Below are 1,141,256 nucleotides of genomic sequence, written 5' to 3' on the forward strand. Positions count from 1 at the left end.
TTAAAAATATTTAAATCCAAGAAGCAATAAAAAAGATATTCTGAGCCCAAACTCCCATCCCCACCACAGCCTGAATCCCCATCTTTCTGTTCAGTCACCTTCTGGGACGGTCTGGCTAGATTTGCAGCTTCTACTTCCTTCCATTTGTCAGACTTCAGGCCTCTCCAGACTCCCTGCCCTCTGTGTTTTCATCAGACTGGGCTGCTAGGGCCAGCACACCCTAGCCTGGAGTGGCAAAGCCTTTAACTGTCTCACACATCCGCTCAATGCATGTTGAGGATACACAGGGTCCCAGACCTTCTCACCCCTGTCCCAGTCAGCCCTCTTCACTCCTGCGCTAGGATCCAGTCTCTTGCCCCACTCCAGGCTGAACTTTTCATATCCTTCAGCAAATGCTGCCTTCAGTGGCAGCTTAGAGCCCACGTTTCCTCCAGGCCTCTCTGGAGTGTGCAGGTCGGCAGTCTTCTTTCTCCTGAGTCCACTCCAGCACCATGAAGCAGCCCTGGTGATTCTGTGCATGTGAGTCACCTTTCAGAGTCTCCCTCCCCCAATCCTCTAAGGTCCTTTCTTTATTCTACTTAGGCTTAAGGTGCCATGTCACCTGCCCATAAGCTCTTCTGTCCTTCCCATAATTAGGCTGGGAGCCCCTGCTCTCTTGCTCCAGCAACACCCATTTACTGTTTTATCTCCTGTGTCCCCATATCTGAGTCCCTCAGTTGTACATCCCCCGAAAGCATGATTGGTGTCTAGCTCATGTTCCTCAAAACTGGGAGTTTGTAGACACAGTGTTCCCAGATGAGAAAACAGAATTCAGGAGCAAGAAAAAGTCAAGTTAAATTCTGACGGGTGGTCCCCAAGTGAGCAGGGACCATCCCGAGAGGATCATTTGTGAGCCCCCTTTCTTCTCTCATCCAATGTGGGTTTTGTGTATACTGAAGTTATCCTAGGGATGGAGCAAAGCTCAGCTGTGTCTGGGGTGAAGTGCAGGAGGAACCCAGGTAGGGAGCCACTGTGTAAGGTGCATTTCTGACCAGAGTTCTAGGGACTGTGAGCTCTGTGGGACTGACTTACTTATGTTGGGGGAGGGAGAAGAAAGAGGGGACTGGGAGTGTCCGAGGTCCTTGTGTGTGTGTGTGTGTGTGTGTGTGTGTGTGTAGTGGGGTTTGCATTATTCCAATCCGGGATTGATAGGTGAAAATGAAAACGAAAGAGAAGTTAACTCAAATAAAACTCCGTGCAGCTTTGGGTGACCTGGCAGTGGTGGTTTCCCAGGCCTGCCAGAATGGCAGCGCCTGGGCCATTCCCGCTGCTCGTGGAGGGGTCTTGGGGCCCCGACCCCCCGAAGACCTTGATCAACAAGTTGCAAATGTACTTCCAGAGTCAGAAGAAGTCTGGCGGAGGGGAGTGCGAGGTCATCCAGCAGCCTGGGAGCCCGGCAAGCTTCTTGGTGCTCTTCTCTCCGGAGGACGGTGAGGGCACGAAGGCCGAGGAGGGGTTGGGGGCCAAGGTGCCAGGTCCAGAATGCAGCTGCAGCGCAAGGAGATCCTGGGTGGCAGAATCATACCGGAGTGGTGGTTCTCCTTGCTCTTACAGCTCCTGGCGCTGTGAAGCTTCCAGTGCTTCCTTCCTCCCTCCCTCCCTCCCTCCCTTCCTTCCCTCCTCTCCCTCTCCCTCTCTCTCTTTCTTTCTTCCTCTCTCTCTCTTTCTTCCTCTCCCTCTCTTCTTTCTTTCTTTCTTTCTTTCTTTCTTTCTTTCTTTCTTTCTTTCTTTCTTTCTTTCTTTCTTTCTTTCTTTCCTTCTTTCTCTCTCCCTCACTACCTCTTCTTTCTTCCTTTCCTCCCTCCCACTCTCCTTTCTCTCTCCCCTCCCTCTTTCTTCTTTCTCCTTCCTTCCTTCCTTCCTTCCTTCCTTCCTTCCTTCCTTCCTCCCTCCCTCCCTCCCTCCTTTCCTTTCCTGATTTTATTATTTAAGTGGTGCAGTTAAAGAATTAAGAATCTTGAGGAGTTGTGGGTCAGCTAGTACCGCAGGGTTCTAGCTGTCATGGGGGAGGGAGGGGTGTCTTTGGGAGGTGAGCTTGAGGAGGGAAAAGCCCTTTAACTCTTATACCACAGCCTGGACAAAGTTCCTGCTTTGTCCCTCCGCTCCAAGTCTGAAGTGACTGTCAGCTTTGAACTGAGGTGGGAGTTTCTGTGGAGTGTTCCCTCTTTGCAGAAAGGCACAGGAATAGTTGAGCAGTTGAAAATTCCCCACTTCTGTCCAGAGTCTGCAAGGGAGGCCCAGCCTTGTCTGCTTGCTTAGGTGGGTGATTGAAAGTCCCAGACCTGTGGCTTCTGGACGGCCACCATTAGTTGCTCCCTGAGATTTTGTAGGCCAGGGTCATCCTCAGAATGCAGACAATTCCTCCTTCTTGTCCTTGAATTTGTGAAACTTTTGGGGCAGATGAAGGGCAAGGGGGCTGAGGAAGCCAGGCTGTAGACAAGATAACAGCCCAACAAGGAGCCAAGAAGAAAAACATGAAAGAAAGAGACAGGTGTAGAGGGTATTGACACAGGTTTTCAGAAAGCCTGGTCAGGAGGCAGGAGAGGCCTGCAGGGAGCTGAATCCCTCTGGAAAGCAAGAACCTTGTTGTCCTAGGTTTGATTTCACCAGGGCGTGCTCCACAGACAGCTGACAGCAGGACCTGTTTTCTCATTTTCTCTGTTCCTAGGGCAGTGGTTCTCAACCTTCCTACTGCTACAACCCTGTAATACATGCTGTGGTGCCCCCATCATAAAATTATTTTCGTTGCTACTTCATAGCTATAATTCTGATACTGCTATGAAGTGTAATATAAATATCTCTGTTTCTGATGGTCTTAGGCTACCTCTGAGAAAGGACCTTTGACCCTCATAGGGGTCATGACCCACAGGTTGAGAACCACCTCAGAGGGTTAAAGGATTCCCAGTTTGATCCCAGCTGTCACTCCCCCAGTAGACACAACCCTTATGGAGTGTGTTCTTCTCTTGAGCTGTCTCTAAATGCTGGTCACATGTTAGGGGTAGAGACTACTGCATCCTGGACACAGGGAGGGTGGGGTAACTAGATCCAGCCCAGCTCTATTCTAGACACTTTAGTACAGAGAATGTGGGCGAGTGGGGAAGCATTTGCCACCAGCCCTCTGAAGTGACTGGGATGTGCTGAAGTCTGAAAAATCTCTGTTGTTTACTGAGAGCCTCAAACCAGCAAAAGGGGAGATCTATAAGATACTGGTAGCAGTCGGGTGGTGGTGGCACACACCTTTAATCCCAGCACTTGGAAGGCAAAGGTAGGCAGATCTCTGTGAGTTCGAGGCCAGCCTGGTCTACAAGAGTTAGCTCCAGGACAACAGGCTCCAAAGCTACAGAGAAATCCCATCTTGAAAAAGAAAAAAAAAAGAAAGAAAGGAAAAAAAAGGAAAAGAAAAAATAGTGACATACACAGCATGGGAAAATAATGGTTGTGACAACACAATCCCAGCTGTAGCCTTTGCAGCAGGCCCTGGACAGGTGAGGTGAAGGCTGGGCTCACACCCCAGCTCAGCTTTCTCCCTCTGGGGCTCCCAGTCCACAGTACCCCTCTCCCAGGTGGCTCAGGTGATCCCTCTCATTTCACTCCCAACACAGATGACTCAGAACATTAAAATTTAACATTGTTGCAGGTTGGGAGGACTAGAACTTCCATTCACTTCCAGTTTCCTATCTGGGATCCCACTTCCTCAGCAGCAAGTCAACTGAAATTTCCCAGCAAATTTGCCCTGCAGCTTAGGGCAATAGCTTTCCTTTCCTCTAGAGGCCCCACCCGCTGTCCCAGAAGTACCCTGAGCAGGCATGAATTCATATAAATCTACAATAGCTCGACAGTACTACTGAGTCTAGCAGTCTAGTAGGCTCAATAGAAATTAGTGTATACCGGTACCAACAGGGAGGTCTCACCTTCGTTGGTCAACTGGATTCATGTAGTGTTGAATATGTAAGTCTTTTTTTCCTTAGGACATTGAACTATACTCTCAGACCCAAACTCAAATCACTGTAACCCTATTTCAGATGGGCACACTTTAGTATACTTTCTAATCCTAAATGGGATTCTATTTATTTAGTGAAGGCCTAGGTATTACTGAAGTGAGGGAACTCGTCTTCTTTAAAAAAAAAAAAAAGATCTAACAGGATAGTCATGGGGCACGCCTTTAATCCCAGTACTCGGGAAGCAGAGGGAGGCAGATCTCTGTGGGTTTAAAGTCAGCCTGGTCTACAGAACAAATGCCAGGACAGTTAGACTGTTGCACAAAGAAACCTTGTCTGTAAAAACCACACACATATGCAAAAGATTTATTTGTATTGTATGTGCATGGGTGTTTGGTCTTTATATGTCTGTATACCACATGCATGCAGTGACTACAGAGGTCATGAGAGGGCATCAAATCCCCTGGAACTGGACTACAAATGTCTTAGATGTCAATGTGGGAGCTGGTAACAGAATCGGGCTCTTCTAGAAGAGCAGCCAGTGTTCTTAACCATGGAGTCATCTCTGTGACCCTAGAACCCATCTACTTAAGTAAAACTGAACATAGCTGACTTGAGGTGGGCACAAGGGAGAGACTAGACGTCAGAATTTTGCCTCCTCCTCTCAGATTCACTTTCTGGATGGGAATCACATACTGTTATTGCCACCGTGGCTCTCTGGAAATACTTGTGCCCGTACACATTGTGTATATCCAAGAAGAGACGGCCATGCTTGGATGTCTTGGATGGACTTCATCAAAGTCCATGAAAAAGGAATGTAACACAGAGGTGCAGGACATTCAGTAACCATCTTCAGACTGTTCACACAGAGGTCACCCTGAGGTCACCCAGTCCTCAGTCCCCTCTTCAGCCGGTACAGCTTCTCTGGAAACTCCTGACTACTCATAGAGTAGAGTTAGAGTCCCATGTTCCTTCTCAGATGGATTCTAATGCCTGTATCTGGGTGGACATCTAAGTGAAGTCGCTAGGCCTGCCGTCTTCATGTTTGAAGTGGGAGAGCCATGTTTCCCTTTGTGACAAGCTCTGAGTTCATCAGACTAGCTGTCCATCAGAGAACAAGGGGACCTAATGTCTTGCAGTAGCTGTGAACACCAGGTCTCTGGTATCTTTCTCCTTGACCTGTTTGCACTGCCCTCTAGCTGGCCACACCCCTCCTGTTCCTTTTGGTTCTCTAGGATGGCCACCCTCTTCCTGTTTCTTTTCTTTCTCTATGCTGACCACGTCCCTTCCTATTCCTATGATGGCCATTCTGATTCTTGTTCCTTTCCTGTTCTCTATGATGGCCAAGCCCCTCCCTGTTCCTTTCCTGTTCTCTATTATAGCCACACCCCTCCCAGTTCCTTTCTGCTTCTCCATGGTCTGAGCAACACTGATTTTCCTCTTCTCTCTCTGGCTGCAGCTTCTGATATCACAGTTCACATTTTCATAGCTCTTCATGTCGCTGACAGCGCTCCTAGAAAATACTTTCAGTGGGGAACCTCTGCTCCAGAAGTGTTTATTCCTTTATAGCCACTCAGCTGGTCTGTGGATAAATTGCAAATCAAATGGCAAATCTTTGGATTCTGTTGATATTCACTAAGTTAGCTGTCTGGTGCTCTAATTCTGTTTTTGCAAAATCTTTTCTATTTCTTTCTTTCTTTTTTCCTGCTTGCTTTACTACCATTTATGGGTTGTTTATCACTGCAGGCTAATGATTGGACTGATGGTCATTCTGATAATCATCAACTGGGTCATCTCCCCACAGCATGGGTCTCACCCCATGTACCCAATTGTCCCTGTAATTATAAATATTCCTACCTTCAGTGCCTACTGAGTCCAGTCCAGTACAGGTTCTGTGCTACTACACTCTATGGTTCTTCAATGCAATGCACTGACTGGCTCAAAACAATTCCACTGACCTCTGAGACTGTGTAAGTAGGATTTGTGTAGCAGGATGCTGACGGGATTCACCAGAGTTCCCTTGTGTGATAACATACCTGGGATAATCACCTTGAATAGAGGAAGGGTTTATCTGGACTCTACAATTTTGGAGTTTTTGGTCTATAGTCAGTTGGTCTGCTGCTTTTGTGCAATGGCACAAGGTAGTACACCCTATTGGGAACTCTTGGCTATGTAGTGATACAGAAAGGAGAAAAGGGCTGGAGTCCCAGGATCTCCTCCTTCTCTGGGGAAATCTGACTTCCTCTGGGCCTCACTTCTTAAAGCTTCCAGGACCTTCCATTAGACCATGAACTGGCAACCATGTTTGAAATCTCAAGGCCCTTGGGGAAACACTCAGATAACTAAGCCAAAGCAATGAATTTTAAAAAGTAATCTGGGCATGGCAGAGCATGCTTTGACCCCAGCACTTGAGAGACAGAGGCAGACAGGTGTCTGTGAGTTTGAGTCCAGCCTGGTCTACAAAGGAAGTTCTAGGCCAACCAGGGCTACATAGTAACCTTGTCTCAACAATGCAACAAGAGCAAATAAACAACACCACAGTAAGTTTAGGGGCAGGGGAATGGCTCACTGGGTTAGATAGTTTGTTATGTGAGTGTGAGGGCCAGAATTTGAATCTTCAGCCCCTTGTAAACAGCTGGGCATGGCTCAATGTAGTGTAGAGGGAAGAAATGGTCAGATCACAGCAAGCCTAGGCAACAGACAAACTTCAGGTTCAGTGAGAGACCCCATCTCCAGGCCCAAAGACAGAGAGCAATGCAGGGACATACTCAGTGTCCTGCTGTGGCCTCCACGTGACCAGAGGTGTGCACTCCTCCATATGCCCACACGCCTACAACATGAATAATGCACACAAAGCGACATTCACATCCCTGTACTGAGTTCTTCTTCTTTTTCAAGGGCTTGGTGCTTAGGAAGAAGGGCTGATCTGCTGGCTCATAATGTTGAAGTCTGTGGAAATCATGGACTAATTATATAAGTAAAGATTGCTTGCAATTTGGCTTAAAATATTTTTTCTACATTTCAGTTCGGCAGAATGTTCTGGAGAAAGGGAATCATGAGTTAGTGTGGCCAGGAACAGGGACATTCAAGTTAACTGTCCGGTTGCCCGAAGACCCAGATGAAGCCTCAGTCTCTAAGGAGGCAGTTCCAGAAAAGGTAAGGACACGAGGCCTTATTCCAAGGTGCATGGAATTCTCTGTGATGAGTATGGTGGAGATCAGCTGGGTGAGGTGGTGCAAACCTTTAATCCCAGCACTCGAGAGGGAGAGGTAGGAGAATATTTATGAGTTCAAGGCTAACCTGATCTACATAGTGAGTCCAGACCAGCCAAGGCAACATACTGAGACTGTGTCTCAAAAATAAAAATGGTAGATGAAGGCCTAAGTCACACCAGCCTGAGAATGGCAGCTTGGGACTCTGGAGGGAACAAGGACTGTAAACCACGGAGAAGCAGTCATTTTTTTGGTCACTTTTGGAAGAGTCCAGATTTCAGGGTGAGATAGTAATTAATTTGGGATTTCAAAGTTCGTATTCATTGCTCTTGGCATTTTTATAACCAGAAGTCTGCCATTCTGTTTCCATCTTCTTGAGGCCAGCAGTGTACACCGTGCATGCTGTTCCTTCAGCTGTGAAGAAGATTGTCAGGGACCTCTTGTGCACCCGTGTTCATACAGTAAAAATGAACTAAGTGCCAAGTGAGGCAAATCATGGGTAAAGCTGTCTCACGGGAATCTCCTGTGTGTGTCTCATTTCATCAGTGATTGTTGTGACCAGCAAAAAGACACACTGTGACATGTAGCTTCTGATCCATTCACTAACCCAGTAACCAAATGTTTCATTATCATTTCAATTAATTTACATCTCCAGTCTGGCCCAGGACATATTTTATTTATATATGAAATTATTCATAGTCACCGGGCAGTGGAGGCACATGCCTTTAATTCCAGCACTGGAGAGACAGAGGCAGTTGGATCTTTTTGAGCTCTAGGCCAGCCTCATCTACAGAGTGAATTCCAGGACAACCAAAACAAATTACACAGAGAAACCCTGCCTTGAAAAAAACAAACAAAACCAATCAACTAAACTGACAAAAATCAACCAAACAAACAAACAAAAAGAAATGATTCGTGTATTAATGCTGTCTTGCTGTTTTGGTTTTAGGAATCCAAGACTAAAAAAGATGCTGTAGAAAAAGGTAAGTTTCAGCTAAGGTGGTCCTGATGTTCACCAGGCAGTTTGTGTTTATTAGACAAGAAGCTTGTGTTGTAGGAGGCTGCTCATTCATTCCTGGCTACTTACTCTGAAATAATCACTCAGAAACCATATTATTTGCAATACTGTTTGGCCAATAGCTTAAACATATTTCTAGCTAGTTGTTATACACTAAACTAACCCTTCTATATTAATTTGTGTATCACCATGTGGCTGTGACTTATTGGATAAAGTTCTGGTGTGTCTGTCTCTGGCAGAGGCTTCATGGCTTCTCCTGACTCTGCCTTCTTCCCCCCAGCATTCAGTTTAGTTTTCCCCACCTAACTCTGTTCTTCTCTGCTATAGGCCCAAAGCAGTTTCTTTATTCATTAACCAATAAAAGCAACACAGACAGAATGACTTCCACACCAAGTTTGAGAGATCTTCCTCTAGACTCATACCAGGTAGTCTCTGCTCAGCTTGGAGCCTCCTGCAGTTGCATCATCTTTCCAGTTTCAGCCAGATGTGTCTGAAGCATTCCCTGAGGGTGCCCATTCAGTTCTTCGGGCTCCACTCAGAGAAACAGGACCAGGTTTCTTTGGTGCTATGAGATGGCTGCAGCTGAGGAGAGGAAAAGAAGACTTGAGAGATGATTATGTATACTTGTGCTTTGGTGGGCAGTAAAAGCAAGGACAAAGCTTCTAGTGGATGCTTGCTGTGTGCATCTCTGGGTGGCAGTGCTCTATGAGCACTGAGTATATCTTAGATGGACCCTACCTTCTGATCACAAGCTCTTCCTTCCTCATCTGCAACAGGAAACAGCCAACACTGGGGCTGGGGTGGGGCCTCCTGATTCCTGGTGGTTGGGCAGGGCCATTTCCAGCCCCAGACTTAAATGAATGAGCAGCTAATAATACCCGTGTAAAGGGCACCAAATGAAGAACCATACTGAATAAGGTGAGCAAGAACAACTTGGAGATGTAGACACCCAAATCTTAGGATTTTTTTTCCCTGCACAACTCTGTCTTCTGGTCTGGAGATGGGGTCTCTCACTGCACCTAAGTTTGCCCCTTTGGCTATGCTTGCTGGCCAGGGAGCTCTTAGAATCTGCCTATTTCTACTCTCCACACTGGGCACAGGTAACCATGCCCTGTTCTTTACAAGGAGGCTGGAGATTCAAACTCCAGCCCTCACACTTACACAGCAAGCTATCTAACCCAGCAAGCCACTCCTCACTGATGCTGTTACAGTGTAATCTTTCAACTCTTACTTTGTTCAGCACGAGTATGTACACAGCTTCCTATACCTTTGCTCCTCCGGGGAGGCCAACAGTAGTTCTCTAATGCAGTGGACACCCAATGAGCTTCAGCTGTCTGCCATGTGCCCGCAGCACAGAGATGAAGACTCTACCCTGCCTGTAGAAGTTTGGTTCCGTAATCACAGTCAAGTACTAGAGAGACACATATGAGGGAGGATGCCCCTTCCTCAGAAAGAGCAGAAAAAGTAATAAAATTGAATTAGTAACAACAATAACAACAACAACAAAATAAAAGAAACCAATTCTACTTTTGTTTTTTAATTCACTAACAACAAGAGCAACAAAAGCCCACAGTATTATATTTTAGGGTTTTTTGTTTTGTTTATTAATTCCCTCTGTAGACCAGGCTAGCCTTGAACTCACGGAGATCTGCTTGCCTTGGCCTCCAAAGTGCTAGGACTAAAGGTGTCCACCACCATGCCTGCCTACATTTTAATTTTTAATTCACTAAAGCAAAAGCTCCACTACCTGAGATTTCCTTTTAGCAGAGTTAGCCAACATACGAGAAAGGGTTAGAGTTATCTCAGAATAATGTACTTAATAAAACCATGATTTAATACCTTACACCTTTCATTGTCATTTCCAATTTATCAGATGATTTGTGAAGACGGACGCTAAAAAGAAATCCTACAATAGCTCAGCACTGAGTATAATAAAGGGTTATTTATTTAGGGGTATACTCACAGATCATAGTCCTCTGCTTCAACGGGGAACAGCAACTGAATCACACAACCAGAAGAGAAAGGGACTGTTTGTTTTACATTGTCATATACAGTATAAGAGGCCACGCCCAAGTGGGCGGGAAACTTAAAGGGTACTGGCACTAGGAAGTCCTACAACACCTCCTCCTTGTGTTTAAATAAGAAAGTTCTAAATCTAATACAAAATTATATACAATAAGAACAAATATCAAGTATAAAAATTAGTATTACAATCAGTATAAACAATATCAAGCAAGAAATATGTGATAAATGTATCAGTAATTATCCTATCCTAAGGAGTTTAAGTCTTACATTATAAATAAATTGGCCAAGTCAGGAGAGGAAAGTAACTACAGCTATTTAGTCTTCAACCCCATTGAAGACCAGAGAAGAGAAATACTATTACTTGAGTAAGCAGGAAGTGCAATCAAGCAACTTCCAAAATGTGCAACAAACTGGCTACCTGGGCAATCATCCAAAGTCTCATTTACAACATTGGAGCAACCAGCTTTGGATAAGGCCTAGAGTAACTGACAGACCAGTTTCAGAGGTAGGAAATTTTTCAAAACCATCTTACCCTGTCTTGGCAAGGTTTGACCGTCTTATTTCTTGTATCCTGCTTGTTCATTATGCATTTTGTCAGTGGTCGATGCATGGGCAGTTCCTTGCCCAAAGGCCAGTTTTACCAAGAGGAAAATAAGCTCCAAGTAGCGTATCTTTGGTGCTCAACATTCTCTTTGGAATAGATCGGTGCTGCCAGGAGCAATTGTGTCTCACATCAACAGAACCCTAAGTTATTTAAATGCCATATTCTATAACTCTTTGAAGTGCTTGAAGATTATCTATCTATGCATAATACAATCTCTATGTATCTCCAGAACCTGACTCATCTAACTATAAATATGACAAACATGGATGACTATTGATCTATAATTCTTAATTCCTATATAACTTAAAGACTAAAACTTCATAGTAAAACATTAAACAATTTAATTAACATCAAACATTTAAACAACTGTGCAACAAATGAGACAATGACTTCAAAATGTAAACAGTGTATAAGTATCTTGATCAGAGGTAGAAAAGTGTATTACAATGTGATAAATATATCCTAAAATTGTATCAATATACAGAACGTCTTAAGCAGAGTTAGAAGCATGTATGTACACAATATGATAAAATAACTTTGTCTAGGTGTACAAATATTGCAAACAGAAATAGGAGCATGTTAAATATAATTTGAATTTGTATAAATATACAAAAATCTATACCAATGTAAATTGCCTATAAATAATAGCTTACAAGTATTCACTCTATTACTCCCTATTATTATTAGTGTGAGAAAGCTCACATTAGTCTATTATCCCATCCAATTTTCCTTTTTTTTTCAAAGAGATCCCTGAGCTTACATAATTTCCCTCCAACCTCCAGTCCTATAACAGTAATAGTCAATGCCTAAATTATGTTTCAAACCCTAAGGACAAATTTTGTTGGGAGAAAGGACGTCGTTTTCTAGAATTACTTCCAGCTGTCATGGGGACAATGTTCTTTCTATGGGATCCTGTGAAAGTAAAATGATGGTTAAACTTCAAGATTACTGTCTGATGTATTTGCAAATAGTCTTTGAATATTAGGTAGGATTTTTCTGAGGTTCCTATTTGGAGTTCTGGACAGAACATTGTAAAAAAGTGTACCATTTCAGCTCACCAAGTTGGAACCATCTTGAGCAGCTGGTACCCAAAATAGTCTTGTAGTAGTGTTACCAGTATCATGACGTCATATCAACCAGGTGGAGTCATTGTTGTGGGGCCTCATCTTCTCCCCAGAAACTTGAAAGATTACTGCAGGAAAATTCATTGTTCATTGTGGAAAACTTAAACATCGTTTATACAGACATATATTCAATGAAAGGTACGATAGAGACAAAAATAGGTACGAAAAAAAGTAATTTTTTTTTCTAAATTATTTCTTCTTTCTGTCCCATATCAGACAGCTCCTGACATGAGACAGAAACTCTGAAGTTTTCTTTTGACAATATGCTTGGATTTAGAGAAGGACAGAGTCATTGTCCAACTCCAAAACCAGCTTTGATTTTTAAGTGAGTCATGACTATTACTGTAATTTTGGTTTATAGATTTTTACCCTCAGCTGACTTGTCCTCATAAGTCATAATTCTCTTTGCTTGGTGATCCTGTCTGGATAATTATCTTTTCCTCTTTATGCATCTAGATGTCCAGGGTCTCTTGAATTTTTGAAGATAAGTATTTTCCTACAAAGACAGGAACAGAAACCTGACCCAACCCTTATGAGGTTTCCTTACTACCTGACTGGTTGTCACCTCTATGAATGAGCTACTATTTCTTTTTCTCAAGAGATTTCTCTTTTTCAAATAGAATCTTTACTAATTTTGATGACGTCCATAGTTTTGCCTCTCCTGTGGAAACAAGAGCAAAACCCCTTCCTCAACGTAGCACATCTCCTGGCTTCCATTGTAAGGTCAACACATCTTTGAAATACACTGGCTGATTTAATTCAGAAGACTTATCTATTATCCAAAAATGTCTCTCTGTGGCTGTTGTTCCTTTCTCACTAGCATTAAAAAATTCAAGGTCAATAAAGCATTATGTAATCTATTTCTGGGGGTATTTTTCATCCCTTTCTGTTTGTTTATCATATCTTTTCTAGTTTGATTTAATCTTTCTATAACTGCCTGACCTGTAGGATTGTGTGGTATATCTGTAGTATGCTTTATATTATAATAAGCAAAAAACAGTTTCATTTTCTTATACACATATGCTGGACCATTATCTGTCTTTATTTGTGCACGTATACCCATGATGGCCATAATTTCTAATAAATATTTGATTACTGAATTAACCTTTTCTGAGCTCAAAGCAGTTGCCCATTGAAAAACTGAATAAGTGTCTGTGCTGTGGTGCACATATTTTAATTTTTTTAGTTTTCCAAATTCTGTAAAGTGGAACACATCCATCTGCCAGACCTCATTTTTTTGAGTACCTTTGGGTTACTCCCTGCAGGTAATGGTATTTGATTATAGAAAGAGCAAGTAGTACATCTCTTTATAATCTCCTTAGCTTGTTGCCATGTAATAGAGAACTTTTTCTTTAAACCTTTGCTATTGACATGGTGTTTTTCATGAAATTTTGATGCTTTCAGCACACTTCCAATCAACAATCAGTCAATTTCTGCATTACCTTGTGCTAGAGAACCTGGCAGACCCATATGGGATATGGTGTGTGTTATGTATAAAGGACAAAGCCTGTTCCTGATTATGTTTTGAACCTGAATGAATGACGAAGTCTATTCTGTATCATCCGGTATAAATTCAGTGGTTTCAATATGCAAGACAACTCTTTCTGCATATTGTGAATAAGTTAACTATATTGAGAGGTTCTTTAAAATCCCTTAGTACCATGAAACTAGCATGTATTTCTGCCTTTTGGACAGAATGATAAGGGTTTTGTTTCACCTTACTTAAATCTTCTGATTTGTAACCTGCCTTTCCTGATTTATTTGCATCAGTATAGAATGTACGGGCTCCAGCTATTGGTGTGTCCTGTACAATGTGGGGAAGGATCCAAATAGTTCTCTTTATAAGGTTAATTATATCACTTTTGGGATAATTGCTATTAACCTCTCCTAAAATATTATCACAAGCTCTTTGCCAAGGTTCATTGTCTTCCCATAATTTTTTAATTAGTAAAAGGCAGTGTAACCTCTGCTGGGTCTATACCTGATAGTTGACAAAGTTTCAATTTTTCTTTTATAATTAACTCAGACTTTTGACATAAGATTTTAGCTTTTTACTTAGTTTATGAGGTAAAAAGATCCTTTCTAAGATAATATCTTCTTTTGGCATTAAAATTCTTGTAGGGGAAATTCTGGAAGACAATATGACTAGAATACAATTAAGATTTGGATTCACCCTATCCACATGTGCCTCCTATAATTTTTCTTCAACAACACTCAATTCTTTTTCTGCTTCAGCTGTTAATTCTCTGGGACTATTGAAGTCTTTCTCACCACCTAAGGTTTTGTTTAAATGAACTATTAGATTAGGTGTTATCCCAACAGCTGGTCATAGACTGGAAATGTCTCCTAACAATCTTTGAAAGTCATTAAGAGTCCACAACTGGTCACTCCTAATTTGTGACTTTTGTGTTCTTATTTTATGTAAATATATTTTATAACCTATGTAATTGACAGAATCTCCTCTCTGTATTTTTTCAGGAGCAATTTGTAATTCCCATTTTGGCAAAACTTTCTTTACTTCTTCAAATATTCTTTCTAAATTATCTATGTTTGAATCAACTAGCAAAATGTGATCCATGTAATGGTAAATTATAGATTTAGGAAATTGTTTACGTATTATTTCCAATGGCTGACTTACAAAGTATTGGCATAGGATGGGGTCATTGAGCATTCCCTGTAGAAAGATGGTCCACTGGTTTTTCCTAGTAGGTTGAGAATTATTATAAGTAGGCACTGTGAAGGTAAATTTTTATCTGTCCTTTTCTAGTAAAGGTATAGTGAAGAAACAATCTTTTAAATTAATAACTATAAGAGGCCATCCTTTTGGTAATACAGAAGGCAGAGAAATTCTAGATTTTAGAGGGCCCATAGGTTGAATTACTTTGTTGATAGCTCTTAGATCTGTCACCATTCTCTATTTACCAGATTTCTTTTTAACAACAAATACAGGAGAATTCTAAGGGCTGGTTGATGCTTTAATATGGTGGCCATTTAGTTGGTCCTGTATAAGCTGTTTTAAAGTCTGTAGTTTGTCTTCTGTTAACCGCCACTGTTTAAACCATATTGATTTCTCAGTTAACCATTTTAAAGGTTGGTACCTCTAAAGGTTTGCTGGTTGCTTTGTGTTCTTGTACAGCCTGAATGGCTGGTGACCTTTGTGTACAGTACGTTATAATATCTTTCCCAGAACTTTGAGTTTCTGGGACTGCAGGAATATTAATCTGGGCATTCCATTGCTATAGCAGGTCATGACCCCATAAATTCACTGCACTATTAGCCACATATGGCCTCAGCCTTCCTCTCTGTCCTTTTAGTCCTATGCATTCAACCATCTTGTGCTTTGTTTCACTTGAGATAGGGTCAAATTCCTAGTAACTGAACATCTGCCTTTTGAAGAGGCCAATTTGGATGCCAAGATTCTGGAGTAATGATAATCACATTTATATTTATGTCTATCAAACCAATAATTACATTGCCATTTATATGCACTCTTAGCTTTGGTCGTTGATCATTTATAGAAGTCTGCCAGAATATATGATTCCTATTTCCTATTGGAGTTTATCCGATATAAACTATCTGGATGTTTATTCCATCATCCAGAACAGTATAGTTTTTACAGAAGGCTCTAGATCTTTTAATTTTACTGGTGAGACTTATTCTCCATAGTGACTGGAAATGACTAGACCACTTTTGACTTGGGGGCCTGAGAAAGGCCCCCAAAGAAGTTTCCTGATGGTATCGGGTTGCCTTGTGTGTCTTTTGTTGATTTGTATTCATTGATCCAATGTCAGCCTTTGCCATGCCTCCTACATATACCCTAAGGCTGAGTTCTCCTATTCTTGTCATTTTCAGAGGAGATATTATTCCTAGGACACATTCTTCCTGGTCCACAATCTCTTCTCAGATTTCCTGTTCTAACACAATTAAAATATTTGGCATTTTGATGTTTCCTCATTCCTTTGGAAATTGCTTCTTTTACCCAAGATTCAATATTACAGTCAAATGTCTCAATATTCATTGTATGCAGCTTCCATTCATCCACTGGTGCTGATCTAACCTTTAAAGGCCCAAGTATCTGTTGGTATTCTATGTTGGCATTTTCAAAAACCAGAAATTCAGTAAGTATTTGTCTAGCATCTGGGTCTGTTACTCCTATTTGTATAGCCTTAGTTAATCTTTTTAAAAAGTCACTGAAGGGTTCTCTCTTGCCCTGTGTAACCCTGGTATATGATTCAATTTGTTTTCCTAGTTCTTGAATTGTGTACTAAGCATTGAAGGTTGCTTTGTGGCATAGGGACAATATTTGTTCAGTGTAAAGAACTTGAGCCTGTGGGTCAGCATAAGTGCCCTCACCAAGAATTTGAACTTAGGAAGTCTCAAGTCCTTTTGCTTTTCCTTGTTCTAAAATTTTAGTATCTTCCCTGAAATAACATTTAAACATCAGTTGAGGCCCGTCATCCAGAACTGCTGAAACCAACTAAAACCAGTCATATGGTGTTGCTTTAATGCTAGAAGCCCATGTCTTTACCATCTCCCTAACAAATGTGGGAGCAATGCAAGCCATAAGTTACTACTGCTTGCTTAATTTTTTTTAGATCATTCATTCCTGTAGGTTTCCATCTACCTCCTTTGAATCCTTTTGGGCTTTTAGAACTTGATGCTTTGTTAGAGTAGATTACAGGGCAGGAAGTTAAAACCCTGGGTACATCATCTCTGGTGATGTTAAATCCTGTTCTTGTACCTTCTTTCCCTGCTCATCAGCTTCAATAATTTCCTCAATTGTCTCAAATAGTTTTACTACTGTCTTTTCTAAGGCCTGAATCTCCTGCCCTGTATATATGTCTAGTAATTTTATTGAAGCATCTAGCCTCTAGTCCTCATTCTACACATGTGATGCCAAGGTTTGAAGTTTTCCCTTTAAAGATAACATCTCATCTTTGGGCATTATTTTTGATAGCATGCCAATTTCCTTTCTGCTAACCAATCATAACTTTTTAAGAAATTTTGAGTGACAAATTCAACAGTATGGATTCTTTTAGATAATTTCTCAGTTCCCTTTGACATGGATTCAATTTTGTCTGTCAATGTAATGTTACCCATTTCAATAGTATCATTTTTTCAGCTAACTTTTGATTTTTGATGGTATTAATCCTGTCAGCTATCTGTTCATTATTAGTATAAAAGTGCCTCATTCTTGACTCTGTCATCAAATCAATTCCTTAAAGATATAATATAAAGAAAAAAATTGAGTCCCAATATCAAATAAATGAATGTATCACAATAACTATAACTAAAATAATAACTTGCAGCATGTAATCCATAGTATTAGCAAAAAAGTTACTAAAACTTTCAATGCTAATGTTGTTTGTAATTATATAACTTTCAAGTTTATTGATTTATTAATTACTTGTTATGAGGTTCGGTAAATTGTTTTAGGTGTAATAATCTTTACTGTCCAGCAGGTGTCATGGTTGCAGAGTTGCAACTAGTGGTGGCAGAACCAATGTTGCCAGGCACAGTCCAGCACCACTTTCGTTTCCTTCCTTGGTGCTGGGTTAATAGAAAGAAATATACTTTGCTTGACAAATTATGAGCAAGTAAATCAATTCCATACATAGAGCAAGAAGCCCAGAACTCACAGTCAGAGAGCACAAACTGGAAGCTGCACAGGTTGCCACACAGCAGGGAATGCAACAGGTGGGAGAGGGGGTAGGAATTGGGCATGAGCTTGGACATGCAGTAAGCTCTTCTGTGGTGGGGGTTTTACAAAAACTGCTTAGTAAGTAAAAGCAAGCCAAGTGGGCAGGGGTGGGAGACTTTCTGGGCTGTTGACCAGTTAGGCCATTAACTTGATAGGTGTGGAATTTGGATCCATGTGGGTGCCAGATGAAGATGGACACTAAAAAGAAATCCCACAACAGCTCAGAATTGAGTATAATAAAGGATTATATATTTAGGGGTAGACTCACAGATCACAGTCCTCTGCTCAAACAGGGAACAGCAACTGAATCACGCAGCCGGAAGACAGAGATGCACACATTACATTGGCATATATAGTATAAGAGGCCATGCCCAAGTGGGCAGGTAACTTAAAGGCTACTGGCAGTAGGAATTCCTACAGCCGATTTGGATACAACACATTCTCCCAGCAACAGATCAGAAAAAATGGAAGATGTCCCGAGAGAATGTGAAACTGTTTCCTCCATGGTGGTATTTGAAAACCTGCCAGAGAAAGTGACTGGCATAGTCCTGACCATCCTAGTGGAGAATATAAGTGGCTTCCCCAGTGATGACTTTAAGGTGAAGTGATCTGAGATCTTGACGTCACCGTAGTTACCTTTCAAAAGCCTAAAAGTAAGACCCAGGGAGACCCTGCATCCCCTGGCTTCTGTCCACCACACCCCAGAGTTTGGGACATCTCTGAGTATTTGACTCTTTGTTGTATTGTGCAACCAAGGCCTCTAAGCCAATAGAGGTGCCTTTCCCCTCAGATTTTTGAAAGATGAACAAATTCAGTTTGAGATTCAATTTGGGTCTGTTTAGTAAACTGCCTTTTATTACATGATTGTTTGAGTGCATGGGGGAAGAAATATAAAGTCCCAGGCGATTTTAAATGGAGGAGTTGGAACTCTTACTCTACTTCCCCAGGAGGAGTTAAGACTGGCCTGTCACCACGCCACACTTCTGTAAGGCAATGATGCCAACAGACTTACCCTAGTGCTTAGTGTCAGGCACCTGCCCGTCTCTGTTGTGTTCATTTATTCCTTCCTTTTACAACCCTGTGACGGGGCTCGATGTTGCCAAGAGATGGAGGAACTGGAATTAAACCTGGGCAGCCAACTTCCACTCCCCTTTTCCCTATCATTTTACCACACAGCACTTCTCCTTGGTGTAACCCTTTCATGGTCACACATGTGGAGATGAGGGAGCCCACTTAACGGGGAAAATGAGTGCCCCAGCCAGCAAGATGGTAGAATGGACAAAGGCACTGTGACCAAGTCTGACAGCCTGAGTTTGATCCCTGGAACCCATACAAGTTGCCCTCCAAACTCCAGATGCATGCACACACATGCACTGGTATGTGCACATGCATAAACATGAAAAAGACTCTGTTAGGTCATTGTCATAAGCAGGGCCCAGCTCCACCTAAAACGGAAATTTTTCAAATCTAAACCCCATGTCCCATGGGCACAGCAGTGGGTGTCAGTCAAGCACAGGGGGTATGGTCAGAATTCTGGTCCTGTAACTTAACTAGTTACAAAGATGACCAAGTTATTATTTCTCTAGTCCTTACCCACTCATTCATAAAATGGGAATGGTCATACTTACTTAAATTCTTGTGAAGATTACTAAGATACTACCTCAGGCGTGATAAGGATTTGATAAAGGACACTTATTTCAAGTTTATTATTCTTTATTATAAACAGAAATTTAAAGATTTGTTTACTTTATGTGTACCTGCCTGCATGTATCTGTGTATCACATGCATGCAGTGCCTGAAGCAGCCAGTAGAAGGCACAGAATTTCCCTGGAACTGGAGTTTCAGATGGTCCTGGGCTTCCAAGTGGATGCTGGGAACTGAATCACAGTCCTCTACAAAGACAGGAAGGGCTGTTAACCTCTGAGCCATCTCTCCAGACCCATAAAGGGAAATTTAAATTGAAATGATCTTGTTTCTGTTCATTGAGCAACAATCTTGAGTGTATTCTGTGTTAGCTTCGGTTACTGTGACAAACACCTGAGGTCATTAGCCTCCAAAAAGAGAGGATTGTGCCATATCACAGTTTGGGTGGTTTCAGTTCATGGTCGGTTAGCCCTGCTGCCCTAAGGCTTATGCTACCCTGGGGCTTATGGAGAGACAGAGAGATAGAGAGACATAGAGAGAGAGAGAGAGAGAGAGAGAGAGAGAGAGAGAGAGAGAGAGAGACAGAGAGGGGATCATCTTGTCCCCTACCTACCCCATCAATGACTGGGACATTCTCACAGACCTCACTTGTTAAGGATCCACTACTTCCCAATAACACATGGGCCTCAGGGACAGTTTCGGTCCAAACTATGACTACTGTTATGGGCCAGGTATTGGTTTAGGGACTGAGGCACAAAGATGGCTAAAATCATGGTTCCCTTTCTAGAGGAACTCTGTCTGGGAGGAGGAGGGAGGCATGTATGTCAATGAATAATGGAGACGAAAGAGAGGCTGTCTCCTAAGTGTAGTAACCTGAGAGGGGTGGGAGACAGGACCGTGCATAGTTGTCCCCACCTGAGTGTGTCCTCCAGCAGTGTCACCTGACCATCTCCAAAGGACACCAAGCTTATTCATGCTGGCACTGCTCCCTTCTCTTGTCTGTTTGACACCCCCCCCGCATTTAGTGTTCAAATTAAAGACCATATATAAATCATATACTGTCCGAGTCTGAGTCCCCATTTCATCTGTTCCTTATTGGAGCCCCAGAAGGCAATTCAACTGTGTTCAAGATCCATATCTTCCCAGTGATATACAAGCAAGGACTTGTATTCATTTCTCAGATCCCAGTACAATGATTGACATGTGACAGGCCTATCATCCCCACTGTTAATTTAAATGAGATATTTAGGCTGAGTCATGAAGATAAATAGACCAACTGAAAAAATAAAGGAGGGAGAGCTGTAGACATTGCCCTATTTTGTTAGCATGGTTCCATTTGATCCTTATTACCACAGTATAGCAAAAATACCTCTATCGTCCATGTTGCAGAAGAACATTGCAGACATGGACATTGCAGATACCAGCTGTTGCATATACAAGTTCAAAAGAAACTTCAAAACCATGACTGGTTGCTGGCTTTTTTGTTTTGTTTCAGGTTTTTTTTTTGAGACAAGGTTTCTTTGTCTATCATTGGGTGTAGTAAAACTAGCTCGGTAGACCAGGCTGACCTCAAACTCACAGAGATCGCCTTGTCTCTGCCTCCCAAGTGCTGACTCATGATGAGGTGTTTTTTTTTTTGTGGAAACATGAAAATAAAACTGAAAGTGCTCCTTGGATGTGTGTTTGGAGTCAGTAGCCTGGCTGTGGATGTAGGCTCCTACCTGCTACCATAGTGGGCATCAGTGGTCTTGAGAAAATGGGGAAAAGAGTGGCATTGTATGGAGTGTGCTCTGGAGGATTGGCTATGGCCAGCTCAGTAGCAGAAAATACAATTAGCTAGGTCCCCCTTCTGGGTTGTAGCCAAGCCATTTCTTCTAGACCATGCAGAGATGTCATCAAAATTCTCTCATTTTATTGTTTTGTAGATACCAAAAAATTTATCAGTGATCTTATCCAATCACTACAGCTACAGTTTGCCCCAAGACTTCTGGAAACAGCAAATACTGTTAGGGTAGAAAACCAGAATGAACAGAGTCTGAAGGAGAAAGTGGCCATTTCTCCGGGGAAACATTTTCTTTTGGAACACAGTGGTTTCCTGGATGATCTAAGGAAAGAGAACCCGGAGACGGAGATTCATTACGATGCTGCCACTCAACACCTGTGCTTTAAGGGATCTCGTGTAGATGTGTATAAAGTAAAGTGTGACATCCAGGAAAAGGTGTATTCCATGCCTCAGAAAGACGTCCCGATTCCTTCTGAACTCTTCATGTTTCTGCAGCAAGTAGACAGTCAGGAATTCTCCAAGACTCTTTTTGAAGCACAGAAAATTCTTGCCATGTATGAGCTGAAAGGTACAGCTCTTCTCTTGACGGCCTGTTCTTTCGGAGCCCTGGCAGTAGCAGAGAAGAAAATGTTTGATGCATTAAGTTATAAAATCATTGAAGTTGAAGAAAAGGAAGTTTTTAGAGGCAATGCGTGGAAACTGAAAATTCACCCTCTGCAAATGACACACTCCTCCACTGCAAGCATTATGATAAAGAATGAATTGACTTTAGGAACCCCCGCTGAGATCACCATTGCAGGCTGTGTGAAACAAGTAAATGAAATCTATGGTCAGCTCCTTGAGTTCTTGGAAAACAATATGAAATTTGAAAGACTGGTTGAAATTGAATCGGTTGTGATTATTAAGTACTTAAGGGCAGACAAGAATCTGTTCTGGGCAGAGATAAGGAAGGCCAATGTGCAGGCAAGTTTTAAGCTGAAAGACGAACCAAAAGGCATTTTACTAACTGGCTCCAAGAGTAAAGTTCTAGAGTGCATGAACATGGTCAAACAAATCCGGGATTCAGTCTGCATTAAAAGGTTCCAGATTGATAAGCCTGGTGCTAGGCACTTCTTCCAGGACAAAGCATCCTATTACAAAAGTGAGATCTACCGCCTGTATGGATGCATCATTGAGCTCCAGGAGGGTGCAGAGAAGGACAAAGGCAGCCTTGATGAGCAGAAGTGCCTCTTACAGAAGGACATAGCCCCTGGAGTCACGCTGATTGTACAGCAGGGAGACCTGACTCGGTTCCCTGCTGATGTGGTAGTGAATGCGGCAAATGAGAATTTGAAACACCTTGGTGGTCTGGCCCTCGCTCTTTCAAATGCAGCTGGCCCTGAACTTCAAGCAGAATGTGACAAAATAGTGAGAAAGAATGGCATGGTCCTACCTGGCATTGCCGTTATCTCAAAACCAGGCAAGCTCCCTTGCCAATATGTTGTCCACGCAGTAGGGCCTCGGTGGAACAGAAATAAGGCCCAGGAGTGCGTGAGACTATTAAAGAGAGCTGTGGAACGAAGTCTCACCTTAGCTGAGTTCGTCAAGTGTCACTCCATAGCCATGCCAGCTATCAGCTCTGGAATCTTTGACTTTCCCTTAGACCTGTGTGTGGCCACCATTGTTTCAGCCATCAAAGACTACTTCCAACGCAAGCTAGACAGGCGCACCTTGAAAAAGATTTATCTGGTGGACATATCTGCAAAGGTTGCTGGGGCCTTTGCTGAAGCTGTAGAAACTACATATAAAGCCACCCTCTCCCATGCAGCTTCGCCATTCAGTTTAAAAGCATTAAAATCAGTGCCACCTGGGAAAACATCGCAGACACCACAGACACAGGACTATGTGCTGGTGTCCCCAGAAGGCCTGAAAATCCGACTGATGAAAGAAGGTATTCAGAATGCCAAGGTGAGTGTCCCTGTCACCAACAATGTGCTGTGATGTCACTGGCCTCTGCCAGCTTTATTGAGGACCAAAGGAAGACAGGGTGGAGGGAAAGGACTGAGGAAAATTCCCTGCTCTCCTCCTCGGACCTTCAAACATTTTTCACAAATGCTGGGCTTTTTGCCAAATCACTTAGTAGTAGAGATGGATGTGTCTGTAGGGATCAAAAGGGCTCTGGGATAAGTCACTCCATCTCGGTAACTGTGGTCCATAGTAGGGGACACTGCACATCTCTCCTCATCTTCATCATTTCTGTCTGTTCTTGTCTGGTCCATCTAGTGCTGGCTTCTGTCAGTTACAGGTGTGGAAGAGCATGGGGAATGCAGAGGACAGGAATTTAACCAATGACACAAGTAAGGGTGACCTTGGGTGCTGGAGTGGATGAGGGAGCTCAGTTCCCGGAACCCATCTGTGGGTCCTTTGTGAGGAAGGAGTGAGTGGGTGGGCTGGAGGAAGGTCCAGATGTTGGAAGTCATGTAAGGACAATTCTTGTTTTGTGAATTTGTTGCAGGAGACTAAAGTTTTTTGGATAGGCTGGCACTGAGGAAGCCCCAGCAATCCTCCTGTCTCAGTCCTAAACACACACACACACACACACACACACACACACACACACTCACACACACACATCCACTGGAGATATAGGCATGAGAAGCTACTGCTCTTGCCCTCTCTGCCTTTAATTACAACACTTGTAAGACAGAGGCAGGCAAATCTCTGTGAGTTCAAGGCAAGCCTGGTCTACATAGAATTCCAGCCCATCCTGGGCTACATAGTGAGACCTGATTTCCCTCCCTTCTTCCTGAAAAGTATTTAATACCCTTTCCAACACAGGCTCTACTCATTGAAACCATAGCTGTCCTAAGCAGGGCAGGCTAGTACCTGCTTCCTGACCAGTAGCTGCAGGTCGCTCTGCATGGTTGTAGCTGTGTCCTCCAGTGAATGTCTGTCTCACCCTTCTGATTTCTTTGGGTGGTTGGAGCTCAGAGTTGGGTGACCTGCTCTTTCTGTCACTCAGAGGCTCTGACCATTTTGTTGTTACTGTTTTGCTTTTAAGACAAATGCTTGGCTGAGGCTCAGTTGAAAGAGAGTTTGCCTAGCAGGCATGAAGTCCTGGGTTCAGTCCCTTAGCACTACATAAACATGGGTGGAGCCACAAGTCTGTAAAAGAAGCATTAGGGAGATGGAGGGAGGAGAATCAGAAATTCAATTCAAATTTATCCTTGGCTACAAAGTGAATTTGAAGCCAGCCTGGACTATATAAGACCTTGTTTTTTTTTTTTAAAAGGAAAAAAAAAGAAGAGAAGAAAACTATTACAACAACACAAAGAAAACAAACATCATAATATAAAGAAAATTTGTTAAAGAATTATTTCTGTTATTTTTTAAATACACGTGTGTATGTGTGTGTGTGAGAGAGAGAGAGACCAGGTGAGTGAATGTCACATCTGTGCGGATGCCCAGAGGCCAGAAGGCAGTGTCAGATCCTTTGGAGATGGACTCCAGGTGTTTGTGAGCCACATGAGTGGATACTGGGAACAGAACCTGGGGCCTCTGGAAGAAGAACAAATGCTCTTAATTGCTGAGCCAGCTTTCCAGCCCCTACAGTGAAAATTTTAACCAATCCTTGAAAGCTTTGTTTAAAGACCAAGATCAAAGCCCTAAATTATCTCCACTAGGTGTCACTTGTCCCCACCGATAGGTAGAGATGCTGGGTATGATAATAGATGAAATGAACTAGATGTTGTAACCCTGTCTTGCTTTGAATTGTTTTGAAGAGAAAGTGTCTTTAAGCATCCTCCAAGAACATGTCTTGGTGAGTTGTGACCACCAAATGTTGCTACTGAAACAAAAATACATCTATTTTTATTTCATGTGCATTGGTGTTTTGCCTCCATATATTTCTATATGAGACTGTCGGATCCCCAGGAACTGGAGTTACAGATAGTTATGAGCTGCCATGTGGATTCTGGGAATTGAACCCAGGTCTTCTGGAAGAGCAGTCAGTGCTCTTACCCACTGAGCCATTGCCCTAGCCCCACAATTGGACATTTTAACCTGGACATGCTGCTGCAGCATGTTCCCACAGGTTAAGCTGAGCAAAGCTAAACATCATTTTAACAGTTGGCTATTGATGGCTTTTTTTCTTAAAACAGTGTTGTATAACTCACAGTTCACATTCAAGTGGGCACATCAGTGGTTTTCAGTATATTCACTAAAAATAAACATGGAACATCTCGGTGTTGGAGCTCAGGCAGGGATAATTCTTGCAGTGTGAACATAAGTGTGTGTGTGTGTGTGTGTGTGTGTGTAACCACAATCATGCAGCCATACCTGCAATCTAAATGTAGTGCACTCTAATCCCACCAGAAAGAAATTTGTGCTCCCTAGTATTTACTCGTAATCTATGCACCAGCTCACCCCACCCCTCCTAGCTCTAGAGAACATCTAATCTGCTCTATTGTTTGCTTGTTTAATTTTCTTTTTGAAACCGGGTACACGGCTCTGGTTGTCCTGGGACTTGCAGTGTGGACCAGACTGATTTTAGACTCACAGAAATCTACCTGCCTCTGCCTCCTGACTGCTGGGTTTAAAGGTGTGTGCCCCAACACCTGGCTCTACAGATTCACCTGTTATTGAAGTCTCATGTAAATGAAATAATATATTTGTATCATCTGTGACCAGTTTCTTTCACTGATGAGAATTCTTTCAGGGAGGGGTTGCCTGGACTGCAGCTTGTATCAGTACTTCATCCCTCTTAGTGGCTGCATAATATCCTATTAGATGAAGATGCATTTTTTTCCCAGCCATTAACTAAAGGACATTTGAATTGTTTCCACACAGACTTTTATGAGTTTTGTTTCTTTGAACATTAATCACAAAACAACCAAGAAAGTGTTGTCTTCCTTTTGTCAAGCCCAGTGGCTCAAATGTAGTCATGGTTGATGAATGCCTTTACTAAGAATTTGAAAGGAATCTTTGGTTTTGTCTTTAAGACCCATGTGGTTGTCAACTCCATTCCCTCGGATCTTGCACTCAACAATGGACCCCTTTCTAAGGCCTTACTGGAAAAGGCCGGGCCAGAACTCCAGAAGGAACTGAATGAAGCAGGACAAGGGGTCTCTGTCAAGGCAGGCACAATTCTACAAACCAGTGGCTGTAACCTGAACTGCCACCTTGTATTTCATGTGGTCGTTCCACAGTGGAAAGTGAACGACACTGCATCGTCACTGAAGGTAGGACCCAGCTATACATTCTCCAGCCCATGGGTAGCTCTCTGGACTCCCCTACAGCACACCACAGCTACTCCCTGTCTGCTTCTTTTCTGGGACAGCATCATGAGTTGGCAGGTCCCATAGCATGGCCATTTCTTTTCAGTTGTAGATGACTTCTTGTAGGTCATAGTTCATATAGGTCATAGTTAGAAACCTAAGTTACTTATTGTGCTCAGCAATTACTGATGGTCAGGGAAGGGTTGGGGGAATATACTGCATTTATTGAGGAAAGGTAAGGTGAGGGCTTGAAGCTGGGAGACAGTGATAGACTGGGACAGTTGTGGCTTCCCCTCTTTGCTTATGGTGGAGTGAGTCTGTGCTCTTGTAAAGGTGTCCAAGTTCTCTTTCTCATCTCTTCTCCGCAGTTTCCCCCTCACTCTGCTGCTAACTTTTGTTGAAAGCACAATAGAGTGGACAGTGCTCCCAGGACAAGCTGCTGACTGCTAACTTCTTAGGGTCCCCCATTTCTAAAGAAGACATTTAAGGAAGTGCTCTGTGCTTTTCAGATCATGAAAAACATCATCAGAGACTGTCTAGGAACCACGGAGGCACTGTCTCTGCAATCAATTGGATTTCCAGCAATAGGAACAGGAAATCTGGGGTTTCCTAAACCCGAATTTGCTAAACTGATAATTTCAGAAGTGCTCAAATTTAGTAGCAAGAACCACCTGAAAACTTTACAGGAAGTTCAGTTTCTTCTGCACCCGAAGGACATCGAAAGCATTCAGGTACAGACTCCTCTTGCTTTTGATCCCTTTGCCAACTGCAGTTCAGGACCTGTGTTCTTCTACATCTTTTTGGTCTAATAGAATGTTTGTTTCATGTGTTTTCAATGCAGGATACTGGGCTGGTTATATGTAGCACGACAAATTTCAAGATAATTAGCTACAGAAGGAGAAAACCCTCTTTTTATTCGGGAAAGTTTCAAACACCCACAAATGTCCATAAACCAACCCAATGAAGTTCTATCTTTTATTCAGCCTCAACTGCTATTGCTCTGTGGCCAGGTGTTTGATTTGTTTCTCACATGTAATGTTGACACATGATTCTGTCTCTAAACATTCATCAATTCATTTTGAACATAACCTTACCACTAAAACACACCTCGAAATGGCAGTCATTCCTTTATTTGGTCAATGATAGTGTTAATGTGTGAGGTTCCAGCTGTCTCATGAATGCCTCTCCATCTCTCCATCCTTATGTCTGGATCAGAATCAAATAAGTAAGGCTCACACATTGTAATACTCATTGTATAATCAGGTAAGTAAGGCTCACACATTGTAATACCCATTATAGAATTATATAAGTAAGACTTACACATTGTAATAACCATAATAGAGTCAGATAAGTAAGGCTCGCACATTGTAATAGTCATTATAGAATCATGTAAGTAAGGCTCACACATTGTAATAACAATAATAGAGTCAGATAAGTAAGGCTCGCACATTGTAATATTCATTATAGAATCATGGAAGTCAGGCTCAAACGTTGTAATATCCATTATAGAGTCAGATAAGTAAGGCTCACACAGTGTAATACCCATTGTTTTTTATCAGCCTATGGGGTTGCCTCTCCTATGAACATAAACATGCTAATACATCATATAAAGGTACAGTTATGGCATTAACGACTTGAGAACTTTAGGATGAGATGCAGGTGATTCCTCTGGAAATGCAATTAATCACAGCATAGGATATGGCTTGAACTCATCCCCATGTGACTTAGGACACTTGGACCAGAAATACTAGAATCATCCTCAGTCACAGTGTGTCACATCAGCTATGGTAATGTGGTCTGACTCTAAGGCCTGATTTCTGTTCTCCACGTCTTTATAATCCAATAGAGCACATGACTTTAGTGTTTGAAAAGTTTCTACAATGTCACAGTAAAGGTAGCAGCCCACAGATGCCCATGGATGCGGCTGTTGAAATTTTTGGGTCCTACTTCATTATTATCCAGATCTAGACACTACCTACAAATTCATGGAAGGAAGCACAGGGAACCTACATTCTAATCGGACAGCCAAAGCTCCCGACTCCTTCAGCTTGGACTGTGTAAATACAGTGAGGTTTGTTTGTGTAGAGTTTTGTTAGACAGGTTCTTGCTAAGTAGTCCAGACAGTTCAGACTCATAGTAATCCTCCTGAATCAGCCTCCAGAATACTGGGAATATAAGTATGTATCCACTTGCCCGGCTACTAAGAGTTTTAAATAGCTTTCCTGTGACATCATGTTGTAAGGTGATGTGGACATTTCTGTAGTGCATGCTCTCCCTTCTAGAAGTCATAACTACTTTAGAAGTTTAGATTTCTGTACACAACGTGAACAGGAGGTGGAGGAGCTGAGATTTTTGTATGATATGAATGTCTGCATGAATAGGGATGAATCCTGTCTCATAGACTTGAGTCTCCCAAACTTTATTAGGGAAATGTTGCTCTCTCTCTCTCTCTCTCTCTCTCTCTCTCTCTCTCTCTCTCTCTCTCTCAGTTTTTCAAGACTGGGGTTCTCTGTGTAGCTCTGTCTGTCTGTCCTGCACCTCACTGTATAGACTGCGCTGACCTTTGCTCATAGATCCTATTTCCTCTGCCTCCCGAGTGCTGGAATTAAAGGTGCTGCCACTAGCACCCAACTGGTCTCATTTTCTTGAATACATAGAATACTCTGTAGATCTATGAAAAGGATTAGTCTCTACCAACACCTTTAACACATTTAAATGCTATATTCTCGCTCCAACCGTGATTAAGATTTAAAGGCATCTAAACTCTTTTCATTTACAAAAAAAAGCTGCTTGTGAGCAGAGACCAGGACAGAGACTGAATAGTAGGAGTCGAAAGTCTGAACATGGCTTCTAGGCGCAGCTTCTCTGGGCTGTTTGGTTAAGAAGGGAATGTGTTTCCATGCAGACACACTGAGCAGCACAAAATGCAGAGATTGTTTAGTCAGCTTTGTCCCAGTCTCCTCTGCTGTATGATTCTAGATGAGATCATGTAAGTGTGCAATTTAATATCCTTTCCACTTGAAAGTATAAAATAAACATTTCTACATTCCTCTAAATAGTCTTTGAAAGTATAATTTTTATTGGCTACTGTTTTAACACATGGGCACGTGAAAGTGTAGAATTATTCCTCCATTGGATTTTAACTGTCTGGTTTTTGTTATAAACATCTCTCTATTTAAGAAGATTTACAACTTTGTTCACATCTATATTTTACAGGACACATTTGTAAAAAGTGTATGTATACTTTGTCTTTCATTTTGTTTTCTGATGTTTCATTTTTTGAGACAGAGTTTCTCTGTATAGGTCTGACTGTCCTGGAACAACACACTCTGTAGACTAGGGAGGCCTCAAATTTGAGATCCACCTGCCTCTGCCTCCACATATATATATATATATATATATATATATATATATATATATATATATGTGTGTGTGTGTGTGTGTGTGTGTGTGTGTGTGTGTGTGTGTGTGCGCGCGCGCGCGTGTGTGTGTGTGTGTGTGTGTTTTTCAAGATACAGTTTCTCTGTACCTTTGAAGCCTGTCCTGGAACTAGCTCTTGTAGACCCGGCTGGCCTCAAACTCACAGAGATCTTCCTGCCTCTGCCTCCCGAGTGCTGGAATTAAAGGTGTGTGCCACCACTTCCTGACCAATATGTATATTTTTTATAACTTTAAAATATTGAGGTAAATTAAATACTACTGTTTGAGGGCTGCTATTTTCCAATCATGTGTATGTACACTGTTTGAATCCTGATGTAGTTGCCATAGAAGAGAGAGAAGCTCACCAAGATGCCAAGTCTTCATTTTCTGAATGAGTAGAGGGGTTCAGCCTTCTTGGAAGAAACTAACACCAGCTCACAGTATCTCACTCTAGTTACTTTATGCAAACAGATACAAGGTTAATAGGGGCTGGGAAATGTTCCAACTACTGAAGTCATCTTGCTTTTGCTGCCCTTGAGAGCAGACAGCCCACACATTATGGGATGCCATAGTCTGAAGTAAGAACTCCAGGATTCCAGGAGTGTCTTCAGACTAAAGTCAGCACAGCTACAAGCTCTCACAGAGCACCAAGTGCAGAGATTCCAGAAAGGCAACATTTCTTCAAGGTTGAAACAGTCTCAAAACTATTCTCAGCCTCTACCAATCAACCCAAATATAGCAAAGGTTTTCCTGAAACATGTTACCCAAAGCCAGGCACAACAGCTTTATGATACACATGACTACATGTGTGCATACAGAATCAAAACTCCCAGGACTCACACTCATTCATTATGTAGAGAGTATAATGACTAAAACTGCATTTGTATTTCCAGGCATTTGCTAATGAATTTGACAAAAGGAGTCATGGAAATCCAAGTGACACACAAGGTACAGTAAAGTGTTTAAGTTGACCAGTGATTTCTTGTTACTAAGTGATTTCTTGTTACTAAGTAACAGGGAAAGGATGATGGTGATCATTTCTCTGATAAATCAAACTATGGAACATATTAAATAAAAATTAAATGATATTCTATGCATGTGAATACAAAAGACATTGGCCTATTTAAGTGACTTGGGGCAAAAGGGAAAGGTGGCCAGATTATATAATCTGTACTGTGGGATTTTTAAATCGCTGATGAGACTACCACTTCCAATGAATCATGTGACATGTGTTTTCTAAGAGACAGCTTAAGAGACAATAGAAGCCAATTCTTCACTGTGACACGTGGTTTTCTGTTTCTGAGTTCATCTTGTTTGGGGTTCACTGAAACTTTGTTATGAAGCAAGGTTTTGCTACATTGCCCAGGATGGCCCCCAAACTCCTGAATTCAAGCCAACCTCCTGTCCCAGCCCAGACCCAGGGATACAGTAAAAGACAGCCAGTACAGTGATGGGATAGTCTGAGACCTCAACTGTTCTTGCTTCTGATGACTTGGTGCCTAATTCTGTCTTTTCTTTTCTCTGGGCAGGGTTTTATGGGACTCTCTCCAGTCCTACATTAGGAGTGCATGAAATGAATATTGGCCCGATCCTCTTCCAAGTGGCCACGGGGGACATCACCAAAGAAGCGGCAGATGTGATTGTCAATTCAACATCAAACACATTTACTCTTAAATCAGGTACTTAGTGAGATGGATTCTGTCTCCTGTAGTAATCAGTGTGGTAGATCCTATGAAGAAGTGTTTCTATAGACAGAATGTTTTTTGTCAACTTGGGCTTGTTCCTGTTAACTAATATCTATAAACCTAATTCAATGGGCATTCTTCCAACTGGCAACATTTTTAAAAAATGTCTCCTCTGTTCTTACTGCTCTATGATGGGGTGTGTTGAGACACAAAGGAATCTTTCTGGTTAGGTCTCAGTCTTGATTTTCTCATGTAGGAGTCTCCAAAGCAATTTTGGAGGGTGCAGGACCAAGTGTGGAGAAGGAATGTTCTGTCTTGGGTAAGGAACGATGCTGCTTCTTGGAGCCGGATTGGAAGTGGAAGACTGACTGTGGGAGGCTGTGAGGAAACCGAAGAAGGGCCTTGGGCTGGGAGGACAATGTATACATCATTTTTGGTTTTGTTTTGTTTTGAGACCCCTGTATTTATCTTAAGATCGTATATTTTATGAAAGAATTCCATATGAAAGAAAGTTAAAAGTGGAAAGTTATCATACAGTTAAGAGAAATTCAGTCAAAAATTTCACGATATGTAGTATTTCATAAGCTTTTAATTCATAAAATGTTCCTCGTGAAATCAGACATCTTGTTTTCTCCAAGCACAGGTCAGTGTCTGACTCTGAATCTGCTCATGTTTCACAGCTCAGCAGAACAGTGAGTACATAGTTACTAAAGGTGGATCACTGAGATGCAAGAGTATTATTCACGTTGATGGTGGGAACGATGTGAAGAGATCAGTTTCCTGTGTTTTGAAAGAATGTGAACAACGGAACTACTCATCCATTTGCCTACCAGTCATTGGCACAGGTCTGTAACCACAGGCTGTCAAGGCTCCATCCCAAAGTGTTGATTTCCCCATGGATTTGGTCCTCACTGGGACTGGGTGATGACAGGGACACCTTTCCTAGGAGTAGACAGTTTCCTCACTCCAAGGCACCCTGTCCTCTAGGGAATGAACAAAGCCTGTGAACTCTTTTATTATAAGGAGGAAAATGAGCAGGGTGCATTTATGTGTACCTGTGATCTCAATGGCTGGAAGGACAGAGGCAGGAAGAGTGACCTATATCCTCACAATTGTCTACAAGGTTAGTCAAAGGCATCTACTATAATTTCCTGCCCTAGTGGTGAACACCATTAACAGGAATAATTCAGATGGGTTCTTAGTCTATCAAACCAGCTGGCCCAGGGGACTTTTACATTGCCTGTCATGTGACTTTGGTGCTGCCATTCACTTTGGGATATTCCACAGTCTTACCTTGCCAGTAGGTTCCAGGGCTTGAGAAAGAAGATCTGAACACGGTGAAGACAGGAGTGGATCTACTCAGTGGCTGCTTTGAATTCTGCTGGGCAGCTAAAATGGTACAAAGTATGGGGAAGAAAAACATTATGGAGGCTCAAGCTAACTAATAGGCCTAGAATTATAGACTATAGCAAGTATTTTACAGTTTTGGGTGCCTTAAAATTACCTTAGTTTAAATCAGGTCCCCAGAGGTGCCTGGCAGAATCCCAACACATGCATAAAATCTATCAGAGGTTCAGATTGTCTCTGTAAGGACCATGTTGTTTCAAGATGTGTTATCATTTTTTCTTTTTCTTTTCTTTTTTCTTTTTATTTTTGCCTTTTATGATCTTTTGAAGACAGTACTAAATCAAGGTGTGAAAATCACTTGGACTCTGTAATGGGAGGGGAGTGACCCTGAGAGCCACGGTCAGCTGAAAAGGACAGATGTGAATGTCACAAATAAGAACTGGTTTCAGGGGCTTTTTCTGGAGCTTTGACCTGTGAACGGCATGGGACAGAAACACCTCCCCATCCTGTCTAGGATGTCAAAACTGTTTGATGACATATTGTTAGAAAACTATACATTGATTAAAGTGGGACCGAGTATATCATGAGGGCCTGCTTGTTGGAGTTTCTGTCCTGTCCAGTTCCTGCAGTCCTTAGGTCCCAAAGAAAATCACACAGAGAGTCTACATTAATCATAAATTTATAGGCCCATTAGCTCAGGCTTCTTATTAACTCTTGCAACTTGTATTAACCCATTATTCTTATCTATGTTAGCCAGATGGTTTGGTACCTTTTTTAGTGGGGCAGGTCACATCTTCCGTCTTGTGTGTCTGGGCAGGACTGTGAGGAATGGGCTTCCTCATTCCCAGAATTCTCCTGTTCTCACTGACCCACCTCTACTTCCTGCCTGGTTACTGGTCAATCAGCATTTATTTAGAACATAATTGACAGAATACAGAATTGTCTAATACCAACCAAGCATTTTTATTTCCTGTGACATCTGAAATTCCTTGTTTATGTTGCAGCCTTTTGCAAGTGGATCTTAATTTTGTCTTTTTGTGTGTGGATGTTTTAAAGGAAGTGCTCAACAAAACCCAGATGCAGTTGCTAAAGCCACAATGGATGCCATTGAAGAATTTATCCAGAAAACATCAGTGCAGGCTGTGAAGAAAGTCAAAGTTGTTATCTTCCAGCCTCATATCCTGAGTGTTTTTTATGACAACATGAAAGACAGAGAAGGCTCCCCGGCTCCTCCCCAGCCGTCTCTAGTGTCTAAGATCACCTGTGAGTTGTTCACTTTTTTCAAATACATATTCCTCACCTTGATGCTGAGGGGAATAAAAGACAAATTTATTGTCATTTTTCTCTTTAGCCTTTTTTGGCTTTTCAAAGCCCACGCCCCCCAAACAGAACACCCTGCTTTTGGAGAAGAAAATAGAGCAAACAGTTTTCCAGGTATGTGGCATAGATGAAGACAGTGTGGAACGCACGATCTCCTGGATACAGAATCTGATCACCCAGGAGCAGCATTCCTATCGCAGTGACGATGAGTGTGTCAGAGACTTTGGTGAGAAGGAGTACAAGAAGCTGAATGAGCTGCAGGAGAGGCTGAATATCGTCATTGAGCTGGACCAGAAGGCACCTTTGATTAAAGTTGCAGGAATTAGCAGAGATGTGATAGGAGCTAGAGATGAGATTGAAAACCTGATCAAGAGCATCCGATTGGTTAAAGAGAAGGAAAGCCAGGCAGACTATGTCCTCACATTTGTGGAATGGCGATATATTGTCAACAACGTCATATACTGTTTTGACAAAATAGCTACCGTTCAGTTGGAGGACGCACGGCAGGCAAAGCAGACGAGCACTGTTGTCAAAATTAATAATCGGGACTTCACTGTGAACTTGAAGACGAACACGGCCACAGGCCCTCAAGGACAGAGTGTCACAGTTCAGCGCATCCTAAAAGATGAAGGTAAGTTACATGCGCATGTGTGTCAGCCATTACCTCAACTCTGAGTTTAACATTGTTTTAGAAATAAAATAGGGTTTTTTGTTGTTGTTTTTGTTTTTTGAGACTGGTTTCTCTGTGTAAGAGCCCTAGCTGTCCTGGAACTAGCTCTTGTAGACCAGGCTGGCCTTGAACTCATAGAAGTCCTACCTACCCTCTGTCTCTGAGTGCTGGGATTAAGGGCATGTGGCACCACTACACAGCTTATTTCTGTTTTGACAGTGTTTTACTATGTAGCCTTCGCAGGCCAGAAATCTTTTGCTTTGTTTTTGAGACAGTGTTTCAGTATAGCCCCTGGCTAACTTTGAAGGTAGTTCAGGCTAGGCTCAAACTCATAAATTTGTCTGTTTCTGCCCAATTCTATTCCCATCTTCTCTTTCCTGAGCCAAAGGTTCCTGGGTACCAGATCAGGAGGCGGCCTACCAGTTCCCCATGGATCTGATCCCCAAGAAGGGAGTGGCTGTCTTGTGTAGGCTGTCATTCCTGCCTTCAAACCACATGAGTCCCCTTTGGCTTCCCACAGACTATATTCATTTTCTGTAGAATCAGTGTGAATGAACCTCTCAGACTCTAAGAAATTCCCATTTTAAGGAATGACATAGCTTATGTAGTGTTCTAGGCCTGCAACAGACAAACCCTGTCACCCACCCACCTACCTCTTAAGGATGGAGTGAGGCAAATGAGAAAATACATGTAGACTACCCTCCAGTGGTATAAACTCATGCATGTGCAAATGACAGAGACTGTTCAAAACAAGTTAGTAATGAATTTGTTAAATCACGTCAGAGTAGATGCTGTACACTAAATGAAGGTGAGTTACAGCATGTAGTCAGTTCTCACACCTTAGCAAGACCGAAACAGGAGTAGGCAGAGAGGCTCCATCCCTAGGAAACCCTACCTCAGTACATCGATGGCTTTTGTCTTCTTCTGGAGGAGGGTGCTGGGAAACAAGTCTCATATGTGTCAGGCAAGAGATCTATCACTGCGCTATCTCACCTTAAATCACCTGCCTCTTCTAAACATTTTTTCCATCTCATCCTGATACCAATGGTCCATGCTCCATGCTTTTAACAACATCCATTTAGAAAGATAAGAAATTTCTTGAATACATAGAATTGTGAGACTACAATACAGCAGGGAGGCAGGTTTGTCAAAGCATACTGGAAATGAACACAGGAGCCCTCAAATGTCTGTTTTGCAGCTGAAATCCCTTCAAATTGGTGTGACATGGGGCTGAGGGAATTGCTTGAGGTCAGTCTGCAAACCAGTACTTCTGAGTATTTCATGGTGGCAAGCAAGTTCCGCCAGACCTGCCCAAACTTCGTCATATGTAATGTAAGTCATATGAGAATGTAAGTCAGCTGCTGAGGTGTTTTCTAATGGAAAAGTTACATTATTATATAAGTGATATAACCCATGTTCCCGAATAAGCCCACTCATATATGGGACTGGGAGGTGGCTCAGGAGTTAAGATTTTGTTTTGTGCTCTCAGAGGACCCCAAGTTCCAAGTTTGGTTTCCAGATCCACTCAGGTAGCTTATGACAGCCTGAAACTGTGGTGTCTAACTAGCCAACCTAACTCGGTGCATTATCTCCAGGCCAGTAAGACAGACTTGTCTGTGTGTGTTAGTGTGTGTGTGTGTGTTTGTGTGTGTGTGTATGTGTGTGGAGGATGGGTAGAGGGAAGGGGGCTTTTACATATGTAGAATTCAGAGTCTGATTTTGTGGAGTCAGTGTTCTCCTTCTGACTTTAGGGATCAAACTCATGTCTCCATATTCTTCCTGAGCTGTCTTACCAGTCCTCAAGTGCTTTTTGAACACAGGATGCTGTCACATGGCACCGAATGTCCTTGAGTAGAATTTTTGCTCATGAAAGACAAAGATGGTAATTTGCTATCACTTGGTAAAAGTTCTTTGCATCTCCAGAATAACTTAATACTTTATTAATTTGTAGATTGAAAGGATCCAGAATCTAGCTCTCTGGAAAAAGTACCAGGCAAGCAAAACAGTCATGGATAGAAAGAATGGCCATGAAAGAAATGAGAAACAACTCTTCCATGGGACGGAGGCTAGCTCTGTTCCACATGTCAACAACAATGGATTTAACCGCAGCTACGCTGGGAAGAATGGTGAGGAAGGATACAGTCAGATTCCCCAAATGGGCTGTTGACTTGGAACCGCCCTGGGCTCCATTCACTGTGTTCCTCATATTATAGTAGTAAATAGTGATACATTCAATTTCACCCTAAGGTCTTTACTACTTCTGAGAAGAAATATTAATAATAATGATGGTGATGTTAAAGAAAATATTCAAAATATTCAAGCCAAGCATTCCTTTTACATTTGTTGACATAGTGGGCTAACATGTTGTTTTATATGCTACATTGAACTCCTTTAATATGTCTTTCTCTTTGCAGCCACGGCCTATGGAAAGGGAACCTATTTTGCTGTTAATGCTTCCTATTCAGCTAATGATACATATTCCAGACCAGATGCCAACGGGAAGAAGTATATGTATTATGTGCGGGTTCTCACTGGGAACTATGCAAATGGAAACCCATCACTGATTGTGCCTCCCCCAAGGGACCCTCAAAATCCTACTGAATTGTACGACACCGTCACAGATAATGATAAAAACCCAAGTTTGTTTGTAGTGTTCTATGACAATCAAGCATACCCAGAGTACCTCATCACCTTTAGGCGGTGACACTTCAGGGCACCTTCATGCATCTGCTGCAAGACAGATTTTAGCAGTTTCCTACTTATGCTGCCTCTAAGAGCACAAGGTCTTTCATTGCCATGGACATGTTTCCTCAGCTGCTCCTCCACGGTGGAAATGAATCCACTTGAGAGCCAATCTAATTGAAAATTTACATCAGGTAACAGCTGAAGCCATGCTATCTCAGATGTGACAGTAACACCATCACGGACTTTCAGGACGCCACACAATTCTGGCTGCCACCAGTGGAATCGTGTCAGAGAGGCAGTGTGCTGTGGGTACACACAGTGTCACTGAGCCAGTAAGGCTGCCAACTGCAGCTGAACAGATCCAGAGCAGAGAACCTGTTCCTTCACTAACAGCCCTGTGTCATGTGGGCTGGACAGCTCCAGGCAGGGCTATGTACAAAATGGGTGCTGGCAGATGGCGTGTGATTGGCGTGAACTGAGCATCAAGGAGGGGCATTGCTCAGAAGCCATGGCCCAATTGCTAGAGGCCCTGGCAATGTCAACTCCAGTGTTCTAGTACCACATTGAATGCAATGTGAATACTCCTGCTGTATCTCCAGGGAAAGCCCTGTGAGAATGAGTGAACGCCGAGGAGATCTGCTAGCGTCTTTCCCAGGGCAGGCAAGCTTGTGATGACTTCACAGCTTTGTGTGTAAGCCAATTAGTCAGGCTGCTAACTCAGAGTCTTCTGGATGGTAATTCTTTCTTGTGGTACTGAGGACTGAACCCAGGGCTTCACACATGCCAGGAAAGTCTCTACCACTGAGCTACACACCTCTTTACTTCTTATGTTGAGGCAGGATCTCGTTTAGTTGCACAGACTGCCTCTGATATCCTTCCATAGCCTTGGCAGGCCTTGAACTCACTATCTTCCTGCTTTGGCTACCTGTCAGAGGCCTGTGCCACCAGACCTGGCTAACTTTGTTCTTCTAATTTTCTCCTGTCAATTTCAGACTCAGTGCTGTTTATTGAGTGCCTAGACTTGTAACATGAGCGGCCAGGCTTGTTGGGGTTTCTGTCCCGCCTGGTACCCCACAGTCAGCAAGCCTCAAAGAAAATCACACAGAGACATCAGCCCTCATTGTTACAAATAGCACCCACGTGGATAACTGCATCCACAGAAAGCCTGAGAAAGCTTGGGAAAGACTAGAGTAAAGCATTTTGATTTTCAGTCATTGCAGGAAAAAAGCTGTGCTGTTTTAAAATGCCAGCTTTCTGGGCTGTCCTGCCAGGGAAAACTCTTACTCTTTCAAGCAGGAAGTCCAGACTGTGGAGCTATGGACACACTCTTGCAGCTTGCTTCTTGGCAAGGACCTTGAAATGCCATAGGAGCTTTTGAGTGTTGTTTATGACACACTGTTGCAGCTTGCTTGCTGACAAGGACCTTGAAACTCCATAGAGTTGTGGCAAAAAAACATGGCTACAGATGGTGCCTCCACCATGAGGGTGGAGTTTCATAAAGCTAAGGAAGGGGCTGGATCTAGTCATCAAAGCCATGGCTTTAATCTTCTCCTTATTCCTTAGCAAATTAAAGACCCACATGATCATAAAAAGAGAGATATACAGTAAAGAGAGATTCAAAGAGGAAGAATACCTCTAAGTGGTTTACAGTTTGTTAATATATATTATATATAATAATATATATATAATTATATATATAATAATATGTATAATTATATATATATATAGGCTAAAGGTTAAAGTTCTCAAAGTAAAAAAGAAAGAAAGAAAGAAAGAAAGAAAGAAGGAAAGAAAGAAAGAAGGAAAGAGAATAGCCAGTTGTGGTGGAGCACGCCAGTAGGATTTGCCTGGGAGGCAGAGACAGACATATCTCTGTGAGTTCAAAGATAGCCTGGTTTACTGAGGGAGTTCCAGGACAAAGAATACACAGAGAACCTGTCTCAAAAAGCCAAAAGTTAAAAGTAAAAATAAAAGAAATAGAGATTAAAATAAAGCCACATAAGGATGGAAAATACACAGAGAATCTTGATACTGTATGCTATTATGCTCTCTTTAAATTGTTTGAATGCTGAGGAAGGAGCAACAGCTGCCAAAAGATATTTGCTTATAAATGCTGCAGAATTAATCCAAGATAGGTATTTTGAAAATACCTTGACTTCAAAATTGAAGTCAAAAGGTATGTTAGTTTGGAGAAGAGATTTTGCTTTTGTTTCCAGAGAAAACAAGAGGCTCTGGATTTATTCAGAGTTAAGAAAAATCAGCTTTGATCAAGGAAGACCACCTGAGAAATCTCCGGCAGGAATAGATGGCCCAGATGTCTGAGTTCTACATCCAGAACAGATTTAAGACTGCTGCCTGAGATGATCAAGACTCACAGGATACTCCAATCAGGACTTGATTATAACTCTAAATTTTCTTTAGGTCCCCATAAGATTATCAGTGCCCCCAACCAGCTGGAAGTAGCCTGGAATACTATGCCCACATTCCCAAAAGATGGACTATGGATATTTTCCTTTTTTTTTTTTTTTAAAGAGCGGAAAGTGGTGCCGGAGAATGGTCTGTAATCTGTCAATCATGTTTTAAATAAATGCTGATTGGCCAAGCAGGAAGAATAGACAGGAAAACCAGACAGGAAGTGGAAATGATGCAATGAGAACAGGATCATTCTGGGAAGGAGGAAGTGGATTCCCCCCAGTCCAGTGCAGAACACAGAGCAAGCAGGATGTGACCTGCCAGCTGAAAAAGGTACTTAGCCATATGGCAAAAATAAATCAGAATGATGGGTTAATATAAGCTACAAGAGTTAACAAGAAGCTTGAGCTAATGGATCCAATCAGCTTTATAACATATAGAGATCTCTGTGTGATTTTCTTTGGGGCTTGCTGGCTGTGTGGTACCAGACAGACAGAAACTCCAACAAGCCTGGCCGCTTATGTTACATAGACTTTTCCAGGTAGAGTGAGAGATGCAATCACAAACATGACCTTGTTTCCATGAATAGTGCTTTGGGAAGAGTTTTTCCATATTTCAGGGCTTAAGAGAACATGTTCAGAGTACAAGAAACGTCCTTGCCTGAGCTCACTGAGGCAGGAACCCTGAGAGCCAGCTTACTGAGTCTTGGTGCTGGTGTCCAGCCCTTCTCTATTCCCACCACAGAACCTGGCCTTGAGAGAAGCAGGTGCTGTTTCGGCCATCACTCAGTGGCCATCACACAGTGACTATCAATGAGTGGTCATTACTCAGTGTTCCTCACATGGTGGTCATTAGATGTGACCTTCATGCAGTGGCCATCACAGTCGCAAGTAACCAATGTCTTTGAAGTTACCTCAGATTTCCCTGGCTTTTTTTCCTTCTGAATTTGGTGCCCACTCTACTTCTTATTAGGAGTTCTGTATGCCAAGGAGCTAGTGTTGTGTAACATTCTCGGGTGGCACATCCTGGGTGTTGGGAAGATTAAGGTGCTGCTTCCCACCATAGGGATCACCAGGGGACCTCAAGTGGAGCAAGGGTCACCATTGCTGCCACAACAACACAGAAGCCTTGGAACCTATGCTACTCTTTCTAAGTGGATGGGCACAGACTGTGGCTTAGGAGGGGCTGGTTTCCTCTGCACTAGCATCTGAACTCAGTGCCAACAGTGGTCTAAAGAAATGGAATAAAAGCCGGGCGGTGGTGGCGCACACCTTTAATCCCAGTACTCAGGAGGCAGAGGCAGGCAGATCTCTGTGAGTTTGAGGCCAGCCTGGTCTACAAGAGCTAGTTCCAGGTCAGGCTCCAAAACTACAGAGAAACCCTGTCTCAAGAAAAAAAAAAACAGAAACAGAATAAAAATGAGAGGTCTGTTATCATCTGCTTTTGACCTTCAGTGATTTAGTTAACTCAGGGCAAGGCTGAATAGCCAGATGTTACACTGTGGAATAAAGACCCAACCAGCAAATGTCACAGTGACCTTCAGTTTCTTCTCACTTCTAGTAAAATTACTTGAAAAATGTCTCTCGGTAGAATCATTTTTTCCCCTAAAGGGCAAACATGGGGAGGGTCTGTGTAGGTCAATGACTTACAGTAGACACAATTAGCAGGAAAGCACTGAGGGTCCTTAAGGTACCAATGCTCAGTTGGGAACTACGGGAGGGGCATCATGCAGTTTAAGGTTCAGAAAGCCTGGAGCCCTAGACTGATCTGGATAGCTCGGAGTAGGACCACACAGTCTATGCTCCTTGGTCACTCAAAGAATGTGCTGAAGGCTCAGTCTGTGGTGCCCTCCATGCCATACAGAATCTGCTTTCAGTGGGCACCTGGAGGATTTCAACAGCCCTGACACCCAGGGCCACACCAGGACTTTGGGGCCTAGGAACTTCACCTTTGTAGTCCCTTGGTGCATAAACAAAATTAAAACACAGGGGCTGGAGAGAGGGCTCAGTGATTAAGAGCATTTGCTCTTGAAGAGGATGTGGGTTAAGTTCCCAGCCCCCATATGGAAGTTCATGACCACTTGTTACTATAGTTCCAGGGAGCCAATGTCTGCTTTCTGACCTCTGAGGGAACTGCACACATGTGAAACACATACATACATACATGCAGGCAAACACACATATTCAATAAAAGAAAAAATCTTTTAAAAATATTCAAACTATACAACTATACTAACTACATCCACATATATAAAGACCTGATCGAGTTATTTTATTAAAACAAACAAACAAAAAAATGAAACCTTTTCATGAAGCCTTGAAAGCACAGTGGTCCTAGCCACCATACCTACTGAAAACAAGGTGGATTTGTTAGCCCTGCTGACTCAGATACAACTCAGCTGGACACTACGGGAGTGTGTGAGCTCCGATGGCCTCTGCAGAGCCCAAGGACTTCTTTACCAGTTGGTATTTCTCACTCAGCTGTGGTGCTCTAGAGCAGGATGGGGTGGGAGCCAGGTCATGCTGGCTTTCTCTGTGCTCACCCTCTGCTACCTCCTGGCAATCAGCCAGGGACTCACAATCTCTCCAGAACATCAGGGAACCCACTCCCATTACCGGATTCTACCCACATTGTATGAACTCTTCCCAGGTCTTTGTATAACACCTTTCCTTCCCAGAGAATGAAAGACTTCCCTACAGTAGAACGTCCAAGCTTCTCTGAGCCAGGCCTACACTGAGTCCATTCTGTGTCAGTCCATGCCTTCAGAGAACCTAGACTGCCTCGTGAGAAACTTGCCTAGAAGCAACATTTGCTGAGGAGTGTCATCAAATAATGCCCATGCTGGAAACTAAAATCTGTTCGTACCCTTTAAAATCATAAGAGAGCTGTAACCCAGCCCTGACTGTATTGGTGTTGTTTATAATAACACAGCTGCCTAGAGTTCCAGAACTCATCAAATCTGCCTGCACAGGATGCCCACAGGATACTGAATCCTGAGTGATTCTTGGGTTATCTCTTTTTTTCCTCCCCATTCCATACAGATCTCAGTCCTTCAAAATGTTTTAATGATTCACAGGTGAGACATCTATAATAAACCAAAAAGTACCTGAAGAAAGAGATCTGTTTCCATGATGGAATCAAATCTAAGAACAGAAACAGCTCTGGCCACAGCATGCTCCATGCCAAGGCCACTGGTGAAGCATTGCTCTCTTGTCTGTCTACTCAAAGATCTAGGAGTGTGCTGTGCTCCTTACATGCTGAGCAATGGCCCAAGTTCTGTGAATGAAGCAGTAACTGCATAAAACTCCCTATTTTCATGGAGTCACATTGTGCTGGGGGAAGAGGAGACCTCTGAGGACTAAGAGAGAAAACAAACAGCCACACAGGCTGGTTGATGTCCATGTGTGTATACATACAGGTTGGTCAGTACTCCTGTGTAGACATGAGTGAGACAGATCCTCCTTTCAACCTCCCTTCTCACTCTAGACACTACCGTCTAGTTGTTTAAAGCATCCCATTGGAATGTATGCAGCAATACATAGGAGACAAAAATGCCAAAAATAAATAAAGTCTCACCCTGTAACATCTGGGGTAACTCTAGCTTTTGGTAGATCTGTGAGAACCCTGCTGGCTGGTCCAATAAACTACGCCCTGTTAAAAGAGGTCTCACGACCTCGAAATCTTCAGCAACATCATGTTCATTGGGAAAGATGAACAATAACCAGACAGACAAACATAGGGGCCAGAGTAGGGCAGCTCTGCAGGTGGCTGTGGACCACCCCATTCTAGGAATCACGGTTACCAGTGCTGGGCCAGCAGTGCTGAGACTGGGAGAAGGGAACAGCGAGGCTCTGCTTGAGGCCTCTGCTGGACGCCTTCAGTGCTGTGCTCTGTTTCTGCTTTCTGCACCACACAGTCTCACACCCACTCTGCCACAGCAATCTTAAGGCCGCCATAGATGATGGGAAACAGATGGCTTGTGGAGGTCCAATAAACATTTACAAGAATAAGCCAGCGCAGTGGCATATGCCTTTAATCCAGGCACTCGGGAGGCAGAGGCAGGGGGATCTCTTTGAGATTGAGGCCAGACTGGACTACATAACTCTTCCAAAGCCAGCCATGGCCTCTCAGTGAGGTCCTGTTTAAAACAAACCAAAACAAGACAAAAGACAAAATGAAGATGGACATTTTAATAAGAAGAATATCTGGCAGATGCCTGAAAATAGCTGACTGTCAGGAAAATCACACTGACATTCTCAGAAGATGGTCTGAGAATTGACGTGCTGAGGAAACAGACTGACAGACACAGCCTCACTAACTATAGGAATGCACATTATGTGGGACACTTGGAAACACGCTGGCATCATCTGATCACCTTGAATCCTGTGTAACCACGGACCAGCCACCACTCCATGTCTATACACCATCCCTGGAGAAACTTTTGCACATGTATGTCAGAAGACATGTACAAGAAAGATTCTGTTTATGAACGCAACAAACTGCAAACCATTCAATTATCCATCAGCAGCACAGCCAGTAACAACTACTCAGTAATACCGTGATGCAAGAGACCAACAGGCCACAGGAAGATGAGAAAAGTTGTACTCAATACAGTCAAGCCTGAGAAGCACGGTACTGAATTTATAAAGGAAACCCCCACAGTGAGGCCTCACTTCACGCTGATGTGGCTGCAGCATAAACAACAGACCCCACAGGTGTGGTGAGGAGGGGAGGATCTCAGACTACAATGGCTCATGGGCAGGTGAAGTGGTGCAGGACCCTGGGAAGTGGGCTGGGAACTAACAGGGGAAACAGAGAAGCAATGTGGGATGTTTTGGGGGGTGGAAAAATTTGGGGTCAAGTTGGCCGGGCTTTGATGCCCAGGTGTTCAGTCAACACAAGTCTAGATGGCACCATGGGAAATCCTGAGATGCTGTTGGCAACACAGTCAGTGCTGATGTTAGGAGATTACACAGCAGATGGGCGGGGCTCCTCAGTCACTCAGTTGTCAGCATCAAGAACAAAAGGCTGAGAAGGATTCTGTGTCAGGACTCCAACAGAACTCAGTAAGCAGGCGAGCATTTGGACCTTCCCAGGAAACGTCTGTGGGACAATGGGTCATACAGTTCTGCGCCAGCGCAGGCTGGAACCAAGAGTCTCGGTGGAGGGTGTCCAGGTTGAATGAATTCACAGAGCATGAGGTTGAGGTGGAACAGCTTCTTTATTGTTCTGTTGGGGCTAGCTTTTATACCATGGCAGCAAAAGAGGAGGGGGCTGCGAAGGGACTGTCACCTGACCCCCCAGGGACTGTCACCTGACCCTAGCAGGGATCAAGGAATGATCACATGCACTCAAACTTCCTTTCCCAACTCCAGGAGCAGAGGGAAGTTATTATGTTTTCTTTGCAGATAAGCACCTCAAATGGGGGCAGGGATATGTAACTCGGGGCTGCAATTCCCACAATATGGTTTGCCAGAGCTTCAGACAGAGTACCAGTAGATATGTGGATGTATATGCATATCCAACAAAACAAATTTTTATTTTTAAGCAATAACATGAAACAGATGACTAGCCTGAAGGAGGGCTGGGAAGGGACAAAATACAGAAAGTTATTAGCATTCTAGTTTGGGATTAATCAGATAGTAGATTTAATGATACTATATTATCTTTTTAAAATAGATTTATTTTTTTATTTTATTTAGATGTGTGTGTGTGTGTGTGTGTGTGTGTGTGTGTGTGTGTGTGTGTGTGTGTGCAGTGCTTGTAGAGGCTAGAAGAAGTTGTTGGATCCTCTGGAGTTGAAGTTAATAGATAGTTGTGGGTCACTTGATATGGATACTAGGAACCGAACTCTGGTTCTCTGAAAGAGTCCTACATGCTATTGACTGTTGAGCAACTGCTCCAGCCCTTGATACTATATTATTTTTAATCTTACAAATATGTTGCATATACATTATCTTTATAGGTAAATATATAATGCAAAGAAATGTCAAAGAAAAATTAAAGAGAGGGAATCTTTAAAATTAAATTTTTTAAAGTTAAATTGAAATAGAATACTGCTATAATTGATACCTTCTGAAATTCAAAAATACTAATGTAAAAGGGGAATAAAGGCACTACTGAGCATATCTGAGAACATATTTTACCCCAGAATGTATTAGGACAGAATCTGCATTTCAACAGGAAACAGAGAAGGGCTAACTACTGTACCACCTGCAACAATCTAGAGCCTACTAGCTCCTGTCTAAACACTCAAGATAGGAACACCAGAATGAATTTGCAGTGCTAATTGATTTAAGCATCATCTCCAGACTGCAGAGCAGAGTTCAGTTGCAATCACTGTTTTTTAAGTGTGGAAAATGAACATGCCTGGCATGCACCATCTGCTGGGGACACAGGGAATGGCAAGTATGGTTCTTGCAGTGGTTTCCATCTTGCAGTGAACTGCAGATATCCCAGTACACTTCTCACCTAAGCCCTGGGCACTATATGTCCCCTCTTCTTTAAGCGCTTAAGCACAGCTTGCTTCTTGTTCCAGTAATTCTTAGGATCCACCTACTCCAAACATAGGGGAATATGTTACCACTGTGGACTTGCAAAGCTATCCTGACTTATCGGGATGCCAGGCTATACTTAGAGCTGCAATAGGACAGCTCAGCTGTGAAGTAAAAGTGTCCTGACTATCGGGAAGCCAGGCTACCTGAAGCTGGGGTGCGGTGGGAGATGGAGATGGTCTCCCTGCAGGATAGAACACTCTTGCTCTTCTCCTGGAGAGCTGCTACAGTTGGGCTCTGCTCTGTCCCTTAAAGGAACTTCCTAGCACTGATATCTGCTTCTCCTCCAACCCAAGATGATACTTCTTTTCTTAGACTCTGCTAAAGGGGAAGCCCCTGCAGAAATGTAGAAATCTCTGGATCCACAAAAAGTTGTTACTTTTTCTGCTCAGTCTCCTTTCGGGAGCTGCTCAGCAGGGTTCTTCTGTTCTGCCCAGCCTTGCTTAGCCCCCCTGAAGGAGGGTCTCAGCAAGGTTTTTCAGCTCAGTCCCCTAAGGGACATCCCAGCCAGGCTCTTCTATTCTGCACCAGCAAAGGAAGATAGTAACCCAAGACTCCTTTGAGAAAGAGATTTATTTGGGAAGGAGGAGTCCAGGAGAGTGGATGCCTCTGCCAGGGAGGGGTAAATGGCAGCCTGCCACCAACTTAACAGGCAGAGAAGCTTATATAGGGCTTTTAGGGCAGAGTTTTCCAAGGGAGAAGCTGGATTGATTAGATTTTCCTGATGTGGGATTGGATAGTTTAACTCGTCAGGGGCAGAGATGACTCTGATTTCATGGCCAAATTGTGTTTCTTTCACTGAGCCTTTTGACACTAATTTTAGGACCAGGGCATATATCTTTCACTGTCTCTGATTCTAGGGACAAAATGTGTTTCTTTGACACTAGTTTCAGAGTCAAGGCATGTTTCTTTGGTCCTAGCTTGAGGGATAAAGATGTTTCTTGCCCTGGCTCAGGTCTCAGATCCAGGATGTGTTTCTATCACTGACTGTGGGTTCAGAGTCAAGGTGCTCAGTGATTGGTTGATTTTCTGCCCAGGGATTAGTTGATTCAGTTGGGCAGTTGGGCAGGGACAGAGATGGCTCTGATTTCATGGCCAAATTGTGATTCTTTCACGGATCCATTTTGACTCTAATTTTAGGACCGAAGCATGTTTCTTTCACTGGCTCTGATTCTAAGGAATCAAAGAAAGTGTGTTTCAGAGTTAGGGCATGTTTCTTTGGTCCTAGTTTCAGGTATAAAGATATTTCTTTCCCTAGCTCTGGGTTCATAGTCAGGGTGCTCAGTGATTGGTTGGTTTCCTCCTCCAGATGTCCCTTTCACCCTACAAAAAAGCCCTTCCCACAACCAAAGGAAACACTTCTGCAAGGGGAGGATGCAGCTGCCAAAGAGAGCAGAGAAATGTGAGGCTTCAGATTAAGGAGGGCAGATATGCAACCAGAGCCCTGGAGATGCGATCAAAGGCTACAGTTATAGACAGCACAGATGCAGCTGAGGCGTCAGGTAAAGTGCCAAGCTGTGAGATAATGCTCTTGTACATTGTAAAGATTTGCCACTTGTATTGGTTTAAAAAAATGTTAATTGGCTAGTAGCCATGGAAGGAAGTATAGGTGGGGCCACTGGTCAAACGGCCACTGCAAAGAACGTTAGCATCCTCTCAAAAGGACAGTCACAGTCACCCGGACCACATGTCCTAAACACCATGAACCTTACACAAATGCTCACAGCAGCAGCATCCATTCACAGCAGATCGTGAAATCAAGCCAGGAGTGAATCATTGTGGCACATCTAAGTAATCAAAAATTGTTCAGCCTTGAAAACACATTCCGCACGTATAGATGCATGTGTAATGACCAGAATAGGAAAATCCATGGAGAAACAATGTAAAGTATTGTTTGTTGAGGTTGAAGGAAGAGGCATGAAGGGCAGTGTCCTGTCCAGAGGTTGAAGCAGCTGGACCAGGTCCATCTGTGTGAACTGGTAGGACATGTGTGAACAGGCAGGACATGTGTGCACAGGTAGGACATGTGTGAAGAGGGCAGGAGAACTAGCAAGGAGGAAACAATGGAAGGAAGACTGAATAAGGGTGACAGAGGAAATGGTCTTTGTGAGACCAAAAAACTTTTCAAATGTTAAGAGAATGGGGTAGCAGGAGCCAGTGTTGTAGAGGGAATTTTCCATGCAAGGTGGCAATGGGAAATAACAGTCTCTTCAGAAGTGATTCAGAAGCAGTCGGCCATTCTTGCTGGAAAAGCAAAGATCATCCTCAATCGACCTCTGAGAGACTGGGTGCACTAAGCCGGTGCTCACTGTAACCAGAACAGGTATTAACTGGGAATAAACATCCTAGTACCCACACTCTGACATGATCTCTTCACCTGGGTAAAAAGAATGGCTTCCTCAAGACCTATTCTCCTCTTCACCAGCAGGAGGAGCTGTGCTCCCTCTTGTCATTTCTCCAAGGCAGAGCTGTGAGTCTCAAGCCCACAGATGGGAAGTTGACCTCGAGCAGCAGCATTGTCATCTGTACCTAGGGAAGCACAAACACCAGGCTGTGGTGTCTACTGTCGCATCATTGATGTTTAAAGTCCCATTACCTGTCCTGGGCTCAGTGTGACCTCATGTCTTCAAGCTTTCTGGAACTGAGGAAAACACTCTACATCAGGGTTGACAACATATTTTACTGCACACACTAGACTTTTCATAAGTGATTCTGGTTGGATAAAGGAAAGGTGTGTCTTCAGGAGGAAAGAGATGCCATCGTTTCCTAATGAGAAAATAAGATACCAGTTAGAGTTCTCAACTTGAAATAAAACTTGTAAGAAGGTAGCAGCCCAATGTTCAGTCTTACTAGTTTAAATTCAGTTCATATAGGAACACAGGCACCACCACAGTGGTCACCTGGCCTCTCACTCACAGCTGATCCCCTGCAGATGTCTGAGTGGAAGGCGGCCCTTCGGTGGGTTTCTCACGATTTCTTAAAGCAGCCCCTCTCCTTGCAGGAATCAGCTCTCCTTTGTTAGGAGCCTTTTTTCTTCGTTTTGCATCTTCTATCAAGGCTTGCTTCCTTACCACTGCTTTCACTCCTAACCCTGATGCTAATTGGAATAAGTTATCCATTCTGTATTCTTTATTAACTTTATTTTTGTTTATTTTTTATTGCTTTTATTGAGCTATATATTTTTCTCCACTCTCCTCCCATTCTCTCCCCTCCCCTTGTACCTTCTCCCATGATTCCCATGATCCCAATTTACTCAGGAGATCTTGTCTTTTTCTACTTCCCATGTAGATTAGATCCATGTATGGTTCTCTTAGGGTCTTCTTTGTTGTCTAGGTTCTCTGGGACTGTGAATTGTAGGCTGGTTTTCTTTGCTTTGTGTCTAAAAGCCACTTATGAGTGAGTACATATGATATTTGTCTTTCTGGGTCTGGGTTACTTCACTCAATATGATGTTTCCTAGAGCCATAAATTTGCCGGAAAATTTCAAAGTGTCATTATTTTTTTCCTGCTGTGTAGTACTCCATTGTGTAAATGTACCACATCTTCTTTTTCCATTCTTCAGTTGAGGGGCATTTAGATTGTTTCCAGGTTCTGGCAATGACAAGCAATGCTGCTATGAACATAATTGAGCACATGTCCTTGTGGTACCATTGAACACATCCTTTGGGTATATACCCAAAAGTGGTATTGCTAGGTCTTGAGGAAGGTTGTTTCCTAACTTTCTGAGAAGTCACCATACTGATATTTCAAGAGACTGCACCAGCTTTCACTCCCACCAACAATGCAGGAGTGTTCCCTTTACCCCACATCCTCTCCAGCATAAGTTGTCATCAGTGTTTTTGATCTTGGCCATTCTTACAGGTGCAATATGGAATTTCAGAGATGTTTGGATTTGCATTTCTCTGATGGCTAAGGATGTTGAATACTTCCTTAAGTGCATTTCAGCCATTTTAGATTCCTTGGTTAAGAGTTCTCTATTTAAGTCTGTACTCCATTTTTTATTGGTTTATTTGTTCTTTTGATGATAAATTTCTTGAGGTCTTTGTATATTTTGGAGAACAGTCCTCTGTCTGATGGGATTGGTGAAGATCTTTTTCCATTCTGTAGCCTACCATTTCATCTTTTGACCATGTCCTTTGCTTTAAAGAAGTGTTTCTGTTTCAGGAGGTCCCATTTGCTAATTGCTTCTCTCAGTGTCTGTGCTACTGGGGTTATATTTAGGAAGTGGTCTCCTGTGACAATGCGTTCAAATGTACTTTCTACTTTCTCTTCTATGAGGTTCAGAGTGGTTGGCTTTATGTTGAGATCTTTGATCCATTTGAATTTGAATTTTGTGCATGGGGATAGAAATGGATCTATTTTCATTCTTCTATATGTTGATATCCAGTTATGCCAGCAAAATTTGTTAAATATGCTTTCCTTTCCCCCTTTTATATTTTGTGCTTCTTTGTCAAATATCAGGTGTTTGAAGGTGTGTGGATTCATATCTGGGTCTTTAGTTCGGTTCCATTGGTCCTCCTGTCTGTCTTTTATGCCAATACCAGTCTGTTTTCAGTACTGTAGCTCTGTAGTATAGTTTGAAGTTAGGGATTGTGATGCCTCCAGAAGTTCTGTTATTGTACAGGACTGTTTTGGCTATCCTGGGTTTTTTGCTTTTCCATATGAAGTTGAGTACTTTTCTTTCTAGGTTTGTGAAGAATTTTTCTGAACATTACACTGATTGTGTAATGTAGATTGCTTTTGGTAAGATTTCCATTTTTACTATGTTAATTCTACCTAACTAAGAGCATGGGAGATCTTTCCACTTTCATGTGTCTTCTTCAATTACTTTCTTTAAAGATTTAACGTTCTTGTCATACAAATCTTCCACTTGTTTGGTTAGAGATACTCTGAGATATTTTATGGGATTTGTGGCTATTGTTATGGGTGACGTTTCTTTAATTTCTTTCTCAGTCCATTTGTCATCTGTGTAAAGGAGGGCTACTGATTTTTTTGAGTTAATCTTGCATCCTGCTACATTGCTGAAAGTGTTTATGAGTTTCAGAAGTTCCTTGGTAGAATTTTTTGGGGTCTTCTATGTAAACTATGATATAATCAGCAAATAGTGAGAGTTTGACATCTTTTTCAAATTGTATTCTTTTGATCTCCGTTTGATGCCTTATTGCTCTAGCTAGACTATATTGAACAGATATGGAGAAAGTAGAAAACCTTGTCTAATTCCTGATTTCAGTGGGATTGCTGGGAGTTTTCTCTCCATTTAGTTTGATGTTGTCTGTTGGCTTGCTGTATATTGCCTTTATTATGTTTAAGTATGTTCCTTGTATCCCTGCTCTCTCCAAGACCTTTATACTTAAAGGATGTTGTATTTTTGTAGAAAACTTTTTCAGCATCAATGAGATGATCATGTGGACTTCATTTTTAAGTTTGTTTATATGGTGGATTACGTTGACAGATTTTTATATGTTGAACCATCCCTGCATCTCTGGAATATAGCCAACTTGATCATGGTAGATGATGTTTCTGATGTGTTCTTGAATTCGATTTTCCAGCATTTTATTTAGTATTTTTGCATTAATGTTCATGAGTGAGATTGTTCTGTAATTTTCTTTCTTAGGAATGTCCTTCTGCGGTTTGGGAATCAGGGTTATTGTAGTCTCATAAAAAGATTTTGGCAATGTTTTCTTTGTTTCTATTGTTTGGAACAATTTGAGGAGTATAGGCCTTAGTACTTCTTTGAAAACCTTGTAGAATTCTGAGCTTAAACCATTTGCTCCTGGGCTTTCTTTTGGTTCAGAGAATTTGATGACTGTTTCTAGTACCTTAGCAGTTATAGGCCTATTTAATTTGCTTATCTGGTCTTGATTTAATTTTGGCAACTGATATTTATCCAGAAAGTTGTCAATTTCCTTTAAGTTTTCCAATTTTGTGGAGTACAGTTTTCAAAATATGACTTAATGATTCTCTGGATTTCCCCAGTGTCTGTTGTTATATTCCCCCTTTCATTTCTGATTTTGTTAATTTGGATATTCTCTCTCTGCCTTTTTTTGTAGTTTGGATAAAAGTTTATCTATTTTGTTGATTTTCTCAAAGAACAAAGTCTTTGTCTCATTGATTCTTTGTATTGTTTTCTTTCTTTCTATTTTGTTGATTTCAGCTCTCAAAAATTTGATTATTTTCTCTTAGAAATTTGATTATTTCCTGTAGTCTAGTTTTCCTGGGTGAGTTTGCTTCTTTCTGTTCTAGAGTTTTCAAATGTTCTGTTAATTAACTAGTGTGGGATTTTTCTAGCTTCTTTATGTAGGCATTTAGTGTGATGAACTTTCCTGTTAACATTGCTTTCATTTTGTCCTATAAATTTGGGTATGTTGTGTGGTAATTTTCATTGAATTTTGAGAAGTCTTTAATTTCTTTCTTTATTTCTTCCTTGACCAATTGATCCTTCAGAGAACATTGTTTAATTTCCATGTATTTACAGCCTTTCTGGAATTAGTTTTCCTGTTGAATTTTAATTTTAAGTCATGGTGATCCAATAAGATACGGGGGTTATTCCAAGGTTTTTTTTTTTTAATCTGTTGAGGTTTATTTTGTTACATAGTATGTGGTCAGTTTTGAGTTGGTTTCATGAAGTGCTGAGAAAAAGGTATATTCTTTTGATGGAGGAGGGTCATCTGTCTATGTGTTACTTTCATTGGTTAATAAAAAGACTGCCTTGGCCTTTTGATAGGCCAGCCCTTAGGTAGGTGGAGTAAACAGAACAGAATGCTGGGAGGAAGAAGGCAGTGAGGCAGTCACCATGACTCTCCTCTCCAAGACAGAAGTAGGTTAGGATCTTTCCCGGTAAGCCACCACCTCGTGGTGCAACACAGATTACTAAATATGGGTTAAAGCAAGATGTGAGAATTAGCCAATAAGAGGCTGAAACTAATGGGCCAGGCAGTGTTTAAATGAATACAGTTTGTGTGTTGTTAATTCTGGGTGTAAAGTTAGCTATGTGGGAGTCAGGTGGGAATGCAGCCTGCCATTCCTGTTACAGATGGCGCCCACATGGATAATTGAATCCACAGAAAACTTGGAAAAGAATAGAGTAAAGCATGTTTTCTTGGTAGCAGCAATTTCTCAGGTCTGCTCTGCTTGCTAGAGGCAAGCAAAGCTCTTATCTAAGAGAGGCTTCCTGACTCAGCTTTAGCTGCAAAACCCTGCAGCTCATTAAGAGGTCCTGCCATGAAACACTTAAATAGTGTTGATGAAAAGCTGACTGCATGCTTTTCAGTTCTCAGCCATAGCAGGAAAAAAGCTGTGCCATTTTAAAATGCCAACTTTCTGGGCCGTCCTGCCAGGGCAATCTCTGACTCTTTCAGGCAGGCAGTCCAACTGAGTGTGGTCTGTGAACAGAATGTTGCAGCTTGCTTGCCAGCAGGGATCTTAAAACATCACAGAGTTGTGGCAATAAAATTGGCTACAGCCAGTACCTCCGCCTGAGGCTGGAAAGCTAAGGAATGGGCTGGATCTAGCCATGGCTTTATCCTCTCCATAAAGACTCATGTGATTAAAAAAAGAGAGATATACAGTAAAGAGAGATTCAAAGACAAGAGAACCCCTAAATGGTTTAGAATGTGTTAAAAAAATACGCAGGAAAAAAGCTAAAGTTCTTAAAGTAAAAAGAAAGAAAGAGAGTAGTTGGGTATGGTGGTACACACCTTTAATCCCAGCACCGGGGAGGCAGAGACAGACGTATCTCTGTGAGTTCAAGGACAGCCTGGTCTACAGAGTTATTCCAGGACAAAGATATACAGAGAATCTGTTTCAAATAGTAAAAGTAAAAATAGGAGAAATAGAGGTTAAAATAAAGCCACATAAAGATGGAAAATACACAGAGAATCTTTATACTGTGTGTTATTATGCTCTCTTTGAATTGTTTGAATGCTGAGGAAGAAGCAACAGTTGCTAAAAGATAATTTGTTTATAAATGCTGCTAAACTAATCCAAGATAGGTATTTTGAAAACACCTAAGTCAAAAGATATGTTACTTTGGAGAAGAGATTTTTCTTTTGTTTCCACAGAAAATGAGAAGCTGTGGATTCATTCTGTGTTAAGAAAAATTCAGTTTGATCAAGGAAGACCACCTGAAAAATCTCCAGTAGGAACAGATGGCCCAGATGTCTGAGTTCTATATCCAGAACGGATTCAAGATGCTGCCTGAGGTGACCAGGTCTCACAGGATACTCTAGTCAGGACTTAATTATAACTCTAAACTTTCTTTAGGTCCCCATAAGATTATCAGCACCCCCAACCAACTGGAAGTGGCCTGGAATACTACGTGCACATCCTCAACAAATGGACTATGGATATTTTCCTGTTTTTTTTTTAAAGAAGGGGAAGTGGTGCCAGAGTATTGCCTGTAATCTGTCAATCATGTTTTAAATAAATGCTGATTGGCCAGGCAGGAGGTATAGGTGGGAAAATCAGACAGGAAGTGGAAATGATGCAAAGAGAGCAAGAGAATTCTGGGGAGGAGGAAGTTGATTCTTCTCATTCCTGCCCAGATCACTGAAGAAGCAACATGTGAGCTGACAACTGAAAAAGTTACCAAGCCATATGGCTAACATAGATCAGAATAATGGGTTAATATAAATTACAAGAGTTAACAATAAGCCTGAGCTAATGGACCAATCAGTTTATAATCAGTTTATGGAGACCTCTGTGTGATTTTTCTTTGGGATTTTCCAGCTGTGGGGTACCGGATGGGACAGAAACCCCAACAAGCCGGCCCTGCTCCTACTGTGACCTCTGTCTCTTGCAGGAGACAGAGAACTTGGATGGGGTTTTTGTGATTAAAATGCTTGCTTGCTTGCTTGATGGCAATGTGGACTTGCTATGTGCCTGGAACTGTGCTCGGCTCAGGGACACCAAATGGCTGAGGCAGGAGTGCTGATCCCAGGCAGGATCTATCATAATTACCATAATAACAGTGCAGTTAAGGTTTAAACTGGGCAGGAAACAGGCAGTATTGTATTACCCCTATGTGGTGCAAGCTAAAGTTTTTAAGAAGTGCTTAGCATTTTAAGAACTGCTCCTGGACAATAAAGAAGTACAGATTCACAATAGGACAGATTCAGAGACAAAAGACCTCTAAATGGGTCACAGTGTTGGATGACTGTATGTAGGCTTGGGAGAGAAAAGAAAAAGAATATAGAGAATAAAGTTAATGTCTTTAAAAAAAGAGGGAAAGGTCTTTAAAGAGACAATACCCCCACTTAGCATAATTTACTATGGATTTGAGAATGAAATACTTTATGGAATTATTGGAATTTTTATTTTTATATGGCAAAGTAAATGGGTAAGAGTAAAAAAAGACTAATCTAGATTCCCAAGGGATTGTGAAGCAAATTTGGAGTTATTTAAATATGGAGGATATACACATTAAAAATTCATATCTTCCACCATTCTCTGCAAAATAATTTTTGGGTAAAGTAATAATTAAATACCTTAGAAAACAAAAAAACTCACAATATTATGCACTACATAGTAAAGACTAACAGACAGGAAAATCACCTTTTGATTATGGATTAAAAAGAAATTTCTTTTAAACATTGTTCATTTATTATATACATAGTGTTACACATACACACACACACATATGACAGAAGAGGGCATCAGATCTCACTATGAATGTGTATGAGTCATCATCTCTGAGTGTGGCTGTTAGAATTGAACTTATGACCTGTGTTAGAGTGGCCAGTGCTCTTTCCCTTTGAACCATTCCTCCAGACCTAGAAAAAAAGATTTAAAAGGCAGTTTTGAGAGTTTGGGAAGATGATTCAGTGGTAAAGAGTATTTCTTTACTGCTGCTCAACATTCTTTCAGGTATAGATTGATACTATCAGGGGCATTTATATCTCATGTCAACAGAACCCTAAGTTATTTAAATGCCATGTTCTGTAGATCCTTGAAGTGGTTGAAGATTACCTGTCTATACAGAGTAGAATCTCTATATATCTAAAGAACCTAATTAATATGACTATATGTGTAGCAAAGATGAATAACTATGACCTAAAATGCTTAATACCTGTAGAACTTAAAGATTAAAATTTTATATCAAAATATTAAACAATCTACAAACTGTGCAGTACATGAGGACAATGACAATGTAAACAATGTAGAAGTATCTTGATTAAAGGTAGAAATATATAATGCAATATGATAAAACATTCTAAAAATTGTATCACTATATAGAGGTAAAAACATACATGTATACATTCTGACAAAATAATTTTGCATAGATGTACAAATATTGTAAATAGAAATAACAAAGATAATTTGAACTTGTATCAATATACAAGAAATTCTAGCAATGTAAGTTGTCCATAAATAATAGCTCACAAGCATTCACTCTGTTGATTATTATTATTATTATGAAGAATAAGTTCACACTAAATTACCTATTATCATTTTTAGTCTCTTTATTCTCTTTTTTTTTTAGATCTCTGGGCATACATAGTTTCCACCCCAACCCTCTACCTTATTCAAGTAATAGTCAATCCCTAAATAGTATCCTGAGCCCTGGGAAAAACAGTTTTTTGGGAGAGGGGACATTGTCTTTTAGAATTGCTTCCAGCTGTCATGGAGATTTTTTTTATGGGATTCTGTAAAAGAAAAGCAATGGTTAAGTTTTAAGATTACTGTCTAGTATAATTGTAAATGATTTTTGAGTAGTTGATAGGGTTTTTCCAAAGTTTTTATTTGGAGTTCTGGCCAGAACATTGTGAGAATGAGCACAATTTCAGCAACTAGTACCCCCAAACTGGTCTTTATAGTAGTGCTATCAGCATCATGACGTCATATTAACCATGTGGAGTTGTTACTGTGGGGTCCCTTCTTCTTCCTGGAAACTTCAAAGATTATTGCAGGAAAAGTATCTGTAGGAAAATATTACTGTTCATTGTGGAATGCTGAAACATTATTCATATAGACATATATTCAATGAAAAATATGATATAGACAAAATAAGCATGGGGAAAATAAAATTTTTCCTAAATTTTTTATTCTTTCTGTCCCATACCAGTTGGCTCCTGACATGAGACAGAAACTGAATTTTTCTTTAAACAACATGCTTAGATTTAAAGAAGAATAGCCCTTGTACAGCTCCAAAGCCAGCTCTCTATATTTATAAATATATATTTATATGTATAAATTTTGATTACCTGTCTTATAAGTCATATTCCTTTTTCCTTGGTTATCCTTTCTGTATAGATTTTTTTCCTCTGTCAGCATCCAAATATCCAGGCTCTCTTGATATTTTGAAGATGTGTATTTTCTTGTAAAGACAAGAGTAGAACCCTGCCCCAACCCTTTTGAGGTTTTCTTACCACCTGTATGGTTGTTACCTCTGTGGATGAGCTGTCATTACTCTTTCTCAAGAAGATTCTCTTTTTCAAAATGAATCTTTATTAATTTTGATGGTATCCATAGTTTTTTCTTCTTTTGTGGTAACAATATTGAAACGCCTTCCCCAATGTAGCACATCTGGTTTCCATTGTGATGTCAACACATCCTTGAAATACCCTAGCTGATTTAATTTAGAAGTTTTTCCTGTAATCCAATGTCTCTCTGCTGCTGTTGCTCCTTTCTCATTAGCATTAAGAAAATTCAAGGTTAATAAAGCAGTATACAATCACTTGTAGGGGTATTTTCCATTACTTTCTGTTTGTTTAGCATATACTTTGTAGTTTGATTTGATCTTTCTATAATAGGCTGACATGTAGATTTGTTTGGTATACCTGTAATATGTTTTATATTATAATAAGCAAAAAAGTTTCATTTTCCTAGATGCATATGCTGAACCATTGTTTGTCTTTGTTTGTGCAGGAGTATCTATGATGGCCATAACTTCCAATAAATGTGTGATTACTGAATCAGCCTTTTCTGAGCTCAAGGCTATTGCCCTTTGAAAAGCTGAATTAGTGTTATGGTATAGTGTACATATTTTAATATTCCAAATTCTGAAAAGTGGAACACATCCATCTGCCCGAACTCATTCCTTTGAGTACCCTTTGGTTTACTCCCTACAGGTAATAAAATATGATTATAGAAACAGCAAGTGGGACATCTCTTTGTCATTTCTTTAGCTTGTAGCCTTGTAATAGGAAAGACTTTCTTTAAACCTTTGCTATTGACGTAATGTTTTTCATAAAATTCTGAGACTTTCAGCATACTTCTAATCAATAATCTATCAATTTGTGCATTATAATGTGCTATGGGACCTCACAGACCCATATGGGATCAGATATGTGTTATGTATATAGTACAAAGCCTACTCCTGATTATGTCTTGGACCTGTGTGAATAATGAAGTCAACTCTGTATCATCTGGTATAAATTCAGTTGTTTCAATATGCAAGACAACTCTTTCTGCATATTGTGAATCAGTAACTATATTGAGAGGTTCTTTAAAATCCCTTAGTACCACGAGAATAGTATAAAACTCAGCCTTCTGGACAGAATTATAAGGACTTTCTTCCACCTTACTTAATTCTTCTGAGATTAAGTAATAATCTATAATCTGAGTTATAGTAATAATTTATAACCTGAGTTTCCTGATTTATTTGCATCTGTATAAAATGTACAGGCTCCAGTTATTGGGGCATCATGTACAATTTGGGGAGTAATCCAAGAAGTTCCCTTTATAAGGTTAAGTCTAGTGCTTTTGGGATAATTGTTTGATTTCTTCCAAAAAATTAGCACAAGATCTTTGTTATAATTCATTGTCTTCCCATAACATTTTTATTACAACAGTAGTAAAACACTATAATCTTTGCTGGGTCTATACCTGCCAATTGACGAAGTCTCAATTTACCTTTTATAATTAATTCAGAGACTTTTTCCACGTAAGTTTTTAATTTTTTACTTGGTTTATGTGGTAAAAAAAAGACCCATTGTAAGATAATATCATCCCTCTGCATTAAAATTCCTGTGGGAGAAATTCTGGAAGGCAATATGATTAGAATACAACTAAAATTTGGATTCACCTTATCCTCCTGTAATTTCTCCTCAATGATTAGTCAATTCCTTTTTGGCTTCAGCTGTTAATTCTCTGGGACCATTTAAGTCCTTGTCACCATCTAAAATTTTGTTTAAAAGAATTATTCAATCAAGTGTTATCCCAACAGCTGGTCATAGACTGGAAATGCCTCCTAAAAATTTTTGAAAGTTACTAAGAGTCCTCAGTCTGTCCTATTTTGTGCCTTTTGTGTTATAATTTTCTGCAAACCTATTTAGTAACCTAGGTAATTGACAGAATCTCCCTTTTCAATCTTTTCAGGAGCAAATTGTAATCCCCACTTAGGCAAAATTTCTTTACTTCTTCAAACATTCTCTCTAAAAGTATCTGCATTTGAATCAGATAACAAAACGTCATCCATGTAATGGTAGATTATAGATTTAGGAAATTGCTTATGTATTATTTTCAATGACTGACTGACAAGTATTTGCACAGGGTGGTCCTATTGAGCATTCCCTGTGGGAGGACGGTCCATTGATATCTCCTAGTAGGCTGAGAATTATTATAAGTAGGTACTGTGAAGGCAAAATTTTTTCTATCCTTTTTTTAATAAAGGAATAATGAAGAAACAGTCCTTCAAATCAATAACTATGAGATGTCATTCTTTTGGTAATAGAGAAGGCAGAGAAATTCCAGATTGTAGAGGGCCCATAGGTGGAATGACCTTGTTGACATCTCTTAGATCTATCACCATTTTCCATTTTTAGATTTCTTTTTAACAACAAATACAGGGAATTTCTAGGACTGGTAGATTCTTCAAAATGGTAAGCATCTAGTTGCTCCTGTACTAACTGTTCTAAAGCCTGTAACTTTTCTTCTGTAAAGGCCATATTGGTTAATCATTTAAAAGGCAGGACCATTAGTACCTCTGAAGGTTTGTCAGTTGCTTTGTGTTCTTATACAGCCTGAATGGCTGGTGACCTCTGTCTATAATTCCTTATAATATCTTCCCCAGAAACATAAGTTCTTGGGACTTCAGGAATGCAAATCTGGGTATTCCATTGCTACAACAGGTCACAGTCCCATAAATTCACTGTAATATTAGCTACATATGGCCTTAGCATTCCTCCCTGTCCTTCTATCCCATGCATTCATCTCGTGCTTTGTTTACCTTAGATAAGGTTCCAATTTATAGGAATGAAACATCTGCCTCTTGAAGAGGCCAATTTAGAAGCCAGAGGCAGAGGCAGGCAGATCTTTGTGAGGTCGAGACCTGTAGTAAATTGGTGTGGGAGAATTGTCTGTATTCTGTCAATCATGTATTTTAATAAAACGCTGATTGGCCAGGCAGGAAGTATAGGCGGGTCAACCAGACAGGAAGTAGAGGCGGAGTAATGAGAATAGGATAAGGCTAGGGAGGAGAAAGGTTCCTCAGCCACTCCTGCACAGATCACTGAAGAGGCAGCATGTAACTTGCCCAGCTGAGAAAGGTACGGAGCCATGTGCTAAAGTAGATAAGGATAATGGGGTAACATAAGTTATAAGAACTAATAAGTAGCCAGAGCTAATGGCCAATCAGTTTATAATCTTATGGAGTCTTGTGCGTGATTTTCTTTGTTGCTTGCCGGCTGTTGGGGTACTGGGAGGGACAGAAACCCCAACAAACCGGCCTCTCATGTTACATATGGCGCCAACGTGTGGACAACTGTATCCACAAAAAGCCTGAGAAAGCTTGGGAATGAATAGAGTAAAGCATGTTTTCTTGGTATGGTAGCAGCAATTTCTCAGGTCTGCTCTGCTTACTAGAGGCAAGCAAGGCTCTCAGCTAAGAGAGGCTTCCTGACTCAGCTTTAGCTGCAAAACCCTACAGCTCAGTAAGAGGTCCTGCCACGAAACACTTAAACGGTGTTGATCAAAAGCTGAACGCATGCTTTTCGGTTTTCAGTCGCAACAGGAAAAAAGCTGTGCTGTTTTAAAATGTTGGCTTTCTGGGCTGTCCTGCCAGAACAAACTCTGACTCTTTCAGGCAGGCAGTCCGACTGAGTGTGGTCTGTGAACAGAATGCTGCAGCTTGCTTGCTGGCAAGGACCTTGAAACGCCATAGAGTTGTGGCAGTGAACACAGCTCTGGCTGGTATCTCAGCCGTGAGGCTGGAAAGTTAAGAAATGGACTGGATCTAGCCGTCAAAGCTACGGCTTTAATCTTCTCCTTAAAGACTCATGTAGTCAAAAAAGAGAGAGAGATACCGTAAAGAGAGGTTCAAAGATGAAGAAAACCTCTAAAGAATTTACAGTGTGTTAAAAATATATGCAGGCTAAAGGTTAAAGTCATTATAAATAAAAAAGAAAGAAAGGGAGAAATAGGGTATGATGGTACACACCTTTAATCCCAATGCCTGGGAGGCAGAGGTACATTGACCTCTGAGACTTTAAGTGGCAGAGGTAGTTGACCTCTGTGACTTCAAGGTGTGGTAGCACACACCTTTAATCCCAATGCCTGGGAGGCAGAGACAGACAGATCTCTGAGTTCAAGGTGTGGTAGCACACACCTTTAGTCCTAGCACTGGGGAAGCAGAGACACGTGGATCTCTGTGAGTTCAAGGTGTGGTAGCAAACACCTTTGAGCCCAGTACTGGGGAGGCAGAGACAGAAGGATCTCTGTGAATTCAAGGACAGCCTGGTCTACAGTGTTATTCCAGGACAAAGATATACAGAGAACCTGTCTTAAAAAGTAAAAGTAAAAATAAAAGAAATAGAGGTTAAAATAAAGCCACATAAAGATGGAAAATGCACAGAGAATCTTCATACTGTATGCTATTATGCTCTCTTTAAATTGTTTGATTGCTGAGGAAGGAGCAACAGCTGCTAAAAGACTTTTGTTTATAAATGCTGCTGAACTAACCCAAGATAGGTATTTTGAAAATACCTTGGCTTCAAAATTGAAGTCAAAAGATATGTTACTTTGGAGAAGAGATTTTGCTTTTGTTTCCACAGAAAATGAGAGGTTGTGGATTCATTCTGAGTTAAGAAAAATCCAGTATGAACAAGGAAGGCCACCTGAGAAATCTCCGACAGGAACAGATGGCCCAGATGTCTGAATTCTACATCCAGAACAGATTCAAGACTGCTGCCTGAGATGATCAAGACTCACAGGATACTCCAGTCATGACTTGATTATAACTCTAAATTTTCTTTAGGTCCCCATAAGATCATCAGTGCCCCAACCAGCAGGAAGTAGCCTGAAATACTACGCCCACATTCCCAACAAATGGACTATGGGTATTTTCTTTTGTTTAAAAAAAAAAGAGGGAAATGGTGTGGGAGAATTGTCTGTATTCTGTCAATCATGTATTTTAATAAAACGCTGATTGGCCAGGCAGGAAGTATAGGCGGGTCAACCAGACAGGAAGTAGAGGCGGAGTAATGAGAATAGGATAAGGCCAGGGAGGAGAAAGGTTCCTCAGCCACTCCTGTACAGACCACCGAAGAGGCAACATGTAAGCTGTCACACCGAGAAAGGTACTGAGCCCATGTGGCTAACATAGATCAGAATAATGGATTAATATAAGTTATAAGAGTTAACAAGAAGCCTGACCTAATGAGCCAATCAGTTTATAACCTGATGTAGACTCCATGTGATTTTCTTTGGGACTTGCTGGCTTGTTGGGGTACTGGGTGGGACAGAAACCCCAATAAGCTGGCCCTCATGTTACAGTAAATGGAGCGGGCTGTGTCCTGCCACCTGAAATAACCACATGGAAATTGTATTAATTAAACACTGCCTGGCCCACTAGTTCTAGCCTCTTTTTGGCCAACTTTCACATCCTGATCTAACCCATTTCCATTAATCTGTGTATCACCACGAGGTCGTGGCTTACCAGGAAAGATTCAGCTTCTCTGACCTAGTGACTTCATGGCGGCTCTCCTTGTCTGCCTTTCTCCTCCCAGCATTCAGTTCTGTTTTCCCACCTATCTAAGTACTGCCCTATCCAAAGGCCAAGGCAGCTTCTTTATTTAACCAATAAAAGCAACACAAATAAAGGAGGAACTCCTCCACCAGAAACCATTTTTAAAGAGAAAATACAAAAGGCAAAGCTGATTTGTAGAATCAAATATAAGGATGTATAAGGCAAATCACATAAACCTTCCATAATACCATCCATGGTATAAGTAAAAAAGCTGTTGAACCCTTGCATCATTAAATTATCGGTATTCTTGTTCTTAGAAATTATAAATCTGACATAAATCTCACCTGTAATGAGTTTGAGTAGGTGCAATAACCATTACTGGCCAGCAGGCGTCACAGTTGTAGCCATGCGGCTGGCTGAACAGTGAATTGGTTTGAGCAGTTAGATGCTGAAAACTATACTTAAATTAAAAGCAGTTATTCAGTACAAATCATAGACTGTGTTCTCCGCAGCGATCTCTGAGTGGGCGGCAGCCGCACAGGGACAGCAAGACAGCAATGCTAACAGTGACACCTGGGCAAGCCTGTGCCCTACCTCCATTTCCATGGTGCGCTGGGGAAGCTGGACCCAGAGCAGCTCTGAGAGACCATTGAGGCCAGAGGCTGCTGCAGAGATGCAGCGCAGGGATGGTCAGTGCCCACATATCCAAATATACCACATGAAGCCTGGTAGCAGCTGGCTGGAGCCTCAGGGGTCCCGAATCCCCAAGCCTCACATTGGGCACCAATTGTTGTTGTTGGACGTGAGTCAAAGAATCCCAGGCTAACTCCAATATAAACCAATTATATTTTCTTTATTATAAAGGGCAAATTCACGAAACAGAAATGAGAAGTCCAACCTCAGCTGTATAGTGTGGAAGCCACAGAGAGAGCAAATTCTGCGTGAGCCGGCATTTTTCTCAGAGTACCCAAAAAGTCATGCCCTAACCTAGTCCCACCTCTTAAAGATCATTAGCTGACAGAGGTTCCCCATCAGTCCTAACTAGTTCTCTATGTGTATCAGGCAGAGATCTATCTCTGCCTCTTGGGTCCTGCTGGAGTTTCAAGTACATGCCACTATGCCTGTCTGAAATTGTAGTTAGTGTTTGGTTGGAAATGAGACCCCAGCTCCCTGGCACTCCTATATCCAAAGAGTTTGGAATGTTTGGTCCCAGGTATCACCCCAGCCCCTTAACATCCATATATCCAAGGAGTCTGGAATGTTTGGTGGAAAGTTCCATTCCAAGGCCCCTCCTCTGGGAGTTTCTGCAGTAGTATTTCCCATTCTCCTTCCCCCACCCCCATCTGTGTTTTCCTGGAGGGCCATCTAGGAGCTTTGGCATCCAATAAACCTTTACTTTTTCTAATTTGGTTTGATTTGGTCTGATTTGGATTATTTCATTGGCAGAGAGGTTTATCGGGCCGTAAAACTTTACAGTTAGAAAGGAAAAAAAATGTAAAACAGATGCAAGTGATGACTAAAGCTCAGCCTGACCTCAGGGAATGGTCCAGTCCAGAGCTGTTTTCCTAGTTAATGCATAGAAAGGAATGACAGGCTCCAACTCATCAGACAGAAAGAGATGAGAAACAGGACTATTCTGTACAAAAGTAGGTTGGGTTCAGGCTGTGTCCTGCTCTGAGTTCCTCTAAATATTATGTAAAGCACTGAGGGTTTTATGCCGTCCTTTGCCCTGAAAGACTCCATTTTCCAATCAGTCACTATTGTGAGGCTGGAGGACGTGACCCTGGATAGACACGTGACCTACACCATTTTCTTGGCACCACTCACCTGGCACAGGTGGAGAGGTGATTCATTTTTAGGCTAGAGAAGAAATCAGCCTATACATTTGTCAGGATAAGTCAGGAATTAAGGAGCACATTGGTACATTAAAATTATATTAGCAAAGAGCTGGATGGTGGGGGCACAATTCTTTTATCTCATCAAATTGGGAGGCAAAGGCAGACGGATCTCTGTAAGTTTGAGAGCAGCCTTGTCTACAAAGTTCCAGGACAGCCAGGACAGCCAGGACAGCCAGGACAGCCAGGACAGCCAGGACTGATACACTGAGAAACCCTGTTTAAATAAAAAAGCTAACAACAAAAAATTACTTTAGAAAAGCTGGATCCAAGAACTTACTGGACACAACAACCCAAGGAAATGGTGTAAGTCCCGAACCCAAGTGTCACAAAGAGATAGACTCCTAGCTCTGAAATAGTGACTGCTCCTCTCATCTGTCACATGACCACTAATTTTGTGCATCAAGGGACCGGCATGAAGAGAAATCCCAACTGTCTCAGGGGTTTGGCTTGATTTGGTCCCTGCTGTTGATACTACCTTTAGTCTAGTCTGGTGTGCCTGTCTGGTCTTGCCTCTCTTCATCCACACATTTGTTCTTCTATTCCATTTCACCCTTTAGCCTCTGCAGCTGGACTCAACTCTAGAGCTTCACTCTGACCCTGCAGCCTGGCTCTACAGTAGAGCCTCCACAGAGTCCTCCAGCTGGGAAGCTGAGAAGACTCGTCCCCACAGGCTTGTCTGCATTTCTGTCAATTTCCCAGCTATGACTTCCCCTCTTTCACATTCCTAGATTCTTGAACCTTTTGTTGTTGTTGTTTTGTTTGTTTGTTTTGTTTTTTTTGAGACAGAGTTTCACTGGATAGCTTTGGAGCCTGTCCTGGAACTCACTCTGTAGACCAGGCTGGCCTTGAACTCATGGAGATCTTCCCATTTCTGCCTCCTGAGTGGTGGGATTACAGGCATGTACCACCACCTCTCCACTTTTGAACTTTTTGTAGTCACTCTGTAACCTACAGATAGATTATAGATAGATAGATAGACAGACAGATAGATGATAAGTAGATAGACTGCCAGGAGCCAGCACAGCAGTTGGTGATCCTGAGGGGATGTAAAATGTTGACAGCAATGGAAGAGGAGAGTTAGGCACAGTGGTCAGGAGAATCTTGAAGACTGAATGATTAGCCATCAGGTTGCCTCTTTATTTATACAGATTCACAAGACAAAGACAAACTCATGATTTTTTAAAAAGGAATAGATTAAATCAATTTCTTTCTGGAAATTGGTTCTATTTTTTAGAAAATGTACAGGGTCATAGGTTCAGTTACAATTAACAGGTACAGATAGAACATATTTTACTTTTATCATAGTCTCATGTGTGTTGAAAGCCACCTTTTTGAAAAGACTTCTGCCGCGATCCTAAAGACAACAGGTTCCAGGGTAGGGGCATTGTAAGTCCCAATTCCTGGTCTTTGGCCTCCATCTTTGGAGGCCCCATTCCTGTGCCCACCAAGCCTTGACTCCTCCACAGAAGGGTATCAAGACAGCCCACCAAAAACTTGACCACTCCACAGTCTATTTAAACTGTTTCCTTGGAAAGTTTCTGTATGGTCTCTTCCTCTCCCGCCGGTGGTTGTTTTCGCAGCTTCCTCGGGGCCACCCGAGAGCATAGGAATCCCATTCAACCTGGGTATTTTTAATTTGGCTTGTTGTGATTCGGCTTGATTGGGATTTTTGCGTTGGCAGAGAGCTCATGTTAGGAAAATTTCTAACATCTTGGAGGTTCTGCTGAGATAGGGCGGCCTTTCTGTGTGGCCATAGGCCACGCGTCGAAAGCCCCCTAGTCCACAATCTGAACTCTCCACGCCATGCTAAAACCGGCTCCTGGGCTACAGCTGCTGTGTCTCTGCGTCTTGGTTAGTCCCTTTCTCTTGTCTAAGCTATAGGGCTTGGGAAATCCATTCGTCCTTACTTTTGTCAGTTATAGGACTGTTGTGGAAGCGGCGGGCCTGCGCCAAGAGTTTGATCTCAGCTCATCAGGTAGAATGGCAAGACTGGGTCTATCTGAGATGGACTTTGCTTGCTTTAGGGATGCCTAGCATTCAATTTCCATGACCCTGTTAGGCCTAAGAGCTATTTTAGTGAACGCGCTGTAATACTTAGGCCACACGGTTGGGCATAGACTTTAAAATGGGCACTTGCAGTTCAAATCCAGATCCGCTGTCACCCCTGGGATGCCTCGTACAATATCTTTATACATTGGGGCTGTCTGACATAAGTCCATGGTTTTTGGGCTCTGCACTTTTGCCCTTCCCTTAGTAGGCAGTATCTCATGGCACTGGTCTTGGTAGCTAAGGCCGCAATACCTCCAAATTCCCAGTCATCTAAAAATTGGGCCCCTGAATATTCCAGCTGGACCATGCAGCCAGAGGCACTGGCCCTTCACTCACTCCCTCAAGCCCACACTACCTAACCCTCTCCTGTCTACTCATTTCTCTTCTTCCCTGTCTATCCCCTCCCTTGCCAATCTGGAGGTTCAAGGTCAACTTCCTCCTTGCCCACCTTCCTCTCCCACTCCTACCTCATCTTCCCACCCTTGGACCCGGACCCTCTCTGTGCACTGGAATATCCCCTCCCAATCCTCCCAGTCTCCTCTCATGCCAGATTCCATCATAGCTCTACCCTCCTCTGCCTCTCCAGGAGGTGGTGAAAGTCAATGACATTATAAAAGTTCATGTTCCCTTTTCTCTTCCAGATCTCTCTCAGATAGAAAAGTGACTAGGTTCCTTTTCTACTAATCCTTCTGCTTAAAGTTTAGAAAGGTTGAGGAGGGTCCCCAAACCCCTATGTTGGAACTGGTGAAAATGGCCTTTAAAGTTTTTAATGCCCAAGAAGAAACAGCTGAGTCTTCCTGACAGACAACGTTACAACAATCTGCAGGCCCAAGCCTTAGCAGCTGCCCTAAGGACACAGGAAGGGGGACAAGGGAAACCAATCACAAGGCTCTACCCTGATGGAACCCAGCCTAAGTCAACCTCAAAGACAAGCTATTTCAAGTGTGGCCTAAATGATCGCATGACATGATATGGCACTATGTCTCCTTCAAGGTTATGCCCTATCTGCTAGCAACCCGGACACTGGAAATCACAATGCTCCCATGCAGGCTTGTCCTCTATGTCATGCCATGAAGGTCCAACATCACCAACATCAGCAAGTGAAACTATGCCAACTTTCAAATTTCTCAGCCTTGCAGAGGATTGACCCTGCCCAGATTTGGAGTATCCCATAACCCTATCTGAATCTAGTGTAAAGATGCAGGTAGCGAGTAAATCCATTACTTTTATTTTGGATATGGCAGCTACCTATTCTGTTCTAACATCTCACTCGGGCCTTACGTCCCCCTCACCAATTTCAGTTATGGAGGTAGATGGGACCCATTCCTCCCCACTTAAAACTTTGCCACTGCCCTGCATTCTTGCAGGACAATTTTTCTCTCATTCTTTCTTAGTGATTCCTGCTTTCCCAGCACCTTTACTGGGTCAAGATATCGTCAGCCACTTCCCCAAAGCTCTGTTACAATTCTTAGAGCCCCCTTTTGACCCCACCCATCTCCAAGATTCTATTTTACAGGTTCACTCCTCCTGCCAGATGTGTGCCCAGGCCAACTCACAAGGGGCTCTCCACCTATGTCAGTCTCTACACCAGCTTCACGGACACCAACTGGGCAAAGATTGGCAGGTTGATTTCACTCATATGCCTACTCATAAAAAACTCCATTATCTCTTAACATTCATGGACACTTTTACAGGGTAGATAGAAGCTTTTCCAGCCTCCAGGGAAATGGCAGATGTGGTGGCTCAGGTACTCCTGAACCACAGCATTTCTTGGTTTGGTGTCCCATGAACCATCCAGATGGAAAATGGGCTCATCAAACAACAACTAACCAAGCTCACCATTGAACTCAGGTTATCTCAGCCCTCTCTTCTTCCCATTGCCCTTACTCACCTCAGGGCTACTACATGTTCTCCTATGGGCCTAAGCCCTCTTGAGCTGCTTTATGGCAGGCCCTTTCTCCTTAACCATCACCTCCCAGTCCAAACTCCTCCACTGGCAGAATACCTACCCTACCTCTCCCTTTTAAGGTCCCTTCTCTGTTCACACACTGACATTTGTCTACCTGCCCCCACACTTGTTGATCCTAATGTTCCTAAACCTGCCCCACTCTCCCAAGGGGACAGAGTACACTTCAAACAGCTAACTCCTAGGTCTCCTAAATCTTGATGGACAGGACCTCACATGGTAATCCTCACTATCCCCTCAGCTGCAAAGCTCTTGGGGCACCCATGCTTGCACCATCTCTTCAGGCTCAAGCAGGCACCTACTCAGGACACTTGGTCTGCCCAGCAGACAGGACCTTCCACCCTCCAGTTTTCCAAGATGCCACAATGAAGGGCCTACCTGCTCCTCATCCTGGCACACTTTGGTGATAACAATAATTTTTTTTCCTAGACACCTGCATTCTCACCTCCCCCAAGGAACAGATGCCTGGTATCTCTGGGATGACAGTACACAGGATGACTTTCCAGACACATCTGTCGCTGAGTATGGACCCACCAACACCCAGCTCTCCACTTCCCCATGTTGTCCTATGCCCGCAGGAAGTAGCCAGACTTGAGTCAGTGCAGTTCAAGCTGGTTTTGGGTCCTCACTCACAAAGTCCAGGGGCTGTGAGAATGGGTGGGCACAAACCAAACCCCTATATCATCACATGAAGTCAAGGGACTTTAAGCCCAACAAGCAAGTGGTTGATTAGTACTAAGCCATTTTTACATGGGAGAGCCACTAAAAAGAGATTGCACACTCGTAAATGCATGGTCAGACATCCAGGAGGAACCTACCATTTGATGTTGGGTATAGAATTCCAACAATTTTAAGTTGTAAAAGCAATTATATAGAAGAAGAGTTAGAAGATTACAGGATCCCTAGTAGTCCGCAAGCTGCAAAGGATAGCCTGCTGAGTTCAGAGCACCAGTGTTATCATTCATAAAGAGGTGAGTGACCTGAGGCATTGATGGGTCCTCTTGTGGGTAGGAGACCACAGCAGGTAAGAGACAGACAGACAGATAAGGCATTCAGAGAGAGCTTGGGTATAGAGTTTATTTATGAGAGTGAGGGGTTATGGAGGGTATTGGAGAAGGGAGAAAAAGAGAAGCAGAGACAAAGAAAGAGGAAAGAGTGAGGGGAGAGAAAAAAAGAAGGGGGAAGGGGAGAAAGTAGAGAGTTAGTAATTACCTCTTCAGAAGAGGGATGGAGAGAGAGAGAGAGAGAGAGAGAGACAAAGAGAGAGACAGAGAGAGAGACAGAGAGAGAGCGCAAGCTGGAAAGGAGGCTGGAGATTCTCTTGCCTCAATGAAAGCAGGATTGGGAGTGGGTGGGGTTGTTTTTTTAAAGGGGCAGGGTACCTAGATGACAGACCAGGCCTGCAGATTACAACAGAAACCCTTTCTCAAGTCTGTAGTCATGACCCAACCACAGAAAAAATAAGATGTGACTGCCTCGCTGAATAAAAAAGAAGCAACAGCTGTTAAAAGATATTTGTGAGTTTGGGACACTGAGACAGCGACCTGATCTAGAGTCAGTAATCTCCATCATAACAGGTACAGGGGCGTAACTGCTGAGTGAGTGAGCCAAGCCAGAGTCCTCTGAGGATGCAGATGTGTGTCTGGGACCTTCAAGGGTGCAGACCTAAGTCAGGAACCTGTGTGTCTGGGTGTGAGTCTAGAACCTCCCAGGAACTAGGCCTGAGCCAGGACCTCTGCCAGTCTGGACATGAATCTAGGACCTCGCAGGGAGTAAGCAGGAACCAGAGATCTCAGCGGGGCCAGGCATGAGTCTGGGGCCTCAGAGGGAGTAGGCCTGAGCCAGGACCTCTGTGGGTTTAGGCATTGGTCTGAGACATCAAAAGGAATCAGCAGGAACCTGGAACCTTTGCGGGTCCAAGTGTAAGTCTGGGACCTCTGAGGGAGTGAGCCTAAGCCAGGTCCTCTGCAGTTGTGGGTGTACCCAAGCCCGGGAATTCTGAGGCAGTAGACCAGAGCCAGAAACCTTTGCAGGAGCAACTCCAAGCCAGGGACTTCTGCAAGAGGAGATCCAGACCAGGATTTACAGAAACAGATCAAAGTCAGTAACTTAGGCCAAAGAAGGCCTGAAACAGCAAACTCCAAAGGAGCAGAGCAAAGCACAGAAGTGCTGAGCTATCTCAAGGAACACAGAGTAGCCAATGGGGTAAGTAGAACTGTTGCACTGACTATACCATGAGAAACAACCATCTGGGTTTTGGACTCTTTGGCACCTAGATTATTAAACAGAATCTCAGGCAGCCCCAACCACATTTATTAGAGGAAAAGATGAGTAGAAAAGGTAAGAGCACATGAATCACCACAAAGAGTAACACAACACCAGCAAAACCTAAAGACCCTACAGCAGCAAGAACTGAGCAAGCAAATATAGATGAAGCAGAAGAAAATGACCTAAAAAATAACTTCAAGAGAATGTTTGAAACTCTTAAAGAAGAAATAAGAAATTCCCTTAAAGAAATGGAGGAAAAGACAAATAAAAAATTGGAAGACATCAGAAAATCCCTCAAAGAAAAAGAAATCAAACATATGAAAGAAACTATTCAAGACATGAAAACTGAAATAGAGGCAATAAAGAAAACACAAGCTGAGGGAAATATAGAAACAGAAATCATGAGAAAACCATCAGGAACCACAAACACAAGCATGAACAGTAGAATACAAGAGATGGAAGAGAGACTCTCAAGTGCTAAAGATACAATACAGGAAATAGACTCATCAGTTAAAAAAATATTAAATCTAAAAGAAGCTTAACCCAAAATATCATGAAAATATTGGACACCATGGAAAGGCCAAATCTAAGAACAATAGGTAGAGGAGAAAAAGAAGAATTTTGACTCAAAAACACTGAAAATATATTTAACAAAATTATAGAAGAAAATTTTTTCCAACCTAAAGAACGATATGCCTATGAAAATACAAGCTTACAGAACACCAGATAGACTGGATCCAAAAAAAGTTCTCTCTTTTATAATTTAAAACAAATTCCAGAGTTCATGAAGTTTACCCCCTATAAGATGTCAGTTCAGTATAAGTCTGTAAAATAGAAAACTTAAGATTATAACTGAAATATTAGTCTGTGTAACAAAACCAACAACTAGTCCTCGGTTCCATCTATTGCTTAGTCTGCATTTGGTTTCTCCTGATTGTGGTGTCTTTCGAAAATTGCAAGTTTGTATTTCTTCCCTTTTAAAAAGTAAAGTTTGTGATACTTTCAAAATAACATATATATGTGTGTGTGCATAAAAGTTTATAATGTTATAATCAAAACAGTTATAATGATTGCTGCTGATTACACAACTGGTTTATTTCCTTGTTTTTTAAAAACGCATTTTCAAGTGATTATGATGAGTATGCATTATTTTGTAATAAAAAGAATTGAAATGCTGTTTTGAAAAAAAAAATCCTCTCATGTTGTCCAAGGTTTCTGTCCTGCCCAGTTCCCACAATCGTTAAGTCCCAAAGAAATCATGCAGAGGTCTACATTAACTATAAACTGATTGGCCCATTAGTCCAGGCTTCTTATTAACTCTTATAGCTTATATTAGCCAATTACTGTAGTATATGTTAGCCACATGGCTCTGTACCTTTTTCAGCGAGTCAGTCACATCTTTTTGTGGCAGGGTCACAACTGCTGAAAGAGCTTTCCTCTTCCGAGAATTCTGTTCTCATTGACCTGCCTCAACTTCCTGTCTGGTTGTCCTGTCTATAATTCCTGCCTGGCTACTGGTCAATCAGTGTTTATTTAAAATATAATTGACAAAATACAGACCATGGTCCCACACCACTCTCACCACATAATAATCAAAACACTAAACATACAGAGTAAAGAAAGAATGTTAAGAGCTTCAAAGGAAAAAGGGCAAGTAACATATAAAGATAGATCTATCAGAATTAAACCTGACTTCTCACTGGAGACAATGGAAGCCAGAAGGTCATGGTCAAGTGTTATGTAGACATTAAGAGACCAGGGATGCCAGCCCAGACTACTATACTTAGCAAAACTTTCAATCACTGTAGAAGGACTAAACAAGATATTCCATCACAAAACTAGATTTCACCAATGCCTAGTCACAAACCAGCCCTACACAATATACTAGAAGGAAACACCAACCAAAGGAAGTTAGCTACACCAACAAAAACACAGACAATTGATGATTTCATTGCAGCAAATCCCAAAGAAGGGAAAAACACACAAATTAACATCATCAACAATGAAAACTAAATTAATTGGAGATAGTGACCACTGGTCATTAATATCCCTTAATGTAAATGTGATGGGGAAGTTCTGTTAACTGTAACATGTGAGGGCCGGCTTGTTGGGGTATCTGTCCCACCTGGTACCCTACAGCCGGCAAGCCCCAAAGAAAATCACACAGAGGACTCCATAAGATTATAAACTGATTAGCCCATTAGGTCAGGCTTCTTATTAGCCCTTGTAACTTATATTAACCCATTATTGTTATCTAAGTTAGCCACACGGCTCAGTACCTTTCTCAGCATGACAGGTCACATGTTGCTTCTCTGGTGGTCTGGGCAGAACTGCTGAGGACTGGGCTTCCTCCTTCCCAGTATTCTCCTGTTCTACTTCCGGTCTGGTTTACTCATCTATAGTTAACCAATCACGTCTAGTTAAGGCGTGACTACATGGAACCCAGGAAGAAAACTGGGATGGTCCAGGTGTGCCCTCTCTCTGCATGTCTCCCACCAGACAGATAGGAAGTCGGACCTCCTACTCTTGTAGCATGAATTTCTTCTTATAACTATTAAAACATAATTGCTATTCTTGAGTTGACCTGGTTATTTATTGTACCAACCTAATTCACAACACCTGGAGCCTGATTCGTGGAACCACTAGAGTCTCTGGTTGCTCTGGCCAGCTACTGCCATGCCGTGTACATTTGAGCACAGACTATCCCATCTTGGCACCCAGCTCTGAACCCTGTAGCCGTCCCCATGCACTCCCCATTGGCTTCCCTCAACTCTGCACCCCGTACTACTTGCTGCCCCGCATGCTTTGGGTCCAGCTGCCACCAGAGCAGATTTGTTTACGTGGCTATTGAACAGTCAAAGACCTCACAGAGCACATAGTCTGTGATTTATACTAAAAATCTTCTTGATTTGAGTATATTTTTCAGTTATTCCACCTAAATTCAGATCTAAACTGAGCACATGAATTCAAGTGCCCTGCAACACCTACTGGCAGGCAACAGTTATTGCACCTACTCCAACTGATTAAACCACAGGTGAGATTTATTATTTTTTAAATATAATTAATACATTACTGATTTTAAAAAAAGGCAATATGTCAGTCAATCTAACCATTCAAGGTTTCAATAGCCTTTTCACTTATACCATGTGTGAGGTCTTATAAGATGCATATGACGTTCCTCCTACACTGCTCTTCCTAGGGTTTGGTTTTGTCCTATATATTTTTTTCTTAAAAATATGGTTTGATAATAGGAAAATGATGCAGTTTTTACAGACTGAATCCAGCCTTCTTAGAAAAGAAGTTGGAGATCTAAAGAAGGACACGACCATCTTAACTAACAATTTTCAGTCAACTGAGGTACTTTTAAACATGATACAGATTGGTACCAAGCTTCTTAAAGAGGAGGTCATACATCTACAGGACAATACAAACACTTTAAATACCAAAACTCAGTCAAATAAGGTGATTTTGGAAGTGGTCCAGACTAATATCAAATTTTTCAAAAATAAAAAAGATTGCACATCTAAAGGAGAATAAAAACACTTTGAATACTAAAGCTCAGTTGAATGAAAGGCTTTTAGAAGGGTTCAGGCTGATACCAAACTTTTCAAAAAAGAGATTACACATCTAAAGGAGAATACAAACACTTTGAATACCAAAACACAGTTGAATGAGGTGCTTTTAAACATGGTACAGACTAATAACAAACTTCTCAAAAAAGAGACTGCACATCTGAAGGAGGATACAAGGACTTTGTTCTACAAGACTCAGTCAACTGAGATATTTTTGGAAAAGGTACAGTCTAATAATTATTTATTTAAAGAGAGATTTAGCAATCTGAAGAAGGAAACAGCTGACTTGGGCACATAATAGTAATTTATTTAGAGAAGGATTCAGCACTCTGGAAAAGGAAACAGCTGATTTGGCACATAAAACCCAGTCCATGACAATGGGTGCTGAAACTTTATTAGAGAGAATTCGTACTATTGAATGTATTAATTGGACTCTGGTGAAGGGGTATGATAGAATGTCTCTCCAAAAAGGTAATATACATGCCATGAAAATTATGTCCAAGGATGAGACATTATCTCGAATGGACAAACTTCATATCTTAGAATCCTCAATGAGGGCATTAGAGCAGAATACTGGACAGGAGGTCCAAACTTTGCAAAAGGCAGTGATAAACAGATTTGAAAGAATTGAGGAACCTATTGACTTTGATGACCAGGAGCAAAAGGTAAAAAGGCAAATTTTAACTTTGTCAGTACATAAAACTCTTCGGGATAACATCAGAAAAAGTATCTGGCTCCAAATATCCTAAGGTTATCAAGGAATATACATGGGAGCCCATACGTATGAGTGATTTAAAAGAAACTAAACAAGCAATTGTGACTTATGGACTATATTTGTCCTTTGTTAGAGAGATGGTCAAAACCTGGGCTTTCAGTAACAAAGTCACATCTCACAATTGGACTCAGTTAATCTCAACTGTCTTAGAAAGTGGACTGCAACTGCACTGGAGATGCTTTCTTAAAGAGAAAGCGAGAATTTTAGAGCAACAGGAAAGAACAAAAGGAACTGAGAGTCCCTTGATCAAATTCTAGGTGATGGACTTTACTCTGATCCTCAGGATCAAGCTTTTAATGATGACCACACCCTGCCTGTATATACTACAGCAGCTTTAAAGACTTGGGACAAATTTCAGGAACCAGGACAGAGAGCTGAATCATATCTCAGGGTTAAACAGGGTCAGAGAGAACCCTTTAGTGACTTTTTGCAAAGACTAACTAGGGCTGTACAAATAGGGATAACTGACCCAGAAACTATGTGTATAATAATTGAATCTCTGGCTTATGAGAATGCCAACATAGAGTGCAAAAGGATCTTGGGGCGTTTAAAGATCAGATCAGCACCCATGGATGAATGGGTCTTACATACAATGAATGTCGAGACACTTGACTATGGTACTGAAGCGTGGGTAGGAGAAGCAATTTCCAATAGTAAGATAAAACATCAGAATACCAAATGTTTTAATTGTGGTAGAATGGGACATATCAGAAGGGATTGTAGATGACAGATTTCCAGGGATAATGCCTCTTCTGGGAATGACAGGAATAGGAGGACTCAGTCTTCAGGTTTATGTAGGAGGTGTGGCAAAGGCCAACATTGGATCAATGAATGTAGGTCCGCAAAAGATAGATAAGGCAACCTGATACCACCAAGAAATGCATTGGGGGGGGCCTCTTGCAGGCCCCCATGACGAATGTGGTCCAGTCATTCCCAGTTACTGTGGAGAACATGTCTTCATCAGGAAAATTAAAAGGTACCATGCCTGTTATCGAAAGCAATAATGGTCTGAATGATGAGATAAATGTGAAGAATGAGTCAAGAACTCTAGTGGGATAGAGGAAACATATATTCTGGCAGAGTTCTATAAATGAACAAAGAACAAAGCTAAGAGTGTGTATAAATGGCATTTTTATTGAAGGATCATTAGACATGGGTTCAGATGTAAGTATCATTACTCCAGAATCTTGGCATCCAAATTGGCCTCTTCAGGAGGTAGATGTTCAGATGTTCAGTTCATGTGAATTGGAATCCTATCTTGGATAAGACAAAGCACAAGATAGGTTGAATGCATAGAGCCATAAGGGCAAATGGGAAAACTAAGGCCATATGTAGCCAATATTGCAGTGAATTTGTGGGGTTGTGACCTATTGCAGCAATGGAATACCCAGATTAACATTGCTGCAGCCCCTAAAGCTTATATTTCTGAGGAAAATATTAGAAGGTATTATAAACGATGAACACTGGCCATTTGGGCTGTATAAGAACACAAAGCAAATGATAACCCTTCAGATGTAACAACAACCCTACCTTTAAAATGGTTGACTGAGAAACCAATATGGGTTAAGCAATGACCCTTAGCTGAGGAAAAGTTGCAGGTTTTAGAACAGCTGGTACAGGAGTAATTAAATGCTTGACATACAGAAGAATCTACCAGCTCTTGAAATTCTGTATTTGTTGTTAAGAAAAAATCTGGAACATGGAGAATGGTAACAGATCTTAGAGCTATCAACAAGGCTATCCAACCCATGGGCCTTCTGCAGTCTGGAATTCCTCTGCCTTCTCTATTACCAAAAGAATGGCCTCTCATAGTTATTGATATAAAGGATTGTTTCTTCACTATACCTTTACAAGAAAAAGATAGAGGAATGTCACAGTACCAGTGGACTGTCCTCCCACAGGGAATGCTCACTATCCCCACCCTGTGTCAATATTTTGTAAGTCAACCATTGGAAATAATATGTAAGTGATTTCTTAAGTCTATAATTTACCATTACATGGATGATATTTTGCTATCTGATTCAAACATAGATACTTTAGAAAGACAGTCTGAAGAAGTAAAGATAGTTTTGCCTAAATGGGGATTGCATACTGCTCCTGAGAAAATACAGAGAGGAGATTCTGTCAGTTAGCTAGGTTATAAAGTAGGTCTGCAAAAAATTAGGACACAAAAGGCACAAATCAAGAGAGAACAGTTAGACACTTAATGACTTTAAAAGATTGTTAGGAGACAATAATAATAATAAGAAATAATTCATTTAAACAAAACCTTAGATGGTGATAAAGATTGGAATAGTCCCAGAGACTTAACATCTGAAGCAGAAAAGAAACTAACAATGGTTGAGGAAGAATTACAGGAGGCACATGTGGATAGGGTGAATCCAAAGCTTAGTTGTATTCTTGTCATATTGCCTTCCAGAATTTCTCCTACAGGAATTTTAATGCAGAGGGATGATTATCTTAGAATGGAACTTTTTACCACATAAACCAAATAAAAAATTAAAAACTTTTGTGGAAAAGGTCTCTGAATTAATTATAAAAGTATATTGAGACTTCGTCAACTAGCAGACATAGACACAGCAGGAATTATAGTGCCTTTCACTACTGATGAGATAAGAAAGTTATGGGAAGACAATGAAACATGGCAAAGAGCTTGTACCAATTTTATAGGAGAAATTAATAGCAAATATCCCCAAAGCAATAGGCTTAACCTTATAAAGAGAACTTCTTGTATTCTTTCTCGAATGGTATGTGATGCTCCAATAACTGGAGCCCATACATTTTATTCTGATGCCAATAGATCAGGGAGGGCAGGTTACAAATCAGACAAATTGAATAAGGTGGAGCAAAGCCCTTATAATTCTGTCCAGAAGGCAGACTTATATGCCATTCTTATGGCTCTAAGGGATTTTAAAGAACCTCTTAGTATAGTTACTGACTCACAATATGCAGAAAGAGTTGTCTTGCATATTGAAACTGCTGGATTTATACTAGATGATACAGAACTGACTTCATTGTTTATCCAGGTTCAAGACATGGTCAGGAATAGGGTTTGCCCTATGCACATAACACACATCCAATTCCATACGGCTCTGCCAGGTCCTCTAGCACAAGGTAATGCAGAAATTGATCAATTATTGATTGGAAGCATGCTGCAGGCCTCTGCATTTCATAAAAAATTCATGTCAATAGCAAAGGTATAAAGAAAGAGTTTTCTACAATGTGGCAACATGCTAAGGAGATTATAAAGAGATGCCCTACTTGCTTTCTTTAACCAAACACCACTACTTGCAGGGACTAACCCAAAGGGTACTCAAAGGAATGAAATATGGCAGATGGATATATTCCACTTTGCAGAATTTGGCAAATTAAAATATGTACACCACACCATTGACACTTATTCAGTGGACAACTGCTTTAAGCTCAGAAAAGGCAGATTCTGTAATCACACATCTATTAGAAGTTATGGCCATCAGGGGTAAACCTGCACAAATAAAAACAGATAATGGTCTAGCTCATGTCTCTAAGAATATAAAACAGTTTTTTGCCTATTATAATATTAAATATGTTACAGATATACCACACAATCCTACAGGTCAAGCAGTTATAGAAAGATCAATCAAACTATAAAGCATATGTTAAACAAACAGAAAGGAGTGGAAAATGCCCCCAGAAATAGATTACATAATGCTTTATTAACTTTAAATTTTCTTAATGCTAATGAGAAAGGGACAATGACAGAAGAAAGACATTTGATAATGGAAAAGTCTGCTGAATTAAATCAACTGGTTTATTTCAAGGATGTGCTGACCTCGCAATGAAAGCCAGGAGATGTGATACATTGGGGAAGGGGTTTTGCTCATTTCACAGGAGAAGAAAATTGTGGATACCATCAAATTTAATAAAGGTTCAGTTTGAAGAGGAGGAACCTCTTGAAAAGGAGAAATGACAGCTCATCCACAATGATGATAATCATACAGGTGGTAAGAAAAACATATAGAATGGGGACAGGGTTCTGTTCTTATCTCTGCAAGAAAATACTCATCTTCAAAAAATTCAAGGGACCCTGGATATTTGAATACTGACAGATGGAAAAAATTACTACCCTATATGGATCACCAAGAAAATCGAATAGGTTCTGTAAGTAAAAATGTTTATATATATTTTTTGTTTATTTATATTCAGAAGTATATAGAGCTGGTTTTGGAGTTGGACTCTGGCTCAGTCCCTCTCTAATTCCAAGCCCGTTGTTAAGAGAAAAACCCAGAGTTTCTGTCTTATGTCAAGAGCCATGATATGGGACAGAAGGAAAAAATAATTTATAAAACTTCTTTGCCTTTCTTCATATCTATTTTTGTTTTTATCATACCTTTCATTGAATATATGTGTCTATATGTCTATGTAAATAATGCTTAAGTTTTCCATAATGAACAATAAATTTTCCTGCAGTAATCTTTGAAGTTTCCAGAAAGGAGATGGGGTCCCACAATAACAGTTCCACCTGGTTGATATGACGTCATGATACCGATAGTTCTACTACAAGATCTGTTTTGGGTACCATCTGCACAAGAGGTTTCAACTTGGTTAGCTGAAATAGTGCACATCTTTTACAACATTCTGGCCAGACCTCCACAAAATACTCAGAGACTATTTGCAATTTTACCAGACACTAATCTTGGAATTTAGCCATCATTTTACTTTCACAGGATCCCCTAGATCACCCCCATGACAGCTAGAAGCAATTTTAGAGGATGACATCCCCTCTCCCAGCAAAGTTTGCCCTCAGGTTTAGGGACATCATTTAGGAGTTGGTTATAATTCTTATATAGTTGAGGGGTGGGGGAAGAATTTTATAGGCTCAGGGATCTCTTTGAAAAAAAAGAGGGATAATTGGATGATGGGATAATAGATTGGTATTTGTGAGTTATTTTTAGACAATTATATTGATATAGATTCTTGCATATTGACACAAAGTTAAATTATATTGAATATTGTATGTGTGTATGCTTCTACATCTGTTTAAAAACATTGTTTATGTATTGACATATATATTTACCATATTGCATTGTACATTTCTACCTCTGATCTAGATACTTATACATTGTTTACATATGAGGTCATTGTCCTCATTTATTGCTCAGTTGTTTATTGTCTTAGTCTTTAAGTTAGATAGGTATTGAGAATTATAGATCAATAGTCACCCATGTTTGTCATATTTATAATTAGACTAATCAGGTTCTTTAGATACATAGGGATTATATTCAGTATAGATAGATAATCTTCAACCTTCTTCAAAGAGCTATAGAAAATGGCATTTAATCTAACTTAGAGTTCTGTGATAGTTAGACACAATTGCTCTTGGCAACACTGATCTATTCCTGAGAGAATGTTGAGTACCAAAGACACTCATCCTGGTGCTTTTCTTCTTGGCAGAACTGGCCTTAGGACAAAGAAATGCCCATACCTCAACCACTGACAGAGATACATAGTATCCATAAATGGATAAAACTGGACTGTGATATCCGGCCAAGACAGGGTAAGATAGTTTTGAAAAGTTTCTTGTTTTTGAAAATGGTATGTCAGTTACGGTAGGCCTTAGCCAAAGTTGGTTGCTTCAACATTGCAACTGAAACTTTGGGTGATTGCCCAGGTAGCCAGTTGTCTCTGTCATTTGTTGCACCTTTTGGAAGTTGCTCTATTGCACTTCCTGATTGGATACGAAAACAGAATCCACCCTTCTTCTGCATACAAGAAACACATCTCAACCTCAAAGAGTTGTCTCAGAGTAAAGGATTGGGAAAAAATATACCAATCAAGTAAACCTGAGAAACAAACTGGTATAGCTATCCTAATATCTAAACAAATAGACTTTAAGCTAAAAATCAGTCAAAAGAGACAAATAGGTCATTTCATATTAGTCACAGGAAAAAAATCCATCAATAGAAAATCTCAATACTAAACATCTATCCCCCAAATATGAGGGCACCCTCATATGTAAAAAAAAAAAACCTTCTAAAGCTTAAATCATACACTAAACCCCACACATACATAGTGGGAGACTTCAACACTTCCTCTCTCAGCACAGGACAGGTCAGTCAGACAAAAAAACGAACAGAGAAATAAGAGAACTAAGAGATGTTATGATTCAAGTGAACTTAACAGACATCTATAGAATATTCCATCCAAATATTAAAGAATATACTTTCTTCTCAGTAGCTCATGGAACTGTCTCAAAAACTGATCACATACTTGGGAACAAAACTAGCCTCAACAAATATAAAAAAATTGGAATAACCCAATGAACCTTATCAGAGCATCATGGTTTAAAACTAGAAGTTAACAACAGTACTAATTCCAAAAAAACCACAAACACATGGAAATTAATCAATGCTCACCCGAATCATCAATGAAGAAATAAAAAAGGAAATAAAAGACTTTCTAAAATTTAATGAAAATGACCACACAACATACCCAAATTTATGGGACACAATGAAGCAGTGTTAAGAGGAAAGTTCATAGCACTAAATGCTTACATAAAGAAGCTGGAAAAATCCCACAGTAGTGAATTAACAGAATATTTGAAGACTTTAGAACAAAAAGATGCAAACTCATCTAAGAAAACTAGGCAGCAGAAAATAATCAAAGTGAGAGACGGAATCAACAAAATAGAAACAAAGAAAACAATACAAAGAATCAATGAGATAAAGAGCTGATTATTTGAGAAAATCAACAAAATAGACAAAGCTTGATTAAAACTAACCAAAAGACAGAAAGGGAATATCGAATTAACAAAATCAGAAATGAAAAGGGAGACATAACAACAGACATGGAGGAAATACAGAGAATCATCAGGTCTTATTTCGAAAACCCGTACTCCAAAAAATTGAAAAACTTAAAGGAAATGGACAACTTTCTGGATAAATATCATTTACCAAAATTAAATCAAGACTATATAAGCAAATTAAACATACTTATGACTGCTGAAGAAGTAGAAACAGTCATCAGAAGTCTACCAACCAAAAAAAGCCCAGGACTAGATGGTTTCAGCTCACAATTCTACAAGACTTTCAAAGAAGAACTAATACCAATGCTCCTTAAATTTTTCCATGCAGTAGAAACAAAAGGAACAATACAAAACTCTTTTTATGAGGCTACAATTGGCCTGATACCAAACCACAGGAAGACATTACTAAGAAAGAGAATTACATATCAATCTCACTCATGAATATTGATGCAAAAATACTAAATAAAACACTGGCAAATTGAATCCAAGAACATATCAGAACCATCATCCACCATGATCAAGTCGGCTTCATCCCAGAGATACATGGATGATTCAACATATGAAAATCTGTCAACATAATCCACCATATAAACAAACTGAAAAATAAAAACCACATGATCATCTCATTAGATGCCAAAAATCTTTCAACAAAATACAATATCAATTCATGATAAAGGTCTTGGAGAGTTCAGGGATACAAGGAACATACCTAAACATAATAAGGCAATATACAGCAAGCCAACATCAACATAAATGAATAGAAACTCCCAGCGATTCCACTGAAATCAGGAACAATACAAGGTTGTCCACTCTCACTATATCTATTCAATATAGTTCTTGATGTCCTAGCTAGAGCAATAGGACACCAAAGGGAGATCAAGGGGATACAAATTGGAAAAGAAGAAGTAAAACTCTCACTGTTTTCTGATGATATGATACTTTACATAAGCAATCCCAAAAATTCTACTAAGGAACTTCTACAAATCATAAACCCTTTCAGCAATGTAGCAGGATACAAGATTAACTTAAAAAAATCACTAACCCTCCTGTACAGAGATAATGAAAGGACTGGGAAAAAAAATCAGAGAAACAACACCCTTCACAATAGCCAAAAATAACATGAAACATCTCAGAGTAGTTCTAACCAAAAAAGTGGAAGACTTGTATGACAAGAACTTTAAATCTCTGAAGAAAGAAATTGAAGAAAACACCATAAAGTGGAAAGATCTCCCATGCTCTTGGGTAAGCAGAATTAACATAGTAAAAATGGCAATCTTACCAAAGCAAACTGCAGATTCAATGCAATGTCCATCAAAATCCCAGCAAAATTCTTCACAGACCTCAAAAGAATGGTACTCAGTCTCATATCAAAAAGCAAAAATCCAGGATAGCCAAAACATTCCTGTACAATAAAAGAACTTCTGGAGGTGTGACAATTCCTGACTTCAAACTCTACTACAGAACTACAGTGCTGAAAACATCATGCTATTGGCATAAGGACAGTCAGGAGGACCAATGGAACCAAATAGAAGACCCATACATTAATCTATATACCTACGAACACCTGATTTTTGACAAAGAAGCAAAAAATATCAAATATAAAAAGAAAACACATTTAACAAATGGTGCTGGCATAACTGTATATCAACATGTAGAAGAATGAAAATAGACCCATACCTATTACCATGCAGAAAACTCAAATCCAAATGGATCAAAGACCTCAACATAAAGCCAGCCACACTGAACCTTATAGAATAAAAAGTGTGAAGTACAGTAAAATGCATTGGTACAGGAGACCACTTCCTAAATATACCCCATCAGCACAGAGACTGAGAGAAACAATTAATAAATGGTTCTGTAATGCTTCTGTAAAGCAAAGGACACAGTCAACAAGACAAAATGACAGCCTACAGAATGGGAAAAGATCTTCAATAACCCCACATTAGACAGAGGTCTGATCTCTAAAATATACAAAGAACTCAAGAAATTGGTCACCAAAAGAACACATAATCCAATTTTAAAAAATGTAGTACAGACCTAAACAGAAAACTCTCAGCAGAGGAATCTAAAGCAGCTGAAAGAGACTTAAGGAAATGTTCACCATCCTTAGTCATCCAAGGAATGCAAATCAAAACAACTATGAGATTCCATCTTATGCCTATAAGAATGTCCAGGATCAAAACCACTGATGCCAACTTTTGCTGGAGAGGTTATGGGTGAAAAGGAACACTTCTGCATTGCTGGTGGAAATGCAAGCTGGTAAAACTCTTTGGATGTCAGTGTTTCAATTTCTCAGAAAATTGGAAAACCCAGTAATATAATATAATATAATATAATATAATATAATATAATATAATACAATACAATATAATATAATTACCCAGTAATATAACACTTTTGGGTATATATCCAAAAGATGCTCAATCAACTATGTTCATAGCAGCATTATTTGTGATAGCCAGAACCTAGAAATAACATAAATGTCCCTCAACCAAAGAATGGATAAGGAATGTGTGATACATTTATACAATGGAGTACTACTCAGCAGGAAAAAAATAACATCTTGAATTTTGCAGGAAAAATGGATGGAACTAGAAAACATTATTTTGAGTGAGGTAACCCAAACACAGAAAGACAATTATCACATCTACTCACTCATAGGTGATTTTTAAACATAAAGCAAAGAAAACCAGCCTACAAACCACAATCTCAGAGAACATAGACAACAATGAGGACATCAAGGGAGACTTTCATAGATCTAATCTACCTGAGAAGTAGAAAAAGTCAAGATCTCCTCAGTAAATTGGTAGAATGGGGACTTTGGGAGAGGGTTGAAGGGGGAGGGAAGCAGCAGGGAAGGGAGCAAAGAAAAATGTAGAGCTCAATAAAAATAAATCAAAAAATGTTTTAACAAGTAAAAAAGATATTTGTTTATAAATGCTACTGAATTAATCCAAGATAGGTATTTTGAAAATATCTTGACTTCAAAATTGAAGTCAAAAGGTATGTTACTTTGGAGAAGAGGTTTTGCTTTTGTTTCCACAGAAAATGAGAAGCTGTGGTTTCATTCTGGGTTAAGAAAGTCAGGTTTGTTCAAGGAAGATCACCTGAGAAATCTCCAATACGTACAGATGGCCCAGATGTCTAAGTTTTACATCAAGAACAGATTCAAAATACTGCATGAGATGATGAACTCTCACAGGATACTCTAGTCACGATTTTATCATAATTCAAAATTTTCTTCCCCATAAAATTTTCAGCACCCCCAATCAGCAGAAAGTAGTCTGGAAAACTGTGTCCACATTCCCCAAAAATGGACTGTGGATATTTTCCTTTGTTGAGAATGTTTGTTACAAGTTGTTATGGATAACAGTCAAGAGAAAGGATATTAGATTCAGAGTACTTTTTCCTTAAAAACTAAAGGGTAGGGGAGAAGAGTTGTGGGGCAATGGTTTGTACTCTGTCAATTATATTTTAATAAAACACTGATTGTCCAGTAGCCAGGAAGTATAGGTGGTACAACCAGACAGGAAGTAGAAGCAGGTCAATGAGAACAGGAGAATCCATGGAAGAAGGAAGTCCTAGTCTGCATTCGTGACCCAGACACAGAAGAAGTAATATGTGGCTGCTTTGCTGAACGAGGTACCAAGCCATGTGGCTAGCATAGACAAAAATAATGGGATAATATAAGTTATAAGAGTTAATAAGAAACCTGAGGTAATGATCAATCAGTTTATAACAAATAAAAACCTTTCTCAAAAAAATAAAATGGAGCTAATAGAGAAAGATATTCTATGTCTTCGTCTGATTTCCACATGGGGCTTAACATCTGAATACACATATACAAACTTGCACATATGTCACATGTAAGCTTTTTGTCACCTCAATATAGCTTCAACTGAAAAATGTCCCCACCAGATTGTCCTGTATGGTATTTTCTTTTTCTTTTTTTTTTTTAAAGAGAAGTTGCATGAATTTATTAGTATTATTATTCAGTGTTTTTTGATTAATTATTAATATGGGATTGCGCAGTTCACTATGGTCAGCACCATCCCTAGGCAGGTTGTTCTGAGTTGTATAAGAAAGCAGGCTTGCAAGCTATGAGGAGCAAGCCTGTAAGCAGCACTTTTTCATGACCTCTTCTTCAGTTCCCATCCATAGGATCCTGCCCTGTCTTCCTTCAGTGTTGGGATGTTACCTGCAAATTAAAAATGAAATAAGCCCATTCCTCTGAAAGTTGTTTCTGGCCATACAGAAATAGAAAAACCAGAGGACCAGAGTCCTTAAAAAACAGGAAATCTGTGCACAGTGAGATTTTTACAGACACCGGGGATCAAATCAAATTGTGATGAAGAAGGCAGAGGCTGGAGTGATGAACTACAAGCCAACAAATGCCAAGGACTGAGTGAAACAAGAAGCAGGGGAGTTTTCTTCCTTGGGTTTCTTGTAGGAACCAACCCTACTGCATCTTAGTTTGGAGTTCCAGACTTCAGGACAAAAGGAAAATCAGTATCTATTGTTTTGAGCTATCCAACTTATTGACTTTGTTATAGTACCCCTGGGAAATTAGAGGATTAAATGTGCTGTTTAATGAAAATATAGACCAAACCAAAACAGACTGCAACTGACTGCTGGTTAGCAAGGCACTGGGAAAATCAATGATTCATCATTTTTAGCCATGGGCCTAGAAGAAGTCTGCATTCTACTCAGAAAAGAGGCCAAGGAGCCAAGCAGTGTTGACGTATGCCTTCAATACCAGCACTCCGGAGGCAGAGGCAGGTGTATCTCTGTGAGGACAGTTTGATCTACAAAGCAAGTTCCAGAACTGGCTCCAAAGCTACACAGAGAAACCCTGTCTTGAAAAACCAAAAAGGGAAGAAGAAGAAGAAGAAGAAGAAGAAGAAGAAGAAGAAGAAGAAGAAGAAGAAGAAGAAGAAGAAGAAGGGGAAGAAGAAGAAGAAGGGGAAGGGGAAGGGGAAGGGGAAGGGGAAAAGGAGAAAAAGAAAAAGGGAAAAAAGAGCCCCAGGGTGTCAAATACTATACCTGGTATTATTTTATTATGGATGTGGGTATTTTCCCTGCATATGTATCTGTGCTATATGTGAATGCCTGGTACCATAGTAATTCAGAAGAATGCCTCAGATCTAATGGGACTGGAGTTACAGACAACTGTAATCCATGTGGTTTGGGAATTGAACCAAAATTCCTCAGAAGGAGCCCCCAGTGCTCATAACAGTTAAACCATCTCTCCGGTAATGGTACATTGTTTCTTTCTCTGCTGGTTTGCAAAATAAGAATGACTTTTAACATGTGTAGTGCTTTGATGGAAATCAAAAGGACAGAGATATTTTATGAGATTTAAAAATTGCTTAAGATCCTGCCACGTTACTAAAGGTGTTTATTAGCTGTAGGAGTTCTTTGGTAGAGTTTTTGGAGTCACTTATGTATACTATCATATCGTCAGCAAATAACGAAAGTTTAACTTCATCCTTTCCAATACGAATCCCCTTGATCTCCTTATGTTGTCTTATTGATATTGCTAGAACTTCAAGCACTATATTGAAGAGGTATGGAGAGAGTGGACAGCCTTGTCGCGTTCCTGATTTTAGTGGAAAGGTTTTGAGTTTCTCTCCATTCAGTTTGATGTTAGCTGTTGGCTTGCTGTATATTGCCTTTATTATATTTAGGTATGATCCTTGTATCCCCAGTCTCTCCAACACCTTTGTCATAAATGGGTGTTGAATTTTGTCAAATGCTTTTTCAGCATCTAGTGAGATGATCATATGGTTTTTTTCTTTCATTTTATTTATATGATGGATTACATTGATAGATTTGCGTATGTTGAACCAGCCCTGCATCTCTGGAATGAAGTCGACTTGATCATAATGGATAATTTTTCTAATGTGTTCTTGGATTCGGTTTGCCAGTATTTTGTTGAGGATTTTTGGGTCAATGTTCATGAGTGAGATTGGCCTGTAATTCTCTTTCTTGGTTGTGTTTTTGTTTGGGTATCAGGGTAATTGTAGCTTCATAAAATGAATTTGGCAATGACTGTCTTGTTTCTATATTGTGAAATACATTAAGGAGTATAGGTATTAGCTCTTCCTGGAAGTTCTGGTAGAATTAGAGTTTTACTCAGCGGTAAAAAACAATGACATCTTGAATTTTGCATGCAAATGGATGGAAATAGAAAACGCTTTACTGAGTGAGGTAAGCCAGTCCCAAAAAGAGGAACACGGTATGTATTCACTCATAAGTGGATTCTAACCATAATTAAAGGTCTTTGAGCCTATTATTCGTGATCCTAGAGAAGCTAAATAAGAAGATGAACCTGATGAAGATTATTTAGCTATCCACCAGGAGGTAGGAAATAGACAAGAGTCCCAGGTAACCTCGGGTGCATGGGGGGGGTGGGAGGGTTGTTGGAAGGGGAGAGGGTTAGAGAGAAGGGAGCAGGGGAGGAATGGGAAAAGCTCGGTGGCCTGGGATGGGGGGGAGGGAGGAAGGATGAATATGGGATCAGGGAAGAATATATTTCAACTAAGGGAGTCATTTTAGGGTTTACAGGAGACTTGATTATATATGGGATCCAGGTCCAAGGAGAGATCCCCAGATTGTTCTCTGGACAGAGGAGAGGGTGCCTGAGCTGGCCTTGGCCCATAACCATACTGATGAATATTTTGCTTATCACCATAGATCCTTCATCTGGCGAAGGACAGCGATACAGACGGAGACCCACATTGGAGCACCGGACTGAGCCCCACAAGGTCCAAATGAGGAGCAGAAGGAAAGAGAACGTGAGCAAGGAAGGCAAGATCAGAGGGAACCTTCATCCGACGATGGATGGCGATACAGACGGAGACCCACATTGGAGCACCGGACTGAGCCCCACAAGGTCCAAATGAGGAGCAGAAGGAGGAAGAACATGAAAAAGGAAATCAGGACTGCAAGGGATGCTATCACCCACTGATACAAGGGGATGGATCTAATGAGAGTTTACCAAGGCCAGTTGGACTGGAACTGAACGAGGATGTGATCTAACCAGATTCTCGGAATTTGGCCGGATTCTCTGAATGTGGCTGGCCCGAAGTCTTTCTGAAAAGCCATTGACTATGACACTGGGACTTGTTTCCTCTGCATATACTGGATTTTGGGGATCCAGTCTGTTTGGATACTCACCTTCCTGGACCTGGAGGGAGAGGGGAGGAACTTGAACTTCCCACAGGGCAGGAAACCCTGACTGCCCTAAGGGACGAAGAGGGAGGAGGAGAGGGATTGGGGGGAGTGGAAGGGTGTTGGGAAGAGGGGCGGAAATGGAAACTTTTATAATTTAATAAAATTACTTTCAAAAAAAAGAAAAAAAGATAGAAGTTCAGGCAACTGTAATATCTTTTAAAGAACTAACATTCAGGTAAATACTTTGAATGTTATTCTATAAAATTCAATATATTTTATGGTTTTATCTATTAAATTTCTTTTGCCTAACAAAAAAAATTGCTTAAGATCATCAATCAGGAGGGTGGCAAGTGCAATCAGGCAGGAGGGAGTTCCTTTGTTTTAATAGCCTGCCTGCAGTAAGGTAGGCCTTCAGTCAGGGAGATTTCTGGCCAGCAAGGGGCACTGATCCTGTAGCAGAAGATCCAGCGGAGGGGTAAATGTGCTCCTGACCCATAGCAGAAGCCGGGCAAGGGAACACAGACTTCTCCCGCCACCCTTATCTCCCTGGTCATTCTGCAGGGGCTTCTTCACCCTGCTAAGTCCTCTCTCCTTCTATCCCATCCCAGCTTTCACTCAGGAACCCCTTCCCTTCCTCCCTCCCTTCATCGGGGCCATAAAATCCCCCAACTCAGCCTGTGTGAGCACTGGGACAGGGTGGTGAGTGCAATCGGGCAGGAGGGAGTTCCTTTGTTTTAATAGCCTGCCTGCAGCAAGGTAGGCCTTCAGTCAGGGAGATTCCCTAGACAGCAAGGGGCACTGATCCTGTAGCAGAAGATCCATCAGAGGGCAAGGTCCCTGGCCAACAAGATAACCTGACCTTGTACCAGAAGATCCATTGGAGAGCATCTGAAGGAAGAGATGGGCAGGCACCAAGGCAAGAATTCCTCCAACAATCTAAAAAACAACATGAAAACTCCAGATCCCAGCAATCTTACAACAGAAGGACTTCAACACCCTATTCCGGAAGAAGTGGATAACAGTGTCATTATGAAAGCAATAGAGTCCCTTTAACAGGGTATGAATAACTCACTTAAAGAAATGGAAGAGAAGTATAACAAAAAGTTTGAAGAAATGAGTAAATCCGTAAATGACACCCTGGGAAACCAAGAGAAAACAATCAAACAGGTAATGGAAACAGTTCAAGAATTGAAAACTGAAATGGTGGTAATGAAGAAAACACAAACTGAGGGTTGGCTGGATATGGAAAATCTAGGTAAATGAATAGAGACTACAGAAACAAGCATAACTGTGGAGATTTGGAGACTGTGTTATAAAATGCAGGGATTGTGCTACCCGTGCCAGGGGAGGTGTTGAGTACTGCCTTGGAATCTAAGAGAAGTTCCATGGAATGCTATGGGACATTTTAGAGTGACAAGTCCTCTGATTTTCAGTTCTGAGAGCAAGTGTCACATACCCTGTGTTTTGTGGAAGTGGCTGCCCTGAGGCAGCAGTCTCAGCTTGAAGCAGCTGTTCTGCTCACTGAAGGAAGTCTTAGAATAGATTGGGACAGTGAGATAATGTCTCTGGAGGCCCTTGTATTAAATAGGCTAGGATGTCTTGCAAGCCCCCAGACCACCCTTGCTACGTGAAGCTGCTTTGTGTGCATAATCTAAATAAGTCCTTGGTTAACTCATGATCTATAGTTCCTCTTTAAACTGTTGACTGAAGCAATTGTTTCCAAAGCGTATAAAAGGATTACTTAATAAACACAATGTGTGCAGTTTGCAAATGCTGTTTTCTGCTCTGCATTCCCTGTGTCCTGGTTTGTTCGGCACTCTTTCTCAGGGACCCGCGACACACTAGACGTCAACACATAACCAATAGAAGACAAGAGATAGAAGAACGAATCTCAGATTCTGAAGACACCATAAAGAAAATAAACGCTCTGACCAAAGAAAACAGCAAATTCAACAAATTTTCATAACAAAACATTCAGGAAATCTGGGACATAAAAAAAAAACCAAAACAAAGAATAATAGGGGTAGAAGAGGGAGAAGAATTGCAGATCAAAGGCCCAGAAAATATATTCAACAAAATTATAGAAGAAAACTTTCCCAACCTAAAGAATGATATTCCTATGAAGGTTCAAGAAGCATACAGAACACCGAATAGCATGGACCAGAAAAAAAATCCCCTCACCATATAATAATCAAAACACAAAGAATTCAGATTAAAGAAAGGATATTAAGAGCTGCAAAGGAAAAAGGTCAAGTAACTTATAAAAGTAAACCTGCCAGACTTACACCAGACTTCTCTATGGAAACCATGAAAGCCAGAAGGTCCTGGATAGAGGTACTGCAGAAACTAAGAGACCATGGATGCAAGCCCAGAATACTATACCCAGCCAAGCTATTGTTCACTATCAACAGAGAAAACAAAATATTCCAGGATAAAAACAAATTTAAACAATATGTAGCTACAAATCCAGCCTTACAGAGAATATTAGAAGGAAAATCACAACCCAAGGAATTCAACATTCCCAACACTGTCGATAATAACTCAGACATCTAGCGACCCTTCACATGCACAACTCAAAGAAGGAAAACACATACACTCTGCTACCCACTCCCAAAAAATGACCGGAGTCAACAACCACTGGTCATTAATATCACTTAATATTAATGGACTCAAATCACCTATAAAAAGGCACAGACTTAGAGATTGGATATGAAAACAGGATCCAACATTCTGTTGTTTACAAGAAACACATCTCAACCACAAAGACAGACACCTACTCAGAGTAAAGTGTTGGGAAAAGGTTTTCCAAGCAAACGGACCTAAGAAACAAGCGGGTGTGGCCGTTTTAATATCTAACAAAATCGACTTCAAACTAAAATCAATCAGAAGAGATGGAGATGGACGTTTCCTACTCATAACAGGAACAATTCATCAGGAAGAAGTCTCAATCCTGAATATCTATGCCCCTAATATAAAGGCACCCACATATGTAAAAGAAACTCTTCTAGAACTCAAGGCAGTCATCAAACCACACACACTAATAGTAGGAGACTTCAACACACCTCTCTCACCAATGGACAGGTCAATCAGACAGAAACCTAACAGAGAAATAAGAGAATTACTGGAGGTATTGAATCAAATGGACTTAACAGACATCTATAGAACACTCCACCCAAATAGGAAAGAATATACCTTCTTCTCTGCAGCTCATAGAACCTTCTCGAAAATTGACCACATACTCGGTAACAAAGCAAACTTCCACAGATACAAAAAAATATTAGTAACCACCTGTGTCTTGTCAGATCACCATGGATTAAAGTTAGAATTCAACAACAATGCTACCCCCAGGAAGTCAACAAACTCATGGAAGTTGAATAGTCAACTACAAAATGACTTCTGGATCAAGGAAGAAATAAAGAAAGAAATTAAAGTCTTCCTTGAATTTAATGAAAATAAAGACACAACATACTCAAACCTATGGGACACTATGAAAGCAGTGCTAAGAGGAAAGTTCATAGCACTAAGTGCCCACATAAAGAAAATGGAGAAAGCACACATTGGAGACTTAACAACACACTTGAAAACTTCAGAAAAAAAAAGAAGCTGATTCACCCAGGAGGAGTAGAAAACTGGAAATAATCAAACTGAGGGCTGAAATCAACAAAATAGAAACACAGAAAACATTCCAAAGAATCAATGAAACAAAAAGCTGGTTCTAAGAGAAAATCAACAGGATCAACAAACCCCTATCCAAACTAATCAAACGGCAGAGAAAGAACATGCAAATTAAAAAGATCAGAAATGAAAAGGGGGACATAACCACAGATATCGAAGAAATTCAGAGAATCATTAGATCTTACTACGAAAGTTTATATGCCACAAAGTAGGAAAATGTAAAATAAATGGACTTGTTTTTAGATAAGTATCATATACCAAAGTTGAACCAAGAACAGGTGAACAATCTAAATAGACCTGTTAGTTGCGAAGGATTAGAAGCTGTTATCAAAAATCTCCCTACCAAAAAAGCCCAGGACCAGATGGTTTCAATGCTGAATTCTACCAGAACTTCCAGGAAGAGCTAATACCTACACTCCTTAATGTATTCCACAATATAGAAACAGAAGAGTCATTGTCAAACTCCTTTCATGAAGCTACAGTTACTCTGATACCAAAACCACACAAAGACACAACCAAGAAAGAAAATTACAGGCCAATCTCACTCATGAACATCGATGCGATAATTCTCAATAAAGTACTGGCAAACCGAATCCAAGAACACATTAGAAAAATTATCCATTATGATCAAGTAGGCTTCATCCCAGAGATGCAGGGCTGGTTCAACATACACAAATCTATCAATGTAATCCATCATATAAATAAACTGAAGGATAAAAAAGCATATGATCATTTCATTTGATTTTGAAAAAGCATTTGACAAAATTCAAAACCCATTTATGATAAAGGTGTTGGAGAGACTGGGGATAAAAGGATCATACCTAAATATAATAAAAGCAATATACAGCAAGCCAACAGCTAACATCAAATTGAATGGAGAGAAACTCAAATCCTTTCCACTAAAATGAGGAACAAGACAAGGCTGTCCATTCTCTCCATACCTCTTCAATATTGTGCTTGAAGTTCTAGCAATAGCAATAAGGCAACATTAAAAAGATCAAGGGGATTCAAATTGGAAAGGAAGAAGTTAAACTTTCATTATTTGCAGACGATATGATAGTGTACATAAGCGACCCCAAAAACTCTACCAAAGAACTCCTACAGCTGATAAACACCTTTAGTAATGTGGCAGGATACAAGATCAACTCCAAAAAATTAGTTGCCCTCCTATACACGAAGATTAAAGATACAGAAAGGGAAATCAGAGAAACATTACGTTTCACGATAGCCACAAATAGTATAAAATATCTTGGGGTTACTCTAACCAAAAAAGTGAAAGAAATATTTGACAAGAACTTTAAGTCTTTGAAGAAAGAAATTGAGGAGGATACCATAAAATGGAAAGACCTCCCCTGCTCTTGGATTGGGAGAATCAACATAGGAAAAATGGCAATTCTACCAAAAGCAATCTATAGATTCAACGCAATCCCCATAAAAATCCCATTAAACTTCTTCACAGACCTTGAGAGAACAATAATCAATTTTATATGGCAAAACAAAAAATCCAGGATAGCCAAAACAGTCTTATACAGTTATGGAACTTCTGGAAGCATTATCATCCCTGACTTAAAACTCTATTACAGAGCTACAGTATTGAAAACAGCTTGGTATTGGCATAAGAACAGAGAAGTCGACTTATGGAATTGAATATAAGACATGGATATTAACCCAGAAATCTATGAACACCTAATTTTCGACAAGGGAGCTAATGGTACATAATGGAAGAAGGAAAGCATCTTTAATAAATGTTACTGGCATAACTGGATGTCAACCTGTAGAAGAATGAAAGTAGATCCATACCTATCACCATGCACAAAACTCAAGTCCAAATGGATTAAAGACCTCAACATTAATCTGTCCACTTTGAACCTGATAGAAGAGAAAGTGGGAAGTAGTCTACAAGATATAGGCACAGGAGACCACTTCCTAAGTAGAACCCCAGTAGCACAGATAATAAGAGAATCAATGTATAAATGGGACCTACTAAAACTGAGAAGCTTTTGTAAAGCAAAGGACACTGTCGGTAAGACAAAAAGGCTACCTTCGGACTGGGAGAAGGTCTTCACCAACCCCTCATCAGACAAAGGTCTGATCTCCAAAATATACAAAGAACTCAAGAAACTAGACAGTAAAACTCTAATTAACCCAATTAAAAAATGGGGTACTGAACTGAAAAGAGAATTCACAACAGATGAACTTCAAATGGCCAAAAGGCACTTAAGGTCATGCTCAACCTCCTTAGCGATCAGGGAAATGCAAATCAAAACCACTTTGAGATACCATCTTACACCTGTCAGAATACCTAAACTCAAAAACACCACTGATAGCCTATGCTGGAGAGGATGTGGAGTGAGGGGAACACTCATCCATTATTGGTGGGAATGCAAACTTGTGCAGGCACTGTGGAAATCAGTGTGGCGGTTTCTCAGGAAACTGGGAGTCAACCTCCCTCAGGACCCAGCAATTCCACTCTTGTGAATATACCCAAGAGATGCTCTATCATATTACAAAAGTATTTGTTCAACTATGTTCATAGATGCACTATTTGTAATAGCCAGAACATGGAAACAACCTAGGTGCCCCTCAATAGAAGAATTGTGAAGGGCCGCATTCACATTCTCCATTATAAGATGGTGCTGGCATCTGATTCCACCACCAGGTGAACGCACATGTGCTCGGTAACTTTCCACTGCTGTCCCTGCCTACTCCCGAGGCTTCACCTGGGCTAATGGGCAGCGGGCCAATCCAAGGGTGACACGTCCGAAGCAAGGACTGTTTCCTATATAAAGGTTGGGTTCCCTCATTTAGGGGTCCTCCGGCCATGTTAGCTGATGCTCTCTCTCTCAAGATGCATTAAAGCTTTTCTGCAGAAGAATCCTAGTGTCCCGCGTGGTTCTTGCTGGCGAGACGATAGTGTGGGACATCTGGTGCTGAAACCCTCGGGATGCCGGGGGAACCCTGACCACGGCTTGCACCAATGGGGACCCCTTGGAAATTCAGGGAGGATTCAGAACTGCGGGTCTGCATGCTCAGAGATATGAATATTCCTGGATTTTTCGGTTTTAGGCTTGACTTGTTTCCACATTGGGAAGGTTTCATAGAGGCCTTGGTACTTATCTTAGCAATTCTCTTATTTTTTGCCAGAAATTGCTTAAAAGATGAATCTTGCCAAGCGGTTGTTGCAAAAGCGGAGGAAATCCAGGATAGAATATCAGAAACTGAGTGCAGTGGGAGGTTAGGTGCGCGTGCGAGAAAAGGAAATAAGGAAAAAGGACCCCCCAGTGATTCTAAGAAAGTAAAAATGGGGGAGAAGATTGACCTACAAGGTCAAAAGCTTTTTGATATCAATAATAAGAAAAAAGGAAAGAACAGTAGTTTATATCCTCTGCAGGGGCTCGAAGCTCTGCAAATTGAAAGTGACCATGAAAGTGAGCACGAAAGTTCTGGCTCAGGAGAAGAGATAGAAGAACTAGATACGGAGGAGGAGGCAGAATTAGCCAGCGGCAGGTCCATGAGGTCATCCCAAACGGCCCATCCGCCTCCTTATGAGCTGTGCCCTCCCCCAAATGCCCCTTCGGCGCCTCCTTATGAGGAACGCCTTGGGCCAAAGACCTTTTCATTTATCCCTGACAAGGTCAAGAGAAAGTTACACTTGGCCTTCCCCGTTTACGAAGGGGAAAACGGGCTGGTGCATGCGCCCGTGGAGTACAACCAAATAAAAGAGTTAGCAGAGTCAGTCAGAAAGTATGGAGTGACTGCTAATTTTACCTTAGCCCAGTTGGACAGATTGGCCTCGACTGCCATGACTCCAGCGGACTGGGAGACAGTTGCAAAAGCGTCGCTCGTCAGCATGGGTCAATATTTGGAGTGGAAAGCCCTATGGCACGAGGCAGCTCAGGAACAAGCTAGAGCTAACGCTCAGGCCTTAACTCCAGAACAACAGCAATGGATTTTTGACCTCCTGACCGGGCGAGGGCACTTCGCCGCTGCCCAGACTAACTATCCTTATGGCGCCTACCGCCAGGTAGCCGATACAGCTATAAGAGCATGGAAAGCCTTGTCAAAAAAGGGAGAAGGGAGCACCCCACTCACCAAGATTATACAAGGGACTCAGGAGCCTTTTTCAGATTTCTTGGCAAGAATGACTGAGGCAGCAGGACACATTTTTGGTGATACTGATATGGCCACGCCACTCATTGAGCAGCTTATCTTTGAGCAAGCTACGCAGGAGTGCCGTGCGGCCATAGCCCCCAGGAAAAATAAAGGGTTACAGGTCTGGCTCAGGGCCTGTAGAGAACTAGGAGGACCCCTGACAAATGCAGGTTTGGCTGCAGCCATCATGCAGTCACAAAAACGCCCTTTTAAAGGGCCAAACAAAAGAGTTTGCTTTAAGTGTGGGAAGCCAGGACATTTAAAAAAGGATTGTAGGGCATCAGAAAAGGAGAGAGCGCCCCCTACGCTTTGCTCACGCTGTGGTAAAGGTTATCATAGGGTGGAGCTCTGCCGCTCCGTTAAGGAATGTCCATGGCAAGATCCTCCCACCATTAGGAAACCCGCAGACTGATGATCCAAAAAACGGGATGACGGGCCCTCGGTTCCAAGGCCCTCAAAAATATGGGAACAAGTTCGTCAGGGCAACAACTGAGGGACCCTTGGATGCAGAACAAGAATGGACTTGTGTGCCTCCACCGAATTCCTATTGACGCCCCAAATGGGGGTACAGCCCGTCCCCGTGCAGCTGCCTGAGCTCCTGCCGCCTGGAAGCGTGGGCCTGCTTTTAGGGCGTGGCTCGCTTACCCTACAGGGGCTGATTGTCCACCCAGGCCTTGTTGATAGCCAGCACACTGCTGAAATGCAAGCCCTTTGCTCTTGCCCTAGTGGAGTTTTTTCCATCAGTAAAGGAGACAGGATAGCTCAATTACTGCTTCTCCCGGCAGACATCCACCAAAGGCCAGAGAATAAATTGATGGTGTCTACAGGACAGGATTTGGCCTACTTGGTTTTTAGCCTTCAAGATCGACCCAAACTACCCCTTTGGGTCAATGGTAAATGCTTCGAAGGCATTTTGGACACCGGCGCGGACAAAAGTATTATCTCATCGCACTGTGGCCACAGTCCTGGCCCATTACCGAGTCATCTCATGCCCTACAGGGCTTGGGCTACAGCGCAAACCCCACCATTAGCTCCACCGGATTAACCTGGGAAACAGATGAAGGGCAGTCAGGATATTTTACACCATATGTCCTCCCCCTGCCAGTCAACTTATGGGGAAGAGATGTGATGCAGGGTATGGGATTGACCTTATCTAATGCATATTCATCTCAGGCCCAAGATATCATGATAAGAATGGGTCATAGGCCAGGAAAGGGCTTGGGTCGCTCCAAGCAAGGAATATGGGAGCCAATAAATCCTAAACCTAATGTCAACAAACAGGGCCTGGGTTTTTCCTAGGCGCCACTGGGGCAGCACGGCCCATACTATGGAAAACAGAGACCCCCGTATGGGTTCCCCAGTGGCCACTTACCTCTGAAAAACTGGAAGCAGTGAATCAGCTAGTTAATGAGCAATTGGTTCTGGGACACATAGAACCATCCACCTCTCCGTGGAATACACCCATTTTTGTCATTAGAAAGAAATCAGGAAGATGGCGCTTGCTGCATGATTTGAGAGCCATTAATGAACAAATGCACCTCTTTGGGCCTTTGCAGTGAGGACTCCCGGTGCTTTCAGCTTTGCCCAAAAATTGGAGTCTGGTAATAATAGATATTAAGGATTGTTTTCTTTCTATTCCATTGCATCCTGCTGATAGGCCTCACTTTGCTTTTACTGTTCCTTCAATTAATCATATAGAGCCTGATAAACGCTTTCAATGGAAAACTTTGCCTCAACGTATGTGCAATAGTCTGACAATCTGTCAGAAGTTTGTGCAGGAGGCTCTTAAACTGCTTCGTGAACGTTTTCCACGTTTGCTTGTGGTTCATTACATGGATGATGTACTTATGTGTCATGAGGACTTACAGGTCCTAGAGGAAGCCTACCTGTTGCTCGCTAAAAGTTTACAGAGATGGGGTCTTCAAATAGCCGCTGAGAAGGTCCAGATTGCAGATACTGGCCAATTTTTAGGCTCTGTTATTCTTCCTGAAAAGATCCTACCTCAAAAAATAAAAATTTATAGGGACGATTTGCGAACATTAAATGATTTCCAAAAGTTGTTAGGAGATATTAATTGGCTGCGACCATTCTTAAAAATCCCCTCCACTGATTTGAAGCCATTGTTTGATATCTTGGAAGGGGATACTCATATTACCTCCCCTCGGGCCTTGACGCCAACAGCAGAAGCAGTCTTGTTGCTAGTGGAAGAATCCATTAAGGAGGCACAGCTGTGCCGTATTGATGAAACTCAACCATTTGTTCTATGTGTGTTTAAAACAAGAAAGCTACCCACCGCTGTGTTATGGCAGGATGGACCATCACTGTGGATCCATCCGCATGCTTCTCCTAACAAAAGTATTGATTGGTATCCAGCCGCTATAGCTCAAATTGCCATTAAAGGCTTTAAAATGTCTGTTAGTCATTTTGGTAAGCATCCAGAGGTTAGGATAGTTCCCTATACCTCCTCTCAGGTACAAACTTTGGCCGCCGCCTCTGACGATTGGGCTATTTTGGTTACCACCTTTTCAGGGAAAATTGATAATCATTATCCCAAACACCCTCTGCTGCAGTTCGCTGCATGTCATCCCATTGTGTTTCCCCGAGTTACGTCTTCTGCCCCGCTAAAAGACGGGATGACGGTTTATACAGATGGCTCCAAGAATGGTGTGGGAGCCTATGTTGTAGGTTCTAAAATATATACAAAGAACTTTTCTGCCACCTCACTCCAGGTGGTGGCATGTATGGTGGTTTTAGAGGTTCTTCAAAGATTTCATTGTCCCCTTAATATTGTTTCTGATTCTGCCTATGTGGTTAATGCTGTTAAATTATTAGAGGCCGCTGGAATTATAAAACCTACTAGTACAGTGGCAGCTCTTTTCCAGAGGATACAGGACTGTTTACTAAATAGGAGAGCTCCATTTTTTATCACACACATAAGAGCACATTCGGGGCTCCCAGGCCCCATGAGCTTGGGTAATGACCTGGCTGATCGTGCTATGCAGCTTGCTGCGGTAGCTCTTGCCTCCCCGTTGCAGACCGCTAAAACCTTTCATGATAATTTTCATGTTACAGCTGAAACCCTGCGCAAACGTTTTTCACTTACCAGAAAAGAGGCTCGTGATATTGTAACCCAATGTCACAATTGTTGCCAGTTTCTTCCTATCACACACACTGGCATGAACCCCAGAGGGATTACGCCCTTGCAAATATGGCAGATGGACGTGACTCATATCACTGCCTTTGGAAAACTTCAGTATGTGCATGTATCGATTGACACATGCTCTGGCATTATTCATGCCACACCACTTACAGGAGAAAAAACCTCTTATGTCATTCAACATTGCCTTGCGGCATGGAGTGCTTGGGGCAAGCTCACATCTTTAAAAACGGATAATGGGCTTGCCTATAATTCTCAAAAGTTTAAACAATTTTGTGTGCAGATGCAGGTCACCCACATTACAGGCCTGCCTTATAACCCCCAGGGACAGGGCATCGTAGAGCGAGCGCATCGCACACCCAAATCTTATCTACTCAAACAGAAAGGGGGAATATTAAAAGAGTTGCCCCCAACGCCAAGAGTGGCCATTGCCATGGCTCTGTTCACTATAAATTTTTTAAATCTGGATGATAATGGCCAAAATGCTACAATACGACATTGTTCGGATCCGCAGCGGCCCAAAGATTTGGTTAAATGGAAAGATGTGCTTTCTAATGAATGGAAAGGCCCAGATCCCATTCTATTGAGATCCAGGGGAGCTGTTTGTGTCTTCCCACAGGATCAAGAAAGCCCATTCTGGGTGCCGGAGAGACTGACCTGAACGGTGAAGAGTGACCCACAACACACTGACTCGCCTGAGGATTTGGCTGCTGTTCCTCCTGCCATTTTGCGGATGGATGACAGCGGTTGTGATGAAACACTGATGGGGGATACTCTCAGCCTTCCCAAAGCCGACACCAGTCAGCCATAGAGTGGCGATGTTTCCTCGGTTTTTTTTACAACCAATAAGACTCTGGGGCTCCCCTACCTTCCTAGAGATGATTTATAAGCTTGGCCGCAGGATTCCATTCCTGGGTCGTGTCCTTCTTCCCCTACTTCAAAGAATGGGTGGGGGTGGAAATGTTTTGGAGCAGTCCTATGCTGTGGAATAGTGTTTCTCCTCTGGATGGTCTGCTGACTCAAATCCCAAAGTCGTAGGGACAAAGTGGTTATTTGCACAAGCACTGGCTGCCCTAGAACAGGGAGCCTCTACTGATGTGTGGTTATCTATGTTGAAGCAGTAAGGTTTATGCCAACCAGCTCCTGCACCCCTAAGACAGTGGTCCATGGCACAGGGTGGAGTGTTTGGCTTAGCTAGCCCTGAAGGTTGTCGAGCTAAAGAGCATCGCACAGAGAATGGCCCTCTCTGAGAGATATGTCACCCTGCATAAGGGTTTCCTGCCGCATATTCCCTTTCCCAGAAAAATTTCCTTTCCTGCAGAGGGCAGGCCGGATAAGTTCCAGGTGCTATGAACCTAGGGGCAGATTCCGTGTAAGCCCATTTTAATGTTTCCACTTTGGGAAGTGCGACCTCTATCTTTACCTTCTGAGGGAGTTGCCTTTCTGCAAAGAAGTAAAAAAAGGGGGAGATGTGAAGGGCCGCATCCACATTCTCCATTACAAGATGGCGCTGGCATCCGGTTTCGCCGCCAGGTGAACGCACATGTGCTCGGTAACTTTCCACTGCTGTCCCCGCCTACTCCCGAGGCTTCACCTGGGCTAATGGGCAGCAGGCCAATCCAAGGGTGACACATCCAAAGCAAGGACTGTTTCCTATATAAAGGTTGGGTTCCCTCATTTAGGGGTTCTCTGGCCATGTTACCTGATGCTCTCTCTCTCTCAAGACGCATTAAAGCTTTTCTGCAGAAGAATCCTAGTGTCCTGCGTGGTTCTTGCTGGTGAGACAATAGCGTGGGACAAAGAATGGTTAAAAAATGTGTGGAACATATACACATTAGAGTTTTACTCAGCGGTAAAGAAAAAAAAAACAATGACATCTAGAATTTTGCATGCAAATGTATGGAAATAGAAAACGCTTTACTGAGTGAGGTAACCCAGACCCAAAAAGAGGAATATGGTATGTACTCACTCATAAGTGGATTCAAGCCATAGTTAAAGGTCTTTGAGTCTATAATTCGTGATCCTAGAGAAGCTAAATAAGAAGTTGAACCTGAAGAAAATCATATAGTTATCCTCCTGGATATAAGAAGTAGACAAGATTGCCAGGTAAACTTGAGTGCATGGGGGGTGGTGGGGTGGAAATAAGGGGAGATGGTTAGGGAGAGGGGAGAGGGGGAGGCTTGGGGTTGACTTGGAGGAATGGGAGGGGAGAGGGAGAAAGGATGGTTATGGGAGCAGGGAAGTTTATATCTCAACTAAGGGAGCCATTTTAGGGTTTGCAAGAGACTTGATTCTGGAGGGGTTCCCAGGCCCAAGGAGAGGTCCCCAGATTGTTTCCTGGGTAGCAGAGAAGAGGGTGCCTGAAATGGCCTTGGCCCATAACCATACTGATGAATATTTTGCATGTCACCACAGAACTTTTATATGGCGAAGGATGGAGAGAGAGACAGAAAAACATATTGGAACACTGGACTTAACTCCCTAGGTCCAAATGAGAAGCAGAGGGAGGGAGATCGTGAGCAAGGAAAACAGAACCAGAGGGAACCTTCATCCGACGATGGATGGAGATAGAGATGGAGACCCACATTGGAGCACTGGACTTACCCCCAAGGTCCAAATGAAGAGCAGAAGGAAGGAAAACATGAAAAGGGAAGTCAGGACAGCGAAGGGTGCGTTCACCCAATGATACAAGGGGACTGATCGAATGAGAGCTCACCAAGGCCAGCTGGACTGGGACTGAAGGAGCATGTGATCAAACTGGATTCTCTGAATGTGGCTGACATGGGGGCTGACTGAGAAGTCATTGACAATGGCACTGGGTCTTGTTTTGTCTGCATGGACTGGCTTTTTGGGATCCTGGTCTGTTTGGATGCTCACCTTCCTGGACCTGGAGGGAGGGGGGAGGAACTTGGATTTCCTACAGGGCAGGAAACCTTGACTGCTCTTGGGAATGGTGAGAGAGGAGGAGAGGGAGTGGGGGGAGCAGGAGGGTATTGGGAGGAGGGGAGGAAGTGGAAATTCTTTAAATAAATAAATAAGGAAAAAATAGATACAGGCTAAAGGTTAAAGTTCTCAAAGTAAAAAAAGAAAGAGAGAGAGAGAGAGAGAGAGAGAGAGAGAGAGAGAGAGTAGCCAGTTGTGGTGTTGTGGTGGCCCATGCTGGTAGGATTTTCCTGGAAGGCAGAGACAGACAGATCTCTGTGAGTTCAAGGAAGTATAGGTGGGAAAACCAGACAGGAAGTAGAAATGATGCAATGAGAACAGGAGAATTCTGGGAAAGAGGAAGTTTATTCCTCCTACTCCTGCCCAGTCTCTGAAGAAGCAAGATGTGAGCTGCCCTGCTGAGAAAGGTATCAAACCATGTGGCTAGCATAGATAAGAACAATGGGTAAATATAAGCTACAAGAGCTAATAAGTAACCTGAGCTAATGGGACAATCAGCTTTATAACTTATAGAGATCTCTGTGTGATTTTCTTTGGGGATAAACAGCTATGGGAACCGGGCAGGACAGAAAACCCCAACAAGCAGGCCCAATAGTGTTACAGCTCAGAAAGACTCAGTGTATGTTCAGAAGATAAATGTGTAAGGAAGAAAATCAGAGTGGGGTGGGAATGGGATGCTAAGCAATTTTAAGTAATGTATATGAGTATCTTGTTCACAAGTATCTTTGTATCACTTGCGTGCCTAGTTCCTACAGAGGCCAGAAGAGGGAGTCACATCCCTTAGGAGTGAATGAGAATAAAGCTTAGTTTGAAAACCCCCTGTCCACAGTTGGTATAACTTAGAACAGGACCTGACCTCAACATCTCTTTCTCTCACCACATATGTTTGGATTTTTTCTTTACTTGTAAAAATTAAGGTTTATTAGATGTTATAATTATAATTCTGATGGCCTGCCCTGTCTGCTGGGTTCCCTGTCCCTTTAAGAGACAAGCTCTGCTCACTCCCTAACTTCCCTTTCCCATGGAGGCAAGTTGATCTTACTTCCTCATCTTCTTCTGAAGAGGCAGCCTCTGCCTTTTCCTATTTCCCACTTTCTTCTTTCCTCTCTTTCTCTGTTCCCCCTTATCTCTCACTCTTTCTCTGTTTCCTCCATACCGTCTTACCCTTATACCCTTCTCAATACCCACTAAATAAACTGTATACCCAAATTCTCTTTGCCTGACCTATCTGTCTGTGTCCAACCCGCCCTGACTTGGGTCACCTGCTCCATAAGTCATACCATTGGTTATTGGCTAGAGGAAGTGTGATGGTTTGAATACAAATGGCCCCTATTGTCTTATATGTTTGAATGCTTAGACTCCAGTGGAACAGTTTGGGAACGACTAGGAGAGTTGTGGCCTTCTTGGGGGACCTGTGTCATTGGAATTGTGCTTAGAGTCTTCAAAAACCCATGCTATTCCCAGCTCTTGGGACCAGTTGCCTGGGACTGGCTGCTCTCCAGACCCACTGCCTGCTGTTTGCACTTTGGGGACCTGCAGTGTGGTATCATGGCCCACTGTCTGCTGCAGCCACTTGGGAACCTGTAGAGGGCCGCAACCACACTTTCCACCATAGATGGCGCTGCACCGCCAGGTGAGCTAGAAAGCTCACATGTGTTGGTATTTTCCACTACTCCCAAGGTTTCACCTGGGACTGGGAGCAGTTGACCAATCCAAGAATGACACGTCCAGAGCGGGGTCTGTTTCCTTTATAAGGGATGGGTTCCATCTTATCTGGGTCTCCGCTTTGGAAGCTGATGCTCTCCCTCTCAAGAGACATAAAGCTTTACTGCAGAAGGATCCTATGTGTACCGTGTGGTTCTTGCTGGCGAGACGGTAGCGCGGGACAGGAACCTACAGCATTTTATTTTACTATTACACCAAGTCTGTCTTTTTAACCCCTGTATATGAGCCCTCAAGTTGCCATGAGCTTTAACAGTGAGGGATTTTATTTTCATGATGACAGTCTGTATTTCTGAGCTTTGCTTTTCCTTGAAAAAAAAGTAATACAAAGCAGTAAGATCCAAGTAACTGATTGATTCTGTGATTTAGAGTCAAAGATTAACATAGTATAAGTTTGAGAAGTTAATGTCACATAGCACTCAAACAAAGATACATTTATTATCTCCTAGAAGGTCCAAGTTCAACCACTAGCCAGGCTATGCAGATCAACCTCTTATTTCTCTATAACTGACTTTGACCTACTGTTAGCTCTCAGGATCTTTTCCTATTTCTCCCTTTTCCTGGCAACCACCCATTAGCAGTAGATGCAGATATACCTGTAATGGATTAAGTAAAAATTGGCCGTGGGTCATTTGACCATGCCATAGGTCCCTTAATTGGGGCAGGCAGCAGGGAGCAGGTCCTTAGAGCAGCCAATCCCAGGCATGGATGGTGAAGGGGCAGTGAGTCCCACGAGGAGAGACAGACATATCAGCATGCCATGAGACCACATCACAGGTCTCTGAAGGCGGCTGGTCCCAGGCAAGGAGCCACACAGCATGCAAGAGACAGAGACATGGAGAGGCACGTCATGCAGAGTGCAGTTGGATATTTATTTAGTGGGTTATGGAAGGGAAGAGGGCGAAGAAGAGAAGAGCAGAGTAGAGAGAGAGAGAGAGAGAGAGAGAGAGAGAGAGAGAGAGAGAAACAGAAGGCTTTACCTATTGTGCCTAAACTCCTACCTTTTTATTATAAAAAAGAGATGGGAATGTAATGCTCTGTCCCTTTAAGAGACAAGTCACACTCACTCCCTCTGATCCCCAAGTAAGCTGATCTTTAGCTTCCAGCCTGAAAAATTCAGAGGCTTTCTGGAAACACTTGTCTTTGGGGTAGCTAATGAGATTGCAGACAGGATGCAGTCAGCTGTTTTCTCCATGTTCTCCAATGAGCAAAGTCAATGAACTACCTTGGAGTGTGGACTTAGGACCTTGTCCTGAGATCAGCAGATTAAGCAACTGAATCTTATCTTTTTACCCCAGGATAATCTGACTCATATAAATCAAACTCAGGGAGTGACTTTATGAAGCTGGAATTGTAATTACTTAATTTGTAGTGGGAAAGATCATTGTTATGGTTACTGTTGATGGTGAGTGCTGCAACTGAGTTTTATGTGGGTGCTTGGAGAATATAATCAGACCAGGAAGAAATTGGATGGCGTAACATTATAGTTCATTTATTTCTCACTCTAGGAGGAGGCTTAGATGGTTCAACAGAACAACTGTAAAACCAGCTCTGGCAGGGTTCAATGCTATTTCACTGCTGAGCAACCACTGATAATAATAATGGAAAGTTAAAAATAAACTCTTGTGTTGGGTGTGGTGGCACATGCCTTTGATCCCAACCAGGGCGACACAGAGAAACCATGATTTAAAAAACTTATCGAAAAAGAGTAGGTGTGAAGGGACAGGCAGAAATATGAACCAGAAATTAATTAATTAATTAAGTAGTTTTTCTTGCTGTTGTTTGAGATAGGTTCTCACTGTGTAGTCTGAGCTAGCACAGAATGTATAGATACCCTCACCCTCTGCCTTCTATGTGCTGGGATTAAAGGTATGTACTATCATGCCCAGCTGGACTAGAAAAAGTTGTTTGTTTGTTTGTTTCAATATAGGTTTTCTCTGTGTTTTCATGACTATCATGGAACTTGTTCTGTAGACAGGCTGGCCTTGAACTCTGAGCAACCTGCCTGCTTCTGCATCCCTAGTGCTGGGGCCACCACATGGCTTAGTTATTCTTTTTTTGTTTGTTTGTTTTTTGTTATTTTATTTTTTCTTTCTTTCTTTATTTATTAAAAATTTCAATCTCCTCTCTTCCTCCCATTTCCCTCCCACTCCTCCCACTCTCTCTCCCCCTCTCATTCCAGTCCTAAGAACAGTCAGGGTTTCCTGCCCTGGGGGACATCCAAGGTCCTCCCTGCTTCATCCAGATCTGGGAAGGTGAGCATCCAAACAGACTAGGCTCCCACAAGGCCAGTCCTTGCAGCATAATCAAAACTCAGTGCCATTGTCCTTGGATTCTCAGCCAGCCCTCATTGTCAGCCACATTCAGAGAGTCCAGTTTGATCACATGCTCCATCAGTCCCAGTCCAGCTGGCCTTGGTGAGCTCCCATTACATCAGTCCCATTGTCTCAGTGGGTGGATGCACTCCTCGTGATCCTGACTTCCTTGCTCATGTTCTCTTTCCTTCTGCTTCTCATTTGGACCTTGGGAGCTCAGTCCAGTGCTCCAGAGTGGGTCTCTGTCTCTATCTCCATCCATCGCCAGAATAAGGTTCTATGGTGATATTCAAGATATTCATCAGTGTGGCTATTGGATAAGGCCAGTTCAGGCACCCTCTCCTCTGCTGCCCAAGGAACTAGTTGGGGAAATCCCCTTGGACACCTGGAAACTAAGACTCTAGCTAACCCTAAAGTGGCTCCCTTGGTTAGGATAATTTCTTCCCTGCTCCCATATCCATCCTTTCTCCATCTCAATTATCCCATTCTCCCAAGCTCTCCCCAATCCTCCCCTTCTCCCTTCTCTCTCCCCATCTCCCCTTCCCCCCAACATACCCCCACTCCCCTGCTCCCAACTTTTGCCCTATGATCTTGTCAACTTCCAATATCTAGGAGGATAATTATATGATTTACTTTAGGTTTACCTTCTTATTTAGGTTCACAAGGATCACGAACTATAGGGCCAATGTCCTTTGTTTATGACTAGAATCCACTTATGAGTGAGTACATACCATATTCCTATTTTTGGGTCTGGGTTATCTCACTCAGTAGAGTGTTTTCTATTTCCATCCATTGGTATGCAAAATTCAATATATCATTGTTTTTTTTTTACCGCTGAGTAGAACTCTAAAGTATATATGTGCCACACCTTCTTTATCCATTTTTCTATTGAGGGGCACCTAGGTTGTTTCCAGGTTCTGGCTAATACAAATAGTGCAGCTATGAACATAGTTGAACAAATGCTTTTGTAATATGATTGGGCATCTCTTGGGTATATTCGCAAGAGTGGAATTGCTGGATCCTGGGGTAGGTTGACTCCCAGTTTCCTGAGAAACCACCACACTGATTTCCAAAGTAGTTGCACAAGTTTGCATTCCCACCAACAATGGATGAGTGTTCCCCTTACTCTACAAACTCTCCAGCATAGGTTATCATTGGTGTTTTTGATTTTGGCCATTCTGACGGGTATAAGATGGTATCTCAAAGTTGTTTTGATTTGCGTTTCCCTGATCACTAAGGAAGTTGAGCATGACCTTAAGTGTCTTTTGGTCATTCGAACTTCTTCTGTTGAGAATTCTCTGTTCAATTCAGTACCCCATTTTTTAAATTGGATTAATTACAGTTCTAATGTCTAGTTTCTTGAGTTCTTTATATATTTTGGAGATTAGACCTTTGTCTGAAACGGGGTTGGTTAAGATTTAGTAGGTTGCCTTCTTTGTCTTAATGACAGTGTCCTTTGCATTACAGAACCTTCTCAGTTTCATGAGGTCCCATTTATTCATTGATTCTCTTATTGTCTGTGCTACTGGGGTTCTATGTAAGAATTGGTCTTCTGTGCCCATATTTTGCAGATTACTTCCCACTTTCTCTTCTATCAGGTTCAACGTGGTCAGATTTATATTGAGGTCTTTAATCCATTTGGACTTGAGTTTTGTGCATGGTAATAGATATGGATCTATTTTCATTCTTCTACATGGTGAAATCCAGCTATGCCGGCACCATTTGTTAAAGATGCTTTTTTTCTTCCATTGTATAATTTTAGCTCTTTGTCAAAAATTAGGTGTTCATAGGTTTGTGGGTTAATATCCGGGTCTTCAATTCAATTCCATTGATCAACATCTCTGTTTTTGTGCCAGTACCAAGCTGTTTTCACTACTGTAGCTCTGTAATAGAGTTTTTAGTCAGGGATGGTAATGCTTCCAGAAGTACTTTTATTGTATAGGATTGTTTTGGCTATCCTGGGTTTTTTGTTTTGCCATATAAAGTTGATTATTGTTCTCTCAAGGTCTGTGAAGAATTTTGTTGGGATTTTGATGGGGATTGCATTGAATCTATAGATTGCCTTTGGTAGAATTGCCATTTTTACTATGCTGATCCTCCCAATCCAGGAGCAAGGGAGATCCTTCCATTTTCTAGTATCATCTTCCATTTCTTTCTTTAAAGACTTAAAGTTCTTGTCAAATATGTCTTTCACTTCCTTGGTTAGAGTTACCCCACGATATTTTATGTTATTAATGGCTATCGTGAAAGGTGATGCTTCTCTGATTTCCCTCTCTGCTTCTCTATCCTTTGCGTATAGGAGGACAACTGATTTTTTGGAGTTGATCTTGTATCCTGCCACATTACTAAAGGTGTTTATCAGCTCTAGGAGTTCTTTGGTAGAGTTTTTGGGATCATTTATGTACACTATCATATCACCTGCAAATAATGAAAGTTTAACTTCTTCCTTTCCAATTCAAATCCCCTTGATCTTTTTAATGTTGCCTTATTGCTATTGCTAGAACTTCAAGCACTGTATTGAAGAGGTATGGAGAGACTGGACAGCCTTGTCTTGTTCCTGATTTCAATGGAATGGCTTTGAGTTTCTCTCCATTTAATTTGATGTTAGCTGTCAGCTTGCTGTATATTGCTTTTATTATATTCAGGAATGAACCTTGTATCCCTAATCTCTCCAAGACCTTTATCATAAAAGGGTGTTGAATTTTGTCAAATGCTTTTGCAGCATCTAATGAAATGATCATATGTGTTTTTTTCCTTCAGTTTATTTATATGATGGATTACATTGATAGATTTTTGTATGTTGAACCAGCCCTGCATCTCTTGAATGAAGCCTACTTGATCATAATGTATAATTTTTTGGATGTGTTCTTGAATTCTGTTTGCAAGTATTTTACTGAGAATTTTTGCATAGATGTTCATGAGTGAGATTGGCCTATAATTCTCTTTCTTGTTTAAGTCTTTGTGTGGTTTGGGTATCAGGGTACTGTAGCTTCATAAAAGGAGTTAGGCAATGATTCTCCTATTTCTATTTTGTGAAACACATTAAGGAGTATAGGTATTAACTCTACTTGGAAGATCTGATAGAATTCTGCATTGAAACCATCTGGGCCAGGGCTTTTTTTGGTAGGGAGGTTTCTGATGACAGCTTCTATTTCCTCGCGACTTACAGGTCTGTTTAAAGTGCTCACCTGGTCTTGACTTAATTTTTGTAAATTGTATTTATCTAAAAAAGTGTCCATTTCTTCCACATTTTCCAATTTTGTGGCATACAGGCTTTTGTAGTAAGATCTAATGATTTTCTGAACTTCCTCTGTGTCTGTGGTTATGTCCCCCTTTTTATTTCTGATCTTATTAATTTGCGTGTTCTCTCTCTGCGGTTTGATTAGTTTGGATAGGGGTTTGCCAATTCTTGATTTTCTCTTAGAACCAGCTTTTTGTTTCATTGATTCTTTGGATTGTTTTCTGTGTTTTAATTTTGTTGATTTCAGTCCTTAGTTTGATTATTTCCAGTCTTCTCCTCCTGGGTGAGTCTGCTTCTTTTTTTTCTAGAGCTTTCAGGTGTGCTGTTAAGTCACTAACGTGTGCTTTCTCCATTTTCTTTATGTGGGCATTTAGTGCTATGAACTTTCCTCTTATCACTGCTTTCATAGTGTCCCATAGGTTTGGGTATGTTGTGTCTTTATTTTCATTGAATTCAAGGAAGACTTTAATTTCTCTCTTTATTTCTTCCTTGACCCAGGGGTGGTTCAGTAGTTGACTGTTCAATTTCCATGAGTTTGTAGGCTTTCTGGGGTTAGAATTACTGTTGAATTCTAACTTTATTTCATGGTGATCTGATAGTACACAGGTGATTACTACAATTTCTTTATACCTATGGATGTTTACTTTGTTACCAATCATGTGATCAATTTTTGAGAAGGTTCCATGAGATGCTGAGAAGAAGGTATATTCTTTTCTGTTTGGGTGGAATGTTCTATAGATGTCTGTTAGGTCCATTTGGTTCATTACATCTGTTAGTTCTCTTATTTCTCTGTTAGGTTTCTGTCTGGTTGACCTGTCCATTGGTGAGAGAGGAGTGCTGAAATCACCCACTATTAGAGTATGGGGTTTGATGTATGTTCTGAGTTCTAGTAATGTTTCTTTTACATATGTGGGTGCTTTTATATTAGGTGCATAGATATTCAGTATTTGGACTTCCTCCTGATGAATTGTTCCTGATATGAGTATAAAGTGTCCATCTCTGTCTCTTCTGATTGATTTTAGTTTAAATCTATTTTGTTAGATATTAGTATAGCCACACCTGCTTGTTTCTTTGGTCCATTTGATTGGAAAACCTTTTCAAGACTCTTTACTCTGAGGTAGTGTGTCTGTCTTTGTGTTTGAGGTGTGTTTCTTGTAGGCAGCAGAATGTTGGATCCTGATTACATATCCATTCTCTTAACCTGTGCCTTTTTATAGGTGAGTTGAGTCCATTGATATTAAACGATATTAATGACCAGTGGTTGTTGACTCCGGTTATTTTTCCTGGTGCTATTGTTTGTGTGTTTCCCTTCTTTGAGTTGTGCTGGTGGAGGGTTGTCAGATGCTTGTGTTATTATGAGTGTTGTTGGCTTCCTTGGTTTGTGGTTTTCCTTCCAGTATTTTCTGTAGGGCAGGGTTTGTGGCTATGTATTGTTTAAATCTGTTTTTGTACTGGAATATCTTGTTTTCTCCATCGATGGTAAATGCAAGCTTTGCTGAGTATAGTAGTCTGGGCTTGCACCTTGGTCTCTTAGTTTCTGCAGCACATCTATCCAAGACCTTCTGGCTTTCATGGTTTCCATTGAGAAGTCAGGTGTAATTCTGATAGGTTTCCCTTTATATGTTACTTGACCTTTATCCTTTGAAGCTCTTAATATTTGTTTATTCTGTATGTTTTGTGTTTTGATTATTATATGGTGAGGTTTTTTTTTTGATCCAGTCTATTTGGTGTTCTATATGCTTTTTGTACCTTCATAGGAATATCTTTCTTTAGATTGGGAAAGTTTTCTTCAAGAATTTTTGTGAATATATGTTCTGGGCCTTTGAGCTGTAAATCTTCTTCTTCTAAACCTATTATTCTTAGGTTTGGCTTTTTCACGGAGTCCTAGATTTCCTGAATGTTTTGTGTTAAGAATTTGTTGGATTTGTTTTGTTCTTTAATCAGTGAATTTATTTCCTCTACAGTATCTTCAGTGTCTGAGATTCTTTCTTCTATCTCTTGTATTCTGTTGGTAATACTTGTCTCTGCAGTTCCAATTTGTTTACCCTGGTTTTCCATATCCAGCCTTCCCTCAGTTTGTGTTTTCTTCATTACCACCATTTCATTTTTCAAGTCTTGAACTGTTTCCCTTACCTGTTTGATTGCTTTTATTTTTTTGGATTTTTTGTTTTTCTTGGGTATCTTTGAGAGATTTATTCATTTCATCTACTTTTTTGTTTGTTATCTCCATTTCTTTATGGCAGATTTTCACCTCCTGTTTAAGTTCCTCTATTATTTTCATATAGTTCTGCTTAGAGTCGATTTCTTCTATTTCTTCTGGAGTAGGGTGTTCAATTCTTCTAGTTTCGTGATCCCTGGATTCTGGTGGTGTCATGTTGCCTTTCAGGTTGTTGGAGGAATTCTTGTATTGGCGCCTGCTCATCTCTCATCTCTTTCTTCAAATGGAGCCAGGAGAGTCTTGGTGTCTTGGTTCAGTTTTTGCTGTGACTGACTCTGGGTGGATCTCTTCAGTGCAGGAGCAGGAACTGTTCTTGTCCTTCTAGATGGTACTCCTCAGCACCCTCTGGATGGAACTCCTCAGCACAGACACAGGGATAGCCCTGTGGATGGAATTCCTCAGCACCCTCTGGATGGAACTCCTCAACACTGAAATAGGGATAGCCCTCTGGATGGAACTCCTCAGCACTCTCTGGATGGAACTCCTCAGCACCCTCCGAATGGAACTTCTCAGCACTGAAATAGGGATAGCTGGTATTCCAAGGACACAGGAGACAAAAGGGCAACTGTGAGGGCAGGGTAGAGTCCAATGGATTACCGAAGACCCTGCCGCAGAAGCTGAGGGGGACGCTATGCTCTCTTCCGGGACAGTCCGCCCCTGATAGCATATACTCACCCCTCCGGATGGAACTTCTCAGCACTGAAATAGGGATAGCTAGTATTCCAAGGACACAGGAGACAAAAGGGCGACCGTGAAGGCAGGGCAGAGTCGAGTGGAACACAGAAGACCCTGCAGCAGAAGCTGGGCAGGGGGACTGTGCTCTCTACCAGGACAGTCCGCCCTGGAGAGCACAGACTCACCCCTCTGGATGATACTCCTCAGCACTAAAATAGGGACAGCTGGTATTCCAAGGACACAGGAGACAAAAGGGCGACCGTGGGGGCAGGGCAGAATCAAGTGGAACACAGAAGACCCTGCAGCCTGTTTTTGTTTTTCTGAGACAGACTTTCTCTGAGGAGTTCTGACTATTCTAGAACTCACTATGTATTCCAGACTATCCTCTACCTCACAGAAATCTGCCTGACTCTGCCTTCTGAGTGCTGGGGTTAAGGGCGTGCACCATCAATGCCTGAGTTCAACAATATGTTTATTGAATTAAGAATCTGGGTTGTGGAGGTGGGAGTCAGGTAGCTTTGGGGGGTCATCACCCATGGTGGGGTGTTGCTTTTCTGTGATGCATTTGATTCTGAGTATGAAATCCCATCACTCAAGCTCGTGTAAGAATTTCCAATAACCTTATCATTTCCCTACCAATAACGAAAGTAATTCTGATTAAAAGAAAGTTCAATTGGTCATGAAGTGAAGCCGGACAGAAAGGCCAGGCCTCACATTTATCTGTGCTGTCTGCTGTTTTCATTGCTCAGAAATCAGGAGCTGCTTTCAGTAACTGATGCCTTCTGTGCTTCCTCTTCTTTATTTAGCTGCACAGAGGGAGGGACTGATTATGTAAGGCAAATTGAGTACAAAGTAACAATTGGTGTCTTGGAGAAAGGAATGATCAAGGTACACACTTCTTCCCTGTTAGTAACTGGAAGAGGCTTGCAGCTTCGCAACATGAACATCCTGAATTAGTGCCATTCTTTTGGACTTCCTCTAAGTGAAGTCAGGGTTGTGTTTACCCAGAGTCTAGTAGTAAGTGACAGAACCCAGGCAGGCCTCTTTTTATCCACCTTTTTGCTTTATTTTCTCCTCTCTCAATATCTTTATGTTTTCAATCTGAGGCCAGTCATCTCTGGTTACTATAACAAATACCTGAGACCAATTGTCTTATAAACGGAAAAGGTTTTTTGTCTCCTAGCTTTGGAGATTCCATCCAGTCCACAAACAGCTGACCCTGTTGCTTCAGCCTGTGCTGAGCAGCACATCCATCTTAAGTGTGAGGTGGAGCAAACCTGTTCCTCAGGGCCAAGAAGTGCAAGATGGAAGAGAGAAGGGTCTCAGTTTCCCCACTGAGATCATACCCTGCAATTGCTTTCTGTAAGCGCTGTCTCTTAAAGGTTCTATTCCTCCCACAGCACTTAGCTGGGCCTTTAGCTTGTGTTCTTGGAATGATCCAGATTTCCTCCAGGGCATTCATTTTCCTCACTTCCCTTAATTTCACTTCCCCCTTTGGTGGTGTCCCAGTGCTGCCAGTCCCCTGGCCTGCCATTCTCACCTCTGCTCATACCCAGACCCTACAATACCACCCAGTGGGCTAGGCTTCTTATATCAATTAACAATCAAGAAAATAGTCCACAGACATGCCCACAAAGCCAATCTGGGGGAGAGAATTCTTCAATTGAGACTTCTTTTTCCAGGCATGTCAAAGTTGACAATCCAAGTTCACCACCAGAGTCCTATCATTTTCAAATCCTGTTTGTGGTCTTAACTCATTTCTCATTTCCCCATTTTAAAGATGAGGAACTTTAGTAAGTAAGGAGAAGTTTGAATAGCTAGTGTTTTAATTATCTTTTTATTGCCATGACAAAACACCATGACCAAAGAAACTTACAAAAGAAAGCAATTAATGTGGGGTTCAGGGTTCAAGAGGGTTAGAGTTCATGACTGTCACAGTGCAGAGCATGGCAACAGGCAGACATTCAGTGTAGGTACACAGGTTCCCCATTTTTCCTGAGGTGTTTTGCAGGGCTGTTCTGCTTCCTGGTTCCACTGCAGCAGCTTGAGGGTGTAGCATAGAACTGCCCTCTCCTGTTATGTTAATTTCGCCTATGGCCCAAGGGTGTAGCTCAGAGAGAACTCTACTGTCATGGTAATTCCACCTGCAAGCAAGGTTCTCGCCACAGGCAGGGTTCCCGGGTCAGCTTTTCTCTGAGCCTGAGCACGCCCACCTGGCTTCCTCTTTCCTCTGTTCAGCTGCTCTCCGACCTTGGGTGCGGCCCCCTGACTTTTCTCTTTCCTTGATCCTGATGAGGGGCTGGTGTCCTTTTGCCCCACAGTATATATATATCCAACTTATGCTTAATAAAGCTGCCATTTGCCACTTGCTCTTTGGCAGATGAGCCGGTCTCTTTGTGTGTGTGTCGTCTGTTCAAACCCTTAGGACATGCGTCCGTTCTCGTGGGCTCGAGTCAGGAAAGCGCGCGCCTGTTTCGAGGTTCGGGTGTCCACAGAAAAGTGCGGAAGCTTACAGATGGCGTCCCTGGGTGGGCTTGAATAAGGACTGAAGAACCACGTTCTGCCGTCTGTGGATCTACCACGAGAAACCCAAAGAGGTAGGGGTTCCCCCACGATCCGGAATCTGGCCAGTGTTGTGATGTGCAGTTGTGCACGTGTGATAAGGGGGTATTGAATGAGTTTGATTTTTAGAAATATGGGTGCCGAAAGGTCTGATCCAGAGCTAAAGGCCAGTGGGCAAATCAGCTGCTAAAATTCGTAAAGAGACTAGGTACCAGGATTAAGATGACACTACACAAGAGACTATTTAGACTATTTTAAAACTCAGTCCCTGACTCTCACATGCAGGGAACTTTAATTTTGCCAAAGAGAACAGGCTGGGCGCAGCTAGCTCCTGGCTAAAATCCGTTCCCAAGGTTACAGGACCCAGGACCCAGCTTAAGCAAGCACGCTAGCAATAGCCGATGGCCATATAACTGCGGACCTCGGACTGAGAAAATATTCAAAGGTGTGTCTAACAGTTCTATTAAGAGTTTTTAAGTAACTAAAGGCAAAAGAGCAAAAGAGAGAGAGTTTTGACAAAATAAGAGAGCACAGCAGCCTTGAGCCCCAAGCCGTAGATGGAGCCGGGTATTACCCACAGCTAATGAGCTACATACTAGGCGGAATGTGATCCGCCTGCACGGAGACCGATAGACTGTACAGGGTCTGTACATGGGACTCCGGCAGGCTGCGCAACTGCGGCTGGCAACTCTAGGAGTCCCAGAAAACTGGCGGCCAAGGCGCGGAACGCCACGGTGGCAAAAGGTGCCTGCCACAAAAGGATGGGCCAAGGGCAGGTTTACATTGGAGGCTGTATGTAATGTTATGTGAGGTTCAGAACAGCGCCAACAGAGCAAAGGCTGCGCACGCCCTAGACTAAGGCCGAGCCAGACACAAATGCCTTTAAGCTGACAGAGGCCACGAGCCTACAGTTTTCTGGCAGGCAGTTGCTACCTTTGGGCTAGCTCAAAAAGCGCACCATAGCTGGAGAGCTGCTTCAGCAGGTTGCCGCTTCAGCAGATTGCCCAGGTCCTAGATAACAAAGGCGGACCAATAGCCTGGGGCAATGGTAGACAATGTTAAGGCTGCTAGGTCAAGGATTTTCCATCTCAATAGAAAGCTAAGAAATGGGTTGAATCTAGTCGTCAATGCCACGGGTCTCCATATTGCTTAGTAAATTAAAGGCTTATGTAGTCAAAAAAGAAAAAATATACAGTAAAGAGAGATTCTAAGAGGTAAAAAACCTCTAACTGGTTTATAATATGTTAAAAATATATACAGGCTAAAAGTTAAAGTTCTTCAAGGAAGAGAGTAGTTGGGTGTGGTAGTACACACCTTTAATCCCAATGCCTGGGAGGCAGAGACAGATCTCTGTGAGTTCTGGGTGTTGAAGCACACGCCTTTAATCCCAGCATTGGGAAAGCAGAGACAATGGGACTCTATGAGTTCATGGACAGCCTGGTCTACAGAGTTATTCCAGGACAAAGATGTACGTTTGAGGAGCTTATCTACAAAGAATCATAACTTCCCTCTGCTCCTGGAGTTGGATGAGGAAGTTTGAGTGCAGGTGATTATTCCTTGATCCCTGCTGGGGTCAGGTGAGAGTCCCTCCGTGGCTCTCCATTTGGTGCCATGGTAAAAAGCTAGCCCCAGCAGAGCAATAAGCAAGCTGCTGTTTCTCCTCAACTTCATGTTCTGTGGATTTCATTCAACCTGGACACCCTCCGCCGAGACTCGTGGAGATCAAAAAGATGAGGATCGTGGACTGGGTCATCCTGTTGTGTGGCCAGGATGCATTGTGGATTGAGATATAATTAAATAAGAGATAATTACAAAATGGGAAATACCCCGGGTAAATCAGAGTTAAAGAGGTTGTTGTAAGAAACAGTTGTCTGGTTTTAAATCTAATGTTTTCCTTTCTAAGGAAAGGTTGCTTACACATTTTTAGAGGGCTCCAGGCTAGGAGCAGGAGAACTGGTTTTCTCAAATTTTTGGAACAATAGCTCAACTATACCAGATTCAAAACAATCTATTTAGGACCTAAAGAGGTATAGCTAAATTTTGAGATGGTACGTTGCCTAATTTTCTAAAATTCCAGACTGTGCCAATTTACATTTCCACCAATCGTGGAAAGGTTTCTCTTAAGTATAAACTGTGAACAATGTTTGATCTTGGTCATGTCATTTAAAATAAGATAGTCTCAAAAGTTATTTTGATTCACATTTCTCCTATGATTAAAGATGCCATATTAAGGATTTTTAAATATCTTTCAGTCATTTTTAAGTTTGTCCATTGAGAGTTTTCAGTTTAGACTTGTTGCATATATTTTAATTTATTTAATTGCTCTTTGGAGGACTATTTCTGGAGTCCTAATGTTTTCTTTATGGATTGATGACTGACAAAGATTTCCACATCTGTAGCCAGATATGTCGATCCTATTAATTATTTCTCAAATGTTGGCGGGAGGCAATGTGCCCCCATAAAGATAACAATTTTAATAATTCTATCCAGTTATGTAAGTGCTCACATACTGGATCAGATAATTATTTTCTGCCCCTGGGAAAGTTCCAGGCAAACTATTCTAAAGGATGTTTTGGGGTTCGCTATGCAGCCCAATTTTTAGACCGGTTGCAATGGCACAGGCCAATAAAATTTGCTCTTTGGAGCAGAGACCTTTAGGTCTCTAAGTTCAAGACCAGCCAATGTCAATACTGGCTGAACTAAGTTTTGTTCTAGGTATTTGTTACTCCCAATATGTAACATGGTCCAGTTCATGTATTAATTTTGGGTAGAGGAGTGGTATATGTGTTTCCACAGGATGCAAAGCAATCCATTTGGGTCCCTGAATGTCTGGTGTGGACCATGGATTCCTCTATTCAGAGACCTGAGGACAAGGCGAGATCAAGAGACCCCGCGGATGCGGCAGAGGCGACGAGAAAGATGACAGATTCCTGAGAGATGATCCAGCGCCTGCCTTTGCCCCTTTCCCAGCTTCCTATCTTTGCTCTGCCTTGGTCTGCCTGTTTAGCCAAGGCTGCTCTACCCCCTGTGGGGAAGCAGTTACTTCCCCTACCCTAGATTGCAGCATTGAGTGCTCGCGGCGAGAACCCTACAGGTCAGACAGAAATACCATGGACATTCAAATTAATTTAAATTCTCGATTGGATGCTTTTGTTGATCTTTACAAACTGGGTGTGGATTTTGACCTCTGCTGGTCGCTGGATAAGATTTTGCTGCTTTTCTCTTTGCTACTTTTCTCGGACCACAGAATACAAAATTGCTAATTGGCTTTAATTTAGTATGGTTAGTCATTCCAGGGGTCCCATTTGCCGGTGCTGTAGCCTTACTCAAAAGGGCTCTGTTCAGAGCAAAATGTTTCAGACACTGTGCAAGCACAGTCTCTTCCAGGATTGCTCATGTGTATGCTGAAACATTTTCACCTGGCCAATGGCTTCAGGTCCGCCACGGCCTGGCCCTAGTAGGCATTCACCTCGGAGTATCTTTCAGCATAAATGTGGCTGGATTCAATGTATGACTAGTGAAGCAATGATGGGTTTATTGCACGGGGGGGCGGTCTCGCCTAAGACAGGGGGTGCGTTTGGACCTAAACACATTCCCGTAGACGGGTTTAGGGACCTAACCCAACGACCGACATGCCTAAGACAGCTGCTAGTCATCATATTTTATATATATTTAAAGGGAGACTTGTAGGTACACAGGTTCCCCATTTTTCCAGAGGTGTTTTGCAGGGCTGTTCTGCTTCCTGGTTCCACTGCAGCAGCTTGAGGGTGTAGCATAGAACTGCCCTCTCCTGTTATGTTAATTTCGCCTATGGCCCAAGGGTGTAGCTCAGAGAGAACTCTACTGTCATGGTAATTCCACCTGCAAGCAAGGTTCTCGCCACAGGCAGGGTTCCCGGGTCAGCTTTTCTCTGAGCCTGAGCACGCCCACCTGGCTTCCTCTTTCCTCTGTTCAGCTGCTCTCCGACCTTGGGTGCGGCCCCCTGACTTTTCTCTTTCCTTGATCCTGATGAGGGGCTGGTGTCCTTTTGCCCCACAGTATATATATATCCAACTTATGCTTAATAAAGCTGCCATTTGCCACTTGCTCTTTGGCAGATGAGCCGGTCTCTTTGTGTGTGTGTCGTCTGTTCAAACCCTTAGGACATGCGTCCGTTCTCGTGGGCTCGAGTCAGGAAAGCGCGCGCCTGTTTCGAGGTTCGGGTGTCCACAGAAAAGTGCGGAAGCTTACAATTCAGGAGCTGAAGCAGTAACTGAGAGAGATTACAGGAGGCAGAGAGAAACATTGGGAAATAGAGTGAACTTTTGGAACCGCAGAGTTCATCAACCCCATGAACCTCCAATATGGTTACACCTCCTCATCCTTCCCACATAGTTCTACCAGCTGAGGACCAACATTCAAATACATGAGTCTATAGGGACCATCCTCCTTCAAGTCATCACATCTAGGAAGAAACACAAATAGGTTCTGACCCATGCAACCTGGTGTTTAGATTCCTCCTAACAGCCTGTGCCAAAGCTCATCACATCATCAAGACCAGCTGGCACATTTTTTGGTCATGTAGAGAAAAATGTTTTTCTTTTAGGAAATGTGCTAAAAATCCTCAATCATCATTGCTAGTAAGATGAACAGAGCTGTAATAGAAACTCACTGGGAACATTCCTCTTCAGCATTAAACATAGTTAAAGTTGGCATCTTTCAATATGAGATGCCAATTATACTCTATGGCAGTGTGAAGGAAAGGGTGATCTCATGACATTTCCTGCCTCTCAGGCACGGTCCCAGACTGAAAATAACACTCATTGAAATCAGGAGCCTGCCTAACATCATATATAAAATATTCAGATGAATGCTCTCTGGGTTTATACTTTTCTGTCAGTTTCTGAACTTCAAAAACAACTTCCCAAGACACACAGTAAAGGGCAACATACTTTCCTATTATAGGATTATTTTTTTCTGAAAAACAAATCCATGTCTGGTCTAGTGCTGGTTTTGTGTGTCAACTTGACTTGCGCTAGAGTCATCAAAGAGAAAGGAGCCTCGGCTGAGGAAATGCCTTCATGAGATTCAACTGTAAGGCATTTTCTCAATTAGTGATCAGTGGGGGAGGGTCCAGCACATTGCCGGTGGTGCTATCCTGGGCTGGTGGTCCTGGGATCTATAAGATAGTAGGCTGAGAAAGCCACGGGCAACAAACCAGTAAGCAGCATCCCTCCATGGCCTCTGTAACAGCTCCTGCCTTCAGGAAACTGCCCTATTTGAGTTCCTGTCCTAACTTCCTTCAGTGGTGAACAGCAATATGGAAGTGAAAGTCAAATAAACCCTTTGCTTCCCAGCTTGCTTTGTGGTCATGGTGATTTATTGCAGCAATAGAAACCCTAACTAAGGCACCTGGAATTGTCCCCAGCAAATGGACAGAAGGTGAAGTAGAGAAAGTAGGGAGGGGAAGTGAGCCAGAAGTTCTGGCCAATTGTCTCATTATTTCTTTGTCGAATATTATGAATCTTCAGTGGCTCTTGAAGCTATAAACTAGCAAATTAATGCTGAATTGATTACCTCTCTCTAGACAAGTGTAATAGTTACTTTGGTATCAATGAGACCAAAAGCCTCATAGAAGCAACTTAAAGGAGGAAGGACTTACTTTGTTCATCGTTTCAGAGGTTTAGGATCTTAATCGTGGGAAAGGCATTGCAGAGTAGTTCAGTTCACATCACAGTGGACGAGGGAGCAGAAAGCAGGAAGGCAGGGATATACCCCTAAGGACCTGACAACAGTGGCTGAACTCAGAGCTCCTGAAGTTTCCAGGACCTCTCAAAATAGCATTATTAGGGACTCAGTTGTTGAATCACGAGTTGAGAATCATGAGTCTATGATTCTCAGTTGCTGCTCTGAGATGTGCTTGCACAGTATGTCTAAGCATCCACGTTCACCCATGACCTTCCCTTCCTCTGGTAGCTTCTCTGTCTCTACTGTAAGGATGAGGAACACAGCTTGTCTGTCAGTAGCTGTTTCTACCTTTTGGAGCGCTTGGCTATGAAGCACAATGAACTTTTGTAGTGCTGATGTGTTGGGCTCAGCCGTAGTCTTCCTTATCAACATCTCTGCTTGGTGGTGGTGGCTTCATTTCCCACAGTCAACTATCTGACAGCCACTCTTCCCAACATGTTACAATACCCAGAGCACGTAAGAGCTGTTCGTGCACAATAAACCACAGTGAAAACAATAATTTCATTTCTTAAGGCTTTTGCAGTAATATAAAATACAATTTATAAAATACAATATGTAAATTATACTAGTTTATGTAAAAAACTAGAATCTATTGACTCTAATTACTATATAGTCCAGGCAATGCCTGCTCCAGGTGTAGCTGGATCCAGGTGATAAAGTGACATTATCTAGACCAGCAGTTCTCAACCTGTGGGTCCTGACTTATTTGGTGACTGAATGACCCTTTCACGGGGGCCAACTAAGATCATCAGAAAAGGTAGATATTTATACTACAATTCATAAAAGTAGCAAAATTACAGTTACGAAGTAGCAATAAAGATAATCTTTTAGTTGGGAGTCACCACAGCATGAGGAACTGCATTAAAGTTTCACAATCTTGAGAAGGTTGAGAACCACTGCCCTAGACCTTGATCTTCTTGGTTGTTCAGTGGTGTTTCCTTTATATTTGAGCTTTACATGATGAATGACAGCTGCTATCACCTTCAGATCCATTTTAGACAAGAATATCCAGTGATAATTTTAGTAGGAAGTCACTTGTTTGTTTCTGGCTGCTCAGCCCTGGAATAATCACTCAGAAACAATATTATTTGAAATACTGTTTGGCCAATAGTTTAAGCATATTGTTTAGCTTATATCTTAAATTAATCCATTTCTGTTATTTTATTTTACTACAAGATTCATGGACTACTAGCAAGGTTCCAGGGTGTCTGTCTCTGGCGGCTCCATTGCTTCTCTCTAACTCTGCCTTCTTTCTCCAGGCATTCAGTTTTGTTCCCTGCCTACCTCTATTCAGCCCTGCAAGGCCCAAGACCTACCTATTCCTTGTTAACCGATGGTATTCACAGCATATAGAGGGGGAATCCCATGTCACCTCTCCTTTTCTGTTTAAATAAAAAGTAAGGTTTTATCTTTAACATAGTAAAATTACATATAACAGTTATACAATATTTATATCTACTTTATCTTTTATCATAACTAAGGAAAACTACAACATTTATATCTACTTTATCTTTTATCATAACTAAGGAAAACTATAATTATAACTAACCATTCATCAACTCCATCAAAGACTCCAGAAGGATATAATATTACCTAAGTAAACAGGAAATACATTGTAAACAACTTCCAAAACTCTAGAAACAACAGAGACATCTTCCTGCCTGGTCAGCCATCCAAAGTTCTTCTATAACGTTGGGGCACCCATCTTCAGCCTACAGACCCACGGTATCCAGCATACTTTTTCATGAATCAGGAAATTTAAATTTATTCTGCTTTGTAATAGCAAATCCATCAGTTGTTTTCTTCTGTGTCCTGCAGAATGTCTGACAGATTCTTTCACGAAGCAGGAACCTCAAAAGATGGTCTCACCTTTCTGCAAATTCAGCAGTCATTTCTCTGTGGGTCCTAAATGTCCAGTTCATACAGCATAACATGAAGCAGTCCAGAAAGAGCAGCTTCTTGCCAAACTGGCTATCAAACTCCATAGGGAGCCTCTCTGATGCCCATCTGCCAGGGGCAGATGTGTCTCACTGTCATGAAAAAGTCCTAAGTTCTTAAAACATTTTAAACTCCATATTCCATAGGTCTTTAAAGGGTTGAAGATGATCTAACTAAAATATATTTCTATATATCTAGAAAACATAACTAACTTAACTATTAAACATACAAGTTTAACTATTAAAAATGACTATCTTTTAACTTATATTATACATTATATTTTTAAATGAACTGCACAGTCACAATACCTTAATCAAGATCAGAAATACATATAGACAGTGTAACAAAATTGGCCTTAGATTTGTATCAATAAACCAAGATCTATACCAATGCAAATCTCTATAACATATTCCCCTTTAAATGTAAACAAGCATTTATAAACAATATTTGAGAATGAAGGCATAGTTCTCTTCAAACTGCTTCCTCTGTTTGTTGGGCAAAGTAATTTTTGGGGGTGTTCATTATGGCCTTTTGGGTGTCTTGATCCATAAAACCACATAGTCTTGAAGGATTCCACAGTTCTCATCTTCTGTGGAAACAAAACAGAATCTCTTTTTCAAAGCAACATATCCTTATACCTACATTTTGAAATCAAGATATTTTTAAGATATATATATATATATTGGTTTAGCTTAGCAGTCCATACAATGAATTGTCTCTCTGTACTTAACTCCTTCACAGGAAAAAAATCAAATAAAACACAATAATATACATAATACAGACTCTGTGTGCATATTTAATCTTTATGTGGCTTATTTTTTTACTCTATTACTTTTTCTACAAGTTTAATATTTATATTTTCTTTACTCCTTTAGCCTATGACTATCTGTACTCTTTTATATTGCATTTACTGTCTCTTTACTCTTTTTCTTCTGTATCCCAAGCCTACGTACATTTTTTATTGATTTTTATTGAGCTCTACATTTTTTTCTTCTCCCCTCCTTGAGTATATATACATATATGTATGTATATATACTCATCAAGGTGGGACACTTGGGAACAAGATGCTCAGTAAAGCCCCCAGAGTCCTTTTGATTGGAAAAGTCTAGGTTGTTGTTGCAATCAAGAATAATTTCCCAATACACTGAGGGCTAAGCAAGGTCATTTGCTTCACACTTAGAGGTGATCATTACCTCGATTTTCATTGGTTTTTTTCCAAAGAAAATTCAAGTTACTTTTAATAGAAGAAAGAGAAAGGATTCTGGAAAATTGAAAGTTGTCATGAACCTGCTGTACAATCTGGGGGTCTATAAGTTAACTATTTCTCTTTGGTCTTCACAGGTAATTGTTTCCTTAAATATATGAATAGCAGGGAAGACATATCAGTGCAAATAAAAGGAAGTTTAAAGGAATCCAAGCACATTCTGTCTTCATTAAAAATTTACTTTGTAGAACTTTAAGCTGAGGCTTCTCAGCAGTAGTGCTCCCCCTTCCCCTGGAAACCAAGGACCTAACAACTACACATGCACATACTGAAATGTTGGGAACTTTCCATATCCCTGAGTCCTTGTGAATGTTCTCCAAATAGAACTCAGTTATTGAATAGGGGCAAGATAACCCTTAGGTGTTGACTCAGTTCCTGGTGTTTTGACTCAGTCCCTGGGAAATGGTCAAAGTAACCCTCAAATGTTTCCTCTTACCTCATCTGATCTGGCAACCGCTCTCCAGCCAATTATTGGTAATAGCCCTTTGAATTAGCCAATCATAATAGTTGAAGAACAACCCCCAGACTCCTCTTTGTTTCTGTGACTTTTTGCTTTAAAAGTATCCTGTACCAGCCATTCGAGTTCTTTCTGGCTTATTGAATGCTGAAAGACCCTGTCAAGACAGAATTAATTAAAATCCTCATGCTTTTACATCAACTACAGTGTGAGAATGGTCTTTTGGAGTGACTCCTTCTCGGTAATTGGACTCCAGGGTCCAACAATTTTGTTTTACTTATTTATCTACTTTTTGAGACAGGGTCTCTCTAAGTAGTTCTAACTAGCCTGAAGCACTATATATATAGACCAGGCTGACCTCAAACTCAGAGATCCAACTGCCTCTGCCTCCTGAATACTGGATTTAAATGTGTACACCACTGGGTTCTAATCATCAAGAATTTAAATTGACTTATGAAATTAAAAAATGAAACAGGATGAGCAAGAGAGCTCAGTCAATAAATGTACTAGTTGCCATGCCTAATATCAGAACCAATACCCAGAACCAATATGATAGAAAGAGAGAACTCACTTCCTCTTGTGTGTGTCTTTTACTGGAGGTTAGAAGCCTTCATTGTCAGGAGAATTTATTTTCTGAGATAAGCTTGATTCCTTTTCACTCCCTCCTTACCCACCTTTTTTGTTGTTTATTTTGATTTTTATTTTTTGTGTTTTTTCTTTCTTCTTTTTCTTGGGGGGACAGAAAGTTGAAGAGGTAGGGAGGATCTAAGAGGAGTTGAGAGAAGGAAAAAAGTAATTAAAAATGAAATAAAACTTTTTAATTTAACTAAAGGAAGAAAAGAAAACACAAGTTCCTAAATGGATTTTTAATGCTGAAATTCTATTATCTGCTGATGACAGCAATTAAGTTATACATCTATAATCTCTGTACAGTATTAAAAACATCTGGGTGGGGAAACCCACCCTAAAACTCCAGGCAGCTTGGCATTTTATTGAATCCCTTTTCTCAAAGCTCTTGAAATTGATCATCCTCATTGTCACCTGAAGAGTAAAAGACATTCCTCAGGAAACAAATGGATGTATCCTAATCAGCCAAAAGTTTTCATTTCATTGGAAGCACTTAGTCAGTGATGGAGGCACCATGCAGAGACCCTTTGTGGAGGATGTCTGGCCTCAACTGCAGGAATTAGAGATTGTCTCAGATGAACAAACCACTTTGCCAAAGGACTTGCCTTTCCTAAGGCAGCTCTGGGATAGCACAGAGGCTCAGCCTTACATGGCTGAAATCTCAGCATAAGGGAGGCTAAGGCAGGAATATTGTCCCTTGTGTAGCCAGCCTGAGATTTTATGTGGAGATATTGTTTCAATAAGGAAACAAACAAGCAATAATGAAATGAAAAAGTTGTCCCGCGCTACCGTCTCGCCCGCAAGAACGACGCAGGACACTTAGGATTCTTCTGCAGTAAAGCTTTATGCGTCTTGAGAGGGAGAGCATAAGCTTACATGGTGGAGACCCAGAATGAGGGGAACCCAGCCCTTATAAAGGAAACAGTCCTCGCTTCTGACGTGTCACTCTTGGATTGGTCCGCTGCCCATTATCCCAGATGATGCCTCGGAAGTAGGCAGGGACGCAGTGGTAGAGAGTTACCAAGCACATGCGCTGGGATTAAAGGCGTGTGCTACAATACCTTGAACTCACAGAGATCTGCCTGTCTCTGCTTCCCAGGCATTGGGACCAAAGGCGTGTACTACCACGCCTTGAGGTCACAGAGGTCAATCTGCCTCTGCCGCCCAGGCATCAGGACTAAAGGCGTGTACCGCCACACCTTGGGGTCACAGAGGTCAATCTCTACCTTTGTTCCTAGAAGCAATGGAGAATGTGGTCCGGCCCTCCACAAAAAGTAACATAAAGTCTCACAGTGTGGTGGTGCATGCCTTTAATCTCAGCACTTGGGAGGCAGACGCGGGCTAATCTCAGTGAATTCAAGGCCAGCCTGGTCTACAAAGTGAGTTCCAGATAGCCAGGACTATACCAAAGAAAAACCCTGTCTCGGAAAAAAAAAAGTAACATAAAGTCTCACTATTTCTTATACAACCCTGACAAGCCATTTTTTTTTCCTGTGAGTTCCCTAGTGTAATGGATTAATTAAAAGTGCTACAGGATCCCTAGTGGCTGCAGGGGCAGTGGTCCATGAGTCCATGCCACAGGTCTCCAAAGGTCCTGGGCGGTGATACATGTGGCCAGCAGGGGAGAGACAGAGATATGGATAGGCACACTATGCAGAGTGAGGTTGGATATTTATTCAGTGGGTTATAGAAGGGAAGAGGGAGAAGGAGAGAAGAGCAGAGAGGGGGCAGAGAGAGAGAGAGAGAGAGAGAGAGAGAGAGAGAGAGAAGGGAGAGAAGAGAGAGGCAGAAGCTGCCTCTTCGAGAGGGAGACAGAAAAGAAGAAACTCAGGCTGCAAGCAGGAAGGAAGATCTGCCTGCCTCAGTGGACAGGTGAGGGAGTGGGCATGTCTTGTCTCTTAAATATACAGAACAGATCATTACACTCCCATCACTTTTGGATCCTGCAGCATTTTTAATTAATCCATTACACCTAGGTATTTGATGAGGCTTCTCTTGCACCAGCATTGCAATGTCTTCTTTGCCTAATTCAATTTCTGTGTCTCCTTTCCACTGGTAGCCACCTCAAAGTCACTTCCTGATAAACTTTCTGCACACTGCATTTCATGTTAGAGTACTGTCCTCAGGGAAACTGATTTGCAATGAATGTAGTGGGGTTGACATTTTCAAGTATCTTTTAATTACATGCATAGAGGGCAAGTCAGTGACTTGGAATAGGTACCAACTGCTCAAGCTGTGCGTCTCTCACAGTCCAACTGCCTGTGCTGTGCCTCTTTGGAGGAATCAACAACACCTTTGCAGACTCAAGTAAAATGTTTGTGACATTTGAACACTCTAGCTATCAGCAGCCAGAAACCACCTTATAAAATCTTTACCACACAGAAGATTTTGGGGAAATCTTTTCTGCCTCCCTGAGTCAGTGATATGCCTCAACTAAAGCAAATTAATTCTCCATCCTACTTATCAACTGTTTTCTTAAATCTAAGTCTGTCAGTGACTCAAATGCATTTGCATTAAGAAGCTTCAATAAAACAGACTCTTGTTTTAAACTAGGCAGTGACCTAATTTTTCATATAGTTATTGTAGTTACCTTTTTCTTTTAAGAGACACTTTATTCTAGTGATATAAAATGACAATAATCAGCCAGATCTGATGGTACAGACTTTATCCCAGACTAGGGAGGCAGAGAAACCTGGATCTCTATGAGTTCCAGGCTAGCCTGGTCTATATAATGAGTTCCAGGATGTCCAGCCCTACAAAGCAAGATCATGCCCTGAAAAAAAAAAGAGAGAGACAGAGAGAGAGAGAAAGGAGGGTTCAGACAGGGTTTCTCTGCATAGCTTTGATGTCTATCCTGGTCTACTAGCTCTTGTAGACCAGGTTGGTCTCGAACTCAGAGTTCAGACTGTCTCTGCCTCCTGAGTGCTAGGATTAAAGACATGAGCCCATTGTAATTTTAAAGTCACTTGATTTACAATTTTCTTTTTTCTGTATACAAACTTTATACACTGTTGTTACATTGGAAAACAGTATGTTGAGTAATCTAAATCTGTGTTTCTGGACTGTGGTCACTCATATTTAGCTCCAGAACAAACTCTCTCATCCTGTATGTGGTTAGAGGTGTACTATGTCTATAAAAGCATTCCCTGAAATTTGCATTTGAAAACAGTAGGTGATACATATATACTTTAGAAGTTGAGTTTTCACTTTCAAAGTTCTTGCTGACCTATTTCCCTTGAGCAGCTAGGTGATAGTGTGGATCTTGATTCACCTCCCAGGTTAGTATGGCTACAAGTCAAACAGATTCTGATGAGAGACACATAAAGACAGAGATGACAGACTGAGAGGAAAAAGTTAAATGAAGCATGTCAATGAAATGTGAGTAAATTTCTAAATTAAAAAGTGAAAAAAATTGATATTTTACGGTCACTAAATATGTAAGGGAAAGAAAATGATGAAACCAGGTTAAATTTATTAAAACAAGCAAAGGTGAGGAATAAAATACAAGACACAATAAAATTCTATTGTCTTGTGTGAGCATGTTCCACAGCAAACATGAGAGGACCGTAGGACAATCAGCAGAGCTTAAAGTAGCTTGGGGTGTCAGACTTGGCCAAAAGCACCCTGAGGCATCTCACCTGCCCAAAAAGACACAATAGAAAACACATGAGGAAGACTGAAAATCATACTACTTTGAAATGATCCAAATACCATTCATTCATGCACCAAGGATGTGGCAAATGTCAGGATAAGTCTCCTCCCTTAGGAATTCACTGTCTACCATGGAAAAAAGCATTATATGGGTCATATAATGGAACAAAACACCAGTCTTAAAGGAGAAGTAGAGAGTGTGACGTGTTTAACTGGGTTTCAGAACTCGGGGCAGAGTTTTCTGAGAAATATGTCAAACAGAAATAAGAACTTGCAGAATTAAAATATAAGAAGGTAAATTAGGGGTCTGGTGAGATGACTTAGTACTTAAAACACTAGCTGTACTTCCTGAAGACTGGGGTTCAAGTCCCAGTCCCCATATATCAGCTCATTATTGTCTGCAATTCCAGTCCCAATGGACCTGATGCCCTTTTCTGGTATCGTTGGACAAATGCAGGGAATACAACTGTATACATAAAAGTAAAAGCAATTTATTTTGAGATACGGTTTCTTTGTGTAACAGCCCTAACTGTGCTGAAACTCCTTTAGTAGACTAGGCTGGCCTTGAACTCACATAGATCGGCCTGCCTCTGCCTCCCAAGTGCTGGGATTAAAGACGTGCACCATCATTAATATGGGATTCCCCTCTGCATGTTGTGAATACCATTGGCTAATAAAGAAGCTACTTTGGGCCTATTGCTGCACAGAATAGAACAATATGGGAACTCCAAGCTGAAAGAAGAGGAGAGAGTAGGCAGAGTCAGGGAGAACTTAGGTAGCCACCACAGGAGACAGATGCCAGATACAAGATGAAACCTTACCAGTAGGCCACAACCACATGACAATACACAAATTAATAGAAGTAAGTTAATTTAAGATATAAGAGCTAGCCAGTAAGAAGAATGAGCAAATGGCCCAAAGCAGCTTCTTTATTAACCAATGATATTCATAGCATACAGAAGGAAATTCTACATCACCTCCCCTTTTCTTTCTAAATAAAAAGGAAAGTTTTAAATTTAATATAGCAAGATTTACATATAACAAAACATTTATCATGCACGAGTTATAGTTACAATGTTTATATCTACTTTATCTTTTATCAAAACGAAGGAAAGCTATAAGTATAGCTATCTATTTTTCACCTCTGTCAAAGATCTTATAAGGATATTATATTACATAAGTTAACAGGAAGTACATTGTAAGCAACTTACAAAACTCTAGAATTGACAGAGACATCTTACTCCCTGGACAGTCACCAGAGTTCTTCTGTAACATTGGGGCATGCAGCTTCAGCCCACAGGCCCATAGTATCCAGCTGGCTTTTCCACGAAGCAGTAAATTTCAAAGACAATTCAGCCTTTGTTAAAAGTTTGTCAGTCACTTTCTTCTGTGTCCTGCAGAATGTCTTGCAGACTCTTTTATTAAACAGAAACCCTCAAGTACTGTCTCACCTTCTTTAGACAAGTTCATCAGTCATTTTTCTGTGAGTCCTGCATGTCCAGCTTATGCAGAATAACACCAAAACAGTGCAGACAAGAGCAGTTTCTTGCCCAAATGACTAGCAAACTCCATAAAGAGCCTCTTCGATGCCCATCATCATCTTGAAGTAGATGGTGCTGCCAGGAACAGATGTGTCTCCTCGTCATGAAAAGTCCTAAGTTAAAACATTTTAAATGCCACATTCTGTAGTCTTTGAAAGGTTTGAGGAATACCTAGCTATCTGAAATATATCTTTGTGCATCTAGAAAACCTAACTAATACGATTACAAGCTTGACTATTATAGATGACTTATGTAGGATTCCCCTCTGCATGCTTTGAATACCATTTGTTAATAAAAGCTGTCTTGGGCCTGTGCAGGGCAGAATAGAGATAGGCAGGTAAAACTAAATTGAAGGCTGGGGAAAAAAAGGTAAAGTCAAGAGAAGCCATGTAGCCCCACTGGCACCAGACAGAACTTTACCCAGTAAGATTACTAGAAGTTGGTTAAATTATAATGTAAGAGTTAGCCAATAAGAAGCCAGAGCTAATGGACCAAGCAGTGATTTAATTAAAACAGTTTCTGTGTGGTTCTGGGCAGCCAGGACAAACATGCGGCCTCCTACAACAAATTGGCATGCCAGTGTGGTCAACTATATCCACAAAAAACATGAGAAAACTTAAAAAGTAATTTTAGACACAAAAGAACAGAGTTAAATATGGCTTCTTGCTATCCAGCATTTTACTGGTGGCGTGCTGCAGCTCCTTTAAGAGTGGTCTTTCTGATTCAACAGTAGTAGCAAAAGAAAAAAAAGTGCAGTTTCAAAATGTCAGCACAAACCACTCTGGCTCTTTCAGGAGACTGAGCACTTGAATGGCGTTTGTGGGCCCAAATGCTTGTGTGTCCACACATGGTTGGAAGGAAAGAGGTTGAGACCATGCCCGCAGTTCAAGACCTCCTGCCTGGGTAAACAATGGGATCAGGTCTGCTAAGAGTATACAGGCAGAAGAGCATGACCAAATCCTGCTATCATACACAGAGATGTTTCCAGGTTGTGCAGTGCTTTGCAAGTAAAAAGGGTTTATGTACTGCATGCTCCTTCTCAGAGTTAAAGTGGTGAGGTTCCTACCTGGAAGTCCCAGAGTTTGGTAATGGTACTTCAATCATTTTGAAAAGTGGAGAGAAGCAGAGCCAGCACCCAGGGCCACTGCAACCAAGATGCTTACCATTTTAAACGCTCTCCAGTACAGAAAAGGATTACAGATACACAACGGGACAGTTTCAGACAAAAAAGAACTCTAAATGAGTCACAGTGTGTTTTAAAAATGTACATGGGCTTGGGAGAGAGAAGAAAAAGTAAAGAGACAGTAAATGTAATATAAAAGAGTACAGACAGTCATTTATTAAATTTGTAGAAAAAGTAATAGAGTAATAAAAATAACCCATGTAAAGTAGTCTTATACAAAGAGAGTCTGGATTGTGTACAATATTGTGTATTCTTTGAATTTTTGACTGTGAAGGAACTAAGTACAGAGAGATATTTTATTGTATGGGCTGCTAAGCTAAACCAAAAATATATCTTAAAGGTTTCTTAACTTCAAAATATGGGTCTAAAAATATGTTGCTTTGGAAAAGAGGTTCTACTTTTGTTTCCACAGAAGATGAGAACCTGTGGAACCCTTCCCAACTAATGTAATTTGAAGGACCAAGACACTCTGAAAGGTAACCATGAACACCCCCTCTCAAATACTTTACCCAACAAAAAGTAGGCAGCATTTTGGAGAGCACTATGCCCAAATTCCCAAATAGTGTTTATAAATGTTTGTTTATATTTGAAGGGGGATATGCTATAGAGATTTGCATTGGTATGGATCTTGATTTATTGATACAAATTTAAGTTCAATTTTTTAAAAATATTTATTTATTTATTATTTATACAATATTCTGTCTGTGTGTATGTCTGCAGACCAGAAGAGGGCACCAGACCCCATTACAGATGGTTGTGAGCCACCATGTGGTTGCTGGGAATTGAACTCAGGACCTTTGGAAGAGTAGGCAATGCTCTTAACCTCTGAACCATCTCTCCAGCCCCAAGTTCAATTTTTTTATACTATGTATATGTATTTCTGATCTTGATTAAGGTGGTGAGTTTGTCCAGCTTATTTAAAAATGTAGGTTAAGATATATTAAGAAATATAGGTTAAGATACTCATCAATAATAGTCAAGTGTGTAGTCATGTTAGGTTTTCTAAATATATACAGATATATTTCAGTTAAATAGGTATTCTTCAAATTGTTCAGAGAACTTCAGAATATGGGATTTATAATGTTTAAGAACTTATGACTTCTCCTGACAGTGAGACATGTCTGCTCCTGGGAACACCAAGTTACTTCAAGAGGAAGAGGCTTCTTATGGTGTTGGTTAGCCATTTGGGTAAGAAACTGCTCTTACTTGGCTTTCCCCACCTTGATGCCATGCTGTATGACCTAGACATGTGGGACCCAGAGAAAAATGATTGCTGTACTTGCCTAAAGGTAAGATGATTCTTTGGGGTTGCTGCTTCATGAAAGAGTCTGCCAGACATTCTGTAGAACACAGAAGAAAGCAACGAATGGACTTTGCCATTACAAGGCAGAACAGATTCCAAATTTCCTGCTTCATGGAAAAGTCTGCTGGATACTATGGGTCTGTAGGCTGAAGATGGTTGCCCCAATGTTACAGGCAAAATTTGGGTGACCAGGCAGTGAGATGTCTCTGTCATTTCTAGAGTTTTGGAAGTTGCTTACACTGCACTTCTTGTTTACTTAGGTAATATCATATCCTTCTGGGGTCTTTGATGGAGTTGAACAATAGATAGTTATAATTATAGTTTTCCTTAGTTATGACAAAAGATAAAGTAGATATAAGTATTGTAACTGTAATTCTTTTCTGTTACCTGTTTTATGTAATTTCACTATGTTAAAGTTAAATATTCCTTTTTTACTTAAACAGAAAAGGGGAGGTGATGTGGGATTTCCTTCTGTATGCTGTGAATACCATTGGTTAATAAAAGCTTTCTTGGCCCTGTGCTGGGCAATATAGAGGTAGACAGGGAAAATTAAATTGAAGGCTGGGAAAAAGAAGGCAGAGTCAAGAGAAGCCATGTAGCCTTGCCAGAGCCAGATGGACTCTCTATTAAGCTATATTTCATAATTATACATTACATTTTTAAATGAACTGCACAATCACAATACCTTAATCAAGATCAAAAACACATATAAACAGTATAACAAAATTGACCTTAAATTTGTATCGATAAAACAAGATCTATACCAATGCAAACCTCTATAGCATATCCCCCCTTAAATGTAAATAAATATTTATAAACAATAATTTGGAATTTGGGTGTAGTTTTCTCCAAACTACTTCCTATGTTTGTTGGGCAAAGTAATTTTTTAGAGTGTTCATGGTGGCCTTTCAGGGTGGCTTGGCCCATCAAACTATATTAGCCTGGAAGGATTCCATAGGTTCTCGTCTTCTGTGGAAACAGAAGCAGAACTTCTTTTACAAAGCTACATATGCTTATACCCACATTTTGAAATCAAGATACTTTTAATACATATGTTGGTTTGGTTTATCAGCCCATACAATGAAATATCTTTCTGTACTTAGCTCCTTCCCTGTTAAAAATTCAAAGAAACCCAGTAATATGCATAATACAGACTCTCTTTATATATTCCATCTTTTCCTGTGTATTCCAGGCTTATTCTTTATGCTTTTAATCTATGACTGCCTGTACTCTGTCTCTTTAAAGACTTCTTTTTATTTTTTTAAAAACCATTTAATTCTTTTTATAACAATCTGTATTCTTTTTCTTCTCTTTCCCAAGCCTGTATACATTTATCCAACACTGTGACCCATTTAGACTTCCTTTCCATCTGAATTTGTCTTTATTCAGGTGCACCTGTAATTATTTTCTGATCAGGAGTGTTTTTTTTTTCTCCCCAAATGCTTAATGGTCATGACTTGGACCAATTTCATAGCCCTGCCTGTTTGCTCCACCCAGTACAACATGACAGAGGCATGTTTGCTTCCTCTGAGAGCCATGCATGCTGCCCCAGCTCCAGGGTAGTAGTGGTGGGTCTATGTGCCCATTAAGCAATTTGTAGCATGCTGTTCACAGGCCCAGTTTAAATACTCAGCCTCCTGAAAGAGCCAGAACTGTTCATGCCAACTAGCACAAACCAGGAAGGCGTCCCATAAAGAAGCCTCATAGCCTTTGCTGCCAATGCTGACTCAGGAAGACCTCTCTTAAAGGAGCTGTGGTGCCCCTGCTCACCGCCAGCAATCGGAGCCTACGCCCCCTCCCCCAAAATGCTGACTACCAAAAATCTATGCTTGAATAGGTTCTTTTGTGTCTAGAATTCCTTTCCAAGCTTTTTCAGGTTTTACTTGAATATAGTCAGCCCCACCTTAGTGCAACAATCACTAAGCAAAAGCAGTTTTTTAAAGATGGTAAATAAAAACATCCAAGTAGAATGAAACACTGATACTCAGTGGAGTGGATTTGCTGTGGCCAGTCATCATCCCCACCTACAGATACCAACAAATCTCAACAAAATAGAGAAAGCAGGAAGTTTTGAGGCAGAGGAGAGAAACTGAGTCAGTCACCAAGAATCAGAGGAACAAGACTCTAGCTCTGGAGAAGCTTAAAGATAGCAGACTCCAGGCACTCTGCAATTTCATCCCAGGCAGTGTGTCCCTGGAAGCTTGCTGCTTAGGCTGTTCAGGGAGAGTTGCAAAATCCTCACTGACACCTGGGAAATTCCAGAGATGAATGAGGATGTAGTCGGAAAACTCTGGGCAGACACGGACCGTAGAACAGAATCCTCAGATATCCCAAGAGGCAAGGGACAAAATTCTGGACCTTTGTGGGGGAGGGTAACATGAGGAATGTACTATGTTTTTCTCATAGAGACATTAAAATCAATGTAGACTGAGCTTAGCCAGGACTATGCCCATGTACTCCCACTCAGCATAGCTTACTATGGGGTTGAGAAAGAAATACTTTATGGAATTAATGTAATTTTTGTTTTTGTATGGGAAAGTAAATGGGAAAGAGTATCAAAATAGTATTCTAGATTCCAAAAAGGTTATGATACAAACTTGGAGTTGTATAAATATGGAGGATATATACATTAAAAATCCAAACCTCCCACCATTCTCTGCAAAATAACTTACAGGTAGATTAAGAATTAAATGCCTTAGAAAATAAAACAAAATGAAAATCACAAGATATGCACCCACATAGGAAAGACTAACAGGTTGGGAAATCACCTTTTGACTATGGATAGAAAAAAATTAAGCTTGTATTCATTTATTATATCTGCAGTATTCTGCCTGCATATATGCCTACATGACAGAAGAGGACATCAGATCTCACTACAGATGGCTGTGAGCCATCATCTCTGAGTGTGGTGTGTGGAATTGAATTCATGACCTGTGGAAGAGCAGCCAGTGCTCTTTCCCTTTGAGTCATTCCTCCAGCCCTAGAAAGGAAAATTTTAAAGATAGATTTGGGAGGTTGGGATGGCTCAGTGGTTAAGAGTACTTCTTTACTGTTGCAGAGGACCTGGGTTCAATTCCTAGTATCCACATGGCAGCTCACAACTGCTTATGACTCTGGTTCCAAAGCCTTCTTCTGACTTTTGCAGGTTCCTGCACACATTAAGATCATTTTGGAGCTGGAGAGATGGTTCAGTGTTTAAGTACATATGTAACTCTTGCAGATCTGAATTTAGTTCTCAGGACCCAAATCAGTCAGTTTACAATCATCTATAGCTCCAGCTCCAGGGAATCCAAGTCCTATAGCCTCTGAGGATACTTCTTGTGCACACAATTGCACACAGGTGCACACATATAGACATAATTAAAATAATAGAATACATATTTAAGATTAATATTGTAATTATTTAGATAATTTCAACTATGATAGGAAGAATACTAATAAGCTAAGACTTAAAAATTCAGAAGGTAGAGAAAATGTTTGCACAGAGGCAAAAGTTGAATAGGTAAAAAAATATAAAGACTATACAAAAGGAGTTAAAAACACATGTTTATATTTTTTTACATTTATTTAGTGTGGATGTGTGGGTGTCCCTCACATCATGACATATATGTGGAGGTCAGAGGACAATTTTCTGAAGTTGATTCTCTCCTTCCACCAGGTGGATTCTGGGGATCGAACTCAGGTTGAACAGATTTGGCAGTAAGTGTCTTTACCTACTGAGCCATTTGGCTGGTGCCCAATTGTACATTAAATAAATGATGGGAAGATAATTCACTAAGAAAGCATCAACAGTAAGCAATGACTTTAAAAATATGAAGCCAATCTTGTGATTAAAACAACTGCAAACTAAATCTACTGTGAAGTGTCATTTTCTACCTAAAAAAATATAAAAAATTTTCAAACAGTTATGAAAATCCATGCTTAAAAGTCCTTGGGAGAGGAGATATACTCATGCATTAATAAAAGCAATGTAAATTGACTCAGTTTTTCTGAAAGGCAAAATGTACTTTTTTGAAAGAATCTTAAATATTCGCAATCCTGACCAAGGGGTGGAATTTATCTTGAGGAAAAAATGTTTAATCAAAAACAAAGAAAATGACACATGTTTATTTTATGATAGTAAAATGCTGGAAGAAAGATAAGATTGTTCTGACAGTCCAGATCATAGAAGGCAACTGTGGTATATTAAAATAATATCCTCCAGTGACATCCTAAAAGGATCAACATGAAAATGCTATGAGAAATAGTATTTGGTTAAATAATGTTACACAAAAGGAAACCTATGGAGATGAACACGTGCTCCGATTATACTTCAGAAGATCTATGAGATGGACACATGCTCTGATTATATTTTAGAAGAACTATGAGATGGACATGTGTTCCAATTATACTTAAGAAAAACTATGAATTACCTGTGGGTCACGGGGAGAAAAGCAAATGGAGGGGATTTTTCAAAACAGTTTGAGAGCAACAGATTTGCACATTTTTCTGTAAAGATGTTAAATATTAGATTTTAAATTTTTTTCAACGCTGTTATAATGACTTTTTTGTAGGACCCTAAACTGCCTTAAAGAAATAATTACTGCTTTTCTAAACTCAGCATATCAGTGGATGACAGTGTTTCCATTTAGTTATCTGAATGTCATTGAAAAAAAATGATGTATATTGAGACAGGTTCTCACTTGGTAGTCTAGCCCTGTGTTGTTGTGAGCTTCCCTTTTTCAAGTTGCTGCCATTATGACTCAGGGCCTATATGTTTCTCGGGTTGACTGTTGAAGTGATGGGCCCATGCCAAGTACTTGACCCCACCAGAAAGGGTTAGGCAGTCCTTTCCCTTGTGGGCCTCCTTCGGACAGGAGACGTACTTCCAAAGATTTCCCACACCTCTCTCTTTTTGACTTAAAAGTCTTATCATGGTGGTTGTATTATACTAAGGCTTTGAGTCCCAAGTCTCAGCACAGACTTGTAATATGTGTACCTGCAATTTGAAACCAGATCCTCAAATGCCCCTGGGCTTCATTTTACAAAAAATTCTTTTAAATTAGGGTTACCTGATATCTTACATCCCTTAATGCCTAATGTAAAACAAACAAGCCACCACATGCCCACGGTTTCTGGGTACTGTTCTCCCGCTCTCCCTCCATGCTTCTCTAGCTGTTTAATGTTTGTCTCACTCTGGGATTCTTTCTACAATGGGTTTGGTTTTTTCCTATCCTTCTACTCTAAAACCGTAGAGGTGTTCCATCCTTGTGTTTCTGTTCTCTTTTGCAGTGTCTGCTTATCTGATTCTTAATGGTACCACCTGTGTGCTTCCCTGGCTTCTACCACCTACACCAGGATTTTTAAGTTGGTCAGCTGACACAAGTTCCTAAAAAGTTTTATTTGTCTGTCTGTTAAAATAATGTGGCTATACTATGCTTCTTATACGTCTATATGTGTATGTATATTTGTTTCCATAGTAAGCTTATCTTATTTTTAGGTGTGTATGTGCATGTGTTTTAAGATATGTAAAACTTGTAACTCCAAATTAAAACAGCTCTAAAGAAATACAAACACATGGGTAGCCGCCATTTTGATCTCAGTGCCATCTTTGGTACTCTTGTGTTGGAACTACCAAGCAGACATTCCACCTCCAAGTTTTTTGACTTACTAAAATATTCCTTCTAATCTTCTTGCCTCTACTAGCATTGGTAAGCTTTAACTAAATGGGTAAACTATATCTCCAAATTTAACTTATGTCTAATTTAAATATAGCTAACAGGTAATGGTACCATGATTCTCAAGTGCCTTTACAGATCTGAAAGTACAGCATTTATCAAAAGAGCTTCTAACACAGAGACATGCCCGCTCCTACAGCATCCTATAGCTCCTCCAAGAAGATGCATGCTACAAAAGACCTTCTGCCTTGAGTCTTGCCTTTGGGTATGGCAAAGCCACCCACACAACAAAAAGTGACCTTCCATCTCATCAGCTTCCTGGACGCTACACCTAGGGACTGATCATCTCATCCTGTGAAAATGGGTAGACTAAAATCTTCCCACACAAGAAAATCTTTGGGTTTCCTGGACTCAGCACCTGAGAGCAAGTACCGCTTCTTAGACTGGTGTTTCCCAAAGACTACTACAGAGGGATTTGGCATTGCCTGCATAGCTAAAAAAGCTGTCTCATTTCTGCTTATTTATTCCTCTTAGATATATCTAATGGCATTTAATGACTTGGGGTCCTAGTAATACGTTATTTCATTTGTTAAGTTTCCTCTACTAAAAATACAAACAGGTATGACTCTTGCACAAGCTTCATAGTCCAGGATTAACAGTTTTCAAATGTATTTTCAGAGATCCAAAGTTCCCAATTCCCCTTAATTGTCTTCTAAAACATTCATTCCTTTCAACTTTTTAAAAGCCACAGCCTTTTGCTGTGACACCAAGATCTAAATCTGTTACAGTTGTCTTACAGATACCTGTAGGTTCCTGGTAAAAAGTTCTGCTGCTGTATCAAAAATCAGGTCTGATAAAAACTAACAATCTCCAGAGCCTATTTTAGCTCCACCAATTTTCAAGCATATTTTACAGGTCTGAGCTGCTGTCTGAGCCAAGACTATGGAGGCCCAAAATTATGGGCCTATTTCCACATGGTCAGAGAGTTAAAACTTACAAAGCCAATGTGAGGGCTGATCCACAAACCCCAATAAAACATTAAAAACATTAGAAAAAGTAACAATATTTACAGAAAAAACCACAAAAATTGTACCACATGTGGATATGTGAGTAATGAGTTCTCAAAAATAAAAAATATAAAAATGCAAAAATAAATCGAGAGTAAGTAAAAATGTGTAAATAATAAATTATATATATTAGATAAAAACAGTATTTAGTTATATATGTTATTAGCTAAAAAAGTTAAAATGGAGCAAAAACGGAGACAGAAATATTTAGAATCTTAAGTTGTAGAACTTTAAGCTGAGGCCTCTCAGCATTAGTGCTCCCCCCTCACCTGGGAACCAAGGATCTAACAACTATACATGCATATATCGAAATGTTGGGGATTTTCCATCTCCCTGTGTCCTTGTGCATATTCTCCAGATAGAACTCAGTTATTAGGATTGGGGCAAGATAACCCTTAGATGTTAATTCAGTTCCTTGGCCTTAGTCAGGGAGTATTGACTCAGTTCCTCAGATACAGTTGGGATGACTCACAGATGTTCCCCCCTTACCCCGCCTTATCTAGCAACCACTCTCTTGTCATGGCTCAGACCAATCATTTGCTGATAGTCATTTGAATAAGCCAATTCTGATAGTTGGAAAACAACCCCCAGATTCCCCTCACTGTTTCTGTGGCTTTTTACTTTAAAAGTAGACTGTACCAGCTCTTCGGGGTCCTTCTGGCTTCTCAAATGCTAAAAGAACCTGTCGCGACAGAATTAATAAAATCCTCATATTTTTACACCAACTGTGTTGTGAGATATGGTCTCTTGGGACAACTCCTCCTCGGTGATTGAACTCCAGGGTCCAACAAAAATGCAACTCTTATCTCTTGCTAAATGGGTAAAAAAATAAAGAAAATATGACATTTGGTCCCCAAATCGCCTAGGTTACCACTAAAATTAAGGTGTAGGCACAGTAGTCAGGTAAATCTAACCCACCTATGGTTAAAAGACAAACAGGAGACTGAGTAAGTTTAAAAAACAAATTGTACTTCACAACAGCCCAGAGTCAGTCAATAAAACAAAGGAGAGGATTCAGGAATTCTCCTAATTTTATGATTACAAGTTCAAATAAAAAGGATAGTTAAAAATTGGCATGGCTACACTCACCAGAGCCTGTGATGACAGGCTGACAAACTCTGTAATAAAGTTTAAAGTCAGAGATTGTGAGGCATTCAGAAGGCTCCTTGATGTTTTCAGATTCTGTCTATGACAAAATAATTCTACTGTCAACATAATTGACATATGTTCTTATGGTATGGTTCAGCATCTTTTTTATAGAGGCTCCAAACAGGTATTTTTGAGTTTTAAGGTAGATTTTCTGAAAAATCACCCTACTAGGATCCAAAGTGGCTGTGCCAGTTTGCACTCCCACCAGCTATGGAGTTTTTTTTTTTTTCCCCACATGCTCTTCAGCATTAATTGTCATATGTGTTTTTAATCTTGGTCATGCTTAGAGGGATAAGATGGAATCTCAGAGTTTTGATTCACATTTCTCTAATGGTAAAGGATGTCATGGTAGAGCATTTTAAAAGTGTCTTTCAGTCATTTTAAGATCATCTGTTGAGAGTTTTTGGTTTAGGTCTGTACCGTACATTTTTATTGGATTATTTGTTCTTTTGGGACTAATTTTCTGAGTTCTTTGTATGTTTTTGGAGTGGATTAGTGATAACTAAAGATCTTTTCCCATTCTATAGGCTGATACTGTGTTTTGTTGACTACGTCTTTTGCTATGCAGAACTTCTTAGTTCAGGAGATCTTATTTATTAATTGTTTCTCTCAATGTCGGTGCCACTGGAGCTGTAATTGAGATGTGCCAAAGTGTATTTTTTCTTTTATGTGGTTCAGTATTGCTGGTTTTATGTTGCTGTCTATGATTCATTTAAACTTAAGTTTTGTGCATAGAGATAAATATAGATTTGTTTTCATTCTTCTACATGTTGATGTCTAATTGGGTCAGCATCATTAGTTAAATATGCTTTCCTTTTTTCATGTTCCTATCAGCTAGACAGACTTACTACTTAAGAGGAGACTAGTTTACAAACATTTAATTAGATGTACAATGGCTAAAACCTTAATTATAATATTCTTACGGGAGATATTAAACTACAAAGTAAAATTCTTAAAGGGATCAATGAGCCAATTTCCAGTAGAGAGCTTATAGAAGTTGCCAAACAAGTACTCAAATAGGTAGAATATACAGTAATCAGCAAGTACAGTATATTAATTTTAATTCAGCTATAACAAGTGTGTGCATTAAGTACAAAACTTATTTTACAGCAGTTTTATAAAAAAGAATGTTTTTTATGGCTGTACCTTTCCATTTTTGCCAGTTGAGATATTAAACTCTTAATTTAAAGCAGTAGCTTGTCTAATGCAAAAGAGCAGAATGAAATCTAGAAGATAGTTTTGCAGAGAATTGACTATGATCAATGTTTTTTATACTGAGCAATGTGTTAATAATTTTAAGATAGTGATTCTTGGACAATTGTGTTTGCTCAATTCAAAGGCCAGAGTAATGGTCTTTTCCCATATGACTGTTGCTGCAATTCACAAAACTATAGTTTGCTAATGCTAGAGATTCCTTAAAGAATGTTATGCAAAAATTTTACAAATGGCTCTTCCAATAGAAGGACTGCATATATGGTTAATAAAGAAAAGAAATTGTGGAGCATAGCACGGCTCCTTAAAAACAACTTAGAAGGATAAAAGCTGCAGACAGATCTGGCATGGTGGCACCAAGGTGACCTTTGCTAAGGCAAGGTGAAAAAAAGCTCTTACAATTTATGAATTATAAAAAGACCCGACCCTATATTAATTTGTGGTGGAGGATGTGTTTGTGCTTTTTTTTAATACAGAAAATAAAGTGGATGAAATGGCTGCATATACAATAAAGGAGTGGCAGACCTGATGACATTGTAGCTGCAAAAGCCCCCACAGAGGAGTTGGAGAAAGGAGTTGGAGAGGAGTCCTTGGTCCAGTCTTCCCTGCCCCCACAGAGAGGAGTCACTGATTGTGTAATCTCCCCTCTGCACTGCAGGGTACCCTGCTGCTCTGAGGGACAGATGCTGAGCTGTTTTCAGACACTTGGGACACCCACAGACCCAGAGGCCCTGCTGCATGACAACTACAATTTTCTGCAGTTTGACTTCTGTTGTCTTTGGAGCTGAAATGCAGACTAAACATCTGACTGTTTTAATCTTTGAGACACAGAACTCATTTTCATTAAAATATTGGACCTGAGAGCTAAGACCTAAGCTAGGTAAAGAAAGACTCAAAATAAGGAATGACAGAAACCCCTCTTTACTTAAGAAGGGGGCAGACTAAGGGTTTAACTGCTGCTCAGAGTCCAGAACTGGTATTTGATAACAGCAATGTCACTGTACTCTCACCCATCAGAAAAGCTTTTCTTGTCTTTTGATTAATGTGGGTTTAAGAAAATTGTGACATGTTTAATTGTGGATTTATTGTCAATTATGGTATTGACCTGATAATGCTTGCAACTGCTTATAAGATGTTAAAAAAGTTGGTATTGACCTGATGTTTGTAACTGCTTATAAAATGTTGAGAAAAGTTTGACACACCCTGTAGATGTCTGGATTTAATACATATGTTAAGAATTTTGGATTTTTACAATCCCAGAGAGCTTATACAACAATGAGGACTCTAAGAGAGACATACATAGATCCAATCTACATGGGAAGTAGAAAAAGAGAAGATATCCTGTGTAAATGAGGAGCATGGTGACCTTGGGAGAGGGTTGAAGGGGAGGGGAGAGGAAGGGAGTGGAGCAGACAAAAACGTAGAGCTCAATAAAATCAATAAAATTAAAAAATAGAATTTTGGATTTTGATACAATGTAAAAATATTTAAGAGGTGCTCTAAACTAGCTAAAGAAACATTTTCAACTTAGGCAATCCTTTCTCCTTTAAATAGGAGACTATAGTCTTTAGGAGCATGATTATTCATAAAACATGATTATTTCTCCTGACAAGAAAGTATGACTTGGAGACACAAAGCTCAAAGGTATCTCTCTCCTTTAATCTTTTTTCTTTACAGAGATCAACAGTCAGTGACAGGTTTAAAGCTTCTTCTTCCCAGATGCCTAAGACATGAGCTTATATAAAACAAAATGCTTGTTCCAAGGACGGGTAAATTTGGGTAAATAGAGAACTCTTTGCCTAAGGCAGACAAGATAGTTTGTCCTGTTGCAGAAGCACAGGTTTTATTAAAACTAAGAGAGAATGGATTGTAGGCCCATATTTCTACATTGAGTGGCAGCCAGGCTTTCAGACCATAGTTTGCACCTGCCTCACAGGATGTGGTCACCTCCCTAACAAAGGGTCAGGCTATGCTAATGTTGTTCTGCTTCCTTCTTTGTAATTAGGAGGATGCCTAAAAAGACATGCTAATTCAGCCTATGTGACAGAGTTGGCTTTCAGAGCAGGAAGAATGAAAGATGTGGCAGAGTAGGCATAGGTAGATGTGACCACAGCTGTTTACCTGGTTACCTAGGAAACAAAATACTAATGAATTTCCTCAGTTTATGTTTTGGTATATAAGGTTGTTTGGAGAATAAATGCAGAGAATTTTCAAGATGTGAACTCAGGATTTCATGAGGGATCACTGAGAATCTCCCTCCCGATAAAGTCATGTGAGTTGCATCTTTAATCCCATGCCTCCCGTCTGGTCCATAGACATAATTTATGGTTCAGGCTGGTCCCAGATCACAACACAGCCCAAAACCTCAGGGAATGTTTCAGTTCAGAGCTGTTTTCCTAGTTAGTACATAGGAAGGAACTACAGGATCCAACCCACCAGCCAGAAATAGATGAGAAACAAGACTCTTCTGTACAGAAGGAGGTTGGGATCAGGCTGTGTCCTGCTCTGAGTTCCTCTAAGTATTATGCAAAGCACGAAGGTTTTTATGCTGTCCCTTGCCCTGAGAGACTCCATTTTCCAAGTAATCATTGACTATTGTGAGGCTGGAGGATGTGCCCCTGGATAGACACCTGCCTTGCACTATTTTTCTGGGACTGCTCACCTGGCACAGATGGAGAGGTGACTTATTTCTAGGCTAGAAAAGACACCAGACTGTACATTAGTCAGGACAAGTTGGGAATCAAGGAGCACATGGGTACATTAAAATTCTATCAGAAAAGAGCTGAACAGTGATGGCACAAGCCTATAATCCCAGCAACTTGGCATGCAGAGGCAGACAGATCTCTGTAAGTTTGAGTACAAGCTTGTCTACAAAGCAAGTTCCATGACAGCCAGGGATGTTACTCAGAGAAACCCTGTCTTGGGGAAAGAAAAAAACAAAAAGCTAACAACAGTAAAAAATTATGTCAGAAAAACTGGGTCCAAGAACTTACTGGACACAACAACCCAAGGAAATGGCATAACTGCCTCGTCCAGACATCATAAAGAGATAGAATTCCAACTCTGAAATTCCAGCCCTATTCATTTGCCACATTACCACTAAGTTTGTGCATAAAGGGACCAACATGAAGAGAATTCCCAACTGTCTCAAGGGTTTGGCTTGGTCCCTGCTGTTGGTGGTACCTTCTAGTCTGGTTTGCCTGTCTGGTCTTGCCTCTCTTCATCCACACATTTGTTTTTCCATTCAATTTCCCCTTTAGCCTCTGCAGTTGGACTCAACTCTAGAGCTCTCCTCTGACCCTGCAGCCTGGCTCTACAGTAAGAGCCTCCCCAGGGACATCCAGCTGGGAAGCTGGCATGGCTCATCCCCACAGGCTTGTCTGCATTTCTCTGTTTCCCAGCTTTGGTTTCTCCTCTTTCATGTTCCTAGATTCTTGACCTTTTTTTTTGTTGTTGTTGTTGTTGTTATTGTTTTGTTTGCTTGTTTGTTTTAGTTTTCTGAGACAGGGTTTCTCTGTATAGCTTTGAAGCTTGTCCTGGAACTTGCTCTGTAGACCAGGCTGACCTTGAACTCATTGAGATCTGCTTACCTCTGCTGCCCGAGTGCTGGAATTAAAGGTGTGCACCATCACTACCCGGCTCTTTAACTTTTTGTAGTCACTGTAACCTACAGATAGATAGATAGACAGACAGACAGATTGACAGATAGATAGACAGCAGATAAATAAATAGATTGCCAGAAGTCAGACCCAACAGTTGATGATCCTGAGAGGATATAAAGTGTTGACAGCGATGGAAGAAAAGCGTCATGCACAGTGGTCAGGAGAACCTTGCAGTCTGACTGACTAGCAATCAGGTTGCCTCTTTATTTATACAGAGTTTTAAGACAAACTCATTATTTATTTCAAAAGGAATATATTACATCAATTTCTTTTTAGACACAGGTTTGATTTTCTAGAACATGTCCAGGGTTGTAGGTTCAGTTACAATTAGCAGGTACAGATAGAACATATTTTACTTTTACTTTAGTCCCATGTGTATTGAAAGTCATGTTTCTGGGATGACTTCTTCTGAGATTCTAACAGCAGCAGGTTCATACATTCCAGGGTAGGGGCATGAGTATTAGAAAAGTTAGGGAGGAAATGAGAAAAAAACATAGAGACATAGGATAGTATCTGAGTTTGCCCGTATTTAGTTTTGCCTATACTGTTATACCACAATACAAAAGGGGGGAAGGAAACAAAAAACTGCCTTAACATGATACAAAAGACAACTACAACAGTTACTTGCTTTGATCATTATTTTTTGAGAAAAGTATTCTGTGGTTTAATCAGTAAATATACCCTAGATCAAGTATCCTGAAGGAAGCCACTACCTAAGTCAAATCTCCTATTGCAAAATAAAGAATACAAGTATGCTTGAATTCTCTGACCTTTGGTCAGGGTGGAGTGGATCTACCTCTATGGGCCATCTTAATGTTCAAAACACCAAGTAACCACACCTAGATAAGGATGTGTAGCCACAATTGTTGTTAACAACTTTGAGCAAGCAAAATAAATTCACAGTCTCTGACCTTCAGACAAGTTGGAATAGTCTCACATTTTTGGGTCTTTTATACCCATGACCATATTTCAAAAAGACTCTATTAGACTATTTTGTTAGGGCAAGCGTACTTAATATAAAACAGCCTCTTTCCAGCCAGGTGGCATATTCAGTTTCAAAGAGCTAGGCAAACAGAAAATATCGGAGCCAGTTCAGGTGAATCATCATGCCTTGAATAGTGTACTGTCAGTTCTTAAAGTACAAAGTCTTATTCATTAATTAACCTGTTACTGATATTTTAATTATCTAGGGTCATACCTGCATATTCCCCTTTTTTAGTATGTTACTTATTCAGCAAACTCTGAACATAATGTAAGAGGAGGCCTCTGATCTGTTGCCAAGCTTCTTGGTCATCTTTAAGTTTACATTGTTTTAATTATTCTTTCTGAGTTTTCTCAGGGGCAAATGCACCAAGAAGATTCTGAAGTCATGGCCTCATGAAGAAAGTTTTTAGCATCTTTGGGGTTATCACAATCTCCAAACAGAAGAGTTCCAAATAGGGCCAGATTAAATTATCTCCCTAAAAATGAGAGGGATAAAAAGTTCAGGACTTTCCTAAAGAGACTCAGACATAATTTCCTTGGGAAAAGATATTAAATGAATTATAATGTAGAAAGCCTCCCAAGCATGTAGCACACAGAGACAAAAGCCGAAAGTGAGAGACTTGACTCAGCTATGCTGGAACTATGTCACACAGCTGTGCTGGCTTCATGACTCTCGCTGTTTCCAGTGTCTATGGTTGTGGCGACAGACAGATGATAGATAGAATTTCTGTGCTATATATAATGTATAATCTGAGCACTAATATTAACTCATTAAGATTAAAATAAGAAAATCTATGTTGGCCTCAGTCAGAGCTAGCAATGAGAGCGGGGATCTCTGGGAAATTGCTGGCAATGCAACCATCAAACCTTATTAATTTGTTAGTCAGGAAATTCTGACACTGGAAAGAGACGTGTGTTTGTTAATGTTCCTAGTGTGAGAAAGTTATATCTTCCAAAACGGTGTGTTAAGGTTCTAAATCTCATACTTGTGAATATAATTTTATTTGAGCATATGAATTCTGTCAGTATATGGAAGTCTGGGGAGATGGTTCAGTGAATAAGAAGTTGCTTTAAAGGCCAGAGAACCTGATTTTAAATCCCAGCACCTACACAAAAGCTAAAAATGACCTTGTGCCTATCATCCCAGAGTCAGGGATTGGGGAAGGATAGACACAGGCAGATATCTAGAGCTCCTGGCTTAGCCAGCCTAGCTAAAACTGAAAGATTTATGGCAGCATGACCCTGGCAGGACTGGGGCAGGTAGGAGACAGACAGATATGCCATGCGGAGAGAGCTTGGGTATAGAGTTTACTTATGAGAGTAAGGGGTTATGGAGAAGGGGGAGAAGGGGAGAGAGAGAAGGGGGGACAGAGAAAGCAGAAAGAGTGAGGGGAGAGAGAAGATAGAAGCGGAAAAGGGGAAAAGATAGAGAGGCAGTAATTATCTCTTCAGAAGTAGGGCTAACACACTTGATGAAGTAAATTGTGGATGGATGTTGTTTTGTGCCCATCTGTCTTCTGTCTTCTTTGGAGTAAATAGAGTGCTGCTGCTAGGAGCCAACCTGTCTCACTGTTATGAAAAGTCTTTTAATAATTAAACATTTAAATGCCATATTCCCCAGATCTCTGAGCATTTGAGGGCTGTCGGGTCCAGGGGAGTCACACAAAGATGGGAACAGATCACCAAAGTCTAATAAACCAGAAGCAAACTTTATTCCAGAGATCAGAATCCAGAAAAAAATAATAAAATAAAATGAAAAATCTCCATGGGGAACAAAAAGCTTATCAGCTAACTGAGACCACAGCCAGAGATGGATTTTGTAGGACTGTGGCAAAGGCCGGTTTCTGAACCCACCTTTTTATATTAGGTGCACCAAGCACTAGGTCTGAAGAAAGGAATTTTTACAATCTCAAGGTAAAACTCAGATACAGATTGCCTTACTTACAATCTCCATTAACAGAGTTTTTTTTAGTTAAACCAGTGTTTGTACTTAATCTGTTGTCTTTCTTGGTACTTCCAGGTGGTGTTTACTGAAGTTGTGCTCTCTCCTTTGATGCTGCCAGTTTCACATAGCAGGGATAATGCTTAACCCAGAGGTCATATATCTATTTCCTAAAAGTTGACTCAGCTCATATCCGTAGGCTAGCTCTCAGTATGCAGAGGGATGCTTTGGCCTTGTAAATAGAGCTATGGGTTGTAAAGTGAAATAACCCACTGTTAATAGTTAATCCTCGATCTGCTGAGAAAGCTGCTGACAGCCTGTTCTCATTCTCCTAGGCTTACAACTTTATATTTTTTTATTTCTACATTTCTATTTTTGGAATATACATTTTTATATTCTTATTTTTGGACCCTCCAGGAAGTTCCAGTTCACTGTGGTCATTGCCATCCCTGGGCAGGTTGTCCTGAGTTGGGCAGGTTGTCTTGAGTTGTATAAGAAAGCAGACTTGACAGCCATGAGCAAGCCTGTAAGCAGCACTCTTCCATGGCCTCTGCTTCATTTCCCACCCCAGGTTCCTGCCCTGACTTCCTTCAGTGTTGGGCTGTTAGTTTCATATTAAAGATGAAATAAGCCTACTCATCTACAAGTTACTTCTGGCCATACAGAAATAGAAAAATCCGAGGACCAGAGTCCTTAAGAAACAGAAAATCTTTGCACAGCAAGATTTGTACAGACACTGGGAATCAAATCAGCTAGTGATGAAGGAGGCAGAGGCTGGAGGGTTGAACTACAAGCCAACAAATGCCAAGGACTGAATGAAACAAGAATCAGGGGGAGTTTTGTTCCTTGGGTTTCTTGCAGGAACCAACCCTACTGCATCTTAGTTTGGATTTCCAGATTCCAGGACAATGGAAAAATCAGTATCTATTGTTTTGAGTTATCCAATTTATTGGCTTTGTTATAGTACCCCTGGGGAAAAAAATCTAGAGGATTAAATTTACTGAACACTGAAGCAGAAAAGAAGAAGGAGGAGAAGTAGGAAGAAGAAAGAAGAAGGAGGAGGAAGAAAAGAAGAAGGAGGAGAGAAAAGGAGGGAGGAGAAAGAGAAAGGAGAGGGAATGGGAGAAGGAAAAAAGAGGTAAAAAGAAGGAAAATAGTTACAGACAGACCTCACAGGGCCTCGTGCTAGGTCTGTCTGTAGTGACCGCACAGAGAGCAGAGTTTCTGGAAAGGAAAAAGCACATTATCTCGTCAAAGGGCTAATTATTCCTCCCATTTCTTTAGCAAGGTACTGGGTAAATCTACCTTCTTGTGGGTGATCTAAGTGATTGGCTAGCCCAGCTGGATTAGAGGTTATATCTGGGGTAGCTTGGAATCATAGGTCTCCATCATTCTCATGCTACACAGTCATACATCCAGGAAAAACACGCGTACATGTATTTTTTGTTTGTTTGTTTCAGCTAATGAAGAGAGAACATGTGGTGCATGCGTTCAGGAGAAATTTCAGCTGTAAAGAAAAATAAAATTCTGGAATGCAGGGAAACAGATGAACTTAAGATCATTATGTTAAATGTAATAAGCCAGATTTAAAAAGACAAAGACTGCATGTCTTCTGTCATATGCTGACTCTAGATGTGTGTGTGTGTGCGAGTATGTGTGTGTGTGCGTGCATGTAAGTACTTGTGTGTGTGTGTGTGTGTGTGTGTGTAAAGTGGAAAGAGGAAGCTAGGATTCAGGCATGAGAGATAACATGTGATTGTCTTACGGAGACTGGGTATCTCATTTAATATAATTTCAAGATTGACTCGTTTTCCTACAAGATGTTTTATAATTTTATTTTTTCTTTTGTGAAGCAAAAACAGAAGACATGCTGTTGTTAGGAAAATGCACTGTTATGCATTATTTATAATAATAATTATTATAATTATTATTAAGTCTCCATACCTTAGAAGAATAAGTTTCTAAAGCCTAATTCACCCTGCAAGCCTTATGTTTTTCAATCTATTTTAACTCGTGATCCCAAGAAATATGCCCACCTCTTTGCCTTGCTAAACACCTGAGTCTGTGGTATATGATTGCCATCTGCCTAAAGAAAATGTGTCTTTCAAGATATCATAATGACCCCCTTCCATATGATGGATTCTCACAGATATCTACCCCACAGATAGTCATGAGCCCTGAGTCCCCCCCCCTTTACTATAGAGGTGCTAACAGTCAATTATGTCAACAAGTGTTTTCTATCAACTTCCCTACCCCTTCCCAATAAAAGGGACCTCAAAAGTCAGTGAGGGGCTGATTTCTAAAACCCTGAAATTGAGAGAGAAAGATAGCTGAATAAATACAGCTTGTTTCAAAAGACAGTTATAGAATTGGCTTTTCCCTTTCAGGTCAAAGCTTCATGGGTAAATAAAATTCCATTGTGTATATGACCATATATTTATTTTTATTAGTCACTAATCATATGATAAACATCTAAGCTGAAACCATTTGGTTGTGTAAGGGTCTCTGCAGCCGGATATAGAGTTCTTTGGTAGATGCCGAGAAGTGATATATTTGAGTCATATAGTAGTTCTAATTTTAGTATTTTTAGAAACCTCTGACTTGGTCTTTAAATTTTAATTTAATATTTTTTTATACAGGCTCTCACTATCTGTTTCTGACTGCTCTGAAACTCACTATGTAGACCAGCTTGATCTAAGACTCACAAAGATCCACTGGCCACAGCCTCTCTGAGTACTGGTATGAAAGACATGTGACATCAGCAATTTTGTAAGTATTCATTGAACATTTTTATATCTATGTTCATCATGATGTCCCTACTCTAGACACAGTGGAACCTGGGAGAATGGAACCTAACAACAAAACAGACTAAAGTCTCATCTGATTGCTAGCTTTATTTAGAGCATCAGACAGTTTATACCCTGAGGGCTAAGCAGCCACTCACTGACTTTTGAAGCCCCATTCATAAGGAAGGGTTAGGGTTGATAGAAAACAGTTGTTGGGGTAATTGACTCTTACCACCTGTATAGAAAAGTGGGGGGCTGAGGGCTCAAGGCTGCCTGTGGGGTTGATAAGTGTGAGGATACATCATGTGGAAGGGTGCTCATCATAGTTTCTGGAAAGACAATTTCACAAGGCAAAAGTGAAACGAGCAAAGTTAACATGAACAAAACAGCCACGATCCAAGCTGTGTACAATCACAAGAACAGGGCGTGCCTGGAGACATTATCTAAACGACAGTATTGACATAATGGATAATTTAAATAAACCCATTCCTTTTTATTACACCTTGCCGGGGCACAAAAGCACATTCCAAAAACAAACCCACGTTTAGAAGAAGGAGAGGTCACAAGCCTCTTGTCTTGTTTTCTTGGAGATTTCTCCCAAGCACTCAGAATTCCCTCACAGAGCTCCATTCTTAGACCTGTTCCCACACATGGAAATTAACCTGTGATTTTCTTTGTTGTTGTTTTCATGGTAGTTTGAATGAAATGGCCCCCATATTTGAATACTTGGTCCCCAGAATGTAGAACTATTTGGGATGCATTAGGAGGTGTGGCCTTGTTGGAAGAAGATGTGTGTCACTGGGGGAGGGCTTTGAGGTTTCAAGAGCGTCCTGGCATTCCCAGTGTGTTCTCTGCCTCTGCTTGCAGTTTTACATATGAGCTCTCAGGTGCTGCTTCAGGGTCTGCTGCCTGCACCTTCATCTGCCACCATGGACTGTATTGCTTCGGGACCATTGTCCAATGAGCCCTTCATTTTATCAGTTTCCTTGGTCATGCTGTTTTATCAAAGCAACATGAAGTAGCTGAGACAGAGTAATACGTGCTAGTCAGGATTCTCCAGAGAAGAATGGATAGAATTGATATGAAAAGGGATTCATTAAACTGACCTACAGGATGCAGTCCTGTAGGCCAACAATAATTATTTCACACCAGAAAAGTCAAGAATCCAGTAGATTTTAGTCTGTGAAGTTGGATGTTGCCGCAGTCCCAGCCTGGTGCTAAAGTCCCAGGTTGGTGAAAACTTGTAACTGTGATTTGGCACAGGTGTTTGAGGTTTCTATGCTTTTAAACCCTGCTTCTGCCCTGCTCAGGGGCCAGGAGGATCAAGGTAGCCTGATGGATCAGCGACCCCACTCATGTGCTGGTTTACTAATGACTGCGCTGTTTCACATGTCCTTCCTCGTGGTGCACAATGCACACAGAGTCCATTCCATAGGACATAGAAAGGAGATCATGAGCTACCATTAGCATCCATTCCTGCTCTGCTCCTTGACTGTGGGTGCAGTGTGACAGCCACCTTGAACCCTGATGCCATCCTGGACTCCTGTTTCTGTGACTTCTGCACTGATAGACAGCACCTGGCACTGTGACAAAACAACCCTTCTCCCTTCAGCTGCTTTTGTCAGGTGTCTCAGCAGAGCAACAGGAAAAGTGACAAAGGCAGCAGCGTCCACCTCAGGTATCAGAGAGCCTATGTCACTCCTAGTTTGGAGACACTCTATTAGAGACTGCTGTACCAGCAGACTGACACTGGATTACACTAAGGGGTCGCCCAGAGTGGAAAGACCCAGTGTCGATGGAAACTTCAACTATAAATATCACTTTTATTGTGACTGTAAGAAGGAGCCAAAATGAAGCCATTTTGAATAAGACTTCCATCTTGAAAAGTAGGGTGAAGCAAAGTTAAATTTCCCAAGATTTCCCCAGAACTCCCTGGGTAACTGACATCCTGGTTGGCAAGTTGAGACCTGTATGGTGGGAAAGTCTCTCTGCCCCAATTGAGTGAACCAGGTAAGACCTGCACACCACAGGAAAACTTCCTAGGAAAGTCCCCTGTCCCTGAACCTTGACTGGGGAACAATGTAACTGTGACTTGGTGCAGATGTTTGCAGATTTTTTGCTTAAATACTTGCTGAAACGAAGGTTCAAGGACACAGCCAGCTCCTGAGTCTGTAATGTTGTCTCTGGGCGGTTGTTCTTTGATTATGAATTCAATAAAGATCTTTCTTTGTATAGACTCTTGTGCTTGCTTGAGATGTTTCGGAGTCTCGGATCTACAACATGACTTTATTTCTTAGAAGCTGATGGTGTGAGGCAAATGGTAAACCACTTGCCCAGCTCTGGAACTCTAAGTTCTAGGAAAGTTTTGCCAGTTTTCTTTGTGGTTTGGGTTAGAGAGATAAAGACTAGCAGGGTTGGTGCTCTAACCGCCCACCTGTGTCCTCTATGCCAGGGTCCATAGCTGTTTGGATTAGCTGATGAGCGCCATCTGCAGGCAGAATGCTGAAAACTGGAGGACACCTGGGCACTGTTCAGTATTACTAAAGTTCAGGAAAACAAAACAAAACACAAAGCAGTAAATGCTCCTCTGTGGTCTCCGTCTGTCTCTACACTGTTTCAGTTCTTTGGGATTAAGTAGCAATGTTGGAGGTCTGTCTTTCTCCAAAGTGTCTCTGAACTTGACAGATCCTGAATTAGGACTTTTTCTTCTACTGCTGACAGCTGAAGAACTTTAGTGCAACCCCAGGTACCCAGTTATACAAAAATGTCTATATAAACCAAGTACTTACTGATAATAACTCATAAAGAAAGTTATGTTAAGAAAGTTCTTGAGTTCACATATGCTTTTATTACTTTCTAAAAATGGAAGAAAATTTGCAATTTGCAACATATGTGTTTTTTTTTAAATAAAGAAGTAAATCTTGGCTGAATATTTGCTACCGAAAGACATGATACATTTTCAATTTTTTCCAGACTTAATGAATATATGTTGTTTTGCCGTTTTTAATTCTGAAAACCGAACTTTGAATTAAATACACAATATAAAATGACAGACAAATGTTGAGGACCATTTCAGAAACAGTAGGAAGTTCTGTCTTAATTCCCAAGACAAATTTCATTAAAAGAATTTTTATTTTATTTATTTTTATTTTATAGTGAATGTTTCGCCTGCATGTGTGCCAATGTACGACCTGTGTATGAAGAGACCACAAAAGCCAGAAGAGTGTATTAGATTTCTTGCAACTGGAGTCACAGGGGGTTGTGAGCTGCCATGCAGGTGCTGGATTCCAATCTGGGTCCTTGGGAAGAGCAGTCAGTTCTATTAACTGCTGAGCTGTCACTCCAACCCTGAAACAGCAACTTTTAAAACTAAGCATTCTAACATGATTCAATCCAAAGACTAATTTGTTAATTACATGCTGAAGAACAACAGCAGTTACACATTCAAAGTCTGTTTTCTATTACTAAGGCATGCTTCTGTAAGAACAGAAATTTTGTATATAATGAAAACTGCAATCCATATCATACCACTGTGTCTCATCTAAGCTGTGGTGTTTCAGAGTGCTCACTGGTGTCCTCTGGTGTGAAGGCCTCCTCTGCAAAGTGCGCATGTGTGCTCAGAACAAGGCTACAGTGACATCAGAAGACAATACTGGTGAAGCTGGGCAAAAGCAGGGATACAGTTGATTTTGAATTAGTTTTTGGTCATTGTGCTTTCAGAAACACATCAGTGTTACCAAGATCTCCACAAGCCTCACACTGAGTTGTGTGACCTGTTGGATTGTAATCCACAGAGAAATGGGACCCATCAGTAGAAACCGCCTAGATCTTCTCCAAGCCTCTGTCTTCATTCGTGATGCTTTGATGCTGGCACCTGGGGACGTCATGGCTTGTGCCACCAATATCTTCCACATCCCTTCTTTGTGTTAACATTTACACATACCTAGAACTTTTCTATCTTCAAAATATTTAAATCCAAGAAACAAAAATAAAGACATTCTGAGCTCAAACTCCCACCTCAACCACAGACTGACTTCCCATCTTCCTGTTCAGTCATCTTCTGGGAAGGTCTAGCTAGGTTTGCAGCTTCTATTTCCTTCCTTTTGTCAGACTTCAGGCCTCTTCAGACACCCTTCCCTCTCTGTTTTCATCAGACTGGGCTGCTAGAGCCCACAGAGGGCCAGCACTCCTAACCCTGGTGTGGCAAAGCCTCTAACTGTCTCACACATGCGCTCATTGCATGTTGAGGATACACAGGGTCCCAGCCCTTCTCACCCCTGTCCCAGTCAGCCCTCTTCACTCCTGCGCTAGGATCCAGTCTCTTGCCCCACTCCAGGCTGAACTTTTCATATCCTTCAGCAAATGCTACCTTCAGTGGCAGCTCAGAGCCCGCGTTTCCCCCAGGCCTCTCTGCAGTGTGCAGGTCGGCAGCCTTCTTTCTCCTGAGTCCACTCCAGCACCATGCAGCAATCCTAGTGATTCTGTGCATGTGAGTCACCTCCCAGAGTCTCCCCTCCCCCATCCTCTAAGGTCTTTTCTTGATAGTCCTTAGGCTTCAGGTGCCATGTCACCTGCCCATAAGCTCTTCTGTCCTTCCCATAATTATGCTGGGAGCCCCTGCTCTCTTGCTCCAGCAACACCCCTTTACTGTCTTATGTCCTGTGTCCGATATCTGAGTCCCTCAGTTGTACACTCCGAAAGTATGGTTGATGACTAGCTCATGTTCCTAAAAACTGGGAGTTTGTAGACACAGTGTTCAGGGATGAGAAAACAGAATTTAGAAGCAGGAAAAAGCCAGGTTAAATTCTGACAGGTGGTCCCCAAGTGAGCAGGGAGCATCCCGAGAGGATCACTTGTAAGCCCCTTTTCTTCTCTCATACAATGTGGGTTTGGGTATGCTGAAGTTATTCTAGGGATGGAGCAAAGCTCAGCTGTGGCTGGGGTGAAGTGCAGGCAGAACCTATGTAGTGAGCCACTGTGTAAGGTACACTGGAGACCAGAGTTCATGGGACCATAAACTCCAAGGGATTAACTCACTTCTGTTGAGGGCTGGAGAAGAAAGAAGGGGACTGGGAGTGCCCTGGATCCTTGGGTGTATGTGTGTGTGGGAGAGGGGTGGGGTTTGTTTTATTCCAATCCAGGGACAGCCAGGTGAAATAGAAAGCAAAAGAGAAGTTAACTCAAAGTGAACTCTGAGCTGCTTTGGGCGACTGGACAGTCGCGGTTTTGCAGGCCAGACAGGATGGCAGCGTCCGGGCAGTTCCCACTGCTGGTCGAGGGATCTTGGGTCCCCGACTCCCCGAAGACCTTGATCAACAAGTTGCAAACATACTTCCAGAGCCGAAAGAAGTCGGGTGGAGGAGAGTGCAAGGTCGTCCAACTGCCTGGGAGCCCGCTGAGCTTCTTGGTGCTCTTCTCCCGGGAGGATGGTGAGGGCCCTAAGGCCAAAGAGGTTTGCCCCGCATGGGGTTCGGGTCACGGGTGCTAGGCCCAGAATGTGGCTGCAGTGCCTTGGGAGCAGGAGATCGCAGAATCCGAGTGGCATGCCCATTCCGGAGTGGGAGTGGTGGTTCCCCTTGCTCTTACAGAAGCTTCCTGGCACTGTGAAGCTTCCAGTGCTTTGATCTTTCTTTTCTTCTCTTTTCTTTTCTTCTCTTTTCTTTTCTTCTTTTTTCTTTTCTTTTCTTCCTTCCTTCCTTCCTTCCTTCTTTTCTCCCTCTCTCTGTCTTCTTTCTTCCTTTCCTTCCTCCCACTCTTCTTTCTCTCTCCTCCTTCTCTTTCTTTCTTTCTTTCTTTCTTTCTTTCTTTCTTTCTTCTTACCTCCTCTCTGTCTTCTTCCTTCCTTTCCTTCCTCCCACTCTCCTTTCTCTCTCTTCCTTCTTTTCTTTCTTTCTTTCTCTCTCGCTCCCTCCTTTCCTTTCCTGATATTATTATTATTATATTGTTATATGGTACAGTTAAAGAATTAAGAATCTTGAGGAGTTGTGGGTCAGCTAGTACCACAGGGTTCCAGCTGTCAGGAGAGAGGGGTGCTGTTTTGGGGAGGTTATCTTTTTTTTTTTAAAGATTTATTTTTTTATTACATATACAGTGCTGGCCAGAAGAGGGCACCAAGTCTCATTACAGATGGCTGTGAGCCACCATGTGGTTGCTGCTGGGAATGGAACTCAGGATCTTTGAAAGAGCAGGCAAAGCTTTTAACCACTGAGCCAACTCTCCAGCCCCCGGGAGGTGACCTTGAGGAGGGAAAAGCCCTTGAGCTCCTGTACCACAGCCTGGACAAAGTTCCTGCTTTGTTCTTCCACTTCAAGCCTGAAGTGGCTGTGAGCTTTGAGCTGGGGTAGGAGTTTCTGTGGAGTGTTCCCTCATTGCAGGAAGGCACAGGAATAGTTGAGCAGTTGAAAGTTCCCCACTTTTGTCTGTAGTCTGCCAGGGAGGCCCAGCCTTGCCTACTTAGGTGGGTGATTGAAAGCCCCAGACCTGTGGCTTCTGGAAGGCCACCATTAGTTACCCACTGAGATTTTGTAGGCCAGGGTCATCCTCGGAATGCAGACACTCCTCCCTCTTGTCCTTGAATTTGTGAAAATTTTGGGGCAGAGGAGGGGCAAGGGGACTGAGGAAGCCAGGCTGTAGGAAAGATAATGGCCCAACAGGAATCCAAGAATCAAAAATGAAAGAAATAGACAGGTGTAGAGGGTATTGACACAGGTTTTCAGAAAGCCTGGTCAGGAGGCAGGAGAGACCTGCAGGGCGCTGAATCCCTTTGGAAAGCAAGAACCTTGTTGTCCTAGGTTTGATTTCACCAGGGCGTGCTCCACAGACAGCTGACAGCAGGACCTGTTTTCTCATTTTCTCTTTTCCTAGAGCAGTGGTTCTCAACCTTCCTACTGCTACGACCCTATAATATGTGCTGTGGTGCCCCCATCATAAAATTATTCTCGTTGCTACTTCATAGCTGTAATTCTGCTACTGCTATGAATTTTAATGTAAATATCTCTGTTTTCGATAGTCTTAGGCTACCCCTGCAAAAGGACCTTTTGAACCCTCAAAGAGGTCATGACCCACAGGTTGAGAACCACCTCAGAGGGTTAGAGGGTTCCTAGTTTGATCCCAGCGGTCACTACTCCAGTAGACACAACCCTTATGGAGTGTGTTCTTCTCTTGAGCTGTCTCCAAATGCTGGTCATATGTTAGGGGAACAGATTACTGCATCCTGGTCACAGGGAGGGTGGGGGAACTAGACCCAGCCCACCTCTATTCTAGACACTTTAGTGCAGAGAATGTGGCTGAGTGGGGAAGCATTTGCCACCAGCCCTCTGAGGTGACCGGGACGTGCTGAAGTCTGAAAACTCTCTGTTGTTTATTGAGAGCCTCAAACCAACAAAATGGAGATCTCTAAGATACTGGTAGTTTAGTGACAAACACAGCACAGGAAAGTACGGTTGTGAGGGTGCAATTCCTGCTGTAGCCTTCGCAGCAGGCCCCGGGCAGCTGAGGTGAAGGCTGTGCCTACAACTCCAGTTCAACTTTCTCCATCTGGGGCTCCAAGTCCACAGCCCCCTCTTCTCCCAGGTGGTTCAGCTGATCCCTCTCATTTCACTCCCAACACAGATGACTCAGAACATTAAAATAGAACATTGTTGCAGGCCAGGCTTTGGGGTGACCAGAACTTCCATTCACTTTCGGTTTCCTATTTGAGGCCCCACTTCCTCATCAGCAAGGCAGCTGGAATTTCCCAGCAGATTTTCCTGCAGTCCTAGGGCAACAGCTTTCCTTTCCTGTGGAGGCCCCACCACAGAAGTACCCTGAACAGTCATGAATTCACATAAATCTACAATAGCTCGACAGTACTACTGAGTCTACTACAGTAGGCTCAATAGAAATTAGTGTATACCGGTACCAACAGTGAGGTCTCACCTTTGTAAGTTAGCTGGATTTGTGTGCTGTTGAGTATGTAGGTCTTTCTTTTCCTTAGGACATTGAGCTACACTCTCAGACTCAAACTCAATTCCCTGTAACCCCATTTCAGATGGACACACTTTATCATACTTTCTAATCCTAAATGGAATCCTGCTTATTTAGTGAGGGCCTGGGTATTCTTGAAGTGAGGGAACTTGTCTTCTTTTTTTTTTTAAAAAAAAAAGATTTAACAGGGCAGCCATGAGGCATACCTTTAATCCCAGTACTTGGGAGGCAGAGGCAGGCAGATCTCTGTGAGTTTAAAGTCAGCCTTGTCTACGAAGCAAATGCCAGGACAACCAGAACCATTGGACTGTTACACAAAGAAACATTGTCTCTGAAAGTCACATGCACATACCCAAAAGATTTATTTTTATTGTATGTGTATGGGTGTTTGCTCTTTATATGTCTATATACCACATGCATGCAGTACCTGCATAGGTCATAAGAGGGCATCAAATCCCCTGGAACTGGACATACAGATGTCTTAGATGTCTATGTGGGAGCTGGTAACAGTAATGGGGTCTTCTAGAAGAGCAGCCAGTGCTCTTAACCATGGAGTCATCTCTGTGACCCTAGAACCCACCTTCTGAAGTAAAACTGAACATAGCTGACTTGAGGTGGGCACAGGGGAGAGACAAGATATCAAAATTTTATTTCCTCCTCCCAGATTCACTTTCTTGATGGGAATCACACAGTTATTGCCACCATGGCTCTCTGGCAATACTTGTGCCCATACACATTGCATACATCCCAGAAGAGATGCCCATGTTTGGATGACGTGGATGGTTTCACCAAAGTCCAGGAAAGAGGAGGAATGTAACACAGAGGTTCAGGACATTTGGTAACATTCTTCAGACTGTTCACACAGAGGTCACCCTGAGGTCACCCAGTCCTCAGTCCCCTCACCAGCCTGGTACAGCTTCTCTGAAAACTCCTGACTACTCATAGAATAGAGTTAGAGTCCCATGTTCCTTCTCAGATAGATTCTAACTCCTGTATCTGGGTGGACGTCTAAGTGAAGTCGCTAGGCCTGCCATCTTCATGGTTGAGGTGGGAGAGACATCATGTTTCATTTATGATAGGCTCTGAGCTTATCAGACTAGCTGTTCTTCAGAGAACAAGGGAAACCCAAGGTTTTGTTGTAGCTGTGAACACCAGGTCCAGTATCTTTCTCATTGACCTGTTTGCACTGTCCGCTAGCCCTCCTGTTCTTTTCTTGTTCTCTATGCTGACCACGCCCCTTCCTGTTCCTATTGGCTCTCTTTGATGGCCATTCTGATTCCTGTTCCTTTCCTGTTCTCTATGATGACTGTGCTCCTCCCTGCTCCTTTCTGCTTCTCCATGGTCTGAGCAACACTGATTTTCCTCTCCTTTTTCTGACTGCAGCTTCTGATATCACAGTTCACATTTTCATAGCTCTTCATGTCGTTGACAGCGTTCCTAGAAAAAAACTTTCAGTGAGGAACCTCTGCTCCAGAAGTGTTTATTCCTTCATAGCCACTTAGCTAGACTGTGGGTGAGTTGGAAATCAAATGGCAAGTCTTTGGGTTCTGTTGAATTTCACTAAGTTCAGCTGTCTGGTGCTCTAATTCTGTTTTTGCAAAATCTCTTCTATTACTTTTTTTCCTGCTCCCTTTACTACCAAATATGGGTTGTTTATCATTGTAGGCTAATGGCTGGACTCCTGGTCATTCTTATGACCAACTGGGTCACCTCCCTACAGCATGGTTTTTTATCTCATCAAGTACCCAGTTGTCCCTGTAATTATAAATATTCCCACCTTCAGTGCCCACCAAGTGCAGTACGGGTTCTGTACTACTGAACTTTATATTTCTTCAATGCAATGCACTTTCTGGCTCAAAACAATTTCCACTGACCTCAGTAGTCAATAAGGAGGCTGAGGCTGTGTAAGTAGGATTTGTGTAGCAGGATGCTAATGAGATTCACCAGAGTTTCCTTGTGTGATAACATATCTGAGGTAATCACCTTGAATAGAGAAAGGGTTTATCTGGGTTCTACAATTTTGGAGTATTGATCTATAGTCAGTTGGCCTGCAGATTTTGGGTAATGGCACAAGGCAGTACACCCTATTGGGAACTCTTGGATATGTAGTGATACAGAAAGGAGGAAAGCCCTGGGGTCCCAGGATCATCTCCTCTCCCCAGGGGGATCTGACTTTCTCTAGGCCTCACTTCTGAAAGCTTCCAGAGCCTTTCATTAGACCATGAACTGGCAACCATGTTTGTAATCTCAAAGCCCTTGGGGAATACTCGATAACTAAGCTAAAGCAATGAATATTAAAAAGTAATCTGGGTATGGCAGCACATGCTTTGACCCTAGCACTTGAGAGACAGAGGCAGTTTGGTCTACAGCACAAGTTCTAGGCCAACCAGGGTTATAGAGTAGCCTTGTCTCAACAAAGCAACATAAACAAATAAACAACACCCCAGTAAGTTTAGGGGCAGGGAAATGGCTCACTGGGTTAGATAGTTTGATGTGTAAGTGTGAGGGCCGGAATTTGAATCTCTGGTCTCCTTGTAAACATCTGAGCATGACTCCATGTGCCCAGTGTAGAGGCAGAGCACAGCAAGTCTAGCCAATGGGCAAACTTCAGGTTCAGTGAGAAACCCCATCTCCAGGCCAGAAGGAAGAGAGCAATGCAGGGAAATACCCAGTGTTCTGCTGTGGCCTCCACATGACCAGGTAGGTATATCCCTCCATATTCCCACACATCTACAACATGAATAATACACACACAGTGACATTCACATCCATGTGCTAATTCTCCTTCTTTTTTACAAGGGCTTGCTGCTTAGGGAGACGGGCTGAGCTGCTGGCTCATAAGGTGAAGTCTGTAGAAATCATGAACTAATTATATAAGTAAAGATTGTTTCCAGTTTGGCTTAAAATCTTTTTTTTAAATTATCATTTCAGTTCGGCAGAATGTTCTGGAGAAAGGAAATCATGAGTCAGTGTGGCAAGGAAAAGGGAAATTCAACTTAACTGTCCGGTTGCCCAAAGACCCAGATGAAGCTTTAGTCTCTAAGGAGGCAGTTCCAGAAAAGGTAAGGCCATGGGGCATTATACCAAGGTACGTGGGATTCTCCATGATGAAAATATGTGCAGATGAGCTGGGTGAGGTGGCACACACATTTAATTCCAGTACTCGGGAGGGAGAGGTAGGAGGATCTTTATGAGTTCAAGGCTAACCTGATCTACATAAGGAATCCAGATCAGCCAAGGCTACATAGTGAGACTGTGTCTCAAAAAGAAAAATGGTAGATGAGGGCCTAAGTCACACCAGCCTGAGAATGGCAGCTTGAGACTCTGGAGGGAGCAAGGACTGTAAACAACGGAGAAGCAGTCATTTTTTGTCACTTTTGTAAGAGTCCAGATTTGGGGGTGCGATAGTAATACATTTAGGATGTTAAAGTTTGCATCTCTTGGTCTTGGTGTCTTTATAATAAGAAGCCTGCCGTTCTGTTTCCATCATCTTGAGGCCAGCAGTGTACCCCGCATGTGCTGTTCCCTCAGCTGTGAATAAGATTGTCACGGACCTCTCTGAAGCATGTGCACTGCATTCATACAGTAAACATGAACTAAGTGCCAAGTCAGGCAAACCATGGGCTAAACTGCCTTATTGGACACTCCTGTGTCTGTCTCATTTCATCAATAATTATTGTGACCAGCAGACAAGACTCACTGTGACATGTAACTTCTGATTCATTCACTAGCCCAGTATCCAAATGAGTCATTATCATTTCAATTAATTTACATCTCCTGTCTGACCCAAGACATATTTTATTTATATATGAAATGAGTCATAGTTGCTGGGCAGTGGAGGCACATACCTTTAACCATAGCACTGGGGAGTCAGAGGCAGTTGGATCTTTTTGAGCACTAGGCCAGCCTGGTCTACAGAGTGAGTTCCAGGACAACCAGAACAAGTTACACAAAGAAACCCTGTCTCAAAACAAATAAACAAAACCAACCAACTAAACTGACAAAAAGTAACCAACCAAACAAAAAGAAATGATTTGTGTATTAATGTTGTCTTACTGTTTGCGTTTTAGGATTCCAAGACTAAAAAAGGCACTGCAGGAAAAGGTAAGTCTCCGCTAAGGCGGTCCTGGTGTTCACCAGTCAGTTTGTGTTTATTAAACAAGTAGCTTGTGTTTTACGAGGCTGCTTGTTTGTTCCTGGCCACTTAGTCCAAAATAATCACTCAGAAACCATATTATTTGCAATACTGTTTGGCCAATAGCTTAAGCTTATTTCTAGCTAGCTGTTATATCCTAAACTAACCCTTCTCTATTAATCTGTGTATCGCCACGTGGCTGTGACTTACTAGATAAGGTTCTGGCGTGTCTGTCTCTGGTGGAGGCTACATGGCTTCTCCTGATTCTGCCTTCTTCGTTTAGTTTTCCCCACCTAGCTCTGTTCTGTCCTGCTACAGGCCCAAAGCAGGGAAGTTTCTTTATTCATTAACCAATAAAAGCAACACAGACAGAATGACTTCTCTCACCAAATTTGAGAGATCTTCCTGTATATTCATACTAGACAGGATCTGCTCAGCTTGGAGCCTCCTGGAGTTGCATTATCTTTCCAGTTTCAACCAAATGTGTTTGAAGCATTTCCTGAGAGAGTTCATTGAGTTCTTAGGGCTCCACTCAGAGGAACAGGACCAGGTTTCTTTGGTGCTGTGAGACGGCTGCAGTTGAGGAGAGGAGAAGAAGACATGAGAGATGGTTATGGACACTTGTGCTTTGGTGGGCAGTAATAGCAAGGAAAGAACTTGTAGTGGATGCTTGCTGTGTGCATCTCTGGGTGACAGTGCTCTATGAGCACTGGGTGTGTCTTCGATGGACCCCAGGTTCTGAGCACCAGCTCTTTCCACCTTATCTGCTGCAGGAAACAGCCAGCACAGTGATTGGGATGGGGGTCTCCTGATTCCTGGTGGGTGGGCACGGCCATGTCCTTCCCCAGATTTAAATGAATGAGCAGCTAATAATACTTGAGTAAAGGGCACCAAATGAAGAACCATACTGAATAAGGTGAGCAAGAGCAACTAAGAGATGCAGACACCCAAATCTTAGGAATTCTTTTTTTCCCTGCATCACTCTGCCTTCTGACCTGGAGTTTGTCTCTTTGACTAGGCTTGTTGGCCAGGCACTCTTGGGATCTGCTCATTTCTGCTCTCCACACTGGGCACATGTAGCCATGCCCAGATGTTTACAAGGGAGCTGGAGATTCAAACTCCAGCCCTCACACTTACACAGCAAGCTATCTAACCCATCAAGCCGTTTCTCATTGATGTTGTTACAATGTAATCTTTAAACTCTTATTTTACTTAGCACAAGTATGTACACAGCTTTGTATACCTTTGCTTTCCTCTGGGAAGGCCAAAAGTAGTCTAATTTAGTGGACACCTGATAATTCTCAGTTGTCTGCCACATGCCAGCAGCACATGTCTGTAGAAGCTTTATTCTGTAACTCGAGAGACCTATATGAAGGAGGATGCACCTTTCTCAGAAAGAGAGAACAGAAAAAGTAATAAGATTAAATTAGTAATAACAAGAACAACAACAAAATAAAAGAAACCAATGCTGCTTATGGTTGTTAATTCACTAACAAAAAGAGCAACTAAAGCCCACAGTATTACATCTTAGGTTTTTTGGTTTTGTTTTTTTAAAATCTCTCTGTAGACCAGGCTAGCCTTGAACTCATGGAGTTCTGCCTGCCTCAGCCTCCTACGTGCTAGGACTAAAGGTATGCACCATCGTGCCTGGCTACATTTTAATTTTTAATTCCCTAAAGCAAAAGCTCTACTACATGAGATAACCTTTTAGCAGAGTTAGCCAAGATATGGCAAAGGGTTAGAGTTGTCTCAGGATAATTTACTTAATAAAATGATGATTTAATACCTTACATCTTTCATTGTCTATTCCAATTTCCTCAGATAATTTGTGAAGACTGACGCTAAAAAGAAATCCCACAATAGTTCAGCACTGAGCATAATAAAGGGTTATTTACCTAGGGGTATACTCACAGATTATAGTCCTCTGCTTGAACAGGGAACAGCAATTGAATAACGTGACCAGAAGAGAGAGGGACTGTGGTTTTACAACGGTATATATAGTATGAGAGACCACACCCAAGAGGGTGTGTAACTTAAATGGTACTGGCAGTAGGAATTCCTACAACACCTCCTTCTTTTGTTTTTTTTTTAACTCTCTTATTTAAGAAAGTTCTAAGCCTAATACAAAATTGTATACAATAAGAACAAATATCAGGCATAAAAATTTTACAACCAGCATAAACAATATCAAATAAGAAATAATATTACTTGAGTAAGCAGGAAGTGCAATCAATCAACTTCCAAAATGTGCAACAAATGACAGAGACAACTGGCTACCTGAACAATTTCCCAAAGTCTCATTTGCAACACTGGAGCTACCAACTTTGGATAAGGTCTAGAGTAACTGACAGACCATTTTCAGAGGCAGGAAATTTTTCAAACCCTCTTACCCTGTCTTAGCAAGATTCAACAGTCTTATTTCTTGTATCCTGTTTGTCCTGTCTGGACATCATGCATTTTGTCAGTGGTTGATGAATGGACAGTTTCTTGTCCAAAGGGTGGTTTTTCCAAGAGGACAACAAGGTCCAAGTAGAGTGTCTTTGGTGCTCAACATTCTCTCAGGAATAGATCAGTGCTGCCAGGAACAATCATGTCTCATATAAACAGAACCCTAAGTTATTTAAATGCCACATTCTACAGCTCTTTGAAGTGCTTGAAGATTACCTATCTATGCAGAATACAATCTCTATGTATCTCAAGAACCTGATTAGTCTAACTATAAGTCTGACAAATGTGGATGACTATTTATCTATAATTCTTAATTCCTATATAACTTAAAGACTAAAACTTCATATTAAAACATTAAACAATCTTTAAAAAACTGTGCAACAAATGAGGACAATGACCTCAAAATGTAAGCAATGTATAAGTATCTTGATCAGAGGTAGAAATGTATATTGTAATATGATAAATATATCCTAAAATTGTATCAATATACAGAATGTCTTAAGCAGTGTTAGAAGCATGTATGTATACAATATGACAAAATAACTTTGGCTAGGTATGCAAATATTGTGTACCGAAATAGGAGCATATTCAATATAACAAATGTAATTTGAATTTGTATCAATATACAAAAATCTACACCATTGTAAATTGCCTATAAATAATAGCTTACAACTTTCCATTCTATTACTCACTATTATTATTAGTGTGAGTAAGCTCATACTAGTCTATTATTCCATACATTTTCCCTTTTTTAAAGAGATCCCTGAGCTTACATAATTTCCCCCAACCCCCAATCCTATAGCAGTTATAGTCAGTCCCTAAATGATGTTTCTAACCCTGAGAAAAACTTTGTTGGGAGAAGGGATGTCATTTTTAGAATTACTTCCAGCTGTCACGGTGGCCACATTCTTTCTATGGGATCCTGTGTCAGTAAAATGATGGTTAAGCTTCAAGATTACTGTCTGGTATAATTGCAAATAGTCTCTGAGAATTTGGTAGGGTGTTTCTGAGGTTCCTATTTAGAGTGCTGACCAGAATGTTGTAAAAAATTGAACAATTTTAGCTAACCAAGTTGAAACCACCTTGATCAGCTACTATCCAAAACAGACCTTATAGTAGTGTTATCAGCATCATGATGTCATATCAACCAGGTGGAGCCATTGTTGTGGGGCCCCATCTTCTTCCTGAAAACTCGAAAGATTACTGCATGAAAATTCATTGTTCATTGTGTAAAACTTAAACATTCTTTATACAGACATATATTTAATGAAAGGTACGATAGAGCCAAAAATAGGTATGAAGAAAAGTAAATTTTTTTCTAAATTATTTCTTCTTTCTGTCCCATACCAGACAGCTCCTGACATGAGACAGAAACTACAAAGTTTTATTTTAACCATATGCTTGGATTTAGAGAAGGATAGAGCTGTTATCCAACTCCAAAGTCAGGTTTGATTTTTAAGGGAGTCATGACTATTATTCTAATTTTTATTTAGAGATTCTTACCTTCAGATGACTTGTCCTCATAAGTCATAATTCTCTTTGCTTGGATAATTATCTGGATAATTATCTTTTCCTCTTTGGTCCAGGGTCTCTTGAATTTTTGAAGATGAATATTTTCCTACAAAGACAGGAACAGAACCCTACCCCAACCCTTATGAGGTTTCCTTACTACCTGATTGATGTCACCTCTGTGGATGAGCCATCATTTCTCTTTCTCAAGAGATTTCTCTTTTTCAAATCGAATCTTTACTAATTTTGATGGTATCCATAGTTTTTCCTCTCCTATGGAAACAAGAACAAAACCCCTTCCCCAACATAGCGCATCTCCTGACTTCCATTGTGCAGTCAACACATCCTTAAAATATACCAGCTGATTTAATCCAGAAGACTTTTCTATTATCCAATATCTCTCTGCTGCTGTTGTTTCTTTCTCATTAGTGCTAAGAAAATTCAAGGTCAATAAAGCATTTATTACTAAATAATTTTTATGTAATCTATTTCTGGGGGTATTTTCCATCACTTACTTTCTGTTTAACATATCCTTTATAGTTCGATTTGATCTTTCTATAACTGCTTGATCTGTAGGATTGTGTAGTATACTTGTAATATGCTTTATTTTATAATAAGCAAAAAACTGTTTCATTTTCTTATACACATATGCTGGAGCATTATCTGTCTTTATTTGTGCAGGTATACCCATGATGGCCATAACTTCTAATAAACGTGTGATTACTGAATCAGCCTTTTCTGAGCTCAAAGCAGTTGCCCATTGAAAACCTGAATAAGTGTCTGTGCTGTGTACACATATTTTAATTTTCCAAATTCTGTAAAATAGAACACAACCATCTTCCAGATATCATTCCTTTGAGTACACTTTGGGTTACTCCCTGCAGGTAACAGTATTTTATTATAGAAAGAATAAGTAGTACATCTCTGTATAATCTCTTTAACTTGTTGCCACGTAATAGAAAACTCTTTCTTTAAACCTTTGTTATTGACATGATGTTTTTCATGAAATTTTGAGGCTTTCAGCACACTTCCAATCAATAATTGATCAATTTTTGCATTACTTTCTGCTAGCACACCTGGCAGACCCATATGGGATAGGATGTGTTTTATGTACAGTGGACAAAGCCTATTCTTGATTATATCTTGAACCAAAATGAATAATGAAGTCTATTCTGTATAATTTGGTATAAATTCAGTGGTTTCAATATGCAAGACAGCTCTTTCTGCATATTGTGAATAAGTAACTATATTTAAAAGTTCTTTAAAATCCCTTAGTCCCATGTGACTAGCATATATTTCTACCTTTTGGACAGAATTATAAGGGTTTTGTTCCACCTTACTTAAATCTTCTGATTTGTAACCTGCCTTTCCTGATTTACTTGCATATAGAATATACAAGCTCCAGTTATTGATGTGTCCTGAACAATGTCGAGAAGGATCCAAATAGTTCTCTTTATAAGGTTAATTCTATCACTTTTGAGATAATTGCTATTAATCTCTCCTTAAAAAGTGGCACAAGCTCTTTGCCAAGGTTCATTGTCTTCCCATAATCTCATCAATAGTAAAAGGCACTATAATCTCTGCTGGGTATATACCAGCCAGTTGATGAAGTTTCAATTTTCCTTTTATAATTAATTCAGAGATTTTTGACATAAAATTTTAATTTTTCTTGGTTTGTATGGCAAAAAGATCCATTCTAAGATAATATCTTCCCTTTGCATTAAAATTTCTGTAGGGGAAATTCTGGAAGGCAATATGACTAGAATACAATTAAGATTTGGATTCACCCTATTCACATGTGCCTCCAGTAATTTTTCTTCAAAAACAATAAATTCCTCTTCTGCTTTAGCTGTTAATCCTCTGGGAATTAAGTGTTTGTCACCATCTAAGGTTTTGTTTAAATGAACTATTAGATTAGGTGTTATCCCAACAGCTGGTTATAGACTGGTAATGTCTCCTAACAATCTTTGAAAGTCATTAAGTGTCCACATTATGCATCTGGCCTCTCCTTTTTTTTAATTAAAGTATTTATTTACTTATTATGTGTACAGTGTTCTGCCTGAATGTATATCTGTAAGCCAGAAGAGGGTGCCAGCTCTCATTATAAATAGTTGTGAGTCACAATGTGGATGCTGGAAATTGAACTCAGGACTTCTGGAAGAGCAGCCTGTGCTCTTAATCTGTGAGCCATCTCTTCAGCCCCAATTTGATTATGGTCATCTGCCCCTATAGTTCCTTTAATTTTTAAAAATATTTATTTAGTATACAATATTATGACTGTGTGTACATCTGCAGGCCAGAAGAGGGCACCAGACCTCATTACTTATGGTTGTGAGCTACCACGTGGTTGCTGGGAATTGAACTCAGGACCTTTGGAAGAGCAGGCAGTGCTCCCACTGATCCATCTCTCCAGCCCTGTTTTTTTTTTCTTTGTATTTTGAGACAGGGTTTCTCTGTAGCTTTGGTGCCTGTCCTAGAACTAGCTCTTGTAGTGCTGGGATTAAAGCTGTGTGCCACCACCATCTTGGTCTCTCCTAATTTGTGGCTTTTGTGTTCTAATTTTCTGTAAACCTATTTTATAACCTGGGCAATTGACTGAAGCTCCTCTCTGTGTTTTTTCAAGAGCAATTTGTAATTCCCATTTTGGCAAAATGTTCTTTACTTCTTCAAACATTCTTTCTAAATTATCTATGTTTGAATCAGCTAGCAATTTGTCATCCATATAATGGTAAATTATAGATTTAGGAAATTGTTTATGTATTATTTCCAATGGCTGAATTACAAAGTATTGGCATATGGTGGGGTTATTGAGCATTACCTGTAGAAGGATTGCCCACTAGTATCTTCTAGTAGGTTGAGAATTATTATAAGTAGGCACTGTGAAGACATATTTTTATCTGTCCTTTTCTTGTAAAGGTATAGTGAAGAAACAATATTTTAAATCAATAACTTTAAGAGGACATCCTTTTGGTAAGAGAGAAGGCAGAGAAATTCCAGAATGTAGAGGGCCCATAGGTTGAATTACCTTGTTGACAGCTCTTATATCTGTCACCATTCTCCATTTACCAGATTTCTTTTTAATAACAAATATAGGAGAATTCCATGGGCTGGTGTATTCTTTAATGTGGTGAGCATTAGTTGCTCCTGTACAAGCTGTTCTAAAGTTTTCAGTTTGTCTTCTATTAATGGCTGCTGTTTAACCCATATCAGTTTCTCAGTTAACCACTTTAAAGGTAGGGTGTTGGTACCTCTAAAGGTTTGCTAGTTGCTTTGTGTTCTTGTACAGCATGAATGACTGGTGACCTTTGTGTATAGTATATTATCTTTCCCAGAATTATGAGTTTCTGGGACTACAGGAATGTTATTCAGGGTATTCCATTGCTGGATCAGGCCAAGACTCCATAAATTCACTGCCATATTAGTCACATACAACCTCAGCTTTCCTCTCTGTCCTTTTGGCCCTATGTACTTCAACCCATCTCCTGCTTTGTTCCATTTGAGATAGGGTTCCAATTCCTAGGATTTGAACATCTGCCTCTAGAAGAGGTCAATTTGGGTGTCAAGATTTTGGAGTAATGATACTCATGTCTGTACTCGTGTCTATCAAACCCACAATTACAATGCCATTTTTACATACTCTTAGCTTTGATCCTTGATTGTTTATAGAAGTCTTCCAGAATATATGCTTCCTATTTCTTATTGGAATTTATCCTCCATGTTTATTCCATCATTCAGAACAGTATAGTTTTTTTTTTTTTACAGAAGGCTCTACATTTTTAAATTTTCTTGGTGAGACATGTCCTTTACAGCGACTGGGAATGACTGGACCACTTTTGACTTGGGAGCCTGCAAGCGCCCCCCCCCCCCAGGAGTTTCCTGATGTTATTGGATTGCCTTGTGTGTCTTTTGTTGATCCGCATTCATTGATCCAATAAATTTCGGCCTTTGTCACACCTCCTACATACACCGAAGGCTAAGTCCTCCTATTCTTGCCATTTCCAGAGGAGATATTATTCCTTGGACACATTATTCCTGGTCCACAATCCCTTCTTAGATGCCCCATTCTAACACAATTAAAATATTTGGCATTTTGATATCTCCTCATACCTTTGGAAATTGCTTCTCCTAATCAATATTCAACATTATAGTCAAATGACTCAATGTTCATTGTATGCAGCATTCATTCATCATTGGTGCTGATCTAACCTTTAAAGGCCCAAGTATCTTTGTGCATTCTAAGTTGGCATTTTCAAAAGCCAGAGATTCAGTAAGTATATGTTCAGCATCTGGGTCTGTTACTCCTATTTGTATAGACTTAGTTAATCTTTGTAAAAAGTAACTAAAGGGTTCTTTCTGGCCCTGTTTAACCCTGGTATATGATTCAATTTGTTTTCCTGATTCTTGAATCGTGTACCAAACATTTAAGGCTGCTTTGTGGCATAGAGACAAGATTTGTTCATTGTAAAGAGCTTGAGCCTGTGGGTCAGCATAAGTGCTCTCATCAAGAATTTGATCTTGGGAAATCTCAAGTCCTTTTGCTTTTCCCTCTTCCCTGAAATAACATTTAAACATCACTTCAGGCCCATCATCCAGGACTGTTTAAACTATCTGAAGCCAGTCATATGGTGTTACTTTAATGCTGGAAGTCCATGTCTCTACCATCTCCCTAACAAATGTGGAATGCAAGTCACAAGTTACCACTGCTTGCTTAATTTCCTTTAGATCATTCATTTCTATAGGTTTCCATCTACCTTCTTTGGATCCTTTTGGGCCTTTAGAACTTGATGCTATGTCAGAGTAGATTACAGTGTAGGAAGTTAAAACCCTGGGTAACTCATCTCTGACAGCTACTGGTGATGTTAAATCCTATCCTTGTACCTTCTTTCCTTGCTCATCAGCTCCAATAATTTCCTCAATTGTTTCAAATATTTTTACTACTGTCTTTTGTAAAGCCTGAACCTCCTGGCCTGTATAGATTTGTAGTGATTTCATTGACGTACCTTGCCTCTGGTCCTCATTCTGCACATGTGATTCCAAGGTCTGAAGTTTTCTCTTTAAAGATAACATCTCATCCTTGGGCATTATTTCAATAGTATGCCAATTGCCTTCCTGGAGAGATAGTTTATCTGCTAACCTATCATAACTTTTTAACAAATTTTGAGAGACAAATTCAACAGTATGGATTCTTTCAGATGATTTCTCAGTTCCCTTTGACATGGATTCAATTTTGTCTGTCAAAGTAATATTACCCTTTTCAGTTGTATCAATTTTTTAGCCAACTTTTGATTTTTGATGGCATTAATCCTATCAGCTAGCTGTTCATTATTCGTCTGTAAAGACTGTATCATTTCTAAAAGTGCCTCATTCTTGGCTCTGTTATCAAATCAATTCCTTAAGGATATAGTATGAAGAAAAAAAACTAAATCCAAATATTCAATAAATGAATGTATCACAATAACCATATAAGCCTTGAAGAATACAATTCATAATATTAGCAAAAAAGTTATTAAAATTTTCAATGGTAATGTTGTCTGTAATTATATATCTTTCAAGTTTATTGATTTGTTAATTACTTGCTATGAGGTTTGGTAAATTGTTTAAGGTGTAATAATCTTTATTGTCCAGCAGGTGTCATGGTTGCAGAGTTACAACTAGTGGTGGCAGAACCAATGTTGCCAGGCACAGTCCAGCACTGCTCTCTTTTCCTTCCTTAGCGCTGGGTTAATACAGAGAAATATGATTTGCTTGACAAAATAAAAGCAATTAAATCAATTCCATAGATGGAGCAAGAAGCCCAGAACTCACAGGCAGGAAGTATAAACCAGAAGCTGCACAAGTTTCCACACAACAGGGAATGTGGCAGTGGGGGAGGAATTGTGCATGAGCTTGGGCACACAGTTAGCTCTGCTGTGGTGGGGGTTTTACAAAAACTGCTTAGTAGGTAAAATCAAGCCAAGTGAGCAGGGGTAGGAGACTTTCTGGGCTGTCGACCAGTTAGGTCATTGAGTTGGTATGTGTGGAGTTCAGATCCACGTGGGTGCCAGATGAAGGCGGACGCTAAAAAGAAATCCCACAATAGCTCAGAATTGAGTGTAATAAAGGGCTTTTATTTAGTGGTAGTCTCACACATCACAGTCGTCTGCTCGAACAGGGAACAGTAACTGAATCCAGCAGCCAGAAGAGAGAGGGACTGCATGCTTTACATTGGCTATTATAGTATAAGAGGCCATGCCCAAGTGGGCAGGTAACTTAAAGGCTACTGGCAGTAGAAATTCCTACAGAAGATTTGGGTATAACACATTCTCCCAGCAACAGATCAGAAAAAACAGAAGATGTCCCAAGAGAATGTGAAACTGTTTCCTCCATGGTGACATTTGAAAACCTGCCTGAGAAAGTGACTGACACAGTGCTGATTATCCTAGTGGAGAATATAAGCGGCTTCCCCAGTGAGGACTTTAAGGTGGAAGTGATCCAAGATTTTGGCGTTGCCATGGTTACCTTTCAGAAGCCTATAGGTGAGCCCCAGGGAAGTCCTGCATCCCCAGGCTTCTGTCCACCACTCAACAGGGCTTGTGACATCTCTGAGTATGTGACATTTTGTTGTAGTGAGTAAACAAGGCTCTAAGCCAATAGAGGTGCCTTTCCCCTCAGATTGTGGAAAGATGAACAAATTCATTTTGAGATTCAATTTGGGTCTGTTTAATAGACTGCCCTTTATTATATTGTTTTGAGGGTGGGGGGTGGGGGAGAAATATAAAGTCCAAGGAAATTCCTAGTGAAGGAGTTGGAACTCTTACTGTAGTTCCCCTGGAGGAGTTAAGACTGGTCTGTAACCATGCCACACTTCTGTAAGGCAATGATGCCAACAGACTTACCCTGGTGCTTAGTGTCAGGCACCTGCCAGTGTCTGCTGTGTTAATTTAATAGTTCCTTTCAACAACCCTATGACAGGGGCTCCATGGTACCAAGAGATGGAAGAACTGGAATTGTGCCTAGTCAGACAAATTTCATTCCTCCTTTTCCTATCATTTTACCATACAACACTTCTCCTTGGTGTAACCCTTTCATGGTCACACACATGGAGAAGAGGAAGCCCTCTTAATGGAAAAAATGAGTGACCCAGCCAGCAAGATGGCAGAATGGGCAAAGGCACTGCTGCCAAGTCTGGCAGCCTGAGTTTGATACCTGGGACTCATACAAGTTGCCCTCTGACCCCCAGATGCATGTACACACATGCACTGGCATGTGCACACACATAAACACAAAAAAGAAAATGACTGCTCTGTTAGGTCATTGTCATAAGCAAGAGCCAGCTCCACCTAAAACAAGGCAGATTTCCAAATCTAAGCCCCTATGTCCCATGGCCATGGCAGTGGGGTGTTAGTTAAGCTCACAGGTGGTGTGGTCAGAATTCTAGTCCTGTCACTTAACTAGTTGTATGAAACTTACCAAATTATTATTTTCTCTGTTCCTTACCCACTCATCCATAAAATGGGAATGGTCATACTTACCTAAATTCCTGTGAGGATTACTAAGATACTACTTCAGAAATGGTAAGGATTTGATAAGGACACTTATTTCAAGTTTATTATTATTTATTATTAGGGAAATTTAAAGAATTGTTCATTTTATGTGTACTTTCCTGCATGTATCTGTATACCACATGCATGCAGTGCCTGAAGCAGCCAGTAGAGGGTATTGGATTCCATGGAACTGGAGTTACAGATGGTTGTGGCCTTCCAAGTGGATGCTGGGAACTGAATCACAGTCCTCTGCAAAGGCAGCCAGGGCTGTTAACCTCTGAGCCATGACTCCAGACCCATAAAGGGAAATTGAAATTGAAATGTTCTTGCTTCTGTTCATGGAGCAACAATCTTGAATACACTCTGTGTTAGCTTTCTGTTATTGTAACAATCACCTGAGGTCATCAGTCTACAAAAAGAGAGGTTTATGCTATTTCACAGTTTGGGTGACTTCCGTTCATGGTCGGTTAGCCCTGCTGCCCTGGGGCTTATGTTGAGGCAGTATGCATGGTGGAGGCATATAGGAGACACACACACACACACACACACACACACACACACACAGAGAGAGAGAGAGAGAGAGAGAGAGAGAGAGAGAGATAGAGAGAGAGAGAGAGAGAGAGAGAAGCCAGGATCATCTTGTTCCCTACCTCCCCCATCAATGGCTGGGTCATTTCCCACAGGCCTCACTTGTTAAAGGATCCCAATAACACCTAGGTGAGGACTAAGACTTTAACACATGGGTCTCAGGGACAGTTTCAGTCTAAACTATGACCACTGTTATGGGCCAGGTATCATTTTAGGGGCTGAGGCACAAAGATGACTAAAATCATAGTTTCTTCTCTAGAGGAACTCAGTCTAGAGGAGGAGGGAGGCATGTATGTCAATGAATAATGGAGACAAAAGAGAGTCTGTCACCCAGGTGTAGTAACCTGAGAGAGGTGGGAGACAGGACCGTGCTTAGTTGTCCCCACCTGGGTGTTTCCTCCAGCAGTGTCTCCTGACCAACTTCATAGGACACCAAACTTATTCATGCTGGCACTGCTCCCTCCTCTTGTCCATTTGGCAACCTCACCCCCTTTAGTGTTCAAATTAGAGTCCATATATAGTTCTTATACGCTCTGAGTCTGAGTCCCCGTTTCATCTGTTCCATATTGGAGTCCAAAAAGCAATTCATCTGTGGTCAAGATCCAAGTCTTCCCAGTGATATACAAGCAAGGACTTGTATTCATTTCTCAGATCCCAGCACAATGATTGGCACGTGACAGGCCTATCATCCCCACTGTTAATTTAAAAGAGATAATTAAGCTGATTCTTGAAGATAAGTAGGCCCAACTGAAAAAGTAAAGGAGGGAGGGCTGTAGAGATAGTCCTATTTTGTTAGCATGGTTCAATTTGATCCTTATCAACACAATGAAACAAAAATACCTCTATCTGCTGTAGGAAGTCTTACAGCTAGTAGTTACCTGTCCACTGCGGCGTGGCCTCTTATACTATAATTGCTGTTGGAGAGCATGTGCCCAGCCTCTTTTCCAGCTTCTCTGTTCCAGTTGCTGATTTCAGTTTCTGATCTTTGTTTAAGCAGAGGTTTCTGATTTGTGAGTCTACCCCTAAATAAATAACAATCTATTTCACAATTTGGGATTTCTTTTAAGCATCACTCTTCATCTATCTTCCATGTTGCAGAATAACATTGCAGACATGGGCATTGCAGACACATGGCAGTTGTATACACAAGTACAAAAGAAACTTCAAAAACATGGTTTTTGTTGTTGCTGGCTCTTTGTTTGTTTGTTTCATTTCATTTTTGTTATTTTGAGGTAGGGTTTCTTTTTCTATACTTGGCTGTACTGAAACTAGCTAGGTAGACCAGGATGGCCTCAAACTCATAGAGATCCACTTGTCTCTGCTTCTCAAGTGCTGGGGTTAAAGGCATGCACCACCACCACTTGACTCATGACTACTTGTTCATGGCAACATGAAAATAAAACTGAAAGTGCTACTTGAATATGTGTTTGGAGTCAGTCAGGAGCCTGGCTGTGGATGTGGGCTCCTACCTGCTGCCATAGTGGGCATCAGGGCTCTTGAGAAAATGGGAAGAGGAGTAGCATTGTAAAAAGTGTGCTCTGGAGGGTTGGCTATGGCCAACTCAGTAGCAGAAAACACAGTTAGCTAGTTCCCCCTTCTGGGTTGTAGCCAAACCATTTGTTCTATCCCATATAGAGATGTCATCAAATTTTTCTCATTTTATTGTTGTTTTGTAGATACCAAAAAAAATGTTAGTGCTTGTGTCCCTTATTATTGGAACCAAGAGCTGCAGCTTGCCCCGAGACTTCTGGACACAACAAATATCATTAGAGTGGAAAACCAGGATGAGCAGAATCTGAAGGAGAAAGTGGCCATTTCTCCAAGGAAATATTTTCTTTTGCAACACAGTGGTTTTTTGGAGGATCTAAGCAAAAAGAACCCAGAGGTGGAGATTCATTACGATGCTGCCACTCAGCACCTGTGCTTTAATGGATCCCTTGCAGATGTGTATAAAGTAAAGTGTGATATCCAGGAAAAGGTGTATTCCATGCTTCAGAAAGACATCACGATTCCTTCTGAAGTCTTCATGTTTCTGCAGCAAGTAGACAGTCAGGAATTCTCCAAGACTCTTTTTGAAACACAGAAAATTCTTGCCACATATGAGCTGAATGGTACAACTCTTCTCTTGATGGCCTGTTCTTTCAGAGCCCTGATTGAAGCCAAGAAGAAAATACTCGATGCCTTAAGTTATAAAATCATTGAAGTTGAAGACAAGGAAGTTTTTAGAGGTGATTTGTGGAAAAAGAAAATTCACCTTCTGCAAAAGAGATACTCCTCCACTGCAAGCATTATGATAAAGAATGAATTAACTTCAGGAACCCCGGCTGAGGTCATTATTGCAGGCTGTGTGAAAGAAGTAAATGAAATCTATGGCCAGCTCCTTGAATTCTTGGAAAGCAAGATGAAAATTGAAAGACTGGTTGAAATTGAATCGGTCTTGATTATGGAGTATTTAAGGTCAGACAGAAGGCTATTCTGGCCAAAGATAAAGACGGCCAATGTGCAGGCAAGTTTTAAGCTGGAAGACGAACCAAAAGGCATTTTACTAACTGGACCCAAGAGTGAAGTTCTAGAGTGCATGAACATGGTCAAGAAAATCCGGGATTCAGTCTGCATTAAAAAGTTCCAGATTGATAAGCCTGGTGCTAGGCACCTCTTCCAGGATAAAGCATCCTATTACAAAAGTGAGATCTACCGCCTGTATGGATGCATCATTGAGCTCCAGGAGGGTGCAGAGAAGGACAAAGGCAGCCTTAAAGAGCAGAAGTGCCTCTTACAGAAGGACATAGCCCCTGGAGTCATGCTGATTGTACAGCAGGGAGACCTGGCTCAGTTTCCTGCTGATGTGGTCGTGAATGCAGCAAACGAGAATCTGAAACACATTGGTGGTCTGGCCCTCGCTCTTTCAAATGCAGCTGGCCCTGAACTTCAAGCAGAATGTGACAAAATAGTGAGAAAGGGTGGTGTGGTCCTAACTGGCAATGCTGTTATCTCAAAACCAGGCAAGCTCCCTTGCCATCATGTCATCCACGCAGTAGGGCCTCGGTGGAATGGAAATAAGGCCCAGGAGTGCGTGAGCCTATTAAAGAGAGCTGTGGAACGAAGTCTCACCTTAGCTGAGGAGGCCAAGTGTCAGTCCATAGCCTTGCCAGCTATCAGCTCTGGAATCTTTGGCTTTCCCTTAGACCTGTGTGTGGTCACCATTGTTTCTGCCATCAAAGACAACTTCCAACGTAAGCCAGACAGGCGCACCTTGAAAAAGATTTATCTGGTGGACATATCTGCAAAAATTGTTGGGGCCTTTGCTGAAGCTGTAGAAAGCACATATAAAGCCGCCCTCTCCCCAATAGCTTCCCAGTCCAGTTTAACAGCGTTAGAATTAGTGCCACCTCGGAAAACACCACAGAAACCACAGAAACAGGACTATGTGCTGGTGTCCCCAGAAGGCCTGAAAATCCAGCTGGTGAAAGAAGGTGTGCAGAATGCCAAGGTGAGTGTCCCTGTTACCAACAATGTTCTGTGATGTCACTGGCCTCTGCCAGCTTTATTGAGAGTCAAAGGAAGACAGGGTGGAGGAAAAGGACTGAGGAAAATTCCCTGCTCTCCTACTCAGACCTTCAAACATTTTTCATTGATGCTGGACTTCTTTCCAAATCACTTAGGAGTAGAGATTGGTGTGTCTGTAAGGATCAAAAGGGCTCTGGGATAGGTCACTCCATCCTGGTAACTGTGATCCATAGTAGGGAACACTGCAAGCATCTCCGCATCACATAAGGTAGATGTTGGAAACTGAACCTGGGTCCTCTGGAAGAAAAGCAAATGCTCTTAGCTGCCTGAGCCAGCTTTCCAGTCTCTACAGTGAAAATTTTAACCAATCCTTGAAAGCTTTATTTAAATACCAAGATCAAAATCCTAAATTATCACCACTGGGTGTCACTTGTTCCCATTACCTTTAAACAACAAACAGGTGGATGGATGCGCTGGCTATGACAACAGATGACATGAACTAGATGCTGTAACTCTGTCTTGCTTTGAATTGTTTTCAAGTTTGAATTGTTTTGAAGAGAAAGTGTCTCTAAGCATCCATCAAGAACAGTGTGTTTTGACCAACAGTTATAAAACTGAAACAAAAAATATTTAGTTTTATTTCATGTGCATTGGTGTTTTGCCTGCATGTAGGTCTACATGAGAACATCAGATCCCCTGTAATTGAAGTTACAGACTGTGGTGAGGTGCCCTGTGGGTGCTGGGAATTGAACCCACATCCATTTAGAAGAGCAACCAGTGCGCTTACTTCTACTGAGCCATTGCCCCAGCCCCACAATTGGACCTTTTCATCTGGCAATGCTGCTGAAGCATATTCCCACAGGCTAAGTTGAGAAAAGCTAAACATCATTTTAACAGTTGTACATTGATGGCTTTTTCCTTTAAACAGTGTTATATAACTCACAGTTCACACTTCAAGTAGGCACATCAGTGGTTTTCAGTGTATTCACCAAAAATGAACATGGAAGGTTGGGGCTCATGTATGGATAATTCTTGCAGTATGAACATGAGTTTGTGTGTGTGTGTGTGTGTGTGTGTGTGTGTGTGTGTAACCACAATCATGCAGCCATACCTGCAATCTAATTGTAATGCATTCTAATCCCACTAGAAAGAAAATTGTGCTCCCTAGTAGTTACTCCTAATTTATCCTCCTGATCATTCCACCCTTCCTAGCTCTACAGAACATCGAATCTACTCTGTTGTTTGTTTTTTTTTAACTTTCTTTTGGAAAAAGGGTCTTACTACACAGTTCTGGTTGTCCTGGAACTTGCAATGTGGACCAGTCTGGCTTTAGACTTACAGAGATCCACCTGGCTTTGTCTCCTGAGTACTGGGATTAAAGGTCTTTGCCACCACACCTGGCTCTACAGATTCACCTGTACTTGAGGTTTCATATAAATGAAATAATATATTTGTGTCTTCTGTGACCAGTTTCTTTCACTGATACAAAATCTTTCAGCAGTTGCCCATACTGTAGCTTATATCTGTATTTCATCCCTCTTAGTGGCTGCATAATATCCTATTAGATGAAGATACATTTGTTTTTCCCAGCCATTAGCCAATGGACGTTTGAAATGTTCCACTCTGACTTTTATGAGTTTTGTTTCTCTGAACATTAATCACAAAATGTACAAGCAACTATTGGCTTCCTTTTGTCAAGCCCAGTGACTCCAATGTAGTCATGGTTGATGAATGTCTTTACTGAAAATTTGAAAAGAATCTTTGGTTTTGTCTTTAAGACCCATGTTGTTGTCTTGGATCTTGTGCTCAACAAAGGACCCCTTTCTAAGGCCTTACTGGAAAAGGCCTTAGATCATGGAAAACATCATCAGAGACTGTCTAGGAATTGCCGAGGCACTGTCTCTGCAATCAATTGGATTTCCAGCAATAGGAACAGGAAATCTGGGGTTTCCTAAACCCAAATTTGCTAAATTAATAATTTCAGAAGTACTCAAATTTAGTAGCAAGAACCACCCAAAAACTTTACAGGAAGTTCAGTTTCTGTTGCACTCGGAAGACGTGGAAAACATTCAGGTACAGATTCAGCTTGCTTCTGATCTCTTTGCCAACTGCAGTACAGGACCCGTGTTCTTCTATGTCTTCTTGAAGGTTTGTTTCATGTGTTTTCAGTGCAGGAGAGTGCGCTGACTGGTTATACGTAGCATGACAAATTTCAAGAAAAATTAGATACAGAAAAAATGCACTTTTTATTTGGGAAAGTTTCAAACACACACACAAACCATAAACCAACCTAATGAAGTTCTCTATATCTGTTATTCAGCCTCAATTGTTATTGCTCTTTGGCATGGTGTTTAATCTTTTTCACACATGTAATGCTGACACACGATTCTGTCTCTAAACAATTCACCAACTCATTTTGAACATAACCTTACCACTAAAACACACCTTGAAATGGCAGTCGTTCCTTTATTTGGTCAATGATAGAGTTAATGTGTGAGGTTCCAGCTGTCTCATGAATGCCTCTCCATCTCTCCTTCCATATATCTAGATCAGAATAAGATAAGTAAGGCTCACACATTGCAATACCCATTATAGAGTCAGATAAATAAGGGTCACACACTGTAATACTCATTTTTATCAGCCTGTGGTGTTGCCTCTCTTAAGGACATAGAACTGTTAATATATAATATCAAGGCACAGTTATGGCATTTGAAAATTCCTGGATGGGATGCAAGTGATTCCAGCTTCCATTTCTGGAAATGTAATTAATCACCAGTGAAGGATGTGGCTTGAACACATCCCCATGTGATTTAGGACACTTGGACCAGACAGAAATCCTAGAATCAGTCTCAGTCACAGTGTGCCCCATCAGCTATGGCAATGTGGTCTGACTCTAAGGCCTGATTTCTGTTCTCCATGTCTTTATAATCCAGTAGAGCACATGACCTTAGTGTTAGAACAGTTTCCACAATGTCACAGTAAAGGTGGCAGCCCACAGAGGCCGGTGGATTTGGCTGTTGGACTTTTTGAGTCCTACTTCATTATTATCTAGATCTAGACACTATTTATAAATTCATGAAAGGAAGCACAGGGAACCTACATTCTAATCGATCAGCCAAGCCTCCCTACTTCTTCAGCTTGGAGTATGCAAGTATTGTGATGTTTGTTTGTTTGCATAGGGTTTTGTTAGACAGGTTCTTGCTAAGTAGTCCAGACTGTTCACAGTTATGGAAATCCTTCTGAATCAGTCTCTAGAATATTGGGATTATAAGTATGTATCCACTTGCCTGGCTATTAAGAGTTTTAATTAGCTTCCCTGTGACGTGCACGGTGTAAGGTGATGTGGGCATTTCTGTAGCACATGCTCTCCCTTCTAGAAGTCATAACTATTCTGGAAATTTAGATTTCTGTACGCAAAGTGAACAGGAGGTGGAGGTGTTGAGATTTTTGTGTGGTATGAATGTCTGCATGAATAGGGTTGAATCCTGTTTCATAGACTTGAGTCTCCAAAAATTTATTTGGAAAATGTTGCTCTTTCTCTGTTTCTGTTTCTGTTTCTGTTTCTGTGTCTGTGTCTGTGTCTGTGTCTGTGTCTGTGTCTGTCTCTGTCTCTGTCTCTGTCTGTCTGTCTGTCTGTCTGTCTGTCTGTCTGTCTCTCTCTCTCTCTCTCTCTCTCTCTCTCTCTCTTAGTTTTTCAAGACTGTGGTTCTCTGTGTAGCTCTGGCTGTTCTGTCCTGGAACTCACTGTGTAGACTGTGCTGACCTTTACTCATAGATCCTATTTCCTCTGCCTCCCGAGTGCTGGGATTAAAGGTGCCACCACTAAGCATCTAACTGGTCTAATTTTCTTTAATATATAGAATACTCTGCAGATCTATGGAAGGGATTAGTCTCCACCAACACCGCTAACACATTTATAAATGCTATATTCTCCTTCCAAACATGATAAAATGTCAAGATTTAAAGACATTTAAATTTGCATTTCATTTACAAAGGGAGCTGCTTGTTAGTGGAGACCAGGACAGAGACTGAAGAGCAGGAGCCAAAGGTCTGAACATGGCTTCTAGGTGCAGCCTCTCTGGGCTGTTTGGTTAAGAAGGGAATGCGTTTCCATGCAGACACACTGAGCAGCACAAAATGCAGAGATTGTTTAGTCAGCTTTGTCCCAGTCTCCTCTGCTGTATGGTTTTAGATGAGATCATGTAAGTATGCAATTGAATATCCTTTCCACATTTCTACATAATATTAAATAAGCATTTCTACATTCTATTAAATATTATTTGAAAATATAATTTATATTGACTACTGTTTTAACACATGGGTATGTGAAAGAATTATCCCTCCATGGGATTTTAACTGTCTGGTTTTTGTTGTAAACAGAGCTCTAGTTATAGGATTTGCAACTTTGTTCACATCTCTATGTTACAGGACATATTTGTAAAAAAGTGTATGTATATTTTGTCTTTCATTTTATTTTCTGATGATTTGTTTTTCGAGACAGAGTTCTCTGTATAGGTCTGGCTGTTCTGGAACACACTTTGTAGACTAGGGTGGCCTCAAATTTGAGATCCACCTGCTTCTGCCTCCTGAGTGCTAGAATTAAAAGCCTTTACCACCACTTCCTGGTCAATATGTATATTTTTTATAACTTTAAAATGTTGAATTAAATACTACTATTTAATAGGGCTACTATTTTCCAATCATGTGTGTGTATATTGTTTGAATCCTGATGTAGTTTCCATAGAAGAGAGAGAAGTTCACCAAGATGTCAAGTCTTCATTTTCTGAATAAGTAGAATGGTTCAGCATTCTTGGAAAAGACTGACACCAGCTCTCACTAGCTCACTCTAGTTACTTTATGCAAACATATACAAGGTTAATAGGGGCTTGGAAATGTTCCAACTACTGAAGTCATCTTGCTTTTGCTGCCCTTGAGAGCAGGCAGCCCACACATTATGGAATTCCATAGTCAAAAGTAAGAACTCCAGGATTCCAGGAGTGTCTTCAGACCAAGGTCAGTAGAGCTGCAAGCTCTCATAGAGCACCAAGTGCTGAGATTCCAGATAGACAATATTTTTTCAAGGTTTAAATAGTCTCAAAACAATTCTCAGCCTCTACCAACCAACCCAAACATAGCGAAGGCTTTGCTGAAACATATCACTCAAAGCCAGGCACAATGGCTTAACTATACAGAATCAAAAACCCCCAGGATGCAAAAATCACTGATTGCATAGGATTTTAATGGTTAAAAATGTGCTTGTATTTCCAGGCATTTTCAGATGAATTTGACAAAAAGAGTCGTGGAAAGCCAAGTGACATACAAGGTACAGTAAAGTGTTAAATTTGATCAGTGATTTCTTGTTACTAAGTAACTGTTCAATGACAGGATGGATGATGATGATCATTTTTCTGATAAGTCAAACTATGGAACATATTAAATGAAAGTTAAGTGATATTCCATGCATGTAAGTATAAAGACACTGGCCTGTTTATGGGACTTGAGGCAAAGGAGAAAGGTAGACCAGATTATAAAATCTGTACAGTGGGATTTTTAAATTGCTGATGAGACTACCACTTCCAATGGATCAAGTGACATGTGTTTTCCAAGAGACACTTTAAGAGACAATAGAAGCCAATACTTCTCTGTCACATGTGGTTTGCTCTTTCTGAGTTCATCTTCTTTGGGTTTCACTGGAGCTTTGTGTTTTGCCATGTTGCCTAGGATGGCCCCAATCTCCTAAACTCAAGTCATCCTGTCCCAGCCCAGGCCCACAGTAAACGGCAGCCAATACAGTGATAGAGCAGCCTGAGACCTCTGCTATTCTTGCTTCTGATGACTTGGTGCCTGATTCTATCTTCTTTTCTCTGAGCAGGGTTTTATGGGAGTCTCTCCAGCCCTACATTAGGAGTTCATGAAATGAATATTGGCCCAATCCTCTTCCAAGTGGCCATTGGGGACATCACCAAAGAAGTGGCAGATGTGATTGTCAATTCAACATCAAACACATTTACTCTTAAATCAGGTACTTAGTGAGATGGATTCTGTCTCCTGTAGTAATCAGTGTGGTAGATCCTATGAAGAAGTGTTTCTATAGACAGAATGGTTTTGTCAACTTGGGCTTGTTCCTGTTAACTAATATCTACAAAGTTAATTCAATGAGCTTTCTTACAACTGGCAACATTTTTGAAAATGTCTTCTCTGTCCTTATTGCTCTGTAATGAGGGGGGTTGAGGCACAAAGTCATCTTTCTGGTCAGGTCACTGTCTTTTTTTTCTCATGTAGGAGTCTCCAAAGCAATTTTGGAAGGTGCAGGGCCAAGTGTGGAGAAGGAATGTTCTGTCTTGGGTAAGGAACAATGTTGCTTCTTGGTGCCAGATTGCAGAAGATTAACTGTGGGAGGCTGTGAGGAAACTGAGGAAGGGCCTTGGGCTGGGAAGACAATGTATTAATCTTTTTTGGTTTTGTTTTGTTTTAAGGCCCCTGTATTTACCTTAAGATTATATATTTTATGAAAGAATTCCATATGAAAGAAAGTTAAAAGTGGAACATTATCTCATAGCTAAGAGAAATTCAGTCAAAAATTTCACAATATGTAGTATTTTATAAGCTTTTAATTCATAAAATATTTCCTTATGAAATCAGACATCTTGCTTTCTCCAAGCACACGTCAGCGTCTGACTCTGAATCTGTTCATGTTTCACAGCTCAGATGAACAGTGAGTACATAGTTACTGAAGGTGGATCACTGAGATGCAAGAGCATTATTCACGTTGATGGTGGGAATGATGTGAAGAGATCAGTTTCCTGTGTTTTGGAAGCATGTGAACAACGAAACTACTCATCCATTTGCCTACCAGCCATTGGCACAGGTCTGTAGCCACAGGCTGTCAAGGCTCGACTTCCCCATGGATTTGGTCTTCACTGGGTCTGGGTGATGGCAGGGACACCTTCACTAGGAGTAGAAAATTTCCTCACTCCAAGGTACTAGTCAATGAGGAAATGAGTAAAGCCATTGGGTTCTTTAAGTAGAAGAAGAAAAATGAGCAGGGTGCATTTATGTGCACCTGTGGTCCCAATGATTGTAAGGACACAGGCAGGAGGAGTGACCTGTGTCGCCACAATTGTCTACAAGGTTAGTCAAAGTCATTTACTGTAATTCACTGCCCCAGTGGTGAGCACCATTAACAGGGATAAGTCAAATGGGCTCTCAGTCTATCAAACCAGCTGGCCCAGGAGACTTTTACACTGCCTGTCATGTGACTTTGGCAGCTGCCGTTCACTTTGGACTATTCCACAGTCTTACCTTGCCAGTGGGTTCCAAGGCTTGAGAAACAAGATCTGGAACATGTTTAAGAATGGAGTGGATCTATTCAGTGGCTGATTTGAATTCTGCAGGGCAGCTAAAATGGTACAGAGTCTGGGGAAGAAAGACATCCTGGAGGCTCAGGGTAACTAATACGCCTAGAATTATAGTCTATAACAAGTAGCTTACAGTTTTGGGTTTCCTAGAATTACTTTAGTTTAAATCAGATCCCCAGAGGTAGCTGGGAGAATCCCAACACTTGCATAAAATCTATCTGATTATTTCTGTAAGGACTATGTTGTTTCAAGATGTGTTATCATTTTTCTTTTTCTTTTTTTTTATTTCCATTTTATGATCTTTTAACGACAGTACTAAATCAAGGGGGGAAGTCACCTGGACTCTAATTGGAGGGCAGTGACTCTGGGAGCCAGGATCAGCTGTAAAGGACAGATGTGAATGTCACAAATCAGAATGGGTTTCAGGGTCTTTTCCTGGAGTATTGACCTGTGGACAGCATGGAACAGAGACTCCTCCCCACTGTGTCTGGGATTCCAAAACTGTTTGATGATGTCATGTTAGAAAACTATACATCAATTAAAGTGGGACCAAGCATTTTTCTTTCCTGTGACATCTGGAACTCCTTATTTATGTTGCAGTCTTTTGGAGGTGGATCTTAACCTTGTCTTTTGTGTGTGTGTTTTAAAGGAAGTGCTCAACAGGACCCAGATGCAGTTGCTAAAGCAATAATGGATGCCATTGAAGAATTTATCCAGAAAACATCGGTGCAGGCTGTGAAGAAAGTCAAAGTTGTTATCTTCCAGCCTCATATCCTGGATGTATTTTATGACAACATGAAAGACAGAGAAGGTTCCCTGGCTCCTCCCCAGCCGTCTCTACTGTCTAAGATCTCCTGTGAGTTGTTCGCTTGTATCAAATAAATATTTCTCACCTTGATGCTGAAGGGAGTAAAAGAAATATTAATTTTCATTTTCTCTTTAGCCTCTTTTGACTTTCCAAAGCACACTCCACACAAACAGAATACCCTGTGTTTGGAGAAGAAAATAGAGCGGTCCGTTTTCCAGGTATGTGGCATAGATGAAAACAGTGTGGAAGACACGATCTCCTGGATACAGAATCTGATCGCCCAGAAGCAGCTATCCTATCTCAATGATGATGAGTGTGTCAGAGACTTTGGTGAGAAGGAGTACAAGAAGCTGAATGAACTGCAGGAGAGGCTGAATATCGTCATTGAGCTGGACCAGAAGGCACCTTTGATTAAAGTTTCAGGAATTAGCAGAGATGTGATAGGAGCTAAAGATGAAATTGGAAACCTGATCAAGAGCATCCGATTGACTAAAGAGAAGGAAAACCAGGCAGACTATGTCCTCACATTCGTGGAGTGGAGATATATTGACAACAACGTCATACACTGTTTTGACAAAATAGCTACCGTTCAGTTGGAGGAAGCACGACAGGCAAAGCAGACAAGCACTGTTGTCAGAATTAATAATCAGGACTTCACAGTGAACTTGAGGATGAGCACAGCCACAGGCCCTCAAGGACAGAGTGTCACAGTTCAGCGCCTCTTAAAAGATGGAAGTAAGTTACATGTTTGTGGGTGTCAGCCATTGCCCCAACTCTGGGTTTAACATTGTTTTAGAAACACAGCAGGAGTTTTTGGTGTTGTTTGTTTGTTTTTGTTTTTGCTTTTCAAAAGGGTTTCTCTGTGTAACAGCCCTAGCTGTCCTGGAACTAGCTCTTGTAGACCAGGCTGTCCTCTGACTCAGAAATTTTATCTCCATCTCCCAAGTGCTGGGATTAAGGGCATGTAGCCAACAACCAATTTGTTTTGTTTTTGTCAGTTTTTTACTATGTAGCCTTTGTTGGCCACATATGTTTGCTTTGTTTTTGAGACAGTGTTTCAGTATATTGTCATGGCTGACCTGGAAGGTAGACCAGGCTGGGCTCAAATTCAGAGATTTGTCTGTTTCTACCCAATTCTGCTCCCATCTTCTCTTTCCTGATCCAAAGGTTCCTGGGTACCAGGTCAGGAAGTGGCCTACAAATTCCCCATGGATCTGATCCCCAGGAAGGGAGTGGCTGTCTTGTGTAGGCTGTCATTCCTGCCTTCAAACCACATGAGTCCCATATGGCTTCCCACAGAGTATATCCATCTTCTGTAGGATCAGTATGAATGAACACCCCGGACTCTAAGCAACCCTGGAAGAATGACATATCATATGTGGTATTCAGTAGCCTTTCACAGACACACCCTACCATCCACCCACCTGCCTCTTAAGGATGGAGTGAGGCAAATGAGAAAATACATGTAGACAACCCTCCAGTGGTACAAACTCATGCATATGCAAATCACAGAGATTGTTCAAAACAAATTAGTAATGAATTTATTAAATCACATCAGAGTAGAGGCTGTGCACTAAATGAAGGTGAGTTACAGCACATAGTCAGTTCTCACACCTTAGCAAGACCGAAACAGGAGTAGGCAGAGAGGCTCCATCCCTAGGAAACCCTAACTCAGTACATCGATGGCTTTTGTCTTCTTCTGGAGGAGGGTTCTCGGAAAAAGGAGTCTTATATGTGTCAGGCAAAAGATCTACCACTGTCATATTTCACTTTAAATCATCCGCCTCTTATAAATAAGTTTTCTAGTTCATCCTGATTCCAATGGTCCATGCTGCATGAATTTAACGACATCTATTTAGAAAGATAAGAAATGTCTTGAATACATAGAATTATGAGACTATTAATACAACAGGGAGGCAGGTTTTGTCAAAGCATACAGGAAATGAACAGAGGAGCTCTCAAATGTCTATTTTGCAGCTGAAATCCCTTCAAATTGGAGTGACATGGGGCAGAAGAAATTGCTTGTGGTCAGTCTGCAAACCAATGATCCTGAGTATATCATGGTGGCAAACAAGTTCCACCAGACCTGCCAGAACTTCATCATAGAGAAGGTAAGTTGGGTGCTGAGGAGTTTCTTAATGGAAAAGTTACATAGTTACATAAGTGATATAACCAATGTTCCTGAATAAACCCACTCATATATGGGTTTGCATAGGTGGCCCATAGGTCAAGAGTTTGTTTTGTGCTCTCAGAGGACCCCAAGTTCCAAGTTTGGTTTCCAGACCCACATCAGGTAGCTTATGACATTCTGAAACTGTGGAACCTAACTGCCAACCTAACTCGGTGCATTAACTCCAGGCCAGTAGAACAGCCTTGTCTGTTGGTGTGTGTGTGTGTGTGTGTGTGTGTGTGTGTGTGTGTGTGTGTAGGAGGGTTAGCAGGAAGGGTTTGTTCACACATGTAGAAGTCAGACTGTAATTTTGTGGAGTCAGTGTTCTTCCAACTTTAGGGATCAAACTCATGTTTCCATATTCTTCCTGAGCTGTCTTACCAGTCCTCAAATGGTTTTTGAATACAAGACGCTATCATATGGCACTGAATTTCCTCGAGTAGAATTTTTGTGCATGAAAGACAGAGACGGTAGCTGGCTATCACTTGGCAAGGGCTCCTGACATCTCCAGAATAGCTTAATACTATATTAATTTGTAGATTGAAAGGATCCAGAATCCAGCTCTCTGGAGGAGGTACCAGGCAAACAAAACAATCATTGATGAAAAGAATGGCTATGGAAGAAATGAGAAACACCTCTTCTACGAGACGGAAGCTAGCTCTATTCCACACCTCAACAGCAACGGATTTATCCACACCTACAGTGGAAATAATGGTGAGGAAGCATGCATTCAGTTTCCCCAAAGGGGCTGCTGACTTGGAACCACCCTGGGCTCTGGTCACTGTGTTCCTCACATTGTGGTGGCCAGAGTAGAGTCAGTTTTAGCAGTAAACAGCTATGTGTCCTCTGAGGAGGAAAATTAATTATAACAATAATGATGATAAAGAAAATATCCAAGCTGAGCATTCCTTTTACATTAGTTGACATATCGGGCTAACATGCTGATTTATATGCTACATTGAACTACTTTAAATGCCTTTCTCTTTGCAGCCATGTTCTATGGGAAGGGAACCTATTTTGCTGTCAATGCTTGCTATTCAGCTGATGATAAATATTCCAGACCAGATGCCAATGGGAAGAAGTATATGTATTATGTGCGGGTTCTCACTGGATACTACACAACTGGAAACCAGTCACTGATTGTGCCTCCTCCAAGGGACCCTCAAAATCCTACTGACTTGTACGACACTGTCACAGATGATGATAAAAACCCAAGTATATTTGTAGTGTTCTATGACAATCAAGCATACCCAGAGTACCTCATCACCTTTAGGCGGTGACACTTCAGGGCACCTTCACACATCTGCTGCAAGACAGATTTTAGCAGTTTCCTCCTTATGCTGTCTCTAAGAGCACAAGGTCTTTCTTTCCTGTTTACATGTTTTCTCAGCTGCTCCTCCATGGTGGAAATGAACCTACTTGAGAGCCAATCAACTTGAGAATTTAAATCAGGTAACTGCTGAAGCTGTGCTGTCTCAAATGTGACAGTAACACCATCATAGACTTTCAGGAAGCCACACAATTCTGACTGCCACCTGTGGAATCATGGCAGAGATGCAGCGTGCCGTGGAGACACACAGTGTCACCGAGCCAGTAAGACTGCCAACTGCAGCTGAACAGATCCAGAGCAGAGAACCTGTTCCTTCACTAACAGCCCTGTGCCATGTGGGCTGGACAGCTCCAGGCAGGGCTATGTACAAACTGGGTGCTGGCAGATGGCTCGTGGTCTGTGTGAACTGAGCTACAAGGAGGGGCACAGCTTAGAAGCTCTGGCCCATTTGCCAGCGACCCTGGCAATGTCCACCACAGTGTTCCGGCTACCTAAAGAAATCAATGGATGATGCCTGCTGCATCTCCAGGGGAAACCCTTCCACCCTGTAAAAATGAATGAATGCCGAGGAGATTTGCTAGCATCTTTCCCATGGCAGGCCAGCTTGTGATGATTTCACAGCTTTGTGTGTAAGCCAATTAGTCAGGCTGCTAACTCAGTGTCTACTGGATGGTAATTCTTTCTTGTGGTACTGGGGACTGAACCTAGGGCCTCACATATATCAGGAAAGACTCTACCCCAGCCCTCTTTACTTCTTATGTTGAGGCAGGATCTCATTTAGTTGCACAGGCTGACTCTGATATCCTTCCATAGCCTTGGCAGGCCTTGAACTCTCTTCTTGCTTTGGCTACTTGTCTGAGACCTGTGCCACCAGACCTGGCTAACGTTGTTCTTCTCATTTTCTCCTGTCAATTTCAGACTCAGTGTCGTTTATTGAGTTCCTAAACTTTGCCAGGTAGAGTGAGAGATGTGATCACAAACATGACCTTGGTCCCATGAATAGTGCTTTACAAAGAGTTTTTCTATATTTCAGGGATTAAGCGAATATGTTCAGAGTACTTCAAGGGAACAAGCTGCCACAACAACACAGAGGCCTTGGAACCTCTGCTGCTCTTTCTAAGTGGGCTGGCACAGACTGTGGCTTAGGAGGGGCTGGCTTCCTCTGCACTGGCATCTGAACTCAGTGCCAACAGTGGTCTAAGGAAATAAAATGGTCTAAGGAATAAAAATGAGAGGTCTGATTTCATATGCTTTTGTCCTCCAGTGGTTTAGTTAACTCAGGGCAAGACTGAATAGCCAGATATTACACTGTTGAATAAAGACCCAACCAGCAAATGTCACAGTCACCTTTAGCCTTTCCTCACTTCTAGTAAAATTACTTGAAAAATGTCTCTTGATGGAATCATTTTTCCCCTAAAGGGCAAACATGGTGAGGGTCTGTATAGGTCACTGATGTACAGTGGCCACAATTAGCAGGACAGCACCGATGGTCCTAAGGTACTAATGTTCAGTTGGGAATTACGGGAGGGGCACCATGCAGGTTAAGGTTCAGAGAGCCTGTATCCCGTGAGCAGCCAGCCTGGAGCCCTATACAGGTCTGGATAGCTCAGAGTAGGGCCACACAATCTATACTCCTGGGACACCAGAAGAACTTGCTGAAGGCTCAGTCTTTGGTGCCTTCCATGCAGTACAGAATCTGCTTTCAGTGAGCACCTGGAGGATTCCAACTGTCCTGACACCCAGGGCCACTTCAGGACTTTGGGACCCAGGCACTTTTGCCTTTGTATCCCTTAGTGCATAAACAGAATTAAAACACAGGGGCTGGAGAGAGGGCTCAGTGATTAAGAGCACTTGTTGCTCTTGAAGAGGATGTGGGTTAAGTTTCCAGCCCCCATATGGAAGTTCATGACCACTTGTTACTATAGTTCCAGGGAGCCAATATCTGCTTTCTGACGTCCTAGGAAACTGCACACATGTGGTACATATACATACATGAAGGCAAACACACATATTAAATAAAAGAAAAAAGCTTTTAAAAAACGTCCAAACTATACAACTATACTAACTACATCCACAGACATCATCAAGACCTGATTAGGTTATTTCGTTAAAACAAAACCAAATGAAACAAAAGACCCCAAAACCTTTTGATGGAACCTTGAAAGCACAATGACTCCTGGCCACCATTCCTACTGAAAACAAGGTGGGTTTGTTAGCTCTGCTGATTCAGATACAACTCAGCTGGACACTACGGAAGTGTGTGAGCTCTGATGGCCTCTGCAGAGCCCAGTGCTTCTTTACCTGGTGATATTTCTCACTCAGGTGTGGTCATCTAGAGCAGGATGGGGTGGGAGCCAGGTCATGCTGGTTTTCTCTGTGCTCACCCTCTGCTGCGTCTTGGCAATTGGCCAGGGTGTCACAATCTCTCTAGAACATCAGGGAAACCCCTGCCATCACCAGCTTCTACCGATGTTGTCTGAACTCTTCCCAGGTCTTTGTATAACACCATTCCTTCCCAGAGAATGAAAGACTTTCCTACTGTAGAGCCTCCAAGCTTTCCTGAGCTGGGCCTACACTGAGTCCATTCTGCATCAGTCCATGTCTCCAGAGAACCTAGACTCTCTCATGAGAAACTTATCTAGAAACAACATTTGCTGAGGAGTTTCATCAAATAATGACTGTTCTGCAAACTAAAATGCGTTTGTTTTCTTTAAAATCAGAAGAAAGCTGTAACCCAGCCCTGACTCTATTGGTGTTTATAACAAGGCAGCTGCTGAGAGCTCCAGGACTCACCAGACTGCCTGCACAGGATGCCCACAGGATATTGAACCCTGGAGTGAGTGTTGGGTTATCTCTTCTTTTCTCCCCTATTCCAAACAGGTATCAGCCCTTCAGACTGCTTTGATGACTCACAGCTGAGCCATGCAGAGCAAACCAAAAAGTACCCGAAGAAAGAGATCTGTTCTGTGATGGAATCAAATCTAAGAACAGACACAGCTCTGGCCACAGCATGCTCTGTGCCAAGGCCACTGGTGGAGCATTGCCTACACTGCTCTCTCGTCTGCCTACTCAAAGAGTTAGGAGTGTGCTGTGCTCCTGCCATGCTGAGCACTGGCCCAAGTTCTGTGAATGAGGCAGTCACCGCATAAAACTCCCTATCCTCATGGAGTTACATTGTGCTGGGGGAAAAGGGGACCTCTGAGGGCTAAGAGAGAAAATAAACAGCCAAGCAGGCTGGTTGATGTCCACGTAATTGTACATGCAGGTTGGTCAGTACTCCTGTGCAGGCATGAGACAGATCCCCTTTCCTACTCCCTTCTCACTCTAGACACTACTGTCTAGTTGTTTAAAGCATCCCATTGGAATGTATGTAGCAATATATAGGAGATAAAAATGCCAAAAATATATAAAGTCTCACCCTGTAATATCTGGAGTAACTCTAGCTTTTGGTAACTCTGTGAGAAGCCTGCTGGTTTGTCCAATAAACTACATCCTGTTAAAAGAGGCCTCACAGCCTCAAAATTTTGCAGCAACATGGTGATTGGGAAAAATGAACATCAATCAGACAGGCAAACAACAGGGCCAGAGTAGGGCAGCTCTGCAGGTGGCTGTGGACCAACCCATTCTAGGAATCATGGTTACCAGTGCTGGGCCAGCAGTGCTGAGACTGGGAGAAGGGAGCAGCGAGGCTCTGCTCGAGGCCTGTGCTGGATGCCTTCAGTGCTGTGCTCTGGTCCTGCTTTCTGCACCACACAGTCTCACACCCACTCTGCCACAGCAATCTTAAGGCCGCCCTAGATGACGGGAAACAGATGGCTGGTGGAGGTCCAATAAACATTTACAAGAATAAGCCAACACAGTGGCACACACCTTTAATCCAGGCACTCGGGAGGCAGAGGCAGGTGGATCTCTTTGAGATTGAGGCCAGCCTGGACTACATAACTCTTCCAAAGCCAGCCATGGCCACTCAGTGAGGTCCTCTTTGAAAAAACAAAAATAAGACAAAAACAAAATGAATATGGACATTTTAAAAAGAAGAAGACCTGTAACATGGAGGGTTGGGCGCCATCTGTAACATGAGGGGCCGGCTTGTTGGGTTCTGTCCTGACCGGTACCCCACAGCCGGCAAGTCCCAAAGAGAATTACACAGAGTCTACATTAGGTTATAAACTGATTGGCCCATTAGGTCAGGCTACTTATTAGCTCTTATAACTTTTGTTACCCCATTATCCTTATCTACATTAGCCACATGGCTCAGTACCTTTCTCAGCTGGGCAGCTTACATCTTTCTTCTCCGGTGGTCTGAGTAGAACTGTGGAGGGAGCTTCCTGCTTTCCAGAATATTCCCAGTCTCTTTGCTCCACCTCTACTTCCTGTCTGGCTTTCCCGCCTACACTGCTTGCCTGGCCAATCAGCGTTTTATTAAAATATGATTGACAGAATACAGACAATTCTCCCACACCAAATATCTGACTGGCAGATGCCTGAAAACAGCTGACCGTCAGGAAAATCACACTGACATTCTCAGAAGATGGTCTGAGAATTGAACGTGCTGAGGAAACAGACTGACAGACACAGCCTCACTAACTATAGGAGTGCACATTATGTGGGACACTTGGAAACACGCTGGCATCATCTGATCATCTAGAGTCCTGTGTACCCACAGATCAGCCACCATGCCATGTCTGCACACCATCCCTGTAGAAACTCTTGCAAACGTATGTCAGAAGACATGTACAAGAAAGATTCTGTTCATGAACGCAAAAAGCTGCAAACCATTCAATTTTCCACCAACAGAACAGCCAGTAACAACTACTCAGTAGTACCTTGATACAAGAGACCAACAGTCCACAGGAAGATAAGAAATGTTGTACTCAACAACAATAAAGCCTGAGAAACACAGTCCTGAATTTAGAGAGGAAATCCCCACGGTGAGGCCTCACTTCACGCTGAAGTAGATGCAACATAAACAACAGATCCCACAAGTGTGGTGAGGAGGTGAGGAACTCGGTCTACAATAACTGATGTGCAGGTGAAATGGTGCAGGACCCTGGGAAGTGGGCTGGGAATTAATAGGGTAAACACCGAGATAATGTGGGATGTTTTGGAGGTGGATCTTTTTGGGGTCAAGCTGGCTAGGCTTTGATGCCCAGGTATTCAGTCAACACAAGTCTAGATGGCACCGTGGGAAATCCCGAGACATGGTTGGCATCACAGTCAGTATTGATGTTAGGGGAAGATTACACAGCAGATGGAGGGGGGCTCCTCAGTCACTCTGTTGTCAGCATCAAGAACAAAAGGCTGAGAAGGATTCTGTGTCAGGACTCCAACAGAACTCGGTAAGCAGGCGAGCATTTGGACCTTCCCAGGAAATGTCCATGGAACAATGGGTCACATGATTTGCCAGAGCTCTCCAGACAGAGTACCGGGAGATATGTGGATGGATGTACATATCCAGTAAAGCTAAATTTTCTTTTTAAGCAAGAACATTTAAACAGATGACTAGCCTGATGGAGGGCTGGGAAGGGACAAAATGCAGCAAGTTATTAGCATTCTAGTTAGGGATTAATTAGGTAGTAGATTTGTTGATATATATTATTTTTTAAAAATAGATTTATTTTTATTTTATTTAGGTGTGTGTGTATGTGTGTCTTTAGGTGTGTGTGGTGTGTGTGTGTGTGTGTGTGTGTGTGCATGTGTGTATGTGTGTAGTGTCTGTAGAGGCCAGAAGAGGGTGTTGGATCCTCTGGAGTTGAAGTTAATAGGTGGTTGTGGGTCACTTGACATGGGTCCTAGGAACTGAACTCTGCTTCTCTGAAAGAGTCCTACATGCTGCTGACTGCTGAGCCACTGCTCCAGCCCTTGATACTGTATTATCTTTAATCTTACAAATAAGTTGCATATACACTCTCTTTATATATAAAGATAAAATACAAAGGCATATCAAAGAAAAATTTAAAGAATGAGAGGAAGCCTTTAAAATTAATTTTTTTCTAAGCTAAGTTGAAATAAAATACTGCTATAATTGATATATCAGTATACCTTCTGGTTTACCAAAATAATGATGCAAAAATTGAATAAAGGTGCTACTAAGAATATCTGAGAACACAATTTACTCCAGAGCATGTAAGGGCAGAATCTGCATTTCAACAGTGAAACTGAGAAGGGTAGGTACTGTACCACTTGCACTGAACTAGAGCCTACTAGCTCCTATCTAAAGAATCAGGACAGGAACATCAGAACGAGTTAACAGTGCTAATTGATTTGAGCTTCATGACCATGCTCCTGAGCTGAGTCCACTTACAATCACTGTTTTGTAAGTCTGGAAACTGAACATACCTGCCTTGAACCATCTGCTAGGGACATGGGTAATGTCAGGTGTTATTCTTGCAGTGGACTGCAGCTCCAAGCATTTCCTGTGAGGTTGTTATTCTCAGCTTACTTCTCACCTAAGCCCAGGGGGCTTTGTGTCTCCTCTTCTTTAAGCTCTTAAGCACAGCTTGCTTCCTATTCAGTAATTCTTAGGATTCATCTACTCCAAATGTAGGGGAACGTATTACAGTCGTGGAGTTGCCAGGCTATCCTGACTTACTGGGATGTCAGGCTATACTAAGAGCCACAATAGGACAGCTCTTGAGGGGTAGAACTGGCAGTAAATGCGTGAACGGGTAGGATATGTGTGAAGAGGGTGGGAAGAGAGCTAGCAAGGATGGAGCAATGGAGGGGATGGATTCTCTGTGAGGCCAAGAAAATCTTTCAACCGCTAAGAAACTGGGTCAGCAAGTGGCAGTGTCGTAGAGGAAAGGTTCCCCACAAGGTGGCAATGGGAAATAACAGTCTCTTCAGAAGTGATTCAGAAGCAGTCAGCCATTCTTGCTGGAAAGCAAAGATCATCCTCAGTCGACCTATGAGAGCCTGGGTGCACTGTAACTGGTGCTCACTGTCACCAGAACAGGTATTAACTGGGAATAGATGTCCTAGTACACACACTCTGACATGATCTCTTCATCTGGGTAATAAGACTGGCTTCACAGGCTGTAATCCTCAATGCCTATTCTCCTCTTCACCAGCAGGAGCAGCTGTGCTTCCTCTTCCCATCTCTCCAAGGACGAGCTGTGGGTCTTAAGCTCACAGATGGGGAAGTTGGTTCCAGCAACAGGGTTATTATCTGTACCTAGGGAAGCACAAGCACCAGGCTGTGGTGTGCACTGATTCATCATCAATGATTAAAGCTCTTGGCTCAGCACGACCGGATGTCTTCGAGCTTTCTGGAACTGAGGAAAACACTTTACATCAGGGTTGACAACACTGATTTTACTGAACACATAAGACTCTTCGTAAGGGGTTCTGATTGGATAAAGGAAAGGTGTATCTTCAGAAGGAAAGAAATGTCGTCGTTTACTAATGAGAAAATAAGATACCAGTTAGAGTTCTCAATGTGAAATAAAACATGTAAGAAGGTAGCAGTCCAATGTTCGGTCTTACGTGTTTAAATTCAGTTCATACAGGAACACAGGTGCCACCAATGTGGTCACCTGGCCCCTCACTCACAGCTAATTCCCTACAGATGTCTGAGTGGAAGGCAGGCTTTCAGTGGGTTTCTCAGCTCTCCTTTGTAAGGCGCCTTTTTTTATTCTTTTTTTGCATCTTATATCAAAGCTTGCCTCCTTCACTCCTAACCCTTATGCTAACCAGAATAAGCTTTATCCTTTCTGCATTCTTTTTATTAACTTTATTTTTTATTTAATTTTTTTTTGTTTTATTGAGCTGCATATTTTTCTCTGTTCCCCTCCCATTCTCTCCATTCCCTTTATACCTCCTTCCATGGTTCCCATGCTCCCAATTTACTCAGGAGATCTTGTCTTTTTCTACTTCCCACGTAGATTAGATACACTTATGTGTATTTACCTCTGTTATGATCCTCTTTGTTGCCTAGGTTCTCTGGGATTATGAATTGTAAGCTGGTTTTCTTTGCTTTATGTCTAAATGCCACTTATGAATGAGTCCATATGATATTTGTATTTCTGGATCTGGGTTACCTCACTCAATAAGATGTTTTCTAGATCCATCCACTTGCCTGTAATTTTCAAGATCTCATTTTTTTCTGCTGTGTAAATGTACATCAGCTCCCTTATCAGTTCTTTGGTTGAGGGGCATTTAGGTTGTTTCCAGGTTCTGGTTATGACAAACAATGCTGGTATGAACATAGTTGATCACATGTCCTTGTGGCATGGTTGAGCATATTTCAGATATATACTCAAAAGTGGTATTGCTGGGTCTTGAGGTAGGTTGATTCCTAATTTTCTGAGAAATTGCTATACAGATTTCCAAAGTGGCTGTACCAGCTTGCACTCCCACCAGCATTCAGGAGGGTTTCTTTACCTCACATATTCTTCAGCATAAGTTGTCATCAGTGTTTTTGATATTGGCCATTTGTATTGGTGTAAGATGGAATCTCAGAGTTGTTTTGATTTGCATTTCTCTGAAGGCTAAGGGTGTTGGGCATTTGTTTAAGTGTCTTTCAGCCATTTTAGGTTTCTCTGTTAAGAGTTCTCTGTATAAGTCTGTACCACATTTTTTATTGGATTACTTGTTCTTTTGATGACCATTTTTTTTGAGTTTGTTGTATATTTTGGAGATCAGCCCTCTGTCTAATGTGGGATTGGTGAAAATCTTTTCCCATTCTGGAGTCTGCCATTTTGTCTATAGAAGCTTCTCAGTTTCAGGTGGTCCCATTTATTAATTGTTTCTCCCAGTGAGTATATTTAGGAATGTTTCTTCTGTAAATTAGGTAATATTTAGGAAGTAGTCTCCTGTGCCAATGCGATCAAGTGTACTTCCCACTTTCTCTTCTATGAGTATGACTGGCTTTATGTTGAGGTCTTTGATCCATTTGGACTTGAATTTTGTGTATGGTGATAGATACAGATCTATTTTCATTCTTTTACATGTTGATATCCAGTTATGCCAGCACCATTTGTTGAATATGCTTTCCTTTTTCCATTTGATATATTTGGTTCTTTGTCAAAACTCGGATGTTCATCTATATGTGGATTGATATCTGGGGCTTCAATTTGGTACCATTGATCCTCCTGTCTTTTTTTATGCCAATATCAGACTGTTTTCAGCAGTGTAGCTCTGTATTAGAGTTTGAAGTCAGGGATTGTGATGCCTCCAGAAGTTCTTTTATTGTACAAGATTCTTTTGGCTATCCCGAGTTTTTTTCTTTTCCATATAAAGTTGAGTATTGTTCTTTCAAAGTTTGTGAAGAATTTTGCTGGGATTTTAATGGGCATTGCATTGAATCTACAGATTACTTTTGGTAAGATTGCCATTTTTACTGTGTTAATTTGACCTACCAAAGAACATAGGATATTTTCCCACTTTCTGGTGTCTTCTCAATTTCTTTCTTCAAAGATTTAAAGTTCTTGTCATACAAGTCTTCCACTTGTTTGGATAGAGTTAGTCCAGGATATTTTATACTATTTAAGGCTATTGTAAAGGGTGATGTTTCTCTGATTTATTTCTCAGCCCACTAATAATTTGTAAAAGAGGGCTACTGATTTTTGAGTTAACCTTGTATCCTGCTATATTACTGAAAGTGTTTATGAGTTGTAAAAGTTCCTTGGTAGAATTTTTTGGGTCGCTTATATAAACTATGATATCCTTAGCAAATAATGAGAGTTTGACCTTTTCTTTCCCTATTTGTATCCACTCAATCTCATTTTGGTGTCTTATTGCTCTAGCTAGGACTTCAAGAACTATATTGAATAGATATGGAGAGAGTGGACAATCTTGTCTTGGTCCTGATTTCAGTGGGATTGCTGGGAGTTTCTCTCCATTTAGTTTGATCTTGGCTGTTGGCTTGCTGTATATTGCCTTTATTATGTTTAGGTATGTTCCGTGTATCCCTGCTCTCTCCCATACCTTTATCATAAAGTTTTGTTGTATTTTGTCAAAAGATTTTTTGGCATCTAATGAGATAATCACGTGGTTTTTATTTTTCAGTTTGTTTATCTGGTGGATTACATTGACAGATTTTTATATGTTGAACTATCCCTGAATATATGGGAATGAAGCCGACTGTATCATGGTGGATGATGCTCTTGGATTTGATTTGCCAGTATTTTATTTAGTATTTTTCATCAATGTTCATGAATGAGATTGGTCTGTAATTCTTTTTCTTAGTAATGTCTTTAACTGGCTTGGGTATCAGGGAAATTGTAGCCTTATAAAAAGAGTTTGTCAATGTTTTGTTTGTTTGTATTGTTTGGAACAATTTTCAGAGTATTGGTATTAGTTCTTCTTTGAAAGTCTTGTAGGATTCTGAGCTGAAACCATCTGGTCCTGGGCTATTTTTTTGCGGGGGGGGGGGAGACTTTTGATGACTGTTTCCATTTTTTTTAGCAGTTATAGGTCTGTTTAATTTGCTTATCTGGTCTTGATTTAATTTTGGTAAGTGATATTTATCCAGAAAGTTGTCCATTTCCTTTATGTTTTCCAATTTTGAGGAGTACAGGTTTATGAAATATAACCTGATGGTCCTCTGTATTTCTTCTGTGTTTGTTATTATGTCCCCCTTTTCATTTCTGATTTTGTTAATTTGGATATTCTCTCTCTGCCTTTTAGTTAGTTTGGAAAAAGGTTTATCCATTTTGTTGATTTTCTGGGAGAACCAACTCTTTGTCTCATTGATTCTTTGTATTGTTTTCTTTGTTTCTATTTTGTTGATTTTAGCTCTCAATTTGATTATTTTCTGCTGTCTAGCTCTCTTGGGTGAGTTTTCTTCTTTTTGTTCTAAAGTTTTCAAATATTCTCTTAATTCACCAGTGTGGGATTTTCACAGTTTCTTTGTGTAGGCATTTAGTGCTATGAACCTGCCTCTTAATACTACTTTCATTGTGTCCCATAAATTTGTGTATGTTGTATGGTCATTTTCATTAAATTTTAGGATGTCTTTAATTTCTCCCTTTATTTCTTCCTTGACCCATTGATGATACAGGTGAGCATTATTTTTTAAATTTCCATATGTTTGTGGGCTTTCTGGAATTAGTATTGCTGTTGAATTCTAGTTTTAAGCCATGTTGATCGGAAGAGATACATGGGTTTTTTCCAGTTGTTTTGTTTTTGATGAGGTTTGTTTTGTTACCCAGTATGTTGTAAATTTTTGAGAAGGTTCCATGAGGTGCTGAGAAAAAGGAATATTCTTTTCTGTTTGGATGGAATATTCTATAGATGTCTGTTAAGTCCATTTGAGTCATAATCCCTGTTAGTTCCCTTATTTCTCTATTAATTTTTTGTCTGACTGACCTGTCCAGTAGAGAAAGTGTGGTTTTGAATTCTCTCACTATTACTGTGTGGGGTTTAAAGTATAACTTAAGCTTTAGAAGTGTTTCTTTTACATATGAAGGTGCCCTTGTTTTGGGGGCATAGATGTTCAGTATTGAGATTTCCTCTTGTTGGATTTTTCCTGTGACTAATATGAAATGACCTTCTTTGTCTCTTTTGATTGATTTTAGCTTGAAGTCTATTTTTAAGATATTTGTTAGATATTAGGATAGATCCCTGAGAAGAGAGATAATATTACTTGTGCAGGCAGGAAGTAAAATCAAGTTGCTTCCATAGCGAGCAGTATATGACAATTAGCTACCTGAGCAATAACCCAAAAGTCTCATTTTGCAACATTGAAGCAACCAACTTTTGCTATTACCAAGCATAATTGACAGACCATTTTCAGAGGCAGGAAAATTTTCAAAACCATCTTATCCCATTTTGGCAAGATTTGACAGTCTTGCTTATCCATTTCCGGATATCATGAAACTTGTCAGTGGTTGAGACATTGTCAGTTCCTTGCCCAAAGGCCAGTTTTGCTAAGAAGAAAACAAGCTCCAAATGGAGTATCTTTGGTGTTCAACATTCTCTCTGGAATAGATTGGTGCTGTCAGAAGCAGTCATGTCTCATGTCAACAGAACCCTAAGTTATTTAGATGCCATGTTCCACAGATCCTTGAAGTGGTTGAAGATTAGCTATCTAGACAGAATACAATCTCTATTTATCTAAAGAACTTAATTGATCTGACTGTATGTACAGCAAGCATGAACAACTATTGACCTATAATAATTAATATCTGCATAACTTAAAGATTAAAACTTCATATCAAAATATTAAATAACCTGTAAACAAACTATACCAATGTAAATTATCCATGAATAATAGCTCACAAGTATTCACTCTATTACCCACTTTTACTAACCCCCCCTTTTTTAGCAAACATAGTTTTCACTCCAACCCTCTATCTAATACAAGTAATAATCAACAACCCCTAAACAGTGTTTCCCACCCTATGAACAAACTTTTTTGGGATGGGGGCATCATCTTCTAGAATTGCTTCCTGCTGTCATGGGGGCAATCTTCTCTTAATGGGATCCTGCAAAATTAAAGCGATGGTTGAGTTTCAAAATTACTGTCTAGTATAGTTGCAAACAATTTCTGAGCAGTCTATATATAGGATCTTTTTTCCAAAGTTCTTATTTGGAGTTCTGGCCAGAATGTCATGAGAAGGTGCACTATTTCAGCAGCTGGTACCCAATAAAGAAGCAGTCTTATAGTAGCGCTTTCTGCATCATGATGCCATCTCAACCAGGTAGAGTTGTTGCTGTGGGGCCCCATTTTCTTCCTGGAAACTTCAAAGATTACCGCAGGAAAAGGATCCATAGGAAAATCTATTGTTCATCATGAAAAACTTAAACATCATTCATATAAACATACATTCAATGAAGAATATGACAAAGACAAAAAAGCATGGAGAAAGTAAAATTTTTTCCTAAAGTCTTTCTTCTGTCCCATACCAGATGGCTTCCGATATGAGACAGAAACTCTGAATGTTTCTTTTAACAACACATTTAGATTTAGAGAAGTACAGAGCCATTGTCCAACTCCAAAACTAACTGTATGTATGTATATATATATACATATGTGTGTGTGTGTGTGTGTATGTGTGTGTGTAAATGTAAGTCTAACCCATACCTGGATTAATAAACCACATTCTGTTAGTGGATAGTTATTTTTTTATTCTGTCAGCATTCAAACATCCAGGATCTCTTGAATTTTTGATGGTGTGTATTTTCCTGCAAAGATAAGAGCAGAACCCTGCCCCAACCCTATATGGCTTTCCTTACCACCTGTATGGTTGTCACCATTGTGGATGGGCTGTCATTTCTCTGTTTCAATAGGTTTCTCCTTTTCAAAGCTAATCTTTATTAATTTTGATGGTATCAATATTTTTTTCTCCTTTGGAAGCAAGAGCAAAACCCTTCCACAACATAGTACATCTCCTGGTTTCCATTGTGAGGTCAACACATCCTTGAAATATACTGGTTGATTCAATTCAGAAGTTTTTTCCCCCTTATCCAATGCCTCTCTTCTGCTGTTGTTCCTTTCTCATTAGCATTAAGAAACTTCAAGGTTAATAAAGAATTATGCAATCTATTTCTAAGAATACTTTCTGTCCCTTTCTGTTTGTTCAGCATATTTTTTATAGTACAATTTGACCTTTCTGTAACTGCCTGACCTGTAGGATTATTTGGTATACCTGTAATATGCTTTATATTATAATAAGCAAAAAAAGTGTTTCATTTTCTTAGACACATATACCGGACCATTGTCTGTTTTTATTTGTGCAGGTATACCCATGATGGCCATAACATTCAATAAATATGTGATTACCAAATCAGTCTTTTCTGAGCTCAAGGCAGTTGCTCATTTAAAGTCTGAATATGTGTCTATGGTGTGGTGTACATATTTTAATTTACCAAATTCCATAAAGTAGAACACATCCATTTGACAGATTTCATTCCTTTGAGCACTTTTACGGTTACTACCTGCAGACAATGGTGTTTGATAATAGAAAGAACAAGTAGGACATCTCTTTCTAATCTTAGCTTGTTGCCCTGTAATAGAACATTCTTTCTTTAAACCTTTGCTATTGATGTGATGTTTTAAATGAAATTCTGAGGCCTGCAACACACTTCCAATCAACAATTGATCAATTTCTGCATTACCTTGTGCTAGAGAACCCGGCAGAACTATATGGGATCGGATGTGTGTTATGTACATAGGAAAAAGCCTATTCCTAATTATGTCTTGTACCTGGATAAACAATAAAATCAATTCTGTATTATCTGGTATAAATTCAGCAGTTTCAATATGCAAGATAACTCTCCATATTATGAATCTGTAACTATATTAAAAGTTTTTTTTTTAAAGTCCCTTAGCACCATGAGAATGGCATATAACTCTGCCTTCTGGACAGATTTATAAGAGCTTTGTTTCACCTTACTTAATTCTTCTGATTTGTAACCTGACTTTCCTGATTTATTTGCATCAGTATAAAATGTACAAGTTCCAGTTATTGGAGCATCATGTACAATTCAGGGAAAAATCCAAGGAGTTCTCTTTATAAGGTTAAGTCTATCACTTTTGGGATAATTTCTATTAATTTCGTCAAAAAAATTAGCACAAGCCCTCACCAGGGTTCATTGTCTTCCCATAACTTTTTTTTTTATTTCATCAACAGTAAAAGGCACTATAATCTCTGCTGGGTCTATTCCTGCTAATTGACAAAGTCTCAATTTACCTTTTATAATCAATTCAGAGACTTTTTCCACAAAAGTATTTTAAAATTTTTTACTTGGTTTATGTTGTAAAAAGATCCATTCTAAGAAAATATCATTCCCCTGCATTAAAATTCCTGTAGGAGAAATTCTGGAAGGCAATATGACTAGAAAACAATTAAGATTTGGATTCACCCTATCCACATGTGCCTCCTGTAATTTCTCCTCAACAATCATCAATTCCTTTTCTGCTTCAGCTGTTAAATCTCTGGGAGTATTCAAGTCTTTGTTACCATCTAAGGTTTTGTTTAAATGAATTATTAGATCAGGTCTCAGTCATAGACTGGAAATGTCTCCTAATAATCTTTGAAAGCCATTAAGAGTCCACAACCAGTCTCTCTGAATTTGTGCCTTTTGTGTTCTAATTTTCTGTAAACCTATTTAGTAACCTAGGTAATTAACAGAATCTCCTCTTTGAATCTTTTCAGGAGCAATTTGTAATCCCCATTTAGGCAAGACTATCTTTACTTTTTAAAACATCCTTTCTAAAACATCTATATTTGAATCAGATAACAAAATGTCATCCATGTAATGGTAGAGTATAGACTTAGGAAATTTCTTATGAATTATTTCCAATGGCTAACTGACAAAGTATTGGCACAGGGTGGGGCTATTGAGCAAAACCTTTGGGAGGACGTTTCATTGATATCTTCTTGTAGGCTGAGAATTATTATAAGTAGGCACTGTGAAGGCAAAATTTTCTCTATCCTTTCTTGTAAAGGTATAGTGAAGAAACAATCTTTTAAGTCAATAACCATGAAAGGCCATTCCTTTGGTAACAGAGAAGGCAGAAGAATTCCAGATTGTAAAGGGCCCATAGGTTGAATAACCTTGTTGATAGCCCTTAGATCTGTCACCATTCTACATTTTCCAGATTTCTTTTTAATAACAAATACAGGAGAATTCCAAGGGCTGGTAGATTCTTCTATATGTCGAGCATCTAATTGTTCTTGTACTAGCTGTTCTAAAGTCTGCAACTTTTCCTTAGATAGAGGCCACTGTTTAACCCATATTGGTTTCTCAGTTAACCATTTTAAAGGTAGGGCTGTTGGTACCTCTGAGAGTTTATCAATTGCTTTGTATTCTTATATAGCCTGAATGGCTGGTGTCCATCATCTATAATGTCTTCTAGTATTTTCCTCAGAAATATAAGTTTTTGGGGGCTATAGAATCTGGGTATTCCATTGCTGCAATAGGTCACAATCACAAAAATTTACTGCAGTATTGGTTACATATGGCCTTAGTCTTCTTATTTGCCCTTCTGGCCCTATGCATTCAACCCATCTCATGCTTTGTTTTACCCGAGATAGGGTTCCAATTCTCAGGAATTGAACATCTACCTCTTGAAGAGGCTAATTTAGATGCCAAGATTTTGGAATAATGATACATACATCTGCAACCATGTCTAATAAGTCTTCAATAAAAATACCATTTATACAAACTCTTAGCTTTGATCTTTCATCATTAATAGATGTCAAAATATATCTTTCCTCTGTTCTACTAGTTTTTTGACTCATCCTCCACATTTGACCCATTATTCAGACCAGTATTTCTTTTTACAGCAGGCATTGGGTTTTTTAATTTTCTTGGTGAGACATGTTCTTTACTGTAACTGGGAATGACTGGGCCGCTTTTGGCTTGGGGATCTGTGAGAGGCCCCTCAAGGAGTTTCCCAATGGTATTGGGTTTCCTTGTCTGTCTGTTGCTGACCTGCATTCATTGGTCCAATGTTGGCCTTTACCACACCTTCTATATATACCTGAAGGCCAAGGTCTCCTATTTTTGCCATTCCCAGAGGAGATATTATTTTTAGAAATTCCTTGCCTACAATCCCTTCTCAGATGCCCTATTTTTACCACAATTGAAACATTTGGCATTTTGATGTCTCCTCATTACTATGGAAATTTCTTCTCTTAGCCAAGATTCATCATTATAGTCAAATGTCACAACATCCATTGTATGCAGAATCCATTCAACTATAGGTGCTGATCTAAACCGTAAAGGCCTAATTATCTTTTTGCATTCTAAGTTTGTGTCCTCAAAAGCCAGATATTCAAGAATTATTCTTCTAGCTTCTGGGTCTTTTACTCCTATTTGTATAGCCTTACTTAATCTTTGTAAAAAGTCAATAAAGGGTTTTCTCTGTTCGTGCCTAACCTTGGGCATATGATTCAATTATTTTTCCTAGTTCTTGAACCCTGTCCCAAGAATTTAAAGCTGCTTTGTGGCAAAGGGACAAGATTTCTTCATCGTAAAGAACTTGGACCTGTGGATCAGTGTAAGACCTTTTTGCCAAGAATTTGATCTTGGGAAACCTCAAGACCTTTTGCTCTTCCCTGTTGTTCCATATTTTTGGATTCCTCCCTGAAATAAATCCCAAACATCAATAAAGGTCTGCCATCCAGGACTGGTAAAACTAACTGAAAAAAGCCATAAGGGTTTGCCCTGATGTTAGAAGCCCAAGTCCTTATCATCTTCTTACAAATACAGAATGCAAGACATAAGTTACAGCAGCTTGCTTAATTTCATTTAGATCATTTATTCCTATAGGTGTCCATCTACCTTCTTTTGATCCTCTTTGGCCTTTAGAACCTGATGTTTTGTCAGAGTAAAGTACTGGATAAGAAGCTAAAACCCTGGGTAATCCAGTTCCAACAGCCACTGGTGATGTTGCATCCTGTCCTCATGCCTTCCTTCCCTGTTCATCAGCTCCAATAATTTCCTCAATCATTTCAAATTTTTTTAATCACTGTTTTTTATAAAGCCTGAATCTCCTGGCCTATATATATTTCTAGTGATTTTATGGAGACAACAAGTCTCTGGTCCTCATTCTGCACCTGTGATTCCAAGGTTTTAATGTTCTCCTTTAAAGATAACATCTCCTCCTTGGACTTTTCTTGAATATCGTGTAGATTGCCATCCTGGAGGTACATTCTTTCTGTTACTTTATCAAAAATTTTTGTTAACTTTTGAATGTCAAATTCTACAGTATGAATTCTTTCAGATAACTTCTTAGTACTCTTAGATATGGAGTCAATTCTGTCTATCATACTATCCACTTGTTCAGATAACCTCTGATTTTCAATAATTTTAATCCTGTCAACTAGCTGTTCATTAGTAGTCCATAAAGATTGTATCATTCCTTGGAGTGTCATATTCTTCCATAATGATAGAATATGGAGAAGAAAACTGAAACCTAGTAACCAGTAAATTGAGGTATCCCCATAGTCATATAAGCCTCACATGATACAATCCATTGTATAAGTAAAGCAGTAAAAGTTGCATTGGAAATGAAAACTGCTACATTGCCTCGTAGCCAGCAGGTGGCACTGTTGCCAAGTTGTGACTAGAATCAATGCAAAGGTGACAGAATCCTGTTTCAGTGTCCACCTTGGTACTTGTTAAAGACTGGGAAATATGGATTGCTCAATAAAGTAAATGTAATTAAATCAATTCCATACATAGAGCCAGAAACCCAGAATCCAGGAAGAGAGAATAGCGACCCAGAAGTCGCATACTCTGCCATGCTATGATGAGTAGCCCTGAGGGGTTGCAGTGGTTGGCAAACAGCATGTCTACTTGAGCTCTGACACTTGCTGCATAGGCGCTGTGCTGTGACAGGGATTAAAACCACTCAAAAAAGAACAAACCAGGCACACAGAGACTGTTCGAGCCTGTGAAGCCCAGGAGGCATGGAGTTTAAATCCATATGGGCACCAGGTGTAGACATACGTCACAAAACAATTCCACATCAGTTTGGAATTATGATTAATAAAAGGGTTATTTATTTAAGGGCAAAATTTACAGATCACTTTCTAGATAATAGCCTTCTGTGCGACCAGGAACAGAGTTTAGCAGAGTCTAGCTCCCAAAAACAAGAGAGAGAGAGAGAGAGAGAGAGAGAGAGAGAGAGAGAGAGAGAGAGAGAGAGAGCAGGGCTACAGCTGCTTTTTAAAGCAAAAGAGACCACACCCAAGTGGATTGGTATCTTAAAGGCTATTGACTGAAGGAGTAGAAGGAGCTCCCACAACATTCAGCACTTCAGATTGCCTCTTCTTTTTTTTTTAAAGTAATTTTATTAAATTATAAAAGTTTCCATTTCTGCCCCTCTTCCCAACACCCTCCCACTCCCCCCACTCCCTCTCCTCCTCCCTCTTCGTCCCTTAGGGCAGTCAGGGTTTCCTGCCCTGTGGGAAGTTCAAGTTCCTCCCCCCTCCCTCCAGGTCCAGGAAGGTGAGTATCCAAACAGACTGAATCCCCAAAATCAAGTATATGCAGAGGAAACAAGACCCAGTGTCATAGTCAATGGCTTTTCAGAAAGACTTCAGGCCAGCCACATTCAGAGAATCCGGCCAAATTCCGAGAATCTGGTTAGATCACATCCTCGTTCAGTCCCAGTCCAACTGGCCTTGGTAAACTCTCATTAGATCCGTCCCCTTGTATCAGTGGGTGATAGCATCCCTTGCAGTCCTTATTTCCTTTTTCATTTTCTTCGTCCTTCTGCTCCTCATTTGGACCATGGGGGGCTCAGTCCGGTGCTCCAATGTGGGTCTCTGTCTGTATCGCCATCCTTCGCCAGATGAAGGATCTATGGTGATAAGCAAAATATTCATCAGTATGGTTATGGGCAAAGGCCGGTTCAGGCACCCTCTCCTCTGTCCAGAGAACAATCTGGGGATCTCTCCTTGGACCTGGGATCCCATATATAATCAAGTCTCCTGTAAACCCTAAATGACATCTTGAATTTTGCATGCAAATGGATGGAAATAGAAAACGCTTTACTGAGTGAGGTAAGCCAGACCCAAAAAGAGGAACACGGTATGTATTCACTCATAAGTGAATTCTAACCATAATTAAAGGTCTTTGAGCCTATTATTTGTGATCCTAGAGAAGCTAAATAAGAAGATAAACCTGATGAAGATTATTTAGCTATCCGCCAGGAGGTAGGAAATAGACAAGAGTCCCAGGTAACCTCGGGTGCATGGGGGGGGGTGGGAGGGTTGTTGGAAGGGGAGAGGGTTAGAGAGAAGGGAGTAGGGGAGGAATGGGGAAAGCTCGGTGGACCGGGATGGGGGGGGGAGGGAGGAAGGATTAATATGGGATCAGGGAGATTGCCTCTTCTATCCCTTGTGTTTGTGGTTCCTGATTGTTTTCTCATGATTTCTGTTTCTATAATTCCCTTGGCTTGTATTTTCTTTAATATCTCTCTTTCAGTTTTCAAGTCTTGAATAGTTTCTTTCATATGTTAGATTGCTTTTTCTTTGTTTTCTTTAAGGGATTTTCTTATATCTTCCATTTGTTTGTTTGTCTTTTCCTCCATTTCTTTGAGCAAATTTCTCATATCCTCTTTAAGAGTTTCAAACATTTTCTTGAAGCTATTTTTAGGTCATTTTCTTCTGCCTCACCTCTATTTGGCTGTTCAAGTCTTGCTGTTGTAGTGTCATGTTGCTCTGTGGTGTTGTGTGTGTCCTTACCTTGTCTACTCATCTTTTTCTCTAATGGATGTGGTTGAGGCTGTCTGAGATTCTGTTGAATTATCTTCTAGGTACCAATGTATCCAAAGCTCAGATAGTTGTTCCTCATGGTACAGTCAGTGCCAGAGTTCTAGTTACCCTGTTGGTTACTCTGTGTTCCTGGAGAGAGCTCAGCACTCCTGTGCTTTGCTCTACTCCCTTGGAGTTTGCTGTCTTAGGCCTACTTTGGCCTAGATTACTGGCTTTGACCTATTTCTGTAAATCCTGGTCTGTTTCCCCTTCTGCAGAAGTCCCTGGCTTGGAGTTAGTCTCACATAGTTTTCTGGCTCCAGTCTACTACCTCAAAGTTCCCAGACTGGGGTTTGCCCAGAACTGCAGAGGACCTGTCTCAGGCTTACTCCCTCAGAGGTCCCAGACTCACACTTGGACCCACAGAAGTTCCGGGTTCCTGTCTATTCCCTTTGATGTCCCAGACCAATGCCCAAACTCACAGAGGTTCTGACTCAGACCTACTTCCTTTGAGGTCCCAGCCTCATGCCTGGCCCTGCAGAGATCTCTGGTTCCTGCATACTCCCTTGGAGGTCCCGGATTCATGCCAAGACTGGCTCAATCCTTGCTCCTGGGAGGTCTTAGACTCATACCCAGACCCACAGGAGTCCTGGCTTAGGTCTACTCCCTTGAAGGTTCCAGATTCACATCTGGACCCTCAGCGGTCCCTGACTCTAGCTTACTTGCTCAGCAGTTACTCCTCTGTACCTGTTCTGGTGAAGACTGCTGACTCTCTTTACAACAATTTGTAGGGGGAGACATTGGATGCCAATTTGTAGCAGCAGGCCGCTTGTTCATCCTGGCCACCCAGAACCAAAATACCACACAGAAACTGTATTAGTTAAATTACTGCTTGGCCCATTAGCTCTATCTTATTGTTGGCTAACTCTTTTATTAATTTAACCCATTTCTTTTAATTTGTGAATCGCCATGAGGCTGTGGCTTACCAGGTAAAGTTCCCAGCATCTGTTTCCAGCATCTCCATGGCTTCTCTCTGACTCCACCTCCTTTCTCCCAGCATTCAGCTTAGTTTTCCCTGCCTAGTTCTGTTCTTCCCTGCCATAGGTTCAAAGCAATTCTTTATTCATTAACCAATAAAAGCAAGACATAGACAGAAGGACCTCCTACACCAAGTGACATTTTTAAAAATTACTTTTCTGCTGACTCTTTTGCATATGGTGTGTTTGTCTGACAGTATACCTTGGTAGGGCCCTCTGAGGTGTCCATTACTTGCATAGACCACCTCTGCACTAATCTGTTCTCTTCCACCTGCTAAAATCTGCAACTTTAATTCTCCACTTTTATTCTCTCTCTCTCTCTCTCTCTCTCTCTCTCTCTCTCTCTCTCTCTCTCTCTCTCTCTGTGTGTGTGTGTGTAAATGCCCTGCATTCTTGTTACAAAGTATCAGTCAGTGATAAAAAGCCAGCTTTCTCTTGCTCACTTCTTATTTAACTTTATGTGTATCTTAAATTCATTCAGCTGCATGGACATACTGTTAAAAAGTTTTAAGCAGCCCTAATGAGCTCCATTCATTGTATCTCCTTCCAGACCAAGAAAACAATAAGACTCAAATATTTTAAATTGGTATGTACTTTAAATGATGATAAATATATGGTTAAATCTGGTACAAAATACTGCAAATATGATTCAATTCTGCTTTAAAATAATTCTATACAATGATAAAATTTAAGGTTATAAAGATCTATTTCAGATTAACAAAAGATGTTCCGCACTATTGTCAGTTTCTTTTCCTGTAAGATGTCCTTCACTATTGTCAGTTTTACTGTTAAGCTTCTATTGCAAACATTTTTTCTTCTTTGTCCTCCACAAGTATAAATGCCACCTGTTAAGCTAAAAACCAGTACAGTCAAGCTGGAGGACTCTGGATAAAACATCCCTCCACAACCTCTCAGCTTGGATCCAGCTTTGCAGGCAGATCCTATACAGTAGTCATAGCTTATATATACTTAATAAAAGCCCTCAAATGCTCAAATATCTGGGAAACATGACATTTAAATGTTTAATTATGAAAAGGCTTTTTATAACTGAGATACAGGTTGGATCCTGAGTTGGGGTCCAACCACAACAAAAACTATCTCTCTAGACCAGCGTGGAGGCATGGGGATAATTGAGACACAGTTCACACAGCAATATTGGAAGGGAGTCTCAGGGTTCATTCAAATCCTGAAGATCACCCATGTTTTTTCTCCAAACAGCTTTTTATCCAAAGGTAAACTGAGGGGAAAGATCATTAGCATTCTCTTTCTGGGGTAGCAGGACTAACGTCACATCCTCAGCTCTGTAACTAGCTTGGATTAGCACCTCTTCCTAGGCGGTCCCCATAATTACAAAGAACAGCAACAGCATATCCTGAGCTCAGGAGATAGCCAGTCTGTAAGTGCTTTTGGCACCTCAGTAGCTAGTATGGCTTGAGAGCCTGACTGCCAATACAATGCACTCAGAATTCTCTCACAGAGCTCCATTCTTGAACCATGTGTGCACACATGGAAATTAACCTGTGATTTTCTTTGTTGCTGTTTCTGTGATAGTTTGAATGAAATGGCCCTCAGAGGCTCATATTTGAATACTTAGTCCCCACAGGGTAGAACTGTTTGGGATGGATTAGAAAGTGTGGCCTTGATGGAAGAAGAGGTATGTCACTGGGGAAGGGCTTTGAGGTTTCAAGAAAGTCCTGGCATTCCCAGTGTGTTCTCTGCCTCTGTAGTTTTACATGTGAGCTCTCAGGTGCTGCTCCAGGTGTCTGCTGTCGGCACCTCCATCTGTCATCATGGACTGTATTGCTTAGGAACCATTGTCCAATGGGCCCTTTATTTGATGAGTTTTCTTGGTCATGCTGTTTTATCAAAGCAACATGAAGTAGCTGAGACTGAATAATACGTGCTAGTCAGAGTTCTCCAAAGAAAAATGGATAGAATTGATATTAAAGGGGTTTCATTAAACTGACCTACATGATGCAGTCCTGTAGGCAACCATTGGTTTTTTCACACCAGAAAGGTCAAGAATCCAGTAGATTTTAATCTGTGAAGTTGGATATTGCCGCAGTCCTGGCCTGGTGCTGAAGTCCCAGGTTGGTGGAAACTTCTAACTGTGACTTGGCACAAGTGTTTGTGGTTTCTGTGCTTTTAAACCCCACTTCTGCCTTGCTCAGGACTGCCAGGAGGATCAAGGTAGCCCTAATCAATCATGTGCGGATTGACTAATGAATGCACTGTTTCACTGCCCGTAGGTGTTGTTTCTCCTTCCTTGTGATGCACAATGGACACAGAACCCATTCAATAGGACATAGAAAGGAGAGCATGAGCTACCATTAGCACTCAGTCCTGCACTGCTCCTTGACTGTGGATGCAATATGTCAACCACCTTGAATCTTGATGCCATCCCAGAATCCTGTTTCTGTGACTTCTGCACTGATAGCCCACAACCTGGAGCTGTGACAAAATAATCCTTCTCACTCAAGTTGCTTTTGTCAGGTGTCTCAGCAGAGCAACAGGCAAAATGACAAAGGCAGCAGCATCCACCTGGAGTATTAGAGAGAGTATGTCACTCTTAGTTTGGAGACACTCTATTAGAGACCTCTGTACTGACTGACTGACACTGGGTTACACTAAGGGGTCGCCCAGAGTGGAAAGGCTCAGTATTGATGGAAACTTCAACTATAAATATCACTTTTATTGTGACTGTAAGAAAGAGACAAACTGAAACCACTTTGAATAAGATGTCCATCTTGAAAAGCAGGGTGAAGCAAAGTTAAAGTTCCCAAGACCTTTCCAGACTTCCCTGGGTAACTGACATCACTGACATACTGGTTGGCAAGTGGAGACCTGTATGTTGGGCAACTCACCCTGCTAAGATAGGTAAACCAGGCAAGACCAGTGCACCACAGGAAATCTTCCTCAGAAAGTTCCCTATCCTTAAACCTTGACTGGGGAACAATGTACCTGTAACTTGGTGCTGATGTTTGCAGATTTTCTGCTAAAATACTTTCTTTTCTGTACATTTTTATTGATATTTATTGAGCTCTACATTTTTCTCTGCTCCTCTCCCTGCCATTCCCTTCCCTTTTCAATCCTGCCAAATGTCTCCATGCTCCCAATTTATTCAGGAGATCTTGTCTTTTTCTACTTTCTACTTCCCATGTAGGTTAGATATATGCAAGTCTCTGCATATATCTGCATATATAGTGTCTGCATTGTTGTCTAAATTCTCTGGGATTGTGGTTTGTAGGCTGGCTTTCTTTGCTGTATGATTAAAAACTACCTATGAGTGAGTACATGTGATAATTGTCTTTCCATGTCTGTGTTACCTCACTCAAAATAATGTTTTCTAGCTCCATCCATTTTCCTGCAAAATTCAAGCTGTCATTATTTTTTTCTGTTGTGTAGTATTCCATTGTGTAAATGTACCACTTTTCTTTATCCATTCTTTGGTCGAGGGGCATTTAGGTTGTTTCCAGGTTCTGGCTGTGACAAACAAAGCAGCTATGAACATAGCTGAGCATGTGTCTTTGTGGCACAATTCAGCATCCTTTGGATGTATACCCAAAAGTGGTATTCTTGGGTCTTGAGGAAGGTTGTTTCCTAATTTTCCAAGAAATCACCACATTGTCATCCAAAGGGGTAGTACCAGCTTGCATTCCCACCAGCAATGCAGAAGTGCTCCTTTTCCCCCACAACCTCTCCAGCATAAGTTGTCATCAGTGTTTTTGATTTTGGCCATTCTTACATATGTAAGATGGAATGTCCAAGTTGTTTTGATTTGCATTTCTCTGATGACTAAGGATGTTGAACATTTCCTTAAATGTCTTTCAACCATTTTACCTTCCACTGTTGAGAGTTCTCTGTTTAGGTCTGTACTCCATTTTTTTTTATTGAATTATGTGATCTTTTGACGTCCAATTTCTTGAGTTCTTTGTATATTTTGGAAATCAGACCTCTGTCTGATGTGGGATTAGTGAAGATCTTTTCCCATTCTGTAGGCTGTCATTTTGTCTTGTTGACCACGTCCTTTGCTATACAGAAGCTTTTCAGTTTCAGGAGGTCCCATTTATTAATTGTTTCTCTCAGTGTCTGTGCTGCTGGGGTTATATTTAGGAAGGGGTTCCCTGTGCCAATGCATTCAAGTGTACTTTCTACTTTCTCTTCTATAAGGCTCAGTGTGACTGGCTTTATGTGGAGATCTTTTATCCATATGGACTTGAGTTTTGTGCATGGTTATAGATATGGGTCCATATTCATTCTTCTACATGTTGATATCCAGTTATGCCAGCACCACTTGTTAAATATGCTTTTTTCCCACTTGATATTTTTTGCTTCTTTATTGAAGATCAGGTGTTTGAAGATGTGTGGATTGATATCTGGGTCTTCTATTCAGTTCCATTGGTCCGCCTGTCTGTTCTTATGCCAATACCAGACTGTTTTCAGTACTGTAGCTCTGTAGTAAATTTTGAAGTCAGGGACTGTGATGCCTCCAGAAGTTCTTTATTGTACAGGATTGTTTGGCTATCCTGGATTTTTTGCTTTTCCATATGGAGTTGAGTACCCTTCTTTTGAGGTCTTTGAATAATTTTGCTCAGATTTTGATGGGCATTGCATTGAATCTGTAGATTGCTTTTGGTAAGATTGCTATTTTTACTATGTTAATTCTGCCTACCCAAGAGCATGGGATATCTTTCCACTTTCTGGTGTCTTCTTTAACTTCTTTCTTCAAAGATTTAAAGTTCTTGTTATACAAGTCTTCCACTTGTTTAGTTAGAATTAATCCGAGATATTTTATGCTATTTGTGTCTATTGTGAAGGTTGTTGAGTCTCTGATTTCCTCCTCTGCCTTTTTATCATCTGTGTACAGGAGGGATACTGATTTTTTTTGAGTTAATCTTATATCCTGCTACATTACTGAAAGTGTTTATGAGTTGTAGAAGTTCCTTGATAGAATTTTTGGGATCACTTATGTAAACTAACATATCATTAGCAAACAGTGAGAGTTTGAATTCTTCTTTTCCAATTTGTATCCACTTGATCTCCCTTTGGTATCTTATTGCTCTAGCTAGGACCTCAAGAACTATATTGAATAGGTATGGAGAGAGTGGACAATCTTGTCTTAATTCTGATTTTAGTGGAATCACTGGGAGTTTCTTACCATTTAGTTTGATGTTGGCTTTTGGTTTGCTGTATATGCCTTAATTATGTTTAGGTATATTCCTTTTATCCCTGTTCTCTCCAAGACCTTTATCATGAAGGGATGTTGTATTTTGTCAAAAGCTTTTTCGGCATCTAGTGAGATGATCATGTGGTTTTTATATTTCAGTTTGTTTATATGGTGAATTACATTGATAGATTTTTTTTATGTTGAACCATCCCTGCTTCTGTGGGAAGAAGGTGACTTGATCATGGTGGGTGATGGTTCTGATGTATTCTTGGATTCAATTTACCAGTATTTTATTTAGTGTATTTCATCAATGTTTATGAGTGAGATTGGTCTGTAATTCTCTTTCTTAGTAATGTTTTTCTGTGGTTTTGGTATCAGGGTAATTGTAACCTCATAAAAAGAGTTTGGCAATGTTCCCTCTGTTTCTATTGTGTGGAATAATTTGAGGAGTATTGGTATTAGTCCTTCTTTGAAAGTCTTGTAGGATTCTGAACTGAAACCATCTGGTCCTGGGCTTTTTTTGGTTGGGAGACTTTTCATGACTGTTTCTATTTCTTCAGTAGTTATAGGTCTGTTTAATTTGCTTATCTGGTCTTGATTTAATTTTGGTAAGTGGTATTTATCCGGAAAGTTGTTCATTTCCTTTAAGTTTTCCAATTTTGTGGAGTACCAGGTTTATAAAATGTGACCTGATAATCCTCTGTATTTCCTCCGTGTCTGTTGTTATGTCCCCCTTTTCATTTTTGATTTTTTTAATTTGGATATTCTCTCTCTGCCTTTTGGTTAGTTTGGATAAAAGTTTGTCTATTTTGTTCATTTTCTGGGAGAACCAACTCGTTGTCTCATTGATTCTTTGTATTGTTTTCTTTGTTTCTATTTTGTTGATTTTAGCTCTCACTTTGATTATTTTGTACCATCTAGTTGTCTTAGGTGAGTTTTCTTCTTTTTGTTTTAAAGTTTTCAAATGTTCTGTTAATTCACTAGTGTGAGATTTTTCTAGCTTCTCTATGTAGACATTTAGTGCTGTGAACTTTCCTCTTAACAGTGCTTTCATTGTGTCCTATAAATTTAGGTATGTTGTGTGGCCATTTTTATTGAATTTTAGGAAGTCTTTTATTTCCTCCTTTATGTCTTTTTTGACCCATTGATGATTCAGGTGAGCTTTGTTTAATTTTCATGTGAGTTTTGTGGGTTTTCTAGAATTAGTATTGCTGTTGACTTCTAGTTTTAAACCATGGTGATCTCATAAGGTACATTAGGTTATTCCATTTTTTTGGTATTTGTTGAGATTTGTTTTGTTACTGAGAATGTGCTAAATTTTTGAGAAGGTTCCATGAGGTGCTGAGAAGAAGGTATATTCTTTTCTATTCGAATTGAATATTCTATAAATGTCTGTTAAGTCCATTTAAGCCATAACATCTGTTAGTTCTCTTATTTTTCTGTTCAGTTTTTGTCTTATTGACCTGTCCAGTGGTGAGAGGGGACTGTTGACCTCTCCCCCTATTAGTGTGTGGGGTTTAATGTATGATTTAAGGTTTAGGAGTGTTTCTTTGACATATGAGGATGCTCTTGTATTTGGTGCATAGGTGTTCAGTATTGAAATTTCCTCTTGATTAATCTTTCCGGTGACAAATATAAAATGACCTTCTTTGTCTCTTTTGATTGACTTTAGCTTGAAGTCTATTTGTTAGATGTTTAGATAGTGACACCTGCTTGTTTCTTAGGTCAATTTTATTGGTATATTTTTTCCCAACCCTTTACTCTGAGAAGATGTCTGTCTTTGAGGTCTTTGAGGTTGTGATGCATTTCTTTTATGCAGAAGAGGGATGGATTCTGTTTTTGTATCCAATCTGTTAGCCTGTGCCTTTTTATAGGTGAGTTGAGTCCATTTACATTAAGGGATATTAATGATCAGTGGTTGCTATCTCCTGTTAATTTAGTTTTCATTGTTGGTGGTGTTAATTTGTGCATTTGTTTCTTCTTCAGGATTTACTGTTATGAGATCTTCAATTGTTTGTTTTTGTTGGTGTAGCCATATTCTTTGGCTTGGAGTTTTCCTTCTAGTATTTTGTGTAGGGCTGGGTTTGTGGTTAGGTATTGGTTAAATCTAGATTTGTCCTGGAATATCTTTTTTTGTCCTCCTATGGTGATTGACAGTTTTTCTGGGTATAGTAGTCTGGGATGGCATCCGTGGTCTCTTAATGTCTGCATAATGCTTGACCATGATCTATGGCTTTCATTGTCTCCAATGAGAAATCAAGTGTAATTCTGATAGCTCTATTTTATACATTACTTGGCTATTTTCCTTTACAGCTCTTAATATTATTTCTTTACTCCATATGTTTAGTGTTTTGATTATTATGTAGCAAGAGGACTTTTTTTTGATCCAGTCTATTTGGTGTTCTGTAAGCTTCTTTATCTTCATAGGCATATCTTTCTTTAGGTAGGGAAAGTTTTCTTCTATAATTTTGTTAAATAAATTTTCTGTGCCTTTGAGTTGAACTTCTTCTCCTTCTTCTATACCTATTATTCTAAGATTTGGCCTTTTAAATACTTTCTTAAATGAACATTCAAGGACGCAGTCAGCTCCCAAGTCTGTACTGTTGTCACTGGGTGGTTGAGTTTTGATGACCAATTCATCAAAGATCTTGCTTTGTGTGGACTCTTGTGCCTGCTTGGGCTGTTTCAGGCTCTTGGATGTAGAATATAACTGTTGCAAGAAAAGCAGGGGCCCTTTGTTTGTTGTCCTGGCTAGCTTACACCCAAAATAATCACACAGAAATTGTATTAATTAAAACACTGCTTGGCCCCTTATTTCTAGCCTCCTATTGGCTATCTCTCATATCTTGATTTAGCCCATTTCTGTTAATCTGTATATTACCACGTGTCAGTGGCCTATCAGGAAAGATTCGGCATGTCTGTTTCTGGCAGCTCTTCATCTGCCTTTCTTCCCAGCATTCAGTTCTGTGTACCCCGCCTACATAATTGCTGCCCTATCAAAAGGCCGTGACAGTTTTTTTATTCAACCAATGAAAACAATACATAGACAGAAAAACCTCCTACACCACGTGACTTTATTTAAGCTGATGGTGTGAGAAAAATGAGAAACTGTTTGACCAGCTCTGAAACTCCAAGTTTTCTTTATGGTTTGGGTTAACTAGAGACAAAGTCAGTTTTCTTTGTGGTTTGGGTTAACTAGAGACAAAGTCAGGGAGACTTGGCACTCTAATCTGCCCAGCTGAGTGCTCTACACAAGGGTCCAAAATTATTTGGATGAGCTTATGAGTGTCATCTACAGGCTGAATGCTGAAAACTGAGGACACCTGGGCACTGTCCTACACTATTAAAGATCAGGAAAACAAAACAAAACACAAAACAGTAAATGCTCTTCTGTGGGTCTTCATCCCTCTCTATACTGTTTCAGTTCTTTGGGATTAGATAAGACTTTTTCTTCTACTGTTGACAGGTGTGAAACATTAGTGCAACCTCAGGTATCTAGGCATACAAAATGGTGTTTATAAACCAAGCACTTACTGAGAGTAACTCAGAAAGAAAGCTATTTTAAGACAGTTCTTGAGTTCGCATACGCTTTTATCATTTACTAAAAATGGAAGAAAATTTGCATTTTGCAACATATGTGTTTGATTTTTACATAAAGAAGTAAATCTTGGCTGAATAGTTGCTACTGAAAGACATGATACATTTTCAATTTTTTCCAGACTTAACGAATGTATTTTGTTTTGCTGTTTTTAATGCTGAGAACCATACTTTGAATTAAATACACAATATAAAATGGCAGACACATGTTGAGAACCATTTCAGAAATAGTAGGAAATAATGTCTTAATTCCCAGAACACAATTCACTAAAAGAATTTTTATTTTACTTATTTTTATTTTATAGTGAGTGTTTTGCCTCCAAGTGTGTCAGTGTACCACATGTGTATGAAGAGACCACAGAAGCCAGAAGAGTGTATTAGATTTCTTGCAACTGGAGTTACAGGGGTTTGTGAGCTGCCATGCAGGTGCTCAATCTGGTTTCTTAACTGCTGAACCATCTCTCCATCCCACAAAACAGCAATTTTTAAAACTAAGCATTCTAACATGATTCAATACAAAGAAAGACTAATTTGTTAATTACATGCTGAAGAACGACAGCAGGAACACATTGAAAGTCTGTTTTCTATTACTAAGGCATGCTTTTGTAAGAACAGAAACTTTGTATACAATGAAAACAGCAATCCACATCATACCACTGTGTCTCATCTAAGCTGTGGTGTTTCAGAGTGCTCACTGGTGTCCTCTGGTGTGAAGGCCTCCTCTGCAAAGTGCGTATGTGTGCTCAGAACAAGGCTACAGTGACAACAGAAGACAATACCGGTGAAGCTGGGCCAAAAGCAGGGATACAGTTGATTTTGAATTAGTTTTTGGTCATTGTGCTTTCAGAAACACATCAGTGTTACCAAGATCTCCACAAGCCTCACACTGAGTTGTGTGACCTGTTGGATTGTAATCCACAGAGAAATGGGACCCATCAGTAGAAACCGCCTAGATCTTCTCCAAGCCTCTGTCTTCATTCGTGATGCGTTGATGCTGGCACCTGGGGACGTCATGGCTGGTGCCACCAATATCTCCCACATTACTTCTTGTGTTAACATTTACACATACCTAGAACTTTTCTATCTTCAAAATATTTAAATCCAAGAAACAAAAATAAAGACATTCTGAGCCCAAACTCCCACCCCAACCACAGACTGACTCCCTATCTTCTTGTTCAGTCATCTTCTGGGAAGGTCTGGCTAGGTTTGCAGCTTCTACTTCCTCCTTTTGTCAGAGTTCAGGCCTGTCCAGACTCCCTGCCCTCTCTGTTTTTATCAGACTGGGCTGCTAGGGCCCACAGAGGGACAGCACACCCTAACCCTGGAGTGACAAAGCCTCTAAACGTCTCAAACATTCACCCATTGCATGTTGAAGATACACAGGGTCCCAGCTCTTCTCACTGCTGCCCAAGTCAGCCCTCTTCACTCCTGTGCTAGGATCCAGTCTCTTGCCCCACTCCAGGCTGAACTTTTCATATCCTTCAGCAAATGTTGCCTTCAGTGGCAGCTCAGAGACCACGTTTTCTCCAGGCCTCTCTGCAGTGTGCAGGTTGGCAGCCTTCTTTCTTCTGAGTCCACTCCAGCAACCATGCAGCAATCCGAGTGATTCTGTGCATGTGAGTCACCTCCCTGAGTGCCCCCTCCACCAATCCTCTAAGGTCCTTTCTTGATAGTCCTTAGGCTTCAGGTGCCATGTCACCTGCCCATAAGCTCTTCTGTCCTTCCCTTAATTGGGCTGGGAGCCCCTGCTCTCATGGTCCAGCAACACCCCTTTACTGTCTTATGTCCTGTGTCCCATATCTGAGTCCCTCAGTTGTACACCCCAAAACCATGGTTGATGACTAGCTCATATTCCTAAGAACTGGGAGTTTGTAGACACAGTGTTCATAGATGAGAAAACAGAATTTAGAAGCAGAAAAAAAGGCAGGTCAAATTCTGACGTGTAGGGTGTATACTGAAGTTATCCTAGGGATGGAACAATGCTCAGCTGTGGCTGGGATGAAGTGCAGGCTGAGCCCAGCTAGGGTGCCACTGTGCAAGGTGCACTGGAGACCAGAGTCCTGGGGACTGGCAGCTCTGAGGGACTGACTCACTTCTGTTAAGTGCAGGAAAATAAAGAGGGGACTGGGAGTGCCCTGGGTTCTTGGGTATGTGGGGGGATTTGGCGGTGTTACATATTCCAATCCGGGGACAGCTAGGTGAAAACAGAAAGTAAGGACGAGGAGAAATTTCCAGAAAATGAAAGCAAAAGAGAAGTTAACTCAAACTCTGCTCAACTTTGGGCGATTGGGCAGTAGGGGTTTTGCAGGTAGCCAGGATGGCAGTGTCTAGGCAGGTCCCACTACTGCTCCAGCGGTCTTGTGGTCTGGACTCCCCCAAAGACCTTGATCAAGAAGTTCCAAATGTACTTTCAGAGCCAGAAGTCTGGATGAGGGGAGTGCAAGGTCGTCCTACAGCCTGGGAGCCCAGGAGGACGGTGAGGGTCAGGAAGGACAAGGAGGGTCACCTGCCAGGGGTTAGGCACTATGGGTGCCAGGCCCAGAACTGGGAACAGTGCCATATGAGAGGGAGATACTGGGGGGCAGAATTTGAGTGATGAGGGCATCCCGGATTGGAAGTTCCCTTGCTAGTCCAAGAGCTTCCTGGTGCTGTAAATATTCCCATGCTTTGCTTTTTCTTTTTCCCTCCCTCCCTTCCTCCTTCTCTTCCTTCCTTCCTTCTTTCCTTCCTTTCCTTTTAATTTATTATTATTATTATTGTTATTATTATTATTCAAGTGGTGCTGTTAAAGAATTAAGAATCTTGAAGAGTCTTGGGTCAGCTATTACCACAGGATTCTAACTGGGGTCGGGAGAGGTGTCTTTGGGAAGTGAGCTTGAGGAGGGAAAAGCCCTTGGGATCTGTACCACAGCCTGAAAGAAGTTCCTGCTTTGTTCTTCCACTCTAGGGTGGCCCGAGGTGGCTGTGAACTTTGAGCTGGGGTGGGGGTCCAGTGGAGGGTTTTCTCATGGCAGGAAGGCACCACAGGAAAAGTTGAGCAGTTGAATGCTCCCCACTTCTGTCTGCAATCTGCAAGGGAGGCCCAGCCTTGCTTGCTCAGGGTGATGATTGCCCAGACCTGTGGCTCCTGGAGGGCCATCATTAGTTCCCACCTGAGATTTTGTTTTTGTTGTTGTTTTGTTTTTTCGAGACATGGTTTCTCTGTATCTTTGGAGCCTATCCTGGAACTAGCTCTTATAAACTGTTGGGTCCAGGGGGGTCACACAATGATAAGAACACCACCAGAAGCAAACATTTTCCAGAAACCAGATCCTAGGAAAACCAGAAGCAAACTTAAAAATAAAAAAATAAAAAAATAAAAAAAATACCGTGGGGCACAGAAGCATTTCAGCTAGCCAAGACCACAGCCAGAGATGGTGTTTGTTAAGCTGTGGCAAAAGGTCGGTTTCTGAACCCACTTTTTATAGTTAGGAGCACCAAATATTAGCTCTGAACAATGTAATTTTTATGATCTTGCCCTGACCCGAAGGAGGGAAGTGAGTTTTTAACATCATTGGGTAACTAGGCAGCTATCATGAAATATGTTTTAGATTAGATTACAGCGAAAGTCACTAATTGCAAGAAAATAGATGTCTTTAGCAATTAGTCAGAAAAGGGATTGCTAGTAATACCAGAAGGTTAATAAATTAGAATTAACTGGTTCTTAGGCTGAGAACTTAGGTGATAGTGGAAAGCTTTTCATACTACCTCAAGGTAAAACTCAGATACTGACTGTCATACTTTATAACCTCCATTATTAGAGCTCATTAATTAAACAATTGTATTTGTCCACTGTCTCCTGGTACCTCCATGTATAAACTGGAGTCTTACGCCTCTCTTTTGGTGGCACCAGTTTTCCATAACGGAGACAGTGTCTAACCCAAAGGTCACATATCTCTGTCTCCTAAAGGTTAACTCAGTCCACATCTGTCGTTTATCAGAGATGGCCAGGACATTACTCTCAATATGCAGGGAGAATCTCTGCCCTTGTAAATAAAACAGTCAGGTGTAAAATGACCTAAGCAGATGTAGGTTTCCCAAGCATCCAAGAAAATTGCTCACTGTGAATACTTGATCCCTGATCTGCTGAGAAAGCTGCTCTCATTCTCTAAGACTTAAAACTTTATATATTTTTTATTTCTACATTCTTATTCTTGGAATTTATATTTTTATTTTTTTATTCTCACTCTTATTTCCAGATCCTTTATAAACCAGACTGGACTTAAACTCACAGAAATCTGCCTTCATTTGTCTCCAGAGTGGTGGAATTAAAGGAGTGTGCTACCACCACCAAGACCCACCTGAGATTTTCTAGGCCAGGTTCATCTTCAGAATGCAGACAGTTCCTCCCCTTTGTCCATGAGTTTGGAGAGACCTTTGGGGAAGATGAGGGGCAAGGAGGTCAAGGAAGCCAGATGGTAGACAAGATAACAGCCCAACAGGGATCCAAAAAGAAAAAAATGAAAGAAAGAGACAGGTGTAGGGGTGTTGACACAGGTTTTCAGAAAGCCTGGTCAGGAGGCAGGAGAGACCTACAGGGCACTGAATCCCTCTGGAAAGCAAGAACCTTGTTGTCCTAGGTTTGATTTTACCAGAGCATGCTCCAGAGACAGCTGAAAGCAGGACCTGTTTTCTCATTTGCTCTTCTCCTAGACCAGTGGTTCTCAACATTCCTACTGCTACACCCCTGTAAGTCGTGACACCCAATCATAAAATTATTTTCATTGCTACTTCATAGCTGTAATTCTGCTATGAATTGTCACGTAAATATCACTGTTTCTGATGGTCTTAGGCTACCCCTGCCAAAGGACATTCTGAGCCTCGAAGGAGTTATGACCCACAGGTTGAGAACCACGTCAGAGGGTTAGAGGGTTCCCAGTTTGATCCCAGCTGTCACTACCCCAGTAGACATAACCCTTATGGAGTACATTCTTATATTATGTTGTCTCCAAATGTTGGTCACATGTTAGGGGTAGAGACTACTGCATCCTGGTCACAGGGAGGGTGGGGGAACTAGACCCAGCCCAGCTCTATTCTAGACACTTTATTATTTTTTCTTTCTTTCTTTATTAAAAATTTCCACCTCCACCCCTCCTCTCATTTCCCTCCCACTCCCCTCACTCCCTCTCCCCACATCCAATCCTAAGAGAATTCAGGGTTCCCTGCCCTATGGGAAGTCCAAGGCCCTCCCTCCTCCATCCAGGTCTAGGAACGTTTCCATCCAAACAGTCTAGGCTCCCAAAAATCCAGTACATGCAGTAGAATAAAATCCCAGTGCCATTATCATTGGCTTCTCAGTCAGCCCTCATTGTCAGCCACATTCAGAGAGTTCAGCCTGATCACATGCTTGTTCAGTCCCAGTCCAACTGGCCTTGGTGAGCTCCCATTAGATCAGTCACACTGTCTCAGTGGGTGGGCGCACCCCTCGTGGTCCTGACTTCCTGGCTCATGTTCTTGCTCCTTCTGCTCTTCATCTGGACGTTGGGAGCTCAGTCCAATGTGGGTCTCTGTCTCTATCTCCATCCATTGCTGGATGAAGGTTCTATGGTAATATGCAAGATATTCATCACTGTGGTTATGGGATAAGGTCAGGTCAGGCACCCTCTCCTATGTTGCCCAAGGACCTAGCTGGACACCTGGGAACCCCTCTAGAGCCAAGACTCTTGCCAACCCTAAAATAGCTCCCTTAATTAAGATATCTTCTTCCCTGCTCTCATATCCACCCTTCCTCCATCTCAACCATCTCACTCCCACCTCATGCTCCCAACTTTTCCCTGGCAATCTTTTCTACTTCTAATATCGAGGAGAATAAATATATGTTTTTCTTTGGGTTCATCTTCTTATTTAGCTTCTCTAGGATCACGAACTATAGGCTCAATGTCCTTTGTTTATGGCTAGAATCCACTTATGAATGAGTATATACCATATTCATCTTTTGGGTTCTGGGTTATCTCACTCAGTAAAGTGTTTTCTATTTCCATCCATTTGCATGCAAAATCCAAGATGTCATTTTTTTTTTACCACTGAGTAGAACTCTAATATGTATATATGCCACACTTTCTTTATCCATTCTTCTATTGAGGGGCACCTAGGTTATTTCCAGGTTCTGGCTATTACAAATAGTGCTGATATGAACATAGTTGAACAATTGCTTTTGTAGTATGACTGGGCATCTCTTGGGTATATTCCCAAGAGTAAAATTGCTGGATCCTGAGGTAGGTTGATTCCCAGTTTCCTGAGAAACTGCCACACTGATTTCCAAAGTGGTTGCAGAAGTTTACATTCCCACCAACAATGGATGAGTGTTTCTCTTACTCCACAACCTCTCCAGTGTAGTGAGGAGTTTCGGGCAGGCCTGCTTTTCATCCCACCCAGCTCCCGCACGGCTAGCTTAGCCCTGGAAATAACAACACACAAATTGTATTCATTTAAACACTCCCTGGCCCATTATCTCTAGAGAGTTACTGGCTAACTCTCACATCTTGATTAATCCATTTCTAATAATCTGTGTAGCACCACGAGGTGGTGGCTTATTGGGAAAGATTCAGCATGTCTAACCTGGTGACTGGCTCCATGGCATCTGCCTCATTGCCCTCTTCCCAGCATTCTGTTCTGTTTATTCTGCCTACCTAATTTTCTGTCCTATCAAAGGGCCAAAGCAGTCTCTTTATTAACCAATGAAAATAACACATAGACAGAAGACCCACCTACATCACTCCAGCATAGGCTATCATTGGTGTTTTCGATTTTAGTCATTCTGTCAGGTGTAAGATGGTATCTCAAAGTTGTTTTGATTTGCATTTCCCTGATTGCTAAGGAGAATGAACATGATCTTAAGTGCCTTTTGGCCATTTGAACTTCTTCTGTTGAGAATTCTCTGTTCAATTCAGTACCCCATTTTTTTAATTTGCTTAATTAGGGTTTTAATGTCTAGTTTCTTGAGTTCTTTATATTTTGGAGATCAGACTTTTGTCTGATGTGGGGTTGGTGAAGGTCTTCTCCCATTCGTTAGGTTGACTTTTTGTCTTAATGACAGCGTCCTTTGCTTTACAGAAGCTTCTCAGTTTCAGGAGGTCCCATTTATTCATTGTTTCTCTTATTGTCTGTGCTACAGGGGTTCTACCTAGAAAGTGGTCTCCTGTGCCCATGTGTTGCAGACTACTTCCCACTTTCTCTTCTATCAGGTTCAGCGTGGTCAGACTTATATTGAGATCTTTAATTCATTTGGACTTGAGTTTTGTGCATGGTGATAGATATGGATCTATTTTCATTCCCCTACAGGTTGACATCCAGTTATGCCAGCACCATTTGTTAAAGATGCTTTCTTTCTTCCATTGTATATTTTTAGCTCCTTTGTCGAAAATCAGGTGTTCATAGGTTTGTGGATTAATATTTGGGACTTCGATTCGATTCCATTGGTCAGCATCTCTGTTTTTATGCCACTACCAAACTGTTTTCATTATTGTAGCTCTGTAATAGAGTTTGAAGTCAGGGATGGTAATGCCTCCAGAAGTTGTCTTATTGCTATTGCTAGAACTTCAAGCATTATATTGAAGATGTATGGAGAGAGTGGACAGCTTTGCCTTGTTCCTGATTTTAGTGGAATGGCTTTGAGTTTCTCTCCATTTAATTTGACATTAGCTGTTGGTTTGCTGTATATTGCTTTTATTATATTTTGATATGATCCTTGTATCCATAGTCTCTCCAAGACCTTTATCATCAAGGGGTGTTGAATTTCTTCAAATGCTTTTCCAGCATCTAATGAGATGATCATATGTTTTTTTCTTTCAGTTTATTTATATGATGGATTACATTGATAGATTTTTGTATATTGAACCAGCCCTGCATCTCTGGGAAGAAGCCTACTTGATCATAATGGATAATTTTTTTGATGTGTTTTTGGATTCAGTTTGCCACTATTTTATTGAGAATTTTTGTGTCAATGTTCATGCATGAGATTAGTCTGTAATTCTCTTTCTTGGTTGAGTCTTTGTGTGGTTTTGGTGTCAGGGTAACTGTAGCTTCATAAAAGGAGTTTGGCAATGAGTCTTCTATTTCAATTTGTGAAACACATTAAGGAGTATTAGCTCTTCTTGGAAGTTCTGGTAGAATTCGGCATTGAAACCATCTAGTCCTGGGCTCTTTTTTTGGTAGGGAGCTTTTTGATGACAGCTTCTAATTCATTGTGACTTACAGGTCTATTTTAATTGTTCACTTGGTCTTGATTTACTTTTAGTATATGGTACTTATCTAAAAAATGTCCATTTCTTTCACATTTTCCAATTTTGTGGCATACAAGCTTTTGTAGTAAGATATGATGATTCTCTGAATTTCTTCTGTGTCTGTGGTTATGTCCCCCTTTTTGTTTCTGATCTTGTTAATTTGTGTGTTCGCTCTCTGTTGTTTGATTAGTTTGGATAGGGGTTTGTCAATCCTGTTGATTTTCTCCAAGAGCCAGCTTTTTGTTTCATTGATTCTTTGGATTGTTTTCTGTGTTTCTATTTTGTTGATTTCAGCCCTCAGTTTGATTATTTCCAGTCTTCTACTCCTCCTGGGTGAGTCTGCTTCTTTCTTTTTCTAGAGCTTTCAGATGTGCTGTTAAGTCTCTAATGTGTGCTTTCTCCGTTTTCTTTATGTGGGCACTTAGTGCTATGAGCTTTCCTCTTAGCACTGCTTTCATAGTGTCCCATAGGCTTGGGTATGTTGTGTCTTTATTTTCATTGAATTCAAGGAAGACTTTAATTTCTTTCTTTATTTCCTCCTTGACCTAGGGGTGGTTCAGTAGTTGACTGTTCAGTTTCCATGAGTTTGTAGGCTTTCTGGGGTTAGAATTGTTGTTGAATTCTAACTTTATTCCATGGTGATCCGATAGTACACAGGTGGTTACTACAATTTTCTTTTTTATCTGTGGATGTTCGCTTTGTTACCGATTATGTGATTAATTTTTGAGAAGGTTCCAAGAGATGCTGAGAAGAAGGTATATTCTTTTCTGATTGGGTGGAATGTTCTATAGATGTCTGCTAAGTTCATTTGGTTCATTACATCTATTAATTCTCTTATTTCTCTGTTAAGTTTCTTTCTGGTTGACCTGTCCATTGGTGATAGAGGAGTGTTGAAATCTCCTACTATTAGAGTGTGCAGTTTGATGTATGCTTTGAGTTCTAGTAATGTTTCTTTTACATATGTGGGTGCTTTTATATTAAGGGCATAGATATTCAGGATTGAGACTTCCTCCTGATAAATTATTCCTGTTATGCATATAAAGTGTCCTTCTCCATCTCTTCTGATTGATTTTAGTCTGAAATGAATTTTGTTAGATATTAGTATAGCCACACCATCTTGTTTCTCTGGTCAATTTGATTGGAAAACATTTTCCCAATTCTTTACTCTGAGGTAGTATCTGTCTTTGAGTTTGAGGTGTGCTTCTTGTAAACAACAGAATGTTGGGTCCTGTTTTTGTATCCATTCTCTTAACCTGTACCTTTTTATAGGTGAATTGAGTCCATTGATATTAAGCAATATTAATGAGCAGTGGTTGTTAACTCTGGTTATTTTTTTGGTGGTAGTGATTGTGTGTTTCCCTTCTTTGAGTTGTGCTGGTGGAGGGTTGTCAGATGCCTGTGTTATTATGGGTGTTGTTGGATTCCTTGGTTTGTGGTTTTCCTTCTAGTATTTTCTGTAAGGCTAGTTTGTGGCTACGTATTGTTTAAATCTGTTTTTGTCCTGGAATATCTTGTTTTCTCCCTCTATGATGAATGCAAGCTTTGCTGGGTATAGTAGTCTGGGTCAGTGGTACATCTATCCGAGACCTTTTTCTTTCACGGTTTCTATTGAGAAGTCAGGTGTAATTCTGATAGGTCTGCATTTATATGTTACCTGACCTTTTTCCTTTGTAGATCTTAATATTCTTTCTTTATTCTGTATGTTTTTGTGTTTTGATTATTGTATGGTGAGGGGATTTGTTTTTATTCATTCTATTTGGTTTTCTATAAGCTTTCTTGTACCTTCATAGGTATATCCTTCTTTAGGTTGGGAAATTTTTCTTCTTTAATTTTGTTGAATATATTTTCTGTGCCTTTGAGCTGTAATTCTTCTCCTTCTTGTACCCCTATTATTGTTAGGTTTGGTCTTTTCATGGTGTCCCAGATTTCCTGGATGTTTTGTGTTAAGAATTTGTTGGATTTGTTATTTTCTTTAATCAATAAGTTTATTTCCTCTATAGTATCTTGTAACATGAGGGCCGTCTTGTTGGGGTTTCTGTCCCACCCAGTACCCCACAGCTAGCATATCACAAGAAAATCACACACAGGACTCCATAAGATTATAAACTGATTGGCCCTTAGCTCTGGCTACTTATTAGCTGTTATAACACATATTACCCCGTTATCTTTATCTACATTAACCACATGACTCAGTACCTTTTCTAGCTGGGCAGCTCACATGTTGCTTCTTTAGTGATCTTTTCAGGACTGGTGGAGGGAGCTTCCTGCTTCCCAGAACTCTGTTCTCATTGCATCACCTCTACTTCCTGTCTGGTTTTTCCACCTATACTTCCTGCCTGGCCAATCAGCATTTATTTAAAATATAATTGACAGATTACAGACAATTCTCCCACACCAGTATCTTTGGTGTCTGAGATCCTTTCTTCTATCTCTTGGATTCTGCTAGTTATATTTGTCTCTGTAGTTCCTGATTGTTTACCCAAATATTCCATATCCAGCCTTCCCTTGGTTTGTGTTTTCTTCATTACATCCATTTTATTTTTTAAATCTTGAACTGTTTCCATTATTTGTTTGATTGCTTTTTCTTGGTTTTCTTGGTTATCTTTGAGAGATTTATTCATTTCTTCTACCTTTTCGTTTGTCTTTCTGTTTCTTTAAAGCAGTTTTTCACATCCTCTTTAATGTCCTCTATTATTTTCATAATGTTATGTTTAAAGTTGATTTCCTCTACTTCTTCTGGAATAGGGTGTTCAAGTCTTCTTGTTGCGTGATCCCTGGATTCTGGTGTTGTCATGTTGCCTTTCAGGTTGTTGGAGGAATTCTTGCATTGGTGCCTGTCATCTCTTCCTTCAAATGCAGCCAGGAGAGTCCTGGTATCTTGGTTCAATTTTTGCTGTGACTGACTCTCTGGGTGGATCTCCTCAGTGTAGCAGCAGGAACTGTTCCTGGGTCAAGGACCTCACAAACAATAGGGCAGGCTTGGGGGAGGTAGGGTCATGTGTAACAAAGAACCCCCTGCAGCAGGAGTCAGAGAGGCCCTGTGCTCCTTTCCTGGGCCATCTGCCCTGCCCCAGGATAGCACACACTCACTGTTTGGATGGATCTCCTCCTCATCAGAAGAACGGGGACTTCTGGAAGTCGAAGGACCCCGCAGAAAAAAGGGCAAACTTGGGGGGATGGGAGGGTCCTATGAAACAAGCCCATGCAGCAGGAGCTGGAGGTGCCCTGAACTCCCTTCTGGCTGGGTGGGTGCACACTCATCCCTCTGGGTGGATAGCATCAGTGCAGGAGCAGGAACTGTTCCTGGGCCAAGGACCTCACAGAAAATAGGTCAGGCTTGGGGGAGGCATGGTCGTGTGGAACAAAGAAGACCCTGCAGCAAGAGCTGGAGGGGCTCTGTGCTCCTTTCCCAGACCATCTGCCCTGGGATAACACACACTCACCAGTCTGGATGGATCTCCTCAGCACAGGAACAGTGACTCTAGACACTTTAGTACAGAGAATGTGAGTAAGTGGGGAAGCATTTGCCACCAGCACTCTGAAGACCAAGACGTGTTGAAGTCTGAAAAATCTCTGTTTAGTTAATTCCAGTACTAGGGAACAAAGGCATATAGATCTCTGTGAGTTTAAATTCAGCCTTGTCTACAAAGCAAATGCCAGGACAACCAGAACCATTGGACTGTTACACAAAGAAACATTGTCTCTGAAAGTCACAAGCACATACCCAAAAGATTTATTTTTATTGTATGTGTATGGGTGTTTGCTCTTTATATGTCTATATACCACATGCATGCAGTACCTGCATAGGTCATAAGAGGGCATCAAATCCTCTGGAACTGGACATACAGATGTCTTAGATGTCTATGTGGGAGCTGGTAACTGTAATGGGGTCTTCTAGAAGAGGAACCAGAACTCTTAACCATGGAGTCATCTCTGTGACCCTAGAACCCACCTTCTGAAGTAAAACTGAACATAGCTGACTTGAGGTGGGCACAGGGGAGAGACTAGATATCAGAATTTTACTTCCTCCTCCCAGATTCACTTTCTTGATGGGAATCACACAGTTATTGCCACCATGGCTCTCTGGCAATACTTGTGCCCATACACATTGCATACATCCCAGAAGAGATGCCCATGTTTGGATGACTTGGATGGACTTCACCAAAGTCCAGGGAAGAGGAGGAATGTAACACAGAGGTTCAGGACATTTGGTAACATTCTTCAGACTGTTCACACAGAGGTCACCCTGAGGTCACCCAGTCCTCAATCCCCTCACCAGCCTGGTACAGCTTCTCTGGAAACTCCTGACTACTCATAGAATAAAGTTAGAGTCCCATGTTCCTTCTCAGGTGGATTCTAACATCTGTATCTGGGTGGACATCTAAGTGAAGTCGCTAGGCCTCCCGTCTCCATGGTTGAGGTAGGAGAGCCATCACGTTTCCCTTTGTGACAGGCTCTGAGCTCATCAGACTAGCTGTCCATCAGAGAACAATGGGAACCTAATGTTTTGTTGTAGCTGTGAACATTAGGTCTCTGGAATCTTTCTCCTTGACCTGTTTGCACCGCCCTCCAGCTGGCGAGATCCCTCCTGTTCTTTTTCATTCTCTAGGCTGACTATGTCCCTTCCTGTTCTTTTTCTTTTTCTCTATACTGGACATGCCCCTTCTTTTACTTTCCTGTTCCTTTTACTTCCTAATCCTACTGGTTGTGTATGCTGGCCACCCTCCTCCAGTGTCTTTCCTTTCTCTATGCTGACCATGCCCCTTTCTTTTCCTTTCCTCTTCTCAATGATGTCCACATCCCTCCCTGGTCCTTTATGCTTCTCCATGATCTGAGCAACACTGATTTTCCTCTTTTCTCTCTGGCTGCAGTTTCTGATATCACAGTTCACATTCTCATAGCTCTTCATGTCATTGACAGCATTCCTAGAAAATACTCTCAATGGGGAACCTCTGCTCCAGAAGTGTTTATTTCTTTGTAGCCACTCAGCTAGGTTGTGGGTGAATTGGAAATTTAATGGCAAGTCTTTGTGTTCTGTTGAGTTTCACTAAGTTCAGTTATCTGATGCTCTAATTATGTTTTTGCAAAATCTCTTCTATTCAGTTTTTTCTGCTCCCTTTACTAACAAATGTGGGTTGTTTATTATTGAAAGCTAATGGCTGGACACCTGGTCATTCTGATGATGACCAACTGGGTCACCTCCCTACAGCATGGTTCTCACCCCATGTTCACAGTTGTCCCTGTAATTATAAATATTCCTACCTTCATTGCCCACCAAGTGCAATACAGATCTTGTACTATTAAACTCTTTATTTCTTCAATGTAAACAATTACTGGCTCAAAACAGTTCCCACTGACCTCAGGAGTCAGTGAGAAGACTAAGGCTGTGTAAGTAGGATTTGTTTAGCAGGATGCTAACAAGATTCACCAGAATTCCCTTGTGTGACAACATACTCAAGATAAACTTGAATGGAGGAAGGGTTCATCTGGGCTCTACAATTTTGGAGTTGCAGAGCCAGTTCTACAGTCAGTTGGCCTGCTGCCTTTTGGTCAATGGCATAAGGCAGCACATGCCCTGACCCCAGCACTTGAGAGACAGAGGCAGTCGGGTCTCTGTGTTTTGAGTCCAGCCTGGTCTACAGAACAAGTTCTAGGCCATCCAGGGCTGCATAGTCCTTGTTTCAACAAAGCAACATAAACAAAAACACCACAGTAAGTTTAGGGGCAGGGAAATGGCTCACTGGGTTACATAGCTTGCTGTGTAAATGTGAGAACTGGAGTTCGAATCTTCAGCCCCCTTGTCAACAGCTGGGCATGCCTACTTGTGCCCAGTGTAGAGGGCAGAAATTGGCAGATCACAGCAAGTCTAGCCAATGGGCAGACTTCAGGTTCATTTAGAAACACCATCTCCCTAGCCAGAAGCAGAGAACAATGCAGGGAAATACCCAGTGTCCTGCTGTGGCCTCCAATGGCCAGGGATGTGCACTTCTCCATATGCCCACATGTCTACAACATGAATAATGCACACACAGTGTTATTCACATCCCTGTGTTAAGTTCTCCTTCTTTTACAAGGGCTTGCTGCATAGGGAGAAGGGCTGAGGTGCTGGGTTATAATGATGAATTTGTAGAAATCATGAACTGAATATGTAAGTAAAGATTTGCAATTTGGCTAAAATCTTTTTTACTCTTTTTAATGTTTCAGTTTGGTAGAATGTTCTGGAGAAAGGAAATCATGAGTTAGTGTGGCAAGGAAAAGGGACATTCAAGTTAACTGTCTGGTTGCCTGAAGACCCAGATGAAGCCTCAGTCTCTGAGGAAGGAGTTCCAGAAAAGGTAAGGGCATGGGGCCTTATTCCAAGCTGTGCAAGATTCTCCATCATGAATATGGTTGAGACGAGCTGGATGAGATGGTGCTCACCTTTAATCCCAGCACTCAGGAGGGAGAGGTAGGAGGATCTTTATGAGTTCAAGGCTAGCCTGATTTACATAGTGAGTCCAGATCAGCCAAGGCTACATAGTGAGACTGTGTCTCAAAAAGAAAAATGGTAGATGAGGGCATAAGTCACACTAGCCTGAGAATGTCAGCTTGGGACTTTAGAGGGAGCAAGGACTGTAAACAATGGAGCAGCAGTCAATTTTTTGTCACTTTTGGAAGAGTCCAAATTTGGGAGGTGTGATAATAATCATCTAAGATTCTAAGTTTGTGTCTATTAGTCTTGGAATCTTTATTACCAGAAGTGTGCTGCTTTGTTTCCATCATCTTGAGGCCAGCAGTGTACACCACATGTGCTGTTCCCTCAGTTTTGAAGATTTCCAGGGATCTCTTTGAAGCATGTGTACTGTACTCATACAGTAAACAGGAACTAAGTACCAAGTCAGGCAATCCACTGGCTAAGCGGCCTCACGGGAGTCTCATGTGTGTGTCTCATTTCATCAGTGATTATTGTGGCCAGCAAGAAGACACACTGTGACATGTAATTTTGATCCATTCTCTAGCCCATTATCCAAATCTGTCATTATCATTTCAATTAATTTACATCTCCAGTCTGGGCCACGATATGTTTTATCTATATATGAAATAATTCACAGTTGCTAGGTGGTTGAGGCACATGCCTTTAATCTCAGCAGTGGGGAGACAGAGGCAGTTGGTTCTTTTTGAGTTTGAGGCCAGACTTGTCTACAGAGTGAGTTCTGAAACAGACAGAACAAGTTACATAGAGAAACCCTAACTCGAAAAAAACAAACAAAACCAATCAGCCAACCAACTAAACAGACAAAAACCAACTAACCAAACAAAAAAAGAAATTATTCTTGTATTAATGCTGTCTTGTTTGGGTTTTAGGAATAGAAGACTAAAAAAGGCACTGCAGAAAAAGGTAAGTCTCAGCTAAGATGGTCCTGCTGTTCACCAGGGACTTTTGTGTTTATTAAACAAGTTGCTTGTGTTGTAGGAGGCTGCTCGTTCATTTCCAGTCACTTAGATCCAAAATTATCACTCAGAAACCAACCATATTATTTGCAATACTGTTTGGTCAATAGTGTAAGCATATTTCTAGGTAGCTGTTATATCCTAAACTAACCCATCTCTATTAATCTGTGTATGGTCACCTGGCTGTGACTTAGTGGATTAAAGTTCTGGTATTTCTGTCTCTGATGGAAGCTACATGGCTTCTCTTGACTCCACCTTCTTCCTTCCAGCATTCAGTTTAGTTTTCCCTACCTACCTCTGTTCTGCTCTGTTATAGGCTGAAAGCAGTTTTTTTATTCATTGACCAATAAAAGTAATACATAGACAGAAGGGCTTCCCACACCATTTCCCCTTTTCTGTTTAAATAAAAAGAAAGGATTTAACTTTAACATAGCAAAATTACATATAACAAAACAGGTATCAAGCGAGAATTACAGTTACAACATTTATATCTACTTTATCTTTTATCATAACTAAGGAAAAGTATAACTAAAGCTATCTATTCTTCAACTCCATCAAAAACCCCAAAAGGAAATAATATTAAAAAATTATAAAAAATAGAGGTTAAAATAAAGCTGCATAAAGATGCAAACTACACAGAGAATCATGATACTGTATGTTATTATGCTTTCTTTGAATTGTTTGAATGCTGTGGAAGGAACAACTGCTGCTAAAAGATATTTGCTTATAAATGCTGCAGAATTAATCCAAGATAGGTATTTTGAAAATACCTTGACTTCAAAATTGAAGTCAAAAGATATGTTACTTTGGAGAAGAGATTTTGCTTTTGTTTCCACGGGAAATGAGAGACTGTGGATTCATTCTGAGTTAAGAAAACTCAGGTTTGATCAAGGAAGACCACCTGAGAAATCTCTGGTAGGAACAGATAGCCTGGATGTCTGAGTTCTACATTCAGAACAGATTCAAGACTGCTGCCTGAGATGATCAAGGCTCACAGGATACTCCAGTCAGGACTTGATCATAACTCTAAATTTTCTTTAGGTCCCCATAAGATTATCAGTGCTCCCAACCAGCCAAAAGTAGCCTGAAATACTATGCCCACATTCCCAAAAAATGAACTATGGATATTTTCCTTTGTTTAAAAAAAGGGGGAGGAGTAGTGTGGGAGAATTGTCTGTATTCCATCAATCATGTTTTAAATTAACACTGATTGGCCAGGCAGGAGGTATAGGCAGGAAGACCAGGCAGGAAGTAGAGGTGCGCAATGAGGAAGGAGGAAGCCCATTCCTCCCAGTCCTTCCCAGATCAACGAAGAAGCAGGATGTGACCTGCCCAGATGAAAAAGGTACTGAGCCAATTGGCTAACATATACTAGAATAATGAGCTATATAAGTTATAAGAGCTAATATGAAGCTCGAGCTAATGGGTCAATCAGTTTATAACTTATGGAGACATCTGTGTGATTTTCGTTGGAGCTAACCAACTGTGGGAACTGGGCAGGACAGAAACCCCAACAAGCCTGGTCATCATGTTACAGAATCTGGCTCTGGCTTATTTGCTCAGCAGTTACTCCTCTGTATCTGTTCCGGTGGAGTTCAGTGTCTCCAGTCTACTCAGGACCCGGTCTTTGCCTCAGTCTAGACTTCTCATTTTTATTCCATTTCTTTAGACCGCTGTTGGTACTGAGTTCAGATGCCTAAGGAGAGGGAGATAGTCCCTCTTATGCCAAAGTCTGTGCCAGCCCACTTAGAAACAGCAGCAGAGGTTCCAAGACCTCTGTGTTGTTGTGTCAGCAATGGTGACCCTTGCTCCGTTTGAAGTCCACTGGTAATCCCTATAGTGGGAAGCAGAACTCAGGATGTACCACCTGAGTAATTCACCCAACACTCAGGATGTACCTACCACCTGAGAACCTTACACAGCACTAGCTTCTTGGCCTACAGAACTCCTAATAAGAAGTAGAATGGGCACCAAATTCAGAAGGAAAAAAAGCCAGGGAAATCTGAGGTCACTTCACAGATCACCTGAGATACTTGTGACTGTGATGGCCACTGAGTGATAGACATTATGTGACAGACACCATGTGATGGTCACCACGTGAAGGTCACATGTAATGACCACCATGTGATGAACACTGAGTAATGGCCACTCATTGATAGTCACTGTGTGATGGCCACTGAATGATGACTGAAACAGCACCTGCTTCTCTCAAGGCCAGGTTCTGTGGTGGGAATAAAGAAGGGCTGGACACCAGCACCAAGACTCAGTAAGCTAACTCTCAGAGTTCCTGCCTCGGTGAGCTCAGGCAACAACATTTCTTGTACTCTGAACATGATCCCTTAAGCCCTGAAATATGGAAAAAACTCTTCCCAAAGCACTATTCATGGGAAAAGGGTCATGTATGTGACCACATCTCTCACTCTACCTGGCAAAGTCCAGGCACTCAATAAATTGCACTGAGTCTGAAATTGACAGGAGAAAATTAGAAAAACAACTTTATCCAGGTCTGATGCACAGACCTCCAACAAGTAGCCAAAGCAGTAAAGAGAGTGAGTTCAAGGACTGCCAAGGCTATGAAAGGATATCAGAGCCAGCCTGTGCAACTAAATGAGATTCTGCCTCAATATAAGAAATAAAGAGGGCTGGGTCTATGTAGCTCAGTAGTAGAGTCTTGCCTGGTATATGTGAGGCCCCAGGTTCAGTCCCCAGTATTACAAGGGAAGAATTACCATCTAGTAGACACTGAGTTAGGAACCTAATTGGCTTACACACAAAGCTGTGAAGTCATCACATTCTGGCCTGCCCTGGGAAAGATGTTAGCGGATCTCCTCAGTGTCACTTATTCTCACAGGGTTGAAGGGTTTTCCCTGGAGATGCAGCAGCAGTCTTCCCATTGCTTTCACTAGGGTGCTGGAACATTGGGGTTGACATTGCCAGGGCCTCTAGGAATTGGGTCAGGGCTTCTGAGCTGTGCCCGTCCTTGAAGCTCAGTTCACACAAATCATGAGTGATATGCCAGCACCAAGTTTGTATATAGCCCTGTCTGGAGCTGTCCAGCCAACATGGCACAGGGCTGTTAGGGAAGAAAGAGCTTCTCTGCTCTGGATCTCTTCAGCTGGTGGTTGGCAGCCTTACTGACTCAGTGACACTGTGTGTCCCCACAACGCACTGCCTCTCTGACACAATTCCACTGGTGGCAGTCAGAATTGTGTGACTTCCTGAAAGTCCATGAGGGTGTTATTGTTTTTTTGAGACAGCACAGCTTCAGCTGTTACCTGATTTAAATTCTCAAATTTATTGGCTCTCAAGTAGGTTCATTTCCACCATGGAGGAGCAGCTGAGAAAACATGTTCATGGCAATGAAAGACCTTGTGCTCTTAGAGACAGCATAAGGAAGAAACTGCTAAAATTTGTCTTGCAGCAGATGCGTGAAGGTGCCCTGAAGTGTCACCGCCTAAAGGTGATGAGGTACTCTGGGTATGCTTGATTGTCATAGAACACTACAAATATACTTGGGTTTTTATCATCATCTGTGACAGTGTCGTACAAGTCAGTAGGATTTTGAGGGTCCCTTGGAGGAGACACAATCAGTGACGGGTTTCCCCTTGTGTAGTTAGAACCCGCACGGAATACATATACTTATTCTCACTGGCATCTGGTCTGGAATATTTATCATCAGCTGAATAGGAAGCATTGACAGCAAAATAGGTTCCCTTCCCATAGTACGTGGTTGCAAAGAGAAAGACATTTAAAGTAGTTCAATGTAGCATATAAATCAACGTATTAGTCCACTATGTTAACTAATGTAAAAGGAATGCTTGGCTTGAATATTTAAAAATTTTTCTTTATCATCATCATTGTTATTATTAATATTCATCCTCAGAGGACATATAGCTGTTTACTGCTAAAACTGGCTCTACTCTGGTCACCACAATGTGAGAAACACCGTGAATGGAGCCCAGGGTAGTTCCAAGTCAGCAACCCTTTTGGAGAGACTGACTGGATCCTTCCTCATGATTCTTCCCAGCGTAGCTGTGGTTAAGTCCGTGGCTGTTCAGGTGTGGAATAGAACTAGCCTCCGTCCCGTGGAAGAGTTGTTCCTCATTTCTTTCATGGCCATTCTTTTCATCCATAATTTCTTTTTGTTTGCCTGGTACCTTCTCCAGAGAGCTGGATTCTGGATCCTTTTTATCTATAAATTAATCAAACATTAAGTTAATCTGGAGATGCCAAGAGCCCTTGTCAAGTGATAGCAAATTACTGTCTTTGACTTTCTTTTTTCTTTTTTTCTTTGTTACTTTTGTTTGTTTGTTTGTTTGTTTGTTTTGGTTTTGTTTTTTTTTTTTTGTTTTTTGAGACAGTATTTTTCTGTAGCTTTGGGGACTGTCCTGGAACTAGCTCTTGTAGATCAGGCTGGCCCACACTATTAGCCTGGAACTAATGCAGCAGGTTAGGTTGGCTAGATGGGTGCCACAGTTTCAGAATGTCATAAGTTTCCTGATGTGGGTCTGGAAACCAAAATTGGAACTTGCGATCCTCTGAGAGCACAAAACAAAATCTTGACTCCTGAGCCATCTCTACAGACCAAAGTATGTGTGGGCTTATTCAGGAACATTGGTTATATCACTTATATAACTATTTAACTTTTCCATTAGAAAACTTCTCATCATCTGACTTACCTTCTTCATCAAAAACTTCTGGCAGGTCTGAAGGAACTTGCTTGCCACCACATTGTACTCAGGATCACTGGTTTGCAGACTGACCACAAGCAATTTCTTCTGCCTCATGTCACTCCAATTTGAAGGAATTTCAACTGCATAATAGACACTTGTGGACTACTGTATGCTTTGACAAAATCCTGTCTCCTTCTTGTGTTATAGTCTCATAATTCTATGTATTCAATCAATTCCTTATCTTTCTAAAAGGATGTTGTTAAAAGCATGGAACATGGACCATTGGTATCAGGATGAGATGAAAATATGTTTAAAAGAGATGTGTAATTTAAGGCGAGATAGCACAGTGGTACATTTCTTGCCTGACATATACAAGACTTGTTTCCCAGCACCCTCTCCAGAAGAAGACAAAAGCCATTGACGTATTAAGTTAGGGTTTCCTAGGGATGGAGCCTCTCTGCTACTCCTGTTTTGGTCTTGCTAAGGTGTGAGAACTGACTACGTGCTGTAACTCACCTTCATTTAGTGTACAGCCTCTTCTCTGATGTGATTTAACAAATTCATTACTAACTTGTTTTGAACAATCTCTGTTACTTGCATATGCATGAGTTTGTACCACTGGAGGGTAGTCTACATGTATTTTCTCATTTGCCTTACTCCATCCTAAAGAGGTAGGTGGGTGGATTGTTAAGGTTTGTCTGTGACGGGCTGCAGAACATCACATATGATATATCATTCATTAAAATGGGAATTGCTTAGAGTCTGATGGATTCATTCATACTGATGCTACAGACACCTCCTCTGGCTCATTAGGAGTATATTTGGGTACCTGCCTCCACAGAGGGAGGAGGTGCCACCTGGCACTTTGCTGGGAACTTTGTTAAAGTCTCTTTATGTTTTGTTATGGTAATTGTTGCTATGTGTTCTTTCTCTCTTGACTTCTATCCTTCAGAGCTCCTAAGGAGCCCCAGCCTCCCCTCCCCTGTCAGGGACATAGAGGAGAGAGGCAGAATCTTGGAGAGTACCCAAAAGGAACTGGGGATGGAGAGGATAGGGAGTGCATGCCTGTGACTTGGAGTGCCTTTGGGGCCACTATATTGGGTGGATGGTGATCTCCTGGAGTTCCGGAAAACTGTTGTCTCTTTGTTTATTATGTTTGAGGCTGGACTGACGAGAACTGAAAAAAAAAATTGGGACAAAACTTAAATGTGGAAATGCAAATGACTTGACAGCAGCCCATCTAAGGTCTGTATCCCTAGCTCTGAGCCAGGTCTAATAACAGGAAACGCACTGCCATGAGACTTTGAGAAGTACAATATGGCACAGCCCTAGTGGGAGGAGAAAACAGGCTACAACAAGCCTGGGGATCATCGCTTACAGTGACTCAAGAAGCACCACAGTTCTAGGGCACAGCTGGGCCTTAAGGCCAGGGAGTTACCTGGGATGTGAGCATGTCCCCTTCTGCAAGCCTTGTCTGGGCATCTTGAAGGTTGCTGTAGGCCTCTCTGGACAGGAGGGAGGGACCTATATGCCTGTGCAAAGAAAATTGACTACTTGTAACTAAAACACTGCACAAAAAAAAACAACAACAACAACAACAAAAAAACAACTCAGACTGTAACCATAAAAACATTAACAAAAAAACCCTTGGTAATTGCTGTCATGGTTTTTGTCTCTTTAAGAGGCAAGCCACGCCCACTCCTGGTGGCCCCTCTCTCCCCAGGCCATCTTAGATCTCTCTCTGTCTTTCGCATGTCCCTTCTCCCGCTCCCTTCTCTGTTTCTCTCCTTTCTCTTCTCTCTTCCCTCTCTCTCTCTGTCCTCTTCTCCTTCTCTCCCCATTCTTTCTCTCCTCTAAGTAATAAGTATCCAATTCTGATCCAAACGATGCGTCTGCCCACGTGTCTTCCACCTGCTCGCTGCCCACTGCCAGCTGCCCGGGACCCGCTGCCCAGCCCCCGCTGCTCGGAGCCCACCAACCCAGCACCCCGCTGCCAGCTGCTCAGGACCTGCGGACAAAAATCATAAAATTGGTGTCGTGACTCCTGAAACTCCTCCCAGGGTCAGGATCCTGAACCGGGTTGGCTTCATTCAGTGAGTCTCCCCATTCTGCTACGGTTGCTTTCCTTTACTAGAATCATGTTTGGACTGACTCCGGGGATCAGTGTCAGCCCGCATGTTAGCACAGCACACTCTCTGTACAGTGCATTCGACTGGAGACCTGGGGTCCTCCAGTTTTTTTGTCTTTTTTCCCCATTTCTTCTCTTTCCTTTTTTCTTCTATCATCATAACTGCCACTCAGAACCCCATTTGCGGTCCTCGTCCACGAGTCCTGAGTGTTCGCGCTGATTTGCATCTTGGGACTGCTCTGGACCCTCCAGCCTGGCTCCCGTTGCCAACTGCTCGGGACCTACCACGGACAAAAATCATAAAAATTGCAGGCTGGTCTCTCTGGTATTTTTGGTGGTCTCCCTGGGTGTCGCTATCTGGGCACAACAGGTCAATGACATGCAGTAGCCACAATTAGCAGGACAGCACTGGGGAATTCTTAACGTACTAATGTTCAGTTGAGAATTACAGGAGGAGCACCATGAAGTTAAAGGTTCAGAGAGACTGTATTCAGTGAGCAGCCAGCCTGGAGCCCTAGACTGGTCTGGATAGATCACTGTAGGACCACATAGTCTATGCTCCTTAGAAGCCCGAGGAATGTGCTGAACGCTCAATCTGTGGTGCCCTACACACAATACCGAATCTGGAAGCCAGTATAAGACTTATCTTGTACTTAGAGTTGCAGTAGGATGGCTCTGAAGGCTCGAGCCACAATAGGACAGCTCATTTATGGAGGAAAGGTGTCCTGACTATGGAGAAGCCAGTCTACCTTGATGTGGGAGAATTGTCTGTATTCTGTCAATCATATTTTAATAAAACGCTGATTGGCCAGGCAGGCAGTATAGGCGGGAAAGCCAGACAGGAAGTAGGGGTGGAGAAAAGAGATTGGGAATATTCTGGAAGCAGAAGCTCCCTCTGCCACTCCTGCGCAAACCACCGAAGAGGCAGCATGTAACTTGCCCAGCTGAGAAAGGTACGGAGCCATGTGGCTAACGTAGATAAGGATAATGGGGTAACAAAAGTTATAAGAGCTAATAAGAAGCCTGACCTAATGGGCCAATCAGTTTATAACCTTATGGAGTCCTGTGTGTGATTTCTCTTTGGGATTTGCTGGCTGTGGGGTACTGGGTGGGAACAGATACCCCAACAAGCAGGCCTCTCATGTTACACTACCTGAATCTGGAGTGCGGTGGGAGACAGTCTCCCAGCAGGATAGAGCAATCCTGCTCTTCTCCTGGAGAGCCCCTACTGCCGAGCTCTGCTCTGTTTCCTTAAGGAAACATCATAGCAGAGCTTTGGACATCTTCTGCAGTCCAAGATGTTACTTCTTTTGTTAACACTCTGTCAAGAGGGAAGCCCCTGTAGAAGTATAGCAATCTCCTCCAACTTGACAAAAAGTTGTTACTTTTTCTGCTCAGGATTGCTCAGCCTCCTTCTTGGAGAGCTGCACATCAACCTTCTTCTGTTCTGCTCTGCCTTGCTTAGCCTCTCTAAGGGAGAGTCTCGGCAAGGTTTTTCAGCTCAGTTCCCTAAGGGACATCCCAGCCAGGTTCTTGTATTCTGCACCAGGGAATGAAGATAGTCACTCAAGACTCTTTTGAGAAAGAGATTTATTTGGGAAGGAGGAGTCCAGGAGAGTGGCTGCCTCTGCCAGGGAGGGGTAAATGGCAGCCTGCCTCCAACTGAACAGGCAGAATGGGATAGGTTAATTTTTTCTGCTCAGGGATTGTTTACTTTAGTTTGCTAGGGGCAGAGATTGCTCTGATTTCATGGTCAAACTGTGTTTTGTTTTTCTAGTCCTTTTTGGCCTTTTGACTCTAATCTTAGAACCAGGGCATATTTCTTTTACCAGCTCTGATTCAAAGGAATCAAAGAACGTGCGTTTCTTTGGCACTCATTTCAGAGTCAGGTCGTGTTTCTTTGACCCTAGTTTCAGGGATAAAGTTGTTTCTTTCCCTGGCTCTGGGTTTAGAGTCAGGGTGCTCAGCAATTGATTGGTTTCCTGCTCCAGCTGTCCCTTTCACCCTACACCAAAGCCCCTCCCATAACCAAAGGAAAGCCTTCAGCAAGGGGAGGATACAGCTGCCAAGGAGAGCAGAGAACTGTGAGGTTTCAGGTTAAGGAGGGCAGATATACAACCAGAGCTCTAGAGATGCAGTCAAAGGCTACAGTTATAGACAGCACAGTTGCAACTGAGGATTTGGGTAAAGTGCCATGCTGTGGAATAAGGCTCTTGTATGTTGTAAAGATTTGTCACTTGTATTGGTTTAATAAAATGTCAATTGGCCAGTATCCAGGCAGGAAATATAGGCGGGGTGACCAAACGAGAATTCTGGGAAGAGGAAAGGCAGAGACACAGTTACCACCCAGAAGCAGAGGGAGCAAGATGAGAATGCCTCACTGAGAAAAGATACCAAGCCATGTGGCTAAACACAGACAAGAATTATAGGTCAATTTAAGTTGGAAGAGCTAGTTAATAATAAGCTTGAGCTAATTGGTCACACAGTTTATAATTAATGTGAGCTTCTGTGTATGTGTGTTTTTTTGGGTGGGGGACTTAATGGCTGAGTTCAGGTGGGGCAGAAGCTTCCAGACTTGAGCCTGAATATTACTGTATTGTTAAATAAATCAGAACTAGGATGAAGCTGTTATTGGGAAAAGGCTCCTGGCAGAAACCAATGCTAAGAATACAGTGCTTCATGATTCTACTTTGAGACAATGCTTAAGTAAAGGTTATAAATGAGGACCCTGAACCAAGAGACTGATATTTCCCTCAGCAATGGTGTGGGGTGGAATCAACAATGTTAGACATATATGTACACCCAACCAGGTCTCTCATTACTTTCCTGATACCACTCAAGGGCGCCACCAATATCAAGAATACTGTGTGTCCTCCCAGGGAGTAGCTAGGCACAGTAGCATGTGTGTCATCTCAGCATTTGGGAGACTGAGGCTCTGTGACTGTGAGTTTGAGTACTATGTGGAGATACCCCATCTCACACAAAACATAACACAACCAACTCAAGCAAAATAAGAGAATAGCTCATCTCCCAGACTCCTATGTCTAACCTCAATATTTATCAAGAGAGGACAGAATCACAGAAAATAGACACCAAATCATCCTGGTAACACAGAATTAGTGATCAAATTTTGCACACAGGTTTTCTTTAAGTTAGGGATTTTATTTTTTTCTCTTCTTTTCTTTTCTTTTCTTTTTTTTACATTTAAAGGACAGCAGCAAAAAGTACCAGCTCAATGCAGGAGTTTATACTGACAGTGATAGGATCAATGGATTCCACGTAATGCCACCAGTGTGGGGGAGCAAATAGAACCTAAAAATCAAATGAAAAATAGTTAACATGAGAACAGGGCATTTCTCACTCTGAGACTGCTAAAGGGAAAGAGAGAATGAATCCAAGGAAGCAGAGTGAAGGGGAAGAAGAACCGCAGCTGTCTCCTGTGTTTCTCCTCTAACTGGTGAGCTCAGAGGCCTACACAGGATGCTGGCAGCTTTCTGTTCTTCTTAGTTCTGTGACTTCTCTGTTGACATCTAAACTTTAGTAAAGGCTTTGGAATCCCAGCTCTTCCTCTTTCCTACTGCAGAGTAGCTATGCACATTCTGACAGATAGCAACATGCACTGTGGTTCCTTTACCTGTTGGAAAAGCTCCCTGAGTTACAATTGGGTGGCTGCTGGAGAAGGAGCACAGCAAACAGACCCTCAGACATCATGGGCAGGAATGTAAATGGCCACCATGGAGAACACTAGATCAGTCACAGTCACCCGGACCACCTGCTCTAAACACCACAAACCTTACACACATGCTCATGACTACAGCTCCCATTCGCAGCAGCTCATGAAATCAACCTAGGAGAGGATCATCGTGGCACATCTCTGGAATTAGAAATTGCTCAGCCTTGAAACCACATTCCTCATGTATGAATGCATGTGTAATGCCCAGAATAGGAAAAACCATAAAGATATACTGTAAAGTAGTGGTTTTCTGGGACTGGAGGAACAGACATGAAGGGCAGTGCCCTGTCCAGGAATAGAAGCAACTGGACCAGGTCCATCAGTGTGAATGGGTAGGACACATATGAACTTGTAGGACATGTGTGAATTTGTATGATGTGTATGAACTTGTAGGATGTGTGTGCACTGGTATGACATGTGTGAACTTTTAGAACCTGTGTGAACTGGTAGGACCTGTGTGAATGGGCAGGACATGTGTGAAGTGGTAGGACATGTGTGAACTGGTAGGACATGTGTGAACTGGTAGGACATGTGTGAACAGGTAGGGTATGGGTGAAGAGGACAGAAGGAGAGCTAGCAAGGAGGGAGCAATGGAGGGAAGAATGGATAAGGGTGACAGAGGGAATGGAATCTCTGTGTGACCAAGAAAACCTTTCAGATACTAAAAAACTGGGGCAACAGGTGCCAGTGTCATAGAGGGAATTTTCCCCACAAGGTGGCAATGGGAAATAACAGTCTCTTCAGAAGTGATTCAGAAGCAGTCGCCATTCTTGCTGGAAAGCAAATATCATGCTCAGTCCACCTCTGAGGGCCTGGGTGCACGGCAGCCAGTGCTCACTGTCACGAGAACAAGTATTAACTTGGAATAAACGTCCTGGTACCCACACCCTGACATGATCTCTTCACCTGGGTAATAAGACTGGCTTCACAGGCTGTATTCCTCAATGCCTATTCTCCTCTTCACCAGCAGGAGGGCTGTGCTCCCTCTTCCCATCTCTCCAGGGCAGGCCTGTGGGTTGCAAGCCCATAGATTGGGAAGCTGTCTTCAGTAGCACCATTGTGTACCTAGGGAAGCACAAACACCAGGCTATTGTGTCCACTGACACATTTGATGTTTAAAGCTCCATTAACTGTCCTGGGCACAGCGTGACAGTATGTCTTTGAGCTTTCTGGAACAGAGAGAAATCCTTTAAGTCAGGGCAGACAACCCTGATTTAACTGAACTCAGTAGACAATTCATAAGTGATTCTGGTTCGATAAAAGGAAGGAATATCTTCAGGAGGAAAGAGATACAATCTTTTCCTAATGAGAAAATAAGATACCAGTTAAAGTTCTCAACTTGAAATAAAACATGTAAGAAGGTAGCAGCCCAATGTTTGGTATTACTAGTTTAAATTCAATTCATACAGGAACACAAGTGCCACCTGGCCTCTCACTCACAGCTGATCCCCTGCAGATGTCTGAGTGGAAGGCAGCAGTTTAATGGGTTTCTCAAGCCCTCCCAATGTAGCCCCTCTCATTCCAGGGATAGGCCCTCCTTTGTAAGGTGTCATTTTTATCCTTTTTTTTTGCATGTTATATCAACATTTGCTTCCTTACCACTGCTTTCACTCCTAACCCTGATGCAAACCAGAATAACCTTTATTCTTTCTGTATTGTTTTATTAACTTAATTTTTAAAATTATTTTTAATTGAGCTATGTACTTTTCTCAGCTCCCCTCCCACTCTCTCCCCTCTTCTTCAACCCTCTCCCATGGTCTCCATAATACCAGTTTACTCAAGAGATCCTGTTTTTCTCTACTTCCCATGTAGGTTAGATCCATGTATTTCTCTCTTAGTGCCCTCATTGTTGCCTAGGTTCTCTGGGATTGTGAATTGTAGGCTTTTTTTTGCTTTATGTCTAAAAGGCCACTTATGAGTGAGTACATATAATAATTATCTTTCTATGTCAGGGTTACCTCACTCAATATGTTTCCTAGATCCATCCATTTGCCTGCAAATTTCAAGATGTCATTATTTTTTTCTGCTGTGCCATACTCAATTGTGTAAACGTACCACATTTACCTTATCCATTCTTTGATAGAGGGGCATATCCAGGTTCTCGCTATGATAAATAATGTTGCTATGAGCATTGTTGAGCACATGTCCTTGTGTTACAATTAAGTCTCCTTTGGGTATATACCAAAAAGTGGTATTTTTGGGTCTTCAGGTAAGTTGTTTCCTAATTTCTGAGAAATCTCCATGCTGATTTTCAAAGCAACTGTACCTATTTGCTCCTCCCACCAGCAATGGAGGAGTCTTCCCTTTACCCCACATCCTCTCTAGCATAAGTTGACATCAGTGTTTTTGATCTTGGCCATTCTTACAGGTGTAAAATGGAATCTCAAGTTGTTTTAATTTGCATTTCTGAGAAACCTAAGGATGTTGAGCATTTCCTTAAGTGTCTTTCAGCCATTTTAGATTCCTCTGCTGAGAGTTCTCTGTTTAGGTATGCACACATTTTTTAATGGATTATTTGTTCTTTTGATGGCAAATTTCTTGATTTCTTTGTATATTTTGGAGATCAGCCCTCTATCCAATGTGGGGGTTGATGAAGATCTTTTCCCATTTTGTAGGCTGCAGTTTTGTTTTGTTGACCATGTCTTTTGCTTTACAGAAGTGTCTTAGTTTCAGGAGGTGTCATTTATTAATTGTTTCTCTCAGTGTCTGTGCTACTGGGGTTATATTTAGGAAATGGTCTCCTGTCCAGTGCATTCAAGTGTACTCCCCACTTTCTCTTCTATGAGGTTCATTGTGGTTGGTTTTATGATGAGGTCTTTGGTCCACTGTAGTAAAAGGGGCATGGCAGACCGCTTCCTACAGCACGGCCGCCTGGCTAGTTTACACCTGAAATAATTGCACAGGAACTGTATTCATTTAAACAATCTCTGGCCCATTAGTTCTAGCCTCTTATTGGCTAACTCTCACATCTTGATTAACCCATTTCTAATAATCTGTATATCACCATGTGACTGTGGTTTACTGGGATGATTCTAACCTACATCCATCTCGGGCTGGAGCTTCATGGCGTCTGCCACACTGCCTTCTTCCTCCCAGCATTCTGTTCTGTTTACTCCACCTATCTAAGCTGCTGTCCTATCAAAAGGCCAAGGCAGTCTCTTTATTGAACCAATGAAAGCAACAGAAATACAGAAGGCCCTCCTACATCATTTTCTCTTTTTCTGTTTAAACAAAAAAGAAAGGCTTTGGTTTTAACATAGTAAAATTACATAAAACAAAACAATAACAATGGAAAACTATAACTATAACTAACCATTCTTCAACTCCATCAAAGATTCCAGAAGGATATAATATTACCTAAGCAAACAAGAAATAAACAACTTCCAAACTTGGGGCATCCATCTTCAGCCTTCAGGCCCATAGTTTCCAGCAGACATTTCCATGAAGCAGGAAATTTCAAAGGCAGTTCAGTCACTATTTGCTGTGTCCTGCAGAATGTCTCACAGACTCTTTCATGAATCAGGAACCCCAAAGGACCATCTCACCTTTAGGCAAGTTTAGCAGTCCTCTCTCTCTGCAGGTTCTTCATGGCCAGTTTATGCAACAGTCCTGGCAAGAGCAGTTTCTTGCCCAAATGGCTATGAAACTCTATAAGGAGCCTCGTTGATGCCCATCTTCCTCTTGAAGTAGCTGGTGCTGCCAGAAGCAGACGTGTCTCATTGTCATGAAAAGTCCTAAGTTATTAAAACATTAAATGCTATATTCTGTAGTCTTTGAAAGATATGAAGAATGCCTATCTAACTGAAATCTATTTCTACATATCTAGAAAATCTAACTAACATGACTACAAGCTTGACTATTATCTATGATTATCCATTAACAACCTATTATATATTATATTTTTAAATGAACTACATAATCACAATACCTTAATCAATATCAGAAATACATATACATATAACAAAATTGACCTTAAACTTGTATCAAGATTTATACCAATATAAATTATTCATATCTATATCATATCCCCCTTTAATGTAAAAGAACATTTATAAATAATATCTGGGAATATGGACGTAGTTATTTCTCTCCAAACTTCTTCCTACTGTATAGAGGCACTGGTAATCAGGTCTTTCATGGTATAACCTGTGTGCTAGGTTCATCTCAGTCGGCAGTTGAGCAAAGTAAGTTTTTGAGAGTGTTCACAGCAACCTTTCAGGAGGGCGTGGTATATCATACCATATTGGGATAGAAGCAATCTACAGAGTCTCATCCTCTGTGAAAACAAAAGAAGAAACCCCTTTCCAAAGCATCATATCCTTATATCTAAATTCTGAAGTCAAGATAGCTTTATAATACACATGGTGGATTAGCTTAGCAGACCACATAATGAAATGTCTCTCTGTATTTAGATCCTTCACAGTCAAAAAATTCAAAGAAAACACAATAATACAAAGAATCCAGACTCTCTGTGAATTTTCCATTTTTATGTGGCTTATTTTTATTCTATCGCTTTACTTTATTCTGTCTCTTTAAAGACTTTACCTTTTTTTAAAGCATTAACTTTACTTTATGACTTTTTAATACTCTTTCTCTTCTCTCTCCCAAGCCCACATATGTCTATCTAACACTATGTAACATTATGACCCATTTAGAGGTCTTTTATGTCTGAATGTGTCCTATTGTGAATCTGTAATTCTTTACTATCCAGGAGCACTTCTTAAAATGCTAAGCACTTCTTAAAAACTTAAGTTGCACCATATAGAGGTAATATGGTACTGCCTATTTCCTGCCCAGTCTAAACCTTAACTGCGCTGTTATTATGATAATTATGACAGTTCCTGCCTGATATCAGCACAGTTCAGCATGGAGCAGCCACTCCTGTCTCAGATCCATTTGATGCCCCTGAGCCGAGCACAGTTCCAGGCACACAGCAGTCCACATTGCCATCAAGCAAGCTGTAGCACTTTGCTCACAAAACCCCATCCAAATTCTCTGTCTTCAGCAAGAGACAGAGGTCATGGTAGGAGCATAGCCCAGAAAGCCAGAGTTTTAAAACTGCATGACTTTTTTTTTTGTCTCCAGGTAGGTGCCACAGTCAGCACTTTAACTCTAAGAATGAGCTTTTTATCTCAATTACAGCCTAATCTGCCAGGCAGACTACTGCACAGCCTAGAAACATCTCTGTGCATGGTGGCAGGAATCTGTCATGCTCTCCTGCTTGAACATGCCTTGTAAACCTGATCCCTCCACCTGCCCAGGTCCAGGCAGGGAGTGGTGAGGCATTGGCATGGTCTCAGAGTACTTTCTTCCCGATCCTGAGTGGGCACACAAATATCCGGGCCCAGAAATGCTCCATAGCTGGAGATTGAACTGGCTGCAAGGCCCAAGAAGTCTTGCTTTAAAATGGCTCGACTTTTTTTTTTGCCACTATTGCTGAAATCAGGAAATCTCTCTATCTCATGCCCTATCAAACAGCAAAAAGCTGTGTTAAACTCTATATTTGTGTCTAGAATTCCTTTTTAAACCCTCTTAGGTTTTACTTGGAGTTAGTTACCATGCTGGGCACCACTCTGTAGTAAAAGGGGCATGGAGGGTCACTTCCCACAGCCCGGCCACCTGAATAGTTTGCACCTGAAATAATTACACAGGAATTGTATTCATTTAAACAATCCCTGGCCCATTAGTTCTAGCCTCTTATTGGCTAACTCTCACATCTTGATTAACCCATTTCTAATAATCTGTATATCACCATGTGACTGTGGCTTATTGGGAAGATTCTAACCTACATCCATCTCGGGCTGGAGCTTCATGGCGTCTGCCACACTGCCTTCTTCCTCCCAGCATTCTGTTCTGTTTACTCCACCTATCTAAGCTGCTGTCCTATCAAAAGGCCAAGGCAGTCTCTTTATTGAACCAATGAAAGCAACAGAAATAAAGAAGGTCCTCCTACATCAGTTCATTTAGACTTGAGTTTTGTGCATGGCAATAGTTATGGATCTATTTTCATTGTTCTACATGTTGATATCCAGTTATGCCATCATCATTTGTTGAATATGCTTTCTTTCTTCCATTCGATATTTTTTGCTTCTTTGTCAAACTAGTAAAGATCCTCCTGTCTCTACCTGTGAGTGATGAGATTAACAGCCTGTGTCACCACAAAGGCCTGCTACCTTACTTTTTAAGACAGGATCTCCCTCTAAACCCAGAGCTCAGACTGGAGAGCCTGTGCTGCCAATAAGGAAAGTGGTAGCTGCCATATCCAATAACAAATACATACTAAAGTCTTATTTCACTTTGGAACTCTGAAGGTTTCACAGAAACAGCGATGTGCTTGACTTCCTCAGTTGGCTTAGCTGTTAAAAGCACTGCCTGCATTTCCAAAGGTCCTGAGTTCAATTCCCAGAAACAACATGGTTGTTCACAAACCATCTGTAATGAGATCTGGTGCCCTCTTGAGGAAGAGACCTGGTCAGTCATCTTTATCAGCTCAGACCATGAAACCTAATATGGACGAATTCAACAGAACTGCCATATAAGGGTTGCCCATGCATGCTTCACATTGCCTGCCATTATATAACTTTCAAGTTTATTGATTTATTTATTAACCAAATAGTTACCTTTGTTTTGAGATTTCGGTAATTTGTCCAGCAGGTGTCGCAGTTGCAGTTGTGTAAGTTGCAGTTGCAGTTGTGATGTGCTTTTTAGTGGCATGAACAGTTCCTTGTGGCTTTGGTTCTACACATTGGCGCCAGGTTAAATACTGACAAATATGCTTTGCTCTTTGCTTAAGAGCAATTCAATCAGTTCCATACATGTATAGAGTTTATTTTGGATCAAGGAACCCAGAGCTCCCAAGCAGGGAACACAAACCAGAAGCAGCACAAGCACCACAGAAGTTGCAGTGTAGCAGGAAAAGTCGGGGGGAGGGAGGAGGAGATGTTCACGAGCCTGGGAAATTTCCAAGTTGCTGTGCGCTTAGCTCCACTTTGGTGGGGTTTTTGTAAAAAATCTGCTTAGTAAGTAAAACCAAGCCAGGCATGCCGGAGTGGGAGACCTTCTGGGCTGCAGACTTTTCGAGCCTTTTAGGCTTGTTTACCTTGTAGATGTGAAGTTGGGATATACATGGGTGCCAAATAAATATGGATGGTTAAAAGAATCCCCACACTTCCTCATAATTGAATATAATAAAGGGTTATTTATTTAGGGGTAGATCACAGTCCTCTGCACAAATGGAGAATAGGAACTAATCACTGTATGCAACAGTTCACCCAGAGGTTAGCCTTTAGCAAGGACTTGATGGGCCAAGAGGGAACTGCTAAGCTTCTCCATAGCTTCCCACAGGACTCATATCCACCCCTGCAAACACAGACTATTTCTCTCAGATCCATTCATCATTTTGTGTCCAGTGATGCTGGGAATTTGTTTGTGGCCATTTCTGTTTTTTGTTTTTTGTTTTTTGTTTTTTTTTAATGAGTTGCCCTGCAAGTGTCGCAGAGGACCAGAAAGGAAGGTCAGGACACCATGCATTAGGGGAAATAGTGCTATGCTTAAGACACCTTAGTACATCCTCCAGGTTGCCAGTCCCAGGGTTATCAGGCGCTGGCCAGTCGGTTTTGCCACTTAGTCAGGTGGAGCTAAAAGCTCATCTAAATAGCACACGGCACTGGCTGAGTAGGCAGACACAAACTCACAAATGAAAATTTAGTCAAAGTGGGGCATTAAAACCACAAGACCCAGGCTTCCTGGCACCTGTCAGGTGGCCTGAACCAATCCCTGGACCCTCACTCTGCCTCAAAGAGCTTGTAGACAAGTTAGCCATTGGGTCTCATTTCTCTCTCTCCCTTCCTCAGCTATTGAAAATAACCCTTCCAGTGCTATCAATCGGCCCTCCCCCTGAATGTCTTTTAGAGACCATAAAACCTCTAAGCTTAATAATGCCTTACTTACAGACTCCTAGGCTTATCTGACTTTGTACTAAAAAAATGATCTAAGTACCCCTGAGAAACTGGCTCTCTAATGCCTCCCAACATGGGAGCTTTCTATTTTCTGCCAGTGAAGCAGCAGATGGAAAAGTTTCCGTACATCCAGCCATACTCTTAACTCTGCCCCACCAGCATCTCCTGCCATTTTTCTCTTCCCTCTACCAGGCTACCTCCCACCCTGGCTAAGCCTGTCTGTGGCAGAATCAGCCTCTCTTCTTGGAGCCCTGCCTCTACCACCACTGCCGCTGTGAGTCCCGCAGGAGCTAGCAAGACTAATTCCAGTCTTGGCCACACTGCCACTGCTTTCTCAGCCTGACCCGGGTGACTTGTCAGAATTGTCACCACCTCCACCACCCATCTAGTCCCCAATGTCCTGCTCAGAGGCAGCGTGGCCCCATGGTGACAACTCGGCCCACCCGGCTCACTGTTGGTCCGACTTAGCCCTTTTCTTGCAGAGACTGCAGTTGGGGCTCCACCGCCAGCACCACAACAACCCACCATCCTGCCTGCAGACACCTGGACCTCCCACCACCTATTCTAACCCCTAAGACTCCTCTAGCCCTTTTCACATGTCTGCAGCTGACAGGGCTAAAAAGTGTTCTGTCTGTTTTATGTATAAAAGAATGTGTGAATGATGGGTGGCCATGCTGATGTGAATCTGTTTAAACGTATGTTTTAAGCATCCTATATGTCTCTCTTGTTATTATCTGTTTCACATGTCCACTGTTCTTTCTTTGCACCACATGACAGCCACAATCTTTGTTATGGGCAACCACTGCCATTTTGTTTAAAGTAAAGACAAAAAAGAACTACAGACACTTGAGGCTCCACCCATAGCAAATCAGCACCAACCATCTTTAAGCTATTAGTTATGCTTTTAAAAATTACTTTTATGCTGACTCTGTTGCAAATGGCATGTTTGTGTGATGTACACCTTCGCAGGGCCTGCTGAGGCGTCCATTACATTCGGAGACTACCTCTGCACCACATCTGCTCTCTTCCACCTGCTAAAATCTGCAACTGTAATTCTCCTCTCTCTCTCTCTCTCTCTCTCTCTCTCTCTCTCTCTCTCTCTCTCTCTCTCTCTCCTCTCTCTGCCCTGCCTCCTTGTTGCAAAGTATCAGTCAGTGATAAAAAAAGCTATCTTTCTTTCACTCACTTCTCATTTGACTTTACGTATAAATTACAATCAACTGCATGTATATATTCATGGATGTACTGTTAAAAAAAGTTTTAAACAGCCCTAATGAGCTCTGTTCATGGTATTTCCTTCCAGACTAAGAAATCAATAAGCCTCAGATATTTGAAATTGGTATGTACTTTTAAATGATGATAAATATATGGTTAAATCTGTTACAATATACTGTATATGTGATTCAGTTCTGCTTAGTACATTCTATACAATGATAAAATTTAAGGTTATAAAGATCCATTTCAGATTAACAAAAGATGTTCCTCACCATTGTCAGTTTCCTTTCCTGTAAGCTGTCCTTCACTATTGCTAGTTTTATTGTTAAACTTCTATTGCAAATATTTTTTTTCTTCTTTGTCCTTCAAAAGTATAAATCTCACCTCTTAAGTTAAAAACCAGTACAGCCAAGCTGGAGGGCTCTGAATAAAAAATTCCTCCACAACCTCTCAGCTTGGATCCAGCTTTGCAGGCAGATCCTGTACTGTAGTTATAACTTATATATACTTAAAAAAAGCCCTCAAATGCTCAGATATCTAGGGAATATGACATTTAAATGTTTAATTATTAAAAGACTTTTCATAACAGAGGGACAGGTTCAATTCTGGCAGCCCCACTTCCTTTCCTCCAAAGAAGGCAGAATACAGAAGACAGATGGGCACAGAATTACGTCCATCCATAATTCACTTCAAGTGACAGCACTAACCACTGGGGGAAACTGCCTTTCATCTAAACTCCTGAAGATCTTCAGACAGCAGATGGAGGAGAACTTGATTCGGCTCCCTGGCTGCCTAGGAAAGTTAGGCTGGTCTTCCTACATATTCCTGTATCCACAGGATCTTCTGAAGACTGACAGGCCTGAACTAACAGAAAGCTATTCTGAAACTCCTGTCCTCAACAACCACGGAGAACCCTAAAGAGTGATTGTCTATGTATAAGAAACTAGACTTTCAAAAAAAGAAATAAAATAAAATAAAATAACAAAAAAACTAGTCTTGCAAGCCATGAGGAGCAAGCCTGTCAGACACACTCTTCCATGGCCTCTATTTCAGTTCCCTGACTTCCTTCAGTGATGGTTGTTATCTGAAAATAGAAGATATAATAAAAAGCCCAATCCTCTACAAGTTGCTTCTCAGCATGCAGAAATAGAAAACATAACCAAGAGAGCACATATAAACATACACAATTTTGTAATTGTAATGAAGTTAAGATGGTTAAGATAGGCTCATACAAGATCTAGTTTAGACTTAATGCAAGGACCAATGTCCTTAAGAAACAGGAAACCTGTGCTCAGTGAGATTTGTACAGACTCTGGGAATCAAATCAGCTTGTGAAGAAGGAGGCAGAGGCTGGAGTGATGAGCTACAAGCCAACAAATGCCAAGGACTGAATGAAATGAGAAGCAGGGGAGATTTCTTCCTTGGGTTTCTTGCAGGAATCAACCCTACTGCATCTTAGTTTGGAGTTCCAGACTCCAGGACAATGGAAATATCAGTGTCTTTTGTTTTGAGTGACCCAATTTATTGACTGTGTGAGTTTGAAGCTAGCCTGGTCTACAGAGAAAGTTGAAGTTCAGGCTCCAAACTGCACAGAGAAACCCTGTCTTGAGAAACCAATAAGAAAGAAATAAAAGAAGGAGGGTAGTAGGGAAGGAAGGAAGGAAGGAAAGAAGGAAGGGGAAAAGAGGGCAAGGGTATTAAATCATGTACACTGCTTTATTTTATGTATGTGGGCATTTTTTTCTGCATATGTGTTGCTGTATGTGTTATGCCCAAGTTACTGAGCCTCAAATGACAGGAGCCAGGTTTCTGATGCAAATTACATAAGGGTATTTATTATACAAACTCGAGTTTGGACCATCCTTTCCAGCACCCTAGTGAAGTGGGTGAAGAAAGTGTGGGGAGCAGAGATCTTTTAAAGGGAAAATGCCTGTAATCAGGGGAGTATTGTCCTCCCATCTTGGGATTGGGTGAGGAGTACATAGGGTAAGGTAGTTTCTGAAACCATTGGTCAGTTTTTGGGTGCAAAACCCTAACAAAGAGCCATTAATAACTGACAAGGTATCTTCAAGGACAGGATGCCTCTTAGGTACATCTGGACCTCATTAAATTTTATGGCCCTGCTCCCTAGCTCATTAATTGGCTATTTTCAGGGTATCTGGTTAAATTTCTACTATCACTGTACTTTTCTGGAGCTGAGATCAGCCCCCACTCATCATATGGTTTAAGACAAAGTCTTTTCTTTTAAATGGAGTTTGCAAAATAAGGTCCTTACCAATGCTCGGTACCCTAAAAGTTCAGAAGAAGGCATCAGTTCCCATGGGACTGGAGTTACAGACAGTTGTGTGCCACCACGTGGGTGCTGGGAATTGAACTGAGGTCCTCTGAAAGAGCCCCCCAGTACTCTTAATAGTTGAACCATCTCTTCAGCTACAGTACATTGTTTCTTTCTGTACTAACTTGCATAATGAGAATCAATTTTAAATTTTGTAGTGCTTTGATGGAAATAAAAAGGACACTGATACTTTATAAGATTTAAAAATTACATGAAATTTGGGCCTGTCAGATGATTTAGTGAGCCTGATGGCCTGATCTCAAAATTTGTTCTCTGACCTCCATACCTTTCTCTCTCTCTCTCTCTCTCTCTCTCTCTCTCTCTCTCTCTCTCTCTCTCTCTCTCTCTCTCTCTCTTTCTCTCTACCTCTTTTTTTTTAAAATTTGGTTTTTTGCTACAGGATTTCTCTGTAGCTTTGGAACCTGTCCTGGGACTCACTCTGTAGATCAGGCTGGCCTCAAACTCACAGAAATCTGCCTGCCTCTGCCTCCCAAATGCTGTGAATTAAAGACACCCTCTTGTGATCTTTATGGGCACCAGGCACACACATGGTGCACATACATACATACGTGGCAGGTAATATTCATACACATAAAAATAATCAAAAAGTTAAAAATGTACTTCATATGCACAATACAATATTGTTCAGACCCCTCACTATGTTTTGAGAGAAGAACTTTATTTCAATCTCTTTTATGAGGTGGCCTTTGGTGGTCTCCTGATGCCCAAGGCATTGCTTTGTGAACTTGATCATAGGTTAGAGTCAACAGGACACAGGGCTTGATTGATCCTCTGTAGCTAAGAGTGCTTGGTGGCTCAAAATCACCTGTAACTCCAACACCAGGGGGACTGACACCCTCTTCTGGCCTCCTGGGCACCTTCATTCAGATGCTACCTTCACACATGTGGCACACATGTGCACAGTTGTGTGTGACACACATGTGTACACTTGTGTATGACACACACATACTTTTATTAAAGGGCTCACCGGGGTACAGATTGTTATTACCTACCCCCAGTGTTTCTGATCTAGTAGGTCTGCGAGTTGACTCAAGAAGGCACAATTCTAGCAAGTTCTGAAGTAATACTGGTGCTGCTGGTTTTAATTCCAAAACTTGGGAAGCAGAGTCAGGCAGATCTCAGTGAGTTCAAGGCCAGCCTGCTCTATACAGTGGGTTCTAGGACAGACAAGACTGAGATCCTGATATAATGAGACCCTGTCTCAAAAAACAAACAACAATAAGAAGGATATCACCTATGTGGGAGACTGAGTGCTCCCCAGGCCACAGCTAGGGTGACGGGTCCCTGGTGCACTCCAACCTAGGTTCTCATAGAATCCACAAGGTTATTCAGTAGATCAGCTGACATTTAGAAGGCCAACCCACCAGAGACTTATACATCTGGTGGAGGTTAAGTTCATGAAGGCACGGCCTGTGAAAAATACTGCCTTTGGAATTGTTGGCTATCTCTAACTGCAGATTCTCTTGTATGATAGCATGCTTCCCTGCTGTGGATTTTCTCATATGTTGGACACTGTTTTCCTGTGTTGTCTTAGTAGGATGACTTTCCCCCTAACTGTATACCCTCGCAAATAAAATAAGACAGCCAAACCTTCTATCCCACACTACAATTTAAAAAAAAACAACTTAGAAGCTTGTTGTCTATAATTACCTCCCTGACAGGATGATTGGGCCAGAGGGAAATCCTTCTGGAGAGATCACAGGAGGAAGTTTCACAGAGGTGGCTACATGGCTTCTTCTTAACTCTGCCTACTCTCTTCTCATTTATTTGTTTGGAACTCCTGCTTTGCCCTATTCTGCTAAGTCACTGGCTGAAACAGCTTTATTCATAAATCAATAAAAGCAACACATAGACAGAAGGACTTCCTATACCAGAACTGCAAGCGTGTGAGTCTTTCCCCTCAGATTAGAGCTTCCTAAAATCCCTTTCACTGTGCTGAGGCAACCAAACTGAACCTTGGGAGAAAGTCAACAGAACAGGCCACTGCTGCCTTTCGGTAAGTTTCCACTGCTGCTCCAAGGAAAGAAGATTTTGAATTCCTGGAGGTTTGCTTTTGTGATAAGCTGGAAATCATCTCTTCAATTCCATTTCTCAGCTTTCCATACATTTTTAGAGAAACCATGAACAACTTGAACAAGGAAAACCCGAGTACTGTGTCCTGAATGAAGACTTCACTGTCAACGACATTCTGGGTCAAAAAACTAATGAGGTTTCTTCTAATGATCTTCCTGTAGGCTTTAAGACACTTCAAAGAATATCTAATGTGGTTTAAAACTCCTTTTTTTTCAAGTCTAGAGGGCCATCTCAATGGGTAAGAGCCATTGCTGCTTTTGCAGAGATCTGGGATTCAGTTCCCTACAGCCACATTGACCAGTTCATATCTGATGGTAACTCTAGTACCAGGGAATCTGACACTCTCTTCTAGTACCCAAGGGCACCAGACATGCATGAGGTGAACACACATGTGTAAAGGCATCTACACATACACATAAAATAAAATTAAGTTTCCAGGCAGTGGTGCTGTGAACCTTTAATCCCAGCATTCTGGAGGCAGAGGCTGTTGGATCTCTGTGAGTTCAAGTTCCAGGACAGGCTTCAAAGTCATAGATGAATCCTGAATTGAAAAAGTCAAAAATTAATTAAAAATTTTTAAAAAGCTTTTTCTTGTTGAACATGGGTAGCACACATCTTTCAGATAGGTGGATCTCTATGAGTTCCAGCTAGCATAGTCTACACAGCACTATGTAATGAGAATTTGAAGAGAGATGGAGGGAGAGAGAAAGAGAGAGAGTGAAAGAGAGAGGGGGGAGGAAATGAGGGAGAGAGCTCTTTCTTGAGCCATTGTCCTCTTTTCTGCAGTCATATGACACCAGGGTTGTAGAGTTACAATGGATAAGTCAGTTGCCATCAGGACAGACTCAGCCATAGGAGAAAGACTGAAATACAGTTGCTGTAGAGTCTCAGGAGCCTCCAAGACAATTGCCCATACAAATCCTTGGAAGCAACATACTTATCTATGTTGTCAGTGGTTGAGTTCAGGTGGTGACTTAGGATAGTCAAGTTGAGTTGATGAAAGTCACTGGAGCAAATCCAAAAGGCAATGTTGGTTTTTCAGATTACCACAAATGATTCCAGAGTGATTTGTCACCTCTGCTAAGTATGGTGTCACACACAGAGAGGCTGGAAAGATGGCTCAGCTCTTAAACTCATACACTGCTCTTCCATAGCACCTGAGCTCTATTCTTAACACTGATATCAGGCAGCTCACAACCACCTTTAATTCTAGCTCCATGTACTTCTGACACCCATGGCTTCTGTGGGCCCCTGTACTCTTGTGCACATACATGCACACACGTGCACACACGCATACACACGCACATATATTCTTTTTTAGAGATTAGCAAAGAAGCCCTGCAGTCTTCTTTTTGAAAAAGCAAAAGAGCTAAGTATTAAGTTGTTGGTATTAAGTATTAAGCTTCTGTGCTGGGAGTGGTCATAGGATCCAGAGACTTTGAGTGTGCTGCATCTCTGCTTTTGGAGTGGAGGTTAGTGTCAGCGTATATCTTCTTGAGACTCTTTTCTGCATCTAAGCATGTTAAGCTTGCATCTGAAGAGATCACCACTTTGACCAAACCAGGTCAGTATTTCCTGGAGTAAGAATCATAGCTGAGCCTGGCAGATATTATGGCGCATTAGTTGGCATGCTTGTAGCTAAGGTCATTGACAGAAATTTATACTGAAGGATCAGAGCAGCTCTGAGGAGAAGAAGGAGACAAATGACCAAAGCTTTATGTATTATGTGAATGAGGGACTATATGAGCAGGCTCATGTAAAACCCCTGCCACCAAAGAGCCTTAAATCAAATGAGCAGTATTACTTATCCAGGATATGGGGACCAACATATGATGGCCTTGATCTGACTGTTGGCACTGTAACCTGCCTGAGATGTGTGTGGGCGCTCTGACAAATGGCTGCTGTTTACACTTTTGATGGATCTGGAGGTCCATACTCTACTACATGGTGATGTCATGACCAATACAGACTTGGGCAGTGAATACCTGAAGTGGTGGAGCAGGATACCAGTACACTGCCCATGGCTTGTGCTCAGGACAGCAGGACGGACCACCACACTGCCACCTGTGCTTACACTGCTATCAGTCTATACATACCATTTTTTTTCTTTAGAGATTTATTTATTCTTATGTGTGTGTGTATGCTTAAAAATGCAGGCCCATTTCCACCTTGTTTGATGGTCAGAGAGTTTGGAGATTGACAAGCACAGTTGCATGTCCTAACTCAGGAGGTGATTGCTTGGTTCTTTTGAAATTAAGATAGCTTATTCTAGTAAGTCCGTGCCATCCTGACAGGTAGTTACGTTATGCAAATGTACTTTTGCTCCTTCTTTTGTAACTATAAATCACCTAGAGAAGGGCAGTCTTCAGAATACATGACCTAGAGCACCTTCACTATCTAGACTACTAATGATTTGATGTCTCTGAGTGATAAAGCCATTGACTGTGTGAGTTATCCCTTGTATCAAACTAATAAAGTATTTTGTTACCTTCTCCCCCGTCCCTGTTTATGTTGGGTATAAAAGCTGTGGAAAAATAATTGTGGGAGAATTTCAGGATTTCAGTCACTGGAATGCCCTCCTGATACTTTCTATGCTTTCTGTCTTATTATTTTTATGCATCTTCATATTCTTTACTTATATTTCTTCAATTTCCATGCCACTACCCTGGTAAGAAGTATTTTTGTCGAGGCTGGTCCTTCACATATGGTAACAAAATGTGGAAGTGACCAGTGAACCCCCAAAAATGCGCAGAAGTGAGGCCAGTTGCACAAGGAAGTATGTGAGGAACCTTGCAAGATATTGCACTACAGGTGGAGAGGTGAGTAAAGAGCGCTTATAAATAAATAGTAGATAATATAAAAGGAAAGAGAAAGGCGGGAAAAATTCTGGAGTAAAACTGTAAATAGTTGTAAATATGGGACAAGGAAATAGCATTCAATCTTCGGTACAGTTGCCTGGATGTATTTTGATAGCTAGAGGAGCTAAAGTGGAGCAAAAACAAAGGCAAAGATATTTAGAGTTTGCAGATATTATATTCCAACCCCTTTGCTGGTGACATATGCACAGTTGCTTTCAGGCTGCTCTGGGTCTGGGGAGGCCAAAGTGAGGCCTCACCTTCTCCTGCAAACAGCAATGCTATGGCCACCTAACTGCAGCTTCTATGGCTACCGAACAGATGCTAAGAGTGAAGGGAATGCGGTGTTTGGCCAAGTAATGGCCTGAGTTACGACTGAGATTGTAGCAGTCCACATAAACACACACACACACACATACATACACACACACGCACATGCATGCACGTGTTCTAGCCAGCTGAGGCTGACCCATGCTGTGTGGTGGAGTCAAGAAAGGCAGGAGACAAAAAAGTTTAAAGGGCTATACCTCCTATAGTCAGCGTCCAGAGCTGTCAATGGAAATGCCTAGTGGCTATATGACCCATGAGCCATGGAGCCTATATGGATAATTCTAGGACTTTTAAGAAAGGAAAGGATTCAGAAATTCTTCTAATATGGGGAATACAAGATTTAAAATAAATGAACAAGAATAGTAAGAATCAGCATGGCTATACCCGCCTAAGCTGGTGGTTTCATACTGCAGTCTTAGAGCTGCTGCAATGGCAGACATCTGAGAGCCTGTAAATTTATCTGTCACCTCTAACACTGGCCTCTGATGGGACTGTTAAACGTAAAAAGCATGGCCTGTGCTTAGGCACAGCAGGCAATGAGGGATGGGCATCTCCTGGTCGCTAGTACCCAGGCAAGACAGCTAAGCGGCAGAGGGAGCATGGCTTGAGTCCCAGCTTCACCTAGGAGCCTAGCCTGACCTCACAGTCAAGTTGCAAAAATGCAGTTCCTCAGGGAACTGCAGCTTCAGGCCAGTCAAGCATCTGTAAAAATGTAAAGAAGCAGGTTAAATATGCTTTCTTTTTCCATTTTACACTTTTTGCTTCTTTATCAAAAATCTGATATTCAAAGGTGTGTGGATTGATATCCAGGTCTTTGATTTGGTTCCATTGATTCTTATATCTGTTTTTATGACAATATCAAGATGTTTTCAGTAATGTAGCTCTATAGTAGAGTTTGAAGTCAGGAATTGTGATGCCTCCAGAAGTTCCTTTATTATACAAGATTGGTTATCCTGGCTTTTTTTTCCATATGAAGTTGAGTACCGTTCTTTTGAGGTCTGTGAAGAACTTTGCTGGGATTTTGATGGGCATTGCAATGAATCTGTAGATTGCTTTTGCTAAGACTGCCATTTTTACTGTGTTAAATTCTACCTACCCAAGAGCATGGGAGATCTTTCCATCTTCAGGTGTCTTCTTCAATTTATTTCTTCAAAGATTTAAAGTTCCTATCACATAAAGTTCCTATCCATTTGTTTGGTTAGAGTTACTACAAGATATTTTATGGTATTTGTGACTATTGTGATTTCTTTTTTAGGCCATTTATCATCTGTGTAAAAGAGGAGCATTTACACTGTTTTCAGATTCTGGATATGAACATAGTTGAGCAAATGTCCTTGTGGTATGATTGAGCATCCTTTGTGGATATGCCTAAAAGTGGTATTGCTAGGTCTTGAGGTAGGTTGTTTCCTAATTTTCTGAGAAATCGCCATACTTGTACCCAAAGTAGCTATACCAGTTTGCACTCCTACCAGCAATGGAGGAGTTTCCCTTTTCCCCACATCCTCTCTATCATAACTGTCATCAGTGTTTTTGATCTTGGCCATTCTTTTAGGTGTAAGATGGAATCTCAGACATGTTTTGATTTGCATTTCTCTGATGGCTAAGGATGTTAAGCATTTCTTAAGTGCCTTTCAGCCATTTTAGATTCCTTTGTTGAGAATTCTCTGTTTAGGTCTTTTTTTTTTATTATTTGCTCTTTAGATGATCATTTCTTGAATTCTTTGTATATTTTGGAGATCAGTCCTCTGTTCAATGTGGTTAGTGAAGATATTTCCCCATCCTGTAGGCTGTCGTTTTGTCTTGTTGACCGTTGGCCATGTCCTTTGCTTTACAGGAGTTTCTCAGTTTCAGGAGGTCCCATTTATTAATTATTTCTCTCAGTGTCTGTGCTACCGGGATTATATTTAGGAAGTGGTCTCCTGTGCTAATAAGTTCAAATGTACTTCCCACTTTCTCTTCTGTAAGGTTCAGTGTGGTTGGTTTTATGTTGAGGTCTTTGATCCATTTGGACTTGAATTTTGTGCATGACAATAGATATGGATCTATTTTCGTTCTTCTACATGCTGATATACAGTCATGCCAGCACCATTTGTTGAATATGCTTTCTTTTTTCCATTTTCCTGTCAATGAGGCAGACTTGGAACTTGGATAAGAAAGATAGCTTACAAACTTTTAATAAAATGTTTAGTGCTGAGACCTTATTTAAAATGTCCTATGGGAGACCTTGAGCCACTAAGTGAGATTTTTAATAGAAGCAGTGATCCAAATTTCAGTAGATAGCTTACAGAAGGTGATAGACAGTTACTCTCCCAGGTAGAGTATGTTATACAGAAACAGCTAATACTTTTTATTAACTATTATCAGTCTTGGCAAAACATACTCCTACAGCAGTTTTATGGCAAAATGGTTCACCTTCATGACAGCACCTTGTCGTTTCACCAATTAAGGTATTAAACCCCTATTTTGAAACACAAGCTTGCTTAGCACAGAAAATCATGGAATCTAGGAGATATTTTGGCATAGAAATGGCTATGATCAATATTCTTTATACTAAGCAACTATTTCAACTATTTCAAAATAATTGTGCAATTGCGTTTGTTCAATTTCAAGGCCAGATTAATAATCTTTTCCCAGCTGATCATTGCTGCAAGTTGCACAACTACATTCCTTTATTTTTCTAAAGTTGTAGCAAAAGATCCCTTGTTGTGCTAAATTTTACAGAGCTGCATATATTATTGTTAATGGTGAAAAGGAATTATTGAGCATGCCATAGCTCCTTGAATACATCTTAAAAGAATAAAAACAGGAGAATTAAAAATCATCACACAATGCCTTAAGTCATGCACCTTTTATGGATGCCCATGAACAACCTGCTGCAGACATATTTTGGCATGATGGTACTAAGGTGACCTTCACTAAGGCAAGGTGAAAAAGCCCTTGCACTGAATTATGGAAAATATCAGGCCCTGTATTAATGGGTTGAGGATATGTGTGTGATTTTTCACAGGAAGAAAATAAAGCTGAATGAAATGACAGCATATACAACAAAGGAGTGTCAGCCCAATGACATCCTAGCTGCTAGCACCCCCACAGAGGAGTACCAGCCCTGATGACAATGCAGCTGCTGATGATCCTGATTTCCACCATGCTGCAGGTTAAGGAAAGGGGTATCTGAACCAATGTTCCTGACTGACAACAACTTGCTGCATTCTGACAAGGGAAAGAAGATAATGCCTATGACTGTTGATTTCCAGCCTCTTGATGAACTTGCCATGCAGACTTCCAGACCAAGTGAGTCCTGTTTAACTTAGAGCTGGACCAGAAATGCAGATTGAATATTTGATAGTTTTACTCTTTGGGATACATAACTCATCTTGACAGTATGGTATTCAATCCAATGTTAAAATATGGGACCTAAGGACTAAGACCTAAACTTTTCACTGAGGAGAGTGAGGACTCATTACAAGAAGTGTGAAGCCTCTCTTCAAATATGAGGAGAGTAGCCTAAGGGTTTTTGCTGCTGTTCACAGATTGGGACAATTACCTAAATCAGCAATGCTGTTGGACTCTCACCCATCAGAGAAACATTTTCTTGTTTTTTGATTAGAATGGATTTAAGAGAATTGTGACACAATAACTTGTGAGTTTATTGTTAGTTTTCATTCTAGAATTACGGTATTGACCAGTTAATGTTTGTAACTACTTAGTTCCCCATAAGATGTTAAGAAAAGTTTGATATCTCCTATGAGTACTTGGACTTGACATATTAGATAAGAAATTTAGATTTTGGAGGTGCTCTAGACCAACTGAAGGACCAATCCTGGTGGTCCTTCTTTTCTTTGATTAGGAGACTGTAGCCATTAAGAACATGATTATTCATAAAACATTATCTAATTGCAGAAGAACTCTCTTGGCAAAAAATTGGCACACAGACACACAGATCAAAAGAATGTTTTTCTTTAACCCTTTGTTCACAGAGGTTGCAGTCATTGATGGGTTTGATCCTTTATCCTCCCAGGCCCATAAGACATGGACAGACATGTATGCTTATAATACATTTATTGAGGACAAGTAAGTCTGGAAATGAGAAACTGTTCACTTAAGGCAGATGCAATCATCTCTCCTGTTGAAGAAACACAGGCTTTATTAAAATTAATAAAAGGGAGTAATTGTGAAGACCAAAAAATAAAGGCCACCTTGTCTGATGATCAAAGAGTTTGGAGACTGACAAAGTTACACGTGCTAACTCAGGAGGTGATTGTTTAGTTCTTTTGAAAGATAGCTCATTCTAGTAAATCCAAGCCATCCTGACAGGATTTTGACCAAGAATTTGTCTAATACTAACACCCAAAAGGGTGGCACAGTCCTGAAGCAACTGTTTGCATCTTATGTGTAGAAGCTGTTTTGTTATCAAGTCTTCCAGTTTCACTTGCTTTTAGTTGATTTTAGAAGTCACTAATTTGAGGAGGTGAAGAAATGGCTCAAAGGAGCTACAACGCCTGTAGGTCTAATGCCCTTTCTGGCTTCTGTGGATTCCTGTATACTATTTGGGTGCTGGGAATTGCACTCCAGTCTTCTCGAAGAATAACAAGTACTCTTAAATGTTGAGCCATCCCTCCAGCTCCACATCTTTTAATTTTTATTTTCCATTTTGTATGTATGAGTGCTTTGCCTGTATCCTTGTCAAAGGCAGGCCTTTGACAGTAATACCTACCCCTGTTGGTCCTCTGTGCTCTCTGCTTAGAAGACAACCACAATGGAGAAACTTTCACCATGTGCTTCTGCTACTGTGAAATTTGCCATGCCTTCTCACTGCAGTGAACTGAAATTTCTTGGAATCCATGAGCAAAAATAAGGCCTTGCTCTCTCATTTGGCTTCTGTCAGGTATTCTGTCCCAGTGACTAGAAAACAACCAGTGCTTGTTATACTACAGTATTGAGCAATAGTGACATTTAAGGATATTTTCAGGTTTATTTGCTTGTATTTTGTGCACTTTTTGATGACCAGAACTGGTTTGAAGGGTTACACTCAGTACATTACCGGAGTCAGTGCACACATGAGCCTGCTTTTTATTCTGGGCTTTACTCTTATTTCTTCACTTTGCATACTGACTTCTGCGTTCCAGTGGTGTCTCTTTTTCTTCCTTTTTTTGTATCATGCTAAGTAGAAGTCCCTTAATTTCTTTCTCAAGTATTAAAAACAAGGAGAATAAGAAGCTCCGTCGCTGCCACTCTTTTAGTGATGAACATTTTCTGTGAACACCAAGTGCTTTGTACTTCAGTCCTCTCTGTGGCTTGCCCTCTCACAAGGCGGTAATGCAGGTGCCCTTCTCAGACAGCAGGCTGCAGTTCCTTTACATCAGAACAGTGCATAAGCGCCATCACTGTTGCCAGCTGTGGCACCCTCCCCTCTTGAATTTGGTGAGTAAATCTGACTTTTCCAAAGTATACTGCTTAACTTGATTAATAATTTAGCCGAATACTGGGATTTGCCCTATTATTTAAAGTATCAGGACAATGAGTGAATTCCATTTCCTCTCAAGGTAGTTAAAATATCACAAAGTAACATAAAGACCAAAGTCTTTCAAACCTGTGTCATATACAAAAACTTAAGTCCATTTTACAGTTGGGGAAATGTGGCTAAGTACGGGAGTTTCTCAAATAACTAAGGATAGGTCTATCATTGTCAGGGCCTGAACCCCAATATAAACTGGACTGGAATGGAGGCATGGGAATAACTGAGGCAGTTCACACAGCAATATTGAAAGGGAGTCTCAGGGTTCATCCAAATCCTGAAGATCACCCATGTTTATTTTCCAAACACCTTTTATCCTCCAAGGTAAACTGAGGGGGACATTCATTAGCATCCTGTTTCCAGGGTAGCAGGACTAAAGTCTTGTCCACAGCTCTGTCATTAGCTTGGAATTGACACCTCTTCTCAGGTGATCTACATAATTACAAAGAAAGGAGCTCTGGAGACAACCAGTCTGAAGATACTTTTAGCACCTCTGCTGCTATTGTGACTTGAAAGGCTGGCTGCTAATACACTGAGGAGATATGTGGCCTGTATAATATTGCCTCACATATTATATGACCTAGCTATACCTTTCTTGGACGTATGCTTGAAGAATTCTTTAGTCAACATAACACAGGGACATATGACATTTTATTCATTCCTGCACTACTTACAATAGCTAAGAAAGAGAACCATCTTGGATTCCATCAACCAATGAATGGACAAAGAATATGTGACGCATATACATACATTTTTATTGTTGTTGTTGTTTTGCTTTTTGTTGGTTTGAAAAGGAAAAAAAGAAAAGATACCACCCTGAATGTTGGAATGAAAGGCATTAGAATAAGGGGGAGGAGGCCTTTTGTCCTGTGAAGCTCCTGGACAACCCCCTCCTTGGTATTTAGGTGAAAGGTCAAGAATTTGTCACTGAGCGCGCACTCTTAGCCTTATTTGAATTGACCAATGGAATGAATCCCCATAACCACGCTTTTCGCTTCTGTTCCCGCGCTTTTGCTCTCCTATAAAAACCCCTCACCCCAGCCTGACGGGCGCGCAAGTCCTCTGAGAGACCTTGTCGCCCCAGGTACCTGTGTATTCGAATAAACCTCTTGCTGTTTGCATCCGTAAGTGTGGTTTCGTTTGATTCGTGGGTATGGGGGCCACTCTCAAAAGGAAGACATCCCTCGGGGGTCTTTCAGGTTTGTGTTTTGTTTTGTTTTTTTAAGGCAGGGTTTCTCTGTGTCACAGTTCTAGCTGTCCTGGAACTAGCTCTTATAAACTGGCTGGCCTCAAACTCACAGAGATCTACCTTTCTGTGTGTACCAAGTGCTGGGATTAAAGGCGTGTGCCACCATCACCTGTCATATACACAAGTTTTATACTACTTTAAAGGAAAATTAAAGCACAGTGTTTGTGAGGAAGTGGGTGGAATTGGAAATCTCATAGTAAACAAAATAAACGAGTTTCAGATATACGAATGCTACATGTTTTCTCTCTAAAGTGGAACATAGATTTAAATTATTTATTTGTAGATATTTGTATGTGTTTGCATTGTAAAAGCAGAACAAGAGAGGAAGAAGTCTTTCTGTTGTGATTATTTTTGAAATAGTGTCTTATTTAGCTCAACCTGGCTTCTAACTCATTCTCTAGTAAAGGATGACCTTGATCTTCTAATCCATTTGCCTTCTTCTGAGAGATTACAGGCTTGTGTAACCTAGTGGGGTTTATGAGGTTCTGAAGGTCAAACTCATAAACCTAATAGGTTTTGACCTTCTAGGTTGGAACTCTTGCAATTGATGCAGCCTTAGGAAGAAGAGTTCTTTTTTTAAAATTTTTATTTATTTATTTTTTGCATGAGTGCTCTATCTGCATGTACAATTTTAAGCCAGAAGAGGGCATCAGATCCCACTTTTGAGAGTTGTGATCCACTCTGTAGTTGCTAGGAATTGAACTCAGGATCTCTGGAAAAGCAGTCAGTATTCTTACCCACTAAGCCTTCTCTCCTGGCACCTAAAGAGTTCTTAAGGGAGGGAAGAGAAAAAAGAGAGATAATAATTGAATGTATGAGACATGAAAAAAAGTGGGGGTGTTTAGGGGACCAGCAAGAAGAAGACAGAGGGATAGGGGAGTGCAGTGGGAAAGGGGGATGAATTAGAACTAGGTATAATGGTGCATATGCATGAAAATGCCACAATAAAACTCATTACATCAGATGCTAATTATTATGATCAGATCCGGGAAGACCCCGAAAAACCAACAAGGAGACTGAGTCCTGTATGTAAAAGAGAAGAGACCTTTTTTTATACAAGCTTATAAACTTTATCTCTCCATGTGTCTAACATATTGGAATAATTGGAGAGCCCCGAGTTCTGTTAGAAATGGACTTTTATAATAGTAAAGGTGGGGGTGAGGGATTTCTAAGGTTCATGACCCCTGATTAGCTGACATTTGTCTAGGGGTGTCCTGGTAAATGCTAACAGGTGATCCTATCTACAATGGTTGGAACATTAGGAATTTCCTTTGGATGGTCTGTTCATGAGTGGTGCCAGGTACTCTCAGTTTGTGGTCCTTCCTGCAACCAGGTATTGCCTCAGGGTAAACTACTGAGACTCAGGCCTCCATTAAGCTTATCATGGCTGGGTCCTACACTAACTTTAAAAATTAATCATAATTTTAAGAAGAAATGGGCCTTACTCTTAAATAACTTGCTCAGTTTGAACAGCTAGCAAATGAGAGAGAATTCTAAATTACACATCTTGACTTCTGACTTTGAATCCTTGGGCATTGAGGGAGTAGGTGGGTGGGTCCTGTGTGTCCCACTGGCCAGTCTACTTGGCTTTTCTGAGATAGCTTGTACAAAGGCTGGAAAGGACTCCAGAAAAACAGGGACAGAGTCAGCTTAATCCTTCACAGTGAGGTAACTAGCAGTTTTCTGTAGGGCATATTCAAGGAAACCTAAAATCTAGGACAATCAACCACCCAGGGACTCAAGGACTGATGTGTTCAGTGCAGTTGTCCTGGGTAGCTCACCACAGAGGTACCTGAGTTGGCAGGAGATATCAGAAGACTTAAGCTATTTATTAATCTTGTCACTTGCAACTGAATATTGTTATGAATTTACTGTGGGTCCCTGCAACTTGCAGTGTGTCCACAAACCAAGGTGGCTGGCCCCAGCCATGTGGCGGTGGGCAAGAGGTGTGAGCAGGCGGTGGGTGGAAGGCACATGGACAGGCACATTGTACAGAATAGAATTGGATATTTATTAGTTGAGTTATGGAGGAGAAGGCAAAAAGGGAGAAGGGGGAGTGAGAGGAGAGAGAGAGAGAGAGAGAGAGAGAGAGAGAGAGAAGAGAACAGAGAGAGAGAGAAAAGGGGGAGCTGGAAAGGGAACAGAGAGAGTCAAGATGGAAAGAGTGGGCGTGGCTTGTCTCTTAAAGTGATGAACAATCATAACATTCCCTGCTCTTTTTATAATAAAAAGTGAGAGATTAGACACCACAGGTTGATGAAATTGGGGTGATGGATTCTCAAGACTGCTTCCCGCTTATTTGTGGGCTTCGTCTTTGGTGGGGGGAACCTGAGAAGGCTGGGTGCTGGCCATATCCTGGCATAGCTGGTCTCCTTGCTCCTGTCTGGTGTTTATGGCATGGAAATGTCTGGTGTCTCTCATACCTGTTTAAGATATTGGCAGAACAAAGAACAAAGTTAAATTAAGGGAAAAAATTTCTTTAGGACCAGGGAATTGAGGGGGATGTATTTGACCTATTTAAGGTGGGTCCTTTAATTCGGCTCCCTGGAACTCACAAGAATTCTTTGGGTTTGTGAAAACAGAAGTTTTAGACACATACATTGTATAATGACTGTGAGATATTTTTGAACAATGAAAAGTATTTTTAAGACTATGGAAGGCAGCATAAGAGAGAAATTTGATCTGAAATTTGTTTGGTGAGGTTGTTTTTTTTAACCTTGCAAAACCTCTTAGCTATCAAACTGTATCAGAGATCTTTGAGAAGGATAAGATTTTACTTGAGTTACTGATTAAAAAATGACAGAGAACTTAATTGGTTGGCACCCAGAGCTACTATTCTAGAGTCCTCCATTGTCACTGAAGGTCACATTTGCCTTTTGCTGTTTAGCATAGGGCCTGCCAGGCTCCAGAAGATCCTGTGGGCTAAGAAATCTGTAGGAAGACAGGCCTACCTTGACCTGAGCAGCTAGGCTGTCAATCCCAGTGATTCTGTCCACATCAGGAGATCTTCAGCTTAGATGAAAGGCAGTTTTGCCCAGTGTAAATGGACATTGTTGCGTGTCCATTTGTCTTCCGTCTTCTTTGGAGGAAGCAGAGTGCTGCTGCTAGGAGCCAACCTGTCTCTTTTTGTTATGAAAAGTTTTTTAATAATTAAATATTTAAATATCACATTCCCCAGATCTCTGAGCAGTTGAGGGCTGTTTATAAGGTATAACTACAGTATAGAATCTGTCTGGAGAGTTGGGTCTAAACTTGACTGTACTGGATCTTAACAGGTAAGATTTACACTCGTAAAAAGGCAGAAGGAGAAGAAAAAACTGCTTGCAATATAAGGTTAATGACAGAACTGACAATAGTAGAGAACATCTTAATATATTTTAAATGAGGGTTAGATTAAATATAAGGCATTTTTGTGGGAGAATTAAAAGTACATACCAGTTTAAAACATGAGACTTTTTGATTTTGTAATCTAAAATGAGATGTAATAAATGATTATTAACCACAGCATGTCACTGCACAAAACACGTGTAACAGAGTCAACAAGAGGAATTTAGTGAAAACCGGGGGAAAGTCAGGGTATACTTTAGTAAAGATGGGAGAACTTGGTCACCTGACCTGGCTCTCAGTGAAGATGATGGTAAGGTCACCCATGTAATAAAGTTAACACTGGGGAACCAGGCAGGTAATACCTCAGTAAAGATGGTGAAACTTGGTCACCTGACCTGGCCCTCAGCCAAGATGGTGACAAAGTCACCTGACTCCAATCAAAATGGCGGCAGCCACATGTTGTATAAAAAAAGCCACAATTTTTGAGCTGTAAGGATTTTAAGTTTAATAAGAGGGACCCAAAGGAGTGATCTGCCCTGTCCCTGAGCCACCATGACACACCACAAGCCGCAGAGTGGAACAAAAGGCTGGAACCAAAAATAATTGCACGATGCCACGGCTGGAATCGAAAAAGTTGGCTGGAATTTAAAAAAGCCAAGGAACTGGCATGGGTGGTTGTTATTCACAGATGAAATTGTGAAAACTTGTGAAACAGTGGCACCTCAAGGCCTATAACAGGAACATCTCCCCATATGGGTGGGGTGCAAATTGGCGTGAACACCCAGAACCCGTGAGCTGGGCATCCCCTAACTCCAGGTGGGATGTTATGGCCTAGTTAGATCCGGTTGGTCAGGGTGACTCAGAAACCAGAGAGGCCAGAGGCCATTCTGAGCGGAGTTTTACGGCGGGGGAAGAAAAAGAAAAGAGAAGAAATGGAAAAAAAAAGATGAAGAATCTGAGGAACCCTGGGTCCCCAGTCGAATGCATCGCATGGGTAGTGTACAGTGCTAACGCGGGCTGACTGACCCTGGGTCAGTCCAAACATGATTCCAGTTGAGGGAAGCAACCTTAGCAGAATGGGGGAGACTCACTGATTGAAGCTGGGAAGCCAGTGGTGGGAGTAGAAAAAAACCCCGGTTCAGGATCCTGACCCTGGGAGAGGAGTTCAGGGCAGGAGCACCTATCCAAGTCACGAGGCACCAAAATGTTATGCATTTTGCTGTGGGTCCTGGCAGCTTGTGGCAGGTTCACAAACCAAGGTGGCTGGCCCCAGCCATGCTGTGGGGTGAGCGGTGTGAGCAGGCGGTGGGTGGGAGGCACATGGACAGGCACATTGTACAGAATAGAATTGGGTATTTATTAGTTGATTTATGGAGGGGAAGGCAAAAGAAGAGAAAGGGGAGTGAGAAAGAGGGGAGAGAGACAGAGAAAGAGAGAGAGAGAGAAAGAGAAGAAGACAGAGAGAGAGAGCAAAAAGGGAAGTTGGGAAGGGAACAGAGAGAGTCAAGATGAGAGAGGGAGGGGCTGCAGAGAGTGGGCTTGGCTTGTCTCTTAAAGTGACAATCATAACAGATGTTTGTGTAGATGAATACTGGATTCTACTCATCGTGGTTACAGTTGCTGCTGGTGTCATCCCACATATCCACAAATCTGATTGAACAACAGCAGACTATGGACTGTGGAAGGATTCATGGATTCCTTTGTCATCAGGATGCTAAGTCCTTGTCCCTTTCCTGTGTCCTTCCCTCCATCCTTCCCTTACTTCCTTTGGTTTTTCAAGACAGGGTTTCTTTCTGTAGCCCTGGTTGTCCTGGAACTCACTCTGTAGACTAAGCTGGTCTCAAACTCAGAGATCCACCTGCCCCAACTCTTGAAAATACAAAAACAATAAAAAAGAAAATCTTCTGAGTCTATAATTTTTTATTTATTTTTATTGATATTTATTGAGCTCTACATTTTTCTCTGCTCCCCTCCCTGTCTCACTTCAATCCTCCCCCAAGCTCCACATGCTCCACATTTATTCAGGAGATCTTGTCTTTTTCTACTTTCTACTTCCCATGTAGATTATATCTATGTAAGTCTTAGTGTTCACATTGTTGCCTAAGTTCTCTGGGGTTGTGGTTTTTAGGCTGGCTTTCCTTGCTTTAAGTTTAAGAACCACCTATGAGTAGGTACATGTGATAATTGTCTTCCTGTGTCTGGGTTGCCTCACTCAAAATAATGTTTTCTAGCTTCATCCATTTTCCTGCAAAATTCAAGCTGTCATTATTTTTTTCTGCTGTGTAGTACTCCATTGTGTAAATGTACCACATTTTCCTCATCCAGTCTTTGATTGAGGGGCATTTAAGTTGTTTCCAGGTTCTGGCTATGAAAAACAAAGCTGCTATGAACATAGTTGAGCACATATCCTTGTGGCACAATTAAGCATCTTTTGGATATATACCTAAAAGTGGTATTATTGGGTCTTGAGGAAGGTTGTTTCCTAATTTTCTGAGAAATCACCTCACTGACATCCAAAGGGGTAGTACCAGCTTGCATTCCCACCAGCAATGCAGAAGTGTTTCCTTTTCCTCACAACTTCTCCAGCATAAGCTGTCATCAGTGTTTTTGATCTTGGTCATTTTTACAGGTGTAAGATGGAATCTCAGAATTGTTTTTATTTGCATTTCTCTGATGACTAAGGATGTTGAACATTTCCTTAAGTGTCTTTCAGACATTTTAGATTTCTCTGTTGTAAGTTCTCTGTTTAGGTCTGTACTCCATTTTTATTTTATTGGATTGTGTGATCTTTTAATGTTCAATTTCTTGAGTTCTTTGTAACTTCTGTCTGATATGGAGTTAGTGAAGATCTTTTCCCATTCTGTAGGCTGTTGTTTTGTCTTGTTGACTGTGTTCTTTGCTTTACAGAGCTTTTCAGTTTCAGGAGGTCCCATTTATTAATTGTTTCTCTCAGTGTCTGTGTTGCTGGGGTTATATTTAGGAAGTAGTTCCCTGTGTCAGTGTATTCAAGTGTACTTCCCTCTTTCTCTTCTATAAGGTTCATTGTGGCTGGCTTTATGTTGGGGGTCTTTGATACAATTGGAATTGAGTTTTGAAGAAAGAAATTGAAGAAGACACCAGAAAGTGGAAAGATCTCACATGCTCTTGGGTAGGCAGAATTAACATAGTAAAAATGGCAATCTTACCAAAAGGAATCTACAGATTCAACGCAATGCCCAGCAAAATTCTTCAAAAACCTCAAAAGAGCAGTCCTCAACTTCATTTGGAAAAGAAAAAAACCCAGGATAGCCAAAAACAATCTTGTGTAATAAAAGAACTTCTGGAGGCATCACAATCCCTGACTTCAAATACCACTACAGAGCTACAGTACTGAAAACAGCTTGGTATTGGCATAAGAAAAGACAGGAGAATCAATGGAACTGAATAGAAGACCCCGATATCAATCAACACGTCTTCAAACACCTGATCTTTGATAAAGAAGCAAAAAATATCAAATGGAAAAAGAAAGCATGTTTAACAAGTAATGCTGGCATAACTGGATATCAATGTGTAGAAGAATGAAAATAGACCCATATCTATCACCATGCACAAAACTGAGTCTATCTTTTTAACCCTTGTATATGAGCCCTCAAGTTGTCAGTGAGCTTTAACAACGAGGGATTTTATTTTTATGATGACAGTCTGCATTTTTGAGCTTTGCTTTTCATGGAAAAAAAAACATGTAATACAAAGCAACAAGATCCCAGTAACCGATTGATTCTGTGATTTGGAGTCAAAGATTAACATAGTATAAGTTTGAGAAGTTAAAGTCACATAGTACTCAAACAAAGATACATCCAATTATCTCCTAGAAGGTCCAAGTTCAACCACCAGCCAGGCTATGCAGATCCTCTGTCTTATTTCTCTATAACTGACTTTGACCCATTCTTAGCTCTCAGGTTCCTCTCCTGTAGTTCCTATTTTTGGCAACTGCCCATTAGCAGGAGATGCAGACTTTCCCTTCTACATGTAGATGGCATGCCTATTGCTCAGTTTGAGTTGCAGATCAGTTTTTACAATGCACACACCCAGGTGCTAGCCCAAGACACCCTTATTTCATCTGGTCAAGTGTGTGGTGCAGGACACGGCAGCTTTAGAAAGCGCACCAAGGGAGTCTATTATGCAGCTATAGATGAAAATTGCTGTTTTGAGTTTTTCTTCACAATTCCTCTGTCTGACCTTGAGATTCACCTTGGTTTGGATGGAACACGTTCAAGACTAATGGAAAGCGAAACCTCCTGAAAAACTCAGAGGCTTGCTGATTATGAGCCTCTGGAAACATTAGCCTTTGATGTAGCTAATGAGATAGCAGAGAGGATGCAGCCAATTGCTTTCTCTGTGTTCTCCAATGAGCAAAGTCCATGCTCATGTGGGCTCAGGACCTTGTCCTGAGATCAGCAGGTTGAGAGGCTGAATCTTATCTTTTTACCCCAGGATGATCTGATTCACATGAACCAAACTCAAGGGGGTGACGTTATGAAGCTGGAGTTGTAATTACTTAATTTGTAGTGGGAAAGATAATTTCCATGGTTACTGGTGATGGTGAGTGCTGCAACTGAGTTTTATGAAGGTGCTTGGAGAATATAATCAGACCACGAAAGAAATTGGATGGTGTAACATTATAGTTCATTTCTTTCTCACTCTAGGAGGAGGCTTAGGTGGTTCAGCAGACCAATTGTAAAGCCAGCTCTGGCAGGGTTCAATGCCATCTCACTGCTGAGCAACCACTGATAATAATAATGGCAAGTTAAAAATAAACTCTTGTGCTGGGTGTGGTGGCACATGCCTTTGATCCCAACCGGGGTGACACAGAGAAACCATGATTTAAAAAACTTATCGAAAAAGAGTAGGTGTGAAGGGACATGCAGAAATATGAACCAGAAATTAATTAATTAAGTAGTTTTTCTTGCTGTTGTTTGAGATAGGCTCTCACTGTGTAGTCTGAGCTGACACAGAATGTATAGAACCCGTTGGCCTCTGCCTTCTATGTGCTGGGATTAAAGGTGTGTACTATCATGCCCAGCTGGATGAGAAAAAGTTATTTGTTTGCTTGCTTGTTTGTTTGTTTGTTTCAAGATAGGTTTTCTTTGTGTTTTCATGACTATCTTGGAACTTGTTCTGTAGACAGGCTGACCTTGAACTCAGAGTGATCTGCCTGCTTCTGCCTCCCTAGTACTGGGGCCACCACCTGGCTTAGTTATTATTACCATAGCAGTTGGAAGTGTTGTCTTCCCTGAGGTCATCTGAAAACATCAAATGATTACACGAGATGATTTGTAAATGAACTTACCATAGAGGCAGGAAATAATAATGGCTCAAATTTATTTACCCTAAAACTTTCTTCTTTTTATCCCCTGGTGACTATAAAATATGTGGAGACATGATTTTTCTGCTCAAAGACAACGAGGCCACATCTCCTAATAGTACTTCTCCCTGTGAGCCCATAGGGGCCATTTTTATTCAAACTATCACAATGCCTACTAGTCAAGGAGGATGAAGGTTGTTTTTGCCCCTTTCTCACCCATCTGCAAGTCCACTCTTTCCTCAGCCCATATGATGGTAACAGATATTGGGATCCAAAAGACGAAAATTATCCTAACTGTAGTTGCAAAAAAGTACTCAATTTTCCTCACTGCAAGGACAGTAGGATGACTATTCATGATGCTAAAGTAGACTAGGTTTTTGGGTTAGCTTTTTTTGTGCATTAGTGCATTAGCTTTTAACTAGAAGGGCTTCCTTACTCTCCACCAGGCTTCTCATGAGCAAAACTTACAAAATAAATTGTCTCTGCATTGACACTTGATGTGGGATGCCCTTCTGTTTACTGTAAATACGTTTTATTACCATTGGTTAATAAAGAAGCTGCTTTGGCCTATGACAGGGCAGAATATAGCTAGGTGGGAAAGCCAAGCAGACATTGAGGGAGAAAGAATGCAAAGTCAAGGGAGATGCCAGCAACCACTAGGGAAGCAAGGTATGAGGTAACAAGCCACAATCCTCATGGCAAAATATAGAACAATAGAAATGGGTTAATTTTAATTGTAAGAGGTAGCTAATAAGAAGTCTGAGCTAATAGGTCAAACCATCTGTAATTAATATTAAGCCTCAGATTGGTTATTCAGGAACTGGTGGGTGGGAGAGAAACCTCCAGTTACAGAGACTCATCAAGAACATGCCTAGATTGAATTCCAGTCTTTCAGCTAAGTCTATGAGGTGAGAATAAATGGGGTAGAATTCTTGGGGGGTTCTTGTTACTATTGGATAGCTGAGGAATTGGAATAATATGTCCACTTAACACTGTGACCATTTACTGTTTCCATTTCTAGGTATATTTAGGTTCCTTCACTAGATGGGCAAGCAGAAATTTCAAAGAGTTTTTTGTAGTTGGTATTTATGTTTTGTCTTCTTTAGCTCTTCTGCACATGATACCGAACAAGAATTGAAACTCAATCCATTTTTCTTGATTTTCCCTCAGATGTCTGACTACCTCCATTGATGTAGCACTTTTGAATCCCCTACCTGGATCTATTGTTTACTCCTATCCCAATATACTGTTTTTATCATAAAACATTGAATTTTATATTAAAGGGTAAGATAAAGCACAAATAGAAGATTTAATACTTTCTCAATTGCAAAATACTGTGGAACTCACAGAAGTGAGTCTGTAGAATATCTGTTCAACTTACCAACCACCCAAAAGTGTTGTAAAATGAAAAATTTAACTTAAGCATTTATTTCTGTGTTGCCCTTCTGAAATACATTAAGGCAACAAGTAAAGAAAAAAGGGAGTTGGAAGAAAAATAACAATGAACAAAATATAACACAGTTTACAAGATGAGAAGCAGCTAGCCCACTGGAGTAACTGAGTGGAAAACAATACAGAGAATGGCACCACCAGAGACATAGACTTGGAGGCCACAGGCGCCTGGGAGGACTGGAGACATGAAGATGAGGTAGGATTCGGTGACATCCTGCATCAGCGGCATCAGCCCTAAATGCCCTGTCCTATTCTATACAACAAGATTGTTTTCTTTAACAGAGGTTATTAGTTTACCACAGAAATAGGACCAGATAGAATCAGGGTGTAGGGCACCAGGGCCTGGTGAGATGAGCTAGACAGAAAACAGTGTTAGAGCAGGTCTGTGCTGAGCTGTGAGTCCCCCATCCCTGCCACGTTCCTGCATGCCTTGTAGAGTAGATCTTGGTCTGCTGTACCAGTGTTGAAGTCTGTTGTTCTCCCAGCGTCTTTGCAGAGAGGGATTAATGTTTAAGGAAGGTTTGCACCTCGGCAAAGACAGAGGACAGACATAGATATGGAAAGAGGAAAAAATTAAAGTTCGCATCCACATAATTCAAGATATACAGATATTTGCCAGGCTTGGTGTCACACTCATCTAATCCCAGCCCTTGGCAGGCAGAGGCAAATAGATTTCGCTGTGTTTGAGGCCAACGTGGTATACATAGTGAGTTCTTGGATGGCTAAGATATGTATTGTATGTGCGTCCTTTCATATTGATAAAATAAATAACATTTGCTCCAAGTTTTGTGTGTGCCAGGCTCCCTTGATTCATTACCTCTGTTGGTCAAATATCCTGGAGCAGGAAGCACTCTCTCTCCTGTGTGTGACTCATGAGGAACAAGGAATCTTGTATTGGAAGAAGCTGGTGGAGTTAATTCCCAGCCTGGATGTCAAAGTGCAAAGTCCTTGTTTTTATGCACTCAGCCCAGCCGTCATTACACTTTGACCAATGTGGTCAAACCATAACCTTGATTAAATATTCACTATGCTGAAGCCAGTTAGATTGTTCCCTGATTACACGTGTGTAGGAGGAATCAAATAATCCAGACAAAATGGGCAATTTTATTATGGTTTTGAGATCCGTGTTTCTTGTTAGCATCTGAAGTTTTCACCTTTTCTATTTTTCAGTTTTGAAAATATTTTGACAACTTTGTAATAACTATCTTTTAACAAATGGACTCTTATCCCGTAGTTGCTTAACAATTGCTAGGATAATTAAAGAACAGGCTCTTATAAAATTCTGTTTTTTTCACATTTCTAATTTAGACACAGTGTTTGTGCATTTTTACTCTTTTTTAATTAAATAATACAGTCTAAAAAACTTAAATTGTTCAAAAATGATTCTTTTTTATTTTCTTCTCTCTCTTTTTTTTTATTTTCATTTTTATCTATTTTTCAAGACAGGGTTTCTCTACATAGCCCTGGCTGTCCAGGAACTCTGCAGACTAGGCTGGCCTCGAACTCAGAGATCCATCTGCCTCTGCCTCCAAAGTGCTGGGATAAAGGCGTGCACCACCACCACCTGACTCGATAAATGTCTCTGTTCAAGCAGAGACTCAGCTTCTGCTTCGCCCTCTGGGCATCATCTCAGAGCTGTGGTCAGGTTGTTCTCCAGCCTCTGGAGGAAGGCTGCTATCGTTCTACCTTCCTCAAAATCTCAGGAGAATGAGCGCTGACCTTGCTCTTCTGGGACCATAGGACAGGGGCTTCAGTGCTCTGGGGACTGATGGCCAGAGCTCAAGCACTAGAAGATGCTTGGTCACCTACCTCTGAGATCCATCGCATCCATGAGATGGAGAAGCAAGATCTACTTGTTTCTTTGTTTTAAGGATCAGACGGATTAAGGCAGACAATGAATTTAAACAACATACCAAACATTGAACAGCATAAACAATTTATTTGGTGATTTTTTTTGGCTATATTTGTTTTTGTTTTTCTGAGACAGAGTTTCTCTGAGGAGTCCTGGCTATCCTAGAACTCACTATGTATACCAGGCTATCCTCTAACTCATAGAGATCTGCCTGCCTCTGCCTGTTGAGTGCTGGGGTTAAGGGTGTGCGCCACCAATGCCTGACTTCAACAATATATTTATTGAATTAAGAATCTAGGTTGTGGGAGTGAGAGTCAAGCAACTATGGGGGCTCCATCACCCTTGGTGGGGTGGTGTTTTTCCTGTGATGCATTCGATTTTGAGTATGAAATCTCTTCTCCCAAGCTCATGCAAGTATCTCCAATAACCTTATCATTTCCCTACCAATAATGAAAGCAATTCTGAGTAAAAGAAAGTTCAATTGGTCACGAAGCGAAACCAGAAAGAGAGTCCAGACCTCACAGTTATCTGCACTGTCATCTGTTCTCATTGCTGCTTCCAGTAACTAATGTGTTCTGTGCTTCCTCTTCTTTATTTAGCTGAACAGAGGGAGGGACTGATTATGTAAGGCAAATTGAGTACAAAGTAACAATTGATGTCTTGGAGAAAGAAATGATCAAGGTGTATATTTCTTCTTTCCTGTTAGTAACTGGAAGAGGTTTGCAGCTTCCCAACTTGAACATCCTGAATTAGCTCCATTCTTTTGGACTTATTCTAAGTGAAGTCAGGGTTGTGTCTACCCGAAGTCCTGTCGTGTGTGACAGAACCCAAGCAGGCCTCTTTTATCCACCTTTTTGCTTTATTTTCTTCTCTCTCAAAGTCTTCACATATTCAATCCGAGGCCAGTAATCTCTGGTTATTATAACTAATATAACAAATACCTGAGACCAATTGTCTTATAAATGGAAAAGTTTTTTTTCTCCTAGTTTTGGAGGTTCTATCCAGTCCACAATCAGCTGACCCTGTTGCTTTGGCCTGTGCTGAGCAGCACATCTGTCTTAAGTGTGTGGTGGAGCAAACCGGTTCTCGAGGCCAAGAAGTGCAAAATAGAAGAGAGAAGGGTCTCAGCTTCCCCTCTGAGACCATACCCTGCAATGACTTTCCATAAGCTCTGTCTCTTAAAGGTTCTGTTCCTCCCCCAGCACTTAGCTGGGTCTTTAACTTGTGTTCTTGGAATGATCCAGATTTTCTCCAGGGCATTCATTTTCTTCTCTTCCCTTAATTTCACTCCCCCTTTGGTGGTGTCCCAGTGCTGCCAGTGCCCTGGCCTGCCACTCTCACCTCTTCTCATACCCAGACCCCACAATACCACCCAGTGAGCTAGGCTTCTTATATCAATTAGCAATCAAGAAAACAGCCCACAGACATGCCCGCAAGGCCAATCTGGGGGAGAGAATACTTCAATTGAGACTTCCTTTTCCAGACATGTCAAAGTTGACAACCCAAATTAACCACCAGAGTCCTATCATTCTCAAACCCTGTTTGTGGTCTTAACTCATTTCTCATTTCCCCATTTTAAAGATGAACTTGAGTAATTAAGGAGAAGTTTGAATAGCTAGTGTTTTAATTACCTTTTTATTGCCATTGCAAAACACCATGACCAAAGAAACTTATAAAAAAAGCAATTAATATGGGGTTCAGGGTTCAAGAGGGTTAGAGCCTATGACTGACACAGTGGGGAGCATGGCAACAGGCAGGCATTAGGGACGGAAAGCAGTAATTGAGAGATTGCAGGAGACTGAGAGAAACATTGGGAAATAGAGTGAACTTTTGAAACCTCAGAGCTCATCACTCCACACGACACACCCCCACCAACATGGCAACACATCCTCATCCTTCCCACATAGTTCTTACCAGTTGAGGTCTAACATTCAAATACACGAGCCTATAGGGGGCATTCTCCTTTAAACCATGACAACTAGGAAGCAACACAAATAGGTTCTGACACATGCCACTTGGTTTTTGGATTCCTCCTAACAGCCTTTGCCAAAGCTCATCACATCATGAAGACCAGCTGACACAAAATATGCTAAAAATCCTCAATCTTCATTGCTTATAAGTTGAACAGTGCTGTAACAGAAACTCACTGGAAACATTCTTCTTCAGCATTAGACGGTTAAAGCTGACATATTTCAAATGAGCTGCTAAATATATTCTATGGCAGTGTGAAGGAAAGGGCCACGTCATGACAGCTTCTGCCTCTCAGGTATAGTCCCAGTCTGAAAATAATACTCATTTGAATATCAGGAGGCTTCCTAATATTATATATAAAATATTCAGATGTGAATGCTCTTTGGGTTTATATTTTCTGTCAGTTTCTAGATTTTAAATACAAGTTCCCAGGACAATCAGGGAACATACCTTCCTATTATCTTATTACTTTTTCCTGAAAAATAAATCCAGGTTTGGTATAGTGCTGGTTTTGTGTGTCAACTTGACATGAGCTGGAGTCATCAGTGAGGAAGGAGCCTCAGGTGAGGAAATGCCTCCATGAGATTCAACTGTAAGATATTTTCTCAATAAATGATCAATAGGAGAGGGCCCAGCACATTGTGGATGGTGTGACCCCTAAGCTGGTGGTCCGGGGATCTATAAGAAAGCAGGCCATGTACATCCCTCCAAGGCCTCTGTGTCAGCTCCTGCCTCCATGATCCTTTCCTGTTTGAGTTCCTCTTTTGACTTACTTCAGTGGTGAACAGCAATATGGAGGTGAAAACCAAATAAATCCTGTCCTCCCCAACTTGCTTTTTGGTCATGCTGCTTCACTGTAGCAATAGAAACCCTAACTAAGGCATCTGGAATTGGCACCAGCAAATGAACAAAAAGTGAAGTAGAGAAAGTAGGGAGGGGAGTGAGCCAGAAGTTCTAGTCAATTGTCTTGTTATTTCTTTGTCATTTGTTATAAATTCTCAGTGACTCTTGTAGCTATAAATTAGCAAATCAATGCTGTATTGATCACCTTTCTCTAGACAAATGTAATAGTTAATTTGGTGTTGTCGGTGTTTCTGTCCTTCCTGGTTTCTGTTCTACTACCAGGTACCACAGCCATTTAACCCTAAAGAAAATCACACATAAGTTATAAACTGATTGGCCCATTAGCTCAGGCTTCTTATTAACTCTTATAACTTATATTAGCCCATTATCCTAGTAGATGTTATCCACATGGCTCGGTACCTTTTTCAGCATGGTAGGTCACATCTTCCTTCTTCGGTGTCTGGACAGGACTGGGGAAAGAGCTTCCTACTTTCCAAAATTCTCCTGTTCTCATTTATCCACGCCACTTCATGTCTGGTTGTCCTGCCTATACTTTCTGCCTGGCTACTGGCCAATCAGCATTCATTTAAAATATAATTGACAGAATATAGACAATTGTCCTGCACCACTTTGGTATCAATGAGACCAAATGCTTCATAAAAGCAACTTAAAGGAGGAAGGACTTACTTTGTTCATTGTTTCAGAGGTTTAGCACTCATGGTGGGAAGGCACTGCAGAGTAGTTCAGTTCACATTGCAGTGGATAAGGGTATGGAAAACAGAAAGCCAGAGATATATCCCTAAGGACCTGACAACAGTGGCCAACCTCATACAGTTTCCGAAGTTTCCAGGACCTCTCAAAATAACATTATTAGGGACTCAGTTGTCGAATTGTAGAGGACCGCAACCACATACTCCATTACAAGATGGCGCTGGCATCCGGTTTCACCACCAGGTGAGCAAAGTAATGCACACGTGCTTGGTAACTTTCCACTGCTGCATTCCTGCCTACTCCTGAGGCATCTTCTGGGATAATAGACAGCGGACCAATCCAAGGGTGACACGTCCAAAGCAAGGACTGTTTCATATATAAGGGATGGGTTCCCTCATTTAGGGGTCTCCGCTATGTTAGCTTATGCTCTCTCTCTCAGGATGCATTAAAGCTTTTCTGCAGAAGAATCCTAGTGTCCTGCGTGGTTCTTGCTGGCGAGACGGTAGTATGGGACATTTGGTACCGAAACCCGAGACGCTGGGGGACTCTGACCACTGCTTGCACCGCCGGAGACCCCTTGAATACAAGGAGGATTCAAAACTGCAGGTCTGCATGCTTAGAGAGGTATGACTATTCCTGGATTTTTCAGTTTTGGGCCTGACTTGTTTCCGCATTGGGAAGGTTTCATAGAGGCCTTGGTACTCCTTTTAGCAGTCCTCTTATTTTTCGCCAGAAATTGCTTAAAAGATAAATCCTGCCAGGTGGTTGTTGCAAAAGTGGAGAAAGTCTAGGATAGCATATCAGAAACTGAGTGCAATGAGAGGTTAGGCGCACACGCAAAAAAAGAAAATAAGGGAAAAGGACCCCCCCGATGGTTCTAAGAAAATAAAAATGGGGGAGAAGATTGATGCCAACAATAAGAAAAAAGAAAAGAACAGTAGTTTATAACCTCTGCAGGGGCTCTAAGCTCTGCAAATTAAAAGTGACCATAAAAGTGAACACGAAAATTATGGCTCAGGAGAGGAGGTAAAAGAACTAGATACAGAGGAGGAGACAGAATTAGCCAGCGGTAGGGCCATGAGGTCATCCCAAACGGCCCATCCGCCTCCTTACGAGCTGCGCCCTCCCCCAACTGCCCCTTCGGCACCTCCTTATGAGGAACGCCTTGGGCCAAAGACCTTTTCATTTATCCCTGACAAGGTCAAGAAAAAGTTACACTTGGCCTTCCCCGTTTACAAAGGGGAAAACGGGCAGATGCATGGGCCGTGGAGTACAACCAAATAAAAGAGTTAGCAGAGTCAGTCAAAAAGTATAGAGTGACTACTAATTTTACCTTAGCCCAGTTGGACAGATTGGCCTTGACTGCCATGACTCCGGCGGACTGGAAGACAGTTGCAAAAGCGTCGCTCGTCAGCATGGATCAATATTTGGAGTGGAAAGCCCTATGGCACGAGGCAGCCCAGAAACAGGCCAGAGCTAATGCTCAGGCCTTAACTCCAAAACAACAGCAATGAATCTTTGACCTCCTGACCGGGCGAGGGCACTTCGCCGCTGCCCAGACAAACTATCCTTATGGCGCCTACCGCCAGGTAGCCGACACAGCTATAAGAGCATGGAAAGCCTTGTCAAAAAAGGGAAAAGGGAGCACTCCGCTCACCAAGATTATACAAGGGACCCAGGAGCCTTTTTCAGATTTCGTGGCAAAAATGACTGAGACAACAGGGCGCATTTTTGGCGATATGCAAATGAGCATGGCGATATGCAATGAGATATGGCAGCTCATTTTTGAGCAAGCCACGCAGGAGTGCCGTGCTGCCATAGCCCCTAGGAAAAATAAAGGGCTACAGGACTGGCTCAGGGTCTGTAGAGAACTAGGAGGAACCCTGACGAATGCAGGTTTGGCTGCAGCCATCATACAGTCACAAAAACGCCCTTTTAAAGGGCCAGACAAAAGAGTTTGCTTTAAATATGGGAAACCAGGATATTTAAAAAAAGGATTGTAAGTCATCAGAAAAGAAGAGAGCGCCTCCCACCCTTTGCTCACACTATGGCAAAGGTTATCATAGGGATGAGCTCTGCCGCTCTGTTAGGGATGTCCATGGCAAGATCCTCCCACCATTAGAAAACCCACAGACTGATGATCCAAAAAACGGAATGACGGGCCCTCGGTTCCAGGGCCCCAAAAAATATGGAAACAAGTTCATCAGGGCAACGACCGAGGGGACCCTCGGAGGCAGAACAAAAATGGACTTATGTGCCTCCACCAACTTCCTATTGACGCCTCAAATGGGGATACAGCCCGTCCCCGTGCAGCTGCCTGAACCCCTGCCCCCTAGAAGCATGGGCCTGCTTTTAGGGCATGGCTCACTTACCCTACAGGGACTGATTGTCCACCCAGGCCTTGTTGATAGTTAGCACACTGCTAAAATACAAGCCCTATGCTCTTGCCCTAATGGAATTTTTTCCATCAATAAAGGAGACAGGATAGCTCAATTACTGCTTCTCCTGGTGGACATCCACCAGAGGCCGGAAAATAAATTAATGGGGTCTACAGGACAGGATTCGGCCTACTTGGTCGTTAGCCTTCAGAATCGACCCAAACTGCCCCTTTGTGTCAATGGTAAATGCTTCAAAGACATTTTGGGCACCGGCGCAATCAAAAGTATTATCTCATCGCGCTGGTGGCCACAGTCCTGGCCCGTTACCGAGTCGTCTCATGCCCTACAGGGCTTGGGCTACAGTGCAAACACCACCATTAGCTCCACCAGATTAACCTGGGAAACAGATGAAGGGCAGTCAGGATATTTTACACCATATGTCCTCTCCCTGCCAGTCAACTTATGGGAAAGAGACATGATGCAGGATATGGGATTGACCTTATCTAATGCATATTCATCTCAGGCCCAAGATATAATAATAAAAATGGGTCATAGGCCAAAAAAGGGCTTGGGTCGCTCCAAGCAAGGAATACGGGAGCCAATAAATCCTAAACCTAATATCAACAAACAGGGCCTGGGTTTTTCCTAGGCACCACTGGGGCAGCACGGCCCATACCATGAAAAACAAAAACCCCAGTATGGGTTCCCCAATGGCCACTTACCTCTAAAAAACTAGAAACAATAAATCAGCTAAATAATGAACAATTGGTTCTGGGACACATAGAACCATCCACCTCTCCATGGAATACACCCATTTTTGTCATTAGAAAAAAATCAGAAAGATGGTGCTTGCTACATGACTTGAGAGCCATTAATAAACAAATGCACCTCTTTGGGCCTATGCAGCGAGGACTCCCAATGCTTTCAGCTTTGCCCAAAAGTTGGAGTCTGGTAATAATAGATATTAAGGATTGTTTTTTTTCTATTCCATTACATCCTGCTGATAGGCCTCGCTTTGCTTTTACTGTTCCTTCAATTAATCATATAGAGCCTGATAAACGCTTTCAATGTTAAACTTTGCCTCAGGATATGGCCAATAGTCCAACAATCTGTCAGATGTTTATGCAAGAGGCTCTTAAACCACTTCGTAAACGTTTTCCACGTTTGCTTATGGTTCATTACATGGATGATGTACTCATATATCATGAGGACTTACAGGTCCTAAAGAAAGCCTACCCATTGCTCTTTAAAAGTTTACAGCTGTGGGGTCTTCAAATAGCCACTAAAAAGGTCCAGATTACAGATACTGGCCAAATTTTAGGTTCTGATATTCTCCCTAAAAAGATCCTACCTCAAAAAATAAAAATTTATAGGGACGATTTACGAACATTAAATGATTTCCAAAAATTGTTAAAAAATATTAATTGGCTACGACCATTTTTAAAAATCCCCTCCGCTGATTTAAAGCCATTGTTTAATATCTTGGAAGGGGATACTCATATTACTTCCCCTCGGGCCTTAACACCGGCAGCAAAAGCAGCCTTATTACTAATAAAAGAATCCATTAAGGAGGCACAGCTGTGCCATATTGATAAAACTCAACCATTTGTTCTATATATGTTTAAAACAAGAAAGCTACCCACTGCTATGTTATGACAGGATGGACCATTACTATGGATCCATCCACATGCTTCTCCTAACAAAAATATTGATTGATATCCAGCCGCTATAGCTCAAATTGCCCTGAAAGGCCTTAAAATATCTATTAGTCATTTTAATAAGCATCCAGCGGTTATGATAGTTCCCTATACCTCCTTTCAGATACAAACTTTGGCCGCCATCTCTGACAATTGGGCCATTTTGGTTACCACCTTTTCAGAAAAAATTGATAATCATTATCCCAAACACCCTCTGCTACAGTTCGCTGCATGTCATCCCATTATGTTTCCCCGAGTTACGTCTTCTGTCCCGCTAAAAGACGGGGATGACGGTATATACAGATGGCTCCAAAAATGGTATGGGAGCCTATGTTATGGGTTCTAAAATATATACAAAAAACTTTTCTGCCACCTCACCCCAGGTGATAAAATGTATGATGGTTTTAGAGGTTCTTCAAAGATTTCATTGTCCCCTTAATATTATTTCTAATTCTGCCTATATGGTTAACACTATTAAATTATTAGAGGCCGCTGGAATTATAAAACCTACTAGTACAATGACAACTCTTTTCCAGAGGATACAGGATTGTTTACTAAATAAGAGAGCTCCATTTTTTATCACACACATAAGAGCACATTCGGGGCTCCCAGGCCCCATGAGCTTGGATAATGACCTGACTGATCGCGCTACGCAGCATGCTGCGATAGCTCTTGCCTCCCCATTGCAGACCGCTAAAACCTTTCATGATAATTTTCATGTTACAGCTAAAACCCTACACAAATGTTTTTCACTTACCAAAAAAGAGGCTCGCGATATTATAACCCAATGTCACAATTGTTGCCAGTTTCTCCCTATCAGACACATTGACATGAACCCCAGAGGGATTACACCTTTACAAATATGGCAAATGGACATGACTCATATCACTGCCTTTAAAAAACTTCAATATGTGCATGTGTCAATTGACACATGCTCTGACATTATTCATGCCACACCACTTACAGAAAAAAAAAACCTCTTATGTCATTCAACATTGTCTTGAGGCATAAAATACTTGGGACAAGCCCACATCTTTAAAAACAAATAATGGGCCTGCCTATACTTCTCAAAAGTTTAAACAATTTTATACACAGATACAGGTCACCCACATTACAGGCCTGCCTTATAACCCCCAGGGGCAAGATATCGTAAAACAAACACACCACACACTCAAATCTTATCTACTCAAACAGAAAGGGACGCCAAGAATGGCCATTACCATGGCTCTGTTCACTATAAATTTTTTAAATCTGGATGATAATGGCCAAAATGCTACAACACAACATTGTTCAGATCCACAGCGGCCCAAGGATTTGGTTAAATGAAAAGATATGCTTTCTAACAAATGAAAAGGCCCAGATCCCATTCTATTGAGATCCAGGGAAGCTGTTTATATGTTCCCACAGGATCAAAAAAACCCATTCTGGGTACCAAAAAGACTGACCCAAACGGTAAAAAATGACCCACAACATGCAGACTCGCCTAAAGATTTGGCTTCTGTTCCTCCTGCCATTTTGCGGATGTATGACAACGGTTATGATGGAGCACGGATAGGGGATACTCCTGGCCTTCCCAAAGCCGACACCAGTCAGCCATAAAATGGCGATGTTTCCTCGGTTTTTTGCAACCAATAAGACTCTGGGGCTCCCCTACCTTCCTAGAGATGATTTATAAGCTTGGCCACAGGATTCCAGTCCTGGGTCATGTCCTTCATCTTCAAAGAATGGGTGGGGATGAAAATGTTTGGAGCAGCCCTATGCTATAAAATAATGTTTCTCCTCTAAATGGTCTGCTGACTCAAATCCCAAAGTCGTAGGAACAAAATGATTATTTGCACAAGCGCTGGCTGCCCTAGAACAGGGAACCTCTACTGATGCATGGCTATCTATGTTAAAACAATAAGGTTTATGCCAACCAGCTCCTACACCCCTAGGACAATGGTCCATCACACAGGATGAAATGCTTGGCTTAGCTAGCCCTAAAGGTTGTCGAGCTAAAGAGCATCACACAAAAAATGGCCCTCTCTGAGAGATATGTCGCCCTGCATAAGGGTTTCCTGCACATATTCCCTTTCCCAAAAAAATGGCAGAGGACAGGCCAGATGAGTTCCAGATGCCATAAACCTAGAAACAGATTTCATACAAGCCCATTATAATGTTTCCACTTTGGGAAATGCGACCTCTATCTTTGCCTTCTGAGGGAGTTGCCTTTCTGCAAAGAAGTAAAGAAAGGGGGAGATGTAGAGGACCACAACCACATACTCCATTACAAGATGGCGCTGGCATCTGTTTCACCGCCAGATGAACAAAGTAACACACACGTGCTTGGTAACTTTCCACTACTGTGTCCCCGCCTACTCCCGAGGCATCTTCTGGGATAATAGACAGTGGACCAATCCAAGGATGACACGTCCAAAGCAAGGACTGTTTCATATATAAGGGATGGGTTCCCTCATTTAGGGGTCTCCGCCATGTTAGCTTATGCTCTCTCTCTCTCTCAGGACACATTAAAGCTTTTCTACAAAAGAATCCTAATGTCCCACATGGTTCTTGCTGGCAAGACAGTAACATGGGACATCGAATCACAACTCTATGAGTCTCAGTTGCTGCTCTGAGATGTGTTTGTATAGTATTTGTAAGCACCTGCATTTACCCATGACCTTCCCTTCCTCTGGTAGCTTCTCTGTCTCTATTGTAAGGAAGAGAAACATAGCTGGTCTGTCAGTAGTTGTTTTCATCTTTTGGAGCACTCGGCTATGAAGCACCATGAACCTTTCTAGTGCTGATATGTTGAGTTCAGTTTTAGACTTCCTTATCAGCATCTCTGCTTGGTGATGGTGGCTTCATTTCCCATAGTAATCTATCTGCCAGCCACTCTTTCCGACATGTTATAACACCTGGGGCATTTAAAAGCTGTGCATGCACAATTAATCACAATGAAAACAGTAATTTCATTTGTTAAGGCTTTTGCAGTAATATAAAATACAACTTATAAAATGACATATATAAATTATACTAGTCTATCTAAAAAGCTGGAATCTATTGACTCATATTATAATACAGTCCAGGTGATCCCTGCTTCAGGTATAGCTGGATCCAGGTGATAAAATGACATTATCTAGACTAGTGGTTCTCAACCTGTGGGTCCTGACTTATTTGGTGGTCAAATGGCCCTTTCACAGGGGTCACCTAAGATGATCAGAAAAGGCAGATATTTACATTACAATTCATAAATGTAGCAAAATTATTGTCATGAAGTAGGAATAAAGATAATTTTATAGTTGAAAATCACCACAGCATGGGGAACTGCATTAAAGGGTCACAGTCTTGAGAAGGCTGAGAACCATTGCTTTAGACCTTAATTTTCTTGGCTATTCAGTGGTGTTTTCTTTTGTCTTTGAGCTTGACATGATGAATGGCAGCTGCTATTACCTTCAAACCCATTTCAGGCAAGAATAGCCAGTAATAATATTTAGTCAGAGGCCACTTGTTTGTTCCCAGATGCTCAGCCCTGAAATAATCACTCAGAAACCATATCATTTGCAATACTGTTTGGCCAATAGATTAAGCATCTTTTTGCTAACTCATATCTTAAATTAATCCATTTCTATTATTTTATATTTTCCACAATACTCATGGCCTACTGTCAAGGTTCAAGTGTATCTGTTTTCAGTGGCTCCATAGCTTCTCTCTAACACCACCTTCTTTCTCCCAGCATTCGGTTTGGTTTTCCCTGGCTACCTCTATTCTGACCTGACAGGCCCAAGAATGATTCTTTATTAACCAATTGTTATTCACAGCACACAGAGGAGAATCCCACATTACCTCCCCTTTTTCTGTTTAAATAAAAAGGAAGGTATTAACTTTAACATAGTAAAATTACATATAACAGTTATATAATATGTATATCTACTTTATCTTTTATAATAACTAAGAAAAACTTTAATTAAAACTATCTATTCTTCAATTCCGTCATAGACCAAAGAAGGCTATAATATTATCTAAGTAAACAGGAAGTGCATTGTAAGCAACTTCCAAAACTTTAGAAATCACAAAGACATCTCACTGCCTGGACAGTCACCCAAAGTTCTCATGTAACATTGGGGCACCCATCTTTAGCCTACAGACCCATAGTATCCAGGAGACTTTTCCATGAGGCAGGAAATTTGAAGATCTGTTTTGGCTTGTAATGACAAAGTCCATCAGTTTCTTTCTTCTGTGTCTTGTAGAATGTCTGGCAGACTCTTCCATGAAGCAGGAACCTCAATGGATGGTCTCACCTTTAGGCAAGATCAGCAGTCATCTCTCCGTGGGTCCTGCATGTCCAATTCATACAGCATAATATCAAGCAGGCCAGACAAGAGCAGATTTTTACCCAACTGGCTAACAAACTCCATATGGAGCCTCTTTGTTGCCCATTATCCTCTTAAAGGAGATTGCTGCCAGGAGCAGATGTGTCTCATTGTCATAAAAAGTCCTAAGTTCTTAAAACATTTAAAACGCCATATTCCATTGGTCTTGAAAGTGTTGAAGATTATCTAACTAAAATATATTTATATATATCTAGAAAACCTAACTAATATGACTACAAGCTTGATTATTATAGAAGACTATCTATTAACCTATATTATAAATTGCATAATTTATAATGAACTGGACAAACATAATACCTTAAACGAACTGGACAAACATAATACATTAATCAAGATCAGAAATACATATACTTGTTATAAGAAAATTGACCTTAAATTTATATCAATAAACCAAGATCCATACCAATGTAAATCTCTATAATATATCCCCCTTTAAGTGTAAATAATCATTTATAAATAATATTTTGGAATTTGGGTATAATTCTCTCCAAAATGCTTCCTGCTTTTTGTTGAGTGAAGTAGAATTTTGAGGTGGTCACAGCAGCTTTTCAGGGGGCTCTTAGTTCATCAAACTACATTAGTCTGGAAGGATTCTACAGGTTCTCATCTTCTGTGGAAAAAAAAGCAGAACCTCTTTTTCAAAGTAACATATCCTTATATCCAAATATTGAAGTCAAGATACCTTTAAGATATATATGTTGGTTTAGCTTTGCAGCACATACAATGAAATGTCTCTCCACGCTTTGCTCCTTCACAGGCAAAAATTTCAAAGAAAACACAATTAACATACAATTTGAATTCTCTTTGTATATTCCATCTTTATGTGGCTCATTTTTATTACTCTATTACTTTTTCTACAGGTTTAATATTTATTATCTTTACTCCTTTATACCCTTTTATATTGCATTTCCTGTCACTTTACTCTTTTTGTTTTCTTCCCCAAGCCTATGTACATTTTTAAAAAATGTGTCTGTTTTAGAGGTCTTTTATGCCTGAATCTGTCCTATTGTGTATCCAAAATCCTTTTCTGTCCAGAAGCACTTCTTAAAATACTAAGTTACATTACTAGGACTAAGACTGCTTTACCTTTTGACTCTGCCTTATCCAGCATATCAGAGGTCTGTTCATGGCCTCTGAGAGCCATTCTCTCCATCCCAGATACAGGGTCAGGTTGCAACAGGTCTGTGTTGCCATTAAGCAAGTTGTAGCATGTTGCTCACAAACCCCATTTAAATGTTTGGTCTCCTGAAAGAGCCAGATTTAATGCTCTCAGTACAGCCCAGGAAGCCACTGTTTTGATGTCATGTGGTTTTTCTTTTCTTTCCACTGGATCAGGAAGACTGCTCTTAAAGGAACTGTGCCATGCTGCCAGGAAACAGAGCAAGAAGCTGTGTTAAACTCTGCTTTAGTGATGTAAAATGACAATAATCAATCAGGTGTGATGGTGCACTTCTTTATCCCAGCACTAGGGAGGCAGAGGAAACTAGATCTCTATGAGTTCCAGGCTAGCCTGGTCTATATAATGAGTTCCAGGACATCTAGTTCTACCAAGTAAAACCATGCCCTAAGAAAGAAAGAGAGAAAGAGAAAGAGGGGGACGGGGTTGATACAGGGTTTCTCTGTGTAGCTTTGATGTCTGTCTAGGAACTAGCTTTTGTAGATCAGGCTGGCCTTAAACTCACAGAGATCAGCCTGCCTCTGCCTTCTGAATGCTAGGATTAAAGACACGTGCCCATTGTATTTTTAAAGTCACTTGATTTACAATTTTCTTCATTCTGTAAACCTACAAACTTTATAAACTGTTGTCACATTGGAACACAGTATTTTGAGTAATCTAAATCCGTGTTTCTGGACCATGGCCACTCATATTTAGCTCCTGAACAAACCCTCTCATCCTGTATGTGGTGAGAGCTGTACTGTGTCTTTAAAAGTATCCCCTGAAATTTGCATTGAAAACTTTAAGTGATTCATATATACTTTAGAAGCAGAGTTTTCCCTTTCAAAATTCTTGCTATCCTACTTCCTTTGAACAGCTAGGTGGTAGTGTGGATCTAGATTTACCTCCCAGGTAAGTTTGGCTGCAAGCCAAGCAGATCTTGATGAAAGACATAGACAGAGAGGACAGATTGAAAGGCAAAAGTTAAATGAAACAATGTGAGTAAATTTCTAAATTAAAAAGTGATAAAATTGATACTTAATGGTCACTAAATATGTAAAGGAGAGGAAATAATAAAAACAGATTAAATTTATTAAAACAAACAAAGCAAGAAATAAAATACAAAATACAATAAAGTTATATTTAACTTATTTAACACATGTGGGGAACAGAGGACAATTGGAGCTTAAAGTGAGCTTGGGTTGTCAGGCTTGGCCAAAATCACTATGAGGTATCTCACCTGTCCAAAAAGACACAATCTAAAATGCATGAGGAAGATTAAAAATCAAACGACTTTGAAATGGTTTGAATATCATTCATTCATCCAAGCACTATCACCATGTAAATGATACTGTATCCAGTACCTAGCAGGTGGCAAATGACAGGATAAGTCTTCTCCCTTAAGGAATTTATTTTCTACCATGGCAGAAAAGCATTAGATGAGTCATATAATGGAACAAAATACCAGTCATAAAAGAGAAGTAGAGGGTATGATGTATTTAACTGGGTTTTAGAACTCAAGGAAGATTTTTCTGAGAAATATGTGAAACAGAAATAAGAACTTGTAGCATTAAAATATAAGAAGGTAGATGAAAGGGCTGGTGAGATGACTCAGTGCTTAAAACTCTGGCTATCCTTCCTGAAGATTGGTGTTCAAGTCCCAGCCCCACATGTCAGCTCATTACTGTTTGTAACTTCAGTCTCAATGGTCCTGATGCCATTTTCTGGTCTCCTTAGGCATGTGTAAAGTATAAAGACATAAGCAGGGAATACAAATGTATACATAAAAGTAAAAATACTTTTTTGGGGACAGGGTTTCTCTTTGTACCAGCCCTGGCTGTCCTGAAACTCCTTTTGTAGATGAGCCTGGTCTTGAACTCACATAAATCCACTTGCCTCTGTCTTCCAAGTGCTGAGGTTAAAGGCTGATATCAGGTTAAATCCCACTGATATGGGATTCCCTTCTGCATGCATAATTAGTGGTACTCATACCCCTGGTTAATAAAGAAGCTGCTTTAGCTTATTGCAGCACAGCATTGGGCAAAATGGAAATTCCAATAAGATAAAGGAGAAGAGAGTAGACCGAGTCAAGGAGAAGTCATGTAGCTGCCATAGGAGACAGACATTGGATGAAGGAAGAAACCTTACCAGTAGGCAACAACCATGTGACAATACACAGATAATTAAAATGGGTTAATTGAAGATGTAAGAGCTAGCCAATAAGAAGCATGAGCAATAGGCCCAGAGCAGCTTCTTTATTAATCAATGGTATTCACAGCATCCAGAGGGAAATTCCACATCACATCTTCTTTTCTGTCTATATAAAAAGTAAGATTTCAACTTTAATGGTAAAATTACATGCATCAAAGCAGTCATCAAGTAATAATTATAGTTACAACATTTATATCTACTTTATTTTTATCATAACTAATGAAAACTATATTGATAACTATCTATTCTTCAACTCCATCAAAGACTCCAGAAGGAAAAAAATATTACCTAACTTAACAGGAAGTACATTGTAAGCAACTTCCAAAACTCCAGAATTGACAGAGACATCTTACTGCCTGGACAGTTACCCAAAGTTCTTCTGTAACATTGGGGCATGCAGGTTCAGCCCACATGCTCATAGTATCCAGCAGGCTTTTCCAAGAAGCAGGAAGTTTCAAAGACAGTTCAGCCTTTATTAGCAGTTTGTCAGTCACTTTCTTCTTTGTCCTGCAGAATGTCTGGCAGACTCTTTCATGAAGCAGGAACCCTGAAGGACTATCTCTTCTTCTTTAAGCATTTATTTTTCAGCAGTTATTTTTTTATGAGTCCTGAATGTCCAGTTGTTAGAGAATACCATCAATGAGTCCAGACAAAAGCAGTTTCTTGCCCAAATAGTTAGCAAACTTCATAAGTAGCTTCTTTAATGCCCATCATCCTCTTTGGAAGATTGATGCTGCCAGGAGCAGATGTGTCTCATTGTCATAAAAAGTCCTAAGTTCTTAAAACATTTCAAATGCCACACTCTCTAGTCTTTGAAAGGTTTGAAGAGTACCTAGCCATCTGAAATATATGTCTGTACATATAGAAAACCTAACTAATGTGATTACAAGCTCGACTATTATAGATGACTGATATGGGATTCCCCTGTCTATGCTGTGAATGCCATTGGTTAATAAAAACTGTCTTGGGCCTGTGAAGGGCAGAATAGAGATAGGTTGGTAAAACTAAATTCAAAGCTGGTTTAAAAAAAGACAGAGTCAAAAGAAGTCATGTAACCCCACCTGAGCCAGATGGACCTTTACCTGGTAAGCCACAGTAACATGGCAATACACAGATTACTAGGAGTGGGTTAAATTATAATGTAAGAGTTAACCAATTAGCTAGAGCTAATGGGCCAAGCAGTGAATTAATTAATACAGTTTCTGTGTGGTTATCTTGGTTCTGGGCAGCTGGGACAAACAAGCAGCCTCCTACAACAAATTGGTGCACCAACGTACTCATCTATGTCCACATAAAACCTGAGAAAGCTTAAAAAGTAATTTTAGACACAAAGAACAGAGTTAAATATGACTTCTTGGTAGTCAGCATTTTGTTGGTGGCATGCTGAAGCTCCTTTAAGAGAGGTCTTTCTGATTCATTAGTAGTAGCAAAAAAATAAAAAGTGTGATTTCAAAATGGTAGCACAAACCACTCTGACTCTTTCAGGAGGCCAAGCACTTAGATGGCATTTGTGGGTCCAAGTGCTTGTGTACTCACTTGGGGTCAGGAGGAAAGTAGTTGAGACCATGACCACAGCTCAGCACCCCCTGCCTAGGCAGGCAATGGGATCAGGTCTGCTAGCAGGGCAGAGGCAGGAGAGCATGACCAAGGCATGCTACCATACACAGAGATGTTTCTAGGTTGTGCAGTGTTTTGCATGTAAAAAGGATTTATGTGCTGCATACTCCTTCTCAGAGTTAAAGTGGTGAGTGCAGTTCCTACCTGGAAGTTCCAGAGATTTCGGCAATACTACCTGAACCATTTTGAAAAATGGAGAGAAATGGAGCCAGCACCCAGGGTTACTGCAACAAAGCTGCTTACATTTCAGAAGCTCTCCAGGACAGAATAGAATTACAGACACACAACAGGACATTTTTAGACATAAAAGAACTTTAAATGAGTCACAGTATGTTTTAAAAATGTACATGGGTTTGGGAGAGAGAAAAAAATGAGTAAAGAGACAGTAATTGCCATATAAAAGAATATAGACAGTCATAGTTTAACAGAGTAAAGATAATAAATATTAAACTTGTAGAAAAAGTAATAGAGTAATAAAAACAAGCCACATAAATATGGAATATACAAGGAGAATCTGGATTATATGCTACTGTGTTTTCTTTCAATTTTTTTTTTTTTTTGCCTGTGAAGGAGCTAAGTACAGAGAGGCATTTTATTGTATGGACTGCTAAGCTAAACCAACATATATATCTTAAAGGTATCTTGATTTCAATATTTGGGTATAAGGATATGTTACTTTGGACAAGAGGTTTTGCTTTTGTTTCCACAGAAGATGAGAACCTGTGGAATTCTTACTGACTAATTTAGTTTAATGAACCAAGACCCCTTGAAAGGCTGCTATGACCACCCTAAAAATCTACTTCACCCAATAAAAAGCAGGAAGCATTTTGGAGAGAACTATACCCAAATTCCAAAATATTGTTTATAAATGGTTATTTACACTTAAAGAAGGATATGTTATAGAGATTTGCATACATAACAAAATTGACATTAAATTTGTATCAATAAATCAAGATTCATACCAATTCAAATCTCTATAGCATATTCCCCTTTAAATGTAAAGAAACATTCATAAACAATATTTGGGAATTTGGACATAGTTCTCTACAAACTACTTTCTATGTGTGTTGGGTGAAGTAAATTTTGGGGGTATTCATGATAGCCTTCCAGGGGTTCTTGGTCTATCAAACTACATTAGTCTAGAAGAATTCCACAGGTTCTCATCTTCTGTGGAAACAAAAGCAGAACTTGTTTTCCAAAGGAGCATATTCTTACACTCAAATATTTTTAATATATATGTTGGTTTAGCTTAGCAGCCCACACAATAAAATGTCTCTCTGTACTTAGCTCCTTCACAAATAAAAATTTAAAGATAACACAATAATATACATAATCCAGATTCTCTTTGTATATTCCATCTTTATATGGCTTACCTTTCTTTATTCTTTCAATCTATGACTATCTGTACTCTGTCTCAATAAAGACTTTGTTTTATTTTTTTAAACTGTTTACATCCTTTTATAACTGTTTGCATTCTTTTTCTTCTCTCACCAAAGCCTATGTACATTTATTCAACACTGTGGCCCATTTAGAGTTATTTTTATCTGAATTTGTCTTTATTCATGTGTATCTGTAATTATTTTCTGACCAGAAGTGTTTTTTTTCCCAAGTGCTAAGTTGTCTTGACTAAGACCAATTCCGCAGTCCTGTTTGTTGGCTCCACCCAGTCCAATGTGGCAGAGGTATGCTTGCTTTCTCTGAGAGCTATGCATGCTGCCCAGCTTCAGAATAGCAGTAGGTCTATGTCACAATTAAGCAATTTGTAACACGCTGCTCACAGGCCCCATTTAAATGCTCAACCTCCTGAAAGAGCCAGAGCTGCTCATGCAACTACCACAAACGAGGAAGCCCTCCCATAAAGAAGCCTTGCAGCCTTTGCTGCCAATGCTGACTCAGGATGACCTTTCTTAAAGGAGCCTCAGTGCCTATGATTGTCATCAGCAGCTGGAGCCCATCCGCACCCAAAATTCTGACTACCAAGAAGCCATGCTCAACCTTGTTCTTTTGTGTCTAGAATTATGTTCCAAGCTTTCCCAGGTTTTACTTGGATGTAGACCAGCCCACTTTCGTGTACAACTCTATGAAAGTAATTTTTTAAAGAAGGTAAATGAAAACATTCAAGTAGAATGAAACACTGTTTCTCAGTGGAGTGGATTAGCTGTCATTATCCCCACCTACAGATACTAACAAATCTCAAAAATAAAATAGAGAAAGCAGGAAGTATTGAGGTGGAGGAGAGTCAGTCACCAAGAATCAGAGGAAGAAGACAAGAGCTCCAGAAAACCTTGAAGACAGCTGACTTCAGGCACTCTTCTGATTCATCCCAGGCAGTCTGCCTTTGGAAGCTTATGGCTTAGGCTGTAGGGGGAGATGTGCAAAGCCCTTGCTGACATCTGTGAAATTCCATATAATAAGGATATAGTTTGAAAACTCCAGGCAGCCAAGGACAGCAGAACATAATCCTCAGATATCCCGAGAAACAAGGGCCAGAATTCTGGACCCTGTATGGGAGAGTCACATGGAGAATGTACAATATTTTTTTTTTCATAGAGACATCAAATATACACTGAGCATTGCCGGGACCATGCCCACCTACCCACACTCAGCATAGCTTACTATGGAGTTGAGAATGAAATACTTTATGCAATTAATGCAATTTTAATTTTTACATGGGAAAGAGTATTCCAAAGGAGTTAGATCCCAAAGGGGTTATGAGACAAATTTGGAATTGTATAAATATGGAGGGTATATACATTAAAAATCCATACCTCCCAAAATTCTCTGCAAAATAACTTCTGGGTAGATTAAGAATTAAATACCTTAGAAAAACAAAACAAAACAAAAACTCCACAAGATTATGCATCCCCATTGGAAAGACTAACAGACTGGGAAAACACCTTTTGACTATAAATAGAAAGAAAAAAGTTAAGCTTTTATTCATTTATTATATATGTAGTGTTTTGCCCACATATATGCCTGCATGACAGAAGAGGACATCAGATCTCACTACAGATGGTTGCAGGCTATCATCTCTGAGTGTGGTTGCTGGACTTGAACCTATGGAAGAGTATCCAGTGTTCTTTCCCTTTGATCCATCGCTACATTCCTAGAAAGGAAGACTTAAAAGATAGATTTGGGAGGTTGGGAAGATGGCTGAGTGGTTAAGAGTACTTTTTTGCTGTTGCAGAGGACTGCGGCTCGATTCCTAGTATCCACATGGTAGCTCACAACTGCTTATGACTCTGGTTCCAGGGAGTAAACCTCCTTCTGACTTTTGCCGGTTACTGCACACATTAAGATTATTTTGGAGCTGGAGAGATGGTTCAGTGTTGAAGTACATATGCAACTCTTGAAGATCTGAATTTAGTTCTCAGGACACAAATCAGTCAGTTTATAATCATCTGTAACTCCACCTCCATGGAATTCAAGTCCTATAGCCTCTGAGGATACCTCTTGTGCACATAATTGCACACAGGTGCACACACATAGACATGATTAAAATAATAGAATAAATCTTTAAGATTCAAATTGTAACTATTTAGATAATTTCAGCTATAATAGAAAGAATACTAATAAGCTAAGACTTAAAAATTGAGAAAGTGAAGAAAATGTTTGCACAGAGGTAAAAGTTGAATAGCTAAAAAAAGTATAAATCTCTATAGAAGCTATTAAAAACACAAATTTATATTTTTTTACCATTTATTTAGTGTGGGAATATGTGCTGTAGAGAGAGGGCCCATTTGTTTGTTCCAACTGCCTGTCTTGCTTAGCCCCAAAATAACCACACAGAAACTGTATTAATTAAATCACTGCTTGGCCCATTAGCTCTAGTTTCTTATTGGCTAATTCTTACATCTTAATTTAACTCATTTCTATTAATCTGTGTATCGCCATGTGGCTGTGGATTACTGGGAAAGATTCAGCATGTCTGACCTGGCCACTCCATGGTGGGTCTCTGACTCTGTTTTCTTTCTCCCAGAATTCAGTTCTGTCTTCTCTGCCTACCTATCAACTAGGCCAACACAGTTTCTTTATTCGTTAACCAATTAAAACAACATACAAACAGAAGAAACTCCTACACCACTTCCCCTTTTCTGTTTAAATAGAAAGGAAGGCTTTAACATAGTAAAATTACATACAACAGATATTAAGCAAGAATTACAGTTACAATATTTATATCTACTCTATATTTTATCATAACTAAGGAAAATTATAACTATAAATATCTATCTATTCTTTAACCCCATCAAAGACTTCAGAAGGATATACTATTACCTAAGTAAACAGGAAATACATTGTAAGCAACTTCCAAAACTCTAGAATTGACAGAGACATCTCACTGCCTGGACATTTACCCAAAGTTCTTCTCTACCATTGGGGCATCCATCTTCAGCCTATAGGACCATAGTATCCAGCAGACTTTTCCATGAAGCAGGAAAATTCAAAGACAGTTCAGTCACTTTCTTCAGTATCCTGCAGAATGTCTTGCAGACTCATTCATGAAGCAGGAACCCCAAAGGATCATGTCACCTTTAGGCAAGTTCAGCAGTCATTTCTTTGCAGGTCATGAATGTCCAGTGAAGCAATCCAGGCAAGAGCAGTTTCTTGTCCAAATGGCCAAGGAGCCTCTTCAATGCCTACCTTCCTCTCGAAGTGGCTTGGGGTTGCCAGGAGCAGATGTGTCTTACTGTCATGAAAATTCCTAAATTTTTAAAACTTTTAAATGCCATATTCTAAAGGTCTCTGAAAGATTTGAAGAATACCTATCTAACTAAAATACTTCTCTGTATATCTAGAAAATCTAACATGACTACAAACTTGACTATTATAGTTGATTATCTATTAACCTACATTTTTAACTTATATATTACATTTTTAAATGAAGTACATAATCACAATACCAGAATCAAAATCAGAAATACATATATACATAGCAAAATTGACCTAAATTTGTATCATTAAAGCAATATCCATACCAATGCAAATTATTCATATCTATATCATATCCCCCTTTAAATCTAAAAGAACATTTATTAACAATATTTGGGAATAAGGGCATAGATTTGTTCATACTGCTTCCTGCTGATTGGGGTCACTGTTAATCAAGTCTTTCATGTTTTATCCTGTGTGCTAGATTCATCTCAGTAAGCAGTTGGGTGAAATAATTTTTTGAGGGTGTTCACAGTGACCTTTCAGGGTGGTGTGGTCTATCAAACCATATTTGTAAAAAAAAAAAAAAAAAAAAAAAAAAAAAAAAAAAAAAAACCATATTTGTCTGGAAGTATTCCACAGGTTCTCATCTTCTGTGGAAGCAAAAGGAAAACCTCTTTTCCAAAGCACCATATGCTTAGACCCAAATTCTGAAATCAGAATACCTATATAATATATATGCTGGTTTAGCTTAGCAACCCATACAATGAAATGTCTCTCTTTACTTAGCTCATTCACAGTCAAAAATTTCAATGAAATTACAATATAATAATCCAGAGTCTCTGTGGATTTTCCTTTTTTATGTGGCTTATTTTTCTTTACTCCTTTTAATCTATGACTATCTGTCCTCTGTCACTTTAAAGACTTTGCCCTTTATTTTTAAAGCATTTACTTTATTTTATGACTCTCTATACTCTTTTTCTCTTCTCTCTCCCAAGTCTACATACATTTATCCAAGACTATGAACCATTTAGGGATCTTTTATGTCTTAATCTGTCCCATTGTGAATCTGTAATTCTTTACTGTCCAGGAACACTTCTTAAAATGCTAAGTGCTTCTTAAAAGCTTAAGTTGTGCCATCCGTAGGGGTAATATGGTACCACCTGTTTGCCTGCCCAGTCTAAAACTTAAGCTATGCTGTTATTATGATATATACAATAGTTCCTGCTCACTCTGCACAGTCCAACATGGTGGAGCACTTTTTCCTTTGAGCCACGTGCCCTGCCTCACTTCCAGACACACAGCGAGTTCACATTTCCATCAAACAAGCTGTAGCACTTTACTCACAAATTCCATCCAAATGCTCTGTCTCCTACAGGAGCCAGAGATCACGCTGGTAGAAAGCAGGCATTTTAAAATGGCTACTTTTTTCCTATTACAGCTGCTGAATCAGGTAAATCTCTCTGTGGTACACCACTAGCAAACAACAAAAAGTTGTTAAACTCTCTATATATCTAGAATTTCTTTTTCAAGCCCTCTTAGGTTTTATGTGGACTTAGTTGACCATGTTGAAGCACTAAGTGTTATAGGGCGAGGGGCTGCTTGTTTGTCCATTCTGCCTGGCTTGTTTAGCCCCAAAATAACCACACAGAAACTGTATTAATAAAATTACTGCTTGGCCCATTAGCTCTAGTTTCTTATTGACTAATTCTTGCATATTAATTTAACCCATTTTATTCATTGTGTATTGCCATATGGCTGTGGCTTACTCGGAAAGATTCAGCATGTTTGTCCAGGCAGCTCCATGGTGGCTCTCTGACTCTGTTTACTTTCTCCCAGAATTCAGTTCTGTCTTCTCTGCTCTATATTCTGTCAATTATATTTTAAATAAATGATGATTGCCCAGTAGACAGACAGAAAGTATAGGTGGGACAACAAGACAGGAAGTTGAGGCAGGTCAATGAGAAGAGGAGAATTCTGGGAGGAAGATGCAGTCCTTTTCCAGCCACTGAAGAAGCAAGATGTGACTGCCCTACTGAAAAAGGTACTGAACTGTGTGGTTAACACATAAGAATAATGGGCTAATATAAGTTGTAATAGTTAATAGAAAGCCTGAGATAATGGGCCAATCAGTTTAATACTAATGTAGACCTCTGTGTGATTTCTTTGGGACTTAATGATTGCCAGAACTGGGCAGGACAGAAACTTCATACAACAAATGGTGCCCAACATGTGGACGACTGCATCCACATAAAGCCTGACAAAGCTTGGGAAATAATTCTAGAGAGCAAAGAATAGAGCAAAGCATTGTTCTTTGGTATCAGCAATTTCTCAGGTCTGTTCTGCTTGCTAGAGACAAGAGCCCTCATTTAAGAGAGGCTTCCTGATTCAGCTTTAGCTGCAAAACCTTGCAGCATTTTTTGAGAGATCCTGACACAAAACACTCGAATGGTGTGATGAAAAGCTGACTGCAAGCTTTTTGGTGGTGGTGGGGACCTTGAAATACCATAGAGTTGTGGCAATAAACATGGTCACACCTGGTACCTCTGCCATGAGATTGAAACCTCAGACAGCTAAGGAATGTGTTAGATCTATCTATCAAAGCCACGGCTTTAATTCTAGCCATATTGCTCAGCAAATTAAAGACTCGTGTGGTCAGAAAAAGATATATAGTAAAGAGAGATTCAAAGATGAAGAAAACCTCTAAATGTTTTACAGTGTGTTAAAAACATATGCAGGCTTATGAGAGAAAAGAAAAAGGTTAAAAAGTCTTTAAACAGAGATAGTAGTTGGTTGTGGTGGCAAACACCTTTAATCCCAACACTTGGAAGACAGAGGCAGGCAGACTTCTCTGAGTTTAAGGCATGGTGGCACATGTCTTTAATCCCAATGCCTGGGAAGCAGAGGCAGACAGACCTCTGTGAGTTCAAGGTGTGGTAGCACACACCTTTAATCCCAATATTTAGGAGACAGAGGCAGACAGACCTCTGTGAATTCAAGGTGTGGTGGCACACACCTTTAATCCCAGTACTTGGGAGGCAGAGGTAGATGGATCTCTGTGAGTTCAAAGACAGCCTGGTCTACAGAGTGATATCCAGAACAGCCAAAAATACACTTAGAAACCCTATCTCAAAAGGCTAAGAAAATTAAAAATAAAAATAAAAGAAATAGAGGTTAAAATAAAGCCACATAAAGATAGAAAACACACAGAGAATGAATCTGTATACTGTATGTTATCATGTTCTCTTTGAATTGTTTGAATGCTGAAGAAGGAGCAACAGTTGCTAAAAGATATTTGTTTCTAAATACTGCTGAATTAATCCAAGATAGGTATTTTGAAAATACCTTGACTTCAAAATTGAAGTCAAAAGGTATGTTACTTTGGAGAAGAGGTCTTGATTTTATTTCCACAGGAAATGAGAAGCTGATGCGGGAGAATTGTCTGTATTCTGTCAATCATATTTTAATAAAATGCTGATTGGCCAGGCAGGCAGTATAGGCGGGAAAACCATGGATTCATTCTGAGTTAAGAAAAATCAGATTTGATCAAAAAAGACCACCTCAGAAATCTCCAGGACATCCAGAACAGATTCAAGATGCTACCTAAGATGTTCAAGCCTCACAGGACACTCCAGTCAGGACTTGATTATAATTCTAAAATATCTTTAGGTCCCCATAAGATTATCAGCACCCCAACCAGCAGGAAGTAGCCTGGAAAACTATGCCCACATTTTCTAAAATTGAACTATGTATATTTTCTATGTATGTTTAGAACATCGGTTATAGGTAGTTATGGCTAATGGTAAGGAGAAAAGCTAAACAAAGGATATTAGATTCAGAGTTCTTGTTTTTTTTTAAAAAAAACAAGGCAAAGTGATATGGGACAATGTTCTATATTTTGTCAATTATATTTTTAATAAATACTGATTGGCCAATAGCCAGACATGAAGTATTGGCAGGACAACCAGACAGGAAGTAGAGGCAGGTCAATGAGAAGAGGAGAATTCTGGGAAGAAGACGCAGTCCTTTCCTAGCCGCTGAAGAAGCAAGATGTGACTGCCCTGCTGAAAAAGGTGCTGAGCCATGTGGCTAACACAGATAAGACTAATGGGCTAATATAAGTTGTAAAAATTAATAAGAAGCCTGAACTAATGGGCCAATCAGTTTATTACTAATGTAGACCTCTGTATGACTTAACAATTGTGGGAACTGGGCAGGACAGAAACTCAGACAACAGTTGTGGGTGTCCCTCACATCATGACATATATGTGGAAATCAGAGGACAACTTTCTGGAGTTTGTTCTCTCCATCCACCAGGTGGATTTTGGGGATCGAACTCAGGTTGAAGAGACTTCTTGGGATCAAGTGCCTTTATCTACTGAGCCATTTTGCTGGCCCCAGTTGTACATGAAACAGGAGATGGGAAGATATTTCACTTAGAAAGTACCAACAGTGAGCAAAGACTTTAAAAATATGAAGCCAATCTTATGGCTAAAATAACTGCAGATTAAACCTACTGTGAAGTGTCATTTTCTACCTAAAAAAAAATCTGAAGAACTTTCAAAAAATTATGAAAATCTACACCTGCAAGGCCCAAGGCCTTGGGAGAGGAGATATGCTCATGCATTAATGAAAACAATGTAAATTGATCCAGTTTTTCTGAAGGACAAGATAATGCTTTATTGAAAGAATCATAAATATGCCCAATTCTGACCAAGGGGTAGAATTTATCCTGAGGAAAATGTGTTTAACAAAAACAAAAAGATGACACAGAATGTTTATGAAAGTAAAATCCTGGATTAAAGCTAAAATTCTTCTGACAGTACAGAACATAGAAAGCAAGGTATATTAAAATGATGTCCTCCAGTGACATCCTTGAACTTTTTGTAGTCACTCTATAACCTACAGATAGATAATAGCTAGATAGATAGATAGATAGATAGATAGATAGATAGATAGATAGATAGATAGATGATAGACAGACAGACAGACAGATGATAAGTAGATAGATTTCCAGGAGCCAGCACAGCAGTTTATGATCCTGAAAGGAAGTAAAGGGTCAACAGCAATGGAAGAAGGGAGTCAGGCACAGTGGTCAGGAGAATCTTGCAGCCTGACTGATTAGCAATCAGGTTGCTTTTTTCTTTATTTATACATATTCAAAAGACAAAAACAAATCCATGATTTTTTCAAAATGAATAGGTTATATCAATTTGTTTCAGGAAATATGTTCAATTTTCTAGAACATGTCCAGGGTTGTAGGTTCAGTTACAATTAACAGGTATAGGTAGAACATATTTGCTTTTATCATAGTCCCATGTGTTGAAAGCCACCTTTTTAGGATGACTCATGCCGCCATCTTAACCGTGGTGGGTTTGTACATTCCAGGGTAGGGACATGAGGATTAGAAAAGTTAGGGAGGAGATAAAAAAAACACAGAGTCATAACATAGTACCAGGAGGTCCACTCAGTGCCCCCTGCATGCTCAGTTCTGACTTCTGAGTTCGCCTGTGTTTAATTTTCCATACATTTTTATACCACAATACAAAAGTGGGGGGAAGAAGACAAAAGACTGCTTTAACATGATAGAAAGGACAAACAGAATAGTTACTTGCTCTGATACTTGACATACCAAGTCATTATTTCTTGAGAAAAGTATTTTGTGGTTTAGGCAGTAAACACACCCTAGACGGAGTATCCCGAAATGCAGTCTCTCCCTAAGTCAAACCTCCTATATCAAAAGAAGGAGCAGAAATATGCTTGAATTCTCTGACCTTTGGTCAGGGTGGGGTGGATCTACCTCTATGGGCCATCTTAATGTACAAAACACCAAGGAGCCACACCTAGGTCAGGGTGTGTTGCCACAATCGTTGTCAACAACTTTGAGCAAACAAAATAAACTCAAACTCTCTCACCTTCAGACAAGATAGAATACTCTCACATTTTTGGGTCTCCATACCCATGGCCATATTTCAAAGACTCTTTTAGATTATTATTTTAGGGTAAGAATAATTAATACATAACAGTCTCTTTCCAGGTTGACAGTGGTTGCAGTTTCAAAGAGCTAGGTAAATAGAAAATATACCAGCACAGACACTGAGAGAAAAAATTACTAAATGGGACCCCCTGAAACTAAAAACTTCAGAAAAGCAAAGGACATGTTCAACAAGACAAAATGACAACCTAGAGAATGGGAAGATTTTCACTAACCCCACATCAGACAGAGGTCTGATCTCCAAAATTTACAAAGAACTCAAGAAACTGGATGCCAAAAGATCACATAATTCAATAAAAAATGGAGTACAGACCTAAACAGAGAACTCTCAACAGAGAAATTTAAACTGGCTGAAAGACACTTAAGGAACTGTTCAACATTCTTAGTCATCAGAGAAATGTAAATCAAATCAACACTGACATTCCATCTTACACCTGAAAGAATGGCCAAGATCAAGAACACTGATGACAACTCTAATGCTGGAGAGATTATGGGGCAAAGGGAACACTTCTGCATTGCTGGTGGGAATGCAAGCTGGTATTCGGATGTCAGTGTGGTGATTTCTCAGAAGATTAGGAAACAACCTTCCTCAATATCCAGTAATACCACTTTTGGGTATATATCCAAAGTATGCTTAATCATGCCATAAGGACATGTGCCCAACTATGTTCATAGCAGCTTTGTTTTTCACAGCCAGAACCTGGAAACAGCGTAAATGCTTCTTGACCGAAGAATGGATAATGAAAATGTGGTACATTTACACAATGGAGTACTACACAGCAGAAAAAAAATGACATCTTGAATTTTGCAAGAAAATGGATGGAGTTAGAAAACATTACTTTGAGTGAGGTAACCCAGACACAGAAAGACAATTATCATATGCACTCACTCATAGGTGGTTTTTAAATATAAAGCAAATAAAACCATCCTACAAACCACAATCCCAGAGAACTTAGACAACAATGAGGACACTAACAGAGACTTGCATGGATCTAATCTACATGGGAAGTAGAAAAAGACAAGATCTTCTGAGTAAATTGGGAGCATGGGGACCTTGGGGTAGGGTTGGAGTGCAGAGGGAGAGAGAAAGGGAGGGGAGCAGAGAAAAATGTAGAGCTCAATAAAAGTCAATTAAAATTATATATCAGAGCCAGTTCAGGAGAATCATCATGCCTTGAATAGTGTACTATCAGTTCTTAGAGTACAAAGTCTTATTTATTAATTAGTCTGTCATTGATATTTTAATTTTCTAGGGTCGTACCATCCATACCCCCTTTTTAGTATGTTACTTATTCAGGAAACTTTAAACATAATGTAAGAGGAGGCCTCTGATCTATGACCAAGCTTCTCAGTTAGTTGGAGCTTGTCAGTCTTCTTTAAGTTTACATTGTTTTAATTATCCTGTTTGAGTTTGATCAGGGGCAGATGTTACCAAGAAGGTCCTGAAGTCATGGCCTCATGAAGAAAGTTTCTAGCTTCTTTGGGCTTATCACAATCTCCAGGGCATCCAGAAGAATTCCAAATAGTGCCAGATAAAATTATCTCCCTAAAAACAAGAGAGGTAAAAAGTTCAAGACTTTCATAAAGAGGCTCAGACATAATTTCCTTGGTAATGACATTAAATAAATTATAATGTAGAAAGCCTCCCCCAAGCATGAAGCACATAGAGACAAAAACAGAAAGTGAGAGACTGACTCAGCTATGCTGGAACTGTGTCACACAGCTGTGCTGGCTTCATGACTCTTGCTGTTCCCAGAAGACATGGCTGGGATGACAGAGAGATGATAGGCTGATTTACTGTGTGATGTATAATGTATAATCTGAACACTAAGATTAAGTCATTAAGATTAAAATAAGAGAACCTATGTTGGCCTCATCCAGAGCTAGCAAGGAAATCAGGGGTCTCTGGTAAATTGCTGGCAATGTCACCATCAAACTTTTTGAATTTTTTAGTCAGTAAATTTTGACACTGGAAAGAGAAATGTGTTTGTTAATGTTCATAGTGTGAGACAAATTTTATCTTCCAAATTGGTTTGTTGACTTTCTGACACTCATACTTGTGAATATGATTTTATTTGGGCACATGAATTCTGCCAGTATATGGGGATCTGGAAAGATGGTTCAGTGAATAAGAACTTGCCTTAAAAGCCAGAAGACCTGATTTCAAATCCTAGCAGCCACATAAAACCTAGGAATTGCCATATGTGCCTGTCACCCCAGAGTCAGGCTGGGAGAAGAATAGACAGAAGTAGATCTCTGAAGATCCAGGTTAGCCAGCTTAGCTAAAACTGTGAGATTCAGATTTGATGAGAAACTAAAAAATTGATGGTGGTGTTACCCTGCCAGGACCAGGGCACAGGAATGACAGACAGATACACCATATGGAGAGAGCTTTGGTGTAGAGTTTATCTGTGAGAGTAATGGGTTATGGATGAGAGGAAAGAAGGGGAGAGAGAGAAGGGGGAACAGAGAAAGAGGAAAGATAGGGGAGAGAGAGAGAGAAAAGGGGGAGGAGAGAAGGTAGAGAGGCAATAGTTTCCTCTTCAAAAGTGGGACTCACACACACACACACACACACACACACGCATAGAGAGAGAGAGAGAGAGAGAGAGAGAGAGAGAGAGAGAGAGAGAGAGATTCGACTGGAGAGGAGGCAGGAGATCCCCTTGCCTAGGCAGAAACGGGGAGGTTGGGAGTCGGCAGGGTTTCTTTCTTAAAGGCATAGGACACCCAGGTTACAGGCCAGGCCAACAGATTATAACACTCCCACCTTTCTCTTATAATAAAAAGGCAGAGAGTTAGGCATGGCCCGTTGAGGGAATTGGGAATTGGGATAACAAGTTCTTAAGACTGCTTCCTGCTTATTTATGGGTGTCACAGTTTTTCTTGGAAGGCCTAAGAAGGCTGTGTGCTTGTCACATCCTGGGGTAGCTGCTTGCATTACTCCTGTCAAGGGTTTGTGGGATGGGACTGTCTTGTGTCTCTTGGACTTGGCAAGGTGTTGGCAGAGCAGAAGACAAAGTCTAGGAAGAAAAAAAAAATTAGGACCAGGGAACTGAGAGGGGTGTATCTGACCTGTTTAGGGTGGATCCTTCAATTAGGCTCCCTGGAACTCACAAGAAATTTTGAGTTTGTGAAAACATAAGTTTTAGACATATAAAATGTATAAATAGCAGCATATTTTTGTCAGAATGACTATGACAGATGTTTTTGTACAATGAAGAGTATTTCTAGTGAATGACCAATGCAGAGTATGAAAGGCAGTGTGAGAGAGAAATTTGATAACTTCCTTTTGTCCTCAGACCTTTATAACTTGCAGGCACACACCTTAATAACTTACATTTGTATATCTTAAACACCTTTTATTTAAAACATGTTAAGAAGTTATACTGAAATTTGTTTGGTGAGGTTGTCCTTTTAAACTGACTAAAATCTCTTAGCTGTCAAACTGCATCAGACATCTTTGAGGAGGATAAAATTTTACTTGAGTTATTGATAAAAATGACAGAAGACTTCTCTATTGGCTACCTAGAACCACTCCATAGTGTTCTCCATGGTCATCAAGGGCAAGTATATTTGTCTTCTGCTGTTAGAAGCAGGGCTTGTCAGACTCCAGAAGATCCTGTGGGTTAGGAATTCTGTAGGAAGAGAAGTCTACCTTGACCTGAGCAGCTAAGCTAGGCAAGTCAACTCCATTTGATTCTTTGTCTGAGTCTAGAGATCTTCAGTTTAGATGAAAGCCAGTTTTTCCAAGTGGTAAGCGCTTTCACTTGATGAAGCAAATTGGGAATGGATGTTGTTTTGTCTTCTATCTTTTTTTGGAATAAATAGAAAGCTGCTGCTAGAAGCCAACCTCTCTCTTTTTGTTATGAAAAGTCTTTTAATAATTAAATATTTAAATGCCGTATTCCCCAGTCTCTGAGCACTTGAGGGCTGTTTAGTATAGATGAGTTATAACTACAGCATAGAATCTGTGTGGAGAACTGGGTCCAAGCTTGACTGTGTTGGATTTTAACTTAATAGGTAAGTTTTATACTTGTGAAAGACAAAGAATAAAAAGAAAAGAAAGAAGAAGCTTATAATAGTGGACAACAACTTAATGTATTTTAAAGCAGGGTTGGATTCCATATACAGCTTGTTGTATGAGTTAAAAGTAAATTTTTAAATTTACCGATTTAAAATGCAAGACTTTTGCTTTTTTAGTCTGTAATGAGATAAAATGAACAGACCACTTAAAACATTTAACAGTAAATCTACATACATTTATACACAGTTGAATTTTACTTTCACATAAATTTAAATAAAAAGTGAGTGAGAAAAAGCTGGCTTTTTTGTTGAGAAAGTAGAGTTGTTGTAGGGGAAGAGATGTACTGCAGATGGGTCTCTGCATGTAATGAACATCTCAGTGGGCCCTTCCAAGTTGAGCTGTGGAAATACATCAAATGGGATAAAGTATAAAAGTGATTTTTTTCTTTTAGAAAGAAAGCATAACTGATTGCTTAAAATTAGCTGGTGACAGGTCATGTAGTTGGCTAGGGGGCATGACTTCATGTGGAGAATCTGCTGCGGGCAGTCTTTGGATAGGGGTGGAACCTCATGAGTCTGAGACTCCTCTCTTGGTTGAGTTCAAAGAAATTGGTGGCAGCTGTAGGAAGCCACCTGGAGGCACAGGTGGTCCTGCAGTTTGGAGGTATACCTGGCTTAGCCACGTGGGGCTGAGCACCCTTGCCTGCACCCTTGCTTGCACATGCTCAGACCAGCAGTATGGCATTAACCAATCAGGACAGCGTTCAAGCCTCTCCACCGTTTAAAAGCAGCTGCCTCTGGGCTCTACTTCCACTCTCTCTAAGCTTTCTCTTGTCCCTGCTCTATCTTCCCTTCCCCCAATTTTCCTCAATCAAATGCTCCAAATAAAGACGTGACCAGGGAAGGAATTCTCGTTTTTAGTGGCGCTCATTCCTGCTGGTCAGGAAGCACATCGCAGGCAGCCATGGTTGTCCATGTGGTGTAACTCTTTAAATTTAACTGGTAGAAGTTACAAATGTCAGCCTGTTTCCCATGGGTGATGCGGAACAATCAACAACTGGCTCAGGCTTTTATCCATTAGTCCACAAGATAATGGGGTTGAGAAAGGACAGTCATCTGAGAGGCACTAGACTGAAAGGGAACAATATCCTGAAAAGATGTTCTTAGATCTGAGGGGCCCTGGGCCTGAAAAAGGAATGCACCATTAAGTAAATGAAAGTGCTAGGGGAGAACCTGAGAACCTTGCTTGTAGGAAGTGCTGGAGGTGATATTATTAATGGTCCCAGTGGACTGACAGAAAGTTAGAAAGTAGGCTGGTAGAAGGTCCAGGTCCAGGACTTTTGTGTGACTTGGACCTTACACCTGCAGTGCAGTATTGCCAGAAACAGGACTGTATTGATGGAAGAGAGACAGATTGAGACAGATTTCATTGTTGTGTTAGGTGGTGGTGTGAGGGTGGTGTTTGGTCAAAAGTGAGACCCCAGCCCCTGCCATTCTTTCTTGGAGTGCCAATGGAGCAGGAAGCTCCATTTCAAGCTCCCTCTCCTGGGAGTCGCCTTGATTCAGATTACAACTCCAGGAAGGCCTGCCAAGCAGTGACCCCTCTATGCTTTCCCAGTTTTTCTACCAACCTATGCTGGGATGACTCTGGACCTTTCCCTCTTCCCCCTTTAGCTATTTGCTGTGTTTCCCTGGCTTCTGCAGCCTACCTATGCCAGGATTTAAAATTGGTCAGCTAATACAGGATTCTAAAAGTGTTTTATTTGTCTGTCTATTAAAATATGTGGCCACAGTATGTCTGTGTACGTGGGTATATTTTGTTTTCATGGTATGCTCAATTTATGTTTCTGTGTGCATGTGTACTTATTTTAAGATCAGTAAAATTTATAACTCAAGACTAAAACAGCTCTAAAAAACTACAAACACATGAGTAAATAACTCAAGACTAAAACAGCTCTAAAAAATACAAATACATGAGTAACTGCCATTTTGATGCCCCCACCATTTTGGGTAAGAGTACCCACATCTGCTAGTATTCTTTGACTTATTAAAATATTCCGTTTAATCTTCTTACATTTACTAGCATTGGTAAACTGTAACTAAATGGATAAAATACACATCTAATTTTTGCTTATATGCCCAGTTTAAAATAACAGATAATGGTACCCAATTCTCAAGTGCCTTTACAGATCTGAGAGTATGGCATTTAACAAAAGAGCTTCTTATGACAGAGACATGCCTGCACTTGCAGCATCCTATAGCTCCTCCAAGAAAACACATAGTTACAGAAGACCTTTTTCTTGAGGCTTGCCTTTGGGTATGGCAAGGCCACCCACACAGCAAAAAGTGGCCATTTACCTCCTCAGCTTCCTGGATGCCACCAGTGGAATCAGTCTCATCCTGCTGAGACAAGTAGACTAAATCTTCCCCTCCACAGGAAAATCGTTGGCTCTTTTGTACTCAGCAGCTAATGGCAAGCTCTGCTTCTAGGCTGATGTTCTCCAAGGACTAAGAAAAGATTTTGGATTGCCTGCATAAATAAAAAAGCTGTTTCACTTCTGCTAATTTACCCCTCCCAGATCTTTTACTGGCATTTGATGACTTAAGGTACTGGTAGCTCATTACTTTATTTATTAAGTTTCCTACTAAAAATATAGACAACTGTGCCTCATTTACAGGCTTTATAATTCAGGATTAACAGGTTTCAGGTGTATCTTAAAAAAACCCAGATCTCCCAATTCTCTTTAATTGTCTTTTAGAATGTGCATACCATTTAACCTAAAGTAACAGATATCTACAGGCTTCTGTACAAAGTTCTACTGCTATATCAAAAAATCTGGTCTGGTAAAGACTAACTGCCTCCTTTAAAACAGGTGGAGCCTGTTTTAACTCCACCCATTTTCAAGCATATTTTATAGGTCATTCCTGCTATCTGGGCCAAGACAAAGTGCTCTCCAGACAACGACAACACCTGCACAAGCTCCTGGGACTTCACCATTGGCTCCAACTCTCCTGGATCAAGGACACCTACCAACTAAAATCTGATTGTATCTGCTATTGTGTCCCAATTATACACCTGAGCCTCACCTATCCAACCAGGGCACTTCTCTGTTCCACTCTTTCTGGCAGTTAATGACTTCCCATGGCTAGCCCCATTCATAGGGCCAATATTTTTTTCTCCTAACCACCTGCCTTCTCATCTCCTTCAAGAACAGGTACCTGAGAACTCCAGGATGACAGTAAACCAGATGAGCTCCAGACACACCCATACTGAGTGTGAGCCCACCAATTCCCAGCTCCCCCCTCACACGTTACCCCATGCCCATAGGAAGTAGCCAGACTTGAGCTGATGCCCCTATATGCAAGAACTCTGGCCGTTTGGTCAAGAGTGAGACCCCAACATCTTGACACCCCTGTATCCAAGGACTTTGGGATGTTTGGTCAAAAGTGAGATCCAAGCCCCTGAATGATGGCATTCATTCTTTTTATTTTCTCAAAGTTTATTAAAATATAAAAGTTTCCATTTCCGCCCCTCCTCCCAACACCCTCCCACTCCCCCGACTCCCTCTCCTCTTCCCTCTCCATCCCTAAAAGCAGTCAGGGTTTCCTGCCCTGTGGGTAGTTCAAGTTCCTCCCCCTCCCTCCAGGTCCAGGAAGGTGAGTATCCAAACAGACTGGATCCCAAAAATCCAGTATATGCAGAGGAAACAAGTCCCAGTGTCATTGTTAATGGCTTTTCAGAAAGACTCCAGGCCAGCCACATTCAGAGAATCCGGCCTCATTCAGAGAATCTGGTTGGATTGTGTGCTCTTTCAGTCCCAGTCAACTGGCCTTGGTGAACTCTCATTAGATCGGTCCCCTTGTATCAGTGGGTGATCGCACCCCTCGCGGTCCTGATTTTCTTTTTCATGTTCTTCCTCCTTCTGCTCCTCATTTGGACCTTGGGGGTCTCAGTCCAGTGTTCCAATGTGGGTCTCCATCTGTATCGTCATCCATCGTTGGATGAAGGTTCCCTCTGATCTTGCCTTCTTTGCTCACGTTCTCTTTCCTTCTGCTTCTCGTTTGGACTTAGGGAGTTAAGTCCAGTGTTCCAATGTGGGTCTCTGTGTCTATCTCCATCCATCGCCAGATGAAGGTTCTATGGTGATAAGCAAAATATTCATCAGTATGGTTATGGGCCAAGGCCAGTTCAGGCACCCTCTCCTCTGTCCAGAGAACAATCTGGGGATCTCTCCTTGGATCTGGTATCCCATTTATAATCAAGTCTCTAGTAAACCCTAAACTGACTCCCTTAGTTGAGATATATTCTTCCCTGATCCCATATCTATCCTTCCTCCCTCCTCCCTCCCAGTCCACTGAGCATTCCCCATTCCTCCCCTGCTCCCTTCTCTCTAACCCTTTCCCCTTCCAACAACCCTCCCACCCCCCCATGCACCCGAGGTTACCTGGGACTCTTGTCTATTTCCTGTCTCCAGGAGGAAAACTACCTGAATTTTCTTCAGGTTCATGTTCTTATTTAGCTTCTCTAGGATCACGAATAATAGGCTCAAAGACCTTTAAATATGGCTAGAATCCACTTATGAGTGAATACATACCATATTCCTTTTTTTGGGACTGGCTTACCTGACTCAGTAAAGTTTTTTCTTTTTTTTTATTTAATTTTTACTGGGAACCCTCCAGAATCAAGTCTCTGGCAAACCCTAAAATGGCTCCCTTAGTTGAGATATAAACTTCCCTGCTCCCATAACCATCCTTCCTCCCTCCCCCCTCCCATTCCCCCAAGTCATCCCCAATCCTCCCCCTCTCCCCTCTCCCTAACCATCTCCCCGTACTTCTGCCCCCCCACCCACCCGTGCACCCAAGTTTTCCTGGCAATCTTGTCTACTTCTAATATCCAGGAGGATAACTATATGATTTTCTTCAGGTTCACCTTCTTATTTAGCTTCTCTAGGATCACGAATTATAGACTCAAAGACCTTTAACTATGGCTAGAATCCACTTATGAGTGAGTACATACCTCATATAGAGTACATACCTCACATACATATTCCTCTTTTTGGGTCTGGGTTACCTCACTCAGTAAAGCGTTTTCTATTCCCATCCATTTGCATGCAAAATTCAAGACGTCATTGCTTTTTTTACCGCTGAGTAAAACTCTAATGTGTATATGTTTCACACCTTTTTTTTTTAACCATTCTTCTATTGAGGGGCACCTAGGTTGTTTCCATGTTCTGGCTATAACAAATAGTGCAGCTATGAACGTAGTTGAACAGATACTTTTGTAGTATGATAGGGCATCTCTTGGGTATATTCCCAAGAGTGGAATTGCTGGGTCCTGAGGAAGGTTGACTCCCAGTTTCCTGAGAAACTGCCACACTAATTTCCACAGTGGCTGCACAAGTTTGCATTCCCACCAACAATGGATGAGTGTTCCCCCCACTCCACATCCTCTCTAGCATAGGCTATCATTGGTGTTTTTGAGTTTAGGTATTCTGACAGGTGTAAGTTGGTATCTCAAAGTGGTTTTGATTTGCATTTCCCTGATCGCTAAGGAGGTTGAGCATGACCTTAAGTGCCTTTTGGCCATCTGAAGTTCATCTGTTGTGAATTCTCTGTTCAGTTCAGTACCCCATTTTTTAATTGGGTTAATTAGTGTTTTAGTGTCTAGTTTCTTGAGTTCTTTGTATATTTTGGAGATCAGACCTTTGTCTGATGAGGGGTTGTTGAAGATCTTCTCCCAGTCAGAAGGTAGCCTTTTTGTCTTACTGACAGTGTCCTTTGCTTTACAGAAGCTTCTCAGTTTCAGTAGGTCCCATTTATTCATTGTTTTTCTTATTGTCTGTGCTACTGGGGTTCTACCCAGGAAGTGGTCTCCTGTGCCTATATCTTGTAGACTACTTCCCACTTTCTCTTCTATCAGTTTCAAAGTGGACAGATTAATGTTGATGTCTTTAATCCATTTGGACTTGAGTTTTGTGCATGGTGATAGATATGTATCTACTTTCATTCTTCTACAGGTTGACATCCAGTTATGCCAGCACCATTTATTTATTTTTTTTAAAGTAATTTTATTAAATTATAAAAGTTTCCATTTACGCCCCTCTTCCCAACACCCTCCCACTCCCCCCCTCCCTCTCCTCCTCCCTCTTTGTCCCTAAGGGCAGTCAGGGTTTCCAGCCCTGTGGCAAGTTCAAGTTCGTCCCCCCTCCCTCCAGGTCCAGGAAGGTGAGTATCCTAACAGACTGGATCCCCAAAATCCAGTATATGCAGAGGAAACTAGTCCCAGTGTCATTGTCAATGGCTTCTCAGAAAGACTCCGGGCCAGCCACATCCAGAGAATCCGGCCACATTCAGAGAATCTGGTTGGATCACGTGCTCGTTCAGTCCCAGTCCAACTGCCCTTGGTAAACTCTCATTAGATTCGACCCCTTGTATCAGTGGGTGATCGCATCCCTCGCAGTCCTTCGTCATTTTCTTCTTCCTTCTGCTCCTCATTTGGACCTTGGGGGGCTCAGTCCGGTGCTCCAATGTGGGTCTCCGTCTGTATCGCCATCCATCACCAGATGAAGGATCTATGGTGATAAGCAAAATATTCATCAGTATGGTTATGGGCCAAGGCCGGTTCAGGCACCCTCTCCTCTGTCCAGAGAACAATCTGGGGATCTCTCCTTGGACCTGGGATCCCATATATAATCAAGTTTCCTATAAACCCTAAAATGACTCCCTTAGTTGAAATATATTCTTCCCTGAACCCGTATTCATCCTTCCTCCCTTCCCCCCATCCCGGTCAACCGAGCTTTCTCCATTCCTCCCCTACTCCCTTCTCTCTAACCCTCTCCCCTTCCAACCACCCTCCCACCCCCCCCATGCACCCAAGGTTACCTGGGACTCTTGACTATTTCCTACATCCTGGCAGATAGCTAAATAATCTTCATCAGGTTCGTCTTCTTATTTAGCTTCTCTAGGATCACGAATAATAGGCTCAAAGACCTTTAAATTATGGTTAGAATCCACTTATGACTGAATACATACCGTGTTCCTATTTTTGGGTCTGGGTTACCTCACTCAGTAAAGCGTTTTCTATTTCCATCCATTTGCATGCAAAATTCAAGATGTCATTGTTTTTTACCGCTGAGTAAAACTCTAATGCATATATGTTCCACACCTTCTTTAACCATTCTTCTATTGAGGGGCACCTAGGTTGTTTCCATGTTCTGGCTATTACAAATAGTGCAGCTATGAACATAGTTGAACAAATACTTTTGTAGTATGATAGGGCATCTCTTGGGTATATTCCCAAGAGTGGAATTGCTGGGTCCTGAGGGAGGTTGACTCCCAGTTTCCTGAGAAACTGCCACACTGATTTCCACAGTGGCTGCACAAGTTTACATTCCCACCAACAATGGATGAGTGTTCCCCCCACTCCACATCCTCTCCAGCATAGGCTATCATTGGTGTTTTTGAGTTTAGGTATTCTGACAGGTGTAAGATGGTATCTCAAAGTGGTTTTGATTTGCATTTCCCTGATCGCTAAGGAGGTTGAGCATGATCTTAAGTGTCTTCTGGCCATTCGAAGTTCATCTGTTGTGAATTCTCTGTTCAGTTCAGTACCCCATTTTTTAATTGGGTTAATTAGAGTTTTAGTGTCTAGTTTCTTGAGTTCTTTGTATATTTTGGAGATCAGACCTTTGTCTGATGAGGGGTTGTTGAAGATCTTCTCCCAGTCAGAGGGCAGTCTTTTTGTCTTACTGACAGTGTCCTTTGCTTTACAGAAGCTTCTCAATTTCAGTAGGTCCCATTTATTCATTGTTTTTCTTATTGTCTGTGCTACTGGGGTCCTACTTAAGAAGTGGCCTCCTGTTGGCATTCATTCTTGGAGTGCCAATGGAGAAGGAAGCACTTCAATCCTTCTCCCCTGGGAGTCACCTTGCTCCAGACTCCACCTCCAAGAAGGCTTGCCAAGCAGTGTATAGGAGCCCATTTCTACAAGGTCAGTTAGGGTTCCTGGATAGGGGATCCTCAAGGTCAAAGAAAAGTCAGAAGAAACAGAAGACGGGATAGAATCAGGTGGTCTGTCCAGTCATGCCAAAGAAGCCAAACATCCCATAGTTTATTTCAGAACTTGCTTATATCCAAAAACAGAACAAACCACAGCACAGACAGTCAGTCAGTATCTAACCACAAGACCATTCCTGTCCTTGAGTGAGCAGCTTCCTCTCCAAACTGTGCTTACTGCTCATAAGCAGCCTTACTTTCTATTTTGATGTTCCTGAGGTTTGCATACTGCATCAACAGTATACTGTCTACTAGATAGAGTATTCTTTTCTCATGGGCTAAATCAGAAGTCTTTCATAGCCCTTAAGGTTATAAGAAAAAGCAGAGCAGGCAAGCTTGAACTCAAATGACTTCTTTAAGTCAGAAATGACTCCAGATGAAAACTGAGTCACACATGGGCTCCCACAGCAGTGACCCCTTTCCAGGGAGGGCCAAAAAGCCTGTCAAGCATTGACCCCACCACAGGGAGGGTCAGAACCACTCCCACAGGCTAGTTAGGCTGCCACCTAGAAAAGAAACATGTGGTTTCCAGGTTTTGCATGGTCTTTCCTGCTCTCTCTCCCTCGCCATGCTTTCCCAGGGCCACCCAGAAGTGCTGTATTAAACATGGGCATCTTTTATTCAGTCTAATTTGTTTTGATTAGATTTTTTGTGTCTGTAGAGAGTCTCATCTTAAGAAATATCCCTAACAGGGGGTGACAGCGGGACAGAGTGCCCTTTATAGAAGCCTGAGCTGAGCCTTCAAGATGAAAAGGGGCATGGCAGTTTCTGGATAGTTTAACATGGGTGGGAACATGCACTGGGAATAAAAGCAGAGAGAAAAAACATAGAAAAAGGAGGCTGCATTTCCAGCAATCACTGGGAGGATGTAAGCTGGTGATAAGCAGCAGCTATGTTTGAGAAGGTGGGTTGGCACAGTCTCCATGAGTAAGGAAAGAAGAAGATCCAGGGACCAAACTCCAGCATCCCAGATGTTCAGCATGGGCCATGGCTCAAACTGGCTTTAGGTCGTTACTCACAAAATCCAGGAGCTGTTTGAACAGGTAGGCACAAACCAACCCCTTACGTCATCATGTGCAGTTGGGGGCCCAAACAAAGGGCTTTAAGCCTGATAGGCAAGTGGTTGACCAGTACTGGGCCATTTTTATGTGTGGGAACCACTGCCAAGAGGGATTACACACTCATGGAGATATGGCCAGATGTGTGGGAGGAACCTACCACTTGGTGTTGTCTGTAGAATTCCAGTGATTTTAAGTTGGAAAAGCAACCTATTGAAAGGTAGAGGTTTACAGGATCCCTAGAAGTCCTCAGCTGCAAGGGATAGCCTACTGAGTTCATAGCACCAATGTTATCGTTCATAAAGAGGTCAGTTGTTGACTGAGGTTTCTGTCCTGCCAGGTCCCCATAGCTGTTTTAGTCGCAAATAAACACACAGAAGTCTACATTAATCGTAAACTGAATGGTCTAGTAGCTCAAGCTTATTAACTCTTTTAACTTATATTAGTCCACAATTGTTCTTTTTGTTAGCCATGTGACTTGGTAACTTTGTTGGCAAGGCAGTCACATCTTTCTTGCTTTGTGTCTGTCTTCCTCTGTGTCCGGGTGACAGCTGTAGACTGAAACATTCCTCTTTCCATAGTGAGTGACCTGAGGCCTTGGCTGGTCCTCTTGCAGGTAGAAGACCTTGGCATGTGAGAGACAGACAGATATGCAATGCAGAGAAAGAGCTTTGGTATAGAGTTTACTTATGAGAGTAAGAGGTTATGGAAGGAAGGGGAGAAGGGGAGAGACATAAGGGGAGACAGAGAAAGTGGAAAGAATGAGGGGAGAGAGAAGAAAGAAGGGGGAAGGGGAGAAAGTAGAGAGGCAATAGTTAACTCTGCAGAAGAGGGACTGACAGAGAGAGAGAGAGAGAGAGAGAGAGAGAGAGAGAGAGAGAAAATAGGAACAGAGTCTAGCCACTGGAAGTGAGAGCCAGAAACAAATGCATGAGCACACGCTTTACAGCTGCATTTATACTATAAGAGACCACACCCAAGTGGGCTGATATCTTAAAGGCTATTGGCTGAAAGAGTGGGAGGAGTGCCCACAGCACTTTGCTTTTTTGTTTAAATAAGAGAGTTCTAAACCCAATACAAATCTATATACATAAGGAACAAGATATCAAGTATAAGATTAGAATTACAACCATCACAAACAATATTAAGCAAGGAATATATGCTAAATGTTTTAGTAACTAAGGAGTCTAAGTATTATATTGGAAATGACTTTGCTAGATCATAAGAGGAAGGTAACTATGACTATCTAATCTTCAACCCCATCAAAGGATTGAGAAGGGAGAAAATATTACTTGAGTAGGCAGGAAGTGCAATCAAGCAGCTTTTAAAATGTGCAGTAGATGACAGAGACAACTGGCTGCCTGAGCAATCTCCCAAAGTCTCATTTGCAATGTTGAAGCAACCAGCATTGGCTAAGGCTCAGAGTAACTGACAGACCATTTTCAGAGGCAGGAATTTTTTCAAAACTATCTTACCCTGTCTTGGCAAGATTTGACAGTCTTTTTTCTTGTATCCTGCTTGTCCAGTCTGGACAGTGTGTACTTTGTCAGTGGTTTAGGCATCGGCAGTTCTTTCCCAAAAGCCAGTTGTGCCAAGAAGAAGACAAAATTCAAGTAGAGTGTCTTCGGTGCTCAATACTCTCTCAGGAATAGATCAGTACTGCCAGGATCAATCATGTCTCATGTCAACAGAATCCTAAGTTATTTAAATGCCATGTTCTACGGATCTTTGAAGTGGTCAAAGGTTACCTATCTATGCCTTCAGCACACTTCCAATCAAAAATTGATCAATTTCTAGATTGCCTTATGCTACAGGACCTAGAAGCCCTGTATTGGATTGGATGTGTGTTATGTATATTGGACAAAGCCTATTCCTGATTATATCTTGAACCTGTATGAATAATTAAGTCAATTCTGTACCATCTGGTATAATATAAATTCAGCAGTTTCAATATGCAAGACAACTCCCTTCAAATTAGCACAAACTCTTTGGCAGGGTTCATTGTCTTCCCATTATTTTTTTTAATTTCATCAGCAGGAAAAGAACTATAATCTCTGCTGGATCTGGTAGTCGACAAAGTCTCAATTTTCCTTTTATAATTAATTCAGAGACATTTTCCATGTAAGTTTTTAATTTTTTACTTGGTTTATGTGGTAAAAATATCCATTCTAAGATAGTATCTTCCCTCTGCATTAAAATTCCTATAGGAGAAATCTGGAATGCAATATGACTAGAATACAATTAAGATTTGGATTCACTCTATCTACATGTGCCTCCTGTAATTTCTCTTCAATGGCTATCATTTCTTTTTCTGATTAAGCTGTTAATTCTCTGGGACTATTTAAGTCTTTCTCACCATCTAAGATTTTGTTTAAATGAACTATAGTTCAGGTGTAATCCCAACAGCTGGTCATAGACTGAAAATATCTCCTGATAATCTTTGAAAGTCATTAAGAGTCTGCAATCAGTCTCTCCTAATTTGTGCCTTTTGTGTTCTAATTTTCTGTAACCCTGTTTTGTAACCTAGATAATTTACAGAATCTCCTCTTTGTATTTTTTTCAGGAGCAATTAGTAATTCCCATTTAGACAAAGTTTTTTTTTTAATTCTTCAAACATCCTTTCTAAAGTATCTGAATTTGAGTCAAATAACAAAATGTCTTCCATGTAATGGTAAATTATAGAGTTAAGAAATTGCTTGCATATTATTTCTAATGGCTTATTTACAAAGTATTGAAACAGGGTGAGACTATTGAGCATTCCCTATGGGGGAATGGTCCATTGATATTTCCTAGTAGGCTGAGAATTATTATAAGTAGGTATTGTGAAAGGAAATTTTTCTCAATCCTTTTCTTGTAATGATATAGTGAAGAAACAATACTTTAAATCAATAACTATAAGAGGCCATCCTTTTTGTAATAGAGCAGGCATAGGAATTCCAGACTGTAGAGGGCCCATAGATTGTATAACCTTGTTGACATCTCGTACATCTGTCACAATTCCCCATTTTCCAGATTTCTTTTTAACAACAAATACAGAAGGATTCCAAGGGCTGATTGATTCTTCAATATGGTGAGCATCTAATTGCTCCTGTATCAGCTATTCTAAAGCCTGCAGTTTTTCTACCATTAAAGGCCATTGCTTGACCCATATGAGTTTCTCAGTTAACCATTTCAAATACAAGGCTATTAGTACCCCTGAAGTTTTGGTACTTGCTTTGTGTTCTTGTAAATCTTGAATAAGTGGTGACCTTTTTTATAATATTTTATAATATCCTTCTCAGAAACATGAGTTTTGGGGACTGCAGGAATGTTAACCTGGGTATTCCATTGTTGCAATAGGTCGTAGTCCCATAAAATCACTGCAATATTAGCTACATATGGCTTCAGCCTTCCTTTCTGTCCTTCTGGCCCTATGCATCAACCCACCTCATGCTTTGTTTTACTTGAGATAGGGTTTCAGTTCCTAGGAATTGAATAGACGTCTCTTGAAGAGACCAATCTGGATGCCAAGATTTTGGAATAATGATAGTCACAGCCACACCTGTGTTCAGGAATCCCTCAATCATAGTATTATTCATTTACACTCTTAGCTTTGGTCTTTGATCACTTAAAAAAGTCTGCCAAAATATGCATTTTTTTCTACTGGAATTTTTGACTCATCCTCCAGGTCTATTCCATCATCCAAAGTAGTAGGCACTGGATTGTTTAATTTTCCTGGTGAGACATGCTCTCCACAGTGACTGGGAATGACTGGGTCTCATTTGACATTGGGACCTGTGAGAGGCCCTCCAAGGAGTTTCCCCGTGGTATTGGGTTGTCTTGTCTGTCTCTTGTCAACCTACATTTATTAGTCCAATGTTGGCCTTTGCCACACCTCTTACATATGCCAGAAGGCTGAGTTCTCCTATTCTTGCCACTCCTAGAGGAGACATTATTCCTAGGAAATCCTTGTCTACAGTCCCTTCTTGGATGTCCTATTCTTCCTCTACGATTAAGACATTTGGCATTTTGGTGTCTCCTCATTCAATTGGAAATTGGTTCTACTACCCAAGTTTAAGTGCTATGGTCAAATGTTTCAGCATTCATTATATACAAGAACCATTCATATAAGGGTCTTGATCTAAGTTCTAAGTTCTATGATCTAAGTTGGCATTTTCAAAAGCCAAAGATTCAATTAGTACACATCTAAATTCAGGGTCTGTCACTCTGAATTCTATAGCCTTAGTTAATCTTTGTAAGGTCTGAATTAGGTATGAATAAAGGGATTTTTACAATTTTGAGGTAAAATTCAGATACAGATTCCCTCACTTCACAATCTTCATTTTTTCAGTTAAACTAATGGTAGTACTTAATCTGTTGTCTTTTTTGTACTTCCAGGGAGTGCTTGCCAAAGCCCTGTGCTCTACCCTTTGATGCTGCCAGTTTCTCATACCAGGGACAATGCCTAACCCAGAGGTCATGTATCTCTGTCTCCTAAAGTTTAACGAGGCTCATACCTGTCATTAATCAAGGATGGCCAGCAGACTACTCTCAGTTTGCAGAGAGAAGATCCAGCCTTGTAAATAGAATAGCTACTTGTAAAATGAAATGACCTAATGCTGATAGAAGTGTCTTAAGCATCTGAGAAAATAGTTCATTGTGAATGATTGATTCTTGATCTGCTGAGGAAGTTCTTGGTAGTCTTGCTTAGGTTTACAGCTTTACATGTCTTTCTTCCTATAGCCTAAGCTTCTAATTCTAATCTTCAGTGTTTATATTTCTATATTTTCATTCTTGTTTCTAGAACCTTCAGGTTTCTTGCAGGAACCAACCCTACTGAATCTTAGTTTGGAGTTCCAGACTCCAGGACAATGGAAAAATCAGTATCTTTTGTTTTGAGTTATCCAATATATTGGCTTTGTTATAGTACCCCTGAGAAATGAATCTAGAGTATTGAATGTGCTGTTTGATGGAAATGCTGACAAAACCAAAATGGACTGCAACTGACTGCTGTTTAGCAAGGCAGTGGTAAAAATCAAAAATTCATCAATTTTAGCCATGAGCCTAGAGGAAGTCTGCACACTAGTCAGAAAAGAGGCCAAGGAGCCAGACAGTGTTGGTACATGCCTTTAATACCAGCACTCAGGAGGCAGAGGAAGGTGGATCTCTGTGAGTGCAATGCCAGCCTAGTCTACAGAGCATATCCCAGGACTGGCTCCAAAGCTACACAGAGAAACCCTGTTTTGAGAAATGAGAGAGAGAGAGAAAGAGAGAGAGAGAAAGAGAGAGAGAGAAGTAGAGAGAGAAAGAGAGGTAGAGAGGTAGAGAGAGAGAAAGGGAGAGAGAGACAGAGAAAGAGAGAGAGAGAGGTAGAGAGAGAGAGAGAGAGGTAGAGAGGTAGAGAGAGAGAGGGAGAGAGAGAGAGATTATTAAATACTGTACACTGTTTTATTTTATTTATGTATTATGTGGGTATTTTCCCTGTCTATGTGTCTGTACAGAATAAGAATACCTGGTACCCCAGAAATTCAGAAGTCTTCAGATCCCATGGGAATTACAGACAGTTGTGAGCCATCATGTGGGTGGTGGGAATTGAACTGAGATCCTCTGAAAGAACCCTAGGACTCTTAATAGTTGAGCCAACTCTCCAACCATAGTGTATTGGTTTTTTTTCTGTGTTGCGTTGTGAAATAGAAATGACCTTCAAAATTTGTAGTGCTTTTATGGAAATCAACAGGACACTAATTCTTTATGAGATTTAAAAATTACAGGAAATTTGGCCCTATTAGATGACCCGGTGAGCCTGATCTTGAAGAGTCTAAGAACAAGAATATAGAAATGTAGATTCCAAAAATAAAAATGTAGAAATAAAGAAATATAAAGTTGTAAACCTAGGAGAATGAGAGCATACTGTGAGTAGCTTTCTCAACAGCTTAAGGATTAACTATTAACAGTGTGTTCCTCCACTTTACAACCCATAACTCTGTTTACAAGGCTGAAGCATCTCTCCACAAACTGAGAGCTAATCTAAGATAACATCTTGGCCATCTGTGATTAATGATGGATATGAGCTGAGTTAACTTTTAGGAGGTAGATATATGTGACCTCTGGATTATGCATTATCCCTGCTATGTGAAACTGGCAACATCAATTATTAGCATCCATTCCTGCTCTGCTCCTTGACTGTGGGTGCGATGTGACAGTCACCTTGAAATCCTCATGCCATTCCAGAATCCTATTTCTGTGACTTCTGCACTATGATAGATCACAACCTGGAACTTTGAACAACAACAACAAAAAAAAACCCACTTTCTCCCTCAAGTTGCTTTTGTAAGGTGTTTCAGCAGAGCAACAGGAAAAGTAACAAAGGCAGCAGCGTCCACCTGGGGTATCAGAGAGCCTACATCACTCCTAGTTTGGAGATGCTCTATTAGAGACCTCTGTACCGGCAGACTGACACTGGGTTACACTAAGGGGTCACCCAGAGTGGAAAAGCCCAGTGTTGATAGAAACTTCAACTATAAATATCACTTTTATTGTGAGTGTAAGAAGGAGTCAAATTGAAGCCATTTTGAATAAGACTTCCATCTTGAAAAGTCGGGTGAAGCAAAGTTAAAGTTCCTCCCTGGGTAACTGACATCATGGTTGGCAAGTTGAAATCTGTATGGTGGGCAAGTCCCCCAGGCACAGTTGAGTAAACCAGGCAAGGCCAGTGCACCACAGGAAATCTTCCAAGGAAAGTTCCTTCTCGCTGAACCTTGACTGGCAAAAATGCAACTGTGACTTTGTGTAGATGTTTGCAGATTTTCTGCTTAAATACTTGGGGAAATGAATGTTCAGGGACGTAGTCAGTTCCTGAGTTTATACTGTTGTACCTGGGTGATTGATATGTGATTCCTAATTTAGTAAAAATTTTGCTTTATGTGGAGTCTTGCAACTACTTGTATTGTTTTGGACTCTGGAATCATAAAACATGACCTTAGTTCTTAGAAGCTGATGATGTGAGGAAAACAAGAAACCAACGAAGTTCTGGGAAAGAGGTTTGGAGTAGGAGGGCCTTCTGTTTATCTGTTACTTTCATTGGTAAAATAAAGAAACTGCCTTGGCCTTTTGATAGGACAAAAAATTAGATAGGCAGAATAGACAGAACAGAATGCTGGGAAGAAGGCAGTGAGGCAGATGCCATGGCTCTCCTCTCCGAGACAGATGTAGGTTAGACTCATCCTGGTAAGCCACAGTCACGTGTTGATATACAGATTATTAGAAATGGGTTAATTAAGATGTGAAAATTAGCCAAGAAGAGGCTAGATATAATGGGCCAGGCAGTGTTTAAGTGAATACAATTTGTGTGTTGTTATTTCGGGGTAAAAGCTAGTTAGCCAGGCAACTAATGCCACATAAAACCTGAGAGGACTTTAAAAGGAATTCTAGACACAAATATATAGAGAGTTTAACACAGCCTTTTGCTGTTGACTGGCGGGGTGCCATAGAAAGATTTCCTGATTCAGCAATAGTGGCAGAAAAAAAGCCACACCAGTTTAAAATGCGGCTTCCTAGGCCCTGCTGCCAGTGCAATCTCCGGCTATGGAGCATTTCTGGGCCCAGATGTTTGTGTGCCTGCTCGGGATCTGGAAGAAAGTACTCTGAGACCATGCCTATGGTTCAGCACTTCCCACCTGCACCTGGACAGATGGCGGGATCAGGCTTAGGCAGGTGGGAGAGCATGGCAGATTCCTGCAGTCATACAGGAAGATGTTTCCAGGCTGCGCAGTGCTCTGCATGACCAATTTGGCTTTAACTTACATAGAGAGAGTTTCTGTGCCACATGCTCAGTCTCAGAGTTAAACTGCTGAGTGCGGCTTCTACCTGGTGTCCTCAAAGCTAGCAGAAAATGGTATGTCCTCCATTTTGAAATTGAAGAGAGGTGAAGCCAACATCCAAAACAGCTTGCTGCTCCGAGATGCAACTGATTCAGAGTGACAAGCAGCTCAGCCATATTGTACTGGGTGGGGCAAGCCCGCAGTACCTGTTTTTGACCTAGGAAAGTCACAGCTTAGATTCTTAAGCACTTAGTGATTTAAAACTACAAAGCAAAAATGCTCCTGGATAGTAAAAAAATTACAGACAATGTAATAGAACAGATTCAGACATAAAAGACCTCTAAATGGGTCATAGTGTTAGACATACATAGGCTTGGGAGAGAGAAGAAAAAGAATATAGAGAATAAAGTTAATGCCTTAAAAAAGGGTAAAGTCTTTAAGGAGACAGAATAAAATAAAGTGATAGAGTAAAAATAAGCCCCATAAAAATGGAAAATTCACAGAGAGTTTGGATTCTGTATATTGTATTTTCTTTCAATTTTTTGATTGTAAAGGACCTAAGTACAGAAGCATATCTCATTGTGTGGGCTGCTAAGATAAACCAGGACATATATTATAAAGCTATCTTGACTTCAGAATTTGGATCTAAGAACATGATGCTTTGGAAAAGAGGTTCTTCTTTTGTTTTCACAGAGGATGAGACCCTGTGGATTGCTTCTATTCCAATATGGTATGATAGACCACACCCTCCTGAAAGGTTGCTGTGAATACCCTCAAAAAATTACTTCACTCAACTGATGACTGAGATGAACCTAGCACACAGGTTATACCATGAAAGACGTGATTACCAGTGCCTCTATACAGTAGGAAGAAGTTTGGAGAGAAATAACTATGTCCATATTCCCAGATATTATTTATAAATGTTCTTTTACATTTAAAGGGGGATATGTTATAGATATGAATAATTTACATTGGTATGGATTTGGAGTTCAATTTTGTTATATGTATCTGTATTTCTGATATTGATTAAGGTGTTGTGATTGTGTAGTTTATTTAAAAATGTAATGTATATTTAAGAAATATAGGTTGTTAATGGATAATTGTCAATGATAGTCAAGCTTGTAGCCATATTAGTTGGATTTTCTAGATATATAGAGATATATTTCAGTCAAATAGGCATTCTTCATATCTTTCAAAGACTACAGAATATGGCATTTTAAATGTTTCAATAACTAGGGCTTTTCATGACAATGAGACACGTCTGCTCCTGGCAGCACCATCTACTTTAAGAGGAAGATGGGCATCGAAGAGGCTCCTTATGGAGTTTGTTAGCCATTTGGGCAAGAAACTGCTCTTGCCTGGACTGTTAAATAAACTGGACACAGAGACCCACAAGTAGAGGACTGTTGAATTTGCCTAAAGGTGAGATGGTCTTTTGGGGTTCCTGATTCATGAAAGAGTCTGCAGGACACAGCAGATAGTGACTGAACTGCCTTTGAAACTTCCTGCTTCATGGAAATGTCTGCTGGAAGCTATGGGCCTGTAGGCTGAAGACGGATGCCTCAAAAGTATAGAAAAATTTGGGTGACTATCCAGGCAGTGAGATGTCTCTGTCATTTCTAGAGTTTTGGAAGTTGCTTACTTCTTGCTTACTTAGGTAATATTATATCCTTCTGGAGTCTTTGATGGAGTTGAAGAATAGATAGATAGTTATAGTTTTTCTTAGGCTTGATAAAAGATAAAATAGATATAAATTTTGTAACTGTAATTCTTGCTTGATAATTGTTTTGTTATATGTAATTTTACTGTGTTAAAGTGAAAACCTTTCTTTTTTGTTTGAACAGGAAAAGGGGAAATGGAGTAGGAGGGCCTTCTGTTTATCTGTTACTTTCATTGGTAAAATAAAGAAACTGTCTTGGCCTTTTGATCAGACAAAAAATTAGATAGGCAGAGTAAACAGAACAGAATGCTGGGAAGAAGGCAGTGAGGCAGACACCATGACTCTCCTCTCTGAGACGGATGTAGGTTAGACTCATCCTGGTAAGTCACAGTCATGTGTTGATATACAGATTATTAGAAATGGGTTAACTAAAATGTGAGAGTTAGCCAAGAAGAGGCTAAATATAATGGGCCAGGCAGTGTTTAAATGAATACAATTTGTGTGTTGTTATTTTGGAGTATAAGCTAGCTAGCCAGGCAGCTGGGAGTCAGACTGTGGGAAGCGCCCCACCGCTCCTATTACAATAGAGGTTGCTGGTTTTCTTCATGGTTTGGGTTAGCCAGAGACAAAGTCTGTGAGAGACTATACTCTAATCTGCCAAGCTGTGTTCTCTACACCAGGGTCCAGAGCTGTTTGGATCAACTGATGAGCACCATCTACAGGCAGAATACTGAAACCTGGAGAAGGACTCCTGGGCACTGTTCTGCTCTATTAAAGATTAGGAAAACAAAACAAAACACAGAACAGTAAATGCTCCTCTGTGGGTCTCCGTCCGTCTCTACACTGTTTCAGTTCTTTGGGATTAATTAACAATATGAGAAGTCTCTCTTCCTCCAAAGCATCTCTGAACTTGACAGACGCTGAGATAGGACTTTTTCTTCTACTGCTGACAGCTGACGAACTTCAGTGCAGCCTCAGGTACCCAGGCATACAAAAATGTCTATATAAACAAAGTACTTACTGATAATAACTCATAAAGAAAGTTGTTTTTAGACAATCATCGAGCTCACATTTGCTTTTATCATTTACTAAAAATGGAAGTCATTTTGTATATTGCAAAAGTGTGTTTGTTATTTTCATAAAGAACTAAATCTTGTTGAATATTTGCTACTACAGTACATGGAAACTTTCAATTTTTTCCAGACTTCATGAATATTTTTTGTTTCTCGGTTGTTGGTGCTGAGAACCCTGTTTTGAATTAAATACACAATATAAAATGGCAAACAAATGTTAAGGACCATTTCAGAAATAGTAGGAAATTCTGTCTTAATTCCCAAGTCAAAATCATCGAAAGAAATTTTATTTTATTTATTTTTAATTTATAGTGTTTTACCTGCAAGTGTGTCAGTGTATTAGATTTCTTGGACCTGGAGTTACAGGAGGCTATGAGCTGCCATGCAAGTTCTGGATTCCGACCTGTGTCCTTTGGAAAAGCAGTCATTTCTCTTAACTGCTGAGATGCTTCTCCAACCCCAAAATAGCAATTTTTAAAGCTAAGCATTCTAACATGATACAATCCAAAGACAGACTAATTTGTTAATTACATGCTGAAGAACGACAGCAGTTACACATTCAAAGTCTGTTTTCTATTACTAAGACATGTTTCTGTAAGAACAGAAACTTTGTATACAATAAAAGCTGCAATCCATATCATATCACAGTCTCTCATTCGACGTGCGTGTTTCAGAGTGTTTACTGGTATAGTCTAGTGTGAAGGCCTCCTATGCAAAGTGTGCATGTGTGCTCAGAACAAGGTTGCAGTGATGTCAGGAGACAATACTGGGGAAGTTGGGCAGAAACAATGATGTGTTATTCAGTTGTTTTTGAATTAGTTTTTGGTCATTGTGCTTTCAGAAACATTTTGGTGTTACCAAGATCTTCACAAGCTTCACACTGAGTTGTGGGACCTGTTGAATTGCAATCCACAGAGAAATGGGACCCATCAGTAGAAAACACCTAGATCTTCATCCAAGCCCATGTATTTATTCATGATGCTTTGATGTTGGCACCTGGGGACATCATGGCTAGTGCCACCAATATTAACATTTACACATACTTAGGACTTTTCTATCTTCAAAATATTTAAATCCAAGAAACAAAAATAAAGACATTCTGGTCCCAAACTCCCATCCTCAACCACAGCCCGACTCCCCATCTTGCTGTTCAGTCACCTTCTGGGAAGGTCTGGCTAGGTTTACAGCTTATACTTCCTTCCTTTTTTTTTTTAAACTTCAGACCTCTTCAATCTATCTCCCTTCTCTGTTTTCATCAGACTGGGCAGCTAGGGCCCACAGAGGGCCAGCACACCTAACCTTGAAGTGGCAAAGCCTCTAACTATCTCACACATTCTCTCATTGCATGTTGAAGGATACACAGGGTCCCAGTTCTTCTCACCCCTGTCTCAGTCAGCCCTCTTCACTCCTGCGCTAGGATCCAGTCTCTTTCCCCACTCCAGACTGAACTTTTCATACCCTTCAGCAAATGCTGCCTTCAGTGGCAGCTTAGAGCTCATGTTTCCTCCAGGCCTCTCTGCAGTGTGCAGGTCAGCAGTCTTCTTTCTCCTAAGTCCACTACAGCACCATGCAGCAGCCCTAGTGATTTTGTGCCTGTGAGTCACCTCCCAGAGTCTCCCCTCCCCCAATCCTCTAAGGCCCTTTCTCAATAGTCCTTAGGGTTCACATGTCCCATGTCACCTGCCCATAAGCTCTTCTGTCCTTCCCATAATTAGGCTGCAAGCCCCTGCTCTCCTTCTCCTGCAACAACCATTTACTGTTTTATCTCCTGTGTCCCCACATCTGAGTCCCTCAGTTGTACACCCCAGAAAGCATGATTGGTGTCTAGCCATGTTCCTCAAAACTGGGAGTTTGTAGACACAGTGTTCAGGGATGAGAAAACAGAATTCAGAAGCAAGAAAAAGGCAGGTCAAATTCTGATGCATGGTCCCCAAGTGATCAGGGAGAATCCCGAGAGGCATATTTGTGAGCCCCCTTTCTTCTCTCATACAGTGTGGGTTTGGTGTATACTGAAGTTAACCTTGGTATGGATCAAACCTTAGCTGTGGCTGGGGTGAAGTGCAGGAGGAACCCAACTAGGGAGATACTATGCAAGGTGCACTGGTGACCAGAGTCCTGGGAACTGACAGCTCCTAGGGACTTACTCCTGCTGAGTGAGGGAGAAGAAACCGGGGACTGGGTGTGCCTGGGGTTCTTGGGTGTGTGTGTGGGTGGAGCTTTGCATTATTCCATTCCGGACACAGCTAGGTGAAAATAAAAAGTAAGGGCGTGGAGGAATATCCAGGAAATGATAGCGAAAGAGAAGTTAACTCAGATAAAAGTCTCTGCAGATTTGGGGGTACCCTGCAGTCGGAGCTTCCCAGGCCAGCCAGGATAGCTGCATCCAGGCCTTTCCTGCTGCTGGTCAAGAGATCTTAAGGCTTTGACATCCCCCACCTCATCCCTCATCCCCCACCCCCGACTGAAGACCTTACTCAACAAGTTGCAAATGAACTTCCAGAGCCAGAAGAAGTCCAGTGGAGGTGAGTGCAAGGTCATTCCCCTGCATTGGAGCATGGAGAGTTTCTTGATGCACTTTTCCTGGGAAGATGAGGGGCCCAAAAGCCAAGGTGTTTGGGGCTACTGGTGGCAGGCCCAGAACTCGGAGCAGCCCCTTGGGAGCAGGAGATTCTGGGGTGGGGGCGGTGGCAGAGGGAGGCAGAATCTGGGCGGCAGGTGCATCCTGGAGTAGCACATCCTGGAGTGGGACTTTCCCTTGCTCTTCCAGGAGCTTCCTGGTGCTGTGAAGCTTCCCTTTATTTAATTTTTCTTTTTCCCTCCTGCCCTTCCTTCCTCCCTCCCTCCCTCCCTTCTTTCCTTCCTTCCCTTGCTTCTTTCTCTGTTTTTCCTTCTTTCTTTCTCTGTCTTCCTTTCTTCCCTCCTTCCCTCTCTCTTACCTTTCTTTCCTTCCTTCTTTCTTTTACTCTCTCTCTTTCTCTCTTCTTCCTTCCTTCTCTCTCTCCTACTCTCCTTCCTTCCTTTCTTCTTTCTTTTTCTTTCTTCCCATCTTTCTTTTATCTTTCTCTCTTCCTTCTTTTCTTCCTTCTTTCCCTCCTACTCTCCTTCCTTCTTTCCTTCCTTCCTTGCTTTTTTTCTTAACTTTCCTGTTTCTATTATTCAACTAGTGCAGTTAAAGAATTAAGAGTCTTGAGGAGTTGTGGGTCAGCTAGCACCAAGGGTTCTAGCTGGGAGGAGTGTCTTTGGAGATTAGCCTGAGAAGGGAAAAGCCCAGGAACTCTTGTGCCACAGTCTGGCCAAAGTTCCTGCTTTGTCCTTCAGCTGCCCCAGGGTGGCCTGAAGTGGCTGTGATCTTTGAGCCTGGGTGGGGGTAGGTGTGGAGGGTAAGGTAGGGGGTTCCTCTTTGCTGAAAGGTTCCAGAACAGTGAAGCAGTTGAATGTTCTCGACTCCTATCCTCAATCTGCAAGGAAAGCCCAGCCTTGTTTGCTTAGGTGGGTGATTGGAAGCCCCAGACCTGTGGCTTCTGGAAGGCAACCATTAGTTTCTACCTGAGATTTTGTAGACCAGGGTCATCCTCAGAATGCAGACAATTCCTCCTTCTCCTTGGATTTGGAGAAACATTTAGGGGAGAGGAAGGGCAGGTAGGCAGAGGAAGCCAGGTTGTAGGCAAGATAATGGCATAACAGGGATTCAAGAAAAAAAAATGAAAGAAAGATATGAGTGTAGAAGGTGTAGACACAGGTTTTCAGAAAGCCTGGCAAAAAGCAGGAGAGGCCTGCAGGGCGCTAACTCCCTCCAGAAAGCAAAACCTTGTTGTCCTAGGTTTGATTTCACAAGGGCGTGCTCCACAGACAGCAGGTAGCAGAACCTGTTTTCTCATTTTCTCTTTTCCTAGAGCAGTGGTTCTCAACCTTCCTACTGCTACACCCCTATAATGCAAACAGTGGTGACTCCGACATAAGATTATTTTTGTTGCTACTTCATAGCTGTAATTCTGCTAATGCTATGAATTGTAATGTGGGTATCTCTGTCTCTGATGGTCTCAAGTGACCCCTGTGAAAGGACTTTTTGACCCTCAAAGGGGTCACGACCCACAGGTTGAGAACCACCTCAGAGGATTAGAGGATTCCCAGTTTGATCCCAGCTGTCACTACCCCAGTAGACACAACCCTTATGGAGTGTGTTCTTCTCTTGAGCTGTCTCTAAATGCTGGTCACATGTTAGGGGTACAGACTACTGCATCCTGGTCACAGGGAGGGTGGGGGAACTAGACCCAGCCCAGCTCTATTCAAGACACTTTAGTACAGACAATGTGGGTGAGTGGGGAAGCATTTGCCACCAGCCCTCTAAAGTGATCGGGATGTGCTGAAGTCTGAAAACTCTCTGTTGTTTATTGAGAATCTCAAACCAGCAAAATGGAGATCTATAAGACACTGGTAGTTTAGTGACATACACAGCACGGGAAAGTATGGTTGTGAGGATGCAATCCCAGCTGTAGCCTTTCCAGCAGGCCCTGGGCAGCTGAGGAGAAGGCTGGGCTCACACCCCAGCTCAGCTTTCTCCCTCAGGGGCTCCCAGTCCACAGCACCCTCTTCTCCCAGGTGGTTCAGCTGATCTCTCTCATTCACTCCCAACACAGATGACTCAGAACATTAAAATGGAACTTTGTTGCAGGCCAGGCTTTGGGGTGACCAGAACTTCCATTCACTTTCTGTTTCCTGTTTGAGGCCCCACTTCCTCAGCAGCAAGGCAGCTGGAATTTCCTAGCAGATTTACCCTGCAGTCCTAGGGCAGCAGCTTTCCTTTCCTGTAGAGGCCCCACCCTCCATCCCAGATGTACCATGAGCAGGCATGAATTCATATAAATCTACAATAGCTCCACAGTCCTACTGAATTTTCCAGTACATTAAGGTAAATAGAAATTAGTGTATACCGGTACCAATAGGGCGATCTCATCTTTGTAAGTCTACTGGATTCATATACTGTTGAGTATGTAGGTCGTTAATTCCCCCCCCCCCCTTAGGACATTAAGATAGTCTCTCAGACTTAAACTCAAATCACTGTAACCTCATTTCTATGGGCACACTTTATCATACATTCTAGTCCTAAATGGTCACCTGTTTATTAAGTGAGGTCCTAGGTATTCTTGAAGTAAGGGAACTCATATTATTAAAAAAAAAAAAAGATTTGACAGGGAGGTGGTGGGGTCCAGCACTAAAGAAGCAGAGGCACACAGATCTCTGTGAGTTGAAAGTCAGCCTGGTCTACAAAGCAAATGCTAGGACAGCAAGAACTGTTACACAGAGAAACCTTGTCTGTAAAAACCACACACACATACACAAAGATTTATTTTTATTGTATGTTTATGGGTATTTGCTTTTTATCTGTCTGTATACCACATGGATGCAGTGCTTGCAGAGGCCAAAAGAGGGCATTAGATCCCCAGGAACTGAACGTACAGATGTCATAGGCCATTATGTGGGAGCTTGTAACAGAATTGGGGTATTATGGAAGAGCAGGCAGTGCTCTTAACCATGGAGTCATCTCTGCGACCCTAGAACCCACCTTCTTAAGTAAAACTGAACATAGCTGACTTGAGGTGGGCACAGGGGAGAGACTAGATGTCAGAATTTTGCCTCCTCCTTCCAGATTCACTTTCTTGATGGCAATCACACACTGTTATTGCCACTGTAGCTCTCTGGAAATACTTGTGCCCATACACATTGCACACATTCAAGAAGAGATGGCCATGCTTTGATGCCTTGAATGGACTTCACCAATGTCCAGGAAAGAAGAGGAATGTAACACAGAGGTGCAGGGCATTCTGTAACAGGTTTCAGACTGTTCACACAGAGGTCACCCTGAGGTCACCCAGTCTTCAGTACCCTCACCAACCTGGTACAGCTTCTCTGCAAACTCATGACTACTCATAGAATAGAGTTAGAGTCCCATGTTCCTTCTCAGATGGATTCTAACACCTGTATCTGGGTGGATATCTAAGTGAAGTCGCTAGGCCTGCCGTCTTCATGGTTGAGGTGGGAGAGACATCATGTTTCATTTGTGATAGGCTCTGAGCTCATCAGACTAGCTGTTCTTCAGAGAACAAGGGGAATCCAAGGTTTTGCTGTAGCTGTGAACACCAGGTCCAGTATCTTTCTCATTGACCTGTTTGCACTGTCCGCTAGCCCTCCTGTTCTTTTCCTGTTCTCTATGCTGACCACGCCCCTTCCTGTTCCTATTGGCTCTCTTTGATGGCCATTCTGATTCCTGTTCCTTTCCTGTTCTCTATGATGACTGTGCCCCTCCCTTCTCCTTTCTGCTTCTCCATGGTCTGAGCAACACTGATTTCCTCTCCTTTCTCTGGCTGCAGCTTCTGATATCACAGTTCACATTTTTATAGCTCTTCATGTCGTTGATAGCGTTCCTAGAAAATACTTTCAGTGGGGAGCCTCTGCTCCAGAAGTGTTTATTTCTTTATAGTCACACATCTAGATTGTGGGTGAGTTGGAAATCAAATGGCAAGTCTTTGGATTCTGTTGAGTTTCACTAAGTTCAGCTGTCTGGTGTTCTAATTCTGTTTTTGCAAAATCTATTTTTTTTCCTCTTCCCTTTACTACATGTGAGTTGTTTATCATTGTAGGATAATGGTTGGACTGATGGTCATTTTGATAATTACCATCATTATCTGGGTCACCTTCCTACAATTTGGTTCTCACCACATGTACCCAGTTGTCCCTGTAATTATAAATATTCCCACATTCAGGGCCCACCGACACAGTACAGATTCTGTACTACTGAATTCTATGGTTCTTCAGTGCAATGCACTGACTGGCTCAAAACAATTCCACTGATGTCAGTAGTCAGTAAGGAGGCTGAGGCTGTGTAAGTAGGATTTGTGTAGCAAGATGCTGATGGGATTCACCAGAGTTCCCTTGTGTGATGACATACCTGGGATAATCACCTTGAATAGAGGAAGGGTTTATCTGGGCTCTACAATTTTATAGTTTTTGTTCAACAGTTTGTCTGCTGCTTTTGGACCAATGACACAAGGTAATTCACTCTATCAGGAACTCTTGGCTATGTAGTGATACAGAAAGCAGGAAAGGCCTGGAGACCCAGGATCATCCCTTCTCCGCAGGGGAATCTGACTTCCTCTAGGCCTCACTTCTGAAAGCTTCCAGGACCTTCCATTAGACCATGAGCTGGCAACTGTGTTTGTAATCTCAAGACCCTTGGAGAACACTCAATAACTAAGTTAATCAATGAATATTAAAAAGTAATCTGGATGTGGCAGCACATTCTTTGATCCTGCACTTTGGAGACAGAGGCAGGCAGATGTCTGTGAGTTTGAGTCCATCAGGGTCTACAGAGTAAGTTGTAGTCAACCAGGGCTACATAGTAAGTAGCCCTTAACTCAGAATAAATCCATAGTCTCTCATTTCCTGTGGAAACAAAAGCAAAATCTCTTCTCCAAAGTAACATACCTTTTGACTTCAATTTTGAAGTCAAGGTATTTGCAAAATACCTATCTTGGATTAATTCAGCAGCATTTATAAGCAAATATCTTTTAGTAGCTGTTGCTCCTTCCTCAGCATTCAATTTAAAGACAGCATAATAGTATACAGTATCAAGATTTTCTGTGTATTTTTCATCTTTATGTGGCTTTATTTTAACCTCTATTTCTTTTATTTGTACTTTTACTTTTTGAGACAGGTTCTCTGTATATCTTTGTCCTGGAATAGCTCTGTAGACCAGGCTGTCCTTGAACTCAGAGATCCATCTGTCTCTGCCTCCCAGGCAAATCCTACAAGCCTGCACTACCACAACTGGCTATTCTCTCTCTCTTTCTCTCTCTCTCTCTCTCTCTCTCTCTCTCTCTCTCTCTCTCTCTGTCTTCTTTTTTTACTTTGAGAACTTTAACCTTTAGCCTGTATATATTTTTAGCACAATATAAACCATTTAGAGGTTTTCTTCCTCTTTGAATCTCTCTTTATTGTATATTTCTCTTTTTCTGACCACATGAGCCTTTAATTCATTGAGCAATCATGGCTGAGGTATTGGCAAGAGCCATGTTTATTGCTCCAACTCTATGGCATTTCAAGGTCCTTGCCAGCAAGCAAGCTGCAACAGTGTGTCCATAGCTCCATAGTCGGGACTGCCTGCTTGAAAGAGTCAGAGTTTTCCCTGGCAGGATGGCCCAGAAAGCTGGAGAAAGAAAATCATGAGTTAGTTTGGCAAGGAAAAGGGACATTAAAGTTAACTGCCTGGTTGCCCACAAACCCAGATGATGCCTCAGTCTTTAAGGAGGCAGTTTGAGAAAAGGTAAGTACACAGGGTATTATTCCAAGGTGCGTGAGATTCTGAATAATGAAAATATGGTCAAGATGTACTGGGTGAGGTGGCACATACCTTTACTCCTAGCACTCAGGAGGGCAAGGTAGGTGGATCTTTGTGAGTTCAAGGCCAACCTGATCTTCAGAGTGAGTTCCAGGACAGCCAGAACAGTACACAGTGAAACCCAGTCTGGAAAAAAACAAACAAAACCAATCAACCAATCAAACAAACAAAACCCAAAAAGAAATGATTCATGTGTTAATGCTGTCTTACTGTTCAGGTTCTTAGGAATCCAAGACAAAAAAAAAAAGAAGCTGCAGGAAAAGTTAAGTCTCAGCTAAGGCAGCCCTGGTGTTCACCAGGCAGCTTTGTGTTTATTAAATAAGTAGCTTGGGAGAGCTTCCCCTAGATTTACATCAGGAAGGTTCTGCTCAGCTTGAAGCTCCTTGAGTTGCATCATCTTTCCAGTCTGAGCCAGATTGCTTGAAGCATTCGCTGAGAAAGCTCTTCTGGCTCCCTTCTGAGGAACAGAATCAGCTTGGTTTTTTTTGTTTGTTTGTTTGTTTGTTTTGTTTTGTTTTTTGCTTTGGGAGATGTCTACAGCTAAGGAGAGGAAAGGAAGCTCTGGGAGGTGGTGATGGACACTTATGCTTTGCTTGCCAGTAATAGCAAGGACAGAACTTGTTGTGGATGCTTGTTGTGTGCTTCTCTGGGAGAAGAGAAGCTCGGTGAGCACTGGGTATGTCTTAGATGGACCCCAGCTTCCCAGCACGAGCTCTTCCTTCCTCATCTTCTAGAGAAAACAGCTAGCACTGGACTGGGGTGGGGTCTCCTACTGTGCTGGTGGGTGGGCAGGGCCATGTCTTGCCCCAGACTTAAATGAAGGAGCAACATATAATAAAGGACAACAAATGAAGAACCATACTGAATAGGGTGAGCAAAAGCAACGAAGAGATGTAGACACCCAAATTGTAGGGAAATGAGTTCTTTCTTTTACTTCCTCACTCTGCTGTCTGGCCTGGAGACTGGGGTTTTCACTGAACCTGCCAGAGAAAGTGACTGACATAGTGCTGATCATCCTAGTGGAGAATATAAGTGGTTTCCACACACTGATATCTATAAGGTGAAAGTGATCCAAGATTTGGGTGTCACCATGGTTGCCTTTCAGAAGCCTATAGGTGAGGCTTCTGTCCTCCACACCCCAGAATCTAAGACATCTCTGAGTGTTTGACACTTTGTTGTAGTGAGTAAATGAGGCCTCTAAGCCAACAGAGGTGCCTATCCCCTCAGATTTTGGAAAGATGTACAAATTGACTTTGAGATCCAATTTGGGTCTGTTTAATAGACTGCATGTCAGGGAGCATGCTTTGAGAAATATACCACTTACCAGGGGTAGGACCATGGAGATTAGAAAAACTAAGTAAAGAGAATGAAGATATGAGTGAAAACAATAAAACAGAAAACATAGGACAGTATCGGGAGGGAGTTCCAGTAAATACTAAAATCACTCGTTTTAATTTTCTGTACACTTTTACGTACAAGGGGGGAAAGAAGTCAAAAGACTGCTTTAATATGATACAAAGAACAACTGAACAGTTATTTGTTTCAAGACTTTGAGACACCAAGTCATCAGCATTCTGTTGTTTAGGCAGTGAACCCACCCTAGACCAAGTATCCCAAAGGCAGCCAGTCCCAAGGTCAAACTTCCCATTTCAAAAGAAGGAGCAGAAATATGCTTGAATTCTTTGACCTTTAGTGGATTAATCTATATGGGGAATTTTAATGTCAAAGAGAACAGATAACTCTGGGTGGAGACTACTTGTTCATTACCAGTCCCCAGATCTGAAATAATCACACAGAAGCTGTCTTAATTAAAGCACTTCTTGGCCAATCATTTAGGCATAGTTTTAGCAAGCTCTTATATCATAAATTAACCCATATTTATTCTTCTGTGCATCACCATGAGGTCCTGGCATACTGGTAGGGTCTGACATGCCCCCATGGGCATCTTTTTCTTTTGGCAGAGACATGGTTATTCTCTGACTCTGCCTACTCTCTCTCTCTCTCTTTCTCTCTCTCTCTCTCTCTCTCTCTCTCTCTCTCTCTCTAGAGAGAGAGCTTCCAGCCCTTTTATATACTAAAGCTGCTGCTTTAATTAGCCATTGGTAGTGATACATATTCATAACATACAAAGGGGAAGCCCACATCATCTTCCTTTTTTGTTTAAATAAAAAGGATGATTTTTAACTTTTACATAGCAAGATTATATACAGAATAATAGCTACCAAGCAAGAATTATAGTTACCATATTTAGTCCATTTATATTTAGAAACTTAAGAAAAATATTCTATCATATTTTCTGTCTTTATGAGCCTAAAGATTTATATCTAATTTAACTTTTAACATAACCAAGGAAAAGTATAACTATAGCTATCCATTCTTTAACTCCATCAAAGACCCCAGAAAGATATAGTATCTAAGTAAACAGGAAGTGCATTGTAAACAACTTCCAAACCTTAGAAGTAACAGAGACATCTTGCTGCCTGGACAGTCACCCAAAGTTATTTTGCATCACTGCAGTATCATCTTTAGCCTTCAGGCCCATAGTTTTTGACAAACTTTTCTATGAAGCAGAAAATTTGAAGATATCTTATGCCTTGTACTGACAAAGTTTGTTAGTTGCTTTTTTCTGTGTCTTTTAAAATGTCTAGCAGACTCTTTCATGGAGCAGGAACTGTTTCACCTTTAGGCAAGTTTAGCAGTCATTTTTCTGTGGTCCTTGTATGTCCAGTTCATACAGCATAACATCAAAAAGTCAAGGCAAGAGTAGTTTCTTGCCCAAATGGTAAACCAACACCATAAGGAGCCTCTTTGATATCCATCATCCTCTATTGGTGCAGCCAGAAGCATATGTGTCTCATTGTCATGAAAGGCCCTAAGTTATTAAAAAAAATTAAATGTCATATTTTGTAAGTCTTTGAAATGTTGAAGAATACCGATCCATCTGAAATATGGCTCTGTACATTTAGAAAACCTAACTAACATGACTATAATCTTGAGTATTATATATGACTATCTATTAACCTGTATTTTTAATTATATATTACATTTTAAAATGAGCTGCACAAATACAGTACCTGTATCAAGAGCAGAAATATACATATAACAAAATTGGCCCTAAAATTGTATCAATAAACCAAGATCCATACAAATGCAAAGCATTTACTTCTATAGCATATCCCTCTTTAAATGTAAACAAATATGTATACACAATTATTTAAGGAATTTGGGAATAGTTCTCTCCAAACTGCTTCTTGCTTTTTGTTGGATGAAGTAATTTTGGGGTTCACAAATACCTTTTAGGGGGTCTTGGTTCATCAAACCATGATAGTCAGGAAGAAATCCACAGGTTCTCATCCTCTGTGAAAACAAAAGCAGAACCTCTTTTCCAAAGCAACAAATCCTTAGACCCAAATTTTTAAGTGAAGATACCTTTAAAATATATATATGTTGGTTTCACTCAGCAGCCCATAAAATGAAATGTCTCTCTGTACTTAGCACCTACACAGTCAAAAAATTCAAAGAAAATACAATAATATACATAATTCAGACTCTGTGTATATTTTTTCTTTACATGGCTTATTTTTCTTTACTCCTTTAATCTGTGACTGTCTGTACTCTTTTATATTACTTTTACTGTCTCTTTAAATACTTTACTTTTTTATAACTCTTTATATTTCTTTTTGTCTTTTAAGCCTACATATATTTTTTTAAACACACTGTGTCTCTTTTAAAGGTCTTTTATGTCTGAATTTCTCCTGCTATGTATCTGTACTCCATTTTTGTTCAGGCGAGTTTTAAAAGGCTAAGCAGCATGGTTAGGACTAAGGCTGCTTTGTTTTTTGGCTCTGCCCAGTCCAACATGATGGAGGTCCTTTCAGTGCCAGCTCAGCAAGCCATGCCCATAGTCCCATTTCCAGGCACACAGTATGTCTATGCTGCCATTAAGCAAGTTGTAGCACTCTGCTCACAAACCCAATTTAAATGCTCTGTAACCAGACCTCCTGAAAGAGTCAGAGACATTTGTGCTGGAGAACCAGGAAGTCTTCCCTTAAAGAAACCAGCCTCACCGTTCTTGCTGCTAAAGCTGAGTCAGGAAACTCTTAAAGGAGCCATGGCACCCCTGCTTGCATCCAACAAACAGAGCCCATCTGGAAAAATATTTTGGCTACAAAGAAGCTGCACTAAACTGTTTTGTTTTTTGGGGTTTTTTAATGTCTAGAATTTCTTTTCAAGCTCTCTCAGGTTTTATGTGGATACAGTCACCCCACATTGGCACACCAATCTGTAGATGGAGACTGCTCACTCATTCCTCGGCACCCAGACCCAAAATAATCACATAGAAACTGTATTCATTAAAACATTTCTGAACAATCTCTTATGTGTATTGCTAGCTAGCTTTTATATCTTAACTTGATTATCTCTATTAATCTGTGCATCACTGCAAGGTTGTGGCCTACCAGCAAGGCTCCACCAGGCTACCGAGAGAATATTGAGCACCAAAGGCATTCCACTTGAAGCTTGTTTTCTTCTTGGCAAAACTGGCCTTTGGGCAAGGAACTGTTCATGTCTTATTCATTAACAAAATGCACAGTGTCTAGACTGGACAAGCAGGATACAAGACAAAAGACTGCTAAACCTTGCCAACACAGGGTAAGATGGTTTTGAAAATTTTCCTGCCTCTTAAAATAATCTGTCAATTACTCTAGGCCTTAGCCAAAGTTGGTTGCTCCAAGGTTGCATATGAGACCTTGGGTGATTATCCAGGTAACCAGTTGTCTCTGTCATTTACTGTACATTGTGAAAGCTGCTTGATTGCACTTCCTGCTTACTCAACTAGTATTATCTCCCTTGGATAGCCATAGTTACTTTTCTCTTAACCAAGCCATTTCTAATACAAGACTCAAACTCCTTAAGATAGAGTAATTATTGAAACATTTAGCAAGTGTTTCTGGCTTAATATTGTTTATGTTGGTTGTAATTTTAATTTTTATACTTGATATTTGTTTTTATTGTATATAGTTTTGTATTGGGTTTGGAATGCTCTTATTTAGACAAAAGGGGGGATGTGCTGGGAAACCTTTTTTAGCCAATGTCCTTTAAGATGCTGAACCAGGTGGGGCATGGCCTTGGGTAACAAAAACATGCACACTCGTGTGTCCACTCTCTTTCTCTCTCTCTCCACTCTCGCCTGGCTAATGGACTCAGTTCCTGTCCCCTAATCATGCAGAGGATTATGATTTGTGAGTCCCCACCTATATAAAGAATGCTTTATTATGCTGAGTTCTGAGCTGGTGTGGGACTACTTTATTCTCATTCTCCTATAAGCAATCACACCCTAGGTCAGAGTGTCTATCCACCCTTGTCAACAACTTTGAACAAGCTGAAACTCTCTGACCTTTAGACAAGCTGGAAATGGGCTCACATTTTTGAACATCAATAACTGTCCTTTATCATATAGCTGTTTGAGTAGGTGGGGTGGGGTGAGATACTGGGAGAAATAAAAAGTCCCAGGTGATTTCAAGGGGTGGAGTTGGAACTCTTAATCTACTTCCCCAGGAAGAGTTAAGACTGGCTTGCTAACAGGCCACACTTCTGTAAGGCAATGATGCCAACAAACTTACCCTTAGTGCTTAGTGTCAGGCACCTGCCAATCTCTGTATGTATTAATTTATTACTTCCTTTCAACAATTTTGTGACAGGGGCTTGATGTTGCTGAAAGATAGAGAAACTGGAATTGAGCCCAGGTAGCAAACTTCCACTTCCTTTTTTCCTATCATTTTGCCATACTTCTCCTTGGTATAACCCTTTCACGGTCACACATGTGGAGATGAGAGAGCCCACTTAATGAGGAAAATGAGTGCTACAACCAACAAGATGGCAGAATGGGCAAAGGCACTGCTACCAAGTCTGAGAGCCTGAGTTTGATTTCTGGGACTCATACAAGTTGTCCTCTGACCTCCAAATACACACACACACACATGCACTGGCATGTTGCACACACATAAACATGAAAAAGAAAATGACTGCTCTGTTAGATGGACCCAGCACCACCTAAAGCATGGCAGATTTCCAAATCTGAGCCCCATGTCCCATGGGCACAGCAGTGAGTGTCAGTCAAGCTCACAGGTGGTGTAGTGGGGTGAAAACTATGTTTATTCAAAAAATAAGGTATAATAATAGTGGGTAATGGAGTGAATATTTGTGGGCTGTTACTTATGAATTATTTACATTGGTATAGTTTTTGTATATTGATACAAGTTAAGTTATATTTGTTATTTCTGTTTTTAATATTTGTTCACATAAGCAAAGTTACTCTGTCAGATTATATATGTGCATGTTTCTACCTCTGCTTAGGACATTTTGTATACTGATACAACCTTTAGGGTATATTTTTGTATTGTATTATATATTATTCTTACATTTAAACAAGATACTTATACATTGTTTACATTTTGAGGTTATTGTCCTCATTTGCTGCACAACTGTTTACAGATTATTTACTATACTGACACGAAGCCTTAGTCTTTAAGTGATACAGGTATTGAATATTATAGGTCAATAGTTGTTCATGTTTGTTATACATACAGTCAGATTAATTAGGTTCTTTAGATACATAGAGAATGTATTCTACCTAGATCTTCAGCCACTTTAAGGATCTGAAAAATATGGCATTTAAATAACTTAGGGTTCTGTTGACATGAGACGTGCTTGCTCTTAACAGCACCGATCTAGTCCTGAGAGAATGTTGAGCACCAAAGACACTCCACTCAGAGTTTGTTTTCTTCTTGACACAATTGGTCTTTGGACAAGGAACTGCCCATGCCTCAATCATGGACAAAGTAGATTGTATCCAAAAATGAATAGGCAAGACACAAGAAAAAAGATTGTCAAATCTTGCCAAAACAGGGTAAGATGGTTCTAAAAATTTCCTGCCTCTAAAAATGGTCTGTCAGTTCCATTAGGTCTTAGCTAAAGTTGGTTGCTTCAACACTGCAAATGAGAGAGACTTTGGGTAGTTGCTCAGGGAGCTAATTGTCTCTCTCATAATGTGCTTGATTGCACTTCCTGTCTACTTCAGTAATATTATTTCCCTTCTCAGACCTTCAATAGGGTTGAAGATTAGGTAGTCATAGTTACCTTCCTCTTATGATTTAGCCAAGCTTATTTCCGATGCAAGATTTAGACTCTTTAAAATAGAATGTTTATTAAAACTTTTGTCATGTGTTCCTTGCTTAATATTGCTTATGTTGTTTGTAACTTTATACTTGATATCTGTTCCTATTGTATATAGTTTTATACTGGTTTTGGATCACTCTTGTTTAGACAAAAGGGGGCGATGATGGGAAGCCTTGTTAGCCAATCATCTTTAAGAGGTGAGTCTTAGTTAGGGCATGGCTTCTCTGGGACCCAAGGTAAAACGTGTTCACCTCCAGGTGCTCTCTCTCTCTCTCTCTCTCTGCGCCTTTTCCCTCAGGACATTGTTGTGTTTTGATTTCTCATTTCCTGGTTTGTGAGTTTTCAAATTATAAAAATAAAACATATTGTTTTATCCTTAGCTAGCCTGGTTTTTTCAACACTTATCCATTTGGCAACCCCACCTATAGTGTTCAAATTAGAGACCATATATAGGTCACATATGCTCCAAGTCTGAGTCCCCATTTTATCTGTTCCTTATTGGAGTTCCAAAAGTCAATTCATTTGTGTCCAAGTTCCATGCCTTCCCTGTAATATACTAACAAGGACCTGTACTCATTTCTCAGATACCAGCACAATGATTGTCACGTGACTGGCTCACCATCCAAGGTGATATTCTGTTATTCAGCCTCAACTGCTATTTCTCTGTGGTTGGGTGTTTGATCTGCTTCTCACATGTAATGCTGACACACAATTCTGTCTCAAAACCATTCATCAATTCATTTTTAACATAACCCTACCACTAAAACACACCTTGAAATGGCATGGTCAATAATAGAGTTAATGTGTGAGATTACAGCTGTCTCATGAATGCTTCTCCATCTCTCCATCCTTATGTCTGAATCAGAATCAGATAAGGAATGTTCACACATTATAATACTCATTATAGACTTAGATAAGTAAGGCTCACACATTGTAACACCCATTGCTTATTTTTAAGCCTATGAGTTTGCCTATCCTATGGACATAGAAATGTTAATACATAATATCAAGGTACAGTTATAGCATTATCAATATGAAAATTCCAGGAAGGGATGCAGGTGATCCAGCTGCCATTTCTGGAAATGTAATTAATCGTGAGTGAAGGATGTGGCTTGAACATGTCCTCATGTGACTTAGGACACTTGGACCAGAAATACTAGAATCATCCTCAGTCACAGTGTGTCGCATCAGCTAGTACAATGTGGTCTGACTCTAAGATCTGATTTCTGTTCTCCATGTCTTTATAATTTAGTAGAGTACATGATCTTAATGTTTGAAAAGTTTCCACAATGTCATATTAAAGGTAGCATCTCACAGATGCCTGCAGATTGGGCTGTTGAAATTTTTAGGTTCTAGTTTGTTATTATCCAGATCTAGGCACTACCTATAAATTCATGAAAACAAGCACAGGGAACATACATTCTAATTGGGCAGCCAAAGTTCCCAAGTCCTTTAGCATGGACTGTGCAAGCACAGTGAGGTTTGTTTGTTTGCTTAGACTATTTGTAGACAGGATCTTGCTAAGTAGTCCAGACTGTTGACACTCATGGCAGTCTTCCAACATCAGCCTCCAGAATACTGGGACTATAAATATGTATCTACTTGCCTAGCAGTTATGAATTTTACGAAGTTTCCCTGTATCTTGCATGGTGTAAGGTGATGTGGTCATTTCTGTAGCATATGCTCTCCTTTCTAGAAATCATAGCTACTTTTGAAGTTTGGATTTTTGTACACGAAGTGAACAGGAGGTGGAGGTGCTGAGATTTTTGTGTGATAGAAATATCTGCATGAATAGGAATGAATCCTGTTACATAGGCTTGAGTCTCCCAATCTTTTCTTTAAAAGTGTTGCACTCTCTCTGTCTCTCTCTTTTTGAGACAAAGTTTTTTTCTTTTTTTTTTATTTTTTTTGTATAGCCCTGGCTATCCTGGAACTCAACTTACTCTGTAAACTTGGTCTTGAACTCATAGATCCTACTGCCTCTACCTCCCTAGTGCTGGGATTAGAGGCTCAGGTCACTAAACTCATTTAGTCTCATTTTCTTTAATACATAAAATACTCTGCAGATCTATGAAAAGGATTAGTATCCACCAACACCTTTAACGTATTTAAATGCTATTATTTATCCTCCAAACATGATAAACTCTCAATTTAATGACTTTCAAACTTGAATGACATTTACAGAAATAGCTGCTTATGAGTGGAGACCAGGTCAGAGACTGAAGAGCAGGAGCCGAAGGTCTAAACATGGCTTCTAGGTGCAGCCTCTCCGGGCTGTTTGGTTAAGAAGGGAATGCGTTTCCATGCAGACACACTGAGCAGCACAAAATGCAGAGATTGTCAGTCAGCCTTGTCCCAGTCTCCTCTGCTGTATGACTCTAGATGAGATCATGTAAATGTGCAATTTAATATCCTTTCCACTTAAAATTACAAAATAAGCATTTCTACATTCTATTAAAAAGTCTTTGAAGATCCAGTTTTTATTGGCTACTGTTTTAAAACATGGGTTTATGAAAATGTAGAATTATCCCTCCATTGGATTTGAACTGTCTGATTTTTGTTATAAACAGTGCTCTGGTTAATAGGATTTGCAACGTTGTTCACATCTTTATTTTACAAGACACATTTGTAGGAAGTGTATGTATATTTTGTCTTTTGTTTGTTTTTTGAGAAAAAACAAAGTGTTTTTTCGTATAGTCCTGGGTGTCCTGGAACTTACTCTGTAGCATAGGCTGGCCTCAAATTGAGAGATTCACCTGCCTCAGTCTCCCAACTGTTGGGATTAAAGGTGTGTGCCACCCCACCCATCAATATCTGTGTGTAATTATACATATATATACATGTATATGTAAATATACATACATACACATACATATATATGTATGTATGTGTACATATTGGTTTTTCAAGACAGGGTTTCTCTATAGCTTTGGAGCCTGTCTTGGAACAAGCTCTTGTAGACCAGGCTGACCTCAAACTCACAGAGATTCTCCTGCCTCTGTCCCCCAAGTACTGGGATTAAAGTGTGTGCCACCCTCACTCAGCCAATATGTATATTTTTGTATATTTTTATGACTAAAAAAATATAGGAGTAAATTAAATACTACTCTTTGAGGATTACTATTTTCCAATCATGTGTATGTATATTGTTTGATTCTGGCTATAGGTGGCACAATAGAGAGAGAAGCTTATCAAGATGCTAAGCCTTCAATTTCCAGATGAACAGAGGGCTTCAGCCTTCTTGGAAGAGACTGACACCACACTAGTTCACTCTAGTTACATTATTCAAAAATATACATGATTAAAAGAGTCTTGGAACAATTCCAGCTGTTGTAGTCATCTTCCTTTTCTGCTTGTGAGAGCAGATAGCCCACACATTATGGAATGCCATAATCAAAAGTAAGAACCCCAGGTTGTCAGGAGTGTCTTCAGGGTTGGTACAGCTGCAAGCTCTTCAGAGAACAAAGTGCACTCTCCAGAGAGATAACATTTCTTCAAGGTTTAAACAGTCTCAAAACCAATTTCTCAGCCTCTACTGATCAGCTCAAACTCAGTGAAGGCTTTACTGAAACATGTCACTCAAAGCCAGACACAACGTCTTTACTATATACATCACTACATGTGTACATCATCATGTACAGAGTATAGTGGTTAAAACTGTGTTTGTGTTTCCAGGCATTGGTGCGGGAGAATTATCTGTATTCTGTCAATCATATATTTTAATAAAACACTGATTGGCCAGGCAGGAAGTATAGGTGGGAAAACCAGACAGGAAGTAGAAATGATGCAATGAGAACAGGAGAATTCTGGGAAGGAGAGAGTTGATTCCTCCCAATCCTGTACAGATCACTGAGGAAGCATGATGTGACCTGCCAACTGAAAAAGGTACCGAGCCATATGGCTAAAATAGATCAGAATAATGGGTTAATGTAAGTCATAAGAGCTAATAAGAAGCCTGAGCTAATGGACCAATCAGCTTATAACTTATGGAGACCTCTGTGTGATTTTCTTTGGGGCCTGCTGGTTGTGGGGTACCAGGTGGGACAGAAACCCCAACAAGCAGGCCCCTCATGTTACAAGGCATTTTCAGATAAATTTTGCAAAAGGAGTCATGGAAATCCAAGTGACACACAAGGTACAGTAAAATGTTTAAGTTGACCAGTGACTTCTTGTTACTAAGCAACTGTTTAATGACAGGGAAAGGATGATGGCGATCATTTCTCTGATAAGTAAAACTGTGGAACATATTAAATGACATTCCATGCACGTGAGTATAGAAGACACTGGTCTGTTTGTGAGGCTAGGGGCAAAAGGGAAAGGTGGGCAAGATTATATAACCTCCACAGTAGGATTTTTAAATTGCTGATGAGACGACCAACTCCACTGTGATGTGTATTTCCCAAGACACCTTAAGAGACTATGTAAGCCTACACTTCTATCACATGTGGTTTGCTCTTTCTGAGTTCATCTTGTTTAGGCTTCACTGAAGCTTTGTTTTGAAACAAGGTTTTGCCATGTTGCCCATGATGGCCCCAATCTCCTAAACTCCAGTCATCCTCCTGTCCCAGCCCAGAGCCAGGGCTACAGTAAAAGACAGTCAATACAGTGATGGAGCAGCCTGTGACCTCATCTATTCTTGCTTCTAATGACTTGGTGTCTAATTCCATCTCTTCTTTTTCTGGGCAGGTTTTTATGGGCATCTCTCCAGCCCTACTTCAGGAGTGCATGAAATGAATATTGGCCCGATCCTCTTCCAAGTGGCCATGGGGGACATCACTAATGAAGAGGCAGATGTGATTGTCAATTCAACATCAAACACATTTAATCTCAAATCAGGTACTTAGTGAGATGGATTCTGTCTCATGCAGTAATCAGTGTGGTAGATGCTATGAAGAAGTATTTCTATAGAAAGGATGATTTTTTTTTCAACTTGGGCTTGTTCCTGTTAACTAATATCTTTTAAAGTTATTTCAATGGGCTTTGCTATAACTGGTAACATTTTAAAATGTCTTCTCTGTCATTACTACTCTATGATGTGGTGTGTTGAGACACAAAGGTGTCTTTCTGGTCAAGTCTCCATCTTCATTTTTTTGTGTAGGAGTCTCCAAAGCAATTTTGGAAGGTGCAGGACCAAGTGTGGAAAACGAATGTTCTATCTTGGGTAAGGAACAATGCTGCTTCTTGGAGCCAGATTGTAAGTGGAGGATTGACTATAGAAGGCTGTAAGGAAACTGAGGAAGAGCCTTGGGTTACAAGACAATGTATTAATCTTTTGGGGGTTTTGTTTTGAGACCCATGTATTCATCTTAAGATCATATATTTTATGAAAGAATTCCATATGAAAGAAAGTTAAAAGTGGAAGGTTATCTCACAGTTAAGAGAAATTAATCCCAAAATTTCAGGATACGTAGTATTTCATGAGCGTTTAATTCATAAATGTTTCCTCATGAAATCAGACATCTTACTTTTTCCAAGTACAGGTCAGCGTCTGACTCTGAATCTGCTCATGTTTCACAGCTCAGCAGAACAATGAGTACATAGTTACTGAAGGTGGATCACTGAGATGCAAGAGTATTATTCACGTTGATGGTGGGAATGACGTGAAGAGATCAGTTTCCTGTGTTTTGGAAGAATGTGAACAACGGAACTACTCATCCATTTGCCTACCAGCCATTGGTGCAGGTCCGTAGCCACAGGCTGTCAAGGCTCCATGCCAAAGTGTCGACTTCCCCATGGATTTGATCCTCACCGGGTCTGGGTGATGACAGGGACACCTTCCCTAGGAGTAGACAGTTTCCTCTCTCCAAGGTAACCCATAAACTAGGGAATGAGCAAAGCCTGTGGGTTCTTTAAGAAGGAGAAAAATGAGCAGGGTGCATTTATGTGCACCTGTGGTCCCAATGACTAAAAGGATGGAGGCAGGAGGAGTGACCTCTGTCCCCACAATTCTCTACAAGGTTAGTCAAAGGCATCTGCTGTAATTTCTTGCCCCAGTGATGAGCACCATTAACAGGGATAATCCAGATGGACTCTCAGTCTATCAAACCAGCTTTCCCAGGAGACGTTTACACTGCCTGTCATGTGACTTTGGCTGCTGTCGTTCACTTTGGGCTATTCCACAGTCTTACCTTGCCAGTGGGTTCCAGGACTTGAGAAACAAGATCTGGAATATTTTGAAGAAAGGAGTGGATCGCCTCAGTGGCTGCTTTGAATTCTTCTGGGCAACAAAGATGGTAGAATTATAGACTACAACAAGGAGCTTACATTTTTGGGTGCCTTAGAATTACCTTAGTTTAAATCAGGTCCCTAGAGGTAGCTGGCAGAATCCCCATACATGCATAAAGTCTATCAGTGGCTCAGATTGTCTCTGTAAGGACCATATTGTTTCAAGGTATATTATCTCTTTTCTTCCTGCCATTTACTATCTTTGAAGACTCTAGTAAATCAAGAGGGAATTCACCTGGACTGTGGGAAGGGAGGGGCTGACTCTGAGAGCCTGGAACAGCTGAAAAGAACAGATGTGAATGTCACAAATCAGAACGGGTTTCAGGGTCTTGTCCTGGAGCATTGACCTGCAGACAGCACGGAACAGAGACTCCTCTCCACCATGTCTAGGACGTCAAAACTGTTTGATGATGTCATGTTAGAAAAATAGACAGCAATTAAAGTAGGGCCAGGCATTTTCTTTCCTGTGTCATCTGGAATTCCTTGTTTCTGTCACAGCCTTTTGAAGGTGGATCTTAACTTTTTCTTCTTCTGTGTGTGTTTTTAAAGGAAGTGCTCAACAGGATGCTTATTTAGTTGTTAAATCCATAATGGATGCCATTGAGGAATTTATTCAGAAAACATCAGTGCAGGCTGTGAAGAAAGTGAAAGTTGTTGTCCTCCATCCTCTTATTCTGGATATTTTTTATAACACTATGAAAGACAGAGAAGGCTCCCAGGCTTCTCCCCTGTCGCCACTGATGCCTAAGACTACCTGTGAGTTGTTTGCTTTTATCAGATAAATTTTCCTCACCTTGATGTTGAAGGGAATAAAAGAAAAATTAATTTTCATGTTCTCTTTAGCGTTTTTTGACTTTCCAAAGCACGCTTCCTCCAAAGAGAACATCCTGTCTTTGGAGAAGAAAGTAAAGAAGAGAGATTTCCAGGTATGTGACAAAGAAGAAGACACTATGGAACGCACGATCTCCTGGATACAGAATCTGATCACCCAGGAGCAGCATTCCTATCGCAGTGACGATGAATGTGTCAGAGACTTTGGTGAGAAAGAGTACAAGAAGCTGAATGAGCTGCAGGAGAGGCTGGATGTCGTCATTGAGCTGGACCAGAAGGCACCTTTGATTGAAGTTGCAGGAATTAGCAGAGATGTGATAGAAGCTAGAGATGAAATTGAAAACCTGATCAGGAGCATCCGATTGGCTAAAGAGAAGGAAAGCCGGGCAGACTATGTCCTCACATTCGTGGAATGGCGATATATTGACAACAACGTCATACACTGTTTCGACAAAATAACTAATATGCAGTTGGAGGACGCTCGGAAGGGAAAGCACACAAACACTGTTGTCAGAATTAATAATCAGGACTTCACTGTGGAGTTGAGGACAAACACGGCCACAGGCCCTCAAGGACAGAGTGTCACAGTTCAGCGCCTCTTAAAAGATGGAGGTAAGTTACATGTTCATGGGTGTCAGCTATTGCTGACTTTAAACTCTGAGTTTAACAGTATTTTAGAAACACAGCAGCGCTTTTTTTAAAAAAAAATTGTTCAGGCACCCTCTCCTCTGTCCAGAGAACAATCTGGGGATCACAGGGCAGGAAACCCTGACTGCCCTTAGGGACAAAGAGGGAGGAGGAGAGGGAGGGGGGGAGTGGGAGGGTGTTGGGAAGAGGGGAGTAAATGGAAACTTTTATAATTTAATAAAATTACTTTAAAAAAAAAGAAAAGAAAAAAATTGTTCTTTGTTTTTTTTAAAATCTGTTTAACAGTCCTAGCTGTCCTGGAACTAGTTCTTGTAAGCCAGGATGTCCTCAAACTCACAGAGATCCTACCTCTGTCTCTGGAATTCAGTGATTAAGGGCAAGTGCAGCCACCAGTCAGCTTGTTTTGTTTTTCACATTGTTTTATTACTTATCCATTGGCCTAGAACTCTTTTGTTTTGTTTTTGAAACAGTGTTTCACTGTGTAACCATGGCTGACCTGGAAGTTAGTCTAGTTTAGGCTCAAATTCAGAGATTTACCTGCTTCTGCCTCCCAAATGCTGTGATTAAAGGCATGAGCCATCCATGGTCTGCTATATTAAATTTTTAAAAAGATAATATTCAAATAACTATAGTAGAATAATTTAAAGATCTTGGTCTGTAAGTTTCTAGGACCAGGAAAATACAGCATGGATGAGCCCAACAACCCAAGAAGAACCATCTTATCTGTAACAATAGTTAATCTTGCATTTTCCACGTGGACAGTTTATACCGGATCAGTCCTAGTGAGATAATGGCTGCCTGAGGCAGAGGTAGAGAAGGAATAGTTTCAGAATAAAAGCAGCCCAAGGTTCTCAAGAACACAAAAGTCAAGGAGAGGGCAGACTTGTTACATTTGGTCTCTGTGTCCATGATGATGACCAAGGGAAGACCCCAATTCTATTACCATCTTCCCTTTCCTGAGTCAAAGGTTCCTGGGTACCAGGTCAGGAAATGGCCCTCAGGTTCCCTGTGGATCTGGTTCCCCGGAATAGAGTGGCTTTCTTGTGTAGGCTGTCATTCTTGCACTCGAACCACATGAGTCCCCTATGGCTTCCCTCAGACTATATTCATCTTCTGTAGAATGAGTATGAATGAACCCCCCTAGACTCTAAGCAATCCCCATTTTAAGGAATAACATATCATATTTGGTGTTCTGTAGTTCATCACAGACAAACCATACTACCCACCCACCCACCCACCTACCTCTTAAAAACGGAGTGAGGCAAATGAGAAAATACATGTAGACCACCCTCCAGAGTTACAAACTTATGCATGTGCAAATGACAGAGATTGTGCAAAACAAGTTAGTAATGAATTTGTTAAATCACATCACAGTAGAGGCTGTGTACTAAATGAAGGTGAGTTACAGCATGTAGTCAGTTCTCACACCTTAGCAAGACCAAAACAGGAGTAGGCAGAGAGGCTTCATCCCTAGGAAACCTTAACTCAGTATATCGATGGCTTTTGTCTACTTCTGGAGGAGGGTGCTGGAAAATGAGTCTCAGATATGTCAGACAAGAGATGTACCACTGCGCTATCTCACCTTAAATCGCCTGCTTCTTTTAAACAAGTTTTCCATATCATCCTGATACCAATGGTCCATGCTCCACACTTTTAACAACATACTTTTAGAAAGAAGGAATTTCTTGAATACATAGAGCTATAAGACTATAACATAAGAGGGAGGCAGGTTTTGTCACGGCATACCAGAAATTTATACAGGGGTCCTTAAATGTGTATTTTGCAGCTGAAATCCCTTCAAATTGGAGTGACATGAGGCAGAAGAAATTGTTTGTGGTCAGTCTGCAAACAAATGATCCTGAGTATATCATGGTGGCAAGCAAATTTCACCAGACCTGCCAGAAGTTTGTCATAGAGAACGTAAGTCGGCTTCTGAGGTGTTTCCTAATGGAAAAGTTACATAGTTGTATAAGTGATATAACCAATGTTCCTGAATAAACCCACTCATATATGGGTCTGAAGAGGTGGTCCATGGGTCAAGATTTTGTATTGCACTCTCAGAGGACCCCAAGTTCCAAGCTTGGTTTCCAGACCCACTCAGGTTATGACAGCCTGAAACTGAGGCACCTTACTAGTCAACCTAACTTGATGCATTAACTCCAGGCCGGTAAGGGAGCCATGGCTGTGTGTGTGTGTGTGTGTGTGTGTGTGTGTGTGTGTGTGCATGCATCCTTTTGTGCACACGTGTGTGTTTGTAGAAGAGGAGGGGTAGAGGGAAGGGGCCATTCACACATGTAGAAGTCAGAGTGTAAATTTGTGGAGTCACAAATTCCAACTTCAGGGATTGAACTCAGGTCACCATATACTTACTAAGTTGTGTTAACAGTTCTAAAAATATTTCTGAACATAGGAAGCTGTCACTTGGCACTGAATTTGTGTGAGCAGAATTTTTACTTACAGGAGACAAAGATGTTGGGCAGTGGTGGTAGACACCTTTAATCTTAGCACTCGGGAGTCAGAGGCAGGTGGATCTCTGTGAGTTCGAAGCCAGTTTGGACTACAAAAGCTAGTTCAAGGACATGCCCTAAAGCTACAGAGAAACCCTGCTTTAAAAAAAATCAAAAGAAGAAAAGAAAAGAAAAAAGAAAGTCAAAAAAAGGCTTTTGGCAACTTCAGAATAACTTAATATTTTATTAATTTATAGATTGAAAGAATCCAGAATCCAGCTCTCTGGAGGAAGTACCAGTCAAACAAAAAAATCATGGATGAAAAGAATGGCCATGAAAGAAATGAGAAACAACTCTTTCATGGGATGGAAGCTAGCTCTATTCCACATCTCAACAGCAATGGATTTAACCGCAGCTATGCTGGGAAGAATGGTAAGTAAGGATGCAGTCAGATTCCCCAAATGGGCTGCTGTCTTAGAACTGCCCTGGGCTCCATTCACTGTTTCTCACATTGTGGTGGGCAGAGTAGAGTCCGTTTTAGCAGTAAACAGTAATATATATCTCAATTTCACCGAAGGGCTTGAATAGCTCTTTGAAGAGGAAAATTAATAATAACAATCATGATGATGACAAAGAAGAAAATATTCAAGAGTCAAGCTGATCATTCCTTTTACATTAGTTGACATAGTGGGCCAACATGTTGATTTATATGCTATATTTGAAGCTGCAGGGCGATTGGTAAAGAAAAGTCCCCAGACTATCTTGATACAAAATATACAGCTTTAATAAACAGAAGTAAGACTTACAACAGCTTACACCAGAATCCAAACGATTAGTCCGGATGCAGGAGCCAGGCGAAAATAGAACTAGCGGAGCGCGCTTGCTAGGTTTATAGGCAGGCTTTTGCCTGAGGGTGGCATGCCCCCAAAACAGAATGTGATTGGCTGAACTCCCCTATCATGTATTGAACTCCTTTAAAATGTCTTTCTCTTTGCAGCCATGCTGTATGGGAAGGGGACCTATTTTGCTGTCAATGCTTCCTATTCAGCTGATGATAAGTATTCCAGACCAGACGCCAATGGGAAGAAGTATATGTATTACGTGCGGGTTCTCACTGGGAACTACACAACTGGAAACCCATCACTGATTGAACCTCCTTCAAGGGACCCTCAAAATCCTACTGACTTGTACGACACTGTCACAGATGATGATAAAAACCCAAGTTTATTTGTAGTGTTTTATGACAATCAAGCATACCCAGAGTACCTCATCACTTTTAGGCAGTGATACTTCAGGGCACCTTCACGCATCTGCTGCAAGACAGATTTTAGCAGTTTCTGCCTTACACTGTCTCTAAGAGCACAAGGTCTTTCTTTGCCGTGGACATGTTTCCTCAGCTGCTCCTCCATTGTGGAAATGAATCTACTTGAGAGCCAATCAACTTGAGAATTTAAATCAGGTAACAGCTGAAGCTGTGCTGTCTCAAATGTGACAGTAACATCCTCACAGACTTTCATAAAGCCACACAATTTGGGCTGCCACCAGTGGAACCGTGACAGAGTGACACCATGCCATGGGGACACACAGTGTCAGTGAGCCAGTAACCTCTTTCTTCACTAACAGTCCTGTGCCATGTGGGCTGGACAGCTCCAGGCAGGGCTATGTACAAGCTGGATGCTGACAGATGGCTCGTGGTCTGTGTGAACTGAGCCACAAGGAGGGACACAGCTCCAGAATCATAGCCACAATTGCCAAAGGCCCTTGCAATGTTAACCTCAATGTTCCAGGTACTTAGTAAAATTAATGGGTGACGCCTGTTGCATCCCCAGGGGGAACCCTTCTACCCTATGACAATGACTGAATGCCAAGGAGATCCGCTAGCATCTTTTCCAGGGCAGGCCAGCTTGTGATGACTTCACAGCTTTGTGTGTAAGCCAATTAGTCAGGCTGCTAACTCAGTGTCTACTGGATGGTAATTCTTTCTTGTGGTACTTGGGACTGAACCTGGGCCTCACACATGCCAGGCAATACTCTACCACTTTGCTACACAGACCCAGCCCTCTTTACTTCTTATGTTGAGGCAGGATCTCATTTAGTTGCACAGGCTGGCTCTGATATCCTTCCATAGCCTTGGCAGGTCTTGAACTCACTGTCTTCCTGCTTTGGCTACTTGTCTGAGGCCTGTGCCACCAGACCTGGCTAACGTTGTTCTTCTAATTTTCTCCTGTCAATTTCAGACTCAGTGCTCTTTATTGAGTGCCTAGACTTTGTCAGGTAGAGTGAGAGATGCTGTCACAAACCGCATCAATATTCCCATGAATAGTGCTTTGGGAAGAGTTTTCCATATTTCAGGGCTTAAGGGAACATGTTCAGAGTACAAGAAACATCCTTGTCTGAGCTCACCGAGGCAGGAACCCTGAGAACCAGCTTACTGAGTCTTGGTGCTGGTCTCCAGCCCTTCTCTGTTCCCACCGCAGAACCTGGCCTTGAGAGAAGCAGGTGCTATTTCGGGCGTCATTCAGTGGCCATCACACAGTGACTATCAATGAGTGGCCATTACACAGTGTTTATCACATGGTGGTCATTATATGTGACCTTCACACAGTGACCATCACATGGTGTCCATCACACAATGTCCATCACTCAGTGGTCATCACACATTCGCAGGTGATCTATGAAGCAATCTCCAATTCCCGTAGCATTTTTCTTTCTGACTTTGGTGAATTGGGTGTTCTGTAGGTCAAGGAGCTAGAGTTGTGCAATCTTTGCAGGTGGTAAATCCTGGGTATTGATCACACCATAGGGACCAACAGTGCACCTCAAGTGGAGCAAGGGTCACCATTGCTGCCACAACAACACATCGGCCTTGGAACCTCTGGTGCTCTTTCTATGTGGGCTGGCAAAGACTGTGGCTTAGGAGGGGCTTGCTTCCTCTGCACTGGCATCTGAACTCAGTGCCAACAGTGGTCTAAGGAAATGGAATAAAAATGAGAGGTCTGTTTTCGTCTGCTTTTGTCCTCCAGTGGTTTAGTTAACTCAGGGCAAGACTGAATAGCCAGTTGTTACACTGTGGAATAAATACCCAACCAGCAAATTTCACAGTCACCTTCAGCCTTTCCTCACTTCTAGTAAAATTACTTGAAAAATGTCTCTCAGTGGAATCATTTTTCCCCTAAAGGGCAAACATGGGGAGGATCTGTGTAGGTCAATGACTTACAGTGGACACAATTAGCAGGACAACACCGAGGGTCTTTAAGGTACTCATGCTCAGTTGGAATTATGGGAGGGGCACTATGCAGGCTAAGGTTTAGAGAGCCTGTATCCAGTGAGCAGCCAGCCTGGAGCCCTAGACAGGTCTGGATAGCTCGGAGTAGGACCACACAGTCTATTTTCCTTAGTCACCTGAAAAACATGCTGAAGGCTCAGTCTGTGGTGCCTTTCATGCAGTACAGAATCTGCTTTCAGTGGGTACCTGGAGGTCCAATAGCCCTGACTCCCAGGGCCATGCCAGGACTTTGGGGCTCAGGTAGCCTTTCTATTCCTTAGTGCATAAACAGAATTAAAACCTCAACTCAGGGGTGGTGGAAAGGGCTCATACTGTGGGATAATGGTACCCTCTAAAGATTTGTTTCTTATACTTGTTTAATGAAATACTGATTGGTCAGTAGCCAGGCAGGAAGTATAGGCAGGGTAACTAGGCAGGAAGTAGTGGTGGGGCAACAAGAACAGGAGAATTCTGGGAAGGGTCAAGGTCAGTCTGTAGTCATCATCCAGATATAGAGAAAGCAAGAGGTGCCTGCCTTGCCGAAAAAGGCAGTAAGCCACGTGGCTAACACAGTCAAGTAATATGGGCTAATATAAATTATAAGAGTTAATAAGAAGCCTGAGCTAATAGGCCAATCAGTTTATAATTAATGTAGGCCTCTGTGTGTTTATTTGGGACTAAATGGATGTGGGACCTGGTGGGACAGAAAATCTATTTCAACAGATCAGTGGTAAAGAGCACTTGCTGCTCTTGTAGAGGACATGGGTTTGATTCCCAGCACCCACATGGCAGTTCATGGCTACTTGTAACTATAGTTCCAGGGAACCTGTGCCCCCTTTCTGCCCTCTGAGGGAACTGCACACTTGTGGAACACATACATACATGTAGGCAAACACACATATTAAATTTAAAAAATATCCAGAATATACAGATCTGTTTTTGTGATGGAATCAAATCTAAGAACAGAAACAGCTTTGGCCACAGCATGCTCCGTGCCAAAGCCACGGGTGGATCATTGCCTACACTGATTTCTCTTGTCTGCCTACTCAAAGAGCTAAGGAGTCTGCTGTGCTCCTTACAAGCTGAACACTGGTCCAAGTTCTGTGAATGAAGCACTAACCACATCAACCTCCCTATCCTCATGGAGACCTTTGAGGGATAAGAGAAAAAAGAAATAGCTACGCAGGCTGGTTGATGTCCATGTAAGTGTACATGAAGGTTTGTCAGTACTCCTATGCAGACATGAGACAGATCCCCCTTTCTACCTCCCTTCTCACTCTAGACACTACCGTCTGATCATTTAAAACATCCCATCAGAATGTATGCAGCGATATATAGGAGACAAAAATGCCAAAACTTTATAAAGTCTCACCCTGAAACCTCTGGGGTAACTAGTTTGGTAAGTCTGTGAGAAGCCTGCTGGATAATTCAATAGACTACGTCCTGTTAAAAGAGGCTCACAGCCTCAAAAGTTTGCAGCAACAGGCTGATTGGGAAGGAGGAACATCAGTCAAGACAGGCAAACAGTGGCTCCAGTGGACCAGAGTAGGGCAGCTCTGCAGGTGGCTGGTAATCAACCCATTTTACAAATCACGGTTACCAGTGCTGGGCCAGCAGTGCTGAGACTGGGAGAAGGGAGCAGCGAGGCTCTGCTTGAGGCCTGTGCTGGGTGTCTTCAGTGCTGTGCTCTGTTCCTGCTTTCTGCACCACACAGTCTCACACCCACTCTGCCACAGTAATCTTAAGGCCGCCCTAGATGACGGGAAACAGATGGCTTGTGGAAGTCCAATAAACATTTACAAGAATAAGTCATCACAGTGGCATACGCCTTTAATCTAGGCACTCAGGAGGCAGAGGTAGGTGGATTTCTTTGAGATTAAGGCCAGCCTGGTCTACACAGCTCTTCCAAAGTAGCCAGAGTCACTCAGTGAGCTCCTGTTTTAAAAAAAAAGACAAAAAAAAAAAACAAAATGAAGATGGACATTTTAAAAAAGAAGAATTTCTGAGTGACAGATGCCTGAAAATAGCTGACCCTCAGGAAAATCACACTGACACTCTGGGAAGACAGTCTGAGAATTGCACGTGCTGAGGAAACAGACTGACAGACAAAGCCTCACTAACGATAGGAATGCATGTTGTGAGGGACACTTGGAAACACACTGGCATTTCTGATCACCTTGAGTCCTGTGTACTCCACAGAAAAGCCACCATGTCATGTCTATTCACCTTCCTGGAAAAACTCTTGCACATGTATATCAGAAGACAAGTACAAGAAAGATTCTATTCATGAATGCAAAAAGCTGCAAACTATTTAATTATCCACCAACAGAACAGCCAGTAACAGCTACTCAGTAGTACCTTGATACAAGAGACCAACAGTCCACAGGAAGATGAGAAACGTTGTACCTAACAACAGTCAAGCCTGAGAAACATGGTACTGAATTTATAAAGGAAATCCCCACAGTGAGGCCTCACTTCATGCTGACATGGATGCAGCATAAACAACAGATACCCACAAGTGTGGTGAGGAGGTGAGGAACTCAATCTACAATGGCTGATGGGCAGGTGAAATGGTGCAGAACCCTGGGAAGTGGACAGGGAACTAACAGGGGAAACAGAGAAGTAAGGTGGGGTGTTTTGGGGAGTGGATAATTTTTGGGTCAAGCAGGCTAGGCTTTGATGCCCAGGTGTTCAGTCAACACAAGTCTAGATGACACAGTGGGAAAATCCCAATATGCTGTTGGCATCAAAGTCAGTGTTGATGTTAGGAGAAGATGACATAGCAGATGGGACTGCTCCTCAGTCACTCAGTTGTCAGCCTCAAGAACATAGGCTGAGAAGAATTCTGTGTCAGGACTACATCAGAACTCAGTAAGCAGACATGCGTTTGTACCTTCCTATGAAATGTCCATGTAACAATGGGTCACATGGTTTGCCAGAGCTCTCCAGACAGAGTACCGGGAGATATGTGGATGGATGTACATAGCTAACAAAACTAAATTTTCTTTTTAAGCAAGAACATGAAAACAGATGACTAGCCTGAAGGAAGGCTGGGGAAGGACAAACCATAGTAAGTCATTAGTATTCTAATTTGGGATTAATTAGATAGTTAGTAGATTCATTGATACTATATTATCTTTTAAAAATAGATTTATTTTTATTTTATTTAGATGTGTGAGTGTGTGTGTGTGTGTGTGTATGTGTGTGCGTGTGCACACACAGTGCCTGTAGAGGCCAGAAGAAGGTGTTGGGTCCTCTGGAGTTGAAGTTAATAGACGCTTGTGGGTCACTTGACATGGGTGCTAGGAACTGAACTCTGCTTCTCTGAAAGAGTCCTACATGCTGCTGACTGCTGAGGCACTGCTCTGGTCCTTGATACAATATTATCTTTAATCTTACAATTATGTTGTATATACATTCCATTTATATGTGAATATATAGTACAAAGGAATATCAAAGAGACAATTACAGAATGAGAGGAAATCTTTAAAATTATTTTTTCTTAAGCTAAGTTGAAATAAAATACTGCTATAATTGATAGCTTCTGGAATGCAAAAATTCTGATGTGAGTGGGGAATAAAAGCACTACTGAGAATATCTGAGAACACATTTTACTCCAGAGCATGTAAGGGTATTATCTGCATTTTCCACAGTGAAACTGAGAAGGGTTAAATACTGTACCACCTGCACAGATCTAGCTCCCATTGAAAGACTCAGGACAGGGACATTAGAACGAGTTCGCAGTGCTAATTAGTTTGAGCTTCATTATTATGCTGCTGAGCTGGGTTCAGTTACAACCACTGTTTTATAAGTGCAGAAACTGAACATGCCTGGCGTGAATCATCTGCTAGGGACATGGGGCATGTCAGGTGTGGCTCTTGAAGTGAACTCCATTTTGCAGTGAACTGCAGCTCCAGCACTTACTGTGAAGTTGTTATCTCTCAGCATACTTCTCACCTAAGCCCTAGGGGCTATGTATCCCCTCTTTCTTAAGTCCTTAAGCACAGCTTGCTTCCTGTTCCAGTAATTCTCAGGATCCACCTACTCTAAAAGTAGGGAAATGTGTTACAGCTGTGGAGTTGCAAAGCTATCCTGACTTACCAGGAAGCCATTGTCAGATGTATCTTATACTTAGAGCTACAATAGGACAGCTCTGGAGGGGTAGAGCCACAATAGGACAGTTCTGGAGGGATAGAGCTGCAACAGGACAGATCTGGAGGCTGGAGCCACAATAGGACAGCTCAGCCCTGGAGGAAAGTTGTCCTGACTATGGAGAAACCAGTCTACCTGAATCTGGGGTGCCATGGGGGATGGTCTCCGGCAGGCTATAGCAATCCTGCCCTTCTAGAGAGACCCTACTGCTGAGCTTTGCTCTGTTTCCTTAAAGAAATATCATAGCAGAGCTTTCAACATCTTCTGCAGCCCAAGATGTTATTTCTTTTGTTAGCACTCTGCTAAAAGGGAAGCCCCTGCAAAAATGTAGCAATCTCCTCCAGCTCCACAAAAAGTTGTTACTTTTTCTGCTCAGGCTTGCTCAGCTGCGTTCTTGGGGAGCTGCACATCAACCTTCTTCTGTTCTGCTCTGCCTAGATCAGCCCCTCTAAGGGAGCATCTCACCAAGGTTTTTCTGCTCAGTACCCTAAAGAACATCCCAGTCAGGTTCTTCTATCCTGCACCAGCAAATGAAGATCATCACCCAAGACTCTTTTGAGAAAGAGATTTATTTGGGAAGAAGGAGTCCAAGAGAGTGGCTGCCTCTGCCAGGAAGAGATAAATGATAGCCTGCCTCCAACTGAACAGGCAGAGAGGCTTATATATGGTTCCTTAGGTGCAGTGTTTTCCCGGGTGAAAAGGGATTGGTTAGTTTTTCCTGCTCAGGGATTGGTTAGTTTAGTTGGTCAGGGGCAGAGATGGCTCTGATTTCAGGGCCAAACTGTGTTTCTTTCACTGGCCGTTTTAGACTTTGGACTCTAATCTTAGGACCAGAGCATATTTTTTTCACTGTTTATGATTCTAGGAACAAAATATGTTTCTTTGGCATTTGTTTCAGAGTCAGAGCATGTTTCTTTGCTCCTGGGTTCAGGGACAAAGATGGTTTTCCCTGGTTCTAGGTTCAGAGTCAGAGTGCTCAGTGATTGATTGGTTTCCTACTCCTGATGTACCTTCCACCCTACACCAAAGCCCTTCCTATAATCCAAGGAAACACTTCAGCAAGTGGAGGATGCAGCTGCTAAATGCCACAATAGCATGGCAGCTGTCGTTCTTCTGAGCAAGGGACATAGGGATTAACATGCAACACAACTTCAGGTTCTACAGACAAGTCTTTATTCCACTTTCTCACATAGTATATATAGCCCTCATCAGGGGAGGCCAAGACAGCAAAAGCAGGAAGCTCATCACCATAACTCAATGGCTTAGGGGTAAACATCCTTAGAAACATTGCTGAAAACAACAGATTGTTCCTGTTTTTGTTCCTGTTTTCAACCAACTGCAAGAGTACAAAACAGATCAGGTAGGGGTGTGAAAGCCTGTCCTCTAGGCACCCAACAATTCCCCCTTTTTATTTTAAAAGGATGAGAGCCCCTGTCTTAGGACTCCCCAGATAGAGACTCTTACCCGTCTAAGGGAAGCCTTAATCCCTGTCTTAGGTGAGCTCTCTATACCAGGACAGTTGCCCATTGTAGGGATCCCTCATGACTTCTGCGGCATCTGCAGCCGGACATGAGGCACTTCCTGATTACCGGAAGATAGCCCAAGCAACACTTGTTTAGTGACAGTGTGCTGTATATGGGATTGCCACATAAAGTGGCAGAGAATCCAAAAACAGATAACCCTAATAGCAATATCAGTACAAGTGAGTATTCCATACAATCGCTGGACCCAGCCCCCAAGCTGGGCCATGGCATTCTACTGACTGGATCCAAACTTAGCAAGGACCCACGTGCTATTAATACTAACAATATGATAAGCTGTCTGCAGGGTGAAATTCAAAAAGAAATTCCAAGTACCATCCAAACATGCATTCAACTGTTCAACCACATCAGAAGCATTTATAACATTAGCAGGTGTGACATCCAAGACACTTATTGCAGGAGTCAAAGGGAATCTACCTATTCCTGCAAAAGCACAGTTTGTTGATTTAAATTTAAAAGTCCAGTTCCAATATGAGAGTCCAGAGCACTTCGTGTCTGCAGGGACTTGCCAAACCTTCCAGACAGCTGATCCAATCTCTGTAGTTACAGCTGTTTGTGAAATGGCAACTCCAGCAACCATAGCCACAATGGCAGTGACAGCAATAGCAGCAACAATTGCAGCTGTTCGCCTGCTGTTGATAAAAGATAATCTCCTGATGTTCTTGAGACACCAGCACTGGCAGAGGAATCACAACAGTCACTCAAACGATCAAAGCTCCATCAGAACTGTCCCAGCAATTACTCAGCTTGCAGATCCTGGGAGAACAATTACGAATATCGCCCCCCAAAGTGCCATTCAACAATACAAAGAAAAATGGAGCAGGAATGCAAGCAGAGGATCAAATAGTCATATTGTGTCCAGCAGTATAACAAATCAGACTTTTGAGTGATACATTCTCCCCACATAACTATGGGGTGGAGATTAAAATCTCTATCAGCATCCCAACACTGAGGAGCAGGTTTGGGACCATAGGTATTATGCAATACTAACTGCCATTAAAAGTGGGGGGTTTCTCTGCAGACTCCCCATCACTCATAATTCTGTTGTTGTTACCAGAGTCATCACTTGAAACAGAAGGAGCATTATGATCTTCATCCTGGGTCATTGACCTTATACACTGCTCTGGTACCAAAATTGGTTTATCAGCTCCTGGAGGAAAAACACATACTACCTCACCTTTGCCAACAAGGGGGTTGGTTCCATCCATCTTCCTGTTTGCAAATCTTTCCAATGAACCCATCCTAGGCTCTGAGCCCTAACTTGTGTATGGTACTCCATAGGCGAGTGGCCTTCAGCATCCACAGTCAAAAAATTTAAAATAAAGAGAATGGTGGATAATTGAGTTTATGGGGAGAATATGAACTCCCCCCCCTTTAATTTTTTGAAAATATTGTTTGAGGGTCTGATTGGCTCTTTCCATGATTGCTTGACCCATTATGGGATGCCTGGTTTATGGGAAGTTTCATAGAATGAACAAAAGGATAAAAATTTTTTGCTGATATATGCTCGGCCATTATCTGTCTTAATAACCTCAGGTTTGCCCATATAGGCAAAAGCAGATAGGCAGTGTGCAATGACATCTTTTGCTCATTCTCCTGAATGCAAGGATGCAAAAATTACTCCTGAAAAGGTGTCTGCTGATACATGGGCAAACTTAAGTTTCCCTGCGGCAGGCAGGTGTGTAACATCCATCTGCAATAACTGGTTTGGTCGTAACCCTCGTGGGTTAACTCCTAAATTGGGGCTGCTTAGGAAAAGAGCACACCGAGGACAAGAAGATGTAATGGCTTGTGCTACTTCTCATGTGCATTGAGTATGATGCTGAAGGGAGCATGCATTAAGGTGAAATTTATCATGTATTTCCTGGGTGCAGTCAGAAGTAAAGCAAACAACATGTATTTTTATCAGCTAAATCATTACTTGCTGACAATGGCCCAGGCAGCCGAGTATGACTGTGGATATGTACGACAAACAAAGGCTCAGTTTGCTGCCAAATCAAATGCTGAATGCAGCTGAGCAAATGATGGACCTTAGAGGTGGATGATATATATGCAGATGTCTCCAATGACTTAAAGATGTGGGCCATATACACGCTATCAGTGTACAGATTTACAGGTTCCCCAGGGAAGAACTGGAGTGCAATGAGGCAGGCTGTTACCTCTGCAGCTTGGGCTGATACATTCCCCTACATGACGTTTCCTCCAGAAACCACTACTGCTTACCTTTAGGGGAAGCATCTGTAAATACAACACAAGCTGAGGGTATGGGAGATCCTCTAATCACTCGGGGGAATATAACGGGATGATTTTTGAACAGGACCATTAATGGATGTTGAGGATAATGAGAATCAAAACTTTTAGAAAAGGAGTGAGAAAAAGGGTTCATGTATCATGGTACTGCTGTAATCGTACTAGCTGGTCTTTAGTATAAGGCGTTATAATCTTGTCAGGGTACTTTCCAAACGTCTGGGTAGCAACCTTCTTAGCTTTCCAAAGTAATTGTAATATAGCTTCATAGTATGGGGTGACTACCCTTGCTGGAGAGGCAGGCATGTGTACCCATAAAATAGGTCCATCCTGCCAAAAGACTCCCATAGGGGCAAAATTGGAAGCAAGAAGTACAAAATTTAATGATTGATCATAGTTAATCTCCTGGAGATGGACCCTTTCAATGCTGTCCAGAAGAAGCCTTAAGGTCTGCCTGGCTGCAGGCCTCAATATTTGGGGAGAGGTTGGGTCAGGATCTCCCAAGAGCATATCATACAATGATCTCAAGTCACCTGTTTTGATTGCTAGGGAGGGGCACTAGGAGGATCCACTGTACATCTCCCAGTAACTGCTGCCAATTATGTAAGGTTTTAAGATGATAGGTGTCAATAGTTAATTTTTTTGGTTTAATTCCATCCATGGCCAATTGGTACCCGAGGTAGGAATATGTGGCTTGCAGTTGGACCTTCTCAGGAGCTATGATCAGCCCCACCTTCTCTAAAACCTGCTGCATTTGAGTATAAGCCTTGAGCAGTTGATCTTGATCAGGTCCTGCTATTAATAAATCATCCATATAATGAACAATATATAACTGTGGAAACTGACAGCAGACAGGCTCTAAGGCAGCAGCAACGTAAGTTTGACATATGATAGGACTATTTGTCATGCCCTGTGGGAGTACAATACAATGGACTCACAAAGCTGGTTCCTTAAAATTAACTGAAGGGAGGCTAAAAGCAAAACGAGGGCAATCCTGTTTGGCTAGAGGAATAGTAAAAAGGCAATCCTTTAAATCAACTATAATTATATGCCAGCCCCGGGATATGGCTGAAGGGAAGGGCAATCCCTGCTGAAGAGGATCTATAGGCTGCATCATCTCATTGACAGCTCTGAGGTCCTGTAATAGTCTCCATTTTCCAGATTTCTTTTTAATAATAAATATGGGTGTATTCCAAGGGAAAGTAGAGAGGACAATGTGACCAGCCTGCAGCTGATCTTGGACCAAGGCATGAGCAGTCTGAAATTTCTCTTGAGTCAAGGGCCACTGCCCCACCCAAACTGGATTGTCAGACTTCCAAGTTATAGGAATTGGGGCAGGCTTAGCAACAGTGATCCTAACTAAAAATGGCCTAGACCACTTCGGTCTCCCAGCACTCTGGTAATTTGTTTATCTGGTGTCACTGGCTGCAACTGGTCCTGCATATTTTTCCCAGCCCCTGTCCTGGTCTCCAGGACAGTTGCTGCATAATTTGGGATGCTGGTGGTGGTGGTATGGGCTGAGTGGTCAAGACAGTTCCCATCTCACTCTTCCCCAGAGATTAACAAGTAGTCCTGGGAGAACATATGGCTGAAAGTAACCCTCATGGCTTTCATTATCCTTCCATTTTAATATTTTTGCACTCTTCTTAGGACTTGCTTGACCTATTCATTGTAGGGTGGCAGTACTACTTTCTAATGGCCACTTCTTAGGCCAGAATTCTAAGGACAAGATGGAGACATCAGCTCCAGATTCTAAAATCCCATGAAATGACTTCCCATCAATAATCAATTCCAATCGTGGCCTTTCTTTCATATGAGCTACCCAAAAGGCTGCAGTGCCAGATGACCCAAAACCCTTAGCACCCCGACTGGACCTGGCAACGGGGTTGGAGGTGTTAACTAAGGATACCAAGACCAATTGGGCAATACTATCCCCCTGAGGAATTACCATAACTCCTTGAGTAACTGATGTCATAATTTTTATTTCTCCTTGATAATCTGGATCAACAACACCAGGATGAATTTGGATTTCCCTCAAGATGGTACTGCTTCTTCCCAAGATAAGCCCCATGGTCCCTCTAGGGAGCAGCCCCAAAACATTAGTGGGTAAAGCTTAAACCCCCTTTTGGGCTGTCAAGACTGCTCCGGCTGAGGTACTGAGGTCCAGTCCTGCACTTCCTGGGGTGGTGCTGGCAAGGTTTGCAATGCAAAAGGATTGCCCTGTGGAACAAACTGGATATGGTCACTGCCAGGGTGGGACCCCCTGACTCCTGGTGTCATTGCTCCATACACTGAGGTTCTGGGGCCCTGGAGTGGGGCCCTCCACCAGTTTTCCTGCTGTTGGTTTTGGATGGGCAGAGGCCTTCCATCTATATCTGTCTTAGATCTACAATCATTTGCCCAATGGGCCCCCCTTTTGCATCGTGGTCACTTTCCTGGTCTGGCAGTAGTTCCCTGAGTGAGTTGTGGACATTCCTTCTCAAAATGTCCAGGGACACCACAATTAAAGCAGGTTTTATCCCCAGTTGTCTGAGATCCTCGCCCAGGCCTGATGGCAGTGGCAATCACCTGGCCCTGAATGAAGTGCTCGTCAATTTCCCAGCAGATCCAGATGTATAAATTTAAGCTTTTTGTTTTATGTGACAACAAGGCCTCCTTACAGTATTTATTTGAATTCTCAAAAGCCAGCTGCTTAACTATGGGCATAGCTGTGGTCACATCACCAAATAATCTCCCTGCCAACTGCAATATCCTATCCACATAGTCCTGAAATGGTTCTGAAGGCACTTGTAGAACTTTTGACAGCTGATTCTCCACGGCCTTGTTTGGCAGAGCTTTCCAAGCTTTGGTAGCTGCAGTTGCCAATCTGGAGATATATGGCAGGATCAAGCACAATTTGATTGACTAAGTCAGCATAATCTCCTGCTCCAGTTAGCAAGTCCAGATTGCGCTGTGCCTGTTCCGCTTGCGCATTTAACCTAGACGTTTGTATACAATTTTCTTGATATTCTCCCCTCCACAATAAGTAATCTCCACCCGATAGTACCGCACGGCATAGCTGCCGCCAATCGCTAGGTTTAAGATTCAATGCCGCAAAAGATTCTACCATGGCAAGAGTAAAAGGGGCCTGAGAGCCATATATCACCACAGCCTCTTTCAATTGCTTAATCTTGAAGCTCAAGGCCACATGTTGTCTCAGCATCTGTCCTGGATTGTTAGGATCAGGTACCTCTATAACCAGATCAACTGTGTGCCAGGGCCAAAACCAGACACTTCCTCTTCTTCCTGAGCCCTCTTTGGCCTCCCTGTCATCTGCCAGTCCCCAACGGGACTCCCTTCTTCCCCAATCCTCATTATAAGCAGGTGGGGCTGATGGCACACATAAGGAATCCTTTGCCTTACAGTACTTCAGCCTTTTCTGAAGTACCTTAATTTCCTGTGTTAGCTGTGCTTCCTCATCAGATAAACTATTCTCTGCACTAGAGTTGAGGCTGTCTTCCCCATTTTCTGACTCAGAGGTTATTGCTATCTGGTTTTGTGCCCGAAAGTGGGCAGACTTTGATGCTAGCCGTAGTCCTGCACCAGATTCCAAAGTTCCCCCTGGAACCTCTGACATTTCCTTTTGGTCCCTATGCGGCTCTGCCAATCCTATGGACCAGCAAGTCTCTTCCTCCTGTATTTCTTCAAATATCTCTTTGCCATGACGACCTCTGGTCTGACTTTCACTTTATCAATAAGTAGGGCATTGTGAACCAGGTACCATAGTGAAAAGGTAGATATAGGGACACTATCGGCACCCTCCTTTTGCAGCATTTCTGCAAATCTATTTTTACCTGTTTCCAATTGGAGATGTTCAAACCTCCGCCTGTCAAAAACCATGGGCTTGTTGCAGCTATATTCTTAAAAACATCTTCTATAGTTCTCTCTTTGACTGTTGTTCCTTGTTTCTCTAACAATTTAGCTATCTGATATATCAGGGCTCTCTTACTGCTGGTGGATCCTGTTTTACCCCAATCCATCCTTACCAGCCTAGGACAACTCTGTCCACTACCTCTTCTTTCTCAGATCTCGGTGGGAACCTTCACTTTGCCGTGCCAGCACGGCAACTGTCATTCTTCTGAGCGAGGGACATAGGAATTAACACGCAACACAACTTCAGGTTCTGCAGACAAGCCCTTTATTCTACTTTCTCACAGTTATATATAGCCCTCAACAGGGGAGGTAAGACAGCAAAATCAGGAAGCTCACTACTGTAACTCAACAGCTAAGGGGTAAACATCCTTAGAAACATTGCTGAAAACAACAGATTGTTCCTATTTTTGTTTCTGTTTTCAACCAACCTCAAGAGTGCAAATCAGATCAAGTGGGGGTGTGAAGGCCTGTCCTCTAGGGACCCAAAACTAAAGAGAGCAGAGAAATGTGAAGTTTCAGGTTAAGGAGGGCAGATTTGCAACCAGATTTCTTGAGATGCAATCAAAGGCTACAGTTACAGACAGGACAGTTGCAACTAAGGCTTAAAGTGCCATGCTGTGGGATAATGCTCTTGTACATTGTAAAGATTTGTCTCTTGTATTGGTTTAATAAAACAGCAATAGGCCATTAGCCAGGCAAGGAGTATAGGTGGGACAACCAAACTAGAAGAAGAAGAAAGGCAAATACACACTTTGCCACCCAGAAGCAGAGGAAGCAGGATGAGAATGCCTCACTAAGAAAAGGTACCAATGCATGTGGCTAAACAGAAAAAATTATGGGTTAACTTAAGTTGGAAGAGCTAGCTAATAATAAGCTTGAGATAATTGGCCAGTTTATAATTAATATAAGCTTCTGTGTGTTTCTTTGGGACTGAATGACTGACCCAGGCAGAACAGAAACTTCTAGTCTTGAGCCTTATTGCTATAGTGTTGTCAAATAAAACAGAGAACCAGGATGAAGCTGTTTCTTGGAAAAGGCTCCTGGAAGAAATCAATGCTAAGAAAACAGTGCTGCATGATTCTACTTTGAGACAATACTTAAGTCAAGGTTAGAAATGAGGACCCTGAACCAAGAAACCGATATTTCCCTCTGCGATGGTGTGGGATGGAACCAACAATGTTAGACATATATGCAGACCCAATCAGGTTTATCATGACTCTCCTGATACCACTCAAGGGAGCCATCAATGTCACTCTGTGTTTTCTCAGGGAGTAGCTGGGCACAGTAGCATGTGTGTCATCCCAGCATTCAGGAGATTGAAGCAGGAGGATCATGAGTTTGAGGCCTACATGGAGACACCCCATCTCACACAAAACACAATATGACCAACACAAGGAAAATAAAAGAATGACTCCTCTCCCAGACTCCTATGTCTAACCTCAATATTCAATAAGAGAAGATGGAATCACAGAACATAGACACCAAATCATCCTGATGACACAGAATTAGTGATCAAATTTTACACATAAGCTTTCTTTATCTTAGGGATTTTATTTTTTTTTCTTTTTACATTTAAAGGTCAACAACAAAAAAGTAGCAGCTCAATCCAGGAATTTATACTGATGGTGACAGGATCAATGGATTCCACGTAATGCCACCAGTGTCTTGGAACAAACAGAATCTGAAAACCAAATGAAAAATAGTCAGCATGGGAACAGGTCATTTCTTACTCTAACTGAGACTGATAAAGGGAAAGAGACAATGAATCCAAGGGAACAGCGTGAAGGGGAAGAAGAACCCCAGCTGTCTCCTTTGCTCCTCCTCTAACTGGTGAGCTCAGAGGCCTACACAGGACACTGGCAGCTTTCTGTTCTTCTTAGTCCTGTGATTTCTCTGTTGACATCTAAACTTTAGTAAAGGCTTTGGAATCCCAGCTCTTCCTCTTTCCCACTGAAGAGGAGCTGTGCACATTCTGACAGATAGCAACATGCACTGTGGTTCCTTTACCTCCTGGAAAAGTTCCCTGAGTTACAATGGAGGGGGGCTGCTGAGGAAGGAGCACAGCAAGCAGACCCTCAGACATCATGGGAAGGAATGTAAATGGCCACCATGGAGAACACTAGTAACCTCTCTAAAGATCACTCACGGTCACCTGGACCACCTTCTCTAAACACCACAAACCTTACACACATGCTCATGACTGCAGCTCCCATTCACAGCAGCTCATGAAACCAACTTAGGAGAGGATCATCGTGGCACATCTCTGGAATCAGAAATTGCTCAGCCTTGAAAACACATTCCTCATGTACGGATGCATGTGTAATGCCCAGAATAGGGAAATCCATGAAGATATAATGTAAAATAGTGTTGTCTGGGACTGGAGGAACAGGCATGAAGGACAGTGCCCTGTCCAGAGATAGAAGTAACTGGACCAGGTCCATCAGTGTGAATGGGTAGGACATGTGTGAATTGGTAGTGCATATGTGAACTGGTAGGACATGTGTGAACTGGTAGGACACGTGTAAACTGGTAGGACATGTGTGAACTGGTAGGACATTTGTGAAATGGTAGGATGTGTGCAAACAGGTAGGACATATGTGAATGGGTAGGACATGTGTGAAGAAGGCAGAAGGAGAGCTAGCAAGTATGGAGCAATGGAGGGAAGACTGGATTAGAGTGACAGAGAATGGAATCTCTGTGTGACCAAGAAAACCTTCCAGATGGACTGATCCTCTAGCAGAAGATCTATCAGAGGGGTGAGTTTACTCCTGACCCACGGCAGAAGCCCGGCAAGGAGGAGCTCAGACATTCCCCGACCCCCTTGACTCCCTGGTCACTCTGCAGGGTCTGATCTACCCTGATAAGCCCTCTCACCTCCTATCCCACCCCAGCTTTCACCCAGGAACCCCTTCCTTTATTCCTCCCTTCCTCCTTGGGGTCATAAAATCCCCCAGTTCAGCCTGCTTGGGCTCTGGGACTGGGTGGTAAATGCAACCCCGGCTGAAGGGAATTCCTGTCTTTCAATAGCCTGCCTGCAGAAAGGTAGGCCTTCTGTCAGTGAGGTCCCTGCCCAATAAGGGAACCTGAACAGGTACCAGAAGATCCATTAGAGAACATTTGAAGGAAGAGATGGGCAGACGCCAAGGCAAGAATTCCTCCAACAATCTGAAAAACAACATGAAAACACCAGATCCCAGCAACCCTACAACAGAAGGACTTGAACACCCTAATCCAGAAGAAGTGGGAAAAAGTGCCTTTATGAAAGCAATAGAGTCCCTTAAACAGGATATGAATAACTCCCTTAAAGAAATGGATGAGAAGTATAACAAAAACATTGAAGAAATGAGTAAATCCCTAAATGATACCCTGGGAAACCAAGAAAAAACAATCAAACAGGTAATGGAAACAGTTCAAGAATTGAAAACTGAAATGGAGGCAATGAAGAAAACACAAACTGAGGGCCGGCTGGATATGGAAAATCTAGGTAAACGAACAGAGACTACAGAATCAAGTATAACCAATAGAATACAGAGATAAAAGAACGAATCTCAGATTATGAAGATGCCATAGAGAAAATAAATGTTCTGATCAAAGAAAACCGCAAATCCAAAAAATTCTCATCACAAAACATACAAGAAATCTGGGACATAATAAAAGGCCCAGAAAATATATTCAACAAAATTATAGAAAAAAACTTTCTCAACTTAAAGAACAATATTCCAATGAAGGTTCAAGAAGCATACAGAACACCGAATAGATTGGATCAAAAAAAAAATCCCCCTTGACATATAATAATCAAAACACAAAACATACAGATTAAAGAAAGAATATTAAGAGCTGCAAAGGAAAAAGATCAAGTAACTTATAAATGTAAACCTATCAGACTTACACTGGACTTCTCTATGGAAACCATGAAAGCCAGAAGGTTCTGGATAGAGGTACTGGAGAAACTAAGAGACCATGGATGCAAGCCCAGACTACCATACCCAGTCAAGCTATCATTCACTATCAATGGAGAAAACAAAATATTCCAGAATAAAAACAAATTTAAACAATATGTAGCCACAAATCCAGCCTTACAGAAAGTAATAGAAGGAAAATCACAACCCAAGGAATCTACCATTGCCAACACTGTCTACAATAACTCAGATATCTAGTGACCCTTCACAAGCACAACTTGAAGAAGGGAAACACACAAACTCTTCTACACAAAAAATAAAAAATTAAAAAAAAATAACCGGAGTCAACAACCACTGGTCATTAATATCACTTAACATTAATGAACTCAACCCATCTATAAAAAGGCACAGACTAAGAGATTGGATACAAAACCAGGATCCAACATTCTGCTGTTTACAAGAAACATACCTCAACCACAAAGACAGACATCTACTCAAAGTAAGGGGTTGGAAAAAGGTTTTTCAAGTAACAGACCTAAGAAACAAGCGGGTGTGGCCATTCTAATTTCCAACAAAATTGACTTCAAACTAAAATCAATCAGAAGAGATGAAGACGGACATTTTATACTCATAACAGGAACGATTCATCAGGAAGAAGTCTCAATCCTGAATATCTATGCCCCTAATATAAAAGCACCCACTTATGTAAAAGAAAAACTTCTAGAACTCAAGGCAGTCATCAAACCACACACACTAATAGTAGGAGACTTCAACACACCTCTCTCACCAATGGACAGGTCAATCAGACAGAAACCTAACAGAGAAATAAGAGAATTAATAGAGGGAATGAATCAGAAGGACTTAACAGACATCTATAGAGCATTCCACACAGACAAAAAAATATACCTTCTTCTCTGCAGCTCATGGAATCTTCTCAAAAATTGACCACATACTCAGTAACAAAGCAAACTTCCACAGATACAAAAAAATATTAGTAAACACCTGTGTCTTGTCAGATCACCATGTAATAAAGTTAGAATTCAACAACAATTCTAACCCCAGAAAGCCTACAAACTCATGGAAGCTGAACAGTCAACTACTGAATCACCCCTGAGTCAACAAAGAAATAGAGAAAGAAATTAAAGTCTTCCTTGAATTTAATGAAAACAAAGACAAAACATACTCAAACCTATGTGACAGAATAAAAGCAGTGCTAAGAGGAAAGTTCATAGCACTAAGTGCCCACATAAAAGAAATGGAGAAAGCACACATTAGAGACTTAACAGCACACCTGAAAGCTCTAGAAAAAAAGAAGCAGACTCACCCAGGAGGAGTCAAGGACTGGAAATAATCAAACTGAGGGCTGAAATCAACAAAATAGAAACACAGAAAACAATCCAAAGAATCAATGAAACAAAAAGTTGGTTCTTGGAGAAAATCAAGTAGATTAACAAACCCCTAGCCAAACTAATCAAATGGCAGAGAGAGAACATGCAAATTAACAAGATCAGGAATGAAAAGGGAGACATAACCACAGACACAGAGGAAATTCAGAGAATCATTAGATCTTACTACGAAAGTTTATATGCCACAAAGTTGGAAAATATAAAAGAAATGGACTTTTTTTTAGATAAGTACCATATACCAAAGTTGAACCAAGAACAGGTGAACAATCTAAATAGACCAGTTAGTCTCGAAGAATTAGACGCTGTTATCAAAAATCTCCCTACCAAAAAAAAGCCCAGGACCAGATGGTTTCAATGCAGAATTCTACCAGAACTTCCAGGAAGAGCTAATACCTATACTCCTTAATGTATTCCACAATATAGAAATAGAAAAGTCATTGCAAAAGTCCTTTTATGAAGCTACAGTTACTCTGATACCAAAACCACACAAAGACACAACCAAGAAAGAGAATTACAGGCCAATCTCACTCATGAACATTGATGCAAAAAATCTCAATAAAATACTGGCAAACCGAATCCAAGAACACATTAGAAAAATTATCCATTATGATCAAGTAGGCTTCATTCCAGAGATGCAGGTCTGGTTCAATTTACACAAATCTATCAATGTAATCCATCATATAAATAAACTGAAAGAAAAGATCGTTTCATTGGATGCTGAAAAAGCATTTCACAAAATTCAACACCCATTTATGATAAAGGTGTTGGAGAGACTGGGTACACAAGGATCATACCTAAATATAATAAAAGCAATATACAGCACGCCAACAGCTAACATCAAACTGAATGGAGAGAAACTCAAAGCCTTTCCACTAAAATCAGGAACACGACAAGGCTGTCCACTCTCTCCATACCTCTTCAATATAGTGCTTGAAGTTCTAGCAATAAGACAACATAAGGAGATCAAGGGGATTCGAATTGGAAAGGATGAAATTAAACTTTTGTTATTTGCTGACGATATGATAGTGCACATAAGCAACCCCAAAAACTCTACCAAAGAACTCCTACAGTTGATAAACACGTTTAGTAATGTGGCAGGATACAAGATCAACTCCAAAAAATCAGTTGCTCTCCTATACACAAAGGATAAAGAAGCAGAGAGGGAAATCAGAGAAACTTCACCTTTCACGATAGCCACAAATAGCATAAAATATCTTGGGGTTACTCTAACCAAGGAAGTGAAAGACCTATTTGACAAGAACTTTAAGTCTTTGAAGAAAGGAATTGAGGAGGATACCAGAAAATGGAAAGACTTCCCCTGCTCTTTTATTGGGAGAATCAACATAGCAAAAATGGCAATTCTACCAAAAGCAATCTATAGATTAAATGCAATCCCCATCAAAATCCCATCAAACTTTTTCACAGACCTTGAGAGAAAAATAATCAAGTTTATATGGCAAAACAAAAAACCCAGGAGAGCCAAAACAATCTTATACAATAAAGGAACTTCTGGAGGCATTACCATCTCTGTCTTCAAACTCTATTACAGAGCTACAGTATTGAAAACAGCTTGGTATTGGCATAAGAACAGAGAAGTCGACCTATGGAATCGAATAGAAGACCCGGATATTAACCCACAAACCTATGAACACCCAATTTTCGACAAGGGAGCTAAAGGTATACAATGAAAGAAGGAAAGCATCTTTTATAAATGGTGCTGGCATAACTGGATGTCAACCTGTAGAAGAATGAAAGTAGATACATATCTATCACCATGCACAAAACTCAAGTCCAAATGGATTAAAGACATCAACATTAATCTGTCCACTTTGAAACTGATAGAAGAGAAAGTGGGAAGTAGTCTACAAGATATAGGCACAGGAGACCACTTCCTGGGTAGAACCCCAGTAGCACAGACAATAAGAAAAACAATGAATAAATGGGACCTACTGAAACTGAGAAGCTTCTGTAAAGCAAAGGACACTGTCACTAAGACAAAAAGGCTACCTTCTGACTGGGAGAAGATCTTCACCAACCCCTCATCAGATAAAGGCCTGATCTCCAAAATATACAAAGAACTCAAGAAACTAGACACTAAAACTCTAATTAACCCAATTAAAAAATGGGGTACTGAACTGAACAGAGAATTCACAACAGATGAACTTCAAATGGCCAAAAGGCACTTAAGGTCATGCTCAACCTCCTTAGCGATCAGGGAAATGCAAATCAAAACCACTTTGAGATACCATCTTACACCTGTCAGAATACCTAAACTCAAAAACACCAATGATAGCCTATGCTAGAGAGGATGTGAAGTGGGGGGAACACTCATCCATTGTTGGTGGGAATGCAAACTTGTGCAGCCACTGTGGAAATTAGTGTGGCAGTTTCTCAGGAAACTGGGAGTCAACCTTCCTCAGGACCCAGCAATTCCACTCTTGGGAATATACCCAAGAGATGCCCTATCATACTACACGATTTGTTATAGCCAGAACATGAAAACAACCTAGGTGCCCCTCAATAGAAGAATGATTAAAAAAAAAGGTGTGGAACATATACACATTAGAGTTTTACTCAGCGGTAAAAAAACAATGACGTCTTGAATTTTACATGCAAATGGATGGGAATAGAAAACGCTTTACTGAGTGAGGTAACCCAGACCCAAAAAGAGGAATATGTATGTGAGGTATGTACTCTATGTGAGGTATGTACTCACTCATAAGTGGATTCTAGCCATAGTTAAAGGTCTTTGAGTCTATAATTCGTGATCCTAGAGAAGCTAAATAAAAAGGTGAACCTGAAGAAAATCATATAGTTATCCTCCTGGATATTAGAAGTAGACAAGATTACCAGGCAAACTTGGGTGCACGGGGGGTGGGAGGGTGGAAGTAAGGTAAGATAGTTAGGGAGAGGGGAGAGGGCAGGATTGGGGATGGCTTGGGGGAATGGGAGGGGGGAGGGAGTAAGGATGGTTATGGGAGCAGGGAAGTTTATATCTCAACTAAGGGAGCCATTTTAGGGTTTGCAAGAGACTTGATTCTGGAGGGGTTCCCAGGCCCAAGGAGAGGTCCCCAGATTGTTCCCTCGGCAACAGAGGAGAGGGTGCCTGAACTGGCCTTGGCCCATACTGATGAATATTTTGCATGTCACCACAGAACCTTCATATGGCGAAGGATGAAGATAGAGACACATATTGGAACACTGGACTTAACTCCCTAGGTCCAAATGAGAAGCAGAGGGAGGGAGATCGTGAGCAAGAAAAGCAAAACCAGGGGGAGCCTTCATCCGACGATGGATGGAGATAGAGACGGAGACCCACATTGGAGCACTGGACTGAGCCCCCAAGGTCCAAATGAAGGGCAGAAGTAAGGAGAACATGAAAAAGAAAGTTAGGACCGCGAAGGGTGCGTTCATCCACTGATACAAGGGGACTGATCGAATGAGAGCTCACCAAGGCCAGCTGGAATGGGACTGAACGAGCATGTGATCAAACCGGATTCTATGAATGTGGCTGACATGGGGGCTGACTGAGAAGCCATTGACAATGGCACTGGGTCTTGTTTTGTCTGCATGGACTGGCTTTTTGGGATCCTGGCCTGTTTGGATGCTCACCTTCCTGGACCTGGAGGGAGGGCAGAGGAACTTGGATTTCCCACAGGGCAGGAAACCCTGACTGCTCTTGGGAATGGTGAGGTAGGAGGAGAGGGAGTGGGGGGAGCGGGAGGGTACTGGGAGGAGGGGAGGAAGTGGAAATTCTTTAAATAAATAAATAAGGAAAAAGAAGAAGAAGAAAAAGAATGTAAAAATACATTCTTTATTGCACTAGTGAAACTTAGTTTGAGAGTGGGTTATACAAACTACATAGGTATCACTACACTGGCTGTGGATCTTGTTAAAGATCCTGTAGTGAGGAGCTGTGGGCAGGCCTGCTTTTCATCCCTCACGGCTCCTGCATGACTAGCTTAGTCCTGAAAATAACAACACACAAATTGTATTCATTAAAACACTGCCTGGCCCATTATCTCTAGAGAGTTAGTTACTGGCTAACTCTCACATCTTGATTAACCCATTTTTAATAATCTGTGTAGCACCATGAGGTGGTGGCTTACCGGAAAAGATTCAGCATGTCTGACCTGGTGGCTGGCTCCATGGCGTCTGCCCCATTGCCCTCTTCCCAGCATTCTATTCTGTTTACTCCGCCTACCTAATTTTCTGTCCTATCAAAGGGCCAAGGCAGTCTCTTTATTGACCAATGAAAATAACACAATAGACAGATAACCCTCCTCCATCATTTCCCCTTTTTCTGTTTAAACAAAAAAGAAAGGCTTTCACTTTAACATAGTAAAATTACATATAACAAAACAGTTATCAAGCAAAAATTACAGTCACAATATTTATAACTATATCTTTATCATAATAATGGAAAACTATAACTATGACTATTCATATAACTATGACTCCATCAAAGACTCCAGAAGGATATAATATTACCTAAGTGAACAAGAAGTAAGCAACTTCCAAAACTCTAGAAATGACAGAGACATATCGCTGCCTGGACAGTCACCCAAAGTTTCTCTGTATCATTGGGGCACCCATCTTTGGCCTTTAGGCCCATAATATCCAGAGACATTTCCATGAAGAAGGAAATTTTAAAGGCAGTTTAGTCACTATCTGCTGTGTCCTGCAGAATGTTTTGCAGACTCTTTTATGAATCAGGAACCCTGAAAGATCATCTCACCTTTAGGCAAGTTTAGCAGTCCTCTCTCTGCGGGTTCTCTGTGTCCAGTTTATACAACAGTCCAGGCAAGAGCAGTTTCTTGCCCAAATGGCTAACCAACTCCATAAGAAGCCTCTTTGATGCCCATCTTCCTCTTGAAGTAGATTGGTGCTGCCAGGAGCAGATGTGTCTCATTGTCATGAAAAGTCCTAAGTTATTAAAACATTAAATGTCATGTTCTGTAGTCTTTGAAAGATATGAAAAATGTATATCTGAAATATATCTATGCACCTCTAGAAAACCAAACTAACATTACTACAAGCTTGACTATTATCGATAATTATCCATTAACAACCTATATTTTCTAATTATACATTATATTTTTAAAATGAACTACAGAATCACAATATATCAATCAAGATCAGAAACATATATACATATAACAAAATTGACCTTAAAATCCATAACAAAGCAAATTATTTATATCTATATCCTATCCCCCTTTAAAGGTAAAAGAACATTTATAAACAATATCTGGGAATATGGACGTAGTTATTTCTCTCCAAACTTCTTCCTGCTGTATAGGGGCACTGTTAATCAGGTCTTTCATGGTATAACCTGTCTGCCAGGTTCATCTCAGTTGGCAGTTTATTGAAGTAATTTTTTGAGGGTGTTCACAGCAACCTTTCAGGAGGACGGGGTCTATCATACCATATTGGGATAGAAGCAGTCCACAGGATCTCATCCTCTGTGAAAACAAAAGAAGAACTTCCTTTCCAAAGTATCATATCCTTAGATCCAAATTCTGAAGTCAAGGTATTTTCAAAATACCTATCTTGGGTTAGTTCAGCAGCATTTATAAACAAAAGTCTTTTAACAGCTGTTGCTCCTTCCTCAGCATTCAAACAATTCAAAGAGAGCATAATAACACACAGTATCAAGATTGTCTGTGTATTTTCCATCTTTACGCAGCTTTATTTTTAACCTCTATTTCTTTTATTTTTACTTTTACTTTTTGACACAGGTTTTCTGTATATCTTTGTCCTGGAATAACTCTGTAGACCAGGCTGTCCTTGAACTCACAGAGATCTGTCTGTCTCTGCCTCACCAGTGTTGGGATTAAAGGTGTGTGCTACCACACCTTGAACTCAGAGATCCTGGCAGTCAGGTTTTACCATGAAAGACCTGATTAACAGCGCCCCTATACAGCAGGAAGAAATTTAAAGAGAAATAACTATGTCCATATTCCCAAATATTGTTTATAAATGTTCTTTTACCTTTAAAGGGGGATATGATATAGATATAAATAATTTCATTGGTATGGATTTTAAGGTCAATTTTGTTATATATGTATATATTTCTGATTTTGATTGTGTAGTTCATTTTAAAATGCAATGTATAATTAAAAATATAGGTTGTTAATGGATAATCATCGATAATAGTCAAGCTTGTAGTAATGTTAGTTTGATTTTCTAGATGTGCATAGATATATTTCAGAGAGACATTCTTCATATCTTTCAAAGACTACAGAACATGACATTTAATGTTTTAATAACTTAGGACAATGAGACACGTCTGCTCCTGGCAGCACCAATCTACTTCAAGAGAAAGATGGGCATCAAAGAGGCTCCTTATAGAGTTGGTTAGCCATTTGGGCAAGAAACTGCTCTTGCTTAGACTGTTACATAGACTGGACACAGAGAACACACAGAGAGAGGACTGCTAAACTTGCCTAAAGGTGAGATGATCTTTCGAGGTTCTTGATTCATGAAAGAGTCTGCAAGACATTCTGCAGGACACAGCAGATAGTGACTGAACAGCCTTTGAAATTTCCTGCTTCATGGAAATGTCTCTGGATACTATGGGCCTGAAGGCTGAAGATGGGTGCCCCAACGGTACAGAGGAACTTTGGGTGACTGTCCAGGCAGCAAAATGTCTCTGTCATTTCTAGAGTTTTGAAAGTTGCTTACTTCTTGTTTACTTAGGTAGTATTATATCCTTCTGGAGTCTTTGATGGAGTTGAAGAATGGTTAGTTATAGTTTCCTATTATTATGATAAAGATAAAATAGATATAAATATTGTAACTGTAATTCTTACTGTTTTGTTATATGTAATTTTACTATGCTAAAGTGAAAGCCTTTCTTTTTTGTTTAAATAGAAAAAGGGAAAATGATGTAGGTGGGCCTTCTATGTGTTATTCTCATTGGTTAATAAAGAGACTGCCTTGGCCCTTTGATAGGACAGAAAATTAGGTAGGCGGAGTAAACAGAACAGAATGCTGGGAAGAAGGGAAGTGAGGCAGAAGCCATGGAGCCAGCCACCAGGTCAGATATGCTGAATCTTTTCCGGTAAGCCACCACCTCATGGTGCTACACAGATTATTAGAAATGGGTTAATATCAAGATATGAGAGTTAGTCGGTAACTCTCTAGAGATAATGGGCCAGGCAGTGCTTAAATGAATACAATTTGTGTGTTGTTATTTCCGGGGCTAAGCTAGCCATGCAGGAGCTGAGCGGGATGAAAAGCAGATCTGCCTGCAACCCTCACTACAAGATCCAGTGAAAGTCATTCAATCTAGGTAGAGTCTAAGTTACAATTAATGGACTAGAACAGGTCTTAATTTGCTAGGTATTTAAGGTTTCTGTTTATTTGTGGCGCAGGGGATCAAACTGTGGGATTGTAGGTGCTGAGCATGTGCTTATATTACTGAGACGCACACCCAGCTAAGGCTGGGATTTTGTTTATCTAAAATAAAGTCGGGTTATCCTCTGGAAAAAAAATATCAAGATCCAAGTAACTGACTGATTCTGTGATTTGGGGTCAAAGAATAACATAACAAAAGTTTAAGACGTTAATGTCATGTAGCATCCAAGCAAAGATATATTGATTATCTCCTAGAAGGTCCAAGTTCAAGCACCAGCCAAGCTATTCAGATCCACATCCTATTTCTCTATAACTGACTTTGACCCACTCTTAGCTCTCGGGTCCATTTCTCCTGTTGCTCCTTTTTCCTGACAACCGCCTATTAGCAGGAGATGCAGACCGTCCCCTCTACCTGTAGATGTCATGCCTGTTGGTCAATTCGGGTTGCAGATCAGTTTTTACAATGCAGACACCCAGGTGCTAGCCCTAGACATCCTTATTTCACCTGGTCAAGTGTGTGGTGCAGGACACAGCAGCTTCCAAAGCTCTCCAAGGGAGACTATTATGCAGCTGTAGATGAAAATTGCTGTTTTGAGTTTTTCTTCAGAATTCCACTGTCTGACCTTGAGATTTGCATCTTTTTGGATGGCATGTGTTCAAGAAAAATGGAAAACAAACCCTCTTGATAAGTTCAGAGGCTTTCTGATTATGAGCCGCTGGAAACATTAGCCTTTGATGTAACTAATGAGATAGCAGAGAGATGATACAGCAGGCTGTTTTCTCTGTGTTCTCCAATGAGCAAAGTCCTTGTACTACCTTGGAGTATGGGCTTAGGACCTTGTCCTGAGATCAGCAGGTTGAACAGTTGAATTGTATCTTCTTACCCGGGAATGATGTGACTAACAAATCAAATTCAAGAGGATGACTTTATGAAGCTCTAACTGTAATTACTTAATTTGCACTGGGAATGATAATTGTCATGGTTACTGGTGATGGTGAGTGCTGCAACTGAGTTTTATGAGGGTGTGTGGAGAATATAATCAGACTACAAAAGAAATTGGATGGTGTAACACTATAGTTTATTTATTTCTCACTCTAGGAGAAGGCTTAGGTGGTTCAGCAGATGAACTATAAATCCAGCTCTGGCAGGGTTCAATGCCATCTCACTGTTGAGCAACCACTGATAATAATAATGGCAAGTTAAAAATAAACTCTTGTGCTGGGTGTGGTGGCACATGCCTTTGATCCCAACCAGGGTGACACAGAGAAACCATGATTTGAAAAACCTAGCAAAAAAAAGAGTAGGTGTAAAGGGATAGGCAGAAATGTGAACAAGAAATCAATTAATTAAGTAGTTTTTCTTGCTGTTGTTTGAGATAGGCTCTCACTGTGTAGTTTGCGCTGGCACAGAATGTATAGAAACCCTTGCCCTCTGATTTCTAAGTGCTGGGATTAAAGCTGTGTATATCATGCCCAGCTGAACCAAAAAGCTGTTTGTTTGTTTCAAGATGGGTTTTCTCTGTGTTTCCATGACTCTCTTGGAACTTGTTCTGTAGACAGGCTGGCCTTGAACTTAGAGTGATCTGCCTGCTTCTGCCTCCCTAGTGGTGGGGCCACCACCTTGCTAAATTATTCTTAACATTGCAGTTGGAAGTGTTGTCTTCCCTGAGGTAATCTGAAAAAATCAAATGATTACACAAGATGATTTGTAAATGAACTTGCCATAGAGGCAGGAAAGAATAATGGCTAAAAATATTTACCTTAAACATTTTTCTTTTTATCCCCTGGTGACTATAAAATATGTGGAGACATGATTTTTTTGCTCAAAGACAAAGCCACACTTCCTAACAGTATTTCTCCCAGTGAGCCTGTAGCGGTCATTTTCATTCAAACTACCACAGTGCCTACTAGCCAAGGAGGCTGAAGGTTGTTTTTGCCCCTTCCTCACCCATCTGCAAGTCCACTCTTTCCTTAGCACGTCTGATATAGGAGACCACAGATACTGGGGTCCAAAAGACGAGAAATATCCTAACAGTAGTTGCAAAAATGTATTTAATTTTCCTCACTGCAAGGATAGTAGAATGACCATTCATGATGCTAAAGTAGAACAGGGTTTTGGATTTCACAGGTCTTTCTCCGCATTAGGAAATGAAACTCAATTGATTTTCTTGATTTTTCCTCAGATGTCTGACTACCTCCATTGATGTAGCATTTTTGAATCCCCTACCTGGATCTATTGTTTACTCCTATCCCAATATACTGTGTGTATTATAAAACAGTGAATTTTAAATTAAAGGTTGAGATAAAACAGAAATAGAAGTTACGATACTTTCTCAATTGCAAAATACTGTGAAACACACAGAAATGAATCTTTAGAATAATTATCCGATTTACCAGCCATCCAAAAGTAGTTGTAAAATGAAAAATTGAACTTCAGTATTTTTTCTGTCTTACCCTTCTGATATAACATTAAGGCAACAAGTAAAGAAAAAGGGGAGTTGGAAGAAAAATAACAATGAACAAAAGATAACATATTTTACAAGATGAGAACCAGCTAGCCCGTTGGAGTAACTGAGTGGAGAACAATACAGAGAATGGTACCACCAGAGATATAGACTTGGAGGCCACAGGGACCTGGCAGGACTGGAGACAGTATGAAGATGAGGTAGCATTGGGTGACATCCTGCATCAGCAGCATCAGCCCTCAACGCCCTGCCGTATCCTATACAACAAGTTCTTTTCTTTAACAGAGGTTAGTTCACTGCAGAAATGGGACCAGAGAGATTCAGGATGTAGGGCACCAGGTCCTGGTGAGATGAGCTAGACAGAAAACAGTGTTAGAGCAGGTCTGTGCTGAGCTGTGAGTCCCCCGTCCCTGCGTGCCTTGCAGAGTAGATCATGGTCTGCTGTGCCAGTGTTGAAGTCTGCTGTTCTCCAAGCCTCTTTTGTGGAGAAGGTTTAATGTTTAAGGAAGGTTTCCACCTTGGCAAAGATAGAGGCCAGACAAAGAAATGGAAAGAGGAAAAAAGTTTAAAGATCTCATCCACATAATCCAAAGTATATAGATATTTTCATCCACATAATCCAAAGTATATAGATATTTTCCAGGCATGGTGTCACATGCATCTAATCCCAGCCCTAGGCTGGCAGAGGCAAGTGGATTTCTGTGTGTTCGAGGCCAACGTGTTGTACATAGTGCGTTCTTGGATGGCCAGGATGTGTGTGTGTGTGTGTATGTGTGTGTGTGTATGTGTGTGTGTCCTTTCATAGTGATAAAATAACTAACATTTGCTCAAAGTTTTGTGTGTGCAAGGCCCCTTTGGTCCATTACCTCTGTTGGTCAAATATCCTGGAGGAGGAAGCACTCTCTCTGCCTGCGTGTGACTCATGAGGAACAAGGAATCTCATATTGGAAGAAGCTGCTGGAGCCAGTTCCCATCCTGGATGTCAAAGTGCAAAGTCCTTGTTTTTATGCACTCATCCCAGTGGTCATTACACTGTGACCAACATGGTGAAACCACAACCTTGGTTAAATATTCACTGTGCTGAGGTGAGCTGAGTAATTCCCTGATTACATGTGTGTAGGAGGAATCAAATGATTCAGACAAAGTGGCCAATTTTATTGTTTCTTGTTAGCATCTGAACTTTTCACCTTTTCTATTTTTCAGTTTTGAAAATATTTTGATGCTATAACTATCTTCTAACACATGATCTCTTTTATTCAATGGTTGCTTAACAATTGCTGGGATAAAAAATGAACAGATTCTCACAAAATTCTGTATTTTTTCACATTTCTAATTGACACACTGTGTTTATACATTTTTACTCTTTTTTAATAAAATAATATGGTGCAAAAAAACCTTAAATTGCTTGAAAAACGTTCCTTTTTTCTCTTCTCTCTCTTTTCGTTTTTTATTTTCATTTTTATCTTTATTTTTTTCAAGACAGGGTTTCTCTACATATCTCTGGTTGTCCTGGAACTCATTCTGTAGACAAGGCTATCCTTTGAACTCACAGAGATCCATCTGCCTCTGCCTCCCAAGTGCTGGGATTAAAGGAGTGCACCACCACCATCTGGTTCCATAAATGTCTTTGTTCAAGCAGAGACTCAGCTTCTGCTTCACCCTCTGGGCATCACCTCAGAGCTGAGGTCAGGCTGTTCTCCAGCCTCTGGAGGAAGACTGCTATCGTTCAACCTTCCTGAAAATCTCAGGAGAATGAGCGCTGACCTTGCTCTTCTGGGACCATAGGACAGGGGATTGAGTGCTCTGGGGACTGATGGCCAGAGCTCAAGCACTAGGTAGCTTGGTCACCTACCTCTGAGATCCATCGAATCCATGAGACAGAGAAGCAAGATCTACTCGTTGGTTTGCTTTAAGGATCAGATGGTTTAAGGCAGATAATACATTTAAACAACACACCAAATATTGAACAGTAGAAGCAATTTATTTGGTGGTTCATTTTTGTTTCTGATGTAGTTGTTTTTGTTTTTCTGAGACAGAGTTTTTCTAACAAGCCCTGGCTATCCCAGAAACTCACTATGTAGACCAGGCTATCCTCTAACTCACAGAAATCTGCCTGCATCTTCCTCCTGAGTGCTGGGGTTAAGGGCGTGCACCACCAATGCCAGACTTCAACAATATATTTGTTGAATTAAAGGATCTGGGTTGTGGGGATGGGAGTCAGGTAGCTTTGGGGGTCATCACCCATGGTGGGGTGGTGCTTTTCTGTAATGCATTTGATTTTGAGTATGAAATCCCTTCACTCAAGCTCGTGTTAGTATCTCCAATGACCTTATCATTTTCCTACCAATAACAAAAGTAATTATGGTTAAAAGAAAGTTCAACTGGTCACGAAGTGAATCCAGAGAGAGAGGTTGTGTGTTATCAGCTGTTCTCATGGCTCAGAAATCAGGAGCTGCTTTCAGTAACTGATGCCTTCTGTGCTTACTTCCTCTTCTTTTTGTAGCCTCACAGAGGGAGGGACTGATTATGTAAGGCAAATTGAGTTCAAAGTAACAATTGATGTCTTGGAGAAAGGAATGATCAAGGTACACACTTCTTCCCTGTTAGTAACTGGAAGAGGCTTGCATGATGTGGGAGAATTGTCTGTATTTTGTCAATCATATTTTAATAAAATGTTGATTGGCCAGACAGGCAGTATAGGCAGGAAAGCCAGACAGAAAGTAGGGGTGGAGCAATGAAAACAGGAAAATTCTGGGAAGCAGGGAAGTTTCTCTACGACTCCTGTACAGACCATCGAAAAGGCAACATGTAAGCTGTTATACCGAGAAAGGTACTGAGCCCATGTGGCTAACATAGATCAAAATAATGGGTTAAGATAAGTTATAAAAACTAATAAGTAGCCTGACCAAATGGGCCAATCAGTTTATAACCTTATGGAGTCCTGTGTGTGATTTTCTTTGGGGCCTGCCTGCTGTGGGGTACTGGACGGGACAGATACCCCAACAAGCCGGCCCCCTCACACTACACTTGCAGCTTCGCAACTTGAACATCCTGAATTAACTCCAATCTTTTGGACTTACTCTAAGTGAAGCCAGGGTTGTGTCTACCCAGAGTCTAGTAGTGAGTGACAGAACCCAGAAAGGCCTCCTTTTAACTATCTTTCTTCTTTATTTTCTTCTCCCTCAATTTCTTTACATGTTAAATCCTAGGTCAGTCATCTCTGGTTACTATAATAAATACCTGAGACCAATTGTCTTATGAATGGAAAATGTTTTTTTTTCTCCTAGCTTTGGGGGTTCTATCCAGTCCACAATTAGTTGACCTTATTGCTTGGACCTGTGCTGAGCAGCACATCTATCTTAAGTGTGTGGTGGAGCAAACCTGTTCCTCAGGGCCAAGAAGTGCAAAATAGAAGAGAGAAGGGTCTCAGCTTCCCCTCTGAGACCATACCCTGCAATTGCTTTCCATAAGCTCTGTCTCTTAAAGGTTCTATTCCTCCCTCAGCCTTTAGCTGGGCCTTTAGCTTGTGTTCTTGGAATGATCCAGATTTCCTCCAGGGCATTCATTTTCTTCCCTTCCCTTAATTTCACTCCCCCTTTGGTGGTGTCCCAGTGCTGCCAGTGCCCTGGCCTGCCACTCTCACCTCTTCTCATACCCAGACCCTACAATACCACCCAGGGGTCTAGGCTTCTTATATCAATTAGCAATCAAGAAAATAGCCCACAGACATGCCCGCAAGGTCAATCTAGGGGAGAGAATTCTTCAATTAAGGCTTCCTTTCCCAGACATGTCAAAGTTGACAATCCAAATTAACCACCAGAGTCCTTTCATTCTCAAATCCTGTTTGTGGTCTTAACTCATTTCTCATTTCCCTATTTTAAAAATGAGGAACTTTAGTAATTAAGGAGAAGTTTGGATAACTAGTGTTTTAATTACCTTTTTATTGCCATGACAAAACACCATGACCAAAGAAACTTATAAAAGAAAGCAATTAATATAGGGTTCAGGGTTCAAGAGTCCATGACTCAGGGTTAGAGTCCATGACTGTCACAGTGGGGAGCTGAAGCAGTAAATGAGAGATATTACAGGAGGCAGAGAGAAACATTGGGAAAGAGGGGGCTTTTGACACCTCAGAGCTCATTAAACCAAATGACGCACACCCTACAACATGGTCATACCTCGTCATCCTTCCCTCATAGTTCTACCAGCTGAGTACCAACATCCAAATACATGAGCCTATAGGGGCCATTCTTCTTCAAACCATCACATCTAGGAAGCAACACAAATAGGTTCTGACCATGCAACCTGGTGTTTAGATTCCTCCTAACAGCCTGTGCCAAAGCTCATCACATCATCAAGACGAGCTCGCACATTTTTTTGATCATGTAGAGAAAAATGTTTTTCCTTTAGGAAAATGTTGCTTAAAATCCTCTATTATCATTGCTTGTGAGGTGAACAGTGACATAATAGAAACTCCCTGGGAACATTCTTCTTCAGCGTTGGACATAAGTAAAGCTGGTGTCCTTTTTCCAATATGAGCTGCTAAATGTATTCTATGGCAGTGTGAAGGAAAGGGCCATCTCATGACAGCTCTTGCCTCTCAGGGACAGTCATCGTCTAAAAGAATGCTCATTTGATAATCAGAAGGCTGCTTAATATCATGTATAAAATATTCAGATATGAATATTCAGATATGAATAGTTCTCTGGGTTTATACTTTTCTGTCAGTTTCTGGACTTCAAAGACAACTTTCCATGACACACGGTCAAGTCCAACAATCAGGAAACATACCTTCCTTTTATTTGATTATTTTTTCTGAAAAACAAATCCATGTCTGGTATAGTGCTGGTTTTGTGTGTCAACTTGAGCTAGAGTCATCACTGAGGAATGAGCCTCAGCTAAGGAAATGCGTCCATGAGATTCAACTATAAGGCATTTTCTCAATTAGTGGCCAATAGGGGAGGATCCAGAATATTGCGGGTGGTGTCACTCCTGGACTGGTGGTCCTAGGATCTGTAAGAAACCAGGCTGAGCAAGCTTTAGGCAACAAGTCAGTAAGCAGCATCCCTCCATGGCCTCCAGGATCCTGCCCTGTTTGAATTCCTGTCCCGACTTCAGTGGTGAACAGCAATATAAAAGTGATAGCAAAATAAACCCTTTCCTCCACAACTTGCTTTTTGGTCATGGTTCTTCACTGTAACAATAGAAACCCCAACTAAGGCACCTGGAATTTGCACCAGCAAATGAACAGAAGGTGAAAAAGAGAAAGTATGGAGGGGGAGTGAGCCAGAAGTTCTAGCCAATTGTCTAATTATCTTTGTTGAATATTATGAATTCTCAGTGGCTGTTGTAGCTATAAACTATCAAATCAACGCTGGATTTTGGTATCAATAAGACCAAATGCCTGATAGAAGCAACTTAAAGGAGAAAGTACTTTATTCATTGTTTCAGAGGGTTAGGACCTTCATGGTGGGAAAGGCATTGCAGAATATTTCATTCTGCAGAATATCCATTGCAGTGGATAAGGGTGTGGAAAGCAGAAAGCCAAAGATATACCCTTACGGACCTGACAACAGTGGCCGACCTCATACAGCTCCTGAAGTTTAAAGTACCTCTCAAAATAGCATGATTAGGGACTCGGTTGCTGAATCATGAGTCTATGATTCTCAGTTGCTGCTCTGAGACCTGTTTGTATAGTATGTCTATACATCTGTGTTCATCCATTACTTTTTCTTCCTCTGATAGTTTCTCTGTCTCTATTGTAAGAATGAAAAACACAGCTGGTCTGTTAGTAGCTGTTTTCATCTTTTAGAGTGCTCATCTATGAAATACTATAAACCTTTCTAGTGCTGATATGTTGGGTTCAGCTATAGACTTCATTATAGGCATCTCTGCTTGGTGGTGATGGCTTCATTTCTCTTAGTCATCTTTCTGACAGCTCTTCCTGACATGTTACAACACCCAGGGCACATAAGAGCTGCACATGCACAATTAACCATGATGAAGACAGTAATTTCATTTGTTAAGGCTTTTGCCAACAATATAATGCAATTTATAAAATAAAATATATAAATTTAACTAGTTTATATAAAAAGCTGGAATCTATTGACTCCTATTACAATATGGTCCAGGCAATCCCTACTTCAGGTGTAGCTGGATCCAGGTGATTAAATGGCATTATCTAGACCAGTGGTTCTCAACCTGTGGGTCCTGACTTCTTTCACAAGTGTCACCTAAGATCATCAGAAAAGGCAGATATTTATATTACAATTCATAAAAGTAGCAAAATTACTATCATGAAGTAGGAATAAAGATAATTTTATAGTTGGGAGTCACCACAGCATGGGGAACTGCATTACGGTGTCACAGTCTTGAGAAGGTTGAGAACCACTGCCCTAGACCTTGAGTTTCTTGGTTGTTCCGTGGTGTTTTCTTTTGTCTTTGAGCTTTACATGATGAATGTCAGCTGCTATCCCCTTCAGATCCATTTCAGGCAAGAATATCCAGTGATAATATTTAGTCAGAGGCCACTTGTTTGTTCCTGGCTGCTCAGCCCTGCAATAATCACTCAGAAACCATATTATTTACAATACTATTTAGCCAATAACTTAAGCAACTTTTTTGCTAACTCATATCTTAAATTAACCCATTTCTATTATTTTATTTTACCACAATGCTCATGACCTAATGGCAAGGTTCCAGTGTGTCTGTCTCTGACTGTTTCAAAGCTTCTCTCAAACTCCACCTTCTTTCTCCTGTCATCTAGTTTAGTTTTCCCTGCCTACCTCTATTCTGTCGTGCCAGGCTCAAGACCAATTCTTTATTAACCAATGGTATTCACAGAATACAGAGGGGAATCCCATGCCACATCTCCTTTTCTGTTTAAACAAAACGTAGGGTTTTAACTTTAACATAGTAAAATTACATATAACAGTTATACAGTATTTATATCTACTTTATCTTTCATCATAACCAAGGAAAACTACAGTTATAACTATCTATTATTCAACTCCATCTAAGACCCCAGAATGATACTATATTACCTAAGTATACAAGAAGTACATGGTAAGCAACTTCCCAAACTCTAGAAATGACAGAGACATCTTGCTGCCTGGACAGTCACCCAAAGTTCTTCTGTAACGTTGGAGCATCCATTTTCAGCCTACAGATCCATAGTATCCTGTAGACTATGAAGCAGAAAATTTGAAATCTGTTCTTCCTTGTAATGGAAAAGTCCATCAGTTTCTTTCTTCTGTGTCCTCAGAATGTCCAGACGACTCTTTCATGAAGCAGCAACCCCAGAGGATCAACTCACCTTCGGGAAAGTTTAGCAGTCATCTCTCTGTGCATCCTAAATGTCCAGTTCATACAGCATACTATTATGCAGTCCAGGCAAGAGCATTCTCTTGTCCAACTGGCTAACAAACTCCATAAGGAGCCTCTTTGTTGCCTATTATCCTCATGAAGGAGATTGCTGCCAGGAACAGATGTGTCTCATTGGCACAAAAAGTACTAAGTTCTTAAAATATTTTCAATGCCATATTCCATATATCTTGAATGGATTTACAAATTATCTAACTAAAATATATTTCTATATATCTAGAAAACTTAACAAACATGACTTCAAGCTTGAGTATTTTAGATGATTATCTATTAACCTATATTATACATTACATTTTTAAATGAACCGCACAATCACTATACCTTATCAGAAATATATATATATATATATATATATATATATATATATATATATATATACACATTATAACAAAATGGACCTTAAGTTTGTATCAATAAACCAAGATCCATACCAAGGCAAATCTCTATAGCATATCCTCCTTTCACTGTAAACAAACATTTATGATCAATATTTGGGAATTTAGGTATAGTTCCCTCCAAACTACTTCCTATATTTGTTGGGCTAATTTATTTTTGGGGGTGTTCACGGTGGCCTTTTGGGGTATCTTGGTCCATCGAACCACATTAGTCTGGAAGGATTCCACAGATTCTCATCTTCTATGGAAACAAAAGCAGAACCTCTTTTACAAAGCAACATATCCTTATACCTACATTTTGAAATCAAGATACCTTTAAGATATATATGCTGGTTTAGCTTAGCAGTCCATACAATGAAATGTCTCTTTGTACTTAGCTCCTTCACAGGCAAAAAATAAAAAAACACAATAGTATACATAATCCAGGCTCTCTTTGCATATTCCACCTTTATGTGACTTAATTTTCTTACTCTATTACTTTTTCTACAAGTTCAAATATTTATATTATTATCATTACTTTTTAAACTATGACTGTCTATACTCTTTTATATTGAATTTACTGTCTCTTTACTCTTTTTCTTCTCTCTCCCAAGCCTACGTACAATTTTTTATTGATTTTTATTTTGCTCTCTATTTTTTCTCTGATCCCCTCCTTGTGTACATTTTTTAAAAACACACTGCATCTCGTTTAGAACTCTTTTATCTCTGAATCTGTCCTATTGTTTATCCAAAAATCCTTTCCTGTCCATAAGCACTTCTTATAATGCTAAGCTCCATTACTGGGACTAAGGCTGCTTTGCCTTTGGTTCCACCTAATCCAACATATCAGAGGTCCATTCATTGCCTCTAAGAACCATTCTCTCTATCCCAGATACAGGGTCAGGTCACACCAGGTTTGCATTGCAATTTAGGAAGTTGTATCATGTTGCTCAAATCTCATTTAAATTCTTGGTCTCCTGAAAGAGCCAGAGTTTGTGCTGACATCACAGTTCAGGAAGTCGCCATTTTGAAAGTGTGTGCTTTTTTTTTCTTTTGATATCTCATCTGAATCAGGAAGAACTCTCTTAAAGGAATTTCAGCATGCTGCCAGCAAACAGAGAAAAAAAATTGTGTTAAATTCTGTATTTTTGTGTGTGTGTGCTTAGAATTCTTTTTTAATCTTTCTCAGGTTTTATGTGGATGTAGTCAGCTATGTTGGTGCACCAATTTGTTGGCTAGAAGCCACTTGTTTGCTACTCAGCCCTAAAATAATCACACAGAAACCATATTGTTTACAATATTGTTTGGCCAATAGCTTAAGCATCTTTCTTGCTAGCTCATATCTTAAATTAACCCATTTCTGTTTTTTTCTATTTTACAATATGGTTTGTGGTCTGCTGTAAAGGTTCCAGTATCTGTCTTTGGCGACAGCTCCATGGCTTCTCTCTAACTCTGCCTTCTTTCTCCCAGCATTCAGTTTAGTTTTTCCCATCTACCTCAATTCTGCCCTGCCAGGCCTAAGACAAATTCTTTATTAACCAATGGAATTCACTTCATACAGAGGAGAATCCCTCATCAATTATACATATATATATATATATATATATATATATATATATATATATCATCAAAGTGGGACACTTGGGAACAAGGTGCACTGAAAAGCCACCAGAGTCGTTTTCATTGGAAAAGTGTAGGTTATTGTTGCAATCAAGAATAAACTCCCAATACACTGAGGGCTAAGACAGGTCATTTTCTAGAGGTGATCATTATCTCAGTTGTCATTGGCTTTTTTCCAAAGAAAATTCAGGATGATTCTAATAGAAGAAAGGGAAAAGATTCTGGAAAACTGATGGCTGTCACATGCCTGCTGTTCATTATGGGAGTCTATAAGTTAACTGTTTTTCTCTTTGGTCTTTGTAGATAATTGTTTCTTTAAATATAAGAATAGCAGGGAAAACATTATTAGTGCAAATAAAAGGAAGTTTAAGGGGATTGAAACACATTCTGTCTTCATTAAAAATTTATTTTGTTTTACTTATTTATCTACTTTTTGAGACAGGGTCTCTCTAAGTAGTTCTAACTAGCCTGAAGCAGTTTCAGGCTGGCCTGAAACTCAAAGATCCTCCTGCCTCTGCCTCCTGAGTACTGGGTTTAAAGGTGTGAACCACTGGGTTCCACTCATCAAGAATTTAATTTGATTTAAGAAATTTAAAAAAATGAAACAGGATGAATGAGAGATCTCAGTCAATAAATATACTAGTTGCCACACCTGATTCCAGAACAAGTACCCAGAACCATTATGGTAGAATGAGAGAACTCACGTCCTCTTGGCTGTGTCTTTTGCTTAAGGTTAGAAGCCTCCATTGTCATGAGAATTTATTTTCTGAGGTAAACTTGATTCCTTTTTACTCCCTCCTCACCCACCTAATTTATCTTTTCCTTGTTTAGTTTGATTTTTATTTTTTGTGTATTTCTTGGATTTTTTTGAGAGAGGGGAGACATAAAGTTACAGAGGTGAGGAGGATCTAAGAGGTGTTGAGAGAAGGGAAAAAAACAATTAAAAAATGAAACAAATTTTTTCATTTAAACTAAAGGCAAGTTTCTAAATGGATTTTTAATACTGAAACTCTATTATCTACTGATGACAGCAATTAAGTTATTCATCTATAATCACTGTACAGTATTAAAAACACCTGGGTGGGGGAACCCACTCTAAAACTCAGGCAACCAGGCATTTAATTGAGTCCTTTTTCTCATAGCTCTTGAAACCAGTCATCTTCATTTTCAACTGAAGAGTAAAAGACATACCTTAGGAACCAAATGAATTTGTCATAATTAGCCAAAAGTTTTCATTTCCTTTGAAGTTTTTAGCCAGTGATGGAGGCACCATGTAGAGGCCCTTTACGGAGGATGTCTGGCCTCAACTGCAGTAACCGATTTGCTCAATTATGGATTGCCTTAGATGAACAAACCACTTTGTCCAAGGTCTTGCCTTTCCTAAGGCAACTTAGGGTAGCACAAAGACTCAGCCTCACGTGTCTGAAATCTCAGCATATGGGAGGCTAAAGCAGGAACATTGTCAGTTGTGTAGCCAGCCTGGGATTTCATAGTGAGACCTTGTATCAATAAGGAAACAAACAAGCAATAATGAAATGAAAAAGTAACATAAAGTCTGGCATGTTGGTGGTGCATGCCTTTAATCCCAGCACTTGAGAGGAAAAGACAGGCTGACCTCTGTGAGTTCAAGGTCATCCTGGTCTACAGAGTGAGTTCCTGAATAACCAGGACTATACTGCAGAAAAACTGTGTCTCAAATAAAAGTAACATAAAGTCTCAGTATTTCTTGTATAACTCTGATGAGTCATTTTTGCCTGTGAATTCCCTAGTAATTAAATGAGGCTGCTCTTGCACCAGCATTGCAATGACTTCTTTGCCTGATTTAACTTCTGTGTCTCCTTTCTACTGGTAGTCACCTCAAAGTTACTTCCTGATATACTTCCTGCACACTGAACTTCATGTTAGAGTCCTGTCCTCAGGGAAACTGATTTGCAATGAATGTAAGTGGGGTTGACATTTTCGAGTATCTTTTAATTACGTGCATAGAGGCCAAGTCAATAACTTTGAATAGGTACCAACTGCTCAAGCTGTGTGTCTCTCACAGTCCAACTGCCTGTGCTGTGCCTCTTTGGAGGAATCAACAACACCTTTGCAGACTCAAGTCAGTTATTCGTGACATATGGACACTCTAGCTATCAACAGCCAGAAACCATCTTATAAAATCTTTACTCCATGAAAGATTTTTGGGAAATCTTTTCTGTCTCTCTGAGTCAGTGATATGCCTCAATTAAAGAAAATTAATTCTCCCTTCTACTTATCAACTGTTTTCTTAAATCTAACAGTGTGTCAGTGACTCAAATGCATTTGCATAAAGAAGCTTTAGTAAGAATGACTCTTGTTTTAAACAAGGCAGTGACCTAATTTTTCATATAGTTATTGTAGCTACCTTTCTCTTTTAACAGCTACTCCAATTTAGTGACCTAAAATGACAATAATCAGCCAGGTATAATGGTGCAGACTTTATCCCAGACTAGAGAAGGAGAGGAACCTGGATCTCTACGAGTTCTAGGCTATCCTGGTCTACATAATTAGTTCCAGGACATATAGTGCTACAAAGCAAGACCATATCCCAAGAAAGAAAAAGACTGAGAGAGACATAAAGGATGGGTGAGTCAGGGTTTCTCTGTGTATCTTTGATGCCTGTCCTGGAACTAGCTCTTGTAGACCAGGCTGGCCTTGAATTCACAGAGTTCATCCTGCCTCTGCCTCCTGAGTGCTAGGATTAAAGACATGTGCCCACTGTATTTTTAAAGTCACTTGATTTACAATTTTCTTTTTTCTGTATACAAACTTTATACACTGTTGTCACATTGGAAAACAGTATGTTGAGTAATCTTAATCCTTTTTTCTGGACTATCATCACTCATATTTAGCTCCAGAACAAACTCTTTCATTCTGTATGTGGTGAGAGCTGTACTGTGTCTTTAAAAGCATCCCCCAAAATTTGCATTGAAAACTTTAAGTGATACATATATACTTTAGAAGCTGAGTTTTCACTTTGAAAGTTCTTGCTATCCTACTTCCCTTGAACAGCTAGGTGATAGTGTGGATCTTGCTTCACCTCTCAGGTTAGTATGGCTACAACCCAAGCAGATCCTGATGAAAGACACAGAAAGACAGAGAGGACAGACTAAGAGGCAAAAGGTAAATGAAGCGTGTCAATGAAATGTGAGAACATTTCTAAATTTAAAAATGATAAAATTTATATTAATGGTCATTAAATATGTAAGGAAAAGGAAATGATGAGAACAGATTAAATTTACTAAAACAAAGGCAAGGAATATAATACAAGACACAATAAAGTTTTATTACACTTATTTATCATTTGTATTGTGTGAGCAGGTTCCACAGTAAACATGAGGGGACCAGAGAACAAGTGGCAGAGCCTAAAGTAGCTTGGGGTGTCAGGCTTGGCAGAAAGCACCATGAAGCATCTCACCTGCCTGGAAAGACACAACCTAAAATGCATGAGGAACATTGAAAACCAAACGACTTTGAAATGATCCGAATATCATTCATTTACCAAGCACTATCACCATGTAGATGACATTGTATTCAGTGCCTAGGATGTGGAAAATGACAGAAAAAGTCCCCTCCCCTAAGGAACTCATTGTCTACCAAGGGAGAAAGGCATTAGATGGTCATATAATGGAACAAAACACGAGTCTTAAAAGAGAAGTAGAGGGTGTGATGTATTTAACTAGGTTTTATAACTCAGAGAAAATTTTTCAGAGAAATATGTCAAACAGAAATAAGAACTTGTGAGGGTCCCGGTGAGGAGGAGCTCGGGCATTCCCCGACCCCATAGACACCCAGGTCACCCTGCAGTGCTGGCTCCCCCCTCCCGCCTGCCATCCCAGCTCCCATCCAGGTACGAATTCCTATATTTCTCCCTTCCCCCTGGGGCCATAAAATTTCCCCAGCTCACCTGCCTTGCAAGCTGGACCTGCATTGAAAGCGCATCCCGGAAAGAGGGAGGGTCTGTGCTTCAATAGCCTGCCTGAGGAAAGGTGGGCATTCTGTCAGTGAAGTCCCTGCCCAAGAAGGGAACCTGACCCAGTACCAGAAGTTTCAATAGAGAGCATTTGAAGTAAGAGATGGGCAGACGCCAAGGCAAGACCTCATCCAACAATCTGAAAAACAACATGAAAACACCAGATCCCAAGGACCCTACAATAGAAGAGCTTAAATACCTTAACCCAGAAGAAGTGGAAAAAAGTGCCATTATGAAAGCAATAGAGTTCCTTAAACGGGATATGAATAACTCCCTCTAAGAATTGGATGAGAAATATAACAAAAAGTTTGAAGAAATTAGTATAGAAATAGATGAGAAATATAACAAAAAGTTTGAAGAAATAAATAAATCCGTGAATGATACCCTGAGAAACCAAGAAAAAACAATCAAACAGGTAAAGGAAACAGTTCAAGAATTGAAAACTGAAATGGAGGCAATGAAGAAAACACAAACTGAGAACTGGCTGGATATGGAAAACCTAGGTAAACAAACGGAGACTACAGAATCAAGCATAACCAATAGAATACAAGAGATAGAAGAACGAATCTCAGATTCTGAAGATACCATGGAGAAAATAAATGCTCTGATCAAAGAAAACGGCAAATCCAACAAATTCTCTTCACAAAACATTCAGGAAATCTGGGACACAATAAAAAAACCAAATCTAAGAATAATAGGGATTGAAGAAGGAAAAGAACTGCAGATCAAAGGCCCAGAAAATATATTCAACAAAATTATAGAAGAAAACTTTCCCAACCTAAAGAACGATATTCCTATGAAGGTTCAAGAAGCATACAGAACACCCAATAGACTGGATCAGAAAAAAACATCTCCTCGCCATATAATAATCAAAACACAAAACATACAGATTAAAGAAAGAATTTTAAGAGCTGCAAAGGAAAAAGGTCAAGTAACTTATAAAAGTAAACCTATCAGGCTTACACCGGACTTCTCTATGGAAACCATGAAAGCCAGAAGATCCTGGATAGAGGTACTGCAGAAACTAAGAGACCATGGATGCAAACCCAGACTACTATACCCAACCAAGCTATCATTAACTATCAACGGAGAAAACAAAATATTCCAGGATGAAAATAAATTTAAACAATTCGTAGTCACAAATCCAGCCTTACAGAAAGTAATAGAAGGAAAATCTCAACCCAAGGAATCCAACATTGCCATCACTGCCTACAATAACCCAGACATTTAGCGACCCTTCACAACCACAACTCAAAGAAGAGAAACACACAAACTCTACTACACACACACACACAAAAAATAATAACCGGAATCAACAACCACTGGTCATTAATATCACTTAATATTAATGGTCTCAATTCACCTATAAAAAGGCACAGACAAAGAGATTGGATACAAAAACAGGATCCAACACTCTGCTGTTTACAAGAAACACACCTCAACCACAAAGATAAACATCTACTCAGAGTAAAGGGTTGGGAAAAGGTTGTCCAAGCAAACAGACCTAAGAAAAAAGCGGGTGTGGCCATTCTAATATCTAACAAAACTGACTTCAAACTAAAATCAATCAGAAGAGATGGAGATGGACATTTTATACTCATAACAGGAACGATTCATCAGGAGGAAGTCTCTATCCTGAATATCTATGCCCCTAATATAAAAGCACCCACTTATGTAAAAGAAAAACTTTTAGAACTCAAGGCAGTCATCAAACCACACACAATAATAGTAGGAGACTTCAAAACACCTCTCTCACCAATGGACAGGTCAATCAGACAGAAACCTAACAGAGAAATAAGAGAATTAATAGAGGGAATGAATCAGAAGGACTTAACAGACATCTATAGAGCATTCCACACAGACAAAAAAATATACCTTCTTCTCTGCAACTCATGGAACCTTCTCAAAAATTGACCACATACTCGGAAACAAAGCAAACTTCCATAGATACAAAAAAATATTAGTAACCACCTGTGTCTTGTCGGATAACCACGGAATAAAGTTAGAATTCAATAACAATTCAAACACCAGAAAGCCTACAAATGTGTGGAAGTTGAACAGTCAACTACTGAATCATCCCTGGGTCAAGGAAGAAATAAAGAAAGAAGTTAAAGTCTTCCTTGAATTTAATGAAAACAAAGACACAACATACTCAAATTTATGGGACACAATGAAAGCAGTGCTAAGAGGAAAGTTCATAGCACTAAGTGCCCAATTAAAGAAAACGGGGGAAGAACATATTGGAGACTTAACAGCACACCTGAAAGCTCTGGAAAAAAAAAGAAGCAGACTCTCCCAGGAGGAGTAGAAGATTGGAAATAATCAAACTGAGGGCTGAAATCAACACAGAAAACAATCCAAAAAATCAACGAAACAAAAAGTTGGTTCTTGGAGAAAATCAACAAGATTGACAAACTCCTAGCCAAACTAATCAAACGGCAGAGAGAGAACACCCAAATTAATAAGATCAGAAATGAAAAGGGGGACATAACAACAGACATAGAGGAAATTCAGAGAATCATTAGATCTTACTATGAAAGTTTATATGCCACAAAGTTGGAAAATGTACGAGAAATGGATTGGTTTTTAAATAAATACTATATACCAAAGTTAAATCAAAACCAGGTGAACAATCTAAATAGACTTGTTAGTCGCCAAGAATTATAAGCGGTTAACAAAAACCTCCCAACCAAAAAAAGCCCAGGGCCAGATGGTTTCAATGCAGAATTCTACCAGAACTTTCAAGAAGACCTGATACCTGTACTCCTTAAGGTATTTCACAATATAGAAACAGAAGAGTCATTGCCAAACTCCTTTTATGAAGCTACAGTTACCCTGATACCAAAACCACATAAAGACACAACCAAGGAAAAGAATTACAGGCCAATCTCACTCATGAACATCGACGCAAAAATTCTCAACAAAATCCTGGCAAACCGATTCCAAGAACACATTAGAAAAATTATCCATTATGATCAAATAGGCTTCATTCCAGAGATGCAGGGCTGGTTCAACATACACAAATCCATCAATGTAATCCATCATATAAATAAACTGAAAGAAAAAAACCATATGATCATCTCATTAGATGCTGAAAAAGCATTTGACAAAATCCAACATCCCTTTATGACAAAGGTGTTGGAGAGATTGGGTATACAAGGATCATACCTAAATATAATAAAAGCTATTTACAGCAAGCTGACAGCTATCATCAAACTGAACAGAGAGAAACTCAAAGCCATTCCATTGAAATCAGGAACAAGACAAGGCTGTCCACTCTCCCCATACCTCTTCAATATAGTGCTGGAAGTTCTAGCAATAGCAATAAGACAACATAAGGGGATCAAGGGGATTCAAATTGGAAAGGAAGAAGTTAAACTTTCGTTATTTGCAGACGATATGATAGTATACATGAGCGACCCCAAAAACTCTAGCAAAAAACTCCTACAGCTGATAAACACCTTTAGTAATGTGGCAGGATACAAGATCAACTCCAAAAAATCAGTTGCCCTCCTATACACAAAGGATAAAGAAGCAGGGAGGGAAATCAGAGAAACTTAACCTTTCACAATAGCCACAAATAGCATAAAATATCTTGGGATAACTCTGACCAAGGACGTGAAAGACCTATTTGACAAGAACTTTAAGTCTTTGAAGAAAGAAATTGAGGAGGATACCAGAAAATGGAAAGATCTCCCTTGCTCGTGGATTGGGAGGATCAACATAGTAAAAATGGCAATTCTACCAAGAGCAATCTATAGATTCAATGTAATCCCCATCAAAATCCCATCAAACTTCTTCACAGACCTGGAGAGAAGAATAATTAATTATATATGTAAAAACAAAAAACCCAGGATAGCAAAAACAATCTTATATAATAACGGAACGTCTGGAGTATAACCATTCCTGACTTCAAACTCTATTTCAGAGCTACAGTATTAAAAACAGCTTGGTACTGGCATAAGAACAGAGAAGTCGACCTATGGAATTGAATAGAAGACCCAGATATTAACCCACAAACCTATGAACACTTGATTTTCGACAAGGGAACTAAAGGTATGCAATGGAAGAAGGAAAGCATCTTTAACAAATGGTGCTGGCATAACTGGATGTCAACCTGTAGAAGAACGAAAGTAGATCCATATCTATCACTATGCACAAAAATCAAGTCCAAATGGATTAAAAACCTCAACATTAATCTGACCACTTTGAACCAGATAGAAGAGAAAGTGGGAAGTAGTCTACAAGACATAGGCACAGGAGACCACTTCCTAGGTAGAACCCCAGTAGCACAGACAATAAGAGAATCAATGAATAAATGGGACCTCCTGAAACTGAGAAGCTTCTGTAAAGCAAAGGACACCGTCAATAAGACAAAAAGGCTACCTTCTGACTGGGAGAAGATCTTCACCAACCCCTCATCAGATAAAGGCCTGATCTCCAAAATATACAAAGAACTCAAGAAACTAGACAATAAAACTCTAATTAACCCAATTAAAAAATGAGGTGCTGATCTGAACAGAGAATTCTCAGCAGAAGAACTCCGAATGGCCAAAAGACACTTAAGGTCATGCTCAACATCCTTAGCGATCAGGGAAATGCAAATCAAAACAACTATGAGATACCATTTTACACCGGTCATATTAGCTAAAGTCAAAAACACCAATGATAACCTATGCTGGAGAGGATGTGGAGAGAGGGGAACTCTCATCCATTGTTGGTGGGAATGCAAACTTGTACAGCCACTGTGGAAATCAGTGTGGCGGTTTCTCAGGAAACTGGGAGTCAACCTCCCTCAGGACCCAGCAATTCCACTCTTGGGAATATACCCAAGAGATGCCCTATCATACTACAAAAGCATTTGTTCAACTATGTTCATAGCAGCACTATTTGTAATAGCCAGAACATGGAAACAACCTAGGTGTTCCTCAATAGAAGAAGGGTTAAAGAAGGTGTGGAACATATATACACTAGAGTTTTACTCAGCGGTAAAAAACAATGACATCTTGAATTTTGCATGCAAATGGATGGAAATAGAAAACGCTTTACTGAGTGAGGTAAGCCAGACCCAAAAAGAGGAATATGGTATGTATTCACTCATAAGTGGATTCTAGCCATAATTAAAGGTCTTTGAGCCTATTATTCGAGATCCTAGAGAAGCTAAATAAGAAGGTGAACCTGAAGAAAATCATGTACTTATCCTCCTGGAGATTGGAAATAGACAAGAGTCCCAGGTAACCTCGGGTGCATGGGGGGGTGGGTGGGAGGGTTGTTGGAAGGGGAGAGGGTTAGAGAGAAGGGAGTAGGGGAGGAATGGGGAAAACTCGGGGTACTGAGATGGGGGGAGGGAGGAAGGATGGATATTGGATCAGGGAAGAATATATCTCAACTAAGGGAGTCATTTTAGGGTTTACAAGAGAATTGATTATAAATGGGATCCCAGGTCCAAGGAGAGATCCCCAGATTGTTCTCTAGACAGAGGAGAGGGTGCCTGAACCGGCCTTGGCCTATAACCATACTGATGAAGATTTTGCTTATCACCTTAGATCCTTCATCCGATGATGGATGGCGATACAGACTGAGACCCACATTGGAGCACCGGACTGAGCCCCCCATGGTCCAAATGAGGGGCAGAAGGAGGAAGAACATGAAAAACAACCTCAGGACGGCGAGGGGTGTGATCACCCACTGATACAAGGGGATTGATCTAATGAGAGTTCACCAAGGCCACTTGGACTGGGACTGAACGAGCATGTGATTCAACCAGATTTTCTGAATGAGGCCGGATTCTCTGAATGTGGCTGGCCCGGAGCCTTTCTGAAAAGCCACTGACAATGACACTGGGACTTGTTTCCTCTGCATATACTGGATTTTTGGGATCCAGTCTGTTTGGATACTCACCTTCCTGGACCTGGAGGGAGAGGGGAGGAACTTGAACTTCCCACAGGGCTGGAAGCCCTGACTGCTCTTAGGGATAGAGAGGGAGGAGGAGGGGGAGGGGGGAGTGGGAGGGTGTTGGGAGGAGGGGCGGAAATGGAAACTTTCATATTTTAATAAACTTTGAAAAAGAAAAAAAAAGAAATAAGAACTTGTATAATTAAAATATAAGAAGGTAAATGAAGGGACTGGTGAAATGACTCAGTGCTTAAAACACTGGCTGTCCTTCCTGAAGACTGATGTTCAAGTCCCAGCCCCCATATATCAGCCCATTATTGTCTATACTCCAGTCACAATGGACTTGATACCCTTTTCTGGTCTCCTTGGGCATGTGTAAGGTGGACAGACATATGCAGGAAATACAATTGTATACATAAAAGTAAAAGTAATTGTTTTTAGAAACTGGGTTTCTCTGTGTAACAGCCCTGGCTGTCCTCAAACTCCTTTTGTAGACTAGACTGGCCTTGAACTCACATAGATCAGCCAGCCTCTGCCTCCCAAGTGCTGGGATTAAAGGCATGCACCACCACTGATATGGGTTTCCCCTCTGCATACTGTGAATTCCATTGGTTAGTAAAGAAGCTACTTTGGGCCTATTGCAGCACAGAAAAGGGCAAGATGGGAATTGCAAGCAGATAGAGGAGGAGAGAGTAGGCAGAGTCAGGGAGAAGCCATGTTGCTGCCACAGGAGACAGATACCAGATACAGGATGGAACCTTACCATTAGGCCACAACCACATGTCGATATACAAATCAATAGAAATGGGCTAATTTAAGATATAAGCGCTAGTCAATAATAAGCATGAACAATTGGCCTAAACCAACTTCTTTATTTACCAATGGTATTCATAGCCTACAGAGGGGAATCACACGTCACCTACCTTTTTCCATGTAAATAAAAAGGAAAGTTTAACTTTAATATAGCAAGATTACATACAACAAAACAGTTATCAAGCAAGAATTAAAGTTACAATATTTATAGCTACTTTATCTTGTATCATAACCAAGGTCAACTAAAATTATAACTATTTTTCAACTACATCAAAGACACCTGAAGTATATTACATTATATAAGTTAACAAAAAGTAAATTGTAAGCAACTTCCAAAACTCTACTATTGACAGAGACATCTTACTGCCTGGACAGTCACCAAAGTTCTTCTGTAACATTGGGCTTCCATCTTTAGCCCACAGGCCCATAGTATCCAGCAGGCTTTGGCATGAAGCAGGAAATTTCAATGACAGTTCTGTCTTTATTAGCAGTTTGTCAGTCACTTTCTTCTGTGTTTTGTAGAATGTCTTGCAGACTCTTTCATGAAACTGGAACCCTGAAGGACTGTCTCACCTTCTTTAGGCAAGTTCAGCAGTCATTTTTCTGTGGGCCCTCCATGGCCAGTTTATACAGAATAACATCAAGCAGTGCAGGCAAGAACAGTTTCTTACCCAAATGTCTTTCAAACTTCATAAGTAACTTCTTCAATGTCAATCGTCCTCTTGAAGTAGATTGGTGCTGTCAGGTGCAGATGTGTCTTATTTCATGAAAAGTCCTAAAGTCTTAAATCATTTTAAATGCCATATTCTGCAGTCTTTGAAAAGTCTGAAGAATACCCAGCCATCTGAAATATATCTCTACATCTAGAAAACATAACTAACATGATTACATACTTGACTAGTATAGATGCCTGATGTGGTATTCCCCTCTGTATGCTGTGAATACCATTGGATAATAAAAGCTGTCTTGGAACTGAGCAGGCAGAATAGAGATAGGCGAGGAAAACTAAATTGAAGGCCAGGGAGAAAAAAAAGGCAGAGTCAAGAGAAGCCATGTAGCCCCATGGGAACCAGATGAAATTTTACCTGGTAAGCCACAACCACATGGCAATACACAGATTACTAAATGTGGGTTAAATTATAATGGAAGAGTTAGCCAATAAGAAACTAGCACTAATGGGCCAAGTAGTGATTTAATCTATACAGTTTCTGTTTGGTTATTTTGGTTCTGGGCAATCAGGACAAACAAATGGCCTCCTCTAACAAATTGGTGTGCCAACATGTGTCAACTATATCCACTTAAAACCCAATAAAGCTTAAAAATTAATTTTAGACACAAATGAACAGAAGTAAACATGGCTTGTTGGTAGTCGGCATTTTGCTGGTGGCATGATGCAGCTCCTTTAAGAGAGGTCTTCCTGATTCAGTAGCAATAGCAAAAGAAAAAAAATAGCATGGTTTCAAAATGACAGCACAAACCGCTCTGGCTTTTTCAGGAGGCCAAGCACTTGAATGGCGTTTGTGGGGCCAAGTGCTTGTGTGCCCACTTGGGGTCAGGAAGAAAGTGGTTTTGACTGCCCACTGCTCAGTGTCCCCCATCTGGGCAGACAATGGGATCAGTTCTGCTAGGAAGTGCACAGGTAGAAGAGCATGGTCAAATCCTGCCACCATACACAGAGAAGTTTCCAGGTTGTGCAGTGTTCTGCATGTAAAAGGGTTTATGTGCTGCATGCACCTTCTCAGAGTTAACGTGGTGAGTACAGTTCCTACCTGGAAGTCCCAGAGCTTTTGTTAATGGTACCTCCACCATTTTGAAAAGCAGAGAGGCAGAGCCAGCACCCAGGGCTACTGCAACTAAGATGCTTATCATTTCAAAAGCTCTCCAGGACAGAAAAGGATTACAGAAACACAACAGGACAGTTTCAGATATAAAAGAATGCTAAATGAGTCACAGCATGTTTAAGAAATGTACATGGACTTGGGAGAGAGAGAAGAAAAAGGGTAATGAGACAGTGAATGTAAGACACAATCTTAAGAGTACAGACAATCTTAGTTTAAAAGAGTAAAGATAATAAATATTAAACTTGTAGAAAAAGTAATAGAGTGGTGCGGGAGAATTGTCTGTATTCTGTCAATCATGTATTTTAATAAAACGCTGATTGGCCAGGCAGGAAGTATATGTGGGTCAACCAGACAGGAAGTAGAGGCAGGGCAATGAGAACAGGAGTATTCTAGGAAGCAGGAAGCTCCCTCCACCAGTTCTGCCCAGATCACCAGAGAGGAAAGATGTAAGCTGCCCAGCTGAGAAAGGTATTGAGCCACGTGGCTAACGTAGATAAGGATAATGTGGTAACATAAGTTATAAGAACTAATAAGTAGCCTGACCTAATGGGTCAGTCAGTTTATAATCTTATAGAGATCTCTGTGTGATTGATTTTCTTTGTGGCTTGCTGGTTGTGGGGTACTGGGAGGGACAGAAACCCCAACAAGCCGGCCCCTCGTGTTATAATAGAGTAATAAAAATAAGCCACATGAAGATGGAATATACAAAGAAAATCTGGATTTTGTATATTATTGTGATTTTTTGAATGTTTTTGCCTGTGAAGGAACTAAGTACAAAGAGACATTTTATTTTATGGACTGCTATGCTAAACCAACATATAGTTCTTAAAGGTATCTTAATTTCAAAATGTAGGTTAAAGGATATTTTGCTTTGTAAAGAGGTTCTGCTTTTGCTTCCACAGGAGATGAGAACCTGTGTGTTAATTCCAGACTAATGTGGTTTGATGGACCAAGACACCCTGAAAGGTCCCCATGAAAACCCCCAAAGAATAGTCCACCCAATAAAATGCAGGAAGCATTTTGGAGAGAACTACACCCAAATTCCAAAATATTGTTTATAAATGTTTGTTTATATATAAGGGGGATATGCTGTAGAGATTTGCCTTGGTATGGATCTTGGTTTATTGAGACAAATTTAAGGTCAATTTTGCTGTACTGTGTATATGTATTTCGGATCTTGATTAAGGTATTGAGTTTGTCCAGCTCATTTAAAATGTAACTTATAATTAAGAAATATAGATTAAAATAATCATCTTTAATAGTCAAATGTGTAGTCATGTTAGGTTTTCTAGATATATAGAGATATATTTCAGTCAGAAGGGGGAAGGGGAGAACTGGGGAGAGGAAGAAGCTTCCTCTTCAAGAGAGAGACAGAAAAAATGAAGAGACTCAGGCTGCAAGCAGGAAAAAAGATCTGCTTGCCTCAGCAGATGGGGAGGGAGTGGGTAGGACTTGTTGCTTAAAGGGACAGGACAGATCATTACAGGTGGTAAAAGCAATTTTAAGGAAGGTAAATGAAAACATTTAAGTAGAATGAAACACTATTTCTCAGTGGAGTGGATGAGCTATGGCCAGTCATTATTCCCACCTACAGATACCAACAAATCTCAACAAAATAGAGAAAGTAGGGAGTTTTGAGGCAGAGGAGAGCAACTGAGTCAGTCACCAAGAATCAGAGGAACAAGTCTCTAGCTCTGGAGAAGCTTGAAAACAGCTGAGTCCAGGCCCTCTGCTGATTCATCCCAGGCAGTGTGTCCCTGGAAGCTTGCTGCTTAGACTGTAGGGGGAGAGTTGCAAAGTCCTCGCTGACATCTGTGAAATTCTAGAGACAAATGAGTCTGAAAACTCTGGGCAGTCACAGACAATAGAACAGAATCCTCAGATATCCCGAGAAACAAGGGCCAAAATTCTGGACTCTTTTGGGGGACGGTGACATGGAAAATGTACAATATTTTTCTCATAGAGACATCAAAATCAATGTAGACTGAGATTTCCAGGATCATGCCCACCTACCCACACTCAGCATAGTTTACTATGGAGTTGAGAATGAAACACTTTTTGGAATTAATGTAATTTTCATTTTTGTATGGAAAAATAAATGGGAAAGATTATCAAATTAGTATTCTAGATTCCAAAGGGGTTATGATGCAAATTTGGAGTTGTATAAATATGGAGGATATATACATTAAAAATCCACACTTTTCACCATTCTCTGCAAAATAACTCACAGGTAAATTAAGAATTAAATGCCTTAGAAAAACAAAACAAAACAAGACAAAACCCACAAGATATGCACCCACATAGGAAAGACTAACAGACTTGGAAATCACCTTTTGACTATGGATAGAAAGAAAAAAAATTAAGGTTTTATTTATTTATTAAATATGCAGTATTCTGCCAGCATATATGCCTACATGACAGAAGAGGGCATCAGGTCTCACTACAGATGGTTATGAGACATCATCTCTGAGTGTGGTTGATGGAATTGAACTCCGGACCTGTGGAAGAGCAGCCAGTGCTCTTTCCCTTTGAGCAATCACTCCAGCCCTAGAAAGGAAGGTTTGAAAGATAGATTTGGGAGGTTGGGAAGATGGCTCAGTGGTTAAGAGTACTTCTTTATTGTTGCAGAGGACCTGGGTTCAATTCCTAGTATTCACATGGCAGCTCACAACTGCTTATGACTCTGGTTCCAGGGAGTCCAATCTTCTGACTTTTGCAGGTTCCTGCACGCATTAAGATCATTTTAGAGCTGGAGAGATGGTTCAGTGTTGAAGTATATATGCAACTCTTGCAGATCTGAATTTAGTTCTCAGGAACCAAATCAGTCAGTTTACAATCATCTATAACTCCAGCTCCAGGGAATCCAAGTCCTATAGCCTCTGAGGATACCTCTTGTGCACATAATTGCACACAGGTGCACACACATAGACATAATTAAAATAATATGATAAATATTTAAGATTAAAATTGTTATTATTTAGATAATTTCAGCTATGGTAGAAAGAATACTAGTAAGCTAAGTTGGAGAAAATGTTTGCACAGAGGCAAAAGTTGACTAGCTAAAAATATAAAGACTATATAGAAGCTTTTAAAAATACAAGTTTATTTTCTTAAAAAATTTATTTTGTGTGGGTGTATGGGTATCTCTCATGTCATGTGGAGGTCAGAAGACAACTTTCTCGAGTTAATTCTCTTCTCTCACGAGGTGTATTCTGGGGACCAAACTTAGGTTTAACAGACTTGGCAGCAAGTGTCTTTACCTATTGAGCCATTTTGCTGACCCCAGTTGTACATTAAACAAATGATGGGAAGAGAATTCACTAAGAAAGCACCGACAGTAAGCCATGACTTTAAAAATATGAAGCCAATCTTGTGACTAAACAACAGCAAACTAAACTTACTGTGAAGATTCATTTTACACCTAAAAAAATCCAAAAAAACCTTTCAAACAGCTATGAAAATCAATGCCTGCAAGGTCTTGGGAGAGGAGATATGCTCATGCATTAATGAAAACAATGTAAATTGATCCAGTTTTTCTGAAGGGCAAAATGGTGCTTTATTGAAAGAATCATAAATATGCCCAATCCTGACCAAGGGGTAGAATTTATCATGAGGAAACAATGTTTAATAAAAAACAAAGAAAATGACACATAAAACTTTTATTTTATGCTGGTAAAATACTGGATGATAGCTAAGATTCTTCTGACAGTACAGATCATAGAAGATAACTGTGATATATTAAAATGATAAACTCCAGTGACATCGTAAAAGGATCATCATGAAAATGATATGAGAAATACATAGTATTTGGTTAAATAATGTTACACAAAGGGAGCCTATGGAGATGAACATGCTCTGATTATACTTTAGAAGATCTACGAGATGGACATGTGTTCCAATTATACTTTAGAAGAACTATGAATACCTGTGGGTCACAGAGAAGAAAGCAAATGGAGACTTTGTACATTTTTCTGTAAAGTTGTTAAGTATTAGATTTTTTTAAAAAAAAATTCAATGCTATTATCATGAAATTTTCTTAGTAGGACCCTGAACTGCCATAAAGAAATAATGCTTTTCTAAATTCAGCATTTCAGTGGATGACAGCATTTCCATTTAGTTATTTGAACTTTAGATACAGAGAGAGAGAGAGAGAGAGAGAGAGAGAGAGAGAGAGAGAGAGAGAGAGAGAGAGAGAAAGAGAGATTCTCACAATATAGCCCTGACTGGCTCTGTATGTGGATCAGGCTATCTCTGCCTCTTGGGTGCTAGAGTTTAAAGTACATGCCGCTGTGTCTGTCTGAAATTGTAGTTAGAAAGAAAATTGTAAAACAGATGCAAGTGATGGCCAAAGCTCAGCCCGACCTCAGGGAATGGTCCAGTCCAGAGCTGTTTTCCTAGTTAATGAATAGCAAAGGACCACAGGATCCGACCCATCAGCCAGAAAGAAACGAGAAACAGAAATACTCTGCATAGAAGTAGGTTGGGATCAGACTGTGCCCTCTTCTGAGTTCCTCCAAATATTGTGTAAAGCACTGATGTTTTCATGCTGTCCCTTGCCCTGAGAGACTCCATTTTCCAAGTAGTCACTGACTATTGTGAGGCTGGAGGATGTGCCCCGGGGTAGATACCTTCCCTGCACTGTTTTCCTGGCCTTACTCACCTGGCACAGATGGAGAGGTGACTTATTTCTAGGACAGAGAAGACACCAACCTATACATTTCTCAGGATAAGTCAGGAGTTAAGGAGCATGTGAATACATTAAAATTATATCAGAAAAGAGTTGAACAGTGACACAAACTTTTGATCCCAGCAATTTGGGAGGCAGAGGCAGGTAGATATCTTTAAGTTTATGGCCAGCCTGGCCTAAAAAGCAAGTTCCAGGACAGCCAGGATTGTTACATAGAGAAACCCTCTCTTGGGAAAAAAAAAGCTAACAACAAAAAATTATATTAGAAAAACTGGGCCCAAGAATTTACTGGACACAGCAACCCAAGGAAATGGAATAACTCCCTCACCTAGAACTCATAAAGAGATAGATTCCTAACTCTGAATTGGTGACAGCCCCACTCATCTGCCCATATGACCACTAAGTTTGTGCATCAAGGGACTGACATGACGAGAACTCCCAACTGTCTCAAGGATTTGGCTTGGTTTGGTTCCTGCTGTACCTTCTAGTCCAGTCTGGTTTACCTGTCTGCTCTTGCCTCTCTTCATCCACCTATTTGTTTTTCTATTTAATTTTCTTCTTTAGTCTCTGCAGCTGGACTCAACTCTTGGGCACCACTCTGACCCTGCAGCCTGACTCAGCAGTAAAGCCTCCCCAGGGACCTCCAGCTGTCAAGGCTCATCCCCACAGCCTTGTCTGCATTTCTGTAAGTTTCCCAGCTCTGATTTCCCCTCTTTCACATTCTTAGATTTTTAAACCTTTGTTGTTGTTGTTGTTGTTGCTTTGTTTGTTTGTTTGTTTCGGTTGTTTGAGACCGGGTTTCTCTGTGTAGCTTTGGAGCCTGTCCTGGAACTCACTCTGTATACCATGCTGGCCTTGAACTCATGGAGTTCTGCCCACCTTTGCCTCTCTAGTGCTGGAATTAAAGGCAAGCACCACCACTGCCCCCCCCCCGCTCTTGAACTTTTTGCAGTCACTCTGTAACCTACAGATAGATAGATAGATAGATAGATAGATAGATAGATAGATAGATGATAGATAGATAGATAGATAGATAGATAGATAGATAGATAGATAGATAGATGATAAGTAAATATAAATAGAAAGATAGGTGATAAATAGATAGATTGCCAGGAGCCAGCACAGCAGTTGAGATCCTGAGAGGATGTAAAATGGAAGAAGGGAGTCAGGCACAGTGGTCAGGAGAATTTTGCAGCCTGACTGATTAGCAATCAGGTTGTCTCTTTCTTTATTCAGATTCATAAGGCATTTGAAATCAATGTTGAATTAAATATACCATATTTTTGTAAGAGACTTAAAAGTGTATACCAGTTTAAAATATGAGATTTATTGTTTCTGTAGTCTGAAATGAGATGCAATTAACAATTATAACATTTAACAGTAAACATAGGTGCATTTAAGTTACATGTATGGACATACACACACAGAGTGAACAGGAATTGGATAAAGAGGATGCATGTCACTGCACAAAACACACATGCAACAGAGTCAACAAGAGGAATTTAGAGATAAAAACACAAGTAAATAGGGGGACCAGGCAGGGTATACCTCAGTAATGATGGCAGGACTTGGTCACCTTGATGGAGGAGAATCTTCTGTCTATTTGTTACTTTCATTGGTTAATTAATAAAGAAAACTGCCTGGCCTGATAGGTCAGAACATAGGTAGGTGGGGAAGACAAAACTGAATGCTGGGAAGAAGGTAATGAGGCAGACGTCATAGCTCTCCTCTCTGAGATGGATGCTGGTTAGACTTGTCCTGGTAAGCCACAGTCAAGTGGCAATACGCATTAATATAAATGGGTTGAATCAATATGTAAGAGCTAGCCAATAAGAGGTTATAACTAATGGGCCAGGCAGTGTTTAAATGAATACAGTTTCCGTGTAATTATTTCGGGTAAAGCTAGCAGGAGTGCAGCCAGCTGTCACTCCTTCTATATCACCTAACCAAGCTCTCAGTTAAGATGGCAGTAAGGTCACCCATGTAACAGAGTTAACTGGGGAACCAGGCAGGGAATGCCTTAGTAAAGATGATGGAAGTTGGTCACCTGACTTGGCACTCAGCAAAGATGGCAGAATGGTCACCTGACCTCAGTTAAAATGGCAGCAGCCATATTTTGCATGGAAAAGCCACTCACTTAAGATGGTGGTGAAACCACCTGATCTCAGTTAAGATGGTGGTAAGATCACCTGACCTCAGTCAAAATGACAGTGGTCACATGCTGTATGAAAGAACCATAATTTTTGAGCTGCAGGGATTGTAAGTTTAATAATAAGAGAGAACTAGAGGTGTGATCCACCCTGTCACTGCTGCCATGCCACAAGCTGCAGCAGGAAGCAAAAGTCTGAAATTGAAAAGAGACACCTTGTGGATCTGACAAGTCTTGTTGGCAACAGTAGTGGTGGCAGGGATGGTTTGAAGAAAACTCCTTCCATTTGCCTGTGCACTCACAGTAATTAGAAAGCTCCTGTAAAATTGGAGGCAGAAGGACACCAGCAGAGTGAGGGCAAGAATTGAGGATGTAGGGCATTAAGGCCTGTGGTTTAAGGGCCTCTAAAAGGCATCCTAGGGGGGCAAGCTGGATTGATTGGCTTGGATGGCTTGCTACCCATAGCTGAAGCCATAAAAACCTGCAAAGAATGGCAACACCACAAGGCCTACAGGGAGACATCTCTCCTCTATAGGAGGGGTGTAAATTGGCATTACCACCACAGGACCCATGGAAGAATGTCCTCTGCCTTATTGTTGGGTGCTATTACCTGACTGGATCCAGTCAGAATCACTCAGAAGCCAGAGAGGCTATAGGCCACTCTGAGCTTCCTTTCATGCCAGGGGGAGGAAGAAAAGAAAAAGAAAAAAAGAGAAAGAAGAATCTGAGGGACCCTGGGCCCCCAGTTGCAGGAGGACTTTCCCTGGGCTATCCAAACATAATTTTAGCTAAGGGAAACAATCCAGAGATGAATATCAGTGAAGGGCTTAACTGTCTGTGGTTGAGGGCTGTCTCTCTGTTTCTAGGAACACAAGAAGATTGTTGGGAGCTCAGCAGTCAATTTCTCAGGTTTGGAGAAACAGTTAAGCTGACCAGAATGGGGGAAGCTCACCAATTGAAGTAGGTGGTGTGTGTAGAAACAGTGCTGTAGAAATCATGCTCGGGTATATGGAACATGTGGTTTTTGTGGAAAAAATTCCCGGTTTCAGATCCTGACCCCAGGAGAGAGGCTTGGGATGGCCTCCCAAGTTCATGGCACCAATGTAATGGTAAAAACAAAATGCTGCAGGTTCCTGAGTAGCTGCAGTGGACAGCAGGCCATGAGACCATGCTGTAGGTACCCGTACAGGGGCAAGCAGTGAGCAGGGGGTTCCTGAGAGCAGCCAGTCATAGGCAGGGACAGTGCAGAAGACCATATCTCAGGTCTCTGTAGGCAGCTGGTCCTAGGCAGGGAGCCATGTGGCAGGTGAGAGACAGAGACATGGCTAGGCACGCCATGCAGAGTGAAGTTGGATATTTATTTAGTGGGTTATAGAAAGGAAAGAGAGAAGAGGACAAGAGCAGAGAGAGGCAGGGAGAGAGAGAGAGAGAGAGAGAGAGAGAGAGAGAGAGAGAGAGAGGAGAGATAGAAAGGGGAAGGAGAGAAGAGGTGAGAGAATGGAGCAAGGCAGAAACTGCCTCCTCAGGGGAGAGATGGAGTTGGAAAAGGAAGAGACTCAGGCTGCAAACAAAGGAAGATTTGCCTGCCTCAATGGAAGGGGAGGGAGTGGGTGTGGCTTGTCTCTTAAGCAGACAGAGCATATCATTATAGTGTCTCTTCTTGGAGTTCTTTCTTTCATTAGTAAAGAATTTAATAATGGAATCAGAAGAAAGCTTGAAGGCAGTTTTATTTGAGCTTAAAATGAAAACTTCAGGGCAATGTGAACACCAACATCTCCCCTGATGAGGAAGGTGGAAGAGAGACAGAAAACAAGGCTATTTGAGCTAAGCCTACATGTTTATCAATGGAAGCCAACCCCATGGCCAGAGGGTGCTTCAGATAAAGATTAAGAAAGCCCAAAGTATTGGGGAGCAGGTGCCTGGGCTCAGGTCAGTAGAAAAGAAGAAAAGAAGGAGGAGAAGGAGGGGGAGGGGGAGAAAAGGAGGGAGGAAGGGCAGACCTCACAAGGCCTCATGGTTGGTCTGTCTGTAGGAAGTGCACAAAAGGTACAGTTTCTGGGAAGGAAAAAGCACATTAACTCATCAAAGGACTAATTATTGCTCCCATCTCTTTAGCAAGGCACTGGGTAAATCTACCTTTTGGGGGTGGTCTCTTAGATGATTGGCTAGCCCAACAGGACTTGTGATTATGTCTAGGGTAGCTGGGAATCTTAGATATCCATCATTCTCATGGTGTATAGTCATGCATCCAGGAAAAACACCCATCCACACAAAATGGTTTTTTAAGTTTTAGAAAATGGAGAGAGAACATGTGGTACATATATACAAAAGAGATTTCAGCTGTAAAGAAAAATAAAATCCTGGTATTTAGGGAAACAGATGAACTTAAGATCATTATGTTAAATGTAATAAGTCAGATTTAGAAAGACAAATACTGCATGTCTTCTGTCATATGCTGACTCTAGACGTGGTCTCTCTCTCTCTCTCTCTCTCTCTCTCTCTCTCTCTGTGTGTGTGTGTGTGTGTGTGTGTGTGTGTAAAGTGGAAAGAGGAAGCTTGGACTCTGACATGGGAGATGACATGTGCTTGTCTTATTGAGTCTGGATTATCTCATTTAATATAATTTCAAGATTGGCTCATTTTCCTACAAGACATTTTATAATTTCCTTTTTTTTCTTATGTGAAACAAAAAAGGAGCCATGTTGTTGTTAGGAAAACACACTGTTTTTCATTATTATTACATCTCTATACCTTAGAAGAATAAGTTTCTAAGCCTAATGTAGCCTGCAAACCTTTTGTTTTTCAATCTATGATGAACTTGTGACCCCCATGAAGTTTGCCCATCCTTTGCCTTGTTAAACTCCTGAGCCTGTGGTCAATGATTGACATTTTGCCTTATGAAAATGTGTTTTCCCAGATATCATGATGACCATCCTCCACATGATAGATTTTCACACTTCTCTACCCCACAGACTCTTGAACCCTGAGACACCCACTTTTCTGTACAGCTGCTAACAGTCAATTACCTAAACAAGTGTTTTTTGTCAACCCTAACCCTTCCACATAAAGAGGACTTCAAAGTCAGTGAGGGGCTGCTCTGTAAAATCCTGACTTTAGGAAAAGAAGCCAGTTGAATAAATATAGCTTGCTTCAATCAGACAGTTATAGAATTGGCTTTTTCCCCTCAGGCCTAAAGCTTTATGGGTAAATAAATTCCATTGAGTATGTGTCCCATATCCTTATTCTGATTATTTACTGATCACTTGCTGAACAACCAGGCTGAAACAATTTGGATGTGAAAGAGTCTCTATAGGAGAATATAGAGTTCTTTGGTATATGCCCAGGAGTGATATATTTGGGTCATATAGCAGTTCTAATTTTAGTCTTTTGAGAAAACTCTGTATTGGTTTTTAATTTTTAATTTAACATTTTTTTATACAGACTCTCACAATCTGACTCTGGTTGCCCTGGAACTTACTATATGAACCAGCTTGATCTAAAACTCATAAAAAAACCACCTTCCACAGCCTCTCTTGGTACTGGTATGAAAGACATATGACATCAGCAATTTCTAAGCATTTCATTAAAGGACACTTAAGAAAAATCCCACACTAGCTCAGAATTGAGAAATAGATGGTATTTATTTAGGTGTAGATTCACAAATCAAATCGTAATACAAAATTATATACAAAAATAACAGATATACTCAATAATTATCCTATCCTAACTAGTTTAAGTCTTGTATAATAAATAACTTGGACAAGTCATGAGAAGAAAGTAAATACAACTATGTAGTCTTCAACCCCATTGAAGATCCAAGAAGGAAAATAATATTAATCAGAAAGTGAAATCAAGCAACTTCCAAAATGTGCAACAAATGACAGAGACAACTGGCTACCTGGTCAATCACCCAAAGTCTCATCTACAACATTGAAGCAAACAACTTTGACTAAGACCTAGAATAACTGACAGACCATTTTCAGAGGCAGAAAATTTTTCAAAACCCTCTTACCCTGTCTTGACAAGATTTGTCAGTCTTGCTTATCCATTTCTGGATACCATGTATTTTGTCAGTGGTTGAGGAATGGGCATTTCTTTGCCCAAAAGCAAGTTTTCCCAAGAAGAAAACAAGCTCCAAGTGGAGTGTCTTTAGTACTCAACATTCTCTGGGAAATAGACTGGTACTGTCAGAAGCAAACATGTCTCACTTCAACAAAACCCTACATTATTTAAATGCCATATTCTATAGTTCATTAAAGTGATTGAAGATTACCTATCTATGCAGAATACAATCTCTATGTATCTGAAGAACCTGATCAGTCTAACTATAAGTACGACAAACATAGATGACTATTGATTTATAATTCTTAATACATATATAACTTAAAGATTAAGACTTCATATTAGAATATTATACAATAAACAACTATGCAACCAATGAAGACAATGTCCTCAAAATATAAACAATGTATGAGTATCTTGATCAGAGGTAGAAATGTACATTGCAATATGATAAATATATATCAATATATGCTAAAAGTCTTAAGCAGAAATAGAAGCATGCATGCATATAATATTCAATATAATTTAACTTTGTATCAATATACAAGAATCGACACCAATGTAATTGCCTATAAATAATAACTCACAAGTATTCATTCCATTACTCACTACTATTATTAATTGTGAGTAACCTCATACTATTCTATTTTCCCATCCAATTTTCCCTCTTTTGTTCCAAAGAGATCCCTGAGCCTACAAAATTCCCCCAACCCCCAACCCTATACCAATTATAATCCTAACCCTGAGGAAAAACCTTGTTAGGAGAGGGGATGTTGTCTTCTATAATTACTTCCAGCTATATAGGAGCAATGTTCTTTGTAAGGGATCCTGTCTAAGTAAAATGATGGTTAAGTTCCAAGATTAATGTTTAGTATAACTGCAAGTAATTTCTGAATATTTGGTGGAGATTTGGCCAGAATATTGTAAAAAAGTGCACCATATCAGCAAACCAAGTTGGAACCATCTTGAGCAGCTGGTACCAAAAAGAGATCTTGTAGTATTGTTGTCAGCATCATGGCATCATATCAATCAGGTGGAGTTGTTGTTGTAGGGCCCCATCTTCTTCCTGGAGACTTCAAAGATTACTTCAGGAAAATTAATTGTTCATTGTGGAAACCTTAAACATTGTTTATATAGACATATACAGACATATATATTCAATAAAGGTACCATAGAGACAAAAATAAACATGAAGAAAAGTAAAATTTTTTTCTAAATTCTTTTTTTTCTGTCCCATATCATGTCTTCTGACATGAGACAGAAACCCTGAATTTTTATTTTAACAACATGTGCTACATCCACGGCTGTCTCGCCAGTGTAGCAGAAATGCTGACTGGATGGGCAAGTGTTGCCGGAGGAAAGGGATCTGCGCTCCGCGGAGTTGAGTCCCTGGCTGTCCCGTGGCAAACAGTTGTGGTGTAATGCCACCTGAGTCGCCATTAGTACTGACTCGACCTGGCTGTCCTTGGAGCCATATGTCTGTCTTTCCCCTTGTCTGTGTGTTCTTTGTGATTCTTGCATGTTGCTAACAGATCAGACTATTCCAGGCAGTTGCGGATACAAACAAAACTGCTGAGGACATTTTTGAATTCTGCTCCATTATTAATTAAAGCCTTAAAAAAGTAGCCAGTTCTGGGAATTGCCAGAATCATCATTAGGACAATTCCTTGATGATGTGGAACAAAAGGAGTTAATTTTACTAGGAAAAACCTTAGAAGCTTTAGGCATTTGCCTGAGAAATATGTACAGTTGTAAATAGAAGGCCTATGAAACCTTTCTTGTGGGAAGAAAAAGACCTAACCTAAGCTGACAATATCTGAGCCTGAGAATTGAGAAGGGAGGAGAGTTGAAGTTAGTGATATAAAGTAAACTTCAGAGAGATTCAAGACTATGTATTAGAAATTTCCTAGCAGAAAGCTTTCCCAGGGAGATAGCAGCCTTTTGCTTTCTCACCCAGGCACACAAGGTCACTTAGCTCAAATCAACCAGCCACCTGCAAGCTCATAAAGATGGTCTAGCTCAAGGGCAGTGATCTCTATGAAGGCAAGAGGAGAGAGTTTGTTTTGTAAAGTGTGAGAGAGCAGAAGTCCTTGTGCCCAAGTCAAAGCATCTTCAAAGATTCTTTTTGTAAACTGTTTTATGCTGTTCTTTTCTGTTTTATGATTTGATGATGTATGCCTTTGCCAAGTTCTTTGATTGTAAAAAAGAAATATATAATCCTGCACTGAAGTAAGTAAATCGCAGCAACATTTTCAAAAATACATTGAGAGTGACTGTCTGCAATTTCCTCCGCCGTATCCTGATTTCTCCTGTGCCTTCGCCCTGATTCCCTTACGGTCTGAGTGGCTCCCCTGAGCTGGTCCGTAGCAAACATGCTTGTATTAGAGAGGGACATAGCCAGTGTACAACTCCAAAGCTAGCTCTATATATTCATATATATTTATATGTATATATATATATATACATATATATATGCGTGTGTGTGTGTGTGTCTGTGTGTCTGTGTATGTATCAGTTACTTGATCTCATAAATAAGATTGTTTTTTTCTTGGTGATCCTTAATGGATAGTTAATTTTCCTTTTGTCAGCATCCAAACATCCAGGGTCTCTTGAATTTTTCATGATGAGTATTTTCCTGCAAAGATAAGTACTGTACCCTGCCCCAACCCTTATTAGGTTTCCTTACCATCTGTATGGTTGTCACCATTGTGGATGAGCTGTCATTTCTCTTTTTCAAGAGGTTTTTAATTTTTAAACTGAATCTTTATTAATTTTGATGATATCCATAGTTTTTCTTCTCCTGTGAAAACAATAGCAAAACCCCTTCACCAAAGCAGCACATCTGCTGGCTTCCATTGTGAGGTCAGCCCATCCTTGAAATAAACCAGTTGATTTAATTCGGAAGACTTTTCTATTATCCAATGCCTCTCTGCTGCCGTTGTCCCCTTCTCATTAGCAGTAAGAAAATTCAAGGTTAATAAAGAATTATGTAATCAATTTCTGGGGGGCATTTTCCACCCCTTTTTGTTTTTTTAACATATCTTTTATAGTTAGATTTGATCTTTCTATAACTGCCTGACATGTAGGATTGTGTGGTATAGCTGTAATATGCGTGATATTATAATAAACAAAAATGCTTCATTTTCCTAGAGACATATGCTAGACCATTATCTGTCTTTATTTGTGCAGATATACCTATGATGTCCATAACTTCTAATAAATATGTAATTACTAAATTAGCCTTTTCTGAGCTTAAAGAAGTTGCCCACTAAAAACCTGAATAAGTGTCAGTTGGTATGGTGTACATATTTTACTTTTCCAAATTCTGCAAAGTGGAACACATCCATCTTCCAGATTTCATTCCTTTGAGTCCCCTTTGGGTTATTCCCTGTAGGCGGCAGTTGTTGGTTATAGAAAGAGAGAGTAAGGCATCTCTTCATAATCTCCTTAGCTTGTTTCCAAGTAATGGAAAACTCTTTACTTAAACCTTTGCTATTGATATGCTTTTTTAATGAAATTCTGAGGCCTGCAACATTCTTCAAATCACTAATTGATCAATTTCTGCATTTCCTTGTCCTAGAGGACCTGGAAGACCTGTATGGCATCAGATGTGTGTTAAGTATATAGGACTGAGCCTATTCCCAATTATGCCTTTCACCTGCATGAATAATAAAGTCAATTCTGTATCATCTATTATAATTCAGCAGTTTCAATATGCAAGACAACTCTTTCTGCTTCTGAATCAGTAACTATATTGAGAGGTTCTTTAAAATCCAGTAGTACCATGAGAATATGATATAATTCTGCCCTCTGAACAGAATTATAAGGGCTTTGTTCCACCTTACTTAATTCTTCTAATTTATAACCTGCCTTCCCTGTTTTATTTGCATCAATATAAAATGTATGGGCTCCAATTATTAGTGCATTACATACAATTTGGTGAAGATCCAAGAAGTTCTTTTTATAAGGTTAAATCTATCACTTTGGGGATAATTGATATTAATTTCTCCCCCCAAAATTAGCACAAGCTCTTTGCCATATTCATTGTCTTTCCATTACTTTTCTGTTTTATCATTAATAAAAGGCATTATAATCTCTGCTGGGTCTATACCTGCTAATTGATAAAGTTTCAATTTTCCTTTTATAATTAATTCAGAGGTGGTTTACAGATAAGTTTTTAATTTTTATCTTGGTTTATGTGGTAAAAAAAAACCCATTCTAAGATAATATCATCCCTCTGCATTAAAATTCCTATAGGAGAAATTCTGAAAGACAATATGACTAGAATACTTAGATTCACCCTATCCATATGTGCGTCCTGTAATTTCTCCTCAACAATTGTCAATTCATTTTCTGCTTCAGCTGTTAATTTTCTATTAACATGATAAACATAAGATGATAAGTCTTTATCATCATCTAAGGTTTTGTTTAAATGAATTATTAGATCGGGTGTTATCCCAACAGCTGGTGGTAGACTGGAAATGTCTCCTAACAATCTTTGAAAAATCATTAAAAGTCCACAATGACTTCTCCTGATTTGTACCTTTTGTGTTCTAATTTTCTGCACACCTATTTTATAACCTAGGTAATTGACAGAATCTTCTCTCTGTATTTTTTTCAGTAGCAATTTGTAATCCCCATTTAGACAAAACTTACTTTACTTTTTCAAACATTCTTTCTAAAGTATCCATGTTTGAATGAGATAGCAAATTGTCATCCATGCAATGGTAAATTATAGACTTAGGAAATTACTTATGTATTATTTTCAATGGCTGGGTTACAGTGTATTAGCACAGAGTGGGGTTACTGAGCATTTCTTGTGGGAGGATAGTCCATTGATATCTCCTAGTATGCTGAGAATTATTATAAGTAGGCACTGTGAAGGCAAATTTTTCTCCATCCTTTTCTTGTAAAGGTATAGTGAAGAAACAATCTTTCAAATCAATAAGAGGCCATCCTTTTAGTAATAGAGAAGGAAGAGGGATTCCAGATTGTAGAGTGCCCATAGGTTGAATTACCATATTGACAGCTCTTAAATCTGTCACCATTTTTCATTTGTCAGATTTCATTTTTACAATAAATATTGGAGAATTTCAAGGGCTGGTTAATTCTTCAGTATTGTGAGCATCTAGTTGCTCATGTACCAGCTGTTCTAAAGTCTGCAACTTATCTTCAGCTATAGGCCACTGCTTAACACATATTGGTTTCTCAGTTAACCATTTTAAAGGTAGGGCTGTTGGTGCCTCTAAAGGTTTGCTAGTTGCTTTATGTTCTTGTACAGCCTGAATGACTGGTTGACCTTTGTATATAGTACCTTACAATATTCTTCTTAGAATTATGAGTTCCTGGGACTGTAAGAATGTTAATCTGGGTACTCCTTTGCTGCAGCAGGTCATGACCCCATAAATTTATTGCAATATTAGCCACATATGGTCTCAGCTTCCCTCTTTGACCTCTGGCCCAAAATAGTCAACCCTTCTCGTGCTTTGTTTAACTTGAGATATGGTTCCAATTCCTAGTAATTGAACATCTGCCTCTTGAAGAGCCCAATTTGGATGCCAAGATTCTGGAGTAATGATACCCACATCTGCACTTGTGTCTATCAAACTCACAATTACAATGCCATTTACATGTACTCTTAGCTTTTGTTTTTGATCATTTATAGAAGTCTGCCAGAATAAACATTTCCTATTGAAATTTTTTACTTATCCTCCATGTTTATGCCATCATTTAGAACAGTATAATCTTTTACAAAAGGCTCTGGATTTTTTAAAGTTTCCTGGTAAGGTGTGTCCTCCACAGTTACTGGGAATGACTAGGCCATTTTGGTTTGGGGGCCAATGAAAAGCCCCTCAAGGAGTTTCCTGATGGTATTGGGTTCTTGTCTGTATTTTGTTGATCTATGTTCATTGGTCCAATGTCAACTGTTTCCATACCTTCTACATACACCTGAAGGCTGAGTCCTCCTATTCTTGCCATTCCCAGAGGAGGTATTATTCCAATGAATTCCTTGTCTACATCCCTACTCAGATGTCCTATTCTATCACAATTAAAACATTTGGCATTTTGATGTCTCTTCATTCTTTTGGAAATTGCTTCTCCTCCCCAAAATTCAGAATTATGGTCAAATGTCTCAATGCAGGATCCATTCATCCATAGGTACTGATATAATCTTTAAAGGCCCAAGTATCTCTTTGCATTATAAATTGGCATTTTCAAAACTCAAAGGTTCAATAAGTACTTGACTAGCATCTGGGTCCGTTACTCGGATTGGTACACTCTTAGTTAATCTTTCTAAAAAGTCAATAAAAGCTTCTCTCTGGTCCTGTTTAACACTGGTATATGATTCAACTAGGTTTCCCAGTTCTTGAATCCTGTCCCAAGCATTTAAGGCTGCTTTGTGGCATAGGGACAACATTTGTTCATCATAAAGAGCTTGAGCCTGTGGGTCAGTGTAAGGGCCTTCACCAAGAATTTGATCTTGGGAAGTCTCAAGGCCTTTTGCTTTTCCTTTTTGTTCCAAAATTTTTGCTTCTTCTCTGAAATAAATTTTAAACATTAATTGAGGTCCATCATCCAGGACTGTTGAAACTAACTGAAAGAAATCGTGATATTGCTTGATGCTAGAAGCCCAAGCCTTTATCATCTCCTTAACAAATGTGGAATTTAAGCCTTAAGTTACAAAAGCTTGCTTAATTTCTTTTAGATCATTAATTCCTATAGGTATCCATCTACCTTCTTTGGATACTTTTGGGTCTTTAGAACTTGATGCTTTCTCAGAGTAGATTACAGGATCAGAAGCTAAAACCTTGGGTAAGTCATCTCTGACAGCTACTGGTGATGTTGAATCCTTTCCTTGTTCCTTCTTTCCCTGTTCATCAGCTCCAATAACTCCCTCAATTATTTAAAAAGTTTTTAATATTGTCTTTTGTAAAGCCTGAGTCTCCTGGCCTGTATATATTTCTAGTGATTTCATTGCGGTACCTAACCTCTGGTCCTCATTCTGCACATGTGATTCCAAGGTCTGAAGTTTCTCCTTTAAAGATAGCATCTCATCCTTGGACATTACTTGAATAGCATGCAGATTGCCATCCTGGAGAGATAGTCTATCTGCTATCTTATCATAACTTTTTAACAATTTTTTTAAAGTAATTTTATTAAATTATAAAAGTTTCCATTTCCGCCCCTCCTCCCACCACCCTCCCATCCCCCCACTCCCTCTCCTCCTCCCTGTCCATCCCTAAGAGCAGTCAGGGATTCCTGCCCTGTGGGAAGTTCAAATTCCTCCCCGCTCCCTCCAGGTCCAGGAAGGTGAGTATCCAGACAGACTGGATCCGCAAAATCCAGTATATGCAGAGGAAACAAGTCCCAGTGCCCTTGTCAATGGCTTTTCAGAAAGACTCCGGGCCAGCCACATTCAGAGAATCCAGCCACATTCAGAGAATCTGGTTGGATCGTGTCCTCGTTCAGTCCCAGTCCAACTGGCCTTGGTAAACTCTCATTAGATCCGTTTCATTGTAACAGTGGGTGATCGCATCCCTCGCAGTCCTTATTTCCTTTTTCATTTTCTTCATCCTTCTGCTCCTTATTTGGACCTTGGGGGCTCAGTCCGGTGCTCCAATGTGGGTCTCCGTCTGTATCACCATCCATCGTCAGATAAAGGTTCTCTCTGATCTTGCCTTCTTTGCTCACGTTCTCTTTCCTTCTGCTTCTCGTTTGGACCTAGGGAGTTAAGTCCAGTGTTCCGATGTGGGTCTCTGTCTCTATCTCCATCCATCGCCAGATGAAGATTCTGGGACTCTTGTCTATTTTTGATTGTCAAATTCAACAGTACAATTTCTTTCAGATAACTTTTTAGTACCCTTAGATATGGATTCAATTTTGTCTATTGTGACGCGCTTCCTGACCAGCAGGAATGGACGACCACAAAATCAAGAATCCTTCTCAATCACAATTTATTAGAGCTACTTGATTGAAAGGGGGAATGGGGAAAAGGGATGAGAGAGAGAGCGAAAAACCCAAAGACAGCCGCTTTTCTAGGGTGAGAGGCTCGAATGCTGATTGGTTGATGCCATTCTGCTAGGGCCCAAAGCCACAGGACAGGTCAGGAAACCAAGTCTCTGAAATGCAAAACAAGGCTCCGAGCACACCGGCCTAAGGCGGCAACATCAAAGGATTTGTATACCTCCAGGCTGTAGGACTATCTCGCCAAGGCGACATCCTGGTGGCTCCCTACAGTCTATCAAATTAATGTTATCCTTTTTAATAGTATTAATTTTTCAGGCAACTTTTGATTTTTGATATTAGTCCTGTCAACTAGCTGTTAATTATTCTATAAATACTGTATCATTCCCAAAAGTGCCACATTCTTTCTTAGTGATAGAATATAGAGAAGAAAATGAGTCCCAATAACCAATAAACTGATGTATCACCATAACCATATAAGGCTCGCATAATACGATCCATATTATTAGCAAAATTTACTGAAATTGAAATATTAATGTAGTCTGCCATATTGATTAATTAATTACCTGTGATGTGACCTGGTAAACTGTAATCTTTATTATTTATCAGATGTCATGGTTGCAGAGTTGTGACTAGAAGCAATGCAACCAGTGTCGACAGGAATGTTCCTGGGCTGCTTTAGTTTCCAAGCTGCTTTAGTTTTCCACCTTGGTACTGGTTAAAAACTGAGAAATATGCTTTGCTTGACAAATTAAAAGCAATTAAATAAATTCCAAATATGAAGCAAGAAAACCAAAACTCATGGGCAGGGAGCATAAACCAGAAGTTGCAGAAGTCACCATATGGCAAAGAACCACCCCAGGCAATGCAGCAGTCGTGTGTGTGTGTGTGTGTGTGTGTGTGTGTGTGTGTGTGCGCGCACGCTTGGGAAATTTCCAAGTTACCACACACAGTAAATGCCGCTGTGACAGGAATTCTATACAAAATTGCTTAGGTAAAAGCATGCCAAACAGGCAGGGTTGGGAGACTGTCTTGGACATGGACTGGCTAGGCTGTTTAGTCAGTCCACCTGGTCAGCACGGAGCCCAAATTCACATGGGCACCAAATGAAGAAGGACATTTAAAAGAAATCACATATTACCTCAGAATTGAGAAAGAGATGGTTATTTATTTAGTGGTAGACTCACAAATCAGAATCCTCTGCTTAAACGGAGATCAGAAACCAAATCCCACAGCCAGGAAAAGAGAGAGGACACATGCTCTACAGAGAATTATATAGTATAAAAGGCCATGCCCCAGTGGGTGAGTAACCACTGGTTACCATGGAGCATTTTTATATCTATGTTCATCATGGTGTCTCTACTCTAGAGGAAATGGGACCTGGGAGAATGGAGCCTATAAAGAAAGCAGACTAAAGTCTCCTTTGATAACCAGTTTTATTTAGAGCACCAGACAGCATATATCCTAAGAATTAAGCAGCCTCTCACTGACTTTTGAAGTCCCACTCACAGAGAAGGGTTAGGGTTGATAGAAAACAGTATTCAAGAAAATTGGCTCTTAGTACCTGTACAGAAAATTGGGGGAATTAGGACTCAAGGCTGCCTGTGGGGTTGATAAGTGTGAGAATCCATCCTGTGAAAGTGGGGCCATCACGGTATCTGGGAATACACAGTTTGGCAAGGCAAAAGGGCAATGAACAAAATTAATATGAACAAAAATTCCCATGATTCAAGCTGTGTACAATCACAAGGACAGGCCGTGCTTAGAAACATTATCTAAATGACTGTAGTGAGTTAATGGATAATTTGAGTAAACCCATTCTTATTTATTACACCTGACAGGGACACAAAAGCACATTCCAAGGACAAACCCATGTTTAGAAGGAGCAGAGGTCAAATGCTTCTTATCTTCTTTTCTTGGAATTTTCTCCCAAGCACTTGAAATTCTGCTCACAGAGCTCCATTCTTGGACTGTGTGTGCACACATAGAAATTAACCTGTGATTTGCTTTGTTGTATCTGTCGTAGTTTGAATGAGAACAACCGCAGAGACTAATATTTGAATACTTGGTCCCCAGAAAGTAGAACTATTTGGGATGAATTAGTAGGTGTGTCCTTGTTGGAAGAAGAGATGTGTCACTGGGGGAGGGCTTTGAGGTTCCAGAAGAGTCCTGGCATTCCCAGTGTGTTCTCTGCCTCTGTTTGCAGTTTTACATGTGAGCTCTCAGGTGCTGCTCCAGGTATCTTCTGTCTGCCACCTCTACTCTGCTGCTGAGGACTGTATTGCTTTGGAACCATAGTCCAATGAGTCCTTCCTTTGATGAGTTACCTTGGTCTTGCTGTTTTATCAATGCAACATGAACTGAGACAAAGTAATACATGTTAGTCAGGGCTTTGTAAAGTAGAATGGGTAGAATTGATATTAAAGGGATTCTTTAAACTGACCTATACAATGCAGTCCTGTAGACCAACAATGGTTATTTCACACCAGAAAGGTGAAGAATCCAGTAGATTTTAGTCTGTGAAGTTGGATGTTGCTGCAGTCCAGTCTGGTGCTGAAGTCCCAGGTTGGTGGAAAGTTGTAACTGTGACTTGGCACAAGTGTTTGTGCTTTCTGTGTTTATAAACGCCACTTCTTGGTGTGGGAGGTCTTTCTGTCTATGTGTTCCTTTCATTGGGTAATGAATAAAGAAACTGCCTTTGTCTCTAGCAAGGGAGAAGGAAGGCAGAGTCAGGGAGAAGCCCCAGAGCCGTTGCAGGGGACAGACGCTGGGAACTTTACCTGGTAATCCACAGTTACTTGGTGATATACAGATTAATAGAAATAGGTTAAATTAATATGTAAGCGTTAGCCAATAAGAACCTAGAGCTAATGGGCCAAGCAGTGATTTAATTAATATAGTTTCTGTGTGGTTATTTCAGTTCTGGGCAACTGGGATGAACAAGAGGCCTTGTTGCTACAGCTTCTTCCCTGCTCAGGGATTCCAGGAGGATCAAGGTAGCCTGATCAATCAGCAATCCCACTCTTGTGGTGATTTACTAACAACTGCGCTGTTTTGCTGGCCCAGAGGCATTGTCTCATTCCTTCTTTGTGGTGCACAATGGACACAGAGTCTATTCAATAGGACATTGAGAAGAGAGTATGAGCTACTATTAGCATCAATTCCTGCTCTGCTCCTTGACTGTGGGTGCAGTGCGACAGCCACCTTGATCACTTGATGCCATCCTGGAATCCTGTATCTGTGACTTCTGCACTATGATAGACACAACCTGGCACTGTGACAAAATAACCCTACTCCCTCCAGATGCTTTGTCAGGGTGTCTCAGCAGAACAACAAGAAAAGTAACAAAGGCAGCAGTGTCCACCTGGGTTATCAGAGAGCCTACATCACTCCTAGTTTGGAGATGCTCTATTTGAGACCTCTGTACTGGCAGACTGACACTGGGTTACACTAAGGGGTCACCCAGAGTGGAAAGGCCCAGTGTCGATGGAAACTTCAACTATAAATATCACTTTTATTGTAACTGTACAAAAGAACCAAACTGAAGCCATTTTGGATAAGACTTCCATCTTGAAAAGTAGGGTGAAGCCAGGTTACAGTTCCCAAGACCTCCCCAGACCTCTCTGGGTAACTGACATCATGACATCCTGGTTGGCAAGTTAAGACCTGCACGGTGGGCAAGTCCCCCTGCCACAGCTGAGTAAACCAGGCAAGGCCAGTGCACCACAAGAAATCTTCCCAGGAAAGTTTCCTGTCCCTGAACCTTGATTGATGAACAATGTAACTGTGACTTAATGCAGATGTTTGCAGATTTTCTGCTTAAATACTTCCTTAAATGAACGTTCAAAGATGCAGTCAGCTCCCAAGTCTGTACTGTTGTCCCTGGGCCATTGATATGTGATGCCTAATTCAATAAAGAACTTACCCTGTGTGGACTCTTAAGCCTGCTTGGGCTGTTTCAGACTATGGGATCTACAACATGACTTTATTTCTTACAGGCTGATGGTGTGATGAAAATGAGAAAACATTTGCCCAGCTCTACAACTCTAAGTTCTGGGAAAGGGATTGGCAGGTGTTTTTTTGATTTTGTTTTTTTTTTGTTTGTTTGTTTATTTGGGTTTTTTTTGTGGTTTGGGTTAGCCAGGGACAAAGTCAGGGAGAGTTGGCACTCTAATCTGCCCAGCTGTGTCCTCTACACCAAGGTCCAGAGCTGTTTGGATCAGCTGATGAGTGCCATCTGCAGGCCGAATGCTGAAAACTGGAGACGGACACCTGGGCACTGTTCAGCTCTATTGTAGACCAGGAAAACAAAACAAAAGTCAAAACAGTAAATGCTCCTCTGTGGGTCTCCGTCCCTCTCTATGCTGTTTCAGTTCTTTGAGATTAAGTAGCAATGTACGAGGTCTGTCTTTCTCCAAAGCATCTCTGAACTTGACAGACCCTAAGATAGAACTTTTTCTTCTACTACTGACAACTGACAAATATCAATGTAACCTCAGGTATTCAGAAATACGAAAATGTGTATATAAACCAAGAACTTACTGATAACCACTCATAAAGAAAGTTATTTTAAGACGGTTCTTGAGTTCATATATGCTTTTATCATTTACTAAAATATGGGAAAATGTTTGCATATTGCAAAAAATGTGGGGTTTTTTTACATAAAGAACTAAATCTTGCTGAATATTTGCTACAGCAAGACATGGAACGTTAACTGCTGAAATGTCTTTCCACCCCCCAAAACAGCAATTTTTAAAACTAAGCATTCTACCATGATGCAATCTAAAAACAGACTAATTTGATAATTACATGCTGAAGAATGACAGCAGGAACACGTTAAAAGTCTGTTTTCTATTACTAAGACATGTTTCTATAAGAACAGAAAGTTTCCGTACAATAAAAACTGCAATCCATATTATATCACAGTGTCTCATCTGAGCTGCAGTGTTTCAGAATGTTCACTGGTATAGTCTGGTGTGAAGGCCTCCTCTGCAAAGTGTGCATGTGTGCTCAGAACAAGGCTGCAGTGACATCAGGAGAAGACACTGGGAAGCTGGGCCAGAAGCAAGGATGTGTCAAACAGTTGATTTTAAATTAATTTTTGGCCGTGCCTTCAGAAACATTTCGGTATTACCAAGATCTTCACAAGCCTCACACTGAGGCTTGTGGGACTTGTTGAATTGTATGTAATCCACAGAGAAATAGGATCTATTAGTGGAAAACACCTAGATCTTCTCCAAACACCTGTCTTCATTCATGGTGGTTTGCTGCTGGTGCCTGGGAAAGTCATGGGTGGTGCCACCAATATCTTCCACATCCCTTTTTTATTCTGTTGACCTTTACAGGTGCCTAGAATCTTTCTGCAAAATAGTTAAATCCAAGAAACAAAAATAAAGACATTCTGAGCCCAAATCCCCACCTCTAACCACAGCCTGACTCCCCATCTTCCTGTTCAGTCACCTTCTGGGAAGATCTGGCTAGGTTTGCAGTGTCTACTTCCTTCCTTTTGTCAGAGTTCAGGCCTCTTCAGACTCCCTGCCCTCTCTGTTTTCATCAGACTGGGCTGCTAGGGCCCACAGAGGGTCAGCACACCTAACCCTGGAATGGCAAAGCCTCTAACTGTCTCACACATGCGCTCATTGCATGTTGAGGAGACACAGGGTCCCAGCTCTTCTCACCACTGTCCCAGTCAGCCCTCTTCACTCCTGCGCTAGGATCCAGTCTCTTACCCCACTCCAGGCTGAACTTTTCATATCCTTCAGCAAATGCTGCTTTCAGTGGAAGCTTAGAGCCCACGTTTCCTCCAGGCCTCTCTGCAGTGTGCAGGTCAGCAGCCTTCTTTCTCCTGTGTCCACTCCAGCCACTAGGCAGCAGACCAATTGATTCTGTGCATGTGAATCACCACCCAGAGTCTCCCCTCCCCCCAACTCTCTACGGTCTTTTCTTGATTCTCCTTAGCCTTCAGGTGCCATGTCACCTGCCCATAGTCTTCCTTCCTTCCCTTAATTAGTCTGGGAGCCCCTGCTCTCCTGCTCCAGCAACACCAGTTTACTGTCTTATGTCCTCTGTCCCCATGTCTGAGTCCCTCAATTGTACACCCTGAAAGCATGGCTGATGACTAGCTCATGTTCCTAAAAACTGGGAGTTCGTAGACACAGTGTTCACAGATGAGAAAACAGAATTCAGAAGCAAGAAAAAGGCAGGTTATATTTGACAGGTGGTCCCTAAATGAGCAGGGATCATTTGTGAGCCCCCTTTCTTCTTTCATACAATGTGGGTTTTGTGTATACTGAAATTATCTTAGGAATGGAGCAAAGCTCAGCTGTGCCTGGGGTGAAGTGCAGGCTGAGCACAGCTGGGAAGTCACTGTGTAAGGTGCACTGAAGATCAGAGTCCTGGGGACTGCCAGTTCTGCTGGGTTGACTCACTTCTGTTGAGGGCTGGAGAAGAAAGAAGGATACTGGGTGTGCCCGAGGTCCTTGGGTGTGTTTGTGTGGGAGGGATGGGGTTTGCATTATTACAATCTAGGGATTGCTAGGTGAAAATGAAAACGAAAGAGAAGTTAACTCAAATAAAACTCCGCACAGCTTTGAGGGACATGGCAGTGGAGGTTTCCCAGGCCTGCCAGGATGGCAGTGCCTGGGCCGTTCCTGCTGCTGGTGGAGGGGTCTTGGGGCCCCGACCCCCCCAAGACCTTGATCAACAAGTTGCAAATGTACTTCCAGAGCCAGAAGAAGTTGGGCAGAGGGGAATGCAAGGTCGTCCAGCAGCATGGGAGCCCAGGGAGCTTCCTGGTGTTCTTCTCCCAGGAGGATGGTAAGGGCACAAAGACCAAGGAAGCTAGCCCTGCCCGAGGTTCGGGGTCAAGGATGCCAGGCCAGTGGCTGCAGCGCTGTGGGAGAGGGAGATCCTGGGGTCAGAATCTAAGTGGCAAGCACATCCAGGAGTGGCGATTCCCCTTGCTCTTACAGAAGCTTCCTGTTGCTATGAAGCTTCCAGTGCTTTGCTTTTCCTTCTTCCTTCCTTTCCTCCCTCCCTCCCTCGTTCCCTCTCTTTCTTTCTTTTTAACCTCTCTCTGTTTTCTTCCTTCTTCCCTCTTTCCCATTCTCCTTTCTTTCTCTCTCCCCTCTCTCTCTCTCTTCTTTTTTTCCTTCCTTCCACTCTCCCTCCCTCCATTTCTTTCCCGTTTTTATTATTCAAGTGGTACAGTTAAAGAATTAAGAATCTTGAGGAGTTGTGGGTCAGCTATTACCACAGAGTTCTAGCTGTCAGGGGGGAGGGAGGGTTGTATTTGGGAGATAGGCTTGAGGAGGGAAAAGCCCTTGAGCTCCTGTACCACAGCCTGAACAAAGTTCCTGCTTTGTCCTTCCGCTCCAAGTCTGAAGTGACTGTCAGCTTATTAGCTGGGGTGGGGGTTTCTGTGGAGGGTTCCCTCATTGCAGGAAAGCATCAGAATGGCTGAGCAGTTGAAAGTTCCCCACTTTTGTCTGCAGTCTGCCAGGGAGGCCCAGCCTTGCCTACTTAGGTGGGTGATTGAAAGCCCCAGACCTGTGGCTTCTGGAAGGCCACCATTATTTACCCACTGAGATTTTGTAGGCCAGGATCATCCTCAAAATGCAGACACTCCTCCCTCTTGTCCTTGAATTTGTGAAACTTTTGGGGCAGAGGAGGGGCAAGGGGGCTGAGGAAGCCAGGCTGTATGAAAGATAACAGCCCAACAGGGATTCAAGAATCAAAAATGAAAGAAAGACAGGTGTAGAGGGTATTGACACAGGTTTTCAGAAAGCCTGGTCAGGAGGCAGGAGAGGCCTGCAGGGCGCTGAATCCCTCTGGAAAGCAAGGACCTTGTTGTCCTAGGTTTGATTTCACCAGGGCGTGCTCCACAGACAGCGGACAGCAGGACCTGTTTTCTCATTTTCTCTGTTCCTAGAGCAGTGGTTCCCAACCTTCCTACAGCTACGACCCTGTAATACATGCTGTGGTGCCCCCATCATAAAATTATTCTCGTTGCTACTTCATAGCTGTAATTCTGCTACTGCTATGAAGTATAACGTAAATATCTCGGTTTCTGATGGTCTACGACTACCCCTGAAAAAGGACCTTTTGGTGCTCAAAAGGGATGTGACCCACAGGTTGAGAATCACCTCAGAGGGTTAGACGGTCCCCAGTTTGATCCCAGCTGTCACTCCCCCAGTAGACATAACACTTACGGAGTGTGTTCTTCTCTTGAGCTGCCTCCAAATGTTGGTCGCATGTTAGGGGTAGAGACTACTGCATCCTGATCACAGGAAGGGCGGGGGAACAAGACCCAGCCCCAACTCTATTCTAGACACTTTAGTACAGAGAATGTGGGTGAGTGGGGAAGCATTTGCCGCCAGCCCTGTGAAGTGACCAGGATGTGCTGAAGTCTGAAAAATCTCTGTTTTTTTTTATTGAGAACCTTAAACCAGCAAAATGGAGATCTATAAGATACTGGTAGTTTAGTGACAAACACAGCACAGGAAAGTACGGTTGTGAGGGTGCAATCCCTGCTGTAGCCTTCGCAGCAGGCCCTGGGCAGCTGAGGTGAAGGCTGGGCTCACACCCCAGCTCAGCTTTCTCCCTCAGGGGCTCCCAGTCCACAGCCCCCTCTTCTCCCAGGTGGCTCAGCTGATCCCTCTCCTTCACTCCCAACACAGATGACTCAGAACATTAAAATGGAACATTGTTGCAGGCCAGGCTTTGGGGTGACTAGAATTTCCATTCACTTAAGGTTTCCTGTTTGAGGCCCCACTCCCTCCTCAGCAAGTCAGCTGGAATTTCCCAACAGTTTTGCTCTTGCAGTCCTAGGGCAGGAGAATTCCTTTCCTGCAGAGAGCACCCCCCATCCCAGAAGTAGCCTGAGCAGGCATGACTTTATTCTTATAAATCTACACCAGCTAGGCAGTACTACTGAGTCTTCCAGTACAGTAGGCTCAATAGAAATTAGTGTATACCGGTACCAACTGTGAAGTCTCACCTTTGTAGGTTATCTGGATTTGTGTACTGTTGAGTATGTATGTCTTTTTTTCCTTGGGACATTGACCTACACTCTCAGACCCATACTCAAATCAATGTTATTGTTCTTTAAAAAGATATGATGGTGGGGTGCCCCGAGTGGCCTGCAAGCCAGGCAGAAGCTGCCGCCAGATCAGTACAGGTTACCGGCGGCGGCAGAGCTGGTCCCGTCATGCAGCAGGGGAGAGTCAGGCAGACAGGTGCAGCGGATAATAGTAAACAGACATAAGGCTAGACATAAAGGTAAACATTTATTACTTAAAGAAAGGGAGACATAAAGATATGGAGACAAACATAGAGAGAGACAGAAACACATGTGCACATGGCAAGAGATGGACAGAGAAGGGGAAGCCAAGATGGCAACGAGGTCAGAAGTGGTTGGGAGTGGGTGTGGTCAGTCCTTAAAGGCACTGCAAAGGAATAACATTCCCGGATCCTTTTTATAATAAAAAGTAGAAGGTTAGACATTACAGTTTGAAGGAATTGGGGCGGCGAATTCTCAAGACTGCTTCCAGCTGATTTGTGGGCATTGTCTTTGAGGGGTGGGGGAGATCCGAGAAAAGGCTGGGTGCTGTTCACATCCTGGCACAGTTGGTCTCTGCTCCTGACAGGACAGGTGTCTGTGGCATGGAAATGTCTGGTGTTCCTTGTACCTGCTTAGGGTATTAGCAGAACAGAGGACAAAGTTAAATTGAGAAAAAAATTTTAAGACCAGGGAATTGAGGGATTTGTATCTGACCTGTTTATGATGGGTTCTTTAATTCGTCTCCCTGGAACTCATAAGAAAAATAGAAGTTTTAGACATATGCATTGTATTAAAAACTCCTTGGGTTTGTAAAAACAGAAATTATAATGAAAAGTATTTTTATTTGGTGAGACAATCTGGCAAAACCTCTTAGCTATCAGACTATCAGAAATCTTTGAGAAGGATAAGATTTTATTTGAGTTACTGATTAAAAAATGACAGAGAACTTACTTGGTTGGCATCTAGAGCTACTCTTTTGGGTCCTCCATGGTCGCTGAAGGTTGTATTTGACCTTTGCTGTTTAGTGCGGAGCCTGTCAGGCTTTAGAAGACCCTGTGGGCTAAGAAATCTTTAGAAAGACAAGCCTACCTTGACCTGGGCAGCTAGGCTGTCGATTCCATCTATCCTGTCCATGTTTGGAGGCCTCCAGTTTAGGTAAAAGGCAGATTTTGCCCAATGGTTAGTGCTTGGCAGTTGAAGCAAACTGCAGATGGATGTTGGTCTGTGACCATTTGTCTTTTGTCTTCTTGGAGGAAACAGAGTGCTTGCTAGGAGCCAACCTCTCTCTTTTTGTTATGAAAAGTCATTTAAATAATTAAATATTTAAATATCGCATCCCGCAGATCTCTGAGCAGTTGAGGGCTGTGTATTAGGTATTGCTGCAATATAGAATCTGTCTGGAAGGTTGGGTCTGAGCTTGACTGTATTAACTCTTAACAGGTAAGATCCACATTTGTAAAAAGACAGAAAGAAAGAAAAAAACTGTTTGTAACATTAAGATTACTGGCAGAATTGACAATGGTAGAGAATAACTTAATATTAAATATGAGAGAGTTAAAAGTACATACCAGTTTAAAATATGAGACTTATGATTTTGTAGTCTGAAATGAGATGAAATGAATAATTATTATACATAGAAAGATTGAACAGGAATTAGGCAAACTGCATGCTTTTGATGGGCCCTATCAAAAAGCATGTCACTATGCAAAACACCTGTAATCAGAGTTAACAAGGATTTCAGTGAACACCGAGGAGGGGGGAGGGAAGGCAGGACATTCATAACAATGGGAGAGCTTGGTTACGTGACCTGGCTCTCAGTGAATCTAGTGATAAAGTCACCTGACCCCAATGAACATGGCGGTGGCCAGGTGTTGTGGCCTGAATGGAAAAACCACAGGAATTTTAAAAGCCGGGGGCCGCCTGGTTGTTATCCAGAGTCTGAATCGTGAAAACCCGCATAAACAGATAATTTAAAGACGGATAGGTGTGAAGGATTTTAAGTAAGGCATATTTAGGCTGGTACAACTTGTTTTCCCAGGTCAAGACTGTGAAAAACCCGCAAAAATTGTGGCATCTCGAGCCTACGGGGAACGGCTCCCCGTTTAGGTGAGATGCAAGCGAACATCCGAAACATGTGCCCAGGAGTCCCAGGTGCCTATGTGGGATGCTAAAGACCGAACCGGATCAGGCCTTCCGTCCGTGAGAAAGATAAGAAGGAAGAAAAGATTGAAATAAAGAGGAAAAAGGCTGGAGGCCTCGGGCCCCCAGGTGCGGGAGAGCTGGGAGCTTGCCAGGCAAGCTGTCCCAGGCATGGGCTTAACAGGATGCAAGCCGTAATGAATGCCAGCGAAGGGGCGAAGAAGTACACCCCCCCCAGCCTAGAAACACCAGGAGGACCAGTCAATCCCGGGGTTAAAAAGGCTCAGTTAAGCTGGCTGGAGTGAGGAAACTTACAATTAGAAGCCAGTGTTGTTTGTAGGAATGAGTCCAGGCAGTTGGAACACGTGGGTCGGTGTTGAGAAGTCCTCGGTCCCGATCCAATCCCGGAAATTGGAGCGGGTGAATCTCTCGAGTCCGTGGCACCAATATTGTTCTTTAAAAAAAATATGATGGTGGGATGCCTCGAGCAGCCTGCAAGCCAGGCAGAAGCTGCCGCCAGCCTGGCAGCGGCAGAGCTGTTCCCATCATGCAGCAGGGGAGAGTCAGGCAGACAGGTGCAGCGGATAATAGTAAACAGACATAAGGCTAGACATAAAGGTAAACATTTATTACTTAAAGAAAGGGAGACATAAAGACATGGAGACAAACATAGAGAGAGACAGAAACATGTGTGCACAGGGCAAGAGATAGACAGAGAAGGGGAAGCCAAGATGGTGACGAGGTCAGAAGTGGTTGGGAGTGGGCATGGTCAGTCCTTAAAGGCATCGCAAAGGAATAACAAACGTAACCACATTTCAGATGGGCACACTTTATCTTTTAGGCCTAAGTGGCCATCTGTTTGTTAAGTGAAGGCCTAGGTATTCTTGAAGTGAGGTAACTTGTCTTCTTGAAAAAACAAGATTTAATAGGGATGTCATGGGGCACACCTTTAATCCCAGTACTCGGGAAGCAGAGGCATGCAGATCTCTGTGAGTTTAAAGTCAGCCTGGTCTACAAAGCAAATGCCAGGGGTATCAGGACTGTTAGAGTGATACACAAAGAAACTTTGTAAAAATCACACATGACCCGACTAGCGGGATATGATCGGGGATCCCTGAAAAACCTGGAAGAGAGAGGAATGTAGGGGACAAGAGACACAAGAATGGTCGGCAAGTCTGGCTTTCTGATCAAACTGCCAACTTTATTACACCTCAGGAGCTATTATATAGCAAACAGGCAGGGGGAGGGTAGGCAGGACTGGAAACATCTCTAGCTGAGAGAAAGAGATGATAACTAACAAAAGAAATGTTAATTGCTTCTAAGGCCTGGGGCCTGCGGGTCTTACAGGGAGTTAAGATACTAAGTTAATTTCCTAGGTATGAAATTAGCCCTGCAGAGGTGACAGAGTTGAATATTTTACTTAACTTGTGGACTTAAGATGGCTGTAAACAAAATACAGGTCTTTACTTCCAGCACAGACACATACACAAAAGATTTATTTTTATTGTATGTGTATGGATGTTTACTCTTTATATGTCTGTATACCACATGCATGCAGTCCCTGCAGAGGTTATAAGAGGGCATCAAATCCCCTGGAACTGGACATACAGATGTCATGGGCCATTATGTGGGAGCTGGTATCTCTTATCAAGGTCTTCTAGAAGAGCAGCCAGTGTTCTTAACCATGGAGTCATCTCTGTGACCTTAGAACCCACCTTCTTAAGTAAAACTGAACATAGCTGACTTGAGGTGTGCACACGGGAGAGACAAGACATCAGAATTTTGACTCCTCCTCCAAGATTCACTTTCTGGATGGGAATCACACACTGTGGCTCTCTGGCAATGCTTGTGCCCATACACATTGCATACATCCCAGATGCCTTGGATGGACTTCACCAAAGTCCAGGAAAGAGTAAGAATGTAACACAGAGGTGCAGGGTATTCTGTAACAGGCTTCAGACTTTTCACACAGAGGTCACCCTGAGGTTACCCAGTCCTCAGTCCCCTCACCAGTCTGGTACAGCTTCTCTGGAAACTTCTGACTACTCATAGAGTAGAGTTAGAGTCCCATGTTCCTTCTCAGGTGGATTCTAACATCTGTATTTGGGTGGACATCTAAGTGAAGTCTCACTAGACCTGCATTCTCCATGGTTGAGGTAGGAGAGCCATCACGTTTCCCTTTGTGACAGGCTCTGAGCTCATCAGACTAGCTGTCCATCAGAGAACAACAGGAACCAAAGGTTTTGCTGTAGCTGTGAACACCAGGTCCAGTATCTTTCTCATTGACTTGTTAACACTGTCCTCTAGATGGCCACACCCTTCCTGTTCCTTTCCTGTTCTTATGATGGCCATGCCCCTTCCTGTTTCTATTGGTTTTCTGCTGGCCATGCCCCTTCCTGTTCTTTTCCTTTTCTCTATACTGGCCATGTGCCTCCCTGCTCCTTTCTGCTTCTCCATGGTCTGAGCAACACTGCTTTTCCTCCCCTCTCTCTGGATGCAGCTTCTGATATCACAGTTCACATTTTCATAGCTCTTCATGTCGTTGACAGTGTTCCTAGAAAATATTTTCAGTGGGGGAAACCTCTGATCCAGAAGTGTTTATTTCTTTATAGCCACTCATCTCGATTATGGGTGAGTTAGAAATCAAATGCCAAGTCTTTGGATTCTGTTCAGTTTTCACTAAGTTCAACTGTCTCATGCTTTAATTTTATTTTTGCAAAATCTCTTTTATTCCTTTTTTCTGCTCACTTTATTACCAAATGTGGGTTGTTTCTCATTGTAGACTAATGGCTGGACTCCTGGTCATTCTGATGACCAACTGGGTCACCTCCCTACAGCATGGTTCTCACCTCCATGTACCCAGTTGTCCCTGTAATTATAAATATTCACATCTTCAGTGCCCACCGAGTACTGTACAGGTTCTGTACTACTACACTCTATGGTTCTTCAATGGAATGCACTGACTGGCTCAAAACAATTCCCACTGACCTCAGTAGTCAGCAAGAAGGCTGAAGCTGTGTAAGTAGGGTTTGTGTAGCAGGATGCTAATGGGATTCACCAGAGTTTCCGTGCTGTGATAACATATCTGAGATAATCACCTTGAATAGAGGAAGGGTTTATCTGGGCTCTACAATTTCGGAGTTTTGGTATACAATGAGTTGGCCTGCTGCTTTTGGGCAATGGCACAAGGCAGTACACCCTATCGGGAACTCTTGGCTATGTAGTGATACAGAAAGGAGAAAAGGGCTGGGGTCACAGGATCACGTCCCCTGGGGAAATCTGACTTCCTCTGGGCCTCACATCTGAAAGCTTCTAGGACCTTCCATTAGACCATGAGCTGGCAACTGTGCTTGTAATTTCATAGCCTTTGGGGAATACTCAATAACTAAGCTAAAACCATGAATATTAAAAAGTAATCTGGATGTGGCAGCACATGATTTGACCTTTCACTTGAGAGACAGAGGCAGGCAGATCTCTGTGCATTTGAGTCTAATCTGGTCTACAGAGTATGTTCTAGACCTACAAGGGTTACATAGTAGCCTTGTCTCAAAAAGCAACATAAACAAATAAACATCACAGTAAGTTTAGGGGCAGCGGAATGGCCCACTGCATCAAATAGCTTGCTGTGTAAATGTGAGGGCCAGAATTTGAATTTCCAGTCCACTTCTAAACATCTGGGCATGGCATTCCCCCAGTGTAGAAGGCAGAAATGGGCAGATCACAGCAAGTCTAACCCAAGGGCGAACTTCAGGTTCAGTGAGAGACCCCATCTTCAGGCTGCAAGTCAGAGAGCAATGCAGGGAAATGCCCAGTGTCCTGCTGTGGCCTCCACGTGTGCACTCCTCCATATGCCCACATGTCTACAACATGAACAATGCACACAAATTGACATTCACATTCCTGTGATAAGTTCTCCTTCTTTTACAAAGGCTTGCTGCTTAGGGGGATGGGCTGAGCTGCTGGATCATAATGGTGAAGTCTGTAGAAATCATGAACTAATTATGTAAGTAAATATTGCTTGCAATTTGGCTTAAAATCTTTTTTATTGTTTCAGTTCTGCAGAATGTTCTGGAGAAAGAAAATCATGAGTTAGTATGGCCAGGAAAAGGGACATTCAAGTTTACTGTCCGGTTGCCCGAAGACCCAGATGAAGCCTCAGTCTCTAAGGAGGCAGTTCCAGAAAAGGTAAGGAAACAGGGCCTTATTCCAAGGTGTGTGGGATTCTCCATGATGAAAACATGGTGGAGATGAGCTGGGTGGGGTGGTGCTCCCCTTTAATCCAGGCACTCAGGAGGGAGAGGTAGGAGGATCTTTATGAGTTCAAGGCTAGCCTGATCTACATATTGAGTCCAGACCAGCCAAGGCTACATAGTGAGACCGTGTCTCAAAAAAAGAAATGGTAGATGAGGGACTAAGTCACACTGGCCTGAGAATGGCAGCTTGGGACTTTGGAGGGAGCAAGGACTGTAAACAATGGAGAAACAGTAATTTTTTGTCAGTTTCAGAAAAGTCTAGATTTGGTGGCTGCAATGGTAATGAATTTGAGATGCCAAAGTTTGTACCCATTGCTCTTGGCATCTTTATAACCAGAAGCCTGCCATTCTGTATCTATCATCTTGAGGTCAGCAGTGTACACCACATGTGCTGTTCCCTCAGCTGTGAAGAAGATTGTCAGGGACCTCTCTGAAGCATGTGCACCGTGTTCATACAGTAAACATAAACTAAGTGCCAAGTCAGGCAAGCCGCTGGTTAAGCTGCCTCACGAGAGTCTCCTGTGTGTGTCTCATTTCATCAGTGGTTGTTGTGACCAGCAAGAAGACACACTGCGACATGTAGCTTCTGATCCATTCACTAGCCCAGTAGCCAAATGTGTCATTATTATTTCAATTAATTTACATCTCTAGTCTGGCCCAGGACATATTTTATTTATATATGAAATGATTCACAGTTGATTAAAGGCACATGCCTTTAATCCTAGCACTGGGAGACAAAGGCAGTTGGATCATTTTGAGTTCTGGGCCAGCCTGGTCTACAGAGTGAGTTCAAGGACAACCAGAGCAACTTACACAGAGAAACCCTGTCTTGAAAAAAACAAACATAACCAACCAACCAACTAAACTGACAAAAACCAACAATCAAACAAAAAGAAATGCTTCTTATATTAATGTTGTATTTCTGTTTGGGTTTTAGGAATACAAGACTAAAAATGGCACTGCAGGAAAAGGTAAGTCTCCACTAATTTGGTTCTGGTGTTCACCAGGAAGTTTTATGTTTATTAAACAAGTAGATTGTGTTTTACAAGTCTACTCATTTGTTCCCAGCCACTTAGTCCAAAATAATCACTCAGAAACCATATTATTTGCAATATTGTTTGTCCAGTAACTTAAGCATATATCTAGCTAGCTGTTATACTCTAAACTAACCCATCTCTACTACTCTGTGTATCTGGATAAAGTTCAGGTGTGTCTGTCTCTGGTGGAGACTACATGGCTTCTCCTGACTCTGCCTTCTTCCTCCCAGTATTCAGTTTAGTTTCTCCTACCTATCTCTGTTCTGAGCTGTTATAGGCCCAAAGCAGTTTATTTATTCATTAACCAATAAAAACAACGCATAGACAGAATGACTTCCCATACCATGTGTGGGAAATCTTTCTCTAGATTTATACAAGGCAAGCTCTGCTCAGCTTGGAGCCTCCTGCAGTTGTATCATCTTGCTAGTTTAAGCCAGATATGTTTGAAACATTCCCTGAGAGTGTCCATTGAGTTCTTCAGGCTCCACTCAGAGGAACAGAATCAAGTTTCTTTGGTTCTGTGATATGGCTGCAACTAAGGAGAGGAGAAGAAGACATGAGAGATGGTTATGGATACTTGTACTTTGGTGGGCAGTAATAGCAAGGACAGGACTTTCAGTGGATGCTTGTGCATGTCTGGGTGGCAGTGCTCTGTGAGCACTGGGTGTGTCTTAGATGGACTCCAGCTTCTGAGTACAAGCTTTTCCTGCCTTATTTGCTGCAGGAAACAGCCAGCACTGTGATTGGGGTGGGGTCTCCTGACTCCTGGTGGGTGGGCAGGGCTATGTTCTGCCTCAGACTTAAATGAAGGAGCACCTAATAATACCCAACTAAAGGTCACCAAATGAAGAACCATACTGAATAAGGTGAGCAAGAGCAACCAAGAGATGCAGACACACAAATCTTAGGAATTCTTTTTTTTCCCCTGCATCACTCTGCCTTTTGGCCTGGAGATGGGGTCTTTCACTGAACCTAAGTTTGCCCCTTTGGCTAGGCTTGCTGGCCAAGTACTCTTGGGATATATCCATTTCTACTTTCTACACTGGGCACATGTAGCCATGTCCAGCTGTTTACAAGGGGGCTGAAGATTCAAACCCAACGAGTCATTTCTCATGGATGCTGTTACAGTGTAATCTTAAACTCTTTTTTAATTTTTTAAAGATTTATTTATTGTGTATATAGCGTTCTGTCTGCGTGTATGTTTGCAGCTCAGAAGAGAACACCAGATCTCATTACAGATGGTTGTGAGCCACAATGTTGATGCTGGGAATTGAACTCAGGACCTCTGGAAGAAGAGCCAATGCTCTTAACCTCTGAGCTATCTTTCCAGAACCCCCCTCCCCCAAAAAAACTCTTATTTTCCAATTTCCACAGATGATTTGTGAAGATAGTTGCTAAAAAGAAATCTCACAATAGCTCAGCACTGGGTATAATAAATTGTTATTTATTTAGGGGTATATTCACAGATCATAGTCCTCTGCTTGAATGGGGACTAGCAACTGAATCATACAGTCAGAAGGGAGAGGGGCTGTGCATTTTACATTAGTATATATAGTATAAGAGGCCACACCCATGTGGGTGGGTAACTTAAAGGGTACTGACAGTAGGAATTCCCACAACACCTCCCCTTTTCTTTAAATAAGAGAGTTCTAAGCCTAGTACAAAATTATATGCAATAAGAACAAATATCAGTTATAAAAATTAGTATTACAACCAACATAATCATTATAAAGCAAGAAACATGTGATAAATATTTCAATAATTATCATATCCAAAGGAGTTTATGTCTTATATTATAAATAACTTGACCAAGTCATGAGAGGAAAGTAACTACAACTATCCAGTCTTCAACCACTTTGAAGACCTGAGAAGAGAAATAACATTACTTGAGTAAGCAGGAATTGCAATCAAGCAACTTCCAAAATGTTCCACAAATGACAGAGACAACTGGCTACCTGGGCAATCACCCAAAGTCTCATTTGTAACGTTGGAGCAACCAACTTTGGCTAAGGCCTAGAATAACTGACAGACCATATTCAGAGGCAGGAAGTTTTTTCAAAATCCTCTTACCCTGTCTTGTCATGATTTGATAGTCTTATTTTTTGTATCCTGCTTGTCCTATCTGGACATCATGCATTTTGTCAGTGGTTGGTGCATGGGCAGTTCCTTGCCCAAAGTCCAGTTTTGCCAAGAATAAAACAAGCTCCAAGTGGAGTGTCTTTGGTACTCAACCTTCTCTTTGGAATAGATCAATGCTGCCAGGATCAATGTGTCTCTCACGACAACAGAACCCTAAGTTATTGAAATGCTATATTCTACAACTCTTTGAAGTGGTTGAAGATTATCTATCTATGCAGAATACTATAAGTATGACGAACATGCATGACTATTGACCTATAGTTCTTAATACCTATATAACTTAAAGACTAAAACTTCATATTAAAATATTAAACAATCATTAAACAACTGTGTAACAAATAAGAACAATGACCTCAAAATGTAAACAATGTATAAGTATCTTGATCAAGGTAGAAATGTTTATTTCAACATGATAAATATACCCTAAAATTGTATCAATATACAGAATGTCTTAAGTAGAGTTAGAAGCATGTGTTCATTAAATATGACGAAAAACTTTGTCTAGGTGTACAAATATTGTGATCAGAAATAGGAGTATATTCAATATAACATGTAATTAGAATTTGTATCAATATATAAAAATCTATACCAATGTATATTGCCTATAAATAATAGCTTACAAATATTTACCCTATTGCTCACTATTATTAATAGTTTGAGTAATCTCACACTAATTATCCCATCTAATTTCCCTTTTATTTCAAAGAGATCCCCGAGCTTACATAATTTCCCTCATCCCCTAATTCTATGACAGTTAAAATTAACCTCTAAATGACATTTCTAACCCTGAGGACAAACTTTTTTGGGAGAGGGGATGTTGTCTTCTAGAAGTACTTCCATATGTTATGGGGGTGATGTTCTTTCTGTGGGAACCTGTGAAAGTAAAATGATGGTTAAGCTTAAAGATCACTGTCTCGTTTAATTGCATATAGTCTCTGGTTATTCAGTAGGTTCCTATTTGGAGTTTTGGCCAGGACCTTGTAAAAGAGTGTACCATTTCAATTAACCAAGTTGGAACCATCTTGAACAGCTGCTATCCAAAACACGTATTATAGTAGTGTTATCAGTATTATGACATCATATCAACCAGGTGCAGTTGTTGTGGGGTCCCATATTCTTCCTGGAAACTTGAAAGATTACTGCAGGAAATTTCATTGTTCATTTTGGAAAACTTAAACATTATTTATACAGACATATACTCAAAGCAAGGTATGATAGAGACAAAAATGGTATGAATAAAAGTAATTTTTTTCTAAATTCTTTCTTCTTTCTGTACAATATAGAGAGCTCCTGACATAAGACAGAAACTCTGAATTTTTATTTTAACAATATGCTTGGATTTAGAGAAAGACAGAGCCATTGTCCAACTCTAAAGCCAGCTTTGATTTTTGAGTCATGACTATTATTCTAATTTTTGTTTAGAGATTCTTACCCTCAGATGACTTGTCTTCATAAGTCATAATTTTCTTTGCTTGGTAATCCTATCTGGATAATTGTCTTTTCCTCTTTAGGTCAGGGTCTCTTGAATTTTTGAAGATGAGTGTTTTCCTACAAAGACAAGAACAGAACACTGGCCCAACACTTATGATTTTTCCTTACTATCTGATTGTTTGTCACCTCTGTGGATGAGTCATAATTTCTCAAAAGATTTATCCTTTTCAAATCGAATCTTTATCAATTTTGGTTGTATCCATAACTTTTATTTTCCTATTGAAGCAAGAGCAAAACCTCTTCCTCAACGTAGCACTTCTTCTGGCTTCCATTGTGAGGTCAACACATCCTTAAAATACACCGGTGGATTTAATTCAGAAGGCTTTTCTATTATCCAATGTCTCTCTGCTGCTGTTGTTCCTTTCTCATTAGTGTTAAGAAAATTCAAGGTCAATAAAGCATTATGCAATCGATTTCTGGGGGTATTTTCCATCCCTTTATATTTGTTTAACATGTCCTTTATAGTTTGATTTGATCTTTCTATAACTGCCTGACCTGTAGAATTGTTAGTATTCTTGTAATATGCTTTATATTATAATAAGCAAAAAACTGTTTCATTTTATTAGAGACATATGCTGGACATTATCTGTCTTTATTTGTGCAGGTATACCCATGATGACCATACCTTCTAATAAATGTGTGATTATTGAATCAGCCTTTTTTTTTTAGCTCAAAGCAGTTGCCCATTGAAAACCTGAAGAAGTGTCTGTGGTGTAGTACACACATATTTTAATTTTTTAAATTTTCCAAATTCTGTAACATGGAATATGTCCATCTGCCAGATCTCATTCTTTTGAGTACCCATTGGGTTACTTCCTGCAGGTAACAGTATTTGACTATAGAAAGAGCAAGTAGTACATCTCTTTATAATCTTCTTAGCTTATTGCCTTGTAATAGGAAATTCTTTCTTTAAACCTGTGCTATTGTCATGTTTTTCATAAAATTTTGAGGCTTTCAGCACATTTCCAAACAATAATTGATCAATTTCTGAATTACCTTGTGCTAGACAACCTGGTAGACCCATATTATATCGGATGTGTATTATGTATAAAGGACAAACCCTATTCCTGATAATATCTTGAACCTGAATGAATAATGAAGTCTATTCTGTAACATCTAGTATAAATTCAGCAATTTCAACATTCAAGACAACTCTTTCTGCATATTGTGAATCAGTAACTATATTGAGAGGTTCTTTACAATCCCTTAGTACCATGAGCCTAGCATATATTTCTGCCTTTTGGACATAATTATAAGAATTTTGTTCCACCTTACTTAAATCTTCTGATTTTTAACCTGCCTTTCCTGATTTATTTGTATCAGTATAGAATGTATGGGCTCCAGTAATTGGTGTGTCCTGTACAATGTGGGGAAAGATCCAAATAGTTCTCTTTATAAGGTTAATTCTATCACTTTTGTGATAATTGCTATTAATTTCTCCTAAAAAAAACTAGCACAAGCTCTTTGCCAAGGTTGATTGTCTTCCCATAATTTTTTAATTTCATCAGTAGTAAAAGGCAATAAAATGTCTGCTGATTCTGTATCTTCTACTTGACCGAGTCTCAAATTTCTGTTTATAAATTAATTCAAAGACTTTGACATAAGATTTTAATACCTTACTTTATGTGGTAAAAATATCCATTGTAAGATAATATCTTCCCTTTACATTAAAATTCCTGTAGGGGAAATTCTGGAAGGCAATGTGACTAGAATGGAATTAAGATTTGGGTTCACCCTATCCATATGTGCCTCCTGTAATTTTCTTCAGCTACAATCAATTCCTTTTCTGCTTCAGCTGTTAATTCTCTGGAACTATTTAAGTCTTTGTCACCATCTAAGGTTTTGTTTAAATGAATTATTAGATTAGGTGCTATCCCAACAGCTGGAAGAGAGAGGGACCACATGTGTTACATTAGCATATATAGTATAAAAGGCCACACCCAAGTGGGCAGGTAACTTAAAAGCTACTGGCAGTAGAAATTCCTACAGCAGATTTGGATACAACACATTCTCCCAGCAACAGATAAGAAAAAAATAGAAGATGTTCTGAGAGAATGAGATTTTGTCAACCACACCGCAGGGTTTGGAACATCTCTGAGTGTGTTATACTTTGTTATATTGTGTAAACAAGGCTTCTAAGCCAATAGAGGTGCCTTTCCCCTCAGATTTTGGAAAGATGAACAAATTCAGTTTGAGATTCAATTTGAGTCTCTTTAGTAGACTGTCTTTTATTATATGATTATGTGACTGTGTCGGGTGGGGTGGAGTGGGGAAAAATACAAAGTCTCAGGCGATTCCTAGGGGAGGAGTTGGAACTCTTCTTCTACTTCCCAGGAAGGAGTTAAGACTGGCCTGTCACTATGCTACACTTCTGTAAGGTGATGATGCCAACAGACTTACCCTGGTGCTTACTGTCAGGCACCTGCCAATCTCTGCATGTGTTAATTTATTCCTTCCTTTTACAACCCTGTGACAGGGGCTCAATGCTGCTGAGAAATGGAGGAACTGAAATTGAGTCAGGCAGCCAGCTTCCACTCCCCTTTTTCCTATCATTTTACCACACAGCTCTTCTCCTTGGTGTAACCATTTTATGGTCACACATGGAGATGAGGGAGCCCACTTAATGGGGAAAATAAGTGCCACAGCCAGCAAGATGGTAGGATGGGCAAAGGCACTGATGCCAAGTTTGATAGCCTGGACTCATAAGTTGCCCTCTGACCTCCAGATGCACACACACACACATATGCACTGTCATGCACACACACATAAACATGAAAAAGAAAATAACTGCTCTGTTAGGTCATTGTCATAAGCAAAAGCCAGCTCCACCTAAAACAGAAAATTTTCAAATCTAAGCCCCATGTCCCATGGGCACAGCAGTGGAGTGTCAGTCAAGTTCACAGGGGGTGTGGTCAGAATTCTGGTCCTGTGAATTAACTAGTTGTCTGAAGCTGACCAAGTTATTATTTTCTCCATTCCTTATCCATTCATCCATAAAACAGAGGTGATTATACTTACCTAAATTCCTGTGAATATTAGTGAGATAGTACCTCAGGCATGGTAAGGATTTGATAAAGGGCAATTATTTCAAGTTTATTATTATTTATTATAAAGGGAAAATTAAAGATTTGTTTACTTTATGTGTACATGCCTGCATGTATCTGTGTACTATATGCATACAACCAGTAGAGGGCAGTGGATTCCCTGGAACTGGAGTTACAGATGGTCCTGGACTTCCAAGTGGATGTTGGAAACTGAATCACAGTCCTCTGCAAAGGCAGCTAGGGCTGTTGACCTTGGAGCCATCACTTCATACACATAAAGGGAAATTTAAATTGAAATGACCTTATGTCTGTTCATTGAGCAACAATCTTGAGTGCATTCTGTGTTAGCTTCTGCTACTGTAACAAACATCTGAGGTCCTCAGCCTCCAAAAAGAGAGGTTTATGCCTGTTCACAGTTTGGGTGGCTTCAGTTCATGGTAGGATAACCCTGCTGCCCTGGGGCTTATGTTGAGACAGTATGAATGGTGGCAGCATATAGGAGAGGGGGGGGGTCAGGCTCATCTTGTCCCCTACTTCCCCCATCAATGACTGGGACATTTCCCACAGGCCTCAGTTGTTAAAGGATCCACTATGTCCCATAGCACCTAGGTGAGGACTAAGACTTTAACACATGGGCCTCAGGGACAGTTTTGGTCTAAACTATGGCCACTGTTTTTGGCCAGGTACTGGTTTAGGGGCTGAGGCACAAAGATGACTAAAATCATAGTTCCCTCTCTAGAGGAACTCAATATGAGAAGAGGAGAGAGGCATGTGTGTCAATGAATAATGGAGATGAAAGAGAGGATATCTCCCAGGTGTAGCAACCTGAGAGGGGTGGGAGACAGGACCGTGCATAGTTGTCCCCACCTGAGTGTGTCCTCGAGCAGTGTCACCTGACCATCTCCAAAGGACACCAAGCTTGTTCATGCTGCCACTGCTCCTTCCTCTTGTCCATTTGGCAACCACCCCGTTTAGTGTTCAAATTAGAAACCATATATAGACCATATACACTCCGAGTCTGAGTCCAAGTTTCATCTGTTCCTTATTGGAACTACAAAAGGCAAGTCATCTGTGGTCAAGATCCATATCTTCCCAGTGATATACAAGCAAGGACTTGTATTCATTTCTCAGATCTCAGCACAATGATTGGCATGTGACAGGCCTATCCTCCCCCTGTTAATTTAAAAGAGATCATTAGGCTGAGTCTTGAAGATAAATAGGACCAACTGAAAAATAAAGAAGAGAGGGCTGTAGACATTGTCCTATTTTGGTAGCATGGTTCAATTTGATCTTTATCATCACAATAAAGCAAAAATACCTCTATCTTCCATGTTGCAGAATAACATTGCAGACATGGGCATTGCAGCCTCAGGCAGTTGTATATACAAATACAAAATAAACTTCAAAAGCATGACTAGTTGGTTTTTGTTGTTGCTGGCTTTTTTCTTGTTTCATTTTTGTGTGTTTAGATAGGGTTTCTTTGTCTATCATTGACTGTACTGAAACTCTTCTCTAGACCAGGCTGGCCTCAACCTCACAGAGATCCACTTGTCTCTGTCTCCCAAGTACTGGGTTAAAGGCATGGGGCACCATCACCACCTGACTCATGACTCCTTTTTTATGGTAACTTGAAAATAAAACTGAAAGTGCTACTTGTACCTGTGTTTGGAGTCAGTAGTCTGGCTGTGAATATGGGCTTCTACTTTCTGCCATAGTGGGCATCAAGGCTCTTGAGAAAATAGGAAGTGGGGTGGCTTGAGTACACTCAGCAGGGTTGGTTATGGTCAGCTCAGTAGGAGAAAAGACAGTTATCTAGTTCCCCCTTCTGGGTTTTAGCCAAGCCATTTCTTCTATACCATGTAGAGATGTCATCAAAATTTTCTCATTTTATTGTTGTTTTGTAGATACCAAAAGAGTTATTAGTGATCGTATCCGATCACTACAGCTGCAGTTTACCCCGAGACTTCTGGAAACAAATATTGTTAGGGTAGGAAACCAGAATGAACAGAGTCTGAAGGAGAAAGTGGCCATTTCTCCGAAGAAACATTTTCTTTTGCAACACAGTGGTTTCCTGGAAGATCTAAGGAAAGAGAACCCAGAGCTGGAGATTCATTACGATGCTGCCACTCAGCACCTGTGCTTTAAGGGATTTCATGCAGATGTGTATAAAGTAAAGTGTGACATCCAGGAAAAGATGTATTTCATGGCTCAGAAAGACATCATGATTCCTTCTGAAGTCTTCATGTTTCTGCAGCAAGTAGACAGCCAGGAATTCTCCAAGACTCTTTTTGAAGCACAGAAAATTCTTGCCACATATGAGCTGAATGGCACAGTTCTTCTCTTGATGGCCTGTTCTTTCAGAGCCCTGGCTGAAGCAGAGAAGAAAATACTCGATGTCTTAAGTTATAAAATCATTGAAGTTGAAGACAAGGAAGTTTTTAGAGGTGATTTGTGGAAAAAGAAAATTCACCTTCTGCAAAAGAGACACTCCTCCACTGCAAGCATTATGATAAAGAATGAATTAACTTCAGGAGCCCCGGCTGAGGTCATCATTGCAGGCTGTGTGAAAGAAGTAAATGAAATTTATGGCCAACTCCTTAAATTCCTGGAAAACAAGATGAAAATTGAAAGACTGGTTGAAATTAAACCATTTTTGATTATTAAGTACTTAATGGCAGAAAAGAAGCTATTCTGGCCAAAGATAAGGAAGGCCAATGTGCAGGCAAGTTTTAAGCTGGAAGATGAACCAAAAGGCATTGTATTAACTGGCTCCAAGGGTGAAGTTCTCGAGTGCATGAACATGGTCAAGCAAATCCGGGATTCAGTCTGCATTAAAAGATTCCAGATTGATAAGCCTGGTGCTAGGCACTTCTTCCAGGAGAAAGCATCCTATTACAAAAGTGAGATCAAACGCCTGTATGGATGCATCATTGAGCTCCAGGAGGGGACAGAGAAGGACAAAGGCAGCCTTAAAGAGCAGAAGTGCCTCTTACAGAAGGACATAGCCCCTGGAGTCACACTGATTGTACAGCAGGGGGACCTGGCTCGGTTTCCTGCTGATGTGGTCGTGAATGCTGCAAACGAGAATTTGAAACACATTAATGGTCTGGCCCTCGCTCTTTCAAATGTAGCTGGCCCTGAACTTCAAGCAGAATGTGACAAAATAGTGAGAATGGGTGGCGTGGCCCTACCTGGCAGTGCTGTTATCTCAAAACCAGGCAAGCTCCCTTGCCATCATGTCGTCCACGCAGTAGGGCCTCGGTGGAACGGAAATAAGGCCCAGGAGTGCGTGAGCCTATTAAAGAGAGCTGTGGAACAAAGTCTCATCTTAGCTGAGGAGGTCAAGTGTCAATCCATAGCCATGCCAGCTATCGGCTCTGGAATCTTTGGCTTTCCCTTGGACTTGTGTGTGGCCACCATTGTTTCTGCCATCAAAGACAACTTCCAACGTAAGCCAGCCAGGCGCACCTTGAAAAAGATCTATCTGGTGGACATATCTGCAAAGGTTGTTGGGGCCTTTGCTGAAGCTGTAGAACCTACATATAAAGCCACGCTCTCCCACACAGCTTCCCCATCCAGTTTACAAGCATTAGAATTAGTGCCACCTGTGAAAACACCACAGAAACTGCAGACACAGTACTATGTGCTGGTGTCCCCAGAAGGCCTGAAAATCCGGTCGGTAAAAAAAGGTGTGCAAAATGCCAAGGTGAGTGTCCCTGTCACCAACAATGTGCAGTGATGTCACTGGCCTCTACCTATTCTTTTGTGTGTGTGTGTGGACCGAAAGAAGTCAGGGTGGAGGGAAAGGACTGAGGAAAATTCCCTGCTCTCCTACTCAGACCTTTAAACATTTTCCATGGATACTGGACTTCTTCCCAAATCACTTAGGAGATCCATGTGTCTATAAGAATCGAAAGGGCTCTGGGATAGGTCACTCCATCCCAGTAACTCTGGTCCATAGTAGGGGACAAGGTGCGGCTCTCTGCATCTTCCTCATTTCAAATCTGTTGAGTCTGATCCATGTAGTGCTGGCTTCTGTCAGCACTTCATGTTACAGTGGGAGAGCATGGGGAATGCAGAGGACAGGAATTTAACCAATGACACGAGTAAGGGTGACCTTGGGTGCTGGAGTGGATGAGGGAGCTCAGTTTCCGGAACCCATCTGTGGGTCCTTTGTGAGGAAGGAGTGGGTGGGTGGGCGGGAGGAAGATCCAGATGTTGGGAGTCATGTAAGGACAATTCTTGTTTTGTGTAATTGTTGCAGGGAACTAATCTTTTTTGGATGGACTGGCAGGCAACAAGCCCCAGCAATCCTACCGTCTCATACTCATACACAAACACACAGACACAAACACACAGACACACACACACACACACACACACACACACACACACTGGGGATGTAGATATGAGCAGCCACTGCTGTAACCCACAGTGTCACATCCTTCAGCCCCAGATTGTGTGTGTATGTGTGTGTGTTTAGCTGGACATGGTAGCACATGCCTTTAATTTCAGCACTAGTGAGACAGAGGCAGGCAAATCTCTGTGAGTTCAAGGCAAGCCTGGTCTACATAGAATTCCAGCCCATCCAGGGCTACATAGTAAGACCTGTTTTCCCTCCCTTCTTCCTGAAAAGTATTTAATACCCTTTCAACACAGGCTCTACTCATTAGAACCGTAGCTGTCCTAAGCAGGGCAGGCTAGTACCTGCTTCCTGACCAGTAGCTGCAGGTCGCTCTGCATGGTTGTAGCTGTGTCCTTCAGTGAATGTGGGCCTCAAGCTTCTGTTTGCTTCAGCAGGGGTTGGGGTTGAGAGTTGGGTGATCTGCCCTTTCTGTCACTCAGAGGCTCTGAGCATGTTGTTGTTACTGTTTTGCTTTTAAGACAAACGCTTGGCTGAGGTTCAATTGAAAGAGAATTTGCCTAGCAGGCATGAAGTCCTGGGTTCAGTTCCTTAGCACTACATAAACACGGTGTGGAGCCACAAGTCTGTAAAAGCAACACTAGGGATATGGAGGGAGGAAGAACAGAAATTCAAATTCAAGGTCATCCTTGGCTACAAAGTGAATTTGAAGCCAGCCTGAACTATATAAGACCTTGTTTAAAATAAGAAAAAGAAAGAGAGGGAGGGAGGAAGAGAGAGAGTAAAACTTTTATAACACAAAGAAAATAATCATCATAATATAGAAACAATTTGTTAAACATTTATTTCTGTTATTTTTTAAATTTGTGTGTGTGTGAGTGTGTGTGTGTGTGTATGTGACTGAGTGAGTGAATGTCACATGTGTGCTGATGCTCAGAGGCCAGAAGGCAGTGTCAGATCCTTTGGAGATGAACTCCAGGTGGTTGTGAGCCACATGAGTGGATGCTGGGAACTGAACCTGGGTCCTCTGGAAGAAAAGCAAATGCTCTTAACTGCTGAGCCAGCTTTGCAGCCCCTACAGCAAACTTTTAAATGAATCCTTGAAACCTTTGTTTAAAGACCAAGATCAAAGTCCTAAATTATCACCGCTGGGAGTCACTTGTCCCCATTACCTTTAAATGACAAACAGGTGGATGGATGTGCGGGCTGTGATAGCAGATGACATGAGCTAGATGCTGTGACCCTGTCTTGCTTTGAATTGTTTTCAAGAGAAAGTTTCTCTAAGCATCCACCAAGAACAGTTCTTGGTGTGTTATGACCAGCAGGGATACAACTGAAACTTTTTTTAAAAAATTATTTTTATTTCATGTGTGTTGATGTTTTGCCTTCATGTATGTTTATATGAGGGTGACAAATGCCCAGGAACTGGAGTTACAGAAGATTATGAGCTGCCATGTGGGTTCTAGGAATTGAACCCAGGTGTATCTGGAAGAGCAGTTAGTGTTTTTACTTACTGAGCCATTACCCCAGCCCCACAATTGGACCTTTTCACCTGGACATGCTGCTGCAGCATATTCCCACAGGCTAAGCTGAGCAAAACTAAACATCATTTTAGCAGTTTAATATTGATGGCTTTTTTTCTTTAAACAGTGTTATATAACTCACACTTCACACTTCAAGGTGGCACATCAGTGGTTTTCAGTATATTCACTAAAAATGAACATGAAAGGTCTCAGAGTTGGGGCTCACATAGGGATAATTTTTGCAGTGTGAACATGAGCTTGTGCTTGTGTGTGTGTGTGTGTGTGTGTGTGTGTGTGTGTGTGTGACCACAATCATGCAAACATATCTGCAATCTAACTATAGTGTACTCTAATCCCACCAGAAAGAAATTTTGTGGTTCCTACTAGTTACTCCTAATTTATCCTTCTGGTCATCCCACCTTCCTAGTTCTATAGAACATCTAATCCACTCTGTTGTTGTTTGTTTGCTTGTTTTTTAATTTTCTATTTGACAGGATCTTACTACACAGCTCTCGTTGTCCTGGAGCTTATAATGTAGACAAGGTTGGCTTTAAACTCACAGAGTTCCACCTGTCTCTGCCTCCTGAATGCTGGGATTAAAGGTGTATGATAACACACCTGGTTTCTACAAATAAATCTGTTCCTGAAGTTTCATATAAATGAAATAATGTAGTTGACCAGTTTCTTTCACTGATGGGAATTCTTTCAGGGGTTGTCTGGACTGTAGCATATGTCAGTATTTCATGTCTCTTAGTGACTGCATAGTATTCTATTAGATGAAGATGCACTTGTTTTCCCCATCCATTAGTCAATGGACATTTGAATTTTTTCCACTCTGATTTTTATGAGTTTGTTTCTGTAACCATTAATCACCAAATATATACAAGCAACTGTTATCTTCCTTTGGCCAAGCCCAGTGGCTCAAATGTTGTTGACTGGAAACCATTCAGGTACAGACTTGGCTTGCTTCTGATCTCTTTGCCAACTGCAATTTGGGACCTGTGTTCTTCTAAGCCTTCTTGGTCTAATAGGAGGTTTGTTTCATGTGTTTTCAGTGCAGGAGAGTGTGCTGACTGGTTATATGTAGCATGACAAATTTCAAAAAAAATTATAAATAGAAAAACAATCACTTCTTATTCAGGAAAATTTCAAACACACACAAAAGTCCTTAAACTAACCTAATGAAGTTCTCTCTATCTGTTTTTCAGCCTCAACTGCTATTTCTCTGTGGCCAGGAGTTTGACTTGTTTCTCACATATAATGCTGACACAAGATTCTATCTCTAAACATTTCACCAATTCAATTTGAACATAACCTAACCACTAAAACACACCTTGAAATGGCAGTCATTCATTTATGTGGTTAATGATAGAGTTAATGTGTGAGGTTCCAGCTGTCTCATGAATGCCTCTCCATCTCTCCATTCTTAAGCCTGGATCAGAATCAGATAAGGAAGGCTCACACATTGTAATACTCATAATACTCATTATAGAATCAGAAAAGTAAGGCTCAAACACTGTAATACTTGTTTTTTCTTTCACTGAGTTTGCCTCTCTTATGAACATAGAAATGTTAATACATAATATCAAGGCACATTTATGGCATTATCAATCTGAAAATTCCAGGATGGAATGCAGGTGATTCTAGCTGCCATATCTGGAAATGTAATTAATCTTGAGTGAAGGATGTGGTTGAACACATCCCCATGTGACTTAGAACACTTGGAGCAGAAATACTAGAATCATTCTCAGTCACAGTGTGTCCCATCAGCAATGGCAATGTGATCTGACTCTAAGGCCTGATTTCTGTTCTCTTTGTCTTTATAATCCAGTAGAGCACATAACCTTAGTGTTCGAAAATTTTCCAAAATGTCACATTAGAGGTAGCAGCTCATAGATGCCTGTGGATTGGGCTGTTGAAATTTTTAGGTCCTACTTCATTATTATCCAGATCTAGACACTACCTATAAATGCATGGAAGCAATCACAGGGAACCTACATTCTAATTGGACAGCCAAAGCTCTCGACACCTTCACCTTGGACTAACAAGCACATTTGAGTTTGTTTGTTTGCTTAGGTTATTTTTAGACAGAATCTTGCTAAACAGTCCAGACTGTTCACACTCATGGCAATCCTCCCGCATCATCTTCCAAAATACTGGGAATATAAGTTTGTATATACTTGCTTGGCTATTAATACTTTTAAATAGCTTCCCTGTGATATCATGGTGTAAGGTGATGTGGGCATTTCTGTAGCACATGCTCTCCCTTCTAGAAGTCATCACTACTTTAGAAGTTTAGATTTCTGTACACAATGTGAACAGGAGGTGGAGGTGCTGAGATTTTTGTGTGATATGAATATCTTCAACGTTCGCATGAATAGGGATGAATCCTGTCTCAAAGGCTTGAATCTCCCTATCTTTTCATTATTTACGAAGTGTTCTCCTCTCTCTCTCTCTCTCTCTCTCTCTCTCTCTCTCTCTCTCCCTCCCTCCCTCCCTCCCTCCCTCTCCAGGGTTTCTCTGTATAGCTCTGGCTGTTCTGGAATTCACTCTGTAAACTGAGGTGGCTGTGAACTCATGATCCTACTGCCTCTGCCTCCTTAGTGCTGGGATTAAAAGCTCAGGTCTTAGTCTCATTTTCTTTAATACATAAAATACTCTGCAGATCTATGAAAAGGATTAGTATCCACCAACACCTTTAACACATTTAAATGCTATTATTTATCCTCCAAACATGATAAACTCTCAATTTAAAGACTTTAAAACTTGAATGACATTTACAAAAGGATCTGCTTGTGAGCAGAGACCGAGACAGAGACTGAAGAGCAGGAGCCGAAAGTCTGAACATGGCTTCTAGGTGCAGCTTCTCTGGGCTGTTTGGTTAAGAAGGGAATGCGTTTCCATGCAGACACACTGAGCAGCACAAAATACAGAGATTGTTTAGTCAGCCTTGACCCAGTCTCCTCTGCTGTATGGTTTTAGATGAGATCATGTAAGTGTGCAATTTAATATCCTTTCTACTTGAAAGTATATAATAAGCATCTCTACATCCCATTAGTCTTTGAAAATATAATTTTTATTGGCTACTGTTTTAACACATGGGTGTGTTAAAATGCAGAATTATCCCTCCATTGGATTTTAAATATTGCTCTAGTTAATAGGATTTACAACTTTGTTCACATCTCTATTTTACAGGACACATTTGTAGGAAAAGTATGTATACTTTTGTCTTTCATTTGTTTTTTTAGAAAGTGTTTCTCAGTATAGACCTGGGTGTCCTGGAACTCACTCTGTAGCATAGGCTGGCCTCAAATTAAGAGATTCACCTGCCTCAGTCTCTCAACTGTTGGAATTAAAGGTCTATGCCACCTCTGCCCATCAATATCTATGTGTAAATATATATACATACTTACATATATATGTATGTAGGAAAAGTATGTATATTTTGTATTTATACAAAGATACTTTATATATATATATATATACAAGTGTATTTATATATATGTATATGTATATTTGGTTTTTAGAGACAGGGTTTCTCTGTAACTTTGGAGCCTGTCCGGGAACTAGCTCTTGTAGACCAGGCTGAACTTGAACTCACAGAGATCCTCTTGCCTCTGCCTCCCAAGTGTTGAGATTAAAGTGTGTGCTACCCACACCCAGACAATATGTATAATTTTATGACTGTAAAAATAAAGAAGTAAATTAAATACTACTGTTTGAGGATTACTATTTTCCAATCATGTGTATGTATTTTGTTTGATGCTGGCTATAGGTGCCACAGTAGAGAGACAAGCTCACTAAGATCCTAAGCCTTCATTTTCCCAAGGAGCAAAGGGGTTCAGTCTTTTTGGAAGAAACTGACACCCAACTAGCTCACTCTAGTTACATTATTAAACATATACAAAGTTAATAGAGTCTGGGGAAAGTTCCAGCTACCGTAGTTATCTTGATTTTCCTGCTTGTGAGAGCAGACAGGCCACACATTGTGAAATGAAATAATCAAAAGTAAGAACCCCAGGTTTCCAGGAGTGTCTTCAGATGAAGGGCAGTACAACTGCAAGCTCTCCAGAGAACCAAGTGCAGTCTCCAGGGAGAAAACATTTCTTCAAGGTTTAAACAGTCTCAAAAACAATTCCTTGGCCTCTACCAATCAGCCCAAACCTAGCGAAGGCTTTACTGAAACATGGCACTCAAAGTCAGGCATGATGTCTTTACTATACACATCACTACATGTGTGCATAGAGAATCAGAAGCCCCCAGGATGCAAACTCACTCATCATGTAGAGAGTATAATGATTAAAATTGTGTTTGTGTTTCCAGGCATTTTCAGATGTTTTTGACGAAAGGAGTCATGGAAAGCTAAGTGACACCCAAGGTACAGTGAAGTATTTAAGTTGACCAGTGATTTCTTGTTACCAAGTAACTGTTCGATGACAGGGAAAGGATGATGATGATCATTTTTTTGATAAGTCAAACTATGGAACATATCAAATGATATTCCAAGCATATGAGTGTAAAAGACACTGGTCTGTTTATGAAGCTTGGTGCAAAAGGGAAAGAGGGGACAGATTATATAATCTGTACAGTGTCATTTTTAAATTGTTGATGAGACGAGCACCTCTACTTGACATGTAGTTCCCAAAAGACACCTTAAGAGATTATGCAAGCCAACACTTCTCTGTCACATGTGCTTTGCTCTTTCTGAGTTCATCTTGTTTGGGGTTCACTGGAGCTTTGTGTTTTGCCATGTTGTCCATGATGAACCCAAACTTCTAAATTCAAGTCATCCTCCTGTCCCAGCCCAAGTCCAGGGCCACAGTAAGTGGCAGCCAATACAGTGATGGAGCAGCCTGAGACCTCTGCTATTCTTGCTTCTGATGACTTGGTGCCTAATTCCATGTTTTATTTTTCTGGGCAGGGTTTTATGGGAGACTCTCCAGCCCTATGTTAGGAGTGCATCAAATGAATATTGGCCCAATCCTCTTCCAAGTGGCCATTGGGGACATCACCAAAGAAGTGGCGGATGTGATTGTCAATTCAACATCAAACACATTTAATCTCAAATCAGGTACTTAGTGAGTTGGATTCTGTCTCCTGTAGTAATCAGTGTGGTAGATCCTATAAAGAAGTGTTTCTATAGACAACATGGTTTTGTCAACTTGGGCTTGTTCCTGTTAACTAATATCTATAAAGTTATTTCAATGGGCTTTCTAACAACGGGCAACATTTTTGAAAATGTCTCCTCTGTCCTTACTGCTCTATGATGTGGTGTGTTGAGACACAAAGCCATCTTTCTGGTCAGGTCACCGTCTTGATTTTTTCATGTAGGAGTCTCCAAAGCAATTTTGGAAGGGGCAGGACCAAGTGTGGAGAAGGAATGTTCTTTCTTGGGTAAGGAACAATGCTGCTTCTTGGAGCCGAATTGAAAGGGGAAGATTGACTGTGGAAGGCTGTGAGGAAACCAAGGAAGGGCCTTGGGTTAGGAGGACAATGTATTAATCTTTTTTAGTTTTGCTTTGTTTTGAGACCCCTGCATTTATCTTAAAATCATATATTGTATGAAATAATTCCATACGAAAGAAAGTTAAAAGTCAAAGGTTATCTTACAGTTAAGAGAAATTAAACCCCAAATTTCATGATATGTAGTATTTCATGAGCATTTAATTCATAAAATGATTTCTCATGGAATCAGACATCTTGTTTTCTCCAAGCTCAGCTCAGCGTCTGACTCTAAATCTGTTCATGTTTCACAGCTCAGCAGAACAGTGAGTATATAGTTACTGAAGGTGGATCACTGAGATGCAAGAGTATTATTCACGTTGATGGTGGGAATGATGTGAAGAGATCAGTTTCCTGTGCTTTGGAAGAATGTGAACAACGAAACTACTCATCCATTTGCCTACCAGCCATTGGTGCAGGTCTGTAGCCACAGGCTGTCAAGGCTCCATCCCAAAGTGTCGACTTTCCCATGGATTTGGTCTTCAATGGGTCTGGGTGATGACAGGGACACCTTCCCTAGGAGTAGACATTTTCCTCACTCCAAGGTTCCCCCTCTACTAGGGAATGAACAAAGCCTGTGGGTTCTTTAAGTATAAGGAGGAAAATGAGCAGGGGACATTTATGTGCACCTGTGGTCCCAATGACTGGAAGGACAGAGGCAGGAGAAGTGACCTGTATCTCCACAATTATCTATAAGGTTAGTCAAAGGCATCTACTATAATTTCCTGCCCCAGTGGTGGGCACCATTAACAGAGATAATCCAGATGGGCTCTCAGTCTATCAAACCAGCTGGCCCAGGGGACTTTTACATTGCCTGTCATGTGACTTTGGCAGCTGCTATTCACGTTGGGCTATTCCACAGTCTTACCTTGCCAGTGGGTTTGAGGGCTTGAGAAACAAGATCTGTAACATGTTGAAGACAGGAGTGGATCTGCTCAGTGGCTGCTTTGAATTCTGCTGGGCAGCAAAAATGGTACAGAGTATGGGGAAGAAAGACATCCTGGAGAACAAGGGTAACTAATACGCCTAGAATTATAGATTATAACAAGTATCTTACAAGTTTTGGGTGCCTTAGAATTACCTTAGTTTCAATCAGGTCCCTAGAGGTAGCTAACAGAATCCCCACACGTGCATAAAATCCATAAGAGGCTCAGATTGTCTCTGTAAGAACCATGTTGTTGTTTCAAGGTGTATTATCTTTTTTCCCACCCTTTATGATCTTTGAAAACTCTAGTAAATCAAGGGGTAAAGTCACCTGGATTCTGGGAGGGGAATGACCCTGGGAGCCAGGATCAGGTGAAAAGGACAGATGTAAATATCACAAATCTGAACAGGTTTCAGGGTCTCGTACTGGAGAGTTGACCTACAGACATTATGGAATAGAAACTCCTCCACACTGTGTCTAGGATGTCAAAACTGTTTGAAGATGTCATGTTAGAAATATAGACATCGATTAAAGTGGGGCCAGGCATTCTCTTTCCTGTGACATCTGGAATACCTTGTGTATGTAACAGCCTTTTGCAGGTGAATCTTAATCTTTTCTTTGTATGTGTGTGTTTAAAGGAAGTGCTCAACAGGATGCATATTTAGTTGTTAAATCCATAATGGATGCCATTGAAGAATTTATCCAGAAAACATCAGTGCGGGCTGTGAAGAAAGTCAAAGTTGTTGTCCTTCATCCTCTTATTCTGGATATTTTTTATAACACTATGAAAGACAGAGAAGGCTCCCAGGCTCCTCCCCAGCCGTCTCTACCGTCTAAGATCTCCTGTGAGTTGTTTACTTTTATCAAATACATTTTCCTCACCTTGATGCTGAAGGGAACAAAAGAAAAATTAATTTTCATGTTCTCTTTAGCCTTTCTTGACTTTCCAAAGCTCACTCGTCACAAACAGAACACCCTGTTTTTGGAGAAGAAAATAGAACAGACAGTTTTCCAGGTGTGTGGCAAAGATGAAGACAGTGTGGAACGCGCAATCTCCTGGATACAGAATCTGATCACCCAGGAGCAGCATTCCTATCGCAGTGATGATGAGTGTGTCAGAGACTTTGGTGCGAAGGAGTACAAGAAGCTGAATGAGCTGCAGGAGAGGCTGAATATCGTCATTGAGCTGGACCAGAAGACACCTTGGATTAAAGCTGCAGGAATCAGCAGAGATGTGATAAGAGCAAGAGATGAGATTGAAAACCTGATCAAGAGCATCCGATTGGCTAAAGAGAAGGAAAGCCAGGCGGACTATGTTCTCACATTCGTGGAATGGCGATATATTGACAACAATGTCACACACTGTTTTGACAAAATGACTAACATGCAGTTGGAGGAAGCACGGCAGGCAAAGCAGACGAGCACTGTTGTCAGAATTAATAATCAGGACTTCACAGTGAACTTGAGGACGAACATGGCCACAGGCCCTCAAGGACAGAGTGTCACAGTTCAGCGCCTCTTAAAAGATGAAAGTAAGTTACATGCTCGTAGGTGTCAGCTATTGCTAACTTTAAACTCATAGTTTAGCAGTATTTTAGAAATACAGGTTTTTTTGGTTTTTGTTTGTTTCAAAATTGGATATCTCTGTGTAACAGTCCTAACTGTCCTGGAACTAGCTCTTGTAAACCAGGCTGGCCTAAAACTCACAGAGATCCGATTATGTCTCCTGAATGTTGCTATTAAGGGCAAGTGCAGCCACCAGTCAGCTTGTTTTGTTCTTCACATTGTTTTATTATTTACCCATTGCCGGTCTGGAACTCTTTTATTTTGTTTTTTGAGGCAGTGTTTCACTGTGTAACCAAGGCTGACCTGGAAGTTAGACCAGGCTAGGCTCAAATTCAGAGATTTACTGCTTCTGCCTCCCAAACGCTGTGATAAAAGACGTGAGCCATCCATGCTTACTATATTAAATTTTAAAATAAATAAAATTCAAATAACCCTAGTAGAATGATTTAAAGGTTGTGGTCTCTAAGTTTCTAGAGCATACATCATGGCCAGGAAAATACAGCATGGATGAGCCCAACAGCCCAAGAAGAACCATCTTAACTGTAACAATAGTTAATCTTGCATTTTCCATGTGGACAGTTTATACTGGATCAGTTCTTCTAGTGAGATAACGGCTGCCTGAGGCAGAGGTAGAAAAGGAATAGTTTCAGAAGAAAAGCAGCCCAAGATTCTCAAGAACACAAAAGTCAAGTAGAGGTCAGACTTGTTAGAGTTGGCCACTGTGTCCATGATGATGACCAAGGGAAGACCCCAATTCTATTACCATCTTCCCTTTCCTGAGTCAAAGGTTCCTGGGTACCAGGTCAGGAAGTGGCCCTCAGGTTCCCTGTGGGTCTGATCCCAGGAAGAGTAGGCAGAGAGGCTTCATCCCTAGGAAACCGTAATTCAGTACGTCGATGGCTTTTGTCTTCTTTTGGAGGAGGGTGCTGGGAAACAAGTCTCATATGTGTCAGGCAGGAGAACTACCACTGCGCTATCTCACCTTAAATCACCCGTCTCTTTTAAAGATGTTTTCCATCTCATCCTGATACCAATGGTCCATGCCCCATGCTTTTAACAACATCCTTTTAGAAAGATAAGGAATTTCTTGAATACATAGAATTCTGAGACTTTAACACAGGAGGGAGGCAGGTTTTGTCAAAGCATACCAGAAATGCACACAGGAGCCCTTAAATGTCTATTTTGCAGCTGAAATCCCTTCAAATTGGAATGACATGGGGCAGACAAAATTGCTTGTGGTCAGTCTGCAAACCAATGATCCTGAGTACAACATGGTGGCAAGCAAGTTCCGTCAGACCTGCCAAAACTTCGTCATAGAGAAGGTAAGTCGGGTGCTGAGTTTTCTAATGGAAAAGTTACATAGTTATATAAGTGATATAATCAATATTCCTGAATAAGCCCACTCATATATGGGTCTGTAGAGATGGCTCAGGAGTCAAGGTTTTGTTTTGTGCTCTCAGAGGACCCGAAGTTCCAATTTGGTTACCAGATCCACTCAGGTAGTTTATGACAGACTGAAACTGTGGCACCTAACTAGCCAACCTAACTTGGTGCATTAATTCCAGACCAGTAAGACAGCCTTGTCTGTGTGTGTTAGTGTGTGTGTGTGTGTGTGTGTGTGTGTGTGTGTTTATATTTGTGTGCATGCATGTGTGTATGTGCGTGTGTGTGTGAGTGTGTGTGTGTGTGTGTGTGTGTGTGTGTGTGTGTAGGAAAGGTAGAGGGAAGGGGCCGTTCACACATGTAGAAGTCAGAGTGTAATTTTGTGGAGTCAGTGTTCTCCTTACAACTGTAGGGATCGAACTCATGTCTCCATATTCTTCCTGAGCTGTCTTACCAGTCCTCAAATGCTTTTTGAACACAGGACAATGTCACATGGCACTGAATTTCCTTGAGTAGAATTTTTGCTCATGAAAGACAAAGATAGTAATTTGCTATCACTTGACAAAAGCTCTGGGCATCTCCAGAACAACTTAATAGTTTATTAATTTGTAGATTGAAAGGATCCAGAATCCAGCTCTTTGGAAAAAGTACCAGGCAAACAAAACAGTCATGGATGAAAAGAATGGCCATGAAAGAAATGAGAAACAACTCTTCCACGGGACGGAGGCTAGCTCTATTCCACACCTCAACAGCAACGGATTTAACCGCAGCTACGCTGGGAAGAACGGTGAGGAAGGATGCAGTCAGTTTCCCCAAATGGGCTGCTGACTTGGAACCGCCCTGGGATCCATTTACTATGTTCCTCATATTGTGGTAGTAAATAACGATAAATTTCAATTTCACCACAAGGTCTTTACTACTTCTGAGGAGGAATATTAATGATAATGATGATCATGTTAAAGAAAAAACTTAAAATATTCAAGCCAAGCATTCCTTTTACATTAGTTGACATAGTGGGCTAACATGTTGATTTATATGCTACATTGAACTCCTTTAAAATGTCTTTATCTTTGCAGCCACGCTCTATGGGAAAGGAACCTATTTTGCTGTTGATGCTTCCTATTCAGCTGATGATACATATTCCAGACCAGATGCCAATGGGAAAAAGTATATGTATTACGTACAGGTTCTCACTGGAAAGTTCACAAGAGGAAACTGGTCGCTGATTGAACCTCCTCCAAGGGACCCTCAAAATCCTACTGACTTGTATGACACTGTCACAGATGATGATAAAAACCCAAGTATATTTGTAGTGTTCTATGACAATCAAGCATACCCACAGTACCTCATCACCTTTAGGCGGTGACACTTCAGGGCACCTTCATGCATCTGCTGCAAGACAGATTTTAGCAGTTTCTTCCTTATGCTGTCTCTAAGAGCACAAGGTCTTTCACTGCCCTGGACATGTTTCCTCAGCTGCCCCTCCATGGTGGAAATGAATCCACTTGAGAGCCAATCTAATTGAAAATTTACATCATCAGGTAACAGCTGAAGCCATGCTATCGCAAATGTGACAGTAACATCCTCACAGACTTTCAGGACACCATGCAATTCCAGCTGCCACCAGTGGAATCATGTCAGAGAGGCAGTGTGCCGTGGAGACACACAGTGTCACTGAGCCAGTAAGGCTGCTAACAGCAGCTGAACAGATCCAGAGCAGAGAACCTCTTCCTTCACTAACAGCCCAGTGCCATGTGGGCTGGACAGCTCCAGGCAGGGCTTTGTACAAACTGGGTGCTGGCAGATGGCTCGTGGTCGATGTGAACTGAACTACAAGGAGGGGCACTGCTCAGAAGCTGTGGCCACAATTGCAAGAAGTCCCTTTTAATGTCAACCCCAATGTTCCGGCTACCTAGTGAAATCACCCTGCTGCATCTCCAGCGGGAACCCTTCCACCCTATGAGAATGAGTGAACGCCGAGGAGATCTGCTAGCATTTTTCCTATGGCAGGCCAGCTTGTGATGACTTCACAGCTTTGTGTGTAAGCCAATTAGTCAGGCTGCTAACTCAGTGTCTACTGGATGGTAATTCTTTCTTGTGGTACTGGGGACTGAATCCAGGGCCTCACACATGCCAGGCAAGACTCTAATACTAAGCCACACAGCCCCAGCCCTTTTTACTTCTTATATTGAGGCAGAATTTCATTTAGTTGCACAGGGTGGCTCTAATATCCTTCCATAGCCTTGGCAGGCCTTGAACTCTCTTCTTGCTTTGGCTACTTGTCTAAGGTCTGTACCACCAGATCTGTCTAATGTTGTTCTTCTAATTTTCTCCTGTCTATTTCAGACTCAGTGCCATTTATTGAGTGCCTAGACTTTGCCAGGTAGAGTGAGAGATGCGATCATAAACATAACCTTTTTCCCATGAATAGTGCTTTGGGAAGAGTTTTTTTTTTTCATATTTCAGGGCTTAAGGGAACATGTTCAGAGTACAAGAAACGTCCTTGCCTGAGATCACTGAGGCAGGAACCCTGAGAACCAGCTTAGTGGCCCTTACTCAGTGTTCCTCACATGGTGGTCATTACACGTGACCTTCCTGCAGTGACCATCACATGGTGTCCATCACCCAATGTCCATCACTCAGTGGCCATCACAGTCACAAGTATCTCAGGTGATCTGTGAAGTGTTCTCAGATTTCCCTGGCTTTTTTCCTTCTGAATTTGGTACCCACTCTACTTCTTATTAGAAGTTCTGTAGGCCAAGGAGCTAGTGCTGTGTAACGTTCTTGGGTGGTACATCCTGGGTGTTTGGAGAATTAAGGTTCTGCTTCCCACCATAGGGATCACCAGGGGACCTCAAGTGGAGCAAGGGTCACCATTGCTGCCACAACAACACAGAGGCCTTGGAACCTCTGCTGCTGTTTCTAAGTGGGCTGGCACAGACTGTGGCTTAGGAGGGGCTGGCTTCCTCTGCATTGGCATCTGAACTCAGTGCCAACAGTGGTCTAAGGAAATGGAATAAAAATGAGAGGTCTGTTTTCATCTGCTTTTGTCCTCATGCAGTTTAGTTAACTCAGGGCAAGACTGAATAGCCAGATGTTACAGTGTGGAATAAACACCCAACCAGCAAATGTTACAGTCACCTTCAGTCTTTCCTCACTTCTAGTAAAATTACTTGAAAAATGTCTTGGTGGAACCATTTTTCCCCTAAAGGGCAAACATGGGAAGGGTCTGTGTAGCTCAATGACTTACAGTGGCCCCAATTAGCAGGACAGCACTGAGGGTCCTTAAGGTACTAATGCTCAATTGGGAAGTACGGGAGGGGCACCATGCAGGTTAAGGTTCAGAGAGCCTGTATCCAGTGAGCAGTCAGCCTGGAGCCCTAGACAGGTCTGGATAGATTGCTGTAGGACCACACAGTCTATGCTCCTTGGACACACGAGGAACGTGCTGAAGACTCAGTCTGTGGTGCCCTCCGTGTAGTACAGAATCTGCTTTCAGCAGGCAACTGAAAGATTTCAACAGCCTTAATCATGACCACACCAGGATTTGGGGCTCAGGAACTTCACCTTTGTATCCCTTAGTGCAAAAACAGAATTAAAACCTCTACTTGTGGGCTGGAGAGAGGGCTCAGTGGTTAAGAACACTTGCTGTTCTTGCAGAGCACATGGGTTTAGTTCCCAGCACCCATTGGCAGTTCATGACTACTTGTAATTGTAGTTCCTGGGAACCAATGTCTGCTTTCTGACCTTTGAGGGAACTGCACACATGTGGAACACCTACAAACATGCAGGCAGACACACATATTCAATAAAAGAAAAAAATCTTTAAAAAATGTTCAAACTATACAACTATACTAACTGCATCTACAGTTAGCATCAAGACCTGATTATGTCATTTCATTAAAACAAAACCAAACAATACAAAAAACCCCAAAACCTTTTCATAAAGCCTTGAAAACACAATGACCCCTGGCCACCATACCTACTGAAAACAAGGTGGGATTGTTAGCCCTACTGACTCAGATACAAATCAGCTGGACACTACGGGAGTGCGTGAGCTCCGATGGCCTCTGCAGAACCCAAGGACTTCTTTACCAGTTGGTATTTCTCACTCAGCTGTGGTGCTCTATGGCAGGATGGAGTGGGAGCCAGGTCATGCTGGCTTTCTCTGTGATCACCCTCTGCTGCCTCTTGGCAATCAGCCAGGGTCTCACAATCTCTGGTTAATGTCAGGGAATACCCTCCCATCACCCAGTTCTACCGATGTTGTCTGAACTCTTCCCAGGTCTTTGTATAACACCATTCCTTCCCAGAGAATGAAAGACTTCCCTACTGTAGAGCATCCAAGCTTCCCTGAGACCGGCCTACACTGAGTCCATTCTGTGTCTGGGACGGTGATCTGTAAGTTTTTCCCCTTTAAATAAATAACCATTCTATTAATCATAATTCCAAACTGGTGTGGGATTGTTTGTGACTTATACCTTCATCTGGCGCCCAAACCTTTGCTCGGCTGCCTGCTGCCAGCTCGGCTTGGCATGAGCCCTCCCTCAGCCACGGCCTGTGCCCTGTGCGTGGAGTCAGCTTCTCTTGCTGCAACTCTTTATATTTTCTCTTTACACGCCTCAGATTGGCTTCAAGTCCCTACACACCCTATCGTTTGCCTCCCCACATCGATTTAATCTCCATGCCTCCCGGGCTGCACAGGCTTCGACAGTCTCTGCCTACCTGGTTTGCTCTTTTCTGAGTTGTTTTTTAAATCTCCCTTTGCAAGCGAGCGCTTAATTGGCACGAATCAGAGCAAAAGCAGTTGTCGAAAGCTGCAACTCGTCAGAGCGACTCTGTCAGGTGGAGGCATACGCAGCTTCCAGCTTCCGGGTTGCTCTTCTCTACCCCTGAATTTTGGGTTTCTGGTTCCGTGTATGGAATTGATTTAATTCCATTTACTTTGTTGAGCAACTCATATTTCCCAGTTTTTAACAAATGCTATGGCAGAAACTGAAACAGGACCCCGTTTCCATCACCTTTGCAGGGGTTATAGTCATGACTTGACAACAACGCCACCTGCTGGATAAGAGGTAATATGGCAGTTTTCATTTCCTTTTTTATATTTATTTATTTATTTATTTATTAAAAATTTCCACCTCCTCCCCTCCTCCCTTTATTCTCCCTCTCCCCACCTCCCCCTCCCTTTCTAGTCCAAAGAGCAGTCAGGGTTCCCTGCCCCATGAGAAGTCCAAGGTCCTCCTCCCTCCATCCAGGTATATAAAGGTGATCATCCAAACAAACCAGGCTCCCACAAAGTCAGTCCATGAAGTAGAATCAAAACCCAGTGTCATTGTCCTTGGCTTCTCAGTCAGCCCTCATTAACAGCCACATTCAGAGGGTCCAGTTTGATCGCATGCTTCATCACTCCCAGTCCAGCTGGCCTTGGTGAGCTCCCATTAGATCAGTCCCATTGTCTCAGTGGGTGGATGCACCCCTCGCGGTCCTGACTTCCTTTTTGATGTTCTCTCTCCTTCTGCTCCTCATTTGGACTTTTGGAGCTCAGTTCAGTGCTCCAGTGTGGGTCTCTGTCTCTATCTCCATCCATCGCCAGATGAAGATTCTATGGTGATATGCAAGATATTCATCAGTGTGGCTATAGGACAAGGCCAGTTCAGGCACCCTATCCTCTGCTGCCCAAGGAACAATCTGGGGATCTCTCCTTGGACCTGGGAACCCCTCTAGAGTCAAGTCTCTTGCAAACCCTAAAATGGCTCCCTTAATTAAGATATTGACTTCCATGCTCCCATATCCACCCTTCCTCCATTCCACCCATCCCATTCCCGCAAGCTCTCCTAATTCCTCCCCTTCTCCCTTCTCTCTACCCATCTCCCCTTACATCCACCCCCTCCACCCCCATGCACTCAACTTTTGCCTGGCAGTCTTATCTACTTCCAGTATTCAGGAGGATAACTATATGATTTTCTTTGGGTTCACCTTCTTATTGAGCTTCTCTAGGATCACAAATTATAGGCTCAATGTCCATTGTTTATGGCTAGAATCCACTTATGAGTGAGTATATATCATATTCCTCTTTTGGGGTCTGGGTTGCCTCACTCAGTAAAGCGCTTTCTATTTCCATCCATTTGCATGCAAAATTCAAGAAGTCAATGTTTTTCACTGCTGAGTAAACTCTGTATATGTTCCACACCTTCTTTAACCATTTTTCTACTGAGGGTCACCTAGGTTGTTTCCAAGTTCTGGCTATTACAAATAGTGCTGCTATGAACACAGTTGAACAAATGATTTTGTGGTTTGATTGGACATCTCTTGGGTATATTCCCAAGAGGAGAATTGCTGAGGTAGGTTGACTCCCAGTTTCCTGAGAAACTGCCACACTGATTTCCAAAGTGGTTGCACAAGTTTGCATTCCCACCAACAATGGATGAGTGTTCCCCTTACTCCACATCCTCTCCAGCATAGGCTATCATTGATGTTTTTGATTTTAGGCATTCTGACAGGTATAAGATGGTATTTCAAAGTTGTTTTGATTTGAATTTCCCTCATCACTGAGAAGGTTGAGCAAGACCTTAAGTGTTTTTTGGTCATTTGAAATTCTTCTGTTGAGAATTCTCTGATCAGTTCAGTACCCCTTTTTAAAATTGGGTTAATTAGAGTTTTAGTGTCTAGTTTCTTGTGTTCTTTATATATTTTGGAGATCAGACCTTTGTCTGATGAGGGGTTGGTGAAGATCTTCTCCCAATCAGTAGGTTGCCTTTTTGTCTTAATGACAGTGTCCTTTACTTTACAGAAGCTTCTCAGTTTCAGGAGGTCCCATTTAGTCACTGTTGCTCTTATTGTCTATGCTACAGGGATTCTACCTAGAAAGTGGTCTCCTGTGCCCATGTGTTGCAGACTACTTCCCACTTTCTCTTCTATCAGGTTCAGCGTGGTCAGATTTATATTGAGGTCTTTAATCCATTTGGACTTGAGTTTTGTGCATGGTGATAGATATGGATCTGTTTTCATGCCTCTACAGGTTGACATCCAGTTATGCCAGCACCATTTATTAAAGATGCTTTCTTTCTTCCATTGTATAATTTTAGCTCCTTTGTCAAAAATCAGGTGTTCATAGGTTTGTGACTTAATATCTGGGTCTTTGATTCGAATCCATTGGTCAACATCCCTGTTTTTGTGTCAATACCAAGCAGTTTTCATTACTGTAGCTCTATAATAGAGTTTGAAGTCAGGGATGGTAATGCCTCCTGAAGTACTTTTATTGTATAGGATTGTTTTGGCTATCCTGGGTTTTTTGTTTTGCCATATAAATTGATTATTTTTCTCTCAAGGTCTGTGAAAAATTTTGCTGGCATTTTGATGGGGATTGTATTGAATTTATACATTGCTTTTGGTAGAATTTCCATTTTTACTATGTCGATCCTCCCAATCCAAGAGCATGGGAGATTCTTCCATTTTCTGTTATACTCTTCAGTTTCCTTCTTCAAAACCTTAAAGTTTTTGTCAAATAGATCTTTCACTTCCTTGGTTTGAGTTACCTCAAGATACGTTATGCTATTTGTGGCTATTGTGAAAGGTGATGTTTCTCTGATTTCCCTCTCTGTATCTTTGTTCTTTGTGTATAGGAGGGAAACTAATTTTTTGAAGTTAATCTTGTATCCTACCACAATACTAAAGGTGTTGATAAGCTGTTGGAGTTCTTTGGTAAAGTTTTTGGGGTCGCTTATGCACACTATCATATCATCTGCAAATAATAATAGTTTGACTTTTTTCTTTCCAATTCAAATCCCCTTGATCTCTTTATGCTGTCTTATTGCTATTGCTAGAACTTAAAGCACTATATTGAAGAGGTATGGAGAAAGTGGAAAGCCTTGCCCTTTTCCTGATTTTAGTGGGATGACTTTGAGTTTCTCTACATTTAATTGAATGTTAGCTGTTGACTTGTTGTATATTGTTTTTATTTTATTTAGGAATGAACCTTGTATCCATAAACTCTCCAAGACTTTTATCATAAAGGGGTGTTGAATTTTGCCAAATGCTTTTATAGCATCTAATTAAATGATCATATGGTTTTTTCCTTCTGTTTATTTATATGATGGATTACATTGATAGATTTTTGTATGTTGAACCAGTCCTACATCTCTGAAATGAAGCCTACTTGATCATAATGTATAATTTTTTGGATGTGTTCTTGGATTCTGTTTGCCAGAATTTTATTGAGAATTTTTGCATCGATGTTCAAGAGTCAGATTGGTCTGTAATTCTCTTTCTTGGTTGAGTCTTTGTGTGGTTGTGGTATCAGGGTGACTGTAGCTTCATAAAAGGAGTTAGGCAATGACTCTTCTGTTTCTATTTTGTGAAACACATTAAGGAGTATAGGTATTAACTCTACTTGAAGTTCTGATAGAATTCTGCATTGAAACCATCTGATTCAAGGGTTTTTCTGGTAGGGAGCTTTCTGATGACGGCTTCTATTTCATCGTGACTTACATGTTTATTTAAACTGCTCACCTGGTCTTGACTTAATTTTGGTATATGGTACTTATCTAAAAAATTCTTCATTTGTTTCACATTTTCCAATTTTGTGGCTTACAGGCTTTTGTAGAAAGATCTAATGATTCTCTGAATTTCCTCTGTGTCTGTGGTTATGTCCCCCTTTTCATTCCTGATCTTGTTCATTTGAGTGTTCTCTCTCTGCCATTTGATTAGTTTTGATAGGGGTTTGTCAATCTTCTTGATTTTCTCCAGGAACCAGCTTTTTGTTTCATTGATTCTTTGGATTGTTTTCTGTGTTTCTATTTTGTTGATTTCAGCCCTCAGTTTGATTATTTCCAGTCTTTGACTCCTCCTGGGTGAGTCTGCTTCTTTTTTTCTAGAGCTTTCAGGTGTGCTGTTAAGTCTCTAATGTGTGCTTTCTCCATTTCTTTTACGTGGGCACTTAGTGCTATGAACTTTCCTCTTAGCACTGCTTTCATAGTGTTCCATAGGTTTGGGTATGTTGTGTCTTTATTTTCGTTGAATTCAAGGAAGAATTTAATTTCTCTCTTTTTTCTGCCTTGACCCAGGGATGATTCAGTAGTTGACTGTTCAGTTTTCATGAGTTTGTAGGCTTTCTGTGGTTAGAATTGTTGTTGAATTCTAACTTTATTCCGTGGTGATCCGATAGTACACAGGTGATTACTGCAATTTTTTTATATCTATGGATGTTTGCTTTGTTACCAATTATGGGATCAATTTTTGAGAAGGTTCTGTGAGAAGCTGAGAAGAAGGTATATTCTTTTCTGTTTGGGTGTAATGTTCTATAGATGTCTGTTCGGTCCATTTGGTTCATTACATCTGTTAAATCTCTTATTTCTCTGTTAGGTTTCTCTCTGGTTGACCTGTGCATTGATGAGAGAGGAGTGTTGAAATCACCTACTATTAGAGTGTGGGGTTTGATGTATGCTCTGAGTTCTAGTAATCTCTCTTTTACATATGTGGGTGCTTTTATATTAGGGGAGTAGATATTCAGGATTGAGACTTCCTTCTGATGAATTGTTTCTGATATGAGTATAAAGTCCATCTCCATCTCTTCTGATTGATTTTAGTTTGAAATGAATTTTGTTAGATGTTAGTATAGCCACACCTGCTTGTTTCTTTGGTCCATTTGATTGGAAAACCTTTTCCCAAACCTTTACTCTGAGGTAGTGTCTGTCTTTGTGTTTGAGGTTTGTTTCTTGTAGGCAGCAGTTTGTTGGATCCTGATTTCATATCCATTCTCTTAACCTGTGTCTTTTTATAGGTGAGTTGAGTCCATTGATATTAAGAGATATTAATGACCAATGGCTGTTAACTCCAGTTATTTTTCCTGGTGGTAGTGTTTCTGTGATTCCCTTCTTTGAGTTGTGCTGGTGGAGGGTTATCAGATGCTTGTGTTATTATGAGTGTTATTGGCTTCCTTTGTTTGTGATTTTCCTTCTAATATTTTCTGTAAGGCTGGGTTTGTGGCTACGTATTGTTTAAATCTGTTTTTTACCTGGAATATCTTGTTTTCTTCACCAATGGTGAATGCAAGCTTTGCTGGATATAGTAGTCTGGGCTTGCATCCTTGGTCTCTTAGTTTCTACTGCACATCTATCCAAGACCTGCTGGCTTTCATGGTTTCCCTTGAGAAGTCAGGTATAATTCTGATAGGTTTCCCTTTATATGTTACTTGACCTTTTTCCCTTGCAGCTCTTAATACTTGTTCTTTACTCTGTATGTTTTGTGTTTTGACTGTTATATGGCGAGGGGATTTTTTTTTGATCCAGTCTATTTGGTGTTCTGTATACTTCTTGTACCATCATAGGAATATTCTTCTTTAGGTTGGGAAAGTTTTCTTCAATAATTTTGGTGAATATATTTTCTGGGCCTTTGAGCTGTAAATCTTCTCCTTCTTCTACACTATTATTCTTAGGTTTGGTCTGTTCACGGTGTCCCAGATTTCCTGAATGTTTTGTGTTAAGAATTTGTTGGATTTGTTTTGTTCTTTAATCAGTGAGTTTATTTCCTCTGTAGTATCTTCAGTGTCTGAGATTCTTTCTTCTATTTTTGTGTTCTGTTGGTAATACTTGTCTCTGTAGTTCCTGTTCGTTTAACCAGATTTTCCATATCCAGCCTTCCCTCGGTTTGTGTTTTCTTTATTACCTCTATTTCATTTTTTTCAAGTCTTGAACTGTTTCCCTTACCTGTTTGATTGCTTTTTCTTCTTTTCTTGGGTATCTTTGAGAGATTTATCCATTTCCTCTACCTTTTTGTTTGTCATCTCTATTTCTTTATGACAGTTTTTCACTTCCTCTAATATTAAGGTCCTCTAATATTTTCATAATGTTCCATTTAAAGTCGATTTCTTCTATTTCTTCTGGAGTAGGGTGTTCAATTCTTCTTGTTTCGTGATCGCTGGTTTCTTTTGATGTCATGTTGCCTTTCAGGTTGTTGGAGGAATTCTTGCATTGGCGCCTGCCCATCTCTTCCTTCAAATGCAGCCAAGAGAGTCTTGGTGTCTTGGTCCATCCTTTGCTGTGACTGACTCTGGGTGGATCTCCTCAGTGCAGGTACAGGAACTGTTCCCCAGTCAGCCAGTCTGAAAGGTTTTCCTCAGCACAGGGACAGGACTCTTGGAGGTCTAAGGATCCAGCAGACAAAAGGGCAAACTCGAGGGGGAAGAGAGAGTTGTGCGGAGCCAAAAAGCCCCTGCAGCAGAAGCTGGAGGTGCCAGGCACTCCCCTCCAGTAGGGTGGGTGCTCACTCATCCCTCTGAGTGGGTAGCCTCAGTGAATGAGCAGGACTTGTTCCTGGGCCAAGGACCTCACAGACAATAGGACAGACTTGGGAGGATGGGGGATGGGTAGGGAAGTGTGGAACAGAGAAGCCACTACAGCAGGAGCTAAAGGGGCCCAGTGCTCCTTTCCCAGATGTTCCACCCTGTCCTGGGATGGCACCCACTCATCAGTCTGAAAGGTTGTCCTCAGTTTTCATTTCCAATGCAACTTTTTTGTTTTGCTTTGTTTATTTATTTATTAAAAATTTTCACCTCCTCCCATTTCCCTCCCACTCCCCCCACTACCTCTCCCCCTCCCTCTCCAATCCTAAGAGCAGTCAGGATTTCCTGCCCTGTGGGAAGTCCAAGGTCCGCCCCCCCTCCATCCAGGTCTAGGAAGGTAAGCATCCAAACAGACTAGGCTCCCACAGTAGAATCAATACTCAGTGCCATTGTCCTTGGCTTCTCAAACAGCCCTCATTGTCAGCCACATTCAGAGAGTCCAGTTTGTTCACATGCTCCATCAGTTCCAGTCCAGCTGGCCTTGGTGAGCTCCCATTAGATCAGTCCCGTTGTCTCAGTGGGTGGATGCACTCCTCGTGGTCCTGACTTTCTTGCTCATGTGTTGGGACTAATGAGTCCTGGCCTTCAGCTGCTCTTCCCTACTAGAGCCCTCTGATTTAAGTGACTAAAAGCTGTGCTTTGCCTAGAGGATCAGTGAATGGGATTTTCACCTGTTGGCCATTGACAGCAGGGTATTTAAGCCTTCAAGGTGCTATTAAAGAGGGCTTTTGATACCAGTGATTGAAGGTCTGTGTGTTGGCCTGTCTCTGCTTGAGTATTCTCAACCTCCAGCCCCTTTCCCGAAGCTCGTGAACTGAGGTCTAGTGCATGGAGCACAGACCAGGGACATGGTGCATGGCACTCATGTTCTCCATCCTTCTGCTCCTCATTTGGACCTTGGGAGCTCAGTCCAGTGCTCCAATGTGGGTCTCTGTCTCTATCTCCATCCATTGCCAGATGAAGATTCTATGGTGATATGCAAGATATTCATCAGTGTGGCTATAGGATAAGGCCAGTTCAGGCACCCTCTCCTCTGCTGCCCAAAGTATCGGCGAATCAATCCCACACCAGTTATCTTTTAAGGGGTTATTTATTTTGGGGGGTAAAACTTACATACACCATAAACCGTCAGGAAGGGAGCCTAGTCACTGGAGCAGGAGCCGGGAGCAGGAGCCAGGAGCAGGAGCCGGGACCAAGTGCCGGAACCAAGAAAGCCTGATCCGGATCTGCATCTCTTTTTAAAAGAGAAATATACCACGCCCCAGTGGGCTGGTATTTCAGCAGCTATTGGCTGACGGAGCAGAAGTCGCTCCCCGCTGCACTGTGGGCTCGTATTTCAGTGACTATTGGCTGAGGCAGCGGAATATACTCTCACAACACCTTCCCCTTTTGTTTAAGTAAGAGAGTTCTAAGCCTACTATGAAATTATATACAGTAAGTACAAACCTACACAATTATATACAATAAACACAAATATCCTATTCTAACTAGCTTAAGTCTTGTATAAGAAATAACTTGGCCAACGTCATGAAAGGAAAGTAACTACATTTATATAATCTTCAATCCCATCAAAGATCTGAGAAGGGAAATAATGTTACCTGAGTAATTAGGAAGTGCAATCAAACTTCCAGAACATGTAACAAATCACAGAGACAACTGGCTACCTGGGCAAACACCCAAAATCACGTTTGCAGCGTTGAAGCAACCAACTTTGGCTATGGCCTAACATAACTGACATACCATTTTCAAAGGCAAGGAACTTTTAAAAACTATCTTATCCTGTCTTGGCAGGATATGACAGTCCTGTTTTATCCATTTACAGATACTCTGTAACTCTGTCAGTAGTTGAGCATTTCTTTACCCAAAGGCCAGTTCTGCCAAGAAGAAAGGCTCCAGGTGGAGTGTCTTTGGTGCTCAACATTCTCTCGGGAATAGATCAGTGTTGCCAGGAGCGATTGTGTCTCCCTACCACAGAACTCTGAGTTAGATTAAAGGCCATTTTCTACAGCTCTTTGAAGAGGTTGAAGATTATCTATCTATACTGAATACAATCTCTATGTATCTAAAGAACCTGATTAGTCTAATTATAAATGACAAACTTAGATGACTATTGATCTATATTATTCTCAATATCTATCTAACTTAAAGACTGAAATAGTAAACAACTGTGCAATAAATGGGGACAATATGACCTCCAAATATAAACAATGTGCAAGTATACATTGCAAAATGGTAAATATATATATCAATACATAAACAATATATAAGTATCTTAATCAGAGGTAGAAGTGTACAATGCAATATGGTAAAATATACATGTATCAATACAATATATATATATGTCAATACATAAAAATGTTTTAAACAGAGGAAGAAACATGCATGCATAAAATAGTCAACATAATTTAACTTTGTATCAATATATAAGAATCAATACCAATATATTTCTCTAAAAACAATAACTCACAAGTACAAAGCTATTATCCCATAATCCAATTATCCCTCTTTTTTTTAAAGATTCCTGCACTTATAAAATTCCTCCCCCAACCCTCAACCCTATACTAATTATAACCAACCCCTAAATGATGTCCCTAAACCCAAGGACAAACTTTACTGGGAGAGGGGACGTCATTCTCTAGAATTACTTCCAGCTGTCATGGGGGCGATGTTCTTTCTAGGGGATCCTGTGAAAGCAAAATGATGGTTAAATTTCAAGATCAATGTCTTTTTAAAATTGCAAATAGTCTCTGAGTATTTTTTGGAGGACTGGCCAGAATGTTGTACAAGATGTGCATCATTTCAGCTAACCACGTTGGAATCGTCTTGTGCAGCTGGTACCCAAAACAGGTCTTGTAGTAGCGCTATCAGTATCATGATGTCATATCAACCAGGTGGAGTTGTTGTTATGGGGCCCCATCTTCTTCCTGGAAACTTCAAATGTCACTGCAGGAAAAACTTATTGTTCATTGTGGAAAACTTAAACATTAATCATATATATTAATCATATATTAATCGTATATTAATATCATATATTAATATAATATTATATAATAATATATAATCATATATTAATCATGTAGACATATACAGACATACATATATTCAATAAAAGACATGATAGATATATTTAATGAAAGGTATGATAGATATGAAGAAAAGTAAAGATGTTTTCTAAACTTATATTCCTTTCTGTCCCATATCATGGCTCTTGACATGAGACAGAAACTCCAGAAACTCTGGGTTTTTCTTTTAACAAAAGGCTTGGAATTAGAGAGGAACTGAGCCAGAGTCCAACTCTAAAACTAGCTCTATAAATTTAGAAATATGATTTAGTATATTATACTTACAGAACCTATTCAGTTTTCTTGATAGTCCTTATTGGGCCATTATTTTCCATCTGTCAGTTTTCAGATATCCAGGGTCCCTTGAACTTTTCAAAAATCAGTGTTTTCCTGTGGAGATAAGAACAGAACCCTGCCCCCATTCTATATGTTTTTCTTACCAACTGTGTGAATATCATCATTGTGGATGAGCTGTCATTTCTCCTTTCCAAGAGGCTTATCCTCTTCAAGTCGAACCTTTATTAATTTTGATGGTATCCACAATTTTTCTTCTCCTGTGGAAACAAGAGCAAAACCCCTTCCCCAACGTAGCACATCTCCTGGCCTCCATTGAGAGGTCAGCACGTCTTTGAAATAAACAGGTTGGTTTAGTTCAGAAGTTTTTTCCATTATCCAATGCCTCTCTGCTGCTGTTGTTCCTTTCTCATTAGCATTAAGAAAATTCAAGGTTAATAAAGCATTATGCAATCTATTTCTGGAGGTATCTTTCGTCCCTTTCTGTTTGTTTAGCATATCCTTTATAGTACGATTTGATCTTTCTATAACTGCTTGACCTGTAGGATTGTATGGTATACCTGTAACATGCTTAATATTATAATAAGCAAAAAATCGTTTCATTTTCCTAGATACATAAGCTGGACCATTATCTGTTTTTATTTGTGCAGGTATACCCATAATGGCCATAACTTCTAATAAATGTGTGATTACTGAGTCAGCTTTTTCTGAGCTTAAAGCAGTTGCCCACTGAAAGCCTGAATAAGTGCCAATGGTGTGATGTACATATTTTAATTTGCCAAATTCTAGAAAGTGAAACACATCCATCTGCCAAATTTCATTCCTTTTAATACCCTTTGGATTAGTCCCTGCAGGCAATGGTGTTTGGTTATAAAAAGAGCAAGTAGGGCATTTCTTTACAATCTCCTTAGCTTGTTGCCATGTAATAGAAAACTCTTTTTTCAAGCCTTTGCTATTGACATGATGTTTTTTATGAAATTCAGATGCCTCCGGCACACTACCAATCAATAATTGATCAATATCTGCATTACCTTGTGCTAGAGGACCTGGCAGACCCGTATGGGATCGGATATGTGTTATATACATAGGGCAGAGCCTGTTTCTGATCATGTCTTGTACCTGGATAAACAATGAGGTCAGTTCTGTATCATCAGGTATAAATTCAGCAATTTCAATATGCAAAATAACTCTTTCTGCATATTGTGAGTCAGTAATTATTTTAAGAGGTTCTTTAAAATCCCTAAGCACCATAAGGATGGCATATAATTCTGCCTTCTGGACAGAATCATAAGGACTTTGTTCCACTTTACTCAATTCTGATTTGTAACCTGCTTTCCCTGATTTATTAGCATCGGTATAAAATGTATGGGCTCTGGTTATTGGAGCATCACGGACAATTCGAGGGAGGATCCAAGAAGTTCTCTTTATAAAGTTAAGTCTCTTACTTTTTGGGTAATTGTTATTGATTTCTCACAAAAAATTAGCACAAGCTCTTTGCCATGGTTCATTGTCTTCCCACAACTTTTTTATCTCATCACCAGTGAAAGGCACTATAATTTCTGCTGGGTCTATACCTGCTAATTGACGAAGTCTCAATTTTCCTTTGATAATCAATTCAGAGACTTTTTCCACATAAGTTTTTAATTTTTTACTTGGTTTGTGTGGTAAAAAGATTCATTCTAAAATAGTATCTTCCATCTGCATTAAAATTTCTGTAGGAGAAATTCTGGAAGGCAATGTAACTAGAATGCAACTAAGATTTGGATCCACCCTATCTACATGTGCCTCCTGTAATTTTTCCTCAACCATCATCAGTTCCTTTTCTGCTTCAGCTGTTAACTCTCTGGGACTATTCAAATCTTTGTCACCATCTAAGGTTTTGTTTAAATGAATTATTAGATCAGGTGTTATCCCAACAGCTGGTCGTAGACTGGAAATGTCTCCTAATAATCTTTGAAAGTCATTAAGAGTTCGTAACCGGTCTCTCCTGATTTGTGCCTTTTGAGTATTAATTCTTTGTAAGCCTATTTTATAACCTAAATAATTAACAGAATCTCCTCTCTGAATTTTTTCAGGAGCAATTTGCAATCCCCATTTAGGTAATACTAGTTTTACTTCTTCAAACAGCCTTTCTAAGGTGTCTTTGTTTTGATCAGATATCAGGATATCATCCATATAGTGGTATATTATGGACTTAGGAAATTATTTGCGTATAATTTTCAATGGTTGGCTTACAAAATATTGGCACAGGGTGGGAGAGTTCAACATTCCCTGTGGGAGGACGGTCCACTGGTACCTCCTTGCAGGCTGAGAGTTATTATAGGTAGGCACTGTGAAGGCAAATTTTCTCTATCTTTTTCTTGTAATGGTATAGTGAAGAAACAATCTTTCAGATCAATAACTATAAGAGGCCATCCCTTTGGTAACAGGGAGGGCAGAGGAATTCCAGATTGCAGAGGGCCCATAGGTTGAATAACCTTGTTGATAGCTCTAAGATCTGTCACCATTCTCCATTTACCAGATTTTTTCTTAACAACAAATACAGGAGAGTTCCAAGGGCTGGTAGATTCTTCTATATGTCCAGCATCTAATTGCTCTTGTACAAGCTGTTCTAAAGCCTGTAACTTTTCCTCAGCTAAAGGCCACTGTTTAGTCCATATTGGTTTCTCAGTCAACCATTGTAGAGGCATGGCTGTTGGTACCTCTGAAGGGCCATCAATTGTGTTGTGTTCTTGTATAGCTCCAATGGCTGGTTTCTGCCATCTGTAATGTCTTGTAATATTGTCCTCAGAAATATAGGCTCTGGAAGCAGCAGGAATGTTAATTTGGGTATTCCATTGCTGCAATAGGTCACGGACCCATAAATTCACTGCAATATTTGCTACATATGGCCTTAGTTTTCCTATTTGTCCATCTGAACCTATACAATTGACCCATCTCATGCTTTGTCTTACTCGAGATAGGGTTCCAATTCCTAAGAACTGAATATCTACCTCCTGAAGAGGCCAATGCAGATGCCAAGACTCTGGAGTAATGATACTTACATCCGCACCTGTGTCCAGTAAGCCAGTAATAAGTTTGCCATTTACACACACTCTTAGCTGTGGTCTTTGTTCATTTATAGAAGTCTGCCAGAATACTCGTTTACTTTGTCCTCTTAGATTTCTTGATTCATTCACCACATTTAACTCATCCTTCAGGCCGTTATTGCTTTTAACAGCAGGCATGGGGCATTCTAATTTCCCTGAAGAGGCATGTTCTCTGCAGTGATCGGAAATGACTGGACCACATTTGCCATGGGGGCCTTCGAGAGGCCCCCTATTGAGTTTCCCAATGGCAATGAGTTGCCCTGTTTATCTCTTGTTGACCTACACTCATTCGTCCAATGCCTGCCCTTTCCACATCTCCTACATAAACCTGAAGGCTGAGTCCTCTTATTCCTGTTTTTCCTAGAAGAGGCATTATTCCTGGAATTCCATTGTCTGCAGTCCCTTTTCATGTGTCCCATTTTGCCACAATGAAAGCATTTTGTAATCTGATGTCTCCTTTTACCTTTGGAAATTGCTTCTTGTACCCATGTTTCATTGCCATAATCAAATGTATCAACATTCATTGCATGTAAAACCCATTCATCCAAAGGCGCTGATCTGAGCTTTAAAGGCCCCAGGATCCTTTTGCATTCTACATTGGCATTCTCATAAGCCAAAGACTCAATTACTATATTTCTTGCTTCTGGATCAGGTATCCCTATTTGTACAGCCTTAGTTAGTCGTTGCAAAAAGTCACTAAAGGGTTCTCTCTGACCCTGTTTGACCCTGACATATGATTCTACTCTCTGACCTGAGTCTTGAACCCTGTCCCAGGCCCTTAGAGCTGCTCTAGCACATATGGGTAAAATGTTTTCATCATAAAGAGCTTGTTCCTGAGGATCAGAGTAAGGTCCTTCCCTTCGAATTTGATCTAGAGAAACCTCAATTCCTTTCGCTGATTCTTGTTGTTGTAAAAGTCTGGCCTCTTGTTTGAACAGGCATTTGAAATGCCATAAAGGTCCGTTCTCGAGAACAGCTGATGTGAGCTGGTTTCAATCTTGAGGGGTGGCCCTGTTGCTCAGAGCCCAGGATTTTAACATCTCCCTAACAAAGGATGAATGTAGTCCATAATTCACAATTGCTTGTTTAAATTCTTTCAGATCATTCATACGTATAGGCTCCCATGTATGTTCTTTAATGACCTTAGGGTTTTTGGAGCTGGTTATCTTTTCTGATGTTATTACTGGAAAGCAGGTATAACTCTATGTAGACTGAGAGTTTTTTGAGGTGGAGGTTGCCTTTCTACCTTTTGCTCCTGTTCATCAGAGTCTATGATTTCCTCAATCTTATTAAATCTGCTCACCATTGCCTTCTGTAAGTCCTGAATCTCCTGTCCAGTATTATGCTCCAAAGCCTTCATTAACAATTCTAAGGCATGGAGCTTGTCCATCAGAGACACTATTTCCTCCTTGGACACAATCGCCTTCATTGATAATTCCAAGGCATGGAACTTGTCCGTTAGAGATACGATCTCCTCCTTGGACATAATCCTCATGGAATGTACTGTGCCTTCTTGTATGGAAATCCTGTCAATTAATCTATCATACCCTTTTGATAAAGTCCGATTTTCACATTCAATGGTTATAATCCTCTCAGCTAATGTTTCAGCACTTACAGTCATGGACTGGAGGTTATGAGTCATTTTGGTTGTCCCCTCCTCCAGAGCAGTGAAGCTCCCTTCTAAAGAAGCAATATCAGACTGTACCTTCTTGATATTTTGGTCAGTCGATCGAGTCATATCAAACAAAGATCTAGTCTCCTCCTTGAGAACTCCAAACTCTGATCTAGTCTCCTGCTTGAAAACTCCAAACTCTGATCTAGTCTCCTCCTTGAAATCTCCAAACTCTGATCTAGTTTCTTCCTTGAAAACTCCAAACTCTTTTTTGAGGAGGTTGGTATCAGTCTGAATTGTTCTTAAGGTTTTAATCTCTGCCCTCAGCATTGTAGATTCAGTCTGTAAGGACTGTATCTTTCTTATAAAATAGCCAAACACCAGAAAAGCAACAGATCCCAGGAATAACAAAGTAAGAGGAATATCTGAGACATCCTTCAGAATATCCTCCATAAGCGCAATTAAAAAAACCATTGAACTTTTGGATAGTAATATTTTCTGACATTTTCAATCAAAGGAAATTGTACTTGTATGTATGTATGTATTTATTTATTTTCAACCGAAAAGAAAAATCTTACCTGTAATGACCGTTGCCTGCCAGTAGGAGGTGGGGCACACCTGAATCCACGTGGCAGTGGTGTTGATTCAGGAAGTAAACTCTAGAATATATACACTCAAATCCAGAGGTTAAATCCACAGATCACAAAAGGTCAGAGAGCTTCTAGTGGCCAATAAACAAGGCAATAAACAAGGCCCTGCTGCTCTGTTCAACCCGATGCAGAGGGTCGTGACACAGCCACTGCGCTGTTGCTAAAGAGGCCTAGTGCTTTGGGCCCCATGTCCCTGTGCTGGGATTAAGGGTCAAGCTGCTTGCAGCACTCCTAATCAGTTATGGCGGATGGCAGGGGTTTCAAACAGCTTGCTGGAACTTCAAAGGGAGCTTGCGCTGTGAGCTCTTTGACTCACGTTGCAAGGAAAAATTTAAAAATCCGTGCTGAACAGGGCAAAGTAAGCCGGCAGAGACTGTCCGGACCTGTGTATCCTGGGAGGCCAAGCTGGGGGTGGGGGGATGGGGTGGTTCTTAAACCAAACGCTGGGCACCAATTATCGGCGAATCAATCCCACACCAGTTATCTTTTAAGGGGTTATTTATTTTGGGGGGTAAAACTTACATACACCATAAACCATCAGGAAGGGAGCCTAGTCGCTGGAGCAGGAGCCGGGAGCAGGAGCCGGGACCAAGCGCCGGAACCAAGAGAGCCTGATCCAGATCTGCGTCTCTTTTTAAAAGAGAAATATACCACGTCCCAGTGGGCTGGTATTTCAGCAGCTATTGGCTGACGGAGCAGAAGTCGCTCCCCGCTGCACTGTGGGCTCGTGCTTCAGCGACTATTGGCTGAGGCAGCGGAAGATACTCCCACAACACCACAGAACTAGTTGGGGGAAATTGCCTTGACCACCTGGGAACCCCTCTAGAGTCAAGATTCTAGCCAACCCTAAAATGGCTCCCTTGGTTAGGATACCTTCTTTCCTGCTCTCATATTCACCCTTCCTCCATCTCATTATCCCATTCCCCCAAGCTTTCTTCCCCCTTCTCTCTCCCCATATCCCTTTCCCCTCAATCAACCCACACACACCCCCGCTCCCAACTTTTGCCCGAGGATCTTGTCAACTTCACATATCCAGAAGGATAAATATATGTTTTTCTTTGGGCTTACCTTCTTATTTAGCTTCTCTAGGATCATGAACTATAGGCTCAATGTCCATTGTTTATGGCTAGAATCCGCTTATGAGTGAGTACATACTATATTCTGCATTTTGGGTCTGGGTTACCTCACTCAGGAAAGTGTTTTCTATTTCCATACATTTGTATGCAAAGGTCAAGATATCATTTTTTTTTAACACCGAGTAGAACTCTAAAGTATATATGTGCCACACCTCTTTATCCAATCTTCTATTGAGGGGCACCAAGGTTGTTTCCAGGTTCTGGCTATTACAAATAGTGCTGCTATGAACATAGTTGAACAAATGCTTTTGTAGTATGATTGGACATCTCTTGGGTATATTCCCAAGAGGAGAATTGCTGGATCTTGAGGGAGGTTGACTCCCAGTTTCCTGAGAAACTGCCACACTGATTTCCAAAGTGGTTGCACAAGTTTGCATTCCCACCAACAATGGATGAGTGTTCCCCTTACTCCACATCCTCTCCAGCATAGGCTATCACTGATATTTTTGATTTTAGGCATTCTGACAGGTATAAGATGGTATTTCAAAGTTGTTTTGATTTGAATTTCCCTCATCACTGAGAAGGTTGAGCAAGACCTTAAGTGTCTTTTGGCCATTTGAAATTCTTCCATTGAGAATTCTCTAATCTGTTCAGTACCCCTTTTTTAATTGGGTTGATTAGAGTTTTAGTGTCTAGTTTCTTATGTTCTTTATATATTTTGGAGATCAGACCTTTGTCTTATGTGGGATTGGTGAAGATCTACTCCCAATCAGTAGGTTGCCTTTTTGTCTTAATGACAGTGTCCTTTGCTTTACAGAAGCTTCTCAGTTTCAGGAGGTCCCATTTAGTCACTGTTGCTCTTATTGTCTATGCTACAGGGGTTCTACCTAGAAAGTGGTCTCCTGTGCCCATGTGTTGCAGACTACTTCCCACTTTCTCTTCTATCAGGTTCAGCGTGGTCAGATTTATATTGAGGTCTTTAATCCATTTGGACTTGAGTTTTGTGCATGGTGATAGATATGGATCTGTTTTCATGCCTCTACAGGTTGACATCCAGTTATGCCAGCACCATTTATTAAAGATGCTTTCTTTCTTCCATTGTATAATTTTAGCTCCTTTGTCAAAAATCAGGTGTTCATAGGTTTGTGACTTAATATCTGGGTCTTCGATTCGAATCCATTGGTCAACATCCCTGTTTTTGTGTCAATACCAAGCAGTTTTCATTACTGTAGCTCTATAATAGAGTTTGAAGTCAGGGATGGTAATGCCTCCTGAAGTACTTTTATTGTATAGGATTGTTTTGGCTATCCTGGGTTTTTTGTTTTGCCATATAAATTGATTATTTTTCTCTCAAGGTCTGTGAAAAATTTTGCTGGCATTTTGATGGGGATTGTATTGAATTTATACATTGCTTTTGGTAGAATTTCCATTTTTACTATGTCGATCCTCCCAATCCAAGAACATGGGAGATTCTTCCATTTTCTGTTATACTCTTCAATTTCCTTCTTCAAAACCTTAAAGTTTTTGTCAAATAGATCTTTTACTTCCTTGGTTAGAGTTACCCCAGGATGCTTTATGCCATTTGTGACTATTGTGAAAGGTGATGTTTCTCTGATTTCCCTCTCTGCTTTTTTTCTTTTGTGTATAGGAGAGCACCTGATTTTTTGAAGTTGATCTTGTATCCTGCCACATCACTGAAGGTATTTATCAGCTGTAGGAGTTCTTTGGTAGAGTTTTTGGTGTCACTAATGCACACTATCATATCATCTGCAAATAACGAAAATTTGACTTCTTCCTTTCTGATTCAAATCCCCTTGATCTGCTTATGTTGTCTTATTGCTATTGCTAGAAAATCAAGGATTATGTTGAATAGATATGGTTAGAGTGGACAGCCTTGTCTTGTTCCTGATTTTAGTGGAATAGCTTTGAGTTTCTCTCCATTTAATTTGATATTAACTGTTTGCTTGGTATTTATTGCTTTTATTATATTTAGGTATGATCCTTGCATCCCTAAACTCTCCAAAACTTTTATCATAAAGGGGTGTTGAATTTTGTCAAATGCTTCTTCAGCATCTAATGAAATGATCATATGGATGTTTTTCTTTCAATTTATTTGTATGACGGATTACATTAATAGATTTTCTTATGTTGAACCAGCCCTGCTTCTCTGGGGTGAAGCATACTTTATCATAATGAATAAATTTTTTAATGTGTTCTTGGATTCTGTTTGCCAGAATTTTATTGAGAAGTTTTGCATATATGTTCATGAGTGAGATTGGTCGGTAATTCTCTTTCCTGGTTGGGTCTTTGTGTGGTTTTGGGATCAGGGTGACTGTAGCTTCATAAAAAGGGTTTGGCAATGACTCTTCTGATTCTATTATGTGAAACACATTAAGGAGTATAGGTATCAGCTCTTCCTGGAAGTTCTGATAAAATTCTGTATTAAAACCACCAGGTCCTGTCCTTTTCTTTTTTGTGGGAGCTTTCTTATGACAGCTTTTATTTCCTCATGACTAATAGGTCTATTTAAATTGTTCACCTGGTCTTGATTTAATTTTGTAAATGGTCCTGATCTAAAAACACGTCCATTTTCCAACTTTGTGGCATATAAGCTTTTGTAGTAAGACCTCATGATTCTCTAAATTTCCTCAGGGTCTGTTGTTATGTCCCCCTTTTCATTTCTGATCTTGTTAATATGCATGTTCTCTCTCTGCCTTTTGATTAGTTTAGATAAAGGTTTGTCGATCTTGTTGACTTTCACAAAGAACCAGCTCTTTGTTTCATTGATCCTTTGAATTGTTTTCTGTGTTTCTATTTTTTAATTTCAGCCCTCAGTTTGATTATTTCTAGTCTTCTAGTCCTCCTGGGTGAGTCTGCTTCTTTTTCTTTCTAGAGATTTCAGTGTGTTGTTAAGTCTCCAATGTGAATTTTCTCCGTTTTTTTTAATGTGGGCACTTAGAGCTATGAACTTTCCTCTTAGCACTGTTTTCATAGTTTCCCATAGTTTTGGGTATGTTGTGTTTTTATTTTTGTTGAATTCAAGGAAGACTTTAATTTCTCTCTTTATTTCTTCTCTGACCCAGGGGTGGTTCAGTAGTTGACTGTTCAGCTTCCATGAGTTTGTAGACTTTCTGGGGGCAGAATTATTGTTAAATTCAAATTTATTCCATAGTGATCCAATAAGACACAGGTGATTACTAATATTTTTTTGTATCTGTGTACGTTTGCTTTGTTACTGAGTATGTGGTCAATTTGTGAGAAAGTTCCATGAGATGCTGAGAAGAAGGTATATTCTTTCCTATTTGGGTGGAATGTTCTATAGATGTCTGTTAAGTCCATTTGATTCATTAACTCCATTAATTCTCTTATTTCTCTGTTAGGTTTCTGTCTGATTGACCTGTCCATTGGTGAGAGAGGAATGTTCAAGTCTCTTACTGTTAGTGTGTGGAGTTTGATGTCTTCCTTGAGTTCTAGTAATGTTTCTTTTATATAAGTGGGTGCTATTATATTATGAGCATTGATATTCAGGATTGAGACTTCCTCCTGATGAATTGTTCCTGTTATGAGTATAAAATGTCAATCTCCATCTCTTCTGATTGATTTTAGTTTGAAGTGAATTTTGTTAGAAGTTAGTATAGCCACACCTGCTTGTTTCTTAGGTCCGTTTGTTTGAAAAAAACCTTTTCCCAACCATTTACTTTGAGTATATGTCTGTCTTTGTGGTTGAGGTGTGTTTCTTGTAAACAGCAGAATGTTGGATCCTGTTTTCATATCCAATCTCTTAGCCTGTGCCTTTTTATAGGTGAATTGAGTTCATTGATATTAAGTGATATTAATGACCGGTGGTTGTTAACTCCAGTTATTTTTTTATTCTTTTATTTTTGGTGGTAGAGTTTGTTTGTTTCCCTTGTTTGAGTTGTGCTGGTGAAGGGTCACTAGATATCTGAGTTATTGTGTGCATTGTTTGATTCCTTGGTTTGCGATTTTCCTTCTATTACTTTCTGTAAGGCTGGATTTGTGGCTACAAACCTGGAATATTTTGTTTTCTCCTTTGATGGTAAATGAAAGCTTGGATGGGTATAGCAGTCTAGGCTTGTGTCCATGGTCTCTTAGTTTCTGCAGCAAATCTATCCAAGACCTTCTGTCTTTCATGGTTTCCATAGAGAAGTCATGTGTAATTCTGAATGGTTTACCTTTATAAGTTACTTGACCTTTTTCCCTTGCAGCGCTTAATATTCTTTTTTTATTTTGTATGTTTTGTGCTTTGATTATTCTATGGTGAGTGGATGTTTTTTTTATCCAGTCTAATCAGTGTTCTGTATGCTTCTTGAACCTTCATAGAAATATCCTTCTTTAGGTTGGGAAAGTTTTCTTCTATAATTTTGTTGTATATATTTTCTGAAACTTAGAGCTGTAATTCTTCTCCTTATTCTAGCCCTATTATTCCTAGGTTTGGTTTTTTATTGTGTCCCAGATTTCCTGGATGTTTTGTGATGAGAATTTGTTGGATTTGCTGTTTTCTTTGATCAGTGTGTTTATTTTCTCTATAGTGTCTTCAGCATCTGAGATTTTTTTTCTTCTATCTTTTGTATTCTGTTGTTTATGCTTGTCTCTGTAGTCTCTGTTCATTGACCTAGATTTTCCATATCCAATCAGCCCTTGGTTTGTGCTTTCTTCATTTTTCAATTCAGTTTTCAAGTCTTGAACTATTTCCATTATATGTTTGATTGTTTTTTCTTGGTTTCCTAGGGTATCTTTTAGGAATTTATTCATTTCTTCAAATTTTTTGTTATTCTTCTCATCCATTTCTTTAAGAGAGTTTTCACATCCTATTTAAGGGACTCTATCACTTTTATAATGTCTGTTTTTTCTACTTCTTCTGGAATAGGGTGTTCAAATCTTCCTGTTGTATGTTCACTGGGTTCTGGTGTTATCATGCTGTTTTTCAGATTGTTGGAGGAATTCTTGCATTGGCGCCAGCCCATGTCTTCCTTCAAATGCTCTCCAATGGATCTTCTGGTACAAGGGACCTCACAGGCAAAAGGCCTAGCTTGCTGCTTGCAGGCTTAGTGAAACCAGGGACAGGACTCTTGGAGGTCAAAGGATCCCAAAGACAAAAGAGCGAACTTTGTGGGGAGGGGAGGGTTGTGTGGAACCAAGAAATCCCTGCAGCAGCAGGAGCTGGAGGTGCCTTGCACTTCCATCTGGCCGGGCGGATACACACTCACCCCTCTGGGTGGGTAGCCTCAGTGCAGGAACAGGAACTTTTCCTGGGCTAAGGACCTCGCAGACAATAGGGCCGGCATGGAAGGGGCTGGGATGTGTGGAAGAGAGAAGCCCCGGCATCAGGAGCTGAAGGGGCCCAGTGCTCCTTTCCTGGTTGTTCTGGCCCACCCAGGATGGCACCCACTCACCAGTCTGAAAGGTTGTCCTCAGCACAGGGACAGGACTCTTGGAGGTTGAAGGTCCCCACAGACAAAAAAAAGCTCCAACACAACTATTATTGCTTTCTTTACTAATACAATGGATTATATCATGCAAGGTTTATATAACTATGAGGATACCTTAATTTACTGGTTACTAGGTTTAGGTTTTGTTTTTCATATTCTATCATTAAGGAAGAATATGGCACTCCTAAGAATGATACAGTCTTTACAGAGTAGTAATGAACGGCTAGTTGAAAGGATTAAAATTATTGAAAATCAGAGGTTATCTGAACAAGTGGATACTATGATAGACAAAATTGACTCCATATCCATGGGTACTATGAAGTTACCTGAAAGGGTTCAAGCTGTTGAATTTGATGTTCAATCATTATCACAATGTTTTGATAAGGTAACAGAGAAAATCTACCTCTGGGATGGGAATCTACATGTTATACAAGAAAACTTCAAGGAGGACATGTTATCTTTGAAGGGAAAAATTAAAGCCTTGGAATCACAGGTGTAGAATGGGGACCAAAAAATTGATATCTTCATGAAATCACTAGAAACACATGCAGGTCAGGAGATTTGGGCTTTAAGAGAGACAATGATAAAAAGATTTGAAATGATTGAAGAAATTATTGGAGCTAGTGAACAGAGTAAGAAGGCACAAGGACAGGATACAACATCACCACCAGTTGTCAGAACTGATTTACCCATGGTTTTAGCATCATACCCAGTAATTTACTCTGACAAAGCATCAACTTCTAAAAGCTCAAAGGGAATCAAAGAAGCTAGATGGACACCAATAAAAATGAATGATCTGAAAGAAATTAAGCAAGCTGTCAATAATTATGGCTTGCACTCTGCCTTTGTTAAGGAAATGATAAGGACTTGGGTTTCTAATGTCAGAGCTATCCCCCCTGATTTCTCTCAGTTAGTGTCTGCAGTTTCAGATGATGGACCTTACTTGATGTTTGGAATCTATTTCAGAGAAGAATCCAAACATATGAAACAGCAAAGAAGAGCAAAAGGTGTGGAGATTTCCCAAGATCAAGTTCTTGGTGTACGAGCATATGCTGTTCCACAGGTCCGAGCTCTTTACCATGAAGAAGTATTGTCCCTATATCACAAAGCAGCCTTGAATGCTTGAATAGAATACAAGATCCAGTGAAAAGGGTCTAATCATATGCCAGGGGTAGGCAGGGACAGAGAGAACCCTTTACTGACTTTTTACAAAGATTAATTAAGGCTCTGGAAATTGGGGTAACAGACCCAAAAGCTAGACAAGTAATACTTGAATCTCTGGCTTTTGAAAATGCAAACATAGAATGTAAAAAGATAATTGGGCCTGTAAGGTCTAGATCAGCACCTATGGATGAATGAATTCAGCACACGATGAATGTTGAGATACTTAGCTACAATGATGAATCTTGGGTAGGAGAAGTGATTTCCAAAGCAATGAGGAGACATTAAACTGCCAGGTGTTTTAATTGTGGTAAATTAGGACATCTGAAAAGGGATTCCAGGCAAAGAATTTCTAGGAATATTATCTCCTCTGAGAATGACAGAAAAAGGAGACCTCAGCCTTCAGGTATATGTAGGAGATGCGGTAAAGCTGACATTGGGCCAATGAATGCAGGTCAACAATAGGCAGATAAGGCAACCCCATACCATTGGTAAACCCCTTGAGGGGCCTCTCACAGACCCCGAAGAAAAAAATTGACCAAGTAATTCCCAGTTACAGTGGAGAACGTGTCTCACCAAGAGAATTAAAAACTCCAGTGTCTGCTGTAAAAAGTAATACTGGTCTAAATGATAGGTTACAAGAGGAGGATGAGTCAAAAAATCCAGTAGGACAAAGTAAATATATATTTTGGCAGACTTCTGTTAGCAATCAAAGACCAAAGCTAAGAGTCTGTATGAATGACATTTTTATTGAAGGCTTATTAGACACATGTGTGGATGTAAGTATCATTACTCCAGAGTCTTTGCATTTGAATTGGCCTCTTCAAGAGGTAGATGTTCAGTTCCTGGGAATTGGAACACTATTTCATGAAAAACAAAGCACAAGATGTGTTGAATGCATAGGGCCTGATGGGCAAATAGGAAGACTAAGGCCATATATAGCCAATATTGCAATAAATTTATGAGGCCATGACCTGTTACAGCAATGGAATACCCAGATTAACATTCTTGTAGTCCCAGGAACTCATAATTCTGGGATAGATGTAATGTGATATTATGGAAAAAGGTCACCAGCCATTCAGGCTATACAAGAACATACAGCAAAGAGCAAACCTTTAGAGGTACCAACAGCCCTACCTTTAAAATGGTTAACTGAGAAGACAAAATGTATCAAATAGTGGCCTCTAGCTGAAGATAAATTACAGGTGTTGGAACAGCTGCTACAAGACCAACTAGATGCTCACCATATTGAAGAATTAACCAGCCCTTGAAATTCTCCTGCATTTGTTGTAAAAAAAGAAATTTGGTAAATGGAGAATGGTGACAGATCTAGGAGCTCTCAACAAGGTAATTCAACCTATGGGTCTCCTTCAATATGGAATTCCTTTGCCTTCTCTATTACCAAAAGGATGGCCTCTTATGGTTATTGATTTGAAAGATTGTTTTTCACTATACCTTTACAAGAAAAGGATAGAGAAAAATTTGCCTTCGCAGCACTTACTTATACTAATTCTCAACATACTAAGAGATATCAATGGACTGTCCTCCCACAGGGGATGCTTAATAGTCTCACATTGTGACAATATTTTGTAAGTCAGCCCTTAAAAATAACTCATAAGCAATTTCCCAAGTCCATAATTTATCATTACATGGATGACATTTTGATTTCTTATTCAAATAAAGATCCTTTAGAAAGGATGTTTGAAGAAGTAAAGAAAGTCTTGCCTAAATGGGGATTACAAATTGCTCCTGAGAAGATTCAAAGAGGAGATTCTGTTAATTACCTAGGTTACAGAATAGGTTTACAGAAAATTAGAACACAAAAGGCACAAATTAGGAGAGACCGATTATGGAGTCTCAATGACTTTCAAAGATTGTTAGGAGACATTTCCAGTCTATGACCAGCTGTTAGGATAACACCTGATCTAAATAGTTCATTTAAACAAAACCTTACATGGTGATAAATATTTGAATAGTCCCATAAAATTAACAGCTGAAGCAGAAAAGAAACTGACAATGGTTGAGGAAAAATTACAGGAGGCACATGTGGATAGGGTGAACTCAAATCTTAGTTGCATCCTAATCATATTGCCTTCCTGAATTTTTCCTACAGGGATTTTAATGCAGAGGGAAAATATTATTTTAGAATGGATATTTATATCTCATGAACCAAGTAAAAAATTAAAAACTTATGTGGAAAAAGTCTCTGGATTAATTATAAAGGGTAAACTGAGACTTCATCAACTAGCAGATATAGACCCAGAAGAAATTATGGTGTCTTTTACTACTGATGAAATAAAAAAGTTATGGGAAGACAGTGAACCATGGCAAAGAGCTTGTTCCAATTTTTTGGGAGAAATTAATAGTAACTATCTCAAAAGTGATAGACTTAATCTCATAAAGTGAACTTCTTGAATTCTTCCTCGAATTGTACGTGATTCACCAATAACTGGAGCCTGTACATTTTATACTGAAGCCAATAAATCAGAGAAGGCAGGTTACAAATCAGATGAATTGAGTAAGGTAGAACAAAGCCCTTATAATTCTGTCCAGAAGGCAGAAATATATGCCATTCTTATGGTGCTAAGGAATTTTAAAGAACCTCTTAATATAGTTACAGATTCACAATATGCAGAAAGAGTTATCTTGCATATTGCAACCACTGAATTTATACCAGATGACACAGAGTTGACTTCATTGTTTATCCAGGTACAAGACATAATCAGGAATAGGCTTTGTCCGATGTACATAACACACATCTGGTCCCATACCGATCTGCCTGGTCCTCTAGCACACGGTAATGCTAAAATTGATCAATTATTGATTGAAAGCATGTTGCAGGCCTCAGAATTTCGTAAAAAAAAAATTATGTCAATAGTAAAGGCTTAAAGAGTTTTCCATTACATGGCAACATGCTAAGGACATTATAAAAAGATGTCCTACTTGTTCTTTCTATAATCAAAAACCATTGCCTGCAGGGAGTAACACAAAGGGTACTCAAAGGAATGAAATCCGGCAGATGGATGTGTTCCACTTTATGGAATTTGGTAAATTAAAATATGTACACCACACCATAGACACTTATTCAGGTTTTCAATGGGCAACTGCCCTGATCTCAGAAAAGGCTGATTCGGTAATCACACATTTATAGGAAGTTATGGTCATCATGGGTATACCTGCACAAATAAAGACAGACAATGGTCCAGCATATGTATCTAAGAAAATGAAATGCCTTTTTGCTTATTATAATATAAAACACATTACAGGTATACCAAATAGTCCTACAGGTCAGGCAGTTATAGAAAGATCAAATCGTACTATAAAGGATATGCTGAACAAACAGAAATGGATGGAAAATACCACCTGAAATAGATTGCATAATGCTTTATTAACCTTGAATTTTTTTTAACACTAATGAGAAAGGAACAACAGCGACAGAAAGACATTGGATAATGGAAAAGTCTGCTGAACTAAATCAACTGATTTATTTCAAAGATGTGCAGACTTCTCAATGGAAGCCAGGAGATGTGCTATGTTGGGGAAGGGGTTTTGCCCTTGCTTCCACAGGAGAAGAAAAATTGTGGATACCATCAAAATTAATAAAGGTTCGATTTGAAGAGGAGAAACCTCTTGGAAATGAGAAATACAGCTCATTCACAATGATGATAATCATACAGGTGGTAAGAAAAACATATAGAATAGGGGCAGGTTTCTGTTCTTATCTCCACAGGGAAACACTCATCTTTGAAAAATTCAAGGGACCCTGGATGTTTGAATACTGACAAATGGAAAAATAACTACCCAATAGGGACTATCATGAAAACTGAACAGATTCTGTAAGTATAAAAATGTAAGATATATTATATTATATTTCTAAATTTATAGAGCTGGTTTTGGAGTTGGACTCTGGCTCAATTCCTCTCTAATTCCAAGCCTGTTGTTAAGAGAAAAACCCAGAGTTTCTGGAGTTTCTATCTCATGTCAAGAGCCAAAATGTAGGACAGAAAGAAATTTGAGTGTAGAAAACATCTTTGCTTTTCTTCATATCTATCATACCTTTCATTGAATATATCTATCTTGCCTTTCATTGAATATATGTATGTCTGTATATGTCTATATGATTAATGTTTAAGTTTTCCACAATGAACAATAAGTTTTTCCTGCAGTGACATTTGAAGTTTCCAGGAAGAAGATGGGGCCCCATAACAGCAACATCACCTGGCTGATATGATGTCATGACACTGATAGCCCTACTACATGACCTGTTTTGAGTGCCAGCTGCACAAGACTTGGTTAACTGAAAGGGTGCACATCTTTTACAACATTCTGGCCAGACCTCTACAAAATTCTCAGAGACTATTTGCAATCTTACCAGACATTAATCTTGAAATTTAACCATCATTTTACTTTCTCAGGACCCCCCAGAAAGAACGTTGCCCCCATGACAGCTGGAAGTAATTCTAGAGGATGATGTTCCCTCTCCCAGTAAAGTTTGTCCTTGGGTTTAGGGACATCACTTATGGTTTGATTATAATTAATATATGGTTGAGGGTTGGGGGAGGAATTTTATAAGCTCAGGGATCTTTTTGAAAAAGAAGAAGAGGGTTAATTGAATGATGATATAATAGATTGGTACTTGTGAGATATTGTTTTTAGACAATTATATTGGTATCAATTCCTGTATATTGATAAAGTTAAATTTTATTGACTATCATATGCATGCATGCTTCTACCTCAGTTTAAAATATTTTTATGTATTGATATATATATATATATATATATATATATATATATATTGTATTGATATATGTATATTTACCATATTGCAGTGTACATTTCTACATCTGGTTAAGATACTTATATATTGTTTATGTATTGATATATATTTATCATATTGCAATGTATACTTGTACATTGTTTACATTTGGAGGTCATTGTCCTCATTTATTGCACAGTTGTTTATTGTGTTAATCTTTAAGTTAGATAGGTATTGAGAATTATATAGATCAATAGTCATCTATGTTTGTCATTTATAATTAGACTAATTAAAGATTTCCCTGCCTCTATCTCCTGAATTCCATGATTAAAATTGTGCACCTGTGACCAGTCCACTGCATGCCTGCCTGGTGGCTGCAGAAGTCAGACAAGACATAAGAATCCAGGGAACTGGAGTTACAGACAGTGTTGGGTCACTATGTATGTGCTGAAATTTGACCCCCAGTCTTCTGAAAGAATAAAAAGTACACTTAAACACTGTGGCATTCCTCCAGCACCAAATTTTTTAATTTTTATTTTCCATTTTGTGTGTATGAGCACTTTGCCTGTATGCTTGTGAAAAACAAGCTTCTGACAGAGATGCCCACCCTGTTGCTCCTCTGTGTTCTCTGCTTACAAGACAATCACAGTGGAGGAGCTTTCACCATGTGCTTCTGCTTCTGTGAAATCTGCCATGCCATCTCACTATAGTAAACTGAAATCCCTCTGAAACCATGAGCCAAAATAAGGCCTTGCTCTCTCAAGCGGTTTCTGTCAGGTGTCCTGTCCCAGTGACTAGAAAACATCCAGCGCTAGCTGTGTTACAACATTGGTCAATAATGACATTTAAGGATATTTTCTGGTTTATTCACTTGTCTTTTGTGCACTTTATTTTGATGATCAGGACCAGTTTGAAGGGATGCACTCAGTACACTACATGAGTCAGAACACACATGAGCCTGTCTTTTATTCTGGCTTTTACTCTTGTTTCTTCTTTTTGCTTACTGACTTCTGAGTTTCAGTGGTATATCCTTTTTTCCTTTTTTTTTTTTGGTATCATGCTAAGTAGAAGTCCCTTAATTTCTTTCTCAAGGATTAAAAACAAGGAAAATAAGAAGCTCCGTCACTGTCATTCTTTTAGTGATGAACATTTCCTTGTGAACACCAAGTGCTTTGTACTTCAGTCCTCTCTGTGGCCTGCCCTCTCACAAGATGGTAAAGCAGGTGCCCTTCTCAGTCAGCAGGCTGCAGTTCCTTTACATCAGACCAGTGCATAAGTGCCATCACTGTTGCCAGCAGTGGCACCCTCCCCTCTTGAAGCTATTGATAAATCTGACTTTTCCAAAGTGAACAGTTTAACTTGATTAATAATTTAGCTGAATACTGGGATTTTCCTTATTATTTAAAGTATTGGGACAATGAGTAAATTTCATTTCCTCTCAAGTTATTTAAAATATCACAAAGTAACATAAAGATCAAAGTCTTTCAAACCTGTGTCATATATAAAAACTTATGCCTGTTTTACAGCTGAGGAAATGGAGCTAAGTACAGGAGTTTCTCAAATAACTAAGGATAGGTCTATCATATGACCTAGCTATATCACTCTTGAATGTATGCCTGAAGGACTCTTGAGTCAACATTACACATAGATATTTCTGCACTACTTACAGTAGCTAATAAATGGAACAAACTTGGATTCCATCAACCAAAGAATTTGCAGCACATATACACAAGTTTGTTGTTGTTGTTGTTGTTGTTGTTGTTGTTTGTTGATTTTGTGTTTTGGAGACAGGGTTTCTCCGTGTCACAGTCCTCGACCTAGCTCTTGTAGACTAGGCTGACCTTGAACTCACAAAGATCTGCTTGCCTGTGCCTCCCAAGTTTTGGGATTAAAGACATGTGCCACCACCACCTGTCATATACACAAGTTTTATACTATTTTAAAGAAAAATCAAAGCGTAGCATTTGTGGGGAAGTGGATGGAATTGGAAATCTCATAGTAAATGAAGTAAACCAGTTTCAGAAAGATGGATGCTACATGTTTTCTCTCTAAAGTGGAACATAAATTTAAATTATGTACTTGTAGATATTTGTATGTGTTTGCATTGTAAAAGAAGAACAAGAGGCTCTGCGTGGCCTTTCATGATGGGGGAAAAAAGAAAAGAAAAGAAAAAGAAAAAAAGAGAAAGAAGAATCTGAGGGACCCTGGGCCCCCAGTCACAGGAGTACCGGTCCCAGGTCATCCAAACACAATTTTAGCTAAGGGAAGCAATCCAGAGATGAATGTCAGTTAAGGACTCAACTGTAGACTTAAAGACCATGTTTGGGGGCAGCTCCCACCCCCCATTTCTAGGAACAGGAGAAGATTGCTGGACCTCAATGGTCAATTTCTCAGTTTCAGAGAAATGGTTAAGCTGACCAGAATGGGGGAAACTCACCAGCTGAAATGGGTGTTGTATGGAGAAATCATGCTTAGGCATATGGAACACGTGATTGTTGTGGAGAAAATACTCCATTCCAGATCCTGACCCTGCGAGAGGAGCTCGGGGCAGGAGAGCCTCCTGAGTCTCATGGCACCAATCAAATTACCTGGCATGAGTGAGAAGGAAACATGGAACATGCAACAAACCACTTAGGAGTTTATTAGTAGGGGTGTGTACAGGCCAGGGGAATTGGTGCACAGAGAGAGAAAGATGGTGCGTCCAGCTTTTTAAAAGCTGCCTAGTGTATACACAGAGGGTTGACATGACTACGTCATATGCATATGATGCAGATGAAAGGCTCATACATGCACACAAGGGCTTAGCTGAGTCATTGTGGATGTAATCATGCATGCATGCAAGGGCTTAGCCGAGTCATAGTAGATGTAACCATGCATGTGCACATGTAGGTCATGCAGGCACTTCTGCCTGAGGGCTTGTCTGCATGTGCATGGCTCTAGAACCTGGAAGTATGTGGCTGAAATCATGACAATATCCAGGGAAACCTGAAATCTATGACAATCAGCAACCCAGGGACTCAAGGACTACTGTGTTTGGTGCAGTTGTCCTGAGTAGCTCATCACAGAGGTAGCTGAGTTGGCAGGGGACATCAGAAACCTTAAACTTTTTATTAATCTCGTCACTTGCAATTGGATATTTGTATAGATTAATACTGGATTCTACTCATCATGGTTACAGTTGCTGCTGGTGTCAAACCACACATCCACAAATCTGACTGAACAACAGCAGACTATGGACTATGGAAGGATTCATGGATTCCTGTGTTATCAGGATGCTAAGTCCTTGTCCCTTTCTTGTGTCCCTCCCTCCATCCCTTTCTTCTTTTGGTTTTTCAAGACAGGGCTTCTGGTGTAGCCCTGTTTATCCTGGAACTCACTCTGTAGACCAGGCTGACCTCAAACTCAGAGATCCACTTCGCCCAACTCCTAAAAAGACAAAAACAATAAAAAAGAAAATATTGACTTCTGAGTCTATGTTTTTAACCCCTGTATATGAGCCCTCAAGTTGCCAGTGAGCTTTTAAAGTGAGGGATTTTATTTTTATGATGACAGTCTGTATTTCTGAGTTGGCTTTGCTTTTCATGCAACAAGATCCAAGTAACTGATTGATTCTGTGATTTGGAGTCAAAGATTAACATAGTATAAATTTGAGAAGTTAATGTCATATAGCACTCAAACAAAGATACATTAATTATCTCCTAGAAGGTCCAAGTTCAACCACCAGCCAGGCTATGCAGATCCACCTCCAATTTCTCTATAACTGACTTTGACCCACTCTTAGCTCTCAGGATTCTCTCCTGGTTAGTCCTCTTTCCTGGAAACTGCCCATTAGTAGGAGATGCTGACCTTCCCCTTTACCTATAGATGACATGACTGTAATGGATTAAGTAAAACTTGGCAGCAGGCCATGACACTATGTCGCGGGTCCCTGAGCGGAGGTAGGCAACAGTCAGCGGGTTCCGAGAGCAACCAGTACCAGGTAGGGATGACTCAGGGGCATCAAGTCTGAGGAGAGACAGACAATGGGCACACCATGAAACCATGCTGCAGGTCTCCAAAGGTGACTGGTCCTGGTCAGGGAGCCACATGGTGGGCAAGAGACAGAGACATGGATAGGCACGCCATGAAGTGTGAAGTTGGATATTTATTTAATGTATTATGGAAGGGAAGAGGAAGAAGGAGGGAGAGAGAGAGAGAGAGAGAGAGAGAGAGAGAAACAGAAGGGAGAGGGGAGAAAGGGAGAAGTAGGAAGAGGCAGAAGCTGCTTCTTTGAAATGGAGACTGAAAAGGAACTCAGGCCCTTTAACCTATTGTGCCTAAACTCCTACCTTTTTATTATAAAAAAGAGATGGGAATGTAATGCTCTGTCCCTTTAAGAGACAAGCCACGCCCACTCCCTCCTAACTCAAGCTGATCTCCAGCTTTAAGCCTGAGTTCCTTCTCTTTTCTGTCTTCCTCTGTCTCTTCACACTTCTCCCCTTCCCCCTTCTCTGTTTCTCTCTTTCTGTCTTGCTCTGTGTGCTCTTCTCCCTTTCTCCCTTTTCCCCTCCACAACCGACTAAATTAATATCCAACGCTATCCATGTCTCTGTCTCCTGTGGCTCCCTGCCTGAGACCAGCCGCCTTCGGAGACCTGCAGCGTGGTCTCTTGGCATGCCCATCTGTCTGTCTCTCCTTGTGAAACTGGCTGCCCCATTGAGGTCTCTTACCAACATGTGGCTCCATGCCCCGGACTTGTGGCCTACAGCAGCCACTCCGGGGAACTGTGCTGTTCCTATCTGGGACAGGCTGCTCTAAGGACCGCTGTCCACTGCCTGCCACTGCTCGGGGACCTGAGGCATGGTCTCAGAATCCGTGGCTTTCTAAAGTCGCTAGGGGACCTGCAGCAAATTTTTTACTTAATCTAATACACTGCTTGCCCCCACTCGGGCATCTGTGGTGTGGTCTCGTGGCCCGCTGCCCATTTTTCCTTAATCCATTACAATGTCTGTTGCTCAATTTGGGTTGCAGATCAGTTTTTACAATGTAGACACCCAGGTGCTAGCCCTAGAAATCCATATTTCACGCGGTCAATTATGTGCAGGACACAGCAGCTTGCAAAAGTGCTCCAAGGGAGTCTATTATGCAGCTGTAGGAGAAAATCGCTGCTTTTGGTTTTTCTTCAGAATTCCACTGTCTGACCTTGAGATTCACCTCGGTTTGAAAAGCACATGTTCAAGACTAATGAAAAATAAATGCTCCTGAGAAATTCAGAGGCTTTCTGATTATGAGCCGCTGAAAACATTAGCCTTTGATGTAGCTAATAAAGTAGTAGACAGTATACAGCCAGCTGCTTTCTCTATGTTCTCCAATGAGCAAAGTCCTTGGACTACCTTGGAGTATGGGACCTTGCCCTGAGATCAGCAGGTTGAACAGCTGAATCTTATGTTTTTACCCTGGGAATGATCTGACTCACATAAATCAAACTCAAAAGAGTGACTTTATGAAGTTGGAATTGTAATTACTTAATTTGCAGTAGGAAAGATAATTGTCATGGTTACTGGTGATGGTGAGTGCTGCAACTGAGTTTTATGAAGGTGCCTGGAGAATATAATCAGACCAGGAAAGAAATTGAATGACGTAACATTATAGTTCATTTATTTCTCACTCTAGGAGGAGGCTTAGATGGTTATGAACAGAACAACTGTAAAGTCAGCTCTGGCAGGGTTCAATGCCATCTCACTGCTGAGCAACCACTGATAATAATAATGGCAAGTTAAAAATAAACTCTTGTGCTGGGTGTGGTGGCACATGCCTTTGATCCCAACCAGGGTGACACAGAGAAACCATGATTTGAAAAACCTAGCACAAAAAAAGTATGTGTAAAGGGATAGGCAGAAATGTGAACCAGAAAATAATTAATTAATTAAGTAGTTTTTCTTGTTGTTTGAGATAGGGTCTCACTGTGTAGTCTGAGATGGCACAGAATGAATAGAAAACCTCAGCCTCTACTTTCTAAGTGCTGGGACTAAAGCTGTGTATATCATGCCCAGCTGGACCAGAAAAAGTTGTTTGCTTGTTTCAAGATGAGTTTTCTCTGTGTTTTCATGACTATCTTGGAACTTGTTCTGTAGACAGGCTGGCCTTGAACTCAGAACGATCTGCCTGCTTCTGCCTCCCTAGTGGTGGGGCCACCACCTGGCTTAGTTATTCTTAACATTGCAGTTGGAAGTGTTGTCTTCCCTGAGGTCATCTGACAAAATCAAATGATTACACGAGATGATTTGTAAATGAACTTACCATAGAGGCAGGAAAGTATAATGGCTAAAAATATTTACCCTAAAACTGTTTTTGTTTTTATCCCCTGGTGACTATAAAATATGTAGAGACATAATTTTTTGTTCAAAGACAAAAAGGCCACATCTCCTAATAGTACTTCTCCCAGGAGCCTGTAGGGGCCTTTTCATTCAAACTACCACAGTGCCTACTAGCCAAGGAGGCTGAAGGTTGTTTTTGCCCCTTCTTCACCCACCTGCAAGTTCACTCTTTCCTTAGCACATCTGATATAGGAGACCACAGATATTGGGGTCCAAAAGATGAGAAATATCCAAACAGTAGTTGCAAAAATGTATTTAATTTTCCTCACTGCAAGAATAGTAGGATGACCATTCATGATGCTAAAGTAGAACAGGGTTTTGGATTGCACAGGTCTTTCTCCGCATTAGGAAATGAACTTAATCCATTTTTCTTGATTTTTCCCTCAGATGTCTGACCACCTCCATTTGTGTAGCACTTTTGAATCCCCTACCTGGATCTATTGTTTACTCCTATCCCAAAATACTGTGTGTATCAAAAAACATTGAATTTTGATTAAAGGGTAAGATAAAACAGAAATAGAAGTTTTAATACTTTCTCAATTGCAAAATACTGTGGAACCCACAGAAGTGAGTCTTTAGAATATCTATCCAGTTTACCAACTACCCAAAAGCAGTTGTCAAATGAAAAATTGAACTTAAGCATTTATTTCTGTCTTACCCTTCTGAAATTACATTAAGGCAACAAGTAAAGAAAAATGGGAGTTGGAAGAAAAATAACAATGAACAAAAGATAACACATTTTACAAGATGAGAACCAGCTAGCCCATTGGAGTTACTGAGTGGAGAACAATACAGAGAATGGCACCACCAGAGACATAGACTTGGAGGCCGCAGGGACCTGGGAGGATTGGAGACAGTATGAAGGTGAGGTAGTATTGGGTGACATCCTGCATCAGCAGCATCAGCCATGAATGCCCTGCCCTATCCTATACAACAAGATTGTTTTCTTTGACGGAGGTTATTAGTTCACCGCAGAAATATGACCAGAGAGATTCAGGATGTAGGGTATCAGGGCCTGGTGAGATGAGCTAGACAGAAAACAGTGTTAGAGCAGGTCTGTGCTGAGCTGTGAGTCCCCCGTCCCTGCATGCCTCGCAGAGTAGAACATGGTCTGCTGTGCCAGTGTTGAAGTCTGCTCTTCTCCCAGCCTCTTTTGCAGAGAGGTTTAATGTTTATGGAAGGTTTCCACTTCAGCAAAACAGAGGCAAGACATAGAAACGGAAAGAGAAAAAAAATTTAAAGATCTCATCCACATAATCCAAAGTATATAGATATTTTCATCCACATAATCCAAAGTATATAGATATTTTCCAGGCATGGTGTCACACGCATCTAATCCCAGTCCTAGGCTGGCAGAGGCAAGTGGATTTCTGTGTGTCTGAGGCCAACGTGTTATACACAGAGAGTTCTTGGATGGTCAGGATATGTGTGTGTGTGTGTGTGTGTGTGTGTGTGTGTGTGTGTCCTTTCATAGTGATAAAACAGCTAACATTTACTCAAAGTTTTGTGTGTGCCAGGCCCCTTTGATCCATTACCTCTCTTAGTCAAATATCCTGGAGCAGGAAGCACTCTCTCAGCCTGTGTGTGACTCATAAGGAAGGAGGAATCTCACATTGAAAGAAGCTGGTGGAGCCAGTTCCCAGCCAGGATGTCAAAGTGCAAAGTCCTTGCTTTTATGCACTCAGCTCAGCTGTCTTATGCTATGACCAACGTGGTGAAACCACAACCTTGATTAAATAGTCACTGTGCTGAAGCCAGCTACGTAGTTTCCTAATTACATGTATGTAGGAGGAATCCAACAATTCAATAAAATGGCCAACTTTATTGTGTTTCTTGTTAGCATCTGAATTTTTTACCTTTTCTATTTTTCAGTTTTGAAAATATTTTGACAATTTTATAATAACTATCTTCTATCAAATTATTAGTCAATAGTTGCTTAAAAATTATTATTCAATAGATGCTTAACAATTGCTGGCATAAACAATGAACAGGCTCTCATAAAATTCTGTGTTATTTTTCACATTTCTGATTAATACACTGTTCATACATTTCTACTCTTTTTTTAATAAAATAATAGGATGCAAAAACTTAAATTGCTCAAAAAACTTTCTGTTTTCTTTACTTCTCTCTCTCTTTATTTTTTATTTTCATTTTTATCTTTCCTTTTTTTTCAAGACAGCGTTTCTCTGTGTATCTCTGGCTGTCCTGGAACTCACTTTGTGAAACAGGCTGTCCTCAAACTCACTTGTTGCTTTGTTTCAAGGATCAGATGGATTAAGGCAGATGATACATTTAAACAACACACCAAATATTGAAGAGTATAAACAATTTATTTGGTTGTTTGTTTTGTTTTCTGTTTTTGTTTTGCTGTAGTTGCTTTTGTTTTCCTGAGAAAGACTTTGTCTGAGGAGTCCTGGCTACGCTGGAACTCACTATGTAGAACAGGCTATCCTCTAACTCACAGAGATCTGCCTGCTTCTGCCTGCTGAGTGCTGGGGTTAAGGGCGTGCACCACCAATGCCTGACTTCAATCATATCTTTATTGAACTAAGAATCTGGGTTGTGGGGGTGGGAGTCAGGTAGCTTTGGGGGGTCATCACCCAAGGTGGGGTGATGCTTTTCTGTAATGCATTTGATTTTGAGTACGAAATCCCTTCTCTCAAGCTAGTGTGATAACCTTACCATTTCCCTACTAATAATGAAAGCATTTCTGATTAAAAGGAAGTTCAACTGGTCATGAAGTGAAACCAGAGAGAGTCCAGGCCTCACAGTTATCTGCGCTGTCAGCTGTTCTCATTGCTCAGAAATCAAGGTGCTGCTTCCAGTACCCGATGCCTTCTGTGCTTCCTCTTCTTTATTTAGCTGCACAGAGGGAGGGACTGATTATGTAAGGCAAATTGGGTACAAAGTAACAATTGATGTCTTGGAGAAAGGAATGATCAAAGTGTACATTTCTTCTTCCCAGTTAGTAACTGGAAGAGGCTTGCAGCTTCCCAATGTGAACATCCTGAATTAGCTCCATTCTTTTGGAGTTACTCTAAGTTGTGTCTACCCGGAGTCTAGTTGTGAGTGACAGAAACCAGGCAGGCCTCTTTTTATCTACCTTTTGCTTTTTGCTTTATTTTCTTCTCTCTCAATTTCTTTATGTTTTTAATCCGAGGCCAGTCATCTCCGGTTACTATAACAAATACCTGAGACCAATTGTCTTATAAACAGAAAAGGTTTTTTGTCTCCTAGCTTTGGAGGTTCCATCTAATCCACAATCAGCTGACCCTGTTGCTTTGGCCTGTGCTGAGCAGCACATCTATCTTAAGTGTGGTGGAGCAAACCTGTTCTTCAGGGCCAAGAAGTGCAAGATGGAAGAGAGAAGGGTCTCAGCTTCCCCTCTGAGAACATACCCTGCAATTGCTTTCCATAATCTCTGTCTCTTAAAGGTTCTATTCCTCCCTCAGCCTTTAGCTGGGCATTTAGCTTGTGTTCCTGGAACGATCCAGATTTCCTCCAGGGCATTCATTGCTTCCCTTCCCTTAATTTCACACCCCCTTTGGTGGTGTCCCAGTGCTGCCAGTGCCCTGGCCTGCCACTCTCACCTCTTCTCATACCCAGACCCTACAATACCACCCGGTGAACTAGGCTTCTTATATCAATTAGCAATCAAGAAAATAGCCCACAGACATGCCCGCAAGGCCAATCTGGGGGAGAGAATTCTTCAATTGAGACTTCTTTTCCAGGCATGTCAACGTTGAAAACCCAAATTAACCACCGGAGTTCTATCATTTTCAAATCCTGTTTGTGGTCTTAACTCATTTCTCATTTCCTCATTTTAAAGATGAGGACCTTTAGTAATTAAGGAGAAATTTAGATAGCTAGTGTTTTAATTACCTTTTTATTGCCATGACAAAACACCATGACCAAAGAAACTTATAAAAACTGAGGAAATGCCTCCATGAGATTCAACTGTAAGGCATTTTCTCAATAGAGGAGGGTCTAGCACATTGCAGGTAATGCCACCCCTAGGCTGGTGGTCCTGGGATCTATAAGAAAGCACACTGAGAAAGCCATGGGCAGCAAGTCAGTAAGCAGCATACCTCCATGGCCTCTGTAACAGCTCCTGCCTCCAGGATTCTACCCTATTTGAGTTTCTGTCCTGACTTCCTTCAGTGGTGAATAGAAATATGAAAGTTATAGCCAAATAAATTCTTTCCTCCCCAACTTACTTTTTAGTAATGGTGATTTATTGCCGCAATAAAAACCCTAACTAAGGCACCTGGAATTGGCACCAGACAATGGACAGAAAGTGAAATCGAGAAAGCAGGGAGGGGGAGTGAGCCAGAAGTTCTGGCCAATTGTCTCATTATTCTTTGTTGATTGTTATGAATCCTCAGTGCCTCTTGTAGCTACAAACTAGAAAATCAATGCTGGATTCATCACTCCTCCCCCACAGACAGGTGTAATACTTACTTTGGCATCAGTGGGACCAAAAGCTTGATAGAAGCAACCTAGAGGAGGAAGGACTTACTTTGTTCATCACTTCAGAGGGTTAGGACCCTCATTGTGGGAAAGGCATTGCAGAGTAGCTCAGTTCACATTGTAGTGGATGGGAGAACAGAAGCAGGACGCCAGGGCTATACCCCTAAGAACCCGACAACAGTGGCCGACCTCATACAGCTCCCCAAGTTTCCAGGACCTCTCAAAATAGCATTATTTGGGACTCAGTTGTTGAATTACGAGTCTATGAGTCTCACTTGCTGCTCTGTGACCTGTTTGCACAGTATGTCTAAGCATCTGCATTCACCCACGACCTTCCCTTCCTCTAGTAGCTTCTCTGTCTCTACTGTAAGGACGAGGAACACAGCTGGTCTGTCAGTAGCTGATTCCACCTTTTGGAGCACTCGGCTATGAAGCTCCATAAACCTTTCTAGTGCTGATGTGTTGGGCTCAGCCGTAGACTTCTTTATCAGCATCTCTGCTTGGTGGTGGTGGCTTCATTTCCCACAGTCAACTATCTGACAGCCACTCTTCCCCACATATTACAACACCCAGGGCACATAAGAGCTGTGTATGCACAATTAACCACACTGAAAACAGTAATTTCATTTGTTTAGGTTTTTGCAGTAATATAAAATATAATTTATAAGATACAATATATAAATTATACTAGTTTCTGTAAAAAGCTGGAATCTATTGATTCCCATTACTATACAGTCCAGGCAAGGCCTGCTTCAGATACTGCCGGATCCAGGTGATAAAATAACATTATCTAGACCAGTGGTTCTCAACCTGTGGGTCCTGACTGCTTTGGTGGGTGAACAACCTTTTCATAGTGTTCACCTAAGATCATCAGAAAAGGCAGATATTTACATTATAATTCATAAATGTAGCAAAATTATGGTTATGAAGTAGCAATAAAGAATTTTATACTTGGGAATCACCACAGCTTAAGGAACTGCATTAAAGGTCACAGTCTTGAGAAGGTTGAGAACCACTGCTCTCCACCTTGATTTTTTTGGTTGTTCAGTAGTGTTTTCTTTATCTTTGAGCTTTACATGATGAATGACAGCTGCTATCAACTTCAGACTATTTCAAGCAAGAGTATCCAGTGATTGATTTTATATATATATTATATATAGAGAGAGAGATATATTAAGACATATATTAATATATATGATATATATTACTAATCAAGGTAGGATACTTGGGAACAATGTGTTCAAAAAAGCTCCCGGAGTCCTTCTGATTGAAAAAGTCTGGTCATTGTAGCTATCAAGTATTAACACCCAATACACTGAGGGCTAAGCCAGGCCTTGCTCTACCCTTAGCTAAAGGTGATAATTGTTTCAGTTTTCATTGGTTTTTTCCAAAGATAATTCAGGATGCTTTTAATAGAAGAAAGGGAAAGGATTTTGGGAAAATTGAAGGTCATTACACGTCTGCTGTACAACCTGGGATCTGTAAGATAACTGTTTTTCTCTTTGGTCTTTGTAGGTAATTGTTTCTTTAAATATATGAACAGCAGGGAAGGCATTATTAGTGAAAAATAAAAGGAGGTTTAAGTGGATTCAAGAACACTCTGTCTTTATTAAAATTTTATTTTGTTTTACTTATTTATTTATTTTTTGAGACAGGGTCTCTCTAAGTAGTTCTAACTAACCTGAAGCACTATATATATATAGACCAGGCTGGCCTCAAACTCAGAGATCAACCTGCCTCCGCCTCCTGAGGACGGGGTTTAAGGGTGTTTGCCACTGGGTCCCATTCATCAAGAATTTAAATTGACTTATGAAATTAAAAAACAAACAGGATGAACGAGAGAGCTCAGTCAGGAAAGGTTCTAGTTTCCACACCTGAGTTCAGTACCCAGAACCAATATGGTAGGAGAGAACTCACTCCCTCTTGTGTATGTCTTTTCCTGGAGGTTAGAAGCCTCCATTGTCATGAGAATTTATTTTCTGAGATAAACTTGTTTCCTTTTGACTCCCCCATCACCCACCTAATTGATCTTTTGCTTCTTTATTTTGATTTTCACTTTTCGTGTATGTCTTGATTTTTATTTTGGGGGATGACATGAAGTTGAGGGGGTGGGGAGGATCTAGGAGGAGTTGAGAGAAGGGAAAAGCAATTAAAACATGAAAAAATTCTTTAATTTAAACTAAAGGAAGAAAAGAAAAAGCAAGTCCCTAAATAGATTTTTAATGCTGAAATTTTATCATCTGCTGATGGCAGCAATTAAGCTATACATCTATGATCACTGTACGGCATTAAAAACTTCAGGGTGGGGGAAACCCACTCTAAAACTCCAGGCAGCCTGGCATTTCATTGAGTCCCTTTTCTCATAGGTCTTGAAACCAGTCATCCTCATTGTCAACTGAAGAGTATCAGGAACCAAATGGATGTGTCCTAATCAGCCAAAAGTTTTCATTTCATTGGAAGCACTTAGTCAGTGATGGAGGCATCATGCAGAGGCCCTTTATGAAGGATGTCTGGCCTCAACTGCAGGAAGTGATTCTGTCAGTTAGGGTTTGCCTCCGGTGAACAAACCACTTTGTTCAAGGTAATATGGTGACAGAATCTGGGGTAGCACACAGACTCAGCCTCCCTGGCATGGTGATACATGGCTGAAATCTCAGCATTTGGGAGGCTAAGGCAGGAAGATTGTCAATTGTGTAGCCAGCCTGGGATTCATAGCGAGACCTTGTCTCAACAAGGGAACAAACAAGCAAAAATGAAATGAAAAAGTAACATAAAGACTCACAGGGTGGTAGCTCATGCCTTTAAACCCATAATTTGAGAGGCAGAGGCAGGCTGATTTCAGTGAGTTCGAAGCCAGCCTGGTCTATAGAATGAGTTCCAGGACAGCCAGGACTATAACACAGAAAAACCCTGTCAAGAAAAAAAGTAACATAAAGTCTCAATATTTCTTGTATGACCCTGATGAGTTCCCTAGGGATTCAATGAGGTTGCTCTTGCACCAGCATTGCAACGGTTTCTTTGCCTAATTTAACTTCTGTGTTTCCTTCCCACTGGTATCCACCTCAAAGTCACTTCCTGATAAACTTCCCACACACTGCACTTCATGTTAGAGTCCTGTCCTTGAAAACCAATTTGTAATGAAAGTAAGTGGGGTTGACATTTTCAAGCGTCTTTTAATTACATGCATAGAGGGCAAGTCAGTAACTTGGAATAGGTACCAGCTGCTCAAGTTGTGTGTCTCTTACAGTCCAACTGCCTGTCCAGTTCCTCTTTGAAGGAATCAACAACACCTTTGCAGACTCAAATCAAATAAATGCTCATGACATTTGGGCACTCTAGCTATCAACAGCCAGAAACCACCTTATAAAATCTTTGCTGCACAGATTTTTGGGAAATCTTTTCTGTCTCCCTGAGTCAGTGATATGCCTCAATTAAAGCAAATTAATTCTCCATCTTACTTATCAACTGTTTTCTTAAATCTAACAGTCTGTCAGTGACTCAAATGCATTTGCAGAAAGAAACTTCAATAAGAATGAGTCTTGTTTTATACCAGGCAGTGACCTGATTTTTCATATAGTTATTGTAGCTACCTTTCTCTTTTTAATAGCTACTCCAGTTTAGTGACATAAAATGACAATAATTGGCCAGGTGTGAAGGTGTGCTCTTTTATCTCAGCTCTAGAGAGGCAGTGGAAGCTGGATCTCTATGAGTTCCAGGCTAGCCTGCCCTACATAGTGAGTTCCAGGACAACCAGCCTACAAAGCAAGACCCTGCGCTGAGAAAGAGAGAGGAGGGGTGTTTCTCTGTGTGTAGCTTTGGTGCCTATCCGGGAACTAGCTCTTGTAGACCATGAATGGCCTTGAACTCACAGAGATCTGCCTGCCTCTGCCGCCCAAGTGCTGAGATTAAAGGCGTGTGCCCGGCTCATTTTTAAAGTCACTTGATTTATGATTTTCTTTGTTCTATAACCCTACAAACTTCATAAACTGTTGTCACATTGGAACACAGTATTTTGAGTTACCTAAATCTGTGTTTCTGTACTGTGGTCTCTCATATTTAGCTCCAGAACAAACTCTCTCATCCTGTATGCAGTGAGAGCTATGCTGTGTCTATAGAAGGAGCCCCTGAAATTTGCATTTGAAAACTTTAGGTGATACATACATACTTTAGAAGCTGAGTTTTCACTTTCAAAGTTCTTGCTGTCCTTCTTCCCTTGAACAGCTAGGTGGTAGTGTGGATCTTGATTCACCTCCCATGTTAGTTTGGCTGCAAGCCAAGCACATTCTGATGAAAGACACAGACAGAGGACAGACTGAGAGGCAAAAGTTAAATGAAGTAATGTGAGTAAATTTCTAAATTAAAAAGTTAATGATCACTAAATATGTCAGGAAAATGAAATTATGAAAACAGGTTAAATTTACTAAAACAAACAAAGGTAAGCGATAAAATACAAAACACAATAAAGTTCTATTACACTTTTTTATCATTTGTCTTGTGTGAGCAGGTTCCACAGCAAACTGAGGTGACCAGAGGACAAGTGGCAGAGCTTAAAGGAGCTTTGGGTGTCAGGCTTGGCAGAAAACATCCTGAGGCATCTCACCTGCCTGAAAAGGCACAATCTAAAATGCACGAGGAACATTGAAAACCAAACAACTTTGAGATGATCTGAATATCATTCATTCGTTCAAGCACTATCACCATGTAGATGGGCATTGCATCTAGCATCAAGGATGTGACAAATGACAGGATAAGTCTGCTCCCTAAGGAATTCATTGTCTACCATGGGAGAAAGGCATTAAATGGGTCATATAATGGAACAAAACACCAGTCTTAAAGGAGAAGTAGAGGGTATGATGTGTTTAACTGGGTTTTAGAACTCAGGGAAGATTTTTCTGAGAAATATGTCAAAGACAAATAAGAACTTGCAGAATTAAAATATAAGAAGGTAAATGAAAGGGCTGGTGAGGTGACTTAGTGCTTAAAACACTGGCTGTCCTTCCTGAAGACTGGGGTTCAAGTCCCACGCCCACATATGAGCTCATTATTGCCTGCAATTCCAGTCCTATTGGACCTGATGTCCTTTTCTGGTCTCCTTGGTCATGTGTAAGGTAAACAAACATATGCAGGGGATACAACTGTATACATAAAAGTAAAAATTTTTTTTTGAGACAGGGTTTCTCTGTGTAACAGCCCTGGCTGTCCTGAAACTTCTTTTGAAGACTAGACTGGTCTCAAACTCACATAGATCTGCTTGCCTCTGTCTCCCAAGTGCTGAGGTTAAAGGCATGCACCACCACTGATGTGGGATTCCCCTCTGCATGCTGTGAATACCACTGGTTAATAAAGTAGTTGTTTTAGCCTATTGCAGCACAGATTAGGGCAAGGCAGAAATTCTCTATCTAAGCAGATAGAGAAGGAGAGAATAGGCAGAGTCAGGGAGAAGTGATGTAGGTGCCACAGGAGACAGACGTCGGATGTAGGAAGAACACTTGCTGGTAGTCAACAACCATGTGGCAATACACAGATTAATAGACATATATATAGGCCTTTTCCATCTGAATTTGTCTTTATTGCATGTGTATTTTCTCACCAGAAGCACTTATTTTTCTAAATGCTAAATGGGCATAGCTAGGGCCAATTCTGCGGCCCTGCCTGTTGACTCTGCTCAGTCCAACATGGCAGAGGCATGTTCTCTGACTCTGAGAGCCATGCACATTGCCCCAGCTCCAGTGTCACAGTGGGTCTATGTCACCATTAAGCAAATTGTAACATGCTGCTCACAGACCCCATTTAAGTGCTCGGCCTCCTCCTGAAAGAGTCAGAGATGTTTGCAACTAACATGAACCAGGAAGCCTTCCCCTAAAGCTATGCAGCCTTTGCTTCCAATGCTGAGTCAGGAAGATATCTCTTAAAGGAGCCATGGCACCCCTGCTGGCCACCAGCAATCAGAGCCCATCCCCCCACAAAAAACTACTGACTACCAAGAAGCCATGCTTTACTCTGTTCTTTTGTGTCTAGAATTCCTTTCCTAGCTTTTTCAGGTTTTATGTGGATGTAATCATCCCAACGTTGGCAGACCAATTTGTCAGTAAAAATAATTTTTAGAGAAGGTAAATGAAAACATTCAAGTAGAATGAAGCACTGTTTCTCAGTAAAGTGGATTAGCTGTGGCCAGTCATCATTCCCATCCACAGATACCAACAAATCTCAACAAAATAGAGAAAGTAGAAAGGTTTGAGGTGGAGGAGAGAAACAGAGTCAGTTACCAAGAATTGGAGGAACAGGACTCCAGCTTCAGAGAAGTTTAAAGACAGTTGAGCCCAGGGCCTCTGCTGATTCATCCCAGGCAGTGTGTCCCTGGAAGCTTGCTGTTGGGGGAAGTGTTGCAAAGTTCTTGCTGACATCTGTGAAATTCCGGAGATGAATGAGGATGGAGTCTATAAACTCCAGGCAGCCATGGACTTCACAAAAGAATCCTCAGATATCTGAGAGGCAAGGGTCAGAATTCTGGACCCTTGTGGGGGAGAGTGACATTGAGAATGTACAATATTTTTTACCATAGAGACACCAAAATCAGTGTAGACTGAGCTTTGCTAAGACCACGCCCACCTACCCCCACTCAGCATAGTTTACTATGGAGTTGAGAATGTAATCTTTATGAAATTAAAGTAATTTTTATTTTTTGTAGGAAAATAAATGGGCAAGAGTATCAAAAGAGTACTCTAGATCCCGAAGGGTTTATGAGGCAAATTTGGAGTTGTATAAATATGGAGGATATATACATTAAATATTCACATCTCCCACTATTCTCTGCAAAATAACTTGTGGTAGATTAAAAATTAAATAGTTTAAAACAAAAGAAAACAAAAACCCCACAAGATTATGTACCCACATAGGAAAGACTAACAGACGGGGAAATCATCCATTGACTATGGATACAAAGAAAAAAATTTAACACATTATACATTTATTATATGCACAATGTTCTGCCTGCATATATGCCTACATGACAGAAGAGAGCATCAGATCTCACTAAAAATGCTTGTGAACTATCACCTCTGAGTGTGGTTGCTGGAACTGAACTCAGGACTTACTGAAAAGCCAGTGCTCTTTCCCTCTGAACCATCCCGCCATCCCTGCAAAGGAAGATTTAAAAGACAACTTTGAGAGTTTGGAAAGATGGCCCAGTGGTTAAGAACACTTCTTAACTATTGCAGAAGACCTGGGTTCAATTCCCAATATTCACATGACAACTCACAACTCCTAATAACTATGATTCAGTGTTTAAGTACATATGTAACTCTTGCAGATCCAAATTTAGTTCTCAGGACCTAAATCAGTCAGTTTACAATCATCTGTAAATCTAACTCCAGGGAATTTAAGGCCTATAGCCTCTGATGACACCTCATGTGCACATAATTGCACACAGGAGCATGCACATAGACATAATTAAAATAATAGCATAAATCTTTAAGATTAAAATTATTATTTAGATAATTTCAGCTGTGACAGAATGAGTACTAAGAAGCTAAGACTTAAAATTCAGAAGGTGGAGAAAATGTTTGACAGAGACAAATGTTGAATAACTAAAACACATAAAGACTATATAGAAGCTATTAAAAGCACAGGTTTGCACTTTTTTATATTTATTTAGTGTGAGTGTATGGGTGTCCCTCATATCATGGCATATATGTGGAGGTCAGAGGACAACATTCTGAAATTAATTCTCTTCTTCCACCAGGTGGATTCTGGGGATTGAACTTGGGTTGAATAGACTTGGCAGCAAGTGTCTTTACCTACTGAGTTATTTTGCTGGCCTGAGTTGTACATTAAAACAATGATGGGAAGATAGTTCACTAAAGAAGCACCAACAGTAAGCAAGGACTTTAAAAATATGAAGCCAATTGTAGAATGGAGCTGCGGGCAGGCCTGCTTTTCGCCTCACCCAGCTCTCGCACGGCTAGCTTAGTCCCAGAAATAACAACACATAAGTTGTATTCATTTAAATACTGCCTGGCCCATTATCTCTAGAGAATTAGTTACTGGCTAACTCTCACATCTTGATTAACCCATTTCTAATAATCTGTATCACACCACGAGGTGTGGCTTACCGGGAAAGATTCAGCATGTCTGACCTGGTGGCTGGCTCCATGGCGTCTGCCTCACAGCCCTCTTCCCAGCATTCTGTTCTGTTTACTCCGCCTACCTAATTTTCTGTCCTATCAAAGGGCCAAGGCAGTCTCTTTATTGACCAATGAAAATAACACAATAGACAGATAACCCTCCTCCATCAGCCAATCTTGCAGCTAAAACAACTGCAAACTAAGCCTATTGTGAAGTTTCATTTTATACCTAAAAAAATCTGAAAAACTTTCAAAAAGTTATGAAAATCCACACCTGCAAGGCCTTGGGAGAGGAGATACACTCATGCATTAATGAAAGCAATGTAAATTCAGTTTTTCTGAAGGGCAAAATAGTACTTTATTGAAAGAATCATAAATATGCCTAACCCTGACCAAGGGGTAGAATTAACCTGAGGAAAAATGTTCAATAATAAAAAAACAAGAAAAATGACACATAGCATGTTTGTTTTATGATAATAAAATGCAGGAAGAAAGCTAAGGTTCTCCTGACAGTACAGATCATAGAAGGTAACTGCATCATATGAAAATGATATCTTCAGTGACATCCTAAAAGGATCAATATGAAAATGATACAAGAAATACACAATATTTAGTTAAATAATGTTACCCAAAAAAGAACCTACTGAGATGAACAGGTGCTCTGATTATACTTTAGAAGATCTATGGGATGAACACTCTTGAATTATATTTTAGGGAGATGGACACATGCTCCAATTATACTTTAGAAGACCTATGAAGACCTGTGGGTCACAGGGAAGAAAGCAAATGGAGGGGATTTTTCAAAATAGTTTGAGAACAACAGATCTGTATATTTTTTCTGTAAAGTTGTTAAACATTAGATGTTTTTTTAAAAAATCAATGCTGTTATTATGACATTTTCTTTGTAGGATCCTGAACTGCCTTAAAGAAATAATTACTGCTTTTGTAAACGCAGTATGTCAGTGGTTGACAGTGTTTCCATTAGAACTTTATTGAAAAAAATGTATATTGAGATAAGTTTTCACTGTGTAGCCATGTGTTGTTGTCAGACATGGGCCAAAAAATCCCAGGCTAACTCCAAGATAAACCAATTATATTTTCTTGATTATAAAGGGCAAACTCACAAAACGGAAATGAGAAGTCCAACCTCAGCTGTATTGCGAGGGAACCACAGAGAGAGTGAACTCCGGGCAGGCCACCATTTTGCTTTGTGTACCCAAAAGGTCACAGTCCTTACCTGGTCTCACCTCTTAAAGATCATCAACTGACAGAGGTTCCTTATTACCTCCCCATTTTGTCTAAATAAGAGAGTTCTAAACTCAATACAAAAGTATATACACTAGGAACAGATATCAAGTATAAAATTAAGATTACGATCATAATAAACAATATTAAGCAAGGAGCACATGTTAAATGTTTTAATAAACATTCTTGTCTAAAGAGTCTAAGTCTTGCATTGGAATTGGCTTGGCTAAATTATAAGAGGATGGTAGTTATTTCTATTTAATCGTCTACCCCATTGAAGGCCTAAAAAGAGAGAAACTATTACTTGAGTAGACAGAAAGTGCAATCAAGAAGATTCTAACAGATTCAACACAATGCCCATCAAAATCCCAGCAAAATTCTTCACAGACCTCGAAAGAACAGTACTTAAATTCATATGTAAAAGCAAAAAAAAAAAACAAATGAAAAAAAGTATTTAACAATGGTGATGGCATAACTGGATATCAACATGTAGAAAAATGAAAATAGACCCATATCAATCACCCTGCACAAAACTCAAGTCCAAATGGATCAAAGACCTCAACATAAAGTCAGCCACACTGAACCTTATAGAAGAGAAAATGGGAAGTACACTTGAATGCATTAGCACTAGAGACTACTTCCTAAATATAACCTCAGCAGCATAGACACTGAGAGAAACAATTAATAAATGGGACCTCCTGAAACTGAAAAGTTTCTATAAAGCAAAGGACATGGTCAGGAAGACAAAACGACAGCCTACAGAATGGGAAAGATCTTCACTAACCCCACATCATACAGAGGTCTGATCTCCAGAATATATAAAGAACCCAAGAAATTGGTCACCTAAAGAACACATAATCTAATAAAAAAAAAAAACAGAGTACAGACCTAAACAGAGAACTCTCAACAGAGGAATCTAAAATGACTGAAAGACACTTAAGGAAATATTCAACATCCTTAGTCACCTTAGTCATCAGAGAAATACAAATCAAAACACCTCTGAGATTCCATCCTACACCTGTAAGAATAACCAAGATCAAAAACACCGATGACAACTTATGCTGGAGAGGTTGTGGGAAAAGGGAACACTTCTGCATTGCTGGTGGGAATGCAAGCTGGTATAGCTCCTTTGGATGTCAGTGTGATGATTTCTCAGAAAATTAGGAAACAACTTTCCTCAAGACCCAGTAATACCACTTTTGGGTATATATCCAAAGATACTCAATCATGCCACAAGGACAAGTGCTCAACTGTGTTCATAACAGCATTGTTTGTCATAGCCAAAACCTGGAAACAACATAAATGCCCCTCAACTAAAGAATGGATAAGGAAAATGTGATATATTTACACAATGGATTACTACACAGCAGAAACAATATCTTGAATTTTGCAGGAAAATGGATAGAACTAGAAATTATTATTTTGAGTGAAGTAACCCAGACACAGAAAGACAATTATCACATGTTTTCACTCATAGATGGCTTTTAAATGTAAAGCAAAGAAAATCAGCCTACAAACCACAATCCCAGAGAATTTAGACAACAATGAGGACAGTAAGAGAGACTTACATAGATCTAATCTACATGGGAAGTAGAAAGTAAAAAAAGACAAGACCTCTTGAATAAATTGGGAGCATGGGGACCTTGGGGGAGGGTTGAAAAGGAAAGGGGAGAAGCAGGAAGAGGAGCAGAGAACAATGTAGAGCTCAATAGAAATTAATAAAAAAAATCAAAACAGTAGCTTCAAAAGTGGGCAATATATGACAGAGACAACTGGCTACCTGAGCAAATACCCAAAGTCTCATTTGCAATGTTGAAACAACCAATTTTGGCTAAGGCCTAATGTAACTGACAAACCACTTTCAGAGGCAGGAAAAAAATTCAGAACCATCTTACCCTGTCTTGGCAAGATTTGACAATCATTTTTCTTGTGTTCTGCTTATCTAGTCCGGTCACCATAAACTTTGTCGGTGGTCAAGGCATGGGCAGTTCCTTGAACAAAGGCCAATTATGCCAAGAAGAAAAGTGGAGTGTCTTTGGTGCCCAACATTCTGTCAGGAATAGATTGGTGCTGTCAGGAGCAATCATGTATCATGTCAACATAACTTTAAGTTATTTAAATGCCATGGTCTACAAATCTTTAAAGTGGTTGAAGATTACCTATCTATACAGAGTACAATGTATCTAAAGAGCCTAAGTAATCTGACTATATGTATAACAAAAATGAATAACTATTGACCTGTAATACTTAATATGTGTATAAATTAAAGACTAAGACTTCAGATTAGAATATTAAACAATCTGTAAACAACTGTGCAGTAAATGAGGACAATACCCTCAAAATGTAAACAGTGTACAAGTGTCTTGATAAGAAGTAGGAATATATAATGCAATATGATAATATATCCTAAAAATTGCATCAACATATTGAGGTAGAAACATGCATGTATACAATCTGACAAAATAACCTTGCATAGGTATACATATATTGTAAACAGAAATAAAAAAGATAATTTGAACTTGTATCAGTATACAAGAAAGTATACAAGTAACAAGAAATATAAATTGTCCATATAGAATAGCTCACAAGTATGCACTCTATTACTCACTATTTTATTATTATTATTATTATTATTATTATTATCATTATTATTATTGGTGTGAAAAGTTCACACTAAATTTCCTATTACTATTTTTAATCTTTCCCCCCCCTCTTTTTTGATTTTTGGGCCTACATAGTTTCCACCCCAACCCTCTACCTTATACAAGTAATAATCAACCACTAAATAGTATCCCTTACCCTGGGAACAAACTTTTTGGGAGAAGGGACATCATTTTTCTAGAATTGCTTCCAGCTGTCATGGGGGTGTTGTTCTTTTTATGGGATCCTGTAAAAGAAATGTGATGGTTAAGTTTCAAGATTACTGTCTAGTATTATTGCAAATGATTTTTGAGTAGTTGATAGGGTTTTTCCAAAGTTCTTTATTTGGAGTTCTTGTCAGAACTTGTGAGAACGTGCACCATTTCAGCAACTAGTACCCCCAAACCAGATTTTCATCTGCTAGCTGTGTAATTTCTCAGATTTTGTCAAAATTAGTTACTTTTTCCGAGATCATTTCCATACTCTGAAGGAGACAAGGGACCATTATGTCCCGCCTCTGTTGGCTGTTTTGGCCAGGTTGGTAGTCTCAGTATGATTCTATGACTGGTACAGCCACTTCTCCCTCGGAGACTGTATTGTCTATTAAATGAGTCTGGACTGCATATTGCCTAGCTTCTACCTGAATTCTATTTCACTCCTCAGGAGTAAGAGTAGAAGCTTTGATGACATAATAGTCATAGTCATGACAGGTTAGATAGTAGGTCTGGGACAAATAATAAAACTCTTTAATATAAGCAGAAGAATTCACAGAAAAGGAACCTAACCACTTTTCTATCTGAGAGAGAACTGGAAGAGAAAAGGAAAGATGAACTTTCATAATGCCATCAACTCCTGCCACCTCCTGGAGAGGACAGAGAAGGGTGGAACTATGGTGGGATCTGGTATGGGAGGAGACTGGGAAGAATTGGGAAGAGCTGGCCCGGTGGTGCACAGAGGGGGTGAAAGGGTGGGAAGATAAGGTAGAGGGGGAAGGGGGAGAGGAAGGTGGGTAAGGTAGAAATTGACATTGAACTTCCGGATTGGCAAGGGAGGGTGTAGACAGTAAGAAGAGAAATGTGAAGAATGTTGCTCCACAGGAGGGGGTTGGATAGTGTGGGCTTGAGGGAGGGGGAGTGGCCAGTGCCTCTGGCTGCATGGTCCAACTGGAATTGTCAGGGTCCCAATTCCCAGATGACCAGGAGTTTGGAGGCATTGTAGCCTTAGCTACCAAGACTGCTGCTTCAAGATTCTGGCTACTAAGGGAAGGGTGGGAGCACAGAGCCCAATAACCATGGACATATGTAAGCTCTGCCCAATTGTCCTTACGGTGACAAAATTTTTCTAGGTCCCAGAGGACGGTAAGCTCAAGGCTTCCTTCTGGTGGCCAATACATCCCATTGTCAAGTTAGTATTGAGGCCAAATCTTACTGCATAGGGAAACTAGCCAGGACAGATTATATTGGACAGTTCCAATGTATAAAGATTTTGTAAGAGGCATCCCAGGGGTGACAGCAGATCTGACTTTGAACTGCAAGTGCCCATTTTAAAGTCTATGCCCAACCGCGTGGCCTAAGTATTACAGCGCGTCCACTAAAATAGCTCTTAGGCCTAACAGGGTCGTGGAAATTGAATGCTAGGCATCCCTAAAGCAAAGTCCATCTCAACTAGACGCAGTCTTGCCAGTCTAACTGCTGAGCTGAGATCAAACTCTTGGAATGGGCCTGCAGCTTCCACAACAGTCTGATAATTGACAAAAGTAAGGACAAATGGGTCCCCCCTAAATCCTGTAGTATAGACAAGAAAAAGGGACTCACCAAGATGCAGTCATTGTAGCCTGGGAGCCGGCTTTAGCATGGCATGGAGAGCTCAGATTGTGGACTAGGGGGCTTTCAACGTGTGGCCTATGGCCATGCAGAAAGGCCACCATACCCAGTGGGACCTCCAAGATGTTAGGAATTTTCCTAACGCGAGCTCTCTGCCTATGCAAAAATCCCAAACAAGTCAAATCACAACAAACCAAATTTAAAAATATCCAGGTTTGGGGCTGGAGAGATGGCTCAGAGGTTAAGAGCATTGCCTGCTCTTCCAAAGGTCCTGAGTTCAATTCCCAGCAACCACATGGTGGCTCACAACCATCTGTAATGAGATCTGGTGCCCTCTTCTGAACTGAAGAAAGAATACTGTATACATAATGAGCAAATAAATAAATATTTTTAAAAATAATATCCAGGTTTAATGGGATTCCTGCACTCTCAGGTGGCCCTGAGGGGAAACCAGGAAGCTACAAACGTGACCACCCTGGGGGAGAAGAAAGAGACCCTGTGGAAACTTTCTGGAAAAGCAGTTTAAATAGACTGGGGGAGTGATCAAGATTTTGGAGGGCTATGTTGATCCTCCTCTGAGGAAGGGCCAAGGCTTGGCAGGCACAGGAATGGGGCCTCCAAAGATGGAGGCCAGAGACCAGAGCTTGGGACTTACAGAGGTAGTCACGGCAGGTTGAGGAAATTGGGATGGTAAGTCTCAAGATTGCTTCCTGCTTACTTGTGGGCATCAAAGACTTTCTTGGGGGGTCCCAGAGAAAGCTGGGAGCTGGTCACATCCTGGGGTAGCTAGTTGCTGTACTCCTGTCCAGGGTTTGTTGTGTGGAACTATCTGGTGTCTCTTGGACCTGGCTAGGTGTTGGCAGAGCAGAGGATAAAGTTAACTTTAGGACAAAAAGACATTTTAGGAAAAGGGAATTGAGAGGGGTGTATCTGACCTGTTTAAGGTGGATCCTTCAATTAGGTTCCCTGGAACTCACAAGAATGTTTTGGGTTTGTGAAAACATAAGTTTTAGACACATACATTGTAAAACAGCATCATTTTTATGTCAGAATGACTGTGACAGATGCTTTTGTCTGTCACAATGACAAGTATCTTTAGAGAATGACCAATGAACAGTATGAAAGGCAGTATGAGAAATTTGATAACTTTCATTTGTCAGACCTTTATAACTTGTAGGTACATACTTCAATAATTTGCATTTGCATATTTCAAGTATCTTTTATTTAGAATATGTTAAGAAGTTATACTGAAATTTGGTTGGTGAGGTTGTCCTTTTAAACAGCCAAAACTTCTCAGCTGTCAGACTGCACCAGAGATCATTGGGAAGGATAAAATTTTACTTGAGTTATTAATTTAAAAACGATAGAGGACTTACTCTATTGGCACCTAGAACCACGCCTCAGTGTCCTCCATGGTCGTCAAGGGCAAGGGCATTAGGACTGCATTTGCCTTTTGTTGTTAGAAGCAAGGCCTTCCAGGCTCCAGAAGATCCTGTGGGTTATGAAATCTGTAGGAAGACAAGCCAACCTTGGCCTGAGCAGCTAGGCAAGTCAACTCCATTTGATTCTTTGTCTGCATCTGGAGATCTTCAGTTTAGATGAAAGGCAGTTTTTCCCAGTGGTCAGCACTTTCAATTGACGAAGTTAATTGAGGATGAACATTGTTCTGTGTCCATCTGTCTTCTGTCTTCTTAGGGGGAAATAGAGTATTGCTGCTGGGAGACAACCTGTCTCTCTGTTATGAAAAGTCTTTTAATAATTAAACATTTAAATACCATATTCTCCAGATCTCTGAGCACTTGAGGGCAGTTTATTGGGTACAGATGAGTTATGCCTTTAGCATAGAATCTGGAGAGCTGGGTCCAAGGTTGACTGTGCTGGATTTTAACTTAACAGGTAAGATTTATATTTGTGAAAGACAGGAAAAAAATTGTTTGCAATAGAAGCTTACAACAGTGGAAAACAGCTTAATGTGTTTTAAAGCAGGGTTGGATCACATATACAGTATGATGTAAAAGTTTTAAAAGTATACACCAGCAGATTACAACAGAAACACTTTCTCAAAAAAGTAAGATGGAGAGCAATAGAGGAAGATATTTCATGTCTTCCTCTGACTTCCACGTGGGGCTTAACACCTGAGCACGCACACTTACAAACTTGCACATATGCCACATGTAAGCTTTTTGTCACCTTGATATAGCTTCAACTGAGAAAATGTCCCCACCAGATTGGCGTGTGGGGTATTTTCTTTCTTTTTTTTTTAAGAGATGTTGCATAAATTTATTAGTATTATTTTTTGGTATTTTCTTGATTAATGATTAATGTGTGAATGTCCAGTTCATTGTGGTCAGTGCCATCCCTGGGCAAGTTGTCCTGGCTTGCAAGCCATGAGGAGCAAGCCTGTAAGCAGCACTCTTCCACGGCCTCTGCTTCAGGTCCCACCCCAGGTTCCTGCACTGACTTCCTTCAGTGTTGGGATGTTACCTGCAAATGGAAGATGAAATAAGCCCACTTGTCTGCAAGTTGCTTCTGGTCATACAGAATTAGAAAACCCTGAGGATCAGAGTCCTAAAGAAACAAGAAATCTGTGCACAGAGAGATTTATACAGACACTGAGAATCAAATCAGCTAGTGATGAAGGAGGCAGGGGTTTCTGCAGGAACCAATCCTACTGCATCTTAGTTTGGAGTTTCAGACTCCAGGACGATGCAAAAATCAGTATCTATTGCTTTGAGTTATCCAACTTATTGGCTTTGTTATAGTACCCCTGGGAAATGAATCTAGAGGATTAAATGTGCTGTTTGACGGAAATACAGACAAAACCAAAACGGACTGCAGCTGACTGCTGGTTAGCAAGGCAGTGGTAAAAATCAATGATTCATCACTTTTAGGCTTGGAGGAAGTCTCCACCCCAGTCATAAAGAGACCAAGGAGTCAGGCAGTGCTGGCACACACATTTAATCCCAATACTTGGAAGGCAGAGGCAGATGGATCTCTGTGAGTTCAGAAAAAAGAAAAAAGAAAAGAGGCCAAGGGTATCAAATACTATACACTTTTATTATATTATTTTATTTTATGAATGTGGGTGTTTTTTTTTCTGCATATGTGTCTGTGCTGCATGTGAATGCCTGGTACCCTACAACTTCAGAAGAAGGCATCAGATCCCATGGGACTGGAGTTACAAACTGTGAGCCACCATGTGGGTGCTGGGAATTGAACCGACATCCTCTGAAAGAGCCCCCAGTGCTCATAACAGTTGAACCATCTCTCCAGCCATGGTACATAGTTTCTTTCTCAGCTGACGTGCAAAATAAGAATGACTTTTAAGATGACTAGTGCTTTGATGGAAATCAAAAGGACAGGGATATTTATGAGATTTAACTATTACATGAAATTTGGGCCTGTTAGATGGCTCAAAAATTGTTCTCTAATCTCTTACACCTCTCTCTCTCTCTCTCTCTCTCTCTCTCTCTCTCTCTCTCTCACACACACACACACACACACACACAGGCACACCCAAATAAGATTTAGAAATTTTAATGAAATTCAGTTTCTCTGTCTGTAACAGGACCATGTTCACAGTCACACCTGTGTATTCTATGGCTGCATACAGTAAATATGAATAAAAATTTAAAAATTTGATTCCTTAAGATACAAAAGAAAGGGTGAGACTTTCTTCATTTTCATTTTAAACACCTGTCAGTGCTCATCCTTGGCACATACTTTGGAGAAGTATAAAAATCTTTTCATTTAAAATCTCTGGTCACTTTTGGCCCCTGGGGATGTTTTTATAAAAATCTGAGAGTCATCACTTTGAAATGCAATTGTCACAGGCAACTGTATTCTTATCTCCCAAATTCCCTGGGAGGGAAGACTGATTTTGACTCACATTCACTCCAGAGATAAGAAAATAGTATATTCCTTTGGATTAAAGACAATGTAGATGGTCACCCCAATTACCAAGTGGATATTGGGTGAGCTGCGTGATGTCAAACAATGTTTTCAAATCTTTTTACTTTAGGACTATTTTCATTTATCTTAGAACGTGTGTGGCTGGTGATTGGCTGATAACATTAAAAGGTTTTATACTTTGAAATCTGTTGAGCACATTGCTTGTAATAAGCACCATTTTGTTTTAGTCGGAGACTGTTTGTTCATTTCCTTGCTGCCCGGCCCCAAAATAAGTACACAGAAACTGTATTAATTAAAACACTCCTTGGCCAATCACTTATGTGTATTGCTAGCTAGCTCTTATATCTTAACCGATTTTTATTAATCTGAGTATTGCCACATGATTGTGACCTACGGGTAAGGTTCTGTTCAGTGTCCAGCATCTGTCTTCTGAAGTGGCTACATGATTTCTCCCTGACTCTGCCTATTTTCTCTCTACATCTTTTCCAGCCTGGCTATATATTTTTATATTTTCAGCAAACAGAGGGTAATCCCATATCATTATGTATTATTATTATTCATAATAAATAGTGTTTCCCCCCTTATTTATGGCAATGCTTTACGGATGGACAGTGTTACAGGGAAAATGGTGTCCCTTTTTGGAGGTCTTAGTTTCATTAGTAGAAGAATTTAAAAATGGACTCAAAGGAAATCTTGAAGGCAGTTTTATTTGAGCTTAAAAGAAAAACTGCAGGACCATGTAAAGGCCAACATCTCTGTTGGGAAGGGAGGTGGAAGAGAGACAGAAAGCCAGGCTATTTGAGCTAAGTCTGCATTTTTATCAATGGAAGCCAACCCGATGGCCAGAGGGGAGGATGCTTCAGATAAAGATTAAGGAAGTCCAAAGTGTTGGGGAGCACATGTTCAGGCTCAGGTTAGTATAGAAAAAGAAGAAAAGAAGGAGGAGGATAAGGAGAAGAAGGAGAAGAAGGAGGAAAGAAAAGGAGGAAGAGAGGAATGAAGAGGAGGAAAAAATAGGTAAAAAGAAGGAAAATAGTTACAGACAGACCTCACAGGGCCTTGTGCTTGTTCTGTCTGTAATGACTGGACAGAAGGTAGAGTTTCTGGGAAGGAAAAAGCACATAATCTCATCAAAGGGCTAATTATTCCTCCCATCTCTTTAGCGAGGTACTGGGTAAATCTACCTTCTTGAGGGTGGTTTCCTAGGTGATTGGCTAGCCCAGCTGGATTAGTGGTTATGTCTGGGGCAGCTTGGAATCTTAGGCCTCCATCATTTTCATGGTACACAGTCACTGGAAAATCACTCATACATGTAAAATGATTTTTTACGTTTCAGCTAATGGAGAGAGAACATGTGGTGTAGATGTACAGGAGAAATATCAGCTGTAGAGAAAAGTAAAATCCTAGCATGCATGGAAACAGATGAACTTAAGATCATTATGTTAAATGTAATAAGCCAGATTTAGAAGGACAAACACAGGCTGTCTTCTGTCATATGCTGAGTCTAGGTGTGTGTGTGTGTGTGTGTGTGTGTGTGTGTGTGTGTGTAAAGTGGAAGGAGGAAGCCAGGATTCAGACATGAGAGAAAACATGCCCTTGTCTTGCTGAGTCTGGGTATCTCATTTAATATAATTTCAAGATTTTCTCATTTACCTACAAGGCATTTTATAATTTCATTTTTTTCTTTTGTGATACCAAGAAGGAGCCCTGTTGTTGTTAGGGAAATACAGTGTTATACATTGTTATTAAGTCTCCATACCTTACAAAAATAAGCTTCTGTTGCCTAAGCCTAAGGATCCTACAAACTTTATGTTTTTCAACCTATGCTAAACGAAGTATACACTGCTAAACTCCTGAGGCTGTGGCTTATGGTTGCCATTTTTCCTTATGAAAACGTGTCTTCCCAGGTATCATGATGACCCTCCTTCCACACAATCGATTCTCACACTTCTCTACCCCACAGGCATCCTTGAGCCCTGAATATCCCACTTTTATATTCAGGTGCTAACAGCCAGTTGTCTTGACAAGAGTTTTCTATCAACCCTAACCCTTCCCCATGAAAGGGACCTCAAAGTCAGTGAGGGGCTGCTCTCTAAAATCCTGACATTGGGAGAGGAAGCCAGTTGAGTAAATACAGCTTGCTTCAATCAGACATTTGTGGAACTGGCTTTTTTCTCTCCTTTATGGGTAAATAAAATTCCATTATGTATTTGTCCCATATTCCTATTTTGATTATTCAGTGATCATTTGATGAACATCTAGGCTGAAACCATTTGGAAGTGTCTCTGTAGCAGGGTATAGAGTTCTTTGGTAGATGCCCAGGAGTGTATATATATATATATATCTGGGTATATATATATATATCTGGGTATATATATATATATCTGGGTATATATATATATATATATATATATATCTGGGTCATATAGTAGTTCTAATGTTAGTCTTTAGAGAAACTTCTGCATTGGTTTTTAAATTTTAATTTAATATTTTTTAGATAGACTCTCACTATCTGGCTCTGACTGCCCTGGAACTCATTGTATAGACCAGCGTAGCCTAAGACTCACAAAGATCCACTGGCCTCAGTCTCCCCAGGTATTGGTATGAAAGACGTGTCACCAGCAATTTTGAAGGTATTTCATTGAGCATTTTTGTATCTATGTTCATCGTGGTGTCTCTACTCTACAGGAAGTGGGACCTGGGAGAATGGAGCATAAAAGAAAGCAGACTAAAGTCTCATTTGATAGCCAGCTTTATTTATCAGACAGTTTATTCCCTGAGGGTTAAGCAGCTCCTCACTGACTTTTGAAGTCCCATTCACAGGGAAGTGTTGGGGTTGATAGAAAGCAGTTGTTGAGAAAATTGGCTGTTAGCATTTGTACAGAAAATTGGGGGAATTAAGGCTCAAGGCTGCCTGTGGTGTGGGAATACATCATGTGGAAGGGGGTTCATCATGGTATCTGAGAAGACAGAGTTTCGCAAGAAAAAAGGGTGATGAGCAAAGTTAACACGAACAAAACTACCATGATTCATGCTGTGTATAATCACATGAACAGGGCGTGCCTGGGGACATTATCTAAATGACAGTATTGAGATAATGGGTTGAGTAAACCCATTCCTACTTACTAGACCTGGCAGGCGCACAAATGCACATTCCAAGCACAAACAGATGTTTAGAAGGAGCAGAGGTCATAAGCCTCTTATCGTCTTTTCTTGGCATTTTCTCCCAAGCACTAAGAATTCCCTCAAAGAGCTCCATTCTTGGACATGTTCCCACACACGGAAATTAACCTGTGATTTTTTTTTTATTTTGTCTGATGTAGTTTGAACGAGAACAACACCAGAGACTCATATTTGAATACTAGGTCTCCAGAGGGAGGAATTGTTTGGGATGAAGCCGGAGGTGTGGCCTTGCTGGATGTCAGTGGGGGAGGGCTTTGAGGCTTCAGAAGAGTCCTGGCATTCCCAGTGTGTTCTCTGCCTCTGTTTGCACTTTTACATGTGAGCTCTCAGGTGCTGCTCTAGGTGTCTGCTGCCTGCCACCTCCATCTGCCATCATAGACTGTATTGCTTCAGAATCATAGTACAATGATCCCTTCCTTTGATGAGTGTCCTTGGTCATGCTGTTTTACCACAGTGACATGAAGTAGTCGAGACAGAGTAACACATGCTAGTCAGAGTTCTCCAGAGAAGAATGGATAGAATTGATATTAAAGGTGTTTCATTAAATTGACCTACATGATGCAGTCCTGTAGGCCAACAATGTTTACCTTAAACCAGAAAGGTCAAGAATCCAGTAGATTTTAGTCTGTGAAGTTGGATGTTGCTGCAGTCTGGCCTGGTGCTGAAATCCCAGGTTAGTGGAAACTTGTAACTATGGCACAGGTGTCTGAGGTTTCTGTGCTTATAAACCCTGTTTCTGCCCTGCTCAGGGGCCAGGAGGATCGAGGTAGCTGATGGATCAGCGACCCCACTCATGTGCTGGTTTACTAATGACTGTGCTGTTTCACTGCCCATAGGTGTTGTCTCTCTCCTTCCTCATGGTGCACAACGGACATAGAGTTCATTCAATAGGATATAGAAAGGAGAGCATGAGCTACCATTAGCATCCATTCCTGCTCTGCTCCTTGACTGTGGTGCAGTGTGCAGCCACCTTGAACCCTGATGCCATCCTGGACTCCTGTTTCTGTGACTTCTGCACTGATAGACAGCACCTGGCACTGTGACAAAACAACCCTTCTCCCTCCAGATGCTTTTGTCAGGTGTCTCAGCAGAGCAACAGGAAAAGTGACAAAGGCAGCAGCGTCCACCTGGGGTATCAGAGAGCCTATGTCACTCCTAGTTTGGAGATGCTCTGTTAGAGACTACTGTACCGGCAGACTGACACTGGATTACACTAAGGAGTCTCCCAGAGTGGAAAGGCCCAGTGTCGATGGAAACTTCAACTATAAATATCACTTTTATTGTGACTGTAAGAAAGAGCCAAACTGAAGCCATTTTGAATAAGACTTCCATCTTGAAAAGTAGGGTGAAGCCTGCAAGCCAGAAGAGGGTACCAGATCTACTTACTGTTAACTACCATGTGGATGCTTGGAATTGAACTCAGGACCTCTGGAAGTGCAAGTGCTCTTAACCTCTGAGCCATCTCCCCAGCCCCTGAAAGAATTTTTTATAGTGAGTGTTTTGCCTGCATGTGTGTCAGTGTATGACATGTTTCTGAACAGTCCACATGTATATAAAGAGAACACAGAAGCCAGAAGAGTGTATTAAATTTCTTGGAACTGGAGTTACAGGGGGTTGTGAGCTGCCATTCAGGTGCTCAATCTGGGTCCTGTGGAACAGCAGCCAGTTCTCTTAACTGCTGAGCAGTCTCTCCAACCCCCAAAACAGCACTTTCTAAAACTAAGCATTCTCACATGATGCATGACGTCAGGAGACAACACTGGGGAAGCTGGGCCAGAAGCAAGGATGTGCTATGCAGTTGATTTTGAATTAATTTTTGGTGATTGTGCTTTCAGAAACATTTTGGTGTTACCAAGATCTTCACAAGCCTCACACTGAGTTGTGTGACCTGTTGGATTGTAATACACAGAGAAATGAGACCCATCAGTAGAAACTGCCTAGATCTTTGTCCAAGCCCCTGTCTTCATTCATGATGCTTTGCGGCTGGTGCCTGGGGAAGTCATGGCTGGTGCCACCAATATCTTCCACATCCCTTCTTGTGTAAACATTTACACATACCTAGGACTTTTCTATCTTCAAAATATTTATATCCAAGAAACAAACTCAGACCCCCATCACAGCCTGACTCCCCATCTTCCTGTTCAGTCATCTTCTGGGAAGGTCTGGCAAGGTGTGCAGCTTCTACTTCCTTCCTTTTGTCAGACTTCAGGCCTCTCCAGACTCCCTGCCCTCTCTGTTTTCATCAGACTGGGCTGCTGGGGCCCACAGAGGGCCAGCACACCTAACCCTGGAGTGGCAAAGCCTCTAACTGTCTCACACATGTGCTCATTGCATGTTGAGGATACACAGGGTCCCAGCCCTTCTCACCGCTGTCCCAGTCAGCCCTCTTCACTCCTGCGCTAGGATCCAGTCTCTTGCCCCACTCCAGGCTGAACTTTTCAGATCCTTCAGCAAATGCTGCCTTCAGTGGCAGCTTAGAGCCCACGTTTCCTCCAGGCCTCTCTGGAGAGTGCAGGTCGGCAGCCTTCTTTCTCCTGAGTCCACTCCAGCACCATGCAGCAGCCCTAGTGATTCTGTGCAGGTGAGTCACCTCTCAGAGCCCCCCTCCCCCATCCTCTAAGTCCTTTCTCAATAGTCCTTAGGCTTCAGGTGCCCCATGTCACCTGCCCATAAGCTCTTCCAGTCCTTCCCATAATTAGGCTGGGAGGCCCTGCTCTCTTGCTCCAGCAACACCTGTTTTCTGTCTTATCTCCTGTGTCCCCACATTTGTGTCCCTCCGTTGTACACCCAGAAAGCATTGGTTGGTGTCTAGCACACGTTCCTCAAAACTTGGAGTTTGTAGACACAGTGTTCACGGATGAGAAAACAGAATTTAGGAGCAGGAAAAAGGCGGGACAAATTCTGACGGGTGGTCCCCAAGTGAGCAGGGAACATCCCCAAAGGATCATTTGTGAGCCCCTTTTCTTCTGTCATACAATGTGGGTTTTGTGTATACTGAAGTTATTCTAGGGATGGAGCAAAGCTCAGCTGTATCTGGGGTGAAGTGCAGGAGGAGCCCAGCTAGAGAGCCACTGTGCAAAGTGCACTGGAGACCAGAGTCAGGGATTGACAGCTCCCTGGGATTGACTCACTTCTGTTGAGGGAGGGAGAAGAAAGAGGGGACTGGGAGTGCCCGGGGTCCTTGGGTGTGTGCCTGGGAGAGGGGTGGGGTTTACACTATTCCAATCCAGGGCCAGCTAGGTGAAATAGAAAGCAAAAGAGAAGTTAACTCAAAGTGAACTCTGAGCTGCTTTGGGTGACTGGGCAGTCGCAGTTTCACAGGCCAGCCAGGATGGCAGCATCTGGACCCTTCCCGCTGCTGGTGGAGGGGTCTTGGGGCCCCGACCCTCCGAAGACCTTAATCAACAAGTTGCAAACATACTTCCAGAGCCGGAAGAAGTCAGGCGGAGGGGAGTGCGAGGTCGTCCTACAGCCTGGGAGTCCTGCCAGCTTTCTGGTGCTCTTCTCCCCAGAGGATGGTGAGGGGCACAAGGGTCACACCCTGCAGGGTTCAGAGCCATGGATGGCAGGCCCAATACTGGGCTACAGCTTCAGGGGAGCAGGAGGTCCTGGGGGCCAAATCTGGGTGGCAAGCTCATTCTGGAGCGGTGGTGGTTCCCCCTTCTCTTCCATGAGTTTCCTGGCTGCTGTGAGCCTTCTTGTGTTTCTCTCTCTCTCTCTCTCTCTCTCCCTCCCTCCCTCCCTCCCTCCCTCTCTCCCTTCCTCCTTCCTTCCTTCTTTAACTTTCCCATTTTTTATTATTCAAGTGGTACAGTTAAAGAATGAAGAATCTTGAGGAGTTGTGGATCAGCTAGCACCAAGGGGTTCTACCTGGGAGGGGTGTCTTTGGGAGGTGAGCTTGAGGAGGGAAAAGCCCAGGAGCTCTTGTGCCACATCCTGGACAAAGTTCCTGCTTTGTCCTTTTGCCCCAGGGTGGCCTCAGTTGGCTGTGATCTTTGAGCCTGGGTGGGGTGTGGAAGTAGGATGGGGGTGGGGGTTCCCTCATCTCTGAGAGGCTGCAGAACAGTTGAACAGTTGAATGTTCCCCACTTCTGTCTGCAGTCTGCAAGGGAGGCTCAGCCTTGTTTGCTTGCTCAGGTGGGTGATTGGAAGCCCCAGACCTGTTGCTTCTGGAAGCCACCATTAGTTCCCACCTGAGATTTTGTAGACCAGGGTCATCCTCAGAATGCAGACAATTCCTCCTTCTTCTTAAATTTGGAGAAACATCTGGGGCAGAGGAGAGGCAAAGAGGCCTAGGAAGCCAGGCTGTAGTTAACAGCCCAACAGGGATCCAAGAAGAAAAAAGTAGAGAGAGACTGGTATAGGAGGTGTAGACACAGGTTTTCAGAAAGCCTGGGCGAGAACCTTATTATCCTAGGTTTGATTTCACCAGGGCGTGCTCCACAGACAGCTGACAGCAGGACCTGTTTTCTCATTTTCTCTGTTCCTAGGGCAGTGGTTCTCAACCTTCCTACTGCTACAACCCTGTAATACATGCTGTGGTGCCCCCATCATAAAATTATTTTCGTTGCTACTTCATAGCTGTAATTCTGCTACTGCTATGAAGTGTAATATAAATATCTCTGTTTCTGATGGTCTTAGGCTACCTCTGAGAAAGGAGCTTTGACCCCCATAGGGGTCGCGACCCACAGGTTGAGAACCACCTCAGAGGGTTAGAGGGTTTCCAGTTTGATCCCAGCTGTCACTACCCCAGTAGACACAACCGTTATGGAATGTGTTCTTCTCTTGAGCTGTCTCCAAATGCTGGTCACATGTTAGGGGTGCAGACTACTGCATTCTGGTCACAGGGAGGGTGGGGGAACTAGACCCAGCCCCAGCTCTATTCTAGACACTTTAGTACAGAGACTGTGGGTGAGTGGGGAAGCATTTGCCACTAGCCCTGTGAAGTGACTGGGACGTGCTGAAGTCTGAAAACTCTCTGTTGTATATTGAGAACCTCAAACCAACAAAATGGAGATCTCTAAGATACTGGTAGTTTAGTGACATACACAGCACAGGAAAGTATGGTTGTGAGGGTGCAATCCCAGCTGTAGCCTTCCCAGCAGGCCCTGGGTAGCTGAGGAGAAGGCTGGGCTCACACTGCTCAGCTTTCTCCCTCAGGGGCTCCCAGTCCACAGCCCCCTCTTCTCCCAGGTGGCTCAGCTAATTCCTCTCCTTCACTCCCAACACAGATGACTCAGAGCATTAAAATGGAACATTGTTGCAGGCCAGTCTTTGGGGTGATCAGAACTTCCATTCACTTTCGGTTTCCTATTTGAGGCCCCACTTCCTGTTCAGCAAGGCAGCTGGAATTTCCCAGCAGATTTACCCTGCAATCCTAGGGCAGCCCCTTTCCTTTCCTGTAGAGGCCCCACCCTCCATCCCAGAAATACCCTGAGCAGGCATGATCTATTCATGTAAACCTACACCAGCAGGGCAATACTACTGAGCCTACCAGTGTAGTAGTGTATACCTGTACCAACAGGGAGGTCTCACCTTTGTAGGTCAACTGGTTTCGTGTACTGTTGAGTATGTAGGTCTTTTCTCCTTTAGGGCAGTGAGCTATATCTCAGACCCAAACTCAAATCCCTGTAACCCCATTTCAGGTGGACACACTTTATCATACGTTCTAGTCCTAAATGGGCTCCTGTTTATTAAGTGAGGGCCTAGGTATTCTTGAAGTAAGTGAACTCGTATTCTTAAAAAAATAAAAGCTTTGACAGGTCGGTGGTGGGGCATGCCTTTAATCCCAGCACTAGGGAAGCAGAGGCACACAGATCTCTGTGCGTTTAAAACCAGCCTGTTCTACAAACCAAATGCCAGGAGAGCCAGAACTGTTACACAGAGAAACCCTGTCTCTGAAAACCATACATGCATACATAAAAAATTTATTTTTATTGTATGTGTATGGGTGTTTGCTCTTTATATGTCAATATAACACATGCATATAGTGCTTGCAGAGGTCAAAAGAGGGCATCAGATTCCCCTGAAAAGCATACATCTAAGAAGAGATGGCCATGCTTGGATGCCTTGGATGGACTTCACTAGAGTCCATGAAAGAAGAGAAATGTGACACAGAGGTACATGACATTTGGTAACAGGCTTCAGACTGTTCACACAGAGGTTACCCCGAGGTCACCCAGTCCTCAGTCTCCCTCACCAGCTGGTACAGCTTCTCTGGAAACTCCTGACTACTCATAGAGTAGAGTTAGAGTCCCATGTTCCTTCTCAGATGGATTCTAACACCTGTATCTGAGTGGACATCTAAGTGAAGTCGCTAGGCCTGCCGTCTCCATGGTTGAGGTGGAAGAGCCATCATGTTTCCCTTTGTGACAAGCTCTGAGCTCATCAGACTAGCTTACCATCAGAGAACAAGGGGACCTAATGTTTTGCTGTATCTGTGAACACCAGGGCTCAGGTATCTTTCTCCTTGGCCATGCCCCTCCTGTTCCTTTCGTTTCTCTATGATGACCATACCCTTCCCTGTTTCTTTCTGCTTCTCCATGGTCTGAGCAACACTGATTTTCCTCTTCTCTCTCTGGCTGCAGCTTGTGATATCACAATTCACATTTTCATAGCTCTTCATGTGGTTGACAGCGTTCCTAGAAAATACTTTCAGTGGGGAACCTCTGCTCCAGAAGTGTTTATTCCTTTATAGCCACTCAGCTGGACTGTGGGTTAATTGCAAATCAAATGGCAAGTCTTTGGATGCTGTTGAGTTTCACTAAGTTCAACTGTCTGGTGTTCTAATTCTGTTTTTGCAATATCTCCTCTATTCTTGTTTTTTTTCCCCCCTTTACTACCATATGTGTGTTGTTTATCATTGCAGGCTAATGACTGGACTGATGGTCATTCTGAGGATGACCAACTGGGTCACCTCTGTACAGCATGGTTCTCACCCCATGTACCCAGCTGTCCCTGTAATTATAAATATTTCCGCTTTTAGTGTCCACCCAGTACAGTACAGGTTCTGTACTACTACACTCTATGTTTCTTCAATGTAATTCACTGACTGGCTCAAAACAATTCCACCAACCTCAGTAGTCAGTAAGAACACTGAGGCTGTGTAAGTAGGATTTGTGTAGCAGGATGATAACAGGATTTATGAGAGTTCCCTTGTGTGATAACATATCTGGGATAATCACCTTGAATAGAGGAAGGGTTCATCTGGGCTCTACAATTTTGGAGTTTTTCGTTAATAGTCAGTTGGCCTGCTGCTTTGGGCCAATGGCACAAGGCAGTACACCACATCGGGAAATCTTGGCTATGTAGTGATACAGAAAGGAGAAAAGGGATGGGGTCCCAGGATCATCCCTTCTTCAGGAGGAATCTGACTTCCTCTAGGCCTCACTTCTTAAAGTTTCCAGGACCTTCCGTTAGACCATTAATTTTCAACCCCCAAGGCCTTTGGGGGAACACTCAGATAACTAAGCTAAACCAATGAATATTAAAAAGTAATCTGGGCATGGCAGTACATGCTTTGACCCCAGCACGTGAGAGACACAGGCAAGCAGGTCTTTGTGAGTTTGAGTCCAGCCTAGTCTACAGAGCAAGTTCTAGGCCAATCAGGGCTGCATAGCAAATCCTTGTCTTAATAAATAACATAAACAAATAAACAATACCACTCCAGTAAACTTAGGGGCAAGGGAATGGTTCACAGGGTTAGATAACTTGCTGGGTAGGTGTGAGGACTGGAGTTTGAATCTTCAGTCCCTTTGTAAACAGCTGGACATGGCTCCATGTGCCCAGTGTAGAGAACAGAAATGGACAGATCACAGCAAGCCTAGCCAATGGGCAAACTTCAGGTTCAGGGGGAAACCCCATCTCCAGGCCGGAAGGCAGAGAGCAATCAGGGAAATACCCAGTGTCCTGCTGTGGCCTACACGTGACCAGGGGTGTGCACTCCACCATATGCCAACATGTCTACAACATGAATAATACTCACAAAATGATATTCACATCCCTGTGCTGAGTTCTCCTTCTTTTACAAGGGCTTGCTGCTTAGGGAGACAGGTTAAGCTGCTGGCTCATAATGATGAATTTGTAGAAATCATGAACTAATTATGTAAGTAAAGATTGTTTGCAATTTAGTTTAAATTTTTTTTTATTTTTTAACATTTCAGTTCGGCAGAATGTTCTGGAGAAAGAAAATCATGAGTTAGTATGGCCAGGAAAAGGTACATTCAAGTTAACTGTCCGGTTGCCCGAAGACCCAGATGAAGCCCCAGTCTCTAAGGAGGCAGTCCCAGAAAATGTAAGGACACGGGGCCTTATTCCAAGGTGTGTGGGATTCTCTATGATGAAAATATGGTGGAGATGAGCTGGGTGGGGTGGCACACACCTTTACTCCAGGCACTCGGGAGGGAGAGATAGGAGGATCTTTATGAGTTCAAGGCTAACTTGATCTACATAGTAAGTCCAGATCAGCCAAGGCTACATAGTTAGACCATGTCTCAAAAAGAAAAATGGTAGATGAGGGCCTAAGTCACACTAGCCTGAGAATGGCAGCTTGGGACTCTGAAGGAAGCAAGAACTGTAAACAATGGAGAAGCAGTCATTTTTGTCACTTTTGGAAGAGTCAGGATTCAGGGTGATGAATTTGGGATGTTAAAGTTGTATCCATTGCTCTTGGGGTCTTTATAATTAGAAGCCTGCCATTTTGTTTCCATGTGCTGTTCCCTCAGCTGTGAAGAAGATTGTCAGGGACCTCTCTGAAGCACATGTACCATGTTCATACAGTAAACATGAATTAAGTGCCAAGTCAGGCAAATCTTTGGCTAAGTTGCCTCACAGGAGTCTCCTGCGTGTGTCTCATTTCATCAGTGATTATTGTGACCAGCAAAGAAGACACACTGTGACATGTAGCTTTCGATCCATTCACTAGCCTTGTAGTCAAATGTGTCATTATTATTTCAATTAATTTACATCTCCAGTCTAGCCTAAGAGGTGTTTTATTTATATATGAAATGATTCACAGTCACTGGGCAGTGGAGGCACAAGTCTATAATCCCAGCACTGGGGAGACAGAGGCAGTTGTATCTTTTTGAGTTTGAGACCAGCCTGGTAAACAGAGTGAGTTCTGAAACAACCAGAACTCACACAGAGAAACCCTGTCTTGAAAAAAACAAACAAAACCAACAAACCAACTAAACCAACAAAAGCAAACCAACCAAATAAACAGAAAGAAATAATTCTTATATTAATGTTGTCTTACTGTTTTGGTTTTAGGAATCCAAGACTAAAAAAGACGCTGTAGGAAAAGGTAAGTCTCTCCTAAGGCAGTTTATGTTTATTAAACAAGTAGATTGTGTTGTAGGAGGCTACTCATTTGTTCCTGGCCACAAAATACTCACTCAGAAACCATATTATTTGCAATACTGTTTGGCCAATAGCTTAAGCATATTTCTAGCTAGCTGTTATATCCTAAACTAACCCATCTCTATTAATCTGTGTATCACCACATGGCTGTGGCTCACTGGATAAAGTTCTGGTGTGTCTGTCTCTGGCGGAGGCTACATGGCTTCTCCTGACTTTGCCTTCTACCTCCCAGCATTCAGTTTAGTTTTCCCCACCTAGCTCTGCTCTGCCCTGCTATAGGCCCAAAGAAATTTATTTATTCATTAACCAATAAAAGAAACACATAGACAGAATGACTTCCCATATCATTTCCTCTTTCTGATTAAATAAAAAGGATGGTTTTAACTTTAACATAGTAAAATTACATATAACAAGACAGTTACTAAGCAAGAACTATAGTTACAACATTTATATTTACTTTATCTTTTATCATAACAAGGAAAAGTATAACTATAACTATCTATTCTTCCATTCCATCAAAGACTCCAGAAGGATATAATATTACCCAAGTAAACAGGAAGTGCAGTGTAAGCAACTTCCATAACTCTAGAACTGATAGAAACATCTTGCTGTGTGCACAGTCACCTAAAGTTCTGCATCATTGGGGCATCCATCTTCAGCCTACAGGCCCATAGTGTCCAGCAGACTTTTCCATGAAGCAGAAAATTTCAAAGACAGTTCTGCCTATATTGACAGTTTGTCAGTCATTTTCTTCTGTGTCCTGCAGAATGGCTGATAGACTCTTTTATGAAGCAGGAACCCCTTGAGGCAAGTTTATCAGTCCTTTCTCTGTGGGTCCCGCATCTCTAGTTCATACAGCATAGGATGAAGCAGTTCAGGCAAAAGCAGTTTTTTGCCCAAATAGCTAACAAACTCCATAAGGAGCCTCTTTGATGCCCATCTTCCTTTTGAAGTAATTGGTGCTGTCAGGAGCAGATATGTCTTACTGTCATGAAAAGTCCTAAATTCTTAAAAAAATTAAATGCCATATTCTGAAGGGCTCTGAAAAATTTGAAGAATATCTAGAAACCTAACTAACATGAATACAAACTTGACTATTATAGATGATTATCTTTTAGCCTATATTTCTTAATTATACATTGTATTTTAAATGAGCTACACAAGCACAATATCTTAATCAAGAGCAGAAATATATATAACAAAATTCACCTAAAATTTTTATCACTAAACCATACCCCCTTAATATGTAAACAAACATTTTTAAACATTATTTGGGAATTTGAGCATAGTTTTCTCCAAACTGCTTCCTACTTTTTGTTGGGCAAAGTATTTTTGGGGTTGTTCACAGTGATCTTTCAGGGGGCTCTTGGTCCATCAAACCATATTAGTCTGGAAGACATCCAGAGGTTCTCATCCTCTGTGGAAACAAAAGCAGAACCTCTTTTCCAAAGCAACAAATTCTTAGATCAAATTGTGAAGTCAAGAAACTTTTAAAGCATATATGTTGGTTTAGCTTAGCAGTCTGTACAATGAAATATCTCTCTGTACTTAGCTCCTTCACAGCCAAAAAATAAAATGAAACACAATAATATACATAATCCAGACTCTATGTACATTTTCATCTTTATGTGGCTTATTTTTCTTACTGTATTACTTTTTTTACAAGTTAAATATTTTACTATCTTTACTCTTTTATCTATGACTGTCTGTACTCTTATATTACATTTATTGTTTCTTTACACTTTCTGCTCTCTCCCAAGCCTATGTACATTTTTAAAACACACTGTGTCTCATTTAGAGGTCTATTATGTCTGAATCTGTCCTATGGTGTATCTGTAATCCTCTTCTGTCCAGGAGTGCTTCTTAAAATGCTAAGTAGCAGCATAACTTGGACTAAGGCTACTTTGCCTTTTGGCTCCACCCAGTCCATCATGGCGGAGGTGTGTTCACCACGTCTACGAACTGTGCACACTGCACCAATTTCAGGTATAAAGCTAGTCTATGTCTTGCCATTAAGCAGTCTATAACATGCTGCTCACAAACCCCGAGGGAGCCTCCAGCAATTTGGGCTCCCTTCAGAGAAATGGGACAAGCTTTTTTTGGTGTTGGTAGGTGTCTAAAGCTGAGGAGAGGAGAGGAAGATCTGGGAAGTGGTGATAGACACTTGTGTTTCTGTGTCCAGTAATAGGAAGGACAGGACTTGAAGTGGATGCTTGCTGTGTGCCTATCTGGGTACCAGTGCTCTGTGAGCACTGGGATTATCTTAGACGGACCCTACCTTCTGAGCACAAGCTCTTTCTTCCTCATCTGCTACAAGAAAAAGCCAGCACTGGGGCTGGGGTGGATTTTCCTGCTTCCTGGTGGGTGGGCAAGGTCATTTCCTGCCCAGAGTTAAATGAAAGAGCTGCTAATAATACCTATGTAATGGGCACCAAATGAAGAACCATACAGGATAAGATGAGCAGAGCAACCAAGAGATGCAGACACCCAAATTGTAGGGAAACAAATTCTTTCCCTGCATCACTCTGCCTTCTGGCCTAGAGACTGGATCTCTCACTGAAGCTAGGTTTGCCCCTTTGGCTAGGCTTGCTGGCCAGGGAGCTCTTGAGATCTGCCCATTTCTGCTCTCTATACTGGGCACATGTAGCCATGCCCAGCTGTTTACAAGGGGGCTGGAGATTCAAGCTCCAGCCTTCACACTTACACAGCAAGCTATCTAAACCAGTGAGCCATTCCTCATTGATGCTGTTACAAATGTAATCTTTAAACGCTTATTTTATTTAGCTTGAGTATGTACACAGCTTCCTATACCTTTGCTCCTCTGGGAGTGGTTCTCTAATGCAGTAGACACCTGATGAGGCTCAGCTGTCTGCCATGTGCCAGCAACACAGAGATGAAGACTCTATCCTGCCTGTAGAAGCTTGGTTCTGTAATCATAGTTGTGTACTCAAGAGACTCAGAAAGACAGAGCAGAAAAAGTAAATAAAATTGAATTGGTGATAACAATGACAACAACAACAAAATAAAAAAAACCAATGCTACCTTTGGTTTATAATTCACTAACAACAAGAGCAACAAAAACTCACCATATTACATTTTAGGGGTTTGTTTTGCTTTGTTTTTGAACTTTCTCTGTGGACCAGGCTGGCCTTGAACTCAAGGAGATCTGTTGACTAAGGTTTCTATCCCACCTGATCCCACGGCTATTCAGTCCCAAAAAAGCATACAGAAATTATAAACTGGTTAGCCTATTAGCTCAGGCTTCTTATAAATTCTTAAATACTACATTAACCCATAATTCTTGTCTGTGTTAACCACATGGCTTGGTACCTTTTATCAGTGAGGCATTCTCATTTTGCTTCCTCTTGGTCTGGGTAACAACTGCAGACTCAGCCAATCCTCTTCCCAGAATTTTCCTGTTCTGGCTGCCCCTACTATACTTCTTCCCTAGTCACTCCACCTATACTTCCTGCATGGCTACTGAACAATCAGTGTTTTATTAAAACAATACAAGCAACAAATCTTTACAGGGTAGAAGACAATTGTCCCACAGCAGAGATCTGCCTGCCTCAGCCTCCCAAGTGCAAGGACTAAAGGTGTGACCACCATGCCTGACTACATTTTAATTTTAATTCACTAAAGCAAAAGATCCACTACCTAATGTTTCCTTTTAGCAGAGTTAGCCAAGATATGGGAAAGGGATGAGGGTTGTCTCAGGATAATTTACTTAATAGAACTATGATTTAATACTTTACACCTGTCATTGTCATTTCTGATTTCCTCAGATGATTTGGATACAACACATTCTCCCAGCAACAGATCAGAAAAAATGGAAGATGTCTCCAAAGAATGTGAAACTGTTTCCTCCATGGTGGCATTTGAAAACCTGCCTGAGAAAGTGACTGACATAGTGCTGACCATGCTAGTGGAGAATATAAGCGGCCTCCCCAGTGACGACTTTAAGGTGGAATTGATCCGAGATTTTGGGGTTGCAGTGGTTACCTTTCAGAAGCCTATAGGTGAGCCCCAGGGAGGTCTTGCATCCCCAGGCTTCTGTCCACCACGCCCCAGGGTTTGGAACATCTCTGAGTATGTGACACTTCATTGTATTGTATAAACAAGGCCTCTAAGCCAATACATGTTCCTTTCCCCTCAGATTTTGGAAAGATAAACAAATTCATTTTGAGATCCAATTTGGGTCTGTTTAATGGACTGCCCTTTATTATATGATTGCTTGAGTGGGTGGGGTGGGGTGGGGTAGGGGGAGAAATAGAAAGTCCAAGGCGATTCCTAGTGGAGGAGTTTGAACTCTTACTCTACCTCCTCAGGACGAATTAAGACAGGCCCGTTACCATGCCACACTTCTGTAAGGCAATCATGCCCACAGACTTACCCTTAGTGCTTAGTGTAAGGCACCTGCCAATCTCTGCATGTGTTAATTTATTCCTTCCTTTCAACAACCCTATGACAGTGCTCGATGTTGTCAAGAGATGGAGGAACTGGAATTGAGCCTGGGCAGCCAACTTCCACTCCCCTTTTTCCTATTATTTTACCACACAGCACTTCTTCTTGGTGTAACTCTTTCATGGTCACACATGTGGAGATGAGGGAACCCACTTAATGGGGAAAATGAGTGCCCCAGCCAGCAAGATGGCAGAATGGTCCAAGGCACTGGCCCATTCAGTCTGACAGCCTGAGTTTGATTTCTAGGACCCATATAAGTTGCCCTTTGATCTCCAGACGTACACACACACATAAACATGGAAAAGGAAATGATTGCTCTTTTTAGGTCATTGTCAAAAGCAAGACCCAGCTCCACCTAAAACAGAAAATTTTCAAATCTAAGACCCATTTCCCATGGGCACTGCACTGGGGTGTCAGTTAATCTCACAGGTGGTGTGGTCAGAATTCTAGCCCTGTCACTTAACTAGTTGTATAAAGCTGACCAAGTTGTTTTCTCTGGTCCTTATCCACTCCTCCATAAAATGGTGATGATCATACTAATGTAAATTCTTGTGAAGATTAAGTGAGATAGCTCCTCAGGCTTGGTAAGGATTTGATTAAGGACACTTATTTCAAGTTTATTATTATTTATTATAAACAAACTTAAAGATTTGTTTATTTTATGTGTACATGCCTGCATGTATCTGTATACCAGATGCACACAGTGCCTGAAGCAGCCAGTAGAGGGCACTGGATTCCATGAAACTGGCATTACAGATGGTCCTGGGTTTCCAAGAGAATGCTGGGAACTGAATCACAGTCCTCTGCAAAGGCAGTCAGGGCTGTTAACCTCTGAACTATATCTTCAGACCCATAAAGAGAAATTTAAATTGAAATGATCTTGCTTCTGTTCATTAAGCAACAATCTTGAGTGCATTCTGTGTTAGCTTCTGTTACTGTAATAAACACCTGAGGTCATCAGCCTCCAAAAAGAGAAGTTTATACCTGTTTACAGTTTGGGTGGGTTCAGTTCATGGTTGGTTAGCCCTGATGCTCTGGGGCTTATGTTGAGGCAGCATACATAGTGGCAACATATAGGAGAGAGACAGAGAGACAAAGACAGACAGACAGTGAAAGACAGAGAGAGAGACAGAGACAGAGACAGAGACAGAGACAGAGAGGGGGTCGTCTTGTCCCCTACCTCCCCCATCAATGACTGGGACATTTCCCACAGGCCTCACTTGTTAAAGGATCCACTACATCCCAATAACACCTAGGTGAGGACTAAGACTTTAACACATGGGCCTCAGGGACAGTTTTGGTCTAAACTATGGCCGCTGTTATGGACCAGGTATTGGATTAGGGGCTGAGGAGCAAAGGTGGCTAAAATCATAGTTCCCTCTATCTAAAATCATAGTTCCCTCTATCTAAAATCATAGTTCTAGAGGAACTCAGTCTGGGAGGAGGAGGAGGGAGGCGTGTATGTCAATGAATAATGGAGACAAAAGAGAGTTTGTCTTCCAGGTGTAGTAACCTGAGAGGGGTGGAGACAGGACCGTGCATAGTTGTCCCCACCTGAGTGTGTCCTCCAGCAGTGTCACCTGACCATCTCCATAGGACACCAAGCTTGTTCATGCTGCCACTGCTCCCTCTTCTTATCTGTTTGGCAATCCCCCCTTTAGTGTTCAAATTAGAGACCATATATAGACCATATACTGTCCGAGTCTGAGTCCCCGTTTCATCTGTTCCTTATTGGAGCTCAAAAAGACAATTCAACTGTGCTCAGTATCCAAACCTTCCCAGTGATATACAAGCAAGGACTTTCTCAGATCCCATCACAGTGACAGGCAAGTGATAGACCTACCATCTAATCTGTTAATTTATAAGAGATAGTTAGGCTGAGTCCTGAAAGTAAATAGGACCAACTGAAAAAATAGAGGAGGGAGGCTGTAGACATAGCCCTATTATGGTAGCATGGTTCCATTTGCTCCTTAGCCTCACAATAAAACAAAGATACCTCCATCTCTCTTTTGGAGAAGAGCATTTCAGACAAGGGCATAGCAGACATGGACAATTGTATATACAAGGACAAAGGAGAACTTTGAAAACATAGCTAGTTGAGTTTTTGTCGTTGACTTTTTTTTTCCTTGGTTTTGGTTTTGGTTTTTTGAGACAGGGTTTCTTTGTGCATCCTTAGCTGTGCTGAATCTAGCTCTGTAGACCACGCTGGCCTCAAACTCAAAGAGATCTGTTTGTCTCTGCCTCTCAAGTATTAGTGTTAAAGGCATGAGGCACCACTACCTGATTTGTGATTACTTGTCTGTGGAAACATGAAAATAAAACTGAAAGTGCTACTTGGATGTGTGTTTGGAGTCAGGAGCCTGGCTGTGGATGTGGGCTCCTGCCTGCTGCCATAGTGGGCATCAGGGGTCTTGTGAAAATGGGGAGAGCGGTGGTATTGTGAGGAGTGCGCTCAGGGGGGTTGACCATGGCCAAAGGACAGCTCAGTAGCATAAAATACAGTAACTGGCTAGTTCCCCATTCTGAGTTGTAGCCAAGTCATTTCTTCCATACCATATAGAGATGCCACTGAAATTTTCTCATTTTCTTTCTGTTTTGTAGATACCAAAAAATTTATTAGTGATTGTATCTGTCATCATTCGAACCGACAGCTGCAGCTTGCCCCGAGACTTCTGGAAACAACAAATGTAGTTAGGGTGGAAAACCTGCCTCCTGGGGTAGATGACTACCAGCTTCAGCTCTACTTTGAAAGCCCTTTCAATGGGGGCGGAAGAGTCACCCACGTTGAGTGTTTCCCAGAAGAGAGCTCGGCGCTGGTTGAGTTTTCAGACAGCAAAGGTAATGTGACTTGGTCTGCCACCTGGGCATGACCGGGATGGTTGGCCATTTCAACTATTCCTTAATCTGTCAGAAATGGCACCAATCTCTCATTCATCTGGATTTGGTGCAGAACGAGGTCAGCAAGGCAGGCTCTGGCGAAGCAGCACAAGGTCATGAGAGACAGGGAGAGTCTCGTTGAGTCCAGCCTGTGACTTAATGTCGCCATTCTAGGAACTTTGACAGGCCGTACTCCCAGTCATAGATCTGTGTTTTACATCCCTGCATTGATTCTCTAATCAACAGGTTTAGGGAGAGATGGAGTCAGAAGCATGTTCTAGAAATCATTCCTGTTCCCGCTGTGCCATCCCTGTGCTGATACAGGATAATGGGTGATTTCTCATAACCTCAGGAGGAGCTGGAAGTCCTGTTGATGACATCTTCAGTGGTTCTTGAGTCGGACAGACTTGAGCTACAATCCTGATTGGTGGTCACTGGCATGGTGATCTGTGTGAGCCCTCAAACCCTTCTGTTTTCTCTTCTGTAGAGGTAGTGTCAGGAGTTACCTCAGAGGAGTGCTGTAGGAGGAAATGAAACAGTCCCTCAGCAGTGCTTGGCCTAAGGGGGTGCTCAGTCTGAGCTGGAGGTCACTAAGGCCGTCCAGCCTCTCTGGAGCCCTGTGGGAGGTTGGGCCTTTGAAGGTCACATTCCTTCCCTCAGGCCTGATACCTGTCCCAGGACTGAGTCCTTCACCAGGGTATTATGTTTTCGAATCTTTCTGCCACGGGTGCCATTTAAATCCAAGTTGTTGTGGGACTGGCTCTAATTTTCATGCTGATACTACTTAAACTTGCCCTATAGCTAAAACAAAGTGAGGAGAGTCCTGGAGAAAGAGAGAGAGGATGTGACCATTCAGCCAGGGGTGGGTTGTGGTGGCTGTCCTGGTGTACCTGGTGACCAGGAGGTTATAATGGGGAAGGCCTTACTAAATTGTGACCTCTGGAGCTGGACTCCCCAATGACTGTGAGGATGATTTTGATTTGGTATATGGGCAAGACCATGGAATCTGGGTTGGCTCACACTGGCAATTAGCTCAGATACTTCCCTGGGTTTATAGAACCCTGACTTTCCCCAGCCTCAGCTTTCTCACCTCCATCTATGGGTGTAATAGAATCTCTACCTGAGAAGACCATTGTCAAGAATAAACACGGATAATTCATGTAATGTCCTTGAGAAAGTGACACAGAGTGCTGGTACAACTATCTTCTTCTGAGAAATGAAGTTAGCTATGGAAGTTAAATTCTGGGACTATACAGGAAGGGACAGAATGCAGAATATTCCCCTTGGAGGATTAAAAACCTTCTTTTTCTTCTTCTTCTTCTTCTTCTTCTTCTTCTTCTTCTTCTTCTTCTTCTTCTCCTTCTCCTTCTCCTTCTCCTTCTCCTTCTCCTTCTCCTTCTCCTTCTCCTTCTCCTTCTCCTTCTCCTTCTCCTTCTCCTTCTTCTTCTTCTTCTTTTTGGTTGTTCTCTGTGTAACAGTTCAAACTGCCCTGGAACTCGCTCTTATAGACCAGGCTGGCCTTGAACTCACAGAGCTCCACCAGCCTTTGCCTTCCAAGTGCTGGGATTTAGGCATGCACTAGCGCTGCCTGGGAAAAAATCTTTTTTAAAAAAAAATTATTTATCATTTTTTATTGTACATGCATTGGTGTCTTGTCTGTTTGTACATCTGTATGAGGGTGTTGGATCCCCTGGAACAGGAGTTATAGACAGTTGTGAGCTGCTTTGTGGGTGATGGGAATTGAACCCAGGTCCTTTCGAAGAGTGTCCTAGTGCTCTTAGCTGATGTGCCATCTCTCCAGCCTTCAAACTATTCCTTGTACTGGTACAAACACCAACCCCATGCTTGTGTCCAAATTTGGGTCTGTTTATTATTGTGCCACATACATCAGTGACATCAGAAAAACAAGATTCAAGCATGATTTCAGTGTAGAGCAATTTGTGTATAAAGTCATCATAGTCCTAAATGGAGTCTGTCTTGTTGCAGTTGGCATCAGTCTACAGCTGAGCACATGGGAAAATACCACCTTTGAGTTCTACAAGCAGCAGAGATTTTTGTCCTCTAGAAAAGTTTGTTTTTTGTTTTGTGCCTTTGGAAATGCATGACATTGAGATTATTGTAATTTATTTATGTATTTGTTTGTTTGTCTGTTTATTTTGTTTCTAAAGTGTTAGATACCATTCTGGCCAAGAAGCACAGTTTCAACCGGATGCCACTCTCTGTCTTCCCCTATTATCCTTCTCTGGGCACAGCCTTATATGGCGAGGAGAAGCCACTGATCAAGCTTCCAGCACCTTTCCAAGAGTCACTGAACCTTCCTTTGTGGAAGTTCTTTCAAAAACATAATCATCTAATAAAGGAAATAAATGACAAAATGAGACACTGTCACAGCGAGCTAACATGGTCTGACATCAATGGCACAGTGACCGTCAGACCTGCTGCCACCTTAGTCAATCACAGACCAAGCATCAAGACCTGGCAGAGAGACGCCTCCGAGCTGCTGTCTGGCATCAAGTCTGAGTACGAAGTTAAGGTGTTTGAAGTGTATCCGCCAGTGTGGGACATCATACGGCATGAATTAGGAGATGACAGGGTTCTGATGGAGTTTGATAAGGAGAGTCTCACCTTAGCCGGAAAATCAGAAGATGTCCAAGGCATCGGCCAGAAAATCAAGGAGTTAATAGACAGCACCACGGAACAGGTCCGAAAGGAGGAGCAGAGTCTGAAGGAGAAAGTGGCCATTTCTCCAGGGAAGCATTTTCTTTTGCAACAGAGTGGTTTTCTGGAGGATCTAAGCAAAGAGAACCCAGAGCTGGAGATTCATTACGATGCTGCCACTCAGCACCTGTGCTTTAAGGGATTCCGTGCAGATGTATATAAAGTAAAGTGTGACATCCAAGAAAAGGTGTATTCCATGGCTCAGAAAGACGTCCCACTTCCTTCTGCAGTCTTCATGTTTCTGCAGCAAGTAGACAGTCAGAAATTCTCCAAGACTCTTTTTGAAGCAGAGAAAATTCTTGCCACGTATGAGCTGAACGGTACAGCTCTTCTCTTGATGGCCTGTTCTTTGGGAGCCCTGGCAGAAGCAGAGAAGAAAATGCTTAATGCTTTGAATTATAAAATTATTGAAGTAGAAGACAAGGATGTTTTTAGAGGTAATGCATGGGAAAAAAAAATTCACCCTCTGCAAAAGAGACACTCCTCCACTGCAAGCATTACGATAAAGAATGAATTAACTTCAGAAACCCCAGCAGAGGTCATCATTGCAGGCTGTGTGAAAGATGTAAATGAAATCCATGGCCAACTTTTTGAGTTCTTAGAGAACACCATGAAAATTGAAAGACTGGTTGATATTGAACAAGTCTTGATTATCGAGTATTTAAGGTCAGACAGAAGGGTATTCTGGACAAAGATAAGGAAGGCCAATGTGCAGGCAAGTTTTAAGCTGGAAGATGAACCAAAAGGCATTTTACTAACTGGCTCCAAGAGTAAAGTTCTAGAGTGCATGAACATGGTCAAGCAAATCCGGGATTCAGTCTGCATTAAAAGGTTCCAGATTGATAAGCCTGGTGCTAGGCACTTCTTCCAGGATAAAGCATCCTATTACAAAAGTGAGATCAAACGCCTGTATGGATGCATCATTGAGCTCCAGGAGGGGGCAGAGAAGGACAAAGGCAGCCTTAAAGAGCAGAAGTGCCTCTTACAGAAGGACATAGCCCCTGGAGTCACGCTGATTGTACAGCAGGGAGACCTGGCCCGGTTTCCTGCCGATGTGATAGTGAATGCAGCAAACGAGAATCTGAAACACATTGGTGGTCTGGCCCTCGCTCTTTCAAATGCAGCTGGCCCTGAACTTCAAGCAGAATGTGACAAAATAGTGAGAAAGAGGGGTGTGATCCTAAGTGGCAATGCCTTTATCTCAAAACCAGGCAAGCTCCCTTGCCATCATGTCATTCACGCAGTAGGGCCTCGGTGGAACAGAAATAAGGCCCAGGAGTGCGTGAACCTGTTAAAGAGAGCTGTGGAACGAAGTCTCACCTTAGCTGAGTTGGTCAAGTGTCAGTCCATAGCCATGCCAGCTATCGGCTCTGGAATCTTTGACTTTCCCTTAGACCTGTGTGTGGCCACCATTGTTTCTGCCGTCAAAGACATCTTCCAACGTAAGCCAGACAGGCACACCTTGAAAAAGATCTATCTGGTGGACATATCTGCAAAGGTTGCTGGGGCCTTTGCTGAAGCTGTAGAAACTACATACAAAGCCACCCTCTCCCACACAGCTTCCCCTTCGCATTTACAAGCATTAAAATCAGTGCCACCTGGGAAAACATCGCAGACACCACAGACACAGGACTATGTGCTGGTGTCCCCAGAAGGCCTGAAAATCCGGCTGATGAAAGAAGGTGTACAGAATGCCAAGGTGAGTGTCCCTGTCACCAACAATGTGCTGTGATGTCACTGGCCTCTGTCAGTTTTATTGAGGGTCAAAGGAAGACAGGGTGGAGGGAAAGGACTGAGGAAAATTCCCTGCTCTCCTACTCGGGCCTTCAAACATTTTTCATGGACACTGGACTTCTTCCCAAATCACTGAGGAGTAGAGATGGGTGTGTCTGTAAGGATCAAAAGGGCTCTGGGATAAGTCACTCCATCTCGGTAACTGTGGTCCATAGTAGGGAACACTGCACATCTCTCCTCATCTTCATCATTTCTCATCTCGTGTCTGGTCCATCTAGTGCTGGCTTCTGTTAGTCACAGGTGTGGAAGAGCATGGGGAATGCAGAGGACAGGAATTTAACCAATGACATGAGTAAGGGTGACCTTGGGTGCTGGAGTGGACAGGGAGCTCAGTTCCCGGAACCCATCTGTGGGTCCTTTGTGAGGAAGGTGTGGGTGGGCAGGAGGAAGGTCCAGATGTTGGGAGTCATGTAAGGACAATTCTTGTTTTGTGAATTTGTTGCAGGAGACTAAAGTTTTTTGGATAGTCTTGCACCCAGGAAGCCCCAGCAATCCTCCTGTCTCAGTCCTAAACACACACACACACACACACACACACACACACACACACACACACACACTGGGGATATAGGCATGAGAAGCTACTGCTCTTGCCCTCTCTGCCTTTAATTACAACACTTGTAAGACAGAGGCAGACAAATCTCTGTGAGTTCAAGGCAAGCCTGGTCTCCATAGTATTCCAGCCCATAGTGAGACCTGTTTTCCCTCCCTTCTTCCTGAAAAGTATTTAATACCCTTTCCAACACAGGCTCTACTGTAGCTGTCCTGAGCAGGGCAGGCTAGTACTTGCTTCCTGACCAGTAGCTGCAGGTCGCTCTACATGGTTGTAGCTGTGTCCTCCAGTGAATGTCTGTCTCACCCTTCTGATTGCTTTGCGGGGGTTGGAGCTCAGAGTTGGGTGATCTGCCCTTTCTGTCACTCAGAGGCTCTGAGCATGTTGTTGTTACTGTTTTGCTTTTAAGACAAACGCTTGGCTGAGGCTCAATTGAAAGAGAATTTGCCTAGCAGGCATGAAGTCCTGGGTTCAGTCCCTTAGCACTGCATAAACACGGTATGGAGGCACAAGTCTGTAAAAGAAGCATTAGGGAGATGGCGGGAGGAGGATCAGAAATTCAATTCAAGTGAATTTGAAGCCAGCTTGGACTATATAAGACCTTGGGCTTTTTTTTTAAGGGAAAAAAAGAAGAGAAGAAAACTATTACAACAACACAAAGAAAACAAACATCACAATATAAAGGAAATTTGTTAAAGAAGTATTTCTGTTATTTTTTAAATACGTGTGTGTGTGTGTGTGTGTGTGAGAGAGAGAGAGAGAGAGAGAGAGAGAGAGAGAGAGAGAGAGAGAGAGACCAGGTGAGTGAATGACACATTGTGCAGATGCCCAGAGGTCAGAGGCAGTGTCAGATCCTTTGGAGATGGACTCCAGGTGGTTGTGAGCCACATGAGTGGATGCAGGGAACTGAACCTGGGTCCTCTGGAAAAAAAAAAAAAACAAAAACAAATGCTCTTAATGGCTGAGCCAGCTTTCCAGTTCCTACAGTGAAAATTTTAACCATCCTTGAAAGCTTTGTTTAAAGACCAAGATCAAAATCCTAAATTATCTCCACTGGGTGTCACTTGTCCCCACCGATAGGTAGAGATGCTGGGTATGATAATAGATGAAATGAACTAGATGTTGTAACCCTGTCTTGCTTTGAATTGTTTTGAAGAGAAAGTGTCTCTAAGCATCCTCCAAGAACATGTCTTGGTGAGTTGTGACCACCAAGTGATGCAACTGAAACAAAAATACATCTATTTTTATTTCATGTGCATTGGTGTTTTGCCTCCATATATGTCTATATGAGAGGGTCGGATCCCCAGGAACTGGAGTTACAGATAGTTATGAGCTGCCATGTTGGTTCTGGGAATTGAACCCAGGTCTTCTGGAAGAGCAGTCAGTGCTCTTACCCACTGAGTCATTGCCCTAGCCCCACAATTGGACATTTTAACCTGGACATGCTGCTGCAGCATGTTCCCACAGGCTAAGCTGAGCAAAACTAAACATCATTTTAACAGTTGGCTATTGATGGCTTTTTTTCTTTAAACAGTGTTATATAACTCACAGTTTACACTCAAGTGGGTACATCAGTAGTTTTCAGTATATTCACTAAAAATAAACATGGAACATCTCGGTGTTGGAGCTCAGGCAGGGATAATTCTTGCAGTGTGAACATAAGTGTGTGTGTGTGTGTGTGTGTGTGTAACCACAATCATGCAGCCATACCTACAATCTAAATGTAGTGCACTCTAATCCCACCAGAAACAAATTTGTGCTCCCTAGTAGTTACTCGTACTTTATCCACCTGCTCACCCCACCCCTCCTAGCTCTAGAGAAATCTTATCTGCTCTATTGTTGTTTGTTTGTTTAATTTTCTTTTTGAAACCAGGTACACCACTCTGGTTGTCCTGGGACTTTTAGTGTGGACCAGTCTGGTTTTAGACTCACAGAAATCTACCTGCCTCTGCCTCCTGACTGCTGGGTTTAAAGGTGTGTGCCCCAACACCTGGCTCTACAGATTCACCTGTTATTGAAGTCTCATGTAAATGAAATAATATATTTGTGTCATCTGTGACCAGTTTCTTTCACTGATGAGAATTCTTTCAGGGAGGGGTTGCCCGGACTGCAGCGTATATCAGTTTTTCATCTCTCTTAGTGGCTGCATAATATCGTATTACGTGAAGATGCATTTGTTTTTCTCTTAGCCATTAACTAATGGGCATTTGAATTGTTTCCACACAGACTTTTATGAGTTTTGTTTCTTTGAATATTAATCGCAAAACGACCAAGAAAGTGTTGTCTTCCTTTTGTCAAGCCCAGTGGCTCAAATGTAGTCATGATTGATGAGTGCCTTTACTAAGAATTTGAAAGGAATCTTTGGTTTTGTCTTTAAGACCCATGTGGTTGTCAACTCCATTCCCTCGGATCTTGCACTCAACAAAGGACCCCTTTCTAAGGCCTTACTGGAAAAGGCCGGGCCAGAACTCCAGAAGGAACTGAATGAAGCAGGACAAGGGGTCTCTGTGAAGGCAGGCACAATTCTACAAACCAGTGGCTGTAACCTGAACTGCCACCATGTATTTCACGTGGTGGTTCCACAGTGGAAAGTCAATGACACTGCATCGTCACTGAAGGTAGGACTCAGCTTTACATTCTCCAGGACATAGGTAGCTATCTGGACTCCCCTATAGCACACCACAGCTACTCCCTGTCTGCTTCTTTTCTGGGACAGCATCATGAGTTGGCAGGTCCCATAGCATGGCCATTTCTTTTCAGTTGTAGATGACTTTTTGTAGGTCATAGTTCATATAGGTCATAGTTAGAAATGTAAGTTAGTTATTGTGCTCAGCAATTGCTGATGGTCAGGGAAGGGTTGGGAGAATATACTGCATTTATTGAGGAAAGGTAAGGTGAGGGCTTGAAGCTGGGAGACAGTGATAGACTAGGACAGCTGTGGCTTCCCCTCTTTGCTTATGGTGGAGTGAGTCTGTGCTCTTGTAAGGGTGTCCATGTTCTCTTTCTCATTTTTTTCCCGCAGTTTCCTCCTCACACTGCTGCTAACTTTGGTTGAAAGCACAATAGAGTGGACAGTGCTCCCAGGACAAGCTGCTGACTGCTTACATTTTAGGGTCCCCCATTTCTAAAGAAGACATTTAAGGAAGTTCTCTGTGCTTTTCAGATCATGAAAAACATCATCAGAGACTGTCTAGGAACCGCCGAGGCACTGTCTCTGCAATCAATTGGATTTCCAGCAATAGGAACAGGAAATCTGGGGTTTCCTAAACCCAAATTTGCTAAACTGATAATTTCAGAAGTGCTCAAATTTAGTAGCAAGAACCACCTGAAAACTTTACAGGAAGTTCAGTTTCTGCTGCACCCGGAAGACTTGGAAAACATTCAGGTACAGACCCGGCTTGCTTCTGATCTCTTTGCCAACTGCAGTTCGGGACCTGTGTTCTTCTATATCTTCTTGGCCTAATAGGAGGTTTATTTTATTTGTTTTCAGTACAGGAGACTGTGCTGACTGGTTATATGTTACATGACAAATTTCAAGGAAAATTATAAACAGAAAAAAAATAACTTCTTATTCGGGAAAGTTTCAAATACCCACAAAAGTCGATAAACCAACCCAATGAAGTTCTCTCTGTATATTATTCAGCCTCAACTGCTATTGCTCTGTGACTGGGTGTCTAATTTTTTTCTCACATGTAATGTTGACACACTATTCTGTCTTTCAACAATTCACCAATTCATTTTGAAGTTAACCTTACCACTAAAACACACCTTGAAATGGCAGTCATTCCTTTATGTGGTCAATGATAGAGTTAATGTGTGAGGTTACAGCTGTCTCTTGAATGCTTCTCCATCTCTCCATCCTTATGTCTGGATCAGAATCAGATAAATAAGGCTCACACGTTGTAATATTCATTGTATAACCAGATAAGTAAGGCTCACACATTGTAATACCCATTATAGAATCAGATAAGTAAGGTTCACACATTGTAAAATTCATTATAGAATCAGACAAGTAAGGCTCATACATTGTAATATTCATTATAGAATCAGACAAGTAAAGCTCACACATTGTAATATTCATTATAGAATAAGATAAGTAAGACTCACCCATTGTAATACCCATTATAGAATCAGATAAGTAAGGCTCACACATTGCAATACCCATTGTTTTTATCAGTCATTGGGGTTCCTGCCCTATGGACATAGAAATGTTAATACATAACATCAAGGAACATTCATGGCATTTATCAATCTGAAAATTCCAGAATGAGATGCAGGTGATCAAGCTCCCATTTCTGGAAATATAATTAATCATGAGTGAAGGCTGTGGCTTGAACACATCCCCAGGTAACTTAGGACACTTGGACCAGAAATACTAGAATCATCCTCAGTCACAGTGTGTCACATCAGCAATGGCAATGTGGTCTGACTCTAAGGCCTGATTTCTGTTCTCCATGTCTTTATAATCCAGTAGAGCACATGACCTTAGTGTTAGAACAGTTTCCACAATGTCACAGTAAAGGTGGCAGCCCACAGATGCCTGTGGATGGGGCTGTTGAAATTTTTAGGTCCTGTGTCATTATCTAGATCTAGACATTGCCTATAAATTCATGGAAGCAAGGCCAGGAAACCTACACTCTAATCGGGCAGCCAAAGCTCCTGACACCTTCAGCTTGGACTGTGCAAACACAGTGAGGTTTGTTTGTTTGCTTAGGTTATTTTTATACAGGATTAAGTAGTTCAGACTGTTCACACTCACGGCAATCCTCCTGCATCAGCCTCCAGAATACTGAGATTGTAAGTATGTATGCACTTTCCAGTTGTTAAGAGTTTTAAGTAGCTTCCCTGAGACATCATGGTGTAAAGTGATGTGAGCATTTCTGTAGCACATGCTGTCCCTTCAAGAAATCAGAACTGCTTTACAAGTTTAGATTCCTGTACACAAAGTGAGGAGAAGGTGGAGGTGCTGAGATTTTTGTGTGATATGAATGTCTGCATGAATAGGGATGAATCCTATCTCATAGACTTGAGTCTCCCAATCTTTATTTGGAAATGTTTTCTCTCTCTCACCCCCCCCTGTATGTGTGTGTGTGTGTGTGTGTGTGTGTGTGTGTGTGTGTGTGTGTGTGTGAGTGTGTGTGTGTGTGTATATATGTATGTATGTATGTCTTTCTCAATTTTTTGAGACAGGGAAGACAGCCCACACATTATGGAATACCATAATCAAAAGTAAGAACCTCAGGATTCCACAAGTGTCTTCAGACGAAGGTCAGTACAGCTACAAGCTCTCACAGAGCACCAAGTGCAGAGATTCCAGAGAGACAGCATTTCTTCAAGGCTTAAACAGTCTCAAAACAAATTCTCAGCCTTTACCGATCAACACAAACCTAGCCAGGCTTTGCTGAAACATGTCACTCAAAACCAGGCACAATGGCTTTACGATACACATCACTACATGTGTGTATACAGAATCAGAACCCCCTAGGATGCAAACTCATAGATCGTGTAGGGAGTTTTATGGTTAAAACTGTGTTTGTATTTCCAGGCATTTTTAGATGAATTTGACAAAAGGAGTCATGGAAGTCCAAGTGACACCCAAGGTACAGTAAAGTGTTTAAGTTGACCAGTGATTTCTTGTTACCAAGTAACTGTTCAATGACAGGAAAAAAAGGATGATGGTGATCATTTCTCTGATAAGTCAAACTATGGAACATATTAAATAAAAATTAAATGATAGTCCATGCATGTGAGTAGAAAAGACAGTGGCCTGTTTATGGGACTTGGAGTAAAGAGAAAAGGTGGGCCAGATTATATAATCTGTACAGTGGGATTTTTGAGTTACTGACAAGACTACCATCTCCACTGTGATGTGTATTTCCCAAGATACATCTTAAGAGACAATGCAAGCCAACACTTCTCTGTCAAATATGTCTTTCTATTTCTGAGTTCACCTTGTTTGGGGTTCACTGGAGCTTTGTTATGAAGCAAGGTTTTGCCACGTTGCCTAGGATGGTCCCAAACTCCCAAATTCAAGCTACACTTCTGTTCCAGCTCAGAGCCAGGGCAACAGTAAAAGACAGCCAATACAGTGATAGAGCAGCCTGTGACCTCAGCCATTCTTGCTTCTGATGACCTGGTGCCTAATTCTGTCTTTTCTTTTCTCTGGGCAGGGTTTTATGGGAGTCTCTCCAGCCCTACATTAGGAGTGCATGAAATGAATATTGGCCCGATTTTGTTCCAAGTGGCCACGGGGGACATTACCAAAGAAGCGGCAGATGTGATTGTCAATTCAACATCAAATACATTTAATCTCAAATCAGGTACTTAGTGAGATGGATTCTGTCTCCTGCAGTAATCAGTGTGGCAGATCCGATGAAGAGGTGTTTCTAAAAGCAGTCTGTTGACTTGGGCTTGTTCCTGTTAACTAGTATCTATAAACCTAATTCAATGAGCTTTCTTACAACTGGCAACATTTTTGAAAATGTCTCCTTTGTCTTTACTGCTCTATGATGGGGTGTGTTGAGACACAAAGACGTCTTTCTGGTCAGGTCACCATCTTGATTTTCTCATGTAGGAGTCTCCAAAGCAATTTTGGAAGGTGCAGGACCAAGTGTGGAGATCGAATGTTCTATCTTGGGTAAGGAACAATGTTGCTTCTTGGAGCCAGATTGGAAGTGGAAGATTGACTGTGGGAGGCTGTGAGGAAACCGAGGAAGGGCCTTGGACTGGGAGGACAATGTATTAATCTTTTTTGATTTTGTTTTATTTTGAGACCCATGTATTCATCATAAGATTATATATTTTATGAAGGAATTCCATATGAAAGAAACTGAAAAGCGTAAGGTTATCAAATTTCACGATATGCAGTATTTCATGAACTTTTAATTCATAAAATGTTTCCTCTTGAAATCAGACATCTTGCTTTCTCCAAGCACAGGACGCATCTGACTCTGAATCTTTTCATGTTTTACAGCTCAGCAGAACAGTGAGTACATAGTTACTGAAGGTGGATCACTGAGATGCAAGAGTATTATCCACGTTCATGGTGGGAATGATGTGAAGAGATCAGTTTCCTGTGTTTTGGAAGAATGTGAACAACGGAACTACTCATCCATTTGCCTACCAGCCATTGGCACAGGTCTGTAGCCACAGGCTATCAAGGCTACATCCCAAAGTGTCGACTTCCCCATGGATTTGGTCCTCACTGGGTCTGGGTGATGACAGGGACACCTTCCCTAGGAGTAGACAGTTTCCTCACTCCAAGAATACCCATCTACAAGGGAATGAGCAAAGCCTGTGAGTTCTTTAAGTATAAGGAGGAAAATGAGTAGGGTATATTTATGTGCACCTGTGGTCCCAATGACTAAAAGGATGGAGGCAGGAGGAGTGAATTATGTCCCCATAATTGTCTACAAGGTTAGTCAAAGGCAACTACTATAATTTTCTGCAGCAGTTGTAGGCGCCATTAACAGGGATAATCCAGATGGACTCTCAGTCGATCAAGCCAGCTTTCCCAGGAGACTTTTACACTGCCTGTCATGTGACTTTGGCAGCTGTTTTTCACTTTTGGCTATTCCACAGCCTTTACTTTTCCAGTGGATTTGAGTGCTTGAGAAACAAGATCTGGATACATGTTAAAGACAGGAGTGGATCTACTCAGTGGCCGCTTTAAATTTTTCTGGGCAGCAAAAATGGTACAGAGTATGGGGAAGAAAGACATCTTCGAGGATAAGGATAACTAATATGCCTAGAATTGTAGACTATAACAAGTAGCTTACAGTTCTGGGTGCCTTAGAATTACCTTAGTTTGAATCAGGTCCCCAGAGGTAGCTGGGAGAATCTCAACACATGCATAAAATCTAACAGAGGCTCAGATTGTCTCTGTAAGAACCATGTTGTTGTTTCAGGGTGTATTATCTTTTTTCCTGCCTTTTATGATCTTATGAAAACTCTAGTAAATCAAGGGAGGACCATCACCTGGACTCTGTAATGGGAGGGGAGTGACCCTGGGAGCCAGGATCCGCTGAAAAGGACAGATGTGAATGTCACAAATCAGAATGGGTTTCAGGGGCTTTACCTGGAGCATTGACCTGTGGACAGTGTGGTGCAGAAACTTCTCCCCACTGCGTGTAGGATGTCAGAATTATTTGATGACATCATGTATGAGAACTATACAGCCATTAAAGGGGAACCAGGCATTTTTCTTTTCCTGTGACATCTGGAATTCCTTGTTTATATAGCAGCCTTTTGCAGGTAGATCTTACCTTGTCTTTTGTGTGTGTGTTTAAAGGAAATGCTCAACAAGACCCAGATGCAGTTGCTAAAGCCATAATGGATGCCATTGAAGAATTTATCCAGAAAACATCAGTGCAGGCTGTGAAGAAAGTCAAAGTTGTTATCTTGCAGCCTCATATCCTGGATGTTTTTTATGACAACATGAAAGACAGAGAAGGCTCCCTGGATCCTCCCCAGCCATCTCTACTGTCTAAGATCTCCTGTGAGTTGTTCGCTTTTATCAAATACATATTCCTCACCTTGATGCTGAGGGGAATGAAAGAAAAATTAATTGTCATTTTTCTCTTTAGCCTTTTTTGGCTTTTCAAAGCCCACTCCCCCCAAACAGAACACCCTGTTTTTGGAAAAGAAAATAGAGCAGACAGTTTTCCAGGTGTGTGGCATAGATGAAGACAGTGTGGAACGCACAATCTCCTGGATACAGAATCTGATCACCCAGGAGCAGCATTCCTATCGCAGTGATGATGAGTGTGTCAGAGACTTTGGTGAGAAGGAGTACAAGAAGCTGAATGAGCTGCAGGAGAGGCTGAATGTCGTCATTGAGCTGGACCAGAAGACATCTTTGATTAAAGTTGCAGGAATTAGCAGAGATGTGATAGGAGCTAAAGATGAGATTGAAAACCTGATCAAGAGCATCCGATTGGTTAAAGAGAAGAAAAGCCAGGCAGACTATGTTTCCACATTTGTGGAATGGCGATATGTTGACAACAACGTCATACACTGTTTCGACAAAATAGCTATCATGCAGTTGGAGGACGCACGGCAGGCAAAGCAGACGAGCACTGTTGTCAGAATTAATAATCAGGACTTCACAGTGAACTTGAGGACAAACACGGCCACAGGCCCTCAAGGACAGAGTGTCACAGTTCAGCGCATCTTAAAAGATGAAAGTAAGTTACATGCTCGTGGGTGTCAGTCGTTGCCCCATCTCTGATTTTTACATTATTTTAGAAACACAGCAGGATTTTGTTGTTGTTGTTGTTGTTTGTTTTTGTTTTTTGAGACTGTCCTGAAACTAGCTCTTTTTAACCAGGCTTGCCTCGAACTCACAGAGATCTTACCTATATCTCTCTAGTGCTGGAATTAAAGGTATGAGCCAGCACTCGGCTTGTTTTGTTTTGACAATGTTTTATTATTTAGCCATTGCTGGCCTGGAACTCTTCTGTTTTGTTTTTGAGACAGTGTTTCACTAATAGCCATGGCTTGTCTTGAACATAGATCAGGCTGGGTTCAAATTCAGAGATTTGCCTGCTTCTGCTTCCCAAATGCTTTGATTAAAGGCATGAGCCACACGTGCACTGTTATATTAAATTTTAAAGGAGTTAAAATTCAAGTAACACTAGTAGAATAATTTAAAGATCTTGGTCTCTAAGTTTCTAGAGCATACACTATGGCTAGGAAAATAGAGGATGGATGAGCCCAACAGCCCAAGATGAACCATCTTAACTGTAACAAGAGTTAACCTTGCATTTTCCATCTGGATCATTTATACTGGATCAGTTCTTCTGGTGAAATTATGACTGTCTGGGGCAGAGGTAGAAAAAAAATCATTTCAGAAGGAAAGCGGCCCAAGGTTCTCAAGAACACAACAGTCAAAAAGAGGACAGACTTGTTAGAGTTGGCCACTGTGTCTATGACAATGACCAAGAGAAGACCCGAATTCTATTACCATCTTCTCTTTCCTGTACTAAAGGTTCCTGTGTTCCAGGCCGGGTAGCGGCCTACAGGTTCCCTGTAAATCTGATCCCCAGGAAGGGAGTGTCTGTCTTGTGTAGGCTGACAATTCCTGCCCTCAAACCACATGAGTCTCCAATGGCTTCCCACGGACTAGATTCATCTTTTGTAGGATCAGTATAGATGAACCCCTAGACTCTAAGCAACACTGGAAGAATGACATATAATATGTGGTGTTCTACAGCCTCCCACAGACCAACCCTACCACCCACCCACTTTCCTAATGAGAATGGAGTGAGTCAAATGAGAAAATACATGTAGACTGCCCTCCAGTAGTACAAACTCATGAATGTGCAAATGACAGATTGTTCAAAACAAGTTAGTAATGAATTTGTTAAATCACATCAGAGTAGAGGCTGTGCACTAAATGAAGGTGAGTTACAGCATGTAGTCAGTTCTCACACCTTAGCAAGACAGAAACAGGAATAGGCAGAGAGGCTCCATCTCTAGGAAACCCTACCTCAGTACATCGATGGTTTTTGTCTTCTTCTGGAGAGGGTGCTGGGAAACAAGTCTCATATGTGTCAGGCAGGAGATCTACCACTGCACTATCTCACCCTAAATCATCGGCCTCTTCTAAACAAGTTTTCCACCTCATCCTGATACCAATGGTCCATGCTCCACACTTTTAACATCATCCTTTTAGAAAGATAAGGAATTTCTTGAATATACAGAATTATGAGAAAATACACAAGAGGGAGGCAGGTTTTGTCAAAGCATACTGGAAATGTACACAGGAGCCCTCAAATATCTATTTTGCAGCTGAAATCCCTTCAAATTGGAGTGACATGAGGCAGAAAACATTGCTTGTGGTCAGTCTGCAAACCAGTGATCCTGAGTATATCATGGTGGCAAACAAGTTCCAACAGACCTGCCGGAAATTTGTCATAGAGAAGGTAAGTTGGCTGCTGAGTTTTCTAATGAAAAAGTTATATAGTTATTTAAGTGATATAACCAATGTTCCTGAATAAACTCACTCATATATGAGTCTGTAGAGGTGGCCCATGGGTAAAAGTTTCTTTTGTAATAGAATAGAATCCCAAGTTCCAAGTTTGGTTTCCAGACCCACATCAGCTAGCTTACAATAGCCTGAAACTGTGGCACCTATCTAGCCAACCTAACTTGGTGTGTTAACTTCGGACGAGTAAGATGGCCTTGTCTATGTGTGTGTTTGTGCGTGTGCATGCATGTGTCCCTGTGTGCGTGTGTGTGGAGGAGGGTTAGAGGGAAGAGACTGTTTACATATGTAAAAGTTAGACTATAACTCTGTGGAATCAGTGTCCTTCCAACTTTAAGGATCGAACTCAGGTCGCCATATTCTTCCTGAGCTGTCTTACCAGTTCTAAAAATATTTCTGAATATAGGACGCTGTCACTTGGCACTGAATTTGCTACAGTAGAATTTTTGTTCATGAGACACAAAGACGACAGCTGGCTATCACTTGGCAAGAGTTCTTGGGTTTTCCAGAATAGCTTAATACTTTTTAAATTTATAGATCGAACGGATCCAGAATCCAGCTCTCTGGAAAAAGTACCAGGCAAACAAAAAAATCATGGATGAAAAGAATGGCCATGAAAGAAATGAGAAACAACTCTTCCACGGGACGGAGGCTAGCTCTATTCTACACCTCAACAGTCACGGTTTTAACCGCAGCTACGCTGGGAAGAATGGTGAGAAAGGATGCAATCAGTTTCCCCAAATGGGCTGCTGACTTGGAACCACCCTGGGCTCCATTCACTGTGTTCCTCACATTGTAGTAGTAAATGGCGATAAATTTCAATTTCACCCCAAGGATTTGACAACCTCTTTGAGGAGGAAAATTAATAAGAACAATGATGATGATGATGATGATAAACGAAATATTCATATATTCTAGCCGATCATTCCTTTCACATTAGTTGACATAGTGGGCTAACATGCTGGTTTATATCAGTAGTACACTGAACTACTTTAAAATGTCTTTCTCTTTGCAGCCACATGCTATGGGAAGGGAACCTATTTTGCTGTCGATGCTTCCTATTCAGCTAATGATACATATTCCAGACCAGATGCCAATGGGAAGAAGCATATGTATTACGCGCAGGTTCTCACTGGGAACTACACAAAGGGAAACCAGTCACTGATTGTGCCTCCTCCAAGGAACCCTCAAAATCCTACTGACTTGTACGACACTGTCACAGATGATGATATAAACCCAAGTATATTTGTAGTGTTCTATGACAATCAAGCATACCCAGAGTATCTCATCACCTTTAGGCGGTGACACTTCAGGGCACCTTCACGCATCTGCTGCAAGACAGATTTTAGCAGTTTCCTCCCTACGATGTCTCTAAGAGCACAAGGTCTTCTTTGCCGTGGACATGTTTCCTCAGCTGCTCCTCCATGGTGGAAATGAATCCACTTGAGAGCCAATCTAATTGAAAATTTACATCAGGTAACAGCTGAAGCTGTGCTGTCTCAAATGTGACAGTAACATCCTCACAGACTTTCAGGACACCACGCAATTCTGGCTGCCACCAGTGGAATCATGTCAGAGAGGCAGTGTGTCGTGGGGACACACAGTCACTGAACCAGGAAGACTGCCAACGGCAAGCTGAACAGATCCAGAGCAGAGAACCTGTTCCTTCACTAACATCCCTGTGCCATGTGGGTTGGACAACTCCAGACAGGGCTATGTACAAACTGGGTACATGAGCTAGCAGATGGCTCGTGGTCGGTGTGAACTGAGCTACAAGGAGGGGCACTGCTCAGAAGCTGTGGCCCTATTTGTAAGAAGTTTCTTTTAATGTCAACCCCAATGTTCTGGCTACCTACTGAAATTAATGGGATAACCCCTGCTTCATCTCCAGGGGAACTCTTCCACCCTGTGAGAATGAGTGAACGCTGAGGAGATCTGCTAGCATCTTTCCCAGGGTAGGCCATCTTGTGATGACTTCACAGCTTTGTGTGTAAGCCAATTAGTCAGGCTGCTAACTCAGAGTCTTCTGGATGGTAATTCTTTCTTGTGGTACTGGGGACTGAACCCAGGACCTCACATAAGCCAGGAAAAGCTCTACCACTGAGCTACACAGCCCCAGCCCTCTTTACTTCTTATGTTGAGGCAGGATCTCATTTAGTTGCACAGGCTGGCTCTGATATCCTTCCGTAGCCTTGGCAGGCCTTGAACTCACTCTCTTCCTGCTTTGGCTACTTGTGTGAGGCCTGTGCCACCAGACCTGGCTAACAATGTTCTTCTAATTTTCTCCTGTCAATTTCAGACTCAGTGCCATTTATTGAGTACCTAGACATGTCCATGTAGAGTGAGAGATGTGGTCACAAACATGACCTTGTTCCCATGAATAGTGCTTTGGGAAGAGTTTTTCCATATTTCAGGGCTTAAGGGAACATGTTCAGAGTACAAGAAATGTTCTTATTTGAGATCACTGAGGCAGGAACCCTGAGAGCCAGCTTACTGAGTCTTGGTGCTGGTGTCCAGCCCTTATCTCTTCCCACCACAGAACTTGGCCTTGAGAGAAGCAGGTGCTGTTTTGGCCTTCAATCAGTGGCCATCATACAGTGACTATCAATGAGTGATCATTACTCAGTGTTCATCACATGGTGGTTATTACACGTGATCTTCATGTAGTGACTATCACATGGTGTCTTTCACATAATGTCCGTCACACAGTGACCATCACAGTTGCAAGTGTCTCATGTCTGTGAAGTGACCTCAGATATCCCTGGCTTTTGTCCTTCTGAATTCGGTGCCCACTCTACTTCTTATTAGGAGTTCTGTAGGCCAAGGAGCTAGTGCTGTGTAAAGTTCTCGGGTGATACATCCTGGGTGTTGGGAGAATTAAGGTGCTGCTTCCCACCATAGGGTTCACCAGGGGACCTCAAGGGGAGCAAGGGTCACCATTGCTGCCACAACAACACAGAGGCCTTGGAACTTCTGCTGCTCTTTCTAAGTGGGCTGGCACAGACTGTGGCTTAGGAGGGGCTGGCTTCCTCTGCACTGGCATCTGAACTCAGTGCCAACAGTGGTCTTAGGAAACAGAATAAAAATAAGAGGTCTGTTTTCATCTGCTTTTGTCCTCCAGTGGTTTAGTTAACTCAGGGCAAGGCTGAATAGCCTGATGTTACACTGTGGAATAAAGACCCAACCAGCAAATGTCAGCCTTTCCTCACTTCTAGTAAAATTACTTGAAAAAAGTCTCTTGGTAGAATCATTTTTCCCCTAAAGGGCAAACATGGGGAGGGTCTGTGTAGGTCACTGATGTACAGTGGCCACAATTAGCAGAATAGCACTGAGGGTCCTTAAGGTTCTATGCTGAGTTGGGAACTACGGGAGGGGTACCATGCACCTTAAGGTTCAGAGAGCCTGTATCCAGTGAGCTCCCAGCCTGCGGCCCTAGACTGGTCTGGATAGCTTACTGTAGGACCACACAGCCTATGCTCCTTGGACACCTGACGAATGTGCTGAAGGCTCAATCTGTGGTGTCCTCCATGCATTATAGAATCTGCTTTCAGTGGGCACCTGGAAGATTCCAACAGCCCTAACCATGATCCACACCAGGATTTGGGGCCCAGAAACTTCACCTTTGTATCGCTTAGTGCAAAAACAGAATTAAAACCTCAACTCAGGGGCCAGACAGAGGGCTCAGTGCTGTGGGACAATGGTTTTACCCTTTAAAGATTTGTTTCTCTTACTTGTTTAATAAAATGCTGATTGGTCAGTAACCTGGCAGGAAGTAGAGTCAGGGCAATGAGATCAGGAGAGTTCTAGGAAGAGAAAAGATTCAGTTTGCACTTGTCACCCAGACACAGAGGAAGCCAAACACAGACAAAGCAAGATGTACCTGCCTTGTGGAAAAAGGTACCAAGTCACTTCACTAACACAGTCAAGTATTATGGACTAATATAAATTATAAGAGTTAATAATTAGCCTGAGCTAATAGGCCAATCGGTTTATAATTAATGGAAGCCTCTGTGTGTTTATTTGGGACTAAACAGATATGGGACCTGGTGGGACAGAAACCTCTGTCAACAGATCAGTGGTTAAGAGCATTTGCTCTTGCAGAGGACATGGGTTTAGTTCCCAGCTCCCACATGGCAGTTCATGGCCACTTGTAACTAGAGTTTCAGAAGCCAATGGCCTCTTTTTATGACCTCTGAGGGAACTGCACACATGTGGAACACATACATACATGCAGGTAAACACACATATTAAATAAAAGAAAGTCTTAAAAGGTGTCAAAACTATGCAACTGTACTAACTACATCCACAGCTATCATCAAGAACTGATTAGGTCATTTCATTAAAAACAAAACAAAACCAAAGATCCCAAAACTTTTTCAGGATGCCTTGAAAGCACAATGGCCCTAGCCACTGTACCTACTGAAAACAATATGGGTTTGTTAGTCCTGCTGACTCAGATACAACTCAGCTGGAACCTACAGGAGTGCGTGAGCTCCAATGGCCTCTGCAGAACCCAAGGACTTCTTTACCAGTTGGTATTTCTCACTCAGCTGTGGTCCTCTAGAGCAGGATGGGGTGGGAGCCAGGTCATGCTGGCTTTCTCTGTGATCACCCTCTCCTACCTCTTGGCAATCAGCCAGGGCCTCACAATCTCTGGCTAACGTCAGGGAACCCCCTCCCATCTCCCACTTCTACCAATGTTGTCTGAACTTTTCCCAGGTCTTTGTATAACACCATTCCTTCCCAGAGAATGAAAGACTTCTCTACTGTAGAGCATCCAAGCTTCTCTGAGCCCGGCATACACTGAGTCCATTCTGTGTCAGTCAATGCCTTCAGAGAACCTAGAATGCCTCGTGAGAAACTTACCTAGAAACAATATTTGCTGAGCAGTTTCATCAAATAATGCTCGTGCTGGAAACTAAAATGTGTTTGTTTCCTCTAAAATCAAAAAAGAGCTGTAACCCAGCTCTGACTCTATTGGTGTTTATAACAAGGCAACTGCTGAGAGCTCCAGGACTCACCAGATATGCCTGCACAGGATGCCCACAGGATACTGAACCCTGGAGTGAGTCTCGGGTTATCTCTTCTTTTCTCCCCTACTCTATACAGGTATCACAGCTGATGACTCACAGCTGAGCCATGCAGAGAAAACCAAAAAGTACCTGAAGAAAGAGATCTGTTCTGTGATGTAATCAAATCTAAGAACAGAAACAGCTCTGATCACAGCAAGCTTCGTGCCATAGCCACTGGTGGAGCATTGCCTACACCACTCTCTCGTCTGCCTACTCAAAGAGTTAGGAGTGTGCTGTGCTCCTTCAATGCTGAGCACTGGCTCAAGTTCTGTGAATGAGGCAGTAACCGCATAAAACTCCCTATCCTCGTAGAGTTATGTTGTGCTGGGGGAAGAGAGGACCTCTGAGGGCTAAGAGAGAAAACAAACAGCCATGCAGGCTGGTTGATGTACACATGAGTGTACATGCAGGTTGGTTAGTACGCCTGTGTAGACATGAGACAGATCCTCCTTTCTACCTCCCTTCACTCTAGACACTATCGTCTGGTCATTTAAAACATCCCATCGGAATGTACACAGAGATATATAGGAGACAAAAATACCAAAAATATATAAAGTCTTACTCTGTAGCATCTGATGTAACTAGCTTTTGGTAAGTCTGTGAAAAGCCTGCTGACTGGTCCAATAAACTGCATCCTGCTATAAGAGGCCTCATGGCCTCGAAAGCTTGCAGCAATATGGTGATTGGGAAAGATGAACAATAACCAGACAGGCAAACACCCGGGCCAGAGTAGGGCAGCTCTGCAGATGGTGGGGACCAACCCATTCTAGGAATCATGGTTACCAGTGCTGGGCCAGCAGTGCTGAGACTGGGAGAAGGGAGCAGCGAGGCTCTGCTCGAGGCTTCCGCTGGATGCCTTCAGTGCTGTGCTCTGTTCCTGCTTTCTGCACCACACAGTCTCACACGTAAGGATTTCTGGTTGGATAAAGGGAAGGCATATCTTCAGAAGGAAAGAGATGCCATCATTTCCTAATGAGAAAATAAGATACCAGTTAGCGTTCTCAATTTGAAATAAAACATTTAAGAAGGTAGCAGCCCAGCTTTTGATTTTTCTAGTTTAAATTCAGTCCATACAGGAACACAGGCGCCACTCACAGCAGACATCCTTCTGGTGGGTTTCTCATACCCTGCCAAGGCAGCCCTTCTCATTGCAGGGATAGGTTCTCTCTCCTTTTTTACATCTTATATCAAAGCTTGATTTCCCACCACTGCTTTCACTCCTAAACCTGATGCTAATCAGAATAAACTTTATCTTTTCTGGATTCCTTTTTATTAATTGTGTGGAGAGAAGAGACTGACAATGCTGTCTTTCTCATCATTCATTGCCTTAACTCCTTTTTTTCCAAATTTTTGAGACATGGTCTCATTATGTAACCTCATTGGCTGTCCTGGAACTTGCTATGGAGACCAGGCTGGCCTCAAACTCATAAAGATCCTCCTGTCTCTACCTTAGAGTGCTGAGAATAACAGCCTGTGCCACCACAAAGGCCTGCCACCTTACTTTTGAAACAAAATTTCCCTCTAAACCCAGAACTCAGACTGGAGAATCTGTGTGGCCAGTGAGCCCCTGGGACCTCCTGTCTCTGAATCATTCAACTCCTGAGTTACAGACGTGTACCATGCCTGGCCTTTTATGCAGATCTTTAAACAGCAGTAATGGTTTATGATCTACATTCACCCTTCATTAGGGAAATGGTCAAAACGTGGGCTTCAAACAACAAGACCACCCCACATGAGTTAATCTCAGTTAATTAATTAATTCAGTTAATCTCAGAAGTCCTAGAAGATAGACCTCAACTTCTCTGGAAGTGTTATTTGAGAGAAGAAGCAAAAATTTTAGAACAACAGGGAAAAGCAAAAGGACTAGAGATTTCCCAAGATCAAATATTTGGTGAGGGATATTACTCTGATCCTCAGGCTCTTTACAACAAATACACCTTGTCCCTATGTAGCACAGCAGCTTTAAATGCTTAGGACAGGATTCAGTATCCAGGAAATAGAATTGAATCATCTATTATGGTTAAACAGGGTAAGAGAGAACACTTTAGTGACTTTTTACAAAGATTAATAAAAGCTGTACAAATAGGAGTAACAGACCCAGAAGAAAGATGTGTACTCACGTAGATGTGTATGTGGAGGTGCAGCCAGTATTGTACCAATGAATGTAGGTTGAAAAAAGACAGACAAGGTAACCTGAAATCATCAGGAAACTGATTGGGGGACCTCTCACAGACACCCATGTCAGACGTGGTCCAGTCATTTCCAGTTACTTTGGAGAACATGTCTCACAAGGAAAATTAAAAATCCAGTGTCTACTGTAAAAAAAAATTATGCTGGTCTAGATGATAGAATAGACATGGAGGATGAATCCAAAACTCCAGCAGGAAATAGGAAAAACACTTTCTGGCAGGCTTCTATAAATAATTAAAGAACAAAGCTAAGAGTATGTATGGATGGCATTGTAATTGAAGGCTTGCTAGACATGGGTGTGGATGGAAGTATCATTATTCCAGAATCTTGGCATCTGAAGTAACCTATTCAAAAGGCAGATATTCAGTTCCTAGGAATTGGAACCTTATCCAAGTAAAACAAATCACAAGATATATTGAATGCATAGGGCCAGAAGGAAGGCTGAGGCTATATGTAGTTAATGTTGCAGTGAAATTATGGGGTCATGACCAATTTCAGCAAGGGAATACCCAGATTAACATTTCTGCAGCTACAAAAACTTATGTTTCTGGGGAAGGTATTATAAGGTATTATAGACAAAAGTCACAAACCATTCAGGTTGTACAAGAATACAAAACAAATGATAAATGTTCAGTAGTACTAATGGCCCTGCTTTAAAATGGTTAACTGAGAAACCAATATGGGTTAAACAATGGCCCTAAACAGAAGAAAAGCTGCAGGCTTTAGAACAGCTGGTACATTAGCAACTATAAGCTCACCACATTGAAGAATCTACCAGCCTTTGGAATTATCCCATATTTGTTGTTAAAAAGAAATCTGGAAAATGGATAATGATGGCAGATCTTCCAGCTGTCGACATAGTTATTTAACCTATTGGTCCTCTACAATCTGAAATTCCCCTGCCTTCTCTGTTACCAAAAGGATGGCCTCTCATAATTTCTGATTTAGAGAATTGTTTCTTCACTATTCCTTTACAAGAAAAGGATAGGGAAAATTTGCCTTCACTGTGCCTACTTATAATAATTCTCAGCCTAGTAGGAGAAACCAATGGACTATCCTCCCAGAGGATAGTCACTAGTCACACCCTTTGCCAATACTTTGTCAGTCAGTCACTGGAATAAATACATAAGCAATTTCCTAAGTAGCAAATCTAACAAAACATGGATAACATTTTGTTATCTGATTCAAATACAGATACTTTAGAAAAAATTGTTGGAGGAAAGGTCACTTGTTTTGTTCTTGGCTACTCAGCCCCAAAATAGTCACAAAGAAACTGTATTAATTAAATCACTGCTTGGCCCATTAGCTCAAACATCTTATTGGCTAACTCTTGCATATTAATTTATCCCATTTCTATTATTTTGTGTATCATCACGTGTCTATGGCTTTCTTGCTAAAGTTCTGGCATCAATCTCTGGCATGGCTACATGGCTCCTTTCTAACTCTTCCTCGTTTCTCTGAGCATTCAGCTTAGTTTTCTCTGCCTATCTAAATTCTGCCCTATCAATAGGCCAAGGCAGTTTCTTTATTCTTTAACTAATAAAAGCAACACATAGACAGAAGAACCTCCCACACCAAAGAATGTTTGAAGAAGTAAGAAAGTTTTGCCTAAATGAGGATTACAAAATGCTCCTTAAAACATTTAAAGAAGAGATTCAGTCAGTTACCTAGGTTACAAAATAGGTTTACAGAAAATTAGAACATAAAAGACACAAATTAGGATAGACCTTTTGTGGACTCTTAATGATTTTCAAAAATTGTTAAGAGATATTTCTAGTCTATGACTGGCTGTTGGGATAACACCCAATCTAATAATTCATTTAAATAAAAGTTTATATGGTGACAAATACTTAAATTAGTCCAAGTTAATTAACAGCTGAAGCAGAAAAAGATTGAGGATTATTGAGGAAAAATGACAGGAAGCACATGTGAGATAGGATGAATCCACATCTTCATTGTATTCTGGTTTTATTGCCTTCCAGAATTTCACCTACAGTAATATGAATGCAGGGGAAAGATATCTTTGAATGATCTTTTACCACATAAACCAAGTTATTCAAGCTTTTAATGGGCAACTGCCTTGAGATCAGAAAATGCTGATTCAGAAATCATGCATTTATTAGAAGTTATGGGCATCATGAGTATTCCTGCACAAATAAAGACAGACAATGGTCCAGCATATGCATCTAAGAAAATGAAACAGTTTTTTGCTTATTATAATATAAAGCATATTACAGGTATAGCGTATTACAGGTATACCAAACAATCCTACAGGTCTGACAGTAATAGAATACTCAAATTGAACTATAAAGGATATGCTAAACAAACAGAAAGGTATGGAAAAATACCCCTATAAGTAGATTGAATAATGCTTTATTAAACTTGAATTTTCATAACACTATGAGAAAGGAACAACAGCAGCAGAGAGACATTGTATTATAGAAAAAAACTTCTGAATTAAATCAGGCTGTGTATTTCAAGGATATGTTGACCACACAATGGAAACAAGGAGATGTGCTATGTTAGGAAAGGGGTTTCCCTCTTGTATCCACAGGAGAAGAAAAACTATGGATACCATTAAAGATTAATAAGAATTCACTTTGTAAAAGAGAAAATTCTTAGAAAAGAGTAATGACAGTTCATCCACAAAGCTGTTACCCATACAGGTGGTAAAGAAACCATATAAGGTTGGGGAGGGTTCTGTTCTTGTCTTTATAGGAAAATGCACATCTTTAAAAAGTCAAGAGATCCTAGACATTAGGATGTTGAAATAGGGAAACAAATTATCTGAAAGGATCACCAAGAAAAAAAAATATGACTTATGAGGACAGGTGATCAAAATTTATACATATGAATATATATTTATAAATATAGAAGCTGGCTATGGAGTTGGACAATGGCTAGCTTTCTTTAAATCCAAGCATGTTGTTTAAAGAAAAAAAATCAGAGTTTCTGTTTCATGTCAGAAAACATCTGGTTTGTGACAGAAAGAAGACAGAATTTTTTTTAGAATAAAATTTTATTTGTAGTAAAAGTTTAGTAATTTAAATTACAATCCAACTTGTACTCCTGATATTCCTCTCTCTGTTCTACTGTTTAATTTTTTTAAGAAAAAAAAGAGCTTTTCCCTAACTATTTTGGGTTATGCATTCTTCCTCTAATATAGTGTAAGCTCTATGAAGGCGGAAATATTTTCTTGTTCACAAAGCACAGAAAATAAGAAGAACAAAGTAGGTGTTCAGTAGATAATTTGTTGAGTGGATATTTTTAATTATTTTAAAATCTAAGCCAGGCATAGTATGCTATGTCTGTAATTCCAGTACTTTAGAAACTGAAGTAGGAAAATTTCTGCAAGTTTGAAACTGACCAGGGATGCAGTAAGTATCAGTTTTGAATATAAACAAAAACTAGGGACTGGATAGACAGCTCAGTGGTTAAGAGTACTTAGTTTTTGACAGAGGACCTGGGTTTGGTTTCCAATACCCACATGATGGTATAACCATCTGTAACAATATGTCCAGGGGATCTGATACCTTCTGACCTCTAGTAGTACCACACAAAACACTCATACAGATAACGTAATAAAAAATTTTGAAAGTCTAATGCACAAAAATATGGCTCATCTTATGACAGGGTTGAAAAGTTTATCTGGTTATTCTTTATCAATAAAGTCAGATCTCAGGGTAAGAACCTAAATGATCTCTCCTTCCTTATTGCAAAAGGGATGAGAATCTTTCTAAGCCCCCCCCCCACTTTTTTGTCATTCTGTGTGTCCTTAGTCCTCCAAAATCTCTATAGCTAATTTTGATCAGCTAGTAGCTAGCTATACCCTCTGATTCGAAGTAAAGTTTATTTGAAGTCTCAGCCGTGTCAAAGTGTCATCAAAATTTCCCACATTTCCCCCTTGATGTCAAAATAAAAAAGGAAAGTTTTTTATTCTAACACAGTAAAATTATATACAATAACAATTATCAGGTAAGAATTGAATTAATAATGTACAGTCGATTTGCATTTGGGAAATTCAGAGAAAATACTCTATTATTTATCTTATCTTAGTGAATCCAAAGTTTTGTGCCTAATTCACTGTCTTTTTAGACATTAAAACATCTTCTTAGATAAACAATTTAAGCTTTTATATCTCGACATTATACACTTTACAACTCTTTTGTGAGTTTCTTTTCTGAATTAGGTAACAAGGAAAATTGTAACTATAACTGTCTAGCCTTCAACCCTATCAGAGACTCAAGAAGGACATAAATATTTTCTGAGTAAACAGGAAGTGTGGAGCAAACAACTTCCAAAACTGTAGAAATGACTGGGACATTTGGCTGCCTGGACAGTAACCTAAGGTTCCTCTGCAGTGTTGAGGCATCCATCTTCAACATACAGGCCTAGAATATCTGACAGACTTTTCTGTGAAGCAAGGATTTTGAAAGACTGTCCTATCTTGTCTTGGCAAAGTTTGGCAGTTGGTTTCTTTTGTGTTCAATTTGGACAACATACTGTCAGTAGTCAAGGCAAGAGCAGTTTCTTGCCCAGTGGCTAACTTTACCACAATAAAAGCAGTTCCATATGAAGATTCTTCAGTGCCCATTATCTTTTTTTTGAGTAAATTAATGCTACTTGGAGATGTGGCTCACTGTCATGAAAAGCCTTATGTCATTAAAATATCATAAATGTCATATTCAGTACATCACTGTAGTGTTTGAAGACCATTTGTCTATCTAAAGTATATCTGTTTGACCTTGAAAACATACCTACCATGACTACAAATTTGATTGTTATAGATGACTACTACTAAGCAATTTCTTTTTTTGTCTTTTTTTTAGTCTTTTTTTAAATTTTATTAAATTATAAAAGTTTTCATTTCCACATCTCCTCCCATCACCCTCCCACTCCCCCCACTCCCTCTCCTCCTCCCTCTCCATCCCTAAGAGCAGTCAGGGTTTCCTGCCCTGTGGGAAGTTCAAGTTCCTCCCCCCTCCCTCCAGGTCGGAAGGTGAGTGTCCAGACAGACTGGATCCCCAAAATCCAGTATATACAGAGGAAACAAGTCCCAGTGTCATTGTCAATGGCTTTTCAGAAAGACTCCGGGCCAGCCACATTCAGAGAATCTGGTTGGATCGTGTCCTCATTCAGTCCCAGTCCAACTGGCCTTGGTAAACTCGCATTATATCCATCCCCTTGTATCAGTGGGTGATCGCATCCCTCGCAGTCATTATTTCCTTTTTCATTTTCTTCGTCCTTCTGCTCCTCATTTGGACCTTGGGGGGCTCAGTCTGGTGTTCCAATGTGGGTCTCTGTCTGTATCGTCATCCATCGCCAGATGAAGGTTCTATGGGGATAAGCAAAATATTCATCAGTATGGTTATGGGCCTAGGCCATTTCAGGCACTCTCTCTTCTGTCCAGAAAACAATCTGGGAATCTCTCCTTGGACCTAGGATCACATTTATAATCAAGTCTCCTGTAAACCCTAAAATGACTCCCTTAGTTGAAATATATTCTTCCCTGAGCCCATATCCATCCTTCCTCCCTCCCCCCATCCCAGTCCACCTAGCCTTCCCCATTCCTCCCCTGCTCCCTTCTCTCTAACCCTCTCCCCTTCCAACAACCCTCCCACCCCCCCATGCACCTGAGGTTACCTGGGACTCTTGTCTATTTCCAATCTCCAGGAGGATAACTACATGATTTTCATCAGGTTCACCTTCTTATTTAGCTTCTCTGGGATCACGAATAATAGGCTCAAAGACCTTTAATTATGGTTAGAATCCACATATGAGTGAATACATACCATATTCCTCTTTTTGGGTCTGGTTTACCTCACTCAGTAAAGCGTTTTCTATTTCCATCCATTTGCATGCAAAATTCAAGATGTCATTGTTTTTTACCGCTGAGTAAAACTCTAATGTGTATATGTTCCACACCTTTTTTAACAATTCTTCTATTGAGGGGCACCTAGGTTGTTTCCAGGTTCTGGTTATTACAAATAGTGCAGCTATGAACATAGTTGAACAAATGCTTTTGTAGTATGTTAGGGCATCTCTTGGGTATATTCCCAGGAGTGGAATTGCTGGGTCCTGAGGGAGGTTGACTCCCAGTTTCCTGAGAAACCGCCACACTGATTTCCACAGTGACTGCACAAGCTTGCATTCCCACCAACAATGGATGAGTGTTCCCCTCATTCCACATCCTCTCCAGCATAGGCTATCATTGGTGTTTTTGAGTTTGGCTATTCTGACAGGTGTAAGATGATATCTCAAAGTTGTTTTGATTTGCATTTTCCTGATCGCTAAGGAGGTTGAGTATGACCTTAAGTGCCTTTTGGCCATTCGAAGTTCATCTGTTGTGAATTCTCTGTTCAGATAACTAAATGAAAATACTGTCAACCACTGACATGTTGAGTTTAGAAAAGCAGTAATTATTTAAAGTAGTACAGGTTCTTACAATGAAAATTTCATTATAATGGCATTGAAATTTATTTTTTAAAAATCTAATATTAAAAACTTTACCGAAAAATATACAAATGTGTTATTCTCAAATTATTTTGAAAACTCCACTCTATTTGTTTTCCTCTCTGTTACCGACACCTCTCCATAGTTTTTCTAAAGTATAATGGGAGCACATGTCCATCTCTCTAAAGCATAATTGGAGCACATATCCATCTCATAGTTCTTCTAAAGTATAATGGGAGCCTGTGTCCATCTCATAGATCTTATAATGTATAGTTGGAGCGCATATCTGTCTCATAGATTTTCTAAAGTATCGTAAGAGCACATGTTAATCTCACAGTTCTTCAAACGTATAATCAGAGTGTGTATCCATCTCATAGATCTTTTAAAGTAAAATTGGAGTGTGTGTCAATCTCTCTAAAGTATAATTGAAGTGCCTGTGCATCTCATTAGGTTCTTTTTGGGTAACATTATTTAACCAAATACTGTGTATTTCTTATATCATTTTCATGTTGATCCTTTTAGGATGTCACTGAAGATATCATTTTAATATACCACAGTTACCTTCTATGATCTGTACTGTCAGAAGAAATTTAACTTTCACCCAACATTTTACTATCATAAAATAAACATTCTATGTGTCACTTTCTTTGTTTTTTACTAAACATATTTTCCTCAGTATAAATTCTACCACTTGGGCAGGGTTGGGCATATTTATGATTCTTTCAATAAAGTACTATTTGGCCTTCAGAAAACCTTGCTTTCGTTAATGCATGAGCATATGTCCTCTCCCAAGGCTTTGCAGTGTGCATTTTCATAACTTTTTGGAAATTTTTCAGATTTTTTTAGGTATAAAATGAAACTTCATAGTAGGTTTAGTTCATAGGTGTTTTAGCTACAAGATTGGCTTCATATTTTTAAAGTCCTTGCTTAATGTTGGTGCTTTTTTTAGTGAACTATCTTCCCATCATTTGTTTAATGTACAACTGGGGCCAGGAAAATGGCTCAGTAGGTAAAGACACTTGTTGTTGCCAAGTCTCTTCAACCCAAGTTGAAGGTGTTGGTGGAAGGTGAGAACCAACTTCAGAAAGTTGTCCTCTGACCTCCACATAAATGCCATGATGTGAGGGACACCCACACTAAATAAATGTAAAAAAACTACAAACTTGTGTTTTTAATAGCTTCTATATAGTCTTTATGTATTTTAGTTATTCAAGTTTTGCCTCTGTGCAAGCATTTTCTCTACCTTCTGAATTTTAAGTCTTAGTTTATTAGTATTTTTTCTATCATAGCTGAAACTACCTAAATAATAACAATTTTAATCTTAAAGATTTATTCTATTAATTAATCTGTCTATGTATGTGCACCTGTGTGCAATTATGTGCACATGAGGTGTCTTCAGAGGCTATAGGCCTTAAATTCCCTGAAGCTGGAGTTACAGATGATTGTAAACTTTCTGATTTACATCCTGAGAACTAAATTCATATCTTCAAGAGTTACATACATACTTAAACACTGAACCATCTCTCAAGTCCCAAAATTATCTTAATGTGTGCAGGAGCCTGCAAAAGTCACAAGAAAGTTTTTGACTCCCTGGAACCATAGCTATAAGCAGTTGTGAGCTGCCATGCGAATACTGGGAATTGAACCCAGGTTCTCTGCAACAATAAAGAAGTGCTCTTAACCACTGGGCCATCTTCCCAAACTCTCAATACTGCCTTTTCAATATTCCTTTCCAGGGCTGGAAGGATGGCTCAGAGGAAAAGTGCACTGGTTGTTCTTCCACAAGTCCTGAGTTCAATTCTGGCAACCACACTCTGAAATGGTGGCTCACAAGCATCTGTAGTGAGATCTGATGTCCTATTCTGTCATGTAGGCATATATACAGGGAGAACACTGTGCATATAAAAAATGAATAATGTTTTTTAAAAAAAAATTTTCTATCCATACTCTAAAGGTGATTTCCCTGTCTGTTAGTCTTTCGTATGTGGGAGAATAATCTTAAGGATTTTTTTTATTTGTTTTATGTTCTAAGATAATGCTTAATCTACCCAGAAGTTATTTTGCAGAGAATAGTGGGAGGTGTGAATTTTTAATATATATATATATATATCCTCCATTTTTTACAACTCCAAATTTGCCTCAGAACTCCTTTGGAATCTAGAATACACTTTTGATCCTCTTGTCCATTTACTTTCCCATATAAAAGTAAAACTTACATTAATTCCATAAAAATCTTCACTCTTAACTCCATAGTAAACTGTGTTGAATGGTAGTGGGGAGGTAGGTGGGCATGGTACCAGTAAAGATCAGTCCACATTGATTTTGATGTATCTATGGGAAAAAATATTGTATATTCTCCATGTCACCCTCCCCAACAAGGGTCCAGAATTCTGACCCTTGCCTCTCAGATATCTGAGGATTCTGTTCTGCAGTGCACAGCTGCTGAGAGTTTACAGACTCCATCCTTTTTCATTTCCGGAATTTCACAGATGTCAGCAAGAACTTTGCAACACTTCCACCAACAGCAAGCTTCCAGGGACACACTGCCTGGGATGAATCAGCAGAGGGCCTGGGCTCAGCTGTCTTTAAACTTCTCTGGAGCTGGAGTCTTGTTCCTCTGATTCTTGGTAACTGACTCAGTTGCTCTCCTCCACCTCAAAACTTTCTACTTTCTCTATTTTGGTGAGATTTGTTGGTATCTGTGGATGGGGATGATGACTGGCCACAGATAATCCAATCCATTGAGAAGCATTGTTACATTCTACTTGAATGTTTTCATTTACCTTCTTTAAAAAATTATTTTTATCAACAAATTGGCCTACCAAAGTGAGGCTGACTACATCTACATAAAACCTGAAAAATCTTGGAATTCTAGACACAAAAGAACAGAGTTAAGCATGGCTTCTTGAAATTATGTAGATTCAGGGATCTCTTTTTTTAAAAAGGGGGAAATTGGATGGGATAATAGATTAATGTGAGCTTACTCACACTAATAATAGTGAGAAATAGAGTGAATACTTGTGAAGTATTATTTATTGACAATTTACTTTGGAACAGATTCTTATATGTTGATACAAATTTAAGTTATATTGAATATGTTCATATTTTCATCTAGAATATTTGTATATCTAGGCTAAGTTATTTTGTCATATTGTATGCATGCATGTTTCTACCTCTGCTTAAGACATTTTTGTATATTGATACAATTTTAGGATATATTTCTCACATTGCAATGTACATTTCTACCTCTGATCAAAATACTTATACATTGTTTACATTTTTAGGTCACTGTTCTCATGTGTTGCACATGTGTTGCACAGTTGTTTATCATATGATATTCTAATATGAAGTCTTAGCTTTAAAGTTATCTAAGTATTGAGCATTATAGATCAATAGTCATCTATGTTTGTCATACTTATAGTTAAACTAATCAGGTTCTTTAGATACATAGAAATTGTATTCTGCATAGATAGGTAATCTTCAACCACTTCAAAGAGCTGTAGAATATGGCATTTAAATAACTTAGGGTTCTATTGAAGTGAGACACGGTTTCTCCTGGCAGCAGTCATCTATTGCCAAAAGAATGTCAAGCAGTGAAGACACTCCACTTGGAGCTTGTTTTCTTCTTGGAAAACTGGCCTTTGGGCAAGAAACTGATCATGTATTGACCACTGACAAAATGCACAATAACCAGATAGGACAAGCAAGATACAAGAAAAAAGACTGTCAAATTCTGCCAAGACAGGGTAAAATGGTTTTAAAAAAATTCTTGCATCTGAAAATGGTCTGTCAGTTACTCTAGGCCTTAACCAAAGTTGGTTCTCCAACATTAAAAATGACATTTTGGGTGATTAACCAGGTAGTCAATTGTCTCTGTCATTTGTTGCACATTTTGAAAGTTGTTTGATTATACTTACTGCTTACTCAAGTAATATTATTTCCCTTCCCAGATCTTCAATGTGGTTGAAGACTAGAGAATTGTAGTTACTTTCCTCTCATGACTTAGCTATTTATTATACAAGACTCATTAGGATAGAATAATTATTGAAACATTTATTACAGGTTTCTTGCTTTATATATTGATTCTTATTGTATATATTTTGTATTAGGCTTAAAACTCTCTTATTTAAACAAAAGGGGGATGTGCTGTCGAAATTCCTACTACCAGTAGCCCTTAAGTTCACCACCCACTTGGGCATGGCCTCTTATAATATTTATGCCAATGTAAAGTACTCATCCGGCCTCTTTTCTGGCTGCGGGATTTGGTTGCTGTTCTTACTCAAGCAGAGGATTGTGATCTGTGAGTCTACCCACTAAATAAATAGCCCTCTATCATTCTCAGTTCTGAGCTAGCGTTGGATTCTTTTAAGCTTACTTCAGCTTCTTGGTAGTCAGAATTTTTTTTTGCATGGGTTCTGATTGCTGGTGGCAAGCAGGAGTGCTGCGGCTCTGTTGAGAGATGTCTTCCTGACTCAGCATTGGTAATAAAGGTTGCACAGCCTTAGGTCAGTGTTTCCTGATTCATGTTAGTTGCAAACAGCTCTGTCTCTTTCAGGAGGCCGATTGCTGTGGGACAATGGTTTGTATTCTGTTAATTGTATTTTAATAAAACACTGATTGGACAGCAGCCAGGCAGGAAGTATAGACAGGACAACCAGGCAGAAAGTAGAGGCAGAGTGACAAGAAGAGGAGAATTCTGAGAAGAGGAAAGCTTGGTCTGCTGACCTGATCCAGACACAGAAGAAACAAGTTGGGACTGCCTCATTGAATAAGGTACTGAGCCATGTGGCTAGCATATATATGAATGATGGGCTAATATAAGTTATAAGAATTAGTAAATAAGAAGTCTGAGCTACCAGGCCAATCAGTTTATAACTAATGTAGACCTCTGTGTGATTTCTTTGGGACTTAATGACTGCAGGAACTGAGCAGGACCAAAAAACCTCAGACAAGAGCTGAGTACTTAAATGGGGTCTGTGAGCAGCATGTTACAATTTGTTTAATGGTGATATAGACCCACTGTGACACTGGATCGTTGGGCTAATGACTATCACTCTAAAACTGACATTCAAAAAAATGTCATTCCCGTGTTGGGAAATGGGAGGAAGGGCCTGCCCCAGGCACCCAAAACACAAGTGTATGGAGTCATGGGTGGACTGGCTGCTCCCATCAGATTTATTCCTCAAAGAAATGCCTCACTGTTCACGACCTTGTCTGAGGCACCTCAGGAAGTGCAGGGCTGGACCTCTGGACCTCAGCCTGGGCAGTATAAACCCCACAGATGGGTGTGCAGGCCTTGCGGACTGGAGTTTAAAGACCTATTCCAGAGGTTTCAGTAGGTATAGTATTGGGTAGAAGTAGTTCAGCACTTAATTAAAATTTTACCAGGAATTATAGAAGGTGATTATACTGGAGAAATTAAAGTTATTATTGATGCTCAATGGGAGTCCTTGTCATTCCTCAAGGAGTGATAATAGCTCAACTAGTGATTTTGCCCATGTTTTATTCTACTAATCCATTCTTTAAGCAGGAATGAAGGGGACAAGGGATTTGGCTCCATGGGATTCCCTGGAGCTTTTTGGGTTTTTATTATAGAGAACTACCCCACACTTACATTAACAATTAATGGGAAAAGGTCCCAAGGCCTTCCATATACAAGGGCTGATAGTTCTGTGATTGCAAAAAAAAAAAAAAAAACAGTTGTCTGCAGCCTGGCCTCTACAACCAGCCTCTGTGGCATTACAGGGGGTAGAAATCTCCAATTCTCCAGAGTGCAGTACCCAATATTTAGATTGAAAGGATGAAGAAGGCCATAAGGACATTTTTAAACCTTTTTTGCTGAAACACCTTCCTTTCAACTTGTGGGAAAGAGATGTTTTGCAAACTATGAGAGCAGTTCTGACTAGTGAACCTGTGCAGACCATGTTAACAGACCACGGCTTTGTCCCTGGTCAGAGGTTGGGCAAAGATCTTCAGGGAGACCTGCAAATTTTAGTGTACAAAAAATACAAAAAAAAGTGTACAGTCACCTGTACAGCATACAGGGTTGGAAATTTTTTCTTAGTGGCCATTTCAGAGCAGCCAGAAAGCATTCCCATAATATGGAAAACTGAAAAGCCTGTGTGGATAGATCGATGACCCATAAGAAAGAAAAAAAAATACAGGTTGCTCATACCCTGGTCCAGGAATAGATAGAGGCAGTGCCATCCACTTCTCCCTGAAATACTTGTATCTTTGTTATTAAGAAAAAGTCTGGTAAATGGAGGCTGCTGCAAGATCTTAGAGCAGTCAAAGATTGTATGGAAATTATGGAGACAACTCAACCTGGGTTGCCTCAGCCTGTGGATATTCCTTCAGGATACCATCTTTTAGTTATTGACCTGAAAGATTATTTTTTCACCATTCCACTCTATCCAAAAGATTCTGATAAATTTGCTTTCAGTATACCGTCTATACATTTCAAAGAACCATATAGATGCTACCAATGGGTAACATCACCTCAAGGAATGACTAATAGTCCTATCATCTGCCAAATATTTGTGACCTGGGTTAATTCCCTGATATGATATAATTATATCTCAAGAGCAGGCCACTGATATTGTTAAAAAGTTCTCTCTGTGCCCAGGACATTTAATTTCTCCCCATTTGGGAGTTAATTCTCATGGGCTTGCTCCTAATCACTTATAGCAAATGGATATTACCCATGTTCCTTCTTTTGGGTGTATGCAATATGTTCACATAACCATGGATACATATTCTCATCTTATTTTTGCCTCAGCCCATACAGGAGAAAAATTATGGGTTGTTAAAAGTCACTGTCTCCAGGCTTTTGCCTATATGGGAGTTCCAAAAACTGTAAAAACTGACAATGGACCAACCTATACCAGAATTGGCTTTACTAATTTTTGCTCTGAGTTCTCTATTTCTCATAAAACAGAAATACCTTAAATCCTCAAGAACGAGTTATAGTGGAGTATGCACATTGTACACTCAATGCCTATTTGCATTAAACAAAAAAGGGGGGATATGGTTCCAACCCCAGAGATCATTTATTTTTTAACTGTTAATTCTCAATCTCATACCACTGCAGACCAGCATTGATGACCAGTTTCTTCTGGTATGCCTCATGTCAAATGGAAGAATCTAGCAGGTGGCACTTGGTGTGGTCCAGATCCCATACTGGTATGGGGAAGAGGGGTTGTTTGTGTTTTCCTGCAGGATGCTGACAGTCCAGTATGGGCACCTGAGCACATGGTATGTGCTGTGGATTTTCCTGTCCAGGAACCTGAGGACAGGACAGAGTCAAGAGATCAAATAGACACTGGTTTGTCAACTGAAGAGTTGCTGGGACCCTGAGGAACTGGCTGTTGTGGTCTGGAACCAAGAATTGTTCCTCCACCTATCAACCCATTCCATGATGAACAACTCATCCTGCATCATTCAAGAAGAGATTTTGTTCTTTACAACAACCATAATGGCAGTCATTGTTCTGGCTACCAGAGTGGCTACAGCTGCTGTATGTACCACTAGTCAGTCAATTGCTTTTGCTAGCACAATAGACACTTTAATGGGCCAGGTTGCAAATTCCTTGGCTATTCAAAATAAGCTAAATTCACAAATGAAAATTGCAGTTAATTTTGCAATTTGTTTTGGTTCAAGACCATTATAAGGTTACAACTTAACAGATACATTAAAAATGCTTAATGCTACTATTCACAGACCCGGGAGTGTGTAATTTACAAAATGGTTCATAAAATTATTTTAGTTAACAATACTAGTGTCCTCCAACAAGCTCTGAGACCTTATTTAAGGGGCTCCAATTTGTGGGCAGACTCATTAAGGATTGAGCAGGGACAGCCTCCTTAAGAAGTGCTTATACAATCTATAGATTCAATGCAATCCCCATCAAACTTCTTCACAGACCTTGAGAGAACAATAATCAAGTTTATATGGAAAAACAAAAAACCCAGGATAGCCAAAACAATCTTAGACAATAAAGGAACTTCTGGAGGCATTACCATCCCTGACTTCAAACTATTACAGAGCTACAGTATTGAAAACAGCTTGGTGTTGGCATAAGAACAGAGAAGTCGACCTATGGAATCGAATAGAAGACCCGGATACTAACCCACAAACATATGAATACCTAATTTTTGACAAGGGAGCTAAAGGTATACAATGGAGGAAGGAAAGCATCTTTAACAAATGGTGCTGGCATAACTGGATGTCAACCTGTAGAAGAATGAAAGTAGATCCATATCTATCACCATACACAAAACTCAAGTCCAAATGGATTAAAGACCTCAACATTAATCTGACCACTTTGAACTAGATAGAAGAGAAAATGGGACGTAGTCTACAAGATATAGGCACAGGAGACCACTTCCTACGTAGGACCCCAGTAGCACAGACAATAAGAGAAACAATGAATAAATGGGACCTCCTGAAACTGAGAAGCTTCTGTAAAGCAAAGGACACTGTCAGTAAGACAAAAAGGCTACCTTCGGACTGGGAGAAGATCTTCACCAACCCCTCATCAAATAAAGGTCTGATCTCCAAAATATACAAAGAACTCAAGAAACTAGACACTAAAACTCTAATTAACCCAATTAAAAAATGGGGTACTGAACTGAACAGAGAATTCACAACAGATGAACTTCAAATGGCCAGAAGACACTTTAAGGTCATGCTCAACCTCCTTAGCGATCAGGGAAATGCAAATCAAAACCACTTTGAGATACCATCTTACACCTGTCAGAATAGCTAAAGTCAAAAACACCAATGATAGCCTATGCTGGAGAGGATGTGGAGTGAGGGGAACACTCATCCATTGCTGGTGGGAATGCAAACTTGTGCAGTCACTGTGGAAATCAGTGTGGCGGTTCCTCAGCAAACTGGGAGTCAACCTCCATCAGGACCCAGCAATTCCACTCTTGGGAATATGTAGATGCCCTATCATACTACAAAAGTATTTTTTCAACTACGTTCATAGCTGCACTATTTGTAATAGCCAGAACCTGGAAACAGCCTAGGTGCCCCTCAATAGAAGAATGGTTAAAAAAGGTGTGGAACACATACACATTAGAGTTTTACTCAGCGGTAAAAAATAATGACATCTTGAATTTTGCATGCAAATGGATAGAAATAGAAAACGCTTTACTGAGTGAGGTAAGCCGGACCCAAAAAGAGGAATATGGTATGTACTCACTCATAAGTGGTTTCTAGCCATAGTTAAAGGTCTTTGAGTCTAGAATTTGTGATCCTAGAGAAGCTAAATAAGAAGGTGAACCTGAAGAAAATCATATAGTTATCCTCCTGGATAGTGGAACTAGGCAAGATTCCCAGGCAAACTCAGGTACATGAGGGGTGGGGGGTGGTAGTAAGGGAGGATGGTCAGGGAGAGGAGAGAGGGGGAGGATTGGGGATGGCTTGGAGGAATGGGGAGGAGGGAGGAAGGATGGTTGTGGGAGCAGGGAGGTTTATATCTCAGCTAAGGGAGCCATTTTAGGGTTTGCAAGAGACTTGATTCTGGAGGGATTCCCAGTAAAAATTAAATAAAAAAATTAAAAAATTAAAAAATTAAAAAAAAATAATAAAAAAAAGAAAAGAAAACTCTTTACTGAGTCAGGTAAGCTAGACCCAAAAAGAGGAATATGGTATGTATTCACTCATAAGTGGATTCTAGCCATAATTAAAGGTCTTTGAGCCTATTATTCGTGATCCTAGAGAAGCTGTATAGGAGGGTGAACCTGAAGAAATTTCAGGTAGTTTTCCTCCTGGATATTGGAAATAGACAAGAGTCCCAGGTAACCTCGGGTGCTTGGCGGGGGGAGGGTTGCTGGAAGGGGAGAGGGTTAGAGAGAAGGGAGCAGGGGAGGAATGGGGAATGCTCGGGGGACTGGGAGGGGGGAGGGAGGAAGGATAGATATGGAATCAGGGAAGAATATATCTCAACTAAGGGAGTCAGTTTAGGGTTTACTAGAGACTTGATTATAAATGGGATCCCAGGTCCAAGGAGAGATCCTCAGATTGTTCTCTGGACAGAGGAGAGGGTGCCTGAACTGGCCTTGGCCCATAACCATACTGATGAATATTTTGCTTATCACCATAGATCCTTCATCTGGCGATGGATGGAGTTGGAGACGGAGACCCACATTGGAACACTGGACTTAACTCCGTAGGTCCAAACGAGAAGCAGAAGAAAAGAGAACGTGAGCAAGGAAGGCAAGATCAGAGGGAAACTTCATCCGACGAGGGATGGCGATACAGACGGAGACCCACTTTGCAGCACCAGACTGAGTCCCCAAAGGTCCAAACGAGGGGCAGAAGGAGGCAAAACATGAAAAAGGAAATCAGGACCGCGAGGGGTGTGATCACCCACTGATACAAGGGGACTGATCTAATGAGCGTTCATCAAGGCCAGTTGTCTGGGACTGAGGGAGCACGTAATCCAGCCAGATTCTCTGAATGAGGCTGGATTCTCTGAATGTGGCTGGCCCGGAGTCTTTCTGAAAAGTCATTGACAATGACACTGGGACTTGTTTCCTCTGCATATACTGGATTTTTGGGATCCAGTCTGTTTGGATGCTCACCTTCCTGGACCTGGAGGGAGGGGGGAGGAGCTTGAACTACCCACAGGGCGGGAGACCCTGACTGCTATTGGGGATGGAGAGGGAGGAGGGGGAGTGAGAGGGTGTTGGGAGGAGGGGCGGAAATGGAGACTTTTGTATTTTAATAAACTGTGAGGAAAAAAAATAAGAAGTGCTTATATGTGCTGGAGCATCATCTTCATTGTTTTCATGGCACTAAAGCCAGAGGCAAGCTCAGGTCAATGTTACCACTCAGCAAGACTTCTTAGCTATTACCCTGGAGGATCTCTCAGCACAAATCTGGATGAACATAGTGATGGGTAACTAGTGAGCCAATGATAGGAAAGTTTTTTAGGAGGTTGCCCCAAGCTAAGACTAGAAATGTGTTTTGACCTAGACATATGATGGGTAAGGGGTGTTGCCTGACATCCATTGCCACCTAAGATAGACTTCGTCATATAGTTTATATAAAAGGGGGACCTATAGGGCTCACGGGTGCAGCCCTCCTCTCAGGGTTTATCTTAAATACAGTTTCCAGCCAGACACCTTGTTGCATTTTCTGGCTAAACATCCTATTTACTCCTGTAACTCCTCTGCCCACCTGGTGGTTAGCTATAGGGCCATTGTTTACTCCATCTTGGACATTGTAATTTCCCACCTGCCTGGGGGGAATTCCATTGTGCAACAGTTATGTATATAAAGGATTTCCTAAGCATTCGGCGTATCTCCTCTGGAATGACCCAGGTCTTTTGTGTGTTCTTGTCTCATGAATGGTACAGTGGCATGCTAACTGTACCATAGAGAGTAATGTAGGCATTACAGCCATGCAGGAAGTATAGTTGGGGTGACCAGGGAGGAAGTATATGAGGGACAGCAGGAAGAGAAAAATTTTGGGAAGAGGAAAGACTGAGTCTGCAGTAATCAGACCAAGAGGAAGCATGATGAGAATGCCTCACTGATAAAAGTTACCAAGCCATATGGCTAACAGGGACAAGAATATGGGTTAATGTATGATTTAAAAGTTAATAAGAAGCCTGAGCTAATAGACCAACCAGTTTATAATTTCTTTGTGCTTTCTATGACTGAACGGCTGCAGGACCAGGCGAAATACAAACCTTACTCAACAGATCTGTAAGTTAAAGGCCAGTCTGGTCTACAGAGGAAGTTCAAAGACAAAGCAAAACCCTAAAATGCAATATGGTGGAATCTTGTTGTTCTTTTTTAAGTGAATTAAAAACCAAAATTAGTATTGGATTTCTTTTTATTTTGTTGTTGTTATCACTAATTCAATTTTATTACTTTTTCTGCTCTTTCTGAGGAAGGGGCATACTCCCTCATATGTGACTCTCTAGTACTCGAATGTGATTACAGAACCAAGCTTCTACAGGCAGGGTAGAGTCTTCATCTCTGTGCTGCGGGCACATGGCAGACAGCTGAGGCTCATCAGGTGTCCACTGCATTAGAGAACTACTGTTGGCCTCCCCAGAGGACCAAAGATAGAGGAAGCAGTGTACATACTCATGTGGAAAAAAGTAAGAGTTTAAAGATTATATTGTAACAGCATTAATAAGGAATGACTTGCTGGGTTAGATAGCTTGCTGTGTAAGTGTGAGGGCAGGAGTTTGAATCTCAAGCTCCCTTGTAAAGAGCGGGACATGGCTACATGTGCCCAGTGTAGAGAGCAGAAATGGACATATCATAAGAGCTCCCTGGACAACAAGCCTAGCCAAAGGGGCAAACCTAGGTTCAGTGAGAGATCCCACCTCCAGGTCGAAAGGCAGAGTGATGTGGGGAAAGAATTTGTTTCCCTACAATTTGGCTGTCTGCATCTCTTGGTTGCTCTTGCTCACCTTATCCAGTATGGGTCTTCCTTTGGTACCCTTTACACGGGTATTATTAGCTGCTCCTTCATTTAAGTCTGGGGCAGGACATGGCTCTGCCCACCTACCAGGAAACAGGAAACCCCATCCCATCCCCAGTGTTGGCTGTTTCCTGTAGCAGATGAGGAAGGAAGAGCTTGTGATCAGAAGGTAGGGTCCATCTAAGATATACTCAGTGCTCACAGAGCACTGCTACCCAGAGAGGCACACAGCAAGCATCTACTTCAAGTCCTGTCCTTGCTACTACTGGCCACCAAAACACAAGTGTCTGTTGATGTAGGTTGGTCTTCTGTCTATGTGTTACTTTCATTGGTCAAATAAAGAAACTGCCTTGGCCTTTGATAGGACAGCAGCTTAGATAGGTGGAGTAGACAGAACAGGATGCTGGGAGAAAGAAGCAGAGGCAGGCAAATGCCATGAAGCTCCTTCCTGAGATGGACATAGGTTAGACTCACCCTGGTAAGCCACAGTCATGTGGTGATATACAGATTATTAGAAATGGGTTAATTAAGATGTGAGAGTTAGACAAGAAGAGGCTAGATATAATGGGCCAGGCAGTGTTTAAATGAATACAGATTTCCATGTGATCATTTTGGGCATAAGCTAGCCAGGAGCCAGGTGGCAGGAAGTGGCCCACTGTTTCATATCACTACAGTCTTTCACCATTTCCCAAATCATCCTCTCCACTTCTCAGCTGTAGACATCTACCAATACCAAAAAAAAAAAAAAAGCTAGACCCATTCCTCGGAAGGAAGCCCAAAGAGTTGGAGGCTCTCTCAGGGTTTGTGAACAGCATGTTACAAACTGCTTAATGGCATGACATAGACTAGCTTTATGCCTGAAACTGGTGCAGTGTGCACAGTTTAGAGAGGTGGTGGACACACCTCTGCCATGATGGACTGGGTGGAGCCTGTAGGCTAAGATAGATGCCCCAATGATGCAGAAGAACTTTGGGTGACTGTCCATGCAATGAGATGTCCCTGGCAATTCTAGGGTTTTAGAAGTTGCTTGCTCTGCACTTTCTGATTACTTAGTTAATATTATATCCTTCTGAAGTTTTTGATGCAGTTGAAGAATAGATAGTTATAGTTATACTCTTCCTTGGTTATGATAAAGTAGATATAAATGTTGTAACTGTATTTCTTGCTTAATACCTATCTTGTTAGATGTAATTGTACTATGTTATAACCATCCTTTTTATTTAAACAGAAAGGGGGAAATCATTCTGTCTATGTGTTACTTTTATTGGCTAATGAGTAAAAAAACTGCTTTGGGACTATAGCAGGGCAGAACAGAGCTAGATGGGGAAAACTAAACCGAAAGCTGGATGAAGAAGGCGGAGTCAGGAGAAGCCATGTAGCCTCCACCAGACACACCAGAACTATATCTGGTAAGCCACAGCCACATTAATAGAGGTGAGTTAGTTTAGGATATAACAGCTAGCTAGAAATATGCTTAAGCTATTGGCCAAATAATATTGCAAATAATATAGATTCTGAGTGATTATTTCTGGTCTAAGTGGCCAGGAACAAATGAGCAGCCTCCTTCAACATAAGCTACTTGTTTAATAAACACAAACTGCCTGGTAAATGCCAGGACGGCCTTAGATGAGACTTGCCTTTTCCTGCATTGCCTTTTTTCATCTTGAATTCCTAAAACCCAAACAATGAGACAGCATTAATACAAGAATCATTTCTTTTTGTTTATTTGTTTGTTTGGTTGGTTTTGTTGGTTTAGTTGATTGATTGGTTGGTTGGTTGGTTTTATTTTGTTTTTTGAGACAGGGTTTCTCTGTATAACTTGTCCTGGCTATTTCAGAACTCACTCTGTAGACCACACTGGTTTTGAACTCAAAAAGATATAACTACCTCTCTCTTCCCAGTGCTGGGATTAAAAGCATGTGCCCAGTGCCTATGAATCATTTCATATATAAATAAAACACCTCTTAGGCCAAACTGGAGATGTAAATTAATTGAAATGATAATGATACATTTGGATACAGGGCTAGTGAATGGATTGGAAGCTACATGTAACAGTGTGTCTTCTTTGTTGGTCACAATAATCACTGATGAAATGAGACATGTGACATATACAGGAGACTCCTGTGAGGCAGCTTAGCCCATGGTTTCCCTGACTTGGCAATTGGTTCATGTTTACTGTATGAACACAGTGCACATGCTTCAGAGAGGTCCCTGACAATCTTCTTCACAGCTGAAGGAACAGCATACGTGGGGTACACTGCTGGCCTCAAGAAGATGGAAACAAAGCAGCAGACTTCTGATTATAAAGAAGCCAAGACCAATAAACACAAACTTTGACATCCCAAACTCATTACTATCACATCCCTCAAATCTGAACTCTTCCAAAAGTGACAAAAAATGACTGCTTCTCCATTGTTTATAGTCCTTGCTCCCTCCAGAGTTCCAAGCTGCCATTCTCAGGCTAGTGTGACTTAGGCCCTCATCTACCATTTTTTTTAAGACACAGTCTCACTATGAAGCCTTGACTGGTCTGGACTCACTAACTATGTAGAAGCTTTGAACTCATAAAGATCCTCCTACCTCTCCCTCCCGAGTTCTGGGATTAAAGTTTGTGCCACCTCACCCAGCTCATCTCCACATATTTTCATCATGGAGAATCCCATGCACCTTGGGAAAAGGCCCTATGTCCTTACCTTTCCTGGAACTGCTTCCTGCATAGAGAACAGGAACAGAAAGGAAGGGGCAAGGCCTGTAAAGAGAATCAAAAGGAACAGGACACCAAAAAGCTCGAGATGCTATGGCTAAAGGAAATCAGATGGCAAACCTAACCACCAAACAGGCAGCCCAAGGAGCAATGATCCTGGCAGTCAAAAAGCCTAAAGATTATTATATCAGTGAAACCAACTTTAGATACACCCTGAGGACTATCAAGTTATGGAAAGATTAGTACTGGTAAAGAAAATCCCATATGGGCAGTAGAGACAGGAGAAAAACTAGTCTTCCCACAAAAAGAAGGGCACAAGTAGGCTACTAACTTACAGTACCTGACCCACTTGGGGGCCAAGAAACTAAAAAAGGTGGTTAGGTCCTCTGACTAATAGATTATGGAACTCTCTGACCTGACAGAAGAAGTAGTCAAAAACTGCAAGGCCTGTGCTATGACTAATGCAGGACACTCCATATATACACCTGGGAAAAGGTTCAGAGGCAACCAGCCTGGGGCCTGCTGGGAGGTAGATTTTACAGAAATTAAACCAGCCAGATATGGTAACAGGTACTTATTAGTTTTTATAGATACTTTTTCAGGATGGGTAGAAGCTTTTCCTACCAGGACTGAGACAGAGAATGTAGTGACTAAGAAAATCATAAAAGAAATCTTCCCAAGGTTTGGGATACCCAAGGTAATCGGGTCTGATAATGGACCTGCCTTTGTTGCCCAGGTAAGTCAAGGACTGGCCACAGAACTGGAGATCAACTGAAAATTGTGCTTACCGACCCCAGAGTTCAGGTCAAGTAGAAAGGATGAATAGAACCCTAAAAGAGTCCGTGACAAAATTGGCCCTAGAGATCAGCAGGAATGACTCGACAGCCCTCCTTCCCTTTGCCCTGTTCCAGGTCTGGAACATCCCAGGGCGATTTAAACTCACCCCTTATGAGATCCTGTGTGGGGGACCACCACCACTCACTGAGTTGGGTGGAGTGTATAATCCTGATGCTATTCTTTCTAGACTTTTATTTGCCCACCTAAAAACCCTTAAAGTGGTGAGATGCCAGATCTGGGAACAACTGAAAGAATTATGCATCTCTGCCTGGATCCATGCCTCCCATGTGAAGCGAGCTCCTGAACTACCCAAATTGTAGTATCTGGGGCTTTTAATAACACCACCTGTCAGGAGGCTTGTGTTTGGGGAACTAATCATAGGCTGACTCTTTCTGAGATTATTACTGAATAATGAGACTCTTAAGAGCCCTAAGACTCCTGACACCAGGTACTTGGATCCCGGTTTAGATAAATGGTAAGCTTGTAGTACAGGCCTGACACCTTGCATGCCGACATAGGTTTTTAATGACATCAAAGATTACTGTGTGCTTGTACAACTAATACCTAGGGTCTTTTATCATCCAGCTAACATGCTTGAAGAAGCATGGAGTTTGACAAGAACCCAACTCACTTTCAACAAGAACTTATTTCTCTGACACTAGTGGTAATCCTGGGCCTCGGGGTAGCTGCCGGTCAGTACTTTAATGAACTAAAACTAATTACCTTCATTAGAGAAAGAATAAGTGCTTTTCAGATTTTGATGTTATGCCACCAATATAGTGCTTTACAAGGTCAAGAATCTAGTTCTATGACTAAAACTAGGTACTAGAAGAAATGGGGAGATGAAAGACCCAGATAAATCCAGACCCCTCTAACAGGAAAAATAGAGTCAAAAATCTGGTAGGAAGAGAAGAGCCAAAAATCTAGGTTAGCCAGTTCAGTGACTCTGTTTCAGGAACTAGCTGAAGATAGAGTTAGATTGTAATCTTAAGAATAATCTTGAGAAAAGGGAGTTACCCCCTTGTGATTATCACTGGTATTTTCAAAATTTTTTAATGATCACTGGTATTTTGGGGATTTTCCAATGTAGCCCTCCCTACCCCCTTTGGATTACTGAGTTGTAGTTACTTCTCTTAAATACCCCTTCTCCCAGCTACTCAGGGTTGAACTCTCTACCGCTGTATGGGAAATGAGTTTTGGCCCCAGTGCACTGGTTCCTGTCTTGTCAATAAACCTCATGTGATTGCAGCAAGAATGGTCTCTCATGAGTTCCTGGGGGTTTGTGTTATCCCGAGACTTGAGTGAGAGTCTCCCTGCTCCGGAGGTCTATCAATGACCAATGCTCAGCCCTGTAGGCCCATATTTTTACAAAGAATGGCAGCCAGACCTTTAGGCCATAGTTTGTACCTGTCACATAGGAGGTGGTTGCCTTGCCTGCACAGTCTGGAACTAAAACCAAGCGAAGGATGTCAGAAGTAAACATGCATACACCTCTCTAGTTTCTGGTAAAAGAAGCCCTTTATTGAATAGCACCACGAAGGCTTTTGTACCCAACAGTCAGGTGGGCCAACATGTGAAACCTCATTGTCTGATTCTCAATCAAGGTCGGGGCAATCCGTGCTCAGGAAGCAGAGTTGGCAACAAACTTTCAGAAGTTCAAATCAGAAGGGCAAGTAAAAGTCACTAGCCAGGAAGAGCACCTGGAGGCCAGGACTCCAAATGGTCCCAACAGGTGGTCACCTCCTTTAAAAAGAGTCAGGATAAGCTAATGTTGTTTCCTTTTTTTATAATTTGAAGAATGTCTAAAAAGAGATACTAATTTGATACCTGTGCCAAAATTGGCATACAGAGCGTCAAGAAAGAAAGACGTGACAGAGCAGGCACAAATAGATGTGTGGAATGACTCTGTGGTTACCTGGTTACCTAGGAAACGGAATGCTAGTGAATTTCCCCCTCAGTTTTTGTTTTATATATAAGGTTGTTGGAAGAAGAAATGCAGAGAATTTTCAGGAACTAAAGATTTCATGAGTAATCACTGAGAATCTCCCTCCCAATAAAGCCATGTGAGTTGCATATTTAATCCTATGCCTCCCTTCTGGTCCAGAAAAATAATTTATGGTCTGGGCTGGTCCCAGACTACAACATAATGGTGCCTGATGTGGGGCTGATCTGCAAACCACCAGTAAAACATTTAAAAAGTAATTAGACTTATGGAAAAAACATTAAAAACCCACAAAAAATACACCACAGGTGGATATGTGAGTAATGAGTACTCAAAAATAAAAAATAAAATTTAAAAAAATATAAAAAATGCAAAAAATTAAATTGGGAGTAAGTAAAAATTTGTAAATAATAAATTATATATATTAGATAAAAATAGTACTTAGTTACATATGTCAATGTCTAAAAAAGTTAAAATGGAGCAAAAACAGAGACAGAAATATTTAGAGTCTTAAATATAACAGTCACAAAAATGCAACTTTTATCTCTTGGTAAATGGGTAAAAATAAAGTAGAGAAAATATGACATTTGGACCAAAAATCACCTAGGTTACCACTAAAATTGAGGTGCAGGCACAGTAGTCAGCTAAATTTAACCCACCTATGGGTAAAAAACAAACAGGAGATGAGTGACTTTAAAAATTAAATTTTACCACACAGTCAACAGCATAGAGTCAGTCAATAAAACAAAACAGAGGATTCAGGAATTCTCCTAAGTTTATGATTACAAGTTCAAATAAAAAGATAGCTAACAATCAGCATGGCTACACTTGTCAGAGCCTGTGATGACAGACTGACAAACTCCATAACAAAGATTAAAGTCAGAGATTGTGAGGCATCTAGAAGTTCCTTAATGTTTTCAGATTCTGTCTCTGAGAAAATAATTCTTTTGTGAACACAGTCGAGCATATGTCCTTATGGTATGGTTAAGCATATTTTTTGTATAGACCCAAAACTGGTATTGCTGAGTTTTAAAGTAGATTATTGCCTTGTTTTCTGAGAAATCGCATACAAGGATCCAAAGTGGTTGTGCCAGTTTGCACTCCCACCAACAATGGAAGAGTTTTTTCTTTACCCTGAAGCTGCAGGGCGATTGGTAATGAAAAGTCCCCAGACTATCTTAATTCAAAATATACAGCTTTAATAAACAGAATTAAGACTTACACCAGCTTACACCAGAATCCAAACGATCTGTCCAGACGCAAGAGTCAGGCAAGAGAGCAAGCGAGAGTGCGCTTGCAGATTTATAGGCAAGCTTTAGCCTAAGGGCGACATGCCCCACAAACAGAAAGTGATTGGCTGAACTCCCCTATCACGTATGTCCCCCTTTCTTCTAAAATAAGACAGAACCAAACCAACTATATACAATAGAAGCAAATAATAAATATAAAGTTACAAATAACAAATAATGTTAAGCAAGAAACATATAACAAAAGTTTTACTAAACATTCTATTTCAGAGAGTCTAGATAATGTAGATGGTACCTACAACTATCTAATCTTCAACTCCATCAAAGATCAGAGAAGGAAAATAATTTTACTCAAGCAGCCCGGAAGTACAAGCAGGAAACTTCCAAAATGTGCAACGAATGGAAGAGACAACTGAATACCTGGGCAATCACCCAAAGTCTCGTATGCAATGTTGAGTCAACCAACTTTGGCTAAGGCCTGATGTAACTGACATGCCATTTTTCAAAGACAAGAAACCTTTTAGGACTCTCTCACCCTGTCTTGGCAAGATAAGACAATCTTGCTTTTATCCATTTATGGATATTCTGTAATTCTGTCAGTGGTTGAGATATGGGTTTTTAATTTGCCCAAAGGCCAGTTCTGCCAGGAAGAAGACAAAGCTCCATGTGGAGTGTCTTTGGTGCTCAACGTTCTCTCGGGAGTAGAGCAGTGATGCCAGGAGCGATTGTGTCTCACTACTATAGAACTATGAGTTAGATTAAAGGCCATTTTCCACAGCTCTTTGAAGAGGTTGAAGATTATACTATCTATACTAAGTATGTTCTCTATGCACCTAAATAACCTGATTAGCCTAAATATAAATATAACAAACATATATGACTATTGATTTCTATCTATCTAACTTGAAGACTAAGAGAATAAACAACTGTGCAATGAGTGAGGAAAATGACCTCCAAATGTAAACAATGTATATCATTACATAAATATCTTAATCAGAGGTAGGAATGTAAATATATGTATATATATATATATTAATACAAATAGAGGTAGAAGCATACTCACATACAATATTCAATATATCAATGTACAAAAATCAACACCAATACAATTTTCTAAAAACAATAACTCACAAATACCAATATATTATTATTCCAATCAAATTACATAAATATCTTAATCAGGGGTATGTAAATATATGTATATATATATATATATATATATCAATACAAATAGAGGTAGAAACATACTCACATACAGTATTCAATATATCAATGTACAAAAATCAACACCAATACAATTTTCTAAAAACAATAACTCACAAATACTAATATATTATTATCCCATCACCAATCAATCCCCTTTATTTGATAAATACCCCTGAGTTTATAAAATACCTCCCCCATTCCCTCATCCCTATATCAATTATAACCAATCCCTAAATGATGTCCCTAAACCTGAGGGCAAATTCTACTGGGAGAGGGGACATCGTCCTCTAAAATTGCTTCCAGCTGTCATGGGGGCAACGTTACTCTTAGGGGTTCCTGTGAAAATAATTGATGGTAAAATTCCCATATAAACATTTGGTGTGAGAGAGTTGTAAATAGTCTCTGAGTAGTTTGAGGAGGTCTGGCCAGAGTGTTGTCAAATATTGTGCATCATCCGGAACTGTTTAGTGTAGCTGGTACCAAAAAACAGGTCTAAAAAATAGCGCTATCAACATTATGATGTCATAGTAACCAGGTGGAGTTGGTGTTGTGGGGCCCCATCTTCATCCTAGAAGCTTTAAAGATTACTGCAGGAAAATTTATTGTTTGTCATGGGAAAGTTAAACATTATCTACGAAGACATATACAGACATATATATATATATATATATATATGTATATATGTATATGTATATATAGAAGCAGAGGTGGGGAAAGGCAATAGAAAATGTATCAATTATAGTTATTCTGCCCCATATCTTGGCTCTTAACATGAGACAGAAACTCTGGAATATCTCTTATCAACAGGCTTGGAAATGAAGAGGGACTGAGCCATTGTCCAACTCCAAAACCAGCACTACATATTTATAAATAAATGCACATTAGTACATATTAAAAAATAGTAATACTTACCTAAACTATTTGGATTCATTGTTGATCCCCTTTGGGTCGTAGGCGGTTTCTATATTCAATTATCCAGGATCTCTTGGATACTTTGAAAATGAGCGTTCTCCTGTAGAGACAAGAAGAGAACACTGCCCCCAACCTATATATTTTTCTTACCTTTGGTGTGATTATTATCCTTGTAAGTGAGTTATCATTTATCTCTTCCAAGAGGCTTCTCCTCTTCAAACCGAACCTTTATTAATTTTGATGGTATCCACAATTTTTCCTCTCCTGTGGAAACAAGAGCAAAACCCCTTCCCCAACGCAGCACATCTCCTGGTTTCCACTGTGAGGTCAGCACATGCTTGAAATAAATTGGTTGATTTAATTCAGCAGACTTTTCCAATATCCAATGTCTTTCTGCAGCCGTTTTCCCTTCTCATTAGCATTGAGAAAATTCAAGGTTAATAAAGCATTATGTAACCTATTCCTGGGGGTATTTTCCACCCCTTTCTGTTTGTTCAACATATCTTTTAAGGTTCAATTTGATCTTTCTATAACTGCTTGACCTATAGGATTTTATGGTATACCTGTAACATGCTTAATATTATAATAAGCAAAAAATCGTTTCATTTTCCTAGAAACATAAGTTGGACCATTATCTGTCTTTATCTGTGTAGGTATGCCCATGATGGCCATACTTCTAATAAATGAGTGATTACTGAATCAGCTTTTTCTGAGCTTAAAGCAGTTGCCCATTGGAAACCTGAGTACATGTCAATGGTGTGATGTACATATTTTAATTTGCCAAATTCTGGAAAGTGAAACACATCCATCTGTCAAATTTCATTTTTTTAATACCCTTTGGATTAGTCCCTGCAGGCAATGGTGTTTGGTTATAAAAAGAGCAAGTAGGGCATTTCTTTACAATCTCCTTAGCTTGTTGCCATGTAATAAAAAACTCTTTTTTTCAAGCCTTTGCTATTGACATGATGTTTTTGATGAAATTCAGATGCCTGCAACACACTACCACTCAATAATTGATCAATATCTGCATTACCTTGTACTAGAGGACCTGGCAGACCCGTATGGGAACGGATGTGTGTTATATACATAGGGCAAAGCCTATTCCTAATCATGTCTTGTACCTGGATAAACAATGAGGTCAGTTCTGTTTCATCAGGTATAAATTCAGCAGTTTCAATATGCAAGATAACTCTTTCTGCATATTGTGAGTCAGTAATTATATATTAAGAGGTTCTTTAAAATCCCTAAGCACCATAAAAATGGCATATAATTCTGCCTTCTGGACAGAATCATAAGGACTTTGTTCCACTTTACTCAATTCTTCTGATTTGTAACCTGCTTTTCCTGATTTATTAGCATCAGTATAAAATGTACGGGCTCCGGTTATTGGAACATCATGAACAATTCAAGGAAGGATCCAAGAAGTTCTCTTTATAAAATTAAGTCTCTTGCTTTTGGGGTAATTGTTATTGATTTCTCCCAAAAAATTAACACAAGCTCTTTGCCATGGTTCATTGTCTTCCCACAACTTTTTTATCTCATCACCAGTGAAAGGCACTATAATTTCTGCTGGGTCTATACCTGCTATTTGACGAAGTCTCAATTTTCCTTTTATAATCAATTCAGAGACTTTTTCCACATAAGTTTTTAATTTTTTACTTGGTTTGTGTGGCAAAAAGATCCATTCCAAGATAATATCGTCTCTTTGCATCAAGATTCCTGTAGGAGAAATTCTGGAAGGCAATATAACGAGAATACAACTAAGCTTTGGATTTACCCTGTCCACATGAGCCTCCTGTAATTTTTCTTCAACTATTGTCAGTTCTTTTTCTGCTTCAGCTGTTAATTCTCTGGGACTGTTTAAGTCTTTATCACCATCCAAGGTTTTGTTTAAATGAATTATTAGATCAAGTGTTATCCCAACAGCCGGTCGTAGGCTGGAGATTTCTCCTATATAATCTTTGAAAGTCATTAAGAGTTCGTAACCGGTCTCTTCTGATTTGTGCCTTTTGTGTCTTAATTCTTGGTAAACCTATTTTATAACCTAAATAATTAACAGAATCTCCTCTCTGAATTTTTTCAGGAGCAATTTGCAATCCCCATTTAGGTAACACTATTTTTACTTCTTCAAACAGCCTTTCTAAGGTATCTTTGTTTTGATCAGAGATCAGGATATCATCCATATAGTGGAATATCATGGACTTAGGAAATTGTTTGCATATAATTTTTAATGGTTGGCTTACAAAATATTGGCACAGGGTGGGAGAGTTTAACATTCCCTGTGGGAGGACGGTCCACTGGTACCTCCTTGCAGGCTGAGAGTTATTATAAGTAGGCACTGTGAAGGCAAACTTTTCTCTATCTTTTTCTTGTAAAGGTATAGTGAAGAAACAATCTTTCAGATCAATAACTATAAGAGGCCATCCCTTTGGTAACAGGAAGGGCAGAGGAATTCCAGATTGTAGAGGGCCCATTGATTGAATAACCTTGTTGATAGCTCTAAGATCTGTCACCATTCTCCATTTACCAGATTTTTTCTTAACAACAAATATAGGAGAATTCCAAGGACTGGTAGATTCTTCTATATGTTGAGCATCTAATTGCTCTAGTACCAGCTGTTCTAAAGCCTGTAAATTTTCCTCAGCTAAAGGCCATTGTTTAGTCCATATTGGTTTCTCAGTCAACCATTTTAAAGGCATGGCTGTTGGTACCTCTGAAGAGTCATCAATTATGTTGTGTTCTTGTATAGCTCTAATGGCCGATTTCTGCCATCTGTAATATCTTGTAGTATTTTCCTCAGAAATATAGGCTCTAGAAGCAGCAGGAATGTTAATTTGGATATTCCATTGCTGCAATAGGTCATGGCCCCATAAATTCACTGCAATATTGACTACATATGGCCTTAGTTTTTCTATTTGTCTGTCTGGACCTATACAATTGACCCATCTCGTGCTTTGTTTTACTCAAGATAGAGTTCCAATTCCTAGGAACTGAATATCTACCTCCTGAAGAGGCCAATGAGGATGTCAAGATTCTGGAGTAATGATACTTACATCCGCACCTGTGTCCAGTAAGCCAGTAATAATTTTGTCATTTACGCACACTCTTAGCTTTGGTCTTTGTTCAATTATAGAAGTCTGTCAGAATATACGTTTACTTTGTCCTCTTAGATTTCTTGTTTCATTCACCACATGTAACTCATCCTTCAGGCCATTATTGCTTTTAACAACAGGCATGGGACATTCTAATTTCCCTGATGAGGCATGTTCTCTGCAGTGATCGGAAATGACTGGACCACGTTTGCCATGGGGGCCTGTGTGAGGCCCCCCATTGAGTTTCCCAATGGCAACGGGTTGCCTTGTTTATCTCTTGTTGACCTACACTCATTCATCCAATGCCTGCACTTTCCACATCTCCTACATAAACCTGAAGGCTGAGTCCTCCTATTCCTGTTATTCCTAGAAGAGGTATTATTCCTGAAATTCCATTGTCTACAGTCCCTTTTCATGTGTCCCATTTTGCCACAATGAAAGCATTTTGTAATCTGATGTCTCCTTTTACCTTTGGAAATTGCTCCTTGCATCCATGTTTCACTGCCATAATCAAATGTATCAACATTCATTGTATGTAAAACTCATTCATCCAAAGGCGCTGATCTGATCTTTAAAGGCCCCAGGATCCTTTTGCATTCTACATTGGCATTCTCATAAGCCAAAGACTCAATTGCTATATTTCTTGCTTCTGGATCAGGTATCCCTATTTGTACAGCCTTAGTTAGTCTTTGTAAAAAGTCACTAAAGGATTCTCTCTGACCCTGTTTTACCCTGATATATGATTCTACTCTCTGACCTGAGTCTTGAACCCTGTCCCAGGCCCTTAGAACTGCTGTGACACATATGGATAAAATGTTTTCATCATAAAGAGCTTGTTCCTGATGATCAAAGTAAAGTCCTTCACCTAGAATTTGATCTAGAGAAACCTCAATTCCTTTCGCTGATTCTTATTGTTGTAAAAATCTGGCCTCTTGCTTGAATAGGCATTTGAAATGCCATAAAGGTCCATTCTCCAAGACAGCTGACGTGAGCTGGTTCCAATCTTGAGGGGTGGCCCTGCTGCTAAGAGCCCAGGATTTTAACATCTCTCTAACAAAGGATGAATGTAGTCCATAATTCACAATTGCTTGTTTAAATTCTTTCAAGTCATTCATACGTATAGGCTCCCATGTATGTTCTTTAATGATCTTAGGATTTTTGGAGCCAGTTATCTTTTCTGATGTTATTACTGGAAAGGCAGAAATAACTCTGTGTAGACTCAGAGTTTTTGGAGGTAAATGTTGCCTTTCTACCTTTTGCTCCTGTTCATCAGAGTCTATGATTTCCTCAATCTTATTAAATCTGCTCACCATTGCCTTCTGTAAGTCCTGAATCTCCTGTCCAGTATTATGCTCCAAAGCCTTCATTAATGATTCTAAGGCATGGAGCTTGTCCGTCAGAGACACCATTTCCTCCCTGGACACTATTGCCTTCATTGATAATTCTAAGGCTTGGAGCTTGTCCATTAGAGATACCATATCCTCCTTGTACATAATTCTCATGGCATGTACTGTGCCTTCTTGTATGGAAATCCTGTCAATTAGTCTATCATACACTTTTGATAAAGTCCAATTTTCACATTCAATGGTTTTAATCCTCTCAGCCAATGTTTCAGCACTTACAGTCATGGACTGGAGGTTACGAGTCATTTTTGTCGTCCCCTCCATGAGAACTCCAAACTCTGATCTAGTCTCCTCCTTGAAAACTCCAAACTCTTTTTTGAGGATGTTGGTGTCAGTCTGAATTGTCCTTAAAATTTTAATCTCTGCCCTCAGCATTGCGGATTCAATCTGGAAGGACTGCATTGTCTTTATAAAATATCCAAACACCAGAAAAGTGACATGTCCCAGAAATAACCAAGTAAGAGGAATATCAGAAACCTCATGGAGGATTATGATATCCTCCATGGCGCAATTAAAAAGGCCATTGAAATTTTGGATAGTAATATTTTCTGATATGTTCAATCAAAAGAAATTTTATTTATTTATTTGTTTTCAACTAAAAAGAAAAATCTTACCTGTAATGACCCTTGCCTGCCAGTAAGTGGCAGGGGTGCACCTGAATCCACGTGGCAATGGCGCCAACCCGGAAAGATTCTGAAATATATATATACTCAAATCCAGAGGTTACTTTCAGGCTAGCAGCGCAAGCCAAACTCAGCTGGAGCTGCAGGGATACACTGCCGAAGAGGGGGGTAGAGCTGCCGCTTGCCCGAGCTCTTCTGCATTTGCAGAAGCCGGAAAGTCCCCGCCCTGATTCTATTGAATGGAGCTGGGATCCAGTGCAGGCTTTACGGAGCACCTAAGGAAGCTGTAGGTAGCCGCCTACTGTTTCAGCCACGGCGCAAATATGGTTCGCACTTAAGCTAGGAACTGGCTAGTCAGGGTAAAGGCTGTGGGGCCGCCAAGGGTCCCCAGGTGCTGTGCGCACTCAGGCTGCTGGGCCCGCGCCACGAGGGGGGAAAAAGGCCCACGTTCGGGCGCCAGATAAAGCCACAGGGTGATTGGTACTGAAAAATCCCCAGACTATCTTAATACAAAATATACAGCTTTAATAAACAGAATTAAGACTTACACCAGCTTACACCAGAATCCAAATGATCCGTCCAGATGCAGGAGCCAGGGGGAGCACACTTGCAGATTTATAGGCAAGCTTTAGCCTAAGGGCGACGTGCCCCACAAACAGAAAGTGTTTGGCTGAACTCCCCTATCATTACCCCACATTCTCTTCAGCCTAAGTTATCATGTGTGTTTGTAATTTTGGTCATTTTAAGAGGGATAGAATAGAATTTCATAGTTCTGATTCACATTTCTCTAATGGTTAAGGATATTATGCTTCAGCATTTTGAAAGTGTCTTTCAGTCATTTTAAGAACATCTGTTGAGAGTTTTTGGTTTAGGTCTGTACCATACATGTTTATTGAATTATTTGTTCTTTTGATGGCTAATTTTCTGAGTTCTTCTTATGTTTCTGGAGTGGATTAGTGATAAGTAAAGATTTTTTTCCCATTCTATGGACTGATATTTTGTTTTGTTCACTATGTCCTTTGCTATACAAAAGTTTCTCAGTTCAGGAGATCTCATTTATTAATTGTTTCTCTTGATGTCTGTGCCACTGGAGCTGTAATTGAGATGTGCCAAAGTGTACTTCTATTTTTTTTCTTCTATGTGGTTCATTATTGTGGTTTGATGTTGAGGTCTTTGATTCAGTTAAACTCGAATATGTGTGTGTATACACACACACACACATACACACACACACACACACACACACACACACACATATATATATATATATAATTGATATTTATTGAGCTCTGTATTTTTCTCTGCTCCCCTCCCTACCTCTCCCCTTCATCCTTCAATCCTCCCCCAAGGTCCCCATGCTCCCAATTTACTCAGGAAATCTTGTATTTCAATACTTTCTATTTCCCATATAGATTATATCTATGTAAGTCTCTCTTAGTGTCCGCACTGTTGTCTAAGTTCTCTGAGATTGTGATTTGTAGGCTGACTTTCTTTGTTTTATGTTTAAAAACCACCTATGAGTGAGTACATGTGATAATTTTCATTTTGTGTCTGGGTTACCTCACTTAAAATAATGTTTTCTAGTTCCATCCAGTTTCCTGCAAAATTCAAGCTGTCTTTTTTTTTCTGTTGTGTAGTACTTACTCCATTGCATAAATGTACCACAGTTTTCTTATCCATTCTTTGATCTAGGGGCATTTAGGTTGTTTCCAGCTTCTGGCTATGACAAACAAAGCTGCTGTGAACATACTTGAGCACATGTCCTTGTGGCACAATTGGACATCCTTCGGATATATACCCAAAAGAGGTATTACTGGGTCTTGAGGAAGGTTGTCTCCTAATTTTCTGAGAAATCATCACACTGACATCCAAAGGGATTGTACCAGTTTGCATCCACATCAGCAATGCAGAAGTGTTCCCTTTTCCCCACAACCTCTCCAGCATAAGTTGTCATCAGTGTTTTTGATTTTGGCCATTCTTACAGGGGTAAGATAAAATCTCAGAGTTGTTTTGATATGCATTTCTCTGATGACTAAGGATGTTGAACATTTCCTTAAGTGTCTTTCAGTCATTTTGATTCTTCTGTTGAGAGTTCTCTGTTTAAGTCTGTACCCCATTTTTTTATTGGATTATGTGATCTTTTGGTGTCCAATTTCTTCAGTTCTTTGTATATTTTGGAGATCAGACTTCTGTCTGATGTGGGGTTAGTGAAGATCTTTTCACATTCTGTAGGCTGTCATTTTGTCTTGTTGACCATATCCTTTGCTTTACAGAAGCTTTTAAGTTTCAGGAGGTCCCATTTATTAATTGTTTCTCTCAGTCTCTATGCTGCTGGGGTTATATTTAGGAAGTGATTCCCTGTGCTGATGCATTCAAGTGTACTTTCCACTTTCTCTTCTAAAAGGATCAGTGTGGCTAGCTTTATGTTGAGGTCTTTGATCCATTTGGACTTGAGTTTTGTGCATGGTGATAGATATGGGTCTATTTTCATTTTTTACATGTTGACATCCAGTTATGCCAGCATCACTTGTTAAATGTGCTTTCTTTTTCCATTTGGTATTTTTTGCTTTTTTACCAAATATCAGTTATTTGAAGATGTGTGGATTGATATTTGGGTCTTCTATTCAGTTCCATTGTTCCTCCTGTCTGTTCTTATGCCAATACCAGACTGTTTTCAGTACTGATGCTCTGTAGTAGAATTTGAAGTCAGGAATTGTGATGACTCCTGAAATTATTTTATTGCCCAGGATTGTTTTTGCTATCCTGGGCTTTTTCCTTTTCCAAATGAAGTTGAGTACCATTCTTTCAAGATCTTCGAAGAAATTTGCTGGGATTTTGACGGGCATTGCATTGAATCTGCAGATTGCTTTCAGTGAGATTGCCATTTTTACTATATTAATTCTACCAACCCAAGAGCATGGGAGGTCTTTCACATTCTGGTGTCTTCTTCAATTTCTTTCTTCAAAGATTTAAATTTCTTGTAATACAAGTCTTCCACTTGTTTGGTTAGAGTTACTCCGAGATATTTTATGCTATTTGTGGCTACTGTGAAGAGTGTTGATTCTCTGATTTCTTCCCCAGCCCTTTTATCATCTGTGTACAGGAGGGCCACTGATTTTTTTTTAATTAATCTTGTAACCTGCTACATTGTTGAAAGTGTTTATGAGTTGTAGAAGTTCCTTGGTAAAATTTTTGGGATCACTATGTAAACTATCATATCATCAGCAAACAATGAAAGTTTGACTTCTTCTCTTCCAATTTGTATCCCCTTTATCTCCCTTTTGTGTTTTATTGCTCTAACTATGACCTCAGGAACATACCATATGAATAGGTATGGAGAGAGGGGGTAACCTTGTCTTGTTTCTGATTTCAGTGGAATCGCGGGGAGTTTCTCTCCATTTAGTTTGATGATGGTTGCTGTATATTGCCTTAATTATGTTTAGGAATGTTTCTTGTTTCCCTGCTCTCTCCAAAACCTTTATTATGAAGGGATGTTGTATTTGGTCAAATGCTTTTTTGACATCTAATGAGATGGTCATGTGGTTTTTATTTTTCAGCTTGTTTATATGGTGAATTATGTTGACAGATTTTTGTATGTTGAACCATCTATACATTAGTGGGATGAAGCCAACTTGGTCGTGGTAGATGATGGTTCTGATATGTTCTTGGATTTGATTTGCTAGCTTTTTTTTTTTTAGTATTTTTGCATCAATGTTCGTGAGTGTGATTGGTCTGTAATTCTCTTTCTTAGTATTCTCTTTCTGTGGTTTGGGTATCAGGGTAATTGTAGCCTCATAAAAAGAGTTTGGCAATGTTCCCTCTGTTTCTATTGTGTGAATAATTTGAGGAGTATTGGGTATTAGTTCCTCTTTGAAAGTTTTGTAGAATTCTGACCTGAAACCATTTGGTCCTGGACTTTTTTTGGTTGGGAGACTTTTGATGACTGTTTCTATTTTTTCAGCAGTTACAGGTCTGTTTAATTTGCTTACCTGGTCTTGATTTAATTTTGGTAAGTGATATTTATCCAGAAAGTTGTTCATTTCCTTTAAGTTTTCCAATTTTGTGGAGTATAGGTTTTCAAAATATGACCTGACAATCGTCTGTATTTTCTCCCTGTCTGTTGTTATGTCCCCCTTTTCATTTCTGATTTTGTTAATTTGGATATTCTCTCTATGCCTTTTGGTTAGTTTGGATAAAGCTTTTTCTATTTTGTTGATTTCCTCAAAGAACCAACTCTTTGTCTCATTGATTCTTTGTATTGTTTTCTGTTTCTGTTATTTTGATTTCAGCTCTCAATTTGGTTATTTACTGCCATCTAGTTCTCTTAGGTGAGTTTGCTTCTTTTTGTTCTAAAGTTTTCAAATGTTCTGTTAATACACTAGTGTGGGATTTTTCCAGCTTCTTGAATAGACATTTAGTGCTATGAATTTGCCTCTTAACACTGCTTTCCTTGTGTCCCATAAATTTGGGTATGTTGTGTGGTTGTTTTCATTGAATTTTAGAAAGTCTATAATTTCCCCCTTTAACTCTTCCTTGACCCATTGATCATTCAGGTGAGCATTATTTAATTTCCATGTGTTTATGGGTTTTCTGGAATTGGTATTGCTATTGACTTCTAGTTTTAAAGCATGGTAATCTGATAAGGTACATTGGGTTATTCCAATTATTTTGTATTTGATGAGGTGTGTTTTGTTACCAAGTATGTGGTCAATTTCTGAGAAGGTTCCATGAGGTGCTGAGAAGAAAGTACATTCTTTTCTGTTTGGATGAAATATTCTATAGATGTCTGTTAAGTCCATTTCAGTCATAACATCTGTTAGTTCTCTTATTTTTCCATTAATTTTTTTGTCTGATTGACCTGTCCACTGGTGAGAGAGGAGTGATGAAGTCTCCCACTATTAGTGTGTGGGGTTTATTATATGATTTAAGCTTTAGAAATGTTTCTTTGACATATGAGGGTGCCCTTGTATTTGAGGCATAGATATTCAGTATTGAAATTTCTTCTTGATGGATTTTTCCTGTGACTAATGTGAAATGTCCTTCTTTGTCTCTTTTGACTGATTTTAGCTTGAAGTCTATTTTCTTAAATATTAGAACAGCTACACCCACTTATTTCTTAGGTCCATTTGATTGGTATATTTTTTCCTAACCTTTTACACTGAGACGATGTATCTTTGAGATCGAGATGCATTTCTTGTATGCAGAAGAGGGATGGATTCTGCTTTTGTATCCAATCTGTTAGCCTGTACCTTTTTATGGGTGAGTTGAGTCCATTTACATTAAGGGATATTAATGACCAGTGGTTTGTTATCTCCTGTTAATTTAGTTTTCATTGTTGGTGATGTTTAATTTGTGCATTTTTTTTCTTCTTTGGGATTTTCTGTAATGAGATCATCAATTGTCTATGTTTTGGTTAGTGTAGCCATCTTTCTTGGTTGGAGTTTTCCTTCTAGTTTTTGTGTAAGGTTGGGTTTATGGCTAGGTATTGGTGGAATCTAGATTTGTTATGGAATACCTTGTTTTGTCCTTCTATGGTAATCTACAATTTTGTGGGGTATAGTAGTCTGGGCTGTCATCAATGGTCTCTTAATGTCTGCATAATGCTTGACCATGACCATCAGGCTTTCATTGTCTCCACTGAGATGTCAGGTGTAATTCTGATAGGTCTACCTTTATATGTTACTTGGCCTTTTTCCTTTGCAGTTCTTAATATTCTTTCTTTACTCTGTATGTTTAGTGTTTTAATTATTATGTGGTGAGAGGACTTTTTTTTGAATCCAGTCTATTTGGTGTTCTGTAAACTTCGTGTATCTTCATAGGCATATCTTTTTTTAGGTAGGGAAAGTTTTCTTCTATGATTTTGTTAAATAAATTTTCTGTGCCTTTGAGTTGAACTTCTCCTTCTTCTATACCTATTGTTCTAAGATTTGGCTTTTTTATGTGTCCCATATTTCATAGATATTTTGAGTTAATCTTTTGTTAGATTTAATGTTTTCTTTAACTGATGAATCTATTTCTTCTATTTTATCTTCAGCACTTGAGATTCTCTCTTCCATTTCTTATATTCTGTTGTTCATACTTGCATATGTGGTTCCTGATCTTTTTCTCATGATTCCTGCATCTATACTTCCTTCAGCTTGTTTTTTCTTTATTTTTTTCTATCTCAGTTTTCAAGTCCTGAATAGTTTCTTTTATAGGTTTGAGTTCTTTTCCTTGGTTTCCTTTAAGTGATTTGTTGATACCTTCCAATTTTTTGTTTGTTTTTTCTCCATTTCTTTAAGGTAATTTCTCATTTCAATTTTAAGAATTTTAAACATTCTCTTGAGGTTATTTTTTTACATCATCTTTTTCTGGTTCATCCATATTTGGTTGTTCAGGTTTTACTTTTGTAGGGTCTTTAGGTTTTTACTGGTATTGTGTTGCTCTTTGTGGTGTAGCATGTGATCTTACCTTTCTACTCATCTTTTCCTCTATTAGATGTGGTTGGGGCTATCTGAGATTCTGTTGAATAGTCTTCTAGGTGCCAGAGAATCCAAAGCTCAGATGGTTGTTCCTCGTGGTACAGTCAGTGCCACAGTTCTAGCTACCCCAATGGTTATTCCTATTCCTGGAGGTAGCTCAATGCTCCTGTGCTTTGGTCTGTTCCCTTAGAGTTTGCTGTCTCATGACTACTTTGGCCTAGGCTGCTTGCTTTGACCTGTTTCTGTAAATCTTGGTCTGGATCTCCTCCTGCAGAAGTCCCTGGCTTGGAGTCGGACCTGTTTTGGTGATAATCACTGACTCTGGATCCAGTCGCTTGTTCAATAGTGATCTGCCTGTGTCCCAGTACTGGGTTTGCTCCTGGCTTCTGCTCCTGGTGGAGCATGTTCTCTCTGTGTTTTAGGTAACTGATTCAGTCCCACTCTGGTTCTGGTGGAGGTTGCAGACTGAGTCAGGTCTTTGGCTCAATCCTGGTCTGCCAGTGTCTCAGGACTGGGTTGGCTCCCAGGACTGGATTTGCTCCTGGCTTCTGCTCCCAGAGGAGCTTGTTTCCTCCAGCTTTCTCTGTCCTAGGAGTCTCATTCAGTTCCACTCCTGTGGAATTTGTTGCCCAAGGTGGAGTTCCTTGCCTCAGAGTAACTTTGGCTTAGGTTACCAGCTTTGACCTGTATATGTAAATCCTGGTCTGGTTTCCCTCCTGTAGAAGTCTCTGGATTGAAGTTGGACCTGGAAAGGTTTCTGGTTCCAGTCTACTGCCTGGGCTGTTCCAGGCTCAGATGCACCCAAACCCGCAGAGGACCTGCTTACTTCTTCAGGGGTCTCAGACTCGTGCTGTGACCTGCAGGGTTTCCAGGTTCCTTTCTATTCCCTTTGATGTCCCAAACCAATGCTAGAACCCACAGAGGACCTGGCTCAGGCCTACTCTCTGAGGTCCCAGACTCGTGCGTAGCCCTGTTGAGATCTCTGGTTCCTGCCTATTCCCTCAGAGGACCCAGGTTCACTCACACCCAGGTTGATAGAGGTCCTGGCTCTGGTCTATTTCCTGGGAGGTCCTAGACTCTCACCCAGACCCACCAGGGTGTTGGCTTGAAAGATCCTCAGAGAGGAGTCTATCAGGGAGTTCTCCACCCAAGAACCAGAACCAATCCACTGGATGCAAAAGCACAAGGTAGTTTATAGGATACACAGGTGCCTGCTGATGCCACAGCAACCAATTTACTGAGCATGCCGGGCTGAAGGCACATTATGTATTTATAGGGATTTAAGAGTTACATAAGAGGCTGCATAGCAACAAGGATTTCATTGGTTCTCAAATTGGCGGGCTTAGCTCACCCCAGGAATGGCCCCATGTCTTTTCTCGAATTTCCCCGAAAAACCACAAAGATAGAGAATCCTGTAGCAAGTTGACAGTTTCGATAGAATGCCTTGGGAGTGGAGTACTCCGTCTCCTCAGCCTAGTCAGCGAGTCTGCAACCCATAGATAACCTGTTTTAGCATCGGCTGGGCCAGGGGGACTTTCCTTCTATGGCCCAGCTAAATTTCGCAGAGTCATTAGCTGAGCCTGGGGGCTTTCTTTCTATGGCTCAGTTAGGTTTCAGCAGAGTTTAACATAGTATGTGGACATGGGGGTCTTTCAGGCTTAGGTCTACTCCCTTGAAGGTCCCAGATTCATGTCCGGATCCTCAGCAGTCTCTGGCTCTGGCTCATTCGCTCAGCAGTTACTCCCTTGTACCTGTTCTGGTGGAGATCATTGGCTCTGGATCTAATCTTTGGGTCAATCCTGATCTGTTCATGCCCCGGAACTTGATTTGCTCCTGGCTTCTGCTCCTGGTGGAGCTTGTTCTCTTTGTGTCTTAGGTAACTGGTTCAGTCCCACTCTGGTTCCGGTGGAGGTTGCAGACTCTGAGTCAAGTCAATCCTGGTCTGCTAGTGTCCCAGGACTGGGTTGGTTTCCAGGGCTGGATTTTCTCCTGGCTTCTGCTCCCAGTGGAGCTTGTTTCCTTCAGCTCTTTCTGTCCTAGGAGTCTCCTAAACTCAAGTTTTGTGCATGAAGATGAATATGGATCTGTTTTCATTCTTCTACATGTTGATTTCTAATTGGGCCAGCATTACTAGTTAAATATGCTTTCCTTTTTCCATATTCCTACCAGCTAGACAGACTTACAACTTAAGAGGAGAATGGTTTACAAACTTTTAATTAGATATACAATGGCTAAAGCCTTAATTATAATACTCTTATGGGAGATATTAAAAAACAAAGTAAAATTCTTAAAGGAAACAATGAGCCAATTTCCAGTAGAAAGCTTATAGAAGCCTCCAAACAGGTACTCAAACAGATGGAGTATACAATAACCTGCAAAGACAGTATATTAATTATGAGTCAGCTATGACAAGTGTATGTATTAAGTACAAAACTTTTTCTACAGCAGTTTTATATAAAAAAAAACCAGAATGCTTTTTATGGTTGCACCTTCCCATTTTTGCCAGTTGAGATATTTAACTCTTAATTTAAAGCAGTAGCTTGTCTAATACAAAAGAGCAGAATGAAATCTAGGAGATAGTTTGGCAGAGAATTGACAATGATCAATGTTTCTTATACTAAGCAATAAATTAATAATTTTAAGATAGTGATTATTGGACAATTTTGTTTGCTCAATTCAAAAGCTAGAATAATGGTCTTTTCCCAGATGATTGATGCTGCAATTCACAAAACTATAGTTTGCTAATGTTATAGCTAAAGATCCCTTAAAGAATATTATGCAAAAATTTTATAAATGGCTCTTCCATTAAGGACTGCATATATGGTTAATAAAGAAAAGAAATTGTGGAACATAACATGGTTCATTAAAAACAACTTAAAAGTATAAAAGTTGTAGACAGATCTGCTGCAGACAGATCTGGCATGGTGGCACCAAGGTGACCTTTGTTAAGGCAAGGTGAAAAAAAAGCCCTTGCAGTTAATTATTAAAAGACCCGGCTCTATATTAATTTAGTGTCAAGGATGTATTTGTGCTTTTTCCACAGAAAGAAAATAAAGCTGGATGAGATGACTGCATATACAGTAAAGGAGCGGCAGACCTATGACATTGTAGCTGGAAAAACCCCCATAGCGGAGTTGGAAAAAGAACTTGGAGAGGAGTCCTTGGTCCAGTCTTCCCTGCCCCCACTGAGAGGAGTCACTGATTGTGGGATCTACACTCTGTACTGTAGGGTACCATGATGCTGAAAGACCCTGATAAATCCAGACCCCTCTAGCAGAAAAAATAGAGTCAAAAATCTAGCAGGAAAAAAATAGAGCCAAAAATCTAAGCAGGGAGAGAAGAATCAAAAATCTAGATTAGCCAGTTCAGTGACTCTGTTTCAGGAACTAGCTGAAAATAAAGTTAGATTATAACCTTGAGAATAATCTTGACAAACAGGGAGTTACCCCCTTGTGATTATCACTGGTATTTTTGGAATTTTCCAAAGACTCCCTCCCTACCTCCTTTGGATTATTGGGTTGTGGTTTCTTCCCTTAAATACCCCTTCTCCCAGCTACTCGGGGTCAAACTCTACCCCTGCGTGGGAAATGAGTTTCAGCCCCAGTGCACGGTTCCTCTCCTGTCAATAAACCTCGTGTGATTGCAGCAAGGATGGTCTCTGGTGAGTTACTGGGGGAGTCATGTTATCCCAAGACTTGAGTGAGAGTCTCCCCACTCCAGGGGTCTTTCACTGTTCTGAGGGACAGATGCTGAGCTGTTTCCAGAAACTTGGGACACCCAGAGGCCCTGCTGCATGCTGACTACAATTTTCTACAATTCGACTCCTGTTGGCTTTGGAGCTGAAATGCAGACTAAGCATCTGACTGCTTTAATCTTTGAGACACAGAACTCATTTTCATTAAAATATTGGACCTGAGAGCTAAGACTTAAGCTTCATCCTTATGGAAAGAAAGACTCAAAATAAAAAATGACAGAAACCCCTTTTCACTTAAGAAGGGGGCAGACTAAGGATTTAACTGCTGCTCAGAGACCAGAACTGGCATTTGATAACAGCAATGTCACTGTACTCTCACCCATCAGAAAAGCTTTTCTTGTCTTTTGATTAATGTGGATTTAAGAAAATTGTGACATGTTTAATTGTGGATTTATTGTTAATTATGGTATTGACCTAATAATGTTTGTAACTGCTTGTAAGATGTTAAAAAAAAAAAGTTGATATTGACCTGATGTTTGTACCTGCTTATAAAATGTTGAGAAAAGTTTGACGCATCCTATAAATGTCTGGATTTAATACATATGTTAAGAATTTTGAATTTTCACAGTGCCAGAGAGCCCAAACAACAGTGACGATCCTAATAGAAACATACATGGATATAATTTACATGGGAAGTAGAAAAAGACAAGATCTCCTGAATAAATTGGGAGCATGGGAACCTTGGGAGAGGGTTGAAGGGGAGGGGAGAAGAAAGGAGTGGAGCAGAGAAAAATGTAGAGTTCAGTAAATATCAATAAAATTTTTAAAAAGAATTTTGGATTTTGATGCAATGCAAAAACAATTTAAGAGATGCTCTAAAGTAGCTAAAGAAACATTTTCAACTCAGGTGATCCTTTTTCCTTTAAATAGGAGACTATAGCCTTTAGGAACATGATTATTTCTCCTGACAAGAAAGTATAGCTCCGTGACACAGAGCCCAATGGTATCTCTCTCCCTTAATCTCTTTACTTCACAGAGATCAACAGTCAGTGATGGGTTTAAAGCTTCTTCTCCCCAGATGCCTAAGACAAGAGCTTACATAAAATAAAGTGCCTGCTCCAAGGATGGGTAAATTTGGGTAAATGGAGAACTCTTTGCCTAAGGCAGATGTGATCATCTGTCCTCTTGCAGAAATATAGGTTTTATTAAAATTAATAAGAGAGAATGGATTGTAGGCCCATATTTCTACATTGAATGGTGACCAGACTTCCAGGATATAGTTTGCACCTGCCTCACAGGAGCCTCCCTAACAAAGGCTCAGGATATGCTAATGTTGTTCTGCTCCTTTCTTTGTAATTTGGAGGATGCCTAAAAAGAGATGCTAATTCAGCCTATGTCACAGAGTTGGCATACAGAGCAGGAAGACAGAAATATGTATCAGAGCAGGCATAGGTAGATGTGTGGATATGACCACGGCCATTTACTTGGTTACCTAGGAAACAGAATGCTAATGAATTTCCCCCTCAGTTTATGTTTTGATATAGAAGGCTGTTTGGAGAATAAACACAGAAGAATTTTCAGGATGTGAACTCAGGATTTCATGAGGGATCACTGAGACTCTCCCTCCTGATAAAACTATGTGAGCTGTGTTTTTAATCCCATGCCTCCCTTCTGGTCCAGAGAAATAATTTATGGTCCAGGAGGCCCCAGATCATAATACGGCCTGACCTCAGTCCAGAGCTGTTTTCCTAGTTAGTATTTAGGAAGGAACTACAGGATCTGACCCATTAGCCAGAAAGAGGCTAGAAGCAGGACTGTTCTGTCCAGAAGTAGGTTGGGATCAGGCTCTGCTCTGAGTTCCTCCAAATACTGTGTAAAGCACTGAGGTTTTCATGCTGTGTCTTCCCTAAGGGACTCCATTTTCCAAACAGTCACTGACTATTGTGAGGCTGGAGGATGTGCCCCCGAGTAGATACCTGCCCTGCACTGTTTTCCTGAAAACACTCACCTGGCAGAGATGGAGAGGGGATTTATTTCCAGTATAGAGAAGACACCAGCCTGTACATTTGTCAGAATAAGTTGGGAATTAAGGAGTATGTGGGTACATTAAAATTATATCAGAAAAGAGCTGGACAGTGGTGGCACAAGTCTTTAATCCCAGAAACCTGGGAGGCAGACAGATCTCTGTAAGTTTGAGGACAGACTGGACTACAAAGCAAGTTCCAGGATAGCCAGGGATGTTACTCAGAGAAAACCTGTCTCAGAGAAAAAAAAAAACAAAAAACTAAAAACAGCAAAAATTATGTTAGAAAAACTGGGCCCAAGAACTTACTGGACACAACAACCCAAGGAAATGGTGTAACTTCCTCACTCAGATGTCATAAAAAGATAGAATCCTAGCTCTTATCTGCCATATGACAACTAATTTTGTGCATCGAGGGACCGGCATAAAGAGAGCGCCCAACTGTGTCAGGGGTTTGGCTTGGCTTGGTCCCTGCTGTTGATGCTACCTTCTACTCTAGTCTGGTTTGTCTGTCTGTTCTTGCCTCTCTTTACCCAACTATTTGTTTTTCCATTCAGTTTTGCCCTTTAGCCTCTGCAGCTGGACTCAACTCTAGAGCTCCACTCTGACCCTGAAGGCTGACTCTGCCTAGGGACGTCCAGCTGGGAAGCTGGCATGGCTCATCCCCACAGGCTTGTCTGCTTTTCTGTCAGTTTCCCAGCTCTGGCTTCCCCTCTTTCACATTCCTAGATTCTTGACCCTTTTATGTTGTTATTGTTTTGTTTGCTTGCTTGTTTGTTTGTTTGTTTTGGCTTTTTGAGACAGGGTTTCAAAACTCTGTGTAGCTTTGGAGCTTGTCTTGAACTTGCTCTGTAGACCAGGCTGGCCTAGAACTCATGGAGATCTGCTCACCTCTGCCTCCTGAGTGCTGGTATTAAAGACAGGCACCACAGCCCAGCTCTAGAACTTTTTGCAGTCACTCTGTAACGTATAGATAGACAGACAAACAGACAGACAGACAGACAGATGATAAATATACGGGTTGCCAGGAGCCAGACCCAGCAGTTGATGATTCTGAGAGGAAGTAATGTGTTGACATCAATGGAAGAATGGAGTCAGGCATAGTGATCGGGAGAACCTTGCAGCCTGAGCAACCATCAGGTTCCTCTTTATTTATACAGAGTTTTAAGACAAAGACAAACCCTTGATTTTTTTTCAAAAGGAATATATTGAATCAATTTCTTTCTTGGCATAAGTTTAATAATTTTCAAGAACATGTCCGGGGTAGTAGGTTCAGTTACAATTAACAGGTACAGATAGAACATATCTTGCTTTTATCATACTCTCATGTATATTGGAAGCCACGTTTTTGGGACTTCTGCGATCCTAACCACAGCAGGTTTGTATATTCCAGGGTAGGGGCATGAGTATTAGAAAAGTTGGGGAGGAAAGAAGAAAGAAACACAGAGACATAGAATAGTATCAGGAGAGCTACTCAGTGCCTCCTGCAAATTTCTGGGTTCACCCATCTTTAGATTTTCATATACTTTTATACCACAATACCAAAGGGGGGAAGGAAACAAAAAACTGCTTTAACATGATAAAAGAACAACTACAACAGTTACTTGTTCTGATCATTATTTTTAAGAAAAGCATTCTTTGGTTTAGGCAGTAAACACACCCTAGATTAAGTATCCTGAAGGCAGCCACTCCCTAAGTCAAATCTCCTATTGCAAAAGAAAAAAGCAGAAGTATGCTTGAATTCTCTGACCTTTAGTCAGTGTGGAGTGGATCTACCTCTATGGCCAGTCTTAATAGTCAAAACACCAAGTAACCACACCCTAGGTCAGGGTGTGTAGTCACAATTGTTGTTAACAACTCTGGGCAAGCAAAATAAATTTACAGTCTCTGACCTTCAGGCAAGATGGAATAGTCACACATTTTTGGGTCTCCATACCCATGACCATATTTTTAAAGACTCTACTAGAATCTTTTCTTAGGGAAAGCATACTTAATATAAAACAGCCTCTTTCCAGGCTGGCAGCATTTGCGGTTTCAAAGAGCTAGGTAAGCAGAAAATATTGGAGCCTGTTCAGGTGGATCGTCATGCCTTGAATAGTGTGCTGTCAGTTCTTAAAGTACAAAGTCTTATTCATTAATTAGCCTATCACTGATATTCTAATTTTCTAGGGTCATATCCCCTTATTTAGTATGCTACTTATTCAGCAAACTCTAAACATAACATAAGAGGAGGCCTCTGATCTGTTGCCAAGCTTCATGATCAGTTGAAGATTTTCAGTCATCTTTAAGTTTACATTGTTTTAATTGACCTGTTTGAGTTCACTCAGGGGCAGATGTACCAAGAAGATCCTGAAGTCATGGCCTCATGAAGAAAGTTTCTAGCATCTTTGGGGTTATCACAATCTCCAGGGCATACAGAAGAGTTCCAAACAGGGCCAGATAAAATTACTCCCTAAAAGCGAAAGGGATAAAAAGTTCAGAACTTTCCTAAAGAGACTCAGACATAACTTCCTGAAAAAAAGATATTAGATTAATTATAATGTAGAAAGCCCCCCAAGCATGCAATACACAGAGACCAAAACCGAAAGTGAGAGACAGGATACGGGTGATTGTAGCAGTCGACTCAGCTATGCTGAAACTGTGTCACACAGCTGTGCTGGCTTCATGACTCTTGCTGTTTCCAGTGGACATGGCTGTGGTGGCAGACAGGCGATAAATTTACTGTGAGATATATAATGAATAAACTGAGCACTAATATTAAGTCATTAAGATTAAAATAAAATAACCTATGTTGGCCTCAGTCAGAGCTAGCAAACACAGCAAGGGTCACTGGGAAATTGCTGGCAATGTAACAATCAAACCTTATGAATTTTTTAGTCAGTAAATTCTGACACTGGAAAGAGATGTGTGTTTGTTAATGTTCCTAGTATGAGATAAATTATGTATTTCAAAACGGTGTGTTAAAGTTATAACTCTTATACTTGTGAATATAATTTTATTTGAGCATATTAATTCTGCCTGTTTATGGGGGTCTGGCGAGATGGTTCAGTGAATAAGAATTTGCTTTAAAAGTCAGAGGACCTGATTTCATATCCCAGCATCCACATAAAAGCCAGGAATGGCAATGTATGCCTATCAACCCAGAGTCAGGGGTGGGGGAAAGACAGACACAGGAAGATCTCTGGAACTCCTGGTTAGCCAGCCTAGCCAAAACTGAAAGATTTATGGCAGCATGACTCTAGCAGGACTGGCACAGACAGACAGAGATGCCATACAGAGAGAGCTTGGGTATAGAGTTTATTTATGAGAGTAAGGGGTTATCAAAGAAGGGAAGAAGAGGAGAAAGAGAAGGAGGAACAGAAAAAGCAGCAAGAGTGAGGGGAGCGAGAAGAAAGAAGGGGAGAAGGTAGAGAGGCAGTAGTTACCTCTTCAGAAGTGGTGCTGATACACACACACACACACACGCACACACACACACACGCACACAGAGAGAGAGAGAGAGAGAGAGAGAGAGAGAGAGAGAGAGAGAGAGAGAGTTGGAGAGGTTGAAGATGCCCTTGCCTCAGTAGAAAGGGGGAAGGAAGTTGGGAGTGGGCAGGGCTTGAATCATAAAGGGACGGGGTACCCAGGTGACAGACCAGGACAGCAGATTACAACATTCCCGCCATTCTCTTATAATAAAAAGGCAGGGAGTTAGTCATGGCACGCTGAGGGAATTGGGATGGTGAGTTTTCAAGATTGCTTCCTGCTTATTTGTGGGTATCAAAGTCTTTCTTAGGGGGCCTGAGAAAGCTGGGTGCTGGTCACACCATGGAGTAGCTGGTTGCTTTACTTCTGTCCAGGGTTTGTGGTATGGAGCTGTCTGGTGCCTCTTGGAACTGGCAGTATGTTGGCAGAGCAGAAGACAAAGTTAAGTTTAGGAAGAAAAAATTTTTAGGATCAGGGAATTGAAATGGATATATGTGACCTGTTTAAGGTGGATCCTTCAGTTTGACTCTGGAACTCACAAGAATTTTCTGAGTTTGTGAAAACATATGTTTTAGACACATGCATTGTATAAACAGCAGAATATTTATGTCAGAATGACTATGGCAGATTTTTTTTATACAATGAAAAGTATCTTTAGAGAAAGACCAATGAAGAGTATGATAGGCAATGTTGAGAACTCACATCTTGATAACTTGCATTTGTATATCTCAAAACACATTTTATTTAGAACATGTTAAGAGGTTATACTGAAATTTGTTTGGTGAGGTTGTCCTTTTAAACTGACAAAACCTCTCAGCTGTCAAACTTCATCGGAGATCATTGAGAAGGATAAAATTATACTTGAGTTATTCATTTAAAAATGACAGAGGACTTACTCTATTGGCACCTAGAACCCTCCTCAGCATCCTTCATGGTCATCAAAGACAAGGGCATCAGGACTGTGTTTGTCTTCTGTTGTTAGAAAGCAGGGTCTGACAGGCTCCAGAAGATCCTGTGGGTTAGGACTTCTGTGGGAAAGCAAGCCTACTTTGGCCTGAGTAGCTAGGCAAGTGGATTCTATTTGATTCTTTGTCCATGTCTGGAGATCTTCAGTTTAGATGAAAGGCAGTTTTTCCCAGTGGTCATTACTTTCACTTGATGAAGCAAATTGCAGATGGATGTAGTTTTGTGAGCATCTGTCTTCTGTCTTCTTTGGAGTAAAAAGAGTGCTGCTGATAGGGGCCAACCTGTCTCTGTTATGAAAAGTCTTTTAATAATTAAACATTTAAATGTCATATTCCCCAGATCTCTGAGCACTTGAGGGCTGTTTTTCAGGTATAGATGAGTTATAACTACAGCATAGAATCTGCCTGAAGAACTGGGTACAATCTTGACTATGCTGGTTTATAACGAAACAGGTAAGATTTGTACTTGTAAAAGACAAAAAAGAAAAAAAAACTTTGTAATAGAAGCTTACAATAGTGGAAAACAGCTTAATGTATTTTAAAGTATGGTTATATTACATATACAGTATGTTGGAAGAGATTTAAGAGTACACACCAGCAGATTACAACCGAAACCCTTTCTCAAAAAAGGAGGAGAGCTATAGAGGAAGATATTCGATGTCTTCCTCTGACTTCCGCATGGATCTTAACTCCTGAGCACACACACATACAAACTTGCACATATGCCATCTGTAAGCTTTCTGTCACCTCAGTATAGCTTCAACTGAGAAAACGTCCCCCACCAGACTGGCATGTGGGTTATTTTCTTTCTTTCTTTCTTTCTTTCTTTCTTTCTTTCTTTCTTTCTTTCTTTCTTTCTTTCTTTCTTCTTCCTTCCTTCCTTCCTTTCTTCCTTTCCTTCTTTTTTTAAGAGAAGTTGCATGAATTTATTAGTATTATTATTCAGTACTTTCTTGAATAATGATTAATGTGGAAGGTTTTGGGTACAGGGTGGTCACACAAGGATGGGGACAGACCACCAAAGTCTAAGAAACCAGAAACAAACTTTATTCTAGAAACCAGAATCCAGGTAAAAATTAAAAAAAAATAAATGAAAAATATCCATAAGGCACAAAAAGATTATCAGCTAACTGAGATCATAGCCAGAGATGATTTTGTTAGGCTTGTGGCAGACGCCGGTTTCTGAACCCACTTTTTTAATAGTAGGGGCACCAAGCATTAGGTCTGTAAAAAGAAATTTTTGCAATCTCAAGGTAAAACTCAGGTACAGATTGTCTTACTTTACAATCTCCATTAACAGAGTTTTCACTTAAACTAGTGTTTGTACTTAATCTATTGTCTTCTTTGTTACTTGCAGGTGTTGTTTACTGAAGCTGTGCTGTCCCCTTTGATGCTGCCAGTTTCACATAGCGGGGATAAAGCATAGCCCAGAAGTCATACATCTATTTCCTAAAAGTTGACTCAGCTCATATGCATAGACTAGCTCTCAGATTGCAGAGAGATGCTTTGGCATAAATATAAATAGAGCTATGGGTTGTAAAGCGAAATAACCCGCTGTTAATAGTTTATCCTTAAGCTACTGAGAAAGCTGCTGACAGTCTGTTCTCATTCTGCTAGACTTACAACTTTATATTTTTATTCCTACATTTCTATTTTTGGAATCTACATTTTTATATTCTTATTTTTGAACCCTTCAGGAAGGTCCAGCTCACATGGTCAGTGCCATCCCTGGGCAGGTTGTCCTGAGTTGTATAAGAAAGCCGACTTTATAGCCATGAGCAAACCTGTAAGCGGCACTCTTCCATGGTCTCTGCTTCAGTTCACCCCAGGTTCCTCTGCTGACTTCCTTCAGTGTTGGGCTATTACCTGCAAATGGAAGATGAAAGAAGCCCACTTCTCTACAAGTTACTTCTGGCCATACAGAAATCGAAAAATCTGAGGACCATAGTCCTTAAGAAAAAGAAAATCTGTGCACAGCAAGATTTGTACAGACACTGGGAATCATATCAGCTAGTGAAGAAGGAGGCAAAGGCTGGAGTGATGAACTACAAGCCAACAAATGCCAAGGACTGAGCAAAACAAAAATCAAGGGAGTTTTCTTCCTTGGGTTTCTTGCAGGAAGTAACCCTACTGCATCTTAGTTTGATTTCCAGACTCCAGGGCAAAGGAAAAATCAGTATCTATTGTTTTGAGTTATCCAATTTATTGGCTTTGTTACAGTACCCCTGGGAAATGAATCTCGAAGATTAGTCTGTCTCTGGCAGCTGCTACATAGCTTGTTTCTGACTCTGCCTATTCTCTCTCTCTCTCTCTCTCTCTCTCTCTCTCTCTCTCTCTCTCTCTTTCAGGTTGGCTATATATTTTTATATTTATAGCATACAGAGGGTAATCTCACATCATTGTCTTCGTAGGTATTCATAATAAATAATGGTGTTTCCCCCACTTGTTTATGGTAATGCTTTCTGGATGGGTAGTGTTACAGGGAAATTGGTGTCCCTTCTTGGAGTTCTCAGTTTCATTAGTGAAGAATTTAAGAATGGTCTCAGAAGAAACTCTGAAAGCAGTTTTATTTGAGCTTAAAAGGAAAAATGCAAGGCAGTGTGAATACCAACATCCTCCCTGGGGAGGAAGGTGGAAGAAAGACATAAAGCCAGGTTATTTGAGCTAAGCCTGCATGTTTATCAATGGAAGCCAATCCCATGGTCAAAGGGGAAGGTCCTTCAGATAAAGATTAAGGAAGCCCAAAGTGTTGGGGAGCAAGTGCCCAGGCTCAGGTCAGTAGAGAAGGAGAAGAAAGAAGGAGGAGGAGAGAAAAGGAGGGAGGAAAAGGAGGGAGGGAGAGGGAAGGGGAGAAGGAAAAAAGAGGTAAAAAGAAGGAAAATAGTTACAGACAGACCTCACAGGGCCTCGTGCTTGGTCTGTCTGTAATGACTAAACAAAAGGTAGAGTTTCTGGGAAGGAAAAAAGTAGATTATTTCATCAAAAGGCTGATTATTCCTTCCATCTCTTCAGCAAGGCACTGGGTAAATCTACCTTCTTGTGGGTGATCTCTTAAGGGATTGGCTAGCCCAGATGGAATAGTGGTTATGTCTGGGGTAGCTTGGAATCTTAGGTCTCCATCATTCTCATGGAACATAGTCATACATCCAGGAAAAACACCCATATACAGTATGCTTTTTAAAGTTTCAGCTAATGGAGAGAGAACATGTGGTGCATATGTACAGGAGAAATTTCAGCTGTAAAAAAAACACATAAAATCCTGGCATGCAGGGAAACAGATGAACTTAAGATCATTATGTTAAATGTGATAAGCCAGATTTAGAAAGACAAACACCGCATGTCTTCTGTCATATGCTGACTCTAGATATGTGTGTGTGCGAGTGTGTGTGTGTGTGTGTGTGTGCGCGTGTGCGCACGCACGCGCACACACGCACGCACATAGAAGGAGGAAGCTAGGATTCAGACATGAGAGATAACATGTGTATGTCTTACTGAGTCTGTGGTATCTCATTTAATATAATTTCAAGACTGCCTCATTTTCCTAAAAGATGTTTTATAATTTTATTTTTTCTTTTGTGAAAGAAAAATAGAAACCATGTTGTTGTTTGGAAGATACACAGTTATGCATGATTATTAAGTTTCCACACCTTGGAAGAATAAGTTTCTAAGTCTAATGTACCCTGCAATCCTTATGTTTTTCAATCTGTGCTGAACTTGTGACACCATGATTTACACCTACCTCTTTGTCTTGCTAAACACCTGAGCCTGTGGTATATGATTGCTGTTTTGCCTTACGAAAATGTGTCTTCCCAGATATCATGATGACCCCTTCCAAATGATGGATTCTCACAGTTATTTACCCCACAGTCACCCTTGAGCCCTGAGTTTCCCACTTTACTGTACAGGTGCTAACAATCAGTTATGTCAACAAGTATTTTCTATCAACCCTATCCCTTCCCCCATAAAAGGGACCTCAAAAGTCAGTGAGGGGCTGCTTTCTAAAATACCGACATTGGGAGAAGAAGCCAGTTGAATACGTACAGCTTGTTTCAAAAGACAGTTATGGAACTGACTTTTCTCCCTCAGGTCTAAAGCTTTATGGGTAAATAAAATTCCATTGTGTATACGTCCCATATCCTTATTTTGCTTATTCACTAATCTGTTGATGAGCATTGAGGGTGAAACAATTTGGATGTGTAAGTGTCTCTATAGCAGTACATAGAGTTCTTTGGTATATGCCCAGAAGTGACGTTGTAAGGAGAGGGCCCCTTGTTTGTCCCGGCTGCCTGGCTAGCTTAGACCCAAAATAACCACACAGAAACTGTATTAATTAAAACACATCTTGGCCATTAGCTCTAACTTCTTATAGGATAACTCTTACATATTAGTTTAACCCATCTCCATTAATCTATGTATCGCCACATGGACGTGGCTTACCGGAAATTCTAATTGGCGTCCATCTCTGACGGAGAATCCATGGCTTCTCTGACTCTGCCCTTCTTCCTCCCAGCATTCAGTTCTGTTTTCTCTGCCTACCTAAGTTCCCCCCTATCAGTTAGGTCAAGGCAGTTTCTTTATTCATTAATCAATGAAAGCAACACACAAACAGAAGGATCCTATAGTAGTTCTAATTTTAGTCTTTTTAGAAACCTCTGACTTGGTTTTTAAATTTTAATTTAATATTTTTTATACAGGCTCCCACGATCTGCCTGTGACTGCCCTGGAACTCACTATACAGAACTAGCTTGATCTAAGACTCACAAAGGTCCATCTGCCATAACCTCTCTGAGTACTGGTATGAAAGACATGTGACATCAGCAATTTTGTAAATATTTCATTGAGCATTTTTATATCTGTGTTCATCATGGTGTCCCTACTCTAGAGGCAGTGGATCTGGGAGAATGGAACCTAACAACAAAACAGACTAAAGCCTCATCTGATTGCCAGTTTTATTTAGAGCATCAGACAGCTTATACCCTGAGGGTTAAGCAGCTCCTTATTGACTTTTGAGGTCCCATTCATAGGGAAGGGTTAGGCTGATAGAAAAAAGTTGTTGGAATAATTGGCTCTTACCACCTGTACAGAAAAGTGGGGGCTCAGGGCTCAAGGCAGCCTGTGGGGTTGATAAGTGTGAGAATACTTCATTGTAAGGGTGCTCATCACAATATCTGGGAAGACACAGTTTCACAAAGCAAAAGTGAGATGAGCAAAATTAATATGAACAAAACTCCCATGATTCAAGTTGTGTATAATCACAAGAACAAGGCATGCCTAAAGACATTTTCTAAATGACAGTAGTGAGATAATGGGTAATTTGAGTAAACCCAATCCTTTTTATTACACCTGGCAGGGGCACAAAAGCACATTCCAAGGACAAACTCAAATTTAGAAGGACCAGAGGTCGCAAGCCTCTTGTCTTGTTTTCTCCCAAGCACTCAAAATTCCTCACAGAGGACCATGTTCCCACACATGGAAATTAACCTGTGATTTTCTTTGTTGTTGTTTCATAGGTAGTTTGAATAAAATGTGCCCCAGAGACTCATATTTGAATACTTGGTCCCCAGAGGGTAGAACTGTTTGGGATGGATTAGGAGGTGTGGCCTTGTTGGAAGAAGAGATGTGTCACTGGGGAAGGGCTTTGAGGTTTCAGAAGAGTCCTGGCATTCCCAGTGTGTTCTCTGCCTCTGTTTCCAGTTTTACATATGAGCTCTCAGGTGCTCTTCCAGGTATCTACTGCCATCATGGACTGTATTGCTTAGGAACCATTGCCCAATGGACCCGTCCTTTGATGAGTTTCCTTGGTCATGCTGTTTTACCAGAGCAACATGAAGTAACTGAGACAGAGTAATACGTGCTAGTCAGGATTCTCCAGAGAAGAATTGATAGACTTGATATTAAAGCAGATTCATTAAACTGACATACATGATACAGTCCTGTAGGCCAACAATTGTTATCTCACATCAGGTCAAAAATCCAGTAGATTTGTCTGTGAAGTTAGATGTTGCCGCAGTTCCGGCCTGGTGCTGAAGTCCCAACTTGGTGGAAAGTTGTAACTGTGACTTGGCATGGGCATTTAAGATTTCTGTGCTTATAAACCCCACTTTGTGCCCTTATAAACCCCACTTCTGCCTTGCTCAGGGATGCCAGGAAGATCAAGGTTGTAACATGAGAAACGGGCTGCTTGTTGGGGTTTCTGTACTGCCCCGTTCCTGCAGTCATTATGTCCCAAAGAAAAATCACACAGAGTTCTACATAAGTTATAAACTGCTTGGCCCGTTAGCTCAGACTTCATATTAGCTCTTATAACTTATATGAACTTCTTCTTATATACGTTAGCCACATGGCTCAGTACCTTTTTCAGTGAGGCAGGTCACATCCTGCTTCTTCGGTATCTGAACAGGACTAGGGAAAGAACTTCCTTCTTCCAAGAAATCTCCTGTTCTCATTGCCCTGCCTCTACTTCCTGTCTGTTTGTCCCACCTATACTTCTTGCCTGGCTACTGGCCAATCAGCATTTATTTAAATTGACAGAATACAGAATTGTCACACACCACAAGGTAGCCTGATCAATCAGCGACCCCACTCATGTGCTGATTTACTAACGACTGTGCTGTTTCACTGCCCATAGGTGTTGTCTCTCTCCTCCTCTTGGTGCACAATGCACACAGAGCCCATCCAATAGGCCATTGAAAGGAGAGCATGAGCTATCATTAGTATTCATTCCTGCTCTGCTCCTTGACTGTGGGTGCAGTGTGACAGCCACCTTGAACCTTAATGCCATCCCGGACTCCTGTTTCTGTGACTTCTGCACTATGAAGTCACTGTGACCTGGCTTCTGTGACCTGGCACTGTGACCAAAAGAACTCTTTTTTTCCTCCAGATGTTTTGGTCAGGTGTCTCAGCAGAGCAACAGGAAAAGTGACAAAGGCAGCAGTGTCCACCTGGAGTGTCAGAGAGCCTATGTCACTCCTAGTTTGGAGACGCCGTATTGGAAACTGCTGTACAGGCAGATTTACACTGGATTACACTAAGGGGTCACTCAGAGTGGAAAGGCCCAGTGTAGATGGAAACTTCAACTATAAATATCACTTTTATTGTGACTGTAAGAAGGAGCCAAACTGAAGCCATTTTAAATAATACTTTCATCTTGAAAAGTAGGGTGAAGCGAAGTTAAAGTTCTCAAGACCTCCCCAAACTCCCTGGGTTACTGACATCATTGACATCATGGTTGGCAAGTTGAGACATATATGGTGGGCAAGTCTCTCTGCCCCAATTGAGTGAACCAGGTAAGACCAACGCACCACAGGAAATCTTACTAGGAAAGTTCCCTGTCCCTGAACCTTGACTGGGGAACAATGTAACTGTGACTTGGTGCAGATGTTTGCAGATTTTCTGCTTAAATATTTGATGAAACAAAGGTTCAAGGGCGCAATCAGCTCCCAAGTCTGTACTGTTGTTCCTGGGTGGTTGGTCTTTGATGGCCAATTCAATAAAGATCTTGCTTTTTGTGGACTCTTGAACCTGCTTGGACTGTTTTGGACTCTCAGATCTACAACATGACTTTATTTCTTAGAAGCTGATGGTGTGCTGAAAACAAGAAACCATTTGCCCAGCTCTAGAACTCTAAGTTCTGAGAAAGGGGTTACCAGTTTTCTTTGTGGTTTGGGTTAGAGAGACAAAGACTAGCAGGGTTGGCGCTCTAACCTGCCCAGCTGTGTCCTCTATGCCAGGGTCCAGAGCTGTTTGGCTCATCTGATGAGCGCCATCTGCAGGAAGAATGCAGGAAACTGGAGAAGGACACCTGGACTCTGTTCAGCTCTACTAAAGATCAGGAAAACAAAACACAGAAGAGGAAATTCTCCTCTGTGGGTCTCCGTCCCTCTCTACACTTTCAGTTTCTTTTGGATTAAGTAACAATGTGTGAGCCCTGTCTTTCTCCAAAGCATCTCTGAACTTGACAGACCCTAAGATAGGACTTTTTCTTCTACTGCTGATATCTGACAAACTATAGCACAACCTCAGGTATCCAGGTATAGAAAAATGTGTATATAAACCAAGCACTTACTGATAATAACTCATAAAGAAAGTTATTTTAAGACAGTTTTTAAGTTCACTTATGCTTTTATCATTTACTGAAAATGGGAGAAAATTTGCATATTGCAAAAATGTGTTTGTTTTTTACATAAAGAACTAAATCTTGGTTGAATATATTTTACTGCAAGACATGGAATATTTTAAATTTTTCTCCAGACTTAATGAATATTTTTTGTTTTGCTGTTTTTAATGCTGAGAACCTTACTTTGAATTAAATACACAATATAAAATGGCAGACAAATGTCGAGGATCATTTCAGAAATAGGAGATTCTGTCTTAATTCCCAACAAAATTCATTTAAAAAAACTTTTTGTTTTATTTATTTTTATTTTATTGTGAGTGTTTTGCCTGCAAGTTTGTCAGTGTACCACATGTGTATGAAGAGAACACAGAAGCTGGAAGAGTGTATTAGATTTCATGGAACTGGAGTCACAGGGGGTTGTGAGCTGCCATGCAGGTGCTGGATTCCAATCCGGGTTCTTGGGAAGAGCAGCCAGTTCTCTTAACTGCTGAGCCATCTCTCCAACCCCGAAACAGCAATTTTTAAAACTAAGCATTCTAACATGATGCAATCCAAAGATTAACTAATTTGATAATTACATGCTGAAGAACGACAGCAGGAACACATTAAAGTCTGTTTTCTAGTACTAAGACATGTTTCTATAAGAATAGAAAGGTTGTATACAATGAAAACTGCAATCCATGCCATACCACTGTGTCTCATTTGAAGTGAATGTTTCAGCGTGTTCACTGGTGTCCTCTGGTGAGAAGGCCTCCTCTGCAGATTGCACATGCATGCACAGAACAAGGCTGCAGTGACAACAGGAGACAACACCGGGAAGCTGGGCTAGAAGCAAGGACATGTTACACAGTTGATTTTGAATTAGTTTTTGGTCACTGTGCCTTAAGAAACATTTCGGTGCCACCAAAATTTTCCACATCCCTTATTGTGTTAACATTTGCACATACTTAGGACTTTTCTATCTTCAAAATATTTAAATCCAAGAAACAAAAATAAAGACATTCTGAGCCCAAACTCCCACCCCCACCACAGTCTGACTCCTCATCTTCCTATTCATTCACCTTCTGGGAAGGTCTGACTTGGTTTGCAGCTTCTATTTCCTTCCTTTTGTCAGACTTCAGGCCTCTCCAGACTCCCTGCCCTCTCTGTTTTCATCAGACTGGGCAGTTAGGGTCCACAGAGGGCCAGCCCACCTAACCCTGGAGTGGCAAAGCCTCTAACTGTCTCACACATCTGCTCATTGCATGTTGAGGATACACAGGGTCCCAGCCCTTCTCACCGCTGTCCCAGTCAGCCCTCTTCATTCCAGCCCTAGGATCCAGTCTCTTGCCCCACTCCAGGCTGAACTTTTCATATCCTTCAGCAAATGCTGCCTTCAGTGGCAGCTCAGAGCCCACGTTTCCTCTAGGCCTCTCTGGAGTGTGCCGGTCGGTAGCCTTCTTTCTCCTGAGTCCACTCCAGCACCATACAGTAGCCCTGGTGATTCTGTGGATGTGAGTCACCTCCCAGAGTCCCCCTCCCCCAATCCTCTAAGGTCTTTTCTTGATTCTCCTTAGGCTTCAGGTGCCCCATGCCACCTGCCCATAAGCTCTTCTGTCCTTCCCATAATTAGGCTGGGAGTCCCTGCTCTCCTGCTCCAGCAACACCTGTTTTCTGTATTATCTCCTGTGTCCTCACATCTGTGTCCCTCAGTTGTACACCCTGAGATTGGTGCCTACCTCACAGGTTCCTCAAAACTGGGAGTTTGTAGACACAGTGTTCACAAATGAGAAAACAGAATGTAGAAGCAGAAAAAAGGCAGGACAAATTCTGACATGTGGTCCCCAAGTGAGCAAGGAGCATCCGGAGAGGATCATTTGTGAATCCCTTTTCTTGTGCCTTATAATGTGGGTTTTGTGTATACTGAAGTTATCCTAGGGATGGAACAAAGCTCAGCTGTGGCTGGGGTGAAGTGCAGGCTGAGGGACTGCCAGCTCTGCTGGATTGACTTACTTCTGTTGGGGGCTGAAGAGGGGACTGGGAGTGCCCCAGGGTCATGGGTGTGTGGGGGTGGTTGGGGGGATGTTGCATTATTCCAATCCGGGATCAGCTAGGTGAAAATAGAAAGTAAGGACGCTGAGGAATTTCCAGGAAATGAAAGCAAAAGAGAAGTTAACCCAAAGTAAACTCTGCGCAGCTTTAGCCAACCCAGCAGTAGTGGTTTCGCAAGCCTGCCAGGATGGCAGAGTCCGGGCCCTTCCCGCTGCTGGTCGAGGGGTCTTGGGGCCCAGACCCCCTGAAGACCTTAGTCAAAAAGTTGCAAATGTACTTCCAGAGCCAGAAGAAGTCGGGCGGAGGGGAGTGCGAGGTCGTCCCGCAGCTCGGGAGCCCGGCAAGTTTCTTGGTGCTCTTTTCCCCAGAGGACGGTGAGAGGCTCAAAGGTGGCGGGGTTCAGGCCATCAGTGACAGGCCCAGAACTCAGAGCAGCGCAATGGGAGCAGGAGATCCTGGGGTCAGAATCGGGAGTAGCCAGCGCATCCAGGAGTGGCAGTTCCCTTGCTCTTCCAGGAGCTTCCTGGTGCTGTGAACCTTCCCTTGCTTTGCTTTTTCTTCCTTCCTTCTTTCTTTCGTTCTTTTTTCCTTTCCTTTTAAAAAAAATGTTTTTATTATGTAAATGGTGCAGTTAAAGAATTAAGAATCTTGAGAAGTCTTGGGTCAGCTAGCACTACTGAGGTCTAGCTGGAAGGGGGGCAATGTCTTTGGGAGGTGAGTTTGAGGAGGGAAAAGCCCCAGGTCTCTTGTGCCACAGCCTGGACAAAGTTCCTGCTTTGTCCTTCTGCCCCAGGGAGGCCTGAAGTGGCTGTGGGCTTTGAGCTGGGGTGGAACTTCCGGTGGAGGGTTCCCTCATGGCAGGAAGGCTCCAGAACTATTGAGCAGTTGAATGCTCCCCACGTCTGTCTGCAGTAGACATGGTGCTGCAAGGAGGCCCAGCCTTGCTTGTTTGCTGTGGCTCCAAGAAGGCAGAGTTTCTCGGTAGCTTTTGAGCCTGTCCTGGAACTAGCTCTTGTAAACCAGACTGGCCTCGAACTCAGAGAGATCTGCCTGCCTCTGCCTCCAGAGTGGTGGTATTAAAGGAGTGTGCCACTACCACCAGGCTCTACCTGAGATGTTGTAGACCAGGGTCATCCTTAGAATACAGACAACTCCTCCGTCTTGTCCTTGGATTTGAAGAGATCTCTGGAGCACACGAGGGGCAAGGAGGCCAAGGAAGCCAGGCTGTAGACAAGATATCAGCCCAACAGGGATTCAAGAAGAAAAAAATGAAAGAAAGAGACAGGTGTAGAGGGTACTGACACAGGTTTTCAGAAAGCCTAGTCAGGAGGCAGGAGAGACCTGAAGGGTGCTGAATCCCTCTGGAAAGCAAGAACCTTGTTGTCCTAGGTTTGATTTCACCAGGGCGTGCTCCACAGACAGCTGACAGCAGGACCTGTTTTCTCATTTTCTCTGTTCCTAGGGCAGTGGTTCTCAACCTTTCTACTGCTACAACCCTGTAATACATGCTGTGGTGCCCCCATCATAAAATTATTTTTGTTGCTACTTTATAGCTGTAATTCTGCTGATGCTATGAAGTATAATGTAAATATCTCTGTTTCTGATGGTCTTAGGCTACCTCTGAGAAAGGACCTTTGACCCTCATAGGGGTCATGACCCACAGGTTGAGAACCACCTCAGAGGGTTAGAGGGTTCCCAGTTTGATCCCAGCTGTCACTACCCCAGTAGACACAACCCTTATGGAGTATGTTCTTCTCTTGAGCTGTCTCCAAATGCTGGTCACATGTTAGGGGTAGAGACTACTGCATCCTGGTCACAGGGAGGGTGGGGGAACTAGACCCATCCCCAGCTCTATTCTAGACACTTTAGTACAGAGAATGTGGGTGAGTGGGGAAGCATTTGCCACCAGCCCTCTGAGGTGACTGGGACGTGCTGAAGTCTGAAAAATCTCTGTTGTATATTGAGAGCCTCAAACCAACAAAATGGAGATCTCTAAGATACTGGTAGTTTAGTGACAAACACAGCACAGGAAAGTACGGTTGTGATGGTGCAATCCCTGCTGTAGCCTTTGCAGCAGGCCCTGGGCAGCTGAGGTGAAGGCTGGGCTCACACCCCAGCTCAGCTTTCTCCCTCAGGGGCTCCCAGTCCATAGCCCACTCTTCTCTCAGGTGGCTCAGCTGATTCCTCTCATTCACTCCCAATACAGATGACTCAGAGCATTAAAATGGAACATTGTTGCAGGCCAGGCTTTGGAGTGTTCAGAACTACCATTCACTTTCTGTTTCCTATTTGAGACCCCACTTCCTCCTCAGCAAGGCAGCTGGAATTTCCCAGCAGATTTACCCTGCAGTCCTAGGGCAGCCTCTTTCCTTTCCTGTAGAGGCCCCACCCTCCGTCCCAGAAGTACCCTGAGCAGGCATGATCTATTCATGTAAACCTACACCAGCAGGACAGTCCTACTGAGCCTACCAGTGTAGTAGTGTATACCTGTACCAACAGGGAGGTCTCACCTTTGTAGGTCAACTGGATTCATGTACTGTTGAGTATGTAGGTCTTTTTCCCTTTGAACACTGAGCTATAGTCTCAGACCCAAACTCAAATCGCTGTAACCCCATTTCAGGTGGACACACTTTATCATACGTTCTAGTCCTAAATGGACTCCTGTTTATTAAGTGAGGGCCTTGGTATTCTTGAAGTAAGGGAACTCATATTATTTTTTAAAAATGGGGCTGGGCAGTGGTGGGCCATGCCTTTAATTCCAGCACTCAGAAAGCAGAGGCATGCAGATCTCTGAGATTAAAGTCATCCTGGTCTCTAAAACAAATGCCAGGACAGCCAGAACCGTTAGACTGTTGCACAAAGAAACCTTGTCTGTAAAAACCATACACATATACCCAAAAGATTTATTTTTATTTTATGTTAATGGGTGTTTGCTCTTTATATGTCTGTATACCGCATGCCACCACCACGGCTCTTTCTAGTCTGTTTTTTTTCCTGTTCCCTTTCCTACCAAATGTGGGTTGTTTATCAGTGCAGTCTAATGGCAGGACTTCTGGTCATTCTGATGATCTACTGGGTCATCTTCCTACAGAATGGGTCTCAACCCCTGTACCTAGTTGTCCTTGTAATTATAAATATTCCCACCTTCAGTGCCCACCCAGTACAGTACAGGTTCTGTACTACTACACTGTATGATTCTTCAATGGAATTCACTGACTGGTTCAAAACAATTCCACTGACATCAGTAGTCAGTAAGGAGGCTGAGGCTGTGTAAGTAGGATTTGTGTAGCAGGATGCTGATGAGATTCACCAGAGTTCCCTTGTGTGATAACATATCCGAGATAATCACCTTGAATAGAGGAAAGGTTTATCTGGGCTCTACAATTTTGGAGTTTTGGTCTACAGTCAGTTGGCCTGCTGCTTTTGGGCCAATGGCACAAGGCAGTACACCCTATCGGGAACTCTTGGCTATGTAGTGATACAGAAAGGAGGAAAGACCTGAAGCCCCAGGATCACCCATTCTCCCCAGGGGAGTCTGACTTCCTCTAGGCCTCACTTCTGAAAGCTTCCAGGACCTTCCATTAGACCATGAACTGGCAACCGTGTTTGTAATCTCAAGGCCCTTGTGGAACACTCAATAACTAAGATAAACCAATGAATATTAAAAAGTAATCTGGGCATGGCAGCAGATGATTTGACCCCAGCACTTGAGAGACAGAGGCAGGCAAGTGTCTGTGAGTGTGAGTCCAGCCTGGTCTACAGAGCAAGTTCTAGGCCAACCAGAGCTACATAATGGCCTTGTCTCAAGAAAGCCCCATCAACAAATAAACCACATCACCCTGGGTTTAGAGGCTGGGGAATGGCTCACTGGGCTAGACAGCTTGCTGTGTAAGTGTGTGGGCCAGAATTTGAATCTCCAGTCCCCGCGTAAACAGCTAGGCACAGCTCCATATGCCCAGTGTAGATGGCAGAATTGGGCAGATCACAGCAAGCCTAGGCAACGGGCAAACTTCAGTGAGAAACCCTGTCTCCAGGTCGGAAGGCAGAGAGAAATGCAGGGACATACCCAGTGTCCTGCTGTGGCCTCCATGTGACCAGGGGTGTGCACTCCTCCATATGCCAACACGTCTACAACATGACTAAAGCACACACAGTGACATTCACATCCATGTGCTAATTCTCCTTCTTTTACAAGGGCTTGCTGCTTAGGGAGACGGGCTGAGCTGCTGACTCATAATGGTGAAGTCTGTAGAAATCATGGAATAATTATGTAAGCAATTGTAAGATTGCTTGCAATTTGGCTTAAAATCTTTTTATTTTTTAATGCTTCAGTTCGGCAGAATGTTCTGAAGAAAGAGAATCATGAGTTAGTGTGGCCAGGAAAAGGGACATTCAAGTTAACTGTCCGGTTGCCCGAAGACCCAGAGAAAGCCGCAGTCTCTAAGGAGGCAGTTCCAGGAAAGGTAAGGACACAGGGCCTTATTCCAAGGTGTGTGGGATTCTCTATGATGAGTATGGTGGAGATGAGCTGGGCTGGGGTGGCACACACCTTTAATCCCAACACTAGGGAGACAGAGGCAAGCAAATCTCCATGAGTTTGAGGACCAGCCTGGTCTATAAGAGATAGTATCAGAACAGCTAGGACTGTTACACAGAAAAACTCTGTCTCAAAAGACCAAAAAGAAAGAAAGAAAGAAGGAAAGAAAGAAAGAAAGGAAGAAAGGAAGGAAGGAAGAAAGGAAGGAAGAAAGGAAGAAAGAAAGAAAGAAGAAAAAAAGAAAAGGAAAAAAGAAAAAGAAAAAATAAAAAAATGGTAGATGAGGGCCTAAGTCACATTAGCCTGAGAATGGCAGCTTGGGACTCTGGAGGGAGCAAGGACTGTAAACAATGGAGAAGCAGTCATATTTTTTTTTTTGTCACTTCTGGAAGAGTCAAGACTGGGGGGTTTAATAGTAATATATTTGGGGTGTCAAAGTTGTATCCATTGATCTTGGTGTCTTTATAATCAGAAGCCTGCTGTTCTGTTTTCATCATCTTGAGGTCAGCAGTGTACCCCGCATGTGCTGTTCCCTCAGCTGTGAAGAAGATTGTCAGGGACCTTTCTGAAGCATGTGCACCGCGGTCATACAGTAAACATGAACTAAGTGCCAAGTCAGCAAACCACTGACTACTGCCTCACAGGAGTCTCCTGTGTGTGTCTCATTCCATCAGTGATTGTTGTGACCAGCAAGAAGACATACTGTGACATGCAGCTTTCGATCCATTCTCTAGCCCATTATTGAAATGTGTCATTATCATTTCAGTTAACTGACATCTCCAGCCTGGCCCAAGAGGTGTTTTATTTATATATGAAATGATTCATAGTCTCCAGGTGGTGGTGGTACACGCCTTTAATCTTGGATCTCAGGAGGCACAGGCAGGTAGATCTTTGTGAGTTAGAGGCCAGCCTGGTCTACAGAGTTTGTTCCGTGACAGTCACAGAGAAATTCTGTCTCGAAGAAACAAATAAAACCAAACAAACAAACAAACAAACAAGCAAACCAAACAAAATCCAAACAAACAAAAAGAAATGATTCTTGTATTAATGCTGTCTTACTGTTCGGGTTTTAGGAATCCAGGACAAAAAAAGAAGCTGCAAGAAAAGGTAAGTCTCAGCTAAGGCGGTCCTTCTGTTCACCAGGCAGTTGTGTGTTTATTAAACAGGTAGCTTGGGAGAGCTTCCTCCAGATTCACACCAGGCAGGCTCTGCTTAGCTTGGAGCCACCTGCAGTGGCATTCATCTTTCCTGTCTGAGTCAGATGTGTTTAAAGCATTCCCTGAGGGAGCCAATTGTGCTCTTCTGGTTACCTTCAGAGGAACAGGACCAGCCTTTTGTTTTGTTTTATATTTTGTTTTGCTTTGGGAGATGTCTACAGTTAAAGAGAGGAGAGGAGAGGAAGATCTGGGAGGTGGTGATGGACACTTGTGCTTTGGTGGCCAGTGATAGGAAGGACAGGACTTGAAGTGGCAAGGAAAGGATCTTTTTTTTTCCCCCTTTTGCTTTCTTTTTTTCTTTTTTTCTTTTTTTTTTTTTTTTTTTTTTTTTTTTTTTTTTTTGGTTTTTCAAGACAGGTTTTTCTGTAGCTTTGGAGCCTGTACTGGAACTAGCTCTTGTAGATCAGGCTGGCCTCAAATTCACAGCAATCCACCTGCCTCTGCCTTCTGAGTGCTAGGATTAAAGGTGTGCGCCACCACTGTGCTGCTAAGGACAGGATTTGTAGTGGATGCTTGCTGTGTGTCCCTCTGGATAGCACCAGCTCTTCCTTCCTCAGAAACAGCCAGGAAACAGCCAGCACTGGGGTTGGGATGGGGTCTCCTGCTGTGCTCATGGGTGGGTCCTGCCCAAGACTTAAATGAAGGAGCAGCTAATAATAACCATGTGAAGGGCACCAAATGAAGAACCATACTGAATAAGGTGAGCAAGAGCAATGAAGAGATGCAAACACCAAATCTTGGGGAAAGGAATTCTTTCCCTGCATCACTCTCTGCCTTCCAGCCTGGAGTCGGGGTCTCTCACTGAACCTAAGTTTACCCCTTTGGCTATGTTTGCTGACCAGGGAGCTCTTGGGATCGGCCCATTTCTGCTCTCCACACTGGGCACATGTAGCCATGCCCAGCTGTTTACAAAGGGGCTGGAGATTCCAGTCCAGCCCTCACTCTGACACAGGAAGCTATCTAACCCAGCCAGCCATTCCTTATTGATGCTGTTACAATATAATCTTTAAACTCTTACTTTTTTCCACATGAGTATGTACACCGCTTCCTCTATCTTTGGTCCTCCGGGGAGGCCAACAGTAGTTCTCTAATGCAGTGGACACCTGATGAGCCTCAGCTGTCTGCAGTGTCCCCGCAGCACAGAGATGAAGACTCTACCCATCTGTAGACGCTTGGTTCTGTAATCACATTTGAGTTCTCGAGAGACACATATGAGGGAGGATGCTCCTTCCTCAGAAAGAGCAGAAAAAGTAATAAAACTGAATTAGTGAAAACAACAACAGCAAAATAAAACAAACAGTGCTACTTTTGATTTTTAATCCACTAAGAACAACAACAAAATCCCAAAATAGTACATTTTCTGTTTTGTTTTTAAACACACTCTGTATACCAGGCTGGTCTCGAGCTTACAGAGATCTGCCTGCCCCGGCCTCTGGAGTGCTGGGATTAAAGGTGTGTGCCACCACGTCCGTCTACATTTTAGTTTTTAATTCACTAATTCAAAAGTTCTACTGAGATTTTCTTTTAGCAGAGTTAGCCAAGATATGGATAAGGGCTAGGGTTATCTAAGGATAATGTACTTAATAAAACCATGATTTAATACCTTACACCTTTCATTGTCATTTCCAATTTTCTCAGATGATTTGGATGCAGCACATTCTCCCAGCAACAGAACGGGAGATGTCCTGAAAGAATGTGAAACTGTTTCCTCCATGGTGACATTTGAAAATCTGCCAGAGAAAGTGACTGACAGTGCTGACCATCCTGGTGGAGAATATAAGCGGCTTTTCCAGTGACGACTTTAAGGTTGAAGTGATTCAAGATTTTGGCGTTGCCGTGGTTACCTTTCAGAAGCCTATAGGTGAGTCCTAGTCCCAGGGAGGCCCTGCATCCCCAGGCTTCCGCCCACCATACCCCAGAGTTTGGGACATCTCTGAGTGTTTGACACTTTGTTGTAGTGAGTAAACAAGGCATCTAAGCCTTTCCCCTCAGATTTAGAAAGATGAACAAATTCATTTTGGGATCCAATTTGGGTATATTTCATAGACTGTCCTTTATTATTTGATTGTTTGAGTGGGGGGGTGGAGTGGGGGGAGAAATATAAAGTCCCAGGTGATTCTAAGTGGAGGAGTTGGAACTCTTACTCTAGTTCCCCAGGAGGAGTTAAGACTGGCCTGTCACCATGCCACACTTCTGTAAGGCAATGATGCCAACAGACTTACCCTTAGTGCTTAGTGTCAGGCACCTGCCAACCTCTGCATGTGTTAATTTATTCCTTCCTTTCAACAACCCTATGACAGGGCTCGATGTTGCTGTGAGATGGAGAAACTAGGATTGAACCCAAGCAGCCAACTTCCCTTCCCCCTTTCCTATCATTTTACCACACCAGCATTTCTCCTTGGTGTAACCATTTCATGGCCACACGTGTGGAGAAGAGAGAGCCCACTTAATGGGGAAAATGAATGTCCCAGCCAGCAAGATGGCAGAATGGGCAAAGGAACTGTGGCCAAGTCTGACAGCCTGTGTTTAATTCCCGGGACTCATACAAAGTTGCCCTCTGACCTTCAGATGCACTCACACACATGCACTGGCATGTGCACACACATAAACATGGAAAAGAAAATAACTGCTCTGTTAGGTCATTGCCATAAGCAAGACCCAGCTCCACCTAAAACATGGCAGATTTCTAAATCTAAGCCACATGTCTCATGGGCAGGGCACTGGGTGTCAGTGAAGCTCACAGGGGATGTGGTCAAAATTCTGGTCCTGTCACATAACTAGTTGTGCAAAGGTGACCAAGTTATTATTTTCTCTGGTCCTTATCCACTCATCCATAAAATGGGGATGATCATACTTATGTAAATTCCTGTGACAATTAAGTGAGATAGTACTTCAGGCATGTTAAGGATTATTAAAGGATACTTATTTCAAATTTATTAATATTTATTATAAACAGAAATTTAAAGATTTGTTTATTTTGTGTGTACATGCCTGCAAGTATTTCTGTTTGCCGCATGCATGCAGTGCCTGAAGCACCCAATAGAGGGCATTGGATTCCCCTGAAACTGGTGTTACAGATGGCCCTGGGCTTCCAAGTGGTTGCTGGGAAACGAATCACAATCTTCTGCAAAGGCGGCAAGGGCTGTTAACCTCTGAGCCCATCTCTCCAGACCCATAAAGGGAAATTTAAATTAAAATGATCTTGCATCTGTTCACTGATCAACAATCTTGAGTCCATTCTGTGTTAGCTTCAGTTACTGTAACAAACACCTAATGCCATCAACCTTCAAAAAGAGAGGTTTATGCCAGTTCACAGTTTGGGTGGCATCAGTTCATGGTCGGTTAGTCCTGCTGCCCTGGGGCTTATGTTGAGACAGCATGTATGGTAGCAGCATGTATGGGGGGGGGGGGAGAGAGACAGAGACAAAGAGAGAGCCTTCTTGTCCCCTACCTCCCCCATGAATGACTGGGACATTTCCCACAGACCTCACTTGTTAAAGGAGCCACTACGACCCAATAACACCTAGGTAAGGACTAAGACTTTAACACGTGGGCCTCAGGGACAGTTTCGGTCCAAACTATGGCCACTGTTATGGACCAGGTATCAGTTTAGGGGCTGAGGTGTAGAAGGAGTGGCGGGCTGCATTCCACCTGGCTCCAGCATGGCTAACCTTACACCCAGAAATAACAACACACAAGCTGTATTTATTTAAACACTGCCTGGCCCATTGCCTACAGCCCCTTATTGGCTAACTCTCACATCTTGACTAACCCATTTCTAATAATCTGTGTAGCACCACGAGATGGTGGCTTACTGGGAAGGATCTTAACCTGTGTCCATCTTGGAGAGGAGAGCTATAGCGACTGCCTCATTGCCTTCTTCCCAGCATTCTGTTCTGTCTACTCTGCCTACATATGTTCTGACCTATCAGGCCAAGCAGTTTCTTTATTAATTAACCAATGAAAGCAACAAATAGAAAGAAGACCCACCTACATCATTTCCCCTTTTTCTGTTTAAACAAAAAAGGCTTTCATTTTAACATAGTAAAATTACATATAATAAAACATTTATCAAGCAAGAATAACAGTTATAATATTTATATCTACTTTATCTTTTATCATAATTAAGGAAAACTATAACTATCTATCATTTTTTAACTCTATCAAAGAATCCAGAAGGATATAATATGACCTAAGCAAACAAGAGCAACTTCCAAACTCTAGAAATGACAGAGACATCTCGCTGCCTGTACAGTCACCCCAAGTTTCTCTGTATCGTTGAGGCACCCATATTTGGCCTTTAGGCCCATAGTATCCAGCAGACATTTCCGTGAAGTAGGAAATTTCAAAGGCAGTTCAGTCATTATCTGCTGTGTCCTGCAGAATGTCTCGCAGACTCTTTCATGAATCAGGAATCTCAAAAGAACATCTCACCTTTAAGCAAGTTTAGCAGTCCTCACTCTGTGGGTTCGTTACGTCCAGTTTAAGTATCAGTTCAGACAAGAGCAGTTTCTTGCCCAAATGACTATCAAACTCCATAAGGAGCCTTTTTAATGCCCATCTTTCTCTTGAAGTAACTGGTGCTGCCAGGAGCAGACATGTCTCATTGTCATGAAAAGCCCTAAGTTATTAAAACATTTAAAATGTCATATTTTGAAATCTTTGAAAGATATGAAGAATGTCTCTCTGACTGAAATGTATCTCTATATATTTAGAAAATCCAATTAACATAACTATAAGCTTGATTATCATTGACGATTATCCATTAACAACCTATATTTTCTAATTATACATTGAGGCTCAAAAGTGGCTAAAATCATAGTTCCCTCTCTAGAGGAACTCAGTCTGGGAGGAGGAGGAGGGAGGTGTGTGTGTCAATGAATAATGGAGACAAAAGAGAGTCTGTCTCCCAGGTGTAGTAACCTGAGAGGGGTGGAGACAGAACTATGCATAGTTGTTCCCACCCAAGGGTGTCCTCCAGCAGTGTCACCTGACCATCTCCATAGGACACCAAGCTTGTTCATGCTGCCACTGCTCCCACTTCTTATCCGTTTGGCAACCCCCCCATTTAGTGTTCAAATTAGAGACCATATATAGTTCTTCTATGCTCTGAGTCTGAGTCCCTGCTTCATCTGTTCCATATTGGAGTCCAAAAGGCAATTCAACAGTGCTCAAGATCCATGTCTTCCCAGTGATATACAAGCAAGGACTTGTATTCGTTTTTCAGATCCCAGCACAATGATTGGCATGTGACAGGCCCACCATCCCCCTGTTAATTTAAAAGAGATCGTTAGGTTGAGTCATGAAGATAAATAGGACCAACTGAAAAAATACAGGGGGAGGACTGTAGACATAGCCCTATTTTGGTATCATGGTTCAATTTGATCCATAGACCAGAACGGCCTCAAACTCACAGAGATCTGCTTGTCTCTGCCTCGCAAGTGCTAGGGATAAAGGCATAAGGCACCACTACCTGATTTGTGATTACTTGTCTGTGGCAATATGAAAATAAAACTGAAAGTGCTACTTGGATGTGTGTTTGGAGTCAGAAGCCTGGCTGTGGATGTGGGCTCCTACCTGCTGCCATAGTGGGAATAAATGGACTTGAGAAAATGGGGAGACCAGTGGCATTGTGAGGAGTGCGCTCAGTGGAGTTGGCCATGGCCAAAGGACAGCTCAGTAGCAGAAAATACAGTAACTGGCTAGTTCCCCATTCTGGGTTATAGCCAGACCATTTTTTCCATACCATATAGAGATACCACTGAAATTTTCTCATTTTCTTTCTCTTTTGTAGATATCAAAAAATTTATTAGTGATTTTATCAGTCACCATTCGAGCCGACAGCTGCAGCTTACCCCGAGACTTCTGGAAACAACAAATGTAGTTAGGGTGGAAAACCTGCCTCCTGGGGTAGATGACTACCAGCTGCAGCTCTACTTTGAAAGCCCTTTCAACGGGGGCGGAAGAGTCACCCAGGTTGAGTGTTTCCCAGAAGAGAGCTCGGCGCTGGTTGAGTTTTCAGACAGCAAAGGTAATGTGTCTTGGCCTGCCACCCGGGCATGACCTGGATGGTTGGCCATTTCAACCATTCCTTAATCTGTCAGAAATGGCGCCAGTCTCTCATTCATCTGTATTTGGTGCAGAACGAGGTCAACAAGGTAGGCTCTGGCGAAGCAGCACAAGCTCATGAGAGACAGGGAGAGTCTTTAACAAGTCCGGCCTGTGACTGGATGTCACCATTCTAGGAAATTTGACAGGCCGTACTCACAGTCATAGATCTGTGTTTTACGTCCCTGCAATGATTCTCTAATCAACAAGTTTAGGGAGAGATGGACTCAAAGCATGTTCTAGAAAGCATTCCTGTTCCCGCTGTGCCGTCCCTGTGCTGATACAGGATAATGGGTGATTTCTCACAACCTCAGGAGGAGCTGGAAGTCCTGTTGTTGATGACATCTTCAGTGGTTCTTGAGTCAGACAGACTTGAGTTACAATCTTGATTGGAGGTCACTGGCATGGTGACCTTTAGCCCTCAAACCCTTTGTTTTCTCATCTGTAGAGGTAGGGTCAGGAGTTACCTCAGAGGAGTGCTGTAAGGAGGAAATGAAACAGTCCCTCAGCAATGTTTGGCCTAAGGGGGTGCTGTCTGAGCTGGAGGTCACTCAAGCTGTCCAGCCTCTCTGGAGCCCTGTGGAAGGTTGGGCCTCTGAAGGTCACATTCCTTCCCTCAGGCCTGATACCTGCTCTAGGACTGAGTCACCAGGGTATTATGTTTTAGCATCTTTCTGCCACGGGGGCCATTTAAGTCCAAGTTGTTGTGGGATTAATTCTAATTTCCATGCTGATACTACTTATACTTGCCCAACAGCCAAAACAAAGTGAGGCAAGTCCTTAAGAAAGAGAGAACATGATCATTCATCCAGGGGTGGGCTGTGGTGGCTGTCCTGGTACACATGGTGACCAGGAGATATAATGGGGAAGGCCTTACTAAATTGTGACCTCTGGGGCAGGACTCTCCAATGACTGTGAGGATGATTTTGATTTGGTATAGGAGCAAGACCATGGGGTCCAGGTTAGCTCACACTGGCAATTAGCTCAGATACTTCCTTGGGTTTATAGAACCCTGACTTTCCCCAGCCTCAGCTTTCTCACCTCCATCTATGGGTGTAATAAATCTCTACATGAGAAGGCCACTATCAAGATTAAGGACAGGAAATTCATGCCCTTGGGAAAGCAACACAGAGTGCTGGTACAATTATCTTCTTCTATGAAATGAAGTTAGCTATGGAAGTTAAATTCTGGGACTATACAGAAAGAGATGGATGCAGAATTATCTACCCAAAGGATTGAAAGTTCTTTTTAAAATTTATTTATTTATTTCATTGGTGTTTTGTCTGCATGTACATCTGTGTGAGGGTGTTGAATCCTTTGGAACAGGAGTTACAGACAGTTGTGAACTGTTATGTGGGTGCTGGGAATTAAACTTGGGTCTTTCAGAAGAGCAGCCTAGTGCTCTTAGATGATGTGCCCTTAAGCCATTCCTTGTGTTGGTACAAACACCAACCCCATGCTTGTGTCTAAATTTGTGTCTGTTTCTTATTGTGCCACATACATCAGGGACATCAGAAAAACAATAGACTGGAGCATGATTTCAGTGTAGAACAATTTGTGTATAAAGTCATTGTAGCCATAAATGGAGTCTGACCTGTGGTTAGCATCAGTCTACAGCTGAGCACATGGGAGAATGCCGCCTTTGAGTTCTACAGACGTCAGAGACTTTTGTCCTCTAGAAAAAGTTTGTTTTGTTTTGTGTTCTTTGAAAACGCATGACATTGAGATTACTGTTATTTGGTTTTTTTTGTTTGTTTGTTTCTAAAGTGTTAGACACCATTATGACCAAGAAGCACAGTTTCAACAGGATGCAACTGTCTGTCTTCCCCTATTATCCTTCTCTGGGCACAGCCTTGTATGGTGAGGAGAAGCCACTGGTCAAGCTTCCAGCACCTTTCCAAGAGTCACTGGACCCTCCTTTGTGGAAGTTCTTTCAAAAACATAATCATCTAATAAAGGAGATAAATGACAAAATGAGACGCTTTCACTGTGAGCTAACATGGTCTGACATCAACAGCACAGTGACCGTCAGACCTGCTGCCACCTTAGTCAATCACAGACCAAGCATCAAGACCTGGCAGAGAGACGCCTCCGAGCTGCTGTCTGGCACCAAGTCTAAGTACGAAGTTAAGGTGTTTGAGGTGCATCCGCCAGTGTGGGACATCATACAGCATGAATTAGGAGATGACAGGGTTCTAATTGAGTTTGATAAGGAGAGTCTCACCTTAGCCGGAAAATCAGAAGATGTCCAAGACATCGGCCAGAAAATCAGGGAGTTAATAGACAGCACCACGGAACAGGTCCGAAAGGAGGAGCAGAGTCTGAAGGAGAAAGTGGCCATTTCTCCGGGGAAACATTTTCTTTTGGAACACAGTGGTTTCCTGGATGATCTAAGGAAAGAGAACCCAGAGCTGGAGATTCATTACGATGCTGCCACTCAGCACCTGTGTTTTAATGGATTCCGTGCAGATGTGTATAAAGTAAAGTGTGACATCCAGGAAAAGGTGTATTCCATGCCTCAGAAAGACATCCTGCTTCCTTCTGCAGTCTTCATGTTTCTGCAGCAAGTCGACAGTCAGAAATTCTCCAAGACTCTTTTTGAAGCACAGAAAATTCTGGCCACGTATGAACTGAACAGTACAGCTCTTCTCTTGATGGCCTGCTCTTTCGGAGCCCTGGCAGAAGCAGAGAATAAAATGCTTGATGCCTTGAGTTATAAAATCATTGAAGTTGAAGAAAAGAAAGTTTTTAGAGGCAATGCATGGAAAAAGAAAATTCACCCTCTGCAAAAGAGACACTCCTCCACTGCAAGCATTATGATAAAGAATAAATTAACTTTAGGAAGCCCGGCTAAGGTCATCATTGCAGGCTGTGTGAAAGAAGTAAATGAAATCTATGGCCAACTTTTTAAGTTCTTGGAAAACAAGATGAAAATTGAAAGACTGGTTGAAATTGAATCGGTCTTGATTATCGAGCATTTAAGGACAGACAAGAAGCTGTTCTGGCCAAAGATAAGGAAGGCCAATGTGCAGGCAAGTTTTAAGCTGGAAGATGAACCAAAAGGCATTTTACTAACTGGCTCCAAGAGTAAAGTTCTAAAGTGCATGAACATGGTCAAGCAAATCCGGGATTCAGTCTGCATTAAAAGGTTCCATATTGATGATCTTTGGTCAGGCGTGGCCACTCTCTGGCCTCAGAGAGGCATGGCGGTCCAGCTGGAGGGTGAACTCAGGAAGGCAGTGGCCCCGCGTGAGGACCAAGGATGCAGTCTTGTTGTGGGAGCCAAAATGGGCATTGGGCAGCATTGTCTGGTGAACTCTCCTTGTCATTCCTTTTTGCCTGGTGCTTGCCCTCTTGTCAACATGGAGAAGAGGGAGCTGATCGAGAAGGCCAAGTTGGCTGAGCAGGCCCAGCGCTATGAGGACATGGCCATCTGCATGAAAATGGTGACAGAGCAGGGCACCGAGCTATCCATGGAGGAGCGCAACCTGCTGTCGGTGGCCTGCAAGAACGTGGTTGGGTACCGCAGGTCCTCCTGGAGGGTCATTTCGAGCATCGAGAAGAAGATAGATCAGAAGACCCACACCTCTGACAAGAAGTTGAAGCTGATCAAGGACTATCGGGAGAAAGTGGAGTCAGAGGTGAGGTACATCTGCACCAAGGTCCTGGAATTGTTGGATAAATATTTAATAGCCAATGCAACTAATCCAGAGAGTAAGGCCTTCTATCTGAAGATGAAGGGAGATTATTTCTGGTATCTTGCTGAAGTAGCATGTGGCAGTGATCAAAAACAAATGATAGATAATTCCCAAAGAGCCTACCAAGAGGCACTTGATATAAAGCAAGAAAGAGATGAAGCCTACACATCCAATCTGCTTGGGTCTGACCCTTAACTTTTCTGTATTTTACTATGAGATCCTTAATAATCCAAAGCTTGCCTGCACACTGGCTAAAACTGCTTTTGATGAGGCCATCGCAGAGCTTGATACACTGAAGGAAGACTCCTACAAAGACAGCACCCACATCATGCAGTTGCTTAGAAACAACTTAACATTACGGACACCAGACAGTATAGGAGAAGAATTTGGTGCAGCGGAGGGGGCCAAAAACTAAAGGCATCCTGGGTACTGTCCTTTATCCCCTCAAGAAAACCCTTTTACATCTCTATTCCTTATTTCACTTGGATTTCCTCTAGCAAGGAAGCTTATTCATGTGTATGGGATCAACTGTTTATAGTCTTTTCACACTACAGCTTTGGGAAAACTCGATACCCTGATTTGTGTTGTCTTGGCCTTCCTAGTGTGCAGTTACTGCTGTAGAAAAGTATCAATAGCTTCATTTCATATAAACACGAGTAACTTCCAGACACTTGTGTAGAGGACTGGCAGTACATTGAGTATTTAAGTAATTTGAACCAGTTCTGCAGGGTTTTGTATTACTGTGAAGATATGGAAATGTAGTGCATTACAATTTACAGTAATTGTAATAATAACACCCCGATTTCTACATTCCCTCTCTGACCCTTCTTTAGGGGTTAATCTTTTCAGAAGCAACTTTTCCATACTCTTACTGCATATTCCTTTTTAGTAGGAATCCAGAAGTGTTGGATTGAATGGGAAAGCTCTTAATGCATCTGGTTTTGTGGGGATCACAGATTGAAATGTCTTCTAGTCACTTATTCTGGAGGCTGGTTATGTCTGTCTGTGACAACAAAGAGTTTCCTTTATGCATTCTTCATTTGCTGCCGTTTGAGTTGACAACTTCCTTCCCAATAAAAATTCACTTATACTTCCTGCCTTCGTAGCTCTGGTATTCACTTTACCTTGTAATAGAAGTAGCATGTTGCTGCCAGAATACAAACATTGCTTTGGGAAAATTAAAATGCATCTTCCTTTCTTAATACACTAGAAACAGGAAATAAAGTACACAAGTCCAAGTCTAAACATCAGTACTTTTCCATGCAGATCCATGCACATGTGAGAGAGTGTCCAGTTTGTTCAGTGATTGTTTTTTAGAAAGTCAGACTCACAATATTGGGTTTGCTAATCATTGACTGTAATCCCAAAAGAGCCTTGGGAAATGTTATGCCCTATGTAACAGCAGAGTAATGGTGTAGGAGGGTCTTCTATCTATGTGTTGCTTTCATTGGTTAATTAATAAAGAAACTGCTTGGCCTGATAGGTCAGAACATAGGTAGGCGGGGTAGAAGAACTGAATTCTGGGAGGAAGAGAGCAGAGTCAGAGAGAGTTGCCATGGAGCCAACCTCCAGGTCAGACATACTGAATCTCTCCCAGTAAGCCACAGTCTCATGGTGACATAAAGATTATTAGAAATGGGTTGAATCAAGACGTGAGTTAGCCAATAAGAGGCTAGAACTAATGGGCCTGGCAATGTTTAAATGAATACAATCTGTGTGTTGTTATTTTGGGGTATAAACTAGCCAGGCGGTTGGGAACCGGGCGGTGGGACATGGCCTGCCACTCCTTTTACAACAGAGTGGTGCTCCAACGTGGTAACTAACTCCACGTAAAACCTAAGAGGGCTTAAAAAGGAATTTTAGACACAAATAGAGAGTTTAACACAGCTTTTTGTTGTTTGTTGGCCAGGTGCCACAGAGAAATTTCCCTGACTCAGCAGCCGTAGCAGGAAAAAAGATGTGCGGTTTTAAAATGCAGCTTCCAGGGCTGTGCCACCACCCTGAGCTCTGGCTATAAAGCATTTCAATGGCTTTTATGGGACTGGATGTTTGTGTTACTGCTTGGGATTGGGGAGAAAGTACTCTGAGACCATGCCTGCACTCCCCACCTATGCAGACTGTGGGATCAGGCTTAGGCAGGCAGGAGAGCATGGCAGATTCCTGCCACCAGAGAGATGTTTCCAGGCTGCGCAGTGCTCTGTGTGGTAGATTTGGCTATAACTCAAAAAGAGTTTATGTGCCACACGTTCAGTCTCAGACTTAAAGTGCTGAATGCGGCTCCTACCTGGTGGCCCCAGAACTAGCAGAAATGGTAAGTCCATCATTTTGAAATTGGAGAGAGGTGGAGCCAACATCCAGAGCAGCCCGCTGCTCTGCAGTTCAGAGGCACAAGCAGCTCCTCTATGTTGGACTGAGTGGGGCAAGCCTGCAGTACCTGTTTTTCAACCTGGGAATGTCACAGCTTAGACTCTGAAGTGCTTACCAATTTAAAAGCGCAAAGCAAAAATGTTCCTAGACAGTAAAGAATTACAGACAATGCAATAGGACAGATTCAGACATAAAAGACCTCTAAATGGGTCATAGTGTTAGACATACGTAGGCTTGGGCGAGAGAAGAAAAAGAATATAGAGAATAAAGTTAATGCCTTAAAAAGGGGATAAAGTCTTTAAAAAGACAGAGTACAGATCGTTATAGATTAAAAGAAATAAAGAAAAATAAGCCACGTAAAAATGGAAAATTCACAGAGAGTCTGGATTATGTTTATTGTGTTTTCTTTGAATTTTTTGACAGCAAAGGAGCTAAATACAGAGAGATATTTCATTGTGTGGTCTGCTAAGCTGAACCAGGATATATGTTCTAAAGGTATCATGGCTTACAAATTTGTGTCTGAGGATATGGTGCTTTGGAAAAGAGGTTCTTCTTTTGTTTTCACAGAGGATAAGACCCAATGGATTGCTTCTGTCCCAATATGGTATGATGGACCACGCCCTCCTGAAAGGGTGTCATGAACACCTTCAGAAAATTACTTCACTCAACTGATATACCATGAAATACCTGAATAACAGCAGGCTATACAGCAGGAGCAGTTTGGAGAAAAATAACTACGCCCATATTCCCAAATATTGTTTAAAAATGTTCTTTTACATTTAAAGGGGATATGATATAGATATAAATAATTTGCATTGGTATAAATCTTGATTTATTGATACAAATTTAAGGTCAATTTTGTTATATGTATGTGTATTTCTGATCTTGATTAAGGTATTGTGATTGTGTAGTTCATTTAAAAGTGTAATGTATAATTAGGAAAAAGGACCAGGAGTGCGTGAGCCTATTAAAGAGAGCTGTGGAATGAAGTCTCATCTTAGCTGAGGAGGCCAAGTGTCAATCCATAGCCATGCCAGCTATCAGTTCTGGAATCTTTGACTTTCCCTTAGACCAGTGTGTGGCCACCATTGTTTTAGCCATCAAAGACAACTTCTGAAGCAAGTCAGACAGGTGCACCTTGAAAAAGATTTATCTGGTGGACATATCTGCAAAGGTTGCTGGAGCCTTTGCTGAAGCTGTAAAAACTACATATAAAGCCACCCTCTCCCACACAGCTCCTCCTTCCAGTTTACAAGCATTAGAATTAGTGCCACCTGGGAAAACATTACAGAAATCACAGAAACATTATTGTCTGTTGGTGTCCCCAGAAGGCCTGAAAATCTGACTGGTGGAAGAAGGTATACAGAATTTCAAGGTGAGTATTACTGTCAGAAACAATGTGTTTTACCTGTTTAATTTAGGGCCAAAGGAAGACAGGGTGGAGGGAAAGGACTGAGGAAAATTCCCTGCTCTCCTACTCAGGTCTTCAAACATTTTCCATAGACACTGGACTTCTTCCCAAATCACTTAAGAGTAGAGATGGGTGTGTCTGTAAGGATCAAAAAGGCTCTGGGATAGGTCATTCCATCTTGATACTGTGGTCCATAGTAGGAGACACTGCATGCCTCCCCGCATCTTCATCATTTCCCAATGTTGTGTCTGGTCCATCTAGTGCTGGCTTCTGTCAGTTTCAGGTGTGGAAGAGCATGGGGAATGCAGAGGACAGGAATTTAACCAATGACATGAGTAAGGTTGACCTTGAGTGCTGGTGTGGACGAGGGAGCTCAGTCTCTGAAACCCATCTGTGGGTCCTTTGTGAGGAAGTAGTGGATGGGAGGAAGGTCCAGATGTTGGGAGTCATGTAAGGACAATTCTTGTTTTGTGGATTTTTTTTTCAGGGAAATCATGTTTTTTTAGATCAGCTGGCAGTCAGAAAGCCCCCGTAATTCTCCTCTCTCTCTCTCTCTCTCTCTCTCTCTCTCTCTCTCTCTCTCTCTCACACACACACACACACACACACACGCACACACACACACACACACACACACACACTCACACACACACACACCCTGGGAATATAGGCATGAGCAGCCACTTACCCTCTCTGCCTTATCCATCAGCCCCAGATTGTGTGTTTGCGTGTGTGTGTGTGTGTGTGTGTGTGTGTGTGTGAGAGAGAGAGAGAGAGAGAGAGAGAGAGAGAGAGAGAGAGAGAGAGAATTTAGCTGGGCATTGAGGCACCTGCCTTTAATTACAAATTACAACACTGTAAGACAGAGGCAGGCAAATCTCTGAGTTCGAGGCAAGCCTGGCTCACATAGAATTTCAGCCCATCCAGGGCTCCATAGTGAGACCTGTTTTCCCTCCCTTCTTCCTAAAAGTATTTAATACCCTTTCCAACACAGGCTCTACTCATTGGAACCATAGCTGTCCTAAGCAGGGCAGGCTACTGCCTTCTTCCTGACCAGTAGCTGCAGGTCGCGCTGCATGGTTGTAGCTGTGTCCTCCAGTGAATGTCTGCCTCATCCTTCTGTTTTCTTCAGAGGGGTTGGGGATCAGAATTGGGTGATCTGCCCTTTCTGTCACTCAGACAACTCTGAGTAGTTTGAGTTACTGTTCAGCTTTTAAGACAAACACTTAGTTGAAAGAGCATTTACATAGCAAGCATGAAGTCCTAGGTTCAGTCCTTTAGCACTGCATAAACACAGTGTGGAGGCACAAGTCTGTAAAAGCAGCACTAGGGAGATGGAGAGAGGAGGATCAGAAATTCAAATTCAAGGCTATCTGATGACATAAATCACAAAACAATCTTACACCAGTTCAGAATTATGAATAATAAAAGGATATTTATTTAAGAGAAAAACTTACAGATAACTGTCCTAAATAGCAGTCCTCTGCATGAACAGGAACGGAGTCTAGCAGCTGGAATCAGGAGCCAGAAGCAAAAGAGATGGCACATGGTTACCACTGTTTTTACAGTATAAGAGACCACACTCCAGTGCTCCCACAGCACCTCTCCCTGTTGTTTAAATAAGAGAGTTCCAAACTCAATACAATACTATGTAAATTAGGAACAGATATCAAGTTTAATTAGAATTACAACCAGCATAAACAATATTAAGCAAGGAACATATGCTAAATGTTTTAATAAACATTCTATCCTATGGAATCAAAGTCTTGTATAGTAAATGGCTTGCCTAGTAGTAGAGTAACTACTACTATCTAATCTTCAACCCCACCAAAGGCCTGAGAAGGGAGGTAATATTACTTGAGCAGGCAGAAAGTACAATCAAGTAGCTTCCAAACAAGCTATATATGATGGAGACAATTAGCTACCTGAGCAGTCACCCAAAGTCTCGTTTTGCAATGTTGAAGCAACCAAATTTGGCTAAGGCCTAGCATAACTGATAGACCATTTTCAGAGGCAGGAAAATTTTCAAAACTGTCTTAACCTGTCTTGGCAAGATTTGACAGTCCTGCTTATCCATTTCTGGATATCATGAAACTTGTCCTTGTCGGTGGTTGAGGCATTGTCAATTCCTTGCCCAAAGGCCAGTTTTGCCAAGAAGAAAACAAGCTCCAAGTGGAGTGTCTTCAGTGCTCAACATTCTCTCGAGAATAGATTGGTGCTGTCAGAAGCAATCATGTCTCATGTCAACAGAACCCTAAGTTATTTATATGCCATGTTCCACAGATCCTTGAAATGCTTGAAGATTACCTATCTAAACAGAACACAATCTCTATGTATTTAAAGACCCTAATTGATCTGACTGTATGTACAACAAACATGAACAACTATTGACCTATAATACTTAATACCTGTATAACTTAAAGACTAAAACTTCATGTCAGAATATTAAATAACCTGTAAATAAATGTTCAACAAATAAGAACAATGTAAACAATCTATAAGTATATTGATCAGAGGTAGAAGTAATATATAATGCAATGTGAAAATATATTCTAAAAGTTGTATCAATATACAAAATGTCCTAGACCAAGGTAGAAACATGCATATATACAATCTGACAAAATAACTTTACATAGGTATACAAACAATGTAGACAATAATAACAAATATAATTTGAACTTGTATCAATATACAAAAACTATACCAATGTAAATCATCCATAAATAATAGCTCACAGGTATTCACTTTATTACCCACTATTACTATTCCTATATCTTAACAAACATAGTTTTCACCCCAACCCTATATCTAGTACAAATAATAATCAGCAACCCCTAACAATGTTCCCAACTCTATGGACAAACTTTTTTGGGATACGGGCATCATCTTCTAGAATTGCTTCCTGCTCTCAAGGGGGCAATGTTCTCTTAATAGGATCCTGAAAAAATAGAGTGATGGTTAAGTTTCAAAATTACTGTCTAGCTAATACCTATACCCCTTGATGTGTTTTACATAATAGAAACAGAAGAGTCATTGCCAAACTCTTTTTATGAAGCGACAGTTATACCAAAACCACACTAAGACTCAACCAAGAAAGAACATTACAGACCAATCTCACTCATGAACATTGATGCAAAAATTCTCAATAAAATACTGGCAAACCGAATCCAAGAACACATTAGAAAAATTATCCATTATGATCAAGTAGGCTTCATCCCAGAGATGCAGGGCTGGTTCAACGTATGAAAATCTATCAATGTAATCCATCATACAAATAAATTGAAAGAAAAAAACTGTATGGTCATTTCATTAGGTGCTGAAAAAGCATTTGACAAAATTCAGCACCCCTTTATGTTAAAGGTCTTGAAGAGATTAGGGATATAAGCATCATACCTAAATATAATAAAAGCAATATGCAGCAAGCCAACAGCTAGCATCAAATGAAATGGAGAGAAACTCAAAGCCATTCTACTAAAATCAGGAACAAGACAAGGCTGTTCACTCTCTCCATATCTCTTCAACATAGTGCTTAAAGTTCTAGCAATAGCAATAAGACAATATAAGATCAAGGGGATTCGAATTGGAAAGGAAGAATTCAAACTTTTGTTATTTGCAGATGATAAGATAGTGTACATCAGTGACCCCCAAAACTACCAAAGAACTCCTATAGCTGATAAATAACTTCAGTGATGTGACAGGATACAAGATCAACTCAAAAAATTCAGTAGCCCTCCTATACACAAAGTATAAAGAAGCAGAGAGAAAAATCAGATAAACTTCACCTTTCACAATAGCCACAAATAGCATAAAGTATCTTGGGGTAACACTAACCAAGGAAGTGAAAGATTTATTTGACAAGAACTTTATGACTTTGAAGAAAGAAATTGAAGAGGATACCAGAAAATGGAAGGATCTCCCATGCTCTTGGATGGGTAGGATCAATATAGTAAAAATGGCAATTCTACCAAAGGCAATATATAAATTCAATGCAATCCCCATCTAAATCCCAACAAAATTCTTCACAGACCTTGAGAGGATACTCAACTTTATATGGAAAAACAAAAAAACCCAGGATAGCCAAAACAATCCTAAACAATAAAAGTACTTCCGGAGGCATTACCATCCTTACTTCAAACTCTATTAAAAAGCTACAGTAATGAAAACAGCTTGGTATTGGCATAAAAACAGAGATGTTGACCAATGGAATCGAATAGAAGACCTGGATATTAACCCACAAACCTATGAAAACCTGATTTTTGACAAAGGAGCTAAAAGTATACAATGGAAGAAAGAAAGCATCTTCAACAAGTGGTGCTGACATAACTGGATGTCAACCTGTCGAAGAATGAAAATAGATCCATATCAATCACCATGCACAAAACTCAAGTCCAAATAGATTAAAGGCCTCAATATAAATCTGACCACACTGAACCTGATAGAAGAGAAACGGGGAAGTAGACTGCAACACATGGGCACATGAGACCACTTCCTACGTATAACCCCAGTAGCACAGACAATAAGGGCAACAATGAATAGATGTGACCTCCTGAAACTGAGATGCTTCTGTAAAGCAAAGGACACTGTCATTAAGATAAAAAGGCAACTTTTGAATGGGAGAAGATCTTCACCAACCCCATATCAGATAAAGGTCTGATCTCCCAAAAATATATAAAGAACTCAAGAAACTAGATATAAAAATTCTAATTAACCCAATTGAAAGATGGAGTACTGAACTGAACAGAGAATTTTTAACAGAAGTTCAACTGGCCAAAAGATACTTAAGGTCATGTTCAACTTCCTTAGTGATCAGGGAAATGCAAATCAAAACAACTTGAGATACCATCTTACACCTGTCAGAATTGCTAAAATCAAAAAAAAAAATGATAACCTATTCTGGAGAGGATATGGAGTAAGGGGAACACTCATCATTGCTGGTAGGAATGAAAACTTGTACAACCATTTTAGAAATCAGAGTGGCAGTTTCTCAGGAAATTAGGAGTCAACCTACCTCAGGATCCATCAATACCACTCTTGGGAATATACCCAAGAGATGCCCAATCATACTACAAATGCATTTGTTCAACTTTGTTCATAGCAGCATTATTTGTAATAGTCAGAACCTGAAAACAACCTAGATGCCCCTCAATGGAAGAATGGATAAAGTGTGGAACATATACACATTAGAGTACTACTCAGCAGTAAAAAACAATGAATCTTGAATTTTGCATGCAAATGGATGGAAATAGAAAACACTATCTTAAGTGAGATAACACAGACCCAAAAACATGAACATGGTATGCACTCACCCATTAGTGGACTCTAGCCATAATTAAAGGACATTGAGCCTATAGTTCACAAGCCTAGAGTCAAATAGCAAGGTTAACCGAAAGAAAAACATATATAGATCCTCCTGGAAACAGGAAACAGATAAGATCACTGGGCAAAAGTTGGGAGCATAGGGAGGGTGGGGTGGGGTGGGTGGAAGGAGAGAGGGGGAGAGAGAAGGGAGAAGGGAATGATTGTAGAGAGCTTAGGAAAGTAGGAGGGTTGAGATGGAGGAAGTGTGGATATAGGAGTAGGGATGAAGATATCTTCATTAAGGGAGTCATTTTAGGATTGGCAAGAGACTTGGCTCTAGAGGGGATCCCAGGAATCAACAAGGATGTCCCCAGCTAGGTCCTTGGGCAGCAGAGGAGAGGGTGCCTGAACTGGTCTTGTCCCATAGTCACACTGATGAATACCTTGAATAGCACCATAGAACCTTCATCCAGCGATGGATGGAGATAGAGACAGAGACCCACATCAAAGCAATGGACTGAGCCCCCAAAGTCCAGCTGAAGAGCAGAAGGAGGGAAAATATGAGCAAGGAAGTCAGGACTATGAGGGGTTGGTCCAGTCACTGAGACAGTGTGCCTGATCTAATTGGAGCTCACCAAATCCAGCTGGACTGGGACTGAATGAGCATGTAATCAAACCAGACTCTCTGAATGTGGCAGACAATGGGGGCTGACTGAGAAGCCATTGATAATGGCTTTGGGACTTGTTTCTACTGCATGTACTGGCTTTTGGGGACCCTAATCTATTTGGATGCATATCTTCCTAGGTCTGGATGGAGTGGGGAGGACTTGGACTTCCCACAGGACAGGGTACACTGCCCTCTCTTAAGACTGGAGGGGGAGAAGATCTTCCCAGAGCAGCTCCCTTGCACGCTGGGCCTGGGCTGTGGGCGCAGCCCGGCAGGATCAGTTCCTGTGCTTTGATAGCCTGCCTGAGGACAGGCGGGCCCTGTGTCAGCTCAGCCACATTCAGGCCAGCAAGAGGCAGTGAACTTCTAGCAGACACCCATTGGAGGAGGTGTGAGTTTGCTCCTGGCCCGAGGGCTTCGGCTAGGAGGAATTCAGACTTTCCCCGCCCCCCTCGATTCCTGGTCACCCTGCAGTGGTGGCTCCACCCTGCGGAGCTCTCCCGAATCCCATCCCAGCCTTCATCCAGGTACACCTTCCTCTCTTCCCTCCTTCCCCCTGGGGCCACAAGACCTCCCCAGAGCAGCTCCCTTGCACGCTGGGCCTGGGCTGTGGGCTCAGCCCAGCAGGGGCAGTTCCTGCGCTTTGATAGCCCGCCTGAGGACAGGCGGACCCTGTGTCAGCTCAGCCACATTCAGGCCAGCAAGAGGCAGTGAACTTCTAGCAGACATCCATTGGAGCAAGGGAGCAGCTCCCTTGCGTGCTGGGCCTGGGCTGTGAGTGCAAGCCGGCAGGAGGGAGTGCCTGTGTTTCAATAGACTGCCTGAGGAAAGGTAGGCCTTCTGTCAGTGAAGTCCCTGCCCAAGAAGGGAACCTGACCCGGTACCAGAAGATCCAATAGAGAGCATTTGAAGGAAGAGATGGGCAGACACCAAGGCAAGAACTCCTCCAACAATCTAAAAAACAACATGAAAACACCAGATCCCAACGACCCTACAATAGAGGGACTTGAACCTCTTAATTCAGAAGAAGTGGAAAAAAGTGCCATTATGAAAGCAATAGAGTCCCTTAAACAGGATATGAATAACTCCCTTTAAAAAATTGGATGAGAAATACAACAAAAAGAAATGAGTAAAGAAATGGATGAGAAGTATAACAAAAAGTTCAAAGAAATGAGTAAATCCGTGAATGATACACTGAGAAACCAAGAAAAAACAATCAAACAGGTAATGGAAACAGTTCAAGAATTGAAAATTGAATTGGAGGCAATGAAGAAAACACAAAACGAGGGCCGGCTGGATATGGAAAATCTAGGTAAACGAACAGAGACTACAGAATCAAGCATAACCAATAGGATACAAGAGATAGAAGAACGAATCTCAGAGTCTGAAGTTACCATAAAGAAAATAAATGCTCTGATCAAAGAAAACAGAAAATTCAACAAATTCTCATCACAAAACATTCAAGAAATCTGGGACACAATAAAAAAACCAAATCTAAGAATAATAGGGATTGAAGAAGGAGAAGAATTGGGGATCAAAGGCCCAGAAAACATATTCAACAAAATTATAGAAGAAAACTTTCCCAACCTAAAGAATGATATTCGTATGAAAGTTCAAGAAGCATACAGAACACCAAATAGACTTGATCAAAAAAAATCCCCTCACCATATAATAAGCAAAACACAAAACATACAGATTAAAGAAAGAATACTAAGATCTGCAAAGGAAAAAGGTCAAGTAACTTATAAAGGTAAACATATCAGTCTTACACCGGACTTCTCTATGGAAACCATGAAAGCCAGAAAGTCCTGGATAGAGGTACTGCAGAAACTGAGAGACCATGGATGCAAACGCAGCCTACTATACCCAGCCAAGCTATCATTCACTATCAGTGGAGAAAACAAAATATTCCAGGATAAGAACAAATTTAAACAATTCATAGCCACAAGCCAAGCCTTACAGAAAGTAATAGAAGGAAAATCGCAACCCAAGGAATCCAACATTGCCAACACTGCCTACAATAACTCAGACATCTAGCGACCCTTCATGAGCTTAACTCAAAGAAGGGACACATACAAACTCTATTAAACAAATAAACAAAAAATACTAATAACTTGAGTCAACAACCACTGGTCATTAATATCACTTAATATTAATGGACTCAATTCACCTATAAAAAGGCACAGTCTAAGAGATTGGATACGAAAACAGGATCCAACATTCTGCTGTTTACAAGAAACACACCTCAACCACAAAGACAGACATCTACTCAGAGTGAAGGGTTGGGAAAAGGTTTTTCAAGCAAACGGACCTAAGAAACAAGCAGGTGTGGCCATTCTAATTTCCAACAAAATTGACTTCAAACTAAAATAAATCAGAAGAGATGGAGACGGACATTTCATACTCATAACAGGAACAATTCATCAGGAGGAAGTCTCAATCTTAAATATCTATGCCCCTAATATAAAGGCACCCACTTATGTAAAAGAAACACTTCTAGAACTCAAGCCAGTCATCAAACCACACACACTAATAGTAGGAGACTTCAACACACCTCTCTCACCAATGGACAGATCAATCAGACAGAAACCCAACAGAGAAATAAGAGAATTATTGGAAGTATTGAATCAAATGGACTTAACAGACATCTATAGAACATTCAACCCAAATAGGAAAGAATATACCTTCTTCTCTGCAGCTCATGGAACCTTCTCGAAAATTGACCACATACTGGGTAACAAAGCAAACTTCCACAGGAAGTGAAAGACCTATTTGACAAGAACTTTAAGTCCTTGAAGAAAGAAACTGAGGAGGATACCAGAAAATGGAAAGACCTCCCCTGCTCTTGGATTGGGAGAATCAACATAGTAAAAATGGCAATTCTACCAAAAGCAATCTATAGATTCAATGCAATCCCCATCAAAATCCCATCAAACTTCTTCACAGACCTTGAGAGAACAATAATCAAGTTTATATGGAAAAACAAAAAACCCAGGATAGACAAAACAATCTTATACAATAAAGAAACTTCTGGAGGCATTACCATCCCTGACTTCAAACTCTATTACAGAGCTACAGTATTGAAAACAGCTTGGTATTGGCATAACAACAGAGAAGTTGACCTATGGAATCGAATAGAAGACCCGGGTATTAACCCACAAACTTATGAACACCTGATTTTTGACAAGGGAGCTAAAGCTATACAATGGAAGAAGGATAGCATCTTTAACAAATGGTGGTGGCATAACTGGATGTCAACCTGTAGAAGAATGAAAGTAGATCCATATCTATCACCATGCACAAAACTCAAGTCCAAATGCATTAAAGACATCAACATTAATCTGACCACTTTGAACCTGATAGAAGAGAAAGTGGGAAGTAGTCTACAAGATATAGGCACAGGAGACCACTTCCTAAGCAGAACCCCAGTAGCACAGACAATAAGACAATCAATGAATAAATGGGACCTCCTGAAACTGAGAAGCTTCTGTAAAGCAAAGGACACCGTCAGTAAGACAAAAAGGCTACCTTCGGACTGGGAGAAGATCTTCACCAACCCCTCATCAGACAAAGGTCTGATCTCCAAAATATACAAAGAATTCAAGAAACTAGACACTAAAACTCTAATTAATCCAATTAAAAAATGGGGTACTGAACTGAACAGAGAATTCTCAACAGAAGAACTTCGAATGGCCAAAAGACACTTAAGGTCATGCTCAACATCCTTTGCGATCAGGGAAATGCAAATCAAAACAACTTTGAGATATCATCTTACACCTGTCAGAATAGCCAAACTCAAAAACACCAATGATAGCCTATGCTGAAGAGGATGTGGAGAGAGGGGAATACTCATCCATTGTTGGTGGGAATGCAAACTCGTGCAACTACTGTGGAAATCAGTGTGGCGGTTTCTCAGGAAACTGGAAGTCAACCTCCCTCAGGACCCAGCAATTCCACTCTTGGGAATATACCCAAGAGATGCCCTAACATACTACAAAAGCATTTGTTCAACTATGTTCATAGCTGCACTATTCGTAATAGCCAGAACCTGGAAACAACCTAGGTGCCCCTCAATAGAAGAACTGTTAAAAAAAAAAAAAAGGTGTGGAACATATACACATTAGAGTTTTACACAGCGGTAAAAAACAATGATATCTTGAATTTTGCATGCAAATGGATGGACATAGAAAACGCTTTACTGAGTGAGGTAAACCAGACCCAAAAAGAGGAATATGGTATGTATTCACTCATAAGTGAATTCTAGCCATAATTAAAGGTCTTTGAGCCTATTATTCGTGATCCTAGAGAAGCTAAATAAGAAGGTGAACCTGAATAAAATCATGTAGTTATCCTCCTGGAGATTGGATGTAGACAAGAGTGCCAGGCAACCTCGGGTGCATGGGGGGGTGGGAGGGTTGTTGGAAGGGGAGAGGGTTAGAGAGAAGTGAGTAGGGGAGAAATGGGGAAAGCTCGGTGGACTGGGATGGGGGGAGGGAGGAAGGATGTATATGGGATCACGGAAGAATATATTTCAACTAAGGGAGTCATTTTAGGGTTTACAAGGGACTTGACTATAAATTGGGATCCCAGGTCCAAGAAGAGATCCCCAGATTGTTCTCTGGACAGAGAAGAGGGTGCCTGAACCAGCCTTGGCCCATAACCATACTGATGAATATTTTGCTTATCACCATAGAACCTTCTTCTGGCGATGGATGGAGATAGAGACAGAGACACACATTGGAACACTGGACTTAACTCCCTAGGCCCAAACAAGAAGCAGAAGGAAAGAAAACGTGAGCAAAGAAGGCAAGACCAGAGGGAACCTTCATCCGACGATGGATGGCAATACAGTCGGAGACCCACATTGGAGCACTGGACTGAGTCCCCCAAGGTCCAAATGAGGAGCAGAAGGAGGAAGAAAATGAAAAAGGAAAACAGGACTGCGAGGGATGCGATCACCCACTGATACAAGGGGACTGATCTAATGAGAATTCACCAAGGCCAGTTGGACTGGGACTGAACGAGGACGTGATCCAACCAGATTCTCTAAATGTGGCCGGATTCTCTGAATGTGGCTGGCCCGGAGTCTTTCTGAAAAGCCATTGACAATGACACTGGGACTTGTTTCCTCTGCATATACTGGAGTTTGGGGATCCAGTCTGTTTGGATACTCACCTTCCTGGACCTGGAGGGAGGGGGAGGAACTTGAACTTCCCACAGGGCAGGAAACCCTGACTGCTCTTAGGGATGGAGAGGGAGGAGGAAAGGGAGTGGGGGGAGTGGGAGGGTGTTGGGAGGAGGGGCAGAAATGGAAAGAAATAAAATTACTTTCTCATCAAAAAAAAAAAGCTTGGATCTTACACAAGGGAAGAATTTTGTTTGGCTAATTGTTTAACCTATTGTATTTGCTTAAAAATAAAATAAACACAACATATAAAAAAAGCCTGGAGGGGGAGTGGGGGAGCAGGAGGAGAATGGGAGGATGGGAGGAAGTGGAATTTTTTTGAATGGAAAAATAAAAATAAATAAATTAGTAAATGTATGGATAGTTTTAAGTACAAAAAAATTACTGTCTAGTATAGTTGCAAACATTTCCCAAGCATTCGATAGTTTTGTTTTGTTTTGTTTTGTTTTTTGTTTTTTTGTTTTTTTCAAAGTTCTTTTTTGAAGTTCTGGCCAGAATAGGAGAAGGTACACGATTTCAGCAGCTGGTATCCAAAAAGCAGTCTTATAGTAGTGCTGTCAGCATCACAATGTCATCTCAACTAGGTGGAGTTGTTGCTGTGGGTCCCCATCTTCTTCCTAGAAACTTTAAAGATTACTGCATGAAAAAGAACTGTAGGAAAATCTATTGTTCACTGTGGAAACTTAAACAAAACTTAAACATCATTCATATAAAGATACATATTGTATTCAATAAAGAATCCAATATAGACAAAATAGACATGGAGAAAGTAAAATTTTTCCTAATTGTCTTCCTTCTGTCTCATACTAGATGGCTCCTGATATGAGACAGAAACCCTAAATGTTCCTTTTAAGAAAAAAACTTGGATTTAGAGAAGTACAAAGCCATTGTCCAAGTACAAAATTTGTGTGTCATAAATATCAGTGTAATCAGTACTTTGTTTCATAAGCCATATTCTGTTTTCTTGATGCTCCTTAGTGGATAGTTATTTTTCCTTCTGTCAACATTCAAACATCCAGGGTCTCTTAAATTTTTGATAACATGTATTTTCCTGCAAAGATAAGAGCAGATCACATTTATCATCTGTGTACAGGCAGTCTACTGATTATTTTTTTTAGATAATCTTGCATCCTGCCTGCTACATTACTGAAAGTGTTTATGAGTTGTAGAAGTTTCTTGGTAGAATTTTGGGGGTCACTTATGTAAACTATCATATCATCTGCAAATACTGAGAGTTTGACTTCTTCTTTTCTGATTTTTATCCCCTTGATCTCCTTTTGTTGTCTTATTGCTCTTGTTAGGACCTCAAGAACTATAATGAATAGATATGGAGAGAGTGGAAAACCTTGTCTTGTTTCTGATTTCAGTGAGATTGGTGGGAATTTCTGTCCATTTAGTTTTATGTTGGCTGTTGTCTTGCTGTATATTGCCTTTATAATGTTTAGATATGTTCCTTGCATCCCTGCTTTCTTCAAGACCTTTATCATGAAGAGATGTTGTGTTTTGTCAAAAGCTTCTTCAGCATCTAATAAGATGATCATGTGGTTTTTATTTTTCAGTTTGTTTATATGGTGAATTATGTTGACAAATTTTCATATGTTGAACCATCCCTGCATCTCTGGGATGAAGCCAACTAGATCATGGTGGATGATTTTTCTGATAGTTCTTGGATTCGATTTGATAGTATTTTACTTAGTATTTTTGCATCAATATTCATGAGTGAGATTTGTCTGTAATTCTCTTTTTTAGTAATTTGTTTATGTGGTTAGGGTATCAGGGTAATTTTAGCCTCATAAAGAGTTTGGCAGTGTTCCTTGTGTTTCTATTGTGTGGAATAATTTGAGGAGTATTGGTATTAGTTCTTCTTTGAAAATCTTGTAGAATTCTGAGCTGAAATCATCTGGTCCAGGGCTTTCTTTGATTGGGAGACTTTTGATGACTGTTTCAATTTCTTCATCAATTATAGATCTGTTTAATTTGCTTACCTGGTCTTGATTTAATTTTGGTAAGTGATATTTATCCAGAAAGTTGTTGAACTCCAGGTGGTTGTGAGCCACATGAGTGGATGCTGGGAACTGAACTTGGGTCCTCTGGAAGAAAAGCAAATGCTCTTAACTGCTGAGCCAACTTTCCAGCCCCTACAGTGAAATTTTATCCAATCTTTGAAAACATTGTTTAAAGACCAAGAACAAAGTCCTAAATTATCACCACTGGGAGTCACTTGTCCCCATTAGCTTTAAACAACAAACAGGTGGATGGATGTGCTGGCTGTGATAGCAGATGACATGAGTTAGATGCTGTGACCCTGTCTTGCTTTGAATTGCTTTCAAGAGAAGGTTTCTCTAAGCATCCACCAAGAACAGTTTTTGGTGTCTTGGTGACAGTTTTGGTGTCAGCAGTGATACAACTGAAACATATATATATATAATATATATATATATATATATATATATATATATATATATAAAATTTCACCTTCATTCATGGACGTGTTTTACCTATATGAGAGCATCAGATTTCCTGGAACTGGAGTTACAGAAGGTTGTGAACTGTCATGTGGGTGCTGAGAATTGAACTTGGGTCCTCTGGAACAGCGGCCAGTGCTCTTACCTGCTGAGCTATCACCCCAGCCCCACAATTGGACCTTTTCACCTGGACATGCTGCTGCAGCACGTTCCCAAAGGCTAAGCTGAGCAAAGCTAAACATCATTTTAACAGTTGGCTATTGATGACTTTGTCTTTAAACGGGGTTATATAACTCACACTTCACACTTCACACTTCAAGTGTTCACAGCAGTATGTTCAGTATATTCACTAAAAATGAGTATGGAAGGTCTTAGAGTTGGGGCTCACATAGGGATAATTTTTGCAGTGTAAGCATGAGTTTGTGTGTATGTGTATGCGCGCGCGTGTTGTGTGTGTAAGCACAATCAATCAATCCTGCAATCTAACTGTAATGCTCTCTAATTCCATCAGAAGAAATTTGTACTCATTAACAGTTACTCTTAATTTATGCACCTGCTCACCACACCCCTCCTAGCTGTAGAGAACATCCAATCTACTCTGTTGTTGTTTGTTTTTAAATTTTCTTTATGAAAGAGGTCTTAGTACAAAGCTCTGTTTGATCTGGAACTTGCAATGTGGACCAGGTTGGCTTTGATCCACCTTCCTTTGACTCCTGAGTGCTGGGATTAAAGGCGTGTGCCACCACATTTGGTTCTACAGATTCACCTGTTCTTGAGGTTTCATATAAATGAAATAATATATTTGTGTCTTCTGTGACCAGTTTCTTTCAATGATATAAATTCTTTCAGGGTTTGCCTGCACTGCAGCGTGTATCAGTACTTCATCCCTCTCAGTGGCTGCATAATATCCTATTAGATGAAGATGCATTTGTTTTTTCCAGCCAATGGACCTTTAAATTTTTCCACTCTGACTTTTATGAGCTTTGTTTCTCTGAACATTAATCACAACATTACAAACAACTGTTGTCTTCCTTTTGTCAAGCCCAGTGGCTCAAATGTAGTCATGGTTGATGAATGCCTTTACTAAGTTTTTGAAAGGAATCCTTGGTTTTGTCTTTAAGACCATGTCATTGTCAATTCCACTCCCTCGGATCTTGTGCTCAACAAAGGATATCGTTCTAAGGCCTTACTGGAAAAGGCTGGACCAGAACTCCAGAAGGAACTGAATGAAGCAGGACAAGGGTTCTCTGTCGAGGCAGGCACAATTCTACAAACCAGTGGCTGTAACCTGAACTGCCACCATGTATTTCATGTGGTGGTTCCACGGTGGAAAGTCAACAACACTGCATCATCACTGAATGTAGGACCCAGCTATACATTCTCCAGGCCATGGGGTAGCTATCTGGACTCCCCTACAGCACACCACAGCTAGTTTCTGGTACAGCATCATGAGTTTGGCAGGTTCCATAGAATGGCCATTTCTTTTCAGTTGTAGATGAATTCTTGTAGGTCGTAGTTCATATTGGTCATAGTTAGAAATGTAAGTTAGTTATTGTGCTCAGCAATTACTGATGGTCAGGGAAGGGTTGGGGAAATATACTGCATTTATTGAGGAAAGTAAGGTGAGGGCTTGAAGCTGGGAGACAGTGATAGACTAGAACAGCTGTGGCTTCCCCTCTTTGCTTATGGTGGAGTGAGTCTTTGCTCTTGTAAGGGTGTCCATATTCTCTTTCTCATTTTTTCCCCACTGTTGCCCCCCACACTGCTGCCAACTTTTGTTGAAAGCACAATAGAGTGGACAGTGCTCCCAGGACAAGCTGCTGACTGTTTACTTTTTAAGGTCCCCCATTTCTAAAGAAGACATTTAAGGAAGTGCTCTGTGCTTTTCAGATCATAAAAAACAACATCAGAGACTGTCTAGGAACTGCCGAGGCACTGTCTCTGCAATCAATTGGATTTCCAGCAATAGGAACAGGAAATCTGGGGTTTCCTAAACCCGAATTTGCTAAATTAATAATTTCAGAAGTGCTCAAATTTAGTAGCAAGAGTTTTTGTCTCCTGGGTCCTGGGAAGACCAACTAGCCCTGTTGTGGTGCTGAAGAGTTCTACCCAGAGAAATGAGTGGGTGCTCACCTGGGCGCCCTGTCCTGGAAGACAGCACAGCCCCTCCCCCCCTCAGCTTCTGTGGCAGGGTCTTCAGTGTTCTACAGGACCCCTCCCTGCCCCCACTGCTGCTGCCCTTTTGTCTCCTGGGTCCTGGGAAGATCAGTTAGCCCTGTTGAAGTGCTGAGGAGTTCTACCCAGAGAGTTATGAGGAGCTCTATCCAGAGAGTGCTGAGGAGTCCTACCCAGAGAGTGTTGAGGAGTTCTATACAGAAAGTGCTGAGGAGTTTCATCCAGAGAGGAGGAGATGGGCAGGCGCCAATGCAAGAATTCCTCCAACAACCTAAAAGGCAACATGACATCTCCAGAATCCAGGGAGCACGAAACTAGAAGAATTGAACACCCTACTCCATAAGAAATAGAAGAAATCGACTCTAAGCGGATCTTTATGAAAATAATAGAGGAACTTAAACAGGAGGTGAAAATCTACTGTAAAGAAATGGAAGAGAAGTATAGCAAAAAGATTGAAGAAATGAGTAAAGAAATGGAAGAGACATATAACAAAAAGTTTGAAGAAATGAGTAAATCCATAAATGAAACCCTGGGAAACCAAGAAAAAACAATCAAACAAGTAATGGAAACAGTTCAAGATTTGAAAACTGAAATGGAGTCAATGAAGAAATCACAAACCGAGGGCCGGCTGGATATGGAAAATCTAGGTAAATGAACAGAGACTTCAGAAACAAGCATAACCAACAGAATACATGAGATAGAAGAAAGAATCTCAGACTCTGAGGACACCATAGAAAAATTAAATGCTCTGACCAAAGAAAACAGCAAATCCAACAAATTCTCATCACAAAACATTCAGGAACTGTGGGACACAATAAAAAAACCAAATCTAAGAATAATAGGAATTGAAGAAGGAGAAGAATTGCAGATCAAGGGTCCAGAAAATATATTCAACAAAATTATAGAAGAAAACTTCCCCAACCTAAAGAATGATATCCCTATGAAGGTTCAAGAAGCATACAGAACACCGAATAGACTGAATCAAAAAAAAAATTCCCTCACCATATAATAATCAAAACACAAAACAGTCAGATTAAAGAAAAAATATTAAGAGCTGCAAAGGATAAAGATCAAGTACCTTATAAAGGTAAACCTATCAGACTTACACCAGACTTCTCTATGGAAACGATGAAAGTCAGAAGGTCCTGGATAGAGGTACTGCAGAAACTAAGAGACCATGGATGCAAGACCAGACTACTATACCCAGTCAAGCTATCATTCACTATCAACAGAGAAAACAAAATATTCCAGGATAAGAACAAATTTAAGCAATTCGTAGCCACAAATCCAGCCTTACAGAAAGTACTAGAAGGCAAATCACAACCCAAGGAATCCAACATTGCCAACACTGCCTACAATAACTCAGACATCTAGCGACCCTTCACAAGCACAACTCAAAGAAGGAAAACACATACACTCTACTACCCAAAAAAATAACCGGAGCCAACAACCACTGGTCATTAATATCACTTAATATTAATGGACTCAATTCACCTATAAAAAGGCACAGACTTAGAGATTGGATACGAAAACAGGATCCAACATTCTGCTGTTTACAAGAAACACACCTCAACCACAAAGACAGACACCTACTCAGAGTAAAGGGTTGGGAAAAGGTTTTCCAAGCAAACGGTCCTAAGAAACAAGCGGGTATGGCCATTCTAATATCTAACAAAAGTGACTTCAAACTAAAATCAATCAGAAGAGATGGACATAGACATTTTATACTCATAACAGGAACAATTCATCAGGAGGAAGTCTCAATCCTGAATATCTATGCCCCTAATATAAAGGCACCCACTTATGTAAAAGAAACATTTCTAGAACTCAAGGCAGTCATCAAACCAAACACACTAATAGTAGGAGACTTCAACACACCTCTCTCACCAATGGACAGATCAATCAGACAGAAACCCAACAGAGAAATAAGAGAATTATTGGAAGTATTGAATCAAATGGACTTAACAGACATCTACAGAACATTCAACCCAAATAGGAAAGAATATACCTTCTTCTCTGCAGCTCATGGAACCTTCTCAAAAATTGATCACATACTGGGTAACAAAGCAAACTTCCACAGATACAAAAAAATATTAGTAACCACCTGAGTCTTGTCAGATCACCATGGATTAAAGTTAGTACTCAACAACAATGCTACCCCCAGGAAGCCATCAAACAAATGGAAGTTGAACTGTCAACTATTAAATCACCCCTGGGTCAAGGAGGAAATAAAGAAAGAAATTAAAGTCTTCCTTGAATTTAATGAAAATAAAGACACAACATACTCAAACCTATGGGACACTATGAAAGCAGTGCTAAGAGGAACGTTCATAGCACTAAGTGCCCAATTAAAGAAAACGGAGAAAGCACACATTGGAGACTTAACAGCACACTTGAAAGCTCTAGAAAAAAAGAGGCTGATTCACTCAGGAGGAGTAGAAGACTGGAAATAATCAAATGAGGGCTGAAATCAACAAAATAGAAACACAGAAAACAATCCAAAGAATCAATGAAACAAAAAGCTGGTTCTTGGAGAAAATCAACAAGATCGACAAACCCCTATCCAAACTAACCAAACAGCAGAGAGAGAACATGCAAATTAATAAGATTAGAAATGAAAAGGGGGACATAACCACATACACAGAGGAAATTCAGAGAATCATTAGATCTTACTATGAAAGTTTATATGCCACAAAGCTGGAAAATGTAAAAGAAATGGACATCTTTTTAGATAAGTACCATATACCAAAGTTGAACCAAGAACAGGTGAACAATCTAAATAGACCTGTTATTCATGAAGAATTAGATGCTGTTATCAAAAATCTCCCTACCAAAAAATTCCCAGGACCAAATGGTTTCAATGCAGAATTCTACCAGAACTTCCAGGAAGAGCTAATACCTATACTCCTTAATGTATTCCAAAATATAGAAACAGAAGAGTCATTGCCAAACTCCTTAATATATTCCACAATATAGAAACAAAAGAGTCATTGCCAAACTCCTTTTATGAAGTGACAGTTACCCTGATACCAAAACCACACAAAGACACAACCAAGAAAGAGAATTACAGGCCAATCTCACTCATGAACATTGACGCAAAAATTCTCAATAAAATACTGGCAAACCGAATCCAAGAACACATTAGAAAAATTATCCATTATGATCAAGTAGGCTTCATCCCAGAGATGCAGGGCTGGTTCAACATACGCAAATCTATCAATTGAATCCATCATATAAATAAACTGAAAGAAAAAAACCATATGATCATTTCATTGGATGCTTGAAAAGCATTTGACAAGATTCAATACCCATTTATGATAAAGGTGTTGGAGAGACTGGGGATACAAGGATCATACCTAAATATAATAAAAGCATTATACAGCAAGCCGACAGCTAACATCAAATTGAACGGAGAGAAACTCAAAGCCATTCCACTAAAATCAGGAACACGACAAGGCTGTCCACTCTCTCCACACCTCTTCAATATAGTACTTGAATTTCTAGCAATAGCAATAAGACCACATAAGGAGATCAAGGGAATTCGAATTGGAAAGGATGAAGTTAAACTTTTGTTATTTGCTGACAATATGATAGTGGACATAAGCAACCCTAAAAACTCTACCAAAGAACTCCTACAACTGATAAACACCTTTAGTAATGTGGCAGGATACAAGATCAACTCCAAAAAATTGGTTGCCCTCCTATACACAAAGGATAAAGAAGCAGAGAGGGAAATCAGAGAAACATCACCTTTCACGATAGCCACAAATAGCATAAAATATCTTGGGGTTACTCTAACCAAGGAAGTGAAAGACCTATTTGACAAGAACTTTAAGTCTTTGAAGAAAGAAATTGAAGAGGTACCAGAAAATGGAAAGACATCCCCTACTCTTGGATTGGGAGAATCAACATAGTAAAAATGGCAATTCTACCAAAAGCAATCTATAGATTCAATGCAATCCCCATCAAAATTCCATCAAACTTCTTCACAGACCTTGAGAGAACAATAATCAAGTTTATATGGAAAAACAAAAAATACAGGATAGCCAAAACAATCTTATATAATAAAGGAACTTCTGGAGGCATTACCATCCCTGACTTCAAACTCTATTACAGAGCTACAGTATTGAAAACAGCTTGGTACTGGCATAAGAACAGAGAAGTTGACCTATGGAATCGAATAGAAGACCCGGATATTAACCCACAAACCTATGAACACTTGATTTTTGACAAGGGGACTAAAGGTATGCAATGGAAGAAGGAAAGCATCTTTAACAAATGGTGCTGGCATAACTGGATGTCAACCTGTAGAAGAATGAAAGTAGATCCGTATCTATCACCATGCACAAAACTCAAGTCCAAATGGATTAAAGACATCAACATTAATTTGACCACTTTGAACCAGATAGAAGAGAAAGTGGGAAGTAGTCTACAAGATATAGGCACAGGAGACCACTTCCTAAGCAGAACCCCAGTAGCACAGACAATAAGAGAGTCAATGAATAAATGGGACCTCCTGAAACTGAGAAGCTTCTGTAAAGCAAAGGACACTGTGAGTAAGACAAAAAGACTACCTTCGGACTGGGAGAAGATCTTCACCAACCCCTCATCAGACAAAGGTCTGATCTCCAAAATATACAAAGAACTCAAGAAACTAGACACTAAATCTCTAATTAACCCAATTAAAAAATGAGGTGTTGATCTGAACAGAGAATTCTCAACAGAAGAACTTCGAATGGCCAAAAGACACTTAAGGTCATGCTCAACATCCTTTGCGATCAGGGAAATGCAAATCAAAACAACTATGAGATACCATTTTACACCGGTCAGATTAGCTAAAGTCAAAAACACCAATGATAGCCTATGCTGGAGAGGACGTGGAGAGAGGGGAACTCTCATCCATTGTTGGTGGGAATGCAAACTTGTGCAGCCACTGTGGAAATCACTGTGGCGGTTTCTCAGGAAACTGGAAGTCAACCTCCCTCAGGACCCAGAAATTCCACTCTTGGGAATATACCCAAGAGATGCCCTAACATACTACAAAAGCATTTGTTCAACTATGTTCATAGCTGCACTATTCGTAATAGCCAGAACCTGGAAACAACCTAGGTGCCCCTCAATAGAAGAATGGTTAAAAAAGGTGTGGAACATTAGAGTTTTACACAGCGGTAAAAAACAATGATATCTTGAATTTTGCATGCAAATGGATGGACATAGAAAACGTTTTACTGAGTGAGGTAAGCCAGACCCAAAAAGAGGAATATGGTATGTATTCACTCATAAGTGAATTCTAGTCAAAATTAAAGGTCTTTGAGCCTTTATTCGTGATCCTAGAGAAGCTAAATAAGAAGGTGAACCTGAATAAAATCATGTAGTTATCCTCCTGGAGATTGGATGTAGACAAGAGTGCCAGGCAACCTCGGGTGCATGGGGGGGGAGGGTTGTTGGAAGGGGAGAGGGTCAGAGAGAAGTGAGTAGGGGAGGAATGGGAAATCGGGGGATTGGGATGGGGAGGAGGGAGGAAGGATGTATATGGGATCAGGGAAGTATATACCTCAACTAAGGGAGTCATTTTAGGATTTACAAGAGACTTGATTATAAAAGGGATCCCAGGTCCAAGGAGAGATCCCAGATTGTTCTCTGGACAGAGGAGAGGGTGGCTGAACTGGCCTTGGCCCATAACCATACTGATGAATAGTTTGCATATCACCATAGAACCTTCCTCTGGCGATGAATGGAGATTGAGACAGAGACTCACATTGGAACACTGGACTTAACTCCCTAGGTCCAAACGAGAAGCAGAAGGAAAGAAAACGTGAGCAAAGAAGGCAAGACCAGAGGGAACCTTTACCCATTGATGGATGGAGATTGAGACAGAGACCCACATTGGAGCACTGGACTGAGCCCCCAAGGTCTAAATGAGGAGCAGAAGGAAGGAGAACATGAACAAGAAAGGCAGGACCGTGAGGAATGCGTTCACCCACTGATACAAGGGGACTGATCTAATGAGAATTCACCAAGGCCAGTTGGACTGGGACTGAACGAGCATGTGATCCAACCAGTTTCTCTGAATGTGGCTGGCAGGGGGTCTCTCTGAAAAGCCATTGACAATGGCACTGGGACTTGTTTCCTCTGCATATACTGGATTTTTGGGATCCAGTCTGTTTGGATGCTCACCTTCCTGGACCTGGAGGTAGGATTGAGGAACTTGAACTTCCCACAGGGCAGGAAACCCTGACTGCTCTTAGGGATGGAGAGGGAGGAGGAGAGGGAATGGGGGGAGTGGGAGGGTGTTGGGAGGAGGGGCGGAAATGGAAACTTTTATAAACTAATAAACTTTTATAAATAAAAAAAAGAAAAGTAACCAAGAAAAAAAAACTTTCTACAAGCCAGGGGTCATGAAGGAATAAGGCAGAACAATGTCTGTTTGGTTTTTTGAGACAGGGTGTCTCTGTGTAGCTTTGGTACCTGTCCTTGAACTAACTCTGATAGACCAGGCTGGTGTCAAACTCAGAGAAATTTGCCTGCCTCTGCCTCTTGAGTGCTGGGATTAAAGGCATATACCACCACCTAGCCGCCACTTACTATTCTTAGACAGGCACATGAACCCACACCGCAGCCAAGGAGCTATTAATAGCTGTTGGCGCCTTTGCGAAGGAAAGTCGATTTTCTTTACGTGTATAGCCCCTGTGCTGTAGGAATTCCTACAGCCAGTAGCCTGTAAGCTACCCAACCACTGGGGTGTGGCCTCTTATACTATATATACCAATGAAAAGCACGTGTCCGGCCTCTTTCTGGCTGCAGGATTCGGTTACTGTTCTCCGTTCCAGCAGAAGATACTGATTTGTGAGTCTGACCCCTAAGTAAATAACCATCTATTCTTCTCAATTCTAAGCTAGTTTTGGGATTTCTTTTAAGCATCCCTTTTCACCCCTGGAAGGCTAGTCAGGGCCCAGTGGACAGCCCTACGCCATGTGCATATAGGGGGCAGTAATTGGACTCAAGGTGTTGAAAAACAAGAAAAGAGAATGAATATAACAATACAAAGTTTGGAGGGGGATGAAGGGGACTGGGAAGAGATAGGAGGTGGGCAATGAGGAGACAGTCCAAATGTACTATATACAGATACAATGCCTCAAAGAATAAGTAAAAAACACTACATGAAAAGCAAACAAATAAGCGTGTCATACTAGTCCTAAAATTAAATTTTAAAATTTTATTGAAAAAATAATCTATTAGAATCACAAATTTTTTCCATGTATCAAAAGCTGGGCCACCAACCTGGTCACTTGTGGATTTACCAGGCAGTCCAGCAAGTCATCTGTGGACACGGATGTCCAAGATGGTGCCACAGCGCACTTCGAGGTGACCTGCTCCGCCACTGTGCTTGCCCCTCTCCTAGTTTGTTGCCTCCTGGCACAGGACAGTTCTGCAGCGTGTTCTCCATCTCTGTTCCCTTTCTGATCCCTCACTGATGCCAACTTTGTCACAGAAGGAACCAGTGTGCTGCTGGGAGCACCAGGACTCTCGTATGTTCATTATCGTCTGCATCTACAAGCGTGTAGGACAGACAGTGCACCAAAATCAGGAATGATTTTTTTTTAAGACACAGGCCTTGTGTACAAATGACCTTAGATAATTTTTTCCTAATCTTTCCCACTCCTTGGTATGTCTAATTGTTTAAAAGTATTAATTACATGGAGTAATGACTTTTATGAAGTTTAAAAGCAAATCATGTGAAACATGGGGAATGGGGCGGCTGGGCTGTGGAGAGGCTGTCACACAGGAGGAGAACACATGCCTGCCCGATGGGGGGCCGGGACCAGATTCCCCAATGTGGGGATGGGGTAGTGAGAGGTTGGGCATGGTGATGCAAGCCTACAGGCTAAGATGGGGGATCCCTTGGAGTCTGGACTCTGAAATCTCCAGGACATGCTGATAGACTGCAGGCCTATCTGAGGTCATTTGCGTTACAGGGAAACTGTTTCAGAAAATAAAAGAAACAAAAAGTGGGTAAACATCTAAGCACAGATTCTTGATAAACAAAAGGTATATCATGCAGCATTACTGATGAATTAAAATCAATAACTTCTATTCCTTAAAAACCAGAGCAAGAAAAATCATTTAAACCAGATGCTTTTACATACACAACTAAAAAGAGCTTACCATATAAAACCCACAAGAATTTTGCACATATTAATAATTTTGTAAATGTGCAACAGACATGAAAATGGACATTTTAAAAAGAAGATCTGACGAGAGATGCCTGAAAACAGCTGACCGTCAGGAAAATCACAACTGACACTTTCAGAAGACGTCTGATTTGCCCGTGCTGAGGAAACAGACTGACAGACACAGCCTCACTAATGATAGAAATGCGTGTTGTTAGGGACACTTGGAAACACTCTGGCATCATCTGATCACCTAGAGTCCTGTGTACCCACAGACCAGCCACTACTCCATGTTTATGCACCATCCCTGGAGAAACTCTTGCACATGTATGTCAGAAGACATGTACAAGAAAGATTCTGTTCATGAATCCAAAAAACTGCAAACCATTCAATTATCCACTAACAGAACAGCCAGTAACAACTACTCAGTAGTACCTTGATGTAAGAGACCAACAGGCCACAGGAAGAAGAGAAAAGTTGTCCTCAATACAGTCAAGCCTGAGAAACATGGCACTGAATTTATAAAGGAAATTCCCACAGCGAGGCCTCACTTCACACTGACATGGATGCAGCATAAACAACAGATCCCACAGGTGGGATAAGGAGGTGAGGAACTCGGTCTACAATGGCTGATAGGCGGGTGAAGTGGTGCAGGACCCCAGGAAGTGGGCTGGGAACTAACAGGGGAAACAGAGAAACAACGTGGGATATTTTGGGGAGTGGAAAATTTTGGGGTCAAGCTGGCTGGGCTTTGATGCCCAGGTGTTCAGTCAACACAAGTCTAGATGGCACCGTGGGGAATCCCAAGCCGTGGTTGGCATCACAGTCAGTGCTGACATGAGGGGAAGATTACACAGCAGATAGGGGTGGGGGGGCTCCTCAGTTACTCGGTTGTCACCATCAAGAACAAAAGGCTGAGAAGGATTCTGTGTCAGGACTCCAACAGAACTCGGTAAGCAGGCAAGCATTTGGACCTTCCCAGGAAACGTCCATGGAACAATGGGTCACATGGTTTTCCAGAGCTCTCCAGACAGAGTACCGGGAGATATGTGGATGGATGGACACAGCCAACAAAACTAAATTTTCTTTTTAAGCAAGAACATGAAAACAGATGACTAGCCTGACGGAGGGCTGGGAAGAGACAAAATACAGATACAGTTATCAGTGCTCTAGTTTGGAGTTTATTAGGTAGTGAATGGATTCACTGATACTACACCATCTTTTAAAAACAGATTTATTTTTTATCTTATTTAGGTGTAGATGTGTGTGTGACTCTGTGTGTGTGTGTGTGCATGCGTGTGCGTGTGCAGTATCTGTAGAGACCAGAAGAAGTTGCTGCATCCTCTGGAGTTGAAGTTAATAGGTGGTTGTGGGTCACTTGTTATGGGTACTAAGAACTGAACTCTCATAAAGAGTCCTACATGCTGATGACTGCTGAGCCACTGTTCCAGTCCTTGATACTAATTTATCTTTAATCTTACAGCTATGTTGCATACACACTTTCTTTATATGTATAGATATAATACAAAGGAACATCAAAGAAAAATTGAAGAATAAAAGGGAATCTTTAAAATTTAAAAAAAAATGTCTAAGCTAAATAGAATAAAATACTGATGTGAAAGGGAAATAAAACCACTACTGAGAATATCTGAGAACACACTTTACCCCAGAGCATGTAAGGCAGAATCTGCATTTCAACTGTGAAACAGAGAAGGGTAGATACTGTACCACCTGCACCCACCTAGAGCCAGCTAGCTCCCGTCTCAAGACTCAGGACAGGAACATCAGAATGAGTTAGCAGCACTAATTGATTTAAGCTTTATGCCCATGCTCCTGAGCTGGGTCCAGTAACAATCACTGTTTTCTAAGTGCAGAAAGTGAACATGCCTGGCCTGAGCCATCTGCTGGGGACACGGGGAATGGCAGGTGTGGTTCCTGCAGGAACTCCATCTCACATTTGCTCCAGCTGCAGCTCCAAGCACTTTCTAACTGTGAGGCTGCTATCTCCCTGCATATTCCTCACCTAAGCCCCAGAGGCTATGTGTCCCCTCTTCCCTAGGCTCTTAAGTACAGCTTGCTCCCTGTTCCAGTAACTCTCAGGATACACCTACTCCAAAGCCCTTCCCATAACTGAGGGAAATACCTTACCAAGGGGAGGATGCATCTGCCAAAGAGAGCAGAGAAATGTCAGGCTTCAGGTTAAGGAGGGCAGATGTGCAACCGGATTCTTAAAGATGCAATCAAAGACTGCAGTTAAAGGCAGCGCAGACACAACTGGAGCGCCGGGTGAATTCCAGACTTGGTTCTGATGGCTACTATGCTGTCAAATACAACAGGGAACCGGGAGGAAGCTGGTACTGGGAAAGGCTCCTGGCAGAAATGAGTGCTAAGAATACAGGGCTGCATGGTTCTACTTGAGACAATGTTTAAGTCATGGTTAGAAATGAGGACCCTGAACCAAGAAGCAGATATTTCCCTCTGCGATGGTCTGGGATGGAACCAGCAGTGTTAGACATATATTCTGACCCCACCAGGTCTATCATGATTTTCCTGATACCACTCAAGGGAGCCATCAATGTCAAGACCACTGTGTATCCTCTCAGGGAGTAGCTGGGAACAGTAGTATATGTGACATCCCAGCATTAGGGAGACTGAGGCAGGAGGACCATGAGTTTGAGGTTTTTGTGAAGATACCCCATCTGGTAACATGGAGAGCCAGCTTGTTGGGGTATCTGTCCCACCCAGTACTCCACAGTCAGCAAGCCCCAAAGAAAATCACACAGAGATCTCCATAAGTTATAAAACTGATTGGCCCATTATCTCAGGCTTCTTATTAGCTCTTGTAACTTATATTAACCCATTATTCTTATCTATGTTAGCCACATGGCTCGGTACCTTTCTCAGCCAGGCAGGTTACATCTTGCTTCTTCCATGATCTGGGCAGGAATGGGAGGAATGGGCTTCCTCCTTCCCAGCATTCTCCTGTTCTCATTGCCCAGCCTCTGCTTCCTGTCTGGTTGCCCGCCTGTATTTCCTGCCTGGCTAATCAACGTTTATTTAAAACATGATTGACAGAATACAGACAATTCTCCCACACTACTTTCCCCTCTTTTTTTCAAACAAAGGAAAATATCCATAGTCCATTTGTTGGGAATGTAGACACAGTTTTCCAGGCTACTTCCTGCTGTTTGGGGGTGCTGATAATCTTATGGGGACCTAAAGTAAATTTAGAGTTATAATCAAGTCCTGACTGGAGTATCCTGTGAGTCTTGATCATCTCAGGCAGCAATCTTGAATCTGTTCTGGATGCAGAACTCAGACATCCGGGTCATCTGTTCCTACTGGAGATTTCTCAGGTGGTTTTCCTTGATCAAACTGGATTTTTCTTATCTCAGAATGAATCCACAGCCTCTCATTTTCTGTGGAAACAAAAGCAAATGTTCTCCAAAGTAAGATACCTTTTGACTTCAATTTTGAAGCCAAGATACTTTCAAAATACCTATCTTTTATTAATTCAGCAACATTTATAAGCAAATATCTTTTAGCAGCTGTTGTTTCTTCCTCAGCATTCAAACAATTCAAAGAGATCATAATAACATACAGTATCAAGATTTGCTGCGTATTTTCCATCTTTGTGCAGCTTTATTTTAACCTCTATTTCTTTTATTTTTACTTTTACTTTTTGAGACAGGTTCTCTGTAAATTTTTGTCCTGGAATAATTCTACAGACCAGGCTGTCCTTGAACTCACAGAGATCCATCTGTCTCTGCCTCCCCAGTGCTGGGATTAATGGTATCCTATACTACCACACCTTGAACTCAAAAAGATTTGTCTGTCTCTGCCCCTCAGACATTGAGATTAATGGTGTGTACCACCAACTATTCTCTTTCTTTCTTTTTTAAGAACTTTAACTTTTAGGCTGCATATATTTTTAACACACTGTAAACCATTTAGAGGTTAACTTTGTCTTTGAATCTCTCTTTACTGTATATCTCTCTTTTTTCTGACGACATGAGTCTTTATGGAGAGGATTAAAGCCATGGCTTTGATGGCTGGATCCAGCCTATTCCTTAGCTTTCCAGCCTCATGGCAGAGGTACCAGCTGTAGCCATGTTTATTGCCAAACTCTATGGCATTTTAAGGTCCCTGCCAGCAAGCAAGCTGCAACAGTATGTCCACAGACAACACTCAAGTCCTCTCTCTGTAGTCGGCCCTCCTGCCTCAAAGAGTCAGAGTTTGCACTGGCAGGACAGCCCAGAAAGCTGGCATTTTAAAACAGCACAGCTTTTTTTTCCTGGTACTGAAAAAACTGAAAAGCATGCGGTCAGCTTTTCATCAACACCATTTAAGTGTTTCATGGCAGGACCTCTTTAAAGAGCTGCAGGGTTTTGCAACTAAAGCTGAGTCAAGAAGCCTCTCTTAGATGAGAGCACTTGCTTGCCTCTAGCAAGCACTGCAGACCCGAGAAATTGCTGCTACCAAGAAAACATGCTTTACTCTATTCATTCCCAAGCTTTCTCAGGCTTTCTGTGGATTCAGTTATCCACGTTGGGCACCATTCTGTAACATGGAGGGCCGACTTGTTGGGGTATCTGTCCTGCCCAGTACCCCACAGCCAGCAAGCCCCAAAGAAAATCACACAGAGATCTCCATACATTATAAAACTGATTGGCCCATTATCTCAGGCTAATCATTGCAACACTTGGCACCCAACGTGAACTGGTAGGACATCTGTGAACTGGTAGAAAATGTGTGAACTGGTAGAACATTTGTGAACTAGTAGGACATGTGTGAACTGGTAGGACATGTGTGAACTGGTACGACATGTGTGAACTGGTACGACATGTGTGAATGGGTAGGACGCGTGTGAAGAGGGCAGGAGGAGAACTAACAAGGAGGGAGCAATGGAGGAAAGACTGGATAAGAGCGATGGTGGGAATGGATTCTCTGGGAGACCAAGAAAACCTTCCAGATGGTAAGAAACTGGGGCAGTCAAGTGCCAGTGCCTTGAGGGAATTTTCCCCACAAGGTGGCAATGGGAAATAACAGTTTCTTCAGAAGTGATTCAGAAGCAGTCGGCCATTCTTGCTGGAAAGCAAAGATCATCCTCAGTCCACCTCTGAGGGCCTAGGTGCACTAAGCCGGTGCTCACTGTCACCAGAACAGGTATTAACTGGGAATAAATGTCCTAGTACCCACACCCTGACATGATCTCTTCACCTGGGTAACAAGAATGGCTTCACTGGCTATCTTCCTCAATACCTATTCTCCTCTTCACCAGCAGGAGGAGCTGTGCTCCCTCTTCCCATTTCTCCAAGGCAGAGCTGTGAGTCTCAAGCCCATAGATGGGAGGCTGGCCTCTAGCAGCAGAGTTGCCATCTGTACCTAGGGAAGCACAGCACCTGGCTATGGTGTCTACTGTCTCATCATCCATGTTTAAAGCCCCATTACCTGTCCTGGGCTCAGCGTGACCTCATGTCTTCAAGCTTTCTGGAACTGAGGAAAATGCTTTACATCAGGGTTGACAACCCTGATTTTACTGAACACACTAGACTCTTCGTAAGGTATTCTGGCTGGATAAAGGGAAGGCGTATCTTCAGGAAGAAAGAGATGCCATCATTTCCTAATGAGAAAATAAGATACCAGTTAGAATTCTAAACTTGAAATAAAACATGTAAGAAGGTAGCAGCCCAATGTTCAGTCTTACTAGTTTAAATTCAGTTCATAGAGGAACACAGTTGCCACCATAGTGTTCAACTGGCCTCTCACTCACAGCTGATCCCCTGCAGATGTCTGAGGGGAAGGCAACCCTTCACTAGGTTTCTCACGCCTTCCTGAGGCAGCCCCCCCGTTGTAGGGATAGGCTCTCCTTTGTAAGGTGCCCTTCTTATTCTTTTTTGCATCTTATAACAAAGCTTGCCTCCTTAGTACTGCTTTCATTCCTAACACTGATACTTTCTACTTTCTGTATTCTTTTTCATTAACTTTATCTTTATTTAATTTCTTATTGTTTTTATTGAGCTATATATTTTTTCTGCTCCCCTTTCATTCTCTCCCCTCTCCTTCTACCCCCTCCCATGGTCCCCTAGGTCCCCATGATCCCAAATTACTCAGGAGATCTTGTTTTTTCTACTTCCCATGTAGATTAGATCTATGTATGTTTCTCTTATGATCCTCTTTGTTGCCTAGGTTCTCTGGGATTGTGAAATGTAGACTGATTTTCTTTTATTTATGTCTAAAATCTGCTTATGAGTGAGTACATGTGATAATTGTCTTTCTGGGTCTGGGTTACCTCACTCAAAATGATGTTTTCTAGATCCATCCATTTGCCTGCAAATTTAAGATGTCATTATTTTTTTCTATTGTGTAGTACTCCATGGTGTAAATGTACCACCTTTTTCTTATCCATTCTTTGGTATAGGGGCATTTAGATTGTTTCCAGGTTCTGGCTATGACAAACAGTGCTGCTATAAACATAGTTGAGCACATGTCCTTGTGGCACGATTGAGCATCTTTTGGATGTATACCTAAAAGTGGTATTACTGGGTCTTGAGGAAGGTTGTTTCCTAATTTTCTGAGAAATTGCCACACTGACATACAATAGGGCTGTACCAGCTTGCACTCCCACCAGCAATGCAGGAGTGTTCCCTTTACCCAACAATGCTTCCAGCATAAGTTGTCATCAGTGTTTTTGATCTTGGCAATTCTAACAGGTGTAAGAATCTCAGATTTGTTTTGATTTGCATTTCTCTGATGACTAAGGAGGTTTCCTTAAGTGTCTTTCAGACATTTTAGATTCCTCTGTTGAGAGTTCTCTGTTTAGGTCTGTACTCCATTTTTTTATTGGATTATTTATTCTTTTGATGATAAATTTCTTGATCTCTTTGTATATTTTGGAGATCAGACCATTTTGTAGATTGTTGCTTTGTCTTGTTGACTGTGTCCTTTGCTTAACATAAGCCTTTCAGTTTCAAAATGTCCCACTTATTATTGCTCTCAGTGTCTGTGCTGCTGGGGTTATATTTAGGAAGTGGTCTCCTGTGCCAATGCGTTCAAGTGTATTTCTCTCTTTCTCTTCTATAAGGTTCAGTGTGACTGGCTTTAGGTTGTGGTCTTTAATGCATGTGGGCCTGAGTTTTGTGCATGGGAATAGATATGGTTCTATTTTCATTCTTTTATATCTTGATATCCAGTTATGCAAACACCATTTGTTAAATATTGTTTCTTTTTACAATTTGATATTTTTTTGCTTCTTTGTCAAAAATCAGGAGTTTGAAGGTGTGTGGATTAATATCCAGGTCTTCAATTCAGTTCTATTGGTCCTTCTGTCTATTTTAATGCCAATACCAGACTGTTTTCAGTAGCTCTATAGTAGAGTTTGAAGTCAGAGATTGTGATGCCTCCAGAAGTTTTTTTTATTGTTTTAGGCTTGTTTGGGCTATCCTGGTTTTTTGTTATTTGTTTGTTTTTGCTTTTCCATATGAGGTTGAGTACTGGTCTTTCAAGGTCTATGAAGAATTTTCCTGGGATTTTGATGGACATTGCATTGAATATGTAATTGATTTTGGTAGATTGTTATTTTTACTATGTTAATTTTGCCTATCCAAGAGCATGGGAGACCTTCTTACTTTCTGCTGTCTTCTTTAATTTCTTTCTTCAAAGACTTAAAGTTCTTATCATACAAGTCTTGCACTTGTTTGGTTAGAGTTATTCTGAGATATTTTATCCTATTTGTGGTTACTGTAAAGGGTGAAATTTCTCTGATTTCTTTCTTGGCCCACTTATCATCTGTGTACAGGAGGGCTACTGATTTTTTTTTAGTTAATCTTGTGTCCTACTACATTACTGAAGGTGTTTATCAGCTGTAGAAGTTCCTTGGCAGAATTTTTGGGGTCACTTATATAAATTATCATATCATTAGCAAATAGTGAAAGTTTGACTTCTTCTTTTCCAATTTATATCCCCTTGATCTTTTGTTGTCTAATTGCTCTAGCTAAGACCTCAAGAACTATATTAAATAGATACAGAGAGTGGACAGCCTTGTCTTGGTCCTGATTTCAGTGCGAACATTTTGAGTTTCTCTCGATTTGGTTTGATATTGGCTGTTAACTTACTGTATATTGCCTTTATTGTGTGTAGGTATGTTCTTATATCCCTGCTCTCTCCAAGACCTTTATTATGAAGGAATGTTATATTATGTCAAAAGATGTTGGGATCTAATGAGATGATTATGTGGTTTTTATTTTTCAGTTTGTTTATATAGTGGATTACTTAGACAGACTTACATATGTTGAATCATCCCTGCATCTCTGGAATAAAGCCGACTTGAAAATGGCAGATGATGGTGCTGATATGTTCTTGGATTTGATTTGCCAGTATTTTATTTAGTATTTTTGCATCAATGTTCATGAGTGAGATTGGTCTGTTATTCTCTAACTTAGTAATGTCCTTATATTGCTTATGTATCAGGAAAACTGTAGCCTCATAAAAAAGAGTTTGGCAATGCTTTTCTGTTTCTATTGTGTGGAATAATTGCAGAGTATTGGTATTAGTTCTTTGAAAATCTTGTAGAATTGTGAGCTGAAACCACAATTGTGAGATGATCCTGGGCTTTTTTTTTTTTTTCGTGGAAGAATTTCGGTGACTGTTTCAATTTCTTCAGTAGTTATAGGTCTGTTTAATTTCCTTTTCTGTTCTTGATTTAATTTTGGTAAGTGATATTTTTCCAAAAGAATTCCATTTCCTTTAAGCTTTCCAATTTCATTTTTGAAATATTACCTGATGATTCTCTGTATTTCCTCTGCAACTGCTGTTATGTCTCCTTTTTCATTTCTGATTTTGTTAATTTGGGGTTATTCTAAACTTTTTGTATCTGTTGAGGTTTGTTTTGTTACCGAGTATCTGCTCAATTTTTTAGAAGGATTCATGAGGTGCTGAGAGGAAGGTATATTTCTTTATTGTTTGGATGGAATGTTCTATAAATGTCTGTTAAGTTCATTTGAGTCATAACATCTGTTAGTTCCCTTATTTCTCTGTTCATTTTTTCTCTGACTGATCTGTCCAGTGGTGAGAATGGAGTGTTGAAGTCTACCACTATTAGTGTGTGTGTGGGGGGGTTAATGTGTGATTTAAGCTTTAGAAGTATTTTCTTTATATATGAGGGTGTCCTTGTATTTGGGGCATAGATGTTCAATATTGAGATTTCTTCTTGATTTTTCCTGTGACTAATATAAAATGTCCTTCTTTGTCTCTTTTGATTTATTTTTAGTTTGAAGCCTATTTTGTTAAATATTAGGATAGCTACACCATCTTTTTTTTCGGTCCATTTGATTGGAAAAATTTTTTCCCAACTTTTTACTCTTGGCAATGTCTATCTTTGAGGTTGAAGTGTGTTTCTTGTATGAAGAAGAAAAATGGATTTTTTTCTTTCTTTTTTTGTCTCTGTAGCTTTGGAAGCCTGTCCTGGAACTAGCTCTTGTAGACCAGGCTGGTCTCAAACTCACAGAGATCTGCCTGCCTCTACCTCCTGAGTGCTAGGATCAAAGGTGTGTGCCACCACTGCCCATCTTAGATTCTGTTTTCATATCCAATCTGTTAGCCTGTGTTTTTTTATAGATGAATTGAGTCCATTTATATTAAGGGATAATAATGACCAGTGATTGCTATCTCCTGTTAATTTAGTTTTCTTTGTTGATGATGTTAATTTGTGTGTTTTTCCCTTCTTTGGGGTTTGCTGCTGTGAGTCCATCAACTGTATGTCTTTTGTTATACAGAAGCTTCTCAGTTCAGGAGATCTCATTTATTAATTGTTTCTCTCAATATCTGTGCCACTGAGGCAGTGTTTGAGATATACCAGTGCATTCAGTGTACTTTTAACTTTTTCTTCTGTGAAGTTCAATGTGGTTAGTTTTATGTTGAGGTCTTTGATTCATTTGGATTTCAGTTTTGTGCATAGAGAAAAATATGAATCTATTTTCCTTCTTCTACATGTTGATGTCTAATTAGGCCAGCATCATTAGTTGAATATGTTTTATTCTTTCATTTTCCTATCAGCTAGGCAGACACACAACTAAGGAGGAGGATAGTTTACAAACTTTTAATTAGATATACAAAGGTTAAAGTCTTAGTTATAATATTCTTATAGGAGTCCTTGAGCCACTAAGTAAAATTCTTTTCTTTAGGTTTGGTTTTTCGAGACAGGGTTTCTCTGTAGCTTTGGAGCCTGTCCTGGAACTAGCAACTAGCTCTTGTAGACCAGGTTGGCCTCAAACTCACAGAGATCCACCTGCCTCTGCTTCCCAAGTTCTGAGATTAGAAGTGTGCACCACCACTGCCTGACCTAAGTAAAATTCTTAAAGGGAACAATGAACCAATTTCTAATAACAAGCTTACAGAAGCTGCCAAACAGTACTCAAACAGGTGGAATGTAGATCAACAGGTAGAGTATACAACAATCAGCAAGTACAGTATATTAATTATGATTCAGCTATTAAGTACAAAAGTTATTCTACAGCAGTTTTATGAAAAAACAGAAGGCTTTTATGGCTGCACCTTCCCATTTTTGCCAGTTAAGATGTTAAACTCTTAATTTAAAACAGTAGCTTATCTAATACAAAAGAGCAGATGAAATCTAGGAGATAGTTTAGCAGAGAATTGTAGGCCCCTGTCTTCCCTTGCTCCCTGGGATGCAAATCAAGGACTGTTTTGGCTAACCAGCTAAGCTTCCTGCTAAATTCTGTGCTTTGCTGTGCTAGCCTGGTGAATTAGCCATAGGGTCTTGTACTACTTTGAAATGGTAATTTCCCAACCTGCCCGGGAGAGCCCAGGGCACCAAGGTCCCTCTCACCTGTCTGCCACTGCCCTGCACCTCTCGCCCACCTGCCTGCGGAAAAGTTCTCACATGGCACCAGTTCCCCCAACCCCCTCTGGCTGGGAGGGGTTTCCATTGCTGGGGGAAAAAGTATATTAACTCTGGATAAAGCTAAATAAATTGGCATTCACCTCTTGGCGAATGACCCAAACTCTGTGTGTGTCTCTGTTTAACCCCTAGGCCCTTGCCCAAGCTCGTGGTGGTATGGAGCCGCGATCCATACCGGGAGGGTGGTGATGCAGACCTCGGGTGATTCAACAAATGGCGTCCCTAGGTGGGCAATCAAAAGCGATTGCAATCAAAGAACACTCTGGTTCTGTGGAACCCATCTGTGAGTTTTGAGGGGTAAGGATCTCCGTGGGGGGTCACCCTCGGGAGGCCGGCCAGCAGTAAGTGAATTGCGAAGGGTAGATTGGCCAGGATTGGCTCATTTGGGTGTGGGAACTTCTGCTCCAGGGTAAAGGTCGGGTAAACAGGTATTGTTAGGTCTTTGGGAGAGAATGGACACCGGTATTAAGTTTGAGATGACACGAGAGTTTCTTAAGACAATTTTCTTTTATGTAGGGTAGTTAATTGCCTAATTTTTTTGAGAGAATTTAGTCCCTGGCTTTTACTTGCAGGGGGCTTTAATTTTTACTAGAAAACAGGCTGGCGTGGCTAGCACCCGGCGGGAGTCCATTTCCAAGGTGACAGGGCCCGGGACAGCTGGCGGCTAACAAATGGCCGACAGCTCATGGGAGTGAGGGCCTCAGGCTGTCCTCTTCATTTCTTGAGGAGATTCAGAAAGCAGTAGCTATAAGTTCTATTAAGAATTTTTGAAAAACAAAAGAACAGCTTCACAGAGCCTAACTTTCATTAAAAAAAAAAACATAAAAAGGCTCCCATACATGTTTGGGGGGTGGGTCATGGAAATGGCAGCCACAACTGCAGCGGGCCACGGGGACCGCCCGCGGGCACACACCATGGCCAAGGCGCACATAGAGCCAAAGAGAGAGAGAGATACAGAGCGGCTAAGAGAGACTGGCCACACGGGCCAGGCCAGAGGGCGCCCACATACTAAGACAGGACGCAGTCCACCTGGCGAGTTCTGGCAGTGCCTGGGTGGGGGTGGCTGTGGCAGCGGCCGGCAGCAATGCAGATGCGGTGGGCACGATGGGCCCGACAGGCGACAAGGCGCTGACGGCCATAGGCACAACGGCTGAGGGCCGGACACAGGGGCGCCTGAAAAGGCCGCGGGGTTGAGTGTGCCTGGGGAGCTGGCGCGCGCAGGGCCCCTGGGGTGGGGCCACGTACTAAGTGTTCGTAACTCCCTGGCTCCTAAAAAGGTCTAAGACTGGGGCCCTCTGCGACCCTAACCGGGCCCTCCCCAAATGGGGAAATGAGTTCCCAAAGAACAAAACACCAACAAAACCAGGCGGGCTGCCAGATGGCGAGAGAAGGAGCAAGGCAGCCAAGGGAGTTCGAAAGGTGGACACAATAGCCCAGCGGGGGCGGGGCCCACAGTGGTGCAGCTGCTAAGCACAAAAAAATTTGCATAACAATGGGGCTGGAGAGATGGCTCAAAGGTTAAGAGCATTGCCTGCTCTTCCAAAGGTCCTGAGTTCAATTCCCAGCAACCACGTGGCAGCTCACAACCATTTTTGAGATCTGCTGCCTTTCTTTTTAAAAAAAGATGTTCGCACATTTTTTTAGAGTATTCCAGACAAAGGAGCAAAAAAATGGTTAGCCTGTAAAAAGGCTAACAGATTTTTAGTGCCCCCGTTTGTGCCCCCGTATAAAAATGTTTTGTGCCCCCGTATAAAAATGACAATTTTAATGATTTTATCCAGTTATATGATGACACTCACATGCTAGATTCTAAAGAAATTCAAATAATTACTTCTGCCCCTAAAAAAGTTCCAGGCAAAGCAAGTTCTAGGAATCATTTAATGGTTGGTTATTCAGCCCAAACAAAAGGCCGATTATGGTGACACACGCCAGCAAGATTTACCAAAGGGAATAGATAACACCTGGTGTGGTCCAGGCCCTGTACTAATAGATGGTCCAAACCATGTACTAATTTTGGGGCAGGGGAGTTTTGTCTATGTTTTTCCGCAGAATGCAGACCATCCCATTTGGATACCGGAGCGCCTGGTCCATGTCATGGATTCTCCTGTCTAGAGGCCTAAAGACGTGACAAAACCGAGAGATCCAGGCATAGTCAATCCGCCAGACTAAAGAGCTGCTGAATTCCTAAAGCTGACAGCGGTGGCCCATAGCCACAGGCCCTTCCCTTTCCCAGCTCCCTCCCCATGATCTGTCACTCGTCGCTATGGATGCCAGAGCGACTTCTGGATTTCCCTTTGTTCAGACAGCAGACCCTACAGATGCTGTCGGTACTCTCTCAGGGCAGGTTGCAAATACCATGGTCTCTCAAATTGTACTAAATTTACAATTAAATACTACAGTTAGTTTTACAATTGATTATGGTTTTTGATCTCTGCTTGGTCAGGATAACTTTTGCTGTTCTTCTTGGACCCTGGAATACAAGATTTACTAATTGACTGTTAATTATTATTCTAGTTAACTATTCCAGGGGCTCTTTTCACCAATGCTAAAGTCTTTACTTAAAAGGCTCCTTTTTAAGCAGACTTTTTAAGGATTGTACAGACACAGTCTCCTTTAGGAATGCTTATATACACAGTGGAACATCATCTTCATGATCTCATGATGCCAGAGCCAAAGGCTCAGGTCAATGTTGCCACATGGCAAATCCTTTTAACATTTGCCTCGGAATGTTTTTCAGCATAAATCTAGCTAAACTTGGTGATAAATGACTAGTAAGCCAATGATGGGTAAGGTTTTGGGGGGCGGCCTCAACCTAAGACAGAAAATGTATTTTGACCTGGATACTTTCCCATGACAGGTAAGGAGTTTTCGCCTGACGTCCATTGCCACCCAAGACAAGCCTAATCATATAATTTATATAAAAGAGGAACATGTAGGCCCCTGTCTTCCCTTGCTTCCTGAGATACAAATCAAGGACTGTTTTGGCTAACCAGCTAAGCTTCCTGCTAAATTCTGTGCTTTGCTGTGCTAGCCTGGTGAATTAGCCATAGGGCCTTGTATTACTTTGGAATGGTAATTTCCCAGCCTGCCCGGGAGAGTTCATGGCGCCAAGGTCCCTCTCATCTGTCTGCCACTGCCCTGCACCTCTCGCCCACCTGCCTGTGGAAAAGTTCTCACAACCCCCTCTGGTTGGGAGGGGTTTCCATTACTGGGGGAAAAAGTATATTAACTCTGGATAAAGCTAAATAACTTGGCATTCACCTCTTGGCGAGTGACCCGAACTCTGTGTGTGTGTGTCTCTGTTTAACCCCTAGGCCCTTGCCCAAGCTCATGGTGGTATGCAGCCGAGGTCCATACCGGGAGGGTGGTGATGCAGACCTCGGGTGATTCACCAAGAATCGACTATGATCAATGTTTCTTATACTAAGCAATAGATTAATTAATAATTTTAAAAGATTGATTCTTGGACAGTAGTATTTGCTTAATTCAAAGGCCAGAGTAATGGCCATTTCCCAGATGATCATTGCTGCAATTTGCTCAACTGTATTTTGCTAATGTTATAGCTAAAGATACCTAAAAGGATGTTATGCTGTATTTTACAAATGGCTCTTCCAATGGAAGGACTGCATATATGGTTAATAATAAAAGAAATTGTGGAGTATACCACGGCTCCTTGAAAACACCCTAAAAGGATATAAGGTGCAGACTGATCTCCTGCAGATGATCTGGCATGATTACACAAAGGTGACCTTTGCTAAAGCAAGGTGAAAAAAGCCCTTGCAATGAATTATAAAAAGACCCAACCTATATTAATTTGGGGTCAAAAATGTGTTTATGCTTTTATCACAGAAGAAAAATAAAGGTGGATGAGATGACTGCACACACAGTAAAGGAGTGGCAGACCTGATGACATCATAACTGCAAACGTCCCTATAGAGGAGTTGGAGAAAGGAGTTGGAGAGGAAACCTTGGTCCATTCTTCCCCATCCCCACAGAGAGGAGTGCCTGGTCATAGGACCTGCTACCACCACTCTACACTGTAGGGTACCATGCTGCACTGAGGGACAGATGCTGAGCTGCTTCCAGACACTTGGGACACACACACAGACCCAGAAGCTCTGCTAAGATGACCTGACTGTGATGACTACAATTTTCTGCAGTTTGAATCCTGTTTGTTTTGGAACTGAAATACAGACTGTTTTAAACTTTGGGACACAGAACTCATTTTGATTAAAATATTGGACCTGAGAACTAAGACCTAAGTTTTCCACTCAAGGAAAGAAAGACTCAAAACAAATGACTGAAATCTCTCTTCAGTTAAGAAGGGGGACAGGTTTAACTAAGGGTTTGACTGCTGTTCGGGTTTAACTGCTGTTCAGAGACTAGAACTGGTATTTGATAACAGAAATTTCATTGTACTCTTACCCATCAGAAAAACTTTGCTTGTCTATTGTTTAATGTGGAAGTAAGAAAATTGTGATAATGTTTAATTGTGGATTTTATGTTAATTATTGTAATGACCTAATAGTGTTTGTAAATACATAAAAGATGTTGAGAAAAGTGGTATTGACCAATAATACGTAGAATTATGGTACTGACCTGATGATATTTGTAACTGCATATACGATGTTGAGAAAAGTTGGTGACCAATAAAGTTGAGAATTATGGTACTAACCTGATGATATGTGTAACTTCATATAAGATGCTGAAAAAAATTGGTATTGACCAATAATGCTGAGAATTATGGTATTGTCCTGATGATGTATTTAATTGCTGAGAAAAGTTTGACACGGCCTGTAAATGTTGGGATTTAATGCATATGTTAAAGAATTTTAGATTTTGATACAGTGTAAAAGATTTAAGAGGGTTTAAACTAGCTAAAGAAACATTTTCAACTCAGGTAATTCTCTTCTCCTTTAAACAGGAGACTATAGCCTTTAGGAGCATGATTATGCATAAAGCATAATTTATCCTGACAAGAAAGTATGGCTCCAATACAGAACCCAAAGGTATCTCTCTTTTAATCTCTTTTCTTCACAGAGATCAACAGTCAATGACAGGTTTGAAGCTTCATCTTCCCAGATGCCTAAGACAGGAGCTTGCATAAATGAAATGCCTGTTTCAAAGACAAGAAAATTTGGGTAAATGAAGAAGTCTTTGCCCAAGGCAGGCATGATCATCTGTTCTTTTGCAGAAGCACAGGTTTTATTAAAATTAATATTAGAGACTGGATTGTGGGACCATATTTCTACATGATACAGCAGCCAGGCTCTCGAGCCATAGTACACACCTGAGAAGGTCACATAACATTCCAGACAGGTTGTCTCTACACTAACAAAGGGACAGGATGTTGTTCTGCTCCTTTCTTTGTAACTAATTCAGCCTACAAGACAGAGCTAGCATAGAGAGGGCATAGGTAGATGTGGACATGACTAAAGTCATTCACCTGGCTACCTAGGAAACAGAATGCTAATGAATTTCCCCCTCAGTTTACGTTTTGGTATAAAGACTGTTTGGATAATGAACGAGGGGAATTTTCAACATGTGAACTCAGGATTTCATGAGGAATCACTAAGAATATCCCTCCTGATAAAGCCATGTGAGTCATGTCTTTATTCCCATGCTTCCACACCGGTCCACAGAGATAGTTTATGTGGGGATTAGACCCCGACAGCCTAGGTCACTGGCCCAGTCCTACTTCCACAAATGACACTTGTCTGGGTCTGTTCCTATTCCCATGGAGCTCACTGTCCTAGGCTCGCTCTAACCCTGGTCACTGCTCAGTCCTGCTCTCTTGAAGTTTGCTGCCTCAGACTTGCTCTGGCCCAGGTCACTAGCTCAGTCCTAGGAGCTTTCTAATTTTTGTCAGTGAACAGGCAGATGGAGAAGTTTTTTTATATCCAGCCATACTCTAAACTCTGCCCACTGGCATCTCCTGCCCTTTTTCTCTTCCCTCTGCCAGGCTGCCTTCCACTTTGGCTAAGCCTGTCTGTGGTGGAATCTTTCTTCTTGGAGCCCTTCCAGTGCCACTACCACTGAGAATCTCACAGGATCCAGAAAGCCTAGTTCCAGTCCTGGCCACATTGCCACTGCTTGCTCAGTGATCCGGGTGACTCATCAGCCTCATCATCACCTCCTCCACTCATCTGGTCTCCAGTGTCTTGCTCAGAGGCACCGTAGGCCCATGGTGATAACTGGGGCCTGCGTGGCTCACTCTTGGCCTGACATAGCTCCCTTCCTGTCCAGACTGCAGTTGGGGCTCCACCTCCAGCACTACCACCACCACCTACCATCCTGCCTACAGGCACCTGGACTTCCTGCCACCTATTCTGACCCCTCAGACTCCTCCAGCCATCAGGTTGGATGTCCTTTCCACAGGTCTGCAGCTGACAGCATTAAAAAGTGTTCTTTTTCATGAGCAAGGAAGTCAGGACCACAAGGGGTGCGTCCATCCACTGAGACGATGGTACTGATCTAATGGGAGCTCACCAAGGCCTGCTGGACTGGGAGTGATGAAGCATGTGATCAAACTGGACACTCTGAATGTGGCTGGCAATGAAGGCTGACTGAGAAGCCAAGGACAATGGCACTGGGTTTTGATTCTACTGCATGGACTGACTTTGTGGGAGCCTGGTTTGTTTGGATGCTCACCTTTATAGACCTGGATGGAGGGGGAAGGACTTTGGACTTCCCACGGGGCAGGGAACCCTGACTGCTCTTAGGACTAGAGAAGGAGGGGAAGGTGGGGAGGGGGATGGAAAAGGGAGGTGGGGAGGAGATAGAAATTTTGAATAAATTAATAAATAAAATAAATAAAGGGTAAAAAAAAGGTGTTCTATTTTGTGTACAAAAGAATGTGTGAATGATGTGTGGCCATATTAATATGATCTGTTTAAATGTAAGTTTTGAGAATCCTATATATCTCTCTTGTTATTTCTATCTATTTCAGATTCCCGCCATTACTGCTTTGCATGACATGACAGTCACCATCTTTGTTAGGGGCAACCACTGCCATTTTGTTTGAGGTAAAGACACGAAGGAGGCACCAACACTTGAGGATGCACATATATCCAACCAGCACCAGCAGCAAGCTACACCCACATGACCCACCAACTACCTTTAAGCTCCTGGATACTGATGGAGAAGGCTGTTTATTGGTTCCCAGATGTCCAGCTAGTATAGACCTGAAATAGTCACACAAAAAAGTGTATTAATTAAATCACTGCTTGGCCCATTCACTCTAGCCTCTTATTGACTAACTCTTATATTAATCTAACCCATTTCTATTAAACTGTATAACACCACATGGCTGTGGCTTACCTGGTAAAGTTCCCAGCATCTGTCCCCAGTGGCTTCATGGCTTCTGTCTGATTCTGCCCACCCTTCTTTCTCCCAGCATATAGCCTAGCTTTCCCCACCTAGTTCTGTCCTTCCCTGCCATAGGCTCAAAGCAGTTCTTTATTCATTAATCAATAAAAGCAACACATAGACAGAAGGACTTTCCACACAATTTCCCCTTTTCTGTTTCAACAAAAAGAAAGGCTTTAACTTTAACATAGTAAGTTTACATATGACAAAAACTATCAAACAAGAATTACCGTTACAATATTTATATCCACTTTATCTTTTATCATAACTAAGGAATACTATAAGTATAAATTCTTCAACTCCATCAAAGACTCCAGAAGGATATATTACCTAAGTAAACAGGAAGTACATTGTAAGCAACTTCCAAAACTCTCGAATTGATAGAGACATCTTGCTGCCAGGACAGTCACCTGAAGCTATTTTGTACCGTTGGGGCATCCATCTTCAACCTACAAACCCATAGTATCCAGCAGACTTTTTCATGAAGCAGGAAATTTTAAAGACAGTTCCGTCTATATTGGCAGTTTTCCGGTCACTTTCTTTTGTATCCTTCAGAATGTCTTAGAGTCTTTCATGAAGCAGGGATCCCGAAAGGCCATAGCACCTTTAGGCAAGTTCAACAGTCATTTCTCTGTGGGTCCTGCATGTCTAGTCAAACAGTCCAGGCAAGAGCAGTTTCTTGCACAAATAGCTAACAAACTCCATGAGGAGGCTCTTTGATGCCCATCTTCCTCTTCAAGTAGATTGGTGCTACCAGGAGCAGATGTGTCTCATTGTCACAAAAAGTCCTAAGTTCTAAAACATGCAAATGCCATATTCTGATCATTTCTGGAAGATTTGAAGAATACCATATTCTGTAGTCTTTGAAAGATATGAAGAATGCCTATTTAATTGAAATATATCACTATATATCTAGAAAATCCAAATATCATGATTACAATCTTGACTATTACAGATGACTATCTATTAACCTATATTTTTTAGTTATTTATTATATTTTTAAGTGAACTACACAAACACAATATATTAATCAAGGGCAGAAATAAACATATACAATATAACAAAATTTACCTTAAATTTGTATCACTAAACCAAGATCCATACCAAAGCAAATTATTCATCTCTATATCATATCCCCCTCTAAATATAAACAAACACTTATAAACAATATTTGAGAATATGGACATAGTACTGTTCCTATTGCTTCCTGCTGTTTGGGGGCATTGTTAATCAGGTTTTTTATGGTGTATCCTGTGTGTTAGGTTCATTACAGTCAGCACTTGGGTGAAATAAATTTTGAGGGGTGTTCTCAGCAATCTTTCAGGGGGTCGTGTTCCATCAAATCATATTAGATTGGAATGAAGTCACAGGTTCTCATCCTCTGTGGAGACAAAAGAAGAATCTCTTTTCTAAAGAAACATATCCTTTTAGCCAAATTCTGAAGTCAAGATACCTTTATGTTGATTTAATTTAGCAGTCCATACAATGAAATGTCTCTCTGTACTTAGCTCCTTTACAGTCAAAAAATGTAAAGAGAACATATTAATATTCATAATCAAGACTCTCTGCATATATTCCATCATTACATGACTTGTTTTTACTCTATTACTTTTTAGTATTTATTTAATTATCTTTACCTCTTTAATATATGATTGTACTCTGTCTCTTTAAAGACTTTGCTTTATTTTTTATAAACCATTTACTTCCTTTTATAACTCTCTATACTCATTTTATTCTCTCTTCCAAGCTTACATACATTTATCCAACATGTGACTCTCATTTAGAGGCCTATATCTGTCTGAATCTATCCTTCTGTGTATATGTAATTATTTACTGTCCAGGAGTGCTTTTTAAAACAATAAGTGCCTACTAGGGTATACACCGTACTTACTGCTTGCCATGCCCAGTCTAGCATGGTGGAGCCACTCATGCCTCTGAAAACCATGGACACCACCCCACTTTCAGGCACACAGCCAGTCCACATTGTCATCAAGCAAGCCATAGCTCGCTGCTCACAAACCACATCCAAATGTTTGGTCTCCTGAGATAGCCAGCAGTCAAGTGGCAGCATGGCCCAAAAAGCGAGCATTTTAAAATGGCATAGCTTTTTTTTTCTTGCTATAGCTGAGTGAGGAAAACCTATCTTAAAGGAGCTGTGGCTTGCCACCAGTAAACAGCAAGAAACTGTGTTAAACACTGTATTTTTGTGTCTAGAATTAAGTTCTCTCAGGTTTTCAAGTGGATTTTAGTTTGCTACATTGGTGCCAATTTGTAGGGGGAGACATTGGGCACCAATTTGTAACAGCAGGCAGCTTGTTTGTCCAGCCACCCAGAACCAAAATAATCGCACAAAAACTGTGTTAATTAAATCATTGCTTGGCCCATTAGCTCTAGCTTCTTATTGGTTATATCTTAAATTAATTTAGCCCATTTCTATTCAGCTGTGTATCACCACGTGGCTGTGGCTTACCAGGTAAAATTTCCAGCATCTGTCTCTGGCGGCTCCTTGACTTCTCTCTGACTTCGCCTCCTTTCTCCCAGCATTCAGCTTAGTTTTCCCCACCTAGCTCTGTTCTTCCCTGCTATAGGCTCAAAGCAGTTATTTATTCATTAACCAATAAAAGCAACACATAGAAAGAAGAACCTCTCACACCAAGCTATGCTTTTAAAAATTACTTTTATGCTGACTCTATTGCATATAGTGTGTTTGTGTGATGCACACCTTCGCAGGGCCTGCTGAGGTGTTCATTACATGCAGAGACCTACTATTGTTCTTTTTAAAATAATGATGATGGGATGGCCCTGGGCGGCTCGCGGAGTCCTACAAGGATGGCCGTGAGTCCCTGCAGCGCCATGCGGCCGGGGGAGTCAGGCGGGCGGTTACGGCGGATAAAAGGCTCATAGGACATAGTATTATTTAAAGAAGAGGGAGACATTTATTGTTTAAAGAAGAGAAAAAAAAAGAACAAAGACACATGTACACACGAGACGAGACAAACACACACATGCACGCACCCACACACACACACACACACCAGAGAGAGAGAGAAGATGGCGGCGGGGGGAGGGTCAAAAGTGGCTGGGTTGGGCGTGGTTAGTTCTTAAAGTGTCCCAATGGAATAACACCTACCTCTGCACCATTTATGTTCTCTCCCACCTGCTAAAATCTGTGACTTTAATTCTCTACTTTTATTCTCCCTCTCTCTTTCTCTCTCTCTCTCTCTCTCTCTCTCGCTCTCTCTCTCTCTCTCTCTCTCTGTTAATGCCCCACCTCCCTGTTGCAAAGTATCAGTCAGTGATTTTAAAAAAAGCCATCTTTCTCTCACTCACTTCTCATTTGACTTTGTGTGTAAATTAAATTCAACTGCATGTATAAATATATGGACATACTGTTAAAAAAAATTTTAAGCAAGCTTAATGAGGTCTGTTTATTGTATCTCCTTCCAGACTAAGAAAGCAATAAGACTCAAATATTTTAAATTGGTATATACTTTTAAATGATGATAATATATGGTTAAATATGGTACAACATACTGTACATGTGATTCAATTCTGTTTTAAAGTACATTCCATACAATGATAAAATTTAAGGTTTAAATATCTATTTCAGATTAACAAAAGATATTCCTCACGTTTGTCAGTTTCCTTTCCTGTAAGATGTCCTTCACTATTGTCAGTTTTACTGTTAAGCTTCTATTACAAACAATTTTTTCTTTGTTATTCACAAGTATAAATCTCACCTGTTAAGTTAAAAACCAATACAGTCAAGCTGGAGGTTTCTAGATAAAACATTCCTCCACAACCTTACAGTTTGGATCCAGCTCTGCAGGCAGATCCTATACTGTAGTCATAACTTATAAATACCAAATCAAAAGCCCTCAAATGCTCAGAGATCTGGGGAATATGACATTTAAATGTTTAATTATTAAAAGGCTTTTTATAACTGAGAGACAGGATGGATCCTGAGTTGGGGTCCAATCCCAACATAAACTATCTCTCTGGACCAGCGTGGAGGCATGGGGATAATTGAGACACAGTTCACACAGCAATATCAGAAGGGAGTCTCAGGGTTCATTCAAATCCTGAAGATCACCCATGTTTTTTCTCCAAACAGCTTTTTCTCCAAAAGTAAACTGAGGGGAAAGATCATTAGCATTCTGTTTCTGGGGTAGCAGGACTAAAGTCACATCCTCAGCTCTGTAACTAGCTTGGATTAACACCTCTTCCTAGGTGGTCCCCATAATTACAAAAAACAGCATCAGCATATCCTGAGCTCAGGAGATAGCCAGTCTGTAAGTGCTTTTAGCACCTCAGTAGCTACTGTGGCTTGAGAGCCTGGCTGCCAATATAATGCAGAAATATGTGACCTGTATAATATTGCCCCACAATCCTGGCAGCCCCACTTCATTTCCTCCAAAGAAGGCAGAATACAGAAGACAGAACTACATCCATCCATAATTCGCTTCAAGTGACAGCACTAACCACTGGGAAAAACTGCCTTCCTTCTAAACTCCTGAAGATCTCCAGACAGTAGATGGAGGAAAACTGAAATCGAGTTCCTGGCTGCCTATGGAAGGTAGCCAAGTCTTCCTACAAATTCTTAACCTCACAGGATCTTCTGACGCCTGGCAGGCCTGCACTAACAGCAGAAGACAAAAGCTGTTCTGAAACCTCTGCCCTCAGTGACCATGGAGGACCCTGAGGAATAACTGTCTAGGTAGCCAAGTGAGTAAGTTCTCTGTCCTTTTTAAATCGGTAACTCAGATAAAATTTTGTCCTTGAGATCTCTGATGCAGTTTGATGGCTGAGATGTTTTGTCAGTTGAAAAGGGACAATCTCACAAAACAGATTTCAACATGACTTCTTACCATGTTAAATAAAAGGAATTTTAAGATGCAAAGCTCCATGCGTGGCTGGTCCTGCGAGTGTGCCTGGCCGCCCCGTCGTCATGGAGGAGGTCTCGGCTGTACCATGAGGAGCAGTTGGTGAGAAGGCATTGCAAGGAGAAAAAGAAGCTGCTAGCCAAGATTCAGAGAATGAAGAATGCTGTTCCCAAAAACGACAAAAAAAAAGAGGAGGAAGCAGTTCATTGAAGATGTAGCTAAGTTGGAGAGAGAAATGGAACAGAAACACAGGGAAGGACTGGAGCAGTTGAAACTGATTTTTGCAAAGAGTAAGACAGATTCTGTCGCTGTTAACATTTCAGACTTGGTACTTGAGAACCAACCACCTCGAATTTCAAAAGCACAAAAGAGAAAGGGGGGAGGCTGCACTGGAAAAGGAGTGGGAAGAAAGGATAGCTGAAGCTGAAGTTAAGAACTTATCTGGAGCCAGACAAGCAGAGAGTGAAAAACTTGCTCAGATACTGGCAGCCAGAGAATTGGAAATCAAGCATATTCTGTCTGACAGTCATTGTATGTATAGAGTGCTTGAGGATCAGCTGAGAGAGCAGGACTATGCTCTGACTGTGGCTGCCCTCTGGAAGCGGACTGCTGAGTATATGCAGAGCCATTCAGAAGACTTCCTGCCATTTTTAACAAACCCCAATACCGGAAATGTGTATGCTCCAGAGGAATTTGAAAAATACTGTGATGACATTGTGAACACGGCGGCATGGGGAGGTCAGCCCAAGCTAAGAGCTCTGTCTCTCACATTCTACAAACACCAATCGAGGTACTATAAGCAGACACTCCTCCTATTGTAGTTGGTGAAGAATATTCGAGGAATCCTTTAGTACTAGTATACATGAGGCATGCATATGGCTTAGGAGAACGTTATAATTCTGTAACACGGTTGGTAGACTCGGCTACTGAAAATTGCAACTAGTTTGCAAAATGTAACACTATGTTTTATAGAGTGTGCCAATCTGCATATTCCTATCAAGTGCTAGATTGTTGCAATTCCGCTGAAAAACACAGCTACCTTAAGTCAGTTTTATGAGCAAATAAGCTTGCAAACAGGCTCTTTAGAAATCCCTTGGATTGACTTTAACTAGTGCCCTCTTAGTGACATTCCTAGGACTTACAGTAAATCGTGCAGAACATCATTCATAGAACAAGGTGTTAACCTTCTCACTAGTGAGTTTAAGTTATCCAGGACATTCTGATTTTGAATAATTTTTGTTTTAAATTTTGGCCCTACAAATTTATATTTCCAAAGTGAGTATTTGATATAGTTTTTCTTAAAGTATGGAGACATCTTCTTTGTCATGGTAGGAATGTATTGTGGTGTCATCAAGTTTATTAATGCTTATGAATGAGCGTGATCACAGTAATTTTGATACTACTGGATCAGCAAGGTGAAACGTGTTATGTAGCACATCTCTGCAGCTAAGGAGAAATGACTTTTAGGAATTTTTGAATACTTACATGAGAATCAGTTGAGTTCAAAGGGATTAAACAAAATTAGTGGTAAATAGGTGTTCACTGTGTCCATTTTCAACCTTTTTAACAAATAGGAGAGTTCCCTTTTCTAAAACAATGACTTCTACGCTGCTGATTTTCCAGCCTGAGGCTGAAGTTACTTCATATCTTTATTCTCATCACAACTGATAACTTTTACATTTTCTCCTTCTCAGTGGCTTTGCTTTTCCTAGAGCCTTTTTCCACTAAGAAGTATCCAGTGGCCTCTCCTTATTCACCTGTGCAAGGTATTCTTTTAGTAATGCACAGCCACATTCACCTCCTGTTGTTCCTGCCCCAGTTTGTCCTAACAAGATCTCTGCTGTGCTCACTTTCTAGGATTCAGAGAAAGCCTTGACTGAAAGTTTTCTTGCTCCAGGTTGTGTCACATTTTTTTCACTCAAATGTGTAATTATTATATTGTATGTGTAAGTAAAGTTGAAGGCCACTGTTGAGGAGCCAGAGCTGAAAGTCAGTACAGAACAGTTTTCTGTGGACTGACTTATGTAACTAGGATACCAACTCACTTCTAACAGTGTTCTTTGTGCGAGAGTTGTACCCACACACACACACAAGTGCCTGCTGTTCTGTAGCATAGCGCCATGACATGGGGGCATAGCTCCAGTAGAGCACTTGCTTATCGTGCATGAGGCTCAAGGTTCAATTTCTTGCACTAACAAATTTATGAAAATGAAATTTTGGTTTCATCTGTTTTTTTCCAAGTTAGAAATATAATAAGATTGAGCATCATGTTTATAATATTTGGGCTTTTGATCAATGTATACTGTCTATGCATAAAAAATGGGCTTATGATGTTAAAAGCAGGTAACACTGTCAAGCTGGTCAGTAGAGTGAGTCAGGACTTTGAGATCATTCCAGCAGATTAGCAGAGCCTCTGCCTCCTGCACAGTGTATTCTAAAGGGTACCTGCTTTGTAACTTCTGGTTTTTTTTCCTCTGAAATTTACAAAAGAATGAAAATTTTTAAATTGAATGTTTTGAGTTTATTTTTAAGTAATATTATCTTCATGCTAAAATAGCAGCATTGAGAATTAACAAAGACAAATACTGTGAAACTTAGTTATTGCAAATTCCATTTTCAACAAAAATAGTCTAAAATGACTCATTAATATTTTTGTTGTTTTGACAAGAATTTAAATGTATTTAGTTATATATTTCTGGGTTTTTTATATATGTTTTATTTTAAAATGGTCAGTATATTTATGAATAAAGTGTATGGCCACCTTCTACCATTTTAGCTTTAAATGAGAAAAAATCTTTTAAGAATGGCAGATGCTAATTTAAAAACAACATGCGCGAATTAAATTTGCTGCTGCTGTTGCTGCTGCTGCTGCTGTTGCTGCTGCTGCTGCTCCTGCTGCTGCTGCTGCTGCTGGTGGTGGTGGTCTAGTGGGAATGCCATGAGCTTCTTTAGTTCACATTGGAAACATATATGTCAAAATTCTGAAATTTGTCTTCAGTCAAGAATTTTGTCCACTTACATATGTTTACAGCCTATAAAACGTAAAACAAAGAATGTGTAACTATTATGAGCAAGGTAGCTTTGCTCAAGTTATCTGATATTTGCCAAAAGAATAAATGATGAAAGAGTTGAATCATAAAAAAAGATGCAAAGCTAAAACAAGAAGGTGTTTAAGGTATACAAATACAAGTTATTAAGGTGTGTCCCTGAACATTATAAAGGTCTGAGAATAAAAATGTTTCAGACTATAAGAGAATGATTTAAGGTATACAAATGCATGTTATCAGATTTCTCTCTCTCATTATGCCGCTGTTTACAGATCTATTGCTACACCAAAATCATGTCTGGCAAAATCCAAGATTTCTAATCCCAGCCAGTTTTAGGCATATTTAGCAGGTTACTCCTGCTGCCTAAGTCAAGGTCAACCTACAAAATGCTCCCACGACAACACCAAAAGCACCTGTATCAGCTCCTGGACTTCACCATTGGTACAAGCTCATCTGGATCAAGGACACCTGCCAACTAAAATCTGGTTGCCTCTGCTATTGTATCTTATCCCATTGCTAACCCCATTTCATAGGTACAATAATAACAATATTTTTTTTCTCCTGGACACCTGCCTTCTTACCTCCCTCAAGAAACAAATGCCTGGTGTCTCCAGGATGAAAATAAACAGGATGCCTTTCCAGCCACACCACTCACTGAACGTGGACCTACCAACACCCAGCTTCCCACTCCTCCATGATGCCCCATGCCCGCAGAAAGTAGCCAGACTTGAGTCTACACCCCTTTTTCCATAGAGAGCCTAAAATGTTGGTCATAATTATCACTTCAACTTCCTGTCACCCCTATATCCAAAGAGTCTGGAGTGTTAAGTCTGGAGCATAGCTCCAGCCCCTGACATCCATCCCAGCCCCCTGGCCTGTGAGTATATTGATCTGGACTCCAAAATTCCAGCATGCCAGGTCCTGACCCCTCCCTGGGGGAAGGTCAGGATCACTCCCACAGGGTATTTAAGTGGGCTCCCAGAGGAGAAACACCTGGTTCCATGTTTGCATGTGCTCCCCACTTTTCTGTCTTCCCACCATGTGTTTGGCTACCCGGGAGCATCATATTTAATAAAATGATGAGCATTTTAATTTGGTTTGATCTGACCTAATTGGATTTTCCTGTCCTGGCTTAGATGCCCCTCTTAGGATTTTATCCTAAAATTATAATGACCCCCTTCCATATGATGGATTCTCACACTTATCCACCCCACAGGCAGTCTTGAGCCCTGAGTCCCCCAATTTTATGTACAGGTGCCAACAGTCAATTATCTCAACAAGTGTTTTCTATCAACCCCACCCCTTCCCCATGAAAGAGACATCAAAGTCAGTGAGGGACTGCTCTCTAAAACCCTGACATTGGGAGAGGAAGCCAGTTGAATAAACACATTGTGCGGAAGCGGGTAGACTCATCATGGTATCTGGGAAATACATTTTTGCAAGGCAAAATGATGAGCAAGTCAACATGAGCAAACTTTCCATAGTCTGAGCTGTATACAACAAGGATAGAACTTGCATGGAGACATTATCTGAATGACAGTAGTGAGATAATGGGAAATCTAAAGTAAACCCCTTCCTATTTATTACACCTAGCAGAGGCACAAAAAGCACATTTCAAGGACAAACCCAAGTTTAGAAGGACCAGAGGTCAGAAGCCTCTTGTCTTGTTTTCTTGAAGTTTTCTACCAAACACTCGTAATTCCCCTCACGGAGCTCCATTCTTGGACCATGCGTGCACACATGGAAATTAACCTGTGATTTTATTTGTTGTTATTTCAGTGGTAGTTTTAATGAAAAGGCCCCCAGAGAATCATATTTGAATATTTGGTCCCCAGAGGGTAGAACTGTTTGGGATGGTTTCGGAGGAGTGCCTTGTTGGAAGAAGAGGTGAATCACTGGGGGAGGGCTTTGGGGTTTCAGAAGAGTCCTGGCATTCCCAGTGTGTTCTCTGCCTCTCTTTGCAGTTTTACATGTGAGCTCTCGGGTGCTGCTCCATGTGTCTGCTGCCTGCACCTTCATCTGTCATTATGGACTGTATTGCTTAGGAACCATTGTCCAATGGGCCCATTTTTTGATGAGTTTCCTAGGTCATGCTGTTTTACCAGAGCAACATGAAGTAGCTGAGACAGAGTAATACATGCTAGTTAGGGTTCTCCAGAGAAGAATGGATAGACTTGATATTAAAAGGGGATTCATTAAACTGAACTACATGATGTAGTCCTGTAGGCCAACAATGGTTATCTCACACCAGAAAGGTCAAGAATCCAGTAGATTTTAGTCTGTGAAGTTGGATGTTGCTGCAGTCTGGCCTGGTGCTGAAGTCCCAGGTTTGTGAAAACTTGTAACTGTGACTTGGCACAGATGTTTGAGGTTTCTGTGCTTATAAACCTGTTTCTGCCCTGCTCAGGGCTGCCAGGAGGATCAAGGTAGCCTGATCGATCAGCGACCGCACTCGTGTGCTGATTTACTAACGACTGTGCTGTTTCACTGTCCATAGGCGTTGTCTCTCTCCTCCTCATGGTGCACAATGGACATAGAGTTCATCCAATAGGACATAGAAAGGAGAGCATGAGCTACCATTAGTATCCATTCCTGCTCTGCTCCTTGACTGTGGGTGCAGTGTGACAGCCACCTTGAACCTTGATGCCATCCCAGACTCCTGTTTCTGTGACTTCTGAACTGATAGACATCACCTGGCACTGTGGCAAAACAACCCTTCTCTCTCCAGCTGCTTTTGTCAGGTGTCTCAGCAGAGCAACAGGAAAAGTGACAAAGGCAGCAGCGTCCACCTGGGGTATCAGAGAGCCTATGTCACTCCTAGTTTGGGGATGCTCTATTAGAGATTGCTGTACTGGCAGACTGACACTGGATTACACTAAGGGGTTGCTCAGAGTGGAAAGGCCCAGTTGCAACTCCAGGGCAGCCTGGATGCCAAGGGAGGTGTCCCACCTGGTACCCCACAGCCGCCAAGCCCCAAAGAAAATCACACAGAGGACTCCATAAGATTATAAAGTGATTGGTCCATTAGCTCAGGCTTCTTATTAGCTCTGGTAGCTTATATTAACCCATTATTCTTATCTATGTTAGCAATGTGGCTCAGTACCTTTTCCAGCAGGGCAGGTTACATCTTGCTTCTTGGTGTTCTGGGCAGGAATGCAGAGGGAGCTTCCCAAAATACTCCTGTTCTCATAGCCCTGCCTCTACTTCCTGCCTGACCAATCAACGTTTATTTAAAACATGATTGACAGAATACAGACAATTATCCCACACCAATTCCCCCTTTTTTCTTTTTTTAACAAAGGAAAATATCCATAGTCCAGTTTTTGGGAAAGGTGGGCATAGTATTCCAGGCTACTTCCTGCTGGTGGGGGGGTGCTGATAATCTTATGGGGACCTAAAGAAAATTTAGAGTTATAATCAAGTCCTGACTGGAATATCCTGTGAGTCTTGATCATCTCAGGGAGCAATCTTGAATCTGTTCTGGATGTAGAACTCAGACATCCAGGCCTTATTTTCCTACTGGAGATTTCTCAGGTGGTCTCTCTTGATCAAACTGGATTTTTCTTATCTCAGAATGAATCCATAGCCTCTCATTTTCTGTGGAAACAAAAGCAAAATCTCTTCTCCAGAGTAACATACCTTTTGACTTCAATTTTGAAGTCAAGGTATTTTCAACATACCTATCTTGGATTAATTTAGCAGCATTTATAAACAAATATCGTTTAGCAGCTGTTGCTCCTTCCTTGGCATTTAAACGATTCAAAGACAGCATAATAGCATACAGTATCAAGATTCTCTGTGTATTTTCCATCTTTATGTGGCTTTACTTTAACCTGTATTTCTTTTATTTTACTTTTATTTTTGAGACAGGTTCTCTGTATATCTTTGTCCTGGAATAACTCTGTAGACCAGGCTTTCCTTGAACTCACAGAGATCTGTCTGTCTCTGCCTCCCCAATGCTGGGATTAAAGGTGTCCACCACCACACCTTGAATTCACAGAGGTCTATCAGCCTCTGCTTCCCAAACTTTGGGATTAAAGGTGTGTGCTACCACACCTTTAATTCACAGAGGTCAATCTACCTCTGCCCCTTGAAGTCACAGAGGTCAATCTACCTCTGCCCCTTGAAGTCACAGAGGTCAATCTACCTCTGCCCCTTGAAGTCACAGAGGCCAATCTACCTCTGCCTCCCAGGCATTGGGATTAAAGGTATGTACCACCACACCCAACTACTCTCTTCCTTCCTTTCTTTCTTTCATTCTTTCTTTCTGTCTGTCTGTCTTTCTGTCTTTCTTTTTTAAGGACTTTAACCTTTAGCCTGTATATATTTTTAACACACTGTAAACAATTTAGAGGTTTTCTTCATCTTTGAATCTCTCTTTACTGTATATCCCTCTTTTTCTGACCATATGAGTCTTTATTGAGAGGATTAAAGCTGTAGCTTTGACGGTTGGATCCAGCCCATTCCTTAGCTTTCCAGCCTCATGGCAGAAGTACCTGCTGTAGCCATGCTTATTGCCACAACTCTATGGCATTTCAAGGTCCCTGTCAGCAAGCAAGCTACAGCATTCTGCTCAGAGACCACACTCAAGTGCTTCGGGCTGCCTGCCTGAAAGAGTCAGAGTTTGCCATAGCAGGACGGCCCAGAAAGTCGGCATTTTAAAACAGCGCAGCTTTTTTTCTACTACGACTAAAAATAGAAAAGCATGCATTCAGCTTTTCATCAAGACCGTTTAAGGGTTTCATGGCAGGACCTCTTAAAGAGCTGCAGGGTTTTGCAGCTAAAGCTGAGTCAGGAAGCCTCTCTTAGATGAGAGTGCTTGCTTGCCTCTTTCAAGTAGAGCAAAACCGAGAAATTGCTGCTACCAAGAAGCCATGTATAACGCTGTTATTTTGTTCTAGAATTACTTTCCAAGCTGTCTCAGGCTTTACGTGGATACAGTTGTCCACACATTGGCGCCATTTGTAGAAGGAGCAGTGGGTCACTTCCCACAGCCTGGCTCCCAGTCGCCTGGCTAGCTTATACCCAGAAATAACAACACAAAAATTGTATTCATTTAAACACTGCCTGGCCTGCTATCTGTAGCCTCTTATTGGTTAACTCTCACATCTTGACTAACCCATTTCTAACTATCTGTATGTCACCACGAGGTCATGGCTTAGCCGGAATGAGGCTAGCCAGTGTCCATCTCGGGAGGGGAAATCATGGCATCTGCCTGACTCTGCTTCTTTCTCCTAGCATCCTGTTCTGTCTACTCTGCCTATCTAAGCTGCTGTCTCATCAAAAGCCAAGGCAGTTTATTAACCAATGAAAGTAACACATAGACAGATGACCCTCCTACATCACTATACTATAGTCAACATGAATGAAGAATTCTTTAGATATATTTGCCTCCTCATAATCTTCATTCATTCTCCATCCTGTAACAGGATTCTATTCTCAGGAACAAGCTACCTGCCTGTATCCTCCACTAAGCAATCCTAGTATCTCCCTAAGTTGTCATCAGTCGCTTTCTATCAGTACTGTGGCATCTTAATTGTTATAAACATTCCCTCCTAAACCCCCAGATCCTCCAATTTCCCTCCAGCCTTTCCTGTTCAGATCCTTCTTCCTCATACTGTTCACCATGGTCTCTATGACCAAATGTGATCAAGTAGATTCACACTGAGCTCTGACAGTACTTTCCATTTGAGATCTTTATTCCACACTTTATCTGCTTGTTGGCCCTCCAGCATGTTTTCTTTCCATTTGTTTCCAATCTACCTTTCATTTTCATTCCTTCCTGATTTGGGGCCCAAGAACTATTTAACTTTAGATCTGGTGTCTGCCATTTCTTAGTACTGACTCTTTTACATCTGATGTTAACTTTAATGTTGATCTTTTGTACTGTTGTCCCTCCTTCATCCTAAAGAAAAGCCTTAATTTTCAGCATCCCTCATGTTCTGTGTGTAGTATTCCCAAGGATTCGGCATTGTCTACTAGGTAAACGTCCATCTTCATCACTCACTTTTTCTTTTTTAGATTTATTGCCTAACACTTTCAACCTCCTTCATTTCCTGTGTAGACCTAGGTGGATCATTATGGGTAGCCTGTTTCAGATCCATTCCTTTAACCTTCCTTCAAGTATCTAGGAATCTCTTCAGATCTGTATCTCTTCATTTTGCCATGGCCTTCCCCTCAGTGATTGACTTCTCCAACTTTCCACTCTGACATGTGTTTACTATACACTCTGTCTCCAGCTCCTCCCTCTCCCTTTTTCGTTTCCAGCATTGATCTTTTTTCCAATTCTGTGTTCTTTTCAAATTTATCTCCTTAGCAGGTGACTCTCAGTTTTAGCAAGTCCTTATAAAATTTGCTTCATTTTTAAAGTCTCTTTACGAGGCCTTCAGTTTTTGTTTCTTTGTTTCTTTCCTGTTTGAAGAAGCTGTAACTGTGATGATAGAAAAGTGCTCTGGCCCTGGAAGGGTCCCTCTGACTTCTTCTCTTGTCTCCCAATGTCTGTCTCTCCTTTGGTTTTACTGGTGTGTGACTACAACTGACTTTTGATGTAGTTCTTGGCAGGTTCCCTGCAAGTCCTCATTGCACCAACCAAATCTTTCAATGAAAACTGTGCCACAAAGGTTTCATTCACACCTTCCTCCTCAACCCATCCCTATGTGTCACATCCTCACTACTATTAAGTGCCTTCTCTTTTGTCTTCTACATAAAATTTAACTAGTCTACTCCAGTCTGTGATCTAGTCTACTATTCATTTTGTCTCTCTTTAACTTATCCCCAGACTCCTAACCCTGCAACTTCATGTAGAACTCTGTTAAAATTTATACTAAAGGATCTGTGTCGTTGAATTGTAGTGCTACTCTTAGTCAGCTTTGGAAACAGAACTCGTGTTTCACTCATTTTTTGTGTATACCATATTCCCTTATGCCTTTACTTAAATGCCAGTGAGATGGAAGGACATATGGACAGATGTTTAAAGACTGAAAAGGTACCTCTCTCGTTTTCCATACTATCATAAAAGTTTACATTTGCGTCTCCTTTCTTCTCTTGCTCAAACCCACTAATAGCTTTCTAATGTTCTAATTTCTAGTATTTTATGCACATCCCTGATTAGATCATTGATACCTTTTCTCCATCCATGTTGGTCAAATTCTCTCCTTTAAACTGTTCCGACTTTTTGGATAATAATTGTCTAACTGACTAGAGGAGGCGGCCAAGAACAAGGTCCACAACTCATGATAGATATCTAAGCTGTGTCTTATCATATGGGGTGATGATATGATTAGGTTTTAATACACCAGTGGGGGAAAACTTAGAGGCAAATGAGATAATAGTTTTAAGGTCTCGTTTGCTTTAGAAGTCATCTTCCTTAGCAATAGAGGGTTAGAATCTCACTGAAGGATGTCAAATAAGGGTTTGATTTGGCCAGTTTTGTTCTTTTTTAGGGGCTATTACTAATCCAGAAGCCTGTAACCAACCCTGTAGATCAGCAAAGGTTTTAAAATGTAGTTGCTTCTCATTGTAATATTTATTTGTATTTTTAAAAGTCAACTATTTAATTACAGGCATAGCTTGATTTGCATCCTCAAAAATTTGTTTTCCTGTGTCCTTGTTGGGCAATGCCTTCCAAGCCCGTATGGCGGAGGCAGCTATCTGCCCATACACTATCTGTGCAGCAAGACCTGTCAACCTGGATACATTGCTCTTGATATTCCCCACGCCACAGGGGATAATTTCCACCAGACAGAACGGCTCTGCAAAGCTGTTGCCAGTCACTAGGTCCTTTAGTTGTTTCAATTTCTTAAATGTCAGGGCTATATGCTGGTGAACAACCTGCCCAAGATTATTCAGTTCAGGCATCTCAATGACAGGATGAGCAGCCTGGCGCTGAAAAAGCACTCCCTTTCCAGGGGCATCCTCGCCAATAGCGCTGTAGATCCCTTTAGGATCACTTTCATATGCTGGCAGGGCAGAGGGTATGACTTTCCTCCCAACAGATTTTACAGAGGGTTTACAACAGTCCTGGCACAGGCATAGCCAGCACTGAAGATCTTTGATCACTCTTTCTCAGAACTTTTACTTTCTGAGCTGTCATCACTAGGAATCTGACTAACAGTAACCTCCTTCTGCAGATCCTTGTCCTCTTCGGCTTCCTTACAAGTGGGAGGTGCAGGAGGCAATACCCGCTTACAACCCAGCTCTTCCGGCTCCAGGCCTGACTCCCGAGCAACTACTCTCCCCGGTGGACTTGGCACTGGCTCGGTTTGTGCTACGGCTCCTCCATCTCTCTCTCTAACTGTTCTTCTTCCGATTCCTCAGAATCTGTGCTAGTTGACCTCTCTTCACTAGAAGTCTGGCTGGCTGTGACCTCTTTCATATCCTAATCCTCAGTGCCCACCGAAGGTCTAGTTTCTTCTTCTTGTACTTCTGTGAAAGCCTTACTAATCTCCCTTAGATGTTTTTGTAGTTTTACTTTCTTTGTTGGCAATTCGTCCTTCACCAATCTCCACAAAGAGAACATCGCCATAGGCAAGTGGTCTGGCCTCTGTTTCTGCAATTCTCATTATAAATCTGACTTGGCTTGTTCCCAGTCTGGAACATTCAAACTTGCTCCCATAATAAACCAGGGGCTAACTTGAGCTATTCTTTTGGGGGGGGGGTTGTTTTAGGGTTTTTTTTTTAACTTTTTATTTTTTTATTTTTTAATTTTTATTTATTTATTTATCTCACAAAATCTTCAGCTGTCTTCCTTTTTACTTCCACGCCTTGGTTGCTTTAAGAGTTTCAGTTACTTTTTGAGGCCTTCAATTCACCCTCCCTCCTCATCTTTATACTTGATAGTTTTTTCAGTGGTGTCCCACAGAGTATCTCTGGGATTGAAAAAAAAAAGCACATTACCTTCCCCAATGTGCTCCTTGATTTAGCTGGTGGATAGAGTGACCCCATTCATGAATCCCCACTTTCCAGATCTCAGTGGAACCTCCACTTAGCCTGTCAGCACAGCCTGGATACCAAGACTGGTTGGGATTGAGACACGGAGGCTTCTTTTCAGGTGGAAGAACAGCAACCTTTACTTTGCCCAGAGCTAAAGCTTTTCATACCTTTGTACAGCTGACAGGAGACCTGCTGAGCAGCCAGAGGTCAAGATCAGGGCATCCTGTACTGGGATTGCTTCTGTGGAAACCACCAGCCAGGAAGAACACAAACATCCTTGCCAATTACAGAGTACAATGAAGTTCCTCTGTCAGTCGGGGGAGTGAAGGCAGCCAGATCACAACAGCCAGTGTTGATGGAAACTTCGACTATAAATATCACTTTTATTGCAACTATAAGAAAGAGCCAAACTGAAGCCATTGCGAATAAGATGTCCATCTTGAAAAGTAGGGTGAAGCAAAGTTAAAGTTCCTAAGACTGCCCCAGACCTCCCTGGGTAACTGAAATCACTGACATCCTGGCAGTGAGACCTCTATGGTGGGCCACAGTTGAGTAAACCCCCCTGCCACAGTTGAGTAAACCAGGCTAGACCAGCACACCACAGGAAATCTTCCTAAGAAAGTTCCCTATCCCCGAACCTTGACTGGCAAACAATGTAACTGTGACTGTGCAGACGTTTGCAGATTTTCTGCTTAAATACTTGATGGCAGGAATGTTCAAAGACACAGTCAGCTCCAAGTCTGTACTATTGCCCTGGGTGGTTGATTTTTGATGACAAATTCATTAAAGATCTTGCTTTGTGTGGACTCTTGAGCCTGCTTGGGCTGTTTCAGAACTCTCAGACCTACAACACGACTTAGAAGCCGATGGTGTGGTTAAAACGAGAAACCATTTGCCCAGCTCTGGAACTCTAAGTTCTGGAAAAGGGATTGCCTGTTTTCTTTGTGGTTTGGGTTAACTAGAGACAAAGTCAGGGAGAGTTGGCCCTCTAACCCTCCCAGCTGTGTCTTCTACGCCAGGGTCCAGAGCTGTTTGGATCAGCTGATGAGCCCATTTGCAGGCAGAATGCTGAAAACTGGAGAAGGACACCTGGGCACTGTTCAGCTCTATTAAAGATGAGGGAAACAAAACAAAACACAGAACAGTAAATTCTTCTCTGTGGGTCTCCGTCCGTCTCTATGCTGTTTCAGTTCTTTGGGATTAAGTAGCAATGTGCGAGGTCTGTCTTTCTCCAAAGCATCTCTGAACTTGACAGACGCTGAGATAGGACTTTTTCTTCTACTGCTGACAGCCGACGAACTTTAGTGCAATGTCAGGTATCTGGGCATACAAAAATGTCCATGTAAGCCAAGCACTTACTGATAATAACTCATAAGGAAAGTTATTTTAAGACAGTTTTTGAGTTCATATATACTTTTATCATTTACTAAAAATGGAAACAAATTTGCATATTGCAACAAAACTGTTGTTTTTTTACATAAAGAACTAAATCTTGCCCGATATTTGATATGGAATCTTTTCACTTTTTTCCAGACTTAATGAACATTTTTCTTTCATTATCAATGCTGAGAAACTTACTTTGAATTAAATACACAATATAAAATGGCAGGAGCCTTTTCAGAAATAGTAGGAAATTCTGTCTGAATTCCCAAGCTAAAGGTCATTGAAAGACATTTTATTTTAATTATTTTTATTTTATACTGGGTGTTTTCCCTACAAGTGTGTCAATATACCACACTTGTATGAAGAGAACAAAGAAGCCAGAAGAGTTTATCAGACTTTGTGGAACTGGAGTCACAGGCGGTTGTGAACCTCCATGCAGGTGCTGGATTCCAATCGGTGTCGTTGGGAAGAGTAGCCAGATCTCTTAACTGCTGAGCCTTCTTTCCAACCACCAAAACAGCAATTTCAAAAACTAAGCATTCTAACATGATTCAATCCAAAGACAGACTAATTTGATAATTACATACTGAATAATGACAGCAGGAACACATTAAAAGTCTGTTTTCTATTACTAAGACATATTTCAATAAGAACGGAAACTTTGTATACAATAAAAACTCCAACCCATATCATACCACAGTGTCTCATGTGACGTGCATGTTTCAGAGTGTTCACTGGTGTAGTTTAGTGTGAAGGCCTCCTCTGCAAAGTGCACATGCATGCTCAGAACAAAACTGCAGTGATGTCAGGAGACAACACCAGGAAGCTGGGCCAGAAGCAAAGATGTGCTATACAGTTGTTTTTGAATTAATTTTTGGTCATTGTGCTTTCAGAAACATTTCGGTGTTACCAAGATCTCCACAAGCCTCACACTGAATTGTGATTGTAGTCCACAGAGAAATTGGACCCATCAGTAGAAAACACCTAGATCTTCATCCAAGCCTCTGTCTTCATTCATGATGCTTTGATGCTGGCACCTGGAGATGTCATGGCTGGTGTCACCAATATCTTCCACATCCTTTCTTTGTGTTAACATTTACACATACCTAGGACTTCTCTATCTTCAAAATATTTAAATCCAAGAAACAAAAATAAAGACATTCTGAGCCCAAACTCCCATCCCTACCACAGCCTGACTCCCCATCTTCCTGTTCAGTCACATTCTGGGAAGGTCTGGCTAGGTTTGCAGCTTCTACTTCCTTCCTTTTGTCAGACTTCAGGCCTCTACAGACTCCCTGCCCTCTCTGTTTTCATCAGACTGGGCTGCTGGGGCCCACAGAGGGCCAGCACACCTAACCCTGGAGTGGCAAAGCCTCTAACTGTCTCACACATGTGCTCATTGCATGTTGAGGATACACAGGGTCCCAGCTCTTCTCGCCCCTGTCCCAGTCAGCCCTCTTCACTCCTGCATTAAAATTCAATCTCTTGCTTGGCCCACTCCAGGGTGAACTTTTCTTATCCTTCAGCAAATCCTACTTTCAGAGGCAGCTTAGAGTCCAAGTTCCTCAAAACTGGGAGTTTGTAGACACCGTGTTCACAAAGGATGAGAAAACAGAATTCAGAAGCAGGAAAAAGGCAGGTCAAAATCTGACGGGTGGTTCCTAAGTGAGCAGGGAGCAACCTGAGAGGATCATTTGTGAGCCCCTTTTCTTCTGCCATACAATGTGGGTTTTGTGTATACTGAAGTTATCCTAGGGATGGAGCAAAGCTCAGCTGTGGCTGGGATGAACTGCAGGCATCTCCTAGGTTGTGAGCCACTATGTGAGGTGCACTGGAGACTAGAGTCCTGGGGACTACCAGCTCCTAGGGATTGACTCACTTCTGCTGGGGGCAAGAAAATAAAGAGGGGAATGGGAGTGCTCCGGGTCTTGGGTGTGTGGGGGAAGAGGGGGGTTGCGGTATTGCATTTTTCCAATCCCGGATCAGCTAGATGGAAACAGAAAGTAAGGACCCGGTGGAATTTCCAGGAAATGAAAGCAAAAGAGAAATTAGCTCCAAGTAAACTCTGCACAGCCTTGGGCAACCAGGCAGTTGCGGTTTTGCAGGTCAGCCAGCATGGCAGCGTCCAGGCCTTTCCCGCTGCTGGTCGAAGGGTCTTGGGGCCCTAACCCCCCGAAGACCTTAATCAACAAGTTGCAAATATACTTCCAGAGCCGGAAGAATTCGGGTGGAGGGGAGTGCGAGGTCGTGCCACAGCCTGGGAACCCATCAAGCTTCTTGGTGCTCTACTCCCCAGAGGACGGTGAGGAGTGCAAAGGCCTAGGAGGGTCGCTTTGGGCGGGGTTCCCGGCCACTGGTGCCAGGCCCAGAACTCAGAGCAGCACCTTGCTAAAGGGAGATCCTGGGTGGCAGAATCTGAGCGGCGAGCACATCCTGGAGTTTCAGTTCCCCTTGCTCTTTCAGAAGCTTTCCGGTGCTGTGAACCTTCCCCTGCTTTGCTTTTTCTTTTTTTCCTTCCTTCCTTCCTTTCGTTCTTTCTTCCTTTCCTTTTTTAAATTTTTTTATTATTATTCAAGTAATGCAGTTAAAGAATTAAGAATCTTGCAGAGTCTTGGGTGAGCTAGCATCGTAGGATTCCAGCTGGGGTGGGGAGAGGTGTCTTTGGGAGGTGAGCTTGAGGAGGGAAAAGCCCCAGGGCTCTTGTGCCACAGCCTGGACAAAGTCCTGCTTTGTCCAGGGTGGCCTGAGGGGGCTGTGGGCTTTGAGCTAGAGTGGGGTTCCAGTGGAGGGTTCCCTCATGACAGGAAGACACAGCTGGAAAAGATGAGGAGCTGAATGTTCCCTTCTTCTGTCTGCAATCTGCAAGGGAGTCCCAACCTTGCTTGCTCAGGGTGGTGACTGCCCAGACCTGTGGCTCCCTGAAGGTCACCAGTAGTTGCCACCTGAGTTTTTGTTGTTATTGTTTTGTTTTGTGCCGAGACAGGGTTTCTCTGGATCATTGGAGCCTATCTGGGAATTAGATCGTGCAAACCAGACTGGCCTCAAACTCACGGAAAATCGCCTGCCTCTGCCTCCTGAGTGATGGGATTAAAGGAGGCCCCACCTGAGATGTTGTAGACCAGGGTCATCCTCAGAATGCATACAATTCCTCCCTCTTGTCCTTGGATTTAAAGAGACCTTTAGGGCACATGAGGGGCAAGGAGGCCAAGGAAGCCAGGCTGTAGGCAAGATATCAGCACAACAGGGAGCCAAGAGGAAGGAAATGAAAGGAGGAGACAGGTGTAGAGGGTGTTGACACAGGTTTTCAGAAAGCCTGGTCAGGAGGCAGGAGAGGCCTGCAGGGAGCTGAATCCCTCTGGAAAGCAAGAACCTTGCTGTCCTAGGTTTGATTTCACCAGGGCGTGCTCCACAGACAGCGGACAGCAGGACCTGTTTTCTCATTTTCTCTGTTCCTAGGGCAGTGGTTCCCAACCTTCCTACTGCTACAACCCTGTAATACATGCTGTGGTGCCCCCATCATAAAATTATTTTCATTGCTACTTCATAGCTATAATTCTGATACTGCTATGAAGTGTAATATAAATATCTCTGTTTCTGATGGTCTTAGGCTACCTCTGAGAAAGGACCTTTGACCCCCATAGGGGTCGCGACCCACAGGTTGAGAACCACCTCAGAGGGTTAGCGGGTTTCCAGTTTGATCCCAGCTGTCACTCCCCCAGTAGACACAACCCTTATGGAGTGTGTTCTTCTCTTGAGCTGTCTCCAAATGCTGGTCACATGTTAGGGGTAGAGACTACTGCATCCTGGTCACAGGGAGGGTGGGGGAACTAGATGCAGCCCAGCTCTATTCTAGACACTTTAGTACAGAGACTTGGGTGAGTGGGGAAGCAATTGCCACCAGCCCTCTGAAGTGATCAGGACATGCTGAAGTCTGAAAAATCTCTGTTGTTTATTGAGAGCCTCAAACCAACAAAATGGAGATCTATAAGACACTGGTAGTTTAGTGGCATACACAGCATAGAAAAGTATGGTTGTGAGGGTGCAATCCCAGCTGTAGCCTTCCCAGCAGGCCCTGGGCAGCTGAGGTAAAGGCTGGGCTCACACCCCAGCTCAGCTTTCTCCCTCAGGGACCCCAAGTCCACAGCCCACTCTTCTCCTATGTGGCTCAGCGGATGCCTCTCATTCACTCCCAACACGGATGACTCAGAACATTAAAATGGAACTTTGCTGCAGGCCAGGCGTTGGGGTGACCAGAGTTTCCACTTTCGTTTTCCTGTTTTGAGACCCTACTTCCTCAGCAGCAAGGCAGCTGAAATTTCCCAGCAGATTTACCCTGCAGTCCTAGGGCAGCCCCTTTCCTTTCCTGTAGAGGCCCCACCCTCCATCCCAGAAACACCCTGAGCAGGCATGATCTATTCATGTAAACCTACACCAGCAGGGCAGTACTACTGAGCCTACTAGTGTATACCGGTACCAATAGGGAGGTCCCACCTTTGTAGGTCAACTGGATTCATGTACTGTTGAATATGTAGGTCTTTTTTCCCTTAGGAGAGTGAGCTATACTCTCAGACTCAAACTCAAATCCCTGTAACTCCATTTCAGGTAGACACACTTTATCATACGTTCTAGTCCTAAATGGGCTCCTGTTTATTTAGTGAGGGCCTAGGTATTCTTGAAGTAAGGGAACTCATTATTTTTTAAAAATGTGGCTGGGCAGTGGTGGGGCATGCCTTTAATTCCAGCACTCAGAAAGCAGAGGCATGCAGATCTCTGTGAGTTTAAAGATAGCCTAGTCTCTAAAACAAATGCCAGGACAGCCAGAACTGTTAGACTGTTGCACAGAGAAACCTTGTCTCTAAAAACCACACAAGCCTACAGAAAATATTTATTTGTATTGTATGTGTATGGGTGTTTGGTCTTTATATGTCTGTATACCACATTCATGCAGTGCCTGCAGAGGTCATAAGAGGGCATCAAATCTTAATAGGACATTATGTGGGAGCTGGTAACAGAATCCAGGTCTTCTAGAAGAAAAGCCAGTGTTCTTAACCATGGAGTCATCTCTGCGACCCTAGAACCCACCTTCTGAAATAAAACTGAACAAAGCTGACTTGAGGTGGGCACAGGGGAGAGACTAGACGTCAGAATTTTGCCTCCTCCTCCCAGATTCACTTTCTGGATGGGAATCACACACTGTTATTGCACCGTGGCTCTCTGGAAATACTTGTGCCCATAAACATTGCTCACATCCAAGAAGAGACGGCCATGCGTGGATGCCTTGGATGGACTTCACCGAAGTCCAGGAAAGAGGAGGAAGGAAACAGAGAGGTACAGGACATTTGGTAACAGGCTTCAGACTGTTCACACAGAGGTCACCCAGTCCTCAGTCCCCTCACCAGCAGGTACAGCTTCTCTGGAAACTCCTGACTACTCATAGAGTAGAGTTAGAGTCCCATGTTCCTTCTCAGATGGATTCTAACACCTGTATCTGGGTGGACATCTAAGTGAAGTCTCTAGGCCTGCCGTCTCCATGGTTGAGGTGGGAGAGCCATCACGTTTCCCTTTGTGACAGGCTCTGAGCTCATCAGACTAGCTGTCCATGAGAGAACAAGGGGGAGCCTAACATTTTGCTATAGTTGTGAACCCCAGGGTTCAGGTATCTTTCTCCTTGACCTGTTTGCACCATCCCCTAGCTGGCCACATCCCTCCTGTTTATTTTGGTTCTCTATGCTAGCTACATGCCTTCCTGTCCCTTTCCTTTTTCTCTATACTGGTCATACCCCTTCCTGTTTCTATTGGTTCTCTGCTGGCCATGCTTCTTCCTGTTCTTTTCTTTTTCTCTATACTGGCCATGTCCCTCCCTGTTCCTTTCTGCTTCTCCATGGTCTGAGCAACACTGCTTTTCCTCTTCTCTCTCTGGCTGCAGCTTCTGATATCACAGTTCACATTCTCATAGCTCTTCATGTGGTTAACAGCGTTCCTAGAAAATACTATCAGTGGGGAACCTCTGCTCCAGAAGTGTTTATTTCTTTATAGCCACTCAGCTGGACTGTGGGTGAGTTGGAAATCAAATGGGCAAGTCTTTGTATTCTGTAGAGTTTCACTAAGGTCAGTTGTCTGGTTCTCTAATTCTGTTTTTGCAAAATCTCCTCTATATAATTTCTTGTTTTGTTTTGTTTTTCTGTTCCCTTTACTACCAAATGTGGGTTGTTTATCATTGCAGGCTAATGGCTGGACTCCTAGTAATTCTGTTAATGACCAACTGGGTCACCTCTGTACAGCATGGTTCTCACCCCATGTACCCAGTTGTCCCTGTAATTATAAATATTCCCACCTTTGGGGCCCACCCAGTACAGTACAGGTTCTGTACTACTACACTCTATGGTTCTTCAATGCAATGCACTGACTGGCTCAAAACAATTCCACCAACCTCAGTAGTCAGTAAGGAGGCTGAGGCTGTGTAAGTAGAATTTGTGTAGCAGGATGCTGATGAGATTCACCAGAGTTCTCTTGTGTGATGACATATCTGAGATAATCACCTTGAATAGAGGAAGGGTGTGGCGCGCTCCTTGACCAGCAAGGAAGAACGACCACGGATTGAGGATTCTTCTCTGATCACACTTTATTGGAGCCACTTGGTTGAAGGGAGAGCAGGCAGCAAGAGAGAGCGAAAGCCAAGCGGCAGTTGCTTTTCTAGGGTGGAGGGAGTCGGATACTGTCCTGATTGGTGAATACCATTCTGCTGCTGTCCGGGGCCTCAAGATTGGCCAGAGGCAAGGCTCAGTTATGCAAATATAGGCAAAGGGTGCTCAGCCCCACGCGGCAACATCAAAAGGATTTGTTTTACCTCCAAGCTGCAGGACCGCCAGTGCCATTTCGCAATGGCGATGTCCTGACGGCTCCTTACAGCTCCCCCTTTTTGTTTTTGTAGAGCAATAAGGCAAAACCTATTTCCCAATCAGGTCCCCACCTCATGATGTGTGGATGGATCGAGGGAAAGGAAAAAGCAAGATACACCCTTCCCGTGCAATGGGACAAATTTTTCCCTGGGAGTGCAAGGGCTGTATCTACACACTTTCCGCCTATGCATACCTTCCTCTGTGCAATGGGACTATCTGGTCCCTAGAGAGTGCAAAGGCTATGCATGGCATATTGCCTATGAGCTCTTTAAGGCTGAAAGCCAAATCTGGGGTGAGGATCCACATTCCAAGACAGCCAAGGCCTGTGCTACAATGTCCCTCCACATTTGGGCCTGCAGACGGCACACCAACCACAGACATACCGCACATCCACTTAGGCAGCATGCCAAAAATATCCCTACTCCCACCCATTCCTTAAAGAAGGAAAAGGCAGAAGAAAGCCAATCAGAAGAATTGCTGAAAGGTGAGAGGCTACACACGGGTGCTGCTCAAGGTGATAATGTAGGCATACATGGTGCACTCATGTCACAGGAGGTGAAAAATAATGTGGGCAAATGGGATGAGTTAATATGAACTGGTATCGGTATGGGCCATGCCCTTGTCACTGCCCAGAGGGTCATCCTTGCTGCTTCCACACAGCATCAAGTTCTCCAGTCCAATTACCTAAAAGATAACTAGACAATTGCTTAGACAAATTTATAGCACAGTTCAGGTAATAATCAGTCACTGCATCTGGGATCATAGGGGTGCAATCCTCCAGCTGCATCAAGAAGTCTACCAGAGGCGTGCTGGAAACTACGGGCTTTACTTTTCCCTTGGCCACACTCGGCAGGTGTAAACCCCGTTAGACATTGCCCCTTCAGGGAAGCCGCGTCGCCCGTTGCCACTGAGGCCGGTCCGCACTGCTCCGCCGGTTCCCGGCTTGGACAGCTATGGAGCCCATGCCCATAGTGTCGGCTCCAGCCCCAGGGCCCCCTGCCATCCCCGCGGGGCTAGCCTTGCTCTCTGCAGCTGTGTTGGTGGGGAGTGTGGCAGGAGCCGGCAGCAGAGGTGCCGGGCTGTGACCGAGGCGGCACAGGCCGGCAACACCTCAAGGTCCACGCCGGAGCCGCTGCAGCTCACGGGCTGATGGGAGAGGTGGCAAACAGGGCCGCTTCCTTATTAGCAAACTCTCAACACCTGTGCCACAGTAAAAGAGGCTGTAAATTATCACAGATTTAGCCAATGACCCAGTCACCTTAAAAATCCAAGGGCTTTTCGCATCCACCTCTCTGAGGATCCTGAAACATTAGATAAACCAAGCGTATATACAGCAATCTTTCAGGAGGACATGAGTTCTTAAAATGCTAAGCAGTTCTTAAAAACTTAAGTCGCACCATGTAGATGTAATACGGTACTGCCTGTTTACTGCGTCTAAACCTTAATTGCACTTTTATTATTATAATTACGACCAGTCCTGCCTGAAGTCAGCACAGTTTAGCATAACCAAGTAGAACTGGAGCCATTTCAGCCTCAGAGCCCCTCACAGTTTTAGGTACATTGCAAATCTTCTGGTTTGGCAGCTTGTGGCACCCCTCTTATTCTTGGCACTGCTGTGGCACCCGCCAGGCTAGGCACCGACTGGGCTGGCGCAATGTGCCTTTCACCACAGTCACCTAGCAAAGCTCTGCTCCAGCTGCCTTCAAGCCGCAGCTGCATTCATTTTGAGTCCAAACTGGTGCACGGAGTGAAGCGAAACTCAGAGAAGCAGGCTTGCTGCTCTGTAACCACTGGAAGGACCTCACTTCATCTTTTAGGGAATTTGGGCGGTGTCAGTCTGTCTGGCTACTTCCTGCTGAATAGGGACGTTGCATTCTTAGGGGTATTTACTACAACATTTCAGGAGGTTTCGGTGATTCAAACCATATAAATCTCGAATACATCCTTAGGCTCTCATTTTCTGTGGAGACGAAAACAGAACCCCTTTTCCAAAGCATCATATTCCTAAATTCAAATATCTTTCTCCTGTCCACAACACAAACAACTTAACATACATCTGTACACATTTACACTAACCCTGCTTGTAGCAGTCACATTAACACCACTCTTGTGGTCATTAAACCCCACTTTGGTCGTGGTCAATAATCCCGCTCTTAAGGCGGACTTCCCCTTTACCTGGGAATTTTTTTTTTTTTAGTGCACTATCCTTATCCTCCTCTTTATACCTGGAGGATTTTCTGACGTCGCCGCTCCATGTGTAGAGTTTTGAATCCTCTGCCCCCCCCCCCCCGCTGGGTGACCAATACGTTGTCCGGCATCTCGGGTTTTTGGCACCATTTGTGGCACGCTCCTTGACCAGCAAGGAAGAACGACCACGAATCGAGGATTCTTCTCTGATCACACTTTATTGGGGCCACTTGATTGAAGGGAGAGCAGGAAGCGAGAGAGAGCGAAAGTCAAGCGGCAGTTGCTTTTCTAGGGTAGAGGGAGTCGGATACTGTCCTGATTGGTGAATACCATTCTGCTGGTGTCCGAGGCCTTGAGATTGGCCAGGGGCAAGGCTCAGTTATGCAAATGTAGGCAAAGGGTGCTCAGCCCCACGCGGCAACATCAAAAGGATTTGTTTTACCTTCAAGCTGCAGGACACCAGTGCCATTTCGCAATGGCGATGTCCTGATGGCTCCTTACAGAAGGGTTTATCTGGACTCTACAATTTTGAAGTTTTTGGTCTACAATCAGTTGGCCTGCTGCTTTTGGGCAATGGCACAAGGCAGTATACCCTATTGGGAACTCTTGACTATGTAATGGTACAGAAAGGAGGAAAGAGCTGGGGTCACAGGATCACCTCCTCCTCTGGGGAAATCTGACTTCCTCTGGGCCTCACTTCTTAAAGCTTCCAGGACCTTCCATTAGACCATGAGCTGGCAACCGTGTTTGTCATCTCAAGGCCCTTGGGGAATACTCAATAACTAAGCTAAAACCATAAATATTAAAACGTAATCTGGGTGTGGCAGCACATGATTTGACCTCTCACTTGAGAGACAGAGGCAGGCAAGTGTCTGTGAGTTTGAGTCCAGCCTGGCCTACAGAGTAAGTTGTAGCCAACCAGGGCTACATAGTAAGTCCTTGTCTCAAGAAAGCCCCATCAACAAATAAACAATACCATCCCAGGAAGTTTAGAGGCAGGGTAATGGCTCACTGAGTTAGACAGCTTGCTATGTAAGTGTGATGACCAGAATTTGAATCTCCAGTCCCCTTGTAAACAGCTGGGCATGGCTACACGTGCCCAGTGTAAAATACAGAAGTGGGCAGATCACAGCAAGCCTAGTCAACGGCAAACTTCAGATTCAGTGAGATTGCATGTCTCCAGCATGGAAAGCAAAGAACAATGCAGGGAAATACCCATTGTCCTGCTGTGGCCTCCATGTGACCAGGGGTGTGCACTCATCCATATGCCCCACACATCTACAACATGATTAAAGCACACACAGTGACATTCACATCCCTGTGCTAAGTTCTCCTTCTTTTACAAGGGCTTGCAGCTTAGGGAGACGGGCTGAGCTGCTGGCTCATAATAGTGGATTTGTAGAAATCATGGATTAATTATGTAAGTAAAGATTGCTTCCAATGTGGCTTAAAATCTTTTCTTCTTTTTTTTAATTGTTTCAGTTCGACAGAATGTTCTAGAGAAAGGGAATCATGAGTTAGAGTGGCCAGGAAAAGGGACATTCAAGTTAACTGTCCGGTTGCCCGAAGACCCAGAGAAAGCCTCAGATTCTACGGAGGCAGTTCCAGAAAAGGTAAGGACACGGGGCCTTATTCCAAGGTGCGTGGGATTCTCCATGATGAGTATGGTGGAAAAGAGCTGGGTGAGGTGACACACACCTTTAATCCCAGCACTCGGGAGGGAGAGGTAGGAGGATCTTTATGAGTTCAAGGGTAACCTGATCTACATAGTGAGTCCAGACCAGCCAAGGCTACATAGTGAGACCGTGTCTCAAAAAGAAAATGGTAGATGAGGGCCTAAGTCACACTAGCCTGAGAATGGCAGCTTGGGACTCTGGAGGGAGCAAGGACTGTAAACAATGGAGAAGCAGTCATTTTTGTCACTTTGGGAAGAGTCAGGATTTGAAGGGTGACATAGTAATTAATTTGGGATGTCAAAGTTTGTATCCATTGGTCTTGGCGTCATCATAAACAGAAGCCTGCCATTTTGTTTCCATCATCTTGAGGACAACAATGTACACTGCGAGTGCTGTTCCCTCAGCTGTGGAGAAGATTGTCAGGGACCTCTCTGAAGCATGTGCACCGCGGTCATACAGTAAACATGAACTAAGTGCCAAGTCAGACAAACCATGGGCTAAGTGCCTCAGGTTAGTCTCCGGTGTGTATCATTTCGTCAGTGATTATTGTGGCCAGCAAGAAGACACACTGTGACATGTAGCTTTCTATCCTTTCTCTAGCCCAAATGTGTCATTATTATTTCAGTTAACTGACATTTCCAGTCTGGCCCAAGAGGTGTTTTATTTATGTATGAAATGACTCAAAGTCTCCAGGTGGTAGGGGCACATGCCTTTTTCCCAGCACTCAGGAGGCAGAGGCAGGTGGATCTTTGTGAGTTCAAGGCCCATCTGGTCTACAAAGGAGACAACCAGACAGTTACACAGTGAAACGTGGTCTCGAAGAATCCTACAAAACCAAACAAACAAAACCCAAACAAACAAAAAACAAAAGAAAATGATTATTATTGTTGTATTAATGCTGTCTTACTGTTTGGGTTTTAGGAATTCAAGACAAAAACAGAAGTTGCAGGAAAAGGTAAGTCTCAGCTAAGGCAGCTCTGGTGTTAATCAGGAACTTTTGTGTTTATTAAAGCTTAGGAGAGCTTGGAATCCTCTAGAGTCACACTGGGCAGGCTCTGCTCAGCTTGGAGCCACCTGCAGTGGCATCATCTTTCCAGTCTGAGTCAGATGTGTTTAAAGCATTCCCTGAGGAATTGAGCTCTTAGGGCTACGATCAGAGGAATAGAATCAGCATTTTTTTTTTATTGAGTTCTACATTTTTCTCTGCTCCCCTCCCTGTCTCCCCCTCCCTCAAGGTCCCCATGCTCCCAATTTACTCAGGAGATCTTGTCTTTTTCTACTTTCTACTTCCCATGTAGATTAGATCTATATAAGTCTCCCTTAGCATCCTCATTTTGTCTAAGTTCTCTGGGATTGTGGTTTGTAGGCTGGCTTTCTTTGCTTTATGTTTAAAACCACCTATGAGTGAATACATGTGTTAATTATCTTTCTGTGTCTGGGTTACCTCACGCAAAATAATGTTTTCTAGCTCCATCTATTTTCCTGCAAAATTCAAGGTGTCATTTTTTTGGCTGTATAGTACTCCATTGTGTAAATGTACCACATTTTCCTTATCCATTCTTCGGTCGAGGGACATTTAAGTTGTTTCCAGGTTCTGGCTATGACAAACAAAGCTGCTATGAACATAGTTTAGCACATGTCCTTGTGGCACAATTGAGCATCCTTTGGATATATACCCAAAAGTGCTATTACTGGGTCTTGAGGAAGGTTGTTTCCCAATTTTCTGAGAAATCACCACACTGACATTCAAAGGGATTGAACCAGCTTGCATTCCCACTAGCAATGCACAAATGTTCCCTTTTCCCCACAACCTCTGCAGCATAAGTTGTCATCAGTGTTTTTGATGTTGGCCATTCTTACAGGTGTAGGGTGGAATCTCAGAGTTGTTTTGATTTGCATTTCTCTGATGACTAAAGATGTTGAGCATTTCCCTAAGTGTCTTTCAGCCATTTTAGATTCCTCTGCTGAGAGTTCTCTGTTTAGGTCTGTACCCCATTTTTTTATTGGATTATGTGATCTTTTGGTGACCAGTTTCTTGAGTTCTTTGTATATTTTGGAGATCAGACCTCTGTCTGATGTGGAGTTCATGAAGATCTTTTCCCAATCTGTAGGCAACTCAGCTTTTTTTAAACTGCTAGGAGATGTCTACAGCTGAGGAGAGGAAAGGAAGATCTGGGAGGTGGTGATGGACACTTACGCTTTGGTGGGCAGTACTAGCACGGATAGGACTTGTAGTGGATGCTTGCTGTGTGTTTCAATGGGTAGCAGTGCTCCGTGAACACTAGGTGTGTCTTAGATGGACCCCAGCTTCCCAGCACCAGCACTTCCTTTCTCAACTGCACAGAAAGTAGCCAGCACTGGGACTGGGGTCAGGTCTCCTGCTTTGCTGGTGGGTGGGTCCTGCCCAAGACTTAAATGAAGAAGCAGCTAACAATACCCGTGTAAAGGGCACCAAATGAAGACCCATACTGAATAAGGTGAGCAAGAGCAATGAAGAGATGCAGACACCAAATCTTGGGGAAAGGAATTCTTGTATAACTCTGCCTTCCAACCTGGAGACGGGGTCTCTCACTGAACCTAAGTTTACCCCTTTGGCTAGGCTTGCTGACCAGGGAGCTCTTGGGATCTGCCCATTTCTGCTGTCCACACTAGGCACATGTAGCCATGCCCAGCTGTTTACAAGGGGGCTGAAGATTCAAGCTCCATCCCTCACTCTGACATAGAAAGCTATCTAACCCAGCCAGCCATTCCTCACTGATGCTGTTACAGTGTAATCTTTAAATTCGTGCTTTGTTCAGCATGAGTATGTACACAGCTTCCTATACCTTTGCTCTCCTCCGGGGAGGCCAACAGTAGTTCTCTAATGCAGTAGACACCTGATGAGCTTCAGCTGTCTGCCATGTCCCCGCAGCACAGAGATGAAGACTCTACCCTGCCTGTAGAAGCTTGGTTCTGTAATCACAGTTGAGTACTCAAGAGACACATATGAGGGAGGATGCTCCTTCCTCAGAGCAGAAAAAGTAATAAAATTTGATTAGTGGTAACAACAACAGCTAAATAAAACAACAAGTGCTAATTTTGGTTTTTAATCCACTAAGAACAATAACAAAACCCCAAAATACTACATTTTTGGTTTTGTTTTTGAAAACACTCTGTAGACCAGGCTGGTCTCGAGCTTACAGAGATCTGCCTGCCGTGGCATCTGGAGTGCTGAGATTAAAGGTGTGTGCCACCACGCCCGGGTACATTTTAGTTTTTAATTCACTACATCAAAAACTCTACTATCTGAGATTTCCTTTTAGCAGATTTAGCCAAGATATGGGAAAGGGAGGAGGGTTGTCTCAGGACAATTTACTTAACAAACCATGATGTAATACTTTACACCTTTCATTGTCATTTCCAATTTCCTCAGATGATTTGGATACAACACATTCTCCCAGCAACAGAACGGAAAGTGTCCTGAAAGAATGTGAAACTGTTTCCTCCATGGTGGCATTTGAAAACCTGTCAGAGAAAGTGACTGACATAGTGCTGACCATCCTTGTGAAGAATATAAGCGGCTTTCCCAGTGACGACTTTAAGGTGGAAGTGATCCGAGATTTTGGTGTTGCCGTGGTTACCTTTCAGAAGCCTATAGGTGAGTCCTAGTCCCAGGGAGGCCCTGCATCCCCAGGCTTCTGTCCACCACACCCCAGGGTTTGGGACATCTCTCAGTGTTCAACACTTTGAGTAAACAAGACATCTAAGCCTTTCCCCTCAGATTTTGGAAAGATGAACAAATTCATTTTGAGATCCAGTTTGGGTCTGTTTAATAGATTGCCCTTTATTATATGATTGTTTGAGTAGGTGGAGGGAGAAATATAAAGTCCCAGGCAATTCTAAATGGAGGAGTTTGAACTCTTACTCTGCTTCCCTGGGAGGAGTTAACTGGCCTGTCACCATGCCACACTTCTGTAAGGCAATGATGCCAACAGACTTACCCTGGTGCTTAGTGTCAGGCACCTGCCAGTCTCTGCTGTGTTCATTTATTCCTTCCTTTCAACAACCCTGTGACAGGGCTTGATGTTGCCAAGAGATGGAAGAACTGGAATTGAACTCAGACAGACAACTTCCACTCCCTTTTTCCTATTATTTTACCACATTTCTCCTTGGTGTAACCCTTTCATGGTCACACATGTGGAGAAGAGAGAGCCCACTTAACGGGGAAAATGAGTGCCCCAGCCAGCAAGATGGCAGAATGGGCAAAGGCACTGCGGCCAAGTCTGACAACCTAAGTTTGATTTCTGGGACTCATGCAAGTTTCCCTCTGACCTCGAAATGCATGCACACACATGTACTGGCATGTACACACGAATAAACATGAAAGAAAATGACTGCTCTGTTAGGTCATTGTCATAAGCAAGACCCAGCTTGCCTAAAACTTGGCAGATTTCTAAATCTCAGCCCCATGTCCCATGGGCACAGCAGTGGGTGTCAGTCAAGCTCACGATGTGGTGAGAATTCTGGCCCTGTCACATAACAAGTTGTATAAAGGTGACCAAGTTATTATTTTCTCTGGTCCTCATCCACTCATCAATAAAATGGGGATGATCATACTTACCTCAATTCCTGTGATAATTACATGAGATAGTACTTCAGGATTTGATAAATGACACTTATTTAAAGTTTATTATTATTTATTATAAAGGGAAAGTTAAAGATTTGTTTATTTTATGTGTACATGCCTGCATGTATTTGTGTACCGCATGCATGCAGTGCCTGAAGCAGCCATTGGAGGGCCTGGATTCCCCTGGAACTGGAGTTACAGATGGTCCTGGGCTTCCAAGTGGATGCTGGAAACTGAATCACAGTCCTTTCAAAGGCGGCCAGGACTTTTAACCTCTGAGCCATCTCTCCAGACCCATCAAGGGAAATTTAAATAGAAATGATTCTGTTCTTTGAGAAACAACAATCTTGAGTGCATTCTGTGTTAGTTTCTGTTACTGAAACAAACTCCTAATGCCATCAGCCTTCAAAAAGAGAGGATTGTGCCAGTTCACAGTTTGGGTGGCTTTGGTTCATGGTCGGTTAGCCCTGCTGCCCTGGGGCTTATGTTGAGGCAGTCTGCATGGTGGAAGCATATAAAAAAGAGAGAGACAGAGACAGAGAGAGGGGAGGGAGAGAGGGGAGGGAGAGAGGGGAGAGAGAGAGAGAGAAGCCAGGATCATCTTGTTCCCTACCTACCCCATAATGATTGGGACATTTCCCACAGGCTTCACTTGTTAAAGGATTCACTACTTCCCATAGCACCTAGGTGAGGACTAAGACTTTAACACAGGGGACTCAGGGGCTTTGGTCAAAACTATTTGGTCACTATTATGGGGCAGGTATCGGTTTAGGGGTTGAGGCAGAAAGATGACTAAAATCATAGTTCCCTCTCTAGAGGAACTCAGTCTGGGAGGAGGAGGGAGGTGTGTGTGTCAATGAATAATGGAGAAAAAAGAGAGTCTGTCTCCCAGGTGTAGTAACCTGAGAGGGGTAGAGACAGGACCGTGCGTAATTGTCCCCATCTGAGTGTGTCCTCCAGCAGTGTCACCTGACCATCTCCAAAGGACACCACACTTGTTCATGCTGCCATTGCTTTATCCTCTTATTCATTTGGCAACCGCCCCTTTAGTGTTAAATTAGAGACCAAATATAGACCATATACTGTCTGAGTCTGAGTCCCCGTTTCATCTGTTCCTTATTGGAGCTTCAGAAGGCATTTCATCTGTGCTCAAGATCCATGTCTTCCCAGTGATATACAAGCAAGGACTTGAATTTATTTCTCAGATCCCAGCACAATGATTGGCATGGCAGGCCCTCCATCCCCCTGTTAAATTAAAAGAGGTAGTTAGGCTGAGACATGAAGATAAATAGGACCAACTGAAAAAATAGAGGAGGGAGGCTACAGACATAGCCCTATTTTGATAGCATGGTTCAATTTTATTCTTAGCCTCAACTCAAAAACTCTTCTGTCTTCCATTTAAAGTAGAGCACTGCAGACATGGGCAATTGTATATACACCGACAAATGAGAACTTTGAAAACATAGCTTGTCAAGTTTTGTTGTTGACTTTTTTTAGTTTTGGTTTTGGTTTCTTGAGACAGGGTTTCTCTATGTAGGCTTGGCTATTCTGAAACTAGACCAAGTTGGCCACAAACTCTCCGAGATCTCCTTGTCTCTGCTTCTCAAGTGCTAGGGTTAAAGGCATGAGCCACCACCAACTATTAAATGACTACTTGTCCATGGCAATATGAAAATAACTTTAAAGGTGCTACTTGGATGTGTGTTTGAAGTCAGGAGCCTGGCTGTGGCTGTGGGCTCTTACCTGCTGCCATAGTGGGCATCAAAGGTCTTGTGAAAATGGGAAGAGTGATGGCATTGTGAGAAGTGCATTCAGGAAGGTTGGCCATGGCCAAAGGACAGCTCAGTAGCAGAAAATACAGTAACTGGCTAGTTCCCCATTCTGGGTTGTAGTCAAGCCATTTCTTCCATACCATATAAAGATGCCACTGAAATTTTCTCCTTTTCTTTCTGTTTTGTAGACACCAAAAAATTTATTAGTGATACAAAAAAGTTTATTAGTGATTGTTTCAGTCACGATTCGAGCCGACAGCTGCAGCTTGCCCCGAGACTTCTGGAAACAACAAATGTAGTTAGGGTGGAAAACCTGCCTCCTGGGGTAGATGACTACCAGCTGCAGCTCTACTTTGAAAGCCCTTTCAACGGGGGCGGAAGAGTCACCCAGGTTGAGTGTTTCCCAGAAGAGAGCTCGGCGCTGGTTGAGTTTTCAGACAGCAAAGGTAATGTGTCTTGGCCTGCCACCTGGGCATGACCTGGATGGTTGGCCATTTCAGTCATTCCTTAATCTGTCAGAAATGGCACCAATCTCTCATCCATCTGGATTTGGTGCAGAATGAGGGCAGCAAAGCAGGCTCTGCCGAAGCAGCACAAGCTCATGAGAGACAGGAAGAGTCTCTGACGAGTCCAGCCTGTGACTGGATGTCACCATTCTAGGAACGTTGACAGGCCGTACTCACAGCCATAGATCTGTGTTTTACATCCCCACATTGATTCTCTAATCAACAGGTTTAGAGAGAGATGGAGTCAGAAGCATGTAGAGTTCTAGAAAGCATTCCTGTTCCCGCTGTGCCGTCCCTGTGCTGAGACCGGATAATGGGTGATTTCTCACAACCTCAGGAGAAGATGGAAGTCATGTTGATGACATCTTCAGTGGTTCTTGAGTCAGACAGACTTGAGTTACAATCCTGATGGGTGGTCACTGGCATGGTGACCTTTAGCTCTCAAACCTTCTGTTTTCTCTTCTGTAGAGGTAGTATCAGGAGTTACCTCAGAGGACTGCTGTAAAGAGGAAATGAAACAGTCCCTCAGCAGTGCTTGGCCTAAGGGGGTGCTCAGTCTGAGCTGGAGGTCACTCAGGATGTCCAGCCTCTCTGGAAACTGTGGAAAGTTGGGCCTCTGAAGGTCACATTCCTTCCCTCAGGCCTGATACCTGCTCTAGGACTGAGTCTTTCACCAGGGTATTATGTTTTAGAATCTTTCTGCCACAGGTGCCATTTAAATCCAAGTTGTTGTGGGATTGATTCTAATTTCCATGCTGATACTACTTATGCTTGCCCAACAGCTAAAACAAAGAGGAGGGAGAACGTGAGTATTCAGCCAGGGATGGCTTGTGGTGGCTGTCCTGGTACACATGGGTGACCGGGAGATTATAATGGGGAAGGCATTACTAAATTGTGACCTCTGGGACTGGACTCTCCAATGACTATGAGGATGATTTTGCCTTGGTATAGCGGCAAGACCATGGGGTCTGGGTTGGCTCACACTGGCAATTAGCTCAGATACTCCCCTGGGTTTATAGAACCCTGAATTTCAACAGCCTTGGTTTTCTCAGCTTTATCTATGGGTGTAATAGAATCTCTACCTGAGAAGGCCACTGTCAAGGTGAGAGACAGGAAACTCATGTAAAGCCCTTGGGAAAGTGATGCAGAGTGCTGGTACAGTTATCCTCTCCTGAGAAATGAAGTGAGCTATGGAAGTTAAATTCCTATACAGAAACTGATGGAATGCAGAGTGATCCAACCGGATGATTAAAATGTTCTTTTTATTTATTTACTATTTTATGTGCATTGCTGTTTTTGCAGCACATACATCCGTGTGAGGGTGTTGGATCCACTGGAACAGGAGTTACAGACAGTTGTGAGCTGCTTTGTGGGTGCTGGGAATTGAACCCAGGTCCTTTCAAAGAGCAGACTAGCACTCTTAGCTGCTGTGTCATCTCTCCAGTCCTTAAACCATTCCTTGTGCTGGTACAAACACCAACCCCATGCTTGTGTCCAAATTTGTGTCTGTTTCTTATTGTGCCACATACATCAGTGACATCAGAAAAACAATAGACTGGAACATGATTTCAGTGTAGAGCAATTTGTGTATAAAGTCATTGTAGCCATAAATGGAGTCTGTCTTGTTGTGGTTAGCATCAGTCTACAGCTGAGCAATGGGAGAATGCCACCTTTGAGTTCTACAAACAGCAGAGACTATTGCTCTCTAGTAAAGTTTGGGGTTTTTTGGAAATGCATAACATTGAGATTACTGTTATTTTGTTTGTTTGTTTGTTTGTTTTCTTTTGTTTTTAAAGTGTTAGGCACCATTCTGGAAAAGAAGCACAGTTTCAAAGGGATGCCACTGTCAGTCTTCCCCTATTATCCTTCTCTGGGCACAGCCTTGTATGGTGAGGAGAAGCCACTGGTCAAGCTTCCAGCATCTTTCCAAGAGTCACTGGACCTTCCTTTGTGGAAGTTCTTTCAAAAAAACAACCATCTGATTGAGGAGATAAATGACAAAATGAGACGCTGTCACTGTGAGCTAACATGGTCTGACATCAACGGCACAGTAACCGTCAGACCTGCTGCCACCTTAGTCAATCACAGACCAAGCATCAAGACCTGGCAGAGAGACGCCTCCGAGGTGCTGTCTGGCATCAAGTCTGAGTACGAAGTTAAGGTGTTTGAAGTGTATCCGCCAGTGTGGGACATCATACAGCATGAGTTAGGAGATGACAGGGTTCTGATGGAGTTTGATAAGGAGAGTCTCACCTTAGCCGGAAAATCAGAAGATGTCCAAGACATCGACCAGAAAATCAAGGAGTTAATAGACAGCACCACGGAAAAGGTTCGAAAGGAGGAGCAGAGTCTGAAGGAGAAAGTGGCCATTTCTCCGGGGAAACATTTTCTTTTGGAACACAGTGGTTTCCTGGAGGATCTAAGAAAAGAGAACCCAGAGCTGGAGATTCATTACGATGCTGCCACTCAGCACCTGTGTTTTAATGGATTCCGTGCAGATGTGTATAAAGTAAATTGTGACATCCAGGAAAAGATGTATTCCATGGCTCAGAAAGACGTCCCGATTCCTTCTGAAGTCTTCATGTTTCTGCAGCAAATAGACCATCAGGAATTCTCCAAGACTCTTTTTGAAGCACAGAAAATTCTTGCCACGTATGAGCTGAACGGTACAGCTCTTCTCTTGATGGCCTGTTCTTTCAGAGTCCTGGCAGAAGCAGAGAAGTGCATACTGGATGCCTTAAGTTATAAAATCATTGAAGTAGAAGACAAGGAAGTTTTAAGAGGCAATGCATGGAAAAAGAAAATTCACCCTCTGCAAAAGAGACACTCCTCCACTGCAAGCATTACGATAAAGGATGAATTAACCCCGGCTGAGGTCATCATTGCAGGCTGTGTGAAAGATGTAAATGAAATCCATGACCATCTTTTTGAGTTCTTGGAAAACAAGATAAAAATTGAAAGACTGGTTGAATTTGAACCAGTCTTGATTATCGAGTACTTAAGGGCAAATAAGAATCTGTTCTGGCCAAAGATAAGGAAGGCCAATGTGCAGGCAAGTTTCAAGCTGGAAGATGAACCAAAAGGCATTTTACTAACTGGCTCCAAGAGTAAAGTTCTAGAGTGCATGAACATGGTCAAACAAATCCGGGATTCAGTCTGCATTAAAAAGTTCCAGATTGATAAGCCTGGTGCTAGGCACTTCTTCCAGGATAAAGCATCCTATTACAAAAGTGAGATCAAACGCCTGCATGGATGCATCATTGAGCTCCAGGAGGGGGCAGAGAAGGACAAAGGCAGCCTTGAAGAGCAAAAGTGCCTCTTACAGAAGGACATAGCCCCTGGAGTCACGCTGATTGTACAGCAGGGAGACCTGGCCCGGTTTCCTGCCGATGTGGTAGTGAATGCAGCAAACGAGAATTTGAAACACCTTGGTGGTCTAGCCCTCGCTCTTTCAAACGCAGCTGGCCCTGAACTTCAAGCAGAATGTGACAAAATAGTGAGAAAGAGGGGTGTGATCCTAAGTGGCAATGCCTTTATCTCAAAACCAGGCAAGCTCCCTTGCCATCACGTCATTCACGCAGTAGGGCCTCGGTGGGACAAAAATAAGGCCCAGGAGTGCGTGAGCCTATTAAAGAGAGCTGTGGAACGAAGTCTCATCTTAGCTGAGTTGGTCAAGTGTCAATCCATAGCCATGCCAGCTATCGGCTCTGGAATCTTTGGCTTTCCCTTAGACCTGTGTGTGGCCACCATTGTTTCAGCCATCAAAGACAACTTCCAAGGTAAGCCAGACAGGCACACCTTGAAAAAGATTTATCTGGTGGACATATCTGCAAAGGTTGCTGGGGCCTTTGCTGAAGCTGTAAAAACTACATATAAAGCCACCCTCCCCCACACAGCTTCCCCTTCTGGTTTACAAGCATTAGAATTAGTGCCACCTGGGAAAACCCCACAGAAACCGCAGACACAGGACTATGTGCTGGTGTCCCCAGAAGGCCTGAAAATCCGGCTGGTGGAAGAAGATGTGCAGAATGCCAAGGTGAGTGTCCCTGTCACCAACAATGTGCAGTGATGTCACTGGCCTCTGCCTGCTTTATTGAGGGCCAAAGGAAGACAAGGTAGAGGGAAAAAACTGAGGAAAATTCCCTGCTCTCCCACTCAGACCTTCAAACATTTTTCACAGATGCTGGCTTTTTGCCAAATCATTTAGAAGTAGAGATGGATGTGTCTGTAGGGATCAAAAGGGCTCTGGGATAAGTCACTCCATCTCGGTAACTGTGGTCCATAGTAGGGGACACTGCACATCTCTCCGCATTTTCATCATTTCTCATCTCGTGTCTGGTCCATCTAGTGCTGGCTTCTGTCAGTTACAGGTGTGGAAGAGCATGGGGAATGCAGAGGATAGGAATTTAACCAATGACACGAGTAAGGGTGACCTTGGGTGCTGGAGTGGACGAGGAAGTTCTGTTTCTGGAACCCATCTGTGGGTCCTTTGTGAGGAAGGAGTGGGTGGGTGGGCTGGAGGAAGGTCCAGATGTTGGGAGTCGTGTAAGGACAATTCTTGTTTTGTGGATTTGTGCATGTTTTTTAGATGGGCTGGCAGTCAGAAAGCCCCAGCAATCCTCCTGTCTCAGACACAGACACACACACACACACCCTGAAGATATGGGCATGAGCAGCCACTGCTCTTACCCTCTCTGCATTATCCATCATCCACAGATTGTGTGTGTGTGTGTGTGAGAGAGAGAGAGAGAGAGACAGAGAGAGTGAGAGAGAGAGTATTTAGCTGGGCATGGTGGCACATGATTTAATTACAGCACTTGTGAGACAGTCAAGCAAATCTCTGTGAGTTCAAGGCAAACCTGGTTCACATAGAATTCCAGCCCATCCAGGACTACATAGTGAGACCTGTTTTCCCTCCCTTCTTCCTGAAAAGTATTTAATACCCTTTCAACACAGTTCCTACTCATTGGAACCGTAGCTGTCCTAAGCAGGGCAGGCTAGTACCTGCTTCCTGACCAGTAGCTGCAGGTCGCTCTGCATGGTTGTAGCTGTGTCCTCCAGTGAATGTGGGCCTCAAGCTTCTGTTTGCTTCAGCGGGGGTTGGGGCTGAGAGTTGGGTGATCTGCCCTTTCTGTCACTCATACGCTCTGAGCATTTTGTCGTCACTGTTCTGATTTAAAAGACACTTGCTTTGTAAGCGGAGGCTGCTTGTTCATTTCACAGCTGCCCTGACTCCTCAAATAATCACACAAAACTATATTATTTAAATCACTGCTTGTCCAATCACTTAAGCCTATTGCTTGCTAGCTCTTATCTCTTTGGTTAGCCCATTTGTAATGTTTTGTGTATTGTCACGGGCTTGTGACTTACTGGCAAAGTTCCACCTGGCATCTGTCTCTGGGGGGCTACATGGCTTCTCTCTGACTCTGCCTACTCTCTCTTCATCTGTCTTCTTGGAGCTCCCGCCTTGCCCTTTTCTGCTAAGCCACAGGCTGAAACAGATGTATTCATTAACCACTAAAAACAGCACATAGACAGAAGGACTTCCCACACCAATGCTTGGCTGAGGCTCAGTTGAAAGAGCATTTGCCTAACAGGCATGAAGTCCTGGATTCAGTCCTTTAGCACTGCATAAACATGGGTGGAGGCACAGGTCTGTAAAAACAGCACTAGGGAGATGGATGGAGGAGGATCAGAAATTCAAATTCAAGGCTATCCTTGGCTACAGAGTGAATTCGAGGCCAGCCTGAATTATATAATATCTTGTTTTTTATATTGATTTTTATTGAACTCTACATTTTTCTCTGCTCCCCTCCCTGCCTCTCCCTTCACCTTCAACCCTCTCCCAAGGTATCCATGCTCCTAATTTACTCAGGAGATCTTGTATTTTCTACACCCCATGTAGATTAGATCTATGTATGTGTTTCTTAGCATCTTTTTTTTTGGTCTAGGTTCTCTGGGATCATAATTGTGGGATGGTTTTCTTTGCTTTACATTTAAAACCCACTTATGAGTAAGCACATGTGATAATTGTTTTTCTGGGTCTGGGTTACCTCACCCAAAATGATATTTTCTAGCTCCATCCATTTCCTACAAAATTCAAGATGTCGTTATATTTTTCTGCTGTGTAGTACTCCATTGTGTTAATGCACCACCTTTTCCTTATCCATTCTTTGGTTGAGGGGCAGTTAAGTTGTTTCCAGGTTCTGCAATGACAAACAATGCTGCTATAAACACAGTTGAGCACATGTCCTTGTGGCACGATTGAGCATCCTTTGGATATATACCCAAAAGTGGTATTGCTGGATCTTGAGGAAGGTTGTTTCCTAATTTTCTGAGAAATTGCCACATTGATATCCAAAGGGGTTGTACCAGCTTGCACTCCCACCAGCAATGCAGGAGTGATCCCTTTACCCCACAACCTCTGCAGCATAAGTTGTCGTCAGTGTCTTTGATCTTGGCCATTCTTACAGGTGTAAGAGTTGTTCTAACAGGTCTCAGAGTTGTTTTGAATTGCATTTCTCTGATGACTAAAGATGTTGAGCAGTTCCATAAGTGTGTTTCAGCCTTTTTACTATGTTAATTCTGCCTAAGAGCATGGGAGATCTTTCCATTTTCCGGTGTCTTCTTCAATTTATTTCTTCAAAGATTTAAAGTTCTTGTCATAAAAGTCTTCCACTTGTTTGGTTAGAGTTACTCCGAGATATTTTATGATATTTGTTGCTATTGTGAAGTGTGATGTTTCTCTGATTTCTTTCTTAGCCCATTTATCATCTGCGTACAGGAGGGCTGCTGATTTTTTAAGTTAATCTTGTATACTGCTACATTATTGAAAGTGTAGATGAGTTGTAGAAGTTCCTTGGTAGAATTTTGGGGGTCATTTATGTAAACTATCATATCATCTGCAAATACTGAGAGTTTGACTTCTTCTTTTCTGATTGTTATCCCCTTAATCCCCTTTTGTTGTCTTATTGCTCTAGCTAGGACCTCAAGAACTATATTGAATAGATATGGAGAGAGTGGAAAACCTTGTCTTGTTTCTGATTTCAGTGAGATTGGTGGAAATTTCTGTCCATTTAGTTTTATGTTAACTGTTGGCTTGCTGTATATTGCCTTTATTATGTTTAGATATGTTCCTTGTATCCCTGCTTTCACCAAGACCTTTATCATGAAGGGATGCTGTATTTTGTCAAAAGCTTCTTCAGCATCTAATAAGATGATCAATGTGGTTTTTATTTTTCAGTTTGTTTATATGGTGGATAACGTTGACAGATTTTCATATGTTGACCCATCCCTGCGTCTCTGGGATGAAGCCAATTAGATCATGGTGGATGATTTTTCTGAAATGTTCTTGGATTCAGTTTGCCAGTATTTTATTTAGTATTTTTGCATCAATATTCATGAGTGAGATTTGTCTGTAATTCTCTTTCTTAGAAATTTCTTTATGTGGTTAGGGTATCAGGGTAATTGTAACCTCATAAAAAAAGTTTGACAGTGTTCCTTGTGTTTCTATTGTGTGGAATAATTTGAGGATTATTGGTATTAGTTCTTCTTTGAAAATCTTGTAGAATTATGAGCTGAAACCATCTGGTCCAGGGTTTTCTTTGGGAGACTTTTGGTGACTGTTTCAATTTCTTCAGTAGTTACAGGTCTGTTTAATTTGCTTACCTGGTCTTGATTTAATTTTGGTAAGTGATATTTATCCAGAAAGTTGTTGAACTCCAGGTGGTTGTGAGCCACAATGAGTGGATGCTGGGAATTGAACTTGGGTCCTCTGGAAGAAAAGCAAATGGCCTTAACTGCTGAACCAACTTTCCAGCCCCTACAGTGAAATTTTAACCAATCCTTGAAAGTTTTGTTTAAAGATCAAGATCAAAGTCCTAAATTATCACCACTGGGTGTCATTTGTCCCCATTAGCTTTAAATGACAAACAGGTGGATGGATGTGCTGGCTATGATAACAGATGACATGAGCTAGATGCTGTGACCCTGTCTTGCTTTGAATTGTTTTCAAGAGGAAGTATCTCTAAGCATCCACCAAGAACAGTTCTTGGTGTCTTGTGACCAGCAGTGATACAACTGAAACTTAAAAGAAAATATTTTTATTTCACGTGCATTGGTGTTTTGCCTCCACATGTGTCTATATGAGAGTGTCAGATCTCCTAAAACTGGAGTTACAGAAGGTTGTGAGCTGTAATGTGGGTGCTGGGAATTAAACCTGGGTCCTCTGGAACAGCATCCAGTGCTCTTACCTACTGAGCTATCTCCCCAGCCCCACAATTGGACCTTTTTACCTGGGCATGCTGCTGCAGCATGTTCCCACAGGCTAAGCTGAGCAAAGCTAAACATCATTTTAACAGTTGGCTATTGATGGCTTTGTCTTTAAACAGTGTTGTGTAACTCACAGTTTACACTTCAAGTGGGCGCAGCAGTATGTTCAATATATTCACTAAAAATGAGCATGGAAGGTTTTAGAGTTGGGGCTCACATAGGGATAATTCTTGCAGTGTAAGCATGAGTTTGTGTGTGTGTGTGTGCGTGTATAACCACAATCAACCAATCCTGCAATCTAACTGTAGTGCTTTCTAATTCTTTATACTCATTAACAGTTACTCTTAATTTATGCACCTGCTCACCCCGCCCCTCCTAGCTGTAGAGAACATCCAATCTACTCTGTTGTTATTTGTTTTCTTAATTTTCTTTTTGAACCAGGGTCTTAGTACACGGCTCTGTTTAATCTGGAACTTGCAGTGTGGACCAGGCTGGCTTTGATCCATCTTCTTCTGACTCCTGAGTGCTGGGATTAAAGGCGTGTGTCTCCACATCTGGTTCAACAGATTTACCTGTTCTTGAGGTTTCATATAAATGAAATAATATGTTTGTGTCTTCTGTGACCAGTTTCTTTTACTGATGAGAATTCTTTCAGGGAGGGGTTGCCCGTACTGTAGCATGTATCAGTACTTCATCCCTCTTAGTGGCTGCATAATATCCTATTACATGAAGATACATTTGTTTTTTCCAGCCAATGGACATTTGAATTGTTTCCACTCTGACTTTTATGGTTTTGTTTCTCTGAACAGTAATCACAAAATGTACAAGCAACTGCTGTCTTCCTTTTGCCAAGTCCAGTGGCTCAAATGTAGTCATGGTTGATGAATGTCTTTGATAAGAATTTGAAAGGAATCTTTGGTTTTGTCTTTAAGACCCATGTGGTTGTCAACTCCATTCCCTCGGATCTTGCGCTCAACAAAGGACCTCTTTCTAAGGCCTTACTGGAAAAGGCCGGGCCAAAACTCCAGAAAGAACTGAATAAAGCAGGAAAACGGGTCTCTGTGAAGGCAGGCACAATTCTACAAACCAGTGGCTGTAACCTGAACTGCCACCGTGTATTTCACGTGGTGGTTCCACAGTGGAAAGTGAATGACACTGCATCGTCACTGAAGGTAGGACCCAGCTATACATTCTCCAGGCCATGGGTAGCTCTCTGGACTCCCCTACAGCACACCACAGCTAGTCCCTGGTCTGCTTCTTTTCTGGGACAGCATCATGAGTTGGCAGGTTCCATAGAATGGCCATTTCATTTCAGTTGTAGATGACTTCTTGTAGGTCATAGTTCATATAGGTCATAGTTAGAAGCGTAAGTTAGCTATTATACTCAGCAATTGCTGATGGTCAGGGAAGGGTTGGGGGAATATACTGCATTTATTGAGGAAAGGTAAGGTAAGGGCTTGAAGTTGGGAGAGAGTGATAGACTGGGACAGCTGTGGCTTCCCCTCTTTGCTTATGGTGGAGTGAGTCTGTGCTCTTGTAAGGGTGTCCATGTTCTCTTTCTCATCTCTTCTCTGAAGTTTCCCTGTCACACTGCTGCTAACTTTTGTTGAAAGCACAATAGAATGGACAGTGCTCCCAGGACAAGCTGCTGACTACCTACTTTTTAGGGTCCCCCATTTCTAAAGAAGACATTTAAGGAAGTTCTCTGTGCTTTTCAGATCATGAAAAACATCATCAGAGACTGTCTAGGAATCACCGAGGCACTGTCTCTGCAATCAATTGGATTTCCAGCAATAGGAACAGGAATTATGGGGTTTCCTAAACCCGAATTTGCTAAGTTGATAATTTCAGAAGTGCTCAAATTTAGTAGCAAGAACCACCTGAAAACTTTACAGGAAGTTCAGTTTCTGCTGCACCCGAAAGACGTGGAAAACATTCAGGTACAGACTCGACTTCTGATCTCTTTGTCACCTGCAGGATGGGACCTGTGTTCTTCTGCATCTTCTTGGTCTAATAGGAGGTTTGTTTTATGTGGTTTCATTATAGGAGAGTACTGACTAGCTATACATACCATGACAAATTTCAAGAAAAATTATAAACAGAAAAAATAGTAACTACTTATCCAAGAAAGTTTCAAATACCCCCAAAAGTCCAAAAACAAACCCAATGAAGTTCTATCTGTTATTCAATCTCAACTGCTATTGCTCTGTGGCCAGGTGTTTGATCTTTTTCTAACATGTAATGTTTACACATGATTCTGTCTCTAAACAATTCACCAATTCATTTTTAACATAATCTTACTACTAAAACACACCTTGAAATGGCAGTCGTTCCTTTATGTGGTCAATGATAGAGTTAATGTGTGAGGTTCCAGCTGTCTCATGAATGCCTCTCCATCTCTCCATCCTTATGTCTGGATGAGAATCAGATAAGTAAGGCTCACACATTGTAATACCCATTATAGAGTCAGATAAGTAAGGCTCACACATTGTAATAGCCATTATAGAATCATGTAAGTAAGGCTCACACATTTTAATAGCCATTATAGAATCATGTAAGTAAGGCTCACACATTTTAATAGCCATTATAGAATCATGTAAGTAAGGCTCACACATTTTAATAACCATTATAGAATCATGTAAGTAAGGCTCACACATTGTAATACTCATTATAAAACCAGATAAGTAACGCTATTACATTGTAATATCCAATATAGAGTCAGATAAGTAAGGTTCACACATTGTAGTACCCATTTTTTTCAGCCTGTTGGTTTGTCTCTTCTATGGATATAAAAATATTAATACATAATATCAAGGCACATTTATGGCATTATCAATCCAAGAATTCCAGAATGGGATACAGGTGATTCTAGCTGCTATTTCTGGAAATGTAATTAATCATGAGTTATGGATGTGGTTTGAACACATCCCCATGTGACTTAGGAAACTTGGACCAGAAATACTAGAATCATCCTCAGTCACAGTGTATCACATCAGCTATGGCAATGTGGTCTGACTCTAAGGCCTGATTTCTGTTCTCCATGTCTTTATAATCCAGTAGAGCACATGACCTCAGTGTTAGGACAGTTTCCACAATGTCACAGTAAAGGTGGCAGCCCACGATGCCTGTGGATGGGGCTGTTGGAATTTTTAGGTCCTATGTCATTATCTAGATCTAGACATTGCCTATAAATTCATGGAAGCAAACCAAGGGAACCTACACTCTAATCGGGCAGCCAAAGCTCCTGACACCTTCAGCTTGGACTGTGCAAGCACAGTGAGGTTTGTTTGTTTGCTTAGGTTATTTTTATACAGGATATTGTTAATTAGTTCAGACTGTTCACACTCATGGCAATCCTCCTGCATCAGCCTCCAGAATACTGAGATTGTAAGAATGTATGCACTTTCCCAGCTATTAAGAGTTTTAAATAGCTTCCCTGAGATATCATGGTGTAAGGTGATGTGAGCATTTCTGTAGCACATGCCCTCTCTTCTAGAAATCAGAATTACTTTACACGTTTAGGTTTCTGTACACAAAGGGAGCAGGAGGTGGAGGTGCTGAGATTTTTGTGTGATATGAATGTTTGCATGAATAGAGATGAATCCTGTCTCATAGACTTGAGTCTCCCAATCTTTATTTGGAAATGTTGTTTTCCCTCCCTCTCTCATTCCTCCCCTCCCCCACCTCTCTCTCTCTCTCTCTCTCTCTCTCTCTCTCTCTCTCTCTCTCTCTCTCTGTGTGTGTGTGTGTGTGTGTGTGTGTGTGTGTGTGTGTGTGCGTTTGTGTGTGTGTGTCTTCCTCAGTTTTTTGAGACAGGGAAGACAGCCCATACATTATGGAATACCATAATCAAAAGTAAGAACCTCAGGATTCCACAAGTGTCTTCAGACGAAGGTCAGTGCAGCTGCAAGCTCTCACAGAGCACCAAGTGCAGAGATTCCAGAGAGACGGCATTTCTTCAGGCATTTCTTTAAACAGTCTCAGCCCAATTTCTCAGCCTCTACCAATCAACACAAACCTAGCGAGGATTTGCTGAGACATGTCTCTCAAAACCAGGCACAACGGCTTTACTATATACATCACAACACGTGTGCATACAGAATCAGAACCCCCAAGGATGCAAACTCACTGATTGCATAGGGAGTATAATGGTTAACACTGTGTTTGTATTTCTAGGCATTTTCAGATGAATTTGACAAAAGGAGTCATGGAAATCCAAGTGACACCCAAGGTACAGTAAAGTGTTTAAGTTGACCAGTAACTGTTACCAAGTAACTGTTCAATGACAGGGAAAGAATGATGGTGATCATTTCTCTGAGAAGTCAAACTATGGAACATATTAAATGGAAATTAAAGGATATTCCATGCATGTGAGTATAAAGCACAGTGGCCTGTTTATGGGTCTTGGGGCAAAGAGAAAAGGTGGGCCAGATTATATAATCTGTACAGTGGGATTTTTGAGTTACTGACAAGACTACCATCTCCACTGTGATGTGTATTTCCCAAGATACATCTTAAGAGACAATACAAGCCAACAATTCTCTGTCAAATGTGTCTTTCTGTTTTTGAGTTCATCTTGTTTGGGGTTCACTGGAGCTTTGTTATGAAGCAAGGTTTTGCAGTGTTGCCTAGGATGACCCCAAACTCCTGAATTCAAGCTACACTTCTGTTCCAGCCCAGAGCCAGGGCAACAGTAAAAGACAGCCAATACAGTGATAGAGCAGCCTGCGACCTCAGCTGTTCTTGCTTCTGATGACTTGTGGCTTAATTCTGTCTTTTCTTTTCTCTGGGCAGGGTTTTATGGGAGTCTCTCCAGCCCTACGTTAGGAGTGCATGAAATGAATATTGGCCCGATTTTGTTCCAAGTGGCCACGGGGGACATTACCAAAGAAGCGGCAGATGTGATTGTCAATTCAACATCAAACACGTTTGATCTCAAATCAGGTACTTATTGAGATGGATTCTGTCTCCTGAAGTAATCAGTGTGGTAGATCCTATAAAGAGGTGTTTCTATAGTCAAAACAGTTTGTTGACTTGAGCTTGTTCCTGTTAACTAATATCTATAAACCTAATTCTATGGCCTTTCTTACAACTGGCAACAGTTTTGAAAATGTCTCCTCTGTCCTTACTGCTCTATGATGGGGTGTGTTGAGACACAAAGACGTCTTTCTGGTCAGGTCACCATCTTGATTTTCTCATGTAGGAGTCTCCAAAGCAATTTTGGAGGGTGCAGGACCAAGTGTGGAAAAGAAATGTTCTGTTTTGGGTAAGGAACAATGCTGCTTCTTGCAGCCAGATTGGAACGGAAAGATTGACTGTGGGGGGCTGTGAGGAAATGGAGGAAGGGCCTTGGGCTGGGAGGACAATGTATTAATTTGTTTTGGTTTTTGCTTTGTTTTGAGACCCCTGTATTTATCTTAAGATCATATATTTTATGAAAGAATTCCATATGAAAGAAAGTTAAAAGTGCAAAGTTATCTCACAGTTAAGAAAAATTCAGTTAAAAATTTCACAATGTGTAGTATTTCATAAGCTTTTAATTCATAAATGTTTCCTCATGAAATCAGACATCTTGCTTTCTCCAAGCACAGGTCAGCGTCTGACTCTGAATCTGTTCATGTTTCACAGCTCAGCAGAACAGTGAGTACATAGTTACTGAAGGTGGATCACTGAGATGCAAGAGTATTATTCACGTTGATGGTGGGAATGATGTGAAGAGATCAGTTTCCTGTGTTTTGGAAGCATGTGAGAAACGGAACTACTCATCTATTTGCCTACCAGCCATTGGCACAGGTCCGTAGCCACAGGCTGTCAAGGCTCCATCTCAAAGTGTCTACTTCCCCATGGATTTGATCCTCACTGGGTCTGGGTGATGACAGGGACACCTTCCCTAGGAGTAGACAGTTTCCTCACTCCAAGGTACCCTGTCCACTAGGGAGTGAGCAGAGCCTGTGGGTTCTTCAAGTAGAAGGAGAAAAATGAGCAGGGTGCATTTATGTGCACCTGTGGTCCCAATGACTAAAAGGATGGAGGCAGGAGGAGTGACCTCTGTCCCCTCAATTGTCTACAAGGTTAGTCAAAGGCATCTGCTGTAATTTCCTGCCCCAGTGGTGGGCACCATTAACAGGGATAATCCAGATGGGCTCTCAATCTATCAAACCAGGTTTCCCAGGAGGCTTTTACACTGCCTGTCATGTGAGTTTGGCAGCTGCCATTCACTTTGGGCTTTTCCACAGTCTTACCTTGCCAGTGGGTCCCAGGGCTTGAGAAACAAGATCTGAACATGGTGAAGACAGGAGCGGATCTACTCGGTGGCTGCTTTGAATTCTTCTCAGCCACAAAAATGGTATAGAGTATAGGGAAGAAAGACATTCTGGAGGCTTAAACTAACTAATAGGCCTAAATTTATAGACTATAACATGTAGATTACAGTTTTGGGCACCTTAAAATTACCTTAGTTTAAATCAGGTCCCCATAGGAACCTGGCAGAATCTCAACACATGCATAAAATCTAACCTAGGCTCAAATTAACTCTGTAAGGACCATGTTGTAGTGAGTTAGCTCGATATGGTAAATAACCAGGCCAGCTAAAGAATAACAATTATATTTTTAATGGTTGTAATGGGAAACTCATGCCACAAGAATAGGGAGTCCAACTTCCTCTGTGTCTGGCGGGAATCGCGCAGAGAGAGCACGCATCTGGGTCCCCCTAGTTTTTCTTTCTGGGCCCCAGGTAGCCAGGCCTTAACTAGATGTGATTGGTTTACGGAGTTTCCCCATCATCTCTCCCTTTTGTCTAAACAAGATCAATCCAAACCCAATACAACTATATACAATAGGAACAGATACCAAATATAAAATTACAAACAGTAAACAATATTAAGCAAGGAACACATAACAAAAGTTTTACTAAACATTCCATTTTAAGGAAACTAACTATTGTATTGAAATTAAGCTTGGCTAAAACATGAGGAGGGTAACTACAATTATCTAATCTTTAACTCCATCAAAGATCTGAGAAGGGAAATAATATTACTTGAATAAACAGGAAGCACAATCAAGAAACTTCCAAAATGTGCAACAAACAATAGAGACAACTGGCTACCTGGGCAGTCACCCAAAGTCTCATTTGTAATGTTGAAGCAACCAACTTTGGCTAAGGCCTAACGTAATTGACAGACCATTTTAAAAGGCAAGAAACTTTTTAAAACTATCTTACCCTGTCTTGGCAGGATTTGACAGTTCTGTTTTATCCATTTACGGATATTATGTATCTTTGTCAGTGGTTAAGGCGTGGGCATTTCTTTGCCCAAAGGCCAGTTCTGCCAATAAGGCAACAAGCTCCAGGTGGAATGTCTTTGGTGTTCAACATTCTCTCGGGAATAGATCAGTGTTGCCAGGAGCAATTGTGTCTCACTACCATGGAACTCTAAGTTAGATTAAATGAGGTTTTCTACAGCTCTTTGAAGAGGTTGAAGATTATCTATCTATATTGAATATAATTTCTATGTGTCTAAAGAACCTGATTAGTCTAATTATAAATATAACAAACATAGATGACTATTGACTTATAATTCTCAATACCTATTAACTTAAAGACTAAGACAGTGAACAACTGTGCAGTAAAATGAGAACAATGACCTTCAAATGTAAACAATGTATAAATATCTTGAGCAGAGGTAGTAATGTACAATGCAATATGGTAAATATATATATATATCAATACATAAACAATGTTTTAAACAGAGGTAGAAGTATACATGTGTACAATATTCAATAAATTTAACTTTGTATCAATATTCATGAATCTATACCAATATAATTGTCTAAAAACAATAACTCACAAATACCAATCTCTTATCCCATCATCCAGTTATCCCTCTTTTTTTGATAAGATCCCTGAGCCTATAAAATTCCTCTCCCAACCCTCAACCACATACCAATTATAATCAACCCCTAAAAGATGTCCCTAAGCCTACGGGCAAAGTGCTCTGGGAGAGGGGACCTCAGCCTCTAAAATTGCTTTCAGCTGTCATGGGGGTGATGTTCTTTCTAGGGGATCCTTTGAAAGTAAAATGATGGTTAAATACCAAGATCAATGTCTGGTAAGATTGTAAATAGTCTCTTGAGTATTTTGTGGAGGTCTGGCCAGAATGTTGTAAATAGGTGCACCATTTCAGCTAACCAGGTTGGAACCGTCTTGTGCAACTGGTACCCAAAACAGGTCTTGCAGTAGTGATATCAGTATCATGACGTCATAGCAACCAGATGGAGTTGTTGTTGTGGGACCCCATCTTTCTGGAAACTTTAAAGATTACTGCAGGGAAATTTATCATTCATTATGGAAAAACTTAGGCATTATCTGTATAGACATATGCAGACATATTTATTCAATGAAAGATGTGATAAAGATAAAAATAGATATGAAAAAAGGCAAAGAAGTTTTATAGATTATTTTTTCCTTCTGTCCCATATCATGGGTTCTTGACATGAGACAGAAACTCTGGGTTTTCTCTTAACAACAGGCTGGGAATTAGAGAGGGACTGAGCCAGAGTCCAACTCCAAAACCATCTCTATAATTATAAATATATTCATATATATCTAAAATTCTGTGTTGAATATTTTCACTTACAGAACCTATTTGATTTTCTCGCTGATCCTTATTGGGTTGTCAATTGTTTTTATCTGTCAATATTCAAACATCCAGGGTCCCTTGAATTTTTTGAAGATGAGTGTTTTCCTGCAGAGATAAGAACAGAATCCTGCCCCCATCCTATATGTTTTTCATACCATCTGTATGATTATCATCATTGTGGATATGGTGTTTCAAGATGTGTTATCATTTTTTCTTTTTTTTCTTCTTTTTACCTTTGCCTTTTATGATCTTTTGAAGAGAGTACTAAATCAAGGTGTAAAAGTCACGGGGACTCTGTAATGGGAGGGGAGTGACCCTGAGAGCCACGGTCAGCTGAAAAGGGCAGATGTGAATGTCACAAATTAGAACTGGTATCAGGGGCTTTTTCTGGAATGTTGACCTGTGAACAGCATGGAACAGAAACACCTCCCCACTGTGTCTAGGATGTCAAAACTGTTTGATGACATATTGTTTGAAAACTATACATTGATTAAAGTGGAACCAAGAATAACATGAGGGCCTGCTTGTTGGGGTTTCTGTCCTGCCCAGTTCAAGTCCCTAGGTCCCAAAGAAAATCACACAGAGAGTCTACATTAATCATAAACTGATAGGCCCATTAGCTCAGGCTTCTTATTAATTCTTATAACTTATATTAACCCATTATTCTTATCTGTGTTAACCAGAAAGCTCAGTACCTTTTTTGGCAGGGTAGGTAATATCTTCCTTCTTGTGTGTCTGGGCAGGACTGGGGAGGAATGGGCTTCCTCTTTCCCAGAATTCTCCTGTTCTCATTGACCTACCTCTACTTCCTGCCTGGTTACTGGCCAATCAGCATTTATTTAAAACATAATTGACAGAGTACAGAATTCTCCGACATCAACAAAGCATTTTTCTTTCCTGTGACATCTGGAATTCCTTGTTTATATAGCAGTCTTTTGCAGGTGGATCTTAACCTTGTCTTTGTGTGTATGTTTTTAAAGGAAGTGCTCAACAAGACCCAGATGTAGTTGCTAAAGCCATAATGGATGCCATTGAAGAATTTATCCAGAAAACATCAGTGTGGGCTGTGAAGAAAGTCAAAGTTGTTATCTTCCAGCCTCATATCCTGGATGTTTTTTATAACAACATGAAAGAAAGAGAAGGCTCCCCGGCTCCACCCCAGCCATCTCTACTGTCTAAGATCTCCTGTGAGTTGTTTGCTTTTATCAAATACATATTCCTCACCTTGATGCTGAAGGGAATAAAAGAAAAATTAATTTTCCTTTTCTCTTTAGCCTTTTTTGGCTTTTCAAAGCACACGCCCCCCAAACAGAACACTTTGTTTTTGGAGAAGAAAATAGAACAGACAGTTTTCCAGGTATGTGGCAAAGATGAAGACAGTGTGGGACGCACGATCTCCTGGATACAGAATCTGATCACCCAAGAGCAGTTTTCCTATAGCAGTGACGATGAGTGTGTCAGAGACTTTGGTGAGAAGGAGTACAAGAAGCTGAATGAGCTGCAGGAGAGGCTGAATATCGCCATTGAGCTGGACCAGAAGGCACCTTTGATTGAAGTTGCAGGAATCAGCAGAGATGTGATAGAAGCTAGAGATGAGATTGAAAACCTGATCAAGAGCATCCGATTGGCTAAAGAGAAGGAAAACCAGGCAGACTATGTCCTCACATTCGTGGAGTGGCGCTATATTGTCAACAATGTCATACACTATTTTGACAAAATAGCTACCGTTCAGTTGGAGGAAGCACGGAAGGCAAAGCACACGAGCACTGTTGTCAAAATTAATAATCAGGACTTCACAGTGAACTTGAGGGCAAACACGGCCACAAGCCCTCAAGGACAGAGTGTCACAGTTCAGCGCGTCTTAAAAGATGAAGGTAAGTTACATGTTGGTGGGGTCAGTCATTGCCTCAACTCTGAGTTTAACATTGTCTTAGAAATAAAGCAGGGTTTTTGTTGCTTATTTGTTTTTGTTTTTTGAGACGGGTTTCTCTGGTAACCGCTTTAGCTGTCCTGGAACTAGCTCTTGTAGACCAGACTGGCCTCAAACTCATAGAGGTCCTACCTACCCTCTGTCTCCGAGTGCTGGGATTAAGGGCATGTGACACCACTACACAGCTTGTTTCCATTTTGACAGTGTTTTACCATGTAGCCTTGCTGGCCAGAAAAGCTTTTACTTTGTTTTTGAGAGAGTGTTTCAGTATATCCCCATGGATGACTTTGAAGGTAATTCAGGCTGGGCTCAAACTCATAGATTTGTCTGTTTCTGCCCAATTCTATTCCCATCTGCTCTTTTCTGAGCCAAAGGTTCCTGGGTACCAGATCAGGAAGCAGCCTACCAGTTCCCCATGGATCTGATCCCCAAGAAGGGAGTGGCTGTCTTGTGTAGGCTGTCATTCCTGCCTTCAAACCACATGAGTCCCCCTTGGCTTCCCACAAACTATATTCATCTTTTGTAGGACCAGTATGAATGAACCCCTCAGACTCTAAGCAATTCCCGTTCTAAGGAATAACATAGCATATATGGTATTCGGCAGCTTTTCACAAACAAACGTTACCACCCACCCACCTACCTCTTAAGGATGGAGTGAGGCAAATGAGAAAATACATGTAGATTACAACCCTCCAGTGGTAAAAACTCATGCATGTGCAAATGACAGAGATTGTTCAAAACAAGTTAGTAATGAATTTGTTAAATCACGTCAGAGTAGAGGCTGTGCACTAAATGAAGGTGAGTTACAGCATGTAGTCAGTTCTCACACCTTAGCAAGACCGAAACAGGAGTAGGCAGAGAGGCTCCATCCCTAGGAAACCCTACCTAAGTACATCGATGGCTTTTGTCTTCTTCTGGAGAGGATGCTGGGAAATGAGTCTCATATGCCTCAGGCAGGAGATCTAATATTGTTCTATCTCACCTTAAATCACCCTCCTCTTCTAAACATGTTTTCCATCTCATCCTGATACCAATGGTCCATGCTCCATGCATTTAATAACATCTATTTAGAAAGATAAGGAATTTCTTGAATACATAGAATTATGAGACTACAATACAACAGGGAGGCAGGTTTGTCAAAGCATACTGGAAATGAACACAGGAGCCCTCAAATGTCTATTTTGCAGCTGAAATCCCTTCAAATTGGAGTGACATGGAGCAGAGAAAATTGCTTGTGGTCAGTCTGCAAACCAGTGATCCCGAGTATATCATGGTGGCAAGCAAGTTCCACCAGACCTGCCAAAGCTTCATCATAGACAACGTAAGTCGGCTGATGAGGTGTTTTCTAATGGAAAAGTTACATAGTTAAATAAGTGATATGACCCATATTCCTGAATAAGCCCACTCATATATGGGACTGAGAGGTGGCTCAGGAGTCAAGATTTTGTTTTGTTCTCTTAGTTCCAAGTTTGTTTCCAGATCCACTCAGGTAGCTTATGACAGCCTGAAACTGTGGCACCTAACTAGCCAACCTAACTCGGTGCATTAACTCCAGGCCAGTAAGACAGCCTTGTGTGTTTGTGTGTGTGTGTGTGTGTGTGTGTGTGTGTGTGTGTGTGTGTGTGTGTATGTGGAGGAGGGGTAGAGGGAACGGGGTGTTCACACATGTAGAAGTGAGAGTGTAACTTTGTGGAGTCAGTGTCCTCCTTCCAACTTTAGGGATCAAACTCATGTCTCCATATTCTTCCTGAGCTGTCTTACCAGTCCTCAAATGCTTTTTGAACACAGGACAATGTCACATGGCACTGAATTTCCTTGAGTAGAATATTTGCTAATGAAAGACAAAGGTGGTAATTTGCTATCACTTGGCAAAAGCTCTTGGCATCTCCAGAATAACTCAATACTTTATTAATTTGTAGATTGAAAGGATCCAGAATCCAGCTCTCTGGAAAAAGTACCAGGCAAACAAAACAGTCATGGATGGAAAGAATGGCCATGAAAGAAATGAGAAACAACTCTTCCACGGGACGGAGGCTAGCTCTATTCCACACCTCAACAGCCACGGATTTAACCGCAGCTACGCTGGGAAGAACGGTGAGAAAGGATGCAGTCAGATTTCCCAAATGGGCTGCTGACTCGGAACCACCCTGGGCTCCATTCACTGTGGTCCTCACATTGTGGTAGTAAATGATGATAAATTTCAATTTCACCCCAAGGGCTTGACAACCTCTTTGAGGAGGAAAATTTATAATAACAATGATGATGATGATAAAAGAAATATTCATATATTCTAGCCGATCATTCCTTTTACATTAGTTGACATAGTGGGCTTATATGTTACATTGAATTCCTTTAATATGTCTTTCTCTTTACAGGCACATTTTATGGGAAGGGAACCTATTTTGCAGTCGATGCTTCCTATTCAGCTAATGATACATATTCTAGACCAGATGCCAATGGGAAAAAGTATATGTATTACGTGCGGGTTCTCACTGGGAAGTTCACAAGGGGAAACTCGTCGTTGATTGAACCTCCTTCAAGGGACCCTCAAAATCCTACTGACTTGTACGACACTGTCACAGATGATGATAAAAACCCAAGTATATTTGTAGTGTTCTATGACAATCAAGCATACCCAGAGTATCTCATCACCTTTAGGCGGTGACACTTCAGGGCACCTTCACGCATCTGCTGCAAGACAAATTTTAGCAGTTTCCTCCCTACGCTGTCTCTAAGAGCACAAGGTCTTTCTTTGCTGTGCACATGTTTCCTCAGCTGCTCCTCCATGGTGGAAATGAATCCACTTGAGAGCCAATCTAATTGAAAATTTACATCAGGTAACAGCTGAAGCTGTGCTGTCTCAAATGTGACAGTAACACCATCACGGACTTTCAGGAAGCCAGACAATTCTGGCTGCCACCAGTGGAATCGTGTCAGAGAGGCAGTGTGCCGTGGGGACACACAGTGTCACTGAGCCAGTAAGGCTGCCAACTGCAGCTGAACAGATCCAGAGCAGAGAACCTGTTCCTTCACTAACAGCCCTGTGCCTTGTAGGCTGGACAGCTCCAGGCAGGGCTATGTACAAACTGGGTGCTGGCAGATGGCTCATGGTTGGTGTGAACTGAGCTACAAGGAGGGGCACAACTCAGAAGCTGTGGCCACAATTGCCAGCATGCCTGGCAATGTCAACCCCAGTGTTCCGGCTACCTAGTGAAATCACCCTGCTACATCACCAGGGGGACCCCTTCCACCCTGTGAGAATGAGTGAACGCCGAGGAGATCCTCTAGCATCTTTCCCAGGGCAGGCCAGCTTGTGATGACTTCACAGCTTTGTGTGTAAGCCAATTAGTCAGGCTGCTAACTCAGAGTCTACTGGATGGTAATTCTTTCTTGTGGTACTGGGGACTGAACCCAGGGCCTCACATAAGCCAGGGACGACTCTACCACTGAGCTACACAGCCCCAGCCCTCTTTACTTCTTATGTTGAGGCAGGATCTCATTTAGTTGCACAGGCTGGCTCTGATATCCTTCCATAGCCGTGGCAGGCCTTGAACTCACTCTCTTCCTGCTTTGGCTACTTGTCTGAGGCCTGTGCCACTAGACCTGGCTAACGTTGTTCTTCTAATTTTCTCCTATCAATTTCAGACTCAGTGCCGTTTATTGAGTGCCTAGACTTTGCCAGGTAGAGTGAGAGATGCGGTCACAAACAAGACCTTGTTCCCATGAATAGTGCTTTGGGAAGAGTTTTCTATATTTCAGGGCTTAAGGGAACATGTTCAGAGTACAAGAAACATCCTTGCCTGAGCTCACTGAGGCAGGAATCCTGAGAAGCAGCTTACTGAGTTTTGGTGCTGGTGTTCAGCCCTTCTCTGTTCCCACCACAGAACCTGGCCATGAGAGAAGCAGGTGCTGTTTCAGCCAACATTCCGTGGCCATCACACAGTGACTATCAATGAGTGGCCCTTACTCAGTGTTCCTCACGTGGTGGTCATTACATGTGATCTTCATGCAGTGACCATCACATGGTGTCTATCACATAATGTCTATCACTCAATGGCCATCACAGTTGCAAGCATCTCATGTCTGTGAAGTGACCTCAGATTTCCCTGCCTTTTTTCCTTCTGAATTCGGTGCCCGCTCTACTTCTTATTAGGAGTTCTGTAGGCCAAGGAGCTAGTGCTATGTAATGTTCTCGGGTGGTACATCCTGGGTGTTGAGAGAATTAAGGTGCTGCTTCCCACCATAGGGATCACCAGGGGACCTCAAGTGGAGCAAGGGTCACCATTGCTGCCACAACAACACAGAGGCCTTGGAACCTCTGCTGCTCTTTCTAAGTGGGCTGGCACAGACTGTGGCTTAGGAGGGGCTTGCTTCCTCTGCATTGGCATCTGAACTCAGTGCCAACAGTAGACTAAGGAAATGGAATAAAAATGAGAGGTCTGTTTTCATCTGCTTTTGTCCTCCAGTGGTTTAGTTAACTCAGGGCAAGACTGAATAGTTAGATGTTACACTGTGGAATAAAGACCTAACTAGCAAATGTCACAGACACCTTCAGCCTTTCCTCACTTCTACTAAAATTACTTGAAAAATATCTCTTGGTGGAATCATTTTTCTCCTACTGGGCAAACATGGGGAGGTCTGTGTAGGTCAATGACTTACAGTGGACACAATTAGCAGGACAGCACCGAGGGTCCTTAAGGTACCAATGCTCAGTTGGGAACTACGGGAGGGGCACCATGCAGGTTAAGGTTCAGAGAGCCTGTACCCAGTGAGCAGCCAGCCTGGAGCCCTAGATTGTACTGGATAGCTTGCTGTAGGACCACACAGTCTATGCTCCTTGGACATCTGAGGAATGTGCTGAAGGCTTAATCTGTGGTGCCCTCCATGCAGTACAGAATCTGCTTTCAATGGGCACCTGGAAGATTCCAACAGTCCTAACCACTACCACATCAGGATTTGGGGCCCAGGAACTTCACCTTTGTATCCCTTAGTGCAAAAACAGAATTAAAACCTCAACTCAGCGGCTGGACAGAGGGCTCAGTGCTGTGGGACAGTGTTTTTACCCTCTAAAGATTTGTTTCTTTTACTTGTTTAATAAAATGCTGACTGGTCAGTAGTCTGGCAGGAAGTAGAGGCAGGGAAATGAGAACAGGGGAGTTCTGGGAAGAGAAAAGATGCAGTCTACAGTTGTTACCCAGACACAGAGGAAGCCAAACACAGACAAAGCAAGATGTGCCTGCCTTGTGGAAAAAGGTACCAAGCCACTTGGCTAACATAGTCAAGTATTATGGAATAATATAAGTTACAAGAGTTAATAATTAGCCTGAGCTAATAGGCCAATCGGTTTATAATTAATGGAAGCCTCTGTGTGTTTATTTGGGACTAAACAGATATGGGACCTGGTGGGACAGAAACCTCTGTCAACAGATCAGTGGTTAAGAGCATTTGCTCTTGCAGAGGACATGGGTTTAGTTCCCAGCTCCCACATGGCAGTTCATGACCACTTGTTACTATAGTTCCAGGGAGCCAATGTCTGCTTTCTGACCTCTGGGGGACCTGCACACATGTGGAACACATACATACATGCAGGCAAACACACATATATTAAATAAAAGAAAAAGTCTTAAAAAAAAAAGTCCAAACTATACAACTATACTAACTATATCCAGAGATATCATCAAGCCCTGATTAGGTCATTTCATTCAAACCAAACCAAACCAAAGATCCCAAAACCTTTTCATGAAGCCTTGAAAGCTCAATGGCCCTGACCACCATACCTACTGAAAACAAGGTGGGATTGTTAGCCCTGCTGACTCAGATACAACTCAACTGGACACTACGGGAGTGTGTGAGCTCCGATGGCCTCTGCAGAACCCAAAGACTTCTTTACCAGTTGGTATTTCTCACTCAGGTGTGGTGCTCTAGAGCAGGATGGGGTGGGAGCCAGGTCATGCTGGCTTTCTCTGTGCTCACCCTCTGCTGCCTCTTGGCAATCAGCCAGGGACTCACAATATCTCGATAATATAAGGGAACCCCCTGCAATCTCCCACTTCTACCCACATTGTCTGAACTCTTCCCAGGTCTTTGTATAACACCATTCCTTCCCAGAGAATGAAAGACTTCCCTACTGTAGAGCATCCAAGTTTCTCTGAGCCTGGCCTACACTGAATCCATTCTGTGTCAGTCCATGCCTTCAGAGAACTTAGAATGCCTTGTGAGGAACTTACCTAGAAACAACATTTGCTGAGCAGTTTCATCAAATAATGCCCATGCTGGAAACTAAAACGTGTTCGTATCCTTTAAAATCAGAAGAGAGTTGTAACCCAGCCCTGACACTGTTGGTGTTTATAATAACGCAACTTCTGAGAGCACCAGGACTCACCAGATCTGACTGCACAGGATGCCCACAGGATACTGAACCCTGGAGTGAGTCTCGGGTTATCTCTTCTTTTCTCCCCTATTCCATACAGACCTCAGCCCTCCAGACTGCTTCGATGACTCACAGCTGAGCCATGCAGAGCAAACCAGAAAGTACCTGAAGAAAGAGATCTGTTCTGTGATGTAATCAAATCTAAGAACAGACACAACTCTGGCCACATCATGCTCCGTGTCATAGCCACTGGTGGAGCATTGCCTACACCACTCTCTCGTCTGCCTACTCAAAGATCTAGGAGTGTGCTGTGCTCCTTACATGCTGAGCACTGGCCCACGTTCTGTGAATGAAGCAGTAACCACATAAAACTCCCTATCCTCATGGAGTTACATTGTGCTGGGGGAAGAGGGGACCTCTGAGGGCTAAGAGAGAAAACAAACAGCCACACAGGCTGGTTGATGTCCACGTGAGTGTATGTACAGGTTGGTCAGTACGCCTGTGCAGACATGAGACAGATCCCCTTTCAACCTCCCTTCACTCTAGACACTACCGTCTAGTCATTTAAAGCATCCTATCAGAATGTACACAGCAATACATAGGAGACAAAAATGTCAAAAATAAATAAAGTCTCACCCTGTAACATCTGTGGTAACTAGCTTTTGGTAAGTCTGTGAGAAGCCTGCTGGCTGGTCCAATAAACTATGTCCTGTTAAAAGAGGCCTCATGATCTCCAAAACTTGCAGCAACATGGTGATTGGGAAAGATGAACAATAACCAGACAGGAAACATCCGGGCTAGAGTGACAGCCTGGTCTACATAGCACCAGCCAAGGCCACTCAGTGAGCTCCTGTTAAAAAAAAAATGAAATGGACATTTTAAAAAGAAGAATATCTGACTGACAGATGCCTGAAAACAGCCAACCATCAGGAAAACTACACTAACACTCTCAGAAGATGGTCTGAGAATTGCACGTGCTGAGGAAACAGACTGACAGATACAGCCTCACTAACTATAGGAATGCATGTTGTGAGGGACACTTGGAAATATGCTGGCATCATCTGATCACCTAGAGTCCTGTGTACCCACAGACCATGGTCCCACATGACCCACATGACCCATGTACCCACAGACCATACTCCATGTCTATATACCATCCCTGAAGAAACTCTTGCACATGTATGTCAGAAGACATGTACAAGAAAGATTCTGTTGATGAACGCAAAAAACTACAAACCATTCAATTATCCACCAGCAGCACAGCCAGTAACAACTACTCAGTAGTACCTTGATGCAAGAGATCAACAAGACACAGGAAGGTGAGAAAAGTTGTACTCAATACAGTCAAGTCTGAGAAACATGGTCCTGAATTTATAAAGGAAATCCCCACAGCGAGGCTTCACTTCACAATGAGGTGGATGTAGCATAAACAACAGACCCCACAGGTGTGGTGAGGAGGTGAGGAACTCAGACTACAAGGGCTGATGGGCAGGTGAAGTGGTGCAGGACCCTGGGAAATGGGCTGGGCACTAACAGGGGAAACAGAGAAGCAATGTGGTATGTTTAGGATCCTCTGGAGTTGAAGCTAATAGGTGGTTGTGGGTCACTTGACATGGGTGCTAGGAACTGAACTCTGCTTCTCTGAAAGAGTCCTACATGCTACTGACTGCTGAGCCACTGCTCCAGCCCTTGATACTATATTATCTTTAATCTTACAAATATGTTGCATATATACCCTTTTCTATGAAAAGATTTAATACAAAGGCATTTCAAAAAAAATTCAAAGAATGAGAGGAAATCTTTACAATTTAAAAATATTTCTAGGCCAAGTAGAATAAAATACTGATGTGAAAAGGGAGAAAGGAATTCTGAGAACACACTTTACCCCAGAGCATGTAAGGCAGAATCTGCATTTCAACAGAGAAACCAAGAAGGGTAAATACTGTACCACCTGCACCCACCTACTAGCTCCTGTCTACAGACTCAGGACAGGAACATCAGAATGAGTTAGCAGCACTAATTGATTTAAGCTTTATGACCATGCTCCTGAGCTGGGTTCAGTTATAATCACTGTTTTCTAAGTGCAGAAAGTGAACGTGCCTGGCGTGAGCCATCTGCTGGGGACACCGGGAATGGCAGGTGTGATTCCTGCAGGGACTCCATCTCACATTTGCTCCAACTGCAGTTCCAAGCACTTTCTAGCTGTGAGGCTGCTATCTCCCTGCACACTCCTCACCTAAGCCCCAGGAGCTCTGTGTCCCCTCTTCCCTCAGCTCTTAAGTACAGCTTGCTTCCTGTTCCAGTAACTCTCAGGATACACCTACTCCAAAGTCCTTCCCATAACTGAGGGAAATACCTTACCAAGGGTAGGATGCATCTGCCAAAGAGAGCAGAGAAATGTCAGGCTTCAGGTTAAGGAGGGCAACCGGATTCCTAAAGATGCAATCAAAGGCAGCGCAGACGCAACTGGAGCGTCGGGTAAGTGCCAGACTTGGTTCTGATGGCTACTGTGCTGTCAAATACAACAGGGAACCGGAAGGAAGCTGTTACTGGGAAAGGCTCCTGGCAGAAATGAGTGCTAAGAATACAGGGCTACATGGTTCTACTTGAGACAATGTTTAAGTCATGGTTAGAAATGAGGACCCTGAACCAAGAAGCAGATATTTCCCTCTGCGATGGTCTGGGATGGAACCAGCAGTGTTAGACATATATTCTGACCCCACCAGGTCTATCATGATTTTCCTGATACCACTCAAGGGAGCCATCAATGTCAAGGGAGTAGCTGGGCACAGTAGCATGTGTGACATCCCAGCATTAGGGAGACCGAGGCAGGAGGACCGTGAGTTTGAGGCTTTTGTGGAGATACTCCATCTCACACAAAACACAATACAACCAATTCAAGCAAAATAAGAATGGCTCATCTCCCAGACTCTAACCTTAATATTATGTCTAACCTTAATATTTATCAAGAGAGGACAGAATCACAGGACACCAAATCATCCTGGTCACACAGAATTACTGATCAAATTTTGCACGTAGGCTTTCCTTATCTTAGGGATTTTCTTTTTACATTTAAAGAACAACAAGAAAAAGTACCAGCTCAATCCAGGAGTTTATACTGACAGTGACAGGATCAATGGATTCCACATAATGCCACCAGTGTCTGGGAACAAACAGAACCTGAAAACCAAACGAAAAGTAGTTAACACGAGAACAGAGCATTTCTCACTCTAACTGAGACTGCTAAAGGGAAAGAGACAATGAATCCAAGGGAGCAGAGTGAAGGGGAAGAAGAACCCCAGCTGTCTCCTGTGTTCCTCCTCTGTGTGCTGAGCTCAAAGGCCTACACAGGATGCTGGCGGCTTTCTGTTCTTCTTAGTTCTGTGACTACTCTGTTGACATCTAAACTTTAGTAAAGGCTTTGGAATCCCCGCTCTTCCTCTTTCCCACTGCAGAGGAGCTGTACACATTCTGAGGACAGCAACATGCAGTGTGTCTCCTTTACCTGATGGAAAATCTCCTTGAGTTACGATGTGGGGTGGGCTGCTAGGGAAGGAGCGCAGCAAGCAGACCCTCAGATATCATAGGCAGGAATGTAAAGTGGCCGCTGAGGAGAACACTAGCAACATCTCAGAAGGTCAGTCACAGTCACCCAGACCACCTCCCCTAAACACCACGGACCTCCACAAGTGCTCACGACAGCAGCACCCGTTCATAGCAGCTCATGAAATCAACCCAGGAGTGGATCATCGTGGCACATCTATGTAATCAGGAATGGTTCAACCTTAAAAACATGTTTCGCATGTATGGATGCATGTGTAATGCCCAGAATAGGAAAATTCATGGATACAATGTAAAGTAGTAATAGTCGGGGGCTGGAGGAGGAGGCATGAAGGGCAGTGTCCTGTGCAGAGATTGAAGCAAGTGGACCAGGTTCATTTGTGTGAAATGATATGACTTGTGTGGACTTGTAGGACATGTGTGAGCTGGTAGGACGTGTGTGAACTGGTAGGACATGTGTGGACTTGTAGGACATGTGTGAACTGGTAGAATGTGTGAACTGGTAGGACATGTGTGAACTGGTAGGACATGTGTGGACTTGTAGGACATGTGTGAACTGGTAGGACATGTGTGAACAGGTGGGACATGTGTGAACTGGTAGGACATGTGTAAACTGGCAGAACATGTGTATGTGAACTGGCAGTGCATCTGTGAACTGGTTGGACATCTGTGAACTGGTAGGACATGTGTGAACTGGTTGGACATGTGTGAACAGTTAGGACATATGTGAACTGGTAGGACATATGTGAACTGGCAGGACATTGTGACATGGTAGAACACATGTGAACAGGTAGGACATGTATGAACTGGTAGGACATGTGTGAACTGGTAGGACATCTCTGAACAGGTGGGACATGTGTGAACTGGTGGGACATGTGTGAACTGGTAGGACATCTCTGAACAGGTAGGGCATGTGTGAAGAGGGTAGGAGGAGAACTAACAAAGAGGGAGCAATGGGGGGAAGACTGGATAAGGGTGATTGAGGGAATGGATTCTCTGGGAGACCAAGAAAACCTTCCAGATGGTAAGAAACTGGGGCAGGCAAGTGCCAGTGTTATAGAGGGAATTTTCCCCACAAGATGGCAATGGGAAATAAGAGTCTCTTCAGAAGTGATTCAGAAGCAGTCGGCCATTCTTGCTGGAAAAGCAAAGATCATCCTCAGTCGACCTCTGAGGGCCTGGGTGCACTAAGCCTGTGCTCACTGTCACCAGAACAGATATTAACTGGGCATAAACATCCTAGTACCCACACTCTGACATGATCTCTTCACCTGGGTAATAAGAATGGCTTCCTCAAGGCCTATTCTCCTCTTCACCAGCAGGAGGAGCTATGCTCCCTCTTGTCATTTCTCCAAGGCAGAGCTATTAGTCTCAAGCCCACAGATGGGAAGTTGACCTCCAGCAGCAGAGTTGCCATCTGTACCTAGGGAAGCACAAACACCAGGCTGTGGTGTCTACTGTCGCACCATCGATGTTTAAAGCCCCATTACCTGTCCTGGGCTCAGGGTGACTGTATGTCTCCGAGCTTTCTGGAACTGAGGAAAACGCTTTAAGTCAGGGTTGACAACCCTGATTTTACTGAACACACTAGACTCTTCGTAAGGGATTCTGGTTGGGTAAAGGGAAGGCGTATCTTCAGGAGGAAAGAGATGCCATCGTTTCCAAAGGAGAAAATAAGATACCAGTTAGAGTTCTCAACTTGAAATAAAACATGTAAGAAGGTAGCAGCCCAATATTTGGTCTAGTTTAAATTCAGTTCATACAGGAACACAGGCACCACCATAGTGGTCACCTGGCCTCTCACTCACAGCTGATCTCCTGCAGATGTCTGAGTGGAAGGCATCCCTTCGGTGGGTTTCTCACGAGCTCCCAAAGCAGCCCCCCTCATTGCAGGGGTCGGCTCTCCTTTGTAAGATGCCTTTTTTATTCTTTTTTGCATCTTATATCAAAGCTTGCTTCCTTACCACTGCTTTCACTCCTAACCCTGATACTAACCAGAATAAGCTTTATCCTTTCTGTATTCTTTTTTCTTAACTTTATTTTTATTTAATTTCTTATTGTTTTTATTGAGCTATATTTTTTCTCTGCTCCCTTCCCATTCTCTCCCCTCCTCTTCTAACCTCTCCCATGGTCCCCATGCTCCCAAATTACTCAGGAGATCTTGTTTTTTTCTACTTCCCTTGTAGATTGGATCCACATATGGTCCTCTTATGGTCCTCTTTGTTGTCTAGGTTCTCTAGGATTGTGAAATGTAGGCTGGTTTTTTTGTTTTGTTTTGTTTTGTTTGTTTTTTGTTTATTTTTTTTGCTTTATGTCTAAAAGCCACTTATGAGTGAGTACATATGATAGTTTTCTTTCTGAGTCTGGGTTACTTTACTCAATATAATGTTTTCTAGATCCATTCATTTGCCTGCAAATTTCAAGATATCATTTTTTTTCCTGCTGTGAAGTACTCCGTTGTTTAAATGTACCACAGTATCTTTATCCATTCTTTGATAGAGGGGGATTTAGGTTATTTTTAGGTTCTGACTATGACAAATAATGTTGCTATGAGCATAGTTGAGCACATGTCCTTGTGATATAATTGAGCATCCTTTGGGTATATACCCAAAAGTGGTATTGTTGGGGTTTGAGGAAGGTTGTTTTCTAATTTTTTTTTTTGAGAAATTGCTATACTGATTTTCAAAGTGGCTGTATGAGTTTATACTCCCACCACTAATGGAGGAGTTTTCCCTTTACCCCACAAGCTCTCGAACATAAGTTGTCATCAGTGTTTTTGATCTTGGCCATTCTTACAAATTTAAGATGGAATCTCAGAGATGTTTTGATTGTATTTCTCTGATGGCTAAGGATGTTCGGCATTTCCTGAAGTATTTTCCAGCCATTTTAGATTCCTCTTTTGAGAGTTCTCTGTTTAGGTCTATACTCCATTTTTAATTGGATTATTTGTTCTTTTGATGACCAATTTCTTGAGTTCTTTGTATATTTTGGAGACCAGACCTCTGTCTGATGTGGGGCTGGTGAAGATCTTTTCCCATTTTGTAGGCTGTTGTTTTGTCTTGTTGACCTTTGCTTTACAGAAGCTTCTCAGTTTCAGGAGGTCCCATTTATTAATTGTTTCTCTCATTGTCTGTGCTACTGGGGTTATATTTAGGAAGTGATCTCCTGTTCCAATGCAATTAAGTATACTTCCCACTTTCTCTTCTATAAGGTTCAGTGTGGTTGGCTTTATGATGAGGTCTTTGATCCAGTTGGACTTGAGTTTTGTTCATGGTGATAGATATGGATCTATTTTCATTCTACTACATGTTAATATCCAGTTATGCCAGAGTCATTTGTTAAATATTATTTTTTTCCATTTTATATATTTGGTTCTTTGTCAAAAATAAGGTGTTCATATATGTAGGATTGATATCCGGGTCTTCGATTTGGTTCCATTGGTCTTCCTGCCTGTGTTTATGCCAATTTGAGGCTGTTTTCAGTACTGTAGCTCTATAGTAGAGTTTGAAGTCAGGGATTGTGATACCTCCAGAAGTCTCTTTATTGTACAGGATTGTTTTGGATATCCTGGTTTCTTTTTTCCATATGAAGTTAAGTATTGTTCTTTCAAGGTCTGTGAAGAATTTTGATGGGATTTTGATGGGCATTGCATTGAATCTGTAGATTGCTTTTGGTAAGATTGGAGCACTGGACTGAGCCCCCAAGGTCCAAATGAGGAGCAGAAGGAGGAAGATCATGAAAAAGGATGTCAGGACCGCGAGGAGTGCGTTCACCCACTCATACATGGGGACTGATCTAATGAGAGCTCACCAAGGCCAGCTGGACTGGGACTGAATGATCATGTGATCAAATCGGGTTCTCTGAATGTGGCTGATATGGGGACTGACTGAGAAGCCAGTGACAATGGCACTGGGTCTTGTTTCGTCTTCATGTACTGACTTTTTGGGATCCTAGTCTGTTCAGATGCTCACGTTCCTAGACCTGGAGGGAGGGCTGAGGACCTTGAACTTCCCACAGGGCAGGAAACCCTGACTGCTCTTAGGACTGGAGAGGGAGGAGGAGAGGGAGTGGGGGAAATGGGAGGGTATTGGGAGGAGGGGAGAAAGTGGAAATTTTTATAAATAAATAAATAAATAAATAAAGATAAGCTAAAATAAAGGAAAAAAGATTCATTCTAAAACAATAACTTTCCTTTTTATTAAAATTCCTGTAGGGAAAATTCTGGTAGGCAATATGAATAAAATGCAATAAAGATTTGAATGTGCCTCCTATAATTTATCTTCAACAATAGTCAATTCCTTTTCAGTTTCAGTTGTTAACTCCCTCAGACTTTTTAAGTTCTTGTCACCATCTAAGGTTTTGTTTAAATGAATTAGTGGATGAGGTGTTATCCCAACATCTAGTCATAGACTGGAAATGTCTCTTAACAATCTTTGAATGTCATTAAGAGTCCGCAATTGGTGTCTCCTAATTTGTGCCTTTTGTGTTCTAATTGTCTGTAAGCCTATTTTATAACCTAGATAATTGACAAAATTTCCTAATTGTATTTTTTCAGGAGCAGTTTATAATCTCCATTTAGGAAATTTACTTCTTGGAAACATTCCTTCTAAAGTACCTACATTTGAATCAGCTAGCAAAATGTCATCCATGTAATGGTAAATAATAGGTTTAGGAAATTGTTTACATATTATTTCCAATGACTGGCTGACAAAGTATTGGCACAAGATGGGCTATTGAGCATTCCCTGTGGGAGGATAGTTCACTGGTATCTCCTGGTATGCTAAAAATTATTCTAAGTATGCACTGTGAAGGCAAATTTTTCTGAAAAGGTATAGTGAAGAAACAATCTTTTAAATAGATAACTATAAGTGGCCATCCTTTAGTAATAGAGAAGGCAGGGGAATTCCAGATTGTAGCGGGCCCATAGGTTGAATTACCTTGTTGACAGCTCTTAGATCTGTCACCATTTCCATTTTCCAGATTTCTTTTTAATAGCAAATACAGGACAGTTTCAAGGGCTGGTTGATTCTTCAATATGATGAGCATATAGTTGCTCCTATTCCAGATGTTCTAAAGCCTTCAGTTTCTCTTCTATTGAATGCCATTGATTAACCCATATTGGTTTCTCAGTTAACCATTTTAAAGGTAGGGCTGTTGGTACCTCTAAAGGTTTGTCAGTTGCTTTGTGTTCATATACAGCCTGAATGGCAGTGACCTTTGTATATAGTACCTTATAATATCCTTCCCAGAAACATGAGTTTCTGAGACTATAGGAAAGCTAATCTGGGTATTCCATTGCTGCAGCAGGTCATGACCCCATGTATTGACTGTGATATTAGCCACTTAGGGCCTCAGGCTTCTTCTCTGTCCTTCTGTCCCTATGCATTTAACACATCTTGTGCTTTGTTTCACTTGAGATAGGGTTCTATTCTTAGAAAATGAATATCTGTCTCTTGAAAAGGCCAATTTGGATGCCAAGATTCTGGAGTAATGATACTCATGTCCACATCCATGTTTAGTAATTCCTCAATTACAATGTCTTTTACACACACTCTTACCTTTGTTCTTTAATCATTTATAGAAGTCTGTCACAATATATGCTTCCTATTTCTTATTGGAATTTTTGATTCCTCCCCTATGTTTACTGCATCATCCAAGACAGTATGGTTTATTACAGCAGGCAATGAATTTTTTAATTTTCCTGGTGATACATGTCCTTTACAGTGACTGGTAATGACTGGACCACATTTTACTTGGGGGTTTGAGAGATTCCCCTCAAGGAGTTTCCTAATTGTATCAGTTTGCCTTGTCTGTTTTTTGTTGATCTGCATTCATTGTTCTAATGTCTTTCTTAGCCACACCTCCCCTATATAATCCATAAGGTTTAATCCATAAACCATTCATTTTTGCCATTTCCAGAGGAGACATTATTTCGAGAAATTCCTTGTCTACAATTCCTTCTTAGATGTCCTATTCTACCACAATTAAAACATTTGGCATTTTAATGTCTCCTCCTACCTTTGGAAATTGCTTCTCCCACCTATAATTCAGTATTATAGTCAAATGTCTCAATGTTCATTATATACAGGATCTAGTCATCTATTGCTGCTGATCTAACCTTTAAAGGCCCAAGTATCTTTTTGCATTCTAATTTGATATTTTTAAAAGACTGAGATTCATTAAGTACTCATCTAGCTTCTGGGACTGACTGTTATTTCTACTTGTACAGCCTTAGTTAATCTTTGTAAAATGTCATTACAGTGTTCTCTCTGGCCCTGTTTAACCCTGGTATATGATTCAATTAGCTTTCCTCATTCTTGAATCCTGTACCAAGTATTTAAGGCTTCTGTGTGGCATAAGGACAAGATTTGTTCATTGAAAAGACCTTGATCCTGTGAGTCAGCATAAAAGCCCTTGCCAAGAATTTGAACTTGGGAAGCCTCAATCCTTTTGACTTTCCCTGTTGTTCTAAAATGTTTTACTCTTCTTGCCAATAGCATTTTCACAGTACTTGTGGCCCATCTTCCAAGACTGCTAAAACTAATTGAAGCCAATCGTGTGACTAGAAGCCCTTGTCTTTACCATCTCCCTAACAAAGGTTGAATGCAAGCCGTAAGACACTAGTGCTTGCTTAATTACTTTTTGATTATTCATACCTATAGGTATTCAACTACATTCTTTGGATCATTTTGGACATTTAGAACTTGATGCTTTTCTGAGGTGTTTACAGGGTAGGAAGCTAAAACCCTGGCTAAGTCATCTCTGACTCTGACAGGTTCTGGCGATGTTATAGCCTGTCCTTGAACATTCATTCCCTGTTCATCAGTCCCAATAATTTCCTCAAGCATTTCAAATATTTTTACTACTATCATTTGTAAAACCTGAATCTCTTGCCCTGTATATATTTCTAGTGATTTCATTGAGACACCGAGCCTCTGGTCCTCATTCCACACATGTGATTCCAAGTTCTGAAGTTTTTCTTTTAAAGATAACATCTTATCCTTGCACATTATTTGGTTAGTATGTAAATTGCCTTCTTTAAGGGATACTCTATCTGCTAACCTATCATAGCCTTTTAACAGATTTTGGTCGTCAAATTCAACAGTATAAATTCATTCAGATAATTTCTTAGTATCCGTTGACATGGGCTGAATTTTGTCTGGCAGATTAATGTTATCCTTTTCAGGAGTATTAATTTTTGATTTTCTATGCTATTAATTCTGTCAATTTGCTGTTCATTATTAGTCTGTAAAGACTGTATCATTTCCAAAAGTGGCTCATTCTTCGCTCTGTTATCAAACCATTTTCTTAAGGATATAATATGAAAAAAAAAACAACTAAGTCCCTGCTGGGAGCAAAGACCTGCGTTTGGTTATAGTCCAGCCGTCTTAGTTCACAAATTAAGTAAGATGTTCACCTCTGTAGGGCAAGTTCCGGGCCCGGGAAATAACCCAGTATCTTTTTAACTCTCCCTGTGAGTTAAGTATGCCTGCAGACTTGCAGGCCCCAGGACCCAGAAGTAATTAACATTCTCCCTGTTAGTAAACATTTACAAACCCTCAGAATTTCTTTATCACTTTCTATCAGCTAGGGATGTCTCCAGATTGACATTCCAGTTAGAACAATGGCATAGCAACCTACCCACTCCTCCCCTTTTGCTATATAATGCTCCTGGGGCTGGGGAATTTGCAGCTTGATCAGAATACAGACTTTCTGTCCATTTCTCATGTCTCTTGTCCCTCTCATTCCTCTCCTTCAGAGTCTTGGTTCCAGGTTCATATCCCGCTGGTAGGGACAAGTTCCAACATCCAATAAATGGATGTATCAGAAAAACCATATAAGCCTTGCAGATTAATATGCATAGTATAAGCAAGGATGTTATTAAATTTCTTGTTGGTAATATTATCTGCAATTATATAACTTTCAAGTTTACTGATGTATTTCACAAATACATCAGTAAACTTGTTATGAGATTTTGCTAAATTGCTAAATTGTTGTATTGTAATAATCTCTATTGGCCAGCAGGTGTCGCAGTCGCAGCAATGTGGCAGTGAGATGCAATTGGTGGTGGCATGAACAGTTCCTTGCTGCTTTGGTTCTTCACGTTGGTGCCTGGTTAAATACTGACAAATATGCTTTGTTTTCTGCTTAAGAGCAATTAAATCAACTCGGTACATGGAGAGAGATGTTTTTGGATCAAGGAGCCCAGAGCTCCGAAGGCGGGAAAACAAACCCGAGCAACAGAAGCACAAAAATTTCCATGCGGCAAGGAAAGTGCGGAGGAGAGGAAGGTGTGTGTGAGTCTGGGAAATTTCCAAGTCAAGGAATGCTTAGCTCCACTATGGTGGGGTTTTGGGGGGAAAAAAAAGAAAAAAGAAAAGAAAAGAAAAACTTAGTTAGTGAAATCAAGTCAGGCAGGTGGGAGTGGGAGACCTACTGGGCTATGGACATTTTGTGCCTTTTAGGCCAGTCCACGCTGCAGGCATGGAGTTGGGATCCATGTGGGTGCCAAATGAATATGAATGCTAAAAAGAAATCCCACACTGGCTCAGAATTGAGTATAATAAAGGGCTATTTTTAGGGGTAGATTCCCAGATCACAGTGCTCTGTACAAACAGAGAACAGGAACTGAATCCAAGAGCTGAAAGAGAGAGGAAGCAGGTGGTTTACATCAGCATTTATAGTAAAATAAGTCCCACTCAAGTGGGCTGGTATGTTAAAAGCACCTGGCTGAAGGAGTTCCTACAACAGACACACAATAGATGTTTACTCAATCTATTCATTGTGTTCAGAGTATCAAGAAAATGGAAAATCGGCTGCTGTTAGACAGTTACAGTGAAGCTGTATTTTTCATCAAAGAAAAACCTGGATTATTTTGTCTTCCTTCCCAATTCAGAGCACACAGAAGCAACAATTTAAAGCAATGCCCTATTGCATCCCATTTCAGCTTCCAAACTCTTACATGCAAAAGGGCAAAGAAACACATACAGGACTCCCTGCTGACTCCCCATATACAACAGTGCACCCAGAGGTTAGCCTTTAGCAAGGACTTGACGGACCAAGAGGGAACTGCTCAGCCCCCCATAGCTTCCCAGCTGACTCATATCCACCCTTCCAAACACAGACTATTTCTCTCAGATCCATTCATCATTTTGTGTCCAGTGATGCTGGGAATTTCTTTGTAGCCATTTCGGGTTTTTTTCTATGAGATGCCCTGCAAATGTCACAAAGAGCCAGAAGGGAAGTTCAGGGCCCACATATTAGGGGAAATAAGGATGCACTTATGACACCTTAGTACATCCTCCAGGTTGCCAAACCCAGGCTTATCAGGTGCTGGCCACTCGGTTCTGCCGCTTAGTCAGGTGGAGATAAAAGCTCATCTAAATAACACACTGCACTGGCTGAGTAGGCAGACACAGACTCACAAACCAAAGTCAACGTGGGGCATAAAAACCATGTGACCCAGGCTTCCTGGCACCTGTCAGATGGCCTGAACCAATCACTGGACCCTTGCTCTGCCTCAAGACACTTGTAGACAAGGTAGCCATTGGGTCTCCTTTCTCTCTCTCCCATCCTGAGCTATGGAAAATAAACCTTCCAGTGCTATCAGTCTGACCTCCTCCTGGATATCTTTTAGAGACACTAAAACCTCTAAGCTTCATCATGCCTTACTTATAGACTACTAGGCTTATCTGCCTTTGCACTAAGAAATGGCCCAAGTATCCCTTAGAAACTGGCCACTTCCCTCCGCCTTGCTGCCTCCCACAGTGGCTAAGCCTGTCTGTGGCAGAATCTGTCTCTCTTCTGTCTTATCCATTTGCAGAGCCCTGCCTCTGCCTCCACTGGCACTGTGGGTTCTGCGGGAGCCAGCAAACCTATTTTCAGTCCTGGTCACCCTGCCACTGCTCAGTCCGTCCCACTCGGGTGACTTGTCAGCCTAGGCACCACCACCACTGCACATCTGGTTCCCGATGTCTCCTCAGAGGCATGGCAGTCTCAAGGTGCCAGCTGCTCACTCTCAGCCTGACTTAGCACCATTCTGCTCAAACTGCAGTTGAGGCACCTCGGCCAGCACCACCACAAACCACCTTCCTGCATGCCAGCACCTGGAGCTCCCACGGCCTATTCTAGCCCCTCAGACTCTTCCAGCCATCAAGTTGGGCATGGCGGGGGATCTGTACCTCTTCTCACAAAACTGCAGCTGACAGTGCTAAAAAGTTTCCTGTCCACTTCTTGTATCAAAGAATGTGTGAATGATGTGTGGCCATATTGATGTGAGTCTGTTTAAATGTATGTCTTAAGCGTCCTACATGTCTATCTTGTTATTTCTGTCTGTTCAAAACCCCCGCCATTCTTGCTTTGCACCACAGGACCCACCATTTTTGTTAGGGGCATCTGCTGCCATTTTGTTTGAGGTTAAGACAGGGAGGAGCCACAGCCATGTGAGGCTCCGACCAAAGCCAATCAGGGTCAGCAGCAGGCTACCCCCCCCCCCAACTCATCAGCTATCTTTAAGCTATTAGCTATATTTTTAAAAATTATTTTTATGTTGACTATGTTGTATATGGTGTGTTTGTGTGATGTACACTTTCGCAGGGCCTGCTGAGGCCTCCATTACATGCAGAGACTACCTCTGCACCACATCTGTTCTCTTCCACCTGCTAAAATCTGCAACTTTAATTCTCCACTTTCATTCTCTGTCTCTCTGTCTCTGTCTCTCTGTCTCTGTCACTCTCTCTCTGTAAGTACCCTACCTCCATGTTGCAAAGTATCAGTCAGTGGAAAAAAAAGGCCATCTTTCTCTTGCTCACTTCTCATTTAAATTTATGTGTAACATAAATTCAACTGCATGTATATATACATAGACGCACTGTTAAAAAATGTTTTAAGTAGCCCTAATGAGCTCTGTTCACTGTATCTCCTAGACTGAGGAAGCAATAATTCTCAATATTTTAAACTGGTATGTACGTTTAAATGATGATAAATATATGGTTAAATAGTACAACATACTGCATATGTGATTCAATTCTGCTTTAAAATGATTCTATACAATGATAAAAATTTAAGGTTATAAAGATCTATTTCAGACTAACAAAAGATGTTCCGCACTATTGTCAGTTTTACTGTTAAGCTTCTATCGCAAACAATTTTTTCTTCTTTGACCTTCACAAGTATAAATCTCATCTGTTAAGTTAAAAACCAGTACAGTCAAGCTGGAGGACTCTGGATAAAACATTCTCCACAACTTCTCAGCTTGGATCCAGCTTTGCAGGCAGATCTTATACTGTACTCATAACTTATATATACTTAATAAAAGCCCTCGAATGCTCAAATATCTGGGCAATATGGCATTTAAATGTTTAATTATTAAAAGACTTTTTATAACAGAGAGACAGGTTGGATCCTGGCAGCCCCACTTCCTTCCCTCCAAAGAAGGCAGAATACAGAAGACAGATGGGCACAGGACGACATCCGTCCATATTTCACTTCACGTGAAGGCACTAACCACTGGGAAAAACTGCCTTTCATCTAAACTCCTGAAGATCTCCAGACAGTAGAGGGAGGAAAACTAGAATCAACTCCCCGGTTGCCTAGGAAAGGAAGGCTGGTCTTCCTACGCCTGGCAGGCCTGCACTCACAGCAGAAGACAAAAGCTGTTCTGAAGCCTCTGCCCTCAGTGACCATGGAGGACCCTGAGGAATAACTGTCTAGGTAGCCAAGTGAGTAAGTTCTCTGTCATTTTTACATCAGTAACTCAGATAAAGTTTTGTCCTTCTCAAGATCTCTGATGCAGTTTGATGGCTGAGAGGTTTTGTCAATTGAAAAGGGACAACCTCACAAAACAGATTTCAGCATAACTTCTTACCATGTTAAATAAAAAGTGTTTGAAGATGCGAAGCTCAAACAAGAAGGTGTTTTAAGGTATATAAATGCAAGTTATTAAGGTGTGTGCCTGCACATTATAAAGGTCTGAGAATATAAGCGTTTTAGAGTACAAGAAAATGCTTTAAGAGCAAAGCTCCACCCACTCCCAATCTTCCCTTTCCCTCCAAGGCATTCTGGTCCTCTCTGGTTGTCTTACATTCCTCTCTCTCTCTCTCTCTCTCTCTCTCTCTCTCTCTCTCTCCCTCTCCCTCTCCCTCTCTCCCTCTCCTGCCTTCCTTCTGAAGAGGCAGCTCATACCTCCCTCCTCCTCCCCCTTTCTCTCCTCTTTTCTCCTTTTCTCTTTCTCTCTCTTCCTGCTCCATATACCCCCTTACACTCCCAACCCACAAAATAAGCTCTCCATATCCAAGCTCTCTCTGTATGACATACCTCTCTGTCCCTTACCCATCGCGGTCCCATACCCTCAGTGGAACCTGCCAGGGTCACTTGCACCGAAATCATAGCAAATTCATTCATCAAACTCTGAATATAATGTCAGAGGAGGCTTCTGATCTGTTACCAAACTTCACAGTTAGTTGGAGCTTGTCGGGCGTCTTTAAGTTTACATTGTTCTAATTGTCCTGTTTGAGTTTGCTCAGGGGCAGATGTACCAAGAAGACCTGAAGTCATGGCCTCATGAAGAAAGTTTCTGGCATTTTGGGGGTTATCACACATCTTTAGGTATACAGATATTCCAAATAGGGTCAGATAAAATTATCTCCCTAAAAGTGAGAGGGATAAAAAGTTCAGAAGTTTCCTAAAGAGACTCAGACAATTTCCTGGGTAAATATACTTTCTTGGGGTTGGTCGCTTAGGTGATTGTCTAGCCCAGCTTAATTTGTGATTACATCTGGGGCAGCTTGGATTCTTAGGTCTCCATCATTCTCATGCTACACAGTCATCATCCAGGAAAATCACCCATACATGTAAAATGATTTTTTAAGTTTCATCTAATGGAAAGAGAACATGTAGTGCATATGTACAGGAGAAATTTCAGTTGTAAAGAAAAATAAAATTCGCCTTTAATACCAGGACTTGGGAGGCAGAGGCAGGCAGGTCTCAGTGAGTTTGAGGGCAGCCTGGTCTACAAGAGCTAGTTCTAGGACAGCCAAGGCTGTTACACAGAGAAACCTGTCTCAAAAAAAATCAATCAATCAATCAATAAAATCCTGGCATGCAGGGAAACAAATGAACTTAAGATCATTAAGTTAAATGTAATAAGCCAGATTTAGAAAGAAAGACAAACACTGCATGTCTTCTGTCATATGCTGACTCTAGACGTGTGTGTGTGTGTGTGTGTGTGTGTGTGTGTGTGTGTGTATAAAGGGGAAGGAGGAAGCTAGGATTCAGACATGAGAGATGACATGTGCTTGTCTTGCTGAGTCTGGGTATCACATTTAATATAATTTCAAGACTGGCTCATTTTCCTACAACACATTTTATAATTTCAGGTTTTTTTCTCATGTGAAACCAAAACAGGAGCCCACTAAGAGAGACTTACATAGATCTAATCTACATGGGAAGTAGAAAGTAGAAAAAGACAAGATCTCCTGAGTAAATTGTGAGCATGGGGACCTTGCGGGGGGATTGAAGCGGGGAGAGAAGATTGGGGAGGGGAGCAGAGAAAAATGTAGAGCTCAATAAATATCAATTAAAAATGTATTGAAGCCGGGTAGTGGTGGTGCATGCTTTTAATCCCAGCACTCCGGAGGCAGAGGCAGGCGGATCTCAGTGAGTTCAAGGCCTGCCTGGTCTACAAGAGCTAGTTCCAGAACAGCTCCAAAGCTACAGAGAAACGCTGTCTAAAAATAAATAAATAAATAAATAAATAAATAAATAAATAAATAAAATAAAAAATGTATTTAAAATAAATAAACACATGAGATTATTGAAAGCTAGTACTTCTGGTGAAAGGTCTACGGGTCTTCATTTCTGTTCTTGTAGCTTTTCTGCAGGTTTGATATTTTTCAAAATAAAAAAAAAACGAGGAGGAAAAAATATTTAATTCCAAGAACCAAAAAGAAAGACTTACTGAGCCCAAACTCCCACCCCCATCACAGCCTGACTCCCCATCTTCCTGTTCAGTCATCTTCTGGGAAGGTCTAGCTAGGTTTGCAGCTTTTACTTCCTCCTTTTGTCAGACTTCAGGCCTCTTCAGATTCCCTGCCTTTTCATCAGACTGGGCTGCTAGGGCCCACAGAGGGCCAGCACACCTAACCCTGGAGTGGCAAAGCCTCTAACTGTCTCACACATCGGCTCATTGCATGTTGAGGAGACACAGGGTCCCAGCCCTTCTCACCCCTGTCCCAGTCAGCCCTCTTCACTCCTGCCCTACTCCAGGCTCAACTTTTCATATCCTTCAGCAAATGCTGCCTTCAGTGGCAGCTCAGAGCCCGCGTTTCCCCCAGGCCTCTCTGGAGTGTGCAGGTCGGCAGCCTTCTCTCTCCTGAGTCCACTCCAGCACCATGCAGCAGCCCTGGTGATTCTGTGCATGTGAGTCACCTCCCAGAGTCTCCCCTCCCCCATCCTCTAAGGTCCTTTCTTGATAGTCCTTAGGCTTCAGGTGCCATGTCACCAGCCCATAAGCTCTTCTGTCCTTCCCATAATCAGGCTGGGAGGCCCTGCTCTCCTGGTCCAGCAACACCCATTTACTGTTTTATCTCCTGTGTCCCCATATCTGTGTCCCTTAGTGGCACACATGATTGGTGCTTAGCTCACATTCCCCCAAACTGGGCGTTTGTAGACACAGTGTTCACAGATGAGAAAACAGAATTTAAAAGCAGAAAAAAAGCAGGTCAAATTCTGACGTGTGGTCCCCAAATGAGCAGGGAGCATCTGGAGAGGATCATTTGTGAGCCCCTTTTCTTCTGTGATACAATTTTTTTTTGTTTGTGTATACTGAAGTTATCCTAGGAATGGAACAAAGCTCAGCTGTGGCTGGCGTGAAGTGCAGGAGGAACCCAGCTAGAGAGTCACTGTGTAAGGTGCACTGGAGACCAGAGTCCTGGGGACTGTGAGCTCTGTGTGATTGACTTATTTATGTTGGGGGCTGGAAAATAAACAGGGGACTGGGAGTGCCCCAGGGTCCTTGGGTGGGGGGGGCGGGGTTGGGGGTAATGCATTATTCCAATTCGGGGTCAGCTAGGTGAAAATAGAAAGTAAGGACGCTGAGGAATTTCCAGGAAATGAAACCGAAAGAGAAGTTAACTCAAAGTAAACTCTGCGCAGCTTTAGCCAACCCAGCAGTGGTGGTTTCGCAGACCTGCCAGGATGGCAGAGTCCGGGCCCTTCCCGCTGCTGGTCGAGGGGTCTTGGGGCCCAGACCCCCCGAAGACCTTAATCAACAAGTTGCAAATGTACTTCCAGAGCCAGAAGAAGTCGGGCGGAGGGGAGTGCGAGGTCGTCCCACAACGCGGGAGCCCGGCAAGCTTCCTGGTGCTCTTTTCCCCGGAGGACGGTGAGAGGCTCAAAGGTCGAAAAGGGCTGCCCTGCAAGGGGTTCGGGCCATCAGTGCCCGGCCCAGAACTCTGAGCAGCGCGATGGGAGTGGGAGACCCTGGGATCAGAATCGGGAGTGGCCAGCGCATCCAGGAGTGGCAGTTCCCTTGCTCTTCCAGGAACTTCCTGATGCTCTGAACCTTCCCGTGCTTTGCTTTTTCTTCCTTCCTTCTTTCTTTCGTTCTTTTTTCCTTTCCCTTCCTTTTTAAAAATGTTTTTATTATTCAAGTGGTGCAGTTAAAGAATTAAGAATATTTTAGAGTCAGCTAGCACTACTGAGTTCTACTAGCTGGGAGGTGGGGGACTATGTCTCTGGGAGGTGAGCTTGAGGGGGGAAAAGCCCCAGGGCTCTTGTGCCACAGCCTAGGCAAAGTCCTGCTTTGTCCTTCTGCCCCAGGGTGGCCTGAAGTGGTTGTGGGCTTTCAGCTGGGGTGGGGATTCCAGTGGAGGGTTTCCCTCATGGCAGGAAGGCTCCAGAACAAGTGGAATGCTCCCCACTTCTGACTGCAGTCTGTAAGGGAGGCCCAGCCTTGCTTGCTCAGGGTGGTGATTGCCCAGACCTGTGGCTCCAGGAAGATCGCCCTTCGTTCCCACCGGAGATACTTCTGTTTGTTTCTTTGTTTGTTTTTAGAGGCAGGGTTTCTCTGTAGCTTTTGAGCCTGTCCTAGAACTAGCTCTTGTAAACCAGACTGGCCTTGAACTCAGAGAAATCTGCCTGCCTCTGCCTCCGGAGTGGTGGTATTAAAGGAGTGTGTCACTACCACCAGGCCCCACCTGAGATGTTGTAGACCAGGGTCATCCTCGGAATGCAGACGATTCCTCCCTTTTGTCCTTGGATTAGAAGAGATCTTTGGAGCATAGAGGGGCAAGGAGGCCAAGGAAGCCAGGCTGTAGACAAGATATCAGCCCAACAGGAAACCAAGAAGAAAAAATGAAAGGAAGAGACAGATGTAGAGGGTGTTGACACAGGTTTTCAGAAAGCCTGGTCAGGAGGCAGGAGAGGCCTGCAGGGAGCTGAATCCCTCTGGAAAGCAAGAACCTTGCTGTCCTAGGTTTGATTTCACTAGGGCGTGCTCCACAGACAGCTGACAGCAGGACCTGTTTTCTCATTTTCTCTGTTCCTAGGGCAGTGGTTCTCAACCTTCCTACTGCTACAACCCTGTAATACATGCTGTGGTGCCCCCATCATAAAATTATTTTCGTTGCTACTTCATAGCTATAATTCTGATACTGCTATGAAGTGTAATATAAATATCTCTGTTTCTGATGGTCTTAGGCTACCTCTGAGAAAGGACCTTTGACCCTCATAGGGGTCATGACCCACAGGTTGAGAACCACCTCAGAGGGTTAAAGGATTCCCAGTTTGATCCCAGCTGTCACTACCCCAGTAGACACAACCCTTATGGAGTGTGTTCTTCTCTTGAGCTGTTTCCAAATGCTGGTCACATGTTAGGGGTGCAGACTACTGCATCCTGGTCACAGGGAGGGAGGGGTAACTGGACCCAGCCCAGCTCTATTCTAGACACTTTAGTACAGAGACTTGGGTGAGTGGGGAAGCAATTGCCACCAGCCCTGTAAAGTGACCAGGACATGCTGAAGTCTGAAAACTCTCTGTTGTTTATTGAGAGTTTCAAACCAACAAATTGGAGATCTGTAAGATACTGGTAGTTTAGTGACATACACAGCACAGGAAAGTATGGTTGTGAGGGTGCAATCCCAGCTGTAGCCTTCCCAGCAGGCACTGGGCAGCTGAGGAGAAGGCTGGGCTCACACCCCAGCTCAGCTTTCTCCCTCAGGGGCTCCCAGTCCACAGCCCACTCTTCTCCCAGGTGGCTCAGCTGATCTCTCTCATTCACTCCCAATACAGATGACTCAGAGCATTAAAATGGAACATTGTTGCAGGCCAGGCTTTGGGGTGATCAGAACTACCATTCACTTTCAGTTTCCTATTTGAGGCCCCACTTCCTCCTCAACAAGGCTGCTGGAATTTCCCAGCAGATTTACCCTGCAGTCCTAGGGCAGCAGCTTTCCTTTCCTGTAGAGGCCCCACCCTCCGTCCCAGAAGCACCCTGAGCAGGCATGATCTATTCATGTAAACCTACACCAGCAGGGCAGTACTACTGAGCCTACTAGTGTATACCGGTACCAACAGGGAGGTCCCACCTTTGTAGGTCGACTGGATTCATGTACTGTTGAGTATGTAGGTCTTTTTCCCTTAGGAGAGTGAGCTATGCTTTCAGACCCAACTCAAATCCCTGTAACCCCATTTCAGGTGGACACACTTTATCATACGTTCTAGTCCTAAATGGGCTCCTGTTTATTAAGCGAGGGCCTAGGTATTCTTGAAGTTAGGGAACTCGCATTCTTAAAAAATGTGACTGGGCAGTGGTTGTGCACGCCTTTAATTCCAGCACTCAGAAAGCCGAGGCAAGCAGATCTCTGTGAGTTTAAAGACAGCCTGGTCTCTAAAACAAATGCCAGGACAGCCAGAACTGTTAGACTGTTGCACAGAGAAACCTTGTCTCTAAAAACCACACAAACCTACAGAAAATATTTATTTGTATTGTATGTGTATGGGTGTTTGCTCTTTATATGTCTGTATATCACATTCATGCAGTGCCTGCAGAGGTCATAAGAGGGCATCAAATCTTAATAGGACATTATGTGGGAGCTGGTAACAGAATCCAGGTCTTCTAGAAGAAAAGTCAGTGTTCTTAACCATGGAGTCATCTCTACGACCCTAGAACCCACCTTCTTAAATAAAACTGAACAAAGCTGACTTGAGGTGGACACAGGGGAGAGACTAGATGTCAGAATTTTGCCTCCTCCTCCCAGATTCACTTTCTGGATGGGAATCACATACTGTTATTGCCACCGTGGCTCTCTGGAAATATTTATGCCCGTACACATTGTGTATATCCAAGAAGAGACAGCCATGCTTGAATGCCTTGGATGGATTTCACCGAAGTCCAGGAAAGAGGAGGAAGGTAACAGAGAGGTGCAGGACATTCGGTAACAGGCTTCAGACTGTTCACACAGAGGTCACCCTGAGGTCACCCAGTCCTCAGTCTCCTCACCAGCCGGTACAGCTTCTCTGGAAACTCCTGACTACTCATAGAGTAGAGTTAGAGTCCCATGTTCCTTCTCAGATGGATTCTAACGTCTGCATCTGAGTGGACATCTAAGTGAAGTCGCTAGCCCTGCCGTCTCCATGGTTGAGGTGGGAGAGCCATCATGTTTCCCTTTGTGACAGGCTCTGAGCTCATCAGACTAGCTGTCCATCAGAGAACAACGGGACTCTGATGTCTTGCAGTAGCTGTGAACACCTGGTCTCTGGTATCTTTCTCCTTGACCTGTTTGCACCATCCTCTAGCTGGCCACACCTCTCCTGCTCCTTTTGGTTCTCTATACTGGCCTTGCCCCTTCCTTTCTTTTCCTGTTCTCTTTTCTTTTTGTTCTCTATGCTGGTAGGGGCCTTCCTGTTACTTTTCTATTCTCCATGCTGTCTATGCCCCTTCCTGTTCCTACTGGGTCTCTATGATGACCCCACCCCTTCCTGTCTCTTTCGTATTCACTCTGGTGGCCACGCTCCTCCTCCTGTTCGTTTCCTGTTCTCTATGATGGCCACACCCCTCCTGTTCCTTTCTGCTTCTCCATGGTCTGAGCAACACTGATTTTCCTCTTTTCTCTCTGGCTGCAGTTTCTGATATCACAGTTCACATTCTCATAGCTCTTCATGTGGTTGACAGCGTTCCTAGAAAATACTTTCAGTGGGGAACCTCTGCTCCAGAAGTGTTTATTTCTTTATAGCCACTCAGCTAGACTGTGGGTGAATTGGAAATCAAATGGCAAGTCTTTGGATTCTGTTGAGTTTCACTAAGGTCAGCTGTCAGGTGTTCTAATTCTGTTTTTGCAAAATCTGTTCTATTCTATTTTTGTTTGTTTGTTTCATTTGATTTGTTTTGTTTTGAGACAGGGTTTCTCTGTATAAAACTGACCTACCTGTCCTGGTACTAGCTCTTGTACACCAGGCTGACCTCAAACTCACAAAAAACTGCCTGACTGCCTCCCAAGTGCTAGGATTAAAGGTGTGTGCCACCACCATGGTTCATTCTAGTCTGTTTTTTTTTTTCTGTTCACTTTCCTACTAAATGTGGGTTGTTTATCATTGCAGGCTAATGGCTGGACTCCTGGTCATTCTGATGACCAACTGGGTCATCGCCCTACAGCATGGGTCTCACCCCATGTACCCAGTTGTCCTTGTAATTATAAATATTCCTACCTACAAGGCCCACCCAGTACAGTACAGGTTCTGTACTACTACACTCTATGGTTCTTCAATGTAATTCACTGACTGGCTCAAAACAATTCCACTGACCTCGGTAGTCAGTAAGGAGGCTGAGGCTGTGTAAGTAGGATTTGTGTAGCAGGATGCTAATGGGATTCACCAGAGTTCCCTTGTGTGATAACATATCTGGGATAATCACCTTGAATAGAGGAAGGGTTTATCTGGACTCTACAATTTAGGAGTTTTTGGTCTACACTCAATTGGCCTGCTCCTTTTTGGCCAATGGCACAAGGCAGTACACCCTATAGGGAACTCTTGGCTATGTAGTGATACAGAAAGGAGAAAAGGGCTGGGGTCCCAGGATCATCCCTTCCCCTGGGGAAATCTGACTTCCTCTCGGCCTCAATTCTGAAAGCTTCCAGGATCTTCCATTAGACCATGAGCTGGCAACCCTGTTTGTAATCTCAAGGCCCTTGGGGAACACTCAATAACTAAGATAAACCAATGAATATTAAAAAGTAATCTAGGCATGGCAGCACATGCTTTGACCCCAGCACTTGAGAGACAGAGGCAGGCAGGTCTCTGTGAGTGTGAGTCCAGCCTGGTCTACAGAGCAAGTACTAGGCCAACCAGGGCTACATAATAGCCTTGTCTCAAGAAAGCCCCATCAACAAATAAACCACATCACCCTGGGTTTAGAGGCTGGGGAATGGCTCACTGGGTTAGACAGCTTGCTGTGTAAGTGTGTGGGCCAGAATTTGAATCTCCAGTCCCCTCGTAAACAGCTGGGCATGGCTCCATATGCCCAGTGTAGATGGCAGAAATGGGCAGATCACAGCAAGCCTAGGCAACAGGCAAACTTCAGTGAGAACCCCTGTCTCCAGGTCGGAAGGCAGAGAGAAATGCAGGGACATACCCAGTGTCCTGCTGTGGCCTCCACGTGACCAGGGGTGTGCACTCCTCCATATGCCCACACATCTACAACATGACTAAAGCACACACAGTGACATTCACATCCCTGTGCTAAGTTCTCCTTCTTTTACAAGGGCTTGCAGCTTAGGGAGACGGGCTGAGCTGCTGGCTCATAATGATGAATTTGTAGAAATCATGGAATAATTATGTAAGTAAAGATTGCTTGAAATTTGGCTAAAAATCTTTTTATGTTTTTAATGCTTCAGTTCGGCAGAATGTTCTGAAGAAAGAGAATCATGAGTTAGTGTGGCCAGGAAAAGGGACATTCAAGTTAACTGTCCGGTTGCCCAAAGACCCAGAGAAAGCCGCAGTCTCTAAGGAGGTAGTTCCAGAAAAGGTAAGGACATGGGGCCTTAATCCAAGGTGCGTGGAATTCTCTATGATGAATATGGTGGAAAAGAGCTGGGTGGGTTGGGACAAACCTTTAATCCCAGCACTCGGGAGGGAAAGGCAGGCAAATCTCCATGAGTTTGAGACCAACCAGGTCTACAAGAGATAGTATCAGAACAGCTAGGGCTGTTACACAGAAAAACCCGTCTCAAAAAAACAAAAAGAAAGAAAGAAAGAAAGAAAGAAAGAAAGAAAGAAAGAAAGAAAGAAAGAGAAAAGGAAAATGGTAGATGAGTGAGGGCCTAAGTCACACTAGCCTGAGAATGGCAGCTTGGGACTCTGGAGGGAGCAAGGACTGTAAACAATGGAGACACAGTCATTTTTTTGTCACTTCTGGAAGAGTCAAGACTGGGGGGCTTAATAGTAATATATTGGGGGTGTCAAAGTTGTATCCATTGATCTTGGTGTCTTTATAATCAGAAGCCTGCTGTTCTGTTTTCATCATCTTGAGGTCAGCAGTGTACCCCACATGTGTTGTTCCCTCAACTATGAAGAAGATTGTCAGGGACCTCTCTGAAGCATGTGTACCGTGTTCATACAGTAAACATGAACTAAGTGCCAAGTCAGGCAAACCGCTGGCTAAGCTGTCTCACGGGAGTCTCCTGTGTGTGTCTCATTTCATCAGTGATTATTGTGACCAGCAAGAAGACACACTGTGACATGTAGCTTTCTATCCATTCTCTAGCCTAGTATTGAAATGTGTCATTATCATTTCAGTTAACTGACATCTCCAGCCTGGCCCAAGAGGTATTTTATTTATATATGAAATGACTCATAGTCTCCAGGTGGTGGTGGCATACACCTTTAATCCTGGCTCTCAGGAGGCAGAGGCAGGTGGATCTTTGTGAGTTCGAGGCCAACCTGGTCTACAGAGTTCGTTCGTGACAGTCAGACAGTTACACAGAGAAACTCTTGTCTCGAAGAAACAAATAAAACCAACCAAACAAAACCCAAACAAACAAAAAGAAATGATTCTTGTATTAATGCTGTCTTGGTGTTTGCCTTTTAGGAATCCAAGACAAAAAAGGAAGCTACAGAAAAAGGTAAGTCTCAGCTAAGGTAGCCCTGGTGTTGACTAGGCAGTTTTGTGTCTATTAAACAAGTAGCTTGGGAGAGCTTTGTCTAGATGTCTAGATTCACACCAGACAGGGTCCACTCACCTTGGAGTCACCTGCAGGGATACCATCTTTCCAGTGTGAGCCAGATGTGTTTAAAGCGTTCCTTGAGGGAGCCCGTTGCTCTTCTGGTTACCTTCAGAGGAACAGGACCAGCCTTTTGTTTTGTTTTGTTTTTTGTTTTGTTTTGTTTTTGTTTTGCTTTGGGAGATGTCTACAGCTGAAGAGAGGAGCGAAGATGTGGGAGATGGAGATGGACACTTGTGCTTTGGTGGCCAGTGATAGCAAGAACAGAACTTGTAGTGGCAAGGAGAGGATCATTTTTTTTTTTTTTTTTTTTTTTTTGGTTTTTCGAGACAGGGTTTCTCTGTAGTTTTGGAGTCTGTCCTAGAACTAGCTCTTGTAGACCAGGCTGGCTTCAAACTCACAGTGATCCACTTGCCTCTGCCTCCCGAGTGCTAGGATTAAAGGTGTGCGCTACCACCGCCTACTAAGGACAGGATTTGTGGTGGATGCTTGCTGTGTGTCTCTCTGGGTAGCACCAGCTCTTCCGTCCTCAACTGCACAGGAAACAGCCAGCTGGGAAACTGGGGCTGGGATCAGGTCTCTGGCTGTGCTGTTGGGTGGGTCCTGCCCAAGACTTAAATGAAGAAGCAGCTAATAATACCCATGTGAAGGGCACCAAATGAAGAACCATACTGAATAAGGTGAGCAAGAGCAATGAAGAGATGCAGACACCAAATCTTGGGGAAAGGAATTCTTTCCCTGCATAACTCTGCCTTCCAGGCTGGAGTCGGGGTCTCTCACTGAACCTAAGTTTGCCCCTTTGGCTAGGCTTGCTGGCCAGGGAGCTCTTGGGATCTGCCCATTTCTGCTCTCCACACTGGGCACATGTAGCCATGCCCAGCTGTTTACAAGGGGGCTGGAGATTCAAGTCCAGCCCTCACTCTGACACAGGAAGCTGTCTAACCCAGCAAGCCATTCCTCACTGATGCTGTTACAGTGTAATCTTTAAACTCTTACTTTGTTCAGCACGAGTATGTACACAGCTTCCTATACCTTTGCTCCTCCGGGGAGGCCAACAGTAGTTCTCTAATGCAGTGGACACCTGACGAGCCTCAGCTGTCTGCCATGTCCCCGCAGCACAGAGATGAAGACTCTACCCATCTGTAGACGCTTGGTTCTGTAATCACAGTTGAGTACTCAAGAGACACATAAGAGGGAGGATGCTCCTTCCTCAGAAAGAGCAGAAAAAGTAATAAAACTGAATTAGTGGTAACAACAACAGCAAAATAAAACAACAAGTGCTAATTTTGTTTTTTTTTAATCCACTAAGAACAATAACAAAACCCCAAAATACTACATTTTTGGTTTTGTTTTTGAACATACTCTGTAGACCAGGCTGTCCTTGAGTTTACAGAGATCTGCCTGCCCCGGCCTCTGGAGTGTTGGGATTAAAGGCATGCACCAACACACCTGGTTACATTTTAGTTTTTAATTCACTAATTCAAAAGCTCTACTGAGATTTCCTTATAGCAGAGCTAGCCAAGATATGGATAAGGGTTAGGGTTGTCTCAGAATAATGTACTTAATAAAATCATGATTTAATACCTTACACCTTTCATTGTCATTTTCAATTTCCTCAGATGATTTGGATGCAACACATTCTCTCAGCAACAGAATGGAAGATGTCCCAAAAGAATGTGAAACTGTTTCCTCCATGGTGGCATTTGAAAACCTGCCTGAGAAAGTGACTGACATAGTGCTGACCATCCTAGTGGAGAATATAAGCGGCCTCCCCAGTGATGACTTTAAGGTGGAAGTGATCCGAGATTTTGGCGTTGCTGTGGTTACCTTTCAGAAGCCTATAGGTGAGTCCTAGTCCCAGGGAGGCCCTGCATCCCCAGGTTTCTGTCCACCACACCCCAGGGTTTGGGACATCTCTCAGTGTTCGACACTTTGTTGTAGTGAGTAAACAAGGTGTCTAAGCCTTTCCCCTCATATTTTGGAAAGATGAACAAATTCATTTTGAGATTTAATTTGGGTATGTTTCATAGACTGCCCTTTATTACATGATTGTTTGAGTAGGTGGGGGGAGAAATAGAAAGTCCCAGGCGATTCTAAGTGGAGGAGTTTGAACTCTTACTCTGCTTCCCCGGGAGGAGTTAAGACTGGCCTGTCACCATGCCACACTTCTGTAAGGCGATGATGCCAACAGACTTACCCTAGTGCTTAGTGTCAGGCACCTGCCAGTCTCTGCTGTGTTCATTTATTCCATTCTTTCAATAACCCTGTGACAGGGCTTGATGTTGCCAAGAGATGGAAGAACTGGAATTAAACTCATACAGACAACTTCCACTCCCTTTTTCCTATTATTTTACCACATTTCTCCTTGGTGTAACCCTTTCATGGTCACACATGTGGAGATCAAGGAGCCCACTTAACAGGGAAAATGAGTGCCCCAGCCAGCAAGATGGCAGAATGGGCAAAGGCACTGTGGCCAAGTCTGACAGCCTGAGTTTGATCCCTGGGACTCATACAAGTTGCCCTCTGACCTTCAGATGCACTCACACACATGCACTGGCATGTGCACACACATAAACATGAAAAAGAAAATGACTGCTCTGTTAGGCCATTGTCATAAGCAAGAGCCAGCTCCACCTAAAACATGGCCGATTTCCAAATCTAAGCCCCATGTCCCATGGGCACAGCAGTGGGTGTCAGTCAAGCTCACAGGGGGTGTGGTCAAAATTCTGGTCCTGTCACTTAACTAGTTGTGCAAAGGTGACCAAGTTATTATTTTCTCTGGTCCTTATCCACTCATCCATAAAATGGAGATGATCATACTTATGTAAATTCCTGTGACAATTAAGCGAGATAGTACTTCAGGCATGTTAAGGATTATTAAAGGATACTTATTTCAAATTTATTAATATTTATTATAAACAGAAATTTAAAGATTTGTTTATTTTGTGTGTACATACCTGCAAGTATTTCTGTGTGCCGCATGCATGCAGTGCCTGAAGCAGCCAATAGAGGGCATTGGATTCCCCTGGAACTGATGTCACAGATGGCCCTGAGCATCCAAGTGGTTGCTGGGAATCGAATCACAATCCTCTGCAAAGGCAGCAAGGGCTGTTAACCTCTGAGCCATCTCTCCAGATCCATAAAGGGAAATTTAAATTAAAATGATCTTGTATCTGTTCACTGATCAACAATCTAGAGTGCATTCTGTGTTAGCTTCTGTTACTGTACTAAACACCAGAGGTCATCAGCTTCCAAAAAGAGAGGTTTATGCCAGTTCACAGTTTGGGTGGCGTCAGTTCATGGTTGGTTAGCCTTGTTGCCCTGGGGCTTATGTTGAAGCGGTATGTATAGTGGCAACATGTATGTGAGAAAGAGAGAGAGAGAGAGAGTGAGAGAGAGAGAGAGAGAGAGAGAGAGAGAGAGAGAGAGGCCAGTGTCATCTTATCCCTACCTCCCCATCAATGCCTGGGACATTTCCCACAGGCCTCACTTGTTAAAGGACCCACTACTTCCCATAGCACCTAGGTGAGGACTAAGACTTTAACACAGGGGACTCAGGGACAGTTTTGGTCCAAACTATGGCCACTGTTATGGGCCAGGTATTGATTTAGGGGCTGAGGCACAAAGATGACTAAAATCATAGTTCCCTCTCTAGAGGAACTCAGTCTGGGAGGAGGAGGGAGGCATGTGTGTCAATGAATAATGGAGACAAAAGAGAGTCTGTCTCCCAGGTGTAGGAACCTGAGAGGGGTGGAGACAGGACCGTGCATAGTTGTCCCCACCTGAGTGTGTCCTCCAGCAGTGTCACCTGACCATCTCCATAGGACACCAAGCTTGTTCATGCTGGTACTGCTCCCTTCTCTTGTCTGTTTGGCAACCCCCCCCTTTAGTGTCCAAATTAGAGACCAAATATAGACCATAAACTGTCCAATTCTGAGTCTCCGTTTCATCTGTTTGTTCCTTATTGAAGTCCAAAGGCAATTCAACTGTGCTTAAGTCCAAACCTTCCCAGTGATATACAAGCAAGGACTTGTATTCATTTCTCAGCTCCCAGTACAATGATTGGCCTGGCAGGCCCACAATCTCCCTGTTCATTTAAGAGAGATCGTTAGGTTGAGTCCTGAAAGTAAATAGGACCAACTGAAAAAATAGAGGAGGGAGGGCTGTAGGCATAGCTCTATTTTGGTAGCATGGTTCCATTTGATCCTTAGCATCACAATAAAACAAAGATACCTCCATCTCTCATTTGGAGAAGAGCAGTTTAGACAAGGGTATACCAGACAGGAACAATTGTATATACAAGGACAAAGGAGAACTTTGAAAACATAGCTAGTTAGTTGAGTTTTTGTCATTGGCTTTTTGCTTTTTTTTTTTTTGTTTTGGTTTTGGTCCTTTGAGACAGGGTTTTCTGTGTGGCCTTGGCTATCCTGAACCTAGCTCTGTAGACCACGCTGGCCTCAAACTGGCAGAGATCTGCTTGTCTGGGCCTACGAAGTGCTAGGATTAAAGGCATGAGGCACCACCTGATTCATGACTACTTGTCCGTGGCAACATGAAAGTAAAACTAACAGTGCTGCTTGGATGTGTGTTTGGAGTCAGGAGCCTGGCTGTGGGTGTGGGCTCCTGCCTGCTGCCATAGTGGGCATCAAGGGTCTTGAGAAAATGGGGACAGGGATGGCATTGTGAGGAGTGCGCTCAGGAGGGCTGGCCATGGCCAAAGGACAGCTCAGTAGCAGAAAATACAGTAACTGGCTAGTTTACCATTCTGAGTTGTAGCCAAGCCATTTCTTCCATACCATATAGAGATGCCACTGAAATTTTCTCCTTTTCTTTCTGTTTTGTAGACACCAAAAAATTTATTATTGATTGTATCGGTCATCATTCAAACCGACAGCTGCAGCTTGCCCCGAGACTTCTGGAAACAACAAATGTAGTTAGGGTGGAAAACCTGCCTCCTGGGGTAGATGACTACCAGCTGCAGCTCTACTTTGAAAGCCCTTTCAACGGGGGCGGAAGAGTCACCCACGTTGAGTGTTTCCCAGAAGAGAGCTCGGCGCTGGTTGAGTTTTCAGACAGCAAAGGTAATGTGTCTTGGCCTGCCACCTGGGCATGACCTGGATGGTTGGCCATTTCAGCCATTCCTTAATCTGTCAGAAATGGCACCAATCTCTCATCCATCTGGATTTGGTGCAGAACGAGGTCAGCAAAGCAGGCTCTGCCGAAGCAGCACAAGCTCATGAGAGACAGGGAGAGTCTCTGACAAGTCCAGCCTGTGACTGGATGTCACCATTCTAGGAACGTTGACAGGCCGTACTCACAGCTATAGATCTGTGTTTTACATCCCTGCATTGATTCTCTAATCAAAAGGTTTAGGGAGAGATGAAGTCAGAAGCATGTTCTAGAAAGCATTCCTGTTCCCCCTGTGATATCCCTGTGCTGAGACGGGATATGATTTCTCATAACCTCAGGAGAAGATGGAAGTCTTGTTGATGACATCTTCAGTGGTTCTTGAGTCAGACAGACTTGAGTTACAATCCTGATTGGAGGTCACTGGCTTGGTGACCTTTAGCCCTCAAGGTTTTGTCATCTGTAGAGGTAGTGTCAGGAGTTACCTCAGAGGAGTGCTGTAAGGAGGAAATGAAACAGTCCCTCAGCAGTGCTTGGCCTAAGGGGGTGCTCAGTCTGAGCTGGAGGTCACTCAGAGGAGCCCTGTGGGAGGTTGGGCCTCTGAAGGTCACATTCCTTCCCTCAGGCCTGTTACCTGTCCCAGGACTGAGTCCTTCACCAGGGTATTATGTTTTAACATCTTTTTGCCATGGGTGCCATTTATATTCAAGTTGTTGCGGGATTGATTCTAATTTCCATGCTGATACTATTTATGCTTGCCCAACAGCTAAAACAAAGTGAGGCGAGTCCTGAAGAAAGAGAGAGAGAGAACATGATCATTCATCCAGGGGTGGGTTGTGCTGGCTGTCCTGGTACACATGATGACAGGGAGATATAATGGGGAAGGCCTTACTAAATTGTGACCTCTGGGGCTGGACTCTCCAATGACTATGAGGATGATTTTGCCTTGGTATAGAAATAAGACCATGGGGTCTGGGTTGGCTCACACTGGCAATTAGCTCAGATACTTCCCTGGGTTTATAGAACCCTGACTTTCCCCAGTCTCAGCTTTCTCACCTCCATCTATGGGTGTAATAGAATCTCTACCTGAGAAGGCCTCTGTCAAGAGTAAACACAGGAAATTATGTAAAGCCCTTGGGAAAGTTGCACAGAGTGCTGTTACAATTATCTTCTGAGAAATGAAGTTATCTATAGAAGTTAAATTCTGGAACTATACAGGAAGGGATAGAATGCAGAATGATCCACCCAGAGGATTAAAATGATTTTTTAATTCTTTCTTTCTTTATTTTTTATTTTATGTGCATTGGTGTCTTGTCTGCATGTATATCCATGTGAGGGAACAGAAGTTACAGACAGATGTGAGCTGCTTTGTGGGTGCTGGGAATTGAACCCGGGTCTTTCAAAGAGCGGCCTATCTCTCCAGCCCTTAAACCATTCCTTGTGCTGGTACAAACACCAACCCCATGCTTGTGTCCAAATTTGTGTCTGTTTCTTATTGTGCCACATACATCAGTGACATCAGAAAAACAATAGACTGGAGCATGATTTCAGTGTAGAGCAATTTGTGTATAAAGTCATTGTAGCCATAAATGGAGTCTGTCCTGTGGTTAGCATCAGTCTACAGCTGAGCAAATGGGAGAATGCCGCCTTTGAGTTCTACAAACAGCAGGGACTTTTGCCCTCCTGAAAAGTTTGTTTTGCTTTGTGTTCTTTGGAAATGCATAATATTGAGATTACTGTTATTATGTTTGTTTGTTTTGTTTTGTTTTGTTTTGTTTTGTTTCTAAAGTGTTAGACACCGTTCTGGCCAAGAAGCACAGTTTCAACAGGATGCCACTGTCAGTCTTCCCCTATTATCCTTCTCTGGGCACAGCCTTGTATGGCGAGGAGAAGCCACTGGTCAAGCTTCCAGCATCTTTCCAAGAGTCACTGGACCTTCCTTTGTGGAAGTTCTTTCAAAAAAACAACCAGTTGATTGAGGAGATAAATGACAAAATGAGACGCTGCCACTGTGACCTAACATGGTCTGACATCAACGGAACAGTGACCGTCAGACCTGCTGCCACCTTAGTCAATCACAGACCAAGCATCAAGACCTGGCAGAGAGACGCCTCCGAGCTGCTGTCTGGCATCAAGTCTGAGTACGAAGTTAAGGTGTTTGAAGTGTATCTGCCAGTGTGGGACATCATACGGCATGAGTTAGGAGATGACAGGGTTCTGATTGAGTTTGATAAGGAGAGTCTCACCTTAGCCGGAAAATCAGAAGATGTCCAAGACATCGGTCAGAAAATCAAGGAGTTAATAGACAGCACCACGGAAAAGGTTCGAAAGGAGGAGCAAAGTCTGAAGGAGAAAGTGGCCATTTCTCCAGGTAAACATTTTCTTTTGGAACACAGTGGTTTCCTGAAGGATCTAAGGAAAGAGAACCCAGAGATGGAGATTCATTACGATGCTGCCACTCAGCACCTGTGCTTTAATGGATTCCGTGCAGATGTGTATAAAGTAAAGTGTGACATCCAGGAAAAGGTGTATTCCATGGCTCAGAAAGATGTCACGATTCCTTCTGAAGTCTTCATGTTTCTGCAGCAAGTAGACCATCAGGAATTCTCCAAGACTCTTTTTGAAGCACAGAAAATTCTTGCCACGTATGAGCTGAACGGTACAGCTCTTCTCTTGATGGCCTGTTCATTCAGAGTCCTGGCAGAAGCAGAGAAGTGCATACTTGATGCCTTGAGTTATAAAATCATTGAAGTAGAAGACAAGGAAGTTTTAAGAGGCAATGCATGGAAAAAGAAAATTCACCCTCTGCAAAAGAGACACTTCTCCACTGCAAGCATTATGATAAAGAATGAATTAACTTCAGGAACCCCGGCTGAGGTCATCATTGCAGGATGTGTGAAAGAAGTAAATGAAATCTATGGCCAACTTTTTGAGTTCTTGGAAAACAAGATGAAAATTGAAAGACTGGTAGAAATAGAATCATTGTTGATTATCGAGTATTTAAGGGCAGACAAGAATCTGTTCTGGCCAAAGATAAGGAAGGCCAATGTGCAGGCAAGTTTTAAGCTGGAAGATGAACCAAAAGGCATTTTACTAACTGGCTCCAAGAGTAAAGTTCTAGATTGCATGAACATGGTCAAGCAAATCCGGGATTCAATCTGCATTAAAAGGTTCCAGATCGATAAGCCTGGTGCTAGGCACTTCTTCCAGGAGAAAGCATCCTATTACAAAAACGAGATCAAACACTTGTATGGATGCATCATTGAGCTCCAGGAGGGTGCAGAGAAGGACAAAGGCAGCCTTGAAGAGCAGAAGTGCCTCTTACAGAAGGACATAGCCCCTGGAGTCATGCTGATTGTACAGCGGGGAGACCTGGCTCGTTTTCCTGCTGATGTGGTCGTGAATGCAGCAAACGAGAATCTGAAACACATTAATGGTCTGGCCCTTGCTCTTTCAAATGCAGCTGGCCCTGAACTTCAAGCAGAATGTGACAAAATAGTGAGAAAGGGTGGTGTGGTCCTATCTGGCAATGCCGTTATCTCAAAACCAGGCAAGCTCCCTTGTCATCATGTCGTCCACGCAGTAGGGCCTCGGTGGAACGGAAATAAGGCTCAGGAGTGCGTGAGCCTATTAAAGAGAGCTGTGGAACGAAGTCTCATCTTAGCTGAGGAGGTCAAGTGTCAATCCATAGCCATGCCAGCTATCAGCTCTGGAATCTTTGGCTTTCCCTTAGACCAGTGTGTGGCCACCATTGTTTCAGCCATCAAAGACAACTTTCAACGTAAGCCAGACAGGCGCACCTTGAAAAAGATCTATCTGGTGGACATATCTGCAAAGGTTGCTGGGGCCTTTGCTGAAGCTGTAGAAACTACATATAAAGCCACGCTCTCCCATGCAGCTTCCCCTTCGCGTTTACAAGCATTAGAATCAGTGCCACCTGAGAAAACCCCACAGAAACCGCAGGCACAGGACTACGTGCTGGTGTCCCCAGAAGGCCTGAAAATCCGACTGGTGATAGAAGGTATACAGAATGCCAAGGTGAGTGTCCCTTTCACCAACAGTGTGCTGTGATGTCACTGGCCTCATCCAGCTTTATTGAGGGCCAAAGAAAGACAGGGTGGAGGGAAAGGACTGAGGAAAATTCCCTGCTCTCCTACTCGGGCCTTTAAACATTTTCCATGGACACTGGACTTCTTCCCAAATCACTTAGGAGTAGAGATGGGTGTGTCTGTAAGGATTGAAAGGGCTCTGGGATAGGTCACTCCATCTCGGTAACTGTGGTCCATAGTAGGGGACACTGCACGGCTTGCCACATCCTCATCATTTTCCATCTGTCGTGTCTGGTCCATCTAGTGCTGGCTTCTGTCAGTTACAGGTGTGGGAGAGCATGGGGAATGCAGAGAACAGGAATTTAACCAATGACATGAGTAAGGGTGACCTTGGGTGCTGGAGTGGACGAGGGAGATCAGTTCCTGGACCTCATTTGTGGGTCCTTTGTGAGGAAGGAGTGGGTGGGCAGGAGGAAGGTCCAGATGTTGGGAGTCATGTAAGGACAATTCTTGTTTTGTGTATTTTTTTGCAGGAAACTAATTTTTTTTTTTAGATAGGCTGGCAGCAAGGAAGTCCCAGCAATCCCCTGTCTCAGCCCTACACACATATACATACATACACACACACACACACACACACACACATATACACCCTTGGGGTATAAGCATAAGCAGCCACTGCTCTACCCTCTCTGCCTCATCCCTCAGCTTTAGATTGTGTGTGTGTGTCTGTGTGTGCGTGTGTATGTGTGTGTGTGTGTGTGTGTGTGTGTGTAGCTGGGCATGGTTGCACGTGCCTTTAATTACAGCACTTGTGAGACAGTGTCAAGCAAATCTCTGTGAGTTCAAGGCAAGCCTGGTTCACATAGAATTCCAGCCCATCCAGGGCTCCATAGTGAGACCTGTTTTCCCTCCCTTCTTCCTGAAAAGTATTTAATACCCTTTCAACACAGACTCTACTCATTGGAATCGTAGCTGTCCTGACCAGGGCAGGCTAGTACCTGCTTCCTGACCAGTAGCTGCAGGTCGCTCTGCATGGTTGTAGCTGTGTCCTCCAGTGAATGTGGGCCTCAAGCTTCTGTTTGCTTCAGGGGGTTGGGGCTGAGAGTTGGGTGATCTGCCCTTTCTGTCACTCAGACGCTCTGAGCATTTTGAGTTACTGTTCTTTTAAGACACACGCTTGAGGAATTCATTGCTGTTATGACCGGTGACATAAAGGATTGCGAGAATCGACACCAAAATGTTGCAGTTGTCATCTGTATTCCCTTTGTGAGACTAAAGTCCTGTTTACAAAACATCCAACTTAGTCCTTCTCCACAAGGGCCAAAGCTAAGCACCCTTTGTATTTATTTCACTGCGGTTGAGTTTCTCTGTATGATCATTGTTGTTAGCATCGGCAGTTTTAACTTCAAATTTATAACACAGCTGTATATAAAGCTTATAATTATCAAATAATGTGGTGTATATTATTTGGAGGCTTCTAAATTTAGCATTAGCTATTTGTTTTTATTTTGATTCCCATGTTTTTTAGACATTTATTAATAAAATCCTTATTTTATTTAAAAAAATGCTTGGCTGAGGCTCAGTTGAAAGAGTTTGCCTAGCAGGCATGAAGTCCTGGGTTCAGTCCCTTAGCACTGCAAAAACAGTGTGTGGAGTCACAAGTCTGTGAAAACAGCACTAGGGAGATGGAGGGAGGAGGATCAGAAACTTAAATTCAAGGTTGTTTTTGGTAACAAAGTGAATTTGAGGCAAACCTGAACTATATAAGACCTTGTTTTTTATTTAAAAAAAATAGAAAGAGAGGGAGGGAGAAAGGGAAGGAGGGAAGGAGGAAGGGAGGGAAGGAGGGAGGGAGAGAGAGAAAGAGAGAGAGAGAGAGAAAGAAACAAATTATTTCTGTTATTTTTTAAATTTATGTGTATGTGTTTGTGACCTAGCGAGTGAATGTCACGTGTGTGCGGATGCCCAGAGGCCAGAAGGCAGTGTCAGATCCTTTGGAGATGAACTCCAGGTGGTTGTGAGCCACATGAGTGGATGCTGGGAACTGAACCTGGGTCCTCTGAAAGAAAAGCAAATGCTCTTAACTGCTGAGCCAGCTTTCCAACCTCCACAGTGAAATTTTAACCAATCCTTGAAAGCTTTGTTTAAAGACCAAGATCAAAGTCCTAAATTATCACCACTGGGAGTCACTTGTCCCCATTTGCTTTAAATGACAAACAGGTGGATGGATGTGCTGGCTGTGATAGCAGATGACATGAGCTAGATGCTGTGACCCCGTCTTGCTTTGAATTGTTTTCAAAGGAAAGTGTCCTTAAGCATCCACCAAGAACAGTTCTTGGTGTCTTGTGACCAGCAGTGATACAACTGAAACTTAAAAAACAAGTATTTATATTTAGTTCGTGTGCATTGTGGTTTTCCCTGCATGAAAATGAGACAGTCTATATGAGAGAGTCAGAGGCCCTGGAACTGGAGTTACAGAAGGTTGTGAGCTGCCATGTGAGTTCTGGGAATTGAACCCAGGTCTTCTGGAAGAGCAGTCAGTGCTCTTACCCACTGAGCCCCAGCCCCACAATTGGACCTTTTCACCTGACAATGCTGCTGCAGCATGTTCCCATAGGCTAGGCTGAGAAAAGCTAAACATCATTTTAACAGTTGAATATTGATGCCTTTTTTCTTTAAACAGTGTTGTATAACTCACAGTTCACAGGCAATTGGGCACATCAGTGGTTTTCAGTATAGTCACTAAAAATAAACATGGAACATCTCAGTGTTGGAGCTCATGCAGGGATAATTCTTGCAGTGTGAACATGAGTGTGTGTGTGTGTGTGTGTGTAACCACAATAATGCAGCCATACCTGCAATCTGTAATGCACTCTAATCCGACCAGAAATTTGTGCTCCCTAGTAGTTACTCGTAATTCATACACCTGCTCACACCACCCCTCCTAGCTCTAGAGAAAATCTAATCTGCTCTATTGTTTTTTTGTTTGTTTTTTAATTTTCTTTTTGAAACCGGCTCTAGTTGTCCTGGAATTTGCAATGTGGACCAGGAAGGCTTTGAACACAAAGAAATCCACCTGCCTCTGCCTCCTGAGTGTTGGGATTAAAGGCGTGTGTAACACCTGACTCTACAGATTCACCTGTTCTTGAGGTTTCATATAAATGAAATAATATATTTGTGTCTTCTGTGACCAGTTTCTTTCACTGATGAGAATTCTTCCAGGGTTTGCCTGCACTGCAGCGTGTATCAGTACTTCATCCCTCTTAGTGGCTGCATAATATCCTATTAGATGAAGATGCATTTGTTTTTCCCAGCCATTAGCCAATGGGCCTTTGAATTGTTTCCACACAGACTTTTATGAGTTTTGTTTCTCTGAACATTAATCACAAAATGTACAAACAACTGTTGTCTTCCTTTTGTCAAGCCCAGTGGCTCAAATGTAGTCACGGTTGATGAATGCCTTTACTAAGAATTTGAAAGGAATCTTTGGTTTTGTCTTTAAGACCCATGTCGTTGTCAACTCCATTCCCTCGGATCTTTCACTCAACAAAGGACCTCTTTCTAAGGCCTTACTGGAAAAGGCTGGGCCAGAACTCCAGAAGGAACTGAGTGAAGCAGGACAAGGGGTCTCTGTGAAGGCAGGCACAATTCTACAAACCAGTGGCTGTAACCTGAACTGCCACTATGTATTTCATGTGGTGGTTCCACAGTGGAAAGTGAATGACACTGCATCGTCACTGAAGGTAGGACCCAGCTATACATTCTCCAGGCCATGGGTAGCTCTCTGGACTCCCCTACAGCACACCACAGCTACTCCCTGTCTGCTTCTTTTCTGGGACAGCATCATGAGTTTGGCAGGTTCCATAGCATGGCCATTTCTTTTCAGTTGTAGATAACTTCTTGTAGGTCATAGTTCATATAGGTCATAGTTAGATATGTAAGTTAGTTATTGTGCTCAGCAATTGCTGATGGTCAGGGAAGGGTTGGGGGAATATACTGCATTTGTTGAGGAAAGGTAAGGTAAGGGCTTGAAGCTGGGAGATAGTGATAGACTGGGACAGCTGTGGCTTCCCCTCTTTGCTTATGGTGGAGTGAGTCTGTGCTCTTGTAAGGGTGTCCACGTTCTCTTTCTCATCTCTTCTCTGAAGTTTCCCTGTCACACTGCTGCTAACTTTTGTTGAAAGCACAATAGAGTGGACAGTGCTCCCAGGACAAGCTGCTGACTGTTTACTTTTTAGGGTCCCCCATTTCTAAAGAAGACATTTAAGGAAGTGCTTTGTGCTTTTCAGATCATGAAAAACATCATCAGAGACTGTCTAGGAACCGCCGAGGCACTGTCTCTGCAATCAATTGGATTTCCAGCAATAGGAACAGGAAATCTGGGTTTTCCTAAACCCGAATTTGCTAAGTTGATAATTTCAGAAGTGCTCAAATTTAGTAGCAAGAACCACCTGAAAACTTTACAGGAAGTTCAGTTTCTGCTGCACCCGAAAGACATGGAAAACATTCAGGTACAGACTCGACTTCTGATCTCTTTGTCACCTGCAGGATGGGACCTGTGTTCTTCTGCATCTTCTTGGTCTAATAGGAGGTTTATTTCATGTGTTTCAGCACGGGAGAGTGTGCTGACTGGTTATACATAGTATGACAAATTTCAAGAATAATTAGATACGGAAAAAACCAATTCTTTTTCTGGAAAGTTTCAAACACCCACAAAAGTCCATAAACCAACCTAATGACATTCTCTCTATCTGTTACTCAACCTCAACTGCTATTGCTCTGTGGCTGGGAGTTTGGTCCCAGTATAATGCTGACACAAGATTCTGTCTCTAAACAATTCACAAATTCATTTTGAACATAATCTTACTACTAAAACACACCTTGAAATGGCAGTCATTCCTTTATGTGGTCAATTATAGAGTTAATATGTGAGGTTAAAGCTGTCTCTTGAATGCCTCCCCATCTCTCCATACTTATGTCTGGATCAGAATCAGATAAGTAAGGCTCACACATTGTAATAGCCATTATAGAAGCAGATAAGTAAGGCTTACACATTGTAGTACCCATTATAGAATCAGATAAGTAAGACTCATACATTGTAATAGTCATTATAGAGTCAGATAAGTAAGGCTCACACATTTTAATACCCATTATAGAATCAGTTAAGTAAGGTTTACACATTGTAGTACGCGTTATGGAATCAGATAAGTAAGGTCACACATTACAATACCCATTGTTTTATCAGTCTATAGGGTTGCCTGTCCTATGGACATAGAAATGTTAATACATAATATCAGGGCACATTTATGGCATTTATCAATCTGAAAATTCCAGGATGGGATGCAGGTGATCCAGCTGCCATTTCTGGAAATGTAATTAATTGTAAGTGAAGGATGTGGTTGAACACATCCCCATGTGTGTATCATGAGGGCCGGCTTGTTGGGGTTTCTGTCCCACCCGGTACCCCACAACCGGCAAGTCCCAAAGATATCACAAAGTCTACATTAGGTTATAAGCTGATTGGCCCATTAGGTCAGGCTACTTATTAGCTCTTATAACTTATTTTACCCCGTTATCCTTATCTACGTCAGCCACACGGATCAGTACCTTTCTCAGTTGGGCAGTTTACATCCTGCCTCTTCGGTGGTCTGTTAAGGAGTGGTGGAGGGAGCTTCTGCTTCCAGAATACTCCCAGTCTCTTTTCTCCACCCCTACTTCCTGTCTGGCTTTCCTGCCTATACTGCCTGCCTGGCCAATCAGCGTTTTATTAAAATATGATTGACAGAATACAGACAATTCTCCCGCACCACATGTGACTTAGGACACTTGGACCAGAAATACTAGAATCATCCTCAGTCATCATGTGTCACATCAGCTATGGCAATTGGTCTGACTCTATGGCCTAATTTCTGTTCTCCATGTCTTTATATCCAGTAGAGCACATGGCCTTAGTGTTAGAACAGTTTCTACAATGTCACAGTAAAGGTTGCAACCCACAGATGCCTGTGGATTGGGCTTTTGGAATGTTTGGGTCCTATGTCATTATTATCCAGATCTAGACACTTCCTATAAATTCTTGGAAGCAAGCCCAGGGAACCTACATTCTAATCGGGCAGCCAAAGCTCCTGACTCCTTCTGCTTGGACTGTGCAAGCACAATGAGAAATGAGGTTTGTTTTCCTAGTTATGTTTGTTTGTTTGTGTTTTATTTTTTTTCAATACAAGGTTTCTTTGTGTAACAGTCCTAGCTACCTGGAATTAGCTCTTGTAGACCAAGCTGGCCTTGAACTCAGAGATCTCCCTGCCTCTGCCTCCCAAGTGCTGGTGTTAAAGGCGTTTGCTACCATATTTAGGCTTTTTTAAAGAAAGGATCTTGTTAAGTAGTCCAGAATGTTTACACTCATGGCAATCCTACCACATCAGCCTCCAGAATACTGAGATTGTTAAGTATGTATGCACTTTCCTGGCTGTTAAGAGTTTTAAACAAATTCCCTGTGACATCATGGTGTAAGGTGATGTGGACATTTCTGTAGCACATGCCCTCTCTTCTAGAGGTCATAACTGCTTTGGAAGTTTAGATTTCTGTACACAATGTGAACAGGAGGTGGAGGTGCTGAGATTTTTGGGTGATATGAATGTCTGCATGAATAGGGATGAATCCTGTCTCAGACTTGCGTCTCCAGATCTTTATTTGCGAAATGTGGCTCTCTTTGCCTCCCTCCCTCCCTCCTTCTCTCCCTCCTTCCCTCCCTCCCTCCTCCCTCTCTTTCTCTCTCTCGACAGGGTTTTTCTGTAAATCCCTGGCTATCCTGGAACTCACTCTGTAGACTAGGCTGACCTCAAACTCATAGATCCTACTGCCTTTGCCTCCAGAGTGCTGTGATTAATGACATGCACCACTCACATCATTTTCTTTAATACATAGAATACTCTGCAGATCTATAAAAAGGATTAGCTTCCCCTGACACCTTTAACACATATAATGCTATTATTTTCCCTCCAAACATGACAAATTCTCAAAATATAATGAGACATAAGCTTGAATTTGTAGAAGGAGACTGCTGTTTTGCATCCCAGCCTCCCAGACTTAAATAATCACGCAGTAACTATATTAATTAAAACACTGTTTGGCCAACAGATCAGGCTTCTTATTAACTAACTCTTATATCTTAAATTAACCCATTTATATTGTTTATATTTTACCACGAAGATGGTGGTTTGCTACCTCTTGCTTCTTCGGCAGCTACATGGCATCTCCTTGACTCTGCCTGCTCTCTCTATACATCTGTTTGGATTTCCTGCCTGGATTTACTTTGCTAAGCCATTGGCCAAAAGGCTTTATTCATTAGCAAATAAAAGCAACACGTATACAGAAGGACTTCCCACATCATGAATGACATTTACAGAAAGAGCTGCTTGTGAGCAGAGACCGGGACAGAGACTGAAGAGCAGGATGTGAAGGTCTGAACATGGCTTCTAGGTGCAGCTTCTCTGGGCTGTTTGGTTAAGAAGGGAATGCGTTTCCATGCAGACACACTGAGCAGCACAAAATGCAGAGATTGTTTAGTCAGCCTTGTCCCAGTCTCCTCTGCTGCATGGTTTTAGATGAGATCATGTAAGTATGCAATTTAATATCCTTTTCACTTGAAAGTATATAATAAGCATCTCTACATTCCATTAAATATTCTTTGAAAGTATAATTTTTATTGGCTACTGTTTTAACACATGGGCATGTGAAAGTGTAGAATTTTCTCTCCATTGGATTTTAACTGTCTGGTTTTTGTTATAAACATCGCTCTAGTAATAAGATTTACAACTTTGTTCACATCTGTATTTTACAGGACACATTTGTAAAAAGTGTATGTATATTTTGTCTTTCATTTTGTTTTTTGAGAAAGTGTTCCTCTGCATAGCCATGACTGCACTGGAACTAATACGCTGGCCTCACTTTGTAGACCAGGCTGGCCTCAAATATAGAGATCCACCTGACTCAGCTTCTCAATTGCTGGGATTAAAGCTGTGTGCCACCACCTCCCATCAATATGTCTATTTTTTAACTTTAAAATATAAAAGTAAATTAAGTACTACTGTTTGAGGGGTTATTTTCCAATCATGTGTATGTGTAGTTTTGATGCTGGCCATTGGTGCTGCAGTAGAGAGAGAAACCCAACAAAATGCTAGGCCTCTATTTTTCAAAGGAACAGAGGGGTTCAGCCTTCTTGGAAAAGACTGACACCCAGTTCACACTAGCTCACTCTAGTTACTTTATTCAAACATATACAAGGTTAATAGGGGCTGGGAAATGGTCCAGCTATGGAATTCATCTTGCTTTTGCTGCCCTTGAGAGTAGACAGCCTACATATAATGGAATGCCACAATCAAAAGTTAGAACCTCAGGTTTCCAGGAGTATCTTCAGACCAAGTTCGGTACAGCTGCAAGCTAACACAGAGTCTGCAGACAGATAACATTTCTTCAAGGTTTAAACAGCCTCAAAACACTGTCAGGCATTGATGGCACTCACTTTTAATCCCAGCACTTGGGAGGCATAGGCAGACAGATTTCTTTGAGTTCGAGACCAGCATGGTCTACAAGATCTAGTTCCAGGATGTAGTGCCTGCACTACAGGACGGTTCGTGAGTCGGCAAGGGGCTGGAGATTAAGAAACACAAGAGGTTTGGGTCATTTCGGAAGAGGGAATGAGGAATGCCATTTACTCAAGCTTAGAGAAAACCTTTTATACTTAACTGATGCACAGTGGAAATCCCCCAAGCAGATGGGAAATTACCAGGCTTAAGAAGGAGCAAACATGTCCCCTATAGCTAGCCACCAGGGCGGGCAGAGGGAGCACAGGAAAGAAAAAGATGTTTTGCCAGAAACTGCAACAAGATGTTTTGTCAGAAACTGCAAGCTATCCTCAACATGAACCCTGAGAGGAGGGGTAGTCCTGTGGACCGTATACCAGGACAGGCTCCAAAGCAACATGGAGAAACTCTGTCTCGAAAATCCAAAATACAGGCTCAAAACAAGTTCTCAGCCTCTACCAATCAACCCAAAGCAAAGGCTTTTCTGAAACACTCAAAGCCAGGCACAATGGTTTTACAATACACATCACTAAATGTGTGCAAACAGAATCAGAAGCTCCCAGGAGGCAAACTGATCGCATAGGGAGTATAATGGTTAAAACTGTGTTTGTGTTTCCAGGCATTCTCAGATGAATTCGACAAAAGGAGTCATGGAAATCCAAGTGACACTCAAGGTACAGTAAAGTGTTTAAGTTGACCAGTGATTTCTTGTTACCAAGTCACTGTTCAGTGACAGGGAAAGGATGATGGTGATCATTTCTCTGAGAAGTCAAACTATGAAACATATTAAATGAAAATTAAAGGATATTCCATGCATGTGGGTATAAAAGAAACTGGCCTAACTTTTCTAAAAGGGAAAGGTAGGCCAGGTCATATAAGCTGTAGAGTGGGATTTTTAAATTACTGATGAGACTACCACCTCCAATGGATCATGTGATATGGCTTTTCCAAGAGACACCTTAAGAGACAATACAAGCCAATATTTCACTGTCACAGGTGGTTTTCTGTTTCTGAGTTCATCATCTTTGGGGTTCACTGTAGCTTTGTTTTGAAGCGAGGTTTTGCCATGTTGTACAGGATGGCCCCAAACTCCTAAATTCAAGTCATCCTTCTCTCCCAGCCCAGAGCCAGGGCCACAGTAAACGGCAGCCAATACAGTGATAGGACAGCCTGAGACCTCTGCTAGTCCTGTTCCTGATGACTTGGTGCCTAATTCTGTCTTTTCTTTTCTCTGGGCAGGGTTTTATGGGAGTCTCTCCAGCCCTACGTTAGGAGTGCATGAAATGAATATTGGCCCAATTTTGTTCCAAGTGGCCACGGGGGACATCACCAAAGAAGCGGCAGATGTGATTGTCAATTCAACATCAAACACGTTTAATCTCAAATCAGGTACTTATTGAGATGGATTCTGTTTCCTGCAGGAATCAGTGTGGTAGATCCTATAAAGAGGTGTTTCCATAGACAAAACAGTTTGTTGACTTGGGCTTGTTCCTGTTAACTAATATCTATAAACCTAATTCAATGGGCTTTCTTAAAACTGGCAACATTTTTGAAAATGTCTCCTCTGTCCTTACTGCTCTATGATAGGGTGTGTTGAGACACAAAAGCATCTTTCTGGTCAGGTCACCATCTTGATTTTCTCATGTAGGAGTCTCCAAAGCAATTTTGGAGGGTGCAGGACCAAGTGTGGAGAAGGAATGTTCTGTCTTGGGTAAGGAACGATGCTGCTTCTTGGAGCCGGAATTGGAAGTGAAAGATTGACTGTGGGAGGCTGTGAGGAAACCGAGGAAGGGCCTTGCACTGGGAGGACAACGTATTAATCTGTTTTGGTTTTGTTTTGTTTTGAGATCCCTGTATTTATCTTAAGATCATATATTTTATGAAAGAATTCCATACAAAAGTTAAAAGTAGAAAGATATCTCACAGTTAAAAGAATTTAATCCCAAAATTTCACAATACGTAGTATTTCATGAGCATTTAATTCATAAACTGTTTCCTCATGAAATCAGACATCTTGCTTTCTCCAAGCACAGGTCAGCGTCTGACTCTGAATCTGCTCATGTTTCACAGCTCAGCAGAACAGTGAGTACATAGTTACTGAAGGTGGATCACTGAGATGCAAGAGTATTATTCATGTTGTTGGTGGGAACGATGTGAAGAGATCAGTTTCCTGTGTTTTGGAAGAATGTGAGAAACGGAACTACTCATCCATTTGCTTACCAGCCATTGGCACAGGTCCGTAGCCACAGGCTGTCAAGGCTCCATCCCAAAGTGTCTACTTCCCCATGGATTTGGTTCTTACTGGGTCTGGGTGATGACAGGGACACCTTCCCTAGGAGTAGACAGTTTCCTCACTCCAGGGTAGCCTGTAAACTAGGGAGTGAGCAGAGCCTGTGGGTTCTTCAAGTAGAAGAAGGAAAATGAGCAGGGGGCATTTATGTGCACCTGTGGTCCCAATGACTAAACGGATGGAGGCAGGAGGAGTGACCTGTGTCCCCACAATTGTCTACAAGGTTAGTCAAAGGCATCTGCTGTAATTTCCTGCCCCAGTGGTGGGCACCATTAACAGGGATAATCAAGATGGGCTCTCAATCTATCAAACCAGCTTTCCCAGGAGACTTTTACACTGCCTGTCATTTGAGTTTGGCAGCTGCCATTCACTTTGGGCTATTCCACAGTCTTACCTTGCCAGTGGGTTCCAGGGCTTCAGAAACAAGATCTGAACATGGTGAAGACAGGAGTGGATCTACTCAGTGGCTGATTCGATTTCTGCTGGGCAGCTAAGATGGTACTTAGTATGGGGGAAAAAAGACATCCTGGGGGCTCAGGGTAACTAATACGCCTAAAATTGTAGATTATAACAAGTAGCTTACAGTTCTGGGTGCCTTAGAATTACCTTAGTTTGAATCACGTCCCCAGGGGTAGCTGGAAGAATCTCAACACATGCGTAAAATCTATCAGAGGCTCAGATTGTCTCTGTAAGAACCATGTTGTTTCAAGGTGTTTTGCCTGTTTTTCTTTCTTTTACAATCTTTTGAAAACTCTAGTATATCAAATAGGGAAGTAAACTGGACTCTGAAATGGGAGGGGAGTGACCCTGGGAGCCCAGATCAGCTGAAAAGGACAGACGTGAATGTCACAAATCAGAACAGGCTTCAGGGTCTTGTCCTGGAGTATTGACCTTTGGACAGCATGGAATCGAAACTCCTCCTCACTGTCTCTAGGATGTCAAAACTATTTGATGATGTCATTTTAGAAAAATATGTATTAATTAAAGTGGGACCAGGCATTTTTCTTTCCTGTGACATCTGGAATTCCTTGTTTATATAGCAGCCTTTTGCAGGTGGATCTTAACCTTGTCTTATGTGTGTGTATTTTTAAAGGAAGTGCTCAACAGGTCCCAGATACAGTTGCTAAAGCCATAATGGATGCCATTGAAGAATTTATCCAGAAAACATCAGTGCAGGCTGTGAAGAAAGTCAAAGTTGTTATCTTCCAGCCTCATATCCTGAGTGTTTTTTATGACAACATGAAAGACAGAGAAGGCTCCTCAGCTCCTCCCCAGCCGTCTCTACTGTCTAAGATCTCCTGTGAGTTGTTCGCTTTTATCAAATACATATTCCTCACCTTGATACTGAAGGGAATAAAAGAAAAATTAATTTTCCTTTTCTCTTTAGCCTTTTTTGGCCTTTTAAAGCCCACTCCCCCCAAACAGAACACCCTGTTTTTGGAAAAAAAAATAGAACAGACAGTTTTCCAGGTATGTGGCAAAGATGAAGACAGTGTGGAACGCACGATCTCCTGGATACAGAATCTGATCACCCAAGAACAGCATTCCTATCGCAGTGATGATGAGTGTGTCAGAGACTTTGGTGAGAAGGAGTACAAGAAGCTGAATGAGCTGCAGGAGAGGCTGAATATCGTCATTGAGCTGGACCAGAAGGCATCTTTGATTGAAGTTGCAGGAATCAGCAGAGATGTAATAGGAGCTAGAGATGAGATTGAAAACCTGATCAAGAGCATCCGATTGGCTAAAGAGAAGGAAAGCCAGGCAGACTATGTTTCCACATTTGTGGAATGGCGATATGTTGACAACAACGTCATACACTGTTTCGACAAAATGACTAACATGCAGTTGGAGGACGCACGGCAGGCAAAGCAGACGAGCACTGTTGTCAGAATTAATAATCAGAACTTCACTGTGAACTTGAAGACGAACACAGCCACAGGCCCTCAAGGACAGAGTGTTACAGTTCAGCGCATCTTAAAAGAAGAAGGTAAGTTACATGTTCATGGGTGTCAGCCATTGCCCAACTCTGAGTTTAGCATTATATAAAAACACAGTGGGGTTTTGTTGTTGTTGTTGTTTGCTTTTTGTTTTTCAAAATAGATTTTCTCTGCATAAGAGCCCTAGCTATCCTGGAACTAGCTCTTGTAGAGCAGGATGGTCTGGGACTCACAGAGATCCTACCTCTGTCTCCAAAGTGCTGGGATTAAATACATGAGTCACCACCACATGGCTTGTTTTGTTTTTGATAGTGTTTTATTATTCAGCCATTCCTGATCTAGAATTCATTCTCATTCCCTCTCTCTCTCTCTCTCTCTCTCTCTCTCTCTCTCTCTCTCTCTCTCTCTCTCTCTCTCTCCCTCTCTTAGAAATGTTTCACTATGTAGCCATGGCTGACCTGGAAGTTAGACCAGGCTAGGCTCTAATTCAGAGATTTGCCTGCTTCTGCTTCCCAAATGCTGTGTTAAAGGCATGATCCACCCATGCTCTACTATATTAAATTTTAAAGTAGATAAAATTCAGATAACCTTAGTAGAATAATTTAAAGATCTTGGTCTCTTAAGTTTCCAGAGCATACACTGTGGCCAGGAAAATAGAGCATGGATGAGCCCAACAGCCCAAGAAGAACCATCTTAACTGTAACAACAGTTAACCTTACATTTTCAATCTGGGCCATTTATACTGGATCAGTTCTTCTGGCCAAATAACGGCTGCCTGAGGCAGAGGTAGAAAAGGAATAGTTTCAGAAGGAAAGTGGCCCAAGGTTCTCAAGAACACAAAAGTCAAGGAGAGGACAGGCTTGTTAGAGGTAGCCTCTGTGTCCATGATGATGACCAGGGAAGACCCCAATTCTATTACTATCTTCTTCTCTTTCCTGAACCACAGGTTCCTGGGTACCAGTGCAGGAAATGGCCAACAGGTTTCCAGTGGATCTGACCCCAGGAAGGGAGTGGCTGTCTTGTGTAGGCTGTCATTCCTGCCTTCAAACCACATGAGTCCCCTATGGCTTCCTACAGACTAGATTCATCTTCTGTGGAACCAGTATGAATGAATCCCTCAGACTCTAAGCAATTCCCATTCTAAGGAATGACATAGCATATGTGGTATTCGGCAGCTTTTCACAAACAAAGCCTACCATCCACCCACCTACCTCTTAAAAATGGAGTGAGGCAAATGAGAAAATACCTGTAGACTACCTTCCAGTAGTACAAACTCATGCGTGTGGAAATGACAGATTGTTCAAAACAAGTTAGTAATGAATTTGTTAAATCACGTCAGAGTAGAGGCTGTACACTAAATGAAGGTGAGTTACAGCACATAGTCAGTTCTCACATCTTAACAAGAACAAAACAGGAGTAAGCAGAGAGACTCCATCCCTAGGAAACTCTAACTTAGTACATCGATGGCTTTTGTCTTCTTCTGGAGAGGGTTCTGGGAGACAAGTCTCAGATGTGTCAGGCAGGATATCTACCACTGCGCTATCTCACCCTAAATCACCCGCCTCTTTTAAACATGTTTTCCATCTCATCCTGATACCAATGGTCCATGCTCCATGCTTTTAACAACATCTATTTAGAAAGACAAGAAATGTCTCGAATACATAGAATTATGAGACTATAATACAACAGGGAGGCAGGTTTGTCAAAGCATACTGGAAATGAACACAGGAACCCTCAAATGTCTATTTTGCAGCTGAAATCCCTTCAAATTGGAGTGACATGAGGCAGAAGAAATTGCTTGTGGTCAGTCTGCAAACCAGTGATCCCGAGTACAGCATGGTGGCAAACAAGTTCCACCAGACCTGCCAGAACTTCATCATAGAGAAGGTAAGTCGGGTGCTGAGTTTTCTAATGGCAAAGTTACATAGTTATGTAAGTGATATAACCAATATTCCTAAATAAACCCATTCATATATGGGTCTGCAGAGGTGGCCCATGGGTCAGGATTTTGTATTGTGGGATGGAGAGATGGCTCATTGGTTTGGAGCACTGGCTGCTCTTCCACACATCCTGAGTTCAGTTCCCAGCAACCACATAGTGGCTCACAACCATCTGTATTGAGATCTGGTCCCCTCTTCTGGCGTGCAGGAACACATGCAGACAGAACATGATATTTATAATTAATTAATTAAAAAATTTTGTTTTGCGCTGTCAGAGGACCCCAAGTTCCAAGTTTGGCTTCCAGACCCACATCAGGTAGCTTACAATAGCCTGAAACTGTAGCATTTATCTAGTCAACCTAACTTGGTGTGTTAACTCCAGGCCGGTAAGACAGGCTTCCCTCCCCCCTCCTCTCTCTCTGTGGGGGGGGGAGGGGTGTGTAGGAGGGTTAGAGAAAGGTATTGTTCATACATGGAGAGGTCAGATTGTAAGTTTGTGGAGTCAGTGTCCTCCTTCCAACTTTAGGGATCGAACTCAGGTCGCCATATTCTTCCTGAGCTGTTTTACCAGTTCTAAAAGTATTTCTGAACATAGGACGCTGCACAAGTAGAATTTATACTTATGAAAGCCACACCGAAGAATGGTGGTGCACGCCTTTAATCCCAACACTTAGTAGATTGCAGGTCTTTAATCCCAGCACTTGGGAAGCAGAGGCAGGTGGATCTCTGTGAGTTCAAGGACAACCTGGTATACAAAAGCTGGTTCCAGGCCCCAAAGCTACAGGAAAATGTGGTCTTGAAAAACCATTAAAAAAGAGGAAGAAGGAAAGAAGAAAAAACAGAAAACGAAAAAGAAAGACAAAGACAGTAATTTGCTATCACTTGGCAAGGGCTCTTGGCATCTCCAGAATAACTCAATACTTTATTAATTTATAGATTGAAAGGATCCAGAATCCAGCTCTCTGGAGGAGGTACCAGGCAAATAAAAAAATCATGGATGAAAAGAATGGCCATGAAAGAAATGAGAAACAACTCTTCCACGGGACGGAGGCTAGCTCTATTCCACACCTCAACAGCCACGGATTTAACCGTAGCTACGCAGGGAAGAACGGTGAGGAAGGATGCAGTCAGTTTCCCCAAATGGGCTGCTGACTTGGAACCGCCCTGGGCTCTGTTCACTGTGTTCCTCACATTGAGGTGGCCAAAGTAGAGTCAGTTTTAGCAGTAAACAGCTATATGTCCTCTGAGGAGGAAAACTGATAATAACAATGATGATGATAAAGAAAATATTTAAAATAGTCAAGCCGATCATTCCTTTCACATTAGTTGACAGAGTGGGCTAACATGCAGATTTATATGCTACATTGAATTACTTTAAAATGTCTTTCTCTTTGCAGCCACGTACTTTGGAAAGGGAACCTATTTTGCTGTCAATGCTTCCTATTCAGCTGATGATACATATTCCAGACCAGATGCCAATGGGAAGAAGCATATGTATTACGTGCAGGTTCTCACTGGGAACTACACAAAGGGAAACCAGTCACTGATTGTGCCTCCTCCAAGGGACCCTCAAAATCCTACTGACTTGTACGACACCGTCACAGATAATGATAAAAACCCAAGTATATTTGTAGTGTTCTATGACAATCAAGCATACCCAGAGTACCTCATCACCTTTAGGCGGTGACACTTCAGGGCACCTTCACATCTTCTGCAAGACAGACTTTAACTGTCTTCCTCCTTGTGCTTGCTCTTTCTTTGCCGTGGACGTTTCCTCAGCTGCTTATCCATAGTGAAAATGAATCCACTTGAGAGCCAATCAACTTGAGAATTTAAATCAGGTAACAGCTGAAGCTGTGCTATCTCAAATGTGACAGTAACATCCTCACAGACTTTCAGGACGCCATGCAATTCTGGCTGCCACCAGTGGAATCGTCTCAGAGAGGTGGTGTGTCGTGGGGACACACAGTCACTGAGCCAGTAAGGCTGCTAACTGCAGCTGAACAGATCCAGAGCAGAGAACCTGTTCCTTCACTAACAGCCCTGTGTCATGTGGGCTGGACAGCTCCAGGCAGGGCTATGTACAAAATGGGTGCTGGCAGATGGCGTGTGATTGACGTGAACTGAGCACCAAGGAGGGGCATTGCTCAGAAGCCATGGCCCAATTGCTAGAGGCCCTGGCAATGTCAACTCCAGAGTTCTAGTACCACAGTAAATGCAATGTGAATACTCCTGCTTCATCTCCAGGGAAAACCCTGTGAGAATGAGTGAACGCCGAGGAGATCTGCTAGCGTCTTTCCCAGGGCAGGCAAGCTTGTGATGACTTCACAGCTTTGTGTGTAAGCCAATTAGTCAGACTGCTAACTCAGAGGCTACTGGATGGTAATTCTTTCTTGTGGTACTGGGGACTGAACCCAGGGCCTCACATAAGCCAGGGACAACTCTACCACTGAGCTACACAGCCCCAGCCCTCTTTACTTCTTATGTTGAGGCAGGATCTCATTTAGTTGCACAGGCTGGCTCTGATATCCTTCCATAGCCGTGGCAGGCCTTGAACTCAGTCTCTTCCTGCTTTGGCTACTTGTCTGAGGCCTGTGCCACTAGACCTGGCTAACGTTGTTCTTGTAATTTTCTCAGTGCCGTTTATTGAGTGCCTAGACTTTGCAGGTAGAGTGAGAGATGCGGTCACATCCATGATCTTGTTCCCATGAATAGTGCTTTGGGAAGAGTATTTCAGGGCTTAAGCGAATATGTTCAGAGTACTTCAAGTGGAGCAAGGGTCACCATTGCTGCCACAACAACACAGAGGCCTTGGAACCTCTGCTGCTCTTTCTAAGTGGGCTGGCACAGACTGTGGCTTAGGAGAGGCTGGCTTCCTCTGCACTGGCATCTGAACTCAATGCCAACAGTGGTCTAAGGAAATGGAATAAAAATGAGAGGTCTATTTTCATCTGCTTTTGTCCTCATGGTAGGTGGTTTAGTTAACTCAGGGCAAGGCTGAATAGCCAGATGTTACACTGTGGAATAAAGACCCAACCAGCAAATGTCACAGTCACCTTCAGCCTTTCCTCACTTCTAGTAAAATTACTTGAAAAATGTCTCAGTGGAATCATTTTTCCCCTAAAGGGCAAACATGCGGAGGGTCTGTGTAGGTCAATGACTTACAGTGGACACAATTAGCAGGACAGCACTGAGGGTCCTTAAGGTACCAATGCTCAGTTGGGAATTACAGGAGGGGAACCATGCAGGTTAAGGTTCAGAGAGCCTGTATCCAGTGAGCAGCCAGCCTGGAGCCCTAGACAGGTCTGGATAGCTTGGAGTAGGGCCACACAGTCTATGCTCCTTGGTCACCCAAGGAACATGCTGAAGGCTCAGTCTGTGCTGCCCTCCATGCTGTACAGAATCTGCTTTCAGTGAGCACCTGGAGGTCCATCAGCCCTGACAACCAGGACCACGCCAGGACTCTGGGGCCCAGGAACTTCACTTTTGTATCCCCAGGGGCCAGAGAGAGGGCTCAGTGATTAAGAGCATTTGCTCTTGAAGAGGATGTGGGTTAAGTTCCCAGCCCCCATATGGCAGTTATTGGCCACTTGTTACTATAGTTTCAGGGAGCCAATGTCTGCTTTCTGACCTCTGAGGGAACTGCACACATGTGGAACACATCTACACATGCAGGCAAACACACATAATAAATGAAAGAAAAAGTCTTAAAAGACTTCCAAACTATACAACTGTACTAACTGCATCCACAGATATCACCCAGACCTGATTAGGTCATTTCCTTAAAACCAATACCCAAAACCTTTTCATGATGCCTTGAAAGCACAATGACCCCTGGCCCCCATACCTACTGAAAACAAGATGGGTTTGTTAGCCCTGCTGACTCAGATACAACTCAGCTGGACACCACGGGAGTGTGTGAGCTCCGATGGCCTCTGCAGAGCCCAAGGACTCCTTTACCAGTTGGTATTTCTCACTCAACTGTGATGCTCTAGAGCAGGATGGGGTGGGAGCCAGGTCATGCTGGCTTTCTCTGTGCTCACCCTCTGCTGCCTCTTGGCAATCAGCCAGGGACTCACAATCTCTCCAGAACTTCGGGGAAGCCCCTGCCATCACCAGCTTCTAATGATGTTGTCTGAACTCTTCCCAGGTCTTTGTATAACACCATTTCTTCCCAAAGAATGAAAGACTTCCCTGTTGTAGAACCTCCAAGCTTCCCTGAGCCTGGCCTACACTGAGTCCATTCTGCCTTAGTCCATGCCTTCAGAGAACCTAGACTGCCTTGTGAGAAACTTACCTAGAAACAACATTTGCTGAGCAGTTTCATCAAATAATGCCCGTGATGCAAACTGTGTTCTTATCTTTTAAAATCAGAAGAGAGCTGTAACCCAGCCCTGACACTGTTGGTGTTTATAATAACGCAACTTCTGAGAGCTCCAGGACTCACCAGACTGCCTGCACAGGATGCCCACAGGATACTGAACCCTGGAGTGAGTCTCGGGTTATCTCTTCTTTTCTCCCCTATTCCATACAGACCTCAGCCCTCCAGACTGCTTCGATGACTCACAGCTGAGCCATGCACAGCAAACCAAAAAGTACCTGAAGAAAGAGATCTGTTCTGTGATGGAACCAAATCTAAGAACAGACACAGCTCTGGCCACAGCAAGCTCTGTGGCATAGCCACTGGTGGAGCATTGCCTACACCGCTCTCTTGTCTGCCTACTCAAAGATCTAGGAGTGTGCTGTGCTCCTTACATGCTGAGCACTGGCCCAAGTTCTGTGAATGAAGCAGTAACCGCATAAAACTCCCTATCCTCATGGAGTTATGTTGTACTGGGGGAAGAGGGGACCTCTGAGGGCTAAGAGAGAAAACAAACAGCCACACAGGCTGGTTGATGCCCACGTGAGTGTATGTGCAGGTTGGTCAGTACGCCTGTGCAGACATGAGACAGATCCCCCTTTCAACCTCCCTTCACTCTAGACACTACTGTCTAGTTGTTTAAAACATTCCATCGGAATGTATGCAGCAATACATAGGAGACAAAAATGTCAAAAATATATAAAGTCTCACCCTGTAACATCTGGGGTAACTCTAGCTTTTGGTAGATCTGTGAGAAGCCTGCTGGTTGGTCCAATAAACTACGGTCCTGTTAAAAGAAGTCTCAGGGCTGGGCAGTGGCACACGCCTTTAATCCCAACACTCATAAGGCAAAGGCAGGTGGATCTTTGTGAGTTTGAGGTCAACCTGGTCTAACACAGATAGTTCCAGGACAGGCTCCAAGCTACAGAGAAACCCTGTCTCAAAAAACAAAAACAAAACAAAAAGAAGTCTTAGTGTCTCAAGCTTGCAGCAACATGGTGATTGGGAAAAATGAACAATAACCAGACAGGCAAACACGGGCCAGAGTAGGGCAGCTCTGCAGGTGTCGGGGGATCAACCCATTCTAGGAATCACGGTTACCAGTGCTGGGCCAGCAGTGCTGAGACTGGGAGAAGGGAACAGCGAGGCTCTGCTTGAGGCCTCTGCTGGACGTCTTCAGTGCTGTGCTCTGTTCCTGCTTTCTGCACCACACAGTCTCACACCCACTCTGCCACAGCAATCTTAAGGCCACCATAGATGATGGGAAATAGATGGCTGGTGGAGGTCCAATAAACATTTACAAGAATAAGCCAGCACAGTGGCATACGCCTTTAATCCAGGTCCACAAATGTGAGCCAGTCTGACTTCAGAGCACCATGCTGGGAAAAGGTGACCACAGCAAAATTTTTTAGGAAAAGCCCATTTACAACCATGCACAACCTCATCACCTGCTGTTCCATCTTTTATTTTAAGCTCATACAATTTAGAACCAACCTTGTTAGTGCAAACCTGTAATCCCAGCACCTGGGGAGGCAGGGTCAGGGGATCTTGAATTCAAGGCCAGCCTGACATACATAGCAAAACTGTGTTTGAAATACAAGCTCTCAACTTGACCAGGAAGCCTGGCTGGGGAGCTCAGAGGCCCTGGGAGTGAATCTACCACTGTTATTTTGTTGAATGAACAGAACATCAAATGGCCTTCCAAATCCTATCGAGATCAGCCCCGAGTCCTCATCAGAGAGGCTTCTTGGTACAGGGAATGGTGTTAACACAAAGCCTGGAGAAACAGGGAAGGAGCTGGGAGAGGCAAGGGGATCTCTGTGAGTTCAAGGCCAGCCTAACCTACATAGAGCTAGAGCTACACAGTAGGACCCTGTCTCAAAACAAAACACCACCACTCCCGTAAAGAAAGAAACAGGGAGGAAGAGGGCTGGAAAACTTTCTATAAGCCAGGGGTCAGGGAGGAATGAGGCAGAACAATGCTTGGTTTTTTGAGACAGGGTGTCTCTGTGTAGCTTTGGTACCTGTCCTTGAACTAACTCTAGTAGACAAGGCTGGTGTCAAACTCAGAGAAATTTGCCTGCCTCTGCCTCCTGAGTGCTGGAATTAAAGGCATATGCCACCACCACCCAGCCACCACTTACTATTCTTAGACAGGCACATGAACCCACACCCCTAGCTGTTGGCTCCTTCGTGAAGGAAAGTCAATTTTCTTTAGGTGTATAGCCCCTGTGCTGTAGGAATTCCTACTGTAGCCTGTAAGTTACCCGTCCACTGGGGCGTGGCCTCTTATACTATATATACCAATGAAAAGCACGTGTCCGGCCTCTTTCTGGCTGCGGGATTCGGTTACTGTTCTCCGATCCAGCAGAGGATACTGATTTGTGAGTCTGCCCCCTAAATAAATAACCATCTATTCTTCTCAATTCTGAGCTAGTGTGGGATTTCTTTTAAGCGTCCTTTTTCACCCCTGGAAGGCTAGTCAGGGCCCAGTGGACAGCCATACACCACGTGCATATAGGGGGCAGTAATTGGACTCAAGGTGTTGAAAAACAAGAAAAGAGAATGAATATAACAATACAAAGTTTGGAGGGGGATGAAGGGGACTGGGAAGAGACGGGAGGTGGGCAATGAGGAGACAGTCCAAATATACTGTATACAGATATTACGCCTCAAAGAATAAGTAAAAAACACTACGTAAAAAGCAAACAAATAAGCCTGTCATACTAGTTCTAAAATTAAATTTTAAAATTTTATTTAAAAAATAATCTATTAGAATCACAAACTTTTTCCTTGTATCAAAAGCTGGGCCACCAACCTGGTCACTTGTGGATTTACCAGGCAGTCCAGCAAGTCATCTGTGGACACGGATGTCCAAGATGGAGCCACAGCGCACCTCGAGGTGACCTGCTCCGCCACTGCGCTTGCTCCTCTCCTAGTTTGTTGCCTCCTGGCACAGGACAGTTCTGTAGCGTGCTCTCCATCTCTGTCAACACATTCTTTGCTGTCATTTTCCAATGCACATCCTTTCTCTGAAGGTGGATCGTCCGATGTGGGTGTCACAGGGACCAGATCTGGGCCAAACAGACAGGTGACCTCCTGTGTCTCCGTCTGCACTGTAAAGCACTGGCTGTGTGCCTGTTCTACTTCCATGTGATCCTGCCTCCTTGGCTCTTCCTTCCTCCAGTTCTCCCCGTTTACGCTCAGTGCCTGCATTTCTACTTCTTTAGCTTTTCCACAGTGGGCAAAAAAAGCACAAACAGCATCATTTAAGTAGCAGCAATTCACTTCATGAGATGTTTCTTCAACCTAGGAAGAAGAATAGCCCTTCAGACCCGATTGAGCTGAAGTGGAAACCAACACTCTGTCCTGACCGATTCACCATCAAAATCCAAGAGCCAGGATGGAAACCTGGCCATCCTACCTCAGTGGGGTTCAGCCAGGCTCTAGGGTGGTGCGGATCCTCTGCAGTCTTCAGGGCACACACGAGCATGCGGGTGATTGCCTCTTCCACCCGCGCTAGGTGGTCCTCCTCCTAAGATGAGATAAAACATTAAAATTACAAAATTAGAATGACAAAACACCATTTTGTTATTCATCTCTGTGCCTCACGATTTCAGAGTCTCTTTTAGTTGTATGTTCTGTTCCCCCACAAATGTCAACTTTGTCACAGAAGGAACCAGTGTGTTGCTGGGAGCACCAGGACTCTCCTGTGTTCATTATCATCTGCCATCTACACTAGTGTAGGACAGACAATGCACCAAAATTAGGAATGATTTTTTTTTAGAAGACACAGGCCTTGTGTACAAATGACCTTAGATAATTTTTTCCTAATCTTTCCCACTCCTTGGTATGTCCAATTGTTTAAAAGTATTAATCACATGGAGTAATGACTTCTATGAAGTTTAAAAGCAAATTCATGTGAAACATGGGGAATGGGGCGGCTGGGCTGTGGAGAGGCTGTCACACAAGAGGAGAACACATGCCTGCCCCATGGGGGCTGGGACCAGATTCCCCAATGTGGGGATGGGGTAGTGAGAGGTTGGGCGTGGGATGCAAGCCTACAGACTAAGATGGAGGATCCCTTGAAGTCTGGAGTCTGAAATCTCCAGGACATGTTGACAGACTGCAGGCCCATCTGAGGCCACTTAGGGAAACTGTTTCAGAAAACAAAACAAACAAAAAGTGGGTAAACATCTAAGCACAGCTTCTTGATAAACAAAAGGTATATCATACAGCATTACTGATGAATAGAATTAAAACCAATAACTTCTATTCCTTAAAAAACAGAGCAAGAAAAATCATTTAAAACAGATGCTTTTACACACTTAACTAAAAAGAGCTTATCATATAGAACCCACAAGAATTTTGCACATATTAATAATTTTGTAAATGGGCAACAGACATGAAAATGGACATTTTAAAAAGAAGAATATCTGACTGAGAGATGCCTGAAAACAGCCAACCGTCAGGAAAATCACAACTGACACTTTCAGAAGATGGTCGGATTTGCCTGTGCTGAGGAAACAGACTGACAGACACAGCTTCACTAAAGATAGAAATGCATGTTGTGAGGGACACTTGGAAATATGCTGGCATCATCTCATCACCTAGAGTCCTGTGTACCCACAGACCAGCCACCACTCCATGTCTATACACCATCCCTGAAGAAACTCTTGCACATGTATGTCAGAAGACATGTACAAGAAAGATTCTGTTCATGAACGCAAAAAACTGCAAACCGTACAATTATCCACCAGCAGAACAGCCAGTAACAACTACTCAGTAGTACCTTGATGCAAGAGACCAACAGGCCACAGGAAGAAGAGAAAAGTTGTCCTCAATACAGTCAAGCCTGAGAAACACAGCACTGAATTTATAAAGGAAATCCCCACAGTGAGGCCTCACTTCACGCTGACGTGGATGCAGCGTAAACAACAGATCCCACAGGTGGGGTAAGGAGGTGAGGAACTCGGTCTACAACGGCTGATGGGCAGGTAAAGTGGTGCAGGACCCCGAGAAGTGGGCTGGGAACTAACAGGGGAAACAGAGAAGCAACGTGGGACGTTTTGGGGGGTGGAAAATTTTGGGGTCAAGCTGGCTAGGCTTTGATGCCCAGGTGTTCAGTCAACACAAGTCTAGATGGCACCGTGGGGAATCCCGAGCCGTGGTTGGCATCACAGTCAGTGCTGACATGAGGGGAAGATTACACAGGAGATGGGGGCGGGGCTCCTCAGTCACTTGGTTGTCAGCATCAGTAGCAAAAGGCTGAGAAGGATTCTGTGTCAGGACTCCAACAGAACGCGGTAAGCAGGCGAGCATTTGGACCTTCCCAGGAAACGTCCATGGAACAATGGGTCATATGGTTTGCCAGAGCTCTCCGGACAGAGTACCGGTAGCTATGTGGATGGATGGACATAGCCAACAAAGCTAAATTTTCTTTTTAAGCAAGAACATGAAAACAGAAGACTAGCCTGAAGGAGGACTTGGAAGGGACAAAATACAGATACAGTTATCAGTGCTCTAGTTTGGAGTTATTAGGTAGTGAATGGATTTACTGATACTACATTATCTTTAAAAAACAGACTTATTTTTATCTTATTTAGGTGTAGATGTGTGTGTGTGTGTGCATGTGTGTGTGTGTGTGTGTGTGTGTGTGTGTGTGTGTGTAGTGTCTGTAGAGGCCAGAAGAGGGTGTTGGATCCTCTGGAGTTGAAATTAATAGATAGCTGTGGGTCAGTTGACATGGGTGCTAGGAACTGAACTCTGCTTCTCTGAAAGAGTCCTACATTTCAAAGGAAAAAAAATCAAAGAATGAGAGGAAATATTTAAAAATAAAAAAAATTCTAAGCTAAGTTGAAATAAAATACTGATGTAAAAATTGAGTAAAAGCACTACTAGGAATATCTGAGAACACACTTTACCCCAGAGCCTGTAAGGCAGAATCTGCATTTCAACAGTGAAACCAAGAAGGGTAGATACTGTACCACCTGCACTGAACTAGAGCCTTCTAGCTCCTGTTTAAAGATTCAGGACAGGAACATCAGAACGAGTTAGCAGTGCTAATTGATTTAAGCTTCATCTCTAGGCTGCTGAGCTGGGTTCAGTTACAATCACTGTTTTCTAAATGCAGAAAGTGAACATGCCTGGTGTGAGCCATCTGCTGGGGACACGGGGAATGGCAGGTGTGATTCCTGCAGGGACTCCATCTCACATTTGCTCCAGCTGCAGTTCCAAGCACTTTCTAGCTGTGAGGCTGCTATCTCCCTGCACACTCCTCACCTAAGCCCCAGGAGCTCTGTGTCCCCTCTTCCCTCAGCTCTTAAGTACAGCTTGCTTCCTGTTCCAGTAACTCTCAGGATACACCTACTCCAAAGTCCTTCCCATAACTGAGGGAAATACCTTACCAAGGGTAGGATACATCTGCCAAAGAGAGCAGAGAAATGTCAGGCTTCAGGTTAAGGAGGGCAACCGGATTCCTAAAGATGCAATCAAAGACTGCAATTAAAGGCAGCGCAGACGCAACTGGAGCGTCGGGTAAGTGCCAGACTTGGTTCTGATGGCTACTGTGCTGTCAAATACAACAGGGAACCGGGAGGAAGCTGGTACTGGGAAAGGCTCCTGGCAGAAATGAGTGCTAAGAATACAGGGCTACATGGTTCTACTTGAGACAATGTTTAAGTCATGGTTAGAAATGAGGACCCTGAACCAAGAAGCAGATATTTCCCTCTGCGATAGTGTGGGATGGAACCAGCAGTGTTAGACATATATGCAGACCCCACCAGGTCTATCATGACTTTCCTGATACCACTCAAGGGAACCATCAATGTCAAGGGAGTAGCTGGGCAAAGTAGCATGTGTGGCATCCCAGCATTAGGGAGACTGAGGCAGGAGGACCGTGAGTTTGAGGCCTATGTGGAGATACCCCATCTCACACAAAACACAATACAACAAACTCAAGCAAAACAAGAGAGCATACAAACAAAATCATCCTGGTCACACAAAATTAGTGGTCGAATTTTGCACACAGGCTTTTCTTATCTTGGGGATTTTCTCTCTCTCTCTCTCTCTCTCTCTCTCTCTCTCTCTCTCTCTCTCTCTCTGTGTGTGTGTGTGTGTGTGTGTGTCTCTCTCTTTCTCTTTCTTGTTTTTTCATTTAAAGGACAACAAGAAAAAGTACCAGCTCAATCCAGGAGTTTATACTGACGGTGACAGGATCAATGGATTCCACATAATGCCACCAGTGTCTGGGAACAAACAGAACCTGAAAACCAAATGAAAAGTAGTTAACACGAGAACAGAGCATTTCTCACTCTAACTGAGACTGCTAAAGGGAAAGAGACAATGAATCCAAGGGAGCAGAGTGAAGGGGAAGAAGAACCCCAGCTGTCTCCTGTGTTCCTCCTCTAACTGGTGAGTTCAGAGGCCTACACAGGATGCTGGCGGCTTTCTGTTCTTCTTAGTCCTGTGACTTCTCTGTTGACATCTAAACTTTAGTAAAGGCTTTGGAATCCCAGCTCTTCCTCTTTCCCACTGCAGAGGAGCGGTGCACATTCTGACGGATGGCAACATGCAGTGTGTCTCCTTTACCTGCTGGAAAAGCTCCTTAAGTTACGATGGTGTGGGGGAGGCTGCCGGGGAAGGATCACAGCAAGCAGATGTCAGACATCATGGGCAGGAATGTAAAACAGCTACTGCAGAGAACACTAGCAACCTCTCAGAAGGCCAGTCAGCCACAGTCACCTGGACCACCTGCCACAAATAACCATGAACCTTACACAATGCTCACGGCAGCAGCACCCGTTCACAGCAGCTCGTGGCACATCTACATAATCAGGAATTGTTCTGCCTTGAAAACATGTTCCACATGTATGGATGCATGTGTAATGCCCAGAATAGGAAAATTCATGGATACAATGTAAAGTAGTAATAGTCGGGGGTTGTGGGAAGAGGCATGAAGGGCAGTGTCTTGTCCAGAAATGTAAGCAACTGGACCAGGTCCATCTGGCAGTACATGTGTGAACTGGTTGGACATGTGTGAACTGGTAAGACATGTGTGAAGAGAGCAGGAGAAGAGCTAGCAAGGAGGGAGCAATGTGGGGAAGACTGGATAACGGTGATTGAGGGAATGGATTCTCTGTGAGACCAAGAAAACCTTCCAGATGGTAAGAAACTGGGGCAGGCAAGTGCCAGTGTTGTAGAGGGAATTTTCCCCACAAGGTGGCAGTGGGAAATAACAGTCTCTTCAGAAGTGATTCGGAAGCAGTTGCCATTCTTGCTGGAAAAGCAAAGATCATCCTCAGTCGACCTCTGAGGGCCTGGGTGCACTAAGCCGGTGCTCACTGTCACCAGAACAGGTATTAACTGGGAATAAACATCCTAGTACCCACACTCTGACATGATCTCTTCACCTGGGTGAAAAGAATGGCTTTCTCAAGGCCTAGTCTCCTCTTCACCAGCAGGAGGAGCTGTGCTCCCTCTACCCATTTCTTCAGGGCAGAGCTGTAGGTCTCAAGCCCACAGATGGGAAGCTGGCCTCCAGCAGCAGGGCTGCAGGGAGGACTCCATTGTCATCTGTAGGGAGAGAAGTACAGTCACCTGGCTGTGGTGTCCACTGACAGGTCATCGATGTTTAAAGCCCCATTACCTGTCCTGGGCTCAGCGTGACCGTATGTCTCCGAGCTTTCTGGAATTGAGGAAAACGCTTTAAGTCAGGGTTGACAACATTGATTTTACTGAACACACTAGACTCTTCGTAAGGGATTCTGGTTGGATAAAGGGAAGGCGTATCTTCAGGAGGAAAGAGATGCCATTGTTTCCTAAGGAGAAAATAAGATACCAGTTAAAACTCTCTCAACTTGAGACAAAACATGTAGGAAGGTGGCAGCCCAGTGTTCAGTCTTACTGGTTTAAATTCCCTTCCTACAGAAACACAGGCACCACCACAGTGGTCACCTGGCCTCTCACTCACAGCTGATCCCCTGCAGATGTCTGGTGGAAAGCAGCTTTCCAGTGGGTTTCTCATGCCCTGCTGAGGGAGCCCCTCTCATTGCAGGGATAGGTTCTCTCTCCTTGTTTTCATCTTATATCAAAGCTTGCTTCCTTATCACTGCTTTCTCTCCTAACCCTGATGCTAACCAGAATAATCTTTGTCCTTTCTGTATTCTTTTTGTGTGATGTGTGTTTGTACGTGTCATACGGATGCATGTGCATGTGTGTGGAGGCAAGAGGTTGACAATGCTGTCTTCCTCATCATGCATTGCCTCAACTTTTTTTCCTGGTCTTTTGAGACATGTTCTCATTATGTAACCTCATTGGCTATCCTGGAACTTACTATGGAGACCATGCTGGCCTCAAACTCATAAAGATCCTCCTGTCTCTACCTTTGAGTGCTGAGATTAACAGCCTGTGTCACCACAAAGGAGCGCCACCTTACTTTTTAAGACAGGAGCTCCCTCTGAACCCAGAGCTCAGACTGGAGAGCCTGTGTGGCCAATCAGCCCCTAGGGCCTCCTGTCTCTGCCTCGCTCAACTCCTGAGTTACAGACATGTACCACGCCTGGCCTTTTATGCAGTGCTGGGTACTGAACTTAGACCATCATGTTCTTGCAGCGACAGTTTACCAGCTGAGCCATCTCTCTAGCCCTGCAAATGTCTGTGTGCTAATATAATCCTGAATAACGCCCCCAAAGCTCTCCCCAGCAAATAGCTTCTGGACCTCTCCTGTCTGGAAGTTAGACATGTTACACTGATCTATGAAGGATGAGAAACTCATAAAAATGCCATATAACCCAAAGTAGTGTAATTGAGGATCTTTTAAAAAAGAGACAATTGTTTTATAAACTGGACCTTTTTAGGAATGGGGGTAATAAATCTTTTTCTTAAAATTTTATCTGATGAAAAGATATAAGGTTCTCCTGTGTGTCTCCCTGGTACCATCAGCCCTTTCTGAACAGGGAAGTGGTGGCTGCCATGTCTAATACCAAATATAATACCAAATATATACTGAAGTCTTATTTCATTTTGGAACTCTGAAGGTTTCACAGACACAGTGAAGTGCTTGACTTCTGGAATTCAAGGGCAGCCTACTATCACACAGCTACAGGGGGAGAACTGTTGAAGATCAGATGCCTGACTGACGGTTACTCCAGGTAGGGCTGTTTGACTCCACAGCACCTGTTGCTAGTGTGGAAGCCATCTTTGATTACTTGGTTTGCTCAGAAGCTAATTTTGGATGGGCTCTGAAGAGATTGTCAACTTCATTTCCAAAGTAGTGGTAGAGAGATCCATGTCTGCTCAGTGTCTCTTGAGCTCACGGACACCCAAAACACTTATACCTTGGCTTCTCCCCTATACTACAGCAGCATCTCCCAGGGAAACAGTCATCACAACCAAGCTACCCATCTGCTTTGTTTGACTCCACACCTTAAAATGTGCAAATCCTTCTAGAGGAGAACTGCATCACCACGCCATTCCCTGATCAAAAGCCTCCCATGGTTCTGTAAGGAAGGAGTGGAGAATTGGGGTGTCTGTATGCAACTAAAGACCTTTATGCTCTCCCTGACTTTTCTGCCCAGTCCGACTGTTCCTAATTCACAATTTACACAGGGTCCTCTGCACAGCCCCTGCTTTCCTGGACCCTGTGTCCCTTCCATCTGAGTGATATAGACATGGACCCTGCTTCAAAGGCCACTACACACATCAGCTGATCCTTCCCACAGAAGCCCCGCCTCTTCCACCTTTCAGTTCCAATGCTTTGAAGCCTCCTTCAAGAGCAAACACTCCTTCACCTCTCTCTGTAGGCCAGGAGGCACCACAGATGGGAACGCTCTCAGGGCAGAGTCCTGGCCTCTGTACTTATTCTTTCACACAGAACTTGATGGACACCCAATAGATGTTTACAAAACCTATTTAATGTCATCAGAGTGCCATGAAAATGGGAAATCTGCTGCTGTTAGACAGTTACAATGAAGCTGTATTTTTTTATCAAAGAAAAACCTGGACTTTTTTTTGTCTTCCTTCCCAATTCAGAGCACACACAAGAGGCAATTTAAAGCAATGCCCTATTGCATCCCATTTCAGCTCCCAAACTCTTATCTGCAGAAGGGTAGAGAAACTCATACAGGACTCCCTGCTGACTCTCCATATACAACAGTACACCCAGAGGTTGGCCTTTAGCAAGGACGCAACAGACCAAGAGGGAACTGCTCAGCCCCCCATAGCTTCCCAGCTGACTCATATCCACCCCTCCAAACACAGACTATTTCTCTCGATCCATTCATCATTTTGTGTCCAATGATGCTGGGAATTTGTTTGTGGCCATTTCTGGCTTTTTCTATGAGATGTCCTGCAAATGTCACAAAGGGCCAGAAGGGAAGTCAGGGCCCACATATTAGGGGAAATGAGGCTGTACTTATGACACCAAAGTACATCCTCCAGGTTGCCAAACTCAGTTATCAGGTGCTGGCCACTCGGTTCTGCCACTTAGTCAGGTGGAGACAAAAGTTCATCTAAATAACAGACTGTACTGGCTGAGTAGGCAGACACAGACTCACAAACCAAAGTCAAAGTGAGGCATAAAAACCATGTGACCCAGGCTTCCTGGCACCTGCCAGCATCTCTAAGGTCATGGTGAAGCCTCTTTCTTTCTTTTTTTTTTTTTAAAAGATTTATTTATTTATTTATTTATTTATTTATTTTGTACACAATGTTCAGCCTCCATGTATGCCTGCAGGCCAGAAGAGGGCACCAGATCTCATTACAGATGGTTGTGAGCCACCATGTGGTTGCTGGGAATTGAACTCAGGACCTCCGGAAGAGCAGTCAATGCTCTTAACCTCTGAGCCATCTCTCCAGCCCCCAAGCCTCTTTCTTTCAACACACTTCTCTGTTCTAACTCATTTGAGAGGTGGAGGGAGTGGAATGTGAACACTCCCAGGTAAAAAAGCTTAGCAGAAAGGTGCCTAGCAAGATGGGACCTCTGAGAGAATCCAATCATGGCTGAGACACACGGAAGTCATTTCATGTGCCCTCACTTCACACGGAAGGAAACAGCACAGTGGTGAAGGGAGGAGGACCTTGGTCACAAGGATGGTGGATGGGGAACGGGGTGGGGCTACTATCTCACCCCCCCTTCCTTTCCCTTTTCTTCTTCACTCTTGTGTGTGCAGACATATAAGATTGGACACCCACACATGCACACATGCACACACATTACCTTCCTTGTACCTGGAATACTAAGTTGCAACCATAGGAGTCCAGATGACAGGGAGTATGGGCTCCCAGGGAGCCAATCCACAATGTACTTTCCTGTCCATTTCTTCCAGGAAACCCAAAGTCAGACCATATCACCTCCTGTTTGAAAAAAAGTATAGTTCATCAGGAACTGACCATCCTCTGTGGTGGTTCAATGTTTACTTTTTAAGAAAGTGTTCTCAGCACTTATATTTTCTTACAGAAAATGCTAGAGATGGGAGGGGCTATGTTTTTAGGGTAGTACGAGAAAACATCTCAACCAATAATATCTGAGTAACTTCAGCAGCAGCAATCATTCAACCAACATTTACTATTTATAACACGCCAGGAACTGTTTTGGAAGCTTGTGGCCAATCAATGACTACATCAGGCCCACCAGGTGTGGCTCCTACACCTGTTAGAGACAGACAATAAATGACAGACATAATTCTGTAGCTACCTGGGGTCAAAGTGCTGCAGGCAGTGGGAATGTCACGGAGGTTAACTCAGAAGGCCACAGGCCTTTAAGCAGAGACAGTATCTGTGGGCGTAGGCACTTTATTACCCTTTTCCACTTCCATGGCCACATGAAAGAAGCCTTATGGGTGAGCTCAGTCACAGAAAACCCACACCAGAGCCTTAGCTCACTCCTACTACACCAGTCTCGAGTAGGAGGGCCACAGAATGGCTTTTGAAACAGTCATTCATAGGGATTGATTCTGCTACCTGCCCCAAGCCATGACTCCGTAAGTATGATAAAGACAGCACACTGCTCCACACCAGGGCCCTCCGAGGCAAGGTGCTGAGGCAGGTCCTGCCCACTCATAAGCCAGAAAAGAAAAACAGCCAGTGACACACGCATGAGAATGTAGGTGTATTCTTTCATCATTCATTTTTTTCTTTTTTTTTTAAAGAATGAAACATAAAGACTTTAATTGGCAGAATACTCACACGAATGCTAACACCTCAAAAAACAAAACAAAACAAAGCAAAACACCACACTATCTACAGTCTAAATTCTCCTAATTTGAGGAGAAATATTAACAACTTTATTCAAAGAGAAAAGATTTTAAAAATACATTCAATGGTAGGTTTTGAGGAAGATAGAAAAAAACATTTATTTTAAGTGATGAAACAGTAGGTTGGTCAGGGATGTCTAAGAGCTCCCCAAACATTAGAAGCTGTTGCTACTGCTCTTGGTTGTGCCCCCAGAGGCAGAATGGAAATCCCCATTGTTGAAGACACATACATACATACACACACACACACACACACACACACACACACAAATATATATATATTCATATATATGTGTATGTATATATATAGGACAATTAAAGAAAAAGAGGTTATGAATTTGAAGAGAAAGGAAGAGTATGAGGGTGGGGTTGGAGAGAGGAAAGGGAAGGGGAAAATGATGTATTACAATATCAGCCAGGTTTTTTTTTTTTTAAAGGAATGGGGTTACTTAGGAAAAAATTAAGTAGAATGTTTTGCTATGTTTACTTGATGGGTTTTGAAAGAATGAAAAGTCAATTATAGCTTTAAAGTTTGGCTTAAATTCATAAGATGAGGATCTTGAAAACATACAAATTTAAAGATGGTGAAAGTAATAAAGCAAAACATTAAAAAAAAAGATGTCTAAGATATGTAGGATGGAAGTGACGCGTAAGCGTGTTTCAAAGGGCTGGGGAGTCAATAATTGTTTGCTGTACAAGCAGGAGGACCCGAGTCCGATCCCCAGAACCCTTACTCACAGAGAAACTGGGATTGGCAGCCGACCTGTAATCCCAGTGTTGGGGAGGCAGAGACAGGTAGAAACCTGGGGCTCTCAGGCTAGCCAGCCTCACCTAATGAAGGAATTCTAGGCCAAGTGAGAGACCATGTCTCAAAAAACAAAACAAAACAAAACAAGTAGATTATACCCAAGGAGCACCCAATGTTGACCTTTGGTCTCTACCGCCCCACATATGTCCACATGTACCTGTACACCCACGTGTTCTCCTAAGGAAGTGGTTCATGGTAAGACCAAATACAGCACATCTCCCGAGTAGAAGAGCATTGTCCATTCATAGTTAATATAAGTTAGAACAAATTACAAACAGCTTTGCCAATGAAAACGAGCTTGGTTTATAACAGAGAAGAAAGGCAGACACCGATCTTCTGTCTCTTTGGATGGCCCTGCTTAGCATAGCCACAGCAAAGGTCCGTCACCCTTCTGTTACTTCTCAAAGCTGTCTTTCTCCTTCTCCAGGGTATGCAATCCTCCTGCTTCTACATCCAGGCCACAGTAACAATATTTGGCAACTGGATTCTTCTAGATACATATATCAACAATGAGAATCTACACTGAAAATTCCTTCATCTTTTTAAAATTTTATTGTGTGTGTCATGGCACACATGTGAAGGACAGAGAACAATTTGTGGGAATAAGTTCTCTCCCTCCACCATGTGGGTTCTGGGGATCAAACGCAGGTCATCAGACTTGGCAGCAGGCACCGTAGCTCACTGTGATCTTTCTGCCTTACCTTTCTTAATTAAAATGGTCCCTACCCCAGGATGATGCCTGTGCCTTAGATGTGGTAGTATAAATATCCTATTTAGGACTATTAACGCTCACTTTGTTTCAGAACTGTGAGGACTCTGAGGGACAGGCAGGCCTTATTTTTATCATGTTTTTTCCTGCTAAGGAGCCCACTAGACTCTGATGGATAGCTCCAAACCCACGCTCACAGAGATGATTCTGTTTAAACTCAGCGGGACTCAAAAACAACTTCTCCCAAAACAAAAAATCATGAATGTGGGAAGGAACTGGGTTTAACAGGAGTATGGTACACATTAGAGAGGTTTGGGGAAAGTGTGTGTGTGTGTGTGTGTGTGTGTGTGTGTGTGTGAGAGAGAGAGAGAGAGAGAGAGAGAGAGAGAGAGAGAGAGAGAGAGAGAGAGAGAGGCTATAAACACATTATTTTATAAAGGTCCCCCATAGGGAGGCAAAGGCTCAAGGCCAGCATGGTCTATAGAGTGCATTTCAGGACAGATGTACAGAAACCCTGTCTCAAACGGCAAAAACAAACAAAAACAAACGGGTCCTCAATACGTTAAACAACAGAGACTTTAAACTACAGTAAAAAATAAGAAAGTATGTCTCAATATTTTGACAGTGTACTGCATTCCTCAACTATTCCCTATATGTAAGTGACAAGATAATAAATTAGGAGGTGCACTGAATACGGGCAGACAACACAATCTGGTCCCATCTTTCTGGCCAGTCTTTAAAGCACTGTCTTAGGGCTTCCACTGCTGTGACAGAACATGGCCAAAGCAACCTGGGGAGGAAAGGGTTTATTTCACCTGACAATACATGAGGACCAGGTCCAGCACCAAGGAAGTCAAGGTGGGAACTGAAGCAGAGGCCATGGAAGCACCGGTGCTCCTCAGGGCTTGCTTCTGAGCCTGCTTTTATACACCCCAGGGTCACAGGCCAATGGTGGCCCACCCACAACACCAGGACCCTCCCATATCAATCGTTAAGCAAGAAAATGCACCCCAGAGCCCAATCTTATGGAGGCATTTTCTCAACTGAGGTCTCCTCCTCTCAGATGACCCGAGGTTGTGTCAAGTTGACATAAAAACTAGCCAGGTCAAGTGCCATGACGGCTCAGTCTCTCACTAAGGTGACTTCTCCAATACCCATGGTGGTGACACAGCACTTTTGAAAAACTGCTGGGCTACTCCTAGGAGCTCCCGGATCTGTTTCCAGATTTTTTTTTTTAAAAAAGTGTTTTGCTTTTTGTTTTTAAAGACAGACAGGTTTTTCTGTGTAGCCCTGGGTGTCCTAGTACTCACTCTTTAGACCAGGCTGGCCCAAAATGCAGATCCACATGTTTGCCGGTCTCTAATGGGATTAAAAGCCACCATGCCCACAGCTCTTAAACCTGTCCCAATGAATGAGTTCAATAGCCACTGCTTCATTTTAAAATTGCTGTACATATAATGAAGTCATCCATATTTTTACAGTTTTAACATCATTATCAACAACAACAACAAAAAAAAACATTAAAGAAAAACTGGTAGGATTTGTTCCTTCTGCCATCCCTTAGTGTCACTGTATCACTCCAGTTATTTTTCATTCACAGGTCACAATACAGCAAAACAAATTACATAATTCCACAATGAACTTACATCTGAATAAAAATAGTTGGTCACAAGCAATAAAACTAGAACTCTGAAAAATCACAAGATTGTTAACTATCATTATTATACAAAACTTAAAGTCTCTTTTTTCCTCAGGAAAAAGACCGGCAGGTACAGAAACAGAAGAGGTCATTAAGTCTCTATCTACTGGGTAAATACCTAAATTCTATTTTCTGTTTTTTTTAATCATGTGAATTCCGAGGTGCCAATCTATCTCACCAGGGAGCACCCTGTCTGAGACACCTTTAATCATTTCCAGAACACCTGCTTCCATTCCAACACATCCTCACAGCTGGGCCACAAAGTCCAACAAGCTGAACTAATCTTCCAGTTATTGCTTTTGCAGATTCTATGTCCTGGTGACTTAATGAGGCTCCCGATTCTCTGGAGCCGACCTCAATCACAATGTGAAATAGAATCTACCAGGAAAACATTCTTGGGGGGACACAATCCCTTTTATTATATGCTGATTCTTCACAGTCTCAACTTTAAGAATGCTTATCCACAACTACCAGAGATAAAGGTAATGTTTCTCACAACTTCCCTATCTTCCCAGGGCAGTAGAGACCCAGCGCTCAGCCATGCTGTGTTGATTGAATGGCATGGGTGGGGAACTAGAAGCCAGAGAGACTCATTTTGTCACACACGAAAGTCAGGTAATGCTGTGGGAGAATTGTCTGTATTCTGTCAATCATGTATTTTAATAAAACGCTGATTGGCCAGGCAGGAAGTATAGGCGGGTCAACCAGACAGGAAGTAGAGGCGGAGTAATGAGAATAGGATAAGGCTAGGGAGGAGAAAGGTTCCTCAGCCACTCCTGGGCAGACCACCGAAGAGGCAACATGTAAGCTGTCACATTGAGAAAGGTACTGAGCCCGTGTGGCTAACATAGATAAGAATAATGGGTTAAGATAAGTCATAAGAATTAATAAGTAGCCTGACCTAATGAGCCAATCAGTTTATAACCTGATGTAGACTCTGTGTTATTTTCTTTGTTGCTTGCTGGCTGTTGGGGTACTGGGAGGGACAGTAACCCCAACAAGCCGGCCCCTCATGTTACAAATGGCGCCAACGTGTGGACAACTGTATCCACATAAAGCCTGAGACAGCTTGAGAAGTAATTCTAGAACAAAATAATAGCATTATGCATGGTTTCTTGGTGGCAGCAATTTCTCGGGTCTGCTCTGCTTGCTAGAGGCAAGCAAATGCTCTCGTCTAGTAGAGGCTTCCTGACTCAGCTTTAGCTGTAAAACCTTGCAGCTCTTTTGGGAGGTCCTGCTGCGAAGCACTTAAACGGTGTTGATGAAGGGTTGAATGCATGCTTTTCGGTTTTCAGCCGTAGCAGGAAAAAGCTGCGCTGTTTTGAAGTGCCGTCTTTCTGGGCCGTCCTGCCAGGGTAAACTCTGACTCTTTCAGGCAGGCAGTCCGACTGAGTGTGGTCTGTGAGCAGAATGCTGCAGCTTGCTTGCTAACAAGGACCTTGAAACGCCATAGAGTTGTGGCAGTGAACACAGCTCTGGCTGATATCTCAGCCATGAGGCTGAAAAGTTAAAAAATGAGCTGGATCTAACTGTCAAAGCCATGGCTCTCCATATTGCTTAGTAAATTAAAGGCTCTTGTAGTCAAAAAAGAGAGAGAGATACAGTAAAGAGAGGTTCAAAGATAAAGAAAACCTCTAAAGAGTTTACAGTGTGTTAAAAATATATGGAGGCTAAAGGTTAAAGTCATTAAAAAGAAAAAAGAAAAAAGGGAGAAATAGGGTGTGGTGGTACACACCTTTAATCCCAATGCCTGGGAGGCAGAGGCATATTGACCTCTGTGACTTCAAGGGGTAGAGGTAGATTGACCTCTGTGACCTCAAGCTGTGGTAGTACACGCCTTTAATCCCAATGCCTGGGAGGCAGAGACAGATCTCTGTGAGTTCGAGGTGTGGTAGCATACACCTTTAATCCCAGCACTGGGGAGGCAGAGACAGGAGGATCTCTGTGAGTTCAAAGACAACCTGGTCTACAGTGTTATTCCAGGACAAAGATATACAAAGATCCTGTCTCAAAAAGTAAAAGTAAAAATAAAAGAAATAGAGGTTAAAATAAAGCCACATAAAGATGGAAAATGCACAGAGAATCTTCATACTGTATGCTATTATGCTCTCTTTAAATTGTTTAATTGCTGAGGAAGGAGCAACAACTGCTAAAAGACTTTTGTTTATAAATGCTGCTGAACTAACCCAAGATAGGAATTTTGAAAATACCTTGGCTTCAAAACTGAAGTCAAAAGGTATGTTACTTTGGAGAAGAGATTTTGCTTTTGTTTCCACAGAAAACGAGAGACTCTGGATTTATTCAGAGTTAAGAATAATCACCTTTGACCAAGGAAGGCCACCTGAGAAGTCTCTGACAGGAACAGATGGCCCAGATGTCTGAATTCTACATCCAGAACAGATTCAAGACTGCTGCCTGAGATGATCAAGACTCACAGGATACTCCAGTCAGGACTTGATTATAACTCTAAATTTTCTTTAGGTCCCCATAAGATCATCAGCGCCCCCAACCAGCAGGAAGTAGCCTGAAATACTACGCCCACATTCCCAACAAATGGACTATGGGTATTTTCTTTTGTTTAAAAAAAAAAAAGAGGGAAATGCTGTGGGAGAATTGTCTGTATTCTGTCAATCATGTATTTTAATAAAACGCTGATTGGCCAGGCAGGAAGTATAGGCGGGTCAACCAGACAGGAAGTAGAGGCGGAGTAATGAGAATAGGATAAGGCTAGGGAGGAGAAAGGTTCCTCAGCCACTCCTGGGCAGACCACCGAAGAGGCAACATGTAAGCTGTCACATTGAGAAAGGTACTGAGCCCGTGTGGCTAACATAGATAAGAATAATGGGTTAAGATAAGTCATAAGAATTAATAAGTAGCCTGACCTAATGGGCCAATCAGTTTATAACCTTATGGAGTCCTATGTATGATTTTTCTCTTTGGGACTTGCCGGCTTGTTGGGGTACCCGGCGGGACAGAAACCCCAACAAGCCGGCCCTCATGTTACAAGGTAAGTATCAAAATAATAATTTCAGGCCATCTCCAAGACTGCCAAGTATTTTCCAATTATACCAGTACAGTTATCAGTTTGTCAATATATAAAGATTGTATATTTAACAGAGAATTAATCTCCTTTATGGAAGAAAAGATGAAGTATATGGAAACCATAAACAGAGGTTGTAGGTTAAAACTTAAAAACCTAGAAGAAGGCTGACAGATGTTACACACTCGGTTAACTAGAAGCCGCAGAACATATGACAAGGATAAAGCCAAATATTCTTTAAAGGGTAGTAAAGATTAAGGGACTATGTAATCATTCAAATACCTATTACATATTCAGTACTATGTCAGCAGTTCTGAGGAGAAGAGTAAAGAACACAGCCAGTGTTGTTAAAGGATCAAGACACAATTTTATGAAATACTGGTCTGAATAGGACATAAAGGAATGATGGCTGGGGATGTGTGCTGAAGTGGCTGAGGTTTCAGAGCCAATGCTGAATCTGAGACAGCCCCAAGTAGAACTTCTTTGGCAAAACTTAGAGGGTCTGAGCAAAGGTCAGAAGGTGGGCGAGAACATGGACTGCCCAGCAGTCAATGGGGAGACCAGGTGGTGGCTCATGCAGACCAAGTGGTTGGGCTAGGGTGCTGGGAAGGGATTTAAATGCTACCCTGACATAGTTTCAAGTCATTCAATGTTTATGAATACAACAAAAATGTTTTGGTATTTAATATTAAACATGACTTGAGTCTCCATTTCATAAGAATTTATTTTAGAACTAGAGGAGAGAGTGTCAGAAGAATAGAATGATTATAGAAGCAATGTTGGACTCAAGCGACTCCCTCCGGCCCTTCTGAGGATCTGAAAGGTCAAAACTATCTGCACAATGTTACTGAACTGCTACTTGCCTATTTCACTGTGTTGATACTTGCACTGGTTGTGCAACAGCAAATAAAACTGATAGTGTCAGGTAGTGCAGTTAAAATATACTAGTAGTATTGCATTTTTGAGTCTTATCTTTATTTTATGTGTATGCATGTTTTACCTGTATATATTATGTCTGTGAACCACAGTGCATGCCTGATACCCACCGAGGCAAGAAGAGGGCATCAGATTCCACTGGAACTAGAATTACAGGTGGTTGTTAAATGCCATGTGGGTGCTGGGAATCAAGCTTGGCTCCTCTGGATAAGCAGCCAGTGCTTTTAACTGCTGAACCCTCTCTTAGCCCCAAGTATTATATTCTTTTTAAAAGTGTTATTGAGGTATGATCGGTGTACAGCAAACACCATATATTTAAAGCATCTGACTGATGAACTTGATCTATCTGCATTCTTGAGACTCTTCATTAAGATAATCAAGATGACAAACATTCTGACCATGTCCAAACTTTCCCAGTGCCCCTCATGATTCACGTTTCCCTCCAAATCTCATTCTCTGACAACCAACGACCTACTCTGTCACATAAATTGGTTTGTAATTTCTAGGATTTTATGGAAATTCAATTCCGTATGAAGCATTCCTTTCTCGTGCTAATATCAATCAAAGACAAACACAGGGTAAACTGAATCAAAAAAAGGACTACACCAAAGCAGATGAATTCACTTCATCACAATAAAAGGTCACAAAGTCAAGTGTAAAAAGTAAAACCTGACCAACATAAAAGAACTAGTGGTGTCCCTCTCTACATAGTAGATAAAATGAATGTATAGAAATCAGTAAGGATGTGACCCTGAAACCCCAGCCTGACTTAAAGGAGACTCACAGGGTACCCCAGCCAATAAAAGAATGCATTATATCCAAGTTTGCAAATAATATTCATCGACCATACTTTGGGCTACAAAACAAATTTACATATATTTGAAAGAATTGAAATAATGCCAGATATATTTTCTGATGACAGTGAAATCAAGTCAAAAGTCAATGACAAAAAGATGGTTAAAAAAGCCAACAAATATTATAAATCAAAGGTTACACTTTTTAAGTTATAAACTCATTGGCCCATTAGCTCAGGCTTCGTATTAGCTCTTTTAACTTATATTAACCCATTATTCTTATCTATGTTAGCCACATGGCTCAGTAAAAGGTTACACTTATAAACTAAGCAAGAAATTAAAGAATAAATCACAAGATAGGTTAGCAAATATTCTGGGTTGAATAAAACTGCACTTTAGCTATATGACTTTAGAAACTCCTGAGTACCAAACACTGTGTCCATAAAAAAGTGTGGCACCAACAAACGTGATCTTAAATAATGAGACACATCAAGCACACTGTGGGGCACACCAGCATTTGGAAGAGCTACATAATTCAGTAATCCAACATTTCCTAATAGCCAATGAACGACATTACGCAAGGGGATTTTATTATAGGAACACGAGTTCTTTCACTGTGATTTCATAGTCTATTCTGCAGCTAATGAATTTAAAAAAAAAAGCATGCTGGACAATGGGGCTCACGCCTTTAATCCCAGGCAGAGGCAGGCGGATCTCTGTGAGTTCAGGGCCAGTCTGGTCTACAGAGCCAATTCCAGAACAGCCAGGACTACACAGAGAAATCCTACCTTGAAAAACAAAAACAAAAACAAAATCAAAACAAAAAAGAAAATAGCCCTCATCAAGTTTGTGTGATATTTTAAAGATTCCCAACTGTCTGAAAAGATCGTTAAATACTTCCCCCTTTCTCAGTTGTATATGCTGAGACAAGATTTTCTTCATCTCTTAACAGACCAACAAATTGCAGCAGCTATACTGCAGCAGATAGGAGACTCCAACTGCGCGCTGCAGCCAGGCAGGAAGATGACTTGCAGAAAACGGAGAGCAACCCACTCTTCTAATCACGTTGAATTTCAAAGCATATTCTCTTAGGATATCATTGGTTATTAACATGTAATGGGCTTATTGTGCTATTTATTGTATTGCTTTACCAATTATCTCATGTCAATATAAAAAGGCTTGAAACAGTAACAAGCATGATTAAGTAACAAAGCTAACTGCATTTTTAAAAGCACAACAAGAATTTACGTACCTATGATGTATGTGAGAGAAATGAAAAACTGGTCAGAGTGTCAGAGTGACCTAATCGCTTTCCACCTGAACCACGCTGTTTAGGCTAGACTATTTTGGAAAACACTTCATATGTGACAAGGACCATCACAGGAGCTGGTAACAACTGGGAGAGCATTGCCTCAAGGACAGCCAAGAACTGGCCAATTAAAAATATGTCCGTAGTATGCTTCATCTATGTACCTCAAGGATAGATAAGAAAGGGCCAACCAAGAACATACTCATGTTCATACTTCATTTGCATAATGATATCATGTTTTTAGAATTTGCTGTCCTCAATTAGTTCTGGGTATGAAAATTAGGTGAAAACTGGTGGTCCTGCAAAATGGTCTACAAAAAGTCCTGTAATCTCTGGAAGGGAGCTCCTCCGGCCCTCACTGCCTTGAGTGTGCTAGATGAGTTCCGTGCCTAGGCTCGTACAATAAACCTTGCGTTTGCATCCAAGTTCCCGATCCCTGGTGGTCCCTTTGGGAGGCAAGAAGTCTGGGCATAACATATAAAGAGTTGGTACCCAGAAAACTATCAGATAAGGACAATATAATATTAACAGTCTTTACTGTCTACAAGAGAACTAACTTCCACAACGTGAACTGACATGAACTCACTGGGCTAAAATCACCAGATTTACAAGGGCTTACTGAGAACTCCAGCTTATTCCCATCCTTAATGGCCAAGCCGTACACATGCCCAGTGGTGGCTATGCCTGAGAAGGGACAGTCACCTGACCAAGTTTGGTGAGAGGCAGTCAAGGTAGCAGGAGCTAGACTCAGCATGGCTGGATGTACTTCACCTAACTTGAACAGACCCCTAGTGAGAAAAGGTTCACACAACCTCTTTGTGCCTTGTCTTCCTTAAAACAGATGATCATGAAATCAAGTGTCACTGTGAGGATTCTAGATGTCAGGCATTTAGGGGCCAAGAGCATGTGAGCGCTTGGTAAATATCATTATTGCACAAGAGTTTCTGAAATGTGCTGGGAGAGGGTGGAAGTACAATCTACGAGTAGCTGAGGGGAATGGGGAAGACCAAAGTACTCTAAAAGTTAATTATGAAATCTATGAGTTACAGGGTTAAAGATCCACAATGTGATTCAAAATTATAAGAAACCCCATCTACCTCAGAAGATGATTGTGGACGGTGTTGAGATTTGGAAGCATTTACTGAGTATTTTCAAAATCGACCCATTTATTTCATGGCTGTGAGAATACAGAGGCGCTACAGACGAGGGTGCCCAGCCAGATTCCCGCACTCAGGAGGTAGAGACGAGGATGGGGAGGGTAAGGCCAGACTGGGCTACACGGTGAGAGCTTCTCACGAGAGGAAGGAAAGAAAAACAAAGGAGAGGGGAGGGAGGAAAGTGGGAAGCTCAAGAAATAATGAGGGTGAGGGAAAGGTATATCTTCCCCTCTTTTATAAAAATCACCCTTTTAACTTTTAAAAGGTTAGTAAAGGAAAATGACCAAATATCTGTAGTTACAGTAACTATGTGAATACCTAGACTCAGTAAGAAAAAGAAAAACACAGGTTGAACAGGTGTGAGAGCATCACACACAGGAGAGGGGTTCAGAGCGGGGGTGGCCATAGGGGAGCAGGCACGGACATCACACATAGGAGAGGGGTTCCCTAGCAGGGGCAGTCATAGGGGAGCAGACATCACACACAGGAGAGGGTTCAGAGCAGCAGTGGTCATAGGGGAGCAGGCACGGACATCACACACAGGAGTCCAGGGCAGGAGTGGTCATAGGGGAGCAGGTACGGACATCATACACAGGAGTCCAGAGCAGGAGTGGTCATAGGGGAGCAGGCACGGACATCACACACAGGAGAGGGTTCAGAGCAGGGGCGGTCATAGGGGAGCAGACATCACACACAGGAGAGGGTTCAGAGCAGGGGCGGTCATAGGGGAGCAGGCACGGACATCATACACAGGAAGGGTCGGTCATAGGGGTGCAGGCACGGACATCATACACAGGAAGGGTCGGTCATAGGGGTGCAGGCATGGACATCATACACAGGAAGGGTCGGTCATAGGAGTGCAGGCATGGACATCACACACAGGAGAAGGTCCAGAGCAGGAGTGGTCATGGGTGGGGCAGGCAAGGGCAGGGGTGGGGAGCAGAGGGCTGTGGTCGGGAATAGTCTGACTAAAGGGGAAACACTTCCCTCCACAGAAGATTAGTACTGGTGCTGGACTCTGCAGCTAGGCCTGTCAGGGGTAAGGCAGTCATATAAACAAGCTCCCTGAAACCACTCCCTATTGCCCCACACCTAACGTGAAACAGAAACCAGAACAAGGAATTTGCAAGATCACCCCACAAAACAAACCGACAGTTTGAGATAGAATACACTAAAGAGGAAAGAGGACATGGCAGTCTACAGCCCCTGCTGTCAGTTGTGTCATGCAAAGAACTTCCATATTCTTGCTTCCACAAGTATTCCTACACTTCAGCAGGGGGTCTGTCATCATTAGGAGCCCAGAACTCTGCCTCGGGCCATAAGCTACCCGAGGACACCAGAGCCTGAGTAGAGACAGAAGGCAGAGGCAGCCTGGCCAAGGCATCTGCGTGGAAAGCAGCTTCCATCTCTCCTCTTCACTGCACCACAAGGATTTCTTCCTTCCCTTCCTTCCTTCCTTCCTTCCTTCCTTCCTTCCTTCCTTCCTTCCTTCCTTCCTTCCTTTCTTTCTTTCAGCCTTAGGAACTTTATTTTCCTTCCACCTGTTTTCCCTTTGCTCAGGTGTCTGCAGAGGAGCTCAGGACCACTCAGTGGTGGCTCCAACCCACTCGGTGGCCTGCATTATGGGAGCTACTGACCAATCCTCAGTGGCTGGCTGGGCACTCCAGTCTTCAGTGGGGAACTGCTGGATGGGTACCGAGGGCTGCACACCCTCAGACCGGTCAGCCATCTCTGGCTGAGCAGCAGTGAATTCAGGAGCTGGTGCAGTCCATTTGCCCTGAAATTCCTCCTTGGTCACGACCTTCTCAGCAGCAGCCTATTCTTCCTTCTCAATCTCCTCTGGGTCTCTGTAGAAGTAAAGATCAGGCATAATCTCCCATGGGTGCTCACGAAGATAGTGCCATGCATGCGCAGTACTTTCTGGGCCAGCATCCACCACATCAGACCCACTGAATGAGCTCCTTTGTTGATGTACGGGATGGCTATGTCCACGTAGCGCAGAGGCGAGTCTGTGTTACACAGGGCAATGGTGGGTAGATTCATGTAGAAAGCCTCTGTGGGGGGCTGGGGCTCAGCCCTGGGATCGGTCACCACTAGAAGCTGTGGCTCCCTGAAGGCTGCCTGGGTCTGGTTAGTGAAGGTCCCTGGGGTGAAATGGCCAGCAATCCGAGTGGCTCCAGTGGCGGCAGCAAACTTCAGCACCGCTCGCTGCCCAACCGCTCGCTGCCCAGTGCTCCTGGAGGAGATGGTGCTGACACCAGCAGGGTTCTCAATGGTAACAAAAGCCCGAGCTGCAAGCAACAGCTTCTCCCAGGTCCTCTCCAGATTGATGATGTAGATGCTGTCGCTTTTCCTTTTGTAGATGTACTGCTCATCTGAAAGTCGAGGTTGGTGCTACCTAAGTGGGTTCCCACAGCGAGGAATTTGAGGACATCCTCCTCCTTCATCTGCAGGACATCAAGGGCTCCAGACATTGTGTAAATTTCCCTTTAAGCGACATTGGGAATCAAGAACAACGCTGTATGGACCCAGCCCGGGGCAGCGCAGAAGAGCCAGAGCAAGGAGTTCTGCGCAGGCTAAGGAAAAATAAAGTTTTACACACAGTCTATGCTTCTAGTACAATCTAAATGTCACAGGCATTGTTTAAAGATGGAAGGGTGTGGAGGAAGTGCCTCTCATCTGTGTGGGCCAAATGGTCAGGTCTCACATGATAAATATGAGAAAATGGTAGTTAAGGAAGGAGGGACCAGCGAAATTCTAATTTAGGATTACTCTCAGGAGAAAATTTTTACCAAGACTAAAAAGAGTACATAACTCAGCCAGGTGATAGTGGCACATGTCTTTAATCCCAGCACTCGGGAAGCAGAGGTAGACAGATCTCTGTGAGTTTGAGGCCAGCCTGGCTACAGAGAGAGTTCCAGGACAGCCTCCAAAGCTTAAAAAAAGAAGAAGAAGAAGAAGAAGAAAAAAAAAGAAACAAAACAAAACAAAAACCAAAAACCAAAAACCAAAAGTATAACTCACCTGGAAAACATCTGTCTTGTCTTCAAACAGATTGACAAAATATTTATAGTCAGCATAAGCCCAGAATTTAGAACGGTCATAATCTTTAAATGGTCCAGAGACATTAGAATGGTCACAGTTCCAGGCCAGAAACTCCTCCAGTGTAGCATCCACATAACTACATGCAGTTTCAAACTGAGGAACTGCAAAATAAGGAAAAACAATTTGAAATGTTTAACAAGCACAGCATCTACTATTTTAAAAGGTAAACATCGACCAAAATATTGTTGCATTTTATACTTGTTTAACAATTTACATCATTTACAATAAAACAAAAAGAATGGTTTTGTTCTTAAGATCAATGATGCCAGGTGGTGGTGGCACACGTCTTTAATCTCAGCACTTGGGAGGCAGAGGCAGGTGGAGCTCTGTGTGTTCAAGGTCAGTCTGGTCTATAGAGTGAGTTTCAGGACAGTCAGGGGTACATAGAGAAACCCTGTATGGCAGGGGTGGGTCGGGGAGATTAATGACTACCCTCCAAGTCAGACCTATAGTCCCAGCACGGCATGAAGGCTGACGTAGGAAGATCTTGGGTTTCAGGTCACAGTGAAAACAGGGGCAGGGAGAAAGGAGAAGAAAGAGAAAGAAGAGACAGGAAGAAGGGGGGCAATGGAGTGAGAAGGACAGAGGACGGGCATAAGGCCACCTTTACTACAGTGTGATCCAACTCTCCACTCGGGGATCTGTGTCCACGCCTAATAATGCTCACACATTACCTGCCTCTCTCACTCGCACTGGCTCATGAGTGAGTGTATTCTCCAGGGCCTGCACAACCGTGATGGCTCATCCGTATTGTCAACCTGGCTGAGTTTAGGTCACTTAGAAGACACATGTCTGGGCATGCTGTGAACGTGTGTCTGGGGTGTTGAACCTAGGAAAGAAGCCACGCTCTAAACATGGTGTGGGAAGCCAGCGGGAATGGAAAGTAAGAGAATAAGGTCTGGTGAGTGCCAAGCTCACCTCAGTACTGCAGCAATGGATGGCACCCACTCAACCCGATGCCAAAAGAAATCCTTCCTCCCTTACATGGCTTCCTGCTGGGGATTTGGTCAGAGCAATGAGGAAGTAACTACTACAGTGACCTGTGTGGGTTCACTACTTGGACACTTGGTGGAGTGTGTGTTTAGGGTTGTTTGTTTGAGACAGGGTCTTTCTATGAAGCCCTGGTTGGCCTGAGTGTAATGGTCTGTCCTAGCCCTTTAAGAGACAAGCCCCGCCCACTCTCTCCCCCATCCACCACTGAGGCAGGCAGATCTTCCTTCCACTTCCAGTCTGACTCCCTCTTCCTTTCTGTCTCTCTTCCAGAGAAGTGGTTTCTGCTGTGGCTCCTCTCCTCTCCCCACCTCCCCTTCCCTCACCTCCCATTCTCCCCTTTCCCCTTCCCCCTCCATAACACACTAAATAAATGCCCACTTCCTCTACATGACATGCCTATCTTCTTGGTCTCTCACCTGCCACATGGCTTCCTGCCCCTCATGGCCCGCAGGCCACTTGCGGGCTTCTCCTGCCTGGGACTGGCTGCCTTCGTGGCCCACCATGGTCTCGGAACCCGCAGCCTGCTGCAGTCACTTGGGGATCGGCAGCACTTTTACTTAAACCATAACACTGGGACTCCCTATGCAGACCAGAAGAGCCCCAGACTTACAGAGGTCCACCTGCCTCAGCCTTCAGACTAAAGGCTTGCACCACACTCAGCTGTGCTTCTGTTTCTTAGGTTTAGTACACTATGTATCACTGTTTTAAATAAGGTAAGAATCGCTGGAGAGCCTGTATCACTGGGGTCCTCACTGTCTTAACTAAGGCATCGCTGGAGAGCCTGCATCATTGGGGTCCTCACTGTCCTGACTAAGGTATCGCTGGAGAGCCTGCATCACTGGGGTCCTCACTATCTTAACTAAGGTATCGCTGGAGAAAGCCTGAATCATTGGGGTCCTCACCGACTTAACTAAGGTACCGCTGTAGAGAGCCTGAATCATTGGGGTAGAATCATTGGCTGGACAATATCAATTTAATGTCTGTTCATTCATTTATTAACTCAGTTGCTTCAGAATCATTTACTAAGCACATAATTTTTTATTAGCATGGTGCTTAGGTTTGTAGGGACACAAAAGAAAAAGATAATGATCTTAATCTTAGAATACGATTTGATAAAAACCAAACAGGTTTGTAATGCTAGCACTGAAGAGGCTGAGGTGTGAGGACATTGAGTTCAAGGTCAGCCTGGGCTAAATAGCAAAATCCTATGCCATGGCTTGAATGTGAACTGTCCCCTACAGCAAAAGTCTTTGAATCCTTTGTCCCCAGTGGATGAAGTGTTTATGAGAGCAACAGATAGCATTTTAGGAGGCTGTTGTGGTGGTTTGATTGAAAATGGCCCCCATAGGCCCATAGGGAGTGGCACAATTAGGAGGTGTGGCCTTGTTGGAGGAGGTGTGGCCTTGTTGGAGGAGGTGTGTCACCTGGGGTGGGTTTTGAGGTTTCAGAAGTTCAGGCTTGGCCTAGTGTTTCTCTCTTCCTGCTGCCTGCCTGTCAATCTGTATGTAACTCTTAGCTCCTTCTCCAGCACCATATCTGCCTGCAAGCTACCTGCCATGGTGATAATGGACTAAACCTCTGAACTGTAAGCCAGCCCCAATTAAATGCTTTCCTTTGTAGGAGTTGCCATGGTCATGGTGTCTCTTCACAGAATAGAAACCTTTTGGACACGGGGTCTAGTGACAGATGTGGGGCTAAAAGGGCAAGGCTAGGAGATTACACAGCCCAACCAGTTCCAGTCTGTCTGCTTTATGATCCACTGATAAATAACAAGCCATGTGATAAGCACTTTCCACCACAGACTAAGCCAATCCAGCTGCCGCGTTTCTCCCACCATGATGGATCTATCCATCCTGCTTTTTTTAAAACAGTGTCTCTACATAGCTCTGACTGTCCTGGAACATACTACGCAGACCAGGCTATCCTGGAACCCACAGAGATCCTCCCGCCTCTGCCTCCTAAGTGCTGAGACAAATTAAAGACGTGTGTCACCAGGCCCAACCACACTGTACCCCATTAAACCAGGAGCCCAAATCAAGTTCTGCTCTCTTAAGTTATGTCCATACTTGATTGCAGCAGGGTAAGAATAACAATACACTCAAACTCAAAAACTAAGAGCAAAACCTACTCCAGACAAACATGAAGCTTTAACTAGACTGACAGAGAACTTGCAGATCCATGTAATTAAATACAGAACAGTGTGCCAAGACACTTCAAAAAGGGAAAGAATCACAGCTGACTGTGACCAGTGGCATTCTGAGGGAAAGTCTACGATCTGCATGCTGGCTTCTTATGAATCTGCCGCCAAGAAGTCAAGACTAGGTAAAGAAAGAAGATCTCCTGCAAGTCACAGTGTTTTGAATGAGCATGGGGAAATGAATACTTAAGAAATCTAATTATGAGTTCCTCTGCAAAGCATGACACCCTCCCAGGATGGGGGTGGTTAGCACAGAGTCTGACACACAGTGCATGCTCAGTAAACATCAGACACTACTATTAGTTCTTATTCAGGCCAGTGTTGACCTGGAACCTTTTCAAGCTTGAAGGAGTCAACAGAGGGATGGATATTCAAGCTCTTCTTTCACCAGCTTCTATCCTTTCCCTCTTCCTCACTCATTAGCATCGTCCAATCTTCTTTATCCCTTACTTTTCTGGAAGCTACCAAACCACGGAACCAGGACAGAAGCAGGGTGATGATGTCTAACCTACCTACTTCATCAACTTGTCAACTCTGTGAAGTGGGAAAACTTCAGTAGGTCGCAGGGATTGAAAAGACAAAATCTATATACTTGAAAACCATTTCAGTTTTGAGAACTTCTGTGGAGCATTTAGGAACAGTGTCTGGCACAAGCGGTAAATACATACAAGCTCTTAATAGCATTGACACCCTCAAGAATTTATCATAAAATCAAGAGTAAGTAGAATTAATTCTGACAAAATAGTATGTAGCAAGACAGTTTTTGTTATTCTGAGAATGGGAGCCACTTCTAATCCTTACAGCGAACTCCACGGAAAGCGCACGAGCTTTCCCTTCACAGAATTCAATGCAATGACTAACGAAATGCTAAGGCCCTTAACTGAGCGACTTGGCCCTGGGGTGGAAGGAGCAGAACACTGCAGTGATGGCATTTACCCCCCGCAGACCCGGACTGTAGTCTTCAATCTGCCCTCACTAGAGGCCTTCATTTCCTGTCACAGCAAATTCTGCATGTTAAAAATGAAAACCTAAAAATGTAAGAACTACATTTGAGAATTGTTACTGCCAGGGGAAAATTAAAATGAACAGAATGAATGGAAATGGCAGATCTTTTCATTTGCATGATGATTTCAGCACAGACTCTTTTCACTCTGGACCAGGAGCAGCAACAGAGTGCTGCTCTGATTTTATTGGTGACAGTTTCCTCTGGTGGCACACTTGTTTTCTTTGGCTTGCTTTATGCAGTGGGATTATTCCTTTCTAACTTTATCATTCTGTTCTTTTATTTGATGCAGAAGCAGTCAAGACAGCTCCACCTCCAACCATTTACTGCCAAGTATTAGCTAAGAAACAGTTGCCCCAGTCCAAGAATTCACAGCAAAATACAAAGTGAGCTTGCTTTTACATCTAAGACAAAGAGTTTTAAATATATATATTTGCCCAGCAGGAAAGCAACTATTTTTCCGTTTTGGAATTTCCTCACTTTACAAACTCGAAAGAGTGAGCGGAGGTGGCTGCACTGAACTTGGGCCGTTGCCCCTTTCCGACTCACCAATGCTGGGCACTATCTCTGAAATGGTTGGTAACTTGCTGGCTGGAGTTCAGTGCAGCCAGGGAGCACTCGTCTCGACAAATGAATGTGATTAAAAATGGGATTAAAGACCTACACGCTACTCATTATCTGTGTCCTAAAACTCAGGAAGGTATTATGGTTTTGTTTTTGGAGACGGAGTCTTACTACATAAGTCAGGCTGGCCTCAAACCCAGAGATCAGGCTACCTCTGCATCCCAAGTGCTGGAAGCAAAGGTGTGTGCTACCATTCCTGGTTTGACAAAATGTTTTTAAAAATATGCTGTAACTATAGATAATCATAATGCATTAAACATTTGAAAGACAGACATTCAGAGTGATAAATATGCTCACCTAACTTCAACATTAGCTACTGAGCATAGCACTCCATTAACACACAACACTTTTATGGTTTCTGTGTATTGGTTCAAAATAAAATTAATACCAATTACTTTTTTCTGGCCTTAAAAGCCAGTTACTAACCATTCTGTGAGTTTGGTAATTGACATTACTGGCTGGAATTAATGTCATTAGTGTGGAAGAGATTTCTTACTTGACATCTAACTTGCTGAGTGTGTGTTTTTGACAAACAAAGGCATTAAGTGTAGAGGCGCAACTCAGAGGTATAGTGCTAACAGCAAGCACAAGGCCTTAAACTCACAGAATGGTCAGTGACAGGCATATGGCTTATGTGGATGCTATAACTTTTGGCCAAAAGAAAGTTTTTAGCATTTTCTCTCTGAATCCAGTACAATAATTAGGAGTTTTAATTGTATGTTTATTATGTTAAACAATTGATGAAAATAAAATGACAAAATAAAAACTAAAAAAAAAGCCAGTTACTAATGCTACTGTTTCAAGCATCCCAGAAAAATATTCTAAACAAGACCTAAGACAGATAAAAGAAATATATTCAATACAAAAGAAACAATAAATATAATTATTTATAACATTATGTGCCTGTCTTCCTATAGAAACTAATACCCACCAACACCAAAAAGCAGTGGATACAAAATCAACATAGAGAAATAAACAGCTTTTACCCATATACTAATGAAAAAACACATAAACCATAATGAGGCGACGTAGAGACTGTCTCAACTCCCCCATTATATATATATATTCGATAAAAATATTTTCTTTACACTAGCTATAGTGAATGGTAACTACAAACCTCTTTTGCTGACAGGCTTGGTAAAGATAACATGATTTTGTGTAAAAGATACAATTTTACAACAATGTAAACTTCCCAAAATTAATTTTTAGGGTTTAATGAATTTTCATTAAAAATTTCAGCAGGAGGGCATTTGGGATCATGTAGAAGCACACTCATGTGCAGGCACTACACAGACAGACCCATCTCAGATAAGTTTCTTTACTTATTTTTGTATTTGGGATGTATGTGTGTATGTGTGTTGTGTATTCAGCCCTGGCTATCCAAGCTGGTCTGAAACTAACAGAGTCCTCCTGCCTTGGCCTCTTGAGTGCTGGGATTAAAGGTGTGCACCACCACTGCCTGCCTGACCTCTCTTTCTTTCTTTCTTTCCTTTTTTTTTTTAAGACAGGTTCTCTCTCTCTCTCTCTCTCTCTCTCTCTCTCTCTCTCTCTCTCTCTCTCTCTGCAGCAGCCCTGGCTAGCCTAGAATTCACGATGTAGAACAGGCAGCCCTAAACTCACAGAAATGTATTGGCCTCTGTTTCACGTTAGAAAGGTTTCTTTAAAGTGAGCATTCTAGATACCTATGAAGTCCATTTGGATGAATAAAATGCAAAGACATTGAAGAGAAGAATAATGGAAGATGAGAGTAGATTAGTGGTTACCAGAGGTGGGGAGAGCAGGGAGGAGGGACAGACAGGGAAAGGGTGGTCATGGGAATTAAGCCGCAGTTACACAAAAGAACTAAATGAAAGAACTTTGATATACTCTTCAACTATGAAGAAATGATCAGTATTTTTTCAGTACATAATGTATATATGCAGAGTTATCATATGCTACATAAAGCATATACAACTCATGCCAGTTAAAAATATAAATACATCTGGTATGATGATGTATGCCCGTAATCCCTATGGAGGCCAACACAGGAAGATTACTGAAAGTTTAAGACTATACAGTAAGCTACAGAGTGAGACACCATTTCAAAAAACAAAAACAAAAATCAAACAAGGGAGTAATGAGGTTGTCTGCAATGTACTTTCAAATATAAAATATGTATCAGTGCTAAAATAGTGCTTTCAAATTGTTTTACTAGCCCCGAGTGACAGCTTGAGATGTGGCCTCGGAACTGATGCTGGGAGACACAAGAACACACAGCAACACACTAAAGGACGTTGCCCACGCCAGCACACTTAAAAAGGATTGTCCAGTAAGTGACGCTAGAGCTCCATTGCCCAACGTTGTTATCTGGAAAAACTGCAGCGAACACCATCATTAAGCTGCTACAGGAAAGTACTATTCTATTTTAAGAGAAGAAATTTCTAAAACGAAACAAATGAGAATAAATGTTAGTGGAGCGCAAGCAGGTTTGATAAAAAAGCACACGCGTAGCAAAACAAATGCAAAGGACAAATGGGGAAACAGCCGTGAGATAAAGGATTGTCTTCAAAAAGTAAATAAAACAAAAACAAACCCCTGAGGCTCTGACAGAAACAGTCAAAGGACAATTACCAGGAAAAAGCAGGAACTACTAATAAATACAAGCTTATGACCAATACTGCCAGCAAACATGCTAATTCCCCTACCAGACCTTTTAAAAGATCAGTCTGTTTGGTTTTGAGAGGAACAGGCATGGGCACGGAAGCCAGTTCTCTGCAGATCTACTGCCTATGCAGCAAAAGACTTTCACCCAAACACTCCCCAAACACCAGGAAGCCTGACAGCTGCTGAACCTGGATGAGGTAAGGCCTTTCCTGGACAGCAGAGAGAGGAGATTTTCATCAGGTAATTACTAGTGCAACCAACAACGTGATTATAGCCATTCCAGAAAACCTTAACAAAGTGTTCAGATAATTTGATAGTCACACCTGATAGGGGGTGCAGGGAAGAAAAAGCAACATTTATCTGAAGAAGAATTAGCTAGTAAAACCAAGGAAGGCCAACTGGGAAAAGAGCTACAAAGGGGTGGAGAGAGAGAGAGAGAAAGAGAGAGAGAGAGAGAGAGAGACAGACAGACAGACAGACAAAGGCCCAGAGGTAGGAAGGAGCAATTCCTGAAACAGACTGAGAATACATGACAACCTGAGTTCAGGAGATGAAGTTGGACCTGCGGCACTACAACACAAATACATGTATTACATCAAACTTGTTATTCATTTGTTTGTTTATGGTGTTATTATTATTATAGAAAGAGTCTCATTGTTTATTATTATTATTATTATTATTATTATTATTATTTATAGACAGAGTGCTGCGGGAGCTCCTTCAGCCAATAGCTGCTGAGATACAGGTCCAGTGGGGCAAGGTCTCTCTAAAAAAGCAGCAGCTGTCCTCCATTCTCTCTCTGGCTTCCGGCTCCGCTTCTGATGACTAGGCTCCTTTCCTGATTGCGCCGAGGGCTGTTGTCTGGGACGGTGATCTGTAAGTTTTCCCCTTTAAATAAATAACTATTCTATTAATCATAATTCTGAACCGGTATGGGATTGTTTATGACTTACACCTTCAGAGTCTCGCTGTGTAGCCCTGGTCTGGAACTCAGTATGTAGAACAGGCTGGCTTTAAACTCAGAGATCCACCTGCCTCTACCACTCAAAGGTGTGCGCCACCACGCTCAGCTATTTTTTTTTTTTTAAATAAACTGTCTCTGTTACAGTCTGAGGAATGGCCTGGAAGTGAGGGCAGAGGATGGGTGGAGCAACTATGTCCAGGAACAAGACGACTACAGTTCTGGGAGTGACCCTGAACGGTGAGGTCAAGTAGAGGGTGGCCACTGAGATAGGCAGCAGGTGGCTGCCAGACATTTAGCACGCAAGTCACATGACCTCAGAGTGACTCAGCTCCAGGTACAAGGAGCTTCACAGACAGCAGTGCTGCTGCTGATAATCCACGCGCCCTTGCACCCAGTGGTCTCCTTCTAGGAATCCATCCTAGAGGAATAATCAGACACACACATTTAAAGCCTGCAAGCAATTCAAAAGCACTTTCCTCTGTTCAATACAGACTGAAGCTAGGGCCTAGCATGTGATAGGAAAGTATCTAGCTACATCTCAATCCTTTTTTTTGGGGGGGCGGGGAGAGAATCAATCTAAACATAGCAAATAGGAAAGTCTTAAATTAATTATGATATTGTCATATAATGGACTATTAGGGAGCCATTTAAAAGTCTCATTTAATGTCGTAAGTTGTTCCTCTGAATATACTTAGAGAAAAAAAAGCAGCCTGTAAAAATCAATACAATCTTAATTTTTAAATACAATCTATTAAATACAAACAGGTCAGGCTGGAGAGAGGGCTCGGTGGTTAAGAGCGCTGGCTGCTCTTCCAGAGGACCTGGGTATGATTCCCAGCAACCACATGGCAGCTCACAATGATTTGTAACTCCAGTTCCAGGGGATCTGATGTTCTTTTCGGGGCCCCCATGGGTATCAAGCACACACATGGTACACAGACACACATGAAAGCAAAACACCCATACACATACAATAAATAAAGTTTAGTTTAATAAGTACAGGCACACACATCTAGGATTTGCAGAAGGAGGATCCTGAGTTCAAGGCTGGCCTGTGCATTTGCTAGGCATGGTAGTACATGCCTTTAATCCCAACACTCAGGAGGCAGACACAGGTGAATTTCTGTGAGTTCAAGGCCAACCTGGTCTACAGAATGAACTCCAGGACAGCCTGAGCTACACAGGGAGACCCTGTCTCAAAAAACAAGCAAAAGACAAAAACAAACAATAAAATAAGTTATCTTTAAATTTCTGTGGACTTTCTACTTTTTTCCAATATTTTTACACAGACACCATACTTTCATTTTAAAATTACTTCTATTTTAAGTAATATTTATTGAATACTAACTATGTAGGCACTATTCTAAACGCATTGTGCGTAAGAACTTTTTTTTTTGAGACAGGGTATCACAATATAGATCTGGCTGATCTAGAACTCACTGTGTAGACCAGGCTGACCCTGAACTCACAAAGATTACATCCTAAGTGCTGGGAATAAAGGCATGCATGCATCACTACATATGGTGAAATCATTCAGTTTTGAAAATACTTCTTACAGAAAAGTTAAAATTGACCTCCCCAAGGTCACACAGTAACCAAAATTTGAACAATTCCTTTTTTTAAAGGTTTGTTTATTATATACATACATACATTATTTGTTTATACATACAGTGTTTTGCCTGCATGTACACCTGCAGGCCAGAAGAGGGCACCAGATCTCATTACAGATAGTTGTGAGCCACCATGTGTTGCTGGGAATTGAACTCAGGTTCTCTGGAAGAGCAGCTGGTGCTCTTAACCACTGAGTCATCTCTCCAGCCCCTGAACAATTCTTTTGTGCCAGAATCCTATGCTGTCTGTGGGAACATATATACTCAAGATACATAATGTTTTCTTAATTACATTTTATTTATTTGTGTGAATGCTTAAGTCAGGGGCAACTTTTTCCCTTCCATCATTACATTCCCAGGGAACAGGCAATGCTTTACTCCTGAGCCATTATATCATCCTAAAGAAATAATTTTTAAAAGTAGCAAAGTATCAGGATAATCTACTGAGTGGGAGAAAACCTTTTCAAATTATATGTCTCATATGGGCCTAATCTCTAGAGAATATAAAGAACTCTTTCAATTCAACAACTAAAGCCTCCATTAGCAAACAAGCAAAAAGATGTGAACACACAATGCTATTGGCTAATGCAACTACAAAAAGATACCTCACATAAGAACAAGGCCAATCAGAACCACAATGGAGTAGTCTCCACACACACCAGCATGGGTACAACAGAGAAGGGAAGGGGGGCCAGGAGGTGGGAAGGGTTTGCTGGGAGGTGGAAAAACTGGAACCTTTGCTGGTAGGATGTAGAATGGTACGAGCACTTGGGAAACAGTTCTACGAAAGGTTAAGAAGCATACCGCGTGACTTGGTAATGTTACTGCTACCTCTATATATTCATGAGGAGTGAAAACATAGCTCTACTTTAAAATCTGCACCCAAATGAGCATGGGAATTTAATCATAACAGCAAACAAGTTCTTGCATTCCCATCTACTGACGAGTAAACAAGATACACATAGTGATATCTACAGAACAGCATTTGGTGATAAAGATCAACGAGCTGCTGAGTAGCCCTTATCTGAAATGCCTTGGATCAGAAGTGGTTTGCTTTTTATTTCTTTTTCTGGATTTTGGAATATTTACATATACCAGAATGATCTATCTTATGAACTGAACCCAAAGCTGCTATGAAATTCATTTCTACTTCATATCTTCCTTAGACACACAGGCCCAAGTATTATTATACAATTTTTATATTGGTATTGTTATACAATTTTAGGCTAAAGGTTATGCATTTTGCCTTGTGATCAGGTATGGAATGTTGCTGTGGCATTGTGCTGGTGTTTAAAAATTCAGACTCTGAAGCATTTCAGATTAAAGAGATCAATTTCCACGCCCATCTGGACGAGCCCTGAAAACAGGCTGTGAAAGAAACCAGACACAGGGAGCAGCTCCTCCGTGCCATTGTTATGACCTCTTGAATGGGTACACTTAGACAGCTGGAAGTAGGCTTCTGTGGCTAGGACTGATTGCTTTAAAAGCACTGACTTTCAGAATGGGATAATGAAAACGTTCTGAATTCGACAGTGGGCTATACAGCCTGTGAAAATGCTAACCACCATTTGATTAGATGCTTCTGAATGGCTGAAAGCTACAGTTTATGCTATGAGAATTTTATTTCAATTGTTAAAAGAAGACTAATCTACCTTTATGAAAAACTCAGAGTGGTTCCTCACAACTGCAGAGAGGCTTTTTAAAACTCCATTTAGATTTAAGTATTAATTTGAAAATGTCAAATTACCATGGCTCACGGGCAGCAACCGTCCTAGCAGCCCAGGAAGGAGGTGAGCAAATTAAGGCAGAGAATTCAAGTAAATCGCATTCAGCTACCAGCAGTAGAGTGGTATCTGGAGTCTAAACAGGATGTGAAAAATACCACACTTTGCATTTCTCTTCAGGTTAGTAACAGACACTTTGGCGAACAGCAGATTTGTTCTACAACATCGAAAGGAAAACATGTAATCTGATCTGAAGTTATTGTACTGGTCTAGCATCTCATTTACAAATAAATGAACAACCAAGTCTGTGGTTAGAATGAGACGCCAAACTACAGTAAATCTGTTGTGTCTGTCTCGGGAGTCCAAAACAGCTCTAGACACCAAAAGCAAATTGCAGGATATATCTTATAAGGTCAAGATGAGAGAAAGGAGCTTGGAGCTGCTGGGAGGGAAACTAGGAAGTGTTCTTGCTCCTCTTGGGCTATTAATAGGTCTTTAAAGACTTTCCCTGCAATGCACACTGAGTTTCTACAGGGTCAATTACTCACTCTGAAATGCAAGTTAAAGACCAGACCATAGCTATGGAAACATTAAGATTAGAAACAGACCATTTCTGTCCTTTAAAATAACGACACTTTAGAGATCATGCTGATCACTTGATCTGACAACAGGGCAAAAATGTCAAAATTTTCAAAGTGTTCTGGAAAAAAGGCAACAGCACAATTATCTGTTAAAAGTAAGGAAAGCACAACAAGAAAAACCAAAACAAAACGGTGTGGTACAACATATGCCCACAGCCCCAGCTATACAGGATGACCTCACCATGGTGAGGCCTTGCTTTTTTGTTTGTTTGTTTTTTTGAGACAGGGTTTCTCTGAGTAGCCTCTGATGTCCTGGAACTTGCTCTGTAGACCAGGATGGCCTCAAACTCTCAGAGATCTGCCTGCCTCTGCCTGCCGAGTTCAGGGATTAAAGGCGTAAGCCACTATCACCTGGCTTGTGTTTTCTTTTTAAAGGTGGGAGCAGAGGTATAGTTCGGTATTGCCTCGCTTGTACACAAACACATAGAACAAACAGCTTTAAATACACTGCATGCTTATGCAGTACAATAAAGGCCAAGAAGACTAAAAAGAAAAGATAAAATTATAACCAAGATTAAGTGGCATGGGAGGTCCTTCTGTGCTGCTTTTATTGGTTAATGAATAAATAAGCTGTTTGGGACCTGTGCAGGGCAGAATAGAGCTAGGTGGGGAAAACTAAACTGAATGCTGGGAGAAAGAAGGCGGGGTCAGGAGAAGCCAAGTAGTCCCACCGAAGACAGATTAATGGTAAGCCACAGCCTCGTAGTGATACACAGATTAATGGAGATGGGTTAATTTAAGATATGAGTTAGCCAGAAATACGCTTAAGCTATTAGCCAAACAGTCCTGCAAATAATATTGTTTCTGTGTGATTATTTAGGGAGTCTGGGCAGCCAGAAAATGAACAAGTGGCCTCCATACAACAATTAAGTGATAAAAACAGCCTAAGCTGAAGAGTCCAGGCATAAGAAAATAAAAATGTAGATTCCAAAAATAAGAATGTAGAAATAAAGAAATATAAAGTTATAAGTCTAGGAGAATGAGAACAGACTATCAGCAGCTTTCTCAGCAGATCAAGGATCATTCATTCACAGTGAGTTATTTTCTCAGATGATTGGGAAGCGTAGGTCATTTTACAACTGGCTGTTTTATTTACAAGGCCAGAGTGTCTCTCTACAAATTGAGAGCAGTGTCCTGACCATTCTTGATAAACGGCAGATGTGAACTGAGTTAACCTTTAGGAGACAGAGATATGTGACCTCTGGGTCAGACACTGTCTCTGTTATGGGAAACTGGAGCCACCAGAGGAGAGGCATAAGACCCCAGTTTACACCCGGAGGTACCAGGAGACAGTGGATAAATACAAAGGTTTAATTAACGAGCTCTAATAATGGAGGTTGTAAAATATGGCAGTCAGTATCTGAAGATTTACCTGAAAACAATGTGAAAGGCTTTTCTTCTAAATTCTCAGCCCAGGAACCAGTTAATCCTAATTCCCCCTTGACATTGGCACTCACTCCCCTCCCTAGGGTCTCCGCTGATCAACCCAAGGGTCAGGGCAAGGTTGTAAAAATTCCTTTACCCAGACCTAATGCTTGGTGTCCTAACTATAAAAGGTGGAGTCAGAAACTAGTCGATGCCACAGCCTAACAAACACCATCTCTGGCTGTGGTCTCAGCTAGCTGATAAGCTTCTGTTTTATTTTTATTTTTTATTTTTAAGTTTGCTTCTGTTTTTCCTAGGATCTGGTTTCTGGAATAAAGTTTGCTTCTGTTTTATTAGACTTGGTGGTGTTCTCATCTTTGCGCGACCCCCCTGGACCCAACAAAGCCACACATGTAGAATATGTTTCAGATGAATCACAAGAGGAATGGACTATGATATGGTATTCTTGGATGTTACTACAGTATTACACTGTAATTCTATATTGTTATAGTATTGCTATTTTTAGTGGAATGGGGCACAGTAGTATATTATATTGTCTACCATGCACAATCAGTCATAGTTATGTGTAGCAATATATGGAATATATGAATAAATAGATTTGCATTTTCTGTGGGTTCCCAAGCTTTCTTGTAACAGTTCCTATCTGTAGAGAGAGTGTTCCAGGAGGATTTGAGATTAAACATAAAGGACTGCTTAGCGATGGAGTGAGCGTTGCTGAGAAGGTGGGAGTGCTACTGAGGTGGGGTTGCCATGGTGACTGCTGACTACCTGTATCTGTACTTCTCAGGCCCATTCGGAACCGTATCTGCTTGCCCTGCAGGACCTCGGAAAGTTGTTTTGCAGTCCAGTGTTGTGCTGGCCAATCAAAAACCATGTTACAGAAGATTGCAGGCTGCTGTAGAGACATTATAATTTCTTTTGCTTTCTCTGGCGTGAAAGGTTTGACACGGTCACCTAGGGAGAGAGAAGAATAGCGCATTAGATAACAATGGGCAGATAACTGTGTAGTTATTTCCTACGGAGTGAGGAGAGAATGGCTAATGTTGCTTCTGTCTTGGCAAATCTTCCCATGCACAGCACCCGCACTCTATTCATCATGGATTAGGTAAATATTTGGCCTCAAAGGCCTGAATTCTTGCTTTTTATTGTTTGTTTGTTTTGTTTTGTTTTTGAGACAAGGCCTCAAACTACAGTCCAGGTTGGTCTGGAATTCACAATGTAGCTCAGGCTGGCCTGGAACTCACAAAGATTTTCTGCCTTGGGCTTCCAAACACTTGGATTGCAGATATGAGGCACCATACCTGGCTAATGTAATTCTTTTTTTTATACTGACTTTTTATATTAAATTTTAACTGTTGGTAAATATAATTTTCAATGTTAACAGTAAAGTTTTAGTTTTTAAAAAGGTTTTCTATCTAATTTAAAAACAAATTTTTGGAATATAAAACTTCTTATGCAAATCAAAACAACTCTGAGATTCCATCTTACACCTGTAAGAATGACCAAGACCAAAAGCACTGATGACAACTTATGCTGGAGAGATTGTGGGGAAAAGGGAACACTTCTGCATTGCTGGTGGGAATGCAAGCTGGTACAGCCCCTTTGGATGTCAGTGTGGCGATTTCTCAGAAAATTAGGAAACAACCTTCCTCAAGACCCAATAATACCACTTTTGGGTATATATTCAAAGGATGCTCAGTCGTGCCACAAGGACATGTGCTTAACCATGTTCATAGCAGCTTTGTCATAGCCAGAACCAGGAAACAACCCAAATGTCCCTCAATCGAAGAATGGATTAGAAAAATATGGTACATTTACACAATAGAGTACTACACAGCAGAACAAAACAACGACAACTTGAATTTTGCAGGAAAATGATGGAACTAGAAAACATTATTTTGAGTGAGGTAACCCAGACACAGAAAGACAATTATCATATGTACTTACTCATAAGTGGTTTTTAAACATAAAGCAAACCAGCCTACAAATCACAATGCCAGACAACCTAGACAACAATGAGGACACTAAGAGAGATATACATAGATCTAATCTACATGGGAAGTAGAAAAAGACAAGATCTCCTGAGTAAATAGGGAGCATGGGGACCTTGGGGGAGGATTGAAGGGGGGAGGGTAAAGGCAGGGAGGGGAGCAGAGAAAAATATAGAGCTCAATAAATATCAATAAAAAAACAAAGAAACAAAAACTTCTTAAACACAAGGTTAGGTAAAAAATGATGATGAGAATTACTCTCCAACAGTCAGATTTTCTGGAATCATCAATGACTGCTATATGACATGTTTAACAGCAAAACAAACAAAATGACTATGCTATAGCAGTCAATCAAAAAGGCAGAGATTGCTTTTCATTGCAGTTTCTACAATAAAAGATACAGCATTACTAAAAACCCCAGCATTGAGAAGCTGAGGAAAGGGGACCAAGAGTATGAGGCTAGCCTGGGCTACATAGTTAAGTCCCAGAATAGCCTGAGTTATGTATCGAATTATATATATTCACTACACGTGTAAACAGTTAAGAGATACCAAACTATGATGTACTGAGAATCTGGGCTGGAGAAACAGCTCAATTGATACAGTGCCTACTTAGCATTTCCTCCTATAGCCCTCCAAACTGTAGTGCATGTGATTATAATCCTAGAACTTGGGGGGGTAGAAGCAGGAAAATCACAAGTTCAAGGTACCTATTTCTGTAGGCTCTGGGTGTCCAGTGGCTCAACACTGAACTGAAAGGCAAGAGCTATAAGCCCCTAAGTCTACAGCCAGAAGTCTCCGGCTTTGCAGGTGCAGACCAGCAAGGTCTGACTGAGGACCTCAGAGCCTAGGTCTACAAGTCTCTACAGTCAAAAGCCCAGCTCATAGGTCTCTGGAATCCAAGCTCCCAAGAATAAGGAACAACAGCTCCTTATTTGTTTATGATTTTCTTTGACTAGAGAAAGAGGGCCCTCACACATCCTGCTGTGACAGAAGAGGTCTTAATTCACACTGACCTATCAATGCTCATATCAGGTACCCACTGCAATGCATCACATCACAGAGAGCCTGATTCCTTGTGTCTGAACATGGATGAGTCACATTTTTAAAAAAGGTTTTTGGTTTTGAGACAGGGATTCTCTGTGTAGCTTTGGAGCCTGTCCTGTCCTGGAATTCACTTTGTAGCCCAGGCCAGCCTCGAACTCACAGAGACACCTGCTTTCGTTTCTCAACTGCTGGTATTAAAGGCGTGTGCCATCACTGCCCTGCTAAAATGCTAGAGAGATGGCTCAGTGAGTAACAGTGTTTGCTGCCGTTAGCATGAGGGCCTGAGCTCTGATGCCAGCACCCATGAGAAAGCTAGGTATGGCCATGTGTACATGTGTGTGGTAGCCTAGGCCCAGACTCAGTGAGCTGTCTCACCTGTCTTAAAGGGACAAGGCAGAGAGATAAAGAGAGAGAGATGGAGCAAGACATGTTCCCCTCTGGTGTTCACACATTTGTGTATATATACACACCCACCCATGCATACACTACACACACACCACCACTAATAACAACAACAACAATGTACTCTTATTAAAGTTCTGTTAGGCTGTTATAGAGGTGAAATTTCTTTCCCACCTTAAGAATCTCTGGTTAGAAATGACATTAGATAACATGAGAAAAGTATACAGATTTATTTAGTAATTTTTGCATGTGACTAGGCGCCTGCATAGGAAAAATGAAGATCCACAGAAGAACTTAGAGCATAATGCTTACACAGAGGCTGGACAGAGAAGTGAGCTGTGGATCATGACGAGACAAAGGAGTCTGGGCTGGGACAGTCAGTGAAGAAAGGTGACCGGAAGATACAGTGACTTAACAAATCTTCTTATCCAGATTGCTCAGTGTTGACTGCCAGTTCTGGCTCTAAGAATGACTTCCTTTTTCCTTCCTTTCCCTTGGAACAGGAGACCTCTCCAATGGATTCTGACTTCTGGTTTTTAGGAAGAGAAAGGAAAGCAAGGTCCTTTCTTGTACCTACTGTTTTCCAAACATCTTTAACCTAAAACAATCAATATGCCAAAGTAGCATGTTTTCATCCCCCACAATATTAAAAGAAAACAGAGTTGGGGTGTCTATCAGAGTAGACTGCTTCCTGAGTATGAGGTAGACCCTGGGCTCAGTGCTCAACATTGGAAAAAGGAAGATCCCAGCACCAAGGAGGCAGATGCAGGAGGATCTCTATAAGTTCCAGGCCAGCCGAGACTGCATAGTGAGACCTTTTTCAAACAACAACAAAAACAACAATACAAACAATATATTTATACTCTATACATATTCACATACATTAGAACCATGCTATGGAAAATAATTGGTAAAATGAAGCCAAGGTCTCAACCATCTATTATTTCAATAAGTCTACTCATAGTATAGAAATTACTCAATGAAATAATTATAAGCTTCATATATATGCATATGTGTTATATATAGTGTACAATACACACAAATTAATACCACAGTACAGCAGCTAAAACTGTGGATACTTAATGTTACCCAAATACTTAAATAAATTATAACACAGCAACTATATGGCATATCATACATAGTAAAAATGAAAATGAGAGCTGTTTGGGAAAGTATGAGGATAGAGGTGGTTAATGAAGTGACATGCAGTTCTTAAAAGTCACATGAGAAACGTGCAAACGGTGTCTCTGAGGAAGGCAGTGGTGGTAGGCTGGAGAAATATTAACAGTATCGAAGATCATTTCAGCCGGAGACATGGAGTGGGGGACGGTGCAGCCGGAAGGCAGACTGGGACTTCTAGACGAGTGACGGGCTACAAAGAGAAGCCATATGCAACCACTTGCTTTGGTGTGAAGATGAAGAATATGAGTTTGAACATCATCATAATATTATGTATTTATGGTGTCCATCTGCTTCTCTAAGAAGGATGTGGAGCACAGAGAAGATGTTTTATTTTCATAATCAAAGGATAAAATGGAAACTCAGATGTCAAATGAACTCACCAATGACAAACTAATCAGGTCTGATTTGAAAGTGTAATGTTCTTCACACTGCACAATCCTATTTCCTAAGAAGGAAACTGTGAAACTTGACCTAAGGCTGAAAACTTGAAGGGGGGGGGGTGAGAAAGGGGGAGGAAGGGAGGAAGAAAGAGGGCGGCACAGAGGAGGGAGGAGGGAGAGTGTGTGTCAGAGTCCTGGTTTGCTTTCTATCTAATAAACACCATGTCCAAAAGCAACTTGGGGAGGAAAGGGTTTATTTTGCTTACCCAGCTCATCCTTGAGGGAAGCCAGGCCTAGACTCAAGACAGGAACCTGGAAGAGGGAACTGATGCAGAGGCCATGGGGGAGTGCTGCTTTCTGGCTTGCTTGGTTTGCTTTCTTGTGCAACCAAGGACCACCTGCCCAGGGGTAGCTTCACCCACAGTGGACTAGGCCTTCCCACACGTCAGTCATTAACCAAGAACGCCCTATGGATTTGCCTACAGGTCAGACTGGCAGAGCATCTTCTCAATTGAGGCTCCCTCTTTTCTGATGACCCTAGCTTGTGTCAGGCTGACAAAAAAAAAAAAAAAAAAGCCAGTACAGAGAGGACCTGAAAAGATACAGGTCAAGGAAATCTCAAGATCAATCCCTAGGCATCAATCATGCATATTTTGGGGAGACAGGAATGTTTGGGGAAACACGGGGAGCATGTTACATCTGCAATAGAGACTATTAGCCGTCTGCCTACCCAGCACCCTGAAGTTTTAATTTTCCTCTTCAGTACTGGGCACTGGAGGCAGGTCATCTTGGGCTTAGGTAAGCTCTCCAGCACTGAGCCACCCCCTTTCTTCCTTATCAACAGAACTCTGCATGAGGAGCAAGAGCTAAAAATTCTTTCTTAGACTCCTTTGCAGACAGGAGCGGACAAAGATTTATACACATGTGTGAGTGAATTTACACATGTACGTTCATATTTATGTATTTACTGATAGGTATGCAAGTTCCTGAGTCAGCATTTTGGCCCTATTCTCCCTCCTTTCCTGGACAACAGAAAAGCAGACTTAGCTGAGAAACAAAAGGAAACTGTAAAAATTGCCAAAAGGACGCAGAATGCTCACCTTCGTCCCACCTCACCAGTGCCAGCTTACTCCTGCACCCCAACTGCTTTCTTTTTTAATAATTTAACCTTATTTTATGTGTGTTGGTATGAAGGTGTCAGATCCCTTAGAAACGGAGTTATAGACAGTTGTGAGCTGCCAAGCGGGTGCTGGGAATTGAACCTGGGTCCTCTGGAAGAACAAGCAGTGCTCTTAACCACTGAGCCATTTCTCCAGCCCCCTCTAATGGTTTTTGTATGAAAATAAACCTTCCCAGTCAAAATTCGATTGTTATTAATGGTTCTTAACTGAGAAACACCTTGCTGTCTCAGGCAAGGACACTTTCAGGGCCAGCCTTTCTCTCCCTTTGTAATGCTTTGTGGCTTAGACCAGATAAATCACGGCTGGTCTGACTCACCCTAGTCATTTCTCAGTTCCAATGTGGTAAAACATTCAACCTTTGAACACTTCGCTCCCAGAACTTTAAAGGGCAAAGACAATCAGATGTATTGGTACTTCTGGGTTAGGAAAGGCCTCACTTACTCCCTTTCCTCTCAAGCCAGAGCCAACAGAATGCACAGCTTTGAATGAACCCTCACCAAACAGTTCTTACTCATGGGTAGCAGTATACCTGGCTCCGCTTCTACAAATACAGAGCCAGGCATTACTTACACATGAATGCTGTTTGGACAAAACAGCTTTAAAGAAATTATTTTTCTCTACATGTTAGAGTTTTTTCTTTTTAATGCCTTTATTGTTACGATCTAACAACCCAAGATACCCCGAGCCTACTTAATGGAAGAGCACCCAAACCAAAGTTTGCTGAGAAAACAGCTGGTCTAGTAATAGGCATACATGACAAACATTTGCCAAGTGAATAAGAAGTGCTATTAAACGTGTTTAAAAGAAAAAAAAAGCAATCAGATGGTTACCATAAGGGAAAAGTAGTGCATACCACAGAATTTCAGGCTCACAGTGAAATAACAGTCAGTTGGTTATGAGATAAAACTCATTTGGCTTCTGGTCGTTTAATCAACAATGAACTGGGCCATTAAATTAGCAAGTTTAGGTTTCAAGATTTCCTTTAAAGAAGGATGTAAGGCTACATCCTATTAATTAAATAGCCTAGGGATAAACCCAGTCATTACACGCCCGGAATATGTGCAAAGAGCTATAAAGATTCTGAAGCAACCTCAACAAGCTTTGAAGGATAAATGTACTTAGGTCCAGACTTGCAAGCACGGATTTCTAACAAGAAGGTTTAGAAACTGCTGGGAAGAAACATCACTGATCCAGATGTTGCATAATCGCTTATTCTCCCATCAAACATTGCGTACTCAGTAAAGCAACAACAAAGGAGAGAGAAAAAGTCAGTACATTTAATCTATTTGTTACAGTCTGGTTACTGTAATTCTTTGGGAACAGCTGACACATCATAAAAGAATGAACTGCCCTTTTCAGTGATAATAATAATAGTAACAATGATAAACCACACAAAGCATGAAATATTTTGAAATCTAATTTCTCTGAATTTCCTAGTTATCTGCTTTAGTAATTAGTATCTGACTTGGATTTGTATCTAAAATTTACAATAATATGAGACTAAAGAACATTTACCACATTTTCAGAAGAGGCTCCAAAAAGCACTGATAAGACTATAACAAAGATCCTGAAATAAAAATAATTTGTCTCTCACATCAGAAAATATAAAAGAAAAATAAATAATAAAAAATGTGCAGAGGGTGCCATAAAAGTTACAATACAAAAACCCCCAGAGTAACAACAGGATTTAAAACAACAATAAAACCCCAGCATGTGGAGATTTCTGAAATACAGACATGTATGGCAGTCTCTCCAATCTGACAACCATGACAAACATGTGTGAAATTTAAACCATCAGAGTGGTAGCTATTAGGACAAACAGCAATCACCATTTGGGCCAGATCTAAAAACCAGACAGAATCACATCTAACCAGATGACCAATTCCAGCACTGGGAGCTGAGGCGGGATGACTCTGAGCTCTCTAAAGTCTTGGGCTACGCAATGAGACCCTGGCTAAAAAGGAAGCAAACTAAACACTGGATAGTAGTAAAGAGAGACGAGGAAACTTATTCAAAGATATTCTCTCATTTTGTAGGGATTGTTTTGAAATGTCAATAAAAACTAAGAAAATTCTCAAAAGCTAACAAATAAAGTAGGCAGTGGTAGCACATGCCTTTAATCCCAGCACAGCCAGGGCCATAACACGAGAAACCCTATCTCAAAAAACAAAAAGCTAACATAATACTTGAGTAAAATGATCAGTAGTTGGCCAAGTGCGGTAGTGCACACCTTTAATCCCATACTCAAGAGGGAGAAGCAGGCAGTCTGGCCTACACAATGGAGTTCCAGGCCGGCCAGGGCTCTATTGAGAGACTGGGTCTTGAACAACAAAAACGGGAATATCAATAGGCATAAATCTTGGGAATTTCAAGGATTTAAGGTGGTCTTTTGCTACTTAAGAAAGACCACATTTTAAGGTTGAGGCGGTTATGACTTAACCATATCATTGCCCAGTGGTAGGTGAATACACGACACAGGCCCTTCAGATTCTTTTGACATTACTCACCCAGCTGACTTAGAAACTTTGCTGCCGTCTCAAAAGTTGGCTTCTAACAGGCTAGGGAGATGGTTCAGCAGGTAAAGTGCTTACCAGGCAAGTGCAAGGACCAGAGTTCAGATCCCCAGAAACCACATAAAGCATCCCAGCACAGAGCAGCAGGGATAGGGAACCCCAGAGCAGGCTGGCTGACCTGACAACAAGCTCTAACAACAAGTTCTGGGTTCAACCTGTCTCAAAGGGAGAGATAAGAGATACCTGGAGGAAGAGCCCGGAAGCATCTCCAGACCCCACCTAGGCATGTGTACTTTTGCATCCACACAAATGTGAACAAGCACATGCACACACCTGTACATCACATACACGCCCACACACGCATAAAAATTAGCTTAAAAATAAAACTTACAAATTTAAAAATAATACTGGTTTTAAACTTAAAACAAGGAAAAGTAACTCTGCATTTTAAATCAGGCTGACACACTGAAAGAATAGAATCTCAGATACCAATGCTTAGTATCTTCAAAATGTCTACAAAAATATTGTGATCTGACTCCAGATGCTTTTAAATAGATTTTCTACAACTAAAGTAAACTGGTTATTTTGCTCTGCCTTTTTTTAAAAATTAAAGATAGTCAATAGTAAGACTGCAGAGAGACATTCGCACCCAAGCTTCCAGCAGTACATCGTAACAGCTAAGAGGTGGGAGCCACCCTGACGCCTACTACTGAGTGTGTTATTTTGCCTGAAGAAAAATGAAAGACAACACTAATTGAAACAAGCCTCCACAAAGCTACTCTGCTATGTGATTCCCCTTTCAGGAGTGCTGAAAGTGGTCAAATTTACAAACCTTTTCAACAGTGCTCCATTAAGCATAACCGGAAACAGTCTCAAAACAAGGATCAGCTCCAGTGTCACGCTCAGCTCACTGGCACCGGCCACTTACCAGGGTAGGGCATGGGGATTAGAAAAGTTAGCAAAGAGCTTGAAGACTCGAGTAAAAATAATAAAACAGAAGCACAGCAGAGTATTGGGAGGGAGTTCCAGTGAATACTGAAATGCCCTGCATTTAATTTTCCATACACTTTTATATCTCAATACAGCAGGGAGAAGACAAAAGATGCTTTAACTGATACAAAGGACAATTAGAACAGTTACCTGCTTCAGTATTTTGAGCCATCAAGCCATTAATTCATGAGAAAAGCATTCTGTTGTTTGAGCAGTGAACCTACAGTAGACCAAGTGTCCTGAAGGCAGACACTCCCTAGGTCAACCCTCTTAATTCAAAAGAAGGAGCAGAAGTATGCTTGAATTCTCTGCCCTTTGGTCAGGATGGAGTAGATCTACCTGTCTGGGTCATCTTAATGTCCAAAACACAAAGCAACCACACCCTGGATCAGGGTGTGTAGCTGCACTTGTCAACAACTTTGAACAAGCTAAAACTCTCTGACCTTCAGACAAGGTGGAAATAGGCTCACGTTTTTGGGCCTCCACAGACCTTCCAGCAACCATTCCAAGCGTTACTCTCAGTGCCCCAGACCCTTCTCCACATCCTCATTTCTGTGGAGTTTTGCTGCTTTTCTGAGAAGCCTGAAACTCATGACTTCCCACCCTCATCATTTTAACATTTTATATTTTCACTCTGCTTTTTCTCTGGATGCACAGACATCTCCTTTCCTTTTGCATCCTGTCACCATCTCCCTGAAAACTGTAAGTTGCTCACATACTGTGACAACAAAGGCTTGGGTTAAATGAAACATTAAAGGTTAACATGGCCAGGTCTGAAGGGCTGACATGTCAATTAAAGGTGCCTGGAGCTGGCTCTGAGTTAGCCAAGCAGAGTGACCCTTCCTTCCCAAGCCCTTGAGGGACATATGTGTGACATCACTGTCCTTTCTTAGATTCTCACTTCTCACACAGCTAACTGTAACAGACTAAACTTTAAGTGAGGGTGTCTTCTAACAAGGAGCCCCCACCTATTTCAGTGAAGAGACCCCAGACCATCCCATAATCAAGTAGTTAACTTAGAACACCATGACCAAAAAGCAAGTTGGAGACGCAAGGGTTTATGTGAATTACACTTCCAGATCATAGTCAATCATTGAAGAAAGTCAGAACAGGAACTCAAGCAAGGTTGGAACCTGGAGGCAGGAGCTGATGCAGAGGCCATGGAGGGGTGCTGCTTACTGGCTTGCTTTCCCACGGCTTGCTCAGTCTGCTTTCTTATCATACTCACGACAACCAGCCCAGGGATGTCACTACCCACCATGGGCTGAACCCTCCCTCACTGGTCACTAATTGAGAAAATGCCTTACAGCTGGATCTCATGAAAGTATTTCCTCAACTAAGGCTCCTTCTTCTCTAATGGCCCTAGCTTGTGTCATATTGACACAAAGCCAGTCAGTACACTTGCTGTTAGCAATAAAAATGGCTATTGTTTTTAGATATCTAATTCCTGCCAGACACTATAGGCTATGTTAGCTACAAGTAGTATCTTTAATTTTCACAATAATTGTATATTCCATAAAAGAGGAAACTGACACCCTGAGGGATGAAGTACCTTGTCCTCCAATCTTTCTCCCTCTAATTCATCCCGTATCCTCCAGCAGAGTGATCTTTCTAAACTTAAATCTGATCATATTATACCCACAATTAAACCTCTTCAAAACTTATCATTATTTTTTGTCTTGTTTTGTTTTGTTTTTTAAGTCAGGCTTTCTTTGCATAACAGTCTTGGCTGTCCTGGAACTTCCTTTGTAGCCCAAGTTGGCCTTGAACTCACAGAGGTCCACTTGCCTTTGCCTCCCAAGTGCTGGGATTAAAGGCTTGTGCCACCACTGTCCTGCTCTTATCATTATTTTTTTACAATCCAGGTAACTGGGCATAAAGTAACCCTCACTATCCCTCTTTCCTCAACATTTCTCACATCAGCATCTTTTAACTAATGGACCCACGTCCTGCTTCTTCTCCTCTTACCTCTAGACTCGGCACAACACTTGTTTTAATTATAAATTTAAAATTATTAGCATGCATGTGGGCATGCCTATGCCACAGCTCACGTGTGGAGGTCAGGGGACAACTCTGTGGTACCAAGTCTCTCTTTCCACCTTTACATGGGCTCTGGAGGTCAAACGTGGGCTGTCAGGTATGCATGGCAAGCACCTTACCCATGTAGCCATCTCACTGGCTCTGTTCTATTTTAATTTTTTCATTGTGACAGAGTTTATGCATGGTCTGGCCTCAAACATGGCAAAGGATGATCAATTATTGATCGAAAACATGCTGAAAGCTGCAGAATTTCATTTAAAAACATGACAATAGCAAAGCTTAAAAAAAAGGCTTTTCCATCATGTGGCAACAAAACAAGGAAATTATAAGGAAATGTCCTACCTGTTCTTTATACAACCAAACACCACTACCTGCAGAAAGTAACCCAAAGGGTACTCAAAGAAATGAAATCTGGTAGATGGATGTATTCCATTTAGTATGATTTGGAAAACTAAAATATGTACACCACATCATTGATACCTAGTCAGGTTTTCAATGGGCAACTGCTTTGAGTTCAGAAAAGGCTGATTTCATAGTCACACATTTGCTAGAAGTTATGGCCATCATGGGTATACCTGTACAAATAAAAACAGACAATGCTCCAGCATATGTCTCTAAGAAAAACAAAAGAGTTTTTTGCTTATAATAATATAAAGCATATTATAGATATACCACACAATCCTACAAGAAAGGCAGCTGTAGAAAGATCAAATCAAACTATAAAGAATATGTTAAACAAACAGAAAGTGATGGAAAATACCCCCAGAAATAGATTGCATAAAGCTTTATTAACTTTGAATTTTCTAAATGCTAATGAGAAAGGAACACAGCTGTAGAGAGACATTGGATAATAGAAAAAACTACAGAATTAAATCAGCCAATATACTTTAAAGATGTGCGGACCTCAGAATAGAAACCAGGACATGTGTTACGTTGGGAAAAGGATTTTTCTTTTGTTTCCACAGGAGAAGAAAAGCTATGGATACCATCAAAATTGATAAAGATTCGATGATTTGAACAAGAGACACCTCTTAATTAGAAAAGGTGATAGCTCACCAAACAGAATGGCCGTTTAATCTAAACTAACCTATAAAACTAACAAATGTGGCCTTGGGAGGTGGTGGCACACACTTTTAATCTCAGCACTTGGGAGGCAGTTAGGCAGATCTCTGAGTTCAAGGCCAGCCTGGTCCACAGAGGGAGATCCAGGACAGGCTAGAAAGCTACACAGAGAAACCATGTCTTGATAATAAATAGATAAAAAAAATAACTGAAGAGAAAACAAATATAACATACTTTATGAGGCTAGAGAGATGACTCAGTGGTTAAGAGCACTGGTTGCTCTTCTAGGAGACATGGATTCAATCCCCAGCATGCAAATGGCAGCTTACAGCTACAGTTCCAGGGGATTTGATACCTTCACACCAATGCACATGAAATAAATTCAAATAAATTATATATTAAAAAATTAAGAAAAGGTTTTAATTTGATCAGATATAATTTGCCAAAAGAGAAACTCCCCAAAATTAGGGCTGGGGAATGGTTTTGTTTCTGTCTTTTCAGGAGAATAAAGGTATCCAGCTAAGGAATCTGAAGACCACTGAACAAAAGAGACATCTGAAGATAAAGAAATCATCCAGAAAAAAATGTCTTAAGAGTAAATTGGCCTATTGGTATGTCATATTTCCAACAGGAAAAAATTTCATAAATCCTCCCAAATGTTTGTTTCTGCTGTTCTCTACAGACATATAATGCAAATAGTATTTTTGTAGACCCAGTCTAGTTTAAGACTAAAGCTGGCTTTGGAGTTGGAAGTGTGGCTCTCTTCTTCTCTAAACTCAAGCATGCATTAAAGTGAAATCCAAAATCTCCATCTCATGTCAGAAGAGTCACCTGATATGGGACAGAAGAAAAACAAAAAATTAAGGGCTATTTTATTGCTATTAATCTCATAATCCTTTGGTCTTATATTATCTCTTTAACAGGTTTTCTTAGTGTATAAATTTTATAAGATTAATACATACACATATATATGTATATGTATTATAACTTTTTGTCATGATATCAATGGTCATATAGATAATTAATTCTAGAAAAAGGTTTCATCTATCTTCCTGTACATGATTTCAGGTTTGAACCATGAGCATGCCTAACAGTGACCTTTTAAGTTTCCAAAAGGAGGATGAGGTCCCACAAATTTTCCTCCAGTACTGTAACACCACAAAGCTGAAAAACACCACCTAAAGATTGTCTTTGGACTACAAACTGCTCAGAATAATTTCAAGGTTGCTATGCTCAGAACAATTTCAAAGTTGCTAATTGAGATTTTAAAATGTTCTAATAACATAGGCTCTTTTTTAATGCAATGAGACATGTCTGCTCCTGGCAGCACCTATCTGTTTCAGAGAAGATAATGGGTATCAAAGAAACGTTCCACACAGAGTTCACCTTCTTTGTGGCAAAAGTAAGGCACTAGGCAAGAAGGTGCTCTTCCTCGACTGCTGACACACAAAATGACTGCCAAACATTGTCAAGACGAGGAGGGAGAGTCCTTCAGAATATCCTGCTTCACAAAAAAGTCTGTTGGATATCTGAGGCCTCATGTTTTTGCCTCCTCCTCCCCTCCAAGGGCAAGTTTCTGCATGGAAGTTGTAATGCACCAGTTAGATTTCCAGGTTTCTGAACAGTGGAGCCTAGCTCTGGCTAGAAGAGAGAAAGACTTTATCAAAAGGACACTGACTAGTTCATAAAGGTGATGGAAAAGCTGAAGGACGAGGTTTGGAGATGGATAAGGATAAAAGGGTCGATTATTGAATCTACTCTGAATATAAAAAAGGGAGGATAAAGATGTAAGATAAAAAAAGTTAGATTATTGAATCTACTTAAAAAAACAACTACTAGTTTTAAATGTTTTACATTGGATTAGACGTTTGTATATTGTATACAAATTTTGATACAAATTTGAGATTAATTTTGTTAGAATGTACTGTATATATGTCGATTGTATATAGTTTTACTATGTCAGAATTAAAAACTTTCCTTTTTACTTAGACAAAAAGGGAGGAATGTTGTGGTATATTTTTATACCCTGTGAAGATGTATTGCTATATTTGATGTAATAAAGAATTGAATTGCCAATAGCTAGAATTTCCAGAGGAAGAGGAAGGGGAATCTAGGCTCAAAGATTACTCCAATGAAATGCTAGGGAAACACTGAAGAGGTCAGACATATGATACAGAGTAGAGATAACCAAGCCATGTGGGAAAAAGTCGAGTAATAAAAGCCGATTAACTTAAGTTAGAAGAGTTAGTGGGACAAGAATTTCATAATTAATATGTCTCTGTGTCATTTGTGGGGTGGCAGTTCCAACGAGAAAGTTTGCTATAGCAGAGTGAACAGGCAACCTACCGAAAAGGTGAAAATATTTTCTGGCTATACTTTAGACCAGAAGTTAGTATCTAGACTAGAGACAACCTGCAAAAGTACACACACACACACACACACACACACACACACACTACCATCACCACCACCACCATCAGCACAAAAATTGGCCAATGAATTGAAAAACAGACAATTCTCAAAAAGAAAACAAAATGGCCCATTAATATTGTATAAGGCATTCAATAACCTTAGCCATCAGAGGAATGCAAACTATAATCACTCTGAGATTCCATCTCACCCCAGTCAGAATGGCTAGTTTCAAGAAAACCAAGGACAACAAACATTGCTGAGACAGTGGGGAAAAGGAACCCTCATTCACTGCTGGTAAGGGTGTCCACTGGGACAGTCACTTGAAAATCTGCATGGAGGCTTCTCAAAATACCAACACAGAACTACCAGATGATCCTTCTGGACCACTCCTGGTCACAAAGGACTCTAACCTACTACAGGGTTGGTTGTACATCATGTTCAATGCTGCTCTATTCACAACAGCAAAGAACTGGAATCAGGCTAGATGCCCATGTACTGGTGTGTGTGTGTGTGTGTGTGTGTGTGTGTGTGTGTGTGTGTGTACATGATTCTATTCAGACATAAAAACAATTGTGAAAATGGATGAGACTTGATACTAGATGCCGATCTTAACGTCTAATAATAAGTGTAAATAGAAGCCAGAGAACTAGAAGGGGTACATAACGGTGGTGGGGGGATCCAGGGAGGGAAGTGTGGAGGCCAGTAGAACAGGTACAATGTGAGAAGACAGGGGGATACAGGGAATGCATGGAGGCAAACTACGATGGAGAAGAAGCCGGGAGATGGGTCAAATAAGTATGATGGAAGGGGGAATCAACTAAAGTCAAGTATGTACAAAAATGCCATAAGAAAGCCTGTTACATTTTGTGGCTAATTTAAAAATTTAATTTAATCAAAGAACGAAAAACCAGAAGAGATGATGCTTAGAGACATCAAGAGACCTCTAATCAAAGATTTTATTTTATTAATTTTTTGTAGGTTTGGAGTTAGATTTTATTCTAGGTTCCAAGTACAATACAAATTATTAAAGAATTTTCGGTAAGGAAGTGTCACTTTTGCTGATGAATGGTGTCCAGAAAGGAGAAGCATAAAATAGGATACAGTAAAGATATCAGGAAGATAAACTAGTGGTTATGTTAAATGCATAAACAAACAATGCATAAACAAACAAACAAAAGACTGATTTGGGGCAGTAGAGATGGGCTGGCAAGTAACAACACCGGTGCACAAGTCCGGCGAACCCCACAGATCCCTATATAAGAAGTTATGGTTGCACACACATCTGTAATTCCAACATTTTATCCTGGAGATGAGGAGGCAGAGACAGGAGAATCACCTCAAAGCGTCCCCAGACACCAACCTAGCCTCGAGTACTCAGATCAACTTCTTATTCCCACAAGTTGTCCTGTGACCTCCACAGCGATCCTTGCCCCCGCATCCCTCCCCAAAGAAACACCAAGCCCATATACGATCAGACAACCGAATGGCAGAAGAAGTCACATTCACTAAACAAGTCATTTTCTTCTCGGCCTAACGAACAGCGGGGAGGACTTGGAATGGGCTTGCCGAGGCTCTCGGGAGTCCCTGACCCGCACCTACCTTCCTCCGCCACAGCTACAGCAGCCTCGGTGCCGGGCGCGCGCCCCTCGCAGTCTGTTGCCATGGATACCGCGCCAAGGATGGAGCTAGCACCGGGTCAGACGTGTCTGCTGTCGGGATCAGCTCCACACAGGAAGGATTCTCCGCCTCCGCCGGAACCGGCGCTCCAGGGGTCACGTGACGACGCTGGGCGTGGCCACGCCAGTTTGTTTTGCTCTTCGGAGATTGAAAGCCGCCGAGCACGTGGCCTGGGCCGTGGTGCCTCCTCCTGCCCTTAGTTTTGTTTCCCCTTCGATACTCTCTCCCTAGGCGGATCCTCCTTTTCTGCCCTGGTTTTCCTTCACTCACTGGAACTCGCGATCGAGGGGAACAAGGAGCAGGTTTGCCTGCTCCTCTCCGTTGGCCACCCCAGCTGGTTTTCGTGACTGCCTGGAAATATGAACCTAAGGCAGTGTCTCTTGAAGGCGTTCCCTGTGACTCATTTCCCGAGCCAGATTTGCCAAATCGTTTGACTGTAGTTTTCAAGGACATGGACGGCTGTCAAGTGTTGTGGATTTGTGTAGCAGAACCAACAAATGTGTATTTGATCAAAGGACGCACAAACACCCCTCCCTCCAGCTTCTGCTGTTTATTGAGTCTGGTTAACACCATAACGCGAGGTAGATCTAGATAACTGTCTCCCAACCTTAGCATAATCCGTATTGTTTACCCTTTTGCGTGGCAAAGAAAATGGGTAGAAACACTCAGGTATGAATGAAAATTGGCTATTTATAATCTCGTTGGATACTTAAGGACACACACACACACACACACACACACACATACACACACACACGACAAAACCCAATGGTCTGCATGACACAATACCGAGACCTTTCTATACCTTAATAGCCTGCCCTCTATCATTTCTGCAGAAAGAACCCCAATAAGAACAAAAGTAAGCCTAATATAGAAGCAAATATTGGGATAAGTGACCCGAGGTCAGCGAGTTGTTTATTAGGCACGTGATGTAAACTTGGGCACTTCCTCCAGCAACCCGCGAGTGACTGGCTCAGCCTCCCCAGCTCCAGCCTCGCGGTCGGCCGCTCCCCTCCACTCTTTCCTTTCTTAGGGTCGCTTCAGGCGACCCCCCTCTTCTCCCCCAGGTCGTTCCTGCGCTCCCAGCGAGCAGGGTGGACCCTGCCTCGCCTCCTCCCCTCGGGCTCGGGCGGCGCAGGCGCAGCAGACGCGGCCGAGAGGCCGAGGACCAGAGCGGCTCGGGCTCCGGCTCCACCCGCGCAGTCAGCGCCCGGCTGGCTGGTCTGTGGCCACCGGGACGCGTCGGGGCAGGGTCGGCGGGCGGTGTAGCCATGGGCTCCGGCTGGAGCAGCGAGGAGGAGGAGAGGCAGCCGCTGCTGGGGCCGGGGCTCGGGCCTGCACCGGGGGCTGCGCGCAGGGGCCGGGAGGCGGCGGCCGTCCTGCCAGCGGCTGGCCCGGGCCCCGGGCGGGTGTACGGGCGCCGCTGGCTGGTGCTGCTGCTCTTCTCGCTGCTGGCGTTCGCACAGGGCCTGGTCTGGAACACCTGGGGCCCCATCCAGAACTCGGCGCGCCAGGCCTATGGCTTCTCCAGCTGGGACATCGCGCTGCTGGTACTGTGGGGGCCCATTGGCTTCCTACCCTGCTTTGCTTTCATGTGGCTGCTGGACAAGAGAGGTAAGGGGTGCGGGACGCCTGCGGGCGTGTCCCCTCTCCGGGAACCGGCGCCTGCCAAGATCCCGGCCTGCCTGTGCCTCCCGGCTTGGTCTAGAGGTTGTGTGAGGTGACCCAGTGTCGTTGGCATCGCATCCCTAACTCGGGAACCCTCTGTCCCCAAAGCGACAAATAGGGAGGATGCTTTCCAAGTATTGATGGTTTTTGTTACGCCCTTTAGACAATCACCAGATGTTGAAGTATTTGCATAATGTGGCCCTCAGAGCGACTCAGTGCACTTGCTGTGAATGTTTTTGACACCTGACAGAAGTGACTCATGCTTTGATTTCAAAGGGGTTCGGGGTGCTGAGAGTGAACGATCAGAAAAGAGACTGGTGATGCCCAGGTGTAAGGAAGCAATGAGCTGGCGTGGTGACTCCAGCTCCGGAAGCATTGTTGGGAAACTCAGGTCTGACGCTTGGATTTCTGGAAGGGAGCTCCCCAGGTTAAAATGAGCGCGTTTGCCCAGGTGACTTTTCGGTTGCAATTTATTACTCTCAGATAAAGGTCACAGATGCAGGAAGGCTCCCTTTCAGCTCGGAACTCCAGGCGTCTCACTTTGCCTGTAGTGTGATTTTGTGAGGTGGGGAGAAGGGCAGTGAGGGAAGAATCAAGATGTTGAATTATCCCTCCTGAGTATAAGTAAACCCCCAGGAGGCTGTTGTGCAAGATTGAGACTTCTTAGGTATGTAGTCGGGTAATGGTCAGAAACTGCTTTTGTAGGTTTCTGTTCAACCTTTTATGAATTTTGATGCAATAAATTCTTGGGTTAGTTTTCAAATATCATTGTCTTAACCTACAGCTCTGTTAACAAATGGCCATAAACTTACAAAACAACAACAACAAAAATATATTTATAACCTTATGGAAACTGGGAAGTCCAAGACTAAGAGCTAGGCAGATTGCTTGTCTGTTGAGGATCATCCATACAATGCTCTTTTCTTTGTAATCTCTCAGGGGAAATGGCCAGGGGTCTCTCTGGGGTCTCTTTGATAAGGGAATTAATCCTGTTTGTACAGACCCTGCCCTCACAACCTGTTAGGTCCTCAAAGCCCCACCGCTTAGTCCAATCACATTATTGGGAGTAGGGTTTTAACAGAGGAATCTGAGTGGACACAAACGTTCTGGGCAAAGTAAAAGTGGAACATGGATTGGTGTGGGGCTGTGCTTGTCTGGGGTGACATAGCACTCAAACTATTGTCAGTGGAAGAAGAACATCTTGCTGTGCTTGCTTCAATTCTGATGATTCCCTCACAGGAGTCCACACGGAGGAGACAGCAAAATCGATGCCTGAATACGTTCATGATCAATATGTGTTACAGCTGTCAAAGGCGGGGGGGGGGGGGGGGGGGCAGGTCTAAGCACAGAAGAGTCCAAGAGAAAAGGAAAAGTACTTTGATGTGTTCCACGCTAGCATTTAGTCCTGTGCATTGAGTTGGTTTTGTTTTTTTTTTAAGAAAATCATTTGGCAAACTGGAATGACTAAGAATCGTGTGACAAGAATGATAATGGGTGTAAAAAAAATCATGAAATTTAGGATGAAGTTCCAAAGCCACTGAGACAGAATAAAGACTCTGTGAAGATCAAGTCAACGGGTGGGAGACTGAATGTGTGTAATTCTAAAAGGAAGAGCTACGACGTCACTGGGAGGGGAAGAATCTGCTAGCAATAAGAGGTGTGTCATGGCGGAGCGGAAGGGACTTAACTGGCTTAGGACTTCTAGGAAGAGCAGGCAAGTGGGCAGAGAATTTCAAAAAGCACTTGAAATAGAATAAGGTAGAAATGACCAATTATTAAATACTGATTTATTCAGTGACTTACTTAAAGCACTGCTGATCTTGTCTATTTGCCCAACACGACTTCACTTGCTATGTGCAACCGAATGACCTAGAGAAGTAGCTGAAACAATGGGTTGTTCCCATAACAACCTGCTGACTTCCCTGATCACTTATGTAATAATCTATCGTGTGCTGGGTGGTGTGCCTTTAATTCCATCACTTGGGAGGCAGGGGCAGGTGGATCTCTGAATTCAAGGCCAGCCTGGTCTACAGTGTGAGTTCCAAGACAGCCAGAGCTGTACAGAGAAACCTTGCTCTGAAAAACAATCAAATAAACAAAAGTCTAACTTGCTTGCCCACTCCACCTTTGTTTTTTTTTTGTTGTTGTTGTTGTTTTGTTTTGTTTTAGTACAAAATGAGAATACAAACTGGACCTGGGTTTCAGGAGCTGTCCTGGCTTTTGTCCACTGGTGACATCTCTCTTCATCCTCGTTGGTGGTGGGGTGCTTATTCCAGAACGATTCCCACAATACACTCACTGAGATGGGTTGGCCTTTGTTTGGGAGCTTTCCATTTGTCTTTAAGCTGAATTATAGCTTTTATTTGGACTCATTAATGTTTTCACTATTGTTTTTCATTTTTCATATTAAGATTCAGTCTAGTTTCTTCCGGTCTGGAAATTCCTTAGTCATTCCTTTAAAAGTTGGTCATGTTAAGAGTCATCAGAAAGCAACAAATAAGGAATTGAGGAGATGGTTCAGTGGGTAGGAGTACTTGCTGTGAAAGTAAGTGGACCTGAGATCAAATCCCCAAGCACCCATGTAAAAATCTGAGCATGGCCGCCAAGACAGGAGGTCTCCAAGCTCCTGTGAGCTTCAGATTCAGCGAAAGACTGTCTTCGGCAATAAGGTGGAAAGTGATAGAGGAAGGCACCCAATTCATTGTCTGCCACCGCTGCACCTGCAAACAACGGTGTGCACATCACACACACACACACACACACACACACACACACAGAGCAAAGTGGAAAGTGATAGAGGAAGGTACCCAATGCACTTGTCTGCCACCGCGTGCACCTGCAAACACCAAATACCACACACACACACACACACACACACACACACACACACAACTAAAGAAAACACTAATTTTTGACTTGTGGTCACTGAGTGAGACCCCCTCCATTCTACACGGTAGGATGTGCACAGCCACTGCAAACACTGGGTCTCATGAGTGCAAACAAGAACACAGAAGGGAGGAAACCTGGTTGTTGACACCAGATTGCTCCGGGCCACGTTTATGTTAAAGCAGAAGAGAAATCCTTAAGATGCTAACTTCCTAGAAATCTCCTGTTCAGGAAAGACTGTTCTGTTTGGTGATTTATCCACTTCCTTAAAGTTTTAATTTAGTTTTTAGCATGAATGATTCTTAGGCTGGCTAGTTTTATGCTAGTTTAATACAGCCCAGGGTCATCTGGAAAGCGAATCCTTCTAGAGAAAATGTCTCCAGAGGATTGGTCTGCACACAAGTCTGTGGTACCTCTCTCTCTCTCTCTCTCTCTCTCTCTTTCTCTCTCTCTCTCTCTCTCTCTCTCTCTTTCTCTCTCTGTGTGTGTGTACACATACCTTAGGAGTTACAGGTACTTGTGAACTGTCTGATGTGGGTGCTAGCAATCAAACTTGGGTCCTCTGCAAGAACAATGTATGTTTTTAACTGCTGAGCCATTTCTCCAGCCCCTGTGATGCATTTTCTTCTTTGATGGTTGATGTGGGAGGTCCCAGTTCACTATGGGCTGTGCTGCTTTGGGCTAGTGGTCCTGAGTGCTATAAGAAAGCAGACAGCAAGCCATGAGAAGCAAGCCAGAATAGCATTCCTCCAATGGCCTCTGCTATAGTTTCTCTCTCCAAGTTCCTGTCCTGTTTGAGTTCCCGCCTTTCCCTCAGTGATGGAGTGATGGCATTTGACTTGAGAGTTATAAACTGAAATAAATCCTTTCCTCTCTAAGTTGTTTTTGGTCAAGGTGTTTTAACTATGACAACTCTGTTTTAGTTTGGTCTGGTGTGTTGGTTTTTAGTGTAGGAACTCAGTCCAAGGCAGTCCAAATTAATAATTTTTTACTTAACCAAACAAAATGCTGTTTTGTAGTTTCTTTTAACTTTTTGTTTCAATAGTATTTTAATATTAATAATAATATTAATAATTATAATTATAATTATAATAAAATAATAATAGTATTTTAATATTATTTTCTGAGTTCAGTTAATCTTGTTTTTGTGTTACAGAATGTTAGTTTTTACTCTAACATACTATGAGTATGTCTGTTATCCATGGCTGTCTACATTAGAAATTACTATTCCCTTCAGAAAATAAGGTGCTTTGGGGATTATTTCATAGTTCCAATAACTGTACAGTAAATTTAATTTGATACTTTTCATTGGTTGAGGCAATACAAAAATGAATTTAAGATCTCTCCCTTGGTCTGGAGAGTGAGTCCCAGAGTGTGGACCCCCAGCATACACTGTACACACAGATAACCATCCCTCCAAATTCTCTCTTTCACACTAGTTCTCCTTTTCAGTAGGAGCAGTTACTATACTTTCATAATGTTGGTGTCCCAACTGCACCCACACACAGCAAGTTCTGCCTTTCAGTGGCTTGCTCACTGGTTTGCAGCTCTGTTGCTTGGCACAGAAGCCCCCTTATCTTCCTGGAACAAATGTTGTACCTTTCCACCCCTTTCCACTCACCAGCAAGAAAAGAGAATTGTTAGTGAGATAATAGGGGTGCCAAGCTGCTGCACCCTGGATAGCAAGTCAAAAGGGTGATTGTAGAAATAGCAATATGCTAAGTGAGCTGGGTCTAGGGGCTCCCAGAGTCTTACCTAGTGAGAGGACCAAGAAGCAAAGAGGCAAAGCTTTGGAGAAAAAAAAAAAACAGTAAAGGAGGAAGGACATGCAATATGGTGTCATCCAGTGTCTTCTAGTTTGTGTCAACTGTCTTACTGGCCTCTCGAGGAGCTGTATTTGTATAGATGCCTGAAGGACGAGAGAAGCCTGGCCTGTCAGTGCTGGACAAGATGTCCGAAGACAGAACATGGCAGTTGCAAAGATGCTGACTTGTCACATCCTAGGAGAAGCTGTAAGGCCTTTGGGGCTAGAGGAGCCCAGGAGAGAGACTGTAGGCAGAGATGAGATCAGAGAGTAAAAGAGTCTGGCCCAGGCTGGGCCTCCTCAGCCACTGGAAAGACATTGGCTCTTAGGTGTGAACTTGGCCATGAGGCTTTAAACAGAAAGTTAAAGACTTTGCAGAAGCAGCAAGACCTCTTAGGCTAGGAGGAAAGGTCAGGTGGGAGCCCAAGCCAGAGCTGGCTTCCAGCCCGGGTGCTAGCAGTGGAGGACTTGAGAAGAGATTAGACTGGGCATGTTGAAAGTAGACTTACCAGTATTGATGGGTTGGGTATAGCATAGGAAGAAGAAGAGAAGGCTAATACCTTTCTTAACATTCTAGTAACAGGGATCACTGGGATATTCATGATTATGGAAGAGAGGCGAGGAGTAGTGAGTGGCACACACCTTTATTCCCTACACTTGGCAGGCTGAGGCAGACTGATTTCTGTGAGTTTGGGGCTAGCGTGATCTACATAGTGAATTCCAGGTCATCCAGGGCTCTTATAGTGAGACCTTTACGCACGCACACACACACACACACACACACACACACACACACACACAGAGAGAGAGAGAGAGAGAGAGAGAGAGAGAGAGAGAGAAATTATGAAAGGAGTAGTTTAAGGTAAATGGCATGAAGATTGGGGATTAGAAATGCCCGTTAGATATTCGTGAAGATAGATTGCACTATCAGTTGAATATATAGAGTTCAGTGAAGAGCCTTCATGATACATGTAGGAACTGTTAGTTGTAACGGAATTTAAAGTCTCGGAGTTAGGTTAGATACCTGTGGAGAGAGGTGGGGGTTGAAGTTCAGTTGGATTGAACCTGAGATATTTCATCATTATGAGGTTAGGGGAGGAAGAATGAACCTACAAGTGAGGACAGAATAGAGCCTTGGATTTATCAACATGAAGACCTTCCGTGTCATTTGAAAGAATGGCCTCGTTGGAGTAGTAGGGTGAGGTAGGAATAATGGTAAGGAAGAATTGGAGACAGTGAGTGTGGGACATGTCTTTCAAAAAGTCATAACGCAAAGGGCAAAAGAGAGTTTGAACAAGAGCCAGAGGGAATGTAGCACTAAGAATTTTCTTTTCTTAAATTAAGAACTTAAAGCATATTTCAGTAATACAGTGGTGTTATGGGTACATGAGGAAGGGGGAAGTAGATGCTGGAAGGAAATTGATGTAGCCATGCTGTCGTATAAACATGATGGGATGTATTCTTCACAACACAGGTAGACTAGTTGGCCTTAGGAACATTGATTACTAATCTTTACTGGTAGTATTAGGCAGGATATATCTATATCTATCTCTCTCTCTGTATGTATATATATATATATATATATATATATATATATATATATATATATCAAGTAAATGTAGGGGATAGGTGGTGGTAGCTCATGGGGGTTATTTTGTTCTTATGTAGCAGAAAATTATCACCTGATCAATGAGGATAAGGGAACAGTTATTGGAGAGATAATAGCTTATTGTCTTAGTTAGGATTTCTATTGATGTGAAGAGACACTATGATCATGGTACTTATAAAGGAAAATATTTAATTGGGGCTGGCTTGCAGTTTCAGAGGTTTAGTCCATTATCATCATGGGAACCATGGTAGCATGCAGGCAGACATAGTGCTGGTGAAGGAGCTGAGACTTCTACATCTGGATTGGCAGGCAGGAGGAAAGAAGACAGTGAGCTGTTAGGTTTGAGCTTCTGAGACCTCAAAGACCACCCCTTGTAATATATTCCTCCAGCAAGGCCACACCTACTTTCACAAGACCATACCTCCTAATCATGCCACTCCCTCTTGACCTCTGGGGGCCAGTTTTACTCAAGCCCTCACACTTAATGAAACACTTTCTAAGGAACTGCAGAACACATTGATTAGAAGTTGATGGATTGTTTCAACATTGAAGCTCCATTTTAAACGATTGTTTATTAATCTGAAGTGAGATGAGTCAGAGTAGTTGTTTGCTTTCCTTCACCCTATCAGACATGCTCAAGCAAGAGCAGAAGGATATGTGTACACACATGTGCTTATGTGTGTACATGGGGGTGCTTCGCTAGGTGAATAGGACCAAAAAAATGTTTATGCCAAGAATGAAGAGTTATGTTTAGAGTGACATAAAAAGGGATCATGGGCTGGGCGATGGTGGCACACAGCCTTTAATCCCAGCACTTATGAGGCAGAGGCAGACAGAATTCAAGGTCAGCCTAGTCTACAAAGTTAGTTTTAGGACAGCCAGTGCTGTTACACAGGGAAATTCTGTCTCGAAAAACAAAAGCAAACAAAAAAGGGACCATGGAATATAAGCTAAGTCAAGAAAAAAAGCAAAAAGAGAAAAAGAAAAAGTAGTAGATCTACCAATTGCTTTTTATAAGATAAATATTTTTGACAGATTGGTCTACAAACTGAGTTCCAGGACAGCCAGAGCTGTTACACAGAGAAGCTGCCTTGAAAAACAAAACAAAACAAAATTTTCTTGTCACAGATGTTAGTGTATGAGAGGGAATGTGTGGGAAAGAGAGGTCATGATTGGAAAGCCTGGTACTTGTAATTCAGATTATGTCATGTGTGTAATTTTTGTAGAAATAAAGACAGAATATAACCAAGAGAGTTGATGGTTGTCTTAGTTAGAGTTTCTATTGCTATGATGAAACACCATGATCAAAGCAACTTGGGAAGGAAAAGGCTTGTTTGGCTTACATTGAGGGAAGCCAAGGCAGGAACTCAAGCAGGGCAGGAACCTGGAGACAGGAGCTGATGCAAAGATCATGGAGGAGTACTGCTTACTGACTTGCTAATCATGGCTTGCTCAACCTGCTTTCTAATAGAACCCAGGACTACCAGCCCAGGAGTGGTTCCACAATGGACTGGTTCCCCTTACATTAATCACTAATGTAAAAAATGCCCTACGGTGGTAGAAAGATACCCCCCCAACAACGCCTTTGTCAGATAGGAGAACTGCTCCTGACCCTCCACCAACAGCAACTCTTGGGAGAGCAGGCAGGCCCTGCACCTCTCCTGGGCAGCATAGTAGACCTGATCCTGTAGACAGAGGTGTGGGTGAGCCCAGCCCCCATATTGTAAGCATGGGAGAGCTGTCCCCACTACTTGTCTGTCTTGTGGTGACACTGGCGGTGTTGTAAGCACCACATTGGGCTGTCATCTGTCATGAGCCACCCTTTTGGGATGACTTCTGCCACAGTTCTAGCCATAATGGGTTCATATGTTCCAGGGTAGGTGCTTGAGGATTTAGAAACATTAGGTAGGAGAAACAGAGATAGGAAAGAAAGAAATACAGAGACAGGATAGTGCCAGGAGGGCAACTCAGTGAGTAGTGAATGCTGAATTTGCCTGCATTTTTCACCCACTTTTATACCCCAATACAAAAGGTGGGGGGAGAAGGTAGAAGACTGCTTTAACATGACACAAAGGACAACCAGAACAGTTACTTGCTTCAGTACTTGAAATATCAAACCATTATTTCCTGAGTAAAGTGTTTGATGTTTGGGCAGGAATGTGCAGTAAGCACACCCTACACCAAGTATCCTGTAGGCAGCCACTCCCTGTGTCAAACCTATTTTAAAAGAAGGAGCACCAGAGTATACTTGAATACTCTGACCTTTGGTCAGGGTGGAGCAGATCCACTTCTGTGGGTCTTCTTACTGTAGAAAACACCAAGAAACCACACCCTAGGTCAGGTTATCTTGTTTTGCAGTCACACCTGTTGTCAACAACTTTGAAAAAGCAAAAATAAAGCTCAAACTCTATGACCTTGAGTAGGCTCACCTTTTTGTGTGCCACCACCACTACCACCACCACCACCACCACCACCACCACAGAGCAGAGGTATCAGTCCTTCTCATTAATGCCTGAGGCAGGTGGGAGAGCTGGCCCTGAGGTCATAAAGAGTGAGAGAGGAGTTCCTGCCCTCCATCAGCTGCAGAACTAGGGAGAGTGGCCCCTACACCTCACTCACCTGGGCAACACAATAGAGCTGGCCCTGAAAGTGTAGAGGTGGGAAACCTGATTAGAGGATATGAAAGCCAGAGAACTAGCCCTGCCCCTTGTTTATCTCTGCAAGGGGTTAACTAGCCAGGGAGTCGTTGGAGAGCACACCCTGGTGAAGACAGGGGAGCTGTGGCTGACTTACCTGGTGTGGGATTTCCCTCTGTATACTGTGAATACTATTGGTTAATAAAGGACTGCTTTGGACCTGTAGCAGGGCATAGGTCCTTAGATAGGTGAGGAAAACTAAACTGAATGCTGGGAGAAAGAAGGCAGAGTCAGAGAGATGCCATGTAGCCCCACTAGAGACAGATGCCAGAACTTTAGCAGGTAAGCCACAGCCATGTGGCCATACACAGATTAATAGAAGTGATTTAAATTAATATGTAAGAGTTAGCCAATGAGAAGCTGGAGCTAATGGCCCAAGCAGTGATTTAAATAATACAGTTTCTGTGTGATTATTTCGGGTCTGAGCTACCGAGCAGCCAGGAACCAACATGTGGCCTCCTCCCCTGCAACACTAACCAACCCTGCAACTACCCAGTCTCAGAACCAGGGTTATGTGTGCAAAGTTTCTGCACCTCAATAAGCCTCTCTACCAATGCAGCAATCCAAATCAGACTAAATCAAACTGGATGAGATTTTTAAAAATCTAATTAGATTAGATTAGATTAGATTTTTTTAAAAAGCCCAGGTTTAATGGTTAAAATGCTACCAGATGATTTTATACACACACACAGAGAGAGAGAGAGAGAGAGAGAGAGAGAGAGAGAGAGAGAGAGAGAGAAGAGATGGAAAAGAGAGACTAGGAAACCATATGTTTTCCAGAGGGCAGCAGTTTAAATGCCCTGTGGGAGTGTGGTGTTGAACGTCTCAAGGGGAGGGGTTGTCATTTGGTGGACTTTCTAAGATGTGGCAGGGTTTGAAGAGAAATGGGGGAGGGGCTTGGGGTGGAACTCCCACCAGAACATTCCAGACTCTTTGCGATATGGATGCCAGAAGCTAGGGTGAAACTTCTATTGTTCTTTTTTAAAAGAATATGATGATGGGATGGCCCCGGCGGCATGCGAGCCAGACAGAGGCTGCCGCCGCCAAAGCAGTGCAGGGTCCCTTGGCGAGCGGCAGAGTCAGGCGGCTGGATGTGGTGGACGGCAGAGTAAATGGACATAAGGCTATACATAAAGCTAGACATTTATTACTTAAAGAAAGGAAAACATAGACAAACACAGAAAAAACAAAGACACACATACATACACACATGCACACACACACACACACACACACACACACACACACACACACACGAGAGAGAGAGAGAGAGAGAGAGAGAGAGGGAGGATGGCGGCGGGAGGAGGGGTCAAAAGTGGCTGGGATGGGCGTGGTTAGTTCTTAAAGTGTCCCAATGGAATAACAACTTCCACAATGTGTTGTTGCTCTCCAACATCCACTCCATCTATGATCTGCTGGAGCAGGAATGGGTGTCCTGTTGATGGAGCAGAACAAACTCCATTTTGAGAAAGAACTCCATTTTAGACAAGACCTGACTAGGGAGGTAAATGCAGCCCAACAAAGTCATAAACATTCCCAAGAAACTGTGTCAGCCCTGGTCAAAGTGACCCACCAGGGCGTCCAAACAGTATCTGCTTGCTTCAAACATCCTTGTAGGTATCTGCTTAACCACTGTTTTAAATTTCCTGTCTGCTGAGAATCACTGTTTTGAAATTCCCCTGTACCCCAACCAACAAACGCAAAGGTTGTATGCTTTTACCCAATCCTGAAGTGCCAAGGCTTGTACCACCCTGCTTACAATTCTTCCCTTTAAAAACCTATTACCCTGAGAGCTTGGGGCTATTTTTCCCCCACCCACTGCATCTGTGTGTTGGATTATGGTCCATACTAGCTTGAATAAGCCCCAGTGTGTTGTAAACGGAGACTGCTTGTTCATTTCCCAGCCGCCAGACCTGAATAATCGCACAGAAACGATATACAACACTGGCGTATTAGCTCAGGCTTCGTATTAACTAACTCTTACATCCTAAATTAACCCATTTCTATTAATCTGTGTATTGCCACAAGGCTTTGGTTTACCAGAAAGGTTCTGGCAGTGGCATCTTTATCCTTTGGCAGTTACATGGTGTCTCCTTGACTCGGCCTACTCTTTCTCTATATCTTTGTTTGGTTTTCCCCCACCTAGTTCTATTCTGCCTTGCCATAGACCGAAGCAGCTTCTTTATTAACCAGTGGTAATAAAATATATTCATAGCATACAGAGGGGAATCGCACATCAGTGTGTTTGTATCAGATACTGGCTTTGTGATGATCTTGTTTGGGGATCCCATGGCATGGGCATAACACTGTGGATCCAGGACTGCAGGATCTCCATGACGCAGGGCAGCAATGGAATGTTCAAGAAGAGTCCCAGTGAGGGTCCAGAATCAATGGTGCTGCAGAGACCAGGGACCTCGAACCAGAACAATAATTCCTTAAAAATGTATGCAGCTTCCATGATGAGATTTTTCCCCTACTTCTTTTTTTCTTTTTTCCCTCTTTTTCTCTTAAATTTTATTTTATTTTATTTTGGGGTGGGATGGGAGATGAGTGGGATCAGGAGGTGTGATGTGAAAGACATAAAGAATAAATAAATTAGAAAAAAAGAGAGAAAGAAAGAAAGAAAAAAAGAAAGGAAGGAAGGAAAGAAAGAAAGAAAGGACGAGAGAAAGAAAGAAAGAAAGAAAGAAAGAAAAAAGAAATGCCCTACAGGCTTGCCTGCAGCTAGATCTTATGAAGGCATTGTCTCAATTGAGTTTGTCCCCTCTTGTCAAAACACTAGCCAGCACAATGGTTGAAATGGGCAGACTACAGAGGCCCAGCTCAAGATGTTCCTGAGAAAAGAAAGGACTTTAACAACAATTAGGCAAGAGTCCATGCCTGTGAAAATTTGACAAAGAATCAAGCTATCTTCTGTCCATGTCCTAAGAACTTAGTTGAGACTAAATTAACACATAGTGGACTAATTTATTTGGTGGAGGAAATTTCAAGATTACAATGTTGAATCTGTGGTATGGTTATTATGATAGGCCTTAGGCAGGTCTACAGTGAAAAAGAGCAAGTGGGGGAAAAAGAAATACAAAATGTACAGTCAGGAGAAAAGAAACACTAGTAACCGTAATGTTACAGCCAAGTGCTGGAAGAGAGACTGGAATTGTTAAGGAAATTAACATGTTGGGGAGAGGCCTGCTCTGCACTGGACCGAGGGAAGGGTACTTCCAGGTCAAGACCCTGCCCAGCTAAGCTTCCACTTTGTCAAAGGAAAAGGCCTCAAGAATGTTCTGTTCCTAGAAAGAACTGCAACTAAAAACTGCAGCTAATGGGAGCCTAGGGGCTGAGGGTACAACTCGACAGCGTCATCCAGTTCACATGGTGATGGTTTTAGAAGCATGAAGGACACAAGAATGAAGAGACTGTGGATTATTTCTCTGAGGCCTTAAGAGAGCTGCCGGGAGCATATGGCAAAGTGGTCTCTGTCTCTGCAAGAAGGCCTCGAGAGGCCACTGAGTGAAACTGTGAAGATGAAGTCTTGGTTTCAGTGGAAACCCCAAGATGTCAGGTGCCAGAGCCATGGGACGTCTGCCAAAGAGAGCTGCACACAGGGAATCGAGACAACCCAAGAGAGGTGAATCCTGTGGGCAGCAAAGCGGGAAGGCATCTGAGTCCTTTGACACCAGACATGAGCTACAGAATCTGTGTTTGCACTGGTGGGTTCTGGTCTTGCTTTGGCCCTCAATCCTCCCTTTTGGTCTAGTGACCTATATTCTGTGCTGTTAAATAGTGGAAGATTGTGATACACATTTTGATTTTACAGGGGGTTACAATTAAGAGATTACCTGGAAGAGACTTTTACAAAGTGTTAAAATATGAAAGACTATGGACACTTTCGAAGTTGGACTAATGTGTTTTGCATTTTGATGGCACCATGAGACTGAGTGCCAGGGAGTAAAATGTGAAGGCTTGAATCGGGAGTGCTCCCCACAGGTCCAGGTATTTGAACACTTGGTCTCTTGGTTGTGGTGCTGTTTGGAGAGGTTATGGAAAGCCATGGTAGAGGAAGTACATCACTAGGGACGAGCTTTGAGAGTCTAAAGCTTTGTCCCACTTCCAGTCTGCTTTCTGCTTCGTGCTTATTGTTAGAGATGTGATCTCTCAGCTTCCGGCCCCTGCTGCCAGCTTCCATGCTGTTCCTGCCACTTTGTCCTCAAACCCTCTGGAACCAAACCAGTCCTTTTTTCTGTAAGTTCCCTTTGTCATGGTATTTTATCAGAGTAGCAGAAAAGTAACTAATAGAGCCTGACAGAAAAATCAGGAACTGGGTTTTCACGAAAACAAAACCCAAAAAAGTACAGGAAACATATGTAACTGGAGGCTTTTCGCCCACCTGCCAGTTCCCCAATAGCCACTCTAAGGCTTAATATTGATTACAAACTATTTGACCTGTTATCTCAGGCTTATTATTAATTAGCTCTTACAACTTAAATTAACCCGTTTCTATTAGTCTCTATTTTACCATGAGGCTCATAATTTCTTGCTTCACATCTTGCTCCCTAGCAGCTCTGGCAACGCCCTGACTGACTCCACCTCCTTTTTCCCTGTATCTTTGCTTGGATTTCCCCACCTGGCTCTATTCTGCCTGGTTACTGGCCAGATCAGCTTTTTTATTAACCAATGGTAATAAAATATTTCCACAGCATACAGAAGGGCATTCCATATCAAACATGGATCTCAGACATTGAACAACTGAGCACAACAATGCTCCTTATAATGGCTTCATCTTACTCCATGAGTCCATGAGGAGAATTCCCGTGTAGCAGTGCAAAGATGGAGAAGGCATCCTTTTCTTTAGTTGAAGCCTCAGTTATGAATTCAGTGTTGGTGATGTAGCTCAGTTGGTAGGGTACCCACCTATCGTGCAAGACTCCCAGGTTTGATCCCCAGGACCACCTAAATCAGAAGAGTGATACGCAGGCCTGTAATCCCAACCATTGTGGGGGGGGGGGGCGGGGGGGAAGTATGAGTTCAAGATTGTGCTCTGCCTCATTGGTTCCTAGCCTACATGGATTCCGTAAGACCATCTCAAAACAGCAGGATAGTTATAACCTGGCACATTCTTAGGCCAGTGAGACGGCTCAGCAGGTAGGGAGTACTTGCTGCCACACTTGACAACCTGAGTTTAATCCCTGGAACCCACACAGTGAAAGAAGATAACTCCTGCAAATTGTTCTCTGACCAATTTATATATGGTCAGAGACCATACATAATGTATGTATGTATGCACACACGTGCACGTGCACACACACACTATATATATATACATATATATATATATACACACATATATATATATATGAAAATTTTTAGAGAGGTCAACAAAAAGAATTCTTAGAGTACAGTACCAAAGAAGAGGAAGCCTCAGAGAAATAAATTTCTAAATCTGTGAGAGCTGTTTTATCTGAGAAACATCCAAAGTCTGGAGAAAGAAAAGAAAAAAAAAACAGCCCAAAGAGAAGGCAGAAAAAATGGTTCTGAAGTCTGTATATGACATACACCCATGACAGCCAGAATGAGAAAAATTTTTATAAATATACCCCATATATGTTTAAGAACATGGAAGAAAGTTTGACTATGATAAGGAAAAAAAAATAGAAACCACACAGGATAGCCTTGACTGTCCAGGAACTTGAGCTGGAGACCAGGCTGGCCTTGAACTTAGAGATTGGCCTGCCTCCCCCAAGTGCTGGGATTAAAGGCGCTTACCGTTCCCTCCTGTCTGGTAACAGAGACTCTTAAAATACAATACGTGAGAGAGAAATAAAAGAATTGGATACTGGAGAGCTAAAACTCTTTAAAAGACAGAAAAAGGGGCATGTTTAATAAGTGGCAGTGGAAACAAATCAGTGGGGAGTCATTATTGAAAGACAAGGTGGAGAGACCCTTCGGAGAAGCACTTGAGAAAGCTGGGGTCCCATTGATTGTGCTGAGCCTCCAGAAGGCACAGTAGATAGGCTTCCAGGGCTAGAATTTAGAATCATTGGATTAAAGGATATATAGATAGACTCAGAGTAGAATAATGGTGATCTATGGATTTTGGATCTCTTGTGTCCCTATTGTAAGCAGGATAAGCAGGCATATGTCATTGTCCTGATAGTATGCATGGTTTGTTGGTGTGATGAGAGGAGAGAGCAGCATCATGTCTTCCCTCCATCTGAGGAAAATGAGGCTCCTGGACAAACATGCTTTCACCAAAGGAGCTTTATTCCTGCATTCTATTCTTGAGTTAACTTCACCTGGGTTCTTTTTTTCTCCTTTATTAAATACTTGCATTTTTCTATAATGTAATTATAGAAATCTTTAAGTTTACTTATAGAAAGATTATTTATTTATGTGTGTGTGTATTTTGTCTGCATCCATGTCTGTGCGCTGTATATGTATAAAACAGTGCCCACAAAGGCCAGAAGTGGGCGCTACAGATAGGTGTGAGCCACAGTGTGGGTGCTGTGAACCTAGGTCCTTTGGAAATGTAGTCAGTGCTCCTAACCATTGAGCCATTTTTTCAGACCCCTGAATTTACTTTCTATTGCAGGTATTTATTTGTCAAGACCTGTTTCACAAAAACTTTCTCTCTTGTATCGTAGCCTGATGTTTAGTACCTGTTGTGGAGAATCCATGAGTCTCCATAGGTCATCTTCTGAAAGGCAACCTCCTGAAGTATCTAGATGTCATATTTAATAGAATTGTATTTTTAATTTCAATGTTGTTTGCTTTTGCAAATGTATTCTAACCATCCTCTTCATTGTGTGGTTTTTACTCTCACAGACTGTAATCCCTTAAGATCCATTTATGTATAAGTTTTCTCTATTTCTTTACTGTATTTCATGAAGTCCTTTATTATCCCTCTTCCCCCAATGAGTTGATATCTCTCTGATTAAATGGAATCAGAGAGTCCTGCCTTGTGAGGTATGTGACAGGCAGAAAGCATTCCATTCCAGGCTGAGAGTCTAAGTGGTGTAGAAATTAATCTACACTTGGCAACAGTTAAACAAAAAAGCCTGCTTGTAGTTTATCTGTTTGTATAACCATGCTGTATCCATCCAAAAATTGCTTTAATAATAACCTTTTCACAACCTCTTCATTTTTACATTTATATAAGCTATTATAGCATCATATATTTGATTAGAAGTAATGCTGCATAGAAAAGTCTTGGGCAGTAGCAATGGAAAGCTGGGTATTTGGACCATATGGCTCAGTCAGTGGACACCTCCCTGCCCCCCACTTCTTTGCTGTCTCTGTAATTACAAGCAAAATCCTTAGAAGGAAGATAAGCCATGGGTACAGTATAAAATATAAAACTGTTTGGTGTCTCATTGGGTGCCCAGAGTAACTTTAAACGAGCACCATCATGAAGTTTTAGGGTATTTATGGCCGTGTGTGTATTTTCCATTAATTACACTCTATTTTCTGTAGCTGTACTGCCTTTTCCAAGCCTGTGTTTTGTTGGTAGAAGCAGTAATGAGCAGTTTGTATGCATTGCTTGTTACCAGGAAGCATGATTCTCTAAGGCATTCCTTCTGCCAAGTTGTATTAATCATATTCAGATTATGTAAGAATGTTATAAAGTTTGCCCCATTCATATCACAAAGTATTCTCAGTGTGGCATTTATGTGCCAGATCTGGATCTTAAATTTATTTTCCCTGTGATGTTTGTTCTGCATAATCATCGTTTTGTTGACTTTCAGTTTTGTTCAAGCAGAGAAGAAATTGGAAAACCAAACATTTAGCCGTCTAACCTCTACTAATTTTTTTTTTCTGGAAAAAAAAAAGCCACAATTTCATCAATTGTTTAGCTCTGTTTTCTCTGTGGTATAGTTTCATATGTTGGATTTAGGAGACATTAGAAAGAGTTGGGGCCACCTGAACCATGATGTGTATGAGTCACCTCTATCATGTGGCTGCCACAGACATTAAGGTAATCGTAGTTCAGTGTGAACAAAAGAAGAACATTCCAAACGTAGGCAGCTGCATTTCCATCAAGTGTGCCATTATGCGTTCACACTGAGCGTCTTGCCAAGTTACCACGTGTGTTTCTGATTCCCTAGTGTTCTCTTCCATTCTATGCTGTGACAAATACCATGACCAAAAGTGTCTTAAGCGGGGGGAGAGAATTTATTTGACTTACAATTCCGGGTAGCAGTTCATCCATTGTTAAGAGAAGTCTGGACAGGAACTTGAAGCAGAAACCTTGGAGCCAGGTTGTTTATGGCTCATTCTTTGACTCTTGCTTCCTCATACAACTCAGGGCCATTTGCCCAGGAATAGGCTGGACCATAGCATGCTGGATCCTCCTGTATCAATTAACAATCGAGACAGTGTCCTACAGTCTATTCTGGACAGTCCCTCAGTTAAGGCTCCATTCTCAGGTGACTCCAGCCTGTGTCAAGTTGACAGTTAAAACTGACTTTAACTCAGACACTTTGTTTTGTGTGTGTGTGTGTGTGTGTGTGTGTGTGTGTGTGTGTATCTCCTTAGTTTAAATCCAGGCAGGGTTTCCTGACTCCAGGGAGTAGTGGTAGCTCCATTACCATGACCAAAGACTTGGCTTCCATTGGATTGTTCTGCTCTAGTTGCCATGGCTACAGGACACCTTCCAAGAATGGAATCTTGTTGGAAGGAGGAACAAGTTGCCTTACAACAGAGGACAGGGATTGGGGAGTGGGTTGTGGAAGTTAGACAGTTTTCTGGAGTTCATTCGCTCTTTCTATTAGAAATTCCAAGGATTGAACTCAGATTCTCAGGCTTGCACAGCAAGGAATTTACCTCTGCGCCATCTTGCTTGCTTCTGATTTTAATTTTAATGGCTCCATTTAGTATAAATATATATATATATATGTGTGTGTGTGTGTGTTGTATATATACAATACATATATATATTGTATTAACATATTAAATCATACTACGTGTAATATGTTATTTAATATATATTTGCCTTGTGTGCATGAATGTTCTAGACAGATATGTATGTATGTACATACACTTTGTGCATGCCTACAGAAGAGGTATTAGAAATGAATAATGTTGGTCTTACTCTCAGAGTCACACAAACATGAGAACAAAGCAAAGTAACCTGGCTATGGAATTTCTATTTGTACAAAGGTGTATCAAGCATGCATAACCTAAATGACTGCAGTGTCTTTTGTCTCTGACACAAGAGGGCATTTGTTCACCTTGCAGTCCACTCTCAGTTGACTGGTTTGGAAACTGGAAAGAAAAGGAAATTTCATCGGAGCCTTGAGGGGCATGTTGACGTAAGAACCGCACCTCTCATCCTTAGGGAATAAGAGGTAGTTTATTCTGGAGCCATTCTAAGTAAGTGACCCTGGCCTGGGACACAGATTTAGGTTACTCTCAATTCCAGGTTCTAATGTGGAAGCAGTTCCATGAAGTTTGTATAGTTTCACAGAGCAAAGAGTGATAAATCGAGGCACACCTGAGAGGCAGGTACACCGAGATGGGAGAGCTGTCCTATAGAGCTAGATGCTGACTGATGACATTCTCAGCTGTAGCATTGGTAGAAGCCAGTGGTCTGCTAAGGCACTAGATGCTAAGAGGTTTTCATTGGTTGTCACGAGGCATTAGTTCAGATGCAGAGGGGAATGAGGAATGGCTGTCCCAGAGGGCTAACAACTAGCCCTGGATAAAGTGATTAGCATTTGAACCCTTAAATTTCAGTCTCTCCACAGCACTGAAGTTCCAGTCGGTCCATCACTCTCTTACAGACATGGAAGCTCTTTTCAGGAGTTTTTCCATTCACAGCCAGATACAACTTCTTTTGAGCAATATTCATTCACAGGGAGGAGGGGAGAGAAGAGAAGCAGGCCCAAGGCTGGCTGTTAAACATGTTTCTCATAGAGGGCATTGATTCCCCTGGAACTGGAGGTATAGGTGGTTGTGAGCAACCATGGAGATGATGGGAATGGCACCTTTGTCCTCTGCAAGAGCAGCACGTGTCATTAACCTTTGAGTCATCTCTCAGGTCCTAACAGCATCACTTTATAAGTTGAAAACCATCTGAATAACACAAAATATTAAAAGACTGTTATTTGTACTAATAATCAGAGGGTTGTAAAGACTACTTTCCATGCTCCATAATAAACAGTAATTTGTACTGGTTTTAAACTAAAATATATAGTTTTGGCCATTTGTTTTTTCTTCTTCTGAAAAAGAACAATAAGCCTGTCGCTTTAGAATACTTTTTAACGACAGTGTAGTTTTGTAGACAGTACTTTACCTATCCCTCAGCTGCTCTCAATTAGCCACTCAGAGATTTATATCAATTATAAATGCTCAGCTAGTAGCTCAGGCTTATTGCTAACTAGCTCTTACAACTTAACCCATTTCTGTTAATTCACGTACTGTCCCACGGCTTGTGGCCGTAACCTCTATCCCACTTGGTCTTTGGCTGACTGGCAACTCCTCTGATTCCACCTGTAATTGGAGACTGTGCTTTTGTTTCCTGGCCACATAGACACAGTTTTTGTGATCACACAAAAACTATATTAATTACAACACTGTTTGACCAATGGCTTAGGCATATTCTTAGCTAGCTCTTATATCTTAAATTAACCCATTTCTGTTATTTTATATTTTACCACAAGGCTTGTGGTTTGTTACCTCATATCTTGCTTCTTGAACAGCTATGTGATATCTGCCTGTCTCTGCCTTCTTTTTCCCTGCATTTAGTTTAGTTTTCTGCCTAGCTATATTCTGCCCTGCCATAGTCCAAAGCAAATTCTTTATTAACCAATGGTAATGAGACATACTCACAGCATGCAGAGGGGACTCCCACACCATCCACCCTTCATCGTCCCATCATTCTCAGTAGGCTTTCCCACCTACCTTTACCCTATTCAGCTTTTGACCAGTCAGCTTGTTTATTAAACCAATCACAGCAACAAATCTTCACGGTGTACAAAAGGATTTCCACAACATAGTTTTTATTAACAGTTTAAAATTTAAAGTTGGAATTTTTACATTGGATATAGATATATAGATAGATTTTTATTTGTGTATGTCTGTGTATATGCCTGAAATATAAAATTTAAATCATCTTTTAAAATTATTTTCCATTCTTTTTGTATGGTACCTGAATAAAACCTTTCAGACATTCACTTGAATGATTAAAGGGATAGGGTTCCTCTGTCTTTGTGATCATCCCAGTTTTTACACAAGTGAAACCCAGCTACTTTTCATTGTACAAGTGTTTTTTTTTCCCCCTTTCCTATGTTGTGGCATTAGAAAAGAGCTATTGTGTTAGAATGTAATATTAGGTTGATTACGTACGAAAGAATCTCAGCTGATGTTGAGCTCATATGAAGGAAACAGACTTACCCGGATGTTCTCCTCCTCCCTAGGTTTGCGGGTGACTGTGCTTCTGACATCCTTTCTTGTTGTTTTGGGAACTGGTCTAAGGTGCATACCTGTGTCTGACTTAACCCTTAAGAGAAGGTAAGTCCTGTGCAACATTTCTGCAATTTTAATTTCTGTATAATATATGCTTGATTATAAGTCTCTGGTAATGTGATCTCGGAGGGTCGCAGGTGTGGAAGCATTTATTCCTTTTACTCTGTGTAATGGCTAACTTAGTTTTCTGTCACATGGAAGTTGCTGGACTAGTTGCAGAAAAAATACAAACAAGTGAATCTTCTTGTTACCCAGGAGCTGTAATAACCATGAGAAAGTGAAAACATAGTATTCCACAAATAAGTATGACAGCTCTCTCTCTCTCTCTCTCTCTCTCTCTCTCTCTCATACATACATACATACACACACACACACACACACACAAAAATAGAGGCAGTGAGGCTGGAGACATGGCTCAGAGGTTAAGAGCACTGGTTGCTCTTACAGAGGGCCCGGGTTCAGTTCCCAGCACCCACATGGCAGCAGCGCACAACTGTCTGTAACTCCAGTTCCAGGGATCCAACAGGTATGCACATGGTGCACGTATGTGCATGCAGGCAAAACATTAATGCATACAAAGTCAAATAAATTTTTAGAATTATTTTTAAAAACAGAGGTAATGGTATAGAGGAGATATAAAATCACCCTGCGGGATAAAGAAGTTTTAGTTGTGCAGAGAAGTGGAACTTGTAGAATAGGGAAGATCACACCAGGCAGGGAGGCTAGGATGGCTAGAACCGGGTGAGTGACTTTGTGGGGAAGGTGGGGGGGATCTAAAAAGGGCCTGAGGTCCAAGCACCGGGAGGTGCTGTGCGATTGTGGGACTGGATTCTTTAAGATTGTGTGAGTTCCTTTAAGGGCTCAGGGCTTCTTCTGAGCTAGGAAACCACTGGAGGTTTTAAGCCGTGATGTGCCCTGGTTTCAGGCTGCTATATTGACGTAGGGAAGCTGGAGGTCACAGGCAAAATGAGGAAACCGGCTGGGAAACGAGTCAGCCAACCAGCGGGGATTTTGGCCGGGTGTTGTGGTAGCACTGACCTGACAAAGCGGTGAAGTTCTGCTTATATTTTGGACAGCTTGCTACTGGGAGTGCAGATGTGGGCAGGAGAGGGACTCGGGGTAACTCCTGACTGCGAGGAGTCATGGAAATGGGAAGGATGCCATGCATGAGAGCAAATGCAAGGACGAGGACGGGCCTGAGGCATCCTAGAGTAGAGGGCTGTTGATTGCTAGCAGAGGTGGGGACACAGGAGCCGAGGTGGGTCTCAGTGACAGGGCGCCTTTTATTTAAACTTTCCAGAAATAAATGTTCAGTTTCTGGTTTTCAGAATATATTCTCTTAAGACACAAATGTTTTGTGTTATAAAAGGAAGCCAGCAAAGATCATGTGCCCTGTGGAAGGCCATCACTTCCACCCTTCTTGAGTTGGGTTGTCATTTTGTTTGACATGATCTTAACTTTTGTAAACATTATAGGTCTGTTTGTTTTGGTTTTAAGCATCCACAGCGTTAAAATACAGCTTCAGTCTGATATCATCAAGGCCCTCTGAAGATGTCAAGCAGCCTTTGGCTTTTTTCCTGCTCCGGACTCTCTATGCTGTTACATCCCCCACTCCTCATCCTTCCCAGTTATGATTCTAGAAATAAAGAGTTGAGTGTGCATTTTGTCAGAAAAGTAGAACAAAAGTAGAATAGAATTCATAAAGAAATGGGAATAGCTGGGCTGGAGAGACGGCTCAGCAGTTAAGAGCACTGGCTGCTCTTCCAGATGATCTGGGTTCAGTTCCCAGCATTCACATGGTAGCTCACAAGTGTTTGTAACTTCGGTTCTAGGTGACCCAACACCCTCAAACAAATATACATGCAGGCAAAACACCAAAAAGCACATAAAAGAAAAAAGAAAGAAATATGGATAAAGGTTGAATGGACAGGAGAAACAACTCCAAGATAGCGAAACTTTCCTAAAAAGATGGTATAAATAAATTTAATACTCACTTTTGTGTTCATCTGTAGAGAAAAGTTTCCCCCAGGAATACAGTACCTTGTGTTCATGCAGTATTTTTAAGCAGTATTCTCAGTACATGATGCAGCTGTCAAAATGAAAATACTATAATTAGAGCCCATATTTAGCTGATAAATGTGCTAGATTGCTACTTTTCATCTTATATGACATTGTGTATGACAGATAATACAGTATGTATTTAAACATCACTGGAACAAGAATTTGGCAATCTATGTCTTCGGGCCTATCTCATATGGAGCTTTTGAGTTCCGACTGTTAGAATAGTGCCCTGTACCCCAACTTCTTGGCTCTCGATTCCTAAGACTATAGGATATAATCTATTTTATCTGAATGTTATGGTGAAAACCTAGGAAAAAATATCTTGACACTTTTTCATGTTAGCATCACAGATAAAAAGGGAGGCTCAAATAGTGAATTACAAAACATTTCTCTGATACCAAATCTAGCAGCAACCAAAAGAAAATACAAATGTTCTGCAACAGTGAATGGCATTATACGATAGTGTGAGATACTGCGTGCCATGCTCCGTGAACAATCTAGCCTTCTTAAGAGTAAAGTTGCAGCCAGTGATTTCTGTCCTTAGTTCACAGATGGACCAGTCATCCCATAACGTGTGCTGTGTTTGTTTTCTTTACATTCAGGGTTGTTCTTGTCTGTGTAAGCAGCAAATTACTAACATGTCGGAAAGTTGAAGAGTAGTGTGGTTCTGATAAGCATAGCTTTTTCTAGAAATAGTCTCCATTGTGAAATGCTTTGCAGCTGGCACAGTTACCTTTAGAATGGCTGTGGTAGAAAAGGTTGTTTGCTCAAAGGCTTCTAGAAGCTACACAACTATCTAAAAAGCAGTGAGAAGAAACCTAGACTCTTGCCTTCCTGCTTTAGTAAATTCCTGTTGGATCAAAGACCTAAGCATAAAAAACAAGCCTTTAGAAAACGGTTGTTTTAAAGAAGCTGAGAGTGGGGAAGGGCTGCCAATTAAGACACAAATACTAAAAGCCACCAAAGAAAAGAATTAGACTACATAAATTTCAAAATGTCTTCATGATTAGCCACACAGTGAAACAAAGTCAAAAGAGAAGTTAAAGGTAGGAAGTACAACAAATGAGACAAATGGGCAGTTTCTTCAGTTGAAAGGAATTATTTCAAGTCAACAAAGACGTGGCGACGAAGTAGGATATTGGTGGTGGATATGACAAGCAATAATAGAAATGAAAATGCAAATGACAAAACCAAAAAAGAGAAGCCAGCATTCTGTCATGGTTAAATAAGCGGAGGTTAAAAAATAATTAGCTCCCTATCTGGCATTCCTGGTGTTGGAGCAGTTGGGATGTCCCATTTGCAGGGCATTTGGGCACTGTATCTGGTTTAAAATGTGTGTGCGTGTGTGTGCGCGCACGCACGCACGCTTGCGTGTGCAGCTTTGCTTGTGATAGCAGAAGGTTGCACTCAGTTGCCGGCCACAAAGGGCCATGCAGCTGACTGTGGGATTGTTTCGGCTGTGGAAAGGCTAACAGTTTTGCAGGTGCTGATGTGGGCTGCGGTGAAAATGTGCTTCTGAGCAAAGAAGTGTGGTTTAGAAAAGTAGGTTTAGTATGCTTGTACTTAGAAAACAAAGGCAAAGGTGTATATGACAGCTTTGGCAAGGGCTGTTCCTCGAAGTCATTGCTGTTGGTTCTGTGGGGAAGGGGCTGAGAAACTGCAGGTCTGGAGAGAAGAGACGTTTACTTCTTGTGCTATGTTCTTTCCTACTATTGGGAATATTCTACGGCATGTGTCTATGTCTTAGGTTGCTTTCTGCTGCTGTGATAGACACAATGCCCAAAAGCAACTTGAGAAGGAAAGGGCTTGTTTGATTTCACAGCTTACAGACCATCATTGAGGGAAGTCAGGGCAGGAGTTCAAGGCAGGATCCTGGAGCCTGGAGCTGAAGCAGAGGTCAAGGGGGAGCTGACTTTCTCCCCATAGTTCGCTCAACCTGGTTTCTTATAGCATCCAGGCATCTGCCCAGGCATGGTACCAACCCCCGTGGGCTGGGATCTCCCACGTAAGTCATTAATCAAGCAAAGGTCCCACATACTGTTTGTAGCCAATCTGATGGAGGCATTTTTATCTAAAATTGAGGTTCCTCTTCCCAAATGGCTCTAGCTTTTGTCAAGTTGACTGTTACAAAATAAAAAAGCAGGGCAGCATGTGCTACCTTTCTGACTGATTAAGTAAAACTAAAGTACTTACTAAATGTCTGTGAAAAAAACAACTCTTACCTCAAAAGGATAAGAGGACTTTTTCCAGAGCCAGTGAATGGCCACAGTTGGGACTGTAGATTGGGCTTACCACAAACTATGTACAAAACAAAGAAATCGTGAATCAAGACTTTTCAAATACATCAGTGGAAACCTCAGGTAGGTCACAGAATTCTCACCCTGGGTCCCAGGTACAGTATGGCAGCATTCTTAGCCTTCTGTTTGGTGGGAACATTTGAATTTGCCTAATGGTCACATATGGAGGATGGCAATTAAGTAGCTATTAAGGGGCCTAAAGGTGGCTGAAGGTAATTTGACTTTGAACTAGAAACATTGCTTTCTCCCGGGTCATTGAGCTTCTAATTAACCAGCCTTGTACAAGGGTTGTCCAGGACCTTTTATTCAGTTACCTGTGTTGGTCAAGCACCTTATTTTGTTCATGGGGACTATGAATAATGAGAGGGAGATTTATGAGTAATTTTTCCCAGTGTAGAAATCATTTAGTAGAAAATTGAGCAATATGAACATTTAAGAGTTAAGATTCTTTTCTATAAAATGGGCAAAATTAATGTCACCCTACATCGGTATCTTTAAAATTAAATTCCATAAACTACCTGTTTACCAATACTCTAGATCCATGGTCCTCATCCCAGTGCTAACAATTTTAACAATGTCTGTTAGGTAATCTCATTCCATTTAGGCTTAAGAACTACATGCCTAGGTGTAGAGTACCTTCAATTCAAACTACAATCAGTTAAGTAAATTGCATCTCACTAATCTGTTCTGTGATACAATCACATAAATGCCTTTTAGGCAGATTACTGTTTAGACAACAAGGGCTTAGCAATTAAGAGTACTGGTGCTCTTTGTGGAGTACCTGGGTTCAGTTCCCACATAGCTGCTCAGAACCTTCTGTAACTCCAGTTCTCAGGGTCTGACACCCTCTCCTGGCCTCTCTGGGCACCAGGCACACACACAGTACACATGCATGTATACAAGTAAGCACTCATAAAACAAAAATAAATCTAAAGAGTTAGACTCTATTAATAATCATCGTAGTTGTCCCATTTGATTCATAAAGCTGTAGGGCCAAGTGTTAAGTATTTCTGCATGGTGCTGGGATTCAAGACTGGTTGTGGGAGCGGTGAGAAAGGTGTGAAATTAGAGCTTTTCCCCCTTTGGTTGTCATTGTGATATGTTGATTTCTGAGATTGTTCCCAGGCCCCCAGTATCACACAGGAATATTAATTTTTTCTTGTTTAACATATCATACATATATAGGTAACTATATAAAATACAGCCAGGCATGGTGGCACACACCTTTAATCCCAGTACTCAGGAGGCAGAAGTAGGAGGATCTCTGTCTAGTCTACAAAGCAAGTTCCAGGACAGCTATGGCTGTTACACAGAGAAGCCCTGTCTTGAAACCACCCCCAAAAGTCTATAAAACACATATTTTGATAAAAGAATCATCAAGCATATCGAGTCCCATCGCCCAGGTCAGAACTCTACAAAGCCAGCACATAACTGACCACCCACTTTCCCTGCTCCCTCCCCTGTTGGATCACATCATAGACATGTTTTCAGAATAGCTTGAGTTGGGTCACTAAGACTATTTCAGGGCCAACAAAATGGCTGAACAGGTAAAGACGCTTGCTGTCATAATTGATGACGAGTTCAATCCCTGGGACCCACATGGCAGCAAGTTGTCTTTTGACCTCCACATACATGTCTTGGGAAGGGAAATGTAGTCCAGGCTGACCTCCTGTTCCCTATGTAGCTGAGGATGACCTAGAATTTAATTCTCCTGACTCAGCCTCCTAAGTGCACCACCACACCTAGCTAATGTAGCTCTAGGGATTCATCCCCAACTTGCCTGCTCGGCAAACACTGTACCACTGGATCCACATTCTGCGCCAAGAAGAAAATACATTTTTAAGAGTATTTCAAAGACTGTTGAAAATGCCTTTTTCTTTTTTCCTTTAAAATAAGTTTTGTATTGAATATTTTTTCTCATAATACCATTGAAACAAATAAAATTTTATTTTATCCACAGTAAAAAGGTTATGGGAACCAAATAGGCTAAACGCTGTTTTGGGTAATAACAGTAAAAACCCAAGTCAGTGGGCTTGTTGAATCATTCCAAGTAGAGTGCATCTGTTCTTGAAATTGTTGCTATTAGAAATAAAGCAGGGTCCTTACTCTGTAGCACGCATCAAAGCACATCCCTGACAGGTTTGAAAATTTGGGATTTCAAATGAGACAAAAGAAAGCAAAGTAAATCTTGTTTCCAAAGACTTTTTTCCTAAGCATGAAATCAGTACAGAGATCACAAAGGGCAACAACCCCGTGTGATTAGAATTACAGTGATGGTTAAGTTGATATTTTGACATCAACATTTGAATTTTATGCTTCAAAATAAATCATAAAATGCAAAATGGGAGAGTGTATATTAGAAATATTTTAGATAGCTTGTAAATTAATAAGCTTTGTCCTGGTTTGGTCATGATAAAACACTGACCAAAACCAGTGTAGGGGAGGAAAGGCTTTCTTCTTTCAAATCCCTCACTGGGAGACACCAGAGCGGGGGCTTGAGGCAGAAACTGAAGCAGAGACGAAGGAGGAACAGTGCTTCCTGCGTGGCTGGCTTGTTCACAGCCTTCCTATGAGCTTAGACCACCTGCCCAGGGATGGCATCACCACCGGCGGGTGAGCCTCCTGCATCAATTAGCCTTTAAGAAAATGTCCCACAGACACGCCCACGGGTCACTTGATGGAAGCTGTTCTTGAACTGAGACTTCCTCTTCCCTGGTGTTCCAAGTTGACAATGAAGATTAGCCATCAGAGAGTTAAAAAAAAAAATGTCAAGGGTTTGAAGGGAGGAAAAGGCAGGGAGAAATGTGATTATATTATAATCTCAAAAATAAAAGAAAAATTGGAAAAATATCTATGAAAATGGAAATAGAAGCCATACTTAATAAATGTTTATTTCCATAATCTATTATTTGAATTCATAATTCAGTCAATATTTACTTAACAGCCTGTGTTTGTATTAATAAAGTATAGGCTGGTCTCTCTAACAAAGAGACTAAAAATATACTTTGGTAAAATTTTAGTTTTCTTCCAAATATTAGTATTATGAGGTGTTTCAGATGCAGTCTGAAAGGTAGTGAGCTACTTAAGAGAAATGGCGGTTCCAGCATCCCCTCGGATGATCACCCTGGCTGTGTGACTAGGGCTGGCCCCTGAATAGAGTGTCTATCACAGCATATTTAGATGACTAAAGGATGTATGCATTATTTCTGCACTCCCTCTCATTGGTACAGGCTTACCATGGGGTCAGGCATACCCATCTGTAGAGGAGGGTAAAGTGTAGCTCAGCTGCCAGATATCCAGTTAAAACTTGAGGATGATACAACAGAAGAGAGAAAGGAGACTGTCGTCAGTCATCAGACACACTCTCCACTTCCCATGCAGAAAGTCCCATGTGTGTCAGCAAATACACTCTCCACTTCCCATGCAGAAGGCTCCATGCATGTCATCAAACACATTCTCCATTTCCCATGCAGATAGTACCATACATGTCATCAAACACAGCCTCCACTTCCCATGCAGAAGGCTCCATGCATGTCATCAAACACATTCTCCATTTCCCATGCAGATAGTCACACACTCTCCACTTCCCATGCAGAAGGCTCCATGCCTGTCATCAAGCACTCCCATATCCAGTCTTGTCCAGTGACTGTGTCCTATTAAACCCCACAGTCAGGTTGGTTTTGTAACTCCCTTGATGGTTCTGTGGACTTCTGGCCTCGGCCTTTGAAAGACTATTTATATCCATTATCTATCTCAGTGGCTGTGTTGTTTGAACTCTGCATTCCTCTTGGGGTGACACAGCTTTCACAGTTCATTTTCTACAAGGAGCAGATTTGGGGTCGCAGAGGTTGCTCTTGAGCAATCTTAACATTTTGTGGGACTTGATAGTTCACCCCTCGAGCATTTCCTGGTCTCCAGGCCTGTTTATGTCAAGAGGTTTCCATGTGAGTGCAGCCACACCAGGAGATTTCTACTCCTAGTGTGGTTGTTACACCTCTTAAATCTCCTCTTGCCTTTTACTGCTCATCCCTTTTTTCAGATTTATTTTTACTGGTTTTTAATTATGTTAGGTGTGTGTCTACTTGTGCGTGTGTACAAGTGTGTGAAGGTGCCCATGGAGGCCAGGAGCCTTGGTTCTCCCTGGAGTTGAAGTTACAGGTGGTTGTGAGCTGCCCAGTGTGGGTGCTGGGAACTGAACACTTGCGTTCGCTCTTACTCCCCCAATTTGATGGGTATCTTTTTTCAAATTTTTATTATTATTTTTAATATATATTTTTATTGTTTTTATTATGCTATACAGTTTTCTCTGCTCCCCTCCCTTCCTGCCCTCTCCCCTTTTGCCCTCTCCCATGACCCCCACAAAAATATGGAACATTTCACGAATTTGAATGTCATCCTTGTGCAGGGACCAATCTGATCTTCTCTGTATCATTCCAGTTTTATCTGAGCTCCAGGATATCATTAAGTTAACTCTAGCAGGCTTTTGAACCTCACATTAATGCATGCGCACCAGCTAGCTCATTCCTGACTGTATTACTCCCAGATGACATCTTTAAATCAGTGTGTCTGTTTGGTTTACCACTGTGATTAAAAAAAAAAAAAAAGTCAAGTGGGGTGACTTCGTCTTTGATCCTAGCACTCAGGAGGCAGGACACCCGTGGTTCATAGAGAAACCCTGTCCCCCAAAAATTAAAATTAAAAATAAACAAAAAGAGAAAAAAACAACTTAAATGGAGGCGTTGTTTATTTTGGCTTATGGCTTCAGAAGTTTTACTCTGAGGTCAGTTGGCCCTGTTGTTCTTGGGCCTGTGGTATAAGGCAGTGCCTCAGGTCAAAGGCACTTCAAGACAGGAAGTGACCCTTCCTTTCTTCCTTCCTTCCTTCCTTCCTTCCTTCTTTACTTCCTTCCTTCCTTCCTTCTGGGAGGCCCCACCTCCCAAAAATTTTACCCTAGGTTGGCATCCAGGCCTGTCACTGGGATCTGGGGGCACGATCCGGATCCAGACTACAGTTCTCAGAGGCATGTCACGGCTTCCCCACCTGGCTACTAGTTATTTTAAGTGACATCTTTACTCTTAAGTTTACAGGTGACCAGCTCACTAGGCCTACAGCCGAACCATGTGGGCAGTGCCACCCATGACATGCCTTTGGGGAGTACAGCTCCCTAGTTCCTGGCTAATTTCTCAATCAGGGAGTGGTTAACCTGTCGTAGCAAGTAGATCCCAGAACACACTGGCTCAAACAGCATCATGCTGGCACATGACCTTGAAGTCCTTCCAATATAAAGTCATTAGCCCAAACTTAGATGCAGCAAGCAGCGGCGGGGACGTGTAAATTAAGACAGTGTCTTACCCTGCACAGATGGGTGAATAGTTCATTGTCTGTTCTTTCTTGGGAGGAAGAGATGATTTTGTATTCTTACCTCATACCATGTATCAAAACAAATTCAGATGAAGTAGTTATATATTTAATAGCAAAACAGTATGTGGGACTGTTTATCCCTTAACTGCAGAGGGTGCTTTTCTGAGGAAAATAATAAAGAGATAAATGGACAGATGCAAATTATTAACTATTATGCTTCAAAAATAAATTAGCAGGCTAGGTGATGGCTCAGTCAGTGGAGTGTCTTACAAGCTATTACCTAAGTCCAGATCTCAGCACCTACACAAAGAAGCCAGGTGTGGTCAGTGTGCATCAACAACGCTAGTTCTGGGTGAGGAGTAGAGACAGGCAGATCTCTGAAGCTGGGGAGTAGGGGGGCAGCCATTCTAGCCAGTCAGTGAGCACTGAGTTCAGTGAGAGACCATGCCTCAAAAGCAGCCAGAGAAGGCACCTGACACAGGCCTCTGGCCTCCCGTCTGCACATATGCACACCCGCACCCACAGAGTGCCTCTTGCCACAAATACTGCACAGTGTATCCACCTCTCCACAAACAAGGAAAAATTGTAACATACCAAGAGAAAGAGCAACGGTACCAAAAAGAAATGGGTACCAAAAAGAAATGGGTCGGGTGTATCCTGAAGGTCCATTGTGACTGTGTATTGAGACTGTGTATTGACAGGAAGTAGGGCCAGTGGAAGGCCCAAAACTCCAATAGAGGAAGGAGCGCAAAAGTGCTTCAGGATAGCAGCATAGGCAAGGACTTTATATTGCTTAGAAAATAGAGCCGATGATTGACAAATAGGATCTCATGTAATTAAAGAGCTTCTGTACGGTAAAAGAAATGACCACATGAAGAGAAATGTAGTGCTAGCTGTATACGCAATAGAGGGTTTGTGTGAGAACTCATAGTACCAGATGGCAACAAACAACCCAGTCAGTTAATGAGTCAATGAAATGAGCGAACAGTTCTCAAACAGTGAAATACGAATAGCCGGTAAACATGGGGAAATGTTCACGATAACTAGCCATCAGGGATGTGCAGATCTAAAGCTCCATTGACATTCTCCCTCACCCCAGTCAGAACAGAAGTAACCGCAAGTTCTGCCCTAGATGCAGACAGAGGGAACTTCACCCGCTGCTGGTGGGAGTAAAAACTAGTCCAACCACTTTGGGAATCAGTGTGGAAGTTTCTCAGAAACCCGAAAATAGAACTGCCACATGACCTAGCTATACCTCCTCATTGCAGAAGGTGCAGGCACATCTGTGTTTGCTGCAGCACCATTCACAAGAGCTGAGTTATGGATCCACCCCGGGTGTCTTTCAACAGAAGAATGGACAAATGAGATTTACATCCATAGTCTGATTTTTCCGACATAGAGAATAGCAGAGTAAAGTTGTTTGCCGGAAAATGGATGTAACCATGGTAAGCTAATGAAGTCAGTCCCAGAAAGACACACGTCATATGTTTTCTCCCATCTGTGGATCCCAGTCGCTATAGAGACACAAAGCCATAGGTGTACAGATGACATGAACCAGAAGTGAAAGTGTCTAGAGAGCAAAGGGGACCGGTGAGATGGGGGAGGGGCAGACGAGGGTAGTGGAGCATGGGGTGTGTGTGTGTGTGTGTGTGTGTGTGTGTGTGTGTGTGTGTGTGTGCTAAGTACATTATATACATGCATGCAGATGGTCTTATATAACCTTGTATAATATGATTTTTTTTAGGAGGTAGGGCGTAATGGCAGGTCCTTAGTTTGCTTGGAGCATATGTTATTCCTCCATGACCCTTCGGATGATACTCTGAGAATGGTTTTTTAGAAGGCGCAAGACCAGGCCTTCCTGTCTCCAGTGCCTCATGGGTTGACTATTGTCTATTCTCCCATGCAGGCTTCATCACTGTTGTCTGCATGAGATGGAGCAGCCACACAGCTGCGCTCAATACAGGGCCTAAAAGATGACGTTTGGGGAGTCAGCCCCCAAAACTCTGAACCAAGTGATTCCCTTCTTCATATGTAGGCTAGATGAGGTATTTGTTATAGTAAAAGAAAGTGTCTAATGCAGCTGACCTGAGAACGGGGAGAGAACCCCGGGTTGTTTAAGTAGGACCTGTGGAATCGCAAGACTCTTTAAGAGACTCCAAAGAGGAGCGCAGAGAGGTCTCAAACTGCAGTTGCTGGCTTTGAAGATAGCAATAGGGGTCAAAGCCAAGAAATATGGGGAACTGCTGGAAGCTGGAAAAGGAAAAAAAAGGGGGGGGGGGATTCTTCCTCCAAAGCAGTCTTACCACACCTTGGTTTTCCCAAGACCCAAGGTTAGCTTCTGATTTTCGGAAGCATACAGTAATAATAAAGAGGAGGTAATTAGTAAAAATAGCAGTAGAAAACTAGTATGAGAAGTATGAATCCGTGTGTGCACGAGTTTGTGTGTGCACGAGTTCGTGTGTGCACATGCATGTGTGTGTAATGTTGGTGTGCAAGGCAGTTTGAGGAGGCTCTTTTCATTTATGGAAATGTAAATCACTGCAGACTCCTCAGTGAAACCCTGTGGAGTGTGTTTTGCAGCACCTCGGGTGGTTCCTTTGCCTTACTGGCTCCAGAGAGATAATTTGGATAATGGCTGATATTTACTTAAGATGACTGCCACCAGCAGTATTAATATTAAAAAGATAATTTATCAAAGCTTAATGACATTAGGTAAATGTTTTTATACATCTATCTTAATATAGCACAAACCACTAATGATTATGATAATAAAAGTAATAAAATGAGAAAATGCTTATGAGGTTCAAAAAGTCAAAATAATTTACTACATAAAACTTACATATTCACTATAATATCTGTGACTGCCCCGCTTAACTGTTGACCAGAAAACAACTGGGGAAAAAAAGATAGTAATAACAGCCACCCAAACTGATGTGTGGAATTTGTGGATGAAGTTTTTCTTCTCTGTGCATTTCTTTACAATTTTTTCTGCTATGAATGCATATACTTTTAATCGAGAGGATGAAGTGAAAGTTATGTGGGAAGAAAAAGGGTACAAGGCAGCGTGAGGGGAAGCAAGCATCTCTCAGATCAGGACTAAATCCATTTTCCTCCCATATCTTGCTAAAAGATTGTTGCATTGGGTCTTGTGAAACAGCCTGTTAGAGTGATAAAGAGCCTTTGGGGAAACTGAAAAGGTGAGTGAGTGATTCGGCAAAGATTATATAGCTAAGGAAGTCAGGAGAGCCCAGAGGCTGAATCTTCTCGCTACCCTTTCCCTGCCCTTTCTCTACTGGTGTTTGAGACGTTCCTATAAAGAGTCTCTTTAGGGCCCACGCTTTGTGTTCTCTTCAGTGACGGCTGCAGCTGCCTTGAGCATTGGGGTGTTTGTAATTTAGTCATTAATTGGCCAAATTGTTTAAAGATTTGAAAGTGTGTTAAGTTTTCATTTAAAAATAGAAGCTCTAACGAAGTGTCCAAAGCTTGGGGCTTTCCCAGAGTTCTGTTTCTCCTTACCTAACTTCTCTTTTCCTAGAGTTAGTTCTGAACCGTTCTTGGGCTACAAAGAAGGCAGGCTATTTTTGCTCTTCTCCTGTTTTCAGTAGCCAGTGAGTTTATGTTGATGGGAGGTTAGCAATTGGGAGAACGTTTCTGAATTGTTGTCATATTAAGTCTAAGAAGTAAGTAATTTTTATGAACTCTAAAATATTTCATATTTAAAAATAGAATTTAAGTAAAGAACACTGGCTTACCCCAAGGAAATATCTGCTATGTTTTTAAAAAAGTCAGTCTCTGGCATTAGCAGTGCAAGTCATACCCTGAGGGCTGGTGAAGTAGGGCTGTGCTCAGGATGGAAGCGCTCAGGATGGAAGCACGCTGGGCTCTGTGTGCCTTCGCTCTGCCGGCCTGGAGAACCCACAGGATGACACCTGTGGGAGAGCAGAGGGGTCTGTGGGTGATGACGTCACTTCTGATTGTGCTTTCTAGTCCCGCCATAGCCATTAGTTATGTGACTGGGACACTTTGTAGAGAAAGGGAAGTTTTAAAATTATAAACGTTGTTTTTCTTTTCCCTTTGAGACTGGGTCTCTCTGTATAGCCCTGGCCATCCTGGAACTCTCTCTGTAGACCAGGCTGGCCTCAAACTCACAGAGATCTACCTCCCTATGCCTCCTGAGCCTGGGATTAAAGGTGTGCACCACCACGGCCCACCATAAATGTTATTTTTTAATGTGTTATTAACGTCTCAAGGGGGTAGGTCTGAAATCGCTTTTAGCCACAAAAATTTAAATGATAAAGCATATTCTGCATAGGAATCATTTAGAAATCGTAGGTGTTTGTTCCATGATGCCAGAAAGCTAAAGGATGAGATAGCAGAATATCATTAAATGCAAACAGAAACATCAGGTTCTAAGAAAACACAGAGTGTAGCTCTTGGGTCTGAACTTGAGCTGTTGGCATTTCTTTGAAAATCTAAATAATATTGAATAATATGAAAAGCGGTGCAGCTGTACATGAGTGCCATCCTGCGTGTCCCTCTGTCACTCAGGGCTTGTCCTCTCTGTTACAGGGCCCTAACTGAAGGCAGAGATGCCTAGAGACCTGGCAGGATTCAGCAGATCCTTCATGGTCAGGGCCTTGCTAGCAAACCTTGACGGTGCACATTCTTGTCGCTGCTTTCCAGAGGGGCCTCCATTTCATTCTCCTTGCTGCTTGCTTTGGAAAGCCTAAATTTATCCCATACTTAAGAAGTGAGGTCCGTTTTCCACCAGCTAGCAATAGTGGGAGAAAAGAGAAGATTGGTGGGAGAAAGGAAGCCATAGGAGTTGAGGCTGGTGACAGAAAACACCGAGGGAGTCGGTGGGGAGGCTGGGAGGAAAGAGGGAACACAGCTGCGGCTGGCAGACCTGCTCAGGCCCAGAGGACAGACTCCCTTCCGTGTGCTGTTTCTGGTAAGGAAGCCTTACACCCTTTGAATAGCCCAGGGCAGCGCCTAACCATTCCTGCTGTGTCACGTGGCTTATTGGCCTGAAACAAACTTGTCTTAGCTTCCGCCCTGTCCCCGCCCAGTGTGCTGTGACAATGTGGCATATTGACCTTTACAATGGCATTTTTTTTCTTAGTATGGGGAGTGTAGTAGGGACAGTACATGTGTGTCATGACATGGTTATAGAGGTCAGAGGACAGCCTGTGGGAGCCCTGACTCTCCTTTCTCTTTGTGGTTTCCAAGCATGAACTTTGACGTCAAGCTGGGCAGTAAGCACCTGAGCATCTTGCCAGCCCTGGCTTTGCTTTCTTGTATTGCTAAATTGAAATCTCTTTTATTGATCCCATGTATGCATTTGAATGACTTGAGGATTTTATTATTTTGTTTGTTTCAAGACAGGGTTTCTCTGTGTAGCCTTGGTTGTCCTGGAACTTGCTCTGTAGACCAGGCTAGCCTCAAACTCACAGAGATCCATTTGCCTCTGCTGCCTCTCAAGCGCTGGGATCAGAGATGTGCACCACCATACCCTGCTTACTTGAGGATTTTAAACAGTTTAGTTGCTTGCTAATTATGCTTAAACAGGTCTACAGTGGAAAAGGTATCACGTGATAGAATTGCTGGTGGTATCTGGGATCTGCTGACTTTAGAGGAACTATTTCATCACACAAACATTTTGAATTCAATTCTTTACCTAGAAAATTATTTCCCTTACACAAGAGATCTTAATTTTTTTTCATCTTTGAACCTAGGAATATTAATGGCATTTAGAACCATTTTCCCTTCAGATAATCCACCTAATATTCATGGGGAGAAGAGCAGACCCGGCTTGCATATTTCACTTCTTAGCTCCTGCTAAGGCCCCTGCCTCTCCTCTGTGCCAGTTTAGTATTTTCTTTCTGCATTCAGGAAATGTTTTTTCTAACTGGCTGGAGCTACCAGTTACTAGAGAGTAAAAAGGAGAACAAGAATTGGAAATGCACACACTAAAAAAGCTCAGGTAGGAGAAGGTCACCTGCTGGGTCCCTCCCTCCACAGCAGGAGGCACCAACCTGCCTTGCTTTCTTACCCAGACTTCCATGAACACCTGATTGCTCTGGGATGTGAGCCTAAGTGTTGAGAGCAGGATCAATGAAGGAGCTGAGGGTTTGGCAGTGAGAGGTAAGAGTGCTAGGTAGCCAATTAGGAAAAGTGAACAAGAAAACGGTTGAGGACAGTGAGACTGTCCTTCACTAACCCATACAACTGAAGTCAGAAGGGAGGGCGTTGAAACTGTGGGGCCATGAGGCCCTGGGTCCAGTCCTCAAACACACACATACCTTAAAAAGGTCTCATTAGCCAAAGGTTCCAGGACTTCAACCTGGCAGCTTCCCAGGAAGTGCACACGGAATCTAAATCTACCACTCGTTATGTACTAGAAGTGGAGTTTCAGTGCCCAGGGTCATTCAGACATCTAGTTGCTCAGATAGTGATGCAGGGGAATCAGGGTCCTCACTCTGGGGTTCTTGGTCTCTTTAATAAAAGAATTTAAGTATGGACTGAAATGGAAACCATTTTATTGGTGTAAAGCTCCAGAGCAGGCAGGCTGTAAAGCTTCAGCAACTGCTTGGAGGAGGCAGATGAGAAAGAGAAGGGGGAAAGCATTGCCATTTGTACTGGCATCGAGGTCAGACACAGGGTGGACAGGAGCCAGTTGGTGGAGGGAGGCTTTAGGGAAAGAGTGTCGGGAGGGATGCTTAGAAAAGAGATGGAAAGGAGAGAGAGCCACACTCTAATAATTCAGCGTCACAGGCAGGCTTACCACCTACATGACTGCGGCCTTCTAAGCTGATGCTCTGGAGCATGAATTCTGGAGAGGAAAAGTTCAGTATCTCATTAAAGAGCGAATGATTCGGCCTGTCTCATTAAAGAATGATTCTACCTGTCTCGTTAAAGAATGAATGATTCTGCCTGTCTCTGTGCATAATCTAAGGTGCGTCCACTATCCTAGAGCTGGTCCCTAGGTGCATCAAGTGAGCGAACCAGCCCAATTGGAATGCTGGGTCTTCACCCAGGCTAGAGCATCTTCTCTCTGACACTAGAAGAGTCTTGGTGACTATTTTGTGTATGGATAGCATTCAAAGCTTGGCATAGAGTGGGCATGGAATACTGAGCTCACCTGAATCATTTCTAGGGACTGTTAATGAGTGGCAGGCAGTCTACTAGAAAAAAAACCAATATATTTTTAACCTAATTTTTGACTTGCTTTGTTAGTACCTTGGCAAGTTTCTTTGAAGCGTAGGCTCTTATATTTCAGCAAATTGAAACAATAATGGGTGAATGAACCAGGTGTTTTAGTCAGTGTTCTACTGTTGTGAAGAGACACCATGACCATGGCAACTCTTATAAAGGAAAGCATTTAATTGGGGCTGGCTTACAGTTCAGAGGTTTAGTCTATTAACATAGTGGGAAGCATGGTGGCATGCAGGCAGACATGGTGTTGGAGAGGAACTGAGAGTTCTACATCTGGATTTGTAGGTAGCAGACAGAGAAAGAGACACTGGGCCTGGCTTGTGCATTTGAAACCCCAGAGCTCATCCCCAGTGATGCACTTCCTCCAACAAGGCCACACCTACTTCAACAAGGCCCCTAATAGTGCTACTCCCTGTTGAACAACCATTCAAATCTAAGAGCCCGTGGGGACCATTCCTACTCAAGCCACCACACCAAGGCTATAGCAGGTTCTTAGTTTAATATTTGTGAAGTGAGTAAATGGCACCTAGGTGCTCTTAGCCTCCCTCCCAGAGAGTCACCATGCCAGTGAAAATAGATCAGCTCACCTTCTCAGAATACCATTATTTTTACATACATATTTTTAATCACCGTAGTTAAACTGCTGTTTGCTTAATAATATCCTTTAGATTTAGAAAATGTTTGTTTCAAATGTCTTCCAGCCTTATAACTTTCCTAATTCCAGATTAATCCACGGAGGACAGATATTAAATGGGCTGGCAGGTCCAACTGTCATGAATGCAGCCCCGTTCCTCTCTACGACATGGTTCTCTGCAGATGAACGAGCCACGGCCACAGCAATTGCCTCAATGCTGAGTTACCTTGGTGGAGCATGTGCGTTCCTGGTCGGGCCCCTTGTTGTTCCAGCTCCCAATGGGACATCGCCCCTTCTGGCTGCGGAGAGTGGCCGGGCTCATATCAAAGACCGCATCGAGACTGTGCTGTATGCAGGTACCGTGGAGCTTTTTTTCTTCCTTGTTTTCTTTGGTATCCATTCCAGTCTCTGCTCTCTAGTTCTGGTGTGCCAGATCATATCACAGACTGTACTTTTATTGTATTATATGGAGATACCAGCTTGAAACAACCCTTCCTAGAAAGTCACATGTAACATGCACTTGCTACACAGAAAATTCTTTGTTAATTTTATGCTTTTAATATATTTACAGTAAAGCACTCTATAACATATTCCAGAGTCTTCTCTAGAATTGGCTATGCATGTTAGTCTTATTAATCAGAGACAGCGACCTTTCTAAAACATTCTCTTACATCCATTCCCTTGTTTCTAGTCAAGCCCTATACTCCACCCTTATAGCTTTTTCTTATGTCCGCCCATACGCCTCTTTCTTGCTCCTTGTGTTTTTATCTAAGCATAGTGCTCAGTACTGGGAAGTGGTGAGATCAGTGTTGAGACCATTGTAGTACAACTAGGGACATACAAGGTGGAGGAACCAAACTTGCCTGGGTTTAGAGAGAAATTGAGGTGTTAAGGAAAACTTTACCAAGAACATAATAATGAATAAGATTAAGAATATATGGATATTGTAACATATAATATAGTTATTATATAGATACCATAGCTATTCACCAAATGTTCAAATAGGTGAGGGTGTTTCATGCAGGGGACCCTGAAGGGGGGCAGAGAAGGTATGAGAGTGTCTAGGGTGTGACTCCCTAATTTGATATGGTCCCGGTGGTATACATGAGACTATTTGTGTGTCAGTAGCAATAGCAGAAAATGAAGTTAATAAAGATAAACGACCAGATTATACTGAATTTTGCCTTAACTTGCCTGCTAAATATCAGACTCCTGTATACTTGCCTCTGCCTGGGCACTGGGATGGCTCTGAGGCAGCACTGCATGCCTGTCTCCCCTGTGGGTATGCAGTGGAGCTCCTTAGAGATTAGCCTCTAACCTAAGACCTGGAGGTGAGGAGGAGCCAGCAAAACCCACTGGGCAAGGGAAGATGAGGCGAGATCTAGAGAAGACTCCAGTGAAGGGAGAGAGCCTTGGCAGCCAGACAGATGAAAGCATAGAGTAGTTCAGATCTAGTGAGGATCCGTAGAGCCAGGGAAGCCAGGCCACGGAAGCTTCCAGAGCAGGCCTCTCCATGGGCCAAGGCCACACTCTGAAGTTCATCCCCAAGTTACAGAGGAGATTTATATTTCAGAATTTGGCATAGCAGGGACTATGGAGAAGTGGGAGCATTCCGTTTGCATTTTCAGTCTCTCGATTTCTTACTTTGAGATGGCTCTTTGTCCTGTTTAACTTTCCTGCACAGTATGTGAATTGAATCTGTCTTACCTGCTCATCAGAAGCCCTGTCTTCCATGAGACCGAATCCTACCCTTTTCAGTCTCCTCCTGTATCTCTTCTTCCTGAGTACCGTGCTTATGTCTTAGACCTGCCTCGGAATCTCTCCTGCATGGTTTGGGCCTTTGGATGGCTGGTGTGTACCAGGCACCACTGTGCGTCTTTGTTCATAGCACGCCCCCTGTTGGTGGCCTGTGGAATTTAGGTCTGCACACACCCAGCCTCGCTCTGGGCTGAGTGGTTTTTTTTGTTGTTGTTGTTTGTCTTTGTAGAGCTAGATAGTAAAGAAGTAAGTACTGACTTTTGTATCATTGGTTAACACTTCACTTTTATTTTTCTTTCAGAGTTTGGATTTGCCTGTCTAATATTCTCTGCCACACTCGCCTATTTTCCACCCCGGCCTCCTCTTCCTCCCAGTGTTGCTGCGGCCAGCCAGCGGCTCAGTTATCGGCGCAGCTTTTGTAGGTTACTAAGGTGAGCAGACCGTGGCTGTGGCTGCTGTCAGTGTAATTGTGCGTGTGTGTGCGTGTGTGTGCATGTGTGTGTGTATGTGTGTCTCTGTGTCTGTATGCCTGTGTCTGTGTCTGTGTGTCTGTCTGTGTCTGTGTGTGTATATATGTGTCTTTATGTCTATATCTGTCTGTCTGTCTGTGTCGGTGTGTATGTGTCTGTGTGTGTGTTTGTGTCTGTGTACATGTCTGTGTGTGTGTGAGAGAGAGGTATAGAGGTGACACACGTGCCACAGTACATACATGGAGGTCAGAGGAGAGCTTTATAAAGTCAGTTCTCCATTCCACCTTCACATGGGTCCCAGGGATCAAACTCAGGTCATCAGCCTTGCTTGGCAAGTGCTTTACCCCTAAGTCTCCTCCCTGTCTTCTAATTTTTGATGTTTAAGGATAATTTGAGGTGATAATTTTTCAGCATTAATCAGATTATAACTAATTGATGTTAATATTAAAATACTAATTACTTTAATTTTCTATCAGAAATATATCTTGAAAATTCACCACATATCAAAATGTCATGAAATTTTGTTTTATCCATATTCCATGTAGACTATTACTCACTCAGTATTTTAAAAATCAGATCTCTTAATTTCTGTTATATAGATACTTACACCATATAGAAATTATAGAATGTTTGTGTTTGTTACATTTTTCTTACTGTTTGGGTTTGTTATTATATATAGCAACACACATTGCTAGGCACTCGTCAGTACGAAGTAATAAAATCACAATTCTTTGTGCATCATCTAAAACCCCCATCTCAGTGTACCCCCATTAGGCTCATAGAGTGGGAAATGCATTATATCTCTTCATTTATTGGTTTAACTTGGATGTAGCTAGACTCTGTCCTCAAAGGCTCAAATGTCCTAGGACTTATCCTGACTCCAAACATGTCAAATGTTACTGTGGGTTGTGACGTGTAGTTGGGACATGTGATGTTACCATCTGAATTTCCTTTCTTAGTTAGCGATCAGGAATTGTTACTAATTCATTGGATCTCTAGTTGGTTCTTTTTTTTCCTCCATCCCTTCCCCTATGGAAAATTCCTTCCAGTAAAGAACTGTATGATTGTACCCTCAGTGTTAAAACCCAACACACATACATAGATCATCATAAAGTTTTTAGTACCTCACTAGGAAATATTAGAAAGGAATAAGTAAAATTAATTTTGGTAGCATATTTTAATCAACCTCGTATATCTAAAACATCTTAACATGTATTCAATATTAAAATTATTAATAGGATATTTTACTATTGCTTTTTTTAGTATCTGCTGTGTTTTCACCGTTGAGCACATCTCAATTTGGACTCTGTTTTTATTGGAAATAGTTTATATATTCAGATTCCATCAAATACATAGTTTAAAAGTGCTCAATGAACGATATTTCCTAGTTTATTTTTCACTTAAAATAAAAAACAGATTCACACCTTGAATGTACAGGTCCTTGATGTTAAAGGGAAGGTCTTGTTGGGATCACACGTGGTGATCTGTCACTTCTTTAGAATACAGTCAGTCTTTATTTTTTTCTCAAAATTAAAAACAATTTCCATAGCTGGAATAACAATCTTCCCATCTCTTCTTTAGAATCGCTTTTCTTTCTGTGTAGGAACCAAAGTGTTGGATAGCTAGCCCAAGTCCTAACTTCAGGTCTATCTACAACTGTTGGGGCATTCTTTGGGCATTTAACTCTTAATTTCCAGCAGCTAATTTTCTTCTTGTTATTTGTTTATAAGACAGTGTCCTATTCCGTATTCCTGGGTGGCCTGGAACTTCCTATGTAGACCAGGTTAGGCTTAAACATACAGAAATCCACTTGCCTCTGCCTCTGGAGTACGGGGAGTAAAGGCATGCCCCACCACCTCTGGCCTCTTGGTTCCATTTGGATTGTTGTAGACAAATGTCTGACAGGGTTCACCGTGGGTCTGCTGCAAGTATCTCTTAGCACTGTTCACTTCAGCGGCCTGAGTCTTCCCACAGCAGAGCAGATATTTGGTTCTGGGGCAGTGTCCTGCCACTCGTGGTATCTGCAGCATGCTTTCTTCAAGTGGGCGAATTCCAGTAGTAGAGCAGCGTGTGGAAGAGAATGGGGATGGAATCAGTTCATTGACGCCAGGACGACCCGTGGCCGCAGTGTGTGCCCCATAGTGTCTTACCTTGTGGTCGTTAAAGTTCTTCCAAAAGTAAAGCTTGCAAGGTTTGTACAGTTTGGACAGTGCCACCTAGTGAGTGCAGTCCTGGGCTGCATTTCCCACAGTGTGCATAAATTAGCAGATAATAAAGTTTAGTGGAAAAGTGCTTTTTGTTTCTTGTGGTTTAAAATTTAGGCTAAAACTAGTTAAAAGGAAGAAATTAACAATTAAGTTCCTTGATTGTGCTGGTCCCATTTCACATAGTTCACAGCCCAACTAATGTAATGGGTTGAACACCATTTTTTAGACAAAGTGAGATGAAGGTAGGAAATGCCGTGTTTTTCCATGTGATAATGGTATGTATTTGGGGAGACATTACCAAATAAAATAAAATCCCTTACTCTAAAGTACAGTGAGAAGGTTTTGAGCATTCACTTCCCCATAGTGCCATGTGCTCTGCCCTTCTGCATAATAGAGTAAGAAAAGCTTTGTGGGGTGGAGAGATGGGTCAGAGGTTGAGAACACTCGCTGCTCTTCCAGGGGACCAGGGGTTGGTTCCTGGCACGCACATGACAACCCACAACTGTCTGACACTCACACAGACATACATACAGGCAAAACACCAATGTACATAGAATTTAAAAAATTAATTAAAAAAAGTATCATGGGGCAACAGCAAGATTGCTCAGTAGGTGAAGGAACTTACCACCAAGTTCAGTGCTTTGAGATCCATCTCTAGGATCCACATGGTAGATGGGAGAGCAGACTCATGATCGTCGCCCCCCCCATCTCTGCACCTTTCTGTCTTTCATAGCCATGATAATTAAATAACTGTAACAAAAATTGTTAATTGGGGTCTGTGGCACACATTCACAAGATGAGAGTTTAAAATAACAACTCTTTGAAATGCTGTTTATCTAAATTTTTCTCCCAGCAAAGCCAACAGCACAAGTTATCTGTCAGTGGGCAAAGCTCCTAGCCGACTGTTCCGTGGGAAATGTGAAGCATTGATGGGCATTTTGCTGAGTTACTAACAAATTGCTCTGACAGGAAAGAAGAATAACTTTATTCCCGTGACCAGGATGTCTCCAGCCAGGGCTCTGTCTGTGTGGAGTGGAGTGTGGTCCTCTTCCTCATGAGAAGGCCCACCAAAGCCTGCACTCTGTGTTGTGGTTTGTTATTTAGCCTGGTGACCTTCTATACTTCTGGGCTCTCAGGGGATTCCGTGGGCCTGTCTTGCCCAATACCTCAAACCTACAGGATAATTTCCTCTGGTTTTTCAAAGAACTTCAGAAGTCCTTACTTCTTCTTTTGATTTTTAAAGATGTTTTAATTTTAAAAAGCTGGCTCTGAAAACTCCAGTTTCATTATCTGGAGGCATCAAACCCATCAGCAATTCCGCTCCAGGGTCTCACCATGCAGTTTGCTGCTTTTAACTTGCTCTTGCTTGTGTGGCCTAATGTGACCTTTGCCCCTTTTGTACGCCAGTGTCGTGCTTGGTGATGGCGCTGATTTCGCATTTTAGAGTCAAACCTGTTTTGGAGAGCACATCGACACTGTTACCCTTCATTTTATTTTCATCCCCTTTTTGTATTTCCTACTCCTCTTCCCCCTTCCATTTCTCAGGTCCTTTTGTGAGTGTCTTCACCTCTTTGTCTTTGTAAAATATGTATAGTTTTTCACACTGATCTGTGTTCAGTTTATGTGTTCCGTTCTGTTTGACTGGGTTTTGTTGGTTAGTTTGGTTGGTTGGTTGGTTGGTTGGTTTTGAGACAGAGTAAGATTTTGATCAGGATGGCCTCAGATTCACTCTATAGTCAGGATTGACTTTGAACTTGAGATTCTCCTGCCTCCACCTACGTTGTGTCTCCATTTCGTGAGTGCTGGGTTTACAGACATGTGCCACAGTGTGCGGGGCTGGGAATTGCAGACTACACAAGCACTGTGCCAAAGGACAACATTTTAAGCTTTCGGTTTTAGAACATTATAATATGTTAGAATAATACAAACATTGTAATATGTTAGAATAATACAAAGTAGAATAATACAAACCTCCCCTCCCTCTTCCAAGAACTCAGACCAGCAGTTATTGGTGCACAGTCACCTTGTTTATCCCCGCCCCACCACTTCACCCAAGGACAGTCAACTTCACCCAGAAATGCTGCAGTATATGTAATTTATGTTAAAATACAGACCTTTAAAAAACTGAGATGGGATCTCACTATGTTACCCAAGTTTCCCTCAAATTTTGGAACCGTCTACATCAGTCCCTGACTGTTTAAGAACTCTTGGAATAAGGTAAGTGTAATGTCATCATACCTTAGGAGGTCCTAGCAGTAATTTCCTGACAAGTCAGGGTTTACATTTTCTTTTTTTAAAGTTTTTTAAAATGATTTTTAAAAAAATTATGTGCATTGGTATTTTGCCTGCAGGTATATCTGTGTGAGGTATCAAATTCTCTGGGACTGAAATTAAAGACAGTTGTGAGTTGCCAAGTGCTTAGAATTGAACCCAGGTCCTCTGGAAGAGCAGCCAATGCTCTTAACCACAGAGCCACCTCTCCAAGCCCAAGTATTTACATTTCTTATTGCCTCGTGAGTTTTTTATAAATAGTTGTTTGGCTTTTCGTTTCATATCCGGGTTTTTAGTCCGCCTTAGTAATTGCTGTTGACAATGGTATAGGAGGTGTTTTTCCCTATGTGATGAAAAACATCTGTAGACATCCGTGGCACTTGGTGGGCAGTGCTGTTTCACTGTGTGCAGTGTCTGCATCCTAGTCTGTGTTTCTCCGTAGTCTTCTCTGTCAGAGCCATTGCCCCACTCTCACTGCCTTAGCCAAGCAGTTAATCTTACTGTCTCAGGACAAGGGCTGCTCCGTTAATCTTTTTTTTTTAAAGGGTGACTTAGCTTTTTAAAGAATTTCATTTTTCATATTTCTTAAGTTTCCAGGAAAAATACATGCATAATTTTAGCTGTGATTACATTGAATTTATAGATCAATGTAGGCTGATAGTGTGGACTGCTCATCTACTTAGATTGTCTCTGCTCTCTTAGTTAGGTTTAAAATTTCACCACCACCCTCTCCCCCCCCACCCCGTGTGTGTGTGTGTGTGTGTGTGTGTGTGTGTGTGTGTGTGTGTGTCTGTGTCTGTGTCTGTGTGTGTGTGTGTGTCTGACCTTCCTGGCTTATGCTGTATGGATTTTTCTTTTGTTTTGGTTGGAATTTTTAAGATGGGATATATAACCCAGGCTATTCTGGAACTCACTGTGTAACCCAAGCTTGCCCCAAATTCAAACCAATCATCCTGAAAATACAACATATCACATAAAATATAACACCGCAAACACTAGAAATTTTAAAAATATAAGTGAAAAGGATACTTTTTGTGTGATTTCTTGGATCTTTGTTTTGTAATTTTCATACTATGTATTGATCAAATTCTCTCCTCCAACTCACCTCAGATTCTTACCCCATTCGTTCCCACCCAGATTCATATTTTCTCTCTGAAGAAAGCCAAACACAAACAAAAGAAAGTAAATAAACAAACAAAATCGCAGAGTCCCTTTTGGGTTGGCCAGCTGTTTCTGACCACAGGGCCTGACCTGGAGTGTGATTGGTGCTGGCCATTGTCACTCTGTTAAAGAAAACTGGTTTTCCCTCTCCCGACATCTCTTACAAATGGCTTCTTCATTAGGGATGGGACCACCCCCCTCTCCATGCTGGGATTTTGTCAGGTTTCAACCTGTGCAGGTCTTGTGTGTGCTGACACGGACTCTGAGTTCATATGTGTGTTTGCCGTGTGGTGTCTGGAAAATAGTGTTCCCCTGGAGTCGTCCACCTACCTGTACACTTGCAGTCTTTCCACCTACTGAGCCATGAGTGCAGGACTGTGGTAAAATCATCCCATTTAGGGCTGGGTTCTTATGAAAAATTAACAGGTTAAAGAATCTTGAGTTTCTTTAAAGATGGACACATATTTCCTATTTCAATTCTGTGTTACAATTTCAAAATGACTTAAGTGTTTCATCAATAGTTTAAGTTCTACATTTTAAATTTGTAATAATGTTTTCTTTTGCAGCAATTTGAGGTTTTTGATGATTGCTTTAGCATATGCGATACCACTTGGTGTGTTTGCTGGCTGGTCTGGAGTTCTGGACTTAATTTTAACACCAGTGCATGTCAGCCAAGTGAGTACTTGTGTCTGTTTATGTTGTAAGAATTTTTGTTCATTTAGCATAAATAATTGTGATATGTTTTTGGTTTTAGCTTCAAGGGTAGGTAAAATATTGCCTCAATCATTACTACAAATAAGATTCCTATGAGGCAGGTGAAAACTCGATTTTTAATATCAGCCATGAATTCCACATTTCTTGAACTGCTATTATACTGAGAAACAGAGGAGGAAAATTTCTTAGTTTTGTTAACCTCATCATTTACCCTTGTTCCATACTTGGTGAGGTAAATTAAATTATGAACCTGTCATCTGATATATTGCTGTTCTAAGTACTTTCTTTGTCTCACAATTAGAACATCTCCTTTTTTAAAAACATGACCATGGCCAGCAAGATGGCCCAGCGGGTAAAAGCACTCTGGGTCACACATGATGACCTGAGTTGAATGTTCAGAGCCCACATAACAGAAAATAGCAGATGGAGAGATCTGATTCCCACAAGCTATCCTCCGACCTACATGTTGCATGCATACACATACACCATACAGAGATGCACACACTCGTACACACATGTGTACACACACATCCTACAAGCTGTCTTCTGATCTACACATCGCATGCACACACATACACAGGTGTACACACACTCCCACAAGTTGTCTCTGACTTGCATCTATGCATGCACATACATACACAGATTCATGCATGTGCACATGTAAATGCAAAAAAAAACCAAGGAAACAAAACCCTTTCACCATGCTCAGTATCTTTACCTCATTCTTCCTGATTCCAGATGGTATGGTAGGAGACAGAGTGAGGTTTAGCAAGGCAGACAGAAAAATCCAACATGCTGATATGCTGTCATTGCTCTATGAATGAACAGTTTGGCCATCTGCTTTTAATGAACATTTATATTGTTTCCAATTTTTCGCTGTCACAGGAGGGCTATGTGACCATTCTCATGTGTGGCTCTTGATGTTCCTCCTGTGCAGTTCTTTCAGTTGTATGTCTAGGAATGGAACTGCTGGTTTTTCATGTATGCTTCCTTTGACAGGCAACGTGCAACCTGTCTGAGGCAGCTGCATCCATTCACAGTCTTGACAGTAGTGCCTGATGTTTCTCCTGTTCAGTCAATAGAGCACTTGCGTATGCAGCAATGTTAGCAGCCTTTTTCATAGACAGGATAATGGCTGTGTTGTATGCATGTCTCTGTACCCTCACATGGCAGAGGATGAGAGGGTGAGGCAGCCCCTTCTACTTTTTTTAAAGACAGGGTTTCTCTATGTAACAGCTCTGGCCATCCTGGAACTCACAGACATCCTCCTGCCTCTGCTTCCTGAGTGCTGAGATTAGAGACATGCACCACCACTTCCAGGCTAATCCCTTCTACTTTTATAAAAAAAAAGCTAATCCAATTTTCATAGGGGCAGATCTCTAATGACTTTATCATTTAAAGACCTCTCCTCAGGCTGGAGAGATGGCTCGGTGGTTAAGAGCACTGGCTGCTCCTCCAGAGGTCCTGAGTTCAATTCCCAGTAGCCATATTGTGGCTCACAACTATCTATACTGAGATTTGGGTGCCATCTTCAACCTGATGTGTTCCTTTCTGCTTTGAAAGCATACATACAAATAGAGTATTCATATCTACAAAATACATAAACAAATCTTTAAGAGAGAGAGAGAGAGAGAGAGAGAGAGAGAGAGAGAGAGAGAGAGAGACCGCTCCCCGTCATACTATTACACTGGGGATTCAATCACAACACATATGTTTTGGGAGGACACCAGTATTAGATCATAGGCTAGCCTTTACCATGAGCTTCCTGACCCATGTTTTGGATGGCAGGCATTCAAAGTGTGCTCAATTCCAATAAGGGAAAGTGCAAGTCTATTTAAATGATGCTGAATTTTGTGTATCTGTGGCTTATGTTACAAACCCTAAGAAGCCCTTCCAGGTATCTGTCTATGTATAAACTCTGAGAGATAGTGTCCATAATTACACCATGTATTAAGGCATAATTTAAAATTAAATGAGAACAATAAGATTAAGTAAAGAAAGGTATTGGGTAGAATTTATTAAATAAATACCACTAGCAAAGGGAAAAGATCATCGCTGGCTTGCAAAGACCAGCATCAATACAGCTAGACACACAGTGCCACTCTCCCAGGGCAGATGAGAATGTGTGGGGCTGTGCTGGAGAGTGGATGGCTCAGTATGTAAAGGGCTTGTCACACAGCATGAGGACCTGAGTTTAGCTCATCAGAACCCATGGAAACCAATGGCAGAGGCATGCATCTGCGGCCCTGGTGCTCCAGTGGCAGAGGCATGCATCTGCAGTCCTGGTGCACTGCTTCTGCTTTGTACAGATTCTGTCCCCTAGACCTTGACCTTGCAAAAATAGATGTACAGATCTGAGGGCAGGTGTTGGAAAGAGAGAGGAGCAAGCATGGAGCCGCAGAGAGCTGTCTTCAGGTCCTCGTCTCCATGAATGGAACTTCATGATCACACATACCAAATGGGAGTGGGTGTGTAGTCTGCCTGAGTGCACAGGTAGAAGGAGGTAACATTGGGCTGTCAGTCCTCATCACAGTAAAATATGTGACTCCAAAAATAAAAAAGGTAATGAAAGATAGACATTAGCTTGAGCGATTCTTAAGTACCAGGTGGTTGGACTTTGTGTGTAGCTTCAAGGAAAGCCAGCAACTCTTTCTGATCAGAAGAATGACTGGATAGTATACAGGTATACTAAACAGATTTCTAGGGGCCGTTTCAGAAGCTTTTTATAGGAGGATGGAAGGAAGAGATGAAGTGATGAGCAAGTGGGTGGCTGTCGGGAGAGACACTGCGGCAGTTTTCTGTAGTGCACAGAGACTCCACCGCGACAAGGGGCAGGTGCTCAGCACTTTCCACGTAGCCGCTGTCTTTACTGCAGAAAGAACTTTCCCAGCCCCATGCTCCCGATTGAGTGTTGGGGACAGAGAGCAAGCTGTATAGAGGTGCGCTAGTGAAAATAGAGATGGTGTCAAGTGCCCGAGAGACTGTGACTTGAAAGTGGGGAAGAACTAAAACAGGAGAGTAGCTACTAACGCTCAGTGACACTCGGCTGTGTGTGTCTGCTGAGCTCAGTCCTGGGCACAGACCATTTCGTTCATCGTTTTGTAGGTAAGAGGCACCATTGGCCAGGGTCACTGAGCTCGTCTGCAGCAGGGATAGAAACATTTTCCGAGTTCAGCTTTTCTCTTTCCATCTACGTGTGTTCATGATACTTCGAAGTGACAGACATTGACAGAGCAACTTAACAGGAAGAAGGCGTTACTGTGGTTGATGGTTTTAGAGATTCCAGTCTGTGTTGCCTTGGCCCATTGCTATGGGGCTGAGAGGCGGAACAGCATGGTGAGGGAACAGAGCAGTCCACCTTCCCATAGAAAGAGACCCGGGACAAGATACAGTCCCTAGTGAAGTGTCCCCAAGTAGCCTTCCTCCTTCGGGTAGGCCCTACCTCTGAAGCTTCTGTAGTGCCCCCAGCTGGGGACTAAGCTGAGTCACCTGAGGCCTAGGTATGCACTTCATAGCTAAACTATGATACCAACCTTTTCCCTCCCCTCTTCTCCATCTCTCATCACTGGGTGTGGCCTTAGGTGTGGCCAAATGTCTTAGCAACAAATAATTTTCTAGGAATTTTATATATGATGACTAGATTTAAACTTCTTGAGGTCAGAGACTGTTTTCTGTCATTTCTTAGTGAGAGTTCTTAGTACTAGACAGCAGTAGACAATGCTAGTGTACAGCACGTGCCCGAAAATATTTAGTGGTATTATTTTGTTGATTTAAATATTTCAATAAAAATTAATTGAAGTTATAATTATGTAGATAAATTTGTATTCATTAGTTAGACATATCTCCTTTTGTTTTATTCATTTTCTTAAATAATTTTCCTTGATTTGTTGCCATTTAGCTATTAATATTGATTATAGAGGATTTCATTTATGCCAATCTAATTTGCATTAATGTGTCTGCTGCTTCCTTAACAGGTAGATGCTGGCTGGATTGGATTTTGGTCTATAGTTGGAGGCTGTGTTGTTGGGATAGCTATGGCAAGGTGAGAATATTTCATATCAAACTTGTAAGTGGTAGGAGGTCAGAAGAAATGGGTTCCCCAATATTTCATATCAAACTTGTAAGTGGTAAGAGGGTCAGAAGAAATGGGTTCCCCAATATTTCATATCAAACCTGTAACTGATGGTCAGAAGAGAAGTGGGTCCCGATGTGAACATTATTTAGGAAAGAGCAGAAGAAAAAACCAGAAAGAGCCACTTGTTCAGGCCACCAGGGATGTTCATGTAGCAGAAGAGATTTCATCCACAGGAAGCCTGCTTGGGAGCCGTCCTTCCCAAAATGGTTTCTGAAGACCAGAAATCCAGAAATGTTGCCAGTGTCATTAATGAATGTTAATGAATGTTAATTAATTAAATGTTGCCCCTTCTCTTTGTTATAGTTGAGAGCAACATCATCAAATAGGCCCACCCCCCAAAAGTGATAGCAACATCATCAAATAGGCCCACCCCCCCAAAAGTGATAGCAACATCATCAAATAGGCCCACCCCCCCAAAAGTGATAGAATTTTTAACAAATAGTAAAGCAATAGTTAGCAAGAAGAAGCCACACACCAGGACATCTCTGGGCTCCTGGAACGTCAGACCCCATTAGCAGGTGTGTCCCTGTGGTTGTCCTCAAACTCTCTTTCCTTTCAGCCCATTATGACAACAGCTTTTAGGAGGGGTTAGAAGAAGAAAGAGGGTTCTTACTTATTCTAAAAACAGAAATCTTAGAAAAACAAATGTCACTCCTTCCTGTGACGTGGAAAGAAGGAGAGCCATTTACCCTCCAAGCCATTGCATCATAGCAAGACCAGCCAATCACTTCACCAGGAAGAAGAGAATCTCATTACATCTTTGAGGGGATCAATAAGATATACAAATCCCCTCAATATCTAAACCCTTAAACATGATTAACACAGGATAATATATGTAGACCTTGCCATTTTTTACATAGTGTTTCTGGGATGATAGAGAAATAAATTGAATTTATAACATCCAGGTCACTTTATTTGTTTTGTTTGTTTGTTTGTCTGTTTGATGTTTGAAAAGCATAAACAAATAAAATCCAAAAACTAAAGGCTTAGGCTGGAAATTCTCTTGATTGATTATAAGACACATTGCCCTGACAGTCCTGACAAGAATCATACATAGTTTTTCTATAATAAATGATGATAATCAGTGAACTCAGAATTCAGACCAAGCACCTGGAATCTCCCTGGGGACACATCTTCTTGGGGTACATTTTTATTAGGCTGCCAGATCATTCCAGAGTCCTAGAAATTTCTCCTGTGAAGAGGGCACCCTGGCACTGACCGAACAGCCCACTAGGTGGCGGCAGCTTTCACATCCTAAAGTCACAGTCCAGAAAGCAAACAGGAGCTCCCACATTATATCAAATAAATGCAGAAAAACAGAAGAATAGTATTGAAGTATTACAAAGGACGGATAAGTGGAAGAATAAACAGTAATGAGTGTGTGAGAGTCTGGGTATTACCAGCAGAAAGGCAACTCTAAGCAAGTACTAAAGCTAAACTTTGCTATGGAAACCAACCTTAGCATGGATGAGAACAGAAAAGAGTTATCCAATTGGAAATGGGGACAGGAGAGCAGAGCAGGGCCAGGTCATGTGACTGCAGCATTCCCTGAGGCATTTGTGTGCATTCTTTGAGTGTGGTAGGTAGGTACATCAGTGTCAATTCTAAAGCTGGGCTAAAGTGTACTCATTATAAAATGCTTAGAAAGTATAAAAATAAAATAAAAGTCAATTTAAAAGTTCAAAATCTATTCTGTGAACTGTAGACTCCAAACATTGTATTTGTAAGAGGAAAATAAGCTATTATTACGTAAACATCCTTGAGACAAGGAAAGAAGTAAATATGTATTTATAACTGGCTTTTAAAATATGCAGAGAAAATTCAAGTAAGAGTTGCTTAAAGAAAATATGTTGTTAATTTAAATGATACTGAAAAGCCTAGCTAGGATTAATGTTCTGTTGTTTCTTTTCAGGTTTGCAGACTTCATCCGGGGTATGCTGAAGTTAATTCTGCTCCTCCTGTTTTCTGGGGCTACACTGTCTTCCACGTGGTTCACCCTGACCTGTCTCAACAGCATCACCCACTTGCCTTTGACAACAGGTGAGCGCAGGTTATTTTTGAGCTTGGGATCAATATTTTAGGTTCACAATAATATGTGTGCTCTGGCAGTAGGACCTTGTCTTCTGCTGTAACTGTTCAGTATATAAAGAGGCAGGCTTTGGCAGGGGCTCTCCCTGTTGACTGAGGCTTCTGTCCCACCAGAGATCTACATTAACTACAAACTGATTGGCCTATTAGCTCAGGCTTCTTATTAACTCTTATAACTTATATTAGCCAATAATTGTTGTCTGTGTTAGCCACGTGGCTTGGTACCTTTTTCAGCAAGGCAGTCACATCTTGCTTACTGTGTATCTGGCTTCTTCTGTGTCTGAGTGACGACTACAGACTAAATCTTTTCTCTTCCCAGAATTCTTCTGTTCTCATTGCTCCACCTCTGCTTCCTTCCTGGCTATCCCACCTATATTTCCTGCCTGGCTGTTGGCCAATCAGCATTTATTTAAAATACAAGTGACAGGGTACAGACCATTGTCCCACAGCAGCTCCCCTGGTAAAATGCCTATGGGTAGGCACCAGGACCTGAGATCAGATTTCCATAACCCACATAAAATGGTGAGAGCGAGGGGCTAGAGTCACGGCTCAGCTCTTGCAGAAGACTGATGTTCACTTCCTGACAGTCATGGCATGTGGCTCACAACCACATGTAACCCAGCTTCCAAGGATCCAGCACTCCTGGCCTCCAAGGGCATGTGCACACACCCATGCCTGTATTAGTTTTTTACTTTTGTTAAAAGCTAGGGGCTCAGATATAGGCAGATCCATGTAGCTTATTGACTAGCCAGCCTGTCCCAACAAAGGGGCTTCAGGTTCAGCGACAGACCCTGTGCTAGAAAATAAGGTGGAAAGATATCAAGGAAAGACCACCAAAATCAACGTCAAGGCTCCACATGCATATGCATTTGTGTACACATGCAACTGCACACATATGTGTACATACCACACACACATAGATATATGAACAAAGAGCCTCCCTTTGTCCCATCATCATATTGTCATCCCAGATAGAAAGGATCCAAGGAATAATTGAATATCTTGCATAGGGAAGTGTCCTCTTTACATTGTCTCATATAGCGTGAAAATGCTTTCCTGTGAAATTCACACCAGAGTAAAACATATTTTATCCTATTTATAACTGTTACTAAACAGTATAATAAAAGCAAGGCATGATTATATCTAAACTATACTTCAGTACAGTTCTCTATATGGCGTTATCACATCATCTCTACAGAAACATGTTTTCTGGAAATGCCTTTTGGAAGCTACTGAAACCAGCTTATTTAGTTTATGTGATTGGCCAGAAATATTTGTAGTTGCTGTTATTTTTATTGTTATTACTAATATAAGTTGCTCTAATAAGTTGCATAAATGTAGTAGCTCAGCAACAGCCCAAAGTACTATTTTATATCCCCAGAGAATGGAAAGCGACCTGCAGTAGGGTCTGGGCTAAGAGCATCATGGGGACTCAGGAAGAATCTCTTTCCCCACCTCTGAGGCCAAAGCTTCCTAGCATGCTACAGCCTCTTGGCTTTATTCACAGCTGTGTGTGTGCTCTCCTGTCCCCGCCATCAGGGATCTACATCTCATGTTGGGCCCACACCCACAATCCAGGATAATCTCCCAATTTCAGACTCCATTTATGAGCAACCTTAATTCTTTCTCGGCTTTACTGCTCATTGCCCTGTAAGGTAACATATCAATAAATTCCAGAGACTGAAACATCAGTCTTCAGGAATAAGAGGAACCCTCCTGCCGGCCCCAGGGACTTGTCCAGGTTCCTAATGATGACTTTCTGAGGAAGGCAAAGGACTCTGTGATGCTTTCTTCCTCTATTCTAATAAAGTTGCTTAAGATTCAAGTTTCATATTCATCTTACCAGTAATTTTTAGCCTCCATGGCTTAGGTGCTCAATTATGGGATTATCTATTGTGCAGTACATTGAAAGATTAATGTCAGACCAGCCTTTGATGAGCTGGAGTAAATAAGATCTGAAGACATAAAGGGGGCTGCTTGCCCAGCACCGTGTAGGGCTTAGAATTTCTGCGCATCCTACTTTGGATCCTGCCGTCTAGAGTTAGAACTAGGATCTGTACACGAGCAGCATCAGACCCTGGAAGTCGCAGCCACTGCCACACAGGTGGTAAATAAGCAGTAGTATAAGGTTGTCAGACTTCTCTAGCCAGCATAGAGGGCCCCAGAAATCCACAGGGGCCTCACTGGGCCCTCACTGGACTCCACTGGAGCCTCCAATGCAGGGAGAGACATTCCTGCTATCACTAGACTAGGCTCATTCTTAGCATGTCGTAGCTTTGAGAAGTTAGTTTTTCGGCAGTTGGTGTAGTAGTCAGCAAATGTTCACAGAACTGATCTGAACTGGAAATGAGGGTGGCAATATTCAGTGTGGTTGGAAACTTGGACCTTGGGGCTCGACCTTCCTTCCTTCCTTCCTTCCTTTCTTCCTTCCTTCCTTTCTTTTTTGACTTTTTGAGACAAGGTTTCTCTGTGAAACAGTCCTGACTGTCTTGAAACTCACTCTGTAGACCAGTCTGGCCTCTAACTCACAGAGGACCACCTGACTCTGCCTCCTAAGTTCTAAGATTAAAAGCATGCATCACCACTGCCTGCCTGGAAATTGGAGGTCTCCAGTTGCCCATCGGATGCACACACACTGTAGTAATTGTGGCTGTTCTTTTGACTGTGGATATTACTCTTTAAGTGGCTACTAAGTTGTCAGGATGTATACGCAGAACTGTTTGCACCTAAGTGTGTGAGCGGTGTAATTATTAGCTATTTGTTTTGGCCTTAGAAGCACCATTAAAAGTTGATACTATACTAAGTGAGCATTAGGAACAGAGGCAGTAAGCTTGCCAAATGGCTCCATGGGAAACATGCTTGTTGCCTATAACTGAGTTCAAGCTCCAGGACCCACATGGAGAAGCAGAGAGTTTTCTCTATATATGTGAACCCACACATACATACCTTTTAAATAAGTAAATAAGATCTAATTTTTACATATATACACATTAAATAAATAAATAAAACTTTTAGATTAAAAAAATAAAGTTTTTTTTTCCTAAGAGAGAAAATGCTGGGAAATTTCAGCTCCTGCTGTCTTCCTTCAGCCTTTTCGAGCTGTGAAGCCCAGTTGTCAAGCTTAATAATTGGACACTGACTAAAATTCTGTGACTGTTCACATACCAGTGTTCCTGTGCAGGGTTTCAAACGATTAGGCAAGCATTCCCAGCCGGATTTCTTTTTAAACTTATTTAATTGCATGTGTATGGCTGTTGTGCTTGCTGTATGTCTGTGCGCCACATGTGTGCAGTGCCCATGGAGGCCAGAAGACGGTATCAGGTCCCCTGGAAGTAGAGTTACAGGCAGTTGTGGCTGCCATCTAGGTGCTGGGAATCAAACCCACATCCTCTGGAAGAGCAGCCCATGCTCTTAACCTCTGAGCCATCTTCAGCCCTTTGCAGATATTTTTCTTTGACTTCATTATGGTTTTGATGGAGGAGGGTTATCTGTCTATTGTGTTATTTTTATTGATCAATAAAGAGACTGCCTTGGCCCCTTGATAGGACAAAAAATTAGGTAGGCGGAGTAAACAGAACAGAATGTTGGAAAGAGGGCTATGAGACAGATGCCATGGAGCCAGCCATCAGGTCAGACATGTTGAATCTTTCCCGGTAAGCCACACCTCGTGGTGTGATACAGATTATTAGAAATGGGTTAATATCAAGATATGAGAGTTAGTCAGTAACTAACTCTCTAGAGATAATGGGCCAGACAGTGTTTAAATGAATATAACTTATATGTTATTATTTTTGGGGCTAAGCTAGTTGTGCGGGAGCCGGACAGGATAAAAAGCAGGCCGCCGGCCGTCATGCTACATGGTTTAGTTTGGCAATTGGGCGTCACTCTGGTGAGGCCATTTTAGTTTGCAGCTCCTCTCATCCGTGGGAGTGCATGTGAGTTTTTTTCATGATCCCATATAGAAGTCAGTGAGACTTTACAAAAACATCATCATGAGTGCTTGATAACAGCTGTTGGTTGCTGTAAGACAGTCCAGCTGTCGGGTTCAAGTGCAGCTTCATCTCTGAGTGGAAGCATTAGCGGGGACTTTAATTTTTACACCTGTTTTTGTCTGATCTGTATAGCGAGCTTATCTGTCCTTAGGGGTGGAGTATATTTGAAAACTGTATATCTTTTTAATCTTCCACTTCTATGATTGGCTTGATCAAGACCACATTTTCCAGTCTCTGCTGGGCAGGAAGTGAAGCAGACTTCTAGACTAAATCAGGTCCAGATTGAAAGGTTGAGTTTGATATAGCCATCTTAATAACCAGAAAAATGTTCATTGTACTTATGCCATGATATTTATTTAAATTTTGCTATTGTTTACCGTTGCAAGTCAATTTCCAATGCCGCTTTCCCTTCTTACCTCTGGGTCAGGAACTAACTTGTGCCAACTCCCCTCTCCATTGCTACGGGCCTCTCCTTTCGCACTGAGTAGCATTCGGCCTTCCCTGAGTGAACCCTGCCCTCCTTGCCAGCTGGATAGTCTGCAGCATGGATTTGTGTTTCATAAATTCTGTCCCCAGCCTTGCACCTGGGAAGGGAGATGGGGAGGGACTGTTGTCTCCTCCAGAGCCTCAGGAGACAGCACTTCCTGCCTGCAGGACTCAGCAGCCCCTGCCACTCTGTCATTCAACCCAAGCTGCAGGGAAGGCAAAAGGGCACATTGTAATGGAACAATGGGGAATTGTAATAAATTTATCACAGATACTCCCTCTGCCTTTGTAAAAATCTGACCTAATTCTTTTTAAGTGAAAGAGGTTCTGTGAAGGGGAATTTACTACAGAATCTAATTATGGACAGATCTAGACATTGAGATCGATATTTAAAGTCAGTAGTAGCAAATTCGTGTTTCTTTTTGGTTGTCATCCTTGGTTAGGAAATGTGTGGTTCTCTTTCCTGGCACTCTCAATGTTTCTCTTCCGGGTCTGTAATTCAGGAGAATCTCCATGAGAAGTATGCGAGCAGTCATGCTACAAAGCAGTGTTGTGGTAAAAACGGCAGCATCTGTAGCATTTGTCCCCTAAGACTTAGCTCAGCATCTCAGCCCTCTTTGTGTGCATACATTCCGCTGCTCCAGTAGGAACAGAGTCATCTAATATCTTATTTCCCAGAGCGTCCTCATCACTAAACAGTGGCTACTGTATACGCATAACTGGACATAATAAGCTAAGAGCTAGTTAAGTTTCCTTTCACTGCTGTCTGTGACAACCCCTATTAGTCTTCGCGTAGTCCGCCCATCTTGATATTAGTGTTGCCATCTCTGCAGAAGAAAAACTGGGTCATGGCATTGTCTCTGAAGGCACAAGGGGTTGATATATGCACTTGCTTACACACATCTTCTTGGAGGCTGCCGGCAGTATGCATTTTTTTCCTCTTAGGAAAACTTAATCTTTAAAACTCCCATTATTAATTAACTGAAGTATTTACAATGGGACAAATAAATAACTTCATGACTTGATAACGTGAGCTTCAAAATCTCGAGGCTTTTGCTATAAACAGAGCACTGCGAGCACATCACTCACCTGACCTGAGAATGAGATGTCTAGCCCCGTTAGGTACAACGCACACAGTCATTTTTTACTGAACAGATGAATGCCTGGAAAATGGCATTTTGAAAAATGTTAGCACTTTTGCGTTGAGTTTGCTGAAACAATATAATTTGACTGTTTGACAGAAGTTGTCTTGGGAGCGATTATTCATCTAATTTCATCTCAGCTTACTAGAATGAGTGTGACGCTGCCCGGCAAGTCCGGGGTGAGACTGGAGGACGCCGTCACACTGAACAGACGCTCTTGCAGTGATAGCTGACCACAGGTTACCTTCAGTGTCACCTCAAGAAAGGAAGCTCCCAGCTGTTGAAAGACATGTGACATGTAGACCAGGAAGTAAACTGCTTCATTCGTGCCCTTTGCCTTTATTAAGATAATTATTCCCATTCCAATAGCCCGCAAAAAGTAAAAGTGTACCTGTGTCCCCTCTGGCTTGTCCCCATTTTAGTAGCATGAGAAAATTAAGATCATGCTCATGGCCCCTCACAGAGTGATGAATATGATTTTAAACATTTTTAAAGAAATAGGCGATTTGAAGCTTTCAGGAAATAAGATAAAAAGGAGAAACTCTTCAGTTTTCTTGCTTAAAAGTGACTCTACTCGTGGCTGTTAGTCATGCCCAAGAATGGAAAACAATATAAATTAGAAGAGAATGAATTTGTGAAACTTCTAGGTATAACTGTCACAAGAGCTGGGCAGGTGGCTCAGTGTGGGAGACCCAGATTTGAAACCCAGAACCCATGTAAAGAAACCAGGTGCAGCTGTGCAGGTCTGTAACCCAGTGTTCCACAGCAGGGGGAGGAGGCAGAGACAGGAAACATCCTGGAAGCTCATGGGCCAGCTCTCCGGGCCAATGCCTGTCTCCAGTAAGGTGGAACAGTACTAACCCCCACAGTTGGCCTCAGACACCCACACGTGCGCTGTGACATAAACACCTATGTGCATGTGCTTGTGCACACACAAAGGATGCTTTAAAAATGATTTCTTAATGTAATAAAATGCCCAAAGGATCTACTGAAGAAGATCGTGTAATATCTATTTGTGGAAATGTTCAAGAGAAATAAGTCTTTGGCAGAATTGTGTTTCTGGCGGGTGGAAGGCAGTCAGTCAGCGCTCATGATTTAATAGTACACTGCCTTCTCCAAACCCATAAATAATTGGTGGATCTGGAAAGTGTCTGATAAACCTACATGCTAGTATCGTTTCCCAACCAGTCTCCAGGCCCACTCGTTCAAGGATTATTTGTTGTGCTTCATTTCTGCAAGATAATTACTTTGCCTTTCAGCCATACAGAACTGTAAACATAGCAAACAGTCAATTTTTATGGGCCTAAAGTATGCCAGCAAAGAGGCTAAACAAGGGTGCCTGCAAATTAACAGCACAGAAGGAAATCATAGCCACTAATGACATCGCACCCAATATTTCCATCCTCATCTGGGCCCAGTTCACGGACCACATGCTAAATTTCCAGTAGATTATGAGGGCTGCTGCCACTACTTTGTAGTGAGAAAATGTGATGATGTGAGAAGAATCACAGCTCAGCAGTGCAGAATCCAAGAGCCAGGCCTGGACCCCAGCTACCTGGGAGGCTGGAGCAGGAAGGTCATAAGTCCATTGCTCAACAACTGTAAAGTGTGTCTGTCTATCTATCTGGATGTGATATTGTTTTGGGTTTCAGGATTTATTTTCAAGTATATATGGGTATGTGCATGTGAGTGCCCATGTCCCTGGAGACCCGAGGGTTCTGGAATCATCGATGGTCATTAGCCACCCTACATGGGTCTTGGGGTCCGAATTCAGGCCCTCACAAGAGCAGTACGTGCTCTCAGGCTCTGACCTATCCCTCCAGCCCCTGTAGATGTGTTTTGTTCTGTATGTTCAGCCTGCTCCAAATCTCTCTCTCTCTCTCTCTCTCTCTCTCTCTCTCTCTCTCTCTCTCTCTCTTTCTGTGTGTGTGTGTGTGTGTGTGTGTGTGTGTGCGCGCACATGCATGAAGGAGGGAGTATGTAGATAGCACATGACTATTTCTATTTACTGCTTGCTGTTTATTTTCATCTGTGTCTTTATTTCCAAAGGAGGTGTTTTCATTTCTAAGTTGACTTTCGATAGGGAAGCAGTTCTAGTAATGGTCTGGTCTAATAACTGCCAACTGTCCTTCCCAGCTTTTCTCCTGAAGTAAAGGCTCTGTTAGTGTGCACCATAAGAAATCTTACCTATAAAGTATATTTGTGTCCTAAACCTAGCCCTCTTGACCTAATTCATAATAAAATGTCTTTGTTTTAAATATTTATATCTTATTTCCTTTTTTGTTGTTTGTTTTTTGTCTCCCACCCTCCCCGCCGCTGCCTGAGACAGGGTTTCTCTGTAGCCCCGGCTGTCCTGGAACTCACTTTGTAGCCCAGGCTGACCTTGAACTCATAGAGATCTGCTTGCCTCTGCTTCTGCTGAAGTACTGGGATTAAAGCCATATGCCACTATGCCTGACAATACATATAATTTTTAAATATTTTGTTGTTGTTTTGAGACAGGGTTTCTCTGTTTAGCCCTGGCTGGAACTCACTTTGTAGACCAAGTTGGTCTTGAATTCACAGAGATTTGTCTGCCTCTGTCTCCTGAGTGCTGGGACTAAAGGAGTGCACCACCACTTCCCAGATATCTTCTTTCTTTCTTTTTCTTTTTTTTTTTTAAATATTTATGTATGTATTTTTTAGGTATGAGTGCTCTGTCTGCTTGTCTGCCTGCAGGCCAGAAGAGGGCACCAGATCTCTTTATAGATGGTTGTGAGTCACTATGTGGTCGCTGGGAATTGAACTCAGGATCTCTGGAAGAGCAACCAGTGCTCTTAACTGCTGAGCCATTTCTTGAGCCTGCTGTCTTATTTTTTTAATAAAACTGCAAACAAACTGCCAGGCAGCGGTGGTGCTTGCCATTAATCCCAGCACTTGGGAGGCAGAGGAAGGCGAATCTCTGTGAGCTTGAGGCCAGCCTGATCTACAAAGAGAGTTCCTAGTCTTGTTCATCTGGGAGCACCATAAGAATTTGTTTTTTACATTCTGGTAAATATCTTCTTGCTAAATGAGTTAAAATTGTCACTGAGCTGCTTAAATGAACTTTACCCATCTAGTACAATGTCTCATTGACTAAATGAACCTTGGGGCTAGAGAGGTGGCTCAATCCTTGAGAATGTACTCTGCTCTTGCAGGGGACTGGAATCTGGTTCTCAATATCCCTAGGGCATCTCACACTTTTCTGTAAGTCCTGCTCCTGGGAGACCTAAAGCCTCTGGCCATCAAGAGTACCAGCAATGTGTGCACATAAGCACACATTCCCCATTATGAATAATAAAAATAAAATAATGAAATAAATTAACCTCTTGCTGGAGATGTAGCTCAGTTGGTAGAATGCCTGCCTAGTGGTCATGTAGTCCTAGGTCCATTCCAGCCCCACACACTTTCTGGGTGTGGTGTTTCATGCTTGGAGGCAGGAGACTCAGAAGCTCAAGGTCTTCCTCAGCTGCATAGCCAGTTCAGGGCCACCTGAGCACCTTGGCACCCTCCCCCTCAAAAGAAACAATAATGGTAAAATTTAAGTGGACTCTCTTCTGTAGCATTTCAGATAGACCTTTGTCTGATGGCAGCTTGCCTTTTCCTAAAGGGGACTTGTAATCGCTGTGCAGCAGCAAGCCCTGGAGAGCGAGCCACCCCTCCCTCTCGCATTAGTGCTCCTCAGCATCTGCAGACATCTGCCATGTCTGGCCCAAATCTGAGCGCACACCCTCCCCCAACTCAACAGCCATGTCAGCACACCACTGACCAACCCGGTCCCTTCGGTGTCGGCGTCCTTAAAACATTGTTAGAGCGGGGCCTGTGAGCTGGTTCAGCAAGTAAAGGGCCTTGTCATGGTGTGGGGATGGGGGGTTGAAATCGCTCAAGGGTGACTGGAAAGAACAGACTCTACAGAGTCGTCCTCACACTTAACAATGTAACACTTTTAAATGTGTCAGAACCTCTTACAGGTGGTCATGAGCTGCCTGGGTGCTGGGAATAGAACTTAAGCAGAACACATTCTTAACCTCTGAGCCATCTATCTCTCCAGATCATAATTTTTTTAAATAATTTATTTGAATTTATTTCATGTGCATTGGTGTAAAGGTGTCAGATCCCCTGGAGTTAGAGTTACAAACAGCTGTGAGCTGCCATGTGGGTGCTGGGAATTGAACCCAGGTCCTCTGGAAGAACAGCCAGTGCTCTTAACCACTGAGCCATCTCTCCAGCCCCCAGATCCTAAATTATTTTCATTTAAAACAAAGCATTCCTGAACTGGTGCACCCAGCTTGCTGCTGTGCTCACAGCCAGAGACCAAGGGGGTATGGCTGCTTAGGATCACGCATGGAATTGCCCTCTTCTCTGTGCTAGAAATGGCTGCCAAGCCAGGGGCCAGCAGAAGAGGGTGATCTCAGTGTCTGTTTACTGCTGTAGCCCCACAGCCTGCACGCGATAGGCTGCTGACACAGGGGTTTGAAGAACGGCTCAAGCTAAGTTTTCCCTTGAAGATACTTAAGCAATAATTTTTCACCCACTCTGCAGATAGATGATTAAAGTTCTTTTCATTTGTAACCCTTGGATGCTCTGCCTTCGCTTCTGTCAATCTGTCTCCGTGCAATCACTTCCAGCTTTGGTATGGAATACAGATGTGAGACACATGCCATGTGAATCAGTACTATTGAATAAAAAATACCAATCTTTGGTGTCTTTTCAGTCTGACACAGTGGCTTGGTAGCAAACAAGCTACAGCCTGTAGGCCTGGACCGTATTATTATCAACACTGTCAGATGGGGATTCCTGGAGGTGACGTGGAAGTAAACGGAGGCCGTCTTCTATAGAAGCAGACTTGTTCTTCAGTCAGAACAGTGAAGGGCAGCTGTCTCTCTAGGACAGCAGAGACTGTGCCCAGGGGCTCAGGGGTTTACAGGGCAGAGAAGGGAACCATCAGAGTGGCAGATTCCATCTGCAGGTCAGTTCCCTATCCTCTCAAAGTAGTAAATACCAAGGGAGGTAATGACCTCCCACCTGAGGGTTTTAGGTCTCTAACCCTTTACTGTGAATTTAACTTGTATTGAAGGAAGTTGAGGGATTAGTTGTTTTCTTTCAGGTCTTTAGCTACTTCAGTTTAAGACATGTAATTTCCCTGCCCTAGAGAGCTGGTAAGACGATCGAGTTTGGTAACAGATGTATGCCAACACAGAGCGCCACAAAATCTTCCAAGTCCAAAGTTACAAAGTTGTGGCTGACCATATCTTCTTTGTTTTGTTTTTCAAGACAGCATTTGTATAAACCAGGCTATCCTGGAGCTCATTCTGTAGACCAGGTTGGCCTTGAGCTTAGAGATTCACCTGCCCCCGCCACCCGAGTGCTGAGATTCGTGGCGTGTGCCCCCACACCTGCCTAGAGTCTCATTAGATGCTGACTGCAGCAGTTCTTAACTGTTCTTAACTGATTTTGGAATTTATTTTGTCTTTTGTAGAAAGGGTCCCAGATAGACCTGACGTGTCAAACTCACTAGATAGCCAAGAATGACATTGAATCTGTCCCCCAGCCTCTACCTCCAGGCTCTGGGCTTACAGTGTGCATGGCTGCACATGACTTATGCCATGCTGGGCCGAAACCCAGGACTTTGCACATGCCAGGCAAGCTCTCTACTACTAAGCTACACCCAGCCTTTCTTGGGAATTTCTTTAGTAACTGCTGATCACCTAGGGCAATGGGTCTGCTCCTGCGGGTTGTGACCCCCTGACCTGAATGGCCCTTTTGCAGGGGTCACCTCAGACCATTGGAAAACATAGATATTTACATTATTATTCATAACAGTAGCAAAATTACAGTCATGAAGCAGCAACAAAAATAATTTTATGGTTGGGGTCACCACAACATGAGGAGCTGTATTAAAGGATCACAGCATTAGGAAGATTGAGAACCACTGACCTTGGAGTTTGTGTATTTTACTTAATGGAAATGTATTCATATGTAATTTTTCTCCCACTAAAGTTTAGTTATTTGGTTTGTCATGGGAATGAGTACTTCCAGGCTGTGATCCAATTTATGTGACTAACATCCATTTTAACTCGACTTTGTATTATATGGGATTTTTTTTTTTGCAGCTTAAACTGCAGACCCATGAAATCTTATTAGCTTTTTTGAAAAAATCTGCGTCAGTGCTTCATTTGTGTTTATTCTGCTAAATTACCTTGATGTTTTAATTGAAAGGCAGTTTATTATAATTTTTGTCTCACTATTATAAAAAGTCATGGAAATATTTAATGATCGTGTAGTTTGAACCCTGTGTGATGAGCAGGAAATTATCCTGTCTGTTTGACTTTGAATAGGTGACACTCACTCACTGAATATATCAAGACTGAACTGAAATTCAAGTAGAAACCAAATTTAGACTTTTTAGCAGTCAGCTCCTATGCTCCGCATGCCCCAGCACACTAAGGAATGTATGTATGGAATCAGCGCGCTCACAGCCTTCTCCCCCTCGCTCTGATTGGGAAGACAGTCACTTAACTCTTCCCTGTGGAAATTGTGTGATTCTTGAGTTTCTGCAGCAGAAAATGATTTCGGCATGCCCATCTGTTTTTAAATCCCTCTTAGTCATCATTTTTATAGAAATGAAAGGAACAGATACCAAGATTGAGGAGATGGCTCAGTGGTAAGAGCCCCTGCTGCTGTTGCAGAAGACCCCAGGGTACCATTTCCAGCACCCACATGGGGCAGTGCTCAACCACCTGTAACTCCAGCTCCAGGGGACCCAGCATCCTCTTCTGGCCTCCTCAGGCACTCACACTACCTGTGTACACGCATGCACATACATTCACATGTGCATACACACACAGACTGAGACAGCTGTGTTTTCACTGGTGGCCCTTGAAGTTACGTCATCCATTTATTCTACACTTAATGTAGCCCATCTGTTCTGCATCTTACAGGGTCTCTAATAGTGAAGTGAGTTTCTTTATGCCAAGGATCCTGGACCCTGACTGGGTGCCTGGCAACTGACAGTGCTGATGGTTTCTGAGTCACGGAGCTAAGACTCTGGGAGGCAGAGTCGTTTCAACTGTCAGTGTTCATTCATAATGAAATTTCCCTCTTGGTCAATAGCTAAGATATGCACATAGTAAAGTAAATGCGCAAACAAGACCCCTAAAATTTAAATAGTAGAAAAAGAAAGTAAAGTGACATCTTTCCACTCGGTGCCTCTGTCTCCCATGCTAGAGATGGCCCTGTCACGAGCCTCTTCTGTGCTGTGGGGAATTTTGACATTTACAGTGTGTATGTGTCTCTGTTTTTTCAGCAGCTTTTCATGTGTGTCTAGCAATATTCGTATAGACAAGTTCCCTTGTTTTTAATTGGCCATATAGCATACCTTTGCTTCAAGAACTTGGGGGATTGTTTAGTTTGTTTTTGTTGTTCCTTTTTGTCAGCGGTGGCTTATTGTTGGGGTTTTTGTCTCGTTTTGTTGAGACAGCTGGCCTCAAACTTGCTGTGTAGGTCAGGATGACCCTGAATTCCTAATCTTCCCACTTCACCAAGTGCTGGGATTACAGGCACAGGTCGCCATGTCCCAGTGTCCTTGTATTGGAATGCTGTTAAATAGAATTCTCACCAGCCAACCCCCAAAAGTGACATACAGCTTTCTTTTTTAAAAAATTTATGTGTATATGTTTGTGTGGTTGTGAATTTGTGCATGTGTGAGTGCATGTGCCTGTGTTGTCCAGAAGGGAGCGTCTGATCCTTGGAGCTGGGATTACAGGTGTGAGTGCTGATAACAAAGCTTGGGTCCTGTGCAAGGACAGTATTGGTTATTAATCTCTGATCTTTTTCTGGTCCCATGTAACTTGTCTTTAATCTTTGCATATGCCACAAACAGTATCTCAGTGACTGTCTTGTGTGTGTGTGTGTGTGTGTGTGTGTGTGTGTGTGTGTACCCACACAGGTAGAGCATATAATCCCTGAAGCAGAACTGCTAAAACAAAGGGTACCCACATTGTTTAAGCTAGATACTTTCAAATCACCAACCAGAAGATGAGCTGTGGGCCCAGCAGCAGTGTTTAACCACAGTAGAACTCAGACCTTTCCCAAGTGACAGTTCTCTAGAGACTCCTGAGCATGGGCCAAGAGAGCTGCTTGAGGGTGTTTGACTAGGCCTCACTTCTCCAAACGCCATGCTTCAGGTGTGTCCCAGGTGTGTCTGTGTAGCAAGCTTGGTAAAAATCAATAGACTCTAATCTCTCCTGTCAAGACCCTGTACCCAGTCTCTTCCAGTATGCACTTCTCAGTGTGTTTCATTTGCCATGTCTGTTCCTTATATTGATCATGATTGTTTCAATCATTCTAATTTATCTGGTTATAATTTCATGTAGGGATATAGCTCTTTTAAAAATAGAAATATAGAGTTTTGGGGTTTTGTCAGGGGGATTCTTTGATTTGTCTTGTCATGGATTGATTTGTTCTGTTCTGAAACGCGGTCTCGCCATAGCCCAAACTGTCTTGAGACTCCGTGAAGTCCAGACTGGCTTTGAACTCAAATCCTCTGCCTCTCCTCCTGAGTGCCGAGTTACAGACCTGAGTTTGGGTTTACAGTCTGGGCTGGAATGGTAAGGTGGGAAGGTTATCTCTAACCGTGTTTTCTCGGAATGGTAAGGTGGGAAGATTATCTCTACCCGTGTTTCCTCAAACATCCAGTTCCATAGTATGATGTGTTTTTGAGTCGGTAGTCCTTTCTGCCCTGATTACCACTGACCAGTTGTTAAATGACTGGACATTGGAAGCAGCATACACTATAAAGCTACCAGTAGCATCCCATCCTCAGTGCACACACGTGAGTCACGCTGAGTAGAGGTACCTCGTGTGGATATTGGAAGCCACTGTGAACCGGTCTCTGCATGAGTAATTTTCAATAACATTTAATGGGTCTTACATTTATCCCTGCATTTTAAGTTCTCTTTAAAATTGTGAAATGAGACAAGATTTGTTAATTACCTTCCTGCATTTCATTCCCTCACCTCGTTTGCCTGTGACTCAGAAAAGTATATTTTTGTTTCTATGAAGCTTTTCATCAGAAGTTTTATTATTTTTATTAAATGTATTTATTGTGTGGGGGCATTGCCACAGCACACAGGTAGAGGTCAAAGGACAGCTTGTGTGAGTCTGTCCTCTCCTCCCACCATGTGGGTTCTGGGCATTGCCCTAAGGTAATCAGGTGCACCCACTGAGCTATCATGCTGGCCCAGAGTGCTTTTAATTCAACTCTCGTGCTAAGTTGCTTTTGTGCTTTGGAATAGCCCAACAGAAAGAGAAAGCAAATAAGCGGGTAGTCATTCAGCAGTGACACCTCTCTTACTGCAGCACCCCCGAGCGAGCAAGCGAGGAGATGACAGCTGTGTGATGTCCTGTCAGGCTCCCATCAGCCACCGAAGCAACTCCAGAGCTGGTGCTGGGGAAAACCCAGAAGCCGCATCTGTCCTGACTCATCGCTGCAGCCTTCCGTGAGCTAAAATATTTGTGTGTTTCTTTCAGTGACATTGTACGCCTCCTGCATCCTCCTGGGAGTGTTTTTGAACAGCAGCGTTCCTATATTTTTCGAGCTTTTTGTGGAAACTGTCTACCCTGTTCCAGAAGGAATTACTTGTGGAGTTGTCACTTTTTTGAGTAATATGTTCATGGGAGTCCTTTTATTTTTTCTCACATTTTACCATACAGGTAAGCATTTGATTCTATTTGCTATCTAAGTGTGTTATGGGACAGGTTTGTGGAACTGATGGATAGGGACCTGTGTGGCGAATTCTCACTAAAGTATATTTATGTAAGCATTCACCCACCAATAAAATGATAACTACAGTTAGGTGGGTTTTTTTTAAGTGTACCCACAGGCACCCCCAGCCCCAGCATGCTTGAATTAACCTGGGCCAGGAGGGTTGTCATTTGTTTCCATGTCTTCCCAGATCACCCTGTGGCCAGGTGATTCCAGCACTCCCGTTCACACTGAAGTCATGGCAATACTACTTATAAAATACACGTAGACCCTGCTCTCTGAGCACAGAGTGTAAATTAGCGTCGGGGTGGTGTGTATGTGGTTCAGAGCTTGGGTACCAATGAGAGGAAGTCAATAAGCTGTGCTGTTCTCTAAAGTGGGGTAGTCCAAGAGGCCATGTTGTTGATAGGGAACTTCCTGACAAGCCTATAATTGAAAGAATAACCATGTTAACCTCCATGACCAAAAAAAAAAAAAAAAAAAAAAAAAAAACCACATTTTCAAAACTTTTAAAGCAACAGAGCAAAATTGTAACAACTTGAACTTCTCTCAACTAGAAAAAAATCATGAAAATGATTCTCATAATGTGGCTAACAGCAAACTAGCTGCTGTCAGGTAGTGTTGCTCACAAAGGTATGGGCATACTACACCTGGTTTGGGCTTAGTTTACAGTGGAGGGGAGGCACTCCGAGTAGTCATAGCTTTTCCTCTCCTATTTCCAGTCAGAAAAACACCTGTAGAAAGGACATTTGCTTTCTCCACAGAGCCTTGCGGCTGTTGTGTTATGGCTTTAATTCACTTCAGTGTGCCACAGTGGAAATTAAGGGGCTGTCACCTCTTTGCATGGCAAAGCATCAGAGCTGGCGTGTGCCCCTAGCATGATAGAAACAATTTTCCGGCCGACGGGCCCAGGTTTACTAAGTGGTCTGTGCAGTCTAGCAGAACCATGGTTTTCCTGTCAACTAGAAATAGAGTTTCTCCTCGGGTGTTTAAAAACAGCAGCTGATGGCGCCTGCTGTTATTCCCCAGTGAATCTCTTCGCCGGTAACTCTCTTCTCTTGGTCTCTAGTATATAACAGATACATATTGATCAGTGTACAGCAGGGCAGGCCTGGTGAAGGCTTCTTTTACTCAGTTACCCCTTACTTCTGGAGTCTCGATACTTTGTTAAGAAAAGATTTCTTTTGCTCATTGTTTTGGAGGTTCCATGCACTGATGCTGTATCAGTCTGGTGAGATCTCCTAGGGCATGCTGAGAAAGATCACGGGGCAAGGTGACATGCCAAGGACAAAGGAGGGGCAGTTATAACTCCCCACTAGACCCCACTTCTCAAAGGCTCGACACACACTGGGGCCCTTGAAAGCTCAGTCCATGTTCTCACACTTCTGCACTGCCTTACTATAGCAGAGTACTAAGCGTTTAGTGCCTATCGCTCTTCTAGCACCAGTAGCAGCTTTTGATAGATCCGCAGAGATTAACCTAGCTCAACTTAGCTGGAAAGCTCATGCCTCGGATTCATAGTGAGCAGAAAAGCACTGAGCACTGTTTCTGCTCACCTCTGCTCTAAAGGGACCTGCTCGTCCCTACCCTAGTGGCACCTGCTCACCCCTGCTCTAAAGGGACCTGCTCACCCCTGCCCTAGTGGCACCTGCTCACCTCTGCTCTAAAGGGACCTGCTCACCCCTGCTCTAAAGGGACCTGCTCACCCCTGCCCTAGTGGCACCTGCTCACCCCTGCCCCCTGCTCACCCCTGCCCTAGTGGCACCTGCTCGTCCCTATCCTAGTGGCACCTGCTCACCCCTGCCCTAGTGGTACCTGCTCACCCCTGCCCTACCAGGGATTTTATGTGGCTGGGAGGAGAGCACCATCCTCTTGTTAGTCATTTGCTGATGGTATGTTCTTTGACATATCTGAAGAGCTGAGCAAGGTGTTGCTGGTTATGTGCTGTTATACATACCTGAACAGCTAGTGCAAGGTCTCTGTCTAACCTGTTGGCTGCCATGAACAAATGAAACCTTTGTAATAATTTTAATCCACCAAAATGGTTTCTAGACAGAAAACTTAGAGTAACCACGGGCCTGTGGGTAGTGAATGTGGGTAGTGAATGTGTGGGTAGTGAACGTGTGGGTAGTGAACGTGTGGGTAGTGAACGTGTGGGTAGTGAACGTGTGGGTAGTGAACGTGTGGGTAGTGAACGTGTGGGTAGTGAACGTGTGGGTAGTGAACGTGTGGGTAGTGAACGTGTAGGTAGTGAATGTGTGGGTAGTGAACGTGTGGGTAGTGAATGTGTGGGTAGGTGAGAGCGAGCACAGTGTGCACTCCCCAAAGGCGTGTGTTCTTGTTGGTAGTTGACTCATTGATGTACAGTGTGAATGAGCAGGCTTCTGTCCTAGAGAAGTGAGCCCTGTCAGTATGTGAAGACCACGAGCACAGGTTACTTACTGTGACCCTCGTTAGCTGTCACTGCCCTGCAAATCCTGTAGCAGGCTGCACCATGAGTTAGGACTTTAAGATTAATTGAAAGTCTACAAATTCTATGCAACAGTTTCCTTCAACCACTCCTAGTGCAGCCCAGTGCCCTAAACAGTTTATATAATAGGCTTGATGAGCATTCACACAGCCAGTGTGGAAATGGCGTAATTCAGCAACTTGAAGATGAAAAATCATCTGGGAAATAGAACTATTAATTGTTCTCTTGTAAGTCCTGAGTTTATTGTCTTTTTTTTAAAGAAAGCCTGGATTTCATTCATTCATTCATTTTGTTTTTAAGAGATGAAGTCTCACTGTATTGCCCAGACTTGTCTCAGACTCCAGGGCCCCAGCCACCCTCCCAAATACCAACAATGACAGATACAGATACGCATCCCCTTGCCTGGCTGAAGCCTGGGTTTTGAGCTGTAAAGAGCTGTGGCTTTTAGTGTTCCTCTCAAGGAAGTAAAGGAAATACACTGCTTCCTTGAGAAGGTTCTTTCCCACCCACACTGAGCAGTCTAGCGACTGTGTCGAATAATTTTTCAAGGCTATATAACTCTCTCCCACATGAATACTTCAGATCAGAACGCCTTGCCTAAGGATGGGTTCCACCTGTGGTTGCTTCCACTAGTCAAGGCCACTAGCTTATGTGAGCTCTGGCCATAGAATCTTTCACATGGAACCATATCTGACATGGGGTTTTCAAGGTCAGTTTCTAAGAAAGAAGTTGCTTGTTCCCTTCTATAAAAGGACGCTTGCTTTGAGTCCTTCAGTAAGTTGTGACAGTTCAGAGATGCCTTATTCTAATAACATCACAGAAAGATCAGTGGGGATGCTGCCGTCTTCCATGTACTCTGAAATGCATTCTGTTTATAATCTGAAGTTTGTGTTCTCTGTTAGTTTTTGGTTCTAAGCTCAGCAGTAAGTTTTGTCTAAATGATTTTGAAGTGGCTGACTGAATTTGAACGTGCAGTGTCACTAGGAAGGTTTTAGGTCCTAGCTGAGGTGGGCACATTCCTGGGAGAATGAAGAGGAGATTCAGCAGATGTGGACTGGTGAGGAATGATGTCATACCTAAGGAAGGTGCTGTGCCATAACCCCTGTGGGGTGGAGGGAGCAGGCATTGATCCGGCATTGGGGTGTCAGCTGGCTGCTCATCAGGAGAATGGAGACAGTTTTGTTAAATGCTGGAGGGCTTTGGAGGTTCTGGTGATGGTATCTGAGGTGATCACACTGTAAACATGGCGACACTGAGAGAGCAGAGAAGAGGTTAGCAACTTCTGGAAGGAGAGGGGATGAGCAGACAGTTCAGAGGTGCTGCAGAGGTTCCAGTGCCGAGGTGCTGTGCACAGTCAGTGTGCTGCACGGGGCCGGTGCCGAGGTGCTGTGCAGAGCCCATGCAGAGCTGAAGATCGGCTGACAATGAGGCTGCAGAGTGGTAGACATTGGCAAGCATTTCTTACAGGAGTGTCTTATAGTCCTGCCTTCCGGCACAGATTTCTGTTTTCTCCAGTGGGAGAATTGGAGCGATTGCAGGAAACAGCCAAAAAGATAAAAAAAAAAAAAAAAAAAAAAAGTTAAGAATGCAAACATTTCGTTGATTGGGCACTATTCAGTTATATTCTGCAACATCAAGCTCAGAAGGTCAGTGGTTTGTTGGCTCGGCAACTTAGATTAAATGTTTAAGGGGGTCTCTCCCCATCCTGTCTCCCAACTGTGCTTTCCATGAATAGTCTTCAGTGAGGAAATGCAGGTACTCCCCTGCCTCTGACCTTTTACTTTCTGAAAAGGGAAGTTATTTAAAGAACACTTGCTGTCTGTTGGACCAAGAGAAATTCCTTAAAATGGATTTGACTTTCCAGAGAGACATAGTAATGAAACAAACATCTGAACCTAGACAGAAGGAATCATTTCACCCTCTAATGAAATAAATGTTCAGCTTTGACAAAATTGGACAGACTCCTTGCCTGACAGAGAGCCAAGGCTAAGTCTGTCATGGCATGTGTTGCTTTGGCTTCCAGTAAATTAAAGTCACTAAGAGTTAGAAGATGCTCTTGTGAAGCTATTGTCAGGTATCGACTTCCTTTTATCTGGTGCTTACGGTGTGGCCTCCAAGTCGGCGTACTGTTAGCACAGCCTGTGCTGCCGTGGTCAGTCCCTCTCCCTGCTTCATCTTGCCTAGTAAGATTAGCATCAGAAATCCAGGCTGTGTGTAACAGAAAAGCAGAAAATGCCCTAGTGTCCTTTCAGGGACTGTGAGAGTGAAGGCAGGACAATCGGGACCGGAGCTTTCTCTCAGTGTTTGGGGTCCATGAAATCCAGGCAGGGTGCAGATGCCCCTTGGCAGAAAGTGATGATGGGAGTTCACATCTGTTTACACTGTGGGATGGCGAGCCTGGCATTAACCGCAGTAGCTGAGAGGTAAGGAGGTGCCTTGTGAGCACAGCATAGAAAGTTGCCGCCGCACCTGCTGTTCCAGCCAGTGTCCCGATGCCTCCATTTCTGGGTAAACTAAAGCAGTGGTGTGAGGGTTCTAGAATGACACTGAGACTGCGACAGCATTAGCAGTTTGAGGGAAGTGTAAGGAGAAGAAAGAAGGGAAAAGCCATACTCATTTTTTCCATTGGAACTGATGATATTAGACCAGAGAAGTTGTCACCAACACCACTGACAAGTTCTTCATGCCAACAAGCTGATCTCCCCCAAGCCTGGAGGTTGGTGAGGCCAGAGGGAAGGACAGACAGGACAGTCACAGCTGAGTGACAGCAAATGCTAGGGAATGTCCTGTTACTCCTAGTTCACGAGAGTGTTTTTTAAAGCTGATTCTTGATGCCATTAAACCAAGGTAACAGTCAGGTCGCTTTTACAGCTTTCCTAATGATTGGCATAATCCATGACTGTCCATGATAATGGGGGGGGGCTAGAAAAGTTAAAAACTGAGCTCTCTCTAGGAGTAGAAATGATTAAAACCTAAATGTTTTACCTTCTTTTCCATGTATTCTAATTCATTTTGCAGTGGTTACTGTTTAATATTTTTGTAGAGAAGTACATATTTCCATCAAAAAATACAAAAATGTTATCTTAAAAGGCAATTGATAAGGGAGGGAGAGAGTTCGTGGGTTGCTGTGCAAACATGAGGACCTAACTAATTCTCGGCACACATGTGAAGAGATTGGCATGGCATGGTGACACGCTTCTGTAACTCCAGCACTGCTGGGGTGGAGACAGGAGGATTGCTGAGGATTGCTAACCACAGGTGCAGCTGGTAAAACAAAACCTCATAAGCTCCAGGTTCAGTGAGAGACCTTGTCTCAAGGGATTAAGGCAGAGTGTGATAGAGAAAGCCACTGAACTCTTCCTGGCCTCTGGATGTGTGTGCACCTGTGTGTATATGCGTGTGTACATATAAAAAAAATGAGGTGGTTTTTCTCTTTACCTAAACCCACCAGGTGTTTCTGAATAGACAGAAGAGTCACTGTGTTATAGGGCACTTAAAAAAGAATTAACAAGCTAACACTTAAAGTGATCAATTTTCCCCCTTTCAACTAATAGATTGATTTTGCAACCAAAGTCAAGGTATATTAAACTGATGAAAAGTTGTTAGCAACATCGATTAAATATTCCACATGAAAGTCGGGTAATGTATTACACACACCACTTAGCCTCCATACTGTCAGTGTGTCATGAAATGGCTTCCAGGTGCCTTTGTTATATGTGCTTTGGGATGCAGAGCAGACTCGGGGATGCAAAGATACTTAAAACTTGATTTTTTTTTTTAACTTACAGAGTTGTCTTGGTTCAACTGGTGCCTTCCCGGGTCGTGTCTGCTCAGTCTTCTCCTCATTCTGTGCTTCAGGGAATCCTATGACAGACTCTACCTTGATGTGGTTGTCTCTGTGTAATGCCACAGACTCACAGGACTGCAGAGGGACGAGACGTCAGCCCTGCACATTTGCTTGGAATTGCACATCCCACGGGAGGAAAGGAGAGGAAACTTCTTTCCGAGGTTTCGCTAGGTTACAGAGTCTCACATTAATTTAATGACTACTAGGTAATAATAATGGCAGGACTTGAGTGTCACGGGGATTTGAAAACTCTGTGGACAGCACACCTGTGCTGACGGCTGCACACCTGCGCTGACAGTACACCTGCGCTGGCTGCACACCTGCGCTGGCTACACACCTGCGCTGGCGGCACACCTGCACTGACAGTACACCTGCGCTGGCTGCACACCTGCGCTGGCTTCTGGAGTAGAGGTGTGACATCTCACATGGGATGCACTGCCCACGTAAGCAGCCCCTGTGTGCGTTGTTCCTGTGCTAACCAACTGAGGAGCTGAATTAGGAGAAGAAGCAAGGGTGTTGGTCCCATGAAGATGACTCCTCCCAGGCACGCGACAGAAGAATAGGAGAAACGCCACTAACTTCTGAAGACGTTTGAACCCTATATCAGGTTTTAATTACAGAATAGCCACGCCGTATAGCAGTGATAGAAGTTGGCCACATGTACACTACATGTTTTTCTAATAAAGCCATTTCTTATATGACTCTCTTTATTTTTAATCAGGTTGGAAGCCTTTCGCTGTCTTTGGGCACAGGCACTGCCTCACCCTCACTTGCCCTTGTTTCTGTGAATACAGCGTCTGTCGCTGCAGCAAGGTGACTAACTGCCCGATAGGGCTGCATTAGCTGTTGTGTGAAAAGTGTAATTCCATTATGATTTAGCACTTTGTTGAAGATGAAATGAGAGCCACACAAAGCACGTGTGTCTGCGGCACTGTGTGGTAGCACAAGTGTAAAGTTGAGCGACCACTGTTATTTACCAGGTTAGATTGTGTTTATATGACCCCCATTTGGAAAGAACAGTGTATAACCTTGAAGGTTTCAGATCTGTGCGTGATTTCCGAATTTAATTCTTGTGTTTTAATTTAGCTTGTAATACTACTCAATTCTAAATGAAGTTATTGTATTTGATTGGACAGCATTTTCCCAATACCTATTTCTTTCTATAAATAATGGATTTTTAAAAAAAAAAACAACAAAACATACTCACTGGATGGCTCTTGGACCTGTCTTTCCCTGGGTCATACAATTCTCTGTGATGGGCCTGTGACACTTGACTGCTCACGGTTCCATAGCTCCTCTCACACAGAACCAAGCCTTCCCCAAACTTCCAGAGCAGCAACCTCCACGGTCTGCTTCCTCTTTCCCCTTTTCTCACATGAAATAGCAACTCCATTGCCAGCCAGCTCTGCTTGCAGCTCCTTCTTCATGCAGGTGGAAGGCAGCTCCCAGTAGCCCGGGTGGAAGGCTGGGCAGTGCTCACAGAAGTGAGCCAGCCCTGTGCACCATCGCACACCTGCAGGTGCACCTCCAGCCCTGTGCACCATCGCACACCTGCAGGTGCATCCTCTTGCCGCAAATTCAAGTGGAAGACTATGCACCAACTACCTTGGCCTTGAAGGAGGGGGTCTGGGGTTGTCTAGTATCTTCTGCGGCCCTAAATTGTGAGGGGAGCAAGGCAGAGCCCCCGGATTCCACCCCTGTCTCCAGTCACAGCTGCATTAACCAGTCTGCTCCCTTAGCAGCGAGAACGATTAACTCAGTCAGGCTTAGTTCCACTAACTTGTCCTCATCCTTCTTAAAGTGTAAGAGAAGGCAGAACTATGAAGATGATGGGAAGCTTGTCACTGTGGCCGTGCAAGACAGCCACCTCCCATTTAGGGAAGATAGAGAAAGCAGAGGGAAGAAATGTGAAGTGTTGGCTGGTGCTATCTATATCCAGTCTGCTATAATAAGACTTCTGATGAGGAACATTTTAATTAATGGTTAATTCTACTTTTAACATGAAGTAAAGAATAACGCTTTAAGAATAGAACCAAAAATAGCTAATCACTTGAAGACATTCCAAGGGGGTGGGGATACATTGTGCTGGTCAACGACTCTTCTCTTCAGCACGCCTGAGGCGAGGCCAGCCGCCCCCCTCAACTGTATGGCCTCCCCCTCCAGCAAACAGCTGCTCTTCTCATGGGCGCAATTCTCCTGAGTGATGAAAACTTCATGGGGCAGCCAGTAAGGTCGCAGGAAGGGCGGGGCGGTGTGTCCTGTACCTGAGGGTTGCAAATCCTGTTGTTTCTAGTAGTCAGCACACACGAGCTTCGTCCTTGTCTCACACTGGAAGAAGTCTTAGCCCTCTGCCAGTCCCAGCTCTCTGTAGAATTTATAGAAACAACCCTAGAAAGGTAAATTACCTTGACAAAAGACTGGAATCATCCAGCGTCTGCAGGGCTCTGTGCCAGGGTGCCCTTGGATGTTCAAGGCCTCTGTAGAAAATGAGTTAGTGTTTGCATGTTGCCCCCCCCCCCCCACCCGACACCTCCAAGGTATTTGAAACCGTATTCTAGAATACTTGAACTGCCTGGTCCAATCTGTGTGTAGCTATGCTGTATTGCTAGGAAGGAAGAAAAAGTCTACATGCTCAGTTCAGTTGCAGGGTTTGTTTTCAAATATTTCAGATCTGTGGCGGATTGAGTCCATAGATGCAGAAGTGGAGAGGGCACTGTAGTGGCCACACATGTAGACCTGTATTTTCCGTGGAGGGAGCACTGTAGTGACCACACACGTAGACCTGTATTTTCCATGGAGGGGGCACTGTAGTGACCACACATGTAGACCTGTATTTTCCATGGAGGGGGCACTGTAGTGGCCACACATGTAGAACTGTATTTTCCGTGGAGGGGGCACTGTAGTGACCACACATGTAGACCTGTATTTTCCTTGGAGAGGGCACCGTAGTGACCACACATGTAGACCTTTATATTCAGTGGAAGGGATACTGTAATGACAAACATTTTTATGTTTTTTCCTAGTATTTTCCGAGTCTCAGACTCACATTTTCCCCTCTACTTCACAGCACTACAGCTTAATTTAAAATGCTTAGGTTATTTGCAAAGATTCACGTGTCCAGACAGGAGGGGTCGCAGAGTGTACCGACTACCACTCTGTGGGTCGGAACTGCATCGGCTGTTTCTTCATACAGTTTAAGCCATGTCACAGGCATGCTGGCGTCTCTCCAGTCTTCCCTCGCAGGGACTTTATGCAAAGATTCTGATGAATAATTCAGGCTTCATAAGTGAGCCTACAGCATTATTAATTGGTGAGGACGTGCTACCATCTAGGCTCCCTGTGGCTTATCAATTAATACTTCACAGTTCATGGGAAGAAGTGTTTTTAATATGATCCATGGTAGAGATGTAGGAACAAGATAATTACACAGACGCACTTCCCTGGAAGAAGGAATTCACAAGAGGGAATCGAGTACACATGTAATTTTGCATATTTAAATGTGGATGGCCTAAGGGCCAGGTCTTATCCTGGATCATATATTCATGTTTAATTATTGAAAATGTTTACAGCTTGTTTTTAATGAAGCCTGTCTAACGAGGGATCCAGGCTAAGGGACTTGAAGTTGAAGAGATTAAATCCCCATCTACTTATCTTTTAATTGGTTTTTTAAAAACTCTTATTTTTACTAAAATTGAGTACTCATCTTGCATTCTGCCTAAATGCCAGGTTTTTTTTTAAAAAAAATTAAGATCAAATACAAATACATAGCAGATTTGCTTTCAGTTAATGCTAAAACTCACATTAATTGTACATTTGTTCTTGAAATACTAGGTACAGGGATTACTATGATCATGTAAAAACTGTGTGCATGAGGCTAGAGGTGTAGCTCAGTGGTAGAGCGCTTTCCCAAGGTACACAAGGCCCTGGGTACAGTCCTCGGCACCAAAACAACAAAAGCTCTGTCACGTCAAAATACAAAGCTATAAAAACATTTGAGCAGGCTTAGACATACAAAAAAGATACAATTTATTACAATCATATAGAAGGGGATGAGATAAATCTTATCTATGACAGCAATTTGCTAGTCTGTTAGAAAAGATAGTGCAGGAAAATGGAATGTTCTGGAACAGAAGTTTATGGTGGGTTTTGCTGTACTATCAAGAGCATGGACCAGAGGTCTCTGCCAGGACAGGCATCTTGGCCATCCTGAGACCTCCTCCCCTCAGTACCCTCCTGGCTCAAGTGGAAACTCAGACTCGGGAGACAGCCCCAGGGATAAGTGCCAGGACACCAAGGGAACCCAAAGGCTGCTGCCCCTGGGTGGGAGATGGGAGTGAGAGAGGCTAGCCCTAGCTCCACTCAATCCTACGGATTCCTGGAGTTCCAGCTTGCTCGGCTTGCCTGAAGTACCCCAGATTTCTGCATCATGGATGACTGCCCTCGGCTTTGTGCCCAAGACACCTTACTTCCCTGCACTGACTTCCTGTGGCTTCTTGACCAAAGCCCTTCCACAGCCTTTCAGAAGAAGGGGCAGTCTCCTCTCTAAGGAGCAGACAAGCATCATTTACTGTTGTCCCTCCTGAAAAGGACACAGACCCAGGAAGAACCTAAGGAATGCCAGGAAAAGATCAGTATTTCCAGCAAGAGTCTTAAAAACTAGACCGCCTCCATGAACTGGGAGTTTCAGGGGTCTACAAAGGGACGTCGTGGTCATCATGTGTGTTTAAACGATGAACTCATTGTTTGATTGGTCCTTTGGATGTTGCCTTACTACCAGGTAGGCCTCAGCCACTTACTACCGTCTCAGCCACTTTCCAGGACAACAGCGAACAGCAATTGGTCTTTCCATTAAACAAGGCTTTGTGTGTGTGTGTGTGTGTGTGTGTGTGTGTGTGTGTGTGTCTGTGTCTGTGTGTCTGTGCATGTCTGTGTGTGTGTTAATGCAAAAACAGAATGATCATTTCTCAGCCTCTTAGCCAGATCAAGTGTAAAAAGTGAAAACAAAGTGTAGCATGGACACCACAAACCATTTTAGCTCCAAACATAGGCTCGGCACATTGCAAGGCTGGGGCTTGCCAGAAAACCCCAATGCTGTGGTGCTCCTCAGTTGCCCCACCAAATCCTCTCATTTATGAGGTTTCTGCTGGTTAGACAAAATGGTCAGGCGTATGAACTTCCAGACCCCTTTGGATTGCCTTAATCCTAGGAAGTAATACTCCTTTGAAACAACTACCATTTTTAATCAAGGTCTGTCTGCCTTGGCTTGCCTTCCCATTTCCTCAGAGGACTACGGGATGAAACAGATGATCTTATTCAAGCTTCTCGGTTTACAAATAAGCAAGCAGAGAGCCTCTTGAGGGAGATGGCATGACTGGATTCTAACAGACCCCTGGGCTCCGGGGCCTGAATTCTTTTCACCAGATCAGAGTCTGAAAGTAAATTTTTTTTCCTGAGACAGAGCTTCTCTGTGTAACAGTCCTGGCTGTCCCGGAACTTGCTCGATAAACCAGGCTAAAAGTAATCTTTTAAAATAAAATTTCTTTCACTTCTGAAGTTTTGGAGGAAAACACAAATAAAATATCTATCCAAGGCATGTGTTTCTGAAAATGTATCTTAACCCCTCAGTCTGTTAAGATTTCTGTAAGCAGGGCGTGGTGGGCACACACCTTTGATCCCAGTACTTGGGAGGCAGAGGCAGGTGGATCTCTGTGAGTTAGAGGCCAGCCTGGTCTACATAGCAAGTTGAAGACCATCCAGGGATCCATAGTGAAACCCTGTCCATGCATTTACATAGATACTTATGGGAACATAGTATCCAGTCATCTGCTGAACTGTTTCTCATGGCTTCTCTCTCCAGACTTTTCAACACAGCTGGTTCTATATCAGCCAGCTCTAGCTTTCCTGAGATTGCAGTGTGAATTCTAGTGTGCACGTTCCTATTTCCTTACTGAGAAGACAGTTTCTGTTAATTGCTCCCTCAACTGAGATCCTACACTGCAAGTGAGAGAGAATGACCCCTGAATCCAAACTGGTCTTCCACACAGGGCTTTCCTGGCTTCCCTGTCTCTGTGGAGGCACAAGAACAAGATGCTGAAAGAGTAAGTGTGTGGTGTCTCGTGTTTTTAAAATAATAGCTCACCACAGTTCTGATAATCCTTACTGTTGACTTGTTACCGTCCGTAGCCACCCAGCTTCTCAAGCACCAGCAGGCCCCTGCTCCATAGGAAAGCAAGAACTCAGTGTTCTTGGTCCTTTCATCCGTGTGTGTGTGTGTGTGTGTGTGTGTGTGTGTGTGTGTGTCTACAGGCCAAACAGAGAACTTCACATGCTAGGCAAGGGCGGTGGCACAAAGCTACACCCAGTCTTTTCCCTGAGACAACATCTCATCAGGTTGCTCAGGCTGGCCTTGAACTTGAAATCCTCCTGCCTCAGCTCTCTGAGTAGCTGGGATGACATTCCTATGACACCAGGTCCAACTTGGGTGACTTCTCTCCGTTCCACCTGCTTACTCCTTTTTGCTCATTTACAAACTATTTCTGACCCTGCTTGGAAGCAAGCTGTGTTACACTTGGTGACCAGCAGCAGAGAGCTGGCCTTGCTGTTTCCTCGTGGCCTGGACTAGAGAGGACACAGGGCACAGGCCCGTGGGCTTCTGGCTCTCATGCCAGGCCTAGTGACTGCCACCGTCTGACCTTGAGCAATCCATTTCTCCTTCATGCACATCTCGAAAATGAGGGGTAGGCAGTGATGTTCCCAGGGGTTTCTTACGCTTCAGAAATCCCCATCTATGCATATTGCCGTGTTGGAAATGACTGAGGCATCCTCGGTCTGTAGCCAAAAGAGCCTCCTGGTGCTTTCATGTTCATTTGCGAAGCAGCGCCCTCTCCCCCGGTACCGTGTCCCTGAAAACATGAAATACTATGCTGCGTTCACTTACAGTAAGAAGAGGTGGCTTTCTGGTGTCTGTGGTGGGAGATAAGCTTCAGGTGCTGTTTATCTTCCCAAAGGACTTTATATATGAATGCAGGATTTATTAAATTTATCAAACACAATAAGAGAAAATCTGCTGCCTGATGTTGAGATAGTGTTCCGGCAGACAGGTAGAAAGAAGTATTGCATTTGCTCATTGGAGTCAGACCAAGCCAGATTTCTGTCCTTCGGTTTGATTCATCGTGAGGTGGCCTGAGCTTCCAGTTGCAGAAATAAAACCGCCAGGTCAGACAGGAAGGATTGTCCTTGGATGTGTGTCTCTAGGGTTCTGGCACCAAGTCACTGTAAGGTGCTTGGCAGAGATGACCCCTCTGAAAGGCCGAAATCTCCTAATCAAGCAAACATCGAAGTGTGTTCCACGTGCTGGTGTCAGCGAATGGAGCTCTGCTTCCACTTTAAGGTGGGCACATTAGTTGCCAGGGACAGATATGAACCCAAATTTGGGGGTATTCAGTGTATATCCGGGAAAAGTAAAAGTAGGGAAAAACAATGCTTCTGCCTTCCAGAACTTTCCCAAAAGATGACAGGTGGGGGGAGGGGAGACAAGTTCTGTGTTGTTTGCTTTTCTCAATTCTATAACAAAACACTTGGCACACACGACTTGAAGGAAGGGTGTGTGTGGGTTCAGAGTCTGAGGGTGCAGTCCACTGGGCCGGGAAGGTGAGGCAGCAAGAGGGGGAGGCGGGTCACATGATGCCTGCAGTCAGGACGCAGAGGTAGGTGAATGCTGGTATTCAGCCTGCCTCCTTTTACTTTTTGTTCACTCTGGGACCCCAGCCAATACTGACTGGTACTATCCAGACTCAGGATGGGCCTTCTCTTCTCATCTAATTCTGTCCAGAAATGCCCTCGCAGACAGGCTCCAGTCTAGCTGAAGATGACCATTGGGCTTCACAAACTGAATGTGAAGAGGTCTTTTGTGCCCAGCATGCTTGAGGCTTTGAGCAAGTGGGTCTGTTCCCTCTGAGTTGCTGCTCTCTCAATCTCTAGAATGGGAGAGTGAGTGGAAGGAACCCTTTGGTCCACACCTGTGAGTCACACACACAGAAAGTAAACAAGGACTGGAGGGTAATAGCTTTTAAAAGAATGTTTTTATTAATTCTTGGAGAATTTCATATAATGCCTAGTCTGGATTATATTTATTCCCCTCCTCTAATCTCTCCCTACCCATCAACTTCCTGGCCAACTCCTTCCCTTCCCCATCAAGGCCAGTTTGTGCTGGCTGACTACTGCAGTATGTGGGGCCCACATGGGGTGTGGTTGATCGGCCAAGTCAGTTGAAGAAAGAGGACTCTTTCCACTCTTTCCGTCCCGCAACAATCAAAGGCCAATAGCTCCTTGACTAGAGTTGGGAGCTCCTGCCCCTCTCCCTTCTCCAGCCTGGCTTGAGCCTGAAGAGGCCTGTGCACTCTGTCACAATCGCTTTGAATTCATATGTGCATCTGTATCTGCAAACACTGCTTCCTTGAGTCATTCACCACCTCTGACTCCTGCCGTCTCGCTGCCCCCTCTTCCACAGTTGTAACGGAGCCGTGTGACATAGATGCCCCAGTTAGGGCTCGATGGAGTGTGATACCTTTGTTTCTTTACCCCCAATTTGCACTTTGCATTTTCAGACAAACCAAACACTTCCATGAGGCCTGTCTGTGGGCTCTTAGAGATGTCAGAGTGTCACCGTGTCTGCATGATTCTTCATTCTGTCTACAAAGTGAGTTTGTGCGTACAGTATATAGCTAGAAAGACAGTAGAGAACGGGAAAGATGACCCCAGAACCTTTCTGAAAGATTTTTTTTTAGAACCTTGTCTTCTTCTCACAGAGAAGCCATGTTAAGTTTGCAGTACCCATGCCTGGCAGCTCACAACTGCCCATACCTCCACCTGCAAGGCATCTGGCACCCTCTTCTGGGCTCTGCAGACACTCACTCTTACACAAGTTCATATTCTAACACAAGGCCTACATAAATAAAAATAAATCTTTCTCAAAACTTCTAAAACAGAAACAAAAGCATCTACTCTCCTGAACTAACAATTGTAAAGAAATCATGCATTTTCCAAATTCATAATCATGCCTAGCAAAGCCCAAATATTGTCTCTTATCAACCATAATTGAATCTGTCAATTTTGTGGACACGAAAACCTCAGCTCTCATCTAAAAAGGAAAAAGAGATAGTTGATTCTGTAGATACATGAGTGACCATGGCCTCACAATGGCTTTCAACCTTCCTAATACTGTGACCCTTTAATACAGTTCCTCATGTTGTGGTGACCCCCCAGCCATAAAATTATTTTGTTGCTACTTTATAACTGTAATTTTTCTACTTCATAGCTGTAATTTTGTGACTGGTGTGTCTGTTAATAATTGTAATTATTTGATATGTGACCTTCAAAGAGGTCGCAACCCACAGGTTGAGAACCACTGGCCTAGGAGAACAGATATGGGTTACCACAAATACTGTAAAATATGGTGACAGTTTCAGAAAGTTTTTTTGATAACTTTATAGTAACAGGGGTGACCCTCCTGCTGGCTGAACTGCCCTACTCCATAGATTTGGTTCCCAAAGACTCATTCCACTGCCCCCCACACACCTCATCACCCATCCTGCTGTGGAGCCCCTACCTCCAACTCCAGCAGATTTCTGACTTTCCCAGCAAGAAAAAAAAAACAAAACAAAACAGGTGACTGCAGGGAGAGACTCCCCGCTGCACCGGAGACCACGGTGCAGCCATCACAGATAGGTGGCCCACCAACAAACCTCCTTGGCTCACTAAAGCTCCCATTCTCCATTCACCATATCCCACCCCTAACTCAGGCAGAGGCTCCCCCCCCCTTACTGCACTAAAGGCAGTCCAGTCCCCAACTTGGACAGAGACTCCCTACTGGAACAGAGGTCATTCTGGCCATAAGAAATCTAGACCACAAAGACCAGAAGACCAAAGAGGACAGAGAAAACAAGGAACAAAACACCTATCCAGCAAAGACAAACTCAGAAATCAGCACCTAGACCTAGAATCATCCCAACCCCAGATGGCTAAACCCCAGTAATGTAAGAATACAAACAGCAACAGCCGGGCAACGTGGTACCACCCAAGCCCAACTACCCTGCGACGGCAAGCTCTGAATATTCTACTGCAGCTGAAGCACAAGAAAACGACCTTAAAACCAGTTTTATGAAGCTGATAGAGGTCTTTAAAAAGGAAATGAAAAAAATCTCTTTAAAAAAATCTAGGAAGAGACAAACAAAAGATTGGAGGAAATCAGTAAATCCCTTAAAGAATGCCAAAAAGTCAAGAAAAAAACAAGCAGGTGAAGGAAACTGTTCAAGACCTGAAAATGGAAATAGACGCAATAAAGAAAACACAACCTGAGGGAAAACTGGAAATGGACAATCTGGGTAAAAGAACAGGAATTAAAGATGCAAGCATCACCAACAGAATACAGGAGATGGAAGGGAGAATCTTAGGTATTGAAGATACAATAGAAGAAATACATTCACCGGTCAAAGAAAATGTTAAATCTAAAAAACTCATAACACAAAACATCCAGAAAATATGAACACTATGAAAACACCAAATCTAAGAATAATAGGAATAAAAGAAGAAGAATCCCAACTCAAAAACCCAGAAAATATATTTAACAAAATCACAGAAAGAAATTTTCCTAACCTAAAGAAGAACATGGATAAAGAGGTACAAGGAGTTTACAAAACTTTCTAGTAACTAAGGAAGTCATGTATCAAGATACTTCAAAGACATTTTAATTAAAAATTTTGTATGTGGGTGGGCTGGGGGCTGGGCATCCTCCCATAAAGGATGTTCATGGAGGCCAGAAGAACGTGTTGGATTCCCTGGAGCTGGAGTCACAGGCAGTTGTGAGCCATCTAATGTTGACACTGAGAGCCAAACTCAGGTCCTCGGCTCCTAACTGTTGAGCCATCTCACCAGCCCCCAAGACACTCCTTAAATACACGGGAGGAAGCATTAAATAGACAGATTATGAGTAGAGCAACATGGGGAAATTCCATCTATCAGTCTCAGATGCTATCTGATAACATTCTTAGCCTTTAGGTTAGTAAGGTCTTTGTTAGTACATCCTGAAAGGATTTAACCAATAGACAAATGTTAGGTCAAGTACTGAGGTAGCTAATCAGTGACTATAGTGACTGAGATAGCCCAGGATAACTCAGCCCTGGATCTGTAACATTCCAACTCCTCACAACCATTTGAGATTCTTATAGATGTTCAACGTAGGTGCAACTTTTAGGCTGGGAACTTCAGTTAATTTCAAGAAAAGGTTTTCCTGTCCTGCTAAATTTCTTTTGTGAGTTAAGACGCTGGGTTGGGAGATTGCATAGAATCAACATGGGCCTGAGGAATTGAACCCTTCTGTGTGTTTCCAAGGCTGGGGAATCTGTTGTTTTCTTGGGGAAATGGAAGCTGTTGGCACTAACCGGAAGTTCCTGCAGAACTTAATTGTAGACTTTCTAAGAGTAGGTGCTCCAATGGCTGTGGAATCTCTATGGGGAATTTGAGTTTTAGCAAAGGCTTATACTGAAAGGGAGTGTTTTAATCCATAGAGGTTAGGATGTCAACCTCCAGATAGGAAGGGGTTCCTTTTGGGGCTGAGACCACAGAATCCCTTGAAGAGAACCTTCCACCCATGCTGCACGACTGCCAAAGTCCCCGTCTCCTTCCCCTTTGCCAAAACATAAAGAATGTTTTAAAAATAGAGGAAAAGCTAGATAAATAGGTAGATAGATATATAAATAGATAGATGATAGATAGATGATAGATACATAGATAGATAGATAGATAGATAGATAGATAGATAGATAGATAGATAGATAGATAGAGGAATAAAAGATGTTAGTTCCACAGAGGATTATGTATCACAGATATCACCAATTCCAGGCTTACTTCCCTCCCACCAAAAGTATATCCTTTTTGAAGAGGATTAGGGAAATTCTGTCACCATCCCTCCTAAAACACACCCACAAGTCCCCAACCAAGTTCCTCGGTTAGTCTACATATAAAACTGCCAACATCTGTCTCCATCTGTGACTGAAGAGTGCCTGGGAGAAGCCTTGGGAGGCACGGCAGGATACCCGCGTTGGTCAGAGCAGGCTGCTCGGTGAATCCAGCTGATGCTGGCTGGGTGTGCTGCACGGGTCAGCACTTCTGGGAGCTCGTGAGCTTATTCGCCTTGCTCTTCCTGAGTTAGTGCTGAGAATAAAGGGAAGCAAAGTCTCCAATGGACCCGCCCCCTCCCGAATATCTTCCGCCTTTGGTCAATCCACTCCTGAATCCTTGCTCTAAACCCAAGACGACTCTTGTAACTTCACTTGCCCTTCTCGAGGACAAAATGAAAATCAGTTATTGTCTCGGTCCTTACACCATCTTCTGTCTCAGAATAGAGACATTCTTCCTCGCTGATTGTGTTTGCTAGGATTTAATATAGGTGACCCTCCCACACGGGAAACTGGGCTGCCTTCGGTCACCTGGAATTGTCCTTCTGTGTAATTGGGGGAAAGGTTACACTAATGAAGCCGCTGCTGGCTCTCTTGCTTATATGCTCATCAATAGTTCTGCACCAGAGAGTTCTTTCTTATCCAGGTCCTGCAATGCTTGTTGATTTCAAACTTTAATGTTTCTCACACAAACTAGTTTCATCTTAAAGCAGACCGTGATTTTTCAACTACTTTATAACACAGTTTAGACAGAAGGGAACACTCTAAAGCTGAGCATGGATTTCATCACCACCGATGTTAAACACTGGGGGAGCCAATTGTGTAAAGAAAGAAAACCACATGGATGGAGGAATTCACATCCAGGATTTTGGGGTGTTTTTGGCTCCTGCTGTATGCTGGCCACTGGGCTAGGCACTGAGCATACACAGACAGGTCGACCGGTATCCTGGCCCTTGCAGGGATTTTCATTTCAATAAACCTATTAAAAGCAAAACAAGTCTGTAATTCAAAACTAACAGCCACTCCCAAAGGACTATTGGAAACTTGGTGGCTCATCTCAGTTGGCTGTCTTGGTTTCTGTAGGAGATATTACTCTCTTGGGGAAATATATTCTAAATTCCATTTTCTAAAGCCGTTAAAAACCCATGCTTGTTACTAATCAATGTGTGTGACCTTCATAGAGTGAAAACTACCCCTGGGTGGCCTTGGAAGGGAGAGGCAGAAAAATCTGTTTCCGTGGTTTGAAAAGAGGTGGAAGGTTTTGAGGGAATTCTAAAAACCTTCCAGAGATCTCAGAGCTGTCAGTGTGCACTCGGGCATTGGATTAAGGCCAGAAGAGCCTTCTAGCAAGAGGAAGCAGAGACTGTGTGAGGGGTCCGTGAACCGAGACCCCAGGGAGAAGTCACTGAGCTAGACGTCAGGCCCACGGGTTAGGGAGCAGCTCAGTGGTGGAGTATGTGCTTAGCATGCGTAGGACCTGGGTTCAATTCCCAGCAGTGTCACAAGTTAGCGAGATACGCCATAAACCAGTCACATAGACATGTCTGCTAGGACGACTACCCAGCTCAAGTTGGGGAGGAAATTTGGAGGCCTGTGCTGTGGTGGAAGCAGGTTCTGAAAGCAGAGCCAAATCTGTCTTTTTTTTCTTCCTTCACCGAATCATCTGCCCCAGCCTCCTGCTTCCAAGCACATCCTGCCTGGGCGTGTGTGGCTCCCTTGATGGAGATCCTATGCCTCATTCTAGCATCTGTTGCTGTTCCTGGAAGTGTGAACCTTCAAAGAACGGGAGAAAGGGTGAACAAACAGTGCCAAAGGAGCCTGGTCAGGGCAGAGGGCTCCCAAAGGCAGAGGGTGGCTGTAGGTGGGGACCAGTCTCCGTATTCACACTTCTTCTACCCTTAAATGTGAGTAGCTGGCTCCGAGGCTGGGTGGGACTCTCAGAGGTGGGAATACCATCTGGGGACTCCAGGTGCCACGACTGTTACAGTGGAAGGGATTAGACACCCACGCCTGGAAGGCAGTGTGCATTGCCTAGGAGGAACTACATCTTGTTCAAAGGTCTGCGATTCTCAAAAAGGCCCCCTCCAGAGGAACAGCCTGTGACCGAGGCCTCCCTCATTCTCTGTGTTGTGTTCCATGCACTCAGCCAGCTCTCAGGCCAACTCTCGGATGTAAAGGGATCTTGCATAGTCCAGGGGTGGACTTACCATCCCCCAATGTCACACTTTTTCACCTCCCCCATCCTCTCAGTTACACCCTCAGAGGCAAACAAGAAACCTGCCCAGTGGAGAGCACTCCCCCGTAGACCAGGGAGCACTCCCTGCAGTCCAGGCACTTTGTTCTTCTCCCTCTGTCCTCAAACCTTAGGGTACTTGGACTAATCGTGTGCCATCCTTTACCAGGCTTTCATAGCTCCATGCTTTATCATAGTCAGGACAGAAGCAGGCAGGACCAATAGGGCAAGGGGGGTGGTGGTCACAGAAGCAGTGGAGACTGCCGCTGCCAGGGAGCCTGTGACACCCTCCTGCCACTTCCCTCCACACTGGTGGCCTGGGAGCCTTCACCATTCTCATCTCTAAATATCTCTCATCTTTGAGCCTCCCTTGGGTCTTAATCCTCACTTGAGTTCATCCCTTCCTTGCCCACTCCTGGCTACCTGGGAGTCTCTGACTCCGTGTGGAAGGACAGTCCTTTCCTATTGGGGACCTGGGTCCATTCTGAGAGCGGGCTTTGGTGGAGGCTGTTGCCATGTGAAACAATGCACAGCATGCAGCAACTGTACTAGACTCTCTACCTAGGGGACCTGAGAAAGATCAAGATGATTCCAGAGGTTTGGGGATCAGCTCTCTAGATTGGTCCCAGCCCTGATGTAAAATGGCAATGCCCTGTGTGCCTGGGCAAACTGCTGGGTAAGTGTGAGAAATGATATAACAGGGAAGGAAGGTGCTTAAGGCCTGCTCTGCGGAGGCTTGGTACCCAGGTACCCTAGCCCTGGCACCTGGCGAGTCTGCGTGGTGGCAGGGTGTGGGGTGTTAGTGATGAATCCCATGACAGTGTGTCTAACTTTGAAATGTTCTGTGTTTTTAAATATTCGTACCCTGAAAAGACTGTATGACATTTTAATAAAAACATCTTTTTTTGTATTTTGCTTTTGTAATATTTGGGTATTGCTAGATTTTTCATTTTCTGATCAAGTATACTTTTATAAGGGAATGTCTTGAGTATTTTTATAGAAAACTATAGTTAATGTCAACTGTAAGCACTGATAAATAGTGTTCACATGCAATTTTTCTTCCTTTCAATCGGACTTTTTAAGGAACTGTACCTTGGCAGAGCATTTTCCCTAAAATGCTGCTTCATTTTACACATTGTGAATAGTGAAGATTCAGAAAAATAAGGGTGCGTTTAAAACCTCTGCACCATTACACTGTGGAGATGGTAATGTGTATTGCTTTGCCAAAGTGGTAATTAAATGTTTAATGGTTTTGAACGCCTAGTTCAGAATAGGGGTTCTAGTCATCGCTCATCGAGCCAAGCTTACAAACGGGCCTCTGTGTCTTCGGAAAAACGCACTTCGAGATGGTGATTTTCTGCTCACGTAGGAAATATGGTCATGTTGACATTATGGCTGTCTGCTTGTGAATCTGCAATAAATGTGTTCTGAACGTACTTGAGATAACGTGGCCCGCGAATTTTGTTTTTAATCAAACTCCAAATGGCAGGAGAAGTGGAGCCAAAGCTCTCTGAGCATCCAGGCAGCAAGATGTGGTGGGAAAAGCTTGGGTTGGAAGTAGAAGGAGCCAAGCCAGCTCCAACTCCTCCTTCACCGGTGAGCCCTGAGGTGGGAGAATCCCTTCTTTCTGTATTCGGAGCTCACTAGCCTTCATCCACCAAAAATTATAATTAAAATCGGTGAGGAAAATGGTTTGTTGACCTCAGATGTGTGTGAATTGTTGGAATCAAAATGGCACCACTGATGTCAAATCTTGGCCAACAGCAGGGAAGTTCACAAAAAGAAGATCTTCATGTACAATTGTCCCACAACAAGAACTATCAGAGTCTGCTAAGGGGCCTGAAAGGTGGCTAGTGAGTAAGTACAAACCTGCAAGACCCTAGCCTGGATCCTCAGTAACACACACACATGCATATATACTCACACAAACACACACGCATATACATATACATACATACACACACACACACCACACATATAAACACAAATACACACACACACATACACACACCATATATACATACACCACCTCAGTCACAGCCTTGCACAAAGGCCTCTAAAACCTAACACGCACACAAAGTACTCCTGCAGGATATCATCTAGCATCACTCTTCAGCCTTGGATGGTTTCCACCCTTGTTATTGATCCCCACAGCCAGCATATTTTTTTCCCAAAATAATTAATGCAGTCCTCTTCACTTTACCTTCAAATGCTTCCACTTCCCTTAACCTCCTTGAGTCTGTTCATAGGGCATGTGCATTCCCACTATGGTGTTCATTCCTGAGTGAGCTCCTGCTCTGTGGAGTCTTCTTTTTGTCCTTTAGGTTCAGGCATGTGGGTTTTGAGATGGCATCAAGCCCCTGGGAAGTGTGGTTCTCCAGCAGGAACTGTTTGCTTTCCTCTTTCCATCACTCTCAGGTCTCCCCAGTCACCAGCATCTGCTCTTGGTTGGATGAGAACAATATAGACTGGAACAGACAGGACCAGATTTGTTTTGACTTGTCCAGACAAGACCAGACCGGACCAGACCAGACATGACCGCTCTAGACCGGAGCAGACTGCTCTTGACCGAATTCTACCAGACCAGAGCAGTCTTGACTGGACCAGAGCAGTATTGACTGGAACAGACGGGTCCAGACCAGTCTCAACCACTCCAAAGCAGACCAGACTGGTCTCAACTGGAACAGACTGGTTCGGACAGGTCTTGACCACTCCAGACCAGACCAGTCTCAACCAGAACAGACTTGCCCAGACCGGTCTCGACTGGTCCAGACTGGACCAGATCAGTCTCAAGAGGAACAGACTGGTCCAGACTGGTCTCAACCAGTCCAAACCATACCGGACCGGTCTCAACCAGACCAGACTTGTCCAGACTGGTCTCAACCAGCCCAGACCAGACCAGACAGGTCTTGACCAAACCAGACCTGTCTAGACCATTCTCTACCAGACTGGACCGGTCTTGACCAGACCAGACTGGTCCAGACTGGTCTCAATCAGTCCGGACTGGCCCAGACTGGCCCAGACAAGAATATACTCATCCAGACCGGTCCAGACCAGACCGGACAAGACCAGATCAGAGCAGTATCGATCAGAACAGACAAGTCCAGACTGGTCTCAACCAGTCCAAACCAGACCAGATCACAAAACAGACCAGTCTCAACCAGACCAGACTGGTCCATACTGATCTCTACCAGACCAGATTGGACCAGACCAGACCAGTCTCAACCGAAACAGACCAGACCAGACTGGACCAGACGAGAATATACTAGTCCAGACTGGTCCAGACCAGATGGGGCCAAATTGGACAAGACCGGACAAACTGGACACAACTGGTCTAGACCAGAACAGACTGGTCTTGACAGGATTCTACCAGACTGGACCAGTCTTGACCAGACCAGACCAGTATTGACCAGAAAAGACAGGACCAGACTGGTATTGACTAGTCCAGACAAGACCAGACTGGACCAGACCGGACAAGACCAAACCAGTCTCAACCAGACCTGACTCAAACCATTCTCAACCAGAGCAAACTGTTATGAATTGTCATGCAAGTATCTGACATGTAGGATATCTGATATGCGACCCCTGTTAAAGGGTCTTTCAATTCCAAAAGGGGTCATAACCCACAGGTTAAGAACAACCCTTACACTAGGAGGTGAGGTAGTTATCAGCATTCTCTTACACACTAGCCCACATGTCTTAACAACTCTGTTGCGGTATGTTTTGCTTTTAAGACAGAGTCTCATGTAAACTTATCTTAAGTACTAGGTGCCTGAGGTGGTCTTGAACTTCTGGTCTACCTGCTTCCACCTATCCAGTGCTGGAATTACAGATCTGTGCCACCGTACATAATTATAAATTTGCATATGTAAGACACGAAGTAAATTTTGATAATGCATACTCATGAAACCATCATCACCAATGAGATAATGAAGTACCCACCATCCTCCTTTCATCCCTTCTCCTCTCTGTCTCCACCTTCCAATCCAGGCAATCATGGTTTACTTTCTATTACTGTAGGCTCCATTTTTCTGGGATCATATAAAAATGGAATCTTATTATATATACTATTAGTATTTAATTTTGTCTGATTTCTTTCACTCAATGTAAGTGTTTTCATATCAATAATGCATGTATTGGTGGCTCACTCCTTTTTATTCTGACTTCTGTATTATTACAATGTATGGATGTACCACAATTTGTGTTTCCAGTCACCTGCTGATGAATATTTGACCCATGAATAGTTTTTGACTCTTACAAATGAAACCATTTTGAACATTTGTAAACATATTATGCTTTTTTCCCCTCTTGGGTAGATGCTGTGAGACCCCAAAATATTCTACCTCCAAAGTATATTTCTTTGTCATATATCAAAATGACCATTCTTAAAAACTGCAGACAACATTAAATCGGAAAAGATGTCTCCTTATAGAGAAATGTATATTTAAAAAGTAAATCCACGCTTATAAACAGCCAGAGAATATGTACACGACCTTTCCCATCTGATGGACCCCTTTCTGCAGAGCCGAGATCTCTTTACAGGGAAAGGACACTACCTCCTTTGTTTTGCTCAGATGTAAGCTTCACTACCCAGCCCTCCTCTGAGTCTCATGCTTTACATCTGGCCCTTGTGTGCAAGTTAATATTTGTTGCTTTTCTCCTGCTAATCTGTCTATTGGCAGTTTAATTAGTTCATACACTAAAATTATTGAAGCTTCAGAGTGAAGGGAATCAATTTAAACCCATAATGCCCACAAGTGGAATGGCTGTCTGTCCAGTAACTGCTATGGTGCCTCCCAGGGTGGTTGCTTCCTCCTGTAATGGCAGCTCCCGGGTTGCTTTGCTGGAAGCGCTTGCTTTTCACTGGGCTCAGAGAAGCCCAGTGGGGAATTAAAAACAGAATAAAACTTGTCATCTTTGCCTTCACTTTGTGTTTGTCCCTTAATTGCCCCACCCTGTGTTGATTCCTACTTGGCTATGCACAGTAGGCAAGTTGGTCACCTAAGAAGTGTCGGAAAATGGATTACACAAGGCTGGTGAGCCCTGTATCTGCCTAGGCTCTCCTCTCTCCCTCAAGGGTTGAAGATGCCAAGGGAAGAGCCAGGATGATTTGAAGATTTACAGGAATGTTATAATCAACATTGTCAACTGTCAACTTTTGCAACAGCCTGTTCCAGACCCTAGGAGCAGTGCTAGAAATGGCCCAGAACCTTCAAAAACAGTGACCAACCCATGCTGAGCCTACCTTTCAAAGGGGATTGAACATCCAATGATATCAACAGAGACTGGAGGAATCATTTCATGGTGGAAAACAGATTGTCTGCTATAAGCAATGATGACTGAGGAGCACCTCACAAAGGCAGACTAAAGGTAACAACCAGCCAGACCGCAGTTTGACCAAGACTGCTTGCCTGTGCATACTCTTGGCTCACCGTCACTCTTATTCTATTTAATCTTTCAGCTCCAAGTCCCTGCAGGCATGGCTGGAGATACTGGTGTCCTTGTCTTTCCACACAGCTGTGCAGATAAAAGCTTCTTTTCTGCCTTCTCCAGTATGTATCATTTGGCTTGGCTGGGTCTCTTTGGAGTGGTATCTTAGGACAGTTGGAGGAACCTAATCCTTTGGGAGTCCTGGAGCTGAGACTTTTGCCTTAAGACCCCATAAGAATGTCATTTTCACCAGTGGTGTGAGAGAGTCACATCTCCATCCTCACTGTGCTCACCATGAGGAGTTTATTTTGTTTCTGCAGCATTGGGAATCCACTCCACACTTAGCCCAGCCCTTTGCCTCTTAGCCATGTTAACAGGAAGCTGCAGCATCTTGTATGCTCGCTTCTTCATGAGCAATGACCGCCTCTTCGCAGGTTACTCACTGTCCTCCAGTCTCCTCAGAGAAAGGGCTCGTCTTTCGTCTTGGTTTAAGTTTTTGGTTTCAGTTTTTGTTTTGTTTTTGCATTACTGTTTTTTGTTGTTGTTACCGTCTTTTATTTGTTTTGATTTTCATTTGGGGAGGCTGTGTCTCTTTTGAGAGAGAGAGAACATGAAGTTTTGGATGGTTAGCGAGGTGGAGAGAAAGAGGTGGAGCTGGGTTAAGGGAAAGAATAGGATGAAAACATTGTAAAAAGATTTTTAATTAAAATAGATCTCTTCAGATCTTCTCCTTGTGTTTTATTATGTTCCTTGTTTTCAGTTTAGATCTTGTTGTTGTTAGATTTTTTTTAGATTTGTTTATTATGTATACAGTGTTCTGACTGCATGAATGCCTTCTTGCCAGAAGAAGTCATCAGATCTCATTATAGATGGTTGTGAGTCATGATGTGGCTGCTGGGAATTGAACTCAAGACCTCTAAAAGAGCAGCCAGTGCTCTTAACCACTGAGTCATCTCTCCAGCTCCCCTTAGACATTAATGGTTATGTAGCCTGAATTTGCCATTGTTTTCTTCTAGCCCGTGGATTACCTTTGTTTGCTATTTTCAGAATGCTTTTTAAAGTGCACATAGATGTGTGCAGGCACTTGTGCACACATAAGGAGGTCAGAGGACAGCTTGTGGAGCAGGGTCTCCCCATCCACCTTTACCAAGGCTTCGGGATCCTCAGGCTCATGCAGTAAGTGCCCCATAGCAGCAGGACTACCTTGTTTACCAATAGTATGTCTTTTAAAAGCAGTAACCTTGTTTACATCTATTTGTCAATATTGAATTGCACTTTGGTTATCACATTAGGTCTTTGACTAACCCAAGGTCTTAAGGATTTTGCTCTCTTCTTCCCTCTTCTTCCTCTTCCTCGTCTATGTTTTTTCTAGTTTCCTCATTTTTATGAACTTCGGCCAAGTGGTTGAACACTGTATATATGCTTTTACTTGAACTTGTCTTTTCATTCTTTGGGTTGTTTGTTTTGGAGTGCTGAGGGTTGAATCCAGGTCTTCACACACGTGGTGCAAGTGCTCCATCACTAAACTCAGTCCCTAGTCTCATTTTCATTGCCAACTACACTATTAAAAAACAGACCTCTGACTCAGACTTCAATGTCAATGCTCTTACCAACAGCACTGCAACGCCTTCTGTTCAGTTAGCAACAGTTACCAGGGTCTGTTTTAAATCCTGAACCTAAAGGTGCTTGAGCGTTTCAATGATATTTCTCCTCTCTCTCTCCTCACTTCATTAACTTAAATACCTACTCTCTAAAATTTGCCTTTTTAGTTAACAAACTCAAATGCCCCTACAATGTTTGTTATCAGTAATCATAAATTTTTAATTTAAATCTTACAGCCTTGGGAAATTTTTAAATTTTACATTATAATTCATATATATATATTCTATGGCAGAAAATATTATATAAGATATTCAAGCTTAAAAACATTGTTTTATGTAAAATTGTGTGGGAGAAGAAGTATGATATATTAGCGGGGAGAGTAGAAGGAGCGCTGTAAACTTGCAGTTGTTGATAATTCTTCCAGTGTTTCCTTAATGCTGTGCTTTTTAAGATTCTGTTGGCTACATTTAAAAGAATGCTTTTGCTTTTAAAATGTCAGTGTTTACAATGCCCCAGAAATTGTGTTTAAACTGTGATTTCAAATTCTACATGTCAACTGAGAAACCGTAGCGAGTGTGACTGAATCTTTTTCAGTCATTTCAGAAAATGTGTGGGTGAAATAACAATAATAAAGAGACACCCATTGCTCAACTCTACTGCGTTCCCATGAAGGACTGAACAGGAATTGGAGTGATGTGGCCTGGAAACTGACAGCCACTTCTGAGCAGGGAGGTGAGATGCTCAGGGGAGTGGCTCTGCCTCTGCTCCAGGGACTGCTTCCTTCCGAATGGGGCCAGGCAGGCAGGAGTGCCAGCTTCCTCTCTCCTTTGAAGGGGAGTTCAAAGGTTAGAATCCTAAGCATAGCCAATTTTACCTGTTCTGGTTAAAGATTCTCCTGAGCAGCTATTTGGGTGGAGGAAGAAGGGACCAGAGAGTGAATTCTGAGCCATAGAGTTGGGTAAGATATCCTTGAGACAGTATGCTCCTAGGGCCGCAGGGATCAGAACCATGTCAGCCATCTTTATGAAGGTGAAGGAAGACTGGCACATGGGCTGGAGGCATGCAGGTTCTTCTTCCACCCCTGTCCCCCCCACCCCCCACTCTCTCTCCATTCTTCAGCCTAGGCTTTGGAAGGGAGTTCTTCAGCATACCTGGGTAGATTTCTTCCTTCTTTTTTAGCTGATGATTTAAATGAGAATGGCCCCCACAGGCTTGTACATTTGAAGACCTGGTCCCAAGTTGATGGAACTTTTTGGAAAGGACTAGGAGGTGTGGCCTTGTTGAAGGAGGCATGTCACTGGGAATGGGCTTTGAGGTTTCAAAAGGTTGCTATCCCCAGTGCATTCTGCCTAGTAGTTGTTGATGGGAATGTGAGATCTCGCCTATTCCTTCATGGACTCCAGCACTCTGAATCAGTAAGCCAAATTGAATGCTTTCTTTTTACAAGCTCCCTTGGGTATGGTGTTTTATCACAGCAGTAGAAAAGTGACTGAGACAGAAGAGGACCTGGTGAGTGGTGGTGCTGAAACTGAGCATAGGCAATGATGGCCACGACAGGATGGCAGCCGATATGGGTATGTGAGACTCATTTTCCAGGCTAACCAAAGTCTGGTTCTTCCCATGCTTCTTGTCTCAAGGCCCTCCCATAGATCAAGAGGAAGTACAACTTTTCCCTAACCATTTTGGGACCATGTTCCCAGACGGACGTTAATGTGAAGCTCTAGGAAGTAAAGAGATTTTCTACATACAAAATGATGATTAAGCTGGGGGAGGCACTTAACTCCTTGCCCAGGCCAAGAGCGCTGGCAGTTCAGGGTCAGGGTGGTAGGCAGGAATGGGAAGAACTGTGGACTGAGATTGGGAAGTGTTGTAGTAACCCAGGCAGCTTCCATGCCAGGGCTCTGGGAATCCTGTCCAGAATGTGGGTTCACCTGCCACACTACATTCTGAAAGACTACTCCATTACTTACCTCCTCAGGACAGGCTCTTGAAGCCTTTAGTAAATAAAACCTTGTCAATCAGTCATACCTTAGCTGGACTCTGGCTATCTAATCAGTACGAGAGAGAGAGAGAGAGAGAGAGAGAGAGAGAGAGATCCAAGAAATGTAGAGCACCAAAACAAGATTTGATTGCGATCAGAGATGTGGTGAGGTCCTTCAGGGGGCTTTAACTAGGAAAGTAGGTACCTGGTGAATCAGAGATGAGAGGAGAGGAGAGGAGAGGAGAGGAGAGAGAGAGAGAGAGAGAGAGAGAGAAGACACACAAACATAATAAATTTATTTCAAGAGAAACAGGTAGGAATAGACTACAAGACATGCTGTGACATCACAGTAAGCTGAACAAAACAAGAACCATGAAGTGGGCAAGCCTACTAAAACTTAAGTTCATATGCTCTGAGCAGTTGTCTAGTTCAGAATTCATCCTGCTGTCATAGCCTTTACCTCAATGCCTGTAACAAAAGTTTGAAGATATCTGATGTCTTCCATTGGGGATTTGGTTAAATAAGCAGTGGGCTAGTTGTCATGGAAGAGACAAACAGATCCTGAGGACGGCTCGGGATGAGAAAAGCTCCAAGCAGCTTCACAGATGGATATGAGCGTGTGGCTCAGAACACACACCTGGGCAAATGTTAAAAACCAGCCAGGGGTTCCGGTTGGGGCCGAAACCAAATAGCGCCATCTCAGAATGAAGCTTCTGGGATGCAAGAATGAATCCTAAATTTCCCTCTGAAGTAAATTCTCCTTATAACTTTGTGATTAAGATCCACAAGGGTCAGCTTTTTATCTGGGCATTACTGTGTAGCAACAGCAATGGCTCAGGGCTCTCAGTTGGCGGGTGGCTCCAGTGGTCACTTCAGTACAGCTGCATCCTCAGAGACAGATGTCTCTGGAAACAGTAGTGAAAACTATAGTCTCATGTAGCCCAGACTGGCCGTAACCTTGCTCTGTAGCCAAAGATGACCTCGAAGCTCTGATCTCCTGCCTCCACCTCCTGAGTACTGATGACAGATGTGAGCCATCACCTTCTGATTTCCTCTATGCTGAGGCTTGACCGCAGGGCTTATTGCAGGTTAGGCAAGCATGGCGCCAGCTCGAAAGCCTTTAGCTTTTTGCGTATTATTACATTGTGCAATATCACTTCCTTTTCCTCACGTCTCTGTATATTCCTTCATATTCTGGATCAAAGGTGATTTAGTTACGAATATTAGACATATTAGTATTTTTTTTTGCTTATGAAGTGTCGAAGTAGAAAAACCGACATTATTTTTTAAATTAAATTTTTGTAAGATGAATTCCCAAATACAATTTATTTTTGAAAGACTCATAACCTAAATGGGATTAAATAGCCAAAATTAACATAATTCTTAAAAGTAATTTTATTTGACGTAATGAATGTGAGACAGCCATCAAGCCAGTTGACAAATATTAGACTCATGATTTCATCAAATCTGTATTAGTCGGCCTTAGATCATTGAAAACTATTCAACATATATTGGCTTGGGAAGATTATAATAATGTTCTTCTTGAATTTATCTGACTAATATTCTTTTAAACTCTCAGTATTCTACCCAATTCACTTGCTATTTCCAAGTGCAGAGTTCCTTTTGAACATACATGAATTAATTGCTTTTGTAATCAACATTAAATTATCATGGCATTTTCATCTTGCAATCCTAAGTGCACACACATAGCTTGACTGACTAATAGAGTGTTCACATGGGAAGCAGGAGAGAGACCTTCACTGGAGATTTGGCTAGACATTTACAGTGCTTTCTATTAATAAATGCAAAGGCAAGCCTTGTGCATGTCACTACTGCAGACGTGCCGGTTAGACTCAGCGATGACCTCCTGCAGCCTCAGCTGTCGATCAAGCTCAGCTCCAAGTGCTGAAGGCAAGGGGGCAGTTTACAGATCTGAGGCCGGACTCCCAGGGCATCTTGTATAAGCTCATGCGTGAATGCAGACAGTCTCCCATTTATGGTGTCCACTTTCTGCTTTTCAGATTGTATGGAAGCAATAAGAAAGCAGTTAAAACCACACCTCACAATTTTAATTTTGCTATTTTCCCTTTCAGGCAGTATATGGTCTCATACTCTCAAAATACTAGACAGCGTCAGTGAGCTACTACACAGTCATGTGCTATGTTCAGGGCTTCATTAGAAAGTACATTTGTGTTAGTTGATTTTTGCCCTAATACAGGCTAATGTGGCTGTTCCAAGCATGTCTGACATAGGCCAAAGTAAGCGGTGATGTGTAGAAGGAGCAGTGGGCTGCTCTTCATCCCGCCTGGCTCCTGGCCGCCTGGCTATCTTTATCCAAAATAATTACATGAAACTGTATTCTTTTAAACACTGCCTGACCCATTAGCTCTAGCCTCTTACTGGCTAACTCTCACATATTGATTCAACCCATTTCTAATAACCTGTATGTCACTACGGGGTCGTGGCTTACCGGGAAGATTCTAACCCACGTCCATCTCAGGCCGGAGCTTCATGGTGGTTGCCTCACTTCCCTTCTTCCCAGCATTCTGTTCTGTCTACTCTGTCTACCTATGTTCTGACCTATCAGGCCAAGCAGTTTCTTTATTAATTAACCAATGAAAGAAACACAGAGAAAGAAGACGCACCTACATCAGTGATGTTTGGTGTGTCAGGCATCTTAGCTGCATTTTGACTTGTATGTTCAGGCTACCTTAGGTTTATAGGCACACTGTCTATCATAAATGGAGAAGCATCTTTGTACATGAACCTAAGCATTTATGTATCTCTATAATCCCAGCTTCCTCAGGGAGAACCCTGGAGCCTAAGAATTAAGACTGGGAGACACGTATAAGGGTAAAATATATTAAAAAGCTAAAAGATTTGGAGTGTTTATACTATAAAGAAACGGCGTGTTTCAGGAGTGTCTTGTTTTCTTTTTCTATTGCTGTGACAAACACTCAGACAAAAGCAACGCACCACGAAGGAAGGCTTGATCTGAACTCACAGATGGAGGGTCCGAAGGTCCTACATACTGGGAAGTCAAGGCAGTAGCTGAGAGCAACTGGTCACATCTCATCCCTAATCAGGAGCAGGAGGGCTGAATGCAGTGACTGCCCAGTTCCATTTCTCCACTTACACAGCTCAGGATCCCCGCCAGGGAATGGTGCCGCCCACAGTGGGTGGGTCTTGCCACCTTAGAGCAATCAAGATAAATCCCCCACAAGTATGCTAGAGACTCATCCACTTCCCAGGAGGTTCTAGATTATGTCACAGTGTTATGACAATTAACACTGACCGTAGTAGGGAGGTTGATCTGCTTATCCTGATTTGAGTATTGCATATGTAAGTGTGCAGCAAAACATTATGTAATACTCATAACTTTATACCATCTCATGTTATCAGTTAAAATGAGTTTTAAAAAACTTACTTTCACCGTGTACTGTTTTGGGGTTTTGTGTTGTTTTATTTGTTGTTTAGGGGGACAAAGTCTCATTATGTAGCCCTGGCGCCTAGAACTCACCACATAGACTGTGCTGGCCCTATATTTGCAATCATCCTCCTGTCTTTGCCATGGCACACATAATAGAGGTCAGAGGGCAGCCTACGGACGTCAGTTCTCTACCATGTGGGTTCTAGGGATTGAACTCAAGTGGTCAGTCTTGGCAACAAGTGTCTTCACCTGCTGAGCCACCTTAGCCTGTCCCCTGTTTGATTCCCCCTCCCCCCACAAGGTCTCACTCTGCAGCTCTGGTTGGCCCGAAACTGGCTATATAGACAAACCGGTATTGAATCCACAGAGATCTGCCAATCTCTGCCTTCCCCAAGTAGTGGGATTAAAGGTGTTGCCACTGTGCCTAGGCTTAAGATTTATTCATTTATTTTTGCTTATATGTGTGTGAGTATAGAGGATTACATGAGTTTATATATACCATGTGCATGCTATGCCCACAGAGGCCAGAAGAGGACAGCAGAACCCCAGGAACTGGAGTAACTTGCAGTTGACGGCCATCATGTGGCTGGACACTGAACTCTGGTCCTCTGCAAGCTCAGTAAATGCTCTTAACCACAGAGCCATCTCTCCAGCTCACTGTCTGCTATTTTTAAAATCCCACTAAGTTTATCTCTTTTCAATATCTGCCATTATCACTTAAGAGATTATTAAAACAATATGAGTAGAACCAAAGTTGATCAAGGAAAGCAGAGTTCAAGGCTGTAGGCTGCCCAGCAAGGCTTAGATCCTACCGATAATACAAGTCACAGGCAGCTCCTGGGAACCCTACGGCCCTGGAGTCTCCTCAGGGGAGTTACCCAGTGGGAAAGTGGATTTTTGTGTTCGAGAATGTTCAGTATTGGGAGAAGTTGATCAGCAATGCCCCAACTATGGGATACTTTGTGTCCTGCCTGTCTTGGACACACGCCTAGAGAAACCAGATCCCTTTGGTGGTATTTGGAAGTACCGCTGGTCACAGATGACTTTTCTAGTCAATTTCAGAATGCAGTCCCATCCAGTCGTCACAGTCAGACACTGAGGTGCATCCTCTGAGAAGTGACAGTAATTCATTTGGAAGCTTGGCACAAGGAGAAAGGTTTTGCTGGCGGGCCCACTGTGGTGCAGTTCTGCAGTGCATCTTTGGAGGTAAAGCTAGAGGCATCTGAGGTGACGACCAGGCTAGGGTAGAAGAGACAGAGTGCTGTGAGGAGGCCCAGGGACAGAAAGCAATGGTCTGGTTGCTCTTCTATTTCCTCAGTATTACACTAGGACTCAGGAGCGCCAATCGCTTGGGACCACGGTGAGTGTGCTAGAGGTCTGTTAATGGCTATGGCCAAAATCTTATACCAACTACCTAACAGAGGAGTGATTTAGTTTGGCTCACAGTTCAAGGTGGTTCGGTACATGATCCCTTGGCCTTGGGCACTCGACAGAACATTGTGACAAGAGCATATCGTGGAAGATCTTCTTCACAGTAGACTGGAAGGGAGGGCATATAGGAAGAGGCCAGGCTATGATACACCACCCAGAGACACATCCTCAGTGCCGTACTGCCTCCAACAAGCTTTCACCTTTCCAAATAACCATTGTTTTAGGGTTTCTAAGAGACACCATGGCCATGCAACTCATTTGGAAAACATAAAATTGGTGCTGGCTTATAGTTCAGAGGTTTAGTCCATTATGATCAAGGTGGGGCATGGCAGTGTGCAGGCAGACATGATGCTGGAGAAGGAGCTGAGAGTTCTACATCTTGATCAACAGGCAATCAAAGGAGTCTGTAACACTAAGCATAGCTCAAGCATATATGACCTCAAAGTACACCCCCACAGTGACACACTTCCTCCAACAAGGCCACACCTCCTAATAGTGCCACTCCCTACGTCCTAGCATTCAAACACATGAGTCTGTGAGAGCCATACCTATTCACACCACCACAGCCATTGTATTGTAAATCCATCAAACAATTAATACATTGGGTCATTGTCCCCATGATCTAATTGTCTCTGACTATGCCATCACAGGCACACTCAGAGGTCTGTCTAGGCTTATAGGCACTCCTGGACACAGTCGTGCTGATGGTCAAGGCAGAGAGCACAGCAGTACCAGCTGACTGGTACTGTTCATGAGGCGTATCTTTTCACCTGGAACTCCCCTCTCAGAGAGCTGCAGTTTGGAGAGACAGTAGCTATTTAGTTGGCTCAAGAAGGCGTTTTTAGGACCAGTAAGACAGTTCAGGAAGTAAAATCCCAGAGATCTGAGTTCAGTTCCCAGAACTCCCATAAGGTAGAAGGAGTGCATTGACTCTGCAAAGTTATTCTCTAGTTCCCACATGGTAGGTGCCCCCCAAATACACACAATAAATAGGTAAACGTGTGTGCGTGTGAGAGAGAGAAGGAGAGACAGACAGACAGAGACAGAGAGACAGACAGACAGAGACAGACAGACAGACAGACAGAGACAGAGAGATTTTTGTAGCAGGCTCTTTTTTTCTGCCTCCAGCTCACAAAAAATGACACAGAGACTTGCTATTAATTATGAAAGCTTGGCCTATAGCTTAGGCTTGTTTCTAACAAGCTCTTATAATTTAAATAAACCCATTTCTATTCATCTACATACTGCCACATAGCTCCTCCTGCAAGTCTTGCTCCCTTTGTGTCTGGCTGGTGACTCCCCTTTTCTCTTCCCAGAGCTCTCTCTGGCCAGAAGTCCTGGATAAATCCCCCACGTAGACACTGACCATTTAGTTTTTTATTAAACCAGTAACAGTGATATATCTTTAGACAGTGCAATCAAATATCTCGCAACAGATTTTGGGGCTGGGAAGATGGCTCAGCAGTAAAGAGCACTTGTTCCTCTTGCAGAAGACCAAGGTTTTGTTCCCAGCATCCAAATGGTGGCTCAGAACCATATGTAACCCTGTTGCAATGGATCTGATACCCTCCTCTGACTTCCATAGACACCAGGCACATATGTGGTATACATACACCACACACATAAAATAAATATTTTTTTAAAAGGAGACAACATTTTCCCAGGTTCCAGTGTGAGAACAATGGACCCAATGTGCATGATTGTCCAGGTTGACAGCCTTGAGCAACACAGCTACTTCTGTGACCAACATCTTCTTCAAGGCTGACCACCAGTTACACCCTGACCAGCACTGTCTTCTCCCTTGTCCATGACTAAAGCAGAAAGCCACATGACAAGCTCACTCCCTACCTGCTTTCACTTCTGGGAATGCATCCTAGGGGCATGTAAGAAAAATGCGCAAGGAGACCTAGAATAGCAATCTTTGCTAAAGGAAAACGTGAAACAAAGAAGAGTGGCTAATGCAAATTATGATAAACTTATATAGTAAATGATAAATTTATATAGTAGGGTAGAGCAGATTTAGGTAATAAAAATGAAATTCGTGTGATAGAATGTTTCAGATTTTTCAACTGTTATGCAAACACTTGAAAGTATACTGTGGTATAAGGAAATATGTAAAAATTGCATTTTCCTCTAATTGAAGTGGTAGAATGGGGGAATCTTAGCACTCGTGAGACTCTGCAAGCAAAGCCCTCTCTCTTCTCCCTATCCACAGCCAGGACATGAGCTGCAAGGGACCCTGAGGCTTGCAGAAGAATTTCTAACAATATAAGAAAATTATGACATAATGTTATATGTTAAAAATCAGAATAAAAACTCACATACTTAGTATGCCTGAAATGCCACCAAGCACACATAGAACCGCAGAAAAACAGGTAGAAAAGACATAGTAAGATATTTATGATTGTCTCTTTAGGATATTAGCATTTTATTAATTTTTTTGTATTCCAAAATTACTTTTCTTTTTTGAGACAGAGTCCCTTTTTATCTCAGGCTGGTATCAAATTCACTATATCATCAGAATTCTTCTGTTCCCACCCTTCAGAGGTTGAGGTTACAGGCGTGTGCTTCCAGGCCCAGTTTATTCTGTGTTCGTATTAAGCCCAGGTCTCTGTGCACACTGAGCAAGCATTCTGTCAACTGAGCAACACCCCCAGACCCAGTGGATTACTGTTCATTTCCCTGTTCTGGGGAGTCAAACCCAGGGCCTCACAAATACAGGGCTTGCATTCTATCAACCGAGCTACATCCCATCCCCTTCTCAAATTACCTTCCTTCCTTTTAACTTCAAAACAAAGGCTCATGATCTTGGGAAGTACAAGGTTCAAACAGCACAGCACAGAGCAAAGGCCCATCTTAAATGCAATACACTGTGTCTAGGAGCAGGTGAGTATTTCTGGCCTCAAATTTTCTTTAAGGAGCACATACTATGATAATGATGGGGAAAATAAAAGGGGTTTTCATTTCTTTCTCCTCTAACTTTCATCCCTACATTCAGTTTGCATCAGGAGCTCCGGCACTTGTCCCTCTGATATCGCCTCTCCTATGACCAAAATGTTGTAATAGGAAAAAAATTGCAATTGCTACATGACACAGGCGTAAATGAGCCCACATCATGTCTCTGTGGCCACCATTATGGTGGAGACTCTGGTCTAGCCGCACGGTGGACAGCAGCTGCATCCTTTACCTGTGCTCTTACCTGTTTCCTGGGGTTGATAACTATCTCATTGTGTGAGGCAGGAGGATGAAAGAAATGGGGTCCTGGGACAGCTGCCATCAGTTTGCTTCTTGACCTGAGTCCTTGTTGTAAAGATCTTGCCCCATTACTAAGCTATACTGTTGCTTTGCCAGGCCTTTCTGTACCTACCTTTTATTTTTTAAAAAAAGTTTTTAACCATACAACATAAATAAAAACCCAAGGATCTAGCTGACATTTGCATGTTGATTTGATTCATAGCACCCCCTCTTTGTAGTTTCTTTCTCACCCTCCCCCCATTTCTGATTCTTTTCTGAAATCTTTTGGATGTCATGCCCACCCTGTTCTCACTCCCCCAGGTGACCACTGTTACTCCCCTTGCTTTCTGTCACTGTAGACAGACAGGTCCCCCTTCTATAGCTTCCTTATCCACATAGCATAGCCATTAGCCAAGCACAGGTGAAAAATATTTGGGGAAAAAGATCACATCCAAAATGCACTTACCCAAACTTTTCTTCTCACCATTATTCCCTCAGCAATATGGAACAGTGATTCATACTGCACTCACATCGCGATAGGTATCAGAAATAATCCAGAGAAGGTTCAGGAGGGTGTGCCCCGCCTACACGCAAACGTCATTCCATTTTGCATGAGGGACCATGAGCATCCACAGGTTTGGGCATCCACAGGGAGCAGTGCCTTGGAACCAGTTCCCCAAGAATACAGACGGAAGACTGTATTATGAGTTGGGATTAGAACTACATCCTAGTTTTATTGAAAATGGTGCCAGAGCTTCTGTTTTTTATTCCCTTTGCTTTGGGGGCTGATTCTGAGTATGGGGAAGAACTGTATTCACATAACGTTAAAATGTTTAGATCCCTGTCTTGGTTTTTAGTTAATCATTGTAAAATTTTTTTTCTTTTTTTGTGTTTCCCATAGCCTCTAAATTTTCAGCAGTGAATATGTCTGGCTTTAAGACAGTGGGCTTACACACAGAGTGAAACATAAAAGGGCCCAAGAAGGCCGGAAGCACCTGCTTCTGCCTCTTCCTCACTCTCACTGAGCGAGCTGGGTGGAAAAAGCCCGCTTTCCTTTGAAAAACTTCAGCCTCCTGACACCTGCCAGAGAACACCTCCTCATCAGTGCACATGAGAGGGCAACTTTTAGGGCCCTTTGCTCCACGCTGGGGGTATTCGTTAAACAGCCTTTGCCTAGCATGCCAGCTCCTCTGCATGCATGCAGCGTGGTGCCTTCCGTGCATCCTGAGATTAGCTTCCAAAACCATGTTTTAATAAGAGAATCTAGGTGTGTGTGCTGCGGTACCCGACGGTGTACCTTCCCAGGGACATCATTCCAATCAACAGAGGCGCACTTTATCTGGCAGGTCTCCTTGACCACTGCCCATGGAGCTGTCCCTCACTTGGTCACACGTGAGTGACACTGGTGAGGCAGACACACTGGCCCTGGAACACTTTTCGATTTTCATTAATTAGTACTACCAGGTTCAAGGCAATTGAAACTCCAGGATCTAAATGCCTCACAGGCCTCCACAGGCTCGAAGCTCAGGGCCTGACAAGAGCCAGACAGGGATACAAAAGCCACAAATACTCTAATTCGCCTTGACCAGGAACATTGCCATTTGAGCTGTCTCATGTGACCACCAGAATCTCAGGAAGGCTCCACCTCTCCTTTCCTCCAGACACATTCAAGCTTCAGGTATTTCTTCCTTTGCTCCCCAAGACCCTCTACCCCTCTACCACAGAGCGTCCAGGCTTCCTAGCCTATCTACCTTCCATCTTCCTGAGAACCTTATGAGAATTGATCTATGCAATTAAGTTAGGAAATTGTTCTCTAAATTTAACGTGTCCATCAATCGCATCCACAGTGGGCACATTGATTTGGAGGCTGAAGCTCTGAGGTGATTTTTATTTAATCCAACACAAACCCCATTAGGCTTCCCACCTCACAGGCATCATTTCTCAATTTGGTTTTGTTAAACTCAGCTTCGAACGTATCTCATGAATCACCCTCATCGTTGACCTCCTGCTGGATTTCCCATCCCCACGAAGGAGCTGCTCAGGGCAGGCCCACACTGCCCTGTGCTGTCGCCTTTGCTGAACCTAATGACCTCACTGGTGAACTCTGTTTACACTCCGCTTCTTTTTTGAAAGAAGAGTATGTGTGTGCACACAAACCCCCACACAGAAAGATGCCCTCTATTAAAGTCAAGCTCCACTCCAGTCATTTCCTCCATTTTGAGGAACCATCTGTTACCCCGAGCATCCCCTTGATGGACTACAGCATGCCAAGAGGGCCCACACACATATGCACAAAGACAGCTCCGTTTGGAGACTGGATATCATCTTTAATTAATAACGCCACAGCTTAACATCCTTTTTGTTGCTGTAGCAGATGGTGTGTGTGTGTGTGTGTGTGTGTGTGTGTGTGTGTGTGTGTGTGTGTGTGTATGTGTTCCTGAATACATGAGGGGCCAGCAGAGACTCCCAAGCAGTTCTCAGCCAACGACTCTTGAGCAGCAACGGTCTCCATAGGCATGAAGGCCAGACTCTGCCTCCTCTGGTCTTGAGTCTTCCTTCCTTCTGGGCCACCTTCCGTGCATTCTGAAGGCAAGACTAAGGCCTGTACCAAGTCACATCAAAGGGTCTCTCAGCACAGTCCAGCCTCCAGTCTCAGTTCTCACTGCCCCCAACCAGAGGGATGCCCCTGGTCAAGATACAGACTGACAGAGGTGGTCCACCTAGGCCAGCACTGACCCCCTGTGACACTTAGAAGCAGCATCAGAGTGGTCCAGTCCTGGGCTGAGATCTGAAGCTGCTGGGACAGTTGATGAATTCCCTTCACTGACAATCTGGCTGCAGCTCAGGCATTTTGGAGGGTCATTCAAAAGGGGAGGACTTGGTCGAGGCCATTGGAAGTCATTTCCAACCCAAACCTAAGAGCCAACTCTCCTGTCATCTCTACTCTCCAATTTCCTCACATGCCCAGGAGGTTCACAGGTCAGACATGGCAGGGAAAAGTGATGGTGGGTCACAGGAGACAATGAAACCTGGGCCGAACTGGATCCGCAACCTCGTGCTGGTCTGAGGCCAGCCCTCTCTCCCATGGTCAATGACAGGCAGAGCTTTCTGAAGCCGGATGGGACCCCCACAGGCCAGGCAAGCAAGTTCTCAGCCCAGGGCAGAGGGAAAACCAAAATGGCTCTACTGTCCCATTCTGTTCTGTGCCTTGGGAAGGCAAGGAGCCCAACTCCAGGAGGGTGGGATCAGCTGTTGGGGAAACAGCGCTGTCCAGGTGATGCCTCAGGCCGGAAGCTGGGCTTGTTCAGTGGGCTGGGGTAGTAGGTTGTCGTATACACATTGGTCTGCTGCAGTGGGTAGAAACTGGCTCTGTCGTCAGGGATCAAGTTATTCTTGTTCAGTGTCTACAGGAGGAGAATGAACCAGAGAGAATAGATAAGGAAGGGTCCAGTCCGGAGCAAGGAGTCCTGGAAACCAGCCATTAAGGGAAAGTCTGTTGATACAGGGCTCCTTCACAGGACCACTGCTCCCCCATCCACTGATGCCCAGCATAGAGCCAGGACCACAGTCCCGTTCTCTTTGCTCCACATACAGCTTCTCACCTTGAATTCCATGGGGGTGTACTTCTCATTCTTGGGGGTGCCCCCACCCTTGTAGTGCAAGTGGTTAGGGGTGGCAGGATGGACAAGCGTGGACTCCTGAGATTGGCGCTGGCAGTGCTGGCAAGACAGGTACACCGCCAAGGTCAAGAGCCCAGAGCCCAGGAAGCAAGACACACCAGTGACTACCAGGTGGATGAGACTGAACCCTGGAGGGAGGAGAGATGGATGGTAATAAAAGGGGGGAGCGCTGTGGAGGAGGAGGCCTTCTGATTGTCTTCCTGGGAACAGACAGGGCATCAAGAGGTTCCAGGATGTGGAGAAAGGAAAGGGCTTTGGGGTCAGAACCAAAGAGAGAGGTTAGGGAGGCTGTCACCAGGGCCTTCACTCCCAGGAGAGCCTGCAGGTGCAGTCAGAAGTGTCAGCAGAAGGATTTGAATGCAGGCTGATGATGGCCTCCTAGGTGGGAGGCCTGGGAAGGGACCGTGTACACAACCTTGAAGCCAGGTGGGGACCGCCCCCCTCCACACCCAGGCTTGGCTGTCTGCAGTAGAACTGGGAAGAACGCAGACTGAAGTGCTGGATGAGGGGCTGTGACATAAGTAACATAGTAACAAGGATGAAGGGTAATGACGTCATGAGTGGCTTTTTTTTTTACCTCCACAGCCGCTGGTTTCCTCCACACTGGAAGCAGGCAGGATGACTGCAGGGAGACAAACGGAGAAGGTTGGAAGAGAGTGAAGAGGGAGGAGTCCCTCCTGGGCTGGCTGTCACCTAAGAGAACCTGTGGGTTAATGGCTTTAGGGCCTTCACTCTCTCCGGTTTCTCTGTAGGTCCTCCCCATCCCCCAAAGGGTAGACCATTTAATAGGTGTGTAGTACCAGAGTCCCAAGCATGAGACAACTGTATCATTCCTGATGCTTCATCCTGTACTCCAATCCAGGGTTGGCGTTTCAGAAGGGGAAGGATATAGGGGGAATGGGAGTATGTGTGATGGGGACCAAGGAAAAGATGGTGGAAAAATAGTAACAAAAGGACCTACCAGGAATCTCACTGTAGGGACAGGGCCGGCTCTGGCTGCTGTTGCCAGCACAGGCACCTGGCCCTGGGACAAGCTCCTCGCAGCTCCGGCTCCTGCTCTGGGCCCCATCCTCAGTACAGACACCCCACTCAGACCACAGTGACCAGCCTTCTGTGGGTTGTGGGTTAGGATGAGGTTGAAAGTGTCAAGATCTACCTGTTGAGGCTTAGCGGCTCCCAAACATTCCCCAACCCCAGTCAGATGCACCCAGTACCTGGGCAGGCCTGCGTAGCACATAGTGCCTCCTCCGTGTGCAGCCCGAGGCAGATGTCCTCACCCGGGGATGGTGCAGGGCTGGTGCAGGAACGGGTGCGTTGATAGTGGCCGCCACCGCAGGATGCTGAGCACTGGGACCATGCGGTCCAACAGGACCAGGCACCCCGGACTGTAAGCATGAATTGGGTGTGTGTGAGAGAGAGAGAAAAAGAGAGAGAGAGGCTACCTTGGGCCTCATTCCCTCAACGTCCATCCTACCTCAAATCAACAGGTCAATGTATTAAAGGGTGCCCACCCCAACTCCGTATCAGTTTCATCTCAAATAAGTTCCCTATTTGGCTAGCTCGGTAGAGGAAAGAAAAAAACGAAGCAATGATGGAGAAAGACCTCGTTTCTGTTCCACCCAGTAACCCCTGAGTGAGTACTCTCAGTGAGTCAAAGCTATTCTAGAAAGCGAGTTCCAGGCTACCCAGGTCTATTGAGTGGGAAAGAGAGAGACAGAGACAGAGAGAATATGAAACCCCTTGCAGAACTGACACAGAGAGATCATCTGTCCAGGCTTGAGAGTTTCTGGGGAGATGGGGTTGCCTGAGGCTAAAATTTCCTTACGCAACCTTACCTGGGCAAGCCTGCGGGTTGCAGTCTTGGTACTCCGCAGCGTCTCCCACGCAGGGCAGGCCCCCGTTGCGGGGCTCCGGGTTGGTACACGTTCTCTTGCGGACGCGGAAACCCAGCTCACAGTCCCGGGAGCAGGATGACCACGGGCCCCATGCGGCCCAGCCACCGCTCAGAGAGTGCGGGGACGTGCTCCCGCTGCGCAAGAGATCCTCCACCAGGGCTGCAGAGGGCCGGTAGGCTCAGCGACCCCAGGACTGGGGGCCCACGCTCCTCCCCCAGGCCTCCCCGGCTCCCGCTCCTGGCTGCCCCACCGCTCCAGGCCGTACCATCGGTGTCGCAGGCTCCGGTTCCGTCGGCGGGGCAGGTCCTGGTCTCTGTCCTCCTCTTGCCGAACTGCAGGCCGTGCGGGTCCGGCAGCGGCGCGCGACACGTGAAGCGGAAGCGCTGCTCCTGGCGCGCACCGCCCTGGGTCACGTTCACGGGCAACCAGGGTGTCCAGGGTGTGTTGCGCCGCACTTCGGGGCAGGCCTCCGGGTTGCACGTCTTGAACTCCTGCAGGGTGAGGGTGGTTTCAGAGCTCCCTGGCCTACAGACTTCCCTGCACCGGGCGACCCGGCCACGCGACCCGGGCCCTCACCAAGCCGCAGCCTGGGCAGGAGTTGCCATTCTCGCAGGTCCGACGGCGCGACTGCACGCCACCTCCACAGTTGTTGCTGCACTTGCTCCAGGAGCCCCAGGAAGCCCAGAAGATGGGCACAGGGCAAGGTGTGTTTTCATTACAGAACCTGGGGAGGTAGGAGGCGTGTCACCCTATGGAGAGGTACTGCCATCCCCAGGTTGGAGGATGCCCCATCACCGCCTCTCTGTAGCCACAGCTAGCTCACCGCTCCTCCCGGCTCTTGCCCACGCAGATGCGACCCCCGTGGCGGGGCGCCGGGTTGCTGCAACTTCGCTGACGGACCTGGAAGCCGATCCCACAGGACGTGCTGCACTGTGCCCACGATGACCATGTGGTCCACGCCCCATTCCTGGTGGAGTGGGAGGGGACAGAGACACATGCCCCTCTGAGCCCTAGCTTCATAGATCTGGGCTGCATCTGGGGCAGATGGATTTTGTATTGTTGTCAGGACTGGCGAGACAGTGACAGAAAATATCAGCTCCTAACCAGGCTGGCTCAGGCAGATTCGTGCATTCATCCGTTTGCTCATTCATGCCTCAAATATGTATTGAGAGCCTTCTTCCATATATCAGGCTGTGCTCAGGGCCAAGGACACAGTGATAGGGCCGGGCCCCTACACAGACAGGCAAAAGGACACACTCTTTAGAGGTCTCAGTTACCATGGCATCCTGAAACCGTCCTCTCCCCCTTCTCAGATACCCAAGCCTCCTCTTAGACCTCACTCTCCCCCATTCCCCCTGCATTAGCTTTCCCCAGCTTCAGACATCCATGCCCAAGTTGACCTCAGTAATCAAAACTGGACTCTCCTGACAACTGGGTACCCTTATCCTTAAAATAAGACTAATGGTTGGATTCTGACCCCCTTGAAGTTGCTGTGAGGGTTAAATTAATGAATGCAGATAAAATAGCTATTTTAAGAGTCTTTAAAATTATGGCTTAGGTATGATAATAACCATTCTATGCAGTTCCCAAGTAGTAGGCAGTATGGTTTCTAGCATGCATTATCTCTCTTAACCTTCTCAGCAACCCTCAGGTAGGCATCTGCTGTTTTCAAAAGAGTGGCCAGAGGTCTGTCCAAAGTCATGCCACTAGATGGTGCAGCCTGGGATCATCACCATTTCCTGCTGTCCCACTAGTTTGGAACAGCAAAGCTAGTTCTGGCAGCAACTCCCATGTCTGTCCAGTCTTTCTTTCTGCATTTCCTGCCACGAGCTTGAGATTCTTCTTCCACTGATGTGAAAACTCCTAATGCTTATAATTCCTGCCTCAAACAATAGCATCCTGCTCAGTACTGCACTGAGGTGTAACCCCCTGGGTGAGATGCCCAATTTCCCCAGTTCTCTCCATATGAGTCCTAAGCAGACACTATACAAATCCTGTCCTCACCTACCTGGAGCAATTGGCAATATGGATGGCTGGCCCCAGGCATTCCAGGCCCCCACAGCGGGGCCTTGGGGAGTCACAGGATCTGGCCCGGCACAGGCAAGAACCCGAGTTGTCTCCATCTAAGTGCTCACACGGTTTCCACGGTGACCATGGGCCAAAGCCCCCATCCCGTGTCACATTCCGCACCTGCAGACTCATATAAGGGGCAAGACTCCTGTCACACAAGGCAAAGGCAGGGGAGGGATGAAATCCCAGGGCACATGGGGTGTATAGCGATGGGGAATCATAGCTGGCATCGAGGGGAAGGGTTAGGGGAGGGCACACAAGGGTTCTCACAGGACAGTCTGTGATGTTCTGGATCCAGAGGCTCATGTTGGAACTATCCTCAAGTGTGCTGCAATGTTGCCGCTTCCCGTCCCAGCCGCAGTATGGGTCCCGTGCTCCCAGGCATGCCCTGCCAGATGGAAGTCCTGAGACTCAAGCTCCCTGGCTTCCAGGTCTCAGCTTTGTCTCTAAAAAGCACCTGGCAACCCCAGCTTGGGCACCTCTTTCTTTATTTGAATTTTCTCTATGAAAAAGATTCAAGTTCAAAGTTGGGGATTTAGCTCAGTGGTGGAGCCCTTGCTTAGCAAATACAAGGCCCTGGGTTCCAATCCCAGCACCAGAAAGTTGAGAGAGAAAACATGAAGTTCACTGTGCCCTTGCTGTGTTACTGGCATCATTTAAAGCACTTTCAGAAGCATGAATGAGTTCAGTGTAAATAACCCAGTGAGGTAGGCCTCTTACTCTCCCATCAAATAGGAGGAAAGCCAGTGAGCTCAGCAAGGACTCAGACTTATCCAGGAGACTGGACTGCTTTCTGGAGCTGAAGGTCCCCATTGCGCCTCACCTGGAACCACTGAAGGAGATATGGTTTGCAGAAATGCAAAGAGAAAGTCCTTCCCTGTCAGACCCTTTAGAGCATAAAGTTATTCTTAAGCCTGGCTCATATGAAAATTCCCGAGGAGCTAGGAGAGACACAGGTACCCAAGTCTTCCCCAACATGAGTCTCTGTGGTTGGGTGGTTTTTAAAAGTCCAGGACAAAGCTAAAGGAAGTCCTGTTGTGAATCACCAGGATGGCTAGCCATCTCTGCATGGAGCAAAGAAGAAGGAAGAGGAGGCTTCCCAGGGATCACACAAATTGTATCTTGGGGAACTGGACCCAGACCATCATCCCCCTTACTTTCATCCTCCATCCATCCAACCAGAAGTCCCATTACACTTCACACCCTGACTGGTGTGTGTACCCATTTCTCAAAACACAGGATGCCTGGAGTAGTCTAGGGTTATGTGTGTTTCCCCAAGCTTGAGCTGTTTGGTCCCAGAGAGCAGCGGCTAGCACTTTAGCGTTGGGAGAATGAGCTGAGCCGCTAGGACTGGATGCTACCTCACCCTTCCCTGGCCACAGGGCTGGCCTCTCTGCAGTTTCCCAGAAAAGAGAGTGGTTCACACCCCAGTGCATGCTCCAGGTGCCTCCACTTATACTCCAGGAGTTCGTTCTTTCTTTTCCTCTGATTCATTCTGGCAACATGGCCCTTTCCTTTTATAATAAGAAAGTTAACTATCTGTTAGGAGGACTTCAGGAGGAAGAAAAGAGTCTGTGGGGATTACGGAGTCAAGATGGGCCGTTCACTGCTAACTGAAAAGAGTACCAGATCCTGGAGGCAGAGGGAGGGGGCCTTTCAGCCCCAGAGTGAGCTCACTGCCACCTCAGGGAACATTTGATCCCTTTTGCTTGTTTCTCAAGCCCTCACCCTGCTCTGATGAGATATGCTGGGGAAAATTGAGGGAGCACAAAGGCAGGGGCTCCAAAAATGGAGGTGAGGAAATAAGAGAGGCCTTGAGAAAGAACAAAGGCAATAAGAAGATGGACGGATGAGTTCACAGCATCACACAAGCTTACAAAAGGATTTTTCTCGGTGATCAAAGGAGCCAAGGATGCTGAGAGCCAAAGGGATACACACAAGAGGCAAGAGCTTGCAGCTTTTGCTGTCCCCGAAATGGAATTCTTTTCTCTTGAAGCTTCAGGGACAGTCATTTGTCAGCCATGGTTTAATTGATTGACTAATAAGGTAGTTAATTAATAGATAAGGTCCAGGCTTTATTGTCCAGGCTGCCCTGGATCTTGCTATGTAGCCCAGGCTGGCTTCAAACTCACAGCGATCCTTTCTCATCCTCTCAAGTGCTCGAGTTAGAACCACAAGCCACCATGCTAGGCTCCTGTAAGTTCTTTACATTTAGTGAATTCAATAGGTCATGTCATGCACTAGGGGGAAAAAAGAGGCCTTGCAGAGAGAGGAGGGGCATGAGAGGGAAGAGGGCAAGAGGAAGGGAGGAAGGAAGGGAGAGAGAGAGAGAGAGAGAGAGAGAGAGAGAGAGAGAGAGAGAGAGGAAGAGGAGGAGGAGGAGGAGGAGGAGGAAGAAGAAGAAGAAGAAGAAGAAGAAGAAGAAGAAGAAGAAGAAGAAGAAGAAGAAGAAGAAGAAGAAGAAGAAGAACTGAAGAAGCCTTTCCCACCCTGACAGCACCAATTCTGATAATCTGTGATTGGAACTTGGCTCCCTGACGTAGAGAGTGCACAGTTTGTTGGCTGTGCAGGCTTGCTTGTCTCATTTATTATTGGTAATAATATAATCTTGGAGTTTCTAGCTTTTAGATCTACCTGTTGTCATCTGTTTATTGTATATAGGGGGACAGGCATGCTCTTGTCATGGCATGTGTGTGAAGGGCTCTCACCTGTAGTTTTATAATAAAAGTGTTAGCTCCTGTTCCAGGATGGCCCACGATCATGTATAATCCAGGTGCTGTTTTGAGCATCTGTGGATGAATCCCTGACTGGACCACACTGAGCACATTGTGGTCTACCTGGGAATCCAGAGCACTCCCTTGTCTGTGGCTAATGAATCTGTTTCCTCTTTACTCACTCAAAGACAGCATAATACATTTTATAGCATAAGCATGCCCATATTTTGCTCTGAGGCCAACAGGTTGATTTTCACCATCAGAATTTACTGAATTGGACATTGTGGGGTTCAAAACAATCCAAGCACACAAAGAATAGTGGCACCTATGGCTTTAAGACTCTGCTTGCTGACTGAGAAATGGATCACAGGAAGCCAATTCAAAGTCAGAATTCAATACAGCCCATGACTTGTTATAGAAAGCAAAGAAGATTCTGTGTATGTGGTGTGCACACTCACACAGATATGCATCCACATGTGCACACTTGCATGTGAAGGCTGGGGGACAACTCTGGGTGTCACATATCTACTTCCTTTGTGACAGAGTCTCTCACTGGGATGTAGAGCTCACCAATTAAGCTAAATTGTTGTCCACCAAGCCCTGTGATCCTCCCATCTCCACCTGAGTGATGAAATTACAAATGGGAGTCACCGCACCAGGCAATTTCATGGGTGTTAGGGGTTGAACTTGGGTCCTCATGTTTGCAAGGCAAGTGCTTTGTTGACAAAACCACTCCAAAGGAGGATTCTTACCCAATAAAAGCAAATGTCTGCTAGCAGAGAGAATGGCTAAGGATGGAGCATTTGAACCGGCATTTATAAGACTAAAGCAGAAGATTCGGAAGGAACCCAGTGTGCCTCATGTTACTTCTTCCCCCAGAGCCTTGTTGGATCTAAAGCAGTCGTTTCCAGTCTTGGGTGCAGATCTTAATCACATGGGCATCTGTTGAAATACTTAAGAAACAGAACAAAATGCCTCCCTGCATCTGGGCCTCTAGAACTAGGAGTCCAGGAATGAGAATGTTTACGCCCCAGTGAATTCAGTTACAGCTGAAAACTTCTGTTCCAGGGTCCCAAGTCAAGTGGGATCTTGTTTCCCCAGGCTCTGACAGAACAGGGGAACAGGACAGAAATACAGAGCGGGAACTTGCCCCACTTTTCTCATCCTAAGTTTGCTCACTTTCTGCACCTTTCCAGTTACGGTCCTGGGGAAAAAGAAGAGGTCAGATTCTCCATAGAGAGCCACCCCGTTGGTCTGAGAGGCCTTTGAGACTCCAGGGCCAGTGCCTCCTGCTGCTGCTGCCGGTAACTAAAGGGGATCACTACTTCCCTGGCACAGGCAAGGCCACACTCACTGTCTCTGGGCTAAAGGGCACTTCAAAACTGACAGAACAAGGGATGTTCTTTGGAAAATGAAAGCTTCATGCTGAAGAGCATGGAAGTGCCTGTCACTGTAGAAAGTGGTGGGGATTTAGAGTTCTTCCATGAAAAGAGCCATCAGGCCAATAATACATCACCGTGTCTTTTTTACTGCAGTGTCTCAAGCTGCCATTACAAAGGGGGACAGGTTTATTCCGCTGGCTCACAAGTAGGACAGAGATGGATGGGGGGCATTGTAAGCCCAAGAATGGTAGCTCCTGGAAGCAGTAGTGGGTGGGTGGAGCTGTCCAGGGTAGAAACAGCATTGTGGCGTTTTTTAAGAAAGTAACAATTAAGACTGCCCAGAACAAGGACCTGGTTGGGAAGAGATGCCATTGAGCCTGGGCCTAACTCTGAACCCATGGGGGCAGGCAGAGGATATCCGTGAGTGAGCTAGGGTTGAGGTGAAAGAGCTACAGGAAGGAGGAAAGGGCTGACTTATGGATTGAGCATCTTAGCTCCTCTCTGGCCAAGCCAGATTATTGGTTATATGCTGTGAACTGAGAATGCTCTGATTGAATGAGGTGGAGGCAAGCTCCTGGATGCTGGGCAGAGGAGGAAGCTGGGTATCATCTCTGCTTACCCATCTTCCTGCCATCTTTGAAAGGAACAGGGACAAATGTGAAATGCCTAGAACATAATGAAGCCCCTCCCCATGATCGCACTAATTCTGATATGCTGTGATGGGTACTTGGCTCCCTGACATATAGAGTGCACAACTCTTTGGCTGCACATGCTTGCTGGTCTCATTTGATTAGTTTTGCAATAATAGGATTCTACCATTTCTAGGTTTTAGAAACTGTTTTTTTAAATCACATATTTATTATTGTATATAGTAGGCAGACATGCTCTTCCCATGGCATATGTGTGGAGGCCCCACCTGTAGCTTTATGATAAGATTTTCCCTGTACACTTCAGTAGCTTGTAAACCAAACTCAGGAAACAAGACTCTGAGCAGATCTCCTGCCATCTTGTTGCAGAATGGCAGCGTGTTGGGGACACTACGCGAGCTCCTGGTCTCCTCTGCACGCTCCTGTAGTGGGGAAGTTTCCCTGCCCTTCACCACCCTCTCATCCCACTGCAGAGCCCTGGCTTTGCCACACTAACCCATCACAGATGTCCATCTGCCTCGTGACAAGGTCACAGTCCGACCTGTCCTACAGAGCACCTCTCTAGGTTCCATTGCTCCACCACCACGATTCAAGTCACAATCCTCCTGTGCCGTCTTCAGCTGGCCTCGATCCACTCTCCAGGCCCATTCCCTATGCCTCCCCTGCACCAACCTTTTCTCAAGCCAAATAATCAGCTGACTGAAGCATCAGCCCCGGGAGGAAGGTCACCCTGTGCTGGGCAGGGTCAACTAGAGAAGAACTAAAAAATACTGGGCCACTGGGTTTTCCCTCAAGGATTTATAACCTCTTGGAGAATTAGGCATGTGTTAAAAGTTTCATGGCAACACAGTACTTAAGGAGAACATGAGGGAAATGCTGCCCGCAGGTGGCCACAGCATTCTAACCAAACAGATATGTGAGGTGTATTTGGTGACACAGATTCAGAGGCCAGAGTGCCCAGGAGGTTGGAGCCTCCTAAAAGCCACTGCAGAAAATAAGAAGGAATGAAGATACTGTCTGTACTTTGTGTCTCACTAGCCTAGACCCTTCATGAGTACCAGGCCTGATCTTTACAATTGTGCCAAAATAAAACAACACTGTGCCATCAAATCCCTCATCTTCCTGGCGAGAGAACTTACACAGCTCATGGAGAGTGGAGCCGAGGTAGGGTCCCACTATGTCTAGTTCTACCATCTGCACCCTTCCCAAGACACCCTTCTGCCTCTCCCCATGTGATAGATCCAGGCCAGGGTTTCTCTCCCTCACCGTATTTGCAGAGTTACGGAGGCCTCGTCACACAAGCCTTCCCTCACACCAACAGCTTAGCAAGGCCCCCTGTGCCCAGCAGGGCTTTGTAAATGTGTGTTACTCTGATGGAACCACGTGTGGGGGCCAAGAGGGGCTCCGGCGACTACTGTCCCCAGCAGCCTCCTACACCCATCTGTCCTTCCTCCTCCTCTGTCCAGACTCCTGGCGCTCTCCGAGAGCAGCCCTTGGCAGCACGGATCCCATTTGTCTCCCAAATCCCAAGGACAGATGGCACAGCCAGGAGGCTCTGTTGCAAAGGCCACGAAGTCCACGTGGCTGTTTCGATGACCATACAGAGGAAGGGAGGCAGCCAGGGTGGCCTCAAGGACTGGGAGTCTGGGACACGGTTCCATTTGGCCTTGGCTTCTCTTCTTAAATACTGGTGTCACTGCTGCCAAATTTGTGATGCCACTTAAAGCTAATGTGACCAAAAGCAATGGGACATTGCGGTTCTTCTACACAGCTGGCCCATCTGGTTTGTCTACCTTCAAGAAAGCTGAAGACTTGGGCTGATCCAGGCATCATCTCCCCACTCTCCCACTCCTGGGCAAGAAGTGCTGTGGTTTCAAAGGCAAAGATCTCTCTTTCTGAACTAAAGGGCCCGAGAGCAAATCAAGCTAGCTAGAAATGGCTGGCAGGCCAGAACTATGGGGTTGCCCACAAAAATAACAGCCACCACAATACCACTAAGTGCATGGTTCCCTTAGGCAGTGATAAGGCTGATTAACACTAACAAAATCCTTCCAAGATGTTTCAGGAGTAGGAACCCAATGTTTGGAGAGGTTAAGTGACTTGTCCAAAGGCACCGCCCAACTGGAGACCCACGGGAATGCAAGGGCAAGTGGCTCACTCCAAAGCCACATCACTTAAGCCCCACCTCCGAGGCATGATTGGTGGAATACCAACCACCACTATAACCGCCCGGGGGCCCTTCTCTTGCCCTCTTGCCTTGGCTTACCCCTGACTACGGTAGGTCAAGCACCTCTCCAATGGGACCCGCAACACCTGGTCGCTCAATCCCACGAAGAGCGCACGTGCACTGTGCAGGATGCGCAGGCTCCGAAGAGGTTCAAGGCGCCCAGGGGGCAGCACGTGCAGCTCCTCCAGGTAGCACCCCCGCAGGTTGCGGCTGGCGGTGGACAGCGCTTTCAGGATGGTGCCTGACTCTGGAGGTCAGAGAAAAGTGTCCTTGAAGCGGTGGCAGCTCACAGCTGATTCCCCACCCAGCAACAACCACTTCCCCATCTGCATTGCATATGGGCCCGAGTCGGCTCACCTGTGCCTATGTAGAGTACGTGGTAGAGTGTGTCCTTAGCTTGCACAAGATCCACCACGAGATGTGAGAAGCGGACGCTGTCTTGGGTGACACAGGGCTCTGGTGTCACCGGCTGCACGGCTTCGCTCATCAGGAAGAGCCGCTGCGCATCCTGCAGGCTGCGTTCGGTGAGGTTCTCGTTGGGGCCAGTCTCAGGCAGGGTGCCACACTGCCACAAGGAACCCAGTCACTGGAGCCCAGTCCTCACATGCAAGGACTGTCATGGCCTCCTTCCCACCCATGGAGACCTTGGGTAGACACTAGTTCTCCAACACCCCTGCTCCCCAGCATTCTTTGTGAGCCTCTGAATCTTTTTCAGGGAAGGATGAGTTTTCTTTAAAATGAGGCTGGGAAGATGGAGGAGGAGAGAACTGCCAGGGTTGGGGAAGAGGATAGGAGAGCGAAGGGGTCTGTCCAGATAAATCATTTGAATGTGAATGGTGTCCTGTAATTTTAAGCTGCCTATGAAGGCACCCACTCCTGCAGTGTGCCAAGCTGTTTTCTCCTATATCCCAACCAGCTCCAAGTTTGTGTTTCCTAATTTAAAGCTTAAGGGTAACCAATTTTTTTATGGTGCATCACAACCTTGTACAGACCCAGGAGGGATGACCTAGTATAGTCCTGTCCCTACTTCCAGCAAAGGAATAAGGGGCTCAAGGGACTTGAGTGACCTGCCCAACATCACTGGGCTGGATCTGCTCAGAACTGCTGAACTGGAAAGCCAGAACCTCTCCCGAGGCCCCTGGAGTAGACAATTGGAAGGACATGAAAGTCAATCATCCAGGCTGAGCATGGTGGCCCACACCTTCAATCCTAGCATATGGGAGGCAGTGGTAAGAGGACACTGAGTTTTTGGTTACAAAGTGAGTTCCAGGCCAGCCAGAGCTACACAGCGAGACTCTCCTCAAAAATAAAATAAAATAAAAAAAGAATAGAAAAATAAAGAAGTTTGCCATCCGTCCCCTTATGCTTTCCCATCACAGGATAGGAGATGCCCTGTATCAACCATGACATCCCTAACTACTGTCTGTATTCAGAGATCCTACAGGCATTAGAACATACCACACTACACACATTGTGAATACTCTCCAGATAAAACTCCCAAAGTCTGGCCACAATTTATCAGTGCCCTCCTGGTCTCTCCTATGCTGTAGAGTGGAAGTCCCAGTCTCTCTGGGCATGTGGGTAGGGTCCCTAGCTCTGCCTCTTCTTATCTCCTTAATAGCAGCCTGGGGAATTACCACCCTCTTGATGACACATCACAGACCCCAAAGATAAGCCTAGAACCATAGCCCCGGGCTGATGTTAGCCTGTGCTGAGAGTCGGTTTGTGGCTAGTAAGAGGAAAAGGGAAAGAAACTGTACCTGGAAATTGGGGATGGGGTTGGCGATAGGGAGCCAGGCAGCCCTGGGGTTCTCCTGGTAGCGAAACGGGCCATTGAAAGCCCGGGAGATGGCACTGAGGTTGAAGGCGCAGACGGCAGAAGCAGCGATGCTGTTTCTAAAAGGAAAGAGGTGGTGGAATGTGGTCCTCCCTTTGAGATCCGCCCTCCTTGTGGATCAAGCATCCTCTTCTGAGGCCCCTACATCCACCACCATTCCTAATTCCCCTACGTCAGGAAGTGGCTTAGGATGAGCCTGGTGTCTTCTGCACAGTGAAGGATATGTAATTCTCACACTCTCCCACCCTACAGCAGGGAGATCCCATTGGCAAGAAGCACTGGAGTGTGGTGAGATTTTGTTTGCATTGCAACAAATAAAGCTTGCCTGACGATCAGAGTGTGGAGCGGTCAGGCAGTGGTGGTTCACACCTTTAATCCCAGTACTTGGGAAGTGAAGACAGGAAGGGATATGGCTGGGGGGACAGAGAAATGTAAGATAGGAGGATCCAGAAGCTCAGGCATTCAGTCTGAGGATTCATGGAGACAGGATCTTGCCCCCTTCGATCTGAGGATTCGGTAGAAGTAAAATGCCTCTCTAGTACCTAGCTCTTTTACTTCTCTGATCTTTTGGCATTTACCCAGATATACGACACCAAATTATTATTATTAAGACTGATTAGAATTCATGCTACATTGGGAGCATCCCTCTGTGCCACTTCTTCACCCCCGTCCCTTGTTCAGTGATGGGGGGGAACACAGTCAATGGCCCACATTAAGAAGTACATTTTATATTAGATCTATTTTGAAGCCTCATGAAACAACATTATCCAAGCTAAGTATGTTATACTTTGATATTTGATTCCAATCTATCCTGTCATTTACACATATGTATTAAATAGATGGGTGACAAACCACTGGTTCATGCTGCAACCTGCAACTTCTCAGAACTAGACAATCTCTACAACCCTTCTGGACCCAGAATCATATGTCTCTATGAACGTGATGTGAACTGCTCACAGAGATGACACAGTCACATCCACTTGTCCAGCTGTAGTCTCTGCCTTGGTTTCTTTCCCAGATGTGTTCACTATCCTCTCCCTCTGCCTGGTTCCAGAACCCCACCCCGTGCCCCTGGGTCCTGACCTGTCCTTCTGCGGGTCTCCCCACAGCTGGGATAGGCTCCTAATCCGCTCTACACAAAGCAGTCTCATGAGAGTCTTCAGATTTACACCCAACTGCTCACTGGCCTGTTTCAAATCCCCCAGTAATGTCTCCTTGTCCAAAGGGTAAAGATCAAAACCCTGAGAGCCGTCCACGAGATCCTCAGGACAGCCCTAACTCTTTAGCTTCTCTCTCACCTCCCTTCAGTACCCCTGTCACAACGGTTTCTTCTCAGGGCATGAACCTTTTTTTTCCTTCCACCCAAAAGCTTTGCACAGTTTATTGCACAGGGGCTGGAATGCTTTATTTCCAGAAACTTCACTTCCCATCTGAAGCCTCCTGTGATCTCCACTATGTACCTTGCTTTCTCCCTTTGTAGGAGTTACCATGGTTAAAATGGGTTGCTCGAAATAGCCTTGCCCACTCTAGAATGTCACCCCTTAACGGCATTGCCATGACTGCTTTTGTTCACCGCTGTCTACTCCCAGGACAAGCCCCTGGTATGGAGAGGTTACACAATACACTGTTATAGTCTACACTGATATTGTCATGTTTCCTTGATGTCTCTCCAGCTCTCTTTGCCCTCTGCTCATAGTTACCTACCCCACCCCACACCCCTGACACACACCGAGAGTTAGCCACACTTAGCCATGGTCAGCAGGCTTTCAGTTCAAGGCTTGTGTGAGCTGTGTTGAATATCCATCCCCTGGCCAGGATGGCCTCTCTGCTGCTGCTTGCTAGTCTTACCCACATCCTTGCCTGTCCCCAGACTATCCTTTCTGTAGACAACTTGGGGCACCCAGTGCCTGCTACCTGGAATCACTCCATGGCTCACAAAGCTCCTGATGTTCTTACAAAACACCCTGCACAGTGTTTCCCACTGCAAAGGCCTTCCTTGGTCTCAATGGTGCCCGTTCATCACTCTTAACCTGAAGGTCACTCGATTTGTTAGCCTCCACATGAAGGGGCAGTAGAGGAGAGTCTGGGCATCCCTGGAAACAACAGGGGTGCCAGATGCCAGCCTGCAGGTTCTGGTGTAGCTGGGAGTGAGGCGACGTCAGGATTCTTAGAAGGGAACATAGAGAATCCATTCTTGGGGCTGCCACCCATTCATCCCAGGCAAGAATCGCCACTATCCTCACCAGCATGCTCGCCCTCTATGAACCATCATGCAGCTCTCCTCCCTTTGTGCATATCTGGCCTGGTCCTGTCCTTCCCTGCAACTCTGAGCCGGTGCCTTACCACTCCAGAGGTGGTAAGCCACAAACGACCAGCTACAGGAGCAAGATCTCTGCTTTATGGATGAAGACAGCAGACTCTGAGAAAGGGTCTGCTGAGCCCAGCAGGCTTGCCAGGCAAGCCCTGGAATGATAGGGAAGGTTGGCAACAGAGATTGGGGGACTCACACATTGGTGGTGAAGACGCCATAGATGAGGTCCTGCTCGGGCAGGTGGAAGGCACTCTGCAGCTCGTTGTAGTAGAAGGGGACCTCTCCTGGGCGGGAGCAATTGAGCCGGGCCTTCATGAATGTGGTCCATGTGTCCTCCAGCAGGAAACGGCCCCCCACATCATTCTTGCACACTCGAGCCACCCGAGAGTACACAGTACGCCCACAATCGTGTTCCACGGCATTCTCCCGAAGGAAGAAATATGCAAACAGCCCAATGTCAAATGATGCCACAAAATTTGGCTCTGTGGGGATGACAAGAAGAAGGCAGAGTAGGAAGGACTGAGCTGTTTCAGTGTTCTTGGGTTTGCATCTTCAGTCCTTCCTTGTTGACCCAGGAGCTCTAAGAAAGTGCTCATATTTGTTAATAATGCTGTTGTTAATAGCATTTTATCACCGAATACAATACTCCATCATAAGAACCTTATTGGTTCCCCATTTAATCCACACTAGAATTTATAAGGTGAGCCCTAGGGCTACCGCCCCCTTACAGATGAGAGCATCACAGTAGAGAGCCGCTTGGCTCTTGCTCAAGGCCGTACAGCTAGTTAGTAAAAAAACTCAACCTCAAGAAATAGGAAGTTCACCTTGTTCACCTCTTTCCTTCCTGATTTCTTCCTTCCCTTAAGCACTATTCTATTCAGTTTCTAACTCTCTCCCCTAAAAGCCCGTCCTTTGTCTGTCCTGGGTCCTTGGTACATCTGGGGCTCAGCTCTAGTGTGTCTTAGTCTTTGGGGAAACATCTTCCCTGCCCTATCCACTTTATTAAAACAACTGAGACAGGAAAGGTCAATGGGGGATTCAAAGGCAGGACAGCCCTGCCCCAGGCCTGGGTTGCCTTACCATTGAGCCATTTGGAGTTATACTGGGCAGTACGAAGCGGTGGCCCACTGCCCAGGCTGCGGTAGATGGCTGGGTCCCGACCTGAGAAGTCGATGACGGTGGCAGCGTAGAGCTCCCCCTGGGAGGAGATGACAGCCGTAGAGTTGTGTCGTGGATCGTAGGGGCAGCGGGCCACACCATTGATTTTCTCGATTGTCCGGCTGAGGTTCTCCACCTGGAGATGGTGGGAGAGGAGAGCTTTCCCATGGGGTCCTGGGACCATCTTTGTTTCCATTAGAATTCTTAGAATTGTCTCCTTTGGGACCCTTGGTTTCTGTGCCCCCCCTCCCACATCTCAAGTACCCTCATTCCTTCCAGTCTGTGTACTCATGGTCATTACAAAGGCTGAGGTACTTCAAGAGTGTCTGCTGGACACCAGTTGGACTTTTCAATGATGAAGAAAATACTGAAGAGAGGTTCAATTTGAATTTCAGACTAAAAATGAATTTTATGTTTGTTTCCTAATATTTCATGGACACACATATTCCACCCACCCTACTACATTTGTCAGTTCCCACCCCAAGACTGTGGGACACCCCTCTTTGCCTGCCCCTCCCAAAGGCCCACCTGTCTGCTGGAGCACACTGGGGAAAAGGCATTGGTGCCGCACAGGAACACCTTCCGGCCGGAAACAATCAGGACTCGCACATAGTTCTGACACTCCTCCTGAGGTGAGAGGGGAAAGAGAGAGGACCACAGCTCTGCATGTGTGGCTCTGGGCGTGTTTACTTCATGATCCTGCATCACAGAGGCCAATGAATGCCCTACAACACCGCTGCCCTGGACCCATGCTGCTCTGAAGTCCAGCTTGTGTCTGTGGGAAACCCTCATTCCAGGCAGGTTTCACAAGGACCCCCAACACCTGACCAGAAGCTTCCAGCAGAACCCCTGTTGCCTTGGGCATGTACCTCAGTCTTCCCTTTGCTCTGGCAGGAGCGGCGTGTGTCCTCACTGGAGGCCCATTCTGTAGCCTGCGGGAGGAACGGGGACATAGTCTGGTGTTCATTAGGGCAGATGGCAGGGTCTGGGGAGGACAGGGAGTTGGAGAGGGTCTGGGTAGCCCAAAGGTAGGAATTTCTCTCACAGTACCTGTGAGAGACCGTCACCCAGAGATCTTTACCTAGAGGGCAGTCCCTCAGTCTAACACCTTCTCTGCTTGATTGGGGTGGGGACACCTAAGAGACCTGCTTTCAACTTCAGGGGCCCCATTAGCCTCACACAGCTTTCTGAGACTTCCCCCCACATCATCTAGGAAGCTGCAAGCGGCCAAGAAGGGTTTTTAGTGCCACCCAGGTCTTGACAGGAAATGTGCCTTGAAGGAAATGTTCCTCGAAGGAGTAGGAGGCTACCCTGGGTCTCTTTCCAAAGGTCAGACTTCGAAAATCTTAGAAATAGGAGTTGTGCTTTTCCACTGACACCCTGCCACACATTGCTTTTCTCCCTCAGTCTCTGCAGACACTGAGGTTCTTGGGGGCAATTTAAGGTGTGTGGTACGCCATGGGTAGGAGTCTTCACAGGCTATGTGTGTTTGTGACCTTTAGCCTACTGTCTCCAGGGATGAAGACTTCTTGCCTCAGTTGCTTCTCTCATGAAGTCTCTCATTCCCTTCTTCTATTATTTTTTTGTTTTGTTTTGTTTTCATTTGAGACACCAGCTGAGAAGAACCTTGAACCTCAGATTTCCCAGACACTGACTTCTGGGGTCACTTCTGATCCCCACTTTGTAGAGTGCTGGGAACAAACCCAAACTTTTGTCTACTTTCCTTTTTGACTCCCTTGTGGCATCATTCATGCTGCCATGGGCTCAGGGACTGGAGACACAGCTTTCTCATGCTTAGGGCATTAGGAGAGAGCTGTCTCCAGCCAGAATCCCCCACCCCCATTTATTCTCTCCCCATCTCTGAGGAGAACTGAAGGGAAAGATGATACTTCTCACACAGGAAACTATCACCAGTACTGATGTATTAACATGAACCACACAGCCTATCCTGGAAGGCCTGAGTAAGCAGATCGAACTCTCCCCGCCCCTCCCGCATACACTCTGCTCTAATTCCTCACAAAGCTTCTTTGCTGGACAATGGGAAGCAGGGGACAAAGAGGGAGCCATGGGGCTGTTTCTTGCTTTCCAGACTGGCACACACACACCTCTAGAGAAGCATGGCTGCTTACAGCAGAGAGGCTGACCCCTGCAAGAGCCTGCACCCAGGAGCTGGTCTCCACTAAGCATGCTGTGTCTACCTCTCCAGGCCTGCTTCTCCTTAACTTTAAAGAAGGGCAGATGACCTTTAGGTTCTGGGTTCATCTGGACGGAAAAGACTAAGCATTGTTACTCTCAGGACCCAGCAAGTTCCAGGTTGGGAGTCACAAGAAAGAAGAGTTCTTGAGGTTTCTGGAGGCAGGAAGGGTCAACAATCCCAACACTGAAACACAGACAATAGGTGACCAATGACAAACTGCACAGAGCCTTGGGGTTCCTGTGTGGGGCACATCGAAGGGACCAGCCTAAGGTCGTGTGGAACTCAACAATGTCACACACAGACACATGTCAGGGACTTGTGCATGTCTCTTTGACCTCCGGTATAATAGGGAGAAAACTAAAGCCAGTGAGGTTGAACAATCTGATCAAGGTCACAAAGCTAGTAAGGAACAGGATGCAAAGCAGACCACTGACCCAGGCATCCAAGAGCCTTCTGTCTCCTGTTACAGTAAGCAGATGCTATGAACCAAAAGTTAGAACACATGGCCCAAAAACAACATGCATGTTTATAACAGTAACAGCACAGAAAGGGTTTTCTGGAGTCATTTTTACTTGAAAATTATTTTTATCAAAGTAACGAAGCACAAATTTTAAAAACATAAAACATTATTAACAACCCCTAGTAACCCATTCCTTCCATGCTACAGTGACTTTGCCTTACAGCTACCAAACCCCAAGGCCCAATAGGCTGCTCAGCAGTGAAACATTTGTTATTCTTGCAGAGGATGGGGTTCGGTGCCCAGCACCCACAGTGAGTGGCTCACATTCACTTGTAAATGCATCTGATATCCTCTTTTGGCCTCTCTGAGCACTATCATGCACATATGCACACACACACACACACACACACCAAAACCAAACCAAACCAAAACAACCCAAAACCTAAAGTCCCAAATCTGCAGCTCCATCCCACACCAGCTTTAGACAAGAAAGGGCTTTCCCACTTGTTTTTCTCCCTTTGATTCCAGCCCAGAGCACACCTACAACTCCCTTCTATCCATCCTTCCTCAACAGTTCATATTTTAATGAAGATCCAACATTGGTATTCACATTATTGTAAAGACTAAGCTCTTCTCTCCAAACAGCTAGTGCCTCAGAGTTCCCTGACTGTGAGCCATTGACTTGTGACATAAACCACGATGAAGAAACTATGCTTCCGGCCAATAGTTTTCATCCATCCCCTAACTTTCTAATGCAGACTTATTGGAAGTGATCTTATTTAGATATATTTCTATCATACATTGATCTTACACATTTAAAAAGAAGAAAATGTCAGGACTCTCTCTAACCTTCTTACACTCCGTGCACTTCTCTCCCAAATTTGTAGCCGTCACCATTCATTTTGTTGCTTTCCTTTTATATAGAACATCATTTGTTGAACTGCCCTGTGTCAGCAAGGCAAGAATTCTCAGAGCCTTTCACTCTGGTCTGCAGGACTTTCTTCCGAGCCACTGATCCTGTTCTGCAAGTTTGGCTGTGATGCTCTCTTGATCTCACCAGAGGTGTCCACGGGTCTCTGACCAATCCAGAGTCAATCTTTCTTGTTTGAGCTTACAATGACTGTTGTGTCCGAGGGGCTGTTGTCCAGTCAGACGGTGTAGATAATGACCACCTGCTCAGGCTACAGCAGCTACATCAGGACCGAAGTAGTGACCAACAGTGGATAACAGAGGCGGTGCTGTCCATTGTGAGAACACCTGGTTTCAGACTCATTAAATTGTGAAAATGGTTATCTGAAAGTCAGTCAAATACTCAAGACCGGAGGCAATTTCCTTTCTCAAACAGCCTTCTCCATTGATTTTTCTCAAACGTTCCAAAAGAAATGCCGTTCCATATAATTTCTGCGTGCACAGTGATTCTAATAATCTTTTAGTTTCCTTCCTCATCTTTGTATTCCAACCTCCCAGTGAACCCATTGCTTGGGAGGCCTCCTGCTGGCTAAAACCAGCAGCTTCCCCCCGTCTGCTTCCAGAAGCCACACTGCCTTATTTCTTGATTTGTTTGCTTACTTTGGTGGCATACAACCCCAGTATCTTCCTAGGAAGAAATGCTGTGGATCAATTTTTAAAGTTCACGTGTGTCTGATTGATTCTTTCTTCATACTAATTACTTTCATATAGAATTCTAGGTTGACTATAACCTTCACCCAGTTTGATAAATGTTTATCCATTGTCTTCTCTATTTCAGAATCACCCGAAGAATCTGATATAATAATTCTTTCTCTTCATCTTTCAGAAGACCCCATTTTGTTATCTTTTATTGTTTTGTTTTTAAAATTTTATTTTATTTATTGTTGTTAATTGAACTATACATTTTTCCCCATTCTCCTTCCTTCCTCCCCTCTTCCACCCTCCGCCCCTGACCCTCACACTGTCAATTTACTCAGGAGATCTTGTCTTTTTCTCCTTCTTAGGTGAATCCATGTATATCTCTTTTAGGGTCCTCTTTGTTGTCTAGGTTCTCTGAGGCTGTGGACTGTAGGCTGGTTATTCTTTGCTTTACGTTTTCTTTAGACTCTGGAAGCTTTACGCCCCCCCTCGCCCCCCCACACACATTAAAAACAGTGCTTTTGATGTAAGTTTGGGTCACTTTTGAAAATGTAGCTAACTCTTGACTTGAAGACTTGGTTTTAGCAAATTTTCTTACATGATTTTGCCTTTTCTTTATCACCCTTTTGTTTATTTTGGAAAGTGTGTTAATTCAGCCCCTGGTTGATCCGTATACCTTGACACATTCTCTGGTTTTCTGGCATTCGCAGTTTGCATGTCTTGATCCTGTTGTTCTTATTTTGGGAGACTTTTCTTCAACTTTTATCTTTGAATCCTTCAATTCTTATTTTCCTAATTGCACTGTCAGCTGTCATACTTTCAACTTATTGCTCTATAGAAATATTTTTCATATGGAAGGAGATGTAAATTAGGTTGTAATGGAATTTAAAATGTTTTCAGTTTCTTGTATATTCTCTGTAGTTTGCAGCTTGTGTCGTCTCATGTTTATTTTGGTCTTCCCTTTTACTTTAAGGCCTTCCTTGGGTTGATGGCTTTTGGCTATTTTTTTTTTAAGCCGTTAGGCATTTTCCACTGGAAAGAACGGAGGCTTGAAGAAATGGCTAGTTCCATGCAGGGCAGTAAATGCACAAGGCAAGCCTAGAACATCTTGTCATTCCAGAATGCTAGGATGCCGCACTAACCAGATAGAATTGGACCGAGAGGACCCAGAAGCTGACTTGAAGAGGCCTCCCACTGTGACAGATGGGGTAGCTATAAACCATAACAACAGCCATGGCCTGAAACACACCAACAAGTGTAAATTTGAGACTCGGAAATAATAATAAATGAAAGAGGCTGGGATGCAGCTCATTGGGTAGAGGGCTTGCTTAGCATCCACAAAGTCCTGGCTTTGGTCCCTACCTAGCACTGCATCAAACCAGCATGGAGGTGCATGGCTATTATCCTAGCACTTGGGAGATGGAAGAAGGGAGGGTCAGCACTTCACCATCATCCTTGGCTACATAATGAGTTTGAGGCCAGCTTGGAATACACAAGACCCTGTCTCCAAAGATAGACGGACGGACAGACCGATGGGCAAACAAACAGATGGACGGACAGACGGTGGGTAGACAGACAGTCAGATAACCCACAATTGAAAGATACTAGGGAGCCAGCTCTTCATCTGAAAACCAGTACACAACGGCAGAATACTGAAAGAGTGCAGGACATGCCTTGCAGCAGTGTGTCAAGTTGGTATATTGACTGTTTCCAGTTGAAATCACCTGTGGAATTGAAACCTGAGAAAGGACCATTTGGCTTTATTTTCCTACAGGTGGCAAACCATGAAGACTCTTACAGCAGAGGGATCCTCTCTGGACCAGGATAGGACAATAGCTTTCATTATCAGAGACTTCTGGTGTCTAGAACAGTAATTAAAATCAGTAACTCACTGGTGTAGCATTTATCTCCAACTAGCCTTTATATAACCCCCATATATCTTAGCACCATCCCTAAAAATTTAGACCCTAGATCAAAGGTTCATTTCATCTACCATGCCTGTGATAAATTCTTGGTTGTTCTTTGTTTAAAAGTATAAAAGCTTCTTGCTTTGGTCTTATTTTTGGATTTTGTTGTGTAGAGATTCCCAGGTATGTGTGAATCATGAAAACAAAAATGGCTGTCTCTGGTTAATCAATCTTATATTCTTTTGGTTGCCATTTGACCAAAACCCTCAGAGGAAGTCAGGGAGTGGACAGGGGATGCCTTTCTTGTCTATATTAGCATAGTTTATTCAGTTGTTCTTCTTGCCTGGCTGAAGCAACTTTGTGGAGGAAAGATTTATTCGTCTCCAAATGTCAAGGAGTATACACCATCATGGCAGGAAAGGCATTGATTGTGTTCTATCTATCTATCTATCTATCTATCTATCTATCTATCTATCTATCGGTTTTTCAAAACAGGGTTTCCTGAAAACTATGTAGACCAGGCTAGCCTCAGACTCACAGAGATCCCTACCTGTCTCTGCCTCCTGAGTGTTGGGATTAAAGGTGTGCGCCACCACTGCCTTGCTGGCATGGTGTTTTATGTCTCAAGGCTGTGACAGTGGGCACTTGCTCACATCTGGAAGGGTCAGGAACCAGACAGCAGGTCAAAAGACAGCAGGGCTATAAACCGCAAGACCAGCCCCCAGTGATTCATACTTCCCTCAAGGACCGACCTCCTAAGTGCCCCACGACCTGTCAAAACTACCCAAGAACAAAATACTCAAATGTGAAAAACATTTAGCAAATTTTTATCTTGCCTTTGGTACACAACTGTTATTGCTGGGTAATGAAATAACAAAGAAATTTGCTTTATAGAAGCAATCGGGTCAATATATTGTAACACTAAAGAATGGATGGAGCTAGGGAATGACCATCAATTGTCACAAAGATGCTATGGACCACCCGAGGTTCCTATACAGCAGTCTTGCCAGAGTCCAAGTTGATGAAGCCTGTAGCAATCAATGTGCATATGATACAGGGTCAGAACATAAATTACGCCACCCAGATTGCAGCCAGAAAAATCAGGAAACTATTAGACAAATGATCAAGTTTCTTCAATAAATAAACACAAAGAAAGAAAGTGAAGAAACATTATTCAAAGAAACTTAAGAGACATGTAGCAAGCTGTAATGTATTAGGATCATAATTCAAACAAAATTATTTTGACTTTTTTTCTTTTTACTGTCCTGGGGATAGCTTCACACATGCTAGGTAATAATAGCTCTACCACTGAGTTACATCCTCTGCTCTATATTGAAATTGTATGATCTGATTAGGAAAACTTTAGAATTTAGTGAAACGAAAAGATTGCAAGACACTTCAAAATCATCCTTATCTTTCAGAAGGCATAGTCAAGTCTTCTCTTTTTGTTTTGTTAAGATATGTCTTAGCCCAGGCTAGCCTTAAACTTGAGGTCATCCTGCCTCGGTCTGCTGGGATTATGAGTGTAACCCCCCCCAAAGACTTCCTCCTTTCTCCTTCCACCCCTTCCATACTCACCTCTTCCCCCTTTATTCTTTCAACTTAAGTTGGTTTTTTGTTGTTGTTGTTGTTTTGCTTTGTTTTGTTTTGTTTTATAATGATAGGGATGGAATCTAGAACCTTCCCCATGCTAGGTCAGGGCTTTCTCACTGCAATCCATCTCAAGTTCTGTGTACTGAAATCATGACTGGTGGGGTATGTCTGAAATTTGCTTCAAAGGACCCCTGACAGGGAAGTGGAGACCCCAGACGTAACAAGTGTCACCCTGAGTGGATACGGAGTTCCCTGGGTCCATTGCACTATTGTTTTCCTGCGTGTGTGCTCTTTTACACGATGAACGATTGCTTCCCTTCTAAGTACCAAACATCACATTGGAAACTCTGTAGGTAGACTTCTCAGGTACTTATCAGGGAGTCTCTCTCTTAAGCTTCCCCACAGGAACCCCATCTCTGTCATATTCTAGAAGTCTGGTCTCTGACTCACTGAGTTTCTCCAGCAAAGATTCCCCCATTCTCTGGCCTGGGAGCAGGGTAAGGTGAAAGATTTCAACTTGAGTTCCTTGTTCTAGCCCCATGGCCCATGAGTGCCTCCCATCCTACAGACTCTAAACATGAGCTCTCCTTTGGAACTCTCGAGAAGAAGTCTCAGCCTCTTTTATTGGGCAAAGGAGCTAGATTGGGAGACCTGGGCTCCAGTCTTTCCATTTAGAGAATTTTAATCTGTGTCCTATTTTAGTTGTCTCTATTCTCTAGCACCCAGTACCTAAGTCTGAGATCTTCTGGAGACTCAGCTTGCTTTCCTGCCTCACCCCCTCTGTCAGTTATTCAGCTCTGTTAAGTCAGAACAATCCTTCTATCCACTTCCATCTCCCAGAAAGATTGGATTTCTGCTCCACAGACATGCACCTTCTCACCCTCTCGGCTGTGTGGATGTGTGCCTATTCTGACTCCCTTTGCCTTTGGTGGCTTCCTGCGAAGGAGTGGAGATTAGGCACATACTGGGCGTCAGCAGCATGATGAATGCTTGCTACTTGGACTGCCCCAGAAATTCCAGGTGATGATCTCAGGTCGTGGTAGAGCTGTGTAGTTTCTGTGCTATGAGGAAGAGCAGGCAAATCACCAGGCTATGAGCAGAATGGTCTCTGTGTGAACATGGCAGCTCCCCTAGACACACCAGAGATGACGGCTCAGCATCAGCACCATCTGAGCACTGAGTTCACCACGGAGCAGAGTCTAAACTACCCATAGCTCCAGGCTGCTGAGCCCAAGTGTGGAGGATGTGAGAAAGGCTAGAGGAGAACCAGGACCACCCCCGAATGTCTTCCCAACCCCCTGAAAGTCCCATTGCATGTTTTGGTGTGTACGTATACCATCATAATCATTTCTGCTCTTACAGGCCTTCTGGTACTCCAAGATCATAACACTGTAGCAATTAGACCCTGGAACTGGACTGATGAAGGTCACTCATGAATGCCTACTTACCAAATTCAAGCTAGCATCATGCTGACCCCCAGTCCCCATCAAGGCAGGTCACACGCCTCACACATCTCCTGTTTGAAGATTCCCATACTCATTGGCTGAGTTATGCTGGTAATAACTGTAGCAGCTGAACTGATTTGATTTCCCTCCCTCACCCTCCTCCTCAGCGCTTGCCCCCACTGCCCCTACACACACACATACACTCACACACACACACACACTCAACTCACACAGACGTGTACACACACTCACACATTTGCATGTATACATACACTCACACAAACACACACACTCTCTCTCACACTCAATTACATGTACACACACATGCACACACATACATGCACACACATACACACTCCCCCTCTGTAGTACTTGAGGATTGGGAAGGAGTTGGGGATTTCAGTTCTCCTTAGGGAACAGTCCCTGACATCAACTGTTTCACAGGGTTTAGGTTCTTAGAGGTCCCTCGTTTGCATAAACTCTTGCAGTTAGAAGTTAGATTTCTTTCTAAACAGATGTCAATTATTTAAATTTCAATAAAACACGAGGTCCAAAGGGACTTAAATCACACTCTGGGGTCCACTGGACAGCTCAGTGTCACTTTCATCCTCTGAATGCTGCTGAGCAGCTCACCACAGTCAGCACCCAGGACAGGGTCTGAGGGTCTGCAAAAATAGCGTGCCAGGTCACATGACAAAGTGGGTACTTAGAGCCCAAAGCCAAGGCTTTCTACTCAGGCCAGGCAACTGACCAGAGCCCCAGGTTTGCCACCAGCGTCACGGAGGAGGCTCTAGGAGGTCTGAGTAACTTCTCCCCTGCTCACTAGCCTTTGCGGTCAGACAGTGCCTCCCAGGATAGTTAAAGATGGCATAAATATGTCAGTCTCCCTCCTTGGTCCCTTCAGACGAACACAGCCTGGATTTTAAGGTTAAATCCCTAGGAGATATGCTGGTGAAGGAGGCTTCTGGTGTTCTTGGAGTTGGATTGTAGGGTACTTTAGAAAACCTTACGGAAGCTGAACCCCTACTCCAAGAATGAACTCTAAGAGTGCCATAGGTGTTTGTCTGTGCTAAAACCGCATCAACACTGAACTGGATGAACCAAAGGCCAAGTCTCGGTCTAAACATCCAGAAAGGTCCATGACTTACGTCCTGATGACCAGCTAGTGCAGACGCCAGAGGGGGCCAAGGTAGCATGGCGGCATCCCAGATAAGGCTTTCTTGACATCCTACAGCAGTGGTCCCTAAATTTAGTTACCCTTGCAATTACTTGTGAGCTTTTAAAAACCCCAGTGCCCAGACTGTACCCCCTGAGCAATCAAATGAGAATCTCTGAGGCACCGGTGCCTGTCAATGCTCCCCTAGGAGTTCTGGGGCATAGGCAAGGGACCATGGCCTAGCATCAGCACCATTCTTGTCCTAATTTATGGTAGCCAGCTGTGTTAGCCAGAAACCTACATGTCACCCCTGTGGTCCAAGCATGACTAACTCCTCTAGGGGTCACCTTTATATAGAAGTCAGCATGCCTGCAATTCTCAGGTTATGTGAGGCTATGGCCCTGTATGACCCTGCCACCTAGGATTTCCTTCCTGTCCTCCATCCCTCTTCCTTGCCCCCCTCAAACCTTCCCATCACTCCACTGGACAAGCCCAGTTGTCTCCTGATTGCTTCTTCCATGACTCCAGTGCCTGCTCTGGGTCAGGTAACCTAAATGACAAGTCTATTTCTGTCATTTTTCTGCTTAAACTCATTAATGGATCTCTATTGCCTTCCAAATAGTATGTGGATCCCTCCCTCCACAGTTCAGCAATGAAGACCCCACTCTCTCCAAGGGCTTCACCTCCAGCCTCCTACTCGTTGATCCTGCCCTCCTCCCCAGTGACGCTGTGTGTGATCCCTCTGTTCTGCCCTTCGCTTCCAGGCAAACACAGCCTTTGAGCTCCAGCTCCAAAGCAACACCTCTGGATAGCTTTTCAGACCCTGCTGGGCCGGCAGGGTTTCTTCTGCCTCGGGGCCACCCCTCCCTTGCAGTTTCTCAGGGCTCTGCCATTATTTCTCTACATCTCACTCTTCCGCCTCTACCTGCTCTCCAGGGCCAGACGACCTTCATTTGCAGACCATGGGAAACCAAATGAAAAGCGACTGCCAGGTGCTCAGGGCAGGCACCCTGGATCATCTGCTTCACATTGATTGTGAACCTCTGCGCTGGCTCCCCCATGTCCCGACCTGTCAGCGTTGGCTTTGTTGCCTACGGATGCCAATTAGAAGTCAGTCTCTTGGCTATCCACTGTGAGCATGGATTGCTGACTCTGGGAACTTGGCATGCCTCCCTTCAACCTGGCCTGTAGGGACATGACCCATGGTCCCCTTACAGGAAAAGGAGTTCTATACCATCTTGTGCATGTTCCTTGAGGCAAAGAAATGGGCCTCACCTTTACAATGTGAATGCTGAGCACCATGCCGTAGTGACTTTTCTCGTCACTGTGATCATAGACCTGGCAGAAGCAACTTAAGGAAGGGAAGAAAGGGTGTGTGCGGTTCCTGATCCCTTACCAGAGGGCATCCTGGTGGGGAAGGCAGGGCAGAGGATATGGAGGCTGGAGCTACGTCTGAGGCTCCTCCCGTCTTAATGGAGGCCAGATGGGGACAAGATCAAGACTAGGCTATAGCTGTCCAGGCCCAAGTGTCTTATATCTACCAGCTAGGCTCCATATCCTCAGGGTTCCACAACCTCCTAAAACAGTGCCACCAATGGGCCATTAAGTGTTTAAACCCCATGAGCCTATGGGAGATGCTTCACCTTCACCCCATGGTATATATAGGCCTAGACCTGACCTTTAGAGACACTCATTAAATGTTTATCAGATGCATTGAGGATTGGCTTCGGGAAGGTATGCATTAATGGATGCATGGCACTTCCTTTCAACTCCCCCGAGTTCCTCTGACCCCTCCGTTCCAACAGGCAGATTCCTTATACGCCTAGATATTTCCTCTGGCACAACAGAGGAAACTCACTGAGAGTATGGACCAGGTTAGATGCAAGGAGACCAGAAGGTCAAACTAGCTTATCAAGGAGGTCTCGCCCTCCCTAACTGGTTGCTGCTGCAAAACCCAACACCGAGCAGCCCGTCACTGATTAATGCCCGAGTTCTAACTAGACTGCATGCATCCACCATCATCCTTCCCTGGAGTCAGAGATTCTGCTTGTCTAATACCCCAAGCTCCCAGCTCAGTGCTGATAGCCCATATGTGCCCAGCGGATGCAGACTGTTAAGACAGCCCCTGGACAGGCCAATGGAAGCTCTCTCCTCCTTGAAGAAGAATGGCTGTCCTTTCTCTATAATGGTTGGTCTCGGCAGAGATGGTTTGGCATCTGTTTCTCAATCTGGGATAGCTGTTCTGGATCAAGGAGTTCCATTAAAAAGCCTCTCGGAGCACTTAGGGAATTATGCTTGGGGAGCCTTGCTTGGCAGCAGATAATAAATCAATCACAGTTCAATGAAAATGCCGAGATAGACCAGAATCTCTCAGGCCAAGCTAAGAAAGGAGCCAGAGACACCATTTTCCCTGAGGCCCAAACTCTGGACCTCTCCTGTGGACTTCGGTTTTGTACTTAGAGTGACTCACTGGCCTTGTTTGCCCTGTAGAAAGTTCTACATCTTGGTAAAGCCCTCAGTCCCAGGGGAGGGGGGCGGGGGAGGCACTCCAGCCTGGTACCCCTTTTTCCTTTCCTTGTCAGCTCCTCAACACAATGCATGACGCCTGTGTGCACCTCCATGTGAGAGTGCTCTGCACCCCACCTCCACGAGTCCTCCTAGCGGTGGCTTTGATAGCAGGGTTTCAGTTCATGACCAGGAAAAAACCAGGGGGCTCCTGCAATTGACTCTCAGGTATCCTGCTATTTTCACGGCCCAGCCCCCAGTTTCCACACACAGAAAAAACACAGGAAGGAAAGAAAAGCAAATGTACCTGAAGGAGGGAAACATTGGCAAGGCTGAGTCTGAAGAGGTAGTTCCTGTGGAAACAGAAAAGAAATCACAGTCACTCTGGCTCTGTAGGGAGGAAGGTGGGAGGCAACCTCCCAGCCCGCGTCTTATGGGGCACCAGGAATATGTCCTCTGCAGGACTTAGGGTGAGCCAACCCCAAGAAAGAGCTTCACCTTGATTAGCTCATTGAACCTTCACCCAGCCGGGCAGTAGCTATAAGAAATCCCATTTTACAGGCGGCAGGTTGTGTAATGGCCTAAGTCCCAGAGATGGTAAATCAAAGAGCTGGGAGTTACCTGCAGACTTCATGGTGTAGTTGTCCCTGGCTGCCCCAGGAAGGAACTGCCTGAAGCCACTGTTGAATGGAACTAACAGGATTCCATTGTTTTGAACTAAGTTCTCATAAGGGGCTCCAGCTGACCAAACTCAACAATCAAAATGGAGTCACCCATGCTCATGTAAAATGCTCATCACTAAAGCAAAACTGAGCTTCTGAGAAATTAGACAAAAAGAAGAGCCACATTCCCAGTCAGGCCAGTTTTCATTGCCACAACAGTGAAGTGCTCTCTCTGCCTGAGCCATGGGAAGTCACCTGGGATCAATGACAGTTGGTCTTCTATTACTGTGCCCACTTTACAGCGAAGGTAATTGGGAAGTGACTGGTCTACTTTCTGCTGTTTTCCCTTCCCTTCCCCCATCCACCCGTTCCCTTCTCTGCCTATAAAGCCAACCTCTTTGGCCATATCCACCTCATTCTAGAATCAAGATACAGTTAGTTATTATCTGCCAACTAAATGGCTTTGTTTAGTTTGTGACCACACGGAGCCTCTGTCTGTTCAACTGAAACCTCAAGACCTGTTGCAGGGTTGCAGATGGGCCTCCCACACAGGTCCTAGGGCCCTGTGTGCAGCCTCATCTCTAGTCAATGACTCTGGGTTTACATTTACACAGGCTCTCCCTGGACCACTACCTCCCTAACCCATTCAGCACAGCACTGCCAGCCAGCCTCTACACCACTCCCACGTAACAGTCGGTGACTCGCGAGCCTTAACTGTGATGATAATGATGATGATGGTTGTGGTGGTGATGATGGTGATGATGGTGATGATGGTGATGATGGTGGTGGTGGTGATGCCAATGCCATTGAGAATTCAGCATCACCACTGATCCTGCTGTGTTTGAACTCTGCAGCCAGATGGCCAAGACTTAGAATTTGAGAGTCACGAGGGTGGTGGGGACACCCACCGGGTCAGAGTGTGTCAGCACAAAGAGTTGAGGCTTTGAGAATATACCCTATGGCAGAAAGAGGTAGGATTCCCAGCTCCACTGTGTACTGGGGCCTGGTGGGCCTCGGTGTCTATGTCTGTAAAATGGAGAACTAGTTCATGCCTGACTTCTTCATGGTCCCGCGGAGACACATTAAAATGTTTTATTGATGACAAGCAGATGTAGCATGGTTTTTCCAAAGAACGTTCTTTCCTTTTTTCTATCTGTCTTTGGCCATCTCCCTTAGGGTTCCTGAACTTTTTAGGAATAATTAATCTAGGAACTTCTGGCCACCTCAGCTATACTGAGAAGAAATGAAGAGACTGGGCCAGCAAGAGAAGGAGGGGCCCTGCTGAAGGAAGGCAGGGGTGGGAATGGGACAGTTGAGGCTGCGAGATTCCTCTCCATGACTTGGCTGCTGGCCCAGAAGAAGATTCACACTGCTTCTCTACTGGCCTAGGGTGGGGTGGCCTTGCCCATGACCTTGGCTCCAAGCCTCTTCTGTCCTCTCCCAGCCCCCTCTCCAGGTCCTTGGCAGTGCTTCCTGGCCTCCACACTCCTGGCCCAGGGACAGATGGGCTCCAGCTTGTGGCTCTGCCCCAGCTGTGTGCTCAGGTAATGCAGGCATCTGCACACAGCTTTAACAAATTAGGGGAAACCTCGCATCACTCGATTCATTTTTATCCCATCAAAAATCATTCATCAGAACAGTTCAGTCAGCTCTGAGGGGAGCCGGGAGACACGAGCAGGAAACTGCTGTATCCCACCCAGCTCCCGATCCCATGGGGAATAAGGCGGGCTATAAATGGATAAAAACATTTCTCCAGCCTGAATTCTGGAGGGCCAAGGGTGTCGAGGAGAGAGAGCGGAGGATCAGACGGGGGGGGGGGGGGGAGCACTCAGAGAAAAACAAGGGTGGAACATCAGAGAGTGCCCAGAATTCAGGACGTTGGCTCTAGGAGCAGAAGGGACCAGTCCAGGACGGAATGCCACCCTCTACATCTAAAGGCAGAGCTAGGGTCAAAGACCCAGGAGAAGCTGTGCCTCTAGCTATGTGAAGGAAGCGTGCAGACAGAAAACATAAGCACCCTTTCCATGGCTGACCCAAAGTGCGACAGTGTGGCCACAGGCAGGTGGCGACCTCTCTGTCGCTGTTTCTCCATCTACAAACTGGGAGTGATGACCGTATGTGCCCCCAGGGCTGACAGTAGAGTCTGGATTATTTTCTGCATGTGAGGTTTACTACACATACTAGATTATCTGCTGTGTGATGTCCTACATGCGTCATCTGATTTATCACACAGATGCTGCATAAAGTCATGCATGTGGCTGTCTTGAAACATTCTTCCCAAAATGCCTTTTTGAGGTTCAGAACGAAGTCTTGGAATGGGGTGTATATGTATGCTTCTTGGTTTGTTTTAGTAGTTATTGTATTTTAATTTATTGTGTGTGTGAACGTGTATGGATATGCATATGTGGGAGCATGTGGGTGCCGTGGCATGCATGTAGGTCCTGGGGATCGAACTCAGATCGTCGGGTATAGCAGCAAGCTCCTTTACTGGCCAAGCCATCTCACTAGCCCTATTAATTTGCTTTGCTTTTTAATTTTTGGAGACAAGGCCTCACTATATAGCCTGGGCTTGTCTTGAACTCAAGGTGATCCTCCTGCCTCAGCCTCCCTAATGCTAGGATTATAGATGTGAGTCAATATACTCAGCTAGAAGTGTTGACTGTTAAAACCTTAGTCAGGAGAAAGGATGGCATGAATATTAGTTTCTAGATTACGTTTCTGTAATACATATATATATTATGTATATGTGCATATATTATATATATATATATATTCACACACACACACATATGATGTTGCCACTAGTAAGACCTGGGAGCAAGGATCTGAGATATCTCTGTGCACGAAAGCAGAACAAGGTACTATCTTTACTGGGAAAGAAAGCCCATACTCTGGTCTGCCTGCATCTGTACAAACCACCTCTCAGAGCATGCTGGGAGCACCTAGAGAGGCCTGCGTGTGTGTGTGTGTGTGTGTGTGTGTGTGTGTGTGTGTGTGTGACTTGGTTCTTACTGAGTATTCTTTTGTAGCTGGCATGTTACACTGTAACATATATGATAAATTAATACTTCATTCAGAAAATTTTTAAATGCTCTCTGATCCAGCATTCCAGGGAGATTGGCCATAAAAGAGAAAACTGAGACTCCAAAGTCGAATTTTTCCAGATTAAGGACCCAGCTCAGCTGACTGCAGACCGGAGCTTTGACGGTGACTCACCTTCTTTTCAGACAGCAAACAAAAGGGGGACAACCAAAGGGCAGGTACGATCAGCTCCATAGTGTCACCTGGAAATGTCCTTCCCACCAGCACAAGCTGAGCCAGAATATCATGCTAGTACAGAACCATAGCCCTGGAGTTAGGAGGCCTGGTTCTAGCCCCAAGCTTCTTGTGTCTTCCTGTGTGTGGTGCTGGGTCAGACCATTTCCAAGCTTGTTGAAACGAGGTTGGGACCTAGTCCTAGAGTTTCCACAAGTTTGGGACCAACTCTGGGCCATGAGACTGGGGAAGACTCGAGTATTACCTTTCAGTAAGTTCCCAGGGGCTATGGGTGAAGCTGGCCCAGGGACACCCTGCCTTGTCTCTAAGCTCCTTGCTTCCAAAGCTGGCAATGATAGTTAGTTCCTCCCACTCTTCCAGGAAGCCTACAAGATGGGGTTTTTCCTTTGGAATCTGGATCTGGACAGTGGGGACAAAGATGGGCCAACTACAGAAATGAAGTCCTTTGTAAAAGAAGCATATGGCCTACGACAGCACCCTAGGTGCAGGCGGCCGGTTGGCCAGCAGGGGGCTCCTGGGCACCTCTAACCGGACTGGTCCTGGCATCAGGGCTGCCGTCCTTTTTCTTACTACCCCAACAACTTTTGATGAATGAATCTAGCTGAGATGGCGAGGTCGAGGGTCGCTCTCTTTCCCCCCAGCTCTCACAACTTCCCTACATGACAGACAGTCATTAACGCAGACAAGGCCTGGCACGGAGGACAGGGACTTGGGAGAACAATGTGTTCACAGCACACTCATCCCAACAGGGTTCCCTCTACCCCATTCCAAGTGCTCCCATTCTCTCCCCCATCTCCTGAACCCCATTACCTAGCTCCCACGATGAGCTGGTTCCTGGAGGGGTCAAGAGCAAGCTGGGAGAAATCCCGGACTCCAGGGTAGGTGAAGTTGGAGACCCACGGCTTCAAATCTGGTAAGAGAGACCTTCTGTTACTGTTGGAAGCTTCCAGCTTCGCCAGCATCAAGCCAGAGAAGATCAGTGGCAGCTGGGGTGGAGTAGGGTCACAGCCCCCAGTAGACCCTGAACGGTCACCTCAACACACATCCGGTTTGCTCTTCCTCTAGGTTCCAGGTTCTACTTGCTTCTTTGGTCTCTCTGACCCCAGACCTCACTCCAGTGCAAGCCACTGACCTTTTTTACTTAGATTGCTGCCAACAGCCTCCTGACCTGCCTCCCACACCTGTCCCTCTGGTTCACTTCCCACAGGGCAACTAGAGTGGTATTTCCATGTAGCTACACCAGTCTCAGGGTTCAGATCCCTTCCCAGGAACCCTAAACATGGCTTAACTCCTATGACCTTGGGTTCTGGCCCCACTGACTTCCCTGGCTAACTGCCCGGCAGTCGTTATTTACTTATTGAATGACCAGCAGGCATTTGCTCAAACCCTTCACCCCACCCACGCTAACCTAAAACATTTCATACTTAAATCCGTTCCATAGAGTCACAGACCTTTGGCCTCTGTGGTTCCTTCAATAATACAGTTAGCTCTGCTAGCCCCATCCCCGCCTCTCCCAAGACTTCCCCGACCCCACCCAATAGGATTGAAGAGACCCTACAGGCTTCTGCTATCTGACGTCATTATTCTATGGCAGTGTGTATTCCGCCTGGCAAACCAGTTTGCCCCAGCTCCAGGTAAGAACCTGGAGCCAGAACCACCAGGCCCCACCCCTCAACTCCACCTAGAAAGAGGAGTAGGCTTTCTGAAAGATACCACAGTGGTGGGAGGGGCAGAGGTTGGGTGGTCAGTGTCTACCTCCTCCTTTGAGAGTGTTTAGTCAAAGTCAAAACCTTTTATAGGGACTGGGTGGGCAAAGAACAGGTATTATGGTCTAACTGATGGGTAGAAGCTCACTGACTTCTCTTCAGTCCCTCTCCTGGAGACACACTTCTCCCAGGTCGACCCAAAGCACTGGGTCTCTTGCCAGACCAGCACTGGGGAGAGGGGAGGATGCCAATGGGGAAGCCCTGTGCTTTCTCTCTACTGTGAGCAGCTGTCACACGACGCCCAGAAGTGTGTGTGTGTGTGTGTGTGTGTGTGTGTGTGTGTGTGTGGCATGATCCAAGGGATATAAATCATTGCTCATTATCCCTCCACTACAGAGTAAAAACGGCCTTTCATTTCTGCACGACAGGCAAACACTTAATCACTCCCGGGAGAGCTGGAGGTTTTGCGAGTTGGATGTTTTTCAGAAAACTGCGATATGCACGATAAAAAAAAAAAAAAAAAGGAAGAAATCCTGCAACAAAATGAAGGAACCCTTTAAGCCCCAGCAGGTGGCTGTGTACTGGCAAGAATCATCGTCATACAGTCTCATGGCATCTGGACACCGCAACGAGTGGAGTCTGAAGTCTAGCGGGCTCGTTTTCAGCCGACCCAGGGCCACAGGGAGTGGGCATCTCCTCCAGGAAGACCTCCTTGGTTGGTCTGTCTCCACATTCTCTTCAGGCTCCCTGTTCAATTCATACTGCATTTTATGGTCATTCTGCAGGAATACACCTCCCAGACCAGGTGACCCCTAACAGTAGCAAACAGGTTGTCCTTCAATTCCTTACTTCTCCGTGGGCTGGGGCACTTCAGGTGAAGGCAGCAAAATAGGAGGGAGTTGGGCTGACTGGCCTGTCGCAGACACTGCCTGAGGACTCAGCTGGGTCTCCTTTCGGGTCTGTTCTCAGTGGGGAGAGGCAAGGAGAAAACAGTCCGGGCTTCTATAACACTGAGGAGGTGACAGTGGGGGCCTCTTTCAGTTTGTGTCCCTCTCCCCCAGCCCTGAAGAAACTCACACAGTCAAGTGGAGGGGAACGGGGCTGGGCGCGGTGCCGCGATCCTGGGGAGGCCTTAGGAAGAGAGCCAGCCTCCTCTTATTAAACAGGCAAAGGGGACCAGAGGGAAGGCTTTAAAACACCAAGCACGTCCTGAGCTTCGTGTGCAGCGGAGGCTTTTGGACGGCGACTTTAAGAGAAAAATGACATTCTCCATGACGCGCCTGTGATTTTAATTATAGTCAATTCAATTACCCACTTTGTGGATTAACCACTGCCAGTGTTAACTCCAGGCTGGCTTCTCCCTGCCATCTAGAAAGGGCATGCTGTGGCAAACGGAATAATACACAGGCCAAAGAGAAACCCAGGTGGGCCTCCTTAAAAGGAACCCACAGAAGGAGATGGAACCGTATTAAACAAAAAGCCTCCAGTCGGCTCCTGCAACTGCCCGATGCCTGTGGATGCTTGGGGGTTATTCACAGATCTGTCAGGTGTCTGGGGATTGGAGAAGGCAGCTCACAGCTGCAAGGTGGGAGGCCTGTGGCTCACTCAGACACACAGTATGAAGTCTGGGATCTTGGAAGTGGCTGGGACTAAGCTGGTTAGGGCGACTTCCCTGGAGCCGCTCCTGACCCATGGGACCTACTGTGTGCTTGGCATACTATGGATGTGAGGCGACCCAGGAACCAGAGCTGCTAAGGGCTCAGCTGGATTGGTGGAACAGAGGCACTGACCTTTGAGGAATAATAGGAAATTACTGAGCACCAAAGAAAAACATGTGCTCGCCTCTGAGGCCCCATAGCAACTGTTCATCGCCTGGCACCAAGCAGGGTCATTAAAATATGGTGCACCTACCATGCATGAGTCCCTGGCCCCAGTCCCCAGGAAGACATACATACAAATGCTCACAAGCACATGCATGCAAACACACACACACACACACACACACACACACACACACAAACACTTTGTGAATGTGTGTGACAACCCAAAGCTGTCAGGATAGTGACGATGTTGCCGAGTCCCTCATTCTGTAAGAAGGTGGGGTGGACAGTCAAGCGCATTCAATTCCCACATAGTGATTAAAATTGCTCACTGGAAACTCAAAAACTCAGAACCCAACTCCACTTTTCCTATCCCCCCTTCAGCCCAGTGCCCCATACAGACCAGCTGACAAGGGGGAGGTGTGGGACCCTTCTGGGTCAGCTGGAGCAAAGTCCCTGACAGGAAATGTTGCATTAAGAGTTGTCACAGGCCTCTCCTGGCATGATGGCAGCCCTAGGAATATGACTCCTTCAGTCCCTGCAGCCTCACTTGGTTCTTCCTTCCCTTCAGAGCCACCAGGAGCCATCAGAAGTCTGAGGGCGTGCGCACGGTTTGTACACTGAAGACATTGCTAATTTACTATAATCCACTTAAGCCTTCAAAGCCAGGATCCCAGCTCAAACAAGTCAGCGTGGAGAAGACAGCTGGAAGTTTTCCTCTTCGAGAAGGGAGACAGCACACAGCTGTGAGCCGGTACATCTAGATTGCCCCAGCCTCTCCTCCCGTCCACGAGCCCCATCCTACCCGTCAAATCCCATCCCAGCTGTGGACTCAAGGACTGAAGTTTCCCTCCAGTTTCCATACTGCTTCCTCTACATGACAGGCCAGGTCTTGTGAGGCTGAGCGTATGGTGGCTTTTCAGCAGTAGTGACATCAGGAGACTGGCTTTGAGGCCTGGCTCTGACAAGTCCTTCAGCACCCAAGCCTTCCTGCCCACCCTACCCCATAAAAATTAGTATAAGGAGGGGCCAAGCCACTGTCAGTCAGTATTAAGAACCGGGGGGCCCTGTCATCTTGTCTGCAGATCCCAGTGTGAGCCCACGTAGGCAGTTTCCAGAGTATGACTGTGACCAGGGCTTACCAGGTCATGTGAGATCATCCGGGCCTCTCCGGGATTGGTGTTTTATTTTCTGGTTATCATCAAATTTAGCTGTCCTAATTTTAGAAATTCTGAAGAACTTGCGGACCCCCTGGAATACATCCAGGGATGTGTACATCCAAGATTGGGAAACCCTTTAGTAGAACACTCCCACGCTCTCCCTTGACAAGCGAAGGAGTTATGAGTCACCAGGGCCCCTTCTTCTGGGGGTTCCCAGGACTCCAACGACAGGCATCCCTGCAGCCAGCTTAGAGCAAGAAGGACGCCCCCTGAAATTTTCTAGGCTCTTCCTCATGAGTGAGTCATCTTCCTCCTGCCCTCAGAGAAGCCAGGAAAAGGAGCCTGTGCTCTGAGAAGCTCCCAAGCTGAGACCACCAAGCATATCTGAGTCACTCCCAGTGGGACATCCATTAACTTCATAATCCATCCAAAGAGCTCACTGAAGGCCAATAACTGCGCTGGGGTAGGTGGGAGTGAAGGACCTGAATAAATCATCTATGTTATCTGGAGACATCAGAGCTCTCCAGCCCACTGCTGCCTGGCCTTAAGACAACTATCCGGAGAAGGGTCTCAGGACCTACAGGAAGGGTTTCAGGCAACTTGGAAGGCACTCCCAAGGACTGACCCAAGTCCTCCAGGACAATGGGGGCGCTCTCACCGTCAAAGGCCACGATGGGGTGCTCCTTCTGGGCACACAGCTGCTGTTCACTGTTAAGTTCACTGGAGATATCCTGGGAGCTGGAGAGGTGGGACACCAGCAAGGTGAGGCTGGGCAGCAACAGCGAGACAGCCAAGGATCCTGGGACAACCATGGTGGGCCTCTCTGCCGCCTTAGCTCCTGGAGGCCGGCCAGGGGAAAGACCTGCAGGGAAAAACTCAGTCTCATCAAGTGTCCCTTCCATCAATGCCTGCTTCTCTCTGTTTCCTCAGGGTTGTCAACGGCCCCAGAGGGTTTTTTAAAAATACATTTATATTGTATTTATGTTACTCTGCTCTAATAATGCAAAGTTATAGATCATATCTTGAAAGCTAATTTCCCTTGTAATGGCATTCTGGACAAAATTGACAAATTATAGAGCCTTTCCTGTTATGATTCCAAACGCTTTAAAATTAGCTTTAATGATAAAGGTGGGATCCATTTAATAAATGGACCTGGGGCCACTGGGTAGTGATGTGGATAAAGAAAAGCTCAGGTTCAAGTCCAACATTTTTTTATAATTTATTTTATGTGCATTGGTGCGAAGGTGTCAGATCCCCAGGAACTTGAGTTATAGACAGTTGTGAGCCGCCATGTGGGTGCTGGGAATTGAAGCCAGGTCTTCTGGAAGCACAGCCAGTGCTCTTAACTGCTAAGCCATCTCTCTAGCCTCTCAAGTTCAATTCTGACCTCGCATTTTATGCCACAAAAATTTCAAATTGAATTCAAGGTCTGAGTGTTAAGGGTAAAGTCATGAAAATACTAGAAGAAAATTTGAACAGAATCCTTTGGACCTTGGAGTGAAAACCTACAACAAAATCTAGACATCGTCAGAGAAAATCTTGAGAAACTTGAAGTCACTGGAAGTGCAAGCATCTGCAGGGGAGTGTAAACCCCTCATCACTAAACATCAGAAAAGCTGAGGACAGGAGACAGTCATGGTGGTGCATATCTGCAATCCCAGGAGGCTGAGGCAGGAGGATTAGAGATCTGTGGCAAGCCTGGGCTACATAGTGAGATCTTCTCTCTTAAGGGGTGGGGAATAGCTCAGTCTGTATAGTGCCTGCAGACCTGAGATGGATTCAAGGACCCAAATAAGAAAGACTGAGGACTTGCATTTCTCATGCCAGGGTGTCAGAGACAAGCAGATCCCTGGGGCTTTCTCGCTATTCAACATAATCTACGTGGGAAGATCTAGGTCAAATAAAACACTCTGTTTGAAAAGACAAGGTGGACCGCTCCTTAGAAATGACACCAAGGTCAGCCTATGGCCTCTACACACATACATGAACATGAGTACTCATGCACACACATGAACACACACAAGGCAACCAACAAACTTGAAAAAAGTATCTGTGATTCTGATAACAGGCAAGGAGACAATATTCCCATATACACAAAGAACGCCTAGGAATCTAGAAGAGAATGACCGGCAATCCAGCAGAAAAACGGGTAAAGGACATAAATCCAAACAGGGCTTAAAGTCTGAATGACACTCTTTCTCACACCCGCACAGCAATGCAAATTAACACTCAGCCTGGCATAGCACTTCTCCCCCGGTCAGTGGAGATCCAAGCCAGACAGCTCTCCCTCCTGAAGAGGATGTGAAGAAATGAAGCACCCTGTCCTATTCTACCCAGTGCGTGTCAAATGGCACAACTCTTCTGGAGGGGAACCTGGGTAACTGGTAAAAGAGCCCCACATTTACCCTTTGACTCACTAGCCTAATACAGGACTCTAGGCTTGTGGTTCTCAAAGTGAGATGCATGGACCAGCGTTGAGTCTCACACAGCAATAACTCCGTGGAAAGACAGATGCAGATATTTAGAAGTCAGTGTTTAAAATCTCAAATGGTAATGGGAGTAATTTTTATGGACATCAACTCTAATAATCAAATGTCTGTGTCTGGGAGTGTGGCTCAGTGGTAGAGTTATGGCATTCACATGCAAGGCCCTAGCCAACCATCTTGGCGCCATAAAACAAGGAGAAAAGACAAAGACATTTAGGCTTGTAGTTTGCATGTTGCTTTTCAATTCATTTCTCTAGTAATTTACTGTTATTGAATTGTAGGTAAGCATCCATCTGCAACAGATTGTAAATTGAGAAGTCAAACCTGCTCCCTCGCAACACAAAGCTGAGAAGCGAAAATAGACCACAGAGGCATCTGTATGAGCACAAAGTGAACTGTGTACAAGATAATTCTCCGTGACATTCTCAGAAACAACAAAAGGACAAAAAACAACAGCAGAAAAAAAAAAGAACAAGCAAATAGTTAGAAATAGGCGCTTCTTAAACAAGTTGTCTGTGTGTCTGCCGCGGAGTACTATGAAGCTGTGAAAAAGAGTGAAATGAATTAGGTTGGACCGCTGACCAGGAAGGCAGTGGTTTCCATCACCTCCCCTGGGCCAGCCTAGGTGAGGGATCCTGAAGGTAACTGAGCAGGTGGAAGTCGAGGAGAGGGGTTCCTGGGGCTCCTTCTACCCTGGGACCTTTGCTCCCAGCCCAGGTAGGATGATATTCTTCCTGTCTATTTGCAGACACTGATGAACAGAGTACATCATGGCTGAATTGTTGCACAGCTGGAGGGAAGCAGTACAGACCCAGGAGGTGCCTGCTGGCACTGTCCATTCCATACCCCAGAGAGAACTGGCTCTCATCGCCCTTCCGGATCCCCTTGCCCTCAGGCACACACAGATGCACTTTCCTAGCTTCCAGCAGAGACCCTGGGGGAGGGAGGAAGTTCTTCATCTTGCCTCATGCAGTCACATGACCGTTCTCCTCAGTGCTAAAGTAGGTGGGTTTCCTAGGTGTGCAATTCAGGGTTGTTCCATCACTGGTGCCTGCTGTACCCATCCCCCACGCTGGTCCTCAGCCCTTCAACAGGTCACATAGTCTAGGAACAGTTATCAAAGTGTGGGGCCCACTCTCAGGAAGCAAAATATCAGGGTCAAATACCAGGTTGTGTGATTGGAGGAAAAAAGAAAAACAACTTAGCCCCTCTCTGCCTTGGTTTCCCCAGATTGGGGATGGCCGTGACAATATCAACTTTACCAGCAACTGTGAGGGTTAGCAAGTCAGCATTTTCAAAGGCCTGACTGCAACAGAGCCCACAGCAAACCAGCAAGATGCGATGTGTCTGGAGGCAGGGCAGCACCGGAGAACCCTTCCTGCCCTCTGACTCTGTTGCGATACCTACGGCTGTCACCTCCAAATCTACTCTCTCTTCCTCCCTGCCACCCCTCCTCTCTCCTTGTACACACTGGGCACTGCAGGGACTCCATCCAGGGCACCTATTGCCAAGTGAGTCTGGCCAAGGTGCAAAAAGGAGAAGGCAGTGGATGTGCCTGCAACCTCCCTTCCCTCCCTCTCACCCCCTCCCGCCACCCAAGTCAGGGCACCCACTCTGTTCCTCTGCCTCTGGGTTTCTAAACCATGGCTGCCCTCTCCCATCAGAACCAAAGTGGCACCACAGACTTGGTTACAGGTCTACCCCCAGCTCCCTAAACCTCTTCCCACACCTCTGCAAGCAGTGGCTTGACTAAGATACCATCCCTTTCCCCTGCTGGATGGTGTCACCTGTTTTCTGGGGCTGAGGGGGCTGCTCATTAGGGATACCCAGTTCACAGCCCACACGCGTGAACTTTCCTCCCATCAGCTCGTAAGATTGTCTAAGACAGCATGACCAGACCCATTCTAATCCCACTGTTAGGTTTTTGAATGTGAAATCCTCCATGTCTGTCACCCCTCACTCACATATTTGAACACTTGGTCCCCAGCCAGTGTAGCCCGTGAACTGTGCGGCAGAAGAAAGCCTTTGTTGGGTATTTGGGCACATGGAGGAATGTAAGTAACCCAGTCACCCTTGTCAACCCCTCTCTCCTCCTACACACCTCTGCCTCAGGCCCAGGTCAGATCACACCCTCATCTCCCAAGCCTGGTGTTCTCTGTGACCAGATCTTGTGTCCAAAGGGTCTAGGTTAGAAACACATCCTGGGTTCTTCTCTGCTCTAGTCCCCAGGCCCTAAAGTCCCCAAATTCTACAGTAGAAGTTGCATTCTCGTTATGATTTTTATGTGCATTTGTTCTTTAAGTCTTTCCTGAATGGATGACTGCTAGATCAAAGCCACATTGTTCACCTGGGCCCCAGCACAATCCACCTGTATCAGGTGCAGGACACGATGGAGGTAGGGAACGGGAGAGTCTGGGCCTCCAGGAGAAGGAGGAGACAGAGAGGGAGGCCTGTGGCCACTCACACAGCACATATCCAGGTCACTCAGAGGCACACAGAAACACATCAGGAGGCTACAGGAAAAGCCTGGGCCTGACCCTGGGGCTCACAGGGGCTCCTGCACAAGCCTATTCTACCTTGGTCTTCTTCCCCTGTTTTAGGGGGGCTGTAGAGCCTGAGAGGGGTACAACCCAGGATCTGAGGGGCAAAGAGGAAAGGGCTGGAATATGGGGTACTGACAGCCAAAACAGAGTGCAACAAGCAAGGGCTTTATAAGCTACAGCAGAATGGGGTGCAATACCAAAAGGAGGGAGTAGTGAGCACATCACAGACTGCTCCCCCGTCAGACCTTTGGAGCTGAGTTCTAGATGCTTTTGGGGTTGGTGGAGGCAAATTTCTTATATTTGGAAATTATCCCAACAGCTAAAGGGAGACCCCCAGCCTTATATGGACCTTGTGATCCTCACCCTAGCCACAGTTGCTCGTGCCAAAGCAGTCATGTGATCAAAACAGACCAATAAGGAACTCTCCTACAGCAATTTGGTAACTGGATCAAGTCAGTCTTGACAGAGGAACCTGAAATGTGGTCCTGAAAGTGTGGTCACCTTCTGCCTCACTTGTAGGTGAGGACAATCTGAAGACACTAAAGTGACAGGAGACACAGACAGTAGAGACTCGTGGAGATGCCAGCAACCTCCCAGTGCCCAGTTCTAGCCCCTTCCTGAGACCTGACGACATTCTACTTTCATGACCCACCCCACGCTACACCCCAGTTTTAAAGATTTATTTTTATGTGAGGGTGTTTTGCCTACATGTCGGTATGTGTACCATGCACATGGCAGAGGAGATCAGAAAAGGGCATCTGATCCTCTGGGACTGGAGTTACAGACAATTGTGAGCCTCTGTGTGGGTGCTGGGGATTGAACACGGGTCCTCCGGAAAAGTAATTAGTGCTCTTAACTACTGAGCCATCTCTCCTGTCCGAAGTCCTGCTGTTTTCACTTAAACTGGTCACAGACACGGCCCGTTGTGTCTACTTCCTTTACAGCAGTTTCTGCGTGGCTGTTGGGCTGAGGCACAGTCTTGCAGATAGGTGACCAATGATGATAAAAAGGAAGTCACTGATGGGCATGTGGGACGTCTTCCTACCTGGCTCATACAGGACGCACAGTGCTCCTGGAACCACCCACAGCTGGTTAGCACCTCTTAGCCGCATGCTAAGGAGGGTGGTCTTAGAAGTAGAAGCCAGGTGGATGGCAAAGGATCAGCCCCCCTCTGCTGACCTCCAGGTCTCTTCTGCAGGTTCTGGGGGTGGTACCTAAGGCCACAAGCAAGCTCTGCACCTGCTCTGCCCTGACCTTGCATTTCTGTGCCTCTTGCTTTTTTTTACCTGTCAAATGGGGGAAAGGTAACATCTATCCCTCAGAATCGTTGCAAATGTTAAATGCATTACTCCATCTAATGGGCACTTGTCACAAAGTAAGTGCTGTGTAAGTGGCGAGTCTTACCAGTATTGTTATTAGAGGTGAGATCGTTCAAGAGCTTGCTTTCCAGGTCTCAATTAGCATTCGATAAACACCATTACCGCCCAAATACAATTTGGCTCCCTAAGCTTAAAATCCAAAGTTTTCAGGGCAGATAGGAATTTCCACTTCGAATACGCACCTGATCTGATGGTAAAGGGATAACGGAGATTTTCCAGCAGAGCGTAGCAAGAGGCCGTCTAATATTTCTGCAGCTTGCACGGCACTGCGGAAATTCCTGAGCTTGGAAAGCTGCCAGCCCTAGGTGTGGATCTAAATTCATTACTTGTAAATAAGGGTAAACATGCCTCGCCTTAGAGAGCACCAAGAATGAAGGTTAGCCCAAGGCAGACCTCTTATGAAACACTTCTATAGACTCCAGAGCAGAGTGGTGGGCACGACCTCTTTGGGGTCGACAGACCCTTGCATAGGGGTCACACACATATCAGATACTCTGCATATCAGATATTTACATTACAATTCACAACAGTAGCAAAGTTAGAGTTATGATATAGCAATGAGAATAATTTTTGGCTTGGGGGTACTACAACACGGGGAACTGTCTTAAAGGGTTGCAGCATTAGGACGGTTCAGAGCCGCAGGTCTAGAACATTTAGCTAGTTGCCATTTGTGTACCTGGCACTCCACTGAGTGTGACCAAACATTTACTATGTGCCAGGCCCTGTATGGTTGGATCACGAGGGTGAGAGAGACCACATGACACAGGCAGGAGAAAGGAAATGTACCCCCAAAGGGCAGAGATAGTGACTATGGCCTGACAGCTGGATGGAGAAGGGGACACAGAGGCTGGTCTCCACCCTGTCTCCAGGTTGGACTTGCATGGTGTCTAGGAGATGGTGTTCTAGGAGTGGGGAACGGAGGTACCGCATCATCTGACTCCTTCTATTTTGGGAAGCCCTGAGCCAGGAAGAAAGCATTTTCCCACTCCTGGCCAGTGTCTCTCTTGCCTTTACTCACACAGCTGCCCCCATTTCCCATGGGTGCTCTCTATAGGGTCACACTGATGGTACCTGGAGGTAAGTAGTGGCCGGAGTAAATGAGAGAAAACACACATCCATGCAAGCACCCACTTTTTCAGGACTTGGGCAGTGCCTGTGTGCTTGGCAAATACTGTAAAAGACAAGTTAGAACAGCAGAGGGGTGGACTCTCACATAGTGGAGAAGAAGGGAAGGGCAGAGGGCCATGGCCAGAGCCATTGGGAGCTTAGTTAGATGGACCTCTGCCCTTAGTGCAGGGTGAAGGAGGGGAGGGAAAAGGACAGAGCATGCATTTCCACTAGGGCTCCCACAGAACGTAGATAGAACCCCAGTAGGCATTTTCCACCTTTCTCAGCATGCAATAGTCAACTACTCAGACCATCTGAGGAGCAAAGTTCATCGCTGGCTCCATTGGAAATGAAGAGGGGAGCAAATGGAGTCCCAACCATCTTCCACCATTTACACAGGAGGGCAGAGCATGGGTAGACAGATAGTCAGCATGCAGAAGAAACTTAGGATGTCCATGAGGTCCAAGACACTCTGGGACACTGAAAGCAGGTCTGGAGGAACACAGGGTAAAGTGCCTCAGTCACCAGGAGCCAAGAAGACACCAACGGGGAGAGCACAGGTAAAGACTTGATTCCAGACATCCTCAGATAACCCACAGAGGCTGGAGACACGGACAGAGACACGGAGAGGAGTCTGGAAAGGAAGTCAGAGGCCACTCGCCACAGTTCTCGAGGGTAACCCTAAATCTCAGGAGACTTCTGTGCTCACAGGAAGATGCAGTGGTTGGGGGACAATGCAAGCATGTGGTCGTGTTGGCACTTCGGGAAGCCAGGGGACAGCTGGAGGGGGGTTGGGTTAGGCCACTGTCACAGACAACTCAGAAATGGAATTAGCACCTTTCCCCCTAAAGAGCACAGGCCTATACCTGGAGGACTGCTGAATCTGGGGGTTCCTGTGCCCACCAGAGACAAGGGAAACGAAGCTGGAAGCCCAGGCCAGAGGCCTTGACAGGCACAATGGCCACAGAGTTGCCCCCAAACAGTAGTACTGGGACCCCTCAAATGGCTGCTGAGGGTTTCCCAGACTGTTCTGGTGGAATCTCTGCCCCAGCCCCTGGCATCCATATACCTAAAGAGTCTAGAATGTTCTGGAGGAAGTTCCACCCCAAGCTCCTTCCCTATCTCTCTCCAAACCTTGTTGCATCTCAGAAAGCCTGCCAAATGATGACCACCCCCTCCCCAAGAGATGCTCAAGACCACTTCCACAGGGTATTTAAACTGCCCCCCAGAAAACAGATATGTCGTTTTCAGGTTATTCTTTCCTGCCGCCTCTTGGGGTCAGGGGGGAGGGGCTGGAAAATCATCGGGAGCGTTTTATCCATTAAACCTGGGCTTTTTCTAATTTGGTTTGATTTGGATTGCTGGGTCGGCAGAAAGACTTATAAGGGTGCAGACACTTCAGAGACCAAACAAGGACTTTTTTTTTTCATTGAATGGGGCGGGGGAGGTAAAATCAAAGGAAAAAAAAAAACCACAATTCTCAACCCAAAAGATAAGGGCTTGAACCAAAATGGGTAGAGCTTATGGATCATGTTCCAGAGAATGTACAGAGTTCCTACTTTGTAAGATCATATGGCGACTTTGTCAAAAAGCTGCAAGATGCCCATTGTTCAACTGACTGGGAGAAAAGAACTTACCAAGGCCAAGGAGCCCACCCAAGGTCCCATCACTGTTAACAATGGAACTGGGAAGTCCTGGTCAACCTCCCTCCAGGACACAGTCCCAGGCCTGTGGGCACATTCTGTAGACTGGTTCCACAGGCTCTCAGCAGCCTGCGCAGTCCCAGGCCCGTGGGCACACTCTGCAGCCCTGGATCCACAATCTCAGCAGCTTGCACAGTCCCGGGCCTGTGGGCACACTCTGTAGCCTGGTTCCACGTGCTCTCAGCAGCCTGCAGAATCTAATTTGGTTTCCTGAGTTGGCTTTCTTTCTTTTTTTTTTTTCCCAAGGAGAGCACTTTCTAGCTATAAATTATTAAGCTGATTCCTGCTACAAATCAGCCTCCTGCGAGTTCAGGCTGCAGGAGCCCGTTTATCCAGGTCCTGAGCATCGGGCGGAGGAACAAATGCCAGGGGTTCCAGATGGACAGGGCAGAGTGCAGATCCCCAGCCAGGGCTGACAGCCACCTGGATGCCGCCCCCAGCCCAGGCCTCAAGCCAGGGGCCAAGCTAAGGGATCAGCTAAGGAGATGTTCGCCCACCTCAGTTCCACTAAGACCTGTCCAGGAGGAGCTCAGGCCCAACATCAGTCTCCACCCCTCTCTCTCTGCTGCCATTCAAAATCTCCACTTGGCCGCCTGCCGGAGAAAGGAGGAGAAAAAGAGAAGGAAAGAAAAAGAGGAAACGGGGCAGGGGAGGGCGGGGTGAAGCAAGAGCAAAGGAGACTGTCCCCTGGCCTGTGGTTTGGCAGCAGGCAAAGGTGTGAGGTTGCCCCTCATTCTCACACCCTGCACAGGCCACCAAATGTCCAGCTGTGTGCTTCTCTGCCAGACTTCGGAGGCATCTCTCCACCCACACATTGCTCACCACTTGGGGGGCCCAGTTTGGCCAAACTCACACAAAGGTAACATTGGGATGCAGATTCCATCCATTGCTCTGAATAGAACAGATTGGATACGGATTTTCTCCTTTCTTCTCAATTTGGCCCTCTGGGCCCCAATGGCCCAGAGGGAAGGTTGGGTCCAGATAGGGGAAGAGTAGCTGCTGAAGACTGGGAGGCCCCACAACATTTCGCAGCTCTGAATTGGGGGAGTGAAGGTCTGGGGAGCCTCGCCCCTAACATGCTCCCAATAGCAAGCTCCTTGACTGGCCTCAGCCTTCCTTATGCATTCAGCAGCATGAAGAGCTGCAAGGTAGTGACTATATTTCTCTCACAGGGTCCTAAAACCTCCAAGTTGTCCATTTGTCTCATGTGAACTTCAGAGTCATCGATGAAATCCTACCCATAGCTTCCAACTGCAATTAAACACCCCAAAGGAACAGGAGTTTATACCATTTAGTACATGAAACTCTCACAGGTCATTGGCTTCAACATGGTATCTTAGCTCCAGGGAAACCGAGGCGTTGGAGGAAACTGAGGGCATATCCAACCCTCCAAGACTGGGTAGAGAGCTAGTAGCAGAACCAAGACTCAGAAAAAAAAAAACCCACCACGACAGTGTTATGCAACCATGCTCTTGATGACATGCCATATCATCCACAAAATAACTTTATGGACCAGGCAGATTAATGTTCATTCCCATTGCCTGGATATAGAAACAGAGGCACAGACGAGTAATTTGGAAAAAGACAAAACAAGAAGAAAGCGAATACCAACTCAGGCAGCCAGGCTTTACAGCTAGCCCTCAGCACATGGCACAGTTGCCAGAGCCCTGTGAGCGGAGCCCAGGCCACTCCAAGGGTACCCTCCCCAACATGTTCTGAAGTCCATTTACCCTGTGAATATGGACCCTGGACTTACTCCTCTGAGTGAGTCAGCTACAGGTCAGACCTGAAAACAAGAGCCTGCAGAAAGCGTCTACATTGTTTAGGGAAACAAAAGAGGGGAAAGCGTAGTTGTTTCTTTGTTTTGAGACAGACTCATGTAGCCCAGGCTGTCCTTTACTTGCTGTGTAGGCAAGGATAACCTAGAATTCCTTGTCTTCCTGTCCCCACCTTCCTGTTGCTAGGATTTCAGGCATGTAGCGCCATGCTGCAAGTGTGACCATCATGAGGAAGCCCTGTAGGGAAGGCTAGGGTAGGGGATGAAGGTGGACCAGATGTATGGTTCTGTCGTAGGAGGGAGAAGGTCATGGGTGAAGGCACCTCATGGGGTTGCAGCTCAGCTTAAGGGGATCAGGTGGAGAGCGGGTTGGGTTTGTGCCTTGCACGGATCAGTATCACAAACGGGGCAACGATGGTGGCACTGTGACAATATGATGCTGAGTAGGGTTTCATTCCCTGCTCCCCAAATAGCCTGTAATATTTCATTGTTTTTGCAAGGAAAAAGAAAACAAAGGAGGCTTGCCTACTTTAATTACTGGAATTAAATGCTAAGGACATTGCCAAACACGCATCCCGCTTATCTACTCATTAGAGCAGCCGCCTGTCCCCTCCCTATGGGCAAGCGCCCTCTGTGAAAACATTTTGCTATCAGATGTTCCGAGGCTGAAGGAAATAGAAACTGCATTTGAAAACATGCCCACTGCTCAAAAAACAGACTCAAATCCAGCAGAAAGTCTGGACTTTGCTGGGTTCCCCAGCACGGATTCATCTGTTGAACACAGACCTTAGCAGACAGAGCCCACTCCTGCTCCCCCTCCATGGCCAGAGTTGCTTCTGTCATTGAAAGAACTTCAAAGGATGGGTGTTGGCGGTAGCACAACAATGTGGATGCCCCTGAAGCTGGACCCTTACCTATGGTTGAGATGAGGGGGTGGGAAGAGAAAGGGGCAGCCAGATTCTTTCTTCTAAGTCAGTGGGTCCCGACCTTCCTAATGCTGCAACCCTTTAATAAATAAACAACTTTGATAAAGTTCCTCATGTTGTGGTGATCCCCAACCATAAAATTACTTCATTGTTACTTCATAACTGTAATTTTGCTTCTGATGTGAATTGTAATGTAAATATCTGATAGGTAGGATATCTGATAGGTGACCCCCGTGAGAACTGTTGTTTTAAGTACTAAGTATAGAATTATCATTTGGCCAAGCAAGTCCACTTTTGGGTATCTCCTGAGAGATTTGGAAGCAGAATTAGAGGTATCTGTACAACTTGGGTGTGTATATGTCTATCATCTGTCTGTCTGTCTGTCTGTCTCTCGCAACATGTTTGGAGCAGTGTTAGTCACAACAGTCAAAATGGAGAAGCAGCTTGAGCGCCCATCATTAGATAGATGAATGTCTAGACAAACTATTTTCTTTCTTAAAAAGAAAAGAAATGCTGAAGGAAACACATTAGCATGAATGAGCCTTGAGACATGATGCTAGTGAGATGAGCTAAGACAAAAAGGCAAAGATCGCATGACTCCACTTACACGAGGGTCCTACAACAGTCAAATTCATGGAGACGGGGAGAAGGAAGGTGGCCGCCAAGGGCTGAGAGAAAAGGAGACCTACTGTGCCCTAAGTGGGAAGCTTGTTTTACAAGAAGGAAGGTGGTGGGGGGAGTGGCATTGATACCGTGGATCCCTAGGCTTAAAAATGGTTAAGGTGATAAATTTTATGTTCTATATCTGTTACTATGATTTCTCAGAAATATTAGCTCCTGGCTCTGGAGAGAATCACTCAGTAGTTAGAAGCACTGGCTGCTCTTCCAGAGGACCCGGGTTCAATTCTTAGCACCTACAAGTCAGCTCACAATCATCTGTAAATTCAGTTCAAGGGAATCTGTGTCCCTTCTGGCCTCCATGGGCACCAGGCATGCACTTGGTGCACAGACATCATACAGGTAAAATACCCATACATATGAAATAAAATGATATTTTTTAATTTAAAAATTGTGATTCCTAAAATACGCTGATTTGAGGTTTCTGGAGGTGTGTAAGATGGCCTCCCCTCTGGATAGTGAGCTCTTTTTCTGCTCACCCCTCTGTCTGGCACCTACTGTCACCCCTCTTCCTCTCCTGGGGCACACTCACCCCTGGATAGATGAAGCTAATCCCCGCCTCTGCCCATCACAGTTTAGCCATCTGGCCAGGATAATAGGAGATGGAGTGAAGCCGAGAGGCAAAGGCAGGGGAGAATTCTAAGCAAGTCTATCCCTAGCATGGCCATGGCGGGAGGCCAAGTGCCCAATGGATTCCTTTCCTGATGCATCCGAGACGAATCATCACAGAATTAGGAACTTAGTATCTTGTAGTTCAATGGGTTAGAGCCCATTCTGGGTCCCATAAGGCTTAATTCCTGCTGCAACCTGATCTGGAGGCTGGATCTAGACGCCTTTTCCAGCTCCAAAGTAACTACCCACTCTCCAGCTTCAGAGCCAGGAACTTCACATCTCCCTACCCACTCTCCCACTGTTACTACTGTTTTGAGTCATAGACTGGAAAGGCCCTCTACTTCCATGGACTCATGAGATTATCGGCCCGCCCAGGGAATCCCACAAGACTCCTCACCCCCAAGCCTTAACTGAATCACTTCTGTTAAGTCCTGTTTGCTAGGTAAGGTGATATCTCATTGTTTCTGAGATCAAGCCAGGGACACCTTTGATGGACATTATCTGTCTGCCACACCCACCACAGGTATTCCTACCCAGCCATCACATTCCTGGTACCCAGAGAGCCATCTGTCCTGACTTCTAGGACAGGGGAGGAGTTGCCAATAAATGTCACCAGTAAGCCAGAGCTCCACAGTGTCAGAAAGGAACAATCGGGGACCATGAGTGTGTAACAAAAAGGAAGGAGAGAAGGTACTGGACATTCAGAAGCGACAGGCTGTGGCCAGGGTGGCAATGTCTGCCCGTGAGGAAGGGGATGTCCACGAGATACAAACAGGAGGCTATGGGAGTGGCAGCACAGGTGACAGCATTGCCACAGAAATTCATGAACACTGGCACAAGAGTTACAGGAAGGGTGATTGCCATTCGCTTCCCCAAAGGACTTTCCTAAGCGTTCTGCAAGTAGACAAGCAAGCTTGTCTATATTCTTAAAATAGGATTTACACCCGATTTCTCAGTAACACGTACGAGAATGCTTGTAAATCTATGGAAATGAAGTGAGACCAGGAACATCTGCCGATTGCCTTCTGTGCTGCTGATGACACCAGCAGATGGGAAGACCCACCGAGCAGGGAAGACAGGCTCAGACTCCTCCACCCCGTGCACGGCCACTAACGTCACTCTGTTCGACCCTCGCTTCAGGGGAGTGGTAAGCCCAGGACCAGGGCTGCCCGGAGGCTCCTGGCCCTGAAGCACTGCCTCTTTGGCCTCTCTGCAGAGAGGAAAGGTTTTCAGAGACCGTCAGTAACCGAAGCTGAACAGAGGCTCCTTGGCCATGATTACCTACTGGGTCATTTCTGCAGCAGCATCCACACTTCCGTTTGGGACTAAAGCCTTTGATTCTGAAGGTATTAGTGATAATGCTCCCGAACGAGGATAAGGCACCAAGACACGGTGGCTGATTTTCTGTCTCACTGGAGAGCCAGGCCTAATGTCTCTCAAGATTGAAGTCTGAATCTCCTCTTCCATCACTATTGGCTGCTCCTGGGTGTCTCAGCCCCTCCCTGAAGGACATCAGCTCCCTAAAGCTCCAGGTGCTCTCTTCTGGGCTGTTGACCACAGGGACATCTCTCTCATTATCACCCAGGCCCTCTATCTTTCTCCTTAACTGGCTCCTACCTTGCTGGTATCACCAACAGAAGGACTGTTCTCCATTTGTATCATGGTCCTGCAATCCTTCCAGACATCTCGCCTCGTACTGCAGCATCCTCAAATTCCTCTCTCCAGGAGCTACCATATTGAATTCATCGCCAAGTCTAGGTCTTGAATCTGGACGGCAGATTCCACCTAAGACATTTGTAGGTCTGGCAGAGTGGGTGGGGTGGGGCAGTCAGCTACCTTCCAACCCATTGCTTTCAACTGCTTGCTGCCCTGAGAATGCTGGTCCAGATTTATCCATTTTAAAGAAAATCTACACATCTTGATGTATGTTCAATTCCCTCGTGTTTAAATGATGTCAACTGCTTGTATTTTTTTTTTGACATGTCTACATTTGCAAACAAAACATGTCTGTCACCTCTGGGCTTTTCTTCTCTGTCACTCAGATACACCAGGATGTCTGACATCTCTCTCCTGGTCTGATAGTCCTCTCCTGTCCTCAGGCCTCACCAGACAGCATGAGCTCCTCAGCTCTAGACTCTGACTCCAGAGGCTGTCAGAGGCACCAGGGTGAAGGCTGGTGCCACTCAGGGTGACAGAGCCATCAATTAACGCAGCTAAACATCTGGTGTTTAATTAACACCCTCTCTGCCGTCAATCGCTTTCCCTTTAACTTTCCCGGAGGGCCTCTGTGGTGGGTGAAGCTGAACAGAAACCAGGAAAGTCGACTCCTGACTGAGTTGAAGAGGGAACCAGAGGGGCTGGGGTTTAGTCCCTGAGTGTTGAAAGTCAGGGGCAGTCTCAGAGCTCTGTAGCTTGTGATAACAAACGAGGAAGAGGTAGGCTTATGTTTCTGTGGGCGGAACCACACAGCCCAGAGTCACACACAGTGACTTAGAGAAGAATTCTCTAAACACAGCAGTCCCCAGATGACCTGGACAGGGCCTGGACCCGGGCATAAGCTCGGGGTATAGGGCTGAGCATGAAGTCCCTGACTCTCTAGTGTTTAATACAAAGTCAAGAGTGAATTCTATTTTCAGAACACACAAGCTTGTAGTGCTCTTGCAGAGGACCCAAGCTTTGTTTCTAGCAACCACATCAGGTGGTTCACAACATCTTGAAACTCCAGCTCCAAGGAGAACCCAATGGTTCTAGCCTCCTAGGGCACCTGATATCCCATGAATTTGTACACGCACGCACACACACACACACACACACACACACACACACACACACACACTCTCTCCTACCAAAAACAAACAAACACACAGTTGGTCTCATTACTTGAAGAACACACTGATCTGATATTTCTTCCCCATCCCCCAACACCTCTGCCCTTCATTGCACAGAGTGGTAATGTTCCTAGTCCAGTTCAAATGTTTGCCTTTCAGTGAGGGGTATGCAGCTGGCCAGCGGGGCCTAAGCAGAAGCCTGCTACAGATCCTGGGGAGATGCTGAACTTCTTAAGAAAAGAAAAGATAGGCATCCACCTCTTTCCTGCCTCTACCCTCTGTCTAGTACATGTGTGTGGTGGCTTCAACTAGAGCAAGCAGGGTTTAACTGAGACAAGGCAGGAGACAAACTGAGGGGCAACAGAATATTCTGATACTGATGAGCCACTGAGCAAAGACCTAAACCTCTTGTAAAGTGATTTTAAATCCCGTGGTTTAAAGTTATTGTGGGTGTTTTTCTATTAGTGAAAACCCAAAGCATTCTTACGTACATGGTAAACTCCCTCCCCTAAAACCTTCTCTTCAAGAAGATAAGTGAGCATCATTTAATAAGTGTGAAGTCACCAGCATCTTGTACTCCGACTCTGAATGGCCTAAGCCATCTGCCTTAGATAGGAATTCTGAGGAACTCTCTCCTCTCTGTCTCCCAAGAGCAAAGTACAGAGCCTGCCCCGCCATGGGAGTTCAGCCAACGAGGGTTTCTCTGTAAATGAAGTCATGAATGGATGGATGTACCACTTCTTGGCACGGCTGCCCCAGTCACAACCAGCTGGCAAGAAGAGCTCTAGCAGCTAGCCCGACTCCAGCTGATTCAAGATCCATTCTTCCAAGAAGGCCAACCTGGACCATCTTCCCTGCGTAAGTACCCACCCCCGCCTAGTCTCATAGGTGCGCACCTACCTTCTTAACCAGCACTTAATCAGACCTCCCTACTTGGTCCTAATCTGGCTCCCTTGTTGGGTTCCCAGACTGCTGGGCTAGATAGCACCAACCTTTCTAAGCCCCCGGAACCAGCACTGAAGACAAGTGAAAAATATTTTCACTTGAGATTCACATTTAGAATGAATACTAAAGGACTGATAACCGAGCGGTTGCCCTAAATATATGGCCTCCCTCCCAGATGTCAGGAGTACTACCTGAAAGTTTACAACTAGCCACGGATTACTTTGACTAGGTGAGTTGCCTCAGGCAAACAGTCAACCACTCCCAGTAACCATTTTGAATAGGGGAAGTCACAAGAAGTTATATTTCATGTACCGTTACAAGAATCAAGTCAGCATGAAAGTTCAATTAAGGATGTTTATTATAATAAGATAATACAACCAAAGTGTTTAAACATGATTTGCCTTAGAAGATTTATCTCAGCAATTATGCACTTTTGAGTATGATCCTGTAGACTGCCTTGGATGAAAAAAATTTAATGTTTCTCCCTCCCAGTCACCTCCCTAATGATCTCTAAAGCACTCTCAGAACTGGGAGACAGGCCGGTGTTGAGTCAGCCGAGCTCCCATCCCTGGTCCAGGCACCCATCCCATCGCCAAGCATCCTTCCTGCACCCTTGACCTTCCAGATCCCTTATCTCCAAGGAAACTACAGATCCTCTCCAAGGCATAGAAACATTTCTCCAGAAAGCTGCAAACGCAAAAATCAATTGGCCTCCAAGTTACCAGAACACCAGACAAGCCCCAGCAACACTGGCTCATAGATTCATAAGTATTAACATAGAAAAGGCCTTAGGAGGGAATGGGACAGCCCTTTACAGTTTAATTTGGCTTCTTCATCGATGCCTCTCCCTCCTCATTATTTTTTTTTAAATTATTTATATTTATTTATTATGTATACAGTGTTCTGTCTGCATGTATGCCACCAGACCAGAAGAGGGCACCAGATCTCATTACAGATGGTTGTGAGCCACCATGTGGTTGCTGGGAATTGAACTCAGGACCTCTGGAAGAGCAGGCAGTGGTCCGAACCTCTGAGCCATCTCTCCAGCCCCCCTCCCTCCTCATTATTACTCTGGTCACTGTGGTCTGCACTCTTCTCCTCTAAACCACTTACAAAGCTGCAAAGAGTCAGGCATGAGTGTTAATCTCTCACTCAGCCTCCCCCCCACCCCCCCACCCCCGCTTTTTTTACTTTGGTTGCCTCAGGGACAATGAACCGGAGCCAGAAAAGGGAAGGTGGTCCTATCCCCTAGCAATGGGGTGTGATGAGAGGGTCCCACCCCAACTGCTGTGCTTCTTTGACTGAAAAGTGGAAGGAGAGGCAGTCTGCTGTTATGAAGCCCACCCCAGCCCCTGACACAGCTGGAATTGCATTTCTCGGTAAGCAAGGGTGGGGACCTCAGTTCAGTTCTGATCTCCCTACAATATACTTTGTGTGGGCATGCTCTGAGGTCATTCTGTCCTTCCTCTAGACAAGACAGCTCTTCCTTCCATCCAAGGCAGCTGGACCGAGGAAGGGAAGGACCACCTCACTGCAGCCACACTTTGGTGACCTCATTAGTGTATGGCACCTAACACTCTCAGATCAGCCTTGCACATTTCTCTGCTATCTGAACATTTATGAAGGACCATAGGAAATGGTATGTGTCTTAGTGGATCTTTTAGGGAATCCACTGTGTGTGTGTGTGTGTGTGTGTGTGTGTGTGTGTGTGTGTGTGTGTGTGTATGAGAGAGAGAGAGAGAGAGAGAGAGAGAGAGACTAGGAATGACCTTAAGACCTTACATATGCTAAATAATTGCTCTTGACTCTGAGCTACACCCAAAAATTTGTGCTTTTTTAACTTTCTATTTTGAGACAAGGTCTCACAAAGTTTCACAGACTGACCTCGAAATTGTAGTCCTCCTATCTTTCAGTGCTCCAAGCAGCTGAGATTATATGTTCCCAGGGGAACCATTCTTTTAAGCATTCTATGACCTTCTGGTCATAATTAATGCTTATATTTAATCACATTTTTCCTAACAAGTGATCCTCGACTCATCAAATCCCAGATACTCAGTCTTCTGACAAAAACACACAGTGTGTACCCCCTAATAACTATAATTACATCTATGTTTTATTGTGTCCTTTGTTCTGTGGAAGATGATGTAGTAATTGGCCTACAAATGGGATCTTCTTTTATTTTCTCCATATGCCAATAAAATGGATTTTTCTAGCCAGGTCTGATGGCACATGCCTTTAATTCTAGCACTCGGAATGCAGAGGCAGGCAGATCCCCGAGTTCAAGGCCAATCTGGTCTACAGAGTGAGTTATAAGACAGCCAGAGCTACACAGAAAAACCCTGTCTCAAAAAACAAAAAAGTCGCATTTTTGGGTCTGGGGGTGTGGGGGTGTGATTTCCAAGATGAGGAACCTGAGGTTCAGAGAAGTGGGTTGCTGTGGGACAATGGTCTTTTATTCTGTCACTTGTATTATTTTAAATAAAATGCTGACTGGCCAGTAGCCAGGCAGGAAGTATAGGCGGGGCCACAAGGCAGGAAGTAGAAGTGGGGCAATGAGAACAATGAGAATTCTGGGAAGAGGGAAGTTTCAGTCTGCAGTCGTCACCCAGACAGAGAGGAAGCCAGACACAGAGCAAGAAAGATGTGACTGCCTCACTGAAAAAGTTACTAAGCCACATGGTTAACACAGACAAAAATTATGGGTTAATATAAGTTATAGGAGTTAATAAGAAGCCTGAGATAATGGGCTAATCAGTTTATAATTAACGTAGACTTCTGTGTGTTTTCTTTGGGACTGAATGACTGCAGGACTGGGTGACTTACCAGGGCTCAAGGCAGTGACAAAGCAAGGCTTTGTTGGACGCACAGGCCCAGGGTCTTAGATAGGCTGCTTCCAGCCTGCCTTTAGGGAGGCTCTTAACAGGATTTCCCTAGGGGGCAGAGGCCAGGAAGACCAGGGCTCTTTCCAGCCTGGAGGACTGGAGTAGAGCTGCTTGACTCTCAGGTGTCTTCTCCCCTGGGATCCCAGGCTGGGTCCAGCTAAGCTCACACTCCCTTCCCCGGAGTGTGAAGGGCATGAGCCCTATCCTCATGCATTATCCCAAGCTGGCATCTGGACCCATGTTCTTCAACATGGTCAGAATTTCTGCTGCTGCCGCTGCTGCTGCTGCTGATGCTGCTGGCCTATTTTAGCTTCTCCAGTGAGACCACATGCAGCTCCCATCTAGTCTGGCCTCCCAGACATCACAGTCTCCAGGTCCTTCAGAGTCCCTGTGCCCTGTGGAGTCCCTGTGGTGCCCCACTGAGTGGCTCACTACTGTGAGCTCTGGAGCCATCAGCCCTTTCTGTTCCTCCACCATTGCCAGCACAGGGAACATCACCGCTCATTAGCTGTGCCAGCGGCGGGGGTGGCCGAGATCAGCGAGGCAGATAATCCGAGGTAGTGAGAATGTGAAAAAATCATCTGCTTGGCTAGGGAGGGTATTTTTGGACTTACAGTTGAATGTGGGTGTGTGTGATGGGCTGGGATTTCACAACACTTCAAACAAAATACTGAAGGGAAACCGCAGGACCCGATAGTTGGACGTGGTCCACCCTGTTCCTATTTCCTGTGGATATGCATCGGGGCCAGCACACACAGAGCTCTCCTTGCCTGGGGATGGATCATCTGCAACCCTGACCTGGAGCTCAGGCTGCAGACACAGATGCCCAGAGTGACAAGAGGGCCAGTGAGCAAGGCCAGCTGGTGGAACCCAGAGCAGGGACAGGGTGACAACTGTGTGCTTCTTCGGGAGGCGTGACGGCCCCTGGGACAGCTGCTCCTCTGCTCCAGCTGATGACAGAAGCCAACAAAACACATCTGTGGAGGATTTGGCCCACTGTCAACTGCTCTGCAGTCTCCAGCCTGGTGGTTCCTGCCGGCTGTGGACATCGGAATCTACAACCATGCTTGCTTACACATCACTGGGTTCCTTCCGGTTTTCCTACTGTGCAGGACTAGGACAGGAACCAAAATGTACATTTCTAGTAAGTTCCCAAGGGATGCTTGTCAGGGTGGGCTGGGGTCATGCTTTGGAGACTGACTGCAGGATAAAGGAATATCACAACATCTTATCTAACTATCAAAGCACTGCTGTAAGGTGGTACCATTGCCCCATACTTTACTCCAGAGGATCTAAGGCCCAGATACATTCAGGACTTGTCCAACTGAAGTTGTAGGGCAAAGAGCTCACCAACTATGGAACTAATATCATGATCAGTGTGACTCCGCTGGTTTGGCTTCTTCAGCTACAAAATTCAAAAGAGAAGCAATGCCCAATCATGGTGCTGAGCACAAAGGCTTCCTATTTAGGGGCCTTTCTAGATAACAGTCATTAGCAGCCACTCTCACAGGAAGGGTAGATGGCCAGGGGAGAATTAAGGGAGAGTTCTTTGCCTCCTTTTAAAGAGAAGGCTTGGCCAAGATGTGGTCCCTGGGTGCTAATCTTTTGACCTGTGATTCTCAGAAAACAGGTTGCCTAACCTTGGGGCAACATCACCACACAAAATACTATGTCCGATGACAACCCCTCTGTCCCAGGGCCCAACATCAGAGCAAGAGAGAGAACAGCCTGGTGGGGTCTGCATGGGCAGGAGAGCTGCCTGGATGGCTGCTAAGCCAGCACTCAATGTGTCATTCACCCTGAGATTTATTTGTTGAATGAGAGATGAGAAAAAGCCAGAACAAAGAGTAAGGAATTTGCTGTCAGCCAAAGGGACTCTGGAAAATGTGGCCACTCATGACTGAAAGTATAGACATTCATAAAGCAGTCGGCCTCGAGAAGGGAGATGTGGCAGGTGATATTCTGTTCAAGGTAATTGATCAGGAATGTTTTGCAAATCCATCATGGACCGAGAAGCCAAGATATTAATATCTGCAGAAAGTTGGCAAGAATTTCGTCTTATTCATCTTGGGATCCCCAGCTCCATGTCTGTTGAATGAATGAATGTGTCTCTCACTCTGAATGCCCAATGCAAAAGGTGTCACATGCTGCTGTGTGGGTGGTGGTGCGCCTCTACACAGGAAGCCGTCCAAGGAACTTTCAGAAGGAAGATGGGGTGTGAGAGGAACAGCATGACTGTGAGCGAGAAGCCCTGAGACAAGCCACCCTAAACTAGCCAAAAGACACTGCCCTGACGGGACCCATACTGGCCGTGGTGCTCTTTCAGGCATTTTAATTTTTTTCATTTATGTATATGTGTGGATTCCCATGGATGTGTATGCCAGGTATATGCAAGTGCCCATGGAGACTACCAGAAGGTGTCAGATACCCTGGCGCTGGAGTTACAGGCAGGGGTGAGTTGCCCAACATGGGTGCTGGGATTGAACTAGGGTCTCTGAATGAGAAGTAAGTGCTCTTAACCATTGAGCCATCTCTCCAGTCTCATGTGATACTCTTATTTAGCTGGGCTTAGTGCCTTACTTCTCTTTGCAACAGCATCATGTAGTCGGGGTGAAGACCTCACACACTGGCAGCGAAGATGAAGTACTTGTGAACAGAAACTACACTTAGCAAGTGCTTCTCAATAACTCCTCCATGGCCTGGGCACTTATAGCTGGATGGGATAGAGAATGCTTATCCTCTCTAGCAGGAAGGCTTCCACCGCCTGCTTTTCTCCCACTACAGCATAAATCCTCTGATCCCACTGCCCATGGTGCCCAGAGACAGGTCAGCCAGTGAAAGTGCTTCTCTAAGTATGGAGTATACTTACCCTTGTTTCTTCTGCCTTTCCAGGAGCCCAGCAATATGCTCCCCGAGGTCCCACACTAATGCGTAGGAACATGCTCTGATTTTGGTATGTCCAAACCAGTGCAGATTATAGCCATGGTATCTTAGTCAGTGTTCTAGTGCCGTGAAGAGACGCCATGATCACAGCAACTCTTACCAAGGAAAGCGTTTAGTTGGGACTGGCTTACAGTTTAAAGGCTTAGTCCATTATCATCATGGCGGGAAGCATAGCGGCACACAGGCAGACATAGTGCTGGAGGAACTTAGAGTTCGACACCAAGATTCACAGGCAGCAGGAAGGACAGAGAGCGACACTGGGCTTGGCTTAAGCATCTTAAACCCCAAAGCCCACCCCTAATGATACACTTCCTACAAGGCCACACCTCCTAATACTGGTCCAGTAGCACCATTCCCATTTTTGTGGGCAAAACAGCCTGGGTCAGTCACTCCCAGAGTTTGAGTCAAGTAAAAATTGTCTTTGGATCACACCTGGTTTTCCTTTTTTTTCTCTATTACTGATTGAGCTATTGAGCTCTTTATTTAACCCACAGTTCCAAAGGATCCCACAGATGAATTGAGGGGAGGGCCTCATCTGAATGTTAAGGCTGACTGGCTCATAGAGGACCCTGCAGTGCGTTCTCATGAAGAATCTGTGTGTCCCTCATTTGCATGGGTTGCCATACCTCTTCACGGTTGTGAGGCCTTTGGGGTCCTGTGAAAGCTGCAGCAGGTTTCCATGACTCCCATCTGACAGATGAGAAGTTGGAGGCCACAGATCCAGTGGCCTCCTGGACACTGGCCTGTCTGGTCTGTCCTTGGCCCCTGTCCCCTTCCTGTGCCCCAAGTCCCACCTTGAGGGTGCACCTTGGATTAGATCTGAGCTACTTGGGGCTAAGGGTATGGACACAGACATGGGTGGGGACATGGATATCTGTAGGGACATGGACGTGGGTGGAATATGGGTGGGGACCAGAAAGCAAGGTGTACTGAAACCAGGTCATCTGCAAAGGGTGTGAAACAGAGCTTCTTCCTTTGGACTTTATGTTATTGCTGTTAGGGTGGCGTTGGCTGCAATCAATAAAATGACAGAGATGAGTCTGGGGGTCTTCAGCCTGCGATAGAGCTGGGTGATGCTTGAACATCATGGGCAGCAGGGTCCTGGGAAGGGAGACCGCGTGGAGCCCAGGCGGAGAGGTGTGGGAGTGGAAGAGAAAACGCTGCAGAGATCTTCTCCTGGAGGCCAGTTGACTTTCTTTACAAAGCAGAATTCCTGGTCTGCGAGTGGGGATGAAGCTGTAAACTTAGATTCCTGGACTTCTGAAGCATAATTGTGTCCCAGCTCATCAGGGGCACGGCTTTGGGCTGCTGGTGATGGGTTTCCACCCCCACAGTGCCCAGGTCCATCTGGAGAGCAAATGGTTGGCTGAGGGCAGCTGGGAGAAGGAGCCCATGCACCCCTCCCCATCTGTTCCCAACACATGCCACGTGCCACAGCCTGGGAGTGGGGAGGCTGCAGGTGGCTAGTTGATGAGGACAGGCTGGGAATGAGAACAGAGCCTAGTCCAGCCCATTGTTCAGCCTTAACAGGCAGTCTTTCTGGGAATGGCTCCCAGTCCAGGCCTCTGACCCAAAGGACCCCTTACGTCCTGCACGGAGAGGTAAGAGATGGATTTGAATGAAGGCTAGGTCTGGGGCTGCACCCCACCACTGTCCCAAACACATCCCTAAACACATAGATGTGCACTTGACAGATCTCCGGCCCACAGACCCTTCAAGTGGAAGTGCCTAGAAGGTCAGAGTTTATAAGGCTTGGTAAGGGCAGAGCAGGGAGCCCTAAGCCCAGATAACGGAACAAAACGTAGCAAAAGGGGATTGATGAGAAGTACAGTGAGACGCTTTCTGACTGGGTGTCAAAGCACCCTTCTTTGAGACAGAAAGATTGGCAAGGGTTGACAAAGTCCCCCCAGTACTCACTGAATGCCTCTCTGTCAATCTGGCACCACATCCGTGAGGCTCAGTTATAAGAAAGCAAACAGGCTCTCTATGTGCAGACCTGCATCTATGCTCACTTCGCTCCCCTTTGCCTTGCTGGGACAGCCTGGGGACAGAATAGCCTTTAGAGAGAGCTGCTGGAAGAAAGTCCATAGTGCCTGCAAATGGCCTCTGCTTGGTCCCCAAGGAAAGCAGGGGCCTGGAAGCTAGAAGAGGAGCCATGCCACATCCTCCTGGAAGCTTCATGCAAGTGGCTGCGGGTGTGGCGTATGTGCAGCCCTGGGAAGGGCTGGACAGCAGGAGAGGTGAAGAGAGGGCTGAGACGGGGTGGAAGGCAGCCTTGCTGGCTCCTGCCTGTGTGACTGGAGCCACTGCCACTGTGCGTGAATGGAGAAGGCAGAAGATGCTCACTGGTAGTTGTACCTCTCTCAGATCAAGCCTCAGCCTGGAAAGGGAAAGGAAGGACACTAACCCTGAGCCATGCTTCTCTGAGGATGCAGAGACTGCTGGGTATGGTAGGGCATGCCTTTAATCCCAGCACTTGGGAAACAGAGGCAGGTGTATCTCTCTGAATTCGAGGCCAGCCTGGTCTACAGAGCGAGTTCCAGGACAGCCAGAGATACACAGAGAAACTCTGTCTCGAAAAACCAAACAACAACAACAAAAGGATGCTGAGACCTTGTTCTCACCACCCCACTCTCTTCCCAGGCTCAACTTGGGTCATCACTGAAGACTCAAGATACCCTTGACCCCAATCCTAGCCCAGCTATCTGTTTCACTTCTCTGAGTTAGTTTCCTCACCTTCAAGAGAATACTGAGCAGTTTCGAAGATGCAAGGATAATGTTTGCAAAAGCACACAGCACTGTCTGGCATCTAGAGAGCACTCAATAAATGTCAGCTATTATTTTATCATCCTTATTAGTGTTGTGACAACGTGGGTCCTCCGTCTCTCACTCCAGACGTTCACAATAGCCTCCTCGGTCTACTTTCTATCTTTCCTCTCTCTTCTCCATCCCATTGTACACAGAGCTGCCAGGACAACGAGCCAGGGACAATTCAGGCACATTACTCGGCTGCTGAAAAACCCCCACCAGCTCCCTACTGCTGACACCATCAAATCCAAATGCCCTGAATAGCAAGGCCCTTTCCATCTGGCACAAACCTGTCTCCTCATCTCCCTCTGTCCTTACCTCCCCATCACAAACAAACCTAGCTGTCTGACTAGAATGGCTCTCCTCCAATGAGAACCCCTGCCCTCCAAGGCTCCAACAGATGCCAGCCTCTCTCGGAATCTGGCTCCCTCTGCCAACAGGTGCAGCATGTGGCTTACCTGCTCCCAGCACAGGTGGGCAGCTCTTCTCAAAGCGTGGTACTAGCACCAGCAACATTTGCATTCCCTGGCAACTGTTTAAAATGCAAATTAGTCCCAGACCCAGACCTACTGCATCCGAACTCTGGAGGTAGGCTAGTAGAATCTGCCTCAACCAACCTCACCCTCATTTGGGGGATCACTGATAAAAGGTACTTATACCCCACAAGTGGCACTGAGTATACAGAGAGCAGCGGCAAGCTCAATCAGATCACCTGGGCAGCTGAAAAAAAATAAAGCTGCCCCAGCCTGACCTGCAGAGATTTGGATTTAATTGGTATGGGGAGGGAGTCATGCATACAAATTCATTTGCTTTTTGGTATTCCCTCCCCCTCCCTCTCTTCCTTCTAACATTATATTAGAAATATTTCTAAGCCCACAAAGCAGTTAAAAGATAGCAGAGTGAGTCCTGTACCGTCACCACCTAGATTCTATCATCAACATTTTGCTATGTTTCCTCTATCATATCTATCCATCATCCCTCTACCGTGCATTCATCCATTTCATTTTTTGATGCATTTCAAAGTAGGTTGCAGACATCATACACATCACACAAACATGTGAGTGATTTAAAAGCCCTCCAGGTGGTTACCCTGTGCAGCCAGGGCTGCTCTGATCCCAGCTGGGAAGCGCTGACAGCCTCCAAGCCTCAGCTCCTGCTGTGCACTGGGGAGGGAATGGGGATGAAGGTGATGGTGACGGTGATGATGCTCTGCCTCCCCATCCCTTCCACAAAAGGATGCAAGGAAACCGCGCGGGAGAAAACCTTTTGAAAAAGGCCACGAGTCAGGAAGCAAGCTCCGATTCCAGGCTACAGAGCAAGTGGACAGAGCTGTAACTGCCAGATAAAATTTAAATCATAGATAAATGACAAATTTTCAGTGGTGAGCATATTCCAAGTATTGAATGAAACACACTTAACTGAAATATTATTGCTTTCTGGAATCCATTCGTTCCTCTCTCTCTTCTCTTTATTTTTTTAATTTTACCTTTTTAATTTTGTATCCTTGACTGGCCTGGTACTCACAGTGATCCTCCTGTCTCTGCCTCCCAAGGGCTGGGGTTCAAAGCATGTACCACCACATCCAGCTAATTGGACATTCTATTTGTGCTTGCAAAGTCTGGTGACCCTAAAATTAAGTGTTATTCTGTGATAGGCAGTAGGTGTGAAACCCTCCACCCAGAGAACAGCCAGGGCTAGAAGACAGGGACCACTGCCTGGGTCAAGTAGCTTCTCACGTTCCAAGGATTTAAATGGTAAATCTCATCTAAACAAAATACCTTCACAGAAATACCCAAACACCCAGGCTTAACTGTGGCCCAGCCTAACATACATATAAAACTAACAATGACAATCATGTCTCAACATTAAGACCCCAAGGTTATCACTTGGTGTTGTGGGAGTAACTTCCGCTGCCTCAACCAATAGTCGCTAAAATACGAGCCCACAGTGCAGCGGGGAGCCACTTCCGCTCCGTCAGCCAATAGCTGCTGAAATACCAGCCCACTGGGGCGTGGTATATTTCTCTTTTAAAAAGAGAAGCATATCCGGAATAGGCCCTCTTGGTTCCGGCTCTTGGTTCCGGTGCTTGCTCCTGGCTCCTGCTCCCGGCTCCTGAGACTAGGCTCCCTTCCTGACGGTTTATGGTGTATGTAAGTTTTACCCCCCAAAATAAATAACCCCTTAAAACATAACTGGTGTGGGATTGATTCGCCGATAACTTGGGAGAACTCCTTAAAATGTAGACCCCCTTCCCCACCCCCACCCCACACCGATTCTGATGCCTCAGGTCTGGCAAAGAGCCCAGCAGCCAACACTCTCAGCATCACTCCAGATGGTTCCCATCCGAGGGCTCCATGGCCCCTCTTTGGGAGGTTGTGCGGTTGGCACTCACTAAAGGAACGCTGGAGGTAAGTGCGTAGGCAGGAAGGCATCTCCAGCCAGACTGTGTCCCTGGGGCTCCGAGTAATGGGGAACCAGCCCACAGTCTGGTCCCAGGTGAAGATCGGCAGATGAGGTTGCAGACAAACAGCAAGCAGAACTACAGGTGTCCCTAAAACCACCCCAAACCAGCCCTCAGGCAGTCTTCTGTGTGAGTCGGTGGGGTAGTAGCGTGGACGTGCTTGGCCTCACACACCGATGAGATCATGGCTTGGGAAGCCTCGTGCACTAGGCTGCTCCCGAAAAGAAGCGCTCACTCGGCTGGGGAAGGGAAGCCAGCTGAATGCACACAGGCCAGCTGGGGAGGCAGGGCACAGGGTTGTGGGGGCCTGCACCGCATCCCAAGCACCTTCAGAAAGGAAGAAAAATCGATCCTAGGCAGTAGAAGCCTGTCATGAAACAGCTTGATTTTTTAATGTATGGCTGTGGTCCATGGGTCAGAGTTATGTCACCCACCCCCTGGAAAAACAACAACGACAACAAAAATCTAACGGCTGCTTGGGTACCAAATGGGAATGGAAGGGGGCTGATTCAACCAGAAACTGGACCGCTGCTTAGGTCCCAGCACCAGCACTGTGAATAACCTGGAAAGACCAAAGGCGGAGGACAGAGGCATCAGCCAGGGATGGTGAGATCCCTGCCAAGCCCTGTCCAGGGCAGAGGTCAGAGCATGCTCCCTCCAGGGACATGTTCCCTTTAGCACCTGATGCAAGGTGAAGGGGCTCAAAAAATGTGTGCTCTGTTTACCCCAGTGAAGGGGAACAGTCAAGTAAGAAATGGTGGCAGGTGGCTCCTTCTTACAGCTTCTGGCACTTGCTGATGGACCCCCAGGTCTGGGATGCTCTGTAGCCACCCTCCCACGTAATCCCAAAAACTCCCTGGACTTTCTTCACCTAGTCCTGCCCAGCTCTTGCCCGGCCTTCATCAGCTTACACAGCAGCAGGGAAGGGGCTCCAGAGAGCAGGTGGTCAGAGGTAAAGAACTCTCTGCAAACAAAGGATTTTTTTTTTTTTGTTAGAGTGGTTAGAGTGGTTAGAGTGCTGGTTACTCTTCCAGAGGTCATGAGTTCAATCCCCAGCACCCACATGGTCTCTCAGGACTTTAACTTCAGTTCCAGGGGATCTGATGCCATCTTCCGATATTCAGGTGCACTGCACACACATGGTATACAGTCCATGCAGACAACTCCCCAACCTTGCAAAACAATAAAGAAAAGAAAGGAAAAAGGAAAGACAGGAAGGAAGGAAGGAAGGAAGGAAAAGAAAAGGAATCGTAGTAGATTGGGCTCCACAGCCTGAAGGATAGACAATGGGATAAAACAGATTAGAAGTTAGGGCAGGAAGAACTCATATCCCCAGGTCTTTGAAGAGCTATAAATTGAGGACAAAACAGAGACTCCTTATTACACTAATGACAAAGTAAGACAAGCCCACCAAGAAGAAATACCAGACCCAACCAGTTTCTTCTAATTGTCCTTTGACCTTCACATGTATTTTGTGGCAAGAGTGTTCCCTCCTATTGCTTTTTGTTTGTTTTGTTCATTTCTGTGAAGAAGGAAACAGTTTGGATCTCTGTGATTTCAAGGCCAGCCTGGTCTACAGAGTGAGTTCCAGGACAACCAGGGCTATGTAGAGAAACCCTGTCTTGACACGCACCCCTGCCCCTACCTCAAAGAAGAAGGAAATATTGAGCTAGTCTTTTGTGAATGGTGGAAGGGACTAGCAGGGTCTAGAAGGCTATGGGAATGACATCAAAGCCTCCCAAATGATGACATGTCAGTCGGCTGTATATGTGGTAGACATACAACCCTCCCCCAATAACAGTGCCAGCTTTGCAGGACCCTGCATATACGAGGTCACACAGTAGGGGGGGGGAATAAGTGAAGTCATAATCATGGCTAGGAGTCCAGAATGTCCCCCGAAAGCTCTGGCCTCACCCCCTGGATTTGTTAAACTGACCAGTCAGGTAGCCGGACTCTGTGAAACATGGTTCTTTTCAGGCTGTGTGTATAGCCTGTTCTTCCTGCAAGGGATTGCCTTTCTGGGGCAAGAGTGAACATTTTGATTCCATTCAGGAAGGACATATGAGGGGGATATCCCAACTGTGAATTCTGCTGCTGAAGCTGTGGCTGAGAGATTTGTGGCTTTGACCTCCTAATGCCTGCTTGCAATCAGTGCAAGGGGGAAGGGCAGTCCCAGAAGCAGACAAAAGGCAGCATTAGCACAAATGAAAGCAAGCGCTATTTACACAGCAGGTAGTTAACTTATATGGAACTTGTAACTCCCAGAGCTGGTATAAGCTAAATATAGGAATAAGTTCAGGGATGCTGTGGAAGTAGCCGGGGATGGTGGCCATGGTGGGCGGTCAGGGATGCTGGGCTGTGTGATGGGTGTCTGTGGCCCTGTTAGATGGAGCCTGTCAGGTGGATGTCCCGAGCTGTCTTTAATGGGGGCCAACTCTGCCCTGTTGCTCTGAAATTTTCTTCTTTTACATTTACAGCATGCACGAGTGTGGAGGTTGGAGGAAAGTCTTGGATCGATCCCAGCCTCCGACCTTATTTGAGAGAGAACCTCTGGGCTGTTTACAGCTGTCTATACCAGACTAGGGGGCTTGTGACTTTTTAGGGATTCTCCTGCCTCTGCCTCCCACACTGGGATTACTTGCTATTGAACCCAGTTTTACATGGGCTCTGGAATCTGAACTCAGGCCCTCATGTTTATCCAATGTGTCATGTCAGTGGTTCCCAGCCCATTTCCTCTTTAATGGCACGTGACTCATGACACAAAAGCCATCTCAAGTCCAAAGAGACTCGCTATGGTGTGGTCCTCAAGGCCTCTGGATGCTTTCTCAGATTTTGAATGTGTGGGATGATGGGCTAAACAGAGGAATCCACCTTCTCTGCATAGCTTCAAGGTAATGTCCATCATGCCCTCAAGCAGTGTTCCTCCCAGAAGCAGGACAATGGGTCAAATCACTGTTGTTTTTATTGTGGCAAAATATAAAGAGCACAAAAGCAACCATTTCACTCTCTTTTTCCGCAGTTCAGTGGCACTGAGCACACTCACAAAGCTGTGTTACTGTCACTGTCCTTCTCTAGAATTCTTTGCTTTTCTCGAGCTGACTCCCTATGCCTGTGAAACTGTAACTCCAGTCTCCACCTCCCCCGCTTCCGTGAAGCGCGCTGTTCTATTTCTGTCGTTGATTGTGTCTTCCGAGTACCACATTCCAGCGGGATCATGCAGTTGTGTCCTTTTGTACTATTTCACTTAGCATAAGGTCCTCGTGTTGGAGCTGGGGAGATGGCTCAGAGCTAAGAGCACTTCCTGCTTTTGTAGAGAACCCAAGTTTGGGGTCCCACCAGCACCTGGAAGCTCACAATCATCTGTAACTCCAGTTCCAGGGGATCCAATGCCCCCTTCTGGACTCTGTGAGCATTGCATGCACGTGGTGCACATCTATCCATCCAGGCAAAAACACATACATAAAAAAATAAAAATGAAGATTGGAGCGGGAGAGACACGACCCAGGGTTAAGGGCACTCACTGCTCTGCTAGAGGACCCAAGTTCAGTTCCTACCATCCACGTCAGGAAACTCACAACTGCCTGGAATTCTGGTTTCAGGAGCTCCAACATCCTCCTCTGATTTCTGTGGGCAACCACACATATGTGGCAAATACTCACATAGATATGCACACCTACACTCATAAAATTGAAAAGAAATGAATACATGCCTTTTTGAATGATTTACCCATGGAGCACGAGTCACCAAATTGTTGCTACTGTGGTTGTTACCACTGTGTCTTCAAGGCAAGGCTGACCTTGAATCTGCAGTTAGAATCTGCAGGTGTGAGCCACCAGACCTGACTGACCCTGAGAGTTAGATCCAAGCTAAGCTACCTCCTCCAGAGGAAGTTCCCACTATTCTCAGCTAACACCTGGACAGCCCACACCACAGACAGGCTGTGTCTGGAGGTTCTGGAGGCATCTGACTCAGAAGGAGACAGGAACACCTTGGCTGTCGCTCAACAGAGCTTGATCCAAACCGGGAGAGGCTCACAGCCAGGATGCTCTAGCAGTGTGTAGGGAAGGCTCCCGGGAGAGGAGGAGAGGACCCACTGGAAATCACAGAACCCTGGCCATAGCTAGAAGTCACATTGCAGAAGCCAGCAAGAGGCAAGTTTGAGTGGCAGCCAGGATTCAGTGTGGTATAAACAGATGGAGAAACTCAAGCCAGAAGCCTGGTCTCAGGCTTTGTCTTAGTGTGGCAGGTTACATCAGGAGCATGGCAGGAACGACAGGTGTGTGGGCAGGGACCCTTCTGCTGGGGCCTGGAGTGCATTTAATTCAGGAGATGCTGGGAGCCACGAGACACCCACCTTAGCGCAGACATCACAGTTCCTTTGAGTCACAGGTTTGGGGACACAGGTCGGGACCCCTTCCCCCATCCCAGGGCCAATACTGGTTAATCTCACATTTCTATGTCGCCTTTATCTCCTTCTCAGGGACTTCCTCTAAGGAGTACCCAGTCCTTGAGAGGCCTAAGAGCCTCCATCCCAGCACCCGTTCACAAAATCAGAAAACGTGAACCCTAAATAATTTATAAACATGTTAAATAAGCCCTGGCCCTTGGGGAGCTCACTGTTAATACTTCCCTCATTGAACATGAGCCTGAGCCAGACATCATTAGGAAGGAAAACCTCCTTCTCTCTCTCTTAAAAATCATGTCCTTTAAATGGTTTTGGATTATTTGGTGCTTTGAATCATTCTTGCCAGTGCTGCCTCCCATTACGGGGGCAATTAAGAATTGACTATGGTTAGCAAAAAGCATTCAACAGCCAACTTTTTACTTTTTTTTTTTTTTAAAGTGCCCCAGGCTTCTCCTTCCCTTTCCTGCTTCCCCTTTCTTGTTCCCTTGCAGCCCAGATCCCCCAGAGTCCTCCACCCCGGGTCTCCTGCCTATAAACACACTTGGGACCCCATGGAAACCACACTCTGAATGGAAAGAAAGCGGGGAGACCATTCACTATCTTCGTATTCCACTGCCCCATTTCCTCCAGGCACCTTGCCTGGTGTCTCTTGGGCCTGAGGCCAGACTGTGTTTGTTCGGCTGCCCTGGTCACCCGGGAATGGGGTGGGCTCGGATCCCAGGCCTGTCCACCAGCCGGTCATTCTCTCTGGAGAATCACTCTCTCTGAGAGTCTCAGGCAGGATTAAAGGCTTCGGGAGTGAGAGCATGCCTCCAACCACAGAAGGAGGAGATCCAGACCCAGGCAGGCTCAGGCTGGCCAGGCAGAGCTACTGCAGGATGAAGTGACCATGGGTCTCCATCTCCTACTCAATTACAGACCCCTCAGCTGCACAGCCAGCCTCATTCTTGGAAGGCAGCCCCTGGATGACCTCTTAGGGACCTTCCTTCATCTCTGACCCCTGGTAAAACCACACCTGGGTCATCTCAAGGATTTGGAGATTTCCCTTCATTTTTTTTTTCTTTCTGTCACTAAGTCACCAATTTCTAGTCCTTTTAAACCCTAGAAATTCCTTTAATGGTCTAACTTGAATCTTTTCTGTTGTGTGTGCTGTGGTGTGGCTGTTCTGAGCTGTGGACATGAAGTTTTGCCTCCTCTCTGTAATACCTGGTTAAGGTGAACAAACCAACCTGAAAAGACACACATGGAGGTCTAGCAACCTTGGGGCGGGAGAAGGTAGAGATAGGAGCCCAGAGAAACTTCTAGAACTAGCTGCCAGGATTCTCTTTTGACTTGACCTGTATATGGGTGAAAAGAGGCTAAGTTTGTGCATACTTCATTACCAAGGTGCCTACTTTGGATGGCTTTCTGTTTTGCTTTTAACAATATTTCAAAGCTTAAAAATGAAAAGAAAAATTAAATCCAAGCTTTAGCAGCATCCACTCACCCATATTTTCTCTATGGTCCCTTCTCCTTGGGGTGAACAACCTCACTCCTTTGTGTCCCTTGTAAGGCTCTGAACCCTGCCGTGTCTGGCTGGCCAAAGCCTGTTGTCATGGTCCCTGCTCAAGGTAACTTTTTAGACTACTTTTTAGGTACATCAGGAGCACATGGAAGGACAGGGAGCTGGGGCTTCCGTGAGCTTCCAGAACAACAGCTTGCAAGTTTGTGCTGTGCTTGGTGTGGAGGATTGTGGGGTTCGGCTTGACGATGTGGACTGTCACGGCAATGTCAGCAAAATAAGGGGGCTGAGGCTCCTGAAGTTACCCAGACCACAATGGAGTCAGACAGGAGCTGTTGCCAGCCATTCCCTCAGCCTAACACTAGTAACTGCACAATAGATTTCTCCCTTGGCTTCCTTGCCTGCTGCAGAGGCAAGGAAGAGAAGCAGCAGGGAGAGGGGGAAGGACAGAAAAGGAGGGAAGGTCGCCCCCAGTTTGGCTTTGGTAGGAAATTAACTCATCAGCTTCACACTCTGTTGTGTAGAGCAGCAAATAAGCAGCAGGCAGGGCTGATGAAGGCCACCCTCTCCCTCCTACAGGCACCACCAGAGGAATTTTCTCTGTTACTGACTCTCCCTAGTGGACCTGTAAACCCATTCCAAACCCTGGGCCAATCCCCAGGGTTTGGGGCTGCAGCACCCCCATGTCCCCATGTGCTCAACCTCCCTGTCTTGGTAGCTATTGAAGGCAAAGTGCTTGGGAGTCCCCAGGACTCACACTGTGGCTGGGAGGGGTGGAGTCCTTGTGAGAAGGGCCTCCTAGGCCATTATTTCCTCTTCTTTGTCAATCAGAAGCTGCTGACCTAAGGATCTCCTGGTGTCTGTCCAGGGTTGGTTTGGGCCCAGGGCTAGGCCTCTGTTTTCTAGCCTCTGGAGCCCTTGGGCATCTCTCCTGCAGCAGGAACCCATAGTGGGATTCCAGGCACAGGCACATGTCTTTCTTCAAGAATAACGACAAGGGAAGCCACTGAGGAGGAGAGCACAAAGTAGATTTTATTCTAAATTTGCCCAGCACGGGATTCCCCCAGGGACAAGGATGAAAATGTGAAGGAAGCTTAGGAAAAATACAGAAGGGGGGAAAAATAAATTATTTTCTCTTCTGTTTGGTCCCCAAGACTTCTTTGAATTATATGATTTCAATTACAATTCTGGATCCTAAAACTTTTTTAGAATGAACGCACTGCTTAGAATAGGGTGTTTTAATGAGCCCAAACTCTTTTTAAAAAACATGCCGCAGGATTTAAAAGCAGACAGGCTCCATCAATCTTCCTGTGTGTGCGTGAGGATGCAACTTGTTTGACATTCCTTTCTAAACGACCTACAGAACAAAATCGATTGTTCCCGAGAATCATAGTACATTTCCACTCATAAGTATAGAAGAAAATAAAGTGATTACTTCAATGGAAAAAAATGGGAAAGTTTTGTCCTCAGCCATTGAAGTCATTGTGAAAGTACTGCACCAGGGAATGAAGATCATTGGAGAGGGAGGAGGGGGGTGCTTACAACACTTGGAGATCACCCTCCAAGTCCCCAGGTGCCTAGCATTGCAAAGCTGCTGACAGTGGTTTGGACCCCAGGAAGGGGGCCAATCCCCTCCCGATGTGGTCACACGACTCTAAAGTTCCATTTTGTCTCCTCAGACCCCTGCTACATGTGAAAGACACGGGCTCACATTTGGAAAAACATGCTACAAATCAAGGAATAAATTAACATGTGAAAAGAAAGGGAAGCTTGCACTGGGGTAGGCAACTCTTCAGTCTTCAGGACAAAAAAAGAAGCGACGAGTACAGGTGAAGGCTGAGGGAATGAATGTGATTAGCTGACGTTCTAGTGAGCAAATTGTATGCACTGCAGTCGGAAGGTTTCCCCCACTTCCCACAATTCCCGGGCTGGCAACAAGGACTTGTCTGTCTTCACCAGAAGACGTAAGGCTGTCTTTTGTCCTACACCAGAGAGTGCTGCTGACGGATTTTTCTCTTTAAGGTTTTGCCCACTACTCACAAACTGTCAGAAGGGAGCGAGGGACCCGCCACACTTTGGAAGGGACAGGTGCTCTCGGAATTACTAACGGAGCAACCTGTAGCGCGCAGTTTGACTCATCCAACAACTATGACTCCAGGTTTAAAATCAATGATATTCACCCACTTTCATGTTTCAAAAACATAGGGATCCCCGCGCTTGTGAAAGTTCCCCAGGCCAGAGTCTCACACATATTTTCATTTTTTTCCTAATATATAAAAACAAAAAACATATGCTTCCTTTCACGCATGAACCAGAGAATGTTTAAATCCAATGTAAGCCCCTTCTGGTGTCCCCAGATAAGGTATAAAGGTCACTGGAGCTGAGGTGAGCTTGAGAGGGGTATATAGAGGGTGGGAGTGAGTCTCTCTCCTCCCATGTTGAAGGCGAGCGCGCGTGTACACACACACACACACACACACACACACACACACACACACACACTCACACACGGCATCCACTCAGCCAGGAAAATCTCTCAGCTGAAGTTAACCCTATAACCCTGCATTCGCTCCACCCTCTTCAAAAGCGGTTTGACATTCTTTCCCAAACTTTGATGCACTTCCCATGAGAATGGGAACGTTCCTGCATAAACATGAGTCTGGGAGGGCAGCGAGGGAGCAGGCCAGGCCTCAAGGAGCTGAGTGGGTGGGAGACGTGGACAAGAAGAGCACAGTGGGGGAAGGGCAGGGAGGCTGTTTTCTCACACTGCATTTCTTCCAGGCTCCTTGGAGACCGCACAGAGGCCCAGAGAGGTCTCCATTGGGGCCCAGGCCCTCGCAGAAGCAGCAGAAAAGGAATAGGGAGCTTGATCTTATAGAGCCAGCTGGGGCTGGCGTTTCACGACCTGCGGGAGACTGAGGCCCTCCACCTAACACGGGAAGAAAGAGACTGAAGACTCAGGAAGGGGAAGCCTTGGGGGGTGGGCAGTAGGAGAGAGGAGCCCTTCTAAACCTGAAATCACAAACCAGCTCCTCCTCCTGGATGCCTGTTCTCAGGGGATGCAACAAATGTTCTGTTTCTTTTGGTGTCTTTGCAGAATTCAGCCACACTGGCTTGAGTGCACCGTGTTTGAATGGTTGCAGGGGGCCAGACAGGATTCTTAGCCTGTTATCAGCGCCCCAGAGAGTAGGATTTGAGGATCTGCAAGAGGTCTCCTCCCTGCAAACCTGCTATTCGGATTGCTTGGATTAACTCAGCGATGGGCTAAATGCCAGCAGCGGGAGAAAGATGTTAGGGCATTCTGTCCCTCTGGGAACCCAGGTGAGGCAGTAGAAAATCCCTGCCCAGCTCTTACCACAGGCACTGAAAGGGCAGGAGTGTTTATGCTACAGCATCCTGGGAGGCTACACACTTCTCAGGGGGCTGCAAGCGCTGGATACTCCCAATTGCTCATTTGGTTGCACGTGTGGGCGGGGGGGGGGGCACCTCAGCAGCCTCCTCTAGAAAAAGACTGAGAGGGACATAAACTAGCCCTGGAAAAGCTCCCAGCCAAGATTAACCCTTGTATCTGCTCCGCTCTCTGCAAAAGCCCTTAGACATTCTTCCCCAAACTTCCCCAAACACTGCCCATGAGAATGGGAAAGGTCCTATGGAAAACAAGAGGTTGGGAGGCCATCTAGGGAGCAGGCCAGACCTCGAGGAGCTGAGTGGGTGAGACACATGAGCAAGAAGAGCATGGTGGGTTTTTTGAGAGCATATGAGAATTTAATGGCTCCCTTAAGATACCTGTCAGGGGTCTAGGATGTAGTCACAGGACTTCTGCGACTCATCAGAGTTGCAAGCTGGAAGAGGATGAGAGGAAGAGTGGAACTAAAATCATGGGGGACCCCAGAGGGGACCAAGAAGTCGAACCCCAGCTGTGTCTGCATCACCAGAGAGACATGACAGCCTGCTTGCTAGACCTGAGCCCAGATATCTATCTGTTTGTCTACCTGTTTGTCTACTTGTCTATCTATCTATCTATCTATCTATCTATCTATCTATCTATCTATCTATCTATCTATCTATCTATCTATCTGTCATCTATCTATCTATCTATCTTTATGAGCTAGGATTTTGCTCTAGGGTAGCGTCTAACTTGGGGCAATCCTCCTGTCTCAGCCTCCCGAGGGCTAAGAATACAGGCAGGTACTCCCATTCCTACTTTGACCCCTGAACTCTCTAACAAATCCCTCCATGCTGCTGCTGCAGTTCCAGGGTCCTCGCTGTGGGATCAGCCGCTCTAGAAAACTCCTCATTTTCTATACAAAGAAGCCGAAGCAATGGGGCTCTGATGGCAGACCCTGGCCCTGGTAGCCTCCTCCCCTGGGACAGCGTGGCTCCCAGCTCTAGCATGAAACCCCAGTGTCGGGTGAACTAAGAGGCAAGGACCCACTGGAGGGTCCCAGAGGACACCGAGGAGAGGTCTGCCCTAAAGTGAAGCAGTAGAAGAGAGTAGAAGATGAGGGGAAGTTAGCGGATTATGGAAAGCAATTAACCCAGAGTAAACAATCAGGGCAGTGGGGCAGAGATTAGCAAGCCTCCATAGGACTTGGTAGCCAGGGGCAATGTGGCTTCCAGCTGGGACTTGACTTCCAGCATCTGTTATCTGCTGCAGGCCTTGGGGGTAGGACCCAGAGAGCTCTGTTTGGAAGAAAGCCAGAAAACCAATTTATCTCATATCTGGATTTGTGATGTAAGGTCGCGTGCCCACATTACCCCCACCCCCACTCCTGCCTGCCTCCCCGCTCTCTTTGTCTTCAGTGCCCATGAGCTACAGGAAGTTGAAGACAGCATCACCCCAGCATAGGACTAGTAAGCACGGACTGCAAATTGAAGAAAGAAATGAATTCAGCAACGAACACAGACTCCTGTCCCCCAGGTAACAGACCTTCCTGCCAGTACCTCCTATGAGGAACTGCACCTAAGCAAGCTTTCCACCTAAGACCTCCTGGCTAGGAAAGACAGCAGGCCTCTATTGAGTGGCATAGCATGGGCCCAAATCCCCCGGCCCCATGTTGCCCTCACCCTAATCAAGGAAGAAACCCTTTGGCATCTGACCAGAACACCTGCTGACTGCCTGCTTCATGGTTCCTCAGTCCCATCTAGTTTCAGATGGAAGGCTTCATTTCCCTGCTGCTTCCCAGAAGCCACGCAGACCAGGAAGGCCTTGGAGTTTTGGATCTGTTACTGGTGTCATCTAAACTCAGTGTAGAAGGATCACACAGGGCTGCACTGTGCCTGCAGAGGCATTGTCCTCACTTGGAACCTGGGCGGGCTCTAGACTGGCCTAACAGGAGTTCTGAGTGTACTTCCTGTGTCTGCTCTCTGTGGGAGCACTCTGGGCCTCTGGGCCTCAAGGAAACCTCTTGATCCTTGGATCACTCTGAGCAAGTCTTATGCCAGTCCAAGGAGTTACCAAGAGCAGCTCCAAAGCACTCAAAGCCCCAGTGGAGGCCAGCTCTGTCCCCGGGACAGGGGTTTGTAAACCACGGTGCACCCTCACCCTAAAAGCTGAAAGCTGAGACCAACGGAGCTGTATATGGCCCTAAAGCTGCCCATCTGGTGAGATTGCCCTCCCTGTTCCCATTCCCCTCAAGCTGTCTGGAGAAAATCAGCTCACTGAGGGAGAAAGAAAACCAGAGAAAGGGGAGAGGCCCTGAAATAACTGCTGCGGGGGATAGACCCCGTGAAGTTGGGCACAGGCCATGCGGACCTGAGCTGTCTGTCTGGACAGTATGCTGTGCTCGGCAGGGTTGCCTAGACTCCAGAAGCACTGTCCCGTCACTTCCGGTTCCGGTTCTTTAGCAGCTGTTTGTTTAGGACTCTAACCCGCCAGAATCAGGCATCCTCGCAATCAACTGTGCCCAAGTGGATCCCATGGGCACCGAGAAGCCCAGCAGGCTGATTAGCAGATGATTTGTTCCTCTGTGGCACCTGAAGCACCTCTCAGCCCCATTCCACAAATCAGAGCCTGGCTGTAAGTTTCCTGCAATCGGGGACTGTCTGTAATTCCTTCCTCTGTGCTGATGTGTCAGCTCTGGAGACACATTTGAGCGCAGTGGATGGAAAGCGGGAAAAAGGGAGGCACTTACCTTCCAAATAAGAAAAGGGCACCCGTGAGCCACCTATCCTTCCTGCCTCTCAAATGCACTACCAAATAAGAAAAAAAAATCCAAGTTCTTCACAGTGAGTTCGAGTTGTGCATGCACACATGTGTGTACACGTGCCACGCTGCTCCCTGTGCCTTGGATTACAGCATCTGAAATAGTTGTGCATACACACATGCGTGCATATGTACTACACTGCTCCCTGTGCCTTGGATTACAGTATCTGAGCATCTCCTCTGTGGAGTCCTCCTGGAGAGTCAAGAGGTTGCTTGGCCTTTGCTTATGCTTCCTCAGAGTATTTTGTATGAAAGGGTGACACAATCCGAGGAAGGCACAGAAACCCCTTGATTGATGACTGTCATTGTCTCAGCCTCCTTCTCTTTTCTCTTTCTTATTCCTCTTCCTCTTTTTATCTGTTTGCCGTTATTTTGAGGCAAGGTCTCATGTAGCCAGTGCTAGTCTTGAACTTGCTATGTAGCCAGTGCTAGCCTTGAACTCCCAACTCTACCTCCACATGCTGGTATGACAGGCATGTGCCTCCAGCCCTGGTCCAATTGGTACTTCTTCATTGTGCATAAGAGGATGTTTGGCTCATTCAGCCAGCTGTGCACACAGAGCTCCACACCATTTACACAGCTCTGTACCTGTCCTGGCCTTGGTGACACTTTGGTTTCCGGAAGTGACAGGCAGGGATAGAGGTAGCCTTGAGATGGGCTGTCCTTGACAGACTTCACACTTCCTAGGAGGAGACTCCCAGCCAGCACCTGAAGCCACTCCTCCACATTTCCACTGGGAAGTCTGCAGCCTAGTGACCACGGGAAAGACCAGAAATAACTCTTCAGCCTAGAATGGGTAAGATAATAAACAAGATCCCCCCGCAAGCCCAGAGCACCGGTGTCACAGATACCATGCTTCACCTGTCTCTGATAAACCCAGTGTCATGAGGGCCAAGGAGATATAAAGATCCAGGGGGAATAGATGCCCAGTAGCAGGGTAAGTGTAGACCCACCATTCCCCTCTAGGGGTACTTTTGCCTTAGGAGGTCCTCTGGCAATGTCTAGAGTCAATTTGGTTGCCACAAATCAAAATGCTACTGGTATCTAGCAGACAGAGGCAGGGGATGCTGCTAGATCCCCTACAAGGCACAGGATGTCCTCTTCCGTTGAGAACCACCCATCCCCAATTACAGCAGTGGTTTTGAGAAACCCTTCCCACAAAATAGTGTCCCTACCATCAGTGTTGAGCGGCAAGGAAAGGGTCCTCCAAGGAGTCAGAATCGTGGTCCTCCAGTCTTGCCTCATATTTTCGGACAGGGTGATTGAGATTTATTGAGAACAGGGTCAAGGTATACTTCAGCTTTGACCCCTCAACAACACTCTGGAAAGTTGGAGATGTTCCCGGCGGGACCTCGAGGTTATCTTGTCCAAAACACTCATCATATGAAACTGCTAGCGAGACGCGCAAAGCCCTCACAGTCTCCAGACAAGACAGGGTCAGAGGTACACACAGAAAGCTAGACAGCCTGCCCTTCTAGCACCATGAAGGCGAAAGACAGGAGAGCCCACGGAAGGATGCAGGAAGCTAAACTCACTCAGCATAGCAACCTTGCGACCTCTCTCTAGAGGAAACCCAACCTGGAAACAGCAATCCCACCAAAAGGCACAGCTATAAAAGGGGTCCCCAAGTCCCAAAGCTGTAGCACTCCCAGCTATATTTTGTCTTATTTTATACACATTCCAGATGGGATTTGTCATTGTTAGGAAAAAAAAAAAAACAAAACGATGATTCTGATGGCTGTCCCTGCCGCCTGAGGGGCAGGGACCCCTGAGGAAGTGACCAGGAGGGCAGAATCCTTCTCCGGTGGTGACGTCACAGTGGAGGGTAGAGAACCACAGCCTGGGAAAGTGCTAAATCTCATGCAGCCCTCCAGACCTTCAGCCAGCATCGTCTTGTTGGAAAAGACCCACATTGGCTCTGAAACCTGAAGTCCCTGTGAGAGCAGGCACGTTGGCACAGCCATCCCTCCATGCACTTTTATTTGCATGTAGTCATTTTATTTACATGTAGTTAGCTACATGTGTGAGTGTTCGTTCTGCCTTCATATATGTATGTGCACCACATGCCTGCCTGGTCCATGTGGAACTGGAGCTACTGACAGTTATGAGTTTCCATGTAGGTGCTGAGACGTGAACCCAGGTCCTCTAGGAAAGCAGTCAAGTGTCCTTAACCACTGAGCCATCTTCCCAGCCCCTCCCACACACTCTTAAGATGTGTTTTTATGCAACCAGGAGAGAGAGAAGCGTAAGAAACTTCTTCCGGATCCTTACTCCTAGGATAACTATTGCAGACCCCACCTCCAGCATCCTACCTCCTCACCCCATGTGGACTCTCCTCCCTAGGTTTCCCCTCTGCAGACAGCACAAAGCCAAGGCACGATGAAGTCTCCGATGCCTCAGAACTTCTCTGTGTGATTCAGGTGGGCACAGCCAGCAAAGGTAGAAAGGGACATCCATGCCAGTACAGCTGAGCAGCTTAGACGTGGTGTGGGGAATAGAGATGGCAGGCAGGAGATGATCTCCTGGCACGACAGCCTGGATGGTCACCCACCCACCCCCAGAAGCAGAGCTCAGAATCCAGCTCAGGCCTAGAGGCAGAGCAGGGTTGTGACCACGTAGGCCCCCAGGTCCCAGAGAGCAGTAGTTGAGGGACCACAGCTTCAGGGCCTGCCAATGTGCCTCAGCCCAGGGGAGCTAGGATGGGTCTGCCGATCAGAGGGAAAACATTTGCCTGTAAAACTCGATCCTGGTTGTTGTACTCAAGTAGGATCAGCAAGAAAACATCTCCATTCGGCCTGGCAGCTCTGGGTGGATGAGTCCAGCCCTAGGAAAAGCAAGGCACAGCTCTGGAGCCAGGCCTAAACAGCTCCAATTGTCTCTCCACCGCCCGGCCTTGCTCCTAGCACTAGACAAAAGTGCTGCAAGCAGCTCTCAAATCTCAATGGTGGGACACCAATCACCAGCTCCTGGACTGTCCTCCCAGCTGGCTGGGCCCAGGGCCACTGCACCAAGAGTTGGCCTCCTCTCTGGAGTTTCCTCAAAGGCAGCCCAGGGGTAATTAAAGATGATTTATTCTCTCAGATTGGTTAGTTCATTCCAGAAAAGATTGCAGTTTTCCCTGCACAAGGAAGCAGTGGTAGGATACACAGGCAGAGAGTGTGACCTAGGGCTGTGAGTTTGTCTCTGTGTGTATGTGTGTGTGTGTGTGTGTGAGAGAGAGAGAGAGAGAGAGAGAGAAAGAGAGAGAGAGAGAGAGAAAGAGAGAGAGAGAGAGTTTGTCTCTGTGTGTGTTTGTCTGTGTCTGTGTGTATGAGTTCATGTGTTTGTGTGTGTACATGTCTGTCTGCCTATGTGTGTGAGTCTGTCTATGTCTACTTGTATGTATGTTTGTATGTATCCATGTGTGTTAGTTTGTCTGTGTGTCTATGTCTGTCTGTCTGTCTGTCTGTCTCTGTGCGTCTGTGTTTGTCTGTGTGTCTGTGTGTATCTGTGTACATATGTGTGTGCATCTGTGTGTGTCTCTCTGTGTGTATCTGTGTGTGTCTGTGAGTTTATGTGTACGTCTGCATGTGAGTTTGAGTGTGTGTATGTGTGTCTGTGTGTATGTGTCTCTCTGTGTGACTCTGTATATGTCTGTCTGTGTGTATGCCTCTGTGTGTGTGTGTGTGTGTGTCTGAATCGGTGTGTATGCCTGTGTGTGTCTGTGCCTGTGTGTGTGCATCTGTATGTGTCTGTGTCTGTGTGTGTGCTAGAGAAGAGGATGAGAAGCAGAGTGTGTCTGTGGTCTCACTCTAATCTCCCCAGTCTTCTCTCCTGCCTTTGAGCCCAGCAAACAGCTCCCTTAGACACCAGGTTCCATAACAAGCAGACAATGCTCTGCCTCCTCTGCCTCCTGGGAAAGATGGGCGACAAAGCCACTGGTCTGCTCCTGTCTCCCCCACAGCAGATGCTTCCAGATATTCTCAGGGAAAACCTTCGGAAGAAGCCACAGTTCTGGGAAACTAGAAGCTTGGACCCTCCTTGCTCCAGTCCAGTGCTTTCCTGTTTGCACTTTATACATGCTGCCCCTTGCCCTGTGCCCATTCTGGGGAAATCCAGAACGTTTCAATACCTGCTCCCACCCAGAGCCATCGGCCTCTTCTCTAGCTGCTGAGAGTCCTGGGCCAGAGGAGGAGCAGAGCCTACGGCTTCCTTCTCTACTACCTTACCTGGCTCCAGACCCTGATGACCCTAGGAAAAAGTGAATGGGACTTCAACTGTGCACACAATGCCTGCTGAAAGAGGCAGTCCTGGAGAAAGCCAATGGGGGAAATGCTATGCAGCCCTTGCATTCGCCCTCTCCTGTGAGAATGGCCACCTTCTTATCTTGGCTAGCACGGAAAAGCTCAGAATTCCATCTGTGTCTCTAACATCCTGCTCCTTGGAAAATGACTGTGGCTTGCCTCCGTACTTAGTCCCTCTTGGCCTGGAAACCAGCAACAGGCTCCTGCCTATCTTTCATCTATCTCCCCTCCCCCTCCCACACCCCATGCTTGGTTTATGTTGCCGGATTTGTAGGGAGAAATGGGTAAGGTGGTAACAATGGAGTGACATCTTCGATTTTGGCATGAGTGTCCTAGGACAGATCACCACCATCATCAGTGTCAGCCAGGGTCTAAAGGTCACAAGCTAGACCAGGCAGCTCAGTACAGGAGCTGCCTATGCTCACCAGCTAGGCGGAGCTAGCACTGTATGCACTCTGCATGTCCTTGAATAGGAGCTGAGTCTCTGTTAGTTTTGCTGTATGAAGACTGGGAATCTGTCCTAGTTTGCTTGTTGCTATGGCAAAGACCAGGACCAAAAGCAACTTTGTGGGGGGAGGGGTCAGAGGGAGGAGAGGAAGGGCTTACAGTTCATCATGAAGGGAAGTCGGAGCAGGGACTTGAACCTGGATTCAGGCGCTGATGCAGAGGACATGGAAGAGCGGTGCTTACTGCCTTGCTCCCTATGGCTTGCTCAGTTTGATTTTTTTTAATACAACTCAAAACTACTTGCCTAGGGATGGCACCACCCACAGTAGACTGGGCCCTCCCACACATTAAATGCCCCAAGGCTTTGACTACTGGCCAATCTGGTGAAGGCATTTTTTTTTTCAATTAAGGTTTCCTCTTTCCAGATAACCCAGTTTGTGTCAAGTAAACAGAAAGCTAACTGCATAGATTCTTAAGCATCTAGTTTGTCGGATGAGCTAACGGGATGCAAGAGTCAAGGTGCCACCTACCCAGCAGATCTGGCCTCAGACAACGCTGAAGCCCATATGCGACTAGACTGTGGGAAGGAGGCCTCCAGGAAGGCCACCAGCAGAAAGGGTAGTGAGGTTGTAGATGCAGCTCGGATGGTAGAGAAGCTGCCTAGCACACACGAAGCCCTGGGCTTAACTCCCCAGCACCACATGAGACCAGGCATGGTGTTACCTGTCTGCAATCCCAGCTTGGGAACTGGGGAGGTAGGAGGATCAGGAAGTTCAAAATCATCCTTAGCTAATAGGATAATCTAATAATAAGCTAATAATAATAATAATCTCCCCTGAGCTACATGTAAGACTCTCTTAAACAAACAAACACGTAAAGACCCAGCTCTAGAAAGTCCCGGTAGTTAAAGTAAGCAAAGTCACTTTTATACATCCAGTGAGAGAAGAGACCAAAGCGGAAGATAAAACTGGGCAGGTGAAGCTGGGAAAGAGAACCGGGGGACTTGGGGGTTCTGTGAGCAGGGGAATGGAGTTCTGAGGTGGAGGGAGCCCCTTACCCTAAGACACATTAGTCTGGATTTTTCTGGAACAGACCAGGTGTCAAGAGGGCAGCTGAAGCAGCATATACAACCAGAACCAACATAGACAGACCATGACTTCAAGAGACCAGAGCTTCTGAGACCAAAATGGAGGAAAGGAAAGAGCTTGTATTCCACAAGAAACTCTCTGGAACCCCAAAGGTCCTGGGAGAGAAGAGCAGCCGCTGTCTGAGCGCCTGGGCATAGAGGTGGGCCCTGGGCAGGTGACTACAGAGGCTTACGTCAAACCTGGGGTACATGTGCTCCATCTTGAAGCTTCTCCCAAAGAGGTAAGACTGAAACAGTGTGGCAGCATGCCTGAGATGGGGAAAAGGGGTGGACCACGAGCAAGAGGCAGCCAGTTATGGGAAGATGGTGCTGGGGAGCCAGGAAGCAGAGTTCTAGTTCCCACACTGCCAATGACTGGTTGGCTTGCTCCCTCTTTGAAATGAGGAGATCAGATGTGTAGACTTCAGTTCTTCTTCCCAGCAGTAGTGGAATGCAGTGAGAGACCACAGTCCTGGCCCTCTCTCATGCCAGACTTTCAAACCCCAGGGGGTGACAGGCAGACACAGCCTTCCATGGGGATCACAAAGGGTCTCCAGGTAGGCAGCAGCTCCATGTCTGTTTGCAGTTCCTCCTGGGACAGCAGGTCTCATAGCAAGGGCTGCTGAAGGAGGGAGCAGGCCTCAATGGGTTTAGCAGGCCGGAGGGAGGCCAGCCAGGCCCTGAGCTCCAGGGTGACAAATGTACTACACAGAGAGGCCAGATGGATGCCCCCGCCTTTGGCACTGAGGCTCCTCCAAGAAACACTGGGCTGCTTTTCATGGCCCGGATGGCTGCAGGCTCCGTCTCTCCCCAGCTCAGCCAAATCATAAATCTAGTCTGCCAGGGGAGTCGGCTGCCCTGACCCCAGCCCTGTGCCTCCCCACCTTGGCCTTGCCTCATGCCAAGAAGGGATGTAGGGGCTAGTGGCACACGGAAGGACTGGGAGGCCAGACCTGTCTGGACAAGGGGCCTGTCTAGGCTTTCCAGAATGTTCTTCGCCCAGATTTCTCTCCTTTTCCTTCTTCCCTTGGTCTGAGATTCTGTTATGGGTTTTACAACAGCCCCCGTGGGACCTTGACTGGACTCGGCATCACTGAGGAAAACACTTCTTGTGTGTCTGTCAGAGTGTTTCTAGAAAGGTTCCACAAACCAGGGTAGACTAACCCTGGATATGGATGGCATCGTCCCATGACGTGGACTGAACAAAAAAGAGAGAGTGAGCGAGGCACCAGCATTCTTCTCTCTCTCTCTCTCTTTCTCTCTCTCTTTCTCTGGATGCTGACTGCAGTTGCCATGTGACCAGTTGCCTCAAACTCCTGCTGCCATGATGTCCCCCACTATGGTGGTCTGTACCCTCAAACTGGGAGCCAAACAAACCCTTCCTTGCTTGAGTCATGTTCATCAGGTGTTTTGTCACGGTATGAACATGGCTAACACCCTCCCCCAGCCTCTTACACCAGCTTTCTCAATCATCCAAATGTTTTAGGTCTGACAGGCACTGAGAAATTCTCCAGGAAACAAAAGCCCAAATGTGATGGTTGGTTTTACTGTCAAGCAACTTAGAATTGCCTGAATAGGAAGCCTCCCTTCCCTCTGGATAGTCCCTGCTGCTGCTGGCTCCTCCAGTCACATCCGAGGCAGCATTCCCACCTTCCAGTGTGGACTAAGGAACAGCGGCTCTCCAGGAGCCTCTAGGCTTCCGGCACCAGACTGGGATCCCTGAGACACCAGCCTTGTGGATGAAGCCGCAGCAACCACAGGGTTCTAAGCCACTCAGGCATGAGGCAACTGTTGGTACTATCTTGACATCAGCTGATTTAAGAATTCTTTTAAGATACATTTTCATTCTATGTGTCTGTTCTTCTAGAGCCCTCCAATACACCAAGACCGCTCTTTGACTGATGTGTGCCCGTAGGAGGGGATCTGAGTGGCATCCGGCCTTCCTGGCTCTATGCTTGCCTGGTAAAGCCTCCTCAGCCAGAGAGGTAGAAGTGGGCGTCAGAGGCGGGCCCCGAATCATTGACTCTTGGAGGGCAGGCAAAAGCCTCACCAAGGGAGGGTTTCGTTTCTTTTCCTCGTCTACCCTCAGGTCATTCATTCCCTACTCCAAACTCTTCCTTTGTTTACCCTGGCAGGAAAAGTAGCATTTACCCTCTAACAAGTCCCAGCCCCTTTTAAAGTCCCTATATACCTATATGGCATCCCATTGTTCCCAGCTTCACCACATGGAGGTTAGCTTCTACATTTTCAGGTGTAGAAGCCAGGGTCCCTAGGTCCTAAGTGGACGAAGGTCACAGCCAGGTGACTGCCTGGGTAAGACCAGGGGCATCATGGCTTCTCACTTCCTGCTGGACTCTTCCCTTTATCTCCTAGCTCCTCTCTGTCTACATCCTTCCCCCACTGACTTTCTGGGCAGCTTTGCCCCCATCTCCACCAATGGTGTCCTCCAGACCCACTTGAGGTCAGAGCTGATGGAGCCTCGGATCACCTCACCTTGCTCTCTGCAGTACAGGTGAGGAGTCTGGAGCCACATGATCTGGCCAGTCCCCAGGCTTTTTCCCTCTCCGCTTCCAGAGTGGTTGTGGGAGGCCCAGAGGGGTAATGGATTTCTTAAGCCAGCCTGATTTTATTACTTGAAGCATTTCTAGGGCAGGACCCAGACAAATGCTCTCTCCTCCCTCCCTCCCTCTGCAGCAAAGAGACTGCATTTCTGCATAATGCTTATGCCCCATTTCCCAGAGAAGGTCTCTGCAGCCAAAGTTACAAGCTGTCTTTGAGAATCTTTGAAAAGTTCATGGGTCTTCAAGAGCAGGAGACCCTGTCCTTCCCTGATGCCATGAAGAATTTAGAAGCCCAGGAGAATCCCAGTCTCTTATTATTGTTGACTTGGGATAGACACTGCTTCAAAGCCTCCATTTCTCATCATCAGAATGGTCAGAAAGTTATAAATTCAGACCGGTGGTACAGGCCTATAATCCCAGAAACTTGGCAGCCTGGGGTTTGACGATGCAAAGGTCAGGGTCGTTTTAGGCTACACCAATAAGTTTAAGGCTAAATTGGGCAACTTCATAAAGTCCTCTCTCAAAACAAAAGTAGAAAGAGGAATGGGGATGCTGCTCAGTGGGAGAGTGCTCACCTAGTATGAACAAGGCCTAAGATTCAGTGCGAGTAACACACACACACACACACATACAGAGAGAGACATATACACATGCACATGCAATGCACACACGCACGCATGCACACTTCTGGGCTTATCTATCTCACTGGATAGAAGAACATAGAATTATGATGTTGCGGATGTTAGGGGGCCTTAAGGGAAAACACCCTCATCCACCCCTGCAGAAATATTGTTCCACCCACATGGTTCCTATCCCTTTCCTGTCTGTCAATGGATTCATTCATGTAGGACAGTCTGTCACTTTACTTCCTCCGTCAAGTGACTTTGTTCCTGACTCCTGGCCTCCTCCTGTCCCCAGGTAGGAGAGTGGGAGCCTGTGGCTCTTTGTTCCTCTTCTCGGGGGTTCACTCAGTGAAAACACGCTCTGTAGTCTCATCGGCTCAACGCATTACAAGAAGTAGAGATGTACTTCTAAGGCCTTCATTATCACTTAATTGTGTTTCCACTAAACTCTCATTAATTAGCTGTTCTAAAGCTGTCAGCACAATTAAATAGGCTCATGGACTTCCAGACTTTAAAGAAGAAAGACAGCTTTAAACCTGTGCAGCCCTCCGTGTTACAGACCAGGGAAGTAAAGTCAAAAGATGGCGAGTCACTCAAGTGAGGTCACACAGCAGCCGGCTGTGTATGGTGTCTGGGCTTGAAGCTCAAAACAGGATCCGGGAGATCGAGCCCAGGGCCCCTTCCCAGTTCACTGCTTTCCCAAAGAAAGGCAATGCCAGCCCTCAGCTTCCACGACCAGCCACTCTCCAAAGGAGCCCTTCCAATCTGAGGCACGCAAGAAAACATGAGTGCTTAGAAAACATGCTAAGCAAATTTCTAAGAACCCACCACGGATGATGACGTGTGTATCTGAGCCAGATGGTGCCCAGCTGCAGAACGAGCTAATGAGCCTCGGGCCTCCTGAGAGTAAGGTCAGCAAGCCTTTACCCTTCCCTTCCTGAGCCTGAGCAGCCAGATAGAACCCGTGGAGCTAATGAGTGGGCTACGCCATCAGCATCAGGTGGGACGCGTGCTCTCGGCCCCTACCTGGACACCCTGGAGCAGGATTTCTGGAATGGCCCCCAGAATCTGGCTTTCAAGTACTATGATCTGAAAGAAGGCAGCAAACACCTTCGCTAACTCTAAGGGCAAAGGAAGAAAGGACTAATGAGAGAAACAGATGAACAGCCTTCCAGAAGATCCAATGGAGCAAGGGCAGGAGGGAGGAGCTAGGCTGAGGGTAGAGGCCAGGATGGACAGGTGCATGTGTGGGTGTGGGATCAAGGTTCTCAGTCTCTCAGCAAAGAACCTTTTGCTCACGAGGCAAGTGTCTACCATGCCAAGTTTCACCTGAGGCTAGTGGGTAGCCTTGGGCAGAATTACTCCTTACAAAACCAAATAATAGAAAATGCTTAGCCGGTCATGGTGGTGCAGGCCTTCAATCCCAGCACTTGGGAGGCAGAGGCAAGCAGATCTCTGTGAGTTTGAGGCCAGCCTGAAGTGACTTCTAGGACAGCCAGGGCTTTAGGGGGGCCAGAGAGATTGTGCAGTGGCCAAAAACACATACTGATATTGCTTGCAGAGGATCTGAGTTTGTTTCCCCACATTAGGTTGCTCACAGTTGCCTATAACTCCAGCTCCAGGAGCTTTAATGTCCTCTTTTGACCCTTGAGGGCAACTGGTGTGTGCACACGTGCACACCTACACACACGTACAAATAAAAATCAACTTTTAAGCCGGGCAGTGGTGGCACACACCTTTAATCCCAGCACTCGGGAGGCAGAGACAGGCAGATCTCTGTGAGTTCAAGGCCAGCCTGGTCTACAAGAGCTAGTTCCAGGACAGGCCCCAAAGCTACAGAGAAACCCTGTCTCGAAAAACCAAAAAAAAAAAAATCAATTTTTAAAAATGCCTTAGAGCTCTTAGTACACACCGGGCGCCGTCCCAAGTGCTTTGCACCTCCAAACAAATCTAACTATGTGAAAAATGAGGACACAGAAGTCAGCAAACTGAAGTCACAGAGCCAGCAAGTGGCAGAGCAGGAACCCAAGTCTCAGACCTACTGTGAGCTTCCCCAACTCTCCCCCACCCTAAGCCTGTCGCTCACCTGAGCTACTGAGGGGTTGCTGGACAGGAAAGGGGGAGGCACCAGCCAAGGGATGACCTTAGTATTCCTGGCCACCAGACTATCGCTAGAGTTCTCTAGTCACCTTGACACTGTCAAACCAGTGACAAATAGTTTCTCAAAGGACTGGAGGCGTTTCTTCATGAAAAACCACTGCAGTGTGCATGCTCGGTGAGCTTAATGCAAGAGAGACTTTGCCATTTTTTGTTTTTAAGTAAAATGAGGAGGATTACATAAAATAGTTTGTAATAATCCTCAGCCACAAGGATTAAAAAAATCAAGGTTGTTCAGTTCAATAGCAAGGTGGCACCAGTCCAAGGGTGCACAGCTATTGAACAGATTTTTGCAGGAGCATTCTTGTGTAACTTTGCAATGGCCTTTATGCAAGGTTGTGGCTCTGGCAGAGTCTCTAAGAACAGTTCTTATTGTCTCTGACATGTATGAAATTTCCTCCATCACTTCCCGGTTTTATTCACCCGTGTATTATTTGGTTTGGGCTTGGCAAAGTAGAGTGACTCCGTTTTGATTCTGATAACTTCTGGATACAGTGTCTGAGGTGATGGTGGAGAACTGCCTCAGGTGAGAGACAAGAAGGGACTGGCTGGAGCACTAGTCCTCGGCGGCTAGCAGCTGGAAATGAGCTGGCTGGACCATTGGAAGGTATGTCAGGGAGGAACAAGGTATAGTCTGTCCAAGAGCCCCTCAAATTCCAGAGTGCCGAGCTACAGCAGGAAGGAGATGGAAGTGATACCCGGGGGAAGGAATGAGAAACTTGAGTGCTCAGGTTTTGCGAGGGTGACCCCAGGTGACTGTGAACGTGGGGTTCCCCTCCTGCCAACCATCCCACACTTTTGCATCTCTCGCTCAGTGGAAAGCAGCGCCTGGCCACAGCTCAGAATCTCTGAGTGTGGGCTTTTCAGCAAAGCTGGGCAGCATCCAGAACTTTATAAAGATGAAAACGAAGCCAGAGACCCAAAATCTGTGGGCTTTGAGGAAGACACTACCCACACCATGTTTTCCAACCTTGGGTCGAAGCAGAAAATTCACAGAGCCACAAAGTCACACCTAGACTAGGAGAGCCCCTGGTCCTGCCTGGGGAAACCCATTCATCTCTCATCTGATGTGCCGGCAGGCCTGTGGAGAAGCCTTCGAATCTTTCTCTCTTCGTACTTAACCATACCAACCGTGTTCCCCTCTAGATCTTTCTTCCCACTTGTCTCCTTTCAGGACGCAAACCCACAGTGTACTCTCAACACACTGAAGAATGCATTCAGACAATATGAGCTGAATCCACACCCACTCCTTCCCTTTAAAGCCCTACTCTGACAACACACGCTGCTCTCAGCTTCACACTGAGGAGCCAGGCAAGGTACTTACTGTCCGGAGGAGTGAGCATTGAGAATGTGTGAAGCAGAGAAAAGTGAAGACATTCCTCGCGTATTTATTGGGAAACAAACTGGTGATAGTTCTAAAATTCTACTTGAAGTGAATGCTGGATGGGATGTATCCTACAAAAGCACCACGGAACACGATGCTTGTGCTCCAAGGGACAAAGAGACATGCAATGCCATTTACAGAACAACATCAGAGTGTGCCACACGATAATTTTTCTATATGTTTTAAAGTGAGAAAGATCAGCCTGATAACCAGAGGTGCTGGATGCTGAACAGGGTGCGCAGCTGAGTTGGCCAGCTATCCGGACACCGGTGGATCACAGGGATGGGGACACCCAAGGGCAAGGAAGTGTGAATGAATCACACCCACAGAGCAATGGGTAGAGAAGCAGGGCAAGAGGCTGAGAGCACGGCCTGGAGCTGTATGCTAGAGTCAGGAAGCACAGGCATGGTATCAAGACAAGGAATGCAAGAAGAGCTCATTTTCCCATTAATCCAGCACACGGTATTGCCAAGGAGCTCCTTACACTATTGACAGAGTCAGGAGGAGGTGTCTTCTCCTCGGAAACAGGCCTGCCCTGAGTCCTGCTGTGCAGCTAACCACCGTGTGGACACGTCTGAAGTAAGAACCCCCCTGGTTTCACAGTTCATTTTTAGCTTCTAAGCTTGCCTGAGCAGACAGACAGAGGCAAACACTGCTTCCACCCAATTGGAAGAACAAGCACCAATTAGTTAAGTGAGAAGCATTGGCTGTGAATCCTGAAGAGCCTTAACCTGATGGCAAATTGCAGTTCCTAGGAGGAGAAGGGGGGGGGGGGGGACACGGAAAGAAGCAGCCCCCAGTGGGAGGGGCCTCCTGCCGCCCTGACCTGTGATCTAAGGAGTTATTTACATCTCCGAGAGAACATTGGAGCATTTGTTTCAGAAGTATTAAAAGAAAGGCTCCTTTTTGAACACAGGGCCATTTATTCCAAAAGAAAGCATTTGGGATGTCAGTTTAAAATTTAATGTGTTAAGACCCAGTTATGAAATGTAAATCTGAAGACCTTTGGCCTTTTATCTGTAAAGTGGTAATAACCCCAGCCCAATGATGAGGATGAAGTGGCACTCTATAAGTTAGGAAGCACTGTCTAAAATAAAACCAAACAGAAAGTTAGGGCTGGATCTAGCCATTGTCATTCCCAGTGTAAGGTGATAGACCAGTGAACACAATCCCCTGAACCCCCAAGACATTACTGCTAGCCCTGATAGCTTGTAGGATGTCTTTAACATCCTAATAAACCTGTCTTGGGAAAGAGCAGCCAGCATAAATGCAACCCAGGAAAAAGCAGACTGCAGATGAATGCAGACAGCTGAATTCAAAACCGTCTGTCCGGTGGCTGCCCAGACAGGGCTGGGTGCTGCCAAAGGGGCTAGAGGCAGGACTAGCCACTTCCCACCTGAAAAATCTCACCAAGAGATACCCTCACTTCACGATCAAAATGTAAAGCCTGGAACCCTTAGATGGCTCCATTAGTAAAATGCTTGCCATGTGAGCACAGGGCCTGAGTTTGGACCACTAACACCTATGTAAAAGCCAGGGGTGGTAATGCAGTAATGGAGTCTGTAACCCCCGTCCTGGGGAGTGGAGACAGGAGAAACCTCCTGACTTGCTTGCCAGCTGATCTAGCCGAAACAGGCAATCTCCAGGACTAGCAATAGACTGTCTCAATAAATAATATATTATTATTTTATATAGTATAATAAATTATTTATTTATATATAAAGAATAAGGTGGAGAACAATTGAGAAAGATACCCAGTGTCAGTCTTTGGTCTCCAGACTCACACACATGTGCAGAGGCACACACACACACACACACACACACACACACACACACACCACAAAGCCTCGGGACTCACCACTGAATGCGCTTTCAAATACACAACCTAAAACCCAGTTCTCTGCAAAGTGCCCTAAGCCACAGCAAATGGTAATTCACAAATGAGGAGTTCAGAGGCTCAAGGAATTCCTGCAGTTTGGGTTCTCCATCGCTCCCCTCTGCCAGCTGCTAGAATCCCCCACCCTGCCTTGCTGTCGTCCCCAGGAGGCCTCTTCCCATTGAAGCTCCCGAGGTCATCGTTTGATTCCCAGGGGCAATCAGGGCAGCCTGGATGATTTGGGTCTACTTGGAGAGTGACTTCCGGCGGCTAGGCAGAGCTTCCCTAGAAACCAGTCCAAACCCTCTCCTCCAATCTCTTCAGTTAAAATGACATCTCTGAGCGAGCCCTGCTCTCAAGCCCATCAGGGCTGCCTCCTTAGGCTGAGGTCACATGACATTCAGAATGACTGTGGCATAAGAGAGGGAAGTTAAGCACAGAACACGGCCCTACTGACTCACAAGAACTTCTGATTGCCCGTTCACTCTTTTACATTATTTGTTTGTTTCTTGGAGCATGTGCGAGCACTTGATGCCTCTGTGTGTGTGTGTGTGTGTGTGTGTGTGTGTGTGTGTGTGAAGGTCAGAGGATGGCTTGATCTCACTGTTCTGCCTCTATGCTGCCTACTTCACGGTCCGTGAGCTTCAGGGTGACTCTCCTGTCTCCAGTTGCCAGGTTGCCATAAGGGCGCTGGGACCACATGCTCACACCACCACGTCTTTTTGGTTGTTGTTTTCTGAGACAGGGTTTCTCTGTGTATCCTTGGCTGTCCTAGAACTTGCTCTGTAGACCAGGCTAGCCTCAAACTCAGAGATCTGCCTGCCTCTGCCTGCTAAGTACTGGGATTAAAGGTATGCGCTACCACCACCACCCAGCTCACATCTGACTTTTTTTTTTTGAGGGTTCCAAGGATCAAACTCAAGTGATAGGGCTTTCCAAACAAGAACACTTGCCTCCTGAGACATCTCTTGGCCCCAGTTATCTACTTTCTAAACCTGTGTAATAAATGCAAATTAAAAGTGAAGACAAACGAGTTTTAGGCAGCTACACCATATCTAGCAGGAAGGGACATCCATCAGCAGGAAGTACAGCTGAAAACCTAAAAAGCAGGAACCAAATCCCCGAACCTCAGGGGGCCATTTGGTATAAGCAAATTGTCCCACACGCCCCAGTGAATTATAGCCTAGTACATTAATTAAGGTTTCTAACATCCCTTGGGGCATCCAGAAAAGGTTATGTTTATGCTTGCATTACTCTGTTTAAAAAGTCAGGGATACACACAATCTATTTTATAAAGCACAGACATAGTGGCTAATAATGTCAAAGTGTTGCTGCTTTAAGGGGTAAATGTGGAGCTAGACAACTTCGAAATCAGGAAGGACCTAGCCCAGCCTTTCTGGGGAGCTGGGATTTGGTGCAGACTGCAAATATGATACCCAGGGCAGCAATACGTCAACTACTGGAGTCCCCACAGGCTCCATCCTGTGAAGGAAATGGATTGCACCTCCTCGCTGGGTCAGCCAGCTGATTCTGGATGCCGCGGGAGTAGTGGGCATCTGTATCACATTGCTGTTCTTTCAGAACACAGGGACTCCCTGCTCTACCTAGACCTAGCAGACTCAAACAGCATGAGTAGGACCAGAAGTCTATCTTTTATGAACGTTTATCTAGTAAATCTGATGATCAACCTACCATTACCTCCCTGATGATCCAGGATATTCTGTAGGAAAAGCTCTCTGGAAGGGAGAGCCAGAGTCATGTGGAACTTTCTCTTCTGCCTTTGGGAAGGTCAGCATAAAATGTGGGGACTCTGGAGAAAGGCACAGTTCTGCCCTTTGAGTCTGGCAAAGCCCATCCACTCAGTGCCTCATACTCAAAAGCATTAACTTACCTGCAGTCAGACCCCATTGAGACCTCTTCTACCTGTGACAGCATCTGGGTCATTGGGAAAACCAGGGGTGACAGATCTGGTCCCATGACAGCCAAGAAGGGCACAGCCTCTTATTAAATGGCATTGTGCCAATTTCCACTTCATAGGTTCCTCTCGCAATTGATTTCCCATGCTATCCTGACTCCATCTTTAATAAGTTGCTCACTTTATATTTAGTACTAACATTGGGGGTCGGAGAGGTGAGAAGAGAGAATGAATTAGAACACAGGACTCCTTGGGGAACAGCAGTTGTCCCAGGGACAAAACAGAGGTTGGCCTTGAGGGAAGACTGTATTCTTTTTTTAAAAACAATACTGGTTTATTTTTTTTAAAGATTTATTTATTTATTATGTATACAACATTCCTTCCATGTATGTTTGCATGCCAGAAGAGGGCACCAGATCTCATTATAGATGGCTGTGAGCCACCATGTGGTTGCTGGGAATTGAACTCAGGACCTCCGGAAGAACAGTCGGTGCTCTTAACCTCTGAGCCATCTCTCCAGCCCTTGAAGACTGTATTCTTTACTTCTTTCTAGGCAAGGAAGAAAGCAATGCTTGCCCCTGAGACACTCCTACCAGGGAGTCCTGACTCCTGAGTCTCGTTCAGCAGAGGTAGCCAGGTTTTGGCTTCATTGGTACTTTCCCTCGGCAGTTCACCGAGTTCACCACCTCAGTTCCTTCCAGGCTCACAACCAATGCGGCTGTTCCATCAGCCAGACAGTACTGTCCCTCCCAAAGGACCACCATGCACTGGGTACAGTTGTGAGAATGGGCCATCCGTTTTGGTGTTTCCATTGCCTGGCGTTGCTAGATGTGACCCATGGGATGAGCAGAGATGGGAAGAGATAAAGAAGGGAGCAGTGACTGACAGGAGGCAAGATGATGGACTGAGGATGGATGGTCAAGGAGGAGAAGAAAGTCCCCTTTCTGTCTCCCAACGGAGGTCAGATACTAATGAGCACCACCCCCACTGCTAACGAGGCAACTACTTTTTAGATATTTTTAAAATTCGTGAAGAGGATGCTCTTAAGTGATTAAGAGCACTTGCTACTCTTGCAGAGGATTTGAGCTGAGTCCTCAACCTCACATGGTAGCTCACAACCACCTGTAATTCCAGTTCTAGGCGATCCAAAGTCCTCTTGGACTTCCGTTGGCACCAGGCACATGTGTGGTACACATAGACACATACAGGCAAGGCACTTATACACAAAAAATAAAAATAAATATTTTTAAACATTGGTGAGAGTTGCATGAGTGTATGTGTCCATGTTTGTGTGTGTTTGGGCATGTATGCACACTGTTATTGGGAAGGGGTGGTCTCTGCACGTTTGCACGCACACATGCGGAGGCCAAAGATCAGTTTGGGTCTCTTCCCCTGTTACTCTCCACCTCTTCTTCTTCTTCTTCTTCCTCTTCTTCTCGACTGATTGTTTTTACTTGTGTGTGTGTGTGTCCAGGTATGTTTGTGCCATGGAGACTTGAAGAGGACATTGCTTCCCTGGAGCTGGAGTTACAGACAATCGTGAGGCATTGGTACGGATGCTGGGAACCAAATTCAGGTCCTCGGCAAGAGCAGTAAGTGCTCTCAACTGCTGAGCCATCTCTCCACCCCTTCTACAGGGGCTCTCACGGAACCAGGAGCTCATCAACTGGCTGACCAGCAAGCCCCAGCAGTCCTCCTGCCTCTACTCCCCTGGCACTACAATTACAGGCATGCTATCATGCCCAATGTTTTACGTGGGTGAAATCCAAACTCAGGTCGATCCTGAGCCAGTTTCTCAGCCTCTGATGGGGTAACTTTCAAAAGTCATCTTTGCTCCCCAGAAAAGGATGTCATTAAAGCTACTCCAGGCCCTTTTAAATATTGAAAACAGCCAGCGTTTACACACAGAAGCATTTCCCCTTACCAGCTTGCTAAGGTATCTGCCTGGCGTGACTGCTGTTGTACCTTTGAGGCTGAGACTGGAAACTGGAGACTGGATGCTTCCCTTAGGGCAGGACCCTAGAGGGTAAACCTACTTTTAACCCACAGGTTCCCAGAAGGTTGCGAAGGCTGGGATCGGAAAATATATATCGTTAAACAAAGGGAAGTCGTGGGCTCTTTGTTAAGCATCCCAGACTTGGAAACCCAGGGATGCCCCAACCATAGTCAGCAAGATTTCAAGTAAGATTCTGCCCCTCCCCCACAGGCTCCCAGCACAGAAACACTGCCTCTCAGGATGAAAAGGGCAGCTGCTCAGAGCTACAAACAAGCCCTCCCACAGCCCAGCCGCAGCTGCATTTCCAGATATTCCCCGCCTCTCTCTGCATCCCAGGGCCTGAACTATAATGGAATAATTGGAATAAGATATAAAAGAGAACTTCCCACCCAGAGGAGCGTGAGGAATGAGAAGCTGGTAATTTTTAGACATAAAAGAACACTCCCACAATGCCACCCTTGCCCTCTAAGCACGGGACAAATTGGCAAACCAGCACGCCCTCTTGGGCACATCTCTCCTAATATCTAACATACATATGCACGAGTGCATGTTTGTGAACGTGCACACACACACACACACACACACACACACACACACACACACACACAGGTCTTGCTCTTGCCCTCTTCCTTCCTATCTTCTACTCTTAGGACCTTGCTCCCAGGAACCAAGGACTGTCAAAGGCTCTCTCTGTAGCCTCCCAGAGCATCTCTGCCATACTACAGTTCTCCCTCACGACGATGAGACACCACATGGTAGAGTCAGGCCCTCTCTTTGGGCGACCCCCACTTGGATTCCTCCCTCATAGACGGCAAGTCCAGTCCAACAGTAATCCACCAATGCACAGTTCAGGTAGGTAGCTGATTAAGGAAAGACACAGGCCACGTAAAAGCCTGTCGCCAGTGTAAAGATCAGAATGGTCCTGAGAATACGCTATCAAACTCACGGAGGAGGAAGAGCAAAGCTGATTCAGAAGAGGATTCTAAGAATGATGTCTTTTTTTTTTTCTTTTTGTTTGGTCTGGACAATCACGTAGAAAAAGTATACAGAAATTAGTCTGGGGCAGAGACAGAGCTGGCCAACATATTTCAGGGTAGTGAAATCATGATGTATGGAGCTATCTTTTCTTTGGCATAGAAATCATTCGTGTCTCTATTAGGCGAAACACACACTTGTTGTATGCTCTTGAAAATCACCGATCTACAAGCTAATGTCTCACTTCATAAGGTCTGGTTCTAATCAGTAACAAACTGAGTATCCAAGGAGCATTCCATCTCCAATCAAATAAGCACTGGGTGAACCTGGGCGTGTTGCTAGGCACACAGTCAGCCCTTTGCTTCACTCCTAAGCACCTCTTGTCTTTCCCCTCAAGGTGCTTTTAATACATGGAGTGAGGCAAGTCTGTTTTTTTTTTTTCTTTTGTTAGCGGAATCTATCCTTATCAGTCAAGATGCACATTGAAGTAGTTATAGACAAAATTTTGTGATATCTGAAATGTTCTTTAAAATATGCCAGAGAAGGGCTGGAGAGATCAAGACGTCTGCCACCAAGCCTCATCAACTGAGTTCAGCCCCTGGACCCCGCGGGGTGTAGGGAGAGGAACAGCTCCTGCCGGTTGTCCTCTGGCCGCTACCCCTGAGCTACGGCGCACGCGCACACATCTACACACAACAGGTACACAGCTGCAATCCAATAACCTTTTTAAAAGATGATAGGAAAAACAAAACCTCGTGGGGAAAATCGGAGAAATGGGTCCAATAAGGGTTAAAGTAGGGAGAGTGTTATATGGGAATTCAAATTTCCTTCTCTGCTTTCATGTGGATGGCCAAACCAAGACAGCATCTTATCATGTTTATCAACTTCTCACACGCCGACAGGATTTATGGGGCTCATCATACGACTCACTGAGTTCACTACTAATTCTGTCTTTCCTGCTCAGAAAACAGCTTCACAGGGCAGGGCTTCTTGTCAATTCTTTTCCCTCCTCAGCACTGGGGGAGCACTGGTTCCTGTGAGTGCAGAGTAGGTATAGAATCACTGTATCCACCTTGGCTGGGAACCCCAGGGACAGGGGAACCCAAAGCAGAGGCAGGGGAATCCATGATGACAAGATGTAAAGGACACCAGGAAGGACTGGGTTTTCCTTTCTTTCTTTCCAATGCTAGGACTCGAACCCAGGGCCCCTCAGGTGTTAAGCACCAACCTTCACCTTGCACTAGGAAGGGGTTTTAGCAGCGTGGACTCCGTGTAGCTATATAACTGCAGTGGTGCACAGCACACCTTGGAAAACCGGAGAGAAGCTTGAGCCTCCCGGGCCAGAGGAGGCTCTCCTTGTGGAGAAGGGCCCGGGTCTGGCTGGAGGTAGGGGAGAATGGTGGTCATTCAAGCAGCAGAATGTGGCAGCTGTCTCCTGGATCCTCGTTTCATATTCCAAGGTGGGGGCCCAGACCTCGGCAGGAGTTAGGGGGCTGCATTTGCCCTGAGTTTGGATGTCACCCAGGAACAGTCACCAGGCCAGCACCTTAGGTCCTCTGCAGGTGAGCTTTTGTTGGAGCTCTGGCTACTGAGCAGGGGGAGCCCGAGTTAATTCAGGCAGCCTGCTTCATCAATGCCACCCAGTTTTCAGTGAGGCTGTGGAAGACCTAAGCGGGTGAGCCTGTGGCAGGGTCATTGCTTTGCGGCAGAGCTGCTAGCACGAAATCAAGGTTCAGCGGTTCAGCTGGAGGTGAAAGGGCATTTCACCCCACTCCTATCAAGTGCACCCACACTCAGGGCTCCACTCCTAGGGTAGCCAGCTTTAGAGACTCTCCTGCTTCCCTTCTCACGTCCTCACCTCCCTCTTAAGTGTGTGTTAAAGAAAGGAGAATGAATGCTGGGTGGTGGTGGCGCATGCCTTTAATCCCGGCACTCAGGAGGCAGAGGAAGGTGGATCTCTGTGAGTTTGAGGCCAATCAGGTCTACAGGAGCTAGTTCCAAGACAGGCCCCAAAGCTACAGAGAAACCCTGTCTCGAAAAACAAAAACAAGACAAGAGAAGGGACCAAGGCTAAGGAAGAGTCTATATTCTGTCTGCAGGTTTTAATTGCCAGCTTCCCTTGCAAGTCCCACAGACGTTATGCCTATGTGCACAGTGTAAAAGGTGCTCCCTCAACCCTTGCACCACCAGTCCCACCTCTGCATTTAGAGATTTACTGTCTCCTTAACAAAGTTGTGAGCAGAAGGGAGTGGTTGATGGAGAGATGGGGAAAGGAAAGAGGAGAGAGAATTTGGTGTGTGTGTCCCATGGCTGCTCCACAAAGGACAGGACAGAATCCCGGGTTCCCTACTCTGCCTCCTGGTACTGAGAAGCACAAAGTTGAAGCTGGGGTGGTGGCACATGCCTTTAAGAGACAGAGGTAAGTGGATCTATGAGACTTTAAGGTTAGCCTGGTCTACATAGTGAGTTCTAGAATAGCCAGGGCCATGTAGAGAGACTCTGTCTCAAAACAAAGAGAGAGATACAGAGAGAAACACTCACAAAGTCACCTTAAGGTCCTGGGGGTGCAGGGCCTCTACGTGGGCCTACGCGGAAATATAAAACCAGGGGTCTCTGGGAAGAAAACAGACTTATGGTTCAGGGGTAGTGGGGGCTGGGTGCAGCACATAGTGACCAAGGCCTCTTCGCCTAGCAGTGGCCTGGGCAAAGGGGAACTGAGGCTGGAGCTGAGCTGTATTCAAGCCACCTTCCCAAAGCCCAGCAGTCCTGGGACATAGGGGTGCTCATGACAAGATCTGGCTAATGAAACATCAGGACGTATGTGCCAGGCTTTGGAGAGTGACTTGGAGACGGGAAGGCCTAGGGATCGTCAGGAATCAATGACATTCTGGGGAGCACTGTGCTGGCTGAGAGCGGTCAGATCCTTACAGCCAACCACGATTTTGGGCAGCAGTGTCTGCCCTCTTCCTCGTGTAGGCTCCTTCACACCCAGGGGCTGTTGTACGCTGCAGTGACCACATAGAAACGTGCTCATTTCTCCACATTTCCCTTCCCCAACACACTTGACTGTGGCCAGAGACCCTGGTTCCTGAGGACTCATTCCCAGATGTAAATACTACCAGCAAACAAGGATAACACTGGGGGCTTACAGGCTATCTCAACAAACCCTGAGGATGCTGTGGCCTCCTCACACCAGCTTCGGTCAGTGTCCGTGGTCACTCAACTAGACGGACCAACTTGGTCCTGAAGCCATAGTCACAGCTGGCATGGCCCTGATGAAAGCCACTGTGCTTTCATATGGCATCTCCTCAGCCTGCACTCAGTGTGGTCCCAGGTCTCCTAAGCCCTGCGAGTCACCAGGTCCCTGAAACCGTTTCCAGTCACGCTACAATCATTTCACAGGGTTTAAAACCAGCTGGAATTTTGGCAAAGGCCCCAACAGAACAAGCACCCCAAAGAGAACCAAATAGTGTACCTGGTGCCTCAAAGAATGTCACACACAAGCCACCCTGCAATCTAAAACCTAACCCCCACTCACCTTCACATTCTCTTAAAGGAACCCCACTAAATCCCCTCACTGGTTGTCTTAGCTAGGGTTACGATTGTTGTGATGAAACTTCATGACCAAAGCATCTTGGGGAGGACAGGGTTTGTTTGGTTTATGATTCCACATCACAGTTCATCATCAAGTGAAGTCAGGACAGGAACTCAAGCAGGGCAGGGCAGGAACCTGGAGGCAGGAGCTGATGCAGAGGCCATGGAGGGGTGCTGCTTACTAGCTTGCTCCTCATGGCTTGCCTAGTCTGCTTTCTTATCAAACCCAGGACCACGAGCACAGGAATGACACTGCTCACATGGGCTGGCCCCTCCTCCATCAATCACTAATTTTAAAAATGCCCTATATGCTCTCCTATAGCCTGATCTTCTACAGGCATTTTCTCAGTCGAGGCTTCCTGTTCTCTAATAACTCCAGCTTGTGTCAAGTTGAAATAAAATTGGCCAGCACACAAACCTCAACTCTAAGCCCTAAACAAATACGAGATATTTGAACTGAGCCGAGTGTCTAGGTTGGACAGCCATGGGACTCTGTCACTGAGGCCAGGGATTTCTTTGCATATGGGGACATACAACCTGTTCTGGGATCCTCTTGCCTAGTGGATAGTCAATCTTGAACACAAACAAAAGGTGGGTATTAGAAAGCCCTGACGAGAAACCAAAGCCTCCTCCTTGTCCTAACCCATCAGCGAGGAGACAGAGGGATCCAGGAGGCAGAGTAGAATCCGGGGCCAGTTACTGAACTACTGAGCCCCAGTTTTCCTGAGATGGGGGAGCTCCTGCAAGATTGCACCCTGGAGATTAGGGTGCATGTAGTTATGAGACAGAACACTTGGTGTACAAAGCCATCTAGAATTGTCACCCTCGCCCACCTCCTGTTGCACACCAGCAAATCCACACCCATGCTAGCTCACCATAGAGGACCCTACAGCCCAGACCTCCTGAACATATAGAAAGCAGAGGAAATCCTCAGGTAACATTAGACTCCCTGGGACCGGTGTGAATGAAGCGCCTACCCAAGTCTGATTCAGGGTTAACATCTGCATCAGAAGGAGTGGTCAGGACCACCAGGCCCCTGGAAGGTATAGGACAAGGTTACTAGAGCGTTCAGGATGAAGTCAAGGATGCTGTCTTGGGGAGACTATTGGGAGGGAACCAGTTCTGGAGCCTGAGAAGGAGACAGAGACCGAGAGCTGAGAGACAAGGGTAGGAGAGAAAAGAGCCTGGGTCTGTGCTGGCTGAGGAAGCATTTCCTATGGTGAAAGCGCAGAGTGAGTTTGTGAAACACGGGATGACCTAGAGCATTCCCTAGTCACCCTGATTCCCGGTAACAAATCCTCACTGGAAACGCTGCATCCCTTAAATACTTGAGCCTCTCCTGTCAGAAGAGGCTCTCGACCTCTCCTCCATCTCAAGAGCATCACTCTGTTCGGGACCTCATTCTAACCTCACTCACTGGGAGACTCCCGAGAGGCCCAGCAACCAGAGAAGACCAGACTGTACCTTGTTTCACTGTAGCATGGTCCCGGTATGGCAGGCAATCTTTTTAGTGTGCCTGTGTGTTTGTGCACGTCTATGTATGTGCACTTTTATGTGAGTGTTTTGCACAGATATGGAGACCAGAGGGGAACCCTGCGTGTCATTCCCCAAGAAAGTGTCTGCCTTCTTTGAGGTGGGGTTTCTCATTAGCCTTGAGCTCACCAGTTAGGTTACACTGGCTGGCCATCAAGCCCCAGAGATCTTCCTGTCTCCAGCTTCCTAGCATGGGTATTACAAGTGCATACCACCAGGCATTGTTCTGGGGATGGAAGTCATTTCCTACGCTTACAAGACATGCTACCGACTGAGTGCTCTCTCTCTCTCTCTCTCTCTCCCTCTCTCTCTGTCTCTCTCTGCCTCTCTCTGTCTCTCTCTCTCTCTCTCTCTCTTTCTCCCCCTCCCTCTCCTCTCTCCTCCCTCTCTCCTCCCTCCCTCTCCTTTCTTCTTCTTCTTCTTCTTCTTCTTCTTCTTCTTCTTCTTCTTCTTCTTCTGCTGCTGCTGCTGCTGCTGCTGCTGCTGCTGCTGCTGCTGCTGCTGCTGCTGCTGCTGCTTCTTCTCCTCCTCTCCCTTCTCCTCTCTCTCCTCTCTCAGTCCTTCATGAGGAGTTGAGATTAGCTCACAGTAGATTCTCACACAAGGTGGTTTTTATTTGAGAATATAATTCAGGTCTCACCAGAATTATTTCCTGTAGTTGGAGGCAGTCATCCACCCTAAGGCTACGTCTCCCTTCTCGCTCTGTGTCCCCCTGCCCCCATTTCCCTCCTATTAGAACTCCTGGAGGTGGCCACAGCACCGAACCACCAACAGAGAGCTTCAGTCCCCATCAGGAAGGTCTTCCCCCGCAGATGACCAGGGTATGAGTAAGTTACCAGCATGTCCCCTCCATCTCAACCCCCCTCAGACCCAGGCTTGCCCTCTCAAGGAAAGGAGTTTCTGAAGTGGAAAGGTTCTAGACATTTAACCCAGTGTGACAATCTCTGAGTAATCCCTTCTCACAGCAGGACAGGGCAGTGAAGTGTAATTAAAATCACGGATTAATTAGTAGTAGCAGCCATCTTGCTGCCTCCCCCTCTCATCTTAGGAGTCTCTGAGATCTAGGGCTATGGGAGCCGACATGGACCACCTCCCTCCTCTTTTTTCTCCACTCACCACCCCATTGCTAAAGAGTTCCCGATAAACCACACTAGGATAGTCAGAGTGGCCTCAAATCCTCCCTTCAAGCATAGTGAATGAGGAGTGGGGGAAGGGACAGGGTCAGCGTGAGGCCCCATATGCCCCCATATGCGTCCTTGTCCTTAGATTGGAGCGGAGCTGTAAGCCCATCTCCGAGAAGAAGATAGTCTGAGGATTTGTTTCAGTACAAAATCCTGTAGGTGGAACCAAGGAGGCAGGTGACATGGCAGATGACGGGGAAAGGAAGCAGAAAAGCACACCCATCAAAACTCCTCAAAAGAGGAGAGAGCTGGAGGCAGCCAAGGCGCACAGCCAAGCCCAGCGTTCAGTCACTGACAACTTAACATCTCCCTAGCGTGCCTCAGTAGCCCCATCTATAAGATGGGGTAATAAAACCACATCTACCCTTAGGGTTTTTTATGAACTGAAATGCACAGAGCTTTTTAAGAGATGTGCTTCCCTCAGTACAAGCTCTCACACCGTGCATCCCTTACTGGGACTGCTCAGTCTTCCTGGCCTTTCTCAGAATCACACTTTCTCTGTCAGTGCTCTCAAGGCAGACACAGCCGGCACTCAGCCGCTCACATTGGACCCTGCTTTACCGGGCCTCCTCTCCCCAGCCGGGTCAGACTACAGCTCCCTCCTGCACGCTGCAGACACACTGGCTTATTGAGCAAACTGAGGTCCATCAGGTCGTCTTGCAGGTGACCTGCTTTACAAAAGGGAACATATTTTGTTCAGTTCCACAGCAATCCCGAAGCAAGTGCCATGGCCATTTTGCAGGTGAGGAAACCGAGTCTGTGGGAAGAGAAATGATTTAACCTAAATCACCTAGGGGTAAATGGCTGAGACCTGGGATTCAAACCCAGGTCTGCATGGCTGCTGGCTTTCTGTCACTCCATGTTGCTTCTAGTCTAGCCGCCTCAGCAGAACGTGAGATCTTCCCACCAGGACATCTCCCTGCCCCAACCCAGCTTCCGAAGCACACACCGTGGTAGGTGCCCGACCTTCATGTCTGAGGGGAAGACAGGAACTAAGATGGCAGTGGCAGATCCAGTGGCTTCTTGGTCAGGTCCCGAGTTATCCTCTGCTTCATCTTATCTGGGAGGGTATGAGCCCCCTCAGGAAGGAGAACACAGCAGTTCAGGCACCCGAGGGCCCCCAGAGGCTGCCAGGAAGGCCACAGTCCGAGATGCTCTGAATGCAGGCAAGCCACTTGGCCCCAGGAAGAGGGAACATGTAGACGAGGTTCCAAACAGCTGTGGGGGGCTTACAGGAGTCCTGACAGGATCTTGGCAAACCCCAGGGGTGTGGGGAGGCTCTGACGGGCCACTGCAGCCCGCATTTCCAGACGGGTCTGAGGCTGTTTTTGCAAACCACAGAGCAGAAAAGCCAGTGTGCCGCCTGAGAAAAAGTCCTGTGGAGACTGTTAATAGAGGGTGGCGGGCACTTGGACAGGACACTGAGATCACAGGCAGACAGCTCGTGCGCTGTAATAAAGTTCTGTCAGGCAGAGCCTATCTCTCCCACTGATGGGGTCACCGTGCTGCAGATGAGGGAAATGGGTTTACTCACAGCGTTGATCTTGAGCAAAACATCTGAGCTCATCATAAAATTATGTGTCCAAGTTAGACAAGGAAGCTGGAAGAGGTGGGAAGCTGGCAAAACGTGTCCCTGCTGCACGATCATACCCTGGGAGTGCTTCCCAAGTGGCCTTGGAAGGAAAGAGGAGGCCTGCTGTAGGGCTCCAACCTACTTCAACGTCTTATCAGTCTCTTGGATCAACACACAGGAAGCACTGCAAGCCAGAAGCAACAGCAGAAATACTGGATGCCAGAAACACGGCCCGCAAGATTCCAATCAGCCGGAAAGATAGATGGAACTTAACTAGAGAAAACGATTTAGGGAAAAACCACAAAGTTCCAACCAGAACACCAAAAAGCTACAGCGCACTCACAGCGTGAATCGTATCCCCGACAAAATCACGTATCAATACCTCAGTCCCCCGATATCTCCGAATAGAACTTTATTTGGAAATAGGGTTCTTGCAGATTGAATTAAATGGAGTCATTCAGGAGAAGCGTGAACCCCTCACCCAATGTGAATGGTGTCCTTATAAAGAGGGGAAATCTGGAGACAGATGCATGCGAGTGGAGACGAAGGCAGAAATAGATCAAATCTATAAGTGAAGAAACACTCAAGACTGCCAGTCAATACCAGCAGCACCAGTAAAATCCTCCATCACATCCCTCAGAGGGCACCAACCCCGCCCGTATCGGACTTTCAACTTCTCAGCCTGTGAGACAGCACACACCTGCTGTGTGGTCCACCTGCTGATAGAACTTTGTCATGGTAGGCCTAGCAAGCTCCTGAAGCAGAACGACAGAATCAGGACGATGGAGCTGTAACAGCTTACGTTAAAGGGACCTGGAAATGTTTGATAGTTGACTGTAAGGCCAATCAAAAAAAAAAAAAAACCCAACAGTGTGGCTGCTTAAAGCACCCGGTCAAAACTGAAGTTACCCTAACAGAAGGTGTGGTACCTGGACTGGTCAGCCCCACCGCTACCCTGACCCTCAGAACTCTGATATCCCCCACCTTGTCTCAAAGCATTGGGTGATGGGGGAATCTCAGAGTCCTGGCTCCAGATATAAAAAGACACACATCAGAGGATTAGAGTCGTTTAGAAGAGGTGAGGAGATGAGAGGATCTGAACTTGCTAGGAGCAGACCCGTGGAGGCAGCATGCAGCTCACAGGGAGAGAAACAGACGGGAGCTTTCTACTATGTATGTATGTATTTATTTATTTATCTATCTATTTATTTATTTATTTCGCAAATAAATAAATACATAATAAATCAAATACCTTGTGCCTATTAAGGAAAACGAGCTTTCTATTTCTGAAGGGCTCAAGATTCACACCTTTTAATAGCTCCAAGAAGGGGCCGTTCCCATTCCTGCCTGGCTTCTTACCTATTGAAGCTTAGAGCCCACCATGAGACAGACGTTTTGCCCTCAAGGCTTTTCCTAGTGGGCTTTAGCAGATTAAACTGTGGGCTAAGGGCAAGAAGTCAAGACTCAGATGAGATTTGGTGAGCTAGGAGGAGGAAGCTGCTGGTGCTCCCAGGAGCTCTCAGGGGCATACGGGATGAGAACGAACGCAGCCCTGGATCTCTCTATTCAGAGATGGGAGCTGGTACCTTAGACTCAAGAGGCTGCAGATAAAGTTCTGTGATAGAATACTTGCCTGGTGTGCACAAGGCCCCGCACCTGAAAGTAAAAAGAAGTTAATGAATCCAGCTTGAGGGAGCCCCACACTAGTGTGGGCTGTGAGGGGAGTAGGGGAGCCCATGCCCGAGGCTTCTCTTTGCAGGATTCCAGGATCACTCATATGGACGGGCGATTACAATGCCGATGGGGAGGAAACCTTCCAGCCCGATCTGATTCCAATGGTGAGCATCCACGAGAGCCACAGATAGAGTTCCGATCTGCAATGTCCCCAAGAGGCCCATGCACTAGAGTCTTGTTCCCCAGCATGGCACTACTGACAAGTGACAGAATCTTTAAAAGATGGAGTTTAGCTCTTTGGGTCACTGGGGGTATGCCCATGAAAGGGACTGTGAAACTCTGGCCTCTTCCTTTTTCCTTTCTCATGTCCTGGCTGTGAGATAAATGGTTTGGTCTTATACTGCTGCCAACACATATTGCCTTATTGGAGGCTCAAAAGCAGCGATCCAACCAATCATGGGCTGAAACCTCAGAAACAATGAACCAAAACAGACCTTTGGTATTTATGATTATCTCAGGTGTTACAGTATTGGGAAGCTGACCGCATCCTGTCATCTTCCATTAAACCCATGGTCCTTAATCATAAAGTGTGGGGCAGGGGAGGGGGATCAGAAAAGGAAAAGAATTTGTATAAAATCCACTGCCAAAAAATAATCACCCTGCTTTCGAACCTGTCTGCCTCAACCCTTCAGTTTACACTCATTCCAAGGCTCTCCCCAGCTCCCCTAACAACCAGTTGCAGGAGGAGTTCCAAATAAGTGTCACCATCATCCAGCAACAGAAGGAGCAAGATCCAAAGTGGTGCCTCTAACTCCAGGAAGAAGTACAAGGTCCTGGAGGCTTAAAGAGTTAGGTGATAGAAACTGCTGGTTCAGAAGGTAGCAGAAGGGAACTGAGTTCTCCAGTCTGGGGTTGGGCCATCATCTGTCTCCAGGACAGGAGCGCCCCAGGCAGTAGAACTGAATTGTAGTAGGAAGAGTATTTGTTGGAGGAGGAGCTGCTTGTTTGTTCCCAGCCACTTAGCCCCAAAATTATTACACAGAAACTGTATTATTTAAATCACTGCTTGGCCCATTAGTGCTAGCGTCTTATCGGCTAACTCTTACATATTAATTTAACCCATTTCTATTAATTTGTGTATCGCCACGTGGCTGTGCCTTATGGGCTAAAGTTTCGGCATCTGTCTCTGGCGGGGCTACATGGCTTCTCCTGTACTCCGCCTCCTTTCTCCCAGCATTCCGTTTAGTTTTCCCCGCCTGCCTCTGTTCCCCTATATCTCTGCTATAGGCCTAAAGCAGTTCCTTTATTAACCAATGATATTCACAGCATACAGATGGGAATTCCACATCACTGAATAGACAGTCACCTCGCTGAAGCTGTCTGGTGCCTTCTAGAAATCCCAAGTTCTGGGACTTCTCCATTCCACAGTCCTCTGCTTCCCCCAGGCTGAAGAGCTCTATATTCTCTCCTAGTGCACACCTGCTGCTTCCTTAGCCACCATGATAGCGACCACAGGTATTTCCCCATCTCTCGCTGCTATTACCGTGCTTCCATGGCTGAGTGTTCCAACGCCCTCCTCATGCCAGGTGCCTTCCACTGACTGCCCTCGACTTGGCTGAGGTCTCCTTGAAACTCCAAGTCCAGAAACGAGCCCAGAAGACCAGGGAGAACACGCCCTGGGTCTTGCCTCTCCTCTCTTTGTGACATTTAAGATGGTGCTGAAAAGTGACCTCATCACCTTGTGGGGTTCCTTTGAAGTCTGTGCAGCATCGAAACCCTCAGATCTGCTTCTCGGGCTCCCAGCCAAATCAGGTCTGCCCCCACTCCCAGCCCCCTCAAGAACTTCAGTAATTAATTTCTGTGATCTAAATGCGACTTTCCATCTGCCCCTGTTAAATTTCATTCTGCTAGTTTAAACCCAGCATTCCAGTCTGTTGAGATCATTTTTGAATCTTTATTCTGTCTTTTATAGAAGCTGCCCATTATGGCCTTGTCATCAACAAATTTGATAAGCTCAATTACTCCAGTCTTATCCAAATCCTGGCTAAAAATGGGAAGCTTCGTTTTCTGGAAGCTCACTTGCCACAAAGCAGCTTCCCTTTTGGAATCCCCAAATCAAATTCCCTACAGCCCAAGCAAGGTCTCTTGACGTGTCACTTCTTTTCGGGGACACTGTAACCATCAGTCGATATGTTTGCTGTCATCTGAGCTTTGTGTCGCGTTTCCACCTGGTGCTTGGTCATAGCCAGGAAGCAATCAGAATAGACAGACGTGGTCACCTCTTTTCAGCCTTCTCAGCAATGACATGTTATAGATGTAAAAATACACGAATATATCCAATCTTGTACGTGAAGCAATATTTGACTCCCAACAAAACGAGGCCTCCTCTCCTCCATAACACCAGAGCACACCTCCCTGGCAGCTTGATAACCCACCCCGAGAAAGTGGCAGCCCACGCCTCCCAACTTGCTGGAGAAGCTGTAACAGGGGTGTGTCATACTTGGACCTGCTCCGCTACAAGGTATGCTGGGAGCTTAGCAGCGGTTGGTGAGGAGGTAAGGAGTGTTTCCTAGTGCAGACTCTTGGGGAAGAAGGGACAAGGACATAATCCAGGAAGGGAGCAGGAAGGGAGTGGGGATGTACACCTGCAATCCTAGCACTACAGAGGCAGAAACAAGAGGAGTTCAAGATCAGCCTGAGGTAAAGAGTGAGACTGTCTCAAAAACACAAATGAATAAAGGAAAGAATAATGTCTAACAAACCTACTCTTCTGCCATTCATATGTGAGCATCTTCCCCTCTTCTGCTAGAGAAAGGCACAATATATCCCCATAGGATGTTGACTGAACATTTACTGTTGAGATCACAAGCCAAAAGTTACTAAAAAGGCTGAAGAAATGTATATGCAGTCATTATGCATGAAGATTCTGGGTTTAAATCGTATCTTACTGGCTGTGTAACCTTGGCCAAATTGTTTTATTTTCCAAGGTTTCAGTTTCCTCATGTGGAAAGTGGAGATAAAAATACTATCTGTACATAGGGCACATGAGCATGAAAAGAGACAATGCATTTAAAATGTTTAGCGCCCTGCCTGTTACATAGGAACAGCTCAATAAATGATAGTGGCTATTACAGAACAAGTGCCTCGAGGCTCTGGGTGCAGAGTTCAAGGGTTAGAGGTGGAAGAACAAGGGCTGAGAAGGTGAAAGGTCAGAGGTAGAAGACACCGAGTGTTCATCTAAAGGCCAAGGCAGCATTATATAAAATTGATCTGGAGGGTGAACCTAGAAGAATCTAGTGGTCAAGGGAGCTTGGTCCCAAGCCAGGAAGGGCAAAGAAGTCATTCTGCAGCCCCAGAATTCACTGAAAAGCTTGGCTTTTTAAGCTCTGAATTCAAGAACTTATTACTGTTATAGGAAATCAGTCAGAAATGGTCTTAATGGACCATGTTAAAAAGAGCATAAATATTCCACTTCAGGAAATCTGTTCTGAGGAAATAATCATCAATAGCCTGAAGATTTATGTCCAAGGATGTTCACTGCAGCATTATTTATAATGGTGAAAAATGGCTTACAGTCTAAATGTCCAACCACAGAGCATTTGCTAAATTATGGTGCATCTATATGGTGGAATACAGGCGGCCATTAAGAAGTCCATTTAAAAAAAAAAAACACTTAAGACGTGGGGAAATTATCACAATATGTTGTTAAGTGAAAAGAGCTGGATGCAAAATATCCCAGACGAATGACCACAATTGAGTACATATCACTCTACAAAAAATATGCTAAAGTGTTGAATAGATGTGTTATTTTTATAAATGCTTTCCAAGAAAAAATGACCAAAAGTTATATTAGGAAGAGCTCCTATAATCAGTTTGTAATAAAAAGTCATTAAATTCAGAATACAGGAACATAAGCAGTGGCCGGGACAGAATGGCAGGAGCTGTGCTGATGAAAAAGAAGTGGACCGTTTAGAAGAGCCAGGGTGAAGGAACGCTGCATGCCATTGGCGTGAGGCCAGGTGGAATCTAGGAAAGATTTAGGTCAGTGCCTCCCAACCAGGACTGCGTGTGGGAGACACACACACACACACACACACACACACACACACACACACACCGATGCCCAGGCTCTAATTAATTCTAACTTAATTGAGGTATAGGATAGAACAGTCATGTATAATTATCATTTTCACATACATTGTCATATATATATATAATATATTACACACACACACACACATATATATATTTCAGATTTTTGTTTTGTTTTGAGACAGAGTCTCACCATATAGCCTTGTCTGGTCTGTACTCTGATTCTCCTCTGTATGCTGTGACTGTGTTTTATTACCATTGGTTAATAAAGAAACAGTTTTGAACCTATGGCAGTGCAGAATAGGGCAAGGCAGGAATTCTAAGCAGAGATAGAGAAAAAAAGAAAGCAGAGTCAAAGAGACACCATATAGCTGCTGAAGGAGAAAGACACCTACTGGCCTTGTGATGATATATAGATTAATAGAAATGGGTTAATTTAAGATGTAAGAGTTACTTAATAAAGAGTCTAAGCTATTGACCAAACGCCATTTTAATTAATACAGTTTCTATGTGATTATTTCAGGTCAGGGTGGCTGAAAAATGAACAACAGTCTCTGCCTACAGTAATCAGTTATGTAGGCAGCAATAGGCTGTCCCTCGAACTCGGAGATTCACCTGCTTCTGCCTCCCTAGTGTTGGAATTAAAGGCGTGTACTACCATGCTCAGTTACACATTCTGCTTTACTGTGTGTGTATATGTGAGTGTGTGCACACATGCTATAGTGTGCATGTGTGTGTGGAGGTCAGAGGACAGCTTTCAGGAGCTGATTCTCAGTGTCCACCACTGCACAGCATACTGAAAGCCAGCTGGCCCATGAACTTCCAGGTGATTCCCCTGTCTCCAGTTCTCATCTTGCAGCAAGAGTGCAGGGGTTAAAGATATACCTCACAGCCGTTGGATTTTTATATGGATTCTGGGGATTGAACCCAGGTGGTCAGTCTTGTGAAACAAACATTCTTACCCACCGAGCCATCTCCCTACTCCCTGTTACGTTGACATCCAAAACTTCCCAGGTGGCTCTTATAGGAACGGGAACCGGCGAGTTCAGCACTATCCTGGACCAAGCCAGGGCTCCCAGGATTCAGAGGACCAAGTCTGTGCTCCCAGGATGCAGTGGTATACAGCCTTCTCTCCTCTGGACCTAGCACGCCAAGCCTCTTGAGAGCTACAACCTAAAGCACCTGCCTTGTGCAGAAAAAAAAAATTACCTTCCGTCTTGGGGACATCAGCAGAGGCACTCATCAGGTCTCGGCCTGTTTGGAGGCTTCTGCTCAAGGACACTGCAGTGTGCTTACAGACCCTGATGAGACCCAGTAGACCAACTGACTCCAAAAACAAAGTACAGCTTAACAAGAGCTGGCAGGATGAGAAGATGCCAGGATTCTGGGATATCCACCAGAGCATGGTTCCAGTGGTATTTTCCTCTTCTGCCCTGCTTTTGGACAGAAACACACTCTGCCAGTCAGCAGAGCAAATTTGCGGCCCCTGAAAGTAGTCTGCTTTAGGCAGATGAGGCCTCTTGGAGGCTCCTTGTCTCCTCCAGGTGCCTTGGAGAAAGAGAAGAAGGGACAGGGCACTCGAAACAAAGGTTGGTACTAACTGATAAGATCTCGCAGCTTCTCACTCCAGATATAGAATTACTGAAGACACCCAAAGAAGAGGAAGAGGCCTCTGGTTGCTACGCGCTGTGCACAGGATCCATCCATTCCTGAATAATCAAGAACCAACTGCAGCTCTTTTGTTCTCCCTGCAACTGGGATCCTGAAGGGCCCTTAGGAAAGTCACCACTACCTCTGGCTCAGGTAGGCCATCCCACAAGCAGTTTCTTTGAAGTTGTCCCTTATGTGGCCGCACGCCAACTCTAGGGAAGAAAGAAGCTACAAAAACTAAATCTGCAAAACAATAAATCTAGCAGTCAAAACCATAGTGCATAGCCGTGCAGTGTACTTCACATGTGTTCATCACACACACACGTATACACACACACACACACACACACACACATGTGCACATACACAAGCATGCACACACAATGTGCACACCTCAACAGCACAATCAGTTCCATGGAAATTTTGGCTTAGGCTGAGGTTAAAAGGAGAGTGCTTGCTTTCTGCGAAGTCAGAGACTGGCTGACAGGTGAGTTACCAACAGGGGGATTGGAAACTGGCCTAAAGAAAACATCCCCTAAAAAGAATCCATGAGAGTCAAAGTCAAGAAGCAACAGCAGTCTCTTCTCTGTTCAAAACTGGTGACTGAGTGCCAGAGATGGCCTTTTCCTAGATTTGGAATCTGATAGTTTTGCAGACAAGTCAGAGAGTATCCCCAATGCTAACCCAGCCTCCCCACTATTTGAAACCTATCTCTTCTCATTTGATCCTCCGGGGACGGATGGAACAGATGGTTACTAGCTGTCCTCCAAGAACCAACCTTTCCCATCACAAAAGATGCTAGTCAGCCAGAGAAGTGCTGGTTCAGATGCAAAGATATTCCGATGCTATCGACAAGGCTTCAAATACAAGCGAGTTCTATGTGTGAGCCTGATTAAGTTGTCCTTATTAAAGACAGATCAATGAGGCAGCTCATGGCGGGACTGAGCTTATGCAGCATTGAAACCTTCCGCCCGTGCACTCTGGGAAGGCCAGGTAGAATCCTCGTCCCCAGGTTTCAATCCAGACAGTGGAGAACGAGACATGGGCCAACTGTGAATTCTCAACTCAAGATCAAATACCCTCATGCTGTCCCTAGCCCTGGATCCCTCCTCCTTTCTCTAGGACACCCAGTAGCAAAGAAGACAGAAAATTACCATCTTTTCCCCCCACTTTCAAGTCATCGACTCTAATAATTTCTTGTCAGTAAGCTCCCTGCTCCTGTCAAGATTAAAGTGTGTGCTCTTCAAGGCCTGGCTTCCATCTCTCAGCCCAGGAAGGCAAAGACACCAAAGCAGAAGGGAAGAGAAGGGGTATGGCCGAGCCACGGAGCACACAGCTTCCTTCTCTCCCATTCCTTCCAGAACTCTGCTTCCAGTTGGAACTTCTCGGGCTGCCACTTTCTAGCAAACAAGCTGGTTGAAGGAAAGTTTCCTCAGAAGAGCCCTTGAAGGAAATCTGTCAGATGTGGAAAATAACACATACAAAGATCCTCAGCGGAGCAGATGTCGTCAAACCCAAGCCACAGAGAGGGAAGTTTGGAAAGAGTAGCCTTATGTCTCTAAAAAAAGGTGCTGCCCATACAAGCTACAAAAAGAGAGCTCTTCTCTGTCAATGAATCCATGTTAGTTAAGACATGCACTTTGGGATCTTGTCATACGTTGAAAACCAAGTGAGTTAAGCACTGTCAGAAATGCAAGACCGTCCTAAGTGATGATTGAACTCAAATGGAAAATGACGAATTCAAAGAAAACTTCTTCTATAGAATTACCTACCGTTCAGGCACCCCCTCCTCTGTCCAGAGAACAATCTGGGGATCTCTCCTTGGACCTGGGATCCCATATATAATCAAGTTTCCTGTAAACTCTAATATGACTCCCTTAGTTGAAATATATTCTTCCCTGATCCCACATTCATCCTTCCTCCCTTCCCCCCATCCCGGTCAACCGAGCTTTCTCCATTCCTCCCCTACTCCCTTCTCTCTAACCCTCTCCCCCGTGACCATACTGATGAATATTTTGCTTATCACCATAGATCCCTCACCTGGCGTTGGATGACGATACAGATGGAGGCCCGCGTTGGAGCACCGAACTGAGCCCCCCAAGTTCCAAACGAGGAGCAAAAGGAGGAAGAAAATGACGAAGGACTGCGAGGGATACTATCACCCACTGATACAAGGGGTCGGATCTAATGAGAGTTTACCAAGGCCAGATGGACCGTGACTGAACGAGCATGTGATCCAACCAGATTCTCTGAATGTGGTTGGATTTTCTGAATGTGGCTGGCCTGCAGTCTTTCCGAGAAGCCATTGACAATGACACTGGGACTGGTTTCCTCTGCATATACTGGATTTTTGGGATCCAGTCTGTTTGGATGCTCACCTTCCTGGACCTGGAGTGAGGGGGGAGGAACTTGGACTTCCCACAGGGCAGGAGACCCTGACTTCCCTTGGGGACAAAGAGGGAGGAGGAGAGGGAGGGGGGGAGTGGGAGGGCGTTGGGAGGAGGGGCGTAAATGGAAACTTTTTATAATTTAATAAAATTACTAATAGAAAAAAAAATAAAAATAAAAAAAAAAAAAAGAATTACCTACCGTGCACAGATCTACCCCACATGTCATAGAGAAATGGAAGCACTGATCGGATGGCTGGATAAGACAGAGATGTTGCCAGGACCAGGGACATTCAAACCCTGAAGTATACATTACCAACCAATATCCCCTTCCAACAGTTGTCATCGCCAGAGGTCTGGCTTTGCCTTTGTCCATACCCCAGGTAGAAGGGAGATGCCCAGCCACACGACAAATTAAGAACAAGTCTGAAGTCACTGGAAGAAACTGTAGTATCAGCTGAGAAAGTGGAATCCTAGCTTTCTCATTTGAAACCCTGGGCTCCCAAACCCCTCGGACAAGTTGACTTTAGATGTCAGGTCACCTAGACAAATATACAGGGAGGAAGCACAGACACAGTAAATCCTAGCACCGACATGGAGGCAATGTCGGTAACAGCATTCTCCCGGGGATGCTGATTCACACCCACAAGGGCGACCAAAGACAAGACTCACTCACTATTGTATCTACAGCTTCCAACACAGTGCCTGGCATAGGGTGGATGGCTGGTGATTAGGGAAGAGGAGTGTACTGCCTCTGTTTCTCTTCTTCTGCTGCCCTATACTCAGACAACAATGAAGTCAACATTTGAGGATCATGAGACACATCTGGCTACTGAGGCGGGCATGAGTGGTAGATTTTAGACTTTAGCCCTGGGTCCTTGGAAGCAATATAGAAGGTGGCCTGCTCTTCTGGTCACAAACTTTGATCTCTCATCTTCTATGTCAATTCTATCACCTCAGACCTCAGTGAAAACAATGAATTGGTTGACTATAGTATCTAATTGAGCCCCTATGGGGTAGAAGGAGAACTGAAAAGTACCAAAGAGCTAGACCCAATACCATCTTCTTTCCAAATTCACACACTCCACACAGCAACTTCCTTCAGCCTTGTTAGGGTGACTTTCTACAAAGGCTAACATTCCTCCCCACTTCTTCTAGGGAATCCCTTCCCTCTTTGAGAACCATACTCAGGGCTCAAGGTTTTCTGGATATCCCTTTGGAGTGCTGAAGAATTAACGTGAACTTCCAGCTTCCCTTCTTCATACTTCTGAAGGTTTTTCTACACTAGAAGGTGGGGAAAAGCCAGAGATTTTTTTTTCTCCCAGTAAAGTATACAATTAGTTTACATCTGCTAGATTACAGTGGGAAGATTGACAGGAGCTTGAGTGCAAGCTTCAGCTCCATATCTGGAACCATGTCAATGGGTGCACAGTGCTCAGAGTCCCTGACCTAGGAATTATCATATCTCAGAAGATTAGTTATAAGCCTTGAAAGGGAGAGGAAGCTGGGATCCAAGATAGAGCAGCTAAGACATATTCCAGTGGATCCCCAACATACAGAGAAACATAATAGCGTGCCCTTCCAGGGCAGATACTCTCAGATCTTGGAATCTTATTTTTCTTTTGGTTTTTTTTTTTGAAACAGGGCTTCACTGTAGTTTTAGAGCCTGTCCTGAAACTAGCTCTTGTAGACCAGGCTGGCCTCACAGAAATTCGCCTGCGTCTGCCTCCCGAGTGCTGGAATTAAAGGTATGCGCCACCACCGCCTGGCTATTTTTTTTTTTGACCTGTAGATATAGTGAGTCAAACGGCACCAAAGTTATAAGTCGGGTTTGTTTGGATCATTTCATTCAAACAGTTTGACTTAAAACATCCAGTTGTCCTTGGACCAATCTACTCTAATGCCTGCCTGATCAGCATGTTGCTACCTGCCTTACATTCTGCCGGGTCTGAGTTTCTGATCTCCCCAACACCAATCTCTGAGCTTTCTCCCATCTTTGAACCTTGGTAAGAAGTGAGTGATGAAGCCAGTCATGGTGACTCATATCTATAATCCCAACAATCAGGAGGCTGAGGCAGGAGGAGTATAAGAGTTTGAGGTCAGCCTAGGTTACAAAGATCTTGTCTCAAAGGGTCTGGGAGGGGTGCTGGAAAGATGGCTCAGGAGTTAAGGGCGCTTGTAGTTCTTGCAGAGAACCTGGATTCAATTACTAGCATCCTCAACCATCCATAATCTTAGTTCCAGGGGACCCAACAGGCACACACATGGTACACATACATGCATGAAGGTAAAACACTCATACAAATAAAATAAAACTAAAAGAACATTTAAGACTAACCAAATTTTAAAAAAAAAGAAGGAAGAAGAAGAGGAGGAGGAGGAGAAGAAGGAGGAGGAGAAGGAGGAGAAGAAGGAGGAGGAGGAGAAGAAGAAGAAAAAGAAGAAGAAGAAGAAGAAGAAGAAGAAGAAGAAGAAGAAGAAGAAGCAGCAGCAGCAGCAGCAGCAGCAGCAGCAGCAGCAGCAGCAGCAGCAGCAGCAGCAACGGACGGAAGGACTTTCAAGTCAGGATTCTTCCGATCCCAATGTGAAGGAAGAATCAGATGGCCTCTCAGTTTCTCTGCCTTTTAGTCTGGCTCTTGAAATAAGGAAACTCCTCCCATCAGACCCTTACCCAAGGAATCCTCCTTGTATACAGACAGCTGTGAGGAAGGGCCCCAGTCCTGTCCCCAGGAGTCGTCTTCTCCTAGGAGAGCCTACGTCTATCCCAGGGCACCAAGTCTCACTGGGCAGAAATTCTGCCCTGGGCATGCTCGTGGCTTGTTGGTTTGTTTTAACCAGCACCTAGTACTGAGTGTTGTACACCACAGGTGCTTTAGAAATGCTTGAGGATCACATTGACAGAGACATAGAGACGAAAGATCTGCCATTCCTTCCCAAACTGGTGGTGGTAGCTGGTGATAAGTAGAAGGGACACACACACACACACACAACCAGGTACACATACTTTTCACAATTTGTTACAGTACAGGTGTTCTTTCCTCCTATAAAGCCTAGAAGGTCAGAAGGTTCTTGGTGCTCAGAAACGAACCCCCCCCCATTTTACTCTCATTTTATCTTTCATCCCCCTGCACTTGGAAGAAGCTCGATTTGAGTCAGGGTGTTTTTTCCCCCAAGCCTCTTATTTTGCTCCCCTCGTCACCCTCCCCCCACTCGTACTAACTAGATCCCATTCTAAAGTCGAGTTCTCCTCTGCCCCTTCCTCAAGGTCGTGGGCTCCGGAAGAAGAGAAGATACTTATAAATGCCAAAAAAAGGCGAGAAGGGTTAAGAAGATTGGAAAGGGTGGGCAAAAAAAAACTGGGGAGAGGGAGTGAGGATACGGATGATGAAAGTTGGTCCACGGTGGGGGCGGGCAATGGGAGAAGAGAGAAGGGCGGAGGAAACAGAACGGAGTTGGGGCCAGAGAAGGAAGGATCTTGTAGGTTCTAGACACAGGTAAACTTCAAACACCTTAGTCCTATTTGGTTGATCAAGAACGCGCGGCCCACGAAGGTGGGCTGCCCAGATGAGGTCTGCGGGTTCTCCTCCTCTCCCACCGAAAACCTGGAGAGGACCACAGGCCTGGGGGCAAGATCCCGAGGCCACCGCTTTGGATCCAAACGCAAGGCCCACTCTTGTCTGGCGCAAGCAGGGCGAGACGACTTAGAATCAGGCTTGGGAAAGGGGACCAGGAGGGGTGAGATTGGCGCTTCAGGTGGTCGTCTGGTTCTTTAAAGTTTGAGGCAGACAACGGAAACCCACAGCGTCTGGCCTATCCTCTCCAGCCTCGCTTTCTTTCCCTGCCGGTCCTCCTGCTACTTCTACCTCCGCTACCTCCCGACTCGGGTCCCCGTATCCCCTTTCCAGTCCGCAACCCTCACTGTGCCCAAGCGCCCCCTGCTCCCTCCCTCCGCGCTGGATCTCCCGCACGACGTGAGCGGAAAGTGAATGGGCAGCCCCAATCACAAAGACAAATTACCATGAGAAAAATAAATCAAGAAATCGCTCCTCTAGTCCCGGGTTCCCGCCGCCGCACCCACTTCACTGGCCAAGGCGGGAGCGAGGGTCCCTCGGCTTCTCCATCCAGGGCCTTGGGCTGTATAGGACCCAGTCAAGGCTGGAGTATCCTATGGGTGGGTGGGGGGAGAGAATCCGGTGAGGGCCGAGTTAGTGGCGGTAGCGCGGGGACGTCCCTGCGCGGGAGATTTCACACTCTGAGCCGGCCACGCGTTCCCACGCGCCTCGACTCCCTCACTCTCCCTTTGCCAGGTTTACCCGTCCGCCCTCTGCTGAGCCTCCATCTCGGCCCAGTCTCCGCGCTTCTGTCCCAGCCTTTCCGTCTTCGGTCCTCCACCCCCCCACCCCAGGCCGAGGCTCTGGGTCTCCGCCACTGTTGCAGCCCAGCAGAGCGAGAACCCGGAGCAGGCTGGGTGGCAGGAGCGCAGCAGCACCAAAGGCGCCCCCAGCTGAGGTGGCCCTGGACAGCGTTGAAGCCCGGGAACCCGCTCTCCTGCCCCCTGCAGCCTTTCCAACCTGTCTCCAACTTACCAGCGGCCCCGGACTCCCACCCCTCTACCCATCCTAGTTGCTGAAGTTTGCAACTTGCAGCCCCAGCCGGCGAGGGAAAAACGCCGGGAGGTCCCGGACTCACCTCCCCGCAGCACGCGCAGGTGCCGGGTTCCCCGCGGCCCTGGGCTCCGGGCGGTGCAGACCACGGTGACGAACCCGAGAGCTGGCGGCCCGTCTGGGAATGGGGCGGTCGAGTAGGAAGAATCCCGGCTAAGGGCTCAGCGATCCGTTGCAGTCCCTGACTCCGGTCGGGCCCGCTGTACTCCGGCTGCTCCAACAGCCGCTGGATGCGCAGCCGACCCGCCGGGCTCGGCGGAGCTGGGCTCCAGCACCAACCCCCGCGCTCCAACTAGCTCCAGACCCCGCGCGCCTGAAAGAGCCGGGAGGAGGAGAGCGAGGGAGCAGAGGGGAGGGGGGGAAGCGGTGGGGGAGGAGTTGGGAGCCAGAGGAGAGAAGGCGGGGAGCGGGAGAGAAAAGGAGGAGGGGGATGGAGAGGACCTGCCACTGCTAGCGCTTCACCCGCCAGCCCCGAGGAGCTCGGGAGAGCGCGAGGGGGCGCCCTGCATCCCCATTTCCCCCTAGCAGGGCTCGGGCCCCAGATCTCGGTGCTACCAGGAAGGGTGGACAGAAGCTGCCTCTGTCCTAGGTCTCTGAGCTCTTGTCATCTTTTGTCCACCTTTACCGTGCTCTTCCACCCCATCTCAAAACAACACCAACTTGGAGCCTGAGAAACTGCCCCCCACACACACACACTCCTCAATTTTCCAGCCCTGCCTGTGGATTTGAAATTTGAATGAGAAAAGGACCGCGTACCAAACCCGGTAGATTTGTAATAAACTCCAGTAACAGATGTTAGGTTGCTGAGTAGGACCGAAAAGCCAGAACGGGCGAGTTGTTGGTTAGCCTCACACGCTACACGACCTTGGGAGAGCCTCTCCAAGCCTCAGTTTCCTCAGCTGTAAACTGGAGCTGGTGACGTGCACCCTACCGAACCTTAAAAAAGAAGAACCAGCAGGGGATCTAGGGAGTGAAATTGCCTCAGGAACACTGGGAAGGTATCCCTGGGTTGCACGAACCCACGTGGGGCGGAGTAGTCTCCGCAGCAGCAGAGACCCTTAGCGCAACCTCGTTAAGCGGGGTGGGATTGTTTCCAAGTTTCAGCGTTCTAGCGTTTCTGATGGCTGGAAGTCAGCAGGGAAAGTCGTGGAGAGCAAGCCTCAAGCCCTAGCTGCCGCCGCTGCAAGCACGGATGGAAAGGGAGCCCTCTGCTGAACAAAAGGGGTACTTTAATTATCAAATAAGGTGACCTAAGGAAGTTTAACAGTGGGAAAGACAAAGGACCCGAAAAATTAAAAACAAGAGAAGTGTGCTTCTAAGAGAGAATCAGAGAGGATCGCGAAATAATAATACTTTGGGGGAAATAAAACATTAGAAGACTTTCTGGAATGCCTTGGAGGACTAGAATAAACTCCGGGTGAAGCACTTCGTGTCACAAAATGCCAGGTGAAGGAAACCCTGGATAAAGCAGAAGGATGGAGGCAGTAAGAGTCTCGGGAAGCACCCCTCCCAGCGTCCCCAGGGTGATGGAGCAGAAAGGGTGTGCTCTAAGAAAGCCCTTTGTGAGGTGCTGTGAAACGGGAACCGGTGCCAGATCGCAGAGATAAAGACTTTCTAGGGCAACAGAAATGCTGAAACTCATAATGTGCTGAATAAAGAGGAACTCACAAAGATAAAGCCTATTCTGGGTCCAGAGAGAGATACAAAGAAGGGGAGGGGAGAAAGCATAGCCTGGGCATAGACAGGTCTAATGCAGAGATCAGCTCAGAAGAAGCAATGCAGTGGAACACAGATCAAATCTCAAGTAGACAGAAAAGGTCAGCAGTGGAAGCCACTTGATAGAATCTCCAGGGAGGGGTGGGTGGTCAGTTCTCCTGATGCCCAGTCTGTACCTTTTCCATGCTGTAAGCGCTGCCCCAACCCTCCCACACACTCTCAGTTTCTAGAGCAGTGGTTCTGAACCTATGGGTCTCTACCCTCTTTGGGGTCAAGCGACCCTTTCACAGGAGTCACCTAAGGCCATCGGAAAACACAGATATTTACATTCTGATTCATACATAACAGTAGCAAAATTACAGTTATGAAGTAGCAATGACGATAACTTTATGGTTGGGGGTCACCACAACATGAAGAGGTGTATTAAAGGGTCACAGCATTAGGATCAACCACTGCCCTAGAAGATTGTTTTCGCCATTGCAAAGATACAAGTACATGGGACATAAAATATCTCTTTTTTAAGACTTAGTTTTATTTTATATGTATGCTTGTGTGTCTGTGTGAGTGTATGCCATGTGTACCCAGGTGCCCATGGAGACAAGGAGAGGGTGTTGGATCGCCAGAGCTAGAGGTAGAGACAGTTGTGAGTCACCTGATGTCAGTGCTGGGAACCATACTCAGCTCCTCTGCAAGAACGGCAAGGGCTCTTAACTGCCAAGCCATCGCTCCAACCCCTAGAAATATATTTTGATTAAAATAAAAAAAAATTTAGTTTCATAAACTGCATGGAATGAAGAGAACTTCTCATTTGTTTGACTGGGAGAGAGTAAACAGATGCCTTCTGGATGGTTCTGTGCGCTACAACTCTCCTAAAAGCATTCAAAGCCTCCATCCTTCACACAGCCTCTCACCAGCCGTCTCTCTTCCCACTGTTTGGACCGTTTTCTCTTCCCTCCATCATCCCTAATTCCCACCTAGCTTTCCGTCTACCTCTTATGAATGAGCTGGGTGTGGGTGGCACAGGAAGAGAAGAGATGACACCCATGTCTGGGGAAACAGGAAGGGAAACCATCCTCTTCAAGGAAGAGCAAAGGAGAGATGCGCGGAGGCACAGGGTGGGGGCAAGCCTGTATGCAACCCTGAACTAATTAATCCTAATTGCATCCTACTGTGTTGTGTTGATTATCAGTGATTACTCAAGGACTCTCAATATCAGAGAGTTCCAGAAACTGGACACTAAGGAAGGGCTAGTTTCCTCACGAGCCTGGCTCACCACCTACTCCAGGCATTCCCTACTGCTTGGCAAACCCAGCCTGGAGAGAATCTTAGAATTATTTACTTGGAACAAAATCCAAAGCCTTGGTCCCATCATCGGCAGCTTCTGCCACTTCCTTAGACCTTTGCAATAACCTCTGTGATAATTACCTCTGGTAGGAGCCATCCTTCACCTACTCAAACACTGTTAATTAAGCTGAATGTAAATACAGTAATTAATACCGAATTATCCCAAACAAATAAGTCAATGAGCTGCGAACATAGGGGGTGACCTGAGTTCTTAGCGTTCACTCGTGATGGAGAAATTCCAGTGTTACCTAGCATTGAGATGCTAAGAGACTGAAGAGTACACATTTTCAGGTTCATGGGTGACAGAGCTGAGGGGAGGACAAGGCTGACCCCTTCCCTCCCTCCTGGGTGACAGAACTCTCTCTGAAAAAGAATATAGTGCAGCTTTTCCCAAGAGACACATTTTGCGGGTGCTTGTGTATGCACCCACATGTCTTATGTGTGTGTGTATGTGGCGTGTGTGTGTGTGTGTGTGTGTGTGTGTGTGTGTGTGTGAATGCCTGTGCATAGCCTTAGCACTAGCACAAATCTTGTCTTACAGCAAAAAGGAAACAATAGCCGGCACTATACTGATAGGAGAAAGAAAATTGAAAATAAAAAAAAAAAAAGCAGCGATCACTTATAACGTCCAAATTGTTTCCTGGTCCCAGGATTGCCTACTCATTGTGCTGTGGGATGACAAAGAAAAAAAAAAAGCAAATTCCCATCTCAGAAGTCACTGTTGCTTTGTGAACCAAAACACACTCAGGTCAGAGGAACTGAGGTGTCACTAAATGACAGCTCTGCCATTGTCCTCAACTACCGTGAGGGATCTTCCTTCCTCCCTTTCTTCCTTCCCCCTAAATTTAAGTGCCACTCACTATGTGAGGTGCAGAGTTCAAAGGAAGACCCTCCCAGGCAGGCAGGGAAGAAGGTAAAATTCTAGTCAATGCAAGAGAAACCACAGGACAAGGGCTCGGCTGGCACTGAGAGGGCCAGTGCCCGGCTCTACCAGGCGAGCTAAGGACATCTTCCCTGAAAAGGACCATTCTAACTGAGAGTGAAAGATAGGGCAGGAATTTGCCAGACTGAGAAGTGGGAGGAAGCAGAGTATTCCAGGCGGAGGAAATAGCATGTGTAAAAGCACAAGGCGATATAATTAGATTTGTGTTTGAAGAATTACTTGGTCCTGGTTAACAGATTCCGAGAGAGCTGAAGCAGTAAACGTGAGCAGGTGCGTTGTGTGGTGGAAACAGCATGGCGGCAGCAGTTCAGCCTCCCTGGCTCCAGGGTGGCTAGGTCACTGAGGAGCTGAGTGACCTTGAACAAGCCTTTTATGTCCTCCTGGATCTCAGTGCCTTGTGGCTAAAATGAAAGGGTTGATAACTGGTTTCTTGGGTCCACAGGATTCCACGATGCTCCCTTCATTTGCCCATGCTTCTTTCAGTCTTGCTCTATATGATGCCCTTGGCCACAGTCATAATTTGTTCTTGTAATGTGCATAGCACTTTATAGTTTATAAAGGTGTCTTCTATCTGCTGCTGCTTTGACCTTCATGTGCATGTGAAGGAGACAGGCACACTGAGCTACCTTTCTCATCTCCCTGTCTACAAACACCATCTCTGTGCTGCTAACGCTCAGGCTCATGCCTGCAGCTCTGATCTCACACAAAAATATAACTAACTGCTGCTCCTCCCTCTACAGAAGTGGCTCCAAACCTGTGGGTTGCTACCCTTTGGGGGTCAGATGACCCTTTCATAGGGTTCACCTAAGATCGCTAGAAAACACATACAGTGGGCCAATGGTCTTGTACCCTATAAAGATTTGTCACTTGTATTGGTTTAATAAAGTGCTGATTGACCAGTAGCCAGGCACAAAGTATAGGTGGGGATAGAAGAATAGAAGAATTCTGGGAAGAGAAAAGGCTCAGTCTGCAGTCGTCACCCAGACACAGAGGAAGCAAGATAAGAATGCCTCACTGATGAAGGTACTAAGCCACATGGCTAACACAGACAAGAATTATGGGTTAATTTAAGATATAAGAGCAAGTTAATAAGAAATCCTGAGCTAATAGGCCAACCAGCTTATAATTAATGTAGGTCTCTGTGTTTTTCTTGGGGACTGAATGGCTACTGGACCAGGCAGGACAGAAACCTCGGTCAAACACAGATATTTACATCACAGTTCATAACTGAAGCAAAATTACAGGTAAGAAGTAGCAATGAAAATAATCTTACGGTTGGGGACACAACATGAGGAACCGTATCAAAGGCTCGCAGCATTAGGAAGGTTCTAACCACTGCTCTACAGGAATGCCTGCTGAGTGCCCTACTCTTACCCTGAGCAACACCTAGCGTCAGATGAGTGCTTCCCTGAGACTCCACTGTAGCAAATAAAAACTCATTTCCTTAGGACTGGGGTTGTGGCTCAGTGGGAGAGAACTTGCCCAGCATGTGCAGAGCCCCAGAAAACAACCAACCAACCAAGATCTCCATTCTTATAATTCCTCAAGGCTAAAGAAACCCACGTGCAAGCCATCAGGAACCCATGCTGTGTCTGCAGGTCTGACGCTCACCGCTTTTACCATCTTCTCTACCAGCTTCCCGGTTCCTGCCATTCTCCTCAGCCCTGATGTTTGCTCTTCCTGTTTCTCTCTTTGTGCCTCGGGCCACGTTCCATACTGAAGCCCTCCTAAGCCACGTCCCATCATTCCTCTGCTCCAAACCCACCTAGGCCATGCTCTTACCAGGCCCAGGCACGTGAGGCTCCTTCTGACACTATGTGCTCCCCACGTCCCCTCCCCAGCTTCTCTTCAGCCACACCACCACCCTCTCCGCTGTTTTTCTCCAGAGAGCCTTTGTGTTTGACGTTCCCATCTGGAGAGTTCTCCTGTCAAATGCCCACACGGGTCATTTCCTCACTTCAGCTTCCGCTATTGACTATTGCCACCTGACATTTCACCTGAATCTACGTGCTGTGAAGGCAGAATCTGCCTCAGCAAGGCTGCAGCTCCCACCCACAGAAAAGTACTTGGCAGAAGAAGCTCACAATACTGTTTTAGTGCATGTAAGTATTAGCTGTCCCCGTTTTGCAAGTAAGGAAACTGAGGCACAGTGATAGAACTGGTCCTCTTAGAGCTCAGACTTGGATCCAGATGTTTCCTTGTGAAATTGCTGGTTTACTCTTAGATAATACCTACGCTGGTACTTTAAGTGGGTTGTAATAGAAGATGGACATTACAGCAGAAATGTGGAGTGTTGACTGCAGTCTTGCCCATGGACTGCTACCAGGGTATTATTTCTCTCCTCAGGCCCTCCGAAGCACCTCTCTCCCTTCCTCTTTCCCATTGTCCTGGCACAGGATGTAGATTTGAGCTGAGTGTAAATCAGGAACAAGGGAGAGATGTCAAGGCCAGAAGACAGGCTGAAAGCATGACTGATTTAGGGGTCACACCAGACTTCTTGGTACTCAGGACAAAGGACTAAAGGGAGCACCCAGTGACAGGCCAGGACCCGGGTCTCTTACAGGTGTTTGGGGCCAGAGAAAGCTGCTCAGTGCTCTCCAGTATCTGTGATGACTTCCCAGGACTGGTTTAGGACAGGATGGATGTTGCTGGAGGTCACCCAGCAAGGTACATCTGACTAAGAGGGTCCCAGGTTGTCATCAAGAAGGGTTTGCACCTCTGCTTAGAGGTCAAAGGGAACAAGGGGAAACCTTCTGTCAAGATGGGTGGACCCCATCCCCCAAGTGGTTGAGAGGTCCAGAGAAATTCCATTCTCAGAATCAAATGACTCCTCTCTGCCGTTCCATGACCCTGGATTCTCACACTGGGGAAACAAGAGGCAGGCAAAATGCCTTAGCTGGACAAGGTAAGTCATACATGATGATACAGGGACCTAATTCCCAACCTACGGAGAGGGAGCTTTCACAACAGTGTTACTGACTGGGTACACGGAAGAATGAGGCGGGGGATGCTGCTGGGTCATGAATGGCTGGGATGACAGAAGCCTCGAGGTTTGGGGCAGAGGCTGATCATGCGAGACAGGTGACAGTGTGCAAACTAGAGGAAGAGGAACAGTTATAAGGCTAGTGTGACAGCCCCAGTGGCTGCCCAGTGGGTTGCAGAGGACAGACAGGTCCAAAATAAGGTGGAGAAGAAGAGAAAAGAATAAGAGATTCACCAGGCAGTGGTGGTACATGCCTTTAATCCCAGGTCTCAGGAGGCAGAGGCAGGTGGATCTCTGTGTTCGAGGCCAGCTTGGTCTACAAAGGGAGTTCCAGGACAGCCAGGGCTACACAGTAAAACCCTGTCTAGAAAAACTAATAAAATAAAACAAAACAAACAAAGAATAAGAGACTCAGCATGGTACTTAGAAAGGAGGAGCGTGGGAGCCAAATAAAGACTAAGCAAAGGCTGATTGGCTTGGGGGAGCTTGCCCCAGTCTGGGAACTGAATGGAGGTGGGATGTAAAAGAGGAGGGCGGACATCTTGGCAATGATGCAAATAATGTTTGTCTCAGAGAAGCCCTGATTTAGGTGGGGTGGGAGGAGGGGAAGGTTTCTTCTTTTCAGTTAAATAAGAATTTTCACAACCCTGTCATTTGCTCAGCTCTGTTCTGTGCCAGAGAGGACGCTGGCAGAGGCTAAGCAGCACTTAACGGATGATCATCTCACTGGGGATGCGAGGTGCATTCATGGAGTACACAGCAAGGGAATGCTGGAGTTGCTGCCCCAGGCAAGAGACTGGACAAGTTCATGGAAGAGGGAGACCTCGGGGTTTCCTAAGGGAAGCTTCCTGGAGGAGTGTGTGGTCACCTTGGACCACCAAGACGGTGCAGAAGAGAAAGACATCGGTGATGTTCCTTGAGAAAATAGAAGAGCCAGGACTCACAACAACTTAGACCTCTCCATTAGGCTTTTGATAAAACTTTCTAGAGAGAGCCACCTAAACATTTGAATTAACATGAGAAAGGAGGCATGAAGTCTCTTTGATCAAGAATAGCTTGCCTGGTGGTGATGGCTCACACCTTTACTCCCAGAACTCAGGCGGCAGAGGCAGGCAGATCTCTGTGAGTTTGAAGCCAGTCTGGTCTACAGAGTGAGTTCCAAGATAACCAAAGCTGTTACACAGAGAAACCCTGTCTCTATTTTAAAAAGAAAGAAAGACAAAAAGAAAGAAAGACAAAAAGAAAGAAAGACAAAAAGAAAGAAAACGCAGTGACAGAAAATGAAGGGCAACGCAAGTTTAGCCTCCTCTAGAAGCAAATGAAAGTTCTTTCATGCAAGAATCCACACAAGGACAACTGTGGCATTTGGGAGACTGAGGCAGGAATATTGCGAAGTTTACGCTCCATAGAAAGGTCAAGGCCAATTTGAGCTTGGAAAGAAAACAAAATCAATAAACACAATATAATACAGACACACAATGGAGTAGCGTTCAACCTTAACAATGAAGGCTGTCCTTATCGGTGCTTCATCAAGAACAGACTTTGAAGAGATGAGATGAAGTGAAAGAAACCAGACACAGCAGGGCAAATGTTGCATTGCTGCATGTATATGGTATCCTACTCATAGAAGAAGTGCGGGGTCGGGGAGATGGGAAGCATTCTGCACACAAAAGTGTGAGGCCCAGAATCCACACAAATGTTAGTTGGGTTGCGGGGGCTTACCAATGTTAAAAACAAAGAAGAATCCTGTGTTACACAAAGGAACTCACATCCAAAGCGAAGGCAGACTGAAAAGGTAATCTTTTCTACAAGAAGGATGGACCAAGACCCAAGGGAAAGGTGAGTCCTTGCTGGGCTAACTACCTTAGATACGAACAACAGCAACGAAATGGTTTTTGTGCCAATCATCCCTGCCTCTGAAGGCGAACACTAGGATCCCTGAACTACCTGGCTGTTGAGGCTGGCCATCTCAGCCAGCTCTGCGTTTGACTGAGAGATCCTGCTTCAGTGAATAAGAGAGAAGAGTAATCAAAAATAAATCCCAGCATGATCAATGGGCTTCCACACGCACACATGCACCCACAAACTTACATGTGTTCACATATGAGCATGTAAACATGCCTGTGTCTAGGGGAAGGGAAAAGTGGGAGCTATGGTTTAACAAATAGAGATTTCTATTGGGAACGATGCAAGAGGCCCAGGAATGGAGGCGTGAGAGGGGCAAAATGTGGACGTGTCCAATGCCACACAAAACTGCGTGCTTAAAACTTACTAACATGAGGCAGGAATGGTGGCCCAGCTCTTGGGAGGCTCTCAGGAGAGGCATACATTCAAGGTCAGCTGTGGCAGTGTGCTCTAAGTGACTCACCCTCGACACAGAGGAAGATTTACAGCAAACAAATTCTCCTGTAACCAAACACTAGAACTGTGGCAACGACTCCGGAACTTAAGCAAAGTAGGAAATTAATATAAATAGAATGATGCAATTCATATATTTAAAAGTTACCTTTTGTTTTGTTTTATTTTTTTGAGACAGGGATTCTTTGTGTATCGCTGGCTGTCCTGGAACTCACTCTGTACCAGGCAGGCCTCAAACTATCAGAGATCTGCCTGCCTCTGTCTCCCTGAGTGCTGGGATTAAAGGCATGAGCCACTGATGCCTGGCTTACATTTTTTCATTTTTTTTTTAAAGGCAAGATTTTGCTATGTTGTTCAGTGAGCCCCTGGTTCCAGTCTTCCCACCACAGTCTCTCTGGATGCATGAATTACTGGCTTAGAGGGGCAGTGAACCACTTTGTAAATGTGCAGATGAGGAAGGTTTCAATCTTTCCAAAGTTTCCAGATGATCCTCACTCGGAACTAGGGTTGAGTGCTCAGAGCACCAAGGCTGGAAATACCAGTTTGCCCGGGGTTTCATCTAGGCACCGCCATTTGCAGCCATGCTTTCCACGTCTCCAAAATTTGGTGCTAATAAACCGTTAAGTTGCAGAAAGAAAAGATTAAGAGAGACACCACAAGTTCCACCTGGGACATTTAAAAAGTGCACTAAACATTCATTTTTATTGTTATCAACAGAGTTTGTGTAAATCAGTTGAAAGAGGGCAGGTAAGTTTAACATGGTGAGTACAGTATGCTTAAGAATAAACAAATCTGGGGGCTGAAGAGGTGGAGTGGAGAAAAAACACTGGTTTTTCTTCCAAAAAGACCCAGGTTCAATTCCCAGCACCCACATGACAGTTCACAACTGTCTGTAACTCCATTTCCAGGGTAACCAACACCCTCATGCAGACATACATTCAGGCCAAACACCAGTGCGCGTTAAAAAAAAGAAGAAGAAGAAGAAAGAAAAAGAATAAACAAATCTGCCCGGTGGTGGTGCAAATCTTTAATTCCAACATTTGGGAGGCAGAAGCAGATGGATCTCTGTGAGTCTGAGGCCAGCCTGGTCTGCAAAGTGAGTTCCAACACAGTTAGAACTGTTATGCAGAGAAACCCTGTCTCAAACAAACAAACAAACAAATAAATAAATCCAAACCCTGTGGAGTTGCTATCAATGAATGATATGTCTGAAATGAATATCTGAAATTATTCCCAGCTCCCAGTACATGAGTTTGAAATAGTCCTGTGTTCCAAATGCTCAGAAAATATGCCAAGGTCAGCAAGGGGAGGGACCCATCCAAAATAAGTGCACCCACGCACGTGTCTGATCCTGGTGGAGGAAGAGAGAAAAAACAAGCTAGTGTGACTGGAGAAGACAAGCTGCAAAGGTTAAGAACGCCCCAAGACTGGACAAGGGCAGGGTGGGACTCGTCACGCTCATCAATAACAGGGGAGCAGGTAAACATGGACTCACACAAGCCAAGTACTCGCTGGAGGGGAAGATGATCAAGGCACAGCTAGAACAAATAAAAGAAATGGGTTATAAACTCCTGGATCACATTACTTCAAGATGTAGGACCTGAGGGAAATATCAATGAATTCACACAGGGTCTGGAAAGAGGAATGTCAGAGCTGGGCAGGGCTACCCAGGGAGGCTGACATATGTCCACCTAGAAGATCGGCAATGGGGAAGGCAGTGGGTGTGGCCCCTCAACACAGACTGCAGAACTGAATGCTGTTGGTCTGCAGCCTTCAGGGACACAGGGGTAACTGGCTTGGCCAAAGCCAGCAGTCCAGAAAGGGAATTTGTATGCAAGGCTAAAATTAGATTTTTAAGATATTCAGAGCCAATAGTGGGGAACTGCAGACAGTCCAAGAATCCCACGGGGTTGTAATCCCTTTCGCCCAACCCTTTCTAAAAGATTTTTAAAAGGTGATAAATACCAAGGCCCTGAGTGTTGACAGCAGAACACAGAAATCCCAAGGCTCTTCTACTACGTGTGGTGGGCTGGAGCAGAGAGGTCTGTGGAGAAAACTCATTACTAAGTCAGTGAACTGACCTCCCCTGGGACCAGTGTGAGACGACTTCACCCTCTCTCAGCCCCATTAGCTTAGGGGTAAAAGGGGAGACTTAAAAATCACAAAGCTGATTTCTTGGGCTTTCCTCTCTTAACTAGTGGGAACCGATGCTCTCCCCAAATTCCTCCCTATAATTCTTACCAGCCCCAGGAAAAGCCTCAGCCGCATCCTGGCCTCCATTACACCTCCTGTGCATAGTGCCATGCTGCATACAGTGTAAAAGCTCAACAAATATTTGTTGAACGAATTAGTGGAAAACTCCTCTTTTCCAGGTAGATTCTCACCTCAAATACAGAAAAGTAATTCCCCTCTACAGGAGGTTGAAACCAATCCCTATATTCTTGTTGAACGTTCTTTGGTCGTCTTAGGGTGAACATGGCTTGACTTCCATCTAGGACCCTATACACCTGGGTTGTCTCAAAGAGATGATGTAGACACAGGTTCAACACAGAGCCTGGGATGTAATAGACAACCCAATGCTATTATACTTTTTCTTTCTTTTGCCTAACTAGGATAACTGTCTAAGAGGGGCAGGCAGACATAGAGACTTTAAACAAGGAAGGCATCTAAATGAAAGCAATCTGGAGAGACCATGGTGCATTCACAGCTTGCATAATATGTAGTTTTAGCCACTGATACAGAAAAAGACTATAATGGTGTCTTTTGTTACAAAAAGGTCTATTTTACTATAGACCTCACTATTTCCAAAAAGGATTCAAGGCAAGTCAAACAAGTTTTTAAACAAACAGACATTTAAGTACAAAAAAGCAAGCAAGCAAACAAACAAAAACAAACAAGGCACCAGCTAGTTGGTGGGTTTGATGGGATTCAAGAATGGAAGAAGTGAAGCATGGGGCCAGGCAGAAGCTGTGATGGTCCATGACAAGAATCACAGGCTCTGGTGGCAGTAGGCCGTGGTTGAGTGGGTCAAGATGGTTGGCAGTGGATGACCTGGTTACAGGTTGGCCCACTCATGATGAAGTCCAAAGGTGTACACCTGTGAAGTTCCTGGGTGAGGAGAAAGTTCTCAGCGTTTGGTCATTCTGATAAAGCGAGAAGATAGCCAGATAGGCATGCTAATGTATTTAAACTTGGAAATAAGAAAGAGCATTGCTTTGAGGAAGACAAGGTGTACTGATATAATCTATATGTTAGCTTTTCATTGCTGTGACAAAATACTGGAGTGGAGTGAAACAACTGAAAAGGCAAAAGGATTTCTTTGAATTTACAGTTCCAGCCCATGATCAGCTGACTGACTCCATTGCTGCTAGCCTGTGATGAGCATTGGCAGCCAAGAGCAGGTGGAAGAGTAAGCTGCTCCCCAGCGGTGGCCAAAAAGCAGAGAGAGAGAGAGAGAGAGAGAGAGAGAGAGAGAGAGAGAGAGAGAGCACATTAGCAGACTTCTCCCTTACTTCACTGCTGTGAATTAATCCTCTTGTACAGATCTGTCACTCGAATTGGTTTAATAAAACGCTGACTGGCCAATAGCCAGGAGGGAAGTATAAGTGGGATGACCAAACTAACCAAACTAAGGATGATGGGAAGAGGAAGGGTGGAGTCAAGGGTTGTCAGTCAGACACAGAAGGAGCAGGAGATGAACATGCCTGCTAATAAAAGTACCACCATGTGACAGAGTGTAAATAACGAATATGGGTTAATTTAAAATGTAAGAGTTAGCTAGTAACAAGCCTGAGCTATCAGCAAAGCATTTATAAGTAATATTAAGCCTCTGAGGCAATTATTTGGGAAGCTGCCACCAGGAATTTGGGAGCAGGTGAGACAGCACAGAAGAACTCCACTTACATTTCATGGTGCCATCTACAGTTAGACCAAGCTTTCACCTGTCAGTCACTGTTCTGTAGATAAGCTCTCTGTGAAAATGCTACCACAGACAGACCCAGAAGTGTGCTTCATTAATCCCCTAGGTATCTTTCAATCTAGTGAAGTGGCTAACCATCACACAAAGCAATACTTGAGACCTTTAAAAAAAGATTATGATTATTTATCCATTTTTATGCCATACCACATTTGTGGAGGTCACAAATGTGACAGCTTACTGGAATTGGTTCTTTCCTTTTGTTGTGGGGGTCATAGGGATTGAACTCTGGTCATCAGTCTTGGTGGCAGGCACCTTTACACACTGAACCATCTCCTTGGCCCAGTGTTTCAGATCTTGAATAATGATTTCCTTCTTTTCTATCTTACTTTGGTCTAAAGTCAAGGAGATAGAAAGTACTTCTGGGTATTTTCCACTCCAAGAGTGGTATGGGAGGTACTCCTTATGCTTATGAATTGAGCAAGAAAACTGAGGAAAAAGTCAGAGCTCAGATTAGGATGGATGAGAAGATAAAACCAAGAGAAATGTGGTAAGGACTGTCCCCACAAGGAATCCTGTTGGGATATGACCACAACTCAGCACCAGGACAGTGAAGGCTCCATTTAAGGGCATCCTGTACATCACTGTCTTAGTCAGTGTTCCATTGTTATGAAGGGACACCATGGCCATGGAAACTCTTATAAAGTTTAAAAAACATTTAACTGATGGCTTACCAGTTCAGAGGTTAAGTCCATTATCATCATTGTGGGACATGGTAGAATGCAAACAGACACGGTACGGAGAAAGAGTTGAGAATGTAAAAGAAGCTGCATTTTGATCCCATGGGCGACAGGAAGTGGTCTGAATCCTGCACTGAGAGAAGCTTGAGCAATAGAGACCTCAAAGCCTGCCCCTACAGTGATACACTTCCTCCAACAAGGCTCTATCTACTTCAACAAAGTCACTCCTCTTAATAGTGTCACTCCCTTTGAGGGTCATTTTCTTACAATCCACCACAGCCAGCCTCTAAGGTCCAAAGAACTTCAGCCTGATACCACCCAGCATCTTATGACCCCATTCTTGGAAAGGTGAGACCATCCCGAGTTAGTAACATTTAAATCAAAATGGTCTGAGAAAGACTGAATTTTGTTGACTATGCTTAAGTGTGCCTGGAATAACATTTCTTGGATTAGGCAGAATAAAAGCCTGAGGTCAAAAGTTAACTTGAGTTACAAGAAAATAAAGTTACATGTTTGTACACCTGAGTCTGTGGGTGTGAAATCCTAGTCTGGTTTTCAGTGTTGTTGTTGCTATAGTAACACTTCAGTTAACCAGAGAGACACCTAAGAGCACCCAGCTTCAGGAGGCCTGAGAAGAAGCTGAACAGAAGCCGAAAGCTCGTTCTTATGCTGAGAATGCTTCAAATCTGGGACAGTAATGACGCTGCAGAGAAAAGGGCACATAGCACACACTTGGGAGCTGACTGACTTCCACGCTGTAAGTCCGTATTTTTCTCTTCTCTCTTCCACCCCATCTCAGCTGTGTGACCTTGGGCACATCATTTAACCTGAGATCAAGAACTATAGCAAGAGAACTGTGAGGATGCCTGAAACATCATTTGCCCTATGGGGGTGTTAGTCGTTACTTCTCTATCAGATAAGCCTCTTTCGGGACTCAGGCAGTTACATTTGAGTCTTGCCCCTTGCCGTTGTCTGTTCAGCATTTGCTGAATATTCGTTACTATGTGTGTAGGCAGAACTGAACTGAACAGGTGGACAATAGCTAGTAAAACTGTAGTGCTCCCTAAATAAAATGAAGACTACAAGAAGAGGGAGAGGAGAAGAAGGAAAAACGGAGAGAAGGCATCAAGGCAACGTCAAATGAACAGAGAAGAAGGAAGACCCTGGCGGGAGCCACACCCACTACTGGTCACCTTGGACACCTCAATTTATCCTTCTGGGGCTCATCTGGCAAGTGAGATGATAGTAATAATAGTGATGACGACACTCATAATAATGATGATACTTGTAACAGAGGATCCGTGGGAGGATTAAGGAGCTGTCATATGCACCTACTGTGTTTACTTTTGATTTGCTTTGATGTTGTTTACTATGCTGGGAACAGAACCCAGAGTCTTGCCTGTGTTAGGCTCTCTTACTGAGCCACATCCCCAGCCCAGAACTCCATCAGTCATTTTCATTATTGCACGCATTGATGAGACATTTGAAAAATGTATATTCTCATTTAAAATTAAAGAAATAAAGAATGAATAAAAAAACTATTGTCATTTATTGACCAAAATGTTTCTAAAAGCCTGCAGTTCTTGAACTGTTTCCATCCTATGGGATACAAAAGTGAATACCAATTGGAAAGAGAGAATTATTTTAAGATGATTTAAAAAAATTATTTATAAAAAAACAAAAGCAAAAATAAAATTAATTAAATATTTATTTACTTTTATTTCATGTGCATTGGTGTTTTTACCCACATATATATCTGTATGAGGGTGTCAGGTCCTCTGGAACTGAAATTACAGACAAGTGTGAGCTTCCATGTAGGTGCTGAGAATTGAACCTTGGTCTTCTGGAAGAGCAGTCAGTGCTCCTAACTGCTGAGCTGTCTGTGCAGCCCTTAAGATGATTTCTTTAGGGATAGTTGTGCCAAGAGTCAGTCTCTCTCTCTCTCTCTGTGTATGTGTGTGTGTGTGTCTTTCACACACGTATGCACACACACACCACACACACACACACAGGAGCACACACGTGCACACACACTCTCCATTATTACTTATGCTCAGCTTAAGCCTAGGAAGAGGCGTTCATTAGGATCTCTCAGAAAAGTCAATGTGCTATCACTTACAGCTGGAGAACAGGAGTGGTGAGCAGGAGCCTGAAGGTACTGTGGTCCAAGACATAGCAGGGGAATCACAACGAGGGAGACACGGGGGACATTTCAGAACACTGGAATGGGCAAAGCTGATTTTGATATGACCCAAAGAACATAAGCGACAAGAGTCAGAGCAGACAAATGAGCTTACATCAAATGACAAAGCTTCTTCACAGCGAAGGGAATGATCGCAGAGTGAAGACACAGCCCACAGAACAGGAGGAAATATTTGCAAACAGTTCATCCAGCAAGAGATTAATACCTAGAATATATAAGCAACTCAAACATCTCAACAGTTAGAAAGCAAACAATCCAATTAAACAATGGGCAAACGATCAGAATAGGTATCATCAAAAGAAAACACACAAATGGCCAACAGGTAGATGGAAAATGCTAAGCACCGCTAACCATCCAGGGAAAGCAAAGCAAAACTGCGTCACCTCAGTAAGAACAATAGCCATCAAAAGGACAAAAACCAAGAACCGACAGCAAAGATGGAGAGACACAACTCACACACACCAGCAGACTTAGTAAAGCCATCACAGAAAGCCATATGGACATTCCTCGAAAAACAAAACAACCATATGATGCATCCATCACACTCACAGGTGTCCAGCCTATGGATGCGACATTGGCATGTCAAAAGGCATTCTCATTGCCACGCTCACTGCAATGTTACTCCAATAGCCAAGATATGAAAGCAACAAAAGTGACCATCAACCAAGGGGTGGATAAAGAAAATGTGATGTACATACTTGGTGGACTACCATGCGACTGTGAGAAGAGTAAATGACTGTCATTTGCAGCAACATGGATGAGTCTGTAGGGCATCATGTTAGGTGAAATAAACCAGCCCCAGACGGAGTGATATCAGTCATGTGCAAAAGTTTAAAAAGTTGGTAGCACAGGCGTAGAGAGTGGGTAGGCTGGGAAAGGTAAGGGAAAGGAGGGAATAGAGAAAGGGTGCTTACTGGGCACTGGGTTGTCACGGGTTAATAAGTGGAGCACACCCTAGTATTCCTTAGCACAGTAGGGTGACTTTTTCACATAGCTGGGAGAGCTGGATGTCGCCATGCACATCTGCAATCCCAGCACTTGGGAAACAGGCAGGAGGATGACTGTTGAGAACTAAACGGAACCCTTTCAAAAGAGTAAACGAACAAATTCTAATGAGCCATGAGTCGAAACAAGCTGACAGCCAAGCAGAGAGGCTACGGTGTCTTAACAAATACTGAGAATCCACTGTGAGCACAAGTGAGTACCAGCGCCATTAAAACATTCAAGGGTCTACAAAACAGCTGGAAGGGAGGACTGGAGTGTGCACAGTAAGGAATGAGCACTGGCTGAGAAGGTGGCTATGGCCATTACTCTGATTCGATCATTACACTTTAAATAGGGTGTGTGTGGCACTCACTCTTTGTCTCACACATATATACAATTATTACACGTTAGTGAAAAATAAAAATGGTTCCAAGTGCATGACAGTGTCCACAAGAGAGCCAGGTTTGAGTACCCATTGTGTTACGAGAACCCAAGGCCATTTTAGGACAGTACTAGTCAAATACACACTCTCTCCTTCCTTCCATTCTTTCCTTTTGTGGAAGGAGCCAAGGCAGACAGCTTGCTGCCTGGCTCATCCCACTTGGGGAATGGAGGAGGAGCCATCTTTGAATGAGGAGCAAAAAACGCTAACAGGATTACCTGCTGTAATTCTGACTGAGCTTGGATTGGGCTTGCACCTTAGGGTGATTATAGGCTGTTTTGTTAAGGAGAAATGAGTAGAGTTTGACATTCTGAAACAGGACCGTAGATTTCTTCCAACGAGCAGGTTTTTCTAATTATTAGTTTATTACTGGTTGATTTTTTTTTGAGACTAGGACTGGCTATATAGTCTAGTCTAGCCCTTCTCATAATCCTCCTGCCTCAGTCTCCTAAGTGCCAAGACCACAGGGATGTATCACCATTGTCAACTCCATCAAGTAAGTTTAGAAAGACATGAGAAAAAAAATAAATGTTTTATTATTGCATTCTCTGAGTCTGTGCTTGCTCCAGCAGCCATTGCTTTGCTGTTGTTTTGCTGGGGTGGGGGTAGAGTTGGGGGTGGGCAGTATAGGTTGAGGGTGAGAGGGTGTGGTGGGGAGTATCTGTCTACCAAACAACTACCCCACGCTGATAGTGGATCCCAATTTCAACCAAGGAATAACTGCCCTTATTGTACGTTCAGTTCAACTTGGCCATTCTCTCTCACGTGTGGCTGAAAGGAGAGTCCTGTATCTAAGCTCAGCCAATCAGAATTTCTTACCAGACTCATGAACCCTGACACCTTGGGTATCATCATACAGAATTAATTATTCCCAGTAGCCTCCATTAATTCCTGTGCCCAGAACCACGGAATGTACCTTGATTCTATGGTTACTCCAAAAACATTCCCTTTCTTCATGCATTAGCTGTAAGTGGCTTTTGCTCCATGCAATAGAGAGATCCTGCTTGTCAAACCAGAGGGAAAACATATGTGGCAGAACAGAGCTGGCGATGCGACAAACGTTATCCCTGGGGAGGGAGTCCTGCACTCCTCTAACAGAAGTGTCACGGAGCACATCACAGCTCCCGTGGAGGGACAGTTACAAAAGGTGGACAGATAGACAGTCAGATGTATCAGGTAAAGATACATGCATTTTTCCTTCTAATAGCATGTGGTCATTCTCTCTGCGACCGGGTGCCAAGTAAACATCACATGCAGTCGATGGAACCTGAGCTCCCGAAATTCTGCTGTAGTGTTTCCATGTAGGACACAGTTAGGTGGAGTTCATAAAAAAAAAAGTCACTTCATCCCGAGGCTATGGACCAATTTTGTAGCTCCTTCCAGAAATTCTTCGTTGTCTACTGTCTCTCTTGAGCAGTTTTATGTATTGAAACTGGGTTTTTATTATGTCTGGCTTAATGATGTTTATCTCAGTAGAAGTCAGTGAATCAAATGTCCTGGGGTTCAAACAGAATAAAATAGATTAGAATCAAGAGTTCTGTACTGAGGGCTGGAAATTTAGCTTGGTAGTATCATATTTAGCTCCAATGTGTGAGGCGTTAAGTTCAATTCCCTATATCAAGCACACACACACACGCACACACACACACACACACACACACACACTCTCTCTCTCTCTCTCTCTCTCTCTTCCCCCCACTCTTTCTCTCACACACACACTTATGTATTTATTCCTGCTTCAGGAAATTTTGCTTCTCTGACCAGTAGCTCTCCTCCTCTACTATCTCCTTGCTAGTATAATGGTGTGTACTATTCAGACATGAATCTATATTTTAGGAGTGGTTTGCCCCAACCTAATCAACAATCTTAGTTCATTCAAAACACTACTTCGTTTGTTAGTAATTACTTTGGGGAAAGACACTTGACTTAATTTCGTTCAGAGAGTCAGTAACAGCCATTTGCTTGGTGGATTATTCCAAGGGACATGGGACGCTTACTTTTCTTATATCTATGACAAAACATTGTAGAAAAGAACAGCCTCAAGGAGAGAGGTTTGCTCTGACTCACAGTTCAAAGGGATGCAGCCCAGGACAGCTGTTGGTGTGTGCCTGGGAGCACACCTGCAGGGACAGCTTGCTGAAGGGCTGGTTCCACCTCATGGCTCAAGAAGTCTGGAAAGCTAAGTCAGAAGCTGGGTGAGCTATAGCTCTAAAGATCTGCATTATTGCAACCTTCTTCCTCTTCCTCCCTCTAAGCCCCATTTCTAAAGATTCCAGAGAGAGGGAGGGAGGGAGGGAGAGAGAGAGAGAGAGAGAGAGAGAGAGAGAGAGAGAAAGAGAGAGAAAGGAGAGGAGAGGAGAGAGAGAGAACATGCTAACTAACTGGGATGGGCAATGACTTGGACTTTCAAAATCTCAAAGCCCACCCCTAGGGACACACCTCTTCCAACAAGGCCACACCTCCTAATCTTTCCCAAACAGTTCCACTAACTGAAAACCAAACATTCAAATATATGTACCTGAGGGGGCATTCTAGTTCAAACCACCACACCATAATAGATTTTTTTTTTAGTCTTAAATAAGATACAGAGAGAATACCGTACTATCTGTCTCTGGAAGCTGATGTGTTGAGGATGTGGTGTCTAGAGATAGTGTAGCTTTTGCTGGCTATGAGCAATGCAGGCTAGTGAACTGAAGACAGGAAAAAACAAGACAGGACAGAACTTGCTCTTTAGTGACATTGTTAATCAAAAAAAAAAAAATGAAGAGTTCCTAAACTGTCTTAGGTCTTTGCTTCTCGTTATATGAATTAGCGGTAAGTCTATTCATTTCTTGAACCATTTTGTTGATGGTTTGTACTGTTTTATGAAAGCCTTCGGTAGTTCCCAATGTATTCTAGAATATTCCCCAAAGGACTCTTTCAGATCTGTACGGTTGGTTGTGAGGTGCAAAGGATACTTTTCCTAACTGGGTCTAACATTCTTTTGAACCTGTCAAAATGATTATTTGAGAACTGTGAACCTCTCTAGGTAAGCAGAACAGCTTATTACTTAGATAATTATGAACTGCTCCCTGAGGCTGTGGCCTCACAGCAACTTCTCATCTCCCTGCCCTCTTCCCTCTCCCGCCTGCCTGCTCTGAGCTACTCCGCTAGTCCGACCTATGGACCAGGGGAATATTCCGAATATGAAGTATTATCACAAAACAAATGTCATGAGTTGGCTGTTCTATCATGTAGACACTATGGAGGATTTTTTTTTTTTATTTAGTCTTGTGACAATATTACAGATAGGGCTTTCAATAATGCTTGTGCCTGAGAGGTTGTTCAAAGTCAAACATTAAAACGAACCAGAGGAAATCCTGACCAGTATCATGTATGAAGACACGTGTCCCTTGCTGAGGAAGAGAGGCTATCTGTGATGCAATAAAATTGGCTCAAAATATATCTGTGCGCCATCTTGGCAAGAGCAAAAGGAACACACACCTGGTGTTTTGGTAGGCACAGGAGCTCCCAGTCTAGTCACCAGGGGCAGAAGCACAGCAGGAGCTGATGTGGGTCCCGAGGCTGTGGAAGAGTTAAGACTCATTGCCACAGTGGAGAAGAAAAAGCTCCTCTGGAGGAACAGCAATTGCCAGGGAGAAGGCAGCTCTGACCTTTGATTCGCTGATTAATTTTGCAGAAAGGCAACCTGCAGAACATTGCCCCCAAGAGCAGGCAGGCCATGACCTTCACCCAGCTCTGCTGGAGAGAAACACATAGCCAAATGCAAAGCTGACTTTGGGGCTTTTCCAAAAGAGCAATTTACAGGCGTTTCCTGGGGTCACCGATCACTCAGTCCCATGGGTCGTCCTGTCTGATGCCATTACTGTAGTGCCAAGACACGGCTGCCACTGTGGATGCCAAGGCCCACGTCACCCACTGCTCCTGCCTCCCCCTTGCTATCTATGCACGTGCCTTCCTCGTCCTGCTTTCTGTCTGCAGAGACCCATCTGCCCCTCAAGGCGGTTAGTCATATGTAAAGGCAACAAAGTGTCTGTATCCAGGGCACTCCTTCCACTACACCGCTATAGTTTCCAGGGCTGGGACCTGATTGGTTCCGATTTATGCTGACTGGAGTCCTGTCCTTGGGAGCACAGAGGCTGAAGCAACAGGGGACAAAGGGCAGTCTCTTTCCAGACACTGAGGACCAGCAGGAAAGATGAAGTCATCTCTGTTCTGCAGAGCAGAGACGGTGGCCAGCATGGAAAGGCAATAAGAAGGGAAGAGTTGCCTGGTGGTGATTGTGCACGCCTTTAATCCCAGGAGGCAGAGGCAGGCGGATCTCTGTGAGTTTGAGGCCAGCCTGGTCTACAAAGTGAGTTCCTAGGCAGTTTGGGCTGCTATACAGAAAAGTTTTGTCTCGAAAAAACAAAGACAAAAGTGAACAAACAAACAACAACAAATAAATAAATAAAATAAAATAAAACAAAAATGAGAAAAAGATGGGAAGAGTCCAAAGCAGAGGTGAGACACCTGGGCTTCCTGACTCTAATCCAGCCGGTCGATCCGCAGTCCTATAACTCCCCACACTCAAAACTGCAACCCTCGGGTGCAGCTCCATTTCTGTGCAGCTTAGCAAATTGCTTCTGATCAAACGAATTCAGTGTGTTACGGCCGGGGGCCCCTCTTCACTCCTCAAGTGCCTTCTCGGACAAGTTGGTGGAGCTTGCACAACGTCCTTGCCCTCACTGATCACACAATGCAGTGGGGAATGCCAGTATCACACAAATAATCACTCAGATAAATATATAATGAGAAATCTCTCGGTTCCTTTCCCTGAAGGACTGAATTACGTCCCGCATAGACACTTATGATGATGAAAACGCATTTTAATAGGTTTCAAAGGTCAGGTCCCCGCACAGCAACAGTTAACTTCAGTGATGTGGAAAATGCACTAAGCCTAGCCCCTCTCTGCCTGCTGCCCGATGACGGAGGCAGCTCTGTGGATTGCAGACTTCAGCTCCCATCACCACCTTTATTGCTCTCTTTAAACCCTGGGGTTTCAATTTTCCTTCCCATTAGAGCTATCGTTGCTTCTCACCACCCAGGCCTCCCCTCCACAACCCTGTAATTCTCTAGCTCCAGGCATGGAGCATCCACAGAAGAGCCACCGCTCTCTAGCAGAGGGCTGCTCAGACCCCAAGGAGCTGTGTTGTCACTGATTTATGACTCTTCACCCTCTGCCTGTTGAGGAAAATCACTTTATCACGATGAAAAGTGGGCGGGGTGGAGCCGAATTTCCCCTTTGGCCACGAGTGGCGCTCCCGCATTTCTCAGCAGGACTGTCGGGGCTGCATGCGAGAGACACCTAGAGGAGTCACCAGAGGTGTGATTTGCCTCACACTCATTCAGTTTTGCTTTTCAGGATTTACAGGATGAGATGCAGCAGCTCCGAGTGGAGAAACGAGGAGCAAAAGCCGCCTGCCCACACACATGGCCCAACGGGGAATTGCTACCTCAGTCCCCCAGTCAGGGTATCTGAGTACACTGGTTGTTCACTAGAGTCACCATCAATATCGTGGTCTCCTATGTTAGTACTGGAAGGTTTCTGCAATTCCGCCCAGTGAGTCAGTTCACTACGCATCAAATGAGGGAAGTGAGGTTTAGAAAGAAGGGGTAAGCTGGGCCTGGTGGCTCACACCTGCAATCCCAGCCTTCAGCAGGCTCAGTCGGAGGATTGCTGAGAATTTGTGCTGGTTAACACAGTGAGTTCTGGGACAGCCCCACACTACAGTGAGACCCTCTTTCAAGAACACTTTCCCTCCTCTCCCATCAAAGGGATGACGGGAGCAGGGGCCCAGAGATTTATCTCAGAAGCAGAACACCTTTGTTACATACCCAAGGTTCGGTTCCCAGTGTCATCAAAGGAAAACAGAAAGCAAGCTAAGGAGGAATGAGTTGTTTGACACCGTGCTATGAGGGTGGAGCAAAGGCCAAAGAGAGTCTGATTTGGAACGTTATTAACAGGCCTTTTGTGGGCAGCCTGAGACATGGGGCGCCATACAGTGGCCTCGGTACTACATATAGTAATCTTAATATCACTGAGGCATCCCCAGTTTCAGGCAGATATGGAGATTTATTTTACCGTTTGTTTCACCTAAATAGTTGTACCACTATACTATAAAACCTATAAAAGTCAGACAAAGAAGAGCCTGTTGTCCTAGAATAATCTACGTGAGCATTTAGCTCCTCTGAGTTTTCCTTTATATTTTGTTTCTTCTGCCTGTACTTCAGATTATAGTAAATTCACACAGTCTTAGGTCCTATGTTTTCATTTCATTTTATAATGCAAGCATTTTCCATATTATTACTTTGTCTTCATGACTGTAACGTTGATGATTACTTAATATTCTACCAAATAGATGTATTACAGCTTACCCACTCCTGTTAACATTGGACATTGCATTCCTACAATTTTCAATTAACATAAATAATGGTACAATGAACATCTTACACGTATAGCATTTTCTCCATATTTATGTTATTTCTTTAGGCTAGCTTCCAAAAATGGAATATCTAAGCCAACAATCCTGAGCCATTTTATGGCTCTTGAAACAGATTGCCAAATTGCCTGCTAAAAGCTTCTTACCAATTTACATAAACAATTTTGAATAAGAGTCAAAAAAGGTGACCAAATGAAAACTTAGCCAGGAATTAAATAAGAACCGCTCCATATACTTGGTCTTGTAGGCAGGGTGGTTAAATGCATTCTGGCTTGTAGGCCGTGGGGACATCAGAGCTCTCTCTCACCGGGTTGAAAAGAAGAGGAAAATAAAAGGCCGCAGGCTGGCCGTGCTGTTATTACTTCCAAGCTTCCGTGCTGTGGTTTCTTGTGGCGTTGCAAGAAAATAACTCCAATACTGTCAGACAGCGGAGACCCAGGGCTGCCCCCAGAGGTTCCGGTTTAATTAGACGGACCCTGAATGTGGTCTGGCTCTGAGATTGGAGACATTCCCCAGGTGTTTCTATGGGACGCAGGTTGAACACTCCTGCATGGCTCGAGAGGCTGCCGATTTCAAGACACAAAGACTCTTGATGACTTCCCTAGGTTTGTTTCCTTCTAAGCTTCCTGTGCTCTGGGAGACCTCAACCCGTGGGTGCCAACAAGTCTCCCTGCTCCGCCCATCCTGAGACCAGAAATGTCGGCTCCATCCGGCTCCCACGGTCCCAGAGTTTGGAGTTCCAAGGATTCCTAAGAGGTCCAAATGAGGAAGTGAGTAAAGTCAGGGATGACTATGGAGTCTCTCTGCTGCCTGCTTGGGATTTAAGATAATGGCAATCTTACGTTCAACTGGAGAGAACTGGTAAACCCATCACAACACGTCCATTCCTAAAGCAATGGTTCTCAACCTTCCTAATGCTGCGAGCCTCAGGTTGCAGTGACCCCCAACCATAAAATTATTTTTGTTGTTGCTTCATAACTGTAATTTTGCTGTTGTTATGAATTGCAGCGCAAATATATTTTGAAGATAGAGGTTTGTTAAAGGGGTCACGACCCATAGGTTGAGAACCACTGTTCTAGCATCTCATGCAGCCATTAAAAGAGTTTATTTGTGTTAAAAATGGAAAGCTCTTCAAAATGCTGAACGAAGAAGACCAGATACACACGAATGAAATGCATTACGTTTGGGTGAAAAGAACCCTATTACATATTTGCTTCTCTGTACACAGAAGGTATCTGGAAATCCCGTAGGGACACAGAACTGTGACCACTTTAGAAGCATGACTTTGTGGCCAGGCAGCTGGGACGAAGGAAGGGAACCTGAAATACTTTTCCCACATCCTTCTCTGTGACTCCTGCACCTCTGACATGCTGTTTTGTTTGTTTGTTTAATTTTTAAATTGTATGTGTCTAAGTGTTTTGCCAGCATGTATGTCTGTGAACTACATGTGTGCCTAGTGCCTGTGAAGGCCAGGAGAGATCATCAGATCCCCTGAAACTGGAATTACAGATGATTGTGAGCCGCCATGTAGGTGCTAGGACCTGAATCCAGGTCCTCTGCAAGAATATCAACCACTTTCACTCACTGAGCAATCTTTTTAGCTCCAGCTTGTTTGTTTTTGAAAAACTTGCTTGTTTTTCACTACTTTGCCCAGACTGGTCATTAACCTTCCCTCCTCTTGTCTCTATCTCCTGGGTTGTACCACACCCAGTCACATGCAGTTTTTATTATTTTAGTTTTCAAAGAGTGGTGCAGATAGATGTCTTTGACATTGGATGGTTTGACTTGTGAGTTTTCAACTTTACTTTGACATGAAGGCAACATGCGTTGGGAAGACATGGAACTTTGGAGCAAGATGTAGCGTGGTACTCCTGGGGAGGCTTGTCAGTGGAGCTCCCATTAAGCCTCGGTGTCTTGGAAGAAACTACTCACAGCATTGTAAGTTACAAAGTTTGATTAATAGAGGTACATTGAGTGTGTGTCTCTCTCTTTCTCCCTCCCCCATGTGCATTATAGGTATATGGGTGTGTTGTGCACGTGAGTGTGCAGGTACAAATGCCAACACACACTCATCCAGAAGCTAGAGAAAGACATTGGATGGTTTCCTCTATCACTTAGTTTCTTATTCCTGTAAGACAGGGTCTCTCACTGCATGAGACTCTTGAGACAGGGTCTCACACTGCATGGAAAGCTTGCTGTTTTGGCTAGGCTAGTTGACCAACTAGCTCCCAGGATCCACCTGTCTTGTCTCAATGCTGCAGTTGCAGACACTCATAGTTATGCTGGGCTTTTTTACGTGGGTGCTAAGGATTCAAACATATGCCCTCAGGTTTGTGCAGAGGGAGTGTTCTTGCTCACTGTACCATCTCTGCAGCCCCATCACAATATTTCAATTTATAATAAACTGCTGAGGATCTGACACTAAGCAGGGGAGGATCTGTACATGACTTTGTGTCATGCGGGGTATGATGATATACATATTTAATCCCAGCACTGCGGAGGCAGAGTTAGGCAGATCTCTGTAAATTCTAGGCCAGCCTGGTCTACAGAGAGATTTCTAGGTCCAGGCAGGGATACAGAGTGAGACCCTGTCTCAAAACTAAATAAATGAGTAAATAAATCATCTAGCAATCCCCTGTAGTATAGTACACTGCAGATCTAAAGGTACCAGCACTGTCTCTTCTGAGGTGAGTCAGACCAGTGTTATTATCGTTTTATAAACAGAGTAGCTGTAGCATCAAGAGGTACAGGAATAGCGGAAGGTTCCAGGCTGATAAAAGGTGGGTCAGAGTTCAGGGCTTCTGCTCTGCAGTCCATCCCTCCTCCTCCTCTTAGTAACCCCATGCTTTGAAGCAGGATTCTGGTGGCCCAGAAAACACTGGTTTCCCCTTGCCATGCTGCCTGCCTGGAGCCTGGAGAGCACAGAAGATGCCTAGGATGTCCACAGGAGAGAAGACAAAGAACTGGCAGCCCACTTGCATTCTAGGCGTCCACGGCAGAGTCACCAAGCAGTAAGCACGGCCTTCCTCTGCCTCCCAGGGCTCAGCCTGATGGGAAGGAAGAGAGTGTCTTCTGCTGAAACTGCTGGAAACGTGGGGGCAGAAGGAAAAAATACAATCATTGATTGCTACAGAGGCAGCACGTTCAGCATTTAGGGAGCTGAAATCCATCCCTGGCCGACGCCTAGTCACTGACTCTGGACAGTAAAAGGGTTAATCATCAATCATTGCTAAGCCCGATTCTGAATTCACCCTTGGTAGGGAGCTAAGCTTTTCAGGGGTGTGTAGGGAGAGCTCATATCCACTCAGAGGTCCATAGCACACTCCTGCCCCCATGGACGTCTTTAAAGGTCGTTTGTGTACCTGGCTTCCAGCTGCACCCTTGCCATCCCTCCCAGATAAATCCTGAGCACTTACTGAGGGGAGGCCGCTTACATCTTTCTTACTTTCGTGTCCTGCAATACCTTGTCTCCAGGTAGCATGAAAACCCCTCCATGTCTGTCAAAGACTGTGTACTCAGCTATGAGGTAAAGAGAGCAGACACCTGGCTCCCGACACAGTGCTTGAGGGCCAACGGCTCGCAGACAATTTCTTGTCGCTTCTCATTTTCATTTCCCTGTGGAGACATGGGACTACTTCCTCAGCATTTGGGGACCATGCAGCCATTCTTCTCCCTCCCCTCTCATGCCTACATCTTCTTAACACATCCAAATATTCTTCTTTTCTCTAACTCAACTGTCACTTCCTCAGAAAGGCTCTTTTGGGTCTCTCCCCATTGTTATGGAACTTCTTTGCTTCCTTTCTTGGTCCCATAGTGTATTGCCTGGCTCCCCCCTCCCCCCAGAGCACCTGTTCTAAAGAATCTGCTTTGCCATTAGTAAATCAAGGTGCCTGGGGGAGGGAATTTCTGTCTCAACACATGACCAGAACCTTTCCATTCATCTTCAAGAACCTACCAGGTAGCTGTCGACACTCTGTGCACTGAAGATGTCTGTCTGTCCAGCAGGTGAGCCAATCTCCCAGCACTTTCTGACACGGGCCCACTGTCATTGCAATGATTTTGTGCTCCTCAGCCACCGCTGAAAGAACTAGGGATGAGCATCACCTGAACTGAGCTAGACTGATCTGTCTGTTCAGTCCCAGGAATTAAAACAGAGGACATTCACTACCGACTTGGCCAATACTGTCCCATCCGTCTATTCTGGACTAAGCTGTGTCCCCCACCCAAACAATGACGATATCACAGACCTTAGCACATGTGACTATCGCCTTATTTGGTCTTTGCAGGTGGCCAGTTAAGATGAGGTCATGAGAGTGAGCTCTCATCCAATGTGACTGGTGTCCTTATGAAAAGAACATCATCTAGACACTGAAATAGACGCAGACCAAGACAAGATCATGTGAGATTGTAAGGAAGCCACTTTATAAGTCAAGGGATGCCCACGACTACCAGGAGCTAGGAGAGAGAGAGGCAGACCTTAGAAGGAGCTGGCCCTGCCGACCTTTTGACTTCAGATGGCTGGCCGCAAAACCTGTGACACAACCAATTGATACCCCAAGCCACCCAACTATGGAAATCCTAGGAAATTAATAAGTCTTCTCTCCTGTCAAGAATGTGATTCTAGAAATTTGACTCTCCATGGCTCAGTGGTTAAGAGCACTGGCTGCTTCTCCAGAGGACCTGGGGACCTGGGTTCAATTCCCAGTACCCACATGGTGGCTCACAGCCTTCTGTAACTCCAGTTCCAGGGGATCTGATGCCATCTTCTGACCTCCACAGACACCAGACACACGAGTGGTGCACAGACACACATGCAGGCAAAGCACCCATACACATGTAATTAAAAATAATCATACTAATAAGTGCTCCTCTCCTCTTCCCTCCTGCCCTCCATGGTTGTCACCACCACTATAATAATTGTCTTTGTCACTGACGTACTTGTGGGGCCTTTCTTTGTGCTAGGCATCATATTATCTGTGAGGCTGGTCCTGTTTGTCCCGGTTTTATAGAAACTGAAACTTGGTGCCAATAGTCACACAGCCAGTGAGCAACAGAGCTCAGATTTAGACCCAGCGTGTCTGTCTAGCTGGTGCAAGCACCACTGTCTAACAGTTCTCCCACCTGTCGGAGGGCTGAAGACAGGTCCCAAGCTATATCAATTAGAGATGTTCTCAAGGATTTTTTTTCTAAATATGAATTTGGAGGCCAGGGAGATTTGTCCAACCCAATGGCCTGAGTTCCACTCCCTAGGACCTGCATAGTGGAAGGAATTGATCTTCTGACCTCCACACTCATGGTCTTCAGAATAAATAAATAAAATATAAAAACAAATTTCAGAATATGAATTTGAGAGAGAAGAGGCAATCTTCTTGGCTAGCCACATTTGTCAGGTACCCTTTGACACATATGTATCAGGGACAGACCTATTTAGAGAAAGGATAGTCAGAGATGAGCGATGGGGAGATGAAGGACGTCTAGTCCCTTTTACTTTCTCATCAAGAGGGCTTATTCCCACCCCACCCATCCCAAAGCTTGTTTCCAAGACCCACATATCATTCTTTTTGGCTTCCCATCATTTACAGATAGATGTTTCCAGATGAGAACACAGATACACACATTAGGAACCAGAACTGAAGGACTCTAGTCTCATTTGAGGTGGTCTTCTAAGTGACCACTTCTCAGTACCTGTAAAGTACCTGTAAGGATCTCTCTCTCTCTCTCTCTCTCTCTCTCTCCCTCCCTCCCTCCCTCCCTCCCTCCCTCTCAACTGAATACCAGACATAATGAGAGAGAGAGAGAGAGAGAGAGAGAGAGAGAGAGAGAGAGAGAGAGAGCGGGGGGGGGGGGTGAGAGAGGAGAGAGAGAGGAAGAGCTCTCTGTATAGTCTGAGAGCTCTGGGTTCTAAGGCTTGTCTGCTTTCCTGTCCTTGAAACCCAGGAGCCCTCCCCACACATGTAATCCTCTCCTCCTTTTCAGTTTAAATTGGCACAAGTTGGTCTCAATAGGTTGCATGCAAAGAATCACAAATAATACACGCGCAGTAGGAACCCAATAACTGTTGAATATAATGGAAGGTTCTTAAGGGAGGCAGTAAATAGGATGGAGACTATTGCTTAAGAATACTGCTCAGAAGCCTGCATGTGGGGGAGATTAGTTGAGGGAGCACAGAAGGCAGACACCATAACAAAGAGGTGCTCACAGAGGTCAGGATTTGAGGAGACAGGGCCTGAAGGACTGGGAAGGGAAGTGGGAGGTTCTGAGGATAAGGAGTTGGTGGGGTTCTGCATTTGAGGGGAGTGGGGGTGAAGGAGACGGATGTCGGAGATGTCTGGGAATCTGAGCTTGTTTCCAGAAGGATGAGACCATTACTAGATGGTGAAAAGTCAGGGGAGAAGCTAGCCACGGTGGCAATGCCAGAGCTAATTAGAGCGACTGAGCAGAAAGAAACGTGGGTCCGTGTTCAAGAGAGGAAATGCAGGAAACCTGAGGCAAAGCTGGAGCCTCGGAGGCCAAGGCAGCTCTGGAAAAGCATAAAGAAAGAGATGGTGAAGGCAGGGAGCTTCATTTAGGAAGGGAGAGAATGAATTGGCTGAGAAGTAGAGACAGAGCAGTCCAGGAGGACAGAACTGCAGCATTAGTGAGGAAATGGAGAAGGGAGACCTTCCCGAAGGTGGTCATGGAGAACGGTGCTCAGAATGGCAGGCAGATCAAGAAATGACAGGTCTCAGGGGACCAAGACAAGGTGATTTAGCTCACTGAGATTATGAGAAACCCCCAGGGAGCAGTGAGTCAGTGGTGAGGGAAGGGGACAGATGGCAAGGTCTCTAGGGAGGGGGTGAAGTGATGTAATGTCAGAACAGGCTGCGAGAGAATGCGAGGATGCTTTACAAGGAAGGGAAGAGCTAGACTGTCTACTGGATGAGAAAGGTGCAGCCTCCAGAACTGGAGGGATGGTAAGAAGCCTGGGGTGCCCCTCCTGGTTTAGGGTGAGAGATGGGGGCGCTATGGGTGGGACTTGAGGCTGACCACGGCCTCACCGACAGAGAGGTGAATGAGAAGAAGGGAAGAGAAAACAACCGTAACTTCAGCAAACTTCAGCAAAGAGAGAATACACAGGGAAGCTCTCCATGGCTCATAGGATCCAGGAGTATATTAGCTACTGATGCTGCTTAACAAATTAGCCCAACATTTAGAGGGTAAATATAACACTTTTATAACCCCCAGTTTCCGCAGTCTAGCTGTGTTGTTCTGGCTTGAGGGTCCTTATGAAGATGTTCTCGGATGCTGGGTGGGTTTGATCTTCAGAAGTTTGGGGCCGGAGGAACATTTCCTCTTTTACTTGGATATTAGTTATCAGGACACCTTGCGGTAGGCAAGGGGCTTCATTCTTATATAGACGAGTCTTTCTGTAATCTTGTGGAGTATTCTTGTGGCTTAGCAGCTGGCTTCCTCTAGAGTAAATAGTCCCAAAGGGAGGGCAAGAATGGAGAAGAAAGAGCCATTCCTGCTAGGATCTACTCTTCCAAGCCACACATAGATGCATCCATGTGTCACTGTATACCACACCTGATAATGAGTCACTAAGTCTAGCTCACTTTGATGGGGAAGGTGAGTTGTCTCACCCCTTGGTGATGATGTATGTTTGTTCGCATGTTCTAGAAACTAAAAGCATCCCAGGAAAGTTGGAGAATTAGTCTTAAAAAGGTAGGCAGGAAGTTGTATCTCCAGCCAAGGTCGTACAGAAAAACTGCCTGGCTAGGCAGGATGTTGGAAACTCTGCTGCCCAGATATGGCAACCTTCTTGTCAGGTGTAACACTTGCTCCAGCACACAGAGTCATCAGCCCAGGAAGCTGATTAGATGAATTTGTGTCACTGTGTCCACACCTCAGTGGCATGATCTTTGAGACTTCTCCAAACATAAGGCAAAATCTTGACTCACACCAAGACCTACACAGCTCAAACACACACACAGACACACAGACACACACATACACACACACACAGAGAGAGAGAGAGAGAGAGAGAGAGAGAGAGAGAGAGAGAGATCTTCAAAACATACACACATGCATGCTCACATACACACACTTCAAGAGCATTCTTCACACCAGAAGGGCTCTTGGCTTATTCTACGTTCCCTACTGGGTGTCTATAATGGTTCAATTCCACTGACTTTAGGAGGGAGTGTGGACCCTGTGGGTTGAGTGGCTGCATCATGTTTGTGTCAGCATGGGATAGAGAGAAACACAAAGTGCCAGTGAGAAGCATACTGCATCTGTATTCCCAAGATAACAGGGATTCAGGGTCGAGGCCCTGCAGCCCATCTTTGAGAATGCCAAGACTCTCCTGTGATATTTGGTGGGAACAAGGTGCTGGGTTTCACATCATATATAGGATGAGGCTTTGAGTCATTAAATGTCACTGTAACACTCGAGTGACCCCACAGGTGGAGGCTCTAGAGATGTCTTAGATTCTTACACAGGGCTTTAAATGCACACCCTAGTAATGTGGATGGTATTATTGAGGTAGAAAACAGGTCAGTTCTGGATTTAGCTTTAGCAAGACAGTGATTTTCTTTCTTTCTTTTTTTAATGAGCTAGATAGAGCCAGAGGCCTTGTAGGTAAAGTTGCCAGAGAGGGAAATTCTGGGAAAAAATTGTGTGTGGGGGGGAGGGGAATATAGATGCATTGTGGAAAAGCTGTCAAGACAGATGTAACCAAGAGGAAGGCAGCTTCCTCAAGTGCTCATTGTCACTTGGGGTCTAGATTTCTAATAGTCCCACAGCCCCAGATCAAGGGTGACGACTGAGTAGAGTTTGGGGGAGCTCTAGTCAAAGAGGAAGACCATCTCTACCTAAAGTTAAAGAATAGGCTTGCTAAGTAGCCTCCTAGCACAGTGGTTCCCAACCTGTGAGGCTCGACCCCTTTGGGGGTCAAACAACCCTTTCACAGGGGTCACCTGAGGCTATCAGAAAACACAGATATTTATATTACAATTCATAACAGTAACAGCATTCTACTTATGAAGGAGCAATGAAAATGATTTTATGGTTGAGGGTCACCACCACACGAAGAATTGTACTGTGAGAACCACCGTCCTGGCAGGAAGCAGGACGAATAGGGTGGAGAGGAAGACAAGGCCAGGAAAGCTGGAGGTCAAGGGCAGCAAGGACAGGTCTCAACTGCATTTGCCAACTTGAGAACTGGTCTCCGTGATGTGATGTTTCCTTAATGGAGTGTCAGATGGATGCCTTGCAAATGGCTGGTGATGAATGTCCAATCAATGTCCGATAGTGAATTACTAATTACTCAGCACCCAGCCACACTGCCCTCAGGCCCGCCAGAGAAACAAGACCCTGACAGGCACGCCCTGAGATGTCTTTATGCATGCTGACTTTTGGAAGAATCTGTCAGGAGTCTCTCTTGGTGAGAAGATTACTTGATCAGTTTGCTCTGCTTTATTTTTCTTTCTTCCTTCCTTCCTTTCTTTCTTTCTTTCTTTCTTTCTTTCTTTCTTTCTTTCTTTCCTTCTTTCTTTCTTCCTTTTTCTGAGACAGGGTCTCTGTGTAGCCCTGACTGTCTTGGAACTCGCTCTATAAGTCAAGCTGGCCTCAAACACAGAGATCTACCTGGCTCTACCTCCCTAGAGCTGGGATTAAAAGTGTGTGCCACCACTGCCAGGCAAAAAGCAGTGTTTTTACACATAAAGTTTTCTGTTCTTCTAGAGACATAAGGATTTAATTATAAAAAGCCAAGGCTTCTAGTATTTTTCTACTGTCATTCCTCAACATGTAAGTAGCAGGTTGGTATCTCTTTAAATTATATTGTGTTAGAATGGTTGTTTTAAAATTGCTCTTTGAATTATTGACTTAAATTTCATAAAACCATTCAATGCATTTGACCGGGGATTAGGACAGAATTTCCATCCATTTCTGAAATGGCCCCAAAGATACTTCTGCCATTTTATATTATGTATTTATGCAAAGCAACTTTCCCAGCATTGATGATCTTAAAATAAAAATATTGATCAACCCTGAAAAATGTTGAAGACTCTTTATAACTTGCAGCAACAAATTTTCAGCCAAGCTTTGTTTATGCAAAAATAAGTAATTAGTTCTCTCTCATTAGTATGAAATGTTGCACTAATCTTTAAAAAAGGTAAAATTATATATATAACAAATAACTATTTTAAAATAAATTCTTTTTTTTCTAGGTTCATTATTGGTGAGTGTTTGATTTGTGTACCTGTTTTATATATTTGTTGCCATAAGCCCCACATTAAGGGCCATTTGTCATATCCACATCCAGGCAACAACTGCGGGGTCCCGCCAGGTTTATTTGTCTGTACTTGGAGAGAAGTGTGAGGATTAAGAAAGAAAAAGACAAGAGACAATTAATAGAGTTGGGGGGGGCATTGAGTAAATACTGAGATTCACTCTATGTTTATTTCTCATAGGCTTTGTAGACCACAATCCAAAAAGGAGAGGGAAGAGAGGCTTCTTTACCAAAACACAAAGAACAAACAAAGTAACCACCTTCTCAATACCCAAAACATCAAGTAACCACACCTAGGTCAAAGCATCCTGGTAGTAGCCAAGCCTTCTGTGATATAACCTTGAAGGAGCAAGAATAGGTCAGAACTCTGTGACCCTTAGTCAAGGTGGAGTGGATCCTCTTCTGTGAGTTCCCACAATTTGTATACTTGAGCTTGTAAAAAATTCTTGGAAGAAAATAGGGTCACAGGTGTATAAAGCTTCAAAAGCCCTGACTTAGACTGGGAGAGTGCTTATCCATCTGTTAGAGGCCGTTGTGTTATGGATAGCCAGACTAAAGGCTGGGAGCCACCAAGAACAGGGCTACACAGAAATGTGGCTTGGAACCTATTTATCTTTGCTGTTTCATCTTGGCTTTTATCATAGTCCTCCCTGATGGCATACCTGGGTCCCTCATTGCCTGGCTTTCCTGGATTGCAGCCTTCTGCTATTCTCTGGTGAGCTCTTCCAATTGGACAGCAGGTCCATAACACACTAAGCAGTCACACCCTGAGACTGTCACACACCCAGACAGCAGCAGCCGAGAGTGGAAAGGATGGTTAAAATGGCTCTGGTTCAAACTGAACACAACAACCCTACAGAGAGTATGAACTGCTCTTCTTGTTACTGTGGCTGGATTCTTACCAATAGATGACTCAGGATGAAGGGTTTGGGTGGCTTACAGTCTGAAGGGATACTGTCTGTCATGATGAGGAAGCCGTGGGGACAGGTGTATGAGGGAGTTGGTCACATTGCACTTTCAGTCAGAGTGCTGGCTAGTTTTATGTCCACTGTGCAATGGATTAATAAAAAATGCTGTGGGATCCTGGAGTAGCTGCAGTGGCCGAAACACTGCAGGTCCCCAAGTGGCAGCAGACAGCAGGCCATGTGATGGCAGACAGGGGCCATGTGGTAGCAGGAAGGGGACAGTGGGTCCTAAGAGCAGTCAGTCCCAGGCAGGGACAGCACATGAGACCATGCCGCAGGTCTCCGAAGGTGGCTGGTCCTGGGTGGCAGTGGGAGAGAGACAGAGACAGACAGAGAGGCACGCCATGCAGAATGAGGTTGGATATTTATTTAGTGGGCTATGGAGGAGGAAGAGAGAAAGGGAGAAGAGCAGAGAGAGAGAAGAAAGAGAGAGAACGGGAGAGAAGGGAGAGACAGAAGCTGCCTCTTTAAGAGGGAGACAGAAAAGGAAGAGACCCAGGCTGCAAGTAGGAAGGAGGAAGATCCACCTGCCTCAGCGGACAGGGTGGAGGAGTGGGCATGGCTTGTCTCTTAAAGAGACAGAGCAGATCATTACACACTGGACACCCAGTAGAGTCATCTGAGAGGAGGAACCCCAGCTGAGAAAACAATTATGCAATTGATGTCAAAGGGCTCAGCCCATCATGGGTGGTACTGTTATGCCAAGATCACAGAGTTCCCTCAAAACCAACTAGGAGACTGAGTCCTGTATTTAAAAACAAACAGCCTTTATTCTTACACAAGTTCACAAACTCGAACTCTCTGTATGTCCCATGTATTGGAATGATCAGAGACCCTAGGTCAGTTGGGGTTGGGTTTTTATAATAACAAAGATAGGAGTGAGAAATTTCTAAGGTTCAGGACCCCTGGTTGACTGACATTTGTCTAGGGGTGTGCTGGTGAAAAGAGATGGTTGTATGCTGGCAGGTGATCCTAGCTACAATGGTTGGAATGCTAGGAATTTCCTTTGGATGGTTTGTTCCTGGGTGGTACCTGGGTAGTCTCAGTTTGTGGTCTTTCTTGGAACCTGGCATTACCTTAGGGTAAACTACTGAGACTCAGGCCTCTATTGAGCTTGTCAGGGCTGGGTCCTACAGTACTTCTCTGGGCTGATGGAGCTGGGAGGTGTCAGAAAGCAGGTTGAGCAAGCCAGGAGGAGCAAGCCAGTAAGCAGCACTCCTTCAAGGCCTCTGTGTCAGCTACTGTCTCCAGGATCCTGCCTGATTTGAGTTCCTGTCTTAGCTTCACTCAGTGGCCTGTGACTCGGGGATATGTGTAATGATTTCAGCCACATAAGGCAGATACTTCCAGGTTCTAGGGGTCATGCATGCACAGACAAGCTCTCAGGCAGAAGTGCCTAATGGCCCCCTGGAGATGTTAAAGGGCCCACGTATGGATTACATCATCCACATGACTCAGCCAAGACCTCGTGCGCATGTGAGCCCCGTCATCTGTATATGATGTAGTCACATCAACCCCCTGTGCGCATGCACCATCTTCCTCTCTCTCTCTCTCTCTCTCTCCACACTGACACACACCCCTAATTGCGTGTTCCGTGTTTCCTTCACACCTGCGTCAGGTAGTTTCAATATGTAAGTCACACACCCTTTCCTTCTCAAGTTGCTTTTGGTTGTGGTGTTTCTTCATGGCAATAGAAGCACTCATTAAGCCGGTCAGAAACCAGAGCATGGACAAGAGCAAGACTGGACTATAAAACCTGCAGGCCTAACGCTAAAGATTGCACAATTTTCTAAAATATCACCACCAGTTGGGGACCAAATGTCCAGAAACTTGAATCATGGAAGACATTTCACATTCAAACCTCAATGAAGGGTGCTTCTGAACCCAATTTTAGACATTCAAAATGCATTTTTTTCTTTGTAAAAAGAATTTATTTTTAACCAGGTGTGGTGGCACTTCCCTTTAATTCTAGTGCTTGGGAGGCAGAGACAGGTGGATGTCTATGAGTTCAACGTCAGCCTGATCTACAAAGCAAGTTCCCAGGCTGGCCAAGTCTACACAGTGAGGCCCTGTCTCAAAAAGAAAAAAAAAGGATTTATTTTTATATTTTAATTATGCATATATATGTGCATATGTCTTTGTACAGGTATGTGCAAGAGCACATCTGTTTCCCTGAAGCTGGACTTACAGGTGGTTGTTATTATGCCCAGTCTGTGGAGACCCCAAAAGACTACCAGGAAGACCGACTCACCAAAATACAAAAGCAAGGTTTATTGTGTGCACAATTACAAGCCGGCAGGAACTTCGTTAGTGCAGCAGCAAGAGGAGGTACCCTGTCCTTTTAGAGGGCGTTATTTAAAGGCAAAATCCAGAAAAGCTGCATTAGCAGGGTGTGGTGTTCAATCCTGATTGGCTCTAATCGAGGGACTTCTCAGAAATTCTTATTTTTGAACCTTGCCTGTTGCTTGTCAAGTTTTCTTATCAGCTAACTTTCAGATGGGTATATTCTGTGGTTATCTGTACTCTGCAGTTGGCTACCCTGTTACTTTTGCCCCTAGCCATTGCTGAGGACTGGAATGTTTTATGGGAAATAGCTTACATAAGACACAAGATGGAGGTGAAGGACAAAATGGAGGAACTTTTGTTCTTCAGTTGTGAACTGCCCAACATGGTTTCTGGGAACCAAACTCTGGTTTTCTATAAGAGGAGCCTTTGCTCTTAACTTCTGAGTCATCTCTTCAGCCCTTCAGAATCATATCTTTTTAAAAACACTATTTATATATAAATATACACATATTTTTTAAAAACTATGCATATGTCTGTTTATGAACATGTGCACACATGTGTGTGCCCTCAGAGTTTAGAACCCCTAGAGCTGGAGTTACAGGTGGTTATGAGCCACCTGGCATGGGTGCTGGAATCTTAGTTCTTCTGCGAGAGCTGCAGGTGTTCTTAACTACTGAGCCATCTCTCCAGCACCCCAGAATTGTATTTCTGATTCCACAAGATCTCTGTTCCTGTGGTCTTACTCCTATGTCAACTTTCTGCCCTAATATGAACCTCTTACATCACCCTTCCCCCCAACATGGAGCAATGCATGAAGTCACATGCCCTGTGTCTTAGCGTTCCAGTACTCAGAAGCAACCTTTTCATATTTACTGCCAATAGAGATGTGAATCAGTCTCCAGTCACTCGGTGCTTTTATCATTCAAGGTCAAGGGCGAAGCAGATAGTCTCCAGCTGCCTCCTAGCCCTCAGTGTATCTGAAACAAAGTCTATCTTGGGATAAAGTTGGGCAAATCATCATGGGAGAACAGTGCACATTTTCTCACAGTTCTCTTGAAGGGCAGGGCACTGCTCCAGAGTCAGCCGGTTCATCCTAGCTGTGTGGTACAGCAGAAGATTCAGGGTGGACATAAAGACCCAGTTTCTCATAGAAAACGAATGAGGTGGGGCTTGGAGCATTGACTGGTTCAAGACAAGCAAGACTGTGCTGAGCTGGGGTTCTCAGGCCTCTAGCTCCCCAATTCCAGTGTCTGCAGAGTGGCCTCAACTCTTTCTAGCAGAACTCGGAGGAGCCTAGGATGTAAATAGAATGAATGATATTGAAGAAGCAGAACAAACTCCATTTAGAGAAAGAACTCCATGTTAGACAGGCCCTAACTAGGGGGGTGAATGCAGTCCAGCAAAGTAATAAACATTTCCAAGAAACTGTGCCTGCCCTGATCAAAGTGATCCACCAGGGTGTTCCAACAGCATCTATTTACATCTGCTTGCTTCAAACATCCTTGTAAGGTACCTGATTAACCACTGTTTAAAAATTCCCCTATACCCCGACCAATGAATTCAAAAGTTGTATACTTTTACCCAATCCTAAAACGCTAAGGCTTGTGCCACCCTCCTTGGGGTTTTTTCCTTTAAAAACCCCCTACCCTAAAGCCTCGGGCCATTTTCCCCTAAGCACTGTGACAGTGTGTTGGATTGTGGTTCGAGCTAGCTAACTTGTAACCAATAAACACCAGCGAGTTTGCATCAGACTCTGACTGTGTGGTGGTCTTTGGGGGCCCCATGACACGGGCATAATATGATAGCCCTTCGATTCAGGTATCTGGGCAGATGGATGCTCCGGCACAGGACAGATAACTCAAGTCTAAGTGTGAAAGCTCTCGGGAATGAGTGGGAGGGTCTCCAAGGGAGTCAGTCTGTGGACGCCTGGACAGCTAGGTCAGGAGACAAGAGTCAGTAGACACCATTAAGATGGAACTTCTGGAGACACTCTCCTACATCTCTGGGAGAGTGTGTTTGTGTAGACCCCAGGGAGAGGTTTGCAAAGACTTCCCATCTGGCTGAGGTCAGGCATAAAACATGCCAGGGTTGTCTGCTCGGCTTTACTGCTGGATAGAGGCTGATACAGTATCTCCTAGGCCTTCCATGATAGTGTAAATGAGCAATGCCCGAACCTGCACTTTCTGACTGCACAGCCACAGCAACCTTGTTTGTTAACATCGTGGAGCTTGAGGCAAAGGTCGGCGACCACCTTCAGTGCTCCTTTACCCCAATCCTAGAGGTCCCTCCAGTGTTGGATTCTTCATTAATTAATTGATTAGTTAGTTGGTTTGTTCTTTATTTCTTTTATTTTTATTTTTTTGTTTTTTGTTTCTTAACGTCAGTGTTACTGGTGTCCTATAGGGAGATGAAGCTATTGCTTACAGGTTCCAGGCCAGAAGTTTGTAATGTATAGCCTAAAAATCCAGCCTTGGCTGGGTTGAACCCTTGGGGACCAGCAGCAGCAGAAGTCCAACCAGCGTAGTGTCAGGTGTCCAGGTCAGATGTCTTCACCAGTCCCCATCTTCCCCAAGGGAGAAGTGGGGTTCTTCACCCTCATGCTCTCTGTTTTCTGGTGAAGGCCTCATTCACAGTGTGGAAAAAAGCTCCCTCCGTGCAGATCTCTTAGCACAGATATGGCCGAGGCCTTGTTTCTCAGGAGTGTCCTGCCCTGCAGATTCCAGGAGTGTGGGCGGGGCCTGGAAACACCCTGATGGTGGGAGATGGCTACTGGTGACAGGACTCTCAGAATCCCAGACCAGGCAGTGAGTGGCTTAAGGCTCCTCAATTCTCACTCTTTTCCTTTAGCTTAAATCAAAAAGTTTCATTATTGTGTGTAGAACATCAGATTTGTCATCTTAAGCACTCCGGGGTGTACACCCAATAGTGTTAAGTACATTGCATTGCTGTGCAACCCCCGCTCCAGATTCATCTTACTGAATAAAAGGCAGCTCTCCCTCCCCTATTGACCCCCACCATCCCACTTTCTGCTGCTGAATCACTCTTCCAGGTACCTCATGTAGGGAGAATAGATCAAGGTGTTTATCTTTAGGAGACTAGCCTGTTTCATTTTAAAAATTTATTTTTAATTTTGTGTCTATGTGTGCGTGTGTGTTCATGAGTGAAGGTGTCCAGAAGAGGCCATCTGATCCCCTACAACCTTAGTTTTAGGTGGTTGTAAACTGCCTGACCTGGGTGCTGGGATTGGAACCCCAGATTTCTGCAAGAGGAGTATATACCCTTAACTGCTGAGCTGTCTCTCTAGCCCAGCTGGCTTGTTTTAATCATGCTGTCCTCAGGGTTTGCTTTTGTTGAAAGCATGTCAGAGTTCCCTGCCTGTTTACAGTTGGATACTGTTCCCCAGGATAGCACACTCATCTGGTGGAATCACGGGTCACTTCAGCCTCTCCAATATTGCACATAAAGCTGCAGTGAACATGGGACACACTATACATTCCTTTCTAAGAACCTTGCTGGGTCATGTGATAATTAATTACACTTTGGGAAGTGTTGGGCATTAGACCCAGTTTGGGTTTATGTTTCACCACTGGACCATCCCCAGTCCTTGGTAATTAAATGTTTGAGGACTATTTACAGCCTTGTATAAGGATTCCAGTTTCTTCACATTTTTGCCAACAGTTGTCCCCTCCTTCCTTCCTTTCTTCCTTCCTTCCTTGTTTCCTCTTTTTTTAATAGCAGCTATCTTAGACCCTTAGACGTGACATGGTATCTCATTGTGATTTGATTTGAGTTTTCCAAATGATTGCTCTGCCTTCATTTTTTTTTCTCAGTTTTTCGAGACAGGGTTTCTCTGTGTTGCTTGGAATCCTGTCCTGGAACTAGCTCTTGTAGACCAGGCTGACCTCAAACTCACAGAGACCTGCCTGTCTCTGCCTCCTGAGTGCGGGGATTAAAAACATGTACCACCACCGCCCAGTTCAGACTCTACCTTCATTTTAAAGCCAAGTCTTATTTTTATTTTATTTTGTATTTGTGTTATAGAGACAGAACTCAGAGGCTGCTTCAGAAAAACAGCTGGCAATTTCGGCCAAACTTGTATTTAGAAAAACAACAACGACAACAAAAACCAAGTCCTGACTACACGATTTTTTGTTTCCTTCTCAACTGTACATGGTACCAAATCATTTCAATGGCTATTGTTGGGTGGGATTCTAAAGAGAGGAGGGGGGGGGAGGAAGAACATGCAGGAGAGACCTCAATACACCCAGATCAACCTATGCAATTGTTTTTCTGGTTTGCTTTTCCTTGACTTTTAAAGCCTGTACCACACCGTGTGTAAAGGTCAGAAACAACACGCAGGAATCTGTTCTCTGTGCTATGTGAGCTTCTGGGATCTAACTTGGGTCGTTAGGCTGCATGGAAAGAGCCCTTACCTGCTGAGCCAACTTGATGACCCCAAAGTGTTTATTTAATTTACTTATTTATTTGTGGTTGTGTTATTTTTATGCCCTCGATAATACCCCATTATTAAACATATCATTTTAATTAGTATTTTCTCATATTTTGAAGATTATCA

At 42.8% G+C, this 1,141,256-nt stretch overlaps 7 protein-coding genes, 3 long non-coding RNA genes, 1 other non-coding gene and 3 pseudogenes across 20 annotated transcripts; 9 read left to right on the forward strand and 5 right to left on the reverse strand.

The window, feature by feature from the left end:
* The first annotated feature begins 1,233 nt into the window (after window positions 1-1,233).
* Window positions 1,234-41,463, forward strand: LOC125413072 (protein mono-ADP-ribosyltransferase PARP14-like). Its single transcript, XM_087901055.1, has 15 exons — window positions 1,234-1,469; window positions 7,003-7,133; window positions 8,139-8,172; window positions 21,231-23,035; window positions 26,068-26,307; window positions 26,853-27,074; window positions 30,657-30,711; window positions 31,293-31,442; window positions 31,705-31,767; window positions 32,129-32,293; window positions 33,852-34,058; window positions 34,147-34,746; window positions 35,984-36,117; window positions 36,737-36,911; window positions 37,200-41,463. Exons 1-15 carry the CDS (start codon window positions 1,283-1,285, stop codon window positions 37,487-37,489), a joined length of 4,458 nt encoding a protein of 1,485 aa, XP_087757181.1. The 5' UTR covers window positions 1,234-1,282; the 3' UTR covers window positions 37,490-41,463.
* Window positions 41,464-157,802: 116,339 nt separating this feature from the next.
* LOC125413061 (protein mono-ADP-ribosyltransferase PARP14) lies at window positions 157,803-809,505 on the forward strand. 9 transcript variants are annotated; one of them, XM_087901074.1, is made up of 17 exons: window positions 438,306-438,530; window positions 446,969-447,099; window positions 543,651-543,684; window positions 547,526-547,759; window positions 550,806-551,042; window positions 553,250-555,498; window positions 558,525-558,764; window positions 559,310-559,531; window positions 561,692-561,746; window positions 562,317-562,466; window positions 562,721-562,783; window positions 563,120-563,284; window positions 564,437-564,643; window positions 564,732-565,331; window positions 566,938-567,071; window positions 567,671-567,845; window positions 568,149-570,330. In XM_087901074.1, the coding sequence occupies exons 1-17, from the start codon at window positions 438,344-438,346 to the stop codon at window positions 568,436-568,438; spliced, it is 5,373 nt and encodes a 1,790-aa protein (XP_087757200.1). In that variant the 5' UTR covers window positions 438,306-438,343; the 3' UTR covers window positions 568,439-570,330. The 9 variants fall into 9 exon arrangements, with proteins under 9 accessions (XP_087757211.1, XP_087757212.1, XP_087757200.1 ...); XM_087901065.1 differs by lacking the exons at window positions 438,306-438,530; window positions 446,969-447,099; window positions 547,526-547,759; ... (11 more) ...; window positions 567,671-567,845; window positions 568,149-570,330 and adding exons at window positions 537,633-537,901; window positions 542,546-542,676; window positions 728,026-728,250; ... (11 more) ...; window positions 752,254-752,428; window positions 752,710-755,689; XM_087901069.1 differs by lacking the exons at window positions 438,306-438,530; window positions 446,969-447,099 and adding exons at window positions 537,649-537,901; window positions 542,546-542,676.
* Window positions 337,401-363,830, forward strand: LOC148122985 (protein mono-ADP-ribosyltransferase PARP14-like). Its single transcript, XM_087901087.1, has 9 exons — window positions 337,401-337,482; window positions 355,218-355,367; window positions 355,630-355,692; window positions 356,049-356,213; window positions 357,306-357,512; window positions 357,600-358,199; window positions 360,022-360,155; window positions 360,940-361,114; window positions 361,680-363,830. The coding sequence occupies exons 1-9, from the start codon at window positions 337,449-337,451 to the stop codon at window positions 361,967-361,969; spliced, it is 1,818 nt and encodes a 605-aa protein (XP_087757213.1). The 5' UTR covers window positions 337,401-337,448; the 3' UTR covers window positions 361,970-363,830.
* On the forward strand, window positions 364,794-367,542 carry LOC148122986 (uncharacterized). Its single transcript, XR_015736221.1, has 2 exons — window positions 364,794-366,478; window positions 366,961-367,542. It is a non-coding gene; the product is annotated as an uncharacterized LOC148122986 (long non-coding RNA).
* LOC148122987 (uncharacterized) lies at window positions 377,330-391,941 on the reverse strand. Its single transcript, XR_015736219.1, has 3 exons — window positions 391,798-391,941; window positions 385,843-386,030; window positions 377,330-377,480 (listed from the first exon to the last, which is right to left on the reverse strand). It is a non-coding gene; the product is annotated as an uncharacterized LOC148122987 (long non-coding RNA).
* On the forward strand, window positions 634,167-650,677 carry LOC148122988 (protein mono-ADP-ribosyltransferase PARP14-like). Its single transcript, XM_087901058.1, is given in 8 exon segments — window positions 634,167-634,396; window positions 638,355-638,485; window positions 639,633-639,666; window positions 641,415-641,526; window positions 641,528-641,637; window positions 645,571-645,807; window positions 647,652-649,723; window positions 649,725-650,677. Coding segments are annotated over 8 exon segments (3,156 nt in total). The 5' UTR covers window positions 634,167-634,209; the 3' UTR covers window positions 649,998-650,677.
* Window positions 689,467-689,675, forward strand: LOC146895636 (Nuclear RNase P; annotated as a pseudogene).
* LOC125413173 (deubiquitinase OTUD6B pseudogene) lies at window positions 700,517-701,502 on the forward strand (annotated as a pseudogene).
* Window positions 809,506-813,497: 3,992 nt separating the features above from the next.
* Hspbap1 (HSPB1 associated protein 1) lies at window positions 813,498-868,574 on the reverse strand. Its single transcript, XM_048454167.3, has 8 exons — window positions 868,161-868,574; window positions 852,131-852,316; window positions 837,497-837,678; window positions 822,985-823,121; window positions 819,415-819,586; window positions 817,948-818,031; window positions 814,192-814,302; window positions 813,498-814,076 (listed from the first exon to the last, which is right to left on the reverse strand). The coding sequence occupies exons 1-8, from the start codon at window positions 868,222-868,224 to the stop codon at window positions 813,546-813,548; spliced, it is 1,467 nt and encodes a 488-aa protein (XP_048310124.3). The 5' UTR covers window positions 868,225-868,574; the 3' UTR covers window positions 813,498-813,545.
* Window positions 822,985-837,468, reverse strand: LOC125413066 (small ribosomal subunit protein uS2 pseudogene; annotated as a pseudogene). The gene is made up of 2 exons (XR_015736216.1): window positions 834,413-837,468; window positions 822,985-823,121 (listed from the first exon to the last, which is right to left on the reverse strand). The product of XR_015736216.1 is annotated as a small ribosomal subunit protein uS2 pseudogene (transcript).
* Window positions 868,575-869,200: 626 nt separating the features above from the next.
* Window positions 869,201-945,155, forward strand: Slc49a4 (solute carrier family 49 member 4). The gene is made up of 9 exons (XM_048454380.3): window positions 869,201-869,852; window positions 890,313-890,406; window positions 908,020-908,285; window positions 909,989-910,118; window positions 916,363-916,471; window positions 920,485-920,552; window positions 922,558-922,685; window positions 937,903-938,085; window positions 944,396-945,155. The coding sequence occupies exons 1-9, from the start codon at window positions 869,510-869,512 to the stop codon at window positions 944,509-944,511; spliced, it is 1,437 nt and encodes a 478-aa protein (XP_048310337.3). The 5' UTR covers window positions 869,201-869,509; the 3' UTR covers window positions 944,512-945,155.
* Window positions 899,080-899,185, reverse strand: LOC125413243 (U6 spliceosomal RNA). The gene has a single exon (XR_007235903.3). It is a non-coding gene; the product is annotated as a U6 spliceosomal RNA (small nuclear RNA).
* Window positions 945,156-978,055: 32,900 nt separating the features above from the next.
* On the reverse strand, window positions 978,056-1,099,381 carry Sema5b (semaphorin 5B). The gene is made up of 22 exons (XM_087901094.1): window positions 1,099,071-1,099,381; window positions 1,017,824-1,018,027; window positions 1,013,290-1,013,389; window positions 1,008,849-1,008,894; window positions 996,540-996,602; window positions 996,199-996,297; window positions 995,593-995,806; window positions 994,709-994,994; window positions 992,125-992,260; window positions 990,722-990,929; window positions 990,404-990,611; window positions 983,665-983,782; window positions 983,333-983,514; window positions 982,148-982,291; window positions 981,901-982,048; window positions 981,590-981,815; window positions 981,265-981,483; window positions 980,644-980,814; window positions 980,391-980,540; window positions 980,007-980,051; window positions 979,352-979,557; window positions 978,056-979,153 (listed from the first exon to the last, which is right to left on the reverse strand). Exons 2-22 carry the CDS (start codon window positions 1,017,975-1,017,977, stop codon window positions 978,995-978,997), a joined length of 3,282 nt encoding a protein of 1,093 aa, XP_087757220.1. The 5' UTR covers window positions 1,017,978-1,018,027; window positions 1,099,071-1,099,381; the 3' UTR covers window positions 978,056-978,994.
* Window positions 1,057,016-1,060,352, forward strand: LOC125413060 (uncharacterized). Its single transcript, XR_007235813.3, has 4 exons — window positions 1,057,016-1,057,168; window positions 1,058,042-1,058,150; window positions 1,059,698-1,059,774; window positions 1,060,122-1,060,352. It is a non-coding gene; the product is annotated as an uncharacterized LOC125413060 (long non-coding RNA).
* Window positions 1,099,382-1,141,256: the final 41,875 nt, after the last annotated feature.

Source organism: Myodes glareolus, chromosome 2 (genome assembly GCF_982192425.1).
Source record: "Myodes glareolus chromosome 2, mMyoGla1.1, whole genome shotgun sequence".
NCBI lineage: Eukaryota > Metazoa > Chordata > Mammalia > Rodentia > Cricetidae > Myodes > Myodes glareolus.

Excerpts from the sequence above, each read along its gene's own strand:
- LOC125413061 (XM_087901065.1), top strand. The coding sequence starts at position 537,715 with ATGGCAGCATCTGGACCCTTCCCGCTGCTGGTGGAGGGGTCTTGGGGC. Across the intron at positions 735,534-740,700 it reads AAGATGTGCAGAATGCCAAG|ACCCATGTGGTTGTCAACTC; the intron begins GTGAGTGTCCCT and ends TTTGTCTTTAAG. Across the intron at positions 750,279-751,521 it reads GCGCGTCTTAAAAGATGAAG|CTGAAATCCCTTCAAATTGG; the intron begins GTAAGTTACATG and ends TCTATTTTGCAG.
- Hspbap1 (XM_048454167.3), bottom strand. The coding sequence starts at position 868,224 with ATGGCAACAGACTGCGAGGGGCGCGCGCCCGGCACCGAGGCTGCTGTA. Across the intron at positions 818,032-819,414 it reads TCACGCTGAGCCCAGGACAG|GTTCTGTTTGTTCCCAGACA; the intron begins GTAATGGGGCTT and ends TTTGGTTTTCAG. Across the intron at positions 814,077-814,191 it reads CCTGGCTGAACCCCACTGAG|GTTGAAGAAACATCTCATGA; the intron begins GTAGGATGGCCA and ends TCTTCTTCCTAG.
- Sema5b (XM_087901094.1), bottom strand. The coding sequence starts at position 1,017,977 with ATGGTTGTCCCAGGATCCTTGGCTGTCTCGCTGTTGCTGCCCAGCCTC. Across the intron at positions 990,930-992,124 it reads ACCCCATCCCCAATTTCCAG|TGTGGCACCCTGCCTGAGAC; the intron begins GTACAGTTTCTT and ends TCCTTGTGGCAG. Across the intron at positions 980,052-980,390 it reads TCCCTACAGTGAGATTCCTG|TCATCCTGCCTGCTTCCAGT; the intron begins GTAGGTCCTTTT and ends GTCTCCCTGCAG.
- LOC148122985 (XM_087901087.1), top strand. The coding sequence starts at position 337,449 with ATGAACTTCCAGAGCCAGAAGAAGTCCAGTGGAG. Across the intron at positions 355,368-355,629 it reads CACATTTAATCTCAAATCAG|GAGTCTCCAAAGCAATTTTG; the intron begins GTACTTAGTGAG and ends TTTTTTGTGTAG. Across the intron at positions 361,115-361,679 it reads CAGCTATGCTGGGAAGAATG|CCATGCTGTATGGGAAGGGG; the intron begins GTAAGTAAGGAT and ends TTCTCTTTGCAG.
- LOC125413072 (XM_087901055.1), top strand. The coding sequence starts at position 1,283 with ATGGCAGCGCCTGGGCCATTCCCGCTGCTCGTGGAGGGGTCTTGGGGC. Across the intron at positions 7,134-8,138 it reads AGGAGGCAGTTCCAGAAAAG|GAATCCAAGACTAAAAAAGA; the intron begins GTAAGGACACGA and ends TTTTGGTTTTAG. Across the intron at positions 36,118-36,736 it reads CAAACTTCGTCATATGTAAT|ATTGAAAGGATCCAGAATCT; the intron begins GTAAGTCATATG and ends ATTAATTTGTAG.
- Slc49a4 (XM_048454380.3), top strand. The coding sequence starts at position 869,510 with ATGGGCTCCGGCTGGAGCAGCGAGGAGGAGGAGAGGCAGCCGCTGCTG. Across the intron at positions 869,853-890,312 it reads GTGGCTGCTGGACAAGAGAG|GTTTGCGGGTGACTGTGCTT; the intron begins GTAAGGGGTGCG and ends CCTCCTCCCTAG. Across the intron at positions 910,119-916,362 it reads AGCTTTTGTAGGTTACTAAG|CAATTTGAGGTTTTTGATGA; the intron begins GTGAGCAGACCG and ends TTTCTTTTGCAG.